The 1,153,433-nt window shown below is 43.9% G+C and overlaps 1 protein-coding gene and 2 pseudogenes across 1 annotated transcript; 1 reads left to right on the top strand and 2 right to left on the bottom strand.

Moving 5' to 3' along the window:
• Window positions 1–198,466: 198,466 nt before the first annotated feature.
• Window positions 198,467–1,147,081, bottom strand: LOC126263155 (junctophilin-1). Its single transcript, XM_049960189.1, has 11 exons — window positions 1,146,483–1,147,081; window positions 825,981–826,192; window positions 545,810–546,111; window positions 501,373–501,540; window positions 495,296–495,630; window positions 476,021–476,139; window positions 471,248–471,687; window positions 446,082–446,384; window positions 418,217–418,516; window positions 212,394–212,594; window positions 198,467–202,079 (listed from the first exon to the last, which is right to left on the bottom strand). The coding sequence occupies exons 1-11, from the start codon at window positions 1,146,788–1,146,790 to the stop codon at window positions 201,993–201,995; spliced, it is 2,775 nt and encodes a 924-aa protein (XP_049816146.1). The 5' UTR covers window positions 1,146,791–1,147,081; the 3' UTR covers window positions 198,467–201,992.
• LOC126264079 (5S ribosomal RNA) lies at window positions 469,212–469,329 on the top strand (annotated as a pseudogene).
• LOC126263997 (5S ribosomal RNA) lies at window positions 638,638–638,756 on the bottom strand (annotated as a pseudogene).
• Window positions 1,147,082–1,153,433: the final 6,352 nt, after the last annotated feature.

Below are 1,153,433 nucleotides of genomic sequence, written 5' to 3'. Positions count from 1 at the left end.
GCCTGTAGAAACAAAGAATATAAAAACTGTAGTCATATTTAAGAAATGGTTGAACGTGTTCATATCAAGTAGTCTCTCTTGTACTGAGAGCAACATGAATTATTCGCATAGGCAGCGTTCTGTAACTTTTTTGAAGAGTACGAGTGACGCAGTTCACTATGGTTGTCTTATAAAGAACTAACGACTCGCCTCGCACAGATGGCACAAAGTATGTGTGGCTGGACGAATTTTCTGGCGTAGGTTCGCCGATGACATTGTAATTCTGTCAGAGACAGCAAAAGACTTGGAAGAGCAGTTGAACGGAATGGACAGTGTCTTGAAAGGAGGATATAAGATGAACATCAACAAAAGCAAAACGAGGATAATGGAATGTAGTTGAATTAAGTCGGGCGATGCTGAGGGAATTAGATTAGGAAATGTGACTTAAAGTAGTAAATGAGTCTTGCTATTTGGGGAGCAAAATAACTGATGATGGTCGAAGTAGAGAGGATATAAAATGTAGACTGGCAATGGCAAGGAAAGCGATTCTGAAGAAGAGAAATTTGTTAACATCTACATCTACATCCATACTCCGCAAGCCACCTGACGGTGTGTGGCAGAGGATCGAGTATTGATTTAAGTGTCAGGAAGTCGTTTATGAAAGTATTTGTATGGAGTGTAGCCACGTATGGAAGTGAAACATGGACGATGAATAGTTTGGACAAGAAGAGAATAGAAGCTTTAGAAATGTGGTGCTACAGAAGATTGTTGAAGATTAGGTGGGTAGATCACGTAACTAATGAGGTGGTATTGAATAGGACTGGGGAGAAGAGAAGTTTGTGTCACAACTTGACTAGAAGAAGGGATCTGTTGGTAGGACATGTTCTGAGGCATCAAGGGATCTCAAATTGAGCATTGGAGGGCAGCGTGGGGGTAAAAATCGTAGAGGGAGACCAAGAGATGAATACACTAAGCAGATTCAGAAGGCTGTGGGCTGCAGCACGTACTGGGAGATGAAGCAGTTTGCACAGGATAGAGTAGCATGGAGAGCTGCGTCAAACCTGTCTCAGAACTGAAGACCACAACAACAATAAGTAATTTAATTATGGACCACTGCGTAGAGCTACGATTAAACTTCAGAGAATAACGTTTAGTAGGTAAATATAATAGTTTTCATGTAAGAAACAATCTTATAGCAATGTTGGGAGCCGCGAGCTAAAGTTCCACCCAATCCGTCCGACAGCAGCGCAAGTTTGGCACGAGCTACGACCACGTGCTGTCCACCCGACTTCAGCGCCAGGCCGGTGCAAGCCACATTCTCTTTGTGACCTTTTGCCGCATTTCCCTTCACACTCCCTGACTCTTAACTCTGTATCAAAGAATGTGTTCTTACCAGCTTAATATCTTGTACGTCCTACATGGCAGGTTGTTTAGGAAGCCAAAGTCGGCGACAGGTCGCGCTGGCCACCCGGGTAGTAGCAAGCCGCGCCGTTCTGGCGCTGTAAGCGGGCAATATTACGCCTGTTTCATGTGCCCACAAGCTTCTTAGTAAATCAGTCTGTCCATTGGTGAAAGCCATATCAAAATGCCTAAAGTAGTTGCTAAAATTAGCCCAAACATACAAACAGAAACCGTAGCAGGAGAATTTAATTTACATATGTATAGATAGTTGCTGCTGCTCCTGCCCGGTCTTGATTGTTTCAGGCAGTCGGGTACCCAGAAAGCTACTGAAGTGAACTTGGTGAGCAGTTCAAATGGTTCAAATAGCTCTGTGCACTATGAGACTTAACATCTGAGGTCATCAGTCCCCTAGACTCAGTACTACTTAAACCTAACTAACCTAAGGACATCACACACATCCATGCCCCAGGCGGAATTCGAACCTGCGACCGTAGCAGCAGCGCGGTTCCGGACTGAAGCTCCTAGAACCGCTCGGCCAAAAACGACCGGCTGGTGAGCAGTAACGATGACTGTGTGAGAGAATTTATTTCCTTTTTATATTATCTAATTTTGTGCGTTGTATATATCTTTAAAGTGACTTGCCTGTATCAGTTTATAAACTGAACAATGAAGTCCCACACTCCGAGGAGCGTAGAGACCCGCACCGCCGACTAGGCAAGGTCGTAGAGGAGGTGGTTTGCCATTGCCCTCCACCGACCGTAATGGGGATGAATGATGATGATGAAGACGACACAACAACACCGAGTCATCTCGAGGCAGGGAAAACGCCTGACCCCGCCGGGAATCGAACCCGGGACCCCGTGCGCGGTAAGCGAGAACGACACCGCAAGACCACGAGCTGCGGACAATCTGAACAAAGTATGAAGAAATATTATTGTTACATTATTATATATGAAACGAAGGGATTCCAGAAACAAAAGTGAAGGAATAATGCTACGGAACATTTTAAAGAAGATAGAGCTTTCTGGAAACCGGTGTGCTTGTGTATCAGTCGCCATTATCTTCACATTTGGAGGAAATAGAAAACAAAGACATTTGGAGTACTTAGTGTAGGCCAATTTGAGGCATAGACAGAGAAATTATGTAGAAGTGCAGGGCGAACCCGAACTGCACCGACAGTATTTCCAAGGCTGTTTCGGGATAGTTTCTGACTACTTTGGTACAACAGACTAATGAGCTCTCATGGCTTGTTACAGAATAACTGAACTTCATTTGACTTCTAACAGACATTTACCTTCGTATCTGTGCTGAACCGAAAATACAGTGTGTTTCAAAATGAATATACGGGTTTCAAGGCTTTGTATCATTTATTACATTCAACTTACAGTTGTAAATAATACATCAGATGGAAGAGCAGCTCAAACAGTTTTGTTTGTATACCTTTGCGCAAAGGGAAGAGTATGGAACGACCAAGAGCGACTGAACTAGTGATAGTTTTTCACTCGTAGCCCCAAGAAATTACTTCGGACGTATACTCGCTGAACCGTCAATTTACTTTCAAAACCTTTTCTTAAGAATTTACTTTATTTACTAGCGATTCATCAAGAACATTAATACATTTAATCACACTATGTGAGCGTGAAAGTGGGTAATTTTAGAAACAGATTTAAAATTATAATCAGAAAGCACCCTCTAAATATCAAGTTACAGTTTATTCAGAGGCAGAAAGAACATTTTATGACTGCATGAGCTTTCGGGCTGAGAACCTCGCCGCTCCCTTTTGACACGGCCGTAGTCACGACTGCTCACAACAACCTCTGAAAGACCAAACTAGTGCAAATCTGCAACACACCAGATTACTTTAAACTAAAAATTTTAACAACACACACAAGCACATAAACTATGCACCCCGTAGGAGGGATGGAAATGGTACAAAACACTAACATTAAAAGATTAACTTGCCACGGAAGGTGCAACTTGATTTAAAAAAATCTCTTATGCTAGAAGGGTGGCAACTTCATATACTAAAATGACCATTTAAATAAAAACCCATGAAATGCAGTCTTATATAAAATACACAAGGTGGGCCAAGCATGCTCTACATTACACATATACCGCCTCTCAAGATGACAGGCAAGATAAAAACATATTTCAGGAATTCGGCCGTTACACTTCAAGCAACACATTCGTTAACACCGAATCCGACAGACATGACAGAGGCAGCTATTAACGTGCGGCAAACCGACAGACAGACAGACAGACACTAACTGCCCAACAAATGCGGACGGGAGACAGACGAGCAACCTGGGACGAGAGACTGATCAAGGAAACACTGTAGAATTTAAGAAGTAAACGAAACAACATATCACGAATCTAAAAAAATGCGATGTCTGGCGAAGACCTGGCGCATCACCCCCAAAACGCTCTCCCGAACGGTCGCCGCCAGCCGCTTCAACGGACGCAGGAAGATCTCCCGTCTCACGGCGTCGCAGCTCGCACCGGCCAGACTGATGTCGTGGGTTGACTCCTGTTGCTCTCGTGTCGGCCGCGAAGCCACTACCCCTCGCTATATGGCGCGGCCCACTGGACTGACGTGGCGACCTCACCTGCGCCGACGCTCAAGACGGACAAGTCATCTTGTGTCTTAGTGCGCGACCGATCAACCGATCGATCCAACAGCCAATGATCATTGCCTGAACAAACTCGAGCAGAGTGGCAGCCTAACACATACTAGCACTCCGGACGACAGACAGACACTGACTGCCCCCACATTGATCCGCTTGACCAACTGACCGTCTGGCGAGCTCATAGCGCACCTTAAATGGACGTGAACAGGCAACATTTCCCCTTTCCCACCAGAGGGAGACACCAAAGCTGCGATTGGCACAGCGGCGCCACCGCCAGAAACGGATGATGACTGCTTCACACAACGCGCTGCGGCGCGCTCTTCAAAACAGCAAATTGTTCCACGGCTCACTTGTTAGTTACCCATTCCAGTGGCGTCTATGTGTAGACTTTTAATGAGACGCTTCCAACTACGTACTTCTCATTTGCAGTCGCTACAAGCTCTAAGGCCTACTGACTACAGTTAACGTGCCAACTTTGCAAATGAAATGTTGCTGCATCACCATGGATTTTCTAGACAGTGTGTGACGAAACGACATTTCATCTAAGTGGAAATGTGAAGACTCATAATGTGCACATCGGGGGGGGGGGGGGTCTGAAAATTCGCACGAGATGGTGAGAGGCACCCACTTGCCTTTCTCATACTGTGGCATCAAGCAGTCAGGCCTGCAAGATGAGTGGTTTGCCAAGCGAGTGGATTCTTCCTTAATTTATCGAGCAACATGAATTCTCGTATCTTACTATTTAGTTACAAATTATCCTCCTGCATGAATAATACGCAACGGAAACACGCATCTGACTATCAGTGATTTATAGAACTCTGACTGCACACTACGCACTGGCAATACCACATTTACTTTTTGTCTTTGATTTAACGGCTTTTATATAAATTCGGGACATTATGACAACATACAATTTAATGAAAAAGGCCACCAATCTCTTTCTATTCACTATCTGATTTATTCCTAAACACACAAATTCTACAACCTACAACAAAATCACATGAGAAATTCCGCCCAGTGGGCATGGCTTTACGTTAGTGAATCTCTATACTATGGTCTCGTAATCTATTTACCGCAACAGTGCACTCCCTGGATCGGATGGTGGATCTTTTATTATACCTCACACTCCGCCTCTCACAATCATCCTCACGAAACTTTCCTCCAGATCGAGCGATACAGAAGGAACAGGCATACCCACAAATCTTTCGAAACTACCTTGCTACCCCCATGCAAAACACACATACCCAAATTACATGACATATACAACACAACAATATGAAATACAACACAAAGAACTGTTACGACATCACTTTCCGCTTTCCCACTTCAATCAATATCTATCCCAGTTTCACACGACACTGCCCCACTTTGTAATTCTACTTTCCTACTGTGAACTCTGGAGATAAACGCACGTGTTCCTGTGCAATGCAAGCCAAGTGGCGTTGCTGGAAAAACGGCCGACTCACCTTGATTCTCTCTCAGAGTTTAAATGTAGCGTCACACGGAATGATATTTCTTAAATACTTCAACTTATGATACACACGCTATTTCTGAAATATTTCAGCTTATTGTACACACGCTATTAATTCTTAAATATTTCAGCTTATTGTACACACGCTAGTATCTCAACTTCTAACTACATGTGGGCTCATTGTGACCGTTGGTTTACTACAATCCCCTTAAAATTACCTGCCTCACTTTGTAATTTTTCCCACAAAAGTTCCTGGGAAAGAGAAATGATTAGTTCTAACTACTCTTAAATATTCCACATCCATACCATGCCTCCACACTATTACGGAGCACAACAAAAAAACAGGTCTTTACAGCAGAAGGTTCAGCGCCAGAGTGACGAAACATGGCCGTATTCCGGTTCTCTCGCACCTCTGTCGAAGTGGGAGAAGCACCTTGCTACCTTATTGGTCAGCCACCTTTCAGACGCCCAAAGCTCTGGTAAAATTTTCATCTCTTTGGTCTCACCAAAGGTAGCCAAAGGATCGACTCAAAGATGATCATATATTCCCATTCACTATCTGTGGTTAGCAGACGACCATACATTTATTCATTTCACAGATCTCACCAAACTGGATGTAGGGATTTATTTTGAGGGAGTGCACATGTGATCAATTAAATAAATAAATTGTCATTCCTTCCCACACTGGTATCCGGCTTCGCTGTATTAATTGAAATTGAGTTACTTTTACACAAAAAATGTGTTGTTCTGACAAGAATTTCGTACCTATTTTCAATGTTGGGCGGTACTGTACCCTTTCACCACCGGCTACCCATGCAGAAAAAAATGGCACGGTACTATCCTTGCAATGCGAGGGTAGTTCCGAACATTTTTTTAAGAAAACTGTATTAAAACAAACGTAGCAATTCATCAAAATAACCAGGAGGAGACCTTAGCCCCTGGTGACCTCAAATAGACGACCAAATGATTGACAGTTGTTGCATTATTGTACTCTCCACAATCCGGAGTAACGTACACATACAAATATATAACAATCCACATGACAAATAAAACATCACATCATAGAAATGAAAAAATAATATTGAGATAAAATTTTGCTTTAGTTACTGGGATCTTCGTTATTTTTATGAGTAATCCAAATTTCAATAATTCTAAAACAAATAAAAAAATACTAATTGTACTCATGAAATTTTAAATAGCTCACCGTCCAAACACAGAGCAAGTAATCTGACATTCATAAATTGCGCTGTAAAAACCCTTACACAGCAAAGTCTAAATACAAAACAAAATCAACAAAAGAAAAAAAATTTCATACACTAGTTACACGTGGAATGTCAGGCTCCATACCATTACTCTATCTTTGTCCATCAGTACAAATACCTGCTGCTGAGCTAGTCAGTTCATCAACTTTGATCCATACACGCAGTAAATAGTTTAGCAATAAGTGCTTGAATCCACCAGTAGCTCTCTTATCTTACTCTACTGTTCATTTCTCTGTTGTCACACATATAGACGACAAGAACTTGCATTTCGACTAGCCTTCGTTACACTTTAATGTGAAATGTCACCACTGTGATAATAAAAAATAAGTGGCTCCAGTCAAAACACCAACAAGATTATTACTATGCACGACATCAAAATACATCAGTTAATTCCGATATTTGTTGTGCAATGCAAACTCTTGTCCCCTGTGACAATCTTACTGATCAATGCTACATGAACCGCTACATTAGTATTACGCCACTGGCTTATAATTAGAGCATCATTGTACCAAATATTCTAATAAACATGCTACGTGAACTTGATAACCCAGAACAGACAAAAAACAAACACTAACTATTCTAAACACAAATATTAATAAAATACAATTACGCTTGCTGTCCCTTCAGGAATGAAACATATAAAAAAAACATTTACACAATTACAAATACATTATTCCCTATCTTGCGAGTCACACGGAATCATTTCATTCTGTGATTTTTCTTGGGGTCAAAAAGTTGCTGATAGTTTTCCTAGAACCACTGTTTCGGTGTCAAAGCTCTCCCATGGTTACCCGGACGAAAGTCTTTGAGTCACTCAATTCGGCATTTTGAACACGCACTGAACAGTAAACTGTATGTCTCATTAAACACAAATGTCATAGTCACTGTCAGAGTACCATCCACACGAATCTGTTCGTACAAAAAAATGGCCCTACAACTACTATTACCCACGGTTCTGTCCTTCCAGTTCATGGTGTAATTAAAAGTCGTAAGTTTCAACAAACAGCACTTATTCCAGCGCCAATTCAAGAAATGTCTCCTACTACAGACGCAAATGTCAATGTCCCACTCTAATTTCTTGCCTTCATACAATAATTGTTCACCAAACGACAACTGTCCTCTAAGTATACCAAGTGTCCCACATGCAATTCACAAAGCACACTTAACAAGTCATTGTCAAAAGTTTATGGATCCCACCATTCAGTGGTCAAGACAAAACAAAACGATCATCCTGTCTGCTAAAGACAGAATCTTTTCCACCACTCACAACGTGGAAACACCAGTCCTTCACTTTCCACATTATGGAAAGTCGCAGTCATCTTGTTTCACGGCTCCACAGTCCAGTACTAGGTAATAGTTGCTGGTAACAAATGCTCGCCGGGCTCTGCCGCGCCTCGTCCATTCTGCAGTAGCGCCGCTGCGCGCGCCGTTGAGCAGAAGAAACCACCCGCTGTTGCCTCCGCGGGATACTTTCCCCAGTCGTAAGGGTGGCGGAACTCATGAATGGCCAGTGATACGTGCGTGTCGCCCCAGGCCGTTGACCTGCTGTAGCGGGCGCGTGGAGTGTACCTCGTCCGACAGTGGAGTGGAGAGTGCCGCGGCTGTGTCGCCCGTCGCCATGGCGACGTCAGCTCGGCCCGTTAGCGGTATGGGCATTACGACACCCAATTAGCCAGATCTTCCGTGCATCTCGCAACATTACAGACAAAAGGAAATTCTTACATTAAAATTATACACCCTAGTTTTCTACACATACAACATCAACATTTATCTCTTTTCTATAGACAGCCCACACTCGTGCTATTCATTGTACCTGTCGTCCCTCATACAAAACATGAAAGTGTAAAAAAAACAAAAGGAATAATAAGCAATCTATACTGCTCATAATTACAATATCAAATAGTAGGCTACTCTATCATCCTATCACAGTGAAAGTGTTCGAAACTGTTTATTCTAAAACTACAATATACAATGAACTTTTGTGCTTGTGACGGACTGAAATCAGTATCTCTTTACATATTTTACATTTTATTATATATAACAACATTTCTAGGACACGTATGAACCATCCACATGATGTCAGATCCTGACCTGCCATCGAGGTTCATCCGAATCAAACAATACATAATAATGTTTTAGTTACAGATTGGTAGCATCCCCTTTACAGGAGTGTGCGCATTGATCACACTACTCTACGACTCTCACTCACCAGACATCACATTTTCCCTCTCATTCAATCCATTAATACACTAACACAATAGGTCTAGAAGTCAGCTAACCTTAACACCACCACACTCACGACAACATACCATACCTTTGCTCCCTTATACTCAACCACATAACACATGAAGCTGTTTCGGAGATAGCATTCCAGTCTCCAAATTCGTCCTTTCACTCTGGCACCTCTCTCCATCGGCTTACCTCTGCATTCACTTTATGCTAAATATCAACTTAGAATCGCGACATTTCATCTAAGAACAAAAATACACAAATTAATCAACCTGCAAAAATAACTGTACACATTCTTGGAACCGTTTTGACTAGTTATACTAGTACGAGGCTTCAACAACAACAAAAAATATTATTTTTGCCCAATCGCAAATTTTATGCTAAGAATTAGATCTACACTTATATCACATCTTACGTCAGTATTCCACAACGTTCACCATCTGGGTCTCATACTCCCTTTACGTCCTTTCACATTGTGCAGTTGTCCTCGTCTCTTCATTCGTATTTCGGCTCTCCGTCCGTCCATTACTCCATCATTTCCTGGTCTTCCTTCATCATTGGCATCAATCTCTATTGCAGCATACACAGGCCTCTCTGTAACATACATCTAAGACATCTCCACATTATTCAATTCTACTCACCTTTATTTACCACTGTTTCATCACGTCGAATCTCTCTTTATTAATCACACTGCTTCACGTCGCTTTTCTCCTCATATACCACCTTTATCCACTACTATTTATCACGTCGCTTCTCTATCTACCATCTTTATTCACTCATTAATCATCACGTCGTTTCTGCTTGATCCTCATTCATATGACAAAAAATACGTACATACACCACTCTGTCGACTCCTGTTCATGACTCATTTGACCAGTCTATTCCGTCATACTTCCTGACATCCCGCCTGAAAATTCTTACGTTCGATTTGACCCTGCACAACGTTACACACCACAAATAAATACACTGACTATCTACCATAAATTGCCTACCTTAGATCTATCCTTAACTTTTCCATAACTTGATGTTAGAAATGTGATGAAGCCCACGAGATTGTTTTCCCTTGATCGTCTCAATCAGTACAGCATTTTCATGGACAATCCGCCTCACTCTGAATGGTCCACTATACACAATAAAGAATTCGCTAGTTAGGAATATGTGCTTACACGAAAATTAAATGTGTGCAGAGAATATACAAGCTGGGAGAATTGGGTAGCCCAAGTGTTAGTAACTTTGGTGCTAGTGGCCTCTTTCACTAACACCAGATTTCGAACAACCATGCACAGCACTTCATTATAACTGTCACCACGACAATGACATACTATAGATCAGATGGCATCTAATTTAAAAACTTCGATCACAATGTTTACTTCTTACATTACGTGTTTAGTATCTACAATAATCAAATCACACTAATTAAACTGGACTCATTGGCATTATTACATAACAATTCTTTTACTTTACTGTTCGAAATAAAATTTGCAAATTTTACTGAGATACCAGCCTAATAGATTCCATTACTGGCGTTTTATTCTCTGATCAGAAGTATGGTATTTGCATTCCTACATATTAGTAGAGTTTGTCTGCTACATAGACAATTTTCAGTGCCAGATGCATGTGTTTTAAGAGCAAGATATTAAGGGCTGATATGTTGGATTAGTTTCTCCTATTCTTGAATCCATTATGACAAGAATGAAATGCCTGGATTCCATGCTCTCCTGTCATTCTGACAGTTTCTGCCGTTCCTACCCTCGACACTAACTGACCTGTCTCCGTTCACGATATCTCTCTCATTACCCAAGTGCTGAAATGACGCAGAATCGTCTACACCTCTGCCTGCTATCACTATACCTCTGCGCAATCTCACTGGAAACTTCGTTATACAAATCCTAATGAGCTCCCCAGGTTCGTATGTCACATCCAAGTACCTGTTTCGTCTAAACATCTCCTGATAGCATGACACTGAATCCCTTATACCAAATTCGTTACGATTTGGCATCATCAATATGCTTTGCGTAACCTGGTCCCCCTTACTTTTCGACCAGAATTCATTTAAATAGCTACTACAGTCTTTAAGGTCTTCCTGCATTTTCGCTCTAGCCTCGTCCCTCAAATAGTTATACACAAACTTCGTTTTGCGGAGCAGTCCCCTCAATGAAGGTAATGCGTCCTGAAATTGAGACAGCCTTGGACTATACCCAGTTGAGTCTGCCACCTGTTTTATCTGACACAACCGTTCTTCTGACTCTCTGAATTCGTCTTCCTCTTTCTGCCTATTTTCGCCTTTTGAGTTTATCTCACTCTCCTCCCGCAATCTACCTGGTGGTGTGTCACCTTCGCTACTGCACGCTAATTGCAACTGTGCTAGTTTTTCACTATGTTTCCTACTTATTTCTAATTGTGCCTCTTTAAACTGTAATGGTGATTGTATCTCCTCCTGGTCGGCATAAACCTCTCGCTGCGTACTGTCAGAGCCCGTTTCGCATCTCATACTGATCTTTTCTACATCTGCGCTTATCGTATTCATTCTGACCACTACCTCCGCAACTTCATCCCTGTGTTTATTTAGCGCCATTTCCTGCCGTGTGACTTGAGCTTCCACGCTGTCTAATGCCCCTTGTTTATCTGCAAGTAAGTCCTCCACTATCTCTTTGATTCGCTCATCCGGCCACACGCCCCTATGTTCTGTAATATCGCTCTCTATTGCACTTATTCGTACCTCCAAATTATTGACTTTTCCTTTCACAGCATCACATTCTTGCTGCACCGCATCCAGATTCTTCTCCCCCTCATCTAACCGATTATTAACTGCGGACAGACGCTCATCGATAACTGTGTGTAGCTTCCTCATTGCCTCTTTATTTCCCCTATCCATTGTTTCCAATCTCTCCTTAGTCTCCCTATCTCTCTCCTTATTATCTCTATTGATTGCTTCTAATCTTTCGTTATTTGCTTCCAATCCTTTCTTAGTCTCCCTATTCATCGCTTCTAACCTTTCGTTATTTGCTTCCAATCCTTTCTTAGTCTCCCTATTCATCGCTTCTAACCTTTCGTTATTTGCTTCCAATCTTTTCTTAGTCTCCCTATTCATCGCTTCTAACCTTTCGTTATTTGCTTCCAATCTTTCGTCCATCCTCTGTAAAAACTGCAGTATCACATCGTTATTTGCTACTGTCGACGCGCTCACCTCGTGCGCCTGAGAAACCGTAGCTTCGCTAAGGGTAGCTGCACTTTCACTCTCTACCTGACCGACTCCCTGCTCGCCCGCGTCGTCCGGAAAAGCCCGCGTTTGTGGACAAAGCCCGCCGCATAAAGGATCCCCTTGCAGCGGTCCACTGAACAATACGGCCTCTTCGGAGTGTTTGTCTTTCTCCCTCATTAACCCATGGTCCACAGCTACTTCCTGCTGCACTGCTACGTTCACGCCAGAATCGTTATTCTCCATGGTGACTATACTTTTAGCCTGCGACCTAGTTACTACGGTCATTACGCAAAAAAAATTATAAAACGATCTTCTAGCCTTGTGCGATACCGCAATTAATTACATAAAACAAATAAAAGATCCTCACCAATCCAGAAAGAAATTGCGAACAGAAAAAAATTTTACTTCTTAGCGCTATCACAATACATTCCATAAAAAAATTTAACAGCAAACCCTAACAACAAAATATCCTAACAAAAATGATCCTGGCAACAAAATTATCGTGACAAAAACGGAATCCTGGCAACAAAATATCCTAACCAATAAAATAATCCTGGCAGGGTCGAAATTATGAGAGGCACCCACTTGCCTTTCTCATACTGTGGCATCAAGCAGTCACGCCTGCAAGATGAGTGGTTTGCCAAGTGAGTGGATTCTTCCTTAATTTATCGAGCAACATGAATTCTCGTATCTTACTATTTAGTTACAAATTATCCTCCTGCATGAATAATACGCAACGGAAACACGCATCTGACTATCAGTGATTTATAGAACTCTGACTGCACACTACGCACTGGCAATACCACATTTACTTTTTGTCTTTGATTTAACGGCTTTTATATAAATTCAGGACATTATGACAACATACAATTTAATGAAAAAGGCCACCAATCTCTTTCTATTCACTATCTGATTTATTCCTAAACACACAAATTCTACAACCTACAACAAAATCACATGAGAAATTCCGCCCAGTGGGCATGGCTTTACGTTAGTGAATCTCTATACTATGGTCTCGTAATCTATTTACCGCAACAGTGCACTCCCTGGATCGGATGGTGGATCTTTTATTATACCTCACACTCCGCCTCTCACAATCATCCTCACGAAACTTTCCTCCAGATCGAGCGATACAGAAGGAACAGGCATACCCACAAATCTTTCGAAACTACCTTGCTACCCCCATGCAAAACACACATACCCAAATTACATGACATATACAACACAACAATATGAAATACAACACAAAGAACTGTTACAACATCATCACTTTCCGCTTTCCCACTTCAATCAATATCTATCCCAGTTTCACACGACACTGCCCCACTTTGTAATTCTACTTTCCTACTGTGAACTCTGGAGATAAACGCACGTGTTCCTGTGCAATGCAAGCCAAGTGGCGTTGCTGGAAAAACGGCCGACTCACCTTGATTCTCTCTCAGAGTTTAAATGTAGCGTCACACGGAATGATATTTCTTAAATACTTCAACTTATGATACACACGCTATTTCTGAAATATTTCAGCTTATTGTACACACGCTATTAATTCTTAAATATTTCAGCTTATTGTACACTCGCTAGTATCTCAACTTATAACTACACGTGGGCTCATTGTGACCGTTGGTTTACTACAATCCCCTTAAAATTACCTGCCTCACTTTGTAATTTTCCCCACAAAAGTTCCTGGGAAAGAGAAATGATTAGTTCTAACTACTCTTAAATATTCCACATCCATACCATGCCTCCACACTATTACGGAGCACAACAAAAAAACAGGTCTTTACAGCAGAAGGTTCAGCGCCAGAGTGCCGAAACATGGCCGTATTCCGGTTCTCTCGCACCTCTGTCGAAGTGGGAGAAGCACCTTGCTACCTTATTGGTCAGCCACCTTTCAGACGCCCAAAGCTCTGGTAAAATTTTCATCTCTTTGGTCTCACCAAAGGTAGCCAAAGGATCGACTCAAAGATGATCATATATTCCCATTCACTATCTGTGGTTAGCAGACGACCATACATTTATTCATTTCACAGATCTCACCAAACTGGATGTAGGGATTTATTTTGAGGGAGTGCACATGTGATCAATTAAATAAATAAATTGTCATTCCTTCCCACACTGGTATCCGGCTTCGCTGTATTAATTGAAATTGAGTTACTTTTACACAAAAAATGTGTTGTTCTGACAAGAATTTCGTACCTATTTTCAATGTTGGGCGGTACTGTACCCTTTCAATGGAACAGCTCCACCGAGACTCTCCCAAACTGAATGATCTTTGTGCCCTAGCCTGGTGGAAAATTTGTGGGCCTTTCTTTTTGGGTGAAGCAACTGTAGCTGGTGTGTATTATCCTGATGCGTTACAACTGTGGCTCTTTCCTCAATTGGAAGAAGCTGAACCACAGGATTTTATTTGGCAGCGAGATGGTGCACCGCCTCACTGGCATAGCTCAGTACATGATGGGTTAATCGACTTTGTTGTACCTCACAGCTGGATGGCCCACAAGGGGCCAGCTGACGCAGTTCGTTTGGTGTGACCTCCACGTTCACACACGATCTGACGCCATGCGATTTTCACCTTTGGGGGTTCTTAAACGATCATGTGTGTGTGCCTCCGCTACCAGCCGCTCTGCCCGACTTCAGAAACAGCATTGTTGCCACAATTACTCCAGATGCACTGATCACAGTTCGAGGGAAGCTTGCCTATCAACTTGATGTATGATGAATAGTATTCACATTGAACACTAATAAGACAAACTGTTTGAGTTCTTCTTTCATTTGATGTGTTGCTGATAATTGGAAGATGAATGTACTAAATGCTACAAAGCCTTAAAACCCGTATATTCATTTTAAAACACGCTGTATACTGAGGTGACAGAAGTCGTGGGGTACCTCCTAATATCGTACCGAACCATTTCTGGTCCAGCGTAGTGCAGCAACTCGACGAGGCACACACTCAACAAGTCGTTGGAAGTTCCCTGCGTAAATATTGAGAGATGCTGCCTCAATAGCCGTCCATAATTACGGAAGTGTTGCCTGTGCAGGACTTCGGCACGAGCTGACCTCTCGATTATGTCCCATAAATGTACGATGAGATTCTTGTCGGGCGATCTGGGTGGCCAAATCGTTCGCTCAAATTGTCCATAATATTCTTCAAATCAGTTGTAAACCATTGTGGTCCGGTGAAATGGCTCATTTTCATCATCATTGTCTGGGAACGTCAAGTCCGTGAATGGCTGCAAATGGTCTCCAATTAGCCGAACATAGCCATTTCCAGCCGATGATCTGTCTGTTCACTTGGACCAGAGGACTCAGTTCGTTCCATGTGAACACAGTCCACACCACGATGGAGCCACCACCAGCTTAAACAGTGGCTTGTTGACAACTTGGGTCCATGGCTTCCTGGGGTCTGTGTCACACTCTAACCTCACCACCTACACTTACCAACTGAAATCGGGACTCATCTGCCCAGGCCACGGTCTTCCAGTCGTCTAGGATCCAGTCAGTACGATAGCGAGCCCAGGTGAGGCGCTGCAGGCGGTGTCGTGTTGTTAGCAAAGGCACTCGCGTCGGTCGTCTGCTGCCGTAGCCCATCAACGCCAAATTTCACCGCATTATTCTAACGGATACGTTCGTCTTAAGTTCCATATTGATTTCTGCGGTTATTCCACACATTGTTGCTAGTCTGTTAGCACTGACAACTCTACGCAAATGTCACTGCTCTCGGTCGTTAGGTGAAGGCCGTCTGGTCCAACTGACCATTGCCTGGAAATGTTTATGTTCGGCTACTTGGAGACCATTTGCAGCCATTCAGATTCTTGACGTTCCCAGACAACGGTGGAATTTTTATGGATAAAAATGCGCCGTGTTACCGGACCACAGTTGTTCGTTTCTGGTTCAAAGAACATTCTGGACAGTTTGAGGGTACGATTTGGTCATCCAGATGGCCCAACATGAATCCCATCGAACATTTATGGAAGATAATCGAGACATCAGTTCGTGCACAAAATCCTGCTCAGGCAACACTTTGGACTTATGAACGGCTATAGAGGCAGCACGACTCAGAATTTCTGTAGGTGATTCCAACGACCTGCTGATTCCGTGACGCCGGCCGCTGTGGCCGAGTTGTTCTAGGCTCTTCAGTCCGGAACCGGGCGACCGCTGCGGTCTTAGGTTCGAATCCTGCCTACGTTCTAGGGGATTGATGACCTCAGATGTTAAGTCCCATAGTGCTCAGAGCCATTTGAACCTTTTTTTTCTCCTTTTTTTTTTGAGTCCGTGACACGTGGAGTCGCTGCACTATGCTGGACAGAAGGAGGTGCGACACGATATTAGGAGGCACCCCATGACTTTTGTCACCTCAGTGTATTTTCAGTTCAATACAGATATAGAGGTAAATGTGTGTTAGAAGTCGAACGAAATGCAGTTTGTGTGTAACAATCGATGGGAGGAAACGGATCCATCATAGCAAAACATTCAGGAACCACCCCGAATAACATTCGTAATATTGTCGGTGCAGTTTGGGTTCAACTTACACTCGTACATAATTTCTCTGTCAACGTCCCAGCCGGCCGCAGTGGTCTAGCGGTTCTGGCGCTGCAGTCCGGAACTGCGGGACTGCTACGGTCGCAGGTTCGAATCCTGCCTCGGGCATGGGTGTGTGCGATGTCCTTAGGTTAGTTAGGTTTAAGTAGTTCTAAGTTCTAGGGGACTTATGACCTAAGATGTTGAGTCCCATAGTGCTCAGAGCCATTTCAACCATTTCAACGTCCCAAACAGGCTTACACGAGGTTCTCTAGTTGTCTTCGTTTTCTGTTTTCCTTCAAATGCCAAGATAAGTAGCTACTGATACACAAACACGCCTGTCTCCATCCCCATCTTGTTTAAGAAGTTCCATAGGTTCATTTCTTTGCTTTTGTTTCTGGAATCGCTTCATTCCGTACGTAACGATGTAATAATAATATTTCTTCATCCTTTGTTCAGTTTGTACACTGATACAGGCAAGTCACTGTAAAGATATATACAATACGCAAAATTAGATAGCCGGCCGTTGTGGCCGTGCGGTTCTAGGCGCTTCAGTCTGGAACCGCGCTGCTGCAACGGTCGCAGGTTCGAATCCTTCCTCGGGCATGCATGTTTGTGATGTCCTTCGGTTGGTGAGGTTTAAGTAGTTCTAAGTCTAGAGGACTGATGACCTCAGATGTTAAGTCCCATAGTGCTCAGAACCATTCGAACCATTCGAAAATTAGATAATATAATATGGAAATGAATTCACTCAGACAATTATTATTGCTCCTCACCAAGTTCCCTTCAGTAGCTTTCTGGGTGAGAGGTAGCGCCTCAAATTTGGTATTCTCGGTACACTCTTGACACTGTGGATCAACGATTTCCGAAATGGAATGTCCCATGCGTCGAGCTCCATCTCCTATTCCGTGTTCAAAGTCTGATACTTCACGTCGTGCGGCCATAATCACGTCAGACACCTTTTCACGTGAATCATTTCAGTACAAGTGACAGCTCTGCTAACGCACTGCCCTTTTACCCTTCATGCACGCGATACTGTACATCTGTATATGTGCATAGCGCTATCTCACAGCTTTTTCACCTCGTTGTACTTGTATCTGTATGGCACGGAAAACATCTATAAAACATTTTAAACGACGATGGTTTGTGCTGTGTATGTGGTTCTCAAACAAACTTGCTGTTGACGACAGTAATGTCCACTTTACTCTTCAGCCTCAGGCTTGCATCCAGTGCTGCTCTGTTGCACCTCGGTTTGTTTTCCCCCGCCGCTGTTAGTTGCACGTTAACACTGATACACTGCGGTGTGGATGGGTTTATTTATGAAGAGTTGTCCGGTGTGCACCTCGTGTGTGGGTTCACTCAATCAATAGAAGAGCAGACTACGCCGCTATGCCGAGCTGTTCTCGCAGTAGCGGCAACCACATCACAGCACATTTGCCTCTGACGTTTGTTACATTAATCTGTGTTTTCTTTTTTGTAGCTTTTCCGGCGGATATATGAAAGGTCTCTGTTGGATTGCTTTCATGTTAATTTCTTAAAACTGTTGTCAATTACAGCATACATTCCACTTCTAAATTTACTGTGGTGCTTCTGACTATCTGGGAGGAGACTGAGCAGTGGAACGTGGTACTTTTACACATAAACAAGAACGATCTGTCGCACTACTACACTTTAAAACACAGCTTATAAGTAATTCATGTCACACAGTCTCATATGGTGCCTACAGGCGCTTTCTTTTATATAGTGTATATGATAAGAAACTGCCATCACTGTGCAGCTGGTCCCGGCGGAGGTTCGAGTCCTCCCTCGGGCATGGGTGTGTGTGTTTGTCCGTAGGATAGCTTAGGATAAGTAGTGTGTAAGCTTAGGGACTGATGACCTTAACATTCAAGTCCCATAGGATTTCACACACTTTTTTTCTGCTAACTTCGGTACAGTTTATGGAAGAAGGCGAAAATTTGTACTTCTGCCATAGTAAATTGTCTCGTGGAATTTGCAGTCTTAGATGCAAGACTTTTTCAAAATATGGTGTTGCAAGAATTATACCATTTTAGTACAAGAATGCTCCTCAAAGGCAGATACTATGGTTCTTCGGTCTGCGTAAGTAATAAGAGAGCTGAAGAATCCATGAAAGCATTTTTAGAACAGCTTCTAACAAGACGAGCTACAGGCAATGTGTTTCATTATTCACGTACGGGAAAGCCAAACTTGTGTTAACAAAATTTGTAATGAAAAGTGCTTTTGGTTCAATATATTGGTAATTATTTCTACCTTATTTCTACCTTATTTCAGGTGCCTGTCATTACTTATCTTAAATCCTATCTTAAATTTACTATTCACTGTGTGGAAAAGTAAAAACAGTCCGTAAAATATTTGTATCGTTTATTAAAATAAGAAAGTGGAAACAGACAACTGTTATGATTCGTTTTGTTACAGTATTTCTTAAATTTCATTTGTATGAATTTATTTACTAAAAGGCTCCATATTAAAGTGACTTCACTGTGATGACAACTACTAACTTCATTTTTGCTTTGCAAATTTCGGATAGTTATGTTTGAAAAGGAAATAATTTACGATCTTCTTAGTTTCATTCAGGTACAAAAAACAATAATTACATTTATTGAAATATGAACTAACTATGTGTTCCAAGTTTAACGAACAGACTTACTTTCAAAATTGGCCCTTCAGGGTGTGGTGACCGGTATTAGCAAGTAGAATTTTTGGTACTGAGAAGGAAAATTCTGAAGTTTAGTTACGAGGGTCACTCCAAAAGAAATTCACACTATTTTTGTAAAAATACAGTTTTCATTTTGCATGTGTGAAAATTTTACAGTATGTAGATACATCCTTCCCGCTTGTTTTCAGACTTAGTTCAACCTGTTCCCGTGAGTGGCGCCGTCACAGCATGTTTTCATGATGGCTGCTACACTTGACGTTCGTCAGAAGCAACGTGCTGTCACAGAATTAATGTGCGGTGAAAACGAGACTGTGGGAAACATCCACAAGAGGTTGAAAAAGGTGTATGGAGATGCTGCTGTCGATTGCAGTACAGTTAGTCGGTGGGCAAGCAGGTTACGCGATGAAAGCGGGCAGGGCAATATTGAGGATTGTCCTCGCAGCGGCAGGCCTCGTACTGCACACACTCCAGACAATGTGCAGAGAGTTAACGAATTGGTGGTTCTAGGGGACTGATGACCACAGCAGTTGAGTCCCATAGTGCTCAGAGCCATTTGAACCATTTGAACTGCTGACTGATCCATCACAGTGAACGAATTGTCACGCTACGTTGGCATAGGGGAAGGAAGTGTTTCCAGAATACTGAAAGTGTTGGCGTTAAGAAAAAGGTTTGTGCCAGGTGGGTTCCCAGTATGATGACAGTAGCTCACAAAGAAACAAGAAAAACGGTACGCAGCGAACTTTTGGAACAGTACGAGAATGGTAGAGATGAATTTCTTGGAAGAATTGTGACAGGTAGTGAAACATGGCACCATCATTTTTCACCAGAGACGAAGAGGCAATCAATGGAGTGGCATCATCCAAATTCACCCAAGAAAAAAAATTCAAAACCACACCTTGTGACGGAAAAGTTATGGCTACGGTGTTTTTCGATTCCGAAGGTCTCTTGCTTGTGGACATCGTGCCAAGTGGAGCCACCATAAAAACTGATGCATAAGTGACGACACTGAAGAAATTTCGAGCTCGACCGAGTCGTGTTCGACAACATCGGCAAAAGCAGGATGTTTTGCTGTTGCACGACAATGTACTGCCACGTGTCAGTCAAATAACCGTGGAAGCGATCACAAAACTCGGATGAACAACACTGAAACACCCGCCTTACAGTCCTGACCTGGCTCCATGTGACTATCATCTCTTTGGGAAACTGAAAGACTCTCGTCATTGAACGAGGTTTGAAGGTGATGACTCCCTTGTGCACGCTGGCAAACAGTGGCTCCAACAGGTTGGTCCAGAATTTTACCGTGCGGGTATACAGGCGCTGGTTCGAAGGTGGCATAAGGCAGTTGAGAGGGATGGAAATTATGTGGAGAAATGAAAATATTGTTCCTAAAGGATGTATCTACAAACATGTAGAATAAAAGATGGATATAAAAAAAAAAGAGTGTGCATTTCTTTTGGAGTGACCCTCGTAGTATTGGTTCCTGTCTCAGTGGTGAATGTTGACACCGTGCTTCAGTGTAAAACGTTATCAGAATGGTAACTAAGGTAAGAAGTGAGGTATTCTTTGATTCTGGATACAACGACTCTGTAGTATCTCCACTAAACGCTGAGGAAGAAGTATGGCAGCCTAATTAGTAACAGATCATATACAAATGCGGTATAATTTATTTACTTATTTATTTTAGCAGAGAAAAGTGGATGACGCGCTCGACGCCTGCTGTGTACTTATGTCGCAGTAGATCACAGGCAATGCTGTGACGGTGATGATCATGGAAGACGCTTATTACGTCAGGCGACCTGTTTCTCATTTTGTATTATGTTGTTCACAGGTGGCTGTAGTTTTTCTGTGATACATATCCGCCACCACAGTGTTAGCCATCGTCTGCTAACACGAGCAAAGAGGTTTTTACAGTACCTGAGCACACACATTGGGTAGTGGCCCTGGTGAGGTTGACAGTAACTGGCATCACAGGTTTTTCGGCAAAGTTAACGGAGAACGTTTCATGGGGATACACAATTGTTTGGGGGAGGTCGCTTCGAATGGACTGATTGCTGACGCTGTGCCAGCTGCCCTCTGTGTTTTGAATGTCCTAAAGGGAGTTTTTCGGTCTCGGAGTTATATTTGATCGTCAAGTTCTGACTTTTTTCTACAAAGAATTATTTTTTCATCCAAAATATTTACCAACAAACAAAAGTACATATCTTAAACACTACGAAAATAATTTTTCGCTGGTAAATTGATGTGCCTATACGGCACAAAATGGCGGCCAAAAAATATCTGCACGGATTGCGCAACTAAACGCTTCGCACGATTAAGTGTGAAGTATAGATCGGCAATTCAAATTAAACGTATGTGCATTATCAGAAATACGTCCTCTATAGTGTGAACCTCGAAAATCAAATTCACTGAGGTGCATTTCAAATTGGCTGCGTGTTGAAAACGTAGGTACTAAAAATCGACCTATTTTGTTGTATTTCATTATAAATAAATAACAGATATTATGACAAATGTAATGTTTCTTGAGTTTCACGCCAAAATTAAAAGTGTCGATTTATTAAATTCAAAATGGCATCCAGTATTAAGGAGCAGTATTTTCTTATCACGCAAACCAGTTAGAAAACGTTGTCTCGAGAAATACGCATTTAAAGATATGACTCGATTTTTGGGTATAACTTTAAAATTTTCCAGCTTACCGTTAACTGCTATTCTTGGACCATGCCGTAATACCTCTCTTACTGGAAGACCTCATTTTCTCTCGGGGTCTCTCTGGCCGCAATTCTAGGGTTGACGCAGCTCTAGAACGAACGCCGGTCCTAACGATTCAGGCGCTTTCCATCCCTTTTCGTGGCGAATCAGCAAGCCGCGGTTCCCGTAACGTCTCCCATGACTTTCATGTTACGCAGCACACCCTTAAATCCGTCGTTAAAACCGACGCACGCCCGACTGTTAGCAATTTGGATGACTTTTACGCTTGAAAACATGTGTTTTGGAGCAAAAGTCCAAATTAATGAATTCAGTACTTCATGCGTATGAGAATAGTCTCCATGGCATCTTTCCATCAAACTGTCGTCTGTCAAATATTTTTACTCATCAGCAGTAGCTTCAATAACTTCAGTTCTCAGCGGTGGCTGATGATCAGAAGTTCAAAAGGCTCTGAGCACTATTGGACTTAACATCTGAGGTCATCAGTCCCCTAGAACTTAGAACTACTTAAACCTAACTAACCTAAGGACATCACACACATCCATGCCCAACGCAGGATTCGAACCTGCGACCGTAGCGGTCGCGCGGTTCCAGACTGTAGCGTCTAGAACCGCTCGGCCTCTCCGGCCGGCATGATCAGAAGTACCCAGTGTCCCTTTCACCTCAGCTTGCTTCCATTTACACCAACTTTCAGAACATACCGGTATTTTCTTCGACCTAGAATGTTAAATAGTCTACTCCGATAGACATCTATCGCAGAAGCAAACGGTGTAAGTGCCGAGAGCGTCTAGAGTGGGTGTATGCACGCTTCCATAGAAACGCGATTTTCATGTATAACGAATAATTTTACGACAAGATCTTTTTGATCTCATAATTTTAAGACTATTAGGTATCAAAGTACGCAAAAAATACGATTTTTTGAAACGTCGAGACCGGAAAACCCTCTAAAGTGTGTGAACGTCTTTGGGCGCGCTGCCGTATCCAATACTTTGTAATGCGATTAGGGCAGAATATTAATGTTGTGAGACATTATTTTGATGTCAGATTCATGATTAGAATCATTAGCTTCACGGTAACCACGTGGACCTTAGCTTAAGATGATAAGTCTATTTGGACTTGTAGCTCCACGGTAAATATTTCGTGGAGGCAGACTTTTATTCTAAGCACCTACTGATGTGGTAGTGTGTGCCTGCTGTAGATTTAACATAATACAAGTTAACGCATGGCCAGTGACCCCCCGCTACAGATGTGCTCAGTCAGTTGTTGTCTCGTGCCCTGCCCTGGGAGAATATAAACATATTTCATGTAGACATCTTTTGGCGAATATGTGTGATGTTGTTTTAGCATGGTTTCTGTTCTCCAGCCATGTCTAAAGACGCATATACTTGGAACCAGAACTATAAATGAAGCCCTTTAACGAAGAATTTTTTTAAGTGTCAGCGTAAAAATGAACCGAAATAAATTGAAGGCATTGATGCAACAACAAGAGAAGTAAGTTTTACATGCTGCCGAGTAAAACACAAAAAAAGTCCAGAAAACTTGCTTAATCGGTCTTGTCTTTCCCTAAACTTTGTTTAGGCCTCCAACCCACCTCAATACCTTATCACATAAACAAAGATTTATTGTAACATTTATTGATTTTTAAAAAAACAGATTTTTCTCGCCTTTCACCAGACAACTTTATTTTTTGAATCTGATATCAAAAAACAAACAAGTAACTAAAAAAAAAGCAACTATTAGAACTTTACAGGTTACTGAATATAATGAGGAATCTAAGAATTTAAAAAATGTGTACTCTAGCAAAAATCATAGGAAGTGTACGTAGCATCATTAACAGACCACCTTACTACAAAATTCCATGTCTCAGGCTAGCACATACTTCTCGTAAAGCTTCATGGCATCTTCATATTTCTCGGATTTAATTGGCAGAGGAAGTGCACACAGTTTTTCTTCAGTTTTAAATTAGTTAAGGCTTTCTGAATTACGGAATAATGTTAAATAAGTTGCGATAATGACGCACTACAGCGAACTACACTGAACCACGAAAGAAACTGGTATAGACATGCGTATTCAAATACAGAGATATGTACAGGCAGAATATGGCGATGCGGTCGGCAACGCCTATACAAGACAACAAGCGTCTGGCGCAATTGTTAGATCGGTTACTGCTGCTAACGGCAGGTTACCAAGATTTAAGTCACTTTGAACGTGGCGTTATGGTCGCCGCACGAGCAATGGGACATAGCATCGTGGAGGTAGCGATGAAGTGGGAATTTCCCCGTGCGACCATTTCACTAGTGTGCCGTATATATCAGGAATCCGGTAAAAGATCCTCCAAAAACGGGACCAACGACGACTGCAGAGAATCGTTCAACGTGACAGAAGTGCAGCGAATTGGTGAAAATTTCAATGCTGGGCCATCAACACGTATCAGCATGCGAACCATTCAACGAAATATCATTGATAGGCCTTTCGGAGCCGAAGGCCCACTCGTGTACCCTTGATGACTGCACGTCACAGAGCTTTACGTCTCGCCTCGGCCCGTCAACACCGACATTGGACTGTTGATGACTGGAAACATGTTGCCTGGTGGGACGAGTCCCATTTCAAATTGTGTCAAGGGATGGACGTGTACGGATATGGAAACGTCATGAATCCATGGACCCTGCATGTCAACAGGTGACTCTTCAAGCTGGAGGAGGCTCTGTAACGGTTTGGTCTTGTGTAGTAGGAGTGATATGGGACCCCTGATACGTCTAGATACGACACTGGCAGGTGACAACGTACGTAAGCATCCATTCATGTCCATTGCGCATTCCGACGGACTCGGGCAATGCCAGCAAGACAATGTGACACCCCACACGTCCAAACTTTCTACAGAGTGGTTCCAGGAACACTCTTCTGAGCTTAAACACTTCCGCTGGCCACCATATTTCGCAGACATGAACTTTATTGAGCATATCTGGGATGCCTTTCAAGGTGCTGTTCGCCGTCCGGAGTGGCCGAGCGGTTCTAGGCGCTTCAATCTGGAACCGCGCGACCGCTACGGTCGCAGGTTCGAATCCTGCCTCGGGCATGGGTGTGTGTGATGTCCCTAGGTCAGTTAGGTTTAAGTAGTTCTAAGTTTTAGGGGGACTGATGACCTCAGATGTTAAGTCCCATAGTGCTCAGAGCCATTTTTGACGGTTCTGTCAGGAAAGATCTACATCCCCTGGTACTCTTACAAATTTATGGATAGTCCTGCAGGATTCATGGTATCTGTTCCCTCCAGTACTTCTTCAGATATTAGTCGAGTCCATGCCACGTCGTGTTGCGGCACTTCTGCGTGCTCGCGGGGGCCCTACACGATGTTAGGCAGGTGTACCAGATTCTGTGTCTCTTCAGTGTACATTCTTGCGTGCAGCGGAGCACTCAAAGAAAGTGTTAGGCCGAAAGTGCTTTTTTGAGTTGAACAAGAAGTCCAAAAATGGATCTTGCGTAACATCAAGCACAGTGAACTTCTTGGAATGTTTTTATAGGTATTGTTAGGGGCAATGACAAAGCAGGCCCTAGACATTCTGGTTCTCGCTCCAAACACCCGACGTCGACAAGTCTATTCCCTAGGTTATTCTGAACTGGTCCGATGGACAGGTCTCATTCTTCCACTACGCGATAGAGCAATATTCAAATAGAATGGTAGTAAAATCACTTTTTCGGCACTACTGTCTTTAATTTTGATTCACATAAGCTCATGACTTGACGCTTTCCGTTTGCTATTGGAAAGCAACCTTGTACAAATAAGGGCAGTTACATTCCACCCAGTGTGATTTATTTCATGTGAAGAAGCAGAGGATTATATTGCAGGTACTATTGCAGAGCAGAGCAGAGCAGATCGTAACATTGCTGAAGTAACACTTATTACTTCAGCGACAGGAGAAGCAGTTTCTTTTGTGTGTCTTAGGGCGACAGAATATAATATTCTATCTCTCTCTCTCTCGTTCCCTATCTTAGGAACTCACACACACACACACACACACACACACATACACACACACCACCACCACCATCACCACCACTACAACAAAGGCCAAGAACACTTCATATCAGCTCGCCACATTCAAACAAACGTGAGACGAAACAAATGTATACCACACAGTCACAACGACACATTATGGCGGTGAAAAACTCTTTGTTTGGTATGGAATAATATAAAATGAAAATGTAATGAAAAAACGAAAAAATAAGTATGTTATCTCGACATGAAAAAAGGATAATGGACCGCTACATAAAAAAACTGTAAGTTACACGCTGAATAACACCATACACAGTGATTTTAGGTCAGAAATGGATAACAAGCAGAAAAATAAAATAACGTTTTGCTGTTTGCAGATGACAAGCTGTAGATTGCACAGTAGAACTAACGCTACTAGCATTAATATCCAGTAGCTCCATGTGTGATGTGCAAACAAATGTCTACATCCAATTTATTTCGAAATATATTATAAAAATAGCACTGAGCACTATAGGACTTAACATCTGAGGTCACCAGTCAGCTAGAACTTAGAACTACTTAAACATAACTAACCTAAAGACATCACACACATCCATGCCCGAGGCAGGATTCGAACCTGCGACCGTAGCGGTCGCACGGTTCCAGACTGAAGCGCCTAGAACCGCTCGGCCACATCGGCCGGCGCTGAATAAGGCATACTTCCTCTCCAATATTCACTTCTACAGGAGTTCCAAGGGAGAATCATTAACTATTAAAGATCGGGATTAGCTTACAAAGTTTTATTGTTATCGATGCTCAGTGAGACATACGGCCAGCAGGAGCAGGTGGACTGCCGACGTGTTGCACACTGTGCTGTTGGAACGCGCGTGGGCGTTTCGCCTGAAGAGCTGACGGCGGCTTCGAGCACAAGGATGAGTCGGCGCTGACTCACACGGCTGACTCGAATCGCAGGCACAGTGAGCTGCCGTCGTCAGATAGCAGCTGCTCCGTAATGTGAGCGACTACCGCGCGGCGCGTAGAGGCGTTGATGACGAAGCTGAATGCTGCGGTATTTTTTTAAATAATTTCTTTATTTCGGCTTTGGGTTACAAGGACCATACAGCCAACAACGGTTATAAAGTGCCAAAGACAAATAACCGCAAAATAAGCAGAACAGCACAAAATTACGAAGTCAGTGTACCAACACACTCGTGTAAAATAAAAGCGCAATTACACTAACAGCAGAGCGGCGGCGGCATTGAAGACAATGACATTGGAGTGGAATTACAAACAGCACTATACCGTATACAGCAACATTATGGCAAACATACGTATGCTCTTGTAGTAAAACATGAGAGTGCAAACACCGTACATCATACAATAAGGAAAACAATAGCTCAGAAAAAATCTGCAAATAAAAATTGACACACATGCTGGGAATGACATGGGGTTTTATTAGAACAAAAAAAAAAAAACTCTCCATATTGCTAGACGCGTGAAAGATCTCTTGCATGCGTCGTTTGGTGATGATCGTGTGCTCAGCCGCCACTTTCGTCATGCTTGGCCTCCCAGGTCCCCAGACGTCAGCCCGGGCGATTATTGGCTTTGGGGTTACCTGAAGTCGCAAGTGTATCGTGATCGACCGACATCTCTAGGGATGCTGAAAGACAACATCCGACGCCAATGCCTCACCATAACTCCGGACATGCTTTACAGTGCTGTTCACAACATTATTACTCGACTAAAACTATTGTTGAGGAATGATGGTGGCCATATTGAGCATTTCCTGTAAAGAACATCATTTTGCTTTGTCTTACTTTGTTATGCTAATTATTGCTATTCTGATCAGATGAAGCGCCATCTGTCGGACATTTTTTGAACGTTTGTATTTTTTTTTTTTTTTGTTCTAATAAAACCCCATATCATTCCAAGCATGTGTGTCAATTTGTACCTCTCTATCTACATTATTCCGTGATTTATTCAGTTTTCAAATTTATACTGACTTTTTGATCACCCGGTACAATAGTGCCAGTAGAACAGTGACATGAAAGGCACAAGAGAGCAATAATGAAAGCTTAATGTACAAATAGAGAGCACAAAATTACATACCCGGTTACGAACCGGGCAGATGCCATGTGTAAATGAAGACCTCGGCAACTCATAAATTAAATTTGGATGCCGGTGGCTTTCAAAAAGTATATGAGGTTCTTATATATATCAAAACGGCGGAGTAAAACACTAACACTGTTAGGGAGTGGGTAACTTCTCTCAACTAATGTGTATACAAGTCTGATTGTGTACTCGTGTACTTGGAACATGCTGGTATGACATGTATAAGATCCGATATAGGTGCACGGATAACATCTGTGTCGCAGCTTCATGAGAATGACAGAGTCACATGACGTATACGTCTGCGCCGAGGCGGACCACGGTCGAGAAGAGATGTGCGGTTGTATGGCCGCTAGGTGCCGCCCTTAGAGTGTTGAGAGAGATGCCACTCACAGTTCCAAGCGTGATAAGCTGCCTTCCGTATCGTCGATGTGAGATCCGTACAAGGGATCGGCGTTGAGTGTAACTGGCCCTCTGTAATACTCCTCTTGGCTAGGCGGTCAACAGTTTCATTATGAAGAATGCCATGATGTCCTTTAAGCCAGAGTAATTGAGTGGCAATGCCCAAGGTCTACGCGTCTCGTAAGGCCGCCAAGACGCCCAGAACATACTTGTTGGTCTGTTTATCAAGTTGCGATGTCTACTCACAATTCCGTCTAGGTCAACGTAAACTAATTCCATTAAAATGTTTCGGTAACCAGCTACCAATTGAAAACAAGGTTTAGAGCAACGGTATCGCCTGTACTAAATATCATTTTTTGGTGGTCTCTGGTACAGACGCCACCGTTGGCGTGGTGCGAATTATAGAGGCCGGGTAAAATACCAATCATCTCCTTAAACCACACACTGGTCGCTTTGGAGCGTTACAGGTGGTGTAGAACTGGTACCAGATGGTCATGTGGCCTTACACCGATTACGTAAATAATGACAGTGAAACAATGTGTGTTGTGATGCGAGTTGGCATCTGCTATGTTCCTAGGAGCCATATGTTTTGTCTACGTTGCTAATGATAAATGCGTGGAAGGTGACCAAAGGATCCGTAGCCGTGGGAATGTGGACACGCAAGCAAAACATAAGTTGACACAAGCACACTTTAAATAAATATGTTGTACTCAATTTGTGGGAGGGGAAATCCTACACTGTTGCCAACTTGTGGCAGCCGTGGTTAGCTCTAACAAGGGAAACTCCCCATCGCAGCCCCTCAGATTTACTGGTAAGATAGCCCAATGGCTAGCCCGAAAAACTGAACACAGATGATGCATGAAAACAGAAAGAAGGTATGCTGAACTGTCAAAAATATGTAAAACAGAATCAATGAGCGGTCTAAAAACAAGAAGTACAATAAAGAGCAGGCTGATAGAGCAATTGCGTCGTGGGTAAATGGCCATGGTGATGGACGGGGCCGGCCGTAGTCACGGAGCGGTTGTAGGGGCTACATTCCGGAACCGCGCTGCTGCTACGGTCGCAGGGTCGAATCCTGCCGCGGGCATGGATGTGTGTGATGTCCTTAGTTTAGTTAGGTTTAAGTAGTTCTAAGTTCTACGGGACTGATGACCTCAGATGTTAAGTCCCATAGTGCTCAGAGCCATTTGAACCATTTTTTGTTGGACGGGAGGCGGAGAGGAAAGGGGGGGGGGAGCCGCGTTCAGAACTCCCTCGTGCCATTTGTATTTATTTTATTTTATTATTTCACCACATTATGAATTGTCCGTCCAGTCATTGAAACATTTGCTCTCTTTCTGTAGTCTTGGGAAATTTCAACTATACATTGGTAATAGAATACGAGTCATATGGTACGAATATGTTACCGTCGCAAGTAATGTGATGAATAATGAGAGCAGGTGAGATACCACATAGACGTCTCACAGAAATGAAAACAACAAATATAGAGCCGTGAGCTACGTTAGAACAAAGGAATTCAACAGTCAAGACTTCGGAAACGGAACGCAACTTCAAAAAAGTTAAAAACATATAATTTTAGACAGAGCACAGAGAAACTGTGTGATTGTGAAACTGCTGGGTTCATTTGTTGCAGTTCATGTGGCAAACTACACACATCAAGAAAAGTTTTGCATCACCTCAGTTCCCAGAACTCCTGAAGATACACGTTAAACGTGGATATTGTATCACAGACACAGTCCCTTTAACTTTTTTGATGTCACTAAACCCGCCCAGAGCTGTAAACAACCACGCATATGCGTATGAGGGTCTGACAGCCCATCAGTTCCAGTCATTCCACCAGGAAGGAGGTACAAGGCTCGTGTTGTCTGTAGTTCAACCATTCCTAGATGGTCAATACTGCGGTTCGATCGCGTCCTCATTGTTACTTTGTGCCAGGAGGGGATCTCAACCAGGGAAGTGTCCAGGCGTCTCGGAGTGAACCAAAGCGATTTTGTTCGGACATGGAGGAGATACAGAGAGTCAGGAACTGTCGATGACATGCCACGCTCAGGCCGCCCACGGGTTACTACTGCAGTGGACGACCGCCACCTACGGATTATGGCATGGAGGAACCCTGACAACAACGCCACCATGTTGAATAATGCTTTTCGAGAAGCCACACGACGTCGTGTTACGACTCAAACTGTGAGCAATAGGCTGCATGTTGCGCAACTTCACTCCCGGCGTTCATGGTGAGGTCCATCTTTGCAACCACGACACCATGCAGTGCGGTACAGATGGGCCCAATGATCTGCCGAGTGGACCGCTCAGGATTGGCATCACCTTCTCTTCACCGATTAGTGTCGCACGTGCCTTCAACCATCGGAAACGTATTTGGAGGCAACCTCGTCACGCTAAACGCCTTAGGCCCACTGTCCAGTGAGTGCAGCACGGTGGAGGTCGTGCAGGTCCCCTGCTGTATCAAATGGCTCTGAGCACTATGCGACTTAACTTCTGAGGTCATCAGTCACCTAGAACTTAGAACTAATTAAACCTACCTAACCTAAGGACATCACACACATCCATGCCCGAGGCAGGATTCGAACCTGGGACCGTAGCGGTCGCTCGGCTCCAGACTGTAGCGCCTAGAACCGCACGGCCACTCCGGCCGGCCCTGCTGTATCAGTGGCATTGTGTGGCGCCGACGTACGTCACTGGTGATCATGGAAGGCGTCGTAACGGCTGTAGGATACGTGAATGCCATTCTCCGACCGATAGTGCAACCATATCGGCTGTATATTAGCGCGGAATTTCGCGCCCCCATCGTGCACATATCGCGAATGACTTCCTACAGGATAACGACATCAATCTACTATAGTGGCTAGCAAGGTCTCCTGACGTGAAACCTATCGAACATACGTGGGATAGATTTAAAAGGGCTGTTTATGGACGACGTGATCCACCAACCACTCTGAGGGATCTACGCCGAATCGCCGTTGAGGAGTGGGACAATCTGGACCAACAGTGCCTCGGCGAAGTTGGTGGACAGTACGCCACGACGAATACAGGCATGCATCAATGCAAGAGGACGCGCTACTGGGTATTAGAGGTACCAGTGTGTACAGCAATCTGGACCACCACATCTAAATGTCTCGTTGTATGGTGGTGCAATATGCAATGTGTGGTTCTCGGGAGCAATAAAAAGAGAGCAAATGATGTGTGTTTTGATCTCTATTCCAATTTTCTGTACGGGTTCCGGGACTCTCGGAACCCAGGTGAAGCGAAACTTTTTTTGATGCGTGTATTGAGTTTTCATAATTTCCTTGGGAGCACATTCACATTCATACGAACACCCACATCGGGCAAGGAGGCATATCTAACTCATCAGGCGTACAAATCTGGTGCGTCGATTACAGATTCCTATCATACACTGCTGGCCACCGTAAATGCAACACCAAGAAAGACAAGAGGTAGCACAACAAAATTTATTTTGTAGATAACATGTTGACCAAGTATCAAATGATTACGTTTACAGACGTCTGTGACATGTGGTTCCTCCCAGAATCAGTAGCCAGAGTAGCCGCCATTGTTGGAGATCACCGCTGCCACACGTCTCGGCATTGAGTCAAAGAGACGTTGGATGTGTTCCTGGGGTACAGCAGCCCAAGCAGCTTCCACACGTTGCCAAAGATCATCTGGTGTGGCAGCTGGGGATGTAATCTGGGTCACTCGTTGAGCAACCATGGACCACATGTTTTCTATCGGCGAAAGATGCGGAGAGCGAGCCGGCCAGGGAAGCAATTCAATCTGGTTATTGACGAAGAACCTTTGGAAAATGCGTGCCACGTGTGGTCGCGCATTATCCTGTTGAAATATGGCTGTGGCCGAGCCCTGAAGGTAAGGAAGGACAACTGGCTCCAGCACCTCGGATATGTAGCGCCGGCTATTTAAAGTACCGGCAATGCGTACTAGAGGCGTGCGAGAGTAATATCCAATACCGCCCCATACCATAATACCCAGTGCAAGACCAGTGTGGCGGTGCATAATGCAGTTGTCCAGCATCCTCTCTCCACGGTGTCTCCACACTCGAATCCGACCATCGTGGTGCTGCAGACAGAAGCGTGCCTCGTCAGTAAAGACAACGTCATTCCATTCTGCCGTCCACATCCGTCTGTCATCACACCATTGGCGACGGAGACGTCTGTGGTTCTGCGTCAATGGTAGACGAAGCAATGGACGTCTTGCGGACAGACCACTCTGCTGTAAACGGCGTCGAATGGTACGCGCAGACACTGGATGATGCATTACAGACGCAATGTGCTGTGCTATGGTTCGGGATGTCACTGAGCGATCCGTCACTGCCATGCGCACAATTTGCCTATCAGCACGTGCAGTGGTGCACCGAGGTGAATGCGATCGACCACGTCGGTCCGTCGTACCCTCCTGCATCCAACGGTCACATATCCGCATTACAGTTGTTTGGTTTCGTCCAACACGACTAGCGATTTCTCTGTATGATAATCCACAATCTCGGTAAGCCACTACCCTTCCTCTGTCGAACTCGGATACTTGATCAAAAGATGTTCGCTGTTGTCTACGAGGCATAACTGATCGTCTTGTGAAACAACCACAAGGTAAACACACGTGCCGAACGTACACTCGTCGAAATCGCCAAGCCTTAAATAGCGCTATGAGGTGGCGCCACAGGCGCGCGTGATGTGCGTCTGCGCTGAAATTCTAATCAGTTGCATATCTCATCGCTGCAAACCCATGGTGTAAATTTCACTTGATTCGGATGCTTCCTTCAGGGTGTTGCATTTACGGTGGCCAGCAGTGTATGACACACTTGCTGTCACTGATGCTGTGTGTGTGACACCAGACGTGTTTCCGATGGAGGTTTCGGTAGACTTGTCGTCTTGTCATCAAACGTTTGCGGTTCCCATTCGAAAGCCACTTCCTTCCGGCTGCTAATAACGTAGCTGTCCAGAATCAACAGTCATTATAGGTACCTTACACCTCGCTGTTGCAAACGGACGTTACAGCACGCCACAGACACAAATTTTAATAAAGCGTACAGCGGACTAAACAGACACAAAAGAAAAATGAGCACGAGGGAGGTTTTAACACGGCTCGTCCGCTTGGCGGCCCAACACCGTAACCACCTTTTTTTCCCCGTGTAGGGGAGGCATGGAGGGGAGAGCGGAGCGAGCAGGTCTGGTCACAGTGCCCACCTGGCCCGTCAAGGTATGACGGATGGTGAGGAAGATTAATAGCGGGATTTTTTATTTTTATTTTTTATTTTTATTTTTAATTTTTTAATGTATTTGTAATTTGTATTTACTTTAGACCACACCTAAAATAAATGTACCTAGCACCGCATCGTGCATTAAGTAAACGAAACAAAAATCTCCGTACTTTCCTACACCGAGATAATGTATATGGGGAAATGAAAAAGTGCTTCGTACACTATGCAGAAGGGTGTGTCGCTACTCTCCTTACGCTTCATCATCCAGGAACGTCTTCACGCAAGTCGTAATTCCACCGATAATCGGACATGTTGACGAAGTGTGTCCTTTCAAGAATGAGGGGCATCCGGAGACGATGGTTGGAGATCTGGACTCGAATTTGTTGTAATAAGCGGCGGTAGTTAAGGGCCGCGTGAAACTCTACACCAAGACGACAGCCCCACTAAGCTGTAGGGGGTCGACAAACGCTGGGATTAACCAAACTACACTCCTGGAAGTGGAAAAAAGAACACATTGACACCAGTGTGTCAGACCCACCATACTTGCTCCGGACACTGCGAGAGGGCTGTACAAGCAATGGTCACACGCACGGCACAGCGGACACACCAGGAACCGCGGTGTTGGCCGTCGAATGGCGCTAGCTGCGCAGCATTTGTGCACCGCCGCCGTCAGTGTCAGCCAGTTTGCCGTGGCATACGGAGCTCCATCGCAGTCTTTAACACTGGTAGCATGCCGCGACAGCGTGGACGTGAACCGTATGTGCAGTTGACGGACTTTGAGCGAGGGCGTATAGTGGGCATGCGGGAGGCCGGGTGGACGTACCGCCGAATTGCTCAACACGTGGGGCGTGAGGTCTCCACAGTACATCGATGTTGTCGCCAGTGGTCGGCGGAAGGTGCACGTGCCCGTCGACCTGGGACCGGACCGCAGCGACGCACGGATGCACGCCAAGACCGTAGGATCCTACGCAGTGCGGTAGGGGACCGCACCGCCACTTCCCAGCAAATTAGGGACACTGTTGCTCCTGGGGTATCGGCGAGGACCATTCGCAACCGTCTCCATGAAGCTAGGCTACGGTTCCGCACACCGTTAGGCCGTCTTCCGCTCACGCCCCAACATCGTGCAGCCCGCCTCCAGTGGTGTCGCGACAGGTGTGAATGGAGGGACGAATGGAGACGTGTCGTCTTCAGCGATGAGAGTCGCTTCTGCCTTGGTGCCAATGATGGTCGTATGCGTGTTTGGCGCCGTGCAGGTGAGCGCCACAATCAGGACTGCATACGACCGAGGCACACAGGGCCAACACCCGGCATCATGGTGTGGGGAGCGATCTCCTACACTGGCCGTACACCACTGGTGATCGTCGAGGGGACACTGAATAGTGCACGGTACATCCAAACCGTCATCGAACCCATCGTTCTACCATTCCTAGACCGGCAAGGGAACTTGCTGTTCCAACAGGACAATGCACGTCCGCATGTATCCCGTGCCACCCAACGTGCTCTAGAAGGTGTAAGTCAACTACCCTGGCCAGCAAGATCTCCGGATCTGTCCCCCATTGAGCATGTTTGGGACTGGATGAAGCGTCGTCTCACGCGGTCTGCACGTCCAGCACGAACGCTGGTCCAACTGAGGCACCAGGTGGAAATGGCATGGCAAGCCGTTCCACAGGACTACATCCAGCATCTCTACGATCGTCTCCATGGGAGAATAGCAGCCTGCATTGCTGCGAAAGGTGGATATACACTGTAGTAGTGCCGACATTGTGCATGCTCTGTTGCCTGTGTCTATGTGCCTGTGGTTCTGTCAGTGTGATCATGTGATGTATCTGACCCCAGGAATGTGTCAATAAAGTTTCCCCTTCCTGGGACAATGAATTCACGGTGTTCTTATTTCAATTTCCAGGAGTGTATGTTCATAGCGACCGATTTGGTGACGTTGAGACAGCTGCCTGAAGCCACACCGTACGTGGTAATCCATTCTAGTGCGCTGGTTACATCGTCGCGATTGCAGAGCACGAGAACTAGGTCGTCTGCATACGCTGTACAGCGAAATGTGACGTCACGTAGGGTGTCCGGCGAGGTGTTGACGGTGGCCACAGAGGAGCGGTTCCAGTGCCGGGGCGTACAGTAAGGTCGACAGCGGGCAGCCATGACGCACCGATCTGGAAATCGGGAGGGACTGCGTGAGACGCCCGCTAACGAGCATCTTGGAGGTCGCCCCTAGGAGGAGGTGCATCACGACGTCTGTGAATTGCTGTGGGTACTGCCGTGTTGGAGAACGGACGTTAGGTACGCGTGACCCACTCGATCGAAAGCTTGGCTAAAATCTAGTGATGCCAGCGCTCCCGGGATGCGGAGTGCTCTCGTTAGGGCTATTATGTCACGGTATCGATGCAGTGCTGTGTGGATGTTGTTGATATCCCGTAAGGAAGCCTGATCTGGTGATCTGATGTGTGGCAGGGTCGGTCGTATGCGGTTTGCTAATAGTCTGGTGAATATCGTCATGTCGCAGTTGATGAGTGTCAGGGGGCGGTAATCTTGTATTCGAGCCCCGCCTTTGTGAATCGCTAGGTCGCGGGGAGCGCCACCGCGGGGGACATAAGCTCCCGACTTGGTAGCCAGTAAATACTGGAAATTTCTATAAAACTCCACAGGTTGTCCGTTAGGGCCAGGAGACTTGTTCGCCGCTCCTTTACCTATGGCATCGATAATTTCTGTGGTGTCACCGCCAGACACCACACTTGCTAGGTGGTAGCTTAAATCGGCCGCGGTCCATTAGTACATGTCGGACCCGCGTGTCGCCACTGTCAGGATCGCAGACCGAGCGCCACCACAAGGCAGGTCTCGAGAGACGTACTAGCACTCGCCCCAGTTGTACGACGACTTTGCTAGCGACTACACTGACGAAGCCTTTCTCTCATTTGCCGAGAGACAGTTAGAATAGCCTTCAGCTAAGTTAATGGCTACGACCTAGCAAGGCGCCATTTGTACCATTGCATGTATCTCAAGATAGTCTCACTTGTATCATCAAGAATGCTGTATACCAAAGGACGATATAAAAGTTAAGTGTTCTAGTAGCTACGTTCTTTTCTTTATCACATTCATTACGAATCCTGTTCCAGACTTCGCGCCAGTCGGCGTGTGTGTACGTGTGCCCTTTCGGCTACCCGTATCTGTGGACTGGCTGCCTTGTCAGTCCATACAATTTCCTCTTCCGTAATAATTCAGTTTGTAAATCCTGTGGGGCAATACCATAAACCAGTCTTCAGACTCCTGTCAACGTCGTCGGGTCGGAACATTGAGCAGAATAAAGTCGTGCTTAATGGTCGAAGAAGGCTGCACCAATATCGCGTTCTTTGGTGTGGCGACGGCCATCCGCAGTGGTGATGGCCTGTATCAGCGCCCGTCTTCGCAGTTTACGTTCTCGAATGACGTGGTACAATGTGGGTCGTTCCGTTGCGAGTCTTTCATGTGTTCGCGTTCGGACGATCGTCCCTTCGAGGTCTCGGCACATATGGGCTACGATCTGTGCCTTCGCACACTGTACTGTCATCCGTCGTTCCGGTGTGGGTGGCAAGCAGGCAGATTCGCGAAGGATGGTGAAATAAAAAAGTCTGGGGTCTTCCGCCTCCAAGCAGCGGTCTCACGACCATTTGTAATCAAGGCTCTCCTTAGGGTCGGCTTGGCGTAGTTTAACCACCAACTGATCGATGTAGGATACGCCGGGAGGCGGTGGACGCACGAACTCCACGTGTCCTCGATGGCGGAAGGTTTAACTTCCAGGAACGTCGGCTGCGCCACAGCCATTGGCGACGAAGGCGGACGGCACATATATAGGCCTTGCGATCAGAAAAGTCTACTGGCCATACCTCCGCGACGCTCTCTGCTGCTGCGAGAGAACAGGAGACGTAACCCCTATCAATGCGACCAGACGAGTGACTAGTGAAATGAGTGTATCCCGGTCGATTTCCTTGGACATTTCCCCATGTATCCACCAGCTGGAGATCACTAATGAGTGTCCCGCGTTCGGGGCACGGTGAATGGCGTGGCAGCTGATCTTTAGGCGCTTGAGTGCTATTGAACTCTCCCCCTTAAACCAAGCCATCGTGCCTGTCCTGAAAAGGCTCCTTCCGCCAATAAGAGCGATCGGTCGCGACGGCGATTCGTTCTGCAAGGGGCGTACACGTTGATAAACTAGACGCCTAGCATCATTACGGCCATTCCTCTAGCATCGGGCAGATATCGTACTTTGTCCGCCTCGAGACCCTCTCTGAGGAGAAATGCGACTCCACTGCTAGTTTGCGCGGCGTGGGACACATGAGCCTTTTAACCATACATACCCGGGTCATCGGCGACGAAGACTTCTTGGAGAAAGACAATGTCAACGTCTGCTGCATTGACCATGTCTTGGAGTACCGACAACCTTGTACATGTTCGAATAGTGTTAACGCTGATGGTCGCTAAGCGATAGGTCTGTAAATCGTCTCCTGCGATGGGGGCCGCCGTCAGCGTCGCCGTAAATGCTGGCCGCGTCCGCGCCGTCATCTGTTGCTACTCGGGAGGGGCGGAGGTGTGGGAGGAGAGATCCCTCTCCTCATCCACCGCAGCGGCCATAGAATCGTCTCCAATGTCGTCCGGCCAAGGTCCGTAAGTTAACGGTGGCTGCGCTAGTGACAAAGGGTGAATTCGCATTTGTTTCTGGTTGTGTACCAGTGACGGGCGGACGCTGTGCTTGTGATCTGTGTACCCGAGAGAGCTGAAACTGGTGTGTCGAAATGAGGGAAAGTAACATGTGAGGGCGATCCTGTGTCATCCATTTTTCTCGTCGGCCGTCCGGTCGTCAACTAGTCTGCTGGAGGCAATCGTCTGAGAGTGTGCGACGTCGCTTTTTATGTTTCCTCGGTGACCTTTGTTTGAGGACGTGGGTTTCTGTGACCGAAAGAGTGTGTGGTTCTCACTACGCACCCCTTCAGGGAGACAAGCAGAGCTCGGTTCAACCTAGCGTCGAGTTCCATTCTTTCGTCCGAATCTTCTTGTGTAGTCGATGGGCTGCTTTCTGCAATCTCTGTGGACTTCGTAATGGAGTTGGTCGACCCAGGACTAGCGACGGGTGTGACTTCTAACGCTTCCTGTCTTCCAAGTGGTCTTTCGTCTGCCATGACGGTCGATCGTGTCACCCCTGTGTAACTGAGGGTAGAGAGCCGTGAGTGTAGGAAGTGGTGCCGCGTCATGTAATGGAATACACGCCAAGCGTACATGAGCCGCCTGGCCGCAAGTACATTACGATTGCTCGACATCCACCTATGGTTAAGTAGGATGGTATTTGTTTCTTTAATTCAATTTTGACTTGTCGGATGCCATTGAGGACCTGATAAGTCTCAAAGGTGTTCCATTTTTCGGCCGCGTGGCTCATACCGACCTATATGGGCGAAAAGCTGAGGTAACTACGTCCGGCGGCACTTCTAACGGCAGTTCTAAGACTGTTAGTGTGCGTAATCCTAGTCCTGAATGGTCAACGGTAACCGGCCCCATGTTGCCATCGGAGTTTTTGAACTTGATAGTGTTCGCCCATCTGTTCACAACAGCGTGATATAACTCGTCATCGACCATCTTGACGTAGACGACGCTATTTATCATGGATATGTGGATACCGATGATGTGGCGAAACCAGACTAACCACTCAATCACCACACCATCTTTCTACTCGGTTGCTCTATATTGCATTTGTTGTTCTTGGACAGCTCACTGTTTCTATTTAGCTTTTTTTTTCACAGTCCACTACACCTTCCTCCGGTTTTCGTGCTTGATCTGTGTTCATCTGTTGAAGAGTTTTCTACTGGGCCATATCACCACTAAATCTGAGGCGGGTGCGATGGGGAGTAAGCAGAGACGCGACACGGGTGTGGCTTGCGTCTGTGTACACTGCCGGTAGAGCTATTAAGGGGCTCCGGAACGCCCTATACTTGCAATGTTAAAATAACGCTTATAAATTACATCTTTCCTCACGAAGTGTTTGAGGTAGGAAGTTGAACTTTTTACAGATTATTTCTTGGAATATGGGCTACAACGTAACACAGGGATTTTACAAAATTTTAGTTCAGTTATTAAAGATGATTTTTTTTCAATTGTAATGAAAATTCACAACATTTTTTTGCAATTTTTTATTTATATATTCAAAAATATACAGTTTTTTGGAAAACGGCTGTGTTAAATTATGCAGAAGGTACTGTGTAACATTTACTGAAAGTTTGAAACAAATATGTTTGGAAGATCCTTAGAAAACATGTAATTAGTATGAGAAAATAAAAGTTTTGGGAATCGAGCGACAAAGATTGGATTAACTTTTTAGTGCATTCCAGGTCCATAGGATGGATTATCTTCATCCTCTGCAAACTCCTCCTCCAGCTTCCTCTTGTTCCTCCTCCTGTTTACTCTTGCTTGTATTTCTAGACTCTTTACAGCCCTGTCTGCAGCCCGAAGGCGTTCCTTGTCTAAAGCAAGCATCGCTCGTACCATGTTAGAACCTATCTTCATTCCCATATTTCTAAATACCTTGCACCTTACAATGTTGCCATCATTGAAAGTCGCAACAGCATCATACACACCAAAGTGAAGTGTTTCTATTCCAACAAATACAGTCTTGGGGATTCTCGACCATATAACACTATTTACACTTTCATTGGGGTTTTGAGTTTTTCCGTGAATACACTTTTTCAACAGTTCAGGTGCTGCTAAGTCTCTGAAAATAGGTTTTATCACCTCCATTATTGCATGAGGCAGACTATGCTTATGAGTGTACACTTCACCAGTTAGCAATCCTTTGTTATATTTACACCAACTGTCTTCTTCTTTGGGACACAAGCTATGTTGGGGATTTTCATCGTCTTTATTGTTTACAGTAATAACACATACCTTTGGCTTTCCAACATTTCTCCTTTTCTTAAAAGCCTTCAGAGGATTTCTAATAACTTTACTTTTACTCATTATTATACTTCAACAAAACAGAGACTCAAGAAACAGAATTAATTACGAATATTTTCGAGATAACGACAGAGTAAATAAACATGAAACAATCGACAATCACACCAGCGATATATATTGAACCATCACAGGTTAGCCACAACACATACTTCATCTCACATCACTAAAATGTACCTGATGAACACGGACGTTAATAATAACACCATTTGATAGTAGTTTAACAGCGCCACAGTGGGTCACGCCTTTGTAGAACACATTTCAAAAAAAAATTTAAAAATAGTTGTAGTCTTCCGAATTGAATAAATTATATATCTATTAAAAGGTAATAGTCTGCAGATTCAGAAAACACAAAAAAGTAAAAATTGAACTTTTCATGATTTTGAGCCTTTCCGGAGCCCCTTAACAACTCGCTGTAACACTCGGCACCAACTAGCGACACGGAAGTAATCTTGAAACAGAATACTGGTGCACGGGTGCCCGCCACTTATAACACCGCGCTGGCGGTCTTCGCGGGCCGGCGATCTGGACTTTATTGATTGGTGGCAAGGGGCCGCTCGCGGCGCCCGCAAGAAACTTAAGAGGCGCCGGTTCGGGCGGCATCCACAGGCTACGATACTACTGGTCTACAGGCCAGTCAGTTGTATGGTCTCAGCGGAGTAGGATGGATCAGTGCGAAGACTTCGCGGTATGGCAGAAATGAGTTATTCTGTTTGGGCCGACCGTGGTGGCCAAGCGGTTCTAGGCGCTTCAGTGTGGAACCGCGCGACCGCTGCGATCGCAGGTTCGAATTCTGCCTCGGGAATGGATGTGTGTGATGTCCTTAGGTTAGGTTTAAGTAGTTCTAAGTTCTAGGGGACTGATGACCTCAGCAGTTAAGTCCCATAGTGCTCAGAGCCATTTGAACTTTTTTTTTTATTCTGTTTGGACGTGACCATTACAACATCGTAAATAAACCTGACGATCTGTTTGAGTATCGACATGGCCTGTCCAACGTATCTGCAAGAAACTGTGATCCACTTCCGGCCATACAACGCAGCGTAAGAACAGTGGTCGTGGAGAAAACCTGACCGATAGGGAACGGAAACGGGCGTCACGCCTTCTCAGTGAGAGGTGATTTCAGCCCCGAGAAGAATTGCTGCTGTGAGCGAATGTAGATCCATCTCAACCAGTTTTCGAGCGAAATTTTGCGAGGGCAACTACATTTTTCTTCTACATACATGCTCTGCAAAATACATAACGGTGCATGGTGGAGAGCATCACTTACCATTAGTAGTCATCTCCTTTCCCCCTCCAGTCGCAAAGAGATCGAAGGAAAAACAGCTGTCTACAGGCCTCCGTACGAGCCCTAATTTCTCTCATCTTCGTGCTCCTTGCGCGAAATGTACAATGGCGGCAGTAAAATCGATCCGCTGTCGGCCTCAAAAGCCGGTTCTCCAAATTTCCGCGAAAGGAGCGCCAAGTTCCCACCAGGCATTCCCATTTGACTTCCTGAAGCATCTCCCCGATACTCGTGTGCTGATAGAGCTTTTTTTTTTTTGTGGTCGTCAGTCTACTGACTGGTTTGATGCGGCCCGCCACGAATTCCTTTCCTGTGCTAACCTCTTCATCTCAGAGTAGCACTTGCAATCTACTTCCTCAATTATTTGCTGGATGTATTCCAATCTCTGTCTTCCTCTACAGTTTTTGCCCTCTACAGTTCCCTCTAGTACCATGGAAGTCATTCCCTCATGTCTTAGCAGATGTCCTATCATCTTGTCCCTTCTCCTTATCAGTGTTTTCCACATATTCCTTTCCTCTCCGATTCTGCGTAGAACCTCCTCATTCCTTACCTTATCAGTCCACCTAATTTTCAACATTCGTCTATAGCACCACATCTCAAATGCTTCGATTCTCTTCTGTTCCAGTTTTCCCACAGTCCATGTTTCACTACCATACAATGCTGTACTCCAGACGTACGAGGTGTGGCTAGAAAAAAACCGGACTAGTACTGGTGAAACAATAAGGCTGAAAGTCGCGTGGCCTGTCACGTGACTCTCGCTCCGCCTACTGCTCGAGTTTCATCTGCCTCCTGCACCCAGTCTGCCCGTGGCGTCTGTTTTAAGTAGTTGACGTTTTGTCTGTGCGTCGGAAAATGTTGAGTGTACAGAAAGAACAGCGTGTTAACATCAAATTTTGTTTCAAACTAGGAAAATCTGCAAGTGAAACGTTTGTAATGTTACAACAAGTGTGCGGCGATGATTGTTTATCGCGAACACAAGTGTTTGAGTGGTTTAAACGATTTAAAGATGGCCGCGAAGACACCAGTGATGACACTCGCACTGGCAGACCATCGTCAGCAAAAACTGATGCAAACATTGAAAAAATCGGTAAACTTGTTCGACAAGATCGCCGTTTAACAATCAGAGCAGTGTCTGAGTTAACAGGAGTTGACAATTCTCGCACTTGTCAGCTCTTGCCGTCTTCAGAATTGTGTGGATGATGCTTTTCCGAAAGTCAGATGGTATGTCGCCAGACTCATATATTCTACACACCAACGTGAATAGTCGTTTTGTTGCCACTTCCTCCAATGATTTTAGAAATTCTAATGGAATGTTATCTATCCCTTCTGCCTTATTTGACCGTAAGTCCTCCAAAGCTCTTTTAAATTCCGATTCTAATACTGGATCCCCTATCTCTTCTAAATCGATTCCTGTTTCTTCTTCTATCACATCAGCCAATCTTCACCCTCATAGAGGCTTTCAATGTATTCTTTCCACTTACCTGCTCTCTCCTCTGCATTTAACAGTGGAATTCCCGTTGCACTCTTAATGTTACGACCGTTGCTTTTAATGTCACCAAAGGTTGTTTTGACTTTCCTGTATGCTGAGTCTGTCCTTCCGACAATCATATCTTTTTCGATGTCTTCACATTTTTCCTGCAGCCATTTCGTCTTAGCTTCCCTGCACTTCCTATTTATTTCATTCCTCAGCGACTTGTATTTCTGTATTCCTGATTTTCCCGGCACATGTTTGTACTTCCTCCTTTCATCAATCAACTGAAGCATTTCTTCTGTTAACCATGGTTTCTTCGCAGCTACCTTCTTTGTACCTATGTTTTCCTTCCCAACTTCTGTAATGACCCTTTTTAGAGATGTCCATTCCTCTTCAACTGTACTGCCTACTGCGCTATTCATTGTTGCTGTATCTACAGCGTTAGAGATCTTCAAACGTATCTCGTCATTCGTTAGTACTTCCGAATCCCACTTCTTTGCGTATTGATTCTTCCTGACTAATGTCTTGAACTTCAGCCTACTCTTCATCACTACTATATTGTGATCTGAGTCTATATCTGCTCCTGGGTACGCCTTACAATCCAGTATCTGATTTCGAAATCTCTGTCTGACCATGATGTAATCTAATTGATATCTTTCCGTATCTCCCGGCCTTTTCCAAGTATACCTCCTCCTCTTGTGATTCTTGAACAGGGTATTCGCTATTACTAGCTGAAACTTGTTACAGAACTCAATTAGTCTTTCTCCTCTTTCATTCCTTGTCCCAAGCCCATATTCTCCTGTGACCTTTTCTTCTACTCCTTCCCCTGCAACTGCATTCCAGTCGCCCATGACTATTAGATTTTCGTCCCCCTTTACATACTGCATTACCCTTTCATTATTCTCATACACTTTCTCTATCTGTTCATCTTCAGCTTGCGACGTCGGCATGTATACCTGAACTATCGTTGTCGGTGTTGGTCTGCTGTCGATTCTGATTAGAACAACCCGGTCACTGAATTGTTCACAGTAACACACCCTCTGCCCTACCTTCCTATTCATAACGAATCCTACACCTGTTATACCATTTTCTGCTGCTGTTGATATTACCCGAAACTCATCTGACCAGAAATCCTTGTCTTCCTTCCACTTCACTTCACTGACCCCTACTATATCTAGATTGAGCCTTCGCATTTCCCTTTTCAGATTCTCTAGTTTCCATACCACGTTCAGCCGGCCGAAGTGGCCGTGCGGTTAAAGGCGCTGCAGTCTGGAACCGCAAGACCGCTACGGTCGCAGGTTCGAATCCTGCCTCGGGCATGGATGTTTGTGATGTCCTTAGGTTAGTTAGGTTTAACTAGTTCTAAGTTCTAGGGGACTAATAACCTCAGCAGTTGAGTCCCATAGTGCTCAGAGCCATTTGAACCATACCACGTTCAAGCTTCTGACATTCCACGCCCCGACTCGTAGAACGTTATCCTTTCGTTGATTATTCAATCTTTTTCTCATGGTAACCTCCCCCTTGGCAGTCCCCTCCCGGAGATCCGAATGGGGGACTATTCCGGAATCTTTTGCCAATGGAGAGATCATCATGACACTTCTTCAATTACAGGCCACATGTCCTGTGGATACACGTTACGTGTCTTTAATGCAGTGGTTTCCATTGCCTTCTGCATCCTCACGTCGTTGATCATTGCTGATTCTTCCGCCTTTAGGGGCAATTTCCCACCCCTAGGACAAGAGAGTGCCCTGAACCTCTATCCGCTCCTCCGCCCTCTTTGACAAGGCCGTTGGCAGAATGAGGTTGACTTCTTATGCCGGAAGTCTTCGGCCGCCAATGCTGATTATTTATCAAAATTTAGGCAGTGGCGGGGATCGAACCCGGGACCGAAGACGTTTTGATTATGAATCAAAGACGCTACTCCTAGACCACGGGTACCTATCGAGCCTACTGGTAACATTTCTAGCAGCTAGTCTCTGAGCTGCTTCGATATGTTCCTTTAATCCGACCTGATGGGAATGCCAAACATTTGAACAGTACTCAAGAATAGGTTGCAATAGCGTTCTATTTGCCGTCTCCTTTATAGATGAGCTACAGTTTCCCAAAATTGTTCCAATAAAAGGTAGTCGAGCATTCGCCCTCTCGACTACCAACCAGATGAGGTCATTCCATTTCATATCACTTCGCAAGATTACAGTAGATGTGCCGTGTCAAGCACCATACTACTACTCCTGTATTCGAACACTACACTATTGTTTTTACTACTCAGCCGCGTTGACCTAATTTTTTTTACGTTCATAAGAAGTTGCCATTCACCACACAACTGGAAATTCTGTCCAAGTCATCTTGTATCGCCCTACAGTCACTCAAGGACACCTTCCCATACACCACAGGGACACAGCAAACAGCGGCAATTGTTGTTCACACTCTCCACCATATCATTTATGTGTAGTCGCACGGAGTGGCCGCACGGTTTGAGGCGCCGTGTCACGGACTGCGCGGACCCTCCCGCCGGAGGTTCGAGCCCTTCCTCGGGCATGGGTGTGTGTGTTGTTCTTAGCATAAGTTAGTTAAAGCAGTGTGTAAGTTTAGAGACCGATGACCTCAGCAGTTTGGTCCCTTAGGAATTAACACACATTTTAACATTTATGTGTATAGAGAATAACAGAGGTCTTATCTCACTTCTCCGGTTAATTCCTGGCGATAGCCTTGGCTGTGATGGACACTCGCCGTCTAGGACAACGTACTGGGCTGTATGACTTAAGAAGTCTTAGAGTCACTTACCTACGTGTATGGGCACCTAATCCGTATGCTTGAAGGTTCGTCTATAATCTGCAGTGGAGCACCGCGTCAAACGCTTTCCGGAAAACTAGGAGTATGAAATCTGCCTGGTGCCCTACATCCGTGGTTTGTAGGACATCAAGTGATAGAAGAGCAAGCTGAATTTTGCACGAGCGATGCTTTGCAAGTTCAAAAATGGTTCAAATGGTTCTGAGCACTATGCGACCCAACTTCTGAGGTCATCAGTCGCCTAGAACTTCGAACTAATTAAACCTAACTAACCTAAAGGCATCACACACATCCATGCCCGAGGCAGGATTCGAACCTGCGACCGTAGCGGTCGCTCGGTTCCAGACTGTAGCGCCCAGAACCGCACGACCACTGCGGCCGGATGCTTTGTAAGTCCGTGCTAATTTGTGGACACCTGTCTCAAGAAAATTTATTCTAATCTACACTAAACCGATGTTAAGGATATTGGTCTGTAATTATGCGGGTCCCATTCTTATACCTTTCATACAGGACTCACGTGTGTTTTTTTTTCCAGTTGCTGGGGACTTTATCCTGAGCAAGTGATTCGCGATAAATGCAAGCTAAGTAAGGGCCCACTGCCACAAAAGCAATGGGAATTTGGAGTCGTCTACCTCGCCATTTCTCACAGTGCCATATAACGCTGTATGTCTTCAGTGTAACAAGCAATACAGAAATTGGACAATAACCGATTGGAAACGTGCAGCTGTGATCTATGAGTCGCAATTCTGCCAGTTTTTCAAAAGATACGAGGGGTCGAGTGCCATAGCGGCCTTATGAAACACCTAACTCGCCGTTTTTGAAGGGTGTAGTTCAGGCCGGAGGCGGCTCTGTGATATTTTGGGGGTGTTTTTCATACCATTCACGACTTGGGCTATCTCATCCCAATTACCGTGAACATAAACGAGGATGACCAAGTGTTTTCCATTATTCCACATCTTCATGATGAGTATGCTGTGGACACTCCCGTCTTCCAAGATGACAACATGTATTCGCATGGATGCATTCTTAGTTTTTCGAACACTAAGGCACTACATCACACCTCGACTGACCCGCTAAGCTATCCGATTTTAATCCTACAAACAGTGTCCCGGACTGTTTGCAACAACAGGTAAAACGCAACAATAAACAGTCCCACAATTCCGTAGCTCTACGATATAGAATCTTCAATGAATGGTTTCAGCTGTTTATTGCAATACCGAAGCAGCCGGCACAACTGAAGCCGTTATCTGTGCTAGTGGCACTGTTACACGTCTCCTGAGGGGGACCAATTATCGAAATGATCCGCTCAACATGGAAAGGTGAGTGGGATTAACGGGATGCCTGTCCCATTTTACATAGAAGGAAACAAGGAAGTATGGTTAAGAGCTTAATGTCAGTCGTCAGTGAGGTCATTATAAACCAGACAACAAAAACCAAGGAAGGTCGACTTGGAGAAAAATTCGTAATGTCGCAAACGTGGTACCACGTGCAGCTTCGTTTACAACAGAGTTGCAAGTTTCCGTTAGATGCTGACAGCGGTCGCGCAGGTTCTGGGGGACCCAATGGTGCCCGCCCACTGAGCCACGCCTCCAGCGGCTGTGGACTACGAGCGCCCTGTCGCGAATAGTAGAAGATAGAATTGGCTCTGAGCACTATGGGACTCAACTGCTGAGGTCATTAGTTCCCTAGAACTTAGAACTAGTTAAACCTAACTAACCTAAGGACATCACAAACATCCATGCCCGAGCCAGGATTCGAACCTGCGACCGTAGCGGTCTTGCGGTTCCAGACTGCAGCGCCTTTAACCGCACGGCCACTTCGGCCGGCGAAGATAGAATTAAAATCATGTAGGCTGTAGGCTGGAAAATTATTGCTACAGATCAAGCGAGGCGGACGTGACCAGACTATCTCATGTGTAATGTGTAATGTGTACTCGACTAACAAGAGCGGAGTATGCAGTATCACGAGGCTCAAGCACAGTTAGTGGCAACCCTTGGACACAGCAAACAGTGGAGAATGGCTAGTTCATCACGTAGGCATCACATGCTGCCGCGTCACTAGCCTACTCAGGGCTCAAAGTTCGGGGGTTCTAGAACCTTCTAGAACAAGTGGTGCCGGGTGCACTACCTCCTATAAAAGCGGATAGCCGCTAGATCGAAGGAGAGTGATGGAGTGAGGTACCTAGGACGCCGGTCCACGTTAGTCGGCGTCGGGATGCTGCAAGAGTTGCAGGAGAGTATTGAGCACAGCAACAAGTAGGGACTTAGGCTGAATCGACGCAGCTGACACTTAGTCTGGTGCGCTCCCCTCTGCTGTATTAGGACTTAGGTTTGGGAAGGTAGGAATGGCAACTGCATAGCCAGATAGACAATCATTTGAGAATGTATATAGAATCTTCTTTAAATCACAAGTGCCAGGGGTACTTCCAGTATAATCGTTCTATCCATCGAGTGTTCATACATGAAAGCTTCCCTAAGATCCTATCCGAGTTCCGTACTCTAGCTCACCTTGCAGCCTTCTCTACCACGGAGCAGTGAGGAGTTGGCGGCCCACACCACCGAGACCTCATGCCAAGTAAGTTCTCTGACGCGCACCAACGCAGTCCTTCCACTCCCTCTCAGGACACGTCAGTGGGACACGACAGCCCTCTTCCACTGCGATATAGGACGGCCGGCGGCAGCGACTCACCCCACTTGCACTTAGTGTCTTATGACTACGACACCTTCGTTCCTACTTTGTACAGCAAGCCTCACAGTGGTTGCTATTGTATGAACTGAACTCTGATTCTTGCTGCCTCATTTCTAATGAGTCTTTGTACGCTTGGAGAAATACGAGTTAGGTAAATCTTCTGTCTGTTGCGTTAATTTTTTCACTAATCATTTCTGCTCCTATCCAGCATTCCTATGACGACAGTTGCCACACCATTCTTTAGTGCACGTCTCCTTTCTGTTGTGTACGAATTCGTACACAATAGCAAATTTTTGTAGAGTGATAGGGGAGAGTATCATGAACAACACACTAAAAATCATGACTAGTGGTGTGTGAGGGGTGGTGGGGATAGGGGCGAAGTGGATGTTGATGATGGTGGTGATGATGATGATCATGATTGGTTTGTGGGGCGCTCAACTGCGCTGTTGTCAGCGCCCGTACAAATTCGCAATCTTTACTCAATCCAGTGTCGCTACTTGCACGAATGATAATCAAATAGTGAGGACAACACAAACACCCAGTCCCCTGGAGGAGAAAATTCCCAACCGGGAATCGAACCCGGCAACCCGTAATCTAGAGGCAGCAACGCTAGCCATTAAGCCACGAGCTGCGGACTTTGAGTGGAGGGGGGGGGGGGCTTTTGAAGGACACTTTTTTGTTCATCTCGATAACTTCGCAGCTTATAACGAAATTGTTTCGCGGTACCAAATAAAACTCCATTCAGTTTCCTACAGAAAAGGTTCTACTCATTTTTCTTTTTCTCTTGGAGTAATAGTTTCTACCTTGCAGGTGATGGAAGAACCGCAGATTAACAAAAATAGTGTTTTGATGGTATAAACCAATGCTATTGTTAAATGAACAGGTTTAAGAAGTAATATTAAATGTTTGTTCGCTACCGCACCCTTGAATATAAGGTTATCACTAGGATACGCCCACAATAAGAACGTTTTTACCTACGGAAGAACTTCAAAAAATAACTTACACATTATTATGACAGTCCAAGTAACCTTCACTTCAACCCCATCACAATCGAAAAAAACAAAAACTGTAACCTTCCCAGCTGATGACAAAACCTTGCATATCTTCCGACGAGGCGAGGAAGTGTGCCTCGATTCACTAGACGCTCTCTCCGTTGCAGGACTGAAATGATGAACCAAGTGTGGTCGATCATATTGATGCGAGTTAGAAGATGATTGCCTTCCCAGCAGTATCGCTCAAGGCATTCCAGAGGCGCCATAAATCTTGCGCCTTCGTGTGCAACTGACAGTTATAGGGGAACCCACCGTGACCTCAATTTCTGATACTGCAGACGACCTGTCTGCAAAGTCGAATGCAATGTCCTTCAAACACGCATGTATGCGTGAAAAATACAGACCTGCAAATCCTGTGTTTTATGCCTCAGCAAGACAAAATGACGAGATTAATATTTTCTGTCCCTGTGCGGGTCTCACAGGAAAAAAATGCGAGGATGCAACGTGGACATAGTGATGTATGGAAGTTTGGGTATACCAGGAGGCGAGCACGGATAGCCGAAGGGGTGAAGACATATGCTCGCGTTAAGCGGGAAATCGAAGTTAGAGTCTGAATCCGGCACAAATTTTCAGGTGTCATCAATTATTTGCACAGCTGATGTCTAATCGTATTCGCAGTTTCCGAATGCATTTCTTCAATTTAATATGGCTGTAGATCGTCGGCAGTGTTTGTTCCTTCAGAGACGCACGCATGTATGAAGGGCATTGCGTTGGACTATACAGACGCTGAAAAATACAGATACTGCCAATCCTGTGTTACTAAAACTATAGCCGGCCGATGTGGCCGAGCGGTTCTAGGCGCTACAGTCTGGAACCGCGAGACCGCTACGGTCACAGGTTCGAATCCTGCCTCGGACATGGATGTGTGTGATGTCCTTGTTAGTTAGGTTTAAGTAGTTCTACGTTCTAGGGGACTGATGACCTCAGAAGTTAAGTCCCATAGTGGTCAGAGTCATTTGAACCATTTGAACTAAAATTATGAGTTACTCAATATAACCAAGATCGAAGGACATTTCATTACTCAGTATTCATTAACAGCAACATTCTAAAACCAACTGCTCACTTTAGACATTTACCCTCCCGAGTTCGATAACCAAATGGAAGAATTCACGCGTCCCATCTTGCCGTGCCGAAGCAAGGCACAGAAAGTTTGCCAATCAGCAAGCATCTGTCTTTCCTTACATTTATTTCATAAAGAAGTAATTTCTTAATGAACTGAGAAAGCTACGTACAATCTTCTTTGAATAGAGCGACAGAACCTCTTGTATCGAGAACTAATTATCTCACGAAAGATTCACTTTCCAAGAATAGAAGGGTTACCATTACTCTGACAGGCGTATGACTTGTGATCCTCTGCAACACTCACTTCGATCGATCCTCCGTATGCAGTCTTCTACGAACTACAGGGCCAGGATGTGACACAGAAGCCACGCAGAGAAGCGTTTACGTTTTGCAACCGTGCCAGCTGCCTGACGGACGGACGAACCCAGCTGCAAGTTGTGCAGTACCGAGTTGCTTACCTTCACTGAGCTGTCCTTTCGTTCTCACATGCGGGGACATCACCTTGAAAGTTACAGCGGCTTAGCTTATAAGTACGTACTGACACTGCGGGTGTTGCCACTCGTTTGCGAGATCTTACGTGTCTGCCTATTATGCGTGCATTTTTCCGTGTGTGTATGTATGTATGTATGTGTGTGTGTGTGTGTGTGTGTGTGTATGTGAAAGAGAGAAGCAGGGAGTGAGAGAGAGAATGTTGGCGAATCCGAACAAAATGGTGTGGATAGCACATTAACAAAACAATTTAAAGTCATTTATGAAGAAGTAGATGTTCAAAATGTTTCAAATGGCTCTGAGCACTATGGGACTTAACTGCTGAGGTCATCAGTCCCCTAGAACTTAGAACCACTTCATCCTAACTAACCTAAGGACGTCACACACATCCATGCCCGAGGCAGGATTCGAACCTGCGACCGTAGCGCTGTAGATGTTCAGTTTATTAACAGTCAACAGAAATAACTCTGGTGAAACTGGAAGTAAGATATCCCCGCATATGCTTTTATCTTCTAACAAAGTGTCGTCGCCTAAATATGGTTAAGGCCCTGCTGTGGAGTTTGTATAACCACAGACAATCTTGTTTTGAAAATAAATTTACACTTATTTATTGAAAATCTAAGCTTTTTCTGATTTAGCCTCAAATTTTTCCACTGTCTACTGTGCTGTAGAGGCACACTTTGAAGGATGACGGTTGTCATGTTACACTTATTTGATTACCAAAAATTAATTGTACTTTTATATCGACCGTGTATTGTGGCCCACGTAAAAATCATCCCTGTCGGCAAAGCATTTTAATAACTCAGTTACATGTATTGTGTTCGTTTTTTCGTGAGACAACTAATTATCTCTAAAACGACGCTACGAAAGAAAAGTTCTAGGAGAAAATTTAATATTAGTAAAGTGGACTGAGCCGTACTGCTGCTCACATTGGTGCTGTTTGTAGGTTTCCGCCCTCTGTTGGAGACCAGACCGTATTCTTTAGTTGGCATGGTTGCGGTTGTTTGTCTTCTTCTCGTGTTGACTGGCGCCACTCCTTTCGCAAGCGTTGCCTGTCCGCTAGTGGCAGCAGCGGCGGTTCTTGATATGTAGTAACTGTTGCCCTATCTTTGGGGTGATGTCGTTGTTTTTCCGTGTCGTGTGAGTTGGGCAGTTCGGTTGGGAACTCAGGAGGAGCCAGGTCTGTGCAGTGAGGCAACACGCCAGGACTGCTGGCGACGCGCATGGACTGCTGGATGAAAGGGCTGTTTTCACGAGGGTGCACAATCTCGTCGTAAGCCAGATCCTGCAGGCTTTAAGATGAGTGCATTTCAATTCAAGTAGATAAATCTCCACCATTGTGACATCTCGCGATTCTCCAGTGGCTTGGGTTTGTGTTACTGGTCGTAGTGTCGCCGAGGCGAAGAGCAGCAAGTGGAGTGCTTGGGGAATGCGTATCTGATTAGCTTTCCTCGGCCTCTCATCACTCGTTACAATTTGTTAAGTTCAACCAGCGGTAGTTTTCCTCCCTGGTGGCCGCTAACGCCCCAGTTACCAGCCCTGAGGTTTAGTGTATACAACGACAGTGTACGTTTCCTCGCCTTGCCGCTGCTGTCTGGTAAGCAGTGTAGTTTTCACAGATTTCTTGATTGTAGGCCGTATGTGATTCTTCTACTTTGGTGGTAGTGATTCCTTTCTCGTTCCGGGCGTTCTAAGCACAGTATTCTGGGGCCGTAGTGCAGTTAGGAGGTTCCGGCTTTGGCGTGTTGTTCCATTCTTGCATTTGGTTTATTGGACATCAGGTAGCCTCAGCAAGATTATCATTAGTCATTTGTTAGACTGCCACTAGTCTGAGTTACCGTGTTGTGAAGTGAATGCAAGTCGTGGCTGCCTATCTCATCGCTCGCGAAAAGTGTTTGTTGCTGGACCTTCTCAGAGGTCGATTCCTGAAGCACCGTATGTGACTGTTCCTTGTGTTTTATTATTGTATTATGTATTACCACACCTTGTAATGCCTACATTAAAGTTTATGTATGTCTAGTTAATAGTTCCAGTCGCCTTCTGGAATAAATCCAGCAGTGCATGGCTTAAGTTACAAGGTTTACCATCATCTTATTTCACCTGTTCGGCGGTCAGTTGCTTGTTTCTTTTAATTAACCTTTGCTTGTATTTGCTGTTTGCAGCAGGTTTCTAAGTTTTTTTTATATATAATTGCCGTTCCTGGCGTGTAATGCCTTCAGCCATGATTGTGGTCATTTGCTTTGAAAAAATAATTTGGTATTTGAATTTTAGCGGTAAGCCTTAACACCTTATTTACTGCTATGCCTGGCGTCTGACACCTTCTGCTGTGTTTGTGGCCACTTACCTTTTAATATTTAAATACCTCTAAGCTGTAAATTACAGCGAGTTCTTACACATTCTTCATTTATTGCCATTCTTGGCGTGTAAGGCCTTCAGCCCTGATCACAGTGGTTTTTTAAAACATTATTTGTTTCTGTATTTTATGGTGATTTGCTAAATTGTAACGCACTGAAAACACTATTATGTACACAGTTGTTTATTCCTTCATTAGTAACGTGTGGTATTTTTTTTATTTGTTGTTGAGTCTGGAATTACTGTTTTAAAAATAAATGTGTGTAACTGTAAAAGACAACCAATAGTAACTGATTACGGCCTCGTCCACAATCGTAACCGAATCCTGCCTTCCCTTGACTATCTGTCTGTGCTACAACTTCCCACCTCGTAACCACCTCTCCCGCTTGGGAGAGATCATCTTTGTATTTTGAAATGGGAACACCCAATTTTAATGTATATTCGAAGTCTGTGCAAAAAAATACGTACGGTGTACTGAAACCATTGTTTTCCATTCGTGGTAGATGGCGCTGTAATCGTCAGCTATCAAGCGTGCCTGTTTTTACAATACTTCGTTTTCTGCCGGTAGCCGCCTAGCGGCTAGCACGAGAGTTACAGCAATTGTAAGGAAACACACACTGTAATCAGCCACGGCGATGGCAGATTTCGAGGGCGGCCACAGAAATGAAGCATTCTGTTGGTCTGAGGACTCACCACAATCAATCCCGTAGGGAACAGGTAACTAAGATAGCACACACCTAGTTTATTTACTATAAATGTCAATGCCTAGCCATATTCTTTGTACTGTACAACCACATTTGCGACACTCAAGCAACATTCTAACATAACATGAACTGTTAGAAAACTAAGATTTACATTCATATCCCAAATGTAATGCAGAATCAAATGCGTCGGTTCTTAATTGCAAAAATAGGCAAAGCTGATATTTGTCGATTACAGCGCCATCCACCAAGAACGGTATAGTATGAATAAACCGAACGCATTTTTTGACGTACAACCCGAATATGTATTAAAAATTGGGGTTACCGTTTGAAAATACAAAGTTGACCCCACCCACGCAGGAGAGGTAGTTAGGAGCTGGCAAGTTGTAGCATAGACAGATGGTGTCTTTATTAATATTAACTTTTCACCTACAACATTTCTTTCGTACGTTTTCGAGATATTTAGTTTTCTCAACTTAAAACAAACACACTGTATATTCTGTGCTTTCACCAAGCTCATTTTTCTTCAGTCATTTGGAAATTAATTTTAAAGTATTGTTGCAGGTATTGTTTCTTTAGATTTCCGTACCTCTATCGGTAGAAACGGAGCCCATATACATCGATGCTCAACCAGGGGGTCATAAACCCCCAGGGCGTTGCGGGGGTGTTAAAGGAGGGGGTCGTAAAAAGAATAAACAATAATGAAATCATTTTGCGAGAAAGAATAATTATCTATATTTTGCTTACAATAAGTACACGTGTAAAGAAAGGAAATCAATGTGATGGTTGCATTTATTTTTCATTTAAAAGTTACTCCATACGTGGATCCACGTTAGAAACACACAAAAGCAAGTAGTTTTCGTGTGATAGAAGACGATTCCTATATTTAGTTTTTTGCGCAACCACAGACGTAAAACCCTTTTCACAGATGTAAGACGTGGCGAAAGGGACGAATATGTGCAATGCTTCTGTGACCAAACTGCCATATTCATTTCGATAAGCAAGCCTAAACTTTTAAATCTTCAGTTGTAAATTGCAATTGTAGCATTTTTTCGGCAGACATTTCGACGAGCTGTTTGTGAATCTCAACTGGTAGCTTAGCAACTACAATAACGTTTTCACTGAACTGATTCAAACCCATCCCTTAGAAATTACCCATCTCTTCGAGAAATTATTTTTATCCGTTTAGAAATACTCCGTCAACCGACTTTTTAGCTGATGCAAATTCGTCTTCATGCACTCCAAACTGTGGTGAATAATAGTGTCTTATTCATCCAATTTTTTGTCACTATTGTACGAAGTGATTGGAAACATATCCAAACTTTTGCCTTGAAGGCGATCAATCCAGGTATCAGGTTTCGTAAAGTATGCATGAAGTCTGTCTATCATTAATAAACTGTTTTACTCACGTGATTGTAAATTCAGATTTAAGCCGTTTTAGTGCGAAAATACATCAGCTAGTAAGTAAAAAATGTATATGCTCTTTATTCTTTAAAAGCAATCGGAATCCGCATGTATATCCTGAAAAAATATTACTGATTCATCTCGCAATTCCAGGAGCCGAGTTAAAACATTTCCTCGCTATAACTGTTGTGACTTGGCAAGACAGCCAAGCCACTATGAGAGGAAGCCGAAAGGCACGCGTTTAAGGTCACGCAGGTTGGCGTGAGGTCTGGAACAGTTAAAGGAGTTGAGTCTAGTAAAAAAGTACGTAGCTTCTGGAATACTTAACTTTAATCCATAATTGGTGAACATCGGTCTGACGGTACATGCATCACAAGATAAATAGCAAATGATAATGGCGCCTTGCTAGGTCGTAGCAAATGACGTAGCTGAGGGCTATGCTAACTATCGTCTCGGCTAATGAGAGCGTAATTTGTCAGTGAACCATGGCTAGCAAAGTCGGCTGTACAACTGGGACGAGTGCTAGGACGTCTCTCTAGACCTGCCGTGTGGCGGCGCTCGGTCTGCAATCACTGATAGTGGCGACACGCGGGTCCGACGTATACTAACGGACCGCGGCCGATTTAAAGGCTACCACCTAGCAAGTGTGGTGTCTGGCGGTGACACCACAATAACCATATAACTTATGTATGGAAAAGAATTTTTTTTTATTTTCGCCCATTTCATGGCATAGTTTAGCAAACGACTTGTTCTGTAAGGGTCAGCTTTTAATAAGAGTAACCATATTTACAGCTTCAGGGGACTGATGACCATAGATGTTAAGTCCCATAGTGCTCAGAGCCATTTACAGCTTCATAAAGAATTTGATTGAGATTTTCCGGCATGTTTTCTTGTGACAAGAGCAGTCGGTGAAGGAGGTACTGCGTTCGTTCCGCCCAAGACACAATACTGTTTTGTCCCTACCACATCGATATGTCACAGAATATAAGAGCTAAGACATAAACTGACGTGAAAGAAAATGTCAAAATCGAGAAGTAGTGGTAGGCGAAAGTTGGTAGGCGTGTTTCTGTATCTGAAAGATGAGGTCTATTCGAATTTCGCTCCAGTCGCATAAGGCGCTAGCAGCGCTTCTATGAGAATGCAAACCAAGCGTGCTTTAGACACACGCTGTACAGATCATGAGCGTTAGTTACCTTTGAGATTGGACGTGGTGAGTTGATGACAGTCAAGAACGCATTTGAGACGACACAGGCTCGATCATCAACACCTGACTGAGTTTGAACAAGAGAGCTGGAAGTTGCTTCTGCGATATTGCAGGAAGACTTGGCAGGAATTCAGTCAGTGTACATGATTTCCGGCAGCGGTGGTGGCGAGAATGTACGGTCTGCAAGAAGACCGGTCTCCGGACGGCCACGTGGCGCTAACAAGAGGTAAGACCATCGTGTTCAACGTATGGGTGTGGCGCATCGCACTGCATCTGCAGCAGCATTATGAGCAGCAGTTGGCGACACAGTGACTCACCGAACTGTTACAAATCGGTTACGTCAAGGACAGCTCGGAGCCAGACGCCCTGTAGCGTGCATTCCACTGAGCCCAAACCACCGCCATCTGTGACTTCAGCCGTGTGGAGCGCGAGCTCATTGGGAGGGGGGGTGGGGGGGCAGGGGAGCAGGGTGGAGGTCCGTTGTGTTTTCTGGTGGTGAAAGCTGGTTCTGTTTCTGTGCCAGAGATGGCCGTGTGCTGGTTAGAAGGAGGTAAGTTGCATGCCTGTAACCAACCTCTCTGCGTGCAAGACACACCTGGCGTTAAGGTCTGGGGTGCGATTTCGTATGATGGCAGGAGCACTCTCGTAATTATCGCGCACACCCTAACTGCAAATCTGTACGTCGGTCTGGTGATTCGGCCTATTATGCTGCCATTCACGAACAGCGTTCCAGAGGGTGTTTTCCAACAGGATAATGCTCGCCCTCATACTGCTGTTGTAACCCAACATGCTCTAGTGAGTATCGACATGTGGCCTTGGCCTACTCGGTCATCAGATCAGTCTCCAGTCGAGAACATGTGGGACACCATCGGATAACTCCTCGAGCGTCATCAAACAACAAGCATGAACAGTTCCTGTATTGACAGACCAAGTGAGACAGCCATGGAACTCCATAACACAAACTAACATCCGGCACCTGTGCAGCACACTGCATGCACGTCTACATTCTTGCATTCAACATTGTGGAGGTTACACCGGTTATTAACCTGTGATCTTGCGTTGTCAATCACAACATTGTGGAGGTTACACCGGTTATTAACCTGTGATCTTGCGTTGTCAATCACAACATTGTGGAGGTTACACCGGTTATTAACCTGTGATCTTGCGTTGTCAATCACAACATTGTGGAGGTTACTCCGGTTATTAACCTGTGATCTTGCGTTGTCAATCACAACATTGTGGAGGTTACACCGGTTATTAACCTGTGATCTCGCTTTCTCAATCACTAACGTGGACTCCCTAAGTTTCATTGCTGCACACTAATTATTTTTTGGTGTTGCGGTTTTTTCCAGTCAGTGTACTTCCTACGCCTGTTGATTCACCAAACCAAATACTAAAAAGTTCAACTGCTGAATTATCTGATTGCGAACATCGTCAGCCATGTCATCGATTCGCCTTGACATTGTATCGTTAGAAATCAGAATATTTCTCAATTTTTTTGCGTCTTCTATATCTATTAAAACACTAATCACATAAATTGCAGCAGGCAGTTCGAGGTTTTGGGCGATTATATGGGGTTTGGACGTCTTAGCTACTCCTAATGCTACGAGATAGGATGCTTCCACTATACGTTTATCAATATGGCTTGACTAACAAATAAAAGTTTGTTCATTTCTCGAGGTACGTAATTTCTTTCGAAAATATCCAAGGATTTGTTTCTATGAGCCGGATTTTTAGTTTTGGATTGTACACCTGATTCTCATGGCTTCATGATTTCATTCGAGAGAACTTGAAAGCAAAAAATGCGCTGTGGCCTTCTATCCAATTAGGTACAATGATAATTTAGATAACTATCATTGTACAACGTTGTCTTTTTATCAACCGATTCGATACTTAACTGAAGTTGTGCACTCGAAGCGCCTCTTTTATACTGGTGACAGCAATACTTGCTCTAACACACCCGTATGCATGTGTAAATATGCTCACATAGCGAGTATTATAGGAAACCGAATTACAAAGAGCACGTACACATCAAGTTGGAACTTGTAAATTTCTCATTTATGTACAGTTTATATATCCATGTTCATACCCGTCGCTATAGACATAGCGACACAAAATAATAGTAATAGTAGTATTACACTTTTTATACTGTCACTCAATGTATAAAATTACTGCAATGTGATTATTTAATATTAAATAATTTTTACTACCATTTTACCTTAAAACTCTTTTATTGGTCCGTTTTTACATAAAAGCATCAATATGGGATTCGTGGTCATCCTTGATGCAGAACACTTTTGTTTTTATTTATTTTATTTCGTTTTTTACTTTTTACATTTATAGTTACAGTCACAGTGGAATTAGTAACACTACAGCTTACTGTTACCATTGCTTTATATATATTTACTATTTTTGCGGTCGAGGAGCAAAGAAGGCTGGCAATCGCGGCTCTATAAGATCACTTCATTGTCCGTCTGTTTGTCTGCCTGCCTTTGTTAAGACTCCTTTTTTCGGAAATTTGAAGAGGTATCAAACTGAAATTTGTGCCACGTAATAATGTCTATGATCCCTTGACGGTGTAAAAAAATTAAGCTTCTCAGTGTAATGAAAAAATATGCCCATTACGCCACATATTTCGATACTTGCGAACTCACACATCAAAACGAAAAATAAAATGAATCTTTCGTTAAAACATATTCTTTGTAATATTAATAAATCTGTCCACTTATCTGAGATATTATTTAGCTGCACAAAGATAAGTGCTGAGCCGTGCTGCGGGCCCTGTTGGTGCTGTTTGTAGGTTTCCGCCAGCTGTTGTAAGCCAGACGGTGTCGTTTAGTTGGCATGGTTGCGGCTGTTTGTCTTCTACTCGTGTTGACTGGCGCCACTCGGTATCGCAAGTGTTGCCCGTACGCTAGTGGCAACAGTGGCGGTTATCGATATGTAGTAACTGTTGCCCTATCTTTGGGGCGACGTCGTTGTTTTTCCAGGTCGTGTGAGTGTGCCAGTTCGGTTGGGGACTCAGGAGGAGCCAGGTCCGCACAGTGTGCGAACACGCCAGGACCGCTGGCGGCAAGCATGGACTGGCGGCTGGAAGTGCTGTTGTCATGGGGATGCACGACCTCGTCGTAAAGCGAATCCAGCAAGCGTTAAGATGAGTGCATCTCAATCCAAGTAGAGAAACCTCCACCATTGTGGTATCTCGCGATTCTCCAGTGACTTGGGTTCGTGTATTGTTGCATCGTTGCATTTAGTTTATCGGACGTCAGGTAGCTACAGCGAGGTTGTCATTAGTCATTCGTTAGACTGTCACTAGTCTGAGTTGCCATCTTGGGAAGTGAATGCAATTTTTGGCAGCCTATCTAATTGCTCGTGAAAGTGTTTGTTGCCAGACCTTCTCAGAGGTCGATTCCTGGAGCACAGTATGTGGCCCCTTGGTTCTTGTAAGACATGTGTGTTCTAAAAGGAGATCAGTTGCTTGTTTTTTTAATTAACCCTTGCTATTGTACTTGCTGTTTTACAGAAGGTTTCTAAATTTTTTATATTATTGCCGTTCCTGGCGTGTAAGGCCTTCGGCTGTGGTTATGATCATGAGAACAAGAGTTGGCTCCAAGACAGTATGGCGCTACTCACAGTATTGTATGGAGCAGAAAGTTGGGCATTTGGATCAAAAGACCTAACACACAGCTTGAAACATCAGAAATGAAGTTCCTTAGGCCAGTGAAAGGCTGCACAAGAGAAAACAGAATAAGAAATGAAGAAATAAGGAAACCACTTGGGAGGGGGAGGGGGGGGCTACAGCCATTAATTGAAAAAGTTGGCCAACGAAAGCAGGATTGGATGTTTTGCGTATATATTTCTTAGTACTCAGCTTTTGCTGTGACTAGATCGGTATAGATTTGTTAGTACTGACGTGAGTACTAACAAATGTATATTGATCCAGTCAACGAAAATATACGAAAACAGTTTGACATGTCAAAATCACGTTTTTTAACTATCAAGGGATGTGTCAGCTCGCCGATGAAATTCATATCTTCTTCGATTGATTTTCAGATAACAAGCTATGGGTGCAATACACCATACAGTTGGTCCAGCAAAACCATATAATGTAAAGTCACAGTAAGAAGCAAAACGAACAAAAAGTTTCTTTAGGCCTCACGTTGTTAGATAAGTTACAACCTAAAATATATTGACTACTTAAAGTTATCAATAAACGGAAACCCACTGATGATGGGCCCGCATCTCGTGGTCGTGCGGTAGCGTTCTCGCTTCCCACGCCCGGGTTCCCGGGTTCGATTCCCGGCGGGGTCAGGGATTTTCTCTGCCTCGTGATGGCTGGGTGTTGTGTGCTGTCCTTAGGTTAGTTAGGTTTAAGTAGTTCTAAGTTCTAGGGGACTGATGACTACAGATGTTAAGTCCCATAGTGCTCAGAGCCATTTGAACCCACTGATGATGACATAGAGTCAAAAGAGAAAACAGTGTGTTCTCAAAAAGGTGGAACGTATGTGCTATAACCTAACTGCAAACACGGAAAGAAAGGACAAGAGCTGCATGCCCAAAAGATGAATACTCACAGCTATTGCTGCAATGTTCTGCGTGGCCAAGCGGTTCTAGGAGCGTCAGTCCGGAACCGCGCGACTGCTACGGTCGCAGGTTCGAATCCTGCCTCGGACAGGGATGTGTGTGATGCCCCTAGGCTAGGTAGGTTTAAGTAGTTCTAAATTCTAGGGGACTGATGACCTCAGATGTTAAGTCCCATAGTGCTCAGAGCCCATTTGAACCAATGTTCTGCTTTCTACCAGAATTTTCTTTTCCGGAGGGTGTTTGGAAACACCAATCATATTGTGGAAATCACTCGCCTTTGGAAACAACAGGGTCGGTCCAGACCTAAGACCGGCCCGATATGTTTAGGCTGGAGAAAGTCCTCGTCCCCGAGAAACCGTAAAAGCGGCGCTGGTGTCCAGCACTAGCCGACGGGTGAGGCCACGGAATAGTGTGCTACAACTTGACAGTTTATTTCAGTATCCTCGATGTTTGGCCATAGAATCTTTCAAAAATCTCCACCCCTTTGCGTGTCAATACTAGGAAGCCTAAATAGCTTATGACAGCCAACAAAAATTGACAGTTCGTATCCGATAACCAGTAACAAAAATGGTTCAAATGGCTCTGAGCACTATGGGACTTAACTTCTAAGGTCATCAGTCCCATAGAACTTAGAACTACTTAAACCTAACTAACCTAAGGACATGACACACATCCATGCCCGAGGCAGGATTCGAATCTGAGACCGTAGCGGTCGCGCGGTTCTGTCTGTAGCGCCTAGAACCGCTTGGCCACCACAGCCGGCAACCAGTACCAAACTGTACGTACATTTACAATGGTCTCCATACACACTACCGTATTCATTTTAAAAATTCTGACGTCGTTTGATAAGATGATAAATAACATCGATATTCTGATTTTCAATCGTCACTTTATGAAGTAGTATTGTTACGTGAACTCTTAGGAAAAGGAAATAAGTTCTGACACGTTATGTGCATATTCTGCCCACGAAATACGACCTCATCTTCCTGTTATTCTTTTGAAATGATACTATTGACGATACTAACCAACACTAAGTAAAAAAAAAAAAAAATCAGCGATGCATCAAGCTGAAAGCTGAACCGCACGACGCCATATAAAAGTAACATGTCTTCTACACTCTCTTAAAATATTTAAGAGTAATAATGTCTGTGCCCTCGCAGTATTCAGAGCTTTGAGTAAGATCGCGTGGAAATTGAATCATTGTCGACATATTTGACGACAATGAACGCGCATGTATAATGGTAATGGCACGCTTAAAGACACAATCACCTGCCGGACTCAGAAGAAAAAGATAAGAGGTATGAGTGTGTGTTCTCAGAGTTCGGCAGTGTTTCTTCAGGATGATACTTTTGGATTATGAGAATTGAATTTCTCCCGATACACACAATGTTCAAATAATTTTTACGGGGATTCAAAAAAATGGCTCTGAGCACTATGGGACTCAACTGCTGAGGTCATTAGTCCCCTAGAACTTAGAACTAGTTAAACCTAACTAACCTAAGGACATCACAAACATCCATGCCCGAGGCAGGATTCGAACCTGCGACCATAGCGGTCTTGCGGTTCCAGACTGCAGCGCCTTTAACCGCACGGCCACTTCGGCCGGCTACGGGGATTCAGCCGGGAGCCACTGTCGACAGCTTGAGAGGTGGCATGAGCCCCCACTCATATTTCTATCTTACGATTTTCCTCTCTAATTGCATGCGGTGAAAAGTTGCTATTCCTTCACACGCGGACTTCCCACGCAGCGTCTCTCGTCACCCGGGTGGTCCGCTGACAGGCGAGTTCTGCTGAGCTTGAAAGGGCTAAGCCGACGGGTGTGAGGGACTCGAGTGGATGCTTTCCAGACGCCGACATTGTCATAAGAGCGTGAGCGACACGCGCAGAGGGGCCTGGAGGGGCGGCTGCGCTACAGATTATGTTACTTCGCAGAAACTTAGTGAAAACACTTTCTGGCGGGCTACCAGCGAGGCGTGAGAATGAATTGTGTTCCCATGCAGTCTTGGCGGGCAAATTTCCGCGTTTTCTGCAAAATCGTAACTGTGATTGGCTTGCTCAGGGCATAGCTCCGTGACGTAGCAAAATCGGCCAGAAATTGGCGCCAAGAATCTCCATTGGTGGAATGGTAGTGCTTCGGCAATAGAGTGGAATTCTCCGCCGATTTTCGAGTTGCTGATTCGAACGGTTAACCACGGCCACTGTCGTGGGGGCGGGAATGTTCTGTGTTTGGTTTGTACGAGTGCTCTTGAGAGAGTCGGCTCTCGCCTTTCGGTCGGAGTAGGTTACAAGACTGAGCTCTCGCTGCTCTGGACAGCCTGCCTTCCGTTGGCTGTCTAATATACTTTCATTTAATTGTAACTGTTTGACAAAGTTACTGAAGTATCGAATTCAATGTAACTTTCCGAGTACAGTTGGCAATTGAGCCTTCTGTGTACAAGCGGCCTATGTTGTCCATCTTGAGCAGTTTTGGCTGAAGTTGACTATATCGGAGCTACTGTGTGACTTCGCTTGTTAAAATCAATCACTGTACCGTCAGTGATTGTGTGGCGAGCCTTCTTCGTCTCCCTCAGAGGCGCATTTGTATTGATAGGAACTCTTTACTCTGGAACAACCAGGCCAGGATAATTTGTTTCGGGCTATACTCGCGACATTATCATCAGCACGACGGGACGTCGAAGCAACCAGCCATCACATCCGGTACGCCAGTTCGTGTCCTTGCAGTTAAGAAGACAGCTTGGTAATGTATGTCCGCAGCACCGGCAGATTAGGGAATTTTGCTCTGTGATAGTCAGAGCTCAGCAGAGCGCGCCTGTTCCCATCTTTTTCTTACGTGGTTCTGTCTTGGGTATTCACTGTCTGAGTTCTCACCACTGTAACAGCAAATAATGTTGGGTTGCCTGGGTGTTTCTCTAGAGATTTGAGTGGCAAGGAATTGGCTCCACATACCACTTGGTCATAAACGTCACAAGCTAGTTTACGGACAACTTCAGCTTCACAGCATTTATTTGAGTATCCAATTTGAGCCAATTTGATGTATTGTAAATGTTTCATGTGTTTTGTTTATTATTTTGAGTTTAGTCATAATAAATCAAATTGTTATTTTGGACAGAACTTTCATTCTGTTAATCGGTAGAGCAACCCTTTCATTTCTCACTACGTTAATGAAACTTTCCTTAATTTCTATCCAATTAAATTATTGCAGGTGCCAAACTCTTTTCTACTCCACTTGCAGGGTCGATTACAGTCAGTCCGCGTTTCTTCTTAATCCATGTGCAACAGCAAAAGTCGGAGTTAGAATAGCGGGTGGGGGTGGGGGGGGGGGGAGGGGGTGGGCCTAGAGCATCATCTACGTATGAAGATTCTAGAAGAATTTAGTGTTAAATACACTGCTAGCCCCGGCACCTCGCAAGCTTCCGATATTTGGACAGGAGCACATCCTGCCAGTTTCAGTTTTACCTTGAAAATGTCAAAGCGTGCTCCTCTCCAAATATCAGTGGTTGCCGACGTCGGCTGGCTGCATTCCTATAAGTTATTTGTAGTTTTGGAGTGTTCATTGAATAGACAATTTATACCGAGAGTTATTAGTTTCCAGTAAGGTTTGTGGTGTAATTGCGAGAGCGTAGCCAAGAGGGTTCGACGCCGTGGGAAGGACGCTTGCCAGAATACGCTGGAAGCAGTATGCCCCTGTACCCGCTAGTCGCCGCTATTCACGTGACCAGTCTGTGCCAGTTAGTTATTGGAAGCAGGGACACTTGGGCACGTGGAATATGTCACTTTTACAGCAGTAACAACACAAGAAACCTGCTTTATCGAGTATAAGTACAATCCATCCTGCTAGGCAGATCACTGAGTTCACGAGAAATCAAATCTGTGTCCGCGTCAGCTTTTGCCCACGCTGCTGCTCTGCCGTCATCCTGAAGTGACCACCTATCAGGGCGTTCAGCTGCAGCGTTGCTAGGTTGAAGGTCAAGCTGTGGCCCTCCCGGCACCAGAGTCCACCAACCAGATGCCGGACCGGCATTCACTCGCCGAACGTCTATGCTTGCGTCATTCGCCTCAGCTGTGGCAGGCTAGCAGCCCATTCTGCAGACGGCCTGGCTGTGCCAGTCTACCGCATCAGCTTGTATTTCGACAGCCACCGGAAATGTTTACCACGGAAGGTCGTGCCACGTCTGGGCTGTACTGGGCGCAGCAGCTACAGGTGCTGAAAGACGCCAAGCTCTCTTCGCTTGTCCACTTCCATTTTATGCCTTGATTCAAATTTTTAGCGTTAAGTTCCCGAGTGGTGACGGCCAATTAGGGTCATTGGAGTAATAAAATGAGAATTTTTCTTGAGATGGAAACCGGGTAGCGGGGTTGGTACACTTTAGTAGGCGTGGGACGATGTGTGGTGCCACGGCTACCTGAGCGACAAGAGCGGATAACGACCCACTTGTCGCACCACAGCGGGTGCCGGGCATTTTCGCCTTTTGTAGCGGGGTGAGCAGGGTGTCTGGGACGTGGGCAGCACTGGGGTCGCCGCCTTGCAAATCATTTTAGTGCATTGGGGCACGCCGCTCGCCTAAAACGCGATGCCGGTCAGATGCATTGTCTGCATAGGTTCGGAAAATGTTAACGTCTGCGTCCACGTGGGGTCGACAGTGTTGTGTTGGCAGAAGAGCCAACACCATGTTACTAGGGGAGGCCAAAATGCACGCGTTTTAGCTCACGCAGGCTGGCGTGGGGAGGGAAGGACTATACTGACGTGAGGTCTGGAACATGACAAGGAATTAGAATTCAGAAAGCGGACGGAATTAGTTTGATACTTAACTTTAATCCATTAATGATGAACGTCGCTCTTGACGGTACATGATTCAATATTATCTGTTCAGAATTTATTCTTGAAGAATATGGCGCCTTGCTAGGTCGTAGCAAATGACGTAGCTGAAGGCTATGCTAAACTGTCGTCTCTGCAAATGAGAGCGTATCTAAACAGTGAACCATCGCTAGCAAAGTCGGCTGTACAACTGGGGCGAGTGCTAGGGAGTCTCTCTAGACTAGACCTGCCGTGTGGCGGCGCTCGGTCTGCAATCACTGATAGTGGCGACACGCTGGTCCGACGTATACTAACGGACCGCAGCCGATTTAAAGACAACCACCTAGCAAGTGTGGTGTCTGGCGGTGACACCACAGACAGTACGGCGTCCACGTAGACCACTGCCATCCAACGGCCAGAGGGAATTTCAGGCCTGTGCTTTCCCGCACATAGACCGAAAAACGCCACCGGTATAACGTGTGTTGACGCAAAAGAGCTCTCCAAATTTGGCCGGACAACTCGTGATAGGACGAAAATTTGTAGTAATGGTTTAGAGGGGAAATTGGCAGAATCTAAAAGAATGACTGGTAGCTGTTGTGTCCTTCCACTATTGGAGATTTTCCTGTGCGACTGGGACAAGGCGGCAATCTTTTGGTGTGAAGACAAAGCGAGGAGTTCAAGGGATTCTCTTCCGGGCGGCCGGAAAGCTCCGCCGTGTTTTCATTCTCGACTGCCAGAGCGGACCTTAGAGTTCTTTATTTCTGGTCAGCCAGACTGGCGGTGATCCAAAGAGTCAGAAGTGTTACTGTCACGGTAGCCCGGGAAGAACCTGTCTTGCACAGCCGCGGCTTACAAGTGTGAACTGTACCGAGGGCTCTCATTCGCGATCAAAATTGTTCAGAATGGTCCGGGGTAACATGTTAGGGCATACTCTCATTCACAAACTTTGTAGGGCTCTATAATGTGATAGTTGATCCCATTACTGTACACGAATCCAGCCAACATCTCATTGCCCAAGTTAAATTCTTCTTATTTATGTTCCATTCAATATTTGCGTGCTGTAATACTTCAGGAATTCTCACAACGAATCACCTTTCGATACCAAAATCACTGTATTATTTAATAGTTGAATTTCACCTTCATTATCTGTTCCCTTTGCCAGATACGAGTGATCAGCTATTAAATTATCATAAGTAGAATTACTCTTAAACTGATCAGAGAGGCATGTCAAAATTTCCTCCACAAATTGTCTGTTGCGTGATAGGAACGGTGGTAGTTAAACGGGGGTGGAGTGTATCAGCATAACTAATACGGATTTATTTAATGAATTTGGGTGACATGTCCACCTCTCAGGCGCAGCACCTCGTAGCGTTTTCATGACAACGGTTTGCCCCTGAAATCCATTTGTCGAAGCCCATCTTCCAGCACCTGCCACGTGTGGGCTTGAGCCGCTAATACGCGGACCCCTCACAATTGGTGTCAGAAATGGGATCAGATGCTACTGTCAGCAGTAACATAGTCGAGAATAAATAGCAGCATGTGCATTCTATAAACGCTCGTGGGTTCCTTGCATCTATTGCTCCTGGGTTTCTCCTCTTCTTGTTGACCTACTTGATATATCTTCATTGTGACAGAAACAGATTGGGTTGTGGTATCTGGGAAGGATACAAGCGATGAAAACGATTGTATGTAAGCAGGGTAAACAACCAGGTTATGTGGCTGCATGTATCGAGCCACATGTTGGATGTTGGGAATGCAGGAGGATGGGGTAGGTTATCTTCAGTCAGAAATATACCCAAAAATTAGTAATAAAATGATATTTATTAAATATGAAGAAATACTCAACTTTAGAAGTCCCTTAAAATATTAGTCCTGTCACTGCGCCTGTGAGTGATGCCTACGCAGATTCCAGAGATGCCTACGGAGCCTGAATCTCGGAGACGACGGACGAACACAGCAGCTTGTAGATTCGGCAAATGTGGCTCGGTCCACTGAAGAGAATAGTCCGCCGTAGCTCAGTGCTCCGCTATTAAACGAGGCATCGACCAATCGCTACCCAGACACGTGATGCCCATGGGTTGGTAGCTCGGCCTCTGATGGACCTCATCATAGTTTGTACTGCCAACCAACACAGCTGCTCCGCTACGAGCGTTTCGATGCTGCTTATCGACTCTCTGGAGTCGTGACTACCGTCACCACAATGGACGTGCCAGCAATGAAGGTATTACGTCACGTGGTGTAAGCAGAATGTTTGGTTGAGACATTGTAGACCATGGGTACCAGAGAAGTTTTGGGCGAATATAGGTACTAGGTGACTATTGTAAATAGTCTCCTCATGTGAACTGTGAAATGAACAGTCCTCCAGGTATGCCCACAGAGTGCTTGAGTCACGTGAGGAGCTATCCTCTTCCTTTCCATTTGTACGATGCACTACTTCTGCTTATATCTCTGATTGTATTCCCATTATATTTCCTAGTGAGGTAGTTGTAAGCTGTAGTTCAGCGCTGACAAAAAAGTAGACGCAGGAGTGTCTTAGAGTTCAGGTTTTCTTGTCTTCTCTTCTGGCCAAAAACAGTGCAGCAAGGCGCTGAGATGCTAGGATTCGCCATGATGTCATCATTATACCTCCCCCGTTCCCTCGAAGTTTAGTCGGCAGGATAGCCCAGAATCTACATAAGATAACTATGAGCATCGGTGTGAGAAATAACAGAAGTCATAAAAGGAGAATTTCAGGGAAGTAGGACGAGGAGTAAATGGTATTAGGAGTCGAATTAAGGGACACAGGCTGCACCTGGTAGAGCACGTGTAGTTAAATAAATGCAGTAGTGCTGCAGAACTCATGAAGCTTGATACGCTGACCAGGTCTTTCAAGATCTGTGCGGCAGTTCTCCAGACGTTATGAACAGAAATGCGGCTGCATTGTCTTTATACTGCATCCCTTTCTTGTAAAAAATTCATGTAAATTTCTTCTTGCCAGACTTCTGTGGCCGTTTCAGAATGTAGTGATAAGACGTAATAGGCTACCAGGATAATGTGTAACGGAGTGAGCAGACCGGTGAGGATGAGGGACACATTGATGAAACAAGGAATAGATTTGAGGGGGATAATTCACAGTAAAGAGCGCGTGTGTAGTTTTATAATGTTAGACGAGTCATGAGGGGTTACTATTGAAGGACGCCTCCCAGAATCCCTATGAAACGTTTTGACACTGCCGCCAAATGAATAATTCAAAGTCATAGACTGTAAGTACGAGCCATGGACTCCTCCGTGAGACAGCGTGGAGAGTGCTACAGGAAGCAGCGAGTAAATCACATAAAAGGGGGCCTGAGTGTGTATGATGTGAACAAAAGTCCAAGTGTGACAACACATCTCGGGTATCCTGGTACTTGTTCAGATGACTATAGTCATTATAGTTCTAGTTATCAGGGGTAACCAATGCCTAGAGCGATACAAACTGTGGAAATATTTTAAGTGTATCTAGTATCTTTTTTAACGAATGAAGAGTTACGGAAAGGACTTCAAACAATAATGTGAGCCAAAGGCTAATCTATCACTTTGATGGGGTATGTTGTTTGCAAGCTCGAAGCACTCAGCCCTTGACCAATGGAGGAGTATCCTGATTACGAAAACTGGCAAAAGCCAGGAGGACCCATGCCCCTTCATATCCGGATTCGATTATGCGTTTGCGCTGAGGATGACGCGGCGGTGGGTCGGTACCACTGGGCCTTCCGATGCCTGTTCCGATGGAGGGAGAGGGGAAGATTAGTAGAAAGATCGCGGGATGGACGGTGAGAATTAACCAGTGTCAAGTACAGGAACTGAGAGAATGCGGATGACGAGTTCTTCGACAAGGGTAAAGTAAAGCCTAAGCAAGAAGGCTCGGCGCGTAAAAATGACATTTGCCTCCATATGCTAGTCTAGCATTACGTCACTGCAGCCAGTGGGTGTCACAGCCTGTCCGTCGATCAGTATTGGGCTGGTTACTAAAAAAAATCACAGACGCTTCGGCACGTGGCTTACGTGACGTTTGCAGCGTCAACACCACAACAAACCCGCTACGGAGCATGTAAATACTGACCCTAGGGGCAGGCGGTTCGACGAACTGACGAGTCACAGAGTCGGCGTCCGTGGCATCATCGGCTTCCGCCATGAGTAAGCTACCGTTGCGCCTTCATCCTGACATGAGCGCCGGCCAGGGGGCCGAGCCGCAGAGCTGAGTCGTGGTAGCCAGCGACAAGGAAACGCTTGAGTGTGGCGTCGCAAGTTCAGTCTTTAGTAAGGCTCATTTGAAAGTGTTGTGCTAACAAATACGACAGAAAAAATATTAGCTGCTACTGACTCTGCATCAGAGGGGCGACAGAAAATGGGTATCCGGAACCCTTAACAAAATTCAAGAAATGCCCAAAACAAACTATTAACCCACACGATGAACCCCGAATGGAAAATGGCGTGACACAGTGATCACAAAGGTTCGCACCGTGAACATCGATGGCAACTACTTGGGAGTTGCAAACCAAGCAGGACGTTCAGTTAGTTAACCGGGTGATGAGAACTGATGGAATGTAGTAGCACGCAATCGAATGCGAAACAGTCTGTCGTGGAGTTTATCGTGAAACTGGCTATCCTTTAAGGTGTAGCGGCATATAGTGCGATAATATGTTTCACGGGCACGAGAAAAACAAACTGCCAGAGCCTGAATCTGCAAGTAGTTCCAGAAGGCATGAATTGCAACGTCACAGACTTTTCAGGAGGGATAGTTTGCTCTAAATGAGTAGGATTTTTAAACGCAGACGAGAAATCAACCAAAAGAAAGTTATTTTGGCCGAAAGCAGTGTTCATAACGTAGTTCTAGTTCTCTTACTCCCATTTTCCCACTCTTGCTTGCTGTGACGTGAATATTCCACACTGCCCTTGCAAGATCACGCACAGGATAAAGAATCGTAGGGGACAGGGAACCTCCAACTTCTCGCAGCACAATAAATAACTTTCCAGCCAATTTATCACCCAGATTAAAAGTCGGCATAATTGTATACGTTAAGACACTGATGTTAGTTGATCTTGATACAACTCTCTTGGTACCTCTAGTTTCCGGGGTTCCTTTCGTCTTCAATTCCCGATTGGTCGTAGCTGAAATCAAATTCCTTACCGAATGATGTGGTAAGTTTTTTATTTCGTCTACAAATTTTCGGGCAGATTCCACAGTTTCCTGTTCGTCGTCAAGTTGACACTTTGTTTGAAATTTCGTTAGCTTATGGTCCCAGCTCTTTAGCACTGAAGTTACACAACTGCTATTGCTTCCCTTGAAATCACTGTAATTACGTCGCGTGCAATTTAATGTTCATAACGTAGCAGGTCACTGTCATTTACATTATGTAAATTCTATCGAGCATCCCTGAAACCCAGAAACACCGGTTTTTGTAAAAGTGCGACTTGTCCTTCCTCGAATGTCCGTAGTTTTTCTTACGCACTACGCGGTCATATTGCTGCGAAATCTGTTCTTTTTTACCCACTTCTTGGACAACGATTGTCTTTCATTGGAGACGGGATTTGCGACTCATTGATCGACAAGTATGATGAACTACATCGCCCGATACCTGTTTGAATCACACTTGTTCCGCACGTATCGTCATCATTGTACTCCTCCTACACATTGTCCGCACAGTCGAGCGTATACGACGCCACACATTGCACTGACTCATCTTTCTGGTACGCTAATATTTCATTTGCCACTTCTTTCTCACTCTGCGACATTCTTTGGGTTCCTTTCTGATGAAATTTCAACTTCGGAAACTGTTGTTGCAGATATAGTGCAATGTTTGCTTTGTTTGTCGTTGCCACTCCTCTGCTTTGTATCAACACCGCTAGCACTGTAGCACTGTTGTGAGTTACTCGTCAAAAAAATGTTCAAATGTTGAAAGGGTACAGTACCGCCCAACATTGAGAATAGGTACGAAATTCTTGTCAGAACAACACATTTTTTGTGTAAAAGTAACTCAATAATTTCAATTAATACAGCGAAGCCGGATACCAGTGTGGGAAAGAATGACAAGTTATTTATTTAATTGATCACATGTGCACTTCCTCAACATAAATCCCTACATCCAGTTTGGTGAGATCTGTGTGGTGTAAATGAATGAATGTATGGTCGTCTGCTAACCACAGATAGTGAATCGATATGAGCATCTTTGAGTCGATCTTTTGGCTACCTTTGGTGAGATCAAAGAGATGGAAGTTACCAGAGCTTTGGAGCGTCTGAAATGTGGCTGACCAATAAGGTAGCAAGGTGCTTCTCCCACTTCGACAGAGGTGCGAGAGAACCGGAATTCGGCCATGTTTCGGCACTCTGGCGCTGAACCTTCTGCTGTGAAGACCTGTTTTTTGTTGTGCTCCGTAATGAAAGCGTGGAGGCATGGTACGGATGTGGAATACTTAAGAGTAGTTAGAACTAATCATTTCTCTTTCCTAGGATCTTTTGTGGGGAAAATTACAAAGTGAGGCAGGTAATTTTAAAGGGATTATAGTAAACCAACGGTCACAAAGGGACCACGTGTAGTTATAAGTTGAGATACTAGCGTGGGTACAATAAGCTGAAATATTTAAGAATTAATATCGTGTGTACCATAAGCTGAAATATTTGAGAATTAATAGCGTGTGTACAATAAGCTGATATATTTAAGAATTGCGTGTGTATCATAAATTGAAGTATTTAAGAAATATCATTCCGTGTGACGCTGAATTTAAACTCTGAGAGAAAATCAAGGTGAGTCGGCCGTTTTTCCAGCAACGCCACTTGGCTTGCATTGCACAGGAAGACGAGCGTTTATCTCCAGAGTTCACAGTAGGAAACTGGAATTACAAATTGGAGCAGTGTCGAGTGAAACTGGGTTAAATATTGATTGAAGTGGGAAAGCGGAAAATGATGAAGTTGTAACGGTTTTTGTGTATTATTTCAGATTGTTGTATTGGGTATGTCTGGTAATTTGAATATGTGTGTTTTGCATGGGAGTAGCAAGGTAGTTTCGGAAGAGTTTGTGGGTATGCCTGTTCCTTCTGCATCGCTCGATCTGGAGGAATGTTTCTGGAGAATGATTGTGAGAGGCGAAGTGTGAGGTATAATAAAAGATCCACCATCCGATCCAGGGAGTGCACAGTTGTGGTAGATAGATTACGAGACCGTAGTATGGAAATTCTCTTATGATATTGTCGTAGGTTGTAGAATTTGTGTGCTAATGAATAAATCAAATAGTGAAAAGAAAGAGATTAGTGGCCTATTTCATTAAATTGTATGTTATCATAATGTCCCGAATTTGTATAAAAACCGTTAAATCAAAGACAAAAAGTAAGTGTGGTATTGCCAGAGCGTAGTGTGCAGACAGAGTTCTATAGTCAGATGCGTGTTTCCGTTGCGTATTATTCATGCAGGAGGATAATTTGTAACAAAATCGTAAGATACGAGAATTCATGTTGCTAATCCACTCGCTTGGCAAACCACCCATCTTGCAGGCCTGACTGCTTGATGCCACAGTATGAGAAAGGCAAGTGGGTGCCTCTCATAATTTCGACCCTGCCAGGATAATTGTATTGGTTAGGATTAATTTGTTGCCAGGATCTCATTTTTTGTCACGATAATTTTTTGCTGGCAGGATCTCATAATTTCGACCCTGCCAGGATCATTTAATTGTTAGGATAATTGTTGCCAGGATTATTTATTGGTTAGGATATTTTGTTGCCAAGATTCCGTTTTTGTCACGATAATTTTGTTGCCAGGATCATTTTTGTTAGGATATTTTGTTGTTAGGGTTTGCTGTTAAATTTTTTTATTTTTTGATGGAATATATTGTGATAGCGCTAAGAAGTAAAGTTTTTTCCGTTTGCAATTTCTTTCTGGATTGGTGAGGATCTTTTATTTTATTTTATGTAATTAATTGCAGTATCGCACAAGGCTAGAAGATCGTTTCATAATTTTTTTGCGTAATGTCCGTAGTAACTAGGTCGCAGGCTAAAAGTATAGTCACCATGGAGAATAACGATTCTGGCGTGAATGTAGCAGTGCAGCGGGAAGTAGGTGTTGACCGTGAGTTAATGAGAGGGGACGGCAGGCACTCCGAAGAGGCTGTATTGTTCAGTGGACCTCTGCAAGGGGAGCCTTTGTGCAGTGGGCTTTGTTCACTATCCGGGGCCTTTCCGAACGACGCGGGCGAGCAGGGACTCGGTCAGGTAGAGAGTGAAAGTGCAGCTACCCTTAGCGAAGCTACGGTGTCACAGGCGAACGAGGTGAGCGCGTCTAAAGTAGCAAATCACGATGTGATACTACAGTTATTACAGAGGATGGATGAAAGATTAGATAGAGATAATAAGGAGAGAGATAGGAAGAATGAGGAGAGAGATAGGAAGAATGAGGAGAGAGATAGGGAGAATAAGGAACGATTTGAAGCAACTAAGGAAAAATTGGAAGCAAATACCAAAAAATTGGAGGCAATGGATAAGGGAAATAAAGAGGCAATGAGGAAGCTACACACAGTTATCGATGAGCGTCTGTGCGCAGTTAATAATCGGTTAGACGAGGGGGAGAAGAATCTGGGTGTGTTGAAGCAAGTATGTGACGCCGTGAAAGAAAAAGTCAATAATTTGGAGGGACGAATAAGTGCAATAGAGAGCGATATTACAGAACGTAGGGACGTGTTGCCGGATGAGCGAATCAAAGAGATAGTGGAGGACTTACTTGCAGATAAACAAGGGGCATTAGACAGCGTAGAAGCTCAAGTCACACGGCAGGAAATGGCGCTAAATAAACACAGGGATGAAGTTGCGGTGGTAGTGGCCAGAATGAATACGATTAGCGCAGATGTAGAAAAGATCAGTATAAGAGGCGAAACAGGGTCTGACAGTACGCAGCGAGAGGTTTATGCCGACCAGGAGGAGATACAATCACTGTTACAGTTTAAAGAGGCACAATTAGAAACAAATAGGAAACATAGGGAAGAACTAGCACGGTTGCAATTAGCGTGCAGAAGCGAAGGTGAAACACCACCAGGTAGACTACAGAGGGAGAGTGACGTAAATTCAAAAAACGAAAATAGGCAGAAGGAGAAAGGCGAATTCACAGAGTCAGAAGAACGGTTTTGTCGGATAAAACAGGTGGCAGACTCAACTGGGTATAGTCCAAGGCTGTCTCAATTTCAGGACGCATTACTTTCATCGAGGGGATTGCTCCGCAAAACGAAGTTTGTGAATAACTATTTGAGAGACGAGGCTAGAGCGAAAATGCAGGAAGACCTTAAAGACGGTAGTAGCCATTTAAATGAATTCTGGTCGCAAAGTAAGCAGGACCAGGTTACGCAAAGCATATTGATAATGCCAAATCGTAACGAATGTGGTATAAGGGATTCAGTGTCGTGTTGTCAGAAAATGCTGAGACGAAACAGGTATTTGGATGTGACATACGAACCAGCGGAGTTCATTAGAATCCATATAACGAAGTTGCCAGTGAAATTGCGCAGAGGTATAGCGATAGCAGGCAGAGGCGTAGACGATTCCGCGTCATTTCAACACTTGGGTAATGAGAGCGATATCGTGAACGGAGACAGGTCAGATAGTGTCGAGGGCGGAAAGTATCAGAATGACAGGAGAGCATGGAATCCAGGCATTTCATTCTTGTCGTAATGGATTGAAGAATAGGAGAAACTAATCCAACATATCAGCCCTTAATATCTTGCTCTTAAAACACATGCAGCTGGCACTGAAAATTGTCTATGTAGCAGACAAACTCAACTAATATGTAGGGAATGCAAATACCATACTTCTGATCAGAGAATAAAACGGCAGTAATGGAATCTGTTAGGCTGGTATCTCAGTAAAATTTGCAAATTTTTTATTTCAAACGGTAAAGTAAAAGAGCGGTTTCTTCAAAGAATCCAGTTGCTAAAATGTTATGTAATAATGCCAATGAGTCCAGTTTAATTAGGGTGATTTGATTATTGTAGATACTAAACACGTAATGTAAGAGGTAAACATTGTGATCGAAGTTTTTAGATGCCATCTGATCTATATTATGTCATTGTCGTGGTGACAGTTATAATGAAGTGCTGTGTATGGTTGTTCGGAATCTGGTGTTAGTGAGAGAGGCCACTTGCACCTAAGTTTCCAACACTTGGGTTGCCCAATTCTCCCAGCTTGTATATTCTCTGCACACATTTAATTTTCGTGTAAGCACATATTCCTAACTAGGAAATTTTTTACTGTGTATAGTGGACCATTCAGAGTGAGGCGGATTGTACATGAAAATGCTGTACTGATTGAGACGATCAAAGGAAAACAATCTCGAGGGCTTCATCACATTTCTAACATCAAATTATGGAAAAGTTAAGGATAGATCTAAGGTAGTCAATTTATGGTAGATAGTCAGTATATTTATTTGTGGGGTGTAACGTTGTGCAGGGTCAAATCGAACGTAAGAATTTTCAGGCAGGATGTCAGGAAGTATGACGGAATAGACTGGTCAAATGAGTCATGAACAGGAGTCGACAGAGTGGTGTATGTACGTGTTTTTTGTCGTATGAATAAGGATCAAGCAGAAACGACGTGATGATTAATGAGTGAATAAAGATGGTAGATAGAGAAGCGACGTGATAAATAGTAGTGGATAAAGGTGAATTTTTGAGGAGAGAATCGACGAGAAGCAGTGGGAATAATAATAGGGAGATTCGACGTGATGAAACAGCGGTAAAATAAAGGTGAGTAGAATTGAATAATGTGGAGATGTCTTAGATGTATGTTACAGAGAGGCCTGTGTATGCTGCAATAGAGATTGATGCCAATGGCGGAGGAAGACCAGGAAATGATGGAGTAATGGACGGACGGAGAGCCGAAATACGAATGAAGAGATGAGGACAACTGCACAATGTGAAAGGAAGTAAAGGGAGTATGAGACCCAGAAGGTGAACGTTGTGGAATACTGACGTAAGATGTAATGTAGGTGTAGATCTAATTCTTAGCATAACAATTGCGATTTGAGAAAAATAATATCTTTTGTTGTTGTTGAAGCCTCGTACCAGTATAACTAATCAAAACGGTACCAAGAATGTGTACAGCTATTTTTTTTGCAGGTTGATTAATTTGTGTATTTTTGTTCTTAGATGAAATATCGCGATTCTAGGTTGATATTAGCATAAAGTGAATGCAGAGGTAAGCCGATGGAGAGAGGTGCCAGAGTGAAAGGACGAATTCGGAGACTGGAAAGCTATCTCCGAAACAGCTTCATGTGTTATGTGGTTGAGTATAAGGGAGCGAAGGTATGGTATGTTGTAGTGAGTGTGGTGGTGTTAAGGTTAGCTGACTTCTAAACCTATTCTGTTAGTGTGTTAATGGATTGAATGAGAGAAAAAATGTGATGTCTGGTGAGTGAGAGTCGTAGGGTAGTGTGATCAATGCGCACACTCCTGTAAAGGGGATGCTACCGATCCATAACTAAAACATTATTGTGTTCTATTGTTTGTTGGGATGAACCTTGATGTGAGGTCAGGATCTGTCATACGTGTCCTAGAAACGTTGCTATATATAATGAAATGTAAAATATGTGAAGAGATACTGATTTCAGTCTGTCACAAGCACAAGGGTGCATTATATGTTGTAGATTTAGAGTCACCAGTTCCTAAAATGTTTATTGTGTTAGGATGTTAAAGTAGTTTAATATTTAATAACCTGTGGTAGGTAATTGAGAGTTGTGTAGATTATTTTCTCATTTTTTTGTTAGAACACTTTCAAGGGATTTTAATTTCAGTCTGTCACAAGCACAAAGGTTCATTGTATATTGTAGCTTGAGAATCAACAGTTTCTAATATTTTCACTGTGATAGGATGTTAGAGTAGTTTACTATTTTGATATTGTAATTATGAGCGGTATAGATTGCTTATTATTCCTTTTGTTTTATTTTACACTTTCATGTTTTGTATGAGGGACGACAGGTACAAAGAATAGCACGAGTGTGGGCTATCTATAGAAAAAGGATAGATAAATGTATGTTGTCTGTGTAGAAAACTAGGGTGTATAATTTTATGTTCTTTTTAGAACAAAGATTCTTTTGTTACCAATGTAGCTAATAGATAATACATGTAATCAATGAGTATTTAAATGCTGTATATCCTTTTGTCTGTAATGTTGCGAGATGCACGGAAGATCTGGCTAATTGGGCGTCGTAACGCCCATACCGCTAACGGGCCGAGCTGACGTCACCATGGCGACAGGCGACACAGCCGCGGCACTCCCCACTCCATTGTCGGACGAGGTGCGCCCCACGCGCCCGCTACAGCAGGTCAACGGCCTGGGGCGACACGCACGTATCACTGGCCATTCATGAGTTCCGCCACCCTTACGACTGGGGAAGGTATCCCGCGGAGGCAACAGCGGGTGGTTTCTTCTGCTCAACGGCGCGCGCAGCGGCGCTACTGCTGAATGGACGAGGCGCGACAGAGCCCGGCGGGGATTGGTTACCAGCAACTAGTAACTGGTACTGGACTGTGGAGCCGTGAAACAAGATGACTGCGACTTTCCATAATGTGGAAAGTGAAGGCCTGGTGTTTCCACGTTGTGAGTGGTGGAAAAGATTTTGTCTGTAGCAGACAGGACGATTGTTTTGTTTTGTCTTGACCACTGAATGGTGGGATCCATAAACTTTTGGCAGTGACTTGTTAAGTGTGCTTTGTGAATTGCATGTGGGACACTTGGTATACTTAGAGGACAGTTGTCGTTTGGTGAACAATTATTGTATGAAAGCAAGAAACTAGAGTGGGACATTGACAGTTGCGTCTGTAGTAGGAGACATTTCTTGAATTGGCGCGGGAATAAGTGCTGTTTGTTGAAACTCACGACTTTTAATTACACCATGAACTGAAAGGACAGAACCGTGGGTAATAGTAGTTGTAGGGCCATTTTTTTGGACGAACAGTTTCGTGTGGAGGGTACTCTGAGAGTGACTATGACATTTGTGTTTAATGAGAGATACAGTTTACTGTTCAGTGCGTGTTCAAAATGCCGAATTGAGTGACTAAAAGACTTTCGTCCGGGTAACCATGGGAGAGCTTTGACACCGAGACAGTGGTTCTAGGAAAACTATCAGCAACTTTTTGACCCCAAGAAAATCACAGAATGAAATGTTTCCGTGTGACTCGCAAGATAGGGAATAATGTATTTGTAATTGTGTAAATGTTTTTTTTATATGTTTCATTCCTGAAGGGACAGCAAGCGTAATTGTATTTTGTTAATATTTGTGTTTAGAATAGTTAGTGTTTGTTTTTTGTCTGTTCTGAGTTATCAAGTTCACGTAGCATGTTTATTAGAATATTTGGTACAATGATGCTCTAATTATAAGCCAGTGGCGTAATACTAACGTAGCGGTTCATGTAGCATTGATCAGTAAGATTGTCACAGGGGACAAGAGTTTGCATTGCACAACAAATATCGGAATTAACTGATGTATTTTGATGTCGTGCATAGTAATAATCTTGTTGGTGTTTTGACTGAAGCCACTTATTTTTATTATCACAGTGGTGATATTTCACATTAAAGTGTAACGAAGGCTAGTCGAAATGCAAGTTCTTGTCGTCTATATGTGTGACAACAGAGAAATGAACAGTAGAGTAAGATAAGAGAGCTACTGGTGGATTCAAGCACTTATTGATGAACTATTTATTGCGAGTATTGATCAAAGTTGATGGACTGACTAGCTCAGCAGCAGGTATTTGTACTGATGGATATAGGATAAGGTTAAACTCACTGTCGAGTAGCTGTGGCAATTGTTTAGGTGATGATAGTTAATGAGGTGTGACATGATGTCTTAGACGAACTATATTACGTAACCAGTATGTAACTTGTGGAATATTTTATTGTTTTTCTTCTCAGTTTTTATTTCTCTGTAGGTTTGAGGTATATTTTACAGTAATGGTATGGAGCCTGACATTCTACGTGTAACTAGTGTACGAATTTTTTTTTCTTTTGTTGATTTTGTTTTGTATTTAGACTTTGCTGTGTAAGGGTTTTTACAGCGCAATTTATGAATGTCAGATTACTTGCTCTGTGTTTGGACGGTGAGCCATTTAAAATTTCATGAGTAACGAAGATCCCAGTAACTAAAGCAAAATTTTATCTCAATATTATTTTTTCATTTCTATGATGTGATGTTTTATTTGTCATGTGGATTGTTATATATTTGTATGTGTACGTTACTCAGGATTGTGGAGAGTACAATATAATTTGGTCGTCTATTTGAGGTCACCAGGGGCTAAGGTCTCCTCCTGGTTATTTTGATGAATTGCTACGTTTGTTTTAATACAGTTTTCTTAAAAAAAAAAAAAAAAAATGTTCGGAACTACCCTCGCATTGCAAGGATAGTACCGTGCCATTTTTTTCTGCATGGGTAGCCGGTGATGAAAGGGTACAGTACCGCCCAACATTGAGAATAGGTACGAAATTCTTGTCAGAACAACACATTTTTTGTGTAAAAGTAACTCAATAATTTCAATTAATACAGCGAAGCCGGATACCAGTGTGGGAAAGAATGACAAGTTATTTATTTAATTGATCACATGTGCACTTCCTCAACATAAATCCCTACATCCAGTTTGGTGAGATCTGTGTGGTGTAAATGAATGAATGTATGGTCGTCTGCTAACCACAGATAGTGAATCGATATGAGCATCTTTGAGTCGATCTTTTGGCTACCTTTGGTGAGATCAAAGAGATGGAAGTTACCAGAGCTTTGGAGCGTCTGAAATGTGGCTGACCAATAAGGTAGCAAGGTGCTTCTCCCACTTCGACAGAGGTGCGAGAGAACCGGAATTCGGCCATGTTTCGGCACTCTGGCGCTGAACCTTCTGCTGTGAAGACCTGTTTTTTGTTGTGCTCCGTAATGAAAGCGTGGAGGCATGGTATGGATGTGGAATACTTAAGAGTAGTTAGAACTAATCATTTCTCTTTCCTAGGATCTTTTGTGGGGAAAATTACAAAGTGAGGCAGGTAATTTTAAAGGGATTATAGTAAACCAACGGTCACAAAGGGACCACGTGTAGTTATAAGTTGAGATACTAGCGTGGGTACAATAAGCTGAAATATTTAAGAATTAATATCGTGTGTACCATAAGCTGAAATATTTGAGAATTAATAGCGTGTGTACAATAAGCTGATATATTTAAGAATTGCGTGTGTATCATAAATTGAAGTATTTAAGAAATATCATTCCGTGTGACGCTGAATTTAAACTCTGAGAGAAAATCAAGGTGAGTCGGCCGTTTTTCCAGCAACGCCACTTGGCTTGCATTGCACAGGAAGACGAGCGTTTATCTCCAGAGTTCACAGTAGGAAACTGGAATTACAAATTGGAGCAGTGTCGAGTGAAACTGGGTTAAATATTGATTGAAGTGGGAAAGCGGAAAATGATGAAGTTGTAACGGTTTTTGTGTATTATTTCAGATTGTTGTATTGGGTATGTCTGGTAATTTGAATATGTGTGTTTTGCATGGGAGTAGCAAGGTAGTTTCGGAAGAGTTTGTGGGTATGCCTGTTCCTTCTGCATCGCTCGATCTGGAGGAATGTTTCTGGAGAATGATTGTGAGAGGCGAAGTGTGAGGTATAATAAAAGATCCACCATCCGATCCAGGGAGTGCACAGTTGTGGTAGATAGATTACGAGACCGTAGTATGGAAATTCTCTTATGATATTGTCGTAGGTTGTAGAATTTGTGTGCTAATGAATAAATCAAATAGTGAAAAGAAAGAGATTAGTGGCCTATTTCATTAAATTGTATGTTATCATAATGTCCCGAATTTGTATAAAAACCGTTAAATCAAAGACAAAAAGTAAGTGTGGTATTGCCAGAGCGTAGTGTGCAGACAGAGTTCTATAGTCAGATGCGTGTTTCCGTTGCGTATTATTCATGCAGGAGGATAATTTGTAACAAAATCGTAAGATACGAGAATTCATGTTGCTAATCCACTCGCTTGGCAAACCACCCATCTTGCAGGCCTGACTGCTTGATGCCACAGTATGAGAAAGGCAAGTGGGTGCCTCTCAATGTGTGTGAAATCTTATGGGACTTAACTGCTAAGGTCATCAGTCCGTAAGCTTACACACTATTTAACCTAAATTACGCTAAGAGCAAACACATACACACCCATGCCCGAGGGAGGACTCGAACCTCCGCCGGGACCAGCCGCACAGTCCATGACTGCAGCGCCCCAGACCGCGCGGCTAATCCCGCGCGGCAGTTACTCGTCGACTTTGCAGATGAACTAAGCTCTGTAACCTCACACTGTGCTCACCACTGGATACCCCCAGTCCCGCCCCCTGTAGCCATTAGCAGCCAATATTGTGGCTGCATGGTACACAATGTGTGGGCCGTCAAATGCCGTGAATATCATTGGCCTTTTGCGACCTCACACTCAGAGGCTTCCTCATAAGCCACTGGGCATCCACTAGCGCCAGACGCCGCCTCCCAGCTACTGGACCGGGCTTCGCTCCCCGTACGTTCACGCCACCGTCACCCGCCACGCCTGGGGCAGCAGGCTGTCGGCCCGTCTTCCACTTGACCTCCCACGCTTGCCTGCCGCCAGTTGGGAATGTTTACCACGCAAGGTCGCGCCGCCCGCCTGTCGGTGCCGGGAGAAGCAGCAGGCGTCTTCGAGGCAACGCTTCGCTGCCGAGGTTTGCCGATCGATGCCCACATTCCAACACCCACCAGATATGGGACCGAGCGAGGTGGCGCAGCGGTTAGTACCCTGAACTCGCATTCGGGAGAACAGCGGTTCAAACCCGCCTCCGGCCATCCTGATTTAGGTTTTCCATTATTTCCCTAAATCGCTACAGGCAAATGCCGGGATGGTTCCATTGAGAGGGCACGGCCAATTTCCTTCCCGATCCGTCCCTATTGGGAGCTTCTACTTGTCTCCAATGACCTAGATGTCGACGGGACGTTAAATACTAATCTCTTCTTCCTCCTCCTCCTCCTCCACCACCAAATGTGGGCTTGAGCTACTAATACGAATTATTGGAAAGTAATAAAGGCATTCTACTGTAATCGAGTGCGTTTTGACTGACCTCGACCCGCCATCCTCCAACGGAGCGTATCCACACCCTCTACAGTGAAGCTGAAGTACAGACAGGTTCGCTAACCAGACGTTGTTACAGAAACTTCATCTCATAAATTTACCAAATTTAAAGTTATCAGTATTACACAAGTAGCTTACCCGCGCGGATAGCCATGCATGTCGCAATCCCCCTTTCGGGACGGGGAGGTGCTCTGGTCCCAGATCGAATCCACCTAGCGGATTAATGACGAGGGTCAGTGTGCCAGTCAGACTCGATGTGGTTTTTAGGCGGTTTCTCACATCCCACTAGGTGAATACTGGGCTGGTATGAATACCCGTCTCGTACCCGAGTACAATCTCAGTTGCACTATTCGTAGGCATTTAGAAATCTTCCACATGAATAACACTACATCCTCACAGTTGGGCTGCACGTACACTGAAGTAGCAAAAGCAATGGGATACCTCCTAACATCCTGTCGGACCTCCTTCCGCTCGGCGTAGTGTAGCGACTTGATGTGGCAAGGAGTCCCCTGCAGATATACTGAGCCATGTTGCCTCTGTGGCCGTCCATAATTGCGAAAGTGTTGCCGCTGCAGGCTGTTGTGCACGAACTGGCCTCTCGATTATGTCCCATATATTTATGATGGCTGACCAAATCATTCGTTCGAATTGTCCAGAATATTCTTCAAACAAAAAGCGAACACTTGTCGCCCAGTGACATGGCACATTGTCATACACAAAAGTTTAGGAACATGAGGTCCAAGAATGTCTGCAAATAGTTCAAATGGCTATGAGCACTATGGGATTTAACATCTGAGCTCATCAGTCCCCTAGACTTAGAACTACTTAAACCTAAGGACATCACACACATCCATGCCCGAGGCAGGATTCGAACCTGCGACCGTAGCGGTTCCAGACTGAAGCGCCTAGAACCCCTCAGCCACTCCGGCCGGCTGCAAATAGTCTCCTGGCAGCCAAACATAATCGTTTCCAGTCAATTATCGGTTCAGTTGGACCAGAGCGTCCAGTCCATTCCATGTAAACAGCGCACGGCATTATGGAACCACCACCAGCTTGCACAGTTTGACAACGTGGGTACATGGCTTCGTGAGGTCAGCGCCACACTCGAGCACTACCATCAGCTCTTACCAACTGAAATCGGGACTCATCTGACCAGGTCACGATTTGTGATTAGTCTAACGTCCAACTGATATGCTCACGAGCCCAGAAGAGGTGGTGCAGGCGAAGTCGTGCCGTTGCCAAAGGCCCTCGCGTCATTTGTCTGCTGCCATGGCCCATTAATGCCAAATTTCCCCGGAGTGTCCTGAAGGATACGTTCGTCGTACGTCCCTTCTTGATTTCTACTTTACTTTACGCAGTGCTGCTTGTCTGTTAGCACCAACAATAACTCCACCCAGACGCCGCTGCTGTCAGTCTTTAAGCGAAGGCCGTCGGCCACTGTGTTGTCCGTGGTGAGAAGTACTGCCTGAAATTTGGTATTTTCGGCACACTCTTGACAGTTTGAATCAGAATATTGAATGCCCTAACGATTTCCGAAATGTAATGTCGCATGCGTCCATCTCCAACTACTACTTCATGTTCAAAGTTTATTAATTCTCGTCGTGTGGTCATAATAACGTCGGTAACCTTTTTATGTGAAGCGTCTGCGTACAAAACACAGCTCCGCCAGTCTACTGCACTTTTGTACCTTGTGTACGCGATACTATCGCCATCTGTATGTGTGCTTATCGCTGTCCCACGACTTTTGTTGTCATGTCAGTGTATTTCGTACCGGTGGAAACAGCGTGACCATAGGACGGGCATCCGTCTACTTAAACTGACCGCGCCAAATCCGTTAATAACCACGCCGAGCCCGCGCCGATGCGGGACAAGAGCACAAGAAAAAGAAGAAGATTATGACATTATCTTAGCCCCGAAGCTAAGCAACAGCACAGATATGTCGTCCACCCAGTCAGTTTCAGTTGATAGAAACTGTGGTGTCACCGCCAGACACCACACTTGCTAGGTGGTAGCCTTTAAATCGGCCGCGGTCCGTTAGTATACGTCGGACCCACGTGTCACCACTATCAGTGATTGCAGACCGAGCGCCGCCACACGGCAGGTCTAGAGAGCCTTCCTAGCACTCGCCCCAGTTGTACAGCCGACTTTGCTAGCGATGGTTCACTGTCTACATACGCTCTCATTTGCAGAGGCGACAGTTTAGCATAGCCTTCAGCTACGTCATTTGCTACGACCTAGCAAGGCGCCATATTCTTCAAGAATATATTCTGAACAGATAATATTGAATCATGTACCGCCAAGAGCGACGTTCATCATCAATGGATTAAAGTTACGTATCAAACTAATTATGTCCGCTTTCTGAATTCTCATTCCTTGTCATGTTCCAGACCTCACGTCAGTATGGTTCTTCCCTCCTCACGCCAGTCTGTGTGAGCTAAAACGCGTGCATTTCGGCCTCCACTCGTTACACGGTGTTGGCTCTTCTGCTAACACAAAAGAAACCGTTTATACTCAGTGATACAATTTCTTTGTTAGTGAGCCTCGCAGAGTGCTGCAGGTCATTCTGAGCCAATGCACAATTATTATATGTTTGCGTGCGACTCCTGCGTTCGTTTGTGATTATAGTGTGCATCTTTTGTACGTGGCCAAGTCAGTATGCGCGAAAAATAAGTCTGTCGAACAAATCGCCACACTTCTGAGTCTTAAAATAAATAATAAGATGTTGTTGTTGATTTAATGGGGCAGAAGTACTGGAAGCACACCCAGATACAAGACATCATGTCGTGGCCCTGCTGGATAAAACTAGAGTTGCCACCGCACTGAACGCCACCCATTGGATGAAGATCCCATTATTACTACCGTAACAACACGTACTATTGTTCGAGTTACTGAGTATTTACAATCGGTCCAAACGACATATCATCGATTTTACAGCATTTTCACGCCAATATCGTCTAGTATTAGTAGTAAACATTCCGTCGCATAGACATTCCGTGCACTGATTCGGTTCATTCTTACATGTCAGTAGGAAAAAATTCTAGTGTATTGGCTATTTCGACTCCGAAGTAACGAACAAACTTCGTATTACGAATCCTCCGCCATAATGTGTGCAGTGCCTTGTTCATTATATGTGTATATACGCAGAATCTGCGCTGACGCTCTCTCACGACTCTGGCTGTTCTCTGCCCGCCCTCCTCCATCTGTGCTGCTCCCTGACAGCAGTTTCGCAGAACCCATTAGAGCCCAAGCACCGGAGAAAGCGCAGAAGATGATTACACGTTATGAAATGAAGTGCAAGAGAAAGTCATGGAGGTTACGCGTGAAAGCAGCCAACCCCCTGCATACTGGTCATTGCATGCAGATCCTGACACCTCGTTTCAACGTCGCTGTGGATTGCTTTCTGAAGGTGGCAGCTACTACTCTGATCTTGAACAGACCTGGCATGAACAGTTTTAAGTGAAAATTTGAAATTAATGCGGTCGTCTCACTCTAAATTCGTTTTAGACATTTATTATGTAATGCTATTAAGGAGTCGTAATGTTCGGTGTTGTATGTTCTTACCGGCGTTGTTCTTGTCTTAACACACGTGGACAGCCTGGGTGATGAAAGAGGATATGGATACGTAAACAGTGCATCGTCAGAGACTATATCAGACTTGTTAAGTTATTGAAAATCGGACTGTCCAATACTGTAGAAGCACTTTTATTATTTGTAACTTAATTATGTAACACACGCGGTCGCGAAAGAATTGAAGAACAAAAAAAGAAATTATGAGAATAGCATAACCACAGAGATTAAAAATACCGGTAACAATCGTACTTAAAAATATCCGTTTTAAATCTGACCACTAGCTCTTTCCGCCTGAAAAAGTAAGCACCAACAAAAACGTAAGTTTATAAAAGTTGTGTGAATCGTTCAACTCAAGAGTGACCTCTAAGCCCTGGAAGAGACTCTGTCTTGCTCTGTGGGACTCTGATTTATTCTCAAGTTAACATACACTCATGAGACGAAACATTACGACCACTGCCCACTGTGATGTTGTATGCTGCCTCGTAGCGCTGAGGGCACATGACGAGGTAAGGGAAGTACATGAGCGGAGCAGAGACGAATAGGGACTCATTCCAGCGACGGTTAAGTGCCGCAAATAAGGAAATCCACCAAATTAAGTGACTTTGACAAAAGCCAGACTGCTGTGGCGCAGTGCCAGGGAGCAAGGATCACGGAACTGCGTAGCTGGTCGGCCGTTCGCGTGTTACTGGCGTGAGCATCTATAGAAAGTGGTTGGAGAACATTGGAACCACGCGTAGGCGACAAGAAGTTGGACGTCCATACCTCATCCCAGAACATAGGGATGGGAGGTTTGCCCGCTCTCTAAAACAGGGTAGGCGGCGATCTGTGGCAGATCTGACGACAGAGTAGGGTGCTGGTGCAGGCACGGGTGTTTTGGAACACGCCGTTCAGCGCACAGTGTTGAACCAGGGGTCCTGCAGCAGAGGACGCCTGCGTGTTCCCATGTTAACCCATCAATGTCGCCAGTTATGATTACAGTGGGCTCGGGACCATCGAGATTGCACCGCGGATCAATGCAATCTTGTCGCCTGGTTGAATGAACCCCGTTTACTGTGCAACCTCGTCGATGATCGCGCCCAGATACGGCATCATCCAGGTGAATGGCTGCTTGAAACATTCAGCGCACCACGGACGCAGGCCGATGGGAACAGTACTACGTTCTGTGGCACATTCACCTGGGCTTACATGGGAGCTGCGGTAGTAGTCGAGGGTACCATGACAGCTGTCGACTGCGTGAACACTATTAGGGACTACCTGTAACCCCTTACGCTTGGTGTCTTCCTAAACAGCGATGGCATTTTCCAGCAGGATAAATGACCGTGTCACAAGGCCACGGTTTGAGGAGTATCATAGTCAACTCACGTTGATGTCTTGGCAATCAAATTCGGCTTCTCTGAATCCGATCAACCCAACTGGGACCCTATCGGGTGCCAGCTTCGCGCCGACAAACCAACGGCCCGTAAATTACGGGAAGTGTGTGACCTGTGCGTAGACATCTTGTGTTATATACCTTTCGAAACCTATCAAGTACTTGTCGAGTCCATAGCAAGCAGAATCACTGCTGAATCGTGTTCCAGAAGTGGACCAACACCCTTTTAAACAGGTCGTCATAATGTTTTGGCTCATCACTGAATACGTATCGCCTCGCTGTTACATCTATCTAATGTTAGAAAAACTGTAACTTGGCAAGCAACAGTCTTATTACCCATTAGAAATAACAAAACAAACAAAGTTAGAGTTGCGCTGTACTCAGAAACACTGCATTTCCAGCGGTGTGTACTTATAACAGGCCGCAAGAGACTAATGTCAAGCCACAAGGAGTTTTACTCATAGAGCCGCTGTACGGAGAACTAAAACAAAGAATACCAGCGACTCACACCTCAAAGAACCGGATACATTCTTAAGAAAAAAAAATAAATAATAAAAAAGAGAGAAGACGCAGCAAGAAGGAATCATTCGAGTAGGACGGAAATCGGTAGATGGGATGCACATGTACACACAAATAAGTCAATACAGTCTCAGAAAAATCTACATTTCCTTAAAATGTCGTGTGAGTAGGGCCTTCCGTCGGGTAGACCATTCGCCGGGTGCAGGTCTTTCGATTTGACGCCACTTCGGCGAATTGCGCGTCGATGGGGATGAAATGATGATGATTAGAACAACACAACACTCAGTCCCTGACCGGAGAAAATCTCCGGCTCAGCCGGGAATCGAACCCGGGCCCTTAGGATTGACATTCTGTCGCTCTGACCACTAAGCTACCGGGAGCGGAGAGGGTTCCTTGTACCACTGCTAGTCATTCCCTTACTGTTCCACTCGCAAATAGAGTGAGGGAATAACGACTGTTTGTATAGCTCCGTATGAGCCCTAATTTGTCGTATCTTATCTTCGTGGTTCTTACGCGCAACGTATGTTTGCGGCAGTAGAATCTTTCGGCAGTCAGCTTCAAATGCCGGTTCTCTAAATTTTCTCAGTAGTGATCCTCGGAAAGAACGTCGCCTTCCCTCCATGCATTCCCACTTGAGTTCCCGAAGCATCTCCGTAACTCGTGTTGTTCGAACCTAACGGTAGCAAGTCTAACAGCCCGCCTCTGAACTGCTTCGACGTCCTCCTTTAGTCCGACCTAGAAAAGATCCCAAAAACTGGAGTAGTGAAGTCGAAGTAGATACTCCGTGCGAATTGGTATGGGTGGAGGTTATACTTAACAGCCGAACTAACTTAATAATTGGCTCCTTTTACCGACCCCAGACTCCGATGATATAGTTGCTGAACACTTCAGAGAAAATTTGAGTCTCGTAACAAATAAATACCCCACTCATACGGTTATAGTTGGTGGGGACTTCAACGTTCCCTCAATATGTTGGCAAAAATACTTGTTCAAAACCGGTGGTAGGCAGAAAACATCTTCCGAGATTGTCCTAAATGCTTTCTCCGAAAATTATTTCGAGCAGTTAGTCCACGAACCCACGCGAAGTGTAAATGGTTGCGAAAACACACTTGACCTCTTAGCCACAAACAATCCAGAGCTGATAGAGAGCATCATGACTGATACAGGGATTAGTGATCACAAGGTCGTTGTAGCTAGGCTCAATACCGTTTCTTCCAAATCCACCAGAAACAAACGCAAAATAATTTTATTTAAAAAAGCGGATAAAGTGTCACTAGAAGCCTTCCTAAGAGACAATCTCCATTCCTTCCGAACTGACTATGCAAATGTAGACGAGATGTGGCTCAAATTCAAAGATATAGTAGCAACAGCAATTGAGAGATTCATACCTTATAAATTGGTAAGAGATGGAACTGATCCCCCGTGGTACACAAAACAGGTCCGAACTCTGTTGCAGAGGCAACGAAAAAAGCATGCGAAGTTCAGAAGAACGCGAAATCCTGAAGATTGGCTAAAATTTACAGACGCGCGAAATTTGGCACGGACTTCAATGCGAGATGCCTTTAATAGGTTCCACAACGAAACATTGTCTCAAAATTTGGTAGAAAATCCGAAGAAATTCTGGTCGTATGTAAAGTACACAAGCGGCAAGACGCAGTCAATACCTTCGCTGCGCGGTGTCGATGGTACTGTTACCGACGACTGTGTCACTAAAGCGGAGTTATTGAACGCAGTTTTCCGAAATTCCTTCACCAGGGAAGATGAATGGAATATTCCAGAATTTGAAACACGAACAGCTGCTAGCATGAGTTTCTTATAAGTGGCTACCTTAGGGGTTGCCAAGCAACTCAAATCGCTTGATACGGGCAAGTCTTCAGGTCCAGATTGTATACCGATTAGATTCCTTTCAGATCACGCTGATACAATAGCTCCCTACTTAGCACTCATATACAACCGCTCGCTCACCGATAGATCTGTACCTACAGACTGGAAAATTGCGCAGGTCGCACCAGTGTTTAAGAAGGGTAGTAGAAGTAATCCATCTAACTGCAGACCTATATCATTGACGTCGGTTTGCAGTAGGGTTCTGGAGCATATACTGTATTCAAACATTATGAATCACCTCGAAGGGAACGATCTATTGATACGTAATCAGCACGGTTTCAGAAAACATCGTTCTTGTGCAACGCAGCTAGCTCTTTATTCGCACGAAGTAATGGCCGCTATCGACAGGAGATCTCAAGTTAATTCCGTATTTCTAGATTTCCGGAAAGCTTTTGACACCGTTCCTCACAAGCGACTTCTAATCTAGCTGCGGCCCTATGGGGTATCGTCTCAGTTGTGCGACTGGATTCGTGATTTCCTGTCAGGAAGGTCGCAGTTCGTAGTAATAGACGGCAAATCATCGAGTAAAACTGAAGTGATATCAGGTGTTCCCCAGGGAAGCGTCCTGGGACCTCTGCTGTTCCTGATCTATATAAATGACCTGGGTGACAATCTGAGCAGTTCTCTTAGGTTGTTCGTAGATGATGCTGTAATTTACCGTCTAGTAAGGTCATCCGAAGACCAGTATCAGTTGCAAAGCGATTTAGAAAAGATTGCTGTATGGTGTGGCAGGTGGCAGTTGACGCTAAATAACGAAAAGTGTGAGGTGATCCACATGAGTTCCAAAAGAAATCCGTTGGAATTCGATTACTCGATAAATAGTACAATTCTCAAGGCTGCCAATTCAAGTAAGTACCTGGGTGTTAAAATTACGAACAACTTTAGTTGGAAAGACCACATAGATAATATTGTGGGGTATGCGAGCCGAAGGTTGCGTTTCATTGGCAGGACACTTAGAAGATGCAACAAGTCCACTAAAGAGACAGCTTACACTACACTCGTTCGTCCTCTGTTAGCATATTGCTGCGCGGTGTGGGGTCCTTACCAGGTGGGATTGACGAAGGACATCGAAAGGGTGCATAAAAGAGCAGCTCGTTTTGTATTATCACGTAGTAGGGGAGAGAGTGTGGCAGATATGATATGCGAATTGGGATGGAAGTCATTACAGCAAAGACGTTTTTCGTCGCGGCGAGATCTATTTACGAAATTTCAGTCACCAACTTTCTCTTCCGAATGCGAAAATATTTTGTTGAGCCCAACCTACATAGGTAGGAATGATCATCAAAATAATATAAGAGAAATTAGAGCTCGAACAGAAAGGTTTAGGTGATTGTTTTTCCCGCGCGCTGTTCGGGAGTGGAATGGTAGAGAGATAGTATGATTGTGGTTCGACAAACCCACTGCCAAGCACTTAAATGTGAATTGCAGAGTAGTGATGTAGATGTAGATGTAGATGTAGATGTAGGTCATACCAGCATCCTATATGCGGTCTCCTTTACAGGTGAAGAGCTGTTTCCTAAAATTCTGCCAATAAACCGAAGGCGACATTCGCCTTACCTACCACTGTTCTCACATTCTCGTTCTATTTCATAACGCTTTGCAGCGCTACGCCCAGATATTTAAAAGACGCAGGACGCAGGACGCTACTAACGCTGTATCCGAAGATTACGGGTTTGGTTTTCCTACTCATCAGCTCTACTTGACATTTTTCCACATTAGAGCTTGCTGCCATTCATTACACCAACTAGAAATTTTGTCTAAGTCAACTTGTATCCTCCACAATCACTCAACTTCGACACTTTACCGTACACCACAGCATCATCAGCAAACAACCGCAGATTGCTGCCCACCCTGTCCGTCAAATCATTTGTGTATGTAGAGAATAACAGAGGCTCTATCACACTTCCCTGGGGCACCCGTGACGATGCCCTTGTCTCTGATGAACACTAGGTGTCGAGGACAACATACTCGGTCCTATTACTTAGAAGTCTTCGAGCCACTCACAATCTGTGAACCTATTCGATATACACGTACCTCCATTAACAGCCTGCAATCGAGTACCGCGTCAAATGCTTTCCGGAAATCTAGAAATATGAAATCTGCCTGTTGCCCTTCATCCACGGTCCGCAGTATATCGTATGTGAAAAATGCAAGCTGAGTTTCGCACGAGCGATGCTTTTTAAAACAATGCTGATTCGTGGGCATAAGCTTCTCAGCCTTAAGAAAATTTAATACATTCAAATCGGGAGTATGTTCAAGAATTCTGCAGCAAACCGATTGTAAGGATATTCGTCTGTAATTCGGCGAGTTCGTTCTTTTACCCGTCTTACATATAGCGATTTTTTTCTAGTCGCATGTGACTTTGCGCTGGACGAGAGATTCGCGGTAAATGCAACCTAAGTAGGGCGATATTGGGATAAAACGGAACTGGGATCCCATCCGGACCTGGTCACTTACCTACGAAACCGTAGCGGTCGCGCGGTTCCAGACTCAAGCGCCTAGAACCACTCGGCCACAGCGGCCGGAAGGAACCTAACAGATCTGGAAAGTTCCCTCTGAACTGGCTTTTTGTAGAAACGGCCATTTACGGCGTCAACAGAAAATATTGCCTACCCTGAGAGCCTGCTGTTCTCTTGGTGGTACCTAGTTTTTAAATAGGGCTCAGGAGGGAGACTCAGCTCTAACTTCTGTGGATCGTCGGTAGCAGCCAACACGCAGTGTCCTTGTCCATCAGAGAGAACCTCGGACCAACGGTACAACACGGCCAAATGCTACGGCTTACAGGCTAGGTGCGTGACGTCATGCTCCGCTATTACTCTTCACTGCATTTCTCACTCTCGCTCGTCTCAACCTTAAATTGCTTCACTCATTGCATTTTGTAGTTTTTATCTCAAGTCATGCTTCATGTGAACTTCATACCGAACGCTTGTGCACTCTTTCCTCCCGGTTTCGGAACTTAATATTCGTTTTCTCTTGCTTTGTAAATCTGAAGTGTAGAATATATAATAGTTATGGAATCGAATTTTGGGCTCTTCCCATTGGATCGATAATGCTACTAGCCTTCCTGCTCACTTACATGCCCATAATATTAGAATCGATTATTCCTTGTTGAAACTGATTCTCATCTGCAAGTAGAACCGAGACAGATGCATCCAAGGCCACGCGGTATGACGTCACCTTCATTGCGTTCCATTTGTTTGCGGAAGCTGTGGGCAGGCCAGGTGTAACAGCACAAGTTCCATGTCCGTTTCAACCTTTATTTGCCTTCTTTTCTCCCTCTATTGGAACATTGCCACGCATTGCTGTGCGTAGCAGAAACTGCCCGAAGGACCTGGCTCTTCTTTTACTTATAATTAATGACAAACTAATTTTCTACCATTTCGCATCGAACACCTATTTCATACTTTTTTACATATGTTTCCCCTTAAGTATGTGACATCAAAGTCCAAATGCTTCCACAATCTTCTTCCTCACTCCGTCGCTTCAAAGACATTCTGTTCCCTCAACTACAGTTTCAGGAAGTTGTTTTTAAATCATAGAACAATGCTTCACAAGGCTAGATTCCTTCAATTGAAAAGAAAAGTCCTTTTGGATGAAGTAGCTCTTGTTTAGTATTGAGTGCTGCGGCTACGTTTTGCAGTTTCTTATCAGAAGAGAATTCACTGCAATGTTGTATCACATCATGCAACGGGAGGTCTGTTTTCATCGTTCGTGCAGTCCCTCTGTGCGTATGTTAAACTTTATTTTGGGATAAGTGGCTTGGTCATTCCGTTGGACGGAATATTTTCAGTAACGAATTTCTGGCGATACTCGACATTAACAGCAGTTATCTCAGAAGGATACTAAAAGAAAAGGTCGGGTAATGTATGGAGCTGCAGTGATTACGCGGTCCGTTAGCAATGTCTACAGACGGAGGTGGTTAACGAATCTCAAGGTGACAAAACACAGTAAATGTAGGCATTTTTCACATTAAAACAGCATACAAACATGAATTAGTGTTATAGGAACTTACGTAATAGTTTTGTGCTTGCGGCTGACGCGATCACAAAATGGCTTATTGGTTACGACTGCGATTACGATGGCTATGTTCTCCGGCGGAACGTTATGACCTTATCACCATCTAATGTACGAGTATTAAATGACAAACATTATAACAAACAAAAAAACAGTTAAGAAGTTTCCTTCACAATGTGCACACAGAAATAAAAAATCGCCGTCTAAAATTTAATGTAAAAGTCAAGAAAAGTTTGTTATATGCTAAGCCATTAAGGGGCTCCGGAAAGGCTCAAAATCATGAAAAGTTCAATTTTTACTTTTTTGCGTTTTCTGAATCTGCAGACTATTACCTTTTAATAGATATATAATTTATTCAATTCCGAAGACTACAACTATTTTTAAATTTTTTTTGAAATGTGTTCTACATGGGCGTGACCCACTGTGGCGCAGTTAAACTGCTGTCAAATGGTGTTATTATTAACGTCCGTGTTCATCAGGTACATTTTAGTGATGTGAGATAAAGTATGTGTTGTGGCTAACCTGTGATGGTTCAATATATATCGCTGGTGTGATTGTCGATTGTTTCATGTTTATTTACTCTGTTGTTATCTCGAAAATATTCGTAATTAATTCTGTTTCTTGAGTCTCTGTTTTGTTGAAGTATAATAATGAGTAAAACTAAAGTTATTAGAAATCCTCTGAAGACTTTTAAGAAAAGGAGAAATGTTGGAAAGCCAAAGGTATGTGTTATTACTGTAAACAATAAAGACGATGAAAATCCCCAACATACCTTGTGTCCTAAAGAAGAAGACAGTTGGTGTAAATATAACAAAGGATTGCTAACTGGTGAAGTGTACACTCATAGGCATAGTCTGCCTCATGCAATAATGGAGGTGATAAAACCTATTTTCAGAGACTTAGCAGCACCTGAACTGTTGAAAAAGTGTATTCACGGAAAAACTCAAAACCCCAATGAAAGTGTAAATAGTGTTATATGGTCGAGAATCCCCATGACTGTATTTGTTGGAATAGAAACACTTCACTTTGGTGTGTATGATGCTGTTGCGACTTTCAATGATGGCAACATTGTAAGGTGCAAGGTATTTAGAAATATGGGAATGAAGATAGGTTCTAACATGGTACGAGCGATGCTTGCTTTAGACAAGGAACGCCTTCGGGCTGCAGACAGGGCTGTAAAGAGTCTAGAAATACAAGCAAGAGAAAACAGGAGGAGGAACAAGAGAAAGCTGGAGGAGGAGTTTGCAGAGGATGAAGATAATCCATCCTATGGACCTGGAATGCACTAAAAAGTTAATCCAATCTTTGTCGCTCGATTCCCAAAACTTTTATTTTCTCATACTAATTACATGTTTTCTAAGGATCTTCCAAACATATTTGTTTCAAACTTTCAGTAAATGTTATACAGTACCTTCTGCATAATTTAACACAGCATTTTTCCAAAAACTGTATATTTTTGAATATATAAATAAAAAATTGCAAAAAAAATGTTGTGAATTTTCATTACAACTGAAAAAAAATCGTCTTTAATAACTGAACTAAAATTTTGTAAAATCCCTGTGTTAAGTTGTAGCCCATATTCCAATAAATAATCTGTAAAACGTTCAACTTCCTACCTCAAATACTTTGTGAGGAAAGATGTAATTTATAAGCGTTATTTTAACATTGCAAGTATAGGGCGTTCCGGAGCTCCTTAAAAGAAAGTAACCGATACTTGTCGTTGGTTGAAGACCGAACCAACCAGACGCTTTAGAATGCAGTAAAACGCCAATCTAATGGCTTTCCCCGAATTTTCCACAATTTAAAACAAGAGGAAAGGTCTATACTTTATTCAGCATCATATGAGAGTGCGAAATAAACTCTTTTAACTTGTGAAATACTGAATAGCATACGTCACAAGATCAGCAGTCAAGACGCAACCGCTGTGCTCGTCAGGACAACGAAATGGCAGGAAGACCCCCTTCATAGACCACACATATACCCACCGCTAAAATCAGTGTGTTTATGTTTCATATTATAAAGCGAAGAGCCGAGGACGACGTCAGGAGCGTACCGTTCCTTAAATTTGTGTAGTAAAAAATTTCTAGTCTTCCAATGAACTCACAGAGCTAAACGATTCAGCCTTGTCTCAGACTTATACATTAGGCTCGAGAATCTCTAAAAGACATCTGCTTGTTTACCCCCAACTCCTTCACCCCTTCTCGATGCAGGGCTGGGCTAGCGACGTTACTTTGTGCTGCTACCTTAACTACCGAACACGTTCCCTGTAGTTATTGATATATACTGATCGTTCAACTATTACAGCATTGACTTTTAGTGCAAGACTACTCCTAGAAACGCCTGTTGACATCTTAATTCTCAGATTATGAAATCTTGTAATCAATAGACTGTGCCTTATAGAAATGTTGACTCCCCGAATTTTCCACAATTTAAAACAAGAGGAAAGGTCTATACTTTATTCAGCATCATATGAGAGTGCGAAATAAACTCTTTTAACTTGTGAAATACTGAATAGCATACGTGACAAGATCAGCAGTCAAGACACTCGTACTCCCTGACGTCCAAGATAGTATTGAGATTACGGTGAAGACGCAACCGCTGTGCACGTCAGGACAACGATATGGCAGGAAGATCCCCTTCATAGACCACACGTATACCCACCGCTAAAGTCAGTGTGTTTATGTTTCATATTATAAAACGAAGAGCCGAGGACGACGTCAGGAGCGTACCGTTCCTTAAATTTATGTAGTAAAAAATTTCTAGTCTTCCAATGAACTCACAGAGCTAAACGATTGAGCCTTGTCTCAGACTTACACATTAGGCTCGAGAATCTCTAAAAGACATCTGCTTGTTTACCCCCAACTCCTTCACCCCTTCTCGATGCAGGGCTGGGCTAGCGACGTTACTTTGTGCTGCTACCTTAACTACCGAACACGTTCCCTGTACTTATTGATATATACTGATCGTTCAACTATTACAGCATTGACTTTTAGTGCAAGACTACTCCTAGAAACGCCTGTTGACATCTTAATTCTCAGCTTATGAAATCTTGTAATCAATAGACTGTGCCTTATAGAAATGTTGACTCCCACCATGCTATGATGAAGGTATCACCAAAGAAATGTTTACAGGCTGTTGACAACAAGCCGATGACAACGACTAGTAACCGGTATAGTCATTATGTCCCATAAATGTTCGATGGGGTTCATGGCGGGCGACCTGAGTTGCCAAATGATTCGCTCGAAGTCTGCAGAATGTTCTTCAAACCAGTCGCGAACAACTGTAGCCCAGTGACGTCGTGCATTGTCATCCATAAAAGTAGCATCGTTGTTTGCGAACAAGTAGCCGAACATAACCACTTCCAGTCAATGATTTGTTCAGTTGGACTAGAGGAGCCGGTGCATTCCATGTAAACACGGCCCACGCCGCTATGGAGGCACCGCCAGCTTGCACAGTGCCTTGTTGACAACTGGGGTCCATGGCTGCGCCACAGTGGAACTTTACCATCTGCTCTTACCAACTGAAATCGGCAATCATTCGAGAATGCCACGGTTCTCCAGTCGTCTAGAATCCACCCGATGTGGTCACGGTTTTCGAATCCTCAAGGGTCCAACCGGTATGGTCACGAACCCAGGAGAGGCTTTTTAGGCAATGTTGTGCTGTTAGCAAAGACACTGGCGTCGGTCGTCTGCTGTCACAGCCCGTTAACGCTACATTTCACCGCACTGTGCTGACGGATACGAACTTCCCACACTGATTTGTGCGGTTATTTCACGCAGTGTTCTTTATTTGTTAGAAGTGACAACTCTATGCAAACGCCGCTCCTCCCGGCGAAGTCCGACTGCCACTGCGTTTTCCGTGGTCAGAGGTAATAGCTGAAATTTGTTATTCTCGGCACACTCTTGACACTGTAGATCTCGGAATATTGATTTCCCGGACGAATTCCGAAACGGAACGTCCCATGCGTCTAACTCTAACTAGCATTCCCCGTTAAAAGTCTTAATTCCCGTCGTGCTGCTATAATAAAGACTCAAGCTTTACGATTATTAAACGCCTGAGTTGAAATGCCATTTACATCTACCGCTATTTATAGATGTACATGTCGCTGTCCCAGTGTATAGTTAAAACTCAAATACCGTAAGCAGGTACAACGGATGGAGGCTGCAGTAATTATGTACAGACGGATAGTCTTGCACAGGGTAGACTTGCCACAAAAGCTGCATCAAAGTAGTCTTCGTACTGAGGACCACATTCTGCTGACTCTCTACCATGCTGCCCTCCTCCGCTCCCTTTAGTCTTAGTCAACAAATCCCACGAAAACGTCAAGACCATCTCTCTGGTGTCTTTACCTCTTCCTAAAGTGTAGAATCAAAACGTTCGCTGTGGTATAGTAGACAGACGCAGTGCTGGCACCTGCTATCGATACCACAAGGTTGCTCCTTGGCATCGGAGCATCGCTTGCCGCACCAGTAAGACGAGAGCTGCAAGACACGCACGCACATGTTCTCGGTACCAGCGTGGAAGCCTGCCTTGAAATAGACAGACAGACGAACGCGAGGTCATTTCTGCACCAGGCTACGTTAAATCAACTCCTAGTCCACAGCAAGCAGCGAGAAGAGCACCGCGTTCGGAGACATTTGAGTCAGAGACAACCAGTTAGACTCTTCAAGTTAATCTGCAAGTCCTTGTCTTCGAACACTGCTGTGAGAAAGAGTTTCTATTGAATAGTGCTTCGAGTTATATTACCAAATTTCAGCACAAGTGTTAGACCGGTTCTGTCTATGTATATAAATTTACCTGCGCTCTGATCGACAGTCACAGCAAAGAAGAAGTTGTACAGGAAAAGATAAGTGTTCATTTCCGCTGTAAATATTTTGGAATTCCTACGTTTTACGCTTGCAGTAATTACGTCATTTAGCACCTGTCTAGACGCCAGCCTGCGGCAACCTGTCACATTCGCATCAGCCATGTATGCCGTCATGTGCTACAGCCAGTGACTGAATACACCGACTCCCGTGGTCTACGTTGCTCAGCGAATGTGAGTCTCCTAGCCTGCTCCAGACTGGAGCGGGCTGCTGCCGGGCAGCCTCGCCTGCCAGGGGCGTTCGTCGGCGGTCGCGTCGCGAGTGCTGGGCGCGCCGCGCTGCTGACGTCATCGCCAGTTCCCGCACCACGGTCAAGCCCCGGCAAGCGCTAACCTCTTCACCTCACAGTAGCACTTGCAACCCAAGACCTCTATTATTTGATGGATGAATTCAGTCTTCCTCTACCGTTTTGCCCTCTACAGCTCCCTCTAGTACCATGGAAGGCATTGCCTCATGTCTTAACAGACGTCCTATCATCCTGTCCTCCTTATGAGTGTTTTCCACGTCTATCTTTCCTCTCCGATTCTGCGCAGATCCTCCTCATTCCTTACTTTATCGGTCAACCTAATTTTCAACATTCGTCTGCAGCACCACATCTCAAATGCTTCGATTCTCTTCTGTTCCGGCTTTCCTACAGTCCGTGTTTCACAACCATACAATGCTGTACTCCCGACGTACATCCTCAGAAATTTCTTCCTCAAATTAAGGCCGATACTTGATATCAGTAGACTTCTCTTCGCCAGGAATGCGCTTTTTGCCATTGCTAGACTCCTTTTGATTTTCTCCTTGCTGGGTCCGTCATTGTTTACTGTACTGCCTAGGTAACAGAATTCCTTAACCTCATCTACTTCGTGAACATCCTGATGTTAAGTTTCGCGCTGTTCTCATTTCTATTACTTCTCATTACTTTCGTCTTTCTTCCATTTCCTCTCAATCCATACTCTGTGCTCATTTCGTTCAGCAGATCATGTAATTCTTTTTCACTTTCACTCAAGATAGCAATGTTATCAGCGAATCGTATCATTGATATTCTTTCACCTTGATTTTTAATTCCACTCCTGAACCTTTCTTTTAATTCCATCATGGCTTCCTCGATGTACAGATTGAACAGAAGGGGCGAAAGGCTACATCCTTATCTTACACCCTTTTTAATACGAGCCCTTCTTTCTTGGTCGTCTACTCTTATTATACACTCTTGGCTGTTGTACATATTGTATATGACCCGTCTCTCCCTGTAGCTTACCCCCACATTTTTCAGAATTTCGAACATCATGCACCATTCTACACTTTCCAACACTATTTCCAGGTCGAAAAATCCTATGGACGTAATTTTGCTTTTCCTTAGTCTTGATTCCTTTATTAACCGCATCGTCAGAGCTGCCTCTTTCGTACCTTTATCTTAAAAGTCGAACTGATCGTCATCTAGCGCATCCAAAGTTTTCTTTTCCATTCTTCTGTATATTTTTCTTGTAAGCACCGGGATGCATGAGCTGTTAAGCTGATTATGCGATAATTCTCGCACTTGTCAGCTCTCTGTCTTCGGAATTGTGTGGATGTTGCTTTTCCGAAAGCCAGACGGTATACACCAGGCTCACACATTCTACACACCAACGTGAATAGTAGTTTTGCTGCCATTTCCCCCAATGACTTTAGAAATTCTGATGAAATGTTATCTATCCCTTCTGCCTTATTTGATCGTAAGTACTCCAAAGCTCTTTTAAATTCTGGTTCTAATACTGGATCCCCTATCTGTTCTAAATCGACTCCTGTTTCCCCTTCCATCACATCATACAAATTTTCCCCCTCATAGAGGCTTTCAATGTATTCTTTCCACCTATCCGCTCTCTCGTCTGCATTTAACCGTCGAATTCCCGTTGCACTCTTAATGTTATCACTCTTGCTTTTAATGTCGGCGAAGGTTGTTTTGACTTTCCTGTATGCTGAGTCTGACCTTCCGACAGTCATTTCTTTTTCGATGTCTTCGCATTTTTCCTGCAGCCATTTCGTCTTAGCTTCCCTGCAGTTTCTACTTATTTCATTGCTCAGCGACATGGAGTTCTGTTTTACTGAGTTTCCCGGAACGTTTTTGTACTTCCTCCTTTCATCGATCAACTGAAGTATTTCTCCTCTTACCCATCGATTCTTCGCAGTTCCCTTCTTTGTACCTATGTTTTCCTTCCCAACTTCTGTTATGGCCCTTTTAAGAGATGTCCATCCTTCTTCAACTGTACTGCCTACTGAGCTATTCCTTATTGCTGTATCTATAGCCTTAGAGAACTTCAACCATATCTCGTCATTCCTTAGCACTTCGTATCCCACTTCTTTGCGTATTGATTGTTCCTGACTAATGTCTTAAACTTCAGGCTACTCTTCATCACTACCATATTGTGATCTGAGTCTACATCTGCTCCTGGGTACACCGGTACACCTTACAATACAACATCTGATTTCGGATCTGTCTGACCATGATGTAATCTAACTGAAATCTTCCCGTATCACCCGGCCTTTTCCAAGTATACATCCTCCTCTTGTGATTCTTGAACAGAGTATTCGCTATTACTAGCTGAAACTTGTTACAGAACTCAATTAGTCTTTCTCCTCTGTCATTCCTTGTCCCAAGCCCATATTCTCCTGTAACGTTTCTTCTACTCCTTCGCCTACAACTGCAGCCCATTCTTCACAGAGTGCAGGACTGAGGAGAGATATCGATGTCGGTCGATGAGGCCTGGCACGAAGTCGGCGTTCCAAAACATCCCAAAGGTGTTCTGTTGGATTGAGGTCAGGACTCTGTGCAGGCCAATCTATTACAGGTATGTTATTGTCGTTTAACCACTCTGCCACAGGCCATGCATTATGAACAGGTGCTCGATCGTTTTGAAAGATGTAATCGCCAATTTCTCTTTAACAGTGGGAAGCAAGAAGGTGCTGTGATAGTGTCATGCGAAACAACAAGGAGTGCAAGCCCCTCCATGAAAAACTCGACCACACCGTAACACACTGCCTCCGAATTTTACTGTTGGCACTAAAAACGTTGGCAGATGATGTTCAACGGGCATTCGCCGTACTCATACCCTGACATCGGATCGCCACACTGTTTACTGCGATTTGTCACTCCACACAATGTTTTTCCACTGTTCAGTTGTCCAATGGTTACACTCCTTACACCAAGTGAGGCGTCATTTGGCATTTACCGGCGTGATGTGTAGCTTATGAGCAGCGGCTTGACCATGAAATGCAAGTTTTCTCACCTCCCGTCTAACTATCACAGTACTTGCAGTGGATCCTGATGTAGTTTGGAATTCCTGTGTGATGGTCTGGAAGGGTGTCTGCCTGTTGCACATTACGACCCTCTTCAACTGTCGGCGGTTTCTGTCATTCAACAGACGAGGTCGGCCTGTATGGTTTCGTGCTGCACGTGTCCCTTCACGTTTCCACTTCACTATCACATCGGAAACAGTGGACCTAGGGATGTTTAGGAGTGTGGAAATCTCGCGTACAGACGTATGACACATGTGACACACAATCACCTGTCCACGTCCGAAGCCTGTGAGTTACCCAGAGCGGCCCATTCAGCTCTCTCACGATGCCTAATGACTACTGACAAGGGAATCTCCCCATCGCACCCCCCTCATATTTAGTTATAAGTTGGCACAGTGGATAGGCCTTGGAAAACTGAACACAGATCAATCGAGAAAACAGGAAGAAATTGTGTGGAACTATGAAAAAATAAGCAAAATATACAAACTGAATAGTCCATGCGAACAAATGCAACATAAAGGACAGAGTGACCTCAGTAGCGCCGTGGTCCCGTGGTTAGCGTGAGGAACTGCGGAGGGAAAGGTCCTCGGTTCAAGTCGTCCTACGACTGAAAATTTTTACTTCCTTTATTTTCGCCAAATTATGATCTGTCCGTTCGTTCATTGACATCTCTGTTCACTGTAATAAGTTTAGTGTCCGTATTTTGCGACCGCACCGCAAAACCGTGCGATTAGTAGACGAAAGGACGTGCCTCTCCAATGGGAACCGAAAACATTTGATCGCAAGGTCATAGGTCAACCGATTCCTCCACAGGAAAACACCTCTGGTATATTCTATACGACACTGGTGACGGCATGTGCGTCACATGACAGGAATATGTTGTCGACCCACCTAACTTGTACACTTGGCGAATGGGTGAAAAGATTCTTCTACCTTGCCCGACTTAGGTTTTTTTGTGGATGTCATAATCACTCCCAAAAAAGTGATGAAAACATAAGAGTTTGTCACATAAACTGCAACAAATAAATGCAACAGTTTCACAGTCGCTCAGTTTTCCCTGTGCTCTGTCAAAACATTTGTTTTTAACGTTTTCAAATTCTTCCCTGTGTAGACCGTCAAATCCTGCATATGTCCAAGCAAATCTGAACATGTCCTGGAATTTTGGAGAGCGAAGTTGATTATGTGTGAGTGCCTGAACTTTGATAATTGTCTCAAAATAAAAAATTAAACTTTTCACTCGAGGGAAGACTTGAACCGAGGACCTTTCCCTCCGCAGTTCCTCACGCTAACCATGGGACCACGGCGCTACTGAGCCCACAGTGTACTTGATGTTGCCTATCTTGCACATGGACTACTCAGTTTGTATATTTTGCTTATTTTTTTCATAGTTCTACACAACTTCTTCCTGTTTTCTCGATTGATCAGTGTTAAGTTTTTCAAGGCCTATCCACTGTGCCAACTTATAACTAAATCTGAGGGGGGTGCGATGGGGAGGTTCCCTTGTGAGGTCGCTGATACCGAGTAGCTGGCAGTAGGTGGCAGCACAATGCACCTAATATGAAGAACGTATGTTTTGTGGATGTCCGGATACTTTTGATCACATAGTGTAGCTTTCGAGCCATTTTATATATTCTGTGGGCATACTAAATTTTCCTAAGTTATTGCAACACGTTATCTCCTCCGCTATACGAGCTGCTTTATGTCCCTCGCACACTGCCTCACAGCTTGCCAGCACGCGAATTAATTATGGCCCTGTTGAGAGGGAACTCATGATGGTGGTATATACACACTGGTGTCGAAAATTAAAGCAAAAAGCTGCCATTTCCCCGTACTGTGCCTAATTGAAGATATAATCATATAAACTGACAACAGATACCTGTACGATAGTGTCCTGTATGGAAGATGGCATTCTGGTCAACGAACAACCACGCCAAAGATGACGTTAGGCACCTATCAAACGGTAGTATCGATAAACTGTCGCCTCATCGGAGAAACAACAGAAAAATTCACATTAAGTTTGCGACTGTACTGCTTCCATTCTTCCCATGGCCCTCCACCGCAGAGAGCCTGGTAGGCGTCTTCTCTGTGACATACTGCACCGTCTGTGACTGTGTACACGAGACTGCGGACGTGGCACTACGCGGCAACACTTCCAGGGGATGCTGCGAGGTCAAATGCCAGCTGCAGTGCAGTAGTAAGGGGGTACCGTCGTGGCCTAGCAGCCAAATAACGCCGACCGGGCTCTCTTCGGTGGAGGGCCGTAGGAAGAATGGAAGCAGTACAGTCGCAAACGTATGTGGCCCGATGAGTTAATGTGAATTTTTCTGTTGTTTCTCGGATGGGGCGACAGTTTATCGATACCGAAACTGTACCCCGGAGACCAGGATAGGGCCAACCACGTGTGACATCAGAAAGAGTGGGCCGTTATTTGGCTGCAAGGGCACGACGGTACCGCCTTACTACTGCACTGCAGCTGGCATCTGACCTCCCGGCATTCCTGGAAGTGTTGAATCGAGGCAAACGGTGTACAGAAGGCTTCAGCAGAGTGGCCTTTATTGTTGGAGACCTACTGTCTGTTTACCTATCACGTGTCTTCACAGAACCGAACGTCTAGAGTGGAGCCGTCAAAATACCACCTGGACTGTCGAACGATGGGCCAATGTTTTCACAGATGAGTCCAGATTTGTTGTTGAGAGTGATTCTCGACGGATTCGCATCTGGAGGGCACGTGAAACACGATTTCGGGACCCAGAAATTGTGGAAAGAGACGGATATCGAGGAGGATCCCTAATGGTGTGGCAGGGATTATATTCACCACTCCAACATCTCTTCATGGAATTGTATAGGTGAATCGACAAGATTTAACTGCCGTCAGGTATCGTGAAGAGATCTTGGGATCTCGTGCGCGGTTGTTACGAGGTGCTGTGGGCGCAGACTTCACACTCATGGAGGTTAATACTCGACCTCATAGAGCACAGTTGGTTGAGACTTTTTTGGAAACGGAAGACGTTGCACACATAGCGTGGCCTGCTCGCTCTCCCGATTTGAATCCCTCAGAGCATGTCTGGGGTACAGTAGCGAGACGGGTTGCATCACGCTAGCATCCACCAACCACTCTCCAAGACTTGTGAGTAGCTCTGCAGGAAGAATGTACGTTATTGCCTCAACATGAGACAGATCACAACATTCACAGCATCTCAAATGGCTCTGAGAACTATGGGACTTAACTTCTGAGGTCATCAGTCCCCTAGAACTTAGAACTACTTAAACCTAACCAACCTAAGGACATCACACACATCCATGCCCGAGGCAGGATTCGAACCTGCGACCGTAGCGGTCGCGCGGTTCCAGACTGTAGCGCCTAGAACCGCTCGGCCACACCGGCCGGCACAGCATCTCCCGTCGTTGTCAGGACTGTATTAGTGCTAGAGGTGGCCACACCCCATACTGAGCACATTAACCAGTTGTCAGAATGTATGTACAGATCTGTTGAAAAGGACGAAGAACAATTTTATCTACCCCCACGTACGTTGCAGTTGGTTACGTTCTGTATTCTTTAGATTGGTTCTGCTTTATTACCACCTATTTATACTGTTTTGTGGCAAAATAAACGCAGAGTTGCAAAAATTCTGTTTGCTGCTTTGTTTATAAAGCTGAGCATGTTTATGTATGTGTAAGAACTCGGGGTACTGGATTTTACTGCGCAACATTTGGCACACAAACTCCTTGTCATGAGAGGACCAATACAGAGGGCTTACAAAACTCTAGCTCTAATATTTACATTGATGTAGACACACATTCTTTTTAAGCTCCTGCTCTGCACGATAAGTGTGTTGTGTAGGAATAGCATCGACCTACCTTATCGGCATGCTTTGCAGGGGAGCCTAATGTCAGGGACAAGAAACAGTTTTCCAGCAGTCTACTTGTAGGCTGCCCAGCACAACAGATGTGATTAGGCAGAGTAGTATCGGCCTGCATTATCGGGTATCTTTCCATGGCAGCCTACATATCATGAGAAAATAAGGGTTTCCAAGCTCTTGCCATATAGGCTGTGGTGAACAAGAGGTGTGTTGTGGGAGTAGTGCCAGCCTGTTTGATCAAACTGCTTTGCAGGGGCTGCACGTGCAGATGGACATGCATAGTTGTAGGGGAGGAGATGGAGAGAGAGAGGAGCAGGAGGAGATGGAGAGGGACAGAGAGGGGTAGGAGTGATGGGTAGGGACAGAGGGGGTAGTAGAGGACTAAAGACAGAGAGGGAGGGAAAGAGGAGATAGAGAGAGGAGGTGAAGGAGACGGACAGAGGAGAGGACGAGATGTAGAGAAGAAGGGTGGGGAAGAGGAGACAGACTGAGAGGTTGGAAGAGGAGATGGACAGATAGAGAAGCGAGAAGGTGATGGGCAGAGAGGGGGCAGGAGGACATGGATCAAGAGATGTGCACGTTGCGTGTGACATACATATCCTCAGGCGAAGCTGTGGGGAAAGGGCTACTAATACAAAAACTAGTGAAAAAAAGGGCCAGCACTATGGTTTATCACAGAGAAAAGAAAGGCAAAAAATTAGAATGACTTTCTTGTCCAAGTCTGGACAGTGAAGCTTCGATGAGTTACTACGGTGCTTCCACTCTGAGGCACAATTAAACTTCGGTTGTTAATTAACAGAATGCATATTTATTACATTAAGATCATATAATACCGATGAAAGTTTCTGGCTATGATTGGCCTGACACATACACGTTTATACATGTTACTCCTATAACTAAATATCTATATTGGCAAACACATCCTAACATAATTTACATACATGTACACCTAGTTGATCGTCCATGAGTGTCACCACACTTCCATGGAACATAATAGCCAGAACTGTGATGCTCGTGGTGCCTGTCAATCGAGTATCACAGTGCGGGTAAGAATGTAGCTTTCAACAGGCTGGCGTCTTTACTGCATCCAAACTGTTCAATTTAGAACTCAGCCAATAAATGATTGTGAAGTCCCCTGGCGAAACCAAGTCCCCTTCCCCCTGCTGCAAAACAATAACGTCTTATTATTTTTTACTTGAGATGTACGAGTGTTCTTATAAGGAGTCATTGTTTGTCCTTTTTCCATTGACATGGCTTTCATATCAAAACTTTATCTACTAAGCCCTCTTTATAATTCCAAGAAAACTGCAATAGGAATTCTGGAACACCCTGTATAAATTTGAAAAATGGTTGTGGGTTGTGCTTTTTCCTGGAAGGAAAATCGATTGTGAACCGACCGACGTACCCCTACCACACAGTAATTTTCGTAGTACAGTCTCCAACCAAGCAGAAACTGAATGGGAAATTTTGATGGACCTGGACCATAAATTCAGAGATACATGGCACTGGGCGATCTTAACTCGGCACTCAGCAGAAAAAGAACTTTTACCACTAACAGACTCGGGTCGTAGCAATACTGAGAAAGTGAGACTTTTTTAAGCTGTGGTTCCTGGCTCATTGAATAGCATATTTTTCATATACTAATAGAATGTTACAATCAGCATTGCACAATGTTTTAAAAATTAAGTGGTTTCTCTTACAGACAAGCTCTTCGTGTGAAAACCGGTTGCCAAATGTATTTCTCATCTGGTACGTTTTGGAGAAAGGAACTTTAAAATTTTGGTTTTTATAAAAATTGTTCCAGTTCGTCCCTACGTACGTTGCCCCTAACACCCACGCGTCCCGATATTCAGTGTAGATGAATTAGTTTATGCAGCAAACGTTCGCTATACTCAGACTTTCCGGTATATTGTGCGCCAAGGAAATTACAGCCTTTCCTTTTGTTGCAGGAAATGCTGTCTAGTTGCCGGATTTCGATGTACATTATTCAATTTTCTCTTCCAGGAAAAACCACAACCCACGACTGTTTTTCTTATATATACAGCATGTTTCACAATTCCTATAACAGGCTTCTTGGCGTTGTAGAGAGTAAATAGTTGATAAAGGTTTGATTTGAAACCCATATGTGAAACGAATCATTAGGATGTAAAATGAGTTTGAAGATCGGATCACTTTCAATATAGAGAGTCACACAGAGATGTTTAGATTAACAAATCGACCGAAATAACATAACTATTAATTTTTAAGTTATATAGACGGTCACAACATCGCTGATGATGTTTTGCTGTTGAAGATGTTCAACATGTCCTCCATCGGCAGCAATACAGCGTCAGCAGCACTGCGGAACGGATCGACATACACGTGTTAAGGTGGCCATTGGAATGGATTCACAGGCAGACACAAATGCCTCCCTTATGTCATCCGGTGTATGTGACTTTGTGCCTCAGAAAGTTTCCTTCAGAGTTATCCGCAAAAACAAGTCTAACGGCTTTAGACCGGGAGATCTGGATGAAAGCCAGCACTTCCTCGTCGGCCTATCCACCTCTCAACAAATGTTTCATTCAGGAATTGGCGCACGTCACGATGACACTGTGAGGCTGCACAGTCTTGTTGAAAAAAAACAATCTTCATGTCGGTACAGTTGGTGAACAACTGTTGCAATTCGTCCCGGCAAGCATGGTGAAGTCGTTTGCACCTGCCATTGTTCCTTCAAAAAAGAATGACGCCACAAGTCCTCTGACAGACATGCCAAACCTCACTGACAACCCAGGAAGATTAACAGTTCCTTCTTCCGTAACATGGGTATCATGTCTTGCCCAGTGCATCACAAATCCACTCCCAAAATTCGAGATTCCTATCATGTTTTCACATTTCCAATAAGACTATAAAATATACTTTCTGTTCTCTAAGGAGTTTCCAACCATCTTGTTATTTATCTGTAGTTACTGGCAAATGAAAACAAACAAAAGAATGACTACACACACTAATCATAAGAGCACCATATAATCACAACTGGATCATGTAATCGTCAATACCTGCTTAGTTTTAAAGTTCAAACAGTGTAAGCCTCTTTTTGAGACACAAGAACTTTGCTTTCTTTGAAGCCCAGATTTCCTTCATTCTTTGTGAGCATGCTCCTCCGTCCAAGGGGAACCGTGTCTTCATTCTGGTTTCTCGTCCCAGAGCAGACCGTTCGCCACTATCTTCACGCTGAAGAGGTGTCTTCGAGTTCAATTTGAAGAAATTAGAGGTCATCTTTGGTATTTCTAAACGAGAACTCTTGATTTTAAGATCTGAGTCAAAAAGTGGAAGATATTCTTGGCCAACCAGTTCCCAAACGTTTGTCTGACGTGACTGTAAAATCGTACACGTGTTTTGCGAGTGTGTCTGTAATTTTCTTTATTTTTCCATAGTCTTACTTGCTGGGTCTATTTTGGTGGATGCCATTCCTGTAATTGGATCCCATGTTTGACCTAATGATTCTGTGCTCTTCTTTCTGCAGGTCTTCGAGGGAATCTTTACTTGCATTTTCGTCTGCATACATAATTATTGGCTTCAGAATTCTTTCATAGTGATGTATCTTAGTGTTTTGTGAAAGTCACTTGTTGTTGTAGGTCGTGTTTTTATAGTTTTGTCGCGGTGGATTCCTTTACTAGGATTGTATGTTTGGTCCCGAGCAGTGGAGTGACTACGACCTTAAACAATCGCCAATTTGTCTAGGATATTCTCCACCTTCAACCCTCGCCGGTCATTGGTTAACGACAATGCTGCACCTTTCTTGCCCAGACGACTTAAGCGTTTCTCTTTCGCCGCGCGGGATTAGCCGAGCGGTCTAGGGCGCTGCAGTCATGGACTGAGCGGCTGGTCCCGGCGGAGGTTCGAGTCCTCCCTCGGGCATGGGTGTGTGTGTTTGTCCTTAGGATAATTTAGGTTAAGTAGTGTGTAAGCTTAGGGACTGATGACCTTAGTAGTTAAGACCCATAAGATTCCACACACATTTGAACATCGTTTCTGTTTCGAGATCGTCATCACACATTTCACCACCATACGGCCTTGTCAAAGAAAGTGGAGGAGTGGATAGAGGTTTAAGGTACTCTCTTGTTCTAGGGGTGGGAAATTGCCCCTAAAGGCGGAAGAATCATCAGTGATCAACGGCATGAGGATGCAGAAGGCAATGAAAACCACTGCATTAAAGACACATAACCTGTATCCACAGGACACGTGGCTTGTAATTAAAAAGTGTCATGATGATCTCTCCATTGACAAAATATTGCGGAATAGTCACCCGATAGGATCTCCGGAAGGGGACTGCTAACGGAGAGGTGACTATGAGAGAAAGATTGAATAATCAACGAAAGGATAACGTTCTACGAATCGGGGCGTGGAATGTCAGAAACTTGAACGTGGTAGGGAAACTAGAAAATCTGAAAAGGAAAACGCAAAAGCTCAATCTAGATATAGTAGGTGTCAGTGAAATGAAACGGAAAGAAGACAAGGATTTCTGGCCAGATGAGTATAGCAGAGGAAAATGGTATAACGGGAGTAGGATTTGTTATGAATAGCAAGGTAGGACAGAAAGTGTGTTATTGTGAACAGTTCAGTGATAAGGTTGTTCTTGTCAGAATCGACAGCAAACGAACGCCGACAACGAAAGTTCAGGTATATATTCCGACGCCGCAACCTGAAGAGGAAGAGACAGAGAAAGTATATGAGGATATTGAAAGGGTAATACAATACGTAAAGGGAGACGAAAGTCTAATAGTCAAGGGAAACTGGAATGCAGTTGTAGCGGATGGAGTAGAAGAAAAGGTTACAGGAGAATATTGGCTTGGGACAAGGAATGACAGAGGAGAAAGACTAATTGAGTTCTGTAAGAAGTGTCAGCTAGTAACAGCGAATACTCTGTTCAAGAATCACAAGAGGAGGAGGTATACTTGGGAAAGGCAGGGCGATACGGGAATATATCAGTTAGGTTACATCATGGTCAGACATTTCCAAAATCAGATACTGGGTTGAGGGGCTTACCCAGGAGCAGATATTGAAACGTCCCCTTAGAAAAATTAATGAATTACTGTGCTGATAAACCTCTTACATTATTTGACTTTCAAACAGCTGAGCAGAACTGAACGTACTCAGACATTTCGCTCTATACCTATTCTGATCAACACTAAACTGACAGCCAATATTTTTAGCGCAACGCAATCTGACTTTCAATAATCCCTATAAGAGAATGGCCCTGACTAACATTAACCTATACGTTTCACAAATCACTTACCTCACAAAAATCTTCGTTAATCGAACTACTGAAATACAGCGAGCGCCACTACTGCCATCTAAATAAAAGATTCAAGCTTCTGAAAGCACTAAGCATAGAGAACAAACAATGTATTTACCTTAATAGTGTTCAAAAGTCATAATATATATATATATATATATATCAGTCCATGATATCCAATATTACAAATTTACTCTTTCTGATGGACTAACATCCAGATCGTCCGCTCTCAAAATTCCGCCATCTCTCTCCCCACATCCACCACTGCTGGCGGCTCACCTCCAACTGCGCAACGCTACGCGCTGTTAACAGCCAACTACCCAACACTACAATAGCGACTATTTCAACAATGAAAACCAGCCACAGACTGCACACAGCACAGCCAGTGATTTTCGTACAGAGCGCTACGTGGCGTTACCAACATAAAAACCTAAACAGCCTACTTACATAGCCCCCATGCTCCCCACAGAAAAATTTTACAAATTCTTTTGGGCAGTGACCAACAGAGATTTGAAAAAATTTTACATAATTGCAATAACAAAGATATCAAATGCACACACTTATTGATACAATGTTGGTCAAAAGCTAAAAATTTCTCACGGTCCAGAAAGACAGTGCCGATCATTCATCACAGTAAAATTGCAGTGCTTTTTTCCCAAAGTCTGAGCAGTAAAAGAAAATGCATATGGAAGTAGTGGATTTCCATGCAGTCTTGAAGAAGTTGTGTTGTCCTTCCAACGGAAAGACAGTGCTGACTCTTGACATGCAGACAGGTAATGGGCCACAACAGAGCAAACCCACAGCAGAGTCAGTCGAAGTTTTGAAGAATATTGATAGGTAGATCATCACACAGCAGACCCACTGTAGTCCTGGTAGAGATTATGGTATTAGTGGGCCACCAGAGGTGCAGACCCACTGCAGTCCTTGTAGCGACGGCCAGCAGCCATCTGTTGCGACTGTGCAGGTGCACAATCACCATCAAAGAGTCTTGCGGACAATATAGCAAGTCCATAAACCACCACTTGTGCACTCACAAAGTTTTTGGAATTGCCCTTACAACCAGCACTGCTGTTAACCAGTCCCTTGATGAATTGTTAACACACGTGCAAACACTAACAGTCCCAACTTGTCACATACTGTGCATATACTATGACCAACAGAAATGTGTGCACTGAAATGAATGCTTACAAGTTACTTAATTTGATGAACTGGTGTCAATTACAATTTTAAATTTACGACATGAGAATACAATTACCAAGGTACAAAATACATCATTAAAGAACATAACTATATTTACCTTAATAATGTTCAAAAGTCCTAATATATATATCAGTCCATGATATCCAATATTACAAATTTACTCTTTCTGATGGACACACGTCCACATCGTCCGCTCTCAAAATTCCGCCATCTCTCTCCCCACATCCACCACTGCTGGTGGCTCACCTCCAACTGCGCAACGCTACGCGCTGTTAACAGCCAACTGCCCAACACTACAATAGCGACTATTTCAACAATGAAAAGCAGCCACAGACTGCACACAGCACAGCCAGTGATTTTCGTACAGAGCGCTACGTGGCGTTACCAACATAAAAACCTAAACAGCCTACTTACAATATAGACTCAGATCACAATATAATAGTGATGAAGAGTAGGCTGAAGTTTAAGACATTAGTCAGGAACAATCAATACGCGAAGAAGTGGGATACAGAAGTACTAAGGAATGACGAGGTACGTTAGAAGTTCTCGAAGGCTATAGATACAGCAATAAGGAATAGCTCAGTAGGCAGTACAGTTGAAGAGGAATGGACATCTCTAAAAAGGGCCATCACAGAAGTTGGAAAAATAGACATATGTACAAAGAAGGGAACTGCGAAGAAATCATGGGCAACAGAAGAAATACTTAACTTGATCGATGAAAGGAGGAAGTCCAAAAATGTTCCGGGAAACTCAGGAATACAGAAATAGAAGTCGTGGAGGAATGAGATATACGAAGTGCTGGGAAGCAAAGACGAAATGGCTGCATGGATAAAGAAATCGAAAAAGACATGGTTGTTGGAAGGACAGACGCAGCATACAGGAAAATGAAATTAACCTTCGGTGACTTTAAAAACAAGAGTGGTAACATTAAGAGTGCAACGGGAAGTCCACTGATAAATGCAGAGGAGAGTGCGGATAAGTGGAAAGAATACATTGAAAGCCTCTATGAGGGGGAAGATTTGTATTATGTGATAGAAGAGGAAACATGAGTCAATTTAGAAGAGATAGGTGACCCAGTTGTAGAATCAGAATTTAAAAGAGCTTTGGAGTAAAGATCAAATAAAGAAGAAGGGATAGATAACATTCCCTCGGAATTTCTAAATTAATTGGGGGAAGTGGCAACAAATCGACTATTCAAGTTGGTGTTAAAATGTATGAGTCTAGTGACATACCATCTGACCTTCGGAAAGATATCATCCACACAATTCCGAAGACTACAAGAGTCGGCAAGAATTATCGCATAAACAGCTTAACAGCTCACCCACCCAAGTTGCTGACAAGAATAATATACAGGAGAATGGAAAAGAAAATACATACTCACATACTCCTTTACCTTTAACCCAAATAAATACAGACTCATTAACAGATATTTTTCTCTTATTACGAGTATACGAAGACAGTGCAGAAGGAGACATATAAGCAGATTTACCAAAGTCCTTATTAGCAAGTTCTGCCATATGGTAGGTACGATAGGCAATAATGTCTCTATCAACAAAACTTTCAAGTCCAGGAACACTAGGTACTCTTGTACCTCCACGTACAATGGCTACAGTGAGGCAACCATTACCATGATCGAAAGTATCGATAATGCCAGTACTAAAATTAAGTCGGCAACCACAGAAAACACAAGGTCCGTCGACAAGTGCAGTAGCAGCAACGCTCTTAACTGGTATGCGGTTCTTCTTGTCTGCAGCTGTTGTGGCGAACTCGATGTTCTCGATGGTTTTATACACTGTCTGTATAGGGTTAGTCGACCTGGAAATTGCGTTCGACAAGGTAAAATGGTGCAAGATGTTCGAAATTCTGAGAAAAATAGGGGTAAGCTATAGGGAGAGACGGGTAATACACAATATGTACAACAACCAAGAGGGAATAATAAGAGTGGACGACCAAGACGAAGCGCTCATATTAAAAAGAGTGTAAGATAAGGATGTAGCCTTTCGCCCCTACTGTTCAATCTGTACATCGAAGAAGCAATGATGGAAATAAAAGAACGGATCAGGAGTGGAATTAAAATTCAAGGTGAAAGGATATCAATGATACGTTTCGCTGATGACGTTGTTATTCTGAGTGAAAGTGAAGAATAATTATACGATTTGCTGAACAGAATGAACAGTCTAATGAGTATAGAATATGGATTGAGAGTAAATCGAAGAAAGACGAAAGTGATCACGAAGTAGATAAAGTTTAGGAATTCAGCTACCCAGGCAGGAAAAGAACCAATGACGGACGGAACAAGGAGGGCAGCGAAAGCAGACTAGCAGTGGCAAAAAGGGCATTCCTGGCCAAGAGAATTCTACTAGTATCAAATATCGGCCTTAATTTGAGGAAGAAATTTCTGGAGCAGAGCATTGTATGGGAGTGAAACATGGACTGTGGGAAAACCGTAACAGAAGAGAATCGAAGCATTTGAGACGAATGCTGAAAATTAGGTGGACTGATAAGGTAAGGAATGAGGAGGTTTTGCGCAGAATCGGAGAGGAAAGGAATATGTGTAAAACGCTGATAAGGAGAAGGGACAGGGTGATAGGACATCTGTTAAGACATGAGGGAATGACTTCCATGGTACCAGCTGCAGAGGAAGACAGAGTTTGAAATACATCCAGCAAATAATTGAGGAAGTAGATTGCAAGTGCTACTCTGAGATGAAGAGGTTGGCACAGGAGAGGAATTCGTAGCGGACCGCATCAAACCAGTCAGAAGACTGATGACCCACTAAATAAAACCATACTACTATCATCCTTCGTTTGCCGAAAGAGTGATTCGTAATTTGAAACCTGTGCTAATCGTCTTTCATGCCGGACCTCAGCACAAGTAGATGTGTCTACTCCGTGGCTGAATTTGACCTTTAATTCGGCTCATCATGAGATTCTTGAGGCAGCACCTGCCTCCTTCATGTTGAGTTACCCTTTGAATTCCCCATTGACTAATTTGTGTTCTGTCAACGATCTTTTGCTGGACAAGTCGCCCCTGAGGCCATCCAGCAAAATTGGAAGAAAGGCAGAAAGAACATCCAGCTCACACGCCGGAGGCAGGCATAGCGTTGTAATAAAGGTCGCCGTAAGTACTGGGTGAGGGTTAGTGAACGCATTTTTATTTCAAATTTTCGCTGGCATGGACAAGACGATGGAGCAATAACTGCTAAATTGGTGCCGTGCTTTGAGGGTCCATGTGAGGTCATCCAAGTGCTGAACCCAATCAACCTCTCAGTACGCAGCTTCATCACTGGCAAAGTTTCCAGGGTTCATGTTACACGGATAAAAAAGGGAAGTTAGTGTGTTCAATTAAACTAGAGGTTCTTGCTCCCGCTCGCCTTCTTCACGGGGGGTGGGAGTTTGCAGTTTAAGTGGGGGAGGTTGAGCTGTGCCGGACCGGATTGCTCACTCAACGGTGACAGCCGTGGAATCGCTGACAGTTAACCGCGCCAGGCACTTTGGTCAGCACGTAGGTAGGCAGGTGGAGACTATTACAGAAGGCGGGAAGAGCACCTGGGGCTGCAAGGACAATGTAACGCCAATCAGCCCTGAGATATTGAACGGTATCTCGGCGGGTGGAGACCTGATCTGTACGAGGACGGAGTTTTGGCCAATTGTGGGATAAAGGTAGGCTCTGGAAATTTGTCTGGACTTGAGCTTGTGGATACCTCGAGTGTCCTTTGCTATTAGTTCATCAAATATTTTGGTGAGCTTGTTACCGTAAACTGTGTGCTTGCCACGTTAACGCTGTGGTACTCCGACCAGTTTCCCCTCAAGCGTATTGCTGTATTTTTTGTCTGTCTGGGTTCATTCTGAAAAAAATATGAAGCTTATTTTAGTGGTCAAGCTTACTTTCATAAAAGCTGTTCCTTTGATTGAAATTATTATGGGAAACTCTTTGTTAGGAAATCTTCAGGATTGTAATTTTATCTTGTCTGCTATTTAGAAACGGCGGCGTTTATTTTAATAATAGCTACTCTCTACAAAAAATGGTTCAAATGGCTCTGAGCACTATGGGACTCAACTGCTGAGGTCATTAGTCCCCTACAACTTAGAACTAGTTAAACCTAACTAACCTAAGGACATCACAAACATCCATGCCCGAGGCAGGATTCGAACCTGCGACCGTAGCGGTCTTGCGGTTCCAGACTGCAGCGCCTTTAACCGCACGGCCACTTCGGCCGGCCTACTCTCTACAGTGCAGTTATTATGGGTAATCGTATGGTATAATAATTTCCGTCATGGACTGTGCGGCTGGTCCCGGCGGAGGTTCGAGTCCTCCCTCGGGCATGGGTGTGTGTGTTTGTCCTTAGGATAATTTAGGTTAAGTAGTGTGTAAGCTTAGGGACTGATGACCTTAGCAGTTAAGTCCCATAAGATTTCACACACATTTGAACTTTTTTTTTTAATTTCCGTCATCGCCTACTACTGTAATTCTGGTGTTACCCAGTTTTAAGGACTGTATAGTCCATTGTAATTCTGAGATGAATTTACTTTTCGTTTTATTACCAACATATGTAGTCACTGGGCAGATGTATTTGACAATTTATAAATTATGTGTCTTTTGGTCTGGAAGCTGGAGGCATCTGTAGAGATTGAATGAGAGTCTCAGACCGTTCATTCCACCAGTCCGTCGTCTTGTAAAGTTGTGTCCCCAGCGCAGAAGACAATTCTTCGGTCGCGGGCCCTCCTTTGGCGGAGGCTGCTGTGCTGTCATTTCGAACCTGTGATTATGTTTTTTGCGGGATGTCACTTGCCCAGGTTAGTCTCTGTATCTACAGAGTACTGACAATGATGGTAGGCGACGTTTCTCATTAATGTATTTGTGGTTATTATTCAAATATTCACACATTTACACTGTCTTTTACAACACACGAAATAGCTTTCTTAATTGTATCGTAACTTTTCCATCCAACTTCCGAAAAATGATACACATGCCCAGCTACGTTGGGCCCGATATAGAGTACAATATGTCCGGTTCTAAAGAACACCCGGAACAGAGTGACTGTTACATACTCATATCTAACTAACGCACGACACTGAGATACGTGTCCGACCCTCCAAAACGACCGAAACCCAGTCGTCAGCCCAGCCGAAGTACTTCGTCACTCAGGCGCTCCAAAGAGATCTGAAGGTGTCCGAAGAACTTCAGTTGCAATATTGTTACTCTTATGTTTCTCAAAACTAGTGGAATTTAATAACCAAAATCGATAGACTCGTAGGGTAACCATAAGAGATTGTCATATTAAAAACTGGGTTAACTACAACGAAAAGTATGTAAATAATTAATAAGAGAAGTTTCGCGTTTTGGCGCCTAGGTCTCGAACGTGCCGACCAATCAGAAGCATGATCAGTACGATTGGCGGACTCTCCCGGAAGACTGGTACACACTGTACCACCTGTCGCTTGTACCTCACTCCACTTTAGTATCATATGCTACTTCGCGTGTATCAAGTTGCATCAAGGCGAGCTTCTAGCAAAATAAAATACTGTTGGAGTCAGCCAGGAATATAACAACTTTATGTTGGGGTTGCAAGTTGTTATGTACCAGAATGTGTCCTTCCTTTGTTGTAAAGATAGTGCATTATTATTAGTTTTCAATACTAGTTTTTAGCCTGTTGTAGATGACCATGTATAGGGCCCTCCCATCTGCCAGTACAACCACGAGTGGCGAGTCTGCACTGCCTATTCCGTCCGTTGGGTTACCACCACCTGTAGCACTATTTGAATTGAATTCAGATAATTTCGCTTACTTCTAAGCTTACAACACCGACGAACGTAACGCGTTTGTTGTGTATTTATTATACCAGTTTGTGGTGAATTTTAACGACATTGTTTTAATTTTATATCCGAAGTCAGTTCAAAGACTTTTGAAGTCTATAAAAAACGGAATTTTCTGTCATTGGTGAAATTTTTAGCTAAAAGGCAGGTTTTCGTAATTTGAGAAAGGTTTCCTCGTTAAGACATTTGTAAAAAATTTCTGGACTCTGTAGCTGCAGTCAGCTCAGACAAATACTGCTCATCACGTGTTCCATGCAATTCCCAGTGCCAGCGGAAAGCATGTTTGTGTTTCCTATTACAAAAAGAGTGTTTTTTGATGCGCAATTTTAGGCATCCATTCGGCAGACTGGTCCCAAATTCGTGTTACGATATTCGTTAACAGGGCAAGTAAAACGCAAAGAGTAACCAGTACTGCAGTAGCGACAGCTCTGCCCTGGCCCTCACTGACTACTACCGCCATACAGCAGCGCTGCTCACTCGCTGCTGCAGTACTGGTTGTTCTCGCTGTTTTACTGCCCCTGTTAATAGCCATCGATAAAACGAATGTCGACTAGACTAATCTGGAACAGTTCTGTCGAAAGGGCACGTAAAAGTTGGCTTTAAAAATAATTTCAAGTAACGGGAAGCAAACCAACGGTTTGCAACACTGGACCTCTCGTGGAAGACGTGAGAGGCAATATTTCTTTCGGGTGCCTCCATCTACAGACTGTAGAAACGAAACTGAAAATATTTGCCGAAATGTTAGAGAAAATGTGCCGGTGTGATGGACGATCTTATACAAAAAAAAAAAAAAAAATGTGGCTTTTATTGAAATAGTGCCTTCAGACTACTCGCCTGGTTCTTCGCTTTTCTTCACACAGTTTGGTTATGTAATATTTTGTGCTTTTTTGTGGCTTTTATTGAAATAGTGCCTTCAGACTACTCGCCTGGTTCTTCGCTTTTCTTCACACAGTTTCGTTATGTAATATTTTGTGCTTTTTTGTGGCTTTTATTGAAATAGTGCCTTCAGACTACTCGCCTGGTTCTTCGCTTTTCTTCACACAGTTTCGTTATGTAATATTTTGTGCTTTATGTTTGGATTAAAATCAGGCAAATGTCCTCTTTTTATCATAATGTGACAGAACTGTGTCTGGGGAAACGGACATTGGCTGAAACCAGTAATATTAGGTTGATGAATAAGTTCGCAACGTTTTCCCATAACTTTACTAACTACAACTTATATACACAACAGAAACTTTAGTCATCAATAATATATTCTTCATCACTATTTACAACAATCTTCCAACGCTGGGATAGCTTTTCGACTGCAGAAATCACATGGTTTTGAGGTGAAGAACTCGTAATGTTCGGGGCGCATTTTCATCCGGAAAGGAAGTTCCTCGAAGGCTGTTCCACAGAGAGCGTTAAAGATGAAAATTTGAGAGCGCAAGATCAGGTGAATAATTGGTTATGAAATGACATCCCAACCTAACTCCTGTATATTTGTGTGCCTAGTACAATGACGGTGGACGTTATGGTAGAGTAACATCACTTCGCGAGTCTTCCTCGACGATGTTCTTCGATTGAGTCTCCAAGACGACTCAGTTGTTGACAATAAATGCCAGCAGTGATGGTGACACCTCGGGGAAGCACAGCCTGGGGCTAAGCCATGTCTCCGCGATATCCTTTCTTTCCGAAGTGCTAGTTCTGCAAGGTTCGCAGGAGAGTTTCTGGAAAGTTTGGAAGGTAGGAGACGAGGTACTGGCAGAAGTAAAGCTGTGAGGACCGGGCGTGAGTCGTGCTTGGGTAGCTCAGATGGCAGAGCACTTGCCCGCGAAAGGCAAAGGTCCCGAGTTCGAGTCTCGGTCGGGCACACAGTTTTAATCTGCCAGGAAGTTTCCCTCCTCATGCTTCCCTAATTCGATGGGACCGATGACCTCGCTGTTTGAGTCCTCTCTCAAAGCAATCAACCAATCAAAAACGCTACGAACTTATGAACCAACTTAATAGTAACAATCAAATAATGAATTAACACGTATTTCCAGAAGCAGTTTTGGGACATCGGTTTACGAAACCAGGCTTTGGGAGCCGCGTGTAAGCGCCGTGCGGTGTTGGAGGTCTCCGGTAGTTACGTGTCGCGCCGTGACGGGTGGGTGACGTGTGCACCGGACGGCGGACAGGCCGTCAAGCAATGCGAGTCACGTGCGGCCGAGCGCCTGCCTCAGCTAACCGACCGCCGCTTATTAATCGAGCTAGGCTGGGGCCGCTCCCTGCCGGGCTGAGCTGCGCTGACGGCCACCGCCAGAGACCTGCGCTGCGGCGCTGCCAACCCGGGAAAAAGATACTGCACTGCGAGCGCGACCTGCCGCGAACACCTGCCAGGTCCGCCCCGTCTGTCGTTCAGGGTGCACCAGCGGAATTTGTTGATTTGAAAAGTCATTTTCTTAACCTAATTTTAATTGGCGTTTTGCTGGATACAATCAACTCATTACAATTTCTCATTAAGGTTAGTGAAAACAGTTTAAATCTCAAGTATGCAGCTATTTTAGACATACGAAGTGTGTGACGATAGTAATGAGACCGACAACACTGCAAGCAATCTGGCATCGCTGTTTTATCCTACTTGTGTAGGCTGGTGTGTTCATCCCTTCCAAATACTCAGTCTGAGTTTCAGCTCTGTACAGCCATCACGTGATTTTTGACAGCGCCATGAATGAATTTGTATTTTTGTTGTGTGTAACGAAAATCGAACATCGGAATTTAGAGCATAGTTACACCATCAAGTTTTGTGTTAAACTTGGGAAAATCTGTGATTGTGACTTTTGAAAAGTCGAAACAGGCCTAATGGGGAACATTGCTTATCAAGTGCACAAGTTTTTTGCTGGCACAAATCATTTTCGGAAGGCCGAGAACGCTGTGAAGGGGCCGACCGTTGTGGTCGAGCGGTTCTAGGCGCTTCAATCTGGAACTGCGCTACCGCTACGGTCGCAGGTTCGAACCCTGCCTCGGGCATGGATGTGTGTGATGTCCTTAGGTTAGTTAGGTTTAAGTAGTTCTAAGTTCTAGGGGACTGATGACCTCTGATGTTAAGTCCCATAGTGCTCAGAGCCATTTGAACCATTCTTTTACTGCTCAGAGCCATCCAGGGACACCTTAAACTCCAAAAACCAACGAAAATATAGAATGTGTGCGTGTGTTTCTGAGATTGTTCGTCCAGCACCAACTCTCGACCAAGTGTTTTACAAAGATGTGCTTCATAGGATCGGTAAAAGGGTTAATCGACTGAGACCGGACATTGCAGACAAGCGGATGCTGCATCACGACAACGCCCTATGGCACACGGTCACTTCCATCACGGAATTTTTGACCTCAGAAGGCTTGCCTGTTGTCCCATAGTTCTTCACCTGATCAAAAGATTTTCTTTACATACGTTGACGATACCTTCGTTGTTTGGCCTCACGGTAGGGAGAATTTGAATGTCTTTCTAGAACATCTGAACTCGATCCACCCGAGCATTCGTTTTACGATGGAGGTGGAAGAGGATGGTTGCCTTCCCTTTCTCGACGTGTTGGTTAGGAGGAAGCATGATGGATCATTGGGACATGCAGTCCACAGGAAACGTACTCACACCGACTTGTACTTACAAGCTAATAGTTGTCACCATTCGGCTCAGCGTGAAGGGGTACTTCGTACCTTGGTACACAGGGCACATGTCGTTTCTGACGCTGAGACTTTGCCAGCTGAGCTGTCCCATCTTGAAGTTACATTTCGTCAAAATGGTTGTAGTGATAGACAGATTGAACGTGCGTTGCGCTATCGAGTAACTGTACATCGGGTGATTGATGATAATTCTGCGTCAACACCTAAGTCTACTGCCTTTTTGCCTTACGTAGGAAACACGTCCAATAAGATCGGTCGTATTTTACGGAAATACGATGTGAAATGTGTTTTCCGACCTCCATCGAAAATTAGAGCACTTTTGAGTTCCGTTAGGGATGATCTTGGACTGCGTAAGGCGGGTGTATATCGTATTCCTTGTAGCTGCGGCATGGCATATATTGGTCAAACTATCAGGACCGTGGAGGACAGATGTACTGAGCATAAACGGCACACACGATTACAGCAGCCAAATAGATCTGCTAATGCCGAACATTGCTTGGATACTGGTCACCCCATGTTATATAATAACACCGAGATATTGGCATGCACGTCCACCTATTGGGACAGTGTCATTAGGGAGGCAGATTAAATTAGCGAGCAACCTCGTTAACAGGGATGGAAGTTTCTGTATAAACTCTGTTTGGAATCCGGCTCTCTCCCTTGTCAAAAAACAGAGAAACAGAGTCAATGCTGCCTCACCTGCGAATTCATAGTCTCACTATCGATAGCTCCGACTTTGGTCATCTTTGGTGGCACTAGTGTTCAGTGTGTGTGTGTGTGTGTGTGTTTTATCTTTCCTGCTTCTGTCCGAGAACCGAGGTATTAAATTTGCATGTACGCCGCCTGTCCGTTGCAGTTTGCCTTGAAAATGGCGGGGTGTTCTGCCGCCGAAATATCGGCGGTCGCTGAAAGTGTTACCTGGCTGAATTCCCGGAAGTTATTTGTAAATTACGAACTGTTGTTCATTTTATCTAATGAGAAAATGCTATGTAGGTTTTACTAAAGTCAGGTAATATTTGTACTTTGACATGGATACAGTTATTATGTATATCAGTATTCACATGTAACAGCAAACTACTGAAATGGAATAAAGTGGGCCGGCCGGAGTGGCCGAGCAGTTCTTGGCGCTACAGTCTGGAACCGCGTGACCGTTAAGTTCGCAGGTTCGAATCCTGTCTCGGGCATGGATGTGTGTGATATCCTTAGGTTAGTAAGGTTTAAGTAGTTCTGAGTTCTAGGGGACTGATGACCTCAGAAGGTAAGTCCCATAGTGCTCAGATCCATTTGAACCATTTTTGAAATAAAGTGGTGTGACATAGTTGTTAGTGAGAAAGTACAGATCTGTGTTGGGAATTTTGTACAGATTGTATGTAATGAAAGTACTATGGAAGCATTCTGCCTGAAATGTCAGCTTCAGTGATACTTCTGCTGAAACAAATGACACTGAAGTGCAAAAGAAACTGGTAGGCATGCGTATTCAAATACAGAGGTATGTAAACAGCCACAATACGGCGCTGCGGTCGGCTACGCCTATACAAGACAACAAGTGTCCGGCGCAGTTGTTAGATCGGTTACTACCGCGGTAATGGCAGGTTATCAAGAGTTAATTCAATGTGGACGTGGTGTTAGTCAGCGCACGAGCGATGGGACACAGCATCTCCGAGGTACCGATTAACTGGGGAATTTCCCATACGACTATTTCACAGTTGTATCTTGAATGTCAGCAATCCGGTAAAACATCAAACCTCCGACATCGCTGCGGTCGGAAAAAGATACCGCAAGAACGGAACCATCGACGACGGAAGAGAATCTTTCAACGTGACAGACGTGCAACCTTTCCACAAATTGCTGCAGATTTCAGTGCTGGGCCATCGGTAAGTGTCAGCGTGGTAACGTCATCGATGTGTCCTTTCGGAGATGAAGGCGCATTCGTGTATCCTTGATGACTGCACAATACAAAGCTTTGCGCCTCGTCTGGTCCCATCAAGACTACATTGGACTGTTGATGGTTGCAAACATGTTGCCTGGTCAGACTACTCTCGTTTCAAATTGTATCGAGCAGGTGGACGTGTACGGGTATGGAGACAACCTGATGAATCCGTGGACCCTGCATGTCAGCAGGGAACTGTTCAAGCTGGTGGAGGCTCTGCAATGGTGTTGGGCATGTGATATTGGACCCCTGATCACTCTGACAGGTGACACGTAAGTAAGCATCCTGTCTGAGCACCTGCATCCATTCATGTCCATTGTGCATTCTGACGGACTTCGGCAATTCCAGTAGGACGATGTGACACCCCATCCATCGAGAATTGCTACAAGTAACTCTAGAAACACTCTTCTGAGTTTAAACACTTCCGCTAGCCACCAAACTCCGCAGACATGAACATTATTGAGCACATCTTGCAACGTGCTGTCCGAAAGAGATCACCACCCATGGTACTCTCACGGATTTATGGACAGCCCTGCAGGGTTCATGGTGTCAGTTACCTCCAGCACTACTTCGGACATTAATCGAGTTCATGCCACATCGTGTTGCGGCACTCATGCGTGCTCGCGGTGGTCCTACACGATATTAGGCTTGTGTACCCGTTTCTTTGGCTCTTCACTTATGAAACGTCCCCTTTTGAACAATTACACATGACTGTGCTTAAACTGACACACAATATTTTTAGCGCAACGCAATCTGACTTTCATTAATCCCTACAAAAGAATGGCCCTGACTAAAATTAACCTATACCTTTCACAAATCACTTACCTCACAAAAATCTTCGTTAGTCGAACTACTGCAATACAGCGAGCGCCACTACTGCCAGCTAAATAAAAGATTCAAACTACGGAAGGCACTAACTACTGATAGGCATAGTTAGCAAATGAAAGATTTTAATAGAGAACAAACAATGTATTTACCTCAATAGTGTTGAAAACTCATAATATACATAGCAGTTGATGACATCCAGTCTTACAAATTTCAAAACTCCGCCACCTCTCTCCCCACATGCACCACTGCTGGCGGCTCACCTCCAACTGCGCAACGCTACGCTGTTCACATCCAGCTGCCGCTGCCCAACACTACAATGGCAGACAACAATGCAAACTAGCCACAGACTGCACACAGCACAGCCAGTGATTTTCATACAGAAAACATAAACAGCCTACTTACATACCTAATTACACACTGTATAATGCTCTGTATCATATCTTTGAAAATAATAGATACGAGAATTCAAAATTTATGTGCAGTATTATACAATTTGTGAAGTGGAGACATTTGATATAAAATATTTAAGCGACTTAGCAAGAAATAATAGTTGTAAATACTTTCCTCTTTCAGATTAAACGTGTTTGAAATTATTCTAATTTGAAGTATTAAGCCAGGGAGTTTAAAATAGCAGTTGTGATCTTTACCGATTTTGACATTTGACATAGCATAAACAGAAAATCTAGTAGCCGAAATATACCGAGCGAGGTGGCGCAGTGGTTAGACACTGGACTCGCATTCGGGAGGACGACGGTTCAATCCCGCGTCCGGCCATCCTGATTTAGGTTTTCCGTGCTTTCCCTAAATCGCTCCAGGCAAATGCCGGGATGGTTCCTTTGAAAGGGTACGGCCGACTTCCCTCCCCATCCTTCCCTAATCTGATGAGACCGATGACCTCGCTGTCTGGTCTCCTTCCCCAAACAACCCAACCCCTAGTAACCGATAACAATGAAGTTATATCATGAAACATTCACACGAGGTACTAAAGGAATATTCCTTGTTAATGGTATTAAATTGGATTGTGGCCCTGATCCACTAAACATAGGAGCTGCAGTGTTAAAATTTCTCGAGGGGAGATGGAAGGTGTTGTGCCTAAGGGCTGAAGGCGTACATACTATAACGCAAATCGATGGTTTCGAATTAAACAACAATACGGAGGTATCTTGGAAGGTATTTGCACCGACTGCATACAGCTTTTTTAAATTATCTGGTCTGTCTAACTGCTGTCAATAACCAACGAGCAGTTACATGTGCACGACAAATAGAACCAAAACAGTTGCAGACGGTTGAAACATGCGGTCTGATGGATAATCTACTGCGCGCAAACACCGCTTGTGGCAACTGTGACTGGACAAGTTGCCAGGAATCGTCGCTAGACGTGTACATAAACGTTGGTATACAGTTGGCGGTGTGTAGTCGCGATCTACAGCCTAAAACAGCCACCAGAAGATGGCACAATGCTTGTCAGCCGAAATATCGCAGCAAAACAACGACGACATCCGGCTGCAGTCCAGAAAATTCATCCAATACTCTTCACGCCGCGAAAACTTCAAGGCTCATGTCAGTATTTGTCACGTCAGAGATTTATATCCGTTTTTTGCGGGTTAGGTACTGTTAAACTGTCCATTTAGAGGTTGTTCTGACTCATTTGTTGTTTAATATTTGTTGCAATATAATCAGCGTTTTAATAAAGTTACTCCACAATTATTTTGGTGCGCAGCATATTTACAGCAGCCCAAATATAAATAGTGAAGATCTCCACCAGGTTCTGGATATCCACGGCACGTCAGGGAGTCTGGAAGTCCTATCATAGAGAGTTACAAAAGAGAAACGTGCGTGCCCCAACGTTAGTCGAATAATTAATGTTCACACGTCTCCTCGAAAGATCTGTCTGGCTATGCCACGATTTTGTTAGCACGGTGCACTGGACTGGAGCGAGTGATGACTGCCTCTTTCCCCACTGCGATATTTGCAGCTCCTGTTCCCATTGGTGGTATGCCTCTTTTCTTAAAACCTGTAGAAAATGCGAATAAGAAAGTTGTATTAATAGTAGCTGTCCTTATCTGAGGCTGTCTACTACTTCATTGTATCGAATACTTCAGTCCTCTATATTCTGCACTCATTTGAGTGTTAATTCCATTTAACAGATGTAATTCTTTTTCATTTTCACTGAGGATAGTAATGTCATCAGCGAATCTTAACATTGATACCCTCTCACCTTGAATTTTAATCCAATTCTTGAACCTTTCTTTGATTTCCGCCATTGCTTCTTCAACGTAAAGATTCAACAGCAGGGACGAAAGACTACATTCCTGTCTTACACCCTTTTTAATCCGTGCGTTTCGCTCTTGGTGTGGCACTCTTCTTGTTCCCTTTTCGTTGTTGTAAATATTGTATCTACCCGTCTTTCCCTAAAGCTCACACCTAGTTTTCTCAAGATTTTGAACATCTTGTACCATTTGACATTGTCGAAAGCTTTTTCCAGGGCGAACATGTCTTAATTTTCCTTAAGCCTTGCTTCCCGGCCTCTCTTCTGCCTTTAGCTTTTACTAAAGCCTAACTGATCGCCATCTAACACAACATCCATTTTCTTTTTCACTCTTCTGTGGAGAAATATACAACGCCTTTAAAATTGCATAATACTCGGAGAAATAGAACTCAGGTCCTCCGCTTTCCAGCCAGTTGCTTCGGTTGCTCGGACAGTTCCGATTTCCTTGAAAGGCGTTAGTTAACCTTACACAGACGTGAGTAGCAGTCGTAAAAGTTTATTTTCCTCGATTTACATAGAACAAGCGTTAGTCGACCTCATATATGTTAAGAAATCTTCATTTTTCACAGATATTTGTCGATCCCATCGGTTTTCAATCGATTGCATGCCATGACCTTCATGGATCATGTTCTCAAAAACGGTATGGCTAGAAGTCAAAGGGGAAACAGCTTATTTTAGATCAGGGATGTCCAACCATTTAGCTTACCTGGGCCACACTGCAAGAAGACGAATATTTTTTGGCTGCAGATTATACATTTGGCACTGACAATAACTGCTGCCGCTGTGTGGGCAGAAAAAAAATTAAAAAACACGCTCAGAGGGATATAGCTAAGGCCGAGTCTATACACTGGGGCCAACGTTGATGGCACTGGAGCCAACGTTGGCCCCCATGTTGGTTTAACTCCGCTGCTTGTCGATATTTCGACCAAACAACAAAGGACGTTGGACAACTAACCATACGCCGACCAAACACTGGGGTCAATATTGTTTGTTTTGCCGTTTCGAAACCGAATTTGTTTGATCATTCGTTCGTTTGTTCGCCGTTGTATTTATTTCCAAGTTGAGTTTTTCGAATTGGCCCGCATCTCGTGGTCGTGCGGTAGCGTTCTCGCTTCCCACGCCCGGGTTCCCGGGTTCGATTCCCGGCGGGGTCAGGGATTTTCTCTGAATCGTGATGGCTGGGTGTTGTGTGCTGTCCTTAGATTAGTTAGGTTTAAGTAGTTCTAAGTTCTAGGGGACTGATGACCATAGATGTTAAGTCCCATAGTGCTCAGAGCCATTTGAACCATTTTTCGAATTGTCTCAGGCATGGCGGAACGGAATTATTCACGCTCAAAACCGCGAGCGGACCGGCTACGATCTGTGCTTCTGACGTGTTTGCGTTGGATCTCTGCAAATTGAACTCCAATATGTGGGGCACTGTCCCATAAATATTGGCCAGTGTTGACACGAATGTGTAGACGAAGGAGAACACATATCACCGTGTGGCGGGAATTTCAAATGGAACATATTCCAGTTTATCATAACTATATAAACGTAATTTTATGGATTTTTTTATCGATCGTGTGACGGGTGCTCACTTCTTTGGCAGCACTGATTCTTGCCTTGGGCAGCAGGCGGCGCGAACGGGGCCGCGGTTTGGACATCCCTGGTTTACAGGGTACACTGACGAACTGCAAAACACGAGCGGAATCGGTTGGCCGCTTCTGAGGCCTTCCCCTTTTCAGTGAAAGAACAAAGGCGATGGAATTGTGAAAGATCAATACATCGGAGAAATGGGACGGTACATCAACATATCGATTCCCACGTATCGGCCTCACACAATAAATACTATCGATATTACCGACACATCGATGCAATCGTCGGCACATAGATACAAGTGTATGACGTCACCTTCAATAACTAGTATCGATACTCCCGATACATCGATGCCATAGCTAAACGCAGAACCCATGCTCTCCGTTGCAGCTTACAGGAGCAGCAGAGTTAATTCGCGGGTGAAATTGTTGAGACGACGTGACGAGGAAGGCCTGCGGCTGCCGCCCCTGCGTCTGGGAGCAGAGAGCGGAAGAGAGAGTGCGCATGCGCCGCGCCAGCCGCCCCGCCGCCCCGCCGCCGCGGGCGGCCCCTCGCGCACGGCGGGTCCCGTTGCTGGAGCGGCGCGCCCACCGTGTTTTGTTTTGGGGCAGGCCGCGCGCCGCACAGTAATTACCCAGCCAGGGGCAGCGGCCCGTCCGACCAGTCGGCAGTCTGCCAGCGACGCCTGGTAGCGGCGGGCGGCGGCCGGCCTCGAGTCCAGACTTTCACTGCCTGCAGCGCACTTTTATCTCGAGTAATACCCCACCTTGTCAAATGGCTCTGAGCACTATGGGACTTAACATCTATGGTCATCAGTCCCCTACAACTTAGAACTACTTAAACCTAAGGACACCACACAACACCCAGTCATCACGAGGCAGAGAAAATCCCTGACCCCGCCGGGAATCGAACCCGGGCGCCCCCACCTTGTCGGTGAGACCAAATGGCGAGTTAGGCAAACGACTCAAACATTACTGTCGGATTACAGCCCGATTTCCACGACACCACGAACGCATCACTGAGGTGACAAAAGTCACGGGAGAACGATATGCACATATAGAGATGCGATAGTATCGCATACGCCAGACATGAAAGGGTGATGCATTGGAGGAGCTGTCATTTGTAGTGAGGTGATTCATGTGAAAAGGTTTCAGACGTGATTATGGTCGCACGACGGGAAATGGTAGCTGCGGTTAGAAGCACAGAAGATTCCATTTCAGAAACCGTTAGGCAATTCAGTATTCCGAGATCCACACCGTCAAGAATGTGCCGAGAATACCAAATTTCATGCATTACATCTCACTACGGGCAACGCAGTTGAAACCTGGTAGTCAAGAGAAGGCAGGATTCGGTTACGATTCTGGACGGGGCCGTAATCACTTACTATTGGTTTATTTTAAAACAGTAATTCCAGACTCAACAATAAATAAAAATGCCACACCTTATTAAGTGTAAATAACAGTGTTTTCAGTGAGTTGAAATGGAAATGAAATGAAGTTCCATGCTTCTTTACAGAGCGTAGGGGAACGATGCGGGAAACCCGCACCGCCTTACTAGGCAAGGTCTTAATGGAGGTGGTTTGCCGTTGCCTTCCTCCGACCGTAATGGGGATGAATGATGATGATGAAGACGAGACAACAACACCCAGTCATCTCGAGGCAGGAAAAATCCCTGACCCCGCCGGGAATCGAACCCGGGACCCCGTGCTCGGGAAGCGAGAACACTACCGCGGACTTTCAGTGAGTTACAATTTAGCAAATCACCATTAAATACAGTTGCAGCAGATAATGTTTTAAAAGCAAGTCACTGTGATCTGGAAAAAAGATCTTACACACCAGGAATGGCAGTAAATAAGGTTTTAAAGGCTTCCTGCGTAATACCAAATTAGAATTTTAAGGCAAATGACCACAATCACGACTGAAGGCCTTACACTCCAGAAACGGCAATAACATAAAAAAAATTTAGAAACTAGCTGTAAAACAGCAAGTACAATAGCAACTGATCACCAAACGGGTGAAATGATGGTAAACTTTGCAAAACAACCCTTAACATCCACTGAACACTACACTGCTAAATTTTTTCCAGAAGGCGACCAGAACTATGAACTATACATATATAACCTTTAATGTAGGCAATAATACAATAATAAAACGCAAGGACCAGTACATAAGTTCCCTAAGGAGTACTGAGGCAGATTATACCCGCAGAAGCTGTGGGATGCAGGAGCGTTACACTGAACTACTGGCCATCAGAGCTCCTTTTAGAACACACATGTCTTACAAGAACCAAGGGGCCACAGTGCTCCAGGAATCGACCTCTGAGGAGGTCCGGCAACACACACTTCCGCGAGCGATGAGATAGGCAGCCAAGAGTTGCATAGACTTCACAAAATGGTAACTCAGACTAGTGGCAGTCCAACGAATGACTAATGATACTCTTGCTGAAGCTACATGACGTCCGATAAACCAAATGCAACGATAGAACAATACGCCAAAGCCGGAGCCGGCTGTCTGCACCACGCCGGCCGGGTGGCCGTGCGGTTCTAGGTGCTACAGTCTGGAGCCGCGTGACCGCTACGGTCGCAGGTTCGAATCCTGCCTCGGGCATGGATGTGGGTGATCTCCTTAGGTTATTTAAGTAGTTCTAAGTTCTAGGGGACTGATGACCTCAGAAGTTAAGTCCCATAGTGCTCAGAGCCATTTGAACCATTTTTTTGTCTGCACCACGTCCCCAGAATACTGTGCTTAGAGCGCCTGGAACGGGAAAGGAATCACTATCACCAAAGTAGGGGAGGTAACTGGGACGTCAGCGGCCATAAGGCAACAAAAATTACAACTGGTTGAACTTAACAGGTTGTAACAAGTTGGACGCAGTAAATAGTAATAAGAAGTCGAGGAAAGCTAATCAGATCCGCCTTCCCCAAGCACTCCACTCGCTGCTCTTCGCCTCGGCGACACTACGAGTAGCAACACGAACCCAAGTCACTGGAGGATCGCCAGATATCACAATGGTGGAGGTTTCTCTACTTGGATTGAAATTCACACTTCTTAGTTTGCAGGATCCGGTTTACGACGAGGTCGTGCACCCTCGTGACCACAGCCCTTACATCCTGCAGTCCATGCCCGCCGCCAGCGGTCCCGGCGTGTTCTGGCACTGCGCGGACCTGGCTCCTCCTGAGTCCCCAACCGAACTGGTCCACTTACACGACCCGGAAAACGGCGACGTCGCCCAAAAAATAGGGCAATAGTTACTACGTAATCGATAACCGCCGCTGCAGCCACTAGCAGACACGCGACGCTGGCGAATCCGAGTGGCGCCAGTCAACACGAGAAGAAGACAAGCAACCGCAAGCATGCCAACCAAACGATACCGTCTGGCGTTCAACGGAAGGCGGAAACCTACAAACATCACGAACGCTAGCCGAATCACGGCTCACCACTGATCGACGGCCTTCACTTAACGACCGAAAGCAGCGCGGTTCCGTAGAGTTGTCAGTGCTAACAAACAACACTGCGTGAAACAACCGTAGAGATCAATGCAGGGCGTTTGACGAGCGTATCCGACGCGAGTGTCTTTGCTAACAGCACGACATCGCCTGCAGCGCCCATCCTGGGCTCGAGACCATATCGGTTCGACCCTAGGCGACGGGAACCGTCGCCTGGTCAGATGAGTCCCGATTTCAGATGGTAAGACAAGATGGTAGGGATCGAGCCGTGGTCCCAAGTTGTCAGGCCCGCATCTCGTGGTCGTGCGGTAGCGTTCTCGCTTCTCACGCCCGGGTTCCCGGGTTCGATTCCCGGCGGAGTCAGGGATTTTCTCTGCCTCGTGATGGCTGGGTGTTGTGTGCTGTCCTTAGGTTAGGTTTAAGTCGTTCTAAGTTCTAGGGGACTTATGACCACAGCAGTTGAGTCCCATAGTGCTCAGAGCCATTTGAACCATTTTTTGAACCCAAGTTGTCAACAGGACGCTATGCAAGCTGGTGGTGGCTCCGTAATGGTGTCGGCCATTCCATGTAAACTCGCATGGAATGGTACAGATCATTGCCTGGAAATGGTTACGTTCGGCTACTTGGAGACCAACTGCAGCCATTCATGGACTTCGCGTTCCCAAACAAAGACGGAATTGTTATGGATGGCATGTCACCTGGCCAAAACTGTTCGCGATTTGTTTGAAGAACATCCTGGAGAGTTCCAGCCACCGATTTGGCCACCCAGACGGCCCGACGTTAATCCCGTCAAAGATTTATGGGACATAGTCGAGGGGTCAGTTCATACACAAAATCCTGCACTGACCACACTTTCACAATTTTGGACGGCTAATAGGGGCAACATGGCTCAATACTTCTGCAGGGGACTTAAAAGGACTTGATGAGTTGCTGCACCACGCCGGGAAAAAGGAGGTCCGACACAATGTTAGGAAGTCTGCCACGACTTTTGTGAAAAAAATGGCTCAGATGGCTCTGAGCACTATGGGACTTAACATCTGAGGTCATCAGTCCCCTAGAACTTAGAACTACTTAAACCTAACTAACCTAAGGACATCACACACATCCATGCCCGATGCAGGATTCGAACCTGCGACCGTAGAAGTCGCGCGGTTCCGGACAGAAGCGCCTAGAACCGCTCGGCCACCGCTGCTGGCGACTTTTGTCACCTCAGTGTAAATCTGTGTATACTAAAAGGAATATTCCACTCTGCAGAGGAGTCTGTCTCCTGTTTTGAAACTTCCTGCAGATTAAAACTGTGTACCGAACTGGGACTTGAACCTCGGACGTCACTTTTCACAGTGAAGGAGTATTTAGTATAGATCTCCTGCCGGAAGAAATGCTACGAGGGCGGGTCGTCGCTTGTACCTGGATACCACAGTCGTTAAGAGCGTTGCATGTGGAATTTTAGTGTGGCTTTCTCGGCAATGAGGGAAATAAAAGTATGTTTCAGGAGTAGGATTAAAATTCAGGGTGAAACAATATCACTGATAAAGTTTGCTGATGACATGGCTATTATCAGTGAAAATGAAAAAAAAAATTATAAGACATGTTGAATAGAATCAACAGTCTAACGAGTACGGAATATCGATTGAGAGTAAATCAAATGAAGGCGAAATTGAAGTCGACTATGAGAAATGAGGCTAGAGTAAATAGATCAAAATTGGGGAGTGTGTATTGTAGACCTACTAATGCGATTTTGAAATTTTGGAAGCAAAATAACGCATGATGTACGAAGCAAATAGGGTATAAGAAGGACATGAGCGTGCGCGAAAAGAACATTCATTGCTAAAAAACCTATATCAGACATAGACCTCAATAGCAATAAGAAAGTTGTGAGAACATGCGTCTGAAGAAGAGTGTTGTTTGGAAGTGAATCGTGGACTGTGAGAATACTGGGAACAAGAAAATCAAAGCGTCGATATGTTGATTTCAAACACAAGAACACCAGTTGTAATGTGCAGACGCCAATAACCAAACAGAGTGATGGTAACGAAAAAAGGCGTTAAGAAATAGAAATTAAAAAATGATGTTTACCGTTGAAAGCCCGAGAGCGCGTGTATCTAGAATGTAGGCCAACATATTGCTCCCTCCCGTATACACTTGCGAAACGACCACGACTAGGAAATCAGAGAAGTTAAGAGTTCGTACAGAGGTCTTCCGAAGTTCCCACGCACAGTGGAAATGGCGGCTGTACTGCAACGACCCTCCGCCACAGGCCATGAGGTATCTTGTGGATTACACATGTAGAAATGTATTAAGGACACTGCGTTGGTAAACAGTTTGTGAAATCTATTTACCAATTTTTTACCAAACTTGTCAAGCCAACTTTGTGTTGGAACCTGAGAGCGTCATCGAGATGCGTCTTGTACAGGGTGTGGCAGGAAAGCGAGCAAACGTGCATGTAGCGGAACAGGCAGAATGCTATATTGTAAATCATTTTCAGTCACAACAAAGAAACTCTTGCGTATTACCATTTCAAGCACTTTTCATGTTTTGAAAATGATGTGACGTAGATAGCCACCATTGTTACGTTGACACTTTCACCACACGTTCGAGCATCTGTATAGGAATGTTTCTCCTAATTGCGCGAACGGTGTTCTTCCACTTCCGCGATTGTGTGTAGACGTCTAGCATTAACCTTTTGTTTCAGAAAGTCCTAAAATAGTCATCACAGACCGATAAATTGGGAGATATGCATGGGCAGAAAATGTCCTCGTTTCTTGAAAATGAGGTGGTTACCAAACATTCTGCGCACTTCTGTCACTGAAATTGTAGCACAGGGAGACGCAGCACCATCTTGCTGAAACCGTTACTCATTTGCAGGAAACAGTTCAACTTGAGGGCTGTGTTAACCACGGCAGTATATCGCTGACACGTGACTGTTGTTGCTCGTTCGTGTTAATCTTCAAGAAAGTAAGGACTACTTGTGCCCATTGAAGAGACAGCGCACCACAATGTGACTTTCCGTCTATGTGAGGGGCTTTGACGGAGTTCGTGCGGATTATCTTCGCACCAATAACAGCAGTTTTGTTTGTTGACACAGCAAAAATGTGCCTCGTCACTCACGCATAGCGAATTTAAGAAGCCATCATTGCCCCTAATTTTAGTGAATAGTCCAACACACAGCGTCATTCGCTTTGCATAGTGACTTTCATTTAACTTTTGCACAAGTTGTATCTTGTACGGTTGCAACTTTAAATCATTCACAGAATTCTCTGGACTGTTAGTAACAACATTTTGCACCTGTTCCTGCGAGCGACAACTTTTGGGTCTTCCTTGCGATTTTAGCTTTATCGCACTTCCTGTTGCTTTAAAGTTTTTCACCAGCAACATGACTGCATGTGGCGGTGGCACAGGACCAATCCGTCTGTCGCTGAAATGACGAAGGTGTTCCCGTATAGTAGCAGCAACACAATCACCATTTTCGTAAAATGGCTTCGCGGCCACAGCATGTACAATCCCGCCCCAACTCATCAAATGGCAGTACCCACCTGAGAGGTATTACAAATATTTACTGTTGCCAATAATACCATTCCACCTTTAGAGACTAATTAAAGCGCCCCATTTTTCTGCCACCACTACTTCAACTGGACGGAAAAGCTTTGCAGAATTTAAAGATTTTTAAAATGGAGGACTGTCGCTGGATGAAAATACATTGAGGTGACAATCGTCATGGCATAGAGATATATTTGCAGAAGGCGATAGTAAGTTACAAAAGATCAGTACACCGGAGGAGCTGTCATTTGAATTGAGGTGATTCACAGGAAGTGGTTTACGTCGTGATTATGGTCGCAAGACACGAATTAACAGAATTTCAACGCGGAATGGTAGGTGGAGGACATTCCATTTCGGAAATCGTTAGAGAGTTCAATATTCTGAGATTCACAGTGTCAAGAATGAGCCGAGAATGTCAAATTTCAGGCACTACTTTTCACCACGGACGAGGTAGTGGCTAACGGCCTTCACTTAACGCCCGAGAGCAGCGGCACTAGTGTAGATTTGTCAGTGCTAACAGACGAGCAACACTGCGTGAAATATGCGCAAAAACCTATGTGGGACGTACGATGAGCGTAAGGAGATTACGGCGAAATTTGGTGTTAACGGGCTATGGCACCAGTCGACCGACGCGAGTGCCTTTGGTATGATGACTCCCGATTGAGTTGTGAAGATCTGATTCTTCTTTAACCAGAATGAGATTTTAACTTTGCAGCGGAGTGTGCGCTGATATGAAACTTCCTGGCAGATTAAAACTGTGTGCCGGACCGAGACTCGAACTCGGGACCTTTGCCTTTCGCGGGCAAGTGCTCTAGCAACTGGGTTACTTTTGCCAGTACCTCGTCTCCTACCTTCCATACTTTACAGAAGCTCTCCTACGAACCTTTATTCGTGTCAGAGGTACACTAAAATGAACACATATACGAGGGCTATCCACAAAGTACATTACGTTTTGGAATTAAAAATAAATAAAGTATTGGAATTTTTTTTATTATATACAGATGAAAGCCACACTTAAATACTACTTTTCTACATAGTTGTCATTTAAATTAAGGCACTTATCGTAGCGATGGACGAGCTTGCAAATTCCTTCGTCGTAAAATTCGGCCGCCTGCGCGTTCAACCACGTGGTTACCTCTTTTGGGACAAAAAAGGTGTGATTTTGTGGATTTCCTGGAAAGAGGCAATACAAAAAACTCTCAAAGGTATTGCCAAACTCTGCACAACCTCAGAAGAGCAATACAAAACAAGCGCAGGGGAAAGTTGGGCTCAAAGATCTTGCTGATTCACGACAACGCCCGGGCCCACACGGCAAATGCCACTCGTGAAGTTCTCGAATCTTTCAAGTGGGAGTTATTTCCTCATCCGCCGTACAGTTCCGACCTGGCACCGAGCGACTTCCACTTATTCCCAGCAATGAAGAAGTGGTTGGCTATGCAGCGTTTTGATGACGACGCACAGCTTCAAGAAGAGGTAACCACGTGGTTGAAGGCAAAGGCGGCCAAATTTTACGACGAAGGAATTTCCAAGCTCGTCCATCGCTACGATAAGTGCCTTAATTTAAATGGCAACTATGTAGGAAAGTAGTATTTAAGTGTGGCTTTCATTTGTATATAATAAAAAATTTCTCCAATACTTTATTTATTTTTAATTCCAAAACGTAATGTACTTTGTGGATAGCCCTCGTACAATATATACAAAGAAAACTATACAGTATTCACCGAGAATTGGGCAACTTTGATAGTACTGGGTGCTGCAGACGCTAAGTCGTTCATGCTACAGCTGGTTGGGCATAAGTTACATTTGAAGAGATGCTGGGTTGTCTGCAATTCACCGCATTCGCACTGTGTTGTGTCGGCATTTGGCAGTTGGAAGTTCCATTTAAGGAGATTGTCCCTCGATCTTTCGACTTCGGTCCGTAGGCTGTTCAAGGACTTCCACATGACCCACTTCTCCATGTGTCTAGGCGGCAGAGATGAAGAGCTGATGGTAGGGTTCGAGTGTGTCACAGTTCCCACGAAGCCATGGACGCAAGTTGTCTACATGGCACAGTGCAAGCAGGTGGTGGCTCAGTAATGGCGTGCGCTGCGTTTAAATGGAACGGACCGGGTGCTTTGGTTTGAACAACTTGGACGTCATATGCAGTATTCATGGAGTTCACGTTCCCAAACAACGGTAGCATTTTTATGGATGACATTGCGCCGGGGCACACTGTTGTTCGCAGTTGGTTTGAAGAACATTCTGGACAATTCGAGCGAGATCGCCCGACATGAACGCTATCGATCATTTATGGGACACAATGGAGAGGTCAGCACAAAATCGGGCACCGGCAACACTTGCACAATTGTGGGCGGCTATAGAGGGAGTGTGGCTCAGTATTTCTGCAGGGGACTTCCAACGACTTGTTCAGTCCACGCCACGCCGAGTTTCTGCACTTCGCCGGGCAAAAGGAGGTCCGCCACGATATTAGGAGATATCCGATGACTTGTGTCAGCTCAGTGCTTGCAAAACTTGCGGGTAAGGGTCGCGGTGGCTGGGCCGGGAGATCCCTTGCGGACACTGAAGGCCGTCTGGGCTGCAGCCGGTAATCCGGAGAGGTTTCTGGGAATCCGCCAACCTGGCCGTCTGCAGCCGCGCTTTCTCCGCCATTAGCTGGCGACGGTCCGCAAAGGTCTGCTGGCGATTGCCTCTGCGCCTTCGCAGGCTCCCGCCCACACAGGGTCGCAGCAACACTGTTGCTGTTGTTGTTTTCGTCGTACTCTTGACCAATGGCTGACGTTGGCATCTGAAGTTGGGTTCGCGCCTATTTTCAATGTTAATTTTTATATGAGACGCTGAAAATGGCGAAAATTCTCTGCAGCGGCGCCTGGCTTTCCGACATTTGTTATCACGTAAACAACTCTAAAAATAATGGTGTCTGAAGGTCACAAAATTCAAACTTTTTAAATCCAGTTTGCGAACCTGCGAGAACTTATTCGAGATATATCTATGGCAGGAAAACACCTGCGGCAAAGAGCATGCTACGATTTATCGACTATCCAAAAAAGCTGTTATCGTTGCGTAAAGAGCTACATTCCTAGTAGAACTGAATAGGATTTGCAGAAAATAAATGCGTGGTGTAATGACTGGCAGCTATCTCTCAATATTAGTAAGTGTAACCTACTGTGTATAACAAGGCGAAAATCCCCATTAATGTACGAGTACAAAATAAATGATCAGTCTTTGGAAGCGTTAACATCAGTCAAGTATCTGGGTGTGACTATTCGAAATGATCTCAAATGGAATGATCAGATTACACAAGTAACGGGTAAAGCGAACTCTAGATTGCGGTTTATGGGTAGAATCCTGAAGAGATGCAGTCCTTCAACAAAGGAAATAGTTCGTCCAGTCTCTAGCCATTCCTGCTTAGACATTTTGGGCTTTATGTCAATCTCATTTTTTAGACTTCTGTTATCCATTTTTCCTGCATCATTTGCTGTCATTTCATTAGTTAAATTCAATGTCTCATGTGCCATCCAAGGATTTCTACTAGTTCTGGTCTTTTGCCTGTTTCATCCTCTGCCACCGTCACTGCTTCATCTCACATAACCATCCATTCGTCCACTATTGTTTTTATTTCCCCTGTCTCAATGCATTTGAAACTCCCAACAGCTTCGGATTATTGCAGTTTATCGAGAGCCATCTCTTATTTTTCTACATTTCTCCAAAACGTTAGTTTTTTGTCTGCTATTCATAACCAATAAATTACGGTCAGAGTGCACATCTGCTGCCGCAAATCTTTTGCAGCTTAAAATCTTGTTTCAAAATCTCTGACGTCATATAATCTATCTGCAACCTACAAGTGTCTGCAGGCCTCTTCCACGTTTAAAACTTTTTTCGTGAGTCTGAAACCAAGTGCTTGCAATTATTAAATTACGCTCTGTGCAAAATTCAATCAACCGGCTACCTCTTCCACTTATTTTCCCCAGTCCATGTTCTGTTATGTTATCTTCCTCCCTTTTTTCCTAATGCTGAATGCCAGTCACCCATCACAATTAAATTTTTATCTTCATTAACAATCCGAATAATTTACTTTATCCGATAAGACATTCTTTCAATTTCTTCATCATCTGCGGAGCTAGTAAGCATATAAACTTGCTCTATTGTGGCGGGTGCTGCCTTCGTGTCTATCTTGGCTACAATAATGCATTTCCTATGCTGTTCATTGTAGCTTACCGGAATTACTATTTTCTTATTCATTATTAGAACTCTTCCTGCACTACCCCTAATTGATTTTGTAGTTATAAACCTGTACAGACTTGATCATAAGTCTTGTTCTTCCTACCAAAGCACTTACTAATTCCGACTACATCTGATTCAGCCTCTCGGTATCGCTTCTTAAATTCTCAAACCTACCTATCCGATTACCGGCTCTAACATTTCACTCTCTGGCCCCTAGAACATCCATGTTGTTGTTTTTCCTGATCACAAAATCCTCCTGACTAGCTCCCACACGGAGAAGCCGAATGATTTGTCTTACCAGCGGATGTTTTACCGGACAAGATGCCACCATCATTACGCCATGCTTTTTGGAAAAATAGTCGCTGTAGTTTCCCTGTGATTGTAGCCATTCGAAGAACCAACGTAACAAGGCCAGATCATCGGTAATCTAGACCAGGGGTACACAATATTTTGTACCTACCACCCACTTTTTTATCTTTGTTAGTAGTAAAATTTTCTAACCTCTCACCCATTCCACGGTATTGGTGATGTATAAAGTAGGAAAGTAACTTTATAAAATTTATGAAGGAAAGTTACAAAAAGTTAGTGTTTGCGATAATTATTACATACACAGTACACATTGCGTCAAAATTTTATGAATACTTAATGAAAATGACTTTAAAATCCGTACCGGCTACTGTCCATCATGAAAGCTGGAGCGCCCACCAGGGGGTGACAGGCACCTGGTTGACCACCACTGATCTAGACTGTTACCCCTCCTATGTGGTTGCATTACGATCAGCTGTCTGTATCGCTGAGGCACGCAAGCCCGTTCACCATGGGAAGGTCCATCATGGTTCGTGGGAATGGAGGACGGGGGGAGGAGGGGGGGAAGGGGGAGGGGAGGGGGAGGGTGGGAGGGGGGGAGGGAACAACACTAGAGGAAAATTAAAATGGAATATCTTGAAGCTATAGTTCCACATTATTTCAGCTGCATTCACATCTTATACATACACTCCTGGAAATTGAAATAAGAACACCGTGAATTCATTGTCCCAGGAAGGGGAAACTTTATTGACACATTCCTGGGGTCAGATACATCACATGATCACACTGACAGAACCACAGGCACATAGACACAGGCAACAGAGCATGCACAATGTCGGCACTAGTACAGTGTATATCCACCTTTCGCAGCAATGCAGGCTGCTATTCTCCCATGGAGACGATCGTAGAGATGCTGGATGTAGTCCCGTGGAACGGCTTGCCATGCCATTTCCACCTGGCGCCTCAGTTGGACCAGCGTTCGTGCTGGACGTGCAGACCGCGTGAGACGACGCTTCATCCAGTCCCAAACATGCTCAATGGGGGACAGATCCGGAGATCTTGCTGGCCAGGGTAGTTGACTTACACCTTCTAGAGCACGTTGGGTGGCACGGGATACATGCGGACGTGCATTGTCCTGTTGGAACAGCAAGTTCCCTTGCCGGTCTAGGAATGGTAGAACGATGGGTTCGATGGCGGTTTGGATGTACCGTGCACTATTCAGTGTCCCCTCGACGATCACCAGTGGTGTACGGCCAGTGTAGGAGATCGCTCCCCACACCATGATGCCGGGTGTTGGCCCTGTGTGCCTCGGTCGTATGCAGTCCTGATTGTGGCGCTCACCTGCACGGCGCCAAACACGCATACGACCATCATTGGCACCAAGGCAGAAGCGACTCTCATCGCTGAAGACGACACGTCTCCATTCGTTCCTCCATTCACGCCTGTCGCGACACCACTGGAGGCGGGCTGCACGATGTTGGGGCGTGAGCGGAAGACGGCCTAACGGTGTGCGGGACCGTAGCCCAGCTTCATGGAGACGGTTGCGAATGGTCCTCGCCGATACCCCAGGAGCAACAGTGTCCCTAATTTGCTGGGAAGCGGCGGTGCGGTCCCCTACGGCACTGCGTAGGATCCTACGGTCTTGGCGTGCATCCGTGCGTCGCTGCGGTCCGGTCCCAGGTCGACGGGCACGTGCACCTTCCGCCGACCACTGGCGACAACATCGATGTACTGTGGAGACCTCACGCCCCACGTGTTGAGCAATTCGGCGGTACGTCCACCCGGCCTCCCGCATGCCCACTATACGCCCTCGCTCAAAGTCCGTCAACTGCACATACGGTTCACGTCCACGCTGTCGCGGCATGCTACCAGTGTTAAAGACTGCGATGGAGCTCCGTATGCCACGACAAACTGGCTGACACTGACGGCGGCGGTGCACAAATGCTGCGCAGCTAGCGCCATTCGACGGCCAACACCGCGGTTCCTGGTGTGTCCGCTGTGCCGTGCGTGTGATCATTGCTTGTACAGCCCTCTCGCAGTGTCCGGAGCAAGTATGGTGGGTCTGACACACCGGTGTCAATGTGTTCTTTTTTCCATTTCCAGGAGTGTATGTTTCACTCTGTAAACTCTACAGCATATTGTTTTAGTCAGTTAGTCATGTGTACCGTCTTTTATCTAAGTGGGCGTGCTAGAAAGCAGCGCCTCCGAATTTTTTATGTGAAAACTCTCAATGCCATATTATACACTGAAGCGCCAAAGAAACTGGTATAGGCATGCGTATCCAAATACAGAGATACGTAAACAGGCAGAATACGGAGCTGCGGTCGGCAACGCCTATATAAGACAACAAGTGTCTGGCGTAGTTGTTAGATTGGTTACTGCCGCTACAATAGCAGGTTATCAAGATTTAAGTGAGTTTTCCGTACGATCACTTGACGAGTGTAACTTGAATATCAGGAATCCGGTAAGACATTAAATTTCCGACATCGCTGCGGCTGGAAAAAGATTCTGCAAGAACGGGACCAACGTGATAGAAGATCTACCCTTCCGCAAATTGCTGCATATTTCAATGCTGGGCCATCAACAAGTGTCAGCTTGCGAACCATTCAATGAAACATCAATATGGGATTTCGGAGGCGAAGGCCCACTCCTGTACTCTTGAAGACTGCAGGCCAGAAAGCATTACGCCTCGCCTGGGCCCGTCAACACCAACATTGGACTCTTGATGACTGGAGACATGCTGCCTGGTCGGACGAGTCTCGTTACAAATTGTATCGAGCGGATGGACGTATAGGGGTGTGGAGATAACCTCATGAATCCATGGACCGTGCATGTCAGCAGGGGAATGTTCAAGCTGGTGGAGGCTCTGTTATAGTGTTCGGCGTGTCCAGTTGGAGTGATATGGGGCCCCTGATACGTCTAGATACGACTCTGACAGGTGACACGTACGTAAGCATCCTGTCTGATGACCTGAATCCATTCGTGTCTATTGCGCATTCCGACAAACTTGGGCAATTCCTACAGGACAATGCGACACCTCACACGTCCACAATTGCTGCAAAGTGGCTCCAGGAACACTCTTCTGAGTTTCAACACTTCCGTTGGCAACTCCCCTGTCATGAACATTATTGAGCATTCTGGGTTGGGTTGTTTTTGGGGGAGGAGACCAGACAGCGAGGTCATCGGTCTCATCGGATTATGGAAGGAAGAGGAAGGAAGTCGGCCGTGCCCTTTCAAAGGAACCATCCCGGCATTTGCCTGGAGCGATTTAGGAAAATCACGAAAAACCTAAATCAGGATGGCCGGACGCGGGATTGAACCGTCGTCCTCCCGAATGCGAGTCCAGTGTGCTACCCACTGCGCCACCTCGCTCGGTGTTGAGCGTTCTGGGATACCTTGCAACGTGTTGTTCAGGGGAGATCTCCACCCCCTCGTACTCTTACGGATTTATGGACAGCCCTGCAAGATTCATGGTGTCACTTTCCTGCAGCACTACTTCAGACATTAGTCGAGTCCATGCCACGTCGTGTTGCGGCACTCCCGCGTGCTCGCGGGGGCCCTACGCGATATTAGGCAGGTGTACCGGTTTCTTCTGCTCTTCAGTGTACGTATACAACCAACTGAGACAAGGGTTCGTTTTTCTCTCTCATGCTATAGCGCGCGTCGACTCGGAATTGTTTTCCTACAGTGATGCTTCAGAAAAATGGTTCAAATGGCTCTGAGCAGTATGGGACTTAACTTCTGAGGTCATCAGTCGCCTAGAACTTAGAACTAATTAAACCTAACTAACCTAAGTACATCACACACATCCATACCCGAGGCAGGATTAGAACCTGCGACCGTAGCGGTCGCTCGGCTCCACTCTGTTGCGCCCAGAACCGCGCGGCCACTGTTCCAGCTGATGCTTCAGATTTTAATTCCTTACTAATCCAAGTCGTTTGAGAAACTTATTTGCGTACCTTGCTATTATTCCTTATTCGTTTAGTTGACTTATAAACCCGTCCAATCCTATCAATACCGAAAAGGGAAAAAATAATGAAAGAAAAGAAACGCATTTGGGAATCGAATACAGGTTGTCTGCTCCCGAACACATTGCTTGGACGCTGCGTCAGCAGTGCTTTTGTTGCCCAGAATTTACCTCATACGTACATAAGAGGGAATCGCAAAAGTTTCTTTCCTCGATCTCTAGTGAAATACGCGTTTTTGGACCCCATATATGACGATAAAAATGCTCAGTTTTCAGTTATCTCGTCAATTTTGAGTCGATTACTCGTCGAGAACCTGAGGGGAGGGAGGGAAGAGGTTGTTGGGCCAAAATACCTTAGAGTCTTTCATTTCAGGTCGTAGACAAGTGACCTGCCTTGTATAGGCCAAATCGCTTGGCCGTGTCGGAGGCCTCTCCCTTGTCAGCGCAGCGGGCAATCCTCCGGCCCCCATGTTCTGTGACGGGACGCGGACGTCCAGCCCCGTGGCGACCGCTCCTTGTTTCACCGCTCTTCAACCGCCGCCCACTGTTGCTCATCACAGTAGCAAGAGAACAGCCGACCAGCCTCGCCGAGGTGCTGATCCCCAGGCGTCAGTCCATTACAATCTGACCTGACCTACGTCAAAGTAGTTTGCGTTAGTAAATTTCCCGTCTGCGGTCCGTATACTCGCTAGAACGATTCCCCATTCGTCTCTGCACTGTCTGTATACGTACTTTCCTTATGGCATGATTTGCGCTCATGGCCACACGGTGGGCGGTGCTCGTAATGTTTCAGCTTATCAGTTTATTTCATTACATGTTTTCTAATTAAACGATTTTTGTGTAGAAGCACCTTTTTAATTAAACACTTAACTACTGACATATTATCCGGCTTTCACACACACAAAAAAAAAAAAAATGTTCAAATGTGTGTGAAATCTTATGGGACTTAACTGCTAAGGTCATCAGTCCCTAAGCTTACACACTACTTAACCTAAATTATCCTAAGGACAAACACACACGCACGCCCATGCCCGAGGGAGGACTCGAACCTCCGCCGGGATGAGCCACACCGTCCATGACTGCAGCGCCTTACACCGCTCGGCTAATCCCACGCGGCCGTCTTTCACAGAGTATGGTTTCGTCGAAAAGTAAAAATAATGAATCCAAGAGCATATTCGGTTCTACTAAGTATGCGGAATATGTAAAAAAAATCTCATTTCAAACACGGAAAGTTTCCTCGTGGAGGGCATCATATCTGCGAAGCAGACGTACCACGCAGGGATGTGGCATGTTTCTCGTCATTGTGCCGGAGGACGGGAGAAAGATCACACAGATCACATTCGTATGCCTCACGGACATTGAACTGATACAACGTTCATGTCTCATTGCTTCCATCCGATAAGAAGTTTGTCGAAGGCTCCACAGATTAAGTTGTCATTCACAGTACAGCTCATATCACATATGTGCTATTTAAATACGGCTTGATGAGTTCAAAGATTCCACAATCAGCTGATTAATCCGGTAATACTAACTTCTATCCGCCACCTGGCACTTTCTGTATTGCACCATTGTTTATAATTGCCAGCTCTTAAACATCAGTTTTTAACAGTCATGCTGTCTAGTCACATTGACTGATGCCTCCAACATAATAGAAAAGTACGGAAAACAGTCATAGCGAAGCAACTTTTCTGTGCTCGGTACATCAGAGTTACAAACCTAAATTTTGCATCATGAGATTTTTAATTGTTTTCGTTTAAGTGAACCTATCCCACACTTATAAACCTGTATTCATATTGAAAACTATGCGACGCCAGCATTTCTGTCTGGTTCCTGAAACACTCAGCAGCTGTTCAGAAGATGTAAGCATAACGTAACAGACTTATTCATTATAAGATCGTGTAATGTACCTACAAAAAAAATACATACTGTTAATATAGAACGCTTGTGTAAGTAAACTGTTAATAACCAACCGCAATGGAATTTGAAGTGTGTTACTGTGCATGCATAAAATTATAATGAATTTTAAAAAAATCCACCTTCTTCCAAGAACACATATACATCTACATCTGCATGATTACTCTGCAATTCACATTTAAGTGCTTGGCAGAGGGTTCCTCGAACCAAAATCATACCATCTCTCTACCATTTAACTCCCGAACAGCGCGCGGGAAAAACGAACACCTAAACCTTTCTGTTACAGCTCTGATTTCTCTTATTTTATTTTGATGATCATTCCTACCTATGTAGGTTGGCCTCAAAAAAATATTTTCGCATTCGGAAGAGAAAGCTGGTGTCGGCCGGGGTGGCCGAGCGGTTCTAGGCGCTACAGTTTGGAACCGCGCGACCGCTACGGTCGCAGGTTCGAATCCTGCCTCGGGCATGGATGTGGTGTGTGATGCCCTTAGGTTAGTTAGGTTTAAGTAGTTCTAAGTTCTAGGGGACTGATGACCTCAGAAGTTAAGTCCGATAGTGCTCAGAGCCATTTGAGCCATTTGAGAAAGCTGGTGACTGAAATTTCGTAAATAGATCTCGCCGCGACGAAAAAAGTTTTTGCTTTAATGACTTTCATCACAACTCGCGTATCATATCTCCCACCCTCTCTCCCCTATTACGTGCTAATATAAAACGAGCTGCCCTTTTTTGCACCCTTTCGATGTCCTCCGTCAATCCCACCTGGTAAGGTTCCCATACCGCGCAGCAATATTCTAACAGAGGACGAACGAGTGTAGTGCAAGCTGTCTCTTTAGCGGACTTGTTGCATCTTCTAAGTGTCCTGCCAATGAAACGCAACCTTCGGCTCGCCTTCCCCACAATATTATCTATGTGGTCTTTCCAACTGAAGTTGTTCGTAATTTTAACACTCAGGTACTTAGTTGAATTGACAGCCTTGAGAATTTTACTATTTATCGAATAATCGAATTCCAACGGATTTCTTTTGGAACTCATGTGGATCACCTCACACTTTTCGTTATTTAGCGTCAACTGCCACCTGCCACACCATACAGCAATCTGTTCTAAATCGCTTTGCAACTGATACTGGTTTCCGGATGACCTTACTAGACGGTAAATTACAGCATCATCTGCGAACAACCTAAGAGAACTGCTCAGATTGTCACCCAGGTCATTTATATAGATCAGGAACAGCAGAGGTCCCAGGACGCTTCCCTGGGGAACACCTGATATTACTTCAGTTTTACTCGATGATTTGCCGTCTATTACTACGAACTGCGACCTTCCTGACAGGAAATCACGAATCCAGTCGCACAACTGAGACGATACCCCATAGGTCCGCAGCTTGATTAGAAGTCGCTTGTGAGGAACGGTGTCAAAAGCTTTCCGGAAATCTAGAAATACGGAATCAACTTGAGATTCCCTGTCGATAGCGGCCATTACTTCGTGCGAATAAAGAGCTAGCTGCGTTGCACAAGAACGATGTTTTCTGAAACCATGCTGATTACGTATCAATAGATCGTTCCCTTCAAGGTGATTCATAATGTTTGAATATAGTATATGCTCCAAAACGCTACTGCAAACCGGCGTCAATGATATAGGTCTGTACTTACTCCTACTAACCTTCTTAAACACTGGTGCGACCTGCGCAATTTTCCAATCTGTAGGTACAGATCTATCGGTGAGCGAGCGGTTGTATATGAATGCTAAGTAGGGAGCTATTGTATCAGCGTAATCTGAAAGGAACCTAATTGGTATACAATCTGGACCTGAAGACTTGCCCGTATCAAGCGATTTGAGTTGCTTCGCAACCCCTAAGGTATCCACTTCTAAGAAACTCATGCTAGCAGCTGTTCGTGTTTCAAATTCTGGAATATTCCATTCCTCTTCCCTGGTGAAGGAATTTCGGAAAACTGCGTTCAATAACTCCGCTTTAGCGGCACAGTCGTCGGTAACAGTACCATCGGCACTGCGCAGCGAAGGTATTGACTGCGTCTTGCCGCTTGTGTACTTTACATACGACCAGAATTTCTTCGGATTTTCTACCAAATTTCGAGACAATGTTTCGTAGTGGAACCTATCAAAGGCATCTCGCATTGAAGTCCGTGCCAAATTTCGCGCGTCTGTAAATTTTAGCCAATCTTCGGGATTTCGCGTTCTTCTGAACTTCGCATGCTTTTTCCGTTGCCTCTGCAACAGAGTTCGGACCTGTTTTGTGTACCACGGGGGATCAGTTCCATCTCTTACCAATTTATGAGGTATGAATCTCTCAATTGCTGTTGCTACTATATCTTTGAATTTGAGCCACATTTCGTCTACATTTGCATAGTCAGTTCGGAAGGAATGGAGATTGTCTCTTAGGAAGGCTTCTAGTGACACTTTATCCGCTTTTTTAAATAAAATTATTTTGCGTTTGTTTCTGGTGGATTTGGAAGAAACGGTATTGAGCCTAGCTACAACGACCTTGTGATCACTAATCCCTGTATCAGTCATGATGCTCTTTATTAGCTCTGGATTGTTTGTGGCTAAGAGGTCAAGTGTGTTTTCGCAACCATTTACAATTCGCGTGGGTTCGTGGACTAACTGCTCGAAACAATTTTCGGAGAAAGCATTTAGGACAATCTCGGACGATGTTTTCTGCCTACCACCGGTTTTGAACAAGTATTTTTGCCAATATATCGAGGGAAGGTTGAAGTTCCCACCAACTATAACCGTATAAGTGGGGTATTTATTTGCTACGAGACTCAAATTTTCTCTGAAGTGTTCAGAAACTATATCATCGGGGTCTGGGGTCGGTAAAAGGAGCCAATTATTAAGTTAGTTCGGGTGTTAAGTATAACCTCCACCCATACCAATTCGCACGGAGTATCTACTTCGACTTCACTACAAGATAAACCACTACTGACAGACAAAAACACTCCACCACCAATTCTGTCTAATCTATCTTTCCTGAACACCGTCTGAGACTTCGTAAAAATTTTTGCAGAACTTATTTCAGGCTCTAGCCAGCTTTCTGTACCTATAACGATTTCAGCTTCTGTGCTTTCTATTAGCGCTTGAAGCTCAGGGACTTTCCCAGCACAACTACAAAAATTTACAACTACATTTCCGACTGTTCCTTGATCCAAGCACGTCCTGTATTTGCCATGCACTCTTTGAGATTGCAGCCCATCCCGTACTTTCCCGAGGCCCTCTAACCTAAAAAACCGCCCAGTCCACGCCACACAGCCTTCGCTACCCGTGTAGCCGCCAGCTGAGTGTAGTGAACTCCTGACCTATTCAGCGGAACCCGAAAGCCCAACACCCTATGGCGCAAGTCAAGGAATCTGCAGCCAACACGGTCGCAAAACCGTCTGAGCCTCTGATTCAGACCCTCCACCCGTCTCTGCACCCAAGGTCCGCAGTCGGTTCTGTCAACGATGCTGCAGATGGTGAGCTCTTCCTTCATCTCGTAAGAAAGACCGGCAGCCTTCACCAAATCAGATAGCCGCTGGAATCCAGAGAGAATTTCCTCAGATCCAAAACGACACACATCATTAGTGCCAACATGTGCCACCACCTGCAGCTGGCTGCACCCTGTGCTCTTCATGGCATCCGGAAGGACCCTTTCCACATCAGGAGTGACTCCACCCGGAATGCACACGGAGTGCACACTGGATTTCTTCCCCTCCTTAGCCGCCATATCCCTAAGGGGCCCCATTACACGCCTTACATTGGAGCTCCCAACTACCAATAAGCCCACCCTCTGCGATTGCCTGGACCTTGAAGGCTGAGAATCATCCTCTGAAACAGGGCAGGCAGCTGCATCTGGCTCAGCCAGAGACAGTGCCTGAAACCTGTTTGTCAGACGCACCGGGGAGGCTTTCTGATGAGCCTCCGTGGACGTCTTTCGCTGCCTGCCACGCCTTGGAACGACCTCCCAATCAACCACAGGCGAGGGCTCAGCCCCACTGTGGGCAGCAACTGGGGCAACCACAGCGGCAGACTGATCTGGGGACAGACGGGACGAGGTTGACATCCCCGTGATACCCAAGTCCCGCTCCCCACAGTGGTGCCCATTGGCAACAGCCTCAAGCTGCGTGACCGAAGTCAGCGCCGCCTGCAGCTGTGAGCGAAGGGATGCCAACTCAGCCCTCATCCGAACCCAGCAATCACAGTCTCTGTCCATTCTAATCGATGTTGAACAACAGTTACTGAAACACGAGTCCGCGCCGAGATAACGCAAGGGAAACATGCAAAGAATGTATGAACTAACCTGTACAAATGCCTAACGACTGCGCTACAATCTGCCTGAATTTACGATTACATCAACTAAAACTCGAAATTGCACCTCCTATACGAAACTCACACGCAATTTAAGTAAGAATCTACGAAGTAAACACAGAGAAGAAGCTATATACGTATCTTTATGCGCTGTCGATGTGCACCAACTGGGAGCTCAGGCCCTAGAAAAATTTTCACCGCAGTTGTGGCATATTCAGTGAGTTTATCTCTCATTTTGAAAGATGGACATACAAAATTTTAATCTCTTCGTTGAACTCCACATTTCCAACCCCAATGACGAATAATGGGAAAACGTACGATAACACAGCAACTCCATAAGTATGTCATATTTTAACATGTACTGTTCCACGCAAATATCTAGCTTTTTTCCAAAATCACGTTATATGCGACTCTGGTGAATCTGCTGGTCACACCTGTGTGTTGCAGAGTGCTCTTTCTTCAGAGTCTTGTGCTCGTTTAGTCTTTAGATTCGCTAACCTTCAGACGTTGAGTGTTCAAAATTACGAAGTCGTACAGAAAAATGACTTTGACGAGCTGTAGGAGAGAAACATTTCCGTATTTTGAAATAATTTTTATTCTGTTTTAGTTGTTTGTGTGCTGTTTCCATTGTAAGAACAGATGATCTTGTGACTATTACTTTCAGGATAAGAGTATTGCTGTCTCTGCCATAACAATTAACTCCACTGTTAATGACACTCTAACACGAAAGCTGGTTAACTATGCTTACTTTTACCCTATTACATCTGGCGGCACTGAATTCTGGGACAAATCAATAAATCATTGTTGGCTCGGAGGAGGGCGACCAGAATGATCCGCTCTGTCAGTTCACAATGGTCATACATGTGGTTGTTCAAGCGTATTGGAAGTGTAACTCTGTCATTGTATCTGGGACTAATGACACTGACTTATTAAGAAGCAACTGTAGCACTCATTCAGTGAACGCCAGACACAAAATGGTTTGCGCTTACTTAATCATTGTACAGTAAATGGTCTTTATTTTAAGGGTGCTGTTTGCAATGGGCATTGAGCAGCCGAGTAGAAATGAGTGAAAACCCCAAACATTCAATTTTAATCTGAAGGCCTCCTCATAACACACTTAAGGACAAATTCTGTGTAGCTGAGTGTTTTGAAATACATTTTCGCCCTTTACACGTAAGTGTAGGTATGGTTTCGAAGAAACACTCACGTCTGGAGAAGCACTGGATGTTAATAAAACTTCTTGGCAGATTAAAACCTGTGTTTCGGATTGGGGCTCACTGGTAAGTGCTGTATCGAATGTGTCATCCGAGCGCAACTTACAGTCGCATTGCTTCCGCCAGTACACCTCTTACCTTCCAGACTTGGGCACAACAGTTGCCCACGAAAGACAAATGTCCCAGGTTTCAAACCGGCACACACTCCTCTATGGTGTGAAAATTCATTTTGGAAAAATTCGGGAAGTTGTGCTAAGCGATGTCTCTGCAGCATCCTTTCTTCTTAGAGTGCCACTCCTTTAACGTATGCAAGAGAACTTCTGTAAAATTTGGAAGGTAGGAGATGAGGTACTGGCGGCGGTAAAGATGTGAGGACGAGTCGTGAGTCGTGCTTGGACGACTCGGTCGGCAGAGCACTCACCCGCGAATGGGAAAGGTCCCACGTTCGAACCCTGGTCTGGCACGCAGTTTTAAGCTGTCAGGAAGTGGGTGCACACCCCACTACAGAGTGAAAATACATTATGGAATGGATGCCATTCTTACACATCTACTGAATGAATTTGGCCACACAATTGTAAGAACAGAGAGCAAGCTGACATCAGAAGTAAATAGCAGAAAAATTACATATCGCAGGGACAGGCTGGACGTTAATTGTAACATAAAAAAACTTGATAATATCTATTGCCGTAATCGTAGACCCCAAACCGGAGATAACCAGGGTTAATGTAAGTGACAAAAGTAGATCTAGCGTGGTTGTACGTTGCTGACGGTGCCGCTCGCAGAAGAATCGAGGAGTAGCGACACAGGCGGATCCAGCAGTCAGATGACACGGAAGGAGGGGGGGGGGGAGGGGGGGGACACATGTAGCATATCCTCAGCATAGCCACTCTTTTAGTTGTCGAAAGCAAAAGCACATACGACGCAAGACGTGATTAGCCGGTAATTCGGGCTTGAATGACACTAGGGTTTATTAATTATTTATGACATTAGCGGTAGTTATTTATGACATTAGCGGTTAGTTGTCGTGTGACTCACCGGAAAGAAAATCTGTACGTAGAAAACAACTGCTGTGATACGTGCCATCGTAGCCGAATGACGACCGGTAGGATCGTGAGAATACAGGGTGTATCAAAAAGAATTATCTGATTAAAAAAAAAAATCATAACTATTATTTGAGATATGTGCGTGAACAACATACTGTTGGAAAGAGCCAACTCTCGAGTTTTACATGGTTCCCGCTAGGTAGCAGCAGTGTGAGTCCACTTCAGTTATAGTAACAATGACGACGTGACAACAGAAAGCGTATGTGATCTACGTTTTCCACAGTGCGGGTCAGTAATGACTGTTCAGCTTGACTCCCGTACTAGGTATGGTGTGGATCGTCCTACAGCGCAGAGCATTAGACGATGCCATGAACAATTCTGAGAAACAGGTTGTTTCTGTAAAGACAAATCGGTGGGCCGTCGCCGAGTGTCTGACACGTCCAACGCATCCGCCATAACTTCGCAAAGAATCGCAGAAATCCGTTCGCCGTGTAGACAGCTCAACATGCCCCGATGTCCGTCTGCTGTGTGTTGCGTCGACATTTAGGCATGAAACAATAGAAAATTCAGCTACTGCAAGCTCTTTGTGAAGGTGGCAAACAACACTGCATGGCATTCTGTAATGTTCTTGGCAAGATGGAGGATGACCGTTTTCTTCCACTCTTAGTATATAGTGACGACGCAACATTCCAGTTAAATGGAAAGGTGAAACGTCATAATGCGAGAATATGGGGTACGGAATAACCACATGAAGTAGTACAGCATGTGAGGGACTCTCCAAAATGTAATGTGTTTTGTGCAGTTTCACAGGAAAAGGTGTATGGTCCATTTTTATTTGCCGAGAACACTGTTGCAGGAAGCACATATCTCTTTATGCTTGAGAACTTTCTTTTATCACTGTTGAAGACTGATTAGCACGACTTCATTTACCAACAAGATGGCGCACCACCACACTGCCCTCTGGAGGTGCGGGAGTTTTTAAATGAAGGGATTCCTGAACGATTGATCGGTGGCACTGGGCCACATGATTCGGCCTTACATCACTGGCCTCCGAGGTCACCGGACCTGACTGTATGTGATTATTTCTTGTGGGTATTTAACAAAGACTCTGTTTATATGCCTCCATTACCAACAAGATTGAATGAACTGAGGCATCGCATAACAGCTGCTGTGGAAGCTGTAACTCAAGACATGCTCGTTGCAGTGTGGTAAAAATTTGAATACCTTACTGATATACGCCGTGCATCTCAGGGGATGGCATATTGAACACCTATGAAACGGTATGAAAGAAAACCTTTTCAGTTCCCTGTTCATTAAAAAACAAAATTCATTGTATATGTATGTTAGTTTCAGCAATATAGACTCGCCAAATAGGATGATCATCTTTGATACACCCTGTATATCTTTCAAGCACGAAAGTTGCAGTCGGCTTCCAGGTGCGGTTCGAGTCAATAGCAGACATAACGATTTTGGTAATGAGTCGCAATAATATTGATGTTTTCCGTCGTTTACAAGGTTTTGTTTTTCCCCAGAGAACTAAACAAGATTTGCTGGTATTCCCACTTTTAGCATTTTGCATGCTGCCACAAAATACAGTACATTGTCATGACGCTGATGGTTGCTACCTTCTTCAGGGTGAGTAACATAACAAGGGAAAGTAACGAGTAAGTGATTCGATTCTGCCAATGAAGAGTACTTTTCACGATATCTTTACCAAAGTGATTGCTAATTCCATTGTCTGTATGTCCATCCTTACTCTGTAGATTACTGTGAGAGGGTAAATCCCATTGTATCACACATCTGAATTACTTGCAGTTATATTCATGTACGGTGGACGGGGAGAATTGCTGCTCAAAAGCTGTCGTGCTGTAATTATTTTAGTTTTGGTTTCGCTGTTTCTACGGATGTCATACGCCAGGAGTTGTAGTATAATCTGGGACTCCTTACTGAATCCTCGAAATTTTTTTAAGTAGACTTGAAGCATCCATCACTTCAGTATTTCTGATACCATTCGTGTTGACCCTTTTTTCTTACATTCAGTGTCCCTTGTCAGTCTTATTTATTATTGATGACATACAGTTAAGAAGTATTCGAGAACGGGTCCCAAAAGTCTTTCTTAAGAAATCTCCTTTGCAGCCATCAGAGGTTTCAACAAATCATCAGTTCATCGGCAGTGGGAAAAAATGATTCAAATGGCTCTGAGCACTATGGGACTTAACTTCTGAGGTCGTCAGTCTCCTAGAACTTAGAACTACTTAAACCTAACTAACCTGAGGACACCACACACATCCATCCCCGAGGCAGTGGTCGCGTAGTTCCAGACTGAAGCGTCTAGAACCGCTCGGCCACTCCGGCCGGCGGCAGAGGGAAGCTTGGGATTTTAGGGTGGGGGGTGGGGTGGGGGGTGTGCGGGGCGGGTAGGGGGTAAGTGGCAACTGAAGAGGAAGAGCGAGCTTCAGATGGGTTTAAGTTTCAGTAGTTATTCAGACGTGAAGGGGCTTGTGCAGATTAGATAAGATTAGATTAGAGATTAAATTAGATTAGTACTTGTTCCATAAATCATGAAAACGACACTTCGTAATGATGTGGAACGTGTCAGGTTAATAAAAGGTGTTTATACAAGATATTACATTAGACAAAATATTACATGACACTCAATTTTTTTTGTGGGGGTTGGGAAATTACCCACTTACTATATCCAAAAATTCATCTAATGAGTAGAAGGAGTTGCCCTTAAGAAATTCTTTTAATTTCCTTTTAAATGCTATATGGCTATCTGTCAGACTTTTGATGCTATTAGGTAAGTGACCAAAGACTTTTGTGGCAGCATAATGTACCCCCTTCTGAGCCAAGGTTAGATTTAACCTTGAGTAGTGAAGATCATCCTTTCGCTTAGTGTTGTAGCCAAGTACACAGCTATTACTTCTGAATTCGTTCGGATAGCCTAGTACGGAAAGATGCCTCTAACCAGTCTTCGGACTAAAGACAACAACAACAACAACTTCTTTGCAGACGGATTGCTTCTCGCAGTGTGCTACCAGGGAAGCCAGGTGTGCCACCAGCTTTACCTACAGTTGTGCCTTTGTAATCATTCTATACCATATCTGCACAAAAAGTGTTACACTCAGGTGTTAAGTCTTGCACTGTAATAATGGAAAGTATGGGAAGCGTAAAGTTTGTCAGGGACTTTGTTTTGTTCCCGGTTAGTATATTTGTTCTTTACTCATTGCGTTTGTACTTGATTTTATACTCCAATTGCTTCATGAAAAGTCATCACTATTTTCATATTTCGTTTTCTACTCCAAATGAGTCCTTTCGTGTTTGAGAAAAGGTTAAAAATACGTAAGCAGTCAGTCAGTACACTGTGGTATTATCGATAATATTCAGAAATCAATACAGTTCTAGGTCTCGGTATCGGTATGAATTATCGTATCGAATCTGGTATTTAAACGTATCTAGATGAGCCACTGGAAGCAGGACGACGGGGTAGGAGAGGTACAATAATGCGCCATCTTGGACGTGTGACTGACTATGACGTAACTGAAATGCTGCCAACGTATAATAGAGCACGATTACAGTAACAGAACAATAGCTCTAGTTACTGCGGCTCTTAATTGCTGCACTCAGACGGCGTTGTTTCACCAGTAAACATCTGTCAGAACTCAGTCTCTTCCTCGCTGACGGTCTATTGTTCAAAATTAATGTCATTCGGCCTGGCTTGCTTCGGAACTCTGACCTAGCTGTATTTCGACGTTCTCGTGCGTTGTGATTTGTTGTGACATTCTTTTCACAGACGAAACACCTAATCCAGACCAAGTTGCTGTAATGCACTGGATCCCAGAGCTGCCGGCGAAAAGCCACGACGATGAAAACAACATGGCGACGAATAATGCTACAGTGTATGATCATCATTACAGCTTCCCGATCTAAGAGATAATTTAGTCTTGTACATATTTATTCGCTCTGAATTTCTTTTTGGGACATATACTACTGTCTCAGTACTGCCTTGCGCTCTCTTCTGTTGTAGCCGTCTCAATGAACGGGTGAAATATAAAAGGTAGGGTCTTATGAGGTTCACTTAATTGCGTTTAAAATTACTTGCGGTTGCTGAAGCGCCCCTGTTGCCCCCCCGTGAATAAACACTACCACAAGGTGCCACGCATTAGAGGCACCTACGTCTATCAGCTCTCGTTGAAAAGCGATATTTTCTAGCGTTGAAGTGTTCTACAGACATCAGGTACTGTGGATGAGTGTTTCGTGCTGGCGCTGCATTAATAATAACAGTGCTGCACGTCTGAACACGAGACTCGCAATAAAGGTGGTCGTCCAAGAACACGTTCACCAGGTGTGTAGGTAACGTTCTGCTGCAAAATGTTCCTCCGAATTCGACAGCAGTAATGAACAATGCGCAATACTACTCTGTTGTGATGGATAAACCTTCAACAATACAGCGGAGGCAAGCGGCTATTTTTCTCTGGGTGCAAAGAAATGTTCGACTGGATAAAGCTGACCCTAACTTGTGTAAGGGACGTGTAGTACTGATCACGCTAAAACCTCCGCACTACAAAGTCGTCGAAATGACTGACGCTAAAGAGCATCTGTTTAATCAATCTTCCACAGCAAGATGCGCATTTAAATCCGACTCAGACTATATAGATTGAAACGCGTATGTATTCAGTGTATTCATTAACAGCGATGGCGAGGCATGACAGAATCTCTGACCAGAGAGTTATTTATCGTTGCTAGTCTGCGCTTGACCGCGCGAGAGTTCAGTTCAGTTGGAGAGCAGTAGCGCGTGCGTGATGATGCAGTTGCGAGAAAGTTGTTGTACGTAGCGAGTCGCGAGAGCATGTATTAGCGCGCGAGAGACAGTCGCAGTTGTGTGTGAGGAGTCGGCGGGCGTCGACATGGGCCTCTGGTCAAGGTTCAGGACGAGGTGTATTTTTAAGTAAGGTAATGAAGCAGCATTGCGCTCATCTGATAATGTAATGTATCTTAACAGTAATTAATTTGTTCAAGAATCGCCCCAATAATAATTTTGTTCTGAAAGCAATTTTTTAAGAAAATAATCATTACAATTGAAACAATACTTCCTATGCTTTTCCTGCCAGAATCAATTTATCAGATTTGCACAGGGCCTAAGGTCAGCGCAGATGACCTTATAAAATTTATCAGGTTGATCATAACGTGAATTTTGTGGGGACTTAGCATTTTTGCACATTTTTGTTATCATTGAGTTTTGTTACTGCTGGAAGGTAACATTTGGCTCTATGACCATTAACATTTGAATAAGATATTATACTTTTTTTTTAAATTTCTCCGGGGAAGTTACACTTGGCGACATCCGGTCCAGGATCGTATTTCGTTGAGAATCTTCTGAAAAGTAGTCAGATATTTGCTCTTATTTACTTAATATAATTAGCATTTGGCGCAACGCTTTTACTAATTTTATGACTTTCTTTCCTCAGATCATCGTCAATTCGTTGCTCTGTTGTATTTGTGTTTGTTGCTTTTTGCATTGTGTTTATTTTATTTGTGAATAATTGTGACTATAGTAAAAATGGCGCAAAAGACTGTGAATAGTGTATCGCGAGGTATTATGAACGAAATTACCGACTTAAACAACTTTACTGATAGTACTTGTGACACGCAGTGTAATGATGACAATCCTGCGTTCACCGACAATCAGTGCGTTCCAACCACTAATGATGATTTTTATCTTACTGATGAACAAACGAACTCAATTGTCTCCTCTGTTAACTTGACGACAATTGATGACGCGGGAAGCTCTATTGTAATGAGTGCTGCCCAGCTTAACACACCCGGTTTGGAAAATTCAAATAACGTACAGACAAATTTTTCTAATGAAAATGGACAGTGTACTGAAAGTACGACGGGTTCATTTAATTCCGAAATAGTGACCGACAGTGTACATTCGACTGGCAAACCTTTTTGTAAATCTCAGAATAACCAAATGGTTACAGAAAGCGAGACAATTCCAGATCCACCATTAAACAGCACAGAGAATATAAATGCTAATTTTGTGTCGGATCCAATTATGGCATTGTTGCTACGAATTAATGAACGTATTGAAAAACTTGATAACGATTCCAAACAACAGAACGAAAAACAAGACAAGTTTAATGAAAAATTAGACAACAATTCCAGGCAGCTTAGTGAACAAATTAGAGCCGTTGCCGCGCAGTGTCATGACACTAAGGAACAGTTGCGCGAGGAAATTGAGGCTTGTTCAAGAAAAAGTAGCGAAGAAATTAGATCTGTTGCGCAAGAATTAAGGGATATGCAAACAGCTGCAACAGAAACACTTAGAGAGGAAATTAGCGGAGTCGCTAAACAATGCTCTGAAAAAGCTACACAATTACGCGACGAATTTAAAGCAATGACAGCAGAACTTTCGCGCACAATGGACACAAAGATAGACGCGAAATTCGAACAACAGAACACTCAAATTAACGAGCGCTTTAATCAGCACATACAAAATAGTGATACGCGTTTCCGCAAATTTATTCAGGATCAAAATAATGTAAAACGTCAAGTCATGGAAACAATCACTGCTCAGAGACAAGAAGACAAACGTAAAATGTTTGCGAAGGCAAAAACATATGTAGACAACAATATTGCTACAGTATCGGACAAAATTAATACCATCGAACAGTTGAACACCGAATTACGTGATGAAATTTCTGATCTTAAATCAAAAACAGATACACACACAGTAGATATTCAAACAGTGACTGACAGACTCGAACAATTAGAACTAACACAGGATTCCGATGTCGTTAAAGCTGACGTTAAAAAACTGAACGAAACTACACGTAAATTGCAAAAACAGATAATGCCTCTGATACTAAAACCGATGATCAGGTAAAAATACTGACAGAAAAATGTGATGAATTGGCCAGTCGTATTGACGTTATTGAAAGTAATAATGACAGCAAATCAGACGATACCTCACCGGTTTCATTTAATCAAACACCTGAATTTCAAAATCTACAGCAGACAATTAATGAGATCGATTCGTGTAATAACACGTTGCGTAGAAAATTGTCAAGTTTACAGCAAGAGGTAGCAGAGATAAAAAATATTTCAGTTAATAACACATCACAGCAGACGCCACTTTGCGAACATTTGTCAGACTCACGCAGCGCGTATAATTTGGGTAATCTACAGAGAGTACGGGACTTAGATTCCGAACAACCACAGTTCAACAGATTCTCTTACAATACTGAACCTGTTCCATCATACAGAGACGATAATTTTGATTACAAACATTTTCTGTCAGTGAGAAAATTTAAAGTATTTAAAAATGACAGGACACAGATTCTCCCACTAGATTGGATACAGCAATTTATTTCTGAATTTTTACCGCCATTGCCTATAACACGAAAGCTGAAATTTATTTGCAGCGCGTAAACGACCTCAGGGGATTCATTACGCTTTAATGACTATGTGCCGTAGCGTGCATAGGGCCCCGAGCTGTAGTAGTGCTGTTTCATCTTTAGTTTTCTGCACTGCTGCCTTCTCTTCTACTATCCTTTATATCTATCAAAATAGCTCTTTAACTATTGCCCTATTTAGAATTAAGAAACATGTGTAGTGAAAACCGGATATGACAAATTTTTTTTACCGAAAGTGACAATTTTCATTAGGCACTCCAGAACTACCAACGTAATTCTAATAACAGATAAAATCGTAATCATCAGTATGTGTAAAATTTTTAGCAACAGGAACCACATTTTAATAACAATAGACGTTTTTCTCCGCAACACCATCAAAACCAATCGGTTAGCATACCTAACCAACAATGTAATGCACAAGGTCAACCTAACTTTAATGTTTCGCCGCGTGAACGTATAGTCCCTGGTACAACAAATAGTAACGCACGGCAGCAAAGAAGCAACTACGTAGAGAAAACACAGTATTTTAATTCCTATCGCAATGCACCGTATAGGAATGACTATCACGACAGACGTAAAAACAATGAGCACAATTATCAGCGTACGTATAATAACAGTCGGTCTTACCAGCAACAAAATGATCAGCAACAACATATTCTCGTGAATGAACCCGACAGTAGGTATCATCCAGAACGTAATACGTCTGGAAGAAGTAATAGAACAGTTCAAATAGTAGAAATGCCACAACATCCTCCAGATAATAATAACACGTCAGATAGAATCTGACTAGATACTGTACAGATCGCATCTTCCAATAACACAAGCACTACTTTAGACACGCAGAATGCTGTTCACGAAAATGTAATTACGTTTGACGATATCAGAGACACTCTTTTACAGGAAAGACCTCTTGTTCAGAAAACCATTTCACATCCTGTCATCGAAATTAAAATTGGTTCATCGAAATTTTCAGCAGTAATCGATTTTGGATCACCTATGTCAGTTATAAATGAGGAGACTTTCAACGAGTGTAACAAAGAGAATACATATCCTACATTACCATTAGGCAAAACGAAAGTGAAAGGAGCAGTATCGAGTAAAGGTGTAGATGTTAAATTACAGACACATTTATCATTTTGTATTGCAGGTCATACTTTTCACTCAAGTTTATGGATTGTTCCTTTATTGACAACAGACGTTATTTTAGGTACGAATTTTCTCGTACAACACGACGCAGTGGTTGATTTTCAGAATTCCTATTTAATGTTGAAGGACGAAAATGTACACTTGGCTTTAGAATTTCAGCACTCATTATCTGCAGAAGAGCAAACAATTAACCGCACAGAGGTCATTTCCGCAACACGTAACATAGACTGTAATTTCACATTGTTCACTGATACGTACGTACATAACTATAATACTCCAGACGAAGCTGACTACGATGTAATGCAGATGATTTCTGATAAAGTTAAACAAAGTAGAGCAAATACAGACGACGAACGCACGCAACTACACAAAATTCTTTTACAGCAAGCTCCAGTTTTCGACAACATTCCTGGTACTATGTCCGGTTTTATGTATGAATTTCAAGTTAAACAGCACGATACATTTAAAGCAAAGCATTATCCCACTCCATATATCCATAGAGAACAAGTTAAGAAAGAATTGCAAGCTATGCTCGACCAAGGAATTATTGAACCGGCAGTTAGTCCGTACATAAACCCGCTGCATATTGTTAAGAAAAAAGATGGCTCACTTCGCCTTGTACTTGATTCGCGTCACATCAATGACATTATTATCAATGAAACAGATCGACCACAGACATTAGAGGAACTTCTACAGAAATTTCATGGTACAGCTATTTATTCTACATTAGATTTGAAATCGGGATTTTGGCAAATTCAACTTCATCCGAATTGCAGAAAGTACACAGCATTTCTCTGGTTTGGCGACTGTTATCAATTTTGTAAATTACCATTCGGTTTAAGTATTTCTTCAGCAGCTTTTATTCGTGGTTTGAACACAATACTTCCGACAGAACTTAAGGACAGAATTACGACGTACGTAGATGACATTCTTATCGCAGAAGCTAACTGGACTGAACACAATCTGATTTTAGAACGACTGTTGCAAACTTTTCGTGCACAATGACTCATAGTTAATCTCAGTAAATCGCACTTTGGCAAAACTTCTATAAAATTTCTTGGACACGTAATTTCAGCAGAAGGCATTGCGCCTGATCCGGAAAAACTTCAAGCTCTGCGTGACATTACTGTTCCTACGACGAAGAAACAACTACGCAGTTTTTTGGGCTTAATTAACTTTTTTCGTAAATTTATTCATCACTCTGCTTTAGACACACCTAGATTATGTCAATTGACAGGTAAAAACACTATTTGGTCCTGGGATAAGCAAGCACATTCTGAATTTGTGAACCTGAAAGAAGCCTTGTTGAATGCTCCACTTTTATCGCACCCAGATCTTACCAGAAATTTTTCCATTGCCACCGACAGTTCCAACACAGCTTTAGGCGTACATATTTTTCAGGAAATTGAAGAAGATGGTTGTACAGTAATTAAAAACATCGCATTTGCAAGTCGCATTCTGTCGCATGCTGAACGAAATTATTCTGTTACAGATCTGGAAACGTTATGTGTTGTATGGGCTTTTACGAGATTACGGCACTTTCTTTATGGCAGACATACCACCGTCTACACAGATCACAGAGCGATACAATTCTTACTTTCGGCTAAATTCACTCACGACAGATTAAACAGATGGAAGCTTTATTTACAGGAATTTAATTTCACAATTGTTCACATTCCCGGCACACAAAATGTTGTAGCAGACGCACTATCTCGTTCTCTCAGCAATAATCAGCAAGACATCGCAACCAACTTCTGCAAAGCAAATTTCAGCGTCATGTACATTCAGCAAGTTGCATTTGAAAATTTTATTTCGTCGTCATTACAGGACATAGCAAAAGAGCAAAGTAAAGACAATGTGTGGAAAGAAATTAAACACCTTTGGCAAAATAAGAATAATGTTACGATTTGAAACCATTACACTGTACGCAATGACATTCTATTTCGCCGCTCTCATCCTGACAGCAACAATTGGTTATTATGCATTCCTGACGAACTGGTTAACAAATTAATCTGGTACACTCATTTAAGTTACGCACATTACGGAGCTAGAAAATGTTTTCTTATATTGAGACAGAACTGTTATTTTACCAGCATGGAGAAACGTATACGACGAGTTTTAGCGTCATGTAAAATTTGCCAGAAAGCTAAGTCAGACACGACTTCAAATATTCCTCCATTATATCCCATTGTATCTGTTAAATTAAGACATATGGCCGCTGTAGACATTTTTGGTCCGACTCCGAGAACTAACAGAGGTTTTTGCTACATCTTTGTCGCTGTTGAACTCACTTCAAAATTTGTTACTTTCACTCCGTTACGCAAAGCTACTGCTAAAACTGTTTCGAAAGCATTTGTAAAACATTTTCTATTTCATGTAAGGCATGTGATGAGAGTAATTTCCGATAATGGATCGCAATTTCATTCTGCTATATGGACACGCATGTTACGAGTTAGAAACATTTCTCCGACCTATGTATCCAAGTACCATGCTTCTTCGAACCCCTGTGAACGTTTAATGAAAGAAATTGGTAAACTGTGTAGAATATACTGCCACAAAAGACATATTGATTGGGACACACACATATTCTCATTCCAAGATGTAATTAATTCCATACCAAATGAATCCACTATGCTATCTCCGTCTGTTATACTGAAAAACGTTGAACCACCTAACAAAATTACAGAATTAGTAAACTTTCCTACATCTCGTCGACTACGACACCATGAAATAATTGACATTGCACTGAACAACATCAAACGTGCCGCAGAGCGCCGGAGAAGACAGCAAAAACAGGTTTGTACACGCCGAGACTTTCACATTGGACAGAAGATATTTGTACGTACACACTATTTATCCAGCAGAATAAAAGGTAAGTGCAGTAAATTTGAACTTCTATACCCAGGTCCATATCGGATTCGCAGCATTCCTCACCCCAATGTTGTACACGTCGAAACTCTGAGAAGCAAAAAAAGTAAAGGCAACCACCATGTCTTTAACATTAAACCCTTTATTGAGTGAAGACACTTTATGATTTAACTTGCTATGATGCCATTTACACATTTTATGACTATTTCTGCAATTATATTCACATGACTACCTACTGATGATTATCGTATTTTTTCTTGGCAAGTGCCCGGCAAGGTAAGGTTAGCTGGTCGCTCTTCTTGTCGTTACACATCAGACCGTGCATATTTTTCCAGATGAACTTACACATTTTATGACCACTTATGCAATACCCTCAGACTTCAAGAAGAATATAATAATTCCAATCCCAAAGAAAGCAGGTGTTGACAGATGTGAAAATTATCGGACAATCAGTTTAATAAGCCACAGCTGCAAAATACTAACACGAATTCTTTACAGACGAATGGAAAAACTAGTAGAAGCCGGCCTCGGGGAAGATCAGTTTGGATTCCGTAGAAATACTGGAACACGTGAGGCAATACTGACCTTACGACTTACCTTAGAATGAAGATTAAGGAAAGGCAAACCTACGTTTCTAGCATTTGTAGACTTAGAGAAAGCTTTTGACAATGTTGACTGGAATACTCTCTTTCAAATTCTAAAGGTGGCAGGGGTAAAATACAGGGAGCGAAAGGCTATTTACAATTTGTACAGAAAGCAGATGGCAGTTATAAGAGTCGAGGGACATGAAAGGGAAGCAGCGGTTGGGAAGGGAGTAAGACAGGGTTGTAGCCTCTCCCCGATGTTTTTCAATCTGTATATTGAGCAAGCAGTAAAGGAAACAAAAGAAAAATTCGGAGTAGGTATTAAAATCCATGGAGAAGAAATAAAAACCTTGAGGTTCGCCGATGACATTGTAATTCTGTCAGAGACAGCAAAGGACTTGGAAGAGCAGTTGAACGGAATGGATGGTGTCTTGAAGGGAGGATATAAGATGAACATCAACAAAAGCAAAACGAGGATAATGGAATGTAGTCGAATTAAGTCGGGTGATGTTGAGGGTATTAGATGAGGAAATGAGACACTTAAAGTACTAAAGGAGTTCTGCTATTTGGGGAGCAAAATAACCGATGACGGTCGAAGTAGAGAGGATATAAAATGTAGACTGGCAATGGCAAGGAAAGCGTTTCTGAAGAAGAGAAATTTGTTAATATCGAGTATAGATTTAAGTGTCAGGAAGTCATTTCTGAAAGTATTTGTATGGAGTGTAGCCATGTATGGAAGTGAAACATGGACGGTAAATAGTTTGGACAAGAAGAGAATAGAAGCTTTCGAAATGTGGTGCTACAGAAGAATGCTGAAGATTAGATGGGTAGATCACATAACTAATGAGGAGGTACTGAATAGGATTGGGGAGAAGAGGAGTTTGTGGCACAACTTGACCAGAAGAAGGGATCGGTTGGTAGGACATGTTCTGAGGCATCAAGGGATCACCAATTTAGTATTGGAGGGCATCGTGGAGGGTAAAAATCGTAGGGGGAGACCAAGAGATGAATACACTAAGCATATTCAGAAGGATGTAGGTTGCAGTAGGTACTGGGAGATGAAGAAGTTTGCACAGGATAGAGTAGCATGGAGAGCTGCATCAAACCAGTCTCAGGACTGAAGACCACAACAACAACAACATGCAATTATATTTATATGACTACTTACTGATGATTATCGTATTTTTTCTTGGCAAGTGCCCGGCAAGGTAAGGTTAGCAGGTCGCTCTTCTTGTCGTTACACATCAGACCGTGCATATTTTTTCAGATAAACTTACGTATCTTATGAATAATCATGCAATTTTGCCTAGTGACATATTAATTTTATTAAATTCTCTCTCCATTAAAGTCTTTAATTCTCGCCTCTATTAACTACGCAACATACAAGCTGAACACAAAGAAGGTCATATTTCTTGTCATAATTTTTTTTTATGTATGTACGATTGTTTCATGTTTGTTGGTATGGACTATGAAATGGTTAAGATATAGCAAACACCAGTTGACTTTGACATTTTTTTGCCCTATGATATCTCAACATCGTGACTGTTCTACTTTTTTTTTTTTTTTTTTTTTTTTTTTTTTTTGCTGCTGCTGCATTGTGATATTCTGTGTACATTTTTGCCTCTGAACACTGTCTATGCTTTTGACATATTACGTTTTCTGTCATGTTATGCTGTATGCTTAATTATGTTACCATAAACCAGTCATTATTTAGTGAGTATGTGATGTAGATGCAAGACATTAATCTTTGTTCATCATTTTCAGAAAGAAATAACGTGTAAAGGAAATAAATTAAACAGAAATGGGAATTTCACCTACGGAATAGACGAAAGAAGGTACAAAAACCTTATGAGGAAGAGTAAATGGATCAGAATTAACAAGCATTAACGAGAATATACTATACATATCGTAGAATAGCAGTCTTAACTAATTTTTTCTTTCAGAATACGAAGCGATTGACGCAGGCTGTCAGACAGAACTACACATCTTAGTTTTAGTGATGGAATATGCTAGAGATAAGGAATAGTTGTGTAATGAGTAATGAAGTGACTTTTTTGCAGATGATAATGAATGCTGATGAATAATGATGAAGAATATGCTATTATGAATAATGAAGTTTTTCTTTACAGGTGATGATAATAATGGAGTTATGATAATATGGATAATGAAGTGATGGATAATGAAAATTTTTTTTACAGATGAGGATGATGTTGAAGTTTATGTATTTATGCTATGTAGTTATTTAAGTATGTGTTGTAGTTTGTTTTGACAGTATGTTTTATATCGTATGGTATGATGACTGAAGGTTTTGGAAAGGACAGCTAGAGAACAAATATTTTTATACACATTTCACTACCTGTTCATTCGAAGTTCACTACTTTTCAGCATAAAATGCGTTTCTTCTTTCAGCTTAATAATCCATTTTTCTTATATATTTTTGCAGGAGAAATTATTTATGAAATTAATGTGCTATAAGCAGTTGTTCATTAAATCTATGTCATTTATGAATGTGATTACATATACTCTACTTGTTTTATAACGTTGCTACAGCTGACTCATGACAAATGACGTTACACATTTTCATTTACAGGAACAACCCAGAAGCAATTTCTACATCTACATCTACATCTACATCTATACTCCGCGAGCCACCTTACGGTGTGTGGCGGAGGGTACTTAATGTACCACTATCTGATCCCCCCTTCCCTGTTCCATTCACGAATTGTGCGTGGGAAGAACGACTGCTTGTAAGTCTCCGTATTTGCTCTAATTTCTCGGATCTTTTCGTTGTGATCATTACGCGAGATATATGTGGGCGGTAGTAATATGTTGCCCATCTCTTCCCGGAATGTGCTCTCTCGTAATTTCGATAATAAACCTCTCCGTATTGCGTAACGCCTTTCTTGAAGTGTCCGCCACTGGAGCTTGTTCAGCATCTCCGTAACGCTCTCGCGCTGACTAAATGTCCCCATGACGAATCGCGCTGCTTTTCGCTGGATCATGTCTATCTCTTCTATTAATCCAACCTGGTAAGGGTCCCATACTGATGAGCAATACTCAAGAATCGGACGAACAAGCGTTTTGTAAGCTACTTCTTTCGTCGATGAGTCACATTTTCTTAGAATTCTTCCTATGAATCTCAACCTGGCGCCTGCTTTTCCCACTATTTGTTTTATGTGATCATTCCACTTCAGATCGCTCCGGATAGTAACTCCTAAGTATTTTACGGTCGTTACCGCTTCCAATGATTTACCACCTATGGCATAATCGTACTGGAATGGATTTCTGCCCCTATGTATGCGCATTATATTACATTTATCTACGTTTAGGGAAAGCTGCCAGCTGTCGCACCATTCATTAATCCTCTGCAGGTCTTCCTGGAGTACGTACGAGTCTTCTGATGTTGCTACTTTCTTGTAGACAACCGTGTCATCTGCAAATAGCCTCACGGAGCTACCGATGTTGTCAACTAAGTCATTTATGTATATTGTAAACAATAAAGGTCCTATCACGCTTCCTTGCGGTACTCCCGAAATTACCTCTACATCTGCAGATTTTTTTTTTTCTTTTTCTTGCTTTCCCCTATAATTACCCAAAGCAATGTAATGCTAACAAAAAAAAAGAATGTATCACCAGTCCCAAATAATGCTACCCGTTTAAGAGAGTTCTTAATAATCTGTAAAACGAATGATTTCTATGATTTATAATTAGGCAATGAGTGGCAATGTTGTCAGTAAAACGCCAATCAATGAACATTATTCTGTAATACTACATACATGGTACAGAAATGTTCAATAACTGGGCAATGAATGCCGCAAACTACTAATCTAATTTTCAGTGAAGACTAGTATGTGACTTAATGTCCTTCACCTTCTGGCCTAACTACCCTGAATTACTGCAATATCCATTTGTCCTGTATATCCTCATGATCATGGAGCTCTATATTTGGTTTTTGCACTAATTTCACGTTGGTGTGCCTTGTAAGAGCGTGGTGTTGACACGACATGCTGTCCACCACCGTGAGCGATGGAGACGTTATTATGGTCCCACTGTTTGGTGTACCTGATGTACTGCCAAAATGATAACATGGAATATTGCTACGACATTTCAGTGTCTTGGCTACGCTGATAAACACTTCTGGGAAAAGAACTTCAGATTGTCTCACTTGATGTTGTACTTCTGTGGAAAGATATGGACTTTCAGTGCAGCTGCGTGCAACCTAAGTGCTACAACCATGATGCAATCCTTCCCTTTCCTATCCTAATTCTTGTAACATAGTGAAAATCATTTTTTTTTTTGATAATATCATTTATGTTCATGGCCCATACATTTGTTTTTCGATTTGCTGAACTGCAGTACAAGTGCACTTATGTCACTTATCAACATGAGTTTTTGCCATTATGTTTATTTGTGTGAAAATGCTAAAGAGATTTTCAGTGCGTGTGCACTTATGTCATATGTTCTGTACTCATTGTATATATTTTTTGTCATTGTCTGAAATGTTTTGTACTCGGTGCATGTGCACCACATTTAATTCATGTTCTACATCTGAATATTCTGTGAATTGTAAAGTTAATTACTTAAAAAAATTTGTTGCTCATGGCAAGTCCAAATGACTCACCATCGCTGCCAAATTTTTGCCCCCCAAGTGGAGGGTTATGAAACGCGTATGTATCCAGTGTATTCATTAACAGCGTTGGCGAGGCATGACAGAATCTCTGACCAGAGAGTTATTTATCGTTGCTAGTCTGCGCTTGACCGCGCGAGAGTTCAGTTCAGTTGGAGAGCAGTAGCGCGTGCGTGATGATGCAGTTGCGAGAAAGTTGTTGTACGTAGCGAGTCGCGAGAGCATGTATTAGCGCGCGAGAGACAGTCGCAGTTGTGTGTGAGGAGTCGGCGGGCGTCGACATGGGCCTCTGGTCAAGGTTCAGGACGAGGTGTATTTTTAAATAAGGTAATGAAGCAGCATTGCGCTCATCTGATAATGTAATGTATCTTAACAGTAATTAATTTGTTCAAGAATCGCCCCAATAATAATTTTGTTCTGAAAGCAATTTTTTAAGAAAATAATCATTACAATTGAAACAATACTTCCTATGCTTTTCCTGCCAGAATCAATTTATCAGATTTGCACAGGGCCTAAGGTCAGCGCAGATGACCTTATAAAATTTATCAGGTTGATCATAACGTGAATTTTGTGGGGACTTAGCATTTTTGCACATTTTTGTTATCATTGAGTTTTGTTACTGCTGGAAGGTAACATTTGGCTCTATGACCATTAACATTTGAATAATATATTATACTTTTTTTTTTAAATTTCTCCGGGGAAGTTACAAGATCTAGGAGAAAACTAATGTGGCAAAAAACAACAAGAAATTTACGCTCGGTGAGGTTGAAATGCTGAAAAAAGAAGTCATAACAAATGTTACATCAGAGGATTGGTCTCAAGTTGCCAGCCGTACCATTTGCAATAAACTACGTGGCCGGGTGGCGCCGTGGTGTAAGTATAGAGAGCTAGTAAGCAGGAGCTCCCGGGTGAAAATCCAGGTCCGGCTCGCATTTTCACTGGTCGCCGCTGATTCGACATTAAGTCTCTATGCGGCTGATGTCATCAGTTCCTTCCCTTTCGCGAGCCGCCCGGAGAAGTGCGGCCAGTGATGTATTTCTCGGCCACGTAAGGGAGCGTGCGTGTGAAACCGGCCAGCGATGGAAGCAGCGGGCCGCCCACAGAAGTGCGGCCAGCGATGTATTTGGCGGCCGCGTACTGGAGCGCGTTGTTCAGTGTTTGTTATAAGTGGTGTATACCACAATAGCGAAGTGAAAACGTGAAGGAACGCGTACAGCACAAAAGCATACAGGCCGACCTCGTCTATTGACTGACAGACAGTTGACGGTTGAAGAGGATCGTAATGTGTTATAGGCAGACAAATGATCAGACCATCACACAGGAATTCCAAGCCGCATCAGAAGCCACTGCAAGTACTATGAGAGTTGGGCGGGAGGCGAGAAAACTTGGATTTCATGGTCGAGCGGCTGCTCATAAGCAAAAAAAAAAAAAACAAAAAAAAAATGTTGTCCGCAGCTCGTGGTCGTGCGGTAGCGTTCTCGCTTCCCGCACCCGGATTCCCGGGTTCGATTCCCGGCGGGGTCAGGGATTTTCTCTGCCTCGCGATGACTGGGTGTTGTGTGATGTCCTTAGGTTAGTTAGGTTTAAGTAGTTCTAAATTATAGGGGACTGATGACCATAGATGTTAAGTCCCATAGTGCTCAGAGACATTTTGAACCAAAAAATGTTCTAATGTGTGTGGAATCTTATGGGACTTAACTGCTAAGGTCATCAGTCCCTAAGCTTACACACTACTTAACCTAAATTATCCTAAGGACAAACACACACACGCATGCCCGAGGGAGGACTCGAACCTCCGCCGGGACTAGCCGCACAGTCCATGACTGCAGCCCCGGAGACCGCTCGGCTAATCCCGCGCGGCTGCTCATAAGCCACATGTCAGGCCGATAAATGAAAAACGACGCCTTGCTTGATGTAAGGAGCGTAAACAATTGACGATCGAACAGTGGAGTGACGAATCACGGTACACGATGTGGCGAGCCAATGGCAGGGTGTGGGTATGGCCAATGCCCGATGAACGTCATCTGCCAGCGTGTGTAGTCCCAACAGTAAAATTCGGAGCCGGCGGTGTTACGGTGTTGTCCCATTCTACTCTCTCACGATGTCTAATGACTACTGATAGGTCGCTGATATGGAGTACCTGGCAGTGGGTGGCAACACAATACACCTAACATGAAGAACGTATGTTTTTTGGGGTGTCTGGATACTTTTGATCACATAGCGTATGTTTTTGGGGGTGTCCGGAGGACTTGCTGTTTTTTGGGCACTATCACAGCACAGGCCTACATTGATGTTTTAAGCACCTTCTTGCTTCCCACTGTTGAAGAGCAATTCTGGATGGCGATTGCATCTTTCAACACGATCGAGCACCTGTTCATAATGCACGGCCTGTAGAGGAGTGGTTACACGACAACAATAACATCCCGGTAATGGACTGGCCTGCACAGAGTCCTAGCCTGAATCCTATACAACACCTTTGGGATGTTTTGGAACGCCGACTTCGTGCCAGGCCTCACCAGCCGACATCGATACCTCTCCTCAGTGCAGCACTCCGTGAAGAATGGGCTGCCATTCCGCAAGATACCTTGCAGAACCTGATTGAACGTATGCCTGCAAAGTCGAAGTTGTCATCAAGGCTAATGGTGTGCCAACACCATATTGAATTCTAGCATTACCGATGGAGGGCACCATGAACTTGTAAGTCATTTTCAGCCAGGTGTCCGGATACTTTTGATCACCTAGTGTAGCTCTGCATGTCCTCTTCTCAAAATATATCAAGCTATACATCACAAGGCCGACGGTTGTGTCCACTATTACTACAAGGATCCTCAAACATAAATTACCAACAGTTGGCAAGCCTGTCACATTCCCCACAGAAAATGAGTCGAATTTTACGCGCAAGAAGTGGAAAGATTTTTTACAAGACAACAATATTAAGCACATTTTGATATCCCATCCCGGTATCACATACAAAGTAAGTCGGTTGAACACATTATCACAGAATTCAATCGATTTATAAGCACTTACACTAATACACAACACCCACGATGGATAGCATTTATTGAACCATTTGAAAATATAATAAATAATTTACATATTTACACAAGACCATACACACTTGGAGGACTATTTAACATCCATAAGGAAACCAACGAATGGATAAACCCATTGTCACGCCTGCCTAAAAAGGAACCTGCTCTTGAAGAAAAGGTATGGAACGCACTTGTTGCAATCACAGACCATGACAGAATTAGAAAAACGCATACGACAAAAGATAAACACACGTACAGAAATATTTGATTGGAGAAACAGTACTACCTCATCTCTTGCTAAATCATCTGCTTTACGTAAATGAAATAGTAAGTGACGGTTACTCTATACAGGACCCTATCGAATAGGCAACATACCGCATCCAGGTAGTTATCTTTTCGCCTTTCCTAAATCTGGTAAAATTGAAGGACTTCACTATTACCAGGATCTGAAAAGCCATCTAAATGTGTAAAGGTGATCACCTTGTTCCTCTAACTGAAAAAAAAAATTAGATGTATCAACGTTTTTTACAAATCAAGTTTGTCAAACGGAAGTAAATAAAGAATGAAACCTACCCTTTCATACTACGAATTTTAGATTAATGTAATATGTGCAAGAAAATCACAAGAGTATAGATCGCTACTTAACATAACATTGGTATAATGTAAGTAGATGTTGTTGACTGTAACCAATACCGCTTTTATTTACTGAGTAGATTACTAAGGGACCAAAGGTTGCCAGAATGTTGAATGTAAGCATGTGGACTTGCATACATTGTGTCGTACAAGTGCCGGATGTCAGTATGTGGCCTGGAGTTCCATGCCTGTTGAACTTGGTCACTCAATGCAGGACTGTTAGCACTGTTTGTGGATGGCGCTAGAATTGTCGTCCTATGATGCCCCATATCTGCTCGATTGCAGACAGATCCGGCGATCGAGCAGGCCAAGACAACATGACGACCCTCTGTGCAGCATGTTTGGTTGCAACAGCGATATGTGGGCGAGCGTATCCTGTTGGAAAACAGCCCCTGGGATGTTGTTAATGAAGGGCAGCGCAAGAAGTCGATTCACGACCAATGTAAAAATTAGTCAGGGTGCATGGAATAACCACGACAGTGCTCCTGGTGTCACACTAATTCGAACCGCAGACCGTAACTCAGGGTGTACGTCTGGTGAGTCTAGGATGTAGACAGGTTGGTTGGAGGCGCTCACCTGGCGTCCATCTAACCAACACACTGCCAGCGTGGGCACCGAGGTAAAAAGCGCCTACCATCGAGAAACACTGCAGACCTCCACTCTACCCTACAATGAACTCTTGTTTGACGCCACGGAAGTCGCAAATGGCGATGGTTTGGAGTCTCTAAAATGCGTTCTACAGGTCGCCTGGCTTGGAGGTGTCACTGATGTAACCGACAGGTAACCATTCGTTGTGTCAACTGCTGCTCGAATTGCTGCTCCAGACGCAGTACGATGCGCCACGGACATACGCCGAACACGACGTCTTCCCTCTCGGGATGTACAGCGCCTGCATTCCTGCTTAGTCTTCCTGCAATATTGCAAAGTGGCTCAAATGGCTCTGAGCACTATGTGACTTAGAAGTCCCCTAGAACTTAGAACTACTTAAACCTAACTAACTTACGGACATCACACACATCCATGCCCGAGGCAGGATTCGAACCTGCGACCGTAGCGATCGCTCGGTTCCAGACTGTAGCGTCTAGAACCGCTCGGTCACTCCGGCCGGCCTGCAATATTGCAGAAGGAACGTCAAGCTTCTGGTAGCCCTAATACACGACCTCATTCAAACTCAGTGAGGTGTTAATAACAGCGTCTTTGTGACCTTAAAGGCATTCTTTACCAACATCGGCTCACAATGTCCAATTACAAAGGTAACTAACGCTCACCACCGCTACAGCACGTATTTAAACAAACCTGGTTTGAATCTTCGTGGTGGCGCTAAGCGCCTCACTTATGCGACAGGCTCAAAATTTGGATAGACGTCATCTTTCAGACATAGAAACTCGCCTACCAACTAGCTGTGGCGATTTTTTTTTCTGTCAGTGTCACTTGTCCGGTGATATAGTGTCGTAAACAATATCCATATCTATTAAAATTAGGTGGATATTCATACCTCGTTCTGATAGTTCTCCCGCTCTTGTCGGTATATACATCACTGTGCAAAAATGAAGGACGAAAGTAAATCTCGTATGACGTCCCACAGTTCGATCAAACTTGGACCTTACATAGAAAGAAACGCTACAGCATAGTACTAAAGGTACACTATGTGATCAAAACTATCCGGACTTAAAAGTTCCTGGCGCCCTCCATTGGTAATGCTGGAATTCAATTTGGTGTTGGCCCACCCTTAGCCTTGATGATAGATTCCACTCTCGCAGGCATGCGCTCAATCAGGTGCTGGAAGGTTTCTTGGGGAATGGCAGCCCATTCTTCACGGAGTGCTGCACTGAGGACAGGTATCGATGTCAGTCGGTGAGGCCTAGCACAAAGTCAGCCTTCCAAAACATTCGAAAGGTCTTCTATAGGATTCCGGCCAGGACTCTGAGCAGGCCAGTCCATTACAGGGATGCTATTGTCGTGTAACCACTCTGCCACAGGCCGTGCATTATGAACAGATGCTCGATCGTGTTGAAAGATGCAATCGTCATCATCGAATTTTTCTTCAACAGAAAAGACGATGTTTAAAACATCAGTGTGCGCCTGAGCTGTGATAGTGCCACGCAAAGTAACAAGGGGTGCAAGCCCCCTCCATGAAAAACGCTACCGCACCATGACACCACCTCATCCGAATTTTACTGGCACTGCAGACGCTGGCAGATGACGTTGACCGGGCATTCGCCGTACCCACACCCCGCCATCAAATCGCCACATTGTGTACTGTGATTCGTCACTCCACACAAGGTTTTTCCACTGTTCAATCGTCCAATGCTTACGCTCCTTACACCAAGCAAGGCGTCGTTTGGCATTTACTGGCGTAATGTGTGGCTTATGAGCAGCCGCTCGACCATGAAATCCAAGTTTTCTCACCTCCCGTGTAGCTGTCACACCACTTGCAGTGGATCCTGATGCAGTTTGGAATTCCTGTGTGATGGTCTGGATAGATGTCTGCCTATCACACATTACCACCCTCTTCAGCTGTCGGCGATCTCTCTCAGTCAACAGACGACGTCGGGCTGTACGATTTTGTGCTGTAAGTGTTCCTTCATGTTTCCACTTCACTATCACATCGGAAACAGTGGACCTAGGGACGTTTAGCAGTGTGGAAATGTCGCGTACAGACGTATGACACAAGTGACACCCAATCACCTGACCACGTTCTGTGAGTTCCGCGGAGCGCCCGATTCTGCTCTCTCACGATGTCTAACGACTATTAAGGTCGTTGATGTGGAATACCTGCAGTAGGTGGCTGCACAATGCACCTAATATGAAAAAATTGTGTTTTTGCGGGTGTCCGGATACTTTTGATCTCATAGTGTAACTCAAAGAAATATGGAATGAGACGAACAGAAGTGGTACTGTTATTCAAACACACTGACGCCACCTCGTTTCACGATGGCCGCCTGGACCCTAAGAAAGGCGGGTTGTGGTTCTTAATAGTGTGTAAGGTCACCACGTACGATGCTCTGCAACGTGCTCCCACGTGTCCACAAGTTTGGTAAGCAGTTCCTGTGGCAGGCTGTTCCATCCGTCCACCAGCAAGGCTGACAACTGCTGGGTTGTAGTTGGTATTTGTTGACGTACTGCAATACGTCTCGCCAAAGCTTCCCACACGTGCTTGCTGGGATTTAAGTTGGTGGAACGGACAGGCCAGTCCATTCGGCGAATAATCTCTCGTTCCAAGAGCTCTTCTATGTGCACTGTTCGACGCGGTCGCACACTGACATACACAAAATTGGCCAAGTGCGAGTAGAATTGGCGATCTGTGGGTTCCGAACAAACTAAATTATATGCATAGGTAGTTCATGCATCTCAGAAATTGTTTTGTTACTGATATCAATACTGACATCGGTTCGGGGAATTCCAAGATCTTCGAGTTTGCGAGGACCGAAGTATGTGACACAAGTGACCATAGCTTTTGACTGCATAGACGTAGCACCTTAAATTTTTTTACACCACCAGGGGACCGTAGACCTTTGATTGTGACATAAATTTTAACTTGACAATTCTACCCCTTCCTGATAAAAACAGCTCTTAACGGACGGACACACAGACAGACGGGTAAACAAATGACAAAAAAATATTTTTTTCGTTTGACATAATTACAAATAAACAATTTTCTCACTTTTTACTTTATTTGAACTGCGAAACTTTGCTTCTTGCCTAATTTCATGACTCTAGGTCAACGAGAAGTACCTCATTGGTTTTGAGGAGTGAGTATGCGAGTATGAAAATGTCACATAAGGGGCCATAACTTTTGACTGCATTGACTTAGAGGCATAGTTTTTTAAACCGCCGAGGGACCGTAGTAGCCGACCGCGGTGGTCTAGTGGTTCTAGGCGCTCAGTCCGGAACCGCGCGACTGCTACGGTCGCAGGTTCGAATCCTGCCTCGGGCATGGATGTGTGTGATGTCCTTAGGTTAGTTAGGTTTAAGTAGTTCTAAGTTCTAGGGGACTAATGACCTCAGAAGTTGAGTCCCATAGTGCTCAGAACCATTTTTTGGACCGTAGTACGTGATATAAATTTCAACTTGATACGTTCACCCGCTCCTAAGAAAAAGGGGTCTTTGACAGTCGGACAGGCAAAGTGATCCTATATGAGTTCCGTTTTTATCGACTTAGGTTCGGAACCCTGGAAATAAAGTCGGCTCTAGAAGCAACACTGAAAAGACGCACGTGGGGAGGAAGTACAGAGTCACAACATCCTCGATAAGTGAGTGTACGGTGTCCTAAGATGTGGCGGTCAGTACGAACGTACTTCATTACGCCTCTCCGCACCACAACATCTGCATCACCAAAACGGTAATGTTCGTAGATACTGGCATACCCCCCCCCCCCCCCCCCCCATGTACCGAGAGGTGAGAACAGGTAATGCACCCAGAAACAGTGTCATTGCTGTTCGTCTCGCTGCGTATTTCTTTTAGTTACCTTCTCTTACACTGTAGCAGTTATTTCTGTGTGTTGCAAGTTTCAGTGAGCTATACTTGCCAGTGGCACATCACGCGAAAGTCACTTCCATCGCTAAGTTGTGCACACCATTATATTTATTTTTGTATCCCGCCTGGATAGGCGGCGCGTGGTACTGCTCCTGTGAACTGCTTCTGTAATATAGGCCAAGAGTAAAGGAAGCGAGTAGGAGCAGGAAAGGTGAAGCACTTCGGTAATGCATGTAAGACTTTTTTACTAAAGTCAAAAAACACAAGTAAATAAAGGCTTACAGGAAGCGAGTAGGAGCAGGAAAGGTGAAGCACTTCGGTAAAGCATGTAAGACTTTTTTACTGGTCAAAAAACACAAGTAAATAAAGGCTTACATAACTTTGGCTAGGATGAGCACGTATGTGTGAAGCCGTAGTGCACGTCGGATCAAAGTCTCAATAGTAAGCTAGCCCTTTCGGTACTCGAAGCGATATTTCCAGGCCGTCTGCTCTTGATGAAATGGGATAGAAATCAAGACGCCCCTCACTGAGCTCCACAGCGTCGACCAGAGCGCGCTGTGGTCGGCGTAGTTAGTCTTCTCTCTTAGTACCAACTTAAGAAAGTGTTCACCTACGTTGTGGCATCGTAACTATCAACGCCACATTTACTGATAGTTAAGGAGAGTGTACAGTACACTTTCTCTCAGGTCCGAAGTTCACAGTAGCGACAGACAAGTGAATACTTGCAAAACTGTGTAGAAAGTTAATTAGCAGTTCTCAGTTATTGCAAAAACATGTGAAAATGAGGAAATAGACAGGAAGAGGGGGGAGGGGGAGGGTGGCAGAGAGAGTGAGAGACAGAGAGAGAGAGAGAGAGAGGGAGAGAGAGAGAGAGAGAGAGAGAATTGCTATCACGAATACCTTATCCTTTTCTTTTTATTATTTAACTCAGCGTCACAGTATCTTTTAAGTAGGCCAGTGACCGCCAAGCAAGAGTTACTTATGCCCAAGAAGTAAAACGAAATTTTCTAAGGGGTAAAAGAAAAGTTTTGATTACAATTCACTCAGAAAGGTAGATTATTTAGAAAAGTAATACCTAATATCACTATTTCGTCAGATTTTAACATTCATTCCACTATCATTATCAGTCAAATGACATCTGCTACCATTTAAAGGTTGTTACATCGTTAGTCACTCGCATCGTTACTCCTCTTGAATGTTTTGTAATGCGATAAAGTCACCTTTCGTCTATTGTTATCTCAATTTTTCTCATCTGTTGCAATCAACAGAAGAGCTTCCTTTGTCCATGTACCACCTATTCTCCTGATTTTTTTTTCTACAAGTGTATTACAACGATACCGCACATGCTATACATCCTGTCAACAGTGCACCTGTGTGAACACCATAGAAAGAAAGGTCACTATGAAGAGGTGTAGTATCAGGGGTTCCGTAAAGACCAATACCGCGTCCATACTTTTCTCAGCATATCTTAATGATGTGTCAAGTAGCTCCTGCTATTGCAAGTACTACCCATAAGCTGACGTCCAGCAGATATACTTAAGTTCAAGTCAAATAATCTTCTGTTAGGCCATTCGGCATGTAAACGCTGACTTACCTGCCTTATCATACTCCACAAGAATGTAGGTATGAAACTCAGTCCATCTAAAGAGCAAGCAATGTTAGTTGTCCCCCAATGGCTGTAGTAAACAGAACAGATATGACAGTTTCTTCCTCTGTAAGTAACTTGGTGATGATCCTGTAGCATCACTTCCACTGAGTACACGACTGCAGCCTGCAGTACAGAAATATAAACGATTCATTTCCTCTTGAACTTAGAAACTCGTAGAATGACTAGTACTCCCAATTCTTTATTGTGGTGAAACCGTTCTTCATTAATTTTCCTGTGAGAGCTCACTCAGATGCGAATGTTGGTGAACGTTTGGTACAACACATCTGTCACTGGGTTTTTCTATCATATCACTCCTTCCGCAAAAAAATTATCGTGGCCACTCGCAGATAAGCGTATGACTATCATATCCTGTGATGCTCTACCATCTGCTCAAATTTTGCTCTCCCTGTTATTTATCTTCGACTGTAACGCGTCAACAGCGTAGCATAAATACTCGTTTTCAACGAATCAAAACCTTCTTTATACAAATTTATAACGCAAACATCTTCTCAAAATAATTTTCTGTATCAGGAACACGACTTTGGAACGATCTTGTCTAAAATTAATTTCCTTTCCATCTTAAGAAGATTACAAGAGCCATCATGGAAGCTCTGATACACTTCCTTGCTTTCTTTCAAATACGCCCCTGTACACGGTCGCAACCGAACTGAGACACAGGACGGATATGGCCGCCGTAGCATTTTCAACCATCTACGCTCGATCTAACGAGCCATCACAGCCACGGCTGTGCTATTGTACAGTCTCTGGTGCTGGTTCGCTCATACAGCCTCACGTTAGAATCAGTAGTCATAGGGTCGTTAAATAATTGACGAAGCGGCGAGATATTAGCATCTCAGAATCGGTCGAGGCAGCTAAATGAAGTGATCCCCGGAATACGACCTCATTATGGCCCAAGTAAGTACTCAAAGCCGCAACACTGCTCGCTACCCTTCCCAGATAGCCAAGGTCCAGACCGCCGTCCTCCGGACTTGCACACATTAATCAAAGAAGCTCGTACCTCGCACCTCTGACTGAACCTCTGCCTCCAGTTGTGGAAGTCCCCTCCCCGCCGGAAGACCACGCCCCTGAGGCCCAGCACACACCACCAGTTGTCACGGTGTCGCTTACAAGGATACGCGCATCCTTTGCAACCTCCGTGGCTGTTTTTGGTTCCACACTAAATGCCAGCGCCCCCATAGGTTGGTTACACTGCAGAAAGATCCACTGTCCGGCCCATACAGCGATACCGAGAGTGGCGGTGATGTTATTTGTATGGCCATAGTTCCACCAATAGTAGTCGTGATCCCGTTTTGCGAGATATTAACACTAAATAACTCTTGTGCATTTGTGAATCATGAAGTAATTCAAATTTAAAATGTACGTAAAACACATAGCAGACGAAGGGGGAATGAAACATCTAAAATACATTGGCGTATTGTTTTTAAAAAACAAACTTATAAAACATAAAACAGATCGATAATAAGTTGTCAGAGTGCAGGACAGGCAAAAGAGAAAAAGACAATAAAAAAGAATAATATATGAATAACATGAAATGAGGTATAACACAGGTTTTTTAAATAAAAAAAAATACCCACCATCTGGCGTGGGAAGTTAGAAGTACAACGTTCGTGATATACGTAAGATGTTACGTTAAGACTAAGGAGTCAAATATATAAAAAATAGTAATAGTACGAAACTGCCATTACGTAATAATTAAAATGCCGTGAAACACAATGTTCATTACAAAAAAGTTTGTAGGTGTGGATAAACAATTTTGTTATCATATTTAACCGACATGCTGATGTACGTCTCGTTTGTCCCTTTGGACAAGCTAGCATTGTTATAACAGTGGTTATAGGCTTCCGCATAAGCACTGGGTCAGAACCCATACATACATGACATCAAATATACACGGTTGCTTACTGTAAAACATAGCACCCACCATTTGGCGTGGGAAGTTAGAAGTATATCGTTCATGATTTACGTAAATATTACGTTAAAACTGGGAAGTCAAATATATAAAAAAATATAAAAAATAGTAATAGTACGAAAATGCCATTAAGTAACAATTCAAATGCCATTAAACAATATTCATTACAACAACGAAAAAGGTTTGAGGGTGTAGACTAACAATTTTGTTATCATATTTAACGACGTGATAATGTACATATCATTCGTCCCATCACTAGTTGTACGCTTCCGCATAAGCACTGGGTCAGAACCCATACGTACATTCACAGGTTGATAAAACAGTAATAAAATTGCCAAGCAACTGGTTTTAAATATTAATAAAATAATTTGATTTTACATAGCTTATAGTAGCAGTGGGACTATATGAAATAAAAACAGACTTAAGAAGTACCTATAATTCTAATTGTGTTATTGAAATAAATTTAAATATATAAGGTGCGAACTAGTAGTATGCATGAAACATCGAGAAACCATCATGAGGAAGGACAAGTAATAGGGCAAACCGGAAGAAAATTAGAAACAAGGTTCCGTGAGCACGTTGCACTTGAGAGGAAAGATATTGCGGAAAAATTGAATTTCGCAGCCCATCTTGTAGCTATTGGTCATACAACTCCAGATTTGACATCACATTGAAGTTGTTGCACAAGGGTAAAAAAGGACGCTTTCTCGACCTTATGGAAGAGATGGAGATCTTTTGCCATCATAAATCTCCAGATATCGCGCTACTTAACGAGCAAACGATATCGAGAAGCACACATTTTTGGGAATGCTTCTCCGATTTCCTATGAGAAAAGTCAACAACTTGTTGCCAGTTATCACAATTAGCAATTCGTAGTCAGTTTTTTTTCTTTATTGTTATTTTGAAACCTGTTTACAGGCAGGCCTGCAGCAGCATACTGCGCCGCTCTTTGGCCGCAGAGAAACACAAAGTTACAATGGAAGACAATTAGAGAAAAAAAAGACGGTAAACATATAAACGGAGACAAACACTTTTTAAAATACATGGAGCCGTTCACGTGCGTAGAGTCCAAGATAAAATTTGTTCAGACACTTGGACACAGACAGAGACTAAAAATTGTCACACGTGAACGTAGGTGCACAAAACGAATAACACTGAACCACTTAAGCACAAAACAATGGCACACACAGAACATTAGGCGTTGATCTCCGGCGCGCGAATGCTCACTAACCGTGTACGAGTCCGGGGACCTGCCAAGGGAGGTGGAGGGGGGGGTGGGAGAGGGAGAGGGGAGAGCAGATGCCATGGGCAGGGGAGATAGGGGGAAGGGAGGAAGGGGGAGGGAAAGCCCGGGGGAAGAGGGGTGGAGGAGAGGACGGGGGAAAAGGAAAGAGAAGGGAGGGAGGGTGCCTAAAGGAAAGGACACAGGAAGTGGGGGGGCGAGGATCAAAGTTGATAGGAGGGGTAGATGGAGGGGAGGAGGTCATCATCAGGGAGGGGGAGCTGGCGGAAGCCACCTTGGGAGAGAGTAAGGAGGGTGGAGAGATGGAGACCGGGTGGGATGTGGGAATACAGGCGCGGCAGCGGGCGGGGGTGGGAGAGGATGGGTGAGACAAGCGGATGAGGAGGATCGAGTTTGAGGGAGGTGTACAGGATCCGTAGCCTTTCAAGGAAAAGGAGCATGTCTGCCGTATACAAAAGGTACAGAAGGGGGGAGAGGATGGAGCCTTGGGGCGGAGAGGAAAAAGGTGTAGGAGTCGGTGTTATGGATGGTGACGTAGGAAGGACGGTGGGAGAGAAAGGAGCCGATCAGACGGACGTAGTTAATGGGAAGGGCGAAGGTTTGAAGAGGAGACCAGAATGCCATACGCGGTCATAAGGTCATTCGAGGTCCAGGGAGAGGAAGATTGCGGAGCGACGGGAATTAAGTTGTTCGGAGAGGAGATGAGTGAGGTGAAGGAGAAGATCATCGGAAGAGAAGGACGGCCGAAAGCCACACTGGGTAACGGGAAGGAGGCGGTGCTGGCGGAGATGCTGGTGGATGCAGCGGGTGAGGATAGATTCCAGGACCTTGCTGAAGACCGAGGTAAGGCTGATGGGATGGTAGGAGGAGATGGCGGACGGCGGTTTGCCAGGTTTAAGGAACATCAGGATACAGGAGGTTTTCCACAGGTTGGGGTAGTAACCGGTGGACAGGACTACATTGTAGAGCCTGGCCAGGGTGGAGAGGAAAGAGACAGAAGCTTCACGAATGTGACGGTAGGTGACACGATCGTGACCAGTTCGTAGTCAGCCTTTTTTCTTTTTTTCCTTTATTGAATTTCAGACTTTGTTAGAAAGATGAAGAGAATAAATAATAAAAACAGGCGATAAAATCGGAGACCTAAAGAGTAACATGGCGAAAAGAAATCGTGGAACTTAAAACAAAGAACAGAGGGATGAAGACGCTAAGAAAATACATACAAAGCAGACAGGTAAAACAATAGACAGACAATTAAAAAAACACGGCGACAGTCTGGTTTCTGTTCGCAAAAGACATAAAATTCACACCCAGCGACAGCATGGTTTCTCTTCGCAACACGAGAAAGACGAACAACACTGAACAGTCACTGGAACACTGCACTAAAAAGTTGTCAAATGTGACAGACCAGAGCCGAAAGCAGGTGGGGGGAAACTGGACAGATGATGGGAAAATAAAAAAGGGGGGGGAGCCGGGAAAGGAGCTGATGGAGGATGAGGACCCATAAGAGGGGTGGGGGGCGCTGGGCAGACGCGACAGGGAGTGGGGTAGGCAGAGGGGGTGAATAGAAAAGGACTCGGGGGGGGGGGTTCGTAGTCAGTTTCTTTTTCTTTATTGATTTTCAATTCCCCCCAAAGGGGGCGGGCTGGCAGCAACTTACTACGCTGCTCTACAGCCTACAGACTTTTTTTTAAATAAAGGAAGAAGAAAGAAACGAGGTAAAACAGGCGATAAAATGGTGAGTTATAGTGTAAAAATGGCGTAAAAATGTGGAAAGTTAAAACAGAAAGCAAAAGGGGTTGGCAATGTAGATAAAATACACAGGAATCAGACAAGTAACATAGTAGACACACAATTAAAAAACATGGCGACAGTCTGGTTTCTGTTCGCAAGAGATAAAATGCACACCCAGCGACAGTATGATGGCCGTTCGCAACAAGTCCCAAAAAACACAACACGGAACACTCACTGTAAAACACGCACTGTAGAACACTCACTGGAGAACACTGCATGATAGTCGCAGCACAAAGATGACACTCCCGAGCCAAAGGCAGATGGGGGGGGGGGGGCCTGCAGGAGGAAGAAAAACAAGGAGGGAGGAGAGGGAAGAAGAAGAAAAAAAAACGAAAAGGGGGGAACCAAGGAGGGGGAGAACTAATAAAGGGGGAGAAGGGGGAGATGGAATGAGAGGAGGGAAATGTAAAAGGATGCGGGGGAGAGAAGGGGGCAAAGAGAGGGGAGGCAGGGAAGAAAGAGGATGGAAGGGGGGGGAGAGGGAGCCCGGGAAAATGACAGAGGAAAGGAGGGGGAGTGAGGATCAGAGTTGATAGGAGGGATAAATGGAGGGAGAGAGTGCATCATCCAGGAGGGGGATGTAGACAGTTTTTCTTTTTCCTTTATTGTATTTCAATTCCCCATCGGGGCGGGCTGGCGGCAGCATAGGCGCTGCTCTTCAGCCGAAAGACAGAGAACAAAACAACAGAAGACATTTAAAAACAGCAAAGGAGAGAATAAGGTGAACATAGATATAAAAAAGGGGGAAATCATGGAAGGCAATAAACAAAAAACGGGGTGACTGTAAAATGGAGATAAAAAACCGTTTAAAAGTAGCACACACAAAAAGCCACACACTGCGATGGTTAAAAGAACACAAGGCACAGTATGACTGGAGCATAAAGGTAGCGACGGATGGCATAGCACATAACGTATCACTGACGGCGAACCTCAAGGCAGGACACAATTAAAAGCACACCTCTTGACGCACACGAAAAACAGCACTAAAGAACACTGATGTGGCACATTGATGAAGAGCAATACAGAGGATCTGCCAGGCGCTAGGAGATGAGAGAGACCTGAAGAAGGGAGGGAGGGGAAGAGATGGGGGAGTTGAGTAGGGGGCGCGCGGAATAGGGCCAGGTAGGGAGGGATGTGGGAAGGAGAGAGGCAAGTATGGGGTGCAGGGTCTCAGGGGAGGGGGGATGTAGACAGTTGCTTGTTATCCCTTATATACAACGCCTCAGTCATAGTTGCTACGAGAACACTTACAATGGCCGCTATTCCAACTATCTCAACACATAGACACACATGTTTCGGTTTGTTCTAATAACATCACTAATTTCTGTTTTTAAAAAGTATGCTCCCTTTTGTTCCGTAATTTTCAGAACTTATGGACGCCTACTGAACATAATATTACTACAGTCAACATCGCTTAGGTGTTGACACAAAGTAATATGAACCGGTTATCACTTTACGTAATTATATTTAATGTATGATAACAATTCCTTTTCTGTTTGAATAAGTGCTGGATATCGTACATAAACTATGTTTAATTTCTCTAAAGTACGATGTATATTTCTGATATAAGTGACACTATTACTTGTCCTTCCTCATGCTGGTTTCTCGATGTTCGATGCATACTACTAGTTCGCACCTTATATATTTAAATTTATTTCAATAACACAATTAGAATTATAGGTATTTCTTAAGTCTGCTTTTATTTCATATAGTCCCACTGCTACTATAAGCTATGTAAAATCAAATTATTTTATTAATATTTAAAACCAGTTGCTTGGCAATTTTATTACTGTTTTATCAACCTGTGAATGTACGTATGGGTTCTGACCCAGTGCTTATGCGGAAGCGTACAACTAGTGATGGGACGAATGATATGTACATTATCACGTCGTTAAATATGATAACAAAATTGTTAGTCTACACCCTCAAACCTTTTTCGTTGTTGTAATGAATATTGTTTAATGGCATTTGAATTGTTACTTAATGGCATTTTCGTACTATTACTATTTTTTATATTTTTTTATATATTTGACTTCCCAGTTTTAACGTAATATTTACGTAAATCATGAACGATATACTTCTAACTTCCCACGCCAAATGGTGGGTGCTATGTTTTACAGTAAGCAACCGTGTATATTTGATGTCATGTATGTATGGGTTCTGACCCAGTGCTTATGCGGAAGCCTATAACCACTGTTATAACAATGCTAGCTTGTCCAAAGGGACAAACGAGACGTACATCAGCATGTCGGTTAAATATGATAACAAAATTGTTTATCCACACCTACAAACTTTTTTGTAATGAACATTGTGTTTCACGGCATTTTAATTATTACGTAATGGCAGTTTCGTACTATTACTATTTTTTATATATTTGACTCCTTAGTCTTAACGTAACATCTTACGTATATCACGAACGTTGTACTTCTAACTTCCCACGCCAGATGGTGGGTATTTTTTTTTATTTAAAAAACCTGTGTTATACCTCATTTCATGTTATTCATATATTATTCTTTTTTATTGTCTTTTTCTCTTTTGCCTGTCCTGCACTCTGACAACTTATTATCGATCTGTTTTATGTTTTATAAGTTTGTTTTTTAAAAACAATACGCCAATGTATTTTAGATGTTTCATTCCCCCTTCGTCTGCTATGTGTTTTACGTACATTTTAAATTTGAATTACTTCATGATTCACAAATGCACAAGAGTTATTTAGTGTTAATATCTCGCAAAACCAGTAATATTAAGTCTTCACGTGACACATGTCACATAGAGGGCGTTCCAAGCCCTGTCACACCGAGGTCTGCTGAACAGGTGCATGTAAACAGCGGCCTCAGTTCTCAGTTTATGTGATCGCTCTAAGCTTGTTGACACCAGTGCCTACCAATTTAAATTGTACATTACAGGTATGTTCCTACCAACTGTTAATGTTCATATGCAGATGTATTTGTGATTTTCTGTTTTACACTCTCTAATCGTTATGTGAAAATTTTTAACTTCTAGCACTGAGGATGGTCACTAAGTGACCGAAAATCGATTTTGCGGTTAATAAAACAAAAAAATACAACCAATGCTGTCTCTCCTTCTAAGTATATCCATTATCTGGTCGTGGTGCACAGGTCACTCAATGGAGTCGCCAACTATTAAAAATATGTTAAATATTTTTGAAATGTGCATACATGGCCAAAGCCATGGGTAAAAAGCTCATCCTAAGCCTCTGGAACGATTGGTTTCTTACACATAATACCAGCGGAGAGGGGGGGGGGAGAGGGGGTAAGAGCGACCAGCTTCCTCTTGGGGGGGGGGGGGGGGGAAGTAATAACATGGAGAGAGAAGGGGGGTGGAGGAGATGGACAAAGATAGGGATAAGGTCATGGACAGAGGGAGGTGTGGGGAGAAATGGACAGAATGAGTGGAAAGAAGGAGATGGACAGTGAGTGGAAACAGGAGAAAATGGACAGACAGGACGAGAAAGAGATGGGCAGAGAGAGGAGAAAAAGAAGAGGAGTAGGTAGAGAGAGGGGAGGAGATGGACAGAGAAAGGGGAAAGAGGGGGAGGTGGACAGAGAGGATGGAGAAGGAGATGAACAGCGAGAGGGCGAGGAGAAATGGATAGGGAGGGAGGGAATGCTGAGTTGGACAGAGAGGAGGACAGGAGGAGATAAACAAGGAGTGGGTGATGGACCAGGTGGATCAAGGGTAGGTGGAGGAGATGGACAGAGAAGAGGAGGAGGAGGAAGACTAATGGAAGAGTGGTGTAAATATATATCCAGGCAACGCTGGGTTTTCTGCAAATTTATGATAAATCATACAGCTATCTTTGTATACCTCACCTGACGATGTCGTGAAGTTCAAAGCAATGTTCTGATGTGTTTTTATCACTTTACTAGCTGAGAAACCTGGCACTGGCTGGATGATTATTTATTCTAATCATCTATTAGTCCACCTCCTCATCCCTCCTCTGTCTGTCCATTTCCTCATGCCCCTTCTCTCGTCCATCTCCTCCTGCCCCTTCTGGCGTCATCTCGTCCTCCCCCTCAACCTTCCGCCCCTTTCCTGTCAATCTTCCCGTTATCACCCAAGCCCTCATTCCAACAGGAGGTTGGTGCTTTGCGCCATTGTACAGCACCCCCCCTCCCCCCCCCCCCGAAAAAAACTGTATTTCTTTATAAATAGTAGTATCCGTGCCAAGCTTGGTTGAAATCAATCCAAGGTCTTAGGTAGATATGTTGAATAAATGTCTATGTGACATATATTGCACCCATATATGTCTGATTCTCTGCTTGTTTACACAGCACGACTCCAGGTGGGATGGTATTCAGTACTGTGGCTTGCTGTTACGTTCCGAGACAAGTTAAAATTATTGGCTGGCTGCAATGTTCATTCTCGCGACCTACACACTGAACACACAACAAATAAGAGCCAATTATATTCGTACTTTTCAACGTATTTCTAGTCAGCTAAATACAGGACACAGGCCGTTTTCGAACATTTTTAGGTCACTCCTCATTTACATCTCCCACCCGTATTTGATAGTGGAAAATCTTACTCCCACAGTATTTTAAACAAATGATAACTAATTTACCTAATAATTTGGTTGAAATTGCTCCAGGTGTTCCTCAGTTGTGCATCAATCTCAACCACTCTTTATCCCCGCCCATATGAGGTGTAGATGGTTCTTAACACTACACTGCTTCTTCCATAACAGCAAGTAATCAGGAAACCCAGTTTCTTTAAAGAATAGAACTCACTGTGTAAAACAGCTTCGAATTTCTGATAAATTTACGAATGAGTTAAGGAGTTAAATATTTGAGGTTAAACAAGTAGGCGAGAAAAATGTTGATAAACGTTTCAAATTATGTGTAAAGTTTGTTGCAAGTTACTGTGTGCACTAATTCTCCAATACTGGATGAATACGAGTATACGTAGTCTGGATATTTGCATGCAGTGTGTTGCACTACTTTATCAACCCGACCCGAGTCCTTTGAGAGGTAGTTGGTTCCTACGTGTACAGCGCTTCTTTTGATATAGCAAGTGATATGCATAGCAAGTTTGGTAGAAACAGATCCACTAGTTTAGAAGAAGATGACGAACATAAATTTCTATAAGACATAGCGGTACTGCATCGTAAGTATCATTTCAAAGCGTGTATCACTTCATACTCCCATACTCAATCACACACACACACACACACACACACACACACACACACACACAAACACACACACACTGATAAGCCAAACCATTATGACCACTGTCCACCACGACGTTAGATGCCGCCCACTGGCGTTTCGGGAACGTGGTGCGGTGATAAAGGTATGTAAGTGGAGCAGACATGGTTCAAATGGCTCTGAGCACCATGGGACTTAACATCTAAGGTCATCAGTCCCCTAGAACTTGGAACTACTTAAACCTAACCAACCTAAGGGCATCACACACATCCATGCCCGAGGCAGGATTCGAACCTGCGGCCGTAGCGGTCGCGCGGTTCCCGACTGAAGCACCTAGAACCGTTCGGCCACACCGGCCGGCGGAGCAGACATGGACGGCGAATCACCCTACCGAAGTTATGGACTACAAATAGGATGTCCATTGAGATAAGCGACTTTGACAAAATGGCAGATTATTATTACACAGAGCCTGTGAACGAGTATCTCGAAAACGGCGAAGCTGGTCGAATGTTCACGTGGCACTGCCCCCAGCATCTACGGAAAGAGGCAGGGCAGTGAAATTACCACTAGGCGCTAAATTGTTGGACGTCCACGACTCTTCACAGAAAGTGGGGTTCGGAGACTTGTCTGCTCTGTAAAGTAGGACAGATGGTGATCCGTGGCATCTCTGGCTTAATAGCACAACGCCGGTGCATACATAAGTGTTTCGGAACACACTGTTCATCGTACATTGTTCAACATAGAGCTGTGCAGGCCACCCCTGCGTGTTCACACGTTGACTCAACAACATCGCCAATTACGACTGCAGTGCTCCCAGGATCATCACGCTCCGCTGCCGATCAATGAAAACTTGTAGGCTCTTCGGGTGAATCATATTGTTGCTCTACTAGGTCGATGGTCGTCTCCACAAACGCCGTCATGGAGGTGAACGGTGGCTTGAAACATACAGCGCGCCACGGACGCTGGCTTGTAGGAGCTGTATTGTGCTATGGAAGACATTCTCCTGCGCTTGCATGGGACCTGTGGTACTAATCGATGACGCGCCGACAGCTGCGAACCACCTGCATCCCTTCATCGTTTACGTCTTCCCCGACGGCGACGGCATCTTTCAGCAGTGTAACTGTCCGTGCCTTGGAGCCAGAACCGTGCTACAGTTGTTTGAGGAGCCTTATAGTGCACTCACGTTGATTTCTAGGCGACCAAATTCGCCTGATGTAGATCTAAGGAACCCGTCTGGGTCGCCATCACCACGTACGCGTATCAGTGGCCCGTTATTGACGCGAATTACTGACTTTTGTGTAAGCATCTAACACCACATACCTCCAATAACATACCAAGGATCCCTTATAAGCAGAATAAGTGATGTATTTTGTTTTTAAAGATGGACGAACAAGCTGTTAAACAGGTGGTCATAATGTTTTGGCTCATCACTGTGTATGTGTGTGTGTGTGTGTGTGCGTGTGTGTGTGTTCACGGAACTGTTGTATTGTTGGTTTTTGGAATTCGCCTATAAAACCAATCACTGATTGCTTTATGTATTTTTCTTTAACTTATCGGAATTATGGACTACTAAAGCAGGCACTCGGAAACGAATTTATATATACTTGACGAATAGTTTGTGAAATGACACCTGCTTTCACATACATAGTTGACACAAAAAATTATATATATATATATATATATATATATATATATATATATATATATATATATATATAGGTGATAGCACTACTGATTCTGAACAAAAAACTTGATGTGCACATATGCCCTGTTCCGAATGGTTTCCGTGATAGAACACTTTTCACTTTTAATGTATATTTCTATTTATTTTCTGTATTATTCATTGTCATTGCTTACAACGTACCACAGTAACATACAGAGGAAGTTGAGACGAAAATTTTGATACGGGACGCTTGTGGTCTATCAAGTCGGAAAACTACCTCAAACTGGCCTACAAAAAGTACTTAACATACAGGGCATGCGCGTCGTGCGAGATTTTCAGTATTTCCGCGGTCTGTCCGCACAAACTGTTAGTCTCTGATATATCTCAGAGACTAACAAGACACGCATGCCCTGTATGTTAAGTACTTTTTGTAGGCCAGTTTGAGGTAGTTTTCCAACTTGATAGGCCACAAGCGTCCCGTATCAAAATTTTCGTCTCAACTTCCTCTATATTACTGTGGTACGTTGTAAGCAATGACAATGAATAATACAGAAAATAAATAGAAATATACATTAAAAGTGTTCTATCTCGGAAACCATTCGGAACAGGGCATATGTGCACATCAAGTTTTTTGTTCAGAATCAGTAATGCTATCACCTGTAAAAACACGTACTTTTCCTCCTGACTAACCCTATATATAATGAAAATAGGTCTTATTAGACAAACTGTATCCGATGTGTAAACTCGTATCTGAGAATATGCTTTTTAGAACTGCGTAATTCTGATAAGCTAAAAACAGATGAAACACATAATGAAATATTTATTGGTTTTATACGCAAATTCCAAAACGAAATATTAGAACAATTCCGTACACCTGCGCTCAGTAGAGGGCACTGTACCTTGTCTCCTAGCCAACCCCACCTTAAAAGTGACTGAGAAAATCGGCTTTATGAATAGGTGTGATAGCTTGCTTTTAACGTTGAATTAAAATTTATCTATGTTATATGGAACTGAATGACTGCGAACGTCTTATGAAATTCGTAAACAATACACTTCTCGTTTTGAGTCGCGTTTTTAGGTACAACGCTCGGATTTTAACAGTCTTCGTTAGTGGCGCAATAAATATGGAGAACCAGGTGCTGCATGACGATTTAGAAAATAGTAGGAGCCCATTTCATTAAAAACATAAATTTTCTTGAGCTTTTTTCCTAATGTAAGTTAATCTATCGTAACATGACATATTTTCCTGCTATTTCTGACAGGAAAAAACACTTTGGATGAATGGTGTAATGTATTTTGCACTGGTATGGAGTTAACAATCGAGCCGGTCTCGCACTTGTTCGATCAGAGACACAACGAAGGATCTTCCTGGGAAACGGAGTATTTCATTGTCATGCAGGAAGTTTACAGAAACTTGTGGCGTGAGAGGAGGAACATTGTCCAGTTGAAACCTGGTACCAGCATGCAGTCTAATAGAGGTGATATGAGAGAATGCAGGGTGCCCATGGGGTGCCGCTCTCTCGGCAGATTTCCCTGAATCACTGCTAGGTATGCCCTGAAGCTACAAGGGATGTTCAGTAAGTAATGCAACAAAATTTTCCCTCAGCTAATGTCAGCTAAAAAACTGCGGAATTTCTTGTGGGACATTGTGGAATATTCCCGACGGGTGGTGGCGCTATACGTAGCCTTCAAATGGGGTCTGTAACTGAGGTGTTTTCTAAGCAGAAAGCTGTCATTAAGGTTCTTTTGGCGGAAAAGTTTACGGAGACCTGGCGGTGAAGAAAAGTACGGTGAGCCGTTGGACGAGGCGTCTGTCATCAAAACACCAAATTGCACAAACTTGTCCAATCTTCTGGATGTTGGCAGGCCGCAAAAAGCTCTGCTGTCCTCAGGAAATTGAATACACACTGCAAAAATGCAAACGAACTTCTTCTTCCCCATGACAACGCTAGGCTTCACGCCACTCTTCCCACCCTACACTCCGGATCTCGCAACTTCCGACTTCCATCTGCTTCGCGTAGTGAAGGGTGCACTCGACGGGAAGCAGTACTTGGATGATAGGGAATTTATTGATGCAGCAAGGCTTTGGTTCCTACGTCGACCAGTGCAGTAGTGCCATGCAAGCATACAGATCCACACAGGAATGTAACATAAGGCCATTGCACTGAACTTAGGTTACGTTGAAAAATAGGGTTTTGCAACCAACAGCGTGGATAATACCATGGTGCACTGGAATCCAGAATAAAACCAATCTTCTTTCAGAAAAAACGTGTTGCATTACTTACGGAACATCTCTCGAATAAACAATGGTTTCCCACACCATAACGCTATTGGGTGCAAGACAGAGACTTCTTCCGTCACCGCTAGTGAAATTGCAAATGGTTCAAATGGCTCTGAGCACTTTGGGACTTAACTTCTGAGGTCATCAGTCCCCTATAACTTAGAACTATTTAAACCTAACTAACCTAAGGACATCACACACATCCAAGCCCGAGGCAGGATTCGAACCTACGACCGTAGCGGTCGCGCGGTTCCAGACTGTAGCGCCTAGAACCGAGCGGCCACTCCGGCCGGCGGTGAAATTGCAGACGGTGATCGTTCGATGAGTTGCAGATCCATGATTCATCGTTGAAAATGATGCGAAGACGCTCATGAGCAATCCAGAAGTAACGTCTGCGCTGTGGTTTTAACAGCAGCCTATGCAGGTAATCAGGCTTCTGCCAGTCTGGCTATTGGTGCTACGACGCGTGATGATGTGGTGAGTCAACTGCTTGTGGTAGGATGACAGATGAAGGTATGGTGGAGTGACAAAGCGCATGGTTTGCCTCACGTCCTCTTTCAATTCAGCATATAAACGTTCTCATATCCTGAGTACTGAGCAGTTTGAGAAGACAGCCACATAGATCACAATTGTGTCTCTTTCAAACTCTGTCAACTGCCACTATCGTTGGCTCGACGAACGCAAAGCATTCTCCGTGTTCCTTCACAGTGCTCACTTGTCATCTGACGCAGCGCAATACCATTATGTACACTACCAGACTTCATTATACAGGCACGTGGTGACAATGAACTCTGATGAACTTTTTAACCCTCACAGATCTTTATAACTCTATGTTATTACAACTCTAAGTACATACCTGCGGATCACATGTACCTAATGGAATTGCGTCTAGACCTGACCATTGTAGCCAGGTCGTTAACTTTTTTCCTTGTCACTTAATGTGTTTAGAGATAGTGTGTTAACAGATTCGTTGAAAAGTTTAGATGAACTTTGTACGGTGCTTAGTCATAAGGCTTTAATTAACACATCGCAAAAAGAAAATTACGTAATTTCTGCTTGTTTGCAGATACATGTGTGCAGTCCTGGTACACAATGAAATTCCCACACCATAGCACTGAAGCATTCCCCAAGAGGAGCCAAAATAAAACGGTACAGCCCATTAATGAATTGGAGTATCATGCGATAATTCGCTTTCGACAGCGACGGCATCGTTGCTGCTGTGTCATACTACTCAAAACGGCTAAAGAAGCCACCTGGGTTGGCCTGACACAGCCGCACCATTTTAGCAGCTACCAGAAGCGAATTACTGCACGATACTTCATCAACAAGCTGCACCAGTTTGTTTGGCTGATTTATCGGCGCGCTACGGTACCGAGCCGCTGGTGTTGCAGAGTGTACCATGACTACTAGACACACGTACCTAAAAAAAAAAAAAAATTCTGTCTATGTTTCGCTTGTAGAATAAAAGTACTTATGAAGAGATGATAAATTAGGTCTGATGTTATATATTGAGGTAGCAAAACTCACGGGATACCTCCTAATATCGTATCGGACCTTCGTTTACCCGGCGTAATGCAGCGACTCGACGTAGCACGGACTCAACAAGCGGGTGGAAATTCCCTGAAGAAAAATTGAGCCACGCTACGTCTGTACCCGTCCGTAAATGCATAGGCGTTGCCAGTGCAGGATGTTGTGCACGAACTGACCTCTAGAGCATGTCCCATAAGTGTTCGATGGGATTCATGTCGGGCGATTGGGTGACCCAGTCATTTGCTCTATATGTTCTTCAAACCCAATCGCGAACAGTTGTGGCCTGGAGATATGGCGCCCTGAGATCCATAAAACTATCATCGCTGTCTGGGAATATGAGGTCCATGAGAGGCTGCAAATGGTCGTCATGCAGCCGAACACAATCATTTCTAGTCAATGACGGGTTCAGTTGAACCAGACGACGCAGTCCATTCCATGGTAACGCAGCCCACACCTTTATGGAGCCACTACGTTTCCGCAGTGCTTTGTTAATAACTTGAGTCTACACTCGAACCGTACCATTGGCTCTTACTAACTGAAATCGGGACTCATCTGACCAGGCCACAGTTTTCCAGTGGTCTAGGATCGAAATAGAATGTCCCATGCGTCTATCTTCGACTGCCGTCCCGCATTCAAAGCCCGTTAATCACCGTCATGCGGCTATAGTCACCTCGGAAACCTTTCCACACGAATCACCAGAGTACAACTGACAGTTCCGCCAATGCACTTCCCTTTTATACCTTGTGTAGCCAAAACTACCATCTGTATATGTGCATACCTCTAACCCATGACTTTTGTGTCCTCAGTGCACTGCTAGATCTATTCAGTTTGCATTTAATTTGTAGGTGTAGCGTCTACAGCTAGTAAAATAAGTATTCTGTGTAGCTGGCTTCACGAGTTGACAACATTACATGTTTACGCTTGTTTAAAATTAATAGTGAAACCAATTCACTATTACCAGAGTGTTATTTTCTGGTGTTCAAAGGTTAGTGATGGCACTGTTTATGCAATCGATAAAAACCTCGCCGGGTCAAATACAGGGTGACCCTTTCAAACCTCCCACATTTTAAAGGCTCAAGAAAAAAAAACTACATCAGGTATGATAATGAAATTGCACAATATCCTAGAGCATCTCAAAAAATTTGTTTAACAATTTTCAGTACCCCTCTGTATGTGAACCATCTGTAGCATGAAGACTATCGAGTCTGTATTCAGTTTCTTGCCATGTTCTTCGTAACATGTTCTCTGCCACTGTTGCAATCGCATCTATATGACATGACATATTAAAATAGGAATATCGTCTATTTTGTTCGCATATACGAGGTCCTTCGCGAATCCTCACAAGAAAAAAATCCAGCGGGGTAATGTCGTATGAACTTGGTTGCCAGGTGACGGGTCCTCCGCATCCGATCTAGCGATTTGTAAATTTCGTATCCAGGAACTTGTGAACAGCTGTTGATCAATGCGGTAGGGTTCCATACTGTTAGAAGACGACTTTATGAAGTTAGAATACAAGTCTTGTATCTGAGAGTATACAAGTTGCTCCAACATGTGCAGATACGCTGACCCATTCACTGTGTTTTCTGCTAAGATGAACGGCTCAACAATCCTGTTGTGCATTAGCCCTCACCAGATGTTCCATTTAGGGCTAGCAGGAACGTGTTAAACGACAGAGTGTGAATGTTACGAGGAGAAAAACTCGAACGTTATGCCAATTAACCGTACCCAGTACATGAAAGTTTGCTTCGTCTAAGAATAAAAATCTTACCAGAAGCTGTCATTCATATCAGCACGCTGCAGCATCCGTAGCAACAGATGTTGCAGAATCTGCATTTTGTAAGCAGACAAAAGAAGACGCTGCTGTACTACGCGATGTAACGTTGCTCGGGGAACTCTTGAATTGACTAGATGCCTGCCGATCTGACTTACATGGGCTTCTGAGAAACGCTTGTCTGATGTGTCCACTGTTTCTTCTGGAACATTACGGTGTACCCCGACGTAATGTTTCAGAAACTTACGATACCATTTCTTAATTGCCTTCACATCTGGTGAATCACATCCACACAATCTACGATAATTTCCATGCACAGTAATCGGCGATTTTGTTAATGCAAACCACACTATTTCTTGCGCGCGCTGCTGTGGAGTCGTCATTTTCACTTCATGCAATCGTGCTGCGCTCTGGTGATAATAGTTGGAACGTTGGCACGGGTGACGCGAGAAAATAAATCCTTTGAGATGCTCTAGCGTGTGGCACAATTTCGTTACCATATCTACTGTAGATTTTTCCCGGGGTCTTTGAAATGTGGGAGGTCTGAAATGGACATCCTGTATTTGATCTAAGCGAGACTTTTATCGAATGCAAAAAAAACAGTGTCATCACTACTCTTTCAACATCCTAAATTGACACTCTGAAAACAGTGATTTAGTTTGACTATAATTTTTAAACAACCATAAATGTTTGGAGGGATGAGTTATAAAACGCCTTCAGTCACAACTTCTCGTGTTTTATTAAGTACACGATGCATTTCGGACCCTGTAGCTCCATCATCAGGTGTAATTTGTCTTATTACATTGCACCTGATAACGGACCCACAGGGTCTGAAATGCATCGTGTATTTAATGAAACACGAGAAGTTGTGACTGAAGGCGTTTTTTTTTTTTCAATTCATACCGGCAGTGTATCGAACACCGTCACGTTTGAAGCTCCGAAATATGGATAAAAAATTTAAAAAAGTAAATCGTGCGTCTCAGTGGCTAGACTATGCTCAGGCGATTCACCTACCTTTCGTGGCTGCTGGACGTCACACCAGGTCGGCGAGGTGCTCCGCTGAGATGACCTGCTCCAGTGTGGGGAGGTGGGAGAAAAGACCAACACACAAGTAGTTTTCTTACAAATTCCTGTATTTAGATTCCACAGTTATATTTAGCACCTGAACAGGACCACAGTAGATGACAGAGCGACCCCTGACCCACCGATCAGCCCCATTCACATTTGTTCAACTCTCCTCCTCCCCTGCTACTGGCTCTTGAGTTCCGAACACCGATAACACGCAACATATGCAAAATATGTTATCTTTCTGCCCAGAGAGGGAAAATTCATTTCGCTTCCTCTTGGTGTCCGTCACACCATTGAGTAAACTCCTTACATGGTGGATCACGGTACACTATCGACACCTGTGAATTGTTTGATGGCGCCTAGGAGAGATTGCACTGTATCCTTCTCTTATCCACGATGTTCACCATTTGGCAATGGTCCCTCAACATAAGTCATAAAAGTTTCAAATTAACAATCTCTCGATGGTCATTTGGTACTGAACACGTCACTGATCGTTTTCGAAGGAGCTGGTTACGATGTAGACTTACATTTAACAATCCACAATCTCTACACAGTGTAGTTATGCAGGACATATCAGTACGGCACAGTGGTGGTCTATAGCCTCAGCGCATTCGAGAAGAAAAAATCGCTAACTTCAGTAAGAGAGCTCCATACTCCTTCGTCGCTTGGACCTGAACACATTTCGTGTGGACACCTGGTATGCATAAAAAACACGCACAATTTACTCTTGACTGCGCCGTCGTTTACTGCCTATTGACATCGCCAGATGGAGTCATCAACTGTTACAGCAGCAATGTGTTTCTGTGTCCTGTAGCAAAAAATATTCGTCCATGTATAGCCTCTCAGTAGCATGCAAAGGACAGAGATCTCTCCACCTTCGTCAGGTGCAGCTGAACAGTGACTGAGTGGCGCCCTACTTCTCAGGCAACTGAAGATCACCGTGACAAATCATAAGACTTGGAGTGGTGCTGGCAGGTTGTACAGTGTTGGAGTTTCGCCTGCAGAACCTCGGCAACACCGGCTTACCAGAATTACGCACTCACTCTTGACCGGTGGTCACGGACCGGGCTGTGGTTGGACAGGTGTCGCTCCGCCGCAGGTCAACATTCCACTGTAGCCCAAAACATGAACAAGAATTTCAACAGCAGAAAATAAAGCTTAACAGTAAATTGCTTCGTTAGTCAATCGTGCGTTTCACGGAGAAGGCAGGTGGACACTGACATATGAACATCCAACACTTTCTCATTGTACAGGCTCACGATGGTGAAAGCGGAAACGTGGTGCAGCTCAAATGATGCAAACGTCGACTTTTCCTTATACTCCTGGTAATATGAGTCAAAATGTGTGATATTAACTGGACAGATTGAGAAACCCTAGCAGATCGCATCAGCTATTTGTTGCAAAATGCTGAATTACTTACAGATGAACAATATGTCGGACAAGTTCAGTATGACACGTAACCATCTGGACGACATCTTGCCACAGCGTTCATGCGGGCGGAAACTACTTTCACTAGGTTGTATGCCTGCACACCGAGCGTTGAGCCTGCGTTATCTAAAACGACGTTCATCATGCTGCAACACGGTAAGACTTCTTACAACCAAATCCACGAACAATAACTGGGACGGGGGATAACACTAAACACGCAACTTCATACAACCGCTCTGAAACTGAGAGCAAGGGGCAGGAAAATTAACAACTGCGGGTGGGAGCACGAGTGGAATGGGGACGACAGATATGCAACAGTCCGACTATACAGCCAAAGCCGAAAATGGAATGGGAAGATCGCGAAGCGGAGCTCTTCCAGGATAAGGTTCTCATCAGAAACACATCGACTCGTTTCGAGTGGGTGCAGCGCTTAGTTTGCGTCTACAAGGAACGCGCGGGGTGGGTTTATGGTTGTCCTAACCGAAAAGGAGAAATAAACAGCATATTAAGACCACGGGGCAGTCTCACACCAAATCAAAGCCTGCGATCAATTCTGTGCGTGTGTCTCAAAGTATAAAACCGATTAGGTTCGAGGGAAAGGCGAAGTGCGCAACTATTTTTCACAACCCGAAATAAATGCCAGCGAGACTAGGCAAGAAGATCCCCTCTTCGCCATCTCTAGGAGATTCAGCTGGCACGGGAGAGGCGACGGTATAAAAGTTCAAAAACAGCTCGTCGTAGCAATTCTGCAAGAAACGGCTTAATTCCGTTGTATATAACGAACATCGCTCTTAAGCGTCTTACAGTTTACAGTAGAGGACTTGCTATCATTACGTTAGCAGTAGGAAATTGTTAGTAAATCTTAGTCCCAATAATTTGGCTAGACAACAAGTAACAAGGTATATAATGAGCAGTCCTAAAATATCTTCTGATTTGTTTCTGAAAGTACAAAAGGACAAGATATTTCCTTTGCGACATACGTGAAACTAATTTAGACAGCCATTATCTCTTCCGTTAGTTTTTGTTCTCAAAAGAGTCTCTACTGAAAGGCACACATCCGTGAATTCCTCCCACCCCTCATGCAAGAGCAACCCATACCATCGGTGAAGAGCGTCCACTCCGTTAGTGAATTAGAGTTTTGATATGCTTCAATACAACATACTCGGGGTTTCCTTATAAACGTTATTTCACAGAAATGCTCATCTTTTGCTCATCCCGATTTGGAATCCGTACAGCACGTCAGCGGCCCTTCTACACAAACTAACACTGTCTCGCCTTTACAAAGGCAAGCCGGACGCTGCGGGCGAAATCTTACATCCGATGTCTAGATCGAACCAGAGTTGATAGCCTACGGTCTTTCCAACAAATTACAAGGCAACACTGGAACGCATCCAGAGAAAACTGCTTGATCCCTTGAACCTGCAATGCAACGAAACGATGTCGGTAAACCGTATGGCAATTGACACGTATGTAGCCCTACAACAGATCCCGGTAATATCAAGCTTGCGTGGATGAGAATAAAACAACAGCAAAGAAGAGCCCTTTGCCAATTATGACCACAGTTTCTCTAACAAACAACCTTGCTAAGATAACTCCAATAAAATGTTGTGCAGAATACAAAACGACAGTAGTCTTATGCTAGTAAAAATTTAGCACTAATATACACAGCGGTCAGAAACATCATGTACAAAGTTGTTACTCCACCTTATACAGGCGTTAAAAGGTGAAAAAATGTCAAATGAGACTCTCCATGTAAAAATATGTCATACATATACAACACTCTATAAATAAAGACCTTCAAGCGTATCTTTTAATCATTCCCTTTTGTGTCTCTTCCTCAAGTTTCGTACAGAAGTGTTATTTTTGTTTTTTGCAATATTTTTAGTCTCTAAACAAGAGAGGTTTCTTCTCGAATAGGTAACTGGAGTTTTGGAAGCTAGGTGGTATTTCTTTTTATTCACTAGTAGCTATTAGTTTCTTTTCTCGCAAAAAGAAAACAAAGTCACGAATCCTATCCCGGTGAAACTCTGTTGTGGCCCGTGGAGACACGAAGGGGCGTGTCCGCTGTGCGGCGGAGGCCTGCAACGGCGGCGGCGGCGGCGGCGGCGGCGGCGGCGGCGGCGGCGAGGTCTGGGCCGTGTACTACGTGAGCAGCTTGAAGAACATGATGGCCAGCGAGATGTTGATGAACAGCACCAGCATCACCAGCTGCTGGCGCGAGAACCATTCCTGCCGACAAACACACACAACTATCTGTCAAACGGAAATCGATGACTGTCTCAGTTAATCTAGGGCATCTTCCATAAGCTTAATAAACACAATAGATACACATAACAGAGACTTTAGACATCAATAATATATTCTCCTTCAACTATTTACACCAGTCTGTGGTAACTTTCAAATTCCGAAACTGTAAAAATCACTTGGTTTTGAGGCGAAGAACTCGTCGAGCCATGTTAGCAGCGCATTTTCATCCGGAAAGGAAATTCCTTGAAGGTTGTACGATAGAGAGGGGAAAATGTGAAAATCTGAGGGAGCAATATCAGGTGTACAAGTGGATAGGGAAGGACTTTCCAACCTAACTCCTGTACGCTGCTTTTTGTCAGTCTAGCAGAAAGTGGGCAGGAGTTATCGTGCGGTAGCATCACTTCACGCAGTCTTCTTGGTCGTCGTTTTCGGATTCCGTCTGCAGGACGAATCATTGGTTGACTAAATGTCAGCAGTGATGGTTACATCCTGGAGAAGCAATTAGCAGTACACCACACCGCCTCTGTTCCACCAAATGCATTAGATAATCTTTAGTGGATGTGCGCAGGTCTTTGACCCATTTCTTGCTTTTGCTTGTATTAGTATAAAGACACCATTGCTCATCATCAGTGACGATACAGGATAGGAATGGCCGGTACTGGTCACGAGCCAATTGGCCATTAAAACTGCTACACCACGAAGATGGCGTGCTACAGACGCGAAATTTAACCGACAGGAAGAATATGCTGTGATATGCAAATGATTAGCTTTTCAGAGCATTCACACAAGGTTGGCGCCGGTGGCGACACCTACAACGTGCTGACATGAGGAAAGTTTCCAACCGATTACTCATACACAAACAGCAGTTGACCGGGGTTGCCTGGTGAAACGTTGTTGTGATGCCTCGGGTAAGTAGGAGAAATGCGTACCTTCACGTTTCCGACTTTGATATAGGTCGAATTGTAGCCTATCGCGATTGCGGTTTATCGTATCGCGCCATTGCTGCTCGCGTTCGTCGAGATCCAATGACTGTTAGCAGAATATGGAATCGGTATGTTCAGGAAGGTAATACGAAACGCCGTGCTCGATCCCAATGGCCTCGTATCACTATCAGTCGAGATGACAAGCATCTTACCCGCATGGCCGTAACAGATCGTGCAGCCACGTCTCGATCCCTGAGTCAACAGATGGGGACGTTTGCAAGAGAACAACCATCTGCACGAACAGTTCGACGACGTTTGCAGCAGCATGGACTATCAGCTAGGAGACCATGGCTGCGGTTACCCTTGACGCTGCATCACAGACAGGAGCGCCTGCGATGGTATACTCAACGACGAACCTGGGTGCACGAATGGCAAAACGTCATTTTTTCAGATGAATCCAGATTCTGTTTACAGCATCATGATAGTCGCGTCCGTGTTTGGCGACATCGTGGTGAACGCACATTGGAAGCGTGCATTCGTCATCGCCATACTGGCGTATCACACGGTGTGATGGTATGGGGTGCCATTGGTTACACGTCTCGGTCACCTCTTGTTCCCATTGACGGCATTGTGAACAATGTGGCTCTACCCTTCATTGGATCCCTGCGAAACCCTACATTTCAGCAGGATAATGCACGACTGCATGTTGCAGGTCCTGTACGGACCTTTCTGGATACAGAAAATGTTCGACTGCTGCCCTGGCCAGCACATTCTCCAGATCTCTCACCAATTGAAAACGTCTGGTCAATGGTGGCCGAGCAACTGGCTCGTCACAATACGCCCGTGTCTACTCTTGATGAACTGTGGTATCGTGGTGAAGCTGCATGGACAGCTCTACCTGTACACGCCATCCAAGCTGTGTTTGACTCGTGTCCAGGCGTATCAAGGCCATTATTACGGCCAGAGGTGGTTGTTCTGGGTACTGATTTCTCAGGATCTATGCAGCCAAACTGCGTGAAAATGTAATCACATGTCAGTTCTAGTATAATATATTGTCCAACGAATACCCGTTTATCATCTGCATTTCTTCTTGGTGTAGCAATTTTAATGGCCAGTAATGTACATATGGCCACCCGCCGATTTTTGGGATTTTTACTTAGACCATACGGTATGCACACACCCGATTTTTGAACCTTTCCCGTTGCATGCAAAGTGGAATGACCATAGTTTATCACATATGCTAGCTCTCGAGTACAGTGACTTGAATCATCGTTGATTAATGCGTTTAAACGATTTTCATCAAACCCCAAAGGTTTTCCTAAACGTGGCGAGACACTAATGTCAAGACGATCCTCCTTAAAACAAGAAAACCATTTTCTTACCTTTCTCTGTCGAATGGCATTACCGCATATACGGCGGAAATGTTTCTGGCTGCCTCTGGTGCTGTCACCTCTCTATGGAACTCAAACAGAACAACACGACGGAACACGTTGCTTGCACGTGTCCATTACGTATGAGGACTCAGCCCCGGCTGACTCGATTTCTCCACTTGGCACTGCATTTACTAGCGTTTACACCTCCACTTGACAAAATGACAATTTGTAAATTTAAATAACAACAGTAAAGCACAAAAAAAAGACAAGCGGCAAATAAACCCATAGCAAACGGAATACCACGATGCAAAACAAAAATGCTACAAACGTAACTTAATTCCTGCTCATATTATTTTAATTATTTATTTTTCACGATCAGTCCTGATCCCTGACAGTGCAGAAGTGTTATAGTATAAAACTACTTGAAAACTGCAATACCTAGAACGAGTGGTCTCAATCACTCCAGAATCGGAAGATGTGAAGAACAGCGGAACCTTTGTGCATGATTAAAATTGTAAGGAGATATGGCATGCATGCACTTAGGGCCCACTTTTTTTTTTTTACCAGAGAGGTCGCGCGTAATGCTGCAGTCAGCCGGAGCTTAGTCCTCAAACGAAATGGACACGTACAAGCAAAGAATGTGACAGGATGACTCAAGTGGTGCCATTAAAAAATCGCGTTATGTTATTAGCTGGAGTAGGTGCGTGAAGTTGTCGCGCCCAGTCCACACTGCAACTGTGAAGAATCAACTTATGCCGACTCAACTATAGTGGACAGAGCACGGTCGTGCACAGAGGTCAGTGGGTACTGGACTTTACAATGTGACGATAGTGTGGAATGACCGCCCTCTTGTCCACAGCATGGCCATAAACGACACAGCAGCTCCATCCACAGCGTTGGCTTGACTTTGAAGCACTGCAAAGAGTGTGGACCTCTGTGATTCGACAGTTCCATTCCATCTGCTGAGGGCTGGACTGGTGGCACGCATGGCATTACATCATCTTCCACTGATGAGAAAGTCCAGCGCCTCCGACAGTAAAGGGCACATGAACGCCACTACTGGCGTGCTGAGTGGCATAATGTGGTGTTTTCGAACGAGTCTCACTTCAGTTTGTCCCACAACGATGGCCTCTACTTGTTAGATGCTAGTGTGATTAGCTCAATTGGACAGATTGCATTGGGAGTGACATAGTGGACAAGTGTAAAGTGTAATAGTTTGGAGCATAATTGTCTGTAACATGTGATCTTGCTTCCTATATATTGAGAGCTATCTGAACAGTAACCATCAGGGTGACTACACAGGATGTCTCAAACTTTTTGGGTCAAATTGCAGCAGGTGATACTGGGTCCACAAATGATTATATGCAGATAGGGACCAATGGTCGGAGATGCATATTTACTGTGCTATCATAGTGTACACCACATAACAACCAAGCTCATAATAATTGTTCAAAGAGAAGACCCCCATTCTTAACGCATGTATTGCAATGGACATGCAGTTATCTCACACTCTCGCAAAGATCCTGGGTGTCTGTTGTACATTGGAAGAGGAAGTGGGTGATAAACAGCGTACACCCCTGACCACCAAACAGTCATACTGTACACAGTACACATCTTAGCTCATAGCACGGTCGTCCTGCGACAACTGCATGCATCTCATGGCGCATTAACTTATGCCACCCAAACACACCCAAACACCCACCCACCCACCCACCCACCCACACACACACACACACACACACACACACACACACACACACCATCCCTGGTGCCAGTTGTCCATTGCATCAGACACCTTGTGACATGTCCATGGTGAGGTGTGTTACTGTGCACAGTGTATGATGTGTAGCCGAAGATGGAATGTTATTCGTCACGAGAGTTGGCTGACATGCATTTAATGTATGGTGTGGTAGGATGGAGAGCCCTAAAGCGGCTCGAACGTACAGAGAATGCTTCACCAACAGGCGTCATCCTAAGTGGAAGAAGTTTATCTCTGTGGATACGAACTTACAAGAGATGGGGTTGTTCACACCACAGAGAGCCAGCCAACATTCCCGCCAAAGACAACTCTGATCAACACCAGATTTTGAGGATATGGTATTGGCTTCATGTGGCCGACCACCTAGTGAAAATCACCTGCCAACTTGCCCATGAAATCCACACTTCAAAGGATACAGTGTGGAGAGTACCAGTGGAAAAGGTATTACACCCCAATAAAAAAAAAGTGTGGAAGCACTGGGACCAATGGATTTTGAGCCCTGCGTTCCTTCTGTCAATGGATTATCCACCTCAGTGCTGTACTGCCGAACTTCGTACAGTTTGTATTGTTCACAGATGAGGCCTCAGTCATCCGTAATGGTGTTTTCAACAGGCACAACAGACATGTCTGGAGTGAGGACAATACCCACGCCACTCACGTTGGTCGCCACCAGCAACAATTCTCAGTCAACAAATAGATGGGCACTGTCCAAGGTCACCTAATAGGACCTTATTTGCAGCCTCCTCATTTGGCTGGCCGACGTTACCTGATGTTTCCCACAAAATGTGCAGCCACAGTTCTTGAACACCGTACCCCTTGTTGTCCGCAAAAGGATGTGGTTTGTTTCAACATGACAGTGCACCAGCTCACTTCAATGTTAATGTCCACGAGTAACTGAACAACACATATCCTTGTCACTGGATAGAAAGGGTAGGTCCTGTCCCATGGGCATTGCGACTGCAGAGCTCGCACCTCTGGACATTTGGACATTTATCTCTGAGGTTAGGTCAAGACGTTGGTGTATGAAACCGCTGTAAGAATGGATGAAGACCTGCTTGCTAGGGTCCAAACTGCCTGTCGCTTGGTGCAATAGACACCAGGGATCTTTGAGAGAGTGCAGCAGAACTGTATGTGCAGTTGCCATGCACGCAATGAGACAGGCAGTCGCCACTTTGAACAATTTCTATGTGTAAATTGTTGTTATGTGATGTACACTGTGCATGTCCGTAACATAATAAACATGAATTTCCGACCATTGGTTCCCTATCTCAACATAATCGGTTGTGGACCCACTATCACCTGTAGATCCTGAGGCACTGTCACTCCTGCAGGCAGCTCCACATGACATATTTCAGCAAGCAAATGCCCTGGCTACATGTTGTGAGGAGTGTCCAAGCCTTCTTTGATAAGGATGGCTACTGCTGTATCCGTGAGCTACAACTTCACTTGACATGTCACCCATTGAAAATGTTTGGGATATGGTTAGTCGGCATCTTGTTTGTTCTGGTCCTCCTGCAATCACTGTAGACGCTTTGTGGCCTCGGATACAAACCATGTGGCACTGTGTTCTGCTGCAGCACACCCAGGCCGCGTTTGATTCCAGGCCACGAAATCTAGAGGCTCTGACTGCAGCAGGTGGTTTCTTCCAACCATGCTGAACCATCATAGTTAAAGTGCGTGCAGTTCTAACCATCTATGTATTGTCATGTCTGAAATATGTGCAATAAATTTCGCTGTTATCACATTTCTTCTTTGCGTCAATAATTTCGGGGTCAGTTGTGTATGAAATCAGACACTGACAAACTGGAGCACGCGATCTATTTTGAAGAATACTTTTTATTCACAAATAACCTGATCCATTAGTTTTGTTGGTTTTATGACAGTTAACTAGTTTGGACTCTAATAAGTTATCATCAGTAATAAAAATCTAACAAAGATAAAAATGATAAGTTATGACATATAAATTATAATGAAGTGCAAGGTAAATGCATTTTGTTGCAAACTGGACGCGTCAAGTCGTCATTAAGTATTCATGGAAGTCACTTAAAGTTGACTGCCATGCCTGCTTCTGGGTCATACTTAAAACCCAGAACATCTATGGTCGTAGAGAGTACAGGAGCATGCTTTCCTAACACGTGTGAGAATGTCTCCACGAAGTGTGATGCACATCACTGGTGATTCATGGTATAACTCTTTCCATTTCCATCAGTGCATTACTGAATGAGTTATCGATGATGAAAACTGTAGTTGAAAGAAAGAAACACAGCGGCATACCTAGATATGGGAATATAGGACACATCGGCCATGACGTAAGATGCAGAGGTTATGCTGAAACGAAGAACAAGATAGTTGCCAAGCGACACAAAACGAGAACTGCATTGAACCAGCCTTAGGGTTGACGAGCGAGCAATAAATATATACCGCCTGTGTATTAATATATGTTCCTGCTAGGCTGTGGTGGCTAATTGTGTTGGAGAGTTAACGATAGTGATCAGATGAATGACTTAGACTCGAAACGTGGTCTCAAGACCAGAAAGTTTACTGTTCCAAAATGAAGGATTTGATGGAAGAAGAAGAAAATATATCTAGCTACTGATACACACTAGTCCCTCTTGATCACCAGTAGTCGTACATTACCTTTATGGAAGTTGAACCGACTTTGAACGCAGTGCTCGATGTTATGTCATTACAACATAGGTGAACTGAAGAGGTCCACTACGTAATTACAATTCCTTATTGAACTCCTTGTTTGTAGAGAAGTTTTAGTACATAAGAAGAATTTACAAAATTCAGCGGAAGTGAAAGTGGGGTCTCAGAATTGTTAGGAATGAGTATTTATACAGGGATTTAGTATAATTATCCTCAGCGACTACACAAGCCATCGTCGCGTCTCTCCTATGTAACTGCATTTTGAAGATAATTATAGTGAGTGCACTGATGTACAATGTGATAAGCTGTGTAATACCACATCCTCAAGAATCCAGTTAATCTTATTGTGTTCTCTGACTTAGTAGATTTATGGGGCTATATTGACACATGGAGAGATGGGGCAAATAAGTGGGAAAAGAATAATTTGAAGTAGGGTAAGAAGAACACTGTGGTCAGGAATGTGTACACTTTGACTTGTGGAGAGATGAAATGGAGCAGTACCGTCAGGAAATTACCTTGTTGTCTGGAAATGTGATCCAAATCATCAGAGTTGGGAGAAAGAAATTTGACATACAGAGCAACGAGTTACAGCAATGGAATAGTGAACGCATAGCCAAACTTAGGGAGAGATGAGGTTGAGCAGTGAGATTGGGGAACCACATCTTGACTAGGACAGATACATTGTTGGCCGGTGAGATGAAGGGAGCTACTTTGACATAGGAGGCGATGTGGTTGAGGTAGACATGGTTGGGAAGTGACATTCAGAGAGAATATCTTGATGTTGAGAGAGATGTGGCTGGGAAGTGACCATAAGGAGACCGCTCTGACATGAGGAGAGATATGCTTGGCATGTGAGACGAAAGGAGAACTCCGTAACATGAGGAGGGAATACTTTGATGTTGAGGTAGACATGGTTGGGAAGTGACATTCAGAGAGAATATCTTGATGTTGAGAGAGATGTGGCTGGGAAGTGACCATAAGGAGACCGCTCTGACATGAGGAGAGATATGCTTGGCATGTGAGACGAAAGGACAACTCCGTAACATGAGGTGAGACATGGTTGGAAAATGAAATGAGGAGACAGTATGTTGAGGTTAAGAGAGACGAGGTTGGGAAATGAAAGAGAAGCACATACCTTGACATGGAGAGAAACAAGGATGAGCAGATGAAAAGAGCATACCTCCATGTGGGGAGAACCTTGCTTGGGAAATAAGATGAGGAGGGCGTGTCTTGGCACTGAGAGAGACATAGTTGGGAACTGAAATAAAGAGGGCATACCTTTACATGGGAAGACATGTGGTTGGGAAATGACATGAGGAGAGTGTACCTTGAGACTGAGAGAGACATAGTTGAAGAGTGAAATGAGGAGAGCACGATTTAATGATGAGAGAGATGAGGTTGGGAAGAGAGGTGAGCAGCACATACCTTGATGCAAGGAAAGATGAGGTTGAGCTGCGAAGTGATGATGTACCTTGAGATGGGGAGTGATTACGTAAGGTGGAGCAGAGAAGTGGGGAGGGCGTACCTTGACGCGGGGAGAGACAAGGTAGAGCTGAAATGTGAGGAAGGGTACCCTGACATGGGGAGCGACGAGGTAGAGCTGAGATGTGAGGAGGGCATACCTTGATGTGGGGAGAGACGAGGTAGAACTGAGATGTGAGGAGGGGTACCCTGACATGGGGAGAGACGAGGTAGAGCTGAGATGTGACTAGGGGTACTCTGACATTGGAAGAGACGAGGCAGAGCTGAGATGTGAGGAGGGGTACCCTGACATGGGGAGAGACGAGGCAGAGCTGAGATGTGAGGAGGGGTACCCTGACATGGGGAGAAACGAGGTAGAGCAGATATGTGAGGAGGGGTACCCTGACATGGGGAGAGACGAGGTAGAGCTGAGATGTGAGGAGGGGTACCCTGGCATGAGGAGAGACGAGGTAGAGCTGAGATGTGAGGAGGGGTACCCTGGCATGGGGAGAGACGAGGTAGAGCTGAGATGTGAGGAGGGGTACCCTGGCATGGGGAGAGAAGAGGTAGAGCTGAGAGGTGAGGAGGGGTACCCTGACATGGGGAGAGACGAGGTAGAGCTGAGATGTGAGGAGGGGTACCCTGACATGGGGAGAGACGAGGTAGAGCTGAGATGTGAGGAGGGGTACCCTGACATGGGGAGAGACGAGGTAGAGCTGGGATGTGAGGAGGGGTACCCTGGCATGAGGAGAGACGAGGTAGAGCTGAGATGTGAGGAGGGGTACCCTGACATGGGGAGAAACGAGGTAGAACTGAGATGTGAGGAGGGGTACCCTGACATGGGGAGAGATGAGGTAGAGCTGAGATGTGACGAGGGGTACCCTGACATGGGGAGAGACGAGGCAGAGCTGAGATGTGAGGAGGGGTACCCTGACATGGGGAGAAACGAGGTAGAACTGAGATGTGAGGAGGGGTACCCTGACATGGGGAGAGACGAGGTAGAGCTGAGATGTGAGGAGGGTTACCCTGGCATGGGGAGAGACGAGGTAGAGCTGAGATGTGACGAGGGGTACCCTGACATGGGGAGAGACGAGGCAGAGCTGAGATGTGAGGAGGGCGTACCCTGACATGGGGAGAGACGAGGCAGAGCTGAGATGTGAGGAGGGGTACCCTGACATGGGGAGAGACGAGGTAGAGCTGAGACGTGAGGAGGGGTACCCTGACATGGGGAGAGACGAGGTAGAGCTGATATGTGGCGAAGGGTACCCTGACATGGGAAGGGACGAAGGAGAGCTGAGATGTGAGGAGGGGTACCCTGACATGGGGAGAGACGAGGTAGAGCAGATATGTGAGGAGGGGTACCCTGACATGGGGAGAGACGAGGTAGAGCTGAGATGTGAGGAGGGGTACCCTGGCATGAGGAGAGACGAGGTAGAGCTGAGATGTGAGGAGGGGTACCCTGGCATGGGGAGAGACGAGGTAGAGCTGAGATGTGAGGAGGGGTACCCTGGCATGGGGAGAGAAGAGGTAGAGCTGAGAGGTGAGGATGGGTACCCTGACATGGGGAGAGACGAGGTAGAGCTGAGATGTGAGGAGGGGTACCCTGACATGGGGAGAGACGAGGTAGAGCTGAGATGTGAGGAGGGGTACCCTGACATGGGGAGAGACGAGGTAGAGCTGGGATGTGAGGAGGGGTACGCTGACATGGGGAGAGACGAGGTAGAGCAGAGATGTGAGAAGGGGTACCCTGGCATGGGGAGAGACGAGGTAGAGCTGAGATGTGTGGAGGGGTACCCTGGCATGGTGAGAGACGAGGTAGAGCTGAGATGTGAGGAGGGGTACCCTGTCATGGGGAGAGACGAGGTAGAGCAGAGATGTGAGGAGGGGTACCCTGACATGGGGAGAGACGAGGTAGAGCTGAGATGTGAGGAGGGGTACCCTGACATGGGGAGAGATGAGGTAGAGCTGAGATGTGAGGAGGGTACCCTGACTTCGGGAGAGACGAGGTAGAGCTGAGATGTGAGGAGGGGTACCTTGATGTGCGGAGAGATGAGGTAGAGAAGAGAGGTGGGGAGGGCAAACCTTGACAGGAGGAAAGACGAGGTTCAGCTGAGATGTGAGGAAGGCGTACCTTGACGTGGGGAGAGACGAGGTAGAGCAGCGGATTGGCGCGCAGGCGCTCCTGCTCCTCCTGCATGCGGCGCATCTCCTCTCGGCGGGCGGAGCTGAGCACGGACACCTCCTCGCGGGACATGGGCTCGGTGGCGCGCGGGAGCCCCTGCACGTCGGGCAGGCTCTTCTTCCGCTGGATGGGCTGCGGCACCGGCAGGGTCTGCGGGCACAAAACACCACACGTCATGGGAGTCCACTTCACTAGTGCAACAAGCTCTCTCTCTCTCAATGGTGCCTGTTGGTCCTCTGCTGGATAACGGCGTCACTGCGAGGCTCCTTCTTGGTTAGAGAAGAATAGCTGAATAAGCAAATATATAGCTTAATACCTTTTCTCGTCACCGTGACAAATTGAAAGTCCGATGAGGATCCACAGCAATTTTTCCTTACCCGCCATATGACGATCTAATTTTTATATCTTACTATTTCTGGATGACAATGCACAATCGTTGGTCCCATAAAAGGCTACCTTTACTATTCGTCAGATAGGCAGCGGATGGCTGAGACAGCCTACATCCGTGCACCTAGTGTGTTGTGTACACTTGTGTTTGGCAGAGGATTCATAGTACCATTTTCAGAGTGTTTCTGTACTGTTCTACTCCCGAATGGCACATGGAAAAAATGAACACATCGATCTCTCATGCAAGCCCAGATTTATTTGACCATGATGCTCATTGCTCTCTATGGAAAAGAAAATTGAGGCTCTGTTAGATGACGATGGCTTTAGGAAAGGTAAAGTCACCAGAGAGGCAGCTCTGGCTTTGCGGTTGATAATGGAAGCAACACTGAAGAAAAATCAAGACACGTTAATAGGATTTGGCGACCTGAAAAAAGCGTTCGACAATGTAATATTCGAAATTCTGAGAAAATAGTGGTAAGCTATAGGGAAAGAAGATTAATATAAAATACGAACAAGAATCAAGAGGGAACAATAAGAATGGGAGACCAAGCACGAAGTGCTCGGATTAAAAAAGGGGGTGAAGCAGGGATGTGATATATCGCCCCTACTGTTCAATCTATACATCGAAGACGCAATGACAGAAATAAAACAAAGATTCTTGTGTGGGACTAAAATTCAGGGTGAGATGATATCAATGATATGATTCGCTGATGACCATTGCTATTCTTAGTGAAAATGAAGAATTACAGGATTTATTGAATGGAATGAACAGTCTGATGAGTGCAGAACAAGGATTGAGAGTAAATCTAAGAAAGACAAATGAGAATACCGAGAAATTTAACATCAGAAATAGTGATCGGAAGTAGATGAAGTTAAGGAAGTCTGCCACCAAGGCAGCAAAATAACCCATGACGGATGGAACAACGAGGACATAAAAAGCAGACCAGCACTGGCCAAGAAAAGGCTACAAGACAGAGACTGGAATACATCCAGCAAATAAGTGAGGATGTAGTTTGCTACTCTGAGCAGCCACTCTTCCACGGATATTCTGAATGTTTAGTTTAACAAGGCAGGGAACTCCAATTTCCTCGAAGACTGCTTTGCTGGATATCACCATATATGACAGGTTACAACTAATAATCAGCTGGTACGAACGTAGCTTAATGGTGTTTTCGACATATTTTGATACAGCCTTATTTAAATATTTATTGCACTGGCTACGGAAAAAAAGGCGAAACTGGTATCTTCACAGGAATACTTCATGCAAATATCTGATGTAGTAAACTCTACAACTCTTATGGTAAATGCTGCACATTGCCACTTTAGGCTTCAACTTTGGTGAATTAATTGTTTACTTTTATCGTGGTTCTTAAGTCTTCGTTTCTGGCCATGTATTTCCGTGTTATATTCATTATACACACATTTAAAAAAAGATTTGCATCACGCCGGTTCCCAGAACTCCTGAAGATAGACGTTGAGTGTGGATATTGTATCACACACACAGAGTCTTTGACTGTTCAGAGGTGCCACTAAACCCTCCCAAAGATGTAAACAACCATGCATGAGCAGCGTCTATTAGACGGAGGGGGCCCGACAGCCGATCAGTTCCAGTCATTCCACCAGGAAGAAGGTACACGACTCGTGTTGTCTGTAGTTCAACCATGCCTAGACGGTCAATATCGCGGTTCGATCGCGTCCGCGTTGTTACTTTGTGCAAGGAAGGGCTCTCAACAAGGGAAGTGTCCAGGCGTGTAGGAGTGAACCAAAGCGATGGACATGGAGGAGATACAGAGAGAGAAGAACTGTCGATGACATGCCTCGATCAGGCCGCCCAAGGGCTATTACTGCAGTGGATGACCGCTAAGGATTATGGCTCGGAGGAACCGTGACAGCAACGCTACCGTGTTGAATTATGCTTTTCGAGCAACCACAGGACGTCGTGTTACGACTCAAACTGTGCGCAATAGGCTGCACGATGCGCAACTTCACTCCCGACGTCTATGGCGAGGTCCATCTTTGCAACCACGACACCATGCAGCGCGGTACAGATGGGCCCAACAACATGCCTAATGGACCGCTCAGGACTGGCATCACCTTCTCTTCAGAGATGCGTGTCGCATATGCCTTCAACCAGACAATCGTGCTCCAGGCAAATGCCGGGATGGTTCCTTTGAAAGGGCACGGCCGACTTCCTTCCCAGTCCTTTCCTAATCCAATGAGACCGACGACCTAGCTGTTTGGTCTCTTCCCCCAAAACAACCAACCCAACCCAGACAATCGTCGGAGACGTGTTTCGAGACAACTCGGTCAGATTTAACGCCTTAGACACACTGTCCAGCGAATGCAGCTAGGTGGAGGTTCCCTGCTGTTTTGGGGTGGCATTATGTGGGGCCGACGTACGCCGCTGGAGGTCATGGAAGGCGCCGTAACGGCTGTACGGTACGTGACTACCATCCTCCGACCGATAGTGCAACCGCATCGACAGCACATTCGCGTGAGGCATTCGTCTTCATGGACGACAATTCGCGCCCCCATCGTGCACATCTTGTTAATGGCTTCCTTTAGGATAACGACATCGCTCGACTAGAGTGGCCAGCATGTTCTCCAGACATTATCCCTATCGAACATGCCTGGGATAGACTGAAAAGGGCTTTTTGTGGACCCACCAACCACTCTGAAGGATCTACGCCGAAACACCGTCGATGAGTGGGACAATCTGGATCAATAGTACCTTGATGAGCTTGTGAATAGTATGCCAGGACGAATACAGCCATGCATCAATGCAAGAGGATGTGCTATTGGGTATTAGAGGTCCCGGTGTGTACAGCAATCTGGACCACCACCTCTGAAGGTCTTGCTGCATGGTGGTACAACAAGCAATGTATGGTTTTCATTAGCAATAAAAAGGGTAGAAATGATGTTTATGTGATCTCTATTCCAGTTTTCTGTACAGTTTCTGGAACTCTCGGAATCGAGGTGATGCGAAACTTGATGTGGGTACTACGTTACAAAATCATCTGTGACATTCTGATTTTATTTTTTTATTTATGTGTGAGTCACTTGTGACTATATTCGGGTTGACTCACCAAATAAAGATATTTCTTTTTATACGCACAAATACGTTTGACACAACAAATACTTCAAGTTCTAATATTTTCCCCATCTGTTTTTAACGGAGGTATCAGCTTCCAGTTACTGACTGATACTGAATGATAGGACGTGTTCAAGGTACACATACTGTTGTGTGTGTTCTAATTGGGTCTTACTTCTCTGTATCGGTTTACGTTCCAGGCTGTTAGACATTAGCTTTGTTGATGATAGGTTAGTAGATATTCTAGCTTGATAAGTCACTTTACTGATTTGTTCTATCATGGGAGATATATTGTACAGCTTTATGTCGTCTGCAAATCCCATATGTCTTTATTTCGTTCTTACAATTGCGTCCGTTGTCCTCCCAGTCTAGTTTTCTAAAGGTATGTTCTCAAGGTATTACAAATACTGGTGGCATTGAGTCTCTTAACTAGACTGTTCTTCTAATATTTCATCTAATTTTTTTAGTTTAATTTTAAGTGTTTTGTATAGATGTATTTTATGCTGTTCATAGGTAAACCTTGTTGATTTCAAGTTTCGAACATCATTTCATAAGAGACGAAAGCTTTTGTATGATTGGTAAAAGCTATATTTGTATAGTGTCCTGCTTTATTCGTTATATTTCTTTACTATTGGGTTGATATTTTGAAGAATATCAGTCACTGAGAAACTTTCCCTTAATGCTGATTGACGTGTATTGTTTTGATACATAATTTGTAATTAATTTATGGCACATGTTGACTAACTGCACGTTGTCCACGCCCGGAACTGCGACAGTGAAAATCAGAAGGCTGTTTGGAAGTTACAGGATTCTATGTTACCGTCAATATTACGTTAGTCTCTCAACTAAGCACAGTCAGAAACAGAGGAGTGTGGAAACGGAAAAGGCGAGCAGTCACCGTGACAGGTGGAAACTGAGACATATGAATTTAAAAAAAGGAGTTCTCCGTGTTCCGAATAGGCGTGTGGCTCCGAGATAATGAAAACAGTGCACTGGGCTCATGATGTGTCGTTTGTATTTGCTCTTTCCATGAGAAAAGAGTGCAGTCTCTTGGTGAAGATTAAACCTCAGAGCCACAAGGACGCCGTTTTAATCCTGTTTTCCAGAGTAGAATAGTTGGTCGCCTTGAAGCGGGTCAGAAGTTAGTCGCAATCTGACTAGCGTTTGCTTTGCCACAGAAAGTCGAAGATTTCGGACACGATCTCCGGATACGAGAAATGTTTACATGAGGGGATTACAGCGACGACCAAGACCTCCCATCCCACACGATATGTTCCGCTAAGCGCAAGATAAATTCCAACAGTGCCTGTAAAATTGTCGCCTCCGGAGCTTACAACTGACTCACAATTGGAGGATTACCAACAAACCATGCAACCGAGGCCGGAACAGATGATCTGTGTGTGATATGTCCGTTAGCGTGTGTCCCGCCGATGGTAGTGCAGAGACGGTTCCATTTATTGCAGAGCCAGCAACACCAAGACTGGGCCATGCCTGAACGGAGGAGTGAGCGTATACGAATCGAGCTTCCATTTGCCGACTAGATCTCGTCACATATTCGTGCATCACCGTCGGTGGTACTAAAGATACTGTTGACTCTCGTGCGTACAGGGAAGGGGTAAATACTTGCATTTTTCAGCTGGTCCAGGCTTCATCTTCTCGAATGATAACGTGTATCTACATTGAACTTTTTTGGTGGATTAATTCCTCAAGGCTGACTTCCGTCCCCCTGCAAAAGCCAGCGAGGGTCTACAACAAACCTTTCCGTGGGGCATAACGCTTTCCTATAGCGAGTACGACTGCAGTTTGCTGTGCATCTCAGTTACGCTCACGCGCGTACTACGAGAGTCAGTCAAAAGGTAATGCCTCATATTTATTTCTCCCTGAAAAAGTCTGTTAAGTAAAAATTTGAATTTGGTGTTATTCCGCAAAGCTGCTTCTCTAGTCCACTGCAACAGTAACTTTTGGCGTTAGCAGAGGCTAGTACTGATGACGCTTGAAAAATGGCCGACATCGATGTTCGTACTAGACAGCGTTCTGTGACAGAATTCTTGAACTCAGAAGGTGAAACGCCCAATTGCATTCATCAACGACTGAAAAATGTGTGCAGCGAAGTAACAGTGGATGTCAGCACAGTTAGACGACAGTTTCGACGAAATGTGGAGCGGCAGGCCGGTGCAAGTCATTTGAGTCGCATTAATTCCCTCGGTAATGGCAGTGTGATTACGATTATTCAATAACTGGGGACAAACAAAATTGCCTCCAAACTCTTGCAGCGCTAGGTTCGGAGAGACAGGAGTTTCTGAAAATATTGTGACCAGAGGCGAAACATGGGTTCATTTTTCTCAACCATAATGAAAGATTCAGTCAACAGAAAGGCATCTCCTAAACTCATCGAAGAAGATAAAGTTAAAAATTCTTCGATTGGAAGGGAACCTTATGGTTACAGTATTCTGGAACGAGGGTATGATTATGGTTGATTTTTTTTGGAGCGGCGATGCACAGTAAGTTTCGTCCGATTCGTCAGAACACTTAAACAGCTTAAAGCACGTCTTCAGTGAGTTCGTCCAACAAAAGCCATGGTGGATGCTGCTCTTTTGCACGAAAATGCAAAACCACACACCAGTCAACACACCAATGAAGAGACTGTGAAAATTGGATGGGAAGATTTTCTTAATCCTCCACACAATCCTGACCTGTCACCATCATTCTTCCATCTGTTCCGGCCATTAAAAGAAGCTCACCGAGAGATTCGCTTTGAAGATGAGAAGGCCGTGTAAACTTCTGTGCGTGAATGGCTTCGGAAGCACGGATGTGCATTTTACCACACTGGAATACATGCCCTTGTCAAAAGATGGACTAAACTGTAGAAATAGATGGAGATTATACTGAAAAGTCATGAATTTATATTCATTGTTGTAGTATTTAACCTTCGTTGTTGCTTTTGAAATTACTGCCAAATTAAAAAAAATATAGAGGCACCACTTTTTGACAGACCCACGAAAACATGCACCACACTTCGTCGGATCTTCTCTCGCTTTATCTGCTGTTAACTGAACCTGGTGAGTGGCCCAGACCGATGAAAAGTAGTCAAAAATCAGACGAAAGAATAGCTCGCAAGCTGAATGAATTACATTTTCTTCTAATGAATCTCAGTACAGCATCTGTTTCTCCTACAATTATAACGGTCATTCCACTTTAGGTCACTCTGGACAATTACTGCTAGGTATTTTATCGTTGTTTGTGTTTCCAATTACTTGTCTCCAGTAGCATAATCGAAAAGTAACGAATCATTTTGCCTATTTATACGCGACAAATTACATTTAACTGGAACGAGATTTTCACTCTGCAGCGGAGTGTGTGCTGATATGAAACTTCCTGGCAGATTAAAACTGTGTGTTGGACCGAGACTCGAACTCGGGAGGTTGCCTTTCGCGGGCAAGTGCTCTACCATCTGAGGCGCAACTTCCAGTCCTTGTAGCAAACGTCGGTCCTCAGAGGGCGTCCCTGCATTTCGGTAGAGCTTCCTGGTGCTGTAGCCTTTCTACAGACAAAAGCATCGTCCATGAACATGTCAGAGACCTTTTGACGTTATCGACTGTAAACAGTAAGGATGCTTTCTCTGGACGGGATTTTCTAGCATCCACGAAAGACAATGTTAAGCGGCTAGTGGTGTGGTGTACTAGGAATTGCTTCCCCGAGGTGTAACCATCACTGCTGACATTTATTGTCAAAAACTGAGACGAGCCGGACGGTGTCGTCGAGCGGTTCTAGGTGTTATAGTCTGGAACCGCGAGACTGCTACGGTCGCAGGTTCGAATCCTGCCTCGGGCATGGATGTGTGTGATGTCCTTAGGTTAGTTAGGTTTAAGTAGTTCTAGGGGAGTGATGACCTCAGATGTTAAGTCCCATAGTACTTAGAGCCATTTGAACCATTGAACTGAGGCGTCTTGCAGACGCAGTTGAAGAACAACGACCAGGCGGAGTGCGTAAAGTGATGCTGCCTCACGATAACGAGTGCTCGCATTCTGACAGATGGACAAAAAACACTACACAGGAGTTGGGTTGGGCAGTCATTCCACACAAATTTTATTCACCTGATGTTAGGCCATCAGATTTTCACCTTTTCCGCTCTCTGTCGAACAACCTTCAGGGAATTTCCTTTCCGGATGAAAATGTGCTCCGAATATGGATCGCCGAGTTCCTTGCCTCAAACGCACGCGATTTCTTCATTCTTGGAACCGAAACGTTACCCAGCGTTGGCAGAATGTTGTAAATAGTGAAGCAAAATATATTATTTATGAGTAAAGTCTCTGTTATGTGTATCTGTTGTGTTTATTAAATTTGCAGAAAAACGCTACGAACTTACCGCACCAATCCAGTGCATGTAATTAATGGATCGATCTATTGTATCTGTTCCTTAGATTCTGTCTAGGACTCTTATTTGCATAGCATTGTAATTTTTCCACCCGTCCTTGCAGTAGTCATGGGACCCCGGAGCAAGTTCATAAACCGGTACCCCCTCCCCTTCCTGCAGGTCAGAGATGAGAATTCCCTCAATTTCTCAATTCTTTGTTTTGGGTGCTAGAAGCCCTCGGGAGTCCTGGGTCATTGCCTCAGTCTAGTTACGTCCTTATTAGTAGCTTGACCGTAATTACAGTGATTAAGCTAGAGGACAAGGTTAATTACGCCTTCAAGTACGAGACAAAGCTGATGCCCGGCTCACGCTCGGGACTGCTAGCTGTATGGCAGGTACGCATTTTACCAAGGCCAAACAGCAGCTATCTCGTGATTAGACTTTATTATTTCGCGAAGCTCGGCCCCCACCCTGCCCAGGAAGCCCGGCCTCGTATTTGGACTATGCTTCGACGTCGGACTCCAGAGTACGCGGCGCCTCTGCCGCCGTTCCTGCGCCGGCTCGGATGGCCGGCCACGGGTGGAGCTCAGCGCGCAGAACAAAGCGAGCCGCGCCACGGCGCTAACTAGCCGCGTGACGTCAGACGGCACGGCGGTGCACGCCCACGCGCCGCTTCTGCTGCCGTGTCCGCCGCTGCTCACCACCAGCACACAGCCCGCCATAATACACCGCGTCCTACACTAGACGTTGCGCGCTAGGATGACGGTTATCGCTGAAACAACCGGTATTCGGTTGTATCGGTTTTTCCACAACGCCAGTTTAACCTCAGAGTTAAAATCGCTCAAAATTATCGGTTTCTAAAATCACCGATTTTCGGTTATTTGTTCCTATTATTTCCTGTAATAAACGTAGATTAAAACTTCTGCATCCCTCAGTTTCAAGACATGCAGACTGAAATTACTGAATGAAATAGGTATACAAAGGAAAACTCCTCGGTGCTTTCGACGAAAAGTGATAAGTGGTTGAATAGTACATACAATCACCACTATCCTTCTATTGATTCTAATTTTCAAAAATCGTGTCGCAATCGAGGGTCAAATAACCATTTGGGCATTAGGAACACTCAGTGTTAAAGGGTGAAAACTGAAGCTGAAGAACTCTATTTCTCGTGCTAATTTGTCCGTTGGCTACAAGCAGATAAAAGGCATATTACGCAATATTAAGTACACACAGGCAGTAGATTAGCTGCTTTCAATCTTTAATGAAAACAATGAGTGTATTGTTCAGTTACAAGTTTTCTCGTTATATGACGTCGCAAGTTTGTTGTGGCACCTCCCGTTCTTAATTTTTTAAAGGAAATGGAGCATATTACATCATTAGTACCGCTATTCGTAAAACACGTCCAGACTAGGTATGGTGCCAAACTGTAATACAATTAATGTCCGACGATGACAGCGTGAAACTACCATATAGACCAAATGGGCAAGTTCCGCACGCTGATTGCATACGCGTACCATCCTACAGGCCAAATCCACATGATAACAGGTTCAGTATTGTCTCAGCAATGGTGGACCAAATATTTTGCCATGTGTTTGTTGCCCGTTTCTTTCAGCATTGTGTTAAAAAAAGCGCTGGTCGCTTTTCCCATTTTCTACAATAAAGCACTCCGTCTTCAGGCCACAAGCGGCCCAACGGGACCACCCGACCGCCGTGAGATCCTCCCATTTTCTATAATGAGGCAATGGAAATTTTACGAATAAAGGTTACCCGCTTTTTTAAAAAAAAGTTTATTAAAAACCAAAACAATAGTACTAGTGCTATAGCTAACTGATGTTTTGCTTTTCTATCCCGTTATTGGTAAAAATAAAAAACACCTGTGACAACAGAGACCAAACAAATAGTGAAAAATACTGGTTCTTCAGAATTGAACTACCGGTGTCGATTTTAGCCGCTCGGTTTTCCTCAACATTACGGCGGGCTGGTTCCGACTGACAATAACACACTGTGATAGATCTGCCAAGATTAGTGTTTAGTCATTAATGAACATACGCCTGTCTTGAGACAGAAACCGTCAGTATCTGACTACAACACTATTTGAAAGTAAAAGTTCACTGTCAGCTGTCACAATATACTTTTATTTCCACTCGCGTTTCGGAAGTTTAAACCTCTGTTTTAGGGTGGATTTGTGTTAATGGCATGTTTGTGTGTTTGTGTAAGACTTTACGATAACATGCGTCACTTTCTGGCAGCAGTAGACAGGAACGAAACACTATTTTACCACAAGGGTCAAACTTTGAGTATTTACAGTGGCAGATGGTTCTCGTTTGTACACAGAAGAGAGAAGATTTAACGGCATATACCTATATTACTTACATTAGACAACATCCACCAACGAGGGCCGAAAAATGAATCTCTTTATATATTCACTATATTGTTACTGTATTCAGTTTCATTGAAATAAGATTTTATAAAACAGTTTCCAGTGTTATGCAAATCAGAAAACAGCCGACGGTATAACGAAGGCTTACGAAAATGTACTGAAATTTAGGATACCCCAAAGTTAGTAGCAGCTAAGATTTGGTAGTGATAACGCTGCATATCACTTATCATTCTATCTCCGTAATATGTATTTATTGCCACATAATATGCAATTTAACGTATTTCTCATGGAAGTGAAACAGATTATAAACAATGTAACTTTTCTTATAGTGCTGAAGTTCAACACCCACATATGACTGTCCCCAATAAATATTGTTAAATAGTAGCCCTTTCTTAATTTAAACCAATTGCACCAGAGCCCAGATACATGTAGTAGCCGCCTACGGGTGTTGCGCCTTCAGTCAGAGGACTGGGGCGATGCATGGATCCGCGCTATTTTATCCTGCACAAGTCTTTTAATCTTTGCAGAAGTAGTGCATCCTACATTCATTTGAAACTGCTTAATGTATTCCTAGCCCAGCCTCCCCCTAGAACTTTTACACATCACAATTCTTACATTATCATACTGATGATTCCTTGTTGCCTCGGGACGTGTCTTACCAACCGATCGCAAGTTGTGTCACAAATTTATTTCCTTCCCAATTCTATTGAGTATGTCCTCATTAGATATTCGATCTGCCTATATAATCTTCTGTATCCCATTTCAAAAGCTCCCATTCTCTTCGTGTCTGAACTTACATTTCACTTCCGTACTTGATTACACTCGAGACAAATATCCTCACGACTTCCTAACACTTCAATTTATGTTCGATGTTACTAAATGTCTCTTTCTCTGAAACGCTTTTCTTACTGTTTCCAGCCTGAATTTTCTATCCTCTCCATTCGACCATGGTCACCTAAAAATTGCTCAAAAAGCAAACCGGTCTACTACTTCTGATATGTCATTTCGTAATCTAATCCCATCGCCTGATTTAATTTAACTACATTCCGTTACTTCCCCCATGAAACATGGACCTTGCCGTTGGTGGGGAGGCTTGCGTGCCTCAGCGATACAGACGGCCGTACCGTAGGTGCAACCACAACGGAGGGGTATCTGTTGAGAGGCCAGACAAACGTGTGGTTCCTGAAGAGGGGCAGCAGCCTTTTCAGTAGTTGCAGGGGCAACAGTCTGGATCATTGACTGATCTGGCCTTGTAACATTAACCAAAACGGCCTTGCTGTGCTGGTACTGGAACCGCGTGACCGCTACGGTCGCAGGTTCGAATCCTGCCTCGGGCATGGATGTGTGTGATGTCCTTAGGTTAGTTAGGTTTAAGTAGTTCTAAGTTCTAGGGGACTGATGACCTAAGTTAAGTCCCGTAGTGCTCAGAGCCATTTGAACCATTTTGCTGGTACTGCGAACGGCTGAAAGCAAGGGGAAACTACAGCCGTAATTTTTCCCGAGGACATGCAGCTTTACTGTATGATTAAATGATGATGGCGTCCTCTTGGGTAAAATATTCCGGAGGTAAAATAGTCCCCCATTCGGATCTCCGGGCGGGGACTACTCAAGAGGACGTCGTTATCAGGAGAAAGAAAACTGGCATTCTACGGATCGGAGCGTGGAATGTCAGATCCCTTAATCGGGCAGGTAGGTTAGAAAATTTAAAAAGGGAAATGGATAGGTTAAAGTTAGATATAGTGGGAATTAGTGAAGTTCGGTGGCAGGAGGAACAAGACTTTTGGTCAGGTGATTACAGGGTTATAAATACAAAATCAAATAGGGGTAATGCAGGAGTAGGTTTAATAATGAATAAAAAAATATGAGTGCGGGTTAGCTACTACAAACAGCATAGTGAACGCATTATTGTGGCATAGATAGACACAAAGCCCATGCCTACTACAGTAGTACAAGTTTATATGCCAACTAGCTCTGCAGATGATGAAGAAATTGATGAAATGTATGACGAGATAAAAGAAATTATTCAGGTAGTGAAAGGAGACGAAAATTTAATAGTCATAGGTGACTGGAATTCGTCAGTAGGAAAAGGGAGAGAAGGAAACATAGTGGGTGAATATGGATTGGGGGGAAGAAATGAAAGAGGAAGCCGCCTTGTAGAATTTTGCACAGAGCATAACTTAATCATAGCTAACACTTGGTTCAAGAACCATAAAAGAAGGTTGTATACCTGGAAGAATCCTGGAGATACTAATAGGTATCAGATAGATTATATAATGGTAAGACAGAGATTTAGGAACCAGGTTTTAAATTGTAAGACATTTCCAGGGGCAGATGTGGATTCTGACCACAATCTATTGGTTATGAACTGCAGATTGAAACTGAAGAAACTGCAAAAAGGTGGGAATTTAAGGAGATGGGACCTGGATAAACTGACTGAACGAGAGGTTGTACAGAGTTTCAGGGAGAGCATAAGGGAACAATTGACAGGAATGGGGGAAAGAAATACAGTAGAAGAAGAATGGGTAGCTCTGAGGGATGAAGTAGTGAAGGCAGCAGAGGATCAAGTAGGTAAAAAGACGAGGGCTAATAGAAATCCTTGGGTAACAGAAGAAATATTGAATTTAATTGATGAAAGGAGAAAATATAAAAATGCAGTAAATGAAGCAGGCAAAAGGCAATACAAACGTCTCAAAAATGAGATCGACAGAAAGTGCAAAATGGCTAAGCAGGGATGGCTAGAGGACAAATGTAAGGATGTAGAGGCTTGTCTCACTAGGGGTAAGATAGATACTGCCTACAGGAAAATTAAAGAGACCTTTGGAGAGAAGAGAACCACTTGTATGAATATCAAGAGCTCAGATGGCAACCCAGTTCTAAGCAAAGAAGGGAAGGCAGAAAGGTGGAAGGAGTATATAGAGGGTTTATACATGGGCGATGTACTTGAGGACAGTATTATGGAAATGGAAGAGGATGTAGATGAAATGGGAGATAAGATACTGCGTGAAGAGTTTGACAGAGCACTGAAAGACCTGAGTCGAAACAAGGCCCCGGGAGTACACAACATTCCATTAGAACTACTGATGGCCTTGGGAGAGCCAGTCATGACAAAACTCTACCATCTGGTGAGCAAGATGTATGAGACAGGCGAAATACCCACAGACTTCAAGAAGAATATAATAATTCCAATACCAAAGAAAGCAGGTGTTGACAGATGTGAAAATTACTGAACTATCAGTTTAATAAGTCACAGCTGCAAAATACTAACGCGAATTCTCTACAGCCGAATGGAAAAACTGGTAGAAGCGGACCTCGGGGAAGATCAGTTTGGATTCCGTAGAAATGTTGGAACACGTGAGGCAATACTAACCTTACGACTTATCTTAGAAGAAAGATTAAGAAAAGGCAAACCTACGTTTCTAGCATTTGTAGACTTAGAGAAAGCTTTTGACAATGTTGACTGGAATACTCTCTTTCAAATTCTGAAGGTGGCAGGGGTAAAATACAGGGAGCGAAAGGCTATTTACAATTTGTACAGAAACCAGATGGCAGTTATAAGAGTCGAGGGGCATGAAAGGGAAGCAGTGGTTGGGAAAGGAGTGAGACAGGTTTGTAGCCTCTCCCCGATGTTATTCAATCTGTATATTGAGCAAGCTGTAAAGGAAACAAAAGAAAAATTCGGAGTAGGTATTAAAATTCATGGAGAAGAAGTAAAAACTTTGAGGTTCGCCGATGACATTGTAATTCTGTCAGAGACAGCAAAGGACTTGGAAGAGCAGTTGAACGGAATGGACAGTGTCTTGAAAGGAGGATATAAGATGAACACCAACAAAAGCAAAACGAGGATAATGGAATGTAGTCAAATTAAATCGGGTGATGCTGAGGGGATTAGATTGGGAAATGAGACTCTTAAAGTAGTAAAGGAGTTTTGCTATTTAGGGAGTAAAATAACTGATGATGGTCGAAGTAGAGAGGATATAAAATGTAGACTGGCAATGGCAAGGAAAGCGTTTCTGAAGAAGAGAAATTTGCTAACATCGAGTATAGATTTAAGTGTCAGGAAGTCGTTTCTGAAAGTATTTGTATGGAGTGTAGCCATGTATGGAAGTGAAACATGGACGATAAACAGTTTGGACAAGAAGAGAATAGAAGCTTTCGAAATGTGGTGCTACAGAAGAATGCTGAAGATTAGGTGGGTAGATCACGTAACTAATGAGGAGGTATTGAATAGGATTGGGGAGAAGAGAAGTTTGTGGCACAACTTGACTAGAAGAAGGGATCGGTTGGTAGGACATGTTTTGAGGCATCAAGGGATCACAAATTTAGCATTGGAGGGCAGCGTGGAGGGTAAAAATCGTAGAGGGAGACCAAGAGATCAATACACTAAGCACATTCAGAAGGATGTAGGTTGCAGTAGGTACTGGGAGATGAAGAAGCTTGCACAGGATAGAGTAGCATGGAGAGCTGCATCAAACCAGTCTCAGGTCTGAAGACCAGAACAACAACATTCCGTTACCATTGTTATCCTTTTGTTGATGTTCATCTTATAACCTCAATTCAGGGTACCATCTATTCTGTTTAACTTCTCTCGCACGTTCTTTGCAATGTAACAGAATTACAGTGTCATAAGGAAACTGCAAATTTTTTTATCTTTCCTACATGAAATTTAATCCCCCTTTCAAATTTTCCTTGGTTTTATTTACTGCGAGCTTAACGTACAGTCTGAATTACGTTGGGGTTACGCTTCAGAACCGTCTCACTCCCTTTCTTAGCTACTGCTTCCCATCACGTCCTCGATTCTTCTAACTATAGTCTGGTACATGTCTGTACAAGTTGTGAGTAACCTTTCGTCCCCCCTATTTTATCTCTGCTATCTTAAGAACGTCAAAGAGCGTCAGCTACCCAAAATTGTCAAAAGTGTGTCACCTGCGCAGAATGTTTTATTATAGACAGTGATCGCTTTTTAGGGTTATGTATCTCAATCGGTAAAAGCGGAACCCTTATAGGATTACTTTGTTGTCCGTCTGTTTGTCTGTCTGTTGAATATCGTTCTTGTCAGGAACGGACAGACGTATCAAACTGAAATTTATGTCACATACGAAGGTCTACAGTCTCTCGGCAGTGTAACAAATTGAAGTTTCTATGTCAAAGCAATCAAATGAAACAGCATTTAATGTCACATATTTTGACACTCGAAAACTTACCCACTAATACCTATAGGGTACTTCTCGTTGACCTAGAATAATGAAATTTGGCAAGATGCAAGGTTTCATAGTACAACCAAAGGAAAAAATACGAAAATTGTGAATTTGTAACCACGTGATTTTTTTTTTCGTTTGTCCGTCCGTCTCGTAAGACCTCTTTTCGCAGGAACGGGTTGACGTATCAAACTGAAATTTGTCACATACTGAGGTCTATGGTCCTTTGGTGCCATAACAAAGTTAACCTTCTAAATCAATGAAATCAAAAGGTACTGTCATTTACGTCACAAATTTTGATACTCGAAATCTCACTCATTAAAACATATACTGTACTTCCGATTGATGTAGAATGATGAAATTTGGGAAGGTTTCAAAGTACAAGTAAAGAGAAAAATAAGAAATTACTTCATTTGTAACTATATCGTCCGAAAAAAATATTTCTTTTCTCATTTGTTAACCTCGAGCAACTTGAAATTAAAACATTCTGAAAAATCCTTGGATCCTGGGACTGATGTCCTGCCACTACCAACGTCGACATAGGCGAAAACCGCCGAGATCCTCGATTAGCGGAATGTGTGAATTGTCTACATACATAATTAAGTTCGTACGGTACCCTCAATGCGTGAATGCTAGTCCCACCTGGCCATTTTTTCCTACACGTGCCAACAAGCAGAAAACTAACTGGTACGTGTGCTACACTAACCACGCAAACGCCAGCTCAGGATTCAGTGCGTGCACGTTCTTTATCGATTCACTGTCTGTCTGCGCAACGTATCAGCACCGTGTACCTGTAAAGGAGTAGGACAGATCGTTGACTAACCTCGCTCGGCTGAGTTTGTTCATACGTTGGAGCAAATGGGCGGAGTGCCACCCACGACAGGAACACAGCTGTTATAATGCGGTGTTTGAGACGTCGTTTCGCGACCTGTGGCTGTGCTCTCCGGCTAGACGAGATGTGGCCATAGCTTCCGCCCCTCCCCCCTCTCCCTCTCTCCCGCCCCCAAAAAACTTCGCGGGTAGTACAGCAGCCCCAAGGCGCAAGGCTGAACCGCTCCTTGCGTGCACACAGCGGCTCCTGCTGTTCTGTATACTCATCGTTTCGTGTCCAACGATCGACGTCTTCAATTTTAAGCTTTAAGCGCTGTTATGATTACTCGTCACTTTCTGTAAGCTTGCTTTGGACATCCTGATATACACTACATGTATACTCTTTTATTAGGCAGGGCCTGAAGATGGCATAGTGAAATGCTAAAACTGATAGCCTTCAAAACAAAATAAAATAACATATTAAGTTACACGGCTGTTGGTAAATTTCACTGACACTGACAATTACTATCAAGCTTGGCATTTTTCACAATAACAAAACAGTACTAGAGATGAAAGAAGCGGTAAGCTGAGTGGGGTTCGAGTATCAGACCTTGAAATCAGCAATCGATACGTACCCCATTAGCTACTGGGTCACAGAGATTTTCTTTTTGAGACAGAAATTAATCATAAGAAAATGAAGCAAGAGAATATGTGCACATCCCTGAAGATATTCGACTGCTTCTATCGTTTGGTAAATTTTATCTTATTTTAAATTTTAGGCAGGATGCCCTTCCTGTTGACAAAGTCATCAATTAAACTAATGGAGAGAAGCAACTGTGCGTCATCTGTCCGTACATTGTATGTTTTGAGGTGGGGACTGCGGACGAGTCCACTGTTTGCATAAACGAGCGTGGAGAGCCACCAGAATTCTACAGTCAGACAGGCCGGTCTACCACAGCGTCCGTCGTTAACTCGCGAGACGGATTCTATCCGAATCTTGCTCACCTCCGCGAAACAAATGCGAGTCCATTAACTCTGATGGTACGGTATGTCGGTTGCCTGAGTTTCAGTACAAAACGATACAACGACCCACGGGACAAAGTCTCGGGTTACGTGTAGTGTAGTGACTTGAAAAGTTGTAATACTATCAAGGCGTGTATAGAGAATTATAAGGAAAATCCCGCCACTGGCATATTTTATGATATTTCACCACTGTGTCACCGAATCGCAACAGTTTCGCATCATCCATGTTTCGTGACAAGTTACGACAGTCCAAAAACAGATTTAGACATTCGAACGGATACGTCACATAGTTGAGACCTAATTTGAACCCACAAATGTTAAAGGACTTTTTAAATGGTTGGGAATATGCGCACCGTCTGTACACATATGGGTCACGCGAGAGAACCGATGAAAAAGCTCCCGTAGAATTTGTTCATGTACCTCCATGAAAAGTAAAATTGTGTAGACAAACGGAACACAGATTTTTGTTTTCTTTCCAAAGTAACATTTGAGCGCCAAAATCGTTCCGGTTTTCCTCACTTTTCGACTGAATGCCTCGTTCTGGCAATACTTTTAAACGCTACACTGCTCTGTTGCGCACATTTAAGGTATGAGCAGGTCACCTTGAACCACTGACACTACCAGGTGTTGTATATGTGCAGACTGGAGTGACAAATGAAAATTTGAAGCAGTGCTGGGATTCGAAATCAGGTCTCGTACTCACTATGCAGGTGCGCTGGCACATTGGCTTTGCCCAACTGCACTCCACGGACTACGGTAGCTCGTCTCCCTTCCCAATCCAAATTCCCATTCACGCCTCGGCCCACTGCATATTCCCATCGAACTCGAACAGCATTGCAGATGGCCTCTGACAGTATTGGAATAACACATCAGCATCGAACGCGACGTGGGGTCCTGCCTGAAACTCAGGCATAAGGGCTTTAATCAGGTGAAACGATATGGTTCCAGAGAACTTTTCAAGTCTCAAACATCTATGATATATATATATATGCAGATTGAAGCGACGAATGAAAATTTGTACGACGCGTATGCCGAAAGTAAGGACCGATCGGTCGCGAAATGGAAATCACAGTGAAAATCAAAAGTGTTTTATTTGCAGTAGTTACCCACAGCTTCCAGCAACGTCTCTACACAGTCGCTCCTCCGTCTGAGACATTTGTCGTAGCGTTGTACCAACTTTCCAATACCCTCGTCACAGAAGGCAGCCGCCTGCACTTTTCGCCGATTCTCTACTCTGAACTGCAGTTCGTTGTCAGTGCCAAAACATTGACTTCATAGCAATCGGCTCGTGTCAGCAGAGATGAAAATCAGAGGGAGCGAAGTCTGGGCTGTATGGAGGGCGATCAAACACCACCAATCGAGAACGCTGTAGGGGCGTCCCCATTGCCCCTGCAGTGTGCGGCCGAGAACTGTGGTGAAGAAGGAAATGCATGACAGTTATGCTGTGTGGGCTGCATCAAATCAGGCGAAATCTCTCACGGGCACTCATATTTGGCAGGAGACACTATTCTCTAGGCATCTTTACGTGCTCACTGTGCGCTTAGAACTGAAAAGACAGGCGTGATGCGATCAGTGGGCATACCAAAGACACTCTCCAACACTCCTATGCAAAGCTTTATCGGATTTCCATTTCACGACCGATCGGAGCTTACTTTCGGAATACGCCTCATACCAAGCCCGGGATCCGAACCCAGCCAGTTGTGTAAAGCTACTGCGCCAGGGTGGCATAATGATTAGCGCATCTGCCTACTGAGTAGGAGACGTGGGTTCAAAAACCAGCCTTGGTACAAATTTTAATTCGTTGCTTCAGTCTGCGCATATACATCATACAATGAAGCGCCAAAGAAACTGGTATAGACATTCGCATTCAAATACAGAGAAATGTAAACAGGCACAATATGGCGCTGTGGTCGGCAACGCCTGTATAAAACAACAAGTGTCTGGCTCAGTTGTTACATTGGTTACTGTTGCTATGATCGTAGGTTATCAAGATTTAAGTAAGTTTGAACGTTGAACGTGATGCTACAGTTGACGCGCGAGCGATGGGACACAGTATCTCCGAAGTCGAGGTGAAGTGAGGATTTTCCCGTACGACCTTTTCACGAGTGTACTGTGAAATCAAGAATCCTGTAAAACATCAAATATCCATCGCTGCGGACGGAAAAAGATCCTGCATGCAACCCTTCCGCATATTGCTGCAGATTTCACTGCTGTACCATCAACTAGTGTCAGCGTGCGAACCATTCAACGGAACATCATCGATATGGGCTTTCGGGGCCGAAGGCCCACGTGTGTACCCTTGATGACTGCACGACACAAGGCTTTACCCCTCGCTTCCGCCCGTCGACACCGAAATTGATCTGTTGATGACTGGAAATATGTTGCCTGGTCGAACGAGTCTCGTTTAAAATTCTATCGAACGGATGGACGTGTACGGGTATGGAGACAACCTCATGAATCTATGGAACCTGCATGTAAGCAGGCAACTGTTTAAGCTGGTCGAAGCTCTGTAATGTAGTGGGGCGTGTGCAGCTGGAGTGATTTGGGACCGCTGATACGACTCTAACAGGTAACACATACGTAAGCATCCTGTCTGATCACCTGCATCCATTCATGTCCATTTTGCATTCTGACGGACTTGCGCGATTCTAGCAGGAGAATGCGACACCCCACTCGTCCATAATTGCTACAGAGAGGCTCCAGGAACACTCTTCTGAGTTCAAACACTTCCGCTGGCCACCAATCTCCCCAGACATGGACATTATTGAACATATCTGGGATGCCTTGCAACGTGCCGTTCAGAAGAGATCGTCCTCTCTTACTCTTACGGATTTATGGACAGCCCTGCAGGGTTCATGGTGTCAACTTCCTCCAGCACTACTTCAGACATGAGTTGAGTCCATGCCACGTCGTATTGCGGCACTTCCGCATGCTCGCGGGTGCCCTACACGATATTAGGCAGGTGTATCAGTTTCCTTAGCTCTTCAGTGTAGATGTTGGGACTTGTGACGGTCTCTGCAAACATATACACTCCTGGAAATTGAAATAAGAACACCGTGAATTCATTGTCCCAGGAAGGGGAAACTTTATTGACACATTCCTGGGGTCAGATACATCACATGATCACACTGACAGAACCACAGGCACATAGACACAGGCAACAGAACATGCACAATGTCGGCACTAGTACAGTGTATATCCACCTTTCGCAGAAATGCAAGCTGCTATTCTCCCATGGAGACGATCGTAGAGATGCTGGATGTAGTCCTGTGGAACGGCTTGCCATGCCATTTCCACCTGTCGCCTCAGTTGGACCAGCGTTCGTGCTGGACGTGCAGACCGCGTGAGACGACGCTTCATCCAGTCCCAAACATGCTCAATGGGGGACAGATCCGGAGATCTTGCTGGCCAGGGTAGTTGACTTACACCTTCTAGAGCACGTTGGGTGGCACGGGATACATGTGGACGTGCATTGTCCTGTTGGAACAGCAAGTTCCCTTGCCGGTCTAGGAATGGTAGAACGATGGGTTCGATGACGGTTTGGATGTACCGTGCACTATTCAGTGTCCCCTCGACGATCACCAGTGGTGTACGGCCAGTGTAGGAGATCGCTCCCCACACCATGATGCCGGGTGTTGGCCCTGTGTGCCTCGGTCGTATGCAGTCCTGATTGTGGCGCTCACCTGCACGGCGCCAAACACGCATACGACCATCATTGGCACCAAGGCAGAAGCGACTCTCATCGCTGAAGACGACACGTCTCCATTCGTCCCTCCATTCACGCCTGTCGCGACACCACTGGAGGCGGGCTGCACGATGTTGGGGCGTGAGCGGAAGACGGCCTAACGGTGTGCGGGACCGTAGCCCAGCTTCATGGAGACGGTTGCGAATGGTCCTCGCCGATACCCCAGGAGCAGCAGTGTCCCTAATTTGCTGGGAAGTGGCGGTGCGGTCCCCTACGGCACTGCGTAGGATCCTACGGTCTTGGCGTGCATCCGTGCGTCGCTGAGGTCCGGTCCCAGGTCGACGGGCACGTGCACCTTCCGCCGACCACTGGTGACAACATCGATGTACTGTGGAGACCTCACGCCCCACGTGTTGAGCGATTCGGCGGACGTCCACCCGGCCTCCCGCATGCCCACTATACGCCCTCGCTCAAAGTCCGTCAACTGCACATACGGTTCACGTCCACGCTGTCGCGGCATGCTACCAGTGTTAAAGACTGCGATGGGGCTCCGTATGCCACGGCAAACTGGCTGACACTGACGGCGGCGGTGCACAAATGCTGCGCAGCTAGCGCCATTCGACGGCCAACACCGCGGTTCCTGGTGTGTCCGCTGTGCCGTGCGTGTGATCATTGCTTGTACAGCCCTCTCGCAGTGTCCGGAGCAAGTATGGTGGGTCTGACACACCGGTGTCAATGTGTTCTTTTTTCCAGTTCCGGGAGTGTAGTTTTATTTGCCTACCAGGTGTAGCTCTTTTCGACTTGTACATAAGAAATTTGTTTTCTCTGTAAAGGTTGTGTCGCTGGGAAGACAGAGCGGATGTGACGGTCCATTGAAGGACGCGATTTGTGCACAAAAACGAGTGCGGCGAGAGAAACCGCCGGCTGGGGAGGCGACGCGGGAAACGGACGGCCACGGCGGCGTGTCGCGGCGGCCTCTCAGATTCGAAAGCGGGACCGCTCCCTGGCCTCAGCTGGGCTGGCCTGCCCGATACAGCCGTCTTGTGAAAACCTGGCAGTCCCAGAGGTCGCCAGCGTTTCACCGCATACGCCGCCTGCAGTAAACTGCTCTGCGGAGGCTGCTCGCGTGAGTAGGGCGCGTCGCAGAACACTCGGGCATAGTTTACGGGTCTTCCTAATGTTACTACTTGAGACTCTTGAGAGTCTATGGCGGCCCCACAGTGCCGGAAACAGGCAAAACTATTGATTTATTTACGGAGACAAAACATTTCTCCACCCTGTCCACGAGGGCTTTCTGTTAGCAATGCAACACATCTTTTATTCTGGACCAAGTTCGATTGAAAAAAATGCGGAATTCTTTGTGTGAGATTGAGGAATATTTTCTCTTCAATCCTTATAGTTTCATAATGTTTCAATAAGTGGCGACGATACACGTAGCATTCAAAGGGACGTTTGGAACAGAAGAGCATTCCAAGCAGAGAGCTGTCATTGAGTTCCTTTTGGCGAAAAACAGTGTATCTACGGAGACATGGCAATTAATAAAGGCTCGATGACTCGTTGGGAGAGGCGTCTGTCACCATAGCAACAAGGTCGCCCAAATCTGTCCGATCTCCGACGCGCTAGCCAGCCGCACACAGCTGTGACTCCTGCAGTGCTGCAACGTGCGGACACTCTCAGTCGAGGTGAGTGGCGAATCACGAACACTCCGCAGCACAACTAGACGTCTCTGTTGGTAGGTCTCACTCTGTCTCCGCGCACTTGAAATATGCTCACCATACTTCACTGGCTTGTTCTTTCTCATCCATCCAACAGCACGGGACTCCCACCTGTTCTATCCAATGAAGGGCGCACTCCGCGGGAAACAGTATATGGATGATGGAGAGATTGCTGACGCAGCAACACGCTGGCTCCGACGTCACCAGCAGAGAGGTACAGAGCGGACAAACAGGCCCTCCCAGTGAGATGTAACAATGCCGTTGCATTGAACGGACATTTTGTTGAAAAATAGTTTTTTAGCTAAAAGAATGGGGAATTACATAGTGAGCTGGAATTCTGAATAACAGCAACCTGCTTTCAGAAAAATTAAGTTGTGATACATATTGAATGCCCCTCGTAAGAACAATTCTCCACTTTGTGGGACTTATCCAAGTCTAACATGGGACAATGATAAGGAAGTTCTGAGCGAATGGTCAAGATTTGTTTCACTTACGAGCGTGCGTGCCAAAATGATGAAAAACATCAGCTGGTAGTCACTTAAGGACAGATGCCAACTATCCGCGAAAGCCTACATACAAATTCTGAACAAGCAGTAGTAAGTGAAGAATCTAGAGTTATTCTTCAACCTTATGCATGTTGCTCCTACAGATCGTGAAGACAAGATGACACTAATTACATCAGCCACAGAGATATTTAAACAGTCATTCTGCCCCTTCTCAATACGAGACTGGAGCGGGATGAAACGCTGACGTGGTACATGGCCAAGCACTTTTTGTCAGGCACTACATATTAAATGACAGAGTAGGCATGTACATGTCGATGGGCATTTTCAGTTTGTTGTTTCTCACCACAATGTTTTCCTTTTCTTGTGCGAGAAGGCCTCGAAAGATCTGCGTTTCCATTTCAGTTCTTTATCTACCGATGTTTCTCCCTCTCCTCCCAGCATTCTGTTATTTTACTGTTAATTAAGAAACTGTTCTATTTGGTGATAACTGAACAAACGAATTTCACAATTCTGTAAACAGTATAATTTCTTTCAGTGAGACAGTGATGTTATACACGAAGTTCGACATTGAGAACATTCTGACACAGGAAAGAAAACTCATTAGGAAAATTATTGGACCAAAACTCAAGGACGAAGGATATAGGCTTCACTCCAGGGACATCACAGAGAAGTTCTCCAACATCGCAGCGGAAATTAGAAAGAGGGGACTAAAATTTTGTAGACATATCAGCAGATTCCCACAGACCAGACTCATCAACAGAATCCTCAGGTACACCCAGGGACTCAAGACCACTACACCCTGGATGACAAAAGTCAAAATTGATCTGGAAAGAACTCAGATAGATTCAGCGCACGTCATGGACAAAGGCGTCTATAGACACAAGGTGTACAAGTGGGAAGTGATGTCAGACAAAACAGCACCTAAAGCCCGAAAACAGCACCTAAAGCCCAAGGGACAAAGCGGACTGAAGAAAGGAAGAGAGCCTTTAGTGAACGAATGAAGGAGTACTGGAAGAACAGAAAGGACAAGTAGTCATGAATGCTTCGCGTGGTCTGATAAAAAGCCTGTAATAATAATAATAATTTCTTCCTACAATCGAGACCTGTGGATACTATCATACCCTTGAGTGGAGACAAGAAAGCAAACATGGAGACGATCTTCTTCTTCTTAAGTGTCGCTTCAGCCTTGGAGACCATACGCGTTCTCTACATTCCTCTTCCAGTGCTCTCTGTTCCTGGCTTTTGTAGCCCATTCTCCTTCACTCAGGCCCATTGCTACAGCGATCTCGTCGATGTCACCCTTCCATCTTGCTCGTGGCCTTCCTCGCTTCCTTCTGCCCCCTATGGAACCAGGGAATGCTTCTTTAGGTAGTCGTTCCTCCTCCATCCTAATTAGATTTCCGGCCCACATCAGTCTCCTCGTCTTTATCCTTTGACTAATATCAGCCTGTTCATATAACTTCTTCAGTTCCTGGCTTTTAAGTATTCTCCACGCCTGTGTTTCTGGGTCTCTCTTGAGCCCAAAAATTTTCCTGTCAAAAACTGATAATTTTTGTTCGTCTGCTTTTCTAAATGTGAAGCTTTCCGACCCATATAGAGCTACTGGCAGAATTACACTGCAGCGTGTTGTAACCGCGTGGTCCTCGGCGCCTTGTTACGGTTCGTGCGGCTCCCCCCGTCGAAGGTTCGAGTCCTCCCTCAGGAATGGGTGTGTGTGTTGTCCTAAGTGCTAGTTTAAGTCAGATTAAGTAGATTGTAACCCTAGGGACCGATGACCTCAGCAGTTTGGTCCCATAGGAACTTACCACAAATTTCAGTTTTCAGAATTACACTCTGATCTAGCCCATGTTTGAAGCTCCTGGAAACAGCTCTACTGCATAACACATCTTCTAGGCCAAAATAAGCTTTATTCGCTGTTGCTATCCTCGCTTTAATTTCAATTTCCATTTTATTCTGTTCATTGACGATACCTCCCAAATGCATCGAGACAATCAGCTAAGTAAAAAACTAATAGTTTAATACTGTGAGCATGTATATTTCAATTTCGGCCACAAATGACTGACATCCGTACTGCAGACAAATTATTGTATAAACGTTATCGAAAGAGGCGTGTTACAAGGAAAATGGCATCAATATGTGCGTGGTTGTCTTCTGTCCTCTACTTCTCAAGTGCGAAAAGAGCGAGGAGGGTCTGATAAGACCTCTGCTTGTGGAATTCATGTTGATATCTATACAGGAGATTTTTCGTTCTCGTAAAACGTCGTATTGCATAAGCATGAAACACACTGCATAAGTCTACAGCAGACTTATATCAGCGGCATAGGTTTATAATTGTCCGCATTAATATGCGTTGAGGTGACAAAAGTCATGGGATAGCATACGTATATATGGCGGTAGAATCATGTGCACAAGGTACAAAAAGCAGTGCATTGTCGGAGATGTCATTTGCAATCAGACGAGTCATGTGAAAAGGTTCCGACTTGATTATGGCCGCACGACAAGAATTAATAGACTTTGAGTGCGGAATGATAGTTGGAGCTAGATGCACGATACATTCTGTTTCGGAAATAGTTAGGGTATTCCATATTTCGAGATCCACGCCGTCAAGAGTGTGCCAAGAATACCGGATTTTGAGGCATTATCTCTTACCACCGACAATGAAGTGGCAGACAGCCTTCACTTAACGACAGAGAGGAGCGGCGTTTGTGTAGAGTTGTCAGTGCTAACAGAGAAGCAATGACGCAGAAATCAATGTGGGACGTACGACGAACACAGCCGTTAGGACAGTGCCGCGAAATCTGGCGTTGGCAGCAGACGACCGACCCGAGTGCCTTTGTTGACAGCACAACATCGCCTGGAGCGGCTTTCCTGGACTCGTGACCATATCGGTCGAACCCTTAACGACCGGAGACCGTGTCCTGGTCACATGAGACCCGATTTCAGTTAATGAAAGATGACGGTAGAGTTAGAGTGTGGCGCAGACTTCGTGGACCCATGTTGCGAACAAAGCGGCTCCGTAATAGTGCGGACTGTCCTGCGGTCCGACTGAACCGGTCTTTGACGGGAAATGGTTATTTTCTGTTACATGGGCACCATTTGCAGCCATTCGTGGCCTCCATGTTCCCAACTGAAGATGAAATTTTTATGAATGGCAATGCGCGATGTTGTCGGCCTACTGTTGTTCTCGATTGATTTGAAGAACATTTTGGACAATTCGAGCGAATGATTTGACCACCCACATTGCCCGACATGAACCCCATCGAACATTATGGAATATAATCGAGAGGTCAGTTCGTGCACAAAATCCTGCACCGGCAACACTTTCGCTATTATGGACGGTTATAGAGGCAGCATGGGTCAAATATTTCTGCATGTGACTTCCAACGAATTGTTGAGCATGCCACATTTAGTCGCTGCACTATGCTAGCAAAAAAGGAGGTCCGACCCGATATTATGAGATATCCGACGAGTTTGGCACCTCAGTGTACATCTGTCGGTCGATCTTTCATGAAACTGCGAATACCTTGTGCTTTTTTTTCCGTTTTTGTTTTTGGCTCTGAGCACTATGGGACTGAACATCTTAGGTCATAAGTCCCCTAGAACTTAGAACTACTTAAACCTAACTAACCTAAGGACATCACACAACACCCAGCCATCACGAGGCAGAGAAAATCCCTGACCCCGCCGGGAAAGGAACGCGAGCGTGGGAAGCGAGAACGCTACCGCACGACCACGAGCTGCGGACAGTTTTTGTTTTTATTTTCCTTTCGTTGCCCCAGCGACATATGATGAAGCGACATATGATGAAGCCACAAGCGAGCGAGTTACTTCGTATAATGTCTGAAGACTCTCGCAGGTGTCACATTCAGTCCGTACGCCTTCCTGCTGTTGAGCATTTTATGTGGTTTTGTAGTCCCGATCGCTTATCACAATATCTGCCATTTCGACGTTCGTGCGATGATTGAAATGAGTAACGAACAAGGCTTCTCTGTCCCTGTCCGACGGCTTCCGACTGTGCTAGGTCACCTGCGGCATGTGTGGCCAAACGTGACATACGTTTGGTGCGGAAGTCTGTTGGACGAGGGCAAACACACGCTGGCAAGCGGCAAGGTTGCGACCGCATAAGGAAACCTGGAGCCAACTGGTTCCCTGAGCCTCGTGTCCTTGAATCAGCGAGAGTGCTCTAGGGGTCGCTTCCTGCTGGGCTGTCCACACTGCGCTACTCTCAGGAGTTACGACTCTGGTTTTACAGCTGGAAACGAAGAGGGCGCTTAACTAACAAAGCAACAACCATAAAAGAGCTTATTTGTTTTCATAACGTCCATACGACATTCTCGTCGCTCCCGTTTTGTAAGTGGGCCAGAATTTGCAGTGCGTTGTTCAAATAAACTGTAGAACTCGTAGTCTTGTTCGAGATTTCATTTACGTGAACAGATAACCGGTTTCGGCTTTACTGCCGTCATCAGCTCGCTAACAGGAAAAAATATAGATATTCTAGAACTCGTTACGCACGAACATGATTTTATGACGACGTACACACGGGAAAACAAGCTAATTACCTTCGATAAACGCTTCAAACTCTTAGTGTTACTTGCGTTGTCAGGTGGAGAGATGACAGCTCTTTAATAAACGATGTTTATTATGCGTAATTATCTGTGACACAGTGTGCTTTAAAATGTGGTTTATACACTTACCAATAACGTATAATAATCACGTTGTCTTCTTTGATTTTCGGCTATTTTTTACGCATTTGTAGTTATACGACTAATATTGCTTATATATACCGTCTTTTCGACTGTAATAAATGTCTTATTTCGACCATAAGCATTTCGCTTTATTATAAAGCATCTTCAGTGGTCTCCATAACAGCATGAGTTTTGCTACTGTGACAGTGGACCTACGTAACATAAAACATTAAATATATTTTGTTGTGTTGGCAGAAGAGCCAACACCGTGTTACTAGAGGAGGCCGAAATGCACGCGTTTTAGCTCACGCAGGTTGGCGTGAGGAGGGAAGAACTATACTGACGTCTGAGGTCTGGAACATGACAAGGAATTAGAATTCAGAAAGCGGACGGAATTAGTTTGATACTTAACTTTAATCCATTAATGATGAACGTCGCTCTTGACGGTACGTGATTGACAATATTCTCTGTTCAGAATACATTCATAGTACTGAATATGGCGCCTTGCTAGGTCGTAGCAAATGACGTAGCTGAAGGCTATGCTAAACTGTCGTCTCGGCAAATTGGAGCGTATGTAGACAGTGAACCATCGCTAGCAAAGTCGGCTGTACAACTGGGTGAGTGCTAGGGAGTCTCTCTAGACTAGACCTGCCGTGTGGCGGCGCTCGGTCTGCAATCACTGATAGTGGCGACACGCGGGTCCGACGTATACTAACGGACCGCGGCCGATTTAAAGGCTACCACCTAGCAAGTGTGGTGTCTGGCGGTGACACCACATATTTCGCATCAGTGAAACGGCTGTCTGCAAAAATCTGGCACAAGTGTGTCGAAGAACATTAAAAAAAAAGTGAGTAACATCAGTTTCATACTGTTTAACAGTAGTAAGTCAAGAGAATCGTTTAAGATCCTGGCACAGGATGTAAGAAAAACAATACTGTTACAGTAATCACAGACGACGCTTTAAAATAAAAAGAATGCTTGATGGTTCAAAGAAGACTTTTATTATAGTCGCAAAAAACGGTATAAACCTATACTGTATAACTTACATAATAATCATTTTGTAAAAAGATATAACAAAATGTAGTTCAATGATCAACTTATTAACATAAAAGATCTTTATTTAACTCCACTGTTGAGTAATCTTTTATAATATGTATTAAATCAGGCGTTTTTATGTACGTTTTTTATATCATTTTACTAAAATGTTTATTATAAGTAAATGGCAAATGTACGAACCTTAATTTTAACCATACTTGCTGACGTTTAATTATCCGTAGTAAATGCTACCCCTTCCACGGGCTCCACTAGCGCCATCTTGTAACTTACAAAAAGGTAATTAATTTGCGTGTTTTCCGTGTGCATGTAATTGATTCATATTCATGTTTTATTAGTTCTGAAATACTTTTGTCTTTATTTTCCATTTGTAGATCTGATGATCTGAGACAGGCTGTAAAGTCGCAATCGGCTATATGTTCAGATAAATTAAAATGTGGGCAAGTCTGCGAACTGTACGACTTATTTATGTATCAAGATCGCCAGTCTCATGCAGAGTTTACAGCTACTTTATTTCATGCGTCGTTTCTTACCGATGCAGTATCTGTAGAACAGGAATCTCTGGACTCAGACCCGTCTGGGTAGCCGAGCGGTTTGAGGCGCCTTGTCACGGTCCGCGCGGTTCCCCCCGTCGGAGGTTCGAGTCCTCTCTCGGGCGTGTGTGTGTGTGTGTGTGTGTGTGTGTGTTGTCCTTAGCGTAAGTTAGTTTAAGTTAGATAAGTAATGTGTGTAAACTCAGGAACCAATGACCTTAGCAGTTTGGTTCCGTAAGACCTTACCACAAATTTCCAATTTCTGAACTCAGTGTATTACGAAAGCAATTCTTCTGTACACGTACCAGGCATGTCTGTAGTGACACAAGCCATTTTCTTAAGCTGAAGATTAAGACTAAACCGTACACTACCTTCGACAACACTGACATAAGATTTTTTTCTATAGAACACAAGAGAAAGAGGAATAAAAGCACATAGACTGGAAACGTCTCTTAAGAAGCTTTTAAATCCTTTTTAATCTTAGTCAACAAATATTCACACGAATTTTCCGAACTGCAGTAGTTGGCAGATTATACGCTTAAAATGAGATTATACACCTTGTATTACTCACTCATCTATTTCTTCTGCGAAATACGTATATGTGTCATTATTGAGTAACACCTCAGTCTCACTTCTTCTCATGGCAGCCGTGTCCGTTTTAAAGCTTCCTGAAGGTCTTCTCTACGGGCAAAAGAAATTTCTGACCTCCTGCGACAAGTCAAAAAGGTGTGCTTGACTCTGATGGTTGTCATTTGCGGGCAAAATTTCACAGTCACAACCACACGATACAGGCTTTCAATTTGCCACCCTCCTTCTCTTTATAAAATGAGAAAGAATTTCTTCCGCAAGCGAAACCGTTACTTCTCGTGTTGGTTCTCGTACGTAGCGACTGCAGCCACTCCCGTCTAATAACATAGTGCTGACCGATACTTTGTGCGATTTGAAGCGGAAGGGATTACGAACAAAACGATATGACTCGTAACTATTGTTGATAATTCTTGTAGCAAAGTGCGCTGGTGACTGATGAAGCCAAGTCAGCAAGACCCTGAGGAAATTTTTTACTCTTTGTCATCTTTATATACCGCGAAACATGAACATGGCATTTTGCAGCCGGCAGGTGTTTTCCTCTTATCATAGATACCTCAAAATGACGAAAGACATTGAAATTGCCGTTTCCGTTACGTTTTCGCGAGTCAGCATTATCATCGGCTATTCTAGATTTCAAGAAGAGACGGAGCCCTCTTGATTCCGCAGCAGGCATTCGGCGGCACTGAGAAAGTTTGGACGGCGCAGTAGTGAGGTGTGACATTCCGTGGGAAGCAACCTGTTTACCCAGATTCGTGCCAAGAGCCCCGACCTCGGCTAACCAACGCGCTGTTGACACGATAAAAGGCGCCTCTCCACCGTGCGTCACGTCGTCACAGGCACGCAGGCAGAAGCTTCATCACCAAAACCCACTAACTGTTCTTGCTGCGGAGGGACACCAACAAGTATCTGATATAGTTCAGGAATGTTTTGGTAAAATCTTTGAGAGGAGCGAAAACAAAATTCCCTACAAATTACACAAGGCTTCTTGCCCGAATTTTCGAAGCCAAACGAAGAAGGAGAAACGGAAAAAAGGATTAATTGCTTGAAAGTAATCAATAATTGAGTGAAACCTAATTAGCGATTTGAGGAAAATTGTAATAATTCACGAATAAAACTTAAAAATTAAAAAAGGAACGGTCAAATTTTTGTGAAGTGATTTGTCTAAAAGTAAGAAAAAAATGGTTCAAATGGCTCTGAGCACTATGGAACTTAACATCTGAGGTCATCAGTCCCCTAGAACTTGGAACTACTTAAACCTAACTAACCTAAGGATATCACACGCATCCATGCCCGAGGCAGGATTCGAACCTGCAACCGTAGCGGTCGCGCGGTTCCAGACTGAAGAGCCTAGAACCGCTCGGCCACACCAGCCGGCTAAAAGTAAGAACTGAAATATATCAGAGAAACATATGACGCATTTCATTTGCTGCAATGTTCTCGAAACTCATTCGAGGTTTCCTAATGTACATTTGACCGTTTGCTTTTCACAAGCTTTTTATGATTTGTATGTGCCACAGTCATTTACAAGTTATTAGACGATGGCTTTAGACAGAAGCTGCAAATTTTCTAGTGGGTAGCTGTTAAGGAAGTTCCGTTTCAGAAGGTGCCATATGCTTACAAGCATGTGAAGGCAACACTTAACGTTTGTTGTATTTTTTTGTACCATGGTGTTCCACAGTGGAAATAAAACTAATTAATGTACAGATAGTACGGCAACAGGTCGCGTCTTACTTACTTGATAGATCGCCAGATACTAATTACTCTGGGTGGCAAGAAGTCAGAACTTAAAAGCGTCGCTTTGAGCAGTGACGGGCGCTGCTTTAAACCTCTCACGTCTTGCCACCCAGGGTAATGAATATCTGTCGATGTTCGTGCCTATGGTGTAAAACTAATTAAGACTAATAAAATAGTCCGCAACCTGTGGGGGTTTATCCGAATATTTGTTACAACGGTTGCAACATCCCCTGCAGGCGATGCCTGGGTTTGCTAATCCTTTTTAAACCAATTTTTTTATTGCTAGCATAGAGAGAAGTAAGGTCTCGTCGACGTAGAAGTCATTAAAGTCATTAGAAGAGAATGACTGCCTCAGTTCCGCAAGAGTGAGGGAGCTAGCGACGGTGAGTTTTCTATAGAACAATCCCGTCTTCGCCTAGAGGGATTTAGAAAACCACAAGAAACCGAATGGCGGCCGATGAGGATTTGAACCCAACTTCTCTTGGATGGGATAACAGTGTCTTAGCCACAGCACTACTCCATGCTGTTTGTTAATGACGAATCCTCGTACCACAATAATGGAACCAGAGGATTTCTCCTGTATGAAACTACAGAATTTATACGAGTTCCTCATCGTTGCTATTAAATGGGAGATCACTATTTTCATGGACTGACAACTAAAGTTGTTACTAACATCTGAACAGAGATTCATAATGAGATCATCTAAATGGAAGTAGAGACTAGAAAGAAAATTAAAATCGGGATCTATAATGCTGCTATAGTGACTGAATTCAGAATGTCAAGCAGAATCTTTCGTGAACATGATAATAATTTTCAGTAGCATACATAAAAAGCGTTGGAAATATGCGAGACACTAATAACCTAGGCAAAGCAATACTGAATACGTTCGGTATCGGCAGCCTCCTATCCACATATCTTATCTCAGATTTGGAGCTATATTTTGTGGATACTTTACGACTTAGGCACTTATGATACTCCGAGTTTAATGATTCTGTTCCTGATAATCACTATTCTACACTGATTTATTAATATAGCAAAGCAAGAAACATGTATGAAAGCACAAGGGAAGACTGAAGAACTCCGATAAAACCAGTAAGTCACTGGGTAATGAACATCTTAAAGTTGCCTTCGCCGTTTTAGATGAATTTGGAATGCAAGCTGACAATGGGGTGGGATCTGTCCTCTCGCACAACACTAAGGAGGGAAGGGAGAGGGGTGGGACACTGAAGTTAACGTGCTCATTCGAATGATCGATTACCAACAGTGCCACATGCCCTCACTCTATTGTTATAAATTGCTCTGATTTTGAACCAAAGACATTGTCACTGGGTTTAGTGGCGAGAAACAGTGTATCGCCACACTGGATCTTACTGCCATCCAAATTCTACGGATGCAGCGGTATCGAGAAAGTGTATCCAAATTTCTACTTTACACTGTCCACCCCTAAAATTAATTTGACAGTCCTCCGGAGCAATTGCACGGTGATGTGGTTGTCGTCGCAGCTCAACATAGCTCTTCCACTGGATTCAGCGAATCCATACACGAGGTACATATCGGATAACTCTTAATCAGTAAGCCTACACTATGTGATCAAAAGTATCAAGACACCCCCAAAAACATACGTTTTTAATATTAGGTGCATTGTGCTGCCACCTACAGGCACGTACTCCGTATCAGCGATCTCAGTAGTCATTAGACATCGTGAGAGAGCAGAATGGGGCGCTCCGTGGAACTCACGGACTTCGAACTTGGTCTGGTGATTGGGTGTCACTTGTGTCATCCGTCTGTACGCGAGATTTCCACACTCCTAAACATCCCTAGGCCCACTGTTCCCGAAGTGATAGTAAAGTGAAACATGAAGGGACACGTACAGCACAAAAGCGTACAGGCCGACCTCGTTTATTCACTGACAGAGACGGCAGACAGCTGAAGAGGGTCGTAATGTGTAATAGGCAAACATCTATTCAGACCATCACACAGGAATTTCAAACTGCATTAGGATCCACTGCACGTACTATGACAGTTAGGTGGGAGGTGAGAAAACTTGGATTTCATAGTCCAGCGGCTGCTCATAAGGCACACATCACGCCAGTAAATACCAAACGACGCCTCGCATGGTGTAAGGAGCGTAAACATTGGACGACTGAACAGTGAAAAAACGTTGTGTGGAGTGACGAATCACGGTACACAATGTGGCGATCCGATGGCGGGGTGTGGGTATGGTGAATGCCCGGTGAACGCCATCTGCCAGCGTGAGTAGTGCCAAAAATAAAATTCGGAGACGGTGGTGTTACGGTGTGGTCGTGTTTCTCTTTGAGGGAGCTTGCACCTCTTGCTGTTTTGCGTGGCACTATCACAGCACAGACCTACATTGATGATTTAAGCATCTTCTTGCTTCCCACTGTTGAAGAGCAATTCGGGGATGCGATTGCATCTTTCAACACGATCGAGCACCTGTTCATAATGCACCGCCTGTGGCGGAGTGGTTGCATGACAATAACATCCCTGTAATTGAGTGGCCCGCACAGAGCCCTGACCTGAATCCTATAGGACACTTTTGGGATGTTTTGGAACGCAGACTTCGTGCCAGGTCTCAGCGACCTTCATCTCCAAGAAACATTCCAGCACCTGCTTGAACGTATGCTTGCGAGAGTGGAAGCTGTCATCAAAGCTAAGATTGGGCCAGCACCACATTGAATTCCAGCATTACCGATGGAGGGCGCCACGTACTTGTAAGACTTTTTCAGCCAGATGTCAGGATACTTTTGATCACATAGTGTATCAGTACTGCCATTTATCACTGTTAACGTACAACAAACACTGCCGGGTCAACTAAGCCGTAACTAAACCGAGCAGTACTAAATACATGCTTAGGGACATTGTCGTCGTCAACAGCAAGTACCATGATTGAATGAAACAAGTTTGTTTCGAAACAAGATACCCAACGCATGCTGACAACGTTGGCACTGTTGCGCAGATATTTTCAGCGCAGTATTGATAAAAATGTGAATGAGGGAAGAAATCAATCAAAATACAATTACTCTGAAACGAGCCACCACACACCACAGGTCCCTTATACGAGAATATTCAGAAATATCCCTGAACAACCTCCAAAATTTTCTCGTGCAGTTCAGGTTCACTCAGTATAGACTAGGCGTACTGCCTAAAGAGTATAGAATGATCTTATTGTACAAAAATGTCTTTCATTGCATTATTCCAGCCTCGAGTCCCAAAATTGCTATCATGACCGGTTTGGACAATTTGGACAGTTATCATTAGATGATTTCAGTACATTACGTAGGAATACGTCAGAATACCAATGCAAACATATCCTAGTGCACATGTTTACATTCAAGTCTCTGCATCTGCATCTACGTGACGGCTCTGAAATTCACACTTTCAGGCTATTTCTCGACCTTCCGACTCTCGAACTGCACGTAGGAAAAATGAACACTTCAAACTTAACGCGTGTGAGCTCCGATTTCTCTCATTTTATTACGATGGCCATTTTCCCTATTTTCTCATACGGGAGAAACAGCTGGTTTTTTTGTGAAAAGATTGTAAGGTGTCAGGCAAATCCAACACCTTCCATGAAAACCCTGACATGATAAGCAAATCCGGTAGTATGTCACACAGCTCCGAATAAATCGTGACATTAAATTAACCAAAGTTGCACAGGATAGAGTAGCATGGAGAGCTGCATCAAACCAGTCTCAGGACTGAAGACCACAACAACAACAACAATACGAGTAACGAGTGAGCAAATGGAATACCACAGACTAACACAAGAATGCCTGAATGCATGTCATACCTTCCCACCGTGAGACAGACCCAGTTCCGAGGGAAGAAACGAGAACAGAAGCCGAGAGAAGAACCGTGTTAAGCTGGAAGGCCCTACGATAAGGGATGGACACCCACGTCGCCAGCTAACCGCTAGGACCACACCACCCGCAAGTTTTAGCGTGAGACTTTTTCGCGTCTCTGTTACGTCAGGACCACCCCCCAGCCAATGTTAAAAGATAGAGCCCTCCAGAAGAACAGTATAGATCTTACGATAACACAAAAAGGGCTACACCACCCACAAGTTTTAGCGTGAGACTTTTTCGCGTCTCTGTTACGTTAGGACCACCCCCAGCCCATGTTAAAAGCTAGAGCCCTCCAGAAGAACAGTATAGATCTTACGATAACACAAAAAGGGCCACACCACCCGCAAGTTTTCGCGTGAGACTTTTTCGCGTCTCTGTTACGTTCCAAACTTTAAAAACATTGCCCCACCACGAAAAGTATAACGTTTCTCATTGGACAGACAGAATTTTTGTAGGTGGAGCTTAAGGTTAACATTGAGACGCTGATTGGTCAGATGAAAACACAGCCAGATAGTTTTTTAAACCAACTTCGGTAAATTGTAGTAAGGAGAAGTTAGGAGAGTTGTTGCTTCCGAGACGGCGAGGTGAGCGGAGCTGTGCTGTTCCGCCGCCCCCTGACGAACACCGACAAGGTAATGAACGCACGCGATGCCGCATAACAGCGCATAAAGCTTCACTCAGAACTGCAGAAGTCTCATCTGTTACACCACCTTTTTGCGTAATACTAGTGTCGATCGTCAATTAAAACTCATGGTATTCACATTTGCCACTTGAAGTAAAAATCTGAAATGCGATGATTTTTCTGTTATATAGTTATTGAGAAGCCACATCAGCCACTGTAATTTACGACAAGTTGGATAAGTAATTAAAGGTAATTGAGGGTCACTGTAGACGATTTTGATAGTTTTCTCTTTGGTGAAACTTAATTTAAACCTAGATTATAGATGTGATATGGCATAGGTCATCCTTCGATCCATTGTAGAACTTGGAAACCCATTCAGGGAATATTCGTTCACATTTTTGTTGAACGCAGTTGGTTTTTACCATCCTGTATTAAAACATTTCCTTTTATCAATAGTGCAATTTATAAACAATGTTTTGTGAGTAGAATAAAATTTCCAATGGTAAACTTAACTGCTTTTTCGACGTTATTTTACCAGCTAACTAAAAATAGGAAATCCTTGAACCCCTTCCACTAAATTTAGTTAGTATTAAGATTCTTTTACAGGGAGTGCAGTGGAGCTGACGCTGAAATCATTAAGTATTTGGTTATATCATCGCTAGTCTCACTGAACTCTTCTGAATTCTACATGTCATGTGTGGTCTGACGTCTCCTTACCAGCAACAGGTCCCAGGTTCAAACTAGTCAATTCCCTAAAAAACACGCTCAGAGCGTCGTTGTGCGAAAGTGGTAGGGAGACACGATATAGAACAAACAGACACCACGCAGAATGTTAGAACATCTCCCTGCGAAGAAAATGCCTTTGTTTTAACTGCCACCCAGGTTTGCTTCTCATTTCCGTAACATACACTCCCCTATTTCGTGATAATACAAAACGATCTGCCCTTCTTTGAACTTTTTCGATGTATTCCGCCAATCCTATCTGGCATAGGTTGACAGAGCGCATCAGTACTCCAGAAGAGAAGGGACAAGAGTATTGTAGGAAGTCTCTTTGTTAGATTCGTTGTGTCTTCTACGTGTTCTGCCAGTAAAACCCAGTCTTTGGTTTGCGCTACCCACAACATTTAAGCTGTTTGTAATTGTAATCCACAGATAGTAACTGGAATCTCTCTTGGTACAGCACAGCCCTCGTGATGTTTGTAGCCAAACATTTGCGAATCTTTAACTTTGCGCGTCTAATAGGTGACTGCCTCAAAGGCATGGGTCGGTATTCTAATCATGATCCGGCACATAGTTTTAAACTTTCACAAATGTTCATCACAGAACATACTAGTATTTCCTTAAAGAGCGGAAAAGTGGCGTCTCATCGAGAATCCTTCTACACTCGTATTTAGATCTAAACTCCGAAAGCCACTCAGTGGAGGGTACCTTGTGAACCCCTGTCATTTTCGGCACTTTCTCATTCTACCCTCGGATGGTGGGCAGGAGGAACGATTGTTGGTATGCTGCGGCGTGAGCTCGAATCTCTGTAACGGTATCTTCATGGTCCTTTCGTGAGATGCATGTAGGAGATAGCAATATAAAGGGTTATTGGTAACCTCAAGGATTTTAGAAGATAACTGGACGAAAACTACAAGACACACAGGAAATGACACTCGTCAGTGGAGAGAGTACCTCTCTGAGTTTCTATTCGTAAAACACACCGTGGTGTAGTTCTACGGCGCACCACTAGGAGCAGACACGTCAGAACACATAGACAAATTATGCGCTCCGTACTGTTGCGTAAAATTAGTTCGCGCCAGTAGACAGACAACCCAATGAGCAGATCTCCAAACAGGGCTGATGTGGCAGCAGCAGCGACTTCAAAGAATTGCACTCACGTGGTATTCCGCCCGTACTGACCTTTGACAAACCACAAACGCTGCAAATATGGAGCATCTGTAATATGAGTTACACAATGAGGTGACAAAGCTCATGCGATACCTCCTTATGTTGTGTCGGACCAACTTTTACCCGGCTAGTGCTGCAGCTCGACGTGGCGTGGACTCAACGAATCGCTGGAAGTCCCCTGCAGGAGTATTGAGGTACGCTCCCTCTACAGCCGTCCACAATTGTGAAAATGTTGCCTGCGCAGGACTTTGTGCGCGAACTGACCTCTGGATTAAGTCTGAAAAATGTTCGCTGGGATTCATGTCGGGCGATGTGGGTGGCCAAATCGTTCGCTCGAATTGTCCAGAATGTTCTTCAAACCAATCGCAAACAACTCTGGCCCAGTGACATGGCACACTGCCATCCATAAAAATTCCACCGTTATTTGGGAACGTGTAGTCCGTGGATGGTTGCAAATGGTCTCCAGAAAGCCGAACATAACTATTTCCAGTTAATTATCAGTTCAGTTGGACCAGAGGACCCAGTGCATTCCATGTAAACACAGCCCACACCATTATGGAGCCACCACCAGCTTGCACAGTGTCTTGTTGACGATACTTCGATTAGTGCATAGGATGTAAATGAAAATTAGCGATTTCAGGACGCACGGAGGTTCCGCAATCGCCGGCCATCGGCCGAGCTTTCGGTAGTTCTGCTGGACCGGACAGAGATGTGGCTGAGGTAATTCAGAGGACAGAGATGGTTGTTGTGGCGCGGAGCTTTCCACTTTTAACGGAGAACCCCTGGTGCCCTCATTAGCTCCAAACAGCTGCCTTCTGTGCCGCAGCGGCAGCGGGCAGCGGATGCACAAAGAGGAGTGGCGAGCAGGGAGAGGCAGACCGCCTGGCCAGGAATAGCTGCGGCCTGGCAGGTGGAGGCGGCTGGCCGGGGTCCGCAGCGCGAGATTCGACCAGACTAGTCGGCAAAGCAGTGCAGCCGTCACACGCGCTGCTGGCTGGTGTACACTTCAGTTAACGACGGTTTCTATCGACCTATTCGGTAGGTGTCCATCGGTTGTAAGGCAAATTTCAAAACTGTAAATCCCCTCCTGAATGTCATCAGTCGGGACCGCCTCGGTCTCACCTCCAGCTCACCTGGTATTTGGGTAAAAGACTCTGACTCTATGTGGGTCATTTGGTCCAACTGCGCGCTATGCAAAATATGTAAAAAAAAAATTATGTAGGAAATCGGTTTCATACAAATTGACGCATCCTCATGAAGCTGTTTAATAAAGATATGCTTAAAAATTAACGTGTGCGACTTTCTTTGTAGTCAGTATTTCCTGTGGAGGCTTAACAGGGACGTATCAAATAGGAACATCAGGATGTGGAAGAACTTAAGACTGACAGTGAAGATACCGTCCAAATAGACATAGGTAAAACTCTCACCATGAGTAGTTATCGAAAATTATATAAAAGACCTCACTCTATCAATGTCGTAGTCCCTCTGTTTTATGTACAACGTAAAAAGACTATTTATAATGGTAGCGTAATAATGATCAAACAGTTATTCAAAAATGCTACTGTATGACAAACGAGACTATATTGTATAAAAATTAACAGTAAGGCACGAGCTGAGATTTTAAAAAGTCGGAAACTGTCAGACTACAAATATTAAGGTTCCACGTTCTATCCGAGGGTACTTTATCACGAATATACACAAACAGGATACCTCTAGGATCGAAGACTTTAAGAAAATAAGTCCGGCTGCAGTAACGCTCCAATCTTTTTTTTTTATTTCTGTGCAGATGAAGTGTTGTAGTAATGGATGCACAAGGTAAATAAAAAAACAATAAAAATAAAAAAAATTTAAAAAAACTCAAAGCTTATGCCATACTAAATTTTCAACGGCTGTATTATTTTCTGCTGACGAAGTTGTCTTCATGATCGTGATAAATGCAAGCAAAGAACTGCTCATGAATTTCATTAAGTGCAGTGTTAATGTTTCAAGCTACAGATTTAAAATAATGGCGACTAGGACACTCGATACTCTTGTGTGAAAGAGAGAGAGAGAGAGAGAGAGAGAAAGAACCAATCTACGGAAAGAGCGAATTAATTGAGTTATTTGGACAATGTCCGGCCGAAGTGGCCGAGCGGTTCTAGGCGCTACAGTCTGGAACCGCGCGACCGCTACGGTCATGGATGTGTGTGATGTCCTTAGGTTAGTTAGGTTTATGTAGTTCTAAATTCTAGGGGACTGATGACCTCGGATGTTAAGTCCCATAGTACTCAGAGCCATTTGAACCATTTTTTTGGACTATGCCATAGCGTAGCAACAAAAAAGAGCGGACATTCGAAGTAAATAGGAAGATTTATTTACATCAATGGGACATTTAACAAAAATTCAGAAAAAAATAATACGAGAGACGGCAAAGAAATTTTATAAAACCAAGGTTTTTGCTGAAGAATGGTGTGGTATTGATGCTAACGTAAGAAAACTTGAGATTAAAGACAGCAGAAACGATGTAGTTGAGAATAATATGATACATAAGAAGAAACACGAGAACAAATGTTGAAGGAACAACACAATTACAAATACAAAATGTAAGTAATCGCGTTCAACCAAGGGTACAGGTTGCTTAGATAGTATGGACCGTACTTCCATTTCCAAACAGAAAGACGTGTATCCGTCAAGGAGGCGAAGATTGTTGAAATAACCGAGAAAAGACGGATTGATCAACACCGGCGATAGGTATTATAAGCCGTAACAGACTACGCAGTCTGACACACGAAGAAATAATTTTCACCTAGAAGCGTCTAATATTACACTGTCGTTTTCATTCTTCATAGAACATTAGGTGAACCCATAGATGGACGGGTAGCTCAGTTCAAACGTCGGAGGAAGATAAAAGATCATCATCTCTGGTAGCAGCATGAATAGTAGTCACAACACGAAACTGAAAAATTATTAATTTTCGCTTCGTAACACATCACGCAGATTAAATATCAACAAAACTTCCCTTCACGAACGCTGCGTCATTCAAATGTCGTATCACGTGGTTTAAACACGAATTGCAAATAAAAGGGACTGGCTGATATGGCCGACAGATCTACGATCAAACAGAAAGCGGTGGCGTCTTCTTAGGCTTCTACCAGCGCAAGAGTGCTGTATACTAGGATTTTCAACAAACTTCTTGTCCTAGTCTGGCCACACTAAATTGGTCTTTGTGTGCATTTCCTAAGTGATTCTGAGAACTGTCCTGCTTAATACTTGAAAAGTTTACAGCGGCGTATTTTCACGTCTCTGACGAAAGTGATCTCACTGCTGATGTTACAAAAAGGACATACATTCCAACGAGAAGAATGGGCGCAGTCTCTACAGCAGCAAATGCAGACGTGGACAAGTGAGATAAGGCGCCTAATGTGTTACGACACAGTGGTGGCGCTACACTGTAAGAGTCTCTTGTCTGGCGTTAATGATACCAAGGAAATGCAATACATACGCAGTAACTACCCAGGATGATAAAACAGAAACTGTACTTTCATCTCTGAACAATCACGGAAAATTGCGTACCAGATTACGTAAATACTTGGAAGTACAGTAGTCGGACTTGTTGTGAGTTTCGGCGAGACTGACCTGTGAGGCGGGCGACGGCAGACGGGCGACTGGAGGGCAGATGCGCCAGGCAGGCAAGCGGCCAGTGGAACACTGACCGGGGTGGTGTCCGCCGCGGCACACACACAGCGGGGCTTCTTTTTCAATTTGTGAGCCTGCCAGCATTCCGCTACATCCGTTCCTGCGTGGGCGGCCGATCTTGGACGTGCCGACGGGAGCGCCCGGTCTAACGCACAGCCGCCGCTCTCGAGCCACGGTTTGCTTAGTTTTCAGCCCTGGCACAGATTTTCAATGGCTCCGCCCACACCCCTCTCTGTTCTTTCTATGTACGCTGCCTGGCAAAAAGAAAATGAAGCACCCAGGAGGCATTGTCGGATGTCCGAAACTTCGTAACGTACATACCATCGGCGGGTATGTAGATGTTTTAGAGTTCCAGTTCTCTGTTACAGCTGGAATGTGACCAGAGTTCAGTAGTGTTGTTCGTGTTTAGCGATGTTACAAGACCTGGTGCGGTATATAAGGGGCGTGAACAGGGACAGACGTTCGGCGACCACTGCGGAGGACACGGAGATGCGAACTTGTGTGAAACACAGGCATCAGCAACTGGAGGTTCAATTGTGTTACTCTTGACGTCAGGTATGACTTCAGGTCACGGCTGGTAGTGATTAAGGGAAATGTGACAGCACAACGCCACGTTACGGACATCCTGTGTCTTCGTATGTTACCTCTTATGTGAGAGTATCGTGTTCAACAGGACAATGTTCGTTCACACACATGGCACGTGTCTCTATGAAAATATGCAGAATGTTGAGATACTCCAGTGGTCAGCAAGATCCCCAGATCTGCACCCGACACAACATGTGCGGGACCATCTCTGACGTCTTCTCCGTCCCAGGGATGTCAAGGACCAATTACAACAGTTGTGGGCCAGCCTGCATCGGGAAGGGATACCACCTTTATGACTCCCCTCCCAACCGAACAAGAGTATGTATCCAGATCAGGTGAGGTGCAGCATCATATTGTCAGATTCCTTGTAAATCTGACTAGATTTTGAAAGCACTGAATATCACGTCACATAGTCTACCCTATCAACTCCTGAAGTTTCATTTTTTTTCCCTCCTTTCCCAATGGTGCTTCACTTTTTTCGTCAGCCAACGCATATCAAAAGAAATTATTGCAACGAAATGGCGTAAGCAGCAAAATCACCGAAAGAACTAGTTACTGCTTCACCTCGACACACATTATTTCGGGGCCAGCTGTCGAACAACTGGGTTTGTAGACGCGTGTACACAACTCCTTGGGGGAAGACTATAGTGGACTATCTGTGGTACAAATATGTACGTACGTTAGGTCACCAGCTAGACCCTTTTGTGCCCTGGTATATAGCGACAGATAGGAAGGGCCTACGAAATCAAACAAAAATCTTGCATATAAAGGCAAAGTAGAGGAAATGAAAATAAGCGTAAGGAGGTTTAGTTCTACTTAACACTAACATCTATATGAAAGCCGTGTGTCGAGATGTCGTTGATCATGACGGTACCAGAACGAGACACTGTAAAATGAAAGCCGAAACCTAAATTTTGCCTTCGAAATTGTTTTATCGAAGATCACGGCACATTCGCAAGAATGTGAAGATGGCAAAAATTAACAAAAACTGCAGACGCTCGATAGAGCTCAAAATTTTTAAGGGATCCCTTAGCTTCTTTAAACGATATGTGGAAAAGATAGCCCCACTGCCGGAGAAGTATATGCTAAGTCGTTCGAACATGGAGGGTGAACGGAGTATGTAGATTAATTCTTGAAGAAGGTTCACAGGACAGATGCACAGAATTACAGACCTTGTGTCGGTTGATTTGTAGTGGAATTATGAAGAGAACGACGAATTTTTCGAAGAACGAAAAGCCACTCTATAGGAATCAACACGGATTATGCCAGCAACAATCGAGCTACTTTACAAGATTAAGAAGATTAAAGCCATGTTTCTTGACTTCCGAAAACCCACTGAGAGAGTTCTATATATTGGCCTCGTAAATAAAGAAAATATTTATGAACTATCGACACACGCCGACTTAGTAGCAAGCATAACTCACTGTGGTGTTCTTAATGGTGCGGCCGCGGAATCGTTAAAAGCGATATAGCGTCCGCTGTTCTCGAAGAAAGAGTTATTGTTCATGATGTGTATGTAAAAGACAATAGGTTTATTTACAGAGCACGGTAGGATCTCAGGAATGCTGAACGAACTCCAGTGGGAGACATGGAAGAACACTGTACCACTAATTTTTATATTACGAAATAATTGTCTGAAATAATTTACAAACAAGACAGTGTGTACAGTAGGAATAAACTACACGAATTTGCGCTGTTTAAAACAGAGGATGCATGCTGTAACGCCCATTCACGAATAGTAGGTTTTATGTAGTTTCCCTAAACGCCAGGATGGTTGCTACTAGGATATGTCCGACTACCTGTGCCCTCCTTGTCCAGTTAAACCTGTTAGTATGTAGTACCCTTTATTTATGAATTATATTTCTTGTCCTGAAACCGTAATACCGTGAAACGTTCAATATCCTCCTCCACGGATGGGTGAAATGACTACTACTACACTGGGCAACGTTAGCTGCTACAAAACGGTGTTTTGCATCAAAAAGCTTCTTACTCTCGAACTTTCGATGGTCAATGATTCAGTATGACTTGAGAACCATGTCACTTCTTACAATACAGGGCTATTACAAATGATTGAAGCGATTTCATAAATTCACTGTAGCTCCATTCATTGACATATGGTCACGACACACTACAGATACGTAGAAAAACTCATAAAGTTTTGTTCGGCTGAAGCCGCACTTCAGGTTTCTGCCGCCAGAGCGCTCGAGAGCGCAGTGAGACAAAATGGCGACAGGAGCCGAGAAAGCGTATGTCGTGCTTGAAATGCACTCACATCAGTCAGTCATAACAGTGCAACGACACTTCAGGACGAAGTTCAACAAAGATCCACCAACTGCTAACTCCATTCGGCGATGGTATGCGCAGTTTAAAGCTTCTGGATGCCTCTGTAAGGGGAAATCAAAGGGTCGACCTGCAGTGAGCGAAGAAACGGTTGAACGCGTGCGGGCAAGTTTCACGCGTAGCTCGCGGAAATTGGCTCATGCCACAACTGGAGACCGACAGCGCCGACTTCATCTTTCAACAGGATGGTGCTCCACCGCACTTCCATCATGATGTTCGGCATTTCTTAAACAGGAGATTGGAAAACCGATGGATCGGTCGTGGTGGAGATCATGATCAGCAATTCGTGTCATGGCCTCCACGCTCTCCCGACTTAACCCCATGCGATTTCTTTCTGTGGGGTTATGTGAAAGATTCAGTGTTTAAACCTCCTCTTCCAAGAAACGTGCCAGAACTGCAAGCTCGCATCAACGATGCTTTCGAACTCATTGATGGGGACATGCTGCGCCGAGTGTGGGAGGAACTTGATTATCGGCTTGATGTCTGCCGAATCACTAAAGGGGCACATATCGAACATTTGTGAATGCCTAAAAAAACTTTTTGAGTTTTTGTATGTGTGTGCAAAGCATTGTGAAAATATCTCAAATAATAAAGTTATTGTAGAGCTGTGAAATCGCTTCAATCATTTGTAATAACCCTGTATACGTGTCCAGTACTGGCCACAACTCTAAAAACAGAGAAATTCTGGCTCACAGTTGATTGGAACAGACTCCAATGATGATAATCGCCAGCGTAATACCGTGTTGTTCTACCTTGCGTGGATTGAAAAGACTGTTGGGGAGTTTCTGGAAGTATGCAGCTTCATTCAAGCAATTCTCGTAAATTATCCGCCGGTGGTCTGTGGGTGCAGAGCTGGCGCACTTAGCATACCTGATATCCCCCGTAGGGTTCAGATGAGGCACATTTCGTAGCCAAGATATGAGTTCACTATCACGGTCCTCAAATAGTGTAGCACGATTCTACGACGCGAACGGTTGTCCTGTTGGTAGATGCCATAGCCGTCAAGGAGACATGATGCACGACTGGGTGCAGCAGGCACTCAGTAAAGTTCACGTTGTCTACAGCTGCCACGGTTCCACGGAAGCCAGGTGGATGTCCGCCGCAGCGCCATATGCTCCCACCGACCTGTGCCCGCAGTGCGATCGTGCTTCGAGCAGCCATTCGCCTGGATGAGGGTGTGGCCCTCGACCTGCTGTCACAGTAAATCTGATTCATCTCAACAGGAGACACGTTTCCACTGATTCACGTCCTATCTCGATTAACATGTGCCCACTGCAATCGTAATTGACGTCGTCGCTGGGTCAGCATGTCAACACATAGCGGACGACTGCTGCGGAGCCCCGTGTCCAAAAATTATGTGCACTTAATGGTGTGCTCCGCCAACACTTGTGCCTACACCGGCATTGTCTCTCCCATCAGATCTACTCGCTGCCTCTCATGCACAGTGGTCGTGTCTACGACCACGGTTGACGTCCAAAACTTTGTCGCCTGCCCGTGGTTTGACCGTCGTTCAACCACTTCGATAGATGCTCACCACACTAGCAAGATACTTCCGACCAGCTTCACCGTTTCGAGGTGCTCGTTTCCATGGCCCATTGATAACAATCCGCTCTTTGTCAAAACGGCTATGTCAGTGGATTCTCTCATTTGCGGCCTGTATTGAAGCTAGCATCTCTGCTCCACTTACATATTTTTGTCGCCGTTTCACGTGCCTGCAGCGTCAGCAGGTACCATTTAATCTCGCCCATCAGTGTATACTGCGAAGAAATTGTTGTAGCAAAGAGTCATTCCAGGAAAGGTTGCGTGGAAGAGAGGGAGAGGAAGAAAAAGACTTGGAATGCTGAATGACATTAAAGAAGAAAAAAAAAAACGAACAAGCTCAAGTAGAACTACGACCTGAGGGTTCCATACAAACTTACTATTGTATATAGATAGCTGATTACAGGTTTTGATGAATGAGTTTGCCAGTGTCAAAATATGTGACGTGAATGGCCGTACTTTTGATTCCACTGACTTAGAAGCTTTGTACACCATCAGGGTCCATAGACCGTAGTATTTGACATGAATTTCAACTTTATACCTCTACTTGTTCCTTATACAAAGGAATGTTAACAGGCGGACGGATTGACAGACAGATGGACAACAAAACGAGCCTGTAAGTCGGGCAGCCCTACACCTATGACCACTAGATGGCAAAGTCATCGTTTTCACGGCAACATGGGACTCCATTGTAGCTCAGGCAACTAGCACGAAATATTTGTAATTTATATACATATACCTTCCTCTTGAATGACTGTACCTGTTATTGATAACCAGATCAAAATCCATACAGTACTTCCTGAGATTTTTTATGGATTACAAAGGCAAAGTTAGTTTGGCTCAAATGGCTCTGAGCACTATGGGACTCAACTGCTGTGGTCATAAGTCCCCTAGAACTTAGAACTACTTAAACCTAACTAACCTAAGGACAGCACACAACACCCAGCCATCACGAGGCAGAGAAAATCCCTGACCCCGCCGGGAATCGAACCCGGGAACCCGGGCGTGGGAAGCGAGCACGCTACCGCACGACCACGAGATGCGGGCAAAGTTAGTTTGCAATGGCAAATAAGTAGTTTTTTATTCCATATACGAGGGTTGGAACTTTAATAGTGGCAACTATTTATTTACAGCTCGTACAAAATAGATACGTGTTTCAAAGTTTTACTGACGTTCAAAGTAGTCACCAGCATTGTGTACAACCCGTTGCCAGCGACGTGGATGTTGTAGGATACTCTTAGCAGTGCCAGTTGTGTTGACAGTTCGAGCGGACAGTTTGACCGACGAATTTGTAGCAGTTCTGAAGCAAATGCAGTGAAGTGTTTCCTTCAGTTTAGAAATCGAGTTGAACTCACGAGGTCTTAAGTCAATGGAGTGCAGTAACTGGTATAGCACTTAGCAGCCCCATCAATCAAACAAATCAGTAACAGCTTGCACGGTACCTGCTTGAGCATTGGCCTGCAAAATGATGCTGTTCATTTTTGGAACACAACCTACGACCGTCTTAGAGACAGAAGTGATGACACTTTCTGCAGGACCTGACCATCATTTTGCAGGACAGTGCTCAAGCATGTACAGTGTAACCTGTTACTGATTTGTTTAACTGATGGGGCTGCTAAGTGCTATACCAGCTACTGCACTCCCCTGACTAAGCCCTCGTGAGTTTATAAACTGAAGGAAACAATTCACGGCGTTCGCTTCAGAACTGCTACAAATTTGTCGGTCAATAGACCGCGCTGCTCGAACTGTCAGCACAACTGGCACTGCTAAGAGTATCCTACGACTTCCACGTCGCTGGCAACGGGTTATACACAATGCTGGTGACTATTCTGAACGTTAGTAAAACTTTGAAACACGTATCTATTTTGTACGAGCTGTAAATAAATAGTTGCCACAATTCAAGTTCCAACCCTCGTAATTACAAACTGATAATTTTCGGATTTTTTCCTTCACTTGTTCTCTAAAATCTCACTTATTACCAAATTTCGTGATTTCGGGCCAATGGGACGTACCAAATAGGTTTTGATGAGTGAGTTTGCGAGTATCATAAGATAGCCGTATCTTTTGATCGCATTCACTTAGTCGCTTAAATTTTTTACACTGTCTAGGGATCATAGACTTTAGTCTTCCCCATGAATTTCAACGTGATACCTCTAACCATTCCTGAGAAAAAGCGGTCTTAAAAGACATACACAGACGGACAACAAAGAGAACCTTTAAGGGTTCTGTTTTTATCGATTGTGGTACGGAACCCTAAAAACGGCGAAAATATATTAAAAAAGAAGGCCAGTACAGAGGAAGTGGAGAACGTCCATTCAAGGTCTGTCGTAAGACAGAAGATGAAGAAGAAAAGGGAAGGGTGCTGAACCATGTGGTTCCTGCATACAATGCACTAACGTGATAGTAAAGTGGGAGGATACCTTCTATCTCACAAAAACCATTAGTCATTCTCCGAGAACCGACTCCAGATATGCGCCAACCCTATAGAGACAGTGAGGATAATAGCAAATCATTCTTCACTCGCTCCATCCGTGAATGGAACACGAGGAAACCATAATGTACTGAAGCGCAAAGGAAACTGGTGAGATATGAAAACTATGTAAGATATGAAACTGGAGAGATATGTAAACACGCAGAATGCGGCGCTGCCATCGGCAACGAATATGTAAGACAACAAGTGTCTGACGCAGTTTTAGATTGGTTACTGCTGCTAAAATGGTGGGTTATCAAGATTTAAGTGAGTTTGAACGCTATAGTCGGCGCACGAGTGATGGGACACAACATCTTCGAGAAAGCGATGAAGTGAGGATTTTCCTGTACGACGAGTGTGCCGTGAATATCAGGAATCTTGCAAAACATCAAATCTCTCACATCACTGCGGCCGGTAAAAGATCCTGCAAGGACGGCACCAACGACGGCTGAAGAGAATCGTTCAACGTGACAGAAGTGCAACCCTGCCGCAAATTGCTGCAAATTTCAATGCTGAGCCGTCGGCATTCGTAAGCGTGCGAACCATTCAACGAAACATCATCGACATGGCCTTTCGGAGCCGAAGGTCCACTCTTATACCCTTGATGACTGCATGGCACAAACTTTACGCCTCTCCTGGGCCCGTCAACACCGACGTTGGACTGTTGATGACTGGAAACATGTTACCTGGTCGGACGAGCCTCGTTTCAAATTGTATCAAGCGGATAGAGGTGTACGGGTATGGAGACAAACTAACGAATCCATCCACAGCAGGGGACTGTTCAAGCTGGTGGAGGCTCTGTAATGGAATGGAACGTGTGCAGTTGGAGTGATACGGGACCCTTGATATGTCTGGATACGACACTTGCAAGTGACACGTACGTAAGCATACTGTATGATCACCTGCAACCCTTCATCTCCATGGTGCATTCCGACGGAAGTGGGCAATTCCAGTCGGACAATGCGACACCCCACACGTCAGGAATTGCTACAGAGTGGCTCCAGGAACACCCTTCTGTTTTTAAACACTGCCGCAGGCCACCAAACTCCCCAGACATGAACATTATTGAGCGTATCTGGGATGCCTTGCAACGTGCTGCTGAGAAGAGATCTCCACCCCTCTTACTCTTACGGGTTTATGGACAGCCCTGTAGGATTCATGACGTCAGTTCCCTCCAGCACTACTTCAGACATTAATCGAGTCCATGCCACGTTGTGTTGCGGCACTTCTGCGTTTTCGCAGGGCCCTTACACGATACTAGGCACGTGTACAAGTTTCTTTGGCACTTCAGTGTATATGGCACAGTGCAGACTACACTCTCCAACGCATTGTTTGGTTATGAGCAGAGTACAAATGCAGATACGGACAGACTTGGCCCCTTGGAGCACGGGCGAAAGCGGCGGTGTTACGTGGCGCTCCCTGGGGCCCGGTCCGCCCTCCCCCACGCGGGCGAGCCGGAGCGCATCGAAGCGTTGGTGGCCCGGGCAGCCGGGTCGCCTTCCCTCCCCGGCACTTGGTCACCTCCTGGCCCGGCGCCGTCACACGCCGCAGGGCTCTCCTGCAGCGTGTCCAGCGCGCCTCCGACTGGTCCTGCCGCTCCAGAACACGATACCGCGCTGGACGCTCTCAGGCGTTTCGTTCCACTGCTAGGAAGCACGTTCCCATCTTTTCCGCTACCTAGTATAACTCGTCGTTACACAACATGGTAGTCTCTCTCTGAAGACTGGCGGTACATTGTGGGCAGCTCATACAGCTGAAAGAGATTCCGATGCTACTGAATTTTGGACTTAAAATGAAATTTCTTTGGTAACAGTTTCCTCGACGTTACCCTCAGAGAAAAGTAGAAATCTTGTACATGAAGAATATCAGAGTTGCACACTACCAAAACTACGGTTCAATAGCTTTGGTACACCACATAATGGACGCAGTATATAGTAGGATTAGGTGGGCAGTATTTGCAGGGAAAGAAACATAAATGATTATGTACAAGAGACACTGAAGCAAACGATATTTTATTTTTCATATCATCAGAGCTGCATATCATTCAGCGTTAGTCCATTGTGCATTTTATATCCTTAGAGAATGTAAACTGTGTTTTATAAGTAATAAAAATTTGTTGGCGCGTAAACAACTGTACTCTACACTGATTTTCTACGGTAGCCTACGGTAGTTTTACAACTCTAATACAAGTATTACGTGGAACAAAACTGAAATCTATGCCAAAGGATATCCTGCTAGCTTCGGAGCTATGCAGTATTACACGCCGCACCTAACAAGTTCAACGAATTATGTTGTCGGACTAGAAGCCTCTCTTATTAGTGTCTGACAACTGAGTTTCTCAATTGCCTCCGTAACACTCTAAGCTCTTAGTAAACCGCCCGGAGACAAAATGCGCCATATTTTTTTAGTGATTAACAAAGGTAGTTTACAAATACGGGAAGACTGCAAGAATCGGAAGTCCGTTCCAGTGCGCGAGCGTGGATTCCCGCTTAGTCCTTTTCTGATTTTCGACGCAACTGTTGCTTTTTAGTTCTTAGAGTGGTTTAGATTTTCCATTCCAGTCGCCGGATCTCGGAATCTTTCTGAGCCTAGTTAGCTAAGACGCTTTCAGTTACTGACATCGGCGTCATGATAAGTTTAACCCTATCCCGCATTTCAAACTGAGGCAGGGGTCATTTATTTAGACTGATGTGTACCAGAGCAGAGAATTCACGCGGCTCCACCAGTTATCGTTTTCGAGTGAGTCTGTAAAGCAATTCGTCGCGTAATTAGTTTCCCGTGCCGCTCTGCACTGAGACTGTATCGATTCTGGCTGTGACCGGCAACTGAATTTCATTTAACACTACAGAAGGTCAGGGGATGGACGAAAGGAACGTTTCAGTTTAGGTCCTTCCGCACGGTTACTCCTAGACATTTTATTACTGTTATTTTTTCAAGAGATTTACCACCAGTATTAACGAACAAAGACGAGTTTCTCATTCTATTTAGTGTATAGACTGTAAATTTAATTGCAGCTAGGACAGTGAGGACTAAATATCACTGCCTGCACCAGTCATCGATCCTCTGCATGTCTTTCTGCAGTCCGATATATTTTTATAGCCTCGTATACATACAGGGTGAAGAAAAATTCGCGCATTCGGCCTTCGCAACGCGACTCCTCACATACTAACAAAATTTCTTCCTGCTCTTATTCCTGGGAGTAAATAGACGTCAAAGATTGGCAATCTGGCAACGCTATAATAACGTGTACCGTAACTGCCTCTCTCAGCATATAGCAGTAGTGCTGTACAGTTGGTACAGTGGATAATGTTTTGGGTTAATATGTGGGAGGTCGTGGGTTTGATTCTAGATCGATGCGAATTTGTGTTTATTTACTAGTTGTAGTCCGCGTGGTTCGCTATCTGGCGACTTAATCGTCATACAGCGATTACAGTGAATCTTCTACAAAAGGTTTGTACTTACATACTACGAACACAGGAATGCAAGTACAATAATTTTCATTACAAGCCTTTTGTACATCGTGGACTTGAATTGTTTCGCACCCCTGCATCTACTAGATTCCAAGCCCATTTTCTTTGTACCCTCACCAAATGGTCCGGTCGATTAGTACCAACTATTATTCTTGCCACGTTCAGGTCCATTACATTTGTTTAGGAATATACTACGTAAATGTCTGATACGACTGGCTTAAGAAAAGGTTTACTACAGTATTATACGGCAGAATGAAATTAGCAAAGAAAAACAAATACGTCTCAATGCAGAATCGAACCCTCCAGCTCCTGCATGTCAACCCAAAACGCTATCCGCTACACCACTTGCACAGCGATATTCCTTACAGCTGGCAGTGGTAGTTACCGTACCTGTGATTGCAGTGTTGCCAGATTGCCACTCTTTATCGTCCAATTGTGGCCCGAAATATGAACAGATTGAAGTTTTGTGAAAGACATTTTTGTATTGCCAGTATGTGAGGAATCGCGCTGCGAAGTCCGAGTGCGAGTATTTTTCTTCACTCTGTATACTGAAGACATCTCGAAAACTACACGTCGGACAGAAAACAGTTATAATTCTGTGTCGCGGAGACGTGTTTGGAGGCAACCCGGTCACGCTTAACGCCTTAGGCACACTGTCCAGTGAATGCATCAAGGTGGAGGTTCCCTGCTGTTTTGGGGCGGCATTATGTGGGGCCGACGTACGCAGCTGATGGAAGGCGCCGTAACGGCTGTACGATACGTGACTACCATCCTGCGACCGGTAGTGCAACCATATCGGCAGCACATTCGCGTGAGGCATTCGTCTTCATGGACGACAATTCGCGCCTCCATCGTGCACATCTTGTGAATGACTTCCTTCAGGATTACGACATCGCATGACTAGAGTGGCCAGCATGTTCTGCAGACATGAACCCTATGGAACATGCTGGGATGGACTGAAAAAGGCTGTTTATGGACGACGTGACCCACCAACCGTTGAGGAGTGCGACAATCTGGACCATCTGTACCTTGATGAACTTGTGGATAGTATGCTACGACGAATACAAGCATGCATCAATGCAAGACGACGTGCTACTGGGTATTAGAGGACCCAATGTGTACAGCAATCTGGACCACCACCTCTGAAGTCTCGGTGTATGGTGGTACAACATGCAATGTGTGGTTTTCATGAGCAATAAAAAGGGCGAAAATGATGTTCATGTTGATCTCTATTCGAATTTTCTGTACAGGTACCTGAACTCTCGGAACCGAGGTGATGCAAAACTTTTTTTATGTGTGTACATATCGAACAGGGGACTTCTCGACGCGCCACTGTGGCAGCGGCTAAAGGCGAACGCTACTATACTTTTCCAATTAGAGTAAGTGTTCAAACGCCCTGGACGTTCTACAACGTATGCGGTTTCAGCATGACGGTTGCTCAGCCCACGGCAGGTATTAGACCGTTTTTACATTGGTCGGTGGTTCGATAGAGGTGGGCCTATGAATTGGCCCGCTGGATCGCTGGCTTGCACGTCGCCGCATTTCTTTCTGTGGGAATATTTAAAAGATAAGGCGTACCATCGGGGATCAATAGGCCGCAAAGACATGGTCAACCGCATCAGAAACGCCTGTGCTGAGATACCTGCAAATATGCTTCTTTCCTCTGCACGGTCATTTGAAAAGCGGATCAGTAAATTATTGAAGTTGGCGGTACTACCTTTGAACACTCACTGTAACTGGAAAAGTCGAGCAGCGCAAGCCTCTGAGCTACGGCCACTGTGGCGCGTCGAGTAGTCCCCTGTTCTAAATGTCACAGGAATGCAGCGATGGGAATGGAATTTACAATTACAAGTTATGAAACAATGGCCTGCCCTACCCTCGTAATATGGAGGTGGGTTCCTAAGTGTCACTGGATATTCAAGGGCCATTGAGCAGCATATCGTAAATTACGATTGTGTACCAGTTTATATTCCTCTGATTACAGCGCCATATGTATCTAAACGATGAAAATGCTTCAGACAACTCGTAATCTGCCATAAAAAACAGGGTTCCCATTGAAGATTACAGAGTTGCCGCTCCCCCCCCCCCCCCCCCCCCCCGCTCCGCCATCCCACCCCTTGTGATATCATCGGATGTCCCCGTCGGAGACAAACCATTTGGAATGATAACTTTTTTTGATCGGATGTGTAGTTTTCGAGATATTTCAATGTCTTAAAATGACATATATGACTGTCAACTTCCTGCAATCAAACACCACGCTCTATCGAAGCTACATGAATAAATTTATTTCTTCGTGTTCTTGTTACTAGACAGCTCCTGCATGAAAATACCATGTTATAATGTTCTCAAAATAAATACCTAAGGTACTGACGTCAAGCAGCTTTCTGTGAAAGATTGTTCCTGCAATACAAGAGGTACGATTTGGCTCGCAAAGACTGAAACAGTGAAGACACAATGCCCATCACACGCTGATATGTTCTAGAATGTAGTCGATTATTTAACAGTCTGATGTCTGCAAATAACAGTTAACTATTTTTCATAACTTCTGATTAGTTTTAATACAGCTGACCCAAGGTAAAGTAGGTCATGGCAACTAACAAAATTCAAGTAAATCAATCAAGCCAAACGACGCTCGAACTATTACGGAGGGGAGGGGCCATGTCCCTTACGTCATCAGCCACTGAAACAGTGCTGCAGTTAAACTGAGGGCTGAAGATCCTTATTTATATCGATTTCCAATGAATTTTCCCCATCCATATCTGTTCACCAGGATGAAATAAATGTACAGTACCAGATAATAAAGCTAGCGTTGATAGGTGTAGTGATAGACAAAAATATGGAAATACCGCGAGAAATGCATGCCTGAGAGTAAACGCAGATGCCAGCCACGCCTGTAGGTTGCGCTGTTGGATTTGACCACGAGCGGCACCTGTGCAATGTCGTAAGCAGAACAGCGTTCTTTATAGTTATAAGCGCTTTATGTCGGAGCTGAGTGTATTCGAACATTGGCAAATTGTTGGTGTTCGTGTGGTGTGTGCCTCCGTAAGCAACATAGCCAGAGTGTTAAGTGTTTTGTATTATTGCGAAATAGGGGACAGATCTTCACGGATATGATACACGAGCTAGGGTGGTAATTATTAACACAAAGGCGTTTTTCGTTGCAGCGAGATTTTTACATGAAATTTCAAACACCATCTTTCCCCATGCGAATGTGAAAATATTTTGTTGACGGCCACCTGTATGGAGAAAATGATCATCACCATAAAATAAGAGACATTCGAACATACACGGAAATATAGGATGTCCCTGGAGGAATGGTCAGTATTCAGAGATATAACAAGAACGGTCATTCGAAGCAAAAAAAGTCTAGTAAACGTGGGCTCTAAATGCATACCTTAAGGACTGGGACTGCGAAAATTTCTCTATTTTTGATACTGTGGAACAAATCTCATTTCCTGCAAGCTCTTTGCTTCCCAAATTTCTGGAAATGGTAGTATGGACCAAAACAATAAAAAAATGTGTGGTAAACATGGGCTCTAAAGAGTTTAAGAGCTATGGGCCCTTGTTCATTTTCGCTACTGTGGAACACAACTCTTCTACTGAAAAAGCGCTCACAGCGCTTAAGACACGCATTTTAGAGTACATGTTTACTAGACTAGACGTGTCGTGGCTGTGCGAACTAGCACGGCCGAGTCAGCAATGTCTATCCTCTTCGGCGCTAGTCACTTGGGACCGCTAAAATCCTGCGTGGCGATGAATATGGCCCTCCTCAACTTATTGATGCTAATTTCGCGCGAGAGTCGTGAAATCTCGACCAGGGCGAGCAGAAATATTGCACAACGGTAAATTACAGTCTCGATAAGCCATGATCCTACTGTTGTCGGATTCTGAGAAGGGCTGGTAGACGTTTCTTCCTCTTACAAACAGCTTCTTGCAAACAGCTTACATTCAACAGCAATTTCTGAATGACAAACCCACTGCTTATTCTTTGCTTATGTCCAGAATTTGGGTGGCGTTACTTCCACCTAGTTTGTGCGGCCGTCCTTAAATGCTAATCATTTGCGTATGCCAGCATTTAGTACTCTTCATACCAGTTTGACGTTTGTTGTATATCGCCTGTGCTATGCTGCAGTTTTAGTGACCGGCACCGTATCGAAGATTTATACCGGACAGAACTAAAGCGGAGAAACGTTATCCGCTAAGTCACAACGTGGATGACATCATCGGTGAGGACTGTGATGGAAAATTAGAGGACGGCACCTGAAAAAGTCACTGCAGTACTGAATTCGCATTCGCGATCCCTGTCAACGCCGAAACAATTCGAAGGGAGCTCCAGAAGGTAAGAATTGAAGGGCGCGCTGGAATTCCAAAACAATACTTCTCTGATGCATATGCCCATGTTGCCGGCCGTTGTGGCCGAGCGGTTCTAGGCGCTTCAGTCCGGAACCACGCGGCTGCTGCAGCCGCAGGTTCGAATCCTGCCTCGGGCATGAATGTGTGTGATGTCCTTAGGTTAGTTAGGTTTATGTGGTTCTAACGATGGTGTTATCTTTCCGTGTTTATGAATTGTATGTTTTGTTCCATCTTTCTACATACGTTCTCTTTCCTTTTATTTGTAATTCTCTACTTATTTCTGCACTTATTTCCTCGTCCCTGTTTACGTTTTCTGCTCTTCTCAGAAGCCTCATACCTGATGTATGCAAACCTGTTTCTTGATCTTTTGTTGGAAGTAATTCCTTATTTCCAATCAATAAAGTATGATCAGCTATGTTTCTAAAAATGCAGAGTTATATCGTCATCAGCAGAATAATGCAGTCACTACAAATTTAGTGTCACACAAGTTGTGTAGTTCTTAACATTTTTGATGAATCTCTGAAAAGCAACATCTACATAAAAATCAACAAGGTTTAACAAGCTGCAAGCTGTCCCCTTGTTGTACGCGTAAATCTAGTTTCCTCTCAAAATCTTAATTTAATCTATAAGCAAGTTCCGTATTCCTGTACATGGTTCTTATTCATTTTATTGTGTACAGTGCCGGTCACTAAAACTGCAGCATAGCACAGGCGATATACAACAAACGTCAAACTGGTATGAAGAGTACTAAATGCTGGCATACGCAAATGATTAGCATTTAAGGACGGCCGCACAAACTAGGTGGAAGTAACGCCACCCAAATTCTGGACATAAGCAAAGAATAAGCAGTGGGTTTGTCATTCAGAAATTGCTGTTGAATGTAAGCTGTTTGCAAGAAGATGGTGTTATACCTTTTGTAAGAGGAAGAAACGTCTACCAGCCCTTCTCAGAATCCGACAACAGTAGGATCATGGCTTATCGAGACTGTAATTTACCGTTGTGCAATATTTCTGCTCGCTCTGGTCGAGATTTCACGACTCTCGCGCGAAATTAGCATCAATAAGTTGAGGAGGGCCATATTCATCGCCACGCAGGATTTTAGCGGTCCCAAGTGACCAGCGCCGAAGAGGATAGACATTGCTCACTCGGCCGTGCTAGTTCGCACAGCCACGACACGTCTAGTCTAGTAAACATGTACTCTAAAATGCGTATCTTAAGCGCTGTGAGCGCTTTTTCAGTAGAAGAGTTGTGTTCCACAGTAGCTCTTAACCTCTTTAGAGCCCATGTTTACTACACATTTTTTTCCTGTTTTGGTCCATACTACCATTTCCAGAAATTTGGGAAGCAAAGAGCTTGCAGGAAATGAGATTTGTTCCACAGTATCGAAAATAGAGAAGTTTTCGCAGTCCCAGTCCTTAAGGTATGCATTTAGAGCCCACGTTTACTAGACTTTTTTTTGCTTCGAATGATCGTTCTTGTTATATCCCTGAATACTGACCATTCCTCCAGGGACATCCTATATTTCCGTGTATGTTCGAATGTCTCTTATTTTATGGTGATGATCATTTTCTCCATACAGGTGGCCGTCAACAAAATATTTTCACATTCGCAGGAGAAAGATGGTGTTTGAAATTTCATGTAAAAATCTCGCTGCAACGAAAAACGCCTTTGTTTTAATAATTACCACCCTAGCTCGTGTATCATATCCGTGAAGATCTGTCCCCTATTTCGCAATAATACAAAACGAGCCGGGCTTCTCGAACTTTTTCGATGTACTCCGCTAATCCTGTCCGATAAGGATCCCACACCGCGGGGCAGTGCTCCATAACACGACGGACAAGCGTAGCGTAGACACCTATTTTGTAGATCTGTTGCATCTTCTAAGCAAATAAAACGCAGCCTTTGGTTCGCCTTCCCCAAAGCATTTTGTGTGCGATTGTCCCAATTTAAGTTGTTCGTGATTGTAATACCCTAGGTACTCAATTGAATTAAAATCCTTTAGGGTTTGTGTGATTTGTCGTGTAACCGAAATTTAACGTATCCATTTAGTACTCATGTGGACGACCTGCCTCTTTTCGCACCGTACAGATGTCTTGTCTGCATCGTACGTTGAGTCAGAAAATGGACCTGTTTGCAGCAAGACAAGACATTCATACGGACAATGGGACGACGTGTGGAACAACACACACCCTCAGCACGGCGAACAGTGTTGCGGCTTCCCTTGACGCGGTAGCAGAGGGTGTCAGCAACACCGGTCACACGGGAGGCAACGCAAAGTCTTTTCAGTCGCGTCCCGGTTCCCGGTTCCGTGGACACATCTGTGACTGGAGGCTCCGAGGAGAAAGGACGCTGTCAGACGGCATTCGTTATCATCACGTTGGCGCAGCACCTAACATGTTGGTAGGTGATGCCATTGGTTACGCGACACCTTCACCTCTTATTCGCATAGCCGATCATTTGGACGCCAGCTGTCAAATTTCTCACGTCTTACTGCAGGTGGCTGTGCCCTCACTTCGGAGTCTCCAGGACATTTTCTTTCAACAAGATAACGTAAGTCCGTGTGTTGTCATTGCTGGGCCGTTCTGCCTCGATCTCGACACGGTGGGGGGGGGGGGGGGGGGGAGGGATCGGATCGACTGTTGCTCTTGCCAGTGCGTTTTCCGTAACTCTCACTGAAAACATCTTGTCGTTGGACCCCGAACGACTGGCAAGCCACCAACCGCAACTAACTACGATTGATGAGTTCTGGCATAAAACTGGAGCAGCACAGAATGACGTACACATATCCGCTTACATGCTAATGTCGACTTCATGCCCAATGTTGCTGCTGCCTAAGGTAGGAGCTGTGTGTACTAAATTTCGCACCCTGTATACTACCAAACAATCTAATTGTTCAACAGTGTATTTTTCCTACTAGAGTGTAGACATACAATAAATAAAACTTCGTTATTTTCTATCCTTAGCGGTGTTGCAATTTTAATGGCCAGTAGTGATGTATCCAGGAGGAAATGTAACACCGTTAGATTCATTAGTACGAGGGGACGTTCCAAAGTTATGCAACACATTTTTTCCCCTGAAAGGAGGTTAGTTTATTCCAGTACACCATATCATTCACCATACGTTTGGCTACGAAACCTCATTTTTCAACATAATCTCTGTTTTATGTGACCGCCTTAAGCGACCTTACTGGGAGGAACTGTATGCCCGCTCCGTACCACTCTACTGGTCGGCGTCGGATTCGACGTCGACCTGCATCAATAACCTCCCCATCTTCCACGTACTGCTTCCCGCCGAGTGCAGCCTTCAGATGGAAGTCGGAAGGTGCGAAATCCGGGCTCTGGAGTGGATGAGCAAGAAGAGTTCAGGTGCTCATATCTGTGTGAGGCCTCCTGCTGTCATAGAGAAAAGTTCGTTTGCATTTTTGTGGCGACAAATACGCAGATATCGTTTCTTCGTATTCCTGAGGGTAGCACAATACATTTCAGAGTTCATCGTTGCACCTGAGGGAGGTATTCAAACGGTTCAAATGGCTCTAAGCACTATGGGACTTAACATCTGAGGTCATCAGTCCCCTATATTTAGAACTACTTAAACCTAACTAACCTAAGGCCATCACACACACCCATGCCCGAGGCTGGATTCGAACCTGCGACCGTAGCAGCAGCGCGGTTCCGGACTGTTGCGCCTAGAACCGCTAGACCACCGCGGCCGGCACTGAGGGAGGACATCAAACAGAATAACCCCTTCAGATCCCTATGACTTCACCGGCTGATAGTGCTGCTTTGAACTTTTTCTTCGGAGGAGTAATGGTGTGGCATCACTCCAATGATTCTCTTTTTGTTACCGGCTTGAAGTGATAAACGCGTGTTTCACTGCCTGTGGTGATGTTCGACAGAAAATTGTCACGGTTTGCCTCCGTGACGTGCAATCAATTCCGCACAGAAGGTCCTTCGTTGCTCTTTAGGTCTTCTCTTAGGCGGCGACGAACCCAGTAGGGACACACCTTTGATTACCCCAACTGGTGGACGGGTCAGTCAGAACTACGAACAGAGACGTCCAGCTGTGCAACGAGGTGTTTGGTTGTGATCCAATGATCACCTCGAATGAGAGTGTCCACACGTTCCAACACTGCAGAAGTCACAGCTGCGTGCAGTCGGCCGGCACGCAAGCGATCGGATAAGTTTGCACGTCCTTGTTTCTATGATGGCAGACGCCTTGCCCAACGACTCTCCGTGCTTTTGTTTACTGCCAGGTCTCCGTAGACATTTTGCAAACGCTTATGAATACCTGGGATGATCTAGTGTTCCGCCGAAAGAAACTCAAACAAAATGACCGCTGTCTACTTGGAACGCACCTTCGTTACAGACGCCATTTTGAAAGCTACGCATAGAGCCACCACTATCGGAATTTGGTGGAACTATAGGGGCTGAAGCGGGAATATTCCACGATGTCCCCAATAAATTACGAATTTTTTCAACCGAAACTGGCCGAGAAGCAAATGTGTTGCATTACTTGCTGAAAACCCTTCGTAATATAAGCAAACTGGTAAATACGCTACAGAAGTAGAAACAAAGACAGTAGCGACAGCTGTTTGTGAAGCACGTGCCGGACGCACGCGGCTTCCCGACGGCTCAGCAGCTACTTAATCGCCAGCGAGACACTTTCTTCTGGCAAATTTCTGAGTCAATGGTTGCGAAACCGGCCCCGTTATCTGAGACACCAGTGTTTGCGTCGTCCCACTATGAATCGCAGATAAAGCGAAGCCGGAAGGCACTCCGACTCGCAGTGACCTCTTTGCGTAGTGCCTCTGCACACTGGGATTCGCGTGTCAAAAGCGTGTTCGCCACTCTAAAAGCACAGAAGGGGGAATGTGAAACACAGGCTGAATTTCTGCTTAACGGAACCCACGTATTCTCACGTTTACGTCAATAGCTAATTAGCGACAAAATATGCACTGCCGTACTTTATCAATCCCTCCTCAGTTCCCTCGGTATTCCATCATTCTTTTTCTGCGAGAAGCAGGTATACAAAATTATGTAAACGGCGTTTTGTTACGAAAGATGATTATTCTTCGGAAGTTCCTGCTGTATTCATTGAGTAACATAATTATAAGATATTCTTAGAAGACGAGATTGACACAGGTGAAATCATGTCGGGTCGCATCAACACAGTCAGCCTCCCTCCAATCAGGAGAAAGGTATTGCGATGTAATCTATTTACATCACTGCAGCTGAAGCCCCGAATCCTTTCTCTGTTAATAACTCCAATGCAACACAGAAGTGCAATTATTCTGTAATTGACAGGTCCTTCAGGATTTAATTAACTTATCTAATTGCAATTACAGTTTTACATGGAAAAAGGGAGTTGAAAATTTTTTTGAGAATGTGTCAATGGCTTATGACTGCCTGCAACCAGCTTTATACAGCAATAGACGGTACAGCTAAATTCAGATTCTGTAACTCGCAAATCTAGACCTCCTTTTTAGTCAAAACTAAGAAACCTGGAACACAGCGGTTAGGTCTAAATGGAGGCAGGCACTGATGTGACATTTCGTCGGATGAATGGCAGAGAGGGTTTAAATAATGTTGCGAAGTACTGTGACCTGAAGGATCTCTTCCCTAAGAGTCGACCATGGATCACTTAACGACTTCTGTTTGTTGTTTTCCTGGATTCTAGTTTTGTTGGCAGTCGATACCCCCTACCTACACTGTGAAACATGTTCCATTTTGGTACTAATGTACTTTTCCTCTACATCTTTTATAAAATTTCTGCTTAGTGGAAACCACCTAAACAAAGAAAAAAATTAAAGTCGAGGCAATGGAAGATTTAACTTTGGCGCTCTTTTCAACATGCAACATACTTCTCACTCCCGCATGCTCTCCTAACTGTGACCTGCTCTCATCCACTAGTCCAGCACTCTAAGTCACTCCCACTTTCCCATTCTCACCCACACGTTCAGCCCAACTCATTCTTGTTCTCTCTCTGTGTCTCTCTCTGTCACTATCTCCTGTCTCACAGCCACAGTCTCCTTCGTTCTGTCCTGCTACTACAGTCTTGTCTCTGTGTCACTGCCTCCCTCTTGCTCTCTCTTACTGCTACTATATGATTCATTCCTTCCCACTGCTCCTGTCTCTTCTTTCTCTTTCTCGTTGCCACTGTCATAGACTCTGTCTCTCAGTACCAGTGGTTCCCATCCACTTTCACTTTCTCCCTCTCTTTATTCATGTTTCACTGGCATTAAGTGCTACACTCTTTTCCTATCACTGGCAACTATGTTTACTGGCACTGTGTCCCTCTGTTTCTCTCACATCGCCATTTCTCCTTCGCTCTTTCTATACGACAACCACTGTCTGCTATGTTCCAGTATTTATTACTTTTCCATCTTTTTACCACTGCCATTTTTTCCTCCTCTCTCACCATGAAAAAGCGCGCATATGTTCGCATGCCGAAAGTTTTGGGAAAATTTTTAAAGATGCTGGGAACGCTAGGATGAGGCAGCTGGTACTCCACTTTCCAGTCAGAGTCGCTCCAATAGGAGCATTTTTCCGCTGATTCACTTATTTTCTCTGCCACAGCAAGGCATGTCACTCACATGAAAAGAATTTTTCGGTTGTTGTTGTTGTGGTCTTCAGTCCTGAGACTGGTTTGATGCAGCTCTCCATGCTACTCTATCCTGAGCAAGCTTCTTCATCTCCCAGTACCTACTGCAACCTACATCCTTCTGAACCTGCTTAGTGTATTCATCTCTTGGTCTCCCTCTACGATTTTTACCCTCCACGCTGCCCTCCAATGCTATACTTGTGACCCCTTGATGCCTCAAAACATGTCCTACCAACCGATCCCTTCTTCTAGTCAAGTTGTGCCACAAACTTCTCTTCTCCCCAATCCTATTCAATACCTCCTCATTAGTTACGTGATCTACCCACCTTATCTTCAGCATTCTTCTGTAGCACCACATTTCGAAAGCTTCTATTCTCTTCTTGTCCAAACTGGTTATCGTCCATGTTTCACTTCCATACATGGCTACACTCCATACAAATACTTTCAGAAACGACTTCCTGACACTTAAATCTATACTCGATGTTAACAAATTTCTCTTCTTCAGAAACGCTTTCCTTGCCATTGCCAGTCTACATTTTATATCCTCTCTACTTCGACCGTCATCAGTTATTTTACTCCCTAAATAGCAAAACTCCTTTACTACTTTAAGTGTCTCATTTCCTAATCTAATCCCCTCAGCATCACCCGATTTAATTTGACTACATTCCATTATCCTCGTTTTGCTTTTGTTGATGTTCATCTTATATCCTCCTTTCAAGACACTGTCCATTCCGTTCAACTGCTCTTCCAAGTCCTTTGCTGTTTCTGACAGAATTACAATGTCATCGGCGAACCTCAAAGTTTTTACTTCTTCTCCATGAATTTTAATACCTACTCCGAATTTTTCTTTTGTTTCCTTTACTGCTTGCTCAATATACAGATTGAATAACATCGGGGAGAGGCTACAACCCTGTCTCACTCCTTTCCCAACCACTGCTTCCCTTTCCTGCCCCTCGACTCTTATAACTGTCATCTGGTTTCTGTACAAATTGTAAATAGCCTTTCGCTCCCTGTATTTTACCCCTGCCACCTTCAGAATTTGAAAGAGAGTATTCCAGTTAACGTTGTCAAAAGCTTTCTCTAAGTCTACAAATGCTAGAAACGTAGGTTTGCCTTTTCTTAATCTTTCTTCTAAGATAAGTCGTAAGGTTAGTATTGCCTCACGTGTTCCAACATTTCTACGGAATCCAAACTGATCTTCCCCGAGGTCGGCTTCTACTAGTTTTTCCATTCGTCTGTAAAGAATTCGCGTTAGTATTTTGCAGCTGTGACTTATTAAACTGATAGTTCGGTAATTTTCACATCTGTCAACACCTGCTTTCTTTGGTATTGGAATTATTATATTCTTCTTGAAGTCTGTGGGTATTTCGCCTGTCTCATACATCTTGCTCACCAGATGGTAGAGTTTTGTCATGACTGGCTCTCCCAAGGCCATCAGTAGTTCTAATGGAATGTTGTCTACTCCCGGGGCCTTGTTTCGACTCAGGTCTTTCAGTGCTCTGTCAAACTCTTCACGCAGTATCTTATCTCCCATTTCATCTTCATCTACATCCTCTTCCATTTCCATAATATTGTCCTCAAGTACATCGCCCTTGTATAAACTCTCTATATACTCCTTCCACCTTTCTGCCTTCCCTTCTTTGCTTAGAACTGGGTTGCCATCTGAGCTCTTGATATTCATACAAGTGGTTCTCTTCTCTCCAAAGGTCTCTTTAATTTTCCTGTAGGCAGTATCTATCTTACCCCTAGTGAGACAAGCCTCTACATCCTTACATTTGTCCTCTAGCCATCCCTGCTTAGCCATTTTGCACTTTCTGTCGATCTCATTTTTGAGACGTTTGTATTCCCTTTTGCCTGCTTCATTTACTGCATTTTTATATTTTCTCCTTTCATCAATTAAATTCAATATTTCTTCTGTTACCCAAGGATTTCTATTAGCCCTCGTCTTTTTACCTACTTGATCCTCTGCTGCCTTCACTACTTCATCCCTCAAAGCTACCCATTCTTCTTCTACTGTATTTCTTTCCCCCATTCCTGTCAATTGTTCCCTTATGCTCTCCATGAAACTCTGTACAACCTCTGGTTCTTTCAGTTTATCCAGGTCCCATCTCCTTAAATTCCCACCTTTTTGCAGTTTCTTCAGTTTCAATCTGCAGTTCATAACCAATAGATTGTGGTCAGAATCCACATCTGCCCCTGGAAATGTCTTACAATTTAAAACCTGGTTCCTAAATCTCTGTCTTACCATTATATAATCTATCTGATACCTATTAGTATCTCCAGGATTCTTCCAGGTATACAACCTTCTTTTATGATTCTTGAACCAAGTGTTAGCTATGATTAAGTTATGCTCTGTGCAAAATTCTACAAGGCGGCTTCCTCTTTCATTTCTTCCCCCCAATCCATATTCACCTACTATGTTTCCTTCTCTCCCTTTTCCTACTGACGAATTCCAGTCACCCATGACTATTAAATTTTCGTCTCCCTTCACTACCTGAATAATTTCTTTTATCTCGTCATACATTTCATCAATTTCTTCATCATCTGCAGAGCTAGTTGGCATATAAACTTGTACTACTGTAGTGGGCGTGGGCTTCGTGTCTATCTTGGCCACAATAATGCGTTCACTATGCTGTTTGTAGTAGCTAACCCGGACTCCTATTTTTTTATTCATTATTAAACCTACTCCTGCATTACCCCTATTTGATTTTGTATTTATAACCCTGTAATCACCTGACCAAAAGTCTTGTTCCTCCTGCCACCGAACTTCACTAATTCCCACTATATCTAACTTTAACCTATCCATTTCCCTTTTTAAATTTTCTAACCTACCTGCCCGATTAAGGGATCTGACATTCCACGCTCCGATCCGTAGAATGCCAGTTTTCTTCCTCCTGATAACGACGTCCTCTTGAGTAGTCCCCGCCCGGAGATCCGAATGGGGGACTATTTTACCTCCGGAATATTTTACCCAAGAGGACGCCATCATCATTTAATCATACAGTAAAGCTGCATGTCCTCGGGAAAAATTACGGCTGTAGTTTCCCCTTGCTTTCAGCCGTTCGCAGCACCAGCACAGCAAGGCCGTTTTGGTTAATGTTACAAGGCCAAATCAGTCAATCATCCAGACTGTTGCCCCTGCAACTACTGAAAAGGCTGCTGCCCCTCTTCAGGAACCACATGTTTGTCTGGCCTCTCAACAGATACCCCTCCGTTGTGGTTGCACCTACGGTACGGCCATCTGTATCGCCGAAGCACGCAAGCCTCCCCACCAACGGCAAGGTCCATGGTTCATGGGGGAAGAATTTTTCGGGTCAAGTAAAATTTTGGTAGTTTAGTTTTATGAAACTGCAATAACGCGAAACTAATTTTGCAGCTCAGACCGGATTTGATGTGCACAAAAATTTTTTGCATGTGCTTCAGTGCTACAACATGGTGTTCCTAGAACCGTTCTGATGATAACGGCACACATAATATGCATCTGTGTGTGCGAATGCACAACAGGTTCCGAGCCTCTTGCGAGAATAGAGGACTCGCTGTGAGCAATTAGGTGAATGGACAGTGGACGCTACTTAGCGTGTGACAGGTTGAGAATTTTGGTCGGATGGGAAGCGTGTCCGGATGATCGATACAGTTAAGGCAACTGCTCGCGTTATATATATATATATATATATATATATATATATATATATATATATATATATATATATATATATATATATATATGTGTGTGTGTGTGTGTGTGTGTGTGTGTGTGTGAGTGTGTGTGATACAGCGGCCGAAAATATCAAATCACGAAGGAAAGACCGACGCCAGCCGCAAACGGGCTTCGAAGTAATACGATGGTGAAAGTTGAAAATTTCTGTGGAGCGAGACTCGAACCTGGATCTCCTGCTTAACAGGAGCGGTTATCTTAACCGCTCCAACCATCCGAACACGCTTCCCGTACGGTCCCAACAACTGGCGTTGTGCTTTCCTTCGAAATTTGATATTTACTGCCGCTGTATCAACCAACAGTGTGGTGTCTGCTCCGGCGGGCATGTCAGACAGAACGACAGAATACACACACACACACCCACCCACCCACCCACCCACACACACACACACACACACAGCTGAATGATTGAGCTGAGGCCATAGTACGATAACACCCGCCAAAGCATCAAAGAACCCCCTTCGGCCTGAACCATCGCCTTCACGCTGAGGGCTAAACGCTTCAGTAGGCTGTCGCTGCACTTGAGGCTATGCGTCACTTGAAGAGAAGCGTAATTGTCGGATAAAACCGCATCCCTCCAGTCCACTTTCTGTGTTGTTTGGTCCATTGAAGAGCTGGAGTTTTTAGCTCTGTGCGAGGCTGTGAGCAGAGGCTAAGCGAGGTATCTGACTAAAACCCTCCACAGCATAGATCTCCCTTCGGAATGTTCGCTCGGAAACTGTTGACAAGGACCGACATTCGCAGACAGCAGCAATTCCTGTTAGGTTTGAAACTGATTGTCACTGAGGAGGTGTGATCTCTTCTCCGGTGCCTGTCGGTTAAAATCGTTCTAGAACACTGTTTGTACGCCGGATTACATCGTCTCCTAAACTTCTGTCCAGACATTACACGTTAATATCCCAACAAATGGCGTGGTCATGGGCACGTCCAAACGCAAGAGTTCCTTTGTGCCATTCTACATGTCGAAGCATGTTACTGCGGCTGTCCCATACAATTGACTGGTGCATATGCACCGCCTGACTATCATTACGTCGGAAGTAGAGGATAACGTCTCCGAAACGACCACTGTGCTGTTTTAATGGGGTGAGCAATGTTTTGTGCGGTGAGCTAGTAGTGAGCGCGAGAGGGCCGCGGCGATTTTCACCAAAGTTACGCGAAAGGCTTTGTAAATCCTGGAGAACATTATGATTAAAATTCCAAGAGCGTACGTACCAGGAAGAGCCGGGCAACATATTCCTCCTCTTCACAAAACATTCGCGTACAGAACATGAAATCGGGGAAAATAGTAATGCCACCACAAGCGTCCTCCGCTACGCACCACTGGATGGCATGCAGAGTATGGCTGCTGCCTAAAAAGTGAAAGCACTATGTACGGTTACAAATCATGGTTTTATGACCAAAAAAGTTCTGTTACTGCTACTGAGCCAAGTGTCTGTTTGAATTTCTCAATGAAATGTTTCTACTTGTTGCTGAAAATTTGTCAAGCGTATGCGTCGGTGCTTAGATGTCTGAATTATCTGCTTTCGCGGCGTGTTTCTTCCTTGATGGTACGTGCAGTGGGAGGAATGCGTAACGTTGTGCAACACACACCGAAAGTGTTGGCACCTGCTACAAGTTACGGTTTCTTGTTTCTTTCGCGTACAGACGCTTGCCAAAGGAGGGCGACGGTTTTTAGGGAGTGTTGTCAGTTTGCTCTATTCACCCTGTCTGCTTGTTGGTACACATTGGAAATCACAAATAAAGCTGCTTCCCTTTCAAAAGGTGATAGTGAGATACAGTATCTCTCGATACACAGTTGAAAATCGCAAGGTAAGGTGACAGAACGAAAACGACCTTGTTTTAGCGCAGAAGGCTTATGACGCTCGTTCTAACGGCAGATACTGAAGCGGCCATTATGCATCGAGACACCCTCTGCTTGTTCTATGCAAACAGGGTCAATGCCAGTGTCATTAGAACCACCTGCTGAGGACACAAAGGGACTGTGTTTTCACGAGTAAAGGTTCCGTTTGACCCATTTTGTCGGATGAGAGGGTGCTCGGAGCATATTTTTTCTCCAGTGCTGCCGTAAGACGCAAGGGCTTCCGTGTTTTTCCGTTCCTAGTTTCTACGCAGCGGACCGCAAATATTACCTCTTTTAATGAGTACGCTCATTCCTTATAAGCACCGTTTTTCTGACCATAACGTCCGTGTTATCTGGCAGTTACAGCCAGGCGTCCTCGGTAGTAAGTTTAAATGGCAGTAAGGCTCATGTAGTTCAGTCTGCTCACCTACGGCATGCTGCATGCTTCTGTGGCGCCAACAAAGTTCATTTGCGCGCGTTAAGTATTTAACTTTCCTGCATGCTGTAGTTTCACGGGGAGATGTCTGTTTAAAAGTAAACTGAAACGGTCATCAATGCCAACTCTAATTTCAACATCACAATAGACTGTTAATAACTGTCGTGTTCAGAATGGTATGCCTTTGTCTTCGCCTGACGCGAGAACCATCTCGGTACTTGGCACTTTTCATGTCACGTGCAGATTGTCTTAACAGATGCGGATCGCTCAGCGAGATTCAGTGGCTCGCATTGCTGGCTAATACCACGGACGCGCTGGGTTTGTTTCCTGCTGCGGAGTGGCCGCGCGGTTAGAGGCGCCATGTCACGAATCGCGCGGCCCCTGCCGGCGGAGGTTCGAGTCCTCCCTAGGGCATGGGTGTCTGTGTATGTTGTACTTAGCGTAAGGAAGTTTAAGCAGTGTGTAAGTCTAGGGACGGATGGCCTCAGCAATATGGTCCCTTAGGAATTGGCACACATTTTTTGTTTCCAGCTGGCCGCCATAGATTTTTCTGGACCTGAGTTAGCTCAGCTCCTTGAGTTCAAATGTGAAGATGTTTGAATGAATACGCACGTTGCGACATTGCTACGCAGACCGCTGAAATAGAAACGCTTGCACCAAGCTGTGTGACACGGCATTTATTTTTTCATTCCTCTCGGTATCTTTGGCGCAGGACTACAAAAATCCATCGTTCAAGAATTCGTTCCCCATCCTTCCTTCATCCGACGGGACCGATGACCTCGCTGTTTGGTCCACTCCTCCGAATCAACGAACCAACCAGCCACCCAGAATTGAATCCGAGAGAGCTGATATGAGGAAGATTGAAGAACGGCGTTTCTGAACGTAATGTGACATTCAGAATGCACAAAAAAATGGCTCTGAGCACTATGGGACTTAACATCTGAGGTCATCAGTCCCCTACAACTTAGAACTACTTAAACCTAACTAACCTAAGGACATCACACATATCCATGCCCAAGGCAGGATTCGAACCTGCGACCGTAGCAGTGTGGACACCTTATTAACACTTACAGATGAACAAATTGCTTGCATAACAAAAGAAGACCGGAGGAAATGCTGTCAGCATGCAAATAAAATTGCAGAGCAGTATATTTCAAGTGAAAAGTTACCATACCAAGCGTTTGAGATGGCCATAAATGTGGGAAGTGGAACAGACTCGTATAGTGATAGTTATAGTGATGGAAGCAGTACTGACTCCGCAACTAAAGATGAACGTGAATTAACTGGCCTCCCAGTGGAAGCTACCGAAAATGAAGAAACGCAAGGTGGACAATTTTCTAAATGTTTTCTGTGTGTGGAAGCAATTACAGTGCAGCTGTGTCTACAGGTACTCTAGAGATCTATGAAAGTCTTCTTAATAGTGAAAATGTACGATTCACTTGGCTATGCTTGTGAATAAATCCGCTTACATTTTTTTTGTGTATGCTCGTGCCGCCTCTAATTCCTTTGCTCGCCCGCTACACTGTAATACTTTCACCTCTCCCTCGCATTTCCCATCCTGCGCATAAGAGTGTCCTCTGTTTGCGTGCAGTGTAACATGGGTCAATTAAGAAAGTTTGTTTCCAAACAAGATAGACAGTGGACACTTTCGATATTTTCAGTACGGAACACATACGAAGATAAACGAAGGACAGGAAAGAAACGAAATGCAACTAATCTGTGACGAGTCACTGGAGACCAAGAATATTATATACTAAAATATTCGAAACATGTTTTCAACAACAAGCGACATATAGTCGGTGAGGTTCGGATTCACGCTGTAGACACGTATACACTCTGAAGAAATTGGTATAGGCATGCGTATTCAAATACAGAGATATCTAAACAGGCAGAATGTGGCTGTGCGGTCGGTAACGCTCTTGCAAGACAACTAGTGTCTGTCGCAGTTGTTAGATCGGTTACTGCTGCTACAATGGGGTGTTAACAAGATTTAAGTGAGTTTGTACATGGTGTCATAGTCGGCGCACGAGCGATGGGACACAGCACCTCCAAGATAGCAATTAAGTGGAGATTTTTCCGTACGATCATTTCACGAGTGTACCATGAGTACCAGGAATCCGGTAGAACATCAAATCTCGGACATCGTTGCGGCCGGTAAAAGATCCTGCAAGAACGGGACCAACGACGACTGAAGAGAATCGGTCAACGTGACGGAAGTGCAAACCTTTCGGACATTGCTGCAGATTTCAAAGCTGGGTCATCAACAAGCGTCACCTTGCGAACCATTCATCGAAACATCATCCATATGGGCTTTCGGAGTCGAAGGCCCACTCGTGTACCCTCAATGACTGCACGATACAAATCTTTACGTCTTGCCTGGACCCGGATACTGGACTATTGATAATTGGAGACATGTTGCCTGGTCGGACGAGTCTCGTTTCAGGTTCTGTCAAGAAGATGGACGTGTGCGGGTACGGAGACAACCTCATGAAACCATGACCTGTGCATGTCAACAGGGGACTGTTCAAGCTGGTGGAGGACTGTTCAAGCTGGTGGAGGCTCTGTATTGGTGTGGGCGTGTACAGTTGGAGTGATATGGGACCCCTGATACGTCTAGATATGACTGTCTGATGACCTGCGTCCATTCATGTCCATTGTGGATTCCGGCGGACCTGGGCAATACCAGCAGGACAATGCTGCTGCCCACACGTCCAGGTACGCTCTTCTGAATTTCAACGCTTCTGCTGGCCACCAAACTCCCCAGACATGAACATTATTGAGCGTATCTGGGATGCCTTGCAACGTGCTGCTGAGAAGAGATCTCCACCCCTCTTACTCTTACGGGTTTATGGACAGCCCTGTAGGATTCATGACGTCAGTTCCCTCCAGCACTACTTCAGACATTAATCGAGTCCATGCCACGTTGTGTTGCGGCACTTCTGCGTTTTCGCAGGGCCCTTACACGATACTAGGCACGTGTACAAGTTTCTTTGGCACTTCAGTGTATATGGCACAGTGCAGACTACACTCTCCAACGCATTGTTTGGTTATGAGCAGAGTACAAATGCAGATACGGACAGACTTGGCCCCTTGGAGCACGGGCGAAAGCGGCGGTGTTACGTGGCGCTCCCTGGGGCCCGGTCCGCCCTCCCCCACGCGGGCGAGCCGGAGCGCATCGAAGCGTTGGTGGCCCGGGCAGCCGGGTCGCCTTCCCTCCCCGGCACTTGGTCACCTCCTGGCCCGGCGCCGTCACACGCCGCAGGGCTCTCCTGCAGCGTGTCCAGCGCGCCTCCGACTGGTCCTGCCGCTCCAGAACACGATACCGCGCTGGACGCTCTCAGGCGTTTCGTTCCACTGCTAGGAAGCACGTTCCCATCTTTTCCGCTACCTAGTCTAACTCGTCGTTACACAACATGGTAGTCTCTCTCTGAAGACTGGCGGTACATTGTGGGCAGCTCATACAGCTGAAAGAGATTCCGATGCTACTGAATTTTGGACTTAAAATGAAATTTCTTTGGTAACAGTTTCCTCGACGTTACCCTCAGAGAAAAGTAGAAATCTTGTACATGAAGAATATCAGAGTTGCACACTACCAAAACTACGGTTCAATAGCTTTGGTACACCACATAATGGACGCAGTATATAGTAGGATTAGGTGGGCAGTATTTGCAGGGAAAGAAACATAAATGATTATGTACAAGAGACACTGAAGCAAACGATATTTTATTTTTCATATCATCAGAGCTGCATATCATTCAGCGTTAGTCCATTGTGCATTTTATATCCTTAGAGAATGTAAACTGTGTTTTATAAGTAATAAAAATTTGTTGGCGCGTAAACAACTGTACTCTACACTGATTTTCTACGGTAGCCTACGGTAGTTTTACAACTCTAATACAAGTATTACGTGGAACAAAACTGAAATCTATGCCAAAGGATATCCTGCTAGCTTCGGAGCTATGCAGTATTACACGCCGCACCTAACAAGTTCAACGAATTATGTTGTCGGACTAGAAGCCTCTCTTATTAGTGTCTGACAACTGAGTTTCTCAATTGCCTCCGTAACACTCTAAGCTCTTAGTAAACCGCCCGGAGACAAAATGCGCCATATTTTTTTAGTGATTAACAAAGGTAGTTTACAAATACGGGAAGACTGCAAGAATCGGAAGTCCGTTCCAGTGCGCGAGCGTGGATTCCCGCTTAGTCCTTTTCTGATTTTCGACGCAACTGTTGCTTTTTAGTTCTTAGAGTGGTTTAGATTTTCCATTCCAGTCGCCGGATCTCGGAATCTTTCTGAGCCTAGTTAGCTAAGACGCTTTCAGTTACTGACATCGGCGTCATGATAAGTTTAACCCTATCCCGCATTTCAAACTGAGGCAGGGGTCATTTATTTAGACTGATGTGTACCAGAGCAGAGAATTCACGCGGCTCCACCAGTTATCGTTTTCGAGTGAGTCTGTAAAGCAATTCGTCGCGTAATTAGTTTCCCGTGCCGCTCTGCACTGAGACTGTATCGATTCTGGCTGTGACCGGCAACTGAATTTCATTTAACACTACAGAAGGTCAGGGGATGGACGAAAGGAACGTTTCAGTTTAGGTCCTTCCGCACGGTTACTCCTAGACATTTTATTACTGTTATTTTTTCAAGAGATTTACCACCAGTATTAACGAACAAAGACGAGTTTCTCATTCTATTTAGTGTATAGACTGTAAATTTAATTGCAGCTAGGACAGTGAGGACTAAATATCACTGCCTGCACCAGTCATCGATCCTCTGCATGTCTTTCTGCAGTCCGATATATTTTTATAGCCTCGTATACATACAGGGTGAAGAAAAATTCGCGCATTCGGCCTTCGCAACGCGACTCCTCACATACTAACAAAATTTCTTCCTGCTCTTATTCCTGGGAGTAAATAGACGTCAAAGATTGGCAATCTGGCAACGCTATAATAACGTGTACCGTAACTGCCTCTCTCAGCATATAGCAGTAGTGCTGTACAGTTGGTACAGTGGATAATGTTTTGGGTTAATATGTGGGAGGTCGTGGGTTTGATTCTAGATCGATGCGAATTTGTGTTTATTTACTAGTTGTAGTCCGCGTGGTTCGCTATCTGGCGACTTAATCGTCATACAGCGATTACAGTGAATCTTCTACAAAAGGTTTGTACTTACATACTACGAACACAGGAATGCAAGTACAATAATTTTCATTACAAGCCTTTTGTACATCGTGGACTTGAATTGTTTCGCACCCCTGCATCTACTAGATTCCAAGCCCATTTTCTTTGTACCCTCACCAAATGGTCCGGTCGATTAGTACCAACTATTATTCTTGCCACGTTCAGGTCCATTACATTTGTTTAGGAATATACTACGTAAATGTCTGATACGACTGGCTTAAGAAAAGGTTTACTACAGTATTATACGGCAGAATGAAATTAGCAAAGAAAAACAAATACGTCTCAATGCAGAATCGAACCCTCCAGCTCCTGCATGTCAACCCAAAACGCTATCCGCTACACCACTTGCACAGCGATATTCCTTACAGCTGGCAGTGGTAGTTACCGTACCTGTGATTGCAGTGTTGCCAGATTGCCACTCTTTATCGTCCAATTGTGGCCCGAAATATGAACAGATTGAAGTTTTGTGAAAGACATTTTTGTATTGCCAGTATGTGAGGAATCGCGCTGCGAAGTCCGAGTGCGAGTATTTTTCTTCACTCTGTATACTGAAGACATCTCGAAAACTACACGTCGGACAGAAAACAGTTATAATTCTGTGTCGCGGAGACGTGTTTGGAGGCAACCCGGTCACGCTTAACGCCTTAGGCACACTGTCCAGTGAATGCATCAAGGTGGAGGTTCCCTGCTGTTTTGGGGCGGCATTATGTGGGGCCGACGTACGCAGCTGATGGAAGGCGCCGTAACGGCTGTACGATACGTGACTACCATCCTGCGACCGGTAGTGCAACCATATCGGCAGCACATTCGCGTGAGGCATTCGTCTTCATGGACGACAATTCGCGCCTCCATCGTGCACATCTTGTGAATGACTTCCTTCAGGATTACGACATCGCATGACTAGAGTGGCCAGCATGTTCTGCAGACATGAACCCTATGGAACATGCTGGGATGGACTGAAAAAGGCTGTTTATGGACGACGTGACCCACCAACCGTTGAGGAGTGCGACAATCTGGACCATCTGTACCTTGATGAACTTGTGGATAGTATGCTACGACGAATACAAGCATGCATCAATGCAAGACGACGTGCTACTGGGTATTAGAGGACCCAATGTGTACAGCAATCTGGACCACCACCTCTGAAGTCTCGGTGTATGGTGGTACAACATGCAATGTGTGGTTTTCATGAGCAATAAAAAGGGCGAAAATGATGTTCATGTTGATCTCTATTCGAATTTTCTGTACAGGTACCTGAACTCTCGGAACCGAGGTGATGCAAAACTTTTTTTATGTGTGTACATATCGAACAGGGGACTTCTCGACGCGCCACTGTGGCAGCGGCTAAAGGCGAACGCTACTATACTTTTCCAATTAGAGTAAGTGTTCAAACGCCCTGGACGTTCTACAACGTATGCGGTTTCAGCATGACGGTTGCTCAGCCCACGGCAGGTATTAGACCGTTTTTACATTGGTCGGTGGTTCGATAGAGGTGGGCCTATGAATTGGCCCGCTGGATCGCTGGCTTGCACGTCGCCGCATTTCTTTCTGTGGGAATATTTAAAAGATAAGGCGTACCATCGGGGATCAATAGGCCGCAAAGACATGGTCAACCGCATCAGAAACGCCTGTGCTGAGATACCTGCAAATATGCTTCTTTCCTCTGCACGGTCATTTGAAAAGCGGATCAGTAAATTATTGAAGTTGGCGGTACTACCTTTGAACACTCACTGTAACTGGAAAAGTCGAGCAGCGCAAGCCTCTGAGCTACGGCCACTGTGGCGCGTCGAGTAGTCCCCTGTTCTAAATGTCACAGGAATGCAGCGATGGGAATGGAATTTACAATTACAAGTTATGAAACAATGGCCTGCCCTACCCTCGTAATATGGAGGTGGGTTCCTAAGTGTCACTGGATATTCAAGGGCCATTGAGCAGCATATCGTAAATTACGATTGTGTACCAGTTTATATTCCTCTGATTACAGCGCCATATGTATCTAAACGATGAAAATGCTTCAGACAACTCGTAATCTGCCATAAAAAACAGGGTTCCCATTGAAGATTACAGAGTTGCCGCTCCCCCCCCCCCCCCCCCCGCTCCGCCATCCCACCCCTTGTGATATCATCGGATGTCCCCGTCGGAGACAAACCATTTGGAATGATAACTTTTTTTGATCGGATGTGTAGTTTTCGAGATATTTCAATGTCTTAAAATGACATATATGACTGTCAACTTCCTGCAATCAAACACCACGCTCTATCGAAGCTACATGAATAAATTTATTTCTTCGTGTTCTTGTTACTAGACAGCTCCTGCATGAAAATACCATGTTATAATGTTCTCAAAATAAATACCTAAGGTACTGACGTCAAGCAGCTTTCTGTGAAAGATTGTTCCTGCAATACAAGAGGTACGATTTGGCTCGCAAAGACTGAAACAGTGAAGACACAATGCCCATCACACGCTGATATGTTCTAGAATGTAGTCGATTATTTAACAGTCTGATGTCTGCAAATAACAGTTAACTATTTTTCATAACTTCTGATTAGTTTTAATACAGCTGACCCAAGGTAAAGTAGGTCATGGCAACTAACAAAATTCAAGTAAATCAATCAAGCCAAACGACGCTCGAACTATTACGGAGGGGAGGGGCCATGTCCCTTACGTCATCAGCCACTGAAACAGTGCTGCAGTTAAACTGAGGGCTGAAGATCCTTATTTATATCGATTTCCAATGAATTTTCCCCATCCATATCTGTTCACCAGGATGAAATAAATGTACAGTACCAGATAATAAAGCTAGCGTTGATAGGTGTAGTGATAGACAAAAATATGGAAATACCGCGAGAAATGCATGCCTGAGAGTAAACGCAGATGCCAGCCACGCCTGTAGGTTGCGCTGTTGGATTTGACCACGAGCGGCACCTGTGCAATGTCGTAAGCAGAACAGCGTTCTTTATAGTTATAAGCGCTTTATGTCGGAGCTGAGTGTATTCGAACATTGGCAAATTGTTGGTGTTCGTGTGGTGTGTGCCTCCGTAAGCAACATAGCCAGAGTGTTAAGTGTTTTGTATTATTGCGAAATAGGGGACAGATCTTCACGGATATGATACACGAGCTAGGGTGGTAATTATTAACACAAAGGCGTTTTTCGTTGCAGCGAGATTTTTACATGAAATTTCAAACACCATCTTTCCCCATGCGAATGTGAAAATATTTTGTTGACGGCCACCTGTATGGAGAAAATGATCATCACCATAAAATAAGAGACATTCGAACATACACGGAAATATAGGATGTCCCTGGAGGAATGGTCAGTATTCAGAGATATAACAAGAACGGTCATTCGAAGCAAAAAAAGTCTAGTAAACGTGGGCTCTAAATGCATACCTTAAGGACTGGGACTGCGAAAATTTCTCTATTTTTGATACTGTGGAACAAATCTCATTTCCTGCAAGCTCTTTGCTTCCCAAATTTCTGGAAATGGTAGTATGGACCAAAACAATAAAAAAATGTGTGGTAAACATGGGCTCTAAAGAGCTTAAGAGCTATGGGCCCTTGTTCATTTTCGCTACTGTGGAACACAACTCTTCTACTGAAAAAGCGCTCACAGCGCTTAAGACACGCATTTTAGAGTACATGTTTACTAGACTAGACGTGTCGTGGCTGTGCGAACTAGCACGGCCGAGTCAGCAATGTCTATCCTCTTCGGCGCTAGTCACTTGGGACCGCTAAAATCCTGCGTGGCGATGAATATGGCCCTCCTCAACTTATTGATGCTAATTTCGCGCGAGAGTCGTGAAATCTCGACCAGGGCGAGCAGAAATATTGCACAACGGTAAATTACAGTCTCGATAAGCCATGATCCTACTGTTGTCGGATTCTGAGAAGGGCTGGTAGACGTTTCTTCCTCTTACAAACAGCTTCTTGCAAACAGCTTACATTCAACAGCAATTTCTGAATGACAAACCCACTGCTTATTCTTTGCTTATGTCCAGAATTTGGGTGGCGTTACTTCCACCTAGTTTGTGCGGCCGTCCTTAAATGCTAATCATTTGCGTATGCCAGCATTTAGTACTCTTCATACCAGTTTGACGTTTGTTGTATATCGCCTGTGCTATGCTGCAGTTTTAGTGACCGGCACCGTATCGAAGATTTATACCGGACAGAACTAAAGCGGAGAAACGTTATCCGCTAAGTCACAACGTGGATGACATCATCGGTGAGGACTGTGATGGAAAATTAGAGGACGGCACCTGAAAAAGTCACTGCAGTACTGAATTCGCATTCGCGATCCCTGTCAACGCCGAAACAATTCGAAGGGAGCTCCAGAAGGTAAGAATTGAAGGGCGCGCTGGAATTCCAAAACAATACTTCTCTGATGCATATGCCCATGTTGCCGGCCGTTGTGGCCGAGCGGTTCTAGGCGCTTCAGTCCGGAACCACGCGGCTGCTGCAGCCGCAGGTTCGAATCCTGCCTCGGGCATGAATGTGTGTGATGTCCTTAGGTTAGTTAGGTTTATGTGGTTCTAACGATGGTGTTATCTTTCCGTGTTTATGAATTGTATGTTTTGTTCCATCTTTCTACATACGTTCTCTTTCCTTTTATTTGTAATTCTCTACTTATTTCTGCACTTATTTCCTCGTCCCTGTTTACGTTTTCTGCTCTTCTCAGAAGCCTCATACCTGATGTATGCAAACCTGTTTCTTGATCTTTTGTTGGAAGTAATTCCTTATTTCCAATCAATAAAGTATGATCAGCTATGTTTCTAAAAATGCAGAGTTATATCGTCATCAGCAGAATAATGCAGTCACTACAAATTTAGTGTCACACAAGTTGTGTAGTTCTTAACATTTTTGATGAATCTCTGAAAAGCAACATCTACATAAAAATCAACAAGGTTTAACAAGCTGCAAGCTGTCCCCTTGTTGTACGCGTAAATCTAGTTTCCTCTCAAAATCTTAATTTAATCTATAAGCAAGTTCCGTATTCCTGTACATGGTTCTTATTCATTTTATTGTGTACAGTGCCGGTCACTAAAACTGCAGCATAGCACAGGCGATATACAACAAACGTCAAACTGGTATGAAGAGTACTAAATGCTGGCATACGCAAATGATTAGCATTTAAGGACGGCCGCACAAACTAGGTGGAAGTAACGCCACCCAAATTCTGGACATAAGCAAAGAATAAGCAGTGGGTTTGTCATTCAGAAATTGCTGTTGAATGTAAGCTGTTTGCAAGAAGATGGTGTTATACCTTTTGTAAGAGGAAGAAACGTCTACCAGCCCTTCTCAGAATCCGACAACAGTAGGATCATGGCTTATCGAGACTGTAATTTACCGTTGTGCAATATTTCTGCTCGCTCTGGTCGAGATTTCACGACTCTCGCGCGAAATTAGCATCAATAAGTTGAGGAGGGCCATATTCATCGCCACGCAGGATTTTAGCGGTCCCAAGTGACCAGCGCCGAAGAGGATAGACATTGCTCACTCGGCCGTGCTAGTTCGCACAGCCACGACACGTCTAGTCTAGTAAACATGTACTCTAAAATGCGTATCTTAAGCGCTGTGAGCGCTTTTTCAGTAGAAGAGTTGTGTTCCACAGTAGCTCTTAACCTCTTTAGAGCCCATGTTTACTACACATTTTTTTCCTGTTTTGGTCCATACTACCATTTCCAGAAATTTGGGAAGCAAAGAGCTTGCAGGAAATGAGATTTGTTCCACAGTATCGAAAATAGAGAAGTTTTCGCAGTCCCAGTCCTTAAGGTATGCATTTAGAGCCCACGTTTACTAGACTTTTTTTTGCTTCGAATGATCGTTCTTGTTATATCCCTGAATACTGACCATTCCTCCAGGGACATCCTATATTTCCGTGTATGTTCGAATGTCTCTTATTTTATGGTGATGATCATTTTCTCCATACAGGTGGCCGTCAACAAAATATTTTCACATTCGCAGGAGAAAGATGGTGTTTGAAATTTCATGTAAAAATCTCGCTGCAACGAAAAACGCCTTTGTTTTAATAATTACCACCCTAGCTCGTGTATCATATCCGTGAAGATCTGTCCCCTATTTCGCAATAATACAAAACGAGCCGGGCTTCTCGAACTTTTTCGATGTACTCCGCTAATCCTGTCCGATAAGGATCCCACACCGCGGGGCAGTGCTCCATAACACGACGGACAAGCGTAGCGTAGACACCTATTTTGTAGATCTGTTGCATCTTCTAAGCAAATAAAACGCAGCCTTTGGTTCGCCTTCCCCAAAGCATTTTGTGTGCGATTGTCCCAATTTAAGTTGTTCGTGATTGTAATACCCTAGGTACTCAATTGAATTAAAATCCTTTAGGGTTTGTGTGATTTGTCGTGTAACCGAAATTTAACGTATCCATTTAGTACTCATGTGGACGACCTGCCTCTTTTCGCACCGTACAGATGTCTTGTCTGCATCGTACGTTGAGTCAGAAAATGGACCTGTTTGCAGCAAGACAAGACATTCATACGGACAATGGGACGACGTGTGGAACAACACACACCCTCAGCACGGCGAACAGTGTTGCGGCTTCCCTTGACGCGGTAGCAGAGGGTGTCAGCAACACCGGTCACACGGGAGGCAACGCAAAGTCTTTTCAGTCGCGTCCCGGTTCCCGGTTCCGTGGACACATCTGTGACTGGAGGCTCCGAGGAGAAAGGACGCTGTCAGACGGCATTCGTTATCATCACGTTGGCGCAGCACCTAACATGTTGGTAGGTGATGCCATTGGTTACGCGACACCTTCACCTCTTATTCGCATAGCCGATCATTTGGACGCCAGCTGTCAAATTTCTCACGTCTTACTGCAGGTGGCTGTGCCCTCACTTCGGAGTCTCCAGGACATTTTCTTTCAACAAGATAACGTAAGTCCGTGTGTTGTCATTGCTGGGCCGTTCTGCCTCGATCTCGATACGGTGGGGGGGGGGGGGGGGAGGGATCGGATCGACTGTTGCTCTTGCCAGTGCGTTTTCCGTAACTCTCACTGAAAACATCTTGTCGTTGGACCCCGAACGACTGGCAAGCCACCAACCGCAACTAACTACGATTGATGAGTTCTGGCATAAAACTGGAGCAGCACAGAATGACGTACACATATCCGCTTACATGCTAATGTCGACTTCATGCCCAATGTTGCTGCTGCCTAAGGTAGGAGCTGTGTGTACTAAATTTCGCACCCTGTATACTACCAAACAATCTAATTGTTCAACAGTGTATTTTTCCTACTAGAGTGTAGACATACAATAAATAAAACTTCGTTATTTTCTATCCTTAGCGGTGTTGCAATTTTAATGGCCAGTAGTGATGTATCCAGGAGGAAATGTAACACCGTTAGATTCATTAGTACGAGGGGACGTTCCAAAGTTATGCAACACATTTTTTCCCCTGAAAGGAGGTTAGTTTATTCCAGTACACCATATCATTCACCATACGTTTGGCTACGAAACCTCATTTTTCAACATAATCTCTGTTTTATGTGACCGCCTTAAGCGACCTTACTGGGAGGAACTGTATGCCCGCTCCGTACCACTCTACTGGTCGGCGTCGGATTCGACGTCGACCTGCATCAATAACCTCCCCATCTTCCACGTACTGCTTCCCGCCGAGTGCAGCCTTCAGATGGAAGTCGGAAGGTGCGAAATCCGGGCTCTGGAGTGGATGAGCAAGAAGAGTTCAGGTGCTCATATCTGTGTGAGGCCTCCTGCTGTCATAGAGAAAAGTTCGTTTGCATTTTTGTGGCGACAAATACGCAGATATCGTTTCTTCGTATTCCTGAGGGTAGCACAATACATTTCAGAGTTCATCGTTGCACCTGAGGGAGGTATTCAAACGGTTCAAATGGCTCTAAGCACTATGGGACTTAACATCTGAGGTCATCAGTCCCCTATATTTAGAACTACTTAAACCTAACTAACCTAAGGCCATCACACACACCCATGCCCGAGGCTGGATTCGAACCTGCGACCGTAGCAGCAGCGCGGTTCCGGACTGTTGCGCCTAGAACCGCTAGACCACCGCGGCCGGCACTGAGGGAGGACATCAAACAGAATAACCCCTTCAGATCCCTATGACTTCACCGGCTGATAGTGCTGCTTTGAACTTTTTCTTCGGAGGAGTAATGGTGTGGCATCACTCCAATGATTCTCTTTTTGTTACCGGCTTGAAGTGATAAACGCGTGTTTCACTGCCTGTGGTGATGTTCGACAGAAAATTGTCACGGTTTGCCTCCGTGACGTGCAATCAATTCCGCACAGAAGGTCCTTCGTTGCTCTTTAGGTCTTCTCTTAGGCGGCGACGAACCCAGTAGGGACACACCTTTGATTACCCCAACTGGTGGACGGGTCAGTCAGAACTACGAACAGAGACGTCCAGCTGTGCAACGAGGTGTTTGGTTGTGATCCAATGATCACCTCGAATGAGAGTGTCCACACGTTCCAACACTGCAGAAGTCACAGCTGCGTGCAGTCGGCCGGCACGCAAGCGATCGGATAAGTTTGCACGTCCTTGTTTCTATGATGGCAGACGCCTTGCCCAACGACTCTCCGTGCTTTTGTTTACTGCCAGGTCTCCGTAGACATTTTGCAAACGCTTATGAATACCTGGGATGATCTAGTGTTCCGCCGAAAGAAACTCAAACAAAATGACCGCTGTCTACTTGGAACGCACCTTCGTTACAGACGCCATTTTGAAAGCTACGCATAGAGCCACCACTATCGGAATTTGGTGGAACTATAGGGGCTGAAGCGGGAATATTCCACGATGTCCCCAATAAATTACGAATTTTTTCAACCGAAACTGGCCGAGAAGCAAATGTGTTGCATTACTTGCTGAAAACCCTTCGTAATATAAGCAAACTGGTAAATACGCTACAGAAGTAGAAACAAAGACAGTAGCGACAGCTGTTTGTGAAGCACGTGCCGGACGCACGCGGCTTCCCGACGGCTCAGCAGCTACTTAATCGCCAGCGAGACACTTTCTTCTGGCAAATTTCTGAGTCAATGGTTGCGAAACCGGCCCCGTTATCTGAGACACCAGTGTTTGCGTCGTCCCACTATGAATCGCAGATAAAGCGAAGCCGGAAGGCACTCCGACTCGCAGTGACCTCTTTGCGTAGTGCCTCTGCACACTGGGATTCGCGTGTCAAAAGCGTGTTCGCCACTCTAAAAGCACAGAAGGGGGAATGTGAAACACAGGCTGAATTTCTGCTTAACGGAACCCACGTATTCTCACGTTTACGTCAATAGCTAATTAGCGACAAAATATGCACTGCCGTACTTTATCAATCCCTCCTCAGTTCCCTCGGTATTCCATCATTCTTTTTCTGCGAGAAGCAGGTATACAAAATTATGTAAACGGCGTTTTGTTACGAAAGATGATTATTCTTCGGAAGTTCCTGCTGTATTCATTGAGTAACATAATTATAAGATATTCTTAGAAGACGAGATTGACACAGGTGAAATCATGTCGGGTCGCATCAACACAGTCAGCCTCCCTCCAATCAGGAGAAAGGTATTGCGATGTAATCTATTTACATCACTGCAGCTGAAGCCCCGAATCCTTTCTCTGTTAATAACTCCAATGCAACACAGAAGTGCAATTATTCTGTAATTGACAGGTCCTTCAGGATTTAATTAACTTATCTAATTGCAATTACAGTTTTACATGGAAAAAGGGAGTTGAAAATTTTTTTGAGAATGTGTCAATGGCTTATGACTGCCTGCAACCAGCTTTATACAGCAATAGACGGTACAGCTAAATTCAGATTCTGTAACTCGCAAATCTAGACCTCCTTTTTAGTCAAAACTAAGAAACCTGGAACACAGCGGTTAGGTCTAAATGGAGGCAGGCACTGATGTGACATTTCGTCGGATGAATGGCAGAGAGGGTTTAAATAATGTTGCGAAGTACTGTGACCTGAAGGATCTCTTCCCTAAGAGTCGACCATGGATCACTTAACGACTTCTGTTTGTTGTTTTCCTGGATTCTAGTTTTGTTGGCAGTCGATACCCCCTACCTACACTGTGAAACATGTTCCATTTTGGTACTAATGTACTTTTCCTCTACATCTTTTATAAAATTTCTGCTTAGTGGAAACCACCTAAACAAAGAAAAAAATTAAAGTCGAGGCAATGGAAGATTTAACTTTGGCGCTCTTTTCAACATGCAACATACTTCTCACTCCCGCATGCTCTCCTAACTGTGACCTGCTCTCATCCACTAGTCCAGCACTCTAAGTCACTCCCACTTTCCCATTCTCACCCACACGTTCAGCCCAACTCATTCTTGTTCTCTCTCTGTGTCTCTCTCTGTCACTATCTCCTGTCTCACAGCCACAGTCTCCTTCGTTCTGTCCTGCTACTACAGTCTTGTCTCTGTGTCACTGCCTCCCTCTTGCTCTCTCTTACTGCTACTATATGATTCATTCCTTCCCACTGCTCCTGTCTCTTCTTTCTCTTTCTCGTTGCCACTGTCATAGACTCTGTCTCTCAGTACCAGTGGTTCCCATCCACTTTCACTTTCTCCCTCTCTTTATTCATGTTTCACTGGCATTAAGTGCTACACTCTTTTCCTATCACTGGCAACTATGTTTACTGGCACTGTGTCCCTCTGTTTCTCTCACATCGCCATTTCTCCTTCGCTCTTTCTATACGACAACCACTGTCTGCTATGTTCCAGTATTTATTACTTTTCCATCTTTTTACCACTGCCATTTTTTCCTCCTCTCTCACCATGAAAAAGCGCGCATATGTTCGCATGCCGAAAGTTTTGGGAAAATTTTTAAAGATGCTGGGAACGCTAGGATGAGGCAGCTGGTACTCCACTTTCCAGTCAGAGTCGCTCCAATAGGAGCATTTTTCCGCTGATTCACTTATTTTCTCTGCCACAGCAAGGCATGTCACTCACATGAAAAGAATTTTTCGGTTGTTGTTGTTGTGGTCTTCAGTCCTGAGACTGGTTTGATGCAGCTCTCCATGCTACTCTATCCTGAGCAAGCTTCTTCATCTCCCAGTACCTACTGCAACCTACATCCTTCTGAACCTGCTTAGTGTATTCATCTCTTGGTCTCCCTCTACGATTTTTACCCTCCACGCTGCCCTCCAATGCTATACTTGTGACCCCTTGATGCCTCAAAACATGTCCTACCAACCGATCCCTTCTTCTAGTCAAGTTGTGCCACAAACTTCTCTTCTCCCCAATCCTATTCAATACCTCCTCATTAGTTACGTGATCTACCCACCTTATCTTCAGCATTCTTCTGTAGCACCACATTTCGAAAGCTTCTATTCTCTTCTTGTCCAAACTGGTTATCGTCCATGTTTCACTTCCATACATGGCTACACTCCATACAAATACTTTCAGAAACGACTTCCTGACACTTAAATCTATACTCGATGTTAACAAATTTCTCTTCTTCAGAAACGCTTTCCTTGCCATTGCCAGTCTACATTTTATATCCTCTCTACTTCGACCGTCATCAGTTATTTTACTCCCTAAATAGCAAAACTCCTTTACTACTTTAAGTGTCTCATTTCCTAATCTAATCCCCTCAGCATCACCCGATTTAATTTGACTACATTCCATTATCCTCGTTTTGCTTTTGTTGATGTTCATCTTATATCCTCCTTTCAAGACACTGTCCATTCCGTTCAACTGCTCTTCCAAGTCCTTTGCTGTTTCTGACAGAATTACAATGTCATCGGCGAACCTCAAAGTTTTTACTTCTTCTCCATGAATTTTAATACCTACTCCGAATTTTTCTTTTGTTTCCTTTACTGCTTGCTCAATATACAGATTGAATAACATCGGGGAGAGGCTACAACCCTGTCTCACTCCTTTCCCAACCACTGCTTCCCTTTCCTGCCCCTCGACTCTTATAACTGTCATCTGGTTTCTGTACAAATTGTAAATAGCCTTTCGCTCCCTGTATTTTACCCCTGCCACCTTCAGAATTTGAAAGAGAGTATTCCAGTTAACGTTGTCAAAAGCTTTCTCTAAGTCTACAAATGCTAGAAACGTAGGTTTGCCTTTTCTTAATCTTTCTTCTAAGATAAGTCGTAAGGTTAGTATTGCCTCACGTGTTCCAACATTTCTACGGAATCCAAACTGATCTTCCCCGAGGTCGGCTTCTACTAGTTTTTCCATTCGTCTGTAAAGAATTCGCGTTAGTATTTTGCAGCTGTGACTTATTAAACTGATAGTTCGGTAATTTTCACATCTGTCAACACCTGCTTTCTTTGGTATTGGAATTATTATATTCTTCTTGAAGTCTGTGGGTATTTCGCCTGTCTCATACATCTTGCTCACCAGATGGTAGAGTTTTGTCATGACTGGCTCTCCCAAGGCCATCAGTAGTTCTAATGGAATGTTGTCTACTCCCGGGGCCTTGTTTCGACTCAGGTCTTTCAGTGCTCTGTCAAACTCTTCACGCAGTATCTTATCTCCCATTTCATCTTCATCTACATCCTCTTCCATTTCCATAATATTGTCCTCAAGTACATCGCCCTTGTATAAACTCTCTATATACTCCTTCCACCTTTCTGCCTTCCCTTCTTTGCTTAGAACTGGGTTGCCATCTGAGCTCTTGATATTCATACAAGTGGTTCTCTTCTCTCCAAAGGTCTCTTTAATTTTCCTGTAGGCAGTATCTATCTTACCCCTAGTGAGACAAGCCTCTACATCCTTACATTTGTCCTCTAGCCATCCCTGCTTAGCCATTTTGCACTTTCTGTCGATCTCATTTTTGAGACGTTTGTATTCCCTTTTGCCTGCTTCATTTACTGCATTTTTATATTTTCTCCTTTCATCAATTAAATTCAATATTTCTTCTGTTACCCAAGGATTTCTATTAGCCCTCGTCTTTTTACCTACTTGATCCTCTGCTGCCTTCACTACTTCATCCCTCAAAGCTACCCATTCTTCTTCTACTGTATTTCTTTCCCCCATTCCTGTCAATTGTTCCCTTATGCTCTCCATGAAACTCTGTACAACCTCTGGTTCTTTCAGTTTATCCAGGTCCCATCTCCTTAAATTCCCACCTTTTTGCAGTTTCTTCAGTTTCAATCTGCAGTTCATAACCAATAGATTGTGGTCAGAATCCACATCTGCCCCTGGAAATGTCTTACAATTTAAAACCTGGTTCCTAAATCTCTGTCTTACCATTATATAATCTATCTGATACCTATTAGTATCTCCAGGATTCTTCCAGGTATACAACCTTCTTTTATGATTCTTGAACCAAGTGTTAGCTATGATTAAGTTATGCTCTGTGCAAAATTCTACAAGGCGGCTTCCTCTTTCATTTCTTCCCCCCAATCCATATTCACCTACTATGTTTCCTTCTCTCCCTTTTCCTACTGACGAATTCCAGTCACCCATGACTATTAAATTTTCGTCTCCCTTCACTACCTGAATAATTTCTTTTATCTCGTCATACATTTCATCAATTTCTTCATCATCTGCAGAGCTAGTTGGCATATAAACTTGTACTACTGTAGTGGGCGTGGGCTTCGTGTCTATCTTGGCCACAATAATGCGTTCACTATGCTGTTTGTAGTAGCTAACCCGGACTCCTATTTTTTTATTCATTATTAAACCTACTCCTGCATTACCCCTATTTGATTTTGTATTTATAACCCTGTAATCACCTGACCAAAAGTCTTGTTCCTCCTGCCACCGAACTTCACTAATTCCCACTATATCTAACTTTAACCTATCCATTTCCCTTTTTAAATTTTCTAACCTACCTGCCCGATTAAGGGATCTGACATTCCACGCTCCGATCCGTAGAATGCCAGTTTTCTTCCTCCTGATAACGACGTCCTCTTGAGTAGTCCCCGCCCGGAGATCCGAATGGGGGACTATTTTACCTCCGGAATATTTTACCCAAGAGGACGCCATCATCATTTAATCATACAGTAAAGCTGCATGTCCTCGGGAAAAATTACGGCTGTAGTTTCCCCTTGCTTTCAGCCGTTCGCAGCACCAGCACAGCAAGGCCGTTTTGGTTAATGTTACAAGGCCAAATCAGTCAATCATCCAGACTGTTGCCCCTGCAACTACTGAAAAGGCTGCTGCCCCTCTTCAGGAACCACATGTTTGTCTGGCCTCTCAACAGATACCCCTCCGTTGTGGTTGCACCTACGGTACGGCCATCTGTATCGCCGAAGCACGCAAGCCTCCCCACCAACGGCAAGGTCCATGGTTCATGGGGGAAGAATTTTTCGGGTCAAGTAAAATTTTGGTAGTTTAGTTTTATGAAACTGCAATAACGCGAAACTAATTTTGCAGCTCAGACCGGATTTGATGTGCACAAAAATTTTTTGCATGTGCTTCAGTGCTACAACATGGTGTTCCTAGAACCGTTCTGATGATAACGGCACACATAATATGCATCTGTGTGTGCGAATGCACAACAGGTTCCGAGCCTCTTGCGAGAATAGAGGACTCGCTGTGAGCAATTAGGTGAATGGACAGTGGACGCTACTTAGCGTGTGACAGGTTGAGAATTTTGGTCGGATGGGAAGCGTGTCCGGATGATCGATACAGTTAAGGCAACTGCTCGCGTTATATATATATATATATATATATATATATATATATATATATATATATATATATATATATGTGTGTGTGTGTGTGTGTGTGTGTGTGTGTGTGAGTGTGTGTGATACAGCGGCCGAAAATATCAAATCACGAAGGAAAGACCGACGCCAGCCGCAAACGGGCTTCGAAGTAATACGATGGTGAAAGTTGAAAATTTCTGTGGAGCGAGACTCGAACCTGGATCTCCTGCTTAACAGGAGCGGTTATCTTAACCGCTCCAACCATCCGAACACGCTTCCCGTACGGTCCCAACAACTGGCGTTGTGCTTTCCTTCGAAATTTGATATTTACTGCCGCTGTATCAACCAACAGTGTGGTGTCTGCTCTGGCGGGCATGTCAGACAGAACGACAGAATACACACACACACACCCACCCACCCACCCACCCACACACACACACACACACACAGCTGAATGATTGAGCTGAGGCCATAGTACGATAACACCCGCCAAAGCATCAAAGAACCCCCTTCGGCCTGAACCATCGCCTTCACGCTGAGGGCTAAACGCTTCAGTAGGCTGTCGCTGCACTTGAGGCTATGCGTCACTTGAAGAGAAGCGTAATTGTCGGATAAAACCGCATCCCTCCAGTCCACTTTCTGTGTTGTTTGGTCCATTGAAGAGCTGGAGTTTTTAGCTCTGTGCGAGGCTGTGAGCAGAGGCTAAGCGAGGTATCTGACTAAAACCCTCCACAGCATAGATCTCCCTTCGGAATGTTCGCTCGGAAACTGTTGACAAGGACCGACATTCGCAGACAGCAGCAATTCCTGTTAGGTTTGAAACTGATTGTCACTGAGGAGGTGTGATCTCTTCTCCGGTGCCTGTCGGTTAAAATCGTTCTAGAACACTGTTTGTACGCCGGATTACATCGTCTCCTAAACTTCTGTCCAGACATTACACGTTAATATCCCAACAAATGGCGTGGTCATGGGCACGTCCAAACGCAAGAGTTCCTTTGTGCCATTCTACATGTCGAAGCATGTTACTGCGGCTGTCCCATACAATTGACTGGTGCATATGCACCGCCTGACTATCATTACGTCGGAAGTAGAGGATAACGTCTCCGAAACGACCACTGTGCTGTTTTAATGGGGTGAGCAATGTTTTGTGCGGTGAGCTAGTAGTGAGCGCGAGAGGGCCGCGGCGATTTTCACCAAAGTTACGCGAAAGGCTTTGTAAATCCTGGAGAACATTATGATTAAAATTCCAAGAGCGTACGTACCAGGAAGAGCCGGGCAACATATTCCTCCTCTTCACAAAACATTCGCGTACAGAACATGAAATCGGGGAAAATAGTAATGCCACCACAAGCGTCCTCCGCTACGCACCACTGGATGGCATGCAGAGTATGGCTGCTGCCTAAAAAGTGAAAGCACTATGTACGGTTACAAATCATGGTTTTATGACCAAAAAAGTTCTGTTACTGCTACTGAGCCAAGTGTCTGTTTGAATTTCTCAATGAAATGTTTCTACTTGTTGCTGAAAATTTGTCAAGCGTATGCGTCGGTGCTTAGATGTCTGAATTATCTGCTTTCGCGGCGTGTTTCTTCCTTGATGGTACGTGCAGTGGGAGGAATGCGTAACGTTGTGCAACACACACCGAAAGTGTTGGCACCTGCTACAAGTTACGGTTTCTTGTTTCTTTCGCGTACAGACGCTTGCCAAAGGAGGGCGACGGTTTTTAGGGAGTGTTGTCAGTTTGCTCTATTCACCCTGTCTGCTTGTTGGTACACATTGGAAATCACAAATAAAGCTGCTTCCCTTTCAAAAGGTGATAGTGAGATACAGTATCTCTCGATACACAGTTGAAAATCGCAAGGTAAGGTGACAGAACGAAAACGACCTTGTTTTAGCGCAGAAGGCTTATGACGCTCGTTCTAACGGCAGATACTGAAGCGGCCATTATGCATCGAGACACCCTCTGCTTGTTCTATGCAAACAGGGTCAATGCCAGTGTCATTAGAACCACCTGCTGAGGACACAAAGGGACTGTGTTTTCACGAGTAAAGGTTCCGTTTGACCCATTTTGTCGGATGAGAGGGTGCTCGGAGCATATTTTTTCTCCAGTGCTGCCGTAAGACGCAAGGGCTTCCGTGTTTTTCCGTTCCTAGTTTCTACGCAGCGGACCGCAAATATTACCTCTTTTAATGAGTACGCTCATTCCTTATAAGCACCGTTTTTCTGACCATAACGTCCGTGTTATCTGGCAGTTACAGCCAGGCGTCCTCGGTAGTAAGTTTAAATGGCAGTAAGGCTCATGTAGTTCAGTCTGCTCACCTACGGCATGCTGCATGCTTCTGTGGCGCCAACAAAGTTCATTTGCGCGCGTTAAGTATTTAACTTTCCTGCATGCTGTAGTTTCACGGGGAGATGTCTGTTTAAAAGTAAACTGAAACGGTCATCAATGCCAACTCTAATTTCAACATCACAATAGACTGTTAATAACTGTCGTGTTCAGAATGGTATGCCTTTGTCTTCGCCTGACGCGAGAACCATCTCGGTACTTGGCACTTTTCATGTCACGTGCAGATTGTCTTAACAGATGCGGATCGCTCAGCGAGATTCAGTGGCTCGCATTGCTGGCTAATACCACGGACGCGCTGGGTTTGTTTCCTGCTGCGGAGTGGCCGCGCGGTTAGAGGCGCCATGTCACGAATCGCGCGGCCCCTGCCGGCGGAGGTTCGAGTCCTCCCTAGGGCATGGGTGTCTGTGTATGTTGTACTTAGCGTAAGGAAGTTTAAGCAGTGTGTAAGTCTAGGGACGGATGGCCTCAGCAATATGGTCCCTTAGGAATTGGCACACATTTTTTGTTTCCAGCTGGCCGCCATAGATTTTTCTGGACCTGAGTTAGCTCAGCTCCTTGAGTTCAAATGTGAAGATGTTTGAATGAATACGCACGTTGCGACATTGCTACGCAGACCGCTGAAATAGAAACGCTTGCACCAAGCTGTGTGACACGGCATTTATTTTTTCATTCCTCTCGGTATCTTTGGCGCAGGACTACAAAAATCCATCGTTCAAGAATTCGTTCCCCATCCTTCCTTCATCCGACGGGACCGATGACCTCGCTGTTTGGTCCACTCCTCCGAATCAACGAACCAACCAGCCACCCAGAATTGAATCCGAGAGAGCTGATATGAGGAAGATTGAAGAACGGCGTTTCTGAACGTAATGTGACATTCAGAATGCACAAAAAAATGGCTCTGAGCACTATGGGACTTAACATCTGAGGTCATCAGTCCCCTACAACTTAGAACTACTTAAACCTAACTAACCTAAGGACATCACACATATCCATGCCCAAGGCAGGATTCGAACCTGCGACCGTAGCAGTGTGGACACCTTATTAACACTTACAGATGAACAAATTGCTTGCATAACAAAAGAAGACCGGAGGAAATGCTGTCAGCATGCAAATAAAATTGCAGAGCAGTATATTTCAAGTGAAAAGTTACCATACCAAGCGTTTGAGATGGCCATAAATGTGGGAAGTGGAACAGACTCGTATAGTGATAGTTATAGTGATGGAAGCAGTACTGACTCCGCAACTAAAGATGAACGTGAATTAACTGGCCTCCCAGTGGAAGCTACCGAAAATGAAGAAACGCAAGGTGGACAATTTTCTAAATGTTTTCTGTGTGTGGAAGCAATTACAGTGCAGCTGTGTCTACAGGTACTCTAGAGATCTATGAAAGTCTTCTTAATAGTGAAAATGTACGATTCACTTGGCTATGCTTGTGAATAAATCCGCTTACATTTTTTTTGTGTATGCTCGTGCCGCCTCTAATTCCTTTGCTCGCCCGCTACACTGTAATACTTTCACCTCTCCCTCGCATTTCCCATCCTGCGCATAAGAGTGTCCTCTGTTTGCGTGCAGTGTAACATGGGTCAATTAAGAAAGTTTGTTTCCAAACAAGATAGACAGTGGACACTTTCGATATTTTCAGTACGGAACACATACGAAGATAAACGAAGGACAGGAAAGAAACGAAATGCAACTAATCTGTGACGAGTCACTGGAGACCAAGAATATTATATACTAAAATATTCGAAACATGTTTTCAACAACAAGCGACATATAGTCGGTGAGGTTCGGATTCACGCTGTAGACACGTATACACTCTGAAGAAATTGGTATAGGCATGCGTATTCAAATACAGAGATATCTAAACAGGCAGAATGTGGCTGTGCGGTCGGTAACGCTCTTGCAAGACAACTAGTGTCTGTCGCAGTTGTTAGATCGGTTACTGCTGCTACAATGGGGTGTTAACAAGATTTAAGTGAGTTTGTACATGGTGTCATAGTCGGCGCACGAGCGATGGGACACAGCACCTCCAAGATAGCAATTAAGTGGAGATTTTTCCGTACGATCATTTCACGAGTGTACCATGAGTACCAGGAATCCGGTAGAACATCAAATCTCGGACATCGTTGCGGCCGGTAAAAGATCCTGCAAGAACGGGACCAACGACGACTGAAGAGAATCGGTCAACGTGACGGAAGTGCAAACCTTTCGGACATTGCTGCAGATTTCAAAGCTGGGTCATCAACAAGCGTCACCTTGCGAACCATTCATCGAAACATCATCCATATGGGCTTTCGGAGTCGAAGGCCCACTCGTGTACCCTCAATGACTGCACGATACAAATCTTTACGTCTTGCCTGGACCCGGATACTGGACTATTGATAATTGGAGACATGTTGCCTGGTCGGACGAGTCTCGTTTCAGGTTCTGTCAAGAAGATGGACGTGTGCGGGTACGGAGACAACCTCATGAAACCATGACCTGTGCATGTCAACAGGGGACTGTTCAAGCTGGTGGAGGACTGTTCAAGCTGGTGGAGGCTCTGTATTGGTGTGGGCGTGTACAGTTGGAGTGATATGGGACCCCTGATACGTCTAGATATGACTGTCTGATGACCTGCGTCCATTCATGTCCATTGTGGATTCCGGCGGACCTGGGCAATACCAGCAGGACAATGCTGCTGCCCACACGTCCAGGTACGCTCTTCTGAATTTCAACGCTTCTGCTGGCCACCAAACTCCCCACACATGAACGTTATTGAGCGTACCTGGGATACCTTGCAACGTGCTGTTCAGAAGAGATCTCCACTCCCTCGTACTCTTACGGATTTATGGACAGTCTTGAGGGATTCATGGTGTCAGTTCCCTCCAGCACTACTTCAGACATTAGTCGAGTTCATTCCACGTCGTGTTGCGGCACTTGTGCGTGCTTGTGGGGGCCCTAAGCGATATTATGCAGGTGTACAGTTTCTTTGGTTCTCCATTGTAGAAGTAGCAGCAGTGCGTTCTAAGTAAGTTCGCTATCGAGATGCCTCTTGAAGGAATGAAACGTTGAGGCTTGGGACTTTTCCACACGTGAAGACGGCAGAGCAAGTAATGCGTGTGGGGATGGTAGCCCAGGTAAATGGCTCCTGTGCATACGTACCAGACACACTGAGTGTGGGCCCCTTACATCCGAAGCAGCGCGGCGGCCCTGGGCGCGTGCCCGGCATGTAAACAGTGGGACGGCCGTCGCCACGCGCCGCGCCGCCCGCCGCCCGCCGCCCGCCGGCCAAGGCTCTGCGCCGGCCGGCTGGAGCAGGCGGCCTTGGCTGCGCCGCCACTTTCCCCTACCTCCCACGGCCGCACAACGCGCCACGCTATGGCTTCTGTAGACACTGCGCGCTCTGCTCAGGCGCACGTGCCGCGGCCGTGTCAACGGGAGAACCGAACCGTGCGCGGGGGCAGCATTTCGCGTGCAGCTTGCTTACCATTTGTTTGTGACATTCGTCTTTTCGATCACGACATTCCATTTTACATACTTCTTTTTCCGTAACGTAAAATGGACATTATTCAATCTGTATATTGAGCAAGCAATAAAGGAAACAAAAGAAAAGTTCGGAGTAGGTATTAAAATCCATGGAGAAGAAATAAACACTTTGAGGTTCGCCGATGACATTGTAATACTGTCAGAGACAGCAAAGGACTTGGAAGAGCAGTTGAACGGAATGGACAGTGTCTTGAAAGGAGGATATAAGATGAACATCAACAAAACCAAAACGAGGATAGTGGAATGTAGTCGAATTAAGTCGGGTGCTACTGAGGGAATTAGGTTAGGAAATGAGACACTTAAAGTAGTAAAGGAGTTTTGCTATTTGGGAAGCAAAATGACACGATGGTTGAAGTAGAGAAGGTATAAAACGTAGACTGGTAATCGCAAGGAAAGCGTTTCTGAAGAAGAGAAATTTGTTAACATCGAGCATAGATTTAAGTGTCAGGAAGTCGTTTCTGAGAGTATTTGTATGGAGTGTAGCCATGTATGGAAGTGAAACGTGGACGATAAATAGTTTAGAGAAGAAGAGAATAGAAGCTTTCGAAATGTGCTGCTGCAGAAGAATGCTGAAGATTAGATGGGTAGATCACGTAACTAATGAGGTGGTATTGAATAGAATTGGGGAGAAGAGGAACTTGTGCCGCAACCTGACTAGAAGAAGGGATCGGTTGGTAGGACATGTTCTGAGGCATCGAGGGCTCACCAATTTAGTATTGGAGGGCAGCGTGGAGGGTAGAAGTCGTAGAGGGAAACCAAGAGATGAATACACTAAGCAGATTCAGAAGGATGTAGGCTGCAGTAGGTACTGGGAGATGAAGAAGATTGCACATGATACAACAGCATGGCGAGCTGCATCAAACCAGTCTCAGGACTGAAGACCACAACAACAACAACAATAACAAAAACAAAATCAACAAGATGGAATTAGATTAGAGGTGCAGATGAGTTTTGATATTTGATCGGCAAAATAACTGATGACGACAGAAGTAGAGAGGATACAAAATTCAGACCGGAGATAGCAAGAAAAGTGTTTCCGAAAATGAGAAATTTGTTGATATCTATACATGGTATAAATTAGACGGAGATGACAAAAGTCGTGGGATAGCGATATGCACATACACAGATGGCGTAGCATCACGTACACAGCTTATAAAACGGTAGTGCATCTGCGGAGCTGTCATATGGAATCAGGTGACTCGTGTGACGACGTCTACGACGTGATAATGGCCACACGATCGGAATTAACAAACTTTGAACGCGGAATTATAGTTGGAGCTAAACGTATGGGACATTCCACTTCAGAAATCGTTAAGGAATTCAGTATTCCGAAATCCACATTGTCAACAGCGCACCGAGAATACCAAATTTCAGGCATTACCTCTCACCACGGGCAACGCAGTGGCCGAGGACCTTCACTTAACGGCCGAGAGCAGCCACGTTTGTTTAAAGTTGCCAGTGCTAACAGACAAAAAACACTGCGTGAAGTAACTGTAGAAATCAATGTGTGACGTACGATGAATGTATCAGTTAGGAGGTTGAGTCAAAATTTGGCGTTTAATGGGCTATGGCAGCAGACGACTGACTCGAGAGCCTTTGCTAACAGCACGACATCGCTTGCAGCACCTCTTCTGGGCTCGTGACTACACTGTTTGGGCACTAGGCAGCTGGAAAACCGTGACCTGGTCAGACGAGTTCCAATTTACCTTGGTAAGAGCTGACGTTAGAGTTCGAGTGTGGAGCAGACCCCACCAAGCCATGGATTCAAGTTGTCAACAAGGCACTGTGGAACCAGGTGGTGGCTTCAAAACATTTACATGGAATAGACTGGGTTCCTCTGGTCCAGGTGAATCGATCACTGACTGAAAATGGTTATGTTCGCAGGCATTCGTGGACTTCATGTTTCCAAACATTGAAAGAGTTTTTATGAACGACAATGTGCCATGTCATCGGGCCACAATCGTTCGCGACTGGTTTGGAGAACATCCTGAACAATTCGAGCAAATGATTTGGTCACCTATATCACCCTATATGAATCCCATCAAACATTTATGGGCTATAATCGAGAGGTCAGTTCGTGCACAAAATCCCGCACTGGCAACACTTCCGGTATTATACACGGCTGAAGAGGCAGCGTGACTGAATATTTCGGCATGGGACATTCAAGACTTTTTGAGTCCATGATACGTCGAGCTGCTGCACTATGCCGGGCAAAAGGAGGTCCAATAGTATGTTAGGAGATATCCCACGACGTCTGTCAACTGCCGCGTTTGTCTCTCTGTATGTGAAAGCTACTCTCAGAAACTACTCTAGGGATTTTCACCAACAGACTGTTTCACGAGGAAAGTTTGTTTACATCACTACATATTATAAAGAAATCTTCCACCTTTGGATACTCAGCACTCTCCATTCGAAACCAGACTGAGCCGCTAGCAAAATATATATTTAAGTGTTGGGAAGTGTTATCTGAAGGTATTTGTCTCAGGTCTTAAACAGTTCAGAAAAAAAGGGAATAGAAGCCTCTGAAATGTAGTGCTGCACCAGAGGCTGAAGATATGTGTACCGGATGAGAAATGTCAAGGAGAAAAGAAATTCATAGCACGAACTGACGAAAAGAAGGGATCGCTTGGTAAGACACATCAGGCTTGCATCACAGAATGGACAGTTTGGTAATGGAGGGCGGTGATGGCAAATGTGACGAATATATAGGGTGTTTGGAAACAGTCTGAAAAGCTTGTGGCAGTGTCGCAAGGTATGCTGTGCTGAGAAATAGCTGTTAAGAAATAAACTCGATACTTTGCGTAGTTCTGGGGTTAATTAGCACTGAAACTAGTCAATCAGGCCATCACGCGCGCAAATTCAAGCGTCCCGACTCGGACGGTGTCGCCAAACGTGTTCCTTGTTTTGTTTCCTAAAACTGACCAAGAGAGCCACACAAACATTGAATATGGTTCAAAATGGTTCAAATGGCTCTGAGCACTATGGGACTTAACATCTTAGGTCATCAGTCCCCTAGAACTTAGAACTACTTAAACCTAACTAACCTAAGGACATCACACACATCCATGCCCGAGGCAGGATTCGAACCTGCGACCGTAGCGGTCAGGCGGTTCCAGACTGAAGCGCCTAGAACCGCACGGCCACACCGGCCGGCCATTGAATATGGGACAGTAGTGAGGATCGAACCCGAGCCAAAGGCTGGACAGTCTCGTGCGGTGTCATCTAAGCTATGAGGACAACTGACACTAAATGTATCTGGCGGGCTGCTTGAATATGCACGCGCAACGGCCTGACTGGCTAAGTTCAATGCTAACTAACTCGGAAGTGGCGCAACGTATCGAATTTATCTCTTAACAATTATTTCTCAGCACACCCTCCCTGCAGCACCCTTACAAGGTTTTCAGACTATTTCTGACCACCGTGTATGAAAGGAAAAGTGTGCAACACTCAGTAACTTCATAACATCTGCTAATTAGCCCTGCTGGTCAAGCCTGGAAAAAGTTTGGTGTTTCCAGAGCAACAGCCCTCTTTCGCATGGATCACTGCTGAGACTATCGTCTATTTTCCTCCAAGAATTCTTTATAGTATGATCACGTCAGTTATGAATGAACTATTATTTGTCCGCTTCGTAAAAGTTGCGGTAAGCCTGTAAATATTGGTTTCCGTGAGAAATTGCACCTAACTTTATGATTACTTTCAGCTTTAGGGGTACATGTTTTACTTTATGAACTCATAATCCTTCCTGGAATGGACAGTGTCTTGAAAGGAGGATATAAGATGAACACCAACAAAAGCAAAACGATGATAATGGAATGTAGTCAAATTAAATCGGGTGATGCTGAGGGGATTAGATTAGGAAATGAGGCACTTAAAGTAGTAAAGGAGTTTTGCTATTTAGTGAGTAAAATAACTGATGATGGTCGAAGTAGAGAGGATATAAAATGTAGACTGGCAATGGCAAGGAAAGCGTTTCTGAAGAAGAGACATTTGTTAACATCGAGTATAGATTTAAATGTCATGAAGTCGTTTCTTAAAGTATTTGTATGGAGTGTAGCCATGTATGGAAGTGAAACATGGACAATAGTTTGGACAAGAAGAGAATAGAAGCTTTTGAAATGTTCTGCTACAAAAGAGTGCTGAAGATTTGATGGGTAGATCACATAACTACTGAGGAGGTATTGAATAGAATTGGGGAGAAGAGGAGTTTGTGGCACAACTTGACAAAAAGAAGGGACCGGTTGGTAGGACATGTTCTGAGGCATCAAGAGATCACAAATTTAGCATTGGAGGGGAGCGTGGAGGGTAAAAATCGTAGAGGGAGACCAAGAGATGAATACACTAAGCAGATTCAGAAGGATGTAGGTTGCAGTAAGTACTGGGAGATGAAGAAGCTTGCACAGGATAGAGTAGCAAGGAGAGCTGCATCAAACCAGTCTCAGGACTGAAGACCACAACAACAACAATCCTTCCTGTATTACTAACGAATGGATTTACAACAACCAGTCAAAATTTGAATTAGAACATTTACTTTTTTAACTCACTTCCAACAACTGTCTACTGAATCAACAAACTAGCTAAACAAAAATTTCTGTCAGAATTTGGAGATCTACATCTACATGACTACTCTCCAACACTTAAATGCCTGGCAGAGGATTCGTTGAACTACCCTTCAGACTATTTCACTGCCTTTCCACTATCGAATAGCGCACCGGAAAAAATGAACACTTAAATCTCTCTCTGTGCGAGCTGTGATTTCTCTTATTTTATTATTATACACATTTCTCCCTATATATGTGGGCGTCAACGATATATTTTCGTATTCGGAGGAGAAAGCCGGTGATTGAAATTTCGCGAAAAATGCCTTTGTTTCAGTGACTGCCACCCCAACTCGCGTATCATATGCGTGACACTTTCTCCGATATTTAGTGATAAAACAAAACGAACTGCCCGTGTATTACAATCAAACAAAACACTGACACACACATTCATTAGTCCAATCATCAAGTTCCACCAACAATTCTATACGCTTGCGCTAACAGGAGCTATAAACATGCTTATTTTTAATAAATAGATTGGTATATACAGAGCCCACTGTAAATAAAAATCACACATAAAAGATGCAAATTACTAAATCTACAACGTTACTGAATATCATAGACGTATTACTGCACAAGAACGAATATAATGTATTGATAATTTTGCGCAAGCCGATCATGCAAAACATAATCACTGTATATTACGTGTCCTGTCAGATATGTGTATCTGTGCTGTGACCTGGCGTGTAGGGCACATACAGACTGTGTTAACAATACAGATAATACACAGGTAGCCATCTTTATAAGAAAGTACAATAATATTTGAATGATGAGAACGAATATTAAACAATTATAAGATTTGTTTATAGTAGACAACTACATGTATCTCTGGAACAGCGGACTGTTCCAGAGTTCAATTTTGGAGACGCTGTCGCATGTCTGCTTTAGATGTAAAAACTGCACAGCTGAAAGTTTGGAAGTCCATGGACGAAAGTGAAGTCACGCGGTACATAGATCCTTCAGGAGGAGAGGTCGGTTAAGGACGAGATGGAGCGATGGCATCACAAAAGCAATTTATTCGAATCTGGATAGGCTGCTGGAGATAGTGCAGGGTAGAAGAAATTGGTGTGCTTTAGTTCGTGGGATCACGGAGATTCGGAATCGACTAAACGATTAGACAGAGAACGAGATAGATACACCAGGAGCTTGTAAGCAAACTGCAGCACGTTTGAAAGTGTCACTAAGCCACTGTAATATACGTTGACCGTATAATGAAGCCATAGAGCAGTATTGTTCGTGCATGTGACTTGGATGTGTGACTGTAGATATGTATCAAATTGGACACTGCGAAACGAAATGAGTTGCACGTAGCCATTATTTCATGTCCGTGTACATACAGCTTCGTGAGGTCTCAGGTAAGAAGCCTGTGAGGTAACAAAACAATCTTTCACAGAAGACGCACAACTTAGTAGATATGTCTGAATTCAAGAGGATTTCCCCGTATCCACCTTGTCTTCTCCAAAAGACGGTCTCCTACACACACACGTTGTGCCACGCTGACTGCTGGTGCTGTGCATCTGGTCGGAGCTACTACCAGCGTGCGCCTAATGCTTGAGGCATTTGCTGCAGACTTACAAATGGCTTCCGTTCAGCCGATTAAATAGCGACTTGGACGAGAGCCACGTAGGCGCTTCCTGCTTATTTCGTGTCTCTTGTAAGTCTTGTTATCCTGCAGAGAATAGGAGCCTTGTTGCACGGTCTCGTATCATCCAACGTTATGTAGCAGGTGTGCTTCTCCAGCGAATCTCTACATTTGCCACGATGACTATGCACTCTGACCCATTACTCCAATTAAACGGCGCATGTACCTTCCAAAAGCCCTAAAATGTACGGGGATTTATGACATAAAAAAGAAACGAAATGATTGCGTAATCAGGGCGGTGGCACCGTCGTGTTTACGGGAGCAATAGCGCACGCTGCAGTACTTTTACAAGTGGAGTTCTCGTATTCGGCTCATGTACACAAAGTTCATTTGCAATTCAAATGAAAGTTAACCGTATGCTACATACATTTTATTCAGGGTAAACATTAATAAAATCGACAAACCGCAGACACGGATTCCTGAATTGAAATGGAGGAAAATAGGTCCTAAGAACATGGGTCCGGAAATGGACGGTATGAGTGCAACGACAAGTCGTCCCGGAACACGCTTCAGAATTTCATCGCATTCACGTGACAACAGATATTCGTAGTGGCCTCGATGTGATGCAGTGTCTTGCAGGATACACATAATCGTACTTTGGCTTACACCATATTGGCGGGCCACTTGCTTGGAGCTTGTACTACGGTTCGTCTCTATATCCTGTTGAACCCGGTCCTCCAGATCCGGTGCACGCACAGTCCACCGCCTCCCTGAAGGGACCCATGATCACACAAACTTCCAAAAAGGGCTTGAACTACTGTGTGATGTCGATGGTGTCTGTGAGAGTACTTGATTTGGTATAGCCGTGCCGCCTCTCGACCGTTTCCATTTGCTTGGCCATACACAAACACCATCTCGGCGTCTTCCCGACATCAATGCCGAACCATTCTGCTGCTTACAGTACGCTGCGTCAATCACACAGCTTGCAACACATAAGGAACACACGACACGGGGTCAAACGAAATGTCATTCGTCAGCGTCATCTACCGTGGTAACGATGCATTTCCGGACAAATGTTCGTAGGACATTTTTTTCTTCATTTCCAGTCAGGAATCGGTCCCTGCAGTTTCTCGGTTTCATTAATGTTCACCGTGTATAAAAGTAAGCTTTCCCTACTAGGTTCTACATTTGTCTCTGAACTCTCTGTTCTCCGAAACTTGCGGATTACCTGTATACGCTACTGATACATCTTTCGTGCAGTAAAAGGAGATTAAACCACACCAGGTCTGATTCTGAAATGAATTTTCCAGACCGTGACTTCCCATTCTGAATGCTACACTATCGATCGTCTGGGACTAGAGTGTGTATGTGTTATAGTCAGTCATTGCTGAAAGACGATGTATGCCAAGTATTCGTCCGTTTTGATCAGGTAATTTGCACTACAACGGCTCAAAGTTATGAGCTGGATGTTTTTTGCGTAGTTACTTAAGACACTGTCTGCCACCATCCTGCACCACGTTCATTTTGACGACACAAATAATGATGGAGAATTGCTCCATCGAATTTGTGCATAAGCTTGTAGCGTTTTCCCGTAAGTTTAATAAACACAACAGGTACACATAACAGAGACTTTATTCATCAATAACATATTCTTCTTCAGTATTTACAAGAGTCTGCCAACGCCGAGTAACTTTTTCGATTCCGAAACTGTAAAAATCACTTGGTTTTGATGCGAAGAACTCGTCGAGCCATGTGCGGAGAGCATTTTCATCCGCAAAGGAACGACAGAGAGCGGAAAAGTAAAAATCTGCGTGTGCTGATTACGGTGGCTGCGGAATGACTCTTACAAAGCGTTTTCAGTCATGCGGATTGCTCTTGGACTGCGTCTGCAAAACGTCTCAGCTGCTGACAGTAAATGTCTGCAGTGACGGTTACCTCGGGGAAGCAGTTCGCAATACACCACACCGTCGGTGTTTCACAAGGTGCATAACATTATCTTTCGCGGATATGCGTAGGTCTTTGTACGAGGAATTACTACTTCGTTTGCTCTCAACCATTCCTTTTTTTTTTTTTTTTTTTTGGTTATGTTAGTATAAAGACGCCATTTCTCGTCACCAGTAACGATACAGAATAGTAGTAGTTGGTGTCATTCACGCGCCAGTTGATGACGAACAAGCACAGATGCATACATGGCCACGTGCTGACTTTTGTGATTTTGGCTTAGAACGTGCCGTACCCATGCATCCGATTTTTGAACCTTCCGCACTGCGTGAAAATGTCGCGCGGTGGTGGACTGTTCACAGTTCGTCGCATACATTTCTCGAGTACACTGACGTGCATCATTGTGGATTAAAGCGTTTAAATAATCTTCATCAGACCCCGAAGGTCTTTCTGAACGTTGAGAGTCACTAACGTCTAAACTATCCTCCTTAAAACGAGAAAACAATCTTGTTGCCGCGCTGTGTCCAACGGCATTATCCCGGTACACGGCGTAAATATTTTAGCTGTTGTCACACCTTTATTGAACTCAAACGGAAGACTGTGTTGTAAATGTTCCGATTTTTCCACTTGTCACTCCATTTTCTAGCGTCCTAATATCCATTCATTATCTCCAAATGACGAAATGACAGTATGTAAACTCAAATAGCAACAGCGAACTACAAATAAAAAAATGACAATCGATAAATAAATCCGTAGCAACCGGAACGACAATATGCAAAACAAAAACGATGCGAACTTAAGCACCACCCCGGTATTTGCATAAATGCAATGTTGTGGTGTTGCCTCTCTACTGTATGCTATATCTTTCGGCGGCGGCGGTAGGGCGGGGGGGGGGGGGGGATGGGCGCAGAGAATGTATGTGCGCCGGCGGCGGCTGCTGTGAGATGTACGAGGGGACAATGAGGGACGCTGTGGCCGCGGCGGCCGCGACCTTGGTCCCCAATGGGCCGCGTTGCGTAATGCGAGCCGCCAGGCCTCGCCGCGTGCGTGAGGCGTGCGCTAATTCCCGGCAGGCGGGCGTGGGTGCGTATCGCAGCCTCCAGCTGCGCAGTTGGGGCTCATTCTGGCGGCACAATGCCCGGAGTCTGCTATCGACGAGACGCGCGCGACACCTAGCACAATGTCGTCGCGGACCCGCACGGTGTCTTACTTCACACTTGTCGATGGAAGGCGCACAGCCGCAGTTCCATTGTCTACAGACTCGGTTGTAGAAATGACGCGCTGTCACTCGAAGCCGCAGGTAAACAGGGGTTTCTTTCTCGCAAAGCCGTATAGACTAACAAACTAACGAAGAACTTATTAAACGCGCCGTGTCCACAACTGTACATACAACGCGTATCAGAATTAACAGCGAAAGCTGACACGTTTGAGAGGGTACGATAACAGAAGCAAAAACCCCCAAATAAATTTGGTTCCGCGAACGAGCCATTTGCAAGGTAACTGTGAATGTGTCTTTAAGAGCTGCTACTGATTCCAGTACGAATGACGGTCGTAGTCAGTAAAAATGAAAAGCAAACCTTTCGAGTCGGGCCCCATCTAACTGAGGTCAAATTCCATCCCGTTTCAATGATTTGAGAATATGATATAGGAAAGCCGGGAAAGGTGGCCACTGGGGTCCCGAAGAGAACGAGTTGCTGGAATCGAGCGGGAAATGCCTTAACTTATTCTCCCTGGAGGGTCCAGTCATCCCACGACGACTAACCTTTTTGCTGTGCCGCTACTCAGTGTTATAATGATTTTTGCGGATTTTCGTTACCCTAATGTAAGGTAAGTGCTCAGTTTGGAGAGGAAATGTGACTTATATATTTTTAATGAAATTTTGTTCAAAGTGTGATATCTTGGCTCGATAAACCTACTTTAATTATTGAAAATTCAATCATGCTGTTCGTATAAATGTATCAAATCGGCCATATCGGCAGTGGCTTTTGGTTCGGGGGGAAACGCAAAACCAGCGGCCGAAAGAATGGCTCCTGATGAGAGAGACGTCGAAGCGGAAAATAAAAAAAGACAATAAAAAGAAAATGGAAAGAAGAAGAAACGAAAACTAGCCGAAAACAAGAAAGAAAGTAAGAAGAAGAGTGCGAAGAGCAGGAAATCCAACCCTAGAAGAGTTCTTTTCGACGACATCAGTGAAGACAGCATGCATATCCTGCGAAGAAAAATGTTCAAGTTCGAGGCCAGAAGAGCAGAGGATTCACTGTCAAATGAGCTCCATCTGGGCCCACGAACTCTGTTCAGGAATTCAGGAACACAATTTGATTTTTATTTGTGAAAAGTGTAAATAAAATATGAATCATGATTCATGATAAAATTCATTTGATTCTTTATCAAAACAGTCTTTTATCCCTTATTTTTGGGTTTAAAACTAAGTGGCCATTTTGCCCGCTCATGTCGCGAAAAGAGGTCATTTTACCAGTTTGTGAAAATCGAACCTTCAAAGTACTTGACTTGATCCAAAGGTAACTAAACTCTTCGATATTATATTTTAATAAATGCAGATTATAATCACTTATTTCTGAGCATTTCGATCTATTGATACTCAGCAATACCTTAGCCTGGCTAGCTTGTCCAGCTCTCCCCTACCTCACCTCTGATGGGGCGCCAATAAATTTTACTCTTGATGTAAGACGTCACCTAACGCATCAGTATGGTCCAAGGCGGCAGAGCCTGTATCTTGACCTACAATATCAGCTGACCTAACTCATCTGGACTTTTTTTATCTGGGGACATCTCAGAAACGAGGAGTACAGCACTCTCGTTGGTTCAAGAACCAGACCAGCGAATAGTACAGCGTTGTTAGTATTTACGAGACGATCCGGGTGCGATTGAAAGTATTCGTTATTCATTACAAAGACGAGTGCAGCACTGCATCAAAATGGTTACGTGTTGGTCTGCAGCTCCAGTCTCAAATAAGTATATTCAATGTGCGTATTTCACTCTCAAATTAGTTTTCGGCATTATTCAATCCCTCGTTGTTAGAAATACTGACTATTCTTCTTTGCAATCACGCTCATCAATCATCATTGCACTGAATACTGTACCAGACTAAGTGACGCAGCTGCAGCTGTATGGTTTAGGCGATAATATATACGGTTCGTAACAAAATTTTCTTTGTACTTGGTGTCACAACAAACACTCACTAAAAATCATTAATTTTGGCAGACCTGTACTTTTCAAATATTAAATTGAAAATACGTAATTTTGAAAGTATATATACATATATAATTTTGAAAGTATATGAAACATTTTTGTCGAAACGAAGAAGTTTTGTCATATTGGACAGTATTTTTGAATGAAGTTCGAAAACAAAATGGCAAAAGAAACGTAAAAAAAATCTAACCTGATTAAATATTTGGGAGATGGTTGCGAAATGTAGATAGGGAGCAAACAAAGTATTTAATCTCTGACGTGATAAAAGTAGGTGGCGATACGGTAGTTCAAGGAGCTATTAGCGTTTGTTTGTGTCTCTGTAACACGATCATTGTTTCCCCTGCTGCACTCAAGGTTTGTTTGGCCCCGAAAAAGGTGTTGTCTACCTGTTTTCGTTTCCTACATCAGCTGTTGCGCTGACGTAACCTGCGATAGCGTGTCTTGCGAGACGCAGAACAGTCACGATACTCCAACACGTGTGCACACGTGTTTCTGAAGATTGTGGCATGTCACCAACCACAAGTTCAGGGAGTTATTCCCGCATTTTCTTAGAGGCCTATGAACTAAAGAAACGGTATTGTAGAAATTAAAAACGCCATTACTCGTGGCTATCACCACGTTAATCCAAAGTTGCTCTAAAAGACTGTGTAAAATCTTCTAAAAGACACACTTGGTGCATACATCTCGATTCCCCACCTATAGCTTCACAGTGTCCCATAATCGGCAGTGCTGCACAGTGATACAATTTACCTGCGGACCGGCAATATATCAAAAACCGTATTCACTGCTACCTCCCCTCCCCGTTTATTTTTCATTCGCGGCTTGTACGTGAGAATATGTCTGGAATTTTTTTTTTTTTTTTTTTTTTTTTCGTCGTTCATCTGACTGATTTGATACAACGCGCGACAATTTCCTTTCCTGTGTCAATCACTTCCTCCCGAAGTAGTTCTTACATCCAACGTTTTCGAAATTTTTTGCATGTTTTCCAATCTCTGACTTCCAGTAAAATTTTTAACCTCTACGGTTCCTCCTAGTGCAATCGAGGTTATTTACTTAATACGTGTCCTATCATCGTGTTCCTTCTAGTTATCGTTTTCCGATATCATTCCTCGCCGACTGTGTAGAAACCTCTCACTTCCTCCTTTCCTTTCCCCCGCTCTTATCTTATTAGCCCACTTTGTGTACACTGCCTCGTACCTTTCTTTACCCTGGAACTCGTAACCCGTTTCATGGATTTATGGTACACTGAAATACTGAAGTAGGTTTGTGCGTATCGGAATCATGTTTTCGACTGTCGTACGTGCTCGTACAGTATAGTTTGATATTCATGTTTTTACAGAAGTGAAATGAAGACAGAGGGTGTATTACGGCAACTGCATATAGCCAACTCTTCTCAAAAGAATGAAAGACTAATGTTGACGTGTACGTCAACTTATGAAGTTGGAACTCTACTACACTGTATTCCACCGCCCCTCTTCCCTCTGGCCAAATACAGGTAACGGATATTTCTTCCTCCATCTGGTTTCGACCGACTACTACGTGGTTGAGAATCCCTCACTGTCTTGCGTGCTTGGACCCTGCGCTACGCATACGAGTGGGCGGAAGCAGAACGTCAAACTTTCTATTTAAATAAGCAGTAATCGCCACTGTGTAGAACTGTTGCATACTCATTGGGGACTATTTTAGGAATACTCTTGAGGAGCGAAAAATCGAAGCGGCTGTTTTGTCTTGGATAAGTGAGAGGTGAACCTGTGCCGTGAATAGAGGAAACCAAGTAGATACGATGTTTATAGATTTCATTATCGCATCGACGCCATCTACAGAAAATGCTTTCCTATGGCATATCTAAACAGGCTGGCGACTGGATGGAAAATTTCATGACATGCAGGACGCGGCAGATTACCCTTGACAGACATTCATCAGCAGACATTGAAGTAACAGCTGGTGAGCCACAGGGGAGTGCGATGGGGCCGCTGCTGTTCATGTCGTACATCAGTGACTTAGCGAAGAGCTTTAGGTACACACTGAGGTGTTTTGTAGTTGTATAGTTCACGAAATGTGACAGCGTTGTAGTCTTCCACTACCAGATTAATTCACACACTGAGAACCATAGAGGCACAAAGTACAGAAAAAGTTTTGGGAAAAACATGTTTGTGAAAATCAAATTTACAGACAAACTACCAGTTTCATTGGTCTGAATTGGGAATGGCCATGACCGACCAAGTCTTATATAACGTTATGTGTGGGAGAGCATGTCACTCGACAAAACGATCTTCATCCTCACCTGTATACTTAATAGCGACTGGAAAGAATGAAGCACTTAAGCTACTTCTAAAATTTGTCTTGATATGGAATTGTGTACACAGGGTAGAGCCTTTCCAAAGAGCGTTGAGTATCAATATCCTATACTTCTTATGGAAAGATAATGTACCCACTTTATGTTGGGAAATATTAATTAGTATTTATTGTTAATGTTAATTTACAAAATTTTCATGTACAGGCTACCGAAAAGAGTATTTTTTACAGTAGTATTTTTGTTACAGTTGAAAAGCATGTAATTAGCGTGAAACTAATATTCATTAAGCACTTTCTGTGGTTTGAGGTTCAGACAAAACTGCCGATACACCTCTGATTAAGAAATGTGTTACTGCTATGAACATGATGTAGACGCTACATTATGTTGCGTACCCTAGATAACAATTGAGCAGTGCAGAACGACAAAATTATACTTTGTGATTTGGGCCCACATGGAAATGAGTATCCGAGAAATCGGTTAGACAGTCTTTATGAATGGTCATATAGCCTAAACCTACCTAACGTTGTGATATTAAGGATTGTAAATGAAAAAGCAAAGCAAATATCCAAACAGGAAGCTGCATATTTTACATGTAAAAGACCAATACATTACTCTGCTGACCCGCGATTAAAAAAAATTCAGGAAATGAGAAAGTGTGGAAGTTATGAAGTGCAGTAATTTCGTTAGAGCATACCTAATTCCGTGACACGATATACTTAAATTCGTGATAACCTTCTTGATTCCGTGATAATTTTCTTTTAATTGTTGAAGTGAATCGATGGACTCACAACTTTCATGGAACCGTCACAGATAAAAACAGGACTATTATGTATTTTGAGGGTGGAGGGGGCAGAAAGGAAAGGGAATGAACTATTGATGTCAGCTGCATCGAGTCTTTATGTGGAATCAGCGGCGACAAGTGCAGACGCACTGAGTAATAAGGCATCTAAATCCAACGTGACGACTAAAATTATAAGTATATTCCATAGGTAATGCAGTTGCATATTAGTGTATGACTAGTTACTCAACAACGCACCTTGCAGAACTTGTATTATAAGATCAGCGCAGCACACGACGTACTCGTACTTTCCTCTACGCACAAACAATGAACTGCCCGTCCCGCACACAGCACTCATTCCCGCCCAGAACGTCTTTCCCGTTTGAAGACATTCCTGTCATTTGTCGACAACGGTTGCAACTCTGTTTAAAAGACCTTCCAGTCATCTCGGGATGTATGAATGCAGGTCTTATACCATTCCTTCCTCAAAATAGTGCCAAGTTCAATTAACTATGATTGAGGTGGGTAGCGATCACGCACCTATCACGAAATAAAGTATATCACAAAGTGGGGCTACGGATATAGACAAAGCTGGCTCAGCATATGATCAACAGATGTCAGGAGCATCCATACAGGCTAAAATCTCAAAATAAATGACACTATGCCTTACGCTTTTATAGTCCTCTGCGCTTCAATTATTCAGTCATGTTATACATACACCTGGGTGTGACAATGTATGAAGGTATGGTGTGGAACGACTACACAGACTGAGTCGGAGGCAAAGCGAACGGCAGGCTACAGTTCATGGTTGGGATACAGGGAGAGCGGAGCTTATCTAGAAAAGAGACTGCATACAAAACATTTGTAGGCCCACGTTTCGGAACCATTCCATATCGAACTAGTAGGAGTGATTGAGCATGTACGACGGAGAATGTTGCGTATGGGCATAGGTTTGTTTGACTGACGGTAGACTGCAAAAGAAATGCTGACAAACTTTAAATGGCACGTTTTCGATGAACTGCTTACAAATCTACAAGAATTATCTTTCAGGGCATCTCTATCAGCTCCGTACGCATCTATCGAGCAGAGATTGCGCAGGTAAAATTAGGCATTTTCAACGATAAAATCCGCTACAGTTGTAAAAATTATTTATTTCTAAAAAGCACTACCAGGTTTCAGGACATATGTTCCATCTTCAGGTGCAGCTGCAAAAATTTTAAGTGAATAATGTGGTTAAGATAATGTGGTTAAGATAATTAAAGTTAAACAGAACCAAGACAAAGTCTTAGAAAAACTCAATACGTACATTAAAATGTAAGTCCATAAAGGATGTATAAATAAGGTTAAAACAGGTTGAAACAGCTTTTAACCTTACTTATACACTCCTTATGAACTCACATTTCAATATACGTATAGGGTTTTTTCTAAGAATTTCTGTTGATTCTGTCTACCTTTGATTATCTTAAACATGTCGATAGGTATTATTATTCATTTAAAAATTTTGCAGATGTACTGAAGATGGGACATAAGTCCTGAAACCTGGTAGTGCTTTTCTTTTTAGAAACAATTAGTTATTACAAAAAAACTAGACTCCGCCCGAACAGGTCATGAAGACCCAATGGTACCAACCGGCCCCGTATTATCCTCGACCCACAGGCGTAACCGGATGCGTATATGGAGGGGCATGTCGTCAGCACATCTCTCTCCCGGCCGTATGTCAGTTTCCGAGACCGGAGCAGCTACTTGTCAATCAAGTAGTTCCTCAGTTTGCCTCACAAGGGCTGAGTGCACCTCACTTGCCAACAGCGCTCGGCAGACCGGATGGTCATCCATCCAAGTGCTAGCCCAGCCCGACAGCGCTTAACTTCGGTGATCTGACAGGAACCGGTGTTACCATTGCGGCAAGGCCTTTGGCAAATAGTTATTACAGCTGTAGCGGATTTTATCATTGACGATGGATTACAGTTGTGGATGTCCCTTGAAGGAAAACGTTTGTCAAAATTAAGCATATCTGCTCGTGCAGAGACGTTCAGGCAATTATTCTTCTAACGTCCCATCCGAGAATGGAACGGAGAGGGTATCTATAAAATTTTTAACTGTCATCTCGACAAAAGAAAAGTTGCGCAATTAATTGTTTAATGGTAGGCACATGTCTGTCAGTACGCAGTTCATCTACACACTGAAATCGCAGCGCTGTAGAACTGTAGCCTCCACTGGAGGAGTCAAAATAAATTCGCGCAGCTCATTTATAAATTGGAGTATCGGGCTGTAAATAGATTTCGGCAACAGTTAGGATGTCGTAGCTGCGAAATGCCAATCCGTGCGATTCGTTCAACCGTACTGCGACGCGGGGATTTCAATGTCTAGCAGGACTTCAGACTTGTACCAGCAAACAAACAAAACATTTACGTAACTCCATTCTTTCGAGGTGATAGAAGTTTATGACCAACGCCCCTATAGTATGACAAAAAGAACGCTCTGCCACACACTTCGTAATGATGCGGATGTGAACACTGAGTTAGTCCAGGCCACGTCTCGACAAGGTGATGCCCAGGCGACGGACAGCTGCGCAGTGCAGTGCGGCCGCCCGAGTTAAAGACAGAAGACGGTGCCAATCCGTCCGTCCCGGAGCTGGCGGGTGACGGCGCGTTGCGTCAGACGGCCTGCCGAGGGTATTTTGATGCGCCGTTTTTGCGGCCAAAGATTACTCGATCACGGGAGCAGCCACGATTCCGTGCGAAACACGATACGCGTCATTTCGGATAATGCATCTATGCAACAACTACTCCAGTCCACGAGACGGGAGTTAGGAAAAGAGAAACATGGGAAGGCAAATGGTGAACTGTCATTACAATTGACCACGAAGACCCTCCCAGAAGCCGCAGTTATTCTGACGGAGTCTTCTTAGCCAGTAATTTGCTAAAGACCACGACGTCTTCTTTTCGGACCTCATTGGTTATGGGTATTCTGGTGACTATACACTGAGATAACAAAAGTCACGGTATAACTACATACGCGTATACAGATGGGCGGTAGTCTCACGCACACTGGGTATAAAAGGGCAATGCATTAGCAGAGCTGACATTTGTACTCAGGCGATTAATATGAAAAGGTTTCCGACGTGATTGTGGCCGCACGACGCGGATTAATAGACTTTGAACGCGGAATGGTAGTTGGCGCTGGATGTATGGGACATTCCATTTCGAAAATCTTTAGGAAATTCAATATTTCTAGATCTACAGTGTCAAATGTGCCGAGAATACCAACGTAAATGCATTACCCCTCACCACAGACAACGCAGTACCCGACGGCCTTCACTTAACGACCAAGAGCAGCGGCGTTTGCTTAGAGTTGTCAGCGCTAGCAGACAAGCACCACTGCCTGAAATAAGCACAGAACGTACGAACAACGTATCCATCAGGGCAATGCGGCGAAATGAGGCGTTAATGGGCTGTGGCAGCAGACGGCCGACTCGGCTGCCTTTGCTAACAATACGATATCGCCTGCAGCGCCTCTCCTGGGTTCGTGATCATATCGATTTGACGCTAGACGAATGGAAAACTGTGGTCTGGTCAGGTGAGCCCTGATTTCCGTCGGTAACAGCTAATGGTAGGGTTCGAATGTGGCACAGACCTCACGAAGCCATGCACCCGACTTGTCAACAAGGCATTGTGCAAGCAGGTGGTGGCTCCATGGTCGTGTGGTCTGTGTTTATAGTGAATGGACTGAGTCCTCCGGTCCAGCTGAGCCGATCGTTGACTGGAAATCTATCTGTAACTGTGGTGACGTCCCATCGAACATTTATGGGCCATAATCGAGAGGCCAGTTCCTGCACAAAATCCTGCACCGGCAACACTTTCGCAATTAAGGACGGCTGTAAAGACAGAATGGCTGAATATCTCTGCAGGGAACTTTCAAAGACTTGTTGACTCCATGTCACGTCAATCTGCTGCATTGGTTGGTTGGTTGTTTGGGGAAGGAGACCAGACAGCGAGGTCATCGGTCTCATCGGATTAGGGAAGGACGGGGAAGGAAGTCGGCCGTGCCCTTTCAAAGGAACCATCCCGGCATTTGCCTGGAGCGATTTAGGGAAATCACGGAAAACCTAAATCAGGATGGCCGGACGCGGGATTGAACCGTCGTCCTCCCAGATGCGAGTCCAGTGTCTAACCACTGCGCCACCTCGCTCGGTAAATCTGCTGCTGCATTACGAAGGGCAAAAGGATGTCTGACTCGATATTACGAGGTATCCTATCACTTTGTCACCGCAGTGTACTGTGTATAGGTCAAATCTAGTAGCTAGAAACTCTTCTAGCATATTCACAAATATTGTAATTAAAACACGCTGAGTGGTTATTCGTTTCTTATTTGCCTACTGCTTATCTAGCTAATGTTTTCAACGTTACTGTTCTAAGTATTCACATTTAAATCCATATAGTTACTCTGAAAATCTATGTGAATATTATGATACAGGATATTTCACATTGCATCCCGTTCCGTTTGCGCACGAAGTGCTGGAAAAATGACTCCTCAGATGATTCTGTGAACGCAGTAATTAATCGCGGTAGCTTCAGGAGTGATACATAGAGCTGAAGTATATTCCAAGATATCTCACTTAAAACGGGTTCTTGAAAATCTGTAAGGAGGGTTTCGCGGAACAGTTGACGTCTTCTGTATTCAAGTATCTGTTACGCCCCAGTTTATCGCTAACCTCATTTCTGCAATTGCTCATTACTTTCCTCTCTCTTAGATTTACTCTCAGTCAATAGTGTGTGCTCATTAGTCTGTTCATTGAAGATAGTAATGTCATCAGCGAATTTCATCACTGATATCCTTCACGCCCCGTATTAAGGCAACTCTTTAAACGTTCTTTTATTTCCGTCATTGCCTCTTCGACGAAAACACTGACCAATAGGGGCGAAAGACTACACCCTTGTCTTGTAAACTTTTTGATACTAACTTTTCGATGTTGTTCCTCTTATTTCCCCGGAATGAATTTTCACTCTGCAGCGGGGTATGTGCTAATTTGAAACTTACAGACAGATTAAAAGTGTGTGCCGGGCGGGGGCTCGAAGCTGAAACCTTTCCCTTTCGCGGGCAAGTACTCTTAACTACTCAACTATCCAAGTACGACTCATTCAGACATCTGAGAGTCTACGCTCCGATCTGTAGAATGTTAGCCTTTCGTTGATTATTCAATCTTTTTCTCACTGCCACTTCCCCTCACTCAGATCCTAATAGGGAATTAATCCAAAATCTTTTACCAAAGGAGATACTATCATAACAATTTTGAAAGTTTAGGCCACATGTCTTGTGGATATGCACTGTGTGACTTTAATGGAGTTCTTTCCAAGTATTTCTGAATGTTTCACTAGAGAGCATCTAATACCTTTTACCCTGTCCTCTGCCGACGTTGTTCACCCTTACGTTAGGCAAACAAAATTTGTTTGGAGGGACGAGACTCTGTCATACGTACCGCATGACCACTCCACCGGAGGCGATGTTTCAATTTTTGCCTCTTCGATGCCTGTAGTACTATCTTCTTCTAGCGTAGTGGTGCTGGTTCTACAAATTCTCCTCACACTGCGTTACCAACGTTTCTTCACGCCTATTACGAGGGTCCTGTATGTGGCCTATATTAGACAGCCTTAATTTAGGCTCGGTATTTCAGTAGTCTGGTACACAATCCGAGAGCTGTAGTTATGGTTATCGAAAACCGTTTCCTGTAGGCGATTCAAAGCTGTATTGTCTCAATAGAGGCGAAGTTGGATTTTGGAATCAGTGGGTGAACTTGTCGATATCAGTCATGCAGACTTGGGAGAAAATAATGCCGGCCAAGCTTATCAAGACAATTTCACTTGCTTAGTTGTATAGGCAGTTGACCCGGCTCAGCGACTGAAATGTCTCCTTCGGCGACAATAAATGAAGGCGACGGTGGAAGAAACTGTTAATCCATTGTCAAGTTGTATGTTCTATTTTCGAACGCACCATTTACTGGTAACAACAAGTTATTTACCGGAGGAAAATGCAGTCTACATTTAATTGGTCGCTGTTATTACATACTGACTGAAAAAAAAGAAAAGCATCCAGAAGACATGGTCGGGTGTCACTGTACCTCCGTACTCGTACACACGAAAATGATTAGAGGAGCAATAGTCTGTGACAGGTAGGACTACCTTCAGAGTGCGTTAGTGTTGTTACTAGGTCTGATAGGGTATATAAAAGGTACAAGCAGCGTCAGATGTCGAGTGATCACAGTGAAGGACACGAAGATGCTGCGTATTCGTCTGAGACAGGTTTATCAGCACCTGACAGACTGTGAAAGGGACCTCATTGTGGGTCTCCATTTGGCCGCCTGGTCTAATCGTGCAGTATCCAGATTTATGGGGCATTTGGATGTTACAGTGGTCTGATGGTCTGCGTGGCAGATTGGAGGCAGGCGTAATCGTCGTCAAGGTAACGGTCGACCAGGTCTGAACACCATTAAGAAGTTTTTGTACGTTCATCCTTTTGACTGGAGGTCTGGCGGACCACGGCCGCACTATTGTAAGAAAATGAAACGCCTAATCCGTCATTATGGGTTTATTTATTGTGTAGCTACCAGTTCCGGCGCTTCAATGCGCCGTCTTCAGGCCTTAGTTGATGGTGAAGGGGTTATCACGATCCATATATTCGATGCATCAGTGGTCAAAATAGCTGGTTTACGCAGACTATCTGTAACTGTGATGTCGCCTCTCCAACTGTCAACTGTCAGCTTGAGTTGACAGTTGATGGTTCGAGAGACGACATCACACTTACAGGCAGTTTGTGTAAACCAATTATGTTGGCCACTGATGCATCGGATATATGGATCGTGATAACCCCTTCACCATCAACTAAGGCCTGAAGATGGCGCATTGAAGCGCCGGAACTGGTAGCTACACAATAAATAAACCCATAATGACGGCTTAGACGTTTCATTTTCTTACAACCATTAAGAAGGACCGTCGTATTATGCACCAGGCATATCGCAACCGCTTCACATCTGCGCCTGGCATCCGACAACAAGTAGTGGACTCCTTTCGACATTTTGTGTCATCCAGCACCATTGGTCGGTGACTAGCAACAGTCGGACTAGGGAATTACTTGTCCCTCGTGTACGCTGGGCGTTAACACTATAACACTGATAGCTGCGTATGAATTGGCGCCACGGCTGGGAAGCACCAGCTGCTGATGAATGTCGTCGCATTGTGTCCCACGATGAGCCGCTGTTCTGTACCCTTCTCGACGAACATCGTCTGTGTGTACGGTGGCGACATGGGGAGGGGTTCAGCTCTTCCAGTGTTTAAGAGAGGCACAACTGCGCTATTCTTGGTGTCATGAAGTGTCGGGGGGATGGGGGGGGCACTCGATATGACTTCAGGTGACAGTTGGTAGTGGGTAGTGGCAGTAGGAAGTCCGACGGCACTAACTGTACATCATGGCCATACTGCGTCCATATGTGTCACCTCTCATGTTACAGTATCGTTGTGCCATTTTTCAACAGGACAATTCGTCTGAGATGTTGAGGTACTCCCGCGCATAGCGAGGTCCCCAGATCTGTCTCCTTCAGAACAAGCTCGGAACGTCAACACTGTCCCACTTCCAGTGTCCAGTGAAGCTCAGTCCGAGTGCCAGTATCCATGTTATCAAGGGCCAGTTACAACAGTTGTGGGCCAACTTGCCTCAGGAAAGGATACAACGGTTTTGTGATACCCTTTATAGCCGAATGACTGAAAATCTCATAGTGGGAAATGGTTTGGAACTGCCAGATTCATTGCAAATTTTATTTTGCACACACTCTAATAACTTCACATACTTTCTGAACCCGTAAAGCTCTATTTCGTTTTACTCTTTCCCTTCTGGATGCTTCACTTCTGTGTGTCGCTCCTCGCGTGTGCCGCTCTTCGCGTGCAGCACGCTACGGCGACAGCGGCACACGTTATAGTAGCATCACAAAAGTAGACGAGGGGAAGAAACAACCACGCAATAACTGGAAGCGAGAGGAAGTAGCTTGCAGTAGAGCAAGTTCTAGAACGTTCAAAGGCGCTCCACTAACGGCTCTTTACCATAACTTGTGATTCGAATCTTGGAGTTCCTCTTTGCTAAGTCCCATAAAAACTCTATCTAGCGACTGGAATAGTTATCATAGTCTTTATTCGTATTTTGTATCTTTGCATGTAATTGTGACTTGGCCAGCGGATCGCCCGTGTAGTCCGAAACTATGAACTGGTTAGTTGCCCCGTATTCGAATCGAGACTGCCCCTCATTTCAATGCGCTTCCGAGAGTACATCTGCTTTTATTTGTTTTAAAGAGAGAGCTGTGTGTTACTCGTCTGTTGTCTCCCCCTGTTCTCATCATTAACCAATTAAATTCACTCAGCAATCGATACCCCTGCAATAAGCACAGAAGAATCTGACGCCATCACGGTCCGGAGAGCAGCAAAATGGTTCAAATGGCTCTGAGCACTATGGGACTCAACTGCTGTGGTTATCAGTCCCCTAGAACTTAGAACTACTTAAACATAACTAACCTAAGGATATCACACACATCCATGCCCGAGGCAGGATTCGAACTTGCGACCGTAGCGGTCGCGCGGTTCCAGACTGAAGCGCCTAGAACCGCTCGACCACTTCGGCCGGCCTGGAGAGCAGCAGATCACCAGGTATGGTTCTTCTGATCTGGTGGTAGGGAAGACGGTAACTGGCAGACACCATTTATTTGTTTCATTTCGAACCCTCCGAAGCCAAAAGAAACGAACAAGCCATACTGCCTCACCACTAATTTTTTTTTTCAGCCGTGAAGGTTGCCAGGTTACACTGTAGGTCCCCTTTCCCCGATTGGGCAACTGGTGTTGAATTGGGATACGAAAATAGCCCTAGTCGCTTCCAATTGAAAAACTTGTATCAGGTCAATGTGCCAAACGAAATTATTATTATTTCCTCTTTAGTTCAGACATAGGCTGTTCTTGCTCCCCCAATAGCAAAACATTTATGCTACTTTCAGTCTCGTTTTCCAACTCTCTTAGCATCATCTGAGGCCAGGCTCAGGGTGGAAACGAGAGAGTGTAGTGGCATGCCTGTTGAAGATCATACAATTCCAATTAGATTGCTCTGGGGGCTGCGGGAAACCCTTTCCGGATTCCTCAGCAGGATTTTCATTGGAAGGCACCATAATGAATTTTAATAGGACGCAAACTTTAAACAGTGACGCTGTCGTGCGATCAGACACATCCTTAAGGCCACTGTTACCACAGCGTCGGCTGCGCGTGTCCGCACGTCGATCGGGTGCCGCTTGCTGCAAGGTGTGGTGGTCGCTGCATACAGAAGTGCGGGGCAGTTGAGCAACGCCCTCCGCCATCCTAAACAAGGGAAGTGGAATGGAACGTATGTACTCTTGACGAGGGTGGTGTTGAAACCACCACTGAGGCGAGGACAGCTTTATTTTAGGACTTTGTATCATCCTTGTGTATGGTCATAAGTTACTGGAAGTAGTCGTGAGGAGACATGAAAATAGACTGAATTTTTGCTTACCACCGAATAAAACACATCTTCATGGATTTTGTTTCAACTGTCTCCAAAGGGTACCAACAGAGCACATTGGGAAATGTAATGCTATTACGGGCTCAACAAATTAGCAATGTACTGCACCCATCACAAGGCATACCAAGAAACAATATTAGGTGTCTCTCACTGAATTATACTTAGAAACTGTTCATAACATCTCACTTTTCTACTACGTTATACATCTATATTAATCTTCTATACAACTGTGGTAGCCGGCCGCTGTGGCCGAGCGGTTCTAGGCGCTTCAGTCTGGAACCGCGCGACCGCTACGGTCACAGGTTCGAATCCTGCCTCGGACATGGATGTGTGTGATGTCCTTAAGTTGAAGTAGTTCTAAGTTCTAGGGGACTGATGACCTCGGATGTCAAGACCCATAGTGCTCAGAGCCATTAAACCATCCAACTGTTGGAAATTACTGTATTATTGTATTACTGTCTTCAACGAAGCTAAGAATGAGAACATTTCCCAAATTTTGACTGTCAGAACTAAGTTCCAAATGCCAGCTGAAACCACTTGTAATGAAACCGTAAGTGTCTGCGCTGCACGATGGAAGACCTGTGTAACTGGCTCGCACAGACACAGATAACTGCTTCTCTCCGATAGATGAACAGCTGTGACTTTTGCTTGCCAATGTCGCCGCCTCAAATAAAAGCGACACTGCTGCCCCTGAAACGCTACTTACTCTCACTGTAGCTTACGTTTTCTGTTGCGAACGCAGATCCTTGCTTCCTGTAGTACACAGAAGAGTGGTAGAGAACTGTACACAAGAGAAAATGTGGTGAGGAAAGAGACGTGCATTGGATGAGCTGTTAGACAAAGGTGTTTGTCACCAACGCTCTTCAAAAATGGCTCTGAGCACTACGCGACTTAACTTCTGAGGTCATCAGTCGCCTAGAACTTAGAACTAATTAAACCTAACTAACCTAAGTACATCACACACATCCATGCCCGAGGCAGGATTCGAACCTGCGACCGTAGCGGTCGCTCGGTTCCAGACTGTAGCGCCTAGAACCGCACGGCCACTCCGGCCGGCAACGCTCTTCAGTATGCATGCTAAGAAAATAGAGAATTAACCATCAGGAATAGCAAGAGGTATAGTATCAGGAAGAAAGATGATAAAGACATTTAAGGTGGGTAAGGCTGGGCAGTATAGGACACGCAAACTTTTCGAACTATAACATTTTCTGAAGGTTAAACTGGAACATACTTCACCATGAAGAAAGCTACGATACCTTATTTAATAGAATTATGAAGTTCGATGTCGTAAGACCATAGGTTCGTTGTTTATGTTTAAATATTTTTCCACTCTTTGCATTTTGGTCGTGTACATTTCTGCACTGTTGTATCCGACATGAAATTGTAATGTGTAAGTAAATAGTTTTTTTAGAATAAAGTTTTAATTGAATCGCAAATGGTTTTAAACTTGAATTTGTCCATCATCTCAGTTAGTTTGTCAATCTGTCAACTTGATCCTTGCTGATGTTGCTACTGTAAGTCTTCGTGTCGTCTCATAACATGATAGTGGAAGACTTCACCCGCTTTCATTTTTGTCTTATTGAGACGACGCTTACTTTTCATTGCTACTCATATTTTTATTCGTCTTTACTCATGACTGCACAGTATTGCTCCCCGTTCATCACTCAATGTCCTCGAGAAGAATTTATTATTTCCTAAAACAGCCACCTCTTTATTTTATTGTAACGCTTGAAGTCTATACCCTAATGTACTTTTTGGAACTTAGTATTGCTGACTCCTTTCCATGATTTTCGTTTCGAGAAATACTGACTTTTTCTGCTGCCTCCTTCGGGTTATTTTCATGCCATTTATGCTCTACCTTCTCCATATTTGCTCATTAAAGAAAAAAACTAAAAATTAACGTTCTATGCTAACTTTTTTGTCTGGTGCAACCCTAAATTTATTTTTCTAATACAAACTAACGTTCCGCTGGGGTAGTTTAACATTCCTGCTCTTATTACCTGGCTGGCCATTGCCAAGGCCTGCAACGCAAAGAATAATATCTGTTGCATTTACATTGACTGAATATTCTGTTGGTTAAAATGTAATGTTGGTTACGTGCAATCAAAGCACAACACTTAAAGTTAAGTTCGTGCACCGAAAAACTCACTATGAACAGATAACTTGTTGCAATGCCGAAATGAAATGTTGTTTTGATTCATAATCGCGCGAGTGGTCTCGTTGCTCCACAGCTGACACTGCAGTGGTGCGACGGGTGCTGCCAGTAGCTAACACTAGAGTTTAGAAGCAGCTTCTGTCCGATACAACTTGCTGTCCGATACTGCCCGACCTTCCGCTATGCACATCATTAATCAGAGGAAGAGCTATATATTTTATGACATAGAGTGGGAAGAAGGTGATAAATGTAGGAAATATGAAAGAGATTAGAATTGGTAAAGTTGACGATCACGTCAATGTACCACTAGTAGGAACGGCATTGGACAAGCAAAATCTTGTAGTTACAGAGAATAGGAGCCGAGTGGGGGAAATAAAAAGTTTAATATGTCTGGCTATAAGAGTTTATCAAACTGTTACAGGTTGATTGACAACAAAAGGAATTTCCACAGAACTTAGATTCACCCAAGCCTGTGGTAGTAAATCAAGATTAGTCAAAAAGAAAGAGGAAAACTACTTACATAATTCTGAAATGGCTGTGGAGTAAAATACTTGAAACGGGATGATAGAATGAGGAATAAAGAAATGCTCCTGTTCGGGAGGAGTTTTAATAACAAGAGAAGATAAGAAAAATAGAGGAAATGATAAGAATGTAGGAAACATCTTGGTTACAATATTGCGAAGAAATCACCTCCAACGAAGAGCCACCAAAGCAAAGATTACAGGGAAGACGAGGATACGAGGAACAAGGCTTGGAATGCTGGGTGAAATTAAAAATGCAGAAGTTAGCTGCAGATTAAAGTAGAGGCACAGGACAGGGTAGCGCAGAACATCTAGTTTATGCTCGAATTGAGACAGATATCAAAGAAGACGAATAGTTTGTAATCCGTAAAGTTAATAGGAATAATAATAATAATAATAATAATCTCCATCCAAAGATTAGATGTTGTAATCGCCTATTACGCTCTGTATCATCAATTCATTTGCTACGAGGTGTACATAGTTCTCTCTTTTAGTCGGCCTATAATTCATTATCTTTTTTGGCAATATTTTTTTCTGCCATTTTCTTCTATATTGTCATTAACTGAAAAGATATTTAAATCTGATCTTATTGTTACACTCCTTATTTTATTCGTTTTATTACAGCCTCTTACATCTCTGCAGCTTGTATAAGTTATTTTTCTTTTTGTGTTATTTTCCATGAATCGGAACCTTATACAAGAGTAGGTACAGCGATAACTTTACAGAATTTCATTTGCGTTTCTTTTCTTGTTTTTCCTCCCAAAGTTCTTCCAACTGTTCCGCAGATAGCTTGATATCTGTTAACTTCTTCTCAATGTCTGTCACAGTTAAAACTAATATCACATCCTAGGTAACTGAAGTGGGATAGTTGTTCTAAAATTTACTCATTTATTAGTATTTTCGATCTGACTAAATTCTTTGAAAGCCATTATCTTTGCCTTATCTGCAGATGTAGTTAAGCAGCAATATAGTGCGTTTTAGCTGTAGCTCTATACTGCTCTTTGGAAGTTATCTTCTGTTTTCAATTAATAATGCTGACGATTTCAACTACACTCCTGGAAATGGAAAAAAGAACACATTGACACCGTGGTGTCAGACCCACCATACTTGCTCCGGACACTACGAGAGGGCTGTACAAGCAATGATCACACGCACGGCACAGCGGACACACCAGGAACCGCGGTGTTGGCCGTCGAATGGCGCTAGCTGCGCAGCATTTGTGCACCGCCGCCGTCAGTGTCAGCCAGTTTGCCGTGGCATACGGAGCTCCATCGCAGTCTTTAACACTGGTAGCATGCCGCGACAGCGTGGACGTGAACCGTATGTGCAGTTGACGGACTTTGAGCGAGGGCGTATAGTGGGCATGCGGGAGGCCGGATGGACGTACCGCCGAATTGCTCAACACGTGGGGCGTGAGGTCTCCACAGTACATCGATGTTGTCGCCAGTGGTCGGCGGAAGGTGCACGTGCCCGTCGACCTGGGACCGGACCGCAGCGACGCACGGATGCACGCCAAGACCGTAGGATCCTACGCAGTGCCGTAGGGGACCGCACCGCCACTTCCCAGCAAATTAGGGACACTGTTGCTCCTGGGGTATCGGCGAGGACCATTCGCAACCGTCTCCATGAAGCTGGGCTACGGTCCCGCACACCGTTAGGCCGTCTTCCGCTCACGCCCCAACATCGTGCAGCCCGCCTCCAGTGGTGTCGCGACAGGCGTGAATGGAGGGACGAATGGAGACGTGTCGTCTTCAGCGATGAGAGACGCTTCTGCCTTGGTGCCAATGATGGTCGTATGCGTGTTTGGCGCCGTGCAGGTGAGCGCCACAATCAGGACTGCATACGACTGAGGCACACAGGGCCAACACCCGGCATCATGGTGTGGGGAGCGATCTCCTACACTGGCCGTACACCACTGGTGATCGTCGAGGGGACACTGAATAGTGCACGGTACATCCAAACCGTCATCGAACCCATCGTTCTACCATTCCTAGACCGGCAAGGGAACTTGCTGTTCCAACAGGACAATGCACGTCCGCATGTATCCCGTGCCACCCAACGTGCTCTAGAAGGTGTAAGTCAACTACCCTGGCCAGCAAGATCTCCGGATCTGTCCCCCATTGAGCATGTTTGGGACTGGATGAAGCGTCGTCTCACGCGGTCTGCACGTCCAGCACGAACGCTGGTCCAACTGAGGCGCCAGGTGGAAATGGCATGGCAAGCCGTTGCACAGGACTACATCCAGCATCTCTATGATCGTCTCCATGGGAGAATAACAGCCTGCATTGCTGCGAAAGGTGGATATACACTGTACTAGTGCCGACATTGTGCATGCTCTGTTGCCTGTGTCTATGTGCCTGTGGTTCTGTCAGTGTGATCATGTGATGTATCTGACGCCAGGAATGTGTCAATAAAGTTTCCCCTTCCTGGGACAATGAATTCACGGTGTTCTTATTTCAATTTCCAGGAGTGTATATTCTGGAAAATAATCAAGCTTGTTCATTTTGTTTCTCTACTGTTAGTCGCCAAAACCAAAACGATGAAGTACACTGCCATCTGAAATTTTCATAGAAAAGTTGTTTGAGGTCCTTGAGCGATCAGCAGTTGTGTGCGCGCGCGTGCGTGTGTGTGTGTGTGTGTGTGTGTTTGTGTTTGTGTGTGTGTGTGTGTGTGTGTGTGTGTGTGACCGCAAGTGTGAAACTTAGCTGTGTCACGAAAATACCACAAAACAACTGGGTGAATCATTCTTTGAAAGAGAAGGAAAAAAAAAAAAAAGAAAACATGCGAATGGTTTCTCCCTGGCAACCTCATTCGATACACACTGCAATAGACGCTACTGAAACCTACTTGACATTTATTTTTCGGAGGGTCTTAGATCGTCTTCGGCTGCAACTAGGGACTAAACAGCATATAATCAAAATGTGCCTCCTGTCAGTCACTTAGTACCATGTTCAGTAGACCGTATCAATGATAAATAATGGCATTGTGATGTGGAACGTGTTAGCTGAACAAAAGATTTGCAGATATATCTACTATGCCGAGGAGACGTTACGAATGTCACTGTCATTATGTTCCTGTGTACAGGGTCTTGAAAGCAGTCCCCGTTGGAGGTTAGAAAGCAGTCCCCGTTGGAAGTTACTAATTGGCCTAATGTATTCAGAGGTTGTCGTTTTGACTGGCCAAATGTATTCAGAGCTTGTTTTGATTTTTCTATTATTGTAAATATAGTATTTGCAGACAGTACTTGAACGAGTGTAGCTATTGATACTGGTTCACATACTGATTTTGGAAGTTAGGAGGCGTTTCCAGGTAGTGATAGTGTAGCACGGACTACTTTTGGAATATCAGAGTGACCGAGGTCATTTCAAAAGAAACGATATGGAATAATATCAAGAGGCAAGCTGTTGTACTTTAATGTTGTCCTGATTCAAATACGTGTAGAAAGATAGATCATAAACATAGAATGTTAACGTTTCAATGATCTGTATCGACGTATGCTGGTGGGTGTTCGTAATGAGTAGTAGGGTGGAGCCGGAAACTGGACCGCGGTGTCGACATGTAGGTCAGTGAGGCCGCCTGCGGCAGGAGGCCGCACTCGCTCAACACATTCCATCAGCGGCCACTGATTGCTTCCGCCAGCGGGCGAGTAATTGAGGATCCGCTCGGAGCACTGCAGACCCTACACTGCGCCAGCGAGCTAACGCCCAGTTTCTGCACTCGCAGTGGGGCAGCCCGCTCAGCTCGTGACGTCATCCAGACAGCGCTGTGGCAGGCAGAATAAACAGCCACTAACACGTGGACGCTCGTCCGAGATTTAGTTCCTCTCCAGGAGACGAACTTCAGGCTTTAGATATGAGGAATGCGGCGCTGTTGGAAGCTCTGCAAGTTGATTCATCTGCGGTGCTCTGATTCAGAACATTCTGCAACTCACTTTTTTGTCAACTAGATTAGTTTATAAAGTGTAGATGCATATACAATATGTACAACAACCAAGAGGGAATAATAAGAGTGGACGATCAAGAACGAAGTGCTCGTATTAAGAAGGGTGTAAGACAAGGCTGTAGCCTTTCGCCCCTACTCTTCAATCTGTACATCGAGGAAGCAATGATGGAAATAAAAGAAAGGTTCAGGAGTGGAATTAAAATACAAGATGAAAGGATATCAATGATACGTTTCGCTGATGACATTGCTATCCTGAGTGAAAGTGAAGAAGAATTAAATGATCTGCTGAACGGAATGAACAGTCTAATGAGTACACAGTATGGTTTGAGAGTAAATCGGAGAAAGACGAAGGTAATGAGAAGTAGTAGAAATGAGAACGGCGAGAAACTTAACATCAGGATTGATGGTCACGAAGTCAATGAAGTTAAGGAATTCTGCTACCTAGGCAGTAAAATAACCAATGACGGACGGAGCAAGGAGGACATCAAAAGCAGACTCGCTATGGCAAAAAAGGCATTTCTGGCCAAGAGAAGTCTACTAATATCAAATACCGGCCTTAATTTGAGGAAGAAATTTCTGAGGATGTACGTCTGGAGAACAGCATTGTATGGTAGTGAAACATGGACTGTGGGAAAACCGGAACAGAAGAGAATCGAAGCATTTGAGATGTGGTGCTATAGACGAATGTTGAAAATTAGGTGGACTGATAAGGTAAGGAATGAGGAGGTTCTATGCAGAATCGGAGAGGAAAGGAATGTGTGGAAAACACTGATAAGGAGAAGGGACAGGATAATAGGACATCTGCTAAGACATGAGGGAATGACTTCCATGCTACTAGAGGGAGCTGTAGAGGGCAAAAACTGTAGAGGAAGACAGAGATTGGAATACGTCAAGCAAATAATTGAGGACGTAGGTTGCAAGTGCTACTCCGAGATGAAGAGGTTAGCACAAGAAAGGAATTCGTGGCGGGCCGCATCAAACCAGTCAGTAGACTGATGACCAAAAAAAAAGATGCACGAGGATAACCATCAGCAGAAACGACGACAATTCAGAACACCCAACAGCATTACGTTGCTGATATTAAAAACCCAACCTTCCCTCCTGAAGGTGGAACTGAGGCACCGAAACACCTCGTGACTACAGAACATAGATTTTTGTGATTGTGTACTGAGTTTTGTTGTGGCTTTAAAAATGTCTGATTGGAACGTTTGTGACAAGTTCAAACAGTGCGCTACTAGTCTCGAACTCGAAATCTCATCACCACTTTCTTCGGGCAGAGTTTCGTCGCTTGAGTAACCCGAAGAAGCACCGCGGATGCAGCAGAGCTTCACCACCCTCCGTTCCTTACAAACTGAAGAGGAACTAACAGCAGTCTGAAATTTTGGGCAAGTGCTGTTTGCGATTTGTGGTTCCATCTTGGCGCGAAACGTTATTTTTCGGAGCTAGACAAGTTTGAGCTAGAAGTTTATTTTTTTTTTCTTTTGTTTCCCGGCACCTTTACCTTTATACGATTCATTCCGTAATATACCTCACAATCTGGAAAATGACTACCAACAGTGAGTTAAGTTTACTTCTAGTCGTTGTCTATCGTTGGAACTTACCATTGTAGCTTTCTGTTTAAGCGTATCCCAAAAGTATAGAAGAAACGACAAACAAGAAATGAGGCTTAACAGTGACAGTAAGCCCTATGGAGGAAAAGTTAGTCGAGGCAGAATATTATCTATCTTATTGGAGTTTTGTGATTGCAGAAAAATAATAATGGATTAAGGATGGGTCCGACTTTTTATGAGTACACAAAATATTGTTTTGTTTTAACACCCAAACGTGTTTTATCACAGTTGTGGCATCCTCAATGGGTATTTTTCTCTTTTCCCTGAAATACATACATACATACAGATTAAGTTTAGGTTCACTGTTACCAGTCACCGTTTTATTTATTTCCACGACGCGTTTCGAAGGTTTAAACCTCCATCATCGGGTGGATTTACATTAGTAAGTATTACGTTTGTGTGTGTGTTGTGTTACGATTTTTGGAGGAACTTGTGGCACTGCCTAGTAGAGAAACGAGACACTATTTCAGAATATGGTTTAGGATAACTTTTGACGAAAAATTAAACTGATATCTAATGGTAAACATTAAATAAGTAAACTACAGTACCTTCAGTGATCACAGGTTCCTTTTGCTGTCGTAACACATCACATGTATACTGCCACATTTGTAAACAAATATGGCGTCTGGAATCAGCTGGGTGCAAAGTTCGTATAACAGAAGTGAAGACATAATCGCAAAGTGCAAAGAATATACATCATAACAATATTATTACAGAATAATTGCTTTAAGCATTTGGAGGTGTTTGTTTTGAGGAGTCAAATATATGTGTGTGTACTTCAGGTGGTATATAAATCCAATTCTGACAAGTTAGAACAGCAAACATTCGTACTCGTTTATACAATCAGGTGAAATGTTAAAATGGCTTAAACTTCATTCTTATTGATAACAATTAGGTGAAATGTTACAGACTATAATTACAATGATCATATTGGCTACAACAGTAAAATCATACATACATTACATTCTTTGATTGGGGTTAATAGACAGATATGAAGTGAGGGGCTGGAGGCAGGAGGAGAGGTAGAGAGAGAGAAAAAGTGTGTGTGTGTGTGTGTGTGTGAGAGTGAAAGGGAGAGAGAGAGAGAGAGAGAGAGAGAGAGAGAGAGAGAGAGAGAGAGGAAAAAGTGATTATTGAGGGGAAACATTTACATGGCAAGGAGTCTTAAGATTTCATGTTGCATATAGTAGCTGCCTAAAGGTTGGAGTAATACATTGGTTAATGCTATGAAATATGCAGATAGATATACATTTGTGCCAGTAGTTGATGTACATACAGTTTTAAGCTGACAAGGGGTACAAGCTGTTGGTGTGATGAATTATCTGTGAATGAGGTCAATCTCTTGTACTCTTGGCAGCTGTCAATATTTATGGTAAATATTAGGTGTGTGTGTGTGTGTGTGTGTGTGTGTGTGTGTGTGTGTGTGTGCGTGTGTGTGTGTGCATTTTATGAGTGTAGGCAGTCGCTGAAAATGGAGATGATACTATTGTAAATATTGTCATTTTTGTCATTTAAGATAGATTCTGGTTGTTTCATTTGATGTTTGTATATTTGGAGTGTTTCAAGGATGTCTAGTTTTCTGCCTTTTGGTTGGATGTGTAGGATGCTAATACTTGTGTTGTTAACATGGTGTTTTGTTTCATGCAAGTGTGTAGCGAGCCAGTGGGTGTGTTGGACCTTCCATCGAGCTACGGACCCCCTTGAAGATGTCTCCCGCAGTCGGAGACGAAACGTTGGGAATCACCACAGAATTCATCAACCGACCACGACATAACAGCCCGGATAATTATAATGGACATGAGTTCAGGACTAGCGAGATACTACAATGATAAGGCCAAAAACGGGCATATACCACAAGTTTTACCAGAACATACATTTTAGAGATTGGATTATAAACAAAAATTCAGAGCAGATGATTTTTTAACATGGTCGCAGATGACACGGTGTTCTAATTTAGACAAGTGCCTCGTTTTGGTTTGCAGCCACAAGACAAATACAATGTAAAATAAAATAAAATGTAAAGCGCATGTATAATTTAAATAACAACAAAATCGCTTGTATCACATTCTCTCACTGAAACAAAACCTGTATGTACCTATTTCAGGAAAATAAAAGAAAAAAAACCCAATAGGAAGCGACAAGTGTGATAAAATATGTTTGGGCGTTAAAACAAAACAATAATTTGTGTTCTAACAAACAGGCGGACCCAACCTTAATTCATTCTTATCAGAATTTTATCGCAGAAGCAATTCACTGACCAGCCTCTTACTACTTGTTGACCATACTGGTCCACGTTTTGCTTTGAGCTGGTTGCGTGAGTTCGAAGGTCTATGGCTCCAACTTCCAATTTCTAACAGAAATTGCTCTCGCTGCTCTTCCCATAACAATAACTCAACTAGTTCTGTAGGAAACAAAAATCCGCTCCCGATAGTGTGCACGAACGCTGCAGCAGTGCTCGTCGATAAACCTTGTGTAGGCCGTGGGTGTATCGCGTGTCATTAGCCTCGTACATGCCGCCCCCCCCCCTCCCGCATCCCCCTCATTCCTCGGCCGCTCTTTGCCTTCACAGAGTCCAGACAGGCACCTGCCCACTCGCGCTACACCTGCTCCCTGGAGTACGCTGTTTGCCGGCCGTTGTGCAACTCGCTGGAGAAGGCAGGCCTTTCACGACGGCTCCAGTTACATCACATCTCTGCGGCATTTCGCAGGGAGGAAAGGATATTACTTGTCAAAGGCCGTCGTTACAGATGTGCGACACGTGCTAAGCTTTCCGCAAGAAATAATAGGCAACCCTCACGTGAGCACAGCGGTCGCTAAGGAGCGCTGGTAGATGGCATAGCAATGGTACCAGACGGGCATGTACTGGCGTAAGTCATGGCAGTGAAGCATTTTTTTTTTTGGTTTTGTTTTATTTGGCCTTCAACCAACGACGATTGAAGAGAATCGTTCAACGTGACAGAAGTGCAACCCTTCCGCAAATTGCTGCAGATTTCAACGCTGGGCCATCAAAACATGTCAGCGTGCGTATCATTCAACGAAACATCATCGATATGGGCTTTCGGAGCCGAAGGCCCATACATGTACCCTTGATGACTGCACGAAACAAAGCCTTACGCGTAGCGTGGTCCCGTCAACACCGACATTGGTCTGTTGATGAATGGAAATATGTTGCCTGGTCGGACGAGTGTCGTTTCAAACTGTATCGAGCGGATAGACCTGTACGGGTATGGAGAAAACGTCATGACTCTATGGGCTCTCCATGTCAGGAGGGAACTGTTCAACCTGGTGGAGGCTCTGTTATGGTAGGGGGCGTGTGCAGTTGGAATGATATGAGACACCTGATACGTCTAGATACGACTCTTCACAGGTGACATGTAGATAAAAATCCTGTCTGATCACCTGCATCCATTCTTGTCCATTGTGCATTCTTGGACAATTCCAGCAGGACAATGGGACACCCCACACGTCCAAAATTGCTATAGAGTGGCTCCCGGAACACTCTTCTGAGTTTAAACACTTCCGCTGGCCACCAAACTCCCCAGACATGAACATTATTCAGCACATCTGGGAATCCTTGCAACGCGCTATTCAGAAGACATCTCCACCCCATCCTACTCTTTATGGACAGCCCTGCAGGATTCATGGTGTCAATTTCCTGCAGCACTACTTGAGACATTAGTAGAGTCAATACCATGTCGTGTTGCGGCACTTCTGCGTGATCGTGGGGGATCTACACGGTATTAGGCAGGTGTACCAGTTTATTTGTCTCTTCAGTTTATAACGGTTGGCTGTTTTATTCCATGTTCAGTATTGAACACTTTTAAGATAACTCTGACAGTCGGACTCGATTATTATCTTTAAGAAGGAAGTTGTTAGTTTCTTCCAAAATTCCGTATCCGCTCTAAAATATTGAAGCACTTTCAGGCAGTTTGTAGGCTTTACTGAGTTGGATCTGAGGACATAGAAAAGCACATCCAATATACTCTTCGTGTGGAATTTTGGATCCGTCAGTATATATACATAGATAACTAGGTCACTGAGCTTCAGTGTGACAACTGTATCCGCAATTTATGTTGTCACTCCGCGAGCTTTTCCCATTATAATAATAGACTGGAATCTGGTAGCTGAGTGTGTGAAGATCATATTACAATCAAGGTAAATGAGAAGAACATCGTATAGAATGTGTGACAGGGCACCAAGAGTCAAAGTTTGTGCAGAAGGCCGGATTTTCAATTCTGTTGATAGCATCCCGTAAATGGTAAATGCAGTCTCTACTCTTATATATAGGACTTTCGATGTCGTCGAAGTAGTGTGAGACAAGGCGACTATACACCAGATGGGTCGACATGGAGACGTGACATAAGTCGTCCGATTTGTAGGTGCAACGCGGACTATCCACTGTGTCTACAAGAAATGGTACACCAATAGCAGGCATCAAATACGGCGCAAGAAGAGCGGTTGTAAAGACGTTCTAGCAGAGAATGATGGGAGACGAATGTCACGCCTCGACGGTTTGAACCCTGAGTTGTCTTACCGCTGTCACTGAATGCAAGACCATCTCAACTAGTTTCCGAGCGAAGGAACTGCATGCAGAAAATGGATTGTAGCTACCTTGGGGGCGCGAAGCGTGCACACTTACCAAACGTCAGAAGGCATCAAGTGCACTGACGACACGTAGAGATGTTCATCCCACAATGTGTATAAGGTTTCGTTCAGGCCGGATTGGTACTGTGATGTTTTCCGTGGGTTTTCTCGTACCATGAGTTCAGCCCACTGGTTCAGCTAACTGCTACATGAACTCATGACATTTATTTCAGCATTCTCTGTGACGAGGTGTTGCCATTTCCTTCACATCTTCTTGACGTCACGTTAAATCACCCGAAATTTACTTCCACAGGAAACATCTATGACTATTTGAAACAGTTGGTGAAATGATCCCACAGTATGGTATCTCTACGGGATATAATTGAATACCGACTGCAGTTGATTATGGCATGCTTGAAGGAATTTTAGAACAGACTTTCTCGCCGAGTTGAGATGACTGTCACGGCTAGAGTCAGTGTTACACATCATTAGCGTGACGTCTCCTGGCGTGTGATTAATTTTTTGTGTGGTGTGTTATGTTCCCTGACTCTTGTTGGAACTCTCCCGGAATCTCAAAAGTAAACCTCTACGAGATGCATGTCGCCTCTCTGGAATGTGTTGAGGACTACTAACCGATCATGTCACGAACTATGCCGTTCTTCATTGGACCTTCTCGCTTCTTTTCGTCCAAACTGATGTGCTTCCTAGACTGATGACTAAAACTCAAAGAGTCGATGGAATGGGTGCTTTGTTAGCCACTTCTCTCCTCGATGAATTACGTTTGCATAAGATTCCTCGCATTAATTTCAGTCTAGTATCATTCCACTGAATGTCCTTTCGGAGGGTTCCTCATATTTTACGGTTGCTAATGTTTCCAGGAAAGTATCGCGAACAGCTTAATGAAGCAGTAAAGGACCTCTTCGGATTTTTTTTGCAAGCTAAAAGTCAGCAACGAAGTCCTGAAACAAATCAATTACAAATCTCATATTTTACCCACTAACGGCAGTGCCGAGCAGTACTTTATGTCATAGGAAAGTGAAGGCACACGGTATCAGCCTGGGCGTCGTTGTCTACTGTAGACAAGCTTAGTTTCGCAAGAGCTTTCTTTTCGGAAGCCACGTTGATTTTCTCGTTCTGTAAAAAGGTTTCAATCTTCCAGTCACAGCAATAACACATTCACATGCCGCAGACATATGAAACATAGTTTTAGGGAAACGGCGAACTCCACCTTCGTTCTTGTACGAAACGACTGTTAGCAATAGCAAACCTGAGCGGCATGATAGCGAAAAGTTTGCCGGCTGCGTTCTCCGCCTCGCCCTGGGGACCCCCTGCCCCTGGCAGTTGCAGACAGCTGGTCCCAACAGCTGACTGCTACACCCGCCGTCCCCCCCTCCCCCCGTCATACCACCCAGGTGTCAGTTGTCAGCAGCTGGCGCCTTGCTGCTACAGTAACGGCTCTAAGCCGTGTCTCTGCGCGACTAGGAAAGGTGCGACTTCATTAATGTATTAACAAGGATAATGGAATGTGGTCGAATTAAGTCGGGTGATGCTGAGGGAATTAGATTAGGAAATGAGACACTTAAAGTAGTAAAGGAGTTTTGCTATTTAGGGAGTAAAATAACCGATGATGGTCGAAGTAGAGAGGATATAAAATGTAGACTGGCAATGGCAAGGAAAGCGTTTCTCAAGAAGAGAAATTTATTAACATCGAGTATAGATTTAGGTGTCAGGAAGTCGTTTCTGAAAGTGTTTGTATGGAGTGTAGCCATGTATGGAAGTGAGACATGGACGATAACTAGTTTGGACAAGAAGAGAATAGAAGCTTTCGAAATGTGGTGCTACAGAAGAATGCTGAAGATAAGGTGGGTAGATCACGTAACTAATGAGGAGGTATTGAATAGGATTGGGGAGAAGAGAAGTTTGTGGCACAACTTGACTAGAAGAAGGGATCGGTTGGTAGGACATGTTTTGAGGCATCAAGGGATCACAAATTTAGCATTGGAGGGCAGCGTGGAGGGTAAAAATCGTAGAGGGAGACCAAGAGATGAATACACTAAGCAGATTCAGAAGGATGTAGGTTGCAGTAGGTACTGGGAGATGAAGAAGCTTGCACAGGATAGAGTAGCATGGAGAGCTGCATCAAACCAGTCTCAGGACTGAAGACCACAACAACAACAACAACAATCTCGCTGTTACAACGGCGTCTCATCGGACCGAACTGATATTTGAGATGGGTAAACACTCTGTAATCTTAAATAGATGCCATCTCAGTTTTCGTCAAAGCTGTGACCTTATGGTGATGAGTACTATCTGAAGGCAGCCGAAAGCGGCGATGGTAAGTCGCTCTAAAGGGTGCACGTCCTACAAAAATGATATAAAAAAAACCTGAAATTCGTGTATGGTACAGATCTCTGTAGTGCATCTAAGTACGTCAGAAATCTGTTCTTAAGTTTCTGATTTTTAAAACAAGTGTAATATTCCCTTCCGTCAAACGTCGTCAAAGAACTCATCAAGTCATTTCTCAGAAACTATCTGACCAGCTGAAATACTTTCTATTTTCATCGATTACCAAAATACATCGCTCGGGAACGGATCTGTTCCAAAGACGCGTATCGCAATGCGTTTTGCTGCTATCAAGTTTAAACTCGCTGTGTCCACCAAAAACCCCTAAAAATTCACTTGTGGTATAGATCTCTATAGCGTCTCTCCAGCGTCTCTCGAGTGCCCCACTTTCGATAACTTTCATCGCACATCGAAAAGTGAGCGAAACAAAACGTTCCACGGATCTCCTATTTCAGCGGCTCACAGAATTGGCAGGCATGTTGCTCTGCATTGCGGAATGGGCAACACAGTGGGAGTCGACCGTGCGAGTACAGCTTCTAATGGTGTAACGGTGGTGGGAGCAGATCAGCCTGCTATCCGCCAAATGCCAAATACTCTAAATAAGAATAGAGGTAACAATGTACGAGGAAGGGTGAGGAGAAGCAATCGAATTCGAGAAAAGAAAATCGGTGACAACAACTTGATATCCATAAGCAGTCAAGAATATTTGGTGTTCCTGGCATTCCCAAGGTACGTTTCCAATTTTTCGTTATTTTCTCACTAAACAGTACAGAACAAATAAATTGTGTCTTGTACTTCTTGAAGTGATTTCCCTGCTACGAAAAGTGAAGTTCCGATAGGAATCAGCATTGCGTTAGTTGCAGCTACGTAAGAATATCATTAATTTGTTTAAAAATTTGAAAATAATACAAGCTGCTACTGTAACTTCTGCTATATTGAAGACGAATATGTAGTGTTCTTTAGGACGTATGAGATTTGGAAAAAGATGCGTTATTCGCGAACTTTGAGGAATTTCGACCGTACGCCCACCTGGCCATCTCACACAGATGACGGTGGTCACCTTGTGTACGTATGGAAGGCAGACTGCCGCTTGCGGGACACGCCTGAAGGCGGGCAACCCGCTCAGCCCGTTCCTTACTCACGGTATAATTGTACGCTGTCAGAGCTCCGCTCTGCCCGGTTCCGCGAGGGAATATCAAGCCTGATTTACACCAGAGCGAATACAAGCGATCATTTTCTCTAGTAAAGACTGTACCCGAGCGCGAGTAAATAGTATTCGGTCGCACTGAGTTAGCATTCGTTGGTGCTCGCTCGTGTCCTGTTGCTTGTCCGTTAGCAGCCAAGCATCAAAGGAAATTCGTGTTCTCTCCGCTTCGGCGCTCGCAGCACAAAGAGTATTCGTCAGCTGTTTCATCGCGGCCTGCTCTCGTTACTGGCGTGAGTTGCATGAGCGATGGAATGGTCGGATGACAACGCAGTGTTACTCGTAGAAGAATCTAGATATCATAAATGCTTGTGGGGTGCAAGAGATCTGTAACATCAACAAAAGAAATATGCTTGTTAGGAAATTGCCGAAGGACTCAACTGTCCGACAGGGGACGTGAAAAAAAGACGATAAATTTAATAGTTGAACACAAAATATGAATACAAAAACCTGTCACAAAAAATTTTGTGTTTTATTTGATGACACTATGGGTTTCGAATTCTGTGCGTCCATTATAAGGTGTAAATCGCTTAACAGATTATTTACACTGTTCTAGAGCGAGATGATGCGAAATACAAGTTCCCGTTGCGAGAAAGTTATTTCTTAAATTTAGAAATTCGAGATTCCAACCTCGAAAAATAAGACAAAAACAATGAAAAAATTCTGAAAATATTGAGGAAAAAGATTTTTAGCCCTGTAATGTCAGCAGAAGCTGTTTTATCCATTCCATAACTGCACACCACGTCACTTAAGGCCCACACTTGTTTGTGCACTCCAAAACACTTCGCAAACGTGGTATAATAAGAGACGACGAAAGCTGTAGCGTCAGATGTTAGCGTTATTAAGTAATTTGACTTATGTAAGGTACTTGTTAAAATTACTAAATAACTATGGCTAGCGAGATCTACCTCTTCATTTAACATGGATGACCGAGCGGAGCAGAACAGTGGTTAGCACACTGGACTCGGATTCGGGATGACGACGATTCAAACCCGCGTCCGGCCATCTTGATTTAGGTTTTCCGTGATTTCCCTAAATTGCTTAAGGCAAATGCCGGGATGATTCCTTCGAAAGGGCACGACCGCTTTCCTTCTGCAACCTTCCCTAATCGGAGCTTGTGCTCCGTCTCTAATGGCCTCGTTTGTGGAAGGTACGTTAAACAATAATCTCCTCCTCCTCAGCATGGATGATAGATTTGTAATTTTATAGAGGTATATTTCCATTTGCTTGAACAGAACTTGGGTCTTACGATTGGTATTTCACGGCGTCGTACCACGGTATTCTCCGCTGGCTAATCCTCGAATTTCTAAGTTCAACTTGTAACTTTCTCACAACAGGAACGTAAATTTCGCATCGACTCCTTCAAGAGCAGACGCAAATAATGTATTAAACGATTTACTGACTGACCCGCAGTGACTGAAGATGTTATTATTCGTACTTCCTACGAACTGAATACAGTCACGTCCGCACCTGCAAAATAAGGAGAAAACTAAGTTCATTAGTTTCTTCCATTACGAAGTAATGGAACGAAGACGCACAAGCTCTCTTATTTATTTTTACTAGAAGAACGTACAACGAATCACTCCGGACGCAACCAAATACGAAAGCGAATATCATGCTCACCAATGTAAACTTAAAACTTTACGAAAGACCTGATAATGTTCGTGCTTTACGTTCATTGTAGCTGTAATTACATCACGAATGCATCGCTGTTATTTTAGGACTTGTGCTATAATAATAGAATAAATATAAATTGTCATCTCGGGGCCAGGCTATCTCCCCTTCAACAAACAACACTGCACAACACAATCAACCTGAAACGCTACGAATCTTTGCAACGGCATTATGCTACATCGCGGGGGAGTATGCATGTCCTGCTTGGTATAATTCAACACATGCCAAACAGGTGGACATAGCTCTCAATGAAATCCATAGAACCATAAAAGATTGCTTTAAATTCACTGCAGTCGAATGGATTTACCACCTCGCTGGAACAACACCTCCTCCTTTTCGAAGAGAAATAGCCGCCAATGAGGAAAGACAGAAAGTGGAGCAGAAGAGGACGCATCCCCTGCACAGGCACAAACCGCACCTGCGACGACTGTACTCAAGGAGGAGTCTTCTACGAACATCGTTGGCAGTTGGAACTACTGATGAAAAAGATAGGTCGCAGCTATGGAAGGCTACGTCCAACCGTTCCTATAGCTGGAATAAGAGTTTCAGAAACTCTACCTCTTGGATATGACGAGAAATCGACGACTTGCAAGTACCCCTGAATAGACTGAGATCTGGAACTGACAGAAAAAGGTGCAGTTTGGCAAGATGGGGCTACACTGATCAAGATGGTATTCCGTGTGACTGTGGTGACGAGCAAACGAGCAAACTATTCATCATTTGCTTCACTGCCGACTGTGTCCCGTCTCCTGCATGGAAGATGAACTTCATCAAGAAACTGAAAATGCAATGGAAGTGGCCAAGTTTTGCGCAAAGTTAATATAGCCATAAGCGTGTACTTAATATGTGTGTTTCTGATAGGAGGAAAAACAAATAAATGTAACTATAAGCTTTACTGCATTTCTTAAGGACAGGGTTTCATTCAAAATGGTCGAAAATTCGATATTTACTGCTTTTTTGGAAGGCATATTATTTGTACAGAATGTTGGGACGAAAAAGCTTTTTAATCTGTGCGCTAAAAAAATTTCTACAGTCCATTGCTGGAAGCAGTGCCACGACCGCCGTGGGACGCTCTCAGCCGGAGACATCCGCCTCAGCCAGAAAACTTGTCGTGCCGAGACGCACGATCACAGAATGATTTACGTTGCAGTATGCATGCAAACATATTGGCCGCGACAGTTGACACAACATGTGCAAGCTACTGCACGCAGCATATCCAGCTTGGCCAGATCGGCTTTTCTCGCCAAGAAGAACGAGGAAACTGCTCTCCAGGAGCAATTCGAGCTAGATGAAGGGTTGATATAAGGTCCTGGAATTGCAGACTAAACGTGAGTAACGGAAACACCTTTTTTGGTCAAATTTTGGTCAAAATTGGTCTAAACATTTTTTGGCCAACCATATCGGACTGGCTATTACGAATTTTGAAAATTGAACTTTATATTTGTGGTCAGTGACATCAAAAATATATAATAAAATGTAGTTTGTTTGCAAATTGAACTAATAATTCATATAAAAGTTTTATCTAAACTTTAAACAGAGTTTTTTTTCATAATTGCGTGCAGCATAAAATAAAAACCGTTCAGCATATTAACTTCTACCTTTGACCCCCGAAAAGTAAACACTTGCGTTGAGAGCTGCTATCAGTAATATATTAAATTTGTTAACATTAACTTTTTTTGTAAAGCCATAAAGAGTGGAAAAAAACAAAAAGCCGAACTCCAAGTTCGAGTTAGCACCATATCTTTGAATTTAAGGTTGTTTCATTGTGGTTAGATATAAGCTCCCATAAATTTAATGTAGTATCGGCTGAAGTTATCCATTTTTGACTTCAGATAACACCTGAGGGGCTAAACTCACGCAGTCTGCGTACTTCAGAGTCGAAGTCAAAACACAATTACAGACGTCTTTTTTTGTACTGAAAATCTAAAATAAAGTTCAAAGTATGATCAATCAAAATTTCATAACAGACCCTTTGTATGCGTTTTCATTGTCTCAAAACAATTCCAAGCTTTGTCTATTTGTTGCTCATTTGAATGAGAACCCAGCCTTCACGTAACGTGGTCTTTTGCTATCCACGAGACTCGTATTGCATTGCCCTATAAATACGATAAATTAAGGGGCTCCGGAACGCCCTATACTTGCAACGTTAAAATAACGCTTATAAATTACATCTTTCCTCACAAAGTATTTGAGGTAGGAAGTTGAACTTTTTACAGATTATTTATTGGAATATGGGCTACAACTTAACACAGGGATTTTACAAAATTTTAGTTCAGTTATTAAAGATGATTTTTTTCAATTGTAACGAAAATTCACAACGTTTTTTTGCAATTTTTTATTTATATATTCAAAAATATACAGTTTTTTGGAAAAAGGCTGTGTTAAATTATGCAGAAGGTACTGTGTAACATTTACTGAAAGTTTGAAACAAATATGTTTGGAAGATCCTTAGAAAACATGTAATTAGTATGAGAAAATAAAAGTTTTGGGAATCGAGCGACAAAGATTGGATTAACTTTTTAGTGCATTCCAGGTCCATAGGATGGATTATCTTCATCCTCTGCAAACTCTTCCTCCAGCTTCCTCTTGTTCCTCCTCCTATTTACTCTTGCTTGTATTTCTAGACTCTTTACAGCCCTGTCTGCAGCCCGAAGGCGTTCCTTGTCTAAAGCAAGCATCGCTCGTACCATGTTAGAACCTATCTTCATTCCCATATTTCTAAATACCTTGCACCTTACAATGTTGCCATCATTGAAAGTCGCAACAGCATCATACACAACAAAGTGAAGTGTTTCTATTCCAACAAATACAGTCTTGGGGATTCTCGACCGTATAACACTATTTACACTTTCATTGGGGTTTTGAGTTTTTCCGTGAATACACTTTTTCAACAGTTCAGGTGCTGCTAAGTCTCTGAAAATAGGTTTTATCACCTCCATTATTGCATGAGGCAGACTATCCTTATGAGTGTACACTTCACCAGTTAGCAATCCTTTGTTATATTTACACCAACTGTCTTCTTCTTTGGGACACAAGCTATGTTGGGGATTTTCATCGGTTGAAGAAGTATGAAAAAAAAGAGCCCAAACAGCCTTCTTCATTTCGTCGACACTTTGTGTATTTTGCCTAATAGCCATTCCATAATAGTTCTGCATTTTGTCAATTACACTGTCAGTTAACCTTCCCTTCCCATCCAACCCTTTACTATCACTGAGTTTTTGTTTTTTGTACGAAGCTTGCAGTCGCCGAAGTCTTGTTCCCATTCGCTTCTGTACGTGTCCAATACACACAAATTTCTGCACTACAGCATCATCACCATAGGGCTTCAGTCCTTGAACATGTTTGAAACTTTTAGAATCACCGTCACCAAGGTAATTAACATATCGCACTTTATCACACGCCTCAGAACGCTGGAATATACTGGCAACACCAGCCACTTCCATTCCTCCACTACTGCCACTATAGTTAGCTTTGCAATTATTTTCATGTGTACCTTTATATTTTTGTGGACATCTACAATACTTTGATATTACTGCTACATCTAAAACTTTCCTTGTATACATACTGGTGGCAGATACTACACCATGAAGAGATGTGTGTCCCCGTTTATGCCAGGTACCATCGAACGCTGCAGTCAAATCTCTGTTACCATTATTTTCCATTACTGCCTCTTCCACAGCGTTCTTCATAGATTCTATACAGACATCTTCTACTTTAGACCCTATTAATTTATTATAGGTCGTAAACTTGGTTGGGGGATTTGGAAGATTCATGATGCCACAGAATTACTGCAACACTGTTCCAAAAGGTGGTCATGTATGAACACTTATCACATTTCAGTTGTATTTCACTAGCGAGTCCTACGTGCTTTATTATGGAGAGTTCCAGACCAACATCACTACAATGAATACATCTTACACAATTTGAAAAAATTCCTTTGAGAACCGACATATCAAATATTTCATTCACATCAGATTCGCCCATAAAACATTCATAGTTTTCACTCATTAAACCAAGCTTCTTCTGTGAAGTATTTTCTTTCCCACTTTGACTGCTATGAGCAGGTGTACTTGAGAGGTTAGGTTCACTCACTTGGTTATCGTCTTTATTGTTTACGGTAATAACACATACCTTTGGCTTTCCAACATTTCTCCTTTTCTTAAAAGCCTTCAGAGGATTTCTAATAACTTTACTTTTACTCATTATTATACTTCAACAAAACAGAGACTCAAGAAACAGAATTAATTACGAATATTTTCGAGATAACGACAGAGTAAATAAACTTGAAACAATCGACAATCACACCAGCGATATATATTGAACCATCACAGGTTAGCCACAACACATACTTTATCTCACATCACTAAAATGTACCTGATGAACACGGACGTTAATAATAACACCATTTGACAGCAGTTTAACAGCGCCACAGTGGGTCACGCCCATGTAGAACACGTTTCAAAAAAAATTTAAAAATAGTTGCAGTCTTCGGAATTGAATAAATTATATATCTATTAAAAGGTAATAGTCTGCAGATTCAGAAAACGCAAAAAAGTAAAAATTGAACTTTTCATGATTTTGAGCCTTTCCGGAGCCCCTTAAACGAACAGCAGGACGTCGGACGTTTACATATAGACGACCCTGTGCTGGCTGCACAGCGGGATCTGACTAGCGGTCAGCTCCCTTCCCGGAGGGGAAAATATTTAAGACGCGCATCTGTGTCAGTCACTGCTGTCGACGGGCGGATGACACACTCTGTAACGAACGCTCATTATGAATGGGCACAAGGTGAGCGAGCTGAGCAGGAAATGCTGCACAGAGGAGAGTCATGACTGTGAAATCTCCCAGAATAGGCGGAAGGAAATGCCGGTGCCTGAGCTGGGCGGATACCACGCGATGCAGAGGACGGAGGCAACACGGTAGCCTCTGTTTTCCGCAGTGACACATCATCTATAATCAAGTCCACATGCACCTGTATTTTTGTGGACTTGTTCATGCCTATAACTTTTCCCCTCTGGACGCCGGCTACGATCCTAGCCTAGCTTGTGCCTTCACTAAGGGCACAATACCGAGACTTGAGATTCGACAGGAATGTGTCTCTCGCTGCAGCCTCTGGAGGCGACGGACAGGACGTTTTAGGGTTTACAACGTGCTCTTTGGAACAGAAATATTTTTACATGTATAAGGTTAATTCTCCCTTTATTCGATTGACAACAGTGCAACAATTTTTTTTCTTACATAATTCGATTGACGTTTAAAAACTGCAATATTATATCAGCGCAGTTAAAAGAACAAAACTAAAAGGCCTGAAATTAGAAACATAAAAGTAAAATAATAACATTAACAGAATTTTCAGTCGGTGCTCGGCAGAGCAAGATAACAATATTAAGCACGAAAACACTTCTCAGTGTTTTGCAAAATTATATTTGTTTGGTCAGAAGCAAAGTTAAATTTGTTTTTCCACGAACTGGCTTTCGACTTCTTAGGCCATCTTCAGGTGACAACTTAATGTCGCAGAGACAGACAAAAGTGATGTGCGACTTATATTGTGAAGAAGATAGAAAAATAACGACGTTTTTTTTATAGGAAAACACTACATTTTTGTCACGTAGAAATAGCAATGATAACCAAAGAAAGAGAGAAAAAAGTTTTGAAATTGTGAATTGGTCTTATTTCTCATCAGTTGTTGAATGTATCTCAACATAAAACGTAATTATTTCCACGTAACAAAAATGTAATGTTTTCCTTTGTAAAAACTCTACGTTATTTTTGCATCTTCTTCACAAATAATATATGGGTAGGTCGCACATAATTTTTATTTAAGTTAGCGACATTCAGATGTTATCTGAAGATGGTCTAAGAAGCTGACAGTGGTTTGTGACCAAATAAACATGATTTTGCAGAACACTTGCAAATGTTTTCCTTTTTAATATAAAATAACAAAATGAGTTGGGTGATCATGAATTAGGGGAGGGAAAGTGAGAGCGAGAGCAATGAGGTGTATTGTCTGACATTAATTAGTTATCATGTCACGTTTAAGGTCCAAAGTGGCGACGTTGTCGTGACAAGTACCGTCTTCTTGGATGGTTTCAGAACCCTCTGCTCTCACGGTTTTTAGTTTCTGTCTCTCACAGAAAGCAAATGAAGAATCTCAAATTCACTTACAGAATCGATCTGTTTAGTGTCTCTAAATATGTCAAAAATATATTTTTTATTTAATATGGGCCGGAGCTATGTAACTTTGCTACAAAGACATGAAATTTTCCCATCCGCGAAACTTCCAGAAGTACCACCTCATATACAGGAATTCAAGCTTCCTCGGAAAATTTCATCGATGGAATCTCCTCGGGTTATCAGCAGAGTCGTAGCGTCGTGTTGTCGCAACGTTTCGATGAGTTTCCTATCGGTCATCTTCAGGTGAAGTGTTGGGTTCGTGTCCAGTTGGTTCCTTGATGGCCGACGAACGGCAGACTCTGCTGCTGAGGGCACAACCAGTGGACCAGAAATGTCGCGGCAGCGGGTGTGTGTATGTGAGGGTGGGGGCGGCGGTGGACGGGTAGAGGGGGGACTTTCCGGGCGTCCCTCCCTCCCCCCAAAAAGAAAAAAGTCAGGAATACTTGAAGGCGGATCGGCGGAGGCGGCAGGCGGACTCGACTTCTAGACAGCTACACCTTATTGTTTTCATTTTATTTGTATCCATTTTTCCTGAAAATTTTCCCGAAGATCTATTTTATTTCTTTGGGACTAGTGTCGGAATGGCAACTCCATTCTAAAGCGCTCATTCTTGTGATCGGCGAAGCTGTGGAGCTGGGACCTATGCAATCTTAGTCTCACTGAGGCCAGCTATGATGACAGGTTTCAGCTCGATAGCTTGGCTGATCACAGGAATGAGCTCCAAAGGATGGAGTTGCGGTCCCGACACTAACGCAAAGAAAGAAATAAAAGTAAAAAAAATAGAAAGTATAAAGTTTAGCAGTGGACTTCATGTTCCCAGAAAAATATCAGCAACTGACACACACATAAATTTTGCTCCTCAAATAATGCACAAGATCGTGAAAAAAGTTGACAGCGATCGGCAAAAGATCTTCCAAAGTTTCGTATGGCATTGCTTTGCTGTGTACAACCTTTGGAAAACTGCACTTTTTTGCAAATTTATCAATATTGGACTCATAACGGGTATTAAGTTTAAATTCTGTATCTGCTACAAGAAACACACAAAAATCTGAAATTCAAGTCTAGTATAGATTTCTAGAAGGTCCCTAATTATGTCAAAAATATGTTTTTAATTGTAATTTGAACCGGAGCTCCGCTTTTTCTTGAAACAGGTGCATCAGGATTAATTTTCTCCTTGAGAACTGTTAAGCACATCGGAAGGGGCAACACAGTAGGAGTAGAAAACGAAAGTACAACTCCCTCTGGTGAACTGCTGGCGGGAGCAGACCAGCCGGCTAGCTCTCACGTGACATCTATACTACACAGACCTGTCACAAACAGCTTATCCCCCTTTACATCTAACTTGTGCCTGCTCTCTCTTAACGAATTTGCGATGCTATCTGTTAGTAACACACGGGCAATTCGTTAACAGTTACACAGCGAGCAAGGAATTCCTGGAGGTAACAGCTGTAAGAGAAGCAGGGACGCAGCTTAAATTAGCCACTATGGGGGTGGACAAAAAGAGGTACGCAAAGACGCTGTTGTGGCGGGCGTCTGGTTCCGCTCGAATTTACACCCACCATAAACTCGGTGCGTAGCTGCGAGTCTACATCCTGTACCGCCGCTACAGTGGCTCGTTGTCAAACAGACAGGCAGTACCGCTTTACTTCAGGCGGTAAAGCAACAGCGGATTGTGTTCCTGGTTGCACAGCAAACAAAGATGCGAGTAACGTCTCTCTCCAAGCGAAGAATTCAACTGCGACAAGACTTTCTCGTTACGGAGCGAGCTAGACAAACAAACCTGCTTCTACTGCGCCCAAGTCAGCCATCAGACTTTCTTGTCAGAGTTCTCCAGCTGCCAAGTTTGTTACACGAACGGCGATAGCCCCATGCCGACGGTAACACTGAATCTCATGCTGCTAACAAGTACCTAAAAAACAAGCGGAACTCTGCATTCGCAAAGCTAACGTCATTCTTATGTGTGTTCACTAGAATATGGAATGTTAGGAAGATTTAACGTAGGTGCACCGCTGTCGCTGACATGGTCTATCGCATGGAAGTAGCCTTATTTCTCAATCGACATGCAGTCACGTATCTAACTTTTGGATCGAAAACTTGAACAACTGTTATCAGATTTTCTAAGTCTACTTGTATTGCTGTACCAGTAAAGATAAATACTTTTGCGTCGTCCGGTTTGCAGAATAATGTGTCAAGAAGGCAAGCGAAATTACGATTCAAGTAATACAGAGATTAATGTTTTTATTCCTACTCCTTGAACTTTAATTTCCTTTTCTAACCTGTTCTTGATTTCCAATACGGCTTGCTCACACCTCCCTTCTCGATTACTGCTTACCTTCCATGTCCTTCGACTGTTATAATTGCAGGCTCGTTTCTGTACAAGTTTTAGATAATCTTTCGCTCACTTTATTTATCCCCGATGCTGTCTGAATTTCGAACATAGTATTCTAGGGAACATCCTTCTTCGTGTCCGAGGGTATGCCCCTGTCGCATTTATCTTGCACACCATTTGGAATAGTTTCGTCTCACTTGTACTAACTAGGAAAATATTTCGTACTCAAGTCGATGGCATCTGGCAACCACATATTCGCAGTTATCTCGCTTTGGTACTCCACATTTTATAGAATTTAAGTTACAATGTTAGTTAAGGCTAGCTTAGGCATAAGTATTACATTTTTTTTTACAAAATTTCTCTTATTCGCATTTATTTATGTATATTAAAATATTAGCTTTATTAACATTTTCATATAGCTAAAATTGGGGCTATGAAGTGTTCTGTTTTCCTGAGTCTTGTGTCCTCTCTCTCTCTCTCTCTCTTTCTCCGCCGTCTCATCCCTAAGCCCTATACAGGGTGATTCCGTGATTAAGGTACAAACTTTGAGAGGAGAAGGAGAAGAGAAAATGTATCAATTTTAGGTAAGAAACCCTTATCAGTTTGTGATAAGGCACTCTGCTCTGGAAAGTTATAAGCGAAAATCATTTTGACATCTCTGACAGTGGACCTCTTCTACTGCAAGCTTTTTACTTTCCATGTTCTGAGAACTGATAGTATGGAGCAAAACAACAAAAAATGTCCCGTAAATACTGGCTCTAAAGTACATACATTAACAGCTATGAGCACTTGTTGAATCTTTGCTACTGTTAAATATACATCTACCAAATAACTGCTCATAGCTCTTAAGGTAGGCATTTTTATAGCCTATGTTTACTAGACAATTTCTCCTCCCGAAATATGGGAAGCAAAATGCTTGACGTCTACTGTCAGAGGTATCAGAACGATTTTTGTCTATAATTTTCAACTCGGACGTTTCCAGGTCAGGGTCTCTTACCTCAAAATCATAAAGGTGTCTTACCTGGAACTGACAAATTTATCCTTCTCTGGCATCCTTGAAATTTTCTTACACACGACGATCTGGTCATTTCAGTCTCTTTTATAAAGCAACAGCACAATGCACGCATATTTTATTAATGAATTCTGTTCTATATTTCATGATGTTCAGAGTGCAGACAACTAAAGTTTACCGATCACCTAACGTCTGGACGACTTGTTCGGCGTAAGCTGTACAGTATCACCTACACAAACCTTCATTGTGAATCAGTCTTTCTTTTAGGGAAACCTGTATCAAAATCCCTACTCCTGAGATCAGCCGTCACATACAAAGAAACGTGGCGGGAGGCTTTAATTTTTAATATGTATAAATGACGGAAGTATCCATGGATTTTTTTTTTCACGACAGATAAAATGTCGAAACCGATCATGTGAATCTATAACGTAATCAGTGGCGATTTTGTAATAATAAATCAAGGTATTAACGCACAGTACACATGCTACTTCTCTCACACACACACACACTACCCTTGGGTGTTCCATTTGTGCAGTCCTGGCGTCCCCCCTCACTTGGGTGAAACTAACATAGAAACTTCAGGCCAGACAACCTTGGTTCTCAGTGAGGCCGATTGGAGTTTAACACTCCATCATCTCGTTTGCTTATTACGTGATTTAAAGCCTTCCATATTTGCTTTCGTTCCATAACAAGCAGAAGCTAGTTTACAAAATTGTTGAGGCTTTCGTGGCCACTTGTTGACAAACTGCCTATTGGCTTCTGTCTCGAGTTCTTCGGCCGACGTTCATCTAATGATTTTTCTGACGTTTCGCCAGCACGAGTGGCTGGCATTGTCAAAGCTTCACCCTCCATTGCCGGTGGTGAACTGGAGCCGAGCTCGCGGGCGCAGACTATATGTACCTGGCGCGCCAACGTCCGAGGGCTTCTCCGCGGTCATTTCCGGTGCGGTTCTCCTCTTGCTACCTGCGACGGTCGTTCGCTGCAGTACGGGAAGCCAGGATCCGTTGACCTTAAGGCTTTCCTCTTTCTTGTTCAAACTGTTCGCGTGTTTTTGTATTTCTACAGTTTCTCTGAACAAGCGCGTGTGATAGTGGTTCTCTACAGCCAGAACTTCCGTGTCGGCGAATTTTATTACGTGGTCGGTCTCATTCAGTGCGTGTTCTGCCACGGCCGATTTCTCCACCTGCCCCAACTTGCAATGTCGCTTATGCTCCTTGATCCTGGTGTTAATGGATCGTCCAGTCATCCCGACATAAACTTTTCCGCATGTGCATGGTATGTGGTATATTCCCGACATTGAAAGTGGGTCTCTTTTCTCCTTCGCCGATCTAAGACACTCTTTGATCTTCCTTGTCGGTTTGAAGATCGTCTTTACGCCATGTTTGCGCAATATACGGCCGATTCTGTCCGTCACTCTGGGAATGTATGGCAGAAAGGCCGTACCCGACATTTCTTTTTCTGGTTCCTTACTTCGGATGTGGATTCTGACCACAATCTATTGGTTATGAACTGCAGATTGAAACTGAAGAAACTGCAAAAAGGTGGGAATTTAAGGAGATGGGACCTGGATAAACTGAAAGAACCAGAGGTTGTAGAGAGTTTCAGGGAGAGCATAAGGGGACAATTGACAGGAATGGGGGAAAGAAATACAGTAGAAGAAGAATGGGTAGCTCTGAGGGATGAAGTGGTGAAGGCAGCAGACGATCAAGTAGGTAAAAAGACGAGGGCTAATAGAAATCCTTGGGTAACAGAAGAAATATTGAATTTAATTGATGAAAGGAGAAAATATAAAAATGCAGTAAATGAAGCAGGCAAAAAGGAATACAAACGTCTCAAAAATGATATCGACAGGAAGTGCAAAATGGCTAAGCAGGGATGGCTAGAGGACAAATGTAAGGATGTAGAGGCTTGTCTCACTAGGGGTAAGATAGATACTGCCTACAGGAAAATTAAAGAGACCTTTGGAGAGAAGAGAACCACTTGTATGAATATCAAGAGCTCAGATGGAAACCCAGTTCTAAGCAAAGAAGGGAAGGCAGAAAGGTGGAAGGAGTATATAGAGGGTTTATACAAGGGAGATGTACTCGAGGACAATATTATGGAAATGGAAGAGGATGTAGATGAAGACGAAATGGGAGATAAGATACTGCGTGAAGAGTTTGACAGAGCACTGAAAGACCTGAGTCGAAACAAGGCCCCGGGAGTAGACAACATTCCACTAGAACTACTGATGGCCTCGGGAGAGCCAGTCATGACAAAACTCTACCATCTAGTGAGCACGATGTATGAGACAGGTGAAATACCCTCAGACTTCAAGAAGAATATAATAATCCCAATCCCAAAGAAAGCAGGTGTTGACAGATGTGAAAATTACCGAACTATCAGTTTAATAAGTCACAGCTGCAAAATACTTACGCGAATTCTTTACAGACGAATGGAAAAACTGGTAGAAGCCGGCCTCGGGGAAGATCAGTTTGGATTCCGTAGAAATGTTGGAACACGTGAGGCAATACTGACCTTACGACTTATCTTGGAAGAAAGATTAAGAAAAGGCAAACCTACGTTTCTAGCATTTGTAGACTTAGAGAAAGCTTTTGACAATGTTGACTGGAATACTCTCTTTCAAATTCTGAAGGTGGCAGGGGTAAAATACAGGGAGCGAAAGGCTATTTACAATTTGTACAGAAACCAGATGGCAGTTATAAGAGTCGAGGGGCATGAAAGGGAAGCAGTGGTTGGTAAAGGAGTGAGACAGGGTTGTAGCCTCTCCCCGATGTTATTCAATCTGTATATTGAGCAAGCAGTAAAGGAAACAAAAGAAAAGTTCGGAGTAGGTATTAAAATTCATGGAGAAGAAGTAAAAACTTTGAGGTTCGCCGATGACATTGTAATTCTGTCAGAGACAGCAAAGGACTTGGAAGAGCAGTTGAACGGAATGGACAATGTCTTGAAAGGAGGATATAAGATGAACATCAACAAAAGCAAAACGAGGATAATGGAATGTAGTCAAATTAAGTCAGGTGATGCTGAGGGAATTAGATTAGGAAATGAGACACTTAAAGTAGTAAAGGAGTTTTACTATTTAGGGAGTAAAATAACCAATGATGGTCGAAGTAGAGAGGATATAAAATGTAGACTGGCAATGGCAAGGAAAGCGTTTCTCAAGAAGAGAAATTTGTTAACATCGCGTATAGATTTAGGTGTCAGGAAGTCGTTTCTGAAAGTATTTGTATGGAGTGTAGCCATGTATGGAAGTGAGACATGGACGATAACTAGTTTGGACAAGAAGAGAATAGAAGCTTTCGAAATGTGGTGCTACAGAAGAATGCTGAAGATAAGGTGGGTAGACCACGTAACTAATGAGGAGGTATTGAATAGGATTGGGGAGAAGAGAAGTTTCTGGCACAACTTGACTAAAAGAAGGGATCGGTTGGTAGGACATGTTTTTAGGCATCAAGGGATCACAAATTTAGCATTGGAGGGCAGCGTGGAGGGTAAAAATCGTAGAGGGAGACCAAGAGATCAATACACTAAGCAGATTCAGAAGGATGTAGGTTGCAGTAGGTACTGGGAGATGAAGAAGCTTGCACAGGATAGAGTAGCATGGAGAGCTGCATCAAACCAGTCTCAGGACTGAAGACCACAACAACAACAACTTCGCCGAGTGTTTGGCTCAGTTACACTTCTAATATAATTTGTGGAGTACCCATTGCTCCTCAGGACTGTTTCCAGGTGTTGCATTTCTCGTTTGAGGTGTTGCGGCTCACATATTCGTCCTGCTCTCGTTACGAGCGTACTAATCATGCCCCTTTTCTGGCTCGGGTGGTGGTTTGACAGTTTGTGCATCGAGACGACTGGGACAAGATCGACAGCATCACTCACAGGAGCATGCAGAACGAACTCGAGCGCTGCACTGAGCGACAGAAGAAAAAGTTTGAAAGATGCCGGAAGCAGACCGACAAGGCGACTCCCGACATGTCACACACAGTGGTCAACCTCACTGAACGACAATTGACCAAAGCGGAAGTGTCTGTTCTTCAAAAAGGAGGGAATTTCGCTGTCATCCCGAGAACCATACCTATGGAGGACATCATTGCCAACACCGAAGCAGCCATTCGTGCCCTTCCTTGTGAAAGGGCAGAGGAAATACGCACGGAAACAGCCAGGATACTGCGCCGAGCAAAACCGCCAGCTTGCAACCTGAAGAAAGAAGAGGTACAAGCCATTAAGAATCTCAACGCCGACAAGAGTATATTGGTACTGCCTGCCGATAAGGGGAATGCGACCGTCGTAATGAAGACCGAAGATTATGAGCAAAAGATCCGAGACCTATTAGATCCGATGACGTACCGAAAACTAAGCGCAGATCCGACGCAACGTATCACACGGAATACGAATCGATTGATCAAGGCGTCTTCTCTGCCGGTGGACATACAGAGAAACCTGCGCAACACAGAAGCCCTACCACCTCGGCTGTATGGATTACCCAAGATCCATAAGAACAACGTTCCACTGAGACCGATCGTTAGTGCTCCTGGATCACCGACATATAAGCTGGCAAAACACTTGGCCTCTCTGCTCCAACCACACGTGGGGAAGACCGACACATACATTAAGGACTCAGGACATTTCATTGAGAAGCTGAAGAAACTGAAACTTGCACCAAACGACATCCTGGTCAGCTTTGATGTTGTTTCGTTATTTACGAAAGTGCCACTCAGTGACGCTCTGGAGCACATCGGTTCCATTTTCCCGCTAGACATCAGAAAGCTCTTCCATGCATGTCTCACCACGAGCTATTTCACGTGGAATGGCGACTTCTACGAACAGCTGGAAGGCGTCGCCATGGGTAGTCCTCTCAGTCCAGTGGTGGCCAACTTCTTCATGGAACAATTCGAAGCACAGGCACTGGACTCGGCCACTTGCAAACCTAAGGTGTGGTACAGGTACGTCGATGATACTTTCGTGGTGTGGAGCCATGGTGAAGAACAGCTCGGTGACTTCTTAAGACACTTGAACAGCCTCCATGCCAACATAACATTTACCATGGAAGTAGAAAAGGACAAGAAACTGCCATTTCTAGATGTGCTGGTCACAAGGGACGGCGAAAACCTGGGACACAGCGTGTACCGAAAACCGACTCACACGGACCGATACCTGCACAAACTGTCAAACCACCACCCGAGCCAGAAAAGGGGCATGATTAGTACGCTCGTAACGAGAGCAGGACGAATATGTGAGCCGCAACACCTCAAACGAGAAATGCAACACCTGGAAACAGTCCTGAGGAGCAATGGGTACTCCACAAATTATATTAGAAGTGTAACTGAGCCAAACACTCGGCGAAGTAAGGAACCAGAAAAAGAAATGTCGGGTACGGCCTTTCTGCCATACATTCCCAGAGTGACGGACAGAATCGGCCGTATATTGCGCAAACATGGCGTAAAGACGATCTTCAAACCGACAAGGAAGATCAAAGAGTGTCTTAGATCGGCGAAGGAGAAAAGAGACCCACTTTCAATGTCGGGAATATACCGCATACCATGCACATGCGGAAAAGTTTATGTCGGGATGACTGGACGATCCATTAACACCAGGATCAAGGAGCATAAGCGACATTGCAAGTTGGGGCAGGTGGAGAAATCGGCCGTGGCAGAACACGCACTGAATGAGACCGACCACGTAATAAAATTCGCCGACACGGAAGTTCTGGCTGTAGAGAAGCACTATCACACGCGCTTGTTCAGAGAAGCTGTAGAAATACAAAAACACGCGAACAGTTTGAACAAGAAAGAGGAAAGCCTTAAGGTCAACGGATCCTGGCTTCCCGTACTGCAGCGAACGACCGTCGCAGGTAGCAAGAGGAGAACCGCACCGGAAATGACCGCGGAGAAGCCCTCGGACGTTGGCGCGCCAGGTACATATAGTCTGCGCCCGCGAGCTCGGCTCCAGTTCACCACCGGCAATGGAGGGTGAAGCTTTGACAATGCCAGCCACTCGTGCTGGCGAAACGTCAGAAAAATCATTAGATGAACGTCGGCCGAAGAACCCGAGACAGAAGCCAATAGGCAGTTTGTCAGAAGCTAGTTTCATTGCACTGTGTTCCTAATCACATCTTGTGTCTATTGCACTCTTTGAATTGCCTTTTAAATATGTTGCTCCTATTCTGCATGATTTCTGCTCGCACCCGTAATACTGGGCAGAGTATTGTTTGATACTCTCGAAAAACAGAAACTGCCACTGGGCGCCATGTATTGCACAGTAGTTTGCAGAGAATGGATGTTATTGCAAATTAGTATGCTTTTAGTCTTAGTGGCTTCTTTCCTTGGAAATGCTAAAAATGAAACAGTAGTTACGCAAATGTGTTCAGACGTTATTAATAGGTACTACAAACAATAATATTTTAGCAGGAACTGATATCTAGCATCTTCTTCTCACTCTAATGATAAGGTCGGAGGACTCTATTAAATGCGAGAAAGTACGAAAAACGCGTCCGGAAAAAAATGTAGAATGCAAGCAATATACTTACAATGCATTTAAATCACGCAGCGCAGACACGAATTCGTGAGCAGTAACAAATGGAAATGAGTCCAGAGCATACCATGTGGCAAAAACAGCTTCTGTTTCATACGAACTAAAAACAAATATGGAATCATAACTCCGCCCAATATTAGGGATACGAGCAAAAATCAAGCAGAATACAAGTGCCGTATTTACAATGAAAGTCAAAGACGGCAATACACAGAAGGGGATCGTCATCAAGAACACAACGCGATGAAGGCAGCTCCTGTGTCGTGTCATGTCATGTCGGATGATTTTTAGCTTCTGACATGTGCTAAAGCGGAATTCTTTCCACGTTATAATGACTACACGGTCCAAACTGCAAATTTGGGTTTTACAAAGAAATAATTTTACAGTCAGTAGGTGATCACGAAGTGATTAACAAAATTTAACATGACTGCGAATCGCAGGTATGAGAAGTTAATCTTAGTTCTTTGTTAAGATTGATAGGATATAAATACTTCGCAGGATAACAAAAATGTTTGCACCTTAGCACCAGACCACTAAGCTCACCCATAAAGTAGTAATGAAAAATATTATACTATAATGTTTGTATTTCGCTAAGCAAGAATACGTATCATCGCACATTATGTCCCACCAGATTTTCACGTAATCGAGCTGCCAGGCCACTAGGAGCGCTATCGTCGTTCCTGCTGCCTTATCGTAAAGATCCCAATAAATGATCAAACATTTTGCCAAACATAAATATGCTTGCCAAATATTCGACCGTGTTCGGAGCCGTCTGACGTGCTTGTCAAGCACAGAGCGTGATAGACGTGTTTGCGAGGAATTTTGAGTGGCAGAATGTTTGACAAGATGGCGGACATTGTATGTGTCTATGATCGCCGGGTATGTTTAGTGAAAAATTCTTTTATTGCAAATCATTTCATTGTATTGTGACTTTCCACAACTATGGAAACTACGATCACGGATAAAAACAAAACAGTACTGACAATTACCAAAATGGTAGAGGTATCACACCTTTCGCAGCCTTTTATTACGTCGAGATAGGTTATGAACAAAATCAATATGTTAAGTGCATATATCATACAAGCCGGAGCGCAATGAAATATAAGAAATCAAAAGTTCGCCAGGTCTTCCACGGACGAAGTGGGTATATGTTCCTATGCTGTGGTATTCTAATGAACTGCCATTAGAGGAGCAAGTAGTAGAGAATGAATTTTCGTATACATGTGCCTTCTTTTTCAGTGCGAAGGCAAAGCAACTCTAAACAAGTTATTAAACGTTCCACTGTCCATCCACAGAAAGTTGATGTAATCATCAGGCTCTGAGTGTAACATTTCGATTAACAGGTTTTCATGTGTATATTTCTCTGTCATTTTAAAGTATTCCCTGGACCAGCGTCCTGTTTTCTTCTTCTTTAAACACTGTGCCAGAATGAATGTTAGAAATGATGTATCTGCATTAGTAGCCATTCACACTAGTGCCAAAATACAGCACACACGAAACGTGTCTGCTTCAAATGTAAGGTTAAATTGAGAACAGTGACGTTTGCGTAGTGGTGCGAGTGCTAAGGCCGGTATTACACTATCATATCTCTTAGTCAAAGTTGATATCTCAAAAATTTATGTCAAAGAAATTTGTTGGTTTAATAGGGAATAGGGGGTGTGAGTAACGGGCACAGTGCATGCTATTAATTGTGTGTTGATGGACTAGTGGAGTATGCTACAGGCGACTTCATGTCCACAATCACAGCTACAGACATCCACCTCTACATCTGGAAACATCCAGGCAGCTTTTCGGCAATCCGGAATAGAGATGTGGTCATAATCTAAAATAAAAAACTCTTTCTTAGCTTTCCATTCTAATTTGTTTATTTTTAAACTTTGGATGCCACAAGTGAAAAAGCGCTTCGTCTGTTTCGTATTTTTTATTAATTTTGTAGTTGTTGGAGAACTAATTCCATTAATTAAATTATTCAAAATAGTTCTTACTGCCCATATAGTGTACTGCACATATTCCCCCGTCAGTGCATTATAAATCTCTTCCCACGTTTCTGGAATTATTTTGATTAATGTGCAGTGTGATGTTCCAGTGCTGTGTTGTAAACTATAGTAGCTCTCTCCTGCATCAAGATATCCCTGTGTCACGGTTTGCCTGTCTTCTGCACGTATAGCACTTCTCAAGAGAGTATTCTGTTTTGTAATATGAGAAGCCACTTTACTGAGCACATACTGAAATACCCTTTCATCCATTCGTAGGTAATTTATATATAAGACTTGACATCCTCCGCTGGCAGCTTTCGTAACAAATTTTGCTGATTACTTTTACTATCTCGACGTAATACCTTTGGCTTCATCCAAGTATGTTTCCTATTTTACCGCTGCTTTTCTTCCAAATACACACACAGTGCGAGCGGTCTAAGGCGCTGCAGTCATGGACTGTACGGCTAGTCCCGGCGGAGGTTCGAGTCCTCCCTCGGGCATGGGTGTGTGTGTGTGTGTTTGTCCTTAGGATAATTTAGGTTAAGTAGTGTGTAAGCTTAGGGACTGATGACCTTAGCAGTTAAGTCCCATAAGATTTCACACACAATGCAACATTTTGAACACACACAGTGCAGTTGTGGTACTAGCAACTGCAGCACATAATAATAAGTTGTTCAAATGTGTGTGAAATGTTATGGGACTTAACTCAGCCGGGACCAGCCGCACAGTCCATGACAGCAGCGCCTAAGACCGCTCGACTAATCCCGCGCGGCATAACAAGTTGTTGTCCGCCATCTTGAAATTTAATGAAAAATATGACGACAGTGTAATACCCTTCTTTTAGTGTCATGTGAAAGATCTTTGTCAAAGAACTTTGACCAATATTTGATCATATTCCGTTAGGACAGTGCGGCGAAATTTGGAGTTAATGGTGCGTGTACGGGGTTCGGCACATCCATAGCTAAATAAGAGCTAATTTGACAGACAAGTTTCCTCTTTTACGACGGTCTTAACGATTTTTTAAAAGCTCCATTGTCGACTCGACGAAAGCTGATGTAATCATCATCGTGTTCTGAGAGTAATATTTCCTTAAGCAGATTTTCGTGGAAAAATCTCTCTCATTTTAAGCTATTCCCTGGACCAGCGTCTTGTTTTCTTCTTCATCTTTAAATACAATGCCAAAGTCAATACCAGACCTGCTTTGTCTGCATTTGTGACCATTCTCACTACTGTGAAAATACTCATGAACACAAACTGCGTCTGCTTCAAAGTGCGGTTAACTGACAAACTTTGTACGTGCAGAGAATTGTTTGACAAACCCCCCAACTAGACGAGGGCTCGTTTGAGTACCAGGTTAGCTTGTTTGCGGCGGGGCCGTAACACGGGCCTTGCCACCTCTTTATAATCCGGCGCTCTGCGGTGCCACTGCCGCAGCCGCGGCGCCAGCTGGCGCGCGGAAGGCGCGCCCTCTGCGGGCGGGTGGTGACGTCACGGCCGGGTCCGGGGCCACTGCGCGCCGGCTTGGCCCGGCGCTGCCGGCCGGGCGCGACCGCCGCCTCGCGCGCCCAAGGTCGCCGCCGCAGCAGCGCGTGCCTCTCGCATCCGCTATCCGCTGGCCCCGGGCGCGCACGTCTCAGCTGCGTGCCAGCTCAGCGCCCCCTCCAGCACAGCCGCGGAAGGAAGGGGGGGAGTCTGTACTGGAGCCGGGCAGTGTCACACCTGACACGTGTTCCACTCCGACGTGTTCCCTACTGCTGACATTAATCGATGGTGATGAAGTCAGTGAAGATGAAATGGGAGGAAATAGTATCAGAGGAGCTGCAAATTACTGACTAAGAGGGGCAGTCAAAGATTAAATTATCACCTCGGAGCCGGCCGGAGTGGCCGTGCGGTTCTGGGCGCTACAGTCTGGAACCGAGCGACCGCTACGGTCGCAGATTCGAATCCTCCCTCGGGCATGGGTGTGTGTGATGTCCTTAGGTTAGTTAGGTTTAATTAGTTCTAAGTTCTAGGCGACTGATGACCTCAGCAGTTAAGTCGCATAGTGCTCAGAGCCATTTGAACTATATCACTCCGGAAAAAATTGTTGTTGTTGTGGTCTTCAGTCCTGAGACTGGTTTGATGCAGCTCTCCATGCTACTCTATCCTGTGCAAGCTTCTTCATCTTCGGAAAAAATAAACTTAATTAATTAATATTATGAATCCTGGCCTCGATGCCAATTTTCATTTGTCGGTTTATTGCACTCAGATGATTCATGTGAAAATGACTGTAGGACGGGAATCAACACTCTTTGAACGTGAATGGAAGTTGGAGCAAGACACATGGGATATTCAATTTTGGAAATCGTTAGGGAGTTCATTATCCCGAGATCAAGAGTGTACTGAGAATAACAAATTTCAGGCTTTACCATTCACCATAGACATAGCAGTGGCCGACGGCCTTCACTTAACAATCGAGAGAAGGGCATTTGTGTAGAGGTGTCAGTGCTAACAAACCAGCCACACTGTCTATGAAATATGGCAGAAATTAATGTGGGACGTACGACTAACGTATCCGTTAGAACAGTGGCGAAGTGGCGTTAATGGGCTGTGGCAGCAGACGGAGTGCCTTTGCTAACAGCACGACATCGCCTGCAGTGCCTCTCTTGGGCTTGGAAAACCGTGGCTTGTCGGATGAGTCCCAATTTCAGGTGGTAAGAGCTGATGGTAGCGTTCAAGTGTGACGCACACCCCACGAAGCCACAAACCCAAATTGTCAACAATGGTGTGGGGTGGGTTTACATGGTATGGACTGGGTCTTCTGGTCCAACTGAACCGATCATTGTCTGGAAATGGTTGGAGACCATTTGCAGCCATTCGCGGTCTCAATGTTCCCAAACAACGACGGAAATTTTATGGATCACAGTGCGCCATGTCACCAGACCACAGCTGTTCGCGACTGGTTTGAATAACATCCTGGACAATTCGAGCGAATGATTTGGCCATCCCGTTCGCCTGACATGAATCCCATCGAACATTTATGCGACATAGTCGAGAGGTCGGCTCGTGCACAACATCCTTCATCGACAACACTTTCGCAATTATGGGTGGCAGGATCGCTGAATATTTCAACAGGGGACTTCAACGACTTGTTGAGTCCGTGCCACACAGAGTTGCTAGACTACGCCGGGCAAAAGGAGATACGTCACGATATTAGAAGATACCCCATGATTTTTTTCACCATAGGTTATAATGTATATACATCATAGATGTTTTGAGACTTGCAAAGGTCTTCTGCAACCATATAGTTTCATTTCATTAATTTTTGTTTTTTTCTGATAAGCGCCTTCAGCCGTGGTGTACATTTAAATGCCTGCTTCACAGTACCTAGTACTGCAGCCCATTAACAAAGTGAGTGTCTTGCAATAATTCGTTTGCATTTGAAGAGGAACAACACTGTAAAAATTTCTAACGCTTTGGAAGTGTATAGGAACAGTGCAAACTGGCAGTCGTCGTGCATGCTTCCAGTGTGGTCAAACAGATCTGAATGACAAAGAACCAAGTAGCAGACCATCTTTCTGTGAATAACAGAGAATGGTGCTATAACACTGGCATATCCCAATTGAAGTGACAGTGAAACAAAAACTGGACAACTGCGAGTAGGACCTGAGCTCTCAGGGTACCGTACAAACTTAATTACGTATACACATTGTTCATCTATAGGTTTTGATGAGTGAATTTAAGAATATGAAAGCATCTAGCATAAGTGGCCGTGCGGTTAAAGGCGCTGCAGTCTGGAACCGCAAGACCGCTACGCTCGCAGGTTCGAATCCTGCCTCGGGCATGGATGTTTGTGATGTCCTTAGGTTAGTTAGGTTTAACTAGTTCTAAGTTCTAGGGGACTAATGACCTCAGAAGTTGAGTCCCATAGTGCTCAGAGCCACTTACAAGCTTAATTTTCTTTACATCGCCAAGTGATCGTAGACCTTAGTACATGACGTCAGTTTCAACTTGATTCATCTAACGTTCCTGAGGAAACAGTGTCTTAACACACCGACAAAAATGTGAACCTACGCTGTGCGCTGTGACCACATATCAAAATCCTGAATAACCACCTTTTGTAGCTCGGACCGCTGCGAGAGGTGCAGGAAGAGAGGCAGTGAGGTTCTGCGATGTGACGACATGGATGTGGAGCCGCGCCGATCCCAGGGCCGTGGACAGCTGCGCTAAGTTTCTCGGTTGAGAACCCATGGCTTGAACAGCTTGTTCGAGCTGGTCGCACAGATTCCCTATTGCGTCGAAATGCGGGAAGTCGGTGGGCAGGTGAGTACAGTAAATTCATCCTGGTGCTCTGCGATCCACGCACGTACTCTGCGAGCTGTGTCACGTTGCATTGTCCTGCTGGTAGACGCTATCGTGCTAGGGAAAAGAAACTGCTTGTAGGGGTGGACGTGGTACCCAAGGAAACATGCAACATTGTGATTATCCATTGTGGTCCCCAGAATGACGAGATCACCCAGATACTGCCACGAAAACGTTCCCCTGACCACAACTCTCCTTCCTTGTTTCCTTTCAGATGTTTCGCACTGTACACGCCGGCGACCACCTGTCCGATGGAGCATAAAACGTGACTCATCTGGAAAGGCCACCTTTCGCCACTCAGTGGACACCCAGTTGTGGCGTTAGCGTGCAAATTACAGCTTTCGTCGTCGATGAACAGCAGTCAGCAAGAGCGCATAAATGAGGCAACCACCGCGGAGGCCCACGAGCAGCAACGTTCGCTGGACGCTCGCTGAGGAGACACTGTCGCCAGCCCCTCGATTCACCTGGTTAGTCAGCTGCTCAGCAGCTGCACGTCTATTCTCCCGCAAACATCTCCGCAGCCGTCGTCCGCCCCTGTCATCTATGGGCCGTGGTGCACCACACTTGTCTCGGCGCCGGTTTTGGAAAGCGCCATTTTGCCACGCGTGGTACATGCCGGCATGCGACCAGTTTACTAACTTAGCCATTTCGGAAATGCTCCCACCCTTGGCCCCAAAGCAAATGATCATCCCATTTTGGACGTCACATAAATTGCTCCGTTTGCGCATTACGACAACGACTGTACTGTCTTCCGCGTCCTCCCCTTACACCCTTTATATAGCCTCCACTGCTAGTGCTGCCACCTGCTGTCTGTGAGTGGTTGTTGGAGATGCCGTTTAAGTCGGTGGTCACGTTAATGTGCGTGGGCCGTGTATAAGGGTTCAGTTTTTATCGGTTCAGGTGCGAAGCTGTAAAAAGTGAAAATCAGTAATGGATTGCACGACATTTCAAACTTGCCAAAAGCCGCCGCCAGGATCCGCGACCCACTGAATAAAGCGTGACGAAGTGAAGCAGAATCGGAAATGTTGCAGCTGTGTGAGAACAATCCGGGCGACTTACTTAGCCGCCTACTCGTACTGGGCCGGCCGAAGTGGCCGTGCGGTTAAAGGCGCTGCAGCCTGGAACCGCGAGACCGCTACGGTCGCAGGTTCGAATCCTGCCTCGGGCATGGATGTTTGTGATGTCCTTAGGTTAGTTCGGTTTAACTAGTTCTAAGTTATAGGGGACTAATGACCTCAGCAGTTGAGTCCCATAGTGCTCAGAGCCATTTGAACCATTTTTTTACTCGTACTGGATGAGCGCTGAGTGTACAACTATGCCCGCGAGACGTTGGAGGAGAGCAAGCAGTGGGGGTCCACGGTAGCAGAAAACGGCGAAGATTCAACCTACAGCAGGTGAAGGTGGTGCTGAGTGTTTTCTGGAGCGCTGTGGTGAGGCGACGCGACGTGAGGGTGCTTTGCATACCTGAACCGGTAGCCAGCCGTTCGCTGCCGCAGCTTGTTTGCATAACTGCAGCCGGGTCTGTGAATGTGCCGAAAAGTCACGGCCGTTGGGGCTTGAGTGGGGCTCGCTCTGCACCGACTGCACTCAGGAAACTCGTTAAGCCTCCCCCAACCCGGAGTTCGGTTTGAACATCGTAGTGCTTTGGTAGGCGTTTTATTGTTTTTAATATGCCGTTGCCTTCTTCCGACGTTTGGGCTGACTTATCTACTTCGTTATAGAGGACTCTACTGTTTGACATTAACTCCGGACCACGCAGCAATTCAGCATTTTCATACTTAAAAAAAAAAAATGCCCGCGATGAGAGAAACGAAAATCGACAGATGAAAATTCTAATGTCAGATTATTAGACAGATTTATTTGAGGGGCAGTCAAAAGAAAACTTAACAGATGGGAAGAAGTAAGTAAACCGCTTATAGTTTCAAAAGTAATCGCCTATAACTGTTACTACATTTACCCCATTGTCGAACAAGACGGTCAGTGCCTTCGTGGAAAAATGTTTGTGGCTGCGTACGGCATCTTGGTTGTACCTAGGCGTGCACCTCTTCGACCGAAGAAAATCGTCAGCCACGAATGTCTTACTTCAGGGCTCCAAAAATAGGGAAATCGCGTGGGGAGGGATCGGGACTGTATGGAGGATATGTAAGGACTTTCCAGCCAAACTTCTGATGCTTAGGCGAAAAACAGGCACGCCATTTCGGGGAAAGTTCAGGATGACCTTGTCTTTGACTACAAGGACCCGCTGCTCATCGACTTTCTGGAACACGGCGTCACAACTAACGCACAGCGGCACATAGACTCTTTGGAAAAATTGAAGCTCTCCATCAGGTCCAAATGCCCAGGAATGTCGACGGACGGCATGATTCTGTTGCGGATAAGGCCCGCTCACATGTTGCCAAGATTGTTTCGACTACGCTGCAGAAGTTTCACTGGGAAGCCGTTACATATCTTCCACGCATTTCATATCTCTCCCCAAGCGATTTCCATCCCTGAAGAAAGACATTCGTCGCCGTCGATTTGCTTCGGACGAAGACGTGCACGCCTGGGTATCATCATGGCTCCGCAGGCAACCGCAAAAGTCATGAGGGCCTTGACTGTCTTGTCCCAGAGTGGTATAAATGTGTTAACAGTTATGGCAAGTACCTTCGAAATACCAAACAGTTTACTTACGTTTTTCCATCTGTCTCGTATTCACTTGATTGCCCCTTACATAATTATAGGTTTACATCGCTAACATCAATCCGTTGTAGATTTGTGGAACATGTTTACGCTTACGCATTGTGACGTTTTCGGTGACACAGAATGTCCTCTATAAGAATTTACATAGATTCAGTAAAAAGGGCTCTTACGAAAAAAGCTCGCTCTGTTCGTCGGGGAATGCAGAACGCCACAGAAAAGGTTCCAAGGTTGATACCACGTTCTTTGACTTCAGGAAGGCGTTCGATAAAGTCCGCACTGTCGTTTAGTGGACACAATACGCGATCACTGAGAGGCAGACCACACTGGCGGCAAGATTCGAGTTTCTAGCAGAGAGAACTCAACTTGTTGTTCTCACCGGAATGAAACTGACAAACGTAAAAGTAATTTCCGAAGTACGGGAAGGCTATTACTGGAGTTTCGCTCTACCAAAACTACGGTTCGACAGTTTTGGTACGCTACATAAATGACAAAGTAACTGGTAACATTGCCGGTAGAAATGGTAGCTTTACTGGAGAAACAAACGTAAATGAATGTGTAAGAAAGAAATTGGGAGCCGACGACTTCTTGGTTTTGCAATTTATAAGTATTAAAAGTTAGCTGATCGCGTAACTTCTGCACTTTATGTAACCAAAGCAATTACTTTTGATGCAAGTACAGTTTGCATGCATAAACATAAAAAAGTATAATTGTTGTTGTTACTTTGTGCTCAATAGAAAGTTCTTCCTCATGATCAATAGCAAGAGTTTGCTATTATAACTGATAATGCGAAAGTTATTTGTGAATAACAGAAACATGTTTTATGTAAGTTCGACGAAGTATTGAAGTGATGTTTGCTATATTTTCGTTTTGAGGTTTTATCATTTTACCTTTCTTGAGGAAATTGAGTTTTCTAGCGGTGTATGGTAAGTTTTTATTGTTTTATTTATTTATTATTGCAACATCCCTCTGTTTCACATTACAAATCAACAATTTTCGAATAAAATCGGAATTAAACATTGACAGTTTAAATTTGTTTATTTTTTAAGTAACAGTCAGGAGGATAAATATGTAGAACAAAAATGTTCTATCGGTTATACATCCCTTTATATACGCTCACCCCGTTTATGGACGTTTGACCGCTTCTGGCTTTTAGGACAATCAAGTAAGACAGTGATCGCATACGTAAAGAAAGCAATCGTTACGAGGTAACGCCCGATAGGTATGCAACACACCTAACGTACAGTAACACGGGCGTGACCTTAACTGACCAAATACTAGGAAAACTGCCGTAGTTTACGCTTAATTATGATAGTCCGTGGCAGATTACGGCAGTTTTACAACTCTATCCGTTACTGTCCACAATACATATTAATGATGCACTGTACAACGTCGGAAGCTCCGTGACTTTTTTTTTTTTTTTTTTTTTTTCAGCTGATGTCGTTGTCTACAGAAATGTTGCAATGCCACGAGACTGTACCGAAATTGAAAAACACCTGCAGAAGGTCAAAGATTGGTGCAGGGATTGGCAATTTACCTAGAACGTAAATGAATGTAACGTGTTGCGCAATATTAGGTGAAGAAGTCCATTACTGTTAAGTTACACCGTTTGAGATATATCACTGGAAACAGTAGTAACCGTAAAATATGTAAGAGTAACAGTCTAAAGTGGAATGATCACATACAACAAAGCAGGTGCCACCTGACACTCAGTGGAAGTATCTAAAGAAAATAAAATTCATGCACGGAAAATGTGGCTTACAAAGTGCTTGTAAGACCGCTTTGCCGACGATCATTCTTCGCAAGTGCCATACGTGAATGTAACAGACAAGTGTGGCATGTGTGTGTGTGTGTGTGTGTGTGTGTGTGTGTGTGTGTGTGTGTGTGTTTGTGTGTGTGTGTGTGTGTGTGTGTGTGTGTAGAGAGAGGGGGGGAGGGAGAGAGACTAGAGTAGTGGTGCTAGAAGTACCCTCTGCCACATACCGTCAGGTTGTTTGTGGAGTAGAGGTGTACATTATCTGGTAATGTCTCACCGAAACGTGCTAAAAGACGCCTTTTCATGTTTACATCGGCGCTTGTACTTCACGCTTTCGAAGGCGCGACGAAAACGTGTATTTGGCGGACACGTGCCTTACTGTAATGGAAAATCTGCGCCAGTATGGATTGCGTCCCGTTTCGTTGCGGTAATTACGCACGCTGTTTGGCCGACGGGACCAATGCGTGACGAGATGTTTAGCACGCCCACTTGTGTCTTGAAGGAAGATGTAGTACCAACACAGTTCTTGAATTCGAGGTACAGTTGGTCGTTCGCTTTTGTACACTTACGATAAGTGGTTGGCTCATCTGAGCTTGGCTTTCAGTTATTACACTACAATGGTGTTTTATTAGTTTACTCATCTTGAGTTGTATGGGGCAATCTGAAACAATTAATTGAAATAAGATGAACTTTTTAGCCACGATCGCTTCTAAACAACATTTATTGTGGATTACTTGTTTCGATAAGCATAGTTACTATCTCCCGATCTCGATAAAAGATTATTACATGTCCTATACCAGGTACACAAGTACTCTTTCTAAAACTTTGCTAGGTATGTGAGAGACGAGTTGAGCGATGTATCCGCAAGTCAAGGTTAAAGCCACACTCTACAGATTAATTCGTCAAATGCTCGTGTCCCACAGCACACACTACTGTGTACTTCTTTGCACCACTAGACTTAACAGTCTTTCAGTACTTTTGAGTTTTATTTTGAGAGAAACCGTGTTTTGTCTCCTCCAACTCTACACAAAAAAGTAGTATAGAAGTGGATTATTGGTACGGAAGCTTGGCTGTATATACTGGATATTCCAGTAGGAATAGTCAGTACTCAAGGACATGACAGGATGGTGCGTTCGCAGCAAATAGTCTAGTAAACATGGACTCTGAAATGCATATCTTAAGAGCTATGACCACTTGTTCCGTAGAAGAGGTGTGTTCACACTAGCAAAGATGAACATGTATGTACTTTAGAGCTCATGTTTACGGGACATTTTTTTCGTGTTTTGGTCGATACTACCACCTTTCAAAATATGGAAAGCAAAGAGCTTGCAACGGAAGAGATTTGTTTCGCAGTATCAAAGACGAGGTCCTCTTAAGATATGCATTTTAGAACCCATGTTCAAAAGACATTTCTGCTTCGAAAGATCGTTCCTGTCACACCCCTGAAAATTGACTATTACTCACGGAACACCGTGTATGTAAGAAGTACAAGGTTGAAAGCGAATTGTACGAAGCTAATGCAGAAATACAACCAACGCTTCAGTTGAAATACTAGGGTTTCTGTATTGACACCAAAAATAACCATTTCACCCTATTTTATTAGACGTGTTTTCAGCGCAGCATTGCTTAACTAATATGAAACGGAAATGGATTATGGACGAACATGTTGAGGAAGTCTGTGGTAGTGTGTCTTTACACAGCGTAACAATTAATCAATTATGCTGAAATTCGATTTATTTTCTCTATTAGATCTTGATAGGGTAAGCAATTCTATTTGTCTTACGACCTAATTAACTCGTTACGTCACATAATCTTTTTGTAATACTTATTGCCTTGAAGAAGACACTATAGTCGCCTTACGCATTATATCTCGGACACTGGGAACGCTCTTTGTGGACCGTGTCTTAATTTTTTACCACCTTTCTAAACGACGAAGGCCAGACTGCTTTGGTGATGTTACTATTGTTTCATCGGAAGCAACAGCACAGAACTATCGGCAATGACAGGGAAAACAGCTATCTCATCCACAGAGGAATAACGGAGGGTTAATATTTTCTGTGGCGGTAGGGGTTTTAACGAATCGCGAAGCCTGCTGGAGAATTCCTAGAGACGTGTCCGCGGAATGGAGATTTCAATCTCTGCGTTAGTCGGCAGCGGAGCAGTTGGAACGGCCGGGTTGCCTGACGCCATGCCGGTTACTTTCCGCGACTCCCACAATAGCGCCGGCGCGGCTTGCCAGCGGCGCTCCGCCACAGGTGTATAATTAGACCGCCTCCCGTACACTACAGTACACTCACTCACCAGAAATGAATTTATTCGCCGAGCCAATATCCCGTGCGCTACACTTCATGAAGTCGAGCTAGCTGCCAGTGTTCTGTAATGTGCTGAGTACGACGTCATGCACGAGTTAACATGGGGGTGACGGCGTGAATAATGAGCTTGCGATCAAGAACGGCCGCCACATAGTCACAGCAGCACTTTTACGTGTACACTTGTACTATGTACTATGTACATAACAGCGCAATCAATGTTTTCTGTTGTCAGTGCTCCTCCTTGCAAGAAGATACATTCATGCCCTTTTAAAAAAAAATTATTTGCCGATTAATAACGTAGTCCAGTCGAACTAATTTTCACATTCACTGCCCCGCATGGCAAGACCAGAACCAGCATCAGAGCAGAAATGAGAAAGAGAATTTCAAACGTTTCATTTAGCAACCCACTGATGGCAAATATGCGTAAACAGAAAGCTATTAGAGAAACAGACAGAGCGTTAGGATGTTGACACACTACTTATTGTCACTGCACCTTCCATAAGTGATCATTTTCAAGCATTGTGGGATGTTGTAACCCACTCAATAATATAAAGCTGTGACATGCAGTGTAAGAGTATTTTAATCTGGCGTTGTGAAGCTATCGACTGTTCTATATACCACACACGTCAGAAAGCTATTGAAATAATGATACGAACACTTAAGTTTAAATTTAATGTAGTAGGCGTGGTAAATGAAAATTAGCACATGTCGAAATTGCAGTCCCAATAAATAATGTTTTAACAGCCTAAAGTGGAATGATTTCATTTAAAATTTTCACGAAGGCAAACGTCTACATTTTAGTGTATTTGGAGGAGACACAAAGGAGCCTAAAACCCACATTCATGCCAGAAGCTGGTCACAAACTTGTTATCTTCGCTAGTGGAAGTTGTTAATATCAAATCTCATGGAAACGACGAAGTTAATGACGTAGGAATATTGAGAATTCCGTAATATCTTTAATTTGCCGTAAGATGTGACGCCGGCCGAAGTGGCCGTGCGGTTCTAGGCGCTGCAGTCTGGAACCCCGAGACCGCTGCGATCGCAGGTTCGAATCCTGCCTCGGGCATGGATGTGTGTGATGTCCTTAGGTTAGTTAGGTTTAACTAGATCTAAGTTCTAGGGGACTAATGACCTGAGAAGTTGAGTACCATAGTGCTCAGAGCCATTTGAACCATTTTTTAAGATGTGACGTTCTTGAATACTTTCTTAATATTTCTTTTTTTTGTTGTGACGAATTTTGCAAAGGGCACTGACGGCCTCATGTCTTCAGTATTAAGCGTGTCTACCCTTTTTGATCGTGACTGTCACTTGGTTCGTCTGCAAAGATATCTCCTCCGCCCGACGACTTGTGTATCTCTTTAGCTTTCACATCTTTGACTCCGGGTTATTTAAGTGATATCTGAATGTACTACACTTACGTGCCATAAATTTGCATTCTCGTGCATAACAGCAAGTTTCTGGCCTACTTACTAGAGTCTAGTTTGCTACCAAAGGGTAAGGGGTAGTCGCGACGCTAGAGGTCATTTACTCTCCCCCCCCCCCCCCACGCACAGACAAACACACTTTCCCCTGAAAAACCAAAACAAGCACGCATGCTGCCCCTTCACAACACAGTACGACTAGGAAGAAAGCCAGTACATGTAACTATGTTGCCTAGAAGCGTATGTCCCTAGGGTCGTTTGTCGTGAAATCTCGAAGCCGTTTCGCCTCACTGGCCGCTATACTTCTTCTAAAAATGTTAGATGGCGTTGTCAGCATTAAAAACTTTCGGCTACGTCGTGCTCACACTTTACTAAGAATATGAATACTGAAACTATTTGTACGTATATCAATGTAACCTTCTTGACGGTAAAATAATCTCTCACAAACTACCCTCTGTCAGTTAAGTAACTATTAGGTATACATACTTACGAAGTGTTACGAGTAGTATGCCTAGCGATTAATTAACTCTGTGTTTTAATAGCTTCGAACTTTACTTTCTAAAATATTATGCTTTACACCTACCATCCCTTAATCGATCTACGTAACTAAAAAGTTTCCCCTGCATATCTCAGATCCTGCGTACAGTTTTGTCCTATTACGCGTATTAAAGGTTTAATTTTGAAATGTATTATATCAATACAGATAATTCTGATCGAACTGTCGAAGGAAAGAGGAGGCCGAGACGATACACTGCAAAGCAGTGCTGTACAGAGAAATTTGTGGGGTAAATAGCACATTACTTAACGTCTATTCGATGGCGTTACAATAATTTTGTTTTTGCACGCGAAGTGTGAAAGTTATACGTTTATAACACCACGTGATGAGCTGCTATCTGGCATAAAGTCCATATTATTTTAGAGTACAGTACGCATGATCGAACGTTAGTATCATGAATTACTCGTACTTGTATAACAGCTTAATTATTTCTCTCCCTTGCAAAAAGACTCAGAAGACAGCTTCAGCTACAATACAACGGTCACACAGCCAGTAACTGTCGATAAAGACACCGTAAAGATCCGGTCTTCATTGGGTAAAACGATTAACATTTTAAAACCGCATCGCCTAATAGCACTTAGTGTCACAGATCGACGCGCAGCGACGAGGGCAGCACCGTCCGGACATTCACAATGGCGGTAACAGTGCACGCCGCCGCGGGCAGATGGCAGCACAGGGCGGGCCGGGCGACGGCGCCCCTGGCGGCGCGCGGGCTCACCTCGGCGGGCGGCACGTTGATCCAGCTCTCGCTGGCCCTGCGCGCCAGCAGCGCGGGGCTGAACATGAGGTCATCCTCCTCGTCGGCCGCTTCGTCGTCGCCCATGTACCACTGCATGCCGCCGGCGCGCTGCTACACTACTGAGGCCCCGCTTTTAGCAGCGGCTGCCGCGGCGGCGGCGGCAGCGGCAGCAGCAGCAGAGGCAGGGCGCGCGCGCGGCCGCCTGCCAGCTCGCACCGCGGAGGGGCTAAAAGTGCCGCCGACCTGCCGGCTAAACACAGCGCCGCGCGCCCCGCAGCACTGCCCAGCCCGGCACGTCGCGCATTTCTCTTGTCGATTGTATTTCCAATTGAGCCTCTATGGACTGTGTGACAATAAAATAACCAGTGTCGTTTTAGGTTCCTGCCAGCGTCTCTAGGGCCCGTCAGTCAGTCAATCTGGTGAAATGAAATGTTCGTGGGGCTAGGGCTTCCCGTCGCGTACACCGTTTGCCTGATGCAAGGCTTTTTTTAAATGAGGCTACTTCAGCGACTTGCGTGTCGATGAGAATGAAATTATGATGAACACAAAGCAACATCCAGTTTCCGAGCGGAAAAAAATCTCCGACCCGGCGAGAATCGAACCCGGAACCTTCGCATGGCTTTCTGTCGCGCTGACCGAGGAATTGAGGTCGACGCTCCTCTGGTAATGGCACTCCAATCTGCTGGGTGCTGGTACCACCAAATGATCGGTGGTCATGAAGTTTTAATTATCGCCTCGGAAAAATTACAGTTATTTATAAAATTGTTTGGTTGTTTGTTTGTTTGCAGGTGCTTGTTTGCAGTCATGGGTAACAATGAAATCCTCGCACCACAGTGCCGTAGCAGGCATCTAGAAGAGCCAAAGATGGAATGGCACAGTCTATTGAGGAAGTGTAGTAGATTAGTTTAATACTTGCTCCGTAGATCATATGGTATGACACTTGGCAATGATGTAGAACGCGCAGGTTTAACGTTAGTTTCTTTACATGTCATCATTGAATTTGTTTTTTTTTAATTACTAATTTATATCTAAAACTTCATCTACTGAGTAAAAAGATTTATCCGTCAGAAATTATTTTAACTTGTTTTTAAATATTGGTATTGGTATTTGATACTAATCGCTAACTGACCAAAGACTTTCGTGGCAGCATAATTTACCTTTTTCTGTGTCAACGCTAGATTTACCCCAGAGTAATGAAAATCAGCGTGTCTCCTATACTGCGAATATTACTTGTTTCTGAAATAAATACCTACAACATGATCTCGTGTATAATACTGCTATTACTCTGATTAAACGTTTTTCTGCAATGATTACTGTTTTCCTTAACGAAGAATAACTCAAAAAATGATGCCACACTAAAGAAGTGTGTGAACATAGGCATAGCACGCTAATTTACTTGTATGTTAGTGACTAAAATTTGCAATAACTCTAATAGAACAAGTAGCTGAACTCAAACGTTTTGGCAGATCATCAATGTGTTTTTTCCAATTCAATCTTTCATCAGTGGACACACCAAAAAATTTGGAATATTCTGTCTTAGCTACAGACGTCTGTTCAAACTCCATGTTTATTAATGACGTTATGCCATTTACTGTACAGAACTATATAAACTATGTTTTATTACAATTTAATCAGAGTCCTCTTGCAGATAATCACTTAATAATTTTCTGAAAGACATTATTTACAATTTCCTCAGCTAATTCTTGCTTGTTGGCTGTGATTACTATACTTGTATCATCAGGAAAAAGAATTAATTTTGTATCTTAGTGAATACAGAATGGCAAGTGATTGATATATATTAAGAACAATAAGGGACCCAAAACTGAATCCTGTGAGGCCGCATTCTTGATAACTCCCTACTTTTTCCAAATTATGTGAACTGTTATTATTTTGAACCTTCTGCACCCTCCCAGTTCCATATGAATTAAACAATTTGTGCACTGTCCCACTCATACTATAGTGCTTAATCTTACCTAGAAGAATTCCGTGATTTACACGATCAAAAGCCATTGAGAGATCACAAAAAAGCCAGTGGGTGATGCTTGGTTATTCAGAGCATTTAATCTTTGATCAGTGAAAGCATGAATAGGATTTTCTGTTGAAATACCTTTCTGAAAACCAAAGTGACATTTTGTTAGTATTTTAATTTTACAGGTATGTGAAGTTACTCTTCAATACATTACTTTTTCAAGAATTTTGGTTAAAATGTCAGAAGTAAGATGAGGCAGTAGTTGATATCAGACCTATTCCCCCTTTTATGCAATGGTTTGACAAGAAGCACATTTCAGTCTATCAATGAGCTATTACATATGTGGCTCAGAATCCTGCTTAACTTTTGGGAACAAGCTTTTAATACTCTGCTAGTGAGGTTTTTATTTTCCTAATTTCAGAAGGAGTGGTGGGTAGAATTCCAATTTTATAGTGCTGTGATCCGTTTTCGGCAGCAGTGGAAGTGTAGCAGCTGTGTGGGGCCAGATGAGACGGCTAAATAAGTTCTCTGGACTGGCCTGACACAGCTGCTACACGTAACACTGCTGCCGAAAACTACACTTCCTCAGTGGGCTGGGTCATGTTCTTTTGGCACTTGCAGCGCCGTGCTGCGGTAGAGTGGAGTGGGGATTTCACTGCTTACAGGACCGCACATACTTACCTGCAAACAGTCAACTAATGTATTACGTAACTTTATTTTTTGGGGGCAATAATTGAAACTATAAGACTAGCGCTTGTGAAACACAGATAGCTATTCACCACCGATGTGAAAACTATCTCAATGATGTATTTTATCTTTAACAAAACCCATCTCTCGTAAATCTCTATTTAAACCATCTTAACTTGGTCAAGAGAAGGGCTGACGGCACCCTAGGTCATGGAGTGTATCGGAAGACAACGCACACTGATCTGTATTTGCACGGAGACAGCTGCCACCACCCTTCACAGAGTAATGGGGTACTTAAAACTCTAGAACATAGGGCGCGCACTATCTCTGACGCAGAATTCCCCAGGAATTGGAACATCTGAGAACTGTATTTCGAAAAAATGGATACTCAGAGTGGCAGATTCAACGTGCTCTCCGCCCAACCACTACAGCACAACCTGTGGAAATGGATGAAATCACGAGGGAGGAGGTAGGAACTGCGTTTATTCCATATACAGGCGCACTCTCGGGGAAAATCGCCCGCATTTTGAAGAAACACCGGGTCGGAACTGTGTTTTGCCCTCCGAATAAAACTCGTGCACTGGTGGGGAGCGCCAAAGATGACCTCGGTTTGAGGAAGGCCGGCGTGTACCAGATTGCGTGTCAATGTGGCAAGTCGTATATTGGTCAGACGATGCGTACCGTCGAGGATCGATGCCGTGAACACCAGAGGTACACCCGACTGATGTATCCGAGCAATCGGCGGTCGCTGAACATTGTCGGAAAATCACGATATGGAGTATGAACGCACGATGATTCTGGTACAGACGTCGGGATACTGGGACGGCGTTGTTAGAGAGGCCATCGAAATTCGCACCAATGATGACCTCATAAATCGTGACTGTGGCTATAATCTTAGCAAGGCTTGGGAACCAGCGATCGGGTTAATCAAGAGTAAATCGAGCAAACGTATAGTTGTGACGAGTACGGCGGACAGAGCCATCACACCGACGTCATCTCAGACGCCGTCGGAATCTGTTCCACCGCGCGACCGTGGCGCGGGGCGCGGACGGCGGAGGGAGCGCGCCGCGGGCGGAGGGTATTTAAATCGGCCGCCGCCGCGACCGAACCCAGTTCCCCCTGAGCAGCCATAGCCTACGGATCTCCGTACCGGCACGTTCACAGGAGTTCAGTCCGTCAGTTGACCTGATGCTGGCGACATGTATGATCGCCGAAATATTGTGCCCGTTGGACACTATAGACCGGCAGCACACCCGTGGATATTTTGATCATCTTAACTTAGATGACGTTTTTTTCCTTACGAAATTAGTAGCTGTAGAACACCAATTTTCTCATTTTATTTGTTATCATCGCTTCCTTGTTCTATATTTTTTTTCCTGTACCTGAATTTAATCTGTCCTTTAACTTCTTTTGTAGTACAGTTCCTTGTCTTTTACACTGCTGGCCATTAAAATAACAACATTATACTCCGAGGTGAGAAGAGTCATAGGATAGAGATATGCACATGTATAGATGGCAGGAGTACCGCATACAGAGGTATAAAAGGGCAGTGCATTGGCGGAGCTCTCATTCGTACTCAGGTGATTTATGTGAAAAGGATTGCAGCCACAACCCTGTAATTAGCACACTTTGAATGCGGAGTAATAGTTGGAACTAGATGCGTGGGACATTTCATTACGGAAATTGTTAGGGGTTTCAATATACTGAGAACCACAGTGTCAATACTGTGCCGAGAGTACCAGTTTCCAGGCATTACCTCCCATCACGTAATGGCCGACGGCCTTTGATTAACGACCGAGAGCGTTGGCGTAGAGTTGTCAATGCTGACAGACAAGCAACACCGCGTGAAATTACCGCAGAAATCAATGTGGGAAGTACGACAAAAATGTCTCTTAGAACAGTGCGGCGAAATTTGGCGTTAATGGGCTACTGCGGCAGACGACCAACGCGAGTGCTTTCGCTAAGAGCAAGACATCACTTGTAGCGGCTCACCTGGGCTCGTGACCGTATCGGTTTGGTTTTAGACACTGGAAAACCGTGGCCTCGTCAGATGAGTTCCGATTTCAGCTGATTTAAGCTGGAAACAGCTGATGGTAGGATTCGAGTGCGGCGTATACCCTACGAAGCCGTCGACTCAAATTGTCAACAAGGCACTGGAAAGGCAACTGGTGGTGGCTCCATAATGGTGTTGACTGTGTTTACACGGAGTGGACTGGGTCCTCCAGTCCAACTGAGCCGATCGTTGACTGGGAACGGTTATGTTCCGATACTTGGAGACCATTTGCAGCCATTCATAGACTTCATGTCCATAAACAACGACAGAATTTTTATGGTTGACAATGCGCCACCTTACCGAGCCACGACGGTTCGCCTTTGTTTGAAGAACATTCTGGACAATTCGAACGAATTTATTGTACACACGAGAGAGGTCACCTACAAGATTTTCATTCTATCAGTTCTCGATATTTTTCGTGTAGAACCTTACGAAGTTGGGTTAGAGGAAAAGACACAAAAGATTCAAAGAATAGCTGCACAATTCGCGACGCGTGTCACGGAAATGATGAACAAACTGCAGTCGGAAGCGTTACACTGCGGAGATGATAAAGATCCCGCAGAGGCTCGCGTTCGAAAATGAGTCTGTAAACATACAACTTCCTCCAACATTCACCATCTGCTCAAAAGTACCTGGACATTCCAGAATTGATTATTAAATGTCACGAAAGGTGGACGCGCCAGTATAAAATGAGGCGCGGAGTAATGTGCTGTCAGTAGAGAAGCAGTAGCAGCAGGAGAGGTCGGTCAGGACGTCAACATGGTTCACGACCTACTGCTTATATTGCACTCAAATAATACAAAAAATGGTTCAAATGGCTCTGAGCACTATGGGACTTAATATCTGTGGTCATCAGTCCCCTAGAACTTAGAACTACTTAAACCTAACGAACCTCAGGACGTCACACGCATCCATGCCCGAGGCAGGATTCGAGCCTGAGACCGTAGCAGCCGCGTGGTTCCAGACTGTAGCGCCTAGAACCGCACGGTCACAACGGCCGGCTCCGTCAGAAGAGCTCAGTCACTTCGAACGTGGAATGGTCATTGGATGTCACCTAGGTAAAAAATCCGTCGGCGACATTTCAATCCTTCTAAAGCTATCCATGTAACCTGTTGGTTGTGTGACTGACAAGAGGAAGGCCTCAGACACGGCCAACTGATTCGGCTCAAATTTGGCAGGTCGCTTGAGTACAACCTAAAATGAAGGACTCCAAGATATTTTGGGTCAACACCCCCGCAATTTTGAGAAAATCACCCCAAAAGGTTATGACGAGCAATCGACTCAAAATTGGAGGAATCGATAGATAATTGTAAATAGAGCATTTTTCATCATCAGGTATGGGGTCCGCAAATGCAAACTTTTCCAGAAAACGAGGAAAGAAACTTTTACAACTGCCGCTTCTGTATCCACATGGTAAACGCTTTTTGGCTACAGCGCCGATAGCGCAACGGCTAAGGTAACTCGCTGGGAATCAGTAAACCCTGGTTCGAATTTCCTAGAAACCTAGCGGATGTTATTCTTTCCGTTTGTATTTTTCCATATCTCAATTGATAGGGATAGGAGGGTTAATAAGTAAATCAATAAGGAATGATAATAATAAGGTGGGCAATCTAATTACCCAAACGCCGTGAGTTAGTAAAGTATTAAACTTTTAATCCTTGTCACATGAAAACAACTCCGAGTAAGAGTGCTGCGAATTCCTCACGAGAGATCACAGATAGCCAACCTCGCGACGCTTGTTTACAGCGAGGCACGGGACAGAATGAACGCGGGGAGAGTTATGCTGTCCCCGTTGCCACTTCGTCATATCATAGTTGTGAACCTGGAAGAGTGAAAGTGACCCACACGAGCCTTATAGAAGTCAATCGGAAATAGTTGTTTTCCGTCATTGGGCTGACGCAAACTTCGACGAGGATACATATAGTGATTTTTTCATCGTTAATGCGCCGAAGTAACATATGACGAGTACTGTATGTAGTTTGTAGTAATTAACTTGTCTGTTTATGCCATAGTAACTAGTTATTGTTTGTTGTGTCATATCTTTCAGGTGCATAATGTGAATAACGGAGGATGTACACCCTTCGAATAGCGCTGTAATATATATTTGGGAGCCTGTCACAGCATTACCGACGCTGTGTTTTGGTTTGTAAAAGTGTTGCAAGACAGATGCATTATCAATGCACTACCGGAAGCAGGCAGTTCTGTTTCTCGGCGTTCCAGATTGATAGGAGCGGCTATCGTCGAGCGATTTCTGGAGCTGACGGACGAAATGACTTTTGTTGATACTGAAGTACTATACCATGAAGACGAAGCAGAAGGTGATTCAGTGGAAGATATCCCGACTAGTGAATTGCAAAATGGTCATAACACTTTGTAAATCTCCACGTCACTGGGAATATGTGCTTTATCTTTTCCCGATGAGTCTTACAAATCGGTTATTAAACGATTGAACTACGGCGCTATACCCCTTGAAGTAGAAGTAAAGGCGGTAGCGCTAGCCAGGAATCATCCAAATTGGAACTTACAAGCACTGCAAAAGAATGGAGCAACAACAGCCCTGAAAAGGAAGAAGGAATTGAAATTGTGGGAAAGTGATATCGTTAAAGGAGGGACAAGATACGACAAATACCAGGTGATAAATAAATGGACATACGACCGATTTGTCGAATCTCGTTGTCGTAACGAGAATGTAACAACGAGAATACTTGAGGAGTGGGCTGCAGGTGCAGCGCTTCAGTATACGGCCAACAAGGCTTTTACGTTTGCTGCATCATTATCTTGGGGAAAAAGTTTCAAATCGGAGAATAAAATTCGTAAATGTCACGTCACTAAATACGTCTCTCATGAGGTGGTACAAAATATAGAAGATATACAGAAAGTTGCGGCTCTTTTCAGCACGCAAACGGTGTCACTTATGACCAGTTTTAATCGTGATTACGTGATCAACACCGATCAAACAGGATGCGAGTATCGGGTGAACATTCGACGCACGTTATCGCATAAGGGAGAAAAACGAACTCTTGTAGCAGTTGGTAGTAAAAACAAACTAACACATTCGTACACGGCGCAATATGCCATCACAGCCTCTGGAAAAGCGTTGCCTAAGGTTTTCCTGTGTTTAAGAGAAACCAATATTACATTTGGTTCTCGGGTTATAGAAGAGGTCAATCGTTTAACCGTCTCGTTGAAAAATGTTTACATTACCTGCTCCAAATCCGGGAAACTGACAAATGCGATTTTCAGAACATTTCTTGAGAATGTTTTAAAACCATACGTTTCTGATAACAAGTTTTGTCTAATATTAGATTCCTGAAGTGGACAAATTAATACTTCAATATATGACACAATGTTTATAGACGGCGAGGGGCCGGCCGAAGTGGCCGTGCGGTTAAAGGCGCTGCAGTCTGGAACCGCAAGACCGCTACGGTCGCAGGTTCGAATCCTGCCTCGGGCATGGATGTTTGTGATGTCCTTAGGTTAGTTAGGTTTAACTAGTTCTAAGTTCTAGGGGACTAATGACCTCAGCAGTTGAGTCCCATAGTGCTCAGAGCCATTTTTGACGGCGAGGGTCAGCCGAAGTGCACAGTAATAGTAATACCGCCAAACTGCACACCTGTGTGCCAGCCGCGTGATGTTTGTTTCTGTCGCCAGGTTAAAAGCTTTATTTCCAGGCTTCAGAATTTACAGTGTGCTTCTGGAAACCCAGCGCCCAGCGGGAATTGCACAACCGCACGGATGCAATAACTATTCACAGCATAGTTCATAACCAACTTTCAGCACCGATTCTTCAGGCAATGATATCGTATGCGTGATACGCATCAAAATTAATTCCCGAAAAAGACATATTTTTAAATGCAAACAAAATTTGTTTTCCACCGACTCTTCGGAAGGAACAGTGTAGCTGTCGAAAGATTGCATTCATTAGATGTTCTTGGTGCAGTGAGTATATTTGTTTCGAATGTTTGTATAATAAGTACCATCCATCTAATTGTTCGACGAAATGTGAGGACACGTAACAGTGACTGGAAGAGTCATTGTAAAGTGACCTGGAGTAATATTTTAGTTGTTTACTATCCCAAGAGGTTTGAGAAATTTATTTGCCTACTTTATTATTATCATTCCTTATTGATTTACTTACCTTATTAACCCTCCAATCCCTATCAATTGAGATATGGAAAAATACAAACGAAAAGAAGAGTATCCGCTAGGTTTCGTCGAGATTCGAACCCGGGTTCTCCGATTCCCAGCCAGTTACCTTGGCCGTTGCGCTATTGTTTTTTTTCTTTAATTTCATTTTGTTCGTTTTTGTTCGTTGCATCTGATCAGCGCGGACGTCGTAAGACACCCTTTTAAGTTCATTGTTGATCTATTAACTCAGTTTTTTTTTATTACAGAGGGCGGCTAACCCTCTGACCGAGCACGCTGAGCTACCGTGCTGGCTGGTGCTGTCGGCGAAAAGTGTTTCCATGTGGGTACAGAAACGACACTTGTAAAAGTTTTTTATCTCAATTTCTGGAAAAGTATGCGTTTTCGGACCCCATACTTGATGATGAAAAATGCTCTGTTTACAATTATCTATCGACCCCGCCAATTTTGAGTCGATTGCTCATCATAACCTTTAGTGGCGATTTTCTCAAAATTGCGGGGGTGTTGACCCAAAATATCTTAGATTCCTTCGTTTTAGGTTGTACACAAGCGACCTGCCAAATTTGAGCCGAATCGGTTGGCCGTGTCTGAGGCCTTCCACTCGTGAGAAGCCGAAACGGGAAGCAACAACCACAGCTAAACCGAGACCAGGCAGTCGGCCTCTGTGGCCGACCGGTTCTAGATGCTTCAGTCTGGAACCGCGAGACCGCTACGGTCGCACATTCGAATCCTGCCTCGGGCATGGATGTGTGTGTGATGTCCTTAGGTTAGTTAGGTTTAAGTAGTTCTAAGTTCTAGGGGACTGATGACCTCAGCAGTTGAGTCCCATAGTGCTCAGAGCCATTTGAACCAAGACCAGGCCGAACTCATATCCTGACGGACAAGGACCGTTGAGCACCGCGGAAGGTGGTTCTAAAAAGGCTGTTCCCACACATGTCACTTTAGTTTATACTCTGCGGTGAGGAAAGCCCAGAATACTTTATGAAAGAGCAGTATTAGCTAGATTCTGGATAGTGCTCATGTTTCTAGTGTGGGAAGTAAAAGTAGAAAATGAGAGACAAATAGATAGTGGAGAAGTTGGAGCAGAAAGTTCGTGTAGAACATGAGCATTTTACGTTAAGCTTTCGATGTAAAAGTTTACGACCTGATGCACACATATCGAACACGAAAATTAGCTGTAAATCTAAAGAGAAAACCTCCTTGCAATTATTACAAGGCGTGTTAAATAAATAATGCAACGCACTTTTTTGTCTTGGCAAATTTCGGTTGCAAAAACGCGGAATTTGTTGCGGGACACAGGAATATTCCAGCTTCAGCTCGTGTAGTTTCGTGAAGTCCCGATAGGTGGTGGTGCTATACCTAGCCTTCAAAATGGCGTCTGTAACGGAGGTGCGTTGCAAGCAGAGAGCTGTCACTGAGGTTCTTTTGGCGGAAAACCAGAGCATCGCAGATATTCACAGGCGCTTGCAGATCGTCTACGGAGACCTGGCGGTGAACAGAAGCACGACGAGTCGTTGGCGAGGCGTCTGTCATCATCGCAACAACCTCGCAAAGACCCGTCTCATCTCCCTCGTGCCGGCCGGCCGCACACAGCCACGACTTCTGTAATGCCGGAACGTCCAGACACTCTCATTCTAGACGATGACGGTGACAAACGCCTTACTGCTCAAGTGGACGTCACTCTTGGTAGTTCTAATACACTCGTCCACCAGTTGGGGTTCCCAAAGTGTGTGTCTGCTGGATTCCGCGCTTCCTAACAGAAGACCATTAAGAGTAACAAAGGACCATGCGTGCGGAATTGCTTACGCGTTTCAAGGTTGATCGTAACAATTTTTTGTGGAACATCATCACAGGCGAAGAAACACGGGTTCATTACTTCGAACCGGAAAAGAAACGACGATCGATACATAGAGTGGCGCGACACCACATCTCCTCCGAAAAGGGTTCAAAGCCGCGTCGACAGAAGGCAGAGTCATGGCGACGGACTTCTGGGACTGTGTAGCGTTCTTTCATGTCCTCACTCACGGTGCAACGATCAACTCTGAAACGCATTCTGCTGCTCTCAGGAAACTGAAGAAACGACTTTGTGTGTTGCCACAAAAATGCAAACGAATTTCTCCTTGTCTATGTCAACGCAATGACTCACCCAAGTCTTCAGACTCGAGAGAATCTCAAAAACTTAACTGGACTGTTCTTCCTCATCCGCCCTACTGCATGAATCTTGCACCTTGCACCTTGCACCTTGCACCTTGTGACTTCCATCTGTTCGGCGCAATGAGGGATGCACTCCATGGGAAGCAGTACGTGCGTGATGGAGAGATTACTGATACAGTAAGGCGATGACTCCGACGTCAATCAGTAGACTAGTACCATGTGGGCATACAAGCCATCCCAGTAAGGTGACTTAGAGCTGTCGCACTCATCGAATATTATGTTGAAAAATAAGGTTTTGTAGCTAAAAGAGTTGGGAACAATTGGCGTATTGGACTCCTGGATAAAAATGCAGCATTGCTTAAAGAACGCCCCTCGTATATAAAAAAATATCCAAGTGTTAAAAGAAGAAAGCATATCTCTGTCAAAAATGAGCCACACGGAAGCATTGTCGCAGCTGTCCATATTCGTAGTAGAGCTCTCGCAAAATAACGTGGAACCGGCGCAGACACACATTCTCGTCACGAGCGCCGGCCGTGCCATCCTTTTGTCCAATGTGGTGGCCGCCTCAGATGATACCACCTGCCGAGTGTTCTCATTTCTCAAATAAAACTACATGGTTTCAGAGATCATTCCAAGTCTCATAAATCTATGATGCATATATGCAGATTGAAGCAACGAATGAAAATTTGTACCAACTCCGGGATTCGAAACTGGGTCTCCTGCTCAAAAGGTAGGTGGGCCAACCACTGCGCCGTCCTGGCACAGTGACTTTGCACAAATGCACAACTAGCCTAGCACGCTTCCTTCCTCAATTCTAGGCTGGTCCGTGCAACTGTGCAAAGCCGCTAGGTGGGGTAGTTGATTGGTTGGTTGGTTGGGTGATGGGGCCAAACAGCGAGGTCATCGGTCCCATCGGATTAGGGAAGGATGAGAAAGGAAGTCAGCAGTGCCCTTTCAAACGAATCATCCCGGCATTTGCCTGAAGCGATTTAGGGAAATCACGGAAATCCTAAATCACGATGGCCCGACGCGGGTTTGAACCGTAGTCCTCCCAGGGTAGCGTAGTAGTAAGCACATCTGTCTAGTGAGCAGGAGTTCAGGGTTCGATTCCCGGCCATGATACAAATATTCATCTGTCGTTTCAGTTCTCGCTACTATCTCTTTACTACTATCGCGGAGTAGGAGGTGTGCTGGCCTACTCTCCTTGGCGACCATTGGCAGGGCGTCGCCGGAGGCTGCAGGCCAGCGCTGGAGCGTCCAGCGGCTGGAGTGTGGAGCGTGCCGCGGGCGGTGCGCCAGGCGCTGTCCCTGGGCGCCCACCGGCGCTAATTGAGTGCGTGCGATTGATCGCTTAAAGGGGGCTCCGCCAGCCGGGACAGGCGCCAGCGGAGCTCGCGAACAGGCTGCGTACCTACCTCGCAGAGTACTGCCACCTCGCCCAAGTACCGTGCTTAAAAGAAGCCATCGACATCTGTCTCCACATCACCATTGGCAAACCAGCTTTGTGAACCACTCTCACTTGCTCTTTTTCCTGTTCCAGACCAGAGTGATCAATGCTAAGAACGACTGTTGGTAAGCGTCCGTGTGAGCTCCAATCTTTCCATTACCTCTAGGGGGTTTTCGCGAGATATTGACTAACTGATCTACGCAGTTGCACGCTCTCGAAACTTTAACAGTAAACGTCACCGACATTCAAAACGCCTGTCTTGCAGAGTCTGTCACTAAAATGGGTGAACATCTCCGTTACGCTTTCGTGCTTACTGAACGAAACTGGGGCGAAACGCGCTTTCCTTCCACGAATTTCTCTGTTTACTCTGACTATCCTATCTGGCGCGGAACACACACTGATGAGTAGCATCCAAGTATTTGTCGATCGATAGTTTTGTAGGTTCAAATGGTTCAAATGGCTCTGAGCACTATGCGACTTAACTTCTGAGGTCATCAGTCGCCTAGAACTTAGAACTAATTAAACCTAACTAACGTAAGGACATCACACACATTCATGACTGAGGCAGGATTCGAACCTGCGACCGTAGCGGTCGCTTGGTTCCAGACTGTAGCGCCTAGAACCGCACGGCCACTCCGGCAGGCCGTTTTGTAGGCTACCTCCTTTGTTGATGGACTACATTTCCTCAGGATTCTTGCAGCGAATCTCAGTCTGGCATCTGCCTTACCTGCGGTTTATTATATGTGGTCACTCCACCTCAAATCGATCCGTGCGCATACTCACAAGTATTTAATGCATGTGACTGGGTCCACTGGTTGTTTCGCAATAGTGATTTCATACAGTAAGGTTGATAAAAATCTTCTACATCTACATACATACTCTGCAAGCCAGCGTCCGGTGCGTCGCGGAGGGTACCCTCTACCACAACCAGTCATTTCCTTTTCTGTTCCACTCACAAACAGAGCACGGGAAAACGCATGTCTATATGCTTCCGTTCGAGCCCTAATTTCTCTTATCTTCGCGTCCTTACGCGAAATGTACGGTGGTGACAGTAGAATCGTTCTGCAGTCAGCGTCAGATGGCAGTTATCTAAATTTTTTCAATAGTGTTCCTTGAAAAGAACGTCACCTCCCCTCCAGGGATTCCCATTTGAGTTTCCGAAGCATCTCCGTAACAGTTACCTGTTGTTCGAACCTACCAGTAACAATCTAGCAGCCCGCCTCTGAACTGCTTCAATGTCTTCCTTTAATTCGACCTTGTGCGGGTCGCAAACACTCCAACAGTACTCAAGTATGAGTCGCCCTAGTGTCCTATATGAGTCTCCTTTACAGATGAACCACACTTTCCTAAAATTCTCTCAATAAACCGGATTCGACTAATTCGCCTTTCACACTGCAATCCTTACACGCTCGTTCAATTTCATATTGCTTTGCAGCGATACACCTACATATTTAATCGACGTGTCTGTCTCAACCAGCACACTTCTAATGCTGTATTCGAACATTACAGATTTCATTTCCCTACCCATCTGCATTAACGCATATTTTTCTGCAATTACAGGTAGTTACCACTTAACACCAACTGGAAATTTTGTCTAAGTCATCTTGTATCCTCCTACAATCACTTCATGATTACACGTTCCCATACACCAAAGCATCCTCAGCAAACAGCCTCAGATTGCTGTTCACCCTGTCACACCCTGTCACACTTCTCTCGGGCACACCTGAGGATACCCTCGTCTCTGATAAACACTCGCCGTCGAGGACGATGTACTGGCTTCAGTTACTTAACATGTCTTTGAGCCACTCACATTTCTGCGAATCTATTCCGTATGCTCACACTTTCGTTATCAGTTTGCATTGAAGCACCGTGTCAAAAGTTTTTCGATAATGGACCGACCACGAAGGAATTATCCGAATAAGACGGAAATCGGTAGATATGATGCACATGTACAGAGAAATATGTAATCTGCCTGTTGTCTTTCAACCTTAGTTCGCAGCATATCTTATGAAAAAGGGCAAACTGAGTTTCGTACGAGCAATGCTGATTCGTTGACAAAAGCTTTTCCGTATCAAGGAAATTTAATATATTCGAACTGAGAGTATGTTCAAGAATTCTGCAGCAAACCGATGTTAAGGATATTGGCCTGTAATTATGCAGGTCCGCACTTTTACCCTCCTTATATACAGGAGTCGCCTGCGCTTTTTCCCAGTAGCGTAGGACTCTGCGCTGGGCGAGAGATTCGCGATAAGTGCAGGCTAAGTTAGGGGACAGTGCTGTAGCGTATTCTTTGTAAAACCGAAATGGGATTCCATCTGGACCTGGCGAGTTATTTGCTTTCAAATCTTTCACTTGTTTCTCTACGCCAGGGATGCTTATTGCTATGTCTTCCACACGGGAGAGTGTGCGATGGTCAAACGTCGGTATGTTCGTACGATTCTACTGCGTGTAAGATTTTTTAATACGAAATTTAAAACTTCGGCTTTACTTCTCGGGCTTCCATCCGAGTTGCTGTGTTCAAATTCCGCGACGATTAGATGAGTGTCACTCTCATTATCTTCTGGCGAAGTCTTAGAATCGTCGCAGAATTTCAACACAGTCACTCGGAGCTCGAATACACTTCGTCTACAGTACACGGCGGGAAAGTCTACATCCACATACACTTAAAAAAAAAAAATCGGTAGATGTGATGCACATGTACAGAGAGAAACAAATGATTACAATTTCAGAAAAACTGAATTATTTATTCAAGAGAAAGAACTTTACAAACTGAACAATTCAATAACGCGTTGGTCCACCTGTGCCCCATTGATTGACAGAGTTGTTGGATGTTCTCCTGAGGAATACCGCGCCAAATACTGCCCAATTTGCGAGTTGGATCGCAAAAATCCCGAGCTGCTTGGAGGGCCCTGCCCATAACGCTCCATTCAATCGGGGATAAATCCGATGACCTTACTGGCCAAGGTAGGCTTCAGCAAGCGCGAAGGAAACCAGTAAGAACTCTCTCCGTAAGCGAGTGGACATTATCTTAGGATGGCTTTTAAATATCTGAGGGAAAGTATTTTGTTTAGTAAAATTTGGCGTTTTCATATGTAGGCTAAAGCCTTGAGTTCAGTACCACACTGAAGCCTGCTAAAGAAATCGTGTTTCTTAGGAACATCTTGTCAGGTTCGTGTCTGGACTGGATATCTAGGATTGATAGTCAATGATAGACACTGTTCTAATTTCATTTGCGCCCAGGGAAATTCTTATATGATCATTATTGTTGGTTTCATTAGCAGCAGTTCAAATTTTTGGCGAATGGGATTATAATATATTAAGTGTCGGCGAGAGAACTACCTGATACGAAGACTAGAAGAAAGATGTCTGGTATCTCGCGATATTTTGAGTGACACTTGGCATAAAAAAGTGTATTATGTTCATCCTCTTCCCCCATACCCACGAGTGCCGGACGTAAAATAACAGCACGAGCTACACGAAAGCAATCATTATCTGCACGCTCCACCTCTTTGAATATAAGGGAAATACACTCTTACGTAAGACCACTCTGCAGGATATCACTTTGGTAGCTTTGGAGACGTGTGGATAGTGCAGAAGTGATGCGAGGTGGTAGTGTGACCCTGTATCGCTGGTGCGCGTCGTGGCACTGAAGTGTGCGCACGCGCCAGTCGGTTGTTATGGTACCAGCGCGATGGGATGGGTCGACGTGGAGCTGTGACAGGATGGCTGAAAGACGGTATCGTGTTTGGACGTGCCGGTGATCACACAGTGAATGAAGTTGCCGGACAATTAATGAGCGAGTTAGTTCCATGTTCCATGTATCATTTTGCGTGATAAATCGCAATGATGTGGAACGAGTAATTTTACATTCACATTGCAACTCAATTTGTACACATAACTACATTCTGAGCATTTCTAAGGAATTTTTTTCTTTAACAAAAAGGGAAATGATACGTAGATGTAACTTCAACCAACCATTTTTCACACATTACAATAAAAGAAATTCTTCTACGGTATAGAAACAGTCGTGAAGGAGAAACTTTCTCAGTTTGTTTTCAGATTTAGCTTGAGCCCACTGGGTAGATGATCAAAACTTTTTGTTGCAGCATTGTGGACCCCTTTTTGTGCTAAAGACGTGTCAGTTTTCCTTTCGGTGATTATGTACATCATCGTTCCTTTTGAACTCTATCGGATTATTTACAACAAACCTCATGAAGGAATAAATATACTGTGAAGCAATAGTCAGAATTCCCAGTCCTGAAATAGATGTCTACAAGATGATCGTGGGTGAACACCACATATTACTCTTAAAGCACGTTTGTGGGCAACGAATACTTTCTTTCCCAAAGGTCAGATACCCCAGAACATTATTCCACATTACATTATCGAATGACAATATGCAAAATATGTCAGCTTACTGATTTGTCGCTCATCAAGATTTGCAATGATTCTAAGCGCAAAAGTGGCTGAACTAAGTTGTTTTAGGAGTTCCAAAACGTGTCCTGTCCATTTTAACTCCTTATCGCTTTGAACGCTTAACAGTTTTGAAGTTTGCACCTGATTTATTATTTGCTCATCATGTGTTACACTTGCGAATGGTGTAGTACCCCTAATCTGCAGAACGGAATATGTTGTGTATGTGTGAGACCATTTGCGGAAAGCCAGCCAATGATGCTTTTAAGAACTTTATTTACCATTTTTTCTGCTTCTGAATGTATGCTTGGATCAATTACAATATCAGTGTCATCTGCAAAAAGGACTAATTTGCTTATTTTATATTACACAGAAGATCGTTTACATATATGAACAACAATAGTGGACCTAAGACTGAGACCTGGGGAACCGCATAAGTGATTTCTCGGGTGTCAGAATTATGTCCCTGGAGTATATTCGTTGAATTACTGAGTACAGCTTTCTGCATTCTTTTACTTAGATATGGTAACATTTATAAAACTTCAGTTTATGTAGGAGAATACTGTGATTCACACAGTAAAAACACTGAGATAGGTCGCAGAAAATACCAGCCGCCGATTTTTTTTTTTTACTTAATGGTTGTAAAATCTGGTGAGTGAACAAGTAAATGGCATTTTCAATAGCGCAACCCTTTTGAAACACAAACTGTGATTTGTTGAGGATATTATTGTTGCACAGGTGAGATACTACTCTCAAATACATTACCTTCTCAAAAACTTTAGAAAATGGAGTCAGCAGAGAAACAGTCGGTTGTTATTGAGATCTCTCTTATCACTTTTCTTAATGAGGGGTTTAGCAACGGCGTATTTAAAAAAAAAAAAATGTTCAAATGGCTCTGAGCACTATGGGACGTTAACATCTATGATCATCAGTCCCCTACAACTTTGGACTACTTAAACCTAACTAACCTAAGGACATCACACAACACCCAGTCATCACGAGGAAGAGAAAATCCCTGACCCCGCCGGGAATAGAACCCGGGAACCCGGGCGCGGGAAGCGAGAACGCTACCGCACGACCACGAGCTGCGGACGGCGTATTTCAGTCTCTCTGGAAAAATACCTTGTATGTGCACCAAAGCGGGTAATCCCAAGGAATGGTATATCATTAGCAGCCGTGTGATACTGCTTAAGAACAGTGGTGGACAATAGATCGTAAGCAGCCAGGGACGAGAGGCGGGTGTCACGGCTTGTCAACGACAATCAGTTTTAAACACCACAGGAATTTCTGCTGTCAGTGAGTGCAGATCCACTCAAACAGTTTCCGGGCAACCAATGCTAAAGGAAGTGCTTGCAGTGTAATTTTGCAGTCGGGTACCTCACATAAGGCCATTGCTCACAACGGCACACTAAGCGACGGGCCAGACTAGACAAACTAGGCGGTAGCTGGCGAGGCGTGTAGTGTGGTCCGTCGAGTTACGATTTCACCTTTCCGAACGATGTGATGTGTGGAGCGCACAGAAGTGTTTCATGACTCCACAGCAGAGGTGGTTCCGTGATGTGTTGCTGGGTATTTTGTCGTACCGTAACTTGGGCTCACATGTTCCGGTTACCGTGAACAAGACCTAGAATATTTATCTCAAGATTTTCGGTGACCCTGGACTTTTCTTCTACATCTTCATACCGTTACTCTGGACCCTTCTGTCTTAGAAGAGGACGTGAGCCATGTTCACAGGGGTACAAGGACTGTTCAGTAAGTATTGCAATACATTTTCTTCTCGGCCAATTTTGGTTCAAAAAATGAGGACTCTGTTGTGGGACAGCGTGGAAATTCCCGCTTCCGGCTCTATAGTTTCATGAAGTTCCGATAAGTTGCGGTGCTGTACGTAGTCTTCAAAATGGGGTCTTTAACGGAGGTACTTCCCAGGCAGAGAGATGTCACTGAGTTTCTATTGGCACAAAACTCAGAGCGTCACAGACATTCATACGCGCTTTCATAATGTCTCCGGAGACCTGGCAGTGAACAAAAGCACGATGAGTCGTTGGGAAAGGCGTCTGTCATTATCGCAACAAGGTTGCGCAAACATCTCCCATCTTCCGCGTTCCGGCCGCCCGCACACAGCTGTTACTCCTGTAATGTAACGTGCAGACATTCTCAGTCGAGGTGCTCGACGGGTCAGAAACAAACACCTAGCAGGACAACTGGACGTCTCTGTTCGTGTTGCTGACGCACTCGTCCCACAGTTGGGGTACACAAGAGGTGTGTGCCCGTTGGTTCCTCACCGCCCAACAGAACACCATAAAAAGCAACGAAGAACCGTCTGTGTGGAATTTCTTGCGTGTTATGAGGCTGATCGTGACAATTTTTTGTCGAACATGGTCACAGGCTATGAAACATGGGTTCATCACTTCGAGCCGGAAATAAAACGGCAATTCAGGGGCTACGGCCACAACACCTCTCCTCCGCAGAAGAATTTTGAAGTCGCACCCTCAGCCGATAATGTCATGGTACCCTGAAAGGGTTATTATGTTTGATGTCCTCCCTCCTGGTGCAACGATTGGTTACGACGCGTATTGTGATGCCCTTAGGAAATTGAAGAAACGGCTATAGCGTGTTTGTCGCCACAAAAATGCAAAAGAACTTCTTTGCCCTGACCACGCAAGGCTTCACGAAAGTCTCCTCACCCGAGAGAACTCACAAAACTTCATTGAACTGTTCTTCCTCATCCATCCTACAGCCTGGCTCTCGCACCTTCCGACTTCCATTTGTTTGGCCCAATAAAGGCTGCACTTCGCAGGCAGCAGTACTTGCATGATGGGAGGTTACTGATACAGCAAGACACTGGCTCCGATGTCTGTAGAGCGGTACCATTCGGGCGTACAGGCCCTCTCAGTAAGCTGACGCATTCATCACAGGTTATGTTGAAAAAAAAAATGTTCAAATGTGTGGGAAATCTTATGGGACTTAACTCCTAAGGTCATCAGCCCCTAAGCTTACACACTACTTAGCCTAAATTATCCTAAGGACAAACACAGACACCCATGCCCCAGGGAGGATTCGAACCTCCGCCAGGACCAGCCGGGTCATGTTGAAAAATAGGGTTTCGTATCCAAAAGAGTGGGAACTAAAATGGTGTATTCGACTCCTGAATAAAACCAAACTGCTTTTGGAAAAAAGTGTTCCATTACTTACTTAACGTCCCTCGTATTTAGAGCAGTGGTTGAAATGTAGCAATCAACATGCCACACTTTGCTAGCTCTACGGAATCTAAAAATAATCAATGAGTGACTTTAGGTGAAGAGACTTGTCGGCCACCTCCCTTGCCCCACTGAGGCCATTGTAACGTCCACAGCGGTATTAAATGGTATTAGCGAGAAGTGTGCTTGGGGTGACAAATTTTTTGTGATGAGTGGTTATGTTAGAATAATAATTACCATGTCCCATGCACTGAGGAGACGGAAGTCACGGGGTAGCAATATGCACATACACTCCTGGAAATTGAAATAAGAACACCGTGAATTCATTGTCCCAGGAAGGGGAAACTTTATTCACACATTCCTGGGGTCAGATACATCACATGATCACACTGACAGAACCACAGGCACATAGACATAGGCAACAGAGCATGCACAATGTCGGCACTAGTACAGTGTATATCCACCTTTCGCAGCAATGCAGGCTGCTATTCTCCCATGGAGACGATCGTAGAGATGCTGGATGTAGTCCTGTGGAACGGCTTGCCATGCCATTTCCACCTAGCGCCTCAGTTGGACCAGCGTTCGTGCTGGACGTGCAGACCGCGTGAGACGACGCTTCATCCAGTCCCAAACATGCTCAATGGGGGACAGATCCGGAGATCTTGCTGGCCAGGGTAGTTGACTTACACCTTCTAGAGCACGTTGGGTGGCACGGGATACATGCGGACGTGCATTGTCCTGTTGGAACAGCAAGTTCCCTTACCGGTCTAGGAATGGTAGAACGATGGGTTCGATGACGGTTTGGATGTACCGTGCACTATTCAGTGTCCCCTCGACGATCACCAGTGGTGTACGGCCAGTGTAGGAGATCGCTCCCCACACCATGATGCTGGGTGTTGGCCCTGTGTGCCTCGGTCGTATGCAGTCCTGATTGTGGCGCTCACCTGCACGGCGCCAAACACGCATACGACCATCATTGGCACCAAGGCAGAAGCGACTCTCATCGCTGAAGACGACACGTCTCCATTCGTCCCTCCATTCACGCCTGTCGCGACACCACTGGAGGCGGGCTGCACGATGTTGGGGCGTGAGCGGAAGATGGCCTAACGGTGTGCGGGACCGTAGCCCAGCTTCGTGGAGACGGTTGCGAATGGTCCTCGCCGATACCCCAGGAGCAACAGTGTCCCTAATTTGCTGGGAGGTGGCGGTGCGGTCCCCTACGGCACTGCGTAGGATCCTACGGTCTTGGCGTGCATCCGTGCGTCGCTGCGGTCCGGTCCCAGGTCGACGGGCACGTGCACCTTCCGCCGACCACTGGCGACAACATCGATGTACTGTGGAGACCTCACGCCCCACGTGTTGAGCAATTCGGCGGTACGTCCACCCGGCCTCCCGCATGCCCACTATACGCCCTCGCTCAAAGTCCGTCAACTGCACATACGGTTCACGTCCACGCTGTCGCGGCATGCTACCAGTGTTAAAGACTGCGATGGAGCTCCGTATGCCACGGCAAACTGGCTGACACTGACGGCGGCGGTGCACAAATGCTGCGCAGCTAGCGCCATTCGACGGCCAACACCGCGGTTCCTGGTGTGTCCGCTGTGCCGTGCGTGTGATCATTGCTTGTACAGCCCTCTCGCAGTGTCCGGAGCAAGTATGGTGGGTCTGACACACCGGTGTCAATGTGTTCTTTTTTCCATTTCCAGGAGTGTATGTATACACATGGTGGTAGTATCGCGTTCACAAGGTATAAAAGGGCAGTGCGCTGGCGGAGCTGTGATTTGTACTCAAGTGATTCGTGTGAAGAGATTTTCGACGTGATTATGGCCGTACGAAGGGGAATTAACATACTTTGAGCGCGGAATGGTTGTTGGAGCTTGACACATGGGACATTCCATTACGGAAATATACCGAGAACCACAGTGTCAAGAGTGTGCCGGGAATACCATTACCTCCCACCAACGCAGTGACCGACGACCTTCACTTAACGACCGAGAGCAGCGGAGTTTGCGTACAGTTGTCAGTGCTAACAGACAAGCAACACAGCGTGAAATAATAGTAGAAATCAACGTGGGACGTACGACGAAAGTACCCGCTAGAACAGGGCGGCGAAACTTGGCGTTAATGGGCTACTGAAGCAGACGACCACCGCGAGTGTTTTTGCTAACAGCATGATATCGCCTGCACCGCCTCTCCTCGGCTCGTGACCGTATCGGTTGGGACCTGGACGACTGGAAAACCGTGACCTGGTCAGATGAATCCCGAAATCAGTTGTTAAGAGGTGACTGTAGTGTTCGAGTGTGGCGCAGACCCCACGGAGCCATGGCTCCTAGCCAAAAGGCGCTGTGCAAGCCGGTGGCGGCTCCGTAGTGGTGTGGGCTGTGTTTACGTGGAATGGATTGGGTCCTCTGTTTCGACTAAACCTATCATTGACTGGAAGTGGTTACGTTCGGCTAGTTGGACACCATTTGAAGCCATTGATGGACTTTATCATGTCACTGGGCCACAGTTGTTCGCGATTGGTTTAAAAAACATTCTGGACAATTCGAGTGAATGATTTGACCACCCAGATCGCTTTGAATCCCTTTGAATTCTTACAGGGCATAATCGAGAGATCAGTTCGTGCCCAAAATCCTGCACAGGTAACGTTTTTGCAATTATGGATGGCTTAGTATTTCTACAGGAGACTTCCAACGAGTTGTTGAGTGCATGCCACGTCGAGCTGATCCACTACGGTCCACAAAAGGCGATCCGACAGGGTATTTGCAGGTATCCCATGCGATTTGTTACCTCAGTGTACAGTGACTTGCACATTAGTAGACGAAGATGTAGAAGAAGCACTCCTGTATCTGTCGTTACAAAGGTAACTGCAGCGACACAGACGCCTCCCCGGTGCTTGACTTGCATCTCGGTACTCCGCCGTGCAGAACTTCCTCACGGCTGAGACCCCGGCGGCTGCGGCGGAGATGAAAGCTCCTGAGAGGAGAGCAGGGCCGGCCGGCGGCAATTGAAGCCAATCGCGCCGGAACCGCTGCAACTCCTCACCTCGCCTCCCCGTGACGTCATCCGCTGTACACGGAGCTCAGGCAGTGACCAGTGCACCGGGCAGGTTTCAATTTATAACCAGCTGTTCATCCACGTCATCGTTAACGACGTCCAGTAACACGACCAATTGATATAAAGTTAACGAATTTGCAGTGGGCTAAGTTCGTCGAAATATTTCGATGTTTCGATACGTGTCACTCCCATTACGCTTCGACGAATATTGTGTGAGGTACAGCCGTTGGTGGCGTGTCATTTCGAGAACTCGCCCGGCTAGAAAACCGAGATCTTTTTATTAGTTCAGTTCACCAAGAAAGACACAAGGTCATACCAGGACGATTCTTGTTTAACACCACAGAAGAAAGTAACACCAACGCAAGAGCTCAGGGTTTTGTCGTGCATGACACTGTTTCCTTTCGCCAAGTGCATCGTAATCTGTATTAAAGGAGTTTCTGTAAAAGGCCTGATGCGAAAACCCTCGTATCCAATACACAGAATTTTCCGTTACAGAGTGTCAGAGACAACTCTATTAAATCATGTTGGATGATGTGCCAATTGGTAACCCAACAACAAAAGAAATCACGCTCATAATATTACTTCATCTGAGAAAAACGCACCTTCTTCCCAACTTCTCACATGAAGCAATCTTAAGAAATCGGGAAGCAGCAGCGAATTTCACGCTCTATCTTGTACTGCATGGCGTTGTTGTACGCCTTTCCTTTCAGTGTAAAAACTGAAAGCTGTCTTCTGTCCTTTTTTATGGTTGGTATCTTCTTTTCTACGAATACCTAAATACGTTTTTGTCTGAAACATAACGATTAGTTTTACTTGAAGGTAAAATAGACGTATACTGCTTATATGTATTTTTATGATAATTACAACGTAAACTCATAAAATTCTATTTTGTTCAATTTGAATTTCCTCGTCCTCGTCATCCAACAACCAGTTTTTGAGAAAAATTAAGTGCAGATAACGACAGATATCAAGAAAATACGTATCATGAAGAGTCAGCACCAACTACAACAAAAACATGGAATGATTTACAGAACATAATTCGCAATCAGAAAGCTGGGAAGTACTCATTGTAGACAGAAAGTTTGACTTAACACACCAACCACGACATAAATATCAATCCTTATTTCCGCCAAATTTTAGCTTCTTCTTCTTCTTTTCTTTTTAATTTCGTTGACGCTCTAGGACTACAAATTATTAATAACCAATAGCCTATACTACTTCATGAAACTCGTAGATCAACCTGAAAACAATTTTCTGTTTCTGACTGTAACTGTTTGCGTATTGAATACTGGAAGTTATATATGAGAGTATATTATCGCTTTATTGTACGGTAACAGTGATTCAAAACAAAAATTTGCATGGAAATGAAAATCAAATTAAAAACCAGGGAAGGAAAAATAAAAAAGGGTAAATGGCTTGAAGACCTTGGGTACGAAGTGAGATATAAGGTAACAGTTTAGTTCTGAAGATCGAGAACTTTCTTAGGAAGCGCGTTAATCCACAGGAATGCTTGAAACACTGAACTTGGCCTAAATATTTGCAGGATGAAACTGTCAATCAGTTCCCGTAACCAACTCTGTCATACGTGAATTTTGAAAATTTCGCACTGTAATGAGAACATCCGACGATATTTCAAGATTGCAGCCGGTAGTTGCCTTCTGCCAAGAACGTCACCTGAAAATGTCTGACTGGTGTCCACATGGAATTTTGTGCTCTGTAGAAAACGACGACTGACTGCAATTCCGAAAGATCACTGAGTAAGCCTGTCACATTTCATGAGATTCCAGGACACCATGGCACGATATTTCAGCTGGCGACGAGGAATCCATCGTTGAGCGGGCTTCGGTGTAAACCTCATCTGAACTTGGCTGCCTGCTTGTCAGCAGAAATATCGTGGCAAGAGCATCCGGCTGCAATCCCGAAATCTCATGGAACGCTCATTACGTCAGCAAAACTACAAGAATGGAGTCTGTCATACCTTCCTAATGTACTCCAACATAAGCGAAGAGACACAGAGCGCTCCTTATACACGCACTTGTACAGTCCTTGGATCTTCCCTCTACAAGGAAATCTAACGACTGCAGTTCCCATCGTAACTTAACACACAACAGCGTAAATGGAAGTTACTAACTACGGTTAACATCGATGGAAGCCGCCGCTACTGTTCTCGTGGTTATTAGTGTGAATTTTACGTCAGTACAACGCTTCATGAGAAATCTCGTTCCTCAATATTTCTCCCGTGGTCATAATTTTTCAGACGACCAAAAATTAAGTTCGGGCTTCGGGCAAGAACCGAGTATTTCATGCTTAGCAGAGGAGATATAAAGTTTAACGTTCCATAAAGCCCTAAAGGCTTCGTAAAACTCTGATGAAGCGGGGCTCTATCTTTTCTAAGGTGAATAAAAGATTCAAACACTATTGACAAGCCCAGTCACCCTTTCATAACTATTCAGCTGCTTTGTTGATAATTTCTTTACGTTATTGATGAAACGCTGAAAACCAACTAGTGCCCATTACCAGTGCCTACCTCACTGTCTTACTCCTACGAAGCCGATAGTAAAACACGATTTACCTGCTTTGTTTAACTAGGTATGATTTAGCAATATTTTGGTCTCCAGTTTAGGTAAAAGTTTGAATTTAAACTGATGTAATGAAGTCCAAGCATGTGCTGAGTGAAAGCAACATCTTTGATTACTAAATATTTCAGATGAAACTTTAGAAAAACTGCAGTTTTTAAATCACTGGTTTTTCAGTTTCCGTGCAATTAACTCCTGCATTAATTTATCGATATAAAAGTTTACTATCATTACTAGAACATGAAATTACATACTGCTGAATTTAACTATGAAGATTAACACTATTTTTAAAACTGACACTTGTCACGCACCTTTACAAAGTCTGTAAGCGGCAGCTAATTACGCTCTATATTTGACAAATTATTGTCATCAACCCATTACTGATGCAACTGTGGTGGTTCTGATATATAATAAAACACCGAGTAGTAACAGTTGTATTATATGCGAATTTCACTGACGAAATCTTCTCAGGTTATCAGCTGAGCGAAGATGATGAGAGGGAAACTCGCAACGCTGCTCCAAGACGACGAAATCGCTCGACTATTAACACTACAAAAGTTCCAGAATTAGATTTTCACTCTGCAGCGGAGTGTGTGCTGATATGATTCGGTCTGGCATACAGTTTTAATCTCCCAGGATGTTTTATATCAGCGCACACTCCGCTGCAGAGTGAAAATCTCATTCTGGAAACATCCTGCAGGCTGTGACTAAGCCATGTCTCTTGAAGTATCCCTTCTTCCAGGAGTGCTAGTTCTGAAAGGTTCGCAGAAGAGCTTCTGTGAAGTTTGGAAGGCAGGAGACAAGGTACTGGCAGAAGTAAAGCTGTGAGGACGGGACGAGAGTCTTGCTTGGGTACCTCAGTCGGTAGAGTACTTGCCCGCGGAAGGCAAAGGTTCCGAGTTCGAGTTTCGATCTGGCACACAGTTTTAATCCGCCAGGAAGTTTAACTATAAGACTCCATCAAAGGATGCTTTTTGGGCTGCAGGTGGAGTAGGAACTTGGAACTGAGGATAAAAATGCTGATTAAGCTGAAACTGTGACGTTCTGAAAGAATGACCTGTTGTTTCAAGATCTACTAGATCAATTACCAGTGATAAATGCACGTGCAGCCTTGACAAACATGTTTCGTGGAACTGAACCAAAATCATCGAGATAATTTTGCGCCTGTAAGAGCAATATCGCCCTTTTCAGGGTACAGTACCTCAATCGATAATAACGGGACCGTTCTAAGATCACTTTGTTGTCTGTCTGTCGGACTGTTCAAAAACCCTTTTTCTCAGGAACAAGTAGATGTATCAAGTTGAAATTCCACATTTTATGGTGTACGCTCCCTTGGTGATCTGAAAAATTGAGATACGGCAGTTTATGTCACATATTGTGATACTAGCAAACTCGCTCATCAAAACCAACAAGGTACTTCCCATTGACCTAGAAACGAAATATTTGCCAAGAATTAACGATTTACACTAAACCCGTAGGAAAAAATCGTAAGATTGCTAATCTGTAATTATATCAAATGAAAAAAAAATTGTCATTTGTTATCACAACGTTTGTCTGTTTGTTTGTCCTTTAGGACCCATTTTCCTCAGGAACAGGCAGAGGTATCAAGCTGAAATTTATGTCACATACTAATGTCTATGGTACCTTGGCGGTATAATAGATTTTAAGCTTCTAAGTCAGTGCAATCAAAAGATACGGCCATTTACGTCACACATTTTGATACTCGAAAATCAGGATAGTTCCCACTGACACGGACTCAAGAAATTGGGCAAGAAGCAGATTGTCACACTACAATCAAAGGAAAAAAATTCGAAAATTGTTAAATGAAAACATCCTTGAAAGTCTTGGAATCCCTGGAGCCGATATTTTACCAGTATCAATGTCGATAACGGGCAAAAATCGCCGAGTTCCTTGATAACCGGATTGGATATACTTAATTAAGTTATACTATACTACATACTTAGTTAAGTTTTTACGGAACACTCAGTGTGCGAGTCTGCTCGCACCTGGCCAGTTTTATTCAAAATATCCCAGCAGAGTGTACGCGAGCGTACATGGTGAAGGTGGTCCAAGGAGCGCGCAGGTGCTCGTCGTCTCGGTTCCACCTGCCTCTCGCGGCTGCCAGGGCACTGGTTGCTGATGGCAAACGTTCATGACGTCATACAGAAGGCAGAAAGACTGCAACAGCGCCGCCTAGTGACTTGGCCTGTAAGGAGCTCTACTGACGTTCACGCTGTCCTCTTAGGTTGCTGCCGAACAACACCTTCGGAAATCTCGACATATTCGGAAAAAACACCCAAGTATTTGCAACACGCCAGAATACAAACACCATTGTTGCTCGTTTCACTCGTAGCAATTTCACCTTTAGTTTTTTATTTGGGCTGAAGCTAAAAAATTGATGAAACTCATTCCCGAGAAAGTACGCTCTTACGCAATACACATCGACTATTACAAAACATACTTGTATTGCGAGTGGCGTTTGATAAGTAATGCAACACATTTTTTCTGCAAGCAGGTTGATTTTATTAACGGTTCCAGTACCTACAAAAGCCTGTTTATCAACATAATCTCCCTTCGATGCGACGGCCTTCCGCCACCTTACTGGGAGGGCCTGTTTGTCGGCACGGTAACACTCTAGTGTTCGACGTCTTACTGCATCAATAACCTGCCCATGGTCCACGTACTGCTTCACCGGGAGTGCATCGTTTTTGGGTCAAACAAATGAAAATAGGCAAGTATGAGACACGAATTGCAGGGTGTATGACCAAGAACAATCCAGTGAAGTTCTGTGAGCTCCTCTCCTGTGCACGGATTTGTGTTCAAATGGTTCAAATGGCTCTGAGCACTATGGGACTTAACATCTATGGTCATCAGTCCCCTAGAACTTAGAACTACTTAAACCTAACTAACCTAAGGACAGCACACAACACCCAGTCATCACGAGGCAGAGAAAATCCCTGACCCCGCCGGGAATCGAACCCGGGAACCCGGGCGCGACAGATTTGTGTGAGGCGTTAGGTTATCAAGGAGAGGGAGAAGTTCGTTAGCATTCGTCGATCACCTAAATTGAGGGCGTCCGCATGTCAACACACAGAAGTCACAGCTGTGTGCGGTCAGCCAGCATGCGAGAGATCGGACAGGGTTTGCGCGACCTTGTTGCAATGATGGCAGATGCTTCGCCCAACGACTCACCGTGCTTTTGTTCACTGCCAGGTCTCCATAGACACTGTGCAAGCGCCTGTGAAAGAAACAGCTGTCTGCTTGAAACGCAACTCCATTAATGACACGATTTTGAACGCTATGTACAGCGCCGCCACCTATCGGAACTTCGTGGGACTATAGGGACTGAATGAGGAATATTCCACAATGTCCGATAGCAAAATTTGGTATTTTTTTCAATCGAAACTGGCCGCCAAAAAATTTTTGTATTACTTATTGAACGCCCTCCTGCATTAATACGAACGTGCCAGATTCTGTTGCACGTGTGACGATGATATATATATATATATATATATATATATATATATATATATATATATATATATATATACGAGGGCGGTTCAGAAAGTAACCTCCGATTGGTCACAGTGTGGGTTGTGGGGGGAGTAGCGACGCCATCTGTGCGTTCACGCACTCAACAGGTCAGTCGGCATCAAGCCGTGGTCGAGTGAACGTCGTACCTGCGCTAGTTTACTTTTTGTGGCAGTTTGAAATGTGTGATGCAATAGAAAACCCCGCCAAATGTGAAGTGCGTGCTGTCGTAAGGTTTTTTACAGCCAAAGGATATTCTGCAGCAGCTATTCATCGTGAGCTTTGTGCCGTGTACGGACCAAGAGTTATGAGTGAAGGAGTTGTCCGTGAATGGGTACGTTTATTTAAAAGTGGACGAGAAAACGTTCATGATGAAGAGAAGAGTGGTAGACCATCATTGGTGACTGACGAACTCGTTCAGACAGTTGATGCAAAAGTTCGTGAAAATCGACGTTTCTCAATGTCGGAGTTGTCTACTGGTTTTCCACAGATTTCTAAGACTCTCTTGTACGAGATAGTGACAGCAAGATTGGGTTACCGTAGTTCTGTGCACGATGGGTGCCCAAAATTCTTACCGACCACCACAAAACTCAAAGAATGGCCTCTGCATTAGACTTTCTGTCACGTTATGAGGACGAAGGAGAACCATTGTTAAACAGAATCGTGACCGGTGACGAAACCTGGATTAAGTACGTGAACCCTGAGACAAAAGAACAATCAAAGATGTGGGCACATTCAAATTCGCCTACCAAACCAAGAAAAGCCTCGCAAGATTTTTCTGCCAGAAAACTGATGGCAACGGTGTTTTGGGATGCCAAACGGTTGTTGTTGGTTCAATTCATGGAACGTGGTACGACCATTAATCAAGACGTGTACTGTGAAACAATAAAAAAGTTACGACGGGCTATACAGAACAAACGCCGTGGTATGCTGACTTCCGGTATCGTTTTTTTGCACGATAACGCCCGTCCTCACTCTGCTCGCAGAACAACGGCCCTTCTTCAAGTGGGACGTTATCAACCATCCACCTTACAGCCCAGACCTGGCGCCAAGTGATTATCACCTCTTCATGCATTTGAAGAAATGGCTCGGGTCACAGCGGTTTGATGACGACGAAGAGCTCAAAGATGCGGTCACAGGCTGGCTCCAGGCACAAGCGGGTGATTTTTATGCAGAAGGAATTTCAAAGCTTGTGAAGAGATACGATAAGTGCCTCAATCGCTATGGAGACTATGTAGAAAAATAGTGCAAAGATGTAGTTGTAAGATGTATATATTAATATATATATATATATATATATATATATATATATATATATATATATATATATATATATAAGCGTATGGAAGGACACGAAGCTATTTCCATCGACTGCATAACTCCATGCGTCTACTCATCACACTACGGCGATGTCATGTAACTTCAGACACTTTTATCTTATGACGTCTTGAAGGCTTTTATCACCAATATGCCATTAACTGTCTTTTAATTATAATAAATCGTAGCAAGAGTGGCGTGTTTCTCATAAATCTTGAATGCGCAATTTTCTTGAAATTGCGTACATAACACACACAATACGAATACAGTGAAATACGACGAAATCCAGTATGGCATCCGACACGAAATCCAATATGGCATCCGACTGCTAACATCTTTCGTGGCCGGAACTAACTACACTATGACGCCACGAACGTCAGACACGTGGAAAACGCAATTCATTGGCATCGTCGAGATGCAGTACTTGGTTCTGGACGGAAACGGCATTCGCATTCCATTCTGGACGCTGGAGCAGACGAGCAGCCATTCCTGATCGAACGCCGACTGCAGCAGGTATCAGAGGCTCCGAGTGTGGATTACGAGCGCCAGGAACAGTGTGCTGGAAGCTCGCCAAGCGGCAAGGGTGTGGCGCGCCAGACTAACCCCCTGCAGTCATCACCGTCCTGCAACCGTCCAACGAGGTAGCGAAGTATGCCACCGGAAAGTGGTGTTCTGTGGTGAGAGAATATTTTGTAAAGGCGTCAGCTGTGGTAGATTGGGAGTGAAACGTCGACCACTTTAATGCAAACTTGAACAGAGCATCAGATGGCAACATGAATGACCAAACAGAGCTATAGTGAGCTAGAAAGGTAGCATGTCTGTGGATATTACTGAGAAAGCGTTGAACAGTTGAAGATCATGCATACCATATTACAATTCGCTATCGGAATGAGATATTCCAGTAGTACAATGTGTGATTATTTTCTGTTAATTTCCATAGAAAGCCCTGCAATATTTTAGAAAAAAATAATATTTTCCGCCTCATTTGTTATTAAATGTGGTTATTTATTTACGATCGCGATTTAGAGTGCTGTTCGATTCTCAAGTAATATCTGTAACCATGTCAAGTGATAATAGATGCAATCCGCTCCGCTTAGGAGTCAAATTATGTTTTTAAATGTTATACCACTTACCACTTCACCATGAAGTGTAACAATGCATACCCATTCCTCTTAAGAGGATGTTGTTCCCATGTCAATCATGTTTATATTTGACAATCGTAATGGAACAGGTTTCCTTGTAATCTATATAAAGGGACGTGACTTTTCACTAAAAATCAGATGCTTAAGCATGAATTTACTTACTAACTAATATACACTCTAAGGCAAAAAAAGGAAAAAACGACGCACCACGAAGGAATTATCCGAATGGGAAAACGGTAGATGTGGTGTGCATGCAACGACAAACCAAAGATTACAATGTCAGAAAATTGGATGATTTATTCAAGAAAAAGAGCTACACAAATTGAACAAGTCAGGAACGGGTTCACACAACTCGGGCCCTTAAGCAGGCTTGGCACAGACCGAGTTGTTTGATATCCTCCTGCGGGACAGCGTACCAAATTCAGTCCAACTGGCCCGTTACGTGGTCAAAATCCCTAGCTGGTTGCGGGGCCCCGCCCGTAATGCTGCAAACGTTCTCACTTGGGAAGAGATCTGGTGACCCTGCTGGCCAAGGTAGGATTTGGGAAGCAAGAAGACAAGCAGGAGAACCTCTCGGCCTGTACGGGCGGGCGTTATCTTAGGATGGCTTGTCATGAAGGGCAACAAAACGGGGCGTAGAACGTCGTCCATGTACCGCTGTGCTGTAAGGGTGCCGCGGACGACAACCAAATGGGTCCTGCTATGAAACAAGGTGGCAGCCCCGGCCATCACTCCTAGGCTGGTACCCCACCGCTGTTCGGGGCGTCTCCAGACACGTCTTTACTGGCCATCGGGGTTCAATTCGAAGTGAGACTCATGACTGTAGAAAACTCCAGTCATGACTGAAGAAAACTCCAGTGAAGTCAATGAGCTTACAGGCCGAAGACGTTTCTGGAAATCCCCCGGACAGAGGTGGAATACCAACCTGCTGTCGCCTGTCATACGACCAGACAGCCATGAGTGACGGCCTGGGGTGTCCTTTACTTTCATAAGAGGACCCTTTTGCTTATCATCCGTGGCACCCTTACGGTACAGCAGTACGTCGACGGTATTGTACATCCCCTTCTTGTTGCCCTTCTTGGCAAGTCATCACAGGCTTATACTTCAGCAAGATAATGCCCGTCAACATACGGCGAGAGTCTCCATTTCCTGTTTTCGTGCTTGCCATACCCTACCTTGGTCAGCGAGGTCGCCGGATTTCTCCCCAACTGAGCACGTTTGCAGCATTATGGGAAGGGTCCTCTAATCAACTCGTGATCTTGACGATCTAACGCACCAATTGGACAAAACCTGGCACGATATCCCTTAGGAGCGCATCCAACAACTCAGTCAGTGCCGAGCCAAATAACAACTTGTGCAAGAGTCAGAAGTGGACAAACACGTTATTGAGTTACTCAATTTGTGAAAGGTCTTTCTCTTGAATAAAACATTCGATTTTTTTGAAATTATAGTCATTTGTTTCTCTGTACATGTACATTTTATCTACCGACTTCCGTCCCGTTAGGATAATTCCTTCGTGGTGCGTCAGTTTTTTTGTTTTCTTAGACTGTAATTCCTATCGAAATACAGTAAGTAATGTTCTTACTGGTCACTACCACTCATATCGTCAATACATCTACATCATACTTCGCAAGCCCCTAATGGTGTGTGGTGGAGGGTACTTTCGGTACCACTATCTGATTCATCCAATCCTGTTCCACTCGTGAATAGTGCGTGGGAAGAATGACTGTCGGTAGGCCTCTGTATTGGCTCTAATTTCTCGTATTTTCTCTTCATGGTCAATGCGTAAGAGGTGTGTGGGGGGGGGAGGGGTGGGGGGAAGTTGGCTCTGAGCACTATGGGACTTAACATCTATGGTCATCAGTCCCCTAGAACGTAGAACTACTTAAACCTAACTAACCTAAGGACAGCACACAACACCCAGTCATCACGAGGGGGGGGGGGGGGGGGGGGAGTAATATGTTGTCCGACTCCTCCTGAAAAGTGCTGAGTGCTGTCCCGAAATTTTAATAGTAAATCTCTCCGTGATGCACAGCATATCTCTTGTAACGTCTATCAGTGGAGTTTGTTTAGCATCTCCGTAACGCTATCTCGCCAGCTAAACGATCTCGTGTCGAAACGCGCCGCTCTTCGTTGGATCTTCTCTATCTCCTCTATCAGTCCTACCCGAAAGGGATCCCAGATAGATTAATAATACTGAATAATCGGGCGAACAAGAGCCTTATAAGCCGCTTCTTTCGTGGATGACTTAAATTTCCTTAAGATTCTTCCGATGAATATGAGTCTTGTGCCTTTTTTATACGGACATTACAGTTAAGGTCGCTGTGGATACTTACGCCTAGATATTTTACAGCAGACGCTGTCTCCTGCTGTTTGTCATCAATAGTGTAGCTGTACAGTAGTGGATTTCTTTTCCTATGTATGCGCAATATGTTACATTTCAGGGTCAACTGCCAGAGCCTGCACCATTCATCAATTCTCTGCAGATCGTTCTGCAAATTTATACTCTCTTCTGAAGTTGTTGCTTTGGTATTGACAACTGCATCATCTGCGATTAGCCTTAAAGAGCATCGACGCTTTCTACTAGATCTTGAGGATATTTTTGTTCTGTCGTTGCAGCTAGAACAAAAATACCCTCCAGAATTATAAAACAACTTCATTATAAAGCAATGAAGAATTCTACTAGATCATTTATATATATTGTAAGCAGTAACGGTCCTATCACACTTCCCTGTGGTACTCCGGATGTTACCTTTACATCTGTCGATTTAGTTTCGTTAAGAGCGACGTGTTCAGTTCTATCTGCAAGAAAGTGTTGAATCCAATAGCAGGTCTGCTCTGATACTCCGTAAGCTCGTATTTTTTTCATTACACGGCAATGCGGGACGGTGTCAAATGCCTTACTGCAATCAAGGAACTCGGCATCAACCTGAGCGCCGTTGTCCACTGCGCTGTGGACCTCATGGAGGAACAGAGCGAGCTGAGTTTCACAGGATCTCTGTTTGCGGCATCCATGTTGATTTTTATAGAGGAGATGTTCATTTTCCTAAAACGTCATAATTCTTGAGCATAAAACATGCTCCATTATTCTACAACAGACTGATGTCAACGATATAGGTCTGTGATTGTGTGGATCTGTCTTATGGCCTTTCTTAAAAACGGGAATGGCCTGCACTTTTTTCCAGTCGTTAGGTAGCTTTCGTTGCTCAAGCGATCTACAATAAATTACTACTAGAAGGGGAGCAAGATCTTTCGCATAATTTTATAGAATCATTTAGCTATCTCATCTGGTCCTGAAGCCTTTCCGCTACTATGAAATTGTAGCTCTTTCCAATTCCACGATCGGTTATCTCAATATCTGCCATTTCGATGTTCGTACGACAATTGAAAGGGGGGACGACAGTTTTAAGATCTTCCGCGGTGAAACAAATTCGGAAGACCGAATTCAGTATTTCAGCCTTCTTCCGCTTATCTTCCGTTTCGATGCCGGTGTGGTCGCTGAGAGAAGGAATAGATGATTTTGACCCACTTACTGATTTTACATACGAGCAAAATCTCTTATGGTTTTCACTCAGGTCAGTTGACAACGTCTTACTTTTAAAATCATTGAACGCTTCTTTCATTGCTCTCCTTACGCTCATTTTCACTTCGTTTAGCTTTTATTTGTCAGCTAGGTTTTTACTTCTGTTGAATCTCAGATGAAGTGCTCCTCGTTTACATAGCGCTTTTATAACACGGCTATTAAACCATGGTGGATCTTTCCCATCCCGTAAAACCTTACTCGGAACATACTTGTCTAGATAATATTGAAGGATGCTTTTGAATTTTTTCCATTTGTTCTCCACATCTTCATCCTCATCACCGAATATTTGATGCTCACTGCTGAGATATTCTGAAATGTGTATGCTGTCACCCTTGCTGAGAAAATATATCTTCCTACCTGTCTTAACATTCCTTGTAGGACCCGTCGTCATAGATGCTGTCACACTGTCACAGCCTTATGATCACTGATACCTTCCTCTATGTTAACTGGTTCGATAAGTTCAGGTCTGTTTGTTGCCAGGAGGGCTAAGACGTTACCCTCACGAGTTGGTTCTCTAAGTATCTGCCCAAGGTAATTTTCGGACAAGACATTCAGAACAATGTCACATGATTCCCTGTCTCTGGCACCAGTTTTGATGGCATAACACTCCCAATCTTTACCTGGCAAGTTGAAGTCACCCCCTATTACAAAGGCATGATCATGAAGATTACAAATGATATTCTGCAAATTCTGTCTGAAGCGCTCTACAACTACAGATCCTGACCCGGGTGGTCTATAAAAGCATCCGATCACCATTTTTGACCGTTCTTTGACACTCAATTTCACACAGATTAATTCACATTCGGAATCCGTGATAACCTCGCTACATTTTATCGAATTTGCAATAAACACGTTGCTGGCATTGGTAACTAATCTATCCTTACGATAAACATTCCAATCTGAACTTAGGATTTCGTTGTGATTGACGTCTGGTTTCAACCAGCTTCCTGTTCCCAATACTATCTGTTCATTATAACCTTCAGTAAGCGATATGGGATTTCGCAGCCGAAGGTCCACTCGTGTACCGTTGATGGCTACAGGACACAAAGCATTGCGCCTCGCCTGTGCCCGTCAACACCGACACTGGACTGTTGATGACTGGAAATACGTTGCCTGGTCGGACGAGTCACGCTTCAAATTGTATCGAGCGGATGTACGTGTACGGGTATGGAGACAACCTGATGAATCCATGGACCCTGCATGTCAGCAGCGGACTGTTGAAGATAGTGGTGGCTCTGTAATAGTGTGGAGCGTCTGCACTTGCAGTGATATGGGACTCCTGATATGCCTAAATACGACGCTGATAGGTGACACACACGTAAGCTTCTTGTCTGATCACCTGCATCCATTCATGTCCATTGTGTATTCCGACGGACTTGGGCGATTCCAGCAGGACAATGCGACAGCTACAGAGTGGCTCCAGGAACACTCTTCTGAGTTTAAATACGTCCGATGGCCGCCAAACTCCCCTAACATGAAAATTATTGAGCATATTTGGGATGCCTTGCAACGTGCTGTTCAGAAAAGATCACCCCCTTATGAGCAATCCAGCAGGCTTCATGGTGTCAATTCCCTCCAGCGCTACTTGAGACATTAGTCGAGTCCATGCCACGTCGTCTTGTGGCGCTTCTGCGTGCTCGCGGGGGCCCTACACGATATTAGGCAGGTGTCCTTCAGTGTATAGGCGTTGTAGCAATGGGAAAGGGGTTTTACAAGCTTTCCGCTTTGCAACTGATCGACTGTATACTATTTCTACAAAAAGATTTTACAGTTTTGTCCATACGTCTATCGGCAAAGCATGTAGTCTTCACTCGTGTGGCGCCTCTGCTGCAGCGCGTTTGACACTGGCCACTGGTTTAGTAAGGAATATCAGTGAGAGGTGCGACTGACCTTGACGGGCGGCTGCCTGTTGATGTAGAGGGACTCGGTGCGCTTGGGCTGGCCGGGGGACGGGATGATGTCCTGGCCGAGCCCGCGCTTACGCAGGATGACGTCCTCGAAGGGCGGGATGGCGTTGGGCAGCTGGGAGGCGGCGGCGGCGGCGGCGGCCGGGGGCGGCACCAGCGGCTGCTGCTGGCCGGGCACGGCGCCGTTGCTGGGGGCGGCCGTCGGCGCCGGCGTCGCGCCGCGCACCGCAGACCCCGCGCGCACCGTGCGGTCCTGCGACGCCTCGCGCGTCAGCCCGGGCACCTGCGGGCAGCCGCCGCACTCTGCAGTCTGAGTCTCCCCAGCACGTAAACAGCACACGCGGCACATGAAACGGAAACGGAACATGCTCTTCTTCACTGTTGTGATGTCCGTTGGTTAGTGGGAGTAGTGCTAAATTATGAAATCGTGTGGCTGCATGGACATCCCCGATGCATTAACTGACGATACTTTGGACGAGTCTACAGCTGGATCAAAAGTCATCATCACATAATACTTCTGTGTTCCATCTGGATGCCATCTTTATGTGAGACCGCTGTTTGCCTGTCATCCTGGAACTGATTCATACTATGGAAATGAGCGTTTGGCGTCACTGGCCGGGAGGCCCGTTGCATGGCAGGTCCGGCCGCCTTGGTTCAGGTCTTACTACATTGGACGCCACATTGGGTGACCTGCGCGCCGGATGGGGATGAAATGATGATGAAGACAGCACAACACCCAGTCCCTGAGCGGAGAAAATCCCCGACTCAGCCGGGAATCGAACCCGGGCCCGTAGGGCAGCAATCCGTCACGCCGACCACTCAGCTATCAGGGCGGACATTCATACTATGAACGGAGGTCTATTTATACCCCGTGGAGAGGAACACCAACAGCGTGTGAGCCATAAATCGTCCGTCCTGAAGGTACAGCGCACCAATAGTGAAAGCTGCCGTAAGTGATGAATCGCTATCGAAAACCTCTGTCAGCACAGTCTGCCGGCCGAATGAAAGACCGTTGTTTTTTAGTGGCAGGTAAAAAAGGACTCCAAATTTTATTTAAAGGATAAGCCCTATCTCTATTTATAATGTTCTCTGGCGGTCTAATTCCTTTATGACATCATTCCAACTGGGAGACCCAAGGGCTACTACTTGTGTCTGATTATGCAAGAAGATCTCATGGAGAGGTTTAAATATTCAGGCAAGGTGACCTAGTTGAAAAGTGAAGAACAGAAAGTGACTGAAGCCAGGACTTTTATATTACATCAAGTGCAACAATTGTGAAAAATGGAAGAAACATAAAAAGGTTTGAGATTACAAGTGAGTTTACAGCCGTGACTACAATGTAATGTTGCATTTAAAATAACAACATTGGCTATAATGGGAGGGCTGTAGATTTACAGTTAAACGTTCAGAACTTGGACTGCAGACTGAGTAACATAAGGCAAGAGAAATCCAAACCGAAATGGTTGCAACAATCCCAGAAAGATCACAAATACATTTATGTCTCAGAAAACTTGACTACTGATAGGAAGATATTCAGACAGATGGTACTTAAACAACAATGTTTCAAAGTGGAATGAGAAAACACACACACACACACACACAGAGAGAGAGAGAGAGAGAGAGAGAGAGAGAGAGAGAGAGTCTTCTGGAGGACTAAAAGGGGGCTCTGATTAACAGCATGAAGAGCTAATGGCAGCATGTAAAAGGTAGCAGGAGAGATACTAAAAGAAGATCATTTTATTTAACAGTGGTTTTCAATGATATTCATTGTTAACACACAGCTCACAAACACTCAAATAAGAATTTAAAAATAATAAAAAGTAGAAACTGCAAAGAAAAATGTCCATAACAGTTAGAGACCAATACCAGTGTGGGAGCAATCAAGATCACCTAAGCTGAACATCATCTCCTTAACTGTGGAGTCAATGGCCTGAGACAGTTGTCCTTATTTTCAAGTTCACAGCTCAAAGTCCTTCCTGGGACAAGGGGTCAATTGTCCTATAAAATTCATCCACTTAGCTTTATCACTTTTATTAATGATCTGCATATTTCATTGTACAGTTAAAGTAATTAATGACATATATGTTTATTTATAACCCAATTATAATGATTTACGACAAAACTAAAAAAAACACTTCTCTGATCTCACTATCCTTCAGAAAGACTATTCATTAGTCTTCAGTACACCACATTGGAAGGCTCATCACTAACCATCAGACGTACTGCACTCGTGTTTCGTCATGTGCATTAACCTTTAACACAATTTCACTTCTTTTATTTTAAATTTACAGAAGAGTATTGTGAACAATAACATTTATGGTATGTGCGACCACTTTCTTCCATTTACGACCACTTTCTTCCATTGTTGTTTTGGGGCTGTTAGTTACAATCTTTTTTCCAAAATACTCACTTTTCAAGATCTTAAGTACCAGACTTTCAATATTTCATAAATATCACAATGCCTTATTTAAACAATTTACACTAATGTACTACATTTAAACAACAGACGGCCTACTATGGTCTTGGTAATTAATACTTAATACTGATTTGATGTATACTAACCTGGTCCTTAGATGTGTAATAAACAATGATTTACGAGCTGTGTCGTCAACTAAGAGGAGTGTTATGCCACCACATTACGGTGTAAATATAAAATAACCGTGGGAATTAGGAAATTTTCTACAGCCGTGTCACACTCTTCAGCCCACAAACACAAAATACATCGCTGAATTTAACTGCCGCTATCACTAGGATAGGAATGCGGGAGATACGCACTTCATTTAAAGCAAACAAAATTAGTTTTTTCGGCGACCCACGCCATAGAAGCGTGAGACCCGAGCACTGCCCACCCTGGCCACAGGGACAGCCCAGCCAGTGCGAGAGCCAGTAGCCACTGGTCGCGTCCAGCTCCCGACTCGGCCAGATATAAAGTGACAGAGGCCCGTACCATCTGCCGCGGCGTCCTGTGGTCTCCAACTATCAGCCGAAAACGTACCTCTACCACGAGAGGTCAGCCTTCCAGCTAACCCGCCCAACAAGAAGAATCCAGTTGAAGCGGGAGAGCGGCAGTTACAACCTGCCGATTAACACTGACCACCACCAGTCTAACTACTGTATTATTCGAGCGAATCTGACACACTTCTGATGACGTGTAGCCTATCTTCTCTATCTTCTGATCAAAAGTATCTGGACTACAACTAACGATGCTACCACTATTGTAGCGACAGGAGATACACGCTCTCCCCGATAAGAATTGTCAGGTGCTTTCATCTGGCGTTTCAGCATATATTTGCAATTTGTAGCTGCAGTCAGCACAGCCAAATACTGCTCATCATGACTTTGACGCACAGCAAAATTTCGATTTATTTCCTGGTACAAATAATATATTTACCTGGTCATTCAGTATTCGTTTGATCGGATGTATTAACAAAAACAACAGCCAGTATTCTAGACAGCAAAGTGATCATATTATGCAGCATCTTTCTGCAGTCGTAAAGTGTGCTTGTTGCTCTTCTTACTCTGATGTTATGACTGTGCAGAATGTTGAGGTACCTTGTAGCCTCTGCCACGTATACTATGGGTACAATGGTCGACGATTACCAAATTTTGTTCTAATAAAGAAACTTCATTTCGAAATCAGGGAGACGAAGTGTGCCGTATATCTAGCAGACTATAGTATCTAGCAGACTAAAGCTTCCATGGTGAGAACATAGAGGAACGCACATAAATATTTGTCCACAGAAACTATCAAATAATCCCCGCAACTGCTCGTAATTTTATATTGCTTAGAGCCTTGTCATGAAGGAGAAAATAATGAGAAGATCCTTCATTGTACCAACACACTTTGAAACATCAAAATCCAAAAGAAACAAGTAGATAATCGTAAATAGGGCTTTTTTTTGCAGGATGGTAAATCAGAAAACAAACATTCTGATAGTAAAACATCTGTTCTTATACTTTTACACACAGAAACAGCACTTTCTTTCTGATTATAAAGTATCGTATATCGTCTCCTACAACGCCAGTGTACATGCGTGTACTGGTAGTTATTTCAGGCCCACTTTAGGACGCTTACTCCTGGGCACTTTTTACGGTAGCTACTGTTGTCCTTGACAGTCAACTTGATCACCATAAAGACGTAACAAAATGGCTCTCTAATAGACATAGGCACAATTAAATTCTTCTTGCTAAGGAACATACGATTTTCAGTGAAATTTTCGCCAACAGCAGTGACAAATGTGTTCAGGTTCTCCATATTCAAAGCGACTGTCAGTTGCCGTCGTCTTCCTCCCTGATAATTGAGTCATATTTAGCACATTAGACGATTCGGTATTGCAGCCCCAGACGATGCTAACGTAGACTGTTCCGAAAATCGGGCACCATCATACGTTGTGTGATAGAGAGTACTTCCATCACTACATCGCAACATACGTGTCTGCAGAGATGATCAGTCCACCTCCAGTGTCCTCGTACTTTTGCTGTGTTCCTCGAAAATGATTACCGAGAAAGGCTGCAGCTCACAGAGATATTTTCGACTTCTGCACCGTACCCATATTACAATACAGTCACTGCCATTCTGCTAAAGCTGTAGAACAGCACTACATTAATTCTTGGGTGTCAGTATACAGATCAGACTGATGTGTGCTTATTAACAACCCCAAGCTACAGCAGTGCAGACAACTGTGACAGACTATGAATCGATAGGGCGTAGTTTTCAGTCCCACATCAGTCACTCGCAGGATTTGTATCTGTCACTTCCTACAATTTTATTATAGTTTATTTATGTGTAGAGTCCGACACTTTAGTTTTCAAGCCGAAGCTTAATACTTGCTTTGTGGATAAGGTTCCCATCAGCATGACATTTTTTTCTGCATTCTATCCAGACACCTGTTCCTAAGTATTTTACCGACACCGTTGATTTTTCGTCAATGGTGAAGTAGAACAGTCCTCGGTTTCTCCGCCTATTTATGTGTAGTAGTTACATTCACCTACATACAGATTCATGTAGCAATCATCCATACTCTGCACTTCATTACAGCCTTACAGTGTTGCTGTGGTCTTGTTATAGACAGCCACACAATTTATGAGATTGTGGAGGGTTCCGACACGGGAATCACTGACTGGCGAAATGTTCTAAAGGATCCTGAGAGAAGCATCCCCAGTATCTAATCCATGCTTGTACTCTGCTATATGAAATCACTTGCGTCCAGTTTTCCTGCTTAATTTTACTTGACAGCATGTGCTTACATAGCTTATTTGACCCATACACTATATAATATAATTGCCTGATGGATGATGTGCTGTGTGGTACAAGTCAGTTTTCCCGAAGGAAGTGTAAGGATAATAGTGACAATATTGAGCGTTGACTTATTTTTATGGGTATTACTTGCCTTTTTATGTAGAAATGTCTCTTGTGTAACTGTAATGCACAATTCTCAAACGCTGACGCTATTACTGGATTACCATACAGTGTATGGACTGTGCCCAAGAACATCGTAAATATACTACAACGAGCATATATGGCCTACACAATAGGCTTTACATTAGGAAATTCAAATTAGTAGCAGTCCCCACCATCTCTCCATCCAGCCAACTTGCACCCTCTGGACGAACAGGTCTCAATTTGGTATCCTGTCCACTACTACCGCCAGGGAGATGTGAACTATTGTGACTGGTAGTGTATATAAACCCAGCAGTGTGCCAGTCCATCCATTTAGTTACCTGTCAGAGCTATGCTGCTATTCGTCAATATGAATCATCTCAGGATAGCACCTGACATTCAGTTACAGTAGAAGCTGACAAAGTACAGTGAGGTAGGAGGGTGGGACTCTTTGAAATAGAGTGGAGCAACTGTGCAGTAACCTGACATACATTGAGAGAAAGTCAACAACCAAATACAGTATGATCCTTTTCAACGTTCCTCTCACTGGCAGCAGTAGCAACAGCAGCTGCGGTGTTAGTGCTTCAATAGTCAACGTGTCTGATGGTGCTACGCTAAAATTAACAGCTAAGGAGTCATTGCAGAAGGTATTTATGAAAAGTCAAGTCAATGGTAAGTCATTTTTAAAATGCTTTCTGACGATGTTATAAAGTGATGTACCAGAGTGTGTAGTAGAAATCTACCCCAGTGTGCAGTGGAAATAATTATAAAATATTTCTGCGTAGTGATTGGGGCTAACGTGGAACAAAGAAGAATGTGAATGTTTTAATGTTACAATATATGGTCAGTTGTCCTGTTATACCTGAGGAGAGTATATACATATACATGTGACATAAAACCAAAAGATTGCAATAAATTTATATCTTTGCAAGTTGCAATATGTGTTTAATTCCATCACAAATGTTATTATGTTCCTGTGGACACAGATATAAGACAGCTTAATGTCAGTCTTTTCTGTTAGGTAAATGTGATCAGTGTATTTTTATCAGATGACTACCTACTACTAATTCTCTATGCGTGTCTGCCATGTCCGAATTATCACGTAAACATTTTGATGCCTGCAGTTGAACAGTATACTGAATACCATTGCCGGTATTCCCATCTGTTACCTACGTCTTTTATCTTTGGAATGTATACAAAGGTTTGATAACTGTAGCTGGACAGTGTTCTGTGTTATCAGCATCTGAGAAACAACAAATTGGTGTCTTCATTGTTAGGTGGTCATGGAGGTAGATTTTCGTACGAATCAGTGAACAAAAGGCTGCATTTAAGGTAGGTAATGCCACCATTCCACCTCCAATGCAAACCACATGTGTACGTTTTAGTGCGTATAAGGTCTGGATTTGGCAGTTACCGTTGTGTGTTGACGGAAAGTTTTTTCTGGGTTGACATTTGGAAGAAGACGAGGAACAAGTGATCTTGTAGTCACTTTGTATATTCTCTCTGGCTCGATGGGGGATTCCAAATCACTGTTGGATGCCAAAGAAACTCAGTACTGTAAGAAATAAAAACGTAAGTATTCTTCTACATTTACACAAAGAATACGGAAAAATATGGAAAAATATAGAAAAATGTGAAAAATGTGAAAAAAATGAATACAATATGGGAATACAGAATATCTGTATTTACTAAAGGAGAGTGGTCATATGTAGACGTACTTGCAGAAAGAATGATGGTTTTGGGGATGTTTACCACGTGCACATTTGTTTACGTGATACTTCCAACACAGAGGATATTCTCTTATATTCTTTTATATATATACTGTATAGTTTACATTATATTAGGGGCCCTATGGGGTAGTTAGCAAAAACGCTGTTCGAAGGATGTGGTTGTTTTTTTGTTAAAGTGAGACACTACACATCGACATTAAATGCAAAGATGGATAATATCTAGATAGTTCAATTCTTAATATGATTACTTCATAATCTTAATTAACACTATCTTAAAAACAAAACAAGGAACGGGTGAAATTAAGCAATCATGATTTTAATGCTAAAACGAACATAGAACTCACACCCAATACCACTGTTAGTCGATGTGGACGGCCTTCTGCAGCGTTAAAAAGACGCCATTTTATTCCGCACAGAGGGTTATTGGTAACACATTCAGGCCTGTGTTATCTGTTAATCCAAGTGCTTCACGATGTGACAATAGCACACTGGAAGCACCTTGTACTGCACGCTCCGCTATGCTACACCTGATTCTACACTGCTGGCCACCGTAAATGCAACACCAAGAAAGACAAGAGGTAGCACAACAAAATTTATTTTGTAGATAACATGTTGACCAAGTATCAAATGATTACGTTTACAGACGTCTGTGACGTGTGGTCCCTGCTAGAATCAGTAGCCAGAGTAGCCGCCATTGTTGGAGATCACCGCTGCCACACGTCTCGGCATTGAGTCAAAGAGACGTTGGATGTGTTCCTGGGGTACAGCAGCCCAAGCAGCTTCCACACGTTGCCAAAGATCATCTGGTGTGGCAGCTGGGGATGTAATCTGGGTCACTCGTTGAGCAACCATGGACCACATGTTTTCTATCGGCGAAAGATCCGGAGAGCGAGCCGGCCAGGGAAGCAATTCAATCTGCTTATTGACGAAGAACCTTTGGACAATGCGTGCCACGTGTGGTCGCGCATTATCCTGTTGAAATATGGCTGTGACCGAGCCCTGAAGGTAAGGAAGGACAACTGGCTCCAGCACCTCGGATATGTAGCGCCGGCTATTTAAAGTACCGGCAATGCGTACTAGAGGCGTGCGAGAGTAATATCCAATACCGCCCCATACCATAATACCCAGTGCAAGACCAGTGTGGCAGTTCATAATGCAGCTGTCCAGCATCCTCTCTCCACGGTGTCTCCACACTCGAATCCGACCATCGTGGTGCTGCAGACAGAAGCGTGCTTCGTCAGTAAAGACAACGTCATTCCATTCTGCCGTCCACATCCGTCTGTCATCACACCATTGGCGACGGAGACGTCTGTGGTTCTGCGTCAATGGTAGACGAAGCAATGGACGTCTTGCGGACAGACCACTCTGCTGTAAACGGCGTCGAATGGTACGCGCAGACACTGGATGATGCGTTACAGACGCAATGTGCTGTGCTATGGTTCGGGATGTCACTGAGCGATCCGTCACTGCCATGCGCACAATTTGCCTATCAGCACGTGCAGTGGTGCACCGAGGTGAATGCGATCGACCACGTCGGTCCGTCGTACCCTCCTGCATCCAACGGTCACATATCCGCATTACAGTTGTTTGGTTTCGTCCAACACGACTAGCGATTTCTCTGTATGATAATCCACAATCTCGGTAAGCCACTATCCTTCCTCTGTCGAACTCGGATACTTGACCAAACGATGTTCGCTGCTGTCTACGAGGCATAACTGATCGTCTTGTGAAACAACCACAAGGTAAACACACGTGCCGAACGTACACTCGTCGAAATCGCCAAGCCTTAAATGGCGCTATGAGGTGGCGCCACAGGCGCGCGTGATGTGCGTCTGCGCTGAAATTGTAATCAGTTGCATATCTCATCGCTGCAAACCCATGGTGTAAATTTCACTTGATTCGGATGCTTCCTTCAGGGTGTTGCATTTACGGTGGCCAGCAGTGTATATCAGCGTGTGTTGCACGGAAAAATATCTGATTCTGTTACCACACAAACCATCCACAATACCAATTATAATTCCTTGCTTACACTGACCTACATTAAACAATCACAATTTAGTGTCAAAACGTAGTACTGGCACACAATGCTTCTGTTTGCCAATGCAGGCGGTCTTCAAATGGTTCAAATGGCTCTGAGCACTATGGGACTTAACATCTGTGGTCATCAGTCCCCTAGAACTTAGGACTACTTAAACCTAACTAACCTAAGGACATCACACACACCCATGCCCGAGGCAGGATTCGAACCTGCGACCGTAGCGGTCGTGCGCTTCCAGACTGTAGCGCCTAGAACCGCTCGTCCACCCCGGCCGACGCAGGTGGTCTTCCATAGCCTTCAAAACAACATTTCATTCCCTGCAGAATGCTATTTTTGCGATCAGCTGTTTCATCTGTTAGGAGATGCTTTGTGATGTGGTAACTTCTATAGATTGTTAAGCTGTATTTGTGATATTGCTTAATAGAAAAATATATATACAATTCCATTACAATGCATACCAGCTTTTATTTGCCGCCTACACTGATTTATAGATACACTTAGAAAAAACTCATTATATAGTGGAAGTAATTGGAATTTGCAGCGGAAGCTGGAGCACTAGATATACAAGAGAGACATGATACGCCACATATGTACTTTAATAAAGGGAACGTTCTTCTAGAGACATGATCTCATAATGAGCTTTGCATAGTGTGGCAGCAAGAGGCAGACTGGGGAAAAAAATCAGCAAAAGAGCCTTGGATACCATTTCGACGAAATACGCTTTCAAGCTGCAATTTTTAACTGGGCAATAGATTGTTTGACTTTGTGGGAAACTAACTGTATTAAATGTCAGTGGTAGAGGGTGGTATATGAAAGTAGGAGAAATGTTTTTCTTCTCAATCCAGAAAATTATTTTCCACAATACAGTCAAATATAGATATTACTGGATTAGGAGTGTTTGCCACAAAAAATGTTATTCCACGGATTTTAGTAAAAAAGAGATAAAGTGACAAGCAGGCACAAATGAGCCCCTATTAACAATTTAGAGTATAGAACACACCTGTATCACTATTGGGGAAGTAGGTGCATGCACTGGTAAAAATGTATGCAGTCTATTTAGCAGATTACTCACTTATTATTCTAAGCGTTTTGCTAATAAAATGCAGCACTACTACTTTGGCATATTGCAGTACACGCTAGTTTACATCATACCTCGGGCATGAGAGACATGCATAGAGATTCAGTAACAGGTAGCTGTCTTACAAAAAATACGTCTATACACATCATGAACCTTACATTCCAAAACACACTTTAAAATATTGGAAAAATTTTTTTAACATGGATTCGCCACTGACGTAGTCTGTCCACTGCAATGCACACGGCGTCCTGCAAGTCAGGTATGTTGGCAACAGTTTGACGCTTTAGAAGTATACTCTGCAATGACTCTTGAGCTGCTAATTTTAGTGTAACAGCAGCGCCAGACTTGTTGACTATTAACGCGCTGACACTGCTGGTGCTGCTGCTGGCAAAGAGAGGGATGTGGGGATGGAACGTATTGAATTTGGTTGTCGACTGACTCTCGGTGTAAGATTGTTGCACAGTTGCTCCACACTGTCTGAGTGAGTCTCACCTTCCTACCTTGCTGTACATTTTACGCCTCTACTATAACCTCGGACTCAATGTCAGTGTTAAAATGCTCTGAACCATTTGTGATCAAATGATTTGTAGTGGCGAACAGCAACACACCTTCGACAGGTAACTAGATGGGTGGACTGGTGGATTCACATACCCCCACCAGTAGCCGCCTACCAATCACAACAGTCGACATGTGTCTTGCGCTGGTGATGGAGAGCGCTATCAAGATGAAACCTGTTCTACAGGCAGGCCAGTTGGATGGAGGAGAGCTGGTGTGGACGTTTACTACTTTCAGTTTCCTGAATGTAGAGTCTGTCGTGGGAAAGAAGGTACCTCATATATCCTAACTGTAGTATATTTCTGATGTTCATGGGCAGCTCTCCAAACATTGTATGGTAATCCAGTAATACTCTCAGCATTTGAAAGTGGCACATTACATTTATACACATTGGCAACAGTCAGTTCTGAGACTTCTCTGCGTAACGCTGCACAACATTTATGTAGAAACTGAGATGCATTTAAAGTGAGACATCAGCATCACTGTTCTGCCTTAAGGTAAGTAATACCTAGATAGGTCAACGCTTACTATATAGTGGCTATTATCTCTGCACTTCTTTCAGAGAAAACTGGATTGTATTACATAGCACCATACCATCGATTAACAAGTGTGCTTTCCGATGCTCTTAATAGCACTCCAGAGGCAATATGGACACTCCATGTAGCAAGTAGCAACTTGATGCTGTGTAGGGAGAAATATCTGAATCCATTACCACCTGCAACACAGCAACTATAATTTACTGCATACACCAATATGTCTTATTACAGTAATTTATAAATACATTTAGGAAGATCAGTACATGCAAGAAGTAATCAGGTGAGCTTTAAAATAAGTACTCAAGTGCTATATATAATTGGGTGTTGTACCCTATACGTGTATTTTAATAGGACGACATAGCATTCAAAGTCAAATAAAATTATGAAGGAATACTGGAGCCAGGTGATCTCACATGAGGGAGTGCAAGCATGGATTATATAGGGGTACGCTTATCTTAAGACCCATCAGAACACTTCTCCATTCAGTGAATGATACCTGTGTCGGATCACCATAGAAACCGTGCATGTACACTGTGGTTTCTGCTGTACGCGGAGCTCTACGATATGTAATCATAAGCTCTGTGGCTGTCTAAAACAAGACTACAGAAACACTGGAGGGCTGTAACGAAATGCAGAGGATGGATGATTGCTAAAGGAACCTAGATACAGAGAAATGTAACTACTACACGTAAATAGATGAAGAGAATGATTACTGTTCTATTACATCATTAGCAATAAATCACTGTCGGTAAAATAGCTAGGAGTAGGTGTCTGCGCCGACATAAAGTGTAATGATGGCAGAAGACAAAAAGTAGGAAAAACAGAGGCCATACTGATGAGAATCTTATCCACAAAAGAAGTAGCGTCGTATTAAGCTTAGATTTTAAACTGAAGTGTCTGATTCTACACACAGATAAACTATAATAAAACTACAGGAACTGACAAATAAAAATCCTGTGACTGGCTGTTTTGAGGCTAGAAACTAGGCACTATCGATTCATAGTCTAACACACTGGTTTACATTGCTACGGCTGGGGTTTGTTAATAAGCAGACGTCAGTATGTCCTGTTCTACAGCTTTAGCAGAATGACAGTCATTGTATTGTAATATGAATGTGGTGCAGAAATCACATATGTTTCTGTGGGCTCGCAGCCTTTCTCGGTAATCATTTTCGAGGAACACAGCAAAAGTACGAGGACACTGGAGGTGGACTGATCATCTCTGCGATGTAGTGATGGAAGTACTCTCTTCTGTCACACTCCGATTTTCGGGACAGTCTATGTTAGCATCGTCTGTGGCTGCAATACCGAATCGTCTAATGCGCTAAACATTAGTTAGTTAATAAGGAGGAAGACGACGCCAACCGATGATCGCTTTGAATATGGACAACCTGAACACATTTGTCACTGCTCTTGGTGGCAAAAATTTCACTGAAAATGATATGTTCCTTAGCAAGATGTATTTAACTATGCCTATGTCTATTAGAGAGCCATTTTGTTACGCCATTATGGTTATCAAGTTGACTGTCAAGGACAACAGTAGCTACCGTAAAGTATCGAGGAGTAAGCGACCTAAAGTGGGCCTCAAATAACTACCAATACACACATGTACGCTGTCCTTGTAGGAGACGATATACGATACTATATAATCAGAAACGAAGTGCTGTTTCTGTGTGTAAATGTATAAGCACAGATGTTTTACTATCAGAATATTTATGTTCTGATTTACTATCCTACTAAAAAAAGAAGTCCTATTTACGATGATCTACTTGTTTCTTTTGGATGCTGGCGTCGCAAAGTAGCTACAAGTGGATAACTGGAACGTGTGCTGGTAGAATGAAGAACATAGACGACATTGCGGTAAAAAAATTATATTTTCTCCTTCATGAGAAGGGTGATGGCAGCTGCTGGCAGAGCATGGGTGTCCTTAAGACCTTAGTGCATCGGGCGCACTGTATATCCGATGAAGACAATTTACAAGGAGAGCTAACATACCTCAAGACTATTTTTAAATCGAATGGATATTCTCCGCAACAAATTCGTAGAGCATTCGATGCAAAACCTAAAAAGCAGGTATGTGATGGGGAAGAAAGTAATTTCTTCAGATCTAGGCCGTTTCTGCCCTTTGTGGGTGCTCTTTCTTCAAAGATAGGCCGTATTCTAGAGAAACACTGTGTTAAGGTGATCTTCCGGCCCCCCACGAAGATTGCGGCTTTACTCGGCTCTGTGAAGGACGATTTACTGCTTCGTAAGGCGGGTGTGTACCAGACTCCTTGCGGAAATTGTGAGCAGTCATACATAGGTCAAACAACACGCACCGTTCATGAGAGGTGTGTGGAGCACCGAAGATACACACGCTTATTACAAACAGACAAGTCAGTTGTGGCCGAACATTGTATTGATACGGGTCATTCCATGAATTACAGTAATGTGAAGATTTTAACATCCGCCTCTTCTTTTCGGGAATCTGTATTCAAGGAAGCTATAAAAATTCGATTAGCCAACAATTTAATAAACAGAGATAATGGTTTTAATTTGGACAAAGCATGGAATCCGGCTCTTGGAGTAATTAAATTGCAGAGAAGTCGTCATCGTGTCACCGCTGCCGATCAAACATCGATAAGCACATCGAATGTCCGTACGCCTTCGCCACAGGCGGCGCAGGTGTAAGCGTATGTCTCTGCCGCCGACCATCTGTGACCCGCATGCGCAGTACCGCCGCGGTGGAGCATATAAGGCCGCGCTTGGCACCTTGTCGTCAGTCTTGTGACTCGCTCTGAAGATGGCCGGACGATACGCGGCCGAAATATCAGTAGAAGAAATTTTATTTGCACGGTTGCATGCCCGAAATTTAATGGATTATTCATTACGCCGCGAGAAGTTGAAAATGCACATTGAAGCTATAGTTTGATAGATGAACAGCACACTTCGTCTCCATGATTTCGGAATGAAGTTTCATTATTTATTAGAACAAAATTAGGTATTCGTGCAGCATTGTACCCATAGCATACGTGGCAGAGAGTACTTAGTAGATCAACATTCTGCACTTCCATAATGTCAAAGTGACACCACCATCAAGCACAAAATGGTTCAAATGGCTCTGAGCACTATGGGACTTAACTTCTGAGGTCATCAATCCCCTAGAACTATTTAAACCTAACTAACCTAAGGACATCACACACATCCATGCCCGAGGCAGGATTCGAACCTGCGACAGTAGCAGTCACGCGGTTCCAGACTGAAGCGCCTAGAACCGCACGGCCACACATGCCGGCTCCATCAAGCACACTTTACGATTGCAGAAAGATGCTGTATAATATGATCACTTTGCTGTACTGAAGTACTGGCCGTTGTTTTTGTTACTACACCTACTCACACGAATACTGAATGATATATAAAATATATTATTTGTAGCGGGAAATAAATCGACACTCTCCAGTGCATTAAAGTCATGATGAGCAGTATTTGGCCGTGCTGCTGCAGCTACAAATTGCAAATGTATGCTGAAACGCCTGATGAAAGTACCTGACAATTCTTATCAGGGAGAGCGTGTATTCCGGGCGCTACAACAGTGGTAGCATTACTAGTTGGAGTCCAGAAACTTTTGATCAGAATATAGCCTACACATCATTAGACGTGTGTCAGATTCGTTCGAATAATACAGTAGTTAGACTGGTGGTGGTCAGTGTTAATCGGAAAGTTGTAACTGCCGCTCTCCCGTTGCAGCTGCCCTTTTCTTGTTGGGCGGGTTAGCTGGAAGGCTGACCTCTCGTGATAGAGGTTCACTATTTGATGAAAAGTATTCGGACACCTGGCTGAAAATGACTTACAAGTTCGTGCCGCTCTCCATCGGTAATGCTGGAATTGAATATGGTGTTGGCCCACCCTTAGCTTTGACGACAGCTTCCACTCTCGCAGGTATACTTTCAATGAGGTGCTGGAAGGTTTCTTGCTTCACGGAGTGCTGCACTGAGGAGAGGTGTCGATGTCGGTCGGTGAGGCCTGGCACGAAGTCGGCGTTCCAAAACATCCCAAAGGTGTTCTGTACGATTCAGGTCAGGACTCTCTGCAGGTCAGTCCATTACAGGGATGTTATTGTCGTGTAACCACTCTGCCACATGCCGCGCATTACGAACAGGTGCTCGATCGTGTTGAAAGATGCACTCGCCATCCACGAATTGCTCTTCAACAGTGGGAAGCAAGAAGGTGCTTAAAACATCAATGTATGCCTGTGCTGCGGTAGTGCAACACAAAAATACAAGGGGTTCAATTTTTTTTATCACGTCCCGCCTAACTGTCATAGTACTTGCAGTGGATCCTGATGCAGTTCGGAATTCCTGTGTGATGGTCTGGATTGATGTCTGCCTATTACACATTACGACCCTCTTCAACTGTCGGCGGTCTCTGTCAGTCAACAGAAGAGGTCAGCCGGTACGCTTTTGTGCTGTACGTGTTCCTTCACGTTTCCACTTTACTATCACATCGGAACCAGTGGACCTACGGATGTTTAGGAGTGTGTAAATCTCGCGTACCGACGCATGATACAAGGGACACCCAATCACCTGACCACGTTCGAAGTCCGTGAGCTCCGCGGAGCGCCCCATTGCGCTCTCTGGCGTTGTCTAAAGGCTACTAACGTCGCTGATATGGAGTATCTGGCAGTAGGTGGCAGCACAATGTACCTAATACGAAAAACGTACGATTTTGTGGGTGTCCGGATACTTTTTATCACATAGTGTACTCTTTCGGCTTGTAGTTGGACATCACAGGAGGCCGCGGCACCTGGTACGGGCCTCTGTCACTTCATGTCTGGTCGAGTCGGGAGCTGGACGCACCCAATGGCTACTGGCTTTCGCACTGGCTGGGCTGTCTCTATGGCCAGGGTGGGCAGTGCTCGGGTCTCACGCTTCTATGGCGTGGGTCGCCGAAAAAACTAATTTTGTTTGTTTTAAATGAATTACGTATCTCCACCCCATTCCTATCCTAGTGGTAGCAGCAGTTAAATTCAGCGATGCATTTTGTGTTTGTGGGCTGAAGAGTGCGAGACATGGCTTTAGAAAATTTCCTAATTACTACCGTTATTTTATATTTACACAGTAATGTGGTGGCATAACACTCCTCTTAGTTGACGACACAGCTCGTAGGTCATTATTTCTAACACATCTAAACGCCAGGTTACTACGCATCAAATCAGTGTGAAGTATTAATTACCAAGAACATAGTAGGCCATCAGTTGTTTAAATGTAGGACATCAGTTTAAATTGTTTAAATAATGCATTGTGGTATTCATGAAATATTGGAAGTCTGGTATTTAGTATCTTGAAAAGTGAGTATTTTGAAATATCAACAAGATTGTAACAAATAGTCTCAAAACTGAAGATAGTAATGTAAGTTGGGAGCCATACACAGCAGAAATGTCATTGAGACAATACTCTGCTGGAAATTAAGAAAAAAAAATGAAATTGCATAAAAGGTTAAGGCAGATGACAGAACACGAATGAGGAATGTGTCTGATAGTTAGTCACGAACATTCCACTGTGGTGTACTGAACACAAGTGAATAGTCACTATTGGTTTGTTAGGCTAGAGGAGTGGTTGGTTTTCTTTGGACTTCTGTGAAATATCCGTAATTTTAGGTAATAGCCCATTATAATTGGGTGATAAATAAAGTTATATGTCATTAATTACACTAATTGTGGAATAAATTAAGACACATCATTAACTTAAGTGATAAGGTCAAGTGGATGTCTTGTACAGAAAAATGGGCCCCTTGTCTCAGGGAGAAACTGAGCCCAGTAGACACTGACGACAGAGATAAGGAGAGGACCTTGACCTAAGATGAAAATGATTTTTCCCATACTGGCACTGGTCTCGTCCCCATAATCATTGACACTTCATGAAACACAAACTCCAAAGAGAAATTTATCGACAAAATAACTGAGCCATTTGAAATAAAAATTGTTGTAAGACCTGGGGATAGTTTATCATTAACTACACACTATACATGTGTCTTAGAAGAATGTATGAATCTGAATCTGAAACTTAAAAAAACAATTATTCAAGGGAGTGAATAGAATGGAATGAAAGTCAGTTACGAACACAATATTTCTATTTGACACAATCAGAAAATGCTTCAAAACATCGGTGCGTGTCGGCCTACACTGAGCACCATCAGAGCAATGCAGTGGAAGTAGGAAGTGATTATCACAATGACACATAGAGTTCTGCCACTTTTTCAAATGACATTAAAGAGTTAACAGTTTAGTTAATGACTTCCTCTGCTTACTTAATGTCTTTTTTTGCATTAGGGTCAAATGGCTAACATTTGCAGATGACTCTGCAATTCTCTCAGAAAATGTAAAAAGAAATTACTTAAATAAATATTGGAGAAAAATAATAAGCAGAACTGGTCTGAGTTGAAAGAGCTAAAGTCATTAGAAACATAAATTAGAAACACAAATCCTTTAAAACAATTAAAAAATTAACAGTTAAAATATTTATAGGAACACAAATACTTGAAACAGAGAGTGTTAGTTCCAGTAAAATTGTTGGAGAAATTATGCAACAGAATGGTTTGGAAATCTCTGCAATAGGAGTGAGAAGTAAAAAGTAGAAAAAGGATAAAACTTTTAATACGAGCAATGCAAACATCAACATTATACTGAATTTTTTATGGAGAATATAGGTTATTCTCTTACTACTTTTGTTTCACTGAGCTGTGTTTATAATTTTAATTTATTTTAACGATTTCGTCGAAACGTCGACTTCATTTTTCAGGCACTTGAACACTGTGGTCGACGTGATACACCACCACAAGTGTATCCTGTTAATGTATCCCACTATCCTCTAGTGTAGTAAGTGTAAGACGCATCAGCACATCGGTAACACTGTTAAATTGCCAGAATATGGAGCCGTCTATGCCTCGAAATCGACTGCGAATAATAATCACAGCTGACTGGAAGAAACTTAGTAGGAGACTAGCGTTCGTTCCCCCAAAACAAAATATTGAATTCCCCAATTTCTAGCGCAAAGGAGGCAACTAGACAATAATACATTGATAAACCTGAATTTTTATTTTCATGAAAATGCTTAACACTCACCTGCAAGCAACACAGACTAGAGTTACCTGAAGAATGAAGCATTCAGAAAATAATGGGTGAAACACAAACTGAAGAGGGTTGGAAAATTAGAAGCAATGAAGAAATTTATTAAAATATTCATAAAGGTCGTAGGTAACAGCAAAGCGAAAATTACTATTTTTTGGGACGTCTGCTGTGGGTGGTGAGGATAAGCAAACAAAACAAATATTCCTACACTTCTATGAAAAATTGTCAAGAACAGTCCGGATCTATGAAATAACTTGAAACAAATGTTATACAACAATTAAAAAATTAACAGTTAAAAACTCTATTAGAATCAAGATCCTCAATGAATGAAGGTAGTGATAATGCTTTAATTATCACCCAGAAAAAATAAAGTTTCGTAATTAATTTTAGTTTGTTTGCAGATAGATGTCTTCATGTTTTCTACTCGCCGTCTTCAGGCGCCTGAGATGATAAGTAAGAAACTTGCTGAAACGTTGAGACAATATGAAGCCAAGACTCATCTGATAATCCGAGATTTCATCAAAGAAGACCATGTACGATTTGGAAATTATGCTTCAGTCACCTGACAGTCTGTACTCAAATACTTACTAAAAAAAATATTCTGCTTCTCATGTCTGTCCGAAGTAGTGAAACCTTGGGAGGTAATTGTAGCTATGTTTGCCCCTCCTTCTTTATTCTCTTGACCACTCTCCTTGTGCTCCTTGTGTGCTGCAGACTGTGTGATTAACGGAGCGTACTGTAAGCAGCAGAATGGTCTGGTATTCATGTCTGGAACAAGCCGAGATGGTGTTTGTGTACGGCGAAACAGATGAAAACGGCCGAGAGGCAGCACGGCTATACCAACTCACAGACACCAACCGTATCACGCAACGTTTGTGCGAACACGGGTCATTTCAAACAGACGTACTTGCAGGAAGACGCCGATCAACACGCACACCACATCTGGAGAGACTGATTCTACAGCATATTGAGACGAACGCTTGTACAAGCTCCAGGGAAATGGCCCGCCAATAGAGTGTAAGCCAAAGTACGATACGATGTGTATCCCGCATGACAACGTTACTATCCCTATCATCTGCAATCCCATGGAGGCCACGTTGAATATCTGTTGTGATGTGGATGCGATGCAGCTCTGTACTATGTTCAGGGACAATTTGTTTGTCGTAGCACGCAAACCGTCCATTTCCGGACACATCTTCGAAGGACCTTTTCTGCTCCATTTCAAGTCAACAGTCTGTCCCTGCTGTTTGTTGATTTTATGAATGTTCACCCTGTATAGGCCAGACAATTCGCACAGTCGCCGAGCGATGTACAAAGCACAATGCGATATATTAAAAAACAGGAGCTTGTCTAGTTGGCCATAGCTGAGCATTGCCTGAGAAACGGACACAACATACAGTTTGGAAACACGAGGCTCATGCGTCAACATATCGGGATTATTTTCTTCTATGCGGCTGAGACCAGAATAAACAGCAACAATTTAAACAGAGATCAGGGATACACAATTAACCGGGCGTGGGGGCGGGCTTTGGATACCGAAAGGAAGTAAAGCAGGATTCTTAACGCTTGTAGAGAGGCGGGAGCGGCAGTCTCAAACGTGTCACCGGCCTCTCTCGCCACCTCACGTCACACGGTCCCGCAGCGGGCCGCAGCTGCTGTGAGCTGCCCAACTCACCATCCACGCACGCGTCGTTTCGGACCTCTCTTTCTAGACGTCGGCACACGGACCGTTCATCCGAACGTTGAGCGTTTGAGGGTGCCGAGTTTCTGACGTCACAGCGTGGAATAGCACACTCGGGAGTGGTGGTGGCGGTTGTTGGGATGTTTAAGGGGGACTAAACAGCTAAGGTCATCAGTCCCCCATTACAAAAACAGGCGAGACATAAAAGCACGAATCAGGTAAAACCCCAAGGGGAAGGAGACTCCCCCCAGGCCCTAAAAGAACACAAATACGGTAACGAACACTACAAACACGAAGAGTACAGATGAACACCAGACAGAAATAAACAGAAGAAAAGAAGAAAAGAAGATGGCCGGAGACTGGTTGACTAACCGCGAGACAAAAAAAAGGGAAAGAGTCAACCATCAGACTATACACCAAAACAGCAACAAATTTGGAGAGACGCGAGGACAAAAGACACAGAATGGGAAAGGTGCAGGACCTCCCTAAATAGAACCATAAAAAGGACTACCACGGATAAAATGTAAAACATTGTCAGCCATGTAGGCATCATCACATAAAATCAAAGGCAAAGTGTCCGGAAGCTTAAAAGACTGCCGGAGGGTGCGCAGTCGGGGACACTCCAATAAAATGTGGACGACCGTCAGCCGGGACCCACACCGACACACGGGGGGATCCTCCCGACGCAAAAGATGGCCGTGCGTCAGGTAGGTATGGCCGATGCGCAGCCGACACAGGATTGGAGTCTTTCCGAACGTGCAGAGCAATATCTGGCATGTCAGATATTCTGAGCGTGCGTCTGAGCGTTGACCAATGAGATGGCACAACGCCACCTACGTCACAAGCATGCCGTCTCCCTTCAGTACAGAGTTGTGAGGCACCATATTGACATTCATTTAAAGCCTATATGTACATATGCAAGGGGTAACATAATATATTTAGGAGACAGTCCGGTTTTCGCCGTCGTGCAGTGCGGACGTGTTGTTGTTTCCGCCTGCGGAGCACGCGCGCTCGCTGTTGTTTACATTTCAGCGGCCTTCACTTACGTGTCGCTTACGTGCACTAGAACCATGGTCAACCTTTTTCGAAAATCATCATTACGATTCAACTTCTGCAACGAATACGCACGACCAAAGGCCTTGGAAGTGGAACGCTTCCTACGCGACGTTGCTAAGATCCCAGCTTCCGACATCTTGGGCATCCATTTGTCCATATTAAGCAGTACTGTGAACGACAAAGTCGTGAATGACGCGGTATGTGAAAGAATACTTCGTGACACCAACCATGGATTACGCTTTTGCCACGCCGACGGCAATGTCGGAGCGGTCACTGTCGACCATGCCGGCTTAGGAATGCGCACCATACGAGTTTTCGAGCTCCCGTTCGAGCTTCCGGCGGAAGAGGTTATCGCGGCTTTCCGCCCCTATGGCACTGTACATGGCCACACTGCCGAACGCTGGGCGCAATTCCAAACGTACCCCGTTCTTAACGGTGTACGGCAGATCACCATCGACCTCCATCACCACGTGCCATCTTACCTGCAAATTAGCGGGTGCCGCGCGGTTATCATATACGACGGCCAACCCCAAAGGCCTGTTCCGGGTGCGGCAAAGAAGGCCACCTCAGATCTGAGTGTCTTCAGCGACGAATCACCCAATTGCCAGCCGCTACCGTGGCACCTCCGGCTCCGACGACGGTTTTACCGATCACCTATGCATCGGCGCTCTCTTCCCCTCCCACCGGCCGCCGCCCATCGGACCACGTACCGGTGACCCTCCCAGCTGCTACGAATACCGCCGGGGCCGACACATCGCGCTCGAAGCCTGACGCTACTCCGGCGCCACTACTAACAGCGACGACTTCCGACACCCACCCGCCTGAACATATGGACACGCCTTCATTTGACGTTCCCGCGACGGCCTTCCTCTCAGAGCGACGCGACTCCCTTCCGTCTTCCGACACGGAGGGACGAACCCGCAAACAACGTTCACCAAAGAGGCGCAAGAGGAGGCGCCGTACGGTCTCGGAACGAGACGGATCATCTCCCCCTGATGCTCCAGAGGCCGTCCGACCCGAGGAGGCCTCGGAGAACCTACACGACGATACGAATGACGACAACATGACGCCGACTGTGGATACGTCGATGCCTACTCTACTGGCTCGCTCAGGTGCTCCTGAACCAATGGACTCCACCGTTGCGACTGCCCCGAGACGTCCTCCGCCCCTACGACCGAAGTGGAACGTACGACCATCACAACGACAGCGCCTTCAATGGTGTGGAGTGAGGACGTCGATGAGGGCCCGGACCACACGCTGGGGACAGAGTTACCCCAGACGGAAGCATCGTTACGCCGCTGATAACGCCGTCAGGTGGCGTACGGCACGACTCGCCGCTGCCTCGTCCCTCTTCATCCTCCGCTGGTGGAGTTCCCCTCCACGGCGGGGTACGGCTCCAAACCTACCGAATAGCGGCGATCAACACTAACACCATTAGCTCACCCGTGAAACTTCAACTGCTGCGAGAGATGATATGGGCGTCGGACGTCGATATCGCACTACTACAGGAAGTACACTTGGCCACACTTCCAGACGTCGCGGGATATAACACTTCTCCTTCTCCTGGTGACCACCTGGGACGCGGCGTAGCCATCTACGCCAGAGTAGGCATTCCAGTGGCCGATATCACATACCTTCCATCTGCTAGAGGCATGGTCGTCACCGTCATGGGGACGCGTATCGTCAACATTTACGCTCCGTCAGGCTCCACCCGCAGACGCGACAGGGTACTCTTCTATTCAGAAGAAATCGCTCCTTTGTTTCTTGGACGCTGCGACCATTACTTGCTTGGGGGTGATTTTAATTGTGTATTGCACCCTAAAGATCAAGTGCCCCACTACAACACCTGTCAAGAACTGCGTCTTGTCGTCCGAGATCTGTTGCTCCGCGACACTTGGGAAGTTCAGCACGGCGACGCGCCTGGACATACTTACCAGACGAGTCACTCCGCGAGCCGCCTTGATAGAATTTACGTCTCTCGGGAACTCACACCTGCAGTCCAAGGTGCAGAACTTTGGCCCCTGGCCTTTTCGGACCACTGTGCCTACATCTGCAACATTCTCTTCCCCAAGCAAGTGGTCTGGCGTAGTCGTGCACCGTGGAAGCTAAACACCTCCCATCTTCATGATCCCGAATGTCTTCAACGTGTTACCGAGACACGGGCCACCTGTGAACGTCGCTTACCTACATACTGCACGACCTTGACCTGGTGGCTGGAATGTGCCAAACCTGCCATTCGACGTACTTTGATTCAGTATGGAAAGGAAGTTGCTACGTGGCGCCGGCACACTACCGACTATTTCTACGCCGTTCTCCGCGACCTGGACGCCCAACCGCCCATCCCCGACACCCAGAGGGAACGCAGCCGGATTAAGGCGCAAATTGTAACTTTGCCACGCCGTAGACTGCAGGGGGCTATGGTGCGAACCCGATGTCAAGATTCGGCGGAACAACAACATACGACCATGCATCATATCGCCTCCGATAGGAAACATCGACGACAACAACTCATCACCGAGATCACCACCTGTCGCGGCCAGCACGTCACTTGCCAGGCCGAAATCGTCAGTGCCTTTGTCGACCACTACCGCAACAATGTACCAGGAGGAGACTACCGACAACCACGCTGAGGTCTGTGTTACCACACGTAACTCGCACCCTCACCAGCGACGAAGCGGACGAGCTGATGGAGCCCATTACGAGTGACGAAATCCACGATGCAATCAAAAAAGGCGCTCTGAATACGTCACCTGGTGTCGACGGATTGCCGATAGAATTTTATCGCGCTTTCTTCACACTAGTGGCGTCACGGTGGACAACGATGTTTCATGAACTGCTGACGATGGGGAACGCCGTACCGCCGTCCTTCGTCACGGGAATTATTATACCTATCCACAAACCGACACCAGGTGTGACGACTGCATATCACCGTCAAAAAATGGCTCTGAGCACTATGGGACTCAACTGCTGAGGTCATTAGTCCCCTAGAACTTAGAACTAGTTAAACCTAACTAACCTAAGGACATCACAAACATCCATGCCCGAGGCAGGATTCGAACCTGCGACCGTAGCGGTCTTGCGGTTCCAGACTGCAGCGCCTTTAACCGCACGGCCACTTCGACCGGCATATCACCGTCCCCTGACTGCTTAACGCAGACTGTAAAATTTTTACGCGCCTACTGGCAACGCGATGCCGCAAGGTCCTGCCCAGCATTCTATCCCCGGAACAGACATCTCCGGGCGGCTCAGTTAATATACAAACGGCCACAGGAGAATGTCGCGATTTAATTGCACTGGCAGCGGCGTGCAGACTCCGCGCCGCAGTGGTTGCCATTGATTTTGACAGCGCATTCGACAAAGTGCGGCATCTTTTTCTGTTCTGAGTGATGAACCGCATGGGTTTTCCACCAGCCTTTATCGACGTGATCCGGCGCCTATACGGCAGCGCCGAATCGCTGATTCAGGTTAATGGCTGTGTGGCGGGACCAGTGGCGATCCGGCGTTCCGTACGAGAAGGCTGCTCACTTTCGACCCTACTCTATGCCATAAGCCTGGAGCCACTCATCGGGAGTCTCACGATCCACCTTTCTGGTCTCACTCTGCGACAGCACAGTTTTCGATGTGGCCGGCCGAAGTGGCCGTGCGGTTAAAGGCGCTGCAGTCTGGAACCGCAAGACCGCTACGGTCGCAGGTTCGAATCCTGCCTCGGGCATGGATGTTTGTGATGTCCTTAGGTTAGTTAGGTTTAACTAGTTCTAAGTTCTAGGGGACTAATAACCTCAGCAGTTGAGTCCCATAGTGCTCAGAGCCATTTGAACCATTTTTTTTTTCGATGTCGTGCGTATGCGGACGACCTCCTCCTCTTGATCCGCTCACGGAGTGAAACACACACGGTACTTGATTTGATATCAACGTACGGCATTGCAGCGGGCAGCAACATGAATGTGGCTAAATCCGCGGCGATGCCCATTGGACGCGGCCTCTCACACGACGACTTAGCACCTCTCCCGTGTGTACAAAAACTACGATACCTTGGTATCATTTTCACCTCCACCGTGCGCCGCACCGCTGCCATCAATTTTCGGCGTGCACTCCAAACTATCCGCACGATAAAATCTTCTCCGACGACTCTATTCTTTACAACGTGTCCAATACCTGAATCAACATGTGGCGTCCAGAATGGTCCCCATTGCACAGGTCCTCCCGCTGCCATTAACTATTGGACGTAGCCTCCAGGCTGCCTTTGGATACTTCCTTACGGCCGGTGGGCTCTTTAAGGTCCGCTACGACACGCTCACCCTTCCCCCGCGAGCGAGGGGCCTCGGCCTTGTCCATGTGCGACTCCGCGCGGCGTCCTTGTACATGTCCACCATGCACAAGCAGTGGCACGGTGGCACCTCCCTTACGCGCAGCTTGCTGGAAATTCTTGTGCCCGCGACCATAACAGCACCAGTACCAGCCGGACACATCAAGTACCATCTGACGCACATTTCTGATTTCATCGTCGACTTCAGTTATGCTCACATACACTTACCGACCACGCGTTTTCCTCGACCTAAAGATTTTTAAACCCCACTCCTTCGTTCCATATCCAGCAACAATATCGAACTGAGACATCCGTCCACGCGGTAGCCCACGGTTTGGCGTCACATCCACCAGCCTTTCCTTCCCTCCAACGTCCGGGCCACATGGTACCAAGTCGCAAATGAAAAATTAGCCACAAATCATCGTCTTCACGCCAGCGGACTAAGGGACTCTCCACTTTGTTCCATTTGCCACCTCGTGGATGACGATGTCCACCAACTGACTTGTGCTGCCACCAGTGACGTCTGGAAACTAGCCCGACAGTTCGTTGCCTGTTACCTCCGCGTTCCGCCGGACTCGATTGACCCATGGACTCTTATCCATCCTGAGGATACTTATTTCCCCGCCACCAAAAATCATACGATTGTATGGGTCAAGGGATGGACGATCACCTACATGTATAATTATGGCGACAAATCACGCCTTGATTTCTGGCAGTACTTACAAACCGCCCACAGTGAAGTCGAACACCGACCGCGCTACCGCGCCTTCTTCGCCAATTACCTACATGCGATCTTTACGTCGCCCCCGCTCAGTTGGATGGTGCCACACGCCGACAACACTCCCGCCCCCCCCCCCCCCCCCTGCTGACATCTGAGACCCCCCGCGCTACTTTCTACATTGTAACCCACAGTGGAGTAGGCGCATGGACACGCGCCTCCTTTTCTTTTATGCGCTATACCAGAAAACGCGGGTTTTTCCCTCACTCCACTGTATATTGCTTCACGCCTCTTAGCTTACATCAGTATTATTATTCTTTTTTTTCCTACACCTTGTTCATAAAAACAAAATTGCTCGCGTTGTACGAGTATAATGTCTTATGTTATTTTCGCCGGAAGGATGGCATTTCTGTTGTATTTAAGTTTGTACCAATAAAGATCTTTTGTTCATTAACCCTGTTCCTGGTAAAAAAACACAATAAAAATAATAAAATAAAATAAAAATAACTCAAAAAGCTACTTTGAGGGAGTGATTCAGGGACGGGAGGGGGAGACATCGCGGCCAGGCCTCTGGTTCCGACCCCTGCCCGCCTTGTCTCCACCTACTCATAACTGAACACTCATTAAAAAAAAAAAGTTCCGTAACTGACCTACACTCTCTTATTTAGTGCGGCGCTGGTTCGCGTCTTGACACTACCAAATTTTTTTCCTAACATTCGCGTTTTTATTAGGTTCTGATACTTTATTATTAGTTTAATATAAGTATATACTATAATATTTGATGTTATATAAATATAAGTTCGCCTTTTTTTGAGGGGTGACTTTGTCCGATTGGCATAATGTGCAGGACAGCTTGCGCTACTTGTATAAAGATATTTTGCTCCTTTTTCTTTTACGCTTCGTAATTGACATGTTGCAAAGATTCTGCTACTGGGTAGCAACAGTGATCAAGTAAGACTGACCTTGGTGTTTTACTAAAAAGTGGGAATGATGAAATGTTTATCTTATGCGGGAAAGTATTCCAAATTCGTAACGCACTGTTTGTAATGGAACTTTTATAAGCCCGTGTCCTTATTGATTGGACGATGGAGGAAATGTGCGTTTTAGTAGAGCTAACGTGGGAATTTTACACGCGCCTGTTGAGTAAACAGTGTGATTCCGAACTAGAAACATCCCGCAACTGCCGCTGGAGTGCGTTGCGATCGCGTATACCACGTTGGGGCCCACGTACCGTATGCACAAGTCGCATCGTTCCCGAGCGTTCAGCAGCACGTTGAACTTGGCACGCTCACCGTTAACGTTCGACAGCACGGTCCGTGTGCCGACGGCTTTAGGTGCCAGAGCCGAAAACACTGCCAGTCCCGACAGTCAGTGGTTTTTACTCCTGACGACGACGGCAGCGATAGCCAACGAAGGCTCGAGGATTTTATCGGAATTGACGCAGCTTGAAAACCGAGAAAATTTTATTCAGGTTTCCCTTTATTTTCACCCTTCTTTCACCACGCCAAGTTTCGACTGCATCAGAGAACCACCTATGGCGGATTCCTCTTGTCAGTAGCAACGAACACATACGATATGCAACAGCTCTACTGGAAAGAAAAAGGAAGTAACAAGGGAAGAAGTGAAGAATACGACAGTAAGCAAAGGGAGAGCAGCGGGCACGCACCACGGCCTTGTCGACGGAGGGCTGCCTGGAGGAGGGCGCCATGCTGAGCCGCGCGGAGGCGGTGGCGCGCGCGTAGCGGTCCACCGAGGAGTCGCGGCTGGGCGGCCGCTTGTAGTGGTCGAAGCGGTCCGTCATCGTCTGCTGGTAGCTGAAGCCCGGCGGCTCGCCGCCCGCCGACGCCTTCACGTGCGGCGTGTTGCGCTGCAGCGAACCGCCGCCCCCGCCGCCGCCACCCACGCTCCCGCCGCCGCCGACGCCGCCCCCGACTGGCACGCCGTCTTCGTACGACACGGCGTTCCCCACCTGTCGGAAAAGGAACGTCTCAGCATTATCGTCCTACACCACTTTGCATCCGTGCCGCAAAGGTTCCGTCCCATCTCCGCCCCTAATACATTGTAGGTTTGACGCAATGTTCCGTCCTCTGCTCGCTCCTACATACCAGCCTGTCTCCTTCGCCGATTTAAATTAATGCATGACGGAAATTATCTACACTTCTATATAAAGACAGGACGTCCTTTGACGTTGTTACCAAAAATCTCAAAGTTGTTGACGGATTTGCTACAGATTCTTACGCTATGCTGTAATATACATTCAGACGGACATACGCTAAAATAAATACATAAATATATTTAATATATAAAGTGGGAACGTTGTTACCAGATATCTCGAAAAGTACTTCTGACCTCAAATTGTGATACGAGACTCTAAGAAACGTTTGAACAGACATTACAAGACTCTAAGAAACGTTCGAACAGACATTACATTACATATTTCTGTAACACATACATATATAAAAAGGAAGCTTTGTTAGCAATCGTCTCGAAAAGTTAACCGATTCACTTCAGATTTTTACATGATACTTTATATATACACTCCTGGAAATGGAAAAAAGAACACATTGACACCGGTGTGTCAGACCCACCATACTTGCTCCGGACACTGCGAGAGGGCTGTACAAGCAATGATCACACGCACGGCACAGCGGACACACCAGGAACCGCGGTGTTGGCCGTCGAATGGCGCTAGCTGCGCAGCATTTGTGCACCGCCGCCGTCAGTGTCAGCCAGTTTGCCGTGGCATACGGAGCTCCATCGCAGTCTTTAACACTGGTAGCATGCCGCGACAGCGTGGACGTGAACCCTATGTGCAGTTGACGGACTTTGAGCGAGGGCGTATAGTGGGCATGCGGGAGGCCGGGTGGACGTACCGCCGAATTGCTCAACACGTGGGGCGTGAGGTCTCCACAGTACATCGATGTTGTCGCCAGTGGTCGGCGGAAGGTGCACGTGCCCGTCGACCTGGGACCGGACCGCAGCGACGCACGGATGCACGCCAAGACCGTAGGATCCTACGCAGTGCCGTAGGGGACCGCACCGCCACTTCCCAGCAAATTAGGGACACTGTTGCTCCTGGGGTATCGGCGAGGACCATTCGCAACCGTCTCCATGAAGCTGGGCTACGGTCCCGCACACCGTTAGGCCGTCTTCCGCTCACGCCCCAACATCGTGCAGCCCGCCTCCAGTGGTGTTGCGACAGGCGTGAATGGAGGGACGAATGGAGACGTGTCGTCTTCAGCGATGAGAGTCGCTTCTGCCTTGGTGCCAATGATGGTCGTATGCGTGTTTGGCGCCGTGCAGGTGAGCGCCACAATCAGGACTGCATACGACCGAGGCACACAGGGCCAACACCCGGCATCATGGTGTGGGGAGCGATCTCCTACACTGGCCGTACTCCACTGGTGATCGTCGAGGGGACACTGAATAGTGCACGGTACATCCAAACCGTCATCGAACCCATCGTTCTACCATTCCTAGACCGGCAAGGGAACTTGCTGTTCCAACAGGACAATGCACGTCCGCATGCATCCCGTGCCACACAACGTGCTCTAGAAGGTGTAAGTCAACTACCCTGGCCAGCAAGATCTCCGGATCTGTCCCCCATTGAGCATGTTTGGAACTGGATGAAGCGTCGTCTCACGCGGTCTGCACGTCCAGCACGAACGCTGGTCCAACTGAGGCGCCAGGTGGAAATGGCATGGCAAGCCGTTCCACAGGACTACATCCAGCATCTCTACGATCGTCTCCATGGGAGAATAGCAGCCTGCATTGCTGCGAAAGGTGGATATACACTGTACTAGTGCCGACATTGTGCATGCTCTGTTGCCTGTGTCTATGTGCCTGTGGTTCTGTCAGTGTGATCATGTGATGTATCCGACCCCAGGAATGTGTCAATAAAGTTTCCCCTTCCTGGGACAATGAATTCACGGTGTTCTTATTTCAATTTCCAGGAGTATAAAGTGAATCGGTTAACTCTCTCATATATATATATATATATATATATATATATATATATATATATATATATATATATATATATATATATGAGAGAGATAAAATTAACCGATTCACTTCAAATTTTTACATGATAATTAAATAAACATTCAGGAAGAGATACCCCATGAGAAGTTCTTCACTGATTTACTTCGAAGTTTTCCGTAAGGCTCTAAAAAACATTCGGTCCGTCATATGCTACATAATGCATATAATACATACATGTCGACTTTATATATATAGGAGACACGTTGTTATCAAAGATCTGAAAAAGTTCTTTACCGATTTACTTAAGATTTGTGTATGATACTGCAATAACCACTGGACGAATATACGCTATAAATTTTTCAAACAACAGGTTTTCTCTAACAACAAGCTGCGAGAAAGACGCTGTGTTGTACAAATGTGCGGTTTCGTTTTCTTTTTTGGGGTCAGTTTAGAACGACAATAGCAGGGCATTTAAACCAAATTTTCTCCAATACATATTCTTTCTACTTATAAATAATTTTAAAAAAGAAATTGTATACTCAACAATGTGCTGTTGTATTATCTTCCTACGTCTGGTTCTTGAGATATAGTACGAACCGAAAATGACACTTGCGGAAAATCGTGCAAAACTACAAAGAAAATAGACTTACAATGCAGACTCTTTGGAACTACATATGAGACATGCAACAGAGAGAGAAGTACTGTTCTGTGTTGCACTGGTCTTATTTCAGGGCAAATATATTTTGTGGAAATGGTTGCAATTTTGCTCTTGAATTTCTGTAATTTACACTTCAAACCAGTTCAAACAACACATAACGTAGCATCAAAAAAATGCTCTGCAGCAATAACTCAAAATCAGTTTATGTTTAAAAAATATTCTTGTTGTTACAAAAGTGCACTGGTACTGTCACTTCTTTAAAAAAATTCTTGCTTAAAGTAAATAATTTGAAGGATATGTTGATAATGGTTAAGCTTCGTGCAACAATTATACAATGTTGCAATTAATTTCATTTCCGCACACTGGAAGTTAATGGCCTTGCCACGTTCAATATGCCGGCTCTCACCGGATCACCGAAGTTAAGAAATGTCGGGCAGTCTCAGTACTTGGATGGGTGATCGCCTCCAACTCCAGGTCCCGTTGGCTCAAGGACACACAAGTCGGCGAAGCGGCGTCCACATGAAAGATTTGCACCAGGCGTTGCGCCGCACAACATTATTATTATATAGTGTAATACAGGACTTTAAAAATATTGATAGTCACTAACGCACACCTCTATGATGTCACTCGACTCAGACGTAGTTGATTTTGGTAGTGGAAGAAATATTCAGCAACAGTATTTGTCCGAAAGGGGGCGAAAAGTGGTGGTGTGAAGTTCCGGATCACCAGGTTTCGTGCGACTATCAGGCAATAAATTCCAAACCTTTCCACAGAATCTCACGGAGTGAGGGCATATCACCCTGTTGATGGGCACGTTCAGCCCGGGCTCCATACGTACTATCCGAGACTACTAGTTCCTGCACCGGCCCCTAGTATCACTCGTTCCTGTCCCTCATTATTAATCAAGATAAAAATGACACTTTCGTTACAGTCATCTACACTCAGCAGATGCACTTACGACACAGTTATCATACACCGCGTGGGAAGTGTCCATTGTAGGTGGAACAACGAATTCCTTACAAATTACTTGCCTGAACAACCCCTCGAGGTCTTCGGCCAGCAATGCCACAATAATCTCTATACGATATAGATTTGCCCCAAATGATGAATCATTCTAGCGACGATACGGACTGTCAATGGGGAACTACACTGACGTGAGCGATACTGTCAAAGGGCAGATTGATATGCCCAGAGCGTGGAACGAACATTTCGAAAAAGCCGAAGCTGACTGGCTATTCGTGTGCTTCTGTCATGAGCATTTACGGAAAGTGGTTAAAAAAACGATAAAACCATGAGTAGGTGACGAGGTTCTGGACGTCCACCCTTCATCACAGAACGTGGCTGTCGGAGGACTGCCTGCTTTGTAAAGCAGGACAGGTGGCGAAGTACAGTAAATCTGACGACACAGTGCAATGATTGTGCAGGCATAAGTGTTTCTGAGTAGACCGTTGTGCGCATATGTTGAACATGGGCTTCCACAGCAGGCGACCCATGTGTGTCCCCATGTTGGTTCAACGGCAGCGTCAGTTACGAATTTAGTGCGCATGGGATCATCGAGTTTGTCTAGAATGGACCATGGATCCATGTAAACGTGTCTCCAGCTACAATGAATCACGTTTCTTGCTATTTCAGGCCGATGGTAGTGTCCGGGAATGCCGTCGTCCTGGCGAACAGGTCCCACGAAACATGCACCACGCCACGGACGGTACCTGGCGAAGGAGGGGGGTGGCAATATTACGCTATGGAGGACATTAAACTGGGCTTTCATGGTAAAGGAAAGGTATCATAAAGAAGTAGACTATAAAAACATTATTGTGGACCACTTTCACACTTGATGTATTCCCCGATGTGGATGACATCTTCCAGCAGATAAACTTCCTCGTCACAAGGCCACAATCGTGATGTAGTCGTTCGACAAACATGATAGTTAACTGACGTTCGTTCCTTGGCCACCAAATTCACCTAGCGTGAAACTGATGAAACCCATCTGGGACGCCATCGGGTGCCAGTTCCTTGCCTACAAACCATCTGACCGTAATTACGGGAATTGCGTGGCCAGTGCATAGACATGTGCTGCCACATACGTACGGAAACCTGCCAACGACTTGTCAAATAAATGCCACGAGAATCGCTGCCGACACGCTGCTAAGACGGTATAAAATAAATAATAAAAATAACACCATGTTTATCAAGATAGACTACAAGCCAGTTATGGGGAACAGTTTTAAGTAGAGCGTACGTTAGTAAGAAGTTTGCTGCTTCAAACAACCATTTCTTTTACCTCACAAAATAATTACGAATTCTCTCTGGGAGGGAGACCACGAGATGTGTATGGCGCAACTAGGTCCAGGTGACAGGTAGCCAGTACAATTAACGGGGCGCGCAAGGCGTCGCCCACCTGTTGCTTTCGAATGTTTAAGTTACGCGACAAGTGGAGCGCATTTGCCTACAGCCGGTTGCACAGGCAGAGGAAGGCCGTTCTACAGCAATTCGGGCACAATGCTTTCAGGCGAAAAGCGTGCAGGTTCCGAGGTTCAAGCTGCATGTCAGTTTAGTCGTATGCCCTTTCCGTAATGCGAACGACGGAGACGCAAGATTCGTAGGAACAGCGTTGATGTTACCGCCACGATACAACGAAACTATATATTTGAGTAACATCCACTCTGTTTCAGACGCGTCAATTGCGTTAAAGTTCTCGAATTTCCATCAACTTCAGGAGTTATTCTTCGATTTGGATAAGTTTGTGGTTGAAGTTTCAGTAATTCAAGAGAAAGGAGGCAGCCGTCAGTCAACCGCAGTTCGTTCTTGAACGTCACGTGCTCACTATGTTGAATGATTTATAGGTAACTGTATACGCCGAGCATTGTCAAGCATCAATGTCCCCGTTACAGCAAAGTGTCAATTGTAAAATGGTTCTATTCGAAATATAAAACCATACAGTGTCGGAAATGCATATGTCTCATCATTATGTGAATTATAATCTATGTTTTTATGAAATGCTAAACTAACTGTGTCTGAAAGAAATTCAACATGACCTTCGTAGCTGATCAAGGACGATGAGGAGAGTTGGCAAATACTTCTGTCGAAGCAACCGTAGCGGGACTAGCTCAGTTATTTAATGGTTTAAATTATCTAAGATGTGTACACGTTAAAAATATGCTTAGTCAGCTGTAAGTTAACAAAGGGAAGGAATACAGTACTATCCCACTACGAGATGAGTAACGAACATCTGCAGCACGTATCACTGTTTATGTCCACTGACGAGCCAAACTGTTACGACCACCTTCTTAATATCATGCTGGTCCACCTGCGCAGCACGACACAGCGGCGTTTCTGCGTGGCATGGATCTGACAACTCACTCCTACGATTCAGAAGGTTTGCAGCACCTGATGCCGGATGCAGTTCCCGTAATTACGGGCACGTGTTTTGTGAGCGGAAGTCATGACACTCCCCCCCCCCCCCCCACCCCTCGCCCCCGCACTAAGACTACTCAGCGTGTCTACTCCAAACCCAATTTCAAATTTCTGGCTGGATTAATTCTAATTTTTAATATGTTGCATATTTTATTAGTTGTTAGAAAATTTTAATAAGAAGAGGTATACCAATACATATTGTAAAGGTAGTTCAAAAGATCTATGCCAATACAAGAATCCAAATAATTGGGGATAATGAAGAAACAACAAAGGTTATTAATTTAGGAGTTCGACAAGGTTGCAGCCTCTCTCCACTGCTTTTTAATATACACATTGACGACATTATACGCCAATGGAGAATGAAACTGAAGGACTGTACATATAACTTCAACCAAAAAGATTACATTATGACTTTGTTATTAGCAGATGACAAAGTGTTAATTTCGAATAATGAAGATAGACTGCAGAGAGCTGCATATGAACTATACGAAACATGCCAGATATATAATATGTCAATATCAATACAAAAACAAAAGCCATGGCTTGCTGTGGGAAAAATCCAGTAAGAAGTAAAATAATTATAGACAACAAGATTATAGAGCAAGTAGGTAGATTCAATTTTCTAGGAACCATGCTGTCGTACAGGGGAGACCTAGATGAAAAAGACAAAATCGAGAAATTTTAATACTTAAATGGCACTATCAGTAGAGCCCTCCAATGTAAAGTAAGAAAAGGAACATATTTAAAACTTATGTGAATACCAACATTACTATATGGAAGTGAATCCTGGGTAATGAAAAAGAAAGATAAAATAAGATTACAAGCCAATCAAATGTACTTCCTCGGCTACATAGCAGAATACACCAAGCTAGACTACAAAAGAAATACAGATCAGGACGGAATTAAATATTTTCGGTATAAGCACTAAGACTGACGAATACCGACAAAAATGGACATCCCATCTGTTACGAAAGGACAAATCAAGATCACCACTAAATTTTTGGCGATATACTTCGCAAGGTAAAGGATGCATTGGAAGACCTGCAGAAAGATGGAAGGACCAGGTGTAGCTGCAACAGGCTGAGGGAAAGCCTAATGCATGGCGGAAGAAGAAGAAGAAGAAGAAGAAGATTAGCTGTTCAAGGATTTTACATTGTCAACTGCTACACTCATTTGAAGTCACATTGAACCTTACGAAAGATTTTTTCAGGTAGGAAGGAAATGTCTTTTGCATATTCCAGCTTGATATTCACATGTTATTACTAGAATGCACAAGCCATAGAGAAATTCTACTTTGTCATTTATTTTAGTAACAAAATTGATAAAAAAGTTCCCCATTAAAATACTTGCAGAATCTAGCTACTAAAAGTTAACTAACATGGCAGATCAAAATATTCTGTACACTATTTCAAAAAAAGTATTATCTTCTGCGATAAGCACAACTGTTATATAATATTTATAAAAACAAAAAGTGGTTACGTAAATATTGTTAAAATGTGATTAAATAGACCGTATTACAGGTTCAGTTCGAAAACCATTGTTAGTCCTTCCTCGCAAATAAATGCAGTTGAATTTTTTTCTGAATTAACTTAGTAAACGTAGCTACACAATCTTCCTATTTTAGAAACATTACACTTTTCACGTAACATGTGTGCTTTTCTTTGATTACACATAAATTTTAATGAGTCTTCATAATATTTATATATATATTTTTAAATTAGTCCATTCACTAAACAGTTTTTCATATAAATATCCATTACACGTCAGTGTATCTTTGGAAAGAAAATATAAAATACAAATATTATATACATTTAACTATAATCCATTTTAAAAATTTTGTGGCAGAGCTGTAATTTCTGCATCTGTTTCTGCTGCTTAAGGTGCTGCTTCTCGTAGAAATTTTTGTCTTTTCGTCTCTATTTCTTATTTCTCTTAAAGTAGCCTTTTTTGCCTTTCTTGTCGATCTGTCTTGTTTTTCTCTTCTTCTTTTTTTCTTCTTAATACATTCCACATAGTTTGAACGAGTATTTTGTGCAGCGTGAATGAGGGTCTTAGGGACTCAAACACTGCGCACACAACCAGCATTCTGTACAACGTTGTGAGAAACCTGGAAAGTAAAAATACTTTCCTCGTGTTGATTCTCTGCTAAGCAATCTTTATTAACGGACAAACCTCTTTCAAGGGCAGAATTTTCGTGAGAAAGGAGTGTACCATTTTCACAGTTGAAAGGAAATTTGGTCAAGACTTAGGCGAGTCTGCGATGAGAGAAAACCAGAATTTATTCAGTCTGTGTGTCCGAATTGAAATTTTTTATTGCTTCAGTTGGATCAGGCAACTTGCATATATCTTGCTTTATTTTGTCTATTTTTGCTCCCGAGAACCACAGCTCCTGGCAACTTAACGCATCTGAACAAGACACAAGTTACTACTCATCTGTTGCTGGCTGTTCTGCTATAATACCTGGGTCAAGACAAGAGATGGTCTCGTCAACTTAAAAGAAACAGGAGATCTATCCATCAGTTTTTTAAGGATGGCCAAATACGCTTCACGGCACTGATTTAGAATCTGCAGCACTTGTAGTTATGAAAAATTCTTCACTTCGGTTTTTAAAGCATGGTTAGTTTGGAAACGTAAGTTGATTTCGTTGGCTGGTAACATATGCGGATGTGACGGAAGACCAACTTTTAAGTTCTATTCTCTAACACACTTTTCTTTAGAACTCTGTCCATTACAGAAGTTTCTAGATATGTAAGTAAAGGAAAGCTACCATCGGCTTTTCTGACTGAAAGAGTGTCAAAACGGGTTAAACTAATGTTGCAGCCGTAATAACAAAAGATAACTTTGCTGGGAGAATTTCATCTTTCAGAGCGCTTGCGACAATTTTGAAATTATGATTATATTTGTCCAGAGGATTTTTTGAACCTTCTGTCTCAAATGTTTCAATCCAATTTTTCCAGAAACCTAGCTTTATATTTGCTTTCGTGGCTACTCTCACATTTTTAACCCATCGAACTGAACCAAACTTTAGAAGAAAACACGATGCCGTCAGCATGAAATCTTTGAAAAGAAAATGTGAACTCCTCAACAATTCTGTTATTTTCCAATGTGTAGCTTTCATGTCCTCTTTAAAAGCACCATGTACCACATGCAAGCCAAAACTATCTACATCAATGAGAGTATCACTACTAGGACTTTATCCCTTAGCTCAGAATTAAGTTTCCTTCAAACCTTTCAGTTTACTGCTGGATCATTCATAGACAACTGACCTTTTTTTTTTTTCAAGTTAACTTCTCCTATTCTTTTCAAACAGATTTTCAGATTATTTGCTTTAGTGCTGTTGAGAAAAACAGAAGAATATGTTAGTACCAGACCAAGCTTCTGGTCGAAATAGCGTACTAGGCTATGCTTTTATTGCCGCTGGGACACCTTATTTAAGCTTTCATCAACACCAAATATTATAAAAGAACATATTTCAAGATCTGCTGCAATTTAGTTTCCAAAATACATAGATAAACCCTGTGGTGTGGTATATGCTAATTTGTCCTTTTTTAATTGCATTTTAGTTGCAATTTCACTATCAGGTAAAGTAGTTTTAAAATCTGTAACAGCGGCTGCTGCGCCTCGAAAAGAGAAACGTTAATCAGCTGCAATCAAGCAACACGATATTTCTGCTTTTGTTAACATTCTCCTGTAATACAAATTTCTTGAGCCCATTTGTTTACAGTCTGGCTGGTTCTGGTGTTTCAGATGTGATTTTGTTGAGAACTGGACATTTGTGCTGTCACTGATCCTTCTCTGCCTTCTAGCAAAGAGAATACGTATTGGAACAATGGACATTGTACATGCTTGTCGGATAAATTCAATAATAATTATATCCTCTAAAATATCGCACCAATAACACTACGTTCTTCAGTATTCTCCGGTAACTGTTTGAAAAATACATTTAATTTCACACTTTTTGTTGAAGTATCCAGATAATGCTTGAGCCGATTTCATTTAGTGTTACTCTGGCGGGCAGTTCTTCCCACTCATCCTACGTTTGTACTTTTATGACACCATATGCAACATGCAGGGATTTTAGATTTTGGATAGGCCCAAACCCAAGGATACTCCAACTCATAAAATGGATTATATCTAGTGGTTGACATTTCAATAAGTGCCATAATACACAGCAAATTCTATGTAGTAGTGTTTGTTGCCAGCATGAAGACAACTAATTGTTTAAATGTAGGATTTAATTTATTTTAAATAGTTTAAAAATTGGATTTTTATCGTTTTTCCGCAAAAAAATTTTAATTCAATAATTAGTCCTACTTATTTGACCACCTTAGGAAAAACACAACAGTTTACCGCGCCCCACGTGAATTGAATTCTTGGCTGGTTAAAAAGAAATTCGTAAGTGCCGCAGTTAATAATGTGTTATGTATACAGTTATGCATTCCTTCACTGTGCATCGGCTTCAAAACTTTTTCTCTCCACGTGTCTACTATTACTACACTAGCATTTTAATTCGCATTAAATCATTCTTACAAATCGATACATAAGGCAACAAGAAACTAAAGGTTATCAAATTACCTGACATTAATTCTGCAGACTACAACACAACTTTTGTAATCTAATTAACAATACAGTAGACGTACTGAATTTTGTTTAAATTGTAACAACGTGCTATAAGTTAACTTTTTTCAGTACACAATCATCGCTCGACAGTCCAGCAGCAAAAAAAGAAGACTGGGCTACACGCAGCGGCGAGTAACAAACAATGTGGCCACTCGCAACTATGTTTTTTCTCCTGCGCTGCGGGTTATGAGGTCATCTTGTTCTCTAATCCTGCTGTTTTATGAGACTGGCAGACTTGTTTTGCGTTTAATTACGTTCAACATACCATGATTGTGTCACGTGCGCGTAGCTATTGTACTGCATACAGCAGCAGGAATATTAACTACTTTATAATCGAAGTTTACCGAAAACGAACGAGATTAAGCAAAAAAATAAAATTATCCGGGTATGTTACGCCGTGTTTGAAGAAGTGAAGTCACAAAATATCACCCAAAGAACTTCCTCACTGCCATAATAAATTTAATTCCTCTTCAAAACAATAGGTAGGGTTCATTCCAAAATGTTAATTTAAAACATATAGAATTAAGACTTAAAAATCAGATTCCTTGGTTTTTCCCGGATTTTTAAAGACGGGCAAAAATCCCTGTTATTTCCCGGTTTTTTAAGATTCTTGGTGCGGTAGACACCCTGCTATAAGCGATATACCAATTTCCAGAGTTCTGAGGTAACTTTCGGAGAGTACAATTACACGAAACTAAGAGTCGCGAAAGTGGGAAGAAATTTCAGAAAATTCCAACCTGCAACCTGTGTTTAACGCAGGATACTTTCCAGTGCCTTGCGTTGGGGCTTGTCGATATGCACGCGTTTGCATACCGCCCATGGTGACTGCAGAGAACATTTCAGCTAGAATAAAGTCACTCGTTCACAAGCTGACCATACCCACTGCCAATAACTCCAACACTGTTCCAGAGATCTTAGGTAGCACTGGAAAATAAAAGAACGTTGAGTAAAGACGACATGAAGACAACGACCCTCTACGAAGAAAATAATAAGAGGTAGACTGTCTTTCTCGATTGGTAGCAGAATCGACTCAAGGAAACAGCATTTTCCCCAATTATATACTAGTATAGCCATTCCCTCCAGACGTATCACCACAATTTCAGTGAACAACGGACGTGCATGACCTCGACAACTCAGCCTATGATACAATATGTTTGTTAAAGGACAAGTTATGACGTTGACATACCAACATAATTGTTTGAAAATGTATTTAGTGTGGAGTATGATACCGGACGGCTTGAATGCACTTTCACATTGTTCTGTTCCACTTTGCTTTGACCTCTTTACTGATATCCCGCATCTGCACTTTGAAGACTGAGCAGTTGTGCAAAATTATGAGGTCGGTGAAAAACGTTTGTTGTTCAGATCTTAAATATTTTGGCTTTTCGTCGTATTATATCGATGTTTTGTTTCTTCGTCTTACCCCAGTTCCTCTCTTAGAGCTTGAATTCAATTTAGTCTCTTGGTATGACGCGCAGTTTTGAATGCGAATAGCTCATATCGCTGTTTTTGGGATGTGCGATTTATATTCTGACATTTTCGTGCGGCTTTGAGCGTTCGAGGTCACGAACTTTATTTTAAATGAAATACCGATAATAGTGAGCGCTCATTTCGATTTCATATCCCGAAAATTGGGACATTCTCAAAGCTGTGACACTTTTTTGCTATCGATGTTCTAAAATCACACACAAGGACTTTTAAAATTTCCGGACGAATGCTTTTAAAATTATGTAATTTTCTAAATAGGAATTTGTTTCAAGTGAGGCTGCAGCGAGTGGTATTGTAAACATATTATTGTTGTTATTATTATTTTTATTATTTACTGTTATATTTTAATATTTAATACATTATTACTATTGCTGTTATCGATATTACAGTGTGGGGAGCAGGGGGAGAAAGCACAAGCTGTGAGACACCGTCCGGAAGACAACAGGGAAACCGCGATTTTCGGGATATCGTATGTAGCAAACACAAGCTACGTTTTCGAGAGATTTATGTTTTCAGGATCTGCGCTGGTAGTGACTGAGACGGTCGTTTTCTTGTAGGTGGGTCCTAGTGTCTGAGCTGGGACCCGGTGCTGGGGCGAGACGGGTGGAGGTCAGTGTTGTGCAGCGGTTGCCCGCTGCCTCGTGGCAGTTCTGTTTTAAAGGGAGGCCGTCCTCACAGCTGACACCGCCCACGCTGTGCGCGGGGCCGCGCCGCCCACGCACCCAGCCAGCAGCGGGACACCTGTTGGCGCTGCGAAGGCCACCGGCGTGGGTGTGGCTGCGGCGGCCGCCCCAGCTGAGGCTCCGCGTGTGGGCGTGGCCGCGGGTGTGGGGTTGTTGTGACGGCGGCCACCGCCTCTGCGTTAATACCTCCAGCTCCATCTGCAACGTCTCTCCCCTAGCACTTGACACAACGCGGCTATTACCAGGAGCCAAGAATGAACCAACCGAGTCACCACTGACACTCCACTTCAAAACATTGTCCTTTCGACGATATCCGACCACGCCTTCTAGGTGCTTCAAACCATTTTTTTTTTCAGGCAGTGTACTTCTGGATGCCATAGCAGCTGACCTTTCTTCTGATAACAGTCGCTGCAACTTTTTTTTCTGAAGTTTAAAGCAATATTTGAAGGCCCTATCTAATTTAAGAAAGCTTTATTTCCCGGTGCCAAACTCCTTCTGGTATAAATTTTGCGACGTTCCTGAGTGACAGTCATACAATATTTTTTGAGAGAATACACCGCTGTTTGACTGTATATTTCTGTACATTTGTAGTGTACAATCTAAATTTCGGCTTTCACGCCATTACCGAATATATTGATCTTAGACCATTACCGTATTTTGCTGTGTACTGTGCAGGATGACAAATACGGAGTTCAGCAAGTTTGTTGAACTGTGAATTTGTCATCCTGCACAGTACACAGCAAAATACGGTAATGGTCTAAGATCAATATATTCGGTAATGGCGTGAAAGCCGAAATTTAGATTGTACACAAGAAATATACAGAAATATTTTGTCAAATAGCGGTGTATTCTTTCAAATAATCCTTCTGGTATCTTTCTTGTTTCGGGTACCGTGTCTATTTTCACTTCGTAGACGGGAGGATTCTTAGACCTTTTCCAGAACAGTGTCGTGTCCAGTTCTGGTGTTATTGTTTCGTTATTCTTATTTCTACTACTCTTCATCATAGTCATCTTTGCTTTGTTTACCTTTTAGCAATATTATGAACTAACTATACTGTTCATTTCTTTCATCATATGTTTTAACTCTTCCTGTCAGCTATCCTTAATGTCTACGCAGTCTGCAAACCTTGACATTGTTGCCTGTTTCCCTTGCACATCCATTCGTCCTCTGTAATTTTCTTTCACTCGCTTCAGTGCTTCTTCGGCGCGCAATTTGATTAACTCCAATCCTGTCTTACACCATTATTACCTCGATCTTGTCTTTCTTTCCACTATTATTACTCCTACCTGTGAGCTGTAGATGTTATATAGAGGCTTTCATTTCGGTTCTGAACGGGAAGAAATGCGCTCACGGATGGTTTTCTCCCTTTCGGAGCTTCGGCACAATGATAGTGATGTATTTTGCTTCTATTTTTTCATCTCAGAAATACATCATTTGCCTTTATACTTACGGAACCTAAATTAGGCGTCTCGTTACCTTTTCTACTCTACTTTTGCGGATAACTTTGTTAAACGTCATAAGCTTCCTCTTCTTGTATCATATTCTTCAGTTCTCCCTTGTAAATGATGTTTTGTGATGCAGGTTGGTATTTCTATGCTGGAAAGTTGATACTGTTTTGGCCTCTTTTAATTTTTGAGTCACACCGAAATCTACTTATGTCAGTTGTTAATGACAGCTGAATGATACTGTACCTGTCTGTAGGGTTTGCTAGGTGCCACGCAAGTACATGATGGTTCAGTTAGCCTTCGCGGCGTCCTGAGCATTGCTGTCTTCAAGTTTCTCTCCTTGCTGAGTGGTTCAGCCATTTGTGACGAGTGAGGCACCAGACTGTCGCTTTGCAATGTGTCGAAGTATTGGTTCAACAATTTTTTTATGTGTGCGCAGCGTAGTTTCAGGCCTCGCTCACTTTCTGTGTCGCCAGAATCATGAGCCACGCCCAATAAGGAAACAAAGACATGCACTGCTAGAGACTCGTAAAAGACAGGTATATCAGAAACTGGGAAGAGAACCTGCAACTTCTTTTCTAACGTAAAAGATAAATCATGAATGAAGCACTTGCCGCCGGCCGAGGGAGATATACATTACCGTCCACATCCCAGCTGTTTACTAAAAATACGCCAATATGTCTGTGGCTGTGGAGCAATCGGCACGCTGGATCACATTGTCTGGGAGTGTGACAATAAGTAATTCGTTACAGGGCAAACAGAAACTTCGTTGGTAATATACCATTCCGTAGCACAATAAGGAATGAGGAATTGAGGCATAATCTGAACTTGCTGAGAGCCAAATGTCGGATTACGAACTGCAAGCCTACATGGGCGACACACGACCAATAAGAGGGCATGCATCATGAAAACGAGATGCACCACGGGAGAAGACCCAACCACCACTTCCTCGCTAGGGCACTGAGGAGATGAGCCTTAGAGATGACCAGGAGGGGCAACCACCTCTCTCCTGCACTCTACACCTTGGGTGGCATCACATCACAGCACCTCTGAATCCCGAGTTATATTCAGCAGATGCTAACAACCCAGAAAAAATCTGAAAATTTTTGCTTCTGACGGCAACTGCGAAGTGTGGTATGGTGTAGTGCTGTGTAGTGTACAACAGGTTATAAATTATAAAATTCGTGAAGTAACACGGGGTTCAGAACAGAAGCATCGTAGCATGTACCTTCGGCCTTCCGGAGAATCATATAACACATATGTAGACTTGTTTGATACGAGGTGTGAGGACTTTTCCAATTTCTCGATTTTTTTACTTATTTTACTTCCTTTAAACAGCATAATCCTGAGACATGCTAACACATTTGAAATTTTGTGTTAGGATATGATGTGTTATACAAAAGTTGATTTGTTTTAGCATCTACATAAAAGACTAAAATCTGTTCACTGTCTCGCTGTCAGTGTGGTTGCTATCTAGCGTTTTCTAAAGATATTTAGCTGTCTCCTTTGTTCATACTTGCAATGTTTTGAGATACGTTCTTCAGCTTCTGGGTCAGTTCTGGATTCTGTTAAGGTGTTGGAACCCTCCAACCCTGAAATTCTTAACATTTTGGAACACTTAGTGCAGTTTCGTTCATATCCACTTACACGTATCCTCCTCTAATATTGTCGTTAAGTCATTATTTTCTATTTTTTTTATTAATTTTTATTTAGTATGTTATTTTCTACCTTTACATTTATTCGTAAGCAGATGTTAATTACAGTGCAGTCATGCTTGCTAACTCAAGGAACATCAGAATCAACCACGCGAATGTGTGAAAAATCTCTTGTTTGAAGTTACGTGGCCTCAGTCTATTAAAGGGGGTCATCGTTGCAGCATATACGCTGACGGACCACAGATGTGAGGCTTGTGTTACTGCACAGGGCGGAGACGCTTTCTACGGTATAACTTTATTCGTGAGGTTCTGTTTCACCCAAGGGCAGGTCAACGAAAGAGAGGGAATGATGAAAAACTAACTACACTTCTGCATCGTATATCGGATCTTTTAACCAAATTAATTCGAGCTCTGTGCCAACAGGGTTGATTCCGACATAGTTTTAGTGCGGTTCGCGAAAAGCACTTAAGGGTGACGCCGCGGTTATTCGTTATTCTCTCACCCTATCCGACTAAGAGTTCCGCCCGTAATGCTGTCTGTGTCGATACTAATCTTCCTCCTCAGAAATTCGACGGACCAGGCCTTTACGCTGCTATTTACAGTTGTTTGTGTGTATGACATGTCGAGTATACGGGTTCTTTTGTATTAACGTGGAGGGAGGGGAGGGGGGGGGCAGATGAAAACGCAACCATTTACAAAACCACTGTTTCCAGAAAACCGCATATATCTACATCTGCAACTACGTACATACTTCGCAAGCTAGCGTCAGGTGTACGGCGGAGGGTACCGTGTACTACTGTTAGTCATCCATCCGCAAATGGAGCGAAGGAAAAACGACTGTCTACATGCTTCCGTACGAGCCCTAATTTCTCTTATGTTGTCTTCGCGGTCCTTACACATATTTACATTGGCGGCAGTAGAATCGTTCAGTAGTTAGCAGCAAATATCTGTTCACCACAGGTTCTCAATAGCGTTTCGCGAGAAGATCCATTTGAGATCACGAAGTACTCCCGTGTTCGAATCTCGGTAACAAGGCAAGCAGCACGCTTCTAAATTGCCTCGATGTCTTCTTTTAATCTGACCTTGTACGAATCCCAAACAGTCGAGCAGTACTCAGGAATAGTTTGCACGAGTGTTCTGTACGCACTCTGCTTTGCGGACGAGCTACTCTCCCGAAACTCTCCCAACAAACCAAAGTCGACTATTCGCCTTCCTTGCTAACGTTCTCAGGTGCTCCTTCCATTTCATATCCCTTTACTACTTTACGTGTAGATATTTAATCGACGTGACTTTGTCAAGCGGCAACCACTAATACTGTATTCGAACATTACAGGATTGCTTTTCTACTAACCTGAATTACTTACGTTTTTCCTGCCAGTCATCACACCAACTAGAAATTTTGTCCAAGTTATCCTGAACCCTCCTGCAGTCGCTCATTGACGACACCTCCCCGCGCACCACAGCGTCATCAGCAAATAGCCACAGACTGCTAATCACCATACCTGTCAGGTAATTTATGTTTATAGGGCGCAAGAGCGGTCATATCGCTCCTAATGATATCCTTGTCTCCCGTAAACTCTCGCCGTCCAAGACAACGTACTGGGTTCTATTACTTCTGGGGACCACACCGTGGTTCAGGTCGAAAAAGATCGATTTTCGGTTTTCATCATATTTCGATAGATTAAGGTTTTATTTAAGTACTCTGAAAAGGATCCTGCTGAAAAAAATTTTTTGGAGCATTTAAAGAGCATTTTCCTACCACGTGTGTTTATGTGCCACGCCCACTTTTCTGTCACCCACTTTTCTGCATATATTTTAGATCTTTACATCCCCTACATTGCACGTTAGGGATTTTTTTTCTCCCGAGTGTGTTGGCTATCCTTAGAATGCAACGGTCGGTATTCTTTTGTTTCTGCTTTTTGTAAACAACACGCTTTCAAACACGCGGTTAGTTTTGTTGAAGTGTGATTGTAGTTGTTATAGAAAACTTGCAGGTATACTGTGGGCAATTAGGAGAAATAAAGAAAATCTGGAGGCAATGAAGTGAGATGTTTGGGCCATATTCTTCCATAAGTCCATATGCAGCAGGACAGTTTTAATTAACTGTAAGTAACAAATTTCAAAAGTTTTTTCTTTAAAGTCAATTTCCCACAAACTAAAATTTTCAGTACATATGCCCCATTATATCAGAAACTATCATAGATAAATGAATGAAATTTTCAGAGACTGCATAACATAAAAAGCCACCTCTGGTACTACATTCATTAATATTCCCCCATTACGAATTTCACAAAAAAATATCTTCTGCAGAAAAAGCTTAATATTTTTGTTAATAAATTCAAAAAAGTATTTCTTAAAAACTATAAAATGGATAAAGTAGATTTTGGTATAGTTGATTCTACTAGCATCATGTAATATACAGTAAAAATATTAGGGTCCTGCACCAAATAGTTTTTTCAGAAATGGGTCAAATACTTGCCTAAATTAACATGGGTTAGATAGGCACGGTGTGGTCCCCTTAAGATATCTACGAGCCACTCACGTATATGAGAATCTATTCCGTATGTCCAGGCTTTCGTTACCAGTCGGAAGTGGCGCACCGAGACAAATGGTGGAGTGGGGTGTTCTTATCGTTTCACGACTTTTCTCACATCTACCTTATTATCTTTGTAGCCCACGAACGACAATGATTTTATGTGACCATAGCTAAATATGGCCACCAACTAAAGACAGCACAGGGCATACATAACCCAAATCGCTGTCTATAATGACACAAAAACTCACTCCATTTTGGTAGCGAGTACAAGAGGTGAAAGCAGGTACATGCAGAATGACGTGAGACGTTTCCTCATTTACAGAGATGCCGCAAGAAAACTGTGGTAAAATGAAATACAACTTAAAAGCACTCCGGGGCCAAGCGAGCGTAGTTTCAGCGAAAGTTTGAGGTGTCTAGTATGGCCCGTTATCAGATACAAACGACAAGCAAACAATTTTTAAACAGACGCCACGAAGGACAACTAAACGAGCCGCGGGAGCTTAGGACTGAAACTTCCACGTAATGACAGCAAGAAATACGCTCCTTTCTGAGACGTAATTTAACTTTTTAAAACTTCGAGAAATGAGCGCGTGTAGGTTTGAACAGATTTCCAAAGTTATTCCTGGTAAAAATTAGTATAACTTCTGTTTCCTGCGGAATTAGAATACCAGTTCCTGCGGAATTAGAATACTAGTTACATTAAAAGAGCTTAAACTTATTCAGAAAGGAGCAAATTTAACGATAAGTAACTCGTACTATTATAAATCCATGTAACTAACGACGTGCGTCATCAGTACTTTCCATATTCGTCTAATCCATTACAACCACTCTACGCACGAAACCACAACATGGAGGTGATTTTTTAATGTAAAAGAAGAAATACTGTGCGTAATGCGTGCAGAGGAAATACAGAGTAAGGATTTGCATTCTCGGTGGATTCTAAATTCAAATTAAGCATACATGAGGTGTCTGGCTGTCATCTGCGAGAAGAACTGGGTGATAAAGTGAGAGAAAAGTTTCCACATTGGCGGAGGAAGAGCACAAATTATTACATCAGCGGTAAGTTTTTACTTCATCCTATCGCAAGAAGCAAAAAAGAGACTTGGAAATATATTTCTGTTTGTTTCAAGAGGTAATACAATTAAAGCACTAAGCGCATAAGATCGTATTTTTTTTTTTTAGATAGCTTCTAAGGTACATTGACGGCTTATTACATTAGCATATGACTTGACCGCTTCTCCTGCAACTAAATCAAGTAAATTATTGGCACTTCCTGGAAGATTAGAACCGTGTACCGGTCCGGAACCTAGCCTTTTGCGGGCAGTTCACTCACTTGCTATAACAGCTTAAACTGTGCAGAAGACGCGGGACATATTTTGTGACGTTTACAAAGAAGTGGAGAGAAATATATATATATATATATATATACATATATATATATATATATATATATATATATATATATATATATATATATATATAATGGTTCAAATGGCTCTGAGCACTATGGGACTCAACTGCTGAGGTCATTAGTCCCCTAGAACTTAGAACTAGTTAAACCTAACTAACCTAAGGACATCACACACATCCATGCCCGAGGCAGGATTCGAACCTGCGACCGTAGCGGTCTCGCGGTTCCAGACTGCAGCGCCAGAACCGCGCGGCCACTTCGGCCGGCTATATATATATATATATATATATATATATATATATATATATATATTACTGATAGGGTTGAAGCTGTGAGGATTGCCGTGAGTTGTGGCTCGCCAGCTCACTCGCTAACACCACTGCCCGCCACGCACGGTCCTGAGTTCGAGTTCAGGCCGGGCACACAGTTTTAATGCGTCGGGCAATTTTCAAAACAGTGCACAGAGGTAGATCCAGACTCATGTAAATTATTCTTTCTAACTGTAATCAGGTTTCATTACGTGATTTATTGTATACGTATACAGCTAATATAAATTTTAATGTTGAGTTAAGCACTAAACAAGTTTCGCTGTTATCACCAATCGTATAAAATAGTATTTATGTGTACTGCACGCCACTTACAGGTAAGAAAGAATGGTTAGATCAAACAATGAAAAATCCATGATGGAATAATGACAATGTTACGAAAGGATGGTTGCTCCTCATCATACACCGGAGATGATGAGTCTCATATAGGCACAACTAAAGGACTGTCAAACAAAACTTTCGGCCAAACAGGCCTTTTCATAATATTGTCAAAGAACGGCTAGAGATTTACATTTCCGCAATAGTTACCTAATATGACACTACCATTAGCTCAACTGGACAAGGGGTTAGGGACGGTGTGTCCGAGGGCGGTTTAAGGAACCAGCCGAAAAGTGATTTAGTGAAATATCGAGAATCACAAAGTTACAAGCCTGGTCGTGGATTTTAAACTCCACTGCCCATCATTACGAGTCCAGCAACTGAACTACTGGTTCAGCTCGTTCAGTGTCTACATGTGGTAAAGAAAACGCATGTGTAAGTTAGGACTTAGCTCTAGCAACAGGTACCACATAAATAATTATGGCGATGACGGACAACGAAACGCATCCGTGCAGATGCAGAACGAGTTCGAACTCTTACGGGAATTGGCGAAATGTCGCGAATAATGAGGCAAATGAGCAGGGGCGTTACGCCTACATCAGTAGTGCGTTGTGGTACAAGTTGAGAAACTGGTTAGGATGGGAGGTGTGCTTGGGTAGTCCGTGCGGCTGTGGTGACCTCAGTACCGGATGGTATAGCGGTCGGCACATCTGCCTAATAAGCAAGAGATCAGGGTTCGAGTCCTGGTCCGGCATAAATTTTCAACTAGCCCTATTGATATAAATCAATGTCCACTGGCAGCTACTGTATTTGATTCCTCTGTGTCTCGTTCAAAGTGGCTGCAGGATCAAAATGGTTTCTGTTTTTTTTTTTTTTCGGACAGACACCACATCGGTGCTTGTTTCCGTGTTTAGTATCTGCAGAATGCATTACAACGCCGATACTCGGCATTGTCGGCACGGGTAGTTGACAGCTAACAACCGGGGAACAAAATCCCGTGAGTGGAACGAACTCACCGTGCAAATTGATCTACAGCAAGCGGAGTGTCCGTACCCACGTATACAGGGTGTTACAAAAAGGTACGGCCAAACTTTCAGGAAACATTCCTCGCACACAAATAAAGAAAAGATGTTATGTGGTCATGTGTCCGGAAACGCTTAATTTCCATGTTAGAGCTCATTTTAGTTTCGTCGTCCACCTACGCTCAATGGAGCACGTTATCATGATTTCATACGGGATACTCTACCTGTGCTGCTACAACATGTGCCTTTACAAGTACGACACAACATGTGGTTCATGCACGATGGAGCTCCTGCACATTTCAGTCGAAGTGTTCGTACGCTTCTCAACAACAGATTCGGTGACCGATGGATTGGTAGAGGCGGACCAATTCCATGGCCTCCACGCTCTCCTGACCTCAACCCTCTTGATTTCATTTATGGGGGCATTTGAAAGCTCTTGTCTACGCAACCCCGGTACCAAATGTAGAGACTCTTCGTGCTCGTATTGTGGACGGCTGTGATACAATACGCCATTCTCCAGGGCTGCATCAGCGCATCAGGGATTCCATGCGACGGAGGGTGGATGCATGTATCCTCGCTAACGGAGGACATTTTGAACATTCCCTGTAACAAAGTGTTTGAAGTCACGCTGGTACGTTCTGTTACTGTGTGTTTCCATTCCATGATGAATGTGATTTGAAGAGAAGTAATAAAATGAGCTCTAACATGGAAAGTAAGCGTTTCCGGACACATGTCCACATAACATATTTTCTTTCTTTGTGTGTGAGGAATGTTTCCTGAAAGTTTGGCCGTACCTTTTTGTAACACCCTGTATACGCGCACGGCAATATACTCTCCACGCAGCTAACGAATGAGTACGCAACTCTCGACACGAGTGCAAGGCTAGAGCCGTAGTGGGTTGACTCACAGAACACCGAAATAAGAGAAGTGCAGGTCACAGAAACATAACTACAGCAGCACTCCAAGTGGCGTGGCACTGAACTTTGAATATCAGAAACGTGGCGTGGAAATCCGTGTAATTGCTTTTCGAAATACGAGTAGCAGAAAATTGTATTTTTCATTTATACTTTGTGGGTGGGTCTGGTAGTCTAGTGGTAAAGAGTATTTATTTGTAAAACCCAATGTTGCAACTTCGACCTGTGGCTGTTATCAACGGGAAATTGTTTCTGATTACGACCTTCTTTGCTGAATTTTCGCTCTCGTCCGTAAAAATTGTGTGGAGTAAATGATTCCATGCCATCGGCCTTGCCGCAGTGGTAACACCGGTTCGCGTCAGATCACCAAAGTTAAGCGCTGTCGGCCTGGGCTAGCACTTGGATGGGTGACCATCCGGTCTGCCAAGCGCTGTTGGCAAGCGGAGTGCACTCAGCCCTTGTGAGGCAAACTGAGGAGCTACTTGACTGAGAAGTAGCGGCTCCGGTCTCGTAAACTGACATACGGCCGGGAGAGAGATGTGCTGACCACATGCCTCTCCATATCCGCATCCAGTGACGCCTGTGGATGAGGATGTCACGGTGGCCGGTCGGTACCGTTGGGCCTTCCGAGGCCTCTTCGGACGGAGTTTAAAACTATGATTCCATGTTTGTTTTTGTTTCATACGAAATAAAAACTGGTTTCCTCACGTGGTGTTCTGTGGACTCATGTCTATTTGTTACTGCTTATGAATCCACGTCTGAAATGCTCAATTTAAATGCACTGTAAGCATACTGTTCATATTCTGGATTATTTTTGATACCATCCATTTTTCGTACTCTCGCATTTAATGGAGGCCACCGAAATTTTCACTGAATTCTGCTAAAATGTACTGTTTGTGGTATTTGTAACTAACGTTAAAAAACTTTCTGTTTTATAACAAACAAAAACCTGGAATCACTTTCACTACACAATATTACGGATGCGAGAACACAATCAGAACACGAGTAACACATTTACAACGCAATTCGCAGACTGTAATATATGAGAGAAGTCGTAATCAGAAGCACGCTGTGTTGAAACCAACTTCTGTTTTAACTATGAAAGGAAAACAAACATGGAAGGCTAAAAATCAGCCTATAAGAAAGCGAGATGATGGTCTGATAAACTTGCAGCGCTCCAGGTGGCGTGGCAGCGAACCGAGGGTGTGTTACCAGAAGCCCTACATGAGTTTCACCCCTGTGCTGCTCCGCTTACTGCCGCCCGCAAGTGAACACGTACTTCAGCGGCTCTGACAATATGACGCGACACGTGCGCCCTTTGTGGCAGCTGTCTGAACTACACTGCTGTTCTGCCCATTTCAGCTCGTCTGCCTCTATCGGGACGCCTGTTAGCAGGGATACTACAGTTTGAAATTATTTGTTACGCTATTACCTGGGAATTATTTTATGTGACGTGTTGCGCGCATTTCATGGAAGTCATCTTCCTGTGAGTCATGGAGTTAATGTTCATGTAATGACGAATGGTTAATTTCCAAAGAATATATATTGGCAACCGTTTTTAGCGCCCCATTTGTTAATGGTTTCATGGTTTATGGGCGAAATATTTGCAATCTCCATAGCCGGGTGCGTGGAGGGTCCAGGTTTAACTTCGGATACTGCCATGGATTTTTCCCTGGTGGGAGAATAAGTAATGCGGTGCAGGAAGGCTCTAGAGACTAGCTAAGGATCTACTTGAAGGTGAAATAGCGGCTCCAAGGTCTGTAAACCTGAAAACGGCTGGGAGGGTGTTATGCTGACCCCACGTCTTGCATTCAAATTCAAAGACGCCATATGGCAGAGGATGAGACGGTGCCCGGCCAGCACCGCGTGATTCTCTGAGGCGCGTCTCGCACAGAGGCGACAGGATATGCAACACGACAGAGATGTAATAAAGGCCGCGCGACACGACGCAGTGTATGTTCAGCAGTTGGACATAAGCCTGTGGCCTTCTGTGCTTTGTAAATATTGTAAATTTAATCACTTATAATCGTGACTTTCTTTTCTGAGTGTTAAATATCTGTATTAAAGTAAAAAATGTTTTCTTGTGTGACGTAATGCGAGCCATATGGTAAACAGACAAAATAGTGTAACTCCTTAACTCACAAACTAGTTCGGTAACAACATTGTGTGGACTATGGCGCTGAATCTGCTTTTTTGTGCACAGGGAAGCTGTCTGGCACGATGACGCGATCACCATGCCGCGATCCGCTACGCTAACCAACATTGTATGGAGTCGTCTACTAAATACATTGTTCGTGAAATCTACCCACGAAATGATCCACTGTTGTGAGTCACGTGTCGGAGCTGAGGTCGCTTACCTTGTTGGCCATGGGCTTGTTGTCTGAGGCCTCTGTGGTGATGATGGACGGCTGCTGCTGGCTGTAGGGGTAGTTCTGCTGCTGCTGTGTGTTTGGCTGCTGCTGCTGCTGCTGGCCGCCATACACGTAGTTCTGCTGCGACTGCGAGGGGTTCTGGCCGTACTTCTGCTGCGCCTCGTACTGCTGCTGCTGCTGCGTCGGCTGCGACTGCGGCACCTGGTTGTAGTTGGCGTACTGCTGCTGCTGCTGCTGCTGTTGCTGTTGCTGTTGTTGCTGCTGCTGAGGGCTCGGGTACTGGTTGGGCACCGAGAAGCTCGTCTCGTTCGCCTTGGTCTGCTGCTGCTGCTGGTTGGTCGACGGCTGGTGCAGTATGGACTTCGCAGGAACCGCATCTTCTGGTGGCGGTCGGTATTTGGGGATATACCGAACACGGTCCAGACCTGGCAAACAGGCATCTGTCTGAGAAAGTAACATGGCATTAAACTGTTCTGATCTAGCATTACGCACAGGGTGTAGTTCACACATTATTTTAGTGTCATAAGGAACATGGGTCTCAGAACCACCTGTGTAACAAACAACATTACCTATAAACAATGCTGCAATGTATTTAAAGAATGACATTATGAAACCACCAAATAATCATAAACGTTATTGTACGACTTTTGGCAGATTCATGACAGAGTAATACGCTGAGGTGATAAAAGTCATTGGATAACGATATACACATATACAGACGGTGTTAGTATTGCGTACACAGGGTATAAAAGGGCATTGCATTGGTGGAGCAGTCACTTGTAGTCAGGTGATTCACGTGAAACGGTGTCTGACGTCATTACGGTCCCACGAAGGGAATTAACAGGCTTAGAACGCGAAATAGTAGTTGGAGCCAGACGCGTGGGACATTCCACTTCGGAAATCGTTAAGGAAATAAGTATCCGGAGATCGGCAGAGTCAAGAGTGTGCCGAGAATACCGAATTCCAGGCATTACCTCTTAGCACGGACAACGCATTCGCGAACGGACCGAGAGCAGCAGAGTTTGTGCAGAGCTGTCAGTGCTAACAGACAACCAACACTGCGTGAAATAAACACAGAAATCAATGTGTGGCGTAAGACGAAAGTTTCCATTAGGACGGTGAGGCGAAATTTTGAGTTAATGGTTTGCGGCAGCACGACATCGCCTGGGCTCGTAACTATATCGGCTAGACCGCAGACCACTGGCAAACGATGGCCTGGTCAAATGAGTCCCGACTTCAGTCGGTAAGAGCTGAAGGTAGTTTTGAGTGTGGCGCAGACCCCACGCAGCCACGGACATAGGTTGTCAACAAGGCGCTGTGCAAACTGGTGGTGACTCAGTAATGGTGTGGGCTGCGTTTACATGGAACGGACCGGGTCCTCTGGTCCAACTCAGCTGATCATTGACTGGAAATGGATATGTTCGGCTTCCTGGAGACCACAGCCAGCTATTCATGGACTTCATGTTTCTAAAAGATGACGGAATTTTCGTGGATGAAAATCCCTATCTTACTGTGTCACAGTTGCTTACGATTGGTTTGAAGAACAGGCCACACAGACCGCCCGACACGAGTCCCATCGAACATTTTCGGACTTAATCGTCAGTTCGTGCACAAAATCCCACAACGGCAATACTTTCTCAATTACGAACGGCTGTAGAGTTAGAATGGCTCAGCTTGTTGTGCAGGGGACTTCCAGCGACTTGTTGAGTCCATGACACTTCTAGTTTCTGCACTATGCCGGGCAAAAGGAAGCCCGACACGAGATTTTGAGGTATCCCATGACTTGTGCACCTCAGTGTACACTGTCGAGTTCTGCATGTGTTGACCGCTGGAAAATGTATGATATTAATAGCTGTGTCTGCATAAGACAGATGCTGCAACTAGTGAACAATAATGTATTTGGCGCCAGGGAACATTCCTTAAAGCTGATTTGGTGTTAATCCGGGACGAAGATGATCGCTTAACCAAAACTACTTGTTTCGAAAAAAAATATTAATTGCAACAATTTTTGCTAATTCCACAATGTTGTCCTTTAAACAACATCAGATTTCTTCCTCAACACACGGTACAGGATAATAAGGTCATCAGGGATAAAATACAGTGAGTGGAAAGCTATCTGTTGTTTGTATCAAAACAAGATTGCAGCTACAAGGATCAAAGAGCAGAGGACAAAGGGCGGTAGTCCTTGTAAATGGAGTGATACAGGGTTGTCGCCTTTTATTCATGTTATTCAGTCTATATACTGAGCAAGCAGTAAAGTAAACCAAGGACATATTTCCCAAAGGAATTAAAGTTATGGAAGAAGAGCTAAAAATTTTAAACTTTGCCATTGGCATTGTAATTCTGTCAGAAACTGCAAGGGACTTCAAAGAACATTCGAACGGAATGGATTGTTGCATACATTTTATAAGGTCGACATTAATAGAAGAAAAGCAAGGCAATGGAGTGTAGTTCACTTACGTCAGATGACGCTGCGGGAAGTAGATTAGGAAATGAGACTATAAATAGTAGTACAGAAGTTTTTTGTTCGATACAAAATAAAAGAGAATATAAAACACACACTGACAATTGCAAGAAAATATTTTCGGAAAAAGAGACATTTTTTAACATTGGATATAAATGTCAGTTTTTGCGTGTCTTTTCTCGAATTACTTGTTTGGAACGTGGCGTAACGTGGAAGTGTAACATTGACGCAAAATTGTACTGAATACTGCATAGGATAAAGAACGAATAGGTAAACAACCGAATCGGAGAGAAAGAGCTTTATCGAACAATTTCACTAAAATAAAAAACAGGTTGATAGGACTCACCCTGGGGCATCAGGAACTTATTAATTTGGTAATCGAAAGAAACGTGGAGGATAGAAACCGTAGAGGGAGACCAAAGCTTGGATATGGACAGCACGTTCAAATAGGTGTACAGTGCAGCAGAGAGGAAGGGATGTACACAGAACAGACACTGATTGCGTTAGCGATACACCTTTCCTTCGAGATTGGCTTTAACATAGGTGGGCTGCGCATCAAGAACAATATAGTTGATCATAATTTTGAACGCATTATTCCTCCCTAATTTTTTTCTCAAATGAACGGTGTAGTTATATTAGCGAATTTTTCGAGTGAAGAACTACTATGTGAGCGCTAACACTATGAAAGGTTTCCATTAAAAAAAATAAAAAATAAAAAAACGAAATTGATTGCCGAATACCCTCCACCCGTCCACCTCTGCACAAAAAGAGTGCAAAGAGAAAAATAAGTTCCAGAAATAAATTAAAAAATAATACGAATCCTTCCGATTCCGACCAAGGCTTTTGGAAAGCTGCTCCAAACGCAGCTAGGGCAGAACACCGCGCAGCGCGAAGGCGGAGCGATGACTGTCCTCCACTAGGACGCCGGGAGCGAGCCCTCCCCACGATGCGTCCTGAGGTGAACGTACGTGACAGGAGTGGAGTTGTGGGGATGGCATTCCAAACACTCATATCACACCCTCCGGGTCAGGTCCTCAGAACACACGCAGACGCAATTCTATAGCGAATGGCCAAGTTTATGATCAAATTGACTCCTCTAATGACGACCTTGACGTATTACAAACGAACACCCTGCATCTGGCCCAGGAGACATCGGGGCTGCCGGAAACACTAGCATTCTGCCTACTACTAACATATCCTTACACCTATACAGGAATTGTGACTGATGGCAGCGTCCCAGTACCCGTCCAAAACACTTACGAAAATAGTATGGTCAAACCGACTGATTCGTAGCACTGCCCCTACCAGCGAGAGCAGGATCGACAAGACCAATCGCTGCACGTGCGGCGAGGTACGTCATCTGGTGACGTCACTTGTTCAACTTTTGTCATCTAATTTTAAGGTACTTCCCGACATTTGCGGTGCCATGCGCCTCATATTAAATTATGTGTCTCAGAGTCATCTCCAGCGCTTCGGGGTTATTTAAACGTTTATAAGAATCACCCTGTATATTATTAAAAGTAATAATCCTATAATACTTCCGTGGGACATGTCCGAAGTTCCTTAAATGCTGTATTCTGTTTCTTAGAAACTCTTCAACCCAATCACGCAGTTGGTCTGACATTCCGTATGCTCGTACTTTATTCATTAGGCCGCAGTGCGGAATCGTATCGAACGCCTTCCAGAAGTCAAGGAACAAGGCATCTACCTGCACGCCGGTACGTACTGCTTTCTGGATCTGTGAGCTGGGTTTCACACGATCGTTGCTTTTGGAACCGTTGTTGATTCCTACAGAGGACATTTCAGGGCTCCAGAAATGTCAATAATACGCGAGTATGTAACAGAAGGACGTCAGAGATACAGTCTTACAGTATTGTGCGTCTATTCGATGACCCTTCTAGAAAACGGGCAAGCGGAATTTTTCTGATCACTAGGAACGCTTCGCTCCTTCAGCGACCTGCGGTACAATCCCGCAAGACGATGACCACGGTCTTTCGCATACTCTACGTTTATGACACTGACGTCATGTCAGCACTAGCGGCCTTTCCTCTTCAGAGGAAAATCACAAACAGCTGAAACTGATGGATACGCGATTGTTCCTTATTCATTTCAAGTGCTCATCACCACCCGCACGAACTGTTACACCAGCACACAATATCATAATGTTTGCCAGCGATTCAGCAGTTTTACGACTATGGTTAGTGAAGACAGGAGGAGGGTACGGTGACCTGAATATGGGCAATGTGAGGGAGCGGTGTGACGGGTCAGGGGTGCGCCCCTCGCCACCCACTTACCGGGCTGTTGGAAGTCGGGAGCGAACTGGCGCGCCGTCTCGCGGGCGATGTCCGAGTCCTCCCGCGCGTGCTCCGCCGCCATGTCGGCCAGCTCCGCCTTGCCGCGCGCCGTCGCCGTCCTGCGCACAAAACACGGCCACACTCACCACCCACTCACACCGCTGCAAGTTATACACACTCCTGCGCCCACCGTCAGCACCAATTCGCATCTACTGCAGCCCCCGTCCCAAAGATTCTAGCCCTCGCTCAACGTCGTCCACTCCATAACCATACGGTCAAACTTGCACGCCTCTCTGTCCACATGCAGCACTCAGAAATGCACATTATCTACCTGAAATGACTTACCCCAACGAGACTTCAAATCTGAAAACCACTGGCAAACTCCGCGGCACGCAGAGTATAATGATTTGATGCTTTCTGGGAATTACTAGGGGAGACGGGTAAACAAAGAGACTGACCCGTAGAGAAGTTAGCTTTGAAAAGCGCAACGCAGCGCGTAGCCTGAAGCAGTCGCCCTCCGTTTTCTGGCGGGGGCGCCGTTGTCGCAATTGAAGGCTTCGGTGTCTCCCTCTAGCGGGAAAGGGGAAACGTGGGCTGTTCTCGTGGGGCTAAGAGGTGGCTGTATGGGCTCTCTTGGAGAGTTTGCAGACGGGGCATCAAGAAGCGACTTCTCAGCAGGTGCTAGAGGGACTGCACGCAGACCGCGGCATTAGCGTAAGCGACGCGAGCAGCGGCTCAGTGGTATGGAGCGTTAACTGCTCGTCGCGAAAGGAATCTTCCTGAGCGTGGGTCCGCGAGGGGCCTAATGTGCAGTTCGGCCGTATGCTGTCGACCGGCGAGGAGGTTCTGAAAATCGGCGCGCCTTCCTGCGTCCGTTGAAACGGCTGCCAGCGGGCGGCTCGGCACAGCATTTGGAGGTGCTGCGTTGGTTCAGTCCTGGGAGTCGTAACGCACCAGAAGTTGAGTATTGATTGTTAACAGATTATGAAGTTTAATTGAATTCAATTTACTTATTCTTGTTAATTATACCAGCCGTATTTTTTGGGGGGTTTTCCGCCATTCATTCTCGTCTGCCACCCTCGGGAAGGTGGTATTTTAGAAAGCGTGATTGTCTTTATATGTTGCAGACAAGTTCGATTCTGCGCCGTTTAATGAATGGAGTGAAATTCACCAGTAATTTAGCTGAGCTTGAAATATTCTATAGCGTCGTGTTGCTTGCCTGTACTTGCCTTTTACTGGCGTGAAATTTTTTACAATAATTTAATAATTTTAAAGTCCTTTCCTATCGTAAATTATGACTTATTTGTTAAATGATGGTTGGTTCTTTTTTCATTTTTTTTAAAGTATCGTAAAGTCTTGCCCCAAATTTCAATAAAGAGTGTTACTGAAAATTGAGTATAATTTCACCTTGGCACCTACTTCCACTTTACATTTTGTGTATTGATTGAGATTAATAACCTTTCGTGAACCAGTAGTAATTTTACGGTTCAGAGTGCAATACGTAATTATAAATGAAACCAAAGTGAAATGTTAAAGGGTGGGGCATGTAATTTACAGAAAGGAATATGGAACTTCTTGTCTCAAATAGCTAATTATAATCTGAGATACGAGAAAATTATTAACAATTTGTAGCACAGGACATTATGGTAGCGTGTCTATTATAAAAACAGAACTAGGTTTCATTAAAAATAATGGAAAACTAGAAAATCATATTACATTTGTTTATCTACTGTAACTTAATCTGAATGTGTTCGTGGTTTTTCTTTCCCGCGATCAGGCCATCTGAGGACTACGTTACAATTTCAGTTCTTCATTCTTTGTTCTTTCCTTTTCTCCCGGTATACTTTCATCTGTTCATTAAGTTTCTTCTTTCCGTCTTCAGATCATTTGAACCAGTCTTTTTAGCTACCCTGCCTTGGAATTCTCCCCTTTTCAAAACTTCTCCCCGAAAGGCTTCTCTGTTGTTTATATTTTCTGTTTTTGCAGTAAGTTTTTCGTTCCAAATTCTTACTATTTTCTCTAACACACTATTGAAAAGAACCGGGGGTAGGTCGTCACATCCTCGTGCACCTGTTTTTATTTTTAAACGCTGTGAAATTTCTCCCATAAATTGTACATTATAGACTGTATCTGGGAGCGTTTCACGGACTAGGTGTGCCGGATTAGACATTATGTCAAATTCTCGAATTATTTATCTATATTCTTTCTGTCAAAAGAATGAAAAGCCTTTTTGAAATCACAAACATAACTATAATGTCCTTAAAACAAAGTAACATGTGGCAAATTACTTACTTGAGATTAAATATTTACTTTTGGTTTTTAAAGTTTCTTTCCTTTTAAGCAGATGGGAAGTGAACAATTCACGATCCGTGGATATCGGTGATCCTAACTTAACACTAATGCACCCATGTTTAGCTAGATGACATATCTGAAGTACTGTTGGAAACGTGGCACAAAGAAATACTAATACTCTTATTTCATTGTAGCATCTTAAGCCGTCTGTTTGTGTGCGATCCAATTTAGTGATTATGACGCATTATCAGAATAGAGACAGGACAGCCAGCTAGTGTATAACATTCTGTAACAACTAAATTAAATGACACTGTTTTGTCTGATAGTTCACAAGTTACAAGTATTTTTAACCATCACTTTCTAAACGTAACAACAAATATAAGCTTAAATGGTTAAGTTGAAGAAGCAAGAGAATATATTAAAATTAATTGAAATAAATACAATTACAAAAATTCTAAAACACGAAAGCTATTGTGGGACTCATGAAACTTCAAACAGAATTATGAAAAACTGTTCCACTTCATAAGTAATGTCCTTAGTGATATATGTAATGCATCGCACGCATAGGGAATTTTTCCAGACAGGTTAAAATATGCAATTAATAAACCTCTTCATAAGAAAGGTGACAATACAGAGTTATAAAATTATCATCCTAGTTCCTTACTGATATCTTTGCCAAAATATTCGAAAAAGAAATGAACTAAAGGACAGTCCCACACTTAAGTGAAAACAATTTACTTAGCATATCACAGTTTGGATTCCAGATAGGATGCTCAGCTGACAACACTATTTATACATTCATTCACAAAAAGCGTAAGCCTTAAATAATAATATATCACTAGTTAGTATCTTTGTGATCTTTCCAAGGCATTAGCTTGTGTAGCTCATAATACTCTGTTAGAAAAACTCAAGTTCTATGGGACTGATGGTTTTACATACAGCAGGTTTTAATGATACTTGACAAACAGAATATAAAAGGTTATGCTGAATAATTCAGTGTTGAAAAGATAGAAAATTTTAGTGTCTGGGGTGAAAAGAAAATCCACAAAGGGAATTCCACAGGGTTCAATTTTGAGACTACTCCTATTCCTTATAGATGTGAACGACCTTCCACTTAACATTCAACAAGCATAATTGGTACTCTTTGCAGACGATTCTAGTATTAAGATAAATAACATTAGTGACAAAGCAACAGAAGAGTAAGTAAATTATATTTTCCAAGGAGTTATAAGTGACTCTCAGGAAATGGACTTTCCCTCACTTTTGGAAAAAAACACTCTGCATTCAGTTCTGTATAATAAATAGACTCATACCAGCAAAAGATGTAGCACATGAGTGAGAATCAGTAAGTAGGATTGAATTCTCCACGTTTTTAGGTGTACATGTTGATGAAAAATGGAACTGGAAAAAGCATATTACTGAGTTTCTCAAACAATGAAATTCAGCCACTTTTGCTCTTCGTATAATTACTAATCTTGCAAAGTATTGACTGCACAAAGGCGAGCAGTAAGAATAATATCTGGTGTTCACCAACGGACGTCATGTAGGTACCTCTTCAAGGAGCTGGGCATTTTAACTGCGCTGTCAAATTACATATGTACGCTAACGAAATTTGTCATAAATAATCCACCACAATTTGAGAAGAACAGTGAAGTACATACCTACAATACTAGAGGGGAAAATGATCTTTATTAGCCACTGTTAAAGTTGTCTGTGGCTAGGAGAGGAGTTCAATATGCAGGAATAAAAATTTTTGTTCATATGCCCTACAGAACATAAAATGTGTGAAAGGTAGCGAAACAAGTTTTAAATGTAATTTCAAATCATTTCTCCTGGACGGTCCCTATTCCATTGAAGAATTTCTACTAAAAAACCACTTGCTTTTAAGTTTAGTAGCACGGTAGTAATAAAATGATAATATGCTCATTAATGTTAATACTAATGATGTACACGTGTCCCGTAAAGCTACACTTTCCAAAAATGTTCAAATGTGAAATCTTATGGGACTTAACTGCTAAGGTCATCAGTCCCTACGCTTACACACTACTTAACCTAAACTATCCTAAGGACAAACATACACACCCATGCCCGAGGGAGGACTCGAACCTCCGACGGGACCAGCCGTACAGTCCACGACTGCAGCGCCCAAGACTGCTCGGCTAATCCCGCGCGGCACACTTTCCACATAATTTCGATAAAAGAATTGTTCAAATGATCTATAGAACGCGTAACTAACTAATTAAGTAGAGCTTGATAGAAAATGTTGTCTGACGGGTGGTCTCGTTTTTACCAACTACTTGGAACTTGTGTGGACTACTGTTGAAACAGAATGATATTAAGTGGAACAATTTTATTTAAAAATCATTAACAAATTTTAGTGATATTTTACGAAAGACAGTTTTTTACGTAACATCTTTATGAACAGTCGAGAAGATGGAATGGAACTTTCGGTCAGTATATACCGCTCTCACGAAACTATTAACTTCGGCGAATGAGGCAAGTGTCTTCATTAATTTAGTTAAAAAAGTGCAATGTCTTCCAGTTTTGCTCACCTTCGGAATTTTTAATCGTATTCTGAGTTAGTGGACACTCTTGCAGAAAGAGTTAAGCTTTTTAAAATTCGTATCAGAAACACCAGTTCCAGTTAAACAAGATAATGCCAAAACTCCACACATGCTGGTTCTTCGCTTACGAAAATCTGTAATGCCAGTGGCCACCGTTAACGGCATGAAACGTTGGATGTTGGTAAAACCTTGAATTGTAACTGACAAAGGATATGTGTTTTCCTACTCGCCTCCGACCAGACGTGCGAGTAATTTTACATACAGTTGTAAAACTACCGAAGGTTGCCGTAGACTATCATAAGTAAGCGTAGGTTACAATAGTTTTCACGGTAGACTTTGGCATTTAAGATAAAACCTGTACGTTAAGTGTGTTGCGTAAGTATTGGGCGTTACCTCATTTCGATGACTTTGTTTACGTGTGCAATCAGTTTTTTACAAGACTCCGCTAGAAACCAGAAGTAGTGAAACGTATAGAAGCTGAGTGAGGATACGAAATGGGCCGTGTAATCTGCGGAACATTAATAGGTGACCACCGTTCTTCAGTATGCGTCAGCGTTTGGAAATGTGGGAATTGTACAATACGAGGACCATCGCAAACAAGACAGAAGCCACGTGTAAGTACTGCGGAACCCATATCGTAACGCAGTGGCTACTTGTCTACGAGACCACCTTCATAGGTGTGAACTCTGTCACATTCTTATGAAACATGTGACTCAAGAAGCTTTACAGAGATAATGAATAATTTCGAAGAGCATTTTTAAAACAATTAATGAATCGTCGATGTCTACTATGTCTGCGACCTTACCTGATGAGCAGCCTAGTCTCTAGAAAGGCACATCATCGGTTTCATCAGGCACTTCTACAACGACTTCCGACAGAGACTTGAACGAAGTCGCCACTAGAGCTGTTTACGCGTCAGGAGCCTCTGATCATGATCAGGAACGTTCAGCTCAGTACAAAATAACAACAATAATTACATAGATTTTTCTTAAGGGTCATATAAACTGTACTTGAATAGAAAGTAATTGCTCTGGTTACATAAAAGTGAAGAAGTTGCCCAATCGACTCATTTTCATTTCTTAAAAAATACGATTTATTTTCTGTAAGAATATGAAATACACAATGAACTACCACTGAACAACGTGCGGCTCTAATTGTGTACAAAAGAAAGAGAAATCGTCGGCTCCCACTTTCTCTCTCACACACATCCCTTTATGTTTCTTTCCCTATCAATGCTAGTAATACTACCGTTAATCCTACCATTTACTACGTCATTTATGTGCTGTATCATAACTATCGAACCGTAGTTTCGGCAGAGTGCTACTCTACATTCACAATAATCAGTGCAACCCCCCCCCCCCCCTCCCCACACACACAAGAACAATCAGGTATCGCAGTTGCAATTGTGTGATTGTCGTTTGACGCGCAAATGCATTGACATCAGTGGTTTTAATAATGATTCCACTAACTCACAAATTACCACTGCCTCTACATTTACCGTTATGTGACCAATGCGTTTCAGATATTGAGGATAATTTAGCGCACTTGTTTGTCTTCATCAAGTACAAATGTCCGTCTGTGAATGGACGGATTGTTGCGCTGTAAAGTGCAGAAGCATCGATATATTTTCGCCGAAAACTAATCAGTGGGAAATTTACGGAAACGTGAATAATTTATCTGGTTAGGTACAAAACGTAATGTTTAATGTGAGATACAGTTTACTGTTCAGTGCGTGTTCAAAATGCCGATTTGAGTGACCTAAAGACTCTCGTCCTGGTATCCATGGGAGAGCTTTGACACCGAGACAGTGTTTCTTGGGAACCTGTCAGCAACTACTTTGACCCCAAGAAAATCACACAATGAAATGATTCCGTGTAACTCGCAAGATAGGAAATAATGTATGTGTATTTGTAGTTGTGTAAATTTTTTTATATGTTTCATTCCTGAAAGGACAGCAAGTGTAATCGTACTTCATTAACATTTGTGTTTAGAATAACTAGTGTTTTTTTTTTGTTTGTTCTGGGTTATCAAGTTCACGTAGCATGTTTATTAGAATATTTGGTACATTGATGCATTAATTATTAGCCAGTGGCGTAATACTAACGTAGCGGCTCTTGTTGCATTGGTAAGTAAGGTTGTGACGGGGGACAAGAGTTTGCATTGCAAACAAATATCGGAGTTAACTGATGCATTTTGATGTCGTGGACAGTAATGATCTTGTTGGTGTGTTGACTGAAGCCACTTATTTGCATTATCACAGTGGTGATATTTCACATTAAAGTGTAACGAAGGCTAGTCGAAATGCAAGTTCTTGTCGTCTAAATGTGTAACAACAGAGAAATGAGCAGTAGAGTAAAGTACGAGAGCTACTGGTGGATTCAAGCACTTATTGCTAACTATTAACTCCGTGTATTGATCAAAGTTGATGGACTGACTAGCTCAGCAGCAGGTATTTGTACTGGTGGACAAGGATAACGTTAAACTCACAGTCGAGTAGTGGTGGCAATTGCTTAAGTGATGATAGTTAATGAGGTATGGCATGATGTCTTAGGCTGACTATATTACGTAACTAGTATGTAACTTGTGGTATATTTCATTGTTTTTCTTCCCAGTTTCATTTCTCTGTAGGTTTGATATATATTTTAGAGTAATGGAATGGAGCCTGACATTCTACATGTAACTCGTGTACGCAATGTTTTTCTTTTGTTGATTTTGTTTTGTATTTAGACTTTGCTGTGTAAAGGTTTTTACCCTGCAATTTATGAATGTCAGATTACTTGCTCTGTGTTTGGATGGTGAGCTATTTAAAATTTCATGAGTACAATTAGTATTTTTTTTATTTGTTATAGGATTAGTGAAGTTTGGATTACTCATAAAAATAACGAAGATCCCAGTAACTAAGCAAATTTTTATCTCAACATTATTTTTTTATTTGTATGATGTAATGTTTTATTTGTCATTTGGATTGTTGTAAATTTGTATGTGTACGTTACTCCGGATTGTGGAGAGTACAATAATGCAACAACTGTGTCAATAATTTGGTAAAGTAACAGCATTTGGTCGTCTATTTGAGGTCACCAGGGGCTAAGGTCTCCTCCTGGTTATTTTGATGACTTGCTACGTTGTTCTAATACAGCTTTCTTAAAAAATATTCGGAACTACCCTCGCATTGCAAGGATAGTACTGTGCCATTTTTTTCTGCATGGGTAGCCGGTGGTGAACGGGTACAGTACCGCCCGACATTGAAAATAGGTATCACATACTTCATTATTTTTGTCAGAACAACACATTTTTTTGTAAAATAACTCAGTTTCAATTAATACAGCGAAGCCGGATACCAGTGTAGGAAAGAATGACAATTTATTTATTTAATTGATCACAGGTGCACTCCCACAAAATAAATCCCTACATCCAGTTTGGTGAGATCTGTGAAATGAATGAATGTATGGTCGTCTGCTAATCGCAGATAGTGAATGTGAATATATGATCATCTTTGAGACGATCCTTTGGCCACCTTTGGTGGGACCAAAGAGATGAAATTTACCTGAGCTTTGAGCGCCTGAAATGTGGCTGACCAATACGGTAGCAAGGTGCTCCCCCACTGTGGCAGAGGTGCGAGAGGACCTGAAGAACGGCCATGTTTCAGCACTCTGCCGCTGGATCTTGTGCTGTTAAGACCTGTCCTAGGTGTGCTCCGTAAAGAGAAAAGAGTGGAGACATGGTATGCATGTGAAATATTTAAAAGTAGTTTGAAATAATAATTTCTCTATTTCAGGAAATTTTGTGGGGAGAATTAAATGTCAGGCAGGTAATATTAATGGGATCGTAGTAATCTTTAAAAGTGACCAACGGTCACAATGAAACCACGTGTAGCAATAAGTTGAAATACTTCTGTGTGCTTAAGTTAAGCTGAATTACTAGCATGTGTACTATAAGTTGAAATATTTAAGAAATAGCGTGTGCAGGACTTGAAATTAGAGGCGAGTACTTCCACATGGTGAGTACTGTGTGAGTCTCAATCTGTGTATGAGACAAAGGATAAAGAGAAGTACTCGTCCATGGTATCAGTTGAGGGCTCGTGTGTGTGATGAATATGTTACTTTGCGAGATATGTTTCCGTGTGACGCTTGATTCAAACTATAATACTCTGAGAGAGAAGCAAGGTGAGGCAGCCGTCTATCCAGCAACGCCACTTGGCTTGCATTCCACAGGAAGACGTGCATATATCTCCAGATTTCATAGTAGGAAAGTAGAATTACGAAGTGGGGCAGTGTAGTGTGACACTGGGATAAATATTAATTGAAGTGGGAAAGCGGAAAGTGATAATGTTGTGACTATTCCCTGTGTTGTATTTCATGTTGTAGTGTGGTGTATGTCATGTAATTTAAGTATGTGTGGTTTGCATGGGAGAGTAGTAAGGTAGCTTCAGAGGTAGTGGGTTATGCGTGTTCCTTTTGTACTGCTCGGTCTGGAGGAAAGTTTCGTGATGATGATTGTGAGAGTCGAAATGTGAGAAATAATAAAAGATCCACCATCCTATCCAGAAAGTGCACGGTAGCGTTAAATAATTACGAGACCATAAGATAGAGAATCACCAATGTAAAGCCATGCGCACTGTGCGGAATTTCTCATGTGTTATTGTTGTAGGTTATAGAATTTGTGTGTTTAGGTTATAGAATTTATTGGAATAAATAAGGTAGTGAAAAGAAAAAGATTGGTGGCCTTTTCCTTCGAACTGTATGCTGTCATGATACCCAGAAATTATAATGTGTGCGCCACTCATATTCAGTGCGATGGCCACGTGTTGATAAAAGCCGTTAAATAAAAAAAGAAAATGTGGTATTGCCAGTGCGTAGTGAACAGTCAGAGTTCTGTAAATTACTGATAGTCAGATGTGTGTTTCCGTTGCGTATTATTCATATAGGAGGATAACTTGTAACTTAATTATGAGTACGAGAGTTCATGTTACTCGATAAATAAGAATGAATCCACTCGCTTGGCAGACCACTCATCTTGCAGGCCTGACTGCTTGATGCCACAGTATGAGCAGGGCATGTGGGTGCCTCTCAACCTGAATGTACAGGTGAGGCCTAAATTTGGCCATACACGTCCAGGCCAACATTCGGGATGTTTTATCATTAAATACTAAAGTACACTCACGACAGGTGTGATAAATAATATGAAATTTCTGCTTCTCAGAAGTATAAATTAGATTCAGTTCGATTTAGGAAAAGCCGATTCCTTTAACACACTAACAGACTAAACAATAACATAACACGTAAAGTAATGGAGAGCACGTATGAAAGAAAGTGTACATGAACCGCCATGTGATTTCTAGAATATGAGTTAGAATGTGTTGTAAGACAGAGTCTCTGAGCGCAGGATAAGTAAAAGTTGCTTCTCAAATAAACAACGTGAATTTGGAACTACCCAGTGGCAAGTTACCAAATAGTGGGATATGTTTTTTATCGGTGAACGGATTAGCATACCGGCCGCTGAGCCATTTTGCTAGCTTTCGAAACAGTAATTGAGTTTGCGTCTGCATACAGTAGATACTCAAACCACAGACACAATTCTACCAGCACAGATTTGAAAAAAAGTCTCTTAGTACTAAATATACAAGTGAAAGTGATAGTGATCATGATCCATCACAGCACTATTGCTGACAGCCCGTAATGGATGTAGTTGTAAGTGGAAAATTATTTGAACCTGTTAACGTGAAAAATAAAGTAAATTTACAGGAAAATGACTTTTGTCACGTAATTAAACATTTTAATTATAAAATCTTGACGGATGTCCAGCACAAAACTGATTCATGCTGTCACTGGTATTTAAGACAATTCTAGGATGATGAGATGAAACGTGATCGCAGAAGCTGAAAGATGAGGCATTTTTGTTGTACAATGAGTTCAAAAACTTTGTGATATCGTAACAGAATATTGCCAAATCAATGTGCGCAACGTAAGTGATATTGTTCTACAAAATTTCGGGAGAACAGCCGGATATCTGTAAGTTGCTGGTATGATATTGTAAGACGTTGTGGTCTCCTGACCTTCATTGCTTACATATTCCGTCCTCACAATCATATTCCGCACATCAAGACGCTTCATTCGAACCCAAACTCGATAAGATAAGTCAATGTTGTATGAATTCATGTAAACGATATGCAAATAACAAGTGCACACCGGGGTTGAAATACTCGAGGCTGGCGTACACACACACATTCAAGACATGACGGTCACAAGACCTTTCAGTTCGGGAGAGGCGGACCGCACGCCGAGAGGCCGGTCCCTTCAGAGGACGATTCAGCCTATCTATGTCGGACTGCGACCACCCGTGGCGCGGACAGCGTCTGCCCGAGTGAAAGGGGAGAACGATCCCGTGTTTGACTTAAAAGCAATTTCCGCTACATTGTGTGGGAGCGCCCAGCCTACGCATTCTTTACAAACATAGCACGCAGTTTCAGAGGTTTTCACAGGGAGACAGCAAAAGTCAAACGCCGATGCTACAGATTTCCAGATTGGTCGCCTTAAACGAAACGTCATTCTCCCGTTTTAGAAGAGCAATGCTGATTGGCAGACGATTTTTTCAGACGCCTTGAGCTGAAGAGACCGAAGAGACCGAAAGATATACCCCTTCAGGTCTGGCGTGGAGAGGGGCCGTTCCGTTGTCGCTCTTGGAGCGAGAACACATAACGAGAGCGTGTGCTCTCGTACGTGTACTCAAAGAGTGAGGAACAAGTCTCTCCTCAGTACTTCACTGGGAGAGCACCTCTGTCGAGAGCAAATCGGAGTGTGACTCTATATTGAGTCCTTGTGATTAAGAGTTGTTCACAGTGTTGGCCGCCACACTTATTGTGCGGTGTGAATGGACACAGTTATAGTTAAACGCCTGCGAGCGAATTTTTGAGTGGCATCGTGGTGGACTTGTTATCTGACCTGTGTATCATGCCAATAGTTAGACTAGGCGCGAATAGGAGTCCTTGACTTCATCAAGGTGTAGGGAGAGATTGATTGGCAAAGGTCAATCCAGATAGAACGAGAGTTATCTTATTCGTCAGCAGCGAGCGGCGCAGATAGCAGTCATCGCAGCTTACGGTATTGTGCGCTACAGCTCTTGCGAGCCCCATATTTCCTCCACAAAAATACACTTCACTGCATTTCACATGCGACAGCCTCGACCGTACCTAGCAATATTCTAACGGATAATTATTCAAGTTTAGTAGGCACGGCTCTCAGCCATTCTGCCAAGTCAATAACAATCTTAAACTTTGTATAGAAATTTCATTAGCGAACCCTATCCTTGAGAGGTAACTTCACATTCCGAAAAGAACCCGGAAATAACTTGTTCAGTTCATAACTAAAAGTACCATTATGATTTCTCAGAATTTTTGCAAAATAAATAATAATTTTCGTTAGTTTCATGTTTTTCTTACACTAACAAGCACTACTCCAGTACCCAAGTATCCCACTAGTTATGTAAGAAATTTTGTGAATTTTTGTGTCATTTCCTTACAGCGGACGACTCCAGAAGATATTTATTGCTGAAAGTTTTTCAGGCATTTCTCTTTAGAACGTTAGGAGCGTCTGTCTGACTTCTGTAGTAGTGTGGGGGTGGAAATTGCATCTTGCAGGAGCCACAGGGTACAGGGTACATCTCAGATTAATCCGTTGCGCAGAATGACAGAATAGCACCCACACGCTCACAATATTTCGGCACAGTGTCTTGTGGTCGCCTTCAGGTGTATACTGACGAGCAATACATTAAGCTCCCCTATTTAAGATCCCGCCGGCACACGCGTGGTGTTCCTAGTTGTCACTGTGCATCAGTTGCTTGAGCGCATGCGCTTCTGCTGTAAGTCTGTGCACTGCTCTGTGCGTCCTCCGCGGTGAAAGCCGCCACTTCGACATCAAAACGACTGTCTACACACGGTAATATCGCAGGACGGCGATGATTACACAGAGCAAGAATTTTTTCTTTAATCGGGTCCCATGCAGAATTTAATGGGAAATCGCCGTCTCGATTCATATGACATACTCGCCATCTATAAGTAAATAAGTGCTGAACACTGTACGTCCAGAGGTCATTCGATGAAATAAAATGAAACAAAAATTGTGGTCCATACGTCAAACGATCTAAATCCCTTGTGAATCGAGACGACGGTTTCTAGTTAAATGCCGGACGCGGTGATCGAGCAGTTCTAGTCACGAAGTCAAGTGGGCCACGTTCCATATCTCTCTACCTCAGTAAGATTCGAAAAGACATCGGGAACCGAACCCGGTTCCTTCCGCTCCGATGGCAGTGACACTAATCACTCGGCTACGGGGCAGTCTTTGAAACAGGATTAAAGTCGAAAAATAACTACCACTGATGCACAGTCGAGTGCCCCTTCAGCAGAGCAACGCTTCAATAAAAAAAGTCGAAAGATGAAGGTACATCAGCTGGACATCCAGCTGGTTCGTGAAATATCTTCCTATTCTCTAAATTGAGAAATCAGGCTTCTCAGCAAAAGGGAAAGCGATCGTCTTCATAAAGAAATATTTTGCAGTTTAACAAGACCTAGTCTACAGATCCCACAAACAAATGTTAACAACGAGATATCTGAAAGGAGATGATGTCCCATAGTACTAGGTTGGTGCATGAGTTCGTAGCGTTTTTTTGTTTTGTATGTTGGAATTCCGGTCGCTATGGGTGCATTTACCGATTATCACATTTTATGTGTAGTTCACTGTTGCTATTTAAATTTACATTGTGTTCAAAAATGGTTCAAATGGTTCTAAGCACTATGGGACTTAACATCTGAGATCATCAGTCCTCTAGACTTAGAACAACTTAAACCTAACTAACCTAAGGACGTCACACACATCCATGCCCGAGGCAGGATTCGAACCTGTGACCGTAGCAGCGGCGCGGTTCCGTACTGAAGCGCCTAGAACCGCTCGGTCACAGCGGCCGGCTACGTAGTGTTATTTTGTCATTAAGAGATAGTGAGTGGGGATGTGGACGTTAGAAAACACGAGTGCTAAGTGAAGAAATCTGAACATTTTCGAGTTATTCTTCCGTCTGAGTTCAATAGAGGAGTGACAGCAACGGAGGAAACCAGAAACATTTGCGCCGTGTACGAGCATAATGCCATTGGACAATGGTTACCTCGTTTTAAGGAGGACCGTTCTGGCATTAATGGCTCTCCACATTCAGGGAGATGTTCGTTGTTTCATGAGACCGTTTAAACCCATTAATCCGCAATGACCCACGTCAGACTGCTCTAGAACTGGCAAATGTGGTGAAACGTGATCATTCCAACATCGCGCGACATTTGGATGCAATGGGGAAGGTTCAAAGAACGGGTGTATAGGTATCGCACGTATGTTCATCTCTGCTTACTCGTCGTCAATAGGCTCATGAACAACACCTACCATTCCCACTCTGTATCGTTTCTGGTGATGCGATGTGCTGTCTGTCTTTATGCTAACACAAGGAAGGGAAAGGAATGGATGAGCACAAACAAAGCAGCAACTCCAGGTGTAACCATCAGTCACTGCTGACATTTATTGTCAACAACTGAGAAGTCTTGCAGGCACAGTCCAAGAACAACGACCAGGAAGACTGCAGGAAGCGATGCTACTCCAACATGGCGCCCACTCGCATTCTGCTAGAGTGATAAAAAAACCCTATGCGGGAGATGGGTTTGAGAAGTCATTCCGCACCCACTCATCTTATTAATCTGATCTTGCGCACTCATATTCTCACCTCTTCCACTTTCTATCGAACAACCTTTCCGGGTGAAGATGCGCTCCGAACAGGGCTCGACGAGTTTTTCGCCTGAGGACCACGTGATTTCTACAATCGCAGAATCGAAAAGTTACCCTAGCGTTGACAAACTGTTGGAAATAGTGAAGGAGAATATATTGTTGATAACTAACGTCTCCATTAGGCGCATCTGTTGTATTTCTTAAACTTATGGAAAAACGCTACGAGCCAATGTACCAGCCCAATAGATTTCTCAATCTCACAACCCTATGTGAGTGAAGAGTTTCAGTACTTGACATCCGTCTAGTGTTCATGTAATTCTAAAGGCAGACGATAGGACTTTTCAGACTGAGACAGTATTCCTTGACTTCTGGGAGGTGTACTTCTCGACGGAACTTAGGACCAGGTTTCCGAATGACTCGAACATTTCTTCATAATATAAACTCAGCACGTCCTCCTCAAAGGGCAGCTGTCGGCAGATGGGAGAGCAAATTTCGGGCATAGGTGAGATTCACTGCAATAATGCTAAGGTACTAAAATCCACCGACCAAGAAGGTAGTTTAGAAAAATCTCCTTACTCCGTTCCATGACTACTGCTCAAGGCTATTAGATTTCGCTCTGTCTGGTCATGTGAGGGCTACGGTGTAAGCGACGAAGATCAGAAAACTCGTAAAACTCAGGGAGCGGCTTTTTACTGCATGTGGCTCCATACTGATATACACTCCTGGAAATGGAAAAAAGAACACATTGACACCGGTGTGTCAGACCCACCATGCTTGCTCCGGACACTGCGAGAGGGCTGTACAAGCAATGATCACACGCACGGCACAGCGGACACACCAGGACCCGCGGTGTTGGCCGTCGAATGGCGCTAGCTGCGCAGCATTTGTGCACCGCCGCCGTCAGTGTCAGCCAGTTTGCCGTGGCATACGGAGGTCCATCGCAGTCTTTAACACTGGTAGCATGCCGCGACAGCGTGGACGTGAACCGTATGTGCAGTTGACGGACTTTGAGCGAGGGCGTATAGTGGGCATGCGGGAGGCCGGGTGGACGTACCGCCGAATTGCTCAACACGTGGGGCGTGAGGTCTCCACAGTACATCGATGTTGTCGCCAGTGGTCGGCGGAAGGTGCACGTGCCCGTCGACCTGGGACCGGACCGCAGCGACGCACGGATGCACGCCAAGACCGTAGGATCCTACGCAGTGCCGTAGGGGACCGCCCCGCCACTTCCCAGCAAATTAGCGACACTATTGCTCCTGGGGTATCGGCGAGGACCATTCGCAACCGTCTCCATGAAGCTGGGCTACGGTCCTGCACACCGTTAGGCCGTCTTCCGCTCACGCCCCAACATCGTGCAGCCCGCCTCCAGTGGTGTCGCGACAGGCGTGAATGGAGGGACGAATGGAGACGTGTCGTCTTCAGCGATGAGAGTCGCTTCTGCCTTGGTGCCAATGATGGTCGTATGCGTGTTTGGCGCCGTGCAGGTGAGCGCCACAATCAGGACTGCATACGACCGAGGCACACAGGGCCAACACCCGGCATCATGGTGTGGGGAGCGATCTCCTACACTGGCCGTACACCACTGGTGATCGTCGAGGGGACACTGAATAGTGCACGGTACATCCAAACCGTCATCGAACCCATCGTTCTACCATTCCTAGACCGGCAAGGGAACTTGCTGTTCCAACAGGACAATGCACGTCCGCATGTATCCCGTGCCACCCAACGTGCTCTAGAAGGTGTAAGTCAACTACCCTGGCCAGCAAGATCTCCGGATCTGTCCCCCATTGAGCATGTTTGGGACTGGATGAAGCGTCGTCTCACGCGGTCTGCACGTCCAGCACGAACGCTGGTCCAACTGAGGCGCCAGGTGGAAATGGCATGGCAAGCCGTTCCACAGGACTACATCCAGCATCTCTACGATCGTCTCCATGGGAGAATAGCAGCCTGCATTGCTGCGAAAGGTGGATATACACTGTACTAGTGCCGACATTGTGCATGCTCTGTTGCCTGTGTCTATGTGCCTGTGGTTCTGTCAGTGTGATCATGTGATGTATGTGACCCCAGGAATGTGTCAATAAAGTTTCCCCTTCCTGGGACAATGAATTCACGGTGTTCTTATTTCAATTTCCAGGAGTGTATATACGAGGTGCATTCAAGTTCTAAGGCCTCCGATATTTTTTCTCCGGACTGGAAAGAGATAGAAACATGCGCATTGTTTTAAAATGAGGCCGCGTTCATTGTCAATACGTCCCAGAGATGGCAGCACCGTACGGCAGTTGGAATTTTACCGCCAGCGGCGAGAATGAGAACTGTTTTAAATAATTAAAATGGCGACGTTTTCCTTACTTCAACAGCGTGCAATCATTCGTTTTCTGAATTTGCGTGGTGTGAAATCAATTGAAATTCATCGACAGTTGAAGGAGACATGTGGTGACGGAGTTATGGATGTGTCGAAAGTGCGTTCATGGGTGCGACAGTTTAATGAAGGCAGAACATCGTGTGACAACAACCTCGAGCTCGCCCAAGCCGGTCTGACGACATGATCGAGAAAGTGGAGAGAATTGTTTTGGGGGATCGCCAAATGACTGTTGAACAGATCGCCTCCAGAGTTGGCATTTCTGTGGGTTCTGTGCACACAATCCTGCATGACGACCTGAAAATGCGAAAAGTGTCATCCAGGTGGGTGCCACGAATGCTGACGGACGACCACATGGCTGCCCGTGTGGCATGTTGCCAAGCAATGTTGACGTGCAACGACAGCATGAATGGGACTTTCTGTTCATCGGTTGTGACAATGGATGAGACGTGGATGCCATTTTTCAATCCAGAAACAAAGCGCCAGTCAGCTCAATGGAAGCACACAGATTCACCGCCACCAAAAAAATTTCGGGTAACCGCCAGTGCTGAAAAAATGATGGTGTCCACGTTCTGGGACAGCGAGGGCGTAATCCTTACCCATTGCGTTCCAAAGGGCACTACGGTTACAGGTGCATCCTACGAAAATGTTTTGAAGAACAAATTCCTTCCTGCACTGCAACAAAAACGTCTGGGAAGGGCTGCATGTGTGCTGTTTCACCAAGACAACGCACCCGCACATCGAGCTAACGTTACGCAACAGTTTCTTCATGATAACAACTTTGAAGTGATTCCTCATGCTCCCTACTCACTTGACCTGGCTCCTAGTGACTTTTGGCTTTTTCCAACAATGAAAGACACTCTCCGTGGCCGCACATTCACCAGCCGTGCTGCTATTGCCTCAGCGATTTTCCAGTGGTCAAAACAGTCTCCTAAAGAAGCCTTCGCCGCTGCCATGGAATCATGGCGTCAGCGTTGTGAAAAATGTGTACGTCTGCAGGGCGATTACGTCGAGAAGTAACGTCAGTTTCATCGATTTCGGGTGAGTAGTTAATTAGAAAAAAAAATCGGAGGCCTTAGAACTTGAATGCACCTCGTATGTTGGTTGAAGTCCATGAGGAATGGGTGAAGCGGATACTAACAACCTTACAGTGTGTTGGACGACAGGTCGAGCACGTCTAGTAGCATTTACGTGTTATCGCCAGCATTTTTCTTGTTCTGTACAAAATGCGATGTGACTCGAGAGTGAATAAAGCTGTACTCAAATGAAAGAGACACATTGTTTTTCCCGTATAATTCTCTATTTATCTGGTACGTTATATGATACCCCTTTCCATTTAAAAATTACTAGTTTCATCCAAGACAGTGGCTGCCGAAACGATCGCCTTGTGGCAAATATACAGCGTGCCCCAGTTCTGTTAGAACTGACTGTGTGAAAGTCCAGATTGCAGTGCCATCGCATGGCGAGAAGCGGCTTTACTATCTCTGAAGTTTCAACAACTGCCTAGTAGAAGACCTAAGCAGTAGCATCACTGCAGCAGGCGTCCTGGGCGCAGATGTAACAGTACGTGTCTGACACTCTTCGGAAAACGACTGTGGAGCAGCGACGCAACATCAGCTTCTGTATTAAGCTTTGAGTTTGTGGGCGACAATTCGTCGAATTCGACCCGAAAATCTAGAGGCAGGTCCCTGGTCGCTCCACCATGACAACGCCCCAGTCCACAAAACAACGGTCGTGCACGGGTTTTTGGTCAGGAAAGCGATCACAGTCCTGGATCACCCGCTGCATTCGCCGGATTTGGCTGCAGACCATTCTGGTTGTTTCGCAAATTGAGGCTGACTATGAAAGTGCATCGTTATAACACAGTTAAGGACATCCAAAAAAACTGTACCCCAAAAACTAAATGCAATTACAAAAAAGGGCTACGTTGACTGTTTCAAAGCACTTTTGAGACAATTTCAACTGCATATTGATTCAGGGAGAGATTATTTTGAATAAACACAGCGATTTTGCGAAAACAATTCACGAGTTTAATTTTTAATAATCGCAGTCGTAACGGAACTGGGACGCACTGTGTATAACTTCACAGGTTTGGCCCTTTCCCATCTCACATTACTTAACTTTAAATTTCTGTGTATGTTTAGGGGCCAAGGTGGAGGATCAACTCCAACCTTGGTGTAAAACAAATTCTTTCCAGTGTCGCCATTTAGTTGCGAGCAGTGCACATCTAGACGTGAAGGTAGAAGGCAGTATGAGAAGAAGCTTGAGCCAGCTTTGAGCGAGGAGAGGGGTCCAGTGGGGGGCTCACCTGGAGATGGCGATGTCCGCCTTCTGGAGGGCTATCTTGGAGGCGCGCTGCGCCGCGTTGACGGCGGCGTCGATGCGCTCGCGGAACTTGGCGGAGCGGATGAGGAACATGTGCTTCTTCTTCTGCGAGGTGATGAGCACGTTGTTCTTGTACTTGCCCTCCTCCTTGGTGCCGTCGCGCAGCGTCGTCACGCCGTAGCCGTACTTCTTGTTGGCGAACCACTCACCCTCGTAGCGCAGCCCGTCCGACCGCTCGCTGATGCCGAAGCCGGACCGCTTGTCGTTCTTCCACTCGCCCATATACGTCTCCGTCACGCTCGCGTCCAGCTGCTCGTCCTGCGGCAAAACACCAACAGCTGTACAGCTTAACAAACCCCCTCACAGACAACCAGACGGAAAAAAAGCGAATCTCTACTTCTTCTTGGGGATACGTATATACAGGGTGCTCCATTGATCGTGACCGGGCCAAATATCTCACGAAATAAGCGTCAAACGAAAAAACTACAAAGAACGAAACTCGTCTAACTTGAAGGGGGAAACCAGATGGCGCTATGGTTGGCCCGATAGATGGCGATGCTATAGGTCAAACGGATATCAACTGCGATTTTTTTTAAATTGGAACCCCCATTTTTTATTACATATTCGTGTAGTAAATAAAGAAATATGAATGCTTTAGTTGGACCACTTTTCTCGCTTTGTCATAGATGGTGCTGCAATAGTCACAAACGTATAAATACGTCGTATCACGTAACATTCCGCCAGTGAGGACGGTATTTGCTTCGTGATACATTACCCATGTTGAAATTGACCGTTTACCAATTGCGGGAAAGTTCGATATCGTGTTGATGTATGGCTATTGTGATCAAAATCCCAACAGGCGTGTGCTATGTATGCTGCTCGGTATCCTAGACGACATCATCCAAGTGTCCGAACCGTTCGCCGGATAGTTACGTTATTGAAGGAAACAGGAAGTGTTCAGCCACATGTGAAACGTCAACCACGACCTGCAACAAATCATGATGCCCAAGTAGTGTTTTAGCTGCTGTCGCGGCTAATCCGCACATCAGTAGAATACAAATTGCACGAGAATCGGGAATCTCAAAAACGTCGGTGATCAGAAAGCTACATCGATTGCACCCGTACCATATTTCTATGCACCAGCAATTGCATGGCGACGACTCTGAACGTCGTGTACAGTTCTGCCACTGGGCACAAGAGAAATTACGGGACGACGACAGATTTTTTGCACGCGTTCTATTTAGCGACGAAGCGTCATTCACCAACAGCGGTAACGTAAACCGGCATAATATGCACTATTGGGCAACGGAAAATCCACGATGGCTGCGACAAGTGGAACAGCAGCGATCTTGGCGTGTTAATGTATGGTGCGGCATTATGGGAGGAAGGATAATTGGCCCCCATTTATCGATAGCAATGTAAATGGTGCAATGTATGCTGATTTCCTACGTAATGTTCTACCGATGTTACTACAAGATGTTTCACTGCATAACAGAATGGCGATGTACTTCCAACATGATGGATGTCCGGCACATAGCTTGCGTGCGGTTGAAGCGGTATTGAATAGCATATTGCACGACAGGTGGATTGGTCGTCGAGGCACCATACCATGGCCCGCACGTTCACCGGATCTCATGTCCACGGATTTCTTTCTATAGGGAAAGTTGAAGGATATTTGCTATCGTGATCCACCGACAACATGCGTCAGCGCATTCAAACATTACGGAAGGCGAACTACTCGGTGTTGAGAGGGATGTCGTTACAAGTCTTGCAAAATGCATTGAGGTTGACGGACATAATTTTGAGCATTTATTGCATTAATGTGGTATTTACAGGTAATCACGCTGTAACAGCATGCGTTCTCAGAAATGATAAGTTCAGAAAGTTACATGTACCACACTGGAACAACCAAAATAAAATGTTCAAACGTACCTACGTTCTGTATTTTAATTTAAAAAACCTACCTGTTACCAACTGTTCATCTGAAATTGTGTCATATGTTTGTGACTATTACAGCGCCATCTATCACAAAGCGAAAAAAGTGGTCCAACTAAAACATTCATATTTCCTTACGTACTACACGAATATACAATAAAAATGGGGGTTCCTATTTTAAAAAAAACGCAGATAATATCCGTTTGACCTATGGCAGCGCCATCTAGCAGGCCAACCATAGCGCCATCTGATTTCCCCCTTCAAGCTAGACAAGTTTCGTTCTTTGTAGTTTTTTCGTTTGACGCATATTTCGTGAGATATTTGGCCCGGTCACGATCAGTAGACCACCTTGTACATAGCTTCGTAATTTGTACACAGCGTGGGTAAGGAAATCGCTCCCTAGCTTTAAATATCAATTAGTTTTGTGATTGTTGATATATGTTAATGAATGTTATGTTTCGTTACAGGACACCTGCGAATACCTCAACCATCCGTAGCATTTTCTTACGGTGAACGACGAGATAGCAAGAAAGATGACTTCACAAGAGCACGCTCAGCTCGCTTCGTAGTTTGAAGTGTGAAGATATGTAGCCATTGTTCAGCAGCGGTGGCGGGGTCTTCGTGGCCCTCACGCTATTCCTGATACTAAAACCATTAGGAATTGTCACACCGAGATAATGGCAACTGGATCAGTTGTCGATAAACCACGAGGACGGCGACCTTCGGTGGCGCGATCTTCAGAAAATGTAGCGGCAGTGAGGAACATCTTCACGCACAGTCCTGGTAAATCAATAACTCTGGCACCTCCTGAGACTGGAAGCAGCAGGGACACGGTGCGTGTTGTTTTAAACAAGAACCTGATCTGGAAATCCTGCAAACCCCATTATATCCAGGAGTTATCGTTGGAAGATTGTGACAGGCGGATGGAATACGGGGAAATTATGTTGTCATGGTACAATGATTGGCCATATTTGTTCAAGAACATTATTTGGAGCGATTAGGTTACGTTTCAAGCTAGAGGATTCGTCAGTCTACACAACTGCTATTATTGGGGAGAAACAGATCCAGGAATGTCAACTGAAAAATCACCAAGTCGACTGAAATTGACAGTTTGGCGCAGTATGGACTCGAATCGTCTCATTGGACCTTTTGCGAGACACTATGAACAGCGACTGGTACTGCCAGATGCTGAGTGAGTATGTGTGACCACTGATATCATAACCGGAAAATGTTGTGAGTGTTGTGCCTGCATCGTTCGTGATTGGCCGGATAAACACTTGCCAGGACGTTGGCTGCGATGGCGAGGTTCCCACCAATGACCTTCGAGAAGTGACGACCTTATCCCTTGTGTGTACCGAACAAACCCACGCACTCCGGACGAACTATGGCAGAGGATCACAGTTGTCCTCGGAAATGTGAGAAGTCAGTTGACGAGGTTCCTATATGTTTACGTCGTCTGCTCGACAACGCAGGCGCTTATGTAAGATTATACTATACACACTGCCATGGTCCTGAGAACCAACTACAGCTTGTTTCATTTGTAAGTATTCATTAATGAAAACTTTAAGGAAATTTAAAACGAGGGAGCGACTTATAAACCGCCCCGTATTTCTTAGTTTGTAGGCACATGTATGGAGTACTGGTACAGGAACGAATCAAGCAGCTAGAGGAGCCAAAATAAAACGGCGCATGCGATTTATAAAGTGAAATAACCTGCGGAAATTCGTTTTTCTAAATTTGGCGGAGAACTAAATACAACAATCCACGCCGAGGAATTATAAGTGGACGGCAACAACGCACCATTACATGAACCAATTACTAGGTGGTGCAGACTCTTCTAGTGTGGCCAAGGACCCTGAGGACGAAGAACGAAGCGGCAGACCATCTCTGTAAAGAGTAGGGAACTGCAAGAGAAGTGGAGGCCCTGGCGCTCGAAGACTAGCGCAACAGATCGAGGCGGTAGTGGACATAAAAAAAATTCAACGTGTATTAGTTTCTAACATCTGGCATGACATTCAGAGCTTGATAAAGTTTCCGCGACTGTTCACACTCATTCAGAAACCTCACCGAACCGAGACATGAGCGGAAACGTTGCAGCTGTGTTCGGCCAACTCGAATTAAACAGAAAGACCCTATATTGTATGATTACAAAATTGCAAAAGAATGACTGGAAGCAGTTCCATAAAATATGGGTGTGGAGCGATCTGAAGCGGAACGACCACATGAAATTGATCGCGAGGACGGCATATGCCAGACTGAGATTCACTAGAGGAATCTTCAGGAAACGTAGTCCATCAGCAAATAAAGTAGCTTACAAAACACTCTCTCGACCAACACTTGAATATTGCTCGTCAGTACCAGATAAGACTGGTAGAGGAAATAGAGAAGTTCCTAATAAGAGCAGCATGTTTCGTTCCAAGTTCATTTAGTATGAGCGAAAGTGTGACGGAAATACCTAGTCAACTCCAGTGGCAGACGACGCAAGAGAGGCGTTCTGCATCACGTTACGGTTTACTGTTAAAATAGCAACAGTGTACATTTGTAGAAGAGTGAACGAGTATGTTATATCGTCCACAGACTGTGGCGCCACACGCAAGTCTGCAACGCGAATCGGTTCCACAGACATCAGCGATATCTCGCCGCAATCCTTAACGACGAATGGGAGAGGCTGAAGAAGACACGCCCTCTCTCTCAGCATAGCAGCGCCCCCACACAGAGGTCAATGTAGAGTCGGGCTTGGAAACGCTCCGATCCAGCTCGGAACTTCAGATAAAGCAGTCGCTATAGCCGAGCAGGACTCAAATGGAAAATGTTTAATATCGTACTTCAAGAGAAGAGTTTGTTAATTAGCACATCAAGTAATGATTTAATAGTGAATGACAGTTGTAAATTATCAAGCATTCCTGTGGAAAAGGGTTGTATCAAGTTAAGTATGTCTTTTTATCATTCGTGGAATATTTCACACGTTTGTTGAGATGAGCCATCTCCCAGAACAGTCTCGTTGTGTCGGGTCATGACAGAATGCATTGCTTCCTCCCACGTATATCTTGTGGAAATACTATGATCATGAAATTAGGAAGATTCGAGTCCAGATGGAGGCTTACCGGAATCTTTCTTCCCGCGAACCATACGCGACTCGAATAGGAAAACGGGGAAGAGATACTGGTACACAAAGTACCCTTCGCCACAAATCAAAATATATCATGTACATACTAAGAATGTAGTTGGGACAATACGTTGAGAATGTGGGTTCGCGGGAGGCCTGGCAGAGATAAATCCCTGCAGTCGCACTATCCTATGTGTCCTCGATGGCTCAGATGGATAGACCGTCTGTCATGTAAGCAGGAGATCCCGGGTTCGAGTCCCGGTCGGGGCACACATTTTCATCTGTCCCCGTTGACGTATGTCAACGCCTGTAAGCAGCTAAGGGTGTTCATTTCATTGTCATTTCAAAATATATCAGACTTAGTGCAGATGTAGATATACTCCCTTAGCCGCCTAATCAGCACGGAGGAGTGCTAGATGTATCACTATGACCCCGACACAAAAGACCATAGCCAGGGGGGAGGGGGGGGCGAACGAAACCTGTGGATTCATCATCACAAAAAAGGTAAAGACCCAACCATCACCGCACGAGATACGCTGAGTACTTTCTGGGACTGCAATGGTGCAGTGCAAAAATTATTAAACTCGTAAAAAGCAAACCGATGTCTCCTGACAAGGTTACAGGAGGCTCTCAAGAAGAAGCGTCCCGGGGGAGCTGTGCAAACGGGTGGTTTGAGCCACGACAATGCCGCACCTCATTCTTTACAGTACAAACTCATCCATGCTGCCTGCTTCGGCTATCAAATTTTGACTGAGACACCGTGTGACTTGCTTGGATATCATCGTATGAAGAAACCATCACATATGAGCCATCCAAATCACAAGAGATTTTCGAGGTGTAGCGATTCCTGAAAAGCCAACACGCAGACTTCTACAAATAAGATCTCCGCCAAGCCCTCCACCGTTTTGGCAAATGTGTCACACTGAAGAGAAGGACTAACACCAAGTTGCAGGGTCCCAGGCTTATTTGTTGTAGTTGATAATAAAAGCCGTATTTATCCCTCGTAGTGACGGACTTACCTCGACGACGAAGCTGGCGTTGGAGTCGGTGTGCACGGAGGCGTTGGTGACGGCCGACTGGGAGGAGTCGGTGCTGACCCACGAGGTGGTGGAGCCCGTGCTGCGGATGCTCGCCGACGTGCCCCGCTTGTCCAGGTCGCTGGCGCTCCGGTGTTTCAGCTTCAGGCCCTGCAACACGGCCACGCGCCACAGTTGCTGCTGCTCTTCACCGGGTCCCTTTTCTATTTGTCTCACAACCAGAAATGCTCATCACTTTCAGGTGTTTCTTTACAAAAGAAAATTCTGGAGTACTGCCCCAATTTAAAAGTCGCGCCACTACAGGGATGACTGATATAGACATTAGTCCCAGTGGCGTTGAGAAACAGCTTAAATAACTAAAATCTGATAAAGCTCCAAAGCTCATTGGAATCCCTACCAGTTTCTATATTAAATTTGTGGCTGAGTTACCATCTCTTTTAACCATAATCTGTCCCTCGGAAAAAAACACAAAAAAAAAACAAAAAAAAACTTCCTGGCAGATTAAGATTGTGTGCCGGACCGAGACTTGAACTCGGCGCACACTCCGCTGTAGAGTTCGCAGGAGAGCTTCTGTGAAGTTTGGAAGGGAGGAGACGAGGTACCGGCAGAAGTAAAGCTGTGAGGACGGGGCGTGAGTCGTGCTTGGGTAGCTCAGTTGGCAGTCTGCCTTCGGCAGGGCAACAGAGCGGACGCGTACGTGTTGACTTCGTGCGGCGCGCGAGCTCGCCTTGTTTACTTTCTGACGGCCGTTGCTTAAGTGCCGGCTTACCTTGTACGATCCATGGCGAACCGTTACCGTAAATCAACACTCCGATTTACTTTCTGCAAAGATTATGCCCGACCCAAAGCACTCGATGTGGAGCGTTTTCTGCGAGAGGAAGTGAAGATCCCGGCGACCGATATTATCGGCATACATTTGTCCATCGTGAGCAGCACGGTCTATGTGAAAATCATTAACGACGCGGCGTGCGAACGCATACTACGTGAGACCAAACAGGGGCTCCACTTCTGTCACGCTGATGGCAATGTGGGGGAGGTAACCGTCGACCACGCCGGCTTAGGTATGCGAACGATACGCATTTTCGAACTGCCATTCGAACTTCCTGCTGAGGAAGTCGTCGCAGCACTACGCCCATACGGCACAGTCCATGGCCACACTGCGGAGAAGTGGACACAGTTTCGGACGTATCCTGTCCTAAACGGGGTCCGACAGGTCACCATAGATCTCCGAAGCCACGTCCCGTCCTATTTACAGATTGGCGGATGCCGTGCAATAATTATATACGACGGCCAGCCTCGGACCTGTTCCGGGTGCGGTAAAGAAGGCCACCTTAGATCCGAATGCCTACAACGGCGTATTACGCAACTTCCAGCTGCCGAAGAACCACCCACGTCGCAACCTACGGTGCTACCGGTGACCTATGCCGCTGCTCTAGCTTCTCCTACCGCTTTGCAACGTCGCCCGGTCACCACAAACGACGCCACCAACGAGCCCGACCCGACACCGACGGAGAGCGCCTCGGACGACCCGCCGCCTCGGCCGGCCATCGACGCCGCTCCGAAGATGCCGGCGCAACCAGACGCTGACCCTGGCCTCGAAAACACGATGGAGATCGACTCGCTCATCGTTCCTACAGCGGCCTTTCTGCCAGAACGACGCGACTCCCTTGCGTCGTCTGACACGGAGGGTCGCACAAGGAAACAACGTTCCCCGAAACGTCGCAAGCGAAGACGTCGCACCGTTTCCGGCCAAGAGGAGACGTTACAAGTCGAGGAGGACGTAACCGTCGACCAGCACGAGGCCTCAGGACCCGCTACTGCTGACGAGGACGTTATGAGCGCGGAGACATCTATCGGTGTGCCTGCGCCCCGTGCTGACGCTGAACTAAATCCTGAACGTAACACAGGCGATACTACATCACGCACAATTACAACATCTTCTGCTGGCAAAATGGACGATACACCAGTTTCCGCTTCCACGGCGTGGCACGAGGAGGAGGTCGAGGAGCAGGACCCGTTACGGGACCCTGCGCCGTCACGGCCGCACCACTAATCATACTCTCCCCAGACTCCCCTGCGGGCCAGCGGGATAATGTTCCGCTGCGACGCCCACACCCTTGCGCGGACAGCGGAGTGGACCAGCCTCCAGCAATCCGACACCAGGCCTACCGGATAGCAACCATCAACACCAACAACATCCGTTCCAGGGTGAAAATCCGCCTTATGCAGGAGATGTTCTGGGCTTCGGATATTGATTTCGCCCTTCTGCAGGAAGTTCACTTGGCTAGTCTCCCGGATATTAATGGCTATACCGCCCACGCCTCCGCGAGTGATCCTATGGGCCGCGGGGTGGCCATCTACGTCCGCCACGGGATTTCTGTGACCGATGTCGCCTTCCTTCCATCAGCTCGGGGCATGGCACTCACTGCCATGGGGACACGCATCATTAATGTCTACGCTCCCTCAGGCACCGACCGACGGCATGAAAGAGCCCAGTTTTATACCGAGGAAATCGCTCCCCTGTTTTTAGGGCGGTATGACCATTGCCTACTAGGAGGTGATTTTAACTGCGTTCTGCATCCTAAAGATCAGATTCCCCACTATACTACATGCCAGGAGCTACGTATAGTGGTGCGAGACCTCCTGCTTCACGATACCTGGGAAGTTCAACACGGTGACCTTTCTGGCCATACCTTTCTTACCAGTCATTCCGCAAGTCGACTAGACAGGATATATGTCTCACAAACTCTTAGATCTGCGATACGGGGCGCCGAACAATGGCCGTTGGCGTTTTCCGACCATTGCGCTTACATCTGTACGGTCCTCCTTCCGCCGCAATCAGTATGGCGCAGCCGTGCGCCATGGAAACTCAATACCTCACACTTGCATGACCTGGCGTGTCGCCAACAAGTCACTGAAACGTGGACAGCCTGCGAACGACGCCTTCCCCGCTACCACTCGACATTGACGTGGTGGTTGGATTGTGCCAAGCCGGCGATCCGGAGGACACTGATGAGATACGGGAAGGACATGGCCGACTGGCATCGCACCACTGTCGACTTCTATTACGCGATTCTCCGAGATCTGGATGCTCAACCGCCAACCCCGGACAACCAGTTGGAACGGCAACGAACTAAGGCGAAGATAATTGCGCTGGCACGCCGGAAACTGCAAGGGGTCGTGATAAGGACGCGGCGCCACGATCACGCGGATTTAGAAATTCCATCCATGCATGATATAGTGTCCGACAAACGACGGCGTCGTCGGCAGATCATCAGCACTCTGAATACGCCTCATGGAACGCAGGTGACCACTCAGAATGACATCGTCCACGCATTCGTCGAGCACTACCGTCGTACTTATAGTGATGAAGACGCTGGAACTGCAGCAGACGACTCCATTTTGCATTACGTCACGCGCACCCTCCCCCACACGGAGGCGGATGCTTTGACAGTGCCGGTCACGCTAGACGAAGTCAACCATGCCATCGCCAAGGGTGCAGTCAACAGATCGCCCGGCTTTGACGGCTTACCGATTGAGTTTTACCGTACCTTTCGGGACCTCATGGCACCACGGTGGACGACTATGTACCAAGAACTGATGACATCTGACCAAGCAATCCCACCCGCCTTTGCTGAGGGCATCATTATACCGGTCCACAAACCAGCCCGAGGTTCGATGGTCACGAGTTACAGACCGCTCACCCTACTCAATGCCGATTACAAGATTTTCGCGCGCTTACTGGCAATGCGGCTCCGAACTACACTCCCTCATATCCTCTCGCCAGAGCAAACGACGCCTGGCGGACAGGTTAACATACAGACTGCCACAGGGGAATGCCGCGACTTAATTGCGATAGCGGCGGCCTGCAGACTCCGGGCAGCGGTTGTCGCTATAGACTTCGACAGCGCCTTCGATAAAGTGCGTCATCGTTTCCTGTTTTCGGTGGCAGCCCGAATGGGCATCCCCCCTCCGTTTCTCGACGTCATCCGGCGTCTTTACGACAGTGCCAGTTCACGTGTCCAAGTCAATGGACGTTTAGCAGGGCCGGTACCTATCTGCCGTTCGATACGGCAGGGGTGTCCCCTCTCTACCCTCCTGTATGCCATTGCCCTTGAGCCCCTTCTTGGTGGCTTGACGACCAAGCTCTCTGGCCTCACCCTACACCAACACACTTTTCGCTGTCGGGCATATGCTGATGACCTCCTCCTCCTCATTCGCTCCGGCTCTGAGATTCGGGAAGTCCTCGAATTGATTACCCGTTATGGGGCTGTCGCTGGCAGTGCCATGAATGTCGCCAAATCTTCTGCAATGCACATTGGACGAGGCCTCCAGGAGGGTGAAGTTGCACCCCTGCCGCTTGTGCGGACTTTCCGGTACTTGGGCATTACCTTTACCCCCACGGTAACACGCACAGCGGCAACGAATTTCCGTCGCCTGTTACACGTCATCCGCAACGACGTCCGCCAGAACCTCTTGCGCCGCCAGGACACACTTCAACGGGTTCAGTTTATTAATCTTTATGTGGCATCAAAATTGGTTCACATCGCGCAAGTTCTCCCTCTGCCAACTGCAATTGGGCGCAACCTTCAGGCGGCTTTTGGCTATTATCTCACGGCTGGTTCGATGTTTAAAGTCCGTTATGAGACACTTACCCTGCCCTCACGGTATGGTGGCGTCGGGCTCGTCAATGTCCGTATGCGAGCTGCAGCCTTGTACATGAGTACCATGAGAAAACAGTGGATGGGCCAGGGTACATCTCTAACACGCAGCCTGCTTGAAGTCCTCCTACCTGCTTCCACCTCACCACCGGTGTCTGTCGGCCATATCGTGCCCTATTTGTCCCATATTTCGACCTTTTTCGTCGACTACAGTTACATACATACCAGTCTCCCAGATACACGCCCACCTAGGACTAAGGATTTTTACAGCCTGTTGCTGCGCTGTGTTCCCCGGAATGTGATGGAGACCAAACATCCCTCCATCCAGTGGCCCATAGTGTGGACTACCGTCCACCAGCCCTTCCTCCCTACGAACGTCCGGGCACTGTGGTATCACATAGTCAACAGGAAATTTGCCACGAAGCAGCGCCTGCACAACATTGGCTTGTCAGAATCCCCTCTTTGTCTCCTTTGCCAGCAACTGGACACTGATGAACACCGTCTGACATGCGCCTCGTCGCAAGATGTATGGCGCTTCGTGCAGCAAATCATTGCCTGCTATCTCCGGGTGCCACCCGACACAATCGAACCTCGAATGTTTCTATACCCGGAGGACCGACATTTTCCCGCCGCCAAATGTCATGCTATTACGTGGGTCAAAGGATGGGCGGTCGCTTATCTCTTTCATGAGGGACCTAAATCCCGCCTCGACTTTTGGACCTCTTTACGAACAGCCCATGCAGCTCTCGAAAACTCGCCACGATACCGAACATTATTTGCTAACTATCTTCGAGCGGTCTTTGTTAGACCTCCACTGAGTTGGGGGGTCCCTGGCTCCTCCCCCGGCGGTGTCTGAGTTTCAACCGCCTACGATCTATTCTCCTTCTGACCTCCGCGGATGGGAGAGCGCGTCGCAGATTGCGCGGATTTTATTTCTTTTTGCTTTTCCTTTTTCCTTTCTTTTTCTTTAACCAGAATTTATATTTCTTTTCTTTTTCGCCGATGTGTTCCCATAATTTCATGTTATTAGTGAATCTTACAAAAACACATGCAAATAAATAAATAACAACGCCTTCCACTACTGTTGATTCCTGTGTCTCCTATTTCCCTAAACACCACAGGCTCGGTGGTGGTGGGGGGGACACTGTGGCCAGGCCTCAGGTTTCGACCCCTGCCCACTTTGCCCCCCGCGCCCCCACCGTCGCCTGTATAAAAAAAAATAAAAAAAAATAAAAAATAAAAAAAAGTTGGTAAAAAAATATAAAAATAAAAAAAAAGATGGTAGAGCACTTGCCCGCGAAAGGCAATTAAATAAAAAAAAAAAAGTTGGTAGAGCACTTGCCCGCGAAAGGCAAATGTCCGAGTTCGAGTCTCGGTCCGGCACACAGTTTTAATCTTCCAGGAAGTTTCAAACTGTAAGTTGGTTGAAAGAAAGCACAGATCACGTATCACGTCCGAACACAAGAAACGTAGCAGAAGTGATCCGCAAAACTACCGTCCGATATCCTCGACACTCGTTTCTGTAGAGTTTTACATTTTCTGAGTTCAGATGTAACGAGGTTTCCGAATAGAATGACCTCCTCTATACCAACCAGCGTGGATTCCGAAACCGTCGCTCATGCATACCTCGGCTCGCTCTTTTCTCATATCACACCATGATAGCCACGAATTAGGTCAGTAAGATACATACAGTATCTTCCGGAAATCATTTGACGCAGTAACACACCAAGGTTTGTTAAGGAAAATCTGCACGTAAAAAGGATCGAAAGAAATTTGTGACTTGCAGGGAGGTTCCAGTATGCTATATTGGATGGAGAATCAGATAAATAACTTCACGTGTGTCCCTCGAAAGTGTGTTAAATCCCTTGCTGTTCATGTTATGTGATAACGACCTGCCAGACTTTTTGGAGATTATGCAGTTCTCTTAAATAAAGTACTGTCAGAAAAAAAAATTGCACAAAGTTTCAGGCAGATCTTGTCAAAATTTCGAACTGATGGGCAAAGGCTGCCAGCTTGCTTTAAGTATTCAGAATGTGTAATTCTACAACACTATGAACGGCAGCAACATGCAACATTACGGTGAAAATGTAAACAAAATTATACAAAGCAAAAGTTTTTAACGTGTACAGGAGATGCCGAAGATTTCATTGTTCGATTAAGTGGGCGATTGTTGTAAAGGATTGTGGAGGCTTCTACTTCTAAGGCAGTTCTTTTTCTCTGGAATAGTGTGTGCCATTGCGGTTAAGAGCCATGCTGATTAACAGTTATTGCCACAGCATGGATGAACTAGTTCTTAGTCTGGAGGAAGGTACAGGTGTATTACTTGAGAAAAATGACGGATGGCTCTGTAAGTCTTATCCTTGGTAAACTATACCTTGTAACCATTTCATCCATTTCGTCAGTTTTGCATGATCGTCAGGTCTTTGCTGAGGTCTTTGGTTTATTAGCGTACTTTCCGGTTTTTACCATTCCTTTGTCGTTTTCAAACTTAATGACGTCATTCGGTACGTTTTTTATGCGAGGATAGATGAACTCCAAATCCTCTTTTTTCTGCGTCCAGTCCATATAAATACAAATAAAGTCATATATACTGTACAGCGAAAACAATTCCATGTAACAAATCGGACGTAAGTTATAACTTTTTGTCAACATTCAAAATCACAATAAACTTTTGTATCGATATTTTTTGACAAACAGTTTCGACAGATATAACTATCATCTTCTGGTCTACAAAAAATGTTTTGTTACAGAATATGTTCATTGTGAGTTAGAATGTTGTCATTACGGTGGATAAAATGTAGCACATGACACAAAGGCTTGTCATTTGGTGCTACATTTATCCCCCACAGTGACAACATTCTCACAATGAACGCGTTTTGTGAAAAAAAAAATTTATTGAAAAACAAAAGATGACAACTATATCTGTAAACCGGTTGTCAAAAATAGAAAATAATTTTATGCGAGCTTGGTAACAGTTTTTTACCAAGTAAACATATCGCTCCTTCTAATTTCTCAGCCTGAGAAAATTCATTCAAAACTTATTTGTTAATATGGCTATGGGGGCTTCCCGTAGAAATAAAATTTAAAGCGGAATAACGAAATGGTGTTTCAGTCACAAAATTACAAGCCTGTACCTGATTATTAGAAAGTTGTTCTGCGTCTTTGCAGACCCCAGACACTGTTGCCAGAGCAGTGACAAGTGCCAGTTGTTTATTTTCTACTATCTCTACAATAAAACTGTTATCAAGATTGCACAAAGCTAGTTTTACACTTAGTTTGCAATTTACGAAGTTTTACCTTTTTTGAGTTCATTTTGGGTCAACATTGTAGTAGATGGTTATAATCGGTAAGTATGTAAATCGACATTCACACTGAAAACTACTGTTAAGTGCATGCCGAAGGGTACTTCACAGTAGACCACTTATTAAGGCTTTTTCCCGCTCCATTTACGTATAGAGCGCAGAAGGAAAGAAGAAAGATTAGGATTTAGCGTCCCGTCGACAGCGAGACCATTAGGGACGGTGCACTAGCATGGATTGTTAAAATGATGCGGAAGGAAATCGCCCGACCTATTCAAAGGAACAACCCAGCGTTTCCCTGAAGCGATTACGGATAACCTAAATCAGGATGGTCGGACGTGGGTTTGAACGGTCGTCCTCCCGAACGCGAGTCCAGTGTGCTAACCACAGCGCCAGAAGAATGATTACTTAAACGCCTCTGTGCGAGATGATCTTGTCCCCCCCCCCCCCCCGGTCCATATGGGAGGAGATTGTAGCCTACTGCTAGATTATTCAATGCTGATAGTTCGAAACGAATAGGCTTTCGCGGGCTAGTTAGCGTTCATCTTCAAATGACTGCATCTCCGTGACGCTCCCCCATGGATCAAGCAAACTTCTACCCATGCCTGTTGCCCTTCTTTTGTATACCTTCAATACCCTCTTATAATCCTATTTGGCGTGAGTCCTACTGCTTCAGCAGTGTCCCAGAGTGGCTCACACAACTGTCTTGCAAGGAATTCTCCTTGTAGACTCACTGTATTTTTCCAGTCTCCTACCAACGAATCGAAGTTTGCTATCTGATTTATTATGTATACTATCATCCAATTTCCTACAAACTGTTACAGACAGCTATCTGTATGAGTTGACTGACTCCAAAACTGAGTCACTGATAATGCAGTCATAGAATGCTACGTTTGTCCTTTTTGTGAGATGAACAATTTCACATTTGTAAATACTTAAAGCTTGTTACACAATTTGAAATATTATGAACGTCTGGCAATATTTGTACAACTTTTTTCAGACAGCACCTCTTTACAGATAACTACAAAATCTGCAGAAAATCTGGGCCTACTGTTAATATTGTCTGCCAGGACATTAATATACTGTATGGAATGCCAAGAAGCGCAACACACTTCCCCGGATCACTTTTGGATTTGCTTCTACAGCTGGATGTCTCTTTATACAAGACGTAAACGATAACTGTTTACAGCGTACCACAGTGGTGTAGAGCAAGTCGAGACGCACGATTTCATACAAAACGCTTGTGGTCCATAAAGTCGAGAAAGTACCACACATTGACCCAGAAAAACCACCTAGCTACAGCGCATGCGCGGGATTGAATATTCTCTAGCTCTCTGCGCGCAAAGCCCTAGAGAAAAAATTAAATGGACACTTCCTTCTAAGAAGTTTAATATAATTTAATTTTGTACTGGAATACATTTGATTCAAAAACGCAAACGCCCCCTCCCCCCCCCCCCCCCCCACCATAACGAATCAGGATTTTTAATATGTTGTTCATGGCACTAAATCCTACTACTGCACAAAAATTTGCGAGTAAATGAATTATTTGCCATATATGACATTTCTGATCTTCACTGACTGGGTCATTACGTCTAGACTTAGTAACCTTTTTCGTTAACACTATTAATTTAAACTTACCCGTTAAGATATTGAAAGAAAAAAAAGCTTTTGTAAATGTTGTGTATAAACTAACTACGTTTACAGTTCGATCTCTGAACTTGACCACTACAAGCACAATAGTTGGGTGGTAAGAAGGTCATCAAAACAAAACTACGTAATTGTTTATTTTATGCTGTTAAAATACACAAAACTGTAAAGTAAAATTTACAAAAACGTCCATTTTACAATTTGTAAGGACAGGACTACGTCGGTGGCATAAAAATAGTCCATAAGATGAAGACCAAAGAGGGCCGAATACGGGAAATAATTTATGCAGTTGCTATTTATGCAGGAGGTAATTTCATGAACAATACCGGTAATCGTGGAAGGGGAGGGTGGTGTTTGAAGGCCACTTTTGCATTTTTGCTTGAATAACTGGGAAACAGTGGCCTCTGGCGAAAGCGTAGTACAGTACAAATTAAACTAGATAATTAAAATTCTACAGGAAAGTCCAATTCATGTTTTCGTTAAGATCAATGCTCTGCGCGCAGAGAGCAAGATGATATTGAAAATCTCGCGCACTGCGCATGCGCTATAGCGTAGGTGGGCGCTGTACAAAGACGCTGTGCACGGGGAAACGCCCGAACGTTGGACATGGCTTCGAGCTCGAAATGCATAAAATCGTACGAAACATCCTGCATTGCTGCCCATACAAAATCACCCATGTTCAGGAGTTGCTTCCTGCTGACCTGCCAGCAAACAAACGTTCGCTCTGGAATTCCCTGCTCGCATAGAAGTGGATAATGAACGGCCGTGGAACAATATGGACAGAAGAAGCCAATTCCTATCTCCAAAAACACGTCACTATGTAGAATAGCAGAATATGGGCAACGGAAAGTCTGCACGCACATCAATCGGCACCACTTCAATCTCCAAAGGTGGCTGTGTGGTGTGGGTGGACGGTATTGTTTATCGCAGGGCCGTACTTTTTCGAGGAGATAAATGCTGCTGGTCCTGTTATCTGTACCATCACTGGCATACGCCATGAGAGTCTTTTTCACACCAGTGTTATTCCAACAATGTGGGTGTGTGGGCAGGACCATTTATATGCAAGATGACTCTCCTCCACATCTTGCACAGCCAGTGAAACAGTTGCTACAGGGGCATTTCGAAAATGCTAGAATGATCAGCCGTCATTTTCTTCAGCCAGGCCGTCCATATCACCTGATCCTAATCTGTGTCACTTCTGGCTGTGGGAGTTATCTGAATTATGTGTCCAGTGTTCCAGTTACGAAAGTAGCTGAATTGAAAACATGCAATGCGCAACGCATTTTGGACGTGGCCTCCGATACAGTCTGATTTGTTGTGGAACATGCTGTCTCTCGATTTCAACTTGTGCCACCAGACGGTAGGCAGCACACTGAACATGCCTTGCACCAGTCTCACAACATCAATGTCGTTTTGCTTTTTATGCGGTTTTTGGTCCCAAGACAATAAAAAACCGATTTTTCACATCCAATGTTGTACGACCTTGCCGTGTTGGATGGGCTTACCCAACTAATAGTGCCACAATTACTGACTGCCGAACTTTTACAAAAATGGGTCAAATGGCTCTGAGCACTATGGGACTTAACTTCTGAGGTCATTAGTCCCCTAGAACTTAGAACTACTTAAACCTAACTAACCTAAGGACATCACACACATCCATGCCCGAGGCAGGATTCAAACCTGCGACCGTAGCGGCCGCGCGGCTCCAGACTGTAGCGCCTAGAACCGCTTGGCCATTCCGGACGGCGAACTTTTACAGCCATGCACATTGAACAGAATGGATGGTTAAAGTGCAGCTCAAATCATAGCGGTCGATTGCGATTCATCTGTCATTTGTAGCCTAAACCAACTACGTGATGAAGCTTACAGCGCCATCCATGGGCAACTTTTTTTCCATGACGTTTCCCTCTGCGTCAATAATATGCTGCTCAAATTTGATGCCATTCTGAACAGCGGTTATCTTTTTACAGCCTGTTGTTAGTGGAACTTTAATTATGGACGCCCTGTATTTAATCTCCAAGTACCGAATTTTTATCACTTCTCTCCGAAGCATACGAAGTCTTCATGGCTTTTAAGTCTGACTTTATAATGGGACTCCTTTGTAATGCAAAACCAGCATCTGCGCTTTGTTAACATGTACTACGATTAACACTGGACTTGCGTTTTGGCAAACGCCACGCTGCTGCCCGAGAAACGCCATTTCCCACGTCTTGTGGAGAGCATCCAGGCGGAGAAAATGGAAAGCTTAACCGCGTGTCGCGCGGGCGGAAAAGTTGTGGAACCCATTTTCCGGACTGTCGGTCAAAGAAACACCCGCTCCTCCTTGAAATGACGTGCAAGGCTAGGTCACACACCAGTATGTCCTTTGAAGCACGACTCGCGCTGCATGATTTGCGAGCTACTGTCATGTATGCAAATAAAATTAGATAAAACTAAAATTTTCATACGAATGAGGCGATAGCAGGCGACAAAGGTGTAATGAATATTTATGCAGCAGTAAGTAACACGTTCTTTTTTTTTTTTTTATAGAGCACCGGAGTTCACAGTTCCAAATAAAACAGACTGGAAAAGCCGCCTACTAACCAGACGAACTATTATTGGCGCGCACCGTTTTGATGTTTTGCTTCTACTTATTGCTAAACTATTCGTATAGAAATATGTTGTAAAACGCTGCTGCCGGAACAGAACGTTGAGGCAGATCAGGACATCAAAACAACCTTTTCAAGGGCTCTGAGCACTATGCGACTCAACTTCTGAGGTCATCAGTCGCCTAGAACTTAGAACTAATTAAACCTAACTAACCTAAGGACATCACACACATCCATGCCCGAGGCAGGATTCGAACCTGCGATCGTAGGGGTCGCTCGGCTCCAGACTGTAGCACCTAGAACCGCACGGCCACTCCGGCCGGCACCTTTTCAAGTCTCAAACATCTACGCTGCATGTGTTCAGACTTACCGGGATGAATAAAAATTTGTGACAAGGCCAGGATTAGAACCTGCGTGTCCTGCTCGCTTGACAGATACACTAACTAGTACGCCAACCTGACACAGTGGCTTTGCACAACTGCACAGGGTACCCTAGCACGCCTCCCTCCTCGATCCAAATTCCCATTCATGCCTCAGGACACTTGATATTTCCCCCTAAACGTGAACAGCATTGCGTATGATGTTCAGCTGTATTGAAACAGCGCATCAGAATCGAACGAAACGGGAGATTCTACAAGACGCCAAGGCACAGGTGCTTTAACCAAATGAAACCACATGGTTCCAGACACTTTTTGAAGTCTCCAGCATCTATGATGTATGTATGGTGACTTATGACATGAATGGAAATTTGTAGCAAGGCCGGGATTCGGCCACTGATTGAGTGTAGGTGGATACCATGTGGGCTGAAGCGTTAATGGTAATTTGGATGGAGGGGAGGAGCGTGCCAGAGTAGTCTGTGCTGTTGCCGAAAGCCACTGTGCCAGGATGGCATAGTAGTTGGCGCATCTGCCTAGTTAGCTGTAGACCCGGGTTTCGAGTCCTGGCCTCGGCACAAATTTTCATTCACCGCTTCAGTCCCCGTAATACAAAATAATGATCTTCGTTGGGCTTGTTGCGATATCCTGTAAGCGTCTCTACACAATTAATGATGACGTTTTGAAGAAATTTACGCTGATGAGACAAAACATTACGACCGCGGCTCACCGCGAAACCGAATAGCACCTAGTGGTGTTGCGGATACATGGCGCACCAACGGAACTACATAATCGAGGCAGAGACGAATGGGGAGTTGTTCTACCGACAGGTACTGGCCGCAGATGGGGAATCTACTGACGCACAAGCGACTCTGACATAGGATACACTGTGATGGCCCGGTGCCTGAGTAGATGCATCTCGGAAACGGCACAGCTGATCGGCAGTTGGTGTCCTGATGTCGTACCCATCTATGGAGAGCTGTTAAGGGACGGTGAAACCACGCGTAAGCGAGTAGGAATAGGACCTTCACGCCTTGTCAGGACGTGTAAGGTCGTTCACGCCTTGTCACGGAACGTGGAAGTCGGAGGCTTGCCCAAAGTACAAAGCAGAACAGACGGCGATCTGACAACAAAGTACGATGTTCGTAAAGACTCAGGTGTTTCGGAACACACCGTTCAGCGCATGTTATCGAACATGGGGCTCCGCAGGAGTCAACCCCTACTTGTCCCCACGTTGGTCCAACACTTTCAATTACGATTGGATTGCGTTGGCGACGGGATTATCGAGACTGGACCATGGATCGAGGGAACGTGTCTCCCGGTCGGATGAACCACGGCTCTTGTTACGCCAGGCTGATGGTCCTGCACGGATACACCGTCATCCAGTCGAACTGCTACTGGAAACATGTAAACATATACTGCGGACGCAGGAACAGCATAATGCTGGACGCAGGAACAGCATTATGCTGTGGGGGATTTCACCTGGTTACTATGAGACCTGCGGCAGTAATCGAAGACACCGTGACAGCTGTGGTCTACGTGAACAACCTGCATCCTTCCCCAACAACGATAGCACCTTCCGGCAAAATGATTGTCCGCGTCACAAGACCACATTAACGCTGCAGTGGTTTGAGAAGAATGGTTGTGAAATCAAGTTGATGTTTTGGTCATAAACTTTCCCTGACATGAACCAGATAGAATACACCCGGAACGGTGTCAGGCGTTAGTTCCGCGCCCTCACACCATCATTCCGTGATTTACGGGGATTGATTGACATGTGCGCTGACACCTGCTGGTCTCCAGCCTACCAATGACTTGTCAAATCCGTGCTACACAGAATCGTTGCTCTTCGTATTCCAAAGGTGTACCAACACATTACTAAACAATTGGTCATAATGTTTTCTAAATCCACATCTACAACTACAGACCCACTACGCAAGTCACCATATGATGCATGGCGGAGAGTACCTGGTACACTACTAGTCATTTCATTTCCTGGTCCATTAGCAAATACAGGGAATATATGCTTCTGTATGAGCCCTAATTGCTCTTATTCTATCATCGTGGTCCTTACGCGAAATGTACGTTAGGAGCAGTAGAACTGTTTTGCAGTCAACCTCAGAGGCCGGTTCTCTAAATTTTCTCAGCAGTGTTTCGTAGGAAGAAACGTCTTCCCTCCGGGGATTCCAACTTCAGTTCACGAAGGATTTATGAACACCTGTGTGTTGACCAAAGTTGTCGCTAAAACATCTAGAGGCTCGCCCCTAAACTGATTCGATATCTTCCTTTAATCCAACCTCGAGGGCATCCCAAGTACTCGAACAGTACTCAAGAATGGGTGGAACAAAGTTTTCTATAAGCAGTCCCCTTTATATATGAGCTACACTTTTGGCTCATCAGTGTATTTACTTCCTGTAACCTAACTTGTCTCCATAGGTGGATGGCATCGTTAATATGCGTTCACTTCAGCTGTCATTTGAAAACTATGAAAATATATTTCAACCGCAATAATCGCGAAGCTATTTGGAAAATAGGGTTACACGCTTTACTGTAACAACTATAGTTTTAAGTTTTCTTTTTGTCTTAATTGTACTATTATTATTATTCTTCTCCCGTTTTTGCCAATCAGGCACTACGTGCCGACTTCACTTTCTTTTCATTTGATGTCATTTCATGACCAATCTCTTTTTTTCTATGTTCGGATCACTTCACGTCTGTTCGATCATTGGTTCTGTCTTGAAATCCTTCTATAATTAACACTTTTTTCTTCTGAAATGACCTCTTTCTGCTGCTCCTTCTGCTTTTATATTGTGTATTTCCAAATTTTTATTAATTTTTCGGATTGAGCTTGTTGTTCATTTCTTTAGCCAGAGATACTTGAAGATCTGCTTTTTCAGCCTGTTGTCACTCAACCTGTGTAACTGTCTAAACAGTATCAGTCTTTTGTCCTTATTTTTATGTTTTTTTCCCTGTATTTCAACGATTACATCAATGCTTCTTAACTTCCAGGTTCCTTGCATCTTATTGGAACCACAATTTTCGTCATAATTCTTCGTTCTAATATTTCTGTTTTGTCTGCACTGTTGCACACAACATAAGTATGAAAGTAACTCTCGCATGATGTGTCACTGCCAAGTAACTAGCTCGAAGAAACTTAGACCACACATAGGCACAACTACTGCTGTATAGTACAGAAGGCAACTGAAGGAAATATGCAATGAAACGAACATAAATCACTCTTTCCTTCAAACACAGTAAGTACACTGAAGTTGCCATGGTTTATGATGGTGCCCTGGACATTACAAAAGGCGGGACAAGCTACTTAATAGGGTGGGTTTTCACCACTGTCGGGAATGCATGCTCTGCCAGCCGGCCGCTGTGGCCGAGCTGTTCTAGGCGCTTCAATCCGGAACCGCGCTGCTGCTAAGGTCGCAGGTTCGAATCCTGCCTCGGGCATAGATGTGTGTGATGTCCTTAGGTTAGTTAGCTTCAAGTAGTTCTAAGTCTAGGGGACTGATGACCTCATGTGTTAAGTCCCATAGTGCTTGGAGCCATTTGAACCATACTCTGCAACGTTCTCCGATGCTGGCGTCAAGGCTGGGAGGAGTTCTTATGGTAGGGCGTTCTATTCCTCCACCGCTGGATAATCATTGTAGAATGTGAACGTCTCCCCAATGTAACCCAGACGTGCTCGATGGCATTCATAGTCGGGTGATTGGGCAGACCAGTCCACTCGCCGAACATCCTCTCGTTTCCAGAGGTCCTCCACCTCCGCATTTCTGTGTGGTCGCGTGTTGTCCCTGTAAATATTAAGTCAGGGCCGAATGCACTCCTGTCACAATAACGTCGAGTGATGAGTGTACCATATTCAAAGATCTGGAGGTTGGCAGGCCGATTCAACATTATGGCACTCCATATCATAACGCCAATACCACCAAAATGATCAGAGGTGGGAACGCATACAGAAATATCGTCGAACATGACCGGTTCTGTGGTTTAGGTGTTATATTGTGGAGAGGCATAAAGTTGCATGGGCGTACTGCCACGGTACGGTGACACTGTACTCCTTCCATATGCACGACTTTTTACAAGTGAATTAGGTCATGAGTTCATTTTTATTGATTACAACGCACGACCGCATCGCACAGCGCATGTGGAGAATCTCTTGGATACTCGTCAAATGGACTGGCCTTCCCGTTCTCCCGACTTAAATGCCATCGAGCACGTGCATGCGACGGGGGAGACGTATCGCAGAACGCCCACGTGCACGGACCGCCCTCCAGCAGTTGTGAACAGGACTGATGGAAGAATGGAAGGCCTCACCCCAACAAATCCTCACCAACCTCGTGACCAGCATATGAAAACGTTGCAGAGCGTGCATTGCTGTCTCCGGCTATCACACATCCTATTAAGTACCACGCCCCACATTTTTAATGTACAGCGTGCGTATTTATTGAGTTTGAATAAAGTGTCATTTTCGTTCCTTTCGTTGGGTATATCTTTCAGTTACCTTTTGTACTGTACTGTATTATCGCCATTTCCGCTATGTCTAGTTCAAATTTTATCGAGCCATGTTACCTGACCGTGACATACTGTGCGAAACTTCCTTTTCTTCTTAAGTTTTGCGCATCAATGTACTCTATAGTTCAGTGCAAACTAGTCTCTTGCGTAGGAGAATTGTGGTTTCACTATCATCTTGTAATGCATTATTTTACATTTCGTAATGTGAACTTGTAAATATTTTTGTCATTACATTTTATTTAATTTTGAAGCTTGTTTTAAGAAACAACATGAGCGATTAGCAAGCTGTGTAGTTCGATTTTCGATCTGGCAATGGTTCGAAAAAAGTGTCATTTTTACCTGCCATGTACTCACACACGTGTTCCTGCCATGGAAAGCAGGCACTGAAACACTGTACATTTATTTATTTATATATTTGTTTAACCTCTGATATTCAGGACTTTCAGAACCTCTCTAACGTCTAACGAGTCAACCTTTGCTTCTCTTTATAGCTACCGTCACGCTGTGAGTGGAAGCAGTGTCACAGCTGATGATAGTAATAATAATAATAATAATAATAATTTTTATTTATGGTTTGCAACTAGTATTTGAACATATTAAGTTCTGCATCACACAAACTTTAATGAAACATAACGTGTCTTTTGTTGTGCAATCGATAGACCCATGGTAACTTGTTCACTTGTTTGCTTACTTGTCACTGGAAATCGTTTGAGTGAAATTGGATATGTGTGTGTGTATGGGAATTTCGGAACGTTCGTTTTCTAAGGAATTATTTCAAACCTTAAGGTCTCGGCAAATGCAGCACATAAGCTTTAGCATTTCACCGCGGAATACTTCATTTTTAAGTACCTAGCAGGGTTACCTACCTAAAATTCTGGCACTAAATACACAGTCTGATCAAAAGTATTCGTAAACCCCTGGGTAATGTAGAATTGACCACTAGATGTCACGAGAGGCGGACTTGTTGTCAACACATGCTGTGGCAGTTCAATGGAATTGTTTCAGTTTAGCGAATGCCCAGAGAAAAGAATCTACCATCATGTGTAGTGCCAATAGTGGAGTAGGAGGTAGTGTTACTGTAAGGAGGTGTGGACCCCTTACTGCGCTCAAGTAAACGCTAGATGCGGAAGGACACGGACATATTTTACAGCATTGTGTACCACGTACCGTGGCGAAACAGTCTGGAGATGATGACTGTCGTATCAGCATGAATATGTACCCTGTCATAAAGCACCGCACGTGGGGCAACGGTTTGTGGACAATATCATTCCTGAAATGGACTGGCCTGCCGAGTGGGACACATTTGGGAGGAATCTGAACGTCGACGTCACTCCTCAACCCAGTGCCCAACATCACTACCTTCTCTGGCTTAGATTCTTGAGGAAGATCAGGTTGCCATATGTCTGCAGGTATTCAGACAGTCAGGTAACCATCTACTTGAAACCTAATGCATCCAATTTTCTAACAAGAATAATATACAGAAGAATAGAAAAGAAAACTTGGAATTTATTAGTTGATAGTTTGACTAACTTAAAGGTAAGGGTACCAGAACGACAGTTTTTACATTGCCCTTGATAGTGGCAACAAGAAAAATCATTAGGATTCGTCGAGCCAGAAAAAGTCCTCGTAAATAAAAATGGTGCAAGGTGTTCGAAATTCCCAAGAAAATACATATCAGCTATAAGGAAAGATGTTTTACATCGCTTCCATAACTATACAGGGTGAACATTAATAAAACCGACAAACTACAGGGACGGATTCTTGACTGGGAAATGATGAAAAAAAAGGTGCTATGAACATGTGTCCGGTAATGCATCGTTGCCACGGCAGATGGCGCTGACGAGTGGAAGTTCCTCTGACCACATGCTGTGTGTTCTTTCTGCGTTGCACGCTGTGTGATTGGAGAAGCGTGCTGTAAGCAGCAGAATGGTCCGGTATTCATGGTAGGAACAAGCCGGGATGGTATTTGTGTCCGGCCAAGCGCATGGAAACGGTCGAGAGGCAGTACGCCTATACCCAAACAAGTACCCTCATTACACAATACACATTACACAATATTTCAAGCCCTTTTTGTGTGTCTGTGTGTTCAGGGACACTTTCAGACACATGAACGTGCAGAGAGTTGGCACATGTTCATAGGACCTTTTTTCCTCCATTTCCAGTCAGAAATCCATCCCTGCACTTTGTCGCTATATTAGTGATCACTCTGTATACACAATATAAGTTACACAAGAACTAAGTGCTTGTATTAAAAAGGGAGTGCGGCAAGAATACAGTTTGTACAGCACGTATACAATCTTTCTCCCGTATTGTTATGAGTGTACAATGAAGACGCAATGAGGAAACTAATAGAAAGGTTTAGGAGTGGGTTTAAAATACAGGGTGGAAGTATGTGAATGATAATATTCACTGAAGACGTTGCTGTTCTCAGTGAAAGTGAGGAAGAACTGCAGGGTATCTTGAGTACAATGAATAGTCTAATGAGCTAATACAATGGACTGAGAGTAAATCGAAGAACGAGAAAGTAATGAGGACTACCAGAAATGAGGATAACTATGAACTTAACATCAATATTAAGGACCACGAAGTAGGCGAAATGAAGGAAATTTGCTACCTTGAAAGCAAAATAACACGGAAGAAGCAAGGAGAACATAAGAAGACATTGGAAACACGAAAAGAATCGAGGCGTTTGATATGTGGAGCTACAGAAGGATGCTGAGAATTAGGTGCACTGGTAAGATAAGGAATGAGGAGGTTCTCCGCAGAATCGGCGAGGAGAGGGAGACTTGCAAAACACTGACGAGAAGGGATAGGATGATAGGACGTGTGTTAAGACATCAAGGAATAGCCTCCATGATACTTGACGGAGCTGTTAGTGAAGACAGAGACTGGAACTTATCCTACAAATAATTAAAGTTGTTGGGTGCAGTGCTGTTCTGAAATGAACGGGTTGGCACAGGATAGGGATCTGTGTGGAACTGCAACACATCAGTCAGAAGAGTGATTAACCAAGTGCCATGAGGCAACAGACCGCCTAAAGAGCACGACTGTGTGGTGAAATGTGTGTGAATTCCTATGGGACCAAACTGCTTAGGTCATCGGTCCCTAGACCTACAAACTACTTAAACTAACTTATGCTAGGGCAATACACACACCCATGGCCGAGGAAGGACTCGAACCTCCGGCAGGAGGGGCCAAGCAGTCCGTGACATGACTCGGCTGGAGCATGAGTTCGCAATGCTTTGTTAGTCCCATGATCTGCTAAACAGTCGTACTTGCATGACGCCATAGATGAGTGTGAGGACTCGAACGGAGTGCAGTGACGCAACCATGAGACACTGGACTCGCATTCAGGAGAACTGCGTTTCAGATCCCCACTCGGTGATCCATGTTTATGTTTTCCATTGTTTCCCTAAGTCACTTGATGCTGAAGTGGTTGAAAAGGACTCGGCAGATTTCCTTCCGTATCCTCCTCCAATCCGAGCTAAGTTGTTCTCTAATAGCATCCTTATCGACTGGACGTCAAAAGCTTTCCTTGCAACTAATCCATTAGGAGGTTCCCGTGGTTTACGTAGAACCGGCGGTTCTTTCGAAAAATGTATGTACTCGAGCTGGTACTTCGGGCTCATATGCACAGAACTTAAATAGATACAACACAGTATGACGCAGACACTGAATATGAGTTGACTGTCCTTAGGCTGACTAGCGGTGGGAGGCCTTTTAGCCACAGAGATACGTAACTGCCTGACCGACGGTGGGAAAATGTGTACCCATGTGGTCTTACGGCGGTTAGAAAGCCCTCACCCAATCACTGAACCAGAGCAACGATCGTGAAACGGTGTAAATGCCGGTCTACGAGTTCTGTATACTATCAGCCAGAATGGCTGTGGCTGATAACTGAATTTTATCGTACTTTTATAGGCAGTCCATGTAGTGATCGGAGTCTCGCTTGTATGGTGTCCCTTGAACAAGACTTGGCACAGTCTTAGGCCAATCAACAGTCCTCAGCTATTGTAAGTGACTTGTAAATCGAAACCGATTTAGCCACTGAAATATTTTATGCGCATGTATACCGCGCAATAAGTCATCTTGAGAATGAACAACAGTCTTAAAATGTAACTCAGTCACTACTGTTAGATAAGCAAATCGAGTTTTGGAAAGGAGGGTCGTGTAGCGAAATGAATATCGGGGTTTTAATGCTTTGTGGCATTTATTACATTCACAAAATCATAAATAACACATCAAATGAAAGAGCAACTCCAACAGCTTTTCTTAGATAGGCGAGTTCTTCCCCAACCTTGCTCAGTGGGTACAAAGTAATTGTTGCAACAACCGCTTCAATCCTGCTTTTTAAGTCATCTGGTGCGGAGGCACATACACGTGATCCTTTATGTAGCCCCAGACGTAAAAAACACATGGCGTCATATCGGGTGAACGTGGAGGCCATGCCCAACAAGCCCCTTGCGGCCAGTCCAGAGGTTGAATACAACGTTGTTTAACCAATACTGAGTTAAGTCAGTGACGCGGTTTCCCATCTTGCTGCCATATTTAATTCTGTCGCACAGCTGCTTACAACTGAGGAAAGAACCATAGTTCTAGCTCGTCATAATAAGAAACATCAGTTACAGTTGCTTCACCGAAAAAGAAAAGTCCAAAAACTTATTGGTGGGATATGGCACAGAAGATATTCGCTTTAAGGGAGCCTCGTTGCAACTGTATTATCTCCCGCCCCCACGAGATCCGCATATCACGTGTGTTCACATTTCCGCTTAGTGTGGCGTCGATTCATCACTGAAGAAAACGAGATCCAGAAAATCTTCATTGTTATGCAGCAACATTTCTCCCTCGCAAAGTTGGCACGTAAAATGCAGTCTGTAGGCTTTAGAGCTTGTAACAACTGCAAATGATAAGGACGTAGTTGTAAACGCCCCCTTAAAAATCATTCACACAGACATCACTGCAATTGCTAATTCAATAGTAGCCTTCTGAACTGATTTCTTGGGGCTGCGCTCGTTCAATACATTCTTCAGTCACTCTTGGTCGTCCCATTGTGCAAACACAGCCGATGCCTTGAAACTGATGATACCAACTACTGATGTTATTACCTTCTGGAAGATTACAACGGAACTTAATACGGAGTACATGTTGCTCAAACAAAAATTGAATGTAATGTAACTCAAACAGTTTCATTTGTATATCTGTGAGCAAGTGCATGCACTGCTTCCTGTGGATTCCATTAGAAAGCGATAGTAGCAAAGATGGCGCCTATTCATTTTGAAATACTCAGTATTACTGTAATAAGACAAGTCCCAGGAAAAAGAAGTTTATGGTCGAAATACAATACCGGAGTATTATATTTTTATGGAGTGTTTGGAAATATGAGGGTACACCAAACCCTTAGTACACGTCATTAAAACTGCATATCATGAAACAAAAATCGTAATAAACGTAGATACAGACAGGACTGAACTCATAACAGTTAATAGACATGGGTGTAGCTTATCTCCCTCAATTTTCAATAGCTACACTGATGATACTATTAGACAATGGAAACGCAAGGTTAACCGAGGCACTAAACTAGGACCAGATATCTGGATAAATATCACGATTTTCGCTGATGACCACATAGTACAGCAAAGGAGCGAGGACTATCTGCATAGCGCTCCCTGCCTAGACCAGATACGCGAGAACCACAGTTCTAATATTTCTGACAGAAAGGATAATACTATGACTTCCAAAGGAAAAGAACATATACGTTGCAAAAATGCTAAATGATCATGTTTTAGAAGAAGTTTCCCATTCTAACTTCTTCAGCTGTGTTGTAAGCACCACCTTGAAAAATACACACCCATTAAATTAAATAAATTTCAGATGATGTGTGGTACAAGAGAAAGAACACTAGGCAACATGAATAAAATTTTATAAAGTATTGGCTAAAAATGTTTCTAACTACAGCTCTTGGAAAGTGGGTAGCCGAATGCATAGCAACCCTCGTTTCTTGCTTGTAGAAATGCGTATTACTACTGTTCAGTTTGCTGCCTCGTCAAATTAGTCTCCACTGTGTGACGGCATATGTCAGCATGACCAGCAGAAGACATCAAACATTTTGTACTGCAAGGTAAAGTTGACGCTCTAGCATGGGGTCACTAATGTCTGAATGACTTTGAATGTGGCTACTGAAATTATAACAACACTTGCTTCTTATATATTTGAATATGAATGTTACTACTGTACAGTGTGCTATTTCAGCGAAATGTCAAGTAGTTTTCACTGTATTACAGCAGAAGATAAAAGTTTTTAACTGCAATATGAATTTAATACCCTAGCATGGGGGTCACTATAATGTTTGACTGACTTTGATGTTGGTTTTTGCCTGAATATTTGAAAATTTTAGATGTGGGGATAACATGATAGCTATGTTTACTTTGTTAATTCCTGTAGACGAGTTCAAAGGGTTACTGTAATGTTTGACATTAAGAGTATAAGATAGCAACGCTTTGTATTGCAAGATAAAGTAAACAACCTATGCATGGAGTCACTACAATGTTTGGACGACTTCGAAAATGCGTAAATGAAAGCTTAGCAACCCTCGTTTCGTACTTGTATGAATATGCATGACTGCTGTTCACTATGCTATTTCATTGAAGTGTCATTTAGTTTCTGGCCTTGAAATGGGGTAACTGAAAACATAGTGAGCCTAATTTCTTACCTGTTTGAGTTGTATTACTGCTGTTTTGTATGTACTTCACCGAAGAGTCGAGTAGTTTTCATTTTAAGATAGCACAATATGACAAACGTTTTGAACTGCAGAATGAAGTTAATACTCAAGCATGGGATCACTACAACGTTCAGCTGACTTTGACGTCAGTTTTGCAGGTGTTTCTGACCAATTTGCATGTAGAAATAATATTCGTTCCTCTGAAAATTCTCATCAACAACTGCACCTTAGGCTGTAAGTTAGATCAAAAGTAGTGCCGATGTGTGTTTCTTAATGTTAGATAACCAGTATTCATGGAATTTGGTTTGTTTAATGCGTTTACAAAGGTCGAATTATTCTAATTGACTAACCAATAACTTTCAGTAATGCAAATAAGAGAGCCCTGTGTGTTTTGATAAATAATACTGACAGTTTACATGTGGAAATATTTGAGGATCCATTGTGTCTGCAAAGTGTGGTGCAGATATTCAACTTTGGTCAGCGATAAATACTACTTAAACTGTAAGTTTTATCAGTAGTGCCAATATATAAACCATGCGTTGTAGAACAATTAGGTTACGATTGTAATGCCATGTATCCTTTTTGCGTTAATTTTTATATATTTTGAGAAATAACACAATTTTATATTGGTGCAAAGTCTGAATTTTTGTTTGCGATTACAGATCAGTAATTTCACTTGTGTATTACGATACCAATGTGTGTGTGTGTGTGTGTGCGTGTTCCGCGTGTTTTGCACTTGAAATTGTTACTTATTTTGATAATTAATTTATTTTCGTGCAAAGATTTTAGTTCTGTGATATCGACCTTCCATTTGTGCCTTGTTCCACTACTTCTTTGGCCTTATTGGGCGTAAGTGTTTCGTGTTCTGAACGTATTTTTGTGTATTACGAAAATACGCGGTTTAAGTAACACTTCACAATAAGGACTTCACAAAAACCTACTTCCCACTGTATAACGGTGCTTGATCAATTTTTTTGTCTCTGGCTACGTTGTGTGTTTTTAAATGTGTTTTGGAGCATTACGATTGAATTTTTGGTGTTATTTAATAGTTGATTGAGGGAAATACTGTCTGATAAGGTTTTTGAGAGCCTTTGCAACATAGTTCCGATTGATGAGTGTTGTAACTTTCCTCAGAAGTTGTTTCTGTGTATAATCGGAAGTAGGCCTAAATCAACTGCAGTGAGAAGCAATAACTTCCAATCAGTATCTTCGATTATATTTTTATAGTGTAGAACATGATACATTATCTTCTTCGCCCCTAAACTGACGCTCCCTAAGACGAAATATTACTGACAAACCTGTAAAAACTTCAGCTGTTTTCATTACAAGCTGACGAAATAACATTGACATAAACTTTGTGTTGAGTCTACATCGTGTCTTACACCAATAGTGTAAAAATTGCATTCTTCCAATAGCTGTCAGTAATTCAGACTGCCTATTTGTTAATGCGCTTGCGTGCTTAACATAGTATTTTAGCCAACATATGTTTGTGCAGTTATAGGCTTGGTTAGGTTCGTTATGGTACATAGTCTCGTTTAAGTTTACAACAAGAATGTCACCTACCTGCTTAGGATGTTATTTCTTTAGCCACATGTGCTTTGTAAAAATTTAGGTATGAGAGTAGCTCTGGGCATTTACTTTGAGAATCCACAGTAATATTTTAGATATCAATTTGATATATGTATGCATGTGTGTGGTATTTTAAAGGTGAAAATGCTGCCAGATAGACCCTTTACAAAATTATGTGGCTAAATACATATGAACATTTTGCAAACAATTCAGATCATTTAGATGCTTTTGAGCATCGTCAAGATTGTTGCTCTGGGTCTACACTGTGAACCGCTGTTTCGTTTTAATGGCTCCTAAAATAGAAAGTACTGTTTGGCTGTTTCGTTTTAATGATGGGTAAAATGATAGGCTCTGATTGGAGGAGTGGGGAGCGAAGGGTAACGGAAAGGAGCAGGGAGAGTAGGGCGGCGAGGATAATGATAAACTCATTGAAAGGAAGTGTGGCTTATCAAATGTTCAAATGTGTGTGAATTCCTATGGGACCAAACTGCTGAGGTCATCGGTCCATAGACTTGCACACTACTTAAACTAACTTACGCTAAAGACAACACAAAAACCCATGCCCGAGGGAGGACTCGAACCTCCGGCGGGAGTGGCCGCCCGATTCGTTACATGGCGGCGTGGCTTATCACATCATGATGGTAACATCATACATGATGGCGCCTAGCTTGTGACCTCATGCGTTTGCCCCTGGTATATTGGCAACCCACATGAGAACATGTATTGGGCATCAGTGGAATCAATAAGATTCAATTCTGCGTTTAAATACAAAATGAGCCAGGATCACCATGAATATGCTACTATCGCTCTTCGAAAATAACACAGCAAATGTGAACAAATGTATCGTATTTTGTGCTGGGACTATTTCAGGCGTCACAAGATGCCAGCAACAATCAGATTTAATCAGAATTCTGAGTGCAATCTGAAACTAGAGGCAGCTACAATCACAGCCGTCCATTAAAGATCCCAGCTCCTGGAAGGATACAAAATAACTAAACTTAAGCTACTGTGAATATACAACGAAGCAATAAGAGTATTTATTTGGAGGTAAACAGTGTACAAAATTCAGTATGCAATATTACAAAATCTGTCAGCAACAATGGCTCTAACTTGGGTGGAGATAGAGTTGATTGAGCTTGGATAAGAGATATGGGTACGTCATTCCGTGTTTCTTCAACTCTGTGCCCGAATTCATCAGTCAAAGTGGAATGCTAGTCTCCCGACAACTGTTCATCACATGTTTTCAATGTGTGAGAGATCTGGGGCATGTGTTGGTCAGGCCAACAGTCCAACACCCCCTGTGTAGAGGTAGTCATGACAGCACAGGAAACATATGGTCTTGCGTTATCTTGTTGAAAGACGAAGCCCACGAAGACAGGTCACAGCCATCGGCCTTATCGCGTTAGAAATTCTATGCGAACCAGAAGTGATCGTGCTGTACACTCTGTTGTATTCTCCAACAGTTTATTGAACGTAACTTCTTCTACAATACAATAGCTGGCTGTACATTAGATGTAGACGCCCGTCGATCTAGGCGGAGATGTGGTTCCTCTCGGTCGACCGGTACTTCGATCGGCGGTCCAGTACAGCGGCTTCGGTGATATCTTCTCGAAGACTGTGCTATAGCGATTGCCATTAGCAGCGGACGAAGACTGGTCTGCCTTCGACTGGCCGGGCCTATATAGTGAGGTGGAGCCAATAGAAACCCGGCGTAGGAATCCGTGGCCGGATATGTCGCGGCGACCTCTGCAAGGTAAGGTTCCTATTAATCGACTGGAATCTTCGGCGTGTTTACCTGATGTCTTCGCCTGTTTGGCTGTTGGTTTGTTTCCCCCATAGCGTGGCTGTTATGCAGTGCTGCCTGCATTTAGGGGAACCCGATGGCAGACAGTACACACTCAGTAACACTTCATGCCATTACGACATGTGCTGGACTCGTATGAGAAAGAAGATTGCTATATGGAAACGTTTTCTGTCCTCAGATCCTGTACGCACAACTAAGTCCATTGCGATGGTGTATACAGAACCGGAACTCGTCTGAAAAAGACCACTGCTTTTGGAACATTTCTTTCCTCCATGTTCGGTGCTTCCGTTGCATCGGGCGAAGTAATATTCGAGTCCACTGCCAGAGTGCACGTACTCTTAGCCATGTAGAGAGCGTGAGACAAATTAAGCGACGTACTGCACGGCAGGTTTAATTGGAAACGTTTACTGGCGGATCAGGATTAATCCCTTTCTCTGTTGAACTGTAGAATCAATCTAATTGATCCATGAGACAGTGTCAATCTTCGCACGACTCCAATGTCAATAATCAGGACCCTCTAGCAACTGAGACAACGCGTTTGGCGCAGTTGTAACCCTGGTTCCCGCCAGAGCACCGAAATTAAGCGCAGTTGAACTTGGCTAACACTAGAACGAGGGAGTGTCCGGGTCTGCTGAGTGCTGTTGGTTTACTGGGCGCACACTCTGCCCTTGTGAAGCCTGTCTGCACCCAGTGATGCCTATCTGCCGAGGATGACGTCGGTCGGTCGGTACTGTTGGTTCTTCCGCGGCCTGTTTGGACTGACAGAGTTTCTGTAGCAACTGAACTACATTCAAAAAGCACGTGAAATTCGGCCACTAGACTAGACTGTGTATTCCGCCAAGTGTTCATACGCCACATCGAACTGGTCACCAGTATCTCCCGCTGATAATCACCACACTGATGTAGCCTAACCAAGTCAGTCAATTTTATACAACACCATCTTCAGCTAGCTAATAGCTCCACATTCTGCTCCGAGTCCTCTTTCTATCGAAAACTGCAAGCTGACTAATCGCAACACTCGCCGAGAAAAACAATACAGTGTCTAGTCAGAATTCGATGCTCGTGCACGGGAACGGAATTTGGACAGCTATGTAGGCTTTCTGGAAATACTCATCATAACTTTCCCTGTAAGAAAGTCATGTACTGTAGGTTGTGGCCACGTCCCAGGTAGGAGAACTAGGGGAAGACCGGCCTGTCAGCTCCAGGCTGAAGATACCCTCCTTCCCCAGAACCGACCCTGTCGCAAACAACGGCCAGGGGAAGAGCACATAACGACGGCCAAGGAATGAGGTGTTACACTGTGGCCAGAGAGCACCACTGACGCCGCCTCCCTACCTCCCCCACTCCCTGCTGTCGCGTCGAGGGAAGCCGCAACAACGGTTGTCGTGCTGAAAGTCATGTGCTCTTGGCATGTGTCGAAATGACCACCATCGTTCGCAGTCAGGCGCAACGGGAAGGTAAAACCACACTCTCAGCAAAAATAAAAACCCAGTAACGAGGGAAGGAATATTACTTGATAATCAGTTAGAGAGCAAAATATGGAAAGGAAGTTAAGAATATACAGAGTGTTTCAAATTTATACAGCCAAACTTCGACGTGATGTAGAAGGTGTCTTGAGGATCAAAATGGGGATAGGAATCTGTGTCTGGAAACATCATCCATTGACACTACAGAACGTCGAAATTATGGACGCCTGAATCCAACACTTTTTTTCTGAAAGCAGGTTGGTTTTATTTAGCATTCCAGTACATTATATTATTCCCTACTCTTTTAGCTGCAAAATCCTATTTTTCAACATAATCTACGTTAAATACGGCAGCCTTACACCATCATCCTGGGAGATCCTGTATGCCTACATGGTGCCACTGTACTTTTCGACGTCGCAGTCAAGATCTTGCTGCGTCAATAGCCTCTCCATCAACGAAGTACTGTTCCCCGCGGAGTGCATCCTTCAGTTGGTCAAACAGGTGGAAATCTTAATGTGCCAGATCCGAGCTGTACGGTCGATGAGGAGGAACAGTCCAATGAAATTACGTATGCTCCTCTGGGGTGCACGGACGTGTTTGACGCCTTGCGTTGTCATGGAGAAGTTCGTTTGCATTTCTACGGAGAAGAACATGCTGAAGTCGTTTCTTCATTTCAGGAGTCACAGCTGTGTGCGGCAGGCCGGCACGCGGGATATCGGACAGGTTTGCGCGACCTTTTGCGATAATCACAGACGCCTCGCCCAACGACTCACACTGCTTTTGTCCACTGCCAGACTGTCACATCTCCGCAGACATCCCGCAAGTGCCTATGAATATTTGCTGTGCTCTGGTTTTCCACTGTGTACGCACCTCCGTTACACGCGGCATTTTCAGTGCTACGTGTGTAAGTAGGCTGTTTATGTTTTCTTATTGGCAACGTTACGTAGCGCTCTGTATGAAAATCACTGGCTGTGCTGTGTGCAGTCTGTGGCTAGTTTGCATTGTTGTCTGCCATTGTAGTGTTGGGCAGTTGGCTGTTAACAGCGCGTAGCGTTGCGCAGTTGGAGGTGAGCCGCCAGCAGTGGTGGATGTGGGGAGAGAAATGTCGGAGTTTTGAAATTTGTAAGACTGGATGTCATGAACTGCTATATATATTATGACTATTAAGGTAAATACATTGTTTGTTCTCTATTAAAATCTTTCATTTGCTAACTATGCCTGTCAGTAGTTAGTGCCTTCAGTAGTTTGAATCTTTTATTTAGCTGGCAGTAGTGGCGCTCGCTGTATTGCAGTAGTTCAAGTAACCAAGATTTTTGTGAGGTAAGTGATTTGTGAAACGTATAGGTTAATGTTAGTCAGGGCCATTCTTTTGTAGGGATTTTTGAAAGTCAGATTGCGTTGCGCTAAAAATATTGTGTGTCAGTTTAAGCACAGTCATGTTTAATTTTTCTAAGGGGACGTTTCATATGTCGACCCTTAGCCGAGGATACCTCACTGGAATCTTCTGATTTTTTTCTTGTAGTTTGTGTAATTAGTGTAGCTATTGTTTATCGCTAGTGCGGAATTGTAGAGAGAATCTCCTTTGTAGTTGCAGTCTTTCATTGTTGTTGTGGCATGCATGTAGATTTGCACCAAATATTTCGCAGCTGCGCTTGCAATTAACTAGATATTATTTTCAGTGCTATGTTAATGTGTTTTCTTATTTTTGCTCTTCAAATTGTGCTTTTCTGTGTTATCGTGTGAAATATTGTGACAATAATGGCGTGTGAAAAACGTAACACTAGGCTCCAAAGTAAACTGAGAAATGACAGCGAAGACGAAAGCAGTGTGTTAGCGCCACCGTGTAATGAATTAACTAATGTTCATAGTAGTAATTTGGTAACTGCGCACAGGGAAATGGAGCGGGCTGCAAATAATCGTGTAGGCAGTGAAACAGTTAGTGAACAGGGAAGCATTACCGATCGATAGGTCGGCAACAGCTTGCCTCAGGAATCCGAAATGACAGGACACAATCCTGCAAATACTGTAGATTCAGGTTTTGCGTCCTCACCGTTTTCTCAAATAAGTCAAGACACATTTCCTGCTTTTCAAAATGCGAATATTGCCGGTTCAAATGCATTGTCGAATAGCACTGAGGAACATGTTTCAGACACCAGTGCATTGTTATTACAATTAATGCAACAAATGGGAAAAAAGCTTCAAAAGTTAGACACAATGGAACAAAATCTTCAAAAGTTAGACACAATGGAACAACACCAGAGACAAATACAGCAACAGTTAGACACAATGGAACAAAAGCTTCAAAAGTTAGACACAATCGAACAAAATCTTCGGAAGTTAGACACCACACTTGAACAAACACGTGAAGATTTAACTACTGAGTTACATAAAATCGAATCGAAATGTCAAAAAGTCTGTAATGACGTAAAAACACAAATTTGTGAGCATTTCCAACCTATTTTTTCGCCTCATGAAAATGCATTACAGAATCACGAAGCAGCCATAAAAGAACTGCGAACTATTGTCCATGAAAATCACGACACCTTGCAAGTTAAAATTGACTCAGTTGCATCTACCGATTCGGTTACGCAACTTGCAAAAACTCAGGAAAACTTAAAGGACACAGTAGATACGATTTCAACACAAATTGACACTCTGAAACTTAGTTCAGAAAAACACACAGAGGAAATAATTTCGCTATCGGATAAAGTAGCCGAACTTTCAGATCAGTTCACTAACTTATCTACGAAGGTAGATGATAATCTGAATGACACAAAACCGGTAGTCTTTAATGACACAGAAGAGTGCGAACAAATTAGGAAATTCAAACAAAATCAGAATCAAATTAATACGCAACACCAAAGAGAAATCCGGGAAGTACAAGATCAGCTGACACAGATAATACAAGAATTACGTATTTCAGAGGACACTCGCGCCCCAATACGGAAAGAGGGACATAGAAATACGGAACAGCCACAAAATAATAACACAGCGCATTTCGAAAATTATGAAAGAAATTGGCAAGGTGCACCGAGTTTTGAAATGGAACCGCCGAAACGACGTAACAATGACCGATATGCGACTCGTCGACATGATGACTTTGACTATAAGCTGTTCATTACTACACGTAAATTTAAAATATTTAAGAATTCTGACAACGACATTCATCCACAAGCGTGGCTCCATCAATTCTCTCATTGTTTTCCTCACAACTGGTCATTAGAGCACAGATTAGAATTTCTGTGTGGCTATTTAGAGAATGAACCAGCTGTAAGAATGCGATCGGTCATTCACGATTGCCACAGTGAAGGAGAATTTTATCATGCCTTTCTCTCAGCGTATTGGTCTCAAGCTACACAAGACCGAGTAAAACATAGCATCATAATGATGAAACGTTTCGAACAATCTGAATTTTCTAGTTTTATGAAATATTTTGAAGACATGTTTCATTAGAATCAGTACCTTTCAAACCCATACAGCTCCTCAGAACTCATCCGCATTTGCTTAATCAAATTGCCTGAACATATACGACATATTATTTTAGCAGGACGTTGCAAAGACGACATTGAAGCTTTTCAGGGACTGTTACAAGAACTGGAAATTGACACTGACAATCGCGGAACGCGAAAACAGGAGCACAACAATTACAGGTCACATCTGTCACAATTCTGCGATGACAGAAATAATACACGACAAGGCTATTCTTACAAAGCAAATCGTGACCAAAAAAGACACCACCCATATGACAACCGTTGGCAGAGTAGTAATAATTACAGAGAAAGATCGCATTTCCGTAGTAATGAATATGACAGAGACAATAATAGAAACTGACAATATGGCCACCAGAACTATTATTATCACGGGAGACAGAATAATTTCAGACGCAACAGTTCAGGGCGCAGTTACGATTCAGGGAGAAATTCTCCACCACGTGACCGACAAGAAAGAAACTGTGGAATCTACCGACATGACGACAGACGATATAATCATAACGACAGACCTGAATTTCATCACAACTGGCGAGATTCAAACAGGGCAGACCCCTCTCGACAAGGTGAATTTGTAGAAGTTAGATCTCCAAATTCCAATAACGACGCGCGCCAACAAAGAAACAGACAATGACTCGCACCGCAGGCAGCCACGTGCGCTGGCTGGGCTTCAGAAAAATAACATAGACGCTAACCTTGAGAAAAATTCCAGTATTCTTTACCGACGTATACCACATGATAATTGCGTTGAAACTGAAACTCTGCATACCAGGAAGAGTAGAAGTTTACACCATATTTCACGTGTAAAACCATTTACTGAGAGATAATCTGCCTTTTAACTTAGTCTTTGCCATAAAATTTTTCACTTCACATTACTAGAACTCTTTGTCACACTTAGAAACTGTTAACATGCAACAATGTTTTGAAGTTAACTATCCAGCCTAGAACCAAGGGAACATATTTAGATAGTATTCACGAGTGCATTGTTATATTGAACAGACAACACAGTGTTATTGTGTGTGTACATTCCTGCTTGTTAGTTGCACGATTACGTAACGACTATAAGGCTTACATACTTAGAACATTTACCAGTACTGCTAATGAGATTTTAATGCAACATTTTGGTTTACTTGAAAATACATTCTGGATTTAAAGTACTTTCTGCGAGATACCAGATGACACAGTGGTTAGTTTATGTGACAGCTACACGATTTTATCACGACGCTACTAATGAGTGACAATTTACAATGTTGCTTTTGCGGTGTTTCTGCTTTATATCTGCACAGTTTTTCTGAATTATTCTGGAAAGTAATACATGTTTTAGTAGAAACTTTTGTGGTATAGCTACAATGAGACTGCCTTTTCCGTACCACAACAATACATTACAGCACAGTACTTTCATCATCATGGCAATAAGCGTAATAACTAAGATATCCATACGCAAAGCATTTCACTTTCGTTTATGATGAGGTAAGTACATTGACTTCAGCAGAACTTTGCTTACAGAGGACCATAACTACGACAATTCCACAGAATTATCTTACAGCAAGACGCACATTTAGCGCTACAGGACACACATTTGAGAGATTAATTTTGTTCTTAAACCATTTAGTTTTCAAGATTTTTAAATTACAAAGAAAGTTTTCCATGATACATTTCATTCCATTGCTGTAATCTGTAACACCTGAGGGTTTAATTACATTAATCCTCAGGGGGGTACACCCTTACTTTGTGTATCATGTGTTTGGCAAGCACAAGGAGCCCTAGCTAATATGGTATTTGCTTATACAACTTTACACTTCGGTACCATATTTCTCTAACACATAAATTACACAGCTATCTGATCATTTAACTGAGAGAGACAAACATGTCTTTTTTACTACGTCAGTGACACATGTTTACGCAATTACACAGTTGGATAATTTCACACTTATGAAATTGTATTTTGTCTGTACTTTGTGAACTGTTCATATTTTTTTGGAACCATTCTGATACTACGAGAGCTTTGAATGATGTATTTGATATGGGATCATGATTTTTAAAGTGCGTTTGAGGTAGATGACACTATTGAAATGAGCAGAGAATTTTTTTTAGGTTTTGAAATTATTGCAGAAAGCTACGACGTTTTGGAGATTTGACTGAGGTGTTATGATGTTATTTTTACGACGACGATATGTATTATGCTGCTGAGTTATGTTTATGATCAATAAGCTGCTGCTATATGAGTTATTTGATTATGCTACGTATCTGTTATGATGAAATATTGAAGAAGTGTCTACGAATAAGGTAAGGAATAATGAGTAGTGGTTAGGGACTCTGGTTTGTGAAAAAGGTTGTTGGAAACCAAGAACCGTACTTTAAGAGTTATGAAATGTATGTAAATGTGTGAATGTATTACAATGCAGACGAAAATTTTTTGGACACTGTTATATCAATAGGATTTTGTTTCTACAGATTTGTAACGCAAATTCTTGACCTGTGAAATTTTTTATATGAGACTGCCACTGTAGCGGAAACTGCTGTCGTAAATATTTCAGTAAGAAAGCTAAGTGACCTTGACGTAATGCGCTTTGGGCGCCCAGCTGAGATGTAGTCGTCTGACAAAAGAAAGCCATTAGGTGGAGAGAAAAAAAAAGGCCATTATCCTCGCTATTGACATTCCTTTGTAGAAAGCATCGCAAATACGACACGCTCATTACTTGGAAAGATACTTACATCTGCACACCTGATTACGACAAGCGTCTTTCTACGACAGTTGAGAGAATTTCTACTAACTTATGAAATGTCACATGACTATTGAATGATATTTTTATGCTTTGGTTTGCGTAATTGCTTATTTCATTTGAAATCTGGTTTCCATCTGTGTTGCAGCATTGGTTTTATAAATTAAATTAAATGCATTTGCTAATGTGAACACTTTCTGTCAACAGATCTATTAAATAATTATTTTATGATCCACATTCTTCGAAAAAGGAGCTCTTGGAATGGAAAGAACAATAAGAAGGGACTAATAACAGTAACTGCATATATAATTTTCTTTTCAAGTACTTGCTAATTTCTTTTGTAGAAATAGTTGTGGTGCACTACTTTAATTACATAGACATTAAGATGTGATTACTCATTTCCCTTATCTGCATTGTTATCTTTAGTGTAATATTTTTTCTGCTTGAACTTTGTCATGCTTAGGTATAAGTTATTGCATTTGCTGCTGCTGTTTGCCAGGCATAGTGCTACTAAATTTCACTTTGTATTACTCTGTTAAGCCAGTTTTACTACGAATTTATTTTTCTTGTTTGCTGCGCATTGCCTTATATTACTTGTAATATTGCATTTGCTTTGCTAATTTATGCTGCTTGCTTTGCCATTTGTATTTTTTATCATTGCTGTTTGTGTTAATTGTTTTGCGCTGCTGCATTACCTCGTCCCTTAGTTAAGCATCTGAGCTCAGTAGATTTAAGTTAGCTTAAGATGGGGTAGGCTATATAAGAGAACGAGTTGTGATGAATGGAAAGAAATGCATTGAGAAGCTATAAGAAAATGGTTTCAACAAAAAAGTATTTAAAAGAGGATGTCGTTGTTGTGGTCTTCAGTCCTGAGACTGGTTTGATGCAGCTCTCCATGCTACTCTATCCTCTGCAAGCTTCTTCATCTCCCAGTACCTACTGCAACCTACATCCTTCTGAATCTGCTTAGTGTATTCATCTCTTGATCTCCCCCTACGATTTTTACCCTCCACGCTGCCCTCCAATACTAAATTGGTGATCCCTTGATGCCTCAGAACATGTCCTACCAACCGATCCCTTCTTCTGGTCAAGTTGTGCCACAAACTTCTCTTCTCCCCAATCCTATTCAATACTTCCTCATTAGTTATTTGATCTACCCATCTAATCTTCAGCATTCTTCTGTAGCACCACATTTCGAAAGCTTCTATTCTCTTCTTGTCCAAACTATTTACCGTCCATGTTTCACTTCCATACATGGCTACACTCCATACAAATACTTTCAGAAATGACTTCTTGACACTTAAATCTATACTCGATGTTAACAAATTTCTCTTCTTCAGAAACGCTTTCCTTGCCATTGCCAGTCTACATTTTATATCCTCTCTACTTCGACCATCATCAGTTATTTTGCTCCCAAGTAGCAAAACTCCTTTACTACGTACTTTAAGTGTCTCATTTCCTAATCTAATACCTCAACATCACCCGACTTAATTCGACTACATTCCATTATCCTCGTTTTGTTTTTGTTGATGTTCATCTTATATCCTCCCTTCAAGACAACATCCATTCCGTTCAACTGCTCTTCCAAGTCCTTTGCTGTCTCTGACAGAATTACAATGTCATCGGCGAACCTCAATGTTTTTATTTCTTCTCCATGGATTTTAATACCTACTCCGAATTTTTCTTTTGTTTCCTTTACTGCTTGCTCAATATACAGATTGAATAACATTGGGGAGAGGCTACAACCCTGTCTTACTCCCTTCCCAACCACTGCTTCCCTTTCATGTCCCTCGACTCTTATAACTGCCATCTGGTTTCTGTACAAATTGTAAATAGCCTTTCGCTCCCTGTATTTTACCCCTGCCACCTTCAGAATTTGAAAGAGAGTATTCCTGTCAACATTGTCAAAAGCTTTCTCTAAGTCTACAAATGCTAGAAACGTAGGTTTGCCTTTCCTTAATCTTTCTTCTAAGATAAGTCGTAAGGTCAGTATTGCCTCACGTGTTCCAGTATTTCTACAGAATCAAAACTGATCTTCCCCGAGGTCAGCTTCTACTAGCTTTTCCATTCGTCTGTAAAGAATTCGTGTTAGTATTTTGCAGCTGTGGCTTATTAAACTGATTGTTCGGTAATTTTCACATCTGTCAACACCTGCTTTCTTTGGGATTGGAATTATTATATTCTTCTTGAAGTCTGAGGGTATTTCGCCTGTTTTATACATCTTGCTCACCAGATGGTAGAGTTTTGTCATGACTGGCTCTCCCAAGGCCGTCAGTAGTTCCAATGGAATGTTGTCTACTCCGCGGGCCTTGTTTCGACTCAGGTCTTTCAGTGCTCTGTCAAACTCTTCACGCAGTATTGTATCTCCCATTTCATCTTCATCTACATCCTCTTCCATTTCCATAATATTGTCCTCAAGTACATCGCCCTTGTATAGACCCTCTATATACTCCTTCCACCTTTCTGCTTTCCCTTCTTTGCTTAGAACTGGGTTTCCATCTGAGCTCTTGATGTTCATACAAGTGGTTCTCTTATCTCCAAAGGTCTCTTTAATTTTCCTGTAGGCAGTATCTATCTTACCCCTAGTGAGATAAGCCTCTACATCCTTACATTTGTTCTCTAGCCATCCCTGCTTAGCTATTTTGCACTTCCTGTCGATCTCATTTTTGAGACGTTTGTATTCCTTTTTGCCTGCTTCATTTACTGCATTTTTATAGTTTCTCCTCTCATCAATTAAATTCAATATTTCTTCTGTTACCCAAGGATTTTTACTAGCCCTCATCTTTTTACCTACTTGATCCTCTGCTGCCTTCACTACTTCATCCCTCAAAGCTACCCATTCTTCTTCTACTGTATTTCTTTCCCCCATTCCTGTCAATTGTTCCCTTATGCTCTCCCTGAAACTCTGTACAACCTCTGGTTCTTTCAGTTGATCCAGGTCCCATCTCCTTAAATTCCCACCTTTTTGCAGTTTCTTCAGTTTTAATCTACTTAAAAGAGGATATGAACAAAAAAGTAGGGTTTAGGGACAACAGGCTTAGGTATGATTTTCTTGGAAATAAATGATGAGGTAATATAATGGAAAATAAATAATGAGGTAAGGAATGTGTGAACATATAAATACAGAAAGCATGCTTGGATATAATTTTTTTGGTGGAAACAAATGTTGAAATAAGAGGAAAGATACATGGAATGAAGTTTTGGGGTGGACTGTAGTACCAAATGTCACACTGAAACAAACCCTGTCCTGTATTTTTGTGTTATTACACTATGTGAATTTGTGTTTTTCCTGTCTTAATGTGTTTAGCTAATAAGAGTTGTGTTGTAGAATTTTTCTGATAATGTTATTTTCTTTGTAAAGATGTTTAGACATTATTTATTCTGTTCTGTTTTAATGCTCATGTGTGAAGTTGATGTTTCGAAAGTTATTCTGATCTTTTATGTATGTACTCATGTCATAATTCCTGTAACACTGATGTATATGTTATTTCGATTCTTTTGTAAATCCTGTACTTCAAATGTCATCTGTATTGTTATGTTCTTTAATGATGTATTTTGTACCTTTGCAATTGTATTCTTATGTTATAAAATTGTAATTGACACCAGTTCATCACATTATTAACTTGTAAGTTCCATTTCACTGCACACGTTTCTGTTGGCCATAGTATATGGACAATATGTGAGGAGTAGGGGCTGTTAGTGTTTGCACGTGTGTTAATAATTCAGCAAGGGACTGGATAACAGCATTGCTGGTTCTAAGGATAATTCCAAAAACTTTGTGAGTGTACAAGTGGTGGTTATGGACTTGCTATATTGTCCGCAAGACTCTTAGATGGTGATTGTGCACCTGCACAGTCGCAGCAGATGGCTGCTGGCCATCTCTACAAGGACTACAGTGGGTCTACACCTTTGATGATCCATCAATATCATTATTTCTACAAGGACTGCGGTGAGTCTGCACCTTTGGTGGCCCACCAATACCATACTCTCTACCAAGACTATAGTGGGTCTGCTCTGTGATGACCTACCTACCAATATTCTTCAAAACGTCGAATGACTCTGCTGTGGGTTTCCTCTGTTGTGGCCCATTACCTGTCTGCATGTCGAGAGTTAGCACTGTCTTTCCGTTGGAAGGACAACACTACTTCTTCAAGACTCCATGGAAATCCACTACTTCCGTGTTCATTTTATTTTACTGCTCAGCGTTTGAAAAAAACACTGCAATTTTACTGTGATGGATGATCAGGACTGTCTTTATGGACTGTGAGAAAATTTTAGCTTTTGACCAACATTGTATTAATAAGTGTGTGCATTTTATTTCTTTGTTATTGTCATTATGAAAATTTTTTTCAAATCTGTATTGGCCACTGCCCAAATCTATTTGTAAAATTTTTTGTGGGGAGCATGGGGGCTATGTAAGTAGGCTGTTTACGTTTTCTTATTGGCAACGTTACGTAGCGCTCTGTATGAAAATCACTGGCTGTGCTGTGTGCAGTCTGTGGCTAGTTTGCATTGTTGTCTGCCATTGTAGTGTTGGGCAGTTGGCTGTTAACAGCGCGTAGCGTTGCGCAGTTGGAGGTGAGCCGCCAGCAGTGGTGGATGTGGGGAGAGAGATGGCGGAGTTTTGAAATTTGTAAGACTGGATGTCATGAACTGCTATATATATTATGACTATTAAGGTAAATACATTGTTTGTTCTCTATTAAAATCTTTCATTTGCTAACAATGCCTGTCAGTAGTTAGTGCCTTCAGTAGTTTGAATCTTTTATTTAGCTGGCAGTAGTGGCGCTGGCTGTATTGCAGTAGTTCGAGTAACCAAGATTTTTGTGAGGTAAGAGATTTGTGAAACATATAGGTTAATGTTAGTCAGGGCCATTCTTTTGTAGGGATTTTTGAAAGTCAGATTGCGTCGTGCTAAAAATATTGTGTGTCAGTTTAAGCACAGTCATGTTTAATTTTCTAAGGGGACGTTTCACGTGTAGCGCTGCCATCTACGGGAACTTCGTGAAACTAAAGAGGTCAAGCGGAAATATCCCACGTCGACACACAGCAAATTCTGCATTTTTCAACTGCAATTGGCCGAGAAAAGAAGTGTTACATTTCCTGTTGAATGTCACTCGTGTACACAGGGTGTTTCCATGATGTCGTTACAAACGTTCAGGGATGATGGACAAAGGATAAATGTATCAATCTGAGTTAAGAGTCCCTGGTTCGGAAACGAAAGAGTCGAATGTTATAAGTGGAAATCATTCTGATACCTTTATGGGGTTGAACCCTTCTACAATCCTCCACACCTACAATTCCTTAATCCGTCCCATCCCCTGCTATGTCAGTCCCGCCTGGTTATTCGTCCGCCCCCCCCCTCCCTTCAGGTCCTCGAGTGCCAAGCACACACCTCGCCTTCTATACACGCCTCCCGTCCCCTACGCGGATCCTCTAGGACCTGATTCCTTTCCCCCATCTGCTCCTATTCCACAAACAGATCTGCATACTCTACATCTCCCATTGCCTTGAGTCCCCTCATCCCCTGGTTGCTCCTCTCCTCTCCAACCCCCATCTGCCGCACCTTCACGGTTGTGTCCCCCCTACCCTCCATCTCTATACCCTTCATCTCCTTTCCCAAGATGGCCTCCGTCAACTCCCCCACCCGGATGATGCCCTCTCTCCCTCCATTTATCCCACCTATCAACTCGGATTCTGACCTCCCCCTCTGTCCTTTCCCCGGGCTCCCTCTTCCCCCCCTTCCATCCTGATTTTTCCCCGCCTACCCCCTCTCTGCCTCCCTTCTCTCCCCTGAGTCCTTTCTGCTCTCCCCTCCACTGCCTTTCGCACTCCTTCTCGTGTCCACCCAGCACCCCTTTTCTATGTCCCCTCCCTTCATCGGCTCCCCCTTTATTCTTTTCCTTTCCTCTCCCCTTTTTCCCCCTCAAAGGCCCGGTACCTCTCCTCCCCCCCCCCCCACCTGCCGCTGTGTCACCTGTATAGTACTGTTATAAGTGAGTGTTGTGCGTCCACTGTCAGTGTTACAAACAGCCCCCATACTGTCGCTAGTTGTGTTTTTTTATGTTGTGCGAACAGAAACCAGACTGTCGCCGTGTTTTTAAATTGTGCGTGTCTACTTCTTGTGTGTCTTCATCCGCACCGTCACCGCAGTGTTTTTATATTTTAAATTCCAACGTACTACCATTTTACAGTTTTTTACAGTGTCACCGTTTTATGGGCTGTTTTTCTTGTTTGTTTCTATTCTTATTGTGTTTCTTTAACTTTTCTGTAGGCTGTAGAGCAGCATATTACGCTGCTGCCAGCCTACCCCCCCCCCCCCCTCGGGGGATGGGGGAATTGAAATCCAATAAAGAAAAAAAAAAAAAGATACCTTTACGTCAAAGTGGTAGTGTAATACCTAGACAACGTAACAGAAGGGAACAAATCACAACAGAAGAAGGGAAAAAATGTTCTTGCTGCTGTTGCAGTTGATTCACACGTTAGCTCCCGATCAATCGCGCGAGGAAGGTATGAGTCAGACAAGTGTTCTACGCACTCTCCATCGACATAGGTTCCGTTCGTATCACATCTCTCTCCATCAGGATTTGAGAATTAATGAGGAAGCGGCATTCACTACTCAAGGCCAGGTATACCACAGAACCATGCACTGTTGGTCTGTTGACAACGCCCATTGGCTTCGTCAGGTGGAACGTTGGCATGCATGTAGTGTAAACGTGCGGTATGGGACAGAGAACCATCAGCTCATACGCCCGTTTTCCATAGACGGAATACCGAACGCGCACACGTATCGTAGCCACCTAACAGGGCACAATCCACGGATGCTAGAAAACGTTCCTGTGCAGACTAGGAGGACCCAATCACACCAAAATGATGACTGTCCAGCCCACAGCGCACGAAGTACTTCACGAATTGTTTCCAAAGCTTGGATTGGACGTAGAGGACCTGTACCTTGGCCGGGATTGACACGCCTGTAGACTTTTTCCTGTGGAGAAAGCTAAAAGACACTGTCTACAAAGGACATACCAACCACACCCGGTCATGTGCAACCACGTAAAACTGCGTCCTGCTCTGACATCTCCGCTGAAATGCTAGCACGTATTCAGCCATCGTTCCATACCAATCTGGAAGCGTGTATTTACGCTGCCGGTGGTCATTTTGAACACAATTTGTGATGGTCAGTTGTCTCGTTACTGATCAGAATCTACATAACTAGTGTATTACTTATGTTGTTCTTTAGTGTGTGCTACCACAGGTTTTGGACTAGTGTCGGTGTGGGAACTTTTCAAAATACGATATCTCTTAAACGACTCGCACTAGAATTCCGCAATAAAAAAAAGCACCACTAACATTCTAATTTACCTTACTTTCAGTCATTTAATAAGCATTAGTGGACATTAATACGGGGTATGTCCACCCTTCGGCTTTATGACGGCTTGATCCATATAGCAAAGACTATCAATGAGTTGTCTGAATGTGTGTGGAGGGATGGTGGCCTTTTCTTCAAAAAATGGTTCAAATGGCTCTGAGCACTATGGGACTTAACAGCTATGGTCATCAGTCCCCTAGAACTTAGAACTACTTAAACCTAACTAACCTAAGGACAACACACAACACCCAGTCATCACGAGGCAGAGAAAATCCCTGACCCCGCCGGGAATCGAACCCGGGACCCCGTGCTCGGGAAGCGAGAACGCTACCGCGAGACCACGAGCTGCGGACAGGCCTTTTCTTGCCCAAGAGCCGTAACCAGAGAAGGTTCTAATGTCAGACACCGAGGACTGGAGCGAAGTCGACTTATTAACTCATACCAAAGGTGTTCCATTAGGTTCAGGTCAATTTCACGAATGTTATTCTCAACGAACCACTGCCTCACGGATGTCGTCTTACGACAGGTTGCGTTGTAATGCTCATATAGTAATCCTCTCCAAATTGTTCCTCTATCGTACGGAATACACAGTAAAGTGTTTACATCCTTCAGAGGAACTGTTCGACCATTGTACCCCATTCTTTTTTATCTCCAGATGTGACAGTCGTTGTGGTAGCTGGATTGCTGGTAGCACTTTGAAAACCTTCCACTGATTTCAAGCGATTTTCTATCTCCACAATGCTCAAAGGTCGCTGTGTGCCAGTACACGACATCTGCGAGATCCAGGTAGAGTTGCAGTTGTTCCTTCTCATGGCCACGTCACAATCAGATCACAAACAGTCGACTTGGGCAGCCATATACGGGGTGAAAAGCCCCTGATGGATTTCTTATTCTTATTCTTATTTGGGTAACATCTAGTGACTAGACCATGTTCTATATGTGGTGAATGTTCTTTCGGATTGTCACGAATCAGGATTCAAATCTGGGTCTCCTGCTCACTTGTCAGATGCGCTGACCTCTATGCTATCTGAACACAGTCGTCGTCACAACCACACGGTTGCTCACCTCCCATCGGATCCAAATCTCAACTTACACCACACACTGCTGATGTAGTGCCTCTGCTCATTAGCGTCATTACTCGCGGCATCTCGCCGATTCCCATGAGCTTACGAGCTTGGTGTGCATCTGCACTGAAGGGATCACTGGCTGTCATCTCCTGAATTATATATACATTATATCTATGTTGTGTGTGCTCTTTCGGACATGACTGAAAGAACAGACACAATTTTGATACTGCAGCTATTACGAATCAAAACATAAAGGACCAGTGGGCACCGATTTTTATTAATAGTGATAGTCGAAAATGTGTGCTGGACTGGGATTCGAAATCAGGTCTCCTGCTTACTTGGTAGATGCGCTGACTGCTGTGTGCCATCTGGACGCTGTGGTTACGACAACCGTATGGACTACCCAAGCATGCCTCTTGTCAGATCCGAATTTTCAACTCATACGACACACTACAGATGTAGTGCCTCTGCACATTAGCATCACTACCCGCGGCATCTTTCCTGTGTGTCTTGATGCATAGTGGCTGCATGATCAGAATGGTGTATGTTCTGTAGGAGGTGTTCCAGAGGACAGATATAACATGTAATTAAGGCGATGACGGCCAATGATCCCTTCAGTGAAGATGCACACCAAGCTCGAGCTGTTACGAGAATCGGCGAGATGCGACAAGGAATGAGACTAACGGGCAGAGGCACTTCGTCGCTACAGTGTGGTATAAGCTGAGAATTTTGGTTTAACGGTAAGCGTGCTAGAGTAGTCTGTACGGTTGTGGTAACCACTGTGTCAGGATGGCGTACTAGTCTGCACATCTGCTTAATAAGCAGGAGACCCGGGTTCGAAGCCCGGTCCGGCACAAATTTTCAGCTTGCCTCATTGTTATAAATCAATGCCCATCGGCAGCTAATGTCTTCCTTTGTGTCTTTAGTTTATGATCGTCGAAGTCAGTGAGTTCTTCTGAACAACCCGCTCTGCTGCTGCTAACTGCTTCTCTACCGACAACACAATGCTCCCACCGTCTTGTGACACCTAGTTGTCATTTTCAGGTTACAGAGGAATTATTTTTTATCAGGTGACGTACGGACCTTTGTCTCCCTCTATTGGTCAGTGTGAGCAGAGCCGCTTACCGAGATGACCTTGCGCAGGCCCTTGGAGGACTTGTCGGTGAGCGAGCCGCGGCGCGCCGGCTGGTCGTCGGAGCGCGCCTTCAGCACGAAGCCTCCGCGCGAATCGTCGAGGCGACGGTCGCGCTCCGCCGCCGCCGCCGCCGCCACGTCGGCCGCCGCCGGCTCCGACGAGCGCAGCGACGTCATGGAGGCGCGCACGGCGCGGGAGCCCGGCCGGTAGTGCGACGCCAGGCCGAACGGCGCCGACGCGCGCACCCCGTAGCCGTGGCGCATGCCGCGCAGCCACTGCCCCTGGTACGTGCCTGCCGGAAAAACACACCGCTCGTCAGCACACGCGGTGCAACGGCGCCACCAGTGGTCGCTTATCCACACACACACCGAACATAGTCATAAAGTTTTAATCGTCACCTCAAAAGAGGAAAGGCCGCTGGACCTGATGGGATACCAGTTCGATTTTACACAGAGTATGCGAACGAACTTGCCCCCCTTCTTGCAGCGGTGTACCGTACGTCTCCAGAAGAGCGTAGCGTTCCAAATGATTTGAAAGGGGCACAGGTCACCCCCGTTTTCAAGAAGGGACGTCGAACAGATGTGTAGAACTATAGACCTATATCTCTAACGTCGATCAGCCGTTTAATGAACAAAGTAAGAGCATATGGACTATCAGACCAATTGTGTGATTGGATTGAAGAGTTCCTAGATAACAGAACGCAGCATGTCATTCTCAATGGAGAGAAGTCTTCCGAAGTAAAAGTTATTTTAGGTGTGCCGCAGGGGAGCGTCGTAGGACCGTTGCTATTCACAATATACATAAATGACCTTGTGGATAACATCGGAAGTTCACTGAAGCTTTTTGCGGATGATGCTGTGGTATATCGAGAGGTTGTAACAATGGAAAATTGTACGTAAATGCAGGAGGATCTGCAATGAATTGACGCATGGTGCAGGGAATGGCAATTGAATCTCAATGTAGACAAGTGTAATGTGCTGCGAATACATAGAAAGACAGATTCTTTATCATTTAGCTACAATATAGGAGGTCAGCACCTGGAAGCAGTTAATTCCACAAATTATCTAGGAGTAGGCATTAGGAGTGATTTAAAATGTGGTGATCATATAAAATTAATTGTCGGTAAAGCAGATGCCAGACTGAGATTCATTGCAAGAATCCTAAGGAAATGCAATTCGAAAACAAAATAAGTAGGTTACAGTACACTTGTTCGGCCACTGCTTGAATACTGCTCATCGGTGTGGGATCCGTACCAGATAGGGTTGATAGAAGAGATAGAGAAGATCCAACGGAGAGCAGCGCGCTTCGTTACAGGATGACTTAGTAATCGCGAAAGCGTTACGGAGATGATAGGTAAACTCCAGTGGAAGACTCTGCAGGAGAGACGCTCAGTAGCTCGGCACAGGCTTTTGTTGAAGTTTCGAGAACATATCTTCACCGAGGAGGCAAGCAGTATATTCCTCCCTCCTACGTATATCTCGTGAAGAGACCATGATTATCCTCATCAGAGAGATTAGAGCACACAGAGGCATACCGGCAATCTTTGTTTGCACGAACAATACGACACTGGAATACAAGGGAGAATCGACTGAGGTACTCAAAGTACCCTCCGCCACACACCGTCAAGTGGCTTGTGCAGTATGGATGTAGATGTAGATGTAAATCAACAAAAACTAGTTAAGTTTTAATTTGTCTGCAGGTTCATGTCTGCAGTCATGGTACACACTGAAATCCCCGCATTACATTAATGTATAGCGCCTAGAGTTGGGCTCTGCCGAAACTATGGGTCAGTAGTTTCGCTACATTACACACTTGACGTAGTGAACAGCGGTGTTACCGGCAGAAGTGGTAGCATTCGTAGGAAAATAAACATGAATGAAGTATGTAAGAGAGAAAGGGAACTGACTCAAGTTTGTTTGTTTGTTTGTTTTACCCCTAATTAGAACCTACATCATTCAGTGTTAGTCTAGTAGAAGTTAGTTGATCGAGTAACTTCCACCCCTTTATGTATCCAAAACAATTACTTTTGATGCAAGTACAGTTCACATATGCAAATATACAAAACATATATATTGTTGCTAGTTTGTACTCAATGGAGCGTTCTTCATCATGATCAAAGGCAAGAGTTTCCTATTTTATTGATAAATGCGAAATTCCTTTGTGAATAACAGAAACAAGTTTTAAATATCTTTGACGAAGTATTGAAGCGATGTCTGATAACAGGATCTCCTTCTTCGACGTTTCAAATCAACAATTCTCGAATAAAAGCTGACTTAAGCATTAACAGTTTAATTTTTTCTATAAATGCTCTTTACTTGTAAGTAGTGCACAGGCAGATAACTACGTAGAACAAAAATGTTCCCTAGCTTGCCCTTTATATCGTCACTCAGTTCCTAGACGGTTCACGCTTCCGAAATTTAAGGGAGTCTAATAAGACACTGATCACTTACAGAAAGAATGAGATTGTTATTATGTAACGCACGATAGGTATGCAACACACCTAACATGCAGGCAATGCAGGTGCAACCTTAATACACAAAAGCTGCTAGGAAAACTACGCTTACTTACGATAGTCTACCGTAGTCCATAATAGTTCTACGACACTATTAGCGCCGCTAGAGAAGCAAAACCAAAGTGGCGAAGTCCACTGATAAATGAGTTTTCTGTTTCTTTTTTTATTTCAATTTCTACAACTCAACAACAATCCACGCTAGTTGGTGGATGTCCACGACAGCAATATACCATTGTACGACACATTGGTTGCGTGTCTCAGACACTTCCATTCAGGGCAAGCAAGTCCGAACGGCGACGAACGAAACAGATGTCCATTTCACTGTGAAGAACCGGGCATCACAATGGGAGTGGAGGCCCTAGTGGTCGAAGAGCCGCGTATCAAAATCGAGGCGATATTGTAAAAAGTGGAAATCGGTTATGGACCAGTTTCCAATATCTTGCACGACATTTTGAAGATAACAAAGGCCGCCGAACGTTGATTCCGTGACAGCTCACACCCATGAATAAAGCCCTCCGAACCGAGGCAGCAGCGAAATGTTGCATCTGTGTCAGGTCACTCCAGATAACGAAGATGGCCAAGTGCTGGTGTATCACTAAGGCCCCCGAGACAAAGGAGCAGAGCAAACAGTGGAAGCATGTGGATTCGACAGCCCTGAAAAACTCAAGATCAGTCAATGGGCAACGTGAAACTCTTTTTTGTGGGGACGTCTCCCATGGAATGTAAAGGTTGCATACTACAGCAGTTTCTGACGAAGTTATGCGAGGCTACGGCGGTAAGCTGTCCGACGGGGTGATCCTGTTTCAGGATAACGCCCCAGCTTTCTCTGCACAGGACACAGTCCAGATGCTCCTGACAAAGGAATATCAAACTTTTCCTCACCCACCGTACACTCGAGACAAAACACCCAATGACAACATCCTCTTCCTCGCGTGAACAAACCACTGCGCGGAGGTATTTTCAGAAAGATGACGAAGTGATTTTCCAGGGGTACATATCGTGAACAGTCAAAACGCAGCCTTCCACACTCAATATTCTGCCAAGTTATATACCTTTTGGAAAAATATTTAGAACCCTAGAGTGAATACGTAGAGGAGAACTAACTGCATCACCAGTTCCATGATGGCAGCACGATTTTTTTCGCGGTGATAAATAGAACTTTATAACTACCCCGCGTATCCGTAGTAACACTCGCAATTTACACAGTAACAAAGTTTTCTTTTCTTAAATAATACACAGATACGGTATATGTGAATAACGTGTTAATGTTGATGATGCAAAAAGGACTATTTTCACACAAAAAGGCTTCCCGCCAATAGCTGCACAATATATATTACTAAATTAGCCCAGTTCTCTTTCCTCAAAGAGAAAAATCGTGACTTTTCTGAGCTGAACTCTATATAAACACCCTGCTTTCAAAAAGTTACGGGAGTGATTTTATTCCTGACGTATAAGCGACTTCATCGCAGTAACTACGATGACAGCTTGAAATAAAAACTGTAAGCCACAAATGTGCGTTCGACCAGTCTATTGTGAACAGGCAGTGTTAACTGGTCAACGTCGATTTGCTATGAGTAGCAATGAAACAGCGCACTGATCATCACCAAGTGTTGAAGACATTCTCCACAATGTTTCGAAGAAGGAAAAAGTATATGCAGATTTTATCCCGCATATCTTGACTTCCGAACAAAAGAACAATCTGTGTACGCCAGCAGCGATTTTACTGAAATGAAAAAGTGGACACATACTTTTTAATGAGACTCCGTCAAACTGCATCAAATTTGTTATAATATCCAGAAGGATGTACACGAAATGCGATCTTTATATGAAGGCTTTAACTAACGCTTAATATAACGAAACACGAATCTGTCTGTTTTCCGAAGAGCCACAATATAGTATGCTGCTAGTACACAAGGCTCAGTTGTATGTTGAACAAATAGGAAAGTTAAGTCTTCTGGTACCATTACTTTTATTATTATTAGATGTTATATGCACATAGAAAAATAAGTAAATGATACACGGTTATAAACTGTTGTATCTCCGGCTGCAGAAAATCGTATTTTATTAAGCCACAGAAAGATGCCGTTTTCTAGATGCCTACTACCATTCCCGTGAGCAATATTTTCAACTTTGTTGATTAAATTACATGGGGTAAAGAAACCATTCTTCTACGTATTAATTGCCAAACGAAGTTGTCAGTCACGTTCTTCTCTGCCGACTCCCAAAACCGTATACCAGCTTCCGAGTATCGCTCCTGATTGATCATATAAACACCCCAATATCGATTCTGGAAATGCGGTTCCAGCTACCGGATTTTCACATCTATAGTCGATTTTTTCTATGTAAACATACAACAGTGTTTGGAACGTGTTTGGGATGTGTTGCTTTTAAAAAATTACGACTGAATTGCATGGAGTGACGTTTTGTGCGGAGAAGGATACACTAAACTAAACATGAATTTGTCTACCTCTAATATCTAGAAACAGCCATCGTGTTGAATAAATCAGAAACCGGAATAGCTGATTTCCAAACGTAAAACGACTGCCAGTCGGAAAATCAGTCTAGACAAAACGTCTTCAGACTTTAACACATAAACGTAACAGCCAGAATGTCACATGTGTCACATGTAAACGTAGTGAGAGAGAGAGAGAGAGAGAGAGAGAGAGAGAGGGAGGGAGGGAGGGGGTGTTTCGGACCCGGGCGAATGTATGTGTTTGGCAGCGAAGCATAAGTGGCAGGCGCGACCATATAACGTGCTCAGGCCTACCTCAAGACAAGCAATAAAGCGTTAGGTCACGTTCATCGATGAAGCACTTTTGGGTAGAGAATGCAGGGGGACAATAAACTAATATCTAGTTCTATTATCCTTCATCCTGTTGGTTTTGTTGTGACTTGGCAAGACAGCCAAGCCACTATGAGAGGAAGCCGAAAGGCACGCGTTTAAGCTCACGCAGGCTGGCGTGAGGTCTGGAACAGTTAAAGGAATAGAGACTAGCAAAAAAGGTACGTAGCTTCTGGAATACTTAACTGTAATCCATAATTGGTGAACATCGGTCTGACGGTACATGCATCACAAGGTAAATAGCAAATGATAATGGCGCCTTGCTAGGTCGTAGCAAATGACGTAGCTGAAGGCTATGCTAACTATCGTCTCGGCAAATGAGAGCGTATTTGTCAGTGAACCTTTCCTAGCAAAGTCGGCTGTACAACTGGGGCGAGTGCTAGGAAGTCTCTCTAGACCTGCCGTGTGGCGGCGCTCGGTCTGCAATCACTGATAGTGGCGACACGCGGGTCCGACGTATACTAACGGACCGCGGCCGATTTAAAGGCTACCACCTAGCAAGTGTGGTGTCTGGCGGTGACACCACAGGTTTCTTCATCTAATCCAGGACAGCCCTCATCCTGACCGTCTGAAAAGTTCTAGTCATCAAAATCAGGTACGCGCGGCACGAGCCGAAGCGAAGGGGTTTTGTATTTCATTATCGTATCTGTTAAGGTCAGGACATCTGGCCTTTCTGAAAGTCATGTCCACAACTGCTGAGCGGATGCGATGTATGAGCTTTGGAAACTCAAGCACTACGTGATCTCTGCAGAGAAGGTATTGTGCGTGGTTTTGCGTGTTGGTTCTCTAGTTGTCGAATACGGCGTGTTACGTCCTCATCTAAGAGGAATATGATGAATATGGATCCGACTTTCATCGAGACGCCGGTGTTGCAAGGATTCTCCCTCAAAAATCTGAGGGGCCAGAAACAATACAATTTTATAACACAGCATAAAATGTAGAAACAGTGAAAAAACATGCATTGACATTGACTCCAAAAAAATGATTTAATCTATAAAGAAAAACAAAAATTCCCTATTTTCAACCGACAATGAAATATTTAATTGCGTTTTGTATTCCGCTTTTAACTCGGCATTTGAAACCTACATCTCAGCGAATTTCATTTCTATGTTGTTCATAATCGAAAAATGCCGTAAGATAATGAAATGCAAACAAATGAATTTCTATTAAATCACTTCCTTTTGTTTTCAATTTGTATTGAAAGTTGATATTGGCGTATTGATCACCTCACGGCACTAATTCGCCAGGTCACAGCAGACAAACTAGCTACAACGTAGTGACTCCCCATATTCTAGCTGAAGCACGCATTTAAATCTTACGTCTCAATTTGTACATCATACTATTCAATACCACCATTGTAATTTTATAAATAAACTTCTCACAACGACTGGAAATGCGTTGCGACTCTGAACTTCATAGACATATATTATCTACACGACCCGAACAAGAACAGTTCATATACCTCGCACTTCAGAGTACAAATTTTAGTTTGCATAGACCACTGCTTGCGTACATAGTGTACACAGTCGTTTGTTTGCGTTTCGTTCTGTAAAATAAAAGACACAGTCACAGAATAAAACCACACCACCGAGAAATAATTAATATAAAGTAATGAAATTTAGGGAAAACATTTTTTCTAGGTACCATATTTAAGTGACTAACGTTGCAAGTTCACAGATTTAGGTACGCAAGAGAAAAGCCATTGAAATGTGAATACATTAATAACCTTTATAACCGCCTAAATGTTGAACGCAAGCATGTAAACGTGCATACAATGAGCCGGATATCAGTTTGTGGGATAAAGTTCCATGTCTGTTGCACTTGGTGGGTCAGTACAGAGACTATTAATGCTTGTCGTGAATGACGCTGAAGGTATTGTCCGATGACATCCCATACGTGCTCGATTGGAGACAGCTCTGGTGATTGAGCAGATAAAGGCAACATGTCGACACTCTGTAGAGCATGTTGGGTTATAACAGCGGTATTATCCTGTTCGAAAACACGTCCTGGATTGCTGTTCACGAATGGCACCACAACAGGTCGAATCACCAGACTGACGTACATATTTGCAGTCGGGAAGCGTGGGTTAACCACGAGATTGTTCCTGCTGTCGTACGAAATCGCACCCCCAGACCTTAACTCCAGGTGTTACTAGGCCGCAGATGGGTTGGTTGCAGGCGCTCACCTGGGTCCCTCCTAACCAATAAACGGCCATGACTGGCAACGAGGCAGAACCAGCTTTTATCAGAGAACACAACAGGCCTCCACCTTGCCTGCCAATGAACTCTCGTTGTGTCACTGCGGTGCCAGCTGCTGCTCAGACCGCTGCTGCAGATACAATACGACGCGCCAGAGCCGCACGATGCCGAACACGATGGTTTTCCCTATCGGTAGTGCCACGTGGCCGTCCGAAGCCGGGTCTTCTTGCGACTGAACCATCCCGAGAACACTGCAAGCAGCAATCATGTTCAGTGGCCACATTCCTGCTTAGTCTTTCTGCAGTATGGCAGAAGGAACATCCAGCTTCTCGTAGCCATGTTGCATGACTTCGTTAAAACTCAGTGAGCTGTTCAAATGTGTGTGAAATCTTATGCGACTTAACTGCTAAGGTCATCAGTCCCTAAGAGTACACACTACTTAATCTAAATTATGATAAGGACAAATACACACACCCATGCCCGAGGAAGGACGCGAACCTCCACCGGGATCAGCCGCACAGTCCACGACTGCAGCGCCTTAGACCGAGTGAGCTGTTGACCATGGCGTCTTCATCCTCAAAAGGCATTCTTGACTAACATCAACTACGTCCTATTTCAGAGGTAAGATCGTTACACCGTGTATACAAATCAAACCTGATTTGCAGCCTCATAGCGCCACTCTTCTGCGACTGGGGAGAAATTACAATAGACCTCATTTTTCAGATGTAGAGACACGCGTACCAACTTTCGTGTATCTCGCACAACTCCTTCGTGGGTTGGGATTTTTTTTTCCCGTCAGTGTACTTGCTCGTGCGTCGTTCATCTATATTCAAGTCAATATGAAAGAACACAGGAATGCTGGAAACATTTACATTTCCTTATCATTAATTTTTCACGAACAGTGTATGTTTCATATGACATGTAAAATCGGAATAAAAGGCACAGAGAAATATCCTGTGCACTTTGTGCTGCTGCTGTTATAGCTGTCTGTCCAGGACAGTTACGACAAGAACACATCATTAACCCATCTCTAGTAGTGTTAATGTGCTACAAGAAGGTCAAGTACGACGGCCCACTGAAGTGGCTGCCTCATCGCGTGCTCGCTAGTGGTAATAGGTCAGGATTTAAAGAAGGGAATGCTCACCGAGGACAGATCAGGTTTCCACAAGAGCTTGGGATCGCGGCCGTGCTAAGTTACGGCAGAACCAGGACGCAATGGAATCCGCTCTCCGTTGCTCTTTTCCGAGTACTATTTCCCTTGGCTACCTAAATTATTCCACGGGCTGTTCTGATACGTATACAAGAAAGGTCGCAGTTAACCCTTCCACGAAAAGTCACACAGAACAATAACAATCCCATTCCCAGGAGTATCGATATCCAGGAGAACAAAAAGAAGAAGAACAAGAAGAAGAAGAAGAAGCAGGCACTCCTACCGTCAGCACCTGTTTCTTCAGGTATTATTGCAAACACTCCAACAGATCAGTTTTCAAGAAAAAGAAAAACAGCTCTGAATAGCTATTTTATGCGCTCCAAATATCGTCATACTATGAATGTCACCGGAACAGCAGATCGATGACAAATGCGCAGACGACAACCAGTCGCGATTTATTACATTGAAATATAATTATGTGTTTATTTTTCTCGTATCTCTCGATTCTTCTCGATCGAGTATTTAGAAAAACTATTTCCTGGACAACATGCCGATCATCAGTAAAGTCTGGCGCTGCTGAAAACAACTGATTTTAAACGAAATACGTCAAAATAAAAGAATAAGGACCGTTTATAATTACTTAAATTTCGAAGGAACCAGGAGCACTTCGATAACATCCATTTCTCACTAACAAGGAACTCACCGCTCATAAACGTGTGTGTTTCTTTTCCGTTAGTATGGAAGTGGATTTTGGGCAAGACTAAGAGTATCAAGACGTTGACATCCAGGGCTCTATATTTAACATTTCTATTTTATACTGCTCTGATAAAATTAATATATAAACGATTATTATTGCCTGCAAGAATTTTTATTATAAAAATACACAGAATATTTAGGCAACGAACCTTGACACCGAAGATCGAGTTGTGGCGGTGTCAGAGCACCACAATTTTAGTTGGCTGGTTGATTTTGGGGAGAGGACGAAACTTTGAGGTCATCGGTCGCATCGGACTAGGGAAGGATAGGGAAGCAAGTCGGCCGTGCCCTTTCAAAGGAACCATCCAGGCATTTGCCTGAAGCTATTTAGGGAAATCACGGAAAACCTAAATTAGACAATTTTACTGCTAAGCTGAATCAACTTCTACTTTTCCAGGAGGAAAATGCAATCATTATAGCTATGATCTCCACGTTGGCGGAAAATGAGTGTGTGCACAGTTGATATCAAATAGTGCCTTCGACTCTACGTAGTGTACAGTATCAACTGTACCTGTTTCCTTAAAAAAGAGTCTGCGTAACAAATTTAGTTTAAAACCAATTGTTTACAGCGACACACAAATTATAACAGTTATCTGTATATCTACCAGAAAATATATTTGTTATTATTCACTAACTCGGCAGTCAGATCAGGGTAGGAGAATAAACAAACAGCTTTCAAGACTATAAATTCCAAACAGTTGGTGTTCCAAATGGTTCAAATGGTTCTAAGCACTATGGGACTCAACTGCTGAGGTCATAAGTCCCCTAGAACTTAGAACTACTTAAACCTAACTAACCTAAGGACAACACAAACATCCATGCCCGAGGCAGGATTCGAACCTGCGACCGTAGCGGTCGCGCGGTTCCAGACTGTAGCGCCAGAACCGCTCGGCCACCAGCGGCCGGCAGTTGGTGTTCCAGCGTCAATTCTCATCTGCAAAGCAGATACTACCTTCAGTTTACAAACAACATCAAAATGAATTGAATACTTTTAAGAATGGATCATCTAGTGTGCGAAATGAGGGTGTGTAGTCGGCAAAGGTCACTGAAAAAGATCAAGATCGAGATTTTTGTATTTATCGTATCCATTTTTAGATCAAATACCGTAGGTGCTAGGAGGATAATGGAGAACAGTTTGCCAGGGGGACACCGATGAACATTCCTCCACCTTTAGACTTTCCGTTCTCTCGTTGGCAAATCTGGCACAAAACAGGTAAGGACACAGTCCCGGTTTCGATTCCACGTTGCACAGACATACCTTCTGTTCGTACTGAAAATCGAATAAAATTTGTCTGATTGAGAACAGATCGGTTCCAGTATGACGCTATCCAACAGCATAATAACGGCTGATGTGGAAGATCAGCGACGTTGTACATCGTTAACCTGAGCACTTTATCTTTGTATTTATCTTTATAGAATATCGTTGAGTGTCTTCTTGTTATAGTTACGCAAATAAACAGTAAAAGCGATCGGCTTGTACTTCCTTTCTTTCTCAACTCGACAGACACATTGTTTGGTGACGTCACCATGGGAGCTCGAGGTCTATAAATGTACAATACACTGACGCCATCTTGTTACTGACGGAGGACGAAGCTGCTACAACATTTAAAAGGTATGACGCATATGCGCACTTAGAGTAGGCACACTACACAGAAGATCATTGACACTGGTCACTGCTCTTGCGGCTGTGAATAAAACAATCATGTCCCGCAGAGCCTGCTGTTGCCATTAGAAAAACGGTGATTTCCAAGAACGTTTGCCTATCGAATACGTGGGCTTCAAACGTTATATATCGAACGTGCGATTCTAAATCAACCATGCGACTGTGGTAGCGGGTGTTATGAGAATGTTTATAGTGGTCACTACAGCAACGACAAAAGAAGAGCGTTACTAAAATAGTTTTAACTACAAAGGAAAATACTTACCTCACTCGTCGTCGACGTTGTCGTCAAGAGAAAATCTATTCGATGTGCATGCTACGGGAAGCATTCTCTTTTTGAAGTAACGTGGGTAGACTCTGCCAATGTCACGCAAAAATATGGGTAGAGGTTCACATTTCCGACAAAAATTCAAGCCGACCGGTGTGGCCGTGCGGTTCTAGGCGATTCAGATTGGAATCGCGTGACCGCTACGGTCGCAGGTTCGAATCCTGCCTCGGGAATGGATATGTGTGATGTCCTTAGGTTAGTTAGGTTTAAGTAGTTCTACGTTCTAGGGGACTGATGACCACAGATGTTAAGTCCCATAGTGCTCAGAGCCATTTGGAACAAAAATTCAAACAATTTTGTACACAGCATAAGCACGGAATTAGATTCTTCCCCGTGAGGCAATCGGCCGAAGAAACGTCTTCAACACCAGGCATCTCACTCACTACCGTCATAAATCGTTTGGATGTTCCTAGCATCTCACAAATAATTTATCATAACGCCCGCCACCACAGTCGCGTGATCGATTTAGAATCGCACGTTCGATATATATCGTTTGCAGCCCGCGGCTTCTTGGATATTACCAGAAAAGCACTAGAAACCGTATTTTCTAGCCCAAAAAAGATCATATGGTTCTGCGTATTTAATTTAAAAATTTCTCGTCCATTGTTCCTCGTGACAGGCAGTAGCATCTCTGTATGGCAGCGAATTGCTTCACGTAGTCAACCTTTGCTTATTTGAAATAGTGGGATATTTTGATAGTGTGCGTAGTGTTTTATTTGAAAGTTAAGAACAACAACGCTTCTTGAGGAGTTATAACGTTCGAAAGAAACAGAGATATCTTCAAAGATTTTCAGATAGCACACAGCTGGAGGATATTAAATACCGCAAGCGACGCTTGGAAGAGGAGTTGCCACTTCTATCACAGCTTGACGACAATTTATACAATCATCCCTTGAGCAAGGAGTGTAACACGACCTTAGTTATTTGCAACGAGTATCTCGACAAGGATCAACAAGCAGTTTTCCAGGCCAAAGAGTGTACTGAGAAAAATTGTCTTCTCCTACAGTGACATCGTGTGCGACTTTTACGGTCTCATCTGTGGTTCATACCCCTACGCCGTCCGCCCTGGTAGCTGATTGGTCAGCGTGACAGACTGTCAATCCTAAGGGCCCGGGTTCAATTCCCGGCTGGGTTGGAGATTTTCTCCGCTCAGGGACTGGGTGTCGTGTTGTCCTAATCATCATCATTTCATCCCCATCGACGCGCAGGTCGCCGAAGTGGCGTCAAATCGAAAGACCTGCACCAGGCGAACGGTCTACCCGACGGGAGGCCCTAGCCACACGACATTTCCATTTACCCCTACGCCAAAGAAGCTGTCGTCTATTAAGCTCGAACTATTCCTTGAAGACACTGAGATCTAGTCCGGATTTTGGGAACAGCGGCAGTTGTAAGCTTCATTTGGCTCGCTAACAATGAAGTTTGTTCACAAAAATGGTCGCGCGAAAAATTCCTACGTTAGCTCTATTACACAGCACATTTCCTCCCTTGTCCATATGAAAGTCGTGTGGTTCTGTCTATGGTATATTTAAATAAAAACTTCAGTATCCGTGAACTTATAATAAGAAAATAACTAAAGATACATGTCCGGTTCCCTATGGACATCAGTTCACCAAATCAAACCGACTCACTCCTGACGGAGAATGCACTTATATTTACATATTACGTAGAAAAGTCCCATAACCTCTTAAAAAACGTGATAGTGGAAAAAATAGTTATAACAGGATTCAAATCCTATCACGACTGAGTCACTGCACGTTAATATGGTGCCTCCATATACTACGCTAGACTGCAGCTTCGCTATAACAGAAAAGCGCGGTCTAGGGCGCCTTACCACGGTTGGCCCGGTTCTCCCCGTCGAAGATTCGAGTTCTCCCTCGGGCATGAGTATGTGCGTTGTCCTTAGCGTACGTTAGTTTAAGTTAGATTAAGTGTTGTGAAGCCTAGGGACCGATGACCTCGCCGTTTGGTCCCACAGGTTCTTACAACAAATTTCCAAAGTTCGTTATAACAGACTTTGAATTTTACCTTATAGTCCTCCACAGACTTTAACCGCCGATATGTTATTAATTTACATTCAATTATAATAAATTCTAACAAGAACGACGAGATTTCCATGAATATTTAATAAGCCGTTGCCTTAAAACGGCTTACTCTGTCAGTACGCGAGTTATAGCGCTATAACTACAAAATACGAAAATCCTTTAACCAGCAATACGAGGTTTTCCGTAGTTTCATGACAACAAATGCTACCAATGACGACTCGTTCTCGAAACATTCAACGTGCTGGTGCTTAGAAATAGCAGACGTATATGGGGTGTAAGATATAACATAAAACCCTCCGAATATGGGCTTCTATTGAATAACATAAGGACAATAAGGCGTCTTGCTTTCTGCAGGCCTCAACTTTTCTGCTTGAGACGTAGGGAGCGTTGTTGCTTCCTATTGGTTTTACTTTAGGTGACACGTCGCCGAAATATCGCAGAATTTATTTTGTGTTTCACGTGGCGAAATACCTCCTCAAGGTGAAATAGTAGGACGTGACGTCACAAAACTCGTAGCGCGATCCACGGCAAAGACAGGTGGTGGCGCGCACGTCACAGCACGTGACACTGCAGGTGTTACGAGTGCCAGCAGCCGTCTCCGGCGGGTGGGGAGTAACTATTTCAGACGAGTTTAGTAATTCTTGACTGTGTGTTTAAATGCACGCAAGTTCTCGATAGGTCACGACAAAATTAAGTCTTTTCGTGGGTACCTTTCCAATTAAATACTGACTTCCCGTGGGCCAAACACGGTGCCGAGGGTTCGGCAAGTATGGCGGACAAGCCGCCTAGTGTGATGTCTCAAGTTCATCGCAGGGCCGTACATCTCCTTGGCCCCGACGCGTAGAGCGCCACGTCAGCTAATTCGCTTCGTGTGCCAGCGGCTCAAGCCACTGTGCTCTCACCGCCACTGCCGCTCGACTCACCTCCGTGTGATAGCCTCCGAGGTATTTCTTCTGGAACTAAGCTGCAGAATAGGTAGGCCCTAAACAATTAAATTAAAATATCCACTTAATAATACCTCGTTCCGCTTACAAGATAAAAATTTCAGTAATGGCTCTATTTCTTTCATAAATAATTCAATTTCCTGACGTAGCCCTTTGTATCGGGATTATTGTAAGAACCTCCCGTGAATTTCTACTTCTACAAAACTAATCACTACAAAATCTTAGGTTGTCGATGTATGTACATTCGCTTTTCTTCTTCATGTAAGTGACAACTCCTGCTTTAGCTCGACTTTTCAGAGTGGTTTGCGGTCCCTGAATAACTATAAACTCTGGCGTAAAGTCCTTGCCCTACACAACCACGCTGAATAACTAGGCAAACTCGCAGCCGGGCAGACACTTTGCCACATATGACCGATTCGTGGCATGCATTCCTTCAGATTGATTGGGAATTACGATCAATCACCGATCTATCGCTGCAATCTGCGATATGCCCACACTCGCGGCGATCTACGGAAAGATCGAGCGACCTGTCGTTGCTCGTCGCTTGTGTCTGTGTGTGTGTGTGTGTGTGGGGGGGGGGGGGGGGGCATAATATGTTGAGGGACAGTGGGCGGAATATTATCTTCTGTGGCAGTTAGTTCGGCTTTCGCTGCTGCGATCGAGGACTCAAGACAAAAACATCACGTGGGGTTGGCACCTACAGGAAATAAAAACAAAGTCTTGTGGGTAGATCACTAGTTCGTATCATGTCTTCGAACCGTTCGTTACGCCGATCCTTGCTGTTCTGGACCTGGTCTTCGATATGGAACTCTGATTATGTGTTGTTGCGTAAGACGATTCTGGATTTTTGTTCCATATGGTACACATAGAAGGCGAAAGACATATTTAATGAACAAATGTCCCTTGACTGTCTCCGTATTTCGGGTATTTAGGTTCTTATTTCCGATAACTATTCCGGAGTGAAATCTCCATCGTCAAGGTTTCCAAGATTCAGTTTGTCATAGCCTGGTGTGGTGAAGCAGTCACACCAGAGGGAGGTTACGTTCTTATATAAACGGAAAAGCACATGAGCGCTAGTAAAAATCAAAATACAGTGCTACAAAATACCTAAATAATGCTAGAATGCACTTCTCTGATAGTGTACGCCATACGATGAAAATCCTCAAGTTCTTTTCTTCTCATTACACCTACAACGTAAACAAACTTATGTATGAAAATATTGGAAATAAATATCCTATAATACTAACAGAAACCTAGTTTTTCCAGTATATCATACATGTAGAGTAGAACTACATTAAGTCAACATCTTTCGTAGTATAGAATGTTTACTTTCAGTGTTTTCATATCTCAGTTTGTTACGTTATATGTGGAATAAAAACCAAACAACCTAGAAGGCATTGTTCTATGGGCCGCCAGTGAAGCAGATTCTCACAAGATGAGGATACTTTGTAGCGCTATAGCTTTTTTGTGTTAATCCGTTTATCTCGGAACATAACGTCCAACAGTTGCTACTGCTTCATCAGGACACAACGAAGACACGGTGGTGAATCTTGGAAACCCTGATGACGGAGCTTTCACTCCGAAATACGTATCGGAAATAATAACCTATAAAAGGAAGTACAGATAGGCAACGGAATTTCATTCATATGATTCTGGCATCGATGATACGTACTGACACTACAAATCAAATGGTTCAAGTGGCTCTGAGCACTATGGGACTTAACATCTGTGGTAATCAGTCCCTAACGCTACGTGCATTCGTAAGGTACACCTTCTGTGCAGTGACGTGTCTGCTTAGAGTCAGGTACGACACAAAAATTATCTTCAAAATTTTGCTGGATATTGCAGGGTCATGGTCCGTAATTAAAATATTCTCAGCCATTACGATTTTAGCACTTTTAGCAGGCTTACTGTTCCCTCCCATGGAACATTCAGTGCACATAAATTAACGCACAAACAGAATAAAAACACTCTGCGGCTACAATGCCAATAGGGATAAATAGTACTGTACAAAACCACATGTTGCGGGTAGGTTTAGTCGTGGGTTACAGGTCACAGTGCACCACGTTGATCATTTGTTCAAATGGCTCTAAGCACGATGGGACTTAACATCTGACGTTGTCAGTCCCCTAGACTTAGAACTACTTAAACCTAACTAACACGCACATCCACGCCGGAGGCAGGATTCGAAACTGCGACCGTAGCAGCAGCGCGGTTCCGCACTGAAACGCCTGGAACCGTTCGGCCGGCCTATCATTTGTGAAAGCTAACATTCTGTCAGTGTCAATCAGATGTGTTTCGTTCGACACATTAATTCTATTCAACATGGATATTAGAAGAATTAAGTAGTGAGGCGTCCTGGTCAACGTTTTGAGAAGCAGGAGCTTGATATCAGGTTAATAATTAAAGTTAATAGACCTTCGCCTCATGAGCTGTGCAGTCCGTATTGTTTCAAGCGGTATTGCCCCTCTGCTTACCTTCGGCTCGCAAAGTGTTTCAGCGTCGCGTCCAGTGAGCACTTAACTGTAGTTACGACCCTGATAAAGCGAATAGAGTCGGTGCTGCTAGAAATACCAGAGGACGAATGGAAGACGGAATGCCACGGCCGCGCGATGAGCGCCTGACGGACGAGGCAGCAGCGGTGGTCTGCCGGATCGCGTGAAGGCGTGACGTGACGGCCGGGCCCCGTTTGGCCCCGGCTGCGTGGTGTGAGTGCGGAACGCGCGCAAGTGGCGGCTACGGGCTGCGCTCTGCAGGGCTCCTGTGGAGCGGCACGCAACGGCCATCCGGCTGGCCTGCTATTCGCGGGAGCCACGCGAGCCGAGAGGCGGGAATGCTCGAGCGACGCAGGGCGCCTCTAGATACCGTAGGGGCTATCTCTGCTGCTGCCTGCAGCAATCGACAGGCTCCTTTACAGTCACAGTATTTTTGGTTATCAAATATTACACAATTTAAATCGCCGGATCCTCATATCCGCTAAGCATTAAATCCCACAGGGAAATAAACGAAGTAGAAGGAGGTGACGCGTGAACTTCCAGAAGTTCAATGTCTATCAGTTGTTAATAACGTTAATAATTTCAGAAAACACGTTCTTTATAATTTTGGCAATAGTAGCTACAAATTGTGTATTTCTTGTTAATTACATAGGTTCACGACAAGCTTGTTTCGGCGTAAGTGCCATTTTCAAGTGTTCCTATTGACATTACACCTATACAGATTATCATTTTATTCTACGTCTGTGCAATAGTACTATGAGATTTTATCTGATATTATACTCACGTCTAGATGGAGTAACGTCCATAAAACCTCGTGGACCGTAATTTATTTTATTTATTGTGTTCTTAGCTTAGGTCACATATTTATTTTCTATACAAGCATAATAGTTAAATTTCGTATTATTATTATTAACTTTTTTCTTAGAGCGAACCTGCATAATGTGAGTCACTACACTGACGTCTCTCAATGACACTGGAACAATCCACGACTTTATAACTGTAAAAAAAAAAATAATAATACGAAATTTCAATATTCTTCTCCCATAGAAAGAAATTACGTTCCAGTATATTTTATGGAGTCACTCCATCTAGAAGTAAGTATAATATAAAATAAAAATCTCATAGTACTATAACATAGACGTAGAATAAAACGATGTACTGCATAAGTGTAGTGTCAACTGGAACACTTGAATGTGATAGTTATACCAAAAATAGTTCCAAAACAAGTTTACTAAATTTCAATTTCTACTTCCTTTTTATTGTAAGTATTAGTGGATGTACGAAGATCAACTGCCACTGTTGCTAAACATAGTTCATTTTCCATAGTAAAAATTATCGACAATATAGCGTTCGAAATATTGGTTGAAACTACCGGCAATCGGTTCCTTGTGTGTGGGGCCCTTTAGAATGATAATTTCAGTGACAGTTTCGGCGGCAGCCGCTCAGCGTCCGGAGCAGGGTGCACGTGGTGATGCGTATTCGAAAATGTGATCGTGCACTGAAATAGTGCAACACGCGTGATTCACGGCATGTGTAACCCATGTCGGATGTAGCCATGGACACCGCTGTGAATCGGATGATATCTATATTGTCTACTCAGCATATTTCTCACCTTAGCCCGGAAGGAACGGGAAAGGAGACTGTGCTGGTAACTCGTACCAATACCTAAGTGTAAAAATTTCTGGAAATGAGATGAAATTGCGAGACAGGCTCAGTTGTAGGTAGAGCAGGTGCTAGACTTTGATTCATTGGGAGAATTCTAGAGAAATTCCATCTGTCTACTACGAAGACTGCTTGCAAAACACTCATGCGACATATCCTAGGATATTGCTCAAGTGTGTGGTGCCTCTACTAGATAGGACTAACAGGGTATTTCAGACGTATACAAAGATGGGCAGCACAAGTTGTCACAGGATTATTTACCGCATGCCAGATGATCACGACGATGCTGAAAATCGGAACTGACACACTTCTAGGCGAATGCAGAAATTCCGGATAAACCGAACTTAGAACTCAAGAACTAATATAAAATGAGGCATCTAGAAATTCTCGTACAGTCTCCAAAGTATCGCTTCCTTAGTGACCGCGAAAATGAGCTTGGACTAATAGTAGGGTGCACAGAGGCGTTCAGGAATGTATTCGTCCCGCGCTCCATGCGAAAATGGAACGGAAGCACATCCTACTACGCGGAACGTTGGTAATAACCCCCTCCCTCGCACTTCATTGCAGAATATGTACTGCTGTTGAGGACAAGGTTCTATGTTCGAATCTCTATCCCTGTACAAAAACCATTAGCTCATCTCATCGTATGTTCCATCAAGAGAAAAGAAATGCCGCTTCAGCTGGATCTGTTGAAAGTGGGGAGATGCACCGCCAACCAATCTCCTTTGCTTTTCATCAGCAGAATATTCTTCCACCAAACAGCTAGATGTGAAACCGAATGAAAACTACATCATCACCAAGGACGAAGGCCATACGTACAAATATCTGGAACAGAAACATTACGAGTGCGAAGCCACGTTGCAGTTAAAGCTATACTGAACAAACTTGGACGTGCACCATCCACGTGGTCATCTCCAGTATCAGGAGAGAGAGAGAGAGAGAGAGAGATAATCCCTTAGCCGTCCGAGGAGATACCTCCAGTCTGATAACGAAAGCAAACAATGTGGCAAGTCCTCAACGACCTCTGCACTATAATGAAAATGACTAAAAACGAGCTCTTTAAATAGTATCCCCGGCAGGATGCACTGTTTCTCTGCACCATATGTACGTCTTCTAATGGACTGTAGCGTGTGTCTTTCATTTAACGCCAAGGACGCTTTAATTTTGGCAAAACGATCCGTACTTTGTGGAGCTACGTGCCCTTTAAATTTCTGTAAATATCCTACTTGATCAACATTTGTAGTACTCAGTTGTGACCACTAATCAGATTTAGCTTAATGTTAATAACCGTATGCTTCTAATTACTGTAATGTCGTTCATTAATTGTGAGGACTTTCAAGCAAAAATAAATGAACCTCAAGTAATCAGAATGTCTATATGCCCACGTATACTTTAGACTATTGACATGCAACCCTGATTGAAATATCTCGTTTCTTCCCATTCGAATAATGTGATAACCTAATAAAGCTGACAACCATTGGGGAGTTCATTCAACAGTGTTAGATTCATAGGCCAGGAAGCTTAAGAAATTATCGTCATTTAAGACCATCAGCAAAATCCACACATTCTAAATATTTTACATGAATCTTTCTCCAAAACTGTTGAGAAGAAATGCAGTGCAAACAAGATGTGGCTGATTGTTTCCGTCTCAGTTGATCCTGAACGCCGCGTAGTTCTCATCGACCCACATCAAAAATTTCTGCCGTTTTGTGTCGGTATTGCGTTCCTACCACGAGACCGTAACTTTTTGTTCACAACTACAGTAGATGTCACCAGGCATCTTACCAGATTTCATTTTGTCGTGGAGATGAGACTACTTATTTGCAAACCGAGACCTGTACACTTATAATTATTTCAAACAGTCCAACTGCGAGGGTAGGCACAGTGTACATGTATCTGCCTTCAGATGCGGCATATTTCTGCTCAACAAATTCTTGTACGAAGACGGAAACTTGCGAATATAGTGTCTCCAAGAATAAATCGGAAACCAAAAGGCAACAACATTTTCTTTTCTTTCTTCCTTTCTTTGTTCGTCATATTTTTCCTGACGGTCCGGTCAGGGGGGAGGTAGATGTGATTATGATAGGATGTCGTTTCATGTACTTGACCATAAAGCGTAGGACGATTATGTTTAGTATCCGATGGTGAATCGGATTCCCTGCCTACCCCGAGTATCGAAATAGAGGACAGGTCAGGATACTGGGCTTCATACTCCGGCTGGAGCTTGCACCCGCGTTGGAGGAGGGAAACTTAGGGGTGCGCCACTAAACTAAAAAGAAGCCCTAAGAAGAGACTTCAAGATAGGCAAGGAGATAGTTGAACAAACATGTTGCAATTATTCCATTTATGAACCACAATGTTTTATTCAATACAGCAGCAGGCGCCACAGTGCCAATAAATACAGCGGCCTCGCACTTCCCAGTCCTTTTTGATAGTTCCTTGAAGCCTTTGATAACCGCCATCGATTAGAAGAATGGTTGACCTCTTTTGTATTACGTTTTGATTCGGATTGCTCCATGAACTCCAGAATGAAATTTTCGCTCTGCAGCGGAGTGTACGCTGATATGAAACTTCCGGGCAGATTAAAATTGTGTGCTGGACCGAGACTCGAACTCGAGACCTTTGCCTACCATCTGAGCCACTCAACCGCGCCTCACGACCCGTCCTCAGAGCTTCGATTTGCCAGTACCTCGTCTCCAAGGACTGTTTGTGAACGCTTCCAACAACTTCCCTAACGAGAAAAACACAAGTGCCATAATCCGATTTTCCAGAAATTTCGCTCAATGGAAGAGGGGTCAAAATAAGCGAACACGTGTTTCAGCTTATTCGTAGATACTCCCCCGTTTCTGAGAAAACGTTTTAGCGAGTAAATCGTCCAGTCGAAGCGGTAGCGCAGTGGTTAAAGTCGCTATATTACACGTTTGCGCTCCGTGTTCGAAACCAGATAACTTTTTTGTTTTTCATTTACCTACCAATGTCCGTAGAAGAGTACTACACGAATGTTTTCCACTGAATATTGGAATAACTTCTCATTTATTCGTCTACTAATTGTATCGCTGGCGAATGAATTTATAAAAAAAATAAAAAATGAGGAAATTATTTAAAAGTCTGTAATCGACTGCAAGCGCCAATTTCCGTTATGCGTGGTCTGCCGCAAAATTACTGCCAACGTATGAAATCTGCAGCAACATTAATGAGTGAGATTCATACGAAGAAATATCACCGAGGCAGACACGCCTTCGCTCGATGCTCGTGGTGTCCGGCATTTCTGTGCTTCGTATATGTCTACGATCTGTATCATCCGAGGGAGTGCACCACATCATCCTCAAGAATAAACATACGAATAAAACATAACAATTAACAGAAGAATCTATATAAAAATGAAATATAATAATAAGAGAATTTAAAACTCCCTTGTATCCCCTATCTTGATAAGGAACATTCGTGACGTAACCTTCTACAGAAATCGGTAGATAAATGAAAAAATGCCGTACAGATTTCATTATATATAAAGACAGTTCACCCAGACCGGGAAACGAGAGATTCGACGATTTTTTCCTGTTATCGATATCGATACTGGCAATAAATCAAAAGTATGTGACATATATGGCCTTGTCTTTTGATTTCACTGACTGAGAAGATTAAATTTTTTACACCGTCAACGGGTAGTAGACTTTAACATGTGACATAAATTTCAATTTCATACATCTACACGTGCCTGAGAAAAAGTTGTCTGTACAGACCGACAGACAGTTAGTAGGATAACAAACGACCAAAAAATTTTTTCGTGTGACATAATTACGAATTAACAAATTTTCAGATTTTTTTTTCCTTTAGCTGTGCTGGGAAACCTTGCTTCATGCAAAATTTTCATGATACCAAGGTTTTCAGGGGTGATTTTGCGACTGTCGTAATATGTGACATAAACGGCTGTATTTTTGACTGCACTGAGCTATAAGTTTCCATTTTTTTATACCGCCAAGGGACCGAATGGCATAATTTTCAGTCTGATAGTCCACCTTTTCCTGAGAAAAAGAGGTTTTTAACAGTCGGACAGACAGACGGGAGGACAACAAAGTGATCCTGTAAGGGCACCGCTTTTACCGATTGATGTACGGAACCCCGAAAGTAAAATAAAATGAAACAAAATAAAAAATCCCGTTTCGAACATGGGGCTCAAAAGTGAGAGGCCGCAGCGCCAGCCACGGTGCCATCATTACGGCTGAGATTTTCGCGCGCTAAAAGGCATCTAAATTACATCGAAAACTTTGATCACCGCTTATCTACGGATAAGGCGTGACACTGGTTCGCTTGTTTTGGCCCCTCTTCCACTGATCGAAATTTCAAGGAAATCGGATTATGGCACTTGCCGCGTACTCCGCGAGTAATCACAAACTGTGGTCTAACTCCACAGAGTGGGATGGAAAACTAAATCACAGTATTATGAAGAAACATACCGGCACGTGAAACTGAGGAATAATGTCACAACTGTTGAGGACTATGTTTAGTGTAAAGAGAAAGAATATTGAAACGGATTAAACCAGGAAGGTAATAAGGAGTAGCAGAAATGAGATTACAAATAAACTTCATATTAAAATTACTGGTCTAATCTAGGAGCAAGTTATCGCAAGGTGGGCGAAACAAGGAAGTTATAAGAAGCAGATCAGGACAGTCAAAGAGAGAAGTCTTCGGCTAAAGTATTTGCTTACATGAACCGTAGGCCCCTATTTGAGAGGAAACGTGAGATTTACGTTGAGACACAGCATTCTGTGGAAGGAATGGCTCTGAGCACTATGGGACTCAACTGCTGTGGTCATCAGTCCCCTAGAACTTAGAACTACTTAAACCTAACTAACCTAAGGACATCACACACATCCATGCCCGAGGCAGGATTCGAACCTGCGACCGTAGCAGTCGCACGGTTCCGGACTGCGCGCCTAGAACCGCGAGACCACCGCGGCCGGCCAGCATTCTGTGGAAGGTAATCAACGACCATGGGAAAATCGTAAAAGAAAAGAATCAAAGCGTTTGAGATGCGTTGTTACAGAACAACGTTGGGAAATAAGTGTACTGGTGGAACAATAATGTTCTCCGCAGATTCAGCGAAGATAGGAGTATATGAAAAGCACTAATTAAAAGAAGTGACAGGATGTTAAAATTAACAGCGTATAGAGGGAAACGTAGAGTGTAAAATCTATCTGGAACACAGAGAATGGAACAAATCCATCAAATAATTGAGGACTTTCGGCAACGTCTATATAAGACAACAAGTGTCTGGCGCAGTTGTTAGATCTGTTACTGCCGCTAGAAAGGCAAGTTATCGAGATTTAAGTGAGTCTGGACGTGGTGTTATACTCGGCGCGCGAACAATGGGACACAGCTCCTCCGAGGTGGCGATGAAGTGGGGACGACCATTTCACGAGTGTGCCATGAATACCAGGAATCCAGGATGTTTTAAAACCAAATCTCGGACATCGCTGCGGTCGGAAAAAGATCCTGCAAGAACGGGACCAACAACGTGTGAAGAGAACCCTTCAGCGTGACAGAAGTGCAAACCTCCAGCAAATTGCTGCAGATTTAAATGCTGGGTCATCAACAAGCGTCAGCGTGCGAAATATTAATTGATATGAGCTTTCGAAGCCGAAGGCCTACTGGTGTATTCTTGATGACTGCACGACACGAAGCTTTACGCCTCGCCTGGGACCGTCAATGTTGATGACTGCAATCATGTTGCCTGGGCGAACGAATCTCGTTTCAAATTGTGTCGAGCGGATGGACGTGTGCTGGTGTGGAGACAACCTCATGAATCTAAGAAATGATAATTAAATCAATACCTTAAGCTGTAGACAGGCGTTGATATACATCAATTGGGACAGTTGAAAATGTGTGCCCCGACCGGGACTTGAACCCGGGATCTCCTGCTTACATGGTAGACGCTCTATCCATCTGAGCCACTGAGGGCACAGATTTATCCCTTGCACGATCCCCGCGAGACCCACATTCCCAACTTAATGTCCACACACTACATTAGTAGTGCCTCTACCCACTACACTCATTACTCGCGTCAGAAAATCTTACCGAGCCCTGTAAGAGTTCGGGCAATGCGTGTGCATCGGCACAGAAGCCTAACACGTCCAGAATTTCCAGAGTGGCTCCAGGAGCACTCTTCTGAGTTAAATGCTTCCGCTGGCCACCAAAGTCCCGAGACGTGACGGAGAAAAATTAACTTCCGGTTGCGCAAGCGGCAGTGATAAGGCCGGTAATGGCGAAAGTTGCGGTTAGGTGGAGAGGTGCTATATAAGTAATGTTTCTCATAAGAGAAGCAGCAAGTGCAGAAGCATCGAGACACAGAGCATGTCGCTTTATTATAGGAGGAGAAGGCGTTCGCGCCTGATAGTGTATAAAGCTGTCGATAACCTTGTGATGAATACGGAGAACGGTGTAGGTGAACAAGTGATTTTACATGACCCTTCAGTGTTTTGTAGATGTGTACTGAATTTTACACTCACACGCTTTCTTCATATTGAAGGCTTCTGTCTGACTTCATGCATCCTAAAAATCGTATCTGTCATGTGTGACAGCAAAGTGCGGCAATGGTGCAAGAACTTCGAAGCAGGAATTACAGACGTTCATGATGCAAGCGGTCAGGGAAGGAAGTGAGTGTCAACTAATGATCTTGTTCAACGAGAGGAGCAGGCGACTTAAAAAAATCGCCTAAAAAGGCACTTCCTAACAAGCGAAGAAGAATTTTGCTATCACGCATTGTCCTACATCATAACAATGTTCCAAAAACACTGCAGCTGCAACAAGGACGCTCCTGCAGGCTTTTCGATGGGTTGTGTTTGACCGCCCGCCACACATCTCGGACTTGGCTCCCTCCGATTTTCATCTGCTTGCTCAAATGAACTGCTGGCTCTGGGAACAGTATTTTTGGCACAGACAAGAAGCTGCAAACCAGAGCAGAGAACTGGCTGCCTTCTATGAGGAGGGTATCGGAAAGTTGGTACAACGCTACGGCAAGTGACTGGAGAAGTAACTGAAAGGTGTAACTACATTTTACAAAAAAACTGTTTTTGATTTTCACTGTGGTTTCCATTTACGGCCGATAGAGCCTCGAATAAATAAATAAATAATAAAATGTCCCTTGCGCATATCAATGACATGCTGATGAACTTTTATTTTGAAATTTTTGTTGCGTTTTTTTTTCGTTTTTGCATGCTTTTAGCTCTATTCCCATGTCAATCAGTTCAGTCAATGCTTTACTAACATGATTTTCATGCAGAAAGAACCAGCAATCTGTTGAAGCACTAAATGCTGCTTAAAATTGTCGTCCAGAGTCGTCTGAAACTGTATTAATGATAATATGATTTAAAGGACATTACGTAATTCTGACTTATGGTTATAGGAATGACGTCACAAAGCATTAGTAAAAAAGTACCTGCTTTAGATGAGGGTGAGTAGTCTCCAGGAAAGTAACGGTAGCGGCAGCGGGTGGATTGGTTTGGCAGCTTCGGATGATACACAGTGTATTTTCGTTTCTGAGTAGTAGTGTGATGGCAACACTGACGGCGGCGTATTGAGCAGAAACAGATAGATGATTTTATTTGTGGTGGAGACTAATAATAATTAATAAACTTTATTTAAAATTTATGTTTGTTGTTAGCTTTTAAGATCACTTTAGTCATAGGAAGCGGTGTAGGGGCAACCGTGTACTAAAGAACAATAAGTGTATATACGGGAGTTGTGGATTTAAGAAACTCGTTACGAGGGATCGATTATATGCCAGAAAGTAAAATACAGGTAGATGTCGGGTGGGCATGAATGATTAGCGTTCGCCACCGGTCACGAGCTCGGATCTGAGACGATTTGTGCAGGAAAGCGGTCTGTCCAGAGCCAAACCCTACATGGCGCAGTCGATAATAGCAAAGGTGATGATTCCAGTTAGATTGCCCGCCAGACACACAGCTGGAACTTTCATAACAGCTGTACCCCGATGCGAAGAAAAAAATGGTTCAAATGGCTCTGAGCACTATGGGACTCAACTGCTGTGGTCATAAGTCCCCTAGAACTTAGAACTACTTAAACCTAACTAACCTAAGGACATCACACACATCCATGCCCGAGGCAGGATTCGAACCTGCGACCGTAGCGGTCGTGCGGTTCCAGACTGTAGCGCCTTTAACCGCTCGGCCACTCCGGCCGGCCGATGCGAAGAGACATTCACTATTCATCTCTCTCGCTTAAAGACGGGTTTATGGGTGCGTCATCTTCGTCTGTCACAAACAAGTTGGTTTCATCAACTGGTACAACTTTTGAAATACGTTTCTCCGTTACTGAAACAAATAAAGAACACAGCCGCTTATCTGTTTATTTCTTGTTTGCGCTTTGTCTTTACAGTGGATTGCGGGCGAAGTGGCGGCGCAATATACGGCGCCATCATAATTATTATTACTATTACGTCAGAGACGGTGGAAAGATTTAGTGGTTCTCAGTTCCTGGAAGATACATTGTGTTGTGTCTGTGCTTTTCACGTCTCTCTTCGGAATTTCAAGAAAATAACTTTTTAGCAGACGTAAAGCATCATCAAAGTAAATTCTCCCAAGCACGTCGCTGTAATGCTTTTTGAACCGTCTTCTCCATGTCTGAGTCACGTACCAGTAACATGTTAACATTTCGAGTATTTAAGAGCAAGTCACTTTTTTTTTCAATTGCTTACTCAAGAGACCTGGGCGTGCTCTTGCTGAACTTGCTTCTTTTCTGCAAATATGCCAGTAGGCTGGAAGTGGGGCGGAGAGGTTCCCAAAGGGGAATGTATTGGTGAGGATTTCTAACTCCAGCATTCTACTGAGAGCATGGGTAGCTGCTGCTCGGAACCAGAGGAATGATTATTTTTGTTTAGTGTCAACTTCGCACCCAGTTCTTTTTAACACTTTTCGCTCCCTACCCCTAAAAGTGGAGCGGGCTGCTCCCGTTATGACCCATTGTAGAGCTAGGAACTTTTCAAACTATTAGCAGGCGAGCTGGTAGTGAGGCAGGAGGAGTCACAATTGGCAACATCTGCGATGTGTTTTCCTGTTCCAACACTTCCGTTGCAGCCAAGGGAAACTTCCAGAAAACCTTGGTCAGAACTGGAGGACGGAAACCGTTTTAGCATAATTCTCGGACGATATGTCCCGTACAAAAAATATGAAACCTACTGTTTGTGAATCAGTCTTTAGTCGCGTGTATAGTGAGTATCGTCGATGGCTTGCTTGAAACTTAAATTGTACCTGACCAGTGATGACCCAAATTTATGATCACTGCTACATTTAATTCTTCTTTGGTAGAGAAATAAGGTGCGAGTAGGAGACAGTGTGCCTGCAGCTTTCGTAGACTCTTTGTAGCTCCTGTTCAGATAACTGTTTCGTTCATTTCATCATTCACTCGCGAAAACTCACAGGTTGCGGAGGTACTAGACTTCTGAAGCACACACCGTGCATATCTCCTTTTCTGTTCAAAGAAGTTCATGGGTACTTCACGGGTTCCTCAATTAACATTAGGTGAGCGCTGGAATGGAGTTTTTTAGTTAGTGTCGGATTTATTCTCGCTTATTTGTATCAGTGAACTAGTGCTTCGTCTCTAATGACTTGACCGTTGACAGCACATATACCTATGACTAAGTATCCTCCTGAATCCGTTTACCACACTCGATTGTGATGTTGTTCTCGATTTTGGGATCTCAACAATGAAATCATTAACACCGAAGCAAATTTATTTAGACGAGTGCTATCATCTTATTTTTATCTGTGGTAAGCTGATTATGAACTAACCGACTTTTATGAATCATCCAAGTGCTAAAGCGGAAAGTCTTTGACAACAGGCATTATAATCCAAGTGTCTGACGAACGTAGTAGAGGGTCTAAAATGTCGTACTGAAGGAAAATTTTCTTTTTAGTATTCCATTGTCAAAATGAGGGCGTGCGGTGACATACAATCATAATAACTAACTGGGGGAGTCATGCGGCACTACTGATTTAAACATTCTAAGCTCTCCACAACGGCTTGGAGTGAGGACACACGACGGCGCAGATCGTAATCCATCTGCCGGTTGAGGTGAGGTTCGCGTGGCGGTTTTTGGGACCTGTTTCCTCTCCTCTCTTTGACGTCCTTAAGTGAACACTTTTAAAGTACCATTAGTGGGAAAGCCTACGTACACGCATCCTATCAGGTCCTGAAATAGAAACTAGAAAAACAGTATAAATATGAATTATCTGAAAACAATATTATAGACGAAGGCGTTCGGCGCTGGGGAATTGAGCTGAAGCTCAAGTTTAGTTAAAGATCACTGTACCTGATGAGCCAAATCATTATGTCCGTTGATTCATAAGAGCATCCGTGGGACCTGTTGTACTAATTGAGGGTATCACGAAACTGCGGACAATGTCAACGTTATGGCGGACCACCTACACCCCTTCATGCTTGATGTCTTCCCTGACGACGATGGCATTTTCCAGCAGGACAACTGTCCGTGTCTCAATGGCAGAGTCGTGCTTCAGTGGTTTGAGAAACATGATAGTGAACTGACTCTGATGTCTTGGCCGGCAAATTTGATTGATCTGAAGCCATTTCTTGATCCACATGTCTCCGGAAACTTCCCAAGGACTTGTCGAACACATGCATCGTACAGTTGTTGTTGTATTGCTTCTCAAAGACGGACCAACACGTTATTCATCGGGTGGCTTTGTCTGAGCCTCCTGTGCACTAGGATTTCAGTTATTGTCTCTTCACTAGCATGTACCATGATTTTCTTGTCCTTGTATAGGTGCTCAAGCAGCTTCTTTTCTTTATAATCTATTCCCTTTTCTCTTAAAATTTGTAAGATCTTGTTCCGTTGCTTTTTCTAAGTAGATAGAATCAGCATAAATTTCTCTATTCTTTTAGATGCATGACCCATTCTGTTGTTGATAATAATGCTGATACATCTCCTGTAAACAATGGTCTGATTCTGTCCGTTATGTATTAAATTCTATCAAGGACTTTTAAAACAGAAGTCACCGTACAGGTACCACTCAAAATATACACGTACTTGACTCAGGTGATTATATTAAGCCAATAGTTGAGCATGTCCCAGGAACACCTGTGGGTCATGGGTTGCACCTTTCAGGTTCGAATTAGTAACTAAGAGCAGTGCTGTTCGCGGGTATAATGCCGCGAAAAGTAAAAACATGAATGCTTTCGCTGCGGATGAGAAGCGCTAGGAATCCCTTTAAAATTATCCGCTCCGACATCTGCGACTGTTTCTGAACGAGTGCAGTCTCGCACCTTAATGAAGGCAGCGTTTGCAACTGGCACGGGAAACAGTCAATGGAAGGTCAGAGCGGGAACCTTCAGCAGCTTGCAAGGAGAGCTCTGCAGTTCAGCTCAAGTCGTTAAAAAACCGTGGAAGTGGCGACAGTTCTTGCGGCTTTTATAAGGCCACGATGTCGCAAGCTGGTTCCCAAGGACGGGCTTGCAGCTCTCTAGAACGGGATTATAGTGTCACCTGTCTGTGCTTCTTTCATCCACCCAGTCTCCTTTCGCCCATTGGTGCGTTTATCTTGTGATACTTTCAATACGCATTTCTAGCGCTTTCACCATTGTACAGGTGTTGAGGTGGAGATAAACACTTTAAGTAGAAAATCATATACTTCATTTTCACAGTACAAAAGCACCAAAATAAATTGCATTATTAGAGTTTCCAGTAATTGTGATTGTACAGTTTTCAGTGATACTGATACGCTTTCATTGATTTCGAAGCAGTAAGATGTGCTTCCATCTCTCATTAGATACATACATACACGTCTTCACAGACCGACAGGACGACTCGTTCACTGAATCTTGCAATAACTGTCCTTAGCTGACTGAAGGGATTCCACGTAAGTCATTCACTGACTGGTTTGATGCAGTCGTCACGAATTCATCTCTCGTGCCAACCTCTTCACCTCGTTTAACCACACGACGGCCTAATTTATTTTCTTGCACGTATTCAAAACTTTGTCTCAGTGAACAGCTCTCTCTGGTACCATGGAAGTTAGTCCCTGGTGAATACAATCATATCCTATCATCTTGTAGGCAAGGTGTTAAAATCCGCATCTAACAATTGACGAAGAACAAGTGTCTGATAACACAGCATAAGCTACAAGACAGTAAGGCGATTTATGTAATAAATGTGGAAAACCAAACGTGAATAATCCCTGTTTGTAAAGGAGAACATGTAGTACCTATTAACCAACCTAGGAAAGCGTTAGCAGAAGAGTCACTAAAAACTCTTGCCAGATCAGTTTGATGACAGTGGCTGTGACACTTCGCAGAAAGTGGCAAAAAATTGAAATAACAGAGTCTGAAAGTTTTCTAATATGTTCCCAAGTATTTATTTCTGACTGTCTTAAATATTTTCAATTATGTTAAAATTTCGCTGCCAAATACGACGATACTCTGAAATGATGGCCTTATAACCAGAAAAATGGTTAACTAAATAGTGTAGACTAATCAAATTTTTTTGCTTCTTATTTAACACTTTCTTAAGCTGTATGACAATTCAGAGAAAGGCATAGTTAATGAGAAGTAGGACATTTATGAAAACCTGAAAACAAGTAGAATTCGTTGAGAATGGCCCGCGAACTTTGTATAATATCTGAAAGCACCATTTGCCTTAACCTCGAGAAAATCGTCAACAATAACGTCCTGCGAAAAAGGACCACTGCACGATTTTCGTGATCTCCAAGATTTTTCCAAATCTCACGAGAAATAAAATAAACTATGTTTTTTAACGAAATTCAGGGAAACCGAACCGAGAAGTCAGGATGGGATTTTGAACCCTGTTACTCTCAGACACATTTCTAGTGTCGTATCGGAGCAAGGCGACAATGTACAGAACTAGGCGTCTGTTGAAAATAAAACAGTTCTGTGGTTTCCATTTCGCAGCCGATCATTCCTTACTTTCCGAACAGCCCTCCTAGGTTGAAAAGTTTATATGAAAAACTTCAAATGCATTATCCCAAATGTATGAAATTTTTAGCTTTAGGTACAATTTTCTCCGAAGCTAATAAATCTATGACAATGAATCTTGGTACAGAGGTTAATTACACCAGTTACATTAATATATACTAGAATTATGGCAGTCATAGATATAGTTTGCTTTTGATATAGTTTTTATGCAAATTTTTTAGGTCACACACTTTTTTAAAATTTCTACTGTGATAACAGTACTACTGTCATAAGTAATACACTTTGAACAAAACATAACTTATGGTTATTTCAAATTTGGCTTGCTTTGGACCAGCAGCTTTTGAGAAAGGTGTACCCACGGTAGTATGGTCAACCATAGGAAATTCTCTCACGACCGGGTCCCCTTGAACGTGGTCGGTGTACCCACCCAGTCCTCCGCCGTCGCTGCAGCAGTGCACAGAGACAACAGCGGCCGCCCGACAATCAGAGGCTGGCGGCCCTGGGGTCGCGGCTGCAGCGGACGCCGGCGCACTCCATTTCCTGGCCGCCACCCGCTGTGGCCCCAATTTCCGACTCCACGCGTGGTGTGTATTAGCAGTACGCGGCCGACCACACCGACCACTACCTGTCGTTCTTCTGCCTGCATAAACCCGCCCTTACAACACGGGACGTGAAGACGAACGTGGACATAGAGCTTGACGGTTTTGTGACCTCACCTCCGAGATTTCACGTTCCACTGCTCTCCGAAGCGTGTCGAGTCAAGTTTTTGCCTCAAGGAGCCGCCGTACTGTATGGAGTTAAACGGCGTATTTGGTGGTTACTGTAACATACGTACTATGAATGTAAGCTCCTTGAAAGTACTTGCACATTGAGAATCTCTTGAAAACGCTTCGCTTTTGATACGATTTGTTGTAATGAAAGACAGTTTCTCATATTTGATGCTTTTCTTATTATAACTTGCATAGTGTGAAAGTATGCCATTTCAGTGCTGAAGAATGCGTCGTTTTTGGTACAGTTTCTTATAGTTACATATCAAATAATGACACCTATACTTGCAGCCTTTAGATGATTGGAAAAATTGTATGTCCTGTTAGTTAGACCCTGTTGTTATGTTGCTACCAAGTGTAATTGATACTATACCGAACATTACAGTGAAAGGAAGCAGGTCTGTGTCTACTTCTAATTTTTTTCACCTTTTGTTTTGTAAAATATTCTGACACTTTCTTATTATTTTAACAGAAGTTTATCTGTACTACTAGATGTTATTTGTAATAAAAATGTATTAGCTGTAGTTCTTGTTGTATAGTTCAATGACTGGAATGTTTCTCCAGTGACTAGAAATCTTAACGTGACTGCCAATCTATTTCAGAAAGAAATCACAAATTACATTCTGGAAGTTTTTGCCATTATGGCACTTTGTGTACAAGATGTGTAGCTATCTGTTGGTTTTGTGGACTGCCTAATCTGCCATTAAATATCTTTTACAATGATGGAGAGTAGTTCTGGGAAAATCTCCTCTTGCATTCGAATGAAACTGCTTAAAGAATCTCGAACTGAAATCCTACGAGGTGTGTGAGAAAAGTAATGAGACTGATTTTTTATCTACCAAAGTTTTCATTTTTTTTTTCAAACAGAATTACTGCCCCTTCACAGTACTTCCCTTCAGCAGATTTACACCGGCGTAGTCGTTGTTCCCAGACTTGATAGCTTCAACAGGTAGGGCCTTTAACATGCCGGTTATGTTCTTTTAAATACTCTCCAGAGTCCGAAGGTCACGTCATTTTAAGACATTTTTAATTGCAGTAAAATAAACAGATCGAAAGAAATAGATCAAGTGAATATGTGCGCTGTGGAACAACAGGAATGCCCTTCCGTCGTGTGACGTGGGCAATCGTCGTGATGCAGCATCCATTTATCTGCAATGTCTGGTCTCACTCGATTCACCCTGTTCCTGAGCCTTTCAAGGACATCTTTGTGAAACACGTGGTTGACAGTTTGTGCTGGAGGAATAAATTCCTTATGCACTATACCCCTAATGTCAAAGAAGCATATCATCATCGTTTTGATCTTTGATTTGCTCATTCGAACTTTTTTCGGTCAAGGAGTGGCTAAGTGTGCCACTCCTAACTTTGCCGCTTTGTCTCAGGATCGCACTCAAGAATCCAGATTTCATTACCTGTGATCATACGACTGAACCATTAGCGATCTCGCTTCCCACGCCCGGGTTCCCGGGTTCGATTCCCGGCGAGGTCAGGGATTTTCTCTGCCTCGTGATGGCTGGGTGTTGTGTGATGTCCTTAGGTTAGTTAGGTTTACGTAGTTCTAAGTTCTAGGGGACTGATGACCATAGATGTTAAGTCCCATAGTGCTCAGAGCCATTTTGATTAGCGATCATTGGCGGTTCTCTCAAGAAGATCAACGCACATGTCTCTTAGATTGTCCTCCAGCTCAGTTGTGAGGTTTTTGGGCACCATTTTGGCACAAATATTCGGTCAAAATCTGATGTAAAGTGTTTAACAGGTCACATTTCATCCGTATTGTTATACTCGCTCTGACCTCACAACAGCCTGCACATGCTAGATGGTTTCGTCGGTTTTTGTAGATGAAAGTCTCCCTGCACAAGGTTCATCTTCCACGTGTTCTCACCCTTCCAAAAATAATTTGTGCCAGTGAAAAACATATGCTCTTGATAAGCAATGTTCCCCATTGGCACGTTTCAACTTTTCAGAGATCAAACTGACACATTCCCCAAGTTTAACACAAAAGTTGCTTACATAACGTTGCTCTAAATTCCTATGTTCCAATTTTCGCAACACACAACTTCACTGATGGCGCGCTCTCAAAAATCAATTGATGGCTTTACGGAGGTGAAACTCGGACAGAGAGTCTGGAAGGGATGAATGCAACGTTCTACCCAAGTAGGGCAACATAGTATTCTCAGATCACTGTCAGTGCTGTGAGCCTCATTACTTTTGTTACGAAGTAAGCTAAAAAATGGTTGAAATGGCTCTGAGCACTATGGGACTTAACGTCTGTGGTCATCAGTCCCCTAGAACTTACAACTACTTAAACCTAACTAACCTAAGGACATCACACACACCCATGCCCGAGGCAGGATTCGAACCTGCGACCGTAGCGGTCACGCGGTTCCAGACTGAAGCGCCTAGAACCGCACGGCCACACTGGCCGGCACGAAGTAAGTTACTTCGGAGAGATAGTAGTCAATACAACAGCGATAACATGCATATTATGTATGCACAAACTGACATAAGACGCTATATTCAATTTAAAACCAAAACTGAGTCGGAGATTCAACTGAGTTAACGAATAGCCTCTTTTAGTATGTGTCTCAAATCGTTACGCAGAATATGTAGCGTTCCTCTATCAGCAATTCAAGCCACCGATAAACCCAGCGTCTTCGCGATTTTTTTCCGCTCTTCTTCGACGGTAGTTAACAGATTCAACGCAACTTTGTTATGAGCGTAAACAAACTGTGTGACTGTGCGATAGCGGGCCAGATACAGTCGACAACTGCAGCTGGAGAGCGCTGTAGTCGCAACTCACGATGAGGAGCACGTCACGTTCCTTGAGATGTGGCAGGTCGTTCCAGAGTGTGCACCAACCACGGTGGATACCACGTCTGGCATGCTTCGCTACGAGAGGCACACCCTGTGCAAACCTGTTTTCAAATTCAAAAATTTTATGATGATAGCTTTTGACATCGAGTCAATGACTTTGTCAAGCAGTGATACCACTACTGTGCAGGTGAAATTAGCACTCTATTTGAGGGTGTTTATTTGTGTATAAATGTCGCGAAATTAGCAATAACTGTTGTCATGCATCTTTCTCATAAAAATATATAAGGAAATTTATGAAAGATTAGCTGCAAGGTTCTTCTTTCCTTTGTTCATGATACGAATTTCGTAATCTCTTCCCATATAATCTGAACGATGACACAGTTTTCCCATCGATGGCGTGTGAAGGAATGTTTCTACACTTGCCTGGAAAAGGGAGAATTTTAAGAGAAACGAACAGACAAAACCCATAAAGCAAAAACTTTTCAACTGAGAATTTTGTCACTGATGCCTTTGGTATTGGAAGAAAACTGAATCCATATACACCGCAATGAGTTTTTTGATTCCACTTTCTTTTTTAGAATTAGCATCTACACCGGGAAAAATAAACTGTCAATCACAGAGGAAAATTTTATCTTACATGTATGCTATCAAAAAATTTGGGAACGAATTTTCCACCTAAAATAAACAAAACAAAAACCAGTCCAGTCTTTACTTTTAGCAAATCTTCACTACTGTGATACAGTGCAACACAGCATTCCTGAGAACTCTAGCTTGCGTAAGATATGACGGTGACATTCAGTTGTTTTATTACGTCAAACCCAACTAATGCTCAGTTATAGTGAATGCGACCGGATAAGAGGCGAGATTTTCATTGTTTTCTTAACTGTATCCTTTCTTCTCATATCAAACCGCTGTCAACGTTATATAACCGCAATACAAGATCGGATATGTCCAGCATCTTGGCTATACGAGATATGATCGAAAAGTAACAAAATGTTTTGTTTTCCTTAAAGAAACTTTATTTAGGCACCAACATCAACTTTGTCCCCTTCAGAATAATTCCCCTCAGATATAATACACTTGTACAGCACTTTGTATAATCTTGGAAGCACTTTTGGTTGGCGTGTTCAGCTTCTTCAGTGAATCTGTTTTTATCTCATCAGAAGTTGGAAAACGACACCTTTCATGATTCTCTTCAGCCTCGCGAACAATCAGGAACAAGCACTGAGATGGTGAGCGGGAGCATGATCGTGAAGCAGTTTCCACGAGTGGTTCTGCCACAATTTTGGTCGTTTTCTTCGAACTGCTTCACGCGGAAGACGCATAACTTGCAGCTATTATTCCTTATTGACTGTACGACTATAAGAAACGAACTCATGATGCAGTATTCCCTTGTAGCCGAAGGAAACAGTGTGATCGAACTCGTCGAATTTTTTTCCGCTTTGGCTCTTCAGGCAGTTTCCATTGAGACGATTTGGCGTTGGTTTCAACGTCACACCCGTACATCCATGTTTCGTAGCCTGTTATAGCCTTCTTTAGAAGTTCTGAGTCTTTGTCGGCTTCACTCAGCAATTCCTGAGCTATGTTTACGCGTAGTTTTTGCCCCAAATTCAAAATTTCGGAACAAACATTGCTGCTACACGTTTCAAGCCCAAAATATCCGAAAAAATTGCTTAGCATGAGCCAAAGGACTTTGTGACAGCACAGCAGCCTCTCTGATGGTGATTCGGCAATTTTCCAGAACAATCTTCTTTACTTCTTCCACACTGCCGCCAGTAACTGATGTGCTAGGGCGTCCAGGGCGGTCTTCGTCTTCAACGTCTTTTCGACGCTCTTTGAAACGTTTATACCACTCGTAAATTCTTGTCTTACTCACAGTAGATTCGCCGAAAGCCACAGTAAACATTTCAAATCCGATGCTGCACTTTATTCTATTTTTCAAGCAAAGTTTAATGGAAATTCTTTGATCCATCCTTTTCGAAAATAAAAATTTGCTGAGCACTCGAAAACACTTATAATCTTTTCGAACGTCAACAATAAATTAAATATCCAAAACAGCTGAAAACGCAAACATACATCAGCAATACGTGTACCAACAAGATAAAAAAAAATTACTATCGGATGTACAAAGCTCGAAATTTTAAAGAAGTCCTGTTACTTTCTAGTAACACCTCTTACCTTCATATCTTTCTCCACCTCCTTCTACATTTCAGGCATACGAGTCTGGAACACATTTCCCGGAAACTCTGCTTTTCACAAGGGATTAAAATATTACGTTTTATCACCAGTGTAGTTTCTTTACTGGCATATGCCAGCTGTTTAGTTCCTATACAACGGGGACTCATTGTTGCTGTTACGAAGTAAACTATAATGATTTTCGTCTCCATTTCTGTGTTCCATCTTCCAGCTCGCCAACTAAGCAACTCTATTACTTCTGTGTGTGCAGTGAACTTCTTCCCTACACCTGATTCCTTCTGCACTGCTGCTATGCGTTTCTATTAGACGTCATAACTCACATTCGAGAAGAATGCATTGAGGAATTCTTAACTTAATGTGAAAAAGTGTGAAATTTCTGAAGTACCATATATTTATTAGTATATTATTATTATTATTATTATTTCTTTACTTTCTCAGACGTTAAGTCTGGTTAAGAATGGAAAGTGACGCGGACCTTGATCAAGCGTCACTTCCTATTAACTGTACGGTATGTGTTATATTGCATTTAGGAACTTTCGGTTAATTGAACATGTATCAATAATTACGGATTTCTGTAGTTGTATATATATGTTTGGATGTAGCTGTATTGCATTGATGTACTGGTGGATATTGTGTGGTATGACTCCTGTAGTTGATAGTATAATTGGTATGATGTCAACTTTATCCTGATGCCACATGTCTTTGACTTCCTCAGCCAGTTGGATGTATTTTTCAATTTTTTCACCTGTTTTCTTTTGTATATTTGTTGTATTGGGTATGGATATTTCGATTAGTTGTGTTAATTTCTTCTTTTTATTGGTGAGTATGATGTCAGGTTTGTTATGTGGCGTTGTTTTATCTGTTATAATGGTTCTGTTCCAGTATAATTTGTATTCATCATTCTCCAGTACATTTTGTGGTGCATACTTGTATGTAGGAACTTGTTGTTTTAAAAGTTTATGTTGCAAGGCAAGGTGTTGATGTATTATTTTTGCGACATTGTCATGTCTTCTGGGGTATTCTGTATTTGCTAGTATTGTACATCCGCTTGTGATGTGATCTACTGTTTCTATTTGTTGTTTACAAAGTCTGCATTTATCTGTTGTGGTATTGGGATCTTTAACAATATGCTTGCTGTAATACCTGGTGTTTATTGTTTGATCCTGTATTGCAATCATGAATCCTTCTGTCTCACTGTATATATTGCCTTTTCTTAGCCATGTGTTGGATGCGTCTTGATCGATGTGTGGCTGTGTTAGATGATACGGGTGCTTGCCATGAAGTGTTTTCTTTTTCCAATTTACTTTCTTCGTATCTGTTGATGTTATGTGATCTAAAGGGTTGTAGAAGTGGTTATGAAATTGCAGTGGTGTAGCCGATGTATTTATATGAGTGATTGCCTTGTGTATTTTGCTAGTTTCTGCTGGTTCTAGAAAGAATTTTCTTAAATTGTCTGCCTGTCCATAATGTAGGTTTTTTATGTCGATAAATCCCCTTCCTCCTTCCTTTCTGCTTAATGTGAATCTTTCTGTTGCTGAATGTATGTGATGTATTCTATATTTGTGGCATTGTGATCGTGTAAGTGTATTGAGTGCTTCTAGGTCTGTGTTACTCCATTTCACTACTCCAAATGAGTAGGTCAATATTGGTATGGCATAAGTATTTATAGCTTTTGTCTTGTTTCTTGCTGTCAATTCTGTTTTCAGTATTTTTGTTAGTCTTTGTCTATATTTTTCTTTTAGTTCTTCTTTAATATTTGTTTTATCTATTCCTATTTTTTGTCTGTATCCTAGATATTTATAGGCATCCGTTTTTTCCATCGCTTCTATGCAGTCGCTGTGGTTATCCAATATGTAATCTTCTTGTATAGTGTGTTTTCCCTTGACTATGCTATTTTTCTTACATTTGTCTGTTCCAAAAGCCATACTTATATCATTGCTTAATACTTCTGTTATCTTTAGTAATTGGTTGAGTTGTTGATTTGTTGCTGCCAGTAGTTTTAGATCGTCCATGTATAGCAAATGTGTGATTTTGTGTGGGTATGTTCCAGTAATATTGTATCCATAATTTGTATTATTTAGCATGTTGGATAGTGGGTGCAGAGCAAGGCAGAACCAGAAAGGACTTAATGAGTCTCCTTGGTATATTACACGCTTAATCTGTATTGGCTGTGATGTGATATTATTTGAATTTGTTTGGATATTAAGTGTGGTTTTCCAATTTTTCATTACTATGTTTAGGAACTGTATCAATTTAGGATCTACTTGTATATTTCCAATATTTGTAGTAACCATGAGTGGGGTACACTATCGAAAGCTTTTTGGTAATCAATGTATGCGTAGTGTAGCGACCTTTGTTTAGTTTTAGCTTGATATGTCACCTCTGCATCTATTATCAGTTGCTCTTTACATCCTCGTGCTCCTTTGCAACAGCCTTTTTGTTCTTCATTTATAATTTTGTTCTGTGTTGTTTGTGTCATTAATTTCTGTTTAATGACTGAAGTTAATATTTTGTATATTGTTGGTAGGCATGTTATGGGGCGATATTTAGTTGGGTTCGCTGTGTCTGCTTGATCTTTAGGTTTCAGATAAGTTATTCCATGTGTAAGTGTATCAGGGAATGTGTATGGGTCTGCAATGTAACTGTTAAATAATTTAGTTAGATGTGAATGTGTTGAGGTGAACTTCTTTAACCAGAAATTTGCTATTTTATCATTTCCAGGGGCTTTCCAATTGTGAGTAGAATTAATTGCTTGGGTGACTTCATGTTGCAAAACTATCACTTCAGGCATTTGTGGTATCATCTTGTATGTGTCTGTTTCTGCTTGTATCCACCGTGCATGCCTGTTATGTTGTACCGGGTTTGACCATATGTTGCTCCAGAAGTGTTCCATGTCTGTTATGTTTGGTGGATTGTTTATTTTAATGTGTGTGTTATCTATTGTCTGGTAAAATTTCTTTTGGTTTGTGTTGAATGTTTGGTTTTGTTTCCTTCTATTTTCACTTTTTTTTGTATCTTCTGAGTCGTTTGGCTAATGCTTGTAATTTCTGCTTCTTTTCGTCTAATTGCTCTGTCGCTTCTTGTTGTGAGATTTTACCTAACCTTTTTCGTTTTTTTCCGAGATTTCATTTCTTATAAATTGTGTTAGCTGTCCGATGTCTTTTCTCAGTTTTTCTATTTTGATCTGTAGCCTGTGTTGCCATGCTGCTTTTGTGGGTTTCTTATGTGTGTTGGTTGGTTCTGATCTCTGCCTAGTGTGTATATTTAGTGTAGTGAGTGCTCCTATATAAACCAGTAGTTTTAACTCTTCCATAGTTGTGTTTTCATTTATTTTGTTGTGTATGATTGTGTTGATAGTTTTTATTGTTGTTTCGACTTGTGGGTTATTTGGTGGTCTATGCAAGAATGGTCTAATGTCTGTATTTGTGTCTTTGTATTCTATATATGTTAGCTGAAATTTTTCTTCTATATCTACCATGTGTGTCACTTCGTGTTCTATTTGTGCTTGTTCTGGTGGCTGTCTTAAGATTTCGTTTTCCTCTGCCTGTTTAATTGGTGCGTGTTGTTCTTTGTTTGTTTGCTCTGGGATGTTTGAGTCCATTACTGTATTTTCTTCTTCTTCTGATTGCACATTATTTTGTTCCAGTATTTGTTGTACTTGTTGTTTGATGTTTTCTAATTCTGACTGGGGTATCCTGTTATTTTTGATTATTACACGGATCTGATCAGCTAGTCGTTGTTCTGTTAAAAATTTTAATTCTGGGTATCTGGTAATAAATGTTGTGTATACTTGTGATCTGAATCCAGTTGTGTTGGTTCCTAGGTTTGTTGCTTGGTAATAACAGAACATGAGGTGTCGATTAACTTCATCTGACCATCTCATCCTCTGTCTTTGTTTTCCTTCTAGGGTGGTTGCAGGAAGCATATCCTGCAAAACACCTCTACTTGGATTTAAATCATTTTCCAGTTGGCTAGCAGTGTCGTTACCATTGTGGGCGGGCATATGGTTCAAGCGTCGTCCCCGACCATAACGGCGCTTGTCCGAGGCTTCTTTTGTTCTGTCCTGAACCAACTAATCACACTAAAAGGGGGGTTAGCCCTATTAGTGGTTTGTTCTTTTCGTCGCCTTTTACGACAGGCAGAACATACCGGAGGCCTATTCTTTTCCCGGGCCTCCACGGGAATTATTATTATTATTATTATTATTATTATTATTATTATTATTGTTATGACATGCAGATGCAATATGCATATTGTAATAATTATTATTATCATAATGACATGCAGATGCACTAAGCATATTGTAATGTTAATTCCATAATAATCTCCGATTAAATGAAGAGAGCCTTGTCAGATAAGATAAATGCATAAATAAATACACAAAAATGATCTAAGACCTTGCAATATTTTCTGAGGTTATCCTGAATGTCTGATGGTATGATTTTACAAGTCCTACCAGATAACAAATGTATTTTGTGTACGATATTTCGATTGATATCGTAGCTGGAATCGATACTGATGGTGACTGTAGGTGTTTGTTGCCGTTAGAAGTAGTTTCACTTGCCGCGAAATTGAAGTTCAAAAAATGGTTCAAATGGCTCTGAGCACTATGGCTCAAATGGTTCAAATGGCTCTGAGCACTATGGGACTCAACTGCTGTGGTCATAAGTCCCCTAGAACTTAGAACTACTTAAACCTAACTAACCTAAGGACATCACACACATCCATGCCCGAGGCAGGATTCGAACCTGCGACCGTAGCGGCCGCGCGGTTCCAGACTGTAGCGCCTTTAACCGCTTGGCCACCCCGGCAGGCGAAATTGAAGTAGATACTTCCTGTGTGTTAGTATGGGCAGAGGTCATGGTTGGCAACCGGAAGAAAATAATAATAGGATCCTTTTACCGACCTCCCAATTTAGATGATACAGTTGCTGAATGGTTCGAAGAAAACTTGATTTTGATTTCAAACACGTACCCGACTCATACGATAATAGTTGGTGGTGACTTTAATTTACCTTCGATATGTTGGCGATAATACATGTTTAATTCCGGAGGTACGCATAAAACATCGTCTGAAATCGTGCTAAACGCATTCTCTGAAAATTATTTCGAGCAGTTAGTTCATGAGCCCACGCGAATAGTAAATTGTTGTGAAAACACAGTTGACCTCTTAGCAACGAATAGCTCTGAGTTAATAACGAGGATCAAAACCGATACAGGGATTAGTGAACACAGGGTTGTCATAGCGAGACTGAATATTGTAATCCCCAAATCCTCCAAAAATAAGGGAAAAATATACTCACTCAAAAAAGCAGATAAAAATTCAGTTGACGCCTTCCTGAGAGACAATCTCCACTCATTCCAAATTAATAACACAAGCGTAGAAAAGATGTGGCTTGAATTCAAAGAAATAGTATCGGCAGCAATTGACAGATTTATACCAAATAAATTAACAAATGACGGAGCCGATCCTCCTTGGTATACAAAACGAGTTAGAACACTGTTGCAAAAACAGCGAAACAAACATGCCAAATTTAAACAGATGCAGAAACCCCAAGATTGGCGATCTTTTACAGAAGCTCGAAATTTAGCGCGGACTTGAATGCGATATGCTTCTAACAGTTTCCACAGCGAAAGTTTGTCTCGAAACTTGGCAGAAATTCCAAAGAGATTCTCGTCGTATGTGAAGTATGTTAGCGGCAAGAAACAACCAATGCCTTCTCTGCACGATAGCAATGGAGATACTGTCGAAGACAGTGCTGCCAAAGCAGAGTTACTAAACACAGCCTTCCGAAATGCCTCCACAAAAGAAACAAAGTAAATATTTCAGAATTCGAATCGAGAATAGTTGCCAACATGAGTAACGTAGAAGTAAATATCGTCGGAGTAGTGAAGCAACTCAAATCATTTAATAAAAACAAATCTTCTGGTCCAGACTGTATACCAATTAGGTTCCTTTCCGAGTATGCTGATGCATTAGCTCCATACTTAACAATCATATACAACCGTTCGCTCGACCGCTACGGTCGCAGGTTCGAATCCTGCCTCGGGCATGGGTGTGTGTGATGTCCTTAGGTTAGTGAGGTTTAAGTAGTTCTAAGTTCTAGGGGACTTATGACCACAGCAGTTGAGTCCCATAGTGCTCAGAGCCATTTGAACCATTTTTTTCGTTCGCTCGACGAACGATCCGTACCCAAACACTGGAAAGTAGCACAGGTCACATCAATATTCAAGAAAGGTCGTAGGAGTAATCCACTAAATTACAGGCCCATATCGTTAACGTCGATAGGCAGCAGGATTTTAGAACATATATTGTGTTCGAACATTATGAATTACCTCGAAGGAAACGGTCTATTCACACACAGTCAACATGGGTTTAGAAAACATCGTTCCTGTGAAACACAACTAGCTCTTTATTCATATGAAGTGCTGAGTGCTATTGACAAGGTATTTCAGATCGATTCCGTATTCCTGGATTTCCGAAAGGCTTTTGACACTGTACCACACATGCGCATCGTAGTGCAATTGCGTGCTTATGGAATATCGTCTCATTTATGTGACTGGGATTTGCGATTTCCTGAGACTGGATATTCGATTTCCTGTCAGAGAGGTCACAGTTCGTTGTAATTGACGGAAAGTCATCGAGTGAAACAGAAGTGATTTCAGGCGTTCCCCAAGGTAGTGTTGTAGGCCCTTTGCTGTTCCTTATCTATTTAAACGATTTGGGAGACAATCTGAGCAGTCGCATTCGGTTGTTTGCAGATGACGCTGTCGTTTATCGACTAAGAAAGTCATCAGAAGATCAAAACAAACTGCAAAACGAGTTAGAAAAAATATCTCAATGGTGCGAAAAGTGGCAGTTGACCCTAAATAACGAAAAGTGTGAGGTCATCCACATGAGTGCTAAATGAACTCAAACTTCGGTTACACGATAAATCAGTCTAATCTAAATGTCGTAAATTCGAGTAAATACCTAGGTATTACAATTACGAACAACTTAAATTGGAAAGAATAGATAGGAAATGTTGTAGGGAAAACCAACCAAAGGCTGCGTTTTATTCGCAGGACACTAAGAAAATGTAACAGATCCACTAAGGAGACTGCCTACACTACGCTTGTCCGTCCTCTTTTAGAATAGTGCTGCGCGGTGTGGGATCCACACCAGATAGGACTGACGGAGTCCATCGAAAAAGTTCAGAAAAAAGCAGCACGTTTTGTATTATCGCGAAATATGGAAGAGAGTGTCACAGAAATGATACAGGATTTGGACTGGACATCATTAAAAGAAAGGCTTTTTCGTTGCGACGGAATCTTCTCACGAAATTCCAATCACCAACTTTCTCCGCAGAATGCGAAAATATTCTGTTGACACCGACCTACATAGGGAGAAACAATCACCACGATAAAATAAGGGAAATCAGAGCTCGTACAGAAAGATACAGGTTTTCGTTCTTTCCGCAAGCTATACGAGACTACGATAATAGAGAACTGTGAAGGTGGTTCGATAAACCCTCTACCAGCCACTTAAATGTGATTTGCAGAGTATCCATGTAGATGTAGATGTAGATATGCATGCCCGATGCGAGGACTGTGCGGTATAGTGTAGCAGCGGTAGAGGTGTCCTTGGAAATTCTTAATGAGTATGCTGGCGCTGTGCTGAACAACGCAAACTCTCTGATTTTCCATTCATTTCGCTTCGCTGCATCTACTGCACCATCACCCTCGCTACGTGCTGAGGATCCAACCATCGGCGGTACTGAAGAATAGTTAACACAAGGGTATTCTTGTATTCGGTGTGCTTCACAGACGGACCACATACGTCCACTCTTTACTGTGCTCTCCACAGATGTTGTTTTCGCTCGTCTACGTAGTATTTCTCGATATTCCGCTGATTGTACACTGTTAAGTATTACTGCGGATCGGTACACGTAGTACTCTCCCTCAGAACACGTCTCGGAAGGCCCATCGGTACCGACCAACAACAGTGTCAACCTGAGCCGCTGGATGTGGATATGGAGGTACATGTAGTCAGTGTACCACTCTCCTGGCCCTTGTCGGTTTTCGTGACTGCAGTCGCTGCTTGTCAACCAAGTTGCCCCTCGCCGGCCGGAGTGGCCGAGCGGTTCTAGGCGCTACAGTCTGGAACCGCGCGACCGCTACGGTCGCAGGTTCGAATCCTACCTCGGGCATGGATGTATGTGCTGTCCTTAGGTTAGTTAGGTTTAAGTAGTTCTAAGTTCTAGGGGACTGATGACCTTAGAAGTTAAGTCGCGTAGTGCTCAGAGCCATTTGAACAAAGTAGCCCCTCAGTTGGCCTCACGCTTGCCAACGGCGCTCGGCAGACCCGCACGGCCACGCATCCAGTGCTAGCTGAGACCGATAATGGTTAACTTTGGTGATCTGACGGGAACCGGTGTTACCACTGTGGCAAGGCCGTTGGCGGTACAGGTAGGCCTACATATTATTTCTGGACACAGCCGTGTCCCATCTTATTTCTAAAGAATAAAGGCAATAGACACATCATTCTGTGCACGAGGGGAGGATGGAGCTCAAGAGTATCAAATATACGAATGCATTCAGATTCAAATGAATAGAAAAAATGCTTACAGTGAGGCACTGTACATAAAATAATAATAAATGCATGGCAATTAAACGAAACAGCAAATAAATACCAGTTAAGCGATTAGAGACTTTGACGGTCACGAGACAGATGGACATGAGCTTTGGCGAATAGCTTCTCTAGGATCAGAGGGCAACCGGACAACAGACCCGAGCAGCACGCAAGCAGATCTGTGGCTTGAGCCCTGAACTTCGTCACCAGCAGCAGCCGTAAGGGTCAGTGAGGCAAAGAGGAACCTGCGGCCGAGGAGACACAAGTAGGCGGCGTCACAGTGACCACGACGTCTTTGTAGCAGGTCTCCCCCCTCATCGCTCCGCATCTCGTGGTCGTGCGGTAGCGTTCTCGTTTCCCACGCCCGGGTTCCCGGGTTCGATTCCCGGCGGGGTCAGGGATTTTCTCTGCCTCGTGATGGCTGGGTGTTGTGTGCTGTCCTTAGGTTAGTTAGGTTTAAGTAGTTCTAAGTTCTAGGGGACTGATGACCATAGATGTTAAGTCCCATAGTGCTCAGAGCCAACCCTCATCGCTCATTCACCCAGTATGCTACTGGTTGGTCATTCTACGCCCATTAGCCCGAAATATCGACAATCCCTAACATCTATACCCGGAAATGGGACAAATATCAACTCCTCTCCTTCACCAAAGGAGCAGTAATATATGAAAATCTAAATTAAAAAAATGGTTCAAATGGCTCTGAGCACTATGGGACTCAACTGCTGAGGTCATTAGTCCCCTAGAACTTAGAACTAGTTAAACCTAACTAACCTAAGGACATCACAAACATCCATGCCCGAGGCAGGATTCGAACCTGCGACCGTAGCGGTCTTGCGGTTCCAGACTGCAGCGCCTTTACCCGCACGGCCACTTCGGCCGGCAAAATCTAAATTAGACTGAGCATATAGCTGCAATGTGTAAGAAGGCTGATTGCGGGGTTTTTGTAAGAAAGCTGATTCCGGGGTTAAGTGACTTTTTTTTAGATCCGTATGGTGCGGAAAGTTGGTAATTCATCCCACACAATAAAAAGTATGAAGTTTTCCACATACACTATTTGATCAAAAGCATCCGGACACCTGACTCAAAATGACTTACAATTTCCTGGCGCCCTCCATCGGTTATGCTGGAATTCAATGTGGTGTTGGCCCACCCTTAGCCTTGATGACAGCTTCCACTGTCGCAGGCACATATTCAGTCAGGTGCTGGAAGGTTTCTTGGGGGAACTGCAGCCCATTCTTCGAGGAGTGCTGCACTGAGGAGAGGTATCGATGTCGTTCGGTGAAGCCTGGCACGAAGTCGGCGTTCCAAAACACCCCAAAGGTGTTCTATGGGATTCAGGTTAGGACTCTGTGCAGACCAATCCATTACAGGGATATTATTATAGTGTAACCACTCCACCACAGGCCATGCATTACGAATAGTTGCTCGATCGTGTTGAAAGATATTATCGCCATCCCCGAATTGCTCTTCGACAGTGGCAAGCAACAAGGTGCTTAAAACATCAATGTATGCCTGCACTGTGATAGTGCCACGCAAAACAACAAGGAGTGCTAGCACCCACCATGAAAAACACGATCACACCATAACACCATTGTCTCCGAATTTTACTGTTGGCACTACACACGTTGGCAGATGACGTTCACCGGGCATTCGCCGTACCCACAGCCTGCCATCGGATCGCCACAATGTGTACCTTGATTCGTCACTCAGCACAACGTTTTTCCACTGTTCAGTCGTCCAATGTTTATGCTCCTTACACCAAGCGAGGCGTCGTTTGACATTTACGGGAGTGATGTGTGCCTTATGAGCAGCCGCTCGACCATGAAATCCATGTTTTCTCGCCTCCCGCCTAACTGTCATAGTACTTACAGTGGATCCTGATGCAGTTTGTAATTCCTGTGTGATGGTCCGGATAGATGTCTGTCTATTACACATTACGACTCTCTTCAACAGTCGGTGGTCTTTGTCAGTGAACAGACGAGGTTGGCCTGTAGGCTTTTGTCCTGTGCGTGTCCCTTCACATTTCCACTTCACTATCACATCGGAAACAGCGGATCTAGGGATGTTTGGGAGTGTGGAAATCTCGCATACAGACGTATGACACAAGTGACACCCAATCACCTGACCACGTTCGAAGTCCGCGAGTTCTGCGGAGCGCCCCTTTCTGCTCTCCACGTTGTCTAACGACTACTGAAGCCCCTGATACGGAGTACGTGGCAGTAGGTGGCAGCACAATGCACCTAATACGAAAAACACATGTTTTTGGGGGTTTCCGGATACTTTTGATGACATTGTGTAAGTACCAAAAACATTTCGTTAACTTTCGCTTACGCATGACATAATTTTGATGACTGTATATTCAGTTTAACACCTACGGATTACAATTATGGATACATGAAATTGGAACCGCCACGGTATGATGTTGCGAGGAAAGTGAACCAAAGACAGCGTTTTATCGGCAGATCCCTTTAAAACCGCAAGAAATCTGCTAAAGAGACTGCCTATAATACGCTTCACCGTCATCTTCTGGAGTAGTCCTACGCGGTATGAGATCCTTACCAGGTAGGATTGACGGAGGACATGGATAAAAATCAAAGAAATGTAGCTCGCTCCGTATTATCCCGAATTAGTCAAGAGAGTGTCGCGATATGAGAAGCGATTGAAATAAAGACGCTGCACGTTGCGGCGAGATCTTTTCAGTATATTACAATCACCGCCTTTTCCCCCCGAATGCCAAAATATTTTGTTGACTTTCGCCTGTTTAGTAATAATGAGCATCATGACAAAATAGGAGAAATCAACGCTCGCAGGGAAAAAGTTAGGCGTTCATTTTTCCTACATCCTATTCGAGAATGGGCCGCGAAAAATTCGGAAAATGATTCTGTGAACCCTCTACCGAACACTTAACTGTGAGTTGCAGACTAATCACGTAGCTGTAGAAGGAAATCCATTTTACTGTTTTGTTACGATACGAAAGTCCGCTGTGGTTTCTTTTGGAACAAAATTTTCCGATACCGGTAATCATAGGCGAAGTCATCTTTTGTTACGCATCCGTTTCTCTGTTGATTTCATTATAACAGCCAAATTCGTAAATAACGAAGAGCCTCTTATCCTCAATGCGGAGCTGAATAATACTGATCTTAACACCAAGCTGAGTTCCACTACAAAAAGAGTTAAATAACAGCTCGCAGCATAATACAAATCATCAGCCATACCTCCTCCTTCGTTAGTGAGAAAGTACGCGTATGTTATTCTACAAACATAGATTCAGGTGTGTATGATTAAAGTCTGTAAGTAGTACAGTAGTGTTTCTTCATGTGTGACGGATTATGGATATAAAAACCTTTGCAAAACTACTGCTCCTAACGGTTTCCAATTCCGTGACATTCAGATGATTCAGTCTTTCAGTATACTAGTATTATAGCGTAGCTTCCTCCGTTTTTTGAGGCAACAGTCGCTGAAAGTTGGGCATGAACTCGCATGACCCCTATCTAGGCGACAGCTTTCAGTTCATAGAAAGAAACGCAGACAGTGTTAAATTTCTGTGGATACAAGAGAGGTAGTGTCAGCTTCCACAGGACGGCAGTTTTACCTGACATAACAGATGTTCGACGACACGCCCTGCTGTACACATATTAGGCGGTCCTGGCTATGACGCAATGTAGTAGGCAGACTACGTACTGCGGAAAGGCGCCATTTATCATCCGACCATTAACTTGGAGTTGTGTTACACCGTTGGCTAGCCCGCCAGATGCGGTAAAATTCCCAGAAAAGGGTCTCCCACACAGAAGAGGCGGTCGAGCAGCTCTGGTGTTTAATCATAGAGGTCAAGCTTTCACAGTAGATACTTCAATCCTTAGTCCACTATAATTCAAAACCTATTGAATCGCTCCTCATTGTAACGAGAGGTTGAATTTATGATTTATTTGGCAGACAAATGTAACTTACCTGTTTTAACACTGCTAAACAACAGCACAGCACGGTGATTTTTCTTCTATAGGTATTATGTCCTGGAACCAGGCATATTTCTCTGCGTAACATTTCGCTTCCAGTGTTGATGACATAATCAGGAGCTATACCAACTCGGAAGGCAGTTACAAGCTCAGCAAGCCGAACTCTTTGTACGTATCAGCGATGTTAACAGCAGTCTGATGATGAACTATCCATTGCGAGGATATTTGTATGATAATGATTTTCCAACACGCTCAAAACACTAGGTATATATATTCAGAGATGTGTGGAAATCGCTTGTGGAGAGCTCGGAACTATATGGAGGATGTGTAAGGGCCCACATTCTGCCAAGGTTGTTTCGTCTACGCAGTAGAAGTTTCGCTGGGAAGTTCTCACATATCCTCCATACAGTCCCCATGTCTCCCCAAGCGTTATCCATATTTTTCGAACTATGAAGAAAGATATTCACCGCAGTCGATTTGCTTTGCACAAAGAGCAGCACGCCTGCGTACAATCATGCCTGGGTACAATCATGGTTCCACGGGCAACCGGTAACATTTTTCCGTGAAGGCACTAACCGTCTTGTCTCAGAGTAGGATAATTATATTAACAGGTATCGTGATTACCTTTTGTATAATTGACACTTTACTTACTTTTTTCCACGTGTTTCGTTTCCATTTGATTGCCTCTCATATTTTAAATCCTTCCTTGAAACCAGAAGATAATGCGTATTGTTGTCACCAAACGCGTTTCGTTATACTGAAATAAAACATCATCAGAGGAAAATGCGTATTGTTGTCACTAAACGCGTTTCGTTGTATTGAAATGAAACATTATCAGTGACCTGTAATGAAAGATACTTCCATCTGGCTTGCATGGAGATTGAAAGACAGTTAGTTACAAAAAGACGTTGATTATACATACGGTATGTCAGAAAACGCCGTTTGCTTCCACGTTTTTGAAATTTCCTTCATTTGGCACTGTTGATTCTGACCTAATCCCACATTACTTCATAGAAAAACACATTTCTCGATTCGAGCCACAACACACTGCAGCACAGTACTGTTTGTTTGTATGTTTCTGGATAAAGACGTCTCGTGAGTTTTGTGTAGTGTCACCCCTTTCCCTGCAGCCTCTACATTTCACTGCTTTGCATTTACCCCTTTCCCTGCAGCCTCTACATTTCACTGCTTTGCATTTACCCCTTTCCCTCCAACCTCTACATTTCACTGCTTTGCATTCACCCCTTTCCCTCCAACCTCTACATTTCACTGCTTTGCATATTACCCTTTCCATCCAGTCTCTACATTTCACTGCTTTGCATTAACTGTTCACTTCATGGTGGAAGATGGAGTGTCCGCTGACCCCTCCCCCCTTGCCCCGCCCCCACCTCCCACCACCACCACCGTCTACTACCTACCTACTCACTACTTAGATCTTCAGATCCATCACTACTCCTTCATTTCTGTTACACGTTAAATAAATTCATAGAAACATAATTAAATGATGCAACATGTATGTCACAAATCGCAGAGGAAGAAACCAATCTTGAGTCAATGAAAAAGTAGCGGTAAACTTCAACATTTTTTGTAACGAACTGTCAATCTAGAATGCAACCCAAATTGAAGTATCTTCCATTTCAGAACACTGATAATTTTTTTATTTCAATAAAACGAAAGGCGTTCGGTGACCAAAAAATCGCATTTTTTTGTGGTTGGGAAGATGGATTTGAAACTCCTGCAGTACACGTAATTTCAGTGTGTGTGTTAGATTCTTCAGATCGCTGGTTAAGCGGTCGAAGTTTTTGACGGGTGAATATCTCGCGCCCTTCTGTGCTGCATAAAGGTTAACTGACGTATAGCGTGTCGTTACTCTCGCCAGCATAATATTTATCATTGTTGTTTTCGGACTGCAATTAATTGTTGACAGCGAAATTCTTACGATATTGAATTACTGTGAGGCTCTTATTAGTGCGCTCACCTGATGGTCAGTCTACAAATTCAAATGGTTCAAACGGCTCTGAGCACTATGGGACATAACTTCTGAGGTCATCAGTCCCCTAGAACATAGAACTACGAGAACCTAACTAACTTAAGGACATTACACACATCCATGCCCGAGGCACGATTCGAACCTGCGACCGTAGCGGTCACGCGGTTCCAGACTGTAGCGCCCAGAACCACTCGACCACCCCGGCCGGCCTACAATTAATTCTAGAGTAGAAACCAAACATAATCCTCAATACACGCTGCCGTACAACAACAGACACTTTCTTCTTCACTCAAGAGTTGCCCCAGAATATGCGACGCGACACTAGTGTTTGACAACAGGAAAAGTAAGTCTTTGACATTTTTGTCTCCAAAGTTTGCTATTAGCCGTAAGGCTTAAGTTACAGATTTTAGACGTCTAAGTAGCTCCGAAACAGGTGACTTGCAATTCCAGTCCTTATTAATATAAACTCTCAAAGAGTTTGAATATTCTACTCTGCTTACTGGTTTTCGCTCGTGCATTGTTTTCAACGGTGCTGTCAGACACTGCAGCGACCGAGCGAGGTGGCGCAGTGGTTAGCTCACTGGACTCGCATTCGGGAGGACGACGGTTCAATCCCGCGTCCGGCCATCCTGATTTAGGTTTTCCGTGATTTCCCTAAATAGTTTCAGGCAAATGCCGGGATGGTTCCTTTCAAAAAGGGCACGGCCGACTTCCTTCCCTAATCCGATGAGACCGATGACCTCGCTGTATGGTCTCCTACCCCAAAACAACTCAACCCAACCCCATTGCGCAGCGAAGAACTTATTTACTGAGTTTTGTCTGAGTTCAGTGTGAGTTCCGCAAACCACTGTTGTCGGTATTAGAACTGCTGGAAGATGGTGTGTGGCCAGTAGCTACTCAGTTGGACAATGTAAGACGACATCACTTTATGCAGGATTGTGTATTCCGAGATTTAGAGCATAGCACTGAACAGAGACTCCGCTGCTGCCAGGCGTAAAAACATTGGCATTCATGCATTTCTCCATGATACTATGATTAGAATGGCAGTTAAAGGAAGATACTCGTCTATAGATGAAAAAGGAACTTCAACCTTCAGCAGAAAATGTGTCTGCAACTGTTCATACACTTTCTAGGCGAAACAGATTCGGCACATGTTTTTTGAGGCGTGTAGTACTATATGACAGCGATTCATGGACAAAAAATTAAAATAAAAGATAAAGTCTATGAAGCAAGTGCATGGCATGACTACACGTAAAGGGAAGAAAGTAGAGAATAGTTGGATAGTTCTGAAAAGTGACTGTAGAGAAAAAAGTTTAAAGTGAAAAGAACTAACAGAATGAGAAATCAAGAAGTAATTCTAAGAACAGTAGAGGAAAGAGAACTATTGGAAACCGTAGGAATGAGGTAAATATCTTAGCTGGAGCATATATTACTAAGAAATAATATGAATTACGATTCACGGAAGGAGAGGTTACAAGGAAGACAAGGATAGGGAGAAAAAGGTTTATAATTCTGGACGAATTTAGAAACGGTTGAAATTAAAGATGGTTTATGGAAGAGGCGCAGACAAGGATCTAGAGAGCATACCTGTCGTAAGACATACCAATGAAAAGAAAGAAAAGGCAGCATAGAAATGGAAATCGCGTAAATACAGCAAGGACAGAAAATACAAAACATAAAGAGAGTAAGAGAGACAGAAAGGCGTCCACGTGCAGGAAGAGGAACAGGAGCTGTCGTGGTGCAGCTTTAGTGTGTCAATGATGCACAAAGACATAGGCATAGGTTACACAATATAACATATCGTCGTAGCAGAAACGCATTTTCGTCGCGAGTGCTGGACGAGTTCGTGCCATTGTTCCAAAGGGGCGTCCGCCTCAGATGATTGACAATTGCCGACCTGCACGCTTCGAGCGTTCTTTCTGATATCTCTTTAGCATGGCACCGCACTCTTCACATACCATAGGTGAAGCGAACGTTCTTTATAATGTGATTTGTGTGATTATATGCAATGATATCAATTTTTTCCTGAAATGGCTAACGAGGAAGCAAACATCTTACTAAAAATTGTGATTGCGAGGGTTGAAGGAAGCGTTAGCTACTCCAATTGCTCAACAAACAGAACAACAAAGAAGAATGGGCGAAAGACAGCTGCAAGTACTTTCCAAAGTTTCATTACTGCAGGAAGATGCATAAGAAGACGATGAAAATTGTAATTTTAGATAACAGTACCAAACAAATTGTCAGAGAATCGCATACATGACACATGTTGTTTATTTTACATCTTCATTTTTGTATTAAGTGACACTGTCTGCGCCATTACATTTTCTACCCCTTTTTAGGATTCTGTACCTCAGTCGGTAAAAATGAAAACATTATAGGATCAATTTATCGTCCATCTGTCCTTTTTTCTCAGGAATATGTAAATGTATCAATTTCTAATTTGTGTCGAATACAAAGGTCTATGGTCTCTTGGTGGTGTAAAAGATTTTAAGCTTCTAAGTCAATCCAATCAAACGTTACGGCCACTGATGTCATATTTTGATACTCGAAATACTCACCTAAACATGTAACGTACTTCCCATTGACCTAGAAGCAATGATCCACAGTACAAGTAAAGGAAAAAATCCGGAAATTGTTAATTTGTAATTAAATCATGTAAAAAATATTTGTTGCCTTTTGTTTTCCATGCGTCTTTTTGTCTGTCCGTCTGCCTGCCAAGACCCCTTTTTCTCCGGTACAGGTAGAGGTATCAGGTTGCAATTTATCTGAAATATGAAGATCCACGCTCCCATGGCGGTGTGAAAAAATTAAGCTTCTAAGTCAATACAAATAAAGGATATGGCTATTTACGTCACATATTTTGATACTGACAAACTCACTCATCAAAACCTATTGTTGAACTGTCAATATACACGAGTATGTTTGCACAGAATCGTCAGAACGTGAGTCCTACTCGCACTTGGCCAGGTTTTTTTTTTATGAGAATTCCTCCTGGCAGTACCTGGTCGGGCTAGTTTTGTTTTAGTTGGTGCTTTGTTTATGAGACTATTTCTTTTTTGGTACTCTAGTGACTTTGAACGCGTATAGATTTGTCGAATTCTTCGTCGTACTGACATAACCTGTTAATACAATCGTTTGCAGACTCGCTAGCTGTAGCTTACAAGATATACAAGACAGTTATATGTGCATATGATTCAGCTGTCGACTCCACCTCCCCCTCCCCCCCCCCCCCCCACCTTTTTTGTAGCGGACGTCACATGACATGAGTTGAAGTTTGTTGTTGATCCCCTTCACTCAGGTTTATATATACTGTATATTACAGAGAGCAGCCAGCTCTCTGACCGAACACGCTGAGCTACCGTGCCGGCGTCGACGGCACCTCCCCTACGGCTAACGTTCTCCCCGTCCCTGAGGCACTGTCCGCGCAGCTACGGGCCAAGTTATTTTGCACATGCTATACACAACAAGGCTGCCTTAAGCGAATACTGGGAAGCGCCAGCAGGACGTCTAAGAGCGGCGCGGCACCGACAGTATTTTGTGCTCCGGAAGCTAGAGGCGCTTGTCGTCACAGTTTGCCAAATAGAACGGCGGGCCCGGCGCTAACACACGGGATGTTTGATGCCGGACGTCAGGGAGCGGCTCGAGCGCCTCCCTAAATATTATTGCGGGCGCGGAAATTTTCTTTCGCGGGGAGTGACGTGCTCGCCAGATCGGCGATCGGGAGGGGCGCCGAGCTAGACAAGGTGCGACTGAGCCCGCCGCAGTCACAGGCCTTCTATACTTAGCCGCCGCCGCCGTCCGTCAGCAGATTGTGGGCGTGTAGGCTGCAGCCTCAGCCACCAGCACCGTTCACTTGCAACTATAAAGGCGAGCGTCCACAGGCTCCGTATTCGTCCGACTAGTTGGACGGCCGTATACGACACCAAACGGCCAACTAATCCCAAGATATGTAGCGGTATTGGCACGCCTCCTTTGCACACGACCAGGTGGGCCGCATACGGCCGTATACGGCCACCTGACGGACGGATCCCAGTGGAAAGGGACTGGTCGGACGTAGGCGGTGCAAGCGAGCGCCTGTTGTTGTTTGTGCCTGGGTAAGTTTCGCATATAATTACGTAGAGAAACTTATAATTCATGCGGATTTTAGCGGATGATGCTGTAGTATACAGAGAAGTTGCAGCATTATAAAATTGCAGCGAAATGCAGGAAGATCTGCAGCGGATAGGCACTTGGTGCAGGGAGTGGCAACTGACCCTTAACATAGTCAAATGTAATGTATTGCAAATACATAGAAAGAAGGATCCTTTATTGTATGATTATATGATAGCGGAACAAACACTGGTAGCAGTTACTTCTGTAAAATATCTGGGAGTATGCGTGCGGAACGATTTGAAGTGAAATGATCATATAAAATTAATTGTTGGTAAGGCGGGTGCCAGGTTGAGATTCATTGGGAGAGTGCTTAGAAAATGTAGTCCATCAACAAAGGAGGTGGCTTACAAAACACTCGTTCGACCTATATTTGAGTGTTGCTCATCAGTGTGGGATCCGTACCAGGTCGGGTTGACGGAGGAGATAGAGAAGATCCAAAGACGAGCGGCGCGTTTCGTCACAGGGTTATTTGGTAAGCGTGATAGCGTTACGGAGATGTTTAGCAAACTCAAGTGGCAGACTCTGCAAGAGATGCGCTCTGCATCGCGGTGTAGCTTGCTGTACAGGTTTCGAGAGGGTGCGTTTCTGGATGAGGTATCGAATATATTGCTTCCCCCTACTTATACCTCTCGAGGAGATCACGAATGTAAAATTAGAGAGATTCGAGCGCGCACGGAGGCTTTCCGGCAGTCGTTCTTCCCGCGAACCATACGCGACTGGATCAGGAAAGGGAGATAATGACAATGGCACGTAAAGTGCCCTCCGCCACACACCGTTGGGTGGCTTGCGGAGTATAAATGTAGATGTAGATGTGTAAGTCTTGTGAATGGGAAAAGATCAGGGTCGAATATGCAACATACGAGATATCACCACGGAGACTTAAGGAGGATACTATGGTTGAAAGTTGAAGAGGAGATGAGTGCAGAAGATAAGTGGAAACGCTAATAACAAGGTAACAAATATTGAGAATAATTATTGTATGTGTGATATGAGACATACAGTGTACATTCAACAAGATTGTTTAAACAAATTCTAAAAACTATATTAAAAAACGTAATTTAGAACAACAGCTTCAACCATATGTTTATCCCATGTAGCTAGGATTCTCTAAAGTACTCAAACCGCTTTCGTTCGTCCACTTCCTCTCAGCAAATTAACGCCATGAATTTATCTGGGATGTAATACACTGCAATAGCAGCACAGTCCTCGCAGGCAGAAGGGTATCTTTCTGTTGATTGTGTTAGTTGGCAAGTGAATGCACCTGCTGGTTCTTCCCCATCCTTCTCAATAACGATGTTACCTAACCAGCACAAAAATTTCACTATAATATCAAATGGCTCCAAGCACTATGGGACTTAACATCTGAGGCCATCAGTCCCCTAAAACTCAGAACTACTTAAACCTAACCAATCTAAGGACATCAGACACAACCCTGCCCGAGGCAGGATTCGAACCTGTGACCGCAGCAGTGGCGCGGTTCCGGACTGAAGCGCCTAGAACCAGTCGGCCAAAGCGGCCGGCCACTATAATATCGCCATAATGTCAACATTATCGGGCTTACCAATTTCAATACTTTTTGTATCAATCCCAGTCACAAGTCATTATGCCAAACGCACATTCTACCAATTGAAGAGGCTTAGAAAGACACCTGTTGAAAGTAGTTCACACTCGTTCAAGATTTTACACTGGGAATGGTCTCATCAGGTAAGTCTTCAGTTCAGCTGGCTTGCCAACTGCTGGCTGCCGGCCTCGTGTGGGATGTTGCTCGGCTGGAGTGGAGAAGCTACATCGATCTGCCGTAGTCGTACGACCATACTGACGGACGACCAAGGCACCGGTGGACGTCTACGTTAAAAGTTGAAAGGCGGCTGTTTTACGGCGAAACGCCTCTCACACATCGCGCATCCACACTCTGCATAAGTCACTTGCTGAGTCACAAATGACGACTCACCACTCGTCTTTGTTCTTTACCAAAAAAAAAAAAAAAAAAAAAACAGAATATGGATCTCTTACTGCCAGGTGAGAGCTTTCACCGGGGCCAGCCAGTCAGAGCGGTCGACGCGTAGTATGGCTCGTTCCTTCGCGCAGTTTGAAACACAAAGGCAATCTCGTCTCGTCTCTGAAACTGTCGAGAGCGCCATACCGTAAGCATTCAGACACTTCTGTTTTTTCTTTGATATGGATACGTTCGAATAGCAACTTTCAATACAAGCAACGAGAAAGCAGCAGACATTCGGATTCCATTTACTTGACTAGAAGCTATGATATTACTGAAGCTAGGTAAAACAGTGTCCTTTTCGCGTTACTTTTTCCGTGTGGACCTGCTGCGCATAAGGCTGAGTCTTTGTTCTCATTTTCGGCTGCTTCAGAATACGTTGCCGTCCGGATTTGTGTCTGCTTTAACCATCTACAAATAAAAGTTAAATTCGCATAGTAGAGCTGTGTCTTGTGTTTTACAGTGTCAGTATGATTCGATGCAGTGTTGGATACAATACGCTGCTGACGATTGACAGCGCCATTAAATTATGAAATGCATTCACAAATTGAGAGTACGACTGCATAATAGCTACACAAATTGCTAGTAACGTATGAAATAAGAGGCGGACCTGGACACAAACCAGGATTTCCTGCCTTACGCGAGTGGTCGCCGTAGCGGCCTCCGAGCGCTCCTCCAGAACCGACTCAAACTTCCGCAGTATCTACAGCCTCATGTCTCGCATACAAATCGTGTGATTCCCTCAGAATGGGACGGAAATCTGGAGATGTGAACTGCGTGTACAGACGAACAAATGATCAAGGTTTGAGAAAAATTGGACGATTTATACAAGAGAAATGTCTTCACAAATTGAGCAGGTCAATAACGCTTTGGTCCACCTTCGGGCCTTACGCAACCATTTATTCGGCTTGGCATTGGTTAACAGAGATGTTGGATATCCTCCTGCTAAATTCTCTACAATTGGCGCTCTAGATCGTCAAAATCCTGAGCTGATCGGAGAGGCCTGTCCATAACGCTCCAAACATTCTCAATTGAGGAGGCATCCGAAGACGTTGCTGCCCAAGGTATGGTTTGGAAAGCTCGAAGACAAGCAGTAGAAACTTTCACCGTGTGAGGACGGGCATTATCTTGCTGAAATGTACGCCCATGGTGCATTTCCATGAAGGGCAACAAATCAGGGCGCAGAATATCTTCGACATACCGCTGAGCTTTAAGGGTACCGCGTATGACAGCCAAATTGGGCTGTTATGAAGCAAAATGGCACCTCGACTATCACTCCTGGTTAACATGCCGTATGGTGGGCGACTATCAGTTTCGTATCCCACCGTTGTCCGGAGCCTCTTCAGACACGTCTTCGGCCTCGAATCTCATTGACTGGAGTAGAATTCTCTTGAGTGATAAGGCTGCTTCGAACTGAGCCCCGAAGACCAGCGAAGACGAGTCTGAAGATGTCCCAGACAGCGATGAGATACCAACCTCACGGTCGCGTACCAATGCCCGCCAATATGGAGTGATGATCTGGGGTGCCATTATTTTTCACAGGAGGAACTCTTTGGTTGTCATCCGCTGCACCCTTACAGCACAGCGTTATGTCGATGATATTCTATGCTCTGTTTTCTTGCCTTCGCTGACAAGCCATCCTGGGCTTACATTTCAACAAGGTAATGCCCGCCCGCATACGACGAGAGTTTTTACTGCACGTCTTCGTGTCTGCCAAACCCTATCTTGGGCAGCAAGGACGCCAATTCTCTCTCCATCTGTGAGTATTTGAGTCAATATGGGCAGCGCCCTCCAACCATTTCGGAATTTTGACGATCTAACGCAACAGTTGCACAGAATTTAGCACGATATCCCTCAGGACAACCAGCAGCTGTATTAATTAATGTCAAGCCGAATAACTGCTTGCGTAAGGATCAGAGGTGGACCAACGCTCAGTTTGTGAAGCTCCTTCTCCTAAGTAATTCATCCAATTTTCCTGAAATTGTAATCATTTGTCTGTCTGTACATGTACCTCACATCTACTGATTTCCGTTCCATTCGGATAATTCCTTCGTCGTACATCGTTCCTTCTGTCTTAGAGTGTATTAGTAAAACATTACAATTTTTCTCTAACACACAAAATTCGTTATTACTTCACAGGCCATGCAACACGTTTCGAGAGCAGGCCCTCATCTTCAGTTAACGATTTAATACCGAAAAAAAGTTCAACCGCAGGAGTAAACAGTCTCGGCCAATGCAAATTAAGACGGAAATAGTTTATTCCGAGAGTTTTACTGTCTTTTTACGTTATTGAAGTTTTAAATTATTTTAAAGATTCTTGCATATTTTATCTTCAGATAAGACAATCTTCACGAAATGCGTCGTGTGATTCATATCTTAAAACGAATATTGTGTGGTTGAGCCAAATTTAAAATTTTAGGCTATTATGAATTAATATCGTAAACAACTGCCACCAACATTCCGTCCACGGTTATAGTGGCCTCCTTCTGGCTCTTCTGGATCTGCAGGTAGACTAAAGGAAAGCCACAGTAATTGAGGCCGAAGCGTTGGTATCATCAATGACGGTTTTTTACGATGTGACGCGTTACCAGCCCAGAAAGCTTTTATGTTAACTCTGGGCGCGGGACTCTGCGCAATTATATATGGTTACTGTACATGGAAAATGATGGATGTGCTAAAGTATTTATTTATTTAGAAATCGAATTTCCGGGTTACAAAGCTACCTTCACAAAAAACTGACTATCGTCATCAAAGAGGGTACAGTACTGGTAAACAACTTTACAAAAGGTGTTACACATATGGAGTCTGATGTAAAAATATAATAAATGTTATCTGTGAATGCATCACAGGTAGTATGCCTGAAAGTACAATTTGTTCTCTTCAATTTTTGTTGTTGTATAAAGTGGTCTTATTGAATTCGTAATACGAACCTACTCTGTACTTCTGTTATTGAATATAGGCTCAATATAATGAATATTTAACTCTGCAGCGGAATGAATTGTAGTCCTTCTGAGCAGCTCAGTTGGAAGATTACTGCACACAAAGGTTCAGTGTTCAAATTAGTTCCCGAGTGGAGAAGAAAGTTTAAATCTCAGGTAGTTTTGTGAAACTAATAACCCAGTCAGTAAAGTGAACCGTGAAGATTTGTTAAGGCAAATAATACGAAACCTATAGATAGACAGGAATATCTCTGACAGAAAGCAGTTGTCCAAGAGGAAAGCCTTTCGATGTCCGTCCTTCTTTTCCGTAAATGTTGTTCCACCACTCCTTTTTATTACGAGTCATTTTATATTTACTGCCAGAATTTAATGGATTTTGTATTCTCACAGAGCTGCTGCACGGTGGTGGCATCAAAGCACCTAGCGAAGTACACATTCCATCTCCGCTATAACAGAGCTCGGTTTACTAAATGCTTCTTTCTGATAGTGTGTGCTTTGGAAGCCGCTTACAGGAGCGTCATCATCTGCTATTGTAATATGTGTCGATGTGTTGCGGTGGCAAGTACTGCGGATACATTAAGTGTCCGCTTTCAAGAAGCATCCCGAAAGCTGTGAAGGGCCCCCTAATGTCACTGAACAATTCAAATGTCAAGGACTACGAATATATTACATTCGTAGCCAGGACGAAAATAACAATACTCATACGTCTCCCAACAAAATTTCAGGGATTTTTCTCTGCCTCGTGATGACTGGGTGTTGTGTGATGTCCTTAGGTTAGTTAGGTTTAAGTAGTTCTAAGTTCTAGGGGACTGATGACCATAGATGTTAAGTCCCATAGTGCTCAGAGTCATTTGAACCATTTTTTGGAACCAACAAAATTGTACTCCAACCAAACATTTTCAAAAATCAAAACAATAAACATCTAAAATTAAATTTATTTATTGCTTTGTCTTCTTGAAAATGTTTGGTTGGAATACTGTTTTGTTACGAGATGTATGATTAGTGTTATCTTAATCCTGGCTACGAATGTAATATCATCGCAGTCATTGATCTCTGAGTTGTTTACTACGAGTTCTGGCCCGATAATGCCGGTGTATGTATCGTACTGGTTCTCTTTCATTAGTTGCTCTAGACACAGATACCATAGTTGCAATGTTCGAAATGAACGATACTTTTAGCTTCGATGTGTAATGCTGACTACAGATTAATTTTTCGATTAAGGTAATTTTTCTGTTTTTACATTCGAAATAATCTTGTGACCTTGTAGGTAATTTTCTTTCTGCATTTTAACACGATTTTTGTTTTGTATTCCGTACAGGACCGTGAAACGGTTTATGACCGAAACTGGTCGTAATAAAATATAAATAAAGTTAACATTTGTGAGTTATGCATTTTATGAAACTGTTACAGCTGGTGTGCATGATACATGAGGCAGGCAAAATACCATCACACTTTAGAAAGAAAGTTGACTATTGCCGTTTCAAACAATGAAGGTGCTAACACGTGTGTCTTACCGAACTACGAGTTTAGTAAGTCATGATTTCAAAATACTGATGGGAACTATTTGCAGAAGAACGGAAAAACTGGTAGAGGCGGTCATCGGGGAAGAATGCTTTGAGTTTGGAGAAAGCTACTACACGATTTAGTATTGACCCTACGACTTATCTTAGAAAATAAGTTAAAGAAATACAAAATGGTTCAAATGGCTCTGAGCACTATGGGATTAAGCTGCTGTGGTCATCAGTCCCCTAGAACTTAGAACTACTTAATCCTAACTAACCTAAGGACATCACACACATCCATGTCCGAGGCAGAATTCGAACCTGCGACCGTAGCGGCCGCGCGGTTCCTGACTGTAGCGCATAGAACCGCTCGGCCACTCCGGCCGGCTAAAGAAATACAAACTTATGTTTTTAGTATTTGTAGATTTAGAGAGAGATATTGACAATGCTGAGTGGACTACATTCTTCGTAATTCTGTAGCTAGCAGAGGTAAAATACAGGGAACGAAACGTTGTCTACAACTTGCGCAGAAACCAGACTGCAGTTCTAAGAGTCTAAGAAGCAGAAAGGGAAACAGTAGTTGAGAACGGAGCGAGACAAGATTTTAGCATATTCGCAATGTTATTCGATCTGTAACTTGAACAAGCGATAAAAGAAACCAAGGAGCAAGTTGTACAGGGAATTTAACTTCAGTGAGAAGAAAAAAGACCTCTGAGGTTTGCCGATGACTCTGTAACTCTGTCGGAGGTGACAAAGGGTTGGGAACGTCAGTTGAACGGAATGCATAGGATGTTGGAAAGAGATTATGCATAATATGTTTACCAACGAAAGTGAAACAAAGGTAATGAAACGTCGTCAAATTAAATCACGAGATTCAGAAGTAATTGTATTTGGAAGTCAGACAGTAAAAGTAGTAGATGAGTTCTGTTATTATGGCAGCAAAGTAACTGCCGATAACGAGAGAACAGGGTAAATAAAAAGCAGAGTGTCAATGGCAAGCGTTTCTGAATGAGAGAAATGTTTTAACTTCTAACATAAGTTCAAATGTTTTGAAGTATTTTCTGAACAATGTTAACTGGAGTATAGCCTTGTAGGGAAGTGAAACGTTAATGATGAAGGGTTAAGACAAGAAGATAATAGAAACTTATAGAATGTAGTAGTACAGTAGAATGCTGAAGATTACGATGAGTGATCGAGTACGTAACAAGGAGGTACTCAAGCGAACTAGTGAAAAATAAATTTATGGTAGAAACTAACTAGAAGAAGGAATCGGCTGATGGGTGACATCCACATCGTGAGTCATCAAAGGATTGTCGATTAGGTAATGGATGGTGGTTAAGGCCAAGTAACTAAAGATGGAGAATACAGAAAACAAGCTTAAATGGATGTAGGCTGGAGTAGTTACGCATAGATACAGAGACTTGCACTGGATAGTTTATCGTAGACAGGTGCATGAAACTAATCTACAGACTAAAGACTACAACAACAACATAAACACTTCTTTCTTAAAATCCAAGCACAGCACTGACGACATTAACAGTGTCTATTAATAAAACAATAGAGCAACCAAAGGTGTCTGAAACTACATAAAGTTTGCCTCAAAGAGCCTAATAGTTAAAACACTGTCAGTTAAGTTCAAGTTCAGGAGTCGATGAAGTCTCTTACTGTAGAACAATGCAGTACTCATGTGGTAGGTTATTGGAATGTGGTGTGAGCGTTATTTCTACACCCGCCATCCAATTTTTAAATGTTTGCAGCTGCCACTGCAAACTACGACAGAACTCGAGTCATATAGAATGTGACCCCGAGTGCGGTAGCACGAAGTGCGGCTCCACGTGCACATTTCTGCTCGGAGCTACCAGAGGAACGTAACTTATATGGAAACGTTGTGTGACTTGCACTGCGGTATAACCCGTACGATTAGATGCTGTGGTTGTAACATTCGTTTCTCTTTCGTTGCTTATTTATTGAAGCAGTTTCTCGCGTGGCCTAGAGGGGTGACTGTAACTTTTTAATGCGACCCGCGACTACTTCCTCTGCTGCGCCAATATCTCCATCTCAGTCCCAATTCACACAGAAATGGCGTCGCATGGACGTGGAACGGACGGGACGTGAGTAAATCGCTCAGAAGTGCCACTGTCAGAGAGACGCGGGACGGTTGTGCTACGAATAGATCAGCATATGTAGTCTGCATCAGATGAAGGTATTGATGCCCTGGATATTTTGTAACTCATAAATACTGAGCAGTCAAGAGGATATTAGGTATATCCGTTTTGATTGAAAAAAAGGGAAGACATATGGCACATTCGGCGTAATGAAGTAAATGAACACGTATCCCGAACTATTCAAGCGTATATACAGTATGTCTCAAACGTTTTTCTGTATTTCGTTCGGCAAAGAGAAGGACAGCATTTTCTTTTATACATAAGCCTGAAAACTGCTGATGTGCGACATGTTCAAAATATTCGAAAAATTTTCCAAAATCTGATCATCCATGAATATTTCACTGTTGTAGACCAAAAATTCCTCGTTACAGGGCATAGTTTTTTACCCTGTTATAGAGGTTTTGCCCTTATAGAGAGGAAAAAAATATTCTTTCACCCAGAAAACTGGACTACAGTTATTGCCAACGCCAAGGATAATGGATTCATCGTTGTGCAAGAAGGGACCAGACGATTTCAGAGACGTTAGCGCACTAGACGACGGGTTGCACAGAGGCTCATTCGAAATAAAATGGCTCTGAGCACTATGGGACTTAACATCAGTGGTAATCAGTCCCCTAGAACTTAGAACTACTTAAACCTAACTAACCTAAAGACATCACACACACCCATGCCCGAGGCAGGATTCGAACCTGCGACCGTAGCAGTCGCGCAGGTCCGGACTGAGTGCCTAGAACCGCGAGACCACCGCGGCCGGCCATTCGAAATAACTGAGTACGTTTGACTACACATTTCATCTGACAATTCTACTACACCGTGGATTTCTCAAAGCATTGCAAAGAAGCCGCGAGGTACTGGAAAAGAAATCTGCCGCCAGTTAACTTACAGTTTTCCCTATCTTATGTGCCTAAATTCTACCAGTTAAAAGAGCCACAAAGAAAGCCGTACTTGAAATATGGCTATATATCTCAGTTCTTAAACGGAATTTCTATTAACGAGCCGACTGGTTGGCCGAGCGGTTTTAGGCGCTACAGTCTGGAACCGCGTGACTACTACGGTCGCAGGTTCGAATCCTGCCTCGGGCATGGATGTGTGTGATGCCCCTAAGTTAGTTAGGTTTAAGTGGTTCTAAGTTCAAGGGGACAGATGACCTCAGAAGTTAAGTCCCATAGTGCTCAGAGCCATTTGAAGCATCTATTAACGAGTACCAAGTGAGCAGTGGATTTGCACGTCTGCCTTGACAATATCCATTAACTAAGGACAAAAATGTAATGCTGACTGTACATATTTAGTGTAATTGCAACAGGGACAATGTTAAATTTTTCATATCTTATGCAGCTGCTTGTTCAAATTTGTATTGGAGTTAAAATTGTGTGTTTTGACATGTGTTGTTTCACCTTCCAAAATAAGGTTTCTATTCCTGCAATAAGGGACACAGTTGTTCGTCCAGTAAAATACAAAAGTGCTATTTTTTCGAATATAACATACGTATTGTGTAATAACTATTACAAAAATATGCAAAATGGTGTTTTACCTCATATTCACTGCCGGCATCAAGAATTCCAATTACTTTAAATTCAAAATACTGAAGCAGGTAGGTCGACATAAAACATACAGAAGACAGACTGCTTTAATTACCACTATACGAGTAGCATATAGCTCCCTCTGATGCTGGGTCAACGATATTCTATGTCTTGTTTTAAATCATTCTTAAATCAATATTAACTTGAAATGTGACTGTAACTGACTTCATAAACCACACACGAAAGAGAAACACGAACTACAAGTCCGCACAGCGCACGGCCATAACGTCGAGTTTTACTCGTCGAAGCCAAACGTCAAATACACCTCTTATTTATTCGGGACTGGAAAGAGATATCGCTCTCCTTCCACAGTTAAAACAAATTTCAGTATATTAAGTATATTTCGCTCCCGACGACATGTGCCCCAAATCCCACCAAACGTAAACTGACTGGTGACGATATTCTTCATTGCAAAATTTTCAAAATATGTCCGGTGGTTTTCTTATTTGGGAAGTGTCACTACAGTTGTGGACAATAACGAAATCAAAGCTAGTTCACTTTCAAGCTGTGATGTCAAGACTACAAGATGCCGAAAACTCTCGCGTCTTCTTTTCCTTTTACCAAATATTTTCCTCAAACTCGAAACAGAGAGACTCCATAGCAGTGAACACGCGTAACTCCCAAAACAGTGGTTTTTAATTTTTTACTCTAAAAGTAAAAGTTTTACTGAGAAACTATCTACAGAGACGGATGTAGCTTTGTTTAATCTACATAAAGCAGCTTTTAGGCACACAGTATTACTTCAGATCAATGAAAACTGCAGCGCGCCACTCGAACGTCGCCAGGCGTCGCTTCGCTGAAGCGACGCGTCTCCGCCAAGCGACCTCTGTCGTTCAGCTGCCTCATTTGTCAACGTGCAGGTGGCACGAAACAGCGCCGCGTTCCCACCAGCCGTCCGCGCCACGCCGTTTCTGTGTGAATTGGGCCTCAGCGTAGTAGTTACACTCAACGTCCTCATTTAGTTGTTGCATATATTCCAGCCTTTTTTCCCTGTTATAGTTGCCTTCTACAGGAACATCTGATACCACAGAAGTTATACACCATTGTCCTAACACAGGTATTGTCATCCTCGGCGTCCTTGTACCTGGTGTCCCCATCTTCCTTACCTCGCTAATTCTGTGGAGGACCCCATATTTCTTATTTTATCACTCCACTTATTCCTCAGCACTCTTCTCCGACACCATATTTCAAGTTCTTTTCTTTTCCGGTTTTCCCTTAGCGCGTAATTCATTGTCATTGATACAGTAGTCTACGCGTTTACTCCCAAATATTTACTTAGGCCTATTTCAAACAATGGCTAATCCGGGAAGGAATGTAACAATACGAGAGAAGGGAAGTTGCTACTCACCATATAGCGGAGATGCTGAGCCACGATAGGCACAATAAAAAGATGCACACAATCATAGCTTTCGGCCATTAAGGGCTTTGTTAGCAGTAGACACACACACACACACACACACACACACACACACTCGTGTGTGTATGTGTGTCTACTGCTGACAAAGCCCCAAATGAAAGGTATGTGGTGGTGAGGAAATTAGATTAGAAAATCAGACGCTAAAAGTAGTGGATGAGTTTTGCTATTTGAGCAGCACGATAAACGTCCCTGTTGATTACTGCCGTACTCTGGTGTAAGCAAATGGCTCAAATGCACTGGGAGTAACACCGAATGCATTGTCGAGTGGGATGAAACAGCTCCTCCAGGTCGACGAACGGCTGGAGTAAGGATCAAGTTTGTTGTGGCATCGGGACAGTAGATCACATGGTAGTGTCCGTTTCCGTAGCGTAGCGGTAGCGTTTCCGCTCATCACGCAGGGGGGCCGGGTTCGATTCCCGGCAGGGGACTGGGTGTTGTGTGTCTTTCATCATCATTGACCCGCAAGTCGCCGAAGTGGCGTCAACTAAAGAGGACTTGCAATACGCCGGCCGAACTCCCCCGCATGGGGCCTCCCGACCAACAATGCCATACGCTCATTTCATTTCATCACATGGTAGTGACTTACTGAACAACCAACGAGTCGAAAGAAATCCTTCACCCTGAATTTTAATCCTAGTTCTTGACATTCTTTTTCTTTCCTTCACTGCTTCTTCGACACATCAATTAAACAGTACACAAGAAAGATTGTATCCCTGTCTTACCAGCGCTTCCCTCTCCGTCTTCTGGGCCTCAGTAAACACAAGGAACAAAATATTTGTCGCTGCCAGGGGCCACCACGCTAATACCTTTTGACAACGCCTCTAGCTTTTTTTTTTTTTTTATTTCAATTTATTGGCTTTCTGTCCGTGTCCATTCAGCCATCTCAGTCTCCAACATGGCCGGGAATCGAACCCGGGCCCCTTTGGATAGCAGTTACCGAGTCGGACAGGCTTTAGCCACGACAATGGCGAAGAGGATCCTCCACAAGTTTCTTCAGGTATCCACTCCCGCTATCCAACACGACAACGGCCGTATTCACAGGGCTGCACTTTGCATCGTAGGTCGAGTGGTCCGCTAGACTACCCGATCTTAATCAAATAGAAAATGTCTTGAACTAGAAGTGTCACTTAACATCCCCACTATCTGGGAGCTGTACGGGAACTAATCATCGAGGGTGTTTCCTATTCGTCACACCTAGGCACCTGGAGATTACGAGTAGGAAACTCGTCAAAACGTTGCTACAACGCGACGTCACGACTCGTCGATAACTTCTTTCACAGTGGAGCACGTCCAGACCCGCCTCCTTTCTGCCACAGTGTCTTGTATTCATACCGACCCATTTTACAATGCTGATTCTAACCATATGGCATATCCATACCGTTTCACTGTCATGAATGAATATAATCTGCGGTGGGTTCTGTAACGAACCATTACGCATTGTACATCGTGTGCTCTTTTAAGTGGGGTGGCTAGTACACTGACGGAAAAAACTGCAACACCAAGGCGGAGTTGTGCGACATAAACGAATGTCGATAGGCGTGTTTCTACATCTGAAATATGACGTATATTCAAATTTCTCACCATTCGCATAAGAGTAACGCTATACGTGCCACTATGAGGATGAAAATCTGGTTTGCTTTAAATACACGCTGTAACGAAAAAAATGGTTCAAATGGCTCTGAGCGCTATGGGACTTAGCACCTGAGGTCAGCACTCCCCTAGAACTTAGAACTACTTAAACCTAACTAACCCTAGGACACCACACACATCCATGCCAGAGGCAGGATTCGAACCTGCGACCGTAGCGGCCGCGCGGTTCCTGACTGAAGCGCCTAGAACCGCTCGGCCACTCCAGCCGGCTACACGCTGTGTTGTGAGCTGAGTGTAAGTCAAGAATGCATTTAAGGCGACGAAGACGCCTGTATCAACACCTCACTGAGTTTGAACCAGATCTATAATTGGGCTGCGAGAAGCTGGATATTCCTTCTGGGATATTGCAGGAAGACTTGGCGGGAGTGTAGCCACTGTACATGATTGCTGGCAGCTGTTATCACGAGAATGTACGGTCGGAAGAAGACCGGGCTCCGGACGGCCATGTGGCACTACCGATAGGGAAGACCATCGTGTTCCGCGTATGGCTCTCGCGCATCTTAAAGCATCTGCAGCAGCAATTCAAGCAGCAGTTGGCACCACAGTGACACAAATAAGAGTTACAAGTCGTTTAATTCGAGGAGAGCTTCGAGCCGGACGTCCTGTAGCGTGCATTCCACTAACGCCAAACCAACGGCATTTGTGACTTCAATGGTGTCGAGCAAGATCTCATTCGAGGGCAGCGTGGAAATCTGTTGTGTTTTCTGATGAAAGCTGGTTCTGTCTCGGTGCCAGTGATGGCCGTTTGTTGGTTAGGAGGAGGCCAGTTAAGCGCCTGCAACCAACCTGTCTGTGTGCTAGACATACTGGACGTACACCTGCGGTGCCATTTCGTTTGACAGCAGGAGCATCTTATAGTTAGCCCACGCATGCTGATTGCAAAATTATACAACTGGTGATACGACCTGTTATGCTGCCACTCATGAACGGCATTCCAAGGGGTGTTTTCCAAGAGGATAACATGGGTCCACATACCGCTGTTGTAACACAACGTTCTCTGTAGAATGCCGAAATGTTGCCATGGCCTGCTCGATAACCAGATCTGTCTCCAATGGAGCACATACGGGATATCATATCTACATCTACATCTACAAACATACTCCGCAATCCACCATACGGTGCGTGGCGGAGGGTACCTCGTACCACAACTAGCATCTTCTCTCCTCTTCCACTCCCAAACAGAACGAAGGAAAAATGACTGTCTATATGCCTCTGTACGAGCCCTAATCTCTCTTATCTTTGTGGTCTTTCCGCGAAATGTAAGTTGGCGGCAGTAAAATTCTACTGCAGTCAGCATCAAATGCTGGTTCTCCAATTTTCCTCAGTAGCTATTCACGAAAAGAACGCCTCCTTTCCTCCAGAGACTCCCACCCGAGTTCCTGAAGCATTTCCGTAACACCCGCTTGATGATCAAACATACCAGTAACAAATATAGCAGCCCGCCTCTGAATTGCTTCTATGTCCTCCCTGAACCCGACCTGATGGGGATCCCAAACGCTCGAGCAGTACTCAAGTATAGGTCGTATTAGTGTTTTATAAGCGGTCTCCTATACAGATGAACCACATCTTCCCAAAATTATGCCAATGAACCGAAGACGACTATCCGCCTTCCCCACAACTGCCATTACATGCTTGTCCTACTTCATGTCGTTCTGCAATGTTACGCCCAAATATTTAATCGACGTGACTGTGTCAAGCGCTACACTACTAATGGAGTATTCAAACGTTACAGATCTTTTTCCTATTCATCTGCATTAATTTACATTTATCTATATTTAGAGTTAGCTACCATTCTTTACACCAATCACTAATCCTGTCCAAGTCATCTTGTATCCTCCTACAGTCACTCAACGACGACCTCTTCCCGTAGACCACAGCATCATCAGCAAACAGCCGCACATTGCTATCCACCCTATCCAAAAGATCATTTATGTAGATAGGACAACAACTCCAATTTCATCCATAAACTGCATTAATCGTCCCTGTATTGTCCGACCAGGTGCAACACGCATGGAACTCCATCCCGCGAACTGACATCCGTCACCTGTACAACACAATGCTTGCACGTTTGCAAGTTTCCACTCAACATTCTGGCGGTTACACTAGTTATTACTGTACCAGTATTTCACATTTTAATGGCATATCTCGTTCTTACATTAATGTTCGATCTTGCAATGTTAATCACCTAACTTCTGGTACCTAGACAAATGTGTTGCAGAAATTTCATTTCCCGTCAGTGTATTTTGTCTCTTGAGCTTAGTTCATAAAGGACGAAGTCGCGGACACTGTCCCTTTACGGAAGCGTCGAGCGGCGGTAAGTTTTGGAGCGTGCAAGCAGCCTAACACGGGACTCGGCGCTCTCGTCAGACACGGGCAGGGCATGCGCGTGTCCTCGGCAGCAGCTGAGCGGCGTGCGCCTTCCGGCGCGGCGGTGTTAGCGATTGTAAAGGCGGACAGCAGCCGCGGCCGCGCCGGGGTCTAGCGTTACACCTCGGACCGAAATAGCGGGACGGGACGCGGGTATTTCGGGCGGCTGCCGCGTGGACCCTTCCGCAGGGGTGGCGGCTGCCTCAGAGGCCGTGTCCACCCTCGCACTAGAGGCCGCAGCACGTCTCCATCGCCTCGTGTCGTGACGTCACTTCCAGACCTGCAGCAACAGCTTGCCCGCCCGAGATACGGCGAGATGGGCTACGCTCGCAATCGAAAGGCTGTTCATCCACTTGCGCGACGGAACTGCAATGCGACGACAACGAAACGTTTTGACAACACCCTGATGAAGGATGCGATGCACGTTCTTCGTCCACTGATGCAACTGCTCCACGACTGGTGGTACACTCAAAAGGGCTGGTTTCTGTCAGTAAAGTCACATGAGCAGGTTTCAAAGCGAGCGGAAATTTTGGATTCACCCTTTCATTCGCAATAACCAGAGACGATCAGTTTTTGTATTACCACGATAACTTGAAAAAGGCGAGAAAGCCTTCAAGTAACTGTTGGCTGTCGAAGAAAGTGTTCGACAAGCTGATTCAAAATATTCGTCCAGCCATCACAAAACAGGACCCAAACTAGTGAGAAAGTATCGCAGTTCAGGAAAGAATACTGCTTACCTTGAGGTAAGATATATTTTTAATTGGTTTACTGTATGAAATAAATACTGCAGAAAACATGAAACATAGCAATTATTATGAAACCAATCTAGATATACTGCTTGACAATTGCTAAGGTACAGGGACATTGTTGGACAGAAATAGTCACAAGCAATGAAACACAGTACATACGTAATAGAGGTGCAATAGTGTATTTATAACGAAAAATGGCATAGATTTCACCACATGGGAAAGCAGGATATCAGATATAAGTAACGTCCATTTTTGACACTGATCAGACTTTCAACGTAAAGGACGATATCGGGCTATCTGAAAGGAATATGCTCTCCTCGGAAACTAATGCACATTTTGGACCTGTTATTCATGTTGGCTATCAAACTGTTGAGGAGTCCTTGGGAGATATAGTTCAGCCCCTCCCTGAAGGCCGTTTACAGTTCTTGCACGGTTCGAGGAGCGGATGTTCGTTGAGAGGCACGTCTAACAAGAGCAAAAAAATGGTTCAAATGGCTCTGACCACTATGGGACTTAACATCTATGGTCATCAGTCCCCTAGAACTTATAACTACTTAAACCTAACTAACCTAAGGACAGCACACAACACCCAGCCATCACGAGGCAGAGAAAATCCCTGACCCCGCCGGGAATCGAACCCAGGAACCCGGGCGTGGTGACAAGAGCATCACACGCATACTCTATAGGGTGTAGGTCCGGGGAGTATGCCATTCTATACGTTCAATACACTCGCTCTAAGTGTATTCGACACCTCCGCAGTCCAGTGCGGCCGGACATTGTTGTCCATAAACAGAAATTCGGGACCTACCACATCCCTTAATACACGAACATAATATAAAATGTTCCTTTGATAACGCTTCAACAAGATTTGTACGGACAAAGATGTCTCTCCACTATTTCGGCCACCTTGGCGCAAACCACTTGGTCCTCATCCGTCAGGGCTATGAATCAGCACACACTACAGGGATAGTCGCGACACATGTGTCAACGCGGCTGCATCGGAGTTGGTTACTCCGGAGTCGCACGTAGCTTGCATTGCCACTGTTGTGCCAGTGGGGAAGTACAATGCAGCATAGTGGGTCAAACTGTCGAGCGACTGGTTCCCACGCAAACGTGACGCGCGTTGCAGTTGCGTTGCGCCAAAGGTAAAACGGCCAAACTAACACACGTGACGGGAAGAACAAGGAACTTGCGCAGTAATCACTGTCGCGGAATCGAGGATTTAGATATCTTGGAAGGGTTCTAGGTAAGCGCAGCGCGTCTATAAACAAAATCAAATGCAATATGCTGGTTCGAGCGACTCCAGAGTTCTGCTCTACCGCAGGAATCTTTGTTTCGTAGGCATGACGGCAGACACTCAAAGAATTCAGTAGCGTGCTGCTAGGATCATAACACGTCGATATAGACAGACATCAGATGTGACAGTGATTCTAGGGATACCTCAATGAGAATCTTTGGAAGAAAGGTGCCGCAGTTCTCGCAATAACCTCTTCGTTAAATTTAGAAGACTGGTAATCAATGAAGACCGTGCGACAGATCTTGTACCATTGCATAACTCATGAAGGATCATAAGAATAAGGTAAGTGCGGTCATGTCACGTTGTTTCTGTGAGCTTCATTCAGAAGACCGCTTTATTGCAGCTATCCATGCTAGTCTATACTGTGCAAGTTTCTTCATCTCTACATAATTACTGCAACCTATTTCCATTTGAACATGTTTACTGTGGTCAAACTTTAGACTCCCTTATCAAACGGGCGGTTCCTTGATGCCTCAGGATTGTCCTGTCAAAACTGTTTCCTTCTTTTAGTCACGTTGCACCACAAACATCAGTACCCCCCCCCCCCCCAATTATAGGATCCAACCCATAATCTCCAGCATTCTTCAACAGCACTACTTTTTAAAATCTCCTATTCTCTTCTTACCTGAGCTGCTTATCGTCCATGTTTCACTTCCATACAACGCTACCTTCCAGAAAAATACGTTCAGAAAAAATTCCTAAAATTTAAAATTAAGTTCCATTTTAACACCCTTATCTTTTTCAGATTTATTTTTTCTTTTTCTTTTTTCTTTTTCGCTATTCCAAATTTCCATCTTATATCCTTTCTATTTAGTCTATTGTCAGTTTTGTCACTTAGTTTGTTGGGAAAATAGCAAAATCACTCACTACTTTTAGTGCATCATTCCTTAATCTATTTCTCCCAGCGTTACATTATTTAATTCCACCACATCTCATTCCTGTCGTTTTACTTTCATTGAAATTCTTCTTATAACATCTTTTCAACACACTATCCGCTCCATTATGTACCATATTCTAAAATACTGATTATTCCTGTTGAAACGTCCTGTATTTGAGTGAAACGTTGATATTCCTACTGAAATTATTACAAATACTATTTGTGTCATATCTAGTACAAAAATAGGAGTTAGACTGTGAAGCGAAGATTCCAATGGAGGGATTATCCTAGCAGATCCTTCAGGTAGTTTTGTGGCAGCTTTACATAATTGTATAATTAGCATTCGTTATGGGAAACGAAACAGGAATGACTCAGATGTCAGCCAGTCCCTCTTTCGAAGAAACAGGATGCACGTGTAACTGGGCGGAAAATCAGCGAGAAGGGTATGGCGTCATATTCAGCGCTTGCCGATCATATCATTGCGGATATGCGCATATATATATATATATATATATATATATATATATATATATACTCCTGGAAATTGAAATAAGAACACCGTGAATTCATTGTCCCAGGAAGGGGAAACTTTATTGACACATTCCTTGGGGTCAGATACATCACATGATCACACTGACAGAACCACAGGCACATAGACACAGGCAACAGAGCATGCACAATGTCGGCACTAGTACAGTGTATATCCACCTTTCGCAGCAATGCAGGCTGCTATTCTCCCATGGAGACGATCGTAGAGATGCTGGATGTAGTCCTGTGGAACGGCTTGCCATGCCATTTCCACCTGGCGCCTCAGTTGGACCAGCGTTCGTGCTGGACGTCCAGACCGCGTGAGACGACGCTTCATCCAGTCCCAAACATGCTCAATGGGGGACAGATCCGGAGATCCTGCTGGCCAGGGTAGTTGACTTACACCTTCTAGAGCACGTTGGGTGGCACGGGATACATGCGGACGTGCATTGTCCTGTTGGAACAGCAAGTTCCCTTGCCGGTCTAGGAATGGTAGAACGATGGGTTCGATGACGGTTTGGATGTACCGTGCACTATTCAGTGTCCCCTCGACGATCACCAGTGGTGTACGGCCAGTGTAGGAGATCGCTCCCCACACCATGATGCCGGGTGTTGGCCCTGTGTGCCTCGGTCGTATGCAGTCCTGATTGTGGCGCTCACCTGCACGGCGCCAAACACGCATACGACCATCATTGGCACCAAGGCAGAAGCGACTCTCATCGCTGAAGACGACACGTCTCCATTCGTCCCTCCATTCACGCCTGTCGCGACACCACTGGAGGCGGGCTGCAAGATGTTGGGGCGTGAGCGGAAGACGGCCTAACGGTGTGCGGGACCGTAGCCCAACTTCATGGAGACGGTTGCGAATGGTCCTCGCCGATACCCCAGGAGCAACAGTGTCCCTAATTTGCTGGGAAGTGGCGGTGCGGTCCCCTACGGCACTGCGTAGGATCCTACGGTCTTGGCGTGCATCCGTGCGTCGCTGCGGTCCGGTCCCAGGTGACGGGCACGTGCACCTTCCGCCGACCACTGGCGACAACATCGATGTACTGTGGAGACCTCACGCCCCACGTGTTGAGCAATTCGGCGGTACGTCTACCCGGCCTCCCGCATGCCCACTATACGCCCTCGCTCAAAGTCCGTCAACTGCACATACGGTTCACGTCCACGCTGTCGCGGCATGCTACCAGTGTTAAAGACTGCGATGGAGCTCCGTATGCCACGGCAAACTGGCTGACACTGACGGCGGCGGTGCACAAATGCTGCGCAGCTAGCGCCATTCGACGGCCAACACCGCGGTTCCTGGTGTGTCCGCTGTGCCGTGCGTGTGATCATTGCTTGTACAGCCCTCTCGCAGTGTCCGGAGCAAGTATGGTGGGTCTGACACACCGGTGTCAATGTGTTCTTTTTTCCATTTCCAGGAGTATATATATATATATATATATATATATATATATATATATATATATATATATATATTGCTACTGGTGGGGTAATATACATCCAGAGCCATTCAGTAAAGGAAATGCTGGTGTTACGCCAATTCAGAAGGATGCTCGCTCGCTCACACAGGACTCAACACACGACAGGTTTTCCGCGGCATGTGTCGCAGGGATCAGCAATGGTGTCATATTTGTGTTGTGAGGTGGTTCAAACTCCGTCCGACCAATTATCCTTCCGCCATCCAAGCTTGTGCTCCGACTGATCAGGAATGACACATATCAAATTTCAGTAAAATTTAAAAATTATCATCTTTCTCAACAGCAACAGCAATAACAACACAATCCCTGCCAAGGATCTAACAGAAGTACAAATCTATAGACTAAAATTTAATGAAGAATAAATAAACTGTTTGGAATGTGACTGCCTTAAATCACTACCGAATTGCAAGTATCCATTGAGTTTTAAGTTTTAGAATAAACTAGATATTAAGGGAGTCATACATAGTTTTGCTACGTTAAGAAGCTGATAAGTGTAGATTATGCCAACATAGATGTATGAGCGGTAAGATAAACAAGAAGACCCACCACGAAGGAATTATCCGAATGGAACAGAAATTGGTATGTGTGATATAAATTGCAAATGCACAGACAAATGACTGCGATTTCAGAAGAATTGGATGAACTATTTAAGAGAAAGGGCATCACAAATTGAGCAAATCAGTAAAGCGTTGGTCCAGCTGTAGCCCTTATGCAAGCAGTTAGTCGGCTTCACATTGACTGACAGAATAGCTGGATGTCCTCCTCAGGGGTATCGTACCAAATTCGGTTCAGCTGGCGCGTAAGTTCGTCAGAATCCCGAGACGCCTGGAGGACCCTGCTTGTAATGCTCCAAACGTTCTCAGTTGAAGAGGTACGGTTACCTTGCTCACTAAGAGAGTGTTTGGCGTGCACGTTGACAAGCAGTAGAAACTCTCTTCATGTGTAGGCATGCATTATCTTGCTGAAATGTAAGCCTCCGGATGGCTTGCCTCGAAGGGCAAGAAAGTCCAGGATAGCTTGCCATGAAAGGCAACAAATCGGGGTGTAGAATATTGTCGATATACGGATGTGCTGTAAGGGGCTGCGATTGACATCCAAACGGGCTCTGCTATATATATGGAAAGGCTAGACCATCACTCCTTGCTGTCGGTCCGTACCGCTGATGGCAGTGAGGTTAGTATCGCATCAATGTCCGGGATCTCTCCAGACACGTCTTCGGCCGATAATCTCCATGACTGGAGAAGATTTTTCTTCATTGATGCGTCCGAACTGAGCCTCGATGACCAGTGAAGACGTATCTGGAGACGCCCCGGACACTGATGGGATACTAACTTAACTGTTGCTCGCCGTAGGTCCGACAACTAGAAGTGATGGTCGGTGGTGCCATTTCATTTCATACCAGGACCTCTTGGTTGTCATCCGCGGCAAGCCAAACAACTGCCAGCATAATGGCCAGAGGTGGATCAAAGCGTGATTGACTCGCTTAATTTGTAACGCTCTTCCCCTTGAATAAATCATCCAATTTTTCTGAAATTGTAATCATTTGTTTGTTTGTATATGTATATCACTTCTACCGATTCCCATCCCTTTTCGATAATTATTTCGTGGTGCGTCAGTTTTTCATTTTGTTTTGGAATCTGTTATGACGAATTTGAATGTCCACTGTGAGACTGAATGCCGCCTGATGCGAGCTCGTGACATGGTAAGAAAAGTGTATAATCAGAGCAGATACGAATGTGCGAATTATTCTGGCGACGACACTGGCAGCAAATGCGGTAGTCCACTGACATAAACGAGTTTAACAATAGCTGGCCAAAACATGCACCGTAGAACGGACGCTCGCTGGGGGGGGGGGGGGGGGGGGCACAGTATTGTACTATGGGGCAGATTAACTTGAGCCTCCAAGGTACCTGCGGTTGTAATCGAAGGCGTCATGACAAGTGCAGACTACTTCAGTATTGTTGCGCACCATCTGCATCCCTCCTTAATGTATGATATGTTTCCCGAAGGCGTTGGTATTTTCAAGCAGGCTAACTGTCCGTGTCCCAAGAGAAAATCGGGCTGCAGTGGTGTGCGGAGCATGACAGCGAACTCACGTTGTCGTCTTGGTCACCAAATTCACCTGATCTGAAACACACGGAATACTTACTTCTGAGCTGCTGTCCTGTGCCAGCTCCGCTACCTTAAACCACCGGCGTTTAATTTACGGTAATTGTGTGACTGTGTACAGACATCTGGCCTTATACATATCGCTAATCTACCAAGGACTTACCGAATTCGTACCACGGAGATTGGCTGCTGTACTGCATTGCAGTGGTGCACCAACATGCTGTTAAGTGGGTCAATATAATAGTTCGGCTCATCAGTGTACTGAATAATAGTCATTTATACCCAATAACTTAGGAGAGAAGCGTAGCATCCTAGAAAATGAACGAAATGCATGCCGGGACAATATGGATAGTAGTTTAACAGAGTTATACCAACAGGAAAACTAGGTGCAGTTACGAAGAACGTAAAAGCAAAGAGAAGTGTTAACAGAACAAGAATGCGGTAAGACACTACGCACTACGAAATACTTTTGCGACTCACCGATTTTAAAACGCGTGTTTGTACGAGACGTGTTTATAAAATAACGGGATTGTCGCAGAGTAAGTTCGCATACGCCAAAGACGTGCGTCCAATATCTATGAAGCGTGGAGCCCTCTCAGTCGAATGCACCATCTCTGGTGCCTTTAGACCAATCAATGTGGCCGTGGCCTTCGTTTGCGTAAGACCTGTTATTGTGGCAAATGGCTCTGAGCACTATGGGACTTAACTGCTGTGGTTATCAGTCCCCTAGAACTTAGAACTACTTTAACCTAACTAACCTAAGGACATCACACACATCCATGCCCGAGGCAGGATTCGAACCTGCGACCGTAGCGGTCACGCGGTTCCAGACTGTAGCGCCTAGAAACGCACGGCCACTCCGGCCGGCCCTGTTATTGTGTCTTGCCGGAAAAATAAGTGTAATAGCAAACGAACTGTCGTGAAGTTTCAAGTGAAAATTGGAAAAACTTCTACTACTTTTACTAAGAAAAGTGCATGGCGAAGACTGTTTGTCACATAAGCGAGTTTTTGAGTGATTCAAGCGTTTCCAAGATGGCTGAGAAGACACAGAACATGATTCACGCCTAGGACGCTCTACAACATCAAATACGGATGAAAATATCGAAAACGTAGGTAAGCTGATTCACTCTGACCGTCGGCTGAGTATTCGATCGATTGCTGAAACTGTAGGAATTGACAAGGAATGCGTTAAGGCAAATTTTACATATCCAATTTAACATGAGAAAAGTCTGTGCGAAACTGGTGCCGAAAATTCTCAGTATCGAACAAAAATAACTACGTGGATATGTTTGTTCTGACACTTTGAATACCACTGAAAATGATCCTAATTTCTAGGAAAGAGTGATAACTAGTCACTGTTTTTCACTTATGATCCAGAAACGAAGCACCAATACATACGCATACTGAAGGAGCGCACATAGGAAGACTTCCAAGCACTGTTTCCATCAATGGAAAATTCTCAAGGGCCGTTGTACGCATAGAGGAAGGGAGTATATTGGGGGTGACAATAATACTTTTTTAATAAACGTTTCATGTCAATAGCCCAGTTATTTTAGAGCCACACCTCGTAACAACTGTTCACTATAGTGTTCTCAGCATTTCTATTCATATGAATTCAGCGACAGGAAACGGCTTGCTAAGTGAACTGTTCAATACGAGCACAAGGCCGTAGCTCTGTGGCCTAACACTATGACGTTTCCGAATCTGACCCCTTTTGTGTTGTACCTTTTTCGGGAAGCATGTTCATCCCACAAAGCTGTCAATATAGTCATTGATGACGGAAAACACGAGACATTTTATTTCAACAGTATTTCGTTCCACTGCGCTCACATCAAACTGGGACGCGCTATCGATGAAATCTCGTACGTTGTTGAATACACTGCTTTCCACGTCTCTCATAACGCCGCTGATCATAACGAATCGCAGTCAGACAATTGTGCGCTAGTTCGTTTCAGCAGCTGTACTAGTCGACAGACATTGAGGGCAAGTCATAATAAACGTCCACCAGCGGCTGAAGCAGGAAGATGTTCTGTTTGCCAGCGCTACAGTAACTTTTGCAATAAGCTCTACAAGCTCAACGCTTCCCGCGGGAATCATCATTTGTCAGCAATCAAACGCACACTGCCCCGTACAGAAAGCTAGCGTACGACAGCCTTGCGCGCCAGAACGTTCGCAATAAGACACCGTTTTTGCAGAATTTAAACGAAGCGTTGCAAAAGGCCGTCTCGTTTCCGCAGAGAATTTTTATTTCTGAGAACACTTACCGTCAAAAATGAAGAAGTGGTGGACGAAGCTGGCCTGATATACAATGAACCTTGCCTCCTCGGAATTTGCGCACGTCAACCGATATGTTCGATTTCGTATATATTGTACTCCGATTTGGATTAATTTCCTTACTTACATTACATAATTCCCATTCGAGGATATCTCTGAACATATCTGATAGCTAAGAAACATTTTTTTTGTTAATATATTTTTATTATTCGTGTCGATCCATTTCCTAATATCGATCTTGCACCATGAAAATTAGTGTACAAAGCTGTCAATTTAAATGACCTAAAAACAAATTACAGTAAAATAATATAATATTGTTATACTTAAGTTTTCATGTAAATAAAATTTGTCCTCATTTATAATTTTTTACTATCGATAAGGAAACTGAACAGGAAGTTACTATTTATCACCTGGGTTACTAACCATTAGGCAAATAAATCTTCAATTAAATATTTATTTGCAAAAAACAGTGTATATATTAAATCTGAAAAAACAATTTCAATTTAGACAGTAACGTTGATACTAATTTGTATTATATCCCATTCTAGAAGGTAATGGAAGCTGGGTTCGTAATATATCATCTACTAAATTTTGGCGCCAAGTCCGTCAGTGTGTGTTTAGAATCTATTGTGTTTGGTACATGTTACTGTCTGATTAATAATCATATTCTTGTGTCTAAAGCATGTTGCACAATGTATATTTGAAGGTGTCAAACATGTGATGGTAAACTGTATTTCAAGAACATGCAAATAAAATAAGAAAATGGTTAATTGCAACACAATATTCCCGCGATTTGTCATTTAAAGGACCGTGAACAAAATCTTTGAATAGGTTGTACGTGAACAAAGGAAACCACCGCTGATACTGAGACCAACTTTGCAAGATAAGTACTATTTATCTGAAAATATAATGCTTTGCTCTTACCATGTATTTTAACGTTATTTAAACTATGAGATAATTTTTACAACTTAATGATTGTGCCTCGTAATATACAGACAATAAGTAAGGGAGTACATCATAAACGGTTCATTTTAATACGTCCTATAATCTGCTGCCGAGCGGGATTCCTGTAACAGTAATGCCAAGACTTCCATACGGATTGATTGGAGGCGCAGTTCCCTGTTGCCAGCCTTGTTAAGTGACCGGCGTCTAAAATTTGGTGGAGATGGATAACAAATAGCATCCTGCATTGATTAAATATTTTTATTTAAAATATGACAGCGCCGCAGATATTAACTGAACATAAGGAAATTCCCTGTATCATCACCCCAGCTCTAGAATCCGCTGGGTAGTGATCCACAGTTAACAACTGTGTTCTTTCGCTGTGATATAAAACGATAAACTTAATTTACATTTACAAAACACTTTCCCGGCGAGATAGATGTCAACATACTGACCATTTCCTAGCTTGCCTTTTACGTTAAACTTAAGCTACTTCATTCTTTTTTTCTACGTACGTTCATTTATAAGTAATACTATGTGTTCTGTCTCTCAAACCATTCGCCGTAGGGCATATGTCCACATGAAATTTTACGCTTCAAGTGAGCGTTCTTGTCATGTCCCTGAATACTGACCATTGCTCCTGGGACATACCAGCGACCCGCCCCAGCTTCGCACAGGAAGCAGTAAGTATGTACGGCCAGACGACTATAAACCTCCATCGTAAGGAAGATTTATATCTTTTAATATAACATATGCATGTGTTTTGTTACGATTATGGGGTAACTTGCGGCACTGTGTGGTGGAGAAACAAAAACACGGTTTTGGATGGGGTTTTTTGTTTAAAAACTAAAACTGTATCTAATGGTGAAAATAAAACAAGTAAAATAGAATACCTCCAGTGGTCACAGGTTTCTTAAACTGTCGTAACACACGACATGTAAACTGTCATATGTTGTAAACAAAGAATGTGTCTGGGAACCACTAGGTGCAAAGAACACATAGCAAAAGGGAAATATTGTCGCATTGTACAAAGAATATGTATCATAACAACATTATTATTTCGGAATAGGTTTTAAAGATTATGGAGATCTTACTTTGTGTCGCAGAATACATGTGTTAGATGAAATATTTCAAGTGCTATACAAATCCGATTCTGTCAAGATTATATCGCTTAAATTTCATATTCGTTTACATAATCAGGTGACATATTGAAAACTTTCAGCACAATAATCATGTTGACAAAAGTGGTAAAATCATGCATAAATAACAGTTTTGGCTGGGATTCAGATAAGGGGCAGGGGAGAGAGATTCAGATACAGAGGCTGGTAGCAGAGGGTGGAGCGGAGCAAGCTTTCCCAAAGCAGGAGGTTCTTAGTAACTAACTAAAGGTTGCAGTAATACATTCGTTAATGTTTAAAAAATATCTACATTGATATAAAATTGATGTCGTTAGTTGATGTACAGTTAGTTTCAACCTGCAAGTGAGTACAAGCTGTTATATTTGTAAATGAGGCCATTCCATTGCTCATTGGGGAATGTCATGGTAACGTAACTAAATATTTATCGTAAATATGAAGGTGTGTGTGTGTGTGTGTGTGTGTGTGTGTGTGTGTGTGTGTGTGTGTGTGTATGGGCGGGTGGGTGGGTGGGAGTTGGTGTTGGTGGTAAAGGATATGTTTATGCCTTTTCGTTTGAAGATATTGGAAATCTGATATGATTTATTACTTAGAAGTGGGATTATATAGAAGATATTGTTTTCTTTTAGTTTTTCAAATGGCTCTGAGCACTATGGGACTTAACATCTGAGGTCATCAGTCCCCTAGAACTTAGAACTACTTAAACCTAACTAACCTAAGGACATCACACACATCAATGCCCGAGGCAGGATTCGAACCTGCGACCGTAGCGGTCGCGCGATTCCCGACTGAAGCGCGTAGAACCGCTTGGCCACCACGGCCGGCCTTTATGTTTTTCGTGATGCTATTGTTTTGCCACTATTCAATGTTTTACGGTGTCTACTACTGAGCTGTTAAAGCCATTTGCAATAGCTGTTTGTTTTATTATTTCAATTTCACATCTATTTTCAGAGATCTGTAGTTGGATAGCTCTGCTGATTATATACCGGAATGCTGCCATTTTGTAGGATGTGGAGTGACAGGACGAGCTGTGAATGGTAGTATGTGTTGTGGAAGGCTTCCAACATGTTTCAAACAGGTGTTTCTTATCCTTTATTCTAATGGCAAGGTCTAAAAAATTTATAAAGTCACCTGCTTGGTGTTCAACTGTGAACACAACGTTCAAGCTCCACTGGGCCAAAAATTAACGAAATTATTGAGAAGAAGATTGCAAAACCATTCTCAGCAATCAATAAAAGAGAAGAAACCATTACACATACCACTGAGACTAAATTACATGCAAACCATTCAATAATTGTAAGAGCTGACAAGGGCAAGGGCAATACAACTGTTGTAATGAACAGAGCAACACATCTGAATAAAACTTTAGACTTATTCGAAGCCAACAACATAACAGAAATACCTAAAGATCCAGAACACAAAAAGAGATTAAACAGGTCTCAAACAACATATACTTCCTACTCACGTTCCAAGAAGGAAGAAACATTGTAACGATGAGCCCAGAAGCGTCTTGCCTTAGACCATAACCAAAGGTACACAAAAACTGGACCCCCATCAGGCCTACAGTGAACTGTAAGGATAGTCCAATACTGAAACTCAACAAAAAGCTCTTCAGAATTCTCAAAGAAACATACACATTCGATAATAATAGAGCACTTAAAAACACAGCAGAATTTACATAACATGCCAGAAACACAGAAGCTCCTGATGGAGCCACTCTTGCTTTATTTGATACATATGAAAGCTCTATTCATCTGTGCCAATAGATACCACACTACAGATAATTAATGCCAACCTACAAAACCACAAAAAAACCATCCACCCACATCACTGAACTAATGGACCTGCTTGTATTCACACTCCCCCACAACTACTTCAAATTCAACATTAAACTCTACTAACATACAAATGACCTAGTAATGGGCTCAGACCTTTAAAGATTGTTAGCTGAAATACTTATGAGTAATTTAGAAGACAAAGACCTGAAAACCAATAATCAGCTGCTCAAAAATACCATCTACTGCTTAAGATATGTAGGTGATACCATCATTTTAATCAGTGGTACAAAAGAGTACATCAATAAGTCGAACCAATTACTGAACGCGTGGAGTTACGGAGATAGTACCTCTAGATGGGTATGCCATCGTTTTCATATCGGCGGTGAACTTCAATTCACCATAGTTCAGCCAATTTCCATAAAATGTTTGTAAGTTAAATACGCGAACCTTCCTCGTGAATCAGTCTATCTGTTAGTCGAAACCGGATCAAAATCCTTACCATAGATCCTGTGATTATCACATACATACAAACAGAGGCGAAGAAATAACTTCAGTTTACAACATAAATTATATTTCACCAAATATGCTTAGAAAATAAAAGAAGCAGAATAGGACTGGCAAACGAACGGCCTTTCATGTATTCATAAAGACAACATTTATACCATAAGATGATACCAATATTGTTCACGTACCTTGCAGAAGTGAACTATATTCATTGAGATGCAAGGAAAATGTTGCTTTCCCCCATAACTTTCTGAAATGAGCTTAGGGGTTTGACGTCATGATGAAGCACGTGAACAGTGCGTGAATAAAATGGCACAGGGTTCCTCTAACCCCCCCCCCCCCCCCCGTTTTCAACACCCTTGGTGACACCTACGCACGTTTGTTGAGCACTTCGGTACAGAGGCAACACATGACCGATTGCAAGGCAACCCCTTCAATACCCGTCAGATTCCACATGCCCACAAGCAGGTGCTATAGCAGTAGTATAGCGCCACTCTGATGAAGGATGTCAAGGGGTTGCCTTTGCCATTCATTTTATTCACGCTTGCGTGTCAGTGTCATAATTTCCCCTCCTGCCCCCATGATCTCGCCAGGAGAGGTCCGAAACAGGAGAGTGGAAGAAGCATAAACTAATTTTGCTGCATCAAATCTCATTCAAATTTCGAGGAATTATTTTGAACGGTCTGTAGACGTTCCACCCTGTACACTCAAAAGGGGTGCGATCGTGCTCAATAGGGCTGCAGGCCCATGATGTCATTAGAGGAAGGTTGAATAGACCGGGGGATATCAGCAACGTCGAAGGTTATCAAGAACGTCGCCCTTTTGTTCACCCAATGGGAACTGTCGCTTTCTACCGCGAAATGTGTGGGAACCAGCGTTCCAAGAGAAGGGGTGGTTCCGTTGACGCCCTTTATGCCACCCTCTAAGTCCTTTTCGTGTCAATTCTGGGCGGCGGTGTGTCTGAAATATTTTTCTCGGCTACCCATAACAAAACCCCGTAATTTTAAGGCTGCGCGTCGCGGTTCTGACCTCCATCGCAAGGCCGTCAAAGGGAGGGGGTGAAATGGGGGTAAGAGAGGGTTTGACGACCTTCTAGCCGTGTGAGATGTCCGTGGTGGCGTTAGACAGAATTTCGGCGGAATTTGACGCTTACGTGAAACGATTAACCCACCTTACACCTCTCATGGAGGTGTGTGCTTTGGCCTTTTCCCACGTGTCGTCACCCTGCTCTTTGAAGCGTCTCCAAGTCCGAGGCTGACATTGCAAGGCGCTACACATTTGTGCCATTACAGAGAAAGAGTTTAAGCAGCTTCGAGCCAAATTTCAAATTTCTGCGTCACAATGGCAGACGTCCACGGGTTTTCGAAAATAGGAGTTACGTATCGTACTTCATTGCTCTAGAGGTGCCTTGTGATAGTGTTGTTTGTTTTCATTTTAAGTAAGACCATGTTGCTTTCTATGGCACTTATCTGATCGATCACATGCAACTGGATGAGTATGTTACTAGTAAGCAAAGCCTTTGCCCAGAGAGGTAAATACTACGCACATCAAATAAAGTTTTGCATCACCCCGGTTCCCAGAACTCCTCAAGATGGACGTTGACTGGATATTGTATCACAGACACAGTCCCTTTGACTGTTCAGAGATGTCACTAAACCCGCTCAAAGATGTAAACAACCACGCATGAGCAGCGCCTAGTAGACGGAGGGGGTCCGACAGCCGATCAGTTCCACTCATTCCACCAGGAAGAAGGTACACGGCTCGTGTTATCTGTAGTTCAACCATGCCTAGACGGTCAATACCGCGATTCGATCGCGTCTGCGTCGTTACTTTGTGCCAGGAAGGGCTTTCAACAAGGGAAGTGTCCAGACGTCTCAAAGCGAACAAAGCGATGTTTTTCGGACATGGAGGAGATACAGAGAGACAGGAAGTGTCGATGAGATGCCTCGCTCAGGCCGCCCGAGGGCTACTACTGCAGTGGATGACCGTTACTTGCCTATTATGGCTCGGAGGAACCCTGACAGCAACGCCACCATGTTGAATAACGCTTTTCGTGCAGCCACAGGACGTCGTGTTACGACTCAAACAGTGCGCAATAGGCTGCATGATGCGCAACTTCACTCGTGACGTCCGTAGGGAGGTCCATCTTTGCAACCACGACACCATGCAGAGCGGTACAGATGGGCTCAACAACATGCCGAATGGACTGCTCAGGATTGACATCACGTTCTCTTCACCGATGAGCGTCGCATATGCCGTCAACCAGACAATCGTCGGAGACGTATTTGGGGGCAACCCGGTTAGGCTGAACGCCTAGGACACACTGTCCAACGAGTGCAGCAAGGTGCAGGTTCCCTGCTGTTATGGGGTGGCATTATGTGGGGCCGACGTACGCTGCTAGTGGTCATGGAAGGCGCCGTAATGGCTGCATGGTACCGGAATGCTATCCTCCGCCCGATAGTAAAACCATATCGGCAGCATATTCGCAAGGCATTCGTCTTCATGGAACACAATTCCGCCCTCATTGTGCATAGCTTGTGAATGACTTCCTTCAGTATAACGACAGCGCTCGACTAGAGTGGCCAGCATGTTCTGCATACATGAATCCTATTGAACATGCCTCGGGTAGATTGCAAAGCGCTGTTTATGAACGACGCGACCAACCAACTGCTCTGAGGGATCTATGCCGAATCGCCGTTGAGAAGTGGGACAGTCTGGACCAACAGTGCCGTGATGGACTTGTGGATAGTGTGCCACGACGAATACAGGCATGCATCATTGCAAGAGCGTATTGGAGGTACCGGTGGGTACAGAAATCTGGCCCACCACCTCTGAAGGTCTCACTGTATGGTGGTACACCATGCAATGTGTTGTTTTTCGTGAGTAATAAAAAGGGCGGAAATGCTGTTTATGTTGATCTCTATTACAATTTTCTGTGCAGGTTCCAGAACTCTCGGAACGGAGGTGATGAAAACCTTTTTTTGATGTGTGTATTAAACGTATGACTGTATGAAGCAGTCAGGATAATCCATAGTGAAGTTTAAGTCCTGTTACACTCAGTTTCGTTACAGCAGGTTCTCCGTATGTAACCACTACTATTTTCGACTAAGCATTTTAAACTTCGAATAGCCCCTAAAAACGAACAATGTCGAACAAGTTTTGTGAAACTGAATAAAATCGAAGCCATCTGAAAATAAAGTAGTAAAACATGTGCATTTTTAGAACCTCTCTACGAGTCGTCAATTATTGATTAAAGGCGTTAACACACTAGCTCTAATGGTATAGTGGTTACCTTTCACGATGGCGACACGGACACTAGACGTGGCCCCTAACATACCGCTGCTACTTGTCACGCCCACCGGCATCAGCTCGGAGCTTAATGATCACGTTTCGTCACCCCAGCGTATTTTTGAAGCAACGGTGCGTGTGGCCGTTTCTCTGAGCACAAGTGCCCTTATAAAACAAGCATGCGCGGACCAAGAGCGGTCATAAAATCTGAAAGGTTCAACGGAAGAGGGGCTGTCTGCAAAGGAACCGTCGCGCCTTATCTTACGTCAAAAAACACCGTATTGTTGTGCTTATCGATGAATTTCAAGCTACTTCACTCTAGGTTTATGTTTAATGTCAAAAGGAAAGTGTGGTATTAGGTGCAGCAACCTCAGCGAACAATAAAAACTTACGTTAGAAGTTATCGCCTTGTCTTAACGAGGGCAGAGGCTAGACACCTGGAGCAATAACATTTCTCTGAGAAAAATTAGAAAATCTTCGCAAAATATAAATTCTAGTTTACCGACTACATCTGATGGTCAACGCATTCTCTCGGCAGATACGGCCATGTGCTCTGAATAACAGACACCTGGACTGTGTAAAGTTTCTTTCCAAATTAAGCAAATGTTACCGAAATATTGTAAATATGATTTCCAACTCATACGTAAATAACAGATATGTACCAATATTCATTTCATAAAACACTTTGTCTTTATCTGATAACAGTGCCCTTCTAACAATAATAATAATAATAATAATAATATTTTGTCACTTTCTGATTTCATTTTTGAAAAGGAGCTGTTATAAGTAATATACACGTTTATTTAACTTTTGTACTGAATACAGATTATGAAACTTCGTTGCCCTTCCTAGAGTCAAATTGTGATGAAAGATCAAAATGCTGGTTTTGAAGTCATTCTTATATCGTGCTTCGTTGTTTAACTCACTAACAGACTCTATGGCATGGTATGAGAGTATTTATAGGTTACGGTTTGGCACGCGAAATCACTAGGTCAAAAGTTCTAGAATTACCATAAATTTTCCAAACAATAGTGAGTTATAATAAACGCTAACATATTTTGAAATTACAATTTACATTAAACAAAACATGGTTTTCCTTCTTGAAGTTAAATTCTACTTTATGGTGGAAGATGGTCTACATTATTATTTACAGTTTACTATATGTCTTTAAGTTAAATGTTTTAGTTAAGTTGATCATGTAGTTACAATCAGGAAGATTAAAACTGAGTATTATGCAATAAACTTCCGTTTAAAATAATTTAAATAATTTTTTTTTTACAAATTCGTAAAACACCATGTTTCTGATAATGTACTTCGCAGAAGTATAGAAAAAATACCTTACTAACTGCATGAACATTTACTATTTTTCCGTTGAACTGTGTTTGCCTATTCCAAAAGTAATGATAAAAGATGAGCCTTCGATGGAACATATTGTACTTATGCAAATGGCAAAGAACAACTAAAAGAAATTCTTGTGTCAATTGCTGTCAGTTCAGAAAGAGATATCTGCTTCACATAACCATAATGCTCAGTATCGTACACTGCATATTCCTTGATGCTTTACAAGTGATGCATGGAGTAGTGTAAGAGATGTCTTTACGCATTTTCCATGCACTATAGGCAGGTGGCACACTTAATTCATGTGCCTGAGTAACTGAGCGAAATATATAGAGAAAACACGCAGAGGAGCGAGGGACAATTAACATAAACCCTCCCCCACCGCTAATCTAATGTTAAGATAAAAGTTTAATGATAGAATATGCATCCGATATCATACAAAAAAAAAGGATCTCACAGTATAAATCACAAATCAATCCCACAAAACAGAAGCAAAGGTGACGCACAAAGATTTTTTTATTTAAATTACAAATATTTCCAACACTCCCATTCCAACCAAACGTTTCGGGAGGTTTCTCTTGGTAGGGAGCAAGCGCCGGAACTGGAAATCGCGTCTCAGTTACTTCCAATTGAAGGACCCTCCGAACTACTACCAGCTGTTCTACTACCCGAAATAGGCGAAGAGGTCCACTATTGTTCGACTTCACTATTGGCGGCAGATCACTGGACATAGTAAGTATCTAAAATAACTAAGACTAAGCGTCCGGAGTGACCTAAAGTGGATAAAACAAATTCTGGGTAAATGCTAGGCAGAGACTCACAGGAAATGTAAATCATCTCCCAAGGAGGTGGCTTAGAGAACATAAGTTCAATGGATTTTTTAGTACTGCTTATTTGTCTTGGAGCCTTAGCAGACTGGATTAATAGAAGAGATAGGTAAGACCCAAAAGAGGGCGGCGCGCTTTGTCACGGGACCGTTTAGTCGGCTCAAGAGACTCACAGACATGCCCAACAAACTCAAGTGGCAGACGCTACGATAGAGACATTGTGCATGACTGTGAGATTTACTACTTAAATTCCTAAAAAGTACGTTTCCGGGAGAACCTAGCAATACATTACTTTCTCCCACAAAAATCTCGAGAAATGACCACAACGAGAAAATCCGTGAACTCAGAACTAATACGGAGGTTTACTTACAACCATTCTTCCCCTGTGCCATTCACAAATGGGACAGGGAATATGGGAACTTGTGGTGCTACCAGAAGCACCCTCCGTCACAAACCCTAAGGCGTATGTAGTTGTAGTTGCAGAAAAAAAAGACGGCAAGAAAATAGGATGATTGCGGCTGGAATTAAGAATTCTCTAAACATGTACACACTGGTCAAGTTTTCAGCCTTCTCTTTATGCTGCTTTCCGACTTGTCAATTGCCTCAATGTTTGTGACTTGCTTCCAGCAGCTCTTTCCACTATCCGAACGAAAATACTTTTACCAGGGGCGTTCAATAAGTAATGCTACGCATTTTTCTCTCGGCCGATTTGGGTTAAAAAACATGCAGAATTTGTTGTGAGACATTGTGGAACATTCCCCTAGCCGCCGCTATAGGTTGCGGTGCTTACCTTTCAAAATGGCGTCTCTAACGGCGGTGCGTTCCAAACAGAGAACCGTCACTTAGTTGTTTTTGTCGGAAAACCAGAGCATTGCAGAGATTCACAGGCGCTTGCAAAATGTCTACGAAGACATGGCAGTGAACAGAAGCACATCATCGCAAGATGGGCGCGGAAACCTGCCCGATCACCCGCGGCCGGCCGGCGACACACAGCTGTGACTCCTGCAATGTCGGAATGTGCGGACACCCTCATCCGAGGTGATGGACGGATCACAATAAAACACCCCACTGCGCAACTGGACGTCTCTGTTGGTAGCACTGTCACCCGAAACGAGTACACACAACTTCACTGGACTGTTCTTCCTCATCAGCCCTACGGCCCGGACCCCGCACCTTCCGGCTTCCATCTACTTGGCCCAATGAAGGATGCTCTGCGCGGAAAGCGATAGGTGGATTATGGAGAGATTATTAATGCAGCAAGACATCGGCTCCGACATCGACCAGCACAGTGCGGACATACAGGCCCTCCCAGCAAGGTGGCGTAAGGGCGTCGCATTGATTATGCTGAAAAATATAGGTTTCTAACCAAAAGAGTGGAAAATAATATGGTGAACTGGTATCCTGAATAAAACCAACCTGCTTTCAGAAAAGAGTGTTCCAGTACTTACTGAAGACCCCACGTATTATTTGGTCTTTCAAATGGTTATATTGAGGCTATTCCTGTGGTCTTTAGTCCGAAGATTTGATGCAGTTGTGGACGCTAGAGTACCCTGTGCAAGCCTCTTCATCTCCGAATAATTACTCAGCCAACGCCCATTTCAGCCTGCTAACAGTCTCAAGTCTTCGTCTCCCACGCTTTCTTCCATTACCAAATTGACAATTCCTTCATGCTTCAGGGCGTATCCTATCAACTGATGTCTTGTTTAAGTCAAGTTGTGCCACAAATTTCTTTTCATTTCCGCCCAGTTCGATTCAGTGGTTGCACATTAGTTATTCGATCTACCCGATCTTCTTCACAAAAATCTTCTGTAGCACTACAATTCAAAAGCTTATATTCTTCTATCGTCTGAACTGCATATCGTCCGCATTTCACTTACGTACAAGGCTGCACACCAAACAAATGCTTTCAGAAAGTACTTGCTAAGGATTGATATTCGATATTAAAAAATTTCTGCGTCGGATCACCCCCTGAAGGCCCAACGGAACCGCCCGGACGCCGTGTCAACCACAGCCCTTCACAGGGGCTGAGTCCACCCCGCTTGCCAACAGCATCCGGCAGACCCGGGCGGTCACCCACCCAAGTGCTAACCAAGCCCGACAGCGCTTAACTTCGGTGATCCGACGGGAACCGCTGTTACCACTGCGGCAATACCGCTGGCATGTTTCTGTAAGCAGCTGGGATTATTAACCACAGCCTCACAATACATTTACTCATTTGAGAAACTTGTTATCAAAAATCCCTCTAACAAGATATGAGTCGTATTTGGGTGAAACTCATATCAGGATTACTTCGTGTCGGTGAATGCAGTGGCAAAGATATGTTAAGGAAATGCTAGTTTTCGAGTTAAAGTCGGCGATATATTGCAAAATACGTAATGGAAAAGATTGTTTAAACACTAACGGGCACATTTATTTTCATCTTTTAGCTCGAATACTACATACACATAAATACATGCCTAATTATACCGTCAAAGTTTAAATTCATTCACAATCAGTATAAAATATAACGTTTCCACAAATACGGACTTGTATTTATCTGTTCTAAAATGGCATTTCTACATTGGTGTATTATTGGATATAAGTCCGCCTTTTACGCAAAAACAGTTTTTTTCCTTGTTACTGAACTAAGTTTCGGCACCTCTGTGACATCCTCAGTGGGTTTTATTTATTGAAAACGGTAAAAATTGAACATATTTTAAGTTGTAACAAAGTGAGGCCTAAAGAACTTTTTGTTCGTTTTTCTTGTTACTGTGGTTTCACATTATATGATTTTGCAGGACCAAGCCTGCGAACTATAAGTTTATATAACCTGAAAAAGTAGACGTCTAATGTCTGGGTATATTTTGCGGTAATTTGATGGGGGGAGGGGTGATTATTTCTGTGCGAATGCGTTTCCCATTTAAAGATTTCTGAATTTTAGGTTCTTGAAATATAGCTCCATCGATTTGCCCAGTCCAAGAGTGAAGGAACAATAAGATGTCTTTTAAATGTGGAATGAAAACATTTTTTAACCAACGCATAACATGGTTCCGTGTAAGCTCAGCAGAGGTACTAGCATCAAAAACAGTGTTAAAAGGAGTTTTCCGCCTTATTGGCCGTCTCTCCTTGGTTCGAATTTTCCATTCTGTTCTTGAAAAGAAATGTATGTCTTTGTACCAATAAATCCAGCAGATGACATACTCTGCAGCAGACTTCATTATGTCTTTCTTCCTTTGTCCATTTCTTTCGCAGAAACAAATCTTGTTATTTTTCGTGAACGAAAGCGGTTTCCTCTTTTAAACCTATCTACAAAAGTTCTCGACGCAAGGCACCTACAATTGTTTTTCGGCAGAAAAAGTGGCCAACTTATGTAAATTGTAATAATGGACAATCAGGACAAGACGAATCCCATATTTTTTTAAATTTTTAACACAATTTCTTTCTTATTAAACAATACTGATACGACTTTGGAGGGTTTTTTCAAAATTAATCTCTTTATTAACTACGTTCCTTCTATAATTAAATTTCCTTGCGGCCGCCAATACATGTTTTCTACTACGCTTCCTTTTCAACTTTTCTGCACATGCATATATATTTTCTTATACCTCACTATAGTGTTTCTGTCAGTTCGTTTCGTTTAGCTCCGTTTAATGATGACTGTTCATTATCCGCTTCATTCCCACTTTCAATTGCTGTTGTTTATTCTCAAAGGTAGTCCCATCGTCAACATTTAATGTATCATCTATGTCAAAGATATTTCTCCACAAAACGTATCATTAATGATTTCGAATAGAGTATTCCCCCCCCCCCCCCCCCAAAAAAAAAAGTCTCCAGTTCCATTTTCTATCACATTACATAATGTAACTTCATAATAAAAAAATCTAGTCATCAAGCGGCTTCAGTATTACACACATGTAAAAAGGTTGTGAAATTTGTAAGCTTTCGGAGCCTGGGGCTGCTTCCTCTGGCAGAAGGGTTGAAAAGGAAGGAAGACGGGTGAAGGAAAATGACTAGTTAGATGCTGAAAATGGGGAAGTTCGGGAAACTCGCCCAGAACCCCAGGTTAAGGGAAACTTACCGGACTGGATGAGAAGGAAAGAAGTCGTTCCTCCCTATCCCACCCTGTGCACGTCTCCCCTCACCCGGGGTTTTGGGCAACTTTTGCGAACTTCCCTCATGTCCTACATTTTACCAATCCTCCTTTTCCTTCACCCCTCTTCCTTCCACTGGCTCCAAAAGCTCGTAAATTTCAATACATTTTCGAATGTGTCTTGTCCTGCCGCCGCTTGGTGACTAAATATTTTACTATCCAGTTATATTACCTACTTTGAAAAATTGATTATTTTCGTTCTATCACATTTCAATACACTGTTGACAGTGCCACATAGTTTCGTAAAATGTTGAAGACGTGAATTTGCCTGATGTGATGCATAATATTAATGTGAAAACTTTTCACTAGAAGAATAAATGTCCTAACAATACGATCGAAAATACATCGCTATTGTACTTTAAACATACCTGAATATTTGACAGCATGAAGTCATAATGATCTAGGATGTGTAAACACGCACTATCAAAATACGGTTTGTTCCTTCTGCACGACAACAGCAGTGGGAACTTCTTGGATAAACGAACCGTAAAAGCCCCATCTCACACTATCATACAGCAGGTAGCGCTGTCAGTGGTGTAGCCGCGCGTAACAGGGACGTACAGTTCACAAATCATATTACCTTTATACTGCGAAAACTAGGCATTTCTTCAACTAAGGACTACCACCACTGCAATCAGCAACACACGAAGAGTCCAGCACTTATATTTCGCTCAAATACGAATCCTGCAGTTGAAATAGTTACCTTGTAAGTTCAAGAGTAACAGGAATATTCACAAGTACGAACACTACAAGGAAGAATGGTCTGCCTTACCCTTTTAATCAGCCTCACTTTCGCACAGAAAGGGATGAAATTTGCATCTATAAAACTCTTTTACAATTTACCCACGGAAATAAACTTTCTCACAAATACCAGAAATATTTTCAAATGTAGGTTAAAGAGTTTTCTCCTTAACAACTACTTCTTCCTTACCCTAGAGGAATTGTTGAGTAGCGGTAATTAGTCTTTTTAAAAAAATGTAAACGGTATTGTCGCATTTTCTTGTGTACAAACGTTCCCTATTTGTTCTGTTAACACGTTCCTCATCATAATGTTTATCGTGAATTTGGTCTCTGGAGGAAGTAACTAACTAACTAATCTGTAAGGAAAAGTGCTGCTCTTCTTTGGATTTGCTCTATTTCCCCTATCAATCTATTCCAAACTGACGAGCAATATTCAAGACTGGTCAAGTGAGAGTTTTTGCATTGCCTGATTTATAAATGGGCTACACTTCCTCAGGATTTGTCCAATGAATCTCAGTTTGCCTACCTATAATCAGTTTTATCTCATCGCTTCACTTTACATCGCTTTGTGGGCATACTCCTAGACATTTTATGGATACCATTGCTTCCAGTGACTGTTCTGCAACCGTGTACCAATGTAATAATTGGTCTTTCTGTCATTTGTGCGCATGACGTTAAAAAAAAAAATGGTTCAAATGGCTCCGAGCACTATGGGACTTAACTGCTGACGTTATTAGTCCCCGAGAACTTAGAACTAGTTAAACCTAACTAACCTAAGGACATCACAAACATCCATGCCCGAGGCAGGATTCGAACCTGCGACCGTAGCGGTCTTGCGGTTCCAGACTGCAGCGCCTTTAACCGCACGGCCACTTCGGCCGGCCATGACGTTACATTTGGACATATTGAGGGTCAGGCGCCTATCCCTGTGAAACAAGCGTCGAGCGTCTGCAGATTTTCCCGCATTTCGCAACAATTTCCTAGCGTTGCGATTTGCCTATGTACAACACCATCACTAGCGAAAAGCTTTCCGACGTTATCCTCTAGGTCATTTATATATGTGTTATAAAAAATAAGGTTCCTTTAACAATCTCTTGGGATACATCCGAAGTTACTTTCACGTCTGAATATTTCACTTCGTTAATGATATTACGTGTGCTACTTGCCAGTAAATCTTCAACCCAATCACGTAGCTGGTCTCATACTCCGCACGCTCCTATTTTATTCATTACGTGACAACGCGGAAACGTATCGAACGCTTTCTAGATGTCAAGGAACACGGCATTTACCCGGGCGCCTGTATCTATTGCTTTCTGGGTCTCGTGAACAAACAGGGAGAGCCACGTTTCACACGATCGATGTTTTTGGAATGCACGTTCATTCGTACAGAGAAGACTGTTGGACTCCAGTACTGCAATAACACGTGAGTATATAACATGTTCCAAGGTTCTGCAACAGACCGCAGTGAGCGATATAGACCATAGTTTCGTCGATTCACACTTGACGGAACGGAACGACGAAAAATTCCACAATGGATTTCAAACTGGCGGAAATTTCAAAATGGCGGTCCTCACCACTCACACAGGCCGACAAAGCTACTGAACGAGGCGGGTGTGAATGGGATGTCATTGGCAAAATTTCTAGGGAAGAAACTTTGACGTTACTTTTTTCGTCAAGTGTCGGTAGCATTTTCTGCCAACTATCCGCATTGTTTTCGTGACACACTGCAGAGCTTAAATGACAACTTGGATATTTTTCCTGTGAGTATTCTTCCACAATAGAGATCAGATCTCTAACTGCGAAGAATCATAAACATAAATCAAACAATTTTCATTAATTAACTATTTTTAACAGTGTAAAATGCATCTACACTGAAGAAGAAAGAGACAGCTATTTTCGACATTATTTGGAACTTAAGTATAAAAGAAACGAAATATGAATGGTAGAAAGGCTCTATGTATTGGATTCGCATTCATATACAACACTTTTCTGTTATTTCACTTCTGAGCAATTTAGCATACGAACTACAAGAACACCCGTTGGTAGTTCCTCAGTTCTGCTACTGTATTCAGACTTTCTGTGTGCCATTCACCGTTCGGTGCTGCGTTGCACGAAGTGACGTCGTGTCGACGATCCACATAGAATGAACACACCACAATTTGACTATGACTTCATCCTCAGTCCCATTCCGCTGACATTCAGTGCGAATCGATCTTAATGCACTGATCATTCCAAGCGCCACCAATTTTTTTGTGGAAAGGATTTGTAATACACGTTCTTTATAACGCGCATATATATATATATATATATATATATATATATATATATGTATATATATATATTACTATTCGAGATTTATAAACATATATGCAAGCATTCCAACTTAAGATGTTCGTATAATTCAAGAGATTGTCAGAAACAAAGATAAACCAAAACCAAAATAATAAGATAGAAATGACATGTGGTATGTATTAATTTCATTAAAACCTGTTTTAACTTTTCTACATCCTGAATCTGTTGTTGCGACAACAATTTCATTTTCTATTTTTTCAGGTTTGCTCCGTAGCCATTCCGCTTTAGCTTCCCTGCGCTTCCTGTTTGTTTCACTCTTAACTGACTTATATTGTTGTATTCCGTTCTCCTCCAACACATTTTTGCATTTCCTTCATTCTTTGTTCAACTCAATTACTACTTCTGTTATCCGAGATTTCTTCGCAATTACCTTTCTAGTACCTATATTTGTCCAACTTTTAGGGATGCTCACTGCATAGTATGGTATTCACTATCGCAGTGTCTATAGATGCAGAGAACTTCCCTTATCATCCTAAATACTTGAGTACACCACCTCTTTAAGTGTCGATTGTTCCTGACGAATCTCTTTAACTTCGACCTGTTGTTCATTAATAATACACTCCTGGAAATGGAAAAAAGAACACATTGACACCGGTGTGTCAGACCCACCATACTTGCTCCGGACACTGCGAGAGGGCTGTACAAGCAATGATCACACGCACGGCACAGCGGACACACCAGGAACCGCGGAGTTGGCCGTCGAATGGCGCTAGCTGCGCAGCATTTGTGCACCGCCGCCGTCAGTGTCAGCCAGTTTGCCGTGGCATACGGAGCTCCATCGCAGTCTTTAACACTGGTAGCATGCCGCGACAGCGTGGACGTGAACCGTATGTGCAGTTGACGGACTTTGAGCGAGGGCGTATAGTGAGCATGCGGGAGGCCGGGTGGACGTACCGCCGAATTGCTCAACACGTGGGGCGTGAGGTCTCCACAGTACATCGATGTTGTCGCCAGTGGTCGGCGGAAGGTGCACGTGCCCGTCGACCTGGGACCGGACCGCAGCGACGCACGGATGCACGCCAAGACCGTAGGATCCTACGCAGTGCCGTAGGGGACCGCACCGCCACTTCCCAGCAAATTAGGGACACTGTTGCTCCTGGGGTATCGGCGAGGACCATTCGCAACCGTCTCCATGAAGCTGGGCTACGGTCCCGCACACCGTTAGGCCGTCTTCCGCTCACGCCCCAACATCGTGCAGCCCGCCTCCAGTGGTGTCGCGAGAGGCGTGAATGGAGGGACGAATGGAGACGTGTCATCTTCAGCGATGAGAGTCGCTTCTGCCTTGGTGCCAATGATGGTCGTATGCGTGTTTGGCGCCGTGCAGGTGAGCGCCACAATCAGGACTGCATACGGCCGAGGCACACAGGGCCAACACCCGGCATCATGCTGTGGGGAGCGATCTCCTACACTGGCCGTACACCACTGGTGATCGTCGAGGGGACACTGAATAGTGCACGGTACATCCAAACCGTCATCGAACCCATCGTTCTACCATTCCTAGACCGGCAAGGGAACTTGCTGTTCCAACAGGACAATGCACGTCCGCATGTATCCCGTGCCACCCAACGTGCTCTAGAAGGTGTAAGTCAACTACCCTGGCCAGCAAGATCTCCGGATCTGTCCCCCATTGAGCATGTTTGGGACTGGATGAAGCGTCGTCTCACGCGGTCTGCACGTCCAGCACGAACGCTGGTCCAACTGAGGCGCCAGGTGGAAAAGGCATGGCAAGCCGTTCCACAGGACTACATCCAGCATCTCTACGATCGTCTCCATGGGAGAATAGCAGCCTGCATTGCTGCGAAAGGTGGATATACACTGTACTAGTGCCGACATTGTGCATGCTCTGTTGCCTGTGTCTATGTGCCTGTGATTCTGTCAGTGTGATCATGTGATGTATCTGACCCCAGGAATGTGTCAATAAAGTTTCCCCTTCCTGGGACAATGAATTCACGGTGTTCTTATTTCAATTTCCAGGAGTGTAGATCGTTATTTGAGTCTATACCTGTTCCTGAGTACACCTTACAATCCAATTTTTGATTTCGGAAGCTGTGTCTCACTAGATTGTCATTCAGCTAGTCCTTCTGCTATTATTAGCCGAACTTTTTACATAGCTCAAGGCGTCATTTTCTTCCTTAATTCAATATCACCGATCCCCTCCTATAGTGGAACTCTGTCTTCTGCTCCTTCCCGTACTAATGCTTCACGATTAATTTGTCTCCCTTTAAATATTCAGTTACCTGCTGAGTACTCTCACTCACTACATTGTGCAAATAAGTACCACTATTTAGAAACTCTGTAATTGTCTCTCATTCGGACTAATAAGTTTGAAATTTGTCTCAAAGGTTCCTACAACCTTACTGTGTAATGATGCAAACGAGTGGTGTCCATGCGACGTCACTCTCTGGTTCAGCAACCCTTGAAAGAACAATGTGCCGACACACGGTGAAAAAGAAGGCCACAGCTCAGGAGTTCATATGAGGTGTGGGATGGTTTAAGATGTCACATTGGCATCCAATTGCACCACAATTCTGCCCAATGCCATCTTGGACATGACACAGGACGGGAAAGGTCGTCACACGCCCTCTTCCGACGGTTTACTGCATCACTACTGTACGATAGAGACCAGAACCGCGACACCTAGCGTTGAAATCATGCGGTTTGCTTATGACTGTTCGAGAAAAACATCTCCGACACACAGCCGCTCAGAATCGACACGGAAAGGGCTCAGGAAGTGACATACAGGGCGTCAACGAAACCCACACTTTCCTTGGGGTGTTGATTCCCACACACTTCGCAGCCGACAACGACAGTTCGCTGTGCGACGAGCAACTGGACGACGTTCTTGATAACGTTCGACACTGCTGACATTTCCCAGACGGTTCAACTCTTGTTTAAGGACACTGTGGGGCTGCAACTCCAATGATCTGACTCTTTTGGAGGGTGGCGCGATCGCAACTTTTGCTCTGGTATACAGAATAGAACCACTAAGAATCCATCTAAAGCCATTCGACTAAATTTGAACGTGATCCAAAGCAGCAAATGGTTTTTATGTTCTTTCCACCCTCCTGTTCGACACCCTCCTGTGGCGTGATAACACAGAGGTGCATCATCAACACGTGCGTGAATAAAACGGCAAACTGTTCCTCTAAGACCCACGAATTCGCTAACACCATCCGTGCCCATACACACACCTTTGTCGAGCAGGTTACAAATGTACCTGTCAGAGACGTATAAACACGCATCCAGATGAGTGGTGCTCTAGCGCCTGAGTGCAGGCAACCTCTTCGACACGTCTTAGGTGCTGCAGTACACTTGAAAGGGGTCAGATCGCGTGTAATGGGGTTGCAGCCCCGCGATGACCTTAGAGCAGGGTTGAATGATCTGGGAAATGTCAGTAGTGTCGAATGTTGTCAAGGACGTCTTCCGCACTTCGAACTGTCGTTTTCGACAGTGAAACGTGTGGGAATCAACACCCCAACGGAAGGGCGGGTTTCGTTGACGCCCGGTATGCCACTTCCTGAGCCCTTTCCGCGTCGATTCTGAGCGAAAATGTATCTGAAATGTTTTCGTCACTTACCCATAAGAAAACCACGTCATTTCAACGCTGTGTGTCGCGTTCTGACCGCCACCACAGAAACGCCAAAAGAAGGTTGTAGCATATTTGATACAAGTTTCAAATTTGTGCGGCGTAATGGGTGGCTATTATGGGGTTTCGAAAAGTGATACGCTTTTTCTGCAGCTCTTTTGAGCTCTCTCTCTCTCTCTCTCTCTCTCTCTCTCTCTCTCTCTCTCTCCCTCTCTCTCTCCCTCTCTCTCTCTCTCTCTCGCTCTCTATCTTCCTATCCTGCATTAGCGTCGTAATATATACTTTAATTATTGTTGTTTTCGTTGCTTAACCGATGATTCTCATGATAATAATCCTACCATCCTACCACTGAGCTCTTCGCAGTAGCTCATTCTCTGTCCCACTTTTCTAGTCATAGCGATTCCTACTCTCATTGTACGGCTGATATACATCATTTATGTCTAATTTAACGGTTTCGTTTCCTTTCTACATTCTCATGCAGTAGATCATTGCTGATTCTTCAGCTTTTTATGAGCAGTTGCCTACACAAAGGGCAATAGGGTTCCCAGAACCTCTGTCCACCCCTCCGCCTCTTTCAAAGAATAAGGGTGACTTCTTACAGAGGAAGTCTTCGGTCGCCATTGCTGACGATTTTTATTCAAAATCTATCCACTGGCATGGATCGACCTCGAGATCCAGGAAGTTTTAAATAGTAAAGAAAAGACGCTAATGCTATGCGGTGGCGACGAGTGTATTTCTTGGTTATTTGTTCATTTAAGAACTGCATTGGACCGGAGTCCAATGAGCCCTACTGTATGATGGGGAACCGTCTTCGTGTCTGTCAGGAGGTGCTCGATTCGGTCGTGGGTTCGTATGATGGTGAGGGAGACTGGAGGACGTTGTGTGTGGCTGCAGCAAACCAGTCAATGAACAAAACAGTTCGTTTTTATTCGTTCGATTTGGACAATTATATGGGTGTGCCATCGTTCTGGCCACGGGCTGGTTTTGTAACACTTACCCTCGGCGCGAGGGCTACGCAGACGTAGCGTGCGGCCGTCACAGTATCTTGTCTGTGTCAGACAGCGACTCTCTTCTGCTTTCTTTGTTCGTTTTCTTTGATGAGAAGTTGGAAGCGAATGATCTTGAAATATATTCACATTTACGTTAGTTATAATAGCGACTTTTTCTTATTAATTAACGCACTCTCATTATCGATCCGGACAAATACTGTCATCATACGTCCTCAAAAAAAAAAAAAAAAAAAAAAAAAAAAAAAAAAAAAAAAAAAACAAGAAAACTACGCTATAGAGGCACTGGTTCAGAAACAATAAAACTTGGAATCTACCAATAATGAAGTCAAGTATTTACCTTTATTTGTTACTACATTATTTCCTGGTTGCGTCAGATCTACAGATAGATTTATGGGTAGAAAATTGTTCAAATGGCTCTGAGCACTATGGGACTCAACTGCTGAGGTCATTAGTCCCCTAGAACTTAGAACTAGTTAAACCTAACTAACCTAAGGACATCACACACATCCATGCCCGAGGCAGGATTCGAACCTGCGACCGTAGCGGTCTTGCGGTTCCAGACTGCAGCGCCTTTAACCGCACGGCCATTTCGGACGGCTAGAAAATTGTCTTCACATATTAAATATTAGCAACGGAAATCACAGTCAACGTAGGAAAATCGAAGATTCGAACAACTATGGTCCTACTTTCATTTCTCAATATTCCGTCGAATTTCTCTTTCATAGGCACGGTAATAATTTCTACAGATTGATAAGGTGTTTCCTACTTCCTCAAGGCTGCGCTGTCTGTGTGCTGCACTACAACTGCAACGTGGAGAGACTACGCTTCTGTGGGTTTCTCATAGGGCAACGGTAAACAAGTAAGTAGCAGAATATTACGAGCCGTCCAATCAGAGCGATATAATGTTTAAACATTCACATTACTTTTTCATTTATAGAAAAACTGCAGCATCACATATTACGAATTATTCTCCAGCCGAAAAGACAATTAGCAAGAAGATGCACCATCTACAACAAACACTTCCTAATGCCAGTTTTGAAAACTTATAAGCATGCAGTACGCAAGCTGGGATGTGAGTGATGTAACATAAATCTTTTTCTGAATTTTTCCATTACCTGAAATTCGGAAAACCAATAATTTCCCGCATGAGAAAATAACCTATACCTTTCTGGGACGTACGTAACACGAGGCCGTGCTACCGAACAGTCGCTTCAATTGCGAACTGAACGCGATAACTCAGTTTCAACCTTTGAACCATTTTTAGCCTCCCCCTGCTTGACTTAGTAAACTAGTTTTAGAGGCTCACAAATCGAATATCCTTCTCTGTTAGAATATTGACCATTTTACGTGCCCATTCGCGGGTTTGAGAAGATGAATCCGGTTATCATAGACCAGTGACGGGGGAGGGACTACCTCATTTCAGCACACGACTAACTCTGTCTCCTTCAGTCATGAACCAGCTGTGAACAAGCTGTTTATTGCAGGGCCTACCTTCTGTCGCTGACGTTATGAAGTCGTTTAAAATGGTATTCAGCTGAGCGCATCTTCTCTATACTGGCTTCAGCAGTAAGAAAGATAACGTTTCATGCACTTCGTCAGCTTTCGCTGTGGTGGTGCCTTCTAGCGTTCCGTGTCATCTGTGGGACAGGACCATCGATTCGACGTCGAAAGATGTAATACTTCTGAAGTATCTGCGCCAGTAGGATAGAAATGCGGAAAACACAAGTCCGAAAACAATTTATTGGATCACCAAAACGAAAGAATAATACAATCTCCAAAAGAACAACAGACTCAATCCCAACTGCCCATCGTCACAAATAACAAATAATAATAGAAAGACCCGTCTCTCCACGGGGAGAGATCACAATGAAACAACTGTACAATGTCGAGAGCTTTATCGACTACACCAAGTCCAACCGTAAGAGATCGGCCAGCTAGAAGAGGCGTCCGGCCGTGGCTGCCGGGGTGGCAGCTCTGCAGACTTCCAAGGGGTGCATCTAACTGTCCTTAGCTTTTTTTTTCTTTATTGTATTTCAATTCCCCATCGGGGCGGGCTGGCAGCAGCATATGCGCTGCTCTTCAGCCGAAAGACATAGAACAAACAATAGAAGACATTTAAAAATAACAAAGGAGAGAATATGGTGAACATAGATATAAAAAAAGGGGGAACATCATGGAAGGCAATAGACAATAAACGGGGTAAAATGGAGATAAAACACTTTTTAAAAGTAGCACACACAAAAGGCCACACACTGCGACAATTAAAAGAACACAAGGCACAGTATGACTGGAGCATAAAAGGTATCGACGGATGGCGTAGCACATAACAAACACTGACGGCGAACCTCAAGGCAGTACACAATTAAAATCACACCTCTTGACGCACAGGAGAAACAGCACTAAGCACAACACTGATGTGGCACACTGATGATGATCAATACAGAGGATCTGCCAGGCGCAAGGATATGAGGGAGGCCAGAAGAAGGGAGGGAGGGAGGGGAAGAGAGGGGGAGATGGGTGGGGGGTGCGTTGAAGAGGGCCAGGTAGGGAGGGATGAGGGAAGGAAAGAGGCAAGTATGGGGTGCAGGGTCTCGGGGGAGCGGGGGAAGGAGGAAAATCCGCTCTGGGAGAAGGAGGGAAGAGGAAAAAGGGGGCCCTGTGAAGGGGGGGGGGGACAAGGCCAGGTTATAGTTGGAAGGAAGAGTAGATGTCACGGCGAAGTTCGTCATCTGGGAGGGGGAGGCGTTGGAAATTGCCCTGATGAAGGAGATGGAGGGTGTGGAGGTGGCGAGAGGGAGGGATACAGCGATAGAGGCGCGGCAACGGGCAGGGGTTGGAGAGGAAGGAGGAAACCAGAGGGTGGGGAGGATCAAGCCTGCGGACAATATAAAGGATGCGGAGATGTTGGAGGAACAGGAGGAGGTGGGGGAAGGGGATCAGTTCATACAGGAGCCGTGTGGGGGAAGGAAGGCAGATACGGAAGGCAAGGCGGAACACATGGCGTTCAAGGATTTGGAGGGCCCTGTAAAAGCGGGTGGGGGCGGAGATTCAGGCAACGCTGGCATAACAGAGGATAGGACGGATCAGGGATTTGTAGGTGTTGAGGATGGTAGAAGGATGCAATCCCCATGTCTGGCCAGATAGGAGTTTCAGAAGGCAGAGGCGGGAATGGGCTTTCTGCTGGACGGTCTGGAGATGAGGGGTCCAGGTGAGGTGTCGGTCGAGGGTGAGACCAAGGTATTTCAGGGTGGGGGTGAGCTGGATGGGATGACCATAAAGGGTGAGGTAGAAATCATGGAGGCGAAAGGAGCGAGTGGTGCGGCCTATGATGATTGCCTGAGTTTTGGAGGGGTTGAGACGGAGGAACCACTGGTTACACCAAGTGGTGAACTGGTGAAGGTGCGTTTGGAGGGTACATTGAGACCGATGAAGGGTAGGATAGAGAGCCAGGAAGGCGGTGTCATCAGCATACTGGAGAAGGTGGACTGGTGGGGGTGGCTTGGGCATATCAGCTGTATACAAGAGATAAAGGAGAGGGGAGAGGACAGAACCCTGGGGGACGCCAGCCGTGGGATAAAAGATATGGGAGTTGGTGTTGTGGAGGGTGACATAAGAAGGACGGTGCGAGAGGAAGGAAGCGACCAGGCGGACAAAATTGATAGGCAGGGCGTAGGTTTGGAGTTTAAAGAGGAGACCGGGATGCCATACATGGTCATAGGCATTTTGGAGGTCAAGGGAAACAAAAATGGCGGAGCGACGGGAGTTGAGCTGGAGGGACAGAAGGTGAACATGGTTGAGGAGTTGGTCTTCAGCAGAGAAGGAGGGTCGGAAGCCACACTGGGTAAGGGGGAGGAGGTGGTGTTGAGTAAGGTACTGATGGATACGGTGGGAGAGGATGGATTCAAAGACCTTACTGAAGACGGAGGTGAGGCAGTTGGGACGATAGAAAGAGGCGGCAGAAGGGGGTTTGTTGGGTTTGAGGAATAAGAGGACGCGGGAGGTCTTCCACAGGTCAGGGTAGAAGCCAGTAGAGAGGATGACATTATAGAGATGGGCAAGGACAGTCAGGAAGGAAGAGGGGCTTCTCGAAGGTGACGGTAGGTGACACAGTCGTGACCAGGGGCTGTGTTGCATTTGGACCGGAGGATAAGTTTAATGTCTTGTGCTGTGATGGGAGTGTTTATGTCGGATGGGGGCAACTGCCCCAAGTACTAGAGACTAGGAGCAAATGGAGCGACCAAGGTATCGGCACGTTCCATGACGGTGGGGAAAAGAGAATAATCAAAGTGGGGATCATCGGGAATAGAGAAGACCTTGGAAAGGTGGGAAGCGAAGTGGTTGGCCTTACTGAGGTTGTCAGGAAGGGGGCGATCGTTATGGAGAAGGGGGTAGTGGGGAGTGGAAAGGGAATCAGTAAGGTGATGGAAGGCAGACCAGTACTTGGAGGAGTTGATAGGGAGGGTGGTGTTGAGTCGTGTGCAGGTCTGGCGCCAGTCTCGGCGTTTCGTTGCTGTAATGAGGTTCTGTATGTGTCGCTGTATTTGCCGGTGGCGTTGGAGTGTATCCCTGTCACGAGTGTGCAGGAAGGAGCGATAGAGGCGGCAGGATTCACAGAGGAGGAGGACAGCCCGCGGAGGGAGAGTGGGACGGTGGGGGGGGGGATGGTTTTATTAGCAACATGGGCCTCCATGGCGTCAGTAATTACCTTCTGAAGGAAGGACGAGGTGTGGATGATGTCGTCAGGATGGCGATAGGTAAGAGGGTGGCTTTCGACCTGGGTGGAGATGGAGTCCCGGTAGGCATCCCAGTTGGCACAGTGATAGTCATGGACGACCTTGGGAGGGGGTGCAGGGTGCGGAGCCGGAGGGGGGCGATGAACAGACGTTATGGTGAGAAGGACAGGGAGGTAATCGCTACCTGTGGGGTCAAGGACGGCGACAGCGATACGCCCAAGGAGGTTGGCGGAGGCAATGACAACATTGGGGGTGGTGTCACTTTCGGGTCGGGTGCACTGGGGAAGGGGAACAAGGTCACCTTGGATTGTGGAGAGGAACTGATGCCACTGCCGAAGGACAGCAGGAGTGTGGCTATGGATGTTGAGGTCGGCGGCAATCACATAGGTGGAGAAGGTGTGGTCAATGTGTGAGATGAAGTCATTGGGAAGATGAGCAGTGGAGCACAGGTAATGGTGAGGGAGGGGAAGAAGTCGCTAAGAAGGTGTTCAGTGGGGTCATTGAGGAGAGGTTGTGGCCGGACGGGGATATGCTTAAGGTGGCCAATCGCGACTCCACCCTGCGCATGAGGACCAAGAGCGTCAGTGTGGTGGAGGACATAGGGAGAGGTGCAGATAGAATGGTGGGGCTGGAGAAAGGTTTCGTTCAAGAGGAAGGTGTCGACCTGGTGGTGGGAGAGGGTGTGCATGAGGAGGTATTTGTTGGAGCGGAAGGAGCGAATGTTCTGGAAGAGGATGCGATACTCGTGCCGCGCCATGGTGGGAAGGAGGGGGGGAAGAGAGGGAATGGAAGAGACTTAAACTAGGGTGTCGAGGCGGGTGAAAGTGAAGTGGGCTTGGTTGTGGGAATAAGTGGCGAAGGTGTTCAGGTGGAAAACGGAGCGAGCGGCAAGGGAGATTTGTTGGAAGGTGTGAGGGCGCTGAAAAGGGTGAATGTTTTGGAGTACAACGGTAAGGAACCGGATGATGTCCTCGGCCGTGGGGGGTGAACGGAGGAAATTGTTGGGATGGACAGGGGGATCGACGGGATGAACTGGGACTGTAAGCTCAGGGGTGGCTGTAGGGGGTTTAGCTTTACACTTGTGGGAGTAGGTGGGATGGGGGCCATTGCAGGTATTACAGTAAGGAGGAGCAGCGAGGTTGGGCCAGTTCTTAAGAAAGTGGGAGGCCTTGCAATGGGGACAGGTGGGGGAGTTTTTGCAGTTAGGAGTCAGGTGGTCATTGTACATGAGGCACCGCTGGCAACGGTAGGATTGGGGGAGGGGATTTGGAGGATTCAACAGGGTGGCGACAGTGGTATATCAGGGCACCCTGGGTGAGGAGATGGTCAATGGATGGGGCGGACTCAGAGAATACCCGCATGTCCTTAGCCGGCAGTGCGTCGCCTTATAAAGCCCGTTGGCGGATGTATCTGCCGGAAATATTTGCCATCACGTTATTGTCGTGTCTAAGTAGTTCCTGAGCTAGCTGCGACCAATGGTGAAGCTGTTCTGCAGACTCCGCCAACGGGGAGCGGTCCCTGGCGACCGGTGGTGGAGACCTGGTGTTGTACTGCGGCCGCCGGTAAATATTTGTGTTGACAACACGGACGACGTAGGTTTTCCTGGTGAATAGACGCTTTGTGATGCAGGCATCCCGTGTTGGTTGGACGTGAAGTGGGATGCCGATGCACTACCTGCTACGATGTGTGAAGTGGGCGGCCACAGCAAATTCCAATATTTATTTAAGGTGTGAGGGATACGTCAAGAATACTTATATAACCCGTGGGGGGAGGGGGGGAAGAGAAGGAGGGGGGGTGAGAGAGGGGGGGTATTTTAGTGAGAACTATAGCTCGATCGTAATTTCAGTGCGCTTGAGTCATTCAGTTGTCTTGTTTTGGAACATTACGAAGTTTTTTAAATATATGGAGTTGCAATGGGCAACATATCCAAATAAATAAAACAAATATGGAACGAGAATAATTTCAGAATATTAATTACAAAAACTTTCAATAGACTGCTTTGAATTTAGATTCAGTACGAGGCAGATCCACTGAAATCACTACCTATCCATCATGAACAAAAACAACTGCAGAGAAACAACTCTTTCTTCATGCATTTTCTTAGATATATGCTTCTATAGAGTTGATGCTGTTCATGGGTAAACAAGATATATGTCTTTATTACTTACAGAAGCTATTAAGTGAAGAATTTTCTCATCATTTTTGGAAACATTTATTGACCGTTTTTCGTGTGTGAATTTGAAGTCAGAACGTTGTTTGTGCAAAACTATGAGTGCCCTGAAGGAGCTACACTTGATGGAACACCGTTGTCTTCCATAATCGATCGCACATATTATAAAACATAATGACAAGTAAATTCAGATTATTTCAGTTTGTTTATGGATAGATTCTTCTTTTTACCGAGAAATGTTTCGCTGAAGTTACAGCATAATTAGTGGTTCTCGTTATTTTCTTTCTGTTAAATAACAAGAAAATTGCTCTTTAGTGCTCTACATACAGAATTTCAGTTCTTAAGGGAAGTATTCACAAACCTGAAAACACAATTTTTTATATATATACCTTGTTAGCACATGCTGTTGCGAATTTCTGCATTTCGCATAATAACTATTTCTCTTTAGCAGTCACCCGGAAGCATACGAACCTAATGTAGAAAGTTATCAGCATCGAAAATTTACGACTGGGAATGTTAGCTTATTTTATGCCACACGAAAGACTGAGTGTGTGTGTGTGTGTGTGTGTGTGTGTGTGTCCACACACACACACACACACACACACACACACACACACGTTTGCCTCGTCACAGTTCTTAGATGGCGGAACACGGAGTTCTGCTGCAGAAAGCATGTATTCGTTCTTTATTTCTGTACCTTCAACTATGGCTTTCTGTGTTTGCTAGCTTGTCTCAGTTATTAGTTTCTGTTGCTGCAGTTGAGAATTTCTAATTGGGTGTTAATGTCTGCTGGTCTGTACACATAATGTGTTGTATGAATGTACAATGACAGCTGTTACTCTTTAGAGCCCTTCTCTGTTATCTGTACCTAATATTGAAATTTCTGCTTGTCTGTGCAATACAAATTGAAAAGTTGATAAACATCAGATCTGTCGCGCTTGACTGAGTCAATAAAACAAAGTCAGATAGCGTTAGCAACATTCTCGGGTCAACATTTTGTATAACAGTGATATATTTTTAGATCGTTATCACTGAAGTCATATCAGTTATGTATTCAGTTTAGTACAAAAATGAGGTAGGAGGCTTGCAACTACTGCACATTCTTAACTTAACGGCAAGCATTCACAGTTCTCTGTTCCAGTTGTTCAATAAAGTTACCTGGAATACTGTGCAACACAGTTCCGAAGTGATTCCAGGCACAAAAATCCAAAGAACTGATAGCAGATGATGTTATTTTATACAAAAATTATTGCCTTACCCTCTGACGATGCCCTCCCCAGCATATTACGACACATTAGATAGAAGATTGCATCAATATTGACATAAAAAAAACCTTAGGTTCAAATGGCTCTGAGTACTATGGCACTTAACTTCTAAGGTCATCAGTCCCCTAGAGCTTAGAACTACTTAAACCTAACTAACCTAAGGACATCACACGCATCCATGCCCGAGGCAGGATTCGAACCTGCGACCGTAGCGATCGCACAGTTCCACACTGTAGCGCCTAGAACCGCTCGGCCACCCCGGCCGGCCAAAGCCTTAGGAGCCTAAATGATATGAAAATTGAATCTAGTTTGGTTAGAAGAATATTACGTTGGTGCATAAGTTTGTAGCGTTTTCCTGTGAGTTCAGTAAGCACAACAGATACACAATACAGCGTTTTCAGTGACTAGTAATATATTCTACTTCACTATTTACAGTAGTGTGTCAACGCTCGGGTAAATTTTCGATTTAGCGACAGTAAAAATCACGCGGTTTTGAGGTGAAGGACTCCTCGAGCCACGTTCGGAAAGGAAATTCATTGAAGATTGTTCGATAGAAAGCGGTAAGGTGTCAGTCTAGCGGAATCCAAGCGGACGTTATCATGGAGCAGCATCACTTCACGCAGTCTTCCTGGTCGTTATTCTTGGATTGCGTCTGCAAGACGTATTAATTGTTGAGAATTAATGTCAGCAGTGATGGGCACGTAGAGAAAGTAATTCGTAGCACACTACATCGTCGCTGTTCCACAATATGCATAACATTATGTTTTGTTGATGCGTGCAGCTCAGGGAGTAGAGCTGCCTGGTTTGGGCTCAACCATTCCTTTCTTTTCCTTCTGTTAAGATACAGACACCATTTATAGTCACCAGTCGGTGCTGTTCGCGTGCCACTTGATGACAAGCAAGCAGAGATGCACATATGACCGCCCGCTGATTTTTGTGATTTTGGCTTACTTAGTCTATGCGGTAAGCACACACTCGATTTTTTAATCTTCCCCAATGCATGCAAATGTCGCATGATGGTGGGATGATCACAGTTCAAGACATTTGCCAATTCTCACGTACACTGACGTGGGTCATTGTGGATTAATGCGTTTAAACGATCTACATCAAACCCCGAAGGTCTTTCTGAACGTGGAGAGTCACTAATGTCAAAATGATCCTCCTTAAATAGGAAAAAACTATTTTGTTTTCGTGCTCTGTCCAGTAACATTATGCCCATATACGGTTCCCATGTTTCTGGCTGCCTCCGCTGCTATCACCCCTCTATTTGAACTCAAACAGAAGAATATGTCGGAAATATTATGATGTCTCCACTTGGCACTTTTCTAGCGTCCACCGCTCCACTCACTATCCGCAAATAACAAAATGACAATATGTAAACTCAAATAGCAACAAATACAATACGACAATCGGTAAATAAACCCATATCAACCGTAATACGAACATGCAAACATAATCGCTGCCAACTTGTTAGGCAACCTAATAATAAGTGAAATCACTGTGCTACCGATATCTTCAAGGGTAACAAAAATCTGGGGCTCGTATCTGTAGTGTGGACAGAGCAAGCAGTTTTCTGGCTGGGTGGGCGCAGCGCAGCTACGTGTGCCGGCCCTGGGTCCCTGTCGCTACAACGGGCTCGCAACCTTTGTTCATGCAGGGCACGCAGGCGTTAAATTTCAACCCTCCGAACGTACGTTTCCACAGCTCGCCCATAAATCTTTGTTCTCTTGCCGCCGCTGAGAAATAAGGAGCGAAATCCGACCAGCAGATAAAAGTTTCGCGCCGCTGTATCTCTCCTTGGCCTCGTGTATTCAGTGAAATACACTTTCTTCGCTCCTCACTCGAAAGTAAACGAGCTTTAAATGTAACTGGTATTACTTTTAACGTGCTCTAACAACGTGGTCAAACGATAAAAATCTACTAGTTATTGTCAAATCACAGTTTTGTAACCGCAGCGTTCCATCAGCTGGCAGAACATCGAGATTTACTGTTAAACAACTAACAAGTGGAAACAGGACTTTGTTGTGCAAAGCGAAGAGTTCCTCTCCCTCTAGCCATGGCACAGCTACAGATGTAACATCTTTCGAAACGAATGGTTTCAGCGATGGAAGGAAGGAACACTGGAATTTAATCTCCTATCTACTTGGAAATCGTTAGAGACGGAGCATAAGCTCACTTGGCTAGAATGGCGAGGAATGGAGTGAAATCATCATGGAATCTGCTCAAAATCATTGTCAGAAATGAGTGAAGTTTTAGGTTAATCCATTGAATGTTAACTTCTCTTCACTCTGACATCATGTTCGAGTCTCGTACCAACTATTTCCTTGGAGCAACGCTGTATTGTTGAGCCCGTTTAGAATAACATCGTACAACGAAACGGCATTTAGATGATTACCGAAGCAATAGAAACACGATGTATACGATAAAAAATATTCTTAATCTTTTCTATCTGCTGGAGCACTTGTGAGTTAACTAGTCTGAAAAGCCAAAGAATCTGGTACACCTGGCTAATATAGTGCAGGGCCCCTGCGAGCACGAAGAGGTGCCGCAAGACGACGTCGCATGGATTCGACTAATGGCTGAAGTAGCGCTGGAGGGAAATGGCACCACGAATCCTGTTGGGCTGTCCATAAATCCGTACGAGAACGAGGGGGTGGATATCTTGGAGATCTCTTCAGAACAGTAACGTTGCAAGGCATCCCAGATATGCTCAATAATGTTCATGTCTGGGGAGTTTGGTGGCCAGCGGAAATGTTTAAACCACGAGAGTGTTTCGGAGGAACTGTGTAGCAATTCTGGACGTTTGGGGTGTCGGACTGCCCTGCTGGAATTGCCCAAGTCCGTCGGAATGCACAATAGACACGAATAGATGCAGGTGATCAGACAGGATGCTTACGTACGTGCCACCTGTCTAGACGTATTAGCGGTCCCACGTCACTCCAACTGCACACGTCCCACGCCATTACAGAGCCTCCACCAGCTGGAACGGTCCCAGGCTGACATGAAGGGTCCATTGATTCATAAGGTTGTCCCCATACCCATACACGTCCATCCGGTCGATACAATTTGAAACGAGACTTGTACGGCCAGGCAACATGTTTCCAATCATCAACAGTCCAATGTCGGTGTTAACGGGTCCAGGTGTGGCGTAAATCTGTGTGTCGTGCAGTCATCAAGGGTATGCGAGTGGGCCTTCGGTTTCGAAAGCCCATATCGATAATGTTCCGTTGAACGGTTCTCACGCTGACATTTTTTGAAGGTCCAGCATTGAAATCTACAGCAGTCTGCGGAAGGGTTGCACTTCTGTCACGTTGAACGATTCTCTTCAGTCGTCGTTGGTCCCATTCTTGCAGGATCTTTTTCCGGCCGCAGCGATGTCGGAGATTTGATGTTTTACCGGATTCCTGATATTCACGGTACACTCATGAAATGATCTTACGGGAAAATTCCCACTACATCGCTTCCTCGGAGATGCTGTGTCTCATCGCTCTTGCTCCGACTATAACGCCACGGTCAAACCCACTTAAATCTTGATAACCTGCCATTGTAGCAGCTGTAACCGATCTAACAAAGTTCTGCGCCAGACACTTGTCTACTATAGGCGATGCTGAGCGCAGTGCCGTATTCTGCGTATTTACATTTTTCTGTATTTGAATCTGCATGTCTATACCAGTTTCTTTGGCGCTTCAGTGTAGAAAATCTTTCTTGGGAGGGGTGAACACAAGTGATGTTACTTCACGCAATATAAAATGTACGAACGACGACTAATATCTAGTTTTAATTTTTCCTCTTTCTTTCCTTATAATTGTGTTCACTGTAGCGGCAGGTGAAACGAAACTGTGGAGCTGTAAATCCATATGGCAGGTATGTTAATAACAGTCAGATGTGGTTGCATCGATAGCAATCGAAAGAGCGCGGCTTCTGTTCTCAGGGCACGTCCTAAGTCAATCGTCTGTGGTATTATTTTATTTTTGAGGCCAGACATGACCATGTATGTTTCAGGAGTCACAATGCCTAATTTTATTCTTTTCTAGATTCGAAACTAATGGGTGCGCAGTTCACACACGTTAGTCTTAAAGATCTGAAGTTTGTTTTCCACTTTATCAGTTTCAGATTTCACGACTCTGTGTTGGTATTGTGTATTGATGAACCCGGGACCCAGAAACGACGGAGGGGCTTCGTCCCTCCATAGCCCTCAGTGGTACACAACCCCATAACAGGCCACAGTAGTTCACCCACCCCAGCGCCGTCCCCCACCGAAACCCGGGTTTGTGTGCGATTCTGCCCCCAGCGGATTGCCCCACCCGTCCCCCTCCCCACCGGAACGTCTCATACCAGACGAGTGTAGCCCAAATGTTTGCGTGGTAGAATAATTATGGTGTACGCGTGGAGACAGTGTAACTGAGGCAGGCGGAATAAGGGGAACCAGCTCGCATTCGCCGAGGCAGATGTGGAAAACCGCCTAAAATCCATAAATAGGCTGGCCGGCACACCGGACCTCGACACTAATCCGCCGGGCGGACCGGCACGCCTTCCCGCTCGGGAAACAGCACGTTAGACTGCGCGGGCCACGCGGGATTAGCCGAGCGGTCTTAGGGGCTGCAAAAAAAAAAATGGCTCGGAGCACTATGGGACTTAACATCTATGGTCATCAGTCCCCTAGAACTTAGAACTACTTAAACCTAACTAACCTAAGGACATCACACAACACCCAGTCATCACGAGGCAGAGAAAATCCCTGACCCTGCCGGGAATCGAACCCGGAAACCCGGGCGTGGGAAGCGAGAACGCTACCGCACGACCACGAGCTGCGGAATTTAGGGGCTGCAGTCATGGACTGTGCGGCTGGTCCCGGCGGAGGTTCGAGTCCTCCCTCTGGGATGGGTGTGTATGTTTGTCCTTAGGATAGTTTAGGTTAAGTAATGTGTAAGCTTAGGGAATGATGACCTTAGCAGTTAAGTCCCATAAGATTTCACACACATTTGAACAAGACTGCGCGGCTAGCCGGGCGGGCCGACGACTTTTATACGTCAGGACTTATCAGTAACTAAGCTGGCAGTTGTCCAAGAGAAAGCACAGGTATTGATTTGGTACGGGGAGTTTTCTATTAAAATACTGGTCCAAAGATAATTTCGTAGAGTGTATCACAAACAAACAACAGCTGCCAAACGAATAATATCTTCTGGAGATATACGTAGAATTAGTGAAGAAGGCTTCCCTGTTACTAATGCTCGAGTCTAAGGTGTCCAGAAGAACTAACTCTGCATACCAAAGAAGTGATTTCAACAGACCTCAGAGAAATTACAGATGCTTTGGACGATTTACTGAAAAATCAGTTGAGGGTGCACGAATGCGTAGTGCACATACTGCAAAACTAGCTGTCAAGACACAGCAATGTAACTATGCATGTGCCGGCCGGAGTGGCCGTGCGGTGCTGGGCGCTACAGTCTGGAGCCGAGCGACCGCTACGGTCGCAGGTTCGAATCCTGTCTCGGGCATGGATGTGTGTGATGTCCTTAGGTTAGTTAGGTTTAATTAGTTCTAAGTCCTAGGCGACTAATGACCTCAGAAGTTAAGTCGCATAGTGCTCAGAGCCATTTGAACTATGCATGTGACCCGCTTTTCCAACGAACTATACATCGCATTGAAGAAAAAGTTAATAGACATAGCGTTCCAGGCGCAGATAAAACACACACACACACACACACACATACACACACACACACCAATATTCTACTAAAGGCGTTTATATTTTTACATATATAAACTTCGAAATTTTCCAGCTGACTTTCGGAGAACACACTAGAACGAGTAATAAAAGTGAGGCAATGTCAAAAAATCTGAAAAAAAGATTAGAGGCTCCATTTAACACCCCTTACACTTTGCAGTCGCTAGCCTGAGGGTCAGTTCACGTGGATTGGTTTGCCGCCTGACCGGCTGCAGAAAATCATTCCTGCCAGGAAAGGGCGCCTTTTCACAGACTGACCGCCTGCTGCCAACAACAGATCTGACAAAGTTCAAGAGCCTAGTAGTGGAACTGGTAAACCGCATTGAGGAAAGGAAATACGCAAAGAGGAAGATGCTCCACTGACAAATAACGACGAAAAGAGTGGTTTTTCCCGAAAGATAGTACAAACGACGGGAAGATACAGGAAACACTCCTCCACTCCTCCACTTCCCCCCCCCCCCCCCCTCCGATTCAGAATTTATATACTCGCATAGCACCTGTAGTCCGCAGATTGGCATTCGTAACCTTAGAGCTAAGAGAAATACAGGTAGTCCTCGGATTGTTATACATTAACATTTATTTTTCCTATACTCCCACGTACTTGAAAAGTGTAAATGTTCATGTATTATGTTGTCATCTTTCATATATTTCATTTTATGGTTTGCAAATTTTCATGTATTTCACTACAATTACATGTTTTCACACATTTATATTTATGCTAAATAAAGTTACATTTTTTTTTCTTTTTTACCCTTCTTCATATTTCCCCAACCCTCAGTAGGCTGATCCCTTAGAAAAATATCAGATCTACCATAAAAGTTGAAGACAGGAAGTAAGTTATTTCTGAAAATCACGTTCTAGTGCCACAAAACGTGGTTAACTTCAATTTGATTTGTGAAGGTCGTGCTTCTGCTTTATTTTCATAAATTGAGAATTTCGTTCTCAAAACGAAAGCAGGTACAATACCAACACTATATGTAGCAATTGTTGTGTGTGATAAAAGGCTTCGTGTGCTGTCGTGACTGGAAATTTTCCGACTAATAGCGACTTCTGCCGACTCAGAGCTAGAGAGTACGTGCTCGAAGAAAAAGATGGCAATTTTACTTCAGGATTTCACGACTGTTTCTCTTAATGATGACTCCTCTTGTATCAAAACTATCATCTAAATTAAGATCTTGGATTACGACGGGTGATGCTCTCACTACTGATGAAGACATTGCTCCTTGCCGAGCATGCAATAAGGTACTCTATGACGTCCCAAAATGATCAACATAAATGTATTGATGCGCACACAAGTAACAAAGCAGTGCAATCTAACAGGAAACATATATTGTTGTCGCAGATACAAAGGATTCCAAACTAGACAATGAATTTTTCCATGATACGTGCTCCGCTATGGTTGCTGAGAACACTTCAAGTGCCTTTCTGCAATAGTTGCGGCTAACAGTATCCTGAAGAATCAACATTAGGAAAAAAATAATAATATTGTTATCAGGAGACTCCAAAAATTGTGCGGCGCTAAACAGATAACTGTCGAGCAACTATTCTCATTGCTCGCATCTAGACAGAGAAAAACCCACAAAACCGTTGTGGATTTCTCACAATTCACAAGTTATTCAAAAGTAACCTGTTTTGTGAATAATAGTTTTAAAGTACTGTGGCCAGAAGGAAAACGAGAATAAAAAGTTCTTCTTATGTAATCGGATGCAGCGGTCTACAAACTGCCCTACGTGCCACCGAAGCAGTGCTTGGAAGCTGCCCCAAACAAAATAATTTTATACGCTAAGAAGGTGATTCTCAAACCTCCGCATCGAATGTCGCTTTATAGGGAAGTGTTACCGAACCTAGCGTTGCCGTCTGAGTCTGTCCCAACGAGTTGCGGTACATGGATTGTAGCTGTCGGTTTTTATAATGAACATGTTCAAGCCGTGAAATCTATGAGTGATTAGTTTCCGAGAGAATCTTCGGTTTCAGTACAAGAGGCATTATATGCTTTCACTAAAACTAAAATTGAAAATAGTCTGGCGTACGTACATCCATAGCAACTTCGACTTTTTTGCCAGCGGCTTCACAGAATTAGTATGAATCGAATTGCCTTCGTATAAATCATAAGAAATTCTTCAGACTGACATTAGAGGTATGAATAAGTTTGTCAAGAGTTCCACGCTACTCGACTGCACTATCCCCAGAGGTGCAGACCAAGGCACTTCAATGAACATCTCTCCAAGAATATTTCATCTCCTACAATTTGCACCATCAACATTCTCTGATGTGGAGGAGCATTTTCCTCCTACAAAAATACTCTTTCTTAGTGGCGACATTCTATGACTACAGATAATTTGGGAAGCTGAAGAAGTATATGGCTGTTCTCTGAGCTTCAAAACGAATGGTATGGCAGAATACCTTAGTAATTTCAATGGGGATGGACATCTTAGTAAATGGATGTGACCAAAAGTAGTTTTATATTATTAGCGCAGTATACTCAAACAAAATAAAAAAAAAACAAAATAAAAAAATTAAGCAACGTAAAATGTACCTTTTCAGTGCATATTAAGAGAATATCGTAATATGGTGTAGTTCAGGAGTGAATTTCAGGTGAAATTATTGTTTTATGTTAAATATTGAATACAATATTTCAGTGCCAATTTCACTCATTTTCACTGCATAAATATGTAATACTTTTCACGTTGATATAAATTGCGAAAGTCGTGAACGGGTGTTTCTATTATACACTCCTGGAAATGGAAAAAAGAACACATTGACACCGGTGTGTCAGACCCACCATACTTGCTCCGGACACTGCGAGAGGGCTGTACAAGCAATGATCACACGCACGGCACAGCGGACACACCAGGAACCGCGGTGTTGGCCGTCGAATGGCGCTAGCTGCGCAGCATTTGTGCACCGCCGCCGTCAGTGTCAGCCAGTTTGCCGTGGCATACGGAGCTCCATCGCAGTCTTTAACACTGGTAGCATGCCGCGACAGCGTGGACGTGAACCGTATGTGCAGCTGACGGACTTTGAGCGAGGGCGTATAGTGGGCATGCGGGAGGCCGGGTGGACGTACCGCCGAATTGCTCAACACGTGGGGCGTGAGGTCTCCACAGTACATCGATGTTGTCGCCAGTGGTCGGCGGAAGGTGCACGTGCCCGTCGACCTGGGACCGGACCGTAGCGACGCACGGATGCACGCCAAGACCGTAGGATCCTACGCAGTGCCGTAGGGGACCGCACCGCCACTTCCCAGCAAATTAGGGACACTGTTGCTCCTGGGGTATCGGCGAGGACCATTCGCAACCGTCTCCATGAAGCTGGGCTACGGTCCCGCACACCGTTAGGCCGTCTTCCGCTCACGCCCCAACATCGTGCAGCCCGCCTCCAGTGGTGTCGCGACAGGCGTGAATGGAGGGACGAATGGAGACGTGTCGTCTTCAGCGATGAGAGTCGCTTCTGCCTTGGTGCCAATGATGGTCGTATGCGTGTTTGGCGCCGTGCAGGTGAGCGCCACAATCAGGACTGCATACGACCGAGGCACACAGGGCCAACACCCGGCATCATGGTGTGGGGAGCGATCTCCTACACTGGCCGTACACCACTGGTGATCGTCGAGGGGACACTGAATAGTGCACGGTACATCCAAACCGTCATCGAACCCATCGTTCTACCATTCCTAGACCGGCAAGGGAACTTGCTGTTCCAACAGGACAATGCACGTCCGCATGTATCCCGTGCCACCCAACGTGCTCTAGAAGGTGTAAGTCAACTACCCTGGCCAGCAAGATCTCCGGATCTGTCCCCCATTGAGCATGTTTGGGACTGGATGAAGCGTCGTCTCACGCGGTCTGCACGTCCAGCACGAACGCTGGTCCAACTGAGGCGCCAGGTGGAAATGGCATGGCAAGCCGTTCCACAGGACTACATCCAGCATCTCTACGATCGTCTCCATGGGAGAATAGCAGCCTGCATTGCTGCGAAAGGTGGATATACACTGTACTAGTGCCGACATTGTGCATGCTCTGTTGCCTGTGTCTATGTGCCTGTGGTTCTGTCAGTGTGATCATGTGATGTATCTGACCCCAGGAATGTGTCAATAAAGTTTCCCCTTCCTGGGACAATGAATTCACGGTGTTCTTATTTCAATTTCCAGGAGTGTAGTTCTTAAAACAACTGCATGACAAACATACTTCTAGAATTTTGGGAGAAATTCTTTTCAGATGGCGTATTTATCTGACCTGCAACTTCTTGGAACTTATACTTAAGCGATATATATACAAAGTGTTGTCAGAAACAGTCTGACAAGCTTTTTAAGGGTGTTGCAGGGGATGTTGTGCTGAGAAATAACTATTCACAAAAAATTCAGTACGTTGAGCCGTTTCCGAGTTACTTAGCATTGTTCAATCAGGTCGTTGCGCGCGCAAATTCAAGCACTTGCACTCTCTAAAATGCGAGAATGCACAGACTTCTGTGGATCGGTGAGCTATATCTGGTTCATATGCTCATTACCAGTTAAAACGTGCCTTATTCGGACGTGATAAATGTAAGTTAGGTTAACAAAAGCTACGTTTGTTCGGTTTTAGGAAACCAAACGTAGAACAAGTTTGTCGCCACTGTCTCTGGCAGCTGCTAGAACGTGCGTGCACGACGACCTGAGTAGCTAACTTAAACGCTAAATAACTCGGAAACGGTGCAACGTATCGATTTTTTCCCTTGACACTTATTTGTCTCAATAATCTCCACTGTGACGCTCTTACAATCTTATTAGACTGTTTCTGATCATTTCTGATCACTATATGGTTTTAACACAGTAATTAATAATATATTACTAATATATATTCGAAGGTGTGGCGGACGGGGGAGGGGGTGGGGGCTAGTAAGAACCTCCCCTGCCCTTCAGAACCGAACCCTAGATTCGCGCCTGTTAACAGCGTCCACAACTTCCATGGAAGAAAGCCACAAGTCTAGTGTCTGGTGAGTTAGCTCATCGCTGGACAGGGTTTTGTTGGCAGAGAGCCGGCCGCGGTGGTCTAGCGTTTCTAGGCGCTGCAGTCCGGAACCGCACGACTGCTACGGTCGCAGGTTCGAATCCTGCCTCGGGCATGGATGTGTGTGATGTCCTTAGGCTAGTTCGGCTTAATTAGTTCTAAGTTCTAGGGGACTGATGTCCACAGATGTTAAGTCCCATAGTGCTCAGAGCCATTTGAACCATTTTGTTGGCAGAGAAGCTGTCAAAACAACAGAGTAATCCAACATGCATGTCCGAACAGACAGGTCAACTCAGGTAACACGTGGAAAGGTGATCCGGACGAGACGTTTTATGACCCAGGACCGGAAAGGGGGGATCTCTGCTGTGGGCATCAAGACTTCACACCCCTCGAATTACCCTTCAGATGCTACACCAAGGATCGGCATTACGCAGCTAGGAAATCTCATTTGGAAAACCTTAAGTGCTGGACTGTGGACACTGTCAGCACGATTACTCCAGACGTGTTGGATCACAGGCCTCTGGAGATGACCCTGTTTGTGCAAATTAAAGGAGTCCAATCTATCTAGGAGTGACGTGTGTGACTCGCATGTTCGTATTTTTATTTTTTTACACCGTGTAAGTCATTAAAGTCAGCGCATTGAGAACTGATCATCTAGTACTTCATACAAGGAAGTGTGACAGCACTATCGTATGGATAACGAGTTTGACTCCGTGACGCTTCTGACAATCACACGCAAAGCGCATACTTGCCGGCGGCGATGGGACAGCGCGCTTCGCGAGATCCGCTTTAATGCTGTGTTAACAGCGTTTCCCTCGCGCCTGTAATGGATACATGTTGCGGTCACGGCTTGTAGCGTAATTACACTGTAGGTGGAGGCTAGCGCAACCATTCTCGAATCTCATAATTTGAAATTACAGCAACGCCTTTTAGCGGCGTAGGTTTCACTGACACTATTGTATTCACGTTAGTTGTCCATAATTCACGACACATTTGTATGTATGTAATTCGCCACCACAGTATTGAAATACCAGCGATTACTCATGTGTGCACATGCGTATTAGGAACATAATAAATTCATCATCCCACACGTAAATAAATTCTAATTAAGAATGCAGACCCTCGGTTTGCATCTAAGGTTCGAATGAATCACCCATTATAGACATCTCGCCAAACACGAACTACACTTCTAAATGCTATCCCAATAACTGAGATGTATAACTAACACCAATTCTGCTACAATTCTAGTTACTGAAAATAATCGTACAAATTAAACAGAATGCCATCCAAATAGAGTACTGGTAGGTGCTGAAAGGAAATTTCAAGAGTTTTATGCTAAGTAGGTGTTGCTCAATGAAATGATGTCACCGAAGTCAAAAATCTTAACAGATTTTATTAAATATGCTCCACAAAGAAAAAAAAATGATCGTGTGGCACTAATGACCCGGGAAGTTCTGCCATGTTGGCAAGGCTTGATTATCATTTTAATGTTCCTCATCTGTAACTGAAGTACGTTGTTCACTTTTGTATCCCGGGATACTTTTACTTATGCGCCAAAACTCTATCTGGAGAAGCCCTATTTGAGTAACACAGTAACAGTTTTATTAATAACGCTGGTGTTGCAATATTAATTAATCTTAGTAGTGGTTGGGTTCCATTATTGGTCTCAATGATTTTTCAACTTAATACAGAGTTACTTTATTTTATTAAATAATGGGGAACTCTTTACTACTAAGGTTAAATGAGTTTTGCTTAAATTGTTATTGATATGTACAGGGGATGCATCTCAAACCCATTAATGTTTAAACGATATTTGGAGAAGTAATGTTCTATGAATCTCTAGCACTAAAACATATAACTACAAGCATGAATCACAGCCGATAAGTTACTGTTACTGTCTTGAGTTTTCTTATCATTAGTGTTCCTTTTTAGGATTCTGTACCTCAATCGGCAAAAACGGAAGCCTTATTGGACCGGAGTGTTGTCCGTCTGTCTGTCCGTCTGTTAAGACACCATTTCCTCGGGAACCAGTAGAGGTATCAACTTGAAACTTACGTAAAATACTAAGGTCTGTGGTCTCTTAGCTGGCTGAAAAAATTTAAGCTTCTAAGTAAAAGCAATCAAAACATGCGGCCAATTATGTCACATATTTTGAAACTCGTAAATTCTCTCATTAAAACTTACAGGATAGTTTTCGTTGATCCACAATCATGAGATTTGGCAAGAAGAAAGTTTTCGCAGTACAAGTAAAGAAAAAAATCCGAAAATTTTTAAACTGCAAGTACATCGCATAAAAATACTTCTTTATGCAATTCTTGTCCATCTCTTACGAATGGCAAAATTTATGTCAAATACTAAGGTCCCTCGGCGGTGTAAAAAAATTTAAGCTTCTAAGCCACTGCAATGAAAAGATACTGCAATTTTTAAAGACCACTTTTTCTGAGGAACGGGTAGAGGTATGAAATTGAAATTTATGTCAAATAATGCTTGAAATTTTCGTGAATTAAAATACAGACATCAAAAAAAGTTTTGCATCACCCCAGTTCCAAGAACTCCTGAAGATAGACGATGACTGGGGATATTGTATCACAGACACAGTACCTTTGACTTTTCAAAGATGTCAGTAAACCCTCCAAAAGATGTAAACAACCATGCATGAGCAGCGCCTATAGACGGAGGGGGTCCGGCAGCCTATCAGTTCCAGTCATTCCACCAGGAAGGAGGTACACGGCTCGTGTTGTCTGTAGTTCAACCATGTCTAGAGGGTCAATATCGCAGTTCGATTGCTTGCACATTGTTACTTTTTTCCAGGAAGGGCTCTCAACAAGGGAAGTGCCCAGGCGTGTCGGAGTGAACGAAAGCGATGTCGTTCGGACATGGAGGAGATACAGAGACACAGGAACTGTCGATGATATGCCTCGCTCAGGCTGCCCAGGGGCTACTACTGCAATGGACGACCGCTACCTACGGATTATGGCTCGGAGGTACCCTTACAGCAACGCCACCATGTTGAATAATGCTTTTCGTGCAGCTACAGGACGTCGTGTTACGACTCAAACTGTGCGCAATCGGCTGCATGATGCTCAACTTCACTCCCAACGTCCATGGCGAGGTCCATCTTTGCAACCACGACACCATGCAGCGCGGTACACATGGGCCCAACAACATGCCGAATGGACTGCTCAGGATTGGCATCACGATCTCTTCGCCGACGAGTGTCGCATATGTCTTCAACCAGACAATCGTCGGAGACTGTTTGGAGGCAACCCGGTCCGACTGAACGCTTTAGACGCAGTGTCCAGCGAGTACAGCCAGGTGGAGGTTCCCTGATGTTTTGGGGTGGCTTTATGTGGGGCCGACTTACGCTGCTAGTGGGCACGGAAGGCGCCGTAACGACTGTACGATACGTGAATGCCATCCTCCGACCGACAGTGAAGCCATATCGGCAGCATGTTGGCGACGCATTCGTCTTCATGGACGACAATTCGCGCCCCCACGTGCACATCCTGTGAATGAGTTCCTTCAGGATAACGACATCGCTCGACTACAGTGGCCAGCATGTTCTCCACATATGAAACCTATCGAATATGCCTGGGATAGATTGAAAAGAGCTGTTTATGGACGACGTGACCAACCAACCGTTGAGGAGTGGGACAATCTGGACCAACAGTAACTTGATGAACTTGTGGATAGTATACCACGACGAATACAGGCATGCTACTGGTTATTAGAGGTACCGATGTGTACAGCAATCTGGACCACCACCTCTGAAGGTCTCGCTGTATGGTGGTACAACATGCAATGTCTGGTTTTCATGAGCAATAAAAAGGCCGGAAATGATGTTGATGTTGATCTCTATCCAATTCTCTGTACAGGTTCCGGAACTCTCGGAACTGAAGTGATGCTAAACTTTTCTTTGTGTGTGTATGATGAAGAACAATGTTGACTCACGGCTGAACACAGACGTACCGCTTCCCTGTTACAACACAGAGATAACAATTTCCTTCCACGTTTGGTATTGGGTGAAGTGGCTATGTGCCATTCAAGTAGAAAAGCGAAATGCCTCAGCATAAGAAATTGGGCAACACAGTAGCCGCATGCCGTAATGGAGCACATGAGAGATTCTCAAAAGTTTCATCTCTTATGCGCGGTTCCGCTACATAAGATTTGCGATCAATTCTTTTCTGTGAAAATAACTGTTACAGAAATGACATAACTGGATAAGTTAGAGACAAGAATTTTCCTGCAGTTGCAACAATAACCCAAAAATTTCACTTTCGGGATGGTGGAGCACCACCGCGCTGAAGGCTGAATGTGAGAGCATTTCTTAATAATGACCTTTTTCAATGATGGATCAGCCGAAGGATCTCGCACTGCGCTACTGGCCTCCAAGATCACTTGCTTTCGCGGTACGTGATATTTTTGTAAGAAGGTTGTGAAGCACTCCGTGCACGTGGCTCCCCTCCGGAGCAGTAATTCCAGATATGCTCGCAGAAGTGTCGGACGAGGTCGACTAGCGTTTAGTTACCTCTTGTGCGTCCGGAGGAGAACATTTTAATACTTGTGATTTGGGAAAGATAAATGAAAATTTTGTTCCTAAAAGTACATTAAAAAGTATGAACAAACTGTATGTGCATTACTGTAAAAGTTATGTCCTTGTAAAATAGAACGGATGTTCTTTAATAAAAACTTTGTAGTCCTATGCGTACGTAAAAATCCACGACAAAATTGACGAGAGGCGTTCATTAAGTAATGCAACACATTTTTCCCTCGGACAATTTCGATTGAAAAAAAGGTTGTTGGACATAGTTTAATATTCCCGCTTCGGTCCCTACACTTTCTTGAAGTTGTGGTAGATCGCGCCACTATAAGTAGCCTCAAAATAGTGTGTGTAATGGATGTGCGTGCCAGGCAGAGAGCTGTCATTGAGTTTCTCTTGCTGGAAAATCAGATCATCCCAGATGATCTTCCGCGATCCGATCTTCCGCGTGCCGGCCGGTCGCACACAGCAGTGATTCCTGCAATGTTGCAACGTGCGGACACTCCCATTAGAGGTGAACGACGGATTACAATAAACACCTCGCTGCTTAAATGCATATATCTGTTTGTTGTGCTGACACATTCGTCCACCAGCTGGAGTATTCAAAGGTGTGTGCCTGCTGGGTTCCTCGCTGCCTAAGAGAAGACCATCAAGACCAACGAAGGGCCATCTGTGTGGAATTGCTTGCGCTTTACGAGGCTGATAGTGACAATTTTTTGTCGAACATAGTCACAGACAATGAAACATGGGTTAATCACTTCGAACCGGAAACAAAACGGAAATCCATGGAGCGGCGCCACACAGCCTCTCCTCCGAAGAAAAAATTCAGAGCCGCACCCTCAGCCGGTGAAGTCATGGCGGGGGTCTTCTGGGACTCTGAGAGGGTTATTCCGTTTGATGTTCTCCCTCATAGTACAACAATCAACCATGAAGAGTGTTTTGCTACCCTCAAGAAATTGAGGAAACTACTTCAGCGTGTCCGTCGCCACAAAAATACAAACGAACTCTTCCGTGAGAACGCAACTCCTCACACAAGACTGCACGCCGGACAGGATGTCACAAAACTTCACTGGACTGTTCTTCCTCATCCACGGTAGAACCTGGATCTCGCACCTTCCGACTTCCATCTGTCTGACCCTATGAAGGATGTACTCCACGCGAAGCAGTAACTGCATGATGGGGAGGATATTGACGCAGCAAGAGGTTGGCTCCGGCGTCGGCCAGTAGAGTGGTACTATGCGGGCGTACAGGCCCACCACGTAAGGTGCAGTAAGGCCGTCGCATTGAACGAAGCTTATATTGAAAAATAGTGTTTTGTAGCTAAAAGAGTGGGAAATAATATGGTGCGTTGGAATCCTGTATAAAACTAACAGGCTTTCAGAAAAAAAGACCGTGTTGGATAACTTACTGAACGCCGCTCGTATCTTCATTCTTGTAGAAGATACAGCCTTTGAAATTGGATAAATCTTTCTGAAACGTCTTGTGTGTATTTCTTTTGGCGGTAACTGACGCGATTACTTTTTAAATACTTTTAAGCACTTCAGCATAACATCACTGACATATTTGGGAAGCTCCTACACTGTTGTCAATGTGAGACACACAACGGAATGGGTAGAGCCACAGCGCGAAAGCAGCTTGGAGTACCGAACAGGCCACGCGACTTGTGACGTGGTGTTTGCGTGCCGGAGTGGCTCTAACAAGGGCGCCTGCGCTTCAGTCGTCAGCCGGCGGCTGCAGATAGCGGCTCTCAGCTCTGGACGCACTTCCTGGCTCTCCCATTTATTTTCGTCTTCCTCCTGTTAACATCACACGCCGACTGCTGGTCAATAGATCCTCCTTTCCGAAGCCGATACAGCAGCAGTTCACCACTCCTAATCGCTAACTAAAAGAACCGATGGCGCTAGCCACTGCGCAGTCTGTACCAAACTATCGGAATCCAGATTATTTCAGTCGCATTGCAAAATGAAGGAGCACAGCAAAATGGAAGAATCAGGACCCGTGTCGGAAAAAAAGAAAAAATGGCCAGGTGAGGGTTCCTCACCGACTTAATTGTGTATATAGACAGTTAATCTACACTAAGAAACCGACAATCTCGACCATTTTTGTAAAATCGACATTGATACTGACAGGATATCGGTCCCGAGAATCCTAAGACTTTCGAGAACGATTAATTGTAATTTTGGAGCTGTATAATAAATGACAAATAAGTATTTTTCCCGTATGATATAATTACAAATTCAAAATTTACAGACGTTTTCCTTTAGTTGTACGATGAAACTTTGCTTCTTGTTAAATTTCAATATTCTAGTCCATCAGGAAGTACCCTACAGTTTTTGATGAGTAATTTTGCAAGTATCAAAGTAAGTGACATATATGACTGCACTGATCTAGAAGCTTAACTTTTCTACATCACCAAAAGCCACACATGTTTGTATGCGACACAAATTTCAATTTGATGTACCTACCCGTTACTGAGAAAAATTTTTTTAGCTTACGAACAGACAGCCAGATGGATAATAAAGTGATGCTATAAGACTTCCCCGTATTTACCGACCGAGGTTCGGAACCCTAGAAAAAAGTGTTTTCTCTTTCGAGGCAAATAGTAAGCCGGATATGAAAGAAGTCCGGTGAAAAAACAAATATTAAAAATGTTTTTAGTTCTCCGACATTAGTTGAAAATGTAATTTGAGACAGAGTAATTCTATAGTTAGTTGAATAGTTAAGGAGAAAGAAGTAGATAATCACAGGAATCAAACAGACTTCTCAAACCCCTAGAAATAACAGGTAGGATTTAGAGGTCCGACTTACAAAGCTATAAATGGAAAACGTTGCGGGAGACTGGGACCTAATCAAGAGTAGTGTGAATTCTCAAATATAACAATCAGGAGTAATACAATTCATTCCAGAATGACTGATGTGGTGCCATGTCTGAAGTGTAAAGCCTCCAAGACTGCTGTGTGAATATACGCACAATCCTATGCAAGGCAGCTGGATGCCGTCATCGATAATTGTCTGCTCGGGAAATATCAAACAGTTATCTGAAATGCTGTAAAACAGAAAATGAGAAAAGAGAAAAAACTGTCGAATGCTATACATATTGAAGACAATGGTGAACTAACTAGACGTTGTCGGACGGTAAGAGAAAGTAACAGCCATTGTAGGTTGATACTTTTCACGATACAGGTAGACAAAGTGGTGCCGGTTGCACACTGTAATGGTTTAGTGGAACATAAAAGTAAATGTAGACGTAAAAACTCTTTTACGCAGCTATTCTACCAGTTGCCTATCTCAACGAAATTATGGCGAATGTTCCCGCAGCAGACCAACGTCTGTCAAAAATCATGCAGCTAACACATTATTGAAAATGTTGTACGAAATGGAATGTAAAATATCTCACTGAAGTATTAATTAATGTGGAGAAGCTGTATATAAATATCATTGAGAATATATTTTTCTATGTAATACATGTAAGTTATTACTGTAAGCCTGAGATAAGTCACTGCAAATGTGAAATGTTGGTACATTAATAACCGGTGTAACAGCCAGAATGTTGAATGGCTGTTGCACTTGGTAGTTCAATACAGGGACGGTTAATGCTGGTTGTGGATGACGCCGGAGTTGCCGTCCGATGATGTCCCATTTGAGCTCGACTGGAGACAGATGTGGTGACTGAGCAAGCCAAGACATGTCGACACTCTGCAGAGCGTGTTGCGTTACAACAGCGGTATGGGGGCGCGCGCATCCTACTGGCAAACACCACATGTAATGCTCTTCATGAGCGGCAGCACAACAGGTCGAATCACCAGACTGACGTACAGATTTCCTGTCAATGTTTGTGGGATAACCGCGAGAGTGCTCCTGCTGTTACACGAAATCGCAGCCCAGGCCATAGCTCCGGGTGTAGGTCCAGTGTATCTAGCACGCAAACAGGTTGACTGCACACCCTAAACTGGCGTGCTTCTAACCGACACACGGCCATCACTGGCACAGAGGCAGAAGAAGCTTTCATCAGAAAACACGACAGATTTCCACCCCGCCCTTCAACAAGATCTTGCCTGACACCACTGAAGTCGCATAACGCGGTGGTTTGGGGTCAGTGGAATGCAAGGCACAGTACGTCTTGCGCGGAGCTGTCACTGAAGTAACCAATTTGTAACAGTTAGTTGTGTCACTGTGGTGCTAACTCTGGTGAAATTGTTGCTGTAGATGCAGTGCGATGCGCCGGGTTCGTAAGTCGAACACGATGGTCTTCCCTCTTGGCAGTTCCACGTGGCCGTCCGCAGTCCGATCTTCTGCCAGCAGTCACGTGCAGTGGCTACATTCCCGCCAACTCTTTCTGCAATATCGCAGTAGGAACATCCGGCTTTCGTAGCCCTGTTACAGACCTCGTTCAAACACAGTGATGTTTTGATCATGGCGTCTTCGTCGCCTTAATGGCATCCTAGACTTACATCAACTCACCACATCCGATTTCAAAGCAAACTAACCTCACGAGCGTTACAGAACGTATTTAAAGCAAACCTGATCTGCATCCTCGAAGCGCTACTCTTATGTGACTGGTGCAAAACTGGACTAGTCACCGTCTTTCAGATGTAGAAACATGCCTACCAACATTCGTTTATGTCGCATAACTCATTCATGGTGCTGCGATTTTTTTTTTTTTCGTCAGTGTATTCAATCGGGGAAAGGGGAGCTACAATTTAACGTGTTATCTGAATCATGTGTCGTTTCTGGCGCCTCCTCACATCGTTAAGAGGTGAAGGCTGGATTGAAGGGAGATTCAAAATTTCCTTGGTCCAACTGGGATTCGGGTCAGCGACGTCTTGGGTTCCAAGCACGCTATGGCTGATTCATTTTCTCTTCTTTGGTGAACCCGGTAGCTGACACTTCTTCTCTCGATCGTTGTAACATGCCGAACATCGTTGACAGCAACAAGGATAGTTCAAATGATCTAGTCCACACAGTATTTAATGTTGCAAATAAATCACTCATATTTCAAGTTGTGAAATATTCGCGAAAGATGGGCAACTGGGATTTCATAATATTCTCTGTTATATGCAGGTAAGGGAAACTACATGATGCACTTCATTATAATTCTTGCTATTATGTTTTTATGCAATAAAAATGCTCATGATGAAATAATTAACGATAGTTCAGTGTGGCAAAAGACAATCAAATACTACCAGTACAGTCACGATAATGTTACCAGAATAACGCACTGTTTTTTACACTGGACAAAAAACCTCACAATAAAATACGACTACGCAATTAAAAAATGACGGCACTAATTAACACAGTCTCTACAGGACAGACTACGGTAAACCTTCCCATACAGACTGACATAGTTATTGCCTGTTTCAAAACATGTGTTAGGCGTTCTGTATCTGAAGCCGGACTCTTAACACGAACGGACGTAATGATGTTACATGATTGCTTTCCGGTCGCAAACTTTTCGATACATATATGTTGCTCGAGCTAATTCTAATGGTAGATGTGATTTTGCTGGACGGATGGCTATTCACTGACAAGCGTACGAATATGTGATTTCTGAAACTATATAAATGTTTTGAAAGTCTGCTAGGTTAGATTTTGCTATTGTGTATGCGCTACAAGATTAAACTTTTATCTGGTTTATAAAAATTTTTAAGGTTAATAAATTATAAAAGTTTTTGAAATATTGTTATGCTTCCGTTGTTATAGCTCTTCTACTTTTGGCATTCATCGTGAAAACAACCTTGTATAGTCATAAATGATTCCAAATCTAAATTAGTGTGTCAATTAATTATAGAGAGGCGTCATCTGATTCAGAAAAAATATAGTAATATAAGTACAGTGTTAAAGGTGACGATCTTGTAGGCACAAAAGCAAAATAGGCAACTGAAATTATGAGGCTCCGAAAAATCGGTCTCAGTTATTTCAGAAGTTAACTAGTTTCAAGTATTTAAAGTATATTTCTAAAAATAATGAAATATCTACTTTCGAATGAATGGTAACATCACTTCGTATTCTATTTGTTAGCTCAAAATTTTTCTCCATTACTTACTATTGTAGAAACTTCAGTCACCTGTAACACTCAATTAACTGAGCTTCTAGTGAAACTAATTGTATCATTGGAATCAGGAAGATAAATATAACAAACTGAACTATAAATTTAACTAGAAAATTATCTAAATAACGTTATAAAACATTCATCAACGTATTATGTATGCAACTGCATTGAACATAGAAGTAAAAAATTTAATTACTCCTGGAAGTAGAAAATATCCGCTGCGTTTCAACACGCTGTACCATTAGATCACAGGGACCGATGTCCGCCCCCGGTAGCTGAGTGGTCAGCGTGACAGACTGTCAATCCTAAGGGCCCGGGTTCGATTCCCGGCTCGGTCGGAGATTTTCTCCGCTCAGGGACTGGGTGTTGTGTTGTTCTAATCATCATCATTTCATCCTCATCGAAGCGCAGGTCGCCAACGTGGCGTCAACTCGGAAGACCTGCACCAGGGAACGGTCTACCCGACGGGAGGCCCTAGCCACACGACATTTCATTTCATTTCGCAGGGACCGATGCAGTCATAATAAAAAAGTCAATTTAATACAGCAGCTGTGATAAAAGCTCATACAATACCTACAGCCGGAAGAGGTGTGCCCCCATACAGCAAAGATATTACCGAAGACACAGAAAACACAGATCACTTTTTCTGGCGGCTTCACTTTCAGTAATAACAGCATGATTAAAGGTATTCCAATGCGAAGAACAGTCGAGTTTCGACAGTAAAAACACAAGCTCATTCACATTGAAGTTAAGAAAAGTACATAACCAGGGCTTCTATACCAAAAGTATAATCCTATACCTATGCAACACTGTTGATTCTTTCCTGAAACATACTGACATCATTGGCCTGCATAAATAATATTTTGATGATCTTTCTAAATATATCACTATTACATTCTAGACTACTTAGAACAAAAGAAATTTAAGATGCTTCAACATTCATTCCTTTACAACATCGGAAAACGTTACTGACGTAGTGTTTAACAAAGACAGACACATGTTACATCACAAACAATGTGTACCTCTCTCAGGGCGTACAGGATATTTTCCACTGTAAGAAAAATGTGGTTCTGGATATTGTAGACAAGATTTTTTTATATGCGTTTTAGTGCCAACTAGTCGTGGTAGACCTAGAACCGTAACACTGTGCTACGGATTACCTCAACGACCACACAACAGGTCGGTCTTCAGCTTTCACAGGTGTCCAGGTCTCGCACAGAAACCAGGGCTGAACATCACAATATCTAATGTTTACAACATTATTCAGAATTCTTTGGTGATGAGAAAAGAGTGTGCGAAGTTTGCCCCGCACGCCTTGACTCCTGAACTAAAACAACGTGTGGACTTGACTGAAATGAAAAACGCGAAAAATTATTTTCTGGAAAAAATTATCACAGGTGACGAGACTTGATGTTACCAATACGAAAACGCACCTCTCATGTGTCGTCGAGGCTGAAGATGGTGCGAATGTGAGCGCGAGTTGGCCAAAATCCCGAAAAAGGACTTTTATGACAGTTGCACATCGTTGCATGAACGTTCTGGGCTTTGTACTCAAGCGGGGGCCGGGGACAGAAGAGAAGAGACTTGAAGCATTAAAACTAGCTCTCAGCTTTTTTTCTGTTTTTTATTAATCCAGTCTCGGTACTTCTTGGACTAACGGAGTGTGTATCTTACTTACTGGTAATCAGGTCATGTAATTTTTTAAAGTTTTTCATGATATATTCGCCGTCTTTATTAAAGTGTCTGCTACCTGAGATATCTCAGCATTACTGTTACACATCTCGGGAGTCACACAAGCTGTGACCATTCGCACTGCCCTTTTCTGTATAACTTCGATATCCCTGTTAGTCTGGCTTCATATGGATTAGACATATCTGATAAATATTCTACTACTGGTCGAACATATGTTTACAAGCAAAGCTGCATCGTGTTTTTTATTCCATCATCTTTCGGGCGCGCACTCAGTAAAACACAACTCTTCATCTTTTGCCTTCCAGAGGGTTTCATCACCTTCGTATAGTTCAATAACAGAAGTAAATAACGTACTCACGAAAAATTACATCATCATATCATCTGAAGAGAAGGAAACGTAGTAAGTGAATATGGATTGGGGGTAATAAATGAAAGAGGAAGCCGCCTGGTAGAATTCTGCACAGAACACGACTTATTCATAGCTAACACTTGGTTCAAGAATCATAAAAGAAGGTTGTATACATGGAAGAAGCCTGGAGATACTGACAGGTTTCAGACAGACTATATAATGGTAAGACAGAGATTTAGGAACCAGGTTTTAAATTGTAAGACATTTCCAGGGGCAGATGTGGACTCTGATCACAATTTATTGGTTATGAAATGTAGATTAAAACTGAAGAAACTGCAAAAAGGTGGGAATTTAAGGAGATGGAAACTGGATAAACTGACTAAACCAGAGGTTGTACAGAGTTTCAGGGAGAGCATAAGGGAACAATAGACAGGAATGGGGGAAAGAAATAAAGTAGAAGAAGAACGGGTAGCTTTTATGGATGAAGTAGTGAAGGCAGCAGAGGATCAAGTAGGTAAAAAGACGAGGGCTAGGAGAAATCCTGGGGTAACAGAAGAAATACTGAATTTAATTGATGAAAGGAGAAAATATAAAAATGCAGTAAATGAAGCAGGCAAAAAGGAATACACCGTCTCAAAAAGGAGATCGACAGGAAGTGCAAAATGGCTAAGCAGGGATGGCTACAGGAAAAATGTAAGGATGTAGAGGCTTATCTCACTAGGGGTAAGATAGATACTGCTTACAGGAAAAATTAAAGAGACCTTTGGAGAAAAGAGAACCACTTGTATGAATATCAAGAGCTCAGATGGAAACCCAGTTCTAAGCAAAGAAGGGAAAGCAGGAAGATGGAAGGAGTATATAGAGGGTCTATACAAGGGCGATGTACTTGAGGACAATATTATGGAAATGGAAGAGGATGTAGATGAAGATGAAATGGGAGATACGATACTGCGTGAAGAGTTTGACAGAGCACTGAAAGACGTGAGTCGAAACAAGGCCCCGGGAGTAGACAACATTCCATTAGAACTACTGACAGCCTTGGGAGAGCCAGTCCAGATGAAACTCTACCATCTGGTAAGCAAAATGTATGAGACAGGCGAAATAACCTCAGACTTCAAGAAGAATATAATAATTCCAATCCCAAGGAAAGCAGGTGTTGGCAGATGTGAAAACTACCGAACTATCAGTTTAATAAGTCACGGCTGCAAAATACTAACGCGAATTCTTTACAGACGAATGGAAAAACTAGTAGAAGCCGACCTCGGGGAAGATCAGTTTGGATTCCGTAGAAATATTGGAACACACGAAGCAATACTGACCCTACGACTTATCTTAGAAAACAGATTAGGGAAAGGGAAACCTACGTTTCTAGCATTTGTAGACTTAGAGAAAGCTTTTGACAATGTTGACTGGAATACTCTCTTTCAAATTCTAAAGGTGGCAGGGGTAAAATACAAGGAGCGAAAGGCTATTTACAATTTGTACAGAAACCAGATGGCAGTCATAAGAATCGAGGGGCATGAAAGGGAAACAGTGGTTGTGAAGGGAGTGAGACAGGGTTGTAGCCTCTCCCCGATGTTATTCAATCTGTATATTGAGCAACCAGTGAAGGAAACAAAAGAAAAATTTGGAGTAGGTATTAAATTCCATGGAGAAGAAATAAAAGCTTTGAGTTTCGCCGATGACATTGTAATTCTGTCAGAGACAGCAAAGGACTTGGAAGAGCAGCTGAGCGGAATGGACAGGGTCTTGAAAGGAGGACATAAGATGAACATCAACAAAAGCAAAACGAGAATAACGGAATTTAGTCGAATTAAGTCGGGTGATGCTGAGGGAATTAGATTAGGAAATGAGACACTTAAAGTAGTAAAGGAGTTTTGCTATTTGGGAAGCAAAATAACTGATGTTGGTCGAAGTAGAGAGGATATAAAATGTAGACTGGCAATGGCAAGGAAAGCGCTTCTGAAGAAGAGAAATTTGTTAACATCGAGTATAGATTTAAGTGTCAGGAAATCATTTCTGAAAGTATTTGTATGGAGTGTAGCCATGTATGGAAGTGAAACATGGACGATAAATAGTTTGGACAAAAAGAGAATAGAAGCTTTCGAAATGTGGTGCTTCAGAAAAATGTTGAAGATTAGATGTTTAGATCACGTAACTAATGATAACTAATAATGAGGAGTTTGTGGCACAACTTGACAAGAAGAAGGGATCGGTTGGTAGGACATGCTCTGAGGCATCAAGGGATCACCAATTTAGTATTGGAGGACAGCGTGGAGGGTAAAAATCGTAGAGGGAGACCAAGAGATGAATACACTAAGCAGATTCAGAAGAATGTTGGTTGCAGTAGGTACTGGGAGATGAAGAAGCTTGCACAGGATAGAGTAGCATGGAGAGCTGCATCGAACCAGTCTCAGGACTGAAGACCACAACAACAATCATCTGAAGCTTCTGTAGCCAAAAAAGAACAAATTTGTCAATTTGGTTGCGAAGTCTCGAACTCTAAAATAAATGTTATCGACAAACAAGAACAATTCCACAGTCGCCAGACACATCAGAACTGTATCGAACCAAAGAGATGGTGCATAGCAGCATGCAATGTACTGAATGAGCTCCACATTGCTCCGACGTTTGAATGTGAATATTTAGATTAGTCTGGTATTTGTAACATTCATCGAATGCAAGACGTGGACTTACAGAGAAATCGACTATCCCTCTGCTGAAGGCGACCCGCTGAGCTGCAGCAAACATTAGTCCTTTATTTACAATTTCGCCGCTCACCTCCGGTATACGGAAGCTTTGTTATCAAGCTGTAACTTTTGATTTTCTATACTGTTTTCCCACTTGCTGGCAATTTGCTGTATTTCCACAAAGTTATTTCTCCGTGTGTATTCGAATAGTTTCCAGTGTCATGCCTTTTATTGAAACAACGATTAAAAAGCTGTTAACCTTGATTATTCTTTTAAGTGTACCTGGTTTGTGACAGATTCTTTGTTAAATGAATAACATGTTTTTCTCTTTCTGAGTCGGTGTCAAGTCAATTTTTTCATGCTACAACAGTCAGAGTTTAAGCCTTTAGCTAAGGACGGCATTGATTTCCAATATTCATTGACGATAATGCATTCCAACTGGCATTTTAGCTGTCAGTCATCCACTACCTTCGGAGTGGGGTCTTTAAACGTCAGATACGTATGCGGCCGTTTCCCGCGCGGCTACACCGCGCGGTCTTAGGCGCCTTGTCACGGTCCGCGCGCCTCCCCTCGTCGGAGGTTCGAGTCCTCCCTCGGACATGGGTGTGTGTGTTGTGTTTAAGTTAGATTAAGTGGTGTGTAAGCTTATGGATCGAAAACGTAATCAGTTTGGTCCCACAAGATCTTACCACAAATTTACATTTTTGTACGGCGGTTTGTACGAAAACTGTCAATTGACGGAAGGCAGTATGTTTTTTCTTTTTAATTTTTTTACGTTGTGTATCCGCAGTAATGGAAGATTTTCACACAGACTTCGATAGTTCATTTTTAAAAGATATACAGTTATACTTATCTACATAAAAATAAAGTATTGTCGTAGGCGCTGGAAGGAATTAATTGCTTATATCTTTTAAAATGACTGGCAAGACACTGAGAGATGATTTCCCACTCATGTTCGTCGGGACAGTGCACCTACATCATGTACTGTGTTGCAACTAGAGAAAGGCCCTATTTTTATGTCAGTCGGCATTGAAAGTCTTCACCGAGTTTGGCAATCACACTGTTAAACACAGTTCTTGTTTCAGATGTCATTGGAAAGTCGCTTGCTCTACCTCGTCATTCGTGCTCATGTGGTAGTGTGTTTCGCATGTGCTGTGGAAACGTGTGAAGTTCCTTCGTATTCTGTAGTGAAACATAGGCGCAACAAAGCGTAAAAAGACAGAGAGAGAGAGAGAGAAGAAAGAAAGAGAAACAGATTGTGCTTAACGTGCACCAAGTTTTAAAACATATTATTTCATTGTTCCTACAAATTGTACTAAGTAGAATTCGAAGTTACACAGTTTGCCTTCTGTTCATCATGTTTATGAATCACACATACCGCAAATTTGACGTTTTATCGATCGACACGATACGTTAATGCTACTACAAATGTAGCCTAATCCTCGCATGCGCTGTTCCCAGCGAGGGGGAGGGCTGCTTTTTTCAGCTGCAGGTTAAATGCACAAGCCGGTGATGTATTAGTCTACCACAATATTATTACACCGGTGAAAGAGGGCGCTTCCGTCGGCTTATTGTGATATTTCACGAGGATATGTTGAACCACTTGATAGTCCACTGAAGCGGAAAAAAAAGGTGTGCGATAGCGATATGCACATATACAGATGGCGGTAGTATCGCGTACACGAGGTATAAAAGGGCAGTGAACCAGCGGAGCTATCATTTGTACGCAGGTGACTCATACGAAAGGGTTTCAAGCGTGATCAAGGCCGCACGACGGGAATTGACAGACTCTGAACATGGAATGGTAGATGCCGCTAGACGCTAGGTAAATTCCATTTCGGAAATCGAATTCAGTATTCCGAGATCCACAATGTCAATTTCAGACATTACCTCTCACCACGAACAAGGTAGCGGCCAACGGCCTTCACTTAACGACCGAGAGCAGCGGTGTTTGCGTAGAGTGTTCAGTGCTAACAGACAAGCAACACTGCGTGAAATAACCGCAGAAATCAATGTGGGACGTACGACGAACGTATCGGTTAGGACTGCGGCGAAATTTGGCGTTAAGGAGCTACACCAGCAGACGGCCGACGTGAATGCTATTGGTGATAGCACGACATCACTCCATCGCCACTCCTCGGCTCGTGACCACATCGATTGGACCCTAGACGACCTGAAAACCGTGGCCTGGTTGGTAAGAGCTGGTGACAGGGTTCGAATGTGGCACAGACTGCACGAACCCGTGGACCTATGTTGTCAACAAGGCACTGTGCACGCCGGTGGTGGCATCACAGTGGTGTGGGCGGGCTTTGTTTACATGGAATGAACTGGTTCCTGTGCCCAACTGAATCGATCAGTGACTGAAAATGGTTATATTCGGCTACTTGGAGACCATTTGCAGCCATTCATGAACTTGGCGATTCCAAAAAAATATGTCATGTCACCAGGTCATAATTGTCGTCGACTGGTTTGAACAACATTCTGCACAATTAAGAACGAAAGATATGGCCACACAGTTCGCCAGAAATAAATCTTACAAAACATTCTGGGCATAACTGAGAGGTCAGTCCGTGCACACGCCAACGCTTTCGCAATTACGGACGGCTATAGAGGCGGATTGAATCAATATTTATGCCGGGGGACGTCCAACGATTTGTTGAGTCCATGCCACGTCGAGTTGCTGCACAATGCCGGCAGAAGGAGGTCTGACACGAGATTAGATCTCCCATGACTTCTGTCACCTCAGTGGATATGCACAACTCTCTTGAAATGATTTACAATGCGATCTGTTGTCCTTGCTCGCTGTAACGTCACTGCATGTTTCCGGTAACGGACACAAAAGGCCAAGTACAATAACACTGTGGACGTGTAGTTATGCGGTGTGCGAGCTGCGAGGCTGAAGTGCAAACATACCGCAATAATCGTTTGCGACCGTATTCGCCATGGCGTGATTGACGTTCCGCAGGAAGATGAATTCAGTGAAGTAATTCTAACCTACGAAGATTGCATAGCACAATGTATACGTTCGTGTTAAAACTACAATGACCGGAAGATAGTACGCTTGTGTTCCACCATTTTTAAACAAATAAATTTTAAAAATAAATTGATATAAGTACCTCGTTACATTCAGAAAGCCCCTTTTATTCGAAAAGAGAAAGACATAAACATAATTTTTTCACAAAATTTTAATCTGCCGCAAATGAAGGTTAGAAATCTATGGAGACAGGGCACGAGCTTGGACTGGACCATTAAGAGGAACAGATCGAGCGGTAGCATTATTTGAGAATCCATCGCCTACGATGAATCAGAAGAATCACGGAGACGCTGATGAACCTGTTAGCAGATCTTTCACTCCCTGGATGCGGTCCAACTCCGTGACAACTGCGTCACTGGCTGGTCTGCCGCTCTGCAGAAGGTGGACTGGCGCAGGTGGCCGCAGCTTCGCACGGCCAGCGGTTTGCGTGCGAAAAAGAGCGTGCGGCAGAAAGGCCAAGGACTTGCAGCGGCGGACTTAATTAGAGGCGAGTGTCCATTGTGTTTAATCAGGCAGCCTGGCAGCGGGCCGGCCGACATAATTACGGACATCCTCTGTCTGCTGACGGGGAATCCTGGCCCCACCTTATCGTCTCACGCATCTCGTTCTCTCGCTGAACCACCCGCTCCAAATATCCGTAAGTATCTCCAGTGAAACACTTTTTGACATACAGCACCGGAAAATAGAATTTACGTGTAAAAACTCGTATTGTGAAGTTAGAATATGTGTATGGGGCACCGACCGAAGACAGTTAAGAAGATGATTTTAAACGCTACATTGTGGAAGAAGAAGAAACCACGCACTGACAATGAATGATGAGCCAACAACAAGAACTTTATACAGAAACGTGGGTCGTTGTTTGGAGTCTCCTAGTACTTCAGGAATAATCCCTATGCGGTCCTCTTCACACCGATGGCGGCGGCGTTCTTGGAATTTTTGGGCGTCTTTGTAGCGCATCTCTGCATGTTTCTTCGGTGAACAAGAGCAGCATTTGCTGTCTCAGAGTTTATTATGTAATCGCTGAACTTCGAGTGTCGATGTGCCTTCCATTTAACTAGGTGTCGTTCCTAAGGGTTGTCAGGTGCGTTTTCTTGTGATTCGCGAGATATTTGCAATGTCTTTTTGGTAATGTGTCTCTGAAGTCAGCCTAAACAAGTGCCGTTCTTCACATCTTTCATTCGACGCCCAATGTCGACGCACGGCGTCTCTTTGTTTCCCATGACAAAAAAATTATTTTTAAAGCGTAATTTTACGCCATCAGACAACAGAGTGGTCTCAGACTAGTGTGGTATTCGTTTTATCCATAAGTATTAATAGGGTGAGTAAAACACGAAGAATAGCCTCGTACTTGAGCAGCGACCTAGCAGCGCCTCTGCACGGTGGTAGCAGTATGCGCGGGTCAGGACGGTGTTGACGTTGCTGGAGTCCTGCTGATTCGAGGTTTACTGTTCATCTTAATACATATGGATAAAACTAATATGAAATTAGACTAATCTGGGACCGCTCTTTTGAATGGGCACGTAAAATTCCGTCTTATCAATCATTTTGTTTGTAACCGGAAACAAAACCACGCTTTCCGTCAATACTGGGCGCCGCATGAAAGGCATGATAACCCGTATTTGCTTGGGCTGAAGCCAGCTACACATTGCAGAAACGACACTGCAGATATCTCCCGGAAAATCAGAGAAAACACGCCTGACGACTCCTAGGAAGGATATCCGGTATACAGGCAACAGCACCACGTGAATCAGGAAAGGGTGTCGAGGAAATACATTTAAAGATCCACTCCGTACGTTAATTGATATATCGGTTACACATCATGAAAGATATAGACCTACCTTTGATCACTAAAACTTAACATCCTTTAAAGTGATAAAGACAAACAGAGTGTACTGCCAGCGCTGTAGGTAGTACAAGACTGTTTCTATTACATAAGCGTAATTTGAATAATGATCGGTAATACAGATTGTGATTATTAATAACCTAATTTAGGTCAAGATATGTTAATAACCAACGGCGGTATGTCATAAGAAATACCAAAGTTACAATCTGTAGGTATCTAATTATCATTCACTTTAAATAGTTAATTAAGAGCAACCTTATTTTTGACTTGTTACGTACAGTAGTATGCAAATAAATGGGAAACCAAGTGCTCCTGCAAAATACCAAGAACGCCACGTGAAACCTGGTGAAACTCTCACCCAGAGTTGTGTTGGCAATAAATTTTAATATACTCCTTATTCGCTGAAAAATCCACGTATAACGTTCGAGAGATTATATGCATAATTCACCTGTGAATTACAAAGAAATTGGAATGTTGTAACAGGGCATGAGCGCATAAGTATAATATGTTTAGGTATATAGCTTTAGAAGTAATATGTAAGAGTACAGTAAATCCATTTCTAAGAATTTTCCGATGGCAGATTAACGGTTGTTTAAGAGATGGGGCATATTAGTCTTGGTCAGTCCGTTGTATGTGGTGAGACGGTAGGACCTGTGGTGAGCAGAAACTTGGGGATGTGCCACATGTGAAACTTTCTCAAAATATTCAAAAACCTGGATATGACAGTTCTAGGGACATGAAATTTCTTCATGTGCTTGTTTCTACAGCACAATTTGTGTACTATGACTGATCTGCAGCGTGTTGTTCAACACTTAGTAAATTCTTGCGTGAGTTCGCGGACTCGTAACATTTTCTGCAGTTAAATTAATGAGTATGGGATTACTTCCCAAGACTCCATAAGCGGACGGATGTTTAAATTGCTTTATCAGTGTATGGTGCTTAAAACTAGAGCGCAGAGCAATGGGCAGAGAAGGAAAGCATATCAATCTGTAGTTTTACTCACTACATATAACCAGTAAATGAAAAAAAAGTTATTTTAGTAAACTGTAGCCTTTCTGTATCTGTCGCCACGGACACTCTGCCCGCAGGGTAAGTGACGTCCGAGAAATTTATGCACAGTAAGCGGCCGATGCGACAGGTTCGCGGCCACCGCCTGAACACACAGCTTTCGACAACGAACATTAACGTCGATGCTCGCTCCGTAGCCGAGGTTCTCTAAGCTACACCAGTGCGTCAGCACTAGACTCGTAGGTACCCCCCTTCGTATCGTGGTGATAAATAAAACTTTCGCTGCAAGTATTTGGCCGCCAAGTGTAGGAGTGGTTCCGGCGTAAAGCTGCTGATCACTAGTCTTTGCGCCAACGTCCACGATTAAATTGCAAACTTCACTGCAGTGTCTCATGAAGTGAGGGGGTGATACAGTTGGTGGTGATTAGTCTTTCGGATGAGGGTGTTAGCCCGGCTGCCTGCTTGGTGCTATTTGAGAGAAGTAGGCTATACGACGGCACTAGGTTTCAGCTTCTCCCATCCCTCATCATCCATACCTACACAACGTCTACATGGATATTGTCCACATCACAGCATTCAAGTGCCTGGCAGAGGTTTCATCGAACCACCTTCAGAATAATTCTCTATTATTCCAATCTCGTACAGCACGTGGAAAAAGCGAACACATATATCCTTCCGTGCGAGCTCTGGTTTCCCTTATTTTATTACGATGATCGTTTCTCCATGTGTAGGTTGGCGTCAAAAAAATATTTTCCCATTCGGAGGAGAAAATTAGTGACTGAAATTTCGTCACATTCTGCCGAAACGAAGAAAGCCTTTGTTTCAATGACGTCCACCCCAAATCCTGTATCATTTCAGTGACACACTGAAACCAGCTCGTTGGATATGCCAGTCAACAATGGCATTACGTTTACATTAAAGTCGGTCGTACACATTTATTACGCTCTTTCACGCAACAAATAGAGTATTATTATACGGTTGAAACCACTTTAAAAAAACTTGATATTTGTGAATTATTCCATAATACATGCATTCAGTAACGTTGTTTCCATTACCAATACTTCTCTGTTCTCATGAAGTACTAATAAGAATGTATATAATTATTCACAACCAAAGAGTACCTCAAAAAAGGGTTGATTCAGTACAGAAAGCAGTCAGATACATGGGTACACACGTATTCAGTAACCTTTCAGAGCATATTAACATTCTTTTGTGTACTGTTGTCGAGTTCAAGACTGAATTAAAGACTTTTTGTTGGGCACCTCCCTCTTGATACCTGAAAAGTATCTTCACAGAAACTCTTAACACTAATGTATTAAGTTATGATTGATATTAGCACTGTAATACCACAATATTTCAATATGTTACATCATTTCAGTTTATTTCTTTCGGACCAAGAAACATTCTTATCTCCACATCGCAAACAACCATCACCACGAGATCCACGTAATACGAGCGATAAAATGTAATGCAAAGTATCTAGTTCTGTGAATTTGTATGCCACTCTTCCCAATGATGAAATCAGAACATGAAAGTGTCATATATAAAGACTCGATTAGTGATCCTTGATAATCGATAGAGTTAAGAGCTCAGATACAAAATGCGTGAAAGAGAGTTTTGTAGTCCAGTTGGCCGGCCAACTCTCCAGTTATCGGCCCTTGCCTGCACTTGAGTACGGCGGTGAAGCGGCGTCTGTATATTCCTCCGCACAAGAATCCGCCAGCACACCAACCAAGTAAAGCGCAGCAGTGGTCTGAAACCCGACAGGACGTTGCAGCCTCCCATACGGGGAAGACCGGAAGCTGCGCCATTGTGCGCCAGGTCAGCTGTGGTGGGAACGTTCCCACGGAAGTACAGATGCTGCACGAGAGACCAGGAAGCCTGCCTGGATAGGCCACTGAAGCGTCATCATCATAATTACGTCATTACAGCAGGTCAGCAGATGACGGCCGGACTTCCGGACAGTTTGCGCGGCAGCACGCGACAGGTGGGCTGACGAAGCCAACGCACAATCTTCCCCTCTCCTCTCACCCATCGTTGTGACTTATATACGACGAGAGCTTACAACAAAGTCATCGCCCGATTTCTTTTTACACTGGACATGCCACAACCATTACTTTTGAGGATCGAAAAACATTTCATTCTGAATTATATACAGGGTGTCCCAGAAATGTTGCGACAAACGCAGAGGGGTTGTACAGGGTGTCTTGAGGAAGAAATCGAGGATAGGAACCATTGTCCAGAGACGTCATCCAACGACGGTACAGAGAGTCGAAGGTAATATGCGCCAGCGCCTACCACTAGACTACCCCTTCGGCAGCAAACGCGACTCTGTACACAGACAGACCATAGGCACAACATCTCGCAATTTAGTTTGTTATTCAGTGATTGAGACTGATTCCCACGATCGCCAGTGGAGAAGATGGAGCTAGCTGCTGCGGAGAGAGCCCTTGTCCTTCTGAATGCGATGCTCTTTTGTCTCTGTAGATAAATAAAATATCGTGTGACGAGGGCCTCCCGTCGGGTAGACCGCTCGCCTGGTGCAAGCCTTTAGATTTGACGCCACTTCGGCGACTTGCGCGTCGATGGGGATGAAATAATGATGATTAGGACACCCGACCAGAGTGGCCGAGCGGTTCAAGGCGCTTCAGTCTGGAACCGCGCGACCGCTACGGTCGCAGGTTCGAATCCTGCCTCGGGCATGGATGTGTGTGATGTACTTAGGTTCGTTAGGTTTAAGTAGTTCTAAGTTCTAGGGGACTGATGACCTCAGAAGTTAAGTCCCATAGTGTTCAGAGCCATTCGAACCATTTTTTTTATTTATTAGGACAACACAACACCCAGTCTCTGAGCGGAGAAAATCTCCGACCCAGCCGGGAATCGAACCCGAGCCCTTAGGACTGACAGTCCTTCGCGCTGACCATTCAGCTACCGGAGGCGGACGTCTCTGTAGATGACGGTGTCGGACACGGATTTCCACCCGCAGATTATTTTTCTCATGTACATCGAGAAACACAGATCTTAAAGGAGAAAAATAAACTGCGGATGGAAACCCGTGTTCGAAACCGTCATCAACCAAGGTAAGAGAGCATCGCATTCATAGGAGACAAGGCCCATCTATTCAGCAGCTAAATCCATCTTCTCCACTGGCGATCGTGGGAATCAGTCGCTACCACTGAATAACGAACAGCATTGCGAGACGTAAGACCTACGGGGTACAAAGTCACGTTTGCTCCCGAAGGGGCATCCTAGTGGTAGGCGTCGGCGATTACAACTTCGACACCAGTAGCGCCATTGGATTAGAGTTCCGGACACAGGTTCGTCGATTTGTTACTCAAGACGCCACCCACAACCCCTGAAAGTCTGTCGCAGCATGCTGGCACACACTGTATTACACTAAGTGTATTCATGTATTCGCAGTTGTATAATGAAATGACGACACTGAAAATTTGTGCCGAACTGGGACTCGAACACGGATTTCCCGGTTATCGCCAGCGGTCGTCTCACCATCTCGCTATCCGTGAACGACTCATGGCTGGACACAAATTTCCATATGTCGCCTACTTTATGTCAACAACCTGTACTTGTGCACTCATTACGTACATTCCCGTACAGGCGAGATATTTTACTTAAAAGTTGCTGCGAAGTTGCTTCGGACACGTATTCGGAATAGCACAGGCACTGTAGTATCGTATTTACCCGCCTACACCGGGCAAGCGACTTTCAAGTAAAATGTCTCCCGTGTACGAGTAATATACACACATCAAAAAATGTTTTGCATCATCTCGGTTCTGAGAGTTCCGGGACCTATACAGAAAATTGGAATAGAGATAAACATAAATATCATTGATGCCCTTTTTATCGCTCACGGAAACCACACATTGCATGTTGTACCATCATATACCGAGACCTTCAGAGGTGGTGGTCCAGGTTGCTGTACACAGCGGTACCTATGATGCCTAGTAGCATGTCCTCTTGCGCTGATGCATGCCTGTATTTGTCGTGGCATACTGTCCACAAGTTCATCAAGGCACTGTTGGTCCAGATTGTTCCACTCCTCAACGACGATTCGGCGTAGATCTCTCAGAGTGGTTGGTGGGTCACGTCGTCTATAAACAGCCCTTTCCAATCTATCCCAGGCATGTTCGATAGGGTTCATGTTTGGAGAACATGCTGGCCACTCTAGTCGAGCGATGTCGTTATCCTGAAGGAACTCATTCACAAGATGTGCACGATGGGGGCGCGAATTGTCGTCCATGAAGACGAATGCCTCGCCAGTATGCTGCTGATATGGTTGCACTATCCGTTGGAGGATAGCATTCACGTATCGTACAGCCGTTACGGTGCCTCCCATAAACACCAGCGGCGTACGTCGGCCCCACATAATGCCCCCTCAAAGCATCAGCGAACCTTCACCTTGCTGCACTCGTTGGACAGTAATCCTAAGGCCTTCAGCCTGACCGGGTTGCCTGCAAACACGTCTCCGACGATTGTCTGGTTGAAGGCATATGCGACACTCATCGGTGAAGAGAACGAGATGCCAATCCTGAGCGGTCTACTCGGCATATTGTTGGGCCCACCTTTACCACGCTGCATGCTGTCGTGGTTGTATTCATGGCCCACCTTTACCACGCTGCATGCTGTCGTGGTTGTATTCATGAATATCTCCATGGACGACAGGAATGAATTTGCGCATCATGTAGCCTATTGCGCACAGTTTGAGTCGTAACACGACGTCCTGTGGCTGCATCAAAAGCATTATTCAACATGGTGGCGTTGCTGTCAGGTTTCCTCCGAGCCATAATTCGTAGGTAGCGGTCATGCACTGCAGTAGCAGCCCTTGGGCGGCTTGAGCGATGCACGTCATCGACAATTCCTGTCTCCCTGTATCTCCTCCATGTCCGAACAACATCGCTTTGGTTCACTCCGAGACGCTTGGACACTTCCCTTGTTGAGAGCCCTTCCTGGCACAAAGTAGCAATGCGGATGCGATCGAACCGCGGTATTGACCGTCTGGGCATCGTTGAACTACAGACAACACGAGCCGTGTACCTCCTTTCTGGTGGAATGACTGGAACTGATCGCCTGTTGGACCCCCTCCGTCTAATAGGCGCTGCTCATGCATGCTTGTTTACATCTTTGGGCTTGTTTAGTGACATCTCTGGTCAAAGGGACTACGTCTGTGATACAATATGCACAGTCAACGTCTATTTTCTGATGTTCTGGGAAACCGGGGTGATGCAAAACTTTTTTTGATGTGTATATAGAATGGACGTACGAGTACAGGTTGTAGATGTATGGCTGACGACATATGCAACTTTGTGTTTGGCTATGAGTCGTGCACGGATAGCCAAATGGTAAGGCGACCGCTCACGATAAGCGGGAGATCCGGGTTCGAGTCCCATTCCGGCACGAGTTTTCATTGTTATTCCACTCTACAGCTGATGATTGTCCACATTCGAAACTGCTAATACGTTTAATGTTTTTCATAAAGTCTGCAGTAACCGTAGTGAACTTTGCATCGTAATTCAGAATAACACAGGCACTGCAATACCGTACCCTGCATAACAGTCTGGTAGCGAGTTGAGCACTAGATTCCAGGCCTGGAGGTTCCAGTTTCAGGCCCAGTTAGGGTTGAGGATTTTTCTTCGTTCCAATCTCTCTAGGATGGCCGTAGGTCTATTCACTCCTGGTATCAAGTGAACACCGTGGATTTTTCCCAGGGGATTGGCCCAGTGCAGGAGTGAAGAAAGGGTGCGCCCTACCTGTGGTCAGGAAGATAGCCCAGACACAGATTTGAGCCACAGACTGTACTTTACCCTCACACAACAACCTGTTTTTCGCAAGTCATAGACAAAAGAAGGAAAAATAGAAGAAAAAATCGCATAATTCTTTACCATTACATGAAGTACCTTAAACAGTCGATTATTTCAGGGAAAGAAACACCGAATTACAATCACGTTGCCGATATTCACTTCATTTATCCCGTAAAGATTTATTTTTCTTCTCTTATGTCAGTTAAAAATGCCTCAACAGCGATTTTTATCCAATCAAGAAGCTGCTGAATTTTCCCTAAATCATATTTTTGAGATATCAACATCAGAGTGGAAAAAATATTTACATAAACGGAGGAAGATACAGAAAACCCCGAAATACTAAACATTTTCTTTCGAAACTGTTTCACAGAGAAAGATCGCACTGCAGTCGCACAAACGACAAAATGGCCGATATCGAGATAAGTGACCGTAGGGCAGAAAAGCAACTGAAATCGCTCAACTGAGCGAAGGCCACTGAACCTGACAATATCAATAGGACTCTACAAAGAATATATGACTAGCTTATTATGACATTTCTGGAGGCCAAAAATTTCTTCTGTATGAACCAACGTGAATTCCGAAAACAACGATCGCGTGAAACCCAGCCCGCTCTGTTCGTCCTCGATACCGAGAAAACAGTAGATACAGTCGCCCAGATAGACGCTGTGTTCCTTGACTTGCGGAAGGCACTCGATACAGCTACGCAGACCTGCCTAATAAATAAAATACGAGCATACGAAATATCAGACCAACTGTGGGACTGGGCTGAGGAGTTTCTAACAAACAGAACACATTTTGAACGGTTAGAAGTCTTCAGGCTTCGGGCGTACCACATTATACAAATGAGACCTACTAACCACGTCGGAAGTTCCATGAGGCTTTTCGTGGACGATGTTATATATAGGGAAGTCGGGACGCAGGAAAATTGTAGCGAAATACAGGAAGACCTGCGTATGATCAACGTTTGGTGCTGAGAGTGGCAATTGCCCCTCAACAAAAACAAATGTAACGTGTACTGCGAATACATAGGCAGAAGAACCCAACATTGTATGATTACAGAATTACAGAATAATCATTGAAAGCAGTTACTTCCATAAAATACCTAGGAGTATGCATATGGAGCGATCTGAAATGGAGCGACCACATAAAATTACTTGCGAGTAAGGCAGATGCCACACTGAGATTCATTCGAAGAATCATTGGGAAATGTAGCCCATTCCCAAAGGAATCAGCCGGCCGGAGTGGCCGTGCGGTTCTAGGCGCTACAGTCTGGAGCCGAGCGACCACTACGGTCGCAGGTTCGAATCCTGCCTCGGGCATGGATGCGTGTGATGTCCTTAGGTTAGTTAGGTTTAATTAGTTCTAGGTTCTAGGCGACTGATGACCTCAAAAGTTAAGTCGCATAGTGCTCAGAGCCATTTTTGAACCCAAAGGAATCAGCTTACGAGACACTCGTTCAATCGGTACTTGAATATTGCTCGTCAGTATGCAGTCCATACCAGATATAAATGATAGAGGTAACGGAGAAGATCCAAAGAAGAGCGTTCCGTTTTGTTCCAGGTCCATTTAGTAGGCACGAAAACTTCACAGAAATCATCGACAACCTCCAAGAGGCATTCTGCATCATAGATTCGTTTACTGTTAAATTTCCGAGAGCATACGTTGCTAGAAGAATCAACAAACGTATTGCTTCCCCACACGTATATAGCGCGAAATGACCATAAAGATAAAATTAGAGAAATTCGAGACCACTCGGAGATTTACCAGTAATCGTTCCTCCCATGGAGGTCAATTAGAGACGAGCACAGAATCACCCTCCCCCTGTTCGCCAGCTCAGCTGAAGCAGTCTGCATTATCTAGTATAACTAAAGAGATATGCAAGTTTCGGATGGAAATGTACTTTTGTTAATGTTTGACGTTGTACGTCAAGCGAACGGTTTGTTAATTAGAGCATCAAGTGACGGTTTAATAGTTAGTAACATAAATTATCAAGTACTCATGTGGCAAAGAACTGTATCAAGTTGAGTAAATATTTTTATTCATTCATGTAATTAGTGAACAAATGTTTCATACGTTGCAGTTCAGATGAGCCACCTCAGAGAGAAATCAAAAGACCCCACAGTCACGGCTGGGCGACTGTAGTTTCGTCTGGTCATATCACTTCCAGAGAACTATTCGCGACCGGAACAGAAAAAGGGAAAAGTGACAATGGTACGCAAAGAGTCCTCCGCTACATACCGCAAGGTGGATTGAGGCATATAGATATAGATGCACATATAGATAAATCTTCTCCTTCTTCTTCTTCTTCTTCTTTGCGGTGTCCTGTTTCGGCTACGGGGTCGGGATTGTTGTATGCGTTGAGACAACGTTAGTGGCTGCTGGTGGCCCGATACTCTTCCTGACGCCAACCGTCCTCGTCGGGACGCAATCTGTGTATCCCATCTGTTTGTGTTGTTCAAATGTGAAAACGTCTTCTAAACATTTGCGTATCGTGTATCTGAGGGGGGACGTCGATATAAGCCCGTTATTTACCTATTCGGTTGTGGGAAACTGCCTGAAAACCACATCAAGGCCGGCCGACATACCGACCGTCATCGTTAATCCGCAAGTCGGCTTCGATCCCGGACGGGCTCGTGTCCCCGAATCCCGGAAGCGGTGCGTTAACGCATCCGGCTATCTGGCCGGGTCCCCTAAATGCATGCTAAAGTGCATATATTTATCTCATGAAATGTTGAGAAACAATAAAATAATTTGTATTAAAAATATCTGTCTTTCAGTTTTTGTAAAAAAAAAAAAAAAAACTTGAAGTCGGCTCTCGGACAAGCACGGGCTGACAGTGGATGACTGGGATGTTCAACGTAGTTCAGCCTTCGTAAAAATGTGCGAGACCCAAAAAATCTGTATTTTCTGCGACCACACACAGAGAAGTTTCGGAAAATCGAAGCGAACTGTCGCTTTCCGTGAATTTTTTGGCACTTTTCATTTTACGTTGTAAGCCTGGAGCGAAGTAGTTGGAGTAACGACAAAAATTAACCAGTAAGGAAGACAGCAGACTCCACCTACGGAAGAGGTCTCCTACGAAATTCTGGCCTAGCAAACTCATGACTATTATTGCAAACCCAGAATATTATACTGAGGGAAGAAATTCAAAGAACGCCATTTCGCATCAGTTATACGGTAAAGTTCTCCACTAGACTTTTCCATACATTACAGCCTCCAACTGTAATTGCTCATGACGCTCCCGCATGTTTCTACTACCATCTATCTACCTTCTGTAATGCTGACAAAATGAAATTGGTCCGGAAAAACATTTCATGCCTCTTAAGGTAGCCAACCAAACATATATCATCCCCATCCAGGGTGGATGATGTGAACTGGGCTGCCTCACTTAAGGCGCATGAAATATTTTTCGGCCCTGTTTTATTTTGTTTACCCTGCATCCAGTAATTGTCTCGGATCTTACTTCTACTTTCTATGTCTTCATCTTCTGCCTTTTCTTCCTCTCCATTCAAACAGACAGATAAACCCTGTTGCTTCTCTCAGCTCTTGTGCTCCAGCAAAGACCTACATTGGTCCTTCTGCCACCCACGTCCGGGCAATATATTCCCCTTTGCCTCTATTTTATTTTCAATAACGTCATAATATCTTCATAGAATTCAACCGAAATCTGAGCCTTCCGTTCGCCTGCCCTATGCGTTCATTCCTTTTCACACAGCTTTTTAGTACTACTGCGAGACGCTTAAATAATGTGACGGACCATAGTCGTACGATTTAAGGATCTCTAACTACTGGAATACTAAAGAATCGATAGAAAATATTACAAGTTGTTTTGTCCGATGTTGCTATTAACTTTGATACGAAATTCGATAAATTTTTTCTTACAGCCGTTTGTTATCCAACCCATATAATGAAAGCCGTTCTACAAAGAAGAAAGGGCTCTATTCCTGTCAGTTGGCAGGACTCTAAGACGACCTTCGACCACAATCGGCCTTTGTCTGATACGTTCACAGATGTTAAAATATCTCCGAACCTTGAGGTGAGGAACTACACACTACAGCCAACACAGAGAGAGGGGGGAGAGAGACAGAGAGAACACTTGAAGGAGTTATATAAATAGTTCGTACGATTATCACAAACCCGTAACGATGTTGGAGCAGCATAAGTACAAAGAAAAACTCTTATTAATATCTTATGTCTGTAACGACAGTTCCGAAGATGACGGACTGGTGGCCGTTTTCGTGCGTGCCTCTACGGATACACAATTATTATATGGGATACAGAGAACTTTCAATTCCACTGCAATCAGTACGGCTGCATATCATGGCTGAAATGCAAAAACAATGCGAAACGAAGTTCTGAAAAGTTCTGGATATTGGGATAGGGACTACAACGTTACCATCAGGTATTTACTATTTTATATCAGATGGTACGAAGTTAAAAATTCCATATTCGATAGTTTGTTTATGAGGTCTTTTGTCAATGAAATGACCGTTTTTTTAAGGTATTGGTGAAAGCGGAATGTTGATAGATACCATTAGCTTGAGCTACTGCTTTGAAAAGTGATGGACAGATACCTTCTCACGAGAGAGTGAGCCAGTACCATGCAGCTTATTGCCTCCACAAAGGTTAGACATTAGCGACACTAAAGTACTGTGGCTTCTCCTTTAATAGCGTAAATTTGGTTTCAAAGAAACCAAACGCAGCCTGTACAAACACAGCACACATACAGATTACACGTATTCAGAATTTCTAAAATTCTTAAGATAACTGGCGACCAAAGCATTATTCATGTCAGTGTGTTTATTCTTATGAGACCAGATACATACCATCGAAATTTCGAAAAAGTATCATCCACAAAAACGTGAAGATATTATGAGCAGATAAGTGCAAGACCTGCCACGCTATCAGCTTAACAGATCACGCATCCAAGTTGCTGACACGAATAATATACAGAAGAACAGGAAAGAGAATTATGTGCTAGGTAATAATCAGTTTGGCGTGAGTAAAGGTAAGGGTGCCAGACACACTGCTCTGACGTTGCGCTTCAGAATAACCGAGACACTGTCATGGGATTTATCACCCTAGATAAAGCGTTCGACAACTTTACGGTGAAATATGTTCGAAATTCTCATAAAAACAGGCGCAAGCGATAGGAAAAGGCGAATACAATAAAGTATTGGCAAGAAACAGCAGGGAACTATCAATGACGAAGACCTTGAACGAAATGCTCGGATTAAGAAGACTGTAAGACAGATCAGTTTGGATTCCGTAGAAATGTTGGAACACGTGAGGCAATACTAACCTTACGACTTATCTTAGAAGAAAGATTAAGAAAAGGCAAACCTACGTTTCTAGCATTTGTAGACTTAGAGAAAGCTTTTGACAACGTTAACTGGAATACTCTCTTTCAAATTCTGAAGGTGGCAGGGGTAAAATACAAGGAGCGAAAGGCTATTTACAATTTGTAAAGAAACCAGATGGCAGTTATAAGAGTCGAGGGGCATGAAAGGGAAGCAGTGGTTGGGAAAGGAGTGATACAGGGTTGTAGCCTCTCCCCGATGTTATTCAATCTGTATATTGAGCAAGCAATAAAGTAAACAAAAGAAAAATTCGGAGTAGGTATTAAAATTCATAGAGAAAATGTAAAAACTTTGAGGTTCGCCGATGACATTGTAATTCTGTCAGAGACAGCAAAGGACTTGGAAGAGCAGTTGAACGGAATGGACAGTGTCTTGAAAGGAGGATATAAGATGAACATCAACAAAAGCAAAACGAGGATAATGGAAGGTAGTCGAATTAAATCGGGTGATGCTGAGGGGATTAGATTAGGAAATGAGACACTTAAAGTAGTAAAGAAGTTTTGCTATTTAGGGAGTAAAATTACTGATGATGGTCGAAGTACAGAGGAATAAAGTGTAGACTGGCAATGGCAAGGAAATCGTTTCTGAAGAAGAGAAATTTGTTAACATCTAGTATAGATTTAAGTGTCAGGAAGTCGTTTCTGAAAGTATTTGTACGGAGTGTAGCCATGTATGGAAGTGAAACATGGACGATAAACAGTTTGGACAAGAAGAGAATAGAAGCTTTCGAAATGTGGTGCTACAGAAGAATGCTGAAGATAAGGTGGGTAGATCACGTAACTAATGAGGAGGTATTGAATAGGATTGGGGAGAAGAGAAGTTTGTGGCACAACTTGACTAGAAGAAGGGATCAGCTGGTAGGACATGTTTTGAGGCATCAAGGGATCACGAATTTAGCATTGGAGGGCTGCGTGGAGGGTAAAAATCGCAGGGGGAGACCAAGAGATGAATACACTAAGCAGATTCAGAAGGATGTAGGTTGCAATAGGTACTGGGAGATGAAGAAGCTTGCACAGGATAGAGTAGCATGGAGAGCTGCATCAAACCAGTCTCAGGACTGAAGACCACAACAACAACAACAACAAAGACAGGGATGCAGTCTTTCTTTCCCAACGTTCAATCTGTATATCGAAGAAGCAATGACTGAAACAAAAGCAAAAGTCACGAGTGGGATTACAATTCAGACTGCAAGAATTAAAATGGTTCAAATGGCTCTAAGCACTATGGGACTTAACAAATGGTTCAAATGGCTCTGAGCACTATGGGACTCAACATCTTAGGTCATAAGTCCCCTAGAACTTAGAGCTATTTAAGCCTAACTAACCCAAGGACATCACACACATCCACGCCCAAGGCAGGATTCGAACCTGCGACCGTAGCAGCAGCGACTGAAAGAATATTAATGATAAGATTCGCTGATGCCATTGCTATTGTCAGTAAAATTGGGCAAGAATTACGTGACCCACAAGTACTTAAAGGAATGAGGAGTCTGATGGGCACACACTATGGACTGAGAAGAAACCAAAGGAAGATGAAAGAAATGAGGACTAGCAGAAATGAGAGTATCGGTAACCTTAATCACACATTAAACGAAACAAGGTGAAAATAAGAACCAGACTGGCGCAGGCAAAGAGGACATTCCTTGTTGAAAGACATGTTTTAGTCTCAAACATACGCCTTAATTCGGGGCAGAAATTTCTGAGAACGCACGTCTGTAGCATAACATTGTATGGATGTAAATCATGGGCGGCGCGGAAACCGAAAAAGAAGAGAAAAATGGTTCAAATGGCTCTGAGCACTATGGGACTCAACTGCTGTGGTCATAAGTCCCGTAGAACTTAGAACTACTTAAACCTAACTAACCTAAGGGCAACACACACATCCATGCCCGAGGCAGGATTCGAACCTGCGACCGTAGCGGTCGCGCGGTTCCAGACTGTAGCGCCAGAACCGCTCGGCCACCAGCGGCCGGCGAAAAAGAAGAGAATCTAAGCGTCTGAGTTGTGGTGCTCTTGAAGTATATAGAAATAGGTGGAGGATAAAAAATGAGGCGGTTGTCACCAGAACCCGGGAGTAAAGGAATGTGTGGGAAAAAGACAAGAAGAACCGACAGGAAATAGAACAAGTGTTATGACGACAGGGAATAACTTCTATAACACTTGTGGGAGCTGCAAAGGGTAAAGGGGAAGACAGATATTGGAAAATATCCAACAAATAATTGAGTACATGAAAAAATAGAAATACGTGACAAAGAGAGCGGTCCGAAGAAATTCGACCTAGTAACGTGAATGTATACAATATGGGAGTGATGTAGTAGATTCGGCGAGGGTTTCGTCTCCTCCACTGATATTCAGGACGTATCAACCGACTGCGACTGGAGCCTGCTGCTATAGCACTTCCGTTCACCTTTTAAAGGCACGGGATGCAGCATGGCGCACGCAACTACGTATACTCTCAATTCGGAAATGTTAACTGCACGACACGTCCCTTATGCACGTCTAATGACTAACTGACGTACGGACCGACCCATACTGATGTTTTAGAATCGCAAATGGAAGCATTACCATGACGATGTATTCCACTGTGGTTAACTTTTTTTTTATTGTAGCCGTTCCATTTCCCGTGACCGAACTTTCATTGTCTATTTCATTCGTTTTTTGATATGATTATCAAAGAGGTAGTGAAAAACCGTCTGGCGAAGCATTTAATGAATCAGAATAGTGGATTTCGTCTCTACAATGTTGGAGTAAGGCCACTGATTTCATCTGTCACAGACATTAGTTCAGCGCCATTTCCATGTACTACTCTAAATCTCCATTTGGTTCGAGCTTCTGACCGCTATTCCATTCTTCGGCCAGTTAGATGACATGTATAACACTCTTCTCTTCACACAGTAAATATACGGGGTACCTCAAACATTTTGGGTCAGATTTAAACAGGTGATAGTTGCTCCACAACAGATTATATTGGGATAGGGAACCAATGATCGGAAATGCAAATTTATTGTGATATGGACATACACAGAGTACACCGCACTACAACATAACTCATAGTATTTATTCAAAGTGACCACCGCCAGTCCCAATGCATCCATGGCAAAGGCACATGAAGCTCTGCCGCACTCTTTCAAAGATCACTGGTGTCTGTTATTCCAAGAGACAGGCAGACCTTTATCCATTTCTACGAGGTTTTCATATACCAACATCTTGACGTAACCCCAGAGGAAGACTTCCAGAGGTGCGAGATCCGAAGGTTGCGTTGGCCGTGGGACAGGATCTCTCCTTCCAATCGAACGATGAGGGTACGCGTTGTTCAGCTGTTCGCAGGCATTGACAAGGAAGTGGGCTGGTGCAGCGTCGTGTTGAAACCACATCCTTTCGCGGACAACAAGAAGCAGTCTCCAAGAACTATGGCAGCTCATCTTGCATGACCACCAGTTAACGTGGACTGGTCCAACGGGCAGGCAGCAAAGAAGATCCTATTAGGTTATCTTGGACAATGCCCACCCGTAGATTGACAGAGAATCGTTGCTGGTGGCCACTGATGTGTATGACATGGGGATTGTCCTGACTCCAGACAAGGCCGTTGTGGCTGTTGAGAACACCATCACGGGTGACAGAAGCCTCATCCGTGAACCATACAAACTGGTCAGGGGTGTGTACAACAGACACCCGGGATCTATGCGAGAGTGCAGCAGAACTGCATGCGCCGTTGAAATACATGCACTGGTGCTCGTCAATTTGAACAATCACTGTGAGCTGCGTTATTCTTATGTGGTGTTGTCCGTAACACAATAAACATGAATTTACAACCAGTGATTCCCTGTCTCAATACAATCGGTTATGGTCCCACGATCACGTGTTCCAATTTCACCCAAAATGTCTATGACACCACCCCCTATATGTACGTCGCAGTGGTTGTGTCACGGGTCATAGCGGTAGAAGTGAGGCGCTACTCTGCAGCGTTAAGTTTGTAGGCTTCCTTGGAAGCTGATCGAAAGGTATTCGACACCCATTTTATAGGAGGAGACAGCTGAAACCTAAATGATTATGAATTACGTACGGAAATATGAAGTGGAAGTGATTTAGAGAAGTGGATATTAATGCTGTCTGTAATTGTAAGGGACTTTCAGTTATATTATTAAAGAAGTTCCCAGCACCCGGAATAGCTGGGTTGCGTCAGGGGGATGAACAAATGTGGTCGCCTTCTAATCTCTGAATAGCATTACTTGCAATTGTAGCTTTTCCTGCCCATCTTTGACTGCGACACTAACGTCTAACGGTATGAAAACATGACATCCGCCATCAGTGTTCTATCCTCCTCAGTCGTTCAGTAGTATATAACCTACACCCAGTTTTTATTTTTTTTCTGGCTCAGGGTATAAACTTAACTCGCTGTACCTAATTGTAGTACACACTTTACATAATGTGCTTTCAGTGCATCACTTGTTATCGTTTCTGTATGTTCTCAATAGATAAGAGCAGCTGCTCAAAAAAAAAAAAAAAAAAAACCTTTTCTCGCAGTGTCAGCGCGTCTTTCAAAAATGAAGATAATTTCTGTTTGTTCTTATTAATTGTGGGCTAGGAAGTGCATAGAATAAGCCGTAATATGCTAATACACCCTACACTATCAAACAAGTGATTTTTCATTCCATCACAACAGTACTATGATATTTTTTTGACTTTGCGCTGGATATTTTAGTTATTTTGTAACATAAATAGTATTTAGTTTGAATATGTCAAAAATTTTGGTGAATCAGACCAGTTTCTTAAATTTAGTATTTCAATCATATTTTGTCCAGAATAATGGAATGACCACCAATTTAAATTTTTCACTCATGAAATCTAAGCTTAGGAGTGGGGAGTCTGTATGGGATGAACTGTATCGTCCAATATTCTTCACTAAAATCCTTACTGACATCCAAATCTTTGAAAACGGTCCATTCACCGCTCAAGGTTATTGTGGCACTGCACTCCTTCTCCATTTGTGTCTTTTCAGGGGAGCAACTGTCCCTGAATTCATTTTTGTGTGCGAGAATGCGCAGGTGGAGGAGCCCTCGGAATGGAGGGTATTGTGCGGTGAACTGACTTGTCCGCCCGACTTAAACCCCACCGAGCAGTTGTGGGATGCGTTGGGGAGACGCACTGCAGCACGTTCACGTGTACCACCATAAGAACTCCTTGCCAACCCTCTGGTCAGCATTGAAAGCTCGTTGTCGACCACGCATTGCCATCTGGGGTGATTACATGTCCAATTAAGAACCATGTCATTAGATCACGATCATAAGATACAAAATCGACGTTGTCTTTCCAGTTAACTAATTTCTTTCCGTCAGTGTATCACTAAGAAGGTTTCCAGTATGTCATTTCTGAGCTGCATCCCAACTTAACGAGTCCTTTCTCCTTCTACATAAAATAAACAAAACAACTTAGTTTTTGAAGCTCGTGTTCAAGCACGCACGCCAGCACAGCCGTGTCGTGCCTGTGAGCTGCACGCCGACCGGCGAGTCTCTTCCTGGACGGCGGCGGTCAGTGCCCCGCTGACCCCTTGGCCGCTCGCTCAGCTACGGGCCGATCTATCTGCAGAGTCCGCGGGGATCAGCGCGGCTACATTGTGCGGCGTGACGACTAATTAGCAGGGGCCGGCTCTGCTGGCCGGCTTCCATACCGCCAGGGACGCAGATTTACGATTGAGAGGAGGGGGGAAGAGGACAGCCGCGGGGCACGGACCGCACTGCGGAACCTCTGGCGTGTCACCGGGGCTCCACAAAATAGACTAACCTGTCCCGAACGTGTAAACCGTATAAACTTCAACAACTCTGTTTGGGCGGCCACTTTCCGCAGAAAGTATATAGATAGTCGTTTCTTAAGTCGATAGCTAATTTTTCTCTCTGTAATATAATATTTGTTAACATTCGTCTTTTATATGAGAGGCATTTGAATAGACATGTGGAAACACGCCTATCAACTTTCGTTTATGTACCATTACTGGTTCAAATGTCTCTGATCACTATGGGACTTAACATCGGAGGCCATCAGTCCCCTAGAACTTAGAACTACTTAAACCTAACTAACCTAAGAACATCACACACATCCATGCCCGAGGCAGGATTCGAACCTGCGACCGTAGCAGCAGCGCTGTTCCGGACTAAAGCGCCCAGAACCGCACGGCCACACCGGCCGGCTGTACCATAACTCATTGGTGCTGCGTTTTTTTCCGTCAGTGTACTTACAGTTTCGAAAACATCCCACAACATAATTTTTTTCGTTAATTCAGTGCTCCAGTTTACTCACCTGTCTTGCTAAAAGGCGCGTTGTTTCTCATCTGATCACAGATTATAAAAGAGGACACACTTCCATTACACTTACGAAAAATCGGCACATATTCGCGTCGTTTTTCCGTAGGTGTAATGTACGGGCGCTCTGTAACGTCCTAACCTATTATCAGATGAGAGAAAATGCGGAATTCAGCAAGGGTAATGAGTAAACATTGTATTCACGCGAAAATTATTGTGTGAACTGTTTTCGAATCTACAAATTAAAATTGTATTATCGAGTAAAATCCACTCAAGATGCCATTAATATAAAAGGCGAAACTTGTTTCGAATGTCAATAAATGTTACATTGGAGCAAGAAAATTTCGTTTTGAAGTTATAGAGCTAAATGAACTATATTCCACAGTATAAAATTGAGGATAAGCTTCAAGCATCCCTGTATTATCTTCAACGAATCTGCTCGGCATGTAACACGAAAATCTCTGCACAAAATACCAAGATTGTGCTGTTAGAGTCAAATATGCAGTCCGAACAAAAATAACTTTATTGAGAAAGGCTAAACTTTCAATATCTTGACTGTGACGTAACTTATGACACTGATCCTCACATCGATCACAAATGGAAGAAGTACCAGGCCATATTGGTACAATCCAGAGAACATTATCTAGGAAAGCGAGAAAACAAACAAGAACGAAATTTTGTAAATTAACGTCACAGAGGAATGAATGACATGCGCTAAACATCTTAGTAAGATACAGCGGTCATAGATGAGAATGCTGAGACCCATGGAACGTTGCAACAAATTACAAAATTTAAAAACGACGATGGGCGTAAAGGACTCAACGTTTTAAAAGTAGAAGACAAAATGGAAAAAAGATGGCTCTTACACCTGAATAGGATTCTAGAAGGAAAAATATCAAAAGACACTTAACTATAGAGACCGAATGCTACAAGAAACATCGGAAGATTAAGCATACTCTGGTATCAACTTCGTCTGCCGGCTTCTGGTGGCCGAGCGGTTCTAAGCGCTTCAGTCTGGAACCGCGCGACCGCTATGGTCGCAGGTTCGAATCCTGCCTCGGGCATGGGTGTGTGTGATGTCCTTAGGTTAGTTAGGTTTAAGTAGTTCTAAGTTCTGGGGGACTGATGACCTAAGATGTTAAGTCCCATAGTGCTCAGAGCCGTTTTGAGCCATCTTCGTCTATGGCCGGAACAGGTGAATCACGTGTCCTTTGAAATGATAAACAGGGTTTATAGCACGCTTGTGGGACGTATACCGTGTTCCAACATTATGAAATACCACGAAGGAAACGATCGATTGACACATAACCAGTACGAATTCAGAAAACATCGTTGTTCTGAATTACGAGTAGCTCTTTTTCACACAAAGTATCAGTGATACCTACAGGGAATGTCAAGTTTATTTCACATTTCTAGGTGTCCAGGAGGGTTTTGACAACGTTCCTACCAAGAGGCTTCTGTTGAAATTACGTTTCTATGGAGTATAGTCTCAGCTGTTCGACTAAATTCGTGATTTCTTCTCAGAAAGGTCACAATTCGTAGATACTGAGGGGAAGTCATCAAATGAAACAGAAGAAACATTTGTATATCCCCAAGGAAATGTTATAGACCTTCTGACGCTCGTAATCTATGTAAACGGTTTAGGAGGCATAGGAGGCAACTTGAGCAGTCCTCTTAGATTGTTTGTAGATGATGGTGTCGTTTACCATCTAATAAAATAATGAGCAGGCCAAAGGAATTGCAAAATTATTCATACAAGAAATTTGTCTGATGCAAAAAATGGCAACTGATCCTGAACAAAGAAAAGTGTGAGGTCTTCCACATGAGTACTAAAACAATTCCGTGAAATTTTAGATATCAGTACAGAACAAATCACACAAAATTAATGACTGACAATTCAACTAAATGCCTAGACATTAGAGTTACCACCAACTTACATTGGACCCATCACACAGAAAATTTTATGGTGACGGTGAGCAAAGAGACCGTTTTATTGGCAGAACACTTAGAAGATGCAATAAATCTACTAAGACAACTGCCTAAACTATGCTTGTCCGATTTCTTCTGGAATACTGATATCCGGTATGGAATTCTTTACAGATGTGATTCATGGAGGAGATTGAAAAATTTCAAAGAAGGGCAGCTCGTTCAGTATTATCGGGAAATAGGGGGGAGAATGTCAGCAATTTGCTAAGTTGGTTGGGGTGGAAATACTTAAAACAGAGTCGTTTTTCGTTGCGGCGAGATCTTTTCACATAATTTTAGTCATCAACTTCCTGCTTAGAATGCCAAAATCTTGGGCTGACTTCCATCTGCACAGAAAGAAATGATTACCGTAATAAAATAAGAGAAGTCAGAGCTCGCACTGATCGATATAGGTGATCATTTTTCACACGTGATATTCGAGAGTGGGAAGGTCGAGAAAAGGTCTGAAAGTGTTTATATGAACCACCTGCCAAACACTTACGAGTGGATTGCAGAGTAATCACACACGAGTAGGTACATGACAACGCACAAATGATAATGATTATAGAACTGTACATAACCGATAATTTTGAGAGTTATGTTCGATGTCAAGCCCCTGGTTGCTACAATAAGTCCCTCCAATGGTCGTGGCTTGGAATCATTGAGGGTCTGGCTATATTGCAAGGATTCCTTTGAAAATCTAGCAGAAACTCTTCTGACACAGACGAGAGTCTACATAAGTGTACAGAAACCTTAACACGCTATACGAAAATCAAGGAAGGTGCATTCTTTAAACATACAAAGAAATCATGCCTTACAATATCTGGCGGATGATGCCGAATGTGTCAAAGGGACGCAACATGTACAAGCTGCACACAAGTCTTCGTTCTCAAAAACGAAACCTTGCGTAACAGTATGCAAAATCAAGTTTGCCAGTTTACAATTAGGTAATTTCGTACTAATGATTTTAGATCACGATCTGTCTTATAGTCTGAATACATGAAGCAACTTTGAAATAGGAAACAATACACAATATAGGGCAGCAATTCCAATGATAAATTAATAAATAATTCTCTACGTCATAGAATATCGAATGTGATCGATCTATAAGAAAATTATATCCAGTCTCCGACATGATACATGCAGAGAAACTGAGTGGCATTTTCCGTTTTAGAACTCGTATAATAAAAAAACCTGAAGTGTCTAAAATTAATATTTGCAAATATCGTCCTCCCAGTATTATTTACGATAAGAGATACTTTCAATCATTCGCTTATGCCCTTCATGTTTCCATTTTTTAAGCTATATACGGTAATCTGAACATTTAGAAATGAAGAAAGTTTATTGCTGCCTCAGAAGTTTTTCCATCGGACAATTAATTTGTGGAATCCAAACTAACAGAAAAGGACAAATTGTTGTTTCATAAAAAGGACCTAATATTATTTATCATGGCGGCGTAAAACAGAAACATAGAAATTCCATGAACTTTAACTTTAACTCCTATGCGGTATTCGTAATCATTCCATGTCTATATGATAAATTTACTCCATCGTGCAGAGCTTAACACAGTTTACGTATAGGTAGAAAAAGTAATATTAAACCTTAAGTCTACCCCGACGTCTCGTCGTTGCTCACAAATTACGCATCCTCACTCAACTCTAACTCCCCTATAACAATAAAGCCACGTGACTATAGGTCCGGGTATTCGGTACTACTGACAGTATGGCTCCTGTTGCTCTGTGGTGAACACGAAAATGGCGGCCCCCAGTCGAAACGTCGTGGAGAAATTTTGGTGTAACTTGTGACATGACTCAGTAATAGTGTTACTGCCTACTTGTGGCATAACAGAACACGGGAGAAAATAAATGGTTCAAATGGCTCTGAGCACTATGGGACTCAACATCTTAGGTCATAAGTCCCCTAGAACTTAGAACTACTTAAACCTAACTAACCTAAGGACATCACACACACCCATGCCCGAGGCAGGATTCGAACCTGCGACCGTAGCAGTCCGGCGGTTCCGGACTGCAGTGCCAGAACCGCTAGACCACCGCGGCCGGCAACACGGGAGAGTTAAATACCGTGTTTTTACCGCTCTAGCGTATGCAGTTAATAAGATGTCTTAAAACTAAGACGTGTCATATTGGTTGACTTAAAAGTTGTTTATACTGTATTTTAATTTATTGTTATTGTATATTACATGAATTTTTGTTTTATTTTGGTACATGTTAAGTTCATGTGCGATGCAAAGCTCCGACGACAGTATTCTCGCTTCGGCAGGCAAAGACGCTGTACTGACCAGGGTCACAACTGAAGCGACGGTCAGCGATAGCAAGATCCTGCGACTGTTACTGACCTCTGATGTTTTCGTCATGATTTCATTAAATCCATTATAATTAAATGAGAAAAGAACACCTAGTTATAATTGAAATGTGATGGTGTATTGAGTCACTCTGTCTTCTGATGTCCATTGACATCTGTACTTTATGATACGACGACAATAAATCAGTACGCACGCGACAGCATGCGTACAGATGTGTTCCAAAACGCTGCGCATACAACGGAATTTTCTGATACTCATACATCAGGTTCTGTTGGTGACAGAAAGGTAGGGCAAGTGTTTACGATTGCCCTTGAGCTACGGACCATCTGTATACCCAACAGAAAGATCGTCTTAGGGTCCACTATCCTATAGCACAGGGTCAAAATATGAATGCCACACACTTCATCCAGTTCATGCAAATGGAGCAAGTCCGTTGGTTCTTTTTGCATTTGACGTGGTCTATGGTGGGCTTGATGGGCCTTACGGAGCAACCATTAGTTCATGAGCAGTTTCTCGGAAAACCCTAAACAAGGGTTTTTTAACATATTTTCGCCAACCAAGATGGCTATGCACAGCAAATGGCTGTAATTTGTACGATATATTCCTAAGATTCTGGTCTCTAAGAAGTTTTAACATTTTCTAGATATTGTTATCCCTTTCCGAGATACAGAGTTTCAAATTTACCCTACTTGTGTACGTAAAATGTGCACGTAAAACACGATGTGTTTGTAAAGTGACGTAGCACAGAGAAATATTATGTATAGTGTGTCCGTTATCAGCAGAAGAGTTTTGGAAACCCCAAGTTGTGGTACTGAAGCACACGCAAAATTTTTGTGCACTTAAAATCCGGTATGAGGTGTAAAATTAGTTATGGATTATTTCAATTTCATATAAGTAAACTAACAAGACTTAAATGACCCATAAAGTTATTTTCACAGGAGTGACACGCCCTGCTGTGGCAAGGAGGAGGGGACCAGCGGAAAAATGCTCTACCAGCTGCTTCATTCTATATTCCTCAGTACCTTAAAAATTTTCCCAAAACTATTGGTCTGCGAACATATTCTTGCTATTTTATGCAAGTAGAGAAGGAACAATGGCAGATAGTAAACAGTGGTTGTGTTGTAGAAAGAGCGAAGGAGGCAATGGCAGTGTCAGAGAATGAGAGGGACACAGCGGTAGTGGAACATAGTAGACAGTGAGAGTAGAGTGACAGGAAAAGAATTAAGGAGACAGTGCAAGTGGGAGATGAATAAAGAGAAGCAGAAAGTGGAAGCGGGTGAGAGGCAGTGACAATAACAACGAGAAAGAGACATAGTGAGGCTGAGAAGAGACAGTAGCAGAGGGAAGAAATTAATGAGATAGTAGCAGTAACAGAGAGCAAGAGGGAGAGAGTGACAGTGAGAGGAGTCAGTAGTAGTAGTAGGAAGAACGAAGGAGACTGTCGCGGCGAGAGAGGAGACAGTGACAGTTAGAGAGACACAAGAGGTAATGACAGGGAACTGGGCTGAGATTGGGCAAGTGAGAGTGGATGGATTAGTGGGTGTGAGCACTTTGGGCAGGTTGTGGGACTGAGAAGTGACTTACGTATGAAAAAGATTGCGAATATGTTCGCATGCTAAAATTTTTGCGAAAATTTTTAAAGGTGTAGAATGAGGCAGCTCGCACCCCACTTTTCAGTCAAAGTCTTTAAATAAATATGAGCATACTCGCCTGTTTTCTTCTCCGATAGGAGCATTTTTGCGCTAGTATTATTATGAAGTGAAAGTTATCACTCATCATACTTATGCAAGAAATAGAAAGTGATAATTATTTTTTCAAGGGGAAGGATGAAGTCAGTTTACTTGCTGAGATACGAAAAATTCATGATATTAGCAGGAGAATTTTTTCAATTTCTAAATTCATTTGAGATCTATAACATAGCCCGAGATTAAAAAATATAAAACAAGCTTCAGAGATAAATATCTTTTACCGCTTACGTCAGAAATAGTTATTTTCACGAAATGGGGCAAACTTTGCCAATCCAGTCTCGTTCTGATAGCGCGAAGCTGCTAAATGAACAAACAAAAAATGTGACGAGTTTATTTCAAGGTTTAATTGCTACTTACCCTCACGGTTGAAAGAAATCCGAGCACGGCCGAATTGACTGATTAAAAATTCAAATATTTGAAAACTTGAAAGTTCGGAGGAGGGGCATAACGCCACAAGCTGTTGATGCTCTTTGTTCAAAGAATAATGCTGTTTTTTCCCATGTTGAAATTCTTATGTGGTGACACAGGGGTACGGTTTCTCCCACACACATGTGTGTTTCGACTAATGTATGTAAACACATTGTAAGGTAAACAGTAAGCCTAAGCAAAGTCATACTGCATGTGTTTCCACGGGAGGAATTCTGCCCGTCTCCCACATTTCCTCTTTCCTTCATCACCTACAGTGGACAAGTGCCGTATTGCGAAGCCACCAGCCCCTACAAATAAGACCTCGAAGGCGGAAGTGCTGACTGGCCGGTAGCTGCCTCCTCCGAGCTGCCGCTGACGAGCTGCACACAAGTGTCATAATTTGATTTCTCAGAAACTTCGTTCAGTGGAAGAGGAGAAAAAATAAGTGAACACATACCTCGGATTATTCGTAGATACTCTACTGTTTCTGAGAAAACGACAATCAAAGTTTTCGACGTAATTTAGAACACAATGATGCCAGCCGAAGTGTTGGCTCAGTGGGTAGCGTTACGGCTTCTCACTTATTTTATATTTCATTTATCTACTCATGTCCGTAGAAGCTTAATACGCAAATGTTTCTTATTAAGATATGGGCTGCAAGGGCGTTATATTAACTGTAAAACTACGACGCGTTTCACAATAAGTGTCATATATTTATTATACAACAGATGTGTAAATGGTATTTTCAAGGGTTATGATCTTTTTAAATTTTCATTTGCTTATACACTGAAGCGCCAAAGAAACTGGTTTAGGCATGCGTCTTCGAATACAGAGATTCGTAAACAGACAGAATACGGCGCAGTTGTTAGATCGGTTATTGCTGCTACAATAGCAGGTTATCAAGATTTAACTGAGTTTGAACGTGATGTTATAGTCGACGCACGAGCGATGGGACACAGCATCTCCGAGGTAGCGATGAAGTGGAGATTTTCCCGTACGACCATTCCACGAGTGTACTTCCACGAGTGTACCGTGAATATCAGGAATCCGGTGAAACATCAAATTTCCGACATCGCTGCGGCCGGAAAAAGATCCTGCAAGAACGGGACCAACTACGACTGAAGACAATCGTTCAACGTGGCAGAAGAGCAACCCTTACGCAAACTGCTCCAGATTTCAATGCTGGACCACCAACAAGTGTCAGCGTCCGGACAATTCGGAGCCGAAGGCTCACTCGTGTGCCCTTGATGATTGCACGACACAAAGCCTTACACTTCCCCTGGGACCGTCAACACCGACAGTGGACTATTGATGACTAGAATCACGCTGCTTGGTCGAACGAGTCTCGTTTCAAATTGTATCGAGCGGATGGACGTGTACGGGTAAGGAGACAATCTCATGAATCCGTGGACCCTGCATGTCAGCAGGGGAATGTTGAAGATGGTGCAGGCCCTGTAATGGTGTGGTAAGTGTGCAGTTGGAGAGATGTGGGACCCCTGATACGGCTAGATACGACTCCGACAGGTGACACGTACACTCTTTGACATAAAACTTGACCGGCGGCCGGCCGCTTCAGAGGCTAAGTCCGCGCCGATCGTGACATGGGACAAAAAAACTGGCCAACTCGCTAATTCTCTAAGTCCGGTTATCTGCACAATCTGGCAACACTGTAGACTGCGGCACTTCCTGGAGGAAAACTTGTCCCATGATAGAGAAGCTCTAGGCTGATTACGCCTGTGGTCTAGCGGTAGCGTGCGTTGTTTCTGTTCATAATGTCAGTGGATCGAGAGCAGCTGGCATAGAATATTTTTATAGCCTCTTCTGTCTGAATGCTGAAGACGTGAATGTAATGGTAGCGCAGATTCAATCTATTTCGCTTTGTGACACACCGATATCAAAATTTTATCCAGTAACGATTTTGCGGCAGATTTCCTGCAGACTGTCCTCCTCTGGACGCCGTATGCGGCAAAGCTCCGGGATCCATTTGCTGGCTACTGGCAGCGGCCGTGGCGACAGCAGCGGCGCTGCACTCCCCCGTTCTTTATCGAAAGTGCCTGCTACCGCTCATCGCTTTTGATGATTTAAAACGCTTTACTATTAAATGTTGCTCCACAGAAAATTTCTACAATTTCCATTCACGCTCAAAAGCAACGGAGACAGACGCCCTGATTAGTAGGCGGGTATTATATTACATTAATCGGCAAGAGCAGAGTATGGCCCGAAATTAATTTTATAGACTGGGACGAAATTAAACCACCTCACTACATTCGATGAATTTATAAATGCTTCATACCTCGTTTCTTTTCCTTTCAAACTCAATTATTTGTGCAACTTTTGGTCAATGTTTGGATGTTTTCGTCAAGCCAGAGTGAGCGTCTGTGGTGTAAAGTGTATTACAGTTCTTGTTTCATTCCTTATGGTAAGTCTATGCGATAAACTGTGTGAATACCTTGCAATGCATGCTCTGTAGCAGTGCAGGAACACTGCACATTTGGAGTTCCATGTATGGGTTCATGAAGTATTTATTGTTGATCGGAAGTGATAGTTAAGGTCATCAGATTTAAACCAGAAAAATTTGTCGTTTTGAAGGTCTCAGAGAGCGGAAGGGAATTGCTAACGCCGGTGTTAGAAAACGTCTACAGTTAAATGCTATTGCAAACATTTAGAAGAAGGGAACTATATTAATGAACATGTGCACTTCATAAACAGCCTTCTGACATGTTAGACCTATATGACGAACAAAGCTCAAATTTATATCGTTGACAGTCGGTTTGAATCTTTTCAGGGTCTATTTTACAGTGAAGCACCTTGGAATTTGCAAAGCAGAAATCCATGATATTAACTTAATTTACTAAGTCGAAATCGGACGAAGATTGATGTTTAAAGGCATTCTTCAGATTTCGCGTAAGAAATTTTTACTAGCAGTTTGCAACTCCATTAATTAAAATGGAAAATAAAAGCTTGTAGTCAGCGGCTTCTACCGTGATTCGAACTGCTATGTCTTTTAGTACAAGCACTGCAACGCACAAGGGAACCTCTGAGCTAACGACACACTGGCGGTCAGAGGCGGAATATAGTCACTGCGATGTTGCCTGAGCCTCAAAACGCAACCTTAAACACACGAACAGAGGAGGTGGAGATTACTGTTTTAACGTCCCGTCGACAACGATGTCATTAGAGACGGAGCACAAGCTCGGATTAGGGAAGGATGGGGAAGGAAATCGGCCGTGCCCTTCCTAAGGAACCATCCCGGCATTTGCCTGAAGCGATTTAGGGAAATCATTGAAAACCTAAATCAGGATGGCAGGGCGCGGGATTGCACCGTCGTCCTCCCGAATGCACACACAAACAGGTGTTACTTATGTGAAGAACGCCGTTCTTGGAGTCCAGAAATTAAATATACTTTCTAATTGTGTCATCTTGCAGTGGATTATATCGTACGAGTCTTCGATGTGGAAAACGAATGTCAAGTGAATTTAGCGAGGTAACGCCGACCTACACCCGGAAGTAAATGCACTATCAGAGTGTTGACAAATACTTGCTACGACGCTGCCATTTCTAGGCTCTCTGACGAGGCAGCTCTTCAGCGAAATGCTTGCCGTGATTCTGCGATACGGTTCTTCAGAGTGGAGACGCGCGCGCACGTTTGGTTTTTATGCGGCGTTCTTCCCTGATGGTTTCTGACGTCGCCTTGTGGGCTATGTATACATATGAGACATTCAATTATCATTAATCCAGAATGATACAAGTTGCAGCTTCCGGCGTGGAAGAAGGCTGTTGACGCCGACATTATATCATTTCAACGTAGGGAAAGCAAAACGGATTATTCAATGTTTCTCATTCAACATAAAGCATGTGAGATAATTTTCCGTAACGTTCATAATCATCTAAAAATACAAACGAAGTAAAAATACACCGGAAGCTTATTCGCATTGAATATAACGCTTTGCACCTCGATGTCGAATTTGTCCACTTGCAATCTTTTGCAGCATACACATAGAATGTCATGATTACCACGAGAATGAAGAAATATGTTGCTAAGGATGGAAGCAAGAAGAGACGCAGTCAACAAATATTCTATTCCTCATGGCATTCATTTCATTTGACACGTAAGAAGAGGTAAAGCGGGAATTTACTTTCGTTAACACGAAAGATATGCCGCACATATTGATAACGAGGAAGTCTGCGTCTTCATACGTTTCCTCCTTGAAATCTGTATGCTCTATTATATACTAAGTAGCCCGATCATTGTTTCAGTAATGTTACCCTCTTGTTTGACCCCGTAACGATGAACAGATTCCAAATGCATGTCTCCCTTCCTGGGTTGTTTTTTGTGTTTTATTGCTTGGAATTCCTGAAGCAGACCACTGTGCCTTCCCCCCTCGTGGGTTAGGTCTCAAAACTAAACCGCTTTGTATCCAATGGCATAATTTATTCAGACAGCATCAGCATAAGACTATCAAAAAACTCTAACCAGCACTGACCAAAGTGTAATCCACGGTCATGGTCCTAAATTACCAGCTGTCTGCTACTGTGGCAAAGTCCGTACTACACTTTCGATTCCGCAGCACCATTTTATCTGGTAACACTGTGTAGTTGCAGAGTTGTGCTACCAGGTCTGTCCTCACACTGTCAACTTTATGTATCTCACTTCTCCTGTAGCGTAGATCACGAGGAGCCGAAGTAAATGAGTGTATTCTGCATGACGTAACATTCAGTATTCCCTTCTTTCATAGCCACTCTTCATGTGCATCGATACCAAATAGGAATGCGAAAACTCTTGCGAGTGAGAGAATGACAATAACAATCGTAACAAGAACAAGCAAATAATGAATGATGTTTTTTCCAACGCAGAACGAGAATGGCTTTAAATATACAAATCTGTATCTATATCTATATCCATATCTATTGATCTTTGAGTTGGCACAATGCGAATATATTCTTAGCATTTAGTTACTGAATTTAGTTCTGGATGTTTGCAGAGAAAAGGAAAAGTCGGTACTTCTCGCTAGTGTAATATAATGTGAACCAACAACTACCCTTTCCTTAGAACACGACTCAAGCAGGTCCTCAAGTAGGTAGCAAGGCACTGCTGCATTCTGTTCCCTGACATTGCTCTGATGACGGTTAATGCAGATAGTTCCGATTATGAAATACAAAACGTATTGCAGGTTAGTTCCTAGGATAGTAACATTAAATTTGCGTTGTAGACGGCACATGAACGTGACGACTATCCATATTACTCATCAATATAAAAAGACAATATTTTGGGAATTTAGCAGGATTACTCAAAATGAATTCTGAAATTGGGTGACTGACTGCACAGGTGCTAAACGTCGTCAAGAGTATACGATGTCCTAATCGCATTAGGAATATGAAGATCGTCTTCGACAGCTCGCAACTTTCACATTGATATCTCCACCCTACTCCAGACAGCCCTCGGTGGAGTTGCACTACGTTGCCGATGTTATGGAAGGCCTTCAAACCGACAACAGACCACATATTGAAAAATACAAGCGAATTCTCTTGCAGCGTAAGCTTATTGTAACTAATCTAAAAATTATTGGAGAGGAACATTGTCCTATTCAAAAAAAGTAAAATGTTACACACTGTTGACGTCAAACGGACATTATCTATGTCCTGTCTTGTGTCCTACTCATCTATAATATCAAGTGTACTATGAAAATGATTATATATAATGGATGATAGGGTAATGCATTGATACCAGATGGTGGGGGCCGGCCGGTGTGGCCGTGCGGTTCTAGGCGCTTCAGTCTGGAACCGCGTAACCGCTACGGTCGCAGGTTCGAATCCTGCCTCGGGCATGGATGTGAGTGATGTCCTTAGGTTAGTTAGGTTTAAGTAGTTCTAAGTTCTAGGGGACTGATGACCTTAGAAGTTAAGTCCCATAGTGCTCAGAGCCATTTGAACCATTTGAACTATTTAACACAAAATGACATTAAAAATTAAAGTTATTCACGAGCAGCTAGTTGAGAATATGTATGAACATTAAATGACACGACGAACTGAAATAATATGACGAAGAGTTCAGCGCTCACTGGGAATAGAGCCCCACACATATCGTTGTTGACTACACACAAAGAGACGTCAGCTACCGAATTTTTCTCCACCAGCTGCTCAGAATAGCATCTTGAACTTACAGTCATCTCGCAAATAGTTCTGTGTCTCACTGGGAATTAAAAACGTCAGATATCGTTAGTGTTGACAACGAATGAAAATACATTAAAAATCAAAATTATTATCCACCAGCAGATAGGTGTTCTCATGATAGAGCTTGATAATACATAATTAAATCTTTAGTGCCGGGCCAGGATTCGATCCCATTCACGCGTAATATGTGAAGGTGTTGAGGAATCTGCAGTTATGAACAAACAACAAATTGTAGCCGAGCTGTATTGCCACGAAGGGATCAAATTCCGCGTTAAGGGCGGTCTGAGTTGCATTCCCAGTTTAGAACCAATTTTATCGACATACAGAAGCTCAAATAAAAGATGGAATAAGTGTCCTGTGACCATACATAGCGTTTGTGTCGTCACTTGAAATAAATAACTAGTATAAGAAAGGGTGATAGAGTTTCTACATGTCGCCACTCCAGACTTTATTGTGGTTCAACCTACCGTCTACTTGGTAAAGAAGGAATATCATCTTTAATGTGAATTTTCAGACCACGCAGCGATTATATCTCCTTCACTTGGTGTAGCCAGGAGAGAATGGAATCTGTCTCTCCCTATCTAAAATCATTGACGGAAGTGGGAATCGAACCCAGACCATAGGTATAACAACCTACCATCCGTCCAACAGACCACGAAATCCTATTTTGTGCGAGCCATTTTTCTATCGTAACGCAGTTGCGCCACACTGGATGAGAATTCTGACACACAGGCTCCCTGTAGTAATTTGCAGCATGTTCAGTAAATTCATTTACTTGGTTGACCGAATCACCATGAACTAGCTGCCTCGGCTACCCAGTGCATACATTCGACTATTTTGTAATCACAGAAATAAAATCACGTAACTGCCACCTACACACAACTGCCAACAGTGTAGGATGCAGAAGTTTAAATAGGAAGTGTTCCTTTCCACTTGAGCTATTCTATTGCGCTATCTGTTACTAGAAAACGTCGTTCAGTCCAAAAGAAAAGCTGTAACTGTTTGTCTCTCAGAAGTCAAGACCTGGCCATATGCATAATCTCACAGTGCTGTGGAATCCAAAAGTTCTGGAGGAATAGTTGCCGAGCTCTGGAGCTGCTGTAGCTACGTGTCAGCTTGTAGCATAGATAAGATGTCGCGAGTTCGAATACATTCAGTGCTACATTTTTCAAAACGCAATTCTGCTCTCTGCTGAAGTTATCAATCTAATGGAACTTTGAACATAATTCCCTTCACTTCTCAACCCAAAGTAGTCGCATGAGGAAAAAGGGCTAACTACTGTGAAATTTTGTTCTATCCAGGTTTAATAGACAGCAGGCAGCAGATGCATCTCGAAGATGTGCAGGGAGAGCGCATCGTGCCATAATATGTCAGAAAAGTATTTTCTACATTAGCCGTCGTGTGGTAGTGATATTTCATTCTTCTTCAAACTTTGTTTGACAGCTTTAACTCAGAACAAGTTTTCTACATGCATGTAATCAATAAACTGCATGTGCATTGTCAGACTGTCATAGGTAACATCAGAGAATTCGCATATATCGTTGATGATTAATTTCTCTCTCATGTTTACTATTGTTTTAACAACACTAAAGGAAACCTTACGAAAATTGTGCACTGTATTATAAGAAATGAAATAAAACTAACCATGATAACCTTACGACGAAAGTATCTGTACACAAGCATGCCTCTATCGACACGAATTAGTAAAATACTACTCACTTAGATTTTGATTGGGTCTGTGTTTAATTGGTATGCTGTGTCATACTCAAGAGGTATGCAAATGTGGCATTTCATAAATATAGTTACGTATTCCTAGAAACCCAAAATTCGCTTGTCAGCAGCGGAAAGAGGCCTTACCTGTTGTGCAGCATTGTAAGTTTTTCAACATTGCACTATGAGCTGAAAGCATTTTCTTGCGATTTCCTTATTGATGTTTGATCTGACTGCTTGTAGCTCTTTCACAGAAGGAATAAAAACGTTACAGTCAGTGAGACTGGAACTGCGAACCGTAACAGACGCTTTTTCACAGGTCAGCACGTTACCACAGAGCTGGCGAGGAGGTATGGGTCTTAGCTTCCTATTACGAGGGCAATAGTAACTAGAACTCGTAAACCGCTATTTGAAGGTCGAGATTAGTTGCGGTTTCCACCTGCAACGACTTTCCTGGGCTGAAAACCGTAAATTTTCAATCTTTTGTTACCCTTCAAGCGATAATAACTCAGATTATTCAATGGAAATGACAGGTAAAATCAAGTGAACTTTGAGGCTTAATTCCGTGCACACCAGGAAGTAACTCGTCGATCACAGAGTTGCCAAACATACGTTGCCTTGTTGCCAAATCTCAGTTACAGTACCAGCAGGAAGAAGACGAACCGATGTGATCCTACAGCGGTCTGGGAAGTGACCATAGCTGGTGTCTGCAAGTCGCGGCTGCTACGGCCTGGAATACGTAATGCGTCTGATTCGCTTTCTGTAACTAGGTTTAGGGACTGGAGCGTAGTTACTAATAATACTCAGAACTGACTGCAAACTGAGCATCATAAATCAGTAACTCTCATTGTTGTTTTTATATTTCTTTCGTAAGTGTACTCAAAACTAAGAAAGTCATTCACAGGCGTTTTCGTGCCTCGCCGATAGTCGAGCACAACATACAAATAAAAATAAAAAAGAATGTTTGTGTGTGTGTGTATGTGTGTGTGTTTGTGTGTGTGTGTGTGTGAGAGAGAGAGAGAGAGAGAGATAAATAAAAAGCAATGAGAGAGAGTGTAAAAAATTGTTGTAAAGAAATTGAATCATGGTATTTAAAGAAATCTTTCATTAAAATGACACGTTCCACATCATTACGAAATGTCGTATTCATGATCTATGGAACAAGAGTTAATCTAATGTAATCTAATCTAATCTAATCACATCATATTGATGATTAGCCATGAAGAATCATGAATTACCGAAATTTTGGCCAATACCAGTAACCAAATCTAAACTTGAAAATAAAAGACGACAATTTTTGTAATCAACCGTGACTCCTATCAAGACCCTTTCGTCCCTGTTATCTAACCACGAAAGATGTCTGATATACCTCCATTCTGAAGTAACAAAGTATGCATGCATTTAAAGATGAAGTGCATGATGTGAAGTTCTGTGACGGAGATACGAACCCAACACGTAATCCGATTGTTAACTAAGAAAAATCAAATGTTACGTATCGGTTTTTCTTACGAGCCGCTAGGTGTCTGAATCTAAAATAAGGATACAAACTTTTGTGCCTAAGCGACAATCGAACTGCACACCTACCGTGCATCCACGAATATAGCTTAAGTATCAGTTGCTTACTCATGAACAGTAAGATGTGTGCGTGTTTGACCAGAAATAACGACACCTGTTGCGATTGTTGGAAACACATGAACAGACATTGAAATTGCGCATTAATTTTCACTAGCAGGTGGGTGTGCACTTGATAAAGCTAGAAATGAAATTATGAATATTTTTGTACTGGATCAGGTTTCAGACCCACATACTTACCTTTGGAGGAGACCTAGAGAAGATTGCAGCCTTGGGAAAAGGAACGAAATGACTGAACTATACTGTTCCGAGAGATTCAGATCCTCGAAAGAGGAGATACGAATTCGAATCACAGTCCAGCACCAAATTTTTAAACGTCTCTAGTTCAATCAAGTACAAGTAAAATAAGAGCCCTGTCCCTTTAAATGGCTATCGGTTCATCAAATAAAATAAAATTTTCTAATGTAAGTAAGCTTACTGGCGACTGTATTTCTGTTTACGATGACTTCCGCTGTGTCATTTCCCAACGTAAACCGGCTCTGCCCAGTTGGTAATGAAGGAACGTGATGTTTAATGCGGATTCTGGATTATAACGTCTTTCTCTTGAGGTTACCAGAGGTAAAATAAATCTGTTTGTGCCTCTTAAAAGTAAATGCCTGAACCCACGCATTGCACCTGTGATAGCTCGTTCCACCATACCATTGTGGCCACATTACCCAGCCCCAAGAGTGTGCTGTAACGGATGATGTGCTTAGCTTACAAAATTAGTCACGGTGGAAAAAATGCGAGTCTATTAAATGGTCAAGTAGAAGCAAGCTTCTGACGCAGAGATTATGCTATTCTCATGTCAGCAGGATGTAAAGACTCTTCTAGGCATCATAGGCTGGATGTGAAGCCATTTTGATTTTTCACAAATTCAGCAAATTTCTTAGTTCGCGAAAATCCACTGTGAAGTGTGAAGTTGCCGGATAATTCGATTATTACTGTTATTATTACTATCATTTTATTCATACCGCTGCTGGAACACGACCGTAGTCTTCAGGTAAAACGCGAGACCAGCTAATATGACGTCTGGCGACCGAAAGCACATATCGACAAAATTTTTATCGCCTCTTTCCTCTCGGTGCTGAAGCTATGAGTGTAATTCAAGCGAATCTACAATATCATATTAGCTGGTCTCGCGTTTTACCTCAAGACTACGGTCGTAGTCAAGAATAATGTACTAAGACTGGAGTCAAGACGTCCTCTGGGAAGTGCCGCAGTCTACATGTTGCTAGATCGAGCATATTGCCAGACATAGAATTCTGAGAGGAGCACGACTGTATTGCCCACCTTACGTGAACGACTCGGCGGTCAATTTTTTGGTCTGAGACTGTATCTACAACACATATTGCACGCTGAAGATCCAGAAGAATTTAAACAAAAAGTAGTTTATGAGAGCAACGTTAACCATAGCGTTCGAAGTATTCATAGTATTGTATACGTGTGTGTAAACGCCTTCCAATGACCACTCAAGAAAGACGAGGATACACAGTCTAGCTCCAATATTATAAATACGCCTCATTTTGTGGATGAACTCAGACTTAGGATGATAATAATTGTGAAAATTTGGCAGCACTGTACCCATTGGTGTTAAACTCGTTTTCAACCAATGATTCCCACAGCTACAGGGATACTACTTGTGATACCTCTTAGACAAAATACTTAAGCAGTGTTATCAGACGAAAAGATCAACCTGACACAAACTGTGGGAAGTTTGTTTTACAACCTTCGTACCTGGATATTCAGCTTTTTCCTGTTTGAGATATCTGTGAACGTTGCTGCTTAAGACGATTTAAGCAGAAACTAAATTCCCTCAGCTTCGACAATGTTTAAAGAAATCGTCTTATTGGCACTAAATCGTGGTTTGTGAATTGTTTACCGGCCGTACTCTGCCGTATTTTGCCGGTTGGAAGGCAAAAGCTTACTGACAAATTTCACACAGAAATTACTGTTACAGTGTACTTTTGGAGCCAAATGAGTGAATTGCGTATTTTCCGGTGAGAAAGAGCACTGGCAAATAGTCTTCGCTACATTAGATTATTTAAACTGGTGTCACTCTGAGCTAGAATTTATGGTCAGCGACTAAGTGTAAGGTCAACGTTTCGGATGCGAGTTTTGCGACTGTGAAATACTTTCCTACATTATAGAAGCGAATATTAAATTTGAACTAATATTGTGAAAATTTTGTACTTGGACAGCTTAGAATGAAAATACTTCTGTTTATTTCAAAGGAAAACAATAGATTTTCTAAAACACTGTCTGTCATACACAACTTGAAACAGGTCATGTCGACCAAATCATGTGGAAGAACTAACAGCAACGTATATCGGAAGGCAGTAAGATCTCTTGCCTTTTGGTTTGTCAGTACTCGATAGCCATTTCTAGGCGAAAGTAAATGAAGAAAGGCAGTGCGTTTTTGTTACCAAGTAACGTCTTCGTCAATTACTTTAGTTTTAAAGTAATCCACGAGTAATTGCTGGTGTTTGAGATTAACATGAAAAGGATTCCGTAGACAGGGAAAGAACCTGTTCTTGGGAAACTACATCTATAGTGACCAAAAGGCATTAAATGATGTTCAAGCACTTGTGTTACAGCAGCGGTATGAATAAAATGATATTAATAATAACAGTAATAATCGAATTATCCGGCAACTTCACACTTCACAGTGGATTTTCTCGAACTAAGAAATTTGCTGAATTTGTGAAAAATCAAAATGGCTTCACATCCAGCCTATGATGCCTAGAAGAGTCTTTACATCCTGCTGACATGAGAATAGCATAATCTCTGCGACAGAAGCTTGCTTCTACTTGACCATTTAATAGACTCGCATTTTTTCCACCGTGACTAATTTTGTAAGCTAAGCACATCATCCGTTACAGCACACTCTTGGGGCTGGGTAATGTGGCCACAATGGTATGGTGGAACGAGCTATCACAGGTGCAATGCGTGGGTTCAGGCATTTACTTTTAAGAGGCACAAACAGATTTATTTTACCTCTGGTAACCTCAAGAGAAAGACGTTATAATCCAGAATCCGCATTAAACATCAAGTTCCTTCATTACCAACTGGGCAGAGCCGGTTTACGTTGGGAAATGACACAGCGGAAGTCATCGTAAACAGAAATACAGTCGCCAGTAAGCTTACTTACATTAGAAAATTTTATTTTATTTGATGAACCGATAGCCATTTAAAGGGACAGGGCTCTTATTTTACTTGTACTTGATTGAACTAGAGACGTTTAAAAATTTGGTGCTGGACTGTGATTCGAATTCGTATCTCCTCTTTCGAGGATCTGAATCTCTCGGAACAGTATAGTTCAGTCATTTCGTTCCTTTTCCCAAGGCTGCAATCTTCTCTAGGTCTCCTCCAAAGGTAAGTATGTGGGTCTGAAACCTGATCCAGTACAAAAATATTCATAATTTCATTTCTAGCTTTATCAAGTGCACACCCACCTGCTAGTGAAAATTAATGCGCAATTTCAATGTCTGTTCATGTGTTTCCAACAATCGCAACAGGTGTCGTTATTTCTGGTCAAACACGCACACATCTTACTGTTCATGAGTAAGCAACTGATACTTAAGCTATATTCGTGGATGCACGGTAGGTGTGCAGTTCGATTGTCGCTTAGGCACAAAAGTTTGTATCCTTATTTTAGATTCAGACACCTAGCGGCTCGTAAGAAAAACCGATACGTAACATTTGATTTTTCTTAGTTAACAATCGGATTACGTGTTGGGTTCGTATCTCCGTCACAGAACTTCACATCATGCACTTCATCTTTAAATGCATGCATACTTTGTTACTTCAGAATGGAGGTATATCAGACATCTTTCGTGGTTAGATAACAGGGACGAAAGGGTCTTGATAGGAGTCACGGTTGATTACAAAAATTGTCGTCTTTTATTTTCAAGTTTAGATTTGGTTACTGGTATTGGCCAAAATTTCGGTAATTCATGATTCTTCATGGCTAATCATCAATATGATGTGATTAGATTAGATTAGATTACATTAGATTAACTCTTGTTCCATAGATCATGAATACGACATTTCGTAATGATGTGGAACGTGTCATTTTAATGAAAGATTTCTTTAAATACCATGATTCAATTTCTTTACAACAATTTTTTACACTCTCTCTCATTGCTTTTTATTTATCTCTCTCTCTCTCTCTCTCTCTCTCACACACACACACAAACACACACACATACACACACACACAAACATTCTTTTTTATTTTTATTTGTATGTTGTGCTCGACTATCGGCGAGGCACGAAAACGCCTGTGAATGACTTTCTTAGTTTTGAGTACACTTACGAAAGAAATATAAAAACAACAATGAGAGTTACTGATTTATGATGCTCAGTTTGCAGTCAGTTCTGAGTATTATTAGTAACTACGCTCCAGTCCCTAAACCTAGTTACAGAAAGCGAATCAGACGCATTACGTATTCCAGGCCGTAGCAGCCGCGACTTGCAGACACCAGCTATGGTCACTTCCCAGACCGCTGTAGGATCACATCGGTTCGTCTTCTTCCTGCTGGTACTGTAACTGAGATTTGGCAACAAGGCAACGTATGTTTGGCAACTCTGTGATCGACGAGTTACTTCCTGGTGTGCACGGAATTAAGCCTCAAAGTTCACTTGATTTTACCTGTCATTTCCATTGAATAATCTGAGTTATTATCGCTTGAAGGGTAACAAAAGATTGAAAATTTACGGTTTTCAGCCCAGGAAAGTCGTTGCAGGTGGAAACCGCAACTAATCTCGACCTTCAAATAGCGGTTTACGAGTTCTAGTTACTATTGCCCTCGTAATAGGAAGCTAAGACCCATACCTCCTCGCCAGCTCTGTGGTAACGTGCTGACCTGTGAAAAAGCGTCTGTTACGGTTCGCAGTTCCAGTCTCACTGACTGTAACGTTTTTATTCCTTCTGTGAAAGAGCTACAAGCAGTCAGATCAAACATCAATAAGGAAATCGCAAGAAAATGCTTTCAGCTCATAGTGCAATGTTGAAAAACTTACAATGCTGCACAACAGGTAAGGCCTCTTTCCGCTGCTGACAAGCGAATTTTGGGTTTCTAGGAATACGTAACTATATTTATGAAATGCCACATTTGCATACCTCTTGAGTATGACACAGCATACCAATTAAACACAGACCCAATCAAAATCTAAGTGAGTAGTATTTTACTAATTCGTGTCGATAGAGGCATGCTTGTGTACAGATACTTTCGTCGTAAGGTTATCATGGTTAGTTTTATTTCATTTCTTATAATACAGTGCACAATTTTCGTAAGGTTTCCTTTAGTGTTGTTAAAACAATAGTAAACATGAGAGAGAAATTAATCATCAACGATATATGCGAATTCTCTGATGTTACCTATGACAGTCTGACAATGCACATGCAGTTTATTGATTACATGCATGTAGAAAACTTGTTCTGAGTTAAAGCTGTCAAACAAAGTTTGAAGAAGAATGAAATATCACTACCACACGACGGCTAATGTAGAAAATACTTTTCTGACATATTATGGCACGATGCGCTCTCCCTGCACATCTTCGAGATGCATCTGCTGCCTGCTGTCTATTAAACCTGGATAGAACAAAATTTCACAGTAGTTAGCCCTTTTTCCTCATGCGACTACTTTGGGTTGAGAAGTGAAGGGAATTATGTTCAAAGTTCCATTAGATTGATAACTTCAGCAGAGAGCAGAATTGCGTTTTGAAAAATGTAGCACTGAATGTATTCGAACTCGCGACATCTTATCTATGCTACAAGCTGACACGTAGCTACAGCAGCTCCAGAGCTCGGCAACTATTCCTCCAGAACTTTTGGATTCCACAGCACTGTGAGATTATGCATATGGCCAGGTCTTGACTTCTGAGAGACAAACAGTTACAGCTTTTCTTTTGGACTGAACGACGTTTTCTAGTAACAGATAGCGCAATAGAATAGCTCAAGTGGAAAGGAACACTTCCTATTTAAACTTCTGCATCCTACACTGTTGGCAGTTGTGTGTAGGTGGCAGTTACGTGATTTTATTTCTGTGATTACAAAATAGTCGAATGTATGCACTGGGTAGCCGAGGCAGCTAGTTCATGGTGATTCGGTCAACCAAGTAAATGAATTTACTGAACATGCTGCAAATTACTACAGGGAGCCTGTGTGTCAGAATTCTCATCCAGTGTGGCGCAACTGCGTTACGATAGAAAAATGGCTCGCACAGAATAGGATTTCGTGGTCTGTTGGACGGATGGTAGGTTGTTATACCTATGGTCTGGGTTCGATTCCCACTTCCGTCAATGATTTTAGATAGGGAGAGACAGATTCCATTCTCTCCTGGCTACACCAAGTGAAGGAGATATAATCGCTGCGTGGTCTGAAAATTCACATTAAAGATGATATTCCTTCTTTACCAAGTAGACGGTAGGTTGAACCACAATAAAGTCTGGAGTGGCGACATGTAGAAACTCTATCACCCTTTCTTATACTAGTTATTTATTTCAAGTGACGACACAAACGCTATGTATGGTCACAGGACACTTATTCCATCTTTTATTTGAGCTTCTGTATGTCGATAAAATTGGTTCTAAACTGGGAATGCAACTCAGACCGCCCTTAACGCGGAATTTGATCCCTTCGTGGCAATACAGCTCGGCTACAATTTGTTGTTTGTTCATAACTGCAGATTCCTCAACACCTTCACATATTACGCGTGAATGGGATCGAATCCTGGCCCGGCACTAAAGATTTAATTATGTATTATCAAGCTCTATCATGAGAACACCTATCTGCTGGTGGATAATAATTTTGATTTTTAATGTATTTTCATTCGTTGTCAACACTAACGATATCTGACGTTTTTAATTCCCAGTGAGACACAGAACTATTTGCGAGATGACTGTAAGTTCAAGATGCTATTCTGAGCAGCTGGTGGAGAAAAATTCGGTAGCTGACGTCTCTTTGTGTGTAGTCAACAACGATATGTGTGGGGCTCTATTCCCAGTGAGCGCTGAACTCTTCGTCATATTATTTCAGTTCGTCGTGTCATTTAATGTTCATACATATTCTCAACTAGCTGCTCGTGAATAACTTTAATTTTTAATGTCATTTTGTGTTAAATAGTTCAAATGGTTCAAATGGCTCTGAGCACTATGGGACTTAACTTCTAAGGTCATCAGTCCCCTAGAACTTAGAACTACTTAAACCTAACTAACCTAAGGACATCACTCACATCCATGCCCGAGGCAGGATTCGAACCTGCGACCGTAGCGGTTACGCGGTTCCAGACTGAAGCGCCTAGAACCGCACGGCCACACCGGCCGGCCCCCACCATCTGGTATCAATGCATTACCCTATCATCCATTATATATAATCATTTTCATAGTACACTTGATATTATAGATGAGTAGGACACAAGACAGGACATAGATAATGTCCGTTTGACGTCAACAGTGTGTAACATTTTACTTTTTTTGAATAGGACAATGTTCCTCTCCAATAATTTTTAGATTAGTTACAATAAGCTTACGCTGCAAGAGAATTCGCTTGTATTTTTCAATATGTGGTCTGTTGTCGGTTTGAAGGCCTTCCATAACATCGGCAACGTAGTGCAACTCCACCGAGGGCTGTCTGGAGTAGGGTGGAGATATCAATGTGAAAGTTGCGAGCTGTCGAAGACGATCTTCATATTCCTAATGCGATTAGGACATCGTATACTCTTGACGACGTTTAGCACCTGTGCAGTCAGTCACCCAATTTCAGAATTCATTTTGAGTAATCCTGCTAAATTCCCAAAATATTGTCTTTTTATATTGATGAGTAATATGGATAGTCGTCACGTTCATGTGCCGTCTACAACGCAAATTTAATGTTACTATCCTAGGAACTAACCTGCAATACGTTTTGTATTTCATAATCGGAACTATCTGCATTAACCGTCATCAGAGCAATGTCAGGGAACAGAATGCAGCAGTGCCTTGCTACCTACTTGAGGACCTGCTTGAGTCGTGTTCTAAGGAAAGGGTAGTTGTTGGTTCACATTATATTACACTAGCGAGAAGTACCGACTTTTCCTTTTCTCTGCAAACATCCAGAACTAAATTCAGTAACTAAATGCTAAGAATATATTCGCATTGTGCCAACTCAAAGATCAATAGATATGGATATAGATATAGATACAGATTTGTATATTTAAAGCCATTCTCGTTCTGCGTTGGAAAAAACATCATTCATTATTTGCTTGTTCTTGTTACGATTGTTATTGTCATTCTCTCACTCGCAAGAGTTTTCGCATTCCTATTTGGTATCGATGCACATGAAGAGTGGCTATGAAAGAAGGGAATACTGAATGTTACGTCATGCAGAATACACTCATTTACTTCGGCTCCTCGTGATCTACGCTACAGGAGAAGTGAGATACATAAAGTTGACAGTGTGAGGACAGACCTGGTAGCACAACTCTGCAACTACACAGTGTTACCAGATAAAATGGTGCTGCGGAATCGAAAGTGTAGTACGGACTTTGCCACAGTAGCAGACAGCTGGTAATTTAGGACCATGACCGTGGATTACACTTTGGTCAGTGCTGGTTAGAGTTTTTTGATAGTCTTATGCTGATGCTGTCTGAATAAATTATGCCATTGGATACAAAGCGGTTTAGTTTTGAGACCTAACCCACGAGGGGGGAAGGCACAGTGGTCTGCTTCAGGAATTCCAAGCAATAAAACACAAAAAACAACCCAGGAAGGGAGACATGCATTTGGAATCTGTTCATCGTTACGGGGTCAAACAAGAGGGTAACATTACTGAAACAATGATCGGGCTACTTAGTATATAATAGAGCATACAGATTTCAAGGAGGAAACGTATGAAGACGCAGACTTCCTCGTTATCAATATGTGCGGCATATCTTTCGTGTTAACGAAAGTAAATTCCCGCTTTACCTCTTCTTACGTGTCAAATGAAATGAATGCCATGAGGAATAGAATATTTGTTGACTGCGTCTCTTCTTGCTTCCATCCTTAGCAACATATTTCTTCATTCTCGTGGTAATCATGACATTCTATGTGTATGCTGCAAAAGATTGCAAGTGGACAAATTCGACATCGAGGTGCAAAGCGTTATATTCAATGCGAATAAGCTTCCGGTGTATTTTTACTTCGTTTGTATTTTTAGATGATTATGAACGTTACGGAAAATTATCTCACATGCTTTATGTTGAATGAGAAACATTGAATAATCCGTTTTGCTTTCCCTACGTTGAAATGATATAATGTCGGCGTCAACAGCCTTCTTCCACGCCGGAAGCTGCAACTTGTATCATTCTGGATTAATGATAATTGAATGTCTCATATGTATACATAGCCCACAAGGCGACGTCAGAAACCATCAGGGAAGAACGCCGCATAAAAACCAAACGTGCGCGCGCGTCTCCACTCTGAAGAACCGTATCGCAGAATCACGGCAAGCATTTCGCTGAAGAGCTGCCTCGTCAGAGAGCCTAGAAATGGCAGCGTCGTAGCAAGTATTTGTCAACACTCTGATAGTGCATTTACTTCCGGGTGTAGGTCGGCGTTACCTCGCTAAATTCACTTGACATTCGTTTTCCACATCGAAGACTCGTACGATATAATCCACTGCAAGATGACACAATTAGAAAGTATATTTAATTTCTGGACTCCAAGAACGGCGTTCTTCACATAAGTAACACCTGTTTGTGTGTGCATTCGGGAGGACGACGGTGCAATCCCGCGCCCTGCCATCCTGATTTAGGTTTTCAATGATTTCCCTAAATCGCTTCAGGCAAATGCCGGGATGGTTCCTTAGGAAGGGCACGGCCGATTTCCTTCCCCATCCTTCCCTAATCCGAGCTTGTGCTCCGTCTCTAATGACATCGTTGTCGACGGGACGTTAAAACAGTAATCTCCACCTCCTCTGTTCGTGTGTTTAAGGTTGCGTTTTGAGGCTCAGGCAACATCGCAGTGACTATATTCCGCCTCTGACCGCCAGTGTGTCGTTAGCTCAGAGGTTCCCTTGTGCGTTGCAGTGCTTGTACTAAAAGACATAGCAGTTCGAATCACGGTAGAAGCCGCTGACTACAAGCTTTTATTTTCCATTTTAATTAATGGAGTTGCAAACTGCTAGTAAAAATTTCTTACGCGAAATCTGAAGAATGCCTTTAAACATCAATCTTCGTCCGATTTCGACTTAGTAAATTAAGTTAATATCATGGATTTCTGCTTTGCAAATTCCAAGGTGCTTCACTGTAAAATAGACCCTGAAAAGATTCAAACCGACTGTCAACGATATAAATTTGAGCTTTGTTCGTCATATAGGTCTAACATGTCAGAAGGCTGTTTATGAAGTGCACATGTTCATTAATATAGTTCCCTTCTTCTAAATGTTTGCAATAGCATTTAACTGTAGACGTTTTCTAACACCGGCGTTAGCAATTCCCTTCCGTTCTCTGAGACCTTCAAAACGACAAATTTTTCTGGTTTAAATCTGATGACCTTAACTATCACTTCCGATCAACAATAAATACTTCATGAACCCATACATGGAACTCCAAATGTGCAGTGTTCCTGCACTGCTACAGAGCATGCATTGCAAGGTATTCACACAGTTTATCGCATAGACTTACCATAAGGAATGAAACAAGAACTGTAATACACTTTACACCACAGACGCTCACTCTGGCTTGACGAAAACATCCAAACATTGACCAAAAGTTGCACAAATAATTGAGTTTGAAAGGAAAAGAAACGAGGTATGAAGCATTTATAAATTCATCGAATGTAGTGAGGTGGTTTAATTTCGTCCCAGTCTATAAAATTAATTTCGGGCCATACTCAGCTCTTGCCGATTAATGTAATATAATACCCGCCTACTAATCAGGGCGTCTGTCTCCGTTGCTTTTGAGCGTGAATGGAAATTGTAGAAATTTTCTGTGGAGCAACATTTAATAGTAAAGCGTTTTAAATCATCAAAAGCGATGAGCGGTAGCAGGCACTTTCGATAAAGAACGGGGGAGTGCAGCGCCGCTGCTGTCGCCACGGCCGCTGCCAGTAGCCAGCAAATGGATCCCGGAGCTTTGCCGCATACGGCGTCCAGAGGAGGAAAGTCTGCAGGAAATCTGCCGCAATATCGTTACTGGATAAAATTTTGATATCGGTGTGTCACAAAGCGAAATAGATTGAATCTGCGCTACCATTACATTCACGTCTTCAGCATTCAGACAGAAGAGGCTATAAAAATATTTTATGCCAGCTGCTCTCGATCCACTGACATTATGAACAGAAACAACGCACGCTACCGCTAGACCACAGGCGTAATCAGCCTAGAGCTTCTCTATCATGGGACAAGTTTTCCTCCAGGAAGTGCCGCAGTCTACAGTGTTGCCAGATTGTGCAGATAACCGGACTTAGAGAATTAGCGAGTTGGCCAGTTTTTTTGTCCCATGTCGCGATCGGCGCGGACTTAGCCTCTGAAGCGGCCGGCCGCCGGTCAAGTTTTATGTCAAAGAGTGTACGTAAGAATGCTGTCTGATCACCTGGATCCATTCATGTTCATTGTGCATTCCGACGGAGTTGGGCAGTTCCAGCAAGACAATGCCACACCCCACGCGTGGCTCCAGGAACGCTCTTCCGAGTTTAAATGCTTCCACTGGCCACCAAACTCCCCAGACATGAACATTATTGAGCATATCTGGGACGCCTACAACGTGCTGTTCAGAAGAGAACTCCACCCCTTCGTGCTCTTATGGGTTTATGGTCAACCCTGCAGGATTCATTATGTCAGTTCCTTCCATCACTACTTCAGACGTCAGTAGAGCCCATGCCACGCCTTGTTGCGGCACTTCTGCGTGCTCGCGGGGGGCCCTACACGATATTAGGCAGGTGCACCAGTTTCTTTGGCTCTTCAGTGTATTTCATTCCTATTCAATTCTTATGTTAATTCTTACATTCTTACATTTTTTCTTTGGCTCTTCAGTGTATTTTATTCCTATTCAATTCTTATATTAATTCTTACATTTTTTCTTAAGTTTGTTCCTTAGATATATTTGATGCATTTTCTTGGATCTTACCATTCGTAGTTCCAAGCACCACGATCATCACGCGAAGACAGCTTTGCCACAGTGACATTTCTTCGTGCAAATCTCACTCGGGAATGAAACGTGGTTAATATCGCAGAAGATTTCACGCATTGGTAATAATTTCGCGGCAAAGCATGCATAACGTATCAGTTTACAAAGACAAGCGCTTGCAGCTGATAATGAATCAAGATACACTACAGGAAGTTCACCGTAAACAATTTCAAGTAACTTTCTTATTCATTTATTGTTCTTTATTTTATGAATTTTTTTAATTTATTCAGCATATATACAATTAGCACACGAATGAGGACGATGTTATTTCACTATACAATGGAAAACACTGATATAGTACTCTTCTACAGACATGGGTAGTTAAACGAAAAACTAAAATTAAAAAAACAGTCAGGTCTAGACTGTGGGGCGCAAAAGTTTGAAGCCCCGACACTAGCCACTGTGCCACTGGTTCAATGGTTCAAATGGCTCTGAGCGCTATGCGACTTAACTTCTGAGGTCATCAGTCGCCTAGAAGTTAGAACTAATTAAACCTAACTAACCTAAGGACATCACACACATACATGCCCGAGGCAGGATTCGAACCTGCGACCGTAGCGGTCGCTCGGTTCCAGACAGTAGCGCCTAGAACCGCACGGCCACTCCGGCCGGCGCCACTGGTTCGACTGAATTGTTTTCTCCCGAAAAGGCACAATAAGTATCTCGAAACTTTGACCGTCGTTTTCTCAGAAACCGTCGACTACCTAGGCTAAGCCGACGAGACACGTATTCGCGTATTTTTACATCTCCACTGAGCAAAGTTTCTGAGAAATCGGGTTATGGCCATTGCCGTGTTCTCTTGGAGAGTGGTGGGGATGGGTGGAGCTGTTAGCGAGACGGCTGGGACGTGTGTCGGCCGGTGGCCTGTTCCGCGCGGCCTAAAACGAGGCGCCGGGCCGGGCGCCGCGGCGCGATGCGGCGCTGCCAACATTCTGGGCCGCTGGCGGCGGCGGCGGCGGCGGCGGCGGGAGCGGCGTCTGTGCCTGTGGCTGTGGTCCCAGTGCGCTGTGCCAAATCCCCGCTCTCTCCTACCCGGCCAGCGGGCACTGCTCTACGGGAATCCCTCCGCCGGAGTGTCGCTCTCAATCCGGCCTCCCGATACCCCGTCTACTGGTGCAATAACTCCCACGGGTGGTGTACTTGCTACGGCCCCGACCTACTGCGTCATAAAACTCCTAACGTCAAACGTTGTAAATGACATCTTTTCACAAAACGTGATTTCACTGCCATTGTCTTCCCCGCACTCAGTGGCATATCGGTAGACTTCTTCGAAGCACCAAACCGTGGAGAAAATGTTTCAAACATTCATAACAGTAGCGTACATTACGACAGCAGGCATCTCAAGCTCATCCACTGTCTTAAATCTTTGTCAGTTAGTGACAATTTCAAATGTAAATAAAAATTATTATAGGTGACCGTATCTTTAGTCGAGAATATTATGGAGTACTTCCTAAAAGAAAATTCTTGCCACCTGCTACAAAAAACAAAAAATCGTACTTTACAAATAATTTCAAAGAAAAGTAGTTTTTCACTTCAATCTACGGGAAAAAAAAACAGAACTACTGCAATATTGGGACTGAAAATAATACACGAACATTCTTAAAGTTTATTGATGCATGTTATACATTCCTTCCGCGAAAACATAAAAGTATTCCGAGACAAAAATAAAAATACTGCAAGAAGTGTGAAATTGTTCTGCTGGTGTAACGAAAAATGTCGTCGTTGATGAATCTGCTTTCAGCTGAATTTTCCAGAAAGTTGTTAAGGAAACTATCAAATTAATTTTGGTAACATCTGAGACATGATTGCTCTATCGTGTCAAGTATGGACGCATTTTATTTCCCAGAGACGCCGTGTGTAGGACGTAAATTGTGTGGCTGTGTTTCCGACCTCAGTTGAAGTGCAATAACAGTGGTTTTCATGAACTTCTTGTCATATAGTTACATGTATCCGTACTGATGATGAATTGATTCCGGTGTATGTATACATGTAAAGTATTGGTGCAGCTATATGCTTGTCTGTGAAGGCGAAGTCACTCAAGACCATACGAAATAATACAGCAACTCGTCAATCATTCATCTTGGTGCTGCAGTGCACAACCACTCTCCTACTTTTCAAATCATTCACTACGTGTAGAACAAATGTAGATTTTTTCGACAAAATCACAACAATTTGTACCCCAAGTAGAGCCAAGAACCCCGTTAGTAACAACGCAGGTGCCGACGCGACGAGAAAAGAATGACGGTCGTCCTTAATGAGCGCACTTGCACACTGCAGGCATTAACGAGCTCCAGTCGTCGCAGCCTGCATCTGGAATTTCCTTACACTTGTGCCCCAGACGCTTCGTAATGTCAACGTTAGAACCTGGCTGTAGTATATCAACTCCGAACGCTGTTTATATCGAAGGGGAGCTAAAAATCTGTTACGCGGCGATTGTTAGAGAGATGCTCATCATCGTAACAGCTTTAGTCCTGAGGACCTTCCGTGATACACGCTCTGGTACATTTGTGACAGAAGCACCGCATCCGATTGTGCGCCTTCCTACAGACTTTGTTGTGCGATACGTTGAGTTTCTGCTTTTGCAAGAAGGTAATGCAACCAGAATCCAAAATTCTTAAAAAATATCAAATTTCGTCGAAAATTGTAGGAAATTACCGTCTCCTTAGTACTGTATGTTCACAGGTGTTCTCTGAACGCCTTTGCTTTCCTCGCACACTGTCGCACCAACATTCAGTGTGCGAGTTTATTTGGCCGTGTTACGAGGCCGTGTGAAGTTGAAGTAATACGAAAAAGTAGCTTGTTGCACGGAAGTGTCGCCTAGAAAATAATGAAAGAAAGATCGAATGGCTTTCACGATGAAGTACGAATAGTGAGATTGCACCTCGCTGGACGTGATGTTATCGCAGTCGTGCCGTGAGGCAAATACAAACATCATTTACTCGACGAAAAAGAAACACGTCTTTCTACGTTAAGACTACAGCACATTTAATTACATTAACTAAATAACTAGAGCGGCAGAACCATCCAATAAATAATTTAAATAATTAACAAATAAATCCATATACAACCTAGGCTATTACACTGCCGAAAAAAAATTAGTACGCCTGGAAAAACGACGTCGATACTATCCGATGAGGGCATATGCCACCCAGGGGAAAGTAGATGCACGGATAATGCCTTCAACGTCGTCCACCAACAAATAGCGTTGTGGTATAGCTACCAGTGCGCCCTCTGTGTCGACCACCTAATAGCCAGAAGCCTCAGTGTGGCAGTAAGTAGGCAACCAAGCCATGAGAGACGCACTAGTGCTTGCTGCAGCCAAATAAGCCAGTTTGAAAGGGGTCAAATTGTAACCCTCGGACTGGCGTGATGATCCTTTCCTAGAATTGCCACACAAGTTGGACGTGGCGTTTCAGTTGTGCAACGATGTTGCTATCGGTGGTCGTGTGAATCATTAGTTACAACTTCCGGGCTGAGAGGCTGTGGTCGACCTGTAAAACTTCGTTGCCAAATGCGGGCAACAAAACGTCAGGAAGAAGAAGTTTTACAGATCGTCCACGGCTCTCATCCCGGAAGTTTTAGCTAATGAAGACTCTAGCCGTGAAAGGCTACACGTTGTGCTTACGTGAATATTCTCACACCCGCAGACCAGGTTCTCGACGTTGACGCAGCACAGACGCCCGCCAGGATCCTCGTGTTGTAAGGGCAGCAGTGGCAGATCGTTCAGCTGTCACAGCACAGATAAGAGGGCTTGTGGGACTAGACCTGTCAACGCGAACTGTTGCGAACCGCTTATTAGCAGCGGCATTACGGGCACACAGATCTCTAGCCTTTCTTCCACTCACGCCACAGTATGGACGTGCAGTGGATCACTTGGAAGATATAGTCTGTTGGTGAGATAAGCTACAACTTTCGTTCACCTTCGGTGTTCCTGGATTGAAAGCTAACCAACGCTCGGTATGTGCAGAATGTTGTTAGATCGGTTCTTTTACAGTCCTTGCAGCAGGAAGGCGATGTGTTGTTCCAACAGAATAACGCTCGCCCGCACATTCCCCGTGATACTTAACGTGCTCTACAAGACGTGTGTCAACTTCCTTGGCGAGCATAATCTCTGTATTTGTCTCCAATCCAGCACGTGTGGAATACAGTAGGACAAGAAGTGACTCGTGCGGCTCATCAACCAAGAGAACGACGAATAGTTGGAGCAGGTGTAGAATAACGTATCCCAGGACAGTATTTGCCATCTTTACGAATTGTTGCCTGCACTCAGTCCCTGCAGGCTGCATCACGTATTAACATGGGTTCATACATGGTACATCAGATCCGCTTGTGATATTGACGTGTAAATGTAATTATTCCATTATTCCATATGCAATGTTGCAATAATAAATCTTGAGTGAACTGTAAACGTCTAAAAGGGTTATTATTTTTTTCCGGCAGTGTATGTGCCTATGGGTGCCACCGCATTTCCAGGGAACTTAATATTTAGTAAGTCTGGTGTCAGTCACGAGGACGCCCGACATAACTCATGACTCCTTTCAGAGTGAGCTGTTGGCTCACAGTTTGGAATAGTCTCGCGTTCCTATTGCCTCCAACTATTCACTTTCGATATCAAACTGTAAGCGAATGCCAAACACCCCACCGCAAGCCAGACCTACTTGCCTCGTATTAAAATGACTTTTATACTTTAAGCACTCGCGACTTTCCGCCAGGGTTGTTTCCCACGTTTATGAAAGTTCGTTTGAAAATTTACTCTGGATGGGTGACGGGTGGAAGGAATGTTTCGTCACTGGTGCAATGGCTCCTTTAGCGGAAAAATAAGTAGGTACGCGCCTCTCTAGCGCCATTTTGTCATCTGTCGCCGCCAAATCGACGGCACATTCGTTTCGTTGCGTAGGCTGTCAAGTGCACCATTTTCGCTCTGACACAGCTAATTTCAACACAAAATGAGTACACATACAAGTAAAGTTCCACGCTGTATAGCCAATAAGAGCTGTAATTCCGAATAATTGGAATATTAATATTCAATCATTGGAATATTAGGTACTATAGCTGCGCCATTGAGTGCCTTTCTCAAACATAGCAAGTTGGATTTTCTGTCTTCAGTCGAAGAGCCGGCCGAAGTGGCCGTGCGGTTAAAGGCGCTGCAGTCTGGAACCGCAAGACCGCTACGGTCGCAGGTTCGAATCCTGCCTCGGGCATGGATGTTTGTGATGTCCTTAGGTTAGTTAGGTTTAAGTAGTTCTAAGTTCTAGGGGACTAATGACCTCAGCAGTTGAGTCCCATAGTGCTCAGAGCCATTTCAGTCGAAGAGATTCCATGTGAGAGAACGAGCAGTGTAAGATATAGTCCCAGGTGTGTGGAAGGGGTCCTAATTCCAATATTTTCTTGGATATAAGGTACCAGACACTAGACTGCACTTGACTAGGGTCCAAACAGTGAGTCTCTCTAGGACCATCGTTCACCACACTTGACAAAGGCAACTAGGTCACCCATCGTAATACCGCGTAGTAACATGGAACTACAAGCCACATGTGACGCCGGGAAACATATCTTCTCTTGATCGCATCGAAAAATCTCATAAAGGGCAGAGAATTTTATATTAGTGACGCATCCTAAATTTGAAACGTATTTGGAGAGAAGTTCTCGACTCTCTGAGAACATCGTTAATGTCGAGTTTATAAACACTACCAAGGATTATCAGCCATACTCGGAGTATATCGGGTTCTCATTTGTTGTATGCTTTCTTTTACCTTCTTTCATTCAGGGAAAAGTTTCACTTCATTTCACTTTCAGTCAACTGGAATTGTCGCCTTCCAGCAATAATGAAATAATTTTAAACAAAATGGAAGTTAATTTTGCAACTTAATGTTTTGAACGTATAATCCATGTCTGAGTTTCTGCGACAATCATGTTCGTTACCAAGACAGAATACTCATTGGTAGACGAAGTTTTGAATTCTATCTTGTTGGACAACACATCCATAGAGCATTTATTATTTAGACCAGGTGCTCATTGTATCAGGGATGCGATTGTATTATATACTTTAAATCTTCACTCCGTAACAAATCCAAGGAAGAACATCCGATCATGGTAGAAACTGTGAGATGTAGTGTAAGTTACAGAGAGCCCGTTAGCGTTCTGCATATAGCGACTGATATGTAAAAGTGTGTTATAATTCACGTAACAGTTGCGCATACCAAGCTGTGGGACTACAGTTCTGGGAGCAGAACCATCATACATACTGCAATGCTCCTCTTGATCATTAAGAACTATTTATTTATTTCACTTGTTCATTTATTTATTTATTCCATTTCATTGTAGCCTGTTACCTATAATTTAAACACAGGCTGCACTGATTCTTAGAGAAATTATGCAGTATACATTAATACTTAATTTTATTATGTACAATACTACAAGGCTCACTCCGATGCAGAATGAAAATCCATTCTGAAGAAAAAAAATTCGATTTTAAAATACAGTCCATTGGAATAATTAAGCCATTCCTGAAATTTATCGAGGCTGTTGTGCCAACCCAGAAGAAAATCATCCAAGTTTAGATTTTTGTGATTTTAGTAAATCGCTTTAGGGTGAATCCCGGGATGGTTGCTTTGAAAAGAAAACGTCGGATTTCCTCCCGCGTCCTTTCCCAGTCGGAGCTTATGTTCCGACTCTCATTACCTCGTCGTCGACGAGACGTTAAAAATTAACGGGCCGTTTTGACCTATAGGTTGGAAGGTGCTTTGGTTATGAGTCGAAGACTATGGATGTATCATGACAATCTTCTTGTCATATACGCTGGGCATTCACCTATTACTTTTACGTCTATGATCAAGATCCCTATTCTACCACTGTGGTCTGATACTACCAAGATTTTAATGTGTCTGAAGGCGTTAATAACGGGACTATCCTCGGCCCAAAAGTCACTATTCCCGTGGAGGTCCGATTAGCCTCTCGGATTTTATTTTGCTCATGTTTTCCCTTTATTAGTGACGTCAACTGCTGGCCATTTCTTAATGCCTATATCTTCGCCATGTTAATTATGTCATCGGTTTATCGGCGTTGTGTCCCGAAAATTCATGCGTGAAGCCTTTGGGTACAATGACCATATACTCCACTCCACAATTAATACTTGTTACACTACATGCGTCAACTGAAATAAAATCCTTGCGCTTGCGACAGCCTTCACTGCTCCAGAACCTTGAGAAATTTATCTCACTGACGTGATTCGCTAACAGAGAACATTTTATGCAGTTATGGTGGTGGTGGTTAGTGTTTAACGTCCCGTCGACAACGAGGTCATTAGAGACGGTTTATGCAGTTATGCTGCCGCAAAACACTCAGCAGATACACTAATTCTACGAGGGCTACTTTCCTTTGTTAATTTCCGACAGGTCGCGAAATTAAAACCACAGTAAACATCCGGTAAAGTTCAAACAAATTTCGGGCTTGCAGCCGGTCGTCGTTCAATACTTCGCACGATATTTCAACTGGAACCACACTGCCCGCCGGCAGCGCCCTCGCTGGTGGAATAGCGGAACTCAGTCGTCCTCTGCGTTGCTGTTTGCCACGGCCGTCGACGCACTCTGTCGTCTTCGATTTAAGCAAATCCGGTAAAGCTCTGCGCAGATTGCAGCGCAGTGTCTCTAGTATGCGCGTCTCTCTTTTCAGTTCTGGGAGGACAATGAGCACGTAAAGATGCCTAGAAAACAGTTTCGGCTACTAAGTGTGAAGTCCTACTTACGGATTTCCGTTTCTTCTTCGTGACAGTTCTCGGCCGCATAATGCAGGTGCTAGGAAGACGCTCCTGCAGCGTTTCCGATCGAAGTGTTTGATACGCACCATGCAGCTGAGACTTGGCTCACCTGCGCGCTGGCTATGAGGAAAGCGTTGGCATAGCCCGATGCGGACCAGCGCTGGGAATATGCGGAAGTCAACGAGAGTATTGGACAGTTGGTACCAGGTTACGACGAATGTCTAAGTCGGAGCGGCGACTATGTAGAGAAGGTGCTGGAAGGCGTAGTTAAATGTTGCAAATAAACCATCTTGATTTTCACAATGGTTTCCTTTTAGCGACCGATCGGAGATTGAAAAACAAATAACGCTTGTATTAACTGTAGAATTTAAAACTACATATAGTAGTTAATTAAGATTATTGGTAGTAAAACCATTCTTGGCAGTAGCTGACAAACAAATTATAATTATGTTATTTCGAGCAGTGTCAACATTATCCAATGCATTATCTGCCTATTAACGAGGTGTATTGTCCAGAGACTCTGCTCATGTACTATCAACCACTTTTTTTCTATGCTAATGTAGGGCGGCCTAAATTTTTACGTTAGGGACTGTATCAGTGCTGAAAGATTATGGGATAAGCTACAAATTGGTGTACGTGTTGCTCAATTTATTCTCCACATGATCACAAGTTATAAATAAATTTTAATAAAATCTGAAGCCACTATTTGACATAAACTTTAACACTGCAGATACAGAAACACAAAAAAAGTATTCGTAATTTCGCCCTCAATAAAAATCCCCAGAGTACAAATATTTTATATGCATTTTTCCCTTCTAACATTGCCAAACACATTCACTGTCGTAAATCACATGAAGGCAATGAATGGACAATGTTTTCAAGTTTTTTTCAGCTTTCTAAACAACACACAGATATGAATTTGCAAGAATGTAGATGAAGAGCATGTTTCGCGATAACAAAGCAAGCATTTCGTGCAACAAATGAATCTTGCGTTTACCCACTTAAAAAAAGAAACGATCTTTACAAACAGAAAATCAAATTAAATTTTAATAACGTTTCAAAATTGCGTCCCCGGGACGAAAATTGGAACCTTAAGGGGGACGAAATTACGAAGAACTCCAGATTTATTACAACGCCTGCTACAGCAACATGGGCCAGACTTTTTGCTATACCGAATACACATGAGAAAGCAAAAGACACAACTGAAATAAGGCTCAATATTCGAACTAAAATCAGTGCTCAAGCCATGAATAGCAGGCTGTTAATGCGACTGCTGCAGTAAGTCACCTCAGTGTGAAATGATGAATATCTCGTACACGGAAGGTAAACAAGCTATATATAACAAACTCCCTCAACAAAACAATGAACTGAGGTTACGTTGCTAAATATGTGTTAGAAACTCTGTAAACAGGAAATTCCTAGGGGGGGGGGGGCAAATTAGGAGCAGGGACGACATTAGGACCTTTTATCTTGTAATGATTTGCGTACACCTCTCTGTATTCACGTCCATACGATGCAAAGCATCAGAAGTGTACAGCTTTACTGGCGGATACCGACAAACGAATTTCAGAAGTTTGCGCGTGGTACTGACTGTGGTACTCCTGCACGATGGACCGACCGCTCCAGTCGGTGCACGGCGAATTGGGCTGACGACTTCCGCCTACGAGATATAATGTCGCCGGACTGACACGTGACGGGCAGCATTAGCAGCGGCTGCGGCGTGGCGCGCTCCTCTTTAAGGGCGGCGTGCCGGCGCGGCTCCAGCGGGCAGCAGCCAGTGGCCGGCGGCAGAGGCGGCCGCGCGGCGTGGCGGCTGGCACCGGCTGACTCTGGCTCGGAGGGAGGGGCCGCTGCCGAATCGATAAGCGCCGGCTGGGCCGCTCCAGCCCACGTGCTGCCGCTGCCGCTGCCGCTGCACGGACGCTACCGACGCCGACGCCGACGCCCCGCCGCCGACACGTGGCAACGCCGCAGGCGGGACGCCACGCGGTGCTAGCGTCGGCGCCGTGTCGCGTGGTCGCGACGCGACGCGTCTCTGCCCATCTGGCAACCGAGCACACTGCTTTCGCACATACCACGAGAGGCTCCAACTTACAATGGTGAATGGACTGTCCATTCCTCCATCAGATGGGGAAGACTAATCACATCAAAAACTTTGATTAAACAGCGGAATTTACGTTGTTACATAAACATCCTGAAAGGTGACGGGCTGGGACTAAACGTGTACCATTATCTTCCGTGGGCAATATTCTTAGTACCTAAACTGTCCCGAGAGGACTCGAGACTCGCCACTTTGTGTCAGTCGGCGAATATTTGTTTCCCGGTTCCAAAATTCGAAAAATCAGTTGGCGCTTAACATCCTCTAACGAGAGGACCTTTACAGTCTCGATATCTTGTCTCTCTGTCCTCAGCTGAGTGGTAACGTACTTGCCTACCATGCAGCGGACCTGGGTTCGATTCCCGTCCGGGTCGGAGACTTTCTCCGCCGGTGGATTGCGTGTTGTGTTATCAGCGTCATCACCGACGCGCAGGTCGGCGAAGTGGCGTCACCTAAAATAAGACTCGCAACCCGGCGGTCGAACTTCCCTGGATGGAGCCTCCCAGACAACAATGTCACACGATCATTTCATTTCATTTCCTGTGTCTCAGGTCCAGGCACAGCTTCTTCAGTTGTATAGTAAACCACAAAGGACACGTCACTATTCGTTAGTAATGCTGCTGAAATCCGTGCGTCTTTACTGGGTTCCGTCATTATAAGAGCTCACAGTCAGATGTGGAGAGAGTTTGGGTGATCCCGAACATGGAACGAACATGTATTGCTAGGAGCTACGAAAATTTGTACGGCTGGCTTTCTTCGACAAACCAGACCTATGTGGATGTGGTGAGAAACACATTCAAGCACGTGTATCCCCATTCCTGCTGACCCATGTAGTGCTCCTGGGAAGACATATCTGGACAGCTCTGTACAATTTATGACACCTGTCTCTGAAAACTGCGTATTGCTATTGATTTGTCACTCTATTGTTCTCTGTTATTAATCTGAAATATGTAATCTATTTTACACTCCTGTGATGCTTCTGGCCCAATTAATAACAGCGAAAATGCAGGTCTCCCGCATATCTCCCTGGACTGTTACCACTGAGAAAACCGACTTCCAGAGCGAGAGCACGCTCAGTCAGCCAGAATCTACTGCATACCAATAAACACTCCGCTATACAGGTTGAGATTCGGTCTTGACCACAGTTTCATCTTAGACTACGCTTATTCAATGCGATATCCTTCCTGCCTGTGTGTCTATCCCAACAAGGTATAGAAGATCACCTCTTTGGTCTTTAGCACCCTGGAAAGCCTAACTGACCCATTAAGGCACGAATCTGGGCGTCGGTCGTCTCTGGACAGATCGGACGGTATCCGACACTGCAGCCGAGATCAGTGACGCACCCCTGTGCGGTGGCGCTCAACTCAGAGGGAGCCAGATCAAGTGCTGGTGCTGGAAGAATTCGCAGCCAATATTTGGCCGTCAATGAGGGAGCAGTGTTGGCGTCAAGACTATAATAACCAGTCTTTGGGCCAATTTCCATTACTAAATTTCAATCCTCTGTATGTGAGGGAAAGACTAAAGGAGGAACCAGTACAGGACAGGATAGAAAAATCAAGACTGCAGTGGTATGGACACATGAAGAGAATGGATGAGGGAAGAATTCCAAAGAGGATGTTTGATTTGCAACTGGAGGGGAAGAGGCCCAGAGGAAGACCAAGAGATAGATGGGTGAAGGGAGTGAAGGAATGTGTGACGAGAAGAGGGGAGAACTGGACGAAGGTGGAAGAGGGGGAATGGTGGAAAGACAGAACACGATGGAGAGGCCTGTGTTCCCGACAGACCCAGCCAGTGGCTGGAGACTGTCCAAGATGATGATGATGAATCCTCTCATGGTGAGGACATGTAGCGCTGTTGATAGCGATGGCCTTCTTGGCGCTGCTCAAGATGAGCAGATTATGTGCCGCATAAATCCACACTACACTCACACGGACATTACAGTCACCAATCTGCGTTAACGAATTTTACGACAGTGAAGCGGCATAATCTTTTTATAACTCTATTTTCACTGACGTCACAGTAAGGCTGGCACCATGTAAGTTGCAGTAATAATTGTATATTGTATGATGACGATTGCTTTGATCGAAACTGGTACCGATTAAAGGTTTGTCTTCTCAGCAGCTCACGGAGGTATCTAAATATGACTATTTTTTAATCCAAACCACTGATACTAAACGCAATAACTTAGTCAAATGAATGCAGTATGCACAAGATCTTGGTAAATCACTGAATGTATCTATACTCACAGAAAACCAGAAAACATAAGGATCTATCACTTTAGAATATTTAGTTCTTAAATGAGAGACTGGCGATTGTTATCGTGTTGTCTATAGAAATAACCAAGAAAAGTGGCGTACAGCATTCTTACCTCACAGACTTCCCTCCATGTGTTGTTCAGCCGCCTAATTGGAACGCTTTCTCTTCTCCCACGCACGATGCAATGTCTGAGAGTTGTGCCTAAGTGCACCTGTTGAGACAGGTAACTGCAATGGATGTTTATGTTCTGTAGTGCTATATTTTCCTTGTATCATGCTGAGAGGAGACGGTGAAACCATTTGCCAACACACAGTGTACTCCACTCGAAGTGCACACAGGGGACCTCCAGACTTAATCATACCCGATGGACGGATGATATGCCCATACTCCACAAGACACTTTCGAAGAGTCTGGAATTTAACTCACACATTGGGACATATACTATACTTCTGTCCCTCTGAAAATATAGGTTACCGCATGACAGTGATGTACTGCACATGTGACTGAATACATGGCATATAGTTTCTTGGCGGTGTAATAAATGTAAGAGTCTAAAACAATGCTATCAAAATATATGGCTATTTATTTGATACTCGAAAATTCCCTCATCAAAATCTGTATATTTTTTGTCCTTTGTTATCCGAGTTTGTGTTTGCCCCGTTACGACCTCTCTTTTTCAGGACTGGGTAGATATATCCCTTGCCTGTATCAATGTCGGTAACAGACAAATGTAGTCCAGGTTCTCGATTTCCGGGATGCAAGAAGTATCTATACGCATAATTAAATTTGTACTGAACCCTCGGTTCACGAGTCGTACTCACAATTAACCGGACTTTTTATTATTACTACTGAAATCTGTGTCATCAAATAAATATACCTCAGCTGTCAACAATAACGAATGCTTAGCGGAGATAAGTAACAAAACAGTGAATAGTCATAACCAGTTATTAGATGTAGTTTCCTTAACACAGCTCTAGCATAGCTTGCGGGGTGTTTGACGTAGAACCGTTTCTGTATTACGTAATGTGTCCCCGTGAAGTGAACAAATTCTGAAAAATTTTCATGCACATGTTATTGGACCTGGCTTCTTACCCCAGTGACGTGATTCATTTAGTTAAAGACTTGCGACTGTCTAAGTGGCTCTGAGCACTATGGGGCTTACCAGCTATGGTCATCAGTCCCCTAGAACTTAGAACTACTTAAACCTAACTACAACACACAACACCCAGTCATCACGAGGCAGAGAAAATCCCTGACCCCGCCGGGAATCGAACCCGGCACCCCGTGCTCGGAAAGCGGGAACGCTACCGCGAGACCACGAGCTGCGGACGGCTGTCTAAGTCAGCACTGCAGTGTTCTTAATGATGGTTTTTGCGTCAGCTATTTCTCCTTCCCATAGATTTACACTCGTACTGTATATCGTTGCATATGGAATACTGGCAAAGAAACAAGGCGGGGCATTGAGCACCTTGTTAGACACCCAAGTTCGTGAGAGACAGAGATCGTTACAGCCTCTATGAGCTGACTCCAAGAGCGTCTGGCATATGTATATAGTTGTTGAAGCTTGCATGTCACTAGCGGAGTAGCTATTTTGTTTGGTGTGAGAGCAACCTGCCTATACAGTTTAACTCACGTGGTGTGGAGCATACATCAAACGCCGAAGTAACGGTTGTTGGTGTGTTACAGCGGCCATCTCTAAGGTCATTTCAGGATAGTTTGCCGAAAAAGACCAGTATGTCTCTCCATATCCGCCTCTAAGGCATAATACACAAATAACTGACATACGCTCCAGTCTGGAACCGCGTGACCGCTACGGTCGCAGGTTCGAATCCTGCCTCGGGCATTGATGTGTGTGATGCGCTTCGGTTAGTTAAGTAGTTCTAAGTTCTAGGGGAGTGATGACCACAGATGCTAAGTTCCATAGTGCTCAGAGCCATTTGAACCATTTTGAACTGACATACGAAAACAGGTAGAATGAAGGTTATAAGATTCGCAGAGATACAGGTGCGAATGACTTTCCTATCTTAGCGCGGCTGCCGAACAAGATGGAAGGAAGGGTCTCCCAGCCACGTAATTATTAAGTAAGAAATTACTAATTCGTTATCAGCGATTGACCTTCATTATCGGCCAGAGACAACGGGGAACCACCATTTAAAAAGAGAAAGAAAAAGTAAAAGAAATGGTGAAAATAAGGTATTCGCGGAAGGTAATTACTTGTATGCCAGATAACTACGTATCAGGCCATTAAAATTGTCACATCAGAAAGAATAGTTGTAATGAAGCTTTACTTATTGTGTGTATAGATTATAGCTGGAAGAATACGTGATTACATTTATGCGACATTTACTACTAAGAGCTGCCACCTCTGGCAGCAAGAATGGGTCTAACAAGGATGGGCATCAAGTGCAACTGAGTGTGGGTGACACATACGGGTGCGACTGCTACGGACGCAGGTTCGAATCCTGCCTCGGGCATGGATGTGTGTGATGTCCTTAGGTTAGTTAGCTTTAAGTAGTTCTAAGTTCTAGGGGACTTATGACCACAGCAGTTGAGTCCCATAGTGCTCAGAGCCATTTTTTTGACACATACGGGTACGCCATACCACGCTCCTTTGACCCTGTGACAGAGTTAATAAAAGGTAATTGCTGGTGAGTAGTAACACGCCAGTCTGTTGGTAATGCATGACGACATGTGTCCAATAGGTCAGAGACGTAGAGAACATGCTCGCCAGGTCAACAGCCGAACACCGTGTCTATAGAAGCGTTCTCCTGTTGGGAGGTAACGTTACGAATTACTCGCAGATAGAGCACAGGCATTGGCCTTAATACTCCAGAAATACCATGCCTGATGACCAAATTACGGGCTATGAATGCCATAGGAGACTGAGATGTATGCCAGCACACAACTTATCGTGCCCGAATGACGGTAGCATATGCAATACGGTAACCTTCGTTCTTCTTGGAGCCTCCACAGACGGATACGTCCATTCTGACGTCATACGCAGAGCCGACCCTTGTCTCAGAAAGCGATGTGCTGACGCCCCCCTCCGTCATCGAGCACACTACCACTGTTGCCGCACCTCTGTCTGCTGGTAATCCGCAACAACGGTAGTGGCGACGGCCGTCCGTGGTGCTCCAGACGCCATCGTACAGACCGTGTGGATGCCTTTCAAACTGGAAACTTGCCCATTTCCTGATTCAAGGTACATGACGAAGCAAACTATGCATCTATCCTCTCGGGCATTAGCTGTGCGGGGTCGCTGACATCCTGCATGGCGATTAGTATTGCCCTCCTGAAACCAGTAATTCAATATTTTAATGAGACATGTGGCATCCCCACCAACGTGTACAGCAACAGCCCGAAGTAATAAACCGCAGTCTCGGTCGGGAGCGATCGTGTTGCTGTCAAATTCCGACAAGTGCTGCAGACGTTTCTCCTTCGACAACAAATTTTCTCATAAACAAACAATATTCAAAAGCCAATTCTGAATGAGAAACCCGTCGCATAATATTAATTTGTATATGAAATGTAAACGGTATTACTCCTACGTACAACATGCGGTTGCGATACTATGCTAACCATCCAGGTACTGGTAACCAAACAGATCTGCAGAGTTCCTCCAGAACTCGCTGGTAAAACAGGCATTGGCTTTTGTAACAATGGCCATTTAGCGTGGCAATAGAAACTAGTTGCTTATCATGGCGGTCTCCTGTTTTCTTACTGGTACCGAGTTTTTAATAGGACCCAAAATAGTCACTTAGCCTCACTTTCGTCGGTGTCCTGGAGAAGGTAACAGGTGGCGTCCTTATCCGCCAAACAGGACGTCGTGGACAACCGCCAGCCGCCGTCGACACAACACGGCCAGATGCTACGGCCTAAGCAGGGTCTGCCATGTGCGGACGGCGTGCGGGCCGCGGCTCAGCCTGTCTCGCCTTTGCTCGCTACTTCCGGCTTTGCTCGGTACTTCACACAAGCAGTCGGAATAGTGCGATATTTCATTTAGCATTGCGGTGCGCATTTTCTCGGCCGCAACGACATTCTTCATTTCGGTAGGACCTCAGCGGCAGCGCAGTTTACCTTTCGCTGTTTGGCAGTGGAATAAATACTGATTGGAGCAATCGATTCATTCCGTTGTTGGAAAACAATCGACTCATTCGGTTTCTGTTGAGTGAAACGTGTCTATGGGGGCAACCGAATGAAAACTATCAATTCGATAGTTTGGACAACCCATTCATTGTTTCGAGTGAAACCAGTCCGTGGGAGCAACTGAATGAAAACATTCAGTTGGTCAGACTACGCATTCCTTCTTTTGAATGAAACCAGTAACACGAAGCAACCCAATAAAAACAATCAGTGTGTCGTAGTTTTACCTGGTGGTTGAATTATTATTCATTTACTTTTTTCGAGTGAAAGCAGTCAGCGGGAGCAATCGAATGAAAAAATTCGACCCCGGTGTAGCTTTGCATATTAGCCGAATTATTCATTCCTTCTTTTCAAGTGAAAACAATCAGTAGTTTTTTTGTCGGTTGAACCATGTACTCATTTTTTTGACCGAAACCGTTGTTTGGTATTTTAGCTGACCGAGCTATCCATTTATTCTTCTGAGTGAAAGTAAATACATACAATTTGATTGTATTTACTTTTAGAAACATGTATTTCACTCACATCTCCTTGAAATAAGACACTTTATTTGTCTCTAAAAAGGTTGTCAACCCTGGTCTTACCGAGCGAGGTGGCGCAGTGGTAAGACACTGGACTCGCGTTCGGGAGGACGACGGTTCAATCCCGCGTCCGGCCATCCTGATTTAGGTTTTCCGTGATTTCCCTAAATCACTCCAGGCAAATGCCGGGATGGTTCCTCTGAAAGGGCACGGCCGACTTCCTTCCCCATCCTTCCCTAATCCGATGAGACCGATGACCACGCTGTCTGGTCTCCTTCCCCAAAACCAACCAACTAACCCTAGTCTTGTTTCACGCATAACCGAAAAATCTGAAATCGTTGTAAATAAAATCACTCAAACCCGACAAGTGAGTGAAAACATTCACATAATGACCGTAACAGACGGAGACTCGCTTCAGTCGATTGTCTCTCAATCAATGAAACCACTCGAACACGTTGAGTAAGTGAAAACATTCATACGGTAGTTTCATTCGAATGAAAAAACCGACTGACCGTAAAAAGCAATCGACTGATCAAACGATTGTAAAAAACAGTCGATTGTCCCATCACTAGGAATAAAGCAAGTTCACAGATCTAGTGACTGTTTGCACAGAAAGTTGGCTTTCATCGAAGAACGCTGTCCAGCGATCTATCGTCACAAGCATTTAAAAATGAATGGGAATGACAGAAGAGAAGGAAAAGAATTCTCAACATCGCACAATAGATATACAGTCGCATAATCGATAAATACCGCAAATTTGCTACGGAAAGACAATACAATTCCGTGCACAAAGAATTTGAAGATTTAGCTCACGGTGAAAGAGCGAAAATCCACACATCTGTACAACAAGAAGCACTTTGTGCTAACTATGCAGGTGTGGAGCACTTGAGGTCGTCGGTCCCCTAGACTTAGAACTGCTTAAATCAAACCTAAGGACATCACACACATCCATACCCGACGCAGGATTCGAGCCTGCGACCGTAACAGCAGCGCGGTTTCGGACTGAAGCGCCTAGAACCGTTCGGCCACAGTGGCTGGCTTTTGGTTTTCATTTGTAAAATTTTTATGTTCTTCATAAAGTACAACATCTTCTAAACTTTGCACGCTTATTAAGGCCGTATAAAAATGGTCTTTTCCCATTGGATTTTTGACCAAAAATTGATTCTGGCATCTGAAGTCGGAGGTCTTCGTTAATCCTGTCTTGCGATGATACTTCCATAGAAACTTTCATCCCATAACATATTTTTATTCAGAAGTCAAATATAAATTTACATAGATTTAGCTTTAAAAATGCTTTGATATAACGAAATATTATGACAAAAATTTTCATACTCTATTTCACCCCCTTCGGGGTTATGTTTTCAAAAACACTAAAACACATATTTTTTCCTAACCAAGAAGGTAAATACAAATTTTCTTAGATTTAGCATAAAAATGCTTTCATAATAAAGTATTTTCATAAAAAATTTAATGCCCTATTTCACCTTCCTAAGAAGGTTTCACTGTTTTTGGAAATTCAGCCCCTAAGGGCTGAATTTCCAAAAACAGTGAAACACTTATTATTTCATTTCTAACCAAGAAGTAAAATAGTAGTTTTCATAGATGTAGCCTTAAAAATGCTTTAGAAGTTCTTCAATAATGATCTGTTGTCAAAAAATTTTCACCCACTATTCTACCCCCATAGGGATCAAATTTCCAAAAATGCTAAAACACGAATGTCTTTATTTCTGATGGAGAAACCATATACCAATTTCCGCACTTCTAGTTTCAAAATTTCTTTAATAGCGACAGATTTTCAAGTAACCTTTTTTCCCTTATATCACTTCACTGTGGGTGGAATTTCGAAAAATCGCTTCTCAAATGATACCCAAAGTACAAGGTCATCTCCCTCTCCAAATATGAAGCTTCTGTCCTTAGGAATTTGTGCTGGACGATGATGAGTCGATCAGTCAGGACATCGACTTTTATATATGGAGATAAACGTTTGAAATGTACGGATTTTTGCCATGAATGAATGGATTCTGGCCACTGACGAGCGTCATACGTCAACTGACGCTACAGTATCACGAAGGATAAATCCAAGCAATATTTCAACATGTCTGCAGTCAGTTTGCGAACCACTCTCTGCGACTTGCTTCACCGACTCAGTAGGAAAGTAAACATTTATCGATAAATGTCTATCTGGTACCTGTTCTATGCACAACACGAGCCTCACAAATGAGTATGGGACTTACATTCGGAAATATTTTTAAGTCACTTGCAGTTCAGATTTTTCCAAATTTGTATTTCCGGAGCCAGCCTATTGTTACGTAAGTACATACAATGTGATTATAATTTTTCTGCACATAAATTAATGTGCAATCGTCTGTACACGTGGTGACAAATTAACAACACACCTGGTGGAATGACAATTCCGGAAAAAATATTTCCTAGCTGGTATGACGCTACTCTAACTTATTTCTACACTAATATACACACCCGTATTTCGATGACACTAAGTTGATTCACTGTAACCCAGTTCTCTCCATTTCTCTCCATTGCCTGAAACAGCCTCGTTAACGCACCCCTCACTTGTGACGTTCGCACGCTATATTGACGTTTTGACTGGCGCACTAAATATGTGATAAGCAGACGATTGTGAAATGGTGTCGCTTCTCGAAGAATCTGTTTTGTAAGGACTGCCGTCGTTGAATATTCACAAACAGCGCTACTTTCTACACTCGTCTGTAAAAGGACAACGAAACCTTCTTATAAAGTCGCAAATGTTAATTTTGAGATGTTTGTAACATGTTCTTAAGCCTTGATATTTGAGAGTATTTAGTATTTCCTGCTTCCAAACCTGGAAAGTAGAGGGAGTCATGTGAACAGAATGTGCAGGTGAAATTTGCATACAACAACAAGAGAAACACATCAAAAATATGGTTGACGAAAAATGCACGATAGAAATTAACAAAAGTTGTGACAGAGAACATGGCACCTGTTTATACCAATAACAAATTCTTTTGGTCATTTAACTGTGTAATTCCCATTCTTTGTGGTGAATATTCAAGTTTTAAGTGCTTGTAGACACATATCACTTAATAATTTCACTCCAAAGATAGTGGCATTCTACGCAATATTAAGATTATATACAGCGACAAACATTAGAGACAGGTTCTTAGACCAAAAAGAGAGTGAAAGTAGAGTAAACATGGGCTCTAAAGCGCACACTTGAAGAGATATGGGCACTAGTTCATCTTCGATACAATGAAACACATCTCTTCTACTGCAAGCTCTTTGCATTTCATGCTTTCGGAAGAAGTAGTATGGACCAAAACAAGCAAAAAGTCTAGAAAACTTGGGCTCTAAAATGCTTACCTTAAGAGCTATGAGCAGTTGTTCAGTAGAAGAGATGTTTTTCATATGTGCGAAGATGAACAAGTGCTCATAGCTCTTAAAGTATGCATTTTAGACCTATGATTACTGGACATGTTTTTCTTGTTTCAGTCCATACTAGCTCCTCCCAAAATATGGAAAGCGAAGACCTTGCAAGCAGTGAACCTGGGTTCAGTTCTCAGTACTATCATGGAGTTTTGCTTGGTAGAAGGACTCGAACAGGTTTCAGTCATCCTCGTGCCCACTTCAATGAAAAGTAGCAGTTCTAGTGTCTAAAAGCTGGTAATGACGGGCAGATTGTTCAGGGATACCTTCTGCGTATTTTGGTATACGGAACCCACGGTCTCCACCGGCTTGTTAGAGAGTAATATTGTAAGTATGATTTATTCGGTTTCTTAACGCAGTCACCCTTACATCAGTGAAAATACCTCCATAACATTGAAGAAGCCTGTAGTATACTACAACCAAACCATATAATACACGCAACAATCCTCAGAAAAATGGAAATGCTGTGACGTGGTTACCGTCGGTGTGGAAACAGCTCATCATAGCGTCCATTGCATTCACTGAACCCATACCCAAGATGCATATCGGCTAACTCTTCACTAGCAGATCTATCCATAGTGCTGCCTTGTGTCATTGTTAACGCACAACCAACGCTGCCAGAGAAACAACACCGAGACACGAACGAGCAGTACTGAATGCAAACTTGAGAGCGACAACAGCTTAAAGAGGGCATTGCTGTTGTGCCGTTAGCGAATGGGTACGAGACACTCAGCGCATACCGTCGACATTGGCACTGTTGCGCACTATTTTCAGTACAATGCTGGCACAAAACAGATTGAGACATAAAAGCAAACGAAATGCAATAACTCTGCAACAAGCCGCCGGTGAACCGTGGGGCCTTACACCACAATACTCAACATCCATCCCTGAACAACCTCTGAAAGTATAAATAATGGAACCTTCCTGGAACCCAAAGTGGGCAGGAGTTGCAACCCGAGGCCCGGACACATTGTCCTGTTCCATCCCCCAGGATCGAGGAAAGTGTAGGGAACGTGGAGTGGAGGTACAAAGCACGTCAATAAGACAAGGTTAATTAATTAATTAATTAATCTCTTTTTTATTTTATTATGTTTTTACCACCGAGCGCAGCAGGAAACGGACGCCGCTGAGAAGAAAATGCCAGTGACCAGCGAATAAGCAGTAGCGAGAGTGTAAAATGCCTGGATCAACTTCTCACTGCAGTAACACCTCAACTTAGGGGTGGGCTAAAAAAGACACCACAAAGAAAATTAAAAGAAAAATTGTCTGTATTTGGGACTATGGATAACCGCACAATGCAGTTCATTAAGGAAGTGCCAAAAATCGAGAACATTTTTCTCGCCGTCAGCAAACAAGTAGTGAACTGCGTGTCCACAAATCCACCGTCTTCGTTTGTGGGAAGCACTCCGAGCCCGGAAAGAGGAGCAAGCGAGTAGGTATCTGATGAGGAGCCTTACGGGTAGTTAACACCACCATCTGTCGTACCAAGAGCGAGACACCTATCGCCAATTCGCACACCAGGCGATGCTCGTCTTTGTCCAGGCCATCACAGGCGACACTCAGTGGGGTGCCTGCAAAGTGAAAGGCCTGAACAGCATACATGCGTCCCATAGAAGTTAAAGTACCGTGCAGACTGGACGTCAGTGTCAAGATAAGGAGCGCACACCGATCGCCAGAAGGCACGCCAGTCGACGTCAGAATGCTCCCTCTCAACCACATTCGGTGACCTGTACTGCTGAAGTAAGCCATTGATTGCTTCGAGGACATCAAGCGCGTTGGCAGTATCGCAGTACGGACATAGATCAGTTCAAGGAAAAAATGGCAGAAGTAAAAGGAGTGGGGGTGGGGAGTCATGTCCGAAAGCTGGATAGGGGCTGAGAGAGGGCCTCTAGCAGCAGGCTGATAAGGCTCATGAGACAACGGCGCCACAATGCCATCTGAGAACTCTGACAGTGACACGAGGCAGGCCAAAGTATCCCTTATACCACTGGAGAGAGAGGGTCTCGTACCAAATCTTGAACAGCAAGCTGTGGCAAAAGTATGAGCCAATTCCGCTTGAATGCGGCGAACCATGGATGTCGCAATGGGAAATGTCTGTACGGTGTGGGGGATACGTGACACCAAATATAGATTTACATACTGTGATCGTTGCAGACGATCGAGGGCTCGTAACGATGACCAAGGAGCTCGGGTCATAATTGGGACAGTAGGAATCGCAGTTGAAGGCAACCGTACGCCGCAGATCACTCGTAAAATCGAGTCCTAAGCATCAGATCGTAGCAGCTACACGCAACGGAGCAGCGTAGTCCTCAAATAGCCCCGCACCTATAGCCATACCACTCGATTTATGGGCGTTAAGAGTTACCAGATGATGCCAATGACTGCCCCACATCAGCACCGCTACGAAGAATAAGGACAAGATCGTCCGCATAAGCAGTGCAGCAAAAGACGTGGCCACCGAGAGACATCCCAGGCATGTGTTGACGGACGCCGCAGAGAAACGGTTCCGTGGCGAAAGCATAGAACAGTGCAAGAGTGGGCAGCCTTGACGCACTGAACGACGGATCAAGATGGCTGAAGTGAGACGCCCACTGTAGGGTACTCAGGACGTATCTCTATGAAGGTAACGCATTACGACGTAATATCAAAATATCCCATATTGTGGAGTACCTCTTCCAGGTAGTCGTCATCAAGCCGATCTAAAAGCTCGCTGAAACAAAGAGTGGTTAAAAGTCCAGACGCTCGACGAGCGTGAGCAGGAGATATTATGTCTCTTTAGCGACAGAGGGCAATGTGTATGTTGGTGGCACCTCCCAAAGAAGTTTGATTAGGAGAAGCCACAAACTGGGTTTCCTCTTAACCCGTGCAGCCAACAACCGAATAAAGATATTCGACTCAGTGCTGAGCAATTTTAAGATGAGATAATCGCATATCCGTGATGTACCCCGAGGCTTCTGGGTGGGAATCACGAGACCATCGAAGAAACCGTGTGGGATCTCGACATTAGTCGACATAAGGTCTCGACAAATTTCCGTCCTCATCGGTGCTAGTAGTGGACGAAATGTCCGATAAAACTAGAATGGTAGGCCGTCAGGGCCAGACGACTTATTTGTAGGACCGGCCTGGATAGCATGATGGACATTTCCTCCGTGACATGGGCTAGCAGAGCCATCATTGAACCTAGGAACCGAGCCAAAGGACGGGAGACCGTAATATTGGCACGTTGGTGATGTGAGGAGTACAACATAACATAATGCACATGGAGTGCAGACTCTATATCGCGTTGGGTATCTAAGCGCCGCCTATCATCAGTAGTAAGAACATTAATCAGAATCATCCGACGTTGGCGCCATTCTGCTATTACGTGGAACACAGGCGGACGCTCCTGCGCTAACCCGTCGTGTGTGCGTGTCCTGACTATTATAGCTCCTTCAAGGCGACTAGCAATAGACCACAGATGCTGTCTCTTTTATGGATATATAAATTCTGCTACATTCACGGAATGAGCAAAATCGAACAAGTTCGTAACAGCGCTACATCGCGAGAAGTTGACGACACTAAAAGTTGATATTTGGTCATATCTTAAAGCTATTACTAAGGAAAGAAATAATTAAATTAGAACTAAGGCGGTAACGGAAATGTTAGTAATTTCATCATTAAAAAGAAGTTTACACGAAATAAGAAGATTATAACTATGTGGTTGAAAACGTCAAGCAATCTATCATAATACATCTGTTCTGAAATCATTCATATTTCATCAATTTAATTAAAACTCAAGTTTTAATGAAGAACACACACGCGCAGGGTGATTCAGCTGCCTCAGCTCAAGTTATAACGAAGAACAGAAAACACACACAGATACGCAGGCTGATTCAGCTGTCTTACCGATTCGTTTTATGCAAGCCAAACTACATCTGCATCTGGAACGGTATCCAGACAGGTGATTGCCACGTACTCGATGTAAGTTCCCTCTCAGAGCTTTGGGCGATTGTTAGCAAACGGAATCGTACTGTAAAAAATACAAGTGAGGATTACACATGGGCTACACAGTATTTTTGGACCAAGATATACCTTACTTCTGCCAAACGTATCCAAGCGTATCCAATCTTTATTTGTGTAATCAGCGCTGTGGTCGTACAGGTTTAAGTTTATTCCGTTTATAGTACTTCATCTATCGTAAATGGGTCAAAGTTTATTTAGCGGAACGTTGTTACTTCCACATTTCTCATCTGGATATGTCCTGTTAATTTCGTTTTTTTTTTCTTTTTTCTTTGCTGAAACACACTTTGTAAGGTAACATTTCCGAATCATTAACAAAAAGATTAAGAACAAAATTTACAGATACGACATTCAAAAACTGTATGATTACACCACTAATTACACAAAGATAGATTGATGACACTGGGATACGTATGGCAGAAGAACGGTATATCTTGGTCGAAAAACATCTTGCAACTCATGGCCATTCCTCACTTATATTTTTTTACAATGTGACTCCGTTTACTAACAGTCGCCCAAAGCTCTGAGAGGGAACTTGTGGTGTCACTGCTAGACACCACACTTGCTAGGTGGTAACTTAAATCGGCCGCGGTCCTGTAGTACATGTCGGACCCGCGTGTCGCCACTGTGTATTCGCAAACGTAGCGCCACCACAGGGCAGGTCACAAGACACGGACTTGACCTCGCCCCAGTTGTACGGACGACATAGCTTGCGACAAGACGTATCAAGTCTTCCTCTCATTTGCCGAGAGACAGATTAAATAGCCTTCAGCTAGTCCATCGCTACCACCTAGCAAGGCGCCAGTTGTATCTGTGCTAATTGCTTACTACTACTCACGAGATGTATTTCAACAAGAAGAACATCATTAAAAGTTAAGTAATCTACCCAATACGTTCTTTTCTTTATAGTTTTTCATCCAGTCTCCTGTTTCAGAATTTACGCCCGTCTGCGTTAGTTTCGCGTGCACCTAGCCACTCATTGTGTCGAGACCTTAGGGAATCGACACAACAATATTTTGGCGCCGAGGAGTGGTGCCGCGCCCACGTTGCAGTCTTTGTGTTATACTTGCTCTAATTTGCTTGTGTCATGGCTTCGCCGCATTCTCCAGATGTACTGTCCGAATTTTTTCGCTTGCAGAATCAGCAGACGCAGGCGTTATTGGAAGCCCTTGGACAGCTCGTCCAGGGTCAACGTGCGCTGCAAACCGATGCGGCGGCAGCCGTTTCATCGCTACCGCAGCCACACAACGCTGTCGCACCGCCATTTAGGCCCTTTGAGGCCCATAACGAGAGCTGGACTGAGTGGGCCGATCAGTTCAACTTCCACCTCACTGCTTATGGAATTCAAGGTAAAGAGCGGCAGCCGTTTTTGCTTTCTTGTGTCGGTGTGTCTACCTACCGTGTGATAGTGAAATTGTTTCCCCGACGCGACGTAGCAACTCTGACCTACGAAGAAATTTTGTCTGCTTTGGATGCCTATTTCAAAGAAACAGTAAATGTAGTTGCAAAACGGTATACGTTTTTTCGTACAAAACGTACCGCCGGTCAGACTAACAGGGAGTGGGTAGCAACTTTGCAAGGACTTACTAGAGACTGCGCGTTTGCCTGTGAATGTGGCCTCCCATATTCAGATACTATGGTGCGTGATGCAATTGCACAAAACGTTTCTGATGTTCGCATAAGGGAACAGATTTTGAAACTCGTTAATCCCTCCCTGCAACAAGTGATAGACATATTGGACAGGCAAGACACACTTGACTTTGCTCAGGCATCATTTGAAACTTCGCCAGCAGTGTGTCACGTTAATCGGCCCGCCCGGCCTGCTGCACGGGACGCTAAGCGGCCCTCGCGCCCGACTTCGCAGCGGCCGCCTCGCTTGCAACCACGTGCGCCGCGTAAGCAAGCAAATGCAGTGAAATCTTGCCCGCGGTGTGCCACTAGACATTCGCGTGAAAATTGCCCGTCACGCCAAGCTATTTGCTTTTACTGTCACAAGAAAGGACATGTACAAAGTGTTTGCCAGAAAAAGCTTCGGTCAGACAATCACACCAATTCCAGGCCCTTTGCTTCGCGCCGGAATCGAACCCAGGACAATCAGGCTCGTGGACCTTCGCCCATGGACATTCATGTAGTTCATGCCCACCCGTCCAGTGACACTTTAGCTAACAGTGACTGTGTTCGTCCCACCCAAAGTGTGCGTCGACGTCGCCGGAAATCCCGTAAAGTCGCAAGTGCTTCTGTACCTGTATCAGTTCAAATTGCACGAGACAGTCGCTTTTGTCGTCAACAAGACAATAAACTTTTTGTGGACTTAGACTTTGCAGGAAAAGTGATACCATTCCAGCTCGATACCGGAGCTGCAGTTTCATTGCTCAATCACGACACGTACAAACAACTGGGCGCCCCGCCATTGCGTGCCGCAAATGTTACGTTAACTAGTTACTCAGGACAGCATATACCTGTGTTAGGACAGTGCAGCCTTCTTGCAACATACAAGGGACAGACAAAACTTGTGTCATTTTATGTTCTTCGTTCCTCTAGTGCAGTGAACTTGTTTGGCTTAGATTTGTTTCAATTGTTTAATATGTCTATTGTAAATCAGGTCCTATCAGTGAATCAGACTGTGCCTTCCGCCAGTGTTTCTAGTCTTTGTGAAGAATTTGCAGACATTTTTGCACCGGGCCTTGGTTGCGCTAAGAACTATGAAGCGCATTTGGAACTGAAAGATAACGCGCAACCGACATTTTTCAGGGCGCGCAATGTTCCCCACGCATTGCGTGATGAGGTCGCAAGAACATTGCACGATTTAGAATCTCAAGGTGTAATTGAACGTGTGCAGGCTTCTCTCTGGGCCTCACCCTTAGTCATTTTGCCAAAACCTTCCGGAAAATTGAGACTTTGCGTGGACTTCAAGGCAACTGTGAATCCACAACTTGTGACTGCTACTTTTCCTTTGCCCCGCCCGGAAGATCTTTTTGACAAACTGTGCCCGGGAAAATATTTTTCAAAATTGGACCTAGCAGATGCGTACTTGCAAATACCTGTGGACGAAGAATCCCAGCGCGTCTTAGTGGTTAACACGCATCTTGGCTTGTATCGCTTCAAAAGACTGCCATTCGGGTGTGCATCCGCCCCTGCTTTATTTCAGCAATATTTACAAACTATTTGTGCGTCGGTCCCTACGGCTGCGAACTATCTGGACGATATTGTAATCTCAGGAAAGACAGAAGCCGAACATTTGCAGAATCTCCGGACATTATTTCAGGTATTGCGTCAGAATGGTCTTCGCTTGAGGAAGGACAAATGTGTGTTTTTTGCTCGTGACTTACCGTACCTGGGCCATGTCCTTAACGCCCAAGGTATACATCCGAGTCCAGAGCACCTTCGTGCCATTCAGGACTTGCCGTCACCGCAGAACTTAAAACAGCTGCAGAGTGTGCTGGGTAAGGTAAATTATTATTCAAAGTTTGTGCGCAATGCTTCTTCCATTTCAGCTCCGCTTCATCGCTTACGCCGTAAAGGTGTTCCGTTCGTCTGGACGACGGAATGCGAACGCGCCTTTCGCCAGTTGAAGTCGGCGTTACTTTCCAATACTTGCCTTACGCCATTCGATCCCCGAAACCCCATTTTGTTGATGGTAGATGCATCGGATTTCGGGATCGGTGCTGTGCTTGCGCACAAGGATGGCTCGCATGATCGCCCTATTGCCTTTGCGTCCAAATTGCTCTCATCTGCGCAAAGAAATTATTCACAAATAGAGAAAGAAGCTTTAGCTCTCGTGTTTGGTGTTACCAAGTTCCATGACTTCTTGTATGGTCGTCACTTTACAATCATCACGGACCACAAGCCTTTGACATCACTTTTTCATCCAAACAAGCCTGTACCTCCACGTACAGCGCAGAAATTCATTCGCTGGTCTCTTTTTCTCTCGCAGTACCGCTACGATATCTTGTATCGGTCCACTGCTAAGCACGGAAACGCTGATGCGTTGTCCCGTTTGCCTGTTGCTGAGGATAAAGCATTCGATTCTTCCGAACTTGCTTGCATGTTCATTGATTCGGAAGCCGATGACGTGGTCACATCGTTTCCGATTGATTTTCGTCGTGTAGCTACAGCCACAGCTGCTGACCCTGTCCTTGCTCCCGTTTTGCGTTTTGTTGCTACGCAATGGCCCTTGTCAAAGTCACGGATCGAGGATCCTTTGGTTCGCCGTTTTTTTGCTCACAAGGAGAGACTTTTTGTCCGACGTGGTGTTTTGTTGTTGCGTTCCGATAATGATCAATCCCGAGTCGTAGTCCCACGTTCGTTACAGTCCTCTGTCTTACGGCTTCTTCACCAAGGACATTGGGGTATAGTGCGAACGAAACAACTTGCTCGACAGCACTGTACTTGGTTCGGAATCGATGCTGCGATTGCGAATATGTGCTCCTCTTGCGTGGCGTGTGCCGAACAACAATCCGCACCGCCGCGGAAATTCTTTGCATGGCCGAAAGCCACTTCCCCTTGGCAACGCTTGCACATCGATTTTGCTGGTCCGTTCTGGAATGCTCGATGGTTGGTTGTGATCGATGCTTTCAGTAATTTTCCTTTTGTTGTCCGGATGTCTTCCACGACGTCTTCTGCCACCATCCAAGCCTTGTCTGCTATCTTTTGCATTGAGGGTCTTCCGCAGACTATTGTTTCCGACAATGGCCCACAATTCATGTCCGCAGAATTTCAGTCGTTCTGCAAGGCCAATGGTATTCAACATCTGACATCCGCGCCGTTTTCGCCTCAGTCGAACGGTGCCGCGGAACGATTGGTCCGGACTTTCAAGTCGCAGATGTTGAAGTTGAAAGAGTCGCATTCTCGGGAGGACGCTTTGTTGCTCTTTTTGTCCTCATATCGCTCTCAGCCCCGCGATGGTCGCTCGCCGGCTGAGTTGCTCCATGGTCGTCCTCATCGAACTCTGATGTCTTTGCTGCATCCGCCACATCAGGTTCCTGTGCAGCGGCAGACTCCTGCTTTTGCTCCTGGCGACGTTGTCTATTATCGCAACTATCGCGGTTCACAGCGTTGGCTCGCAGGGCGCATTCTTCGCTGCCTCGGCCGCGCGATGTATTTGGTTTTGGGGGCCTCTGGTGAGGTGCGTCGGCATCTCACTCAGCTGCGCCTCTGTCGTCGCCTGGGTTCTGCCGCTCCCCGTCTGCTTTCAGCGACGGAGCCGTCAGGTCAGCGCCCTGGGGACCCATCTACTGGCTCGCCTCATCCCCAGGTGTTACCGACGATGCCTTCCATTTTGCCTCATGGCGTCGCGCCGCCGCAGCCGCCGCCGGCGCCGCCAGCAGCGGACGCTTCGCTGCAGCCGCCTCGCGCCTCCCTGGGTCACGCGCCGCCGCTTGCTTCCCGTGACCAGCCGTCCTCCGCCATGGACCTCTTGCCCGCTCCGGACCAGATGTCGTCTTCGCCCGTCGGGTGCTCCGACCACATGGAGGTCGACCCCGCGGCTCCTCTTATATCATTCCGTGCGCAAACACCTCATGTTGACGTGCACCCTGGACTAGGTTTGCAGGCGTTTCCTAGCTCCCCTCGGACCGAATGGCCGGGTGCGGGTGGCACAGCCTCGCCTGTTGTTAGGCTCCCCACCTCATCGCATACGTCAACATGGGGTCCTCCCCACGGCGGGCGGAAGCCTTATCTCACGACCGTTCGCCGATTTGCGGGGGAGGAATGTGGTGTCACTGCTAGACACCACACTTGCTAGGTGGTAACTTAAATCGGCCGCGGTCCTGTAGTACATGTCGGACCCGCGTGTCGCCACTGTGTATTCGCAAACGTAGCGCCACCACAGGGCAGGTCACAAGACACGGACTTGACCTCGCCCCAGTTGTACGGACGACATAGCTTGCGACAAGACGTATCAAGTCTTCCTCTCATTTGCCGAGAGACAGATTAAATAGCCTTCAGCTAGTCCATCGCTACCACCTAGCAAGGCGCCAGTTGTATCTGTGCTAATTGCTTACTACTACTCACGAGATGTATTTCAACAAGAAGAACATCATTAAAAGTTAAGTAATCTACCCAATACGTTCTTTTCTTTATAGTTTTTCATCCAGTCTCCTGTTTCAGAATTTACGCCCGTCTGCGTTAGTTTCGCGTGCACCTAGCCACTCATTGTGTCGAGACCTTAGGGAATCGACACAACAGAACTTATACCGATTACGTAGCTGTCGCCTGTGTGGATACCGTTCCTGATACATAAGTAGTGCAGGTTTCATCGGTAGCGGCAGCTGATTCACCCTCTATATACTCACAGGGTGTTATGGGTGTAAGCACAGATATTTTTATATGTGGTACCTTCATATGTACACACATCAGTGTGGTGGTCGTTTTCCTGTGTGCCGAACAGACTTCCCATAACACATCGTGTAATAAGCTGCCTGATATTTTCTGCATAGTTTTTGTATCATTACGTCGACTACCCCTGTCAGTATAGACTAATCATTCTGGCTTAGTGCTCAGAGGAAAATAAGCATTAATGACTTGCTCTTGCCACACGCATTTAGAGATACTACTCAATATAAAAACCTACAACTTAGCTGTAATTATTAGTCTGCAAATGATGTAAATACTGACGTAATGTTGTTCGTCACGCCGTCATCAGTCACCAATAGAAGTATCTGCAGTTATACTTGTTCCGGCCTCTGTGTGTGTGAGGGGGAGGGGGGGAGGGGGGGGCGAAAAATTTATAAATGTATTCATGGCTGTTACCATGTGACTAAGTACTTAATTGTGTAAGGCTCAGTACCGGTTTATCCCTCGTTCAGTATGATGACTACTTTTTTAAACATTCAAACACTTTTATAGCCTAAAATTGTTGTGGACTAGTATTGAATTGAGGGCTATTCAGCTGGTCCAAAAACAAGACATTATAAGCAGGTTATGTCATTTTATTTATGTTTTATTAACTTGAAACCATTGGTATATTAACACAATTCCGATAACTACTTGAGTAGTAGTTTCTAATATTACTACCTCCAATGATAACATGTGCTACAATTACCGGAGTATTTACTACATCAACTCTCCTGGTTGACAAAAATTCATTTACCAAAGTAAATAATTTTACTTTCTGTATTATCCAAATGGAAACGTAATCTGTATTACAAAGTCACAGACAAAATTTTAAAGCATTCTTCTTGAAAATCTCCTACGGAAATCGACATGGGAATCTTACTCTCCCAATTAAAGAAGTTATTTTGAGACAGAGAACCTCACTTTATCGTGTTGACGAAACTGGAACAGCAGCTTTACAGACACAATTCATCTAAAACAATTGTCGCTCGGAAAACCAACTACTGATCGGGAGAGCAAAAACAATCCAAATGTAACTGATAAATACGACAGGAGCAAACTTTTTCGAAATTCGACTTGCGTCTTCTGCAAATTCTGTCGTATGTTGTCATGCAGTGTGCCACGTCGTTGTGTATGCTACATCGGGAGCATCCTGTGGACACTAGTGAGTGACGATTACAGTGCTGGTATTGATGGAGTGTGGTGAAGTCTTGTGTGAGATCGCGTATGTGGGAGGATATCACACAGCAGAGGTGGTCCGTAATTAGCGGCGGTTCGTGGCGCTGGTGGTGCTTCTGGTGGTCTCGCGGCGTGACTAATGTTCGTGGAGTGCCCTCTTTGTTTCGCAAGGCCGCCGGTCGCTGCCAGCGGCGGCGCAGACAAAAATATTCCGCCTGCCGTAGACGAACCGCATCGACAGCGGAGGAGCGTAGCTGAGCTACGCCCGCGACAGCCAACAGCGAGCAGCATCCTCTTATGGCGGAGTGCCGGCTACCACACAAACTGTCAACAAGGAAGAGTTGTCCTTCACACCGCCTGTCGCCTGCCCCTACAGTTGGTAGGATACAGAGGAATGCACGATCGTGGCCGATATGTGTGATTGTTACTCGGGTGTGGTGTACGGCAGAGAATGCCAGTGCATTTCGTATAACTCGGCTGAATGTTCGACGATCAGCGTCCTATCTCGCCTAAAGACACAGCTAACTGCTCAGCACTCACCCACCTGCTTGAGCATACAAAATGTGTCCTTGAAGTTTCAAGAACAGCCGTGTACAATCAAAGCGCTGTAGTAGGCGTCCTGACCGCTAATGTAACAGTACGTCTCTGACGCTCGTCGGAAAATGGCGGTGGAGCAGCGAGGTAGCATCAAGTTTTGTTTTAAGTTCTGTGTTTGTGTGCGAGAATTCGTCGAATTTGATCCCAATACTGAGAGTCTGTTTCTTGGTCTCTCCTCCACGTCAACTTCTCAGTCCATAAAGCGCGGACCATGAGCGAGTTTTTGGCCAGCTAACAGATCTTAGTCCCGGATCATCCGCCGTGTTCGCCGGATTTGGCCCCAGCTGACTTGTGGTCGTTCCTCAAATTGAAGCTGGCAATAAAGGGCAACGTTACGACGTGATTAAGGACATCCAAGAAAACTGTACTGCAGTACTAAATACAGTTCCGAAAGGAGAATTCTAAACACTTTTAAAATGATTCCTGCTGTGAACTGATCCTGGGTAGGGTATTTTGAATAAACGCACTGATTTTGTGAACATAATTCAGTATTTTTATTTTTCATAGACATAGTCCTAACGGAACTGGGACATACTGTGTACGCCCCAAAGTCACGGAGTATGCAGGTGCGATGCACTTCCATTGTACATCACTGCAGCTCATGTTGCGCTGTGACGTTGCTGATCGCCATATTTTCTTAACCGTGTGGTAGGACTACGCGGCTGTTGGGACACAATCGGCGAGTGTTCGGCCGCGTGAAACCGAGTGAGGAAACTGCCGGCCGAGTGAAACCGAGGGCCGCTAACGTGGCTTCGCCAAGCAGATGCAGTGTTCTCGCGTGGTATGCTTGTGAAAACCAGAATAAAGTTCTGTAAAATATAAACTTTCACGACTGGCACTGTCACACTTGTTAAAATATTCTGGGCTATTATATTGTGGCAGAATGAATAACTGGGATAAACCTAACATTTGATCCCTATCTGTTGTCTGCGGATGACAACTTCAAGTGAGGGAGAGGAAAGGGGACTGCACCTGCTATGAAGTTCTGATTCACACCTTGGCTTTTTCATCATTGTAGCAAGTTCGTTTCGGCGTACTCCTCGACAGAAGCTTGAGTCATATGTTTTCAAAATTCGATTGCAGTTGGCCGTTGTCAGATTCTGTCCTCAGTTATTGGAATCACCTTACGGTAGAAGACTGGTACATCTTCTACAGCGCCGTGATACAGATGTGATACAGCTTCACATCTTCTTCCTGGCCATTAAGATAATCAGCATGCATAATAATCTTTATTGCCATTCTATTAAGCTAATGAGGAATCAAATGCCATTAGTGGATGCTATTATAGGCTTAAATGGTATTTGGTGCTGAAAAAGAAGTGCTTCCCCCCCCCCCCCCTCCCCGATCAGGGGCGACTGCAATAATAGAGGACAGTATCCGAGGAAAGACAATAAAATTGTGCTCAAGTTTTGGAAATTTCTGTAGAGGGGTACCCACAATCGCAATTTTACTTCAGTCAATAGTTCCCAGGAAGCGAATCGAGCTTCATGCAAACTACAACTTTCGCCCCCGTACAACGTTGAAGAGGTCCTCCACGGACGAATATGAAACATTAGATCTCTCTAAGAAATTCATTCGCCGATGTCATAATAGACAGGAATATTTTCATAAGCGTGAATATAATGTACTACAGAATATTTTCCTTAATACTAGTGATCGAAAGAAAACTTAATTACTCATTTTTTCTGCACAGTAGCCGACCACCAGAAGTTAAGCTCGGATTGCACAGGCACAACGTAGAGGCACAAATTATCCACTCGAACGTTTCCCGAAATTACCATTTGTTGGTGGCAAAGAACTAGAGGGACCCTAAATCAGACAAGGTTGTCAAGAACGAACATGCCAAATTACTGTGAGTCTTGTGGGTTCAGACAGATCAAATGCTGGAACACAATACATCATATCACAACTATTAAGAAAAAATAGTGTAGATCATTGATACTGCTATTCCAAGTGATAGCAGAATCGACGAGAAACAACTGGAAAAAGTTACCAGGTACGACGACTTGAAAAAAACTACAGCAACTCAGTCGGAATCCAGTGAATGTGGTCACAGTGGTTTTCGACACCCTGGGAGCAGGGCAAAAAGACCTTAGTGGACCATGAAAACTATTTGTTGGTTAATTAGTTTCATGTCCCATTTATCATTTTGCACTATAAATCGTAATGACGTGGACAAGTTATTTTATATCGAAATCACAAATTAATTTGTAAGTATGTCTATACGCTGAACATTTATGACTTTAGTAATTCCTACCCACCACATTTCACACATTACAGTAATATAAATTCATGTATGGAATAGACGGCGCTATCAAGGAGAATCTTTTTTCAGTTTCTCGTCAAATTTTTATTTGCTGTCTGTCAGAAATTTTATATCAATGGGTAAGTGATCAAAAGCTTTAGCTGCAGCACAGACCACCTCTTTTTGTGCCAAAACAATCTTAATGTGGAGTAATTAATGCCATTTTTATTTCTGGTTTTGTATTTACATACATTATTGTTCCTTTTGAAATGCAGTGGATTGTTAACAACAAATGTCATGAGGGTACAAATATACTGTGAAGCAGTAGTCAGAATGCTCAACTCCTTAAACATATGTCTACAAGGTGATCGTGGGCAGTTAAGTCCCATAACATTTCACACACACCATTATTTAGATAAGTTATCCAAGGACATTATTCTATGTGACATTAACGAATGAAATATGCAAAATATGTCATCTTACTCATTTGTATTTCCCCGAGATTTGCAATGACTCTAATTGCAAATGTGGCTGAGCCAAATTGTTTTATGAGTTCCAAAATGTGCTTTTTCCAGTTTAAATTCTCATCAATATGAACACCTACAAATTTTGAAGTTTACTTCCTATTAATTATTCCCTCACCATGTGTTACACGTGTCACTGGTGTAGTACCCCTAGATTTGCAGAACTGAATAAATTGTGCCTTTCTAAAATTGAGGGTGAGATCATTCCCATAAAACCAATCAATGATACTTTTAAAAATAGTGTATACCATTTCTTTTGTTTCTGAATGTGTGCTTGCACTGAATAGAACACTAGTGCCATCTGCAAAACGAATTAATTTTGCTTGTTGCATATTAGACGGAAGATCATTAATATATATGTGGAACAACAGTGAACCTAAGATTGAGTCTCAGGGAAATCGCAATGTTACTTCTCCCCAGTCAGAGTAACGTCCCCCGACTGTATCGTTGAATTACAGTACGGTACAGTTTCCTGCATTCTTTTGCTTAGATGTGACATTACCCATTGCCTGTCTACACCATCCATATCATAAAAACTTCCATTTATCCCGGAGAATAATGTGTGAATCACATGGCCTTAGGGAGTCGAAGAAAACACCAACCGACGCTATTTGTTATTTAATGCTCGTAAAACTGGTCAGCGAGAATGTAACTGGCGTTCTCAGTATCACAACTCTTATGAAATCTAAACTGTAAATAGCTGAGGATATAACTGTTAGTCAAGTAAGACACTATTCTAGAAAACATCACCTCTCAAAAATTTTGGAGAATAATGTCAGCGGCGAAACAAGTCGGTAGTTATTGACGTAATGTTTACTGGCTTTGAGTACGTCTCAAGCACGCGTGACAGGTACTCCCGTTACCCATTTGTCGCTAGGCGACTGCACCTGTCGTTGCTGTATGATTAATCATGTAATGCTACACAAGCATTTTGCGATTTCACTTGTAATAGTACAAATGATACACTCATGTTCAGAAAAATTGAATGCCTTGAACGACTGGAGATAAGACGTTCATATTCACAGGAGATGTACAATAGCATGTTTTTCAGAAATGATTAGCATTTGAACCATGTCGGACAGCGGGTTTCAGATCCCCATCGATACTGCGGCGCAACACCGCCTGCCGGTAAAATGTGTCTGCGGCTCTCGCTGTCGCTGTAAACCGAAGGTAATGGATCAGTGTGACTTGAGCAGACGTTCAGGATGCCTCGAATAGCTATGTGCGAACTGTACCGTCAAATCAGTGAATTTCAAAGAGGGCGCATTATTGGTATGAGTGATTTGCTGCTCGTGTGGGACGAAGTGTTTCGGTACTTACTGCAAAGGGTCTCTTTCCCCCCCCTCCCCCCCTCTCTCTAGAAGATCGGCACCTCATTCGAATGGCGTTGCCGTTTATTATGGTATAGGCGACGTGTACGTTTGTCCACGTCCCTGCCTACATTTGACGAATGTGCAGAAACACGCTAGACACCAATGGTGTATGGAACGACGTTAATGGGAGCAGGAAAGGCATCAGGTAATTTTTTTGGATGAATCCAGCTTCTATTTGTTTGAAAATGATAGCTGCATTTTGGTTCGCCGCAGACAGGGGGAGCGGCATCACTGTGACTGCATTCGCATAAGACATACAGCGCCAACTCAACGGCTTATGGTGGAGTGAACTATTGGGTACAGCCACAAATCTCATTTGGTGCGTGCCCAGGGAACTGTGACCAGTGTGACCTACGTGAGTGACATCCTGTGACCTGTAGCCATACCCTTTCTGCACGACAGCCCAGAAGCCATTTTTCGGCAAGAAAAAGCATGACCACGTGTTACTGCACGAACACGTACCTTCTTCGTGTCACAGGATGTCAGCCTTTCGCCCTGACGCCCCATATAACCATCCTTGTTGCCAGTCGAAAATGTGAGGGATGTGTGGGTGCAGCGCTGTGACCCAATGCCAACCTCCACACATGAACTTTAGAACCAGGTGAATGCAGCACGGATGGGTACACCACAGGACTCCATTCGTGCCTTATAGGCCTCGATGCCATCATGCATTGAACAAGTTATCAGGGCCCGTGGTGCACCCTGTGCCTACTAGGCAACAGGAATATGCTGAACCGAGATGACTGAAATGCTAACCATTTCTGCAGAACACACTAGTGTACACATCCTGTGAATTTGAACGTCCTATCTCTACTCGTTCAAGGTGTTCTAACACTGTACATGGGTGTACTTGTAACAGTACAGACGCATAGGGCTTGGAGTAGAAACGATACGCAGACGACGTGGATTCCGAACTACTCGCAGTGGACAACGAGAGTGACCTCCAGCGGCGTGCGCAGCGGTGCGGGACCGCCGCCCGACGCCCGCTGCGCGGCACGGCAGGCGGGAGTGATGTGGTGGCGTGGGTGGGGTGGGGAGGGGGGGGGGGGATATTAGCGCAGCAGCGGCGGCGCCAGGCGAGCAAATTAAAGTTAACGAAGCGGCGCGGCGTGCCATCGCGGCGCGCTCACCGATCTCCGGCCGTAAACGCGATAACCACACCCTCTGCCGGCAAACCCGCCTCGAGCGTTACCGTCACAACCACAGGCGCATCACAAGCGAGATCTACTGCAACAGTCTACCTGTGTCTCCTAAATCTCTGTTTCACTTCGACTCGCGTATTTCTAATTTACTTAACTCATTCCAAGTGACGTTCTCTCGTGATCATAAACGTTTTTTTTTTTTGTTTTTTTTTTTTTTGCCGCCTTCGCATACTCAATTCTGCTATCGAAGCGAAAAAAAGGTAGTGTACAAAGCACAAAAAAGACATTTCAGGACGGGTTTAGTGTCCCTTAACACTTTTTGAGCTGGTCTCCTACGTAACTGCCATTACGTGCGGACTGGTTTGAGTATCTGGTGTCTTTGAAGTTATAATTCGTGCTCATATACACACATCAAAAAAAAGTTTTGCATCACCTCGGTGCCGAGAGTTCCGGAACCTAGACAGAAAATTGAAGTAGAGATCAACATAAACATCATTTCCGCCCTTTTTATTGCTCATGAAAACCACACATTGCATGTTGTACCATCATACAGCGAGACCTTCACAGGTGGTGGTCCAGATTTCTGTACACACCGGTACCTCTGATACCCAATAGTTCGTCCTCTTGCGCTGATGCATCCCTGTATTTGTCGTAGCATACTATCCACAAGTTCATCAAGGCACTGTTGGTCCAGATTGTCCCACACCTCAATGACGATTCGGCGTGGATCCCTCAGAGTGCTTGGTGGGTAACGTCGTCCATAAACAGCCTTTTCAATCCATCCCAGGGATGTTCGATAGGCTTCATGTCTGAAGAACACGCTGGCCACTCTAGTCCAGCGATGGCGTTATCCTGAAGAAAGTCATTCACAAGATATGGACGATGGGGGCGCGAATTGTCGTCCGTGAAAACGAATGCGTCGCCAATATGCTGCCGATATGGTTGCACTATCGGTCGGAGGATGCCATTCACGTATCGTACAGCGGTTACGGTGCCTTCCATGAACACCAGCGGCGTACGTCAGCCCCACATAATGCCACCGCAAAACATCATGGAACATCCACCTTGCTGTACTCGCTGGACAGTGTATCTAAGGAGTTCAGCCTGACTGGGTTGCCTTCAAACGCGTCTCCGACGATTCTCTAGTTGAAGGCATATGCGACAACTCATCGGTGAAGAGAACGTGATGCCAATCCTGAGCGCTCCATTCGGCATGTTGTTGAGCCCATTTGTACCGCGCTGCATGGTGTCGTGGTTGCAAAGATGGGCCTCGCCATGGACGTCAGTAGTGAAATTGCGCATCATTCAGTCTATTGCGCACAGTTTGAGTCGTAACAAGACGCCCTGTGGCTGCACGAAAAGCATTATTCAACATGGTGGCGTTGCTGTCAGTGTTCCTCCGAGACATAAACCGGAGATAGCGGTCATCCACAGCAGTAGTAGCCCTTGGGCTGCCTGAGCGAGGCATGCCATCGACAGTTCCTGTCTCTCTGTATCTCCTCCATGTCCGAAAAATATCGCTTTGTTTCACTCCGAGACGCTTGAACACTTCGCTTGTTAAGAGCCCTTCCTGGCACAAATTAATAATGCGGACTCGATCGAACCGCGGTATTGACCGTCTAGGCATGGTTGAACTACAGACAACAAGAGCCGTGTCCCTTCTTCCTGATGGAATGATTGGAACTGATCGGCTGTTTGACCCCCTACTCCTAATAGGCACTGCTCATGCATGGTTGTTTACATCTCTGGGCGGGTTTAGTGACATCTCCGAACAATCAAAGGGACTGTGTCTGTGATACAATACCCATAGTCAACGTTTATCTTCAGGAGTTGTGGGAACTGGGGTGATGCAAAACTTTTTTGATGTGTATACGAGTGTATATGGTTGGACTCTCTAAACATAAAGTGTCTCACCTTCATCTATGATAGTGATAGAAGCTGAATAAATCAATTAAAGCTAGTGCCACGAGCAGGACTTCATCCTGGGCCTCTCGCTTACTAACCAGACATGTCAGCCATCGCACAACTGTAGCAGCACAGGTAACACAGCTGCACGTACTATCTTAGGGCAATGCTTTCCCTAAACCAACTTCAGTTCACACCTGCAGCCTGTTTTCCCCTTTTTAAATCGTCAGTGTTTCTGAGGCTTTCCAGTAATAGAACAGCACCCCAGCTTTTTACCTCAGGCATAGGTGATCCGTACATCTTATATAACTAAATTTTCCTTGAAACATTTGCGTCTCAACTTTATCTGTGTTAATGACAGAAGCTGAAGAAATGCATTATCGTAGATGAAGTTGAAACTCATGTATCTCAAGGAAAATTTAATTATATATGCTCTATAGATCACCTATGCCTAAGGGCAGGCAGGATTCCCCATAACGCACAAAGCTTGGGTGCTATTCCAGTACCAGATAGCATTGGCAATACTGACAATTTAACAAGAAAAAAATAGGCTGAAGACATGATTTGAAGTCTATGTTAGGTAGGGCACCGGATAGGGTAGTCCTTGCAGCTGTGTTACCTCTACTGCTGCAGTGGTGTGTTGGCTAACACACTTGTTTACTAAGTGACGCCAACGGCCATACCATCTTGAATGCCGGCACAGTAGCTCAGCGTGTTCGGCCCGAAAAAAAAAAAAAAAAACTGAGTGAAGGAATCAACGATCAACTTGAACCGATGTCTTGTGACGTCCAGCCAGACCAAACGCAACGAACAATACTGAAAAAAAAAGTGGGAGACCTAGGTTCAAGTTCCAGATATGGCACAAATTTTAATTAATTTCTTCAGCGTTTATCATTACTGTTATCTTTTTGTTTATATTTCTTTAACATCTAAAAACACACAAAACAGAAGATCAAAGCAAAATTTAGCATTCATAGTGGAGTACAGTGCGATGCAAATTGGAGGGATATAAGCCCAAAATTACATTAACTGCACTCTTACGCTCGGATGTCTCGATGAACGTACAGGACAATCCTTCATAACAGCACAATCTGTTAAAATAATACAATAAACGTATACAGCAACTCACATTCAAAAAAATTTTAGAATTTCTACGTTTTTCAGATGACGTGTAATCTGAACCGAGTCGTCTAAGGGCTTTGTAAATCATTTTCTCCAAACGTTTCTCCTCTTCACTGCACATTTTGAACATAAAATCAAAATAAAAGCACAATGCACGCATGAAACAGGGAAACTCTAACGTCACCTTAGGCCTCCGTAGCAAGAGAAAATAACAAAGGTTTCATAAACGATTACAGTAATTTTTCTGATGATACCACTACTGTCATCTAGCGGTCGCAGCAGAAACTATGAAGCCTGCAGACTTCACAGATGATTCCGGGAGCCATAAAAATACGTTCGATATCAATGAAAATGATCGTAGGTGGCATGTTGTAATATTATGACTGGCATATATACCCGTTTCTCCAAAGCGCCGTATATTAAGAACGAATGTTAAGCTCCGTAGTATTCAGACACTGCAAATCTTCAGACGTAAAACTGACTTCGGGTGTCCACCAAGGAAATGTTATAAGATCATTACGTTTCGCAATAAATAATCCTTCTAGTGGATACTCGGAAGTTCCACGAGGTTTTTCACAGTTGACGCTATAATATACAGAGAAGTCGCAACGCTATAACAGTCACGAAATACAGGAAGAATTACAGACAATCGACGCTTGTTGCGGGGACTGGCAGTTAACCCTCAAAATAAACAAATGCAACATACTGTGTATTAATAGGCAGAAAGACCCATTATGTTATCATTAAACTATTCAAAACAATGCCTGGAAGCAGACATATCTGGGATTATACGCACGGAGAGATTTAAAGTTGAACGATAACGTAAAACTAATCACGCCAGAGTGAAATACACTGGAACAATCGCCAGGAAGTTTAGTTAACCCCAGATGAGGTAGCTTCCAAAACCGTCGTTCATGCCTCAGGCATGCATGTGTATGATGTCCTTAGGTTAGTTAGGTTTAAGTAGTTCTAAGTTATAGGGGACTGATGACCTCAGATGTTAAGTCCCATAGTGCTCAGAGCCATTTCTTTGTCTCTGAAGCCTACCTTTGCTCTGCCTAAAATACAATGACAGGGTCTCCAAAAACTACCACCACCCACTCATATGTCCTCACAGTAAGGAGCACCAGTACTTCAAACACTGTCAAAATAATCAATAGCCTCCTATATGCAACACCTGCAGTCATTCCCATTCCACACACTCCCACAAATGCAAATCGTCCAGTTGACACATACGTACAAGTAAATCACTCTGTCCACCGCCCACAGCAAAAGATGTAAACCGCTTCTCATGATTGCCATCAAAAACGTCTGCTGCCTCCAGCACTCCCATATCTTAAGCCTCTTCTCTCTTGCTGCCGTTATCGTCTTTGAGCGTGACATATTTCAACACATGCATCAAATAAAGTTCATTTAATTCTCACACGCATAGAGAGGTATAACGTCCTTATGTGAAATCCTGTCTCCTCAGAAATGTCAATATATTACTCGTATTTACCCTCAAGATATCGTCACTCCTCCTCCCCCTTCTCCCAAACCAACAGGTAAAACCCTACGTCTCCTGATCCTCATCATCTCTATCAGTTTGGAGACTGCTAGTACCCACGCAGCCAAACTACTGCTGCTATCACAGTCGCACCCCAACTGCATTCTCCTCATATGACAAACAGCAATAGGTATAAAGCAACGCCGACGTTAGGCACATTTAGGAAAGCCATGAAATCATAATCCGGAAGCAGCTCCACCCAGAGCCAGCCTAAACTTTCGTATGGTTATCTCCTTTTCATTCCAGCAGAAATAATAAAAAATTATTACAAAATGAATTGTTGTCTCTCTTATCGCAGAAGCTCATGACAGTGTGGGTACGCTCCAACTAGAGATACGTCTGTTTATTGGTCTGTAAAACAATACGATAAATAACTACTATCACTTAAATTATTCATATGTAAAGAAGGACAACGGTCAGTTACAGAAAGCCGTAATTTTTTACAGATCTAGATTTCGACTACTACACAGTCATCATCGGCGCATTACCAGAGGAGTCAAATAGGCATAATCATGTCAGAGCACAAACATGTGACTTGGTTATGTCTACATCTCTATTGTGGTAATGCACCGATGATGATCATGTTATAGTCCACATTTAGATCTGCAATAAATTACGGTTTTCTGCGACTGACTTCTGTGCTTGGTGGGCAACTTAAGTGCGTGGTCCTGTCTGTATGCTTTTCAGACACCGCCGCAAATCTACTACCATGTAGGCATTCTGACTATGCCTATACGAAAAAAATTTTATTACAAATTTTTGGAAATACATTTTATTCATCATCACTCTCACATCCTACTGAACTGGGCAGGCGTTTCAGGGACAGTACTGAAGGATCAGCTCCCCTTTCATAGCCATACTCCATCATAAGACTAACATGCAACTGCTGCTCAGTTAGAAGATTATGCAGTGTCGTTATTATGTTCAATTTGCCTCATTATCGATTTAACATCGTCATCACTTTTGGTCTGTAACAGTCTGACATCTACAGAGTGATTCAGCTGCCGGTACATATGGTTTTATGCAACCCAAAACGCCTTCAAAAAACACGTACAAGATTTTCATGTTCCCTCGCTCACTACGTGCAGACTGTTAGTCATAGCCGCGCGGGATTAGCCGAGCGGTCTTAGGCGCTGCAGTCATGGACTGTGCGGCTGGTCCCGGCGGAGGTTCGAGTTCTCCCTCGGGCATGGGTGTGTGTGTTTGTCCTTAGGATAATTTACGTTAAGTAGTGTGTAAGCTTAGGGACTGATAACCTTAGCAGATAAGTCCCATAGGATTTCACACATTAGTCATACAGAAAAGGCAGAACAGGATGTTTTGTAGGAAATGTAATGCAGTTAAATTTTGTATTACAATACGTTTTAGGTAGAGGCTGTAGTTTTCGAATTACTGAAGAAAAACATACGAAAGTGACATCTAAATGCGTTTTTCTTGAATAACTCGAAAATCGCTACCTCCAGCGGAAACGTATCCCAGTACAAAATTTAACGTAATTAAATTTTCTACAAGAAGGTTCTGTTAATTTTTTTCTGTACGACTATTACTTTGCGTGCAGCGGGGAGAGAACATGAGAATGTTACTCGTGGTACTGGAAGGCATTACGGGTTGCATAACCCATAGGTTCAAAAATGGTTCCAATGGCTCTGAGCACTATGGGACTTAACATCTGAGGTCACCAGTCCCCTAGAACTTGGAACTACTTAGACCTAAGTAACCTAAGGACATCATAAACATCCATGCCCGAGGCAGTATTCGAGCCTGCGACCGTAGCGGTCCCGCAGTTCCTGACTGAAGCGCCTAGAACAGGTTGGCCACACTGGCCGGCTAACCCATAGGTAGGGATAGCTGAATCACCCTGTATATCGCAGACTGTCTGATGAAAAGTATCTGGACATCCCTCTGTAATGCAGAATTGAGCATCAGATGTTATGAGAGGCGGACTCACCAGTACTAAAGGAGGCTGTTCTCAGTAGATCAGTAACAACGTAATGGGTGAGTCAGGAGAGTACACTGACTGCAAACATGGACTAGCCATGGGAGCAACACATCGATCACAGACATTTAAAGCCTTCTAAAGTTGCCCAATCCGAATGTTGATGACGTGTTTGTGGAGTGGAAACGCTAAAGAAGAACCACAGCTAAACTCATGTACGAACGGACAGAGAAAGTCGAGTATTGAAGAAAGTGGTTGTACAAAATCGCACAAAATGAGCGTAAGGAATCACTCTTGAGGTCCAAAATGCTGTTAATAGTCCAGCTAGCACAATGACTGTACCTAGGGAGTTAAGAATAGTGAGGTACAATGATCGAGCAGCTCCTCATAAGCCATACATTTCTATAGTGAATACTATGCGACGCTTGAGGTGGTGTAAGGAGCGAGGACACTGGAGTGGACGAGGAATTTGCAATGACAACTTACGCTATCCCCTAAGGCAGTCCTAGTGAAGGGTCTGGGTTTTACAGATGCCTGGAGAACGTTACGTGGCATCACGTGTAGTGCCAACAGTGAAGAGGTGGTGTTCAGATATGACGGTGTTTTTCGTGGTTAGAGTGTGGTCCGTTTACTTTCCTTAAAAAAACGCTAAATGTGGATGCCTATGAACGCATTTCACAGGATTATGGATTGTGTACAGTAGAGGAACAGTTCTGAAACTATGATTGTTTGTATAAGCAAGAGAATACACTCTGTCATAAAGCAGCATCTGTGAGGCAGTGATTTGTAGACAATAATATTCCTAAAATGGAGTGGCCCGTCCCAAACGTCGACTCCGCTCCACACTCTAGTGTCCGATATCACTATCTGCTCTGGTTTCGGCTCCTGAAGTAGAATGGGCTGCCATTCATCACAGACATTGAGACCCCAGCAGAATTCATGCTGTCATAAAGCACAACGGTGGAGACACCCCACATTAACGTCCACTTTCATGTGTCCGGATACTTTTGTTCACATAGTGTATGTTGTTGAATTAAACGGCAAAATACCTCTACTTCAGTACTCCGCGAGGCACTGTACAGAAAGTTACTTAGCGTGTTTAGTTAGTAGCTACTCTTTCCATTCAATATTCAGGCAGTTCTGCAGCCGAGCATCTTCAGACATCTTCTGCACTATGTGAGAAGTCTCCCAATGAACCTCTCCCTCTAGCATTCGCCTTCTCGAAAATTATTTTCGTATATTCTTTCCATCTTAAATCGCTGCAGGCGATAACATTTCAGTTATTGAGGTATTTGACTATATATGATGGTGGATTCAAATACTATACGCCTATTGATTATGGTACAGTATTTACTTAAACTTATTCACCTGCAACTTTTCCAACTAGGCTCTGATAAACTGTTACGTTTTTCTGTTCCTTACAACAGTTACCACACACACACACACACACACACACACACACACACACACACACACACACACACTCACTCACACACACACAATATCGGACCTACTTTTGTCTCGACCAAGGTCTTTCTAGAACACATAATCCAAGATGTTGTCCTCAGATGAAAAAGGTTGTCTTAAACGAAATTAAGGCGAGCGCAGTGTGATAGGAAGTGGTGTACAAAGCACTGGTTCCAACGATTCCTTTGTTCATTAGTCTGAGACTCTTACCCAGCAGGATTACTAGAAGAGATAAAGAAGATCCAACGAAGAGCTGCGTGTTTTCTCATGAGATTTTTTAGATAGCGTGAAACGCTCAACAGATTCCAACGGTAGACGCTAAAAACAGTTCGCCATATCTGAGGTCTACTTCTGAAATTTCGAGACTGTACGGGCAACATATTACTTCCCCCCACATACGTCTCACAAAATCATTAGAACGAGAAAATCCGAGAAATTAGATGTCACACGGAACTTTACTGACAACCGTTCTTCCCACGGGCATTTCGTGAACAGAACAGGAAAACGGTAAGAAAATAGTGCTCCCAGAATTCCCAGCCGCTACACGTCATAGGGTGGTTGCAGAGTAGATATAGATCTACATAGAACAGTTGCTATTCACAGTACACCACTAAACAGATAAAGTCAGTAGGTTCTGGTGTTAGTTATCATTCCTTGATAACATTGTCCACGAAAATCATCAGAGAGCTTCCGAATCCAACAAGTTTTGTACTATCGCGAAACAGCACAGAGAGCTTCACGGATATGGTGGCAATCATTAAAACAAAGGCGTTTTTGTGGCGGCGAGATTTTTTCACGAAATTTCTATCACCAGCTTTCTCCTCTGAATGTGAAAAAGAGCTCGTACAGAAATTGATAGTATCGTCGTTATTATTTTGTTAATAACCAGTTTATACAGCCACTGAATAAACCGCAGGGCACAATGAAAGGTTCGTCAAGTGCGCGATTCGGGCGCCATAGACGTGTTCATTGCTCCCACGCGCTGTTAGAGAGCGGAAAGGTAGAGAAACAGTCTTAAGGTGGTTCAAAGAACCGTCTGCCATGTGCTTAAGTGTGAATTGCAGAGTAGTCACACTGATGTAAATACAGATGTGGAAGTACCTTATTCATCGTGAAGCGTAACTGTCCTGCTACGGTTCTCACACTTATACCACTTTTAGCTAAGACATTCTCCAGCTGAGGACGAATACAATATTTTTTCCCTAATTAAGTTCTTAGTTCAGTCACAAATGTAAGCCGAAATTCCCAAAGCACTTATTTTCTTTACGAGTCGAGAATGTGATGCTGGTCTTCTCGAAATACTTTAAGGCAGCAGTCCCATAGATAGCGCAGCTGCACATTTTGGATCTTCTGAACGAAAAGGATGAGCCGAATTTTTAATGTTTTTGTACCAAGAAGTTGTTCAGTGTTTTAAGTTATCGTCCCACGATAATACGGGAAGTAGTACGTGCCTGGAAACAAAGGAGATCTATGTTAAAAAGTACCCACCGCTGCAGGAATTCTAAATTTCGCCCAAGACTCTAGGACGCAACCCAATGCTTACAGCCCTTGCTCATTAACTTCTCAAGACGACTGAAACTTCATGGTTTACTAGCAGATCTGTAGTTCACGTTCTTTTATTAAAATCCAATACACATAAGGCCTATTAAGGCAGGAGTCGATTAAACTAAGGCTAGCTAAAAGCAAATCATGATGCTACACACATAGTCTAAGTACTCGATTATTCAGGAATCGTTTTGCGAAATACTTGCACACAAAATCTATGGCGCCCGAATACCGCAATTGATGAACCTTTTAGTGTGTCCTGCGGTTTATTCAATGGCTGTACAAAATAGTTATTAATAAAATAATAACGATGATACCGACAATTTTAAATGTTTTTGTGAACAGTTTTTATCAAGTCTCACACATACTTTTCGTCCCTCTTATTGAAAAAGGTTTGGTATTCTCAAGAGTTTTCGCTACAGCCATAAGTACAATTTGAGATTATTGTCGTGGCAATCATTAGTACCTACCGACATTTGACCGCGATGTAGATTCGAGGGGTGCAGTTTGTGTACCGAGAAGACCGCGTTCTTTTGTTACTGCTCTGCAGGAAATATTCCCATTGCAGCACGCTATACCAAGGCTGTCTTCATATTTCTGCGGCAGTAATAGCTTGATACTTATCGTTTTTGCCCGTCTGCTTACGATGCCTCCGAGCCATTTCGCTGCACCAAGTAGGAAAATTCCACGAAGAGCTGAGTGCGGATACACAGCCCGAGAGGTCAGCTTAAGAACTCTGTTCCGAGGAACTGGAAAAGGGTGCAAATGGTAGAGGCAAGACTTTTTGGAAAACAACACAGATTTATAATTTTTTTCACGAATTTATGGAATGTCAGTCGAAGCAAAATGAAGAAAATACACAAGAAGATTTAGAAACGAATCCTGAAATGCTATCTGCTGGTTCGCAAAGGACGAGATTTAACGTCCGTAAAGTTTACTACCCCAGTAAGTATCGCATCCAGGATCCCGTCTCCGTGCATCTGTGTTATGGCATGGGTTATGGCTGCACGATGCTTTTCCAGAGTTTACGATTATTGTCGCGTTTAAATTATTTATTAGAAGTCACAATGCCAATATTGGTAGAATTATTGTGGTCTTAGAAGGTTCTATATAAGTTCCACGACGATGCACTTCAAGAATATATGCCATTACTTTCACCATTTGTTCTTGCGTTGATGGTTTAGCCTTCCTCATCTTGAATACTGTTGAATTTTAAAGCTTTAGCTTGCATTTAAGAATTTCTACATGGTAACCCTAAGTAGAAATGTATCGTCTCAGCACTGCGACTGCATTCATGATTTTCTGTCAGAAAGGTCACACAGTTCGTGGTAACTGACGAGAAGTCATCTAGTTAAACCGGAGTGATATCTGGAGTTCCCCAAGGAAGTATTAATAGGCCCTCTGCCGTCATTTCCAGAGTGGCCCAGAAGGTCTGGTCATATGCAGGGATATGACAGAAATGATCATTCGAGGAAAAAAAAGTTTAGTAAACACGGGCTCTAAAATGCATAGCTTAAGAGCTATGAGCACTTCCTCTTCCTTGATACTGTGAAATAAATCTTCTCTACTGCAAGCTACTTCCTTCCCGTATTTTGGAAGGAGGTATTATTGACCAAAACAAGAAAAAATTGTCTAGTAAACTTGAGCTCTCAAATGCATACTTTAGAGCTTGTTTGGCAGAAGAGATGTGCTTCACAGTAGCGAAGATGAGCAAGTGCTCATAGATGTTGAGGTGTGCACATTAGATCCCACGTTTACTGGAAATTGTTTTCTTGTTTTGGTCCATACCACCACCTCTCAAAATTTGTAAAGTAAGGATCTTGCAGGAGAAGAGACGTGTTTCACAGTAACGAAGGTGAACAAATGCTCACAGCTCTTAAGAAGTGGGTTTAGAGCCCATGTTTACTTGACGTTTTTACTTCAAATGATCGTTCTTGTCTATCCCTGAATATTGACCATTCTTCTCGGGATACCCTGTACATAATCGTTTTAGGAGTGTTAGGGTACATCCCTGTAAGAATGATCGCGAACTTTAAAAACAGACACGGCCATGTGCACGCATCTTGTTGAGAAACAGGCCACTGGGCTAGTGCGTGTGTTTTCACAGCCACGCTGGGCTAAGCTCAATGAGCACAGCTAGAGTGTTGCGATGTGGTCAACAGATAGCGACAGCTTTGAGTCTCAGTCCTTGGTGGACACTGTGTGTATGATGAATACTACGTCCGCAGAAGGGTGGGCAGGTAAGCTCATGTTCAGACGCGTGATCGGGAGAACTTATTAGGTGTTACAGCCGTTGGTGAAAAATATGGAGAGTGTAACCGCCATGGCTGAACTGAGTGGCCAGCACGAATATTAAATACGACTAAATTCGATAAAAACTGTTATTTACAGAAAACCCAGTAACTTATTTGCATAGAAAGAAAAATAATACGACTGTGAGGGCGGAAATGCGCCCACGATCGGAAAGGTATTTCTTAAGCTATTTAATGTCACATTTATGTAACTATAATGAATTTTGAAAATGAAATTTTTCCAAAACGTCTTGTGCGATGTTCACAAACTAAGTGTCTGTGGATAGGTCTCATTGAGCACTAACATAACATGATATTAGATTCTCAGTAAATATTATATACTCCAAATTACATGCCAGAATGTGCATTCATTGCACAAAAACGTGAACTTTGACTTAAATAATTACTAAAATATTGAAATTAGCAGTAGCATTACGAAGTATATAAGTATTTGGTTTTATGTATTATAACAGAAGTGTTGACCATAGTAAAATCTCTATTACTGAAAGAAATATTTGAGAAAAGAATCAAGAACTGCAATTGAAAGGTGAGAAAATTTGCAAGCAAATTAATGTATAATGCATATACACAGAATAAAATTAATAGTTTTTAACTACGTTCCGGAAGACGGAAGTCTATGAACTTGACTCGCAATAGTCCGAGTGCTTAAATAAACAGCAGCCACATTGCACGAGAGACATTCGGCTATGAGAAACAGAGGAGGCAATACATTTGCATGAGTGAGGTCTTGGTCGCGTCTCGATTGCGTTCGAAGTTTTCGTAGTACTGAAGTGGTTATGTGTGATATTCTGTGACGATAGTGAACACTTGAAATATTTCAGCTCATGAACTCAAGATAACTCGCATTAGGCGAACTAATCTCAACTTTACCGTGATCGCTTGCAAGTGATCTGAAGTTGTCATGTTAACCAGTCGTATGTGTAGAACTATAATTTAAAACTTGCGCTGAATGATATTTGATTTAGTACCGGAATTTTTACCAGATGATTTTGGGATACTTAAACAGAGATTCTGCTCTGATTTTCTTTACGCTCTCACACAGACACGCATTAATACATTAATCAAAATTTATTAGCTGATACACTGTTCAAGAAATAGGAAATAAACTCGATTTTTAATCAAGTGTAAAATACTGTGAGTTGTGACCATCATTTTTCCCCCCGTGTATTTCTTACTGCGCATATTTTTGAATTTCCTGACGAGATTTGCTGGGTAAGTGCGACAAATGCATTTGGTTGGCGCCTAGACATTAGCGTAGACAGATCACAAAAATCCAGCCATGCATTCGAAAACCCAGGAACATCAGTATTTCAATTAATAACTGCTGCAGACGGACGTAGGGACTCAAGAGCTAAATAAATAAACAATTCAGAAGCATCATTCATATGTTATTGTATTTGTAGCGTTGAAGAAGATAACCTGGGCAACCGTCTCAGATTGTTTGAAGATGATGCTTTCGTTTGCTGTTTAGTAAAGTAATCATAAGATAAGAACCAAAAACAAAACGATTTAGACAAGACATCAGCATGATGTCAAAAGTGGCAGTTGACCGTAAACAATAAAAAGTGAGAGGTCCTGCACATGAGTACAAAAAGATAGAAAAAAAGAAATCCGATAAATTTCGGTTTCATAATAAATTACACAAATTTAAAGGTTGTCGATTTAACTGAATACTTAGGTACTACAATTACGAAAAACTTAAAATGGAACCATAAACCAGAAAATGGGGGAAGACGAACCAAATACTGCATTTTATCGGTAGAACACGTTGAAAGAACAACAAATCTACTAACGAGACTGCCTAAACCACGCTTATTCTCTTCTGAAGTATTGCCGCGTGATATGACCTACCGATGAGGGTAGACGGTGGACATCGAAAAATTTCAAAGCTCGATTTTATTACTACGAAACAGGCGAAAGAGGGGAGAGAGTGTCACGGATATGATACGCGAGTTGGGGTGGCAATCATTAAAACAATGGCATTTTTCGTTGAAGCAACTGATCTTTTTCTGGAATAACAGTCACAAACTTTCTCCTCCGACTTTACAAATATTTTGAAGGGTCCCACCTAAATAGCGAGAAATGATCACCGTAATATAGAGGAAACAGATTTCGCACGGAAAGATTTTAGTGCTCCCCTTTCCCAAACGCTATTCCAGAGTGAAACACTAGAGAAGTAATCTGAAATTGGTTATATGAGCCCTCTGCGAAGAACGTAAGTGTGAACGGGCGGATTTAACATGTAGATCGATGTAGGACAGCACGTGGAGCCCTTCCGTTGTCACGTTGAATGCTAACGTTACACAGATCTCGGAGTCAGGGAACAGCCACAGACCTTAACACGTCATAACTACAGCACCTGCTGTGGAAATTACCAGCTACGCGAACCAGAGGCAGTCTTTCTGTGTACCCAATTGTACTGCATATCATTATCCCAATTGCTAGCCCTTTAAGAAGATGAAGAACGCAAACTGGCAACATTCATTCTCCTCTGAGCCTCCGCAAACGCATGCGTCGGTTGTGATGCCGTATGTAAGACCGGAGCTAGTATGAAAGGACGACGTAGTGCCACTCCCATTTACGGTGTGACCTTCGAGCAAACCAAACCACAGTCGGCGCTTCTCTGAAGTATCACGTCAATCGAATCTGCAACAAATGTCTCCGTTCTTATAGTCCGTGATGCTCCAGAGATCGTAACACTGTCCGTCTTGATCCTTTTCCTTCTGCAAAAAGCCCATTTGCTGACTCAAGGTACGAGAAGTCGCTGTACGATCCTGCACAACCGAGCGAGCAATACGTCGGTCCTCTCGGGCGCTAGACGCATGGGACCACTGACAGCCTGTATAGCGCAAAATACGGACCGCCTGAACCCACAGATTTCATTTTCGCTTTACACCTGTGTCATCCTGACCGATGCGAGCACCACGATAATCTCGATAGGGTTCGATCTAGCCACTTTTCACGCAGCGTACCAAGATCTTCTCACGGACAACAAACACTGAGATGCCAGTACTGTACGAAAAGCGCGCTGCGTAATTTTTCTTTTCACGCAGAATGGAGATAGCGTTTCCTCCACCTACTTTCTGCTGCTGCACTGACATGCTGATCGTTTGCATAAGCGAGCATGCCGCATTCACTGCGTTATGTCGGTGGCCAGCAGTGCCGCCGAGTGCGGCGCGCCGAGAGGTGGTCGGGTACTCCAGCATCGCGATACTATCGACAGGTCCACCGGCGGGGCGCGGCGCGGCTTTTACGAGCAGGCGCAGGTCGCGGTTACCTGCCGCGCTTTACGGCCTCAGCCGCCGCGGATTGCGGCTCTTATCTGCGCCGCCTCCCGTCTTCCACCCCCACCCCCACCCGACGCCCGCATAGGTCGCTGTGCAGCAGCCAGACAGACAGGCTTCTCCGGCAGCGTCAGGCAGAAAGGACGCGCCTCCCAGGCGATGGTGGGCTCAGAGACCACGAACACCACGAGGGAGAAGGCGGGGCGCGCCCCATGCATGAAATCAAAGCTGGACCACTGTTCGAGCTTCACCAACTTCCCCTCTCATTTCTGCCAGTAGAAGAATTTAAAACTACTGCCCATTTATTCTTCAGTATGCAGAAATGATCTCCGCAGTCACCAAATTTTATCTCTTATTATTACTACTATTAACTAGCCTGTACCCTGGGGCTTCGTCTGCAGATGCGTTCCAACACTATATTCCCCCACACCACCTCCCCTCTCTGTTTACACCTCTTCCTCTGTCACTCTGTCCATCTCATTCTCTAACTTCTGTCTCTCCCGTCCTCGCCACTCTTTTTGTCTCTTCATCTCCTTCTCATTTCTTTTGCTGTCTGTTAATCTTCCTACACAATATGCCTGTCGTGCAGGGCAGTGCATACACAAGGGGCTGGAAAAACACGTTTTTGTCTTTATCTTCATTCTTATAAATCTGAAAGTGCTGATACTCATGTGTCATGCTGTTTCTGTGCCAAATTTGCCTCAAGTCGATCCATGGTTTTGGGACGAGATCCTGGACACACACACACACACACACACACACACACATACACACACACACACACACACATGCATGCACACATGCTGCTTTGTATATATACCTGACTTTGAAGTACTGTACGTCAATCACTATGTAATGTTCTCTGCATTTCTTTTAGGCCAGTGCTGTTTCACTCTTTCTCGTCTTGCTTTGCATTCTTCTTTGGAGATTTGGATCGTTCGTTTGGTTTTGATTTCGATTTGCAACCTCTCTGCCTTGTCTTTCGTTATTTTTTTTACTTCTATTTGTCAGCATATTTTCTGCGATTTGTAGTTCTCGTCGCCATTTCCTTAAACAAATCTGGTTTTGTATTTTTGCTACAGAAAAACTCAAAAAACGTTTTGGTTAGTTTATTTAGGTTCATTGTGAGGATATCTCCATAAATATCAATTCTTCTTTTTCTCATTATGTCAGAGTTTTTCAGTTATTTGGTAAAGATTTCATTTCTGATATCGATTAGTTTGCTGCTATCTAATTTGCGGCCTAGGATTATTATTATTATTTTGTATCACTGCGTGGACTACAATAACTTTAAGAATTTAATTTGTTCTAGCTGCCTCACACCCCCGTTCGTTCTCTCTAAACAGCGCTGCGCAGCTTCAGTGTATTTAAAGAATGGAACTGCAGTGCCATAACAAGATGGTGTAACGAAAAGGGTCATTCATAAATATCTCCTGTGTTTCAGAAGATGACTGCATGAAAACTAGAATACATATAGAAAATAGACACTTTTGTCAGTGGACAGATTCACATAACAGGTGCTCAGTGTAGGCACCCTTTGTGAAACTGCAAACTTCATTATCTGTGCACAAATGACTGGAGTCGCTGAGACGAATTACCTGGGAAGGCGCGATAGCAGCTTGCTTTGGAAATCTGTTCGTTGGGTTGCCTACCTCTGGGTGCGAATTAATTTGTAGCGGACGATCCGTCACCATGTTCCGGCACACCTGCACCCTAGTGGTGCGCTCTGCATCTATGCCATGGCCCGTGTTACGAATCGGACCCTGGAGACATGGTCTCGTCTAACGATATGTGTCACTTTTCTGTGTGTCTCGTAATTTTCATGCAGTCGTCTTCTGAACTGGGTACAAGTATTCACACTCAACATATTTCAGTTACGAGACCATCGTCAAGCCACAGACAGGAACGTTCCCTTGCGCCAAATACGTAATTCTTTTCAGTTGCATCATTTGTCACATATCCATTTTTCTATACTGCACAATAAAATTTAAGATACGCTTTTTGAAGAAACGTTACTTTCTCCCATTGAGACATTTACGTAAGTTCGAAATTCGGATCGAAAGTGCTTACGACCCTCCTCTGTAATGGCGTGAAAGCGTGGCGCATCCCTGTGTCACCCTCTGGCTCGGCGACTGTTCAAATAGCAAGACGACGACACATACAAAAAGGAGAGAGAAAAGACCAGAGGACCAGAAGTTCATGTGACGTGCAAGATGGGTTAACAACGTCACACTGAGACGTTTTACCCCTTTTTTTCTGCGATGGAAGCCAGTAGCGCGACGACCAGTCTTGAAATCAGGAGGTCGGCTTATGGGTCGTCGAGTAAACATTTAGGACACAACGCCGGTCAGAATCGACAGGAAAAGGCCTCATTGTGTGGCTTAATGGGCATCAATGAAACAATTCCTCCCCTTGGGGCGTTGATTACCACACATTTCGCGATCTAAAATGACGGAGTTCGGAGTGCGATGAGCAATGAGCTACAGGATGACGCTGTTACAACCTTTCACACAGCTGAACCCCGCCACGGACGGTTCAAACCCTCCCTAAGGACATCGTGGACCAGCAACCACAATGCACGGGATTTCTTATCGCACTGCGAACTGTCGTTTCCGACCGTTAGATGTGTGGTAATCAAGGCCCCAAGAAAAGGGGTGATTTCACTGACGCCCTTTATGCCTGAGCAGGGTTCTGTCGAAATGTTTTCTCGACCACTCATAAGCCAACCGCTTAATCTCAACAGTGGTCGTCGCGCCTCTGGCCTCTATGGTAGGAGCGTCAAAAGAAGGGGTGAAATGTGCGTCAATTCGACCGTTACACCTCCAATGAACTTCCGAGCTCTGGGCTTTTTCCACACATGTGTCGACACCTTGCTATTTCAAACGTCTCCGAGTCGGAGGGTGACGTCGCAGGGCGCCATGCTTTTGCACAGAGGAAGGTTGTAGGCACTATTGTATAAAAATTTCAAACTTATACGTTTTAATGACAGACAATCAGGGGATTTCGAAACAGAGATCTTTTAACTGTTTTGTGCAGTGTGCATATTCTGTCAAAGTAATCCTCAATCTCCCTGCAGTCATTCAAAAATGACTTTTTCCCATATACAGTAACGTTAACAGCAAACAGTCGCACACTACTGTCAAACTAATCCAAACGATCACTTGTGTACACGTCTATAACAAAATTCCGGAGCACGCAGTACAGAATATTAGAATATACTACTATAAAAAGCGGTAAAACCTTACATAAGGTAATATATAAATTCAGTTACACGTTAATAAATTTAATACGTCAAAAAGAACACAGGCCTGAAGTGTAGTTTCGGACGTAAATGAAAGTAAAATATCTTAATGGAATACTGTATGTAATACTATAATAAAACGGGGATCGCTATTCTCGCTAAATATCAATATTTTATTTCCTGCGCTGTCAGCTCCTGCTAAACTGGTAACCTGCCTGCTGACTTTTATAGTTTCACCGTGAAATAGATCACATATTTTATGTGTTACCGGCATTCGTAACTAGTACCAGGCTTCTGCTTAATCACAATTAGTTACGATGATTTATATACATTTTACATATTTAAAGTTTTTACGTATTTTAAAGCACAATTTTTGCAGTTCTCACTTGATTATCGTTACACAGCACAAATTACAGTAGTGAATTTTATGCTGAATAGTTTTAGCGTCAAAGGCAACAATAATGTACTTTTAAAAAGTATATGTAACTCTGAACCCCAGTCCTGATAAGTTAATCACTCCTATACCGAGAAATATTATTACACTATCATCATCTCTCTGTCACCTTTCAAATGCGAACAAAATTGGTACTAAAATTTTCACATTAATTAATAATAAAGTTTTTTCATTAATTTTGATCCTCAATGGCTTCGTTTAAGTAACTGTACTTAATTACGGAATGTAATATTTGCGACCGCAGAGGGTGCGGCATCATAGTGTCTACTGAGAGGTCGATATATGTTTCGTTCTTCGCATCTTTCCGTGAAATATCTGAAGAATGTATTTGACGCTGTGTGACGTAAGAGGGTCGCAAACGCCAACACGGCCGCCTGTGACGAACGAGGTCTCCGGCTGCTGAGGCAGCCGCCGGCACTTACAGCGTGCGTCTATGAGGCTCAGACGGACGAGGGTTTACCCACGTTTTGCATCTCATGCATATAAACTAGGCGCGCCGCCGTTCAACTCCTTATGTCTGCCGCCGGAGAGGACACAGTGACCCGTAGAGTGACCTGGTGAGTCCGAAGAGTGAGTTTCAACACGACGCCTAATGACGCATCGAAGAGTGTTCACATTCAGGTCCATGACGATGGAAACCAGAAAGCGGAAAATAGACAGAGAGAGAGACGAAAAGCGAGACCCTAGCGTATTTGTCTCAAGGACTCCACGAAATTTACCATCTTTCGTTGAAGTACACATTTAGGTTTTTTCGATTTTCAGATGGGTGGCAGCATTGAAATTCCGCGACGTTTCGATGAGTACTATATCCCTCATCTTCTGGTAATGTGTCAGTATAATTTATTTAAATACGAGACGGGAAGTTTCCCTTGCCACCCTTTTCCATTCGGAGATCGTGCTTTGAATACAGCAGTATGCATTTCCTACTTATTTTCGCATCTTCTACGACTATGCTGCATGGAGGGAAAGCTGAATAACACTGAAGTGGTATCTAATACCCTAATCAGTAATGGCAGGTATTTATAAACTTGGAAAATTTACAGGTTGTTTCACGTACCATGGATGCATCGCTGTGTCCGTCAGTGCGCGGAAAACATCCCAGGAGGGAACATAAATCTCCTGACACGCTTCAGCCCGTTCCTCGGAATTTGGCGGATGCCGCATCGGTTTTAACCGAAGTAGCAGGTGTAGAAGTATGAAACCAAAATTTCCTATAGAAGGTGTCAGCCGTCAGTGTAGGCCACGTGAGACTGCTTCCTGTAACGGCTGACGACAAATGTCAACACACAGTAACCCAAGTTCCATACATCGGCATCTGTTGCAAACCAGGAAACTAAAGTTTTTGCCTACGAACTACGATTTGCGGCCAGCATTTGTTTTCTGTTACCATATGAAGAATACTGCTGCAGAATCGCATCGAATGCTTGTCGAACATGCTCTTCGCAGAACATACTGTTTCTAGTGGTTCAAAAAATTCAAAAGTGGTGATTTTGACGTGAGGAACGACGAGTGCAGAAACCACTGGAAACTTCTAAGACAACGAATTGCAGGCCTTATTGTATGAAGATGATACTCAAACTCAACAGGAAACTGAATCTGACGCAGAAAGCAGTTTCTATTCGGTTGTAAGCAATGGGAAACGTGCAGTAAGTGGGAAAATGGGTTCCAAATGAACTGAATGAAAGACAGCAAGCAAATCGTAAGACCACTTGTGAAACGCTGCTCGTCAGATACAAAAAAAGTCGTTTCTCCATCGAATAGTGACAGGTAATTAAAAATGTATATACACTCCTGGAAATGGAAAAAAGAACACATTGACACCGGTGTGTCACACCCACCACACTTGCTCCGGACACTGCGAGAGGGCTGTACAAGCAATGATCACACGCACGGCACAGCGGACACACCAGGAACCGTGGTGTTGGCCGTCGAATGGCGCTAGCTGCGCAGCATTTGTGTACCGCCGCCGTCAGTGTCAGCCAGTTTGCCGTGGCATACGGAGCTCCATCGCAATCTTTAACACTGGTAGCATGCCGCGACAGCGTGGACGTGAACCGTATGTGCAGTTGACGGACTTTGAGCGAGGGCGTATAGTGGGCATGCGGGAGGCCGGGTGGACGTACCGTCGAATTGCTCAACACGTGGGGCGTGAGGTCTCCACAGTACATCGATGTTGTCGCCAGTGGTCGGCGGAAGGTGCACGTGCCCGTCGACCTGGGACCGGACCGCAGCGACGCACGGATGCACGCCAAGACCGTAGGATCCTACGCAGTGCCGTAGGGGACCGCACCGCCACTTCCCAGCAAATTAGGGACACTGTTGCTCCTGGGGTATCGGCGAGGACCATTCGCAACCGTCTCCATGAAGCTGGGCTACGGTCCCGCACACCGTTAGGCCGTCTTCCGCTCACGCCCCAACATCGTGCAGCCCGCCTCCAGTGGTGTCGCGACAGGCGTGAATGGAGGGACGAATGGAGACGTGTCGTCTTCAGCGATGAGAGTCGCTTCTGCCTTGGTGCCAATGATGGTCGTATGCGTGTTTGGCGCCGTGCAGGTGAGCGCCACAATCAGGACTGCATACGACCGAGGCACACAGGGCCAACACCCGGCATCATGGTGTGGGGAGCGATCTCCTACACTGGCCGTACACCACTGGTGATCGTCGAGGGGACACTGAATAGTGCACGGTACATCCAAACCGTCATCGAACCCATCGTTCTACCATTCCTAGACCGGCAAGGGAACTTGCTGTTCCAACAGGACAATGCACGTCCGCATGTATGCCGTGCCACCCAACGTGCTCTAGAAGGTGTAAGTCAACTACCCTGGCCAGCAAGATCTCCGGATCTGTCCCCCATTGAGCATGTTTGGGACTGGATGAAGCGTCGTCTCACGCGGTCTGCACGTCCAGTACGAACGCTGGTCCAACTGAGGCGCCAGGTGGAAATGGCATGGCAAGCCGTTCCACAGGACTACATCCAGCATCTCTACGATCGTCTCCATGGGAGAATAGCAGCCTGCATTGCTGCGAAAGGTGGATATACACTGTACTAGTGCCGACATTGTGCATGCTCTGTTGCCTGTGTCTATGTGCCTGTGGTTCTGTCAGTGTGATCATGTGATGTATCTGACCCCAGGAATGTGTCAATAAAGTTTCCCCTTCCTGGGACAATGAATTCACGGTGTTCTTATTTCAATTTCCAGGAGTGTATTTTGAGAAACCTAAGCGTCGTAAATCATGGGTAAATCCAGGCAAACCATCGACATCCATAGCAAGCCCAAATCGCTTTGGAAAGAAGACAATGCTCTGTATTTGGTGGGATCATAAGGGTGTCATCTCTTATGAGCTGCTAAAACCTGGTGAAACCGTTAACACTGATCGCTACCAACAGAAAATGAACGACCGGAATATGGAAAAAGGCAACACAAAGTCATATTGCTCCGTGATTACGCACCATCGCACACAGCAAAACAGGGTCAGGTAAACGATCGAGGCGTTCAGATGGGAAATACTAGGGTATGCGGCTTACTCTCCAGACTTGGCTCCGTTCGATTATCATCTATTTACATCACTGGTACACACTCTCGATGATCAACGCTTCAATTCGTATGAAAATGTACGAAAATGGTTCGCTGACTGGTTCGCTTCAAAAGAAGAATTTTTTTTGTGGTATTCTAGCCTGCCGGAGAGGTGGGAGAAATGCATAAATAGCAATGGAGATTATCTTGAATAAAATATTGTTTATCACTTTCAAACAACAGACGCTTAATTATTACAACGAAATTCCGGTTTGATACTTCTACACCTGGTAGATGAGTTGGAAGTGGCTTCGAAACAGGTTCGAGAATACTGTTGGCCCACTTAGTACTTAAGACTGTTGTGCCGCTAGCATATGCTCAGAGGGCTTTCCACAAAATGATGGACAGGTTCATCTTGAAATACTTCGTATCACCAAAAATATTTCGCAGTAGAGTCGCATGCATACGCGTATCTATATTATCAGAAAAACTTCGTGGCGGTGCGTATTGTTGTATTCTCCTTCATGAAATAACGACAGTTCTTTTCGTTTGTTAGTCTCTGAAAAAGGTTGCTATATATTGTTTACATACCAAACAGAGGTCATGGTTTGGTGGGAAAAGTTCGGTTCAGTAATTCTTATTGCACTAAATGCATACCACACCTTTATTTTCACGTCTTGCAGAGGATCTTGATGTAACTGAAAAATTTTCAGAACTCCAGCCTGAACGGTTCTACGAATTGACGTTCTCCAATAAATGCAGTAATGTTTCATCAGGAACGACGGAAGCATTTCGGGGTCAATCTCTCCATTATACACAGAGTGCAACAGCATTTCAGTACTGATGTCGAACAATAGTGCCCGGATTGGTTGGTTGTAAGGTTTCAGTTCGTGTTTACGAACACCTCTGACCTGTTACTGAGATACGAGTTTAAAACCGTTGCTAACTCTTCTAGCTAGGCTAAAACCGATTCGCCACTGGCCAGAGTCTGAGTAACGGGCCTAGGCTTCAGAAGTTTTACTCTCTGGTATATGTTCCAGCTGAAAGCCAGACAATTCTCTTGCATCTTACGTGAAACACCGAGTGCGTATAAAATTTGAACGATACTTCTCTTTTTGACCATATAGTAGTAGACATTTATCATTAGGTCTCTGAGATTTGCTGAGATGAACACTGATGTTTGGGTGGATGAGAGCGAAGTTTATATTCAGGATCTGGAACTGTTCATGTTGGAAGCAACGGCCCAACAACAGCTTTCCCGATTCCAGAAATTTCTAGCATTATTTTGTTAAGATCAAAGGCAGTACAGTTCTTTCAGTAGGATACATAGAACTGGTCTACACTACTGGCAGCAGTTACGTGGAATAACAGTGCACGTTAAGGACTGCGGCTAGTGCTATGTTTTTGTTTACATCGTTTGGGGTTCCTTAATGAAAGTGATGAGGGATGAAGTACACCATGCAGATAGTTGCAGCCATCGTCTCGAACTTATCACTACTGCCTGCGTGGGATTGCTGCGGCATAGTCACAGTCATTATTGTTACTGTTTGACCAAACATTTTAGAATATCATTCTTAGAGTACACTGGATTTTAATCCCTTGTTTTGAGTCATCTAAAAACATTAGAATGTAATTTTTACGATACATGGAATCCCAATATGAATTCTTGAAGCCTTGGTCAGTTGATAAGATCAGTTGTCTAAGAATTACATTTAATTTAAAATAATCATCTGTCACAGAAGCCTTACTACAGAGCTATCGACAATACATTACTTATTTAAAATGAGAGTACCATCAACAATGTTATGCTGATATTCGTTCTTGCGTCGATAGAGTTCGTCTGGAAGTACGTATCGCTATTAACGAAATCCAGTAGTCGAGGACGGCAAGTCGAAACTCCTTTATTTGACAGTGCACTGCGCCCGTTCATTACTATTTGGCTTATATACATAATGACATGACGGACAGGGTGAGCAGCAATGTGTGGCTGTTTGCTGATGACTGCAGGAGGATTGAAGATGACTTGGATAAAATTTCTAGTTCGTGTGATGAATGGTAGTTTGCTTTAAATGTACAAAAATGTAAGTTTATGCAGATGAATAAGAAAAACAATTCCGGAATATTGGTAGTGTTCTGTTGACATTATCACGTCGATTGAATATCTTCGTGTAGCGTTTCAGAGTGATACGAAACGGAACGAGTCCCTAAGGACGGTAGTAGGGAGGGTGGATGGTCGACTTCGGTATATTGAGAAGACTCTAGGAAAGCGCGGTTCATCCGTAAAGCAGGCCAGCTACATAACACTGGTGTGATCCAGTGCCGGCCGGAGTGGCCGAGCGGTTCTAGGCGCTACAGTCTGGAACCGAGCGACCGCTACGGTCGCAGGTTCGAATCCTGCCTCGGGCATGGATGTGTGTGATGTCCTTAGGTTAGTTAGGTTTAAGTAGTTCTAAGTTCTAGGGGACTGATGACCTCAGCAGTTGAGTCCCGTAGTGCTCAGAGCCATTTGAAGCATTTTTGAGTACAGTTGATACTTGTAAGCTTAAATATCTCATGAAAATGCCTCCTCCGAATTGTATGCAGTACCCCCAACTGCTTCCTTATTCACTTCCCTACAATAAACGATCTAACTGAGATCACGACACAGCAGTAACTATGTAACGGCTACTACGCTGCTGTGTGGCAGTGGTCAGACGCAGAGCATTGGCAGTCTGAAGTCTTCTAATTTCAACCACTTCGGGGTAAGGAGTCCAGGAATCTAGTGGTACACAAGCATAGTGCACACCGTTTGACTTGGTCGATTTTAAAATGGGTTGCAGGGTGTGAGTGAAGCTAGTGTCACTAGGAAGAGGAGTGGTGCAGAGGAAGCACGTTTTGTAGTAAGTATCTACCATCAATGTGGATACATAGCTTTCTTTTCGTTGGAGGAGTTGTAGGTAACACTCGCGATGCACTGAGAATCACTTCATCTTTCAAGAAATATAAATGAAATGTTAGAATTAAGCGGTACCAATTGTCTCACTGACCCATTATTTCGAGGTTTCATAAGACACCTCTCATTTACCTATTAATCTATTAACAAGACACCTATCATTTATCTTCTATCATTTAAAAAACAACAGCGTTCAAAGAAAATTCTTTTTCATTCTGAAGTTTACTTAGGGGTTAATATTGTTGATGGTGCGTGTAGTGGGGTGGGTAGTAACCCGTATCTGACTGCACTAAGGGGTGATAGTCTCAGAAGGGTTGGGTGCCACTGGCTTCGTGCATATTTGTGATAAAATCGCAGCGACAGTATCAGTTTAAACTATTTAAGAATAGGCCAAAAGGGTAATAAACACACGACAAAGCGCCTCTTTGTGTCACGAATGTAGCACATGACAAAAGCGCTGGTGACGGAGCAGGGACCCCGCCGGCCGGCAGAAGAGAGCCGCGTGCCAGCCGGCCGGCCGGCCTGCGACTGGCGCGCTTCCAAGCGCCGTGTCAACACCGCCGTCACGACCTTCTTTCGCTCGCTACCATTGGCACCGGACGACGTAAATTCTGGATCCTCAACGGCAGTGAGCATCGTGGCGACGCGAGTTTGCGGATGTATGGCGAATCTCCTATTCGTTACCGCATCGCACTAACCACTTACTTCCCAGTTGTGCCGCCCCAACCACTGGGCGTAAGCGGAAGGCAAGCATTCGTGTTTAAGGATTGTAAAACTGTAATCTAGGGTCGGCCATGCCAACAAAAATTGTAGTTACGTTTCTCAATCATTCGCACCAGATTCAGTCAGGCATCTATCCAAGATTCGAGTCTGTGAGCGGTCAGCGTTTGTTACTCCCCCCCCCCTCCCCCTCCCATATATAGCAAGTCGTCACGCTCATTCTCAGCATACAACAATTGGAACGGCTGTAATAATCATAAAAATAAAATATATTAAATCTTCTAATTTAATGATAATCATAAATTTTGAGGACTGAAAATGACCACCTAACACATTTTTGTATTTACGTATACACACTGAAAATTTTCAGGGGTGGTACATTCAAAAGTGAAATTGATCAAAAGAGACTTCGAACATCCCTGTTAAAAGACAATCCCAACATTTTAGTTTCGGTAAGCGCCGAAAGCGATATTTCTAAGACATCTAAGTTAATACGAGTAGCTTCATTAGTATCAATGGTAAGGACAAATCAAATGGTTCAAATGGCTCTGAGCACTATGGGACTTAACATCTATGGTCATCAGTCCCCTAGAACTTAGAACTACTTAAACCTAACTAACCTAAGGACATCACACAACACCCAGTCATCACGAGGCAGAGAAAATCCCTGACCCCGCCGGGAGTCGAACCCGGGAACCCGGGCGCGGGAAGCGAGAACGCTACCGCACGACCACGAGCTGCGGACGAGGACAAATCAGTTAGCTAGTAAGATTGCTTGAAAGCTTCATTTTAAGGATGACTACTTGTGAATGTATTGCATTTGAAATATAAATAGTTAAATTTTGATTGGTTAATACGTTCCCTGTATTATCTTTCATTTCGTCAACACACATATTTGCTTATATATTGTTTTGAAAATTGAAATATTAAGGGTGCCCCAGAAGGAATGATAAATGTTCAGGAATATGCCGCAAATTTTTTCTCCCATTTTCTACTCAGAATCTCCTCATTAGTTACGTGATCTATCCATGAGCACCAGATTTCAAAAGCTTCTATTCTCTTACTGAATAAACTGCTTACCGTTCACGTTTCACTTCCATACATGGCTACGCTCCAAACACATACATTCAGAAAAGACTTCCTAACTCTTAAATCTATATCCGTTTTAACAAATTTCTCTTTTCCAGAAGCGCTGTTCTTGCCATAACCAGTCTACAATTTATATCCTCTCTACTTCACCAATCATCAGCTAATCTGCTGCAGAAATAACGTAACTCTCATACTACTTTAAGTGTTTCCTTTGGTAATCTAATTCCGTCAGCCTCAACTGACTTAAATCGACTACATTTCATTATCCTTGTTTTGCTTTTGTTGATGTTCTTCTTATATCCTTCTTTAAAGATACCTGTCCATTCCGTTCACCTGCTCTTCCAAGTCCTTTGCTGCCACGACAAAATTACAGTGTCATGGGCAAACCTCAAGTTTTTATTTCTTCTCCCTAAAATTTAATGCCTACTCGAAATTTTGATTTGGTTTCCTTTACTGCTTGCTCAGTGTACGGATTTAATAACATCGGCGAGAGGCTACAACACTGTCTCACGCCCTTTTCAACCACTGCTTCCCTTTCATGCGCCTCGACTGTTATAACCTCCATCTTGTTTCAGTACAAGTTCTAAATAGCCTTTCGCTCCCTGTATTTTCTCCTGATACCCTCAGAATTTCGAAAAACGTATTCCGTGAACATTGTTAAAAGCTTTCTCTAGGTCTACAAATGCCATAAACGTAGGTTTCCCTTTCCTTAACCTATCTTCTAAGGCACGTCGTAGGGTCAGTACTGGATCGCGTGTTCTTACATTTTTCCGGAATGCAAACTGATCTTTCCCGAGCTCGGTTTCTACCAGTTTTTCCATTCTTCTGTAAAGAAGCTACGCGTTTTGGAGCCAACGTTTACTAGACTTTTTTCCTTCGATTGATTGTCCCTGTCATATCCCTGAATATCGACTATTCCTCCTGGAACACCCTGTATAGTTGACAGCGATGTTAGTGAATCGTGTTGAATGCCTGAATTATATCTTTTTTTTTCCTTTTTTACATCGCATCAATTTATTAAATTGTAACTGCCTAGTAAAACCTTATACAATTACATAATAAAACTTAAGTGCTGTGTTACTGGCTTTTAACCCGAAAAGTACACTAAAATATAATTTACAGATTAGGTATGAGAAAATTATCCGCTGCGCAGATCACGCCTAGGACTCTCTAACTACTGAACATAGCCCTGGGAGTACAAATGAGATGAGATAAAGGTTCCTTGTAGAGATATGCAACCGCTGGAAATACCGATTCCTATCATCAGTTTATTTTCCTTAGACAGGGCGCGTTTCGATTATCATCATCTTCAGATTCCATGATATAAACATAGGACATGAATCATTCATTTATTTAACGTAACATGCAGTCGATCCGCAGATGAATACATACGGCAATGAAGTATTTACAATTATAAAATCAACTATTATAGCTGAGAACAGTCACTTGGCGAAAAATCTTAACTACGTGAATTGTATGGAGATCGAATGCCATGTGGTAGCATGGGATCATAAGGGAAACATGGTTTCTCACTAGGTGGTAGAAGCATAACGCTAAAAAATGTTGTTCAGATGCGATTTTATCACAAAATGAATCCCAGGGTATAATTGTATGACGACGTTCACACCTCACTTTGATGGCACTTTTGTTATAATAAAACATAATTATGTCATATGTACAAATTCATGGGTCTTATTAGTTAACCATTAAACTAATAAACTTATTATTATGCCAGGTCAGTTTCTTACATAAACATGTGTGATAAAATACGCTACTTTATTGCACTTGTCGTAGTTCCGACACAATTACTGAAAGAATTTGTGCGGTTGTTAATACTTCAGGGACAGATTCAGAATGAATATGTCAACACCAGCAGTGGTACGATTCAGTGCATTTCAGGCCATGGTACATTATCCAAGCTTTCTTCACATAATTCAGAGGCCAGTTACAGACCTATGTAACTGTGGCAATGTAGGCCCCCCGGTGCACATCGTACTCCAGTGTTACAATTATAACTCAGATAGACCAGACATCAGCAACAACATAAGAGTAGAGGATATAGTGAAACATGTACACTTGTGGACTCTAATACATAACGTAGCAAATAAAACATCAACGCTTGAGATGGTGAAATATTATAAAAATCATGGCACATAAAATCTTCGCTATAAAGACCAGGTGGGGTAGCATATGGGAAAGTTTCATCAACAGAAAATCGTACAGAAATGTAGTCAAACGAAGCAACTGCAGCTGGAAGCAACAAAAATTTGATAATGAGAACAAGAAGAGGACCTGCGGACTTGTCTCATTCGCATTTGCAGCAGCAACCACAGGTTCAAAATGGCTCAAATGGCTCTGAGCACTATGGGACATCTGAGGTCATCAGTCACCTAGAACTTAGAACTACGTAAACCTAACTAACCTATGGACATCACACACATCCATGCCCGAGGCAGGATTCGAACCTGCGACCGTAGCAGTCGCGCGGTTCCAGACTGAAGCGCCTAGAACCGCACGGCCACGCCGGCCGGTGCAACCACAGGCATTGGTGCCTGTAGGAGGGGACGATTCCTATGGATTTCGCTTGGAGGACACGCCCCTTGCACTCCACCCGGAATTCTTCAAGATGCGGACTCCAGTTTTGATGACAATGGACCCAGTACTGAAGAAGGACTATCTGGAGAATCAGAAGTAGAATGTGTACTTTGTGCACTTTGGACCAGAAAATCATTGTATCAGATTTAAGTTTTAATTGTTGTCTTAGTTTGAAGATAAGTAGTCTGATTTTCCATTGTATGTCACTATTATAAATTAGTTCTAGAACAGAACAGACCAGATTTTTTGTGGACTTCAGTCTTGCCGTGTCACACAAAATCGGTGTCATTTTCGTCAATCAAGTATTTTCAAACGGTTCACTGTGTGTCTTACGTTGCAGTAAAAGAAAAACATATCAATTCCCATGATTAATTACAATAGATTCATCTGAAATTATTTTGACTTGAGTACTTCTAAGTCACACAAGGAAGGCCGGTATCGTAGCATCAGTGTAGATAGTTGCATTAAGTTGTGTTTATGGCATAGGGAAGATTAGAAGTAGTTCGGAGACGGTCATGTACAATATATGCATGTATGTATTATCATAATTAGGTTATTACATTTCTTTCTTTTTTAGTTTATTAGTTGAAGTTCTCCCGTAGTAATATATACAAATGAATAGTTTAGACTGAACGTTCAGTAGTGAAGAACTAGGAATAGGGACGGACAACTCGACAGACCCAAATGGGTAGCTATCGAGCAAATACACCAACATGGTGGAATTAATAAATAGCATTATAATAAATAGCAGTTAATTAATAAGAAAAATCTTTACTAATGTGTAACACTCTTTAAATTATTACAACACTCTTCAAATTATTTAGACAGCACGTTTTGTGTAGTAATTAAAAATAATGAAAGTTATTAATGCGCTGAAAGAACAAGGATAAGATTGACGTGTGCTTGTCCATGTTTACGTTTCCAGCTTTCCCTCAAACACCTTAGCCGGATGTTGGTGTGTTCCTTTGCCATTTATAACACACACTTTTATTAAAAAGAACGTTACGGATCGGCCAACTCAGATTTACTTGCAAAGTTATAAGATCTGGAGCTAAGTGTACGGACAGAAAAACAAAGGCCGTAAAAATCGCGTTTGAAGATTAGAGGACTTGAAAGCACTATTAAGTACAAAACATTCAGAAGTAAATGACAGAGTCACAGGTATCTGAGAGAGCTGCATTTAAGTCTTACAGTCGTGAAGTCGCTTATTACATTCTTAATGTCACTTTTTTTACTTTTCATTACAATTATATTTTCATTATCACTGTAAATGGTGAGTGACAAAATAATTTTTCACGATTTTTAATAAAAATAACGTCATTGTATTTTTGGTTACGTACTAAAAAAATAAATCTTCGTAAATCCGAAAACTGTTTTGAAAACAGCAATGCTTTACTAGTTTTGGTCTTGTTGGTGCTGGCGCGCCGTTTCCTTCCTCCGACCTCTGAGCTGATTTACCGAGGGGGGATCCATAGTTTGACGTGGATTCCGAGCCACGGTGCAACTCGGCGTTTTTAAAAAATGGTTCAAATGGCTCTGAGCACTATGGGACTTAAGATCTGCGGTCATCAGTCCCCTAGAACTTAGTACTATTTAAACCTAACTAGCCTAAGGACATCACACACATACATGCCAGAGGTAGGATTCGAACCTACGACCGTAGTGGTCGCGCGGTTCTAGACTGAAGCGCCTAGAACCGCTCGGCCACAACGGCCGGCTCGGCGTTTCTAACATCACCAAACATCGCCAGATGTGAAAGAAATATTAAGAGATAAGCGACAGTTAAAAGCCTAAGATTGACCGGGGCGATCGACCCTGAGACCTATGGATTTGTAACATGGCACTCTACCACACTCAAATGGAAGGCCTCGGACACGACCAACCGATTCGGCTCATATTTATCACGTCGGTTGTGTACAGCCTACAATGAAACACTCTAACACATTTTGGCTCAAAAACCTACTGTTTTTGAGAAAACTACCGGCAACGACTCAGGATTGACAGAATCGACAGGTAACTGAAAACTGAGCATTTTGCATCAGTTTACATGTGGTCCGCAAATGCACATTTTCCTAGAAATCGAGGAAAGAAACTTTTTGGACTTCCGCTTATGTACCCACAAGGTGTGCGCTGTTAAATGAAAGCGTCGCTGGAGTAGCGTCCAAGGTAACTGGCTGCGGAGGACAGCTTGTATTCGATTCCCTGTTGTATTGTGCAGGTTTATTCATTTGCATTTCTTCCGTTTCGTGTTTGGTAGCAATAAGAGGGGGAATAAGGTAAACAACTCAGTAACGAATACTAACAAGGTATGCAAATACATTTCTCAAACGACTTGGATTAGTTAAGAATTAAAAATTTTTTACTAATGGCGCCAAGAATATCTAATGAAGGCAGTTTTTGGGGAACCACATCGTTCCTAAGATTCTGACCAAAGCAAATTTGATTTACCTTTTAAAATATTTCTTTTGCAAGAATTAATTTTGATGCATATCTCACGTACGATAATATTGTCTGAAATATGGGCGCTGGAAGTTAATCACGAATTATGCTGTGAATCGTTATTACATCTGCTTGGCTGTGCAATTCTCACTGGGTTTCCAGAAGCAGACTGTAATTCTGAAGCCTCGAACTTAGGTCTTAACTTGACGATAAAAATACACTCCTGGAAATTGAAATAAGAACACCCTGAATTGATTGTCCCAGGAAGGGGAAACTTTATTGACACATTCCTGGGGTCAGATACATCACATGATCACACTGACAGAACCACAGGCACATAGACACAGGCAACAGAGCATGCACAATGTCGGCACTAGTACAGTGTATATCAACGTTTCGCAGCAATGCAGGCTGCTATTCTCCCATGGAGACGATCGTAGAGATGCTGGATGTAGTCCTGTGGAACGGCTTGCCATGCCATTTCCACCTGGCGCCTCAGTTGGACCAGCGTTCGTGCTGGACGTGCAGACCGCGTGAGACGACGCTTCATCCAGTCCCAAACATGCTCAATGGGGGACAGATCCGGAGATCTTGCTGGCCAGGGTAGTTGACTTACACCTTCTAGAGCACGTTGGGTGGCACGGCATACATGCGGACGTGCATTGTCCTGTTGGAACAGCAAGTTCCCTTGCCGGTCTAGGAATGGTAGAACGATGGGTTCGATGACGGTTTGGATGTACCGTGCACTATTCAGTGTCCCCTCGACGATCACCAGTGGTGTACGGCCAGTGTAGGAGATCGCTCCCCACACCATGATGCTGGGTGTTGGCCCTGTGTGCCTCGGTCGTATGCAGTCCTGATTGTGGCGCTCACCTGCACAGCGCCAAACACGCATACGACCATCATTGGCACCAAGGCAGAAGCGACTCTCATCGCTGAAGACGACACGTCTCCATTCGTCCCTCCATTCACGCCTGTCGCGACACCACTGGAGGCGGGCTGCACGATGTTGGGGCGTGAGCGGAAGACGGCCTAACGGTGTGCGGGACCGTAGCCCAGCTTCATGGAGACGGTTGCGAATGGTCCTCGCCGATACCCCAGGAGCAACAGTGTCCCTAATTTGCTGGGAAGTGGCGGTGCGGTCCCCTACGGCACTGCGTAGGATCCTACGGTCTTGGCGTGCATCCGTGCGTCGCTGCGGTCCGGTCCCAGGTCGACGGGCACGTGCACCTTCCGCCGACCACTGGCGACAACATCGATGTACTGTGGAGACCTCACGCCCCACGTGTTGAGCCATTCGGCGGTACGTCCACCCGGCCTCCCGCATGCCCACTATACGCCCTCGCTCAAAGTCCGTCAACTGCACATACGGTTCACGTCCACGCTGTCGCGGCATGCTACCAGTGTTAAAGACTGCGATGGAGCTCCGTATGCCACGGCAAACTGGCTGACACTGACGGCGGCGGTGCACAAATGCTGCGCAGCTAGCGCCATTCGACGGCCAACACCGCGGTTCCTGGTGTGTCCGCTGTGCCGTGCGCGTGATCATTGCTTGTACAGCCCTCTCGCAGTGTCCGGAGCAAGTATGGTGGGTCTGACACACCGGTGTCAATGTGTTCTTTTTTCCATTTCCAGGAGTGTAAATATCACATGGCTGGCACACGGGAGTGTAGTTTGGCGGTATTACTTTTCCCGTGCAAGTCTGTTGACCCTCGTCATCTATAAACATATTATAATATATACATGATGGTGTTAGTTTGTCCACTCAGGAATCCAATATCAGCCGAAACTTGTTATCAGCAACGTATGGTCTTACAAATTCCTCAAGATATTTTTGTGAATTGAATTTTGCTATTTCCCTGATTTGGAGCAAGTGAAGTAAACATTTTTTAACGAGACAGTTGAGCGATTGGCGCGTAGTGTACCTAGAGGACCAAATTAATCAGCAGTTTCGTATAAGCACAGGAAAACTTTAGGCAGCAATTTTCCAGACGCTGTGGTGGGATACTGCGCCGTGTACGAATGAGTTATTTTATGTACACCACGAACTGCGACAAGAATTAGTTTTTCTCCCTTATGCAATGAAGTGCGCCGAATGCTCGTCTTCGCACAACATCCAGGACGTTTGAGAAATTTACTTGCCTATTTCGTTATTATTCGTTAATGATTTACTTCCTTACTAATCTTCCTATTCCTACCAGTTGCGATGTAGAAAAAAATACAAATAAACAAAACTGTAGAATGCAACTGGGAATCTAACACAGATTCACTGCTTCCATGCAACTGTAGAAACCTTCTGGTTAATAGCGCATACCTTATGGGTACAGAACAACAAGTCGTAAAAGTCGTAACAATATGTTGATGAAAAATGATCTACTTTCATTTATCTACCGACACAGTCAGATCTGAATACTGAACTTCACGGGTAGTTTGAGGGAGGGGGGGAGGGGGGTGGACTGGGAGCCAAAATATCTTAGAGTCTTTAATTTTACGTTGTGCAACGCGACACTCTAATCACACTAAAATAATTTGAAATTCAATACAGTCATGCGAAACTCCTCCCTGATAGATGAAAAACAGGGGATTGGACCATATCGTATCACCCAAAACTATTGTGCTTCAATCTTCGAAGTTTCTAAGCACCTCTCACTTTTTCTCCGTGGATTCCTGTTCTTGTTCCAGTTCACTTTGTCCGTGGTCTGGTGGTGACTTCATTCTCTGACAGTACTTTTCCAATTTTTTATCTGTATTAAGTCTCTGTTGAAAATTTCTGATGGACTTATATGAGCCTTTTTGACCAGTTCGGTCAACAGTGTGGTTTTGAGTTGTTCTATAAACGTCTCAATTTTGTGAGTGTCTCTTGCTGGCAGGAGGGTGGGTATATGCCATGAAATTTCAGTCTCGCTTTTCTGAGTTCTGCCGCGAGATTCGAGGCTTTTTCTGTTGTTTTTCGGGACTGTAATCCGTATCCTTCATTAGATGCTTACCCGTGTCGGAGGTTCGAGTCCTCTCCCGGGCACGTGTGTGAGTGTATGTGTGAGTGTATGTGTGTGTGTGTGTGTGTGTGTGTGTGTGTGTGTGTGTGTGTGTGTTTTGTCTTTAGCGTAAGTTAGTTTACGTTTGATTAAGTAGTGTGTAAGCCAAGGGACCGATGACCTCAGCAGTTTGGTCCCATAGGAACTGACCACCACCATTGCTTTGGGTCCGAATCTTTTTCTTAGAAGGTTTTGTTCTTCTTGTAGGATATATTCCACATCACTTTTTCTATGTGTAAGGGTTTCGCTAGCGTGCACAACTGCAAGCTTGATAACTGTGTTATAATACTCAATTTTTGTTTGCATGGCCATATATGTCTTGTTGTGGATGTAGATTTTACCGTACGATCTCCTAAGTTTTTGCATCCGAATTCTCTGTACCACTTCTCCACTCTCCAACTATTTCAGCACTCTCCTAGAGAGTTTCTATCTCTATAATTGCTGTCATCTCGTTGTCTGCTAGTATTGCAAGTTCATCTGCGGAAGATAGGCAAGAAAACTGGCTTTCATTTCTAGGTCTCCCAAGTGGTATGGGTTTCCATTAGTTTTGGTTTTTACACTATTTTTCCAATCTCAGATGAATTTGCCCAAGACCTGAGTAAAAAAGATAGGAGACAGTCGTACTGCCGAACTCCGGTTTTGATTTTTTTTAACAACTTCGGTTTTGAAAATGAACTTTTACTGTTTTGTGAAAAACTTTTGATGTATTATGGAAGGAAATCAGTTTTTCGTGGAATTTAACTCATTTCAGACTGTCAAAATTCTGATAAACATTATTTTAAATGTCTTGGTGGTTCGGCCAACTGAATGGTACGGGATTGCCTGGACGCCACTGGGAATTTGTCGTGAGGGAACGAGCGATTTGAGAGGTGAACGGAGACTTAATTCTTCTCAGCTGCCCATTGACAATTCGGCAGAAAAACCCCACACAAAATAATTGTGTACGCCATTATGAGCGAGTTCGCATAGCAATATTAAAACAGAGACATGTTTTTATTTTAAACTTTTTGTAATGTGGACCGCTAGGCAGCGTTTTAAAACAGCTGTGTGTACATCCGCTTTTAATGCGTAATTTTCCAGATTCTTTGATGAGAACTGTTATCTGATTCGTGTTTACCTTGCAAGTAAAAGGACAGGAAAATACTTTCGAAATATTAAAACTGGCAGTTGAAGCTCGCTTTAAAACTTACCTGAATTTTAATAAATATGCAGCTCAGATAATAATGAAGCAGAAAGAGTCGAGTGCTTCCGAACTACCGGCCGATAGACGGGAGCAGTGGCGGGAGGCAGGGCCGGCATATGGCGGTCCAGCTGTCAGCAAATTAAGACCGCGGCTCGCGCGATAGTGCCTGCCAACCGAATCACTCTCCGGCCGACCAAAGCACCTCTATCGAGCTAGCGCTGCCGGCTCTCGTGTGCTCGGCCTCGTACGACGGTACCTAACGGTTTTCTGCTGCTGAGTCCTCTTGTAAACAGCATCACACTCGAGCAAACCAGTTGCGCATTTACTCACGGTTACTCGCACTTTAGGTATTGTATTATATTGTATGTTAATCGGCGGCCTAGAAACGACGGAGAGGCTCCGTCCCCGCCGCAGCCGCAGTGGTCCACAACCCCACGACGGCTACCGCAGTCCACTTCACCCCTCTACCGCCCCACACCGAACCCAGGGTTATTGTGCGGTTCGGCCCCCGGTGGACCCCCCACGGAACGTCTCACACCAGACGAGTGTAACCCCTGTGTTTGCGTGGTAGAGTAATGGTGGTGTGCGCGTACGAGGAGAACTTGTTTGCGTAGCAATCAAATGGTTCAAATGGCTCTGAGAACTATGGGACTTAACATCTATGGTCATCAGTCCCCTAGAACTTAGAACTACTTAAACCTAACTAACCTAAGGACATCACACAACACCCAGCCATCACGAGGTAGAGAAAATCCCTGACCCCGCCGGGAATCGAACCCGGGAACCCGGGCGTGGGAAGCGAGAACTGGGCAGCAATCACCGACATAGTGTAGCTGAGGCGGAATAAGGGGAACCAGCCCGCATTCGCCGTGGCATACGGAAAACCGCCTAAAAACCATCCACAGACAGGTCGGCTCACCGGACCTCGACACAAGTCCGCCGGGCGGATTCGTGCCGGGGACCAGGCGCTCCTTCCCGCTCCGGAAAGCCGTACGCTAGATCGCGCGGCTAACCGGGCGGGCTCGCACTTTAGGTACCTGGGCTATGCACGCCTCGGTTTGAAAAGAATAGCTCGACACAGCAATAGTGTCGAGCTGCGCACGTCTGCTTTCACGCCCGCAGCTAATTCGCTTCAAATAGTAACCTGTAGCTGTGATCCTGCAGACAAGTAGTCTACGCATTGACTAGAACTGCGAGTTAATAAAATACACAGAAATACAAAATAAACCTTAAATGAGCCATTTAATAACACAGGTTCTATTCTAACGTCTGTAATTGATGTACACCACAGAGAATTATATTGGATAATGTTAATTCAAGAAGGACATCTCAATTAAACGGGAAGTCGTCCTACGATGTTTAGTTCAAATACAAAAATAACCCTTACCAAATTATCCTTATTAAATTACGTTGAGAGCACTACGAGAATAGTAGCAAAATCCGCAAATTAATTGGTAATCCAAGATGTGCGAAAACATATGAAATATTCACCACCTCAGAACAATTCAGAGTTCAGCATGATGATTTACAAATTATCACACATGATACAAAGAATAATAACTCTGTCTACCTTCAGTTCTGTAATGCAAGAAAGTTAAGACTCCTACACGGGAGCACATTCAGATCTCTCAAAATAAAGTCTCCTCAAAAATTAAAGTATAGTAGCGGCCATCCACCACCCAGAATCAAACACCTCCACAATCGAATACCACTTGTTACCACAGGCGGGGGGAGGGGGGGGTGTTGGGTTGTTTGGGGAAGGAGACCAGACAGCGAGGTCATCGGTCTCATCGGATTAGAGAAGGACGGGGAAGGTCTCCCTCCTCCCAGCACTTGCGTAAAAGTGCCCAGAATCGCTCCCTTGAGCTCTTGTCTTGAAAAGTCCTAGTATCCACTTGACTCCTATAGTGTTTTGCTACTGTCTGCTTTACCAATGGCTAAAGGCCGTCCCCGCCTAAAGTCACCGTTCTTATATTCTACAGACATCATCTGGCTCAACCTGGCTACTTCCCGGACTAAACTAATACATTACGACAATATTTAAATAAAGAAGTGTTATAAACGTATGATGACACTCAGACCATTCACAATAAATATAAATAAAGGTATGTCAATAAATAAATAAGCCAGTATTCATGGCAAATGATCACAGTTTGTCATTAAATACACTCCTGGAAATTGAAATAAGAACACCGTGAATTCATTGTCCCAGGAAGGGGATACTTTATTGACACATTCCTGGGGTCAGATACATCACATGATCACACTGACAGAACCACAGGCACATAGACACAGGCAACAGAGCATGCACAATGTCGGCACTAGTACAGTGTATATCCACCTTTCGCAGCAATGCAGGCTGCTATTCTCCCATGGAGACGGTCGTAGAGATGTTGGATGTAGTCCTGTGGAACGGCTTGCCATGCCATTTCCACCTGGCGCCTCAGTTGGACCAGCGTTCGTGCTGGACGTGCAGACCGCGTGAGACGACGCTTCATCCAGTCCCAAACATGCTCAATGGGGGACAGATCCGGAGATCTTGCTGGCCAGGGTAGTTGACTTACACCTTCTAGAGCACGTTGGGTGGCACGGGATACATGCGGACGTGCATTGTCCTGTTGGAACAGCAAGTTCCCTTGCCGGTCTAGGAATGGTAGAACGATGGGTTCGATGACGGTTTGGATGTACCGTGCACTATTCAGTGTCCCCTCGACGATCACCAGTGGTGTACGGCCAGTGTAGGAGATCGCTCCCCACACCATGATGCCGGGTGTTGGCCCTGTGTGCCTCGGTCGTATGCAGTCCTGATTGTGGCGCTCACCTGCACGGCGCCAAACACGCATACGACCATCATTGGCACCAAGGCAGAAGCGACTCTCATCGCTGAAGACGACACGTCTCCACTCGTCCCTCCATTCACGCCTGTCGCGACGCCACTGGAGGCGGGCTGCACGATGTTGGGGCGTGAGCGGAAGACGGCCTAACGGTGTGCGGGACCGTAGCCCAGCTTCATGGAGACGGTTGCGAATGGTCCTCGCCGATACCCCAGGAGCAACAGTGTCCCTAATTTGCTGGGAAGTGGCGGTGCGGTCCCCTACGGCACTGCGTAGGATCCTACGGTCTTGGCGTGCATCCGTGCGTCACTGCGGTCCGGTCCCAGGTCGACGGGCACGTGCACCTTCCGCCGACCACTGGCGACAACATCGATGTACTGTGGAGACCTCACGCGCCACGTGTTGAGCAATTCGGCGGTACGTCCACCCGGCCTACCGCATGCCCACTATACGCCCTCGCTCAAAGTCCGTCAACTGCACATACGGTTCACGTCCACGCTGTCGCGGCATGCTACCAGTGTTAAAGACTGCGATGGAGCTCCGTATGCCACGGCAAACTGGCTGACACTGACGGCGGCGGTGCACAAATGCTGCGCAGCTAGCGCCATTCGACGGCCAACACCGCGGTTCCTGGTGTGTCCGCTGTGCCGTGCGTGTAATCATTGCTTGTACAGCCCTCTCGCAGTGTCCGGAGCAAGTATGGTGGGTCTGACACACCGGTGTCAATGTGTTCTTTTTTCCATTTCCAGGAGTGTATTATTTAAACAGTTATTTAGGCCTATTTGTCAGAAGTGTCTTTTAGCGCTCTTTCACAATGGTGATGTCAGCTAACACATGTGGTTGGCCATTACTTATATTACCATCTCTATTTAAATTTCATCTCTCCTCGTACCGCCTCGAAGGGGCCAAATCGCTCGCCTACATACGTGTAACATTACGCTCGCTACTGCCTAAAACCGTCCTCAGAAGAGACACGTGGAGCTTCACGAGTTTTGTGAAGACGTAACTTGGACACCAGGTTCCGCATCATTACCACACGTGAAAGGCAGAATAGGATGCGTCAAATGTTGGCAGGCTAGAGAGGGACGTGGCCAATGAGAGGCAAGATCATTTTATACGGCATAAGCAAAACTTAAGAGACGTGAAACTGGATTGCGTTGTTTGCCCTTGGTCGCTTATACAAGGTGTTTCACAGTTCCTATTAGGGACTACAGAGGGGATATAGCAGATCAAGTTCTGATATGGACCCAATGTCTAGCAATGCACCATTGGGATATAAATCAAGTTTGAAGGGTAGATCATTTTCGAATCTCTTACTGGAAGATACGCACACAAACTGAGAAGAGGACGCCAACGTCATTCCCTGTATTAATTATGGCATCACATACCATTTTGGTCCGACTACAACAGCGGCTACGAGACACTGATGAGAGGTGACTGCCGTGTTCGACAGGCGCGCCGTGCCGCTTTCTCGACTTTGGAGAACCTAACTACGATTACTCGAAATACTGCCCACACCACTGGCTCCTGCTGAGTGTACAGGTCAGAGCTCTTGGTCTCTGCTGTCTGTGTACCACGAAGTGGGAGACTGAAAAATGCGACTTTCAAATATGTTTTATATCCGAAAGGTAATTTTCTGGGCATAGGTCGCTTATCAAAATGTGATCTAGTATATCCCCTCTACCGCCCCTAGAAACCTCTCTAAAACACGCCGAAATTAAATGATGGGAAACGAAATATCGGCGGTTTAAGATTTTTCATATGGGTAACTGCGTACTTTGAGTGTATACCTGCTCGCATTCAAGCTGGTGACGAAATTATCTGCTGGAACACGATAGCTGAGAAAACAATGTAAAGTTACAGAGAAAACAGACGTAAAATGAAGACTGTTTCAGACACATGTGAGAGTGCAATATGGACTCATTTTGGTGTAACATTTTTAAGTGTAAACGTACAAAAATGGTACGTTTTGCATTCCACTGCTAATTTCATTATTTTCACAGCTTAATTAACTTTCACCTGCAACATTTTGAACAAATCATTCATATCACTGCACGAATATTGCATGTACTCTTCCTTGTAATACACATCAAATTCTTCTTTCAGAAAAAAAGATATTATCTGGTAGTTGTTGCACTGCGATTGTGTAATCTCTCAGATTTACATCTAAAAGTAAATCGAACCAGATATCAACGAAATAAAGACAAAATTTTGAGCAAGAAGAGCTTAAATTAAATTAAGACTTTAAAAAAAATATAAATTCTTCTGCATACAAAAGTTACACTGTTTTGCTTATTTTTCCTTCATTTATTCTTATTTTTCACTAATTAATTCCTTCTTAATGTAAATATTTTGAACGATGTTTTGTTATTGGTTAAGCTTCCGATAAACATTTGTGCAACTTTGAAGATATTGCATTTCAGCGCATGATATATCTATATAACTAAAAGACAATTACCACATGTATATAAGACACTTGAGGATGGATTCAGCGATTTGTTTGATTTCTTTGTTGTCGTCTTTATTGTCAGGACAATATCTGTATGAAAAAAAAATTTCATCAATTCCTGCAAGTATGAAACTTCATTGATAAAGAACAGGTCGACAGATTTGGTTGATTTTGTCTTTGTTGTCTTCGTAATTGCCAGGACAAGGTTTGTGTGAAAGAAAATTTTTGGAAAATCCAGCAGAAGAGTAGGAAATTAAAACCAGCTGTGAAAGATCATCGCTTGAGAACGGCTCGACCGACTTTTTTTATTTTTTTAATGCGTTCAGTTTGACAGTTCCGCTGTCGTACATTTTCATAACAAAAATTTGACAATTATATATATATATATATAACACATGTAATATATGAAGGGGAAATGGTGTTATAGAAAATCTTTAAAATTTCTGGACCGATTTACTACGAACTTCTACACGACACACTAACGAACGTTTGGACGGACATTGTAATATACGTCAGTAATATAACAAGGAAGCGTAGTTACCACAGATCTAACATTCGGATGGACATAGACAGATATGCTGCATATTTTTGTAATAGATATAAAATATACATATATATGTAATATATAAATGGGGGAGCACTGTTTTCACAAATTTCGATAAGTTCTTGGTCGGTTTACTTCAAATTTTTACACGATACTCTAACGAACATTAGGGCGGAAGTAGGATATATAATTTTGTGATATATTACATGTATATAAAAGAATATGTAATATGAAAAGGGAAACAATGTTACCAAAAATCTCAAAAAGATCTTTACGGATTTACTTCAGATTTTTAAACACTACTATAATGGATATGTATAAATAAGTGCGCTCTCCATTCTGGAGTGAATTCGTCCGAGTTTGTGAGCTTGCCAGGGAAGATGGACGAATGAATTGCAAGACAACAGTCTTCGTCACTGACTGTTTCCTTCGCAATTCAACACAGTGCATGCCACAGACAGAATAACGTGGTTAGCACGTACACAAGGGAGTACGTTTTAACAGAGCAAACGTGGCTGCTTTACAGGCGCCCATTATCGTAAACAAACTGAACAGTTTGCGCGCCAGATATAGCGGACAACTGTCGCTGAGCAGCGCAGCGGTCTAAAATCACGATGAGAAGCACGTTCCGTGTGATGTACCAGCTCCTTTCTGAGAGTGTACCAACCACGTTGAAAACCACGACTGATATGCGTCTCATTGGAAACAAATAATGTGCGAGGACGGTATAACGCAGAGCAGTGTGAACAAGCAGTCTCTCTTTCCTGTGTACCATAATTCAACGAAACGTTCGTGCGGCAAACACTACATTCGATTCAAACACAATGGAACAGCCACAATCACAGGTAATTCTCTCAAGTATCACGTGCATACTGTGTGATATTATCAGTTTCTACTGACAGTTCCATTGTCAATTTGATTTAATTAAAGGTTTTTTATGTGTTATAATAAAGTATAATTTAAGACAAAAACTGACGTGAAACTAAGAAATTACCCTAATCGGGCGGAAATCGTTGGATCTGACGCACATGTCCAGAGAAACTAATGATTACAATTTCAGAAAAATTGGATGATTTCTGCAACAGAGATAAGTTCGCAAACCAAGCAAGCCAACAAAGCGTTGCTGCACATCTGGCCCTTATTCAAGCAGCTATTCGGCTTGCCTCTGATTGATAGATTTGTTGTATGTCCTTGTGGACGATATCGTCCCAAATATTGTGCAACTGGCATGTCCCTGCCCGTAATCCACCGAGCGTTTTCAATTAGGGAGAGATCCGGTACTCTTGCTGGCCAAGGTAGGGTTAGGCAAGTGCGTAGACAAACAGTAGAAACTCTCGCCGTGTGTGGACTGGCAACACAAAGAAGCGTAGAATGTCGTTAACGTACCGCTGTGCTCTAAGGGTGCCCAACCAAACAGACCCTGCTATGGAATGAAACGGCACCTCAGACAATCGCTCCTGCTTGTTGGTCCGTACTGCGGGCGACACATTCAGGCTGGTATCCCACCGCTGTCCAGGGCGTCTCCAGACACGTTTTCGCTGGTCATCGAGGCTCAGTTCGAAGCGGGACTCATCACTGAAGACAATTCTACTCCATTCAATGAGATTCGAGGCGAAGACATGTTTGGAGACGTCTTGGACACTGGTCGGAGACCAACCAGTCTATCACCTGCCGTACGGTCTAACTACCAGAAGTGATGGTCTAGAGTGCCATTTCATTTCATAGAAGGACACCTTTGGTTGTCATCCGCAGCACCCTTACAGGACGGCGGTACGTCGGCGATATTCTACGCCCCGGTTTGTTGCCCTTCATGGCAAGCAATTCCGGGCTTACATTTGGGCGAGATAATGCCTCCCCCGCCGTACAGGCGAGAGTTTGTGTTGCCTGTTTCGTGCTTGCAGAACCCTACCTTGGCCAGAAAGGTCGCCGGATCTCTCCCCGATTGAGAACGGTTGGAGTGTTGAGGACATGGCCCTCCAACCATCTCGAGATTTTGACGACTATCGCGCCATTTGTACACAATTCGGCACGATATCCCTCTATCAACCAATGCCAAGCCTAGTAACTGCCTGCATAAGGGCCAGAGATGGACCAACGCGTTACTGACTTGCTGAATTTATGAAGCTCTTTCTTTTGAATTTATCATCAATTTTTTCTTAAATCTTAATCATTTGTTTTTCTGTACATGAACGTCACATCTACCGCTTTCCGTCTCATTCGGATAACTCCTTCGTGGTGCGTCGTTTTTTTTCGTCTTAGAGTGTATTTCGCTCGATAATGGGTACTTAATAATTCCAGTTCTCTACGTGAACTAAATAATCTTCGTGTTGACACAACATATCCTTAAGTTTCACTGGAACAAGAATATTTACTGCGTATGAGCAGCAACGATATCTAGTTCTGTATTCCCGTAATTTTACGTCACTGAAGTTAATTCATAATATGACGTACGATATTTCAAATACAACTGCAAAATTATTAAATAAATTTCATTTTCAACAAAGTTTATAATACCTGTAAAAGGTAAAAACATTATTTCAAACAGTACATTTTCACGTTACACAAATGTAAGGATCATAGATTTATAATAATATACTTTCGCCAAGTGCTGCAGCAGCAATAAATGACATTTCAGGGGAATTTATAAATGTCATTCCCATCAGACTACTATCAGCAGGCTAAAGACGATAGCTATATCGGCTACTATCGCTCTCTAATCCGAGAGCCAGTTGGATATTCAGCAACAATCGATTCAGCTCATGTTAAATGGTCAATGGCCCTGATACGTATTTGCCCTCAAAGGACACAGGCCATCACAACAAACTCAAATGAATTCTTATTCCCTTATTCAGCTTCAAGGTATCTCGTTTCAAGGCATGCAACGCTGCTTCAAATCCTACTCAGTAATTCAATTTCAGATTCCGCCAACTATAAGGCAATGTACGAAAAGGATAACATCAATACTCATTGAAATCAAGCGAGGAATGTTACAGTCCTTCGATTATTGACAAAATGCTGCGAATACAGTGGCCCGTCTAAGCTTCCAAATGGTTCAAATGGCTCTGAGCACTATGGGACTCAACTGCTGAGGTCATTAGTCCCCTAGAACTTAGAACTAGTTAAACCTAACTAACCTAAGGACATCACAAACATCCATGCCCGAGGCAGGATTCGAACCTGCGACCGTAGCGGTCTTGCGGTTCCAGACTGCAGCGCCTTTAACCGCACGGCCACTTCGGCCGGCTCTAAGCTTCCAACTGAAGCTTGTGTCCGAATTTTTGCCACATAAACATAGGATTGAATTTTATAAGCACTCATTCGAAATATTTTATTTTATGAGGACATGAGGAGTAATGACAGCGGGGGCCAGTAGGTCTCTCGTCCGGGCAGAAAGATCTATCAGTGAATCCTGGCAGTGATTGAATGTGTACCATTTTGCGCGTACACACGCGAAAACTGCTGTTCTTTATTTTATAGTTTATTTAAGAATCATTAGCCATTTGAATTTGGTTTTGAGCTGTGTATGAGTGGTAACAGTTGTTCGTAATAAAATACTTAAACTCAAACACCACCGTGTATGTCATTTCACAAAACGATTCGATTTTGAATTCATAGTGCGTGATACGGCATACGGTCACATTCATATCTGAAAGGTTCACAGAAATGAAACAGTGCGAATTTTTACCACTTTTCTATGCAATTCCTTGCTTTAGTATTGTATTATTATAATTCTGCGATTTCGTAAACGTGAACAGATAACTATAGTACTAACAAGTGATTTACATAATAATTTCAGAACTTGGCGCCACTTGACCGAAGTCCTTAGCGTGGAGTCGGCAGTCCTCTTGTCATTGATCAGAGTCAGCTGCTCAGCTCGACACCCGAAAGTAATAGTTTCTTGAAGGTCGCACTTCTTCAATGCACAGCACTTGCACGCGGATATTCAATTCAGACCTCGAGCAATCCGGCGGCGAATGGTGAAACAAGCGACAGTCGAAACTTACTGAGGAGTTGTTGAAGGAAGCTGATGCAATGATTTTAGACAACAGATGTTTTACGGCAATGACGCTTGCGCTTCCATGAAAACGAAGTGACAGTCGACCCACCAAATGCTCCCAGCAGTGGTAGAAAACTTAGGCGAAGGGCGTAGGCTAGTCTTGACATACTTTCCTTTTCAATGTTCAGTACCATTTCCCAATGGTTCCCGATCCCGGAGTACCATTATGCAATCAGCATCGATGCATTTTTCATAACAGATAATGCTCCGGACATGCAAAACCCACATACAGTGTGCTTAAAATCGTTGAACCATCCAGGATTGCCCTGAAAATCATCAACTACTTCAGTGCCGATTGCCAAAGGAGAGAACATCGGGACAGGCCCCCGCCTTATGACGAACCTCTGATTCGGCACCCGTAGGAGAGGATTAAGGGCTTTTACATCTCCTGTGACCAACAGTCGACGCTCGACTGAATACGTTTTGGCTTTACTCAAGAGCAAAAATTTTTAGTGCAGCTGGACCTGCCATTGAATAAAGCTAGTATTGACGTTTGCGGATACCCTGGTCCAGGAAAATCATAATGCACGCATAATGAGTGTGGAATATGCGACTCTACATCTGAGATGTGGGCCTTCAAGAACCATTACCTGTGAGTGTGGAGCAGAGGACCTGACTTTGAATAACGCACGAGAACTGACTTTTCCTCGTTAAAGAGTCCAATGAAGTACTGCGGCCTAGTTGTCACGATTAAATGTTAATTTGTAGTTTTATGTAATTAACTTAATAACAGCATCGTTGTCTATTGAGATATGTGTAACTGCAACATAAGAAGATAATAGTACTAATGCAATGAGTTATAAGGAAACTGGTTAATAGTCCCACTTACCGATGTAATAAACCCAATTATTACCAATATTTGTGTATATAATCTAGTTTTACTTATTCTTTAATACATCAAAGGAAGTTGAAGCTCCTAGAGCGGCAGTTAAAACTGAGGTACGCCGATGTCATCGTAATTCTGTCAGAGACTCCAAAGAACTTGGTAGTTCAGGTGAACGGAATGGATGGTGTCTTAAAAAAAGGTTGCAAGATGAACATCAGCTTTCCTACTACAGAATATACAAGCAAACTTCAAACCCAACATCACAGTTAGAGATCAAACTATCCAATATTGGAAGACAGAAAAATAACTAGATGTGACCCTAAGCAGGCCTGTGACATATAAAATCCATCCAGTAATGTGACAACTAGAATCAAAACGCGGAACAATATACTCCAGAAGTTAACAGGAACTGACTGGGATGCCATTGCAACAGTCATCGGATCATCGCTTTCAGCTCTTCCATACTCTGTCGCAGAATACTCCCGTTGCACGTGGGTAAATAGTGCTCACACTAAAATAATTGACACACAGCTCAGTCAAGCAGTGCACCTCATCACACAGCGTAATCGTTCCAAGAAAACGTACTAGCTACCCGTTCTCACTAATGTTTTCCCATCATCCATACTAAGATCACAGTCATCAGTGAACGTGTGGACAAGAATAAAAAATAACCCACAATTATCAGTTCATTTAGAAATTTCATTATCAGATTCTCAGCGATTAAGATCTAGAAAACCATCGTGGCACACAACCTGCAGGATATATATTTCAAAATACAAGATGCCTAGAACAGTCAATGGCAAAAGCAAGCTTCCATGACCCATGACCAACTAATTCCCTGGCGGTGACTAGCAGGTGCCACTGGTGCATACTGAATCGAATCGGAACTGACCGCGGTAAATGTGAAACACTGCTGTTTTAATGGGGATGGAGGTCCTCTCCTCAATGTCACTTCGACGAAGAATAGCACACAGTACATATAAAACATTTAAACGTTCGTTCAGGGCATTCAAAGTGACAACAGAAGACCACAGTTTGTATACAGAAGCTTCTGACTGGACGTCAACCCTGGGCTTAGGCCCATGAACCCATTATTAACTTGAGATTGTGTGTATCTTTGTAGAAATGTATATATTTGTTGTAAATAGTTGTTTAGTATTTTCTCCAGTCATCATACGATGAGTAAAACAAATCGCAAAGGTAAAACAAGGATAATGAAATGCAATATAATTAAATCAAATGATGCAAAAGAAACTAAGTTAGGAAATGAGACACTAAAATTAGTAGACGCGTTTTGATTTTTGAGCAGTAAAGTGATTGATGGCCAAATTAGAAAGGATATAAAACGCAGATTGCTACACTACAAAAAGCATTTCTGAAAAAGATAAATTTGTAAACATCTGATACAAATGTAAGAGTTAGGTAGTATTTTCTGAAGGTAATTCTCTGGAGCGTAGTCTTGTACGGAAGTAAAATGTGGACGATGAGGATTTCAGACTAGAAGACAACTGACGTATTTGAGATGTGATGTTACAGTAGAATGGTGAAGATTGACGGGTAGCTCGGATAACCTATAAGGAAATAGCGAACTGAAGAGCGGAGAAAAGAAATTTATGGCACAACTTCACTAAAAGAAGTGTTCGGTTAATGGGATGCATCCTGAGGCATCAAAGAATCCTAAAGCTGGTAATAGAGGGATGTGTGGAGGGTAAAAATTGTGGAGGAAACCAAGTCTGGAATACCTTCAGCGGGTTCATATGGAGGTAGGTTGCAGCAAATACCCACAAAGGAAGAGGCTTCCACAGAATAAAATAACGTAGAGAATTGCATCAAGCCGGTCTTTGGATTGAAGATGATGACAAGCTTACACACTACTTAACCTAAATTATCCTAAGGACAAGCACTCACACGCATGCCCGAGGGAGGACTCGAACCTCCGCCGGGACCCGAGAGAGAGAGAGAGAGAGTCAGCCTGTACCACAGTTTATTCGAAAGATGTTGATCCTCAGGTAGCCACTTATGCAAGATCAAAGAGCAGGTAACTGATGGTGGCAGGTTGCGGCTGCCTTAACTGGTGTTTCCTGTCGGCGTGCAGGCTCGTAATTATGTAGCGGTCCAGTGGGACGGGCTGTTGAATGATTAGCTAGCTACGTTCGTGTTGCGATCAGCTCGCTGACACTGGCGGAGAGGGAATTGATTTGCTGCCACTACAGGTGTTGACGCTAACCGCACTCGACGGCCGGTCCACTATATTCTGAAAGACTCGTCACACGACTTGGCGTGTGTTGCGCAATCAGGAGAGAGAGCAAACAGTCTCATCTACCATCAGCTATGTAATTTGTTTTGTTCCGTCATAGGTTTATGTGGAGACTGCGAAGTTCTCCTTTTGTGTACCCTAGGAGGAATACATGCTCGACAACAGTTCACAATATCAACTGTTGTCCTCTGAGTGGTCAGAGTGACGGATTGCCGTCCTACGGGCCCGGGTTCGATTCCCGGCTGGGTCGGGGAATTTCTCCGCTCAGGGACTCGGTGTTGTGTTGTCTTCATCATCATTTCATCCCCATCCGGAGCACAGGTCGCCAAATGTGGCGTCGAATGTAATAAGACCTGCACCGAGGCGGCCGGATATGCCCCGTAAGGGGCCTCCCGGCCAATGACGCCTAACGCTCATTTCCATTGCCATATCAAGTGTTCGTCTATAGAAACTGTAAACTGCTCCCATGATCTATGCCAAGTTTGTACATCTCACGCATATCCGTCTAATTTAATAGTGGATAGCTTGGTATTTAGGTAAACGGCTCGAAGCATTGTAGACAGTGCTGAACGAATACCCGTGTTATGTCAATCCCCTGGAAACACTGCAAACTTTAAAAAAAAGGGCTTTAGCGTTTAGAATAGCGCGCCGGCATTGGTCTGAATTTTTTTTTTACTCGTCACTACCGACTTCATATTCCGTATTGTCAATGAAACCCTAGATTGGATCATTTAATATATTCAATCCTCCCAGGGTTTCTGTAGCCGGCCTGGACAATATTCTGCTTCCAGGACTCACGTGGAGGCACCACAAGTATCAATCTGACTTACAGATCTAGTCCAATCCAAACGTAAAGTGACCTGTTTACGTATTATTTTGTAAAGAGATTTCGCTTCCATTGTTTGTTATGGAGCTACAGAGCGAACGTTTCGCAACCGCCAAATTTTAATATTAAGGATTAATATGCATAGCTCAGAAAACACACACACACACAAATATTTTACTTACACGTCTTGTCTTTTCTCTCACGTTGTTTTTTATCACTGAGAACAAGTGCCATTGCTGTCTCCGTTCATCTGCTGCTTCCTTTTGCCTGTTTCATCGTAACTACGACGCTTCCTGCTACGAGCGACAGCTGCAGCAAAACGCTTACCGCTATTACTCCAACGAACAGCGCCCAGGGGTCGGGTGTGTGTCTTTCTGCAGCGCAACAAGCGGTGATGGTTAGAGGTCGTTAGGGGTATGTGCGAACAAGTAAAATGCTATCCACAACCGACCCCATCCACAAGTCCACTATTTGCTTCCACATCCGCAAGTCCTTTATTCGAATTCGTGGATTTTAAAACAATGTAATCCACCTAAACCCGTTCGGTACGCTGGAGCTCTGGCGGTAGGCATGCGCATTGTCTGAATTTTGTTTTACTGAAGATGAATCCTGTATTTTTCACTCCATAGGCTAAAGACGCTGATACCCGTCATGACCACAATTTAATACGACGTGGTCTGTCAGGTACTTTGATACGTTCCTTAAGTTAAAACTTCGTGTCGTAATTATTGCAAAGCGTTTTGGGAAATGTTCTGCACGATATTTCCCCAAGTAGTGTTGTCATATTTTTCATACAGTTAAATGTTAGCCATAGAATTAGTTTATCAAAATACGTTAATGAACGTAGTACTGAATTCACTTATTATATACGTGGCGTTATTTATGACGGATGAGATGCGTAAACGGGATTAGGCCATGAACTGAAGTTTCCAATAGATGTTGTGTCCTAGAATAGCCTCTGTCGATTACTGACAGTTTTCGATAGTTATTTAAGTTATGGAAACGAAGCAAGAGTGCACAGACCTAAGGCAGCCGTGACTACGACGTGTAAAGGTGCATTCCTTCTGTCAATTTTCTTCTGCTGCCCTGGTGTGTGTCACCGTAAACTGCTGAGTGTACATACATTCTTCCGTTGGTTCTTCAGTAGAAAATAAAAAATAAATTATTACACCGACAATGCCAGTCACAAAACGAGTATTACTTCAAGATTTGTGCGTTTTATGACAAATTAAAAAGAGGACGCAATGCATTTCGAGCTTCAGCCCACTGTAAAAGACCATTCAGAAAACATATTACATTATTATGCCAAGCTTTTCCTACATTTCCCGACGTTATCACTGCGGCATTTTGTGTGGTGTTGCTGATGTCCAATTCCTGGTATCCGTTGGTTGTTCATTGCCTAATGATTGAGGGATGAATAACTAATGCCTGCTGCAAAATTAAATTTTTCCATTTCTTCCTCATAAAGTAAATTATCAAACGCAGTGGACCTACGGGTCGAATTGCCTCTGATTGACTGTGAGGGGTCGCATATGCAAAAACTGTAGTTTTCGATGGACATCCATCATTATAGTTAGCAGAGATAATAATGGTGGAGGTAGACACATTTAGATGTACCGGTAGCAGCAAAATTGTCAATGATGGAGGTAATATTTGCAGTATTAATAGTGAAAGTAATAATAGTTTCAGCCATAGAATCGTTATTGCCTTACTTAAGTGAATGTAGGAATATATTGTAAACGGAAAATACGGCCTGTTATAGAATATTGGGTAAGAAGAGTAAATGCATAACTAAGCCGCCTTCTAATCCAATTTTAGTAACATAAAAAAAAACATGATTGTCTTGTGATCACACTGACTTTAAACTTGTTGTTGTGGTATCTGGTAACTCATAATTACCTTTTTTTTACAGGCACGTGCCTCACCTTACAAAACTACGCTTGTACTTCTATATACTTTCGTATGATGCATTGTGGAAGATCAGAACAAATGTCGATGGCCAAATTCTAATAGATCTCGCGACAAGAATATGCACTGAAAATAACGCAGGTTTACCCAGACACATTTTCTTCTTTGCTTGTGGTTTTCTTCGATATAAAAGCATGCAAATAGCTCAAAACATAACCACATAACCGTATCATTCTGTCTCTTGTAACACTGAAACCGTAATCCAAATTTGGAAGGGTAATGTAATTGGGTCGCTAACAGCTCATTAACCTTCTAGTGTCCTGAGGGCAATTTCTAACGGACAAAATAGCTTCCTTGTGTGTTAGAAGTGGATATTCAGGAAGCACTACAGTACACATACAGTTTATTGCTCCTAATATGAACATCTTTAATAAATGAAAAACATATCGAAATACCGAGAGTTTCGCACGCAAAGTGGCAAGCATTTGTCGCCGGGAAGTTTTACATTAACCGAGATAAGGAAGCTTCTTTTTCAAATAGAACAATGTATGATTTTTAGTGGCCTTCGAATCTTCTCGTGACAAACAACGCACTGCCACAGCACCTGCTAATCTTTTACGGAGACAGTTTCCGTAGCGGCGGGCAGGAAATATCCGGAAATTAAAAGTCCAGCCCACCTGCTCAACGCAGCATCCGCGCAATTTTCTATCGTGTTTCTTCCCGTCTTGAATGTGGCTCTGGTTACTTCGAGCATAAAGCCAACACTTCAGTGTTATACAGAACAATTTCTTGGATTTAGTTCTACTCATCATAGGCATTGCATGGTCTTGTAACTATTTCTTTAATTTTTGGGTTGTGTAGCAGAACTGAGATGAAGTTCAAACCTAACACAGACTGTTAAATACATTATTATGTTCTATCCTTTAGGTACACGAACCTTTCGAGTGAATCACTCTGTCAGTGAAAACCGTACAGACATATAGTGACGAACATGCATCACTATGCATGAAGTGTGATTCGAATCCGCGCCTTTCATTTTATACTCGCAGAACTAACTCGAGTAACATTTACAGCATTAGGAGTCTTTACAAATCAATTTTTCTCAATCACGACGTTAATCGTTCAGCTACAATTTTTTCTGTTGAAGAACAGTAACAATCACTGTTCAGTCTGGACCTTCCACAACCCCTGACGCTTTCACTGGAGCTGCCATTCCCTAACGATCTTCGCTGGACCTTCTAGTGCCCATGAAACACTGTCTGTGCTACGAACAGCCAGACAAAGAAGAGTAACAAAAATTGGCGCATATGAAAGTAGTAGAGGTATTCCTCCATGCATCGATAGTTCACTTATTTGTCTTTTGCACCCATATTCTATCACTAATCGCATTTTTTCTTGATGACCCGATCCAGGCTTCGACAGTCACTCATTTCATGATACATGTACATTGCTACACAGGTTTCATATTGATATTTCTATTTAGTGTCATGTACCTAATATGTTATAGATATAATCTGTTAACTTTACATCAAACATACTTTCCCATCAATTCATTCAGAACAACCTCTTTTGAACGGAAGACGGGAAGCAGAGCGCAATAAGAGAGAGGCAGATGGAAGGGGTCTTTTGGTTTTAGGACGCAAAATGCATTTTTCGCAATTTTCGCTTTGCTCCCTCTCCCCTTATGAGAAAAATGAATTTTACGGACGTCTCTTATAGAACATTAATGTAATTTCCCGTTGTGAAGGCATATTTGTTGATGACATTTACATTTTTCGAACTGTAGGGAGTGAGAATGGGCGTTTTTGGCATTTTCTCAGAGCGCTCTAGCGCTGATACCGCTCGTCAAAATTCAAACCTAAGTTCTGCGTTTTGTAGGAAATCTGTACATCTTCGAAAAACTCATAGTTTTCGTGATACAAGCAGAAAACTGAAAAAACACTAAATTTGGTTGTCCAGTGTCTATGTTTTCCTTCTGAAGAGGACTTTTTATAAACGTTGAAACCGTGGTAAAGCGGTTTTAATAAACCTTTCAATTTCCAACTGATTAGCTGTTTACTACTTCCACTAGATTGTATTCTACGGTTGCTGCTCCAGCCACTTACATTTTTTTTTTTAAAAAAAAAGGCAGCAGTCTTAATATGTACTTAGAACTGCCAGGATTTGCCACGAACATAACCACAGTTTACACCGTGAAAGTGCTTATTTATTTTCTGTAGCCTACAGCCGAGATGTTTACCGGCTAAGGCCCAGACGCAGGCAGAACCACGCCTGCTCCTACGTGAGCTTCCTGCGAGAGACTGCGGGGGTACTCACCGCCGTCGGCGTAGGTCTCGGAGCCGTAGCCGTCCTGCAGCCCGTTGGCCCAGGTGCCCTCGTAGCGCGCGTTGGACGTGGCCGACTGGCGCACGCCGTAGCGGCCCTTGAAGCCCTGCGTCCACTCGCCGCGGTACAGCCAGCGCCCGCGCGCCTCCACGCCCAGTCCGTGCCGCTTGCCATTCTGCCACTGGCCCTCGAACGTGCTCCCGCTGCAACAACCACACCAGCCCTACACTTAACATTCCACAAGCAAAACTGGTACTTTTTGCAGACGATACTAGTGTTATAACAAATGCCATTAGTGAGAAAGCAACACAAGAGTTAGTAAACGACATTTTTCGAAGAATCAATAAGTGCTTCTCTGAATATGAACTCTCTATAAATTTCGAAAAAATCTACATTCATTTCTGTACAACGAATACAGCCATACCAACAAGTCATGAAGCACATGAGCAGGAGTCAGTAAGCAGGATGGAATACTCCAAATTTTTGGGTGTACATACTGACGAAAACTTCAACTGGAAGAACCATATTACTCAGCTTTCCAAACTGTCAAGTTCAGCTACTTTTGTTTTTCGTATAATTGCTAGTCGGAAACAAACGTATCAACCTTCAGACAGATTTAGCATATTTCCACTCATTAATGCCGTACGAAATAATTTTCTAGGGTAATTCATCACTTACAAAGAAAGTATTGGTTGCAAAAAAGCGAACAGTAAGAATTATGGGTGCTGATCAACCACGGAGGACATGTAGGCACTTCTTCAATAAGCTAGGCTTTTGACTGCGCCGTCACAATACACATTTTCGCCAATGTAACTATTCATAAATAACCTGTCACAGTTTGAGAAGAACAGTGTTGTAGAATTTGGAAATTTGTGGTAAGGTCTTAAGGGACCAAACTGCTGAGGCCATCGGTCCCTAAGCTTACGCACTATTTAATCTAACTTAAACTAACTTACGCTAAGGACAACACACACACACACACACACACACACACCCATGCCCGAGGGAGGACTCGAACCTCCGACGTGGGGTGCCGCCCGAGCCGTGACAAGGCGCCGCGCCTCGCTGTGATGCACATACCGACAACAATAGAGGGAAAATCCATTGTTAAAGCTCTGAGCTCTCAGGGGCTCAGAGAGGGGATCATTATGCATAGAAAAAGAAAAAAATGTCATTCGCCCAATAACATAAAAGTCTGACAGGTAGTGAGGCAAGTTTTAAGTATAATTTAAAACCATTTCTCCTGGACAATTCCTCCTATTCCATTGACGAATTAGTACTTAAAAAGTGCTCACCACTGTAAAAAGTGTAAGTGCACGAGTAGGAGTAAAATGATAAGTGTTCAGTAATGTTAACACAGATCATTTACACGTATCCTGTAAACTGGCTCGTTCCACAGCATTTCGATAAATAATCGTTTAAATTATCTTCGGAACATGTAACTAACTAACTAGCCGATAGCGTCGTGCACCGGGCAGCATGGACTCACGGATGTTACATCCCAGGTCGAATGCAGGACGACAAATTATCATTTTCTTTTTACCCATGATCGCGATTTTACCCAAGTTGGTTATTGCTGAAAAACGAAAGCAGGCACAAATAGTACTTACTACCAAACTGTCTGTCTGCCTCCGTGGCTGAGTAGTCAGTACGGGTGACTGCCACGCTGCACATCCGGGCTCGATTTCCGATACTGCCATGGATTTTTCCTTGGTTTGAGGACTGGAATGTGGTATACTCAGCCTCATGAGGCCCACATAGTAGCTACTTGGCTGACAAGTAGCGACTCCAGATCATGAAAACTGACAACGGCCAGGTGAGCGGTGTGCTTACCCCACGCCTCTTCATTCAGCATCCAATGATGACACTGACAAAGGATGACACGGCGATCGGTCGGTACCGATGGGCCTGCATGGGCTCGTGGACGGAGGTTATATTTACTAAGCTGTAAAGACGATCTTAAACGAGGTAAATATCTCCGAGTGTCACTCCTAAGTGTTGTCAGACACCCTCCCGACTTTTTTTTTGTTTTTTTTTTCCGCTCAGTCCAAACATATAATCTTCATCGTATCTTTCACGTGACGGCCAGTGTCGACGAAAAGTGTCGGTTTGTTTCCAGTTACAAACAAAATTAGTTTAAAAGTGGCATTTTTCCTGCCCATTTGAGAGAGTGGTTCAAAATGAACTTAGTGCGATATTCGTTTTATCGATCATGTATTAACAGGACACTAACACACAAAGACAGTGATTGACTAGCGCTGCTGCCTGATGGTAGCAGTCAGCGCGGGTCAGAGCGGTGTTACCACTGCTGGAGTACTGATTATTCCTCGTCATTTACTGTTCCTGTTAATATGCATCGCACTAGCCTAATACGGGAGCGCTCTGTCGAAATGATACGTAAAATTCCTCATTAAAAACCACTTTGTTTGTAATAGGAAACATATCAACACTTCCCATTGACACTTGGCGTCGCATGAAAAACGTGATGAGAAGTACTTTTTGAGGCTGATTCCAGCTACACAAAGCATTAGAATTATTTGCTAGTCCAATTTTCTTTTACCCGCCCATTTCGTTTGTTTCTATAATATTCACACACCCTGTTGTCTACTTTCTAGTATGATGCACCTCCTACGCATATTCTTTGCCTAAAATTAGTTGAGAGATTTGGTTGTCGGGAAATGAGTGGTATCTTTGGTTAGCGAACAGTCTTTGAATTGTAAACAAAAGCATTAGATGTGAAGTACACATCTGACGCTCCAACAGACATGAGGAACATTGTGAAGTGTTTGGGTGCCACATTGGTTTGTTTACTATCTGAGTGGTGTTTACACTTCAACACTTTGTGCGTCGTCCCGAAATGACATAAGAACGAAAACAAAACGAAACGCCGTCCACTATAACAAGTCTTTTTCACTTTATATTTTATCAATGGCAACCACATTAGCATGTTTTCGCTATCCACAGAACATACAGCGTGGCGCTGACTTTTCAAATATTCTTATGCAGTACATATGGTAACGGTAGGATACTGACGAAAATATTACTGCAATTAAAAATGTTAGCTATTTGAAGGCATAAACAGACGTGACAGCCCGAAACCGGTAACAGCATTGATAAGCTGTTTAAAACTATTTGTGGCTGGCTGTGTTCTTCAGCAACAAAAAGTTTCACTTTATCTGTAAGTGATATCTCATTATCCAGCATAACCCGATTACCTTATTGTCCCAGTCTAGTACTGGGCAGAAAAAGCAATGAAATATTTCTTTAGTGTAAAAACACAAACTACTTGACAGATAAAAGTGAAGCATCCAGAAGAGGTGGTCGGATGTCAGTGTAACTTAATACATGTACACACCACTGGCGAGTTTGTAAGTGATAAGACTTGTAAATCTCTGTGACAGGTACAAGATCATCAGAGTACATTAGTGCTGTTCATGTTTTGGGTTGTAACAAAGCATGATACGGTACGTAAGGGGCTCGAGAAGAGATGGGCAAAAAAAAATTTAAAAAAAAACGATACTTTTCCATAATAGTAACGATATATATCGCTGAAACTTAAGTTATCAGTACATCGATTAATCGGTATTGTATATTAAGTATTGAAACTGATATTTATTGTTGCCTGTCTGTCCTGACTCATAGGCGCTATAGTTCTCAATGGCAAATTTCTTGCCCATTGCAGCTACTACCAGTCTTTGCAATCTAACAGTAAATGTCTTACAATGGGCTTAATTTAATTATCATTCAGTACTACAAATGAACACCAGATTTGAACATACATGTAACTGCACTGTATGTGCATGAAAGTTTGTTACTTGCTGTGTTATTTCTATTATTGCAAATGACAGCTAGGAGGTGCAAAACGAACACATTTGGTGACATCACTGTATGAGAATGGTGGAAATTACCACACCCTGCTACGAATACGAGGCAGAATGTGTGCTCTCCTTACCCCTTGAGTGCCTGGGCCAAGAAAAGATAGACGCACTGTAAAAGTAACGTAGGGTCGTCACAAAACTCACACACATTACTGCACTGGTATTTAGTGGAAAAAGGAATCTTGCTGTCTGAAATGTTTTGGGTAAGTACAATATTTCATGCTCAGAACACATATCACTAGTGTTTCACTCCCGACACTTCCCTCTCGTAGTGATGAGCGAAGATTATATCGATTACTTTCTTAACAATCGATACAACATACATCGACATTTTTTTTAAATTGCCCATCCCTAGGCGTGAGCACCATCAGATGTTGAGTCATCACTGTGAAGGACACAGAAAGAAGTATTATCAGCTCGTGACAGAGTTTGAATGGCGCATCATTGTGAGTCTATTTGGCCAGCTTGTCGAAGCGTGTAACATCCAGATTTGTGGAGTATTTGGGTGTGACAGCGTACCGATGCTGGACTGGTTGGAAACATGAGGGCAGGCGTCGTCAAGATTCTGGTTGACTATGTACGAACGCCAGAAGGGAGGACCGCCATATTGTGCATCAAGTACATCATAACCCCTTCACATCTGCGCGTGTCATCCGAGAACATTCTGTGTCATCCCGAGCCATTGGTTGTAGACCAGCACTAGCCGGTCTAGGGAATTACCGTCCAGTGCATGAGTCATTGGGTATGATTTCGGGGCAGAGCTGTGATACATCCGTACATCCAACGTCCGCATGTATTACCTGTCATGCAACAGTACCGAGGAGCCATTTTTCAACAATCCAATGCTCATCCACATAGGGTACGTGTCTCTATGAAGTCTCTGCGTTATGTTGAGGTATACCTGTAGTGTGCAAGACTCGCAGATCTGTTACCGATAAAACGTGGGCCAACTAGCCTTCACCGACCATTTGGCATACATCTGCTCGGTCACACTCCCCCAACAGCTCACATACCGCAGCTGTGGTCCATGGACGCTGAACATTTCCTATCTGAAGGAGGACACATGTCGGCGGGAGATCGCTGCTACTTGGGACCGCTGCCTCCGGAGTTTGCATGCACATCCTTCCATTGGTGGCCGGCCCTCAGACGGACACTCGTGGGATATGGCCGTGACAGAGCGTGCTGGCGTCGGGCGACTTCGGAATTTTATTACACTGCGCTGAGAGAACTCATGACACAGACGCCATCACGTGAACGGCAGACAGCGGTTAATCGTCTCAAAGCTCGCCTACTCCTTCTCACCCCAAAAGAGCTTGATGGAGCCCGAGTGCGAGCAAGGTTGCAGGATACCATCTCCACCGAATTGGCATCCGTATATCACGTAATCAGAGAGAGACGCCACCGCAAGCGCCACCTTGTAACATCAGTAGACACAGTAGAGCGTGGGAGCGTCGCCGGCCTGAGTGGCCGTGCGGTTCTAGGGGCTACAGTCTGGAACCGCGCGACCGCTACGGTCGCAGGTTCGAATCCTGTCTCGGGCATGGATGTGTGTGATGTCCTTAGGTTAGTTTAAGTAGTTCTAAGTTCTAGGGGACTGATGACCACAGAAGTTGAGTCCCATAGTGCTCAGAGCCATTTGGGTGCGTCAACTCGCAGTGTGCCACCGCTGCGGCAATTCGTCCTGCATTACAGGTCGTTTTAAGGCGAGGACCCACAGACCGTTCGCGAGTACGAAGACACCCTGTGCGATCTGCCTGACCCCAGAGTAGTGGCCCAGGACGACGCCTTGCGGGCTCCCACAACTGCTGAGAACTCAACAGCGGCCTTGGCAGTCGGCGCCCCCAACAAGTCACCGGGCCCAGACGGCTTACCGAACGAATTCTACCGTGCCTTCTATCCCCCGATGGGCGCTCAGTGGATTCAGATCTTTCAAGACCTCCTCCGCCACGATTTTACCGTCCCAACAGATTTCCTCGAAGCATCATAATACCAGTTCCCAAACCGAGGGGTTCTCACCAATGTCACGACTATCGTCCTGAACGCAGATTATAAACTTTTCACCCGTATCCTCCGCACTCGTCTTCAGACCACCATCGGACACGTGATCCATCCTGACCAGAAATGTTTAGGCGGAGACAACAACACCGACAGGGCACTTGGCGCTACCGTGACGTCACGGTGCTGGCAGCGGCCTGCCGCATCCGAGGCGCTCTTGAGGCCGTCGAATTTGATCACGCCTTCGATCGTATCGGCCACAGTTTCCTTCGCGCCGTGCTCGAACGCATGGGCCTCTCGCAGGCGTCAGCAAGGGTGATCTTACGCTTAATCCACGGGGTGCGCTCCCGGATTATGATCGACGGACACCAGACCGAACACATCACTCTTGGACGGTCGGTGCGACAGGGATGTCCTCTATCAGGAGTCTTACGAGCGGCGGCCCTCGAACCTGCACTGCACGGCCTTCGCCAACTACTGGAAGGCATCAGCATTCGAGACGTGGCCTTCGCAGACGACGTGGTGCTCTTGGTGCGGTCGAGCGACAAAACCCAGCCGACGCTCCAGTAGTTCTGCCGCAACGGCGCGGTATCGGGCAGCGTCGTCAACATGCACAAGACGACATACGTGGATGTCGGGAGAGGCCTTCTACACCCGACAGCGATCCCCTTCCAAAAGGTTCCCTCACTGAAAGCACTGGGGGTGCACTTCTCCAGTACAGTTCGCCGAACTGCGACAGCCACATATCGCCGGCTACTACAAAGGACACTGGCGCTGCTCTGTGATAGCAGATTCCGCAATATGGATATGATTCTCCGAACGCGTTACATCAGCACTTACCTAGCGTCAAAACTTAATTATTTTGCGCACATTTTACCGCTAATAGCCGCCATGGCATTCATTGTACCAGGCGGCGTACGGACAGTTTGTGAGTGCAGGTCATATAATCAAAGTTCGCTACGCTACTTTAACGAGGTCTCCACTGGCAGAGGGCCTGGGATTGACTCACGTCCACAACTGCGCGCGGCCATGGACCGCGACCAACAACAGTTTGACGGGGACGCTGCCACATGGCGTCGCGCCGCGAGATCTTCGTCCACCGGTCGCCGTGGGCCACATACCTCCGTCTCTTGCCCACATTCGCGATTTTCTGGCCGGACTAAGTTACATGACCGAGGATCTACCGGCGACGAGAACACCGAGCACGAGAGATTACTACCGCATGTATCAGGCACGACAACCTCTTAACAATGTCGAAAACAACACCTAACCATCCGTTGGACCAGGGTGTGGCGAGCTGTCCACACCCCATAACTGTCCACGTACGCTCGTTCCCTGTGGTATGTGGTGGTGGACGGCAAATTAGCCACTCGCCAGTGCCTCCATTCCATCCATCTCACCGACCTTTGTGTCCGCACTGTGCCGTCGTCGACTCGGATGCGCACCGCCTGACAGTGCTGCGACAGGCAGATGCTGGGTCTTGTACAACGTAGGCTGGCGATCCTGTTACGGCGACAGCCAGAATCTGTCACGCCGGACGAACTCCTACACTCAGATACCACTTACTTTCCTTCTACAAGAACGAACGGCGTCAACTGGCTGAAGGGCATGGTGCTGTATTACATTTCGTAAGCCGCTCTGGACCTGTGTGTCCACCTGACAACGACTCATGAGGCGTTCCGCCACCATGCATTGTACCGCACACGACTATAAACCTATTGAGACGCATTATTCGAGGATCCTCCTGCCCATTGGGGCGTTCCGAGTACTAGAAGGCACATTTAAAAATGATTCACGGCACACGATTGATCTTCAAAGCAAACGGTTTATAGGAAGTTTATACTTATAAATAAGTGAATTTGATCCAATAAAGTTCTCTAGATCCTATCGAATCCCTTCCCTTTCCTTGGCGCTTGGAGGGCGGGAACGCGACATTGAGGCCAGGCCTCGGAAGACGACCCCTGCCCTATTTGCCCCCGACCCTTCTCTCAGCCCCTTATGACGAGAGAAGAAAGAAAAATGGCCAGCGCGACGGAATGCCGTGCTAAGGGTCCCGGGATCGAGTCCCGGCTGGGTCGGAGACTTTCTCCGCTCAGGGACGTGCAAGTCGTCGAAGTGGCGTCAACTCAAAAGACTTGCACCAGCGACCAGTCTACACGACGGGAGGCCCTAGCCACACGGCATTTCATTTCATGCATCCAAGCCAGGTGGGGTACAACTTCATACTGATAAGTGGGCTTATATTGCTAAATTCTATGTACATTTGACTTGATTTTCAAATCACTGAAGTAAGAAGATCAAACACCATCTCAACCCATGATGTTTCATTTCGTTTTCTCCCCTCCTCCTGAGTGTTTCACTTTCTTTGTCAGGCAGAGTGGATTTTCAGAACTCTCTCTCTGCAGCGGAATATGCGTTGTTTTCAAAACTTCTCCGAAGACGAGAGTTGTGTGTTTGACCAGGACATGAAAGTGAAACCTCGCCTTTCTTGGGCAATGCTCTTCACTACAGAAGCGATTCATACAAACAGAATAAGTTATTTCTCTGCTACGTCCTTTCTTCTAGCAGTGCTGGCCCAGAAAGCTGTGGAGGAGAGCTCCTGTAAAGTTTGGAAAGTAGGAAAGAGGTGCCTGAACAAACATAGCTGTAGGTAGACAGTGGGTCACGGTTGGATAACTCAGTCGGTAAGAGCATGGCCCACGTAAGGCTAGTTTCTGGATTCGAATTCAGATTTGGCACACAGTTTTCAACTAACATTGTCTACATATTTTGAAAAGTACAAATACAGTATACAAATTATGAAAGTAAATCTCTCAACAGTTGTTTCTAAGATTAATTTAACATAACATTTGATTGTAATCAGTTATCTTTGCTATCCACTCTATGTGCGATAACATATACATTCCTGAGCAAGTACCGTAAAGGGTCCATGCGACAAACATGGCTATCTCACATCTACTCTACAGTACTTAATAGACTGCTCATTTGATCTACTGTTCTTGGTCGATGACCCGAGTCTCACTGGAAAATGCAGCATATTAAAGAGTCAAGAGGGAAACCTGTTAGAATTTCCCATTTTCATCGTCACAAACACCGAGGAAAGAAATGTAACAGCAGCTGTTATCAATCAACCACCAGAGTAAACTAACTATTCGGTCCAATGTCAATCCTTTTCGGGTTTTTTTATCCGTCTCTCTTTGTCACGCCCACTCCAATCGCAGCGGTTCTAAGGGTATCTTATCCGCTCATTATTTATTCCTAGATAGTTAGCCATGTATGTATTACGTTTTGTTGGAATTTCTTCATGATTGTCTGAGTTATGCTTACCTGTCACCCTGTTCTCTCGTGCGCCCCTGCCCTCAAGCCCTAGTAGTGCTACACTGCTAGGAGTACACTAATTCTACGGTATTCGGTTCCAGACAGTAAGTCATATGTGTAATAAGTTTGTCTGAAATTGGTCTGAGTGAAAATAACATACAACTTAAAACAGCCACATGTAACGTACAGTTTGATTCACTATTGCCCTTTTCGATCGTCAGACGCTAGCATCATGAGACAGTCGTTGTCCTGGTCGGAACATGTTAAGGGGTTGAAACTACCACCCGGTACCACCGTCAAATACAAAGACTTTGCATTTCAGCGCAACCGCACAAAATAGCTAGGAACAATCCACTCAATTTAAGGCGAGCAGCCCGCATCTCGTGGTCGTGCGGTAGCGTTCTCGCTTCCCACGCCCGGGTTCCCGGGTTCGATTCCCGGCGGGGTCAGGGATTTTCTCTGCCTCGTGATGGCTGGGTGTTGTGTGATGTCCTTAGGTTAGTTAGGTTTAAGTAGTTCTAAGTTCTAGGGGACTGATGACCATAGATGTTAAGTCCCATAGTGCTCAGAGCCATTTGAACCATTTTTAAGGCGAGCACTTCCTTGCTTACGCTGAGTACCGCGATTCTACCCATTCGCTCAAAAAATTTTTCTGTGTCTGCGGAGGTACTGTGCAGCCATGCGACGTTTTGCAGTTTATTAACTTCTCACAGCTGCTCTGTAAAATATTACGAGTAGGGCTTGTACTGAGAATATGGTGATATATGTCACTCGTACAGTGTGTACATTTATCAATATATTGTCATCGTAGAAGTTGGCATTGCGCTTTATGCTGAGGATATTCATTACGAATATGTAGTACATACGGAAGTCCAGCGAGTAATCGAAAACAGAAAACGAGCCACTGAGGCAGACAAACGGCCCATTATTGTCTCCCAAGTGTTGCACTAGGTCTTTTCGCTCATGAGACCTCTACACGCTCTGAACGGAAAAATTACAGTGTTGCTACTAGTAGAACCGATAATGAAGGACATGCTCTCGTTCAAAACTACACGTATCAACCGAATGACTGTGACCCTTACTAAGTTTGTATTGAAAATAAAATAGATAGATATATACAACCAATGTCTATTGGGAAATTGATACAACGCGAAAGTACAAGGAAAATTATTAATATTGCCTCTGCCGACAAAAACAGGATCAAAGTAGCAGTAACTAATTAATTATCCGCCAACCACATAGTACGATCATGTTTATCTGCAAAGCACAGATTTAGTGACATTCATACCTACTTATGTGGTGTGTAAGCACGTATTATTCGGGAAGCAACTTTATAATTTGACGAAATAGAATCAGCTGTCAAAGTCATCAACCTGGAGTGATTCTCCAAAACGATAAATAGTGAAGGAAAACCAACTATCGCTAAACTCCAAACATGTCTAACTATCGATTCATAGCTGCTTCACAAGTACGTTTACTTGCGTGGAACTAGATGTGGAGTGCGTCAGTTTATTTCCCCCTATCTGTCAATCTTACAAATGCCTTACTTTCATCCATATCAGCGACCAGTGGAATAGTGTCGTGCACTGCAGTAAATATGACGGAACACAGTCGCCAGTTAACAGCATAACTACTAATTTAGTGATTGAATTATGGAGGAGGGCATATCGTTACGGATAAGAACTTGCTAAGGAAGGCTAACAGGAACATCATTACCATAATGTTCCTGAGGCAGAGAAATATGAAATGGATGATATCTTCATTACCATAATGTTCCTGAGGCAGAGAAATATGAAATTGATGATATATTTTATGTTTCATAGTTGGGCAACAGTAGCCTGACTAATTCCCGATTCACAACTTAATTGCCGAGTGCTAATGTGAGGATTACGATTCACTGCAGCTAATACTGCAGTTTCATTACCCTCTCTTACCATTACCCAATGTTCTTCGTCGGTTTCATTTTCGTGATTCTACAGTTCCCTCGATGAAGAACTGTCAAACAACCCAACGAAAAGAAGCGCCTGATCTCACACTGTGTGAAAAACGCTGAGCATAAAGAGTTACAGCATTATCGACATTCCTGGCACCTCCTCCATAAATGTAAACGATTTCAAATTCCTCTTCTACCTTAATAGCCTGCATTCTAACTAATAACGCAGGTAGTTATGGAGAAATGTATTTAAGAAATGAGGGTCGACGTGCACGCGATGATATCAAATCAAATGTTGAAGGAATCAGTTTTTCAAAACCGATACATGGAGAAAACTACGAAACACATCTGTGTATAGGCTTTTGATTCAATGCGTTTTTCTCGCTATATCTAATATTGTTTTGTAGCTCACATATGTTATTTATCGATTGCAGCGTCATCTACCACGCAACGACAAAAGTGTTACATACAGTAGTTACGTGTATTTTTCCCGTGGAATCCTATTCTACAATAAAAATGGGATATTCCTATTTAAGATTTCAAAGTCAACATCCCCTCCCGTCCCAACAACTGCAATTTTAAAAATATTTCACTTGTTTTTCCGTTTTTTAATCTGATGTATTGATCTTGAGATATTTCGTTGTCTCAAGATACAAAACTGACCCTGTTTCAGGCGTTCACATATGTTTTACATCAATGTTTTGACTAGCTTTCGTAGGCCTAGTATTACATACAAACTTCATGAGTAGTGATTTGGTAATATATAATTACACTGACGGGTAAAAAAGCACAACATTAAAAACTAATTAGTGCACAGTAATGAAATTTTGGGAATACATTAGGCTAGCTAATATATTTAGATGGTAACACTGCAAGAGCACAGGTCAATGTAGCGCGAGATAAGTCACTGCAAATGTGAAATTCTGGTACATTAATAACCTGTGAAACTGCTAGAATGCTGAATGCAAGCATGCAAACGTGCATGCATTGTGTTATACAGGTGCCGGTTGTCAGTTTGTACGATGGTGGTCCGTGCCTGTTGCACTGGGTCGGTCAGTACAGGGACAGTTAACGCTGTCCGATGATGCCCCATATGTGCTCCATTCCAGATGGGTATGGGGATCGAAAAGACCAAGGCAATATGTCGACACTATATAGAGTATATTGGCTGACAACAGCAGTATATGGGCGAACGTTATCCTGTTGGACAACGCCTCCTGGAATACTGTTCATGAATGGCAGCACAGCAGGTCCACTCACCAGCTTGACGTACAAATTTGCAGTCAGGGTGCGTGGGATAATCTCCTGCTGTCATGCGAAATCGCTCCCCAGACATCAACTCCAGGTGTTAAGTCCAGTGTGTTTAGCAGGTAGACAGGTTGACTGCATGCCCTCAATTGGCGTCCTTCTAACCAACACACGGCCATTACTGCATCGACGCAGAACCATCTTTCACCAGAAAACACAACAGATCTCCAGCCTTCCCCCCCCCCCCCCCCCCCCCAATCAAATTTTGCTTTACACCACTGAAGTCACGCACGGTGGTGGCTTGGGGTCAGTGGAAAGCACGCTAAGGGAGGCTGTCTCGGAGCTGTGCTTCAAGAAAGCGATTTGTAAGAGTTCGTTGTGTCGATGTGGTGCCAACTGCCACTGAAATTGCTGCTGCCGGTACAACACGACGCGCCACAGCCACACACTGAACACGATGGTCTTCCCTCTCTGTAGTGCCACGTGGCCATCCGGAGTCCGGTCTTCTTGTGACTGTACCTTCCTGTGAACACCGCTGCCAACAGTCACGTACAGTGGCTACATTCCCGCGAAGGCTGCCAAGTCTTTCTGCAATATCGCAAAATGTACATCCAGCTTCTCGTAGTCCTATTACACGACCACCTTCAAACAACTGTGAGGTGTCGACAATGGTGTCTTTGTCGTCTTAAAGGAATTCCTTACTAACATGAACTCACAACCGTTACAGCGTGTCACTCTTATGCGACTGGCGCGAAATTAGAATAGACATCATCTTTTAGATGAAAATTCGCCTACCGATTTTCGTTTACGTCGCGCAACTCCTTCGTGCTGTGATTTTTTCTGTTGGTGTATATAGCACAAGCATTATGTGTTTTATCGATAACGAAATTAAATTACGTTTCATCCTTTAATACTTCTGAATGATAACACCCACAGTAAAAAATGACTAGAATGACTAATTGAATTTCACAAGAGTAGCCAAAAAGAAGTGATCATTTTGCAAGGTTGGATCCCGGCTAGCTGTCCCCGCTAGATGTGCTGCTGCATTGCAGTGGGCGGGACACAGGTGGCGATTCGGCCGGCGGCAGGGGGAACGTGGGGGTGGGGGTGGGGGGTGGGGGGGGCAGCACATAAGCGGCGTACAGGCCTCGCGAAACTTCTGCCACGGCCGCGATGATGCTGGGCAATGCGGCAGCAGAATTAAGTCAACCATCTCCCCTAACACTGAACTGACACGCATCTTCTATGCTGTACCTACCTCCACAAACTGACACGGTGATTCAAAAGTTCGATAACATTTGAAAATGCACTAATTCACGTAATAATGCAGGTAGAGAGGCAAAAATTGACACACATGCCTGAAATAACATGAAGTTTTGTTGAAACCGTAAACGAGTGCAATAACTGGCCAACACATGACGCTGGACAGCAACACGTCGGTTACGCTTCTTGAGAATCGTGTATAAAATTAGCTGTTGAGAGAGAGGGAGCTAGATCATCTCAAGCCTGGCTGATGAACACCTGCTGCAAGGAACGACTTTTAGGCATGAAGGTGCTCCACCCCATACTGCTACACGTGTGAAAGATGTCTTGCGCATATCGATCGGTGAGGATCGCATGCTGAGCCGCCACGCCCGTCACGCTTGGCCTCCCAGATCCTGCGGCCTCAATCTGTGTGATTACTGATAGTTCGGTTACTTGAAGTCGGAAGTCCACGGCGATCGTCCGACCTCATTAGGGATGCTAAAGAAACAACATCAGACGGCAATTCCTCACCATACCTACTTGATGCTTTACAGTGCTGTTCACAACACTGTCCCTCGACTACAGGTATTGTTGATAAATGACGGCCGACATGTTTGGCATTTGTTATTTAGAACATTGTCTTTATTGAAAATCAGTCGTTATGCTAATTAGTGCTTTTGTCTCATACGAAGCGCCATCTGTTGCTCATTTTGTGCACTTTTTTTTGGTAACAATAAAACCCCATGTGATCTCAAGGTTGTGTGTCAATTTTAATTTATCTACCTACGTTAATATTGAATTCTAATGCTAGCAGACTTTTGGGTAGCTCTGTACTTAATCCAGCACCGGTCAAGATCAGTTTTACATTTTCTTCTTTTTCTGCATCATAATTTGCTACCTCGTTAGTTATTACTGGACGCCTTAGCATTAACCTACATGTTCTTCGAGCAAGAGTGTTTATTCGGCTACTTCCCTCCCCCGTTTATACAGTCTCTCTCTTTCCTAGAGCTTATCCAGCATTAGGAGTCGGCTGTTTTCTAGATCTGGCAAGTTTATTTAACTTTGTCCCCAGACGTACTTGTCGCCACAACCGTCAGTTAACATAAGGGAAATAAGTCATGTGCGCCATCTTTCTATTAATTGTGTGAGCATAATTCTGTGTACTACCTAATTTTAACTGTTTATCATATTTTCTGAGGCGGAGATTGTGGTACAGCCCAGCCACTTACCTAAAAGAGCGTGGAAACCTCTTAAAATGCCACATTCGGGCTGGCCGATTTACTAGACCAATGGCAGTTAATTCGCCGCAGGGATTCTGTCCGGCTGTGGACCACCTCCTTGTCTTGCAAGCTAGCGCGCTGTGCACTGAGGTATACAGACAGAAGCTCCCCCACTATACGCAATATCGCAGAAAAGGAAGAAAAATTATGGTTAAACGTCCCGTCGATATCAAGGTCATTAGAGACAGAGCACAAGCTTGTAGTTGTTTCATGGATGCGGAAGGAAATCGGCCGAGCCCTTTCAGAGGAACCGTTATGGTGTTTCTGCCATATTTTTTGCCCACATTAAATTTTAATTTTACTTTTACTTGCTGTCAGTCGGACAAGAACATTCAGTAGCAGCAAAGAGCACCGTGCACCGTGCATTGAGTTACGTGACATATGGTTTTAGAGAGCGGGAACGCGCCTCAGCAGCGACTGTTATCATTCTGCACTACCATCTAGACGGCCAGAAATCAGAGACCAGGCTCGAACTCTTAACGAGAATCCGCGAAATGCTGCGAAGTAATGAGGATAATGGGCAAGGGGCACTATATTAGTTGTGAGTGTGGCTAAGTTGAGAATTTGGGTTTTGACGGGAGCGCACTAGGGTAATCCGTACAGTTGCGGTAACCATTGTGTACGGATGGCTTAGTGGCAGCCTGGCTTTAGCAGCCGAGCAGTGTGGTGGTCCCTTATTTCCGACTGCGGAGCGCGAATGCTAGATTTGTTTACCCTCCTGCGGCCACTACTTGCGTGACCTCTAGTACTCCAGAGCAATGGCGAACAGATTCTGTACATCAACACTTTGTTTCACGTTCTGCAATGACTACGCAACACCAAAGGCGTTCGAGGTAGAAAGCTTTCTTCGTGATGTAGCCACAATCCCAGCAAACGAATAGTGGCATCCACTTACCAATACTGAACAGTACGGTATATGAGAAAGTAACCGATGACGCAACTTCGTTAAGATCCTTCGGAACACGCAGCAGGGGCTCTGTTTGTGCCACACCGTGGGTAACGTCGGACGGGGCAGGATTAGACTTGCGTACAATTCGGATCTTTGAACTGCCATTGGAACTCCCAGCAGCCGACGTCACGGACGCCTTCCGTCCTTATGGCACTGTTCACGGCCATGTAGGCAAACGGTGGACACAGTTTCGAACATATCCGATCCTCAATGGCGTCCACCAGGTAACCATAGACCTCTATCATCATGTGCCATTTTACCTCCAGATATGCGGCTACAGCGCACTTGTTTAGGATACGGTGGGGGAGGGCACGTTCGATCAATGTCTCTAGCGATGCATCACACTACTGCTGGCCTGTTCCACAACCGACGTCCCTTCCAGTCTCCTACGCGATGGCTCTCGTCGCACCTGCAACTTCGCATCACCGCCTGTATCTTGTATCGGAGCCCTTACTGGACGCCACCGATACAACCGCCGCACAATCTCCATAGCAAGAAAAGGCCATGTCGACACCACCGGCACCATAGCCTGCGGAAGTCCTTCAACCCTCAGGTGACTCGATAGAACTTACATCAACGACAGTACCAGTAAAAGCCTCTGTGCCGGAACAAGGCGATTCACTCCAGTCTTCCGACATGGAAGGCCGGTCATGGACGCAACTGTCACCCAAGTGCCGTAAACTCAGATGTCGCACTGCCTCAAAGAGGGATGCCTCGCCTCCCAATGACGCCTCACTTGAACTTCCTGTGGACTATGACCACGAATCGAATGAAATAACACCGACTGCAACGAAAGAACAGTCACCAGCCCTGACAGCAACTCACAGGGTTGTTGAGCCGGGAGACGCGACCATTACTTTGGACGCTTATTCATTAGTCAAGCACTCTATACTGCCCGAGCAAATGGATGATTTGCTAGGACTCCACACTTCCGCGTGGAGCGGCGACATCGAAATCGATCCTGACCCACGTAGGGAGCCACATTCTACTCCACAGACATTGCCCCGTTGTTCTTAGGGCGTTCTGTTAGTTGCATAGTTAGAGGCGACTTCAGCTGTATCTTGCAACAGACAGATCAGGCGTCTCATTTTCACACCCGTCAAGAACTCCGCATGATCGTCCAGGACTTCCGGCTCAACGACACATGGGAAGAGAAATTAGAATTATCTATTAATACCTTCAGTTGCTGATGGGCGTTGATATATATCAACGGGGACAGGTGAAAATTGTGCCACGACCGGGACTCGAACCTGGGATCTCCTGCTTACATGGCAGACGCTCTATCCATCTGAGCCACCGAGGGCACAGAGAATACTGTGACTGCAGGGACTATCTCGCGCACGCCTCCCTCGACCCACATTCTCACCTTGTATGTCCACACACTACATTCGTAGTGTCCCACCCCAACACACTCATTACTCGTGGAAGACATTCTTACCAAGACCCGTAAGAGTTCGGGCAATATGTGTGCATCGGCACAGAAGAAGGAGGTCATGGCCAGTATTGCTGGTATTGCCAGAAGTCGGTGGCTCAGTTGGATAGAGCGTCTGCCATGTAAGCAGGAGATCCGGGGTTCGAGTCACGGTCGGGGCACACTTTTTTACCTGTCCCCGTTGATATATATCAACGCCCATCAGCAGCTGAAGGTATTAATATATATTTCTGATTTCGTTCTAGACGGCTGCAGGTCATCAATGGCGTCTGTTCTTTGTTTTGTCACAGGCATCATCATTCCTGTATATAAGCCACGCTGTGGTGCAGCTATGACCAACTACAGTCTACTAACCCTCCTATAATGCGGACTATAAAATCTTTGCCCGCATTTCGGCGGCGCGCTTTCGTCCACTTCTTCCCAGCAGTCTTTCACCGGAACAGACGACTCCAAGTGGACAGGCGAATATACATACAACAACTGGGAAATGTGACGATATCACTGGCTGTGACGTGTCAGCTCTGGGCAGCTGTGGTCGCAATCGACTTCGGTAGTGCATATGAGAAAGTACATCACTGTTCCCTATTCTCCAGATTGGTTTCCCATCCACCTTCCTCAACTTCATACATTGCAATTATAACAGCGCTAGCTGCTACACACAAGAACAGTCACTTAACGAGTCCAATTCTGATATGGCAATTCCCCATGAACCATGGACCTTGCCGTTGGTGGGGAGGCTTGCGTGCCTCAGCGATACAGATGGCCGTACCGTAGGTGCAACCACAACGGAGGGGTATCTGTTAAGAGGCCAGACAAACGTGTGGTTCCTGAAGAGGGGCAGCAGCCTTTTCAGTAGTTGCAGGGGCAACAGTCTGGATGATTGACTGACCTGGCCTTGCAACATTAACCAAACCGGCCTTGCTGTGCTGGTACTGCGAACGGCTGAAAGCAAGGGGAAACTACGGCCGTAATTTTTCCCGAGGGCATGCAGCTTTACTGTATGGATAAATGATGATAGCGTCCTCTTGGGTAAAATATTCCCGAGGTAAAATAGTCCCCCATTCGGATCTCAGGGTGGGGACTACTTAGGAGGACGTCGTTATCAGGAAAAAGAAAACTGACGTTCTACGGATCGGAGCGTGGAATGTCAGATCCCTTAAACGGGCAGATAGATTAGAAAATTTAAAAAAGGGAAATGGATAGGTTAAAGTTAGATATAGTGGGAATTAGTGAAGTTCGCCGGCCGGAGTGGCCGAGCGGTTCTAGGCGCTACAGTCTGGAGCCGCGCGACCGCTACGGTCGCAGGTTCGAATCCTGCCTCGGGCATGGATGTGTGTGATGTCCTTAGGTTAGTTAGTTTTAAGTAGTTCTAAGTTCTAGGGGACTGATGACCTCATAAGTTAAGTCCCATAGTGCTCAGAGCCATTTGAACCATTTTTTTGAACAATTAGTGAAGTTCGGTGGTAGGAGGAACAAGACTTTTGGTCAGGTGAATACAGGGTTATAAACACAAAATCAAGTAGCGGTAATGTAGGAGTAGGTTTAATAATGAATAGGAAAATAGGAATGCGGGTAAGCCATTATTGTGGCCAACATAGACACGAAGCCCACGCCTACTACAGTAGTACAAGTTTACATGCCAACTAGCTCTGCAGATGATGAAGAAATTGAAGAAATGTATGATGAGATAAAAGAAATTATTCAGGTAGTGAAGGGAGACGAAAATTTAATAGCCATGGGTGACTGGAATTCGAGAGTAGGAAACGGGAGAGAAGGAAAGATAGTAGGTGAATATGGATTGGGGCTAAGAAATGGAAGAGGATGCCGTCTGGTAGAGTTTTGCACACAGCATAACTTAATCATAGCTAACACTTGGTTCAAGAATCATGAGAGAAGGTTGTATACATGGAAGAATCCTGGAGATACTAGAAGGTATCAGATAGATTATATAATGCTAAGACAGAGATATAGGAACCAGGTTTTAAACTGTAAGACATTTCCAGGTGCAGATGTGGACTCTGACCACAATCTATTGGTTATGAACTGTAGATTAAAACTGAAGAAACTGCAAAAAGGTGGGAACTTAAGGAGATGGGACCTCGATAAACTGACTAAACCAGAGGTTGTACAGAGTTTCAGGGAGAGCATAAGGGAACAATTGACAGGAATGCGGGAAAGAAGTACAGTAGAAGAAGGATGGGTAGCTTTGAGGGATGAAGTAGTGAAGGCAGCAGAGGATCAAGTAAGTAAAAAGGCGAGAGCTAGTAGAACTCCTTGGGTAACAGAAGAAATATTGAATTTAATTGATGAAAGGAGAAAACATAAAAATGCAGTAAATGAAGCAGGCAAAAAGGAATACAGACGTCTCAAAAATGAGATCGACAGGAAGTGCAAAATGGCTAAGCAGGGATGGCTAGAGGACAAATGTAAGGATGTAGAGGCTTATCTCAATAGGGGTAAGATAGATACTGCCTACAGGAAAATTAAAGAGACCTTTAGAGAAAAGAGAACCACTTGTATGAACATCAAGAGCTCAGATGGAAACCCAGTTCTAAGCAAAGAAGGGAAAGCAGAAAGGTGGAAGGAGTATATAGAGGGTCTATACAAGGGCGATGTACTTGAGGACAATATTATGGAAATGGAAGAGGATGTAGATGAAGATGAAATGGGAGATACGATACTGCGTGAAGAGTTTGACAGAGCACTGAAAGACGTGAGTCGAAACAAGGCCCAGGGAGTAGACAACATTCCATTAGAACTACTGACGGCCTTGGGAGAGCCAGTACTGACAAAACTGTGGTTGGCTCTGAGCACTATGCGACTTAATTTCTGAGGTCATCAGACGCCTAGAACTTAGAACTAATTAAACCTAACTAAACCTAAGGACATCAAACACATCCATGCCCAAGGCAGGATTCGAACCTGCGACCGTAGCGGCCGCTCGGTTCCAGACTGTAGCGACCAGAACCGCACGGGCACTCCGGCCGGCGACAAAACTGTACCATCTGGTGAGCAAGATGTATGAGACAGGCGAAATACCCTCAGACTTCAAGAAGAATATAATAATTCCAATCCCAAAGAAAGCAGGTGTTGACAAACGTGAAAATTACCGAACTATCAGTTTAATAAGTCACCCACAGCTGCAAAATACTAAAGCGAATTCTTTACAGACGAATGGAAAAACTGGTAGAAGCCGACCTCGGGGAAGATCAGTTTGGATTCCGTAGAAATGTTGGAACACGTGAGGCAATTCTGACCTTACGATTTATCTTAGAAGAAAGATTAAGGAAAGGCAAACCTACGTTTCTAGCATTTGTGGACTTAGAGAAAGCTTTTGACAATGTTGACTGGAATACTCTCTTTCAAATTCTAAAGGTGGCAGGGGTAAAATACAGGGAGCGAAGGGCTATTTACAATCTGTACAGAAACCAGATGGCAGTTATAAGAGTCGAGGGGCATGAAAGGGAAGCAGTGGTTGGGAAGGGAGTGAGACAGGGTTGTAGCCTATCCCCGATGTTATTCAATCTGTATATTGAGCAAGCAGTAAAGGAAAGAAAAGAAAAATTCGGAATAGGTATTAATATCCATTGAGAAGAAATAAAAACTTTGAGGTTCGCCGATGACATTGTAATTCTGTCAGAGACAGCAAAGGACTTGGAAGAGCAGCTGAACGGTATGGACAGTGTCTTGAAAGGAGGATATAAGATGAACATCAACAAAAGCAAAACGAGGATAATGGAATGTGGTCTAATTAAGTCGGGTGATGATGAGGGAATTAGTTTAAGAAATGAGACACTTAAAGTAGTAAAGGAGTTTTGCTATTTGGGGAGCAAAATAACAGATGATGGTCGAAGTAGAGAGGATATAAAATGTAGACTGGCAGTGGCAAGGAAAGCGTTTCTGAAGAAGAGAAATTTGTTAACATCGAGTATAGATTTAAGTGTCAGGAAGTCGTTTCTGAAAGTATTTGTATGGAGTGTAGCCATGTATGGAAGTGAAACATGGACGATAAATAGTTTGGACGAGAAGAGAATCGAAGGTTTCGAAATGTGGTGCTACAGAAGAATGCTGAAGATTAGATGGGTAGATCACATAACTAATGATGAAGTATTGAATAGAATTGAGGAGAAGAGGACTATGTGGCACAACTTGACAAAAAGAAGGGACCGGTTAGTAGGACATGTTCTGACGCATCAAGGTATCACAAATTTAGTATTGGTGGGCAGCGTGGAGGGTAAAAATTGTAGAGGGAGACCAAGATATGAATACACTAAGCAGATTCAGAAGGATGTAGGCTGCAGTAAGTACTGGGAGATGAAGAAGCTTGCACAGGATAGGGTAGCATGGAGAGCTGCATCAAACTAGTCTCAGGACTGAAGACCACAACAACAACAACAACAACAACAACAGCAATCTATCCAACAAGGCTGTCCACTATCGATCCTGCTACTCACCTTCACACTGGAGCCTCAAATTGGGAACCTCAACTCTATGCTCACGCGACTCACGTTACAACAACACGCCTTCTGTTATCGAGCATACACCGACGATCTGCTCCTCTTTGTTTGCTCGGGGGCGAAAACATGACAGACAGCTGAAGCAGTCACGACATACTGCATAGTGGCGGGCAGCTCGATGAGTGTGAATAAATCTGCAACCCTGCCAATAGCGTGTGGCCTCCCTGATGCCAAACTAGCGCCCTTCCCACGGGTGTAGAACATGAAGTACCTGGACATTGTCTTCATCCCCAATACATCCTGTATGACTGCCAGTAATTTTCGGCGCGCGGACCTCCTACAGCCAAAGACATCTGCATCGCCCTGTAACGTCGAGTATCACGCAACACTGTCGAACAGAAGTAGCCTGTGATCCGTTGCTCAAATGTATGACACTATATCCACCAAGTCACCTTCCCATATACATTAGAGCAACATGGTATTTGGTTACCAATGGCAAAATTGTGACACGACAGAAGTTACGTGCAATTAGATTAGCTGATACGCCATTGTGTGTTGGTTGCCAACACCTCGACGAGGACATCCACCACCTCACAAGCCCATCAACCCTGGTCATCTGGGAGCTAAGCCAGAAGATGGTGGCCTGCTTTCTCCACATTCCTCTGGCCATGGCTGAACCTCAGACATACATCTTTTCTGAGGATATATACTTCTCAGCTGCTAAAACCAACGCCATCATCTGGATAAAAGGTGGGACGCTCAGCTCCATCCGCAGCGACGGTGACAAGTCAGACGTTGGCTTTGGTGCAGATTACAGAATGCCCACTCCGTTTTGGAGCGACGACCCAATTACCGGACCTTGCTTGCCATCTACTTGCGTGGTGCGTGTTATATTCCTGTCCCCCCCTCCCACCGCGTCTAGTTGAAGCGTCAGGGGCGTTATCCCCACTCTACCCACACGACATCTCCTCGCGCTCTTCTCGCTGCATCTGCATCCTTCGTCCTCGCTTTCTGAGGACGTCACAAAGGCGAGTGCATCTTTCGCTGCATAAGGCAGCCCACGTAAGGCGGCACCGTGACACTTTACACTCTCCTCCCATGTCACCTGAATTGGGATTAAATAAATAAAAGGAAGTCTCCCTCACCCCACTCTAACTACCACACTCACCCCCATCCTATGCATCCGACTGCGGAGAGGTTCAGCAACACAGTGGCCAGGCCTCAATGACGACCCTGCCTTCCCTGCCCTCGAACTCCGTCGATGGACGGATGTACAGCCCGATTGTTTCTCCTCTCCCCCTCCTCCCCTTATACAGTACATTATACTGTAAATAAGTTTGTCTATTGTTCCTTTTTGGTTTTTGCTAATACAATTCTATATAAATAAAAAACTGAGCAGTTTGCTGTAGAGAGGACTAAGTTCTTAAAAAAGGGATAGAGTAAGAAATGAAATATGTGATCAGCGTGGCTGACTGCCATCCGGTGGGGCAAAACAATGGTCAAAGCATCTTCGTTGTAAGGAAGAGACCCAGGTTCGTATCCCGGTCCGGCACAAATATTCAGCTTTCCCCATTGATATAAATCAGCGTCCACTCGCATCCAATGTACATAATCCGTTTGTGTCTTAATTGAGAGTGGCTGCTGGATCAAGATGGTGTCTACACCACATATGTAAGTTATGAAGTTCGTCAGTAACATGGCTGTCAAAAGCTGACTTTCTTTAAGAGGGTGAAATCTGCTCATTTGATTTGTCATACCTGGGGCGGTCAGTGACTTGATAGTGTGCGTGGTCGCTTTCCATCTTCACAGGAAAAAATGTTGTCTTCTATCGCTCAGTCTCCCTGCGACGAAAGCGATACACCCATACTCCTCGTTATAGTTGATATCACGGTGCGTGAACCTACTTAATTCGGGTAAGCGTTTGAACCATTAGCGACATAAACTGGACCCTCGCTTCCAAACAGGCTGTTTTCTCTACGTGAACTCTCTCCCAAAAACTCACATACAAGCGAATACAGACGCGTCCGCCTGTAGTGATAGAGAATAGGCATATGGGGAACGGGATACGGGGTCTGAGAGAGACATACTTGATCATGTTCTTTCTCATCCAACTTTATCATGTTTTTAAAGCGTAACTTCACGTTGAAAAGGATAACAGAAAGGAAGCATATGAAGAGTCCTAACTTGGAACTAATTGAGCCATGAAGGTAACCTTGAACCACTGAATGAAACGGTGCATGATCTTAATCGAAATGGTAGTGTAAGCAGTTCAACCACGATCCTTGCACGCACCAGATCGACGCTGTAGTGCTACGTCGTAGACGTTGTCGCCACGAATGCACAACGGATCCAGAGGCCATAGCAGTAACTGTCAGCGACAAAAGTATTTGCTTATCTTCCCGCAATAAAAACCCAGTCGCTGTCGCAGTCAAATGAACACAGCGGTAACTCAAACACGAAACGTAAACGTCATCGTAAATCCCTTTTGATTGTTAGGCTTGTATTCGAAGCTGTCTTAAGTGCGGATGGCGTCGCGTTGCAGCGTACGCGAGACAGAAAACAAATTTTATCACCATATTTTCCACCACTGTAGTGGCGTGCCTGCACATAAATACCCTGCAAAAACAGTACGCTGGAAGATATTTATTTCCAGTACTGACGGTTCCACAAAAGAATCGTCGCCCTGTGGATTACTAAGACACACGTAATTTTCAAGCACGATGTGAAGTAACACGCTGCAAATACTATCTCGTTTCTAACACAGGCTGTTTCGCTTACAATGCAAACACGGTAACAAGCTAGTAGCGTTGCGCGGAGCGGTGGCAGGTAGCTATCAGGCTGAATCGGGAATAAACCAGGCCAGCCGGGAGCGACCTTGGAAAGCAGTCCGAGCGAATCGTATCGGCGCTTAGTATGCCCGGCCGGTGTGTTACCAGCATATGTTCATAGAGCTGTGCATAAACGAAAACTAAAAATTTAAAAGCCGTCCGTCATAAACGTCTTCCACGTTATACATCAGTGTGAGGGTTACGAATAGCTCGCATGACCAAAAGACCCTACAGTTCATGTTTCTGTCTGCTGCAGAAGTCTCGTCTTTGGTTGAATACTAAAAAAGCAAGTCTCCAAGCAGTATTTTCAGTGTGGAGCCTTCAGCCAATGAGCTTGCTTGGAGCAGAGTTTCAAGTTCGAATTGGGCCATGTGAAGATACTCTCTCTTCCCCTGGTCGCCGCTTGGAGCTGTTAACATCGTTCTGCCTGCTGGAGATTTGTTAAGTTCAAACACTTTGTCTTGTGTATTATTGGGACCAGGCATTTATAAGCTGCTTCATTATGGATTGCAGAATCGTAGCCTATCGATACTGCCGGAGCCAGCTCCTCGAAGAGTTCTGTGGGAGTTGCGAGCGGCGCTTTGAAAATCGCCATCAATGAAGAACCTCCAGGCCGCCGACCAATCAAGACCGCCAGGACGGTGTTATAAGCGACGGGCACCTGGGCACCTTATCCTAGTTTGAGATTAATTCCGTGTTGCTAGTTGGTGCCGAAAGTTACACCGAGATTTTGATAGCTACCTCTCACCCTCTACCGGCACACAATCACAATCAGTGTACATAACGCAAGCCCGTATCCGGCTTCTGCTTATTCCTAGCCACGGCTGCTACAAGTTGTCAACGGTGTGGCAGCTTTTCACCCACAAGTTTGAGTACAATATATTTATTTAAGGTTCACTTGTGTGAACTAACATTTTGCTTGTCTGTCCATACTCCTACGGCGACAAATCCTTCGGCCACTTCTACCCATGAATCATTATCAACGAGAATGTAATATTTGGCTCTTCGGAACATAGCGGCTCCTGACTCGCAACATAACAAGGATTACTGGTGGGACTGTGGCTTGCCTGTGTTTTAGTGGCGAACTTCAATATCCCATGATTTTTCTCAAGTGAATCTGTGAGACATGCTTTCGCAATTTGTGTATCCACGTGAGAAAAGTTAGCTCTTTATTCAGAACGCGTCTTTGTTGGAATGTGCTAGGATCAGATTTTTCCTTGAGTCATCCTAGGATACAATAGATCATGTTTCGCATCACTGTCCTGCTCTCGAGATAGAATTACGGGAATTGCAAAGTATATAGTGTTATTTTTCTGCTCTTGTGAACTGTTGTATTGGACAACCACTTGGTCTGTTAGAGGACATTTATATGAATTGTTCGTGAATTTTCATTTCTTTTTTTTCTAAAAAAAAGTAGTACTGAAGTTAAGTTAAAATCTCTCACGAATTATTTTCCCTCATAAGTCATTTTTCAATCCTGCGAAGTTTCATGTTCGTTTTGCACATGTGCTCACTTATCGTCTGTTCATACTCGATACTCGTACCAGGTATGAGTGCAACGTATTTAAAATGATCTGCCTTCAGCAGAATTAATATTCATACAAACTATTTTCTTATTAGTTTATAATTTTGTGCACGATTTTCATCCACACATGGCGAGCGAAAGCTGGAGTGAACTTCGAGACTCGAGCTGCTGCAATAAATAATTCGACATTTTATTTTGAAATGCATCATTTTCTTCACGACAGGTGCAGTTACATCTCCATTGTACGACCTTCTCCTACAAGGAGGGAGGCATGTACATTAAAAGGGTGTATTCGGACAGCTGAAAATCATGGTTTCAATTTGTTTTTATTTACTTTATGTTCTAGGCCCTTTTATTGCCCTGTTGCGCTATAACAGTTTGCTCCTTACCTCATATTTCATTACCTGTAGTCAGGGTGCGTTTTCGTTCATTCATTGGACAAATTTCATACAAAAGGGAATGATTTCAGGGCATTATTTGCTATGCACTCAGATTAAATTATAATAGGTAGTAGCGCCTTCAAACTTCCAGATTGCCTTAAGTGCACAGACCGTTCAATTCAGATATTACTGATGGATTTTGGTACTGCATGGTGCTACTGAAGTTGGCGTGCGATGGAGAGGTTGATTCTGAAATTCTTATTGTTTTAATGATGAAGCTTGAATGTATATATCGGATTTCAAATAGGAACTGATCCTCCTCCCACTCTTTTCCTTTTTGGCTGGTTTATGCTACACACAGAGACAGCGTTAAAGGGTAACGTGCAAATAATACATGCTACGCAAATATTTTAAGAATTCGCCATACATTATTTGAAAACTTTTACGAATACGAGGGCGCTCCTGAATTTCCGACCGCTCGATAGGACTGGAACAGCAACGAGAGAGAGAGAGAGAGAGAGAGAGAGAGAGAGAGAGAGAGAGAGAGAGAGAAATCATTTAATTCATTTTATGCCTTCGTCGTTGACTAGTGAAAGTGACTCAGAAGTAGACATATATTTTGCTCAAATGAGAATCTAATCGATTCTAAAAACACGAAAAACATACAAATGAAAAAATAATGGCGGATTGCGTTATTGTGCGCGACGCCTAGCCAATCTAACATTTATTTCAAATATTTTATTTAAATATTTTCTTGTACTTTTCAAGTATAATTCGTCTTTCTCTACGTGCATAGCAGGTTGGTTGGTTGCTTGGTTCGTTGGTTGGTTGATTGGGGATTGATAGACTAAATAATGTGGTCATCGGTCCCTCGGTCAAGAGATCGTTCCTCTGAAGTCAGCACCATCCGCCAGAAATTTGTTACGGATGTGTGTAGCGGTGGTAACATTTAGGCATTTAAAGGAATATTTATTCCAGAACTGAGAAATAATTTAAGGAATAGTAAACGTTTGTGGGCCGGGCCGGTAAATAGGTCAGAAAACACGAGCGGTCTGCCAGGGCTCATCTGTGGCGACAGAAACGTTATCCACATCGACCCCCCGCCATATCTATTAAGGGCGGACACATTTACGGAATAAGGTTGCCATCTAGTCGGGAGATTCGTTATAGTTAAAGCTAGAATGTTATAACCGTGATGGACATCAGCTGGACCGTCAATAATAAACTGAGGGGAGAGAAATAATAACGCCAGTAGATGGGTGGGGCGAGTCGAGTGTACGCCGGGCTCTGCAAGCGTCGGGATCTTTCCTCCCACAGCCTTCCCACTCCAAGCCCGTTACAGTCAAAGTGTCAAAAGGGATAACAGCACCCACTTCAATGGAAAGTAGGACGCGCCAAAAAACAAGGACTAATCGCAACTAAAAGCAATTAAAAAAGAGTAAAAGAGAAAAGACGATGATGATGTTGGGTTTCTAGGGCGCTCAACTGCGCGGTCGCCAGCGCCGACACTGTCTCAATTTTTCTCACACTCCAGTTTCTTTTACATAGCCTAGTCTAGCTACAGTCACGAATGATGATGATGAAATGATGAAGACAACACAAACACTCAGTCCCTGGGCGGAGAAAATCCTCAACCCAGACAGGTATTGAATCCCAGACCTCCTGACCGAGAGTCAGCAACGCTGTCCGCTAGACCAGGAGCTGCGGACTAGGAATGACGAAGGTAGCTGGTAGAGGAGGTGGGGGCGAAGGTCCCCCAGACCCAGACCCAGTGGAAACGAGAGGTGGGCTACAGAGTGATGCAGCCGCCGTCGTCTTTGGGAAATAGGACAGGAGCAAATACTGACAGTCACATCTTATGTCAATGTGTTTGACAAATTCTAACACAAATTATTTGCACAATTTCACTGGATAATTTTGATATCGCTCAGCTTCAAAGGGATATGGGGTGCTTTTAACTAATCTGTTGTGCCCTACATCCTGAATGATGATTAATAACCGAAACCGGTAGATGAGTAATCGGACAAATAAACAACTGATGGTTAAAATGCATTATAAAAAATACTTTACGGCCGTTGAACCTCACCTTATAGAAACATTACAAAAGGAGCCAAAATGATTAGCAAGCACGTAAATACAGTAAGCACAAATATTACTTAACTTACAGCTTTCTCTAAGCGTTACGAAGACACTTTACAAAAGAACAGCCAGCAATGAAATCCAGCTATTACAAAGAGTATCGTGCAGTGTGAGGCACCCCTGTCAATGCACGAGCGCATCGTCGACAGTTAACTACGACTCACGACTGTCGAAAACTGCGACTGAGACGGATCCGTGTAGCTGCCGTCGGCCATCCTGATATCGCGGCAGCGAAGGGCGCTCATAGCTGGACCAGCTAAAGGCGTGGCCCAGCAGTCGCGCATCACTGGATCCGTCGTGTCCCTGTGAGACCGCTATCGGCATCTGTCGGAAACGTACGTTTCCGTTGCCAACTGTGGGGCGCAGCTGAGGGTAGTATCGATCTATGATACGACAGTTTATTCCTGTTGAACGTAATCTACTGACAGACTGGCCACTATGCTGCTGCTTTAGGTAACCGGTACGGAATGTGGGGGAGAAATCACTTGTTTCTGCCGGTGGCGACCTGGAGCGTTCTTTCAGGCTGGATGCTCTCTCTGGCTCCGGCTTCCAGCTAGTGATGATGTGATTCTTTCCTGGTCTTCTCTTCGGGCTTTGTTCAAATAATTGTTACTTCATTCATGGGCCACGAAGACTGGCAAACAGGCTTACAGACCGACTTGGTTGCACCCGTCTGTATTCCATAAATTAATACGCCTGTTTTGTTAGTTCTTTAACCAGTTCCTTCATTTAAAAATCCCTTAAGACGCCCACATACTAGCCAACAGGATGAGGCCACCTCTATGCCTGCGCATTATGTCGCAGCAGGGGGAAGTGTGATATTACACGTTTTACGTGTCAGATGAGAGAAGAAGCAGTAGCTGACGCATGACGTCATAAAGTGCATTGAGGTACGAGCGACAGATGGTACTGCGTGCAAGTACACTTTCGTTAGAAATTACGCCAACTCAATAGTCTTGTCATCTGTTTGGCTGCTGTAACAAAATCTGGGCGGGATTATCCTCGAGCCAGTGGGTAAAAGCTAATATTTTTGTTCATTATTAGTAAATTATCGCCGGCCGGTGTGGCCGAGCGGTTCTAGGCGCTTCAGTCTGGAACCGCGCGACTGCTACGGTTGCAGGTTCGAATCCTGCCTTGGGCATGGATGTGTGTGATGTCCTTAGGTTAGTTAGGTTTAAGTAGTTCTAAGTTCTAGGGGACTGATGACATCAGATGTTAAGTCCCAGAGCGTGCAGAGCCATTTGAACCGTACTAAATTATAACTCAGAATTTGTTTATAATAACAGGGGAAAACCTCTGAATACTGAGCTATGGTTACATATGCCAAATTTCATTTTTATATCAACTTTTAAGATAAATATGAGTAACTAGATACAGCCGAGTCACTTCGTGTGTCATCAGCTTCACGTCGAAAGTCCAACTAGCAAAGAGTTGCCTGTTGCCCAGCTTAATTGCAGATCACGTAGAGTAATACAAGAAGAGGACGAAATGTTTGATAAGAAGTATATTTTTGAAGAACGACATTTTTCCACAATACTGTATAATTTTTTTTTTTTTTCAGTTCATCGATTTCGGGCATTGCCCCTTCTCAAAAGTGACTCTAGTGACATATCACTAGACACACACTTAACAATGTGCAATGCCTGAAACCAGTAGTGTGAAAAATAAAAAAAATTATACACCGTCTGGTGGAAAAATATCGTTCTTAAAGTTCACTGAGGCTGTGGGGCCCACGTGGAAGTATTTTTGATTACCAAAAATGGTTCAAATGGCTCTGAGCACTATGCGACTCAACTTCTGAGGTCATCAGTCGCCTGAACTTAGAACTAATTAAACCTAACTAACCTAAGGACATCACACACATCCATGCCCGAGGCAGGATTCGAACCTGCAACCGTAGCGGTCGCTCGGTTCCAGACTGTAGCGCCCAGAACCGCACGGCCACTCCGGCCGGCTTTGATTGACAATAATGATCCTTGCATGCGTACACTTTAGCATGCCATATCAGTGGCCAGTTTTTGTTTAGTCTGATTCAATGTGCAGAATAAAAAACGGCATCCCTATAGGCTTCAAAACTTATCATATTAGTAAGAGAGAAACTCAGCGTAATTCTTATACCTTCCATTATAGCCTCACAGCGAAAGCATCGTACTTAAGATCTTTATGCTACCTCTATTATGGGAAGAGAACAGCGTTTGACGTCAGGTTGGTGGATATTTTTAGAAATTCTGTGATTTGCTTTGATGCGGCAACACACAACCAGTACGGGGGTACCGCAGAAAAAACGGAATTATTTTTTAAAAGCTATATATTTTCAAACTGTTTACAAAACAACGTTATCCCGTGCAAAATACTTTCCCACGCCCTATTTCCACAACTGACAGTACTATGGATGCCTTATCGTCAAGTTAATTTTCTCTTGGTTCTAAGTGTTATCTGTGGCAAGTTAGGTGGAAATATAAAATCTTGTATTGTCAATGAGTCATGGTTGAAATCGATCAACCAATTCAAATACCTGGGTGTGACAATTTATAGGGCATTTATAGGACATAAAGCAGGTGGAAGAGCGGTTCAGTTGCAGGACTGTAGAAAGATGAAATTAGTATAGAACGGAGATTGCTTACAAACGTAGGCATTGTGAAGACAAGAATAGAATATCGCGAAGAGAAGATTAGAATAATTATAGCTCGCACAGAGACCTTTAAACTATCATTCTTACCGAGCTCCATATAGGAATGGGACATAAAAAGTCCTAATAACTGGTACTACCGGAAATACTCTGCCAATCACTTCACAGGGGTCTGCAGAGCACGCATACAAATGAAAACGTATATGTTAAAACAGCTGTATGTTCTGATCAGTATTTATCAGCTACAGAAAATGGGAACGCAATATATAGATTTCACTTATGTATTTTTAGCTCTATATAACGAAATGATCAGAAGCACGTGCTTCGTTCCTCAATTAATACGCAAGTTTCGCTAAATTGTACCGACAGTGGTAACGATGATACGTAGCCAGCATATTGCATCTAATTAGAGCATCGCTGTGTCCCGGGGATTTCTCCCTGCACCACGATTTTAATTTGCAACCTTTTCTCATAAAGCATCTTACGAAGGGCATAACAGTACCTTCATGAAGCTTCCCCACGGCTTCCCTGTCTCTCCTGAGTTATCACGGTCTCATCAACGACAGAACTTTCAGCGTCATCGCGTGAAATACTTTACTGGCATTCGAGGAACTACTCATAAACCCGCTTCCAGCGGTTTCCAGAACTCACTTGAAAGCAATGTAACAGCTCCGCGTCTGAGTTCCTCGAACTCACAGAAAGTTAAACTCTAGCCTTGTCTACTAGATTCAATCTTCCACTTTGAAGCACAATATCGCTTCAGCACTATACCTAAGCTATCACATAAACTAATCTTACGCATAGTCTGTATCACTTTTTGCAATAATATTTCTCGGCCTTTCTAGGATTTGATCGTTGTCGATCATTTCTTCGCGAGACAGGTAGTCTGTTATCGAGTGCTCAAACAAACATAAATGAAGAGATGAGAAACAGAATGGCAGATACCTTATTAATGGTTGTTCATTGCACAGTAGTGAAGCCATCTGCAGAGTGACCAAATGGCTGCCACAGACGAACACACTGATACACGTGATATCACAACATAGGACAGTGGCACATGTAGCATAAGCTGCACTTCATTCCACGCATAATTCTCCTACACGAAGGCGTCAACACTCTCTCTTGAGAATTGTATGGACACCAAAGGGCTCTGGTGTTCATATCGCCATCCGAGTGTACGACCAATGGGTTATTACCCGACCACGAAATTATTGCGGTTCGCCTCCCGTAGCCGATATCGGAAACACGCGGTGACGTTACAGTAAACAAGTACAGTGGTGACTGAGGAAAACACATCACAGTGTGAATGATTTCAAGACACCTGTACATATACTATGAAGTGTTTCCTCGTAAAAAGATCACGGTATAAACCCACGATAAGTCGACCGAAGTTCCCTCACTCCCAGGTGCAGTAATACTGTAGTCGACTAACACTTCCACATCCCAAGATGCGTTTACTCGCAAACGCGGACAACTCGTTGCTACGCTAATGAAGATGGGAGACTGACTGTAATCTACGACTCACGGCTGACGTCGTTCATCCGCATCGTACGGGGGATACCTAAAAAAACGGAATTTTTTTATAAGCTATATATTTTCAAATTGATTACAAAACTACTTTATCCCCTTCAAAATACTCTCCATTACAACTAATACATTTTTCCCACCGGTGCTTCCACTGTTCGAAACATTTCTTGTAGCCTACTCATCTTTAGAAATGACTGACAGCTCCAACCCTCATTTTTTTCTTGACTTCTTCAGTGTTGTCAAATCAGTGTCCTTCGATGCACCTTCCACGCGTGGAAATAACAAAAAGTCGCGCGGAGCCAGGTCAGGGGAGTAAGGTGCGTCGGTCTCACATGGGGGAATAAATTCTGAATAAACTACGCCCTTGGCATCAAAAAAGCAAATCAGCATTGTTTTGATGTTTGATTTGAGTTGACGGGGGGGGGGGGGGGGGGGGAGTGACGATGACGACTTCCACTGGCTTGACTGCTGTTTTGTTTCTGGGTCGTAACCATAACAACATGACTCATCACCAGACAGTTTGACAGAAAATTGGAATCAGTTTTTAGCTATTCTTTAAAAGCACTACGTGTTTCAGCTCGACGTTCCTTTTGCTTGTCATTCAGAACCCAAGAAACGAACTTGGCAGCACCCCTTTTCACTCCCAAATCATCCTTTAAAATTCGATGAACCGAGACCCAAGATAACCCACGAATCTCAGGCAGTTGATCAACTGTCTGTCGATGGTCTGTAAGCACGAGCTCCCGAATTTTTTCAATATTTTCGTCGGGTCGGGCAGTTGATGGCCGCCCAGAACGAGGTTCGTCATTACTCGACATCTCGCCATTTTTTAATCCAGCAAACCAACTTGAGTTTTTCCCACAGCGTCATCTTGGTAAGCTGTTTTATACATTAAAACAGTTTTAGTGGTATTTTTATTGAGTAAAATTCAAAACTTCACAGCTGCACGTTGTTCACTTAAACTTGCCATCATAAAAAAAACGAAACAAGAACAAAACAGCGCTGGCAAAAACAATCACTGCAGATGAACAGAACAAGCCAGGTCGACAACACAGGTGGCACTGAACTGGCAATGACTTGCGCCATACACGCCTAGCAGCAGTATCGAGTACTACACACACTCCGTCCACTGAAATCTTTTTCCGCGTTGTTGCTTCTTCTTTTTCCCTTCGTACACCTTCGAAGACTATAACACGAGTTAAACGTTCTCCCTGTGCCGGGCCATACGCACGACGCTCATCCTGCTATAATGCTCTCCCTGCATCGATCGCTGGTGAGACCTCTATTAGACAATGGCACGGTCTTTTACCACAGTTACATAAAGTTAGCACTGGCCGCATTAGGAGTAATGCCTGCGATATCGACCTATCCTCTGCTGTTGGAAGCAGTTGAAGTACCTCTCCATATTCGGTGTCATCGCCGGTCGGACTCGTTATGCTTTGGAGAAAAAAACGCAGGAGCCACCACTCGTGCAGATATTAGCTGACCTACTGAAGCATCTTCAGACTAGTTACCGTTACCCTATTGAAACAAACATTCCGCGGCTTAGTAGAACCGATATTTAACAGGTAGATTTACTTATTAACCAATTTACCCTAAGGACCAGTACTTCGAAATTCCTTCCTCTTACATACTTGTTTCCTGCAACGTTCATCTGCTCTGCAAATCCTAAACATCAATAATTAACAAAAGACACAAGACTATAGCAGAAACGAAATTCAGTCACTGTGTAAAATAAATGACGAAGGTAGCTTTATCTTCTCTCCTGATCCCCTAGACGAACGATCGTTCTCCCTCGTAAAGACAACATGACAGTTTTTATGAAGCGGATAATGCCCTCTCTGTCGATTTTAAAGAACACCACAGTACTGAGAGACAACAACAAACATCTTATGAGCGTAATACAAAAATTGGCCAACAACTACACGGAAATCACGTGAACGTCCTCCACATACAAGCGCAAGTAACCTCCGACAACCTGATTACGCGGATTTCCTTCAAAATGACACACAGAACTACTAGAACTTGGTTAACACTGATTTCAATCCATCCGGCAGCCATGAACTTAAAGCAGACGCATGTAACTCTCGGAAAGAAGGGTAGGAAGAAACACGATGTTACACAGGCCGCTATTATTGTAGTTAGCAACCTATTGGCATAGCCGTCAGGGACTATGCAAACTGTTACTATTATCATTGGAAGACGAGTTAAATCATTCACTATATTCTTCAGAGCGGTTTTACAATCAGCAAGTCAGTTTGTGCCAGGGAGTAACGAAGTTCAAATATCACTTTTCAACTAATGTTATCACACTTCTTATATCACCAACTGCAGAAACTTATACGATCCCCATAAACTTTTTACGTAATTTTAACTTACTCTTATAATAGAGTATTGGTCCCTACAGAGAGCTTCTACACTATTACGCAGTAGTGTCATTTCTATTTTTAAACCTTATACGGTGAAAAATACCGCATAACACGACGAATATGCAGCAATCTCTGTCCACAACAACATAGTTTAGTTTCTTGAGTTCCCGCGTGCTAACTTAATTTCTAATAGAAACAGTTCTCATGTTTTCGTTTGTGTTGCAAAGTAAACTGATTTTGTGACATATTACAAGTTACTAATCAGGGGCGAATTATTTAGTCTAACCTGAGTGCTTCAGTAGTTCGGTTTTGAATATCTGCATTTTAATGTAATTTATTAGACACGATTCTTGCGTTTTTGTTAGGGTCTACAATGGAGTTCCGCAGCACGTGTCGATAGACGGTTTGTCAGAGTAGGGAAGTTTCCCACAGTCTTTAGTATGGATAGGAACTGTGATTGTCAAGTGCAGATGACACACTGCTCTCAGCTCCAGGCTGTGATGACTTCAGATACCTCAGCTTGAAGTTGCATCATTGTTGTGGGCCAGCTATGGGGATCCAACGGAGTCCAACACGTCAGAGTCCTCTGCTCGGTGGTCACCGGTGGCCAGCCCATTTACTGCTTGCACTGAGGTTAACTCCTCACGCATAGTCGAGTGGGAGGTCGCCTCGCGGCGTGGCAGGTGGAGAAAGACTTCCCACAGGGCCGCACGTAGGCCTCCCTGACTAGTCTGACAAATAGATTCCAGGTGCTGTTTGTGGCTGACACTGTCGCTCAGCCAGATGCAGTCATCTGTTCTGTTTCAGTCTGCAAGACCCAGGTTATCACAGAAGGTGGGAGCTCCAATGCCAGACGCGTTATGGGACCACTTGGGGACTGCCTGTAAAGAAGGGGAAGAAAGCCAATGTGCACTCCGTGTGCATAGCGGGTGGAGTCATTCTACACGTGGAACGGGTCCTTCCGGATGACATGAGGAGCACAGGCTGCAGCCAACTGCAGGTGATGGCTGACGTCGGCACCAATATGTGTGTCGCTTTGTACCAGAAGAGATTCTCTGTGGTGAAGACTGCCACTCTTGTTTGCGACACGAAAGCAGCATAGTGGACAGGACCAATTGCGGACTTCTGGTACAGAGCCGTGCAGAGGGCTGAATCAGAGGTCAAATGGTTCTGCAACCGTGTAGGCTGCAGACTCCTCGACTTGCGCCATAGGGTGGTTTGGTCTTGGGTTCCACTAAATAGGTTAGGAGTCCACTACACGCAGGAGGTGGCTACACGAGTAGCAACGGCTGTGTGGCGTAGACTGGGCGGTTTTTTAGGTTACAGGGTTTCGGGTAAACATAAAAAGGGCTTTAGTTTCAAAGGAAACAGGTCGAATACACGAAGAACGTACATACCATCGGTATAACAGTCGTAAATTGTCGAAGCTGTTTTGGGAAAGTACCCCGAACCAAGTGCTAACAGAAAGCACAGATGCTCAAATCGTTATAGGCACTGACAGCTAGCTAAACCCGTAGATAAGTTCAACCGAAATTTTTACGAAAACCTAACGGTGTTCCGAAAGGATGGGTTAAACACAGTTGGCTGTGGCGTGTTTGTTGCTGTTAGAAGTAGCTTACCTTGTCATGAAATTGAAGCAGATAGTTCGTGTGAGTCAGTATGGGCAAAGGTCATTGTTGGCAACCGGAATAAAATAATAATACGATCGTTTTCCATTTCTGATTATACAATTGCTGAAAGCTTCAGAGAAAACTTGAGTTTAATTTTAAACACATACCCGACTCATACAATTATAGTTAGTGGTGAATTTAATTTACCGTCGATATGTTGGCGGAAATACATGTTTACATACGGAGGTACGTATAAAACATCATCAGAAATTGTGCTAAATTCATTCTCTGAAAATTATTTCGAGCAGTTAGTTTACGAGCCGACGCGAATAGTAAACGGTTGTGAAAACACAATTAAGTTCTTAGCAACAAATAATCCTGTGCTAATAACAAGCATCAAAACGGGTACAGGGAGTAGAGAACACAGCGTTGTCGTAGCGAGACTGAATACTGTAGCCTCCAAATCCTCCAAAAATAAACGAAAAATATACCTATTCAAAAAAGCAGATAGAAATTCACTTGACACCTTGTTGAGAGACAATCTACACTCCTTCTAAATTAACAATATAAGTGTAGACCAGATGTGGCTTGAATTCAGAGAAATAGTATCGGCAGCAATTGAGAGATTTATACCAAATAAATTAACAAACGACGGAGCATTTTGTCCACAGAACCTTGGATGGCAACCTCAGGCTGAGAGTTCTGTTGACGTTCCCAGTGTTACCCATACACCGTTCTCCTGAGCCACCTATTCAAGATATTCAGCAGCAGCTCCCAATAAAAGATGCGCGGGGGAGGGGGGTTTCCCTTATCCACAACCCGAGGATCGAACTAGTTGCAGTGCACCCCTTCCTCTCCGCCCCCCACCCCACCCCTCAAATCAACCGATTCAGTGCGTCCACCACTGCGGAAGTATCACCATACAAACTTCACCTAGCTTAGGGGCTGGATGGTTTTGGAAACTGGAGACAGGTGAAACTGCAATGGTCAGTGAAAGTATTTGGTATAACAAAATTGTTAAGGTTTTCGTGGCCACTTGTTGACAAACTGCCTATTGGCTTCTGTCTCAGGTTCTTCGGCCGACGTTCATCTAATGATTTTTCTGACGTTTCGCCAGCACGAGTGGCTGGCATTGTCAAAGCTTCACCCTCAACTGCCGGTGGTGAACTGGAGCCGAGCTCGCGGCCGCAGACTATATGTACCTGGCGCGCCAACGTCCGAGGGCTTCTCCGCGGTCATTTCCGGTGCGGTTCTCCTCTTGCTACCTGCGACGGTCGTTCGCTACAGTACGGGAAGCCAGGATCCGTTTACCTTAAGGCTTTCCTTTTTCTTGTTGAAACTGTTCGCGTGTTTTTGTATTTCTACAGCTTCTCTGAACAAGCGCGTGTGATAGTGCTTCTCTACAGCCAGAACTTCCGTGTCGGCGAATTTTATTACGTGGTCGGTCTCATTCAGTGCGTGCTCTGCCACAGCCGATTTCTCCACCTGCCCCAACCTGCAATGTCGCTTATGCTCTTTGATCCTAGTGTTAATGGATCGTCCAGTCATTCCGACATAAACTTTCCCGCATGTGCATGGTATACGGTATATTCCCGACATTGCAAGTGGGTCTCTTTTCTCCTTCGCCTATCGAAGACACTCTTTGATCTTCCTTGTCGGTTTGAAAATCGTCTTTACGCCATGTTTGCGCAATATACGGCCGATTCTGTCCGTCACTCTGGGAATGTATGGCACAAAGGCCGTACCCGACATTTCTTTTTCTTGTCCCTTACTTCGCCGAGTGTTTGGCTCTGTTACACTTCTAATATAATTTGTGGAGTACCCATTGCTCCTCAGGACAGTTTCCAGGTGTTGCATTTCTCATTTGAGGTGTTGCGGCTCGCATGTTCGTTCTGCTCTCGTTACGAGCGTACTAATCATGATACCACACTCACAGTTGGAAACGGAAATACAGGTTTCCGCCAGATACCGACAGTGATCGTGCAGGGATTGAGCGGATTCAATGATGCGCGGCCACTGAGCCAGGCCTCCAGCAGCTCCGTCTACAAGCTCCCTCTCCCGTCACGATGTAGGATTGCCGACGATAGTTAGTCTCAGTCTCAGCCGTAGTCTTCAGTCTTCGTTAGCTTTCGACAGTTTGCTCGTGCATTAGTAGTGGGAACTCCTATCTGCAAAACGCTCTTTAATTTTCTTCTTGTAATAACTGGACTTTATTGCTGTTTTTTCTTTCGTTAAGTTTCTTCGCAACGCTTGGGGAAAGCTATAAGTTAAGTAAAACTTCTGTTTACTGTATTTAAGTGTTCGCTGATCATTTCTCCTCCTGTCTAGCTTCTGTACAACAGCTGCTGCACCACTCTGTAGCTCACCCCTCTTTATCGTTATGTACAGTGTAGTAGATAGGACAAACGTTTCTGCCAACGTATCGAAAATGTATTTAAAGTTGAGATCAGAACGCTATCTCTCTTACTTCCTGAGATTTTGATTTTGTATCTGGTGCGCAGGTCGCTTGCAGTGTGCCCGATTTTGTCCCTGTGCAACGGGGATCATGTGGTTGTAAAAGTCGTCATATTTCTAAAAACGGTTCAAGCTATCATTTGTGCAAATGATAGCATCCAAAGAGGCACATACGCTGTCTGTGATTAACACTCGAAACGTTTTGGTCAAATATCTGAATAGAGCAGAAACAGGATTCCCTGTAAGTTACACGATGAGTTTTGTCCGAATTTTCATAGCCAAACGAACAGCGGGAAATGAAAGAATGGGTTATCAAATTGATCAGGTGATTCAAAAAATGTTTAATTATTTATAAGTAATCAGTGAATTTAAGAGAAACTTGCCGAGTTGAGGGAATACTGTAATATTTCACGAACAGCTGCTGCTGGCTATTTAAATGAACTGTCAAAAGTTTATTTCTCCAAGGACTAGCTATTTTAAGCATAAAAAGATACATTGATATGATATTAAACTGTCAAAAGGCTTCCTTGGAATCAAATACTGAATTTAGGACATTTCGAGAACAGATGACGCTAAGATTGCGAGTGAGGACTCAATAATATTGTCCTTTCTGAATAAAAGTTGAAAATAAAAAAGTGAAAAAATCAGTTAATTACTTTATGAAATGATTTATCTAAAAGTGAGAAATAAAACAGATTAAAGAAATATTCGACGTGCCTCTGAATAATGCTCTAAATCATATACAACGAATGATGTATTTTATTCCTTACATTTAGACAATTCATTTCATAAAACATTGAACCTTTTTTAAAATAATTTTTTTGCTTTATTTATGCAAATTATTTAGATTAACTGAAACACTTGGCATTAACACTGATTGTTCATGAATTAAGTTCCCAACAATCAAATATCAGCATAATTCCTTGGTTGTTCAGTGTGTCTCATTAGGAATTTAATGTATGTGATATAATGGGCTATGTACATATACACCTACAGACAATAATATACTATAATAGATAAAAATATACTGTGATATACAGTGCAAAGAGTGTAGGTAAAACTTTGCACACACAACAGGTGATAGGTAGTTAAAATTTAAGATATAGTCTCAACCCAGGACCCACAACGCAGTTAATAACTAGTCAAAGAAATGGTTCAAATGGTTCTGAGCACTATGGGACTAAACATCTGTGGTCATCAGTCCCCTAGAACTTAGAACTACTTAAACCTAACTAACCTAAGGACATCACACACATCCATGCCCGAGGCAGGATTCGAACCTGCGACCGTAGCAGTCGCGCGGTTCCGGACTGAGCGCCTAGAACCGCGAGACCACCGCGACCGGCTAACTAGTCAAAGACGCTACTGCACTTTTTCCCCTTGTCTCTCTCTCTTCATTATGTTAGTTACTGTTCCCGGCATTTGGTCTGGGCCGACGTCACATGACACCTTTTTTAGTTCATCGTTGAATATTTCACTCAGCCAGCTACTTGACCGAACACGCTGAGTGCCAGTACCACTAAGCTACAGCAACTTCATTGCTACACTAAGTCATTCTCCCCTTCTTGCTGTCGTCTTCAATTCTTTGATGAGATACTCGAATGTATCTGTGATTATCACTGTAAATTGGAAGAATCTATCTGGTGATCTTCATAGTTGATGATAAAAATGATGAAATTTTCCACGAAGATTCCTCTCTTTATACGCATAGTGCTTCTTTATCTCCTTATTTTCCTAAGCTAATTTTGTTGCCTTGTTCTCGAGCTACAACATCCCACAATTCATGGCGGCCGTTTAATAGAAACAGGTGGTCAGCTGTGGTAGCCACCTAGTAGTGGGAGTTTGTCGCTCGCACACAGGACGCCAGGGAATGTCGTCCGATGCTGCTGCTTGCGGCTGGAATGTCGCATATTTAGACGTCGCGCGCTGTCGGTCGTTTCTGTCGCCCACGTAGGTCGCGGCCTTAAAGGCTACGCTCCACCGAATGTAGCAGTACGGCTGAATTCTGGCTGGGAGGGTTCTAGTTCCAGGCTGTGTTGTTCAGGTCGCTACCCCTATTTTGTTTCCCTTGCTACGTTATCTAATTTGTTTTGCATCGGAGTAAGTCGCTTTCAGCAGTTCAGAAAAGTTTTAATTAAAGACGCTTACATGGGTATGCTGCAGGTGGGCACGCCTCATTAATTACCAAACAGAGCAGGGGCAGTGGAAGTGCTTCAGCGGCAGACAGCAGGCCACTTCAGCGTCAGAACGAACGCTGAAACCGTCTCGCACTACGCACGACGATGTGGTTACTGTTGGCGCTAAACTAAATGTTTTATAATTTAAGTAATACCTGAAGCAGCTTACAGAAATTAATTACTTTCTCAAGGAAAGTCTCTTTATTAATTAGAAATAGCTTCTATGGTTTAGTAATAGCGATGTATGCGGATCACATGATGGAGGTCATCGGTGTCATCGGATTAGGGAAAGACTGGGAAGGAAGTCGGCCGTGCCCTTTCAAAGGAACCAACCCGGCATTAGTCTGAAACTATTTAGGGAAATCACGGAAAACCTAAATCAGGATGGTCGGACGCGGGATTGAACCGTCGTCCTCCAGAATGCGAATCCAGTGTGCTAACCACTGCGCCACCTCGCTCGGTAGACTGTTTGGTGTAGTGGCTTCACAAAGTCGCTGTCTGACGTTTCTTTCTTAACGGGAAATTACTACTACAGTGGTAGATTCCCAGGTGTGGTAGTGGATGCAGAGGGTTGACCACAGATGTACAGCCATTTTCCTAAAACAAAAACAGGTGGACAAAGTTAAAGTCGAGTGATGTGAGATGGGAGACTGGATAAACCTATGATGCTATGTTACCAACATGACGGCCATTTTCGTAGCCGCCATTTAAGCTCGTAATTTACAAGCAGAAAGAGGGGTCAAGAAACATATCAAACAAGTAGAGAATCACACGAGAAAAACAAAAGCGTCTGTCATTTGAGTACAGCTTTATCCATTCTAGAATTAACGACAAGTTTATTCCTTAAAGGTGACGTGAAAGGTGGTAGTTTTAACACAAGTCGAACCCATGGGGATCGTTCTGGTATCAGGCGAAAGGTGCACCCGTCTCGTCGCAGAGAATATCAGCCAGTGTCACCTAGGCAGACCACCCACTATACACAATGCGGTGGTTAAACTTCTAGCAAATTCCGTCAAACATGTTCTGTCGCAAACAAACCAAAAGCTAAAAGATTGAAAACAGCTACGAATGAAGCAATATAAATCGCTGTTCTGATATCGTCCAGTAAGAGTCCAGAGCCCAGTACTCACCGCATCTCGTAGGAAACAATGGTCAGCAATACTTCATCAGGAGAATTCTAGCACATGTGTTGGTTAAAGGCGGATAACAGTGTCCTTAGATAGTGCTGAACAACACGCTGAGCACATCCTGTAGCCTTTACGTGTTATCATCACTTGCCTTGCTCTGTACAGAATGTTACGTACACGAGAACGCATGCTCACATGAAAGTCACCACTGTCTTTCTCGTGTAATTCTCCATCTAACTAATATGCCACATCACGACTTGCATCCAACACGGTGGCTTAGAGAACGGCCGCCATGTTCGTAGCTCATTCTCGCAAACTTTTCTCCGGTCTTATAGCACAGTGTTTTTTCTTTGGTCTAACCCTACGGAAGGGTTAGTATCATCATATGGTAAGCCCCTTGACGATCTGCTTTCAAGAAGTGCTGTGCTGGGCTTTGTGACTTGCAGGCTTTCACTCTTGTCTATTCATCGCAATTTTGCGCGTCCTCTATGTCTTCGACATCGACTTTTCAGTGTATAATATTTCTTTCCATTGCCTCTTGGCATTAAATTTTTGTTTATCGATCCGTTTTTCGTTTTAGAAGGATCGTTTCACACTTATGCCCGGCCCTGCATTACAACGGCCGCTGAGATTTGATTGCCAGTTGTGACAATTGGAGCGGCGGCCACAGACAGCCATTACAATTACATTCTGTGAATGGCACTCGGTTTCAGTTCCTATTCCTTCTATGACACTGTACATATTATGTGACCGTCCCGAATTCTTACCAGTAAGAAGCACATAGTACGCACATACACAAATGTGAACTGGATTGGAACTGCACATTTAGAACGCCTGGTTTACTTCTTTCATTGCTTGATTATATGGCTGAGAGAAGGTAGTTAAAGAAGGTATACCGTGAATAACAACGTACGTTGGTAACTTATGCCAACCGAGCGCCAGCAAGGTGGCACGAAGCTCAACAATTCAACACATTCTTGGTAAATCTTTTCACTGCAACAGAAGGCGCAACAGTTTTTACAACAGATTTAATTCTGCAGCACAACTTGTCTGCACTGGCTGAATATTGTGTTTTCAGTGTTCATTCCATGGATTACGGGAAAGTCAAGGTACGGGCCAGAGCCTCAGCCTATTGGGATTCAGTGGTCAAGGAAGTGGTGGAAGTACAGTTACCAGACAAACTACTCAACTTAATACGAGAGTTTCTAGCTCGACAAATTACGAAAACCACTGCGCTCTCAGATAAACTATTACATGAATTTCGGACACCACAAATTATCCGAATGCGATGTAAATCGGCAGATGTGATGTGCATCTACATACAAATAAATGATTGCAATTTCAGAAAAACTGGATGATTTAATCAGGAGAAAGCGCTTCACAAATCTAACAAGTGTATAACGCGTTGGTCCACCTCTGGCCTAATGCGAGCAGTTATTCGACTTCGCGTTGACTGATAAGAATTTTTGCTTGTCCTCCTGAGGGATTTCGTGCCACATTCCGTCCAACTGGCGCGTTACATCGTCAAAATATCAAGCTGGTTGGAGGATCCTGCCCATAATGCTCCAAACGTTCTCAACTGTGGAGAGATCCAGCGATGTTGCTAGCCAGAGTGGGGTTTTGCAAGCACGACGAGAAGCGGTAGACACTCTCACCATACGCGGACGGGCATTATCCTGCTGAAATATAAGCCCGGGATGGCTTGCCATGAATGGCAACAAAACGGGGCGTAGAATATCGTCGACGTACCCCTGAGCTGTGAGGGTGTCGCGGATGACAATCATAGGGGTTCTGCTATGAAATGAAATGGCACCCAGACCATCACTCCTGGTTGTCTTGCCGCATGGTGGATGACAATCAGGTTCGTATGCCACCGCTGTCCGGATCGTCTCCAAAAACATCTTCACTGGCCATCGGGGCTCACTTCTAAGCGGAACTCATCACACAAGACAATTCTGCTCCAGTCAATGAGATTCCAGCCAGGATCTGTCCGACACTACTGAAAACAGGCTTGTTGTTATACAGGAGTCAATGGTAGTCAGTGCAAGCGGCGCCGTGAGCTGAGCCTACTTTTTGTGAGCCGCCTGCTAATGATCCTTGTGGTCACTGAAAAACCAGCTGAAAGTCGGATCGTTGTGGTCTCTGAGTCCTTCTCTGACAATTGCACCGCTCCTATTCAAATAAGCTACTTGCCGACTACTGCAACCGGCTTCTGTGACCCCAACTACATGTCCTCTCTCAAATTCTGACATTTGAGTATCTTGTTCACGCGTTTGTCTGCGAGGCATAGCAACTGTGCAACTGACTATCCAGAATGTAATTTGCAAAGGCTTTATGCCTTGGTATCACAATGTCCCCTGTTTACTAAATGAAATCACGCTGCAGTGTCACAGATTCATCCTTGGGCCGCCAAAGTTTAAAAACCCTTCGTGGTGCGTCGTTTTTCTATCCTTTTTGTCTTATCGTCGATGAACGACATTTTAAACCACAGCTTCCTGCTAATCAACGGGTGCAGTTTCTCCGTGTTCTTAAGAGCAAAGGAAGTTTAGGGTTTAACATTTAGTCGAAATCGAGGTCACTAAAGACAAGAGCTCAAGCTCAGATTATGGAGGATGACGAAGGAAATCGAAGTTGCCCGTTCAAAGGAACCATTCCGTCGTTTGCTTTAAGCGATTTAGAGAAATTATGAGAAACCTAAATCTGGATGGCCGCACGGGGTTATGAACCTTCGTCCTCACGCATCCGAGTCCAGCGCGCTAACCCCTACGCCACCTCGCTCCTCTCCTTCCAGGGAAAGCTCAAATTTTGCTGCATTGTGACACCGAACAACCGCTTCTGAAACGTTTTTAAGAAATCAGTACTTGCTATAGAAATAGGCTCACTGTCTTGGTTAGCGGATGAAGTACTGCCGGATCCAATTCACCGGTCTCCTGACTCTGCAGTACGTTTCTGAGTAACATACTCGTTTTGTCGTTATCGGTAATGGTCTTCAAGAGTCGGCTCGGTCATAGAGGCGGTGGATTGCTGAGACGCATATCAGTTTATTTCAGCCCGCAGATTTCACCTTACTCTTCCCTTTGTGAGTTTCAAAAATGGTTCAAATGGCTCTGAGCACTATGGGACTTAACTTCTAAGGTCATCAGTCCCCTAGAACTTAGAACTATTTAAACCTAACTAACCTAAGGACATCACACACATCCATGCCCGAGGCAGGATTCGAACCTGCGACCGTAGCGGCCGCGCGGATCCAGACTGTAGCGCCTTTAACCGCTTGGCCACCACGGCCGCCCTTTGTGAGTTTCGAAGACTTCCTGTTGACGGCTGTTACAGCGGTGCAGATGGTTTCGCAGGAGGCTGGAACCCCGACTCTCAGATTCCACTCTCCCCGTCAAACATGATGAGCAGCTGATGGGGCGAAAATACTAATTTCGTGACTTATCAACACTAAACACGGATATGATGCAGTGCTGCTTATTGGGACAAGACTATACACTTCTGAATCTCTAAGAGAACTGATTAGCAACCCATATGAGGGAAAATACACGTTCCATGACTTTTCGAATTAAGTCAAATAATTTTAGAACGCTACAGTCAAACTTGTTCTTCAAAATCTCCCTGTAATCAAAACTTAATTTTACAGAATCGGTTTGGTATCACTGAGAAACACGATACTCGCATGAAATTGTTATTGCCGTCGGTGATCCTAACGAAGGGTACGACTCAGCTAACAGATAATTAACACTCGGAATGGTCTGAGAATTCGCCCCAGAGATTTTGCGTTTCTGTAGAGAGACCAGAGAGGTTAATTGAACAACTATGTATTTCGTGCAGGTAGAATCAACCCAGAAAAATGGAAATTGTGTCTAGTAATATCCCTAATTAATCGTTGTCCGTACATGGATTGCATGCGACGAACGGTTGGTATATCTCTCGTTATCGAGCTAACCGAATGATGTACAGTGCATCAATTAATGCCAGAGCTCTAACAGCAGATTACGGCGCTGATGAGCAATTAGACTGTTCGGCAAATTGAGAGTGAGAATTTATACGTACCATATAATCATCGGCTGTTACAGGAATTTGCTCGATCGTCAACAGCATCATCTGGCTTACACTAAACTATGTCAGTAACGATAATGATACAACAGCGCTGTGTCCTATAGGAGATACATTGTACTTGCTTTACTGCAACCCTGTATCATTTACGAACGGACTGCGGACAGAGCATTTTGTTACATGAGCTCTCCAAATTATTTGACTACGTCACAGTGTTACTTGAGTAGTGTGTGTGTGTGTGTGTGTGTGTGTGTGTGTGTGTGTGTGTGTGTGTGTGTGTGTGAGTGTGTGAGTGAAAGATCTGACGAACAGCACTGCTACAGTCGTATCCACTAAATCATCACCACTGTGTATATATCAAACTTTAAGACGTCAAAACAATAGTGTCCATAACTTTTTCTTCCTGCCCACGTAAATCTCACCATTGGCAACAGGCGAGATATACAAAGTTTGAGCCACATGAGAAACATATCCCTAGGAAGAACTATGAAAAGAAATCGGCTATGGCCTTATTGAACTAATTATGTCGTCATTCTTGTTTCTTTATACGCATGAACGATCTGTCGGTTAGTGCGAGCAGCAATTTGCGTCTGCTTGCTGATGACGAGGTGCTGTATGGGAAAGTGTCGCTGTTGAGTGACAGCAGAAGAAGACAGGATGACTTGGAGAGAATGTCAATTTGGTGCGATGAACGGCAGCATGCTGTAAATGTGGAAACGTAAGGAAATGCGGATGAGTTGGAATAACAATATCGTGATGTTCGAATACAGTGCTAGTAGTATGCTGCTTCACACAGTCACGTCAATTAAATGTCTAGGCTCAACATTCTGAAGTGACTTGAAACTGAACGATCAGTAGGGAAGGAGAATTGGTAGACTTCGGTTTACTGGGAGAATTCTAGGAAAGTGTAGCTTGCCTGTCGAGGTGACCGTTTATCAAGGAAACCGCGTACAGAACAATCGTGCGATCCATTGGTGAGTATTGCTCTAGTGTTTGCAATCCCCACCAGGTCCGATTAAAGTAAGACATCGAAATAGTGTTGCTAGAATTTTTACCTGTAGGTTCAGTCACCATGCTAGTATTACGGAAATGTTTCATGAACTCAAATGGAAACATCTGTAACGAAGAATACTTCCTTTTCACGAAACACTGCTGCGAAGGTCTAGAAAAGCGACGTTTACAGCAAACTGCAGGACGATTCTGCTGCCATCAACGTAACGTTTCTCGTTAAGATCCGCGAAGACGAGCTACGAAAAATGAAGGTTCTCGCAAAAACGTATAGACAATTGTTTTTCTCTCGCTCCAAAAGAAAAGGGAATCACTAGGAGTGATGTATGGTATCTTCCACCATATAATGCCTTGAGAGGTATGTATTTAGATGTAGAGACTTAGAGAGACACGTATAAACTAAAATCGTAATCTTCTGGCCATTATTATAATTCTGCGCCTGCAAAAGAAAATTATTTAAAGTTCCATCACTGCACTGTTGCCAACGGCCTTGCCGCAGTGGTAACACGGTTCCCGTCAGATCACCGAAGTTAAGCGCTGTCGGGCTGGGCTAGCACTTGGATGGGTGACCATCCTGTCTGCTGAGCGATGTTGGCAAGCGTGGTGCACTCAGCCCTACTACTCGGATTTGCTTTTAAACACGGCGAAGCCAGCCAGGAGAGAGAGACGTCGTGGATCTCAGAGGAGAGATGTGATTCTCCAGCAAGACAACGCACATCCTAATATTGCTGAACTAACCCGTGAAAGCATCGACAAAATGGGCTGGGAAGTACTGTCTCATCCCCCTTACAGTCCTGATTTAGCACCTAGTGATTTCCGTTTGTTTGGTGCACTGAAGGAGGCATTGCGTGGGAAGAGGTTCCGGGACAACGGGGACATGAAAAATTTTGTGGGGAAATTGGTTCAAACATCAAGATAAAGAGTTTTTTGCAGTCGGAATAAGAAAGCTTGTAGCCCGTTGGAACAAGTGCATAAAGGTTCAAGGGGATTATGTTGAAAAGTAGAAAAAGTATTGTTTTGTAAAAATAAACGCTTTTTTCTCCAGACCAATTTGCCTCTTTAATTATTGAATGACCCTCGTATTTAATGAACATGTAAACGTTGTACGAATCGTCTTCGACAATGGAGTTAGAACGTCCCAACACACTGTTCGTCGCGGGAAAGTAAACATATAACGATTGCAAAAGATACTTGTCATTAATAATTCGAACCAAAAGGATCTGTGAAGATGTGATGGCAATGAAATGACTTTTTAGTTACTCATTTGAACGCCATTCACTTCGTTCAGATGATCAAAATCGGAAACAAAGCGTAAAACGTAAGTAAAGGTTAACATTCATTTCCATTTGCTCTAGGACATTGTAATATTGCTACAACAGAGACAATTTATATTTTAAACCACTGCAGACAGATTACTGCACAATGGTCCAAATAGAATAGGATTCTGTACAAATGCTTTACCATGTTCAAAACAGTGTACTGTTTCTCTTATTGACTAGATTTCAATATGTAGCAAACGATATAAGCCATTAAATTCTCGTCTCTATATCTTTCAACATTTGATCAGTCTTGTTTTTTATTCCATAATTAACATCTTCACTCGATCATTGAACATCTCATCGTACAAAATAACATTTTTATTAAATAAAATGGATCTTGACAATCCTTCTACTACATACTAGTAATGGGTACGAACTGGAGAACGAGGCCGCAGTGATCACAGTTCAGTTGCATTCTGACAGTCGGCTGCAATTATCAGAAAAATTTCTAATGAAAAGTTACGACTGATTACAATTTATATACTTTTTCTCATGAGAAAGGACTACAACAGTTACGACACACAAAGGTATAACACTACTATTGAATGTAAATTTTTCTTTGTTAAATCTGGTCAGTTTCAACATTTTGTAAAATTTATTGGAAGTAAAAAAGGAAAGGAGATACCGCGATCAGGCCCTGAAGACCACGTGATAGTTGACCGACCACCCACCGTGTCACTAGAAGAAAAAGAAGAAGAAGCACAAGAGATGCCTTCTCGAAGTAAGACGTAGATAAATAATAAAACAAAATATGTGACTGATTGAGGTACTTATGTGTTCCAGTAATCAAGCATTTCTATGTTCGGACTTTATAACTACCGACACCCATGCGTTACAGTAATGGGAATTTCATGTAGAGTACGCTCTCTTATTGTTCGACGACGAAACAATTGTAGTGCAATGGTTTTAAGAAATTGCGAAACGACTTAATGAGTATTTTCAGTTGGCAAAGAGAAAGTACCTCTCGTTCTTCGATTACAGAATAGGGGTAAACTTCAGGAGTTCGTCCCATGTTTAGAGATCTGGTAGCTATATGACTATGTGGAATGAAGCTGAAGCAAAACATGAACTTAGTAATAGAAAAGGCGAGCACAATACATGGATGGACTGAGAAGATGAAATTAGCAGTAGAAACGGCGAATAGAGTACACGGATGTGTTGAGAAGATTCCAAGAAAGTAACAGTTAATGTGTTACAGAAAACGCATACGATAGTACGCCAGTATTAAATGTTCTAGAATGCTACTCCGGTGTAAGCGATCCTTATCATGTACGCCTGTTCAGCTGACACAAAAGTGGCAGGGAGGGGGAGACACACTGCTAAGATTATAACAGACTGTTCATTCCTATACGAAAGAGTGAACTTGAATGGGGATGTGTGGAAGAACGGCGACATCGTTCTTACTGGACTCGACAGGTCAAATGCAGAGAGCAATTGCACAGTGTTGTAGACCAGTACCGGTCACGTCCGTCTGTTGACAGACACTGAAACATATTTTGTCTGTATCGATAGTCGAAGAGGCCAATAAATACAATGAGACATCTTCAAAAGGATAACCCATTAATAAATCGATTTATACTATGTCTGATTAGTAAATAAGTTTAGAGTTGCACTCTACCAAAATTACGGTTCTGTAGTTTTGGTACACTACATAAATGACGTAGCAAATGGTAGGATTAACTCTAATATTGATAGCACTGGTAGAGAAAGAAACACAAATGAATGTGTGAGAGAAGCTGGGGAGCTGACTACTTCTCTTTTTGTTTCTTTGTTTGTTTTCCACATAATTAGAACATCAAATCACTTCCTTTATATTCTTACATAATATAAATTGCATTTTGTAAGTCATAAAAATTATATGACCGCGTAACTTCTGCGCTTTTGTGTAATCAAAGCAATTATTTTTTATCCAAGTTCAGTTTACATGCACAAACATAAAAAATCTATATAATTATTGGTTTTATTTTGTACGCAACAGAACGTTCTTCATTATGATCAAAGGCACGAGTTTCCTGTTATTACTTATAAGTGCGAAAGTTGTTTATAAATAACAGAAACGTGTTTTTCTCAAGCTCGACGAAGTATTGAAGTGGTGTTTCATATTTCTTTGTTTTGAGGCGTTTTTTTCAATATTTTCTTAGGAAACTGCGTTTTCTAGCAATACATAATAAACCCGTAGTGTTTTCTTTCTTTTATTTTTATGACACCATCCCTCTGTTTCATGTAACAAATCAACAGTTTTCGTAAAACCTGAATTAAACACCGAGAATTTCAATTTAGCTGAAAATACTGTTCATTCTCAAGTAACAGACAGGAGGACAGCTATGTAGAACGAATACGAGTATGTTCTGTAGGTTACCTGTCCCTTTACATATCCCCACTCAGTTTCTAGACAGTTGACGTTTCCAGTTTCTAGGGGAATCTAGTAAGACACTGATCGTATACGCAAAGAGATCGAAATGAGGTAACGCCCCATAGGTACGCAACACACTTAATGTCCAGATAAAGCGGTTACGATCTTAACTGACCGAGGCTGCTAGGAAAACAACCGTAGTCTACCCATACTTATGGTAGTCTACGTTAGCCTACGATAGTTTGACAACTTTAATTGAACTAAAAACAATTTTATATGATGTAGTTTCTCCTGTGGTGCTGAGTTGTATACAACGCTAGAAGTGTTCTTGATACAACCAATTAGTCCTGAAAGCTGATACACTTATATAATTCTCTGAATATTACTAACACTTACGTAGCGTCGTGCTATGATGATGTGTTGTCCTCACTGCAGTCTTCTGTGACTAATGTCGATAGTCTATAGAGGCACTAAATTTCAGGCGAGCTCTCACTTGTAGCGGTTTAAAAAGGTGCGCTGGCCAGAAGAGTCGCAGAAAGTGTGGTCATGTGTTTTTAGCTCCTCTGGCGATACCTTTCTTCAAAAGTGCGGCTTCCCGTGTAGTTGTGAGCAACGCGCGGTACGACGGGTGCAGTCGACAGAGATGTCGTCGATGCCGCATGTGCTGATCTCTAAAACGTCTTGGATCAAAAAACACTACTGCAAAAGAATGCAGGAAACGCAACACGCGTGGAACACGAGCCTGCTTTATTCCCTTACAACATCTTCTACACATGGACACTGCCGCGCGGGATAGCCGCGCGGTCTCAAGCGTCTTGTCACGGTTCGCGCGTCTTCCCCCGTCGGAGGTTCGAGTCCTCCTTCGGGTGTGTGTGTTGTCCTTAGTGTAAGTTAGATAAAGTAGTGCGTAAGCTTGGGGACCGATGACCTCTGCTGTTTGGACCCATAAGAACTTGCCACAAATTTCCAAAATGTACATGGACACTGAACCAGATCGTCGACTAATAACCACAACATTGAGTACCTTCATATACGAGCGACTGACTCGATGATTTTGTTACCAGTAGGACCCCATGTACTGATTCGTTTCACTCGCAACAATTTAAATTGTGCTGTTAGGTTCTGCCCTAACAACCACATCTGAAAACGTGACATATTTGGAAAAACCCTGTCAGCTATTTGTCACGACCAAGATTATAAAACTGACTGTTTCTCACTGGCAGCTATATACTATCACCTGATTCGCTATGACCAACTATAACAAACTGCCAACAGCAGAAAGCGAGGATATAGCTGCAGACACCGTAAGTGCACTTTAGACTTAACCTAGTCTCACTTTGTTCGCTGATGTTATAACAGTAGATTTTATGCTTTTATATCTTGTCAATGTTTACGTTATAGTTATTCATAGAGTGCGAAGATTGCATGTGGGTTTGTATATTTAACTATGGGCGCCAAATGTGAAAGAGAAAACTTCAAGATTTTTCAATACGTGACATAAGCGTTACATATCGTTATTTTTCTGCTCATTTGTTGGCTGTTTTTTAGGGGAACACAAGTCTTACTAACTCTGGAGGAAGGCTTCAGATTATCTCGTTAGTAAACAAGCGGTCCATGTGCCCATCCCGTCGCCTGGCTTCACCAGAGGGGGTCAGTCAAACAGGCTCTGGAGAAGGGAAGAGAGTGCCCGACGTACTGCAGTTGCGATAAACCCTGCCCTCGCCTTGGTGGCGAATGCAGCTTCCATCTATGGACGAAGCTACTGCTAAGCTACTGAAATCCCTGGAATGCAGCTGTGTGTGACGAATTCACTTCCCTGTACGCACATCTAAGAATGAGCCAACATGGCGCCGCTCGGCTAACGTGTTATCCTATCAACTTTGTCTTGCCCGTCACCGTGTTTAGGCACAAAAGGCTCGACAATTGAGTGAAAGACCGCTAGCAGCCGATACTATTGTTTTGCATGTTGTAAGCCAACATCGGGGAATTTCTGCAGGGTTCCTCAGCATTCAAGTAAACAAAGCAGAATTCTCACTCGCCGCTGTGGCAGTGGCTGAGTGTCCTCCTCTCCATGTCGAGTTTGTTCTAAAAGTCGGAAGTTTGGGTTAAAGGAGGAGAGTTTTGGGTACTTGGCGTGGGGAAGCTGTCTGGGGCACTCAAGGTCGAGAAAACATCAGCGGCAGCCTTTTTCTCATGCCTCTTCAGCCGTTTTCATCCGGTGCTGACTGGCATGGTCTGGAGCATTTTGCAAGTTCCGCATTTTGCATTAGCGCTGTCCACTTTGTGATCGGCTTACAATTTGCGGGATTTACTACGTAACCTGAGTTGCCTGATTCATTGTATTATTTCGTACGTTTGGAATTTGCGAGCTGCACTGCTTGTAGCGTTTCCCAAGCAGTCTTCCACGTCGTTGAGGTAACTCCCACAGTGTTAGCTGGACATTCATGATTAAATTGTGTTTGGTGAGTTTTGTGCTTCGATATTTTCTATACCTTTGTGCTCGTTTCGTTGGAGCACTTCCTCAGTCAACATTACAAGACTATGTTCATTTTGTTGGTAACTTCCCCAGTCTCTGCAATCTTAATATGGCATGCGTTGATATTTTAAATAAATAAACTTATCATACTCAATCTTAATATGAATCCATTTTCCTACTACTGATCCTGGTTATGTGATCCTCTAAAAATAAATGTAGCTCTACCATTTCCAATTTGTATTGTTCGCGGTGACGGTGTTCCATTGCAAAGCCGGTGCCATGCCAACCCTTTTGTTGAAATATTAAATGTGAGAGTTTGATTTGTGATTATGATTTACGAGCTCTGCACTGACCTTGTCTCGGATGTGCTGACGGCAGTTCACAGGGAGACCGATAAAACTGGGCTTATGGTTATTTTTCATGCCGACCCTGATCCTGGATAGTCGTAATAAAACGGTTACCATTCAAATATCCGGACAAATTAAAAGCCAGCATTGTGTATTAATAAGATTATAAATAGATGAAATAAACTCCATTAACAATACCTTTATTAAATAGTGAAAACGTCTGCTCCATTTGAAGGGAAAAAAGGTTTTTCGCGTTTGGCACTAAGAACAAGAAGCAAAAGATAAACTAAAAATAGCGATGTATTGCCAATCAAATATTGCTTGATGTGCTTCTACCGCTATTTTTTTCGAGGAAATAAATGTTAATGTTTTGAAATGGTTGGATGACACTCAGTATTATTTCAGCTCTCATCCACGTGGAAAATTTATCATACGATTGCCATCAGGCACGACCATTACGAAACTTCCATCGACATTAATAAGCTCTATTATCATCGCTAGTTTCATACTGCTAAAATCATAATCGAATCTTTTGTGGGCAGGTTCCGGGAATCGAATACAGGTCATTCCGCAATGAACGCAGCCACGCTGACCGTTCGGCAACGGAAACGGTCTTGTGAACACACACCGCATGACAAAAAGAAGTGAAGAAATCAGTAATGGAGCAAGAAACGAAATGAACATTCATGGGTTGAGAGTTTATTTAAGAGATTACAAAACTGACTAAAACTTTCAGAAAATTTGGCAGTCTGAGGTCACTTATCACTATGACATTGCATCCCCTCTAGTCTGGGTGCTATAAAGCCGTTGTATCCTCTTCTGACACTGGCTGGTCCACAACTGTTGTCACTGGTCCTGTATATCCTGGATACTGACACTGGGAAGGAGTTGAGGTGTGAGATGGTCCAACACATGTTCTATTGGGTATAGATCTGCAGATTTCGTTGATCATAGGATTGTTACTGAACCAGAGTTCATAGAGACGAGTGCTATGTATGGGCGAGCGCTGTCCATTTGAGAAATGGAACCACGACACCGTCATATGAGAGGTAACACCGGAGGACGCAAGACGTCCGTGACGCACCTTTGTGCCGACAGAGCTCCCTCAACACTACTAGCCGTGACCTAAAGTCGAACCCGATGGGTTCTCCAGACCGTGACGCCGGTAGTAACACCGCTGTGCCTCTCCAACTAACTGGGAAACTGGGACCCCAGGCCGCAGCCACATGCGCCGACGAAGGTCATCCGTGGTGGTGCAGAAGCGCGATCCACCGCTGAACACAGTGCGACACCAGGGGTTAGCAGTCCACACTCCCCAGTCACGGCGCCACTCCCAGCGCAGCTGTCAGTGTCGTGGTGTTAACGACACCCAAAGCATGCTGCTAGCCTCTGTCCAATGGTACTGGGTGACACAAAATGTTGCAGCGAGTGTGTTAATTGTTCTCGGATGCCCGGTGCAGATGTGAAGGGGTTATGATGTGCTTGGTGTACAAAATGGCGAGCCTCCTCGTGGTGGTCACACGTGATCGACGGAAACCTTGACGACGAGCGTGGCTGCTCTCAAGTTTCTGTGCAATTCACGCCGGACCATTGTCACACCTTTGTGCTCCTCAACTTCAGATATTGCCGGCAATGAGGTTCCTTTCAAAATCTGTCAGGTACTGATAAAGCAGTCTCATACGAACACGAGGCATCTCCATGTCCTTCACAGTTACTGATGAGTCAACATCTGTTGCTGTTCACTTCCCCTATGTATCTGGAATCAAGACTAAACACAAACATGACTAACGCACTCTGGTGGCCTTTATACCACTCACTTAAAATTGCAAATCTAACCATTTCGATACCTCCCGATGATGTGTACGTCTACCACGTTACACTGACGTTCAACGGTCTTGTTGGTGCTTCAGTCTCTTTTATCAGGCAGTGTAATTATCTTATACCATTAACTTAAAAGAACAACCACCTGTAAAAATAAACTAGCGTGATTCATTACAGTACTTACGTTATATATTAAGCTACTTTTCATTATACAGAAGCATGTATCAAATTTTAAAGTTGGAAATATGAAGTCGACAAATACACTTGACTTCAGAAGTAGCTTCGCAATGTGTAAGAAAATTGTAATTTGATTTTACGCGTAAATTCTTATGTAAATATTTAAAGGAGGCAGGGAAACAGCTGGTCACATCACCCTCATCCTCCTCCCCCCCCCCCCCCACACACACACACACACACCCATAAACCGCCCTTCCACGCAGACAGACTTATCAGTTCACAGTCTATTCGAAGAAAGCGGCAATATGCAGTGGATACTAGTAAGTGTATCCAGTACTATTTGTCTTGAAACTACAAAACTGTGCCTTTACTTAACACGAAGCTAATACGAGATATGTCCCCCTCCCGATCCCCTCGCTAAGATCCTAAGTACACTCATGTGCTGCGTTGCATCAGTGTTGCTAAACTGTGCGTGCTATGCATGCAACTGCGAAAAAAGGACCTGCAGGTTACAGCATGAAAGCAAGTACACCAACTATTAATTAAACATAAACATGCAACTCGGGAAACGTAGTGGATACGGAATTATAACGGTAGAAATGTACTACGCCAACAGAAGGTGTTCGAAAACTCCAAGTGCGTTTCATCATAACTTAAGCTGCATGAAAAGTTAAATGATGGCATGCTTCCGCTGAGGCTGCGACTGTGTGTAATACATTTATTTGCTATTGACCTTTTTCATTGTCATAGTCATTATAGCAAGCATTTGCCTATTAACACAAAATGGACAAACACGAATCAAACACATAATTTTAAATATGAGGTCAAATCGTAGTTGCAACATCTCATGTAACAGTGATAATAACATAATAAATCTGTTACTTACACATAGGTACCGAGGGAGGTGGTGCAGTGATTAGCACACTGGACTCGTATCCCGGAGGAAGACGGTTCAAACCCGCTTCCGGCCATCCTGATTTAGGCTTTCCGTGATTTCCCTAAATCGCTTTATGCAAATGCCGGGATGGTTCCTGTAAAAGGACACGGCTGACTTCGTTCCCCATCATTCCCTAACCCGATGGGACCGATGACTTCGCTGTTTGATCCCCTCTCCCAAATCAACTAACCAACCAACACATAGGTAATTATGTTCCTACTGCTTATAGACCAAACGTAAAGGAAAAAAAAATCTGAATTAATGTCGAGGCATATTCCAGCTAGCGTTGTCGAATCTGCCAATAACGTATTCATGATCAGTATCATGATAAGTATGAACTGTATGAACGTTAATCCGTAAGCATTGAATCTTGCCATTACAATATAAACCACATACTGTGGCGTACTCAAACTACTATTGCATATATGAGCATCTTAGTGCATCTGACCTGACAGCGGTATGTCGCAGTTAGTTCACGCGTGAGAACTGAACAAAATTTGGCCTATGCAGGAATGATGTACCATGGGTATGTTAGGATTATCTATATATCAGGATGCACAGGCACAGGTATGAGTTAAATATCCAGCGAATGTCGCAGTGCAGAATTTATTCATAAAAGGTACCAGATCAGGTGCGAATACTTAAGCTGAATATTTCCGTATACAGCCAGTATCATACAAGATTATAATACGCAATATACATTAACCAAGTTACGACTGCTCTTATACACGGTGAAAACTATTTACACTGACAAACTATGAGAGGTTGCACGGAACATCGAAACAAATATTTTTCTTTAACGACATATTTATCTGTGAGGATTTTTTAAGCCAGTAGTTTTCTCTAGTTGGAACTTAATTAAACTAACAGACTTCGAAAGTTGGATGGACAATGATAACATTTTTTCTAATGTGTTTTTCTGTGAGGACAGAAAGTAACACAATTCAAGTAATTATTTATTATCGAGGGGCAACAACTTTGACACAACACAATTACTTCAGTTGCAGTAGAGGTTCAAAAATGCCTCCTTTGGCTTGCAAACAGAGGTTACACCGGTGGGTCATGTTCTGTATTACACGCTCAAAGACTGCAGGAGTGTCCTTAATTTCTATTGCTGCTGCTACTATCTGGGCAACCAGATTCTCTTCTGATTCTACCAGCTTTTTTTTTTCCAAAAAGATTGAACATTTCTCGTCACACGAAAAAGTCCAGAGGGGTCAAACAGGGAATCAAGTAGGCCATGGTACATGACCACCATTCCCAATCCACTTTCCTGAAAATTGTCAGATCAATAATCGACCAACAAGACGACTGAGATATTCCGGTGCCTCTTCATGCTGGAACCACATGCGCTGTCTTCTAGCGCGTGGCACCTCATCCAGCAATGCCAGTCATTTAATGGCCTAGGTAGGAGGCATAGCCCAATTAAACAATAATCAACAACATCTGCACACACATTCATGTAGGACCACAAATGACGAGCGCGAGTAAATGTAACATGTGGATTAAACTGACTCAAAATATACGATTTGTGGCTGTTCAAATGGCTCTGAGCACTATGGGACTTAACATCTATGGTCATCAGTCCCCTAAAACTTAGAACTACTTAAACCTAACTAACCTAAGGACATCACACAACACCCAGTCATCACGAGGCAGAGAAAATCCCTGACCCCGCGGGGAATCGATCCCGGGAACCCGGGCGTGGAATTTGTGGCTGTCGAAGACCCCATCACGTGCGAACATTGCTTCATCTGTAAACAGTACAGAGTATGGAAATGTAGGACGCATTTGACACTGTTCCAGGTACAACTGCGAAAACTGTGTTTTGGGTGGATGATTATATGGTTCCAAGTTGCGTACACGCTGTAAGTGAAATGGGTTAGTAACCGCTTATGAAGGACGTTTGTTTGATTCTTCCCCATTTTGTGCACAAGTGAACGAGCGCTGAGAGCGATTACGCCCTCTGCCGCAATAAAATACGCTCACAGGTAATGTTTGTTTTGGTGTCCCGTGCAACCTCCCAGAGTTTGTCGGTTTAAATAATTGTCACTATGTATAAAATTATGTAGGCATATTCGAGTGAATAGTGCCTGGAAACAACTCGATCTGATCCGTGCGTGCGGAGTCGTGCATACAAATAAACATGTCACATGAAGTTACAGACTCAGCGGAAACATGTTTTCATTCAATCAGTATTTGAAGGTTTCAGACCCAGCTATGGATAAAATAATTGTGTGGAGAGTGTCTGGCTGCCGTATTTCTTCAAGAAACTGAAAGTGATAAGAGTAGGAATTTTTGGTTCGCGGACGGGACAGCACGGGTAGTGGACAGCGCCTTCCCGCGACCGGTGTGGCAGCGGCAGGTGGCGGCGCCTGGACCCCCCTGTGGGGGAGGCATTTGGACGCGGCGACCCGGCAGGTTCTTCGCTGGGAGGGCCGGCTGTGGCGGCCTCATTGATCCGCGCACGCTGCCGCCGCCGCTAGCCCGCTCCGCTCTGCTCTCCAGCAACAGCTACTGCCGTCTACTGCTGGCGCCGACAGCCGCGGCTGCAACGGGTGTGGCGGTGGCGACGGAAGCGAGAGGGTCACTGCGGTCACGAGAACTCCCCCCCCCCCCCCCCTCCCTCAAGACAACCGCCAAAAAAATTTTACTGCAAGTGTTTACGTTGTTGTTGTCGTCTTAGGCCCAAAGACTGGACTGATATAGCTCTCCATGCTACTCTATCCTGTCCAAGCCTCTTCATCTCTGAATAACTACTGCAACTTAAGTCCTTCTGAATCATCTCTTGGTCTCCCGCTACAATAATTTTACAGCCCCCTCACGCTTCACTCCAGTACCAAGTAGGTGATCCCTTGACGTCTCAGAATGTCTTCTATCAACGAATCCCATCTAGTCAAGCTGCACTACAAATTTCTTTTCTCTCCAATTGTACTCAGTAGCTCCTCACTAGTTGTATGATCTACCCGTCTAAGCGGCAACATTCTTCTGTAGCACCACATTTCAAACTCTTCTATACTCTTCTTGTCTCTATTGTTTATCGTGCATGTTTCACTTCCATACATAGCTGCACTTCGAGAAAACACATCTATATTCGATGTTAACAAATTTCTCTTCCTCAGAAACGCTTTTTTGTCATTGCCAGTCTACATTTTATATGCTTTCTATTTCAGCCATCATTAGTTATTTTGCTACCCAAATAGTGTCTCGTTTCCTAATCTAATACCCTGAGCATCCCCTGATTTAGCTCGACTGCATTCCATTATCCTTTTGCTTTTATTGATGTTCATCTTATATCCTCTTATCAAACCGTAACCGTTCTGTTCAACTGCTGTTCCAAGTTCTTCGCGGTTTCTGACAGAATTACAATTTCATCGGCAAAACCTCAGAGTTTCTATTTCTTTTCACCAAACTTTAAATCCTACTCTACATTTTTCTTTGGTTTTCTTTACCATTTGCTCAAAGTAGATATTCGATAACGTCGGCGACAGGCTACAATCCTGTCTTACTTCTTTCTTAACCACTGCTTCTCTTTCATGCCCCTCGACTCTTATAACAGCCGTCTGGTTACAGTACAAGTTGTAAATAGCCTATCGCTCCCTGTATTTTACCCCTGTTACTTTCAAAGAGAGTATTCACGTCAACATTGTCAAAAGCTTTCTCTAACTTTACAATGCTAGAAAAGTATGTTTGCATTCCCTTAACCTGTCTTCTAAGGTTAGTCGTAGAGTCAGTATTGCCTCGCACGTTCCTTCATTCCTCCGGAATCCAAACTGATTTTCCCCGAGGTCGGCTTCTACCGTTTTTCCCGTTGTTCTGTAAAGAAATCATGTCAGTAATTTTCAGCTATGACTTATTAAATTGATAGTTCGGTAATATTCACTCTTTCTTTCTTTGGAATTGGAATTATTACATTCTTCTTGAATTTAGAGGCTATTTCGCCTGTTCATATATCTTGCACTCCAAATGGGAGAGCTTTTTTATGGCTGGCTCTCCCAAGGCTGTCAGTAATTCTGACGGAATGTCGCCTACTCCCGGAGCCTTGTTCAAAGTTACGCTACCACGAGAAATTCGCTTTAGCTGAGCATGTTTTAAAAAACGGTCATCGGATAAAATTTGAGGAAACCTCCGTCGTGACTCGCCCTAACGGCTTCTGAGACTATGTAACAGAAGAAGCCATTGAAATAAATATCACCAATAACACCCTAATAGGGACGACAGCCTGCAGCTCACCGCCGTGTGGGATACAGCGACTGCACGGTTGAAAAGGACACATCGAACGCAGTCTCCGAATGTCCATATACGGCAATGCCGCGAGCACCTGTGACGTCACTGTCGGTAGGTACTGTATACAAGCGGCGCACCAGTGACACACTGGCAGTCTACATCTACATCTACATTTATACTACACAAGCCACCCAACGGTGTGTGGCGGAGGGCACTTTATGTGCCACTGTCATTACCTCCCTTCCCTGTTCCAGTCGCGTATGGTTCGCGGGAAGAACGACTGTCGGAAAGCCTCCGTGCGCGCTCGAATCTCTCTAATTTTACATTCGTGATCTCCTCGGGAGGTATAAGTAGGGGGTAGGAATATATTCGATACCTCATCCAGAAACGCACCCTCTCGAAACCTGGACAGCGAGCTACACCGCGATGCAGAGCGCCTCTCTTGCAGAGTCTGCCACTTGAGTTTGCTATACATCTCCGTGACGGTATCACGCTTACCAAATAACCCTGTGACGAAACGCGCCGCTCTTCTTTGGATCTTCTCTATCTCCTCTGTCAACCCGACTAGGTACGGATCCCACACTGTTGAGCAATACTCAAGTATAGGTCGAACGAGTGTTTTGTAATCCACCTCCTTTGTTGATGGACTACATTTTCTAAGGACTCTCCCAATGAATCTCAACCTGGCACCCGCCTTACCAACAATTAATTTTATATGATCATTCCACTTCAAATCAAAATGGTTCAAATGGCTCTGAGCACTATGGGACTCAACTGCTGTGGTCATCAGTCCCCTAGAACTTAGAACTACTTAAACCTAACTAACCTAAGGACATCACACACAGCCATGCCCGAGGCAGGATTCGAACCTGCGACCGTAACTTCAAATCATTCCGTACGCATACTCCCAGATATTTTACAGAAGTAACTGCTACCAGTGTTAGTTCCGCTATCATATAATCATACAATAAAGGATCCTTCTTTCTATGTATTCGCAATATATTACATTTGTCTATGTTAAGGGTCAGTTGCCACTCCCTGCACCAAGTTCCTATCCGCTGCAGATCTTCCTGCATTTCGCTGCAATTTTATAATGCTGCAACTTCTCTGTATACTACAGCATCATCCGCGAAAAGCCGCATGGAACTTCCGACACTATCTACTAGGTCATTTATATATATTGTGAAAATCAATGGTCCCATAACACTGTGGCACGCCAGAGGTTACTTTAACATCTATAGACGCCTCTCCATCGTGAACAACATGCTGTATTGTGTTTGCTAACTCTTCAATCCAGCCACACAGCTGGTCTGATATTCCGTAGGCTCTTACTCTGTTTATCAGGCAACAGTGCGGAACTGTATCGAACGCCTTCCGGAAGTCAAGGAAAATGGCATCTACCTGGGAGCCTGTATCTAATATTTTCTGGGTCTCATGAACAAATAAAGCGAGTTGGGTCTCACACGGTCGCTGTTTCCGGAATCCATGTTGATTCCTACAGAGTAGATTCTGGGTTTCCAGAAATGACATGATACTCGAGCAAAAAACATGTTCTAAAATTCCACAACAGATCGATGTCAGAGATATAGGCCTATAGTTTTGCGCATCTGCTCGACGACCCTTCTTGAAAACTGGGACTACCTGTGCTCTTTTCCAATCATTTGGAACCTTCCGTTCCTCTAGAAACTTGCGGTACACGGCTGTTAGAAGGGGGGCAAGTTCTTTCGCGTACTCTGTGTAGAATCGAATTGGTATCCCGTCAGGTCCAGTGGACTTTCCTCTGTTGAGTGATTTCAGTTTCTTTTCTATTCCTTGGACACTTATGTCGATGTCAGCCATTTTTTCGTTCGTGCGAGGATTTAGAGAAGGAACTGCAGTGCGGTCTTCCTCTGTGAAACAGCTTTGGAAAAAGGTGTTTAGTATTTCAGCTTTACGCGTGTCATCCTCTGTTTCAATGCCATCATCCCAGAGTGTCTGGATATGCTGTTTCGATCCACTTACTGATTTAACGTAAGACCAGAACTTCCTAGGATTTCCTGTCAAGTCGATACATTGAATTTTACTTTCGAATTCACTAAACGCTTCACGCATAGCCCTCCTTACGCTAACTTACCAGCACTTACTAGTCACGCCATTTGACGATGACCAAGGCGTACTTGGCCGAAAGCTCATGAAATTTTTATCACTTGAAGTGGCTGTAAACTCGAGAACTTTTTATTCAGAATAATAGAAAGACTGATTTGACGAAAGTAGACGGAAATGACTAAAAGAAACAGCATCCCCGTCATTTATATGCGTACGTAGCTGTAATTTACAGATTTGTATTCACAGTCGCAGTATTAAATGATATCTGTTGATATATTTACATATGTGGAAGCAAAAGGGCACGTTTTGCCCGCAATAAATTTGCAATGTCCAGGAATCTATCAGTTAGTACTGTTCGTACTTCCATACCGTGTTGTATAACTAAGAGTGAACTCATAAATAATGATTATGGTTCCGCATCACCTGTAGAATATTTCATAACAATCTAAAATTTGTGTTAGACCTGGACTCGTGCTCGAACTTTCCACATGTCGCGAGCGGTCGCCTCAACCACTTCGGCTACCTGATCACTTTTCCAGGAGAGGCCCGAATCTCCACTTGTCCTGATGTCTGCTCTCCCTTGTACTCGCACTGTATTACCGTGATTCCCGCATAGGGTGAGACACTGAAATGGAGTATTTCATGTCACAGCAGGGCAATGACGAGACAAAACGGTGTCTCACCCCATGTAGAAATCACGGTAGTAGAGTGCGGGCACAAGGTATTTGGGCGGCTCCTGGAAGCCTGTACGGATAACTGTAGTTGTTAATGTAAGCGCTCGAGACAAGAGGGAAATCTGGGACCCAGGGCCGGTTCGGCACAAATTTTCATTTGTTCTGAAGTATTCTACAGCTGATGCGGGACCATAATCGCAATCTGCGAGTTCTCTCTTAATTGAATACGACCGTTGATAGTCAGTGCACTGTGTCAGATACTGCACTGCAGTGTTGTATAGCTTGTGCTTGGAATCAGGTTGTGATGGACGAGACCATATACGTAAGAGTTCAACGAGTCTGCGTGGGAACAAGTGTTAGGCCCCATACAGCACGAAACAGGGTTTAAATGTGACACACACCGCACTACAGCTACACATCTGAAAATTTAACACGACAGCAATGTCAAATGTGTACATCGTGCAATGGAGGCACTTTTCATAACAAAACTGACAGCCTAAGTGGTTTTTAAAATGGTTTCCTCCATTAGAACTTCAAAGAACAAACATCAGTTGATAGAAAACCTAAATCCGACTTAAAAAATTAACTTCCAGCAAATTAGTAATAAACAAGATGCAGTCCATGTATACTTCCAATGCAGTCAGTGGACATACCATGACAGTAAGTCAGATATTGGTGTATGAAATGATTGGGATCTGAGTGGATCGTTGTAAAAGCTTACTTAACTCACGTTGTACATGGTTCTTCCACATGCTTTATAAACACTCTGGCTTCACACGGGGCCTGGTGAACTCATCTGCATGCTACATCTGTTGTGACGTCACGTAGAAGACACCTGAATGCTGCTTGATAATGAGTACATTTTCCAACAACAACCGCGCCGCCACACTGTTTTACTACTTGGAAGCAAAATTAACTGAAGATGGCAGAAGTAAAGCTATATATAATGCAGACTGGCAGTACCAAGAAAAAGCTTTATTTTCCAAAGATAACTATTTTACAATCGAATATAAATCTGTTTCTGTAAGTATTCGTCTGGTGTAAAGACTTACTTAGAATCGCGGTCGAAGAAGCCAAGTTTAATGGTTAGGTCGGATACGAAGGAAGATGGACTGAATCGAATGGGGAAGAAAGGAGCTTTATTGCACAACTTGACTTAATTAAGGGCTTGGTTCAAATGGCTCTGAGCACTATGGGACTTAATTAAGGAATAGTTTGAAAGGCCATCCCTGCACATCAAGGAATATTTAATTTGGTAATGGAGGGAAGTTCAGACGGTAAAACTAGTATAGGGAGACAAAGGGGGGGGGGTGCAGAAATGTGGAATTAGGCTGCAATAATTATGCAGGGATGGAGAGACTTGTATGGGATAGACTAGCAAGGAGAACTGAATTAATTGAACTTAACTGAACTAAATACCACGACAACAACGACTGTTTCGTGTTGAACAGTGTATAGTTCGTGGCCACGAAACTGTATTCACATGCCTAAGACCAAATGCCACATCTGTCCAAAGAAGGGCTTTCGCATGAATCCATTCCTCGCGAAGGTCTGTCAAGCGGAGCGGTAACCCGCTGATACTGACAGCAGAGAACTGTTTCGCGGTTCCATGTTTCAACCACTGATTTCCTTCAGCACACTCACCTGTAAGCACAGACAAGTGATACCGATAATCACAAGCTCTAGTCGTCTTCTGGGACTCACACTATTACCCACACTCACTTCTCACAGTGGTATCACTGTAGACCACACGACACCAACATCTGATTCCGCCGCGAAATCATAATTAAACTTGCAAATACGGAAGTAAGATACACTGAGATGACAAAACTCATGAGAGAGCACTTAATATCGTGTCAGACCTCCTTTTTCCCGGTGTGGTGCAACAGCTCCACGTGGCATGGACTCAACACGTCGTTGTAAGTGCCCTGCAGAAATACTGAGCCATGCTTGCTTTGTAGCCGTCCAAGCTAGCAAAAATGTTGACGGTGCAGGATTTTGTGCATAACCTGACCTCCCGATCATGTTCCGTAAATGTTCGATTGGATTCATTAGGGTGATCTGGGTGGCCAAATCATTCGCTCGATCTGTCCAGAATGTTTTTCAAACCAATAGCGATCAGTACCCGGTGACTTGGCACGTTGTCATCCATAAAAATTCCATCGTTGTTTGGGAACATGAAGTCCATGAATGGCGACAAATGGTCTCCAAGAAGCCTAACATAATCTTTTACTGTCAATGGTCGGTTCAGTTGGACCAGAGGACCCAGTCCACACCATTTTGAGCCACCACCAGCTTGCACAGTGGAGTAGTTGTCACTACACCACACTCGTACCCTACCATTAGCTTTTAACAACAGACGGGACTCATCTGATCAGGTTACGGTTGTCCAAACGCTTAGGATCCAACCGATATGATCACGAGCCCAAGAGAGGAGCTGCAAGCGATGTCGTGTTGTTTGCAGAGGCGTCCGCAACGATTGTCCGCTGCCACAGCCCATTAACACCAAATTTCGCCGCTTCGTCCTAACTTATACATACTTCGGACTACCAAATCGCTTGGGGCGGTTGTTTTACACAGTGTTGCTTATTTTACACAGTGTTGCTTGTCTGTTAGAACTGGCTACTCTACGCAAGCGCCGCTGCTCACGGTCGTTCAGTGAAGGTCGTCGGCTACTGCGTTGTCCGTGGCGACAGGTAATGCCTCCAATTTGGTATTCTCGGAACATTCTTTACACTTTGGATCTCGAAAGATTGAATTCCCTAATGATTTCCAACATGCATCTACCTCTAATTACCATTCCGTGTTCAAAGTCAGTTAATTCCCAACGTGCGGCCATAATCACAGCGGAATCCTTTTCACATGACTCACCTGACAGTGAGAACAAATGACAGCTCCTCCAGTGAACTGCCCTTTTATACTTTATGAACGCGATACTACCTACATCTGTGTATGTGCATATCGTTATCTCACCACTCTTTGTCAGTTCTGTGTATAGTAGCGTCGCTTAACAGCAATGTTCTGAATACTGTTACTGAAAACATAAACAAATTAATTTACTCAAAGTGTCGAAACACAGATCAAGAATATTTTGATAACCGAAAGATACCGAATTCCTGAAAACAATTCGTGTGTTCTTGCCGGCCGGAGTGGCCGAGCGGTTCTAGGTGCTACAGTCTGGAACCGCTCGACCGCTACGGTCGCAGGTTCGAATCCTGCCTCGGTCATGGATGTATGTGATGTCCTTAGGGTAGTTAGGTTTAAGTAGTTCTAAGTTCTAGTGGACTGATGACCTGAGAAGTTAAGTCCCATAGTGCTCACAGCCATTTGAACCATTTTTGAAATTCGTGTGTTGTACGTATAAGCTCGTAAGAGAATAGATGGTGCGGTTTTACTTGACTCGTTGTCGGAAAAGAAAAATTAGAGTTTTCGTCTAGTCAACATCGAAACGGTATGCTACTGCAGGCGAAAAAAAAACGCCAGTTTCTCGTTTCATATTCGAGGGGCCCTTTAGAGAAGTATATGTTACTTTCTCTCATAAATCCCACGACATTGTACTTGTACCAATGATCCACACGAAATGTGTGCTTTTCCCGCCAATCATTATTGTACGGTGATGCCCAAGGGAGCAACAGTATTTTTCAAACAGTTAAATTTTTTTAAAAAAAAGTTGGGAGGCTCTTCTATAAATTTCTTGGACCATCTGCTGATATGGGGTTATCCCTACAATCACACAGCATCCACTCAGCCACAAACATGAGCTTTCCATACAATGATGCCTCACCTCATATTTGTTCCATTATTCAAGTCAGCCTTTCAAAAGAATTACAAAACATCAAACAAAAATCACTTACGGCAAAGGCTATAGCTCTGCCCTGACTGATAATATTTTACGACCGACCGAGGTGACACAGTAGTTAGCACACTGAACTCGCATTCGGAAGGACGTTGGTTCAAATGCGCGTCTGCCCATCCTGATTTAGGTTTCCCGTGATTTCTCTAAATCGCTTCAGGCAAATCCGGGATTGTTCCTTTGAAAAAGGGCACGGTCGATTTCCTTCTCCATCCTTCCCTAATCCGAGCTTGTGCTCCGTCTCTAATGACGTCGTTGTCGGCGGAGCTTTAACTAATCCTCAGTATTCAACGAAAAAATAAAATAAATAAAGGACACTACTACTGTACGCCGACCAACAGCAATCACTCAGTAGTTACAAAGCCTGGTGCAAAATTTCCGTATACTGGCAACATTTGAGACAGTCTTGAAAAAAAGTTAAAGACTCGCAACTGCAGACCTGCATTTTGTGATACCAAAAACATATCAAAATTTTCATTCAGCAGCAAAGACAAATTAGCAACCCCGACTTAGACTTTCCGTCTTTTACCTAAAACGCTGTAGATACACACTAAGATAGTTACTTTGAAAAGTAGACAGCTGATTTGCGTCATACGTTTGTGTGTGATGTATTTGTAATGACCTTATCGTCGAAGGAGCGTTTAATACCAAGTTTCCTCCCTCTCATCTTGATTTCTTCTTTTAGTAAAGTTAGTCATCGACACATTTTCTTAACTATGTTTCTGAAATCTCGTGAGTACAATTTATCAGGCTACTTTCTTACATAATCCACAGCATTACATTTCATCGCTTGTAATTTCTTCTCTTCCGCTTTCCACAATCTAGGTTCCTCTCCCACACAATACTAAGCTGAAGATGTACAGTTCAGAGCGCGTACTCGACAAATCCATACTACTGGAGCATCGAGAAGTCATAGTCGGATGTAGTTTCGTACAGGCACACACCATCGGCGAGTACGCAAATGATTATAGTTACAATTCTCTATGACAAGTAGAATAGCCACATAGAAAATCAGTGTTGTTCGTGTTTATTGTTGTTACCAAGCCTGAATGAGCATATAAGGGTAAAAGGGGCGTGAATAGCGTCAGGTGCGAAGGACATGGAGATGCTGCATACTCGTGACAGAGTTTGAAAGTGTACTTTGTGGATCTCTGTTTGGCCGCGTGGTCGGACCGTGCAATACCCACGTTGGGGATGGGGCATTCCGATCTGACTGTGACCAGATGTTGGACTAAATGAGAACGTGGGTGTAGGCGTGCACGTCGTCGAGGTCCCGGTGGATCACGCGTGACCAGCACAAAGCACGATCACCGTCCTGTAACCAGGCACATCGTAATCCCTACCATAAGAGAACAAGTAATGGACTCCCTGCAACAGTCTAACAACCCGCACCAGCTGCTCTCGTCAGTTTTAAAATATGACTTTTTTCAATTTTTTACGACCTGTGGGACACCATCTGCGCAATGTATATATACTGATAAGCCAAAACATTATAACCTCTGCCCACTGCGATCTTGGATGCAGCCTGGTGACGTTGCGGGCACGCACCGCGGTAACAAAAGTATGTAAGCAGAGCACTCACGGACGGGGGATCTCCCTAGCGAAGATATGGGGAAATAAGCGACTCTGACAAGGGCATATTATTATTACGTAAAGCCTGTCAAGGAGTATCTCGAACACGGTGAAGCTGGGTGAATGTTGACGTACTACTGTCTTGAGCATCTTCGGGAAGAGGTAGGAGGACAGTGAAACTACCACTAGGCGCTAAATGGTTAGACGTCTACGGTTCTTCAGACGCTTGTCTGCTATGTAAAGTACGATAGATGGTGATCTGTGGCATTTCCGGCGAAAGAGAACAATATTGGTGCACGCACAAGTGTTTCGGAGCACATCGTTCATCGTACATTGCTCAACATGGAGCCCCGCAGCAGACCACCCTACGTTTTCACATGTTGACCCAACGACATCGGCAGTTAAGATCATAGTGGACACGGGACCATCGGGATTCGACCGTCGATTTATAGGAACGTGTCGACTCTTCGGGTGAATTACATTTTTGCTACACTAGGTCGCTGCTAGTCTCCACAAACGCCACACTCGAGATGAACGGCGGTTCGAAACGTGCAGCGCAAACTGGTGGGAGCAGTATTCTTTGTGTTCCTGTTCTGAAATTTTATACTACATCTCCACGGCAAGGTAAGCAACAGTAAACGTAAACCTTAATTCTGCCTCATATCCCACGTATAACAAGCTTGCCTTTCTAGATCTACTCCTGTACTACATAAGCTACCTTTAGGTGTGTAGTGGATTGGGTGAGGTCGAATATCTCTGAGTTTACTTTCATGGTCTTTTACCGTGATAGACGCGATAGCAATGGTAATACTACCGATGACTGTGCCATTAAAGCGGAGCTACTAAATGTGGTTTTCCGAAATTCTGTCACCAAAGACGACGAAGTAAATATTGTGGAATTCGAATCAAGAACAACTGTCAACATGAGTAACTTAGAAGCAGATAACCAAGTTGAAGGAAAGCAGCTTCAATCGCTTAATAAGGGCAAGTGCAACAGTCCAGACTGTGTACCAATTAGATTCCTTTCGGAGAATGTTGAATTAACAGCTCTGCGCTTAAAATCAATTATTACCCCTCGATCGAAGAAAGATCGATACGTAATGACTGGAAAATTGCACAGGTCACACCAATATTAAGAAAATCGTAGGAGTAATCCGACGAATCATATCACTTACGTCGATTTGCAGTAGTATCTTGGAATATACGTGTCCGGGCATTACGAGTTGCCTGGATGAAAACGATCTGTTGCCACAAGACAGCATGGATTTAGGAAATATCGTTCTAGTAAAACTCAATTAACTCTTTATTCTCGCGAATTAATGGGTATTATCGACAGTGGACGACAAATTGATTCCACATTTTTAGATTTACGGAAGTCATTTGACATCGTTCCTCAGAAGCGACTCCCAACCAAATTGCGGGTCTATGAAGTATCGTCTCAGTTAAGCGACGGGATTCGTTATTTCTTGTCAGAAATGTCACACTTTACAGTAATTGGTGGACAGTCATCGAGTACAACATAAAAAATTTTTCGTGTTGCCCAAGGAAGTGTTAGAGCACTCTGCTGTTTCTAATCTATATAAATGATTTAGAAGACAAGTGAGTATCCCTCTCAGATTGTTTGCACGTGATGCTGTCCTTTATCGTCTAGTAAAGTCATCAGAATATCAAAACCAACTGCAAAATGCTTTAGACGAAATGTCGATATGGTTTGAACAGTCGCAATCATTACCCTAAATAATATCCACATGAGTACTAAAAGGAATCCGTTAAATTTCGGCTACACAATAAATCACACAAATCCAAAGTCTGGCAACTCAGTTAAGTGCCTAGGGATAAGAGTTATGAACTACTGTAAATGGAACGATTACATAGATGCTGTTCTGGAGAAGACAAACCAAAGACCGCGTTTTATTGTCGAACACTTTGAAGATGTAACAGGTCTACTAGCGTACAATACGCTTGTCTGTCTCCTGCTAAAGTACTGCTGTGGGATCCTTACCAGATTGAAGGAGGACATCGATAAAGTTCAAAGAAAGGTAGCTCGTTTGCTATTGGCGCGAAATAGTGGGGAGAGTGTCGCGGATATGGTACGCGAATGGGATGGCAATCTTTTCACTAAATTTCAATCTCCAACGTTCTACTCCCAATGCGAAAATATGTTGTTGACACTCACTTAGATAGGGATATTTGATCATTGCAATAAAATAACAGAAATCGGAGTTGGCACGGAAAGCAGAATGATTTGCCCGCGCGCTGTTCGAGAGTCGAACTGTAGATAAACAGAGTGAAAATGGTTCGACGAATCCTCTGTCAGGCACGTAAGTGTGAATTGCACAGTACTCACGTAGATGTAGATGGTGCTGTATTTCTGTTGATATGAAGTTCATTTTGGATAAGACGATCAAACTTTATGCCAGATAAAATGCCAGAATGAAAAATGCTGATATCGTAACACAGAAAAAGCCGAACATGTGCTGGGCAGAGTAGGGATGTAAAAAAGGGAACTAGCTTTTCGACTCATCTGGCAGCCTGGAAGACATTTAAATCAAAATATCGTGCCTTTCTACCTGTTAGTATTAGTACCTATGTCATGTAATATAGTGCATCGTGTCAGGTAAAGTAATACCGTACATGACGTCGTGTCGTATAACATGACACGTGCCATCGTGACATCGTGACATGGCATTTGTCATGTCGTGCAGTGTAACACAACGCGTCATTCAAATTTAGGGTGCATGCACTCTCGCTCTGGCATACTTCCTACTATAGAGGCACCCACTCTCAGATACTTGCTAATGCAGATGCATCTCACTCTAGAGAGTGTCTATTACTTCTTAAACTCCTCACCATTCATGAAACGCGGGGTGGGTCTAATTAACTGCGCTGGGGAAGCAGGTTTAACACTTAAAAATGCGCGAGGTGTTTTGATTTACACGTCTCTGAAGCTGCAGATAAGTTCCCTTCTTTTACATCTCTAGCTCTGTCCACGACATATTCACCGTTTTTTGTGCTATGATAGGAGCACTTTTCATTCTGGTTCCCAACTTTATCACAATTTTGACATTATACCGCCATAGTGTTTTGGTGACCCAGGCAACGAATGATTCGCTATAGGTTTTTTTATTGTCTTTTGAACTATGGTGCTTATACCGTGGCAAGGAATAAAGCTTTCAATAAAGGGAAGACGACCATTAATTAAATCTGTCTGTTTACCTTCTTACAAAATTTGAACGGATTCGCACAAGTTTGAAACACGGAAATGGCGCGCGTAAAAAGCTCACAAGAAAAGTGTTTTTTGTGCGTAAAATCCAAATAAAAAATATTTTAAAAGAGAATTTTCAATTTTATCGTAAGAATGCAATTTTTATTTATTCCTAACCGTTTCTGCACATTCAGTTCACGTAAGAACGAACTTTACGTGCTACATTTAGCTCCATTTTAAACCGTCGTATCTCGACAACGGTTAAAGACTACTGGATAAAAAATTTCGTTTTGACCTCATCCATTTATTTACGATCGTGCAAAGTTTGAACCGATTCGTACGAGTTTAATGTACAGACTTGGTGCGCTTCAAAAACCTTCCAGAAAGACGTTAAACCGTCGTTATCTCGACTATGGATGAATATTACTGCATTAAAAACAATTTGCATTTTGACTTTATACGTTTACCCACCATGGCGCAAAGTTTGAACTAATTCATACAAGTCTGAAAACCTCCCAGAAAAACCTGTTTTTTTTTTAATGTAAAATCCAAACGAAGCAAGATTTTTCCAAACGGCTAAAACTTATCTTAGACCAAGGTCCGATACACCTGCGAACCAAATTTGAACCATACGTCTCACCCTAGTCCGGAGTTATTTAAGGGTGACTGTTTTTGCAAGTAAAATTCGAACGAGAGTGACTGTTTTTGCACGTAAAATCTGTAGGTGCGCGTACAAATGATACCATTACCTGAGCATTGTCAGCCCAATTAAAAATCTTCTGCGAAAAGAATTAATCGAGTGCATGGGCGCTACCGACTGTTCGTCGTTCAAACCTTGGTTAATATACTGTAACGTAGCTACAATACGATGGATGTTCGAATGGCTATAAAGCACCAAGAATCCCTCAAACGTAATTCAGCGCGCAGGTTTTTCACACATTTTCTCCTCTGTAACGATTAAAGATTCTACTCTACGCAGTTTGCAGAATGACTGTATTGGGAAATATGTGTGGCAAAACTCGATTTGTTTATATTGTTAAGACGGAGTGCACCTACGTGCTCTCTGAATTTTCTTATGAAGCTCAACCGGGTTGTTGTTGTTGTGGTCTTCAGTCCTGAGACTGGTTTGATGCAGCTCTCCATGCTACTCTATCCTGTGCAAGCTTCTTCACCTCCCAGTACCTACTGCAGCCTACATCCTTCGGAATCCGCTCAACCGGGTTATCCAATTGTTAAACTAAGAACGAACGACACAGAACGAATTACACAGATAGAAGAAGACATGTAAGTCACGGCGCCAATGCGGCGTTCGCTCTGGGTCCGTAAAGGCACGCTCATTTACGAGGTCGGGGCAGGGCAGGCTAGGGCAGTTGACTACGCAAGCTGGGCTCAGCAGGGCCGGGATAATCCACACAGGAGAGCGCAGGTGATATGCATACCGGCTGAGGTGATTTGCATAGAGGGCGCTTCAGCGGAATTCGCAGGGCGATCGCTCTCGTGCCTCGTTTCGCAAAATAGCGTCCGCAACCACAGCGCTACCAGGGGGCCCCGGTAAGAACAGCCTGTGTCATCACCGCGAGCACCATCTGTCACCTCCACGTCTGTGCTTATGCTTTGTGTCTGTAATGGACTACACAACAATAAACGCGCCAACAAGTACCAAATGTATTACAGCGCGCATGTGGTTTAGAAAAAATGCGTTGACAAATGGAAGTAACAATAGAAAGAACCTGAAATTTGTGTTTCTTTTCCTTTCGGTTTTGCCGGCCGGGGTGGCCGAGCGGTTCTAGGCGCTACAGTCTGGAACCGCGCGACCGCTACGGTCGCAGGTTCGAATCCAGTCTCGGGCGTGGGTGTGTGTGATGTCCTTAGGTTAGTTAGGTTTAAGTAGTTCTAAGTTCTAGGGGACTGATGACCTCATAAGTTAAGTCCCATAGTGCTCAGAGCCATTTGAACCATTTGAACCTTTCGGTTTTAACAGTGGCAGATTCTTTCAAGATATATTTTGAAAGATGATAAGTTTAGAGTTCAATTCAGTATACTGCCATAATATCTGTCACCTGGAAACTCAGCAAAATTCGTACATTTTACTATCGCCATGTCGTTCATATTACACACATATACACAAATGATATTAATAGAAAGTATTATGAATATCTAATAAGCAAAAAGAGCAAATCACTGGAAAAATATCGAACTACACTGATTTCACCTTAAAGCACTTTACACGACCTTAAGAAACTACTTTTGACTGTCTCAGAAGCTATCGGGGTTTGGCTGTTCTATACTAGCGGAAACTACGTCTACATTCAAACCGTTTCCGCTAATACTTGAAATGGGGGAAGATTACAACGTAACCTCTCATCGACGATATGGTTATTACATAAAAGAGCTCAAATTCAGATAGGGCTTTTCGTTTCAACGGAAACGTCCCAGACTCGCTTTAACTCGTTCAAAAAACCTTAATACAAATGACTGGATGGAGATTCGAAGCCTGGTTCACCCAAGTACTGATCCAGTGTTTCAATCGATAATCATCTAGTCACGGCATGCACATGTTGGTGACCAGTTCCATTTCATGTACGAAATCTTATGCTTGAAATTTACATCGTATATTAAATTAGCGCAGCAACTACATTTTGAAATTGGATTTAATATTTCTAGTTAGCCTTCTTATCTCAGATGGTTCCTACGATCTATTGACGTATTGCTGATAGTTCATATTTCCACGTGACATTCGTAACTGAAAGAGAAATCAAAGCAAATGGGTCGATGGGAATGAAATCAATGAAGATGCTGTGTCATGAAACGATATCAGTGCAAATATCCTTCAGATATACTGAACTTCGATTGTGATAAACCTAGAGTCACTCAAACTTGCATTCTCACTGAAGTTGGGGACGTGTTTGATCACCCAACATACAGCCCGGACATGGCTCGCTGTGATTTTCTTCTCTGGTCACATGAATCGCTGAGTATGAAAATAATGTTTTGGCACAGACAAAAACTCTAGTCCAGCGTAGGAAAATGTCGGAAAGCACAGGAGATTGCCTTCTGCGACGGGAAAAGTTGGTACAACGCTACGACAGATGTCTAAGATGGAGCGGTGATTATGTAGGGAAGTAGGCGGAAGGTATACCTAAATGCTCCAGATAAAACAGTTTCGATTTTCACTGTGGTTTCCATTTCGCGACCAATAGTTCCTTGCTTTCCGAACAGACCTCGTGCACAGACAATTCAAAGCACGAAGAAATTCTCGGTTGTCAGTCGTTTTATATGTCTTCAGAAATCGCCTTCCTATTCACCTCTGTACAGTACAGAATTTCATGCGGCCTAGAAGACATTGATGCTAATGAAACGCTACGATAGTAAGAGATTTCTGATGTGCAGTGACTGCCTCATTGCGAATTTACAGCAAATATATCCAACAGATAAAATAGTTCAAAATTTGCAAGACGACCTCCTCACCCTCCTAAAGCAACAAGTAAAATTAATATCATTCAGCTGGATAGGAGGCCATGCAGCAACAAGCAACCTATCGTAGCAGTCAGGGAGACCTGCAGGGAACACTACGTGACGAATTCTGAAGATCAGTGGCAACGAGGCGGTCCTCTGGTTGTAAAGAAAAAGAGCAATGCGACTATGGAAAAAGTAGAGGTGATAGACGGTAAACTGCAGACGCTAAAACCAACTAGCTGTGTGAAGTATACGTCTTGCCAGTCAGACAGACGAAATCAATGCTGTAGTGTGTTGTGCAGTGGCTGGTTCATTGTCTTCTATTCCAATGGTGTGTAAGCCATGTTTTTCTGCTGCACTCGGTTGCTGAGGTGATAAATTCCAGACTACAAATCAAAGAAAGGCCTGAATTATACCTCTAGTCACCGAAATGATTTCTGTTGTTTATCGCTTGTTTTACTGCCGTGAGTGATTTGTTCACGCGAAAATACGAGGCTACGCTATGATAACTAGGGTACGGATAGGGCGAAGGGTGGGCAAACCTTCTCCAATTGGAGCATGCTTAGTAAAGCACAACGGCGTTCAAACCAACCTAGAGGTTGATGAGATATTATTTTATTATTTACTTTAGATTTTTCATAGTTATTTTTCGTAATTTATCATAAGTTTTAGGGTTGAAAATAAAACGTTTTTTAAATGAGAGAGAAAGAGAGAGGGTGGGGCAAGGGTGTGTGTGTGTGTGTGTGTGTGTGTGTGTGTGTGTGTTTGGAGGTGGTTTTTGGAAAATATTAATATTTTAATCCTCGTTTAAACTTTTTTATTTGTTTTACCACTTTTAATAACAATCACCCCATAAGATTAATGTACGAGCTGTTGTGCGCCCAACACAAAAACATCATCATCATCTCGGACTGGATTGCAGGATAAGCCCCGTGTTTGGATCACAGTAATATAATATTTGGTGAAAATGCACTGACGGAAAAAATTCACAACGCCAAACAATAAATAATGGAGAGTAATGAAATTTCGTGAATACATTTGTCTCGATAACACATTGAAGTGATTAACATTGCAAGATCAAAGGTTAATGCCAGACGAGATAAACCATTGTAAATGTGCAATGCTGGTACATTAATAACCAATGAAAATGCCGGAATGTTGAATGCAAGCATGCAAACTTGTATGCATTGTGTTGTACAGGTGTCAGTTGTCAGTTTGTGTGATGGAGTTGCATGCCTGTTGCATTTGGTCGGTAAACACGGGGAGCGGTTAATGCTGGTTGTGGATGACGTTGGAGATGTCGTCTGATGATCTCCCATATTTGCTCGACTGGAGACAGATCTGGTGAGTCAACAGACCAAGGCAACATGTCGACACTCTGTAGAGCATGTCGGGTTTCAACAGTGGTATGTGGACGAGCGTTATCCTACTGGAAAACCCCTCCTGGGATGCTGTTCATGAATGCCAGCGCAACAGTCGAATCACCAGGTTGGCACAAACTTGCAGTCACGTTCCGTGGGATAACCACGAGAGTGCTCCTGCTGTCATATGAATCTGGACCCCAGACCATAACTCTACGTGTATGTCCAGTGTGTCCAGCACGCAGTCAGGTTCGTTGCAGGTCCTCGACTGGCCTCCTTCTCAGTAACACAGCCCTCACTGACACAGAAGCACCACAAGTTTTCATGAGAAAGCACAACAGTCCACCCTGCCCTTCAATGAGCTCTCGCTTCACACCACTGAAATCCCAAATGGCGGTGGTGTGGGATCTGTGGAATGCACGCTGAAGGGCGTCTGGCTCGAAACTGTCCTTGAAGTAACCATTGTATAACAATTCGTTGTGTCACTGTGGTGCCAACTGCTGCTCAAATTGCTGCTGTAGATGCAGTACGAGGTGTGGCTAGAAAAAAACCGGACTAGTACTGGTGAAACAATAAAACGAATGCAATAAGGCTGAAAGTCGCGTGGCCTGTCACGTGACTCTCGCTCCGCCTACTGCTCGAGTTTCATCTGCCTCCTGCACTCAGTCTGCCCGTGGCGTCTGTTTTAAGTAGTTGACGTTTTGTCTGCGCGTCGGAAAATGTTGAGTGTACAGAAAGAACAGCGTGTTAACATCAAATTTTGTTTCAAACTAGGAAAATCTGCAAGTGAAACGTTTGTAATGTTACAACAAGTGTACGGCGATGATTGTTTATCGCGAACACAAGTGTTTGAGTGGTTTAAACGATTTAAAGATGGCCGCGAAGACACCAGTGATGACACTCGCACTGGCAGACCATTGTCAGCAAAAACTGATGCAAACATTGAAAACATCGGTAAACTTGTTCGACAAGATCGCCGTTTAACAATCAGAGCAGTGTCTGAGTTAACAGGAGTTGACAAGGAAACTGTCGAACAAGTTTACCGATTTTTTCAATGTTTGCATCAGTTTTTGCTGACAATGGTCTGCCAGTGCGAGTGTCATCACTGGTGTTCTCGCGGCCATCTTTAAATCGTTTAAACCACTCAAACACTTGTGTTCGCGATAAACAATCATCGCCGTACACTTGTTGTAACATTACAAACGTTTCACTTGCAGATTTTCCTAGTTTGAAACAAAATTTGATGTTAACACGCTGTTCTTTCTGTACACTCAACATTTTCCGACTCACAGACAAAACGTCAACTACTTAAAACAGACGCCACGGGCAGACTGAGTGCAGGAGGCAGATGAAACTCGAGCAGTAGGCGGAGCGAGAGTCATGTGACAGGCCACGCGACTTTCAGCCTTATTGCATTCCTTTTATTGTTTCACCAGTACTAGTCCGGTTTTTTTCTAGCCACACCTCGTATGATGCCTCAGAGCCATACGCCGAACACGCAGATCTTGCCACTCGCTAGAGCCACATGGCCGTCCGGAATCCTGTCTTGTTGCGACTGTACATTCTAGTGGCCATCGCTGCCAGAAATCATGTACAGTGGCTACATTCCTACCACGTCTTTCTGGAATATCGCAGAAGGAACATCCAGCTTCTCGAAGCCCAATTAAACGACCTCGTTCAAACTCAATGAGGTGTTGACAATGGCGTCTTTGTCGTTTTGACTAACATCAGCTCACCACGTCCAATCTCAAAGATAACTAAAGCTCACGGCTGTTACAATGCTTATTAAAAGCAAACCTGATTGCATCCTCATAGTGGTGCTACTAGCCCCACTCTTATGCGACTAGCACGAAATTTGAATAGACATCATCTTTCAGACTTAGAAAAAACTTTCGTTTATGTCGTATAACATGGTGTTGCGATTTTTTTCCGTCGATGTGCAAGGGGTTAAATGGTTCAAATGGCTCTGAGCACCATGGGACTCGACTGCTGAGGTCATTAGTCCCCTAGAAATTAGAACTAATTAAACCTAACTAACCTAAGGACATCACAAACATCCATGCCCGAGGCAGGATTCGAACCTGCGACCGTAGCGGTCTTGCGGTTCCAGACTGCAGCGCCTTTAACCGCACGGCCACTTCGGCCGGCTATTGTGCAAGGGGTTAACTCAACACAAATCCCGTCGGAGAGAAAGTTCAGATCTTCGAGCATACTTGTACTCTGGAAAACATTATTCAATTCCCATTCTCTGATCCACTTCTGTGCATTGCTCACACACCCAAGGTCAACAGAGAGCTTCGGACTGCGGTGGGATGCATGTACATAGTGTCGTCAGGACTAGCCAATCAACCTGAGTACTTCTTATCATCATCTCTCGAGGAGGCCTTCACATGTAACAAGTACACAATGTTTAAAAAATCAGTATAACTTGTCAAACCAGATGGTTTACAATTGCGTCATAGCAACCAGGGTACAACACTACGGCATGTATGCGTGATGGTGGGACAACCATCGCTAATCCTGTCACGGCTGCAGACGAGCCTCTGGACCCTACGTGTGCTGAACGGACTACGCAGTGCAGGGCATCATTCAAGCGGACAGTCCGTAGCGACGGCGCGGCAGGCCTAGTTAAGCCCGGCTGACCCTAATTACACTGTAATCGACGGCGCCTTGTCTCTGTTCGGAATCAGCCTACCCGTGCCGTTACTGTCGCGTCGTCGACGAAGCACACAATTCTAAATATGTGGCATTGCTGAGTCAAATGCAGAAACGATTGAAATCAGTTTTTGTTTACCATCGGATCCTCTGTCAAAAATTAGATCATTGGACAGACAGACGGTCGAAATGATTAAAGAAACATTTCTTATATTATAAATTAGATTTACACGCCATTTTTTACATTGTCCTGATTTAGATTTGGACGTATTGTAAGCCACAAACGATAAACAATCACTGCCCACTTAAGATTTTTTTAGAGTAGTTCAAAATGGTTGAAATGTCTCTGAGCACTATGGGACTTAACATCTGAGGTCATCAGTCCCCTGGAACTTAGAACGACTTAAACCTAACTAATCTAAGGACATCACACACATCCATGCCCGAGGCAGGATTCGAACCTGCGACTGTTCCAGACTGAAGCACCTAGAACCTCTCGGCCACACCGGCCGGCTTTAGAGTGGTGTTTACGTCTCCATCCATACACTGAGGAGATAAAAATCATGGGACAGCGATTTGTACGTATACAGGTAGCGGTAGTATGGCGTACACAAGGTGTAAAAGAGCACTGCACTGGTGGAGCTGTCATTTGTACGCAGGTGATTCATATGAAAAAGCCTCACGACGAGATCCACACTGTCAAGAGTGTGCCGAGAATACCGAATTTCAGACATTAACTCCCACCATAGACAACGCAGTGGCCGACGGACTTCGTTTGGCGGCAGAAAGAAGCGGCATTTGCCTCGAATTGTCAGTGCTAAAACACAAGCAACACTGCGTGAAACAACCGCAAAAATCAATGTGGAACATAGGGCGAACGTCTCAGCTAGGGCAGTGCGTCGAAATTTGACGTTAGTGGTCTATGGCAGCAGACGACCGACGCGCATGACATCGCCTGCAGCGCCTCTCCTGGGCTTTTGGCCACATCGGTTGCACTCTAGACGTCTAGAAAACCGTGGCCTGGTCAAATGAATCTCGATTTGAATCGGTAAGAGCTGATGGTAGGGTATGCGTGTGCGCAACCCCACGGAGCTATGGACCCAAATTAAAAATAAGGCACTTTGCAAGCCGGTGATGGCTCCATAACGATGTGGGCAGTGTTTACATGGTATGGAGTGGGTTGTCTGGTCAAACTGAACCGATCATTCACTGGAAATGGTTACGTTCGGCTACTTGTGGACCATTTGCAGCAGTTCATGGACTTCATGCTCCAAATCAACGATGTTGTCTCACCGGACACAATTGGTTTGAAAAACATTCTGGACAATTCGAACGAACCTTGTGGCCTCGCAGATCGCCCAACATGAATCCCATCGAACATTTATGCGGCATAATCCATACCAGCGACTTGTTGAGTCCATGCCACGTTGAGTTGCTGCAAAAGGAGGTCCGACACCATGTTAAGAAGTACACCATGATTTCTGTCACCTCTGTCTATAGCCATCAACATACAATTTCTAATATTTATTACTTAATTCTACACGCTACATAACTAGATTTACATTACAGCTGGACGTACTCCAATATACATGCTGTATAGGTCTAGATGAGTCAGTTAAATTAGCTTCTGTAAATTAACAGGCAAGTTCAAATTTACAAATTTCTTCTACCACATTTTAACAGTGATTCATCTGTTTGCATATACCTGTGTTACATATCTAATTATTCTGCACAAAGGAAGGAACCTGTAGTTCCTTAGTCCCTGTCGGCAGGAGTGCCACCGCAGGTATTGGGAGAGGACATTTTAACGCCACCAGAGTTCGAATAAATTTTGCGGATTGTTATCTTTGATCGTTGCGTCCAAAGAACAAGTGGTTCACATCATTCATGACTCCACACTCACAAAGTGAAGACTAAACAGTATCAATGCGGTGGAGACGCTGTCTTATGTATACACGATTGAAGCTCAGTCATGCTATAGCGGATACTAGCCTGCTGTCATAAAAGCTCTTCGTACAGGAAGGTTTGCATGGAACTAGTGCGTACAGCAAAAAGTCGGCCTCTTCATTTTGGGAATTTTGCTCACTCTTTTTTCCATACCTCTCTCGTTAGTCGTCTACACTTTTGTGGAAATTCATTTACCGGTACCGTACGACGTTTTTCTTAGGCATCACATACTGCCTATGCGGCTACGCTATACGCAGTTCCGTTGCCTTTTACCCCACTGTGACCCTTGATCGACTGCACTTACACTTGCCCTTTATTACTCTGGATTTTTCACAATACGTCTACTATTACGTGCGTTATGGGGCGAGTCATTTTTCCGGCGTTGCTGTTCTTTGGTAAGACAAGACCTGATTTGGAATCTGAGTCTTTGCTTAGTACACACATCAAACAAAGATTTACATCACCCCAGTTCCCAGAACTCCTGAAGATAGACCCGGACTGTGGATATTGAATCACAGACACAGTCCCTTTGATTGTTCAGAGATGTCACTAAACTCGCCCAAAGATGTAAACAAACATGCGTGAGCAGCGCCTACTAGACGGAGGGAGTCCGACAGCCGATTAGTTCGTCATTCCATCAGGAAGGAGGTACACAGCTCGTGTTGTCTCTAGTTCAACCACGCCTAGACAGTCAATACCGCGGTTCTATCGCGTACGCATTGTTACTTTGTGCCAGGAAGGGTTCTCAATAAGGGAAGTATCTAGGCGTCTCGGAGTGAACCAAAGTGATGTACTTCGGACATGGAGGAGATACAGAGAGACAGGAACTGTCGATGGCATGCGTCGCTCAGGCCGTCCAGGGGCTACTACTGCAGTCGACGACAGCTACCTACGGATTATGGCTCGGAGGAAACCTGACAGTAATGGCCCCATGTTGAATAAGGCTTTTCGTGCAGGCAAAGGACGTCGTGTTACGACTCAAACTGTGCGCAATAGGCTGCGTGATGCATGACTTCACTACTGACGTCCATGGCGAGATCCATCTTTGCAACCACGGCACCATGCAGCGCGATACAGATGGCCCCAACAACATGCTGAATGGACCGCTAAGAACTGGCATCACATTCTCTTCACCGATGAGCGACGCATATGCCTTCAACCAGACAATCGTCGGAGACGTGTTTGGAGGTACCCCGGTCAGGCTGAACGCCTTAGACACACCGTCCAGCGAGTGCAGCAAGTTGGATATTCCCTGCTGTTATGGGGAGGCATTACGTGGGGCCGACGTACGCTGCTGGTGGTCATAGAAGGCGCCGTAACGTCTGTACGATACGTGAATGCCATCCTCCGACCAATAGTGCAACCATATCGGCAGCATATTAGCGAGGCATTTGTCTTCATGGATGAAAATTCGCGCCCCCATCGTGCTCATCTTCTGAATGACTTCCTTCAGGATAACGACATCGCTCGACTTGAGTGGCCAGCATGTTCTCCAAGTATGAACCCTATCGACAATGCCTGAGATAGTTTGAAAAGCGCTGTTTATGGACGATGGTACCCACCAACCACTCTTAGTGATCTACGCTGAATCGCCGTTGAGGAGTGAAACAGTATGGAGCAACAGTGCCTTGATGAACTTGTGGATAGTATGCCACGACGGATACAGGAACGAATCAATGCAAAAGGACGTGCTACTGAGTACTAGAGGTACCGGTGTGTACAGCAATCTGGACCACCACCTGTGAAGGTCTCGCTGTATGGTGGTACAACATGCAATGTGTGGTTTTCATGAGCAATAAAAGGGCAGAAATGATGTTTTTGTTGATCTCTACTCTAATTTTCTGTACAGGTTGCGGAACTCTCGGAACTGGGATGATGTAAAACTTTTTTTTAATTGGATATAAAGAAGAGTTTCCAGGACTGCATTTAGCTTACCATGATTGTGCTGTCTTTTGCTAGCTGAAATTCTCCATCATACTGTGTTTTATAGTTGCAATATGCACTCCCTGTACCATTTTCATTCTTGAATCCATCTGTATAACTAACGACGGCACTGTACAAACCAAAATAAGTTCTTGTGTGTAGATAAGATTTGTCGGTGCAACGACAGATGACACATTCGCCTCCAAGATCGAACTGTTAAAGTGGTATTCACGAAATAGAAGTTTTCTTGAAGGCACAGGCTTTGTTATATCGTTCATAGTCTCCTCACACATGGACGCAGCTGGTGGCATGTTGTCGCTAACCGACCGAAGCCAATGACAGTATTATTTCTCGAATCAAGCCTTTTATGATTTTCTTTCCTATCACTATCCAGTCCGTGCTAACGCTTCCAGTCACCTCGATAAATTCTAATCCCTCTTTTTTTTTGTTTGTTTCAAAAAGTAAGTTTTGCTACAAGGTGCACTACTGTCAATCGTGAGACTTAAGGTACTGTTTCACACGAAATAACTGGGTGATGCTCAGAGGCACGAATGCCAAGAAAAGCAAAATGTTAAGACGTAAACAGAAACTTAGTGCGGCAGGTATAAACAAAGCAATGCTTCCAGCACTCTCGGTTCCAGATACGTAGTAGTATCGACCTGGGAGGACAGTCGATAAACGCTATCTGGCGGCTTCCGGTCCTGCACCTTTCGCTGCGGTGGCAGCTGGTGCGTGTGTGGCTTGCATTAGCGGAGAGGATGCACGATACGGGAAACGCACAACACTCCCCGCGGTCACGCGAATAGTTCGCTGCGATGTCGCCCACGTAAGGGGCAATTTTTTTTCCTATCTGTGCGGGTGTCACTTGATATGCGGGTGTTGCTTGTGATAACAGTGGCCGTCAACGGGATGGTTCAGCCGACTGACTCGTTTTGGAGAGTGAATTCCTCTACAAAGCAAGATTTTCAAAAAATACTTAACCTGAGGGCTTGGGCAGTATTCGCTTGTTGAGGACACAGATGTATTCCAAAGAAACAGCACCAATCCATTCAGTGATCACAAGACAGAGAAACGATTTTTTAAGTAACAGCACAAACTTGTGTCCAATTCAGGAAACGTGTGCGCTACTCTGCAGTTTGCCTTTGCATGAGTTCAAGGCTGTTAGTGACAAACCACAGATGTTAAACGCCAGCTGAAAGTTTTGTCTTGGCAGTCAGTTGTTCCTTGTAGTGATTTTTCACAACCCACTTAATTGCATTATGCTGTCACTCAGGAAGTAGAAAAGTAAGGCTGATCTAAAGAGGACTCATTGTTTGACTTCCTCGCTACAGTTTTTCGTGTTTATTCTAAACAAATCCATGAGAATATCAGACTAGCCGCTATAGTCATGAAGTGAAAAATGCCACCCAAATGCCGTGTTTATAATTAAGCTCAAATAAATTTTCTGAGACGCTGTTAAGGACAGATTCCACAGGACACAATTTTGTTATGTAATGTATGTCCGTTCGAGCCCTTAGAACGATGCAGTCATGAATAGTGTCTTAAGTCAACCTCACATAGGACGTGTCTCTCATCGTAGAGTACGCCAGACGCGGTTTCCATTGTGGTTGTTGCACACTTAGAAACGAGCTAGTGCATGACACGGAATGTGCAATTTGTGACGCAAGGCTCTCCAGTGGCAGTTGTCGGCTGTATACGGTTCACAAATCACACGGTTTGCTTATGAAAATGGACGCGAGTAAAATTGCTCCTTTAGCTATATTTCATTCCTTGTCCCCATGCTAGTCAGGTTTTTCTGACTGTAATGTACATAAGTAAATACCTAAATATCCATCCGTACGAGAAGGCAAAAAGTAAATTTCCATGTCCAGTAAGTAAGGACTTCCAACTCTGAAAACTTAGCAATAGTCTTCCACGTAAGAAAAAAGTCTTTAGTAAAACCATAAGGCCACTCTTACTAGCCGCAGTTGAGAATATGAAAAACCATCAGCTTTATAAGGGTATGCCGGACGGGGACTCGAACCCAGATTTCCCACTTTACACCACCGCTCTTACTATCCGTACACGACTCACTGTCAGAGCCAAACTTTCAAATGTCGTCCTTCCTAGACTCGTACACACATTATGTAATTCCAGTAAAGGGGAGAGCATTTTAATTGAAAGTCGCTGCCTGGTACCGGCGGATAAACACGATATTTCCACCCTTGTGTTGCTACGAAGAGCGATGCAATGTTCCTTCGGACATGCAACATTCTTAACAACGCAGGCACTGCAACATCGTATCATTCTTACTTGATCACTGCTTCTAATCAGTAGCATAATTTTTCGAGTATGTAAAACAAAAGTCCTTAAACAAGAAGTGCAGAATCTCATACGGAAAGTAATGTAAGCTATATTGTAGATAAAGCTAATACAAAAATTATTTATTTTCTGTAGCTGATAAGTGTGAGAGTAAATTTTCTGAATTCATAAGTGTGTGTGTGTGTGTGTGTGTGTGTGTGTGTGTGTGTGTGTGTGTGTGTTTGTGGTGTGTACATTCATGTAAGTACATGTATGTTTGTGCGCACAATCATACAAACTATTAATGAAAGTATTATGTATACCACAATCTGGAAGGCTTTTTCTGGAGGAGTAAGTAAATAATCACGATCGTTTCAGGCAGGCTGTATCGTAGGAAGCAATCTGTCAGTGCGTTGGTGCATGTCTCCTGGCATGTTCACAAAAAGAACAAACTCATTCCCGACAGAGAGAGCGCGCTCTTACATATACGTAACATGGAATTTTGCGGAACATAGTTGTATTAAATAAATAAAAAATCCCAGAATCTTCTAGAAAACATGAAGTGAACAAAAAATTATTTTCGAGCTAACAGGACACAAACCAATTATCTTTGATGTCATAACAGCTCGTCTTTATTCATAAACTACAGTGAACCAGTGTCATAAAAGTCAATGACTTTGTCGTTACGATATTCAGATGGCTTCTACCCCAGATATCTCATTAACTGCTATTTAATTATAATAAACTGTACCAGGAACGAGACATTCTTGACAAGTATTAAATGTTCCGTAGCCTTGAAACGACATGCTTTCACAATGCACAATTTACAATACGGAACCTACCAAATACAAAAATCCCTCTCTATGAGTCATTTGCTTTTCTCACCCTCCCCACTCCACCCATCTGGCCAAATGCTCTATGTCAAAAATAGTTGAAGTAGAGCTGCTGTCCTAAGTATAAATTGGCAGGTAATTCATATAGGCAGGAAAATGGGGCTGCCATGCTTTCAGCTACCTAGTTTCGGTTACTTATCAAGGTGGCCAAACTATCCACTTCCCATACACATTGATCATCATACATAGGAGACTCTTGTACAGTTTCTGACGGGTTAGAGAATACGAAAATAAGTATTCTTGTACAGAATTTTTATTAATTTCTGCATACACACTTACACACAGAAAACACTTATGTTTGTTTAGTATATTATTATGAACATACAGATTAAATTTAACTTATAGTTTAAATCTGTATCTGACTGTCAACTTTCTTTGTCCAGCCATTAATTTGTCAAGTACAAAGAATTAAGTTCTCGAATTCTAAGATACATCTAATTTTTTTTCCTGTAAAATATCTGTTTTATGGTTGTAACAATAAACTCTGTCCCTTCCTGCTGCAATTCTTCTAGGAGAGGGCACTTGGAAATTTTAATTTTGCCTCTTATTCCTACACGACAGTAGGTTAAAGCGTGTACTGAACAAATCTTGATATTACTGTAACAACTGTTCTCTTACACAATCTTGTCGAATTTCTGTACAGAACTTAAATTTTACAACTTTTCCAAAAGTATGTCAATTAAATGTAGTTATTTTGTCAGTTTTAAATTCTGCAAACAGCTGTTCTGTTGATAAGTGCACAATGTCCAATCCACCACAAAGTAACTATCCTTTTTAAGCTGATCCAAACGCGAGTGGGGTTTTATAAACAGATTTTTGGTACTTCGTTTAATGCATTAAACGTGCTTGAACCCGTAATTTTTATCCTGTACTCCAACGTATGTCTACTAAGCATTGCTATTGACAATAAATGCTTATATCTCATGTTTTCCACTTGTATCCAAATTTCTTCATAAACTGTGCGTAAAGTGATACGCTGCTTTAATTGCACATCTGCAGTTGCTTTTCCTTTCCCAATTGCAGTTTATTATATTCATCTGTTATGGCAGTTATTTTTGCTCTGTGCTCCAATTTCGGTTTTTCTAATTCAGCCTCTGCTATTCCCATTTTTCTTTTTTGTACACATAACACATTAACTGCACTTGAAGCAGTAATTTCTATTATGGGGAACAGCATAAGTCTGTTCAGTATAATGGTTGTTTTTCTTAACACTTATGGAGTAACACTGTTTGTTGGCACCAGTCCTAATTCGGCAATATCTGTATTTGGTGGTGTTGTGGAGAAGAATGTCCTAGATTGACAAAAATACATTTCTCCGGCTTTTATGTAACACTTCTGTGTAATACTTAGATTATCATTATTGTTGCCTGTGTTAACAATCGTCATGTAGTTAACAGGTAAATAATTAAAACTGTGTGCAAAGAGAACATCATTTACAATCTTTTGTCGGTTTCGATGGTGTGGAAGGCTTAGTTGCAAACCAGTCGGTTTTCAGGTATTCCTATTATCCTATGGGACAAACCGCAAAACACTGTCAAACACCACACATCAAGTGGTCTATAAGTTATTCGTTAGTTTATACTACATGGAAGTGATGGACAAAGAGGTCTGTAGTAATATATTGTAGCTTCATGTCTGGTAATACCATGTTCCTTAGTCAAGGGAAAAGCAGGGGTTTCTCGTAGATGCTATCTGTACACTTTATAAAAACAATCCATTACCATTATCCTAGGCCTAGGATTGGATATACGAGTATAAATATGTTATAAAACTTTATTCTGTAGTTGGAGCTGATCCACGTTAAACAATCTATGCCTACTGTCTTATCGTTGTCCATGATCACATTGCTATTTCCTTGGTAGTTTCCTTGCACACAGTAGCTGTGGTTCACCAGTGTTATGCAGAGGCTACTGCTTTGGGTATATTCACTAGCTGTAGGTCTGCAGTGACAGGGTCTGTACTCCGCCAGATTTAGGTTTCGGAGGTGTCTCCGCCAGTGTCGTGCACAGGATATTGTTTAGAGTGGATCCACCAGCGGTAGCTCCATGGGGTTATGGATTAGCGTCCCCTGCGATAGTCAACACATCTCCATTTTTGTTAAAAATACCAGCAAAATCCTGCATTTTGTCTGGGTCCATTAGATTACAGTCATCTACTCGAAGCCACTACACTATACGTCCATTTAAGCGTCATACAATATCACTTTATACGTTATAATCACAGGATTTTTGTATTTCCTCAAAATGGTTTCCATTGCTTCTTGCCGATTTTTTTCCAATATTCTTCTTGCTGTAACACCGCCGTTCCTATGTAGAAGAAGTGGTAGCTTTCCCTTGATACCATGTCTCGCAGAGATGCTATTGGAGAATTTATCACGTAGATAATTATTAAATGATCTACACATCTCCTCTTTTAACGTTATAGACCTACCCTTACCTAATTTCTCTTGACAGTAGCCATCATATTGTTGTCATAAAACAATTCTGTAATGGATATAAGTACATTTAAATTCTTCTTGCTAAGGAACATGATATTTTCAATGTAATTTATATTCTGATATCAGTAACAAGACTGTCGAGGTTCTCAGTACTAGCAACACACCAAAACGTTTGTCGATTCATCTTCTCTTCCTCCCTAATAGCTGGGGATGTATAGCACTCTCGAGGAATGTTGACACTTTCTGCTACCATAAAAGACTGAATAATTGCGGCTATCAAGCCCCTTTTATACTCTAAAGATCCAAGACGGCGGCGCTTCTGGTCTCTTGATCGTCCTGTCATACCTTCTAAATACAGTTGTACTTGCAATGCAGTTGTAAAATTCTAGCCCAATTGAGCCATTTTCTTTGTTTTCTGCATGTGTTGGTTTTCTCGCCGGGCTCCCAGACCCTACCACTGCTGACCTAAGCTAGTGAATACACCCCAAGCAGTACCCTGCGCATAACACTGATGAAGCCACCTCTGGAAGCTACCTCTGACTGAATACAGGGTAGATCCATCAGCGTCGTGCTGGAAATATTGTTTCACTGGATCCGCCCTGTTTTTCATCAGGCTTAGGTTTCGGAGGTTTCTCCACCAGTGTCATGCACAGGATATTGTTTAGACTGGATTCACTAGCGGTAGTTCCACGGGGGTATGGTCTAGCGTCCCCTGCCAGAGTCAACGCATGCACACACACAAAACAGCGCAACTGGGCTAGGAGTTAACAATTCCATTGTAAGTGGAATCACATTCAGAAGAAATGACAGGAAGATCACATGACTGCAAGTCCTACCGTCTTTTATTTTAAGAGTACTGAAGGAGGTTTGACAGCTGCAATTGATCAGTCTTGTATAGCAGCAGAAAGTGTCAACATAGATTCCTTCAAAGTGCTAAACAATCCCAGCTGTTAGAGAGGAAGAGGAGACCGATCGATGAACGATCTGGTATGTGGTTATAATTGGAGAACATGAACAATCGTGTCATTTATATTAGAATATAAACACATTGGAAATGGCATGCTCCTTAGCAACAAGAATTTAAATGTGCTTATACCCATTAAAGGACTGTTTTGTGACACCATTGTGGGGGGGGGGGGGGGGGGTAGGTCCGTAATGTTAAAGAAGGAGATGTGTGAGTCATTTAACAACTATCTACACGGTAAATTCTGGAAATTCATCACTATATGGCATGGCATTAAGGTAAAATTACTATTTCTTCTACATGGGAACAATAGTTTTACAGTAAGATGAATACTGGGAAAAATCGGCAAGGAAGCAATAGAAACCTTTTTAAGAAAATAAAATTCCGTGGCTATAACATATAAAGTGAAACTGTCTGACGTTAAAATGCAATATTGCATCAGTTTCGAGTAGATGACTGTTATCTTATGGACCTAAATATAACGCAAGATTTTTCTGATATCCTTAGCAGAAGGTATACATGTGACTACCTAATATCAAACAACAAATTCTGTCCAAAAGTAGACTACCAAGGAACTAGCAATGTAACAATGGACAAGGATAAGACAGTAAGCATAGACTGATTATCGTGGATCAGCTCCAACCGCTGAATAAAGATATATAACAAATGTATGTGTCAAATCCCAAGCCCAGTACTAAACAAGGATATAGGTAGCAGTCCTACTGATTTTATAAAATGTACAGACAAGCATCTACGAGAAACTTTTGCTTCTTCCGTGCCTAAGAAACACGGTATTACCGGGCTGGGGGATACAATATACAACTACAGAACTGATCATGTATTTGATACAGCACAGGATAGTATAAGTATTTTAAAAGCAAACAAATTATGTAAATGTGGTCCACTGTACTCTGTGCTCCTCACGTATATGTGGTATCAACCAACTAACGAATAACCTACTGTGTCGTATTAAACAGCGTTTCTACTTAGTAATAAGAATACATCGAAATTGAGTGGTGTGAAAGTAAGCCTCCCACACAATCAATATCGAGAAAAGATTAGAAACTATTTTTTATCTGCATTCAGTTTTAATTATTTACCTATAAACTGCATGGAGATTCTTAACACGGCCTATGTAAGTATTACACAGAATTGTATATGAAAGCAGGAAAAATGTTTGTTTCTCAATCTAAGATATTGTCCTCCACCACATTATCAATAAATATTGAATAGCGACAATTAAGAAACAAGACATGTATCACTACCGATTTTAACACACGAGCTGATTAACTATGATGTGCCCAGAAGATTTGCTTAAAATGTATAGCATATATCATCGCACTGACAAGTCATCATTAGAAATGACCCACAAACAACCGGACTGCGGATGACGAGTGCCTTGCTTCGAGCTTCTATTTTGTCCCCATTGCTTTTAAGAATACTGTATACACTAAGGATATACACAGAGCTGCTCTCCAACAAAAATACAGTTCGGTAGCTTTGGTATACTACATAAATGACGTAGTAAATGGTAGGACTACCGCTAGTATTGGTAGCATTCGTAGGGAAAGAAACATAAATGAATGTGTAACAGAAAAACTGGGAGCAGACGACTTCTCCTTGTTTTTTGTTTGTTTTCCACATAATTAGAGCCGCACATCAGCCAGTGTTAGTTCACTGTGTATTGTATATCCTTACAGAATATGCATTGCATTTTATAAGTAATAAAAATTAGTTGATTGCGTAACTTCTGCTCTTTTATGTAACGAAAGCAGTTGCTGTCGATGCAAGTACAGTTTATATGCACAAACATAAAAATACGTATAATTACTGTTGTTATTTCGTATTCAATAGAACGTTCTTCATTATGATAAAAGGCAAGAGTTTTCTGTGATTACTGACAAAAAAGTTGTTTATGAGATTTATCATATAGCGATAGAAAACGCAATATTACTTTATGGTTACTACAACATCCCTCTGTTTCACATTATAAATCAAAAGTTTTCGAATAAAACCTGAATTAAACACCAACAACTTCAACTTATTTATATGTACTGTTTATTTTTAAGTAACAGACAGGGAGATAACTATGCAAAGCAGTAATGTTCCGTAGGTTATGTGGCCCTTTATATATTCTCACTCGTTTTCTAGGGGTTCACTGCTTCCTGTTTCTAGTAAGACACTGATCGCATTATGAGGTAAAGCTGAAAGATATGCAACACACGTAACGTAGAGGTAACACAGGTACGACTTTAACTTACCTAAAGCTACTAACAAGGGAACCTCCCCATCGCACCCTCCTCAGATTTAGTTATAAGTTGGCACAGTGGATAGGCCTTGAAAAACCGAACACAGATCAATCGAGAAAACAGGAAGAAGTTGTGTGGAACTATAAAAAAATAAGCAAAATATACAAACTGAGTAGTCCATGGGCAAAATAGGCAACATCAAGAAGAGTGCGAGCCCTGCAGCGTTGTGGTCCCGTGGTTAGCGTGAGCAGCTGCGGCACGAGAGGTCCTGGGTTCGAATCTTCCCTCGAGTGAAAAGTTTTATTTTTTATATAATCAACTTCGCTCTCCAAAATTCCAGGACATGTTCAGATTTGCTTGGACATATGCAGGATTTCACTGTCTACACACGGAAAATTTTGAAAACGTTAAAAACATATGTTTTGACAGAGCACAGGGAAAACTGTGCGACTGTGAAACTGTTGCATTCATTTGTTGCAGTTTATGTAACAAACTCTTATGTTTTCATCACTTTTTTGGGAGTGATTATCACATCCACAAGAACCCAAATCGGACAAGGTAGAAGAATCTTTTTACCCATTCGCCAAGTGTACAAGTTAGGCGGGTCGACAACATATTCCTGTCATGTGACGCACATGCCGTCACCAGTGTCGTATAGAATATACCAGACGTGTATTCCTGTGGAGGAATCGGTTGACCTATGACCTTGCGATCAAATGTTTTCGGTTCCCATTGGAGAGGCACGTCCTTTAGTCTACTAATCGCACGGTTTTGCGGTGCGGTCGCAAAACACAGACCGAGCGAGGTGGCGCAGTGGTTAGACACTGGACTCGCATTCGGGAGGACGACGGTTCAATCCCGCGTCCGGCCATCCTGATTTAGGTTTTCCGTGATTTCCCTAAATCTCTCCAGGCAAATGCCGGGATGGTTCCTTTCAAAGGGCACGGCCGACTTCCTTCCCCATCCTTCCCCAATCCGATGAGACCGATGACCTCGCTGTCTGGTCTCCTTCCCCAAACCAACCAACCAACCAACCAAAACACAGACACTAAACTTCTTACAGTGAACAGAGACGTCAATGAACGAAAGGACACATCATAACTTTGCGAAAATAAAAAAAAGCAAACTCTTGACTCGCGGGAAGACTTGAACCAAGGACCTGTCGTTCCGCCGCTGCTCACGCTAACCACGGGACCACGGCGTTCCTGAGCTTACCTTGTCCTTGATGTTGCCTATCTTGCGCATGGACTACTCAGTTTGTACATTTTGCTTATTCTTTTCATAGTTCTACACAACTTCTTCCTGTTTTCTCGATTGATCTGTGTTCAGTTTTTCAAGGCCTATCCACTGTGCCAACTTATAACTACATCTGAGGGGGGTGCTATGGGGAGGTTCCCTTGTAAGAAAACTACCGTAGTCTGCATTTACTTATGGTAGTATACAGTAGTTTTACGGCTCTAGATATACATGATCTAGTGGGAATGACACTAAGATTCTGTAATTCGCTGATAATGTCTTCATTTATGCAACCGAAGAGTACCACTGATGTACTGCCTCCAATGATAAAGATGTCTTGCGGGAAGTTCCACCGCGCCAGAAAACGAAGATAAAACAAATAAAATTAGGAATCCAGCACACCAAAAGTCATTCAGGCGGATAGAAATGAGGATGGGCAGAGCCAATAGCAGGTAAGCGTTTCACGGAGTGGGGGATTCTCTCCGCTTCCCTTCCCGGGGTAGAGTATTTCGACTCGCTGTGCTCGACGCCCAGCCAGCAGGAGGCACGGTGGGGCACCTGTTGAACGGAGGAGTTGCGGCTGATGGCACAACAATCGAGCGAACAAGTTGATCTCTCAAGTTGCCGCTGCTGGCGGGTTTGCCCCCTGCACTCTCCCCGCCCCAGTGCTGCGGGAGTTCTCCGACTAAGCGCGGCTCTGCAGCTGTAGGTACCAGACTGCCATACCACTCGTCCCACTGCTTACGTGGGGACACTGTGCTCTGGTCCTAATTGATTTTATACATACTTGTGGGACTTAAAGGTGAGTATCTGGATATAATTTTCTGAAGCTATACGATATTCTTCCCGAAACCAAATAGTGGATGTGTGCGTTGCATTCTGGTGTTGCTTTAGCGAAGTTACTAGTTCAATTCTTGCCAACTGCAATTTTTTTTTAATTTAGTACTTATTATCAAACAGAAATGTTAGTCAACAAATTATGAAACTTATTTTCAAATAAAAATAACACCTTTTCGTTTTTAATTACTACTCATATAAGAATACCAATATTCATAAATATTAAAATTTCATGCAAAAATGTGAAAAATCAAAGAAAGGCGTCTAAAGTGACAAAGGACAGCCTTCATCAGCCATGTAGAAGTAATAAACCCCACAATATGCTCAGAACGGCGTAGTTCCCCTCATAGTTCCTCGCAATATCAATATTCTCGAAGCACAGTGCAATGACGACGTTAGATTCATCAATTTAATAAAAGAACCGACATTCTGATATTTATTACATCTACAACTAAAAATACCTTTATTTGTAATGCTCCATTTTTTTATCTCATTTTGTTCGATATTGTTCGTTGCATTTGTTCGGTGCGGACGTTCCATGACACCCGTTTAAGTTCACTGTTGATCCTTCCACTCAGTTTTTTTTATTACAGAGGGCAGCTAACCCTCTGACCGAACACGCTGAGCTACCGTGCCGACTTCCATCAAGTACAGGCATCTGATAAACAAACAACAAGATGAGCGAAACGATGCTATGTGCTTTTTTTTTTCTTTCTTTTTAGTCTGACTAGAACATCTCTGTCGCGTTTATGACACACGCATCATGGGCTTTCGCAAAAATTTATCCATTTGGGAGGGAAGGAAGGGTAGACTATAGAACTGTCATTTTTTTTATATAAATGTGTTCGTCAGTTTCGGACTTGCCATGCCACAAGAAATACATTTATGACACAAAAGCCTTATTGTATCCGAGAATAATTATGGTTACCCATTGAACATTTGTTATAGGTAGATTATGTAAAGAATAAAAATTCCGTACCCTAACGTTCCAGTGGCGAGAAAAGTGTCCCACCTTGCCCCTCCCCCCCCCTCCCCCACCACACTCTCCACTCAATGCGCACACCTATGTTTGGGGCTATTGATAACAGCAGGTTTCCTTCTCGTACAGTTCCATATCTTCGTTCGAGTTATGCACATGAACGTATGGATACGCGAGATGAGTAAATTACAGGTTTCGTAATAAGAGCAAATTCGAAACTTAAGCTCGTGTTGGTAGCACCTTGTTGGCATCCTGCCACACCCTCATGAACTGATGACTCTAGGAAAGGATTATTTGCCTTTGTTCGTGTTTTGATCCACCTTTTTGATCCACCTGCTAAAATAATATTTCATTTGAATTTTTTTGGCTTGACTGTTTTGTATTAAAACGTTATAGATGGTGTCCCTCTCCTAACAGAGGTCAGGTACATCTTCTCTGGAGTTTCTGAAGATATTTACAGTTTCGTTTCTGCATTGTGTAGCTGGAGTCAGCCAAACAGTTACTGCTCGCCACATCTCTCATGCGACGCCAAGTGTCAACAGAAAGCCTCACTTTCTGTCCCGTTACAATCAAAACTATTTTCAAATCGAACTTTTACGTGCCCATTCGACAGAGCGCTTCCAAATTAGTCCGATATTCGCTGCGAGCTTGGCGGTAGCAGTCAGCGTGAGCAGGGCAGTGCTTTAGCTGTTTGAGTACTGGTTATACTTGGTGTTTTACTGACCCTGTTAACGCATATCGTTAAAACGAAAATCGCAATAAACCAATCTGAGACCGCTCCGTCGAATGGGCACGCAAAATTTCACTTTATAAATAATTTTGCTTGTAACGCGAAACAAATCGACGCTTCCCGTAGGTTGAGGGCGTCGTATGAAAGACATTTGTGCTGACTCCAGCAACACAATACAAAAACGAAATTGCAAATATCTGCTGAAACACCAGAGAAAATGCTCCTGACGACTCTCAGGAGAGAGTTGTCCAGATGCAGAACTCGCTAAATATAAATAACTACAATATTTAAGAATCAACTAAAAACCGTCGTTTCATTACGTGAAAAAATATGAAGTTACTTTACCTGAAGAAGACAGTAAACGGTGTGGTTCAACATACCACAAAAATTCAAAACGAAATAATTTATCACGGACGAGACCAAATATTGAGGGGCGTATGTGGTGTTTCGTACTATTTGTGTTTCGAGAGTACTGAAAAGTGTAGAATCTCGTCTTTCACATTACGTATCACGAACCTGTTCCAAAACAGCCAATAGATTCCTGAAGTAATAAATTTCGACCGCTCTACAGCAACAGGAAAAATTCACCATAATCAAAAACAGTCGACGTTTTGTGTTCAGAATAAACTAAATGAAATTATAAATGTAACAGCCATCTAGTGATGAATCTATCGTTTCTAAAAAAAAAGCGGGACTATAATTTTTTAAACAAATGACATTATTAACAGAGGCTGTTTTCTGTTGTTACTTTTATGTTAGAATTAACCTTCATCTTAATGAAATTACGAAACCGGCAAAATTGCACAGACGTTTGTTTTTATTTATATGGCGACCAGTTTCGGACCTTAGTCCGTTATCAAGCCATCGACATAGGTGCCACCACAATGTGTGTACGTTGGCCACATTGCTCATTGCTCGTTTGAGTGGCTAAGTGCGAGGTACGATTTGCATACACACATAAACCACTTGTTTTGCTGCACGCAGCGCTGGACTGTCGTAAGCAAATAGTACCTCGCACACAGTCATTCACACAGGCACTGTGGACAGCGTACACACATTATGGTAGCATTTATGTGGATGGCTTGATAATGGACTAAGGTCCGAAACTGGTCGCCATTTAAATAAGAACAAACTTCTGTGCAACTTCGATGATTTTGTAATTTCACAGAATCATAGTAAGTTGCTGAATGTTGCCATCCAGAACGCTGAAAGTTAGTAACCTACATCTGTGCACACTCACGGTCCCACCATGTCAGTTAACGCCTCCTCCCGTTGTTACGTTTGCAAGCATGAAGGTAAATTGATTAGTGATCGTGCTTCTCTCTTGCCTTCTGTTGACCTTCTAGCAGTACAGAATTCCTTCTTCAGAGAGGACGCTCTTATCTCCCTCGCATTCTGAATTTATGGTTTTTTCGTGGGCAAATATCTCAGAAATTCAGCCAGTTGTGACTCCCTGCAATTTGGCAATATTAACGTCTGAAGAAAAGAGATATTCCCTTAGACTGTATGTTTACAGCCTGGCGCTATCCTGTTAATGTTTAGAGTAGCCAAGTTACAAGCCCGCCTTATGACTATTCATTGTAAGCGAGGACAAGTTTAAGGCAGCTGCAGTTCTTTTCATGTTTTAACTTACGGACAAACAGTCTAAAAATACTTCATCTAACCACAATAAGCACGCGTTCTCACCTATCTGTGGTTTGTAACCGGTATGCTAAATCTCGTACTGTTATAGAGGACTGAATATATTTTTAAGTCTATTTTAAATTGCGTTTCACCTCATTTACACAAAAATGTTGAGTATTCATCTCTTTGTACTTTCAGCATTGCACCATGTGAAACCAAAGCGTGCTGAAAATAGTAGAAAGGCATTTTAAAGGTGATAATTAAACACTCGCACAGTTCGTAATCCTAACTTTATTATAAGTTTACTTACATCTCCGGTGGAAAGATAAAAATTTATTGGGCCGTTGGTTCTAGTCATAATTCTAACACTTCCCTCGTTATGAGCTAACATCACACAGAAATCATTTGCAAAGAAGTCGTACTGAAGCGCCATAACACCTTATTTCTCAAGCTTATGTCGTCATGCAACCACTAATGAATGTCAAAGTTCCTATGGCGTTCGTGTCAGTCGGCTTCCGAATTCTTCTTGTGGGCTTAATTTCTGATAATTTGCATATTTATGCAGGGATTTAGGAAATGTTTATGGACAGCTCCAACACTTACGATAACTCGTATTTTCAGTTAGTCCCTGCTGCAATGATAAATTTTCTACTATAATAACTCGTGAAAGCACAGTGAAAAATAGAATAAGTTGTATGTCGGATCGCCGTTTCGTTAGATAATCACCAGTTCTCGTTAGCTGGTCTTACTTCGCGATAGTATCTCCCGGAACTACGCCGTTTCTCACAGTTTATCCTGGGAAGACATTAATGGAATTCTTTTGTTTCGAAACCAAGTTTTTTACCTTTCCTTATCTAAGGTTGTTAGACTTTAACAGCCTCGTTCGAGCTAGTAATTACACTGCTCCGTCATGGCCACAGAATTTTATGGCTACAGCTGTTCGTGGTGAATATTTCTTGACAGCTTGTTTACGGTAAAAGCGGTGCTAGCCGAAACCTGACGATATAATGCTGACGTGTCAGGTAATTGTGTTGCTCGAACTCAGGAATGGAACGACTAAGTTCGAGTAGGGTGCGAATATTGGTGCCGGAACAGAAGGCAAACTGTGAATGTTCCCTTCCTAACACATCTCGCTGCCGTCACCGCTGTTGCCTAGCCATTGCTCGATACACTTCACTGCGCTACACTACGACAGTGAAAACATTCTACTGACGGACTCAGATCAAGCCGTTCACTAAATTGTATCGACACGTGTTTCCCGCTTTACTTTCTCTCTCTCTCTCTCTCTCTCTCTCTCTCTCTCTCTCTCTCTCACACACACACACACACACACACACACACAACAGCATTGCCAGCGATGTAGTTGCACTGCACATGTGAAGCAAGTGTTGACTTCACTCTATGTACACAAAAAAATTCCTTTCACGTACACTAAAGTTCTATATCTTTAGCGGGGACATATTTTCCAGAATTAAATGAAGAAAAGCTTCCATCCCACATAATTAGGCCGAAGGTGTTTATGTGAGGTTTCCTTCGGCTGTAAGGAAAGTGCTGACACCGGAAATACCCTTTTAAATATTCCCAATACGCCTTACTACCAGTCGCTTATCATACTGCTGACAAGACCCAATGCGTCAGAACTCCAACAGCGCGCGACAGCTATGCACACTGAGGTGCCAAAAGTCAAGTACATGCACAAATATAGATGGCGGTAGTATCACGTACACACGGTATAAAAGGGCAGTGAACCTGCGGAGCTGTCATTTGTACTCAGGTCATCCATGTGAAAAAGTTTCCGACGTTATTACGGTCGCACGACGAGAATTAGCAGACTTTGAACGCGGAATGGTAGTTAGAACTAGACACATCTGACTTTCCATTTCGGAAATCGTTAGTCAATTCAATATTTCGAGATCCAGCGTATCAAGAGTGTGCTGAGAATACCAAATTTCAGGATTTACCTCTCACCACGTACAGCGCAGTGGCCGACGACCTTCACTTAACGACCGGGAGCAGCGACGTTTGTGTAGAGTTGTTACTGATAACAGGCAAGCGATAGCGCGTGAAATAACGGCAGAAATCAACGTGGGACGTAAGACGAACGTATACGTTATAACACATCCACGAAATTTGATGTTAATGGGCTTTGGCAGCAGACGAGCGACGCGAGTGCCTTTGTTAACAGCACAATGTCGCCTGCAGCGCCACTCCTGGGCTCACGACCATATCAGTTGGACCCGACAGGATTAAAAAACCGTGGCCTGGTCAGATGAGTTCCGACTTCAGTTGGCAAGAGCTGATGGTAGGGTTCGAAATGTAGCGCAGATCCCACGATGCCATCGATCCAAGTTGACAACAAGGCATTGTGCAAGCGTGTGGCGGCTCCATAATGATATAGGCTAGGAGAGATAACTGAAAAATAGACGTATTCTGGGGTTTCAATACGACTTCTTTGCAAAAGCTGTCTACGTGAAGTTAGCTGCGCTTAGTATTACGACTAGAACGACTGGAGCAGTAAAGTTCTATCTTTCCGCTCGACATAAACTTTGGATTTCTAGAGTTTTAGTATCACCTTTGAAATATGTTTCAACCCCGTGAACAAGCTTTGGTTTCATATATCCTGTCTTAGGTCTACTATATACCAGGCTTACCAGTGGTGTGATAGCAGAAGCATGACATTTACTGGTACCTACTGAACTTAAGTGCCCACCTCCAGTTCACGTTATCGAATAGCACACACGTCCCTCCCTTCCTTCTAATTTTTTTTTTCTTTCTTTTGGCCAGTGAAGCTCATGCTCCTTGACTCCTCCACTCTACATAAGTTGTTTTTTGTTTGTTATTACACACGTCAGACATAAGTTTTTTTGATACTAACTGTCGAAGTGTCTTTAAAATTACGTTTTGTGGTAGTAACTCACTTTTTAGTAAATAAAGAGTGTTTCTGATATGTATAGTGGTTCAAGATGGCTCTGAGCACTATGGGACTTAAGATCTGAGGTCATCACTCCCCGACAACTTAGAACTACTTAAACTTAACTAGCCTAAGGATATCACACACATCCATGCCCTCGGCAGGATTCGAACCTGCGACCGTAGCGATCGCGCGGTTCCAGACTGTAGCGCCTAGAACCGCTCGGCCACACTGGCTGGCACGAGCTGCTTATAACATGCTACATCAGCTACTGAACTGAGGTCACAAATCTTCGATAATGGCAATGAAAGTGAAATGATGGCACCATATAATGTGACATTTTCTTGATGTGGCTGTGGCAGAATAGTCTGCAATAAAATTAGATGGGAAAATACAATGCGTTTGGGGGAGTGCAGAGTTGCTGTAATTGCAGGGCTTGTGGGGGCATCCATATTTTCGGCAACAACAACAAATAAATCACTACGTATCAGCGTACGTTCCACAAATTAAACACGTGACTGACTCTGTAAAAGTAGTAATACGAACGTTTTTGCAGATTGCCGCAAAAAAGGAACAACACTTGCTTACTAAAGATTTCACTCTGCACCGCTTATCGGGTGATGAAAAAGTCAGTATAAATCTGAAAACTGAATAAATCACGGAATAATGTAGATAGAGAAGAACAAATTGACACACATGCTTGGAATGACATGGGGTTTTACTAGAACCAAAAAATACAAAGATTCAAAATATGTCCGACAGATGGCGCTTCATCTGAGCAGAATAGCAATAATTAGCATAACAAAGTAAGACAAGCCAGAGATGATGTTCTTTACAGGAAATGCTCAAAATGTCCACCATCATTCCTCAACAATAGCTGTAGTCGAGGAATAATATTGTGAACTGCACTATAAAGCATGTCCGGAGTTATGGTGAGGCATTGGCGTCGGATGTTGTCTTTCAGCATCCCTAGAGATGTCGGTCGATCACGATACACTTGCGACTTCAGGTAACCCCAAAGCCAATAATCGCACGGACTGGGGTTTGGGGACCTGGGAGGCCAAGCATGACGAAAGTGGCGGCTGAGCATACGATCATCACCAAAAGACGAGCACAAAAGATCTTTCACGCATCTAGCAATACTTTGTTGTTTTTTTTTCTTTGTTCTAATAAAACCCCATGTAATTCCAAGCATGTGTATCAATTTTTACCTCTCTATCTACATTATTCCGTGGTTTATTAAGTTTTCAAATTTACACTGACTTTTTGATCACCCAGTACTATAACAATGCAGTAGAACATTTTTCTGGAAATATTTGTAGTTATGTTAATTTGACATGTACTTGATTGTATCTATGTTAACAAAATAAAAATTCTGACAAAGATTTTATTTGTAGCAACCGAAGGGCTGAAAACGAAATACTGAGCTCTGTTCGCAACGAACTCTTCAGTCCAGTCGCACAATCAGTTCGTATATTGCATGTGCACGTGCTTTGTTTACTATAGAACGGTGCGGCAATCCATCGACATAAAGTTGTGAGAAAACGTGATGCAAAGAGACGGACGTGTTACCGTAAAGGAAGGCTGTAGAGCCGGAAGTTTCTTTGTTAAGATGTCACTGGCCAATCCGTTCTCAATTGCTGAAAAACGCCGTGAGAGTGTACGTCTGACGTAACATTAGCACGGCTCTGGGAAGTTAAGTTAGGGTAGGTGACGTATGCCCGTGCAAAGACGTCGCTGGTGCCGGAAGTCACCTTCAACTATAAACAACAGCGCGACACCAACGATTAACTGCTGCTCTGGCCAGGCCAGGCAGAAACCATACTGAAGGTATGCCATACAATAACGTTCCTCGCTTGCAAGCGCAGACGCACGCCACAAACGACACTGCGCAAGATTTTGTGGAAACGATGTACTGTACCCAAGTCCATTCTCGTGTCCACACGTTGTCCCGTTGTTCATGCAGTCTTTTACGCATCCACTTCTTTGCCCTTCAGTTTGCCCTGCCTTTACTGTAATGAACGATGACAGAAAAAGGAAGCACAGAGATGGCTATGAGTAAGAAATAATCGCAATAACAGAGTATGCAAGGTACTTTATCCGTAAGAATTTCTGCAGCTTTGTGGCTGGCAATTACACTTTCTTATCTGCCAACCGGTTAGTCATATACCAGCTTGAGCTACTGATTTCGCGTTACCAAACAAAGCCCTTCAGTGATTATTCCTTAAATTGTGAAACACATAACGGGTATCTTTATTGATCATGTGAAGGTTACTTCTTGATTATTTGTATGTTAGTTGCCTTCCGTTACACTTTTACATTCTCGATGTCCTTCTTGCCTGTTTTCCTACATTGATATGCAAAATGACTAGAGACAATTTACTTTATTTATAGTCCCTGGCCGAAGTGGCCGAGCAGTTCTAGGCGCTTCAGTCTGGGACCGCACGACTACTACGGTCGCAGGTTCGAATCCTGCCTCGGGCATGGATGTGTGTGATGTCCGTAGGTTAGTTAGTTTTAAGGATTTCTAAGTTCTAGGGGACTGATGATCTCAGATGTGTGTTCAGGTCCATTTGAACCATTTTTTGAACCATTTATAGTCCATCCTCCTCTCAGGTAAAGCCCATATTTGGCGTCCAGGGTATTACATATCAATTTTTTGTTTAAATAATTTTTAGAACGGAAGTTTCATGTGATTTCTCTCTATCTGTAACTGTCTCTAAATTTTAGCGAGCTCTCTCTGCAGTCAACAGTTATCTTTGGAGATATACACTGCAGGAAAAAAATTAGTACACCCTTTTAGAGGTTTCCAATTCACTTAAGATTTATTGCTGCAACAATGCATATGGAGTACATGAAATGGTTACATTCACTTATCTATAGCACAAGCGGTTCTGAGGTACGGGGTGTAGATCCACTTATATCTGTACGTGGTGCAATCCCCACGGTCGGCAATGTAGGCACTGTCTCCGGCATCCAGCAGATTGTACAGGTGATGAATACTATCCTGGTGTGCGTTATGCCACGCCTGCCCGAACTGTTCATGTAATTCTGTAAGAGTTGGTTCAAAAGTCGCACCAATCATTTCTCGTCTCATCATATCCCACTCATGCTCCACTGGAGACAAGTCCGGAGATCGTGCTGGACAGGGAAGCTGCTGCACGTCTTGCAGAGCACGTTGAGTTTCACGGGCAGTGTGTGGTCGAGCATTATCCTGTCGTAGCAACACATCACCTTCCTATTGCAATAACGGAAAAAAACGGGTCTAACAACAACACGCTGCGCGTACCGAGCGCTAGTTACCGTCCCCTCCAGAAACACCAAAGGTGAAAGAGAGTTGTAGCTTATCGCACCCAGACCATAAGGCTAGTATGTCTGGACGAATGCACATAACGAGACAGCGCTCACCTTGGCGCGCCATTCTATCTTCCAAGAGATCCTCTGCTGTGGCGTGAGGTGTCCGTGCCCGTTGTCCCACTGCTGATAACCAGTTCGCCCTCTTATCTGTGCTGTGGTAGTCGTACAATTTGCCACTGCTGCCCATACAATACGACAATCCTGGCGGGCGTCTGTGCTGTGTGGACGTCCAGAACTTGGTGTACGGGTGTGAGAATGTTCACGTGACCAACGACACCAGCGTCGCTGCACATCCCACCACTCGGAAGGCCACAATTTGACCTCTTCCAAACTCGATCACTTGGCTGTAGGAAGCACGAGTACATCTCTTTGGAATGGTTGTCTGCTTACTTCACACGTCTTCATCACACTAGTCCTTCTGGCCGTGAGCATTTCCTATTAAAAGATAGACACAGGTGGCGCTCTGGTAGCGATGTTGGCGGAAGACTTTTATCAGTACATCTACGATCCCCGACGTGGGCACGTGCCATCATCGGATCAAAATCGACGTTGCCTTTACAGATGTACTTTTTTTCCAGCAGTGTATCTACTGAAAATATAAGAAAAACACTACATGCAACGAGCGTGAACGGCGCAAGAGATCCCCACCAATGTGCCACGGCACAATCACGCGAATGCGCATACATGCAAAATTAAAGAGAAGAAAGGCATCGTATGGACGCTACTTAATACCGCCACATCTACATCTTCTTCTGTACCGCGCGAGGCACCTTATTGTGTGTAGCGTCGGGTACTTCTGGTACCACCATTATTATCCACCCCTCCCCCCTTTCCTGTTCTATTCGTGTATGGCGTGTGGGAAGAATCACTTTCTCTGATTTTCTCGTCGTGATCCTACTATTTGTTATATGTGGTGATTCCACTTCAGGTCGTCCTGATAGTTACTCCTAAGTACCTACAGTGTCCGCCCCCGATAGCTGATTCGGCGCGGCAGAACGTCAATCCGAAGGGCCCGGGATTTTCTCCGCTGAGGGACTGGGTGTTGTGTTGTCCTAATCATCATCATTTCATCCCCATCGACTCGCAAGTCGCCGAAGTGGCGTCAAATCGAAAGACTTGCAACCGGCGAACGGCCTACTCGGCGGGAGGCCCTAGTCACACGACTTTTACATTTTAGTACCTCCAGTAGCTACTGCTCCCAATAACCCTTCTCCGTGACCGATGACACTAACGTACGCTTTTGCGGTGGCGCTCGACATGGAGCAAAGTCACTTCAAATTCTGGCGGTGGAAAATATTCGCTCCAAGTATTTGGCCGGCAAAGGAAGGACAGGTGGTGGCGTGAAGTTCCTGATCGCCAGTCCTTGCGCCTACGTCGTGGAGTAAATTCCAAACCTCTCCGCAATGTCCCATGAAGTGAGCGCATGTGACATTTTTGACGGTGACCCGGCCGTCAGATGGTTCCCTTGGTACATTTCGGGAAGAGCAAGCTATGTGTCGGCACCGGCTTCCACCCTCTCCCTTCCATCAGCCATAACAAAATAAACCTAACACTAGCAGTACAAGCAATCGTCACAGTTATCTGCCCGACACGGAGACACACTTGACATCTCGTAACAGGTCGGAGAAAGGCAGTGTCGGACTAAGATGACTGGGCGCCCACGCCGGCGAAACTAAATGAAGCCCCGCGAAAGTAAAAGAGGCCACCTGTCAGCTTAGAAACTGATGTATTTGTAGTGAACATTTTGTAAAAAATCAATAATATACATGCAACAGCAAACAAAAAATTCAAGTATTTATAGTAGTAATATACCATTTCAAACATATAGGTGAGAAACTTAGAATATCAATCAGGATTTAGCACAGCAACGACAAAGCTTCACATAAATAATATCAGTTACTTTCGTAACATTAGTACAAGATAGCATTTATTCAAAAATGGTTCAAATGGCTCTGAGCACTATGGGACTCAACTGCTGTGGTCATCAGTCCCCTAGAACTGAGAACTACTTAAACCTAACTAACCTAAGGACATCACACACATCCATGCCCGAGGCAGGATTCGAACCTGCGACCGTAGCAGTCGCACGGTTCCGGACTGCGCGCCTAGAACCGCGAGACCACCGCGGCCGGCAAAACATTTATTATTAATATTATTATAATATATGTTTTCGCGCCTTTATTCAACTGAAATTCTCAATGACGTCGCTGAAATCTCTTCCATTTGAAACTTTTCTTTCATTTTATAAAATGGACAGGTTAGCTAGTCTTTCTTGATTCATCGTAGCGCGAAGATAAGCTTATATTAGTTTCAATTTCGAAAAAGTTTTCTCGCGTGATGCAGGTGACACAGAATGGTCAGGAATTATTGGATTATAAGTGATGTACACGGAAATGATTCTCTAAAGTGCCATTATTGATAAACTGTAGGATAATTTGGACTGTCCATCCAGCAGCAACATCGATAGTGGTATCGGCTGCACGTAGATGGCTACGATGCCTTTTTATTTCTTGAAGCACCCGCTTATCAAACTGATGGTAAATTTCTATCATATTCTCCAATACCATAGCCAGAGTGTCATCCGAAGCTTCAAACATAACATTTCTTTCAACAATTTGGAAAATTTTTGGCGATTTCTTTCAAGTTTTATTACTGCAGTTTTAGTGCCAAAATTAACAGCAGTGTCCATAATTGCAGTTCATTCCGTCACCAAAACACATTCAGGGCTTTTAATTTGGTAAGCCCTGTACCCGAAGTCTAGTAGATATTGGTGAACGAAATTTACTTTCTCCAGTATTATGTAAAAAAGCTGATGCAGGGCAAAAAGGTAAAATCACATACAGAGGGAAGGAGGAAGCTTGCTGCAAATCTAGTAGTAAGATTTGCTTGGATGGAATTTACTTATCTTCCAGAGTGCTCACAATTGTTTCCAAGGTTTTTATGACTTCAACTTAAGTACAATGAGCACTCCAGCGTGTATCAAAAAACTGTTTGAATGATCCACAATGAGATTTTCACTCTGCAACGGAGTATGCGCTGATATGAAACTTCCTGGCAGATTAAAACTGTGTGCCGGACCGAGACTCTACCATTTTTTTTTTTTTTTTTTTTTGCATTCAAACGAATATAATTCGTGAAGTAAGGCACTTCGATATTGTTTTTAAATAATGAAAATATTAAGCAGTGCATAGGGTTTGAACTCATAACCTTTCGCGTAGAAGCCAAACACCTTTTTTTTTTTTTTTTTTTATCAATCGGAGAGTACATATATATATATATACACACAAAGCAAAAGTTCTTCAAGGTATCAGTTAAACATATACAAATGAGTGTTAGGTAAACAAATTATTAGAATAACATTAAATACAACAAAATAGAACATATCCTGCTTTCCTTTTTTTGTTCTTTTTTTTTGTTGTTGTTTTGTGTTTAAAAATTTGTATTAAACAAACTAAAAGTACATATATATTCACTATGCAAGAGTTCTTCAAGGTACCATTTAAAAATATACAAATGACTGTTAGTTAAACAAAAAAAATATTAAAAAAGAAAAACATTAAATACAACAAAATATAACATATTCTGTCGTCTTCCTTTCAAAAAAAAAATTGTGTTTGTTTTTGGTCGATGCATGAGAACGTGGATAAGGGTGTTGCATCATGTGACAGGTAGGCATGGTACACCCCGACTTTGAGGGGGTTCAAGGAAGACGCTGCGGAGATAACCGGCAAAAGTTTGTCGGTAAGATGGTTTTCGGGTGAGGGTGCTATGCGCGGTCACAACTTTGTACCAGAAGTCAAGGACTGTATGCGGACCACTCTGAAAGAGGTATTCTAAAGCCTGTCCTCGAAACCAGATTAGGGTATGGTGCTTAGCAAGAGGGTAGTGAAATGTCTGGGGCAACAACAGGAAATCCGGGGTTACCGTCGTTGGCGGGGCACGGAGGTAAAAGCCCACGATTCGTTGGATGAGGAGCCATACGTTTTGTTTCAGGGGGCACGTAAGACGGTGCTCGTCGGTGTCTTCGAGCTGACAGTCATGGCAGAGTGGGGAGGTGGCCAGTCCTATGCGATAAAGTCGACTATTAGTCGGGAATTTTCCATAGACTAAAACATACCAGAGTGCAGACACAGACGACGGTAAAAAGGGTGCATGCACACACCCCCAAACCGTGCGCCAGTTAATGTCAGGATGCTGTAGCACCATGGGGTCGCAAGGGTTGGACAGCATAAACAAACGATAATAATCTTTTGTATGGGGAGGACGGGTGACTGGAAGATCGGCCCGAATGTAGCTGAGTTCTATGAAACAATTGGCGACGTAGTACAATAATGGAGAAATAGGTGCCACATTGATCGGTGGATCGAGAGAAGCTGGTCGGAGGATATCTAAGAGACTGCGTGTTAAGGACGGGACCGGCCCCTGCCAGTGCCGCAACAGAGTGTGGACAAAGAGTGCAGAAGAGCGTGCCCGCACGTTGACGAGTCCGAGGCCACCTTTTGCAGGACGCAGTGTTAGAGTGTTGTAGCGGACTTTGAAAAGTGCCCCTGCTGACACGAAATATCCAAAGGCTGATTGGATGCGGCGGCCAAGGAGTAACGGCATTGGGAGGATCTGGGCAACGTGTACCAGTTTAGGGGCGACATACATGTTGACATAGGACACACGTTGGAGTTGGTTTAAGTTACGGTGCACTTGACCGCGGACATGGTGCCGAATCGACTGCAAAGCCGCCGGTAAGCCAGGGCCACTGTGCGGTGTGTGGAGCTCGTAAATTCGATACCCAAGTAACGAAGGGTGGCACTGACTGGGAGTGGGGTCGGCACCATAGCCGGGAGGCCGCGCCCAATGTGCATCATAGTCGATTTACGGACGTTAAGAATGCTACCAGAAAGACGTCCATACCGGTGGATCCATTGGATGGCGTCATTGAGTTCCGTGGAGGAGCGGGTGAGAAAGAGGAGATCGTCCGCATAAGCCCTACAGTGGAAGGTGTGGTCACGCAAAGTGAGGCCCTGCAGTCTAGAGGTAAGTCCAGTGATGAGGGGCTCAAGTGCAATGGCATATAGTAAAGTAGACATAGGGCATCCTTGACGCACAGAGCGGCGTATAGGGATCGGTCCTACAAGCCTCCCATTGACTTGTACCATCGAGACCGCGGGAAGCAGTAACCGGCGAATGGCATCGACAAAAAGCAATGGGAACCCCATACGTGTCGCCACCATGAGGAGGAATGGGTGTCGCACGCGATCAAAGGCACTCGTGAAATCGACGGATACCAGTGCTGCACGAAGGCGACAAACCGACGCCAGTGCAATGAGGTCACGGCATTCTCCTAGGGCTGTTTGTAAGGTGGACCCACAACCACGTGCAGTCTGCTCAGGTGAAAGGACCGTAGGTAAGACGGTGCGTATGCGCGCTGCTAAGAGGCGTGCATAGATTTTATAGTCTGCATTCAGTAGTGTAAGGGGACGATATGCAGAGACATGAGACCCTCCCTTCGGTTTAGGCACAGGTAGAAGAATGCCAGTGACGAATTCAGGTGGAATTGGGAAGGACGGAGTAAAGAGTTCCTGAATCATTTCCGTCCAGCGAGGAAGCATTAACGTGGTGAACGCCCGGTAAAACTCCACTGGGAGACCATCTGGTCCGGGTGATTTGTTCTTGGCCCCTTGTTGATCGCATCTACCACCTCTTTTGCGGTGACTGCAGACATCATGGACGTCGACTCCGCTACGGTGAGGGTCCGATCAGGGGAGGGACGGAGAGCATCAGGAATGGGCGTCGCCATCGGTTCATCATCATGAAAGTGGCGATAATGTTCAGCAAAGGCAGACACGACTGCCGCCTGTGTTGTGTGGTGAACACCATCGGAGGTCGTGATGTTGGGGACGAAAAGCCGACGTCGACGACTATGGTCGGATGCGGCATGGATTGTGGATGGGGTTTCGTCGTGGAGGAGGTCTTGTCGTCGGGAACGCACCACGACACCATGCAGTCGTGCACGTTGAAGAGAGAGGAGACGAGCTTTAGTACGTTGTCGTTCCCTGTGGGTGTCAGGTGATGGAGGGAGCGCATCGAGCTCACGGAGGACGGCGTAGTGAAAATTTGTGGTGTCTCGATGCCATGCTGCTGCTTCCTTGCCACATTGTATGAAGGCCTTTCTGATCGCAGGTTTGGCACATTTGAGCCACCAATGGAACGTGGATGTGTACTGCGGAAGGCGTCTTTTGCAAGACGCCCATGTAGTGGCAATACATTGTCGGCAGTGTGGATCATTAAGGAGGGAGGTATTAAGCTTCCAGTAACCTCTGCTGCGCCACACTGACTGAGGTGGCAGAGCCAGGGAGCAAATGACGGCGCAATGGTCCGAAAATGCAAGGGGCCATCGTTCAGCTTGGGCGACTTCATTGCCGAGGTGAGCAGAGACATAAAACCGGTCCAGTCTGCTCGCAGAATGTGCTGTATAATGGGTAAAACCGGGGGTATTGCCATCCCAAACGTCCACTAGATGAAAATCTTCGATTAAGGTGAGCAGCGCCGGGCATGGCGAATAACCAGGCACTTGGTCCTGCGGATGGAGGACACAGTTGAAATCGCCTCCCATGAGAAGGCGATCATAGCGTCCAGAAAACAGGGGCGCTACGTCATGTCCGAAGAAAGTGGACCACTGCCGACGGTTCGTGGAGCCAGACGGAGCGTAGATATTGACGACGCGCGTGTCGAAGTTGGTAACAGCCATGCCTCTTCCACAGGGAAGGATTGTCGTGTCCGTGAGTGGGATTCCTTCGCGTATGTAGAAAGCCACTCCACGCCCTGATTCATCACATGTGGACGTGTATGAGTCGTAGCCGTAGACTGGTGGTAGTGTGGCAACGCGTACTTCCTGAAGAAGGGCGACGTCGACGTCAGAAGCCCGAAGCATGTCACATAGGAGTTGCAGCTTGGGTGCAGTGCCGATCATGTTGATATTCAGTGTGGCAAACCGGTACGTTTGTTTCAGTGGTGGTGGACGCGCATCTACCATCACCAAGGGAAGTAAGAGGAGGGCACCGACAGGAAGTCCCGTCCCATCAGCTGCAATGCCTCGCTTTTGATGTTAACAGGCAGCCTCGTCCGGCGGAGGCAACTCATCCGGAGGAGGGGGCGTACCTTCCTCAATGTCGTCGGCCCATGCTCCTGTGTCGTGGGTCTGTCCAATGTCCATGGGAATTGCGTCGTGGTGAGAGAGATCTGGAGTTGTCGGCGGGGAGACAGGCGTCTCAACCGGCGCACCGATCGTTACATTGTGCGTGGCGACCTCCATAGTGGTCCCGTCCTGCGAAACGTCTCGTTCATCGTGAAAGTTGTCCGCCGACCTCGGCGTGGAAATGTCGGCTGCTTGGGTGTCTTCTTCGTCGTCGCGGGTGGCAACGCTCTGAGAGCCCGTGGGTGAACGGCGACGGCGTTTGCGCCTACGTGGCGAGCGTTGTTTGCGCACGTGTTCCTCAGTGTCGGACGACGGCAAGGAGGAGCGTCGACCTGGTTCGAAGGCGTCGGTGGGTACAATGAAATTGTCAAACAGGTGTTGTGAAGATGTACTGGTCTCCTCAGCGTCTGGTGCGGGAGCCTGTTCGGCGGCAAGGTTGTCAGGTGGGACGTCTGCACCGTCCGTTGGTGACTGGGACGGTGGGACGTGCCGATCGGAAGGACCGGGCGACGGACTGGACGAAACTGTAGACGTGGCAAGAGCCGCTGCGTAAGTGACCGGTAGGGCGGTCATCGTGGGTGTGACGGACGCTTCCGACAACGGGAGCTGCGCGACACGTCGTTGAATGCATTCAGACCGTAGGTGACCTTCTTTCCCGCAACCGGAACAGGTCCGAGGTTGGCCGTCGTACACTATAATGGCACGGCAGCCTCCGATACGTAGATAGGAAGGCACGTGTTTCTGCAACTCGATGCGGACCTGTCTAACACCGTTTAAAACGGGATAGGTTTGAAATTGTACCCATCGTTCGGCAACATATTCCAGAACGTTGCCATAGGGACGGAGCGCCTCGATGACGACGTCTGCAGGTAGTTCGAACGGCAGTTCGAAGATCCTTATCGTCCGTGTGCCGAGACCTGCGTGATCGACGGTAACGGGTCCGACGTTGCCGTCGGAATGACAGAAGCGCAGTCCACGTTTTGCCTCTTGAAGCACCTTGTCGCACGCCGCATCGTTGATCATTTTGACGTAGACGGTACTGCTAACTATGGACAAGTGGATACCAATTAGATCCGTTGGTGGTATTTTAACTTCATCGCGTATAAATCGTTCTACCTCCAGGGCCTTGGGTCGGGCGAAGTCGGAACAAAAGTTGAAACGTAATGTCTTCTTCCGATAGTTGTGCGCCATGGTGGTCTAGAAGGAAAACGGCACTTACAGCGGCCGAAGTAAACACAAACACACCGTGCGCGCCTCGCCCGCAGCGCTCTGGCGCGTGACCGCCTCGCAGCACTGCCGGCGGCAGACTGCCCAACTGAGCTACCCACGCACGACTCACGCCACGTCCTCACAGCTTGCCGCAAAAGGCAAAGGCCCCGAGTTCGAGTCTCGGTCCGGCACACAGTTTTAATCTGCCAGGAAGTTTGTTTGAATGATTTTTTTTCAAGTAATTCCTATCTAAATGTAGAAGACGAGAAGAATGACTATAACTATTCTACATTTCCGAAACAGGTGACGCCAGAGGGAACGCATTAGACAGCATGAACTCCACAAAGATTTAACGAATGATTAGCGTAGGGACTGAACACATTAATTTGGACTGACTAGTAGAATTTTTCATTGCACTCCTCCATGTACACCCGACATCGACGCGGCGTTGTCATTACCTTGAGCCTTGCACAACTCATAATCCAGGCGATCATTATCCAGCTGCTGTTCAGTGTCTTTTGACATATACTCTGCAGTCTCTCCCGACATAAAAAACTAAGCAGTATTCTCGAATTTCCACTATTTTGCCTTAGATATGGACACATATAATTATTTGATTAATTTGGTCATTTCTGCTTTTGTCAGGAGTGCTGTCAAAATTATTCCGTAATATTTTACCCTTTCTGTATCCCCCAACGGCTACTACCTTCATTTCATCAACTAACAATCTACAACGTAATTTTACAACAATAAGGTTCAAATCGATTACCCTAGTTGCTAACCTTCAATAGAAACGTTGCCCCTTTTACGAAAGAAATCATCACATAATTTCTCTGTTATTGGATCTGTTATTTATGTTTCGCGCCGAAGCCTATATGGCGGGAGCTCGTTGCGCCCCTTTAAGGCGCTGACTAGATAAAAATGTACACGATTTTGGGTGCGTTCGGCAAGAACAAGGCGTCACAGAACTTCTTCTACCGTTAGTTCCGGCGTATAAACTCTATATATCTCTAGTGGTAATCTTGATGTCTACAGCTGGTAAAAACCGCTTGCCCAATCTAGATGAGTCTACTCTAGCTCACCGAGTTGAATTTTCATATTTATACAATAAACTCTATCATAATTACGAATAACCTCTTGTTGTTGTTGTGGTCTTCAGTCCTGAGACTAGTTTGATGCAGCTCTCCATGCTACTCTATCCTGTGCAAGCTTCTTCATCTCCCAGTACCTACTGCAACCTACTTCCTTCTGAATCTGCTTAGTGTATTCATCTCTAGGTCTCCCTCTACGATTTTTACCCTCCACGCTGCCCTCCAATGCTAAATTTGTGATCTCTTGATGCCTCAAAACATGTCCTACCAACCGATCCCTTCTTCTAGTCAAGTTGTGCCACAACCTTCTCTTCTCCCCAATCCTATTCAATACCTCCTCATTTGTTACGTGATCTACCCGCCTTATCTTCAGCATTCTTCTGTAGCACCACATTTCGAAAGCTTCTATTCTCTTCTTGTCCAAACTACTTATCGTCCATGTTTCACTTCCATACATGGCTACACTCCATACAAATGCTTTCAGAAACGACTTCCTGACACTTAAATCTATACTCGATGTTAACAAATTTCTCTTCTCCAGAAACGCTTTCCTTGCCATTGCCAGTCTACATTTTATATCCTCTCTACTTCGACCATCATGAGTTATTTTACTCCCTAAATAGCAAAACTCCTTTACTACTTTAAGTGTCTCATTTCCTAATCTAATTGCCTCAGCATCATCCGATTTAATTTGACTACATTCCATTATCCTCGTTTTGCTTTTGTTGATGTTCATCTTATAACCTCCTTTCAATACACTGTCCATTCCGTTCAACTGCTCTTCCAAGTCCTTTGCTGTCTCTGACAGAATTACAATGTTATCGGCGAACCTCGATGAATTTTAATACCTACTCCGAATTTTTCTTTTGTTTCCTTTACTGCTTGCTCAATATACAGATTAAATAACATCGGGGAGAGGCTGCAACCCTGTCTCACTCCTTTCCCAACCACTGCTTCCCTTTCATGCCCCTCGACTCTTATAACTGCCATCTGGTTTCTGTACAAATTGTAAATAGCCTTTCGCTCCCTGTATTTTACCCCTGCCACCTTCAGAATTTGAAAGAGAGTATTCCAGTTAACATTGTCAAAAGCTTTCTCTAAGTCTACAAATGCTAGAAACGTAGGTTTACCTTTTCTTAATCTTTCTTCTAAGATAAGTCGTAAGGTTAGTATTGCCTCACGTGTTCCAACATTTCTACGGAATCCAAACTGATCTTCCCCGAGGTCCGCTTCTACCAGTTTTTCCATTCGTCTATAAAGAATTCGCGTTAGTATTTTGCAGCTGTGACTTATTAAACTGATAGTTCGGTAATTTTCACATCTGTCAACACCTGCTTTCTTTGGGATTGGAATTATTATATTCTTCTTGAAGTCTGAGGGTATTTCGCCTGTCTCATACATCTTGCTCACCAGATGGTTGAGTTTTGTCATGACTGGCTCTCCCAAGCTATCAGTAGTTCTAATGGAATATTGTCTACTCCCGGGGCCTTGTTTCTGCTCAGGTCTTTCAGTGTTCTGTCAAACTCTTCACGCAGTATCTTATCTCCCATTTCGTCTTCATCTACATCCTCTTCCATTTACATAATATTGTCCTCAAGTACATCGCCCTTGTATAGACCCTCTATATACTCCTTCCACCTTTCTGCCTTCCCTTCTTTGCTTAGAACTGGGTTGCCATCTGAGCTCTTGATATTCATACAAGTGGATCTCTTTTCTCCAAAGGTCTCTTTAATTTTCCTGTAGGCAGTATCTATCTTACCCCTAGTGAGATAAGCCTCTACATCCTTACATTTGTCCTCTAGTCATCCCTGCTTAGCCATTTTGCACTTCATGTCGATCTCATTTTTGAGACGTTTGTATTCCTTTTTGCCTGCTTCATTTACTGCATTTTTATATTTTCTCCTTTCATCAATTAAATTCAATATTTCTTCTGTTACCCAAGGATTTCTATTAGCCCTCGTCTTTTTACCTACTTGATCCTCTGCTGCCTTCACTACTTCATCCCTCAGAGCTACCCATTCTTCTTCTACTGTATTTCTTTCCCCCATTCCTGTCAATTGTTCCCTTACGCTCTCCCTGAAACTCTCTACAACCTCTGGTTCTTTCAGTTTATCCAGGTCCCATCTCCTTAAATTCCCACCTTTTTGCAGTTTCTTCAGTTTCAATCTGCAGTTCATAACCAATAGATTGTGGTCAGAATCCACATCTGCCCCTGGAAATGTCTTACAATTTAAAACCTGGTTCCTAAATCTCTGTCTTACCATTATATAATCTATCTGATACCTTTTAGTATCTCCAGGATTCTTCCAGGTATACAACCTTCTTTTATGATTCTTGAACCAAGTGTTAGCTATGATTAAGTTATGCTCTGTGCAAAATTCTACAAGGCGGCTTCCTCTTTCATTTCTTCCCCCCAATCCATATTCACCTACTATGTTTCCTTCTCTCCCTTTTCCTACTGACGAATTCCAGTCACCCATGACTATTAAATTTTCGTCTCCCTTCACTACCTGAATAATTTCTTTTATCTCGTCATACATTTCATCAATTTCTTCATCATCTGCAGAGCTAGTTGGCATATAAACTTGTACTACTGTAGTAGGCATGGGCTTTGTGTCTATCTTGGCCACAATAATGCGTTCACTTTGCTGTTTGTAGTAGCTAACCCGCACTCCTATTTTTTTATTCATTATTAAACCTACTCCTGCATTACCCCTATTTGATTTTGTATTTATAACCCTGTAATCACCTGACCAAAAGTCTTGTTCCTCCTGCCACCGAACTTCACTAATTCCCACTATATCTAACTTTAACCTATCCATTTCCCTTTTTAAATTTTCTAACCTACGTGCCCGATTAAGGGATCTGACATTCCACGCTCCGATCCGTAGAACGCCAGTTTTCTTTCTCCTGATAACGACGTCCTCTTGAGTAGTCCCCGGCCGGAGATCCGAATGGGGGACTATTTTACCTCCGGAATATTTTACCCAAGAGGACGCCATCATCATTTAACCATACAGTAAAGCTGCATGCCCTCGGGAAAAATTACGGCTGTAGTTTCCCCTTGCTTTCAGCCGTTCGCAGTACCAGAACAGCAAGGCCGTTTTGGTTATTGTTACAAGGCCAGATCAGTCAATCATCCAGACTGTTGCCCCTGCAACTACTGAAAAGGCTGCTGCCCCTCTTCAGGAACCACATGTTTGTCTGGCCTCTCAACAGATACCCCTCCGTTGTGGTTGCACCTACGGTACGGCCATCTGTATCGCTGAGGCACGCAAGCCTCCCCACCAACGGCAAGGTCCATGGTTCATGGGGGGGAATAACCTCTTAAAAAGTGATTTTCATAATGTAAGACTTCAGTTAAAAAATTAATAGATCAGTGGTAATTTCTACACTGCACTTATATGCGTATTTTTAAACTAACTTATAGTATACTTGTGTAAGTGGCATTGTACCAAAAAAGTGGCATAATACCAAAAACGTTTCATGTAAAATAATTACGTCTAACCCCCAACTGTTTGTAATTCTACAGCTTTTAAGTTTCATTTAACGTTTTACAACAAATTCTAATGACACCCACTGACTACTGGCATGGGCTGGTAATAGGTTTTTATGTATGGGTTCCCTAACTCCAGACTGCCTCTTATATACTGAACGAATTTTGGCTTTGTTTGGAATTTGATTAAAAATGGTCTGTTCCTGCGATGCCTCCAAATCTTGAGGCCCTCGATAGGTGGAACCCCCTCACGGTCAGAGACCTGCGAATCGCACCTTTAGTGCGCCACTGGAGAACGGCAACGGCGAACCACCTCAACTAAGACCTTGCCTAGAATGACGACGCACGATTCCGGCAACTGCTCCCCTACACTCATATCCCGAGTATCGGAATACTTCGACTTTTGAATGTTTCCAATGATTTGTCACCAATAGTGTAATCGACCGGTAGTGAATCTATCTATTTATGCGCAATGCGTTAAATTTATTTATGCTCAGGATCAACTGCCAGTTCCTACACAAATCGTCAATCACCTACAAGTGTTTCTGTATTTCGCTACAGTCTTTGGTGTTGCACTCTTCCTGTTGACAATGGCACAGCCCGCGAATAGCCTTGCGGAGACCCCAACGCTAGCTACTAAATCATGAATGTAAATTGTCCACAATGACAGCCCTATACACTGATGTGACGAAAGACATTGGATACCTCCAAATATCGTGTCGGGCCTAGTAAAGCAGCTCGACGTAGCTTGGGCTCAGAAACCCATTGGAAGTCCCCTGCAGTGCGAAAATTTGCCGGTATAAATCTTCGATGGGGTCCATGCAGGGTGGTCTGGATGGACAAATTATTTTGTCGAAAGGTCCAGAATGTTCTTCAAACCATTCGCGAACAATTGTGGCCCAGTGACATGGCAAACTGTCATCCATAAAAGTTCCATTGTTGTTTGGGAACACGAAGTGCATAAATGGCTGCAAGTGATCTCCAAGTTCAGCTGGACCAGTGACTCAGTCCATTCCATGTACATGCTGCCCTCACCATTATGGAGCCATCACCAGCTTGCACAGCGCCTTTTGTTGACAACTGGGGTCCATGGCTTCGTGGGGTGAGCGCCGTACTCGAACCCTACCATCAGCTCTTACCAACTGAAATCAGGTCTCATCTCACCAGGTCACGGTTTTCCAGTCGTCTAGGTACCAACCGATATGGTCTCTGTGGTGTCACCGCTAGACACCACACTTGCTAGGAGGTAACTTAAATCGGCCGCGGTCCTGTAGTACATGTCGGACCCGCGTGTCGCCACTGTGTAATCGCAATCCTAGCGCCACCACATGGCAGGTCACAAGACACGGACATGACCTCGCCCCAGTTGTACGGACGACATAGCTTGCGACCAGACCTACCAAGTCTTCCTCTCAATTGCCGAGAGACTGATAGAATAGCCTTCAGCTTATTCCATAGCTACTACCTAGCAAGGCGCCATTTGTATCAGTGCTTATAGCTTACTACTATTCAAGAGATGTATTCCAACAAGAGAATAAAGTTAAGTATCTTATTCCAGCTACGTACTGTTCTTCTTATTCATTAATAAGTCTCATGTTCCAGTACTTCACGCCCGTCTGCGTTAGTTTAGCGTGCACTTTCAGCCACTTCGATCTACAAGGTGTTGGCCCCGCTGTCGACACATCAGTCTCGAGCCCAGAAGAGGCGCTGTAGGCGATGTCGTGTTATTAGCAAAGGCTCTCGTGTCGGTCGTCTGCTGCCAAAGCCCGTTAAAGCATAGTCAGCACGGTTTCAGAAAATATCGTTCTTATGAAACACAACTAGATCTTTATACTCGTGAAGTAATAAGTGCTATCGACAGGAGATGTCAAATTGATTTCAGATTTTTAGATTTCCAGAAGGCTTTCGACACCGTTCCTCAGAAGCGACTTCTAATCAAACTGCGTGCCTACGGAGTATCGCTTCAGTTGTGCGACTGGATTCGTGATTTCCTGTCAGAGAGGTCACAGATCGTAGTAATAGACGGAAAGTAATCGAGTAAAACAGAAGTAATATCCGGCGTTCCCCAAGGAATTGTTATAGGCCCTCTATTGTTCGTGATCTATATTAACGACATAGGAGACAATCTGAGCAGCCGTCTTAGATTGTTTGCAGATGATGCTGTCATTTACCGTCTTGTAAAGTCAGCAGGTGATCAAAACGACTTGCAAAATGATTTAGATAAGATATCTGTATGGTGCGAAAAGTGGCAACTGACTCTGAATAAGGGAAGTTGTGAAGTTATTCATATGAGTACTAGAAGAAATCCGCTACATTTCGATTACGCGATAAGTCACACAAATCTGAAGGCTCTAATTCAACTAAATACTTAGGGATTACAATTACTAATAATCTATATTGGAACGATCACATAATGTCGTGGGTAGAGCAAACCAAAGACTGCGATTCATTGGCAGAAAGAAGGTGCAACAAGTCTACTAAAGAGACTGCTTACACCACGCTTGTCCGCCCTATTCTGGAGTATTGCTGTGCGGTGTGGGATCCGCATCAGGTGGGACTGACGGATGACATCGAAAAAGAAGGGCGGCTCGTTTTGTACTATCGTGAAATAAGGGAGATAGTGCCACAGTCATTATACGTGTATTGGAGTGGCAATCATTAAAACAAAGGCGTTTCTCGTTGCGACGGGATGTTCTTATGAAATTTCAATCACCAGTTTTCTCCTCGGATTGCGAAAACATTCTGTTGGCATCCACCTACACACTACATAGGGAGGAACGATCACCACGATAAAATACGAGAAATCATGACTCGCACAGAAAAATTTAAGTGCTCGTTTTTCCCGCGTGCCGTTAGAGAGTGGACCGGTAGAGAGAGAGCTTGAAGGTGGTTCACTGAACCCTCTGTCAGGCACTTTATTGTGAATAGCAGAGTAACCACGTAGGTGTAGGTGTAGAAAGCCAAAGTTGCCCACCGTGTCCTAACGAATATGTTCGTCGCACGCTCCAAATTGATTTCTGCTGCTATTTCAAGCAGTGCTGCTTGTCTACTTGCAATGACAACTCTACGCAAACGCCGCTGCTCTCGGTCTTTAAGTGAAGGCTTTAGGTCACGACAACGCACTGCCCTTTTGTACCTAGTGTACGCGATTCTACCACCGTTTGTAAATGTACGTATCGCTCTCCCAAGGCTTTTTTCGCCTCAGTGTAACATTCCGCCGGCGTACTTCGGAAAGCATCTGTTAATTTCGATCCTTCGAAAACAACCTTACGAAGATGACCAAGCCGACTGCAGAGTGGAGAGCATACTGTTCGGATGATCTCTAGGTACGCGCCCCAGGGTACTGAGCAAGCGGCCCGCCGCTGTAGCAGTGCGGCTATTTCTGCCGCGCGCGCCGCAGCCGCAGCCGCAGCCGCAGCCGCAGCCGCCGGCGTGCCTCCAGCTGCCGCCCCAGCCGGCACGTGGCCCGGCACGGCCATTACGCGTCGCTGCCGTGATTAACGCGTGTAACGGGATTGCGCCGGCCGGCGGCCAGCCTTAATTCACTTAGCGCCGCTGCACGCGGGCCGCCTCATCCCGCGCCTCGCCGTCCTGCTTTACATTCGTCTCCAAACAGCTGCTCCACAGTTAAGGCGGTTCCTCAATTAAGCACATTTGCAAGATGCAAATACAGCCGGTACTCACAGACTGGAGTGTACATAGTCCAAGTCTCGACGGGCTGTGACGGTGGGAGCCAACACTCAGCTACGCTGCTGGCCACTGAAACTGCAGCACCGTGAGGCGGCATCTAACAAACGGATATGCAAATAGTACTCCAGCGCAACAGCACATAGTATGTTGCAGCAGTACCATCTACATCACATGTAACTATAAGGAAAGATAACGCAGCAGCTCTCTATTCAAATACTGCATTTGAATATTGGTTGTTTGTGAGAAGATAACGTCATGCAATGTCATAAAAGGATAAATGTCCATCAGTACGTGTCACAGATAGACAGTGGCAGGATGATGGTCTATCGAGACTGCAGTTTATGTTTTCGCGTTGGTCTCTCTGACAGAATTACAATGTCATCGACGAACCTCAAAGTTTTTATTTCTTCTCCATGGATTTTAATTCCTACTCCTAATTTTTCTTTTGTTTCATTTACTGCTTGCTCAATATACAGATTGAATAACATCGGGGATAGGCTACAACCCTGTCTCACTCCCTTCCGAACCACTGCTTCCCTTTCGTGCCCCTCGACTCTTATAACTGCCATCTGGTTTCTGTACAAATTGTAAATAGTCTTTCGCTCCCTGTATTTTACCCCGGCCACGTTCAGAATTGGAAAGAGAGTATTCCAGTCAACATTGTCAAAAGCTTTCTCTAAGTCTATGAATGCTAGAAACGTAGGTTTGCCTTTCCTTGCCGGCCGAAGTGGCCGTGCGGTTAAAGGCGCTGCAGTCTGGAACCGCAAGACCGCTACGGTCGCAGGTTCGAATCCTGCCTCGGGCATGGATGTTTGTGATGTCCTTAGGTTAGTTAGGTTTAACTAGTTCTAAGTTCTAGGGGACTAATGACCTCAGCAGTTGAGTCCCATAGTGCTCAGAGCCATTTGAACCATTTGAGCCTTTCCTTAATCTATTTTCTAAGATAAGTCGTAGGGTCAGTACTGCCTCACGCAAGACGTGATAGTCCACTTAATTTATAAGAAATCATTACCTACATATTTCGCACCATTATAACAAAATACAAGACAGTGATTATTAAATGCGTTCGCTAACAAAAACAATTTTTACTTCATTTTAACCAGCACTGTTTTGCTGAAGTTACACCAGCGTCACTGGGTTCTTTCTTGTTAACGCAAGCTTTTTTTGTGACTTTCTTCATTCTGCATGTTAGCTGTTTTTCTTTCACAGGTTGTGATTTGTTCAGGTTTCCGCGTTATCTTTGTGAAACTGCACTTTTAAACTTGCAGTCTTCCCAGAACATGTCAACAAGAAAGAAAATAAAAAACCGACTAATGTTCCTCTAACTTCATCCAAACATGTCTGAGTAGAAAGATGAAAAACATGTGTTTGCTCAAGGTGGAACCAATCCAAAAACAAATTTAACTCTAAGCAAACGAGGACAAATACGTGAGCTTCAACCCCGAGAAAAATTATTATCCAATTGGAAGACGATATGTGGTATATTATGACAGATAGGTCATCTGGGAACCAGTAGCATGTGTCACTGAGAACCATAGCGTGAGACTCTGCTTTGATAAAACAGGCATACTGTGCGCTAATACCCGCATTCTGGTGACAGTTTTCAGTTAGTATTAATCTTACTTTTAAGACTTTGGGAACGTAGTCAGTTTTTATTGTAAAAATTTATTTTGTTATGTAATTTTTTTCTCTTTTTCTGTTTTTATGATTGTAGTAGCAATTGTACGGTTTACTTTTGCTTCTAGGTAGCAAAACAGAGGTACGACAGCAAATAAATGAATAAATAAATAGTAATAAAAATAGTGTTAAGGGAACGTGTTTCAGAAAACCATTCAACTTTCACTTCATAAGTCTATGTTAATAACTCAGACTTCTTAGTTCTGCGGGAAGTCTAGTGGAACCCAAACGTGCAAAACAGTGCACAACTTTTTGTGTGATATCAAAATAAAATGTTATCCAAGCGTAACTGGCTATTCAAAGATAGTAAAAACAACTAGAATTAAAAGACCTTGACTTGAATAACTAAATAACATCTCAAATACCTACAGAGTGCAATTACATTGGAAAACGCGGAATCCTGGAGTTAATACTAATAAGTGAAGCATCACGAAAACACAACGTTGTGTGTCAGGCCGTGTAATAAGGAAATCATCGGCTTTAAGGCGCTGACTGCACGTGTATCCTCGTAAATAGATCAATATTTGCGACCCCTGTTTACCAGTCGCGGAAACGAGCGACGACCGTCCGGACGTCAGCAAGTGGCTTCAAGTCTAAGTTTATACTTCCCTCGTTGCGATCTGCGAAACACATCACCCTCTATCTACGAAGACGGCTCGGCCTCAAGTAAACAGCTGATCGCTTGTGAAAGTGACTCTTCTTCTAAGAGAAAATTAACTACGAAAATTCATCTAGCACACACAATTGCTAAAGTTTGTTCTTCTCTTCGAAATGCTCTCCTCCTGTGCTTGACTTACTGCGTTTACATAGGCTCCCAAATCCGGTTTTCCCTAAAGCGATTTCCCAAATGCGGCTTCTAGTTGGTCATGTAAACACTTCAATATCGATTCTGGAAATGAGGTTCTGGCCACCAGATTTCAGCTTCCAAAATCGGTTTTCCCTCCACGTAAACGCTCTGTCCGATTTAATTTATGGGTCGCTCCGTTGCTATTTGCTTTTTAAAATGTTCGTTAATGTGTGTAAAGTGATTTTGTATGGAGTTATGGGAAAATAGAGAAGTATTGAACTTGTCAGGACCTTATTCATTTTCTTCCTTTAAATGATTGGAAGCAAATTTTATATTGATTAGATGGAAAAAGATATATGAATACTTTTATATTTATCAAGTCAGCAACAACGAATTGCTTGGCAACACCTTTACAACCAGCGTAGCTGTGTTATAAATTGCTGTACCGACTCACGCTTATAATGACAAACGCACATACACACAGCCAATGGCTGGTGACGAAATATTCGCTAATTCTGTGCTTAAGATTAAGAATGTGGCTTTTCTTATCAAGAAATTTTCTGTTCGTCGGAAATACCTAAAACACTGAAATGCAGTAACAATCTACAAGTGATCGCCTTGCACATTTTTCACAATACGCGTGATGTAGGCGGGTGTAATAAAAGTGTCTCACAAATCAACTTCCAGAACTGGATAAGATTTTTAGCATCTTTTCTTGAACAATCTCCTGCTCTTCTTTATGAGATCTGTAGCAGGTAAAAGGAAACGGTACTCTCTCTGTGTTAAAAATATTACGAAGGTACTGATAATATCACTTCATCGTGTTGACGAATTCGAAACAGCCGACTCACAAACGCTAACGATCGGAGCGGATATTTGGTCTGGCTAGCAAAATCGATTCAGCGGTAGGGTCTAATTGGTTTCTGAAATTCGTTTTTCGTCTTCCACAAGTTGTATCACTTGTCAAAGCGGTTAATGAGTCGAAACTTTATAAAATAATATTGATGTAAATTGAATAACCAAAAATTATAGACGAGAGTTGAATATAGCTTGTAGTACTGGTAGAGTACAAAGAAAGAAATGGATTATTAAGATTTCATAACCGTAAATGATCTCTAGCTTCGTAGATTCAGCTATTCTCTTCACTCACAGCCTGTAGTCGCCACGGTATGAAATGAGGCTCTGTCTATATTCCCTGGAAATCTCCCTACACGTAGTTTGTACCCAAGCTCACTAAGCATCATCACTGATTGCGTGAGATCAGTTGTGAACAAGTTTGCGGCGAACCATAGCCGAAACATGTTCAATGCGCGACAGGTCAGGTGGACGAACAGCCAATGGAAATGACGGTAGCATTAACTCCTCACAGAAATTTGCCCCCTTTTTTCGTCACATATGGCTGTGCATTATCCTACTGAGGTACCTCATATGGAGTTGCCTTAAGGAATTCCTGGCACTAAAATCTCCCTGATGTAGCATTTGCTGTTTATGCTCCGTCAGCTGCGACTGTCAATGTGACAGTAATAACGAAATCCAATTTTGCAGTTTGATTGTGGTAACTGCTAGTCGAGCAAATCAAATTCTCAACTTAGGTTCCTGGCATGGTCAGCATCTGAACTATTTGAACTATTAATACAGTAAATTCCTAAATGAAACCACAGCTCAATGCGCAAATAAATCAACTTGTTGAAAAGACGAAATGTCTTTCGTCCTCCATTTGAAACACCTCCTTTTCCTTCCAATTTTCGAAAATATCCTCCTCTGTATCCAAAGAAAGACGGTACCAACTATGGAGTTCGGAGTTCCATTTCCCCCATAACGTTAGCTTTCTATGTTTAGCCATTTCGTTAATTACTACAGTTTTCGCGATTAAATAACGGCGAGTTCAGAGCTGAACATGTGAAAACCGTCTTACATCTTTCCTCTATCGTCATTTATCCGTTTAATTGCTTACGTCGTTAGTTTTGGTGTATTTTCGTCCGTAAAGGCAGAGCGCTCAGGTCATTCGCGCCTTTCATTGTTAAGTTTGCTGCGTCTGGGGTGACCTCGCTTGGCGCCTGTAGCCCTCACCCTTGTTACGAAAGGGAGTACAGGTCTTAACCCTCCGGCCTCTCAATCTCTGTCTTAAACTATCCAATGTCTCGATATGCCACACTCTGGATGAAGCATTAGCCACGCTGTGCGGTTAAAGGCGCTGCAGTCTGGAACCGCAAGACCGCTACGGTCGCAGGTTCGAATCCTGCCTCGGGCATGGATGTTTGTGATGTCGTTAGGTTAGTTAGGTTTAACTAGTTCTAAGTTCTAGGGGACTAATGACCTCAGCAGTTGAGTCCCATAGTGCTCAGAGCCATTTGAACCATTAGCCACGTGTGGCAACTGCTACGGTCAGGTCGTGCTGGTTGCTTTACTGAATCGTTATCTCTCAAGGAATGCTAAGGAAGAGGATATATGAGTCACCGTATGCGCCAAAACATACGAAAAAAATCACCAGTAAATAAAACATCCTTTCGCAAAATGTGTTTTTGGTAAGGCCTGCAAATAAATTAAAAGTGGAACTATAACTCATTAATAACATGCTAGAAAACAATTCTCTAGGCATAGGATGCCCGATTTTTGCCTATATCAGCAGAAACATGGCCTTCCAGAAGCGTTACCTCCGCTCTCTTTGCAGTTTCGGACTATAGTCTGGTCTAGGGTGATTCTCATTGCTGCGCTCCTTTTGTTACATTTTCTACTTTAGTGTGGCAGCCTGGCAACGTGAACTGAAATCAGTACTGATGATCAACTCCACAATCACCATAAATGACAACACGTAATTAAACAATTCCAAATCACAGTCCAGGACTCGCGAATCGGCGTGACGAAGGCTGCAAAGGCGAGAGACGAGCCACTGATTCACTTTTTTTCCAGGTCCTCACAAAGGGGTGACCTGGCAGTAGACGAAATCACTCTTCAGGTACAGTGTTTACATGTTCGACAAATATTTTAAAACATATAAAAAGCATTAATGATTTTGAACATACTTTGCTGGACAAATTTTATAGTTTTTTAGTTTTCAGATGATTTTATTTCACAGTTAAAATATAATCACTGATGAAATGATGCTGCTCTGCTACAATCGTGATGCTGGTGGTTTCATACAATAATCATGTTGATGATGGAGGTGGAATGATGGGTATGAATATGGGGCCTTGTGGTACCGCAAGTAACGACTATGCCTAAATGTCACTGACAGAGTAAGTGGGAGGAAACAAAGTGAAAGGATGGTGTGGGGTGGGGTGTTCTAACCAGGGCTGGAAATAAGGGTGTATCTCGGGCCGTATTTCATCATTGGGTAGTGAAAGTCGGTCAAAGCTGCAGCAAGAGAGCGTAGTTACACCATGAAGGTTTATGAGAGGTGGTACGCAGAATCTGACCTATCCGCTGGTCGGGTATTTATTTCCTGCAACGCCCATCCCAATACAACGTGTTTGGCACCGTCCCTGTTCTGCCACCAGCCGAAGGTGGAACTATGTGCTATTCTCCGACTCTGACTACATATCACTGGAGTAGCGGGATATTGGAATAATCGCGTTAATTAAACTCATTCCGATTACTGACAGACAGCTCACATTGAGTATGCTCGTGCTGATGTCATTGCCAATTGCAGTAATATATCGCATACCTGAAATGTTTCACGGATAACTGCAGCAGAGCCCGCCCGGCTAGCCGCGCGCTCTAACGCGCTGCTTCCCGAGCGGGAAGGAGTGCCGCTCCCCGGCACGAATCCGCCTGGAGGATTAATGGCGAGGTCCAGTGTGCCAGTGAGCCTGTGGATGGTTTTTAAGGCGGTTTTCCATCTACCTCGGCGAATGCGGGCGGGTTCCCCTTATTCCGCCTCAGTTACACTGTGTCGGTGATTGCTGCGCAAAGACCGTTTCCACGTACACGTATACCATAATTATTCTACCACGCAAACATTTGGAGTTAAACTCGTCTGGTACGAGACGTTCCCAGGGGCCGGGGAGGGGGAGGGGGGGGGCTCCACTGGGTGTCGAACCGCACAATAACACTGGGTTCGGTGTGGAGCGGCGGTGGGGTGGGTGGACTGCTGTCAGAGACTTCACAAGACTGTTGTTAGTAAGCCTAAATAAACAGGGAAAGTAGTGTGGAGATCAAAGAGGAGGTATTAGTAACAGCAGCAGTTTCATTCTTCCACAGACCACTTCATAGTTCACATGCCTCATAATTACAGTAAAAAAAAAAGTGATAAATAGCTGGGCATGGCCTTATAGTAAGAAGCATTCTGCCATTTACGTTAATCACGGGAACCATAAATTAGGATGGGTTATTGCGTTAATACCAGGGCCAGTTCGTGAACATTTCTCCACACAAGCTGTCAATCATTAGGCGCCCACCCCTCCCTCTCCTCCCTACTTCATACATTAGCTGCCATTCCTTTGGCTCTTGGCAAGACTGTTAAAAATAAATCTAAATCCAAAGAGCATGGAAATGGGTTGTTTTCGCTACTAAGTCTGGTACAGCTTGTGTACAACTTTTGCACTAGGGCGCCATTGGCGCCCTCTCAGATTGGCGCTCCAGGCGGCCGGCCTGAAACCGGCCCTGGTTAGAACATCTCTCCTCCAAATACAAAGCCAGTCATTTTAAAACAAACCGTCGTTCGTTGCATCCCTTAGAACAATACTGCTCTGTTAATACGGGGGTCACTCGAAAAGAAATGCACACTATTTTTGTAAAAATACAGTTTTCATTCTGCATGTGTGAAAGTTTTACAGTGTGTAGATACATCCTTCCCGCTTGTTTTCAAACTTAGTTCAACCTGTTCCCGTGAGTGGCGCCGTCACAGCATTTCTTCAAGATGGCTGCTACACTTGACGTTCGTCAGAAGCAACGTGCTGTCATAGAATTCCTGTGCTGTGAAAACGAGGCAGTGGGAAACATCCACAAGAGGTTGAAAAATGTGAATGAAGATGCTGCTGCCGATCGCAGTACAGTTAGTCGGTGGGGAAGCAGGTTACGTGATGAAAGCGGGCACGGCAATATTGAGGATTGTCGTCACCGTGGCCGGCCTCGTACTGCACACACTCCAGACAATGTACAGAGAGTTAACGAATTGGTGACTGCTGACAGACGCATCACAGTGAACGAATTGTCACGCTACATTGGGAGAGGCGAAGGAAGTGTTTGCAGAATACTGAAAGTGTTGGCGTTAAAAAATGTTTGTGCCAGATCGGTTTCCAGGATGTTGACAGTAGCTCATAAAGGAACAAGAAAAACTGTATGCAACGAACATTTCGAAGAGTTTGAGAATGGTGGAGATGAATTTCTTGGAAGAATGGTGACAGGTGATGAAACATGTCTCCATCATTTTTCACCAGTTTTTAAAGAGAAATGCTTCCATGAAATGGAAGGAGTTGCCTAGAAGGAATGATTTTAAGTTAGAGATAAAACTCGCTACCTGTCGGACATTTTATGTTAATTGACAAATGATCAAAAATTTTTGTTGCTGCATGCTGAACTCCTTTCTGAGCCAATCTTTCGTAATGGGTAAACTTTTTTTTTTTTTTTTCTCTCTAGAGTAACTCCTTGAAGAGGTCCCTACACGACAACCACGGGTCAACACCAGATATTATTCCTAATGTTCGCTTTTGTTCAGTCAATACTTTTTTTCTAAGTAGTGACTTACCCCAGAAATTTATTCCATAAGACATGATTAAGGAGAAACAGTCAGGAAGTTAATTCGTTGGTTTCCAAAACTCGCAATTATACGATGAACAAATGCAGCTGGAATTAATCTTTTGGGAGGTCAGTAATACGGTTCTTCCATTTCAAGTATTCATTCATATGTACACCCAAAAAGTTGGAGCATTCTACCCTATTTACTAACTCCTGTTCACGTGATTCATCAATTGTTGGTATGACTATTTGTTATACGGAACTCCATATTGCGTTCTCTAAAAATTACAGGAGCTTCCGTTTTCAGAGAACCGCTTAATAATTCTTTGATAAACATCATCAACCATCTCTTCTGTTGCTTTCTTTCTAATGGGATTTATTGTAGCAGTAGTATCGTCTGCAAAAGGTACAAATTCTGCTTGTTGAATGGTGAGTGGAAGATCATTCACATATACAAGGGAGAAGAGTGGACCCAAAACTGAACCCTGAAGGACTCCCTTTGTGATTCTTCCCCAGTGACTGAAATTTTCTGCTTTTCCAAAACTGTCTGTATTATTCAGCACAACTACGTTCTTGGAAGAGTCATGAAACAATTACTTCCTCGGAAGAGTCACTAACAATTACTTCCTCCCACAGGACATGTGTCTCCCGAGATGACCGCAACGAGAAAATCAGAGAAATCAGAGCTAAAGTGGAGATTCACCGTCCTTTGTTCTTCCCACGCGCTATTTGCGAATGGAAAATGGTGCCAGAAGTACTCTCTTTAAGGTGGCTCGTGGAGCACAGACGTAGACATAGATGACTACGGCGTTTGGTTTCCGTCTGGTGTACTGCAGCTTCGTATTCGCTCGCCTGAGAAGCTGAATGTATGCTTCTGTGTGTGCCACACTGAACTAGAAGTAAATACACTGAATATATTATATGAAGATCTGCACATGAACAACGAGAACAGTAGTACGTGAGTGAAACCAAATTACGACGCGAAGTGGGGTCAAGCTTATTACAAGTAAATCTGTGTAAGTGTTATTCGGAGCTTCATTTGAAGAGTGGCGTAATTTTTTTTTTTTCAAAATTACTTTTTCAGTGCCTTAGTGTTCTCGGTACTCTGTGTTTACGGCCCAATTCTTGTTCGAAGTATCAAATCACGAAGAAAATATTTCAAACATTCGTTACAGGAAAGCATATGGTCTCTGCGCCAAGTAGCGCTTCCCGCTTCAAGTGTCATGCCTCAAAGTATTTGTTCCGCAAGATTTACACAAGATTATAAGGAAGGATAGAAACACAGCAATTATCGCAATGTCATTGGTTTCTTATTTTTCTTGCATATCCAGGTATATAGAGGTGGCACGGCTCAAAATTTCTGCAGGGGACTTCCAAAGAGTCCATGCCTCGTGGAGTTGCTGCACTACGCCGGGCAGAAGGAGGCCCGACACGATGCTGGGAGATATCCAATGACTTATGTTAACTCGATGCATTTCTGTACTTCTATTACAACATTTAAAATGTAGTGCCTCTGTATGAACTACACTTGGAGCGAAAACTTTCTTATTGCTGCTTAGAACCAGTCAGTTTCCTAGTTGGCACTTAGAACGTCGGTAATAAATCATTTAGTTTCTAATTTACCTCATTTTTATTTTTTTTTTTTTTCAGCAATGAGGTGGGCAGCAAAATTTTGTAGTATCAAAATACGTTCTCTATTTTTTGGATAGAAGTAAACTATACGTTTTGTTTTGAGTCTTCTTACAAATGTGAGATGTGGCACTTGTAACGTTTTCCTGATCCAGCCTTCACCTGATAACAGGTATTCCCTCCGCTACCAGGGCATCGGCGTGAAGTGGGCGCTCGTAGCGTGCCGCCGTGAGTCATGCGGTATTTCTACGGGCGTTTATAGCAAATGACGGCGTCTTATATAATTGGGGGCCCGAGAGCGTCCGGGAATAGCCGGCGGTCCTCGGCCGCACTGTGCCTGCCAGTTGAGCCCCCCTCCCCGGAACGTGCCACGTGGACCTCGCTCCCAGCAGGCCGTGTCCGCGTACGAGCTGCTCCGCTCTTCCCGAAAAAATGTTCCTTCTTGGCGTCCCACCAAGTCCTTGAACGCCATGCACTCCGCCTTGCTCTCCGCATCCGCTTACCGTACCCGACATGAATTCTGGTGCAGATTACCAAACTACTATCTCTGTTCCACAACCTACAGACAGACTCACCGAAGAAAGATTAGTCACACTTTAAAAGAGAACACTGGTCGGTATGAGAAGCTTTTGATGGTGTAGAACAGAGAAACTACATAAAGAGACAGCCAGTTTAACGGTAGGTGCCGTGAGAACGTTGGAAATCGGCGTGCGGCCGGAAACCGGGAGAAAGCAGCTCGTCAGACTTGGGACAGCCACAATAGCTTTTTGTAAAAAGCTGAGGTTCAGCAGAAATAGAAGGCCCTGTATTCAAACAGTGTATGTCCTGTGTTCTACAAAGTACAAACAGAGTATTCAAGGCATACAGACAGAGACGATCTGCCTCCCACTAAATAATCTGGGGAGGTTATTTACTTTTCCAAGTCGCATTACTCTAGAACGATATTAAAAGCGAAAGTAGCTTGGAGGAAGGTGCCTGACTGGCTGCCACAAACATTGGTTCTGCGAGCCAGTCTGGAGTCGACGCCGCTCGTTCCTGGGCCCTCATGAGAGGCGGACGCCCGTGACGGGTGAGTGCAGTGGCGTACAAAACTGGGGAGACGCTGTATAAAAATGACCTTTCTATACTGGCGTCCCTTTTCCCTGTCCAACAGCAGCTCGCGGCCTAGTTTTTTCAGTAAGTAATTAGCGTCAGAATTGTACCACTTGTTTGAAGGACATCATGTATGCCGTTGATCGTTGAGATCACTTACTTTACAAATGCAATTTGACCTTAAGCCAATTATCAAGAGGTACTGCATTGGCTAAGAAATTTATTAGCTTTTACAGTGCCTTTGATAATGGCCTTAATGTCTAAATCTCAGTTGTGAAGTAAATAATCTCTACAGTCAATGGCGAATACGATTTCTTTTAAAAAATTCTACGTAACTGTGAACCCCAACCATGAGATATTGATAAATTCTATTAGTGGCTCCTAAAAACAAAGACCAAGTATTTGGTGTAGATGGGGACTGATTATTGTAACATAATGCATTCTTATCCCGACTTAGTTTTGTTTACTGCGGGTTCGGACCCGGTGGCTCTTGCTGATGTATAAAATACTGTGTGCAAATTGTTGGATGTGTCCACTGTGTGACATGTCACGCAGGTGAAAGTATACGTTGGCCACAGATGTGCTTGTGCATTACGCAGCAGATTTACGTTCGCTTGATTCTGAAGATTAAGAAATCCACACGCACAAGCACAACGCAATAACCTCATTTCAATTCATAAATGCTACGCGCAACATGTACCATCGCTTCTTCCCCCCCCCCCCCCCCCCTTCACCACTCATCTCTCACTGATACAAGAACGCCAGTGAAGCTGCGTGTACGTGGCAGCGATGTCGTCATCATACATCACAATCGACTTCGTGCTACACAGCATGTTGACAAAAGTCTTTTACTGAGAGCTCACAAACTCAGAGGATGTAGTAAGAGCCTCTAAGATATCCTTCCCCAGGTGCAAATTACTTCTGTGATTTACACGACTGGAGCCGCAGTCTGCAGCTACATCTACATCTACATGACTACTCTGCAATTCACATTTAAGTGCTTGGCAGAGGGTTCGTCGAACCACAATCATACTATCTCCCTCCCATTCCACTCCCGAACAGCGCGCGGGAAAAACGAACACCTAAACCTTTCTTTTCGAGCCCAGATTTCTCTTATTTTATTTTGATGATCATTCCTACCAATGTAGGTTGGGCTCAACAAAATATTTTCGCATTCGGAAGAGAAAGTTGGTGACTGAAATTTCATAAATAGATCTCGCTGCGACGATAAACGTCTTTGCTTTATTGACTTCCATCCCAACTCGCGTATCATATCTGCCACACTCTCCCCTATTACGTGATAATACAAAACGAACTGCCCTTTTTGCACCCTTTCGATGTCCTCCGTCAATCCCACCTGGTAAGGATCCCTCACCGCGCAGCAATATTCTAACAGAGGACGAATGAGTGTAGTGTAAGCTGTCTCTTTAGTGGACTTTTTGCATCTTCTAAGTGTCCTGCCAATGAAATGTAACCTTTGGCTCGCCTTCCCCACAATATTATCTATGTGGTCTTTCCAACTGAAGTTGTTCGTGATTTTAACACCCAGGTACTTAGTTGAATTGACAGCCTTGAGAATTGTACTATTTATCGAGTAATCGAATTCCAACGGATTTCTTTTGGAACTCATGTGGATCACCTCACGCTTTTCGTTTTTTAGCGTCAACTGCCACCTGCCACACCATACAGCAATCTTTTCTAAATCGCTTTGCAACTGATACTGGTCTTCGGATGACCTTACTATACGGTAAATTACAGCATCATCTGCGAACAACCTAAGAGAACTGCTCAGATTGTCACCCACGTCATTTATGTAGATCAGAAACAGCAGAGCTCCCAGGACGCTTCCCTGGGGAACACCTGATATCACTTCAGTTTTACTCGATGATTTGCCGTCTATTACTACGAACTGCGACCTTCCTGACAGGAAATCACGAATCCAGTCGCACAACTGAGACAATACCCCATAGGCCCGCAGCTTGATTAGAAGTCGCTTGTGAGGAACGGTGTCAAAAGCTTTCCGGAAATCTAGAAATACGGAATCGACTTGAGATCCCCTGTCGATAGCGGCCATTACTTCGTGCGAATAAAGAGCTAGCCGCGTTGCACAAGAACGATGTTTTCTGAAACCATGCTGATTACGTATCAATAGATCGTTCCCTTCGAGGTGATTCATAATGTTTGAATACAGTACATGCTCCAAACCCCTACTGCAAACCGACGTCAATGATATAGGTCCGTAGTTAGATGGATTACTCCTACTACCCTTCTTAAACTACATGTCAGACAGTTGATGTTTCTGCTATCAACTGAAATCTGAGGACGAATGCCAACGAAATCTTTTCATCCTATTGAGAAGTACTTGTAGATCATAGGTACAAAACATTCTGCAAAACAGTAGCGAGTGCAGGTAATGACGACGGAGATGGACAATGATCACGCACCCTTCTGTCCAAAGTAGTTCACAAAAGCTGAATAATATTGAGAGCTGGTGACTCTGGTGGCCAGGCCAGATGCGACATATCATCCTCGTCTTCACAAAACCAGTCATGGACGATGCGAGTTGTGTGAACAGGGGCCCTGTCATCTTGGAACACAGCATTCCATTGCACCATGGGATTGACTTGATCAGCCAAAATGGTCACACAATCCTAGGCAGTAATGCGGCCTTGCGGAGTAACCATGGGACTCACAGAATATCGCGAAATGGCCGGCCGGAGTGGCCGTGCGGTTCTAGGCGCTACAGTCTGGAGCCGAGCGACTCCTCCGGTCGCAGGTTCGAATCCTGCCTCGGGCATGGATGCGTGTGATGTCCTTAGGTTAGTTAGGTTTAATTAATTCTAAGTTCTAGGCGACTGATGACCTCAGAAGTTAAGTCGCATAGTGCTCAGAGCCATTTAAACCATTTGAACCTCGAAATGGCTGCGCAAATCATAACAGAACCGTCGCCACGTTTCACTCGGCCAGAAGTTGGAAACAGTGTGAAAGCAAGATTGGTCCTGTCACATGAAATTCTTCCATTGCCCACTGTTAAGGTTTTATGACTCCGGCGCCACGTTTCCCTATTACGGGCATCTGCATCGCTAATAAATGGTTTTGAAATTCCAGCTCGCCTTGCTGTTCGCTGCTTATGGAACTCCCTTTGTGTTGTTTCGGTGCTGGCAGGGTTCGCGAATGAGACATTCAGTTCTGCAGTGAATTTTGCAGCTGTCGTCCTCTTTATTTCTTGTCACAACCGTCTTCAATGGCCGTTTGCCACGATCATTCGACATGCACTTTCCTTCGCGTTGTGATTTAGCGGTTGATGTTTTTCCGCTTCCCCTTTATGTGGCAACAATTTTCATTACGGTCCCTCTTCAAACACCAAACATTTCAGCTACCTTGGTTACCGAAGCACCAACCATATGAGCACCATTAATTTGCCCACGTCTGAATCCACTTAGCTCCAAAATAATGCACTTACAATTTCAAAGAACACTGTTCTGATCACAATGGACACTTGCAACGCATTGTGGACACAACATAGGGGCCGTTCGTGGTCAAATGCAGCGTAACCTGTAGATTTGGCTAACAACCGCATTTGTGTTCAAGCATGCATTTCTCACTTGTTTTTTTTTTCATATTTTTGTCCAACCTCCGTATGTAGCCACCCGGTTGCACGTAACCAGACTGGTATGACAGTTCGACGAGCATACGTGACAGAGTGGCAGAAACGAACTATCATGTCTGGACGTGCCAATGACGCATGATTTTCAACTTAAGTAAAATATAACTACAACAAATCAACCTCACAGATTTGTTCGTTATTAGGAATAGGTCGTTTCTAACATCGATTTTTAATGTATGACATCACCATCCCATTAGTTATAGTGTATATTTCAGTAAATAGTAGGCACCATTATAAAATCCCCAAAGTAAAAGCTGTTTTCTAAAATTCCTCATGACCACAACGACTGAATGCAACTGCTCGAAAATGGATGAATAAACAAACATATTTCATACACTTTAGATAAAATTGTGTCGTCCACATTAACCAAGATTTTAAAAATTTTACAACCGATGTATGTTTAAAAAACGGTTGGACGCTTGCAACGAAACGAATATCGATCGCGGAAGAGGATCCAGCAACTAGAATAGCATTTCCAGAAGCGAACGGGACTGTTACATGAGCAACCAGAAGCAGTACTGATGTAACAAAAAGGCTTGTGGCTCGGCATTTGAGAATTCCGCTTCATGCCTAAAATGTACTAAGCAGAGAGACTCTGCTGCGATCGGAACTTTTGAATATTATCATTAACGTATTGCTTTTGGAATAATTCGAAGTATTACAAGTTGGGTTTTGTTTGAATTCCTCGAGGCAACGTATGCTTCGCGACAAACCTAACATATTCAGTAACTCATTTTGTTCAGCGTAATATTTATGAAAGCAAAACTAAGTAGTGAGAAAATTTTATTACAGCACAACCACATATTCTGCTGTCATCATTTTACCAAAAATCGGTGAAATGATGTACCTGACGTTACTTTGCCATTATTAGAGGGATATGTCACATTTAGCAACCCGTATCACAAGTTGTGTTCTAGTTTATTCGTGAAGGTTATAACGTTATATTGTTATTCTTAAACCACACATACCAACAGAGTTCTTGGGTACGGCGTTTCGCTTGCGTCATCTGCTGAACGTGCAACGATTAATAACACACTGCACGCCATGCTCGTTCCGATGATATTTTTGACGAGGTGCAGTCACTAAGTTCTCTACAATAGGAGCTTCCTTTTGAGTATTTCGACCCTCTTCTGCTGACGCCACATCATTATCATACCACCTGATTTACATTCAACGAATTAAAATAAATACATGGCGCTGGCACTGGACTAAGTCTGAGACATAACTCGTTGTGAAAGAATCGTTACCAGTGTTATACACTCCATCCAACTACAGAGTAAGGAACTTCTGGTCGCACTCACTTGGCAGATGTCAGACATTCGGATCGAAAAAAAATTTTAAAATAATTTCTCTCGCATATCTTGCATTGCTGAAAGCCACCTCTCAATCCCCTTCCCAATACAAAATGTAAGACAGCAGTAAATGGTTGGAAAGAGATCCTGTGTTGTTGGTGATACTGAAGAGTCTGACAAAACAAGCTGTACATCCTGACAGCCTCCTCCGTGTTGCCACCAGACTGAAAAACACGGTAGCCTTCCCTGCCTACACATCTATATATACATCTACACACGTACTCCCTAAACCACATTACCACTAATAGTCGTTTTTTTCTTCCACTCGAAGACAGAGCGAGGGAAAAACGATTATCTATATGACTCCGTATGAGCTCTAATTCCTCTTATCTTATATTCGTGGCCCTTTAGCGAAATGTATTTTGGCGGAAGTAGGATCGTTCTGCAGTCAGCTTCAAATGCCGGTTCTCTGTATTTTGTCAGTAGTGTTCCTCGAAAAAAACATCACTTTTCCTACAGGGATTCCCAGGTGAGTTCCCGAAGCATCTCCGTGACATTTTCGCGTTGATCGGGCGTATCTGTAACAAACATGACAGCCCGTCTCTGAATTACTTCGACGTCTTCTTTTAATCCGACTTCGTGCGGATCCCGAACACTCGAGTAGTGTTCTAGAATAGGTAGCACTAGCGCCCTAAATGGGATCTCCTTTACAGATGAACCTGACTTTCCTAAAATTCTGCCAATAAACCGAAGGCGACCATTCGCCTTCCCTACCACAACCCTCACATCCTCGTTCCATTTCGTATCGCACTGCAGCGTTACGCACAGATATTTAAACGACCTCACTATGTCTAGCGGGACACTACTAATGGGATATCCGGACATAACGGGTTTGTTTCTCCTGCTCATCCGCATTAACTTAAACTTTTCTACATTTAGAGGCAGCTGCTGCTTCCGCAAACATTCCGACGAAAAGGTAAAGTAATTGTCATCGTTGAGTGTTTCGAGAGCAATGAATATTTCCTACCGCACTAAAAAAATGGTTCAAATGGCTCTGACAAGGGAATCTCCCCATCGCACCCTCCTCAGATTTAGTTATAAGTTGGCACAGTGGATAGGCCTTGAAAACCTGAACACAGATCAATCGAGAAAACAGGAAGAAGTTGTGTGGAACTATGAAAAAATAAGCAAAATATACAAACCGAGTAGTCCATTAGCAAGATAAGCAACATCAAGAATACATTGAAATCAGGAGCGCCGTGGTCCTGTGGTTAGCGTGAGCAACTGCGCAACGAGAGGTCATATGTTCAAGTCTCCCTTCAAGCGAAAATTTTAATTTTTTATTTTCAGACAATTATCAAAGTTCAGGCACTCACACATAATCAACTTCGCTCTCCAAAATTCCAGGACATGTTCAGATTTGCTTGGACATAGGCAGGATTTGACGCTCTACACACGGAAAAATTTGAAACATATGTTTTGACAGAGCACAGGGAAAACTGAGCGACTGCGAAACTGTTGGATTCATTTGTTGCAGTTTATGTGACAAACTATTATGTTTTCATCACTTTTTTGGGAGTAATTATCACATCCACAAGAAAACCTAAATCGGGCAACGTAGAAGAATGTTTTTACCCATTCGCCAAGTGTACAAGTTAGGTGGGTCGACAACATATTCCTGTCATGTGACGCCGTCACCAGTGTCGTATAGAATATATCAGACGTGTTTTCCTGTGGCGGAATCGGTTGACCTATGACCTTGCGATCAAATGTTTTCGGTTCCCATTGGAGAGGCACGTTCCTTCGTCTACTAATCGCACGGTTTTGCGGTGCGGTCGCAAAACACAGACACTAAACTTATTACACTGAACAGAGACGCCAATGAACGAATGGACAGATCATAACTTTGCCGAAATAAAGAAAAACTTTTCGCTGGAGGGGAGACTTGAACCAAGGACCTCTCGTTCCGCAGTTGCTCACGCTAATCACAGGACCACGGCGCTGCCGAGCTCACATTCTCCTTGATGTTGCCTATGTTGGTATGGACTACTCAGTTTGTATATTTTGCTTATTTTTTCATAGTTCCACACAACTTCTTCCTGTTTTCTCGATTGGTTTGTGTTCAGTTTTTCAAGGCCTATCCACTGTGCTAACTTATAATTAAATCTGAGAGGGGTTCGATGGGGAGGTTCCCTTGTGAGCACTATGGGACTGAACAGCTGTGGTCATCAGTCCCCTAGAACTTAGAACTACTTAAACCTAACTAACCTAAGGACATCACATACATCCATGCCCGAGGCAGGATTCGAACCTGCAACCGTAGCGGTCACGCGGTTCCAGACTGAAGCGCCTAGAACCGCTCGGCCACTCTGTCCGGCCCGACCGCACTCCAACAAACTGTTCGCAGTCGTCAGATTCACAATGATCGTCAACTTACTCTATCAGTTTTCGCACAAAATTCTCAAATAATCTTTGCAAAAATTGGAATTTGCAATTCTCTCTCATTATTTGAGGCTGCATGAACAGCTCGACTTTGGTAGTAAGAGATAGATTCAACTGCCTAATTGGAAAGGTTTTTCTTCCTTTGCGAAAAGTGAGAACTGTATGTTAAGTGTATCCGTTGAATGCAGCTGACTGAAGTGGACGTGTCTGTATAGTGTGGTGTTATGTCTGTGTTCCACGATGATGAGAGAAAGGAGAAGACGGAACCCGCTACAAGCGCATAACTTACTCCTCTCGACTAGCATGAAGGGGTTCGCCGAGCTAAATGTCCCCATCCGGACGGATCAAAATCAACAGTGCAACGTGCCTATCTCATTCCATGAGACCCTGGAGAAAGATTTGGCATTTAACTTGGGAGATTTTCACTAAGTCTGGTTATCAGAAACTCGACGCCTTCAACTCTGCTCTCATTACCAGCCAAATGCAGGTGGTGACAGTTTCTTCCACCACCTGGGTTCGAATAGGTTACCTTCCGAGTGGAGTGCCCCCCACAGCCGTGCTCTAGCGATCTCGGCTACGGGGGCGGGTTGTCTTTGGTAGAGCTTGCAGCAGGGCACTGGTCCTGTTTGCTGCGGTCCTCTGATACGAGCAGCTCCTGTGAGCCGTAACCGGGTTCAGGATACTTGTCGCAGCTCCGCTTCACGAGAGCCTCTCCAGAGGCAGTGGACCGAGGTATCAGCACAGCGCACCGCGGCCACCTGCGAGCGGAGTTGCCGTGGAGAGCCCTCCATCAGGCAGCTGAAAGGCGCCCCAGCTGCTGCAGTTCTGGTGCCCTCAGACAGCAAGCCGAGGTGTGATTACAGGCTGTAAACGACGCCCCTCCCTAGACCGTGCCTTGAGTCTATTTGGACTGCCCCTAACAAGCGACTGCTACGTTTAGGTGTCCCTAGAGCAGGTAGTTCTGATTGTAAGCCAATAAGATGAAAACCTTTGACACTAAATCTATTTGTATAATTAAAAACAGCACTGATCACAAATATTTTTCTCTTTTCTGTTATGACCGGTTTCGATCTGTATGATCTTCAATGAATATGTCTGTCTTTTTAAACTAGTATAATTAAACAGGGTCAATCAGATACCGTTACCTATGGGTCTTATGCAAACCGCAGCGCCTTCAAAAAATACGTGCGAGACTGTCACATACTCTCGCTCGTTACATGCAAACTATTAGTCCTACAGAAGAAAAGAAAAGGACCTTTTTGTAGGAAATTTAATGTAGTTATATTTTGTGCTGACACAGAAAAAAAAATTTCGCTGGAGGCCATAGTTTTCGAGTTATTGAAGAAAAACGCTTTTGAGACTAATTTTTGTACGTCTTTCTCGAATAACTCGAACATTACGGCTTCTACCGAAAGTGTATTCCAACATAAAATTTAAATACATTAAATTTCCTACAAAAAGGTCTCGTACAGTTTTTCGGCTCAACTCATAGTCAGCGCGCAGCAAGCGAGAGAATATGAAATTATTGCATTAGGTGTTTGTAGGCACTGCGGGTTCCATAAAACCCGTAAGTAGAGGCAGCTAAATCACCCTGTATAAGATAAAAAAAATTGTAGCCAGGACAGACACCGAAAAATATGCAAAACATAATAAAACTATGATACATCAAGTGAACATAAATGAGCCTCTCTGTATCGTCACAAGCAGCATATTGTGATCCAACATTACGACTCATTTGCGTTCGTTTTCTTTATCATAATTTTATTATATTTTTATATCTTTTGACGGAGACTATCTGGCTAAAAGTTTTTGATGTTTTGTTTACTAGTTTAGCCAAAGCTCTTGCCGCAGTGGTAACACCGGTTGCCGTCAGATCACTGAAGTTGAGCACTGTCAGGCTTGGCTACAACTTCGACGGGTGATCGTTCGGGCTGCCGAGTGGTATTCACAAGCGAGTTCCACTCAGGCCTTACGACGCCAACTGAGGAGCAACGTGACTGACAAGTAACGGCTCTGGTTTCGTAAACTGACAACAGCCGGGGGGTGCGTTGTCCTGACCACATGCCTCTCCATATCCGCATCCAGTGACGCCTATGGGTTGAGGATGACACGGCGGTCGGTCGGTAAAGTCTGTTCAGACGGAGGTACTTCTACTTTAGGAAGATAGACAGATCTAATCACGATCATACAGATCGACACATTACCTCTATACTTCAAAAATGTTCAAATGTGTGTGAAATCTTATGGGACTTAACTGCTAAGGTCATCAATCCCTAAGCCTACACACTACTTAACCTAAATCATCCTAAGGACAAACACACACACGCATGCCCGAGGGAGGACTCGAACCTCCGCCAGGACCAGCCGCCCAGTCCATGACTGCAGCGCCTTAGACCGCTCGGCTGATCCCACGCGGCGTCTATACTTCGCGAGCCACCTGACGGTGTGCGGCAGAGGGTATTTCTGGTGACATTACCTCATCCCCCATTCCCTGTTGCATTCACGAATGCCGCATGGGAAGAATGACTGGCGACAGAGCTCTCGTATTAACCCTAATTTCTCGAATTTTCTCGTTATGGTCATCTCTGGAGACGTACACGGAACGAAGTAATATGATTTCCGGCTCTTCGCGGGACGCACTCTCTCGAATTTCAATAGTAAACGTCTCCGCAATGCACAGCGTTCTCATGTATCGTCTGTCACTGGAGTTTGAGCAGCTCCGTAACGCTCTCGCGCCAACTACAGACCCTCGTGACGAAACGCGCCGCTCTTCGCTGGATTTTGCTTACCTAGTCGATGAATCCAACCTGGTAAGGGTCACAGCCTTATGAGCAGTGCTCAAGAATCGATAGTGCTCAATAATCGATCGAACAAGAGCGTTGTAAGTCACTCCTTTCACGGATGAATTACACCTGCTTAAGATTCTTCCTATGAATCTCTATTGGCATATGCTTTTCTTGCTATTTGTTTTATGTGGTCATTCCACTTAATATCGCTCCGAATAGTAGCAGTTAGTGCTTCACTGGAGTCACTGTCTGCAGCAATTCATCATCAATAGCGTAATTGTACAGTAATGGACGTCTTCTACTATGTTGCTTTGTTGGGTCGAGAGTCAACTGCCAGAGCCTGCACTATTCATCAATCCTCTGCACGTCTTTCTGTAGTTCGCTGCAGTCTTCTGACGTTGATACCTAGTTACAGACAACCCTACCACCTGCAAACAGTTTCATGGGGCTACCGACGTTATCCACTAAATCATACGTACATATATTGTAAACAGGAAGTAAAAGAAAAGAAAAAAGATTTGTGATAAAAAGCTGCTCTTAATTCTACAAATTTTAAACATTGGGTCCGTTTGTCCTTAACTGTGGCTATATCATAGTTCATCATTAAATCAACTGCTATTCCAATATACACTATTTCTGATCTGAGTATACGTTCTACAAGGGCTAATGACTCATGCCTATGATGAGTGACAGGAAACGATTTTATTGCGAAATAATAGCAATGTTTTATCTTGCACCCATTTTAGCATTTTTAAGTACAAATTTAGTTTAATTGTCAACCGGTTGGCGTAACCAGCGATTACCGTCGAAAACTGTTTGTAACATTTTATTTGAACCCCACGGCATATTGTGTACTTTTGGTGCCGGGACTCCATGATATGTGGAATTCTCCTTTCACCACCTCCTGCTTCTGCCACGATTATAACACACATCTCTATTACGACAGACACAGGGTGGATTAATTTATCCTGGGCACTTGTTTCGCGGAGTAGCTCTTAAGACAGACTGGGGCCAGAGGCACAACAAAATTATTCTGCGGAACCAGAACTCAGTGTTGTATGTATTACGCAACGCCGCTCTGTATCCTGTACTCGGGTGGACTGCGGTTCTAATTTCCGGTAAAATCATCACACTTTCACACTTTAATGTCAACGTTCTCCTCACGGTAGGCTGCGCCCTGTTTAAGACTTAGTTTCACATGATTCGTCGAAGCTATATATTCATCCCTCCATTACTAATGACATTACAGTCCAACCGTTTAAACCACTAATCCATAGGAAAGGAAGATTAGGATTTAATGTCCCGTCGTCAAGGAGATCATTTGAGTTGAAACACAACACATGCTCGGATTAAACAAGGATGTAGAACGAAGCAGATGGAAATGTAAGTAATACAAAAAAGCTGTACGGACATAAGATTTAGATAAACAGCGATGTAGGAACCAGATCAAAAAGTTTATCGATTGTGTATGTTCCTGAAATACAAAATAATTAATTTGGTTATAATATAAAAATTAGTTCTGAAAAGCACGAGTAATGGTAGCGTACACTACTAAAGCTAATGCGTACATAACATCCTTGGCATAATGTACAAAGAGGAGGAAAGTACGGAGATAAAGATGCTAGACTGCGTTTCATGCGACTCACGAGATCAATGTAAGACAAAACCATCATCACCAACAACAACAACAAAAACGTCAACAACAATATGTGATGGGTCCTAAAACACAAAGCCTCATTCTTGCTTACGGTACAGAAACCGCTGTCAGAGAGAGTAGTGCTCAGTACAATGTAGCGAAACAATTCGCCCCAAGCTTGGTAATATGTCGCCTGTCCTGGTAAGTCACGATACTGTTGATGGTAGACTAGCACAGGCACAATACTAAAATAAGTCTACTAATACCATAGGCACTAGTGTAAGGAATAAATTTCTCAGAATGTACGCCGGGAGCGTGAATTTGTAATCATGGGCTGTGGAGGAACCGGAAAAGAAGAGAAACAAAACGTGTGAGAGGTGGTGTTACAAAAAGGTGCCGAGAATGAGTGGGTGGATGAGGTAAGAAATGGCGAGATTCTCCGTAGGAACAGGGATGAAGGGAATATGTGGTAGACATTGATTAGAAGAAGGGACAAGTTGATACATCACGTGTTAAGACATAAGAGAGTAACATCCATGTTGCTAGAGGAAACTACGCATACAAAATTACAGGAGGAGCCACAGATTTCTAACAAATAATTGGGGACCTTTAGCGTGTTATTGCGAGATTCTGACATGGGGAGGTTTTCTTGGACTGGAAGTCGTGCAGGGCGCATCAAACCAGTCAGAAGACAGATGTATAGCGCCCATGAACCCCTCGCCCCCCCCCCCTCTTTCCACTCTCACAAGGAATAACGCTGATGACAGAGTAAGGGTGCGTTCAAATTGTGGTGGCATGCCTGATCCCTCTCTCTTACCATCAAGCTACTTGCTCCTGAGTCCAATCCTTCCAGAGAAAATACGAGAACTATTTGTTTTCAAGGTCCGATCAGTCGCGAAACGGAAACAACAGTGAAAATTACAAATGTCTTATTTGCATTACACCTGCCACCTACTTCTCCACATAGTAGCCGCTCCGGCTTATACATTTTTCGTATCGTGCTGCTAACTTTCCAGTAACCTCGTCGTAGAAGGTAGCCTCCTTTGCTTTCCGCCAGTTCTCTGGGCTGGTCTGCTGTTCGTTTTCTGTGCGCATATGCTGTCCTCACAGCCAGTGGTTCATGTGAGCAAAGAGATGACAATCAGAGGGAAACAAGTTCCGACGGCATGGTGGGTTATTAAACACTTCCCACAGAAAACTCTGCAGAAGCGTCGTTTTTGCAGCTGCAGTGTGCGGATGAACTTGAAGAAGGACAGTGACTGACACATTGCTCTTCGCTTGTTCTGAATTGCCCTTCGTAGACGATTTGCTGGAATCGCCTGAGCCACTCGCTGAACAAGATCATCGCCTGACACTTGTCTCCCTCCCTTGTTCTAGGCACCTTTACGCACTCACTCTGTACTCTCATCTGAAAAACTGCGACTTGAAGCGATCGACAGGCTTACTGGAAACACTGCACAATATATTTGCGCAAAGCTTCATCGAATTTTCACTGTGGTGTTAATTTTGCAACCAATCGGAGCTTAAGAAACAATAGCCTTCGCGAGTAGGGTGTTCCACATTTCCTATTACACAGTTCTAGTGGTCGTGATCAGGGCAAAATGAGTTGCCATATGACACTACACCATTTCCCATTAGTACACAACCTAAGGCACATGTAATTGCCGTAAACATTAAACATAGTCTACTAGTAGCATTGAAGCTCAGAACTTGGTACAGAGTGACTGTTTAGGGGTCAGGTGCGATAATGATCAAGCCTGGCTGTTTTCTATTCAGACAAGTGCAAGAGCTGTGCTCAGATATCCAACTATTTTGCCTCAACATGCGCTGCCCGTGCGCATGGGACTCGATTCAACACGTTTTCCAGATAAATGCCACATGTCCTACCATCAGCTAACTCATCCAGTATGTGGCCTGGAATTCACTATTGGCTTGGTTCACCGCTGCTGGAAGTCGTATAGTATTCCCTGCAAGCCACAGGACTGTTTCGCCATTACAGAAACATTTCTGTGTTGTTATTGTTGATGTTAATCTCACTGTGGAGACACAGACGTACAAGAGTGAGTGCCTGACCAAATAGAAAGATAAAGTGCGTAAACTAATAATAAATAGCTTTAGTTGCACAGTTCACCACAATATGGTGAATTTACCACAACGGAACTCCGAAATACATTGGTGTCCAAAATTAAAGCAACAAAATTCTATTTCTCTGTCCTGTGTCTATGTTGTTGTTGTTGTCTTCAGTCCTGAGACTAGTTTGATGCAGCTCTCCATGCTACTTTATCCAGTGCAAGCTTCTTCATCTCCCAGTACTTACTGCAACCTACATCCTTCTGAATCTGCTTAGTGTATTCATCTCTTGGTCTCCCTCTACGATTTTTACCCTCCACGCTGCCCTCCAATACTAAATTTGTGATACCTTGATGCCTCAAAATATGCCCTACCAACCGGTCCCTTCTTCTTGTCAAGTTGTGCCACAAACTCCTCTTCTCCCCAATTCTATTCAATACCTCCTCATTAGTTATGTGATCTACCCATCTAATCTTCAGCATTCTTCTGTAGCACCTCATTTCGAAAGCTTCTATTCTCTTCTTGTCCAAACTATTTATCGTCCATGTTTCACTTCCATACATGGCTACACTCCATACAAATACTTTCAGAAACGACTTCCTGACACTTAGATCTATACTCGATGTTAACAAATTTCTCTTCTTCAGAAACGCTTTCCTTCCCATTGCCAGTCTACATTTTATATCCTCTCTACTTCGACCATCATCAGTTATTTTGCTCCCCAAATACCAAAACTCATTTACTACTGTAAGCGTCTCATTTCCTAATCTAATTCCCTCAGCATCACCCGATTTAATTCGATTACATTCCATTATCTTGGTTTTGCTTTTGTTGATGTTCATCTTATATCCTCCGTTCAAGACACTGTCCATTCCGTTCAGCTGCTCTTCCTGGTCCGTTGCTCTCTCTGACAGAATTACAATGTCATCGGCGAACCTCAAAGTTTTTATTTCTTCTCCATGGATTTTAATTCCTACTCCTAATTTTTCTTTTGTTTCATTTACTGCTTGCTCAATATACAGATTGAATAACATCGGGGAGAGGCTACAACCCTGTCTCACTCCCTTCCCAACCACTGCTTCCCTTTCATGCCCCTCGACTCTTATAACTGCCATCTGGTTTCTGTACAATTTGCAAATAGCCTTTCGCTCACTGTGTTTTACCCCTGCCACCTTTAGAATTTGAAAAAGAGTATTCCAGTCAACATTGTCAAAAGCTTTCTCTAAGTCTACAAATGCTAGAAATGTAGGTTTGCCTTTCCTTAATCTATTTTCTAAGATAAGTCGTAAGGTCAGTATTGCCTCACGTGTTCCAAAATTTCTGCGGAATACAAACTGATCCTCGCCGAGGTCGGCTTCTACCAGTTTTTCCATTCGTCTGTGAAGAATTCGCGATAGTATTTTGCAGCCGTGACTTATTAAACTGATAGTTCGGTAATTTTCACATCTGTCAACACCTGCTTTCTTTGGGATTGGAATTATTATATTCTTCTTAAAGTCTGAGATTATTTCGCCCGTCTCATATATCTTGCTCACCAGATGGTAGAGTTTTGTCAGGACTGGCTCTCCCAAGGCCGTCAGTAGTTCCAATGGAATGTTGACTACTCCCGGGGCCTTGTTTCGACTCAGGTCTTTCAGTGCTCCGTCAAACTCTTCACGCAGCATCATATCTCCCATTTCATCTTCGTCTACATCCTCTTCCATTTCCATAATATTGCCCTCAAGTACATCGCCCTTGTATAGACCCTCTATATACTCCTTCCACCTTTCTGCTTTCCCTTCTTTGCTTAGAACTGGGTTTCCATCAGTTCTTGATACCCATACAAGTGGCTCTCTTTTCTCCAAAGGTCTCTTTAATTTTCCTGTAGGCAGTATCTATCTTACCCCTAGTGAGATAAGCCTCTACATCCTTACATTTGTCCTCTAGCCATCCCTGCTTAGCCATTTTGCACTTCCTGTCAATTTCATTTTTGAGACGTTTGTATTTCTTTTTGCCTGCTTCATTTACCGCGTTTTTATATTTTCTCCTTTCATCAATTAAATTCAATATTTTTTCTGTTACCCAAAGATTTCTACTAGCCCTTGTCTTTTTACCTACTTGATCCTCTGCTGCCTTCACTACTTCATCCCTCAGAGCTACCCATTCTTCTTCTACTGTATTTCTTTCCCCCATTTCTGTCAATTGTTCCCTTTTGCCCTCCCTGAAACTCTGTACAACCTCTGGTTTAGTCAGTTTATCCAGGTCCCATCTCCTTAAATTCCCACCTTTTTGCAGTTTCTTCAGTTTTAATCTACAGTTCATAACCAATAGATTGTGGTCAGAGTCCACGTCTGCCCCTGGAAATGTCTTACAATTTAAAACCCGGTTCCTAAATCTCTGTCCTACCGTTATATAATCTATCTGATACCTTCTAGTATCTCCAGAATTCTTCCATGTACACAACCTTCTTTTATGATTCTTGAACCAAGTGTTAGCTATGATTAAGTTATGCTCTGTGCAAAATTCTACCAGACGGCTCCCTCTTTCATTTCTTAGCCATAATCCATATTCACCCACTATGTTTCCTTCTCTCCCTTTTCCTACTCTCGAATTCCAGTCACCCATGACTATTAAATTTTCGTCTCCCTTCACTACCTGAATAATTTCTTTTATCTCATCATACATTTCATCAATATCTTCATCATCTGCAGAGCTAGTTGGCATATAAACTTGTACTACTGTAGTAGGCATGGGCTTTGTGTCTATCTTGGCCACAATAATGCGTTCACTATGCTGTTGGTAGTAGTTTACCCGCACTCCTATTTTTTTTTTATTCATTATTAAACCTACTCCTGCATTACCCCTATTTGATTTTGTATTTATAACCCTGTGTCTAATTCACGATATAATCATACAAACTGTCAACAGATGTCGTTACGATCGTGTTCTGCACGGAAGATGGCATTCCGATCAACGGACAACCACGCCAGCAATTACGTCAGGGCACCTGTTAAGCGGGGTGGTGTTTGCAGGGTAGTCCCACATCCACAATCCCTGTATACACAGTCACAGACGGTGCGGTACGGCACAGAGAAGATGCCTACAGACTCTTCTGTGGAGGGCCACAGGAAGAGTGGAAGCAGGAGAATCGCAAACTGATGTGGCCCGATGGCTTAATGTGAATCGTTCTGTTGTTCCTCGGATGGGGCGACAGTTTATCGATACCGAAATTGCACCCCGGAGACCAGGATAGGGCCGACCACGTGTGACATCAGAAAGAGTGGGCCGTTATTTGGCTGCAAGGGCACGACGGTACCGCCTTACTACTGCACTGCAGCTGGCATCTGACCTCCCGGCATCCCTGGAAGTGTTGAATCGAGGCAAACGGTGTACAGGAGGCTGCAGCAGAGTGGCCTTTATTGTTGGAGACCTACTGACTGTTTACCTCTCACGTGTCTTCACAGAAGAGAACGTCAAAGTGGAGCCGTCATCTGCCACCTGGACGGTCGAACGGTGGGCCAATGTTCTTTTCCCAGATAGTCCAGAGTTGGTCTGGAGAGTGATTCTCGACGGATTCGCATCTGGAGGGCACATAGAACACGATTTCGCGACCCACACATTGTGGAAAAGACCGATATCGAGGAGGATGCCTAATGGTGTGAGCCGGGATTATGTTGATCACTCAAACACCTCATCACGAAATTGTACGGTTGAGTCAGCAAGGTTTAACTGCTGCCAGGTACCGTGAGGATATCTTGGGATCTCATGCGCGGTTATTGCGAGGTGCTGTGGGCCCAGATTTCGTAACGATGGACGATAATGCTCGACCCCATAGAGAACGGGTGGTTTATGTTATTTTGGAAACGGAAGATATTACACGCATAACGTGGCCTCTCGCTCTCCTGATCTGAATGCCATAGAGCAATAGAGCATGTCTCGGATGCACTCGGGAGAAGGGTTGCATCACGTCAGCATCCATCACCCAAAGACTTCTGAGCAGCTCTGCAAGAAGAATGGACGTTACTGTTTCAACGTGAGATTGATATCATTCACGGCATGTCCCGTCGTTTTTAGGCCTGTATTGGTAACATAGGTGGTCAACCTCATAATGAGCACATTAACCAGTTGTCAGAATGTGTGTGCAAATCCGTTAAGTTGAAAAAACGAAGAATATTGTTATTCATTGTTATGCATGTTGCAGCTGATTACGTTCTTTATTCCAGAATGAGATATTCACTCTGCAGCGGAGTGTGCGCTGATATGAAACTTTCCTGGCAGATTAAAACTGTGTGCCGGGCCGAGACTCGAACTCGGGACATTTGCCTTTGTGGGCAAATGCTCTACCATCTGAGCTACCCAAGCACGACTCACGACCCGTCCTCACAGCTTTACTTCGGCCAGTACCTCGTCTCCTACCTTCCAAACTTTACAGAAGCTCTCCTGCGAACCATGCAGAACTAGCACTCCTGAAGTTTTAATCTGCCAGGTAAGTTTCATATCAGCGCACACTCCGCTGCAGAGTGAAAATCTCATTCTGGAAACATCCCTTAGGCTGTGGCTAAGTCATGTCTCCGCAATATCCTTTCTTTCAGGCAAAATAAACGCAACCTTGCAAAATTTCCGTTTGTCGCTTTAATTTTGGACATCAGTGTGCAGTTGGAATTCTAATTCTCTACATGTGTACCATGAATGTTCTAGAGCATCTTTTCACATACAACAGGCCCCGTGTCAGACCTCAAAACAAATTTATACTGTTGTTGACAGTTCGTAAAATTTTTGTTTGCTCCTGTGAGAAAAATGTCGACGACAAAATAATGAAACTGCTCCTCTCCAATTATGCAAAAATGTCGCGACAATAAACAACCAGACGGGCACGTATCTTTATTCCAACAAAGTTCCGGTAAGTTGTCCACAGGTAATGTGAAAAAATTATATTGTGAACTCTAGTGGCTTCTGTTCATGATCACTACACTATATTCTAGTATCATTTAATATATTAGGAAGATAAGCAAAGAATATTGAAAATATTGACGTGGGAACGTTATGGGACTCTACTGCGCACCGAAGGTCCTACTACGCAATTATGTTAGCAAGGTAAAATTACTGAAACCGTTTTGTTAGAATGAAGACAACAGTACTGCGAGAAGTGACAAGAGGGAAGTCTGTGAAAACTTTCGAAAACTTATTTTACTCAAACCCCGTAACATCAGTCTGACCGCCGCCCGGAATGGTCGAGCGGTTTTATGCGCTACAGTCTGAAACCGCGCGACCGTTACGGTCGCAGGTTCGAATCCTGCCTCGGGCATGGATGTGTGTGATGTCCTTAGGTTAGTTAGGTTTAAGTAGTTCTACGTTCTAGGGGACTGATGACCTTAGAAGTTAAGTCCCATAGTGCTCAGAGCCATTTGAACCATTTGAACCATCTGTCTGACCATGTGAACATTACTACTTCTATCACAGTAAGTTAGTTACGACTCTGCCTATATCTGTCTTTCCCATACTCACCGACTACCGTAATTCCACAAATATCATTTCTTTTTCTCTTAATATTGTGAGATAACAGGAGTTGAATTACATGCAGAGTATATCTCTTATGTTTAACCAACTTTTCTATTTCAGGCAGCGAGTGTAAAGCAGGGAACTCACTGTCGTTTCATCGTTATGGAATGTCTCATGACTTACTCTCTACAAAACATTTATGTGAATGTACGTTTTGTTTCGACTCACCACTATCAGTTCCCACACGACTGCCTCGCTTACTGACCTGAAAGTAAAAAAGAATTTTATAAGTAACTAGTTTTAATCAATGAAAGAAACATTACTGTCTACTGGACCACATTCACTTCATTCACTCACAACTCAATCGGCGTTGACTCGTCAGATGGTTATATAATCCATCATTACAAGTATAAAAAGTAAATCAAATGTTACGGATCATTCAAATTAGCAAATAAAGTCATAGAGAGGGAACGTATAGAAACGACCGGCACCAATCGCATTTCTGTACTCAGGATGCATTACGCACTTCGATGAACAGTTAAAATGGCTTTGAAGCTGTTGAACTAACTGATGGGATACTCGAAGGTATATGAAATGGAGGTGCACATATTAGACGTGCAGCATACAGGTCAGATCAGAGGATCATACAGCTGTGGCACAGGTCGTAAAAAGTATCCTCTGAACTGCCACCTGTGATCATAGTGCCCGCAGTTGCTTTACAATTATGAAAGGTATTTAAAATCCGTATACGCAACTACCAGAAAATACGTGTTTACGTAATGATAAGAATTTCGTTTTACTGTTGTAAAATATAGTTAGTGGTATGACATGAAATTGCCGGCCGGAGTGGCCAAGCGGTTCTAGGCGCTTCAGTCTGGAACCGCTACGGTCGCATGTTCGAATCCTGCTTCGGGCATGGATATGTGTGATGTCCTTAGGTTAGTTAGGTTTAAGTAGTTCTAATTCCTAGGGGACTGATGACCTCAGAAGTTAAGTTCCATAGTGCTCAGAGGCATTTTTTTTAATGAAATGTATTTACAATTTTGACTTACTTTCTAGATCGAAACACAGTTACTTACAAAGATACTGATGTGTGCGAAATTCAGTTAATTACAAAGATACTGATGTATGATACAGGGAGCGAAAGGCTATTTACAATTTGTACAGAAACCAGATGGCAGTTATAAGAGTCGAGGGGCATGAAAGGGAAGCAGTGGTTGGGAAAGGAGTGAGACAGGGTTGTAGCCTCTCCCCGATGTTATTCAATCTGTATATTGAGCAAGCAGTAAAGGAAACAAAAGAAAAATTCGGAGTAGGTATTAAAATTCATGGAGAAGAAGTAAAAACTTTGAGGTTCGCCGATGACATTGTAATTCTGTCAGAGACAGCAAAGGACTTGGAAGAACAGTTGAACGGAATGGACAGTGTCTTGAAAGGAGGATATAAGATGAACATCAACAAAAGCAAAACGAGGATAATGGAATGTAGTCAAATTAGATCGGGTGATGCTGAGGGGATTAGATTAGGAAATGAGACACTTAAAGTAATAAAGGAGTTTTGCTATTTAGGGAGTAAAATAACTAATGATGGTCGAAGTACAGAGGATATAAAATGTAGACTGGCAATGGCAAGGAAATCGTTTCTGAAGAAGAGAAATTTGTTAACATCGAGTATAGATTTAAGTGTCAGGAAGTCGTTTCTGAAAGTATTTGTATGGAGTGTAGCCATGTATGGAAGTGAAACATGGACGATAACCAGTTTGGACAAGAAGAGAATAGAAGCTTTCGAAATGTGGTGCTACAGAAGAATGCTGAAGATAAGGTGGGTAGATCATGTAACTAATGAGGAGGTATTGAATAGGATTGGGGAGAAGAGGAGTTTGTGGCACAACTTGACTAGAAGAAGGGATCGGTTGGTAGGACATGTTTTGAGGCATCAAGGGATCACAAATTTAGCATTGGAGGGCAGCGTGGAGGGTAAAAATCGTAGAGGGAGACCAAGAGATCAATACACTAAGCAGATTCAGAAGGATGTAGGTTGCAGTAGGTACTGGGAGATGAAGAAGCTTGCACAGGATAGAGTAGCATGGAGAGCTGCATCAAACCAGTCTCAGGACTGAAGACCACAACAACAACAACTGATGTATGATATCACTTACGGTATTTCATTACCGATTTTTCCTTACATCGGGAAGTACCGTCTGCGTGCACATTTTTAAGATATCTCTTCGCTTAGTTCACTTGTTTTTCACTTACCTCAGGTTGGTTTGCAGCACTACACATTTTTGGGGTCAAATAAGACACAATATGACAACATAACTCTTTGTTTGCATATTCCTGGCTAAAAGTGTCTCTGTGTGTTTTGGGGTCACTTAACAGCTAGTTTTGGTTTTCATTTGAAGTAAAATGTGTTCTCTTCATCTGTCCTACGGCATATGTGTTTTATGTCATTTCAGTTATGTTATCTACTTAATATGTGAGCGAAATGAAGGAAGAGTGTGGGAGTTGAAGATATAAATCGTATAGTATTTTACGTCACGAAATATGTGGTACTGCAAACCAACATGAGATAAGGCAAAAAAAAATTGTGCCAATGCGAAAATCGGACATAAAATGCCGCAAGTAAAATCACATCTTCAATGTCTTTTGTTAAGAAACTCACGTGTTGCTTACACAAAAAGAAATGAGAAAACAAAGTGAAGCACCCAGATAGAGAGGAGGAAACGAAACTGAACTTCACGGGTTGAGAAGGTGTGAGACGTTATTTCAGTGACTACAGAACAGTCCAGCTTACAAAGAACTTGGCCCACTTGTCAGTATGACGTTGCTCCCCCACTCGCCTGGATACAACGCACTGATTCCGTAGGAACGGTAGTCATAAAGCCGTATCCTCTCCTGAGGCAAGCTGGTCCACAACGGTTGCTGGTCCTCGAGATCCTACATAATGAAACTGCGACAGATTTGTTCCACACATGATCTGTCGGTGACAGACCTGGCATCTTGCTGGCCATGGAGTACCCCCACATCATGCAGACAGTTAGTAAAGCACGTCCGAGTGTGGAAGAGCGGTGTCCTGTTGAAAAATGGCACCATGTTACTGTCGCATGAGAGGTAATACACGAGGACGTAGCATCTCCGTGACGTACCGGTGTGCCGTCATAGTTCTCAATCACTACCAGTTGTGAGCTGGTCATACCCGATAATTTCCCTCACCATGACGCATCGAGAAACAATGCTGGGCATTTCCAAAACATTGGAAAAATAGGACGGCTCCCCGGTCGCCGCCATAATCGTCGAGGATACTTATTGGGAGAGTGCAGAACTGCTGAACACAGTGGGACGACAGTCATCAGCTATTCACGATCTCGCTCAGAGCAGCATTCCAAACGCAGCCGTTTGTTTTGCGGAGTTAGCACCAGCCGACGCATGGGATGGTAATTCCTTAGTCCGGCTAGTGCTAGTCTCCGATGAGTGGTGCGATATGACACAGTAAGTCCATTGCTTGCTCTTGGGTGGCAGGCGCAGATGTCAACAGGTTACGATGTACTTGGTGCACAATACGACAATCTTCTCTTGTAGTGGTCAGATGTGTTCGACACGAATCGTGACGAAGCATATGCCTTCCCTCCCGTACGTCCAACATCGGGCCACTGCCACATCCGAATTCCCCACAAATCTGAATATTGCACGGTTCGACCAGCTGGCCAGATGAAGACCCATAATGATGCCCCTTTCAAACTCTGTAATGGCGCTGTTTTACACGAGTATGCGGCATCTCCATGTAGTCCACAGTGATCACTCAACACCTGACGGTGTTCACGTGCCTGCCTGGTAACGACACTAAACATTAACGGCACTAAAGCGCTCTGATGGCCATTCTACCTGTAACAGAGAGTACCAGCTCTAAGCATTTACATATTCGACGATGGTGTGTCCATGTACGAGGTCACATTAGCATTCGATCATATCTTCTGGCTGCTTTTCCTTTTTTTGTCAGGCACTTCAAATACTACTTTCTTGTAGTTTTACAGACGGGATTTAAATTCAGTTAATACCAGACACTAAACTTATTATGTTAATGCATTTGTAGATGCAATCAGGAGTAAAGAGACGCACCCATTGGTCAGTAGTTCTTACATAGAATAACGGTCGTAACGGCACTATAGACGCAGTCAAAGGCAGTACACAAATCTAAAGGCACACTTGAGCGAGAGATAAGGGCTAAAATGCTGATGGCTACCGGCACCTTCTCGTATTCAAGTTTTAGACACTTCATTCATATTTGAGGATCGTGTTAGATCAAATGAGTTCTTACACGATAACATACATTTTAAAAAGCATTATCCACCGAACAAAATGTGAAGTTAACTCCACAAGAAATATTGAAATCTCGTTGGAATGATAAAATAACATGATTTAATATATAAAGACAGATGATTGGATGTTGACGAAAAGCAAACCATCTAGATTTCGAAGCAAAATATAAGAGGAACGAAAAAAATTATAACCGATCGAATATTAAAACGTTCACTATCTGTGATTCGGGTAAGTCTCTTCTATTTTGTATCTGTTGGTGTGTTGTGTTTCCGATGCAGAAGCAGCCCGGCAGTTAGATAGAGGAGGACTTCGGAGCACCGCCCAAAAGCCACATGCAGGCTGGCAGATGGACAAGGCGAATAGCAATTTATTTGGGCCATGGATTCGATCCAGGTTTGACGCATCATCATGCCTCACAATCTAGTATACTGAACGTTAATCTGAGTGAGGGGAGGATGCTGCCCAGATTTTATGCAATTTAATACGTTCATTTTCGTTCTTTGCATCGTTACTTCATTTTATTTCGTATTTTTCATAATTAATTTCGATTTTATATACACTCATATTTATTAATATCTTCATTACCACATAACTAAAGTTAATAATTAAAAACGTACTATTATGCAGAAAATTTTCAATGTTATGAATGTGTTTTACGACCTGGACCAGACTCACAGGGGGGCAGATTTTCAGAATGTAATAAATAAAAACGTTTTTAATTCAAGAACTGCTTAGCTTCACATTTCCTTAACAGGGTGGGTAAAATTGCATCAAGAGTGCATACAGGATGAGCATGAAGACTTACCCACATTACAAAAATTTAATTCTGAGGAATTATATTAGGTTCAGCTACCCGGTTTGTTGCAAATAGTAGCTTAACTCAAAAGTTTTTCATGAATACACTTCCACATACCTATCCGTTCTTCTGGAAATAGAAGCTTAACTCCTCATGGAATTTTTATCGATACATTTAATACATGTCATCTGACAGCATCTAATTTTTCTTTCTCTCTCTATTTTGGTGCAGGTAGCGTAATTTGGTAGTACTGCTGTCACAGCAGAAAGCGCAATGTGTGATTTCATGAAACGTGGGCGCCTAATACAGTTCAACGACATTACGGGAGTGTCAAAGGTCGAGATCCGCCAACCGTGAACAGCGTCAAAGGAGAGTGCGAAGCGGTTAAGAGAGACTGGCAGTGTTGGAGACAAGGCAAGAAGTGGTGGTAGACCTCGAATGAGTGACGGTAATATTGCTACTGTGCAGAAAACAGTTCACCGCAGTCCGTGAAAATCGATGCGTCGTGTTTCTAGAGAAATACGAATACCTCTGAGCACTATGGTGCAGATCTTACACAAAGTGCTGTATTTCCATGCATACAAGTCAAATGAAAGAGCCAGACGCGCTGAGTTTGCTAGGAACATGCTGGAGCGAAAAATGCGGAAAGTGGCCATCTTAAAAAGATTACCTTTCCGATGAAGCGAATTTTCATATCCTCAGGAAAGTAAATAGACATAATGTCCAGATCTGAGGGTCAGGAACTCACAAATCGTAGTGCTGTAGATAGAGGACTGCCAGAAAGTGAATGTATTGTTTGGTTTAGCACACAACAACGTTATTGGACAGGTGTTTTTTTCACTGAGCCTATAATTATGGCAACAGTTTACCTGGACTTTACGAAGCACCTCAGTTACAGTAATTTCAACCACGGGCAGAGGAGTTATTTCTTCACAAGTTCTTGGCTGAAACCTTTCCGGGAGCATGGATCGGTAGAGACGGTCCGACATTCACCACATTCACCAGACATAACACCTCTTCACTTTTTTGTGAGGTTACGTTAAGAGTAAAGTGTTGAGTTCAGCAATTTCTGGTGTGCAAGCACGGTAGGAATATGAGCTGCGCAAGAGATGTTGGCATGACATGGAGAAAAATTGAGCGTCTCCTAGACGATCTACGGATAACAAATGGAGCCTACGTGGAAATGTGCCGATAAAAAACACTTTTATGAGTGCAACTACCGTTTGCAACAAGCCCCGAACTGTACCTAGCATAGTTCGTTTGAAATAAATTTTCGTAATCAGATAAGGACTTTTCGCTCAGCCTGCACATGAAGCCTAACGGGAATACCGAAGCTCCACCGGTACTGCCACTAGCCGACTTGCGTCCCGTCACCCGTGTGAACGCGGCGCCTCATCACCAACTTGGCTGCGAATGCTCCCAGTCGCAACAGCAGCGCACGCCCCTTTAGGAAGCGTGTCCGCGTTATTCAGGCCGTTATTTCTGCCGAGCCCCTCACGTCTCTTCAGAGAAGTCGCGTGCACGCAGGGGCGGCATTTCCCGGCTCTTCCGGGAAGAAGTGAGCAATCTTCCGAGTTGCCGTTCGGCGACGGCGGCGAGCGCTTCAGAAATAATCGCGCGGCCCGCTCCGCAATTAGAATGCAAACGCGCCGGCCACGCTAAAGCTAAAGTAGCCCGCGCTCTCGAGCCGCGTGACGTCAGCGCGGCCAGCTGGCTCTGAGCTGCTGCAGCGTGCAGCATCTCTGGAGGCGCGCCCGCCTCACAGCGGTGTGGCTGCATGTCTGCGGAAGGGGCAGCGCGTACTCTAGTGATAATGGAAGCGGTACGAGAGGACGGGTGCAACACTGACGTACGCGTTTGGCGGCTGAGGCTTTAATTCTTGCCACGAATTTCGCCCGCTCTCTTCGATATCTGCGTTATTGAATTACGCCCAGTAAGTTCAGTGGGAGACGTATTTCACGGACATACATTAAGGTGACAAAAGTCACAGGATAACGACATGCTCATATTCAGAGGGCCGTAGTATCGCTTAAACGAGGTGTAAACGGGCAGCCCACTGGCGGAACTGTCGTTTGTACGCAGGTGATTCCCGGCCTGATTATGGCCGCACAACGGGAATCGACAGACTTTGGACGTGCAATGGTAATTGGAGCTAGACGCATTCCATATCAGAAACCGTTACGGTATTCAATATTCCGAGATCCACACCGCCAATCATTACCTATTACCTACGACAGTTAAGTGGCCGACCGCCTTCACTTAACGACCTAGAGCAGCGGCTGTTGCGTAGAGTTTTCAGTGCTAACAAACAAGCAACACTGCGTGAAATAACCGCTGAAATTAATATGGGACGTTCGACGAACGTATCCGTTAGGACAGTGCGGTGAAATTTGGTGTCAGTGTGCTATGGCAGCAGACGCCTTTGCTAACAGCACAACATCGCCTGCAGTGGATCTCCTGAGCTCGTAGCCATTTCGGTTCGACCCTAGACGAATGGAAAACTGGGGTTGGTCAGATGAGTCCCGATTTCAGTCGGTTCGAGTGTGGCGCAGACCTTACTAAGCCGTGGCCCTAAGTTGTCAACCAGGCACTATGCAAGTTGGTGGTGGCTCCATAATGGTATGAGTGCGTTTACATGGGATGGATTGGGTCCTCCTGTCCAACTGAACCGATCATTGAATGGAAACGGTGATGTCCGTCTATTTTGAGACCATTTGAACCCATTCATGGACATCATGTTTCCATAAAACGATGGAATTTTTACGGACGACAATGCGCCATGTCACCGGCCCACAATTTTTCGCGATTCGTTTGAAGAACATTCGGGGCACTTGGAGCGAATGATTCGGCATCCAGATCGCCCTACCTGAATCCTACGTAATCGAGAGGTCAGCTCGTGCACAAAATCAAGCAACAGCGACACTTTCTCTATTATGGTCAGCTATAGAGGTTGCATGGCTCAATATTTCTGCAACGGACTTCCAACGACTTCTTGAGTCCACGCCCTTTCGAGTTACTGCACTCCTCTGGCGAAAAGGGGGTACGACATGATATTAGGTCTCCCTTGACTTTTGTCTCTTCATTGTATATCTGCGTTGCCCAGTCATTTGGCACCTACGAAGATGAAAAAAAACAAATGTAGAAAAAGAATATCGTTCTCTACCTGTGGCAGTCTTGTACTTCAGTAGTACATGAAACGCCGAATCGTTTCATTACGTCGGGCAAAAGGAGGTCCGATACGATGTTAGGAAGTATCCAATGACTTTTGTCGCCTCAGTGTAAAACTTCTTGGAAATTTCTGATCATCTGATATCTGTCATGTTAAATTACGTTCAATAAGTTCTGTGGGACAGGCGTGAATAAGACGTATCTTACGGGCACATCATGACGAGAAAAATATTTGTCAAGATCCAAATTAATTATGTGTAGGAGGAATAATCAAAAAATTGTAATTTGGTCCTCAAAAAGTAAAGTTACGTAGTTAATTTTTTATCTACAGCTACATTTCTGAAGACCTGGTATACATTGACATCCCGTAGCAAAACAAAATGGCGCAGCCCATTTATAAACTGAAGTGTTGTGCGGTAATTCGTTTCGGATCGCAGCGAAAATGTTGCAGCTGTGACAGGCCAATCCAGAGGACTAAAGAAGTCATCTGAACAGGTCTGACACAGCAGCAACATTTCCAAACTCCCATATGGACGACCTTGTAATACGCACCACAGCGTGGATAAACAACTGAAAATGTTGAGAATAAACAAGTCACAGATCCGGATGGGATCCCATTTCGGTTTTAAAGAGAGTACTCTACAGCATTCCCCGTTACTTGGCTTGCATTTATCGCGAATCTCTCGACCAGCGCAAAGACCCAAGCGATTGGACAAAAGTGGAAGTGACTCCTGTATGTAAGAATAGTACAAGAACGCACCCGCAGAATTACAGACCAATAACCCTCATTTCGGTTTGATTAAGAATTCTTGAATATATTCTGAGTTAGAATATAATAGGTCGTCTTCAGATCGAGAAGTACGGTTTTAGAAAGTATCTCTCGTCCGAAACTCAGCTTGTCCTTTTGTCACATGCTATACTCCGAAATGTGGATAAAGGACATCAGGCGTATCCCATATTTCTACATTTCTGGGAAGCATTTGACACGGTGCCCCACTGCACACTGTTAACGAAGATACGAGCATATAGAGTAGGTTCCCAGATAAGTGAGCGGCCCGAAGACTTCTTAAATAATAAAACCCAGTATGCTGTCCATGAGTGTTCATCAGAGACAGGATATCGACAGGAGTGACCCAGCGAAGGGCGATAGGACCACCACTGTTTTCTACGCTCATAAATCATTTGGTGGACAGGGTGAGCAACAATCTGCGGCTGTTTGCTGATAATGCTGTTGTGGACAGTAAGGTGTCGTTGTGGAGTAAGTGTAGGAGGAAACTTGATGGCTTAGAAAAAATTTGTAGCTGGTGTGATGAATGAGGGACAGCTCTAAATGTAGAAAAACGTTAAGTTAATATGGGTGAGTACGCAAAAACAACCCATAATGTTCGGTTACAGCATCAATAGTGTACTGCTTGACACACTCGCGTTGTTTAAATATCTGGGCGTAGCACTACAAAGCGATATAAAATGGAACGACCGTGTGGATTGTGGTAGGGAAGGTGAATGGTCCAGTTCGGTTTACTGGGGGAGTGTGGTTCATCTGTAAAGGAGACTGCATATAGGACACTAGTGCAACCAATTCTTGAGCACTGCTCGAGTGTTTGGGATCCTTCAGTGTCGGATTAAAGGAAGACATCGAAGCAATTCAAAGGCGAGCTGATACATTTGTTACCGGTGAGTTCGAACAACACGGAAGTGTTACGGAGATATTTCGTGAACTCAAATGGGAATCCCTGGAGAGAAGGAGAAGTCCTCTTGGAGGAACAATATCGAGAAAATTTATGGCTCAAATGGCTCTGAGCACTATGGGACTTAACATCTGTGGTCATCAGTCCCCTAGAACTTAGAACTACTTAAACCTAACTAACCTAAGGACATCACACACATCCATGCCCGGAGCCGGATTCGAACCCGCGACAGTAGCGGTCACGCGGTTCCAGACTGAAGCGCCTAGAACCGCACGGCCACACCGGCCGGCCGAGAAAATTTAGAGAACCGACATTCGAAGCTGACTGCAGAAGGATACTGGTGTCTTCAAGAAGATACGAGAAACTGGGACTCATGTGGAGGCATATAGATAGTAGTTTTTCCCTCGCTCTATTTGCGAATGGAACAAGAAAGGAAATGATTAAGAGGCTTAGTGGTACAGGGTACTGTCCGCTACGCACCGTACAGTGGCTTGTGAAGTACGTATGTAGATGTAGAAAGCGAATTACCACACGATACTATAATTTATGATTAGTCGTCTGGAACAGGCTAACACACCAGCAACATTTCCACTGCGGTCGAAAGGAATTACCTCTCGACTCTATACTATATCAACAAGCCGCCCGAAGAGCCGCGCGCGTCAAGCCGCGCGCGACAAGCCGCCGCTTCCGAGATTACAGGAGGCGCATCGACCCCGGATCGAATCCACATGGCAGATTAACGACGACGGGCAGTTTGCCGGCCAGCGTGAATGTGGTTTCTAAGCGGTTTCCCACTTCCGACGAGGTGAATACGGGGCTGGTACCCACGACCTGTCTCAGTGACATGATTCACAAACATTTCGAACACGTTCTCACACTTTTGCATGACTGACACTTGACGCAAACAAGTGGGGCACCCAATTTTCGTCCCGCGTGACGGGCTTAGAGTTGGGAGAGTGGCCGACAAGAAGGGCATCCGGCCACGCTACCAAACTAACGTATCAAATCTAGATGCACGGACCAACTCCACACAGATAGAGGGTAAAGGCCAGGGAAAAAGAAGACTGCTTTATCAGGGGCCTGCGTAATTTTGTTTTGGCTCGTCTAGCGGCATGCTATGGTACGGCAGCGCACATATTTCAGTACGTAAGAGACTGTGATTGGAAATACATTTGAAGCTGTGCGAACTAGTCTCACCTGTGATAAATAACACCACAACGATCTATATGGAAAGAATTTTCGTCTTTTCACAAAAGCTTTTTGGTCTGCGCTCACGATACAAACATGTTGAGGAATGTTCAGCGGCACTGAGTAAGGTGTCGCAGTGCTTAGCACACTGGATTGGCATTCAGGAGGTGCAAATACCCATCCGGCCATTCGAATTTAGGTTTCCCTTCATTTCCCTAAATCACCCCAGGCAAATTCTAGAATAATTCCTTTGAAAGCGCACCGCCGATTTCCTTTCCCATCCTTTAATAATCGGAGCTTGCGCTCCTTCTTTAATGAGCGCGCTGTTCCCATCGCAGTTAAAAAAAAATCTCAAAAGGAAATGATTACGCAGGTGTTTGCAATTCACCTACTTCGCAACAAAAATAATTATCAAACACGTTATAAGCATCCAAATTGTTACCTTTTGTAATTATTTGAAATTCCTACAACAAGTGTGAACGAAAAAGGGAAAAATCATCTGATTTCGCTTTCACTCAAGTTAACATCACGCTATCCTGTCTTGTACAAAGACGCGTGCATGTTCACCCGCTGGGGATGCCTAGCGTAGCTCTTTGGCCTATGCGGACACATGACCTGTTTTGCGTGTAGGTCTTTGGTTCGCTACGGCCAATTAGACGGCTTGTCGCGAAAATTCGTTTCTGAACTGGTGTGGCGTGGGCCCAGTTTGCAGCAGCCCGAGTTGCTCGTGAGTTTTATACACTTCTGGTCTGGCTTTGGTTGTGCTCGTTCACGCGGTCGAAGGTTGCTGTTTCACACCATCCTAATACAAGTCTTTGGATGAGGCTGCTAAATGGTATTGGTTTAAGCAACGCATTGCAGATGCAATCAGCTGCACTTGTGTAGGACCAGCTAGTTTCCCGACGTCGCGGTAAGGCAAGGTAAATCTCTTGCCATTTCTAGGCTTTTCGGGAATTTAGTTTCTTTGTGTACAGCGTGAATCTGCATGTCCACGTGGACCGGAATATCCATTATTACGTTAACTTCTAGAACGCTAGCTTATTCACAAGCAAGTCCGTTCGATTCTTTGATATCATTAATTTTTCATATACTGTAAAGCAATTTATCTCTTTTTTACTCAATTTGAATTTCGATATTGACTGGTTATGTCCAGTGAACTTCTGCATGTTCTGTAAAAGGAATGGTTTACCAATAGAGCAATTCATTAACAAATTTGCTGTCGATGTGCTCGTTTTTTTCTAGTTTTCCTCGTTTTTTCTGCAACAACGTGATTATAGAAGCTCACAGTCAGACACAACATACATAATGATCGCATTCCCTGTTTAATTGCACTGGTACTCATATATATCTGGTAAATATCACAACGCCACAAGTACTATTTTTTACCAAGTAATTTCTGAGTATTTCTGCGCAGCCAGAACACTCTACAGGTCGACTTTCAACGGATGCTCAGAGGAAAGCTCTCTCGTGTGTGCACACGTTAGGATTTTTGCATTTACGTAAGTTCTTTCAGGCTATACAAACTACACCAACCAGTGCGTTGCACGAAAGGTCGTCTTTAAAGTCAATTCCATTACGCTAAGTGTATCATCATCTTAGCGCCTCCCTTTTTTCCATTCATTCTTCTTGCAACACTGAATAATTACTACTTCCTGAGACACATGAGTCTGTTTCTCGCTGCGCTTTCGGAAGTTAACTGCTCTCAACACATAATTTATCGTCAGATGCTTTTTCAGGAGGGCTTGCTGGATAAACTGTTGTAAACAGTTACGCGTAATCCAAATTCTGTTTGGTCGAGTAATTAATTTTAAAAATGAAACAGTTGGCTTTGATTTTTGACGCATTTTCTCGTAAAATAACCTTAATAGAAAAATAGATCGTAGCGGCAGCAGGAGACGTTTACACCAAAATAATCTGACGACAGCCACTACGCAGTACCTCAACAGCTCATTGTTGATGCTTTGAGAAGATACAGTACGAAGCTGGCGCTTGTTCCTCTAAGAAAATGTGCAAGCCGAGTATGGCTTTATGTCACTATACGTGGAGACTGATGATTCGTACAGAGGCCTCACACGAATTCTAACACCACGAAATTATTTACATTTCTGTAGTTAATAATGCATCCTTCTTTGTACTGAAATTCTGATAAACTTTAGTGAATGTTGAGGAAGTGAGGCGGCTATTAGCCTCAATCACGACAGTTCGTTATTTTCTAATAATAAGGTGAACAGGAATGGTCACAGATTTATTTTACGCTTGGGACAGCCTTTCGGAGATGCTGAAAAATAGGAGTTGGCAAACGCATGAAGACAGACACCTACTACCCGATGAATTCCTACTCAAAAAGTTTCAGGAACTTTGAAGACGGGTTTAGACCGCTTACGGCACGCACACAGGCATTCAAGCAGTTATTCTTCACGCGTTAATAGAACTGCAAGAAACTGTGCTGTTTGGTACAGAGAAATGTATGCTTCGTCATGCACTTCACAGTGGATTACAGTAGATATACGAGCAGACGTAGAGTCGGTTTGTGACGAAGCTCCATGTACTATTTCCTCTGACGTCAGTCGACAGCGTTGTACAGAGCCAAACGTCTCTAAGAAATCTATGAATTCAAAACCTACATCTTCGATTTACATTCACGATTAGCACGTTACCCTTAAATATTACTAAATGAATTGAAAATTAGCGATGTGAACAACTTGCGATCTTCGTAACTATTAATTTTACACAACGTTTACCACATATACATTATTTACGAAGATTTTAATGCATTTTGCAAATCAAGCACCTATTACCCTCTGACAGCAATCATTCCACAAGCTAGTTAATTACTTAAATATATTCATACTAAAAAGCAATTTATATTTAAATTTACTCTACAGCGCTCACAGAGTTACTGCGTCAAACCGGTTACATGGAACACATTATAAGCGCTTCCTCTCATGCGTTTTACGGCGCGGTACACTGAGATGGTTAGCTGAGCATGACAAGCGTCACAACTACGAGTACTATCTGCAAATTGTGGTCAAGTGAGCAGCAGAATGCATATTTTATTTACCACTTACACTGGTGTACGAAATTTTTGGACGAAAGTAACTTTCGCACGACGTGTCACTGCCAAGTAATACAGCTCGATGAAACTTGGGTTCCTGATGGCATATATTATCTTAAAACTCTGGAAATACTTATGTTCTCATCAGCAACGTAACAGCGTTTTCAGTTGAAAGCGTGTTTACCCTCTATTTTATTCGCCTTTGTTTTTTTCCTTGGGAAACGAGCCTTGGAAAAGTGATAAAGCGATAGGTAATATGACTGACCACTTCCATTAGGTGTCAATTCTTGTAAGCTGTTATTTCACCAAGAGGATATGTCATGAAGTCAGATCACATCATACATCTGGGGATGGCTACACTGAATCGCTCAGAGACATCCACACTTTCATGGCAAGGTTCATTTCTCTCTACCTTGAGGAACCATCAAATTGTACACTATAAAAACAAGTAGCTCCATGAGGTTTACCTTCACTTAATATCATTCCATGGATTTATGCGCTTTTGTCGATGTGCCTATTGGCAATTATTCTATCCCTGTTCCACAATTCGTAAGGAAAACACCCTTATCTTTTGTAACATTGGGGCTTCTTTAGGCTAAGTTAACTTTGGTTTCCAACCTTGTACAGGTATTTTATTCTCGTCTATAGCTTCACTCTGTTCATGTGATCGTTTCTTATATCCTTTCACGCTTCTCTTTTTCTTCTGATATGCTCCCGTCCTTGATTTTGTGTTGAATGTGCTTCAGTCCAGTGCTGTCTCTCGTCTTATATCACCTGACTTCCACTGTTCAGACAAATCCATGTGTTAACGAGGTTACGTTTTACCTCCTGAGCTTGTGTCCCGACCATCTTTATCAGTTTGCTGTCGTTGTTGCGAAGTGTAGGCCCATATTAAAAGATCAGTCTTCTTTTGCTGGCGGCGTCTTTTCCTGTGCTTCTATAATCCATACTTTTTCTATTGGCACAAAGACATATTTATCACCATCTAAATTTATCTTCCCGTAGTTTCGAACTTCAGGTCAGTTTGCATATAGAACCTCTGGTTTGTTTACGTTGGTCATGTACTTCGTTACTTGATAGACGCTCTGAGTCCAGTTTAACGTTTCTGCTTGTAGATTTTCTTAACCAGCACTTCGAATGCACTTAGGTACCAAGATACGAAAGCCAGCCGCAAATGTCTCGGCCTTCTCTACAGTCTAAAACTTTTTCTAATGCATAGTCAAGAGGCCGTAACGTAATACTTTCCCATGGACGTCTCACGAAAGCAGTCCACTCAGGCGTTTTGTAGTGATAATTGTAAAGTTACTGTCAACAACAACTGACGTAGCAGACACCAGGCTCTTTTTCTTTGAAATGCGCAAGTGGAGAATAAATTAGTCTGCTGAAAAGAAATAACAATACGAGCTTCCAGGTGCCTGTATTAGTGACCTTATATACAAGTGGTTTCACTTTCAGTGACACAAACACAGACGAGGAGGTGAGTCATTTTAGGAAGATTTAAAATTCTCTTCAAAGTAAAATCTTTACGGACAGAGCGTTTTACATCAGTCAACTAAGACGTCCGATACGCCGTTAAGTCGAGAATAGCGAATCCAAAGATTTAGAGTAATTTTAAAAAAATACGGAAGAAAAGCAGAGAAACTCTTCATCCCCCGTGGCGTTTTTGCCTTCGCCGTAGCTCTTCGTTCCACAGCATAATGTGATACAGAAGTATGTACCAGGAGAAGTGTCAGTCGAAGCGTATTTGACCAACACTGTTAACCGTGCTGGCAGCACGTGGGAAACTGAATGCGTCGTCCACACAAGCGTCGGCCAAGGTCGCTGAGCTGGTGCGACCTACATTAATTCGGATTCCTTGCTCCCAAAGCAGAGCCAGTTTGAAACAGAAGGGAAGCGACAGGTGTTACAACATCGTTTTTGTCTCATATTTTACTGTCGATCGGCTAAAATTACTCTTGATGAGTCATAGTCAATATTGCCTAACACCAGAGAAAAAGAAGAAAAATAAATGGAATGACCGAGACGAGATTTACGGTTGTTTTTAACGCCGACAACAAGATTAGCCGCCTTACGCTACTGCGCAACGGATGAGTAATAAATTAATAACGACAGAAGGAATGTGATCGGAAGCTGAATGAGGTTTCTTTTTTATTTCCACAGCGAGGTTCGTGTGTGGCAAGAGAATGGTTTTCTGGATACCATGACGGTATGGAATAATTTTTAGAACTATGGATATTGTATTGTGTGTTAACCGGGCGCTCAGAAAAGACGGAGAGCCTCACTATGGATATTACACAGTCTCGTTCTGCGTTTCGCTATCGCAAGAAACTATGAGAGTCATGAAGACATGGAATGAATTGCATTTACATACACTGAGAAAATGACAGGCCGGGTATCGAAAGAAATACTCTATGAATAAACACATTCCATTAAGGGATTGCACACGGTATAATAACAATCTATAGGGTGGCCTGGATGAGGCGATATCATTTGTGGCACCATTAACGGAGAAGGAAAATGTCTACAGTTACTTTCACCAGGATGGAGCAATTGCCCATACAGTCGGCCAAACCTGGGAGCACATTTACACAATCCTCACGCCTGGCAGAATTATTACCAGTGATCAGTCTGGTCGCGACCCTAGCTGACCACCTAGATCACCTGATTTGTCAGTCTGCGATTACTATGCGTGGGGACTCCTCAAGTCTAAGGTGTATCGCCACAACGCTTACAGTCTTCAACAACTGCAACGAAACATTTCGGCTGAGACTGCAGCAGTCCCAGCAGTCCATCTTCGATCCACCTGCAGCATCTTGCTGACCAGGGCTCAAAAGTGTCAAGACATGAATGGTGCTCACTTTCAATATCTGCTATAGTCAGGTTAGTATTGTATCTCATTTGCTGTGTTTCTTTGTCCCCTGGAACACTGTTTTATTTGCCCCATACTGTACTACTATCCAAAATTCAAAAAAGTTGGAAGACCCGCAAGGAATGTATCTGATTTGCTCATCAACGTCGCATTTCCTGAACAGACCTATGTTGTGGCAGCTCATACGCTTCAAAAATGGCTCTGAGCACTATGGAACTTAACATCTGAGGTCATCAGTCCCATTGAACTTAGAACTACTTAAACCTAACTAACCTGAGGACATCACACACATCCATGCCCGAGGCAGGATTCGAACCTGCGACCGTAGCAGTCGCGCGGTTCCAGACTGAAGCGCCTAGAACCGCTCGGCCACTCCGACCGGCTCACACGCTTCATGTGCTATTATTTGATAGTAAAGCATAATCAAGAAACTATAGCAAATTTCCTGAAAATTGAGAGATTAATACCAAATAAATTAACTAACGACGGAGCTGATCCTCCTTGGTACACAAAATAGGTCAGAACACTATTGCAGAAACAACGAAACAAACATGCCAAATTTAAACAGACGCAAAATCCCCAAGATTGGCGATCTTTTACAGAATCTCGAAATTTAGCGCGGACTTCAATGCGATATGCTTATAACAGTTTCCACAACGAAACTTTGTCTCGAAACTTGGCAGACAATCCAAAGAGATTCTGATCGTATGTGAAGTAGGTTAGCGGAAAGACACAATCAATGCCTTCTCTTGGCGATGGCAATGGAGATATTATCGAAGACAGTGCTGCCAAAGCAGAGTTACTAAGCACAGCCTTCCGAAATGTCTTCACAAAAGAAGACGAAGTAAATATTGCAGAATTCGAATCGAGAACAGCTGCCAACATGAGTAACGTAGAAGTAAATATCCTCGGAGTAGTGAAGCAACTTAAGTCACTTAATAAAAGTAAGTCTTCAGGTCCAGAGTGTATACCAGTTAGCTTCCTTTCGGTGTATTCTGATGCAGTAGCCCCATACTTAACAATCATATACAACCGTTCGCTCGACGAAAGATCCGTACCCAAAGACTGGAAAGTTGCACAGGTCACACCAATATTCAAGAAAGGTAGTAGGAGTAATCCTCTAAATTACAGGCTCATATCGTTAACGTCGATATGCAGCATGATTTTGGAACATGTATTGTCTATAAACATTATGAATTAGCTCGAAGAGAACGGTCTACTTACACAGAGTCAACATAGATTTAGAAAATATCGTTCGTGTGAAACACAACTAGCTGAGTGCTATTGACAAGGGATTTCAGGTCGATTACGTATTTTTGGATTTCCGGAAGGCTTTTGACACTGTACCACACAAGCGGCTCGTAGTGAAATTGCATGCTTATGGAATATCGTCTTAGTTATGTGACTGGATTCGTGATTTCCTGTCAGAGAGGTCACAGTTCGTAGTAATTGACGGAAAGTCATCGAGTAAAACAGAAGTGACTTCTGGCGTTCCCAAAGTGTTATAGGCCGTTTGCTGTTCCTTATCTATATAAACGATTTGAGAGACAATCTGAGCAACCGTCTTAGGTTGTTTGCAGATGACGCTGTCGTTTATCGACTAATTAAGCCATCAGAAGATCAAAACAAATTGCAAAACGATTTAGAAAAGATATCTGAATGGCGTGAAAATTGGCAGTTGACCCTAAATAACGAAAAGAGTGAGGTCATCCACATGAGTGATAAAGGAACTCGTTAAACTTCGGTTACACGATAAATCAGTCTAATCTAAAAGCCGTAAATTCAACTAAATAACTAGGTATTACAATTACGAACAAAAATTGGAAGGAACACATAGAAAATGTTGTGGGGAAGGCTAACCAAAGAGTGCGCTTTATTGGCAGGACACTTAGAAAATGTAACAGACCTACTAAGGAGGCTGCCTACACTACGCTTGTCCGGCCTCTCTTAGAATACTGCTGCGTGTTTTGGGATCCTTACCAGATAGGACTGACGGAGTACATCGAAAAAGTTCAGTCAGACAAGGGCAGCACGTTTTGTATTATCGCGAAATATGGGAGAGAGTGTCACAGAAATTATACAGGATTTGGGCTGGACATCATTAAACGAAAGGCGTTTTTCGTTGCGACGGAATCTTCTCACGAAATTCATATCACCAGCTTCTCCTCCGAATGCGAAAATGTTTTTTTGACGCCGACCTACATAGGGAGAAACGATCACCACGATAAAATAAGGGAAATCGAGCTCGTACGGAAAGATATAGGTGTTAGTTTTTTCCGCGCGCTGTACGAGATTGGAATAATAGAGAATTGTGAAGGTGGTTCTATGAACCCTTTGCCAGGCATTTAAATGTGATTTGCAGAGTATCCATGTGGGTGTAGATGTAGAAGGACGCTGAAGACGTAAGCTTTTTCAAAACGTGGTAATTAATATACACAGTTTCCTTCAGCAAACTCGTTTTGAGTTGAGCCTCTATGTTGTGCAAACTTACGGAATTCCAGTCCCGTGGTCGGCGCCTCCAGTGGACAGAGCGGCACCGCCTGACCTGAAGGCAGCCCGGATCACAGTAAGCAGAGGCTCATGCAACATACTGGAAAGGACAACGTGTTGGCAGCCGTACCGTTCAAGTTAACTTGTTGACTTGAGAGACGAAACTGATCATTGCTTCCTTCCTTCCCTCACAATCGATACATGCGCAGTTGGGATATCTTTGGGACCAGAAACTCGACATACTACACACAAAGATTTCGTCTGTAAACCGGAAGTGACTTCAGGTGCCGCTGACCGTTCCGCAGGTAGAGTCTTGGTGAGTAGCACGCACGCTATTCGTCGCCGTTGCAGAGAGAGGAGGTGCCTCGAGAACATATAAAAAAGAGGAAAAAGAACACCATTATCACGCTGTTAGGACCACTGTACATATAAAAGTTGAGGAACGTGAAGCTGGATGCTGCGAAAGACAATGCTGCCAATTCAGATAAAAATCTTATTTGGCAGTACAAATGCCCAGGGATGAGTAGCGCATAAATGCGGTTCAGTAATTAAGGCGGCTGTGGGCATTTACCTTTGTTATCGAAATTGAAGTAGAGACATCTTCTTTATCCAGCTTATATCTCTAACGTGGAGTGCCGACACAGTGTGTCTGGTAACTACTGAGGCGCGCTGCCGCCTAATTGGTCGTCTGTTTCCAGTCACTTACTTTACTGTGTAAACCTTGGTGGGAGAACACCTGGCAACGACTGAAAATGCACAAGTGCACATATGCATATATGTTGGAGATGATGGCAAATATCATGGGAGGTGTAAGTCTGAACTTTGATTTTACGTTGTTGAAGTATCTAGAACTTTAAATCAAAACACAACCAGTCATATACTATAAGACTGCATCCAACCTTAGCGTGAAAGACTTTTTCCAAAAGGCAAGTACAGTGGCGCTGCTGAAGCCTGGGAAAAATTGTATGAGAGGCTCATTTTGAACCGCACGGCAGACACTACTATTTTGAAACTTATCTCTCAACAAGTTGGTTTTAGACCTGGAAAATCATGCACGAGCCAAATTCTGTACCTAACAGAACATGTAAAAGAAGGGTAGGAAAGCAAAAAGATTACAGGGCTATCATTGGTCGACCTCAGCTCTGCAGACGATACAATCAATCATAGGTTACTCTAGCAGAACCTCTATAACGAAATAGAGATTACCAATTTTTCAAGATCGTCGAGTCTCTGTTACAATATACACTATTCTACGTCGTTCTCGATGGAAAGAAGAGTCAATGGAGACGCCAAAGAAATGAACTGGCCCAGTGAAGCGCTCTGGCACCCTCCCTTTTTAATTTATACACTAACGACCAGACAGTATCTAATCATACTAAGCATTTCCTATACGCAAATGACCTGGAAATCACAGCACAAGTGAGGACTTTTGACGACGTAAAGCAGAAGCTGGAGAAAGCACTCTGAGACTTGTCAGAATATCATCAAAATAGCACCCTTAAACCAAATCTAAAATCGGCAAGCAAAGCGAAAACTATATGTTTCCTGGAATAATGCGAAGTTGGAACACGCACAAAAAACCAACTTCCTTAAGTGTGACGTTCGACAGATATCTGACATATAGACACCATTGTGAAAAGGTCCGAGAAGGGGCCTCCAGAAATGATATTCTGTGGAAGCTCGTAAACAGTTAACTGGAAGCAAAACCTGCTATCCTGAGAACCACTGCACAAACATGCACTTCTCTACACCTGAATATGCCATGCCAGGTACGGACCACATCAACCCAAGCGAAGAAAGTCGACGTAAGCATAATGAATCATGTCGAATAGAAACAGGGCTTACCAAACCCATGCCCCTAACAAAGCTTTACAGAGCTGCTGGTCTCACGAGTCCCAGCGGCAGAAGAACATGTCACGAATTCACAAAGAGGTTCTGACAAACCACTGATGATCGACATCCTGTCTTTGGCACAGAGTGCGTGCCTGGACGACTGAGATCCCGTAAAAGATTCTTAAACATGGCAACTGAAGAACTACCACCTGACTATCCACCAGCAAAGTAGTGCCTGGCGGCTCCACAACAAACTGGAAGACATGGGGGACCCTGAACCGCATAAGAATAGGATGGCCCCAGTGAAGACAAACATGATCAGGTGGGGTTGTGGTAACGTGGATGACAAGTCGACTGTCGTGCTGTGCAAGGCATGGAACACCTCCTGGTCTGTGGAAACTGTCGCTAGAGATCGGTTGTTGGACACGAAAGAAGCCCTGGTCGTGGCCCAGTACTTGGCTGAAAGACTGTGATTGATTTCCGGATACGAAAGTAAGTTTTCAAAGCCTTCACAAGCAGTGGAATTCGACGTACAACCCGCTGATGTGGTCTCCAGCACGCAGCTGAACGTTCAGAAACGATCCGGCTTGTTCGAAAGCAACGTATACTACGACGTATGTGGCCACAGCGCGCCCCAGCGGTAACTGGTGGAGCGCGTGAACTACACGAGTTCTCGAAATGGTCATACGTTAATTAGCTTTCCACTTTGCCAAAGACAAGAGACAGAGCCTCTGCGTAACAATGTTTTTTATAGTAATTCGCACTTTTCGCGTTGTGGCTGTATTGTTGTTAATTAAATTCAGCTGTCAATATGTAGGGTAGCGATAAACCTTTATTTATAACCTCAAAAAAAAGCAATGATATTATTTTTTGTCTGTTGCAGATACATGTCTACAATCCCGGTACATACTGAAATCATCGCGCTATAATGCCGTAGCACACCACTAGAGAAACCACAGGACACGACGCACCATTGATGAAGTGGAGTATTCTGAGGTAAACCGTTTTAGACCGCAGCGAAAGTGTTGCAGCTGTGTCGGGACAATCCAGATAGCTAATGAATTCATTTGGATTGTACTGACACAGCAGCAACATTTTCGATGCTTTCGAAAACGATTTTCCGCACAATGCTGCACTTTACCAGTGAACTGCGTCATGCTGCGTGGCTCCCCTAATGCTGTGCTACTGTACTGTGGCGCGATGATTTCAGTACGCACCAGGAGTGTAGACATACGTTCAAACAAGAAATAAGTCCAGCTGCGTCAACTAATTAAATCACGAGCTTTCGGCTAAGCCTCCCTGGCCATTGCCAAATAGCACGACTGCCACCGTGCTGGCGGAACGCCTCTTATATACAATATCGGCCAGCTGTGACGTCACTGGTGCTCACGGCATCGCCATTTATGGGCATATGTTGACCGGGCGTTCGATGTGCCCGCTCCAACCACGCGATCGCTGGATCCTACGCCGTGCTTAGCTTCGGGCCAGCGTCTCCATTTAGGGTGTTATCGGTGATTTTTATTTCAATGGCAGCTATAATTACACAGCCCCAGAAGCCGTTAGTACGAGCCACGACGGAGGCTTTGTCGAATTTTATCGGCTGACCAGTTTCCACAACATGCTCAGCTAAAGCACATTTCTCAAAGTACAGTAGGCGGTAAAACCTTTCATCCTCCTTCCTACGTTGTTCCATAGTTCCAGGATTTTGCGACGTAAGACTAGCCACACTCGCCAGGTATCTCGTACATCCCAGGTGTTCCGAGACCTGCTGTATGTTTGACGGATTGTTGTCGGAGGCCTGAAGATCGGTTGGATCTTGTGTCTTTTCAGCAGCTCGCTTTCCTTGCCCCACTCAGAGCTACAGAGCGGCAAGAAAGCAAGTTTCTTTTCCTGCTCCTCGTCGATAGTGTTCCTGTGATTCTTGCTTGAAATCACTTCAGTTATTTGATTAACGTTATAGTCTTTGTTCCTGAAGACGTAGCATATGTGGCTCAGATTACGAGGCAGATTATCAGTGTCTGACATCATTCTTGGACGATACACCAATGTTTGTAACACAGCGGGCTTCTGTGTCGGGTGATGATGACTGGTGGTGTGCAATTACAAATCGATGTGAGTGGCTTTTCTACAGACGCTGTGCCCAAGGCATCTATTTCGTTTGTGGAGGACGAGGACGTCGAGAAAAGGCAATGCATTGTTTTTTCTACCTCTGTGGTGAACTGGGTGTTACTTTTAATACCGTTGAGATGTTCCAAGAACTTGTCAAGTTTCTCACGTCCGTGGTGCCAACTGTCGGACGTGTCGGCAACGTATCGTTAGAAACAACTAGGCATTCTTTAAAAAAATTAATCAAGTAACTTTATTTTTTCGAGATGAAAATTAAAACTTTGTGACTACCCATCGTACACAAAATATTCTTCCAGTATAGAAGCAGCTATAATGTTCTGTCTGAAATGGAACGAGAAGCGAGCAGCATGTGACGTAAATGGCCACCTTCCACTTCACTAGACCACGTCTGAGTGCACGTTCAGAAAGACTGCAGAATGTGCTCTCACCACGTCTGAAACTCACCAAGTAGAACGCTGACGTTCGATTACACGGCCCGTGCGAGGGCAACTTTAGCTCAGTTAACGTGGGATGTGCACTGTGCACCCCGAGGGACCAATGCGTCGCTTCCAGGAAGGGCCGAGGTTCCTCATTACGCGCTCGCGGAGCTGAGCTACGCCTCCCTTCCACTGTTCCCGAAGGTGGCTACTGCACGAGCGCGTGGTTTCCCTTTTTTTTTTATTGGCCTCTGCGACGCGACGGAACACAATATATCAGCGGCCGGTGATCTAACGGGATACGCGAGCCGCCGGGCGCTTCATTAAAAGTTGCGGGCCGCAGCAGCACAGCCTGCGCGTTTGCGCGAACTGGCCACGCCCCCAGGCGGCGAGTCACGGCGGTCCGCTACCTCGCTAACTGAGGCGTGCGTACTCTAGGTCGCAGGCATTCGGCCGCTAAAATTTTCAGACAGCGCGCTGGAATGGTTTGAAAGCTACTTAAAAAGTTCTCGTTGGTTCTGTCGTCCCTTAAATATCATTCCTACGCCAGCTATCTCCAGCTTTACTCAAGTGTCAGACTGAAGAAATGATTACTGCGATGGTTCAGATGAATGACGATTTGTCTGCCGTGATGAAATGGGTGCACAGCTTTTGCCATTAATCTGCACTCGTACATTTGCTGTAATTCCCGTACATGGGAGGTAATTAATCGAAAGTCGCTAGCATAGTACCGGCGCTGCACTATCGTATTTAGCCGCCGATACCACGCTAGCGACTTTCCGTTGAATGTCACCCGTACGGGAATTACAGTTAAGTGTACGAGTACAGCTGATGACACCTGTACGACGACATATGCAGTTTTGGTCTGCTCGTGAAGCGTTCACGGATAGCGAAATTCTTAAAGCGACCGATCGCAACATGCGGGAGTTCCGGGTTCGAGTCCCGGTCCGGCACTAATTTTCAATGTTGTCCCTCCACTCTACAGTTGCCCGAATTCGCAACTGCGAATAAATTTCCTGTGCTTCATAACGGCTGCAGTCACCCCAGTGCCTCTTCATTCGGACATGAATGCATGTCCAAACGAACATTGCATCGTACTTCCTACAAACACAGGCACTGCAATATTATATCGATTTTATTTCAGGACTGAATTGCAGCTACAGGAAGCTATACTTGATACAGAAATTATTGTTCAAGATATGGTGTTCATATGTGTAATGTCGTAGCTTAACGATACTGCCGGAGCCGGCGCCTTGATGAAGATTCCTGCGGATACCTCGAGCGGCGCTTTGAACACCGACACCAATAGGATGACCTGGCCAACGAAGAGCCTCCAGGCCGTCGACCGCACCATCTTCTAGTTCGAGATTAGTTCCGTGTTGGTAGTTGGCACCAAATGTTTCACCGAGCAGTTAATAGTTACGTAATTCTACCGGCAAACATTCAGTGTAGGTAGACGCGCCTCCGTGTCGGGTCTCTGATTATTTCCAGCCACGGTTGCCAAAAGTTGTCAACAGTGTAGCAGTTCTTAAGCAACAAGCTGAGTAATATATATTTATTTAAAATGCACCCGTGTCAACTAATCTTTTGCTTGCATGTCCACATTCCTACGACGACAGAACTCTTTCGTCACCTTCCATCCGTTTATCAGTAGCGACGATGACATAACACTTGGCTCCTCGGAACATAACGCTTGCCGATTCGCATCGTAACAATAGCTGTATGGAATTGTAATTGTAATAATATACGAGGAACGAAGCAAGGAAGGATGACAAGTTCATTAGAGCGCTAGAGCGGAAAGGGCAGGGATAGGAGAAGGATATTAGCCGTGCCCCTTTCAAGGGAACTTTCTCGCATTTCCCCTTTATAATTTAGGAAAACCATGAAGACGTCAACCTAGATGAGGATTTCAATCCACTTTTTTAAGCATTCGAGATCAGCGTTGGAACCATTTCTCTACTTCGCTCCGCTTCCGTGGTATGTGCGATCAAAAATGAAGTCCAGTCACAACAAAAAAAATGGTTCAAATGGCTCTGAGCACTATGGGACTTAACTTCTGAAGTCATCAGTCCCCTAGAACTTAGAACTACTTAAACCTAACTAACCTAAGGACATCACACACATCCATGCCCGAGGCAGGATTCGGGCCTGCGACAGTAGCAACAGCGCGTTTCCGGACTGAAGCGCCTAGAACCGTTCGGTCACAGCTGCCGGCCCAGTCACAACAGGCTCGAGTCGAGGGGCTGCCTCTGTCATCTGGGGCTGTGGCCTGCGCCTATTACTGACGCTGTCGGGAGCTGAAGCAGTGCCTTCCAACTGGGAGGCCAACTGCTGGCTTCAGCCGGCCGCGGTGGTCTAGCGGTTCTAGGCGCTCAGTCCGGAACCGCGCGACCGCTACGGTCGCAGGTTCGAATCCTGCCTCGAGCATGGGTGTGTGTGATGTCCTTAGGTTAGTTAGGTTTAAGTAGTTCTAAGTTCTAGGGGACTTATGACCACAGATGTTGAGTCCCATAGTGCTCAGAGCCATTTGAACCATTTTTTTGCTGGCTTCAGTCTGGAATCGCGTGACCGCTACGGTCGCAGGTTCGAATCCTGCCTCGGGCATGGACGTGTGTGATGGCCTTAGGTTAGTTAGGTTTAAGTAGTTCTAAGTTATAGGGCACTGATGACCACAGATGTCAAGTCCCATAGCGCTCAGAGACATTTCAACCATTTTGAACAATAAAATTTTAGGTATATCAAACAAATTTATGTTCTCTCTTCTAAGGAATATTGTGCATGTTCGCTCCTTGTTTTATGTCGCAAGTTTGTTGTGCTTCCTCCCGTTTTTTATCTTTTAAAGCAAATACAACGTTCTGCTTCACTGCAGCCGCACTTTGTAAAATAATTCCAAATTGGGTTGGCGCCATTCTCCAATGCAACTGTCCTCCGAGGACGACAGCGGGAAACTGCTGTGACCAGTTGGGGACAAGTCATACACACTAGACTTACCGTCTAATAAGTCATGCCAAACGGCAACAGGAACATTATTGTCACTGTAGTATTTCACCGACTCTCATGTCAGTTGTTTGTTGCTGGTTTCTAACTTCAGGCATTGTTATTAAAATATTACTGATCGCTTATCCTAGTTTCTACAATAATATTTCTGTAATAATATTTCAAAGCGATGGAAATGTAAGGAACTAATATTATTACTTTTTTAAAAAAGTTTTATCTCCAAGTCAAAATTTTTTGCATTGTTGCTGTGGCAAATTGTTATGCGGTTTTTGTATGCTGTTATAACCGAGTCCAACTAAATACCGAAAAATACCAGTTATTCAGCACTAAAATACTGATATCGGTTTTAACTGGTCGGTTTTTCCCATCCTTAGGTTCTACGTACCTGCTGCCCTGTCAGTTATCCTGCACCAACATGGAAGCCCGTAGGGACTAAGGTCCATCCTGACCCCCACTACATCATCGCGTAATCACGGATCATTATACCATCTTCATAATAACCACAGCTCTATTAGTGTACATTAATTATGACACGACCAGTTTGGATCAAAAGAACATCAGTTTACACTGCCAACAGTCTTCATAAGAATTCCCAACATAACTGTGCCAGTAACAACATTTAAAAAGTGCAGTTCTCTTTTGGTAAAATAACAGGTCTATATATACACATATGTAGATGTCTACACAAGAGAGTAACCGAATCGATGCCAATATGTAATTAAATATACATCCGAGATGACGCACCTATGTTGGATATCAAATGAACTGTTAACTAATTTGATAATGCCTCAGTTCTGCAAAAAATTAAATAAATTACTAAATTGGGAAGCCGGATTTCTTTTAGTATTAATCAAGGGATAAATTTTAGTAATTTTTATTCGACGGCTTTTTGCTTCAAGTAAAACCTTCATATGTGGAGGGGGAGGGTGGGGGACGTCACCGTATTATGATTAGACAATGTTTCAAATAAATGCTTTGGCACGAGATATTTACTTAGTAAGAGTTTGACAATAGGGTTAATAAAACAACTTTCCTCAACCAAGTCTTACATAAGAAAACAAAAAATTCTAAATCACAACATAAATGTTACACATGACGAATGAACAAAAAGATGTGTGTCAACGCTTTCTTACTTATTAAAAGCAGTACTAACTAACGTGGTCTGGTATCTCATAGGTAACTATTATGGTGGGAAAATTTATTTTGAATTGGAAAATAACGCTGACCAGGATACAAAAATATGTTCAACTATAGTTGGAGTCACGAATGGTCGCGGTCGGGTTTTGACTTGTCCTGCGCATCCACGTCATGCATTCGCTGACAACCGATAAGCGTTCGGCAGCGTTCTCACAAGGGAACCTCCCCATCGCACCCCCCTCAGATTTAGTTATAAGTTGGCACAGTGGATAGGCCTTGAAAAACTGAACACAGATCAATTGAGAAAGCAGGAAGAAGTTGTGTGGAACTATGAAAAAATAAGCAAAATATAGAAACTGAGTAGTCTACGCGAAGATAGGCAACATCATGGACATTGCGAGGAAAGTAGTGCCGTGGTCCCGTGGTTAGCGTGAGCAGCTGCGGAACAAGAGGTCGCTGGTTCAAGTCTCCCTTCGAGCAAAAAGTTTAATTTTTTATTTTCAGACAATTATCAAAGTTCAGGCACTCACACATAATCAACTTCGCTCTCCAAAATTCCAGGACCAGATTTGCTTGGACATATGCAGGATTTGACGGTCTCACACGGAAAAATTTGAAAACGTAAAAAACATATGTTTTGACAGAGCACAGTGAAAAGTGTGCGAGTGTGAGACTTTTGGATTCATTTGTTGCAGTTTATGTGACAAACTCTTATGTTTTCATCACTTTTTGGGAGTAATTATCACATCCACAAGAAAACCTAAATCGGGCAACGTAGAAGAATCTTTTTACCCATTCGCCAAGTGTACAAGTTAGGTGGGTCGACAACATATTCCTGTCATGTGACGCACATGCCGTTACCAGTGTCGTATAGAATATATCAGACGTGTTTTCCTGTGGAGGAATCGGTTGACCTATGACCTTGCGATCAAATGTTTTCGGTTCCCATTGGAGAGGCACGTCCTTTCGTCTACTAATCGCACGGTTTTGCGGTGCGGCCGCAAAACACAGACACTAAACTTATTACAGTGAACAGAGACGTCAATGAACGAATGGATAGATCATAACGTTGCTAAAATAAAGAAAAATTTTTCGCACGAGGGGAGACTCGAACCAAGGACCTCTCCTTCCGCAACTGCTCACGCTAACCACGGGACCACAGCGCTCCTTATCCTGGAATGTCCATGATGTTGCCTATCATCGCGTGGACTACTCAGTTTGTATATTTTGCTTATTTTTTCATAGTTCCACACAAATTCTTCCTGGTTTCTCAATTGATCTGTGTCAGTTTTTCAAGGCCTATCCACTGTGCCAACTTATAACTAAATCTGAGGGGGGTGCGATGGGGAGGTTCCCTTGTCGGTGTTTTGCTGTGAATATCTGTCAGTGCGAGCATTAATCGTGATCGTAGCGACATTTTTAGTGAAGTCTTACTCCATTTGTTGCGAGTTGTCACAGCTGATGGTGGTGGTAAGTGACAAATTCTGCACAGGGAAGCGAGAGACATAAATTACAATACACACGCTTTCTTCAAGCACAGAGCACTTGTATGCGCTTACCGCAACCGTCGTTTGCAACCGGTAACAGTGCATTCTCCGTCCGTGCCTCGAGCTGTGCGAACCGCCATCGTCCGTGTATCGGTCTATAGCAGAATTTAAAAAAAGGAGAAAGTAATCATTTACTGAAACATGTTTGCTGCGGTGGACCATCCTCCTTCCCAATAGCGTCTTCTCTTCCAAAAAGTTCTCACAATACTGACTGGAGAAAAACAGCCATGCAAACACTTTTCACCATTCCTCCCACCTTTCTGTACCGTACACAACATGCTAATTTGCCTGCACACAGCTCTGAGTGTTTTTATGGTCGTCATGATCCAAAATTTGCCTTTAACGTCACGTAAGCTAACTACATTTTCTAAGTCGTGATGTCGGCACAATTCTGTGATGATTTGTTGTGAAAACTATTGGCAGTGTAACCTGATGATCTTTTAAACGAAACCTACCGTGACATAATAAATATGCACCAATACAGCCGAGACGGTTTCCTATTAATACTGAGAAGAATCGTTAAACATTATAAGCAATAAGCAAACGGAGGCGTCGCCTACCGGGGAAATAGCGACCGTTGAAGTTAATGTAAAGATAAAACAGCCACCCACCACTCGCGCACAGTTTAAATCACCATTTGCCGGTTTCACTAGTCAGATGTGAGTATCATCAGATAATAAACGCCCGGGTAACACCACTCCGTACCGCAGTTGTTTTTAACCTCGTAATAAACACTACTGGCCATTAAAATTGCTACACCAAGAAGAAATGCAGATGATAAACGGGTATTCATTGGACAAATATATTATATTAGAACTGACACGTGATTACATTTTCACGCAATTTGGGTGCATAGATCCTGAGAAATCAGTACCCAGAACAACCACCTCTGCCCGTAATAACGGCCTTGATACGCCTGGGCATTGAGTCAAACAGAGCTTGGATGGCGTGTACAGGTACAGCTGCCCAAGCAGCTTCAACACGATACCACAGTTCATCAAGAGTAGTGACTGGCGTATTGTGACGAGCCAGTTGCTCGGCCACCATTGATTGACCAGACGTTTTCAATTGGTGAGAGATCTGGAGAATGTACTGGCCAGGGCAGTACTCGAACATATTCTGTATCCAGAAAGGTCCGTACAGGACCTGCAACACGCGGTCGTGCATTATCCTGCTGAAATGTAGGGCTTCGCACGGATCGAATGAAGGGTAGAGCCATGGGTCGTAACACATCTAAAATGTAACGTCCACTGTTCAAAGTGCCGTCAATGCGAACAAGACCGAGACGTGTAACCAATGGCACCCCATACCATCACGCCGGCTGGTAAGCCAGTATGGCGATGACGAATACACGCTTCCAATGTGCGTTCACTGCGATGTCGCCAAATACGGATGCGACCATCATGATGCTGTAAACAGAACCTGGATTCATCCGAAAAAATGACGTTTTGCCATTCGTGCACCCAGGTTCATAGTTGAATACACCATCGCAGGCGCTCCTGTCTGTGATGCAGCGTCAAGGGTAAACGCAGCCATAGTCTCCGAGCTGACAGTCCATGCTGCTGCAAACGTCACCCAACTGTTCTTGCAGATGGTTGTTGTCTTGCAAACGTCCCCATCTGTTACTCAGGGATCGAGACGTAGCTGCACGATCCGTTACAGCCATGCGGATAAGATGCCTGTCATCTCGACTGCTAGTGATACGAGGCCGTTGGGATCCAGCACGACGTTCCGTATTACCCTCCTGAACACACTGATTCCATATTCTGCTAACAGTCATTGGATCTCGACCAACGCGAGCAGCAATCTCGCGATACGATAAAGAGCAATCGCGATAGGCTACAATCCGACCTTTATCAATGTCGGAAACGTGATGGTACGCATTTCTACTCCTTACACGAGGCATCACAACAACGTTTCACCAGGCAACGCCGGTCAACTGCTGTTTGTGTATGGGAAAGCGGTTGGAAACTTTTCTCATGTCAGCACGTTGTAGGTGTCGCCACCGGCGCCAACCTTGTGTGAATGCTCTGAATAACTAATCAATTGCATATCACAACATCTTCTTCCTGTCTTCCTGTCAGTTAAATTTTGGGTCTGTAGCACGTCGTCTTCGTGGTGTAGCAATTTTAATGGCCTGTAGTGTATTACTGCCAAGGCAATGATTATTCTACGAAACTCGCGTCCGCCGAAACCGGCAGTACTGAATCAAACAGCACGAGTTGTGACAGTTCTATCTTAATATTATAAGCACTTTAATACATGTCTATCATCCATAAAAAATCAAAATACATTTGCCAGCTGCAGTGGAAATATGGTGTATATGCTGTTTGGAAACACATAAGAACTGAAAGTCACAAAACTGCCTCCTTACAAGGTGTGTTTGCTCCTCGTGTTTAGTTCTATACTGAGAGAGAACAAACAACGTTTAACTGAACTTAGCACTAAGTGAGGTGGTGAAACGTGATTTGCGCGGGAAAAGCGCTAGCGAGCTATTAGAGGCCATAGAGTTTGGAGTACCAAACATTTTATCAGCATTTAATTGCACGACAGGGAAAAACTCCGCAAGGCTGAAAATATGCCTGCAGGGCGTTCAAATGACACAGGCTAGACGGAAATGGCCAAGCATAGTTTGGTTTGGCGCCACGTAATGCCTGCTTTAAAAGAACGGCGCGAGACAAGGAAACTGGCGGCTTAGGGCTCGAACTTTCAGTGCGTGCGAAATTCCGTGCGAATTAGGAGTCACCATTTTCAAAGTTCAGACGACCGTCAGAGAGCTAGGCCGGGCATTGGCCAGTTAATCTTCATCCTACACGACGGCTACAGCAGAGCGAATACCGTCCCATAGGCCGCCACTTCGTGGCAGAATGAGCTGGAAGGCAGACGTTTCCTCGTAGCATCGATTAACTGTGGACGACGATATGCGTGCCAACATCTGGTGCAGCGATGCTTCCTTAGCGTAGAACCGTAGATTTAAGATCATTTATCTTGACGTTATCTTGTTACATATTAGCAATCCACTACAAGTGGACAACTTCGGCCAGCGTCATCTGATGACAGTTCCAGACAATGTCTGGTAGTGACTTCCCAGTCCTACTATATGCTAATGTGCCGTAGATCAGAGGGGAAAAAAGGGAGATGCAGACAAACCGTGTGGTGGTGTGTGAGGTAGCGTGCCTGGAGTCAACCCACGCACTAAAGCAACAACACACCCGAAATGCGCTGCACTGGGCCTAAATCTCGTTTCTGTTGGTATGTTAGCGACACGTCTGCTGATGCACACAGAAACACATTCGTTAGCCAAAGGAGTTGGCTGGACCAGATGAATTATGTTCGCAAATGTACGTTTCAAGCTCAGGTACACCGTTACCCTTACATCCTCAAATATCGCAGTTTTGTTGTCTTACAAGGGTTAACTGGTTTCTAAACCACTTGTCCGGAACCTTGGCAATTGTAGGTATACCGGGAAACTTTTCAACAGCGGAACAAGATCTCTCTCAGCGGCACAATCAAATTTTCGTCCGGCTAATAATAAGGCCAGAGGCACACAAAATGAATGTTATAATACTAGATGAAGAAGGATGTTACTTGCTACATGATAACTTTGAGTTAATTAATTACTCGCGTAAATCTTCTTCATGCCACGCCATGACGGTGAACTCTGAAGTCATTATGCCGCATTTTTCTAAGCTCTCGCCGCATTACCTGATACTTGAGTTTCTGCTCTGAAGTTAGCCGAACTGCTACGCTCAAACTTCTCTCCCAAGAGGAGCCTGCGTCAAGCTTTTGCATCTTTTTACATAACATTACGACGTCCGCGATTTCTCATTTAAAACTGAGTAGAGCGTACAGCAGCATCTAAAATGCACGAGGCAATGTGAACATGTTCCGTGAATACGTTGATTCGGGACTATCCCAGGCGTCAAAGTGAATTAACGAGGACGGGAACATACTAATGTTAGGAGTTGCTGCAGGTTACTGCGCTCGATGCCGGACAACTACAGCCGGTGAGCAATCGTACCTACCGCAGTTGCCTACTACCTGTGCGTTACAGAACCAATCAGCTCACTTGTGAGCCTCTATTCACACCACGTCACGGGGCACAGGAGCTTCGAAACACGGGCGAAACTCATCTGATTTGTAGTGAACACATTACAACTCGTCAGTAGCACGGTACATGTGCAATACATGCAGCTTGCCAAGAGGACATCGTTCAGCTCAGTGGCGGAGGCATTCTCGATTGGGTGATGTCTCCATAGTATGAAATGGATCCCCCCATCAATAAGCCGCTGAACGATCACGTGCATACTTTAGGTTCATCTTCAGCACTCCACAAAAGCGACGTACCTTCAGCCAGTGTGCAGTCGCTCCCTAACCGTGTGAGGATATGTGCTTCTGAGCAACACTCCACGTATTTGAGGGTGCTGGTTGGTTCCCCAGCTCCTACCTAAGTCCTTCTGAACACGAGCGTAATGAAGGTGCTTTGAGCGTAATATCTGCCTATTTCCGCTGTGGCTGGTTGATTCGGGGGAGGGGACCAACAGCAAAGTCATCCGTCCCATTCGATTAGGGAAGGATGGGAATGGAAGTCACCCGTACCCTTTCAAAGGAACCCTCGCGACGTTTGCCTTAAGCGATTTAGGGAAATCGCGGAAAACGTAAATTAGGAACCGGTTTGAATGCGAGTTGAGTGTGCTAACCACTGCGCCATCTCGCTCAGCTCACTATGGCTGCTGAGCAGTCATACATCCGGATGTATTTCAAACACTTCCGTTGAGTACATTTCACTAAACGCCGCCGCCATCAAGGAGAATGGCTTGATGTAAAGTACATTGGATAGGTGTCTCTAAATCAATTGCTCACGAGTGTGAACTTTTCAGCTTGATTCCAGGTATACAATGAGACGACAAAAGTTGTGAGATAGCTCTTAACATCGTGTCGGCCTCCTTTTGCCCAGCATCGTGCAGCAGCTCGACGTGCCATGGACTCAACAAGTCATCTGCAGAAATACTGAGCCTTCCTGTTTCTACAGTCGTCCATAAAAAGATTTTGTGCGCGAACTGACCTCTCGATTGTGTACCGTAAATATTCGATGGGATTGAGTCGGCAGTCTCGTTGGCCAAATCATTTGCACGAACTGTCCTGAACATTCTTCAAACCAATTGCAAACAACTGTTGCCCGGTGACTTGTCACATTATTACCCATAAAAATTTCCTCGTTGTTTGTGAAAATGAAGTCCATGAATGGCTGCAAATGGTCTCCCAGGTAACCGAAAATAACCATTTCCATTCAATTGTCGGTTCAGTTGGACCAGAGGACCCAGACCATTCCATGTAAATACAGCCCACACCATTATGGAGCCACCACCAGCTCGCCCAGTGCCTTGTTGATAACAATCGAAACTCATCTATGCCGGCCACGGTTTTCCAGTCTTCTAGGGTCCAACCGATATGGTCACGAGCGCAGGAGAGGCGCTGCAGGCGATATCGTGCTGTTAGCACAGGCACTCGCCTCGGTCGCGTGCTGCCATAGCCCATTATCGCCAGATTTCGCCGCACTGTCCAAACGGATACTTTCGTCGTATGGTCCACATTACTTTCTGCGGTTATTTCACGCCGCGTCGCCCGTCTGTTAGCACTGACAACTGCACGCAAACGCCACTGCTCTCCACCTTTAAATGAAAGCGTCGTCCACTGCGTTGTCCGTGGTAAGAGCCAAGGCCTGAAATTTGGTATGCTCGGCGCACACGTGGCACTGTGGATCTCGGAATATTGAATTCTCCAATGATTTCCGAAATGGATGTCGCATGCATGAAGCTCCAAATACCATTCCGTATTCAAAGTGTGTTAACTCTCGTAATACGGTCATAAACACGTCGGGAACCTTTTCACATGCGTTCATCCCCTGAATACAAAGGACAGCTCCGCCAATGAACCGCCATTTTTAAAACCTTGTATACGCAATACTACCACCATCTCTATATGTGCACATCGCTATCCCATGACTTTATCACCTTAGAGTACTAATCTCGATAACAGTCTCCCACACCTTTGCTTGTTGTTGTTGTGGTCTTCCGTCCTGAGACTGGTTTGATGCCGCTCCCCATGCTACTCTATCCTGCGCAAGCTTCTTCATCTCCCAGTACCTACTGCAACCAACATCCTTCTGAATCTGCTTAGTGTATTCATGTCTTGCTCTCCCACTACGATTTTTACCCTCCACGCTGCCCTCCAATACTAAATTGGTGATCCCTTGATGCCCCAGAACTTGTCCTACCAACCGATCCCTTCTTCTAGTCAAGTTGTGCCACAAACTCCTCTTCTCCCCAATCCTATTCAATACCTCTTCATTAGTTATGTGATCTACCCATCTAATCTTCAGCATTCTTCTGGTGCACCACATTTCGAAAGCTTCTATTCTCTTCTTGTCCGAACTATTTATCGTCCATGTTTCACTTCCATACATGGCTACACTCCATACAAATACTTTCAGAAATGACTTCCTGACACTTAAATCTATACTCGATGTTAACAAATTTCTCTTCTTCACAAACGCTTTCCTTGCCATTGCCAGTCTACATTTTATATCCTCTCTACTTCGACCATCGACCATCGACCATCGAGTATAGATTTAAGTGTCAGGACGTCATTTCTGAAAGTATTTGTATGGACTGGAGTCATGTATGGAAGTGAAACATGCTTATCATGAACTATTTGCTAGCCCGCTAGCTGCTGAATTCGCCTTCATAGTCGATGTTGCTAACGCACGATTATGTGGGGGCGCTCGTTTCGAAGGTAACTGGTTCGTAGCCTAGTGGTGGAAGACATTTTCCCCAGAACTGTTTATCCGGCAAGGGGAGGAAGATTGCTTGTTTAAGATTCAGACTTGCGTCAAATTCCTGGATTCAATTCCAAACCTGTCCGCAGTGTCTCACCGAGTGGCGGAATCTGACGACGTTGATGGTGACCTGTCCTCCAGATGGGGACGCTAAGCTCAGCGGCCCCTTGTTGCTATTGGAGATGAGTGGGCTATGTGCCAACACTAGGTTACAAACTCTCCCATCAGCATCATCAACATTATCAAATGACACAAACATGACGCCACGCTATACAAATATGCACTGCAATCAACTACACCCAATAGATCCAGTTAGGGCACACATCTCTTAAAATTGCGTGGAAAAATGTACTCTCCAATTATTCAGCCGAACAACCCTAGAGGATATTCGACCAACAACGGCATACGACTCTTCCCTCCTTTACCTGCTGCAGAAGACATTTGCCCTTCCCCGTGAGACGGAGTGACGCCTTCTGCAGCGAACAGGTGGTGAGGAAGTCGACAAGATCGGTGGACTGGGACAGAAGCAGCTGTCCGTGAGATGTGGATGCGCACTAATGAAGCGGCCGGCCCGCTCTGGTGAGAGGGGGCTAGATTGCCGGAAGATGGAGTCCAGCTGGCGCGCTGCCAAATCCTTCGTCGGCCCGTCGTAGGAAGCGGCTGACCGCCTGCTTCACAGCCTCTGCTCAGATTGTCTCCTAAATCGTTTGTACGGATCAACAATAGAGGGTCTATATCGCTTCCTCTAGACGTACCATGAATGCAGCGCGTTAGACCGCTCAGCTAATCCCGCGCGGCTACCGAATGCTACCCAGGTAGTTGTCTCCCACGTCTTACGTCTTGCAAACACTGAGGAGAAGGGACTGGATATCACTGTGGGAGGAAAGCCAGTCATTTATATATACGCCTGCCAATGCTTTTTCAAAGTTAAGGTGTAAATGACCACATATACGTATTTCGGTTACTTCACTGTTTCATCATGCTTAAACTTTAATTGCATTTCAGAAGAGGTAATTACCTAACCCCTCCACACATATATGTACATTTCCTGTCAAGAAAGGGAATCACACACAAGACCTGGCGGGGTGTCAGTGTAACTCAGTACACGTATCGGTGAGTATGTAAATGATGAGAGCTGCAATTCTCTGCGAGACGTAGAATGGCCACCAGAGAGCATTAGCGGTTTTCATATTCAGTGTTGTTACCAGGCCTGGCCTGGCACGGTTTGTAAGGGGAGTAAACAACGTCAGATGCTGACAGATAACTGTGAAGGACACGGAGATGTCGCGTACTCGTGTGACACGGCATTATCCGTACATGGCGGAATTTGAAAAGGCCTCACTGCGAGTCTCAATTTGGCCGCATGGTCGAATCGTGCAACATCCAGATTTGTAACGCATTCGGATGTGGCGGTGGCCCGATGCTGGACCGATGGGAACGCTAGGGCAGGAATTATCATGATCAAAGATCTGGCAGACCAGGTCTGACTGCAACAAGGAAGGATCGCCGTATTATCCACACATCCGACACCTTTATATCTGCGCCTGGCGTCCGAGAGCATGTACTAGACTCCTGACAACATTCAGTATCACTCTGCACTACTGGTCGGAGACCAGCAGCAGTCAGCGTACGGAATTACTGTTCCTCGCATGGACTGCCGTCAGCGCCATAACACAAGCAGATGGGTCTGGAGTGGGCCTTGACTGGGAAGCATGGACTTCTGATGAATGGCATCACGCTGTGTTCTGAGATGAACAGCACTTCTGCGCTAGCCCGAACGATCATCGTCGGCGAGTATGGCGGTGGCGGCGACCTGGGGAGACGTCTCATTCTTCAGATGTTTTGGTATGGGGACCCTTTGGGTGTGACATCAGGTCGCGCCTGGTAATGCTGAGGGAAGTCTGATGGCACAGTGGTACGTCACGGTGTAATATTGCTGGTTTTACAGCCATTACATTTCGTAGAGCAACTGAGAGGTCGTCAGCAGTGGGAAGATGACGTGAGGTGGTGTGAGGTACAGGTTACAGATGGTATCGTGAGAAAGGCCCCCTAAATTGTGGTCCTTCTCCGCGATTGGCTGCTGCGTTCGGGACTAGCGCACCAAAATGATAAACTTCTCTTATAATTATTACTAAAACTATCTAGTGAATTTACTAGCCTTTCATATAAAAGCATCTCTCAATAGCAACCCATGATTCCATTGTCCGCAGCTCGTGGTCTCGCGGTAGCGTTCTCGCTTCCCGAGCACGGGGTCCCAGGTTCGATTCCCGGCCGGGTCAGGGATTTTCTCTGCCTCTTGATGACTGGGTGTTGTGTGATGTCCTTAGGTTAGTTAGGTTTAAGTAGTTCTAAGTTCTAGGGGACTGATGACCATAGATGTTCAGTCCCATAGTGCTCAGAGCCATTTGAACCATGATTCCATTATTTAAAAAGTGTAAAGTACCAGTAAAATAATAAACAACTGCTAAACGAAAAAACAGACGAAGCACTTAGGAGATTTTCGGGTAGGGCTTAACTTTTATGGCGAACGAATTGGTTTGGCTGTAATATCAGAGCTGGTTAGGCAGTTTCGGAGTACAGACATGTTGTCTGCCGCGGTCGGTACCAGTTAAGACATCTGCCAATCTCTGGTTTCTATCTTTTTTTTTTTTTTTTTGCATGTAACAGAACTAGTTTGATAGTAATTCTGAAAACACGCAGTTGATTATTTTATTTATTGTCTGTTAAAGCGTGACGAATGGAAATTATTTGTGATCTATAAATGGACTAATTGTGCAGTTACTCGTATTCTGCTAATAATAAGCGTGTGGGATTACGTTTAAACAAACGACTTCAAAATTTCATTATTTTTAGAATACCAGTTCCTCTCCAACACTTTATTACGGTTTCAGGATAACGGACTCACCAACTACATGCTCTTTTCTGCGCAAGGACAACAACTGTAGAAGACTGAAGGCTGGTGAAGATTATTGAGAACTTATGCATTCCACTCAGGGCGGTGGAAGCAACTAGGCATCTCGCGTGTACAGCAATCTTAGTACAAATGGGGTAAGTGACACGTCATCTGTGGTAACACAGAGACGGTATGAAGGGAGGAAAGGGGTTTAGCGTACACAAGTGAATCCCTCTCACCATCTCCCTCTCTGTCTCTCTCTGTCTCTCTGTCTCTCTCTCTCTCTCTCTCTCACTCTTTCTCTTCCACTTGCCGTAAAGGACATCCCGCTGCCGCATGTGTTACTTTTCACGCGACCATTGTGATACCATTACTGATTAGGAAACTGCCCGTCTACACATGCCCTTTTTTCTATACGAACTGCCTACATGATGTAGAGTTACCCCAGTGGGCAGCAAGATACCCAGATCTGTCCCCCATAGAACGTTTGTGGGACCGGCTTGGACGTCAATTCCGTCCACTATGCAAAGCACCAGTTAGAAACAGATGCAACTGGTTTTTGAAATCCTTCCGAATCGGATCAGTACATGCGTCCAGGCCAGACGGGCTAAAACGTCATACTGATAAATGGGTTCATACTGTGAAGTTATTTGTAAATTTGACTCGATATTGTAAATACTGAAATAACATCACATACCTTGGTAGTGTCCTCGGGTTTCGGGAGAACGCTGCTGCTGAATCCCACTTACAACTGATGCCAAGGCTGAAAATCGTCGTCCTATAAAGGCCTCCGTACATGTACGATTCGGAGGCCCATATAGAACGACGATTTGCAGCTTTGGCGTCGGTTTTCAGCGTGTCTCAGCAGTAGCAGTGTTCTCCGGGAGGTGGCGGGCAGATGGAATGCCGAAATATCGAGTCATGTTGATTTGGGGATCCGGCAGCATACCAAGAGACTACCAAGAACTGTTACGCCAGGAAAGCCTGCGAAGCCGTAACATCACATAGCCTCTCAACCAATGAAGTCTCCCCTGCACTGAGTTTGGTAACGGACACCTGGTCTCCGGTGGCAGAGTAATAAAGTAACTATTTTTTTTTTGTTTTTTTTACCCAAATTATCTTTGTCTGCATAAAAATACCTTCAACACAATGGAAACCTATAATTCGTAATGACTAAAATGTACAACACAAATTACAGAGTAATGCAATATGTGATACAGATGCTGAAGTTCTGCCACCTGGACCATCGCTGAGGGTTCATTGTTCCGCTGTTCCATTGCGCTCAGTATATCCGTACACAAGGTGCATATCTACCAACTTTCCGACAGTAAACCAATGCATAGTTCTGTGTATCACTGTTATCATACAACCAACAGTGCCAGAAAAGCCGAGACAGGGATGATCAGTACTGAAAGCAAGCTCGAGGGCGACGAGTGGAGTGAGTATTAATAGTTTGTCAACGGCACTAACAAGGGTTAAGGGAACAAGTTTGGAAACGAACATGAGACACATGGCATACTGCTGGCTTTTACACTTTCCACAGATGTTTCAAGTTACGAAGGTAAACTGGGGTTCAGAAATCAAAAGATATGCCGTTACTGTGTAACGATGCCACCAGAGACCTCGAGTTCCTTACACCAAAATAGTCTGAAAAACTCCCTGAAGAACCTCCGAAATCGCTTGCCATAGCATTGACAACATTCACTGCATAGTAGACTTTGACTAGGAGCGATGGGTATGCCTATGATCTTTTAACATCGTGAGTATGTTCTAGACATTCCTTCACCAACTGTAATATCTACAAAATGTGGTGACACGGTATTTTGCTTTTTACCATATAGGTTGTACCAGATGAAGCGGCTTTAAGCCGCGTAACCGATTGTGTTTTATAAATCTGTCAGCGCATTTGTGCCTAACATGATGCCTATCAGCAGCTACGGGTGGCCAGAATATAAAATAGTTGCTCCGAAATTTTGTCGCTGGAATTTTGATTCAGTCTATACTAGGTGTCCCTCCTAAGAATCGTCAGGCGCATTTTATCTTATATTTTGGCAGATATCTGAAATTTTGTTTCTGCAGTGTGTAGCTGGAGTCAGCCAAAACAAATACTGGTAATTACGCCTCTCATGTGACGCCCAGTGTCGACGGAAAGGATCGGTTTGTTTCTCATCACAAATAAAATATTTTTAAAGAGCAATTTTATGCGCCCATTCGATAAAGGGGTCCCAAGTTGGTCTAGTGAGGTTATCTGTCTTATTGATAACATTAGCGGGAACAGTGAAACACGAAAAATAACCAGTACTCCGGCAGCGACTGAGCAGCACTGTTGCACGGTAGTAGCAGTCAGCGCGGCCCAAAGCGGCGCTGTCACTTTTGCTATACTGGTTATTCTTGGTGTTTTACTGTCCCTATTAATACATACTGGTGAATCGAATGTCCCACTAGACTAACTCTATTGAATGGGAACGCAGAAAGCACCTTTCAAAATCATTTTGTTCTTAATGGGAAACAAAGCGACGCTTTCCGCCACATTGGGCATCTCATGAAAGATGTCATGAGCAGTATTTGTTTGGGTTAACAGCAGCTACACACTGCAATAACGGAAATGCAAAATCTACCGAAACACCAGAGAAAATGCGGCAGACGACACTTAGGAGGAACACCCTGTGTGCGCGCGAGCGCGTTTGTGTGTGTGTGTGTGTGTGTGTGTGTGTGTGTGCATGCGTGCGTGTGTGCGCATGCGGGCGCGTGTGCTTTTTTCCCCCAAAACTTCAGCCAGATACGTGTTTGACACATGTAAGTACACATCTCCTCCTCACCGTCTTTCTGTGTCCACTTCTTCTTCTCTCTCCCTCACTGTGCTGTGCTCCCCCCTCTTTCTGTTCATCTCCTCTTCCCCTCTCTCTCTGTTCGTTTCCTCCTCTCCCCTTTCTCACCCCATCTCCTCCTCCGCACTATCTCTGTTTATCTCCTCCTCCTCCTCCTCTTGACTCTCTCTGTGCATCACATCCTGCACCCTCCCTCTGTCCATCACCTCTTCACCTCTTTCTTTATCTGTCCATCTCCTCCTACCACTTTGTATTTTACATCATCCTCCTCCCTTCACACTATCCATCTCCTCTCCCATCTCTTTGCTCAGTCAAGTGTGTCTGCACATCTATCCCTTGAAAGGCATGCTGATACTACCTGCACAACACATCTACTGTGCAGGTGAACCTCAGTTCAGCACCTAGAAAGTCATTGTCTGTCAGAACCTCCTATAAGAGCTAGAAGGTTCTAACCCCAGTAGTGTTGATACTTGTGAAGTGTACTGCTTCTGTGTAAAGTTTGGTTGAAATCGAACAATGGATTTATGAGGAGATGCTGGACATACATATAGACATGCTGTAAGTGTAGGCTTCTGCAGCCACTGTCACTGTCAATAAATTTCTTCACAGTATGTGGCCATACATATATATGTAGGTTGAGTCAGCTGTCCCTACTGCAATGCCTTCAAATATCATGTGCAAGGGTTTCATACTCACTACACACAAACTTTTAGTCTTACAGAAAAAATGAACAGGACATTTTGCAGGAAATTTAACATAGTTAAATTTTGCAATGGGATACGTTTTCACTAGAGGCTGTAGTTTTTGAATTATTCAAGGAAAATGTACAAAAATGACCTTCAAAAGTGTTTTTTCTTGAATAACTCGAAAACTGTGGCCTCCAGCGAAAACATATCATGGCACAAAATTTGGCTACACGAAATAACCAACAAAAAATCCTGTTTGTTTTTTCTGCAAGACTAACTTTGTGCATAGTGAGCGAGATAATATGAAAAGTCATAAAGCTAAACTTAATCGTACAAAAGAAAACTCATATTTTCACAAGTTTCAGAAACAAAAAAATCATTGCCTTATATTTAAAATAATGCTCTTCACTTATGGAATTGTTGTTAAGCCCCCATACAATGGACTTTGCTGAGGTGAGGTGATTTGCGTGTCTTAACGATAAAGAGAGCTACACCACTGGCACAATGGAATGGTATTTGTAGAGAACTAGCTTATGGTTTCTGAAGAAGGACAGCAGCCTTTTCAACAATTGGAGGCGCAACAGTATGGATAATTGACTGATCTTCTCTTGTAATACTAGCCGACAAGGCTATGCTACGTCGGTTCTGCTAAAGGCCGAAAACAAGGAGAAACTGTACCCATTTCATATATCTCGAGAAGATGCAGATCAGTTGTATAATTTAATCATGACGGCATCCTATTGGTAAAGTATTCAGAAGGCAAAATTGTTCCCAATTTGGATATTCATGCTCGGACGACAGAGGAAGATGTTGTCATTGGGAAAAACATATCTGGCGTTCCAAAAGACGGAGAGTAAAATGTTAGTTCTCTTAATCGGTTTGATAAGTTAGAGAATTTGAAAATGGAGAGGGATAAGTTGCAGTTAGACACAGTGAGTGGGCAGCATAAGATATGAATGTACTTCCGGCAGTTTATTGCGTTAACAAAAAAGAAGAAGTACACTTGGCGAGGACTTTTTATGCGGTATTGAGTTTGGCGCAGAATTACCCATCCCGGAAAAACGAATACAGCCGAATAGCTACCAAGAGGCGGCGAAACGCCGAACACGAGCGCAGGCTGGGGGAATGGGGTTTGGACCGCCGTCAAAAGCTCGCAGCAAATATAGACTTGGCATCGGCCAATGCAGCGACATGTGTAATGAGATTTTCACCATCCAACGGCGCTCATTGTCTGCGAGCTCAGAGCCAGACAGCGCCAACAGCAATCGCGCTACTGAGCGGAAGCTGGTCTCAATAAAATAATCTCAGGCATAATATCTATAACATGTAGGTCAGAAAGAGCTGTTACTTCATTCTCAGCGAACTAAACGAAGCTCTACGTTTAGTAATGCTGCTATGGAAATACGGCAGCGCAGCCTAAAGTGAAGCCTATCACTGAAACATATATGCTTTTATAAAAACGGACTTTTTACACACAGGATATGACGTTATCGTGCAGTCAATGTACAATGAGATCTCGAGAAGAATTCGAGAGTCAGATGTCCTCCAGAATGAATCTTTCATTCTGCATTTGGATATGTGCTATTTTGAAAGTTGACAGATCAAGAATATACGCCGGATCGGGACTCAAACCCAGAACCTCTGCCTTTTGAGCGCAACGCTCGTACCGACTGAGCTATCTAGGCAAGACTCACGACCCACCCTCACAGCTTTACTTCCTGTAACATTTTTTCTCCTACCTCCACCTTGCAGGGTTAGCACTCCTGGGAGAATGGATACTACGAAAAAATGGCTTGACGACAACATATGGTTTTCTGGTACCAAGTTATGCAGGAGAACTACTTGAAAGTTTGGGAGGTAAGGAAGAGGTACAGACGGAGGCAAATTTGCGAGGGCGGGTATTGAGCCTTGTCTGGGTATCTCGGTAGGAAAGGCAAGGACCTACTTTGAGCTAGCTCAGGCGTACAGATTTAATCTGCAAGGAAATTCTAGTGTCCTGATTCCTAAAAATTCTTTTTTGTCATTGGTTTGTGAGAATACTTGCATCATATCACTAAACCCAATGAAAGCTTCCGAACCCCGAAAATTTAATCAGACAATCGCAGCGCTCTGATATAATGTTCTTCTGTGTAACATACAACTAGCAGAATTAATTGCAGAATGAGATTTTCACTCTGCAGTGGAGTGTGCGCTGATATGAAACTTCCTGGCAGATTAAAACTGTGTGCCCGACCGAGACTCGAACTCGGGACCTTTGCCTTTCGCGGGCAAGTGCTCTACCATCTGAGCTATCGAAGCACGACTCACGCCCGGCACTCACAGCTTTACTTCTGCCAGTATCTCGTCTCCTACCTTCCAAACCTTGCAGAAGCTCTCCTGCGAACCTTGCAGAACTAGCACTCCTGAAAGAAAGGATACTGCGGAGACATGGCTTAGCCACAGCCTGGGGGATGTTTCCAGAATGAGATTTTCACTCTGCAGAGGAGTGTGCGCTGATATGAAACTTCCTGGCAGATTAAAACTGTGTGCCCGACCGAGACTCGAACTCGGGACCTTTGCCTTTCGCAGGCAAGTGCTCTACCATCTGAGCTACCGAAGCACGACTCACGCCCGGCACTCACAGCTTTACTTCTGCCAGTATCTCGTCTCCTACCTTCCAACTTTACAGAAGCTCTACTGCGAAACTTGCAGAACTAGCACTCCTGAAAGAAAGGATACTGCGGAGACATGGCTTAGCCACAGCCTGGGGGGTGTTTCCAGAATGAGGTTTTCACTCTGCAGCGGAGTGTGCGCTGATATGAAACTTCCTGGCAGATTAAAACTGTGTGCCCGACCGAGACTCGAACTCGGGACCTTTGCCTTTCGCGGGCAAGTGCTCTACCATCTGAGCTACCGAAGCATATCAGCGTACACTCCGCTGCAGAGTGAAAATCTCATTCTGGAAACATCCCCCAGGCTGTGGCTAAGCCATGTCTCCGCAGTATCCTTTCGTCTCCGCAGTATCCTTTCTTTCAGGACTGCTAGTTCTGCAAGGTTCGCAGAAGAGCTTCTGTGAAGTTTCTGAGAAAATAACAAATAGGGTGGAAACTTCAGGATTCTTAGGACTCCATATTGAGAAAATTTAAACTGGAATAAGCACGTTTTGGAGCTCCCAAAGCAACGTAGCTCAGCTACCTTTGCACTTAGTATCATTTCAAATCCTGGGGAGAGAAAAATCAGTAAGTTGATATATTTTGCATTATTTTCATTTAGTAACGACATCTGGAACAGTGTTCAGGGATAGCCCATCTTAAAGACAGAAAGTCTTCACAGCGCAGAAATGTGTTGTAAGAATAACATGACGCGACCATCTTATAGACATCTGTTTAAGGAGTTCGGCATGCTATTACTTCACAGTATATTTATTCCCTCTTGAAGTTTGTTGTAAATAATCTACTTAAGTTTAAACGTAACAATGATGTACAAAAGGAATAATGATGTACATAATTACAATACCACAAGGAAAAATGACGTTCATTATTCCACATTAGCTGTCTTTAGCGCGAAAAGGGGTGCATAATACTGCAACAAAAATTTTTGATCACTTACCAAGTGATATAAAATGGCTGACAGACAGCAAAATAAAATTTGAAAACAAACTGAGAAAGTTTCTCCTTGTTCCGTTGGGAAAGACTTACTGACTCACAACATCTGTATATATTTTCCGTTTTTGGGAAAAAAACTCAGAAATAATCGGAATGTAACATTGTACAAATTAACCTGCCATGTAAATGTACAATGACTCGTTCCATACTATTAAGATCTATCGTGCAAAATGATCAATGGACCATGAGACTTACTAACTATCCACCCCGAGTTACAAGACGGCCAGCGGAAAACGCAACTGCAACGCGTCTTTCATTTCGAGTGTGAGAAAAATAAATTTACTTTATTAAATTGTTGTTTATCGCAGGTATATGTGTACAGTCTTGATGTAAATTGAAACCGCCGAGCCGCAGTAGCCCAGAACGCGTCTAGAAGAGTTTGTGATATTCGTGCAGAGAGGCACTTGTGCATGGATGGACTGTGGTGGCACTTGTGCGGAGTCGGAGACACTTCGGGCGGTTTCTTGTTTCCACAGTCGTTGGCTTCGCCAGCCCATGACCAGACAGTCGCACTCCTAGCTAAACTTGACCTCGCGCTTAAGCTACAAATCAGTCTGTTATCACAATCAAGTTTTCGCTTTCACATTCGTTTGTTTCACCAACTCACCATTAACAGGCGGCTGTGGTCATGGCGCCCCTTTCACCAACCACCACTGACCACACTACACCAGTTTGTAATGGTGTCTGACACATTCGGCCTGGAATTTTACTGACTTGGTAAAAGTCAATGAGAGTGATGAGTACCACTTTAAAGTGAGCTCCGATGACCGGTGAGGGCTTGTCTGAGACACCCAACACAACGATGACTTACCAACCTCACTGTCGCCCGCCATACGGTTCGACAACCAGGAATTATGGTGGGCCTGCCATCTTACTTCATAGCACGGTCCCTTTGATGTATGTCGACGATATTCTACAGCCCGTTTCGTTACCCTTAATGACAAGTCATTTGGGCTTACATTTCAGCAGCATAATCACTGCCCGCAGAGGACGAGAGTTTCTACTACTTGTCTTCGTCCTTGTCAAATCCTACAAACCTTAGTCAGCAAGGTCCTCGGATCTCCCCCCAATTGAGAACATCTGGAGCATTGAAACTTCCTGGAAGATTAAAACTGTGTGCCGGACCGAGACTCGAACTCTGGACCTTTGCCTTTCGCGGGCAAGTGCTCTACCACCTGAGCTACCCAAGCACGACTCACGCCCCGTCCCCACAGCTTTAATTCTGCCAATACCTCGTCTCCTACCTACCAACCTTTGCAAAGTTTATCAAGATAGATTCATATTGTCAATCTGTTGGTTTTCTTGTGTACAAAATCGATATTTTGAAACAAATCACCAGTTCATTTTGATTTGAATTTCACTTCGAGTACGTAGTGTTCTCTTCATCTTATTCTCATGTTAGAGCCAAAGTTCAGATAGCGTATTTCTGTGGTGTTAAGCCTATCAGCATTGTGTCTTAAGGTGTGTGTCGGTGTCTCGATTTCTAAGTTTACACACTTGCAGTATTGCAAATGCAGTGTGCTCTATCTGAGAGTGCTTCATGCTTCACCTTGGCTATGAACAATAATCCTGTGCGAAAACGCGAAGCGCTACGGTCGCAGGTTCGAATCCTGCCTCGGGCAAGGATGTGTGTGATGTACTTAGGTTCGTTAGGTTCAAGTAGTTCTAAGTTCTAGGGGACTGATGACCTCAGATGTTAAGTCCCATAGTGCTCAGAGCCATTTGAACCATTTTTCGAAAACGCGAAAACAACGGGCAAGGAAAAGGGGATGCCTTTTAGTAGGAACAAGTAGAAAACACCAGTTTATCTTCTACTGACAGGTCACGATCATTTGTTCATTATTTCATATGCAAGATAACATTATTAATATTATTATTATTAATAAGCATACAGTTGTAATTGTTATGTTCATTTTAGCATTTCACATAATCACAGATACACTATCTGTACCGCCTACTTTCACATATAATCTCACCTTGCATTCACTCCTGAGGAGGAGGTAACTATACTGTATTCACAAAGAAAGAATGGTGTCGCGTAAATATCCACAAACGTTATTGCACAACTTTATGTGCTAATAGTTGTGAAAATTACAATACCAAGAGGGAGGCATGGTAAGTAAATATGATTCACTAGCGATGTGCCCCATCTTCGTAAGGATAGCACTAATAATGGAAACTCCCCATCGCAGCCCCCTCAGATTTAGTGGGAAGATGGCCCAGTGGACAGCCCGTCAAAAACTGAACACAGATCAAGCATGAAAAATGGAAGAATGTTAACTGAACTGTGGAAAAAAGCAAAATACAGAGTGCGGACTGTCCAAGGACAGGAAGTCTTATATAGGGGAAGTTGAGAGAGCAATGACGTTGTGGGCAAGTGGTCATGGTGTTGGAGTACCCTACACGCAAGCCATGTTCAAACATCCCTCGAGCCACAAACTTTTTCTTTCCGCCGTCCGCTGTAATCAAATTTGTGTCTGTGTCGGGGTGTAACGTTCGTTTGCAGCAGCGAGGTGTAAGCAAGGGACCTATAATGACAGTTGATTCTGCACAACTACTCCGTTAGTAGCCGAAAGGAAGTGGCTTTCTAATGTTAACCGCAAAAGTTTGGTGACAGTACGTGTGTCATATGGTAGGAATCTGTTACAGACGCACCTAATTTGTACGCCTGTTTAAGTGAGGGAGCTATGCTTCCTTGTCCGATTTAGGTGTTCGTATAAATGTGAATGTGATAATTCCCAAGGAAATGATGAAAACATAATAGTTTGTCAGATAAGCTGCAACAAATCAACGCAGCAGTTTCACAATCACAGAGTTTCTCTGTGGTCTGTCAAAACACATGTTTTTAACGTTTCTGAAGTTGCTTCCGTTTTGAAAGTTTTGACTCTTGAATTCCTTTCTTATAACGTAATCCACAGCCGCGTATTTGTTGCTTTCATTTCTGTGAAACATCCATATGGTACCTCGCCTGCTCTCACTATTCATCACGTTTACTTGCGGCGGTAACGTATTCTTACCACATGACTCATATTCTATAACCAATTAGTATGGCAACTGGCAGGACTACAGGAAGAGAACAAACATTTCAGTTACTGAAGGGACAGTTCATAATGTTGTGAAAAATTTAAAGGAAATGTAAATGCCACAAGGAAGTTCCGAACGCGGCTCATCCAACACCGTGACCACCTAACCACGACCAATGTTTGTTGATCTGCGGTCCATTAGACCGTTCACTGTTTTTATTTTACTTTTTTCACGGTTCAGTACACCTACTTCTGTTTTCATGGCTGATTGTGTTCAGTTTTTGACGGGCTACCCATAGGGCCACACTACCACTAAATCACATGGAGAGTTTCCCTTGTAAGTATCTACGGGCGGACGACTTGTCTGGCTTAGAGATAATGAATTACATACAAAGATCTTCCTCGTGAATCAGTCTATCTGTTAGTGAAAACCGAATCAAAATCTCTACAGTAGTTTCTGTGATTGGTCTTCACAAACAGACAGAAAAACGCGGTGGGTCTGTGCATCTCTCCAGAAATCAGAATAGTGTGAAGTCCTCAAGTGCTGCATGAGAGCCTCTACATGCCTCGACCTGAAATCAAAAATGATCTGTATACCTCCTTGCGAAATCCTTCACTAAAAGGTTTGCATGGCAGTCCACTAAGCATCAAAAGCTTTTGCTGGAGGACAGTGGCGAGCAACGGGGAGGGCAACCAAACCTCTGACCTGTATGGCACTCGGCACACGAGGCGAACTTCCGGTCTCAGTTAACGGTGGTACTCGTCGTTCATCGAAGAATGCTTCGAAATTCCTCGTTATGTGTGACTAGACGCTATGGTGATGAAATATCGCATCTACATCTACGTGATTACTCTGCTATTCACAATAAAGTGCCTGGCAGAGGGTTCAGTGAACCATCTTCATGCTGTCTCTCTACCGTTCCACTCTCGAACGGCACGCGGGAAAAACGAGCACTTAAATTTTACCGTGGGAGCCCTGATTTCTCTTATTTTATCGTGATGATGATTTCTCCCTATGTAGGTCGGTGCCAACAATCGGAGGAGAAAACTGGTGATTGAAATTTCATGAGAAGATCCCGTCGCAACGGAAAACGCCTTTGTTTTAATGATTGCCACTCCAATTCACGTATCATGTCTGTGACACTAATACAAAACGTGCTGCCCTTCTTTGAACTTTTTTTATGTCATTCGTCAGTCCCACCTGATGCGGATCCCACACCGCACAGCAATACTCCAGAATAGGGCGGACAAATGGCTCTAAGCACTATGGGACTTAACTTCTGAGGTCATCAGTCCCCTAGAACTTAGAACTACTTAAACCTAACTAACCTAAGCACATCACACACATCCATGCCCGAGGCAGGATTCGAACCTGCGGCCGTAGCAGTCGCGCGGTTCCAGGCTGTAGCGCCATGAACCGCTCGGCCACACCGGCCGGCTAGGGCGGACAAGCGTGGTGTAAGCAGTCTCTTTAGTAGACCTGGTGCACCTTCTAAGTGTTCTGAGAAAGAATCGCGGTCTTTCCCGCAATATTATCTATGTGATAGTTCCAATTTAGGTTATTTGTAATTGTAATCCCTAAGTATTTAGTTGAATTTACAGCCTTCAGATTTGTGTGACGTATCGCGTAATCGAAATTTAGCGGATTTCTTTTAGTTCGAATGGTTTAAACGGCTCTGAGCACTATGGGACTTAACATCTGAGGTCAACAGTCCCCTAGAACTTAGAACTACTTAAACCTAACTAACCTAAGGACATCACACGCATCCATGCCCGAGGCAGAATTCGAACCTGCGACCGTGGCAGTCGCGCGGTTCCGGATTGAAGCGTCTAGAACCGCTCGGTCACCGCGGCCGACTTCCTTTAGTAGTCATGTGAATAACATCACACTTTTCTTTATTCAGAGACCTTTCGCATCATAAAGATATCTTATCAAAATCATTTTGCAATTGTTTTTGGTCATCTGACGACTTTACAAGAGGGTAAATGACAGCATCATCTCCAAACAATCTAAGAGAGCTATTCAGATTGTCTCCTATGTCGTTAATATAGATCAGGAACAATAGAGGGCCTATAAAACTTCCTTGGGAAACGCCGGATATTACTTCTGTTTTACTCGATGACGTTCCGTCTATTACTACGAACAGTGACCTGTCTGACAGGATATCACGAATCCAGTCACACAACTGAGGCCATACTCCGTAGACACGCAGTTTGGTTGGAAGACGCTTGTCAGGAACGGTGTCGAAAGTCTTCTGGAATTCTCAAAATATGGAATCAATTTGACATCCCCAGTCGATAGCACTCATTACTTCATGAGTATAAAGAGCTGGTTGTGTTCGACAAGAACGATATTTTCTGAATCCGTGCTCACTATGTGTCAATAAATCGTTTTCTTCGAGGTACTTCATAACGTTCGAATACAGTATATGTTCCGAAACCCTACTGCAAATCGACGTTAGTGATATAGACCTGTAATTCAGCGGATTACTCCTATTTCCCTTTTTGGGTACTGGTGTGACTTGCGCAATTTTCCAGTCTTTCGGTACGGATGTTTCTGTGAGCGAGCGGTTGTGTATAATTGCTAAATATGGAGGTATTGTATCAGCAACCTGACTGGTATATAATCTGGACCGGAGGCCTTGCCTTTATTAAGTGACTTAATCGTGTTTGCTACACCGAGGATATCTACTTCTACTTGGCAGTTGTTCCTTATTGGAATCCAGGAATATATACTTCGTTCTCTTTGGTGAAGGAGTTTCGGACACCGTGTTTAATAACTCTGCTTCAGTACTGTCATCAGTGATGTTGATTTCGTGCAGTGAAGGTACTGATTGCGTCTTGCCATTGGTGTTCTTTATGTATGACCAGAATCTCTTTGGGTTTTCTGCAAGATTCCGCGACAGTTTCGTTGTGTAAATTATTAAAAGCATCTCGCATTGAAGTACGCGCTATATTTCAAACTTCTGCAAAACTTTGCCGATCTTGGGGATTTTGCGTTCTTTTAAATTTGGCATTCTTTTTTCACTGCTTCTGCAAGAGCGATTTGACCCGTTTTGTGTTCCATGGTGGATCGCTTATATGATCAGATCGGAAGGATTGAAGACTGTCTCTTAAAATGGCGTTAAGACAATTTGTATCAGCTTTTTTAAATAGATGTACTTCGCGTTTCTTTTTGGTGGTTGTAGGAGTTACGGCATTCAGCCTAGCAACAACTGCCTTGTGGTCGCTAATCCCTGCATTCGTCAGGATACTCACTATTTGTCCAGGATTATTTGTTGCTAAGAGGTCAAGTATGCTTTCGCAAGCATTTACACTTCGAGTGAGCTCATGAACTAATTGGTCAAAGTAATTTTCTGAGAAAGCATTCAGTACAATTTCGGATGAAGTTTTATGCATGCTGCAGGTTTTACACGTATATTTTTTCCAACATATCGGGGACAGATTGAAGTCACCACCGACTATAACTGTATGAGTGGGGTACCTATTTGAAATGAGACTCAAGTTTTCTTTGAACTGCTCAGCAACTATATCTTCTGAGTCGGGGACTCGGTAAAACGACCAAATTAATAGCTTAGTCCGACTGTCAAGTATAGCCTCTACCCATACTATTTCGCAGGAACTATCTACTTCAATTTCACTATAAGGCAAATTACTTCTGACAGCAATAAATACTCCGCCACCAACTGTATTTAATCTATCCTTTCTGAACAATACTAGGTCGTTTGAAGACATTTCAGCTGAATTTATTTCGAGCTTTAGCCAGCTTTCCGTACCTATAACTATCTGAGCTTCAGTGCTTTCTATTATGGCTTGAAGCTTTGGTTCTTTCCCAACACAGTTACGACAATATACAACTACACTCCTGGAAATGGAAAAAAGAACACATTGACACCGGTGTGTCAGACCCACCATACTTGCTCCGGACACTGCGAGAGGGCTGTACAAGCAATGATCACACGCACGGCACAGCGGACACACCAGGAACCGCGGTGTTGGCCGTCGAATGGCGCTAGCTGCGCAGCATTTGTGCACCGCCGCCGTCAGTGTCAGCCAGTTTGCCGTGGCATACGGAACTCCATCGCAGTCTTTAACACTGGTAGCATGCCGCGACAGCGTGGACGTGAACCGTATGTGCAGTTGACGGACTTTGAGCGAGGGCGTATAGTGGGCATGCGGGAGGCCGGGTGGACGTACCGCCGAATTGCTCAACACGTGGGGCGTGAGGTCTCCACAGTACATCGATGTTGTCGCCAGTGGTCGGCGGAAGGTGCACGTGCCCGTCGACCTGGGACCGGACCGCAGCGACGCACGGATGCACGCCAAGACCGTAGGATCCTACGCAGTGCCGTAGGGGACCGCACCGCCACTTGCCAGCAAATTAGGGACACTGTTGCTCCTGGGGTATCGGCGAGGACCATTCGCAACCGTCTCCATGAAGCTGGGCTACGGTCCCGCACACCGTTAGGCCGTCTTCCGCTCACGCCCCAACATCGTGCAGCCCGCCTCCAGTGGTGTCGCGACAGGCGTGAATGGAGGGACGAATGGAGACGTGTCGTCTTCAGCGATGAGAGTCGCTTCTGCCTTGGTGCCAATGATGGTCGTATGCGTGTTTGGCGCCGTGCAGGTGAGCGCCACAATCAGGACTGCATACGACCGAGGCACACAGGGCCAACACCCGGCATCATGGTGTGTGGAGAGATCTCCTACACTGGCCGTACACCACTGGTGATCGTCGAGGGGACACTGAATAGTGCACGGTACATCCAAACCGTCATCGAACCCATCGTTCTACCATTCCTAGACCGGCAAGGGAACTTGCTGTTCCAACAGGACAATGCACGTCCGCATGTATCCCGTGCCACCCAACGTGCTCTAGAAGGTGTAAGTCAACTACCCTGGCCAGCAAGATCTCCGGATCTGTCCCCCATTGAGCATGTTTGGGACTGGATGAAGCGTCGTCTCACGCGGTCTGCACGTCCAGCACGAACGCTGGTCCAACTGAGGCGCCAGGTGGAAATGGCATGGCAAGCCGTTCCACAGGACTACATCCAGCATCTCTACGATCGTCTCCATGGGAGAATAGCAGCCTGCCTTGCTGCGAAAGGTGGATATACACTGTACTAGTGCCGATATTGTGCATGCTCTGTTGCCTGTGTCTATGTGCCTGTGGTTCTGTCAGTGTGATCATGTGATGTATCTGACCCCAGGAATGTGTCAATAAAGTTTCCCCTTCCTGGGACAATGAATTCACGGTGTTCTTATTTCAATTTCGAGGAGTGTATAATACCGATCGTTTCTACAATTACCTTACTGTGTTGTACCTGCGCCCTTTTAGACAGACGCCCTTTCTCTGGTTTTCTGAGACCTGCTAACCATAAAAAAAAAACGACCAGTCCCTTCCACTCAGCCCCCTCTACCCGTGTAGCATCTTCCTGTGTGTAATGGACTCCTGACCTATTAAGCCGAACCTGGAAACCCACCCGATGACGCAAGCCAAGGAATCTGCAGCCTACACGGTCACAGACCCGCCTGAGCCTCTGATTCATACCCTCCATTCGGCTCTGCACCAAAGGACCACAGTCGGTTGTATCGACGATGCTGCAGATGGTGAGCTCTGCCTTAATCTCGCAAGCAAAACTGGCACTCTTTTCCATTTCCGCTAGCCGCCCGAAACCAGAGAGAATCTCCTCCCATCCAAAGCGACATACGTCATTGGTACCGACATGGGTCACCACCTGCAGTTGGCTGCAACCTGTACTCTTCATGGCATCCGGAAGCACCCTTTCAACATCCGGAATGACTCCCCCGGTATGCATATGAAGCTGATTGACAGAAAGGAAATACCTCAGTCTAGAACTTTCCTCATGAAGCGATTGCTGCTCGTATTGCATTGAATATACCACATGCTATATGCAGTGGCACTGCAGACAATCACACTTAGTGTTTGTCAGCTGGTATCGCTCAACACAGGCTGGTAGACCGCAGTCACCACGTGTGCGATCGTCAGTTTAAGGATTCGAAATAGGGCCCGTTGGAAAAACAACTGTTTGCCACTTCGCACGCTACTTTGGAGGGGATTACGCTCCCCATGTACGCTCTATCGCGGTGAGAAAGTCCGGATACAATCCGCGCAACAGATTAACTACCTTTAGTGAGCTTCTCTGGACAGCTTGGGTATGGATTTTCGGCAGTTTTATACGCTCATTTCTGAAAATGCTGGTCTTGGCCCCAGCCCCGTTCTCAGAGAAAACGATATACAACTAAAAACACAGAAATACACACAACAATATTTACACTTTCCACCAACAGATGACAGATCATCTTTCTGTAAATATCAGAATCCAAGACAAGCATACGACACCCTTCCGTTGCGAACAGTGGCATCGTACGCTAGGAAGGATAATGTGTTTCTCGAGAGAAAATTAATCAATCACATGGTTAATCACTTATTTGTGCTGCACTTTTCTACACATGTTCCTGGTTTTAATCAATTGAGCCATTACGTTTAGGTTGTTGTACGTTCGACAAACTCGAGTTTCTTGCCAAACACACGCCGTTGAAACTATATGCTCGAAATGTTGTTGCATGTTATTTGTGGTTACACTGTGGAAGTCGGGCAGGGCCTTGTAGAGGGTAGCGACGGAAACACTGTGGGATACGGCAATAAACAGAATGCACGAACATTAGTCACACCTGAAAATTAGTTACATGTACATTTTTTTTTTTTTTAAGCAAGTCTGCCGGCCGCAAGAGCGACCAAAACTGAATTTCAAGAGGAACGACGCTACTACAATCCATACTGAGTTGGTGGAAGTGCACAGCAATAATTCACCGTAGTACGACACAGTGATTTGGTGGCACAGGGGCTTCCAGTGCGGTCAAATAAGTCTTAATCACGAAAATCCAAGTGACAGATCATCACAATCCAAGAGAAGTAGAAGCCCTCGTGTTCGTAGACTGGCATAGCGGAATCGAGAGAATAATGGAAGTAGCGCAAATGATTCATGGATGAGTTCACAACCTATCGCAAGACATTTCGAACGTGATAAAATCGCCGTCCTTTGGGTTCCGCGACTGCTCACACCCCGCCGAACCGAGGCATCAGCGGAGATGTTGCAGCTGTGTTAGGACAGTCCAGACGACTACTTTAGCCGTCTGATCACCACAGATGAGTGCTAGCTGTATAATCATGAGTGCAGGGTGTATCATTATGATCCCGAGACCAAGGAGGAAAGGAAGCTGTAAATACATGTGGGCTCACTACCGACGAAAAAGGTGAAAACCCAACTATGATCGGACAGGATGTTACTGAGTATTCCTTTCGGGACTGCCATGGTTTGCTACTAACAAATTATGCTAGTAACCGGCAAAACGTCACAGTAGCATACTACCGAAATCTCCTGACAAGGCTACGGGAGGCTGTCAAGACGAGGCTCTGCGGGAAGCTGTCAGAGGGTTTGTTTTTGCACCACGATAACACCCCCGCTAATCCTGCACAAAACACGGTTACACGTGTCGTTTCTTTGGGCTTTCAAAGTTTACCTCACCACCGCATTCTCCTACGATGGCGCTCACTCACTTATTCCTGTTTTTCTTGGTCGAAGAAACCATTCTGTAGCAGAAATTTTTGGAATGACAACGAGGTGATTTTCGAGGCGTGACGCTTCTTGAATAGCAGAAATGCAGACATACACAACCAAGAAATCAGTTAAGCCATCCATCGGTGGGCGACAATTTCGCTCTAGAGAGTGAAAATCTAGAGAAATCCTCGTAGCACCATCACTAGGTTTCGTGGTCGCAGGTCGATATTTTCGATCCGATACATAAAACTGAGACTGCTGGCGTTTTTAAAAATATCGGAAATCCAATTTATCGATATTTTAAAAAATATCAGTATCGGCCTTCCAGAAATGGAAAACCCTATCGATATATCAACGGAAGAAATATCGACGTACTGACCTATAAAAATGTCGGTAGCACATTGTAACTATAGTGTCGGTTTTAGAGCTGTATGTTTAAGTATTGATTTGTTATTAGATATTCTGTACATCGTAGAGCTAGCAGCCAGTCCATCCCCCTTAAAACAAGAATTGAAAGGAAAACGATGCAAGTTCACGCTTGCTGGTAACCACTTTGCTAACAATGGTAACTGCAAGTTAGTGGCACAATAAAAGGTGGTTTCGTCACATATCATATTTATCCGGGACACTTCATGTCGACTTTCCTGTTTTTTCATTTCTGCAAATGCCAGCGATCTAGCAGTTGTAGTGTCAAAATTGCGTGATGAAGTTAAACGTTGCAGTTCCTGTTGGTAGCCACGAGCGCTGATTATGTCAACATTTCGCCTCACACGTCTCCTCTCACTGCAAAGAACAATCTTGTCATTTAGAGTTTTGTTCATAATTTTCAGCAAATTGTTTTTTAACGCAACTGCTGTGCTATTTCTTCACATCGGAAATCTCGTTATTCCATTCGTACCGCCCCCCCCCCCCTGTAATCTCCCCACGGAAAATTACCCTCCACCACGCAATAATTAATTATGGTCAATCAAATCATCCACATTTATTTACGTTTGAAAAGTATCTGATCAGATTTTCTAGTAATATATGCGCCGACAGCTCGTCGACGCCAAGGTATTCTTCTAGTACGTTTATTCTTTGGAATAACAGAGGTACAGAGATGTATGCTCCATGGTTATTATAGAGGGATAAGGGACAGCTTCGGAAGTATCTGTTGGAAGATTGTCGGGTTGCTAAAAGAGACATACGAGGGCTATTCCGAAAGTAAGGTCCGATCGGTCACGAAATGGAAACGACTATGAAAATCCGATAAAGCTTTGCACAGATGTGTTGGGTAGTGTCTCTAGTATAACCCCAGTTAGCATCACGTCGCTCTTCTCATTTCTGAGCTCGCAGTGAGTGCTTAAAGATGTCTAGAAAATAGTGTCTGCCGCCAAGTACGGGGGCCTGGTGAGAAATTTCCCCTGAAGCTATGCAGCTAACATTACATAACTGTCGTGCTGTTTCGTCTTCAAGACAATTCTCAGTCGCATTCTGCAGGGGCAATGAAGATGCTCCTGCATCGTTTTCAAATGGAAATGTGAGATTACCCACAATACAGCCCGTAATTGTCTCCCTCTGAGTTTCAGCTCAGGTCACATGAACCGCTGGTTATGAAGACAACATTTCGGCACAAGACAACGAGCCGTAGGCCAGCGTAGAGAATTGGCGGAGAGCACTGGCGGCTGCCTTCTATAGCGAGGGTATGGGAAAGTTGGTACAACGCTACGATACACGTCTAAGTCGGGTCGGCGACTATGGAGATAAGTAGCTGCAAGGTGTATCTAACTGTTGCAAATAAAACATTTTTGATTTTTACCGTGGTTTCCATTTCGCGACCTATCGGACCTTACTTTCGGAATAGCCCTCGTATTTACTCTTCCTCTCGCTAAAGCGAGCTATTAACGTTTGTGCCACTAGCGTGATAGGTAAAGAGAAAGAAAAAAACTGTAAAAGTAAATTACATAAGACTTGGAATCCACAGAAAACGGAACATGTAATGGAAATGGATTGAATATACAATTTTCCTCAGAAATAAGGTTTGTGACCATTTTATTCTAGAGTGAATGACGAATGAGTTCTCTGTCTGAATCATTGATGGTTGTCTTGGCCCTGTAATTAGTGGGGAAGTTTCAGCTGTGACGAAGAGAGCCTGCAATCTCCGAGTTTTTACAAATCGTCCAAAAAGGCTTCGTCCACATCTGAAATTCTAAATCTGTCGTAAACTGAACGAATTGTTCGAACGATCGATTTTCCCAACTGAATGCAGCGCTTAATAAAAATAACAAATGTAAAGATCTTTTCCAGCAAGCCAGCCGCTGAATATTAAGACGAAGGGCTCCACCAGAGATTCTACTAGGCTGATTTCACGTAAATAATATATTTAAACTGTACACAGATAAAGGACAGAGAGAGAGAGAGAGTGAATGAAATTCTAGAAAATACTCAGAATCCTCCATTAGCATAATTGTTTGTCTGTCTTATCACGGATCAGCCTAGGTATAAAACAGGAAGCCCTAACTTTATTGTACCGATTTATGTGTGAGAGTGAAGGAGTAATATAGGCGACAGATACACCTCTGTACAGACAAAACATTACACCAAGTTAGCGGCAAGCTGCATTCACAGACTTTCATCATTTAAAGTAGAGAATTCATTATACCCCCCCCCCCCCCCCACTGTTATCGGACGTCTTCTTTGTGCCACACAGACAAAGAGAAAGACTGGACGACATGAAAGCCCAAAACGTAGTAAAACTTCTTCAAACAGTGAAAGTAAAATTATGTTCTACAACAATTTCAAATATTCCCGAAAATTCAGAAAAAATGTAACATAAAATAAAAATTACGGCACTCGATATGTCCATTTCGATATGGATATATCGTTACGTCGCGGAAACGTATGAACCACGTACGTCGATATTATTGAACAATAGTATCGATATATCGATAACTCACAAAGGCTCCAATTAAAACATTACGACGGCGCCTCGCTTCAGGTACAGTAATCGATATGTTGTCTGTGACTCTCGCAAGGGGACAGTACGAACTTCTCCCCACCGATCTGACTCAAATGGCTCTGAGCACTATGGGACTTAACAGCTATGGTCATCAGTCCCCTAGAACTTAGAACTACTTAAACCTAACTAACCTAAGGACAGCACACAACACCCAGCCATCACGAGGCAGAGAAAATCCCTGACCCCGCCGGGAAAATCTGACTCATATTAGCATGGTGTGTAGCAATCTACTAGGACTTTATCGGATGTAAATAGGAACACGCAACTCTCAGAAAATCCAATTTGAAAATTATAGGCGTGCTGATACTGCATGCTGTGTTGCGTGCACCCCTTGTGTTCACTGAGTCCGCAACCAGGCGAGTAAGAAAAATTCCATTCCCACGTAATACTAACAACAGACTTATTATGATCGTGTAAAGTATAAATATTAAATGGTTCATTTACTATTTTTCTAAGATTCAACATGGGAAGGTAGAAAACGTTTATTTTCTTAAGGAGATTGGAAATGAAAAAAGGATACACGAGAACTTTTACCTACATTATTGTATACACATTTGTGAGAAGTATAATCTGTACCCCGTGAAGCACTGTACGCATGAGGAAGGTACTGATCGTAGGAATATGTAAAACAATATTTATCGTAACGTATAGCAGATGTAAGGAAACCAAATTTTTGCATGTCCATGTATTTTTTTCCCACTGCAAAAAAACTGGGTTACATTCATAAACGGTTCTCGAACGTCGTCACAATTTCGCGGTGTACCACGCATATAGAAGCACAGCACCGATTATTGACGCAAACAGCTCACAAAAAAGTCGGATCGGCAGCGAGATTCGATCCAGAGACCTTGCGCTGATGAAACTAAGAGTTTACTCGCTCGGCTGCGGACTGCGTGTACACTACTACCCCTGCAACACATACAGTATAAACACGCCTGTAATTTTCCAACACGGCTTTTTCGAAAACGGTTGAAAGCTGCGTCTCACTATTTACACGCGTTGAAGTTCTAGTCGCGCCCTACACACCATGTCAATACGGTGAGGGGAAATTCATTTGTTCCCCTTGTCAGCAGTGAAATGGCAGCACGGAGCGATACCTGCGCGTGTATGGTTCGTCGAGTGCCGGCAGCAGCGGCGCGTCCAGGCCGTCCTGGGAGACGCACAGTGCCAGGTAGGAGTACCAGCGCTTCACTTTCGGCGGCCGCTTCTTGCCCCGGTTGCGAAAGAAGAGACGCTGCATGCTGGTGACCGGCGTGCGTACGGCGCTGGCTGCTGCACGAACTCGGCTGTCGCCCGCTTGCGCTCTACCTGATACCGCGGCACATTCCGCCAGGCGACCGAAAACTGTGCATAACTGCCCGACTCGAGAGGAGCCGAAAGAACGGTCTAAGGGAGGGGGTGAGTTACAGAGGGCAGTGGAACAACCCCTGCCTCGGGGAGAACTACATCGGCACTGACTCACTTGACAGGACCAGAGATTGGACACTGTAGACACATTCGAAATCCTTGTAACTAATGCTCTATGTTACACAAAGTGTTTCATAACATGTGCGATGAGAGTCATCAGGAGATACTGGAACAATGCGAAACGTTCGTGTGGAACAGCTTAAGGCCGGGTGAAATGTTTACAACTCTCCATATCCCACGACTTGTTTACGCGGTGTGCAGTGAATTACAGCTGTTTGTTCTTGCATCGGGAGCGGTTGATACTGGTCTACTGAAGAAGCGTGGCACGGATTACGACATATCGTTACTGCGACCGCGCAGTGCTGTGTGTTCCACATGAATAACGGAATAGTTGGATAAGGAAAGTTCAAAATCGCGTTTGGCATGTGGAATGGCGCAAGACGATGTCTATCCAGTTTACGGCGACGTCTCGATGGCGTTGCATCAGACAGTGTCCAACACTGCGCAAAACGAGGTGTATCGAATTTACCGCGATGTCATAAAGACTGTGCGCTTTCTCCCTCCCCCCTCCCCCCCGCCCCTTGCCACCACTCTACCACACCACTCACACACAGCCCATAGTGTTCTGACTGAATCACAAACAAATTAACCAATTTGCTACTCGCAGACAAAATGAATACAAATAACTGCGAGCAACAGATTTCCCTTGGCCGTTGACTAACGCCGTTAAGACTAGTTATCCCCTCCCAAGCATTCGACGACTGCGTGCCGCTCTGCCCAACTGTCAACTATCACTTGGATTTAAATATCTATCGTGAGACAAACGTGGCCACATCAAGAAAAGTAGAACATTGAATATGACACATAGGTCAATCAAAATATAGGAAATGCACAATTACAAATATTTCAAAATAGCAAATCGCTTGCGTTCAGGCCGAAATTTGTGTCCAGGCCACATCATCTTTCGAATCGAAGAATTAAGTACCAACAAATGGGACAACTTTACAAAAGTGATGTGTAGCGTCGATGCACCTCTTTTATACAATACTACAGGGTCCTGATCATTCCGAAGTTAACGTACACGTTACATCACGTTGTTCGATTCAACAAATTTTGGAAAAATGCGTCTGGGTAAATATTAGCTGGCCATATGACCAATTGTTAACAACAAAATGAAAGAGGTGAATATGTGGCTCCACAGTAACCTGCGGCTCCCCACATCCTGCACCAAGGATTACACCAAGCTCCAGAAGACGTATCCAACACATCTCGCTTTGACCAGGAGCTACGGCGAGAACAACAGTCAAGGTTGACCGAAGCTCTGAGTGACTCTTGCCTCAACCAACTTAATGCGTCAGCCACAATCTGGTTGCCGCAAGCTTAGAGAGATAGAATCTCTTTGTGGATGATGCATGACTCGTAATGAAAGGGGAAAAAACAAAATAGACTGTTATGGTAAAATTTCAGAAACTCATACACTGAATTCTGTAAGGCGTATCCTTCACCACATATTGCATGTCCGGTGTTGCATCTAAAAGTTGTACACCCATTTGAAATGCAAATAAAACGCTTATTGTATTAATTATAAACTTTTTGTTTGTTGCACATTGTTGCTGTGACCTTGGAGATTAATGATAAATAGGTCCATGAATAAAGAACCAGCTGCTAGAGTTGAACTGTACTTCATACGTGGACAAAGTGTTATGCAAGCCCAGTGGGCATACAAAGAAAAAAGTAATGTTGTAATGCATCTTCAAAACACGTCATATAAAGACGCGTGAACTAGTTCCGTTACACTGTTGCTGACAGAGTCAGACGTGAACGTCCAGAATCAAAATGTTTCAAATGGCTCTGAGCACTATGGGACTTAACTTCTGAGGTCATCAGTCGCCTAGAACTTAGAACTAATTAAACCTAACTAACCTAAGGACATCACACACATCCATGCCCGAGGCAGGATTCAAACCTGCGACCGTAGCGGTCGTGCGGTTCCGTCCAGAATCCTTGCGGAATACAGTGAATATGGAAAACGCCCGCGTATCAGTGGAAAGCAGTCCCCGAAAGGCACATCGTCGTCTATCTCAAGAACTTGTCATATACATATCCTCGTTACGCAGAATTTTGATAGCTGACATATACACATATCCCCATAAAATTCAGCTTTCTCAGAGAATACTGCCTGCTGACTCGCCAAAAAGACTGCATTTTGTAAATGAATTTCTCTTATTGGCAGAACAACCGAGTTTCCACAAGAAACTTATCATTTTCGATTAAGCTAAAGTCGATCTCAGTAGCTTTGTCAAAGAATACAACTGTCGCATTTGGTCCACAGAACAGATTAAAATTACCCACGAAAGTTCCATTCACGAGCATCGTCACAGTGTGATGTGGAATAATATTACATCGTGTGATTGGTCCTTTGTTTTTTTTTTTTTTTTTTTTTTTTTTTTGAAAATTCGGAACGGGCGACTGTCACTGTGCATGGTGGACGTTAACGTGACTTTTCTAAGACCATTATTGGCTGTGGAACACAATGAACTGTGGTTTCGGCAAGACGGTGCAACCTGCCATACCGCTCGACAGACCGTAGCTCTTCTTCGAGAGATGTTTCTCCTCGAGAGATGCGTCTCTTAATGAAAAAAATAGCTGTAAGTCAAGATCGCCGGATTTCTCAGCCCTCGATATTTTACTTTGGTTTTTCTCAAGGTCAGTGTCTATAGGAATAAACTACTGACACTTAACTGTCCTCAAAGACAAACTTTCACAAGAGACCTTGCAGAAGATCACGCAACACATTGTGCTACGGACTAGTTGCTGTCAACACGTGAATGCATAGTATTGTTTTCCACAAATAAATTCGTGACAGTAAGCTGCAAACAGCCATGAACATATCATTTGCGACAATATTATTAAACAAATTATTTGTTGTTGAAATCCGTACACTACTAATGGGACTCCCGAGTATGATTACGTGTTTTTGACAAGTCATCTCGGCAGACATATGTTGATTTACCCATAGACAGCCCACACTATTTTAGTCCATCAGGCATCTCCGTGTTTAAGAAAGCATCATCGAATAGCTGGGAAACAAAAGCCCTGTGAAGACGTAGCACATAGCGAGAATCGTATGTCTCGTGTAACGTCCTGAAGGCGAGTTACTTCTTCCGCAACGGCATTTGCGTGTCATGACGAACAGCTGACAGTCTGGGAGCAGTGTAACTGTTTCTGTTGATACAGTAGCAGCCAGTTGCCAGTAGCAGAAGAACGCAAGGTCACGCAACTAGCTGTGCCGCTTGGAATTAAATCAAGTTCCTGAAAGGGTACAGGCTGAGGAAAGCAGTACCAGAACGGACACGATGTTTAGCTCAACCTACCAAAGCCCCAAGGCAAATTAGGTGTTGAAAACGTTCTTTTTGGTGGTGACAATCTCGGATGAATATTTTTCATATTTGTCGCCGCGTTAGATTCGTTGTAAGCTCGAGCTATCAACGTCTTCCTCTGTCGTCACCGTCAGGAGTTATCTTTCGTGCTAGTAGACCGTGAGGTAACTACGCATTTCATTGGCTGAATTATGTCTCAGACACGCCACAAAGTTACAAAATTTCCACATGCTACCAGAGATTATGTCAACGTCTATGATAGAAAAATATTAGTAGTAATCCTCATCCGTTAAATGATCGGTAGCTCAGTTTATTTCTCTGTAGCCTTTGTGTAAATGCAAGTTCTGTGACTGCAAAACGATATAATTGATTATCTTGAACGTTATTTTCTTTTGACTACACGCCTCAAGGAGTTTCGGTGTCAGCCATCCTCAGAATTACATAAAAAACACGATACACTGTATCTTCTCAGTTCACACATGTGGACGTGTGCCATATTCTATCGTACAAGTGTACATGTGAACTGACAAAACACAAGTGTGCATGCGAACTGACAAAATACGACATTTTAAATGAGATTCTAAGGATGGCTGTGGTCGAAATGTGTTACGGCGTATAATTTTTAAAAAAGAAAAATGAACATGGCGATCACGTCGGACAAATATATTGACTTGTGACAACGAATGCGAACTGGTACAATGATTTTATGTCGTTTATAGACAACATTCTCCATGACATAATCGGCCAACTATCCACGAAAGAGCCACACGGCTTACAGGGGTAGGATAAAAATATGGAAACATCGCTAGAAATGAGTGCTTCAACTTAAATGTGGATGACAGGCAAGCCTGCACGTTGCGCTGTTGCGTTTGACCACGAACGGCACCTGCGTGAAGTTATCAATACGTTGCATGTGTCAGTCATGATCAGAGCACTATTCTGTGTAGTTGTGAGTGCATTATGTTGGAGTTAAGGGAATTCGAACGTGGGCAAATGGTTGGTGCTCGTAAGGGGGTCTTCCGGAATCAAGGTAGCCGAATTGTTTAAAGAGGTGCCATATCGAAGACTGATGCCGCATACAGAGAAAATGGAAAAAAACATCATACGATGAGTCACTACACGGACGAATGTGCGTGTTAATTGATCGTGGAAGAGGGTCATTGAAGGGGACACTGAGGAAAAATAAGGTGCAAAAGCCACTGCAGAGCTGAATGTCACACTTAGCGAACCTTGTCATCATCGAAAACATCAAGGGAACTCCATTAGCAGGGAAATCCGAAGCGAATCATGAGGTGTGCAAATTCCCGTAGAAAACGTTGTGCAGAAGCCAAAAAACCTGGACTACGGAGCATTGGAAGAAAGTTATTTCGTCGGATGAGTCTTGTTTCACACTGTTTTCCACTTCTGGCCGAATTTACGTCCCAAGAGTCAAACACGACGAGGGTTCGGTGCTGATTCGACCACCCATTTCGTGGTGTTGCATGGGACCCATGGTTATTCTGCAAGGTCGCATTACTGCCAAGGATTATGTGACCGTTTTGGCTTATCAGGTCAATCCATAGTACAATTTTTGTTCCCCAATGGTGATGCTCCTCCATCATCGTTACCTGACCTTGCCACTTTTTGCAGGGAGAATGGCGGTATGCGATTCCCTTGAAAACCATGCAGGACCTGTGTTTATCCATTCTGAGACTGCTTTGAATGCCATCAGGTTTTCTACCCTGTATTATACATGATAACGTGTTGTGTTTAGATATTTTTCACCAACCTCAGTATTAATATGAGGATAAGGACAAGGAATGTCATCGAAAATTTTGAGTTTACGAACAAATCCGACGCGGCAAGAAATCCAATTAACGTTTATCCTACTCTGGCGTCGTATGAACAAATGACGATTGTAACCCAAAGGTTTGCATGGTAGAGTAATTATGGTGTACGCGTACTTGAAGACAGTGTTTGCGGAGCAATCGCCGAGATAATGTACCCGAGACGGAATAAGGGGAACCACCCCGCATTCCCCGAGGCAGATGGAAAACTGCCTAAGCAGCCATCCACAGACTGCCCGGCACACCGGACCTGGACACTAGTCCGCGAGGCGGATTCGTGCCGGGGACCGGCACGCGTTCCCGCTCGTGAAGCAACGCATTAGACCGCGCGGCTAGCCGAGCGAGCGGCCACAGGAGTACAGACAGTTTATATAAAAGCGTGTCATGTGTGAACGAGGAAACCCTGTTGAAAAATAGCACCACCATGCCATCACATGAGAGGTAACACGTGAGGATGCAGGATATTCCTGGAGTACAGCTGAGCCATCAGAGTTGCCTCAATTATTACTAGCCGTTAAATGAAGTCATAACCAATGGATCTAGACACTATGATACCACTGACCTCTGTACACCAAGAAATCCATTTGTAGTTGTGTCGCCGGCCGCTGGTGGCCGAGCGGTTCTGGCGCTACAGTCTGGAACCGCGCGACCGCTACGGTCGCAGGTACGAATCCTGCCTCGGGCATGGATGTGTGTGTTGTCCGTAGGTTAGTTAGGTTTAAGTAGTTCTAAGTTCTAGGGGACTTATGACCTCAGAAGTTGAGTCCCATAGTGCTCAGAGCCATTTGAACCATTTTTTTGTAGTTGTGTCAGCCACATTCAGCCTGGAATTTCATTGACTGGGGTAAACTGTATTCAGATGTGAGTCCCGCTTCAAATTGAGCCTAGATGACCAGCGAAGACGTCTCTGGAAGTACCCCAGACAGTAGTGAGATACCAACCTGATTGTGGCGCGACATCCAGAAGTGATGGTACGGGGCGTCACTTCTTTACACAGCAGGACCCTTTTGGTTGTCAGCCGCGGCACCCTTACAGGACGAGGGTACGTCGACGATATTCTACGTATCATTTTGTTGCCCTTCATAGCATGCCATTTCAGCAAGGTAATGACCAACCCCACACGGCGAGAGTTTCTACTGTCTGACTTCGTGCTTTCTGAACCGTTCCAGCAACGTCAACGGATCTCTCCCCGGTTGAGAACGTTTGCAGCGTTATGGGGAGAGCCCTCCAACCGTCTCGGGATCTTGACGATCTAAGAGGCCAGAATGTGGCACGATATCCATTAGGACATTCAGCAACTCTTGTCAATGAATACCAAGCAGTATAACTGCTTGCGTAAGGGCTAGAGGTGGACAAAGTGTTGTTGAGCTGATCAATTTGTGAAGCTTTTTCTCTTGAATGAACCATCTACATTTTCTGCAATTGTAACCATTTGTTTGTTTGTACATGTACATCACATCTACCGATTTCCATCCCATTCGTATAATTCCTTCGTGGTGCGTCGTTTTTTTTCTTTGAGTGTATTTTGTTGGCACTATGTTCCTTATATGTTCTTTAACAAAATGCTTAAAGTTCTTTGCATATGTCATTGCAGACGTCGGAAACTGCCTGATATGTAGCAGCAATAAAATATGAAACAATCGCTAACGATAATGTCTCCAGCTGCTTACAGGTTATGTTGGTCTTCAGTATTTAATGTTCCATTTTTAAATTTCCTCCTCAATCGTTGTGAGAAACTGAAGAAAGTCGTCAATCGACATACGTGCAAAGTTTCGAAGTAATGCTAAGATAATCTGGAGATGCAATTCAGTGTCAAGTGCAGTATCCTCACGCATTTCACGTTTACGCACAAATTGATACACCTGATTTCTTCCTGCCCTAGATCGTTTCGCTCGCTTCGTCAAAAACAATGCGGACGCCTTGCAAAATAACCCTTTCTCAATACCAGATTCTTGCATCGTCACTAACTATATGGTGGTTTGACCTGTGTGCCGATTATCAGCGCCAGCGTCACACCAACAACACGTGCTGCACGTGCCCGTAGGGCTCCTTGCCTACCACGGTCGGCTTATTAGGCCGTTACCTGCTTGACGCAGAGGGCCAAGTAACGGGAGTTGATCTTCGTGCTGTTGCTAGTCAGCTACAAGTACGTGCTAGCGCAAAGCAGCTCTGCCGGTGCGTCGCATGCTCTTGCGCGCCATTACGTGTAACGGTGAACGCTATTAAGTCCGACGGCGCCAGCGCAACGCGCGTTGTCCGTGAGAGCTAGGCCGCTACGTTCAAACAGTTACAACAATTAATGTTTGGCGTACCTTGTCGACACACATAACCATTGCGCTGGGCGGGGTAGATCAACCGTTAGACTTCTTACAATTTAGTTTAGAGATACCGTCCCTCGGTCTTCAGCGGAAAAATCTACGGAACAGAGAATGGTCTAGCAATCGGTGAATGTCTGTCGACTTTTCTGTTAGATATATTTCTCACTGGTAGAAGTGCAAGGGGTATAGCAGCATGTTCGTGGTGCAGGAGTCCAGTGGGTGTCAGTATTTCCAGTGATCAACTTTTTTTTATATATTGGTACTTACTTCGTGCAAACTCTCTATGATCAAAAGGAATCTATAAAATAGGGATCGAACGAAAGAGGCTGTGGAGTTATTAAGTCAGTGGCGTTGTTCTGGTCGGCCGTCTTGATTTAGATTTTCCATAGTTTTCCTAAATCATCTAACGCCGGGACGATTCCTTCCCCAAGGTCCTATCTTTCTTAAAAATATACTTACATACTCTATGTATATGTACTTTCTGAGCTGACCATCTCTCCTATCGTCTTAAAACATATAATCTATGTGGCTGTATATTCTGAACACTATTTTCACTGTATTATTATGAGAAATCCTGTAATATTGTAAGATGATACCTGCATTAACTGATTAGTTAATGACACACAATGAACAATTTCTGAAAAGTATATAACCTCAAAAGACAAAACGCTGTGTTGTTGCACTACATAGATGATAGAGTAGTTTTATTTACAGTCATTAAACAGGAGCTGTTTGAAGTAACCGGTAACTTAGGCAAATGCACCCAAAAATTGTTTTTAGGCTCGAACACGAATCCGAAGTTCCAGTCAAATTCATCGATGTGTCCGTTAGCAAATCGGGTCGAAAACATGCGTTTTGAGGAATAACTACTGAGAGTCCGATAGAAGATAAAAAACTGTATTTTTACTCTTTGTTACACAGGATGCTTGAGTCGTTCCTTTACACATGCCGGAAGGGCCAAAGAACTGTATACCGTTCAAGAGGTTGCGTTAAGAAATGAAGAAGAGGAATGTTAGACGAGGAAAACACAGTCAGACGAGAAGTCACGACGAAAAGAAACGTTACGTTTTGCTTCCGTACAAAGGTCCTCCAAGTGTGCTTCGGCGGAGTTAAAGTTAGGTTTAGGACGAATAATTTACTTGAACACACCTTGAAACACAGAGACAAATGCAGTGACTTGCGATTGAACAAAATTAATAGCAAACAATGCACAGGCACATAAATCAGTCACATGTACGCTATAAAGAACATTGCAAACTAATTTATAACTGTAAGAAATTAGGTGATAATTTAAACGCAAGCAAGCACACCACAGGAGAAATTCGTGACATCATGAACGTTAGCCACACAGAAAATAAAGAGTAGTTAAATGTGCCAGTTCTTACGGAAGAGCCGGCCGCGGTGGTCTAGCGGTTCTAGGCGCGCAGTCCGGAATCGCGTGACCGCTACGGTCGCAGGTTCGAATCCTGCCTCGGACATGGATGTGTGTGATGTCCATAGGTTAGTTAGGTATAAGTAGTTCTAAGTTCTAGGGGACTGATGACCACAGATGTTAAGTCCCATAGTGCTCAGAGCCATTTTTTTTCTTACGGAAGAGAAACTTATCTACGAAATTTATTTACTGAAAAGATTAAGTTCAGTTTGAACGGAATTTTCCGCTTGTTCGTTGAGGTGGCGTACTGATACGTGGTTTCTCTGACCATACACCCAACCAATGAGCTTGCAGTAAACATAACAGATCTAATGCATTGCGCCTTGTCACGGTCCGTGCGGCTCCCCACGTCTGAGGTTCGAGTCCTCCCTCGGGCATGAGTTTGTGTATTGTCCATAGCGTTTAAGACAGATTAAGTAGCGTGTAGGCTTAGGGACCGGTGACCTCAGCAGTTGGGTCCCATAAGACCTTATCACAAATCTCCAAATGTCGGATGCTCATCACTTCGTGTTTGACGATCGTTCTAAGTGGGACTTCGAATGGCCTAACGTTTTGCCACCAGGGTACTAAGACACTACTTTGTAAGCCGAATTTTAATGATCAACCTTATCTAACGTTGTTGCTAAATAGTGGTAATTTTCACAGACCTGAAGCTGCTTCTGTCTGACGGGCGAAACTGTACGCAACCTGTGGCAGTTGTACCTGAATATTAAGCACAACCGTCACTGTATCTAGTGTAGGCCATGCCTGCGTTTGCCGATACAATAGAGGCGTTCACTACACAGCACTCATCAGCACGGCAGTTCTCAGCTAGCGGCAGGGACGAATTCCAGTCTCTCGAAGCAGCACACTATGTATCAGATCAGAGACATACAAGAAGACATTGTCGTTTAAATTTACAAGTAGCTGTTCTGTATTTAATTCTGCAGAACTATAACATTGCCACCTAACCACTAAACGGCATTACTAACATTCCAGTGCACGCAAACAGTACGACAAAAATTATATGAATATTTGTAATGTGGTTGCATAAAATACCCTCGAAACAAAATAAACAGCACATCACAAATCAATTATCGGAATGAGACGGAAATCGGTAAATGTATTGTACGTGTACAGATAAACAAATTATTATAATTTCAGAAAAATCGAATATCTTTTTCAATAATAATAACGCGCTGGTCCAATTCTGGCCCTCGTGTAAGTAATTATTCGGCTTGGCATTGATTTATAGATGTGTTGGATGTCCTCCTGGGGGATATAGTGACAAATTCTGTCAAGCTGGTTCGCTAGATCGTCAAAATCCCGAGGTGGTTCGAGGGACGTGCCTGTAATGATCTAAATCGGAGAGAGATCCGGCGACCTTGCTGGCGAAGGTAGGGTCTGGCAAGCACGAAGATAAGCAGTAGAAAATCTCGCCCTTTGTGACAGAGCGTTATCCTTCTGAAATGGAAGCCCAGGATAGCATGCCATGAAGGGCAACAAAACGGGGGCTAGAATATCGTCGACGTACCTCTGTGCTATAAGGATGCCGCGGATGACAACTAAAGGTATCCTGCTAGGAAATGAAATGGCACCCCAGACCCTGCGGATTTTTGGGCCGTACTGGCTGGCGACAGTCAGTTTGGTATCCCACAGCTGTATGGAGAGTCTCCAGAAACGTCTTCGCTGATCATCTGGGCTCAATTCGCAGCGGGATTCATCACTGAAGACATTTCTGACCCAGTCGGTGAGACTGTCTGGAGACGCCCTGGACAGCAGTGGGATACCACCCTGACTGTCGCCCGCCATACAGCCCGAAAACTATGAGTTGCCGTTTCTTTTCATAGCAGGACTCTTTTAGTTATCATCCATGGAACACTTACAGCACAGAGGTACATCAACTAAATTCTAAGCCCCGTTTCGCTCTCGTTCACGTCAAACCATCCTGGGCTTACATTTCAGCAAGACGAGCCCGCCATTACACGGCGAGAGTTTCTACTGCTAATGTTCGTGCTTGCCAAACCCAACATGGCCAGCAAGGTCGTGGATCTCTCCCCAGTTGAGACTGTTTGGCGCATTATGGGCAAAGCTGTCTAAGTATCTCGGGATTTTGACGAGCTAACGCGTCAATTGCAAGAATCTGGCACGATAGTCCTCAGGACGACATCCAAAACCTCTATCAATCAATGCCAAACCGAATAACTGTTTGCATAAGGGCCAGAGGTGTACCATCGCGCTACTGTGTTACTCAATTTGTTACGCTCTTCCTCTTGAATCAGTGATTCATTTTTTCTGAAATTATAGTTATTTGTCTGTCTGCACATGTACATCACATCTACCTATTTCCGTTCCGTTCGGATTATTTCTTCTTGGTGCGTCACCCTTTCTTTTTTATCTTAGAGTGTATTACTTTTTATCTCCAGAATAAATATTCAACTTGGTAGGAGAAGAGGTACTGGTGGAACTGAAGCTCTGAAGGCGAGTCCAGAGTCGTGCTTGGACCTCTATATCGGCGGCATCTGTAGTTGAGTACAGTTGACAGAAAGCACAATTTGAGCATGATCTTGACGGCGAAACCCATATACTTGCTAGAACTCAGTAGGCAGAAGGTGCAGTCAGTCAAAATCACATCAAGGATCCAAAACCTTCGAAGTCTAGACAGAGTGCAAATGGCTTTTTACACAATGCTCATACATTTTTCAAGCTCAATTACGTATCTTCAATCCTACCTATACCTGTAAAATATACTGGGCAAACACTTGAGGTAGTGGCGTGAAATGTCTGTAAGTTCAGTTTGTCCAAATTGGCTTTCTCAATGCAACTATCCCATGTATCAAACGCGGATTGGGGTTGAGAAATCCGTACCAGTGTTGCATGACAGTATTACTAAAACATACAGGCAAACATCTCTGAGAAGGCGCAGGAAGCATCACATAAAAGATCTTCCAAATATTTCGACTCTCAGATTTAAGGCTAGCTATGTCTACATCTACCTCACAGAAATAAGTTACTTAGGAGAGGTCACACTCAAGCACTCCTCAGCAAGACTCTCCCAACAATTAATCCAACGCGTTTCTAAGAAATCTGTGGTAATGAAATACCCTCACACAAATTTGTTACAGTCTTGGAGAAATGTCCAGTCAAATATTTTAGTCACAAATATTAGAGCTATGTAGATAAATGTTATCACCGAAACCACCAACTCTTGCTAAGAAATATAAAATCGAACTGCCCTCCTCAGCTTTATGCGGCGCGTGTAGTGTTGAGGCGAATATGGCACACATACATTTATACAAGTAAACGAATAGCCTTTGGAAATGCGTGAGAAGAAAAAACTTTAGTATCACGAGGCCGAATTAAACATGATAAATGTCGACAAAGTTTTGCGACCAGACTGGAAATTTTTCCGACACTAAGCACAATGCATTTGCCTGACTTCTTGGACACGTCACATTTTTTCTCCCCAACTCAAAGGGATTGGTCTACAGGAATACATCGACTATTTGTCATCGCAAACATTTATCTCCGTGTGTTTTTCGAGAAAAGTTAAGAAAGGAAAATGACGATGATCAGTAAGCATTAGACAGTAACATAATTACCATCTGGGAAAAGACAAATTAGGAATATCAAGACAAGCTACAAAGAAAATAGACTTCAAATGCAGACTGTTTTGAGACCCCATATGAGAATCCAACTTTGTGTTTTTTAATTTTATTATTATTATTTTATGTGTATGAGAAGGAAATTATATGTTTTGAATCTCACGTTTAATTTCAAATATGTACACTTTAATTAACAAAAATTGGACGCATTTTCATCTACAAAAAATTTGAAATAATCATTCACACCATTAACATGAACATCGCTTGTTAATTTTCTTGTAATAAGTTCTTATTTTACGAAAAACTTAGATGCTGTAGCAGTTTTGGCCATTCTGATGTTTAATTTCTCTAGTCTAAACTACTATATAAAGACAAGACGCTGTTTAACCAAAAGTCTCTCGCAAAGCGTTTGCAGGCGAGGAATTTCTTCATGGGACCGACCAGAGGGGGCCAACAGATGAAAGTCCGACGATATAAGGTCCGAACTGGGTGGTGGATACTGGAGCGCCTCCAACTCAAATTTCGCGATTTTCTCACTGACAGGAGCAGCGACATGGGGAAAAGCACTGACATGAAGAAATCTGACACCGTCAGCATTTATGTTGTGGCGTTTGTGACGAAGGGCACGATGCTACTTAACTAAAGTTTTAATGTTGGCTGCAGCGTTCACAGTGGTCCTGTATTCAGCAAAGTCTACCAATAACACACCATGCATATCCCAGAATGCCGTCACAAGCACTGTCCTAGCCGGTTAAGTCACTTTGAATTCTTTTCCTACTGGGGAACCTGCATGTTTCCACTCCATAGAGGCCTGCTAGGTTTCGAAGGTGTAGCGGTACGCCCACAACTCATCATCAGCAACGATTCCTTTCAGAAAGTCATGCCTTTCTGCGGCGTAACGCGATAAGTGATCCAACCTTGTCATCATTCGCTGACCCTTGTGGTTATCTGTCAGGTTCTCAGGCATTCAGCTGGCACTAATTTTACGAAATTTCAACGTGTAATGAACAGTATCGTTCACAGCATCAGAGGAAACGTTGAACTGCTGCGATAACCTTCCCACTTGCATATGCCGGTCGTTCAAAATTGCTGCCTCAATAGCTCCGACATCGTGTGGGGTTGCAGCTGTAACCAGCCGCCAGGAGCGTGGCGAATCACTAAATTAACATGGCCATCATGGAAGAATGCACATCACCTGGACACATAGCTATCGTCCATACAGTCGTCCCCATACATGCCATTCATGTCCCCGTGAATTTTACTCGGTATGCCCTTTGGCCCACAAATATCGAACTTCACTTCGCTGCTCTTTACAAATTGACGACAGTAAAGTGCGTGCCATATTTATTTCGTAGTTCAGGCTTCTCTTGCAAGAGTTGCACATGAAAACAAAATACCCTCTGTTGCACAAACTTCAAACTATATCGTCGTGAAATTTCAGCATTACGGCTGGAATACGATGGGAGAAAAAAATTATTGTTCGTTACTATCCGATCCTCCCTCGCATACATGTAGGGAAACATTGTTTCCAAAAGTCTCTAAAACTTATTGACCGATTTGCTTCAAATTTTTACGCGTTACTCTAATAAATATTCAGACGGACACAGGCTATATTTTTAAACACAATGTACAGGTTTTCTGTTAAAGTTGACTCAAAGACAGGAAATGCCGGGCTGTTCTGTGCTTCGCTCTGAAAATGTGCAGTTTAGTTTTCTTTCTCGCAATCAGTTTGCACTACGATAGCAGGGTGTTTAAACCGTTAGACAAATTCTTTCTTTTACATATATTCTTTCTCGTCATATGTAATTAGAAATAGAAGTTGTTTACACAAAAATGTGTATTTTTATTTTCTTCCTCGCAGTCTGTTTTAACACAAAACATGTAGCTCGTATTTATGGCTAGGACAGAATATTACTACAGAATATGAATGATCTGAAACTTTTTAATCCTACGCGTTCGCAGGTTGAAACTATGCGGTCGCTGAAGCTACTAAGCTTACAGATCCAGCAGCTGGAGAGCTCTCTCTCATATCCCGTACATCAATGGCCCCAGACTGTTTACCCACTCATTTTAAGCGACTTCAAATCCCAATCAAAGTTTTGTTTGCGAGACTCAAGGTCAGAGACAAGGGGAGAAGGATATGGACAAATTGAGGGGAAATGTCATTGAGAGGGGATGGAGGAAATGGACAGTGACAGTGGGGAGGAGGAGACGGAGGGAGATTCTTTTTTTTTGGGGGGGGGGGGGGGGGTAGCAGTAGATGGAGAGAGTGAAAGGAAGGATAAGGAGGAGATAGAGAGAGAAGGAAGGGCGAATGAGGAAGGAAGACAGAGAGAGGGGGAGGAGGTGATGGACAGAAAGGGGGTGGAAGAGGAAGTGGAGAGGGAGAGGAAGAGGGAGGAGAAGGAGATTAGAACGTATGCCCAATTCCCATACATAGGCTACGTATTTAGCAATTGCAAAGTATTTATGGGTACAGTAGTTTACATACAAAATCTGTTCATACTACATATAAAATGTTCTGCAAGAAAAACTAAAAACAATTCATGTACTTCAAAAAAAAAATTTCCTTTGGGTACAAACGTTTACTGCCTTATCATCGTCATATTATTATTATTATTATTATTCACTCATTTGAATTAATTTGAAGGATATATTGATGATGGTTAAGCTATACACCAACATCTGTAAAACCTTCTAATTCTTGTACTTTAGTTCAGTAAGAGAATTAATTTAAAAAAAAATAGTTCAATTGACAGAGCACTCTCCTCTGATAGACAAAGGTCCCAAGTTTGCGGTACACAGTTTTAATTTTCCACGAAGTTTGATTCATTCTTAGGTTGACAAAGACGTGCGTTCACCGAAGGCAGGAATTCCTATAGGGTTTGAAACTGATTGTCGGTGACGAGGCATGACACTCGTCTTCTGCCCTCGTCGTCTAGGATGTCTTTATGGCCATTGTTTTGCGCTGAGCTTCATTGTTTGGAGTGGTTCACCACTCATTGTAGACAGGTTGGATAGTCCATGTTGATACACCATTAAATCGGGCAACTTCTTTCGTGGTGTAGTCATGTCCAAACACAATAGTCGGCCGGAGTGGCCGTGCGGTTCTAGGCGCTACAGTCTGGAACCGCGCAACCGCTACGGTCGCAGGTTCGAATCCTGCCTCGGGCATGGATGTGTGTGTTGTCCTTAGGTTAGTTAGGTTTAATTAGTTCTAAGTGCTAGGCGACTGATGACCTCAGAAGTTAAGTCGCATAGTGCTCAGAGCCATTTAAACCATTTTTTATTTTCCAAACATCGTCCTGCCATTCTGTCAAGCATCTATGTCGACACGCCTTAACTGCGCTGATCCCATACAACGGACTGGCACATACTCACCACTTCACTGCCTTGTAGTATGTCAGTGACATAGCCGCCTGGTACCAGTCCTGCGCCGACCAGAGTGGCCGTGCGGTTCTAGGCGCTACAGTCTGCAACCGAGCGGCCGATAAGGTCGCAGGTTCGAATCCTGCCTCGGGCATGGATGTGTGTGTTGTCCTTAGGTTAGTTAGATTTAAGTAGTTCTAAGTTCAAGGGGACTGATGACCTCAGAAGTTAAGTCCCATAGTGCTCAGAGCCATTTGAACCATTTGAACCAGTCCTGCAGCACACACTCGTATAGCGCTGCGAAGCGACAAATGTGCTCTTTTAAGGCGGTGGCTAACGTTTTGTCTAGTGAGCGTACTATTATTAACTCAGCCTCAGACCGTAGTGCTTAGTCGTTTTCAGAATTGTAGTCATGAGTCACTACTGATACGCTCCTCTAGACCCGCGCCATGGAAATACGACATTCTTGCATTCCATATTTAGACATTCTCTTTTTTTTATTTTACACTGCAGTATTTTCCACATTTATGCTGCACTATCTAATTTTGTATGAATAAGTAAGAAGCTAAGCTGACACGCAAGTGGCGCCACACATACACAGACAGACCTGAACTAGTTAGAGGGGCACCTGACCTGTTTCCGTTTATGAACCAGTGAGTTACTCCTCTCTGCTGCCTCCTTGCGACCTTTGTTAGGTACTAGTACTTATGTACACAATCCGTTTTCCTTCAGAATAGTATATGTTACTTCGCGGCAGATTGCATGCCGCATCAGTTGAGGGCTAATTCAGTCTAATACAAAAACACATCGTCGCCCACCCTGCAACCTGTACCACGACCAGTTAGTGGTTAAGGTCGCTGTGTGCCCTGGCATAGCTGTGCCCTCCCATGTTACTGTGAATATTTTGTTGCTGATTCAGTTTCTGACTGTCTGCTCCATTCACTGATTCTAAGGGATAAAATGACGGGTGCAAAACATTTCGGGGACTAGACGGATGGCGTGTATATCTTATGTGATCATTGCTCATACGGAACAGCGAACACGTTGGCGCTAAATCAGAACATACTAGAATAAAATGAGAAATTATGTTCTTGGCTTCTACCTGAATTCTTGGTAGAACGATTTCATATTTATGAACGCAAAGGCAAATGCTAATGTTTGTTTACTACTAACCGGTTTTCGGCTTGTTAGTTCATTATCAAGTAACAGCTGACCAGTGTGCACAAAGACACGAGTGTGCAAGAATCAACACTTTGAAAACGAATCTCACAAGTAACTACGCATAATCTTTGGTCACGACATTGAGAATAAAGCCGGCCCTAGGCGCTACAGTCTGGAACCGCGCGACCGCTACGGTCGCAGGTTCGAATCCTGCCTCGGGCATGGACGTGTGTGATGTACTTAGGTAAGTTAGGTTTAAGTAGTTCTAAGTTCTAGGGGACTGATGACCTTAGAAGTTAAGTGCAATAGTGCTCAGAGCCACTTAAAACTTTTTTTTTTTTTTCTGAGTTAAAATTTCAGATCTAATGTTCATCATTCGTACTGTGTGTTAAATACGGTACAATATTTAATGGCTTCTACTTACAGTAGTTTTACTAACTGCAACTATCAAGGTTTGATTGTCTTCTGGATGATGTAGCTCTTCTTAGTTCCTTGTTTGCTTGGTATGACATTTTATCAAGGATTGGTTTCTTACGCACTGACGTCTATCTAGATTTTAGTCGTCGATACCTGACGGTAGCATAATAAGCTGAAAGCTGAATAGTAATTAACAAATACTAGTGAAACAAAACGCGAGGTTTTTGTTTTTTTTCATATTTAAATAAAAAATAAAAGAATTAATACTGCGCCGCGCGGGATTAGCCGAGCGGTCTCGGGCGCTGCAGTCATGGACTGTGCGGCTGGTCCCGGCGGAGGTTCGAGTCCTCCCTCGGGCATGGGTGTGTGTGTTTGTCCTTAGGATAATTTAGGTTAAGTAGTGTGTAGGCTTAGGGACTAATGACCTTAGCAGTTAAATTCCATAAGATTTCACAAACACACAATTAATACTGCAATCAAGCGGAACGCGACTTTATATTTTGCACCATAAGTATTGTCCAGCTATAGAGGAGCTGGGTCAACGCTGCAGATCGGCACCATAAGTAACTGAATGGACGTACGAGCTGAGAAGGGCCACCTGACGTAGTAACGTGCTGCACTGTACCACATCTGCCTGTGTCATGATTTCACACCAAGGACACGATACCCAGAGATAATTCTTTCCCCGGTATTCCTGAGAGCATCCCAAGTTGGCATTCTTAAGATAATCCCTCTTTCCCTTAAGAGGAACGCGACACTCAATGTTTGTAGTCCCTACAAATAAATAACACCGTGACCCACACTCTTGTGTTTGCCGCACGAATAAACTCTGGGTTTTACGGAATCATCACAGTGGAGCTTAAAATTAAACATCAGGTACTTTTTTAAAAAATAGGTGAGTGGGCAGAACAGAGCAGAAGAAAGACGCATGACTACATAGTCGGTAACACGTATCTCCACCGAACACCCACTAGCTGTCAGCTCTTACGGTAATTACTTTGTGGCGCCTTCAGTCATCGGGCAGCTGATTTCGCGCTTTGCTGGTTAACAGTACAGTCTGTACAGCGATTAAATCTATTGCGGCATCAGTTTTAATGTATTTTTTTTTTAGTGAAGACTCATGTACTAAGTGTACCTGAAGCTCTCGCTTCACAGCAGCTAAACAGATTTACAAGTCCAGAATGCGAGTTATTTTATTTCACCCTGGTAAGATCTTCTGTGCGCGGTTATGGCTACCCATTTGTGGGGAACCACTAAGAGAGTGTAAAGAAAACATATTGATAGCGTCCATCTTGCTGGTTCCAAGAACTGTTTGGAAAAAGAAGAAGTTAGCGTCCCGTCGACAACGAGGCCATTATAGACGGGACGAAACTTGGATTAAAGAAATATGGGGAAGGAAATAAGCCATTCCCTTGTAAAGAAACCATTCCGGCATTTGCTTTAAGGGGATGGGGATTTCATGAAAAACACACACTGCTTACAAGATGTACCAAATCGACAATTTTGGAGATACGGCAATGAAATTTTGTACCAAGCTTTCCACGAAATTAACACATTTACTGTTAAGTTCACTATGATATGTATTTAACTATTCTATGGAATTTAAAAATTTTTTTTTTAAATGTAAGTACCTTTTTCGCAGAAGCTATTCAAGAGATATCTACAAAATTTTCTCTACTTAATCTCTTAGCATACAGCAAGCTTACCACGTGAGGTTTTTTTAATATATCGAATAGGAGAATTTTAATAATTTTTTAATTATAATTCTGTAAGTATAATATAAAATTCGTGCAAAATTCCAAGCAATTTGCATCATATCTCAACTTGTTCTCAGAATTTCAAAATTTGCTCTTGAGACAACATTTATTGGATTTATAGAAATAAGTGTTCATAATTTCATAATTCTAACCTTATAGATTGTGAGAAAAAGGTATATAAACTTTAAAAACCATAATTTTCGGGAAATGCTATTTAAGGTTCAGCCTATGTCACGTCTCTAGAAGGGTCCAGATTTGTACTAAGGGTCCTGTTTCCCTTTAAGGCTTCTCTTCTGGTATGTTATTTTTTCTGACACGGAACTGAGTTACAGATTATCTACGAATATAAAGCCAAAGAGCATATATCATAGCTTTCTGGATGCACCCCGTGCAATTTTGCTTGAAAGTAATCCACGGAAACATTGTTCAACGAGGTGCTATTGAAGTGTTGCTTCAAAAAGTGGGCGTCGCAGGAAGGTCGTGTCACATATTTAATTATATTTCGGGGACTTCCCATTCGATTTCATCATTGAAACTTTGGGATCTTGTTGTCCTAGAATTTTACTAACAAATAAAAATTAAGTTGAAAACTGACATTTTCGTTCAATTTCATGAACGTCCCCCCTTAAGCGATTTTGGCAAGTCACCGAAAACCTAAATATGGATGACCGGAAGCGGATCTGAACCGTTCTCCTCCCGAATGAGAGTCCAGTTTGCTAACCACGGCGCTACCACCTACCTACTATCTGCAGTAGAAAGCTTGCATTGTTTTGGATCCTCTACGATCAACTACAAAACAAATAAATCAAATACGACAATTTATCCCTACTGCTTCTTTTCAGTGGAGAATGTATTAGGCAGCATTTTCAGAAATTACATAGCCAAGGGTCACGCGTTACAAATATCGGGCTGTGTGTAACACCGTCGTTATACATAACGTATTATCAACTTTAATTAAAGTTAAATCTGGTGCCTTAACCTTGACTAGAAACCCAGCTGTAAATTAACAGGTGCCCACAAGGTCCCTGATTAAATTCTTACACAGACAAACTACATGTGAATCTCGTCTAGCTCACTTGTTTTGCAGATCAGGTACGCCGGAAGGTCGGATGCAGTATCAAGGACACCAAAAGCACAGAACACCTGCGATCAAAATGGAACATTCATTCGGTAGCAAATCCTACTTTCAGCTGTACAGTCTGCCGCATCAGACGATATGGTTCAGTTAGAAGCCACCTAGGATTTTCTCATTTCATGGCATATGAAGTGTAGATACATCTGCAGCCACACTTTACGTCTCCAGTAGCTACTGCCCTTTAACAGCTGCAGCTTGAACAGCTTCATATGTTTCGAATCTAAGGAGTCAGGCGAGCAAACGTAGGAGCCATTTTTGTACGCAGTGCACGATTTTCTTTATTTCCAAATCGCAGATAAATTTGTTTCCAGGAGGCGTGTTTTGCGCATGGGTTAGGCACAAAAAGCTGTTCTGTTCAAATTTATATTCTGTGTATTGCGATAATAATTAAATTGAAGTACTTATTTTCGTAATTATTGTGCTGGTTGCTTTTTAAACAGCTGTGGCTCTAAGGACAACATGAGTAGCTGTGACGGGTTGTTGCACTTCCAGTTTCACACGATGTAGTCTCGCAGAATAAGGGAAGAGGAAATCCTGACGTTCCTTTTGGAAGCGATTTCTTTTGATGGCGACTCAGACTGGCAGTATCAGTGAAAGTGGAGATGACGTGATAGCTCAAGACCGTAATCTAGATTTTTGAACGAAATCAGTGTTGTCTTGAATTATTAGAGAGAGAGTGAGAGCAAAGAACCATTAGCAAATAAAGGAAAAACTGTTGCTCCACATGAAAAACATAAAAAAAAGAAAATCATCTACCAAATCATGGCACCTGAGGGCACTGTGTACACTGTAGCACAAAGAAGGAACCTCACAGAAGCAGATGGAAGTGTGCTGTCTGTCAAGTAGCACTAAACTGCAGAACGGGACTGCATTCCACCTTATCACCAAAACTAAAGACATTTCATGCACAGTTGCTCCATTCGAAACGACCCCGTATGTGTCCAATTAAGGTATGTTACACTTGATTTTCACATTGTTCTGTCTCAGACTATGTCTAACAAACTACTAAATACAAGAAAATTAAAAAAAAAAAAAGATTTTTAATATTTCGAATCGTAAAGGGTTAACGGCGAGGTACAAGCCGAAATCCGGAATAAGAGCTCGGCTCTGGGTGGCTGCCACGCGGCAGATAGTGGAGGCCACAATCGATACGGCAGCCGACCGCGGCCAGCAGCGATGGGAACCGACACGTGGCGCCCACGTGGTCGCGTGGCCCTAGCAACGCCGGGAAACACACCGGCTCTGTCCGAGAAGACGCCGTCGCGTGGACGCCAGAGGCTTTGTTGCCACCTTAGCCCCATTTTGCACGTGTCCGGGAGCCGTTAAAACGGCGGCCTGTACGCGGCATGCACCCGCAGCTGTTTCACATTTATCCGAATGGTGTTGTGCTCGGTACGGCACAGTAGCTCCCACTCTACGAAATTGCAACGGGAGACAACAGCTCACAATTTCTTACTGAAACTAAATTTGCTGCACCACGCTGGAGCAATTGGTGGTAAACATATTTCAACGGTGAAACCGTCAAATCTAATACACTTCAATTATTAGGCTGGGGTACAAGTTAGAAGCATTTTTGTTTTGCATGTTGGTATCCCGGTTGCTATGGGATTATTTATCGACTGTCATTTGTAATTTGTAGTTCAATGTTGCTGTTTGAGTTTACCTATTGTCATTTTGAGGAAATGAGTGGAGCTTTGGACGCTAGAAAATGGACTGCCGAGTGGAGAAATCAGAACATTTCCGACGTATTCTTGTTGTTGAATTCGATAGAGGGGTGACAGCAGTGGAGGCAGCCTGAAATATTTGCGCAGTGTATGAATCTAATGCCACTGCTCACAGCACGGCAAGAAAATGGTTTTCTCCTTTTAAGGAGGATCGTTTTCACATTAGCGACTCTCCACGCTCAGGACGACCTTCGCGGTTTGATCAAGATCGTTTAAACGCTTTAATACACAATGCTCTAGGTAAGCAAATGTTCAAATGTGTGTGAATTCCTGAGGAACCAAACTGCTGAGGTCACTGGTCCCTAGTCTTACACACTACTTAAACTAACTTATGCTAACAACACGCACACCCTCTAGGTAACCGTACTCGAGAACTGGTAAGTATGATGAACTGTCATCATTCCACCATCGTGTGGCATTTTCATGCGATGGGAAAGGTTCAAAAATTAGGTGTATGGGCATCGCATGCTATACGCCAAAATCACAAAAATCAGCGGGTGGGCATCTCCGCTTGCTCGTCATCAATTGGCTTGTGAATAACACCGACTATTCCTATCGTGTATCGTTACTGTTGACGAGGAATGGCGTCCTTGTGTTAACATAAGGAAAATACGGGAAATGTTGAGCTCATGCAAAGCAGCAGCTCTCCATGCAAATACCTGTGCACATCCAGAATTGATAATGTTACGCATCTGGTTGAAGAGCGACGATGTGGTGTTCTACGAATTGCTTCGCCGTGGTGTACCCATCACTGTTGACATTTACTATGAACAGCTGACTCGTCTTTCAGACGTAACCAAGAACTGCGTCTTCACTGGGCTAGACAGATGGGAGCCACAAGGTACGAGATCCGGGCTATGGGAAGGATGAGGAAGAACAGTCCAATGAAGTTTTATGAGTTCTTCGCAGGTGCACAGACAGAAATCCGTTTGCATTTTTGTGGCGTCGAACCCGCTTAAGTCATTTCTTCAGTTTCCTGATTGTACAACAATAACTTCAGAAATGATTGTTGGTTCATGAAGGAGGACATAAGAATAACCCTCTCAGAGTCCCAGAAGGCCCCCGCCATGACTTCACCGGCTGAGGGTGCGGCTTTAAGAGATGGTGTGGTACCACTCCATGGATTGACGTTTTGTTTCCGGCTCTAAGTGATTAACCCACGTTTTATCGCCTGTGGCGATGTTCGACAATATATTGTCACGATCAGCCTCGTCGCGCACAAGCAGTTCCTACCTGCTCTTTATGGTCTTCCCGTGTCCGCCCCGATAGCTGAATGGTCAGCGTGACGGCTTGCCGTCCTAAAGAGCAGACGTCTCGTCCACTGACTCACTCTTCACTGCCAGTTCTTCGTAGACTTTCTGCAAGCGCTTATGAATATCTACAATGCTCTGGTTTTCCGCCAAAAGTAGCTCAACCACAGCACTCTGCTTGGAACGCACCTCCAGTATAGACGTCATTTTGAAGGCTACATATAGCGCTGCCCACCTATCGGAACTTCATGAAACTACAGGGTCTGACGTCTCAAAAAAAATTCCGCATTTTTTCAACCGAAATTGGCTGGGGAAAACGTGTATCATTACTTACTGAACGCCCCTAGTATTACTCTGCCACATACACTTAAGTATTTGGCATACGGTTCATACACTCGAATGTGGGAAAAATGGACACTTAAAGCTTTGCGTGTGCCTTCTGATTTCTCTTATTTTATTACAATGCTCATTCTTTCCTGTGTAGGTGGGAGTCAACAAAATATTTTGACTTTCGGAGAAACAGGTAATTGAAATCTCGTTACAAGGATCTCGTCGCAACTGAAAAATTCTTAGTTTTAGTTTTTGCCACCCCAGCCCGGTTATCATAACCGTGACTCTCTCTCTCCCCTATTTCGCGATAGTACAAAACGAGCTAGTTTACTTTAAGTTTTTTCCATGATCTCCATCAGTCCTGTCTGATAAGGATCCCATGCGGCGCTGGAATGCTTCAGAAGAGGATGGACAAGTGTAGTACAGGCAGTATATTTAGCAGATTCGTTGCAGCTTCTAATCGTTCCGCCAATAAAACGTAGCCTTTCGTTCTCCTACGCAACAAAATTTTCTGTTGGTGATTCCAATTTAAATAGTACGTAATTTTAATCCCTAAATCTCTACGTATTTAGTTGAATCAGTAACCTTCATACCTGTGTGATTCATTATGCAATTGAAATTTATTGTTTAGTACTCATGTGGAGGACCTCATAATTTTTAATGTTTAGAATTAGTTATCACTTTTCGTTCCATACTCGTATCTTCTCTAAATGATTTTGTAATTCGTTTTGTTCTTATGATGACATTACTAGGTGGTACAGGACAGTATTACGGGCAAAAATTCTAACATAGCTGCTTAGATGGTCTCCTAAAAAGTTTACATAAATTAGGAACAGCAGACGCTATAACGCTTTCTTGAAGAACTCCACATACCACTTGAGTTTCACTAGTTGACTTCTAATAGGACCGCAATTTTATTAGAAGCAGCTCGTGCGGGACACTCTCAAAAACCATAAACCTACAAATATGAAATCAACTTGCGATCACCTGTCGGTAGCACTGATTATTTAATGTAAATAGAGTTCCAATTGTGTTTCCCAAAAACTGTCTAAATCCATGCAGTTTATGTATCACTTGATCATTGTCTTGGTTATTTCATAATTTTAGGACACAGCATATATTCCAAAATACTACTAGAAATCGATGTCAGCGATATGAATATATATAGTCGAAACCGGCTACGACGACGTCGAATGGACCGGCGGTATACGGTCGTTATAGCCGGTAGTCGCACAGACCGCGTTTTTGCTTTGTTTTTTGATAAAAATTTCCTATCTGTAAATTTTAGGCTGCCACAGAGTTAAAACTTGAAAAAAATAGCTGAAATATAATACACTTACATTGCTGACAATACAGTATATGTGGAGAGGGACTGAAGAGGAATTTTCCTTGTGTTTATGTAGTACGTACAACAATAAAAGGTCAGAAAAATGTAAAAAAACCTTTAATAAGTGAAGAAAGAAGTAGCACCAATGTGAATTGTTCAATAATGTCGAACATGGCCTTGGATAAAATGTTGAGCATGTTTGAAATTACTGTTAATGCTGTATAGTATAACAGTCATGAATGACACAACTTTGTTCAAGTTACTGTATTACAAAAATGACTCAAAGGCAGCAAAACGAAAACACAGGGTTCTATACATAAATTATACGAGATAGCTTACACTTTCTCTAATGTTTCAGTGTAAAATTTTGTACAAATGTCATGTACTGTACGTAACACATTGAAAATATTCAACACGCATAGCCACAAAATCAACTATATACACATAGATACGCTGCAAGTACCGTACGGTGCGTGGCGAACGGTACTCTGTACAAATGTGCTACTATCCCACTTCTTTCTTTGAAAAAAACAGCACATATTGAAATTCAATTTTCTAGTTTTCTACAATCACAGCACTTACTGTGTCATTTAGTTTTTTAACCAGTTGCTTTAACTTTAAAATACAGTTCAGTAGCGCATACTACTGTATAATGTCCTACTTAGGTAACAAGTTACCGTTGTTCGCTTTTTGCACTTGAGATGTGTGTGCGCATTTTGCATTTGACGGTGCATATGTTTTAACGAATGATTTGAAACCAATAATCTGCAGAAAACAAGAGCTTGACAATAAGCGTTACACTGTTGTTAGTAAGCCCCAGATAAGAAACAAACAAAAATGAACGTTGGCCGCTATAGCCGACATATTTCTCCGAGATAAAAAATACATCGTTTTACACGATAAGTCGCAAGCGATGTCGTACTAAGCTATTTTTTAAGAGGAGCATTTACTTAGGGTTTAGACGGGACCGTCAGATTTCGCTGATACCGCCAATATGTCATTGAAAGCAATGTCGCTACAAACGGTATCGACTAATTCTATTTCCTTGCTTATGTTTTGATGAGATATATGCAACTTTTCAATCTTTGGACGCGAACTTTTCATAGGGCGAGTGCTAAAATCGCAGCTATTTCATCAGTATACTCCGAAAGGAACCTAACTGGTACACAGACTCGATTGGAAAACTTCCGTTCAGTATATCATTTAAGCTTCTTGACTACTCATCTCTGCAGCTGATCGTTATTCGAAGATTCAATATTTACTGCGTCTCCTTCGGTGAAAGAATCTCGGAAAACCGTGTTTCGCAATTTTGCTTTAGTGGCGCTGTCGTCGATAACATTATCATTCCTATCACGAACGACTCGAAGTGACATCTCCACTAGATTTCCAGAGTATGTAAATCATCACCACTCTTGGACGTTTCGCTTTCATTAAAATCTGGAATACTTTTTCCGTACTTCTGAGACCTGTTTTGTTTACCATTAGGGATCAACTCCGTCTTTTCTTAATTCACTTAGTGTAAAACTTTCATTTCCCTTTTACCTCTGAAAATGATACGAAATTTCTCCAGTCATTTATCTAAAAGCACGCGTACATCATCCTCTTGCTTTCATGATGCGTTCAGTCGAATTTGGGTTTGCAGTGTTGTTGCAAGACCGCTGTCCACCCCTCATTTCGGTCATATGTTTTCTGCTTTTGGCATGGTCTAGTGGGTCGCTACCGCAGTAAATGCCACCTGACTTTGGGCATAACAGGCAGGTGACGTTTTTATTCCGGACCAGAAGGACTCGTGTTGCCCTTTATGTATGTGCCAGTCCACTAAACCTGTTCCCCTCTTCGTGATGGAATGGGCGAGAATTCATATGAGCGTACGCAAGACTGGTTATTAACACACACGTCTGAGTCAGAACGGTATTCGGTTCACAGCAGGTGTTTCTGCTACAGAAAGCCGTCGCCACTTCACTGGTGGTCTCTGGAAAGGAATAATCTGCGCCTGGAAGTCCACATTTAATTAGTGCTTCTAATTACATGGTGCTTTGAGAAATTAATTACAAAATCACTACCGCTAGAATTTTAATTAAGGAAACGTCTCTACGACTTCCGTGCCACAAGTTCGGCCCGTTACGTTGCTCCCCCTGGTTGCATCTAACAACTTCCAATGTGCGGCGAGGGAGTTCGCTCCGCAGATTACAGCTTTCACACAGCTGCTCTTCCAGAGCAGATCCTAGTTAGGCAGAATGCCAACAACAATCCTGTCCAAAGCATTGTCTGTTATCTTCGCAGTTGGGTCACTATGTTAGCGCGTATTCTTTATTGCTAATTTCAAAGAAGCTCGTACCAACACCGAAAGTTGTTTACTTGCCCTGTGGCAGTGTGGTACTGCAATACAAGATGCAATAACAACAAAAAAATGGTTAAAATGGCTCTGAGCACTATGGGACTTAACTTCTAAGATCATCAGTCCCCTAGAACTTTAGAACTACTTAAACCTAACCTAAGGACATCACACACATCCATGCCCGAGGCAGGATTCGAACCTGTGACCGTATCGGTCGCGCGGTTCCAGACTGTAGCGACTAGAGCCGCTCGGCCACCCAGGCCGGCATGCAATAACACAATTTGTCAATATCATTGTTTCACTTGCGAGCCAACAAAGTAATACGCTGCAGAATGTTTATATTTAAGATACATCCATAATAAATAAGAGTTACTGGTACGTTTTTGCTTGTATTTTCACCAGTGTCCATTTTTTGCTATTAATAAACAGATCGTAAAGGAATTACGCACACACAGTTTTAGTGTTCACAGGATATAATAAGAAACTTTTTTATGTGACTCTGCGTAGGTATTGTTCATCTACAACCTCAGAGTCTAGCATTTTTCTTACGATTTTGCGTTCCCTTTTCTCAATGTTTTCGATATCTGTTTTCATTTCCAAAATAAGTGTTTCTGATCCATAGACGCATTCTCGTTTAATTACTGTATTGTAATCTCTTAATTCTGTGTGCTCGTTATTATATTAACACATTTCATTTTTATTATTATTACAAGCGTAGAAATGTGTGGCACGTTAACCGATTTCTGGATCCATACCTGGTTCCAGAACTGTGGGTATAGTAGGAAAATCCTTTCTGTTTCCTGACTTCTGGCTCATCATATGCTAGGAATATTATAGAATATTCTGGCTATCTGTATATCCAGAAAGTTTATTTATTTAGCCCATGTTTTGTAACATTTTTCCTTTTATTTCTCCTAGATTTATTTTGTGTCCTAACTACGGTTGTACATTTATAATTTTTACTTCTTGTTATGTATAGCATACACGGTTCAAATGGCTCTGAGCACTATGGGACTTAACTTCTGAGGTCATCATTCCCCTAGAACTTAGAACTACTTAAACCTAACTAACCTAAGGACATCACACACATCCATGCCCGAGGCAGGAATCGAACCTGCGACGTAGTGGTCGCGCGGTTCCAGACTGAAGCGCCTAGAACCGCTCGGCCACAACGGCCGGCACATACACGGTGTCCGCCTCTGTAGTTAAGTGTTCAATGCATAGACCCCACTGTGGGGAACCCAGGTTCGATTCCTGGTAAAACCAGGGATTTTTCCTTTGTTGTAAGAGTGAACTTTGGTGTTCCCAGCCTCGTGATCCCAGCTGAGGCTCTAAGGTCGCAACGTCGACATCAGCCGGGAGTGTGGTGTGCTGAAGCCATGCCCCTAGATGATGAGTAGCTGAGGTGGTCGGCCGACAATCGCGTCGTTTTCAGGGAGTGATCGCAGGGTTTCCTCTTTATGGTAGTGGTGTGTTGCCTCATCCGTGTATCGGAATTTTCGTATCGTAATTTTTCGTTACCGTTTATGGTGTTTATTATACTTTTATTGTGTCCAGATACATCAGATGGTTGGTATTGTGATCTTCAGTCCGACGACTTGTTTGGTGAAGTTCTCCATGCTGCTCTATCGTGCGCAAGCCTATACATCTTCGATTAACTACTGCTACCTATATCCTTCTGAATCTGCTTACTGTATTCATGTCTTGGTCTTCCTCTACCTTTTTACCCCCTTCCTCCCCCCTCCCGACACACATTCGCACTTCTCTCCAGTACTAAGTTGGCGATCCCTTGATGTCTCAGAATGTGTCCTATTAGCCGATCCCTTCCTCTGATCAGGTTGAGCCACAAATTTCTTTTCTCCCCAGATCTATTCAGCACCTCCTCATTAGTTACGTAATGTAGCCACTGAATTTTCAGCACTCTCCTGTCACATTTCAGAAGCTTCTATTCCCTTGTTGTCCAAACTGTTTATCGTCAATGTTTCTCTTCCACATATGGCTACAGTCATTACAAATACTTTCAGAAAAGGCTTCCTAACATTTAAATCTATACTCGATGTTAACAAATTTGCATTGGCATTGCCATTCTACATTTTATATTCTCTCCACTTTGGCCATCATTAGTTATTTTGCTGCCCACATAACAAAACTCATTTACTACTTTCATAAACTAATTACCTTAGCTTCACCTGATTTAATTAGAATACATTTAATTACCACTGACGTGCTTTTGTTGACGATCATCTTATATTCTCCTTTCAAGGCACTGTCCATTCCGTTCTACTGCTCTTTCAAGTCCTTTGCTGTCTCTCAATTAATTACAATGTCATCGCCATACCCAGGTTTTTATTTCATCTACCTGAACTTTAATTCCTTTTCCAAATTTTTCTTCTGGGCCCTTTACCGCTTCCTCAACGTACATCTGATAATGGTAAGTGTATTCCGAAATTCTATCACGTGTACTGTAAGAATAACTCGTATCAATATAGTGCAGACTGAGTAAGCCTGTAATATTTCACACAGTAGAATATATGGCGACTGTATATCTCCGTGGTGGCATTACCGACAACGATGGAGTGATTAAAAGAAGAAGCGGCAGTGTGCAGCGACAATGATGTGGAGGTGGATGGGATATGTAGCAATTCTGAGGAAATTCTCTGCTAGATCCCAAGGGATAACAAAAAAGATCGAGACAGTGCCGTAATGGCAGGTGGGTGGGTTGTATCAGAAGACATACAGGCATAGACACGGATGAGTAGAGCTGAGGACAATAAGAAATCCAAAAATCCTGAGGAGGGGTTGATGTCATAAGGAATGCAAAATGGGTAATGATGAAGATGGTAATCTTCCCCTTAAGGGGAAGAGGCACCACAGGACATTTTAATTTCCACTGTCTATACTTCTACAAATAAATTCATAAAACTTTGTTAGCATGATCAGGAAAGATTCAGGACTCACACTCATAGCAGTGGAAGTTAAAAAACATAACAAAATAATTTTTTTTACATGTGAAATACCATCATTTTTAACTTACCATTGCCTGCATTTGTTGCTACAGGTACAGTTTTCTTCGTAGGTAAGAGAGGTTCTTCGATGAATTTTGCACAGCATACAAACCATAGTTATAGGTGTATGAAACTCCAGAATTTATTTAATTTATGAAAAAATGAATGAGCTGCTACATTTTAAACTTCATGTTTAATAAAAACGTTTTATACATCTGGAGGTATGGTTTGTATGCTGTGTAAAATTCATGGAAGTATCTCTCTTACTTACGAAGAAAAGCGTACCTACAGCAACAAATGAGCCAATGGTAAGTGAAAAAATAATGAAACTTCACATTAAAAAAATGATTTTATTATGTTTTTGAATTTCCACTGCTACGAGTGTGAATCCTGAATCCTTCCTGGTCATGCAGACAAAGTTTTATGACAGACAGTGGAAATTAAAATGTCCTGTGGTGGCTCTCCCGCTCCAAGGCGGCCCGTTTGACGTCCTACCCCCCTTAGTGACTACCAAATAGCAGTTTTACGTAAAGTGTCGAAGAGTATAAATGACAGGAGAAGAGAAGGCGTTGAGTTTCAGGGCCCTGGCCTGCTAGCAGTTAGCGCTCTCCTTCCTGCTCTCTCGTTATCCACAGCTTCTCTGCCATGCATATCTTGCCGGCGCAGAGCGTGCGTAGAGATTGGCCGCCGCCATTTGTCGACCCGGCGCTGCCTACGTTGGCCGCCTCGCGCGCTTGCGCAACACTAGGAATTCCGCCAGTCTTAAGACGTGAGCGAGTGACTGAGGCTGTCCGTCAGTAGGTCGCGCTCTGCTCGCACATCCACAGAGTAGGAATATTTGAGGAGTTAGCACGAGGTCAACGAGAAATACGGCCCTCGCAAAGTACTTGTGACATCATTACAGTTGGCTTGTCCGCCGCACGACGCAAACGCTCGGCTCCTTGCAGGGCCCACAGGAAATCAACATGTAATTGAAAAGGTGTCCACTAATGGTCTTTACTTTGTCGTGTGCCGTCGAGAGCTCGTATGCATTTAAATGCGCAGTGAAGAATTATTAAACTCGTCTGAAACAGATCTTATAATTAAATTTTCCTCGAGACATTCTGAGCCTCATCTTTATCTATGATAATGATGGAAGCTGAATAAATGAATTAAAATTTGTGCCACGGCCGGGTTCAAGTCCCTGGCGTGCCACAAATTTTAATTCATTTCTTCAGCTTCCATCATTATCGTCTGAAACAATTACTCCCTCTACGCCAGAGACGGCTGCTGGCAGTTATTAAGACCTACAGTGTCACGTGGTGTGACGTACGCACCACAGCCTGCCGGCCGGCCGCTGGTGGCCGAGCGTTTCTAGGCGCTTCAGTCTGGAACCGCGCGGCCGCTACGGTCGCAGGTTCGAATCCTGCCTCGGGCATGGATGTGTGTGATGTCCTTAGGTTAGTTAGGTTTACGTAGTTTTAAGTTCTGGGGGACTGATGACCTGAGATGTTAAGTCCCATATTGCTCAGAACCATTTGAACCATTTTTTGAACAGCCTGACTTTCACGTGCGCCTCGAGTTAACATAGCATACATCAACACCAAACCGAAATTGTTGCGTGACGTTGGTATGACGCTGCTCTTTACATTTTCCACTAAAACCGAAACTTTAATATTACACGTTTTTGCCCTGGTTTCACATATTTATTTATGGCCGTGCGGGATTAGCCGAGCGGTCTCAGGCGCTGCAATCATGGACTGTGCGGCTGGTCCCGGCGGAGGTTCGAGTCCTCCCTCGGGCATGGGTGTGTGTATTTGTCCTTAGGATAATTTAGGTTAAGTAGTGTGTAAGCTTAGGGACTGATGACCTTAGCAGTTAAGTCCCATAAGATTTCACACACATTTGAACATTTATTTATGAAGGCACAGAATTCTAGGGTTAATTTATGTGGTTGTATGAATATATATTAATGAGGTATAAGTGCAGGACAAATTTGGAAGTGTTGGAGTAAGAGTGTACCGCCAGTCAATCTAATAATAATAATAATAATAATTTCGTGGGGCTCAGTGCCCTTTAACTGGACACCATCAGAGAAAGGGGACCCATAGTTTGACATGGGATCTGAAACACGTATCGTTTCGTTCACCTGTGTATAAGATTTATATATCACTGTCTGAGTTATTTTCTGTATGTTATTTAGTTTTTCGAATCATTGTACTAAAATTACAGTAGTCACAAAGTTCGCATGATGAGTATTGTCTTAGTTTCCTAAAATGTGAACAAAGATTTAAAAGATTGTACTGAAAACAAAAAACGAAAAATTCGTCGCTAACAGTATTTCAAACTATAATAAATCACTAATTTAGTGCGTGTCAAAGCTCCAAATGACTTTTTTCCTTTAGGAAACTTTACTTTGGCATATTAGGAAGCAATTTTGCAGTTCCACCGCAGCATAATACAATGAAGTAGAGAGGTGGTAATACGATAATGTGCAACACAAAACATAAAAAAAATGGCGGGTACATCTGAAGTCTCACAATTGTTGCAAAGATGCAAAATACCCTTGCGTTTATATCTTCATAGCCTTAACACAAATTCACTCCAGATATCGAATGCAAATTGATTGGTTTCCTACGAAACGCGTCTACAAAATCCTTACTACGCAAACACGCGGCTCGAAGTCTAGAACAAGGACGGTGAGGGAATGGGTGTACGAAGGAGTAGGCAGAGGACGAATTGACGGAAGGTAACAACATGCCCACTGCTTGGGCAGCGTCAGGCACGGCGAACACTTGTTGGCGCGCATCGGCCGCCTGGCCAGCGGTTGGCACGCCTGAATTAGAATCCCCGCGCCAAGCCGCGCCGGGCCGGGCCACCGCGTCACACTCCTATTTAGACTCACAAGCGGCAGCGGAGCCGCTTTTCCACGCTAGGCGATGCTCAAGTCCTACAGGCTACAGCCCTAACCGCTGCCGGCGATCGCCGGCCGTAACTCCGGTAACCTCGGTTATTCGGATTCGCAGTCCGCATCGCAGGCTTATGCACCTACTTGATGCAGTGCTGCCAACAAAACAATACCATGTTACGCAGCCAAGTCTCCATATAACCCAATGAAGTCACAGAGTGTGGCGCCAGGATCAACAAATCTCACCTGACCAACCCTCCACTGCTACCGCTGCTAAACAGCGAGTGTGTTGATGTCTACCGACATAGATATAAGATGTGCGTCCAGGGAGTGGTGACTGCAGTTTGAAGCGTAGCAACCGAATTATTTTCATTTTGCTAATATTAAATTCCATGTTGAAGTATAAAGGGTATAACCATAGTAATGCTTCCAGACGAAAGGTCAGAGTTATCTGAATTGTCTGATGAAACCATTTTGTGTCTAACGACAAAAGTAGTCTCTTACATTGACGTTAAATTAATTACCAAACTATTTTTCTCGTTACACATCAAATGGTTGCAGAAAACGGGTCAGATTAAGCGTGATATTCCATCTGGAAGCACTACAGTGGTTCTACCCTTCACTTTAGGATGAATTGTTATATTAATAAAATGAAAGTATCTGGTTACTACGCTTATTGTAACTGTAAAGTATCTTGTAAGTTACGAACAGCAAAGTATTACTTGCGAATAATCCTGTTAACAGTCTTATAAACAGCAAAAAAAGTAACTAAACGGAAGCCCGGATCTGCCATACCGACCACGTGTGTGTACTGCACTTGGCACGAGACTAAGACTGTCCCCACCTCATTTCCTCAACCCCCCCTCCGCGCCAGCCTCTCCTACAACCAGAACCGGAACCGCACCTTGCCCCTCCTACGCCACGCCACACACAAACAGTGGCAGACCTGACATAGAGGAAATTTTTCTCGTAAACGGCGCGTCCTGTCATTTTCAGGTATAATGAATTTTAAGCAAATGTATAAGAACGAACAGAATTTCGAATCTTATATTGCCTGGAGGCTCCTGGAAAACGGAGAGTTAGGACCTCAAATGGGAACATGGGAAAAATTAGTACCGTTGAAAAGAGCTTTCAGCAATGAAAATTATTGGCTTAAAGTATGTTTTTTTTTTCTTTTTTCTTTTTTGTGCCGTTTTGGTGATCTAATTTGGTGGTCTAATCACGAATCCCCGTCTATGAAAGCACTGACCAGGAAAGTTATAGTTTAAGCTATGCTACATACTAATCTTCTTGCAACCACGAGAACGACTGTGTTTCTCTCGGACCGTCTGCTGGCAAGCCTCTCAGAGCATTTTGATGCAATTCAGAGAGTCATTAACCATTTAATTGTTGGTCAAAAGAATAAAATACGATAATTTCGTTAACGATTCATCCACTGATTATTTATGCTCCAGAGGTGCTGGTTGTCTGGCTGACACAACCAGAGTGAGTTTTCTTCTGACCAATATTCTGTGGATATCCACAGCACGACAGTAGTGAAGTCCAGATTTTGAATTATAAACCAGGTGCCAATAGCGATTCTTGTCTAGAAATGAACTTGGCTTGTGTCTGATGAGCATGGATGTGGTACGGACGTAAATAACTGCCACGCAGAAGAACTCTCCAGGCTCGCTCCATAATCCCATGCTGGATGTGTCGCGCCTTGAATCCGTGTCGCAAAACACGTCGTGACGGGCCTGGATTATCCTGATACCTCTGTCCAGTGCCCGCTGTTCGGAGGTTAATTCTCGCGACATTCTCCGAGTACGCAAATCGAACGCCCCTTCGTTAGAGTGTTCCATTACTGAATGAACAACGTAAACAGTGTGAAGACTACTACAGACATCTTTGACAATGTACTACCAAAACGCTAGCAGGGAGGAATTGTTTTTGGTTTCCACAATCCGTCGCACAGGACATAGGTTTAGAAGAAACAAAAGTGAATATACAAACAACGACAAAAACGAAATAAAATATTACTAGATTTCAAGTTAAACATAGACGAAACAATAGCATCATTTAGACGAAAGAAGGTTCTCTGTTACGTTTCACATAGAGCCGTTTGTTTTGTAGAGCGGCAACGTGGCTTCTGCTAGCTGCCCACGCGGCATCTGTGATTGGCTGGCTCCCTGCTGTCGCTAGGCAACGAAACAACGCTACGGCTCTGACAGTACTAAGGATCCACCACCCAGACTACAAGTTTGGATCGGCCCTTCGAGGCATGCTGAAAGACTGACTAGCGCAAACAAGCCGCATTATGCCGCTCACTACCCGCTACTGGGGAGCCAAAGCAACCATTAACTGCACTCAGAATGTGCGTGACGATTTCTTGTGGTCAAAAAGAACTTTCACTTTTGAAAATTTATAGAAACAAAACGGTACAACTTATTTGCTTCAGATCTTGGCCTGTTCATAAGAGTGTCTCTGAAAGATATTTTTTTTTTTTTTTTTTTTTTTTTTTTTTTTACGTATCGGTACAATTCCTTTGTTCCTGATTGCCGCCGCCAAAGAGTGATAATGTCGAAAATAGTACGCCGCAACAGTAGAGCTGGTGTCTCCTTCAGGATTTTGGAAAAGGTTATTTTGGGACCTGAAGCTCACGATTTGCTAGACTTGCGGATTTCTGTGGGCTTCGTTCGAATGTTGCCCGGACAAGTTTTGCTCCGACACAGGAGGCAGACAATGACTTGCCTTTGCCAATACAGCCCTTCTCCCCATACTGTTTGTACCAGGCATAAATCGAGTCCCTGATTGATGGCTCGGTTCAAATTTAGAATCTAAGCATGGCCACTATCAAAAATGTATGTTTAACTGCTCGCCTTTCTTCATTGCCCCCTAATGAGCCATAAACTTAAAAGGAATCAAGTCACAGCGCCACAGTTTTATTACTATAACAATTGGTAGAAACTAAAAAAGAATGTAATTCACATAAAAAAGTATTTTGTGACGTACAGCTAAGCGTATTTGGGTTTGCAAGAGAACACCACAAAATGTGGACTGAAAACTGAGTGAGCGGTGAGTTACAAAGTGACTGCAAACTGCATTTAACCTTGCTGCTACAACTTTGCTGTGCAGTGAATAGTATAGCTGTGACATGCAAATGATTAATAACTTATCGGAGAAGTTTGAGATCAGAAGTACTTACACAGCAGGTTATGGTCACACATAAGGCAAAGGAGACATAAAAGAGCTAAATCATAATACTGCACTTTTTAAGGACGTAAATATGAAAAACCTGAAACTGCTACCTTGAAACACAACGTATGTCAGAACAGTATATTTATCGTTAAGCAAACAAATATTTCCTTTATTTCTTTGTAGATCACTCAAGAGGCTCAACACAATTGAGTGAAACCTGCTTGATTCAAAAATAATAGAAATTCAGTTGCAAAAATAGTTATTCTCATCACACATCGCGATACACAGCATTGAAGCAGCAGCTGAGGGTGAATGGCTGTACATATTAACACTACGACTCTTGCGATATTACACAAGACCGCCTCCTACTGTCTACCGAACAAAAACATCTACGAAGTATCAGGACAGCCAATCGGAAGACGTCTCTACATGAATCCAACTTCTGTTATTCTCTACATAACGATTATTAGAAATTCTATCTTCATTTCAAGTTTGTACATGAAATTAACAGTGGTCCCTTTACACCATGAACTTACAGGGAAAAGAACGACTTTGTAGTTATAAATCAATGAAATACTGGAAAAATATTGCATAAAAAAGACGTGACATGCAGGTGTCAGTTGCAATTATATAAGACAACTGACTTGTCTTGACCACAAATATTTCTTATTGAATCACTTCCCTTTTCGCATTTCAGCCGTTGTTCTTCTTTAGAAGACTGTACATCAACAAGGATAAAGTATCAGAAAACTATTGCGCAAGTAAACAACATTAACATTCACATCTTCAAACATGCTATGAACCCAAATCGCTATTAAGTTTTTCGTCATAGTTACTGACACCAAGCATGTCCGCAAACTGAAAGAATAGGGCATCAGAGAACAAAAATTGTATGTCAAATAGCTCTGTAGAACAATCTGCCAGTGAAGCGGTTGAGAGACCACGATAAATGTGAACGCTTACACGCTTACATACCAAATGTCATGCATTCTGAACCTAAAGCTTACATTATAATTAAGCATGATAAATTAATATGAAGCAATAAAATCTCTAACGCAACAGTTAATAACGCTACGCAGCATAAACCTAACCCAACGCATCTACCCTAACCCAAAGTCCGCAGACCCGATATATGCAGAAGCACAAGTTCTGTAATGAAACATATATATATACAATTACATAATAATCATAATATAATCAGATAATGTACGTCTATTCGCATGATAATTTTAAATATGATAAGACAAATATCAGTTCACAATGCTGAACAAGCCGCAATCAACAGTATTTTTGACACGAAAAATTTGAATGAAACCATTAAGGGTTGTTGTGGATTGGATCTATATTCGAAATAAAATCAGCTTATGCTTACTGCTTATTGGATTCAATTCTCTTATGACACGCTGCCCTCCACGATTTTAAATTCTCCAAAACACTTTACTACTTACTTAATTTGAGTATTCTGCCGGTGTAATTGTTGAAAAATAATCGCATTATGTACAAGGAATTGTCATACGTCACATGGGTCTGTGTCAAATAGCACAAAATCTTTTTCGTGCGCAGAGGTGACTTTTAAACGAAAAGTTAATCATTCCCTCTCATATGTTGTATGGAACTTTATGCCACTGCCTGACTAACAGAAAAGAATCAGGTCACATCTTACTATATATTAACAATAATACAAGACGAAGAACGGAACAGAGTTGGATTTATTGATATGAGATATATGGAAGCCGTAAACATAAAAGACTACTAGCTAATGTTGAAGGCTTTTGAAAAAAGGAAGTTGGTTGGTGCTTGACATAAATTTTAAAAGGTAACTATACTAAAAGCTGATTCCCCCGCCGCAGTTTTATCTAGAACAGAACGGTGTCGGCATCTTTTCTGTGCCATGCAACTGTTGGTAACACGACGAATCATGGGTAAGATGTAGATAGCCAACGAGATTCTATGATTCTTTCGCTTCGCAATTATAGTTGGCTGATATTTTGTTTCAGTTGCAGCAATGTAAAATTCAAGCAGTATCCATCGTAAGCAAAACCTCGTAAATTGTGACCATTTTAAAATTACAGCGAAATGTTTCTGACAACGAGCATTATAAATATCAATACTGCTTTTTTCACTCATAGCAATTTACGCATTGCTATTAGCGTGCAACCTTATCAGAACCTCGGTAATAGTGACATATTGAGAAGCAATAGCCAAATACGTATTATGTAACAGTGTTAACTTCCCATGATTCATCGCGCAAGCCGTTACGAACAGCTGCACGCCACAAAAGCGCGTTGAATTACTTTATTTGGATATATTATGTAAAAGGCTACTAGGCACTAACCTGATGACATTTTTCTTTAACGCATTTTATTGTTTCTTGCCGTTACTCGTTTTGAACGATTTGTTCATATCAGACGGATGCACTGCCTTTGAAAGACGAACTGTGAATGAACTTTTTAATGCTTCGAACGCCATGGTGTCCACCAATGAAAACATTTCAGGCTGATAAATTTTCGGAAGGAAAATGAAAATCGAGAGTATAGAGCGTAAATTGAAGTTGGAGTTGTATAATAAACGCATAGTTCATCTACTTACAGTGAATGTGTCCTCGTTGCTTTGAACGCTTCAATTTTATTCCGTGGAGCACGAAGTATTGTACTGAATAAATATACAGGTATCACCATGTTGCATGTTTTTTAATCACAACCTCGATTTTCCAGAGATAAAAGTGAGTGACTGTTTCCAGTTATACGTAGAACAACCTGATTTTACTTAATATGACGCGTTCTAGATTCACTATTGCATTGATGGCACGCAAAGACTCTACAAACCAAAGATTCATGTTGTTTACGTTGGTCACCAGAGATAAGTTGAAAGAGATGACACTAATACAGACAATTTGGCGACAATAACAAAAACACTGCAATGAGCAGCAGAAACTAAATTTAAATATAACTTTATATTAATTCAAATGAGAATCTTGCTAACAACAATGAAAACAGAAAATCAGTAATCAGTAATCGTTAATCGATAGACCCTCCAAAAATCACAGGTCATCATCTTACGACTCCTTTAATGTCTATACTTAGACGCAAGCTGGACTGATCCCACATAAACGACGTCAATATAAGAAATAAATATTCTTCCATGTTCCTTATTTAATATCACCAAAAGAAAGAGAAGCCAGTTTTTTTCTTTCAGGTTATACAGTGCATGTATTGACAATTATTAAACACATCTGTGCATAGTATACTTTAAACTGATGTCAATAATACTACATTGTGTTTTGTGAGTAAAGCTTTCACACAGTATTCACATGACAGCACATTTGATTGTATCTGCAGCCTTGAGAGCAGCGCGGCACAGGTTGTCTCCAGTATTCCAGCACTTAGAATCTATTTAGACTAGACAGGACGTAGGAAATATACCTGGTGATTCTAAAAGAAAGAACAGATATCAATTGTTTATTACAAACAAACTATAAAAGGTAGAAACACATTGCGCATATCACCGGATCGAGGATGTTCAACTTTGACACAGCTGTTCCGTTGTTTGTTTGAAGGAATCTGGCGATTACACCACAAGAGAAATCTGCACAAGCAGATTTATGACTGGCATCCGAAATTCTAGGAAGTTTGTTGCATATGTAAAGGTAAGAGCATTTGTCGGCCACGCACGTCTGATAAAAATATCGAGTGTACCAGAAATGTGTTCACATGGAGCCCTCGGATGTCCACAAGACGGGGCTGGCCTGGAACTTACATTACACTTACTCAAATTCTGAAACGACGCCTGCAAATGAATCCTTAGAAGTTGCAGTTACTGTGGCATTTGAGCTCCGGCAACCGTAACAGAAAGTACGAATTTTGCATTTCATTTCTCTAGGATATGGCAGAGGACAGTTTTTCTGTATGACTCATCTTTTCGGACGAATCTACGTTTCATCTGTCGGGTAAAGTAAACTGTCGCAATGTAAGAATTTGGGTGTCACAAAATCCTGGCGTCGTCGTCGCACATGAAAGAGACTCACATGTTTTGCGCTGTTTCTGTTCTCAAAGTATATGTACCTTTCTTTTTTACGGAGGAAACTGTGACACGAATGCTGCAAAATTGGTTGTTTCCTCAACTTCACGAAGATTCCAATGATTTCATTTTCATGCATGACGGTGCCCCGCCTTACTTTCAGCTTGCAGTGCAGCATTATCTTAAAGCACCACTCCACAACGTTGGACTGAAAGAGGTGGACAAGATATCGTTCATTGCTTTTCGTCTTCCGGCTACCTGTTGGCTCGTGTGTGGAATGAAATGGACTACCGTTTCGTGTCTCTCGAGCAACGCATTGTGCTCCTGTTGAGTGTACGGTATAGTGTCTGTGCGAACATAAAACTTTGAACCCTCCTCTATCCAGTGATAAGCGCAATTTGTTTCTATCTTTCATAGTCTGTCTGTAATAAACAACAGAGATCTGTTCATTCTTCCTGAATCACACTGTACATGACCCTGTTTTCAGCTTTAAAAGTAATTTCAATATGATAGCTACATTTATCACTGTATGACGTAAGATGCATGAGAAGCTAAGTACCAGCGACTGCAGTTTCCAGTGCAAACTCTAGGAACGAACAATTTAAATCTGAAACGTCATAACAAGTATGACCAATGATGGAAAGATAGCTAGTTCATTATCAAGTATAGCTATGAGATTAGTAGCTCTTTTGTCCGAACGGTGTTCTCGAAATCACTTCAGAAAGAACTTGTTCCTGGCGCAGTAATGAACACAGCACTGTGAAACGTCGTGGTGGAAAGCGTGCTGTGTAGCGATCTGGCAGCATGGCGGCACAAAACGATACACCGCTGCGACGCCTCCTGGACGGCAACCTCGTTGCTGTGGTCCGGCCTACCCCTTTAGACGCCACGTGTCACAACGACACAGGTGAGGTTTAAATGCTGTGGCGGCGGTCGTCCAGCGGTAATTGGTATCTGCGCATCAGTGTGGTTGCCGTCCTCATTTTGTCCATTATCTCTTTTACGTCAATGTCGCCTGGGTTTTCTACTCCACCCAAATTCTACTAGTCCCCCCAAATCCTCGAACTATGCACTTCGCGTAGCCTTTCGTATCCGCCACCCCTCGCCAACTTAACAAGACAGCAATGATACCATCGTTTCATCTATGGCTATCAGCTTTAACACCCAGCCGCGCTGTATCCTCACACAAGTAGGCTAGGGCCTAATTCCGGCCGGAACGCGTACGAAAACCATTCCGGCACCTCCCATGGATTTTTTTTTTTCAGCTCACTGGAACAAGTCAGCGCCGAAGATTTAAAACAGTACACATGTATTAAATCGAAACGTAACTATAATTTGCCGCTGCACAGGCACCAGTGAACTTTGCAATGCGATACTAGTGTGATGCGAAGGGCAGGGGCGTCTGGCGAGGTACAGTATGTGAGTGTGTGTGTGTGTGGTTGTTCACAGTATACTCAAGATTAGTTGAGCTTCGCTCCAAAGTTGTGATCGATGCATATCGTTAATGTTCCGGTGTAGCGTTAAGCGCAGACACGACGATCAAGAACGGAGGAGCAGAGAGGGCTGTGAGACGACGTCAGCCAACAGTACGCCGACGGACCCCTCTCCAGAACGACACCGAGGCAGCAGCGGCGTCTACACGTAGACAATATCAGAGCCTCTCCGCCTGGCCGCGGCGGAGTTGAAGTCGAGCCGACCTACGAACGCTACAGCAGTGAATTAGAAACTGTATTGGTTCACTTCTTTTACGAATTTTATATACTGCAGAGCTTTCTTATGTTTGCCTGTCGCCCCTTGCTTGCGACACGACTATATCTCACAAAGGAAAGTTGTTGTTGTTGTTGTTGTTGTGGTCTTCAGTCCTGAGACTGGTTTGCTGCAGCTCTCCATGCTACTCTATCCAGTGCAAGCTTCTTCATCTCCCAGTACCTACTGCAACCTACATCCTTCTGAATCTGCTTAGTGTATTCATCTCTTGGTCTCCCTCTACGATTTTTACCCTCCACGCTGCGCTCCAATACTAAATTGGTGATCCCTCGATGTCTCAGAACATGTCCTACCAACCGATCCCTTCTTCTAGTCAAGTTGTGCCACAAGCTCCTCTTCTCCCCAATTCTATTCAATACCTCTTCATTAGTTATGTGATCTACCCAGCTAATCTTCAGAATTCTTCTGTAGCACCACATTTCTGTAGCACAAGGTAAATATCGTACTCATTTCGTTTTGTAATAAACCCCATTAATACGATTTTCTTTAATTGTTGTCTAGCGATCCTAGAAAGCAGTTTTCCTGTTGTTGTTGTTGTTGTTGTTGTGGTCTTCAGTCCTGAGACTGGTTTGATGCAGCTCTCCATGCTACCCTATCCTGTGCAAGCTTCTTCATCTCCCAGTACCTAATGCAACCTACATCGTTTTGAATCTGCTTAGTGTATTCATCTCTTGGTCTCCCTCTACAATTTTTACCCTCCACGCTGCCCTCCAATACTAAACTGGTGATCACTTGATACCTCAGAACTTGTCCTACCAACCGATCCCTTCTTCTAGTCAAGTTGTGTCACAAACTTCTCTTCTCCCCAATCCTATTCAATACTTCCTCATTTGTTATGTGATCTACCCATCTAATCTTCAGCATTCTTCTGTAGCACAACATTTCGAAAGCTTCTATTCTCTTCTTGTCCAAGCAGTTTTCCTAGGCACCCTATATTAGACGAGTGGGCAGAACAAAACAGTTAACATTTGTGTTGACTGTCTTTTGCTTACGACTGCCAGCTACCTCAGTGATTCACAGTATAACCAAAATAAGTTGATTTCCGTTACGAAGTTGTGATCGCTGCATAACGCCTTTTGTTTACGACTGCCAGCAACCTCTGCGATCTACTACCATTGGCGACGTCTCGAGTTGTGTGTGCCAATGAGAAATATGTAAATAACGTAAGAAACGTTTGAACATGAGCGTCTGTGTAATACGGGGTGTTCAAAAAGTCTCTCCGCAGTGCCGTATGATTGTTAGCCACGCGTGCCGTATGCCGCAGTGAATATACCGAAATGAAACTCAGTGAAATACAAGTTATTAATTTATTGAATATTTATTTTTACTTACAAATTTTCACATTAAGTGTTGAAAGTGTCCCCCCTGTTGTTGAATACACAATTCAATTCGTCCAATCACTTTTCCAAACACAAACTGTAACATTTCTTCTGTAACAGAAGCAGTGAAAGCGGATATTACAGTTTGAAATTCATCGATGGATTTGGGACTGTTTTTATAGACAGTTTGTTTCGCTGCACCCCAGAAGAAAAAGTCGGGTGGTGTGAGGTCAGGCGATCGTGGAGGCCGAAGTCCCTGTGAAATTATGCGATCACGAAAAACATCAGCAAGCAATGACATTGAAACGCGAGCTGTACGCGCGGCTGAACCATCTTGTATTTCACTTAACACAAGTTCTCCTATCAATGGGTACAGAATATCACTGCAGTATCGTTGTGCGTTTATTGTTTCGTCGAAAAACCCAGACAGGCAAACGATCATACGGCACTGCGGAGAGACTTTTTGAACACCCCGTATAACATACATTCTGTTCACATAGAAACTCCGTCTGAACAGGCCTTGGAAGGCTCAACGGTACCGACCGGCTGCCGTGTCGTCCTCAGACCACAGGCGTCACTGGATGCGGATATGGAGGGGCATGTGGTCAGCACACCGCTCTCCCAGCCGTATGTCAGTTTACGAGACCGCAGCCGCTACTTCTCAGTCAAGTAGCTCCTCAGTTTGCTTCACAAGGGCTGAGTGCACCCCGCTTGCCAGCAGCGCTCGGCAAACCGGATGGTCACCCACCCAAGTGCTAGCCCAGCCCGATGGCGCTTAACTTCGGTAATCTGACGGGAAGTCTGTTCCCATAGCTGTGTCATGTAAGATGGGGACGAAGATCTTGGCAGCCACGGGCTGAGGAGGGGAGAGAGGGGGGGGGGAGTTTTTCTCTTTATCTTGCATTGCTACCAACTCAGGCGCCATACACCGATCAGCTGCTATGGTACAAATAGCTCATGAAATTAACGATTCGTGAAGACATATTATAGGGACGTTCGTGTACAAATGTGTTGATTTCAGTTGTTTGTTAGAGACAAACTATAAAAGAAAGAAACACACTGTGGATGTCACTAGATAGAGGAAGGTTCAAAGATAATTTTGTGTTTTGTAGTTTGCGCGAAGTCAATCACTCCATTCCAGAATGAGATTTTCACTCTGCAGCGGAGTGTGCGCTGATATGAAACTTCCTTGCAGATTAAAACTGTGTGCCGGACCGAGACTCGAACTCAGGACCTTTGCCTTTCGCGGGCAAGTGCTCTACCAACTGAGCTACCCAAGCACGACTCACGCCGCGTCCTCACAGCTTTAATCCTGCCAGTACCTCGACTCCTACCTTCCAAACTTTACAGAAGCTCTCCTGCGAACCTTGCAGAACTAGCAATCCTGAAAGAAAGGATATTGCGGAGACATGTATTAGCCATGAATGAAATTCTCATTCTGGAAACATCCCCCAGGCTGTGGCTAAGCCATGTCTCTGCATTATTATTTCTTCCAGGAGTGCTAGTTCTGCAAGGTCTGCAGGGAAGCTTCTGTGAAGTCTGGAAGGTAGGAGACGAGGTACTGACAGAAGTAAGGCTGCGAGGACGGGGCGTGAGTCGTGCTTGGGTAGCTCAGTTGGTAGAGCACTTGCCCACGAAAGGCACAGGTCCCGAGTTCGAGTCTCGGTCCGGCACACAGTTTTAACCTGCTAGAAGATTTCATATCAGCGCACACTCCGCTGCAGAGTGAAAATTGCGTTCTGGAAATGTTGGATGGATCAGCGACAGTACATTTCGCTTCCATCCTGACTTTAACAAAGCTACAATAACGTCTGCACAGGTAACTCTACGATTGTCGGCGATCGGCATATTACGATGACTCAACCATGCAGGCCGTAGTTGGCAATGTATTTGCGATTCTACGCTCGAGATGTTAATACTGGCAGCGGCAAATAACACGAACTGATTATTAAATAAGTACATTTGCGTTGGGGGAGGGGTCGGAGCAAGCACCGCTTAGTGCTTGGGTCCTGTTTAATCAATTCTCACAGTCTACTGTGCATGTTTATACACGTCACGCGGTCTGAGGCGCTGTGCGGCTGGTCCCGCGGAGGTTCGAGTTCTCCCTCGGGCATGGGTGTGTGTGTTTGTCCTTAGGGTAATTTAGGTTAAGTAGTGTGTAAGCTTAGGGACTGATGACCGTAGCAGTTAAGTCCCAAAAGATTTCACACACATTTCAACATTTTTACAGGTCACGTCTAATCCGGGTGCACTGTCCAGTGTCTACTTGTCAGAAAAATTGTCCCGAGGTGAACTGTTTTGTTGTGAGACAACCGTAGAAAATGGACAAACATTTTACTAGACGCCGGCCGGAGTGGCCGAGCGTTTCTAGGCGCTACAGTCTGGAACCGCGCGACCGCTACGGTCGCAGGTTCGAATCCTGCCGCGGGCATGGATGTGTGTGATGTCCTTAGGTTAGTTAGGTTTAAGTAGTTCTAAGTTCTAGGGGACTGATGACCTCAGAAGTTAAGTCCCATAGTGCTCAGAGCCATTTGAACCAAGCCATTTTACTAGACGTTTTAAAACAATTACTTGTATTCTACTAACAGATTTTTTTGGCAGCTAATACCGTTTACACCCTACATAAAGTACGTCATATTAACGCGACATGTACAATTGTACATTTTCTGTAAATGCATACGAAAAGTAAATGATTCTCCTTTTACATACTTCTCTTCATATCCGAAGCAACTACAATACTGCACCACAGCTGTTACTAAAACTCAAACGTGCAAAAACGTATATGATACAAGGTGAATAAGTGTAATATTGGAGTTTCGCTGTTAACGCAAATTGTAGGCAAGCAGCGTCGTCCCAAAATTACGTGACTATTCCCGTTTGATGCCGAGAACATGAGCAGTAGGCTACGCTCACTCCATAGATGTACGTACTCTATGCACTGCGCAAGCCGCAGCAACAGGTGCTGCTGGCGCCCCCAGGTGTGGCGGCCGGCGGCTGCCACGTGCCACACGACCCCCACTCTGCATGGCAGGGCACTGCACGGAAACTCACTTTCGTATACCACGTCGCCGACGTACCTACCTGTTCCCTGATATCACGCTAGCAGTGGCTGCCTCCCAACACGAACTGCCACACTGCCTACAAGACAAAACCATTCGTTGGTTGGTAGGTTGGTTGTTTCAGGGGAGGGACCAAACAGCGACGACATCCGTCCCATCGGATTAGGGGAGGGTGGGGAAGGAAGTCGGCCGTGCTCTTTCAAAGGAAACATCCTCGCATTTGCCTGAGTCGATTTAGCGGAATCACGTAAAACCTAAATCAGGACGGTCGGATGCGGGTTTGAACTGTCGTCCTCGCGAACGCGAGTCCAGTGTGCTAACCACTGCGCCTGTTAAAACCATTCGTATTTTCGGAAGACAGGCGTTTTAGTATCTTCCACCAAAAGGAAGAGAATAAAGTCAGGTATCTGAGGTTAGTGCCGGGCACGGGCTGATTTCTTCCTGCACACCATTTCAGTCGAGGTCCTCCATAACGCTTCACAAGTAAGTGTAGCACGCAGAAGGTATGATCGGATGACAATTTAACTCTGTACAGGTATACACCATCGGCGGGTACGTTCCAAGCAGAGAGCTGTCATTGAGTTTCTTTTGGCGGAAAACCAGAGCATCGCAAATACTCATAGGCACTTGCGGAGACGTGGAAGTGAACAAAAGCACAGCGAGTCGTTGGACGGGGCGTCCGTCGTCATCGCAAGCATGACCGATGTCCCGCATGCAGGCCGGCCGCAAGCACCTGTGACTCCTGCAATGTTGGAACGTTCGAATATTCTTAAACAGCGTTTTCGTCGCCCAGAAAATACAACTTCTCGTTCTCCATGACAACGTAAGGCCTCATACAGGTCCGCGCAATCGAGAGCAGCTCGCAAAACTTCATTAGACTCTTCTTCCTCAGCCACGCTACAGCACCCATTTCGAACCTTCCGACCTCCATCTGTTTGGACCAATGAAGGATGCACTCGGCGGGAAGTAGAATGTGTTTGATGGAGAAATTACTGATGCGGCAAGACGTTGGCTCCGAGGAAGACCATTAGAGTTGTACCATGCGGCATACAGGCCCTTCCAGTTAGGCGTAAAGCCGTTGCATTGAACGGACATTATGTTGGAAAACAGGGTTTTGTAGACAAAAGACCGGGAAATAATATGGTGTAGTGAAACCCTGAATAAAACCAACCTGTTATCAGAAAAAAATGTGTTGCATTACTTATTGCATGCCCCTCGTAAAATATGTTCCACAAGCATGACTCCAACCGACTACCTTCGAATCAAATATCATCGCACTACCTCTCTTTATCGGTCTCGTTTGTGAAGTTGGATAATTTTTTGCGATTATTTTCCAGAAATTACAGAATCAGTGAAAAGAAAAGTTCTCTACTTGCAGTAACAGTGGCGAGTACCATTATTAATAAGTATTCAAAAAAATTATTACGAATCTTTATTTCTTCCAGGTGATAGTTGAAACTTTACGACCAACCTCGCGAAGCTTGTTAGTTTCAAATAATCGTTTACTTCCTCTGCTTCGCATATGGAATTTGAAGCACGTGGAGCCACGCGGGTTTAGCCGAGCGGTCTTAGGCGCTGCAGTCATGGACTGTGTGGCTGGTCTCGGCGGAGGTTCGAGTCCTCCCTCGGGCATGGGTGTGTGTGTTTGTCCTTAGGTTAAGTAGTGTGTAAGCTTAGGGACTGATGACCTTAGCGGTTAAGTCCCATAACATTTCACACACTTTTTTTTTTAAGCACGTGTTTGTCATACTGTCGATTACTTCCTTTAGGGCAGGTAATGCATTCGTACAAATTTACTGAAATGACAACATTTTCGCCCTGGCTGCAATTCAAGAGTGGAATTATCAATCATTTTAAGTGATATTTGTCCACAAAGCGGGTTTTCAGTGCTACTGTGTACTCGGTCCTCTGTTGCATGTCCCTAGGCTTGTTCGAAGTGCGAAGTGGAGAAAATGTTTCAAACATTCATTACTAGATGGCATGTGGTCTATGAGCGAAGCAGTGCTTCACTCTGGAGTTCTAAGTGACATGCGTTAAGGTCTTTTCTATTTAGCCTGGGAAGGTATAAAGAGATACCACACAAGGTTTTGGTTGAGTAGCCACGACTCAATAGCTGCGCCAGAGATTTTGAATTGTAGGTAAAAGAGGCCTTTGTTTTGGCAGATTACTCAAGAATATCCAGTCAGCTAAAGTTGTCAAACGTTTCCATGTAACGCCTACACGAACAATGAAGTTCTTAGACTTTATAGATACTGCTGAATCATTGTTGTCAATGTAGGCGTGTAAGATCACCAAATTCAGTAAGGGGGTCTCATACTCTTGTATAAGAAATAGATGTTAACAGTTCTTGCTAAGAAACATAGGAATGGAAAAAATTCATTGTATTCCAAATAGGAAAGATGATGGCTCATGTATACCATGCCGTACTTCATGCGCAATAGCAGCCATATATATATATATATATATATATATATATATATATATATATATATATATATATATATATATATCAGTTGTAAAACAGAAACTCCTGTTGAGTACGTTGCTTTCCTTCCTCAACAGCACAGAGAGTTCTACAGCAAACTTTGAAACATCTGATTCCAAGAAAGGAGTCGTGTAAGAAACAAAAATCAATACTGAGAGATCTTTTTCTTCAAATTAATTTTGTTATTCCTTGCAAAAAAAAATAAGAGATACGGGAAAAGCGTTTTGTTGGCCACAAATATACTAGTAAAAACATTAATGCTTTTATTTCTGTACTTGTATTGTCACAACACAACGTATTGTCTCTGTATTAATTCCACTTGGAGCAAAAGCTTTCACTGATACTAAGGACAAGTCAGTTTCCTGATAGGCCACTTAGAACATCCTTAACAAATTATTTATTTTCACATTTGTCTGGTTATTTTTTGCGGAGGTGATGTGAGCAGGACAGTTCTGTGGTTCAAAATACCTCCTCAATTTCTTTGATACAAAAAAGTTGTGTGCAAAAAGAGATACGTATTTTTTTTTTATTTTCCTAACAAATGAGTCCGCTTCCGTAGCGGAGTGGTCATCGTGGCTCAGTGCCATGCGGTGAACCTGTAATGACACAGTTAAGTCAAGACGGTAACGTGCAGTTAAAGACACTCACTTTCGAAACATAAAGGCATAGGATAATTTTCATTCGTGTATTTGGTAATTTAACTCGATAATCCAGTTTGCGGTAGTTTGAAGTATGAGCAAATGATCTGTAAATGTAACAAGCAACACCATCTGTTAGTACTTGAACGAACTATCTGCATACATATCGTCACATTTCTGTCTGTGCAGTTTAGTATTAGCAGATATATTATTTTTTTGAACAATTCTTTCAGAAATGAAACAACACAGAGAAAGTAGAATGTGTAATGAAAAGAAACAACATTCGTGAAACATTTTCTTATGCCTGCAAGAGAGCTGCAATAGTTAGGCAGAGACTTTATTTATCACAGCGGCGTCGAAAGTAGCCTGTGACACTCTGTTGTTTTAGTGTGTGTTCTGAGTAGAGCATTGTGCGCTTGTGATCAGCGAGGAGAAGCATGTGGGAAAATGTCTATAATCTGGCTTTATATGGAGATACCAGAAAAAGAGGTTGGCCGCTAGGAAATAATTAACGTAACATTGTAACAGAAGGAGTGATGGAGAATACCAATGTTGTTCATATGTCATTGAAACACAGGTAAGCACTGTTTGTTAACCTTTTATCGTTCACGTTCAGCAATCTAAGAATTAAAGACGGCGTAGACAACTGGCTTTTTTTTTTGTTTTTTGTTTTTTTTAATTCCAACCGTCATAGAATACTTTGACACTAACATATGAAGTTTCTTTACTGAATTACTGTTCCACCACAGCAGAAACTTTTACATATTTATTAACTATACAGTATCATCTTTATTAATATTTATGTTAATTAGTCCACGATTAGTAGTATATTTTGCATGTATCATTGTGTGAGTGACTACTGTATTTATTACGACGCTAACTTCTTATGTGATTCAGTGATACACTACATTACATCATTAACAAACTTAGATCCAACTTCCAAGTGTCGTAAATGTTTTATGGCTTTCTAATTTGAAATTATCAGTACATTCACATAAAAGTTAGATACTACCATCGCGTGTACCTGAAATTTTGTTGTAACAGGTCGTTGTGTAGTCCGATGCAATCGCGGTCATAATTTTAATAAACCAGGATAATCAAATAATAAATCTCGATGGCCACATTAAAAACCAGGTTCAATTTCTGGTACTGCCAGGGATTTTCCCTCGTTGGGAGCACTGGAACAGGATCCGCTCAGCATCGTGATGCGAACTGAGAACCTACTTTAAGGAGAAGTACCTACTCGAAGATCTGCGAAGTGGACAACGCCCGGCGGAGCGGTGTGCTGACCCCTAGACCCTCCAAACTAGGACTGTCGATATTTTTAAAAATATCGGCGAACCGATATATAGATATTTGAAATATATCAATAACGCCTCTCGATATTTCGAAGAAGTATCGTTAATGGGCGGGAGACATATTGACGTACCTGCCTATAAAAACTCCGGGTGCACATTGTAAATATACTGCCGTATTAGAGCTGAATATTTTAAGTATTGATTTATTATTAGATATTCTGTACATCAACAAGATAGCAGCCTGCCTATCCCCCTTACAGCACCAACTGAAAGAAAAACGATGCATTGTTACGCTTGGCTTTACCCACTTTGTTAACAATGTTAACTGCATATAAATGGCACAATAAAAGTTGTCCGATGGGTCCGTCGTTCGATTTCGTCACATATCGGATTTGTCCGTAACACTTCATGACGACTTCCCTGCTCTTTCATTTCTGTCAATTCCAGCGATCTTGGAGTTGTAGTGTCAAAAATGCTTGGTGAAGCTAGATGTTGCAGTTTCTGTTGGTAGCGCCCAGCGTCGATTACGTCAACATTTACCTCCGCAGGTCTGGCCACCGCAACGACCGATTTCGTCATTTAGATTATTGTTCATCATTTTCAGCTACTGTTTTTGAAGAATGCCGATGTGAAGAAATGGCAAACTAGTTGCGTAAAAAATTGTTTTGTAACACAACTGGAGTACTGTTTCTTCATATCGGAAATCTTGTTATTCCATTCACACCGCCAACCCCAGCCAAGTCGGAGTTCTTTTGTGCGACGTACACTGGCTTCACTCAGTCAAAGAGAAAGACTGGGCATGATGAAAGCTCACAAAGTAGTAAGACTCCTTTACACAGTGGAAGTAAAATTATGTCCTACTACAATTTCGAAAGAACAATTTCAAATATTTTCCGAAAATTGTGAAAAAATATAAAATAAAAATATCGGCACCCGCTATTGCCGTTTTGATATCGTTGTACCGATATAACGGGGGGAAAATAACGCCATTGCATAACGAGGTCCGTTTGAAAAACTATCGATATATCGATATTTTATCAACAGCTCCGTTCCAAACCGCATCCACATGACGCCATTCGCGGAGGATGACATGGCAGTCGGTCGGTCCCGACTGTCCCGTCTGAGACCAGGACGTCGGACCTTTGCATTGACCAGCGTGACATTTGGCACTTACAACGTCTAATACTTGTACTCTTCAATTATCGTTTACCACGATTGGCCATTGGCACAGGAACCGAAATCGGCCAGTAGGGGAAGTGAAGGATAATAACAGTCGATGGGGAAAGTGTTGTCATGTCGGACGTCATACCGTCTGTCGTGCGGCACGCGTGTGCAGAAGGCGTGGGGGCGTGCGCCTGGCTGGGATGGGGCAGGTCCCGCCATCTGGCGGCGGCGGGCGCAGCGGCTGGGCGTAATTTTAGACGTGCCGGCGCGGCGGCGTGGCGCTCACCTAGGCGGCCGCGCTGTGCCGCAGCCTCGGCTAAAATTAAGCGGCAAAACAAGTGCCGGCCGGCATACCTGCCGCTGCGTGCGCCTGCCCAGGGCACGGCCGCGCCGCCGTCGCCCGGGAGCTGCCTAGGCCCCCGTCCGCCTGCGACCTGTCAACCAGCTAGCCCGACCGCGGGCGAAGTTTCGCCCAAACGTAAAAGTTTGCGACCCGGGGAAAGCGCCACGGGAGCGCAAACCTGGTGCAGATACTGGCGGGGACTGCTTAGCTGTCTGTCGAACGTAAGCTCATCGGACAAAACAGCCACCGTCCTTAATTGAGAACCCTGGTCGATTTGGAGCACTGTAGATGGTTTCGAACTGGTACTCAGAGATCACGTGACCTACCTGGCTCACGGAACTCCTGTCGGTGCAGTGGAGTGTATCCTATTTGATCAGAACTATCCAGATACCTATTTGTGGACATTAAAATAGGGTCAGACTTTCCTTCGCCTTTACGACAGCTTGAACTTCCTCAAGAGACGAAACCAAAGCCGCTGGGACCTGTTCCATTGGATTCAGGTCGGAACTCTGGGCAGTCCAGCCAATTTCAGCGATGTTATTGTCCGTAAGCTTCTGAGATAATGCTTTATAAACAATGCACTCTGAAACTGTTACATCAATCATCATCTTCGAACTATTCCTCTGCTGTATGCGGTACGCCATTCCGTCAAATTTGATACTGAGCGTTTTCTTGAGCGCAAAAGGGGTCCACACCCATACCATGGAAAATACTCCAGTACCGTAACAGCCCCTGCTCCTTACTTCACTGTAGGCACAACACATGATGGCATTCGCCAAACCCAATCCTTCCACCGGAGTGTCATAGGGTATAGCTTCATTTATCACTCCAAATCATTTGTTTGCAGTAGCCTCTCTATTTACATCATTTAAAGTGACGCTTAGCATTGAATACAGAAATGTGGGGCTTATGAGGAGCTGCTTGACCATTATACGCCAGTCTTTTCAACTCCTTACACAAAGTCATTGTCCTATCTGGACTGCTGGTAACATTTTGGATCTTAGGAGTGATGGCTTCGCTAATGTCGTGCATTTTTTTACAACCACCTGCTGCAATGATGAACGGTTGCTGCCGTCACTATCTGTGGTCTGCCTCGCTGTTCCTTCGCTTTTCTGTTTCACAACCATATCATCAACAATCGAGCAACTTTAGGAGGGTTACAACGTCGCTGATGGATTGTTACGACATCTAATGACTAGTCCAAGTTCGAAGTCGGCATTCGTGCCCGACCTGTCCACAGGTCGTGGTCTACTGGCTCGCATTGCTATCTCTGGATCACTGGGCCCCGGATTCGATTCCCGGCCGGGTTGGGGATTTTTCTCTTCCCGGGGACTGGGTGTTTGTGTTGTCCTCATCAGCTGATCATCATTCGTGAAAGTGTCTAGTCTGGACTGTGTACAGATTGGGAATATGTATGGACGCTGATGACCACACAGTTGAGCGCCCCACAGACCCATCATCGTCGTCGTCGTCGTGCCCGACCCATTCTGCTGTTGGCTCTACTCTACTGTCAAAGTAATACTCCCCGCCTTCTTTTGTAATAGTCGGTCCGGCTCTCGTAATATCTAATGGTATATACAAGTGTGCGGATATTTCTGACAGGACAGTGTACATCTACATCTACATCTACATTTATACTCCGCAAGCCACCCAACGGTGTGTGGCGGAGGGCACTTTACGTGCCACTGTCATTACCTCCCTTTCCTGTTCCAGTCGCGTATGGTTCGCGGGAAGAACGACTGCCGGAAAGCCTCCGTCCGCGCTCGAATCTCTCTAATTTTACATTCGTGATCTCCTCGGGAGGTATAAGTAGGGGGAAGTAATATATTCGATACCTCATCCAGAAACGCATCCTCTCGAAACCTGGACAGCAAGCTACACCGCGATGCAGAGCGCCTCTCTTGCAGAGTCTGCCACTTGAGTTTGCTAAACATCTCCGTAACGCTATCACGCTTACCAAATAACCCTGTGACGAAACGCGCCGCTCTTCTTTGGATCTTCTCTATCTCCTCCGTCAACCCATCTGGCACGGATCCCACACTGATAAGCAATACTCAAGTATGTGGCAATCGGCTGTATGAAACCAGTAGAGTAAGAGGCGTCGACGCTGAGATGTGGCACACACTCCCAACTGCCTGCGATCTGTCAACCAGATAAGACGAAGCGGGAGCTGCAGCTTTGCCAAACCACGAGACACTTTTTTTTTCTCGTATCATTTTGGGAGCTCTGAGAAACGCCATAATCTCAGACACTTAGTGCAAACACGCTATCTGATCAAAACTGTCCGGACACCTTTGTGTGATGCGAATTGACCACTAGATGTCACGAGAGGCAGACCCGCCAGTATAAGAGGAGATGTGTTGTGTCATCAGTAGGGAAGCAGTTAACAACAGAATGGACCGGTCAGGAGAGCTCACTGACTTCGAGCAAAGTCATCGGATGTCACCTGAGTAACGTATCCATCAGCGACAGTCAGACCGCCTTTTAGTGATGCGACTGTGAAGAGGAAACCCGAAGGGACAAAAACAGGTAAACCAAGACCAGGCAGAGTCTTGTACTGACAGAGGGGGACCATCGAGCTTTAGAGAGGGTGGCTGTCGAGATACGCATGTAATCAGCGTAAGGAATCACTCGTGCGTTCCAAAGTACTACCAGAAGTCCAGTAGCACAATGATCACGCGTACTGAGTTAAAAAGAGTGAACTAGAATGGTCCAGCAACTCAGCATAAGCCAATATTTCTGTAGACATCGCTAAGAGACACGTGTAAAGGGCGACGCCAGTGGATAGTCTATGGAAACGAGAGACTTGGAATTTTGAGTCACGCTATACGCTGTAAGACCCGCCCGGTTAGCCGTGCGGTCTAGCGCACTGCTTTCCGGGCAGGAAGCAGTGCCGGACCCCGGCACGAATCCACCCGGTGGATTAGTGTCGAGGTCCAGTGTGCCAGCCAGTCTGTGGATGCCTTTTAAGGCGGTTTTCCATCTGCCTCGGCGAATGCGGGCTGGTTCTCCTTATGCCGCCTCAGTTACACTACGTCGGCGATTGCTGCGCAAACACTGTCTCCACGTACGCGCACACATTAATTGCTCTACCACGCAAATATTTGGGGTTACACTCGTCTGGTGTGAGACGTCCCCGAGGGGATCCACTGGGGGCCGAACCGCACAAGAACCCCTAGGTTCGGTGTGGGGCGGTGGTGGGGTGAGTGGACTGCAGTAGGCTGTTGTGTGGTTGTGTACCACTGAGGGCTACGGCGGGGTCGAAGCCTCTCCGTCGTTTCTAGATCCCCAGTTCAATACAGTACAATACAATACTCTTTAACAATCAGATGGATTCGTCTGAGTCTGGCGAATGCCTAGAAACTTTGTCATCATGTGTAGAGTCAACACTGAAGTAAGGAGAAACTGGTGTTACGGTATGGGAACGTTTTTCGTGGTTGCTGTATGGTCTCCGTGTAGCACTGGAGAAACCAATGTGTGGGGAAGAATATGAATACGTCTTTCAGCATTGTCTACAGCATAGGAACAGTTCGAAGACGACGATTGTTTGGATCATGCAGGACAATGCACTGTGTCGTAAAGCAGCATCTGTGAGGCAACTGTTTGTGGACAATAACATTCCTGAAACGAACTAACCTGCCCAATGTCCCAACCTGAACATTATGGTACACCTTTGGGATGAGCCAGAAAGTCGATTTCTCTACAGACCTCATCGTCCTACCTTCTCTGGTTTTCAACTCTTGAGGAAGATGGGCTGCGACATCTCCACAGACATTCAAGCAGCTCACTGAAAATGTCAGCAGCAAAACATAAGCCCTCATGAAAGTGAACGGTGGACACACACCCGATATTAACGATCACTAACAGTTGTGCGTATACTTTTAATCAGACAGTGCACACGTAATGGACATTTAGATTCACGCACCCCCGAAAGACAATTACTCACCCCGGCACATGAACTGGCACGTCTTCAGTGGGCCAGAAGTAGTTTTTTGACGACTCAAGCCGGAGATAGTTCTATGACGTTTTAGAGGTGTTTTTCGCACCATGATCTGGACAAACACATTCACATTAGTACGAAAATGAACAACGTTGCGTATCCTAATATTCTCGGTGACAAAGTGTTGGCCTCCCCGCTCCATCTTCGTGATGAGCATTCTGTGGACACTGCCGTCATCCGAGATGACTACAGCATACGCAAACATTCCTGGTTTCAGCAACAACAATGATCACTGTCGTACCTCTTCTGGCCTGGTAATTCACCTGATCCTAATCCTAATGAAAATGTCTATTGGAACTATCTGAAACAGTGAATGAAACAATAATCAGCAACCCTGCAATTTAGTATATGTACAGGAAGGAATGTCTTCTGCTGGATTTTGCATGCCTAAGAAAAGATATGGGCTCGTTCCCTCGCCTAACTGAGGGCATTATCGAGGGTAGAGGCAGTATTGATACAGAAATGTCTTACAGTCACGACTAATTTTTTGTGCAGAATACATATCTTACGCACTGAGCAATACTGTTTGTGTGTTATTAGACTGGTAGTGAAAGTGAAGGCGTGAATATTAGCAAACCACAGTTTAAGACTCAATTTTTTAAATACGAATTAGTTACAAGCGAACTGGAAGACTTTCAGAAGTCAACCTTGAGGAGGATCAGTTTGGATTTCAGAGAAATGTAGCAACATACGAAGTAATACTCTCCCTACCTCCCATCTTAGTTCATGGAATGGAAGAAACTGCAATCTTACATTTTTAGCATTGGTATATTTAGACAAAGTCTCTGGCAGTCAGTGTTAGCTAAAATGCACCATTTAAATTCTAAAGGTGGTAGAAAAACAGTCAGTGCAAGGTTATCTACAACATGTGCAGACGCCAGGGCCAACGGTCTTGCCTCAGTGGTAACACCGGTTCCCGTCAGATCACTGAAGTTAAGCGCTGTCGGACGTGGCTTGCGTTTGGATGGGTCACCGCCCCGGTCTGCCGTATTACGAAGGCTGGCGAAGGACATGAAAGCGAGTCAAATATTGGGAAGAGAGTGATACAGACTTGTAGCCTGTCTCCGATGGTATTCAACCAGTACATTGAACAGTTAGTAAAGGAAACCAAGGAGAAATTTGGAAACGAAGCTAAACTATAGGAAGAAAAGTAGGAACTTTAAGGTTTGCCAGTAACATTGTAATTTTGTCGAACAACACAAAGGATTTGCAATATCAATTCAGTGGAGTGGATAATGGCTTGAAATGAGGTTATAACATGATGATTAACAAAAATAAAACAAGACTAATGAAATGTAGACGAATGAGACTTAGCAATCTACGTAAAAATTAAATACACCGAGGAGCCTACGAAACTGGTACACCTCCCTAATATCGTGTACCGCACCCACGAGCACGCATAGTGACGCAACACGACGGGGCATGGACTCGACTAATGTCTGAAGTAGTGCTGGAGGGGACTGACACCATGAACCCTGCAGGGCTGTCCATAAATCCATAAGAGACGAGGGGGTGGAGATCTCTTCTGAACAGCACGTTCCAAGGCACCCCAGACGTGCTCAATAATGTTCGTGTCTGGGGAGTTTTGTGGCCAGTGGAAGAGTATTCCTGGAACTACTCTGTAGCAGTTCTGGAGGTGTGGGGTGTCGCATTGTCCTGCTGGAATTGCCAAGTCCGTCGGAATTCACAATGGACATGAATGGATGCAGGTGATCAGACACGATGCTTACGTACGTGACACCCGTCAGAGTCGTATCTAGGGTATCAAGGCTCCCACATCACTCCAACTGCACACGCCCCACACCATTACAGAGCCTCCATCAGCTTGAACAGTCCCCTGCTGACATGCAGGGTCCATGGGTTAACGATGTTTTCTCCATATCCGTGCGCGTGCAACATGTTTCCAGTCATCAACGTCCAATTTCGGTGTTGACGGGCGCAGGTGAGGCGTAAAGCTTTGTGTCATGCAGTCATCAAGGATACAAGAGCGAGCCCTCGGCTCCGAAAGCCCAGATGGATGATGTTTCGTCGTATGGTTCGCACGCTGACACTTGTTGATGGCCCAGCATTGAAATCTGCAGCAATTTGCGGGAGGGTTGCACTTCCGTCACGTTGAACGATTCTCCTCATTCGTCGTTGGTCCTGTTCTTGCAGAATCCTTTCCCGGCCGCAGCGATTTCGGAGATTTGCTGTTGTACTGGATTGCTACTATTCATTGTACACTCGTCAAATGGTCGTACGGGAAAATGCCCACTTCATAGCTACTTCGGAGATGCTACTTGAATGAGACGTAGTGGCCCCAAGGACTGAAAAGAGCGGGTGCATGGGTTATTTTGTGTTATGCCATGAACTTCTTGTCAGAAATAGGAGAGGAGGAAGCAACTCTCCTTGGAATGGTTGCAGCAACTGCCAACTATTACAGTAGTTCTATACAGAGTGTAAAGAAGGAGGTGAAAAACATAGTTACAGATATTTACCAAGGCTTCACTACTTCGGATAGATGTGGTAGAAGGAGAAGAAAATTTGATATTTGGGTAATACTGCTGAACAGCTTGCCAGAGGGCTGACATAATTTCCCCATGAGACATTTTCATTATTTTACATTTTCAGTATTATACTACGTTACACTGTACGATATGCTGTATTTTTTACCCTCTAGCTGTCGAACTGCACCTCCCCTACCGCGCCGCGTTCGATCACAACGGAGCCCCCACTACTACTCTCTCCCCTGCCCTACTGCAAACTGTCGGTGTAGCTACGGGTCAGGTTATTTTGTCTGCAATCTGCTTTCTTTTGTAGCAGTCAGTAGCAATTCCGAGTGCTTTGCGCCACCTCTGCATGTCACCACTGACACATAACACTGCGCTTACATGACTCCTCCCTACAGAGACCTGTACTTATTATTTGCAGAGATAAGGCGCTTCTCTATGATGGAGTCTGCTTCTCAGGAAGAACAAAGCTTCCTCACCTTAATGAGGCATTGCACAACGGTGTGAATTTCAGGCTCCCTCGACGCTAGAGTAACGCGAGTTAAAACCTCTGAACGTGCACGGTATGAGAAGGCACTGTGGAGAGGCATTTGTCAGTGTTCGCGTGATTTCCTCGAAGTGCTTCATCCAATTTACGTCATACTCATGCGTCTATTTATGAACGCATCTTCACTGAATATTTGTGGCAGGAGAAATAAAGAGTTAGTACATCTTTTGTCTACAGTATACTTATGAGGAGCTAAAACATGCATTTTTTGAGGGGTGTAAGTCATGTTTATCATTTGTGACAGTTCTGTACTGGGTGATAGATCGGGATTCGATTTCTGGCCTCTGCCTGCCTGGGCAATACTTTCCTTACTGTCACCATTGACGCTTGCAAGAACAATGAAATTTCCACTGGCTTATCACAGTGTGAGAACTACCTAGGCGCTTAGAAAAAGACGAGAGAAGCCTGTGTCACTATTTCAAGTTGGTCAGTGAAGCGCTGATCACTCGTGGAAACACGTCTTGAGACAATCATTTGCCCAGTTTGAGATCCAGTCCGATAAAATGGAAGAGAGAAGAACAGTTCTACGTCCCATTGGCAAGAGATAGAGCACAAGATCGCATTTGGGAGGGTTATGGAAGGAAATCGACGCGCCCTTTTGAAAGAACCGTCCAGACTTTCGGCGTAAGTGGCTTAGGAAAAGCTCTAAAATCCTAAATGTGGCTGATTGGACGGTAATTTGAACCGACACCCTCCGGTTGCGAGCCCTCGTCTTCCCACTGCGCCATCTCGACATGTCCCAACTTATTAAACTTAGCTGTGTACAGAATTTCGTTGTTACTTATTTTTCTGGGGCCCGAAAGCATCCTTTTGGTATAAAAGTGTTTTATTTTGAATTCTGATCCTGTATCATAAACTTTCTATCTTTTTTACAGTTCTTCACGTGGCGTCGATACTTTACTCTGAAGATAAGTTTGAAGTTCTCGCCGTTGAACAGGATCGACGCTGACATAAATGACTTTTCGTTTTTATGGTTCCTGTGCCAATCGGTAGAAACGGACTTTTTATAGGATCATTAAGGTCCGTTTTTCTCAGGGACAGGTAGAGGTACTAAGCTCAAATTTATGTCAAAGGGCTACGGTCGCTTGTTGGTTTTATAAACTGAAACTTCTAAATCAATGCAATCAAAAGATACTACAATTCATGGCACGTATTCTGATAATGGTAAACGCACTGAGCAAAATCTCTAGCTGAATGTCTATACACGACATTAAGTTTGTATGGGACCACAGAGTGCGAGGCGTACTCTCACTTATCCGGTTTTTTTCATGTTCATAAAGGTACAACACGCAAGTCAGGCGTGAAGTTCATCTGCGGGACAGTGCTGCTTCTATAACGGTTTTGAGTACGGTATATTCATCTGTGTGGTTCATCCAAACGTTTAAGCTGGAATACTCCGTCTAGATAAAGTTATTTGTTTTGAAAAGTTTATAACCAATGGAAATTCAGCTCTTCGTGATGAGAGCTTATGAAGATTTTGCCCATCATTTTCAAAATTTTACAAAATCTGAATTCAGAACCGAAGTCCTACCAGCTAATAAGCCGACGCGAGGACGTTCCAAAATAGAGACGTGAATCTGCATCTACATGACTACTGTGCTTTTCACACTTAAGCATCTGGCAGTGGATTATCGAACCAATCGAAACACCTTCACGTTATCCACCACAGTTCTACTCTCGAACAGAGCGCGGAAAAAAAAAATGGCTCTGAGCACTATGGGACTCAACATCTTAGGTCATAAGTCCCCTAGAACTTAGAACTACTTAAACCTAACTAACCTAAGGACATCACACACACCCATGCCCGAGGCAGGATTCGAACCTGCGACCGTAGCAGTCCCGCGGGTCCGGACTGCAGCGCCAGAACCGCTAGACCACCGCGGCCGGCGCGCGGAAAAAACAAACACATAAATCTTTCCGTGCGTGCTTTGATTTCTTATATATTACTGACATTATTATTTCTCCCTATGTATTGTGGGCTTCAACAAAATATTTTCGCATTCAGAAGAGAAATTTGGTGAAAACATCCCACCTCAACCAAAAACGCCTTTGTTTCCTTGATTGCCACTCCAAGTCGCGTTTCATATCCGTGACACTCTCTCCACTATTTCACGATAATACAAAGTAGCTACCCTGCTTTGAATCACAGAGGCAGTGAAATATATGGGACTGGAAAATCAGCTATTAAAAATCATGAAATAAGAGCGGCACGGCTTTGACATGGGAAGACATGTAAGCTGAAACGTTGTTTCCGTCTACTCCACAGAGCTTCCGTGGAGTAGTGTGAAGTCACCCATGCGGCAGTCGCTAGAATCCACGCACTCATAGGCGCCATGCGGTGCGTGAGACAAATCGCGCGACTTTTTGCTCTACAGCTCTTCTCGGACCCGGATTCGTTCTCTGCAATGCTGTAAACATACAGCCAATCTAAATAATGGTCGCCAACCTTGCTTTGGCCTTTCAGACCAGGTTAAAACTGTCACTACTCCTACGCCGCTAGCCAATGCCCTGTAGCCACATCAGTGGTAATCACTTGCCCTTGGAAGCAGTATGGTAGGTTCAGATCACCATCCATTTAGCCGCATTAAAGGAAGACCAGGCCTTTATCTCGGGACAGAAGAATAGCCGCTGGCCTTGGAAACCGGAAACCCAGCGCTGGTGCTCACAAAAGCGACCGCCATTAGTCGTTAGGCGAGACCAAGAAACAATACGTTACAAAGTCACAAAAAATTCTAAACCCAGTTTTTCGGTGGATGGAATACTTCAGTTTGTGCAGCCTTCCAGTGCTACAGAGGTGGTAAGCGTGAAGGCCTCCACACGGAGAAGGCAGTAAGTCCACATCAAATGACAATGGTCTCAAAATGTCAAGACATGCCTTCATTGCACACAGTGTTTTTTCGGTTTTGCTATAGTAGTGATTCAGTCATTTTAGTAAAGGGGCAAAATGTCAATTAAAATTATTCTTTGGGGCACGTTATTGTCACGTATGGCATGCTCCTCCAGAAAGATTTGCTCGCCTGCAAGATGTCGCTGCAAGCGTCGTAGATCTCGACAGTTATATTGTTACAGGGACTCTGATCGGCGACCCTGTCATCAGGTTTTCACAGAATGCTTCGAGAAGCTTTGATTCACTATTTCTATTCAGATGTTTCAGATATTTGTGCGACTTGCGGACGAATGACGACCAAAGAGAAGATTAGTGGTTTAGGTAAAAAAATAAATGAATAAAATAAAATAAAACCTACATTTAAGAACAGTAGAGAAACTCATGAAAAACTGTGGAGAACTTAATTTATTTGCAGATGAGGAAACACAAAAGAATGACAACTATACTGCGAAGTACACAAGGCTAAACGAACCACAGCCAAGCGTTAACAAAAAATATACGCAATTTTAATTATGTTCTTCACGGGTATGCTGCCGGATATAATCGTCTTCAGTACACGATATTTCGACGATCCATCAGGCCGTCATCTTCAGGTACGACCGCTGAGACACAATCACGCCGGAACTGAATGAACATCAGAAACGGCGGCTCCTTTATACCCCGGGTCCAGGCCACTCCGTCTGCCCGAGAAGCGGAAGACCTGCCCCCTGCTACGTGAAGAATTGCAGTGCCGCCGGCGGTAGATTCTGGCGAAAGTGATAAATCGCAAATTAAAATGTGGCGGGTCGAAAACTAGACCGTTGTTGCGTTATATCAGATAAAATAGGGTTCCATGTCTTGTATCCTGCTTATAGGAAAACGTCTATCTCTGTTAATAATGTCATCGGATAATCGTATTTCGGTGGACTCCTTAAGTACACAATCCCAGTAACGAGAAGCCCGACCAACAGTTTGCGTCTCTTTAAACGACATGTTATGCCCTTCATTGAGAATGTTCGGCGACGGCAGATTTTTCTGGTTGGAGCAAACATATGTGACGCTGATGTTCCACACATCGGTCATGATTAGTGCATGAAGACGATTATATCCGGTAGCATACCCGTGAAGAAAATAATCATATAACACGCTGGGAACATCTGTGCGATTACATATACACAATTTTTATTGTTTTTGTTTACAGTTTGTGAATACTTTTGTTATATACTAAACTGTAAGTGTTCAGAGAGTATACGATAAAAAATAAATCAGAAAAGTCACTGAAGACTCTGCAACTTTAAGGAAAAATGTCTAGGTAAAAATAAGAAAAAAATGCTTTTGTTCAAGGTGAAACCTGCCCAAAAACAAATTTACTTATAATCAAACACGGACACAAGAGCGAGCTTCAAACTCAAGATTAAAGTAAGATTATTATTACTTTGTAAAGAAATAATTAAAAACACGCTGCCTGACGAAAAAGCATGAGGCATCCAAGAGACACGGTCGAACATCAGTGTATGATTAGAGTCGTAATTCTTTGCGACAGGTAGAACGGCCACCAGGGTGCAGTCCTGTTGTTCGTGTTTAGTGTTGTTGCCAGGCTTGGTAGGGTACATAAGAGGTATGAACAGCGCCAGATGTTGTGTGATTTATTTGGAGGACACGGAGATGCCGCGTCGTGCCTGAGACACCACTATTAGCACATGACAGTGTTCGAAAGATCTCCATTTGGCCAGCTAGTCGAATCGTGCTGTATCCAGATTTGTGCGGCGTTCGGATGTTGGATTGGCCCGATGTTGGACCGCATGGGAACGTGAGGGCAGGCATACTAGTCTTGACAGTTCTAGTTGACTACGTCTGACCACCAAAAGTGAAGATCGCCGCATTGTGCACGAAGCACATCGTAATACCTTCACATCTGCACGTGCCATTTGAGAACAAGTAGTAGGCTCCCTGCTACATTCTGCGGCATTGGTGGGAGAATAGCAGCAGCTTATCAGCTGATCAACTAGGAAATTATCGTCCAGTGCCTCGACTACTGATAATACCACAAAATAAACGGTCGCACATGGAGTCGCGCCTTGACTGGGAAGCAGAGTGCTGGTGATTCGCATGCCTTACTACTCTAGGTGACCATATTCGGCAAGTATGGCAGCGACGTGGAGAGAGGTCTCATTCTTCCAATGTTTTGGAGAGGCACGGCTGTATTTCTCGTGCTGTCGTGGTGTGGGAACATCTACATCTACATTGATATTCTGCAAATCACATTTAAGTGCCTGGCAGAGGATTCATCTAACCATCTTCGCAATTCTCTTTTATTCCAATCTCGTATAGCGCACGGAAAGAATGAACAGTTGTATCTTTCTGCACGAGCTCTGATTTCCCTTATTTTATTACGGCGATTGTTTCTCAATATGTAGGTCGGCGCCAACAAAATATTTTCGCATTCGGAGGAGAAAGTTGGTGATTGGAATTTCGTGAGAAGATTCCTCCGCAACGAAAAACGCATTTCTTTTAATGATGTCCATCCCAAATCCTGTATCATTTCAGTGACACTCTCTCCGCTATTTCGCGATAATACAAAACGTGCTGCCCTTCTTTGAACTTTTTCGATGCACTCCGTCAGTCCTACCTGGAAAGGATCCCACACCGCGCAGCAGTATTCCAAAAGAGGTCGGACAAGCGTAGTGTAGGCAGTCTCCTTAGTAGATGTGTTACATTTCCTAAGTATCCTGCCAATAAAACGCAGACTTTGGTTAGCTTTCTCCACAACATTTTATGTATGCTACTTCCAATTTAAAATGTTCGTAATTGTAATTCCTAGTTATTTAGTTAAATTTACGGCCTTCAGATTTGATTCATTTACCGTGTAACCAAAGTTTAACGGATTCCTTTTAGCGCTCATGTGGATCATCTCACACGTTTCTTTATTTAGGGTCAATTGCCAATTTTCGCACCATTCAGATATCTTTTCTAAGTAGTTTTACAATTTGTTGTGATCTTTTGATGACTACTAGTCCATAAACGAAGCGTCATCTGCAAACAACCTAAGCCGGCTGCTCAGATTGTTTCCCAAATCGTTTATATACATAAGGAGCAGCAAAGGGCCTATAATACTATCTTGGTGAACGCCAGAAATGAATTCTGTTTCACTCGATGACTTTCCTTCAGTTACTACGAACTGTGACATCTGTGACACGCAGTCACGAATCCAGTCACATAACTAAGACGATATTCGATAAGCACGCAATTTCACTACAAACCGCTTGGGTGGTACAGTGTCAAAAGCCTTCCGCAAATCCAGAAATACAGAATCAATTTGAAATCGCTTGTCGATAGCACTCAACACTTCGAGTGAGTAAAAAGCTAGTTGTGTTTCACAAGAACGTTGTTTTCTAAATCCGTGTAGACTGTGAGTCAATAGACCGTTTTCTTCGCGATAAGTCATAATGTTCGAACACAATATATGTTCCAAAATCCTGCTGCATATCGATGTTAATGATGTGGGCCTGTAATGTAGTGGATTACTCCTACTACCTTTCTTGAATATTGGTATGACCAGTACGGATCTTTCATCGAACAAACGATTGTATATGATTGTTAGGCATGGAGCTATTGGATCAGCATACTCTGAAAGGAACGTAATTGGTATACAGTCTTGACCAGAAGACTTTCTTTTATTATGTGATTTGAGTTGCTTCACTACTCCGAGGATAACTACTTCTGCGTTACTCATGTTGGCAGTTGTTCTCGATTCGAATTCTGGAATATCTTTTTTCGTCTTCTTTCGTTAAGGCATTTGGAAGGCTCTGTTCAGTAATTTAGGTTTGGCCGGCACTGTCTTCGATAGTATCTCCATTGCTCTCGGGTAGAGAAGGCATTGATTTTATCTTGCCCCTAGCACACTCCATATACGACCAGAATCTCTTTGGATTTTCTGTCAGGTTTGTAGACAAAGTTTCATTGTGGAAACTATTATAAGCATCTCGCATTGAAGTCCGCGCTAAATTTTGAGCTTCTGTAAAAGATCGCCAATCGTGGAGATTCTTGGTCTGCCATTGGGCATGACATCGGTAGCAGGTGGTGGTCAATGAGGGAACCCTGATGGCACAACCAAAAGTCACGGACAGCCAGCTAAAGTGTTGTGGTACCATTTTTCAACAGGGTAATGCTCACTCACACATGGCACATGCCTCTGTGAACTGTCTGCAAGATACTGAGATGCTTCTGTGACCAGCAACATCCCAGATCTGTGGCTGATGGGGCATGTGAGGAACCAGCTCAGACGTCAAGTCCGTCCCACTGTCACTACCCAGTTGCCACAGCTGTGAGCCAGCTCGCCACAGGAGAGGATGCAACGGCTTTATGGCATACTGCCTTACCGAATCAGTCATGCATCCAGCGCAGAGTGGGTGCAATGTCATGCTGATACTGTCTAGTTGTTTGTACACTTGACTCGATATTATAGTTTGTAGTCACATTCCCTCTCAACCTGTGAAGCTTCATTTCGTTTCTTACAGCCATTCTCGTTGCTCAGCTTATTTTGGCCAGGCTGCGTAAATAAAATTCCAGGTCGTGCTGAAAGCAATGCATCCGACTCTTTTTATGTAAAACTGTTAAAGCTAAATATGAATTTAATTAACATTCTACATCTTTATTCTACGTGTCTAGATATTTATTTCTCAACATAATCGGACTGGAGAGTAACTCATGTCTCCCAACGAGAGACCAGTTTGTTGATACCATAACTGAAGAATATTTGACTCTGTTGACAGAGCCACAATCTCACCTTTTCTTTCATCGCTATCAAAGTGAAGTCCTCGAAGGTGTTCTTTAAGTTTTGGAAACAGATAAAAATCGGTTGGTGCCAAGTCGGGACTGTATGGAGAGTGGCCGGTCGCGGTGGCCGAGCGGTTCTAGGCGTTTCAGTCCGGAACCACGTAGCTGCTACGGTCGCAGGTTCGAATCCTGCCTCAGGCATGGATGTGTGTGATGTCCTTAGATTAGTTAGGTTTAAGTAGTTCTAAGTTCTAGGGGGCTGATGACCTCAGATGTTAAGTCCCATAGTGCTCAGAGCAATTTGAACCATTTTTGTATGGAGGGTGATAGATGACAGTGAACTCAAGGCGTCACTCTGTTGCAGGTGTCGTGGCGCTCGTGTGCCGTCCGGCACTGCCATGCTGAAGTAGGGGGTGCTCCGTGTGTGGACGGAGTCTTCTGCGACTGGAAACTCGATGACAGCGGGCTGTTTCTCATGCACTGACACAGTTGCACACGTTGCAATTCGTAGCTCTCTAGCGGCAGAGGGTTGCAACTTGCGTCATCGAAGCGGTGAGGCAGACAAGATGAGATGCAATACATGTAAGACCGCAACCGATATTGAAAACAGAATAAAAAATTCGCAAGCATTTCTTTCAGCAAGCTCTCGTACGTGCTACAGAAAGCGCGTGACAGATCTTAAATCATTTACCAAATATATTTCAAACCCACAAAAAACTGATACATCAATTTTTTGCTATTTTCTACCAATTTGGATGTTAACTCACTGTAACTTGCTCGTTCCTACTGGCTTAAGCGTTACAAATTAAAACCACAAAAGGAACGAAGATTATGGTTTGACAACCTGTCAACGACGGGTTCATTAGAGACATAACACAAAGTCGGGTTGGGGAAGGATGTCGACCGTGCCCTCTCCAAAGAAACCATCGCCTTTGGGTACTTAGGACAAGAAAGGAAAACCTACAATTATCTGCGTGGCTGGACAGGGATTCCAATCGTTCTGCTCCATTATGCGAGTCCGACTGTGGTAGTACACGTCGCCTATCTCCCACTTTCTCTAACACGTGGAATCTAGTGAAGATGATGCCGAACCGTGAGACCTTGGAAGCATTCGATTCGGTCCTACTTGCAGGTGTGAATCAAGCAGCCAGTTTGAAGACTAACTGATCGAAGCTTATCATCGGGATGTAGATGAACAGGAAGGGCCGTACCACAGACATGACGGCGGAATTAGACCAAATTTGACTCCTTAACAGAAATGTCTTCTGCATTAAAGAAATAGAAACAAACTGCAAATCCATTATTACGCACTCAAATCGGGAGGAAAGGGTGGTCTAGTATTATCAGATTTCACAGCCCCTGGTAGCTAAGTGGTCAGCGCGAAGGTATGTCATACGTAACGGCCCGGGTTCCATTCGCGGCTGGGTCGGAGATTTTCTCCGCTCAGGGACTGGGTATTGTGTTGTCCTTATCATCATCATTTCATCCCCATCGACACACAAGTCGGCGAAGTGGCGTCATCTCGAAAGATTTGCACCAGGCGAACGGTCTACCCGGCGGTAGGCGCTTGCCACACGGCAGTTAAAAGAAGAAGTTACAAAACGAGATCAAGGAAGCCACTATAGAACTGAGAGAAGCGAGAGAAAGTGACACTACCTTGTAGTCCGTAGCACCGCGCCGTGCTGTGCAGATGACGGCCAGCGTTTATCTTACGATCGCGTGAATCATAGATCTTTAACGTATCACAAATAATAAAGGCCATTCGATGAAATACTGTGGCAATTTCACAACGATATGCGATATCTCGCCCGAGAAGCATATCTACAACTTGTCCGTCGGGAAAGCCTCAAGCAACACAGAAAATGTCGTACTCGTTTTTCAAAGGTTCTCACGATTCCCGTAAGTACCTGAGGCCTAAGTTAGGCTCTTATTGTAATTTATAACTTAGTTCCCTAACAATACTACTGCGTCTACTTGCTTAGTAAGTACTGTTCGAGACTTCGTGAAAGATGTTTCACTGGGATGAGGTCCACAGACTGGAAAGCTCTTGAACTACCTCATAGTGATCCTGGTAGAGCGGATGTCAAGCGTTTGTAGGGCCAGGTGTAACTTACCCCAGCAATTTCTTTTTTTTTCTTTTTTTTTGTAATAGATTCATTTCTTTTTTTCAAATGTATCTCTTCGCTTTCACATTTTTTTTCTGATCGCATGTTTTGAACAATGTTTTATACCAAGCACGACTAGTGCATACCGTAACGAATATTTCAGGGGACGCGGAACACCGTTTTGGCAGTGCGTGAAACGTTTCGTTACTCGCCATGTTTTCTTGCCCCGCACGCATTTCGTGCCTAAATCTTATCGCTTTCAGTACTCCTGCAATTAGTTAGGAAAGGCGGGCTCGGGAGTAATGGCGACGTTTCGTCACTCGCCTGTCTTCTTTCTCGCCATTTCATAGGGACTCGGAAGTTTTCGTATCCCGCAGACTCCTTCGTTCCGTACGCAACAGTTTCGCCTGTATATCAAATCGCCGCCCTCCGATGGCTCACACCGTTAAACGTGGCTTTTGACGGGGCTGCGGCAAGTGACCAAGAGAAAGATGTGGGAAAAACAGACCGGTCAAAACAAATACCGTTTTTTTCCCTCAATAATCCGTATTTTTCGGTATTTGATCTCCGTTACAACAGTTGTTTTTACTAATACAAACAAGCAAACACCACCCGAACAGGTCTTGAAGGCCCAAAGGTACCGACCGGCCGCCGTGCCATCCTCAGACGTCGGGCGTCACCGGATGCGGGTACGGAGGGGCGTGTGGTCAGCACACCGCTCTACTCTCCCGGCCGTTGTCAGTTTTCGTGAGCGGTGTCGCTACTTGTCAGTCAAGTAGCTCCTCAGTTGGCCTCACAAGGGCAGAGTGCGCCCTTCCTGCCAATAGCGCTACGCAGACCCGGACGGTGACCCATCCAAGTGCCAGCCAAGCCCGACAGCGCGTAACTTCGATGATCTGACGGGAACCGACATTACCCCCGCGGCAAGACCGTCGGCACTTTTTACTAATAACCGGGTAGAAAAACCGAAATATCAGTTAGCCATAGCAGCAGTGCCAAAATTTTTCGTTTTTAAATAGATATTTTTAAAGATCGAGTAATTTTAATTCGTAAGATTGGCATTGCTGTGAAGTATGGCATTATTGAAATTATTATAATTTTAATAACAATGGCGACAGAAACGAGCAACAAACGCATGACATAAGACTGGTATAGCACTGCTGAACACATGTCAGCATGTGGCTTGGCCTGTTCCATGGTACGCGTGTATGTGGTCTGTATGTGGTCTGTCGTCGTCGGACATCAGTTGCTTTACAGAATGGCCCCATCTGTAGTCCGGAACTATTTTACGAAGTGTGGTATCAGTGAAGTACAATGGTTCATTTCCTTTAAAAATTAAAAAAAAAAAAAAGAAAAGAAAAACGGACGGAGCCACAACAGACTTGCGACATAATGCAAGGAACTTAAAAATTAATAGTTCATTCACAGTTTGGAATAAAAATAGAAAGCACAGTGCCTATATCCCTTTGAAACGGAACACGAAAAACAGAGTTCTTCAACCTCAGTTTTCACCCTTTAGCACTGACTATTCGTAATGTTCAGATAATGGTATGATCCCCGATTACATTACGCAGAGTTTCAAAAAATTAGAATCAATAGGAGAATACTGGCGATTTCTTGTAGCAGTCAACTGCTTTATCACTTTTCGAGAAAAGCATCGAATGGTGGACAGACTAAGTTTTCTTTTATTTGCCTGTTGAATTTAACACATTGATTCCATGTACCTTGTGCCGGCCGATGTGGCCGAGCGGTTCTAGGTGCTTCAGTCCGGAACCGCATTGCTGCTACGGTCACAGGTTCGAATCCTGCCTGGGGCATGGATGTGTGTGATGTCCTTAGGTTAGTTAGGTTTAAGTAGTTCTAAGTCTAGGGGACTGATGACCTCATATGTTAAGTCCCATAGTGCTTAGAGCCATTTTTTCCATGTACCTTGAAACGAAGGGAGTCAATATTTTTCAGTCTTTGTTCGATTTCGACGTTTGCTACAGGAAAGAATAGGAATAAAAAACCAAAATCGGTTATTTCAGATACCTGTTATTTTGAGCGGTTTTAACAGTCTGGTTAACTGGCGTCGAAAAAAAGAGACGTATCCGAAAACGTGTTGTTTCAGCGATAACCGCCATCCGTGCTTCTGACTGCAGAAGCCGGCCCCCGTAAGGCACAACTGCCGTGTCTCCCTGCAGTGCCAGCGGCTTTCTGGTAGTTGAATTTGGAAATATTATGGTATGACCCTTGAACTTCAGCTGTTACCACTACCGTTGCTACAACGAAGTGATTTTTGATCAGAATGTAGAAGAGAAAACTCTGCTCAGGAAAGACAACCAACTCAAACGGCGCATTCTAGAGAACGGTTATACACTACTGGCCATTAAAATTGCTGCACCACGAAGATGTGCTACAAACGCGAAATTTAACGGACAGGAAGAAGATGCTGTGATATGCGAATGATTAGCTTTTCGGAGCATTCACACAAGGTTGGCGCCGGTGGCGACACCTACAACGTGCTCACATGAGGAATGTTTCCAACCGATTTCTCATACACAATCAGCAGTTGACCGGCGTTGCCCGGTGAAACGTTGTTGTGATGCCTCGTGTAAGGAGGCGAAATGCGTACCATCACGTTTCCGACTTTGACAAAGTTTAGATTGTAGCCTATCGCGATTGCGTTTATCGTATCGCAACATTGCTGCTCGCGTTGGTCGGGATCCAATGACTGTTAGCAGAATATGGAATCGGTGGGTTCAGGAGGGTAATACGGAACGCCGTGCTGGATTCCAACGGCCTCGTATCACTAGCAGTCGAGATGACAGGCATCTTATACGCATGGCTGTAACGGATCGTGCAGCCACGTCTCGATCCCTGAGGCAACAGGTGGGGACGTTTGCAAGACAACCATCTGCACGAACAGTTCGACGACGTTTGCAGCAGCATGGACTATCAGCTCGCAGACCATGGCTGCGGTTACCCTTGACGCTGCATCACAGACAGGAGCGCCTGCGATGGTGTACTCAACGACGAACCTGAGTGCACAATGGCAAAATGTCATTTTTTCGGATGAATCCAGGTTCTGTTTACAGAATCATGATGGTCGCATCCGTGTTTGGCGACATCGCGGTGAACGCACATTGGAAGCGTGTATTCGTCATCGCCATGCTAGCGTATCACCCGGCGTGATGGTATGGGGTGCCATTGGTTACACGTCTCGGTCACCTCTTGTTCGCATTGACGGCAGTTTGAACAGTGGACGTTACATTTCAGATGTGTTACGACCCGTGGCTCTACCCTGCATTCGACCCCTGCGAAACCCTACATTTCAGCAGGATAATGCACGACCGCATGTTGCAGGTCCTGTACGGGCTTTTCTGGATACAGAAAATGTTCGACTGCTACCCTGGCCAGCACATTCTCCAGATCTCTCACCAATTGAAAACGTCTGGCCAATGGTGGCCGAACAACTGGCTCGTCACAATACGCCAGTCGCTACTCTTGATGAACTGTGGTATCGTGTTGAAGCTGCATGGGCAGCTGTACCTGTACACGCCATCCAAGCTCTGTTTGACTCAATGGCCAGGCGTATCAAGGCCGTTACTACGGCCAGAGGTGGTTGTTCTGGATACTGATTTCTCAAGATCTATGCACCCAAATTGCGTGAAAATGAAATCACATGTCAGTTCTAGTATGATATATTTGTCCAATGAATACCCGTTTATCATCTGCATTTCTTCGTGGTGTAGCGATTTTAATGGCCAGTAGTGGACATACGATATCCTAGGACAGCAGAAACTTATTTGCGTATAATAGACACGGTAGTCGGTCGGGCACCATTGGCCCGTCAGGACTACAATGCGGAATTTGGTCACGTGGTTCCATTCACGGATTGCCTACCTAGCGGCTTCAAGGGACAACGAAAATTTAGTTTTCACTACTTCATAGATTAGAGGCGTTCAGTAAGTAACGCCATACGTTTTCTATCGACCACTTTGGTTGAAAGAAACGCGGAGTTTGTCGCGGAACATCGGCCAATATTCCTGCTTCAGCCTCTATAGTTCCATACAGTTCCGATAGGAGGCGGTGCTATACGTAACCTTCAAAATGGCCTTTGTAACGGAAGTGCGTTCCAAGCAGAGATTCATAGGCCCTTGTAGAATATCTAAGGAGACATGGCAGTGAACAAAAGAACGGTGAGTCGTTGAGCGAGCCGCCTATCATCAACGCCAACAAGCTCGCACGAACCTGTCCGCTGTCCCGCGTGCCGGCCGGCCGCATGTAGATATGGCTCCTGCAGTGTTGGACGTGCGGACACTCTCATTCGAGGTGCTCAACGGATCACAATCAAACAACCCGCTGCCCAGCTGGAAGTCTCTATTGGTAGTGCTAACACACTCGTCCACCACTTGAGATATTCTAAGCTATGTGCCCGCTGGGTTTCTCGCCACCTGACAGAAAATTATAAAGAGCAACGAAGGACCATCTGTCCGATGAAAGATGCACTCCGTGGAAAGCAGTACGTAGATAGTGGGAGCTTATTGATACAGGAGGACGTTGGCTCCGACGTCGACCAATAGAGTGCTGCCATTCTGGCATTCAGCCCCTCCCGGTAAGGTGTCGTAAAAGCCATCGCACTGAATGGAGAACATGTTGAAAAACAGGATTTTGTAACTAAAAGAGTGGTGAATAATATGCTGTACAGGAATCCTGAATAAAATAAAACCAACCTACTTTCAGAAAAATAATTACGCTCCTCGCAATTATTGAACGAATTTAAAAATTTAAAATGTTGTCATAATTTGCTGATCTAGTGCTTGCTATAATCTTATGTTAACCCTCTATGGGCGAGCTAGACAAATTTGTAACGCCTACAGTACACTGCTGAATCTACATAGCAGGAAGAATATCATCGCAATCGCCGTGGGTAGCAGTTTCCTAACGCTTCACGCTAAAAGACAGGGAATTGCACTGCACTGCGAGAATTTCTTCAACTAATTGAATAGTTTACTCTTTGGAGTTCTGTGTAGCGTGGACGCGTGTGTTTCAGTTGTTGATATCTATTATTAGTGATATTGGAAAACGTAAGTTGTAAACTTTAAATAAATATTACGTGATGGAGGTAATTTTGAGAGATATCTACATGGTGGCGCAGGAAATGCGTTACCATTTTGTTTTTGAATATAAACTTATTGTCAATACAATCTGAAAGGAACATATACTACAATGAAGAGCCGTCAATGGAGATTTGTCCTAACTCAGCACATGATCAATATGTCCACCATTTCGTTTCCTAACTTCCTTCAAACGAACACTGAAGTTAGTGATTACCCTACGGCACAAGTCTTCTGTAATTTCACTGCAAGCTTGAAGAATAAGTCTTCCGAGCTCCATTAAATTCCACAGCTTCTTGCTACTGCCTTGCCCTTCAACACGCAGTGGTTCATGCAAGATGGAGCAAGGCCACATACTGCAAACACTGTGTTGGAGATTTTACACGAGCATTTCGACATGCGGATCATTTCACCCAGATTTCCAGGTCGCTTCAATGACGGACAAAATTGGCCCCCCAATAGTCCAGACCTCAATGCATGTGACTTTTTTCTTTGAGGGAACCTAAAGGAAAAAAATTTACCGAAACGTCCACGTCATTTAATGGATCTCGGAAGACTTATTCTTCAAGCTTGCAGTGAAATAACGGAAGACATGTGACGTAGGGTAATCACTAACTTCAGTGTTCGTTTGAAGGAAGTTAGGAAACGAAATGGTGGACATATTGAGCATGTGCTGAGTTAGAACAAATCTCCATGGACGGCTCTTCATTGTAGTATATGTTCCTTTCAGATTGTATTGACAAAATGTTTATATTCAAAAACAAAATGGTATCACATTTTGTGCGCCACCCTGTAGATACAAAAAATGATTATTGTACACATTATTCCCAGAATTTGTGAGCCTATTATTTAAACTTGACAAATTTGTTAGGTTAGGCAGTCGCAAGGAAACTTTTCTTATTTGTGAGTAACGAAACCTGCAGCATATTATGGAAGGAGGAGGAGTGTTGTAGCTCGTGAGGCTGGTGGAGAGAGCGATGCCCCTGTTTCATCAGTGCATCCTCTAGTGATGGGACTAAGTAAGGTGAAACGACTGGAAAAGAAAGCTAAAGGAAGGTTTGAAGCTGACTGTCCACCAGCTATTCTTCTCTACGATGAGTTTATGGGAGGAGTGAATCTTCTAGATTCATTAATTGCATTACACAGAAGCAACATCAGATCAAAGAAGTACTACTATAGACTATTTTATCGCTTCCTTGTTATGATGATATAAATATATGATTACCGCACATGAGGGACTGTCGTTCTCTTGGTGTACCCAAAACTAACGCAAGACCACTTCGTCAGTTCGACGGTGAAAATGCTGATGCCCTGTGCAAAATGAACAAGGGTGTAAGTGGGAGAAAGAGGGGAAGACATTCTTCAAGTGTCGATCCGGAATTTGCAAAGAAGAAGAAAGCGGTACATGCACCAAAGCCGATTCCCCAAGAAGTTGTTCGTCAGGACAATGTCCAACATTGACTAGTTTCGTCTGAGAAGAGAGTTAGATGCAAGATGCCCAACTGCAAAGGAAGTCCACCAATTATCTTCCAGAAGTGAAACTAATTTCTGCATTAAGAAGAAAAGAAGCTGTTTTCTGGACTTTTAGAAAGAACCAAAACTGTGGAGGTCAAATATTTCAATTATTAAACATTTTCTTATGTCAGAAAAGTATTTATGTAATTATGCACAAGCCAAAATTTAATTCATCAATTGCTCAAATGCCCAACGTAACGAATATGTGAAGCAACAAAATATATAAACATGACTTAAATTTATTTTTTATCAGTATATGTTTATTGTGACCCTAAACTAACACAAATATAGCATCTGGAATTTTTTCTGTTTATTATTTCATAATTCTGTCAATAGAGGATTAAAAGTTTAGCACAATAAGTCAAATATTGAGGTTAGACACTGCGTATAATTCTCTAGGCGGCGTAACTCAGGACGCGCAAATTACTCAGACTACATCCTTCCAGGTATTTGAGAATGACAGCACTTACCGACTTCCAACAACTTGACACATAAGTTCGAACATTTTCCAAAAGTTTTTCTCGTTCACACACACACACATAAAATAATGAAAGAAAAAAAGTTAACCGCTTACTACATTTTCGTCTGTTCATACGCAAAAACTTTAGCATCAGCCACCACGTTACAATTCATCGTTTCTTTCCTACTAGTTCTATTCGCAACACATTCCGCAGATAGTATCCACATACGACGTATGTGAGAAAAGTAATGTGGCTGCCTTTTTATCTATCAAAGTTTTTATTTTTTCAAACAACTATACTGTCCCCTTCAAAGGAGTTCCCTTCGGCAGCTGTACACTGTCGGAGCCGTCGTTCCCAATTTTGGTAGCAGTACTGAAAGTCTTCAGTTGGTAGGGCCTTTAACATGTCGGTCACATTATTTTGATTGTTCTGGAGTCCCAAAATGACGTCCTTTTGAGACGTTTTTCAATTTCGGGAAAAGAAAAAAGTCACAAGGAGTCAGATTAGGTGAATAGGACACGCTGTGTAACGACGAGAATGCCTTTTGAAGTCAGAAATTCCGTGATGGAAGAGGCCGAGTGACATGGGGCGTTGTCATGATGCAGCATCCGCTTGTCTGCAGTTTCCTGTGTCACTCGATTCTCCCTATTCCTGAGCCTTTCAATGACATCTTTAAAAATCACATGGTTGACAGTTTGCCCTGGGGGAACAGTCCCCAAAGAGCACGCACGAATCCGACGTTTTCGTCAGGTTTTGAAGTTGAAGTTCTCCCTGAACGAGGTTCATCTTCAACGTGTTCTCGGCCTTCCGAAAATGATTTGCGACAGCGAAAAATTTGTGCTCTTCACAAGAACTGTTCCCCATAGGCCTGTCCCAACTTTTGAAAGATCACAATTGCGGAATCCCCTAGTTCGACACAAAACATGATGGCATAACGTTGCTCTAAATTCCGCAGTTCCATTTCGTAACACACACCAAAAACACAGCTTCACTAATGGCGCTCTCAAAAATCACGTGATGGCTGTACGGGGCTGAAACTGACATTGGAAGGGCTGAACACACCGGTCTGCACAAGTAGAACAAGACGGCGTTGCCAGTCTCATTACTTTTCTCACACACGTCGTATATTACTGAATGCAGCTACAAAATTGCATCAATATACGACACATAATTAAGGACATACGTCGTCACACACACATTGTGTTGCGTGAAAAACTAGCTTTTATTACATCGGAGTGCAAATAACTCCGATTATATTCATTCAGTCTTTGATATCATTCGCGGATAGGGGCTTATTGGTTTAGGCTAAGTTAGTAAATGTTTCAGTATCGCACAGACCATACGAGGATGAAACGATCTACAGAAAAGCACACTGAAGGATGGAAATGATTCTGAGATGAGATGAACTCCAGGTCATCGTTCGCAGTACTCAGACTAGAAGAAGACTTCAGAGCAGACAGTCGCATCGCGGCACTGACGACTCCGTGCTCGTAGTCTCGCAAGTTTACTTCAAGCGACGGCGTGCACCTCATACACTTGTCTTCAGAAAAAAAGACAGAACACCTTGAACGAGCAGAGGTAGGACGTTCATATTCACAGGACATGTACATTAGTATGTTCTGCAGAAATGATTAGCATTTGAACCACGTCAGCCCACAGGTTCAAGGTCAACATTGATATCGCGACGCAACACCACCTACCCGTAAAATGTGCCTGCGGCTCTCGTTTTCTCTAGAAACCGAAGGCAGTGGGTCAGTGTGACTTAAGCAGATGTGCAGGGTACCTCGCAGATGTATGCGAGAACCGTACCGTCATATCAGTGAGTTTGAAAGAGGGTGCGTTATCGGCACGAGAGAATGCGATACATCCATCCGGGAAATTGCTGCTCATGTGGCATGAAGTGTTTCGACAGTGCAACGGGTGTGTGCAGAATGATTCACGGAAGGCCGTAAAACACGAAGAGATAGATCAGATCGTACCAACCACCGAGAAGATGGACACCTCATCCGAATGGCGGGTGCAGGACAGATCTACGGCCTCCTCGGCTCTGGCACAACAGTGTAACACATCGTACAGTATCAGGGGCGACCGTCCGTCGCCGTTTATTACGGCATGGGTTACGTACGCGTCGTCCACTTCTCCGTCTACTTTTGACGAACCTGCAGAAAAATGCTAGACGGGACGGCATCACTGGCGACAGGGATGGCATTAGATAGTGCTTTAATACGAATCCAGGTTCTGTTTATTTGGAAATGATGGCCGCATTTTGGTCCGCCGCAGACAGGGGAGCGGCATTACAGTGACTGCATTCGCACAAGACGTACAGCGTCACCTCAATGCCTTATGGTGTGGTTTGCTATTGGGCACAACCATAAATCACAGTTGGTGTGTGTGCAGGGCACTGTGACAGCGTGACCTCTGCGAATGACATACCTCGACCTGTAGCCAAACCGTTTCTGCGCAACACCACAGACGCCATTTTTCAGCAAAACACTGCACGACCCCATGTTGCTGAACGAACATGCGCCTTCTTGCTGTTACAGGATGTTAGCCTTTTGCCCAGGCCCGCCAGATCACCAGACTTGTCACCAATCGAAAATGTGTTAGATATGTTGAAATGACGGGTGGGCGCTTTGACCCAGCGCCCCCTGCCACAGATCGACTTCGGATCCAGGTGAACACATGAATGCAGTATGGCTGACTGTACGACAGGATCCCATTCGCGCCTTATACGCATCGATGCTGGCCGCTGTGGCGGAGCGGTTCTAGGTGCTCAGTACGGAACCACGTGGCTGCTACGGTCACAGGTTCGAATCCTGCCTCGAGCATGGATGTGTGTGATGTCCTTAGGTTAGTTAGGTTTACGTAGTTGTAAGTCTAGGGGACTGATGACCTCATATGTTAAGTCCCATAGTGCTTAGAGCCATTTTATACGCATCGATGCCATCACACATGGAACAAGTTATAAGCGGCGATTCAGGGTCCACGGCGGACCCTGGGCCTACTAAGCAACAGGACACATGCTGAACCGTGGTGACTGGAATGTTAATCATTTCTGCAGAACATACTAATGTACATGTCCTGTGAATATGAATGTCCCATCTCCAGTTGCTCAAGGTTTTCTGTTTTTTCTGAACGTGAGTGTATTTAGGACGTCTCCAGTAACTCCTCATCTCCGATTCTTTAAAGAATCGAACTACTGCGTGTAAAACAGCTTGAAAAGTGTGACTGCTTTAAAATGAGCAGGTCAGAAAAAGTTTAGGCTGCCAGTCCCCGGGCGGAAAAAATGCCCGATCCAGCCAGGAATCGAACCTGTGGCCCCGTGGTCCAGAGGCAGCAATGATAACCAGCAGACCACGAGTTTCGGTCAGTAGAAGACATATAGTTAGCGATAAACTTTATCCCTTTCATTTATTTGGAGGATGGTATCAGCTATAAAAATTTACGGCGAGGTAAATTTTGTAGGAAGTCGCTAAGTGCTCTTTGTCGTATACTGAGTGACTACAGTCTGGGTAATACGAAGGCTGTCAGTTAATGCTTCAAGATGCAGTGATGCAGATGCCCCTACCTCTGGGCTTTATGCAGCCTGTGACGCATTCAGCTAGCTCTCACAAGATTTTCATATTCTCTCGGACACTGCGTGCAAACAACTGGACTCGCATTCGGAAGGACGGCGGTTCAATCCCGCGTCCGGCCATCCTGATTTAGGTTTTCCGTGATTTCCCTAAATCGCTTTAGGCAAATGCCAGGATGATTCCTTTGAAAGGGCACGGCCGACTTCCTTCCCCGTCTTTCCCTAATCCGATGAGGCCGATGACCCCGCTGTTTGGTCTCCTACCCTAAACAACCCCACCCACTATGTGCAAACCAATTGTCCTACAGAAAAAATGAAGACGATCTTTTTGTAAGAAATTTAATGTAGTTAAATTTTGTACTGGGATATGTTTTCGCTGGAGACCACGGCTTTCGAGTTATTCAAGAACAACGCCTTTGAAGGTAACTTTTTCTTGAATAATTAAAAAACTACGGCCTCTAGCGAAAACGTATCTCAGTACAAAATTTAACTACATTAAATTTCCTAAAAAAAAGGTCCTTTTCATTTTTCCGTAGGATTAATAGTTTTCGCACAGCGAGTGAGAGAATATGTTAATCTTGTGAGAAGTATTTGAAGGCTGCAGGTTGCACAAAACCCAGCGATAGGAGCAGCTGATTCATCCTGTATGCCGAGCGAGGTAGCACAGGGGTTAGCACGCTGGACTCACGTGTGGGGGGACGACGGTTCAGATGTTCATGGGGCCATCCAGATGTACGGTTTGCACTATTTCACTAAATCGCTCCAAGCAAATGCCGGGATGGTACCTTCGAAAGGCCACGGCCGATTTCCTTCCCCACGTTTCTCTAGTGCAAGTCTGTACTCCGTCTTTAATGACCTCGTTGTCGACAGGACACTAAACACTAAGCTTCCAGCCGGCCGCGGTGGTCTAGCGGTTCTAGGCGCTCAGTCAGGAACCGCGCGACTGCTACGGTCGCAGGTTCGAATCCTGCCTAGGGCATGGATGTGTGTGATGTCCTTAGGTTAGTTAGGTTTGGGTAGTTCTAAGTTCTAGGGGACTTATGACCACAGATGTTGAGTCCCATAGTGCTCAGAGCCATTTTTGAACTAAGCTTCCTTTGTTCCTGTTTCATTGCACATACACAGTTTCTATTCATCTCATGGTAAGATTATACAGCTTAATGAGTAGGTTATCATAGCTTTTTAAATCTGGTCAATAAGTACATGAAATACTGGAAATTAAATTTCTGTTACCCTGGTAGCGGTTACGCAACCTGCAACTAGCCCTGGGCGACCTTTTCAGCCATTGAGTGATAAAGGCAGTAAAATATTAATCGACGAGTTAATCAGAAATATTAACGAAACTCTGGTGAGCTAAAGAAGGAACAACGAAGACATGCTTCCTAAATCTGGCAGCAGCGCGCATTGTCTCGTCACCAGCTCGTAGCCAGCCGGTAACTCGAATAGCACGTACCGCCCCTTCACATAGCCGCGCTCCCACTGGACCTAAACAGCACACTTTCGCGTAAAATAATGGAGAATAAGCGCTCGGTGGAGCTCCATCGTTTAAAGAAGCCGAACGTGCCTGAATGTATGGAGGCCAGGTTTCCTTACGAAAATAGAAGTTCGGTCCGGTGCCAATTATCTCTGGCAACTGAACAAGGAACAGGCAGGGAAGATGCAGCGGCCGAGCCGAGATCTTATTCTCAGTCCTCCGGCGGCAAAGGGCCCGACTTTATAACGACCGCCTTGTCCGCACCACCGATCGGCCCCACCTCCGCTGTGTGGTCACGTACCTAGCAAGTGGAGGCGCCCTGTCCGTTGTACACGAGCTCCGAGCATCCACACACTTGCCGTTTTGGTATCTGATTTGTTCGAAGACTCTCTCGTAACATTAAAGATGTCTTTCCCGCGTGACTAAAAGTTTGTCTTCGACAAAAGAGCTATGCCGCATTGACATTAAGATTTCATCCACACACAACAGCATCGAGCACAGCAGATCAGTGTGCTGCTGAGGATATTCTCAGCGATCCTAAATGATTCGCTTGTACGTTATATCAGTTTTACCGCATACCGGGAAATCTACCTCAGATTCGGATGTCTCTTGTAACGATACAGTTGTCCCGTGCAGCTACTGATGTAGGTTAAAGACGCTAGACATTGGGTTTTCTGTCCTGGGCAGAGCAGGCGCGGCGAGCGGTGGGTAGCGGCGCCGCTGGCAAATCAGAGACACTGCAGATTCTCGGAAACGACCACTCTGAAGACCAGGACATGGGCAGAGGGGTGGGGAGGGGGGTCTTCGCGAGCAGGAAGGACAAATAGTTCAAATGGCTCTGAGCACTATGGGACTCAACTGCTGTGGTTATCAGTCCCCTAGAACTTAGAACTACTTAAACCTAACTAACCTAAGGACATCACACACATCCATGCCCGAGGCAAGATTCGAACCTGCGACCGTAGCAGTCGCACGGCTCCGGACTGCGCGCCTACAACCGCGAGACCACCGCGGCCGGCCAGGAAGGACACCCAACAATCCTGCCAGAGGGTCGCTAGCAACGACATCGAGCCAAATACTGTCTCAGCCAACCACAGAACAGATGTAATTAGGGTAATACACTAATAATTAAAACCAACGTTTAGAGGAGAGAAATATTAAGTTACGATAGAAACATGTGTGACACAACAAAACCAAAATTTAATATAAGGGGCGGTAAAATGAAAACGAAACAGATGGAAGAAAAGTACGTAAACTGCATGTATTTCGAAATTGAATTTATAACTATTAATACGAGAGTCGTTCAATAAGTAATACCCCACATTTTTTTAAAAAGCCATTAATACACACAGACAAACGTCCTTGTTGGTGCTTCACATTTGATGTTTGTTCTGTGTGCCGGTGAAGTTTCGAACCGTTCTGGCAGATGGCAGAGCCGCAGTACAGTGTCAAAATGACGTCTACATACGACTCACGTTACAAGCAGCGTGCTCCCTCCAAGGCAGAGCGGTTCCGGCACGGTAGCTCAGCATGTTCGGTCAGAGGGATGGCTGCCCTCTGCAATAAAACAAACTGAGTGAAGGGATGGACTTGAACGGGTGTCATGTGACGTCTGCACCGACCAAACGCAGCGAATAAAATGAAAAAAAAGTGGTCAGCGCAGCAGAATGCCATGCGAAGGGCCCGGGTTCGATTCCCGGCTGAGTAGGAGATTTTTTTTTCCTCTCAGGGAGTGGGAGTTGTGCTGCCTTGATCATCATATCATCGTCATCGACTCGCAAGTAGCCGAAGCGTCAACTCAAAAGACTTGTTCCGGGCGACCGGTCTACCGGCGGGAGGCCGTCGCCACATCACAATTTATTGAATTCTCTACGTGCAAATTCTGATACCCATACGTTCCGGACGATATTTGTGCATTCACATTGAATCAAAGGTCAAGAAGCTCTACCACTCTTTTTCAGAAACGTACCTATCGTATATTTGATACTATTTTTCATTTTAATTTACATATTATCACTTCATTAGTGTTACAGTGCTTTATACTGGTAACAACAAAGATTATTATTTGTTTGTTACGACGGTAGGTCTTTGCAGAAAAAAATAAATATTACATAATTGAGCTTTTCAACGCTACACCAGCATGCAACGTGTGGCGCGCTCTGCAGTAGTTCACGAAAGCAGTGTAGCTGGCTGGATATTAGGGGTTTAATTCGACATTTTCATTTGTTCAGCAGCCATACGTATTTCACTTTTGCAGTTTCTACAGACATTTTAATTATAGTCACTGCATGTGACATGAAGTGTTTAGCTCGTGATTCATGCTGCATGTTTTAACTGATGTAACCAAGTAAGTAATGGTCTCATTTTCCAACTACGGATTATAATTATTTTTCATCGTAATTGGTAGCTAGAGATTATTCTTTGTATTGTCATAATTTTTTGGTAATATCATGTATTTCTAAAGAAGATAATCATAGCAACACCGAAACCTAGGTCAAGATTAAATAAACTTCCGCTAACTGATCGGCTGTTTACTTTATTAACTGAAAAAAAATGTTCAAATGTGTGTGAAATCTTATGGGACTTAACTGGTAAGGTCATCAGTCCCTAAGCTTACACACGACTTAACCTAAATTATCCTAAGGACGCTCAGTGTACTGTATTCATTAATATTTTCATAAAAGGCATAAAATGGAAAGCGAAAGGAAAACTTGGAAGTGTACATAAAAACGGGAAGGGACTGTAACGCATACAAGAGAACTTCGTATATAAAAATTAAATACTTATTTACACACGCTGTGGTGCTATTAATCGTAAAATCAGGAGAAGCAGTAATTATCTTGGCATCTCGCGCACTTCACAAACGCCGCGTTTTTACAATCACATCATTGTTTAAACTTTTATATAGAAAAAAACTTGTTACATTCACAAAAAGTACTCTCTCGTTGCACAGTTCGGCGGCAAACGATGCCGTATACTGGTGTGGATAACTAATGATATACAATGGAATGTTGTATGAAATAAGAGCAGTTTTGAAGATTTTTTGCTCAAATTCTTTACCTGACGATAAAAATAGACATCGCAGGCTTGCACTAGCGGAGTCCATTGTGGGAAAGGGAGAGAAATTCACTTTAATACCGCACGATGGAAATCCTTCTCAGCCCTGAAAACTCTTGTCGTATAATTGCGGATTTGTTTGTCCTCGCCACAAGTCGATTAACAAAATAAATTCGTTCATCCGCGCACAGGACAACATTAGATCCGTCAAAACGCTTTTTACGTAAAGCTGTTGTAAGTTTCTCAGATTTTCATGAAGTAATGACGACATTCCTCATTCCTATATCTTCTCACATAATCATCCACCATTTTCTGAATCTTCTGTCCATAATGTTTCTTTGCTTTTTCTTTTCATACCTTTTAAAAATGGCCGGGCGGAGTGGCCGCGCGGTTTGAGGCGTCCTGTCACGGGCAGCGCGGCCCTTCCCGCCGGATGTTCGAGTTCTCCCTCGGGCATGGGTGCGTGTGCTGTTCTTAGCATAAGTTTGTTTATCTTAGTTTAAGTAGTGTGTACGTCTAAGGACCGATGACCTATGCAGTTTGGTCCCTTAGGAATTCGCACACATTTGAACTTTTTTTTTATAAATTTATTAATAACTACAGTATATTGTGCATTATTTCGGTTGATTTGCAGTGTTAGTAACGTAAAAATAGAAATGTTTAAGTAAGTTTCAGCTTAGGGCCTCTATCTCACGACTCTCGGTATCTTGTTTTGTACTCTTTCCGTTGTACCGACTGCTGCCTGGGAATTATGCTTACATAAAACCGTCATGCTACGAACTATCAGCGCCAAAAATGCTATTTTTTCTAAACGCTTAGCCATCCGGAGCTACCACTTCCGTCACTTGTATTTCTGTCCAAGTTCTGGATATACCATAAATCTGGAGGAAACCGATGATACCGAGTAGGCGCGGTCACCTTGTAAGTGGAGGAGAGATGAATGGGGAGTCATTGTAGCAACGATACGTGGCGCAAGTGGGGGAATAAACTGACACGAGCGACAGAGGGCAGGTTGTTACGGCCTGGCGCCTGGAATCGTCACTCTCTAAACAACAAAGCTGGTCGGAAGTTCGTGTGCTACTGCCATGAGCGTCTAAGGAATGTTAATTGAAGGATAGTGAAGAAGACATAAAGGAACTAAGGACATTAGCAGCCAGCGGGCATTGATTTATATCAATGCGGGGAGTGGAAAATTTGTGCTGAACCGGAATTCGAACCTGCATCTCCTGCTACTAAGCAGGTGCACTGACCACTACCCCATCCGGACATAACACCGAACGAGGTGGCGCAGTGGCTAGCACACTGGACTCGCATTCGGGACGACGACGGTTCAATCCCGCGTCCGGCCATCCTGATTTAGGTTTTCCGTGATTTCTCTAAATCGCTCCAGGCAAATGCCGGGATGGTTCCTTTGAAAGGGCACGGCCGACTTCCTTCCCCGTCCTTCCCTAATCCGATGAGACCGATGACCTCGCTGTCTGGTCTTTCCCAAACGACCCAACTTCCCATCCGGACACAGTGGTCACCACAACTGCACGGACTACCCCAGCGCGCTCGCTTGAGCAAATTACGACCGTAAAATGGCGGCTGTATACTGAGGTCATGGAATAGCGATATGTACATATGCGGTAGCATCGCGTACACAAGGTATACAAGGACAGTGCATTGGCGAAGCTGTTATTTGCAGTCAGGTGACCCATGTGAAGAGGTGTCCGACGTATGTGGGCCGTGTTTACATGGAATGCACTGCCTCCTCTGATCCAACTGAATCGATCACTGATTGGAAATGGTTATGTTCGGCTAATTGGAGACCATCTCCAGTCATTCACGGACTTCATATTCCCAAACAACGATGGAGTTGTCACTGGGCCTCAACTCTTCGCGATTGGTTTGTCGAACATTCCGGACAATTCTAACGAATTATTTGGCTGGCCAGATAGAGCGACATGAATCCCATCGAATATTTATGGGCCATAATGGAGAGATCAGTTTGTGCACGAAATCCTGCACCAGCAACACTTTTGCCATTATGGACGGCTACAGAGGCAGCATGACTCAGTATTTCTGCAGGGGACTTGGAACGACTTGTTGAGTCCATCCACGCCCCTTCGAGTTATTGCACTACTCTGGGCACAAGGATGTGCGACACGATATCAGGAGGTCTGCCACGACTTTTGTCACCTGATTCTATATCTGCGTTTCCCAGTCATTTGGCACCTATGAAAGATGGAATAAACGAACGTAGAAAAACAGATTCGCTCTCTACCTGCGGCAGCTTTGTAGAACGGATGAAAATCAAGAAGGGCGCACATATTTACAACAGACGTAAAGGATAAATGATGAGTTTTACACGTACTCGTATTGCCTGCATTATTCAAAGAATAATCACTGAATTTTGAAGCAGTAGAAGCAGCAACCAGCTCAGTAAGCAAATGAGTGTATGGATTTACACAAAGGACGCTGGTGGTAGAAGGTAGAAAGCGATATTGTGAACTCACTCGCTAACAAGCTCAGCGAGAGGAAAACGTACACCGCAGACGAGTGAGGTGAGCGAATTCTCCACGCCCCTGCATCGGCTCCCTGCAGCAGACGCCATCTGCGCGTCGTCTCAGAGAGCCAACTTCTACAACGCGACGCTGTTTCAAGCAGCCACTCGTTTCACCCAATGCGAAGTCGCGCTCCGCTTCATTTTCCAAACTGAATTTCTATGTCCCACTAACTACCATAATGCATTTTTGATTACCGTTGAATGCACATGTGCTAGTTCCAGAGAGCGATCAACTTATAGATGTCTTTCTAAGGAGCTTGGTGCTCAGTACCTAATCAGCACTTCCACCAATGAGAGAAAACTTTATGACGATCTGCCGAATACCACGTCGGACTAGCTTTGCAACGAAACACAGCACCGATTCTCGATTGCATGGAGTCGAAAAGTCCTTAGTCTATATCTCTACGCAGAGATCACACAATTCCTGTAAATTACGAGACGATGGTTCGTGGGCACGCACGTGGCACCCGACAGTGTCCCATACGTGTTCCAGCAGACGAATTTGGAGGCGCGAGTTCAAGATCATGCTCCTCAAACGCCAGCAGCACTATTCTGCCCTTGTGGCCAAGAACAGTAATCCTGCTAGAAGACATTGGTCTAAGGCGAGACATCAAACGTGAAGAGATGCAGGTGGTCCGTGATATCGTTGACGTAATCCACAGCCGTCACTGTGGTTTCGATTACTACTATAGATCCTGTAGATGTCCAGGTGGATGTTCCCCTACAGCTTAATGCCGTCTCCAATGGTCTGCGTCCGTGATGCGTTGCATGTTTGTCGTTCATCTGGATGACGGCACAAGAAGTACAGTTCATCGAACCACGTGACACCTGTCCATTAGTCTATAGTACAGTCTCTATGAACCCATACCCACTAGGATCGTTGGGGCAACTTGGGGACAAGTAGAATTCGTCTAGTACAGATACTTACGTTCAACAATATGCGCTGTAATATGGACTCGAAAACATTTGTACCTGCACCAGCATTGCAGCCTGTCGTTAGATCTGACCTCATATAACCGTCCGTCCTGCTTTACGGAGCGCACAATACTCCGTACTCGACGCTCTATGACGAGGTGTAGACTCGACTCACGTTGTCGCCCACTCGTGATTTCAGTGTCCTTCAATCACTTTCCATTGATGATCAGGACAGTAGCAGTAACTTCGTCGTTCCCGAGATGTTCGTTCCTATCCTTTGTCAAAGAGCCGGCCGGTGTGGCCGTGCGGTTAAAGGCGCTTCAGTCTGGAACCGCGTGACCGCTGCGGTCGCAGGTTCGAATCCTGCCTCGGGCATGGATGTGTGTGATGTCCTTAGGTTAGTTAGGTTTAAGTAGTTCTAAGTTCTGGGGGACTAATGACCACAGCAGTTAAGTCCTATAGTGCTCAGAGCCATTTTCTTTGTCAAAGCCGCTGGTGTCAGTGGGTTTCCCCTTGTGCTGCCGGTATCGTCGTGATTCCTCCATATACTGGGTGTTCCAAAATGACACCGACAAACTTTGGAGACAGGTCCTTCATACAGAAGTAAGTAAAAAAAAGTGTCTAGTAAACATGGGCTCTAAAACGCATGCTTTAAGAGATATGAGCACTTGCTCATTTCGCTACTATGAAGCACATCTCTTCTACTGCAAGGTGTTTGGCTTCCATATTTTCGGAGCAGGAACTGCTGGCCAAAATAAAAAATAAATGTCTATTAAACATGGGTCTAAAATGGATACTTTAAGAGCTCTGAGCGCTTGTTCATCTTCGCCAGCGTGAAACACATCCCTTCTACTGAACAAGTGCTCATATCTCTTAAAGTATGCGCCTTAGAACCCTTGTTTATGATACGGTTTTTTCCTGTTTTGGTGTAAGGAACCTGTACCTAAAGTTTGTCGGTGTTGTTCTGGGAGACACTGTATACTTCCCTTACCACGTGACGTGCCCACAACGCCATCAGGTGGCATCCAATCTCGTGATGGGCAGTGGTCATCAAGTTCTGACTCATCAGCTGCTTAAAAGAACCTACTTCTTGATCCATTTACAGAAAACTCGTTTCAGTACAAAAAGTGAAATGGTATAAACTGCTGATTAGTAGTGTTGGTACTGCACATTTCGAAAAGATACTGTGCGAGTCAGAATAAAACAGTTGCATGTGAGATGAGAGCTTTAAGATGAGAATCTAACCGACGAAATACCATCCTTATCTTCATGTGCACTCTTATTGTCAGCATACGGGTATGGGGGCATACCGATTGCCTTACTGACGACGAAGAGCAGGAAAATGTATCACTGCGCTCTGGCCTGTAACCGAAGTAGACACCCTAACGCCACGTCCGGATGTGGGCAGTTCGGTTTTGCACTTCCTCTCAAAGCTTCGGTGACAGCAAACCCATGTTGCTCGTCTGCCTAGAGAGGATCGCTGCGGCACCCTCTCATCTTGCGTACCAAATACAGCCGCCATAACTCTCTACCTTACATCCCTACACATAGCTACTAAAACATCCCCTTAGAAAAATTAAGTATGACAGTGCTGGTAAACCTCTTACGTTATTTGATTGTCAAAGAGCTGAGCAAAAGTCAACGTACTCAAGCAGTTTTCTCTTTAGTTATTCTGATCATCACTGTACTGACACACAGTATTTTTGCGCAACGCAATCTGGCTTTCAATAATCCCTACAAAAGAGTGGCCCTGACTAACAATAACTTATACCTTTCATGAATCACTTACCTCACAAAAATCTTCGTTACTCGAACTACTGCAATACAGCGAGCGCCAATACTGGCAGCTAAATAAAAGATTCTAACTGCTGAACGGACTAACTACTGATAGGCATAGTTAGCAAATGAAAGATTTTGATGGAGAACAGACAATGTATTTACCTTAATAGTGTCCTAAAGTCATGACATCCGGTGTCACAAATTTCGTTTTTCTGATGGACACACGTCCAAATCGTTCGCTCTCAAAACTCCGCCATCTCTCTCCCCACATCCACCACTGCTGGCGGCTCACCTCCAACTGCGCAACGCTACGCGCTGTTCACATCCAACGGCCCAACACTACAATGGCTAACATTCCAACAATGCCAACCAGCCACAGACTGCACACAGCACAGCCTGTGATTTTCATACAGAGCGCTACGTGACGTTACCATCATAAAAACCTAAACAGCCCACTTACAATACTTTTTACGGCTGTTGGTAAACGTCCGTATCATTTCTAATTTCACTTATATTCCTTAGTGTTCATTTTGTGAGACGTTTGTAAGAGGAAGTAAGAGGGAGCGCTGAAAAGTAATGCCTCCGAAATTTTTATGTGAAAACTCTTAAATCTTTTCCCATAAAACAAACGTTATTAGCATTCTACATCTTTAAACTTTATATCTACATATTTATTTGTCAACATAGTCACCTTGGCGACGAAAACATTTCTCCCAACGAGAGGACATTTTTCGATACCGTCTCTGTAGAATGTTTGACTTTGTTGATGGAGCCACAACCTCACCTCTGCTTGCACCGCTTCATCACTATCAGAGTAAAGTCCTCAAAGTGGAGGATGATCGATATGACAGTGAACCCACAGCATCGGTCTGTTGCATATTTCGCATCGCTAGGTGTGGTCTGTCTGAAGGAGAGGGTGCTCCGAAAACCTCGATTACAGCGCGCTGTTTCTCACGCACCAACACTCTTATGGTACAAATGGTTCAAATGGCTCTGAGCACTATGGGACTTAACATCTGAGGTCATCAGTCCCCTAGAACTTAGAACTACTTACCTAACTAACCTAAGGGCATCACACACACCCATGCCCGAGGCAGGATTCGAACCTGCGACCGTAACGGTCACGCGGTTCCAGACTGTAGCGCCTAGACCCGCTCGGCCATCCCGGCCGGCGTTATGGTACACACTGCCACGCTACACGCTACAATTCGCAGCCCTTTAGGGCCAGAGGACTGCAAATATCTAAACATGTAGAATAAAGATGCAGAACGTTAATAACGTTACTTTAATTTAAAAAGCTTTAACAGTATTCACATAAAAATTCGGAGGCATTACTTTTCTGCACGCCTCGTGATTTGTCGCCGGAATCCACCTCGAACGTTCGCTCTTGGAATTTCACAAGATAACCTCCGCGTGGCGCACAACGTCTTTCTTGCACGCCTGCCACTGGACTTTGCTGATATATCCGTGGCACTTTCGCGCTTACTATCCGATCACATGACGGAACGTACCACTCTTCTATGGATATTCTCTGTCTCTTCTATTAGTGCAACCTGATTCGAAACACGTAAGAATCGGTCGGAGCCCTTGTTCCGTGGGTGGACTACATTTCCTCAAGCTTCTTCCAAAGAATCTCCGCCTGGCGTCTCCTTTTCTTACAGTAAGTTTTACGAGATCATTCCACTTTTGAACGATCCAGACGGCTGCTCGTACGTATCTCATGGTTGCTACTGTTTCTAATAAGTAATAGACACCAAAAGTTGTCCTCAGTGTGCTGCGGACAGAATAACTACGAGTTGAAAATTAATGTCCTTGACAGGACAGAAGTACAATTTCCGCTGATATTCCAAATACTTGTAAAGTAGCACACAGGCATATTAGATGAGAAGAGAAAGCATAACGGGGAAGTGAATTGGCCTTGGTGCATCCTTTGGCCGCCAAACACGGTTACGTTGCGGAAACGTCTCTGCTGTCAGGGCCAATACGTGTGTCCTGGCCTCGGTAGCCGAGTATACAAAAGCGCGTTGCCGTGCTTCCCAACACAGAAGTAGAATTACTGAATCCTTAGGGTGGACGAAGGCCTCGTCACCGGTATTTCAATACCAAGGGCGTCGTGCTCTGACGTTGTGGCCACACAGCAGAACCTCCTGCAGCGACTTATGGCGACCCTGTCGAAGGCAGTTCTTTCATCTGATGGGCACACTCAAGACTTTTGTCCATTTGGTGCTACTCGACAGGAGGAGCCTGTGTGCTGCTAACTGATTTTGTCTCTTACTCCTCCCACATTGATCAAAGACACAAAATATGATACTACACTCCACACACATTCCTCTCAGGCATCTAAGTTGCGTTTAACTTACAACACCCACACTCCATATAAAAAAGGTGCCAAAGTTCGCGAAGAAAGGAAAATTTTCCCATTAGCTGACCTACTTGTCAGGATCTCACAGCCAGTGACTTCCAGTCTTCTGTACTTTAAAGTGTGATACGTGCTAACACTAACGACGCTTCCTTTTTTCGTAATTCCTGTTTTCGGAATGTAAAAAATAGTAATGTGCAGTGTAAGTAACAGAAGAAAACATGTAATCCACATTTTAATGGCGTTCATGATTCACAGTGGTAGACATAGCTGTATTGAATTGATGGAAAGTACCAGGTAGTTGTAATTAAACAGTGCGACCTGTAATTACCGTATGGCAGCGAAACTATGTAGATATTCTAATGCGTTATATGGAACCGATTTAGGCTGGAAAAAAATTACTTCCAATGTTGGCCACCAGGTGTAAGTCTGGCGCTGTGAATGCAAGAGTGAGTATAGAAATGTTTCCATTTTTAATGGATTCGGAATGTGAAGTGGGCAGGAAAGGTCAAACAAGTGAGAAAGGCATAATGTTGGTGTTATTATTAACTGCTTACGTAGTTTGTTCAATATGGGCACAGGAGACGTCGACGAGATTTTGTATATCATCCTATTTGCACCTGGTGGCCCAAACTGGAAGTAATCTCTTTCCAGTGTAAATCGGTTGCGCATTAACGCAATAGAATATCTGTCAAGTTTCGCTCCCATACGGCTGTTACAGGCCACAGTGGAGCTCTGTGAGTAGTTGCACTTTAATTATAACCACTCGATATAACAATGTTTCAAACACATAAAAGTGTAACACAGAAAATTAATACAATATATATATGATAGCTTCCCATATCTTAACCCAGTATCAGAGAAATTTAATAAAGTAAGGAACTACTTATAATAAGTAGACACACCTCTTACTTCACTAATGAAAAACACAAAATCAAATAAATAAATACATAAAAGTAAGTATGGAGTATACAAAATATCATCTTACAGTACCAATGCCTACCATTTTGGAGTAGAAAGGAGAAGATTCTCAAGAACACAAGACTGCCTTCAGCTTAAGCGAATAAGACAGAACTAAACCTGCTTCTCATTGTTAATAACATATGAAACAATCTGACACTTTCATCCGAACAGTGATTCTCTGCCTCGTGATGACTGGGTGTTGTGTGATGTCCTTAGGTTAGTTAGGTTTAAGTAGTTCTAAGTTCTAGGGGACTGATGACCATATATGTTAAGTCCCATAGTGCTCAGAGCCATTTTTGAACCGAACAGTAAGAACTTAGATCTTCTGGAGGAAATAGAAGTATTCCCCCATGAAACGAAAAAACCAGATTCCATTCTAAATCAGCATGTGGAGCTTCCTTACCACATACATTTTAATGATTTTAAATATTCTAAAACTATGTAACCAAAAACTACAATGGAACAGCAATACAAAGACAACATACTGTTTTACTATAGCACCGAATAATAAACAACATTATTTAATAAAATCCAGAGTGCTGATATAGTAGCTTAATATGTATTTATTGTGATACATCCATTTCGGCTAGACTACCATCTTCAGATCATATGCGAAAGTTACATGACATTTTTTGTTTTCTTATAATGTTGGTTAGTTGTATTTTCGGACATATAAATTTGGTGATTACGTCCATGTATCATCAGGTGTCGCTGTCTCCCGGTATTGGACGTAAGTACCAAATTTGTATATCCGAAAAAAACAATTAAGCAACATTATAATAAAATAAAAAATATTACTTAACTTTCGCATATGGTATGAAGAAGGCATTCTAGCCAAAATGGATCCATCACAAACTACTATAGCAGCGGTCTGTATTTTATTGTATAACGTCTCTAAGAGATATCTTCAATGCTGGGGGTCCTTTGGGTCGTAAATCCTAAGAAACAGCGTGTTTGAATATACCTGTGAACTGTTTTAATTTGTACATGCATGCGTGGCTTAAGCAAAATTATTACGAACTGCAATAAACGGCTATACGAGTACAACGTTAAGAAATCTTGCTCCCAGCTGCTGACGTAAGTTTCTCTCGCCTCCTCAACTCATACCTGGGGATAGATATACTGGGTGTCACAATAAGGGACGAATATTTGTGCGTTTCCATCGCATCCACAGTGCAACGAAGTTCCCTCTGTGGTCTGTATGCATAGTCTCTTGTTCTTATTAACTTTGTGAGAACATTATTTCGTTTGTATAAGACGACCCAAAGCTGTGAGCTAACGATAAAATAACAATAAAGTATTTCTATTAGAGCGAAACAAAATTTTAGTGACACAGCTGACCAGATAGTGGGTTCTACTGAAAAAAAATGTTACTGAAATTATCAAGTATTCACCCTAAATACACCAGCAAGAGAGCCGGCTTGTTACTGGGAAAGTGCAAAAATATCCATGCCTCGCCCCTTTGCTACTTTGTGCATCTCATTAAAGCGTGGAAACCCACAAAAGTGGCAGAGCCTTATCACTACACTTACAATTTATAAGAGTACAGTAGTTCATCATAAAAAATTATAACAATGGAAAGTGTAAGATTATATGCTGTCAGTATGAAAAAACGGACAGTACAGTAGAAATTTTTCAAAACAAAAGAATGTCTACACCCAGGGAAGTAAACCCGGAAGTTATATGTTAGTTGTTTAGAGGAAGAAATGCTTGCCAGCTGGATTTAAAAGTGTATAAGGAAATTAGGAAGCCTTGTGATATGTTACAATACCTATTAATACGAGTGATGGCAGTACTTTTCAGAAGAGAGAGCGACAACAAGCGGCCAACTATCAGCGATGAGCATACGGTAACTTTAGTTTAGCGCTCTTGCATTAACTTTCATTTACGCACTCAGTTACTGCTCCTTTTATCTCCTTTTAAAGCAACCCTTATACAATCACGTTTAAAGATTACAAATAGTACTGAAAGTGTGAAGCAGTAATTGGCCTCATTACACCAGCGTTTGATTGAAACAAAATAACGCCATATGAACTAAAAAGGACACTATGCTTGTTTTAACATGTTTATGGATTACTGTGTCGTTTATTATTATGACTAAAATAATGTATTATTAAGTATCAAAAGCTTTTCACCCGTATTTAACAGCCTCATCGCATTCGTATATATGTCACAACGATGATAACAACTGGTTGTTACTTTTTTTTATCTAATTACTGTGGTGCACTGAAATGACGTGTCTACATCATATGCTCTAAATAGGTTATAGGCAAACCAAAGCAAGCGACTTATAAGACAGTTTTCAGAAAACAAAGATATCCAGGGGTTTCCTTACAAGGCAAAGTTTGTTTATAAGTATAGTTCTTCTTCTGTGATTTACGTTAGTGCTCTGATTGTAATAACGAAACCGTTGGTGCACTCATGATGTGCTCGAAAGAGCTACAGGACAAACCAAAGCAAGGGACTTGCAACACTGTATTTCATTAAAAAAAAGGTATTTTCTAGCGGTTCTTTAAAGGTAAAGTTTCATTATTTAACTAATTTTACAGCCGATAAACAGTACTGTTCTTCTATTGACTTACATCACTGTTCTGTTTATAATAAAGATAGCGGAAGATTTCACCGAACAAACTGAAAATAATTGGAAGTGTCTTTGGGTAAAAATTAAGTATCTATTATCCGCAATAAGTCTCTCAAAAAAAAAAAACATCAAATGCTGATACATTAGATTTTTCGTGCTATGAAAGGTGAGGAGGTTAAGAGAAAGCATAACGGGGAAGGGGAATCGGCCTTGGTGCATCCTTTGGCCGCCAAACATGGTTACGTTGCAGAAACGCTTCTGCCGTCGGGGCCAACACGTGTGTTCCGGCCTCGGTAGTCGCAATGAGCGCACGAAATGGGCACTAAGTGAAAAATATTCTGAGAATTGTAGTACAGTATTTCAGGAAAGAAAGATTTTCGTGTGACTCCTTAGATGGCAAATTTTCCTAATGACAGAAATTTTGTAACTGCTAAGTAGTACTCTTCTGCTGAATTGCATTTATATTCTGGTTACAGGAACGGTAGGGAAAGATTGCATATAATCAGTGCGGAATAACTGAAAATCTCTTTCGGAAAGTTATAAATGTATTTTATCCACAAAAAGTGCCTGAGAAGAAAAATGTGAATGCTGCTAACCAAAGGAATTCCTAAGAAGTAGAGTAAGTGAGGATGTAAAATAGCGGCTGGCCTTTCATTGGTTATAAGTACTGTCTCTCAGAATTTATCATCTCTTGCTCGTTTATCAAGTATCCGAACACAAGTGGCGGTGTGATTTTCTGCTATCACTACGCGGTGAATTTCCGATTAGCCCTGCCCCCGCTATCGGGAGAGTTGAAGCATGAATCTGTCACAAATCACTTCTCTGTTATTACATAAGACAGGATAAGCAGCTCTATTAGACTGCTAGCTGAAGATGTTGTGTACAACCGTATAATGTTGTTACACGATCTTAAGCAATTGCAGGAAGACTTGGACAAAACTTCCAACTGATGAAATGAATAGCAGCTTCCTTTGAAACTGGATGAAAGAAAGATAAAGCGAATAGAAAGGACTCAATATGACCTAATTACAAGATTAGCGGTTCTAGGCGCTACAGTCTGGAACCGCGCAACCGCTACGGTCGCAGGTTCGAATCCTGCCTCGGGCATAGATGTGTGTGATGTCCTTAGGTTAGTTACGTTTAAGTAGTTCTAAGTTCTAGGGGACTGATGACCTCAGAAGTTAAGTCCCATAGTGCTCAGAGCCATTTGAACAATTTTTTATTGAGCGGTAATATTAAGAACCGGTACGAAATGCGATGATCGCGTAAAATCGGTATTTGGGAAGGTTCTGGGAAAAGTGCGACTCATCAGTAATGGAAATTGCATACAAGTTAGTACTGCGACCAGTCCTACAATACTGTTCCAGTGTTTGCAGGCCTTATCGAGTAGGCATGGGAGCAAGCATCAAACGAATTCAGAGGTGCTCTGACTGGATCAGAAAGGGTCAGTATAGACACCATACGAAAGTGTAACAGAAATGCGCAAGGAACTTAAATGGGAATCAATGGAAGACAAAATGGTTCAAATGGCTCTGAGCACTATGGGACTTAACTTCTGAGGTCATCAGTCCCCTAGAACTTAGAGCTACTTAAACCTAACCAACCTAAGGACATCACACACATCCATGCCCGAGGCAGGTTTCGAACCTGCAACCGTAGCAGTCGCGCGGTTCCAAACTGAAGCGCCTAGAACCGCTCGGCCACAACGGCCGGCGCTTCGTGGGGTCTGCGCCTCACTCGAACCCTACCATCAGCTCTTACCAACTGAAATCGGGACTCATCTGATCAGGCCACGGTTTTCCAGTCGTCTAGTGTCCATACGACATGGTCAGGAGCCCAGGAGAGGCGCTGAACGTAATGCAGTGCTGTTACGAGAGGTATTCTCGTCGGTCGTCTGCTGCTGTAGTCAGTAACGCCAAATCTCGCTGCAATGTCCTGACGAGGTGCGTTCGTCGCACGTCCCACATTGATTTCTGTGGTTATTTCAGACAGTGTTGCTTGTCTGTTAGCACTGACAACTCTACGCAAACGTCACAGCACTCGATCGTTAAAAAAAGGCCGCCGCCCACTGCTTTGTCCGTGGTGAGAGCTAATGCACAAAATCTGGTATTCTCGGCACACTCTCGAAACTGTGGATCGCGAAATATTGAATTTCCAGAAATTTACGAAATGGAATGTCGCCTGCATCTAGCTCCAACTATCATTCAGAGTCTGTTAATTCCCCTCGTGCGGCCAAAATCACGCCGGAAACCTTTTCACACGAATCACATGACTGCAAATGATAGCTCTGCCATTGGATTGCCCTTTTGTACCTCCAGTATGCGGTACTACCGCCATCTGTATGTGTCATATCGCTTTCCCATGACTTTTGTCACCTCTGTGTATAATAAAGATAGCGGAAGATTTCACTTAATAAATTGAAAATAGCTGGAAATTCCTTTGGAAACAATGAAGTACCTGTTATCTAAAACAGGTCTCTCACAAATAACATCAAATGCTGATGCATTAGATTGTTGGTGCTATGAAACAACATAGCCTCAGTGACCATACGATATCGGCACCATGCGTACAAAATCCTGAGAATTTCAACACAGTATTTAAGGAAAAAGTATTTCGTGCGTCTCCTTAGATGTCAAATTTTCCAAATAACCGAAATTTTATATCTGCTAGGTAGTATTATTCTTCTGTTCACTTGCAGCTATGTTCTGGTTATACACTGAAGCGATAAAAAAACTTGTATAGGCACGCGTATTGAAATACAGAGATATGTAAACAGGCTCTGCGGTCGGCAACGCCTATATAAGACAACAAGTGTCTGGCGAAGTAGTTAGACTGGTTACTGCTGTTAGACTTGCAGGCTATCAAGATTTAAGAGAGTTTGAACGTGGTGTTGCAGCCGGTGCACGAGCGATGGGACAGTTTCTCCGAGGTAGCGATGAAGTGGGGATTTTCCCGTACGGCCATTTCATGAGTGTACTGTGAATATCAGGAATTAGGAAAAACATCAAATCTCCGACATCGCTGCGGCCGGAAAAAGATCCTGCAAGAACGGGACCAACGGCGGCTGAAGAGAATCGTTCAACGTGACAGAAGTGCAACCCTTCCGCAGACTGCTGCAGATTTCAGTACTGGGCCATCAACAAGTGTATTCGTGCGAACCATTCAACAAAACATCATCGATACGGGCTTTCGGAGCCGAAGGCCTGCTCACGTATCCTTGATCCTTGATGACTGCACGACACAAAGCTTCACGCCTCTCCTGGACTCGTCGACACCGACATTGGACTGTTGATGACTGGAAACATGTTGCCTGGTCGGACGAGTCTCGTTTCAGATTGTATTGAGCTGATGGGCGCGTACGGGTATGGAGACACCGCATGAACCCATGGACCCTGCATGTCAGCAGGGGACTGTTCAAGTTGGTGGAGGCTATGTAATGGTGTGGAGCATGTGCAGTTGGAGTAATATGGGATCCGTGATACGTCTAGATACGACTCTGACAGATTCCACGTACGTAAGCATCCTGTCTGATCACCTGCATCCATTCATGTCGATTGTGCATTCTGATGGACTTGGGCGATTCCAGCAGGACATTGCGACACCCCACACGTCCAGAACTGCTACAGAGTGGCTCCAGGAACACTCTTCTCAGTTTAAATACTTCCGCTGGCCACCAAACTCCTCAGACATGAACATTATTGAGCATATCTGGGATGCCTTGCAATGTGCCGTTCAGAAGAGATCTCCATCCCCTTGTACTTAGGGACTTATGGACGGCCTTGGAGGGTTCATGGTATCAGTTCCCTCCAGCACTACTTCAGACATTAGTCGAGTCCATGCCACTTCATGTTGCGGCACTTTTGTGTACTTGCGGGGGCCCTACACGATGTTAGGCAGGTGCACTAGTTTCTTTGGCACTTCAGTGTAAGAACGATAAGGAAAGATTAGATCTTCTCAGCTCGGAATAACTGAGAACTTCTTTCGGAAAGAAATTCTGGTGCCAGAGGGTTTCTTGCAAGAGAAGGTGTAAAATGGCTGATGACCATTTGTTAGTTATTACGTGCTGTCTCTCAGAATTTATCATATATTGCTCTTTTATGAAGTATCTTATCGCCAGTGGCGGTGTGAATTTCTACTGTCACTACACGGTAGATTTCTGATCTTGGGTGACCATGAAAATTTTCTTCATATCTTTATTCGTTTCCGAGATACAGAGGTTCAACGTTACCCTACTGGTATACGTAAAATACGCACGTAAAATCCGATGTGGGGCGAAAACATAGCGTATAAATTAATGTAGCACGGACAAATATGCTGTGAAGTATCTCCGTTATCATCTGGGAACGCCATGTTGTAGTACTGAAGCACATTCAAATTTTTTCGCGTAAAATACTGTCTCGAGTGTAAAAATAGTTTTGCGTTATTTCAGGTCCACATAAATTAACTATCTAAATTTTACTGATCACTACATTTCTTTTCATATGCGTTACACGCCCAGCTGCAGCAGCGAAAAGAGAAGAACCAGTGGAAAAATGCTCCTGCGGTGCACAAAAACTGCGAGTGTGTTCCCCTTTATTTAAAAGAGAGTTGGGTACCAACTGCCTCATTCTATGTTCGTCAGTATCTTTAAGTTTTCCCAAAAATTTTGGTATGTGAACATATTCTCACTTTCTTATGCTGAGAGAGAAGAAGACAGCGACAGTGGCAAACAGACGAAAAGCAATAAGTAATGGAAGATAGTACACAGTGGTTGTGTTATAGGAAGAGCGAATGAGACAATGGAAGTGAGAAAGAAAGAGAAGGACACAGTGGCAGTGGGAAATAGGCCCCTGCGGGGCGTTTGGGGGGGGGGGGGGTGTAAGGAGGTAGGGAAAATGGAAATGGGTGGGAGCCAGTGATAATGAGAGACAGAGTACATAGCAGTGACAACGAGGAAGAGAGAAGAGACAGCAGCAGGAGGAAGGAATCAGTGAGACATTAGCAGTAAGAGAGAGCAAGAGGGAGACAGTGATAGTAACAGGAGCGAAGGGGACTGTGGCTGCGACACAAGAGACAATGACAGAGAGAGACAAAGAGATAATGACAATGAGTTGGACTGAATAGATGAGTGAGAAATGGCAGAGGTGAGTGTATAGGTATGGGCGACTTACAGCGATGGAAAGTAGGTGTGAGCGAGTTACAGTTTTGGGAGCTTGTGGTAGTTTGAGGTGAGGTGCATGTAAAACAGAGCACGAATATGTTCGCATAGCATAGTATTAGAGAAAAATTTTAAAGGCGCTGAGGAAGGCAAAATGAGGCAGCTGGTATCCCAATTTTCAGCCAGAGTTTTTTTAAATAAACAGGAATATATTCGCATTTTTTGTGCTCCGATAGAGGCATTTTTCCTTTGGTTCCTGGTATGATGTAAATCTAAATATTTTACGTAACAGGAAATGAAAAACGAAGCTTAAATATGAACAGAATAGGTACAGAAAAAATATATGATTTACTTTTTGCTGTTGGGTAGCAACGTTAAATGATAAAAAAGTGAAAGTCGGGTGGATTTGAAAGGTTATGTGCACAATGATATCGTCAGAGAAATGGGCATGTCATGTTTATAAAAAAGTGTGAAGATTGATACATTTAAAGTATTAGCATGCTTTCGCTGTAAATGATTTATATTCTGACGTGTTAGAAGTCTGAAATTGCATGCTTTACCAACAAAAAGTCTGAAAGTATTTGTTTTAGGTATTGTAAAAATTTAAAATAGCTGCAGTCGCCGTAGCTCATGTCATACAAGATAGTCACACGGAGCAATGAATAAGGGACTTTTAATGGATATATATGAAGAAATACAAATTTACATCCATCTGAAAAAATTCAAGGCAAGGACGCCCAGGGAGCAATGGATTGTAAGAAACGCAGATTTCTTGGAAATTTGCCGCCCGTTATTGACAACTTCCTTTCAAGATCTCCGTAAGTTCATAGTTGTACCTAGCGTTTGTAAACATGCTCTTGTAAACAGGCCACGTTGCGTCCAAGACATGCTACGCAACTCTAAATTTCCCTCTACGTTGAATTTCGCCCGCTCACGCTGGAAGACGTCACTTAACACTCGACATGGACGCACAGTCCACTGCACCTGTTTCAGATTTTTACTCAATCTAGAATAGTGTTTGTAGATATTTTAATTGATAAAGCGCATAGTTCGAAAATTCTAACACTTCAGAAAATAACTCACTTTAAAAATAAAATACGCTAATACTTTTAATGTATAGAACTGTAAGTTTTTATCATCATGACTGCCCATTTTTCTTACGATATCATTGGCCACATAACTTTTGAAATCGACCTGACCTTTATTTTTTTATCATTTGACGTTGCTTCTGAACAGCACAAAAAATGGTTCAAATGGCTCTGAGCACTATGGGACTTAACTTCTGAGGTCATCAGTCCCCTAGAACTTAGAACTATTTAAACCTAACTAACCTAAGGACATCACACACCTCCATGCCCGAGGCAGGATTCTAATCTGCGACCGTAGCAGTCCCGCGGTTCCAGACTGTAGCGCCTAGAACCGCTCTGCCACCCCGGCCGGCTGAACAGCACAATGTAGATTTTATATTCTTTTTGCACTTATACTGCACATATGTATGCTTCGGTTTTACTCTCCTCTTATGTTAAAAAAAAGAAGTCTATAGCCATCATATTATGCGTTAACAATCGCAATTGGAGGGCTAGTTGAAAATGGTCTGGTTGTAACGGCTTTTCATTGATTGAGTACAGTTCCGGAACAATAGGACCATCAGAACATGGAGAAACAAATAATAGTCATTCTTCTGTCGCTCAAAACGTGAAGGGGAAAGGGCAGATATTCGATAACGTCAGTACGAGGTACCCTCTGCCATGCACTGTGCAGGAGCATATTGCCGATACAGAAGTAGATATAGACGGCGTGTACGCCGCTGCTGCTTCCGAGGTTCGCTTGTTCGCAGCCCTGGCCGATTCACCTGGAGCAGACGGGGTGCAGGTCAGGGCACGTAAACAAACCCGGGTGCGCACACGTGCCCAGCGTGCGGGCATCACTTCGTAGAACGTATCACTGCCCGTCGCCATCGCCTGTGAAACTGGGGGGCTCCGATCTCTGCAGTACTCGCATGTCGAAATGCGGTTGTCTGACACTGACGGCCACTGAACCTCATATCTCGTTTCTCGCATGTATACACTGCGGTGGCCACGAAGTATCACATGAGTCCGCTACAATGTGAATAACAAATTTATAGAGCACAACAAAATTAAGCATTTCGAATTTGTGCAGATACATTGTGACAGCAATGCTGAATCATTTGAAAACGGTACTGTGACCAAAAAAAATTGATAGACCAGAAAACTTGATTCTATTTATTTCACATATGTTTTACGTAGACATACCGTTGACTTGTATAACAACGCCGTTAGGAGCAGTAGAAATCGAGGAATTAGATATTGTATTAGGCAAGCCTTTAAGTATAAATAATTCGTAAAAGCAAGCGTAATGAGCAATGCATACACCTACTGAACCGTGTTGACATTTGCCCAGGCATGTTCCTACTGACAATAAAAATTACGAATGAACTAAGCAAGCAGATGAACTAATCATTAAGTGTAAACCGATATTAAAATGTGCATGGGAGCCTACTTCTTAATCTAAAGCGAAACGCATTTTTAGATGCTCAGTGCCTCAAATTAAAGACTGCTTACCACAATTTACACTGCTACTCAAGAGAGTCATTTAGAGGCCTACTACAAATATGAGAATATCTTTTTCTCAACAGGGCATTAAATGCAGAGATTTCAGGACGATTATTTGTGTTTCTGGGTATAACATGTGTGGGCGACAGGAAGAACATCCGGCCACATTCTATCACCAACATGGCAAATCCGGATTAACATGCAGATACGGGATGATGCCAAGAAAAGAGAGAAGCACTTGATAAATATCTGCAGCCCCTCAGACATCACTTGTAAGAATCAGTGGAAATCAAAAAATAAGACATCAGTGTTCCGTTGGTGTATACAGTGAGACACCGTGACGATATGCGCAATTCAATTTAATTGTCTCACTGAAGGGAAGCACGCACGCACGCACGCACGCACACACACACACACACACACACACACACACACACACACACACACACACACACACACACACGTGCGCCCGCGTGCAGGCATGCATACATATGCAAACACCCGGTCATACGAGGATTTAAACATACTACGTCCCTATGGGTTCCCAAATCCGGTTTTCTGTCAATCGATTTCCCAGTCATGTTTCTGGGTGGTTGAATAAACACGCCGATATTGTTTCTGGAAATGCGGTTCTAGCTACTGGGTTTCCTCTTCCACAGTCGGTTTGTGACTCCATGTAAACGCTCTGTCGCGTTGTGTTGTCGGATTGCTAGTTGGGTTTTAGACTCTTGGTGAATTTGACTGAGTGAAAGAAAAGGGCAAATACTGAACTGACCAGGAAGTTATTAATTTCTTTTACTTAATCAGCGAGGAGCACATATTGTTTCTTTATGAGATGGAAGGAGATACACGAATAGTGACATATTTACTGAATTAGTAACATCGGAGTGCTTGGCGACAACCCAGTATGTTGTGTAGCAGACTAATTTATAAATTGTTGTACCCAGTGTCGCTTTTAGTGGCACAGAAACGCTGCCTGGTAACAAAATAGTAGATAATTCTATGCACAGGATTAAGAATGTGTCTTTACTTGTGAAGAAGTTTGCTAGATATACCGAGGCCCCGAAACATTGGAACGTGATGGTGTTCGACCAGTTATCACCTCGCACTTTTTCCACAAATCGTGTGGTACAAGTGGCAACGGCACCCATACGATAGTTTGTAGGGGGAGGGGTAGAACAGGGAGTATCGAGTACTTTTAATATTTTGGAAGACGAATGCTGACTTGTAAGTAGCCATAAAAAACTTCCAGTTCTGAGCCTATTAAAAATTTGCGTAAGACCGACTTTTAAATCATTTTATTGGAAGAGAAACACGTGACTACACAATATTCTTTCCATTCCCTGAGACTTAGGGGGTGCAACGTCGCCCTCCCCCCCCCCCCCCCCCGCCCCCTTTTGACCTTGGGTATGGGCGTCGTTCAAAAAATGGTTCAAATGGCTCTGAGCACTATGGGACTTAACTTCTGAGGTCATCAGTCCCCTAGAACTTAGAACTACTTAAACCTATCTAACCTAAGGACATCACACAGATCCATGCTCGAGGCAGGATTCGAACCTGCGACTGTAGCGATCGCGCGGTTCCAGACTGTAGCGCCTAGAACCGCTCGGCCACTCCAGCCGGCATGGGTGTCGTTGACAGCTGGGAATAATTAAACACTTTTGCACTTATTTATTGGTGTCGACAGAATTATTATACTTCTTTTCCTGAACAGTTTCCCTGCCCTCGGCGTTAAGACCTCACGGCATCGATAAGGAATTCGTAATGCCTCTTTATTAAAAATTTTACAAAGGTACTGGCTACCTCATTTTCTCGTACTGGCAAAAGCAGAAGATCTGATTAACACCGATTATGTGAAACAACTGACGATCGGAGAACCGGTATTTGACGTAAGAGTGAAAATCGAGAGCTATGGAATTCGGTTTTCGTATTCCGTAAGCAGTGTAGACGTCTCGACAAATCGAAGTTGCACAGGACGTCACCTGGATGGCACCTGTAGCTCGGAAAATATTAGGTGAGTCAGCCTTTGCTGGGAGAGTGGCGGTTGCTAGGAGACAGGTAGTAGGCCGGCTGTATCGCAAGCGCTGCCCGCGGCGCCTGCGTTTATTTATACGACAAGCGGGCGAGCCACCGGCGCAGACCTATTTCTGGGCGCGGTATTCCTCTTGTACCGCGAATATTTATTTTAATCGCTGCGCCGTTCCGTCTGCTGGCCCTATAGTATTGTAGCCGCCCTGCCTATAATACGACGACGTTCCCGCGCTCTTCTCTGTGGGCCGGCGCTCGGCGAAAGGAATTTTTGTAACCCTTGTCGACTGAGACCTCATCCTATCAACGCTCAGCTGTGAAGACAGTGACTGGTGGCTCCCAATTATACTTGCTACGCGTGCAGACTGCTGAGAATCGTCAGCTGCGCACTAGTATCTAAGTGCAGAGTCATTAATTCAATCGGAAAAAATCCCTAAGTTAAAAGAATGCCTGCGAAATTGCTGCACTGTGTTTCCCTCCACTTTTATCCGCTATAGTTGCCATACGTCGATCGTATACGAATTATCACATAATCTCGATGTTCCACTATGTTCCCTGAGAATGTCTTTATGCCTGAGCATACATTCTCTTGAAACGTATCTCCTAAGAAAAATGACTCAAAGTACAACAAAAACAGATATTGAAAGCGTATCAAAATAAGCCGTGAATTATAAATTCTCAAGAAGAAGTAATGTAGGAGGTCCTAGAAATAGGTGGACTTTTCAGTCGGTTCAGAGCAGTCGACGTTATCCACGACACTGGTGAAAGTCTTGTCGATTCGACCCTGTTCTACTTGTTATTGTCGCTAACAAACGTCACTGTACTCAACAGTTAACTGGGGAACAGTTCTACGTGAAGGCTCACTCAGTGTTCTCAGATTAACTTCATCATATGTTCCTCGTGCTATGGCAGCTAGCTAGTGGTGTCGTCGCATTCCGTGAATTCCGAGGCTAGTGATCTTTGAATGCATCATTTAAAGGGAACAACTACAACAGCACTCGTGTAACTAAAACCACTGCTCTCATTATGTATGGTATGCACGTGAGACAGAGATGTTGCAGGTGCCAGAGCATCCTTGCCATACCTTGACATGCCGTAATATCCTTGGCAGCTGTTGTTGCTTCTATTATTGTTTAATGAATATTAAAATCGATTTCTTTGGAAATGCTGCTCTACTTTTATCTCGGCAACGAAAGCGTTGGGAATAGCTCGTGAGAATTGCTTAAATAATCAGGCCAGTTCTCATGTAGAATGAGTTCTTAAAGCTACAGAACAAGCCGAATGTAGCACAATTCAAGTAAGATCTGAACCCCGATGACGTGCAGCATGTATCTTGTATTGCAGCTTTAAAGCGAAAAAAAAAAATCCAGCAGTTGATCAACGAAGAAACCAGAGCAGGTAAATAAAAATGCTGAGAAAGGGGTGTCGAGCAATATTTTGACCCCTGGAGACTAACTGCGGAATATGATCTCTGAGACGACGAGGAATAAACGTCTAATGGGCATAGATCTAGAACTGTGTGGTTCCCGTGCGAGAGACCATTTTATTCATGTGATGCAGTACATTCCGGTGGGTGAAGGTCCATACCTTCCTAAACCTCTGAGAGATGGTCGTATCTTACGGCACCTGACTGGAGAGATGAATCTGCATGTACCGGAGGATACACTCACTGCCTTTTTGGACACAGTAACCGTGGCTGTTGGATGAGGATGCCCTCTCTGGCAAAGACCGACGGCGTATCGTACAGTACAATCTGATACATCGAATAAATAACATGGCCTATTGCAGGAAGAGGACGCATATCATGATCGCAGTTTATTTGATCATTATTCGCTGAAGGATCGGGTCTAGAGGTTTGTCCGTGTCGTTCAAAATCACTCCGCATAGAGCACGGTGCCGAACTGATGTCGTTCACCTTCCTACATTCCCCGTGCGAACACTTTGAGGGAGTTGAGCATCTGGTGTTTCCGATGAGACGACACTGGGCTGCAACTCAAACTGGACGGCCAGCAGGTGGTGCTGCGCCAGTTTTTCACCTCCGAGGACGTCCTTCAACAATGCCGCCTGCCAGCGCAAGTGGTCCGTCACACGACAATCAGTCAACCGGAACTCCTCGCGAGCTGCAGCCGGGAGGCGCCGGCTGGCGTCCCGCAACAGGTTGAAGGTAGGAGAGTCGGCAGCTGGCGGCCCGGCGGACACAGCACACGCACACAGGCACAGGCACACAACACAGAGGAGTGGGCGGGGCGGGGCGTTACCTGGGCCAGGTGTACACGCCGGACACCTCGAAGCCGTAGTGCCAGGAGCCGGCGTAGGCGCCCTGCCCCTTGGGGCCGGTGCAGACGCCGTGGCCGTGCGCCTTCCCGTCCTCCCAGCCGCCGCAGTACGTCCCGCCGTCGTCGAAATCGAAGCGGCCGCCGTTCACCATGGTCTTGGTGGTGGTGGCGGTGCCGGTGGCGCCCGTCGACGCGGGAGACGCGTTCACAGCCGCCGCCGCCGGCGCCGCCCCCGGCGCGGCCGCCCCCTGGCCGGCGGCGGCGCTGCCCACCTGGTTCGCCTGTTGCATTCCGTTACTTTAGTTCCTACCGCTCGTGGACGACTGCTGCGGACGCTAGGTCTTCTTCCGTACGACCTTCCGTTCCCAGAAAAAAAAAAAAAACAAAAAGAAAAACGGGCCAACTGAAGAGGGAGATCGGGCGGCAGCGCTAGAGGTATCACCGTTGCCAGCACGTATGGCTGCCCATATTCGTGGCGGTGACAGAGTCGGTCGGTCGCTCGGCTCGCACTCGCGGCACCCGCGGATCAGCTGGCCATGCCAACGGCGCGCGCCCCGCACTGGCGATGGCGCCGAGTGCCGACAGCCCGCCCGGCTAAACTCGGCCGCGCGCCACCCGCCGGCCGCCGGCACGCGGTTCCGCCGGCCGCCGCGCGGCGCGCTGCCGAGCGCCGAGTAGCCGCGCGCGCTGCTAGGTGGCGCGTCGGACGCGGTGCAGCAGAGCGACAACGGAGGCGCCACCGCATCAGTGCGGCGTGCGTACTGTTTGTCGTGTTGCGGACCAGATGTCGCTGCGGGAATAGGTTTAGCCTCAGTATAGCCTCATTGCTGTCTGTGGTCGGTGGGAGCTTCTACATGCAGCTGTTAACGTCGATACACTGTGTTCATCGTAAGAATAAACCTGATGTACCCAAAGACTGGAAAGCTGCACAGGCCACACCAATATTCAAGAAAGGTCGTAGGAGTAATCTACTAAATTACAGACCCATATCGTTAACGTCGATACGCAAATATGGCTCTGAGCACTATGGGACTTAACATCTGTGGTCATCAGTCCCCTAGAACTTAGAATTACTTAAACCTAACTAACCTAAGGACATCACACACATCCATGCCCGAGGCAGGATTCGAACCTGCGACCGTAGCGGTCACGCGGTTCCAGACTGCAGCGCCCAGAACCGCACGGCCACTTCGGCCGGCAAATCGATCTCGCCGCGACGAAAAACGTCTTTGCTTTAATGACTTCCATCCCAACTCGCGTATCATATCTGCCACACTCTCTCCCCTATTACGTGATAATACAAAACGAGTTGCCCTTTTTTGCACCCTTTCGATGTCCTCCGTCAATCCCACTTGGTACGGATCCCACACCGCGCAGCAATATTCTAACAGAGGACGAACGAGTGTAGTGTAAGCTGTCTCTTTAGTGGACTTGTTGCATATTCTAAGTGTCCTGCCAGTGAAACGCAACCTTTGGCTCGCCTTCCCCACAATATTATCTATGTGGTCTTTCCAACTGAAGTTGTTAGTAATTTTAACACCCAGGTACTTAGTTGAATTGACAGCCTTGAGAATTGTACTATTTATCGAGTAATCGAATTCCAACGGATTTCTTTTGGAACTCATGTGGGTCACCTCACACTTTTCGTTATTTAGCGTCAACTGCCACCTGCCACACCATACAACAATCTTTTCTAAATCGCTTTGCAACTGATACTGGTCTTCGGATGACCTTACTAGACGGTAAATTACAGCATCATCTGCGAAAAACCTAAGAGAACTACTCAGATTGTCATCCAGGTCATTTGTATAGATCAGGAACAGCAGAGGTCCCAGGACGCTTCACTGGGGAACACCTGATATCATTTCAGTTTTACTCGATGATTTGCCGTCTATTACTACCAACTGCGACGTTCCTGACAGGAAATCACGAATCCAGTCGCACAACTGAGACGATACCCCATAGGCTCGCAGCTTGATTAGAAGTCGCTTGTGAGGAACGGTGTCAAAAACTTTCCGGAAATTTGGAAATACGGAATCAACTTGAGATCCCCTATCGATAGCGGCCATTACTTCGTGCGAATAAAGAGCTAGCTGCGTTGCACAAGAACGATGTTTTCTGAAACCATGCTGATTACGTATCAGTAGATCGTTCCCTTCGAGGTGATTCATAATGCTTGAATACTGTATATGCTCCAAAACCCTACTGCAAACCGACGTCAATGATATAGGTCTGTAGTTCGATGGATTACTCCTACTACCCTTCTTAAACACTGGTGCAACCTGTGCAATTTTCCAATCTGCAGGTACAGATCTATCGGTGAGCGAGCGGCTGTATATGATTGCTAAGTAGGGAGTTATTGTATCAGCGTAATCTGAAAGAAACCTAATCGGTATACAATCTGGACCTGAAGAATTGCGCGTATCAAGCGATTTGAGTTGCTTCGCAACGCCTAAGGTATCTACTTCTAAGAAACTCATGCTAGCACATGGAAGTGCTGAGTGCTATTGACAAGGGATTTCAGATCGATTTCGTATTCCTGGATTTCCGGATGGCTTTTGACGCTGTACCACACAAGCGGCTCGTAGTAAAATTGCGTGCTTATGGAATATCGTCTCAGTTATGTGACTGGATTTGTGATTTCCTGTGAGAGAGGTCACAGTTCGTAGTAACTGACGGAAAGTCATAAAGGTAAAACAGAAGTGATTTCTGGCGTTCCCCAAGGACCAAGGCCCTTTGCTGTTCCTTATCTATATAAACGATGTCGGAGACAATCTGAGCAGCCGTCTTCGGTTGCTTGGAGATGACGCTGTCGTTTATGGACTAATAAAGTCTTCCGAAGATCAAAACAAACTGCAAAACTATTTAGATAAAATATCTGTATGGTGCGAAAAGTGGCAGTTGACCCTAAATAACGAAAAGTGTGAGGTCATCCACATGAGTGCTAAAAGGAACTCGTTAAACTTCGGTTACACGATAAATCAGTCTAATCTAAAAACCGTAAATTCAACTAAATACCTAGGTATTACAATTACGAACAACTTAAAATGGAAAGAACACATAGAAAATGTTGTGGGGAAGGCTAACCAAAGGCTGCGTTTTATTGGCAGGACACTTAGAAAATGTAACAGACCTACTAAGGAGACTGCCTACACTACGCTTATCCGTCCTCTTTTGGAATACTGCTGCGCAGTGTGGGATCCTTACCAGATAGGACTGACGGAATACATCGAAAAAGTTCAAAGAAAGGCAGCACGCTTTGTATTATAGCGAAATGTGGGAGAGAGTGTCACAGAAATGATACAGGATTTGGGCTGGAAATCATTAAAAGAAAGGCGTTTTTCGTTGCGACGGAATCTTTTCACGAAATTCCAATCACCAACTTTCTCCTCCGAATACGAAAATATTTTGTTGACACTGACATACATAGGGAGGAACGATCACCACGATAAAATAAGGGAAATCAGAGCTCGTACGGAAAGATATAGGGGTTCATTCTTTCCGCGCGCTATAAGAGATTGGAATAATAGAGAATTGTGAAGGTGGTTCGATGATCCTCTGCCAGGCATTTAAATATGATTTGCAGAGTATCCAAGTACATGTAGATGTAAACATTAAACTATGTATCCTTCTCCGTTTGCTTGAACTTCATTGAATTTTGTTTCACGTGGAGCTTTAGCCAAGCTGTCTCGAATACAGTTAAGTACCAGAATGGGGATACGTTTGTGGTGTATGTTAGGAGCTCGTCGACTCAGAGACGATTCGTGCAGCAGCTTTACCGACGCATTCAAGTTGGACAGCACTGGTCAGCCACCTAATCCAACGAACCTGCACTGATGTGAACAGTTGCAATTAAGACGAGAAAAAAGAAACGAGAGGAGAAATAATATAGTTTCGAATGTCATTGCATTATTAAATAGAGTGAAAGAATATAGAGCATAACTCCGGCAATGCGCCCCTTAGGTGACCAGACTTAAAATATAACGTACTCTCGTTCCTAGCTAACGTAATTAAAAACAAGAGTCACAAGAATCCGTAACTTAAATGCGGCTTAACTTTTCTGCGTGAGCTACGATGTCTCTTCAAAAAATTAAGGAACATTGGTATTTTTTTGAGCGAAACGCCAAACGCTTCCCTGCACACGCCTGTATGGGACTACCGTACGTTTCATTGTTGCATGTCTGTTGGTTCAGTGCTGTATGGAGTAGACTGTTGTGTCGCACAGTTTGCGAATTTCGAGATGGCAGAGATAGAGGAGCAACGCGTGTGCATTAAATTTTGCTGAAACTCGAGAAAATCTTTACAGAGATACACCAAATGATGCAGGAAGCCTGCGGTGATGAGTACTTAAGCCGCACTCGGTGTTCCGAACAGTTCACACGGTTTAAAAACGGCCGGACTGAAGTTAAAGATGACCCTCGTTCAGAACGCCCTCCGACGCTGATGTCAGGAACGTCAACGAAATCGTGCGTGCCAAAGACAGACTGTCCGAGAGTTTGCAGAAGAATGTAAAATTTCAATTGTATCATGTCAAGAAATCATGACACAGCATCTCGGAATGCATCGTGTTGCCGCCAAGTTCGTCCCACGGGTCATGAGTCGCGACCAGAATGACGTTCGCCTCGCAATCTGTGAAGAGGTTTTGGATCGCGCAAATGAGAACGAGATGTTCCTTAAGAGAATCATTATTGGTGATGAGACATGATCCTACGGTTGTGATGTTGAGACCGTGGTTCAATCTTCACAGCGGGTCAGGAAAAATTCTCCAAGACTAAAAGAAGCTCGTCAGGTGAGGTCAAACGATAAAGCCATGCTGATAGTTTTCTTTGATTATGAAGGATTAGTTCATTATGAATTCTTGCCACAGGGACTAACTGTTACTCGATGGTACTATCGGGACGTGTTGCGACGCCTGCGAGAAAATGTGAGAAGGAAACGGCCTGAAATGTGGTGAGACAGTTCATGGCTCTTGCGTCACGATAACGCACATTCATTCCTGTTAGTGCGTGACTATTGCACAAAAAACCAAATCCCTGTGATGCTTATCGTCTGTCCTTTCTAAATCTGGCCTCTGCGAACTTTTTTTTTATTTTCAAAGTTGAAAACTCCGTTGAAAGGATGAAAATTTGCAACGATGGACGAGATAAAAGAAAATTCGCAGACGGGGCTTCCCGCGATCCAGCAAGAGGCGTACCAAGACTTTTTCTGGAAGTGGAAATGGCATTGGGAACGATGTATCAGTTGTCGAGGAGAGTAATCCGAAGGAGACCACGCACGATAAGTAAAAGGGAAGCGTAGAAAAAAGCAGTGGAGAAAGCCCTGGAATTTTCTGAACAGACCTCGTATGTGTTTATGTGAAAGCATATTGCAGGTATTTCTCCATATAGGCCTAGTTAAATACTGAAGCCACTGATGAAATTATTTACAGTCTCTGGTATGGAAATCTCTGGAGTCCTTCCATTTCGAGTTTGACGAATACATTTCATTGTCAATACTGGAACTGTTATCTGCTATGTTGCTAACGAGCCGATCAACATCAGCATCCACAAAGCACTCAAAAACCCACACTTTATCCTCTTCTTTTATGACGTGCTGTACTGCATTTCGCCAGCGTTGCACAGTGACGTTAACTTGGCTCCAGATCAGTTGTCTTTGGTTCAAATTGCGCTGGTACGATAGCAACTGTAAAAATGTAGCGTTTGTGGTGCGTGTTCTATGCTCTGAAAATTATTGTCTTCCATGTTCTTACGATGCTTATCGCCCAGGCTTGTGTGCGTCCTCACCTATGGCGTAAAACAATGAACATAGTTCAAATAAAGAGTATTTGATTTACACTTTTCTCACAAACATTTAATTTTGTATTGTATTTTCAACTTAATCTTTATTAACAATCTTTTATAAAATATCGATATTTAAGAATCTATATTTGCAATGAAATCTGGAATTTTCTGTGCGATATGTAATTAGAAACAAAAGACATTAAAAAAAATGATGGTCAAGTATGTGTTAATCAGCATATGTTTGATGAATTTCAACTTTAAACGATGTAGGTATTCAAAGCGAGAGAGAGAGAGAGAGAGAGAGAGAGAGTGAGGGGGGGGGGGGGGCTAGAGCGATACTTGAACCAACCCACCCACAGAATTTTCGGTTACCAGGCCCCTACACGCCAACTATATCACGCTTCTTACATCTATAAATGCCTTGTCTTTGGTAAATATAGTTTCTCGAAAAACTTCAAAGTCGTTTTCTCTGTAATCTTGTGAAAAAGATCGCGAACAAGTTGTTTCTCGCCATTTTTACTGGTGTTCCGGGCGCATGTTTCATTACGGAAGCAATGTCAGCCATTTTCACAGTGCGTATTAACAGCGCAACAATCAGAGAACCAACGTTTGCAGAGACTACGACTATACACGATTTTTGAAATAAAAACTATATAGCTAAAATATGATTAGGGAAAACATTGATGGCTAGTAAAACATTTGAATATCTGAAAGTTTCATTTACAATGACATAGTAGTAACTAGAGATCGGATTATATGCATTTGCATGTTGCATATGCATTTGCATATTTGCCTCCTTTCCACCGGTTATTGCATATTTTAACTAGAAACTAGTGACGATGCGTATTTTCGCTCTACGTTTACAATATTTTAAAAATTTAGTCGGACGGTCTCTAGCTCGATTTAGTTTTGATGTCCCCTCCCCTGTCATACCGTACGCGTCGGCAACAATTAAATTAAATTACGCAAGCTTTTCGTCGCACGTCCAATTTTTCCGCTAAGCTTTCTATTTACTTGTACACAGTTGAACGTGTTTACAACGTGTAGTGTGTAACGTGTTGTGCGCCATGCCGCCCGAAAACAGAAACGTCGTCTCGTGAATAGCTGACCACACTGGAACATTTACATATGACGGCATTGTTTCATATTGTCG

The sequence above is a fragment of the Schistocerca nitens genome, chromosome 6 (assembly GCF_023898315.1).
Source record: "Schistocerca nitens isolate TAMUIC-IGC-003100 chromosome 6, iqSchNite1.1, whole genome shotgun sequence".
NCBI lineage: Eukaryota > Metazoa > Arthropoda > Insecta > Orthoptera > Acrididae > Schistocerca > Schistocerca nitens.
This window is presented reverse-complemented; position numbering and strand designations above follow the sequence as displayed.

Coding starts and splice junctions, on each gene's coding strand:
- LOC126263155 (XM_049960189.1), bottom strand. CDS start 1,146,790: ATGCAACAGGCGAACCAGGTGGGCAGCGCCGCCGCCGGCCAGGGGGCG. Junction 501,541..545,809: donor GCCTGCGCAAGGTCATCTCG/GTAAGCGGCTCT, acceptor GCCGTGTTGCAG/GGCCTGAAGCTGAAACACCG. Junction 471,688..476,020: donor TCCCGACTTCCAACAGCCCG/GTAAGTGGGTGG, acceptor CCTGTTTGCCAG/GTCTGGACCGTGTTCGGTAT.